Source organism: Orussus abietinus, unplaced genomic scaffold (genome assembly GCF_000612105.2).
Source record: "Orussus abietinus isolate OABI.00-Male unplaced genomic scaffold, Oabi_2.0 scaffold7, whole genome shotgun sequence".
NCBI classification, from domain to species: Eukaryota; Metazoa; Arthropoda; class Insecta; order Hymenoptera; family Orussidae; genus Orussus; species Orussus abietinus.
In genome coordinates, this window is record NW_019394453.1 from 1 (window position 1) to 999523 (window position 999523).

Consider the following 999523-nt stretch of genomic DNA (forward strand, 5'->3'; position numbering starts at 1 on the left):
AAAAAATGTATATATATAAATCGTAAAAATATTACGTATAGTAACATATATATATGAATGACCCTTTCATATCACTTGAATGCTTTTGTCGTCAAGATTTCTGCGCCGTATCCGACCGGATAGGATAAATCCGCTTTAATCCAGCTTTCGCCGAGCGGACTCCTGGGAGCGGGTCCGACGAGCCGCTTGACCTGGTGCCAGTCGAGACGGCCCCGCGACTTGGCCAACACTTTCTACCGGCGACTGGGTCGAAACGCACATTAGCGCTACTTGCGCCGCTAAAATCACCTCGGTAAATTACGACGAAGCGCAAGCTCCTGTTAGTTCGTAGTGGGGTCTGTGAATTTCAGCCCGGAGTCCGGAATCGTCGAGGATGCTCCAGCAGCGCCGAACCTGACGGGTGCGATGATCGGGATCGGCTGGCTCCTGCTGATCGTCGTTCTGCTCTCGCTGGGGTCTTTCTCGGTGCCGGAGTCCAGATTCCCCAATGGTACGTCGAACGAGAGAATTCTGTTAAATAAAGAATACATTTACATGTATTCCAAGTTCATAACAATTTTTGGAAAGCTCTATTAGGACATAGTACATTAATTTCAGAATACGTTACGTTTATATGTCATAAACATGTGTTATAAATTTGTAACATGAGCTATAAGTTTGCTAGATAGTTGGACAAGTTTTACTAAGTTATTTCGCATTACAACGTGATGTTATAAAATCATAGATTTATTTGGAAGTCGGTAATGTATGGGCAACGATTCACTTTTATGAATCTTAAATTTATGATTTCATTGCAATATTTTGTATCGAATGTGTATGAATTTTGGGAATACCTTTTACGGTGTGTAGATTAAATTTTAAAGGTCTCGGACTGATGCAGATTTGTCGATGTTTCCAGCTAGGCTTGCAGAACGTCGAGACCGCGTCGCCAGAAGAAGAGCCCATGTCAGGGAGGAGCTGAGATCTAAAATTTGCTTTGGTGAGTCCGGTGTCTTAGACACGGAAGGATCTTGAGACAAACTCGAAGGGATTTATTGAAATTATTTGTTTCTCTGTAATTTTGTTCGGTGGTTTCAGACCTAGTTGGATGTTTCGACGATCCGGCCCCTCAGCTGACTCTTCGTCGTCCACCCGAGCATCCCAATGTTATCAACACCAAGTTCCTGCTCTATACTCGAGAAAATCGTGAAGAACCCCAGGTCTTGGAGTATAATGACGAGTTCAGGTCCATCCTCGAGTCGCGATTCAATGTCTCCAAAAGGCTTAAAGTTATCGTCCATGGCTATAAGGGCAGCGGAACCGACGAGGGAGCCATTTTTGGCTTGCTCGCCCTTCTCGATAAGGTACTTTACAATTGTTTCAACTAGTCTTGATGAATTCCTTCTAATTAACAAATTTCAAGTCAAATCTGTTCATCCTAATCCCCGATAACGCTAAAGAACTAATTGTACGGTATCGATAAAATAATATCGTTGAATTGGGTATTTTACAGCCTTTCAACTTATAGCAAAGATATAATAGTGTAGCCACGTCCATAAGAAATAATACGTTCGTTTCTGCCGGATCTGACCTGGTATGATCTCTTGTAGTATGATCTGACCAAACCAGATCAGCTGCGATAGAAACAGACGTATTATACGACGATACAGTCAGATCGTATTGGCTGTAGGATAGTCCCAGACTTACCATCATTCGGGATCCAACACTGATGATTCTTATAAAACCAATTTTGCTGGGGCCAGGAAAAATCCTTAACAAGAAACATTTCGATGTACGCAAGTAATTTATCTCACCTAGAACGTAATTTCTTCGCTCAGTACAGCAGCGTTAGCTCTTCGCACTTTCCTAATGTAGTTATTATTTCGTAAGTAAAAGTGCAGAGGAAATAAATGTTGAAATCATTGTTTGGTAGTATTGACTGAATGCGTTTCTTTTACAGGAAGACCTTAACGTTATCGTGATCGACTGGGCAAGAGGAGCTGGTACGACGTATGGAGCGGCTGTGGCAAACACGGAGCTCGTCGGAAGACAACTCGCCCTGGTGCTCCTGAAGGCGATCAGCCTGGGGATGGATCCGGCCGACGTCCACGTTGTGGGTTTCAGCCTGGGCGCTCACGTGGCCGGATGTGCCTCCGAGATCCTGAAGGCGAGGAAGATCCTGATCGGACGAATCACCGGTCTGGACCCTGCATCTCCGTTCTTCAAGCACCACCTCCTCAGGGAGCGCTCCAGGAAACTGGACGTTTCAGACGCGAGGTTCGTTGACGTCATACACACGGACGGCTCCGAAGTTTTCACCGACGGTTTTGGTCTACTCGGGCCCATCGGCCACGTGGACTTCTTCCCCAATGGAGGAAGGCAACAGCCAGGGTGCACCGACGTCAGGAACTCAGTCGTGGCCAGCCATCTTAACGGTGGGTGTTCGACTAGGATTGAAGTCCTGCGCAAAATAATGGACTATTATGTTTCTCCTGGATGGTCGGTTACCGAATCTTTATTTTTTATGTGTTACCGATTCGCAAATGTCTTCATTGAGAACATGTACCTCTCTCGATGCCTGTGAACGAACTTCTTTAGCGAATGGTTCTTCTTCGTAGCCGAGTTTCTCGACAAAGGAGTGGCCTGTAGTCATCTGAGAGCCTGGAAGTATTTCGTGGAAAGCGTGCAACCGAGGCCTGATCAAGAGTGCAGATTCGTTTCTTGGCCTTGCAAAGGTGGAGCTTACGACTTCGTCCGGGGAATGTGCTTCCCGAGGTTCGAACCAGGAACCGCAAATCCAGTTATGGGATACGATGCTGATCAGGGACCTTTGGGAGTTCTTTACTTGCCAACGCGTTCGCGGTCACCATTTTGTGGTACGACGTACTTAAAAATCTCATACAACCTTTAAACGTTTTATTTAAATTTTATTTCCGGATGAAACGTAGTCTTTGGACTTTAGTTTCTGAATTTAAATATCTATTCCAGGAGACCCTCTTCGAGCCACGGCTATCACTTTTCCTGTTCGAAGGGACACTTTGGGTATCCTTGTCTTCAGGATCTTTCATGGAAACGACTCGACGACTTTCCAGATGAGAAGCGAGTAAGTCTGCGAATCGATCATGCCTTGGAAAATGAAAGGTGGTTTCCGTGCAAAATGATGCATCGGAAATTCAAGTTTACTCAAATGACATTAGGCGTTGCATCGATCTTTCTATTCCGTTTTTATGGTAATCACACTAAGATCGATCTATCGATACTCAGAATTCATTAATTTTCTTGTAATGTAGAGTAAAATTGTTGTTTCTAACGCCAATCGTCCTAAATAAGTACAAAAAGCAACATTGGCTACATTTGCGATTTGTTCAGTATTTATAACAAGGGTTAAGGAATGGGACGATTTTGTTAACTAATTTATACATTCTTTACAAACTGGTAAATAATCCAAATACAGGAAACGTGGCGTCGGAAGATCTACATTCCATGGGATCGCAGCGGCAGAGTTCCAAGCAATTACAGAAAAGAGTACGTTATTAAATGGAATGATATGGTATAAAGCTGACGTAACGACAAATGAGAGACCAACTGTCAAGAGGAATCATTCAGACATGGTTTTACCACTGCACAAGCTCTTCGTTGAAGACAGAAGAGGCATCAAGTGTGTACACATTTATATTATATAGACGAATATATGTATACATGTATATGAATTGAATTTTGATAATGATAAAGCATTCTCTTTAAACAGGTGGGAGTATCAAGGATTAAAGACAGCAACTATATCTTCAGAACAGACAGAGATACAATTGCTGAAACAGGTTACGGAACTATAATTAATATTTATACTTTAATAATAATTTATTACATATTGCCATGGAACGTTCACGTAATGAAGATAAAGTATTATATTGTTTGGTTGTGACGTAAAAAGAAGACCCACAACAATGCACGTTACTAAGAAGCAAATGTATATCATAATAATATTAAAAAGTTATACTTACATTTTTATAAATAGTATTTGTTATAAACAGTGACCCTTTAATTTGTGATTCCTTTCTGCATATATATATAGAAAGCAGATGACCTAACAATCAGGAGGCTGAAAAATGAGCACACAATATGGTTATCCTACCCCTCCCTTTCCGACGCGCCGGCTTCTCCAGATTCAAGATGGACATTGGACTCCATCATATATTATTACGTCCATGCCAGAAACCGTGTCCAGTGTGCTAGTTCACCGTACCGCCGCCATCTTTTCGCCGTGTCCAATAATGCCATTGTCCAAATGGTCAATGTCCTATCAGAACCCTTCCTCCAGTTTACTTCATATTAGTGACGCGGCATATGAAACGCACCTTATCAATCTTTGACCTTGTTCATACATTTTAAGATTGAACTTAGTTGTTATGTTGACATACTTTATATGATTAGTTTTTCGTAGTATGTGCATACAAAGCGATCCCTTTTGAACGTTGCTGTATATACACGCGATTCACTAATTTGAAATTTGTGTGATAAAAACGTGCCGTACGACCTGTGCGGACTTCCAATGAAGAGAACAAGTAGCATATAGAGGTTACGTAGTTCAAATAATACCGACGTTTAATTAAAAGAGTAGCTTAGTTATTGCAGTACAGCATGCGTTCCTTTGGATTCTGTGCTTCATGGCACCGAGTGTATATATATTTTTTATCTTGTGATTATCTTTGTGGTTATTTATTAATATTGTACAATTATAGGGAGGTTTGATGTCTGAAAAATGGAGCCTATGACCTTAGGATCCCCTGTTGGTAGTCCCGTTCAAGCACCAGGAAGTCCGGGAACTTCGGCATACTTGCCTAGCTTTCTTCTCGGTGATTCGAGCACTGTAAGAGTCTAATAATTCTTCATATTTTGATAATTCTTTTTACTTCTGTACATTTATATTTGATTTTACAGCCTGCCAGATTAGGGATAGTTAATCCTCATGACACTTCAAGATATTCTGGTGGATTAAATTTACAATCTCCAGGATCACTTTATGGATCACCGGAGTATCGAATTAATAGACAAAAAGCTATGTTTGGTAATGTGACTAGTCCATCAGGAACACAGATTAATGCCGAAAGTCACACTGGTGGTCCACCAACGAGAGGATTATTTGATACTTTAGAAACTACGCATTCAAATACTCCGTACACGCCAACACCTGCTCAAAAACTTAGTTCCGGGCAATCTAGACTACTTTCGGGTAATGCAAGCAATTCCTTTTACTTGGATACATCCATAAATCCAACGAGTGAATCTTCTCAAGGGCTTCTTCAGTGGGTGACAATCTTCGGCTTTCCTCCTAGTGCCATTAATGCAGTTTTATCTCATATATCTAGTAGAGTACGTATAGTGGACAAACATCCTGCTCCCCATGCGCAAAGTAATTGGATACATTTAAAGTGCGCGTCGGAACAAGAAGCTCAGAGGGCATTAGCATGTAATGGCAATATCATATCTGGTTCAATCATGATTGGTGTTATTCCTTGTGCCGATGAAGGTGTTATCTTAGGAAGTGATAAGGAAAATCATATGAAGCTAAATGGGAGTATGCGCCTATTCTCTACTTCAGGCAGAGTAAATCCTATGTCTCCAGAAAGTAGCAGTATGCCCCGAACCCCTGTTAGAATACAGAATGCGCGACCGTTAGCTGCAGGATATAATCATCATTTAAGTCCACAATCAGTGAAATCACCAGAAAACATTCCTCAACGTTCCACCAGTATTGTTTCTAAAGCAATGGAATATGTCTTTGGTTGGTAGCTAACGCAATTAGTGAAACAATTGATGGTACATATTGCTTTACAAGCATCATAATGTTTTGAAAGTGATTAAAACCCAGAGGTGTGCCTTCTATTTTTTATCAATTTGTGACAGCGTTCAGTGTTGCTTTGTTATCAGCACAGTAAAAATCATTTAAATACGTATGACAAGAAACATTAATGTACATTGCTGAAATCCTATAAGAACAGCATATGTTACTTATATTAACAGACTTTATTCTTTTGGAGTATTGTAATGATGAATTTTGACAAAACTTATCTCTTTAGCGTATCTTTTATTAAAAATGTTTATACAATGTACCTCATTCACACCATATTTCATATGCTATAACAGGGATTAAGTATTTATATATATATCTTAGAAACAATCTACGACATTAATTTCCTAAAAGTGAAATTACAATTTCAACTCTAATTATAGCTCTAATTATTGAAAACCATCAAGTTTAAAGATCAATTATCAACATTAATTTGTTTTCTCAGTTATAATAGACATGTTTATATCTTGAACAAAAGTAACCAATAATTTGTAATTTTAGTACTTTTAGCCAATAGTATTTTTGAAAGAAATCACATTCAATACATAACATATGTTTTTAGGCAAAATATGAAATCTAAACAATTTATATCGAGATTATAAGGGCGCCAAAATGTAACTTGATTTAATGTAAAGGGATTCACTGACCTTTTGACTACTCATTCAATTGTAAAATAACACCCCATTTCAGACAATTCTATTACTATCAAAAAGTATTATTCAATAAAAATCATATGCAATTTTTTTCACAATTATCTAATAAATAAGTTTATTGTATCCTTCTTAGTCCTTTGAATTCTGCAGTTTATTTATTTTGGACTCTCAATTGTAGCACTACCTAAATCTGTCATCTTAGGGTACTTAATTTTTTTCTTATCCAATTCATATTGGGCCCACAAAATCATTTTTAACAAATTATTCAATCTTGGACTCGTTGATTCTTTATGTTCCATTTTTAATATAGCTGCATTTAATTCACTTGCAATCTGTAACAAAACAGAAATGATTTTAGTTTATGTAGAAAGATGTCAATTTATACTTGTTTATTAATACATAACGTTAATGACAGACCTTTTGTCTATGGGTTGGATGTAACAAATCACTGAATGGACTCTTATGTGGTTCATCAAAAGCCAGTAAAGCAAGAGTACGCTCTAATTCATCCAGTATGCTGTCATCGGACTCGCCAGCTTCGCTTAATTCATCCTGAGCAAATTGAAGTGCCTCTTCGATTCTTCCTGTACGTATTAATTCGATCAAATGTAATTGTTGCAAATGGAAGTAGAGATATCTGTCATTATCCAACAATTCTGGGTGTAATTGGTTAACTAAATCTGTAGCTTCTTGAATGCGTCCATTTTGAATTGCATCGCGAATACGAATTCGATCATCCAACGAGTTTAATTCCACGGTCGGTCCTACGCCGGACTCTTGTTGAAACTTTTCAGCTGCTTCTTTAAATCCTTCTAGAAAAACAAAGAGACTATAAGTACTCATAAATTGAAGCATATGGAGTTTCTCCAAAAACATAAGTACAACTTGCCTGTTACTAAATAATTCATGATTAAATTATTCATCGTCGCTCTTTGGATATGTGAGCCCTCCTCTAGTTTGGCAACCCATTCGTCCTTTGTTGGACTCTCCTGTTTTTCCCCAAAACTCATTGTCTCTGTGAGATGGCCACTAAATATTTTCAGAAAATTACTCGTAATTTCTTTAGCGCGTTAACGAGAGATGAGTTCCCATTTACATGTCTCGTTAAATGTTTCGATGTTTCTGCACGTATTCAAATATAGACAAGCCTAAAATATTGTTTATAATGAGCCGTTGGTTATTAACAATTATGCAGTAATGAGAAACTGTCTAGTAGAGCAAACGAAGTTAAGAAAGCAACTATTGTAACTTCGAAATGTCATACGTAAACCGACCCACAAGCAACCTGTATTTTTAACAATACACCAATGAATATAAGCAACATTAGAACAGACGGGTAAATACAAAAGCAGGTGAAGCCTTCAGAGTAGTTCTATGAACCAGCGCCACTGAAATATATAGTAAACTGGAACACTCGCCAACAGAAATGAGTTGAGAAATTGCTCACGAGCAGAGTCGCGCGATCGCAACCTTGCTGGACTTGTTGGTAAGAGATGTTGAAAGATATTAAACGATGTTTGCTGTAACAGAGTTGGGAGCAGAGATGAGGAAGATCCCTGAATTTGGCCACCATTGGGGGGGAGATCAGGTGGCAGGTGCATTAGCCGCCCATGTCCTCCATCGGGGGGCAGCACAGGATGCGATCGCGCAACCCTGCCCGTAAACAATTTCCCAACTCATCTCTGCGAAAAATTGTTTTCTAGGATTTTTTTTTCTGCTAGGATGCTTAACTTTCCGCAGCGACAACGCCGTCTTGCCGTCAATTTTCAGACTTTGTATTATTCGTCCCGCCAATTTCTTTGCGTAGCTGAATTGTATAATTTGTAAAGTAAGCAAATTCTTTGAAAGTAAAACATATTTGTTTACAAGGACTTATCACGTAGAATATTAAATGTCGTATGTATTAATCAATTCATTATAATAGTTTTTTCAAATGCCTGTCAAATTCAAGCATGTAAGTTAACTCTAGACTTGTGTCGTCGGTCAGTCAGCGAGTTTGAACAACATTGAAATTGTTTATAATTAGAGTTCTTGTTACATGTTAAAAATTGTATATTTTTGCTCCAAGAAAAGATGTCCCGATCTAGAACTCGTGCTGGCCTCAATTTAGTCGAGAACTCCAGTACGACATCGAATGAAGATCAGAGTTCAGATTCTGAGGAGTTCCAAAATTGTAGGCGCACACGGATATCAAAAAGTGAGACTCCTCTCAAAAACAATAATGCAAATTCAATGCAAAGTCAAGGTTATTCACTGAGGAAACGAAACTCATATAGTTGCACTAGTGATAATGAAATCGTTAAAAGCACTCCATCAAAAATGTCTCCTCGTAACGTGAATCGGAAGAGAAAAGTTAGTTTCAGTGAAGAAGGGAGTGACGAACCTGAAAATCGAAACCCTTCTCCAGAACTAGAATACAATGGTATGTTACTTACATATGTGTACTTTAAATTGATCTTTTTAAGTGTTAAATTAAAATTCTTGTCACTGATAGCATAATGAAGTTGGATGCGACATTTTTTAACTAAGTATCACCTTATTTTAAACAGGTTAGATATGGTTAAAATTATATAGATAAAGCTGAGTTATATTTTTAATATTACTTTGCAAAAATTACCAAAATATGCGAATATTAAATGTTTCTTTGTATGTCATTTTGCATGTCAAGTATAATGTTTGATTGCATTTTTATCTTTTTTTACTCATTTATTTTAAAACTTACATTTTTTTTTTGTTTTGGTTTATTTCTTTTGTAGGCCCACCTATAACTTATAAACTTTATGAGATCAATGGTGAATCCATAGTTGTAAAGAAGCCATTGAAAACAAATGTGAGAACAAGACTGAAAAGGTGTACAGATAATGACATATCTAATATCTTGAATTCAGACGATACTAATTTTGATATTTCTGATAAAGCAAACAAAACTAACACAGAAGCAGAAATGCAGATGAAAAGGAATGACAGTGTTCGAACACCTCGTACTTCAAGAAAGATAATGGAAAATGTAAAAAATAACGAGGAAATAGTATTAAATGGTACAAATTCCAAAAACTTACAGAAAGTTGTATTAACAAAAATTACGAAAGACTCAATAAAAAATAATAATGAAACTTCCCTGAAAATTAAATTAAGAAGATCGACAGAACAGAGTAATTACAAGATACAAACAGTATCCAACTACGTTAACAGTGATAATAAAACTACACCTGTGACTCCCAAAAATAAAGAGTCAAAGTCTCTGCATTCTCATAACATGAAATGTAAGTTTAATGAAGATGAAAATAAAATACCCAATGAGGAACAATCTATTAATCAATTAAATGAAAACTATCGAAGATCTACAAGAATTCGAACACCTTCAAAATTATTACAATCACAAACTGTTAATTTAAGACCCAGGCGAATGGTACATTATAATGAAAATAATCTAATTGAAAGTGTAGACTTAAAAGCAGATACATTTGAGAAATCTGATGAGTATAGAAATCCATCAGTAACAGATACAATAAATTTGAAACAAAATGCTGTAGATACACTACACACTCCTAGAAAGTCAAGTTTGCGGAAATGTAGGGAACGTGTACCTCAAACACCTCAAAAACAAAACAAGGATGGAAAGGACTTCCATCCTAATGTACCTGTATCTGTTGAGACTAAACGCTTGTCTAAAAATATTACCCCTAAAAAACAGCGTATCTTAAAAAGTTGTGAAAATGAGGAAGATCATATTAAAGATACAATTACAGCTTCACCTGCTAAAAATTTTGAAAGCGATATATTAGGTGATGAGTCTCTTATTACTAGAACACCAAGAAGAAGACCTAATAGCTATAATGAAAGCGATATTAAAAGGGAATTAGATAATAACGATGATGTGGAGTTACCCAGAACACCTAAAAGTAAAAGATTATTAAATGAGGCAGACTGTTCTCAAAATAATAAACAAATCAGAAATGTGGAAAAAACCCCAAAACGACGACTGTCTTCAAAACCTTGCACGCCGAATTTTAAAAAAGGTGGCTTAACGCCTTCCATGAAACAGAGAAATGCAAATATTATAAAGCCATCCACTACCCTTCAACAAGCAAGAGCTAAATTGCATGTTAGTGCTGTTCCAAAATCACTGCCTTGTAGAGAGGAAGAATTCAATATTATCTATACATTTTTACACAGAACATTAACAGATAAAAGTGGAGGGTATGTTCTGAAAATATAACATATGTCAAACAAATAAATACATTGACTTATATAAAGGCATAATTATTAATTATGGCAAATAAAACAGTGCTTAAAAGATTTTATCAACAGTAGGCTTAGAATCATATTACTTTACAGCATTATTTTATTTATTCGTAGTTTTGTTACATTTCTGGTTATATTATTTGAAATGATTTTATTTGAGTCTTCTGACTAAACCAGCAATAACTTTACTAATATTCATTGCTTTCATTCTATCCAAGGTGTATTTATATAAGTGGAGTACCAGGGACCGGTAAAACTGCTACAGTAAATGAGGTGATACGATGTTTAAGAAAACTGGTTACAAAAGGAGATTTAGAGCATTTTGAATTTGTGGAAATCAATGGCATGAAATTACCTGAACCTAGACAAGTCTTTGTTCAAATATTGAAACAGCTAACAGGACAAACGATGGCATGGGAACAGTCATTGAAGTTACTTGACAAGAAATTTACAGCTCGATCCAACAAAAACTGCATGACCCTTTTACTCATTGATGAGGTACCTATGAGAATTTCTGTTGATAGTAATAATTAAATTTAAATGTATAAGCATCTTAGTCACGTACATTATTTTACTAAAACATGTAATTTTTCTACTGATACTGTCACTTTAATATATACGTTTATTAATTTCATTGCATCTATAAACATTTAATGTAAAATAGTATAAACAAATTTTGTTTAATTCAGCTGGATTTGTTATGTAACAAACGCCAAGATATTGTATATAAATTGCTGGATTGGCCCACAAAAGCTGCAGCGCACCTTGTTGTTATTACAATAGCAAATACAATGGACTTACCTGAAAGAGTCCTAATAGGAAGAATAACATCAAGATTAGGTCTTACACGCTTGACATTTCAGCCATATAATTTTAAACAACTACAAGAAATTGTCATGGCAAGATTAAAAGACTCTGATGCATTCCGAAGTGAAGCTATACAATTAGTAGCTAGGTAACTATACTCATTATGTTATGTGTTAAAACTGGACTGTCTTATTCTCTGTTTTTAATATTAATAGAAAAGTAGCTGCAGTCTCTGGCGATGCTCGGCGTGCTTTAGATATATGTCGACGTGCCACTGAAATTGCAGAAATGTCTAATGGAAGAACTGTTTCAATGTCCGATGTAAATGAAGCGTTGTCAGAAATGATAGCAAGCACCAAAGTGCAAGCTATTAAACATTGTTCAGAAATGGAGAAAACGTTTCTACAAGCTGTATGTGCTGAAGTGACACGAACAGGAGTTGAGGAGACAAGCTTCATAAATGTATATAAACAATTGGAGGCATTGTGTTCATTTGACGGTTTGTACATTTTCTGTCTACATCGTGTTAGACTACTTTTAAAACAAAATTAAGGATAAGAAATCTGATTCATTCATTCAGCATTTAGTAATTAACACCGATTACATAACTTGTATAGCAAAAAATAATATTTTTCAGTTAAAAACGTTCTTTTCCAACAGGAGTAAAGCCACCTAATATAACACAAGCATTGGCGATTTGCGGTAGACTTGGTGCAAGCAGGCTATTATTGTGTGAACATTCAAGAGCTGATATATACCAGAGGATTTTGCTAAATGTTTCGTCAGACGATATTCACTTTTCATTACAGAATTCAAACGTCTGAAATATAGAATTTTTATAAATACTTTATGAATGAGACATGTACAAAAACAAGACTGCTTTCTCTAAAAGGAAAGAAATGATTCATCTAGATATCTATATTTTGGAGAACGTTTATTATCTGAATGCTGAGGATAGATACAATGTGTTATTGCAATAATTTGATGTACTGTACTACAAATGGTCAAAACTCATACTTTGTTACGTTTTTACTTTTAGATGAAAAATGTGTACGCACTAAACATATTTTGATGTATTTAATTTTTAAGGAATTCATGTTTGATAGAATTTAAATATCGATTGAAATCATATTGACACACAAATGAATGTATTAGCCATTCTCCGCTAAATGGAGCTGGTCAAGAGTTTATGTTCGACCAATAATTGATAAATCATTTAATATTTTCCTTTTATTAATAATTAATATGTTAATAAGTTTTATAGCTGTGACCTCAAATATAGTTTTTTTGCTTTTTGAAATTATCTCATGTATGATATGCTTTCACATCAGTACAGTATAAATATACATGACAGTGATGTTTAAGACAGCGTCAAGGTCATCATCTATTTTTGTTTGCACTCAATTTGCTACTCCGTGAATTCAACGTATTCACGTGCAAACCAACGTTTATAACTGTCACATACAAGTACTCGAAGGCATTGAAAAGTGTATATAAAAAAAGCGGTAGGAAGTGTAACTAAGGGCGTTATTACAGTAATACACTGCAGGACCATTATAAAATGCAATTGTTCCTTGCTTGCCTTAGAAAATGAGTGACAATGACGTTGAAGCACGTGTCCTTCAACTATACCGAGACCAGAAGTGGCAGGATATCATTGATTTAGGTAGTATCAATAATGACAAAGAAAAACGTCGACTTCTGTGGGTTTGGCCAAGTGAGGACGATTTATACTGGATAAGAGATGTTGTTACAAATCGTGCTTTACACGGAATTATAAGTATTGGTTGTGGTAGTGGTTTACTCGAATGGTTAATTAAGATATATACTGGTAAGTAATTTGTTTTGGGAGAAAATACTTTACGATAGCATGGAGAGATTTTTCCAGGATTGATTAGCTTTTCCTACATGGTTATATTTATATTTATAAATAATTTTATAATAATTTAATACATTTATATATTAAAAAAGTTTATTTCCACTAGGTATAAATATTATTGGTGTGGAAATTGATAAGCCTTGGTGGGTTAGTCGTCACTCACCTCCTCAGTTCTTAAAAGACATCATTTTCGTAGAACATAAGAACCAGAATATTAAGATGCCGTCAAAATATGCACTACTGTTTTGTTATTTTAATAATGCATCGGCATTTTACGAATATATGAAAAATTTTGAAGGAAATACAGTTTTAGTGATCGGACCTATGGAGGGTCAGTGTCGTTTTACAGATCCATTGCCATTTGATGAAAAGTTTTCTAAACTGGGGTGGCAACTAAGTTTTAAACGAGAAATAATAAGAAGCAAGGATCTAATCACTGTATATGTTAGATGACAATCAGATATTGCGTTTATTTCATTTATTTCAATTGACTTATATAAAATGTCTATAAAATGATAAAACCAAAAATAAATGATTTTTCTTACCCAAATTAAGTATGTACAATAACTGGAATAAATTCTGCAGTGTATATGAAATTGCATATGAATACCTTACATTTTTTGGCTATTTACTGTCAGTACCTTGACCTTTTCAGATTTTGGCACTCCCTGTTCATGTTTTGCCATATGTGTTAATAAATTTTCTTGTTTTACCGATCGATATGAACAATACTGACATGAAAACATAATGCCATGATCCAAACCTACGAATACATATTCATGAATGAATCTTAAAATGAAGTTAAAAAATAAAGGAGCACTGGAACATTAATGTTATTTACCTGGATGTTTATTTTTTAGGTGAACCTTGTATGTTGAGGATTGTATGCTAGCATAACTGCAATGAGGACAGCTATATGGTTTCAAACCTAAATGCCTCAATTTATGCCTCCGAAATGAATTATGATCACCAGTTGAATAAGGGCATTGTTCACATGTGAATGGCTTTTCGCCTAAAAAAATTAATTTAGTGATTGATTGTTTAATTACCCATGTTATAAATTGAATTATTTTTCTCTAAACTAATATATTCAGTGCCTTATATATCAATATTAAAAATATTTCATATTTACCAGTATGCCTTCTTAAGTGAAGTTTCAATGCACTTCTCGTTGAAGCAGAGTACGCACAAAAGTTACACATATATGGTTTAGAATCTTTATGAACTGACTCTTTGTGCAACTTCAAGAGCCTTGGATTTGTAAAAATTCTTAGACACTCACCACATTCGAGCAATTGTTTCTTGGTTTTGTGTAAAGATCTGTGATTTCTTAATTGTTTTGTCGTTTTAAATCCTAAATATAAAAGAAATGTATTAGCATTGGCACTACCTCTTTTAGTGTATTGTTAAAAACCATTTAAGGACACCTTTTCCACAGTTATCGCACAAGTATGGTCTGTCACTTCCATGAATGGCTCGGTGTTGGTTCATTAAAATTTTTAAACTAAAAAGCAAATGAATAACTACATGAACTATTACGATTGTAAATGTATGTTGAAAATTCACAGAAAACTTAAATACCTTGGTGTTTTGTAACTACATACGTCACAAGAATGTAATTCCATATCTACAATATGTGACCTCCACAAATGACCTGCCATATTATTCCAATTGCTGGATTTAAACTCCATGCATTCTGGACACTGATATGTTATAATATTTTTATCTTCAACAGTAGAATGACATCTTTGGTGGTATAAAATATTCTCCTGAGCAAACATATGAATACTGCAATTTTCTATATTGCATCTGCAAAGTAACGATCACAGATAAGTTACAAGATGTATTCTCACTTATTACATATTCCTAATTTTTTAACTCAACTTAACTAATAAATATTACTATTTATTTATGAACTTTCAGAAGTGTTATTTATACTTACTTGTATCCCAGCTGCTTTGATTCAGAATTCTTTTTATCAGCCTTTTTATGCCTTCCAAGTGCTCTTGATTTCTTACATTTCATGTCAGTAATTTTAACTTTTGTATTCTCCTGTTTTACATCATTTTTGGATACCTTTACTGAATCTGTGTTTGATTCCTCTTGATGCGCTTGAACAGAATCTTCTTTTTCTGCTCGAGACTGACCATTAGGAGATATTGTTTCAAAACCTGTTTTAAAAGACAGTGTTGTAGATGGTTTTGACTTATCAAGGAAGTCGGCATCTGTTTTCCGATTGTCCTTATTAACAGTTTCATTACAAGTATTTGAAAGCCACGTATCTGTGACTCTTTGAGATTCAATCTTTTGTAAATGAACGTTATCTGTTGCTGCTGTACGTGAAGTGTGTACGGAAGAATCGTGATCATCAATATTTGAAGTATTCACTGTCAATTGATTCTCAGAATGAGCATTGACCTCGACGTTCGGGTAGTGACAATTGATTTTATATGTTTCGTGTTCGTTACCATTAACACTGCCTGTACTTATTTCCTCTTTTTTACACAATATTTGAACCATTATTTGGGCTTCACTTTTATGTACCTGATACATAAATGACAATATTGCCTAATATTATTTATAATGTTAGATTATTTAATACATTTTAAATGATTATTAAAAAAAATACATTAGTATTAGAAGATGGTGCATTTATTCACTTAATTGTATTTTTTATTAATTTACTTGCCTTGTGATCGTGTACTATATGTGAAAATAAAGAAATACCATGGTAAAACGTATTTGTACAACCAGGGCAATGGTAAACGTTATGTCCTGACTGTTTGGCAACACTTGAATGCTCTTCCTTTACGTGCTTTATCATTAAGTTTATATTTAAACTCATAAAGGGACACTTTTTACAGTTGAAACTTCTAAGATTGGCAACGCATTTTTCTAAGATCTGTAGGATTAATAACATGTTAATTTCATTATGACAGTTGCCAATTTGAGTAGAAATATATGTAGAAACAACCTCGTCCTTCAAATCCTCGACAAATATGTAGTTTTGATCTTCATTTCGTTTTTTTGACTCACTCAAAGTAAATGCAGTTGATTTCAAAATTTCTTTTTTATTAGAATACATTTTCATATCCTACAAGAAAAAACAAGAATGTATTCAAATCATGATTTATTATCCGTTGCCTTTAATCAACCTAAAGCATGACAACGTATAATTAAAGGGCTCTCATTCAATAATTTGTCATCTCAATGCATTAATGTAATTAAAATCAGCATTAATATTACCTGAATGGAAGTTGACATCTCAATATTTCTTAATGCATTTTGTTCTTTTTTTCTTAAAGAATTGCTTCTATCCATGATATCATTCTTTGTTTCATAAGTGATTTTTTCTGTATGCAAATCCATTATGTCTAATTCATTGTTTGCAGTCGTTTTAATATGTAAGTCATTTTCTGTGGATACTTCCACTTTATCTTGCAATTTGTTATTCCTAAATGGCAGCAGTTCGTTCAATCTTTCGTTAGATGAATTTTGTAATGATTTGTGGAACATGCTTTCTTGAGCAGAGCATAACCGTTCCATAATAATGGTAGGTTTCCAAGTCCCAGAATTTAAACAGATATTGTTCACTGATTTCATATACACATTATCAGATTTAATTCGATCATGGTGATGGACATAATTCTTTGAAGACACTAATAAAATAGGATTAGCAGCCCAATTTGAAAAGCTTGGATTAGCTATGCTGATTTGATAAGTAGTATATTGTCTACAATCGGCAAATTATTCTCATTATTTTTTGTTCATAATAGAAATTCTTTATTATTACTCATTGGAATAAAATCACTTTGTTTTCCCAAGTTTTTTAGTTTGACTATTTGTAATAATATTTCTGATATCTTTAGATATGTATCCCTTAAGATTGCAAGGCTGATAAAACTTTAAAACACATTTACAATTCAGAACACTAAGACTCACATTTTTCTTTGGAATATTTTACAAATTAATATCATCATTAGTTATACTACCATGATTTGCTTTAATGTATTAACCATTGTTTGTCCACTTAATTTCTAGTCCAATTATAAAATAATGTTTTTGCGTTAGGTTTCCTTGCTTCTTTTGGTCTATACATTTTCTTGATAATGTTACGTTCCGTTTGAAAGAATATCAATTCGGAAATAATAGATGATAACAACTGTACCACTTCAGCTTCATTTTAACAAATTTTAATCCCTAGAAGTAACAATGGCATATAAAATATGTTATACATTAAATAATATTAGATGACATTTAATAATACTGTATAATTCAAAACATTCACTATACTAAACACTTATTAATAAGATCAGTGATTACAAAACTTCTTTTATTTTTGTGACAAACTTAAAAAAGATGAATATTTGTAAATAATATCGAAATGATGCTTCTAAATCATTGAAATTACCTTAGACAGACTGGGATTTATGGAAAAAAAAATTACAATTTATAATTATGCTACATCTAATGTAAAAAATGATACATTTTTAATACGCAAAAGTAATTAATACGTACATACTTGGTTAGATAAGCAATATTTTGAAGTTAGTTGTCACTCAAGATAAAGAATGGCTCAGTTTCTAAGAGCAGTAATAATTCTCGTAAGAGAAGAATATTTGTTCTGTGCAGAAATCATCGATACACGCATTACAATATTTGTTATGACAATACACTTGTTGAGGCAAAATATTTTCAACATATAGTTAGTACTACCAAGTACTAAAAACAGTCCAATACCATTTCCTTTTTCGGTTCGATTCGAGTTTCCTACGGAGTCAACGTTGAGAAAAATAAGTTGGCAACGATGTATTAAGTATAAAAAATGGATACCAGAAAATTGCACGTGATAATGCCTACATACATAATTTTTATAATTATTGTATGACTCTTTATTCAGATTGTATAAAGGTTTGTACCTTTTTACGTATGTACAGTAAATAACTAAGCATTGTTCTAGATTTACACAGAGGAGACGGAGGTTTTACAAAGCAGTTTGATTGGCGGATACAGCGGAAAAGTGGTACTTTCCGATAGGAAATCTCTTTTAACCAATCACAGCTCTAGTTTAGATAAGAATTCCTTTAACAAAAAATACGCCGTTGAATAAAACGCATGAATGACATGAAAATGTTAGCCACGTCTTAAATGGAAAAGCAGGATACAGGCCCTCTAATCATTCATAAAAAGTGGAACTGCACTTAAAAACTGAAGAATTTTCATAGATGGTAAAAAAAGTCAAAGACTGTTAAAATACCATCTTATGATAAAATGGAAAACCTTTTTCGAAAGTTTAAGGATGTTCATGATTAATATAAACAGAGCAAAATACATCGGAGATGCTGCGAACGACAAATTACCTTTAAAGGATTGAAAACGTACGGTTCATTTTAAAACAATGTATACATTTCAATTATGAATCGCAAGAAATTTGAGTTTCATTAAAAAATGTGTTTATTTCAGAGATTTTCATAACTACGATGTTAATTTAGCAGCCTGGATAATGTGACATATCCGAATTTGTAAACACGTTCTTCTTTACCGTAATAAATAATTCTCTCTTCCGAAAATATTGCACAAACTTTCCGCCAGTTTGGTGCCGTTTGTTTAAAAACGTTAGGCGCCATTAAAATTTGACTTGCGATATCTCCCGACTTATCTTAACACACCTTCGTTCCTAGATTATGTCCATGAAGTTAAACTTGTCAATTTGGAAAGTGACCTTATGAATTGAGTTTAGATCCATCTAAATCCAACATATCTCAACATTTAAGTGACGTAATCACTTATCAGAAAAGTTACTGGGCAATCCGGCAGTTAATTACAGGATTCCCCAACAATAATTCCCCGAACATTTTGAACGCATCCTTCTCGTGCAAATGATGTAAATGATATTTTCAGATTCTGTTTTCCCGTATGTAATCAAATTTTGACTTCCTCTGCCTCGATAGAGATAAAAATGGAGAAAATGAGATATCCGGTTTCGGAACGTAGCCTTGGCAAATCGGGTCTGCGGGGAGCATCCCCCCACTCCCGGTAGGTGTTTCTCGCGGGCCGTGGCGTTGCGCGCGCGCGACATCTGCCGTAAGTTAAGTCGAGCAGTAGAATCTGTATAGATGGTTTTGGTATTGTCGCCAATTTACAGTAAATCTTACGGGTTTCTCACATAAGATTCGGCCGATAGAGTGAATCGTAGGGAAGCGCGCTCTTTGGCTTTGGCCGGAGGATCAGTGGCCCCGCGCCCCGTTTAATGGATCCGACTATCGGTTGGTATCAACCGGAGCAGTTCGGCCCCGCGAAGGACTTGTGGCTACACATTTGGGAGGCCGAGAAGGGACTCGATATCTTAACCCTGAAGAACGACAGCTCTTCGGGCACGATGGTCGGTAGCGGGAACAAACTCCAACAGGACTACATTCCGCTCGAGTCCGTTAACAATCGGCTCGGCGAGGAGCGAACCAACCCTCGGGTTCAACATAACACCTGCAACAATTATTACAACCCCTCGCGCAGGAAAACCGATAACCGTGCTAGCACCTATGGTATGAACTACAATTACGAGGCCCTCGTCGGTGAGTACGGCGGCTGTCCTTGGCGCCAACCCAACAAGCATTATTCCAAAGGAGTCGTCGGGTGAGTACCCTACATTTATCCACTCTTTGATCGCGCTGCTTCACAACCCATACGACAACCTTGGGTAGGCTAGGGCTACTCCGACCGGACCGGACCGCCGTCGGGGGGGCGCTTCTAGTGAGGTTAGGAATGTCACATGTTGACTGGGAACTTTCGTTCTCTCCCAACCGGCTTGGATAAACGTACCTTTTCCCCAAGGCAAACGGACGGTTATTAACTGATTTCCACCAGTTTTTCTTAAATGCTCTCATGCTTTGTTTTTTAGACTCACCGATCGAATGTACAAGAGTCCTTGTCAAGGATAGTCGTTATTTTCTGTTACGTGCTTTTGAATTTGAATGCATTGGTATTGAGACCAAAATGGTATTGAAGGCTTAAAGGATTTTAATGCGATATGTAATTAGATGGTACGATGTTTGAACGTTGGAATGCTTAACGTTTTGTCTTTCGTTAGTACTTTTGAAGCCGCAGAGACTCATAATTTTAGTGAAGATGTAGTTCCATTTTATTAACATCTTTATTGTATCGTTCTTAGACTTTCTACGAATTTTGATATTTTTATAAATGACGGTAATCTTGTGCAAAGTGAAAAACTACATTTGCAGTAGTAGTCAGTGAATTTGTACTTAAATGTGTATATAGTACAAATATCAGAATACCGTCCCTTTAAATATTTAGAAAAAACAAAAACTTAAATGGTCTCGCATTGTCGTCAGCAGTTTGGAAGAAAGAATTCAACAGGAAATTGTAACTGTATTGACAAGTCATGAACTGAATAATTTAAGAACGTTTTATGATATTATACAATCGAACCAGTACTGGATTACTCCTACAGATGTATGATATAATTTCTAATTTACGACATGGCTTTTTTGTTCTCTTAACACTAACTGTACCAACAATTTATAACCCCATTCCCAATACATTTAAAAACGGTCATTCGACCGGCCGCTGGTACATTTAGTATTAAAGAAACTGGATACAAGTGTCATAAAATCTCTTAAGGTTTTTTCTTCTTTGAAAGTTGTATCAACAATGAAATAAACAAATTCCGTAGACATCTTAAATCATTCACTTTTATTACTTTTATTTTAATAAATATTTTGATTAATATGTTACAATTTTTAGTAGTAAAGCCTATACACGGAACATAACTTTTAGTTTTATGTTATTAACTTTGTTAAAATTGTGTAAATATAGGTTTGTATGAAAAATAGGTTGCATTAATTCTTGATATTGTTTTTGTTATTAAAACTTTCACTTTGAAATATGGTAGGGAGGTAGAATAAAATGAAAACACTAAGAAAAAATGATTCATACCTATTAACGTGGGTTACAAAATTTAAGCTTTACTTAACAGGTGGAATCAGTTTTTAACTATCATTTGTCTATATAGTATATGTTTCATAATAATGATTAATTCCTCAATAAGATATACTATTATCAATACATGTGATTCATAAGTTTTGTTGTCATATTTGTATTTTATGTGAAAATGTAATTGGTATCGCAATGCGCTACATTGGTATGTTATATTACAGAGTTGGGCACCATTCATTACCAATGAAAAGGATCTCTGTCATTTTCATATTTAAGAAAATTTGTGTTTAGCAAGGAGAAATTAAATAATTAATTCTTCTTCTTTGTGTAGATTGCACGAGGAAATAGAAGACTTCTTTACATATATGTGTCCTTCTAATGAGGAACATAATTTACGTGTACGTGTTGTAAAAAGGATAGAACAAGTTATATATGATCTCTGGCCTGATTCGAAAGTGGAAGTTTTTGGAAGCTTTCGTACTGGCCTATACTTACCCACAAGGTATGTATACTCATTCTTCCTAATTTCCAAATCTTTAAGGTAATTCAATACATTCATACTTTTAATCGTTGCTATGTACCACTTTGTGTTACATTTATGTGCTTACTTATTACATTAAACATCAAGAAGCTATCTAGACAGTTTGATATTAATTGTGTTTACCTCAAAGGTAAGCCGATCTTAACAAGTGTATTATATTTCATGTTTATTACCCATATATTAAGTGTAAATATTCTTATAAGTAATGATATTAAAGTAGTACTTTATTTGTTGAACAATTACTATCACGTTGAAGTTTCATCATCTAAAACGTCAGATTGATGTGGCTTGAAATTCAATGAAGGAATACTTTTTCTTAGAAACTAAATCTTTGTACAACTATCATTTGTTATTATATACCAATATCAAATGAAAAGAAAAGGCACCTAACTCATCTTCATCAGATAACATGCTACCTTGATCACTTCGACATTATAGCTCAGAGGAAATGTAACCAGTATTAATATCATTACATTTTGATTACTTTACAAATTAGGATAAGTTATTAAACATTTCTTATATGTGGTATTTAATTATTAATAATATAAAGCTATATCACTTATCTTAAATCCATTCTGATATATTATCTTTTTTATTGGCATTGTAATAGATTTAAGTCCAGCTTAAGATCGACTAATATTCTTTTGTTGACAGTGATATTGATCTAGTAGTAATTGGCATGTGGACGAACCTTCCATTGCGCACCTTAGAACGTGCACTATTGGACCAAAACATTGCCGAGCCATGTTCCATCAAAGTCTTGGACAAGGCTAGTGTGCCAATAGTTAAGCTCACTGATAAGGAAACCGAGATTAAGGTGGACATCAGTTTCAATATGAGCAATGGTGTTAAATCTGCAGAGCTGATTAAATCTTTTAAAAGGCGGTATCCGGTACTGGATAAACTGGTCATGGTACTGAAACAATTCCTCTTACAGAGAGACCTTAACGAAGTGTTCACGGGTGGCATATCCTCGTATAGTTTAATACTCATGACTATTAGCTTCTTGCAGGTAAGATGCAAACGTTACTCTGATTTATAACTTGTAATAAAGCATTTACCATTTAGTAACATATGCCAAATATTATGTTTTAGTTGCATCCCAGACAAAATGCTCATTGTTCGAACGCTAATTTGGGTGTACTGTTAATTGAATTTTTGGAACTGTACGGTAGAAAATTCAATTATGTTAAAACCGGTATTCGAGTCAAAGATGGTGGTACTTACATATCTAAGGAAGAGGTAAATGAAAAATAGTGCAAGAGGATGATTCTCTCTTTGAAGTGACGCGCACATCGACATGTTATTTTACGTTCACATTTATTGATCACATCTGATGATGGTTAGGTTCAACGTGATATGATTGATGGGCATCGACCTTCGCTACTTTGCATAGAAGATCCCCTTACTCCTGGAAATGATATTGGTCGTAGTAGTTATGGAGCTCTCTATGTTAAAGATGCGTTCGACTGGGCCTATTATGTGTTATCTCAAGCCGTCAGTCCGCTCAATATTTTAATCAACGACGCGAGCAAAGTTAGGTAAGATCAGAGCTAAAAGTATTTATATAATCCTAATCACATCGAACACAAGACTTGGATTACGACGTTATACATAATGTAATTTATTATAAATTAACATTCTGAATTGCAGTATATTGGGAAGAATAATACGTGTAACGGATGAAGTGATATATTACCGAAAATGGATCAAAGAAACATTCCCATTATCCCTGGGTGAGGTGGATTCCCTCTCTAGCTCAACTGGCTCTGACGCATCCACTCTGTCCGCTCCAGCTAGTGATACGGTATATAAATTAATATTATTCACACTAAAAGTACATCGCGATTTTGAGATCTGTAACGTTAAACAAAAATATATTTTTTTGAAATCTCTTGATCCGCCAATGCTTTGCCGTTAAAACAAAATTATGAGAGACGATTGACTGAAATCTTCCTGTAATTATGCAAGTGGATTTTCTTTCGGTAAATTAATCGGAATGATCTTACCAATACTGCTTTATTATTCTTTTGAAGGACTCAGAATGCAGTCGCGGAAATTCTCCCAACACGGGGGGAAAGGGAGAAGACAGATACAAAGACAGACATACATACAATAACCAACAGTCTCATCATCAGTGTAAGAAGCAATATAAATCAACCACTCATGGTACAAATAGTTTGCTTTCTATCATTTTTACGTTTAAGCATCAAACATCCGAGCATGGTTTGTTGAAAAATCAGGATATCCAGCACACGGAGAGAACGTGACGGAATTAAATTAGAGAATGCTACATCGTGAAAACTGAAATTGCAGTTGGTCAATATTCTCTCTGTAAAGACATGTATACTTCATTAATTCATCTTCTAAAACATTACCTTAGTAGAAATTGAAGAAATGTTAAAGAAGTTATAATTTTAATATTGCTGGATATCCTGATAACTAATTTTAATGATTGCAACCTGCCGAAGGGCCACTTAGATCTGTAAAATAAGTAAATTACCATTTCTTGTTTGTTGCAGTGAACCATCAACATAATTCCAGAGGAAATTATCCACGCGGAATAAACAATAACTCAACCGGGCAAAACAAAGCAAAGAACGCTCAGCATGGTAGCAATAACAACAGCAGCAGTCAGAGTCCTCATTCAAGAGGGTATACAGTGAAACGTAAGAAGCAGCACGTTGCTCATCGCGCCCCTGGAGATTGCGTACGGTGATGAAGCGCATCTCGTGTTCCTACGTGTTAATATTCAAAGTAATCATTTATAAGATCGGTGAACATTGTTTCAAGTGATTGTTCACCCCGAAAAGCGCAGTATGAATCTTAGCAATACTTGGCGCAGTCCAGAAGATGGGTAACTATCATTGTATCACGATTGATGCGTTTTACATTTCTTTTTATTTCTAACTAGACTCAAAAGTCCATCGCATCTACTATTACTACTCAGCATTTTACTTTCAAGGATAACTTACTTTATTTTTGTCGGTGTACAAGGTACCGTTGAAAGCCTACTTTAGCTTTTACTGTCTCTAAATAATCGGTCTTAATTGAAGTGTACGAACCAAAGAGCTCCTGCAGCATTATGATGTAGATCGCTAAGTTTTCTCGCTCGTTATTATACTGTGATCCATCCTATATCTTTTATTGCAACGATTTTTTTTTTTAAACTTCGACCGTGTAGTTGCCTCGGCTGCTATTCATATAGTATTATGCACCTATCGCCATCATTAAATATAGGATTGTGTTCATAGAGTCACACGCTATACGAAAAACTCCGCGATGAAGTCACAATTAAAATGCTATGGATTATGATACATCTCCCCCCCCCCACACACACACCTTCCCCAAATTTCACGGTACTGTAAGGCGTGTACTCGTAGCTATGATAAAGACTTAGTTTTCTATATGAAACTATATTCTTATAATGTGAGAGTGAAAGAAAATTTGGTGATAAAGGGACGTGCCCGATGTAAATATTGTAATATACTCGAAAACATGTGAAAATATGGAACATTAAGTTTAACAGTTACCTAGCACTCACCCACACTCATACACGCAACACGCACATTTTTTAGTGTCAAGCGTTTCCAAACAGATATTTCGCGTAACGATTGTGACACTGAGTTTTGATATGGATAAAATCCATATTCATTCATATTTGACATTGTCTCTTTTTTGTAATATATGTAATTTTTCTCCTAGCTGCAGAGCCATTTGTACAGTTATAGCCGTGTAGTTCTTTCCATCATGTATAAATTTGTATGCAAGTCAGTTTGAATGTTTTCTTCCGTATGAATGAGCCTAATAGTTATTAACGCTGCTGTATAACTTATTGTAATTTGTACAAACTTACGAAAGACTGTGCACATAAACCAAGCGGTCTTTGTAAGATATCACTTTATTTATATACAATACTGTATTATAATCTCAAGTACAAACATATAGTTAATTACGTTTCATAATAAAAAAAAAAGTTGGAGCCTAAAAAGAATATTTTACTGCCAAATACAACATCCGATCTGTCACACTTTGATTATTTTCTTGCTTGTTAAGATCCTGTGTGTTTTACTTGATTTATACAACTTGCAATAAATAGTTGCTGTTGGGTACAGAAAAAAATTTAAACGCAAATGAAAGAAAAGGTTGTTTTTAATGTAAACAGCATTTATTGTGATATTCATGCGCCATTTATTCTTAGGATGACTATAAATGGATTTATTGTTATATTCACATTTGTATCTAACAGTACGTTCACACTATTGTTAACGAGTGACTTATTTACGAGCATTCAGACCAGTAATAGGATTAACATCCAATTTTCGCATTCGGTCGAGTTGCGCACGCCTTCTTTCTTCACTGAATGATTCAGGTAGTTCAGGATAGACTAAAAAATGTTGTTTACCATGAGAATCAGATATTACATTAACATAATACTTAATTTTACTCCTGAATACAATTAATGTCGAACAAAATTCCATGAAAAGTGATATTGTAAAAATATCTGTAAATTTATTTTTGTATTACACATATGTATCACCTATCGGATTCTGTTTACCTTATTTCTGTCTTTTATGATGATAAATAGGCAACAATGTTATCAAAATTATGAAAAATTTATAGTAGTCGATTATTATTTAAATTCAAAATAAAGTATGTTGAAATCTCAATATTTGTTTAATAAATGTGAAACATTAGTTATCTGTTATAGGTTAAAAAAAATGTGTAAGCAAAACTACAATGATCCAGTTGGCATCAAATATGACATTAATTGAAGTGTATATTGATTATCCCGACAATGGTAACAGATTTCAAATTCTTTGATTTTACGAGTGGGCTAGTAAATACTGCTCTCCAATAACTTATTAAATATAATTTTATTTTTATGAATGAAACACTCACCTGCCCATTTCATAAACAGGTACAACCAAACGCCCACTGATACTAGTATCAATGATACACCAGAGATTGATTTCCATTCACCAGTAGGAGCTTCCATTTCTGCGAATGTCTGACAAAAGCTAGCTCTGTACAAAGCTTTCTTTTCATCGACAGTAAGCTTTTTCCAATCACCCTTTTCCTTTTCTTTCAAAACCTTCACAAAAGATATTGAAATTATCATATGCAATTTCATTTAAAAAAGTTAATTATACATTGCAAACATTTTCTGAAATCATTAGTATAATTTTATATTTTGTTAGACATGATTAATATGAATTTCATGAATATGTTATTAAAGATACTCTATGTACTCATGAATTATAGACCATTCTAACATTTAATAATTCATTCACCAAAATTTACAATCATTATTTTTTCACTTCAAGAAACAGTTATTAAATTACTTTGACATTCGTATCATGCACTATAAACTGTTGCTACTGAATGATTCGTCTGCATTATTTTAATCATTCATAATTATAATTCATTATACAAATAAAATAAATCTATAATATCCAATTGAAACCATTCAAAGATTCATTGCTTATTTTTTATATTACATTGTTACCTTAATATCAGGGGTATCCTCCTTGAATCGAATTGCGGGCATAGGAAAGTCTACTCGGTCAACATAATTTGGTACACCATTGAAGCCAAATCCAACCCATTCTCGGGATCCAATTTTGGCAAGTGCCTGATCAGCCATCTGAGCCTTTTGCATTTTCTGACATTGCACAATGCAGCTTCTTAAAAGTTTCGATGCCATTGTTGTCTGAAATAAAAATCATAATCAAAAACTACTTTTATACATACCGATGTTGCTGGCTGCTACATCGATAGCTAAATGCTTCTTATATTAATAACAACGGATTTTCAAATAATCTAGTAAATAAACTTAAAGAATGTAAGTGCGTATCCAAATTGTCTGCACCAAAGGAAATACTGTACATGACTAACGTAATGCATTTTAATGAAAATTGTAATTGAAGGTTTACCAGAATTGAAGAAGTTAGTGTGTAATAATTTAGCAAAAGGCTTTAACTGACTTCAACTGTTTTAACACTTGTTGGGTGCAGTATATCGAACGTAGCAGAAGTGTTACCTAATCAATCCCTCTTGCCAGAAGGTAGGAACAGTCGGCATTACTTAGCCATTCCAATGCAAACATTTTGGTACATGTTAAATAGGTTATCACAAGTACTGGATGTCAAAAAAGTAAAATAAACGTAAAATCACATTTAGAACTTACCGGTTGCTCGCAATCACTTTGGAGCGTAATTCACTTCCGAAAATTTGTTCCGTATCTTGTACGGGAGAATTCGAGACAAGATAGGCATGAACTACTCCTGCTATTAAGAGAAACTTCCAGTGAAGGTATCTTTTTTACCGACGGTACGTCGTCAAATTTTGTCATTGGTGAATTCCGTTAGATCCAGCCAATAGTAATTACTTAAATTCAACTAATCAATGCTCTTGCTGCGCCAAAAATGTTAATTTTAACTCCTTGCCTAATTTATTAAACGTTCAAAAATTCAATAATTACTTAAAAATGTGTTCAAATAGTTTCTGACCATTTCACTAGCCCTAGGTAATTTCTCGTGTAACATTTCTCGTGGAACGTGGGAATTACGCGATCACGCTTTATATTTTGTTTGCACGAAACCCTTGAAACTTTTTAATTATGCATCTTTATATGTGTTGTTTACTTGAATAATTATATTTGTTTTGAAGGAATATTAACAGAAGTGGGAGAGTACTACTCAACGGAAGATGGCGGACAACAGTTCCCTAGCTAGACTTCAGGGATCATATTTTTAACCAGTGTTAACAATCTCTTGAGTTTTATGTCTATAGTGGTCCATAGTTTGCAGTGCTGACAAGTGGTATGGCGGACATATGAGTCCAGTAAGCACAAGTAGGATAAGATTGTAATGAAAATTTTACGTCGATAAGGACTACGTTTTTGGCCGTAACTGTTTAATCAAATGTCCGTATTTATATTCGAATTTGCTAAATTCGATACATGAGCTCCTTGGTTTTTAAAGATTAATTAACGTGGAAACTAACAAGGATTCTTTCAAGTGAATTTGAACACTTTATATTGTGAAAAAATGAGTTCTGGGTTTATTTCGGAGGCTGCAATAGCAGAACAGCGAAAATTACGACAAGAAGAATGGGACCGTGTTAGGACAGCGGAACAACCTACAGGTTAGTGTCTGACATGCGTTTTAAACAAATAAGATTTCTCTTGTTGATAACTGTATATTTAAGTACGTGTGAATCAAAGCATATTAATAAACGATCATTTAAATTTCTTTCGTGTAACGTATATGGCATCGTCAGTTAAAATTTGTATTTGCATAAAAAATGTATGATTCAGTGGGAATAGACTTGAAGAATTGTCACTGTTAATTTCTACAGGATTCTATTTCATTCCAAGACAGAGAGGTTTATGGAAACAATTTTTACTTTTATTGTATGAACGTATCATATATAATTGAATTATTTTGTAAGAAATTGCATCATGTATTATGCTGTTACAGTAATTATAGGAATATTTTTGCAAAGATGTCATGCATATGGTCACCATTTGTATTTTGCTCTTTTTTCTATCTCCTTGTAAGCTAAATAAATGGAAAGCTTATGGTTGTACATCGTGTTAGCGAATAGTTCAATTGCTGTATGTTTCGTTTTTATGCGACAGATGCCCCAGAGGAGCCTTATGATCCAAGGTCTTTATATGAACGATTACAAGAACAAAAAAATAAACGTGATATAGAGTATGAAGAAGCTCACAAGCTTAGTAAGTAATGAGATAATAATATTCATTGAATAACTGAAATTACCTTGATGGTATATTGTACAGATATTTTTGTTTGTTAACATTATCACTCGACATAATTACATGAAATTCTAAAACTGTACGTTTTATTTAATAATTATACTTATATCTTGTAGAGAATATGATAAAAGGCTTAGACGATGACGAGGTAGAGTTCCTGGACTTAGTAGACCGGACTAAGTTGGAAGAGGAACGTAAAAAGAATCTTGAAGAAGAAAAGGAAATGCGAGATTTTAAAGAAGCAGTTGCATCTTTGCAGGAGAAGGCACTAGATGAAAAGTTGAAGCAGGAATTAAAGAATCCATTAAGTGTTTCTAAACATCCATCGAGTGGAAGGTTACGATGCTATATTACTTGCATAACCTGCTTCTGAAAATTATAAATATTTTTTTCNCTGCCATTTTTCCGTTTCTCAATATATTACAATAAATACAGAAATTTAGTGGATCCGTTTACTGTTAAGTGTAATTTATTTTTCTTTTTTTTTTTAATATTTAATATTGCTGAAAAACGCGTCTTAAGGGGCTATACGATTGGTTGATCGATGTGCAATGTTGCTAAATGTTTTCATGCTCCCTGCGATGGTATGTTCTTAGAATTTAAACATCTTTTACATAAATTAAACTTTGAAGTGGTTAAAATACTATCACAGGTTTGTTTTTAACTAAATTATCTATGGCGATATCTACTATGTATAAGAATAATTAAACATAATTCGTGAATTTATCTGTTTTGCAATGCGTTTAGTACCCACTAAGGATTACAATAATATCCCCCAACGAAGTTGTACATGTATAACATAAATTGTTGTATAAACTTATTAGAAACCTGCTCATCTCTGCCATCACGAGTACGTGAGTCGTCAACGGTGACTGGTAGATGGCACCGCCATCGCAAGTGCGCGAAATTCGTTGTGTCGCTCTTGGTGGCAAAAAACGGTGAAAGTTAACGTACGAAACCAGAGGGCAGCACAGGATGCGATCGCGCGACCCTGCCCGTAAGCAATCTCCCAACTCATCTTTGATGGGTGCTTCGGTATCCGTATAAAGAATTCCAAAGGAATTTTAATAGAATTGGATCATAACAAGATATCCTGTTTGGTGTAATCAGGTGTATTTCTGTGGATGAATTATCACCAAACAGGAATGAGGTTACGTCATTTGTGTACATGCACACATAGATACGAGTGTCGTATTTTGTCGTGTATGACAGTTGAGACGATCTGACGAACTTCGTGGGTTTTTAAAAATAAACCCTATTTATTTAAGGCTTTGTTAATTTAATATGCAAGCGCTATTGTGACTTAGAAGTGACGAAAGCATGATTCTGTTCAGATTGGATAGTTTCTAAAGGTTATTCATTTTCTTAACCTAGCATGTTCTTGTAACATTTGTTATTTTACGTTGTCTTTACTATATTACAACAGTTAAGTCAAAGTAAATATGTCTTTGGATCAAAATGAGTCGGTCTCGAAGAAAAATGCTGCTGGGAGAAACAAACAGAAAATTCTGTGTATGTATTGTCCGTCCAAAATATTAAACCCAGGTGCAGCGACACATGTAAATACAGAGGTATGTATATGTCATAAATAGAATTATTGTTATTTCAAAGTGTGAACATTGAAATGAGATAAAAATGTTTAAGTTTGAGGTTAAATAATTTCATACTAAGTGAACTTAAATTGTTTCCAGTATGCGTTGCCTTACATACACCGTAGAGGGCAAGAAGATAGAGATAAATGTGAGACAATCACAGATTATTGGCTCATTGAAGATATGTATACTTTTGAAAATATCGGAGTTTCAAATACAGTAGATAATGTCAAATATTTGGCATGTGCTGACTGTGAACAAGGTCCTGTTGGTTGGCACGATTTAACTACCAAAAAATCGTACATAGCTCTTTCAAGAGTAAAGTACGAGTAGTTATAATATATAAATATACATCCATTTCATATGTTTATACCGCAATTTTTTACAAACCAGAGAAAAAAGAAAACGAGTCAATTTATAATGTGATGCAGTCATGTTGAACAGATCAGAAGTAAGATATACAATTTGAAAAAAAAAACAATGTATTAATGGGTTAAACTAATTTGATATTATCTTATTATAGTATGAATAATGTAATTTATATTCATTAAACTTTATAACATTAACTCTCACCATTTAACAACTCAATCCATTTTTAAATATATAGATAATGAATCAAAAGGAACGAAAAGGAAACACTCAGATTCTGAGTATGACAAGGAAATATCAAATAAAAATGAAGAGTGCCTTTCAACATCTTGTGAAATACCGAAGATGTCCGAAGAATGTTTAAATGATGTCAGCAAGAACGAGTCTCCACCTACTTATACAATAAGCAGCAAAAATCAAATTGGAGGATTAAAGTGTATCGGAATATTACCTGGACTTGGATCTTACCAAGATTCCAGTGATAGCGATTGTAGTTCAGATTCTGATCAGGAATCTGAACAGAATCAAGTTAAGTTTGATTTGTTGGGTCGAAAGATTGAAAGACCAGCAGAGATTGAGAAAAGTTAGAATTCACGTAAATCTCTCCGGTAATGTGAAAAAAAGTTTGATTTAAATATAANAAGAGTAAAGTACGAGTAGTTATAATATATAAATATACATCCATTTCATATGTTTATACCGCAATTTTTTACAAACCAGAGAAAAAAGAAAACGAGTCAATTTATAATGTGATGCAGTCATGTTGAACAGATCAGAAGTAAGATATACAATTTGAAAAAAAAAACAATGTATTAATGGGTTAAACTAATTTGAGATTACATGAATATCGTTTGTAACAATAATTGTATTCATCTTGTTTAAAAAAATCTCATACTAAAAACACTTTTAAAATATTAAAATGTTCAAGTATATAAGATAATATAAATAAGATTACTATACAACATTTAACTTTATAAGTGATTGCTTCTTACGCGCACCGTCAATCAAGAAAAGTACAGATATGAATTATCATACAAAGAATTGTGTAATTACCATTTTTCATACTTAATAATTAGAAATTCATTTTAGACCAATAAATTGTCTAACAATTTTATAATCCGCTTTCATTATCAGCATTCAAACTCAGTGTTTTACTTATATACAAGGAAATGGTCACAATAAAAATGTTGAAGCCCCTGTAATATCATTTCTTAAATTTGCCAAGTTTCTACTATAAACGTTTAATGTCTTGATTTTAGTGAAACATCACTAGTTTCTATTATTTTCTATATTACTACAGATATTACACGGTTTCATGCTCGTCGACGTTATGGTGGAATGACAAAAGATACAAATTAAAAGTACACGGAGAAAGCAGTGATATACCTTACGTAGATAATAATGACATGAAACACATACGTATAGCTGCCATAGTGGCCGTTTAATTACATATTTTCACCTAATATTTAAGATATTACTCAATGACATTTACGCTAGGAATGTTTTACGTGATCGATCCCGCCGATCGTTTTGACGACTACGGTCCAAATTAATGAATCTGCACATGGCATTTCATAATTATAAATCCCACGCAAACACAAGAAAAATTATGCCGTTTATGGCTCGTGAATTATATAATTGTTGTGTACGCATTATCTTGTAAAATTTCAACCTACATCCGAAGGGAAATTAGAAGCACGTTATTAAGTTTTCTTTTTAACCAGAATCTGAATTTCTTTGTTATCGGGTAATCGTGCCACGGGTTTTTAAATAATTCTTTCCAGTTTCTAAAACCATTTTAACTTTTTATCTCAGATTTGCCGTTCTCCTGGAATCATGTATACTGTGAAAAAACATTAGAACTTTCCATCCCCTCTCCCGCCATTTTGAAAAATGTAAAAACCCTTTTCTATCTTAAATTCTCCATAAAATATTAAATAAAATATCACCGCAAGGAAATATTTCTTATACGTTTTCGCTCATTTTTAAGGTGATGTGAAAGTAGCGTCAAAGAGGTTCGTTCATGAACCTTTCCTCCGAACTGGGTGTATCGAATCGTTTCAAACGTGATAACGTGGATGTGGACGTCTTAAGGAAGGTTCAGACATCCATGAAATTTCAATTTTTAAAAAATTTGTTCATAGGTATTCTTAACACTGTATAAAAAATGAAATTTCAAGAGTGTCGAGATCTTCCTTATAGCCTCTATATTCACGTTGTGAAGTTTCAAATGATTTGATACACGCAGTTCGGGGAAAAGTTTAACGTCCCCTTAAACTTACTTTGATTAAAATGCATTTCACAACCTACTGACTCTGTTAACGCTAGGAGATCATTTTAATTTGGGAGAATACCCAAGAAATGCACGCAACGGACATTTACGAAGATTCTCTCACAGAGATCGGATCGTATTCTTTTCTTGGGTTTGCGTAGCCACTTAATGTCAGGCTCAACGAGTCGCCGAGGCCAACCAAGGTTCGCAATGTCGCAACTGAAAATTTCTGCAATCCCAGAGATTTCCGTGTCTACGGTTTGCTCACGCCTCCTGCAGTCGGCGAAATTTGGTGATTGGTGACCTTTACCAAAGACAATCTAGCGAACGAGGAAAGGAGCCACTTTTATAGTAGGGATAGAGAGTTCTACCTCGGGGCGACAATTATTTTTCTCGGCGGCCGTAACGCGGCATTATAGGTACTCACATTCGTCACCGATCGTGAAATGTGTCGTCGGAGCCTCCCGAAGAGTCACCCGTGAAATTTCCATGTGTACATTTACATAACGCATCTGCAACAACGGAAGCAAGCTTTAACCTTCCGCTTAATATACCTTATGAATAGTGAAGTTAATTTCCTATGTTTTTAGGCTCCTCGTCTGGCGAGATTTGAGACTTCCATGAAAAAACTCGGTAGAGTTTCCAACCAAATACATTTCTGCGAGGAACTCGTTCCTATAACTCTAATGTGTGTAATTAACTGTGAGGAATACATGTAAATAACTGCGAAAATCATTTCTATTTATGTATCTTAGTCCCAGGCTACAAGGAAGCCTTAAATACGGAGATATTAATTCTTACGGGGTTAAGGTGATATGAAAGTGTCATATATACATACCAAAATGTCGAAATGTTTATAAAACTTTTTTTCAAACAGGATCCACCGAACGATTTGAAACTTGAACACGTGATTATGGAGGCCCTAAGGAAGGACGCGATGCTCATGAAATTTCATGTTTCAAACAAAAATTTTGTATGCGTCTCAGACTACAACCAAGGACACATATTTTCGTTTGAAAAATGAAATTTCATGGGCATCGCGTTCTTGCCTAGGGCCTCCATAATTACGTTTTAAAGTTTCCAGCGATTCGGTGCGCCTAGTTTGGAGAAAAGTTTTATAAATATTTTGATGCTTTATGTATATTTGTATATNTACACATGAATCGGTGCACCCAGTTTGTAGGAAAGTTTTATAAATATTTTCACGTTATATGTATGTACGCATATATACATACATATATAGAATGACCCTTTCATATCACCTTAATAAGCCCAAACTTGGCGTTAAGAACTTGGTGGCATTTTATGCATACACATGTTTCGCGCATACGTATGCAAGGTATGTAAATGCATATTTTAGTATTCATTGCAATGAGTGTACTATACGTAAAGAGATACCTAATCAACGTCGTAATGATTATCAGATATTATGATTGACGTCTTCGAAAGATGCCATATTTCTTCGTCTAAACTCACACGGAACGGAATGAATAGCATCCATCATAATGCAGGGCCAGTCAACTTGCAATGTAATAATAACTATAATTATTGAACCGATAATTGTATTTATTATCATCACTCATCGCAGACAGATAACCCAGCGGTAAAACAAATGGTTATCATCGCGATAATTATATAGCAAACCAAGAATAACATAGAATAATACCTGTAAACTTGTGGGTACTTTACACGCTAGAGTGAAAACGTCGTTTAGTTTCTGATTGAGCATGTATCGGAAAAATGTTTATTTACTGTTCATTTCCAAGACGGGTAGACGGAACAGTGTTCCAAAGGTGAACAATCACCGAAGCAAATATGGTATCTGGGTGATCAGTCCGCGATTTTTTATGTGCAAGCTGATTACCTTATAGTTATTAGCGCCTGCTAATCAGAGCTTTTTAATGTCCGGGTCCAATATTTTTCCTATATTCGCCCCGACACCTGTCGATTGCTAAACCCGTTAGGTAATCAGTAAACTCTGTCGCTTTAAATCTCTCCGAAATCCGGCTCTTTAGAATTCTTCAAAAGGAAACTTTTGATCCTACGTTTAAATTGAAATTCGACGTTCTTCGCTCACTTTTTACCAGTACATGTCGAAACATGTAATTTATATTTAATTTGTCATGTTTTACTCATTTAGTGCTAGTACATGCCGAAACGTGTAATGTTTCGGAAAATTATGGGCTCGTGACACCGTAAGCACTCTGCGGTTTGGAAAATAGTATCATTAATTTTCTACGTAATTGCAAAACTAATGCTCTGCCATAACTTTGTCAATACTGGCTTGAACGAGAACCGCGTAAAATGAATAATAACGCTTTTCGAGAGAATTTCTCTTGGAAATCTGGTCTCGAATGATTAATAATTGTAAATGGGTCGGTTGCGATGATTTCTAAAAACCTTAAAGGATTCGGTGTGTATGCTCGAAGAAAATGTTGTAAGTATTCGTTTAGTGACAGATGAATAATTTTTAGGCGGCCCGGCGTGTAAAATTCTAACATCACGTGCTCACGATTGGGCAATGGCGATTTACACTTGTATAGGAGATTATTCAGGGAACAGGAAGAATTGTTGAAAAGGCTCGAACCAACGGAGGCAATACGGTCAATTAGTGTGCACACTTTCTGTAGATTAACGCTAATTTATATAAGCACACGTGACGCGCATAAATTTGTGGAGCGCAAGAGAAGGACTCTAATGCGCGGCAGGTGTAAAGCATACTTTGATTCACTTTGCGTAATTTAGATTTTAGTATGCAAGACCGTTCGATCTCTCAATTACAGCACCGAAGGAGATGACCTGAAATTGTTAAAAGTTATTGTACGTTGCGAATGTAAATAGCCCCGCGACTTAAGCCTTTCTTTCACACGGTTTTGTTTCAAGTAATGTTATCATTATCATAATATAATTATAATTTTTATAACGATGTTTAATACAGATATAATCTTTACTATAATAATTTCTAATATAGTAATTGTTGATATATCATTTTTAATGAAGCTATCATTTTTCAAATCAAATGAAGAGTTTAGGTTTTATGTACTTATAATGGTGGATCGATGTACGGAATGAATTAATTGAGTAGGACAGTTCTGATCAGATCTCTGTTAGCTGGACATGAGAAGTTACACAAGATTTCATCTCTCCAGTTAACTTGCCTTCGCATCTACACTTCAAACACATTACGTTTTATTTCAAATGCAAAACGTCGTGGAAAGTACACGTGTGGATAGAGAACCGTACGTGGGCACTTTCGTTTTCGAGTTTGATATTTTTCTTCCCTCAATTGTGGTACTTTCTCATTATCGCGTGTCACCTGTGCAAGGAGAAAGTCAAAATACAAGCGATAAATACATCTCTTGTGAAAAACGCCCGCCGAAGTCAATCGGATGGGCAGCGATATCTCAATCCCGAGTCACTCGCTGAAAGATTTTACGAGACGTTCACGGAGACTTGAAAAATCTAAACAAAAGGTGTCTAATTTAAATTATGTTAGGAAAAAGTGCTCCTCTCGCGTAACCGAATGAATGCAACCACCCGTCAACTGTCAGCGAATGAACGTAACAATTATTTGTCCGCTTTTCCGTATGGATTTGAAAATGTTTAATTTTTAAACAATTACAATTTGGACATCTCCCAATGATCGGCACAAATTAGGAAACAAAGGGTCGAGTATGCAAGGGAGGCGGAATTTCATACTCACTTTAGAAAGTCATTTCTCTCTGGGAAGATCATTAAAACGTAACATCATTCCTCGGTTCTCCATTTCGCCTGGGCGTATTAACTTCCATGCTTTGTAATGACTGACCTTTGTAAGGAGAGGTGACGATGTGGCTTCCAAGAGGATCATTTTGTCGCAAAGATGATCCCGCAGGCAACCCACGTGCATGTAACTTATGTATAATACTGGCAATCGTTAATGCCATGACACAGGAAGTAGTAAAACCGCAATTGTTATGGCAATGGTACTCATCTTAACGCGAAATGCCGAGCAAATGGGTATTGAATTCATTTTTCTCGAATTAAACACAAAAAACTGCTATCATCTGCCTAATCAAATTTTACAAATTTTCACCTGCAACGAAATGAACACTTCAATCGTTACCATAAATTGATTATCACTACATGGACTAGGATGATAAAGAAATCTCTATAAGATATATGTATTTCTGATACCTTAAGAATAAACTCATCGAACTCATTGAAATATTCTTACACGTAGAATTTTGTAATCGATTTAGGAAGCTGCCATTCCTTGAATATTGCTTACGAGTGACTTAATTAATTAATCCTTCTGGACTAAATAATACTCGTGACATTGTTAGTAACCATTTTCAGGAAGTGTCGTGATGTAACTTCCTGGGGGGTCATCTTTTCGTGGAGGTGAACCCCCGTAGGGAAACACGTGGATGACGCTCGAGATCAACAGTGCCGTGATATGGGAAGTAATAAAGTCGCAATTGTCATGGCGGTGGCAATTCTCGTGGTGCGGAGTGCCGAGTAAGGGGGCACCTTACCTATATAAAGGTTGAATGGAGATGCTCCTTGCTATTCACTCTCACCTTTCTTATAAGCGCGTGCACGGGAGACATTTGAACCACATAAGAAGACATCCGGCGCTTCTAACGAGACGATTTCCCGTGTCTGAGACGATGCTCTTCCGGTAAGTTTGGCTTCACTTTTACATCTATTCTGTGAAAATAATTAACATTAGTATTATAACCGACATCCAGAAAGAATTCCCATTCCATCGACGCCGTTGATATTTGACAATTACTAACAATGGGCAAATTTAACACATCATGCGAAAGATTGCTCTGATAATTTCTGCATAATCTATTAATTTAATTTGTGCAGAGAATAATATGCTTTTAAACGCGTTTATAAAAGATTCGACATAGTTATTTTTTTAAACACGTGTTTTAAATTAACTGGGTAAAATAGTGACGATATGTTGAAGGAATTGTTGGAAAAAGGGAGACCATTTGTGCTGACTTTACATCGATTTAATTCCATTTTCGCAGTGATACTTACATCGTTGATATATTATATTTGAAGAAGAGGTAGTCCATAAAGAATTCCACAATTTTCTACAATTTTTTATGCTCTTTACCTTCTTTCGCGTCCGTGTTTTATTAAAAAATAAGTAGTATCACGTGGTTTTATTAATTCTTGGTTGATCATTGTTTCTGTCGGCATTAAGATGTTCATAGTTTAAACATTTTGTGGGAACAGTTACTATAAAACATTTTAACTGTCGTAGAAAGTTCTTGCAAATTAACTGTAATCTTCTCTTTTATCGTTGATAACACTCGGGTGTGAGTTACATCGAAACGAAGGTGAAATTGAAGCAATACGTACAATCAACGCGTAATCTGACACACGAACCAAAGTGAACATTGTATAAGTGTCACAGCCAGGAAAGTTTATTTGCGTATTTTATCTGTAATATAAAAAATTCCAGACGTTAATGTACTCTTTCACAGAATTCTTCCGGTAATTTGCACCAAGAGCGAAACATAATCGCGCTTTCGTGAAAGTCAGAGCCAATCGAACTCTTGCCCCTTGTATCAATCGACTATTGAAATTAACGCAAGTGCTAAAATTATTTGTTCTGAGTGGCTGTTCACTAATTCTCAGTCACTGATACACTAATTCATGAAAACTATGGAAGCATAAAAAGTGTATGCTCAAACATGACAGGCTAAATTAATATAACAAGCAAACAAACGTGTGCATACGCGACATCGAATATAACCTCCAGGTTTAAACAAAAAAGATCACTTTCCAAATCATAAAATGAAATTTAAATACAACTATTCAGCTAAAGATAATTTAACATGAGTGAACAATGTCCATTTGCTCCCTATAACTTTTTAATGGCGAAGTCCCGAATTTCACATAATTGCATAAAAACGCATATTAATGAATTACGTTTACTTGGTGAAAACAAAAACATCATAAAATAACTTCTCGAACATTGTTGGAGTTTGCGGTGTCATTGGAGTGTTTATCAAATTGGTAAACGGTAGTATAGAAATTAACGAACTTATTAGATTTACGTGATTTCGCATCGTTAGTGCAATGGATTAAAAAGTTGACGGTCATTAGAAAGGGCAGTCTGCCGTGACACTTGTGGTGATTTTAGTCCTCGTGTGTACATAAGTGCACATATGTATGTGGAAGATAGGCCAAGATGCAAGTCAACTATGCCGAAGAGAGAGCTTGATCGAGTGCGGTAGGAACGAAAGGATGAGACCCCTACGCTCAACATGTCGCGTCTTGAGGAAAGTGATGAAACCCTGCTTACAGTATGCATATATGGCTGTATGAAGAGTACTTCTCGAAATCGGTTTGCGCATACATATTAACAAATGCGCACAAATACTAACGACCGAGCGACCACTCATCGTAGTTTGCAATTAACGACAGCTGAAGATGCCTCCCGGTGTCTCCCGAAGAAATCTCCAAGACACTTGTCAATAATAAGCGGAGAGTACTCTGCGACGACACTTTTGGTGAAGCTGAAAATCTTAAGGTAATATCAAAGGGTCATTCTGTATATATAAAACGTAAAAATATTTATACAACTTTTCTTCAAATAGGTGCACCGAATCATTTGAAACATCAGCACGTGATTATGAAAGTACTATGGAAGAACGTGGCGCTCATGAAATTTCATTTGAAAAAAGTTATGTATTCTTAGTTCTAGTCTGGGATAAATAAAGGATTTTTTTGGTTAAAAATGAAATTTCGTGAACACCACGTTCTTCCTTACGGCCTTCATAATCACTTGGTGAAGTTTCAAATGATTCGGTGCACCTAGTTTGGAGAAAAGTTTTATTAATATTTTGATGTTTTAGTGTATATGTATGACACTTTCATATCACCTTAATTGGCCTTTGTGCAACACGACTAGATGTATTGACGGATATCAAACGTACCTTAATACAATTATGAAATTATGCTAAAACGAATTTAACAAAGGAGGGTCTCAGGCTGTAATTGTGCTCTGCGGTGGAGCGCAAGGCCATGATTGCATGAAGATAGTGCCTTTTTTTTACCAACTATTGTTCTGAAAAGTGTGAAGCCTTTATTAATTGCAGAATAAGTAATAATGATAAAATATGCGTGATGAATTATTGATTGGGACGAATATTGTACGTTTCACATTTGTACGTGAAAATTGGCTGCTTATTGAATGAAGGTACTTACAAGAGCGCTCGCGCTTTGTTTTCAATGCAATTTTCAATTCAAGACCTAATGCTCTGCAGGTTGCAAATCATCAACTGAAAGCCTGTGTTAAAGAAGTCTTCAGTGTGTTCTTTCGCTTCTTGAAATCATCCTGAGTGAAATCCTTCATCTTACACTTTCGAATGTGACTACAAAGTACATAAAAATGCTGCCAAACAAATATCTTTTATATTGGTGTGAAAATTGCAAATAGTTTTTCTTGTTATTAAGTCGGCAAAATGTAGCAGTGTTAAAGTTTGAACGAATTGCTTACCGTGATTACATAAAGGCAGAAGTCTGCCTTCTCGTTTACCGATTGTGAGCCTAATGGATGGCGCACGGTCACTGTTCTTCGTCCATTGTCAAGAATTACGTAACAGTTAGAAAGTGAAGCTAGAAGTAGATCACGGTGAATATCAAGACCCTGTATCATTGCCATCGATAACTCAGATTACATGCAAATGACATTGAATCAGACAATGATCCTGTTTATGAGATGCCCGAGAAATTTGATTGTTGCTTAAAAGCTTAAAAGCTTGCAGTATTTTACTTTTGTTCATATTTATTTTTTCTCAGGCTGCGAGAATTTAAAGTGAAAAATACATTAAATGTTAATCCGTTAAGGCCGTATGAGGCAGACGTGTCGTCCACATAAATTAGAGACGGTGTCAATGAATTAAATTATTGCGCTTTCGACGATGAAATCACATTACCTCGCGAATCCTCGTATAAGGAAACCTCCGACCTCGTAACCTAGACCTACAGAGTGAAACAGTTTCCATGGTGAAATTTCCAATCGCTTCTATAAGTGGACGTTGCGCTTGCTAGATTGCCATTGCTGATCTCTGTCAAGGAGTTATGTGGGTACAGATGCCTTTCCAGAGACTCTTCCTAACTTGAATTTGTTGTATACCTAGAAAGAGAGAGTGTAGACATTTATTTATCTAGTCTGATATTACTTCAAAATTGAGTTCTCAAGATTACTTACACATTTGTGCCCAACACGTCTAATACTAAATTTATTAAGTACACGAATATGTGGATTTCTTGTCACCTTCTTAAGCTATCCCGTGTGACCAAACATTGTAAAAGTGATAATAAAAATAAGAATATTCCATTATTCAAATGATACCGATAAAAATGCTTTCAAGTTGCATACAATTGAAATGTAGAAAGTTGTATTAAAATAAATTCGTCTTAATGATTTAAACGAATATACAATGTTTTGAGATGTATTGTATAAAGTTTTGAAGTTAATAACATTTTATCAGAAATTATTTAAACTACCTTATAAAATTAAAAAGTAAGAATATTGAATTACGCGTGCATCATAAATTTAGTGTTTCATATTTGAATAACATTTTCAATACATGATTCATAAATTTATTACAATTTTTTTTGCAATATACCCACTTCGTGATTTAAGCCCTTAAATCGGTTGTCTAAAAAAATATGGAAAAATTACCTCACTCGGACCAGCTTGTAACACCTTTGAAGTAATAGCATTTTTATTTGCAAATCGTTACCATAATAGCTGCAAACACGCCTTGCAACGATTTTTTGAGGTCGTGCGAAGAAATGTCTTTAACAAACGCCTATTAAAGTCATTACCAAAGTCCCCCGAAATTCGGAACACTCGACCACAAATTCAAGTGCAACTCACCGGTTGACTCTCTAGGAGACCGCAAAACACCGCCGCGGCAAGGCATCAATTTCCCGTGTTTACTCGAAAATTATGAAGCAGGTACGACCGAGACATGCACAATTACGAAGTTTAAATAACACAATCCTGGTTTTGCGAAACATCTTAGGAAAGTACACGGGAGCATTCGTTCATTTACACGTGATTAAACCAGGCCCACTTGTGATCATGTTCTGTGATGAGATTTCTTCAAATCTTTGTAGGTCATGACAAATAATGACTATTAAAAAAAATTATTCAGGACACAAAGCTACGATCTCTGTGGCCGGCTTGAACTTTGTTCATTATAATACTAATCCAATCCACAAAACTTACTGATTCGTACAGCATTGTCTTATTTTTTGAATTTCTATTCGCACGCATATGTATTTACGTTTATATGTACATATCTGGAATAAGTGATTCGTTAATCCTTAAAAATTGATATGTCGTGTTAATATTATGAATATTATGAATATATATATGTGGTCTCGGACACCACCTCAATTTTTTCAATAAAGTGTAAATGATAGCTAAATTGTATGAAAGTGAAACTTTTTAAGGAAGATTATAAGTATTATAATAGTCATGTAAAGTGATCAGCATATATAGGAAGATCAAGAAACTCGGTAGAGTTTCGAGTCAAATACATTTGAGCCAAGAGCTCGTAGTGTCGAATGATGAGCAAACGCATTGTACCAACAAAAAGTAAGGAGTTCATGACCGGGTCTGTAAGACCACGTGTTCGTAGTTAAAGGTAATCTAACATACACAAAAAAAAATAATTAAACTACCGAGAACCGAGATTGGAAATAACGGTCGCAAAGCATCATTTTTACAGAGTGTGATGATAGCGATGACCCGTATTATTTTCTCGAAATGGTCCTTAATTAAACTAGCATTTTACTCCTCAAATGGTCGAGGCTCGGGTGTCGCATAAGAAGTTTTATTTCAAAAATGAATGCCCGACAGATGATCGATCAAGCAAACGATAGTTTTGATGTGATGCTAACGAGACCAGTTACATATTCCGATGAATGCTTCATCTTCGACGATTGCGATCACCATAAATGCACACGGCCAATCTGTCATGTACAATGGCGGACATGAATGCGTCTCCTGCAGATATGGCATCGCCTGTGCAGGATGAGAGGGCATTGATGTCTCCCAGTGTACGTTCGTATGTGCATACTCGGAGCGCCGCTTTTTGTCCGGATACGATAGTTTCACAAGCGCTCGCAAGGAATTCTAACCTGTGACTTTGAAATGCCTGGTTTTTCTCAAGTGTAAACGCTAACCCAAGGGTACATAGGCGCATAGAGATGAATATTCCTTATGCGGCTTTCACCTTTCACCTCGCCGTGTACGGCACTTCCATCCCGGCTCTACGAACTCTCACCCGGGATGCGGCACTCTCGTTGCCGAGACACATTGGGATGCGCTTGTGATCCCGGATCGTGACCATCTCGCCGATCGGTTTCTCTCAAAGCCGATCGCTCGTTAATGCCGGAACGAGTAACGTCCAATCACGGGCTCATCCAAAACGTGGTCGTTAGAGTCGCTGAAGTCATTAGATCGAAGACACCCTCTGCCACGACTGCCCTAAATAATCATCGAGAAACAGACGTTTATATTTCACGTCGACTTCGTTCTTATATCGATTTATATCGTACATCTCGTGGTAAATTAATCCCTGCAAACGATTTCTGCGGTGTACAGAGACGAGCAAATACGTTCGTGCTTCCTCCTTCAACTGCAAGAATATCTCGCATCGCTTTCTCTCACGTTTAAAAAATTATAATTTCTCCCAAAATCATGTGCCTGAGCAAACCTCTAGTTTTCTACTTCAACTAATCAAATAAAGAAATGAAAGGCTTGGTATGTACAATTTTATTTTTATATGTTGTTTGGAATTCTTTATTTGATTAAGTTTAGTGTTGAACATTTTTGTTCGATTAGATGTAGTAGTATTCTTGTAATAAATTAATATGAATGCAGGATATGAAAATAATTCGTAAAATGTGTAATTTCAATCTTCTTCAATAAAGAAAGGGGTCTCTGCAGAAGAAATAGATAAATGGAGATATGTTTAAGAGGTGAGTAAAGCCAGGTCGGCCTTATTAAATTTTGATGTCAGAAGCGAGGAAATCGCGTGAAATTCCCAACCGGCATTTGGCTACATTTTTTACGTTTTCGTCGAAGTAATCATTGAATATGTAAAATGTATCAATTGGTCCATGTTTGTGTTGACATTGTATTCATTGTCGAATTATCATCTCGGAATTCTAACTTCATCAACGTGCCAATTTTCGAAATGTGATATCTTTCGTGGTGCACAATCCGTCATAAACTGATCGGCCGACACGTTTCGTAAATACCATTCTTTTCATTTGTGTCGTGATTTTCGTTAACAAATGTTATTCATTTCGTAGAACATCAATTGGGAATTTTACGCGACTTCCTTGCCACTGACGTCAACATTCAATATGACCGACCTGGCTTCACTGAACTCTTAAGGAGTAAATTCTCTCGTAATGAGCATTCCAAATCTTCACTTTAGAGTACAATAAATTTAAAAGGATATTATTAGGTACGTGTCGAAAGCGAGGTAAAAGAAGAAGAATGGGAGAAAGCAGACAATTGGCTTGACCATACCAAGGAAAACAGTCGAATTATGAAAGGCCACGGGGCTTGTACTAAATAATAACGGTAAATAATAAAAGGTCCTGGAGGATTTTCGCGGATGATTTAGGGTCACTAAAACTGATAGCCAAGCGTTTCTCAACTCATCTGTCACTGTCGAAAGTTTTGCAAGAGCTTTCACTTACAGTTATATCTAGATGCCGCTGCACCGCAAACTTAAACAATAACGGCACAATTAAATAAACAATTTAGGAAATAAGAAAATAACTTCGAATTCCAAAATGTCTGACAATCGATTCATTTTCGTGACTTTTACAATGCTTGGAGTATACCACCTTACCGAAGCCAATAAATATTAACGCTAAAATCTCTTGGGAAAAAATTCCAATTCATAAATTATTACCCTGCCGCTAAAATTAACAGCTGGCCAGCTTTTAACATGTCGCATGCCGTAGAATGTTTGCCGAGGTCGTTTACTTTGCGGTGACAATCCTTTTCTATGGAAATGCACGAAGAAAAGATGTACGGGACATAAATTAAAGAAAACGATAGACATCCATTATGGTCTAGTAACCACTGTCGGTAGCACCTATTTAATAAGGTTGTTACCAATGATTACCATGACATGATGGGAGCGTGCCACGCGATAAGCAAACCTCCAATGATCGACATCATTCAAAGTCGAGTGCCGAGTTAACATTTCTTATGTTAATTCGTTGTAAACGAGCAGAAAATCATTCCTAGCTCTAGTATGCTTAGGCTTGGCTGAGATTCAATAGTGACATCATAGCTATTAATTTCATAATGAACACTTTCTACTTTCCACGAAAGAAGCTTAAGTGTCATCTCCGAGAAGGATTCCTAGATAATAGGAATAAGGAAGGCCAATGCCCCATACAGATGACTGCGAATTAATAGCATATCATTAAGGCGTTACGAAACGCCATATTTACCAACTAAGTTTCTGTCATTGTAAATGCCCACTATTTTCTAGAAGTTCTTCGTAAAACTGTCTGAAACGTTAATATCAAGTTTCTTACGTTGACGATCCGACAGTGGAGAAAGGGGCGTTATTCCAAGATTTTTCTTCATTTCCAAGGTATTATGAAATTGTTTCTAACTTGAGACTATATCCTGTAAAGGTAAAGAAAGTGGAAATTAATGACCTAATCGATTAGAATTTTATTTTATAGCAAATTTAGCAGTTTTCCAGTGAAAGTGAATTTCGGTCGAATCGGCAAAATATATTTTGATGGAAAAATATTGCTCAGCAATTGCATTAGAGATGATTAAGTGGCTTACGGTCGTTAGTGGTTGAACCGATGCTCCTCATCGGTAGTTAAATTCGACACCCTCGAATCCTTCTTTCGTCTACATAAAATTATTAACTTTCTAGCTACCGAAGGTTGAAGAAAGTAGGTAAATTATCGATGAGCACCGAAGCAATCTTCGGAGGGAATGCGAAGAGCGACCTTTTTGGATCTTGCACATAGCTCATAACGACGAGCGTTACTAACACCAGCTCGAATGTGCCATAATCCGTTGAGTAATTCCAACGATTTCTCGTAGATTTTATCTCCGGACGATTCAGGCAGGCGAAAACCTCTAAAAGCCCGGGAAGACTTTATGTCTCTGCGCCGAATTCCCTGAAAGTTACATAAATGATCGGCACAATTGTAACATAATCCCGGTTGGGAGAAAAAGAAACATCACCCCCTACTTACAGCTGATTAACAGCATAATAATATCAGCCAATCTCTTCTCCTTTTTACCCACTGGGGCATTCTCGCCGAATTAATTTCTCATGCAATTAAGGTACCAGATACCTGACTCCTGAGTGAGAATTAATCTAAGTTCGCGACTTAACTGCACATTGTTCCAAAAGTTTGTCCGTGAAATAAAAAATAGATAATTGCCGCATAATAATTCCACTAACATATCCTTGAAATTATAATTTCACGTTCAAGAGATTCATTACTTCTTCGATCATGATCTCACGTTCACGACCTTAAGGAAGATCGATGAGCCACTAAAGAAGGGCTACATAGAAAAAGTGGATTTAATATCAGCTAATTCCTTTATTTGTTTCCTTAGTCTCGGTTTTCCTTGAGTTAATAATTTCACATTCAAGAAATTCACCAATTCCTGTCATGTTCACAGCCTTAACGAAGATTAATGTGCATCAAAAGGAGCCTCATACGAAATAGATTTTTGATTGACCACTGAGGTCGGAAATCCGTCCTCCAAGGTGGAGGTCGAACGTCCATCAAATAAGGGTCTGATAGGAGTTAATTTCGAAGTTAATACTAGAGGAGAGAAATCGATCGAGTGATTGTGTAACAGAGATCCAAATGAAGATCGAAGATGACTGGATCGTGTCGTTTGCCGCTTACTATACCAATGGCACCCGCGAAGAGTGCGACACGGTGTATGAAAAAAGTGACGTTAACGACGTGTAATGCATTGGGTAATCTCGGAGGCTTCTCACAGGCGCAGAGGCCGAAGATTCAGTTAGAAAGGAACTGATAAAAAAGAAAAGCCTCCCAACCGTCTGCGCTCTTTTTCGCTTATGTAGACGCGCGTGTATGCGCATCTCTTGCGTAGTCTTCTTCGCCAAGTTCTCACAGTGTGCAGGAGGGGTCGACTAACTTTCTAGTTGTTTGGGACTGTCGTATAGACAGACTCTTAGCAGCAAGGATGATCCTCGTTTCTGCACCGTGGACTCTGAAGATGCACAATAAACGACCGGCAATTTTCATCCGTTTAACGTCATCATCGCGGAAGAGAGCACGGACACATTTTTCAGGAATCTCTGCGCTTATATTATATGGGATTACGGTTTTCCTGCACCGTCGTTTATCATCCTTTTCCTTTTACGTGTGCATTCTATGCTGTATATAAGTACGGCATGCGGCACATAACCGCCGACTAAACTTCCGCACAAGAGTAGGTTCGACCGACCATCCTAATTAAAAACAATGATCATTATGTTTCATACCTAATTACATGAGTTATATCATGAAAAATCGGCAGTTCGCGTAGCGCATGATTTTACAGATATTTTAATACACTGCTCGCCAAAAGAGTCTCCACATTTAAAAATAAAAACCATGCAAATTAAATCAACATATGTGCCTGTAATTACGAAGTTGGTTAAACCCTTTTCTTTTTTTTTTTTTCGTTGAAGAAACCAACTTCACATTATTATAATTTAAATGCGGGTAATATAAAATATGGGATGGATTAATCTTCTTTAGATTTTTTACTTAGATCGTTTTTATAATTACGGGCTTATACATTGTTCAGAATAATATAAAGAGAGAGAGAGAGAGTGATTCAACTTCATTTTAGATAATACTTGCAATTACTTAGATATGATAATACTCTCTTTCCATTGTGCTAATGGGTATGTGTGGTTATCAGGTACGGCACAACCTTGACTTTTAGGTGTTGCAGTCTTTTTGGTAAGTGTGTGTGCAATGGAATTTACACTTCTTGGGGCTATGTGTGAATGTCATGGAAGCTACCGATTGTCTTCCTATCTCTGGATGATTTTTGTTTAGACCATCCGCGCTAACGTTTCACTTTCTCCGTGGGTTTCATTCCCTTTTAAGGATCTTTAATTTTTACTTCTAGGTGCACAATGAGGCTATACTTGGTGGCGTTTGTCACCGCTTTGTTCGGTGCAGTCTTTGGCCAGGATCCCGGGCATGCCCTCTTCGTTAAGACGTCGATCGGTAAGATGAATTAATTCGGGAACATCGATATTGCTGTTTTTTCAGAGAAAAGTTTTCTTTCACGAAATCTTTGCAATTTAGCACACGCCAGAGCTGAGCGAGCTACTGCAGATTCGCCAACCGACGTGATGGCGAGAAATATTCTAGAATGGATTCAAGGCATCTACAATCAGGGTACACGAAAAAGTACGTTTACAGCTGTGAGAAGGAGAAGAAGAACCGCCCTCACGTTTATGAATTTATTATTAACAGCAGTTTACCCTGGTAGAACAAACACTACGACCTGTCGTTCGTACACGTACGTTTTGCGCAACGAACGACAATGTTTGCACCTCGATTTTGACGTTAGAACGCTGAAACTTTCTTAACCCTTTGAGCAGTGAGTTTTCGTAAGACGTAAATACACGTCCACACTGTTCAAAGGGTTAACTAATGTCACCAGTGACACGTGAGGCAGACATAAGACAAATTAAGCAAATCATTTCAACGGGAGAAAACGTTAGTGACCTTACTTACGCAACTTGTCTGTAATGTAGACACTAGGTCGCATGATGACAGTACAGTTACCGATTTGCAAATCAATCGCTTCTTACATCTGAAACGTGGTTTCACAATTGGCTACAATGGTCATCTGGAAAAATGTAAACTTCAAAGGCGCACATTAAAATTGCAAATTCTTACGAACAGGTGCAAAATTCGGAGCAAAATTTCACCGATGCACTTTTGTTGTCGATTAAAGGTGGCTATACTTGTAACGATTAATTGTTGAGATAAATCTGTCCAAACTGTAAGGATTTAATTGACGCGTGGACGCTACAGAAGAACTTGATGTAACTGCCCGGATTACAAATCGGTATAATTCATCGTAACGTGTGTAGCCACTTTATCGACACCTGACTCGTCCCCTGTAGCAACGAATATTGGTAATAAATTGGCGTAATATTGGTCGAATATAATCTACTGGTACAATATTATTAATTACTAGCCAATATTCAACCAATATAATATTTTGTGTCCCAGTAAATATGACGCTCAATATATTGGTCCGATATAGGGTAATTGTCGTTTGGCACGAGGTATTGTGTTATGATACGTCTGCAGTATTGGATATATATGTTGCTTTTGTATATTACGATGGAATATTCTATCAATAAATCCAAATGTTCATATTTCAATAGTGGAGCATTATTTACAATATTTTGCCGCTACATGTACAGTTATATACACAGTCTATAACTACAGTTTACCAATATTATGCCAATTAATATTGCTACATAGGGTGACTCTCTTCTACGTTGACAATTGGTTCCTGTAAATTTCCTAATTATATTTACAGCTCGCCAAGAATCGGACAATGCGTACTTACCGCCGTTCAGTACTCAAAGACCTCCGGAGAAGCCGAGACCATTTCGGCCAGCGTCTACTCCTCAGCCATCGTACTCGACCCCTAGTGCCAGCGGGGGTGGAAATTATCCAGGATACCAGCAACCGTCGTCTCAGTACATCCCTCCGAGTCAGTCCTCCACTCCCAGGCCAACATTCATCAGTCCCAGTAGCCAACCTTCGTCCACTCCCAGGCCGAGCTACATAAGTCCCAGCAGCCAACCTTCGTCTCCGAATTATGGATCATCTCCGGGATACAGACCCCAAGGGAGCTCCCCGTTCCCGTCTCAGCAGTTTCCTGGGTCGCCTACCCCGGGAGTCTCAGGGCCACCCTCTGGATACCCATCTCCTGGAACCACATATGTCCCGCCCAGAGGAAATGGACAGAACAATTACCGACCAAGCAGTCCTGCAGGACAGCCAGGACCCACCCCGACTAATTCGTTCTCGTCTCCTGGTTATACCCCGCCGTACAATTATCCCGCTCCCAGCCCGTCTCCCAGCCTCTCGTCTTCTGGTCCATCTGGTCCATCTGGTCCATCCGGTCCTTCTGGTCCTTCCGGTCCTTCTGGTCCTTCTGGTCCTGGCACTGTTGGCGGTGGGTATCCTTCTTCAACCCCAGCACCTACGCCTTCGTTCCCTGGCGGACTTGGAGAAGGTAATACGATCTGGTCTACTGCCAGTTAATTGAACCCCGTTTTTTTTATAGAAATGCTTTTTACTGTTTGCGTAATTAATTAAAGGTAGTTTCCGCCATTGCGAATTAACCAATTCCTCGCAACCGTTACGGTAAATCCAGAATTCCTAAAGTTCTGCAGCAGTAAACTTGGACATTTTGTGAAAGTTAACTTAGTCAATTATTACGTGTTTTCGTTTTTGCAGGAACCAACTCTCAGAACGGTGACGGCACGTCGCAGCAACCTGATGACGATGACCTGAAACATCCTCCGCATATCCATAACATCGACGTTCAATGTGGCAAGGAGATGATGACTATTAATATAGAATTTAATCGAGCGTTCGATGGCTTGATCTACTCGAAGGTAAATTCACTTACAATTTAACGGCACTTTATAGGACGTGGAGGTTGAACTCAAACATTAAAATTGAATTTTTAGGGCTTTTACATGAACCCCGAGTGCCGATATGTTGAGGCAAACTCAGGACAGACTAAATTCTCGTTCACTGTGAGTTTGGATTCTTGCGGCACTCAATTTATTAACGACTTCGAAGGAGATGCTGGCCAGGCTTACCTAGAAAACGTTCTAGTCTTACAAGTATGTTAAAAAATAGGAACGTTATATAATATTAATATATATATAATATTAATTAACACGGTGATAGTCGTTTTATTAATACAATTGCATGCCATCCGTATCATTTTCTGATCATTTGAACTCAATATTTTAAGAACGAACCGGGAATCCAGGAGGTTTGGGATACCGTGCGCCGAGTTCGTTGTCTTTGGGAAGGGAACATCAACAAGGCTCTTTCTGTCAGTTTGTCGGTGGACATGTTGAACCAGGAAATTGTAACGTTTAGTGGAGACACAGCCACGGCTAAATTGGACATCCAAGTCGGAAAGGGTCCGTTTGCACCTGCGGCAGATGGTCTCGTGAAAATAGGAGAGACCATGACCTTGGTTGTATCAGTGGAGGGTGATCCTGGCTTCGATCTTCAGGTACATATTTTTCTGTCATTTTCACACTTTAATACTTGCCCGATCGCGTATTGTAATCCCAGAAATTATTTATGTCCAATTTAATTTAATATATATTTTTTAAGATTTCTTTAACCTTTTTTTGATAAACGCCGTGGGGAATCAATAATAATTACTGATAACGTTTTCCCCTGTGTTAAATGTCTCTGGTGCACTTTTTTCCGGTTTTTACTTCTATCACCAAAATATTATTAAAACATTACGCAAGTATTAAAGTGATTAATACCAATTATTATCCTTGTATTCTTTTTCTATGTAGAATTGAATTTTACTTGGTATTAGATTGAGACATTGAGAAACTCAAACTAAACGAAAACAATTAAAACCACGCATTTTTCACTCTCTTAAAAGAAAGGATTCGATAATCAATAGAGAGTAGGCGTTGCGCTCAAAGCTGTTAAGAAAAAAAGTTACGCTAATGTATGTCCTTTTTAGCAAAGGACGCTTGAAATTAACGTTAGTGCAAGTCCTTTTTAATAAAGGATATATCAATTTCAAGGATGTAACAATTACAAGCATAATTTTCATATATTTTATATCATTCTACGTCTTACTCATATAGTCCCATTTAATTTTTACTACAAAAATTAGATTTTGTCGGAACTTCTTGAAATCCTCGAACCGTGGTATTGTAAGGAATGGTCGAGTATTTCTAACAAAATGATTAAAAGAATAAACTCTAACAGATGGCTATCAATAGAGTGCCTGTTTTTGTCAATTTCCTGGCCGTTGCCAAGACACAAGACATTCTGAGGAGAAGCATGTACAAGGTGTGCATATTATTACAGTATTTTTTAAGTATTCGCGAATAAATCTATTTTTCAGGTACGAGATTGCGTAGCTCGGGACGAGACATCGGCGAATGTCGTTCAGCTGACCGACGAAAGAGGCTGCATATTGAAACCAAAATTGTTTGGCGCTTTCCAAAAGACCAGAGATACCGGAAACACGGGAGCGTCGATCATCGCCTATTCGTTCTTCCAGGCATTCAAATTCCCCGATGTCATGGATCTCTTCATAGAGTGCAACGTTGAGCTCTGCAAGACGGACTGTGAACCTTGTCCCGAGGGAAATCAGGTAAAGTATTATTAATTTTCAAATAATTAAAAAAGGAATATTTAACGATACTTATTGCTACCGACAAGCGTCCCGTATTCGAGGATTCAAAGAATGGTAAAAAATCATAGGTCAGTCACAGCTTTCAAAAGTAGCGTCTCAATCGACGCTCCAAGGTTGAAATTATGCAACGATATTGTGCGAACAGTTGAATAATTCATAACAAACAGTTTATCCTCGAACGTAGAAGTGACAGACTCACAAACCGCGAGTTGAAAAATGCCGTTTAGAAATCTCCGACAGTCAATTGCGTATCGAATAATCAGCATATAAATACAGGAGACAATACTAACACTTTCGTTCTGGGGTCACGACATCTCCTAGCGGAGAAAGTCACGTCATTTCCCTTACCGGTCGTATTGGAAATGATGCCTATAGCGATTTTATGAGAAGCATATCACATCGTAGCTACACTCAAGATGAGTGATCGTCAATAAACTTGTAAAATGCAAGGTTAGGTAACGACATTTTTACTCGGGTTCGTGTGAAAAAGAAAGGATTTGAATGACGAGATAAAGGCTGTGTCATAAACTCTCAATACTTATTGAATTAATCTTTCATAATTCATATACGGTTGATTGAGTCATTTATTAAATACGAGACCGATCGCACAATTTTTGTTATTAAAAGTCATATACATGTTTTTAATTTAATATTTATTTTTGAAGATTTCTTTCACCTTTTTTTTAACAGATACCACAAAGAAATTATTATTTAAACGTTACACAAGTATGAAAATGGTTAACACTAATTACATCCTTGTATATTAGTTATTTAAAAATAAATTTCCCTTGCCGTTAAATTAGGAGATATCAAATTAACACTTGGAATAGTTGATATACACGAAGTTGGAACTTTCGTGCGAAAAACGTGTTACGCATGAAGTTAACACTAATGCATGCCCTTTTTGATAAAGGAGAACAAGAAGAATCAAGCCAATAGATTACACAATGCATTTATTACAATCAGTACAATTGTACATATTATACACTTATCATCCAACATATATTATTCTCTAACTCTGAGCAAAGATCATTGCAAATTATTTAAACGGGCCTTTTCATGGGCAAGTTTGTTTATACATTAAACATTAAATATTATTTTTCAGCAAATCGAGCCCGGTCGTCGACGTCGTGACGTGACGTATCTCCCATTTAATATGACAGGAGCATTGTCGGATCCAGTACGAGTTAGGCGAGGATTCAAAGTCATAATGCCTGAGGATTTAAGCTTGACGAGCAATGCAACCATGGAAATGATCGGGTTGCCCAGTGCAAACGAAATCGTGTTAAGCAGCAGCGTTTGCATGAGTCATGGGAGCTTTTACGCTGCGTTTTCTTTAATGGCGAGCATGCTCTCCGCAACGACCATTTGTGCGGCTATACTGTATTTAAAACTCCAAAGAATTTACGCCTCGAAAGTTGAGCATTTGCCGAAGAGTCATTAAACGATTTCACTGGGACGAGCCGTTCGGCAACATCCAATCGCCCTAGCTGAGAAAACAACGCGTAATTATCAGGTTTATGAAGTTAAACGATCATTTGAAGCTATTTTAAGTATTTGCGAAACAAAACATAACGTCGAAGAAGGGCGAACTTAATTTAATAACAGGTCTAATCGGGTGTAATTAGACTGAAATTTCAATTCTATTAAATATTTCTGTAATTAGATTTAACGCACGCGCATTCCACATTCGACGAAGAAACTTCAATGGCAATAAGCGGCGTTCGTTACAAAAAGTAATAGGTGATTACGGTATAATAATCGCTACTGCGTAATTGCCTGAGAACACTTGCAACCGAAGTAGATTTTGTGTATTAGTGAATTGAATAATGTAGCTTAACTTGCAATAAAATTCATATTCAGCCAAGAATCGGTATAACGATAATTTTGTACATGTTTTAAGTGGTACAAATAAGAAATAATCGGGAACGGCTTCAAATTGTCAGAATATGAATTCTATTGTAAAAATGGCTTTACACAATCGTACTTTTGGAGAAGTATTATTTATAGACGCATCAGAACGATAGCCATATGCCAACTGACTTGTACTTACGGAGACTTATGCCAGTATGATTACGATTACGTTAAAATATGCTTGTTGAACATAACGCGTAGATAACTAAGCAGAGTTTAACGCGTTTCTGGTACCACTGCTTAAAAAGCAAATCATTTGTCTAATGCTGTAATATTAACTATGCAATTTCTTGTAATGTAATACCAGTGACGCGTTATGTTTGAACAATAATTTTTGAAATCCTGTACGTATCGAATACTGAATTGTTCTATAAGAGCAAATGTTAGAAAATATATGAGGAATGTAAATATAATTAATTGTGATCTAATATTAATTTGTCATATTCTCCTCGATGTAATTACAAAATTCATTCAAATAAAGGAACATTAATTGATATGGGGAATTTATCATAACTTCACAAAAACCATAAAATTACAACTTACTAACTTAAACAGCTTTATTATAAATATTATCCATCACTTGATTTTTATGTTGCAATTTTTCTGTATATTAGGTTTGTTTGTGGTACATCGATATAAATATATACATCTTTTCCAGACTTTTCTAACACCCTGTACTTTATACACATGCTAACTTCTTTATTTAATACAAAATTTATTATCTGATAATATATAATGCTTTGTAATGTTGACAGCATAACTGTCCTTTGGAAATAAAATTTAAAAACAGTCGAGACATTACTATTACACAAGTATACAACAAATGTAAGAATATTAACAAAAAGTGCACTTTTTGAAACATATAATTAAAAAAATGAGCATGTCAAATAAAGTAGTTTCAATAGGTACATATAATATTTAATGAATTCAAATTTATTATGGATGTACCTTAGCTGTGTTAAGCAACTTTAAATCAAAATTATTATTCCATAATAATTTAAGAGCAATTACAACATATTCAGGGTACTCATAAAAACTATACTACTAGGTTACAAAATAATTAGTATAAAACATTAATTCAAGTTATCATCCATTTTTTACAATAGTTTCCTCACAATTTTTAGGTTCTCTTTGCTTTAACTTTACAAATCTTAAAACTTTTAAATGCTCTCCGCGTATCTTTCGATCTGCTACAATTTCTCCTTTCATGCCAAAATTTCTAAAAATACGCATAATATAATCTGGTTCGTTTTCCTCTATAACAACTAAATAAAAAATCCCTACATCAGACAATAAAATAGGAATATGGGCAAATATTTTTTCCATAACTTCTCGCCCTTTTATTCCACCTGCCCATGTTTTTGAAATTAATCTTTTGTCATACACTTCTACAGATTCTGTAACAACGTAAGGTGGATTAAATACAATTATATCGAACACTCCTTTGTTACGAATGCTAAAAACCAAATCCATTTGGATCACATCGATATCAACTGCATTATTAATGCTTGTTTTCTTCGTTACCATACAAGCATGTGGATTAATATCAGTTGCAAGAAAATATGACGAACAGTATTTTTTTAATGCAGCTGCTAATGCAGTTATAACTACGCCAGATCCACTACCTATTTCTAAGCATAATCGCGACTTTACAGTTCTGAACAATTCTAAATCGGCTTCTAAAGCATCTATTAAAAGGAATGAATCTTCAGAAGGTACATATACAGTCTCTTCTTCCGAAAGAGAAAGCTTAATCACAGGAGTATCCATAACTTTAATGACTAATTTATCGAACACTTACATCAATATATATATTATGGTAAATTATATCTTAATAATAAAATATTTCCATTTCGAATGTAACTTTACAATTTTTCCATTTTTATTGCTGTTCTGTAACAGCAATACCTTCAGTTTCAGATTCTTGTACCTTGCTCTGGGCATAGGTTGAACTATGATCTAGTAATGCTTTCCTTTTAGCTGTGTCTCTCTCAACTGCTTGATGAATTTTATTAAGACGATCTTGTGTTGTTTGCAATACGTTACTGACTATTGTTACCTTTTGCTTAGCATTTACTAACTTCTTCACGTACGAATCTAATTCTAACGGCGACTGCAGTGCATCTGATATTTTAATCAGCTCATCGGTTAAAGATTCAATTTGTTGTTTAAGTTCAATTTGACTTATTCTGCAAAAAATGAAGCAATATAATTATATATAACTTGTTTTCAAATACTATGAGTACACAATACTGTTGATGATATTTTAGTAAATGTATTTGAAACAGCGATAGAAATATGTAAGTACGAACAGCTGACAAAATCAGATAACTTATTAGTAAGTTCAGAACATTACTATATTGGTAAGCTCAATTTTAAGGTTATCACCTGGTAGCACGGATCCTTTCATCAAGTTGATCAATTGTTGGTTTCAATAGACCCATAAGCCCTTCGGTTAAAGCATCCCTTGTTGGATTTTCGCAAAAGTCTTCAGTTTTATCGTCTACAGATGTATTGTCACTTGCCGTATCTACATCCATGACGACTGATGCTGTTTTGGAAAAGCCAAAAATATTTGCAAAAATAGAGATGATTCTTTCATTGGTAGAGTGATTTCGTTACGATATAAACGCACTTCATACAACGTTGCATACCGTATACAGCGAACTGCTCGGGCTAGTAACTTACTGAAAGCCAACGAGATCATTGTTTTACGTTTGGACTCTTTCATTGGTTCTTTGAATATATTAACGTAACATTTTAGTAAGTTTCATGGTTGACAACTTGTTGCTGTAATCTAGGAATGCAAAATATCTAGAGTTTTTAATGCGTTATATTACCCGGGTAACATAATCGAGAACGGGAATATAACCGGGAATATAATCAGTGATTAATTTCTCTGTGAATGAATGAGAATTTATGGGAATTGAATTTTTTAATGACATTCAAGTAATTTTCAATAATTTTAACAAACTATGAGCGATTATTATGCCGCATGACAATTTTAATTGTGTTTCTTAAGATTTTAGATCTCTAGAGAATTTAAGAGAATTCTGAGAATTTGGATTTAAATTAATTAATTTCTTTTAATACATAATATTCATAAAGTCAAGGTACTTATTAGACGAAAATAGTGTTTGTTATCACAGAGATGGATTGGGAGCAGAGATGAAGAGGATCCCTGAATTGGGCCGCCATTGGGGGGGAGATCAGGTGGCAAGTGCATTAGCCGTCCACATTCTCCACCGGGGGACAGCACAGGTCGTGACGAAGTTCATGGCTCATCTCTGCTGCCCGTGAGCAATCTCCAAACTCAAAAAAACGGTGAAAGCTAACGTACGAAACCAGAGGACAGCACAGGATGCGATCGCGCGACCTGCCCGTAAGTAATCTCCCAACTCATCTCTGATACACGCAGTTATCGGCAGCGCGGCATTGTCACTGTTAGTTTCGCAGGTGAACACTCGCGGCAGTCACAGCGCTTCCGGCGGGAACCGCTCGAACTAGGGAGCAGAATGGCGACGTCTAGCGTTGTCGTTCCACCGTGAGAAACAGTGAGAAACGATGAATCTCGGCGTCGGATTTCTTTTGAAAATAAATCATTCAAGGATTATTTAGTGTACAAGTATTACGGGGGGAGGTGCAACTTGTTCACGACGGTGAAAATGGATCAAGCTCCAGCAGGTAAACCGAGAACCTTCCAAGTGGCAATGTCCGGCCGAGCGCGGTTACTCTACACGTTTCTTTTCAGAATGTCTTGATTAATCGTCTAATTAGCATTAATAGATCGATCGGAAGCCAGTTGTATCGTGATTCATTATCTTAGCGGTCGAGCTAGCAAAATTATTTGGAAGATTGGAATAAATTCTGCACCCGCGCGCGCGAGCGCGATGTGTACCTTTTAGGTTATGTGTGTCCTGAGCGGTGGAGACATGAACTGAAGGCGTTAATTTTGAGGCGTGCTAACTGGCATTGCTGCCGGGTTATTTTATTTAATTTTAAATTATCAAACGGACGTACTCTATTACCGTTCGTGAATGTCAATCTTTTGTCAATATTTATGACTCATGAGATAGTGACTACAATATAAGGATTTGTAATACTGTATGTCATAATTGAGTTAGGAATAGAAAAAAGCACTTGTGTACTGTTCTTTATTTCTTTTATTTTTAGTATAATAAATATTGGTTTGTTATTATACTCGTTTATATGACTCGGTATAAGCAATATTTTCTGATATTATTCTTTTGAATGATATAGATACAGAACTGCGGAACATCATTGATAAATTGGCACAGTTTGTGGCACGCAACGGGCCTGAGTTCGAGCAGATGACAAAAAACAAGCAGAAGGACAACCCGAAGTTTGGCTTCCTGTTCGGCGGAGAACACTTCAATTATTATCAGTACAAAGTGACTACGGAACAAGCCAGTAAGTGGGACAAAACCCCTAAACAGCTACAACCGTTGAGAAGCATAAATGGCCAAACTTTAATCGTCGAACGAGGAACGTACTCGAGGGAGATCCGGGCAAAAGAGTCTCTGAATTCGTCAGAATGCCACTAAGAAAATATCGTTCATGGAATATCAGGACTTCGTTTCAAGATTTTGGGATCCCTATTCAATTAAGCAGAAAATGCAAACTAGATAAAGGCACCTTGTCTTCCTTGGACACGACGATATCGAGGAGGCATAGTCTTTTAACGTTCTTCTAACCAGAGATTGCGATATAAAATATACTATGCATGGTATTGCTAGATATCCAAGTATAAAGAAGGGAAATGAATAGTGTTTTGAAAGCACTTGTCGTACTTCCCGATAGACTTTGCGCATAAATACTGTACCAAAGACGCTATTCGCGCCCCCTGTAGAAGATAAGAGACAGAAAGTCTGACTATTAGCATACTTTTTTTCAAATAATACCGACATGAGTTACACAACTTACAATAATCCACCGTCATTCGTTTACAGTTTTAAAGCAAAAAGGAATAAATCCAATGCAAAATGCAGACCCACGTTTAAACGTTTCGCAGCAGCAGCAAGCAGCCGCGTCCGTCGCACAGCCATTGAATAACGTCAGTCTTGCGCCCGGCCTAAGTACTCAGAACAACGGTATAAACCAAGTGGTAGGAATTGGCCCGACTGGAAATCCAGGGCCCGTAATACCTGGAGTTTCTGGACCGATCAGAGGGCCTGGAAATGCAGTCCCACCTATCGGAGCAGTTCCCGGTGGAATTGGCGGGGTGAATGCGCCTATTGGCGGGGTTGCGCCGGGAGTTAACATCGCCGGGCCACCAGCATGGCTGCAGAACGAATTGGCGAATCTTCAGTCGCAGCAGACCTCGCTCCAGGAACAAGTCAGGCAATCCGAACAGAACTTGGCAGCCCAGCATGCAGCGCTGATGGCACAACAGCAAGGACGGGTCGAAGATGCCGTGAGGCAAGCACAAGAGACTTCTCTGCAGAATAGTGCTCAAAACACGAATACCGATTTAATTGCGTTCGACTCGGTATTGCAACCTATTATCGATAGCTGCACAAAGGATAGCATCAGTGCTGGGAAAGCTTGGATACTTCAAAATTCTTTAACAGCACAGAGCAATCAAGTCGTTGCTGAACATTTATTGAAGAAGTATGTATGCCCTTGTGTAATATTAGATATATTATAAAAATACGGATGTCCATAATCCTACATTAATTTTGTTTTAGAGTGATACAAGGGACAAGCTTTAATCATAAACTTCATATCATCTACTTGGTAAACGATGTCTTGCACCATTGGTAAGTCGGAATGAATAGTATACTCACTTTCGGTAAGTTAAGTGTTTGCAATCGTTGGGATTGCCGATTCGAGGAAGCTAGGGTTAGTGTACAAAATATTTCAGTGAAATAAGAGTGCTCTACTCGGTTTTAAACTTTTTAGCGCCCGAAAGAAATCTGTGGATCTTCGGAAAGCAATGGAGAGCGTAGTCGTTCCGATGTTCTGTAACACTTCATTAGCTGCCTCTGAGGAACAATTAAATAAGCTGAATAAATTACTCAGTCTTTGGGAATCAAAAAACAATTACTTTGACGAAGGGATTGTAGATAAACTGAAGCAGCCGAATACCTCTTGGTCAGAATACCAAGCTAATTTGGTTGCGCAACATGCTGCTGCCATTACACCAATTACAACTTCCACCAAACAGACCTTTGATAATTATCAGGCACAGCATCAAGCTTTTGTTAATCATGCTATGAGGCAAATTCAAACTATTGAGCAACAAAAAATAGCGATCGATCAACAGTTGAAAGCTCCACCACCACCTCCCCAGATTGTATGTCTTTTATCGGATTAACTTTTGTTCCTTATTGGTACATTTTTGTAGCGTTATATCCGTTTACCATCGAGTTTCTTTGCTTTCAGAACCAACCAAATATGTCTATAGCTCCCGCCCACACTGGACCACCTCCAATGGGAGCTGACATCAATTTCACACAACCACCACCAGGCTGGGGACCACCTGGTCCGGATCCACCACCGTTTACGAACGTTCCTCTGCCGGATTTTTCGAAACCTCCACCTGGGTTTGGTCCACCTCCGGTCATCCATGAACCTTCGGTCGAGGACCTGATGCCCAGTATGCCTTATTTCGAGCTACCGGCTGGTTTAATGGTTCCATTAATTAAGTTAGAAGACGCAGAGTATAAGCCATTAGATCCAGATGCAATCAGATTACCTCCACCAGCGCCACCGAGTGAACGTTTGGTAGCCGCAGTGGAAGCCTTTTATTCGCCACCAAATCATGATTCTCCTAGGGATAGGTAACTGGATTCCATTTAAAGAACAGTAGATATAGCCTTAAAACGTCTCTAACTTTTATTTAATTACAGTGATGGTTGGGAGAAATTGGGACTATATGAGTATTACAAAGCAAAGAATGCAGCGAGGAAACGTAAAGAGGAGGATATAATGTCTGGCCTGAGGCCGAAATCTAAATCACCTTCGCCGATCCTAAGGCCTCGTTCCAAAAGCCCAAGTCCACCAAAAAAACGGTATAGGAGTAAGTCTCGTAGTAGATCGCGTTCACGATCACGAGGGAGAAGCAGATCGAGGTCACCTGCCGCTAACCACAGGCGAAATAGTCGTAACAGTAACCACACTAGCAGAAGTCGGAGAAGAAGGAATAGTAACAAAGAAAGGAGTCCTGAGCGAAGGATCGACCGGCAAGACCGCAGTCCAACTCCACCTAGTTTCTTGTTAGTAGATTCAGATTACTAAATCTCTTGTTAGATGATTAGAGATCACGAAGTCTCATTAATAAATGCAGAAACTTATCGCGCATTGTATAAGCAAGCAAAGTAGCAAATTTAAAAGTAGGTTTAATCGACGACACGTTTTTTTCTCTTCAGGGGGTCGACATACAGTAAACCTCCACAAGAATTAAGCTTGGACGAGAGCAACAAAGGTCATCAGCTGTTAAAGAAGATGGGTTGGAGTGGCGCCGGTTTGGGGGCGAATGAGCAAGGAATAGAAGCTCCCATCTCCGGCGGTGAAATCAGGGACAAAAACGATCAGTATAAAGGAGTGGGGATCAACTTAAACGATCCTTACGAGAACTTCCGAAAAAGCAAGGGCCAGGCGTTTATCACGAGAATGAAGGCGCGAGCGGAAGAGCGCGCCGAGGAGAGGGGTGATCGCGATTGAGCGTGCTCCTGAGTGAAATTTTGCGAATATTCCACGTGGACTTTATCAATCGAGAACGTACGTCAAGTCGATTGCTCCTTGGCAGTCGGATTTGCACCGACTTCGTTTTGTATTCCGGGGTGAAACGACCGGTTTTCACGAAATCAAGCCGGCGAGCTTGGTCGTGGCGCCGCTGTTTATTCCGTACGTAGTTCCGATTTCAGCGCCAAAAGTACAACAGAGTGTACTTTACATTGTTGTAATAAAATGTGACGAGAAGTGTACCTAATATGCACTTGCGGACATCGTCATGACGAGCCAATCATTCGGATGTATGTACATCCCTCCTTCGAAAAGAAAATTAGGTGGAACTCATGGAAACGGGAGTGTTGTTTTCGGTGTTAATTGTCAATTTATAATAAATCGAAAGCCACGGTACTCTGGTTACGTATGAGCGTTGCAGACAATTTTCAGTTTGAAGTCGACACCGTAGTCGCACCGTCTTCCCTAATTTATGTTGCGAGGGGGCATCATGTTTCATCGACGGCATGCAAGCTCCCGTGACTTAATTCTTTAATTGTTGAAACTTTCGCGCGATTCATTAAATATTTTCAATCCGATTCGACCGCGATACGGGATACGATTTGCATGTACTTCTCGCTCACTGTAAGAAATCAGGGAAAGACAGAAGCGGTGAGAGAGATAGCATATGACGTCTGATTAATTATAATATTTACTATCAACGTGTTCCGCTCTTGTCGCTTTCATTTCCTGCGACCTTTAGGCATAGCCGCGAATTTCGGGGAAAAAAAAAAAAGAAAAGAAAAGTGGAGATTCGTTTATTCGAGTAGCTGTCGTTATAAGATATCGTTCGCGCCCGTTGTGACAAAGCGTCGCGACGTCGACCGCGAATCATGAAACTTAAATACTTGTATTTATATATAATTGACGAATTATTATATTCGATACGCGATAACACAGTCTCACGAATAAATCCACTGTATATTTAGTATTGAAGTCGAGGGACTCCCTCTCTGGTACCATGTTTCAAGTCGGTTATCTCTCGATTCTTAGGTCGTGATACGTTTATCGAGTGATAGCGCGGATGAAGTCTTCGCCTGGTCTAGCGTCATCTTTGAACCACCTCCATAGGTCAACGAACCAATAATGGATCTTTTTCGTAAATAGTTAAAGTTCGACGCAATAACCAAAACCAATATCCTCGGCCTGAATTTTGGAAACAGGTTTAACGATGGCACGTGACAACATCCTTGATAACGTTCGCATCCACTAGCGTGTTCGTGAATTCTAGTTTTTAGGTCCTGTTTCCTTGGGTTCTCCATTTTGAGAACCAAGTGAACTCGTTTCCTGGACACTTCGGTTCCTCCAAGTTCCCTAAATCGGGAAAATTCGTTCTCTAACTTCGAACGCAATCGTCTGGATTTTCTTTCCAATGCTTTACACCCAAGCTCGCCATTTCGCATTCTCTATCTTAGCCTTCGTGGCAACTTTTTCCACGAGCTTGCGGGAACGGAAAAGCTGTCGTCGAGGCTGAAGGCGAGTTTCTTCAGTTTCTTGACTTTGGCTATGGCCTCTTCTCACATTGCGGCGTTATCGCTTGTCACGTGCCCGCGAGGTTGCGGCGTTGGAAATAAAAGAGAGGAAAAAAGGAGAAGAAAAAACAGAAAACGACGCGTTGCGCTCGGTGACCAGAGCCGCGAAGGAGTCTACGGCTCTTGGGAGAGGAGGAACTTTAATCTTGGCTGCCCTATTGAACCCCCCCAGTGAGAATTGATAGACGAACCGAATTAATCCGACGGCGAACCGGTTTCACCGATAAGACGCGGAGCCATTCGCTCTCTTTTTCTCTACCCCGAGCTCGTAAACAGAGCCAGGCGATGTACGAAGCATTATCGGCCGACCAGGCGGGCATTAGAGCCGCTTGATTTTTCAGTCACGCGACGGCCATCTTGACCCCACCTGGGGTCTCCACTTGTCGAAGAGATCACGCGAGGTCAAGCCAAGATGGAGAACGGACTTCTCGATTACCTTTCCGTTTCTTTCGTCAAGATATACATGCCTCACGGTCGCGTTTCATCGCCTCACTCTAAATTAGGGAGGGTAGGGACCGGAGTGCGCCGATTTTTGCCGATGCTAAAAATAATGCCGAAGAATGAACGCGAGGAGTCTTATTATGATTCCCTGGGAAATCTCGAGGCGAAACAGCCGTTGATTCGAAAACTCTTCTGGCGAATAGAAAAAAATCTTTTCGATCATTTCTCGTGGACTCTCTGGATCGGGCGTAACCAATATCAGCGTTTATCTTAAGTTATTTTGTATGGATCCATGTTTAAGCCAATTTGGAGGTACCCATTTAAGTGATAGAAAATCTCATGTTTCAGATGCTCCAGGATGGGCATCCTCGACGTTGTCATCTCCATGATTTTTTGGTCCAAATCCCGTATCTGCGCCTACCAAAGATACAGAAGACGGAGTAGGAGTTTTTAACTATCTAAGAACCGATTATCCGAATTATTCTCTAAGTGATACAGGTGCGTGTCTGCTTTAATAAATCATTTTTAATCGAAATACCCAGTTAAGTAACACGAAATCTAATTTTTCAGGTGTTCCATGACGAGCGACGTCTTCGACATATCCATCTCCATGCTTTTCATCCGACATGCAACTCCATGGTTTTTTCCGTCGGCGCCTCTTTGCATTTACATCTATCAAAGGTATAGGACATGAAATAGAAATTTGAACCATCTAACAACTAATTACATGAATTAATCCCTCTATGTTATAGAAGGTACACGAAGTAGGAATTTTAATCGTTTAAGAATTCATTAGAGAAATTACTCCCTGTGTGTTATATGTGCGTGTCCGAACGAGGCTGGAAGGCGCGGACGTGGAGGGAAATCTTCTTTCCTAGATCGCCTTCAGACCCGGCGTCTATTTCTGGAGAAGACCGGTGGAAAAATACGGATTTATTGGCAGTGGATCTACGGATGAGCGGAGTCGTTGGCACGGGACGTCCCCGTGACGTTTGCCGGCTCGGAATGCCTCGGCTCACGCACGTACTTACGCGTAGACGATAGGTACGTGTGCGTTCCGTAAAACGCGACGGCGGCCTATCTAGAATTCAAGGTCCCCACCGACGTGGCAAGGTGGCGGATCCGTTACAAACGTGATCGGCGGCCTATCAAAAACTCACGTTTCTGCAATGCGATCGGCCGCTTATCACCGCGAGATGCGAGCTGCGCCTCGAGAAGCCGCGGCCACTCTCGGTAGCGTGAGAGGGAGCGAGAGGGAGTCATGCGTACCCGCGCGGGCGAGAGAGAGAAGCACTCCTCGGAACGGCGGCACGTTAAGGATAAACGTGACTCCTGACACAGAAATCAGCAGCGGATAAAAACCCGATGACGTGGCCGCTCGCTCGGCGAATCGACGCGCCTTTGAGGCACGCTTTTAAGAGCAACGAGCCGTCGGGACGCCCTCCTTACCTCGGCGACGCAGAAAACGCGCCACTCGGGAGAACCCGTTGAAATGGTCCCCCGTGAGATTTCAAAGTTGCCAAGGAATCCGAGAGCGGCTCCTTAGATTGGTTTCCTTTTTTTTTTTTTTCATTCTTATCCGCGGTAATGAGACGGACTTTTAACGACGCGTATCAAGGAACCCGATGTCGAAGAGTCGAGAGCGCTAAGTCGTCCCAAAGACGCGCTAGGATCTTTGAATTGCCTTTTCTTTCTTTTTTTTACTATCTATTCCGTGGACTGCTTTGCGTGTTGCAATTTTCTCAGAAGCTGTCACGCGAAAGCAGTGACTCACGGATAACGGAGGAACGTCTTGCGAATGTCACGTGCCGCTGAGTGGATCGTATTTCCATCTACTATTGACGGAGTGCACGTTGACTGTAGGATCTGCACTTTCTGGCGCGCTGAAGGTGCAGCGTGTACATGCACCGAAAATATGTTCACGGGTGATTTAGAGGGAAATTTTGTTAGTGTAAATTTTTGTACAGTAATTGTTGAATATCTACAGTCTCCGTGCTATCATCTTTTGCAACGACGGCGTAATAAAGTGACTTGGTCATCCAAGTCACTCATGGTTGTTAAAGATTTTATTTATCTCCCCAAATCAAATCATTCCCTTGTATGAATCACGATTGACTCAGCTGCTAATGAGATTAGGTATTTCGAGTTTTTTTGCTTATTTGTACGTGTGATTTGTTATCCTTATTCATTCAGAACACCTGGGGCATCGCAAGTAGTGGCTACCTCGTTGGAAGGCCCGAAGCCCTGCCTGGAGAGCTCGGACTCGGCTGGCAAAATAAAAGAGAGAAACCGGGAAAAACTGCGAGCACGCACATCCTTGGGTGGTGTACGTGGAGGCCTCGGTGCGTAAGTACATACAAGTCAGTTGTGTCGGCGTACACGCGCGTACCTATACGCGTAACACGCACGCGCTCGGAATTCCTCGACCCCGGGGCGCGGGAGGGACGATCGTTTTCTTCGATATCGAGGATCGAACCTGCGTGCCGATCGGGGATTCGCGACCGATTTGATCCGGGGAAGAAGAGCAGAAAATGCAACCTCGCGACGCCGGCGAAGCGACGCCGAACGGGCGGGCCTTCGCGGCCTCTTACCGGCGTCGCGCGTGCCCTTTTACGGACACTTGTCAGCATTTTTACGGAGTTACCAGAGCCGACCACGTGCGACGTGCGATACCTGCACATGCGAGTGCACGAAATATGTGTTCTCGTGTACTGGCACGAGATAAGTGCACTCATGTGCACGTACGGGGACACGTGGAAATCGGGCCCCGAAGGTGACATTTCTACCGTGTAAGTTTTCCGCCATCTTGGATTCTCGTTATTTAGATGCTTGGGACCGTACAGGGGTTGGGATAAATGTTATGGATAATTATTGAGATTGAAAATGTGTCAAAGGTGAGGACACTCGATTGACTGCGTATTTAAGATACACTCGGGGGTGCCATTTTGGATTCTCGTTGTTTTTTATATTTGGGACTGCAAAGGGGGTGGAATCAATGTTATGAATAATTATTGAGATATGTAATGTGTTGAAGGTGAGGAGGCCCGATTAGCGGCGCATTCAAGACACACTTGGGAGTGCCTTAAAGAAAGAGGAATGGATGTACGAGATACAATGGAGTAAATATTTTCTCGTAGTTACGGGGTGCGATCACGTGCGCCGTGATATGTACGTATGCGAGTTTGATAAGGTCTGCTTTCTCATACGGTAGCCACGTGGAGGATAGATAGAAGCTGGGAGGTCGAAATGCAGGAGTGGACATTGCAATCGGCATCGCTGTATTACGTTTCAGTGACAAAGTGACTCATTAGTCTGGATCACCCAGAGACCTTTAATAACCCGCGTTCCATCTATCCAGACATTACGTGGAGAGAAACGTTTCCAGTCCGGAAAAATACTGTAATAATAACCCATTTCCACTTGGAAGTCGGCCAAGGGTGGAAGCGATGCCGATATCTGTTAATATAACGTGATACAGAAGCTGGTGAAGCCCATGAAATCGATATTTCTGGTACGACATGTAACGAGAAGAGGTACGAGTGGAATTTGCTTTGGCTCCGAGCACTCACCTCGCGTGATAAGAAACGGCACTTTGCCCCGGGGAATCCGGAAACCTTACTCGGGTCTAATCGAGTCGAGGATATTGCCGAAGTGAGCGGGACAATTTGTATCGGATCCGATTAATCCCTGAGCCCATTAGAAAGGGTTTCTCGTCGATTTCGCCGGATTTCGCGTGGACGGAATTATGCGCGGATCGCGAGACCGGATCGGAGAGGCTCGTCGAAAGCGGACGAGGAAGTGCCGTTTCATTACGTTTTTCCAGGAGACGATTAACTTGGCGTTCGGGGATGCCTTTTTCCTTCCTCGGCCTGTGGGGCCCACCCAAATCGCCGATCGATCCACGTAATTGCGCGGGAAAGAAGATACGCCCAGAAAATCTTTAGGCAGGGAAAAGTTGACCGGTTTCTCTCGGGCGGTAATCATCGTCGTCGGACGAGTTCGAGGAGGCACTTTTAGCTCGATTATGTAACCGGGAATGTAACAAAATCTGTACGTGGGATTAATTGAATGTTTATTTTCGGAGCCGATTGCATAAGGGAATTCTCCTCGGTACCGGTTCGCGGAGTTACGTGCAAGCACTCTTACGTTCACCTCGCGTTGCAGGGCTTTCGGTGATAGGCCACGATCGGCGCAAAGTGGATGTTAAGTTAAGGCGAATGGGCGATTTATTTGAACGTTATGGCCGTCGATATTTTTTCATTCGAGGCGGTTCTTGCTCGGGATGGTCGCTGGCTGCGATTTAGTGCCGACGCCGGTCGGACGATTTTTCTTCTCGCCGATCGCAGCCGTTCTGAAATTTCCGATCGCGAGGAAAGCGCGGCCTCCCTTAATGGGTTCGCGAGAAAAATTCCGCGGAAGTTACGCGACCGATTTCACGGAAGTAACGCGATGCAAGTGAAAATAGTCGGGAGCGACCAGCCATCGGCCAATCGCGCTCCCTTTCCCTCGTCTTCGGCACCTAATTGGCCCGCAATTACCTTCTTCTCGCCGACTTCGGCCCGACTTGGCATCGTTAAGGCCGTTAAAAGCGAGTAACTAACCACTGATACCGCTGTTTCCTATCCCACTTTAAATAATCGGCTTAGATTTCATAGCTCCCTACCCTTGGACTTTCTCCAAGTTAGAAAATTGCGATCCTAGCGCGACCCAAAGCTGCTTGAATTTCTTGGCCCTTAAAATTGAAACTCCAGCATTCTCGATACCCTGAGGGATATAATCCTCTAAATCGTTGAAAAACGTATTGCAATTGTATGACATTCTTTTCTTTTAAGTTTTATTTAGTTATGGTGCACTAATTCCGAGACATTTTGATCGTATGATTTATACATATATAGTATAAATCTATGATACGCGATTTCGCAAAATTGCAACATGATGTTAAAAAATGATAAATTTATTGAGAAATTTATAACAGATGTTTGATGATTCACTTTCAAGACGTGAAATTTATTATTTTATTGCAACCTTGGGTATTAAAAGTGTATGAATTTTGTGACCGTTGTTAACAGTGCAGATTGTGAGTCCGTGAAAGTGTAATAGAAGAAGTCAAAACATCCGCATAAAATGATTACAAAATAGGCGTAACTTAAGCATACAATAACCATCCCCAACGTACCACTAGGTATCAACTTTCCACCTTCTTCCGATTCCTATCAAGTGCCACAGTATTTTCCCACGTAGAAAAATATTCGGTCGAATCAATACAATGTTTCTTAATTTACCCACAGAATATGCCTATCCCCCAACCAACCAATATCTATTCAACATAAAAAAATTCTCTGATTAACTACGTCATATATGGTACATCGCGCCGAATATTAAAATATTAAATATCATTGGCTTATCAACTAAAAAGTTCTCTAAAATGATCAAAAGGATTTAATCAAACGAGTTTGGCCGAACCTTCGGTTCCCTCACCCTAAACGTTTTCCGATATGAACCAAATACAGTCAATCGAATGATTTCGTTCAACATAATTCAACATAAAAAAATCGTTCACATATTCAGAACTCAAAAACGTTCAACATATTCAACATAAAAAAATTCTCCGATTACCTACGGCATATATGGTACATCGCGCCGAATATTAAAATATTAAATATCATTGGCTTATCAACTAAAACGTTCTCTAAAATGATCAAAAGGATTTAATCAAACGAGTTTGGCCGAACTTTCGGTTCCCTCACCCTAAACGTTTTCCGATATGAACCAAATACAGTCAATCGAATGATTTCGTTCTTGAGGTAAAATCTTATTTCCACGTGCGTTAGGTAAAATATGTGCATCGATCCTCGATCCTCTCGATCTTCTCGATCGTCCGAATCCCCTCCATCATCCCCACCGTACAATTATTCCACCGCGAAGGTAAAGGTTCTCGATGCAATGCGCAGCCGGCATAAAAATACTCGAAGAATTTTTTTCCCGCCTCTTTTTCTTTCTCTGGACGGCGTGCACGTGTCGGGGAGGGCGAAGCGCGGCAAAGCGTGGTCACGCGCGTGACTCGCGGCCGAGGCGTGCCCTTCTCCGGATCACGTGGAAGGCAACGCGGCGTGCACACCTAGCGCGAGCGCACTCGCGCGCGCCCGCGTAGGCGTGCACGCACGCAGCCAAAATGGCCGACCTCCTTACGAGGACGTAACCTAGAAAGCCGGGCGAGCCTCTTCGCCAAGAGCGACGTTACGCGACGCTAAGCGCCGCGGCGCGCGCCTCTATTTTCGGCGCCCGCCGACTTCCGGCCGGATCGCGCGCCGTATCCGGTTTCCAACACGTGCCGAAACCGTCGTCCGCAATGGCGACCCGTAAACGAGTTTCACGGCACCCGTCATCGCGTAGATCGAGTTCCGTCTCGTTAATTGTACGTAAGAATTACTAAATTAGCGAAAGAGTTACCACGGAGGTCTGGGAGTTGCCGGTTAGCATAAAGCTTTTTCACTATTTCGCTTTAGCACGATCTTATGTTCGATTTAGTTATTGTCATTACATGTCAGCGTGCCATTGACGTTGGTGCCACCCTTAATTGCCTCTGGCGATATTATAACGACTTCATTACGGAGAATTTGCGCCGATGAATGTAGATTTGACGAAGAAAATGGTCTCTGAGTTTAACTCTCCATTTTTCGGCGCAGATCGACGGAATAGTTGTATATATTATTGATTATTTCGTTTTAGCACGATCTTATGTTGGATTTAGTTATTGTCATTACTTGTTGGTGAACCCACGATTGCTTCTGGCGATACTCTAACGACTTCATTGCGGAGAATTTGCGCCGATGAATGTAGATTTGACGAAGAAAATGATTTCTGAGCTTAACTCTCCATTTTTCGGCGCAGATCGACGGAATAGTTGTATGTTTTGTTGACTATTTTGTTTGAACACGATTTTATGTTCGATTTAGCTATCATTACCAGATATTAGGTGATCGATTTCTGGCTGGAAGGAGAAAGATGGCGGCGAGCCCCTTACGTTACGTGCATCCGATCTTTACGAAAGCAGGCACTATTGTTGCGTTACTAAAGTTATACCATGGCGGGTATTTAGGTTGAAACTCTTTGAGCTAATTTTGGAAAAATGGGAGGAGTTTGTCGGTAAACTTGCGCGATGGATGGGACGGACAGGGTGGAGTGACGAACCAAAGATACTTAAATACGAAACAAAGTTAAGCACACGCAATGTCTAAACGCTTGTAGCATTAACTACCTTTATACAAGGTCCGGAAATTAATGTCTTCAGCTGAATTACAGCTCCTGTTAAATTTTCCATAAATTTTCAGTACCTAAACGTCGGTTATGGCATAACTTGCATATGACGCGGGTGTATGTGACAAATTTATCGAAAATTTTCGTTCAAATTTGCGTAACGTGCGTACATATATTACAGATGTGATCTTTCGTACACAGACAATTTGCATGCCTTCATGCATTTCCTCCTCACCATGCTCCCCGATCAGATCATGAATTTCTATATGGGTAATTAAAAAATTGTTGATTTAACTAGAGATTTCTCTCGGGGTGTTCGATGCTCGGTACGTTGCGGCCTGTGTTTAAAAAACGCGCGGAAATATTCTCGAGTGCTGAAAGCGCGGTCTCGACGTTGTCGAGGCGGTAAACGGTACATAATCGGCGGAGAACGTTAGGATTCCCAAGGGCGGGGAGAATTTGCCCCGAGGGGAGCGATTTGCTCGCGATCCGGGAGCTTCGTTAGGCGAGAATCGCCGATGCGTGCGAGCTTCGAGCCGTGGCGCTCGCTCTCGGGGTTTGCGCAACGTGTTTGTTCTAGAATCCGGAGTACACTTCATTGGAATAACTGGTTCGCTAATTTCATGTAACCGAGCTGGCCGGTCGAAGCAACGCGGCTCTGATACGAAGATGGCGCGAAAAAAATGCTCGCGCCTTTTCTCGGGAATGGACCGGCGATGACGGTCGCGGGCGATGAAGCGATGCCGCTAGGAATTAGCGCGCTCTGATCTAAAATTATCCCGGTTACTCCGCCACTAATGCTACTAATTTACGCACAGCGGTGCGCAAGAAAGCGCGCATTTTCGCGTAGATTTTAACGCAAAAGTGTTTGCATAAAGTCTTCCCGTTCGAACTTGCCGATGGAAGGAATCCCTCCGGAAAGGCATCAAGGACTAAAGAGATTATTTTCGCGAAATGGTGCTTTGTCATTTATTTTCAGTCATTTCTTAAGTGAAACCTCTTATAGGATGGTAGTACGTGGACATTGAGAAAAAAGAAAATTCATTGAACCAAAGGAATATTTCTTTGAATGGTACCGAAGAAATATATTTTCAATTGAAGGAATTAAATTTGGCTAAAATAAGCTGTCACCATTCCGAGGAAACGTGGCATTAGGTTTATTCGATGTTATTTGGGTTAAATGGTTGTTCGTTAAATTGTAAAATATTTCTTTGGCACTGATCAAAGAAATATTTCTCGGGTTCAATTAACTTTTTTCTTCAGTGTAGGTTAGTATGTTAAGGAAGGCGCCCGATGCGGAAAGTGAAACGCTTCTTTGTTTTCACAATTATTTTCTAGTTACTTTTTTATCTTTTTCTTTCAGCATCGACAGAATTCGCGTAGACGTTTTCATTAGTGTTTAATATCAATTTGTTGTTTATGAAGCCACCCAGCGGCTGTGCTTTCGACTTGGCGATGTTGACTTAAAAATCTCCACTCATTATTATTGGAATCTCATCCCATTTTTTTCCCATGGTTCGTGATTATTTTTATTCATCTCCGTGTATTAGTATCGAGATAATTTGTGTACACGTTTTCGATAGCGTTAGTGCGTCATTCTCTCAGGTAATTATTTACATTTAAAGGGAAATGAAAATAACGCAAATCAAAAAAATATAAGCAATTATGCGTATAACAAGCAGTACCAGACTTATAAGGGCATTTGTGAAAGAATTATTGAAAGGAATGAAGAGTAATTAATAATATGGTATGATTTTCTTCAGCTTGGAGGTTTTACTACCCCGCGCTTATCTAATGACCGCGCATCGATATATTCTTTGCTAAAATTCTCCGTAATATATTTTGGGTAATTAACTAACATAATTTACGTCGAGAGCGATGTTTCCCTCGAGTTTCGGCGAAGGGGTCCCGCTCATCGAACAAAAGGGGTAACAAGGCGACGAGAAGACGAAGACCCTCGCGAATAGGGCGCAACGGTGAACCAGATCGAGAATAGCCCACGGTTGCCACAGACCGGGTTTATTTTCTCTCGGGTCGGACAGAAAATACGACTGCTATTTTCAGGGCGGCCAATGTGAGTTACGTCGCGGGTACACGCCTCTGGGACGCGCGAGTACGCGAGTGCACGCGAGTAAGACCGAGACGGAAGAGCCGAGGAACCTACTTACCTTGGGGCCACGTGATTCGGCTAAAGAGGTTTAGTTCATGCCGATGTAAAATATGAAAAGATGCGTGCATTGTGTGCATAAGCGGTGACGCAAGTGCCAGGACTATATCCTGGGGGCTTATATGCGATGGAAAGGGTACATCTATACAGACTAGGAGAAGGGCACTTATTTGAGTTATGACGGTATAATCGCAACCTATCAGTTCTAGAGAATGGATCTGACGATCTCCGGATCGATTCGGTGATTGCGAAGCGAAGTAATCGACGTGTAAAATCTCGAGGTGACAGTCCGAGTTTCAACATGGCCGGCCTGCCATGCGAATTTATGCGCTTACCTCTCCGGGCGGTATTCTCACGATAATAAATACGCTCCCCGGACGTTTCGAGGAGTATGTAAATGCTAAAAACGTTCACTTCACTTACGAAGCACGACAAAAACAATCGGCCAGGTAAAAAGTCCCTCCGGTTGGCAGTTGTCATAAATATGTGCATACTTGTAAGAACCTACTTTGCATTCGTCCACTATTGGCTAACCTTACCTAATCCGGATTAGAAAGACTGACATTTTCAGAGTAGTTTATTCATACGTTATATATATTTTTTTTTATCGAAGCGATAACATGGGTGGCGGAAAAATTGCCTTCCAAAAATAGAAAACGATGATTTACTCCGTACAGCTAAGTGACGGGAGGACACGTAATGCGGTGACGTAAACTCGCTTCGTACCGACACCCTTTAATGACCGCTTGTTGGCAAGGGAGCAAGTTTACGTAAACCGCATTCCAAATCTCACATAAGTTTCATCGGTGAAAGACCTTCCTCCCCGGAAACCTCGATTTTTGACCCGAAAAAGACCTCGCTAATTCTTTGATAACACGTGACTCGTACGTTAACAACAATCCCGATAAGAGCAAAATCTACACCGGAACAATTCTTATCCTTACAAACACGTCAAGTAAGGAAGAGGGGAATGCTTCTTTTTTTTTTAACACCGGGAAAACCCACAATAACAAGTCTGAATGTCCAGAAACAAAGCCATTCCTGTATTCGCCCACCGGGGAATAATCACGGGAAGGAATTCTAACCGCATACAAGTAGATTACCCAGCTGATTAGCACGAAGTAGCCTCAGATTGACTTGATTAATGATTTTCACTTCCTGTAACACTTACTTTGATTCAATTCAATTACATAATAATTTATCGGTTAGAATTAATATGGATTTATTTAATACGTCAGTTCCTTTTTGTCCAGACCATCTGGCTCGATTTTGACGTGGTTTTAGCGAAAACTCGAGCGTTCCAAAAGTCACGCCACTTTTGGTGTAATTCACGGTGCAGGCAAATCAAAAGTCACGTGATTTACCGTCGAGCCGTGTAGTAAATTCTACTCGTGCTCCGTCACGGCTTCCAGAGGCTGTCCGAGACATTACTCGACTCGTCCACGGCGTTTCGTCACGATCGGGCAAGAATGTCCTGCACTTATGTGCAGATGTATGCGATAATGGGAGTGACAGATGTCCTATGGTGTGCATTCGTCTGTAGCATAATTACGGGTTACCGGAGGCTACAGGTGTCCCATATATGTACTCGAAGGAGAGTAGCACTTGCGTGCTCGAGTACGCACTTGCGACTCTTTGCCACGCAGATCGCGCGTTTAGTGAACCTCAAAAGAATGTCACCATGAGAGAATGCAGGAGGTGCATAGCCCCTTAAACCTGCCTGCGGAATTATCTCAAAGGCGCCATTAACAGCCGCGACAATACACGAGTTACTCTCCTAGAATGTCAATTTACTTTTTCCTGGGAGCCTGCTTAACAGGGAATGGCTTAAACAAGATAGTTGAGTTTCTTCTTGAAATTCAATTGACGATAGGAATGCCGCTTAACAGATATCTCCTCGAGCCCCCAGGTCTTAGAGTAGCGTTATGTTAATGCCGGTGATTACGATGCGTCTCTAATTGTCTCGTTCAGGAATAAATTAACCGGCCTCGTAATTGCTATGAATTACCACCGTTTTGACGTAACTCCAGTCATGGAGATGGGTGTCAATATTTACAATCGAGGTGCACTTCCGTTGTTTCAGGAATGCAGATGGCATTCGAGAAATGCAGCTAAGAGTGCCGTTGTAAGGATGGAGGGTTTATTAAAGATAGGGTAGATTGTTATTAACTTTTTTCAATATCGCTCCTCTATTAATATCGTTCCGAGTGATGGTAACGCAACGTAATGAGAGCTTTATTTCATCAAGCGGGAGGAAAAGTGAATCCTATGAGTGCGCGATATATCTTCCTTGGAAGAACGGCGTACCTTCCCCCTGATGCTTCTCTTCGCGGGGGTGAGTGCAATTCCTAAGAAAGAAAAATGGAACTGTCCACCCCCCTCGAAGACCATTACTCTTTCTCGAAGCTCTTCTCATTTATTTCCTCAAAGTTGTAAGGAAGCGAGAGCACGGGCGACGGAGTCCTTTAAGCCGCGCCGAGGCTCGAGCTCTTCTAATTGCACCTAACCTAACGAGACTGCTCCTTTTCCCCGTCCGCGACACTCCCTTCATACTTCCGACCTATTCTTTAATATACTTCGATTAAATGTGTAGCAAAGCGACGTTCGGAGTAAAAAGACGCAGAGCTAAGTCGTTGTCCATGAACTTGTCTCAGGCGCTATCTCCTCTCTTGAGAGCATCGATCGATTCGTTGCGAAAAAATTCAAGTTACTTTCGCTTACGCTTCTTTTGTAACATCCGATTTCCCAATTTGCCTAACACCGACGTTATTGAAGATACTCAGAAAATTCGGACGCTTTTAGTACACTGAGCAAACATTTTCTTCTCTTTCGATTGCATCAATCGATTTGTTGCGAAAAAATTCAAGCTACTTTCGCTTACGCTTCTTTTGTAACATCCGATTTCCCAATTTGCCTAACACCGACGTTACTAAAGATACTCAGAAAATTCGGACGCTTTTGGTATACCGAGAAAACATTTTTTGGATTCCAAGAAAATGATTTCTTTGAATAATGATAATTTTTTATCAGATAACAGTGCTTGGTGGACGGAATATGTAATTGCCCCAAAGAAATATTTGTTTCTCATTAAAAGACCTGATAATCAAGCTGCTACAAATAACGGGGGAGTATTTTACTCGATCCATTGAAAAAAAAAAATGTTTTTTACATGTGAAAACATATTTCATTTCGTCGAACTGAGAGAACGTCTATCGTCTATACGTAATGTCTAGATACGAATATTTTTCAGTCTTTCAAGGAAATTATTTCTTCGAATGAAAAACATTTTTTTTTCCTGTACTGTATATAATGTAATAACGTTATAAATTCAACATCGTAAAGGATCAACAGTCACATTAGAATACAAGAATGCTTTTCTTTCAAATTTCTAAATACCTACATATGTCATTTCATAAACCTCACTTCGTAACAATCCTGTGATATCGTGCGAGAAAGTTCATACACCCGTGTCCCAAGTTTACACGTATATAAAGTAAATAAACAAAGCCTCATAAAATTAGTATCTCACATCTAAAGATAAGATCGAAATAGAAGTTATAAAATTCCATCCTTCTTTAATGGTACGTCTGAGAAAGACGTCGGAACTGAATTCTCGCGTCAGCCTCTGCGGAAAGGGAGGAACCCTCCACGTTTCCCTGCGGTCGAGAAAAACGCTCAAGTTGTTTCCGTGGGATTGAGGGAAAAAAAAAAAGAATGATCCGCGTAGACAGAGAGCGAGCTTAGCGGGCACGCTAAGTATCGCGGCACAACGCGACGCGCAGAGTGCGAGCGGGCGAGAGAGTGAGAGAGGCAGTTGGGGCGGAGCGCGCGAGGGAAAGAGATAGAGAGAGAGAGGCTGCGCGACGGGCCGGTAAGGTGCGCGTCCGAGAGGGACGAAGAGCGCGCTGGAGCGGCGGGCGGGGAGAGGGGGAAGAGCGAGCGCGTGACAGGACACGTGACCGGGGGCACACGGTGCTCGCGTGACCGGCCTCGTGACGTCACGCGCACGTGTCGCATAGCGTGGTAACTGGTAAAGCTCAGTCCCCACCCGGCCGCCGCTCGGGCAGGAGCGTCTCGAGCGCGCGCGCCGTCCTCGCACTTTCACCAGGAAAGTCGTCGTTTCCCCCCCGGCCCCCTCCTCCCGCCACGCATTTGCATAAACCGCGGCCGTAAGCGTCGCAAAACCTCGACGCGGACACGGGAGGATTCCATCGGGCCATGCTAGGTTCCTGCCGGTTGTTGTTCTTTCTAATCCCTGCTAATGACTCATGATTAGACGCTTGGGGAAAAAACGGTGATGTATTCGACATCCACTCGAGCGTTGATTTACCATAGACGTAGCGTTTAATAATCGTTTACCGATTCCGTTTTAACTCCTGCAGGTTGTTTGGTCGATGATCCAGACGTAAGGGGGCACTCTTCAGGTGGAGTTTATTTAATAGTGGTACCTAGGTTCGCGTTGAGGGGCAGAGATGAAGCGTGTCCAGACATTCAGGGGACTTTTAACCGATTGGATCCACGATACTCGTGAAATCGTGCCCGGAGGCTCGAGAGCACGCATGCGCGCTCGATCGCGCTCGGCCGATAAAGTAGGGAGGAGGTCTCTTATCGCGTTACTCGGCGCCTCTAATGGCCTGGAAATCTTTTAGTCGGATCGGGCCGTGGCCGATAATCTCGCGCGGCCACGGATCCGCCTGATTTCCGCCCAGGGACGAGAGTCCGATCGTTTAAGTCACGCTTTCTTAGAAAATCACGTGCCCGTGACGACGAATCGCCGGATATACCGCCAGCGAATCGCCGACGCATTTAGCCGGTGAATCCCTAGAATATACCGCGGACTCCTTTGTACACATTATTCCTGTATTCGGATGTTGACGGGCGTAGAACGCAAATGGAATGCAAAGACCTCCCAATGACACAGTAGATATTGTTGTATTTTATAGTTTGGGTGTTTTTATTAGAGGCATTCGATGTACACTGGGGGACATGAATGCCTTTTCTACTAAGAAGGTGCCGTTACGGTATGGTGGGATAGCGTTCATGCCCATCACTGTGCATGCAATCACTTTTATAAACACAATAATAATAACTGTCTACACTTATTCATGGGTACTCCCGGGACCGATAAATTAATTTAAACATTGTCATTTGTTGTTTAAAGCTCTACTGTACATTTTGTTCCATAAATTGGAGAATGTTTTAAAGTTCAAAAGAGGCAGTTCGGTGTCTTGATACTACTACTGAAAGCAATCACTGCCTTCGCGACGTACCTCAGATTCTTCGGGAATGATGGGCACTCCGTTAGCGCGAACCGCCGTTATGCGAGTTTAGCAGCTAATTGCCCTGACTCCTAAGATCTGTGGAACGAAAGGAAAATTACTAGGAACGCCGATGTTCATTTCCGCAAGATCTGCTCCGCCGTTTCCTATAATCCTCACCTGGCTATTCATTTCGTTTCCTTTTACCTGGAGACCTTCGTTTCCTCTAGCAGTTGAAGATTTTCCTGATCCACCAATTATTCTTAGGGAATTTTCATGTAAATTGTAAACTCGTGCATAACCAGATGATGGTCGGTAATGCATTGTATACACTAGTATGTAATGCAATACTGCAGTATGTAACGACATATTCATATCTAGGTACTATCGCGAGAGGAGCTCTTCACGTTTCTTATAAAATATTTATGAACAATATCTATTGAATAAATCTGCATTGCAGAGGTAGAAAGCAGTACATCCATTTTCAGAACGTTTTCCCACAATTCTTGATGTATGATTTCTCATTTCGCAAAAATAATGATACCACTTTAGTTGAAGCTGGACTTTCGTTTGTTTACCTTTACCGTGCAGAAGTACGGTAAATGTCGCTTGGATCATCAATGGGCATATTTCATAGATATACTGTGTCGACCATTAAAATCGTAACACCTAAAAATAGCACAGATAAACACCCAAATGATCAAATTATCAAATATTTTCACCAACGAGTATAGGACGTAACGAAGGTCTTGAAACTCGCGAAATTTAATTTTACGATAAAGAAATTATCTATCCCGAACATAAACGAAAAGACTTCTTTTTTTTTTTAAGATAAAATTTTCTGAGTTTCAAGACCTTCATTAGGATCTCCATAATCGCGTGTTAGAGTTTCAAATTATCCGATGCATCCAGTTTGCATTAAAATTTTACAAATATTCTGACATTTTTACCCCATCGTGTCACTTTAAGGCGATATGAAAGGTTCATTAAATGTATATAAGACAAAAATCATTATAAAACTGTTTTCCAAACTGGGTGCACCGAATCGTTGGAAACTTTAACACGTGATGATGGAGACCCTAGGGAAGGACGCTACGCTCATGAAATTTCATTAAAAAAAAAAAGAATATGTGTCCTTGGTTTTAGTCTGAGATACATGAAAAATTTTTCTTTAAAAAGTCAAATTTCACGAGAGTCGCGTTCTTCCTTAGAGCCTCCATAATCACGTGCTGAAGTTTCAAATTATTCGGTACACCCTGTTTGGAGAAAGATATTATAAATATTTTAACACTTTATACATGTATAGAATGACCCTTTCATGTAACCTTAATTCTTGGTGTCTCGATTCGATCGGCGAAGTGTGTCTCCCGAGGCGCGGGGGCCTCTAGAGCCGCACCTGGCGCGCTCTGGATCGCTCTCCCACCCGAGCGGCTCGCGCGAGCCACACCGCGCGCGGCCCATCACGAGGATCGAACCAGGAGCGCTTATTCTACGGTTCCACGCGCACCGCCTACCTGCCGCGAAGGAGCGCGAGATCACAAGGGCGACACGCGTGCCCGCATCTTGCCCGCGCCTTGCCACGCATCGAGCGCCGTCGACCCGCGGACGAGTCGGAAGTACGAGCACCGATCATAGGGGCGTCTCGGGCCGAATCCGCAACGGACGACCGGACCTACCCCGTACCGGATCGACTCGGTCGGTAAGGCAGAGCCCGCGAGTGCCAACAGTGAAAAGTGATCGCGAGATCGACTGGTCGTCCCTAGAACGCGCAACTTCGACTCACGGTGAACTACTCTAACGAGTATTCCCAGGGAGCCCGTGCCGAATAGAGATATCCTTGCGACGGCGTCGCGAGGTGGAAACGCGCCTTGGAAGACGACTACGTCCGAATGGGAAGCGAATGACTCAGCCCGACGTTTTGTCACGATTTGCCCAGGACGGACGTGCGATTGCACGCGTGGATTTAATTAGCCGGAGTTTGTTTCGAGTTTCAACGAGGCTAGTCGTGGGGATGAATGGACGAGTGGGATAGCCGAGTGGCGTCGAATGTGGAACTTTTCGAGTTATTCCTGTTGACCATTAAGAGGTTCTAGGGTCCAGGAAACGAGAGATACTGTACAGTGTTTTGTTTGGAACGTAACCCGAGTTTGTTGGATGCGAAAGGCGGGGATTGTTTGGATTTTGTTTCGAGGAACTGCCTCGTGATTCGTGGCACGTTGTTTAGGATCGACCAATCGGAGCCGAGAATTCCGGGGAGGGTGGAAATCGGCGGAAATCTACGAGGGGAGAGCAGGATTCGAAATCGTCAGTCACCCCGAAGGCGGATTTGCGGTCGGTAAGGGTGAGGTTAGCCGCCTCTCGAGCGAGGTACGCGACTCGCCTTTTCCTTCGATAGAGATAGAAAGGGAGAGGAGAGAGGAGGGAACTCGGTGCGTCGGAAGTGAGTGAAGGAGGCTCCGGTTACATCACGTGGTTCTATGCGGCAAGATGATGGAGACGCAGAACTATTGGGAGGACAACTCCGCGCATTCCATGCAGGTCAAGTACGAGAGGTGAGCCGAAAGAAATATTTAACGGGGATCGGGTACAATTGTAATCAGTTTTAGGAGTGGATTTTCTTATGACATTTTAACCGTAAAATTATTCGTCAAGGTAGTATTCTGCCACGGGTGTAACCTTAGCAAGAGGGCACCTTCGATACAAGTTACAGAAAACATAAACAAATGAAATGATTCTACTCAGAGGTCTCTTATTACAACTGTACTCCAACGGGTACAGCTGTAAAAGGTAAGGCGTATAAGAATAAATATTGAAATTAACACGAGTTCTTTCAAGTAAAACGATAAATCGTTTACGCCACTGATACCTCATAAGCAAACCAATGTGAAAAAAAATTCATGAAAAACGAAAACGAAACGCTGATCGTAATATATCTATTTTGAGTTTTCGTAATTACACGTCTAACCTCCCTACATAAATATTTGACTTACTTATAAACTGCGTTACAATTGTCCTCGATCTCCTTTACACCGATCGCAGATCAATGATCCATCACACACACACGTTCGTTTCGTTCAAATAACTTGCAACAGGTTTAAGAAATTATTTATGGCCTTCATTGAAGTCACTCTATCCGAGGAGAGATTCATTTTGAATTTCCTGATTCGCTGTCAAATCGTGTCACGTTCGATGATGGATATGTTATCAGTTCGTTGGGGGTGTATTGGTATTAGGTGTTCAGATAAGAGAATGGGCTGGATATATACGTATCGAGTCTACATCGATGAATTAATTTCACCGGTAAGAACGGTCTTGTGACTCCGATTTGGATATCGAGGTGATATATACACATACGTATATGTATATACGAATTTCACGGCGTTTTCTTAAATCCGAGACCCCAAAATTTCCTGCGAGATATAGATACGACGAACAGAAATTTCCGGGGATCCGATAACACTCAGGATCGCGGTGATCTCGTAAAAAGTCATCGACTTTAAAGTCTCGGATTTTGCGATCGAAGTTGATAAACGATGCAGTAGTCGAAGACAAAGTATTGGAACAACTAAGGACGAAGCTTAGAATTCGCCACGTGTATCGATCAAGGGATTATTTTTAACCCCTTCGATTCATTTCCTTCGTCGCTTTTAATCCCCTCATTCTGTTATTCATACTTGACAGTGCCGTTATTATTCCTGTAACTCTGGTCAGTAACTGTGGATAACGTTATTGCGTCAACAATTGTGCTTTTTTCATTGAATGATACGCCTCGTTTCCAGACTAGTAGAATGCTTTATGCACAGACGATCCTCGATCTACTAGAACTGTTTTTCCTTTACAGATACACCGTGCACTAACCACGAAGTTATTTGTAAATATTTGCTAATCAAGCTTGGTAACACTGGTATTAGTACTCTAATTACCGAGTCAGGAACGATAAAAAAAAAGTTGTGTCATTAGCTATGCTTTATCTTTAACTACTCATTATATCCCGAGCAGACCTGGTTATATGTATGATATAGCTTTATACAAATTTGCTTAATAGAAAGTCTTGAGATTTGTACGAATTGAAGTGGCCTCTACTCTCAAACAAATGGAAATATCGCACCATAAATTGATATCCGCACAAATTGAAATACTGTTGGTCTAAAAAAATTCAAATATATTGACGGTCTTATAGATCTTGATCTCATTTTTAATGGCTAATTTAGGCCGGCTTGTAACGCTTTTTTTCAAGGAATTTTCTCGTATCTATTTTGAATACATACCGAGCTTTGAGTCGAGGTAAGTAGAGAACGCTGTTTATATACAGACAGCTCGCTCCGCGAACAGCTGGAAACATTTTCCCTTCACAATGAGATTTCGCTTAGTCAGTTTGGGGGCAAAAAAAGAAAATAGAAGTACCCTTCGTTTTGCTCCCAACACGACTCAGTTCGTAATTCTCGCCTGGCACGAAACGTCTGTGAAACGTAGATTTATTGGCCGTCACTCGCAGAGCGATTATTTTATTTGTAGGCGCTCAACGAGTCTGCCGATACGGAATTCGGGGACATGATAAGATTAGGACCTCGTGTTTCGTTTCGTCATGGAAATGAATCGACTACATCCGCCAGGGCGGACCTCGGCGATCTTTTAAATCCTCGACGAGTTGAAGTAATCTGGTGTATATCGGGCCGATTAACGTGGGATTTCATTTTTCTCTCGCATCGGCGCCCACCATTATCTCGAGCGATTTTCTATGTTAATGACGCAAGATATCGAAAAATGTCTCATGAGAAAGTCGATCCTCGCCTTATTCGGAGCTACTTTGGTCTAGGCGAGTTTTTTATCTTGTGCACCGTTTAATCGAGAAGTGGTATTAAGGGGATGTGAAAGCGGCATCCGAAAGCTCAATTGTTCATAAAACGTATCTACGAACTGGGTGTCTCAGATCGTTTCATACCTTAAAACGTGAATATGGAGACCCTAAGGTAGGTCCTGAAACTCGCGAAATTTCATTTTTTATAAACTATTTTTAAAACACCTATAGACAAATTTGATCAGAATTGAAATTTCATGAGTCTCAGGACCTTCCTTATAGTCTCGCTATTCACGTTGTTAAGTTTCGAACTATTCGGTAAACCGCGTTGGGAGAAAAGTTTTATAAACGAAAACCTCTTCGACGCCACTTTCACATCGCCTTAAGCACGTTCGATGGACCGATCCGAGGCAGACGTAGTTATCGCCAGTGGGTTTCCCTTTTTTTTGTTCCCTTTAATACCCACAATTAAAATTATTTTTGACTTCGGGAGGGGCGTCGAATTGACGTAATCGAGCGAACGATGACCCAATCAAAAGGCTGAGAGCCAGTCTCGTCCCGAGAATTGCGCAATCAGTCGCCATTTCAGTTGTCAGCGTGAGCGAGCGAGATCCTCGTTAGAAAGCTGTCGGGAGGAAAGAGAAAAAGCGGGCAATGTCTCTTAAGGGAGAGGTAAAGGAACTGATAGCCTGGGAAAGAGGGTGAGAAAAGGGACGCAATTTCGACCAACTGACGGATGGGGGGAAAAACTTCCGACTCTTGAATACGTTGGTCTCTGTTCGAACCTTATCCACTCGAGGTAAAAAATGCAATTAAAGTCAGCCAACAATCTTCGGAATAATTATTTGTTTAAGTCGTGACGCGGCCACGTTACCTTGAACTCCGTTTGTTTTCTTGTCGAAATTTGTTTCGCGCTCATTGGTCGTGATTAGAGTTGCCCACGTAAGATTCCTAATTTGTAAGGCATAGAAGAAAACGCGATGCTGGACGCGATTACTCAAAGTCATGTAATTTTCTGCTAATTGATAAGGGGAAGCGTGCAATTATGTTCCGAGTAGTACCGACCGCGGCGATAACAAAACTAACCGTGAATGTTGACAACACACAAAGTCATATAGATTAAAGAGTGAATTTTGAATTTTACACACGGTCCGATGACGCGTTTCACTGTCGTTATTGACTAATTAATGCATATTGTACCGCTCGAATAACCTTCCCTACGCCGATATCGACTTTGACCAAGCTGATTGTCATTCGAACTGGAAGTTGCACTCGACCAATTGGACTCTTTATTAAGCGGGCTGATAACGCGAGAATTAACGGGAATTTTTCTTCTCGATTAATGAGTGAGCACAGTGCGGCCTTGCAGCTGCGTCAAGATCGGCGAAATTCTGAAATAAATCGATAAGAGAAACGCTTAATCTTGTGTCGGTGACATTTTAATTTTTTACATACGACGATATCAATGCCCTCCAAATATGCAAAAGATGGATCGTTTTGCACAAATATGCTTCCTTAACTTTTGGTGATTTTGACTGACTCTCGTTCACAAGTAGGAGTTCCGTAGTAAAAAATAATATCAATGGGATGTTAAGTTAATCGGATAATAAGTCAACGTGTACCGAACGTTCATTTCGATTTAGATGCGACATATAGCGGACAATTTTTTGAAACGAGGAAAGGATAAAAAAAATTGCTTTTATGACTGGGAATAAAAATGGTACCGAGCGGAACACGTCTGGGGCGCAGTTTCCCTTACGGGTGGAAATTGACGACTTCTGGGTTCTGCTCGGTCGGCCATTGACACCCCGGCCGATCGATCGAGCCGGATTTATTCGCGATGGCGACGAGGCCGACACCGTGGACGAGGCTTAACACGTCGGAAACATAACTTTCGAAGTCACGCCCGCGCATTTTCCGCCCGGCAATCGATAGTGCTAGACCTTGCCCGTGCCTCGTATCCGGTGTGTCTCGCGTCACGGCACCGACCAATTGAAAAAGATATTTTCGCAACCCTCCCTCAGGGCTGAAAGTGAAATTCAAGTTACCGAATGAAAGTAAAAATTTGAATGAATTATCGTCGATGAAATTAAGAGAATAAGAGAGCCTGCGCCTCGTCACATCATAAGGTTCGAGTCCATTGGCAAGAAACTTGCGACATTTCTTGTTGGATCAGTTTGCTATTGCGTTTACATGAACAATATATTTCTAGCAAGTCTCTTTAGCCAGTATTTGCGAGACGACTTGTTCGGGAAGTTGCTTTAGCGTCTGCATTCTACGCTGAGAAAATGAAAAGGGTAAATTTACCTCGATAAATGTAGGTGGAAAAATTGAATTGATTCGACTTAAAATGAGTTACATCAACTCATTATTGAGGTTAATTAAGTCATTGGATGGATGAGGTGGTTCAATTCCAAAATGTGGTTAACACGATGTGGTTAAACGGGCTAAATTATGAGCTAAACAATTATTTATGGAGTACATTCACCTATTCCAAGTGGTTGATCTAATTATTCTGTTTGGTTCATTAAAAACTGTGGTCGAATCACCTACATTTATAGTTATAGCAACCACAAAAAGAGTCCGTTTAATTATAACGTAATGGGTAATTTAGCTCCAAATCTAAGTTGAAAGTGAAGTGAATTTACTCTCTGTTTTTTTCTTCAACTCGGCAACTTTAATCGGGCACGAGACATTTGGTATTGCAAACGTGAAAGAAGATGAAAAGGATCTTTGTCGAAGTTATCATAATGTTGCCGTTGTAATTATAACGAAAAAAAAAAAGCAGGAAAGAGGTAGCAGAAAAAGCATAATTTAGGCGCTCGCAAAATGTTGATAAGAGAATTATGAATGAAAACCTCGAAACGATTGAAAAAACGCGTTATTGGCAAAATCATCGAAATATCAATAGATATTCCTCTCCGCTTCAACTAATTTTTTTCTTCTATTCTATGAATCGCGGACATCTATCTTCTGTATTCGAAACCGACTTGCGCAAGTTTAACTCTCGCAAGCAAACGTGTAGGTACACGAGTTCCTTATAAAAACCTGCAAGCACTTGACGGATAGTGCAAACACTCACGTAAATTCGCTTCCAAAACCGTGTACGCTATCGGCAATAAATATCTGAGAGCAGCTCCGACAAGTTTTACTTTCCAATGGATACTGACCTTTAACACCCGACGTTCCTGGAATCGATTTTCAAGAGACATTAAAATCTCTAAAATCCTTAAAAGCAACATGTCGAAACGATTAATTATCCCTTATGCTCTAGGAAGTGATTTTGAGATGTTTTTGATTTATCCTAAGTTAAAAAGACCCATTCATACATTAGACGCAGCCTTCGCTCTCGATCGCCCAAAGGATGTGAATGGACAAAGCAATGTCTCGTCCGACAATTACGGATACTTTTGATGCAGAAAGCACTTGTTTTTTTTTTCTTTCGACTAAAATTGGTAATGATCCATTCATACGTTTCATATGTATCGCCCCAAGAAGGACGACGAAGGTCGAAGCAATTTCGCGTCCGGCAGAGACAAATTGATTTTGACGCAGAAAGCACTTTTTTTTTCGATTGACTCTAAATTGAGACGATCCATTCGTACATTCATACATTTAGGGTAGCGTGGCTGAGGGTCACCCCAAGAGGGATGCAAATGGTCGACGCTATATCTCATTCAACAGTGGCGGATGCTTTTGATGCAGAATGCCCATTTTTTTTTCCCAATTATCCCAAATTGAAATCATCCACTTATACATTTAACGCAGCATTTGCTCCGAATCGTCCCAAGAAGATCGCAAATAGTCTAAGCAGGGTCTCGTGCGGCATAGACAGATACTTTTGAAGCAAAAACCACTTTTTTTCAATTTATCCCAAATTGATATGATCCATTCATACATTTAACGTAGCATTCGCTCGGAATAACCCCAAGAAGGATGCAAATGATCGAAGCAATGTCCCATTCAACAGAGGCGGATGCTTTCTATGCAGAATGCATATTTCTTCAATTATCCCAAATTGAAATCATCCACTTATATATTTAGCGCGGTATTTGTTCAGAATCGTCCCAAGACGGACGCAAATAGTCGAAACGGGATCTCGTCCGGCATAGGCGATACTTTTGAAGTTAAAAGCACTTTTTTTTTCGTTTTATCCCAAATTGATACGATCCATTCATACATTTAACGCAGCATTTGCTCGGAATCGTCTCAAGAAGAACGCAAATAGTCGAAGCAGGGTCTCGTGCGGTATAGACAGATACTTTTGAAGCAGAAAGCACTTTTTTCAATTTATCCCAAATTGATATGATCCGTTCATACATTTAACGTAGCATTCGCTCGGAATAGCCCCAAGAAGGACGCAAATGGTCGAAGCAATGTCTCATTCAACAGAGGCGGATGCTTTCTATACAGAATGCATATTTCTTCAATTATCCCAAATTGAAATCATCCACTCATATATTTAGCGCAGTATTTGTTCAGAATCGTCTCAAGAAGAACGCAAATAGTCGAAGCAGGATCTCGTCCGGCATAGACAGATACTTTTGGAGCAGATAGCACTCTTTTTTTCGATTCATCACAAATTGATGTGATCCATTTCTACCTTTAACGTAGCATTCGCTCGGAATCGCCCCAAGAAGGACGCAAACAGTCGAAGCAGGTTCTCGTCCGGCATAGACAGATACTTTTGAAGCAGAAACCACTTTTTTTCAATTTATCCCAAATTGATATGATCCATTCACACATTTAGTGCAGCATTCGTCCGGAATCGTCCCAAGAAGGACACAAATGGTCGAAGCAATGTCGCGTCCGGCAGTGGCGGATGCTTTTGATGTAGAAAGCACTCTTTTTTCGAGTCATCTCAAATTGATATGATCCATTCACACATTTAGCACAGCATTCGTTCGGAATCGTCTCAAGAAGGACACAAATGGTCGAAGCAATGTCGCGTCCGGCAGAGGCGGATGCTTTTGATGCAGAAAGCACTTACGTAGCCGGGAGAGTATTTGCGTCATGGAAAGGAACCACAACAACAGACCAGATTCGCTCGGAATGACATAAGTGTGTACGCGACGTGCCTAAGCGGCCTCGAGATCGTCATTGTGTGAACACGCCCGTCCCCTCTGGTGCGATTTCATTTGCCTCGGCTGGTTTCCCATACGACGAGGCCTGATCGGGGATCAGAAGTCGTTCGGGATCCTCGCATGCGAGTCAAAACACTGATCCAAAGAGTAGCTCCATCCGGACGTTTTTATGCATCGAGAGATTAGGTGCGAATGGGTCGATGCTCGTCCCGAGTGTCACAAGACGTTTTCGCGTTTCGACGGAAAAAGTCGCCGACGTTTCCGTCCTCCTGATCAGTAAACACTTCACGTTCGTGTCACTTTCGGGCCTCGATAGGAAATTTCCGAGTGGGCGTCGAGACAATGGCCGCCCGATATGAATTATAGATTGTTGGTCGCTCGCTGGTTATCCCAAGGGAAGGCCGAATCCTCTTTCGCGGGCCCATTTCTCGAGATAATCGGGACGGAAAAGTCCCGTATCGGGAATCCATGCAACTCCGATCGCGTCGATCACGTTGAGGATCTAGGGGAAAGGGAGGCCTGATCTGGAGGAGAAAATCTTGATGCGTGGGATAGCTCGGGTGCGCGGTGCTTATCATTTTTGGAGAGCTTCTTTTTTGATAAATGTTTCCGCGACGAGCTAGAGCAGGAGAAGGGTATTTCTCTATTCGGTCCATGGAGCTTGGGTATTGGGTTATGAGATTTTCGGCTTTATTATTATTATTTTTTTCTTGCTTAAAATGGAGCCGGGCACGTCGCATGTCTTCTCGATCGGTCGTGCGAGATGCCTACTTAATGCTATCTAATTGCGTCGAGTAAATCGCGCCAACGTTTCCACTCGGCTCCAAACAAGCTGGTAAACACGAAATTCCCGACACTCGAGATTTCTCTCGGAAACGAGTCGGTCGAAAATGGTCCGATCATTGCGCCGATTATCGCGCGATACGGGGGGAAGGCCTGATAAAGAATTACAAATCGATCAGATCCCTCTTGCATTCCGGGTCGGGGCCTCTGGTCGAATTTGGAATTCCCTGTCTCTCGAGCCTTTCGAAATTCCTTTGTCGTGGAAATTGGAACGGTCTGGCTAGCTCCAGGATTTTCTCCTAGTTCGGACCCGACCCGACCTGACTCTTTCTACTTTGGCATCTCATTGACCCTGGCGCGGTCACGTAAATTATTCACACCCAGAATCCGGAACTCGGGCTGTCCACGGGCTACTTCTTCGCACTTTCTGTGCCCACGTTCCAAGGAATTCTCTACGCTCGGAGAATGGGAAGAACTTGACATTTTTTTCCCTTCCATTTTGTAATCACTTCTGTGGATTCGCCAATGATCAGAAGTTAATGGGAGCATTCACACGCGGGCGCATCTGATGTGATGTGGCATTTGAGAAGTTAATCGTTCATGACACTTTTTTCCGAACTGGATGTACCGAATCATTTCAAACTTTGCAACGCGAATATGTAAGTCGTAAGGTCTTGACATGAAATTTCATTTTTTGTACGAAATTTTGAAAATGTCCATAAGCAAATTTAAACAAAAAAAAAATGAAATTTCATGGAGGTCTGAGCCCTCCTTATAGTCTCTGTATTCATGTTGCAAAGTTTGAAATTATTCGGTATACTCAGTCTGGAGAATAATTTCATAGACGAGACATCTTTGACGCCACTTTCACATCACCTTAAGAGTCACATCAGTGCTTGGCGGTGTACAAATTACCTCATCCGTGTGGAAATTCCGCGTAAATTGAAAGTACTCACTGCCAGACCTCGACCTTTGCGAGCCGCGGCCTTGTATAAATATTAATTGAAACATGCCCTAGTACATCATTGCGGAATGATTCTCATGTGACATCGGTCCCTATTCGATTAATCATTCAAATGTGGAAGAAAATTGAAAGGCATTGGTATTTTTAAAAGCTGAATTCATCAAAGGTGTACTTATCATAAGTGACCTGTATCGATATGAGAGGTTGACATTTTATTGTGTGTAAAATTGAATGAGAAAGTTGTAAGTTATTAATAGAATTTCACCTAATGGTAATTACATTATATATTTACATACAATTACATTAACCCCTTTCGACCCCTTTATTAAATTTTATATATTTTGAATTTGTTAAATGACATGTAATGTATTAATTAAATAATGATTCTTTCGGCAACCATTTTCGGGCTTATCGTTTTAACGGCGAATGAAGTAATTAGTTACTTGAGAAGGAATATAATAAGCATACCGTTTACCTGTATTAAACAATTACATGGTTTTTTTTCTTTCCCGAAGACCCGTCTAGGGAAGGCGCTCTTCGAGCATAGTCGAATCTTTGCTTTTGCTAGCGAAACTTTCCGCTGTTGTCACACCTGAGCGAGACCATCCTCGATAAGGTGTCCCTACCACTTTCTCTGTTAATCGTGATGCTCGGGTGATGCTATTTTCAAACATCACGCTTTTCGACAGCGGCGCCTCGATGCGAGACTCCGGTCTAATAATACCCCGGCATTGCAAAAAGGCACGCGAGCAAAGAAACGAAAAGGGTGGAGGTGCAGTAAATTATGTTGAGCTCCCATACCATTTTCGGAAACGAAAACAATTTAGGAGATCTTAGATTTCCTCGATCTGATGATGACAAAACTCCTTAAACGGGTGTCGATGCACTTATTCGGGGATTTAAAAGCATTCGCGTACAAAAATATTCGCATTCAATTGAATAAAAAAAATAAAAAAATAAAATGAAAACCCTTCCCCGATTTCTGTTTCGTTTCGTCGAAGGAACCTGTTGCGTTCGTATTTCAATAAAATCCACTTTCACCGATCTCGATTTTTCTTTTTTTCTTTCGCAGCTCACACGCGAGGAAATAAATTACCTTTACGTGCTAGTTACACGTTCTCTCGGGTGAAAGGGGAACTTAAAAAATCGCCGAGGTTTTGAGCGGCTTCGAGCTTCGCCAGAGTCATTGTAACGCCGTCAGTGAACATTCCACGTGTACTTTAAGGCGTCACGATAGTGATTTATGTCAACGCAAGGATATATCCACTCGAGTAGACTCGCGGAGTTTCTGCATGTAATTTCGCCAGGCACAGACGCGGGCCTTTTACAACGGCGAGATAATGATTCAGGTGGCATAGTCGCACTCGGGATGGAAAATTTCGATGATAAGCGCGCGATCGGTGATAAGGCAGGCAGCGAAGCAACGTGTCTTCTCTGATGTGACGGGGCGTTTCGTTTTGTCAGCGACTTCTCGAAAGCTCGGCTCTCGACGAGATCATCTCGATGATCGGCAAATACGGAGCACATCTGAAATAAGAGACAATGACCCTGAAGATACGACGATTTAAACAATTACCCGTTATCACGGCGAAATTAACGAAAAAAGGAATCGCGGAAAACGAAAAAGGTCATCGCGTTCGATCTGCGCGATTTAATCTACAATAGTTATCTAAGATTTCGACCGGTATTTGGATTTGATCTGGAAGATCACGAAATTAGTGTCACGTAGAGTCATGGAAATGTAAATTATCGTAGAATTGACCTCTCATTTTCTCATTTGAATTGACGAGCTTATTCGGATTTAGAAAAACTGGATGATCGGCAAATACGGAATATGTCGAGAAATGAGAGATAATGACCCTGAAGAGCCTACGATTTAAATAGTTACCTCTAATCACGGCGAAATCCATGACAAAAATTAATAATCGCGTTTGATCTATGCAATTTAATCTATCATCTAATCTCAAATTTTATCTGAGTACATTTCGACTAGTATTAGGATTTGATTTGGAAGATCATAAAAATAGTGCTACATAGAGCGATGGAAATGTTAATTAAAGTGAAATTCGTCTCTCACTTTTTTCATTTAAATTGAGGAGCTTTTTCGGATTTAGCGAGCGACTCGAATGTTTGAAATTAGCGGAATACTTTCCAAGGAGGAAGCTTGCGGGTGCTTTGGTGTCTCGAAAACACGACTTGAGATAGTGCTATCTGCCGTCGGAATCGTAATGTTCTCTAGGCTGATACAGTTGGAAAATAAATGCAAGGTGTTTACAACGAGTCGACACGAAAGGTGTCATCGTGACGGTACATTAATTTCCTTAAAATCCGTCCCCCTTTTAACCGAGATAAACGGCGAATAACAACCTGCGCTGGTAAAAATATTTTCAAATTTCATACACTTTTAGTATACAAAGTCATATTAAAACGACGCATTTGATATGACGATTTACATCAGGACGCAGTTCTCGTAAACGTACGAACGAGTTTTGAGTTTTATAACATTTAAATGGAAATCCTTAAAATTCAATTATAACATTGTACACGACGTGTACATTAAATACACCCGCGAGTGCATTATACATTTAATGCATACCGTGTCCGAATGAGATTTCTAATATAAGTTTCATAAATTGCATTTGTCATCATTTTGACAAAATAATCGTTCATTTAATCACGAGTACTGCTCCTTATTCGCTCCCTTCTTACAATTATTTCTTCTCAGGAAATACAAGACTCATTTTAATCCCTGGCGAATCATGACCCTTCATTTACGTTTTCCATACCTCCTCCCCTCCCTCCACGACTAATACGTAATTCCATACACGCAAGCACTAAAAATGCGTCCTGCAATAAACGTCATGAATAATTATCACCACTCTCGTTCTCACGGTGTAGCAAACGTCTCGGTGCGAAAACAAAGAGACAGCACTGACATGAAGTAATGCGAGGTAATACGAGGTTGCAACAAGCAGCGGCAACCATCGATCTTTGGAGATAAACTTGGAAGAAAAGGAAAAAAAGAAAACGTTGGAAAAGCGTATTCCACCCACGGCACGTCTTTTCCAGCCTCTCGTCGGGTCTTTAACGTTCCCAGCGATTTTCCCATTCATTTTCGCGAGGCCTTCCCTTCTCACGCTGGGAGTCGATCTGGGCTGCACTTCCACTAGCGAGTACTAGCGAGTACTCGCGAGTAAGTACTCGCGACAAGGCGCGACGAGATAATCGCTCGCACTCGCTCGTAAGTCGATCGCTCGAGCGTCTATCGGCACGTCGGCCGGGTACAAGAGCCTTCCTTGCAAAGGACACGCAAGCTCGGGGATCGTTCAACCGGTCTTACCGCCCAGCCTATCCGCAACAATAAGTGCATCGAAAGTGCACGAGCAACAATAAGTCGATCCGCGGCCCTGGAATGCAGCGCGGGCCCGCGATAGGGCAGGCGAGTACACCCAAGTGCGCCAAGTGCACCAGTATGCAAGGACGGTGCGCAACCTGTTCCGCGGCCATTAATCCGGAATCGGCCCTCGATTTTTCCGACCGCTGCTCGTATACCCGATTACGCGATACGTTATATTAGCGGCGTCGTATATTTAATCGAGGAGAAAAATCGCAATTAACGGGGGATACCGATATGGCGAGTGCTCGCGTACATGGGAGCTCTCATTGTCGATCGGCAGTTTATGGCCCACCAGATCGGGCGAAGCATACTCGGCTCACTTATTTATGGATTTGATCAATGGGATGGGACCGGTAAGAACCGGGAACTGGTCTCGAGGAGACTCCCTAACAAGTGCTTTTCTAAGTGCGTTTTGCTATTAGCCGCGAATTAATGTTACCGCGGGCTATGGATTATGAATGTCTGGATGGGATTCCTGTTGCTGGAATGCCAAGGTGGCGCCGCACACATTTTATGGGAGGAAATATCGGAATCCGTGGATATTTTAACATTTATATCTGGATATAAAAGAGCTCCCTGACTGACTTATTCGTTATCGTCCAGCTCGAACCGTTAAGCCTAGAAACGGCAAAATTTCGAGGCTCTGTTCGTCATACAGGTGCTCACTAAGAAGAGATTTATTAAAATCCAACCCTGAAAGGGGGCGAAGAGGAGTAAAATATGTTTTAACAATTTTCTTAATATATCCGAAGTCTCCTGAGATGTCGACTTGGTTTTCACTTGAAAAAAGTACACATACAAATACCTGAAAAGAAATTTCAGGATTTCGCCCTAATCAACCCTTCAGGAGAGAGGAAGTCTTCCGATTAAAAAATCTAATTCTTGTAAAAGACTGAGCCTTTACGAATCTATTAGTCCGTCGGAACGTTCTCTAAATATATAAATTGTTATTAAATGAATAAACATTTCTAAATTTTGAAATTATATTCGCAGACATCGGGAGCTATACCTAGACGGAGTTAAATATATCACTTAATATATCACAGTCAGAAGTCAGGTTATCTTCGTATTTTCTTCGTCTTCCGAGTGTTTTTCTGGGAAACGGTAATTTTCTCGTACGGTAGGGCAATAAAGTCTTATCGGGACGTTTTTCTTAGGTATGCGTTATCGAAGATTAACCTCAGCGATAATTCCCTTTATCGTTTAACATTTTCAAAGAATTCTATTCTTGAACGGTCTCGATTAAAACGGCTTGTACGAGGAGCGTCGATAAAATGGGGTAGAGCGAGAGCGCCAAGAGCACGTCGGTGGGTGCACGCGTCGGCGGTTCACCTTAAGTTGTAAACGTAAATGTACAAGGAGCTGCATATCGTGCACCGGTGCACGAGCAATGCTCATGCCACGAGTCACGTTGCACGCCACGCGCTCCCCTTGATATAGGTTAGTATTTTTACGACGACCGGTATACAAATACGGCGGCGCGCCGTGCACGAGCAATAATAATGCGAACGCGGCGATCGGCGCACGCGATGCACGCGCTGCATCTAGCGGCGCTGCAAAGAGCTGACAGTCAACGGCCGCTGCAGCGACGCGCATTCCCCGGCCTTTCGTCGATCGGGGAATTAATGGCCGGCGAGATGGGTGGATGGATTGCTTTATCTGGGAGGTATCTATTAGCAAGCCGGTGATAAGGTGTTTCTATTAGGAGACGATTGGGTTATTTATTTACAGGAAAATGATGAGGTTCCCACGAGGGGAATTGAGGAGGAATCGCTATCTAGTATTTAGATTAGAATTTTCATAGGAGTTTCCAGGCATTTTATTTTTTTATTCTATGGATTTATTTATTATACTGCACAGGCAAGGTACGGTAATGATGATAAGATGATGGGGTTATTTATTTACAGGGAAATGATGAGGTTCCCGTGAAAGATATTCAGGAGGAAACGCCAGATAGTATTTAGATTAGAACTTTCATAGGAGTTTCCAGGGATTTTATTTTTTTATTCTATGGATTTATTTATTATACTGCATACGCTAGGTAGGGTAATTAGACTATTGGAAGTTCTCAGCTATGAATGGAAGAGGTCCTACCGAAGAGGAAAAATCTCATTGAACCAAAGAAATATTTCTTTTGATACGGGAAAATATATATNTTATTTACAGGGAAATGATGAGGTTCCCGTGAAAGATATTCAGGAGGAAACGCCAGATAGTATTTAGATTAGAACTTTCATAGGAGTTTCCAGGCATTTTATCTTTTTATTCTATGGATTTATTTATTATACTGCATAGGCAAGGTAGGGTAATGATGATAAGATGATTGGGTTACTTATTTACGGGGAAATGATGAGGTTCCCACGAGGGAAATTGAGGAGGAAACGCTATCTAGTATTTAGATTAGAACTTTCATATGAGTTTCCAGGCATTTTATTTTTTTATTCTATGGATTTATTTATTATACTGCATAGGCAAGGTAGGGTAATGATGATAAGATGATGGGGTTATTTATTTACAGGGAAATGATGAGGTTCCCACGAGGGGAATTGAGAAGGAAACGCTATCTAGTATTTAGATTAGAACTTTCATAGGAGTTTCCAGGCATTTTATCTTTTTATTCTATGGATTTATTTATTATACTGCATACGCTAGGTAGGGTAATTAGACTTGTTATTTTTGGGAAAGATGATATTTCTGGAAAATTGAGTATTGGAAGTTCTCAGCTATGAATGGAAGAGGTCCTACCGAAGAGGAAAAATCTCATTGAACCAAAGAAATATTTCTTTTGATACGGGAAAATATATATTTTTTTTATTTAAAAGATAGGTTGACGTCAAGTTAATATTTAATTTGGCATCCAAAATGACTTTATCTAGGTTTTTCTTATCGGTTCCTAGTTAGGCTCTGTTTAAAATTGAATTATGCATCAACGTATCTTCAATTCTTCTTTTAATGGTCCTACTTGGAATATCTAACGTGGGCTTATACATAAAAAAGTGTGGCGTTTCAACATAGACCCTATATCTGTAGATCGGCATCTCAACTAGGTTTTTATTTAACACCCTTGCACTTTACCCCGACCGTCGGGGAAATCCGCATCCGTTGCAGTTTTCTTGCCTCGAGGGGGTCACCGGGGCTAAGCGGGCATTTTATTTATCTCGTAAGGCTTGCATTTGTTGTAACACAACGGGTTACGTAAATTCCGGGGAATGGGGGACAGAAGTACCGGCAAAGGTCTGTCAGTCAATGGCCGTTTCAGCGCGCTGCACTTTTCTTCTATAAAAGGAATATAATGACCGGGAGGACAAGGCGCGCGTATTCAGGTTTATTATGTCACGGGGAATATTATGCAAGGCGAGAGTAATGCCGATCGGAGTTCAATTCCGCCGAGAGTTGGGTTTCTTGTAATGATAGGCTTTCGCGATGGGCCGTTCCCCGGTGATATATATNATATTATATATATCAGATGCACGTTGCACCGGAAGACCCGACTCGAGCCGCGCTCTCGTTAGGCCTTCCTTCGTTAAACTCGTGGTTTATTATCAGCGGCGGTGGTTTGCGGGTAACTTTTGTTTTCGCCTTGGACAAAAGGTGTCACGGAGAAGCCGATGAGGAAGAGGTCTCCTTCCTTGTTATTCCGTCGACACAATAAACGCAACGGAGTCGATAAAAGCCGACCTCCGGCCCGGAAGGCCGCTGTGCGAGAAGAGCCTTCCAGAACCTCCGCCATTTTGGTACCCACTAATAATTGAATACCGGCTCTATGAATAATTTACCGAACATAACCTATCGATACGAGAAGGAAAGATGTGCCCATTAAACCTCCGTAATGGACGATTTCTATGTAAATCCACAATAATCGTCCTCATCCACGTCGTCTACCGGGCAGAAAATGGCGTCTAACCTGTAAAACCGAAACCGGAAGTCTTCGTATAACTCGATGCATCGTAATGCATGTAAATCGTGCATCTTGAGAGGGGAAGCTTAATATGAATATTTAACGAGGGACTATTAGAAATATTTATCGTATTTTAAGGGGTTGTGAAAGTGGCATCGAGGGGTCAATCGTTCGCGAAACTTTTCCTCGAACCGGGTGTACCTAATCTTTCCAAACTTTACAACGCGAACGTGGAGGGCATGAGGAAGAAGGTCCTGCCACCCGAGAAAATTAATTTCTTATGACAAATTTTTGAAATAACTATGAAGAAATTAAAGAAATCGATGGCAGGACTTTCCTCATAGCCTCCGTATTCACATTGTACAGTGTAAAAGGACTCGGTACGCTCATATTCATAAGCGAGACCTCTTTGACGAAACTTTCGCATCGTCTTAATATCCAGTTCGAAATTTCTTTCGTCGCGTTCGCCGGAATGCCGCCATTTTGCTAGGCCGCGTTTATTGCCTCTACGTCGAGGTTCGACCTCGAGGAGGTCAGGGCTGAAAGCGATCGGTCGCGAATCGGTAAACGAACCTGCCCGGTGAAAACGGGTCTTATTAATAGAACGGTCTTCCCGGTGATTCACGGGGGAGCGACGCGAGGCGCCGCGCCGCGCCGCCATCTTGCCGATTTGGCCCGTCTTCGCGCGCATTAACGCGCGCGATCGTTAAACGGCGGCGCGTGTCGTTATACGAGATAGTAAATATAGACGAGGCTGCGCCGTCGCGCGGCCTAGTGTCGCGTATTTACGCGAAGCTCTCCGACACGGGACGCACCTTCGAGCTCGTAAACCAGCGGCCCGAGCGTCGTTCATTTACGGCCCGTTTCAATGGCCGACGCGTGAGCGGGCCGCGAGGTGAACGCGTGCAAGGATACACGTGCGACCTCAAGAGCCGCGCGAACTTCGCGACCTTATCGATCTCCTTCGGCCGATAAGCTCCTCCACTCCGCCCCCCAGCCGCCGACCCGTTAAAAAACTGACCTGACCTTTGCTCCGGCGCCAATCAACCCTTTCCAAAGGATGTATATGCAGACCATAACCTTTCGCAACTTAAGGCTCTTAAAGAAATTATGCCAGGATAATGAGTTGTCTGGGAAAGATTGGAACGGTAGCTGCAAGCTCCACTGACGTCGCCTGAGTCCCGCACCAAGTGCGCGCCGGCTGCCTCGAGCCCGAGTTTCTTTACGTAACGTTTGTAGGTGTACTAAGGTAAATCATCTTGAAGAGATCCGGATGGTACTTTAAAGAAATACCTTCGGTTAATGCCTAGATTAAGCCTGGTAAAAAGGTTTCTGGGTATCGTTAATCGGAAGGTTTGATTAAGGGGATGTGAAAGTGGCATCCGAGGAGTCAATCGTGAAACTTATCTTCGAACTGCGTGTGTTGAATCATTTTAAACTTTACAAAGTGAACGCGGAGGCCATAAGGAAGGTCCTTACACTCATTAGATTTAATTTTTTATAATAAATTTTTTAAATATCGATGAAGAAATTTTTAAGAAATCGTAATTTTGGGAGTTCCGGGACATTCTTTATACCCTCCATATTTTCATTGTAAAGTGTGATTCGAATTCGGTACAACCAGTTTGGAGAAGAGTTTCATAAACGAGAACTCATTAACGCCACTTTCGCATCGCCTTAATACACCTGGGAAATTCTGATTGCCGAAGTCTGGTTGCATGCATGGTTATCTTAATCTGATTCCTGAACCACTGAATCTCTAGTAGAAAGGCTTCGTTCTTCCAGCCAGAAATTCTCTTTGGATTTACCGTAAAAGGTGCCAAAGCAAACGTGTAATATTTCACTAGAAATATCTGATACCCTTGTCCGAGAATTAGTATCGGCATACTTAACACTTTAATCCAGCTGAAATAACCGGAATTGTGGTTCTTTTAACTAGATAGTCTTTCTTTAGTGTACCTTCAGCCTCCACCGGCCTCGCCTGAGTTCCGCGCCAAGCGCACGCCGGCTATCCCGCGTCCGAGTTTCTTTCCTCGATATTTATACGTACACGCGAAACCGCGCCGCCTGCCGAGCGCTCCCGTATTAATTTCTCATTCCCGCGATTGCATCGATCTCCTTCTTTTCTCTTTTTTTTCTCTCTCCCTTTTTTTCCCCTCCTTTCACGAAGGCACTTCATCTCGCTATTAGTGTCGCGTGTCGCCATCTCGATCGACAGGAACGCGGTGGGAAAAAATGGCCGCCCGACCCGGTCGCTCGTGCTTGCGATGCAAAATGGCCGCCGAGGAGTGTCGCCTCGTCGACTCGGCTTCGAATCGGATCGGAATCCGGGCTCGAAGGATCGCGAGCGAACGTCCTTCGGCGACCTTACTCTCTGCCCACTTCTTATGCGCACGCGCGCAAGAATGGCCACGGACCGACCGGCGTACCTTCACTTTCGCGCGTTATTACGCGAGGGGCGCACGCGTGCACGCGCGTGCGTGTCGGCGGATACCTGCTACCGGGACGGAAAGCGGATCCCTCGTAATCGTAATGGCGAACCTGTCGGATCGCTCGGATCGTCGCCCCGGCGTAGATGGAGTTCTCGGCCCCACGCCCTCCTCCTACAGATCTCAATGCCTGATCTCGACAGAGTTGCTTTTTCTCGATATGGAAATTCCTTCGAATAAACATTACGATAGTTGACTAATGAGAGTGATAAATTAAACCGAGGCATACATTCGGGCGATTTTTTCTTACGATTTAAATGAAATTAAGACGATATGAAAGAGTCATTCTATGTATATTAAACGTAAAGATAATTATAAAATTTTTCTACAAATCGGGTGCACCGAATCAGTTGAAACTTCATTACGAGATTATGGAGGCCCTAGAGAAAAACGCGATGCTCGTGAAATTTCATTTTTCGAAGAATAATATCTTTTTTTGGGTCTTGTCCGAGATGAATACAGATTTGACTTCTTGTTTCCAAAAAATGAAATTTCACGAGCATCGCGTTCTTCCTTAGAGCTTCCATAATCACGTGTTAATGTTTTAGATAATTTGATGCACCCTATTTGGAGAAAAGTTTTATAAATATTTGGACTTTTCGGTGTGTATATATCACACTTTTATATCACCTTAACCGCTCGAAGTTCTGCCTCAATCTAATAAGACCTTGTAGGTTTGGGGAATGTTTGTTTTTTAATATACGTATACTTAGAGTGATATGAAAGAGTGGTGTCAAAGAGCTTTCCTTCGTGAAACTTTTCCCCGAATAGGGGGTACCGAATCGTTTATTTCGTCAATATGGAAGTTATAAGGAAGGTTTTGAGACCCATGAGATTTCATTTTTTCAACAATTTGTTTACGGGTATTTTCATAATTTTTTTGTGTTATAAAAAATTGAAATTCATGGGCGGCAGGACCTTCCTTTAGCCTTTATGTTCGCGTTGTGAAGTTTGAAAGGATTCGATACACCCAGTTCGGAGAAAATGTTTCATGAACGATTAACTTCGCAGAGGCCATTTTCATGTCATCTTAACTTTTTTATAACGCGGTACTCTGAAAATACGGTCTCGATATGGAACGGTGAAAAAATGGCGGCATTCCTGCTATAACGATGTTCTTATAACACGGTTTCGACGTATTAGTACGATTTAATAAACTGTGGGTTAAAGCATAATTTCCGGTGGCTTTTCTTGAACGACACGAACGAAGAAACCGTACGAGCGTAGGCCTTAATTCCATTCAAACGGTTGATATCTCAAGTAGTTTGAGGTTATGTCGAGGAAATCGATAATTAAGGCTTTAAAGACTCGTTTCAGGTGAACTTGGGATTTGTCAGCAAGTTCTAGGCGTTAAGTAAAGGCATCTTAAATCGTACTTTCGATCTATCTTGGAGAAGGAAGGTAAAGAACTCCCGAACGGTGTAAACGCCACGTTAGTAGCACAAACACCACGTTAGTAGCACAAATAGCACAAAATACGGTCTCGATATGGAACGGTGAAAAAATGGCGGCATTCCTGCTATAACAATGTTCTTATAACACAGTTTCGACGTATTAGTACGATTTAATAAACTGTGGGTTAAAGCATAATTTCCGGTGGCTTTTCTTGAACGACACGAACGAAGAAACCGTACGAGCGTAGGCCTTAATTCCATTCAAACGGTTGATATCCCAAGTAGTTTGAGGTTATGTCGAGGAAATCGATAATTAAGGCTTTAAAGACTCGTTTCAGGTGAACTTGGGATTTGTCAGCAAGTTCTAGGCGTTAAGTAAAGGCATCTTAAATCGTACTTTCGATCTATCTTGGAGAAGGAAGGTAAAGAACTCCCGAACGGTGTAAACGCCACGTTAGTAGCACAAACACCACGTTAGTAGCACAAACGTCACGTTAGTAGCACAAACACGTGTTACGACAGGCGTCCTCTAATGGCTCTTCGCGCGTCCGTAGTTTTTACGACTCTCGTTACGGATCCTCCACACTAAGTCAATTTTACAACTTGAAGGAGTGCGAAACTTTCGCACAATTCGAAACTCTCGAGGAAACGTCTCGCTGTAACCTCGATGCTGGTTTCCAACTATTTAACCCACTCGTTGCGAAATACGCCAATTGGTGAAATTGTTTACTTTACCGTAGGCACTTAATTTCGCAAATCGCATCGAATGTGTTAAAAATAAAAAAAAAGTGCTACCACTCGCGTTGGACACCCAGGTTAGAAAGAAGCGTTATCAATCATTCTCTGGGCATTACTAACCCAACAAAGCTGATTATAAATATCAATTAACCGTGAAAACCTAACGTAAACGTTTACACTGATAAAAATCGATGGATATTTACATTTCTCATAGCCGAAGCTTCATCGAGAAAAACATGAAATGGAAAAATGACAGATTAGAAAGTGTATAAATACACCTAACATTGGATATGTACCGTATTAATGCAATTTCACTTGAATTAAATATAATATTACATTTCGAAGTCTCTTTAACTTCGATGCCGAATGTGACATCACAGAGACAACGTAATTTTCCTGCAATATATCATGGCATCGAAATAACCAATGATTACGTTAATTTACATGGGCACTTCTATCGGTGTGCATAAATTGCGTCAATTGTCGATACACGAAAATGAACGTAAATAATACTTGACTCTATGGAGAAAAGAAGAAGAAAAAAAAAAAAGTTCGTCGACTAGTTTCACTTTTTGATCGGTTCTCATTTGTTAACGTGTCAGCTTCTACATACTAGAGGGACATACGTTACACTGTAGAAAAAATTCGACGTAAGTTAGTAGACTTAAGTTGAAGACAATTTGCTCCGGGAGTTTAGAGCAATCGTCACGTTTTTCCCCATCGAGCCACGCGGATGGAATCCGGCTGACTAAGCGCCTCTTTCTCCATTTATGGGAAAGTTTGGGTGGAAAGCGTGCGTGACTTTCAGCGTGACAATCGAGAGCTGAATGAGCGGGGCGGACGGTAACGTCATCGCACATGCACCTGCCGGTCGTCGAGCAAAGTCGGCCATATTTCGGCGGCCCCGATGGCTGGCCTGGCATAATCGGGCGCGCTATTATTGGCGTGTAACGTCGGGGCGGCGTTACGAAAGTGTCGCACGCGCCTATGCTTTACGTGCTCCCGGCGCGGGTAGCACGTAAACATTCGCACCTGCCAGCAAGTCGCAAGTCGCGCGTGAATAATAACCCGCCAGCGGGAAATGCAGGCCGCGGGAAATGTCAAGCACGTGTAGGCGCACGCGGCGAGCCGAGCCTCGAAAAACGCCCGCCGGAGGGCGCTGCCTGTCGCCGGAGAAAGCGACCACCTGGGACGAGCAAGGCGAAGCGAAACGTCCGTAAACTGTACGGAAAAGGAGAGAATATCGCCGTAGACTTTTCCTACGAATTTGCATACGTTCAAGTGTCCAGGGTCCCGATTCTCGAGTTCATACGGATTTTCTCGCATACGAATAGATTCGCATGAAAAATCTCGCATACGAATAGATTCGCATGAAAAATCTCGCATACGAATAGATTCGCATGAAAAATTTCGCATACGAGTAGTAAGACCAATTTTTGAGGACTCTTCAAATTGCTCATCGCTACCATGAAATTTAAGTGATTGGGTGAGTAGTAAAAACGTAAAGTAATTTGACTTATTTTTATAATGGGAAATTTGGTAATTTTTAGGGATTTCTCTTTAACGAGAGTGATGATATATCTTGGACGGAATATTGTCTCAGACCTCGCATGAGTTCCGCGCCAAGCGCATACTGGCTGTCTCGTGCCCGAGTGTCTTTACGTGCGCGTTACATTTTATTGATAAGAAGGAAGGGTCCGTAAGCTTCTAATGCTGCGATGTATTGTACATTTCCACATGAATTTCTGGAAATGTATAACGATGGAGTATATCTCTTTGTCTAACCTCCTCTGGACACCCCACGCTTTTGTGTTACCTCCATCTGTATAAGGTATATAGAAACGGCACGCGATATATTCGGTTAATTAACGACAAGCGATACAACTTTCCGCTTATGTGCAAATTAGATCGCTCGATTTAGGCATTTTAATTATCCCAGAATAAACGAAATCGTTAGGGCAAGGCATTTTCATTAGCGTGCCTTTATCAGGCGCGTTTGTCAGAGGTATTGCATTAGGAGATTGGTCGACTCGTGAGATTGTGGAGCAAGAGGGAACGAGTGTCGAGCAAAAGATTCGGCTGAAGGCCTGTCTAGATAAGGATTTTTCGGGCGGTTTTTCACAACTCCGGGGCAAGTAGTAGAGGATCTAGACCGTGGATTAAAAAAATGCGAAAGTGCAGGCACGCGAGCTGAACCGGCAAACCGGGCGAGTTTCTAAAAATGTCCCTCGCGAGGTGTTCCCTATAACGCGATAATTAAAACCAGATATGTTAATGCGACAAATTCTGACCGCGGTGAACGGAAACGATCGCGAAAAATGGCGGCGCTTTTTTGCCCCGTGGGAGATTAAAGGCGTATTTCAGCGAGACAGGTTTTAAAAAGATCGAATTGAAATTTAAATTGAGACGGGTTTGACGAAAAACGAGGCACGTTTAGACTCGCATGTGATCCATTATTACACTTCAATTTTGTATTAAAATACCTGTCCTTTGTACAAATTAGAAACCTGTTAGTTACCACGTGCAGTCGGCCATTAATTTTCTTCGCTATCTCGAGATAATGGATCTTAATGCAATCTGGTTCGATGTAATGTTATCTTCCTTCACCTTTCATCGCCTGCATAAGGTGGAACATTGTTGCGTGCGTGTATAGATACACGAAACGAGGCGGAAAACGCTATCACACCTCCAAGAGCTCCGATAATAGGTCTCCAGAGGGCGCGCGCTGTTATCCTGTCCGGTGCAAATGGAAATCCTATGTAAATGCTAGAAATTCCAGTCGTCGGACCGTGAGGCTTTTGGTGGAAAATGTCGAGTTAGTCGAAATGGCACTACAGCCGGAAATGTCAGATATGGTCCGCAGATTATTCGCGATCTATGGAAATATAACCGGGGAATTCTCTGGCGTCGCCTTTGCGCAATCGCGAGATCGATGCCACGTGGACGGCCAATTTGTAACGTGCGTCCGACACGAGCTCGGTTCTTTTTTCTTCTATTTGCTAGATTTTTCACATTTCTCAACCGTTTAGCATTAATATACCGTCGTTCATTAATTGTTTAACCCGTCTAACCGGGCTGCAAAAAATAGTCTCGGATACATGTACACATTCGGTATTTTGTTTTCTCGGTGTCTGTTCGCGACGATTTCATTGCAACTTTGCAAACTCGCTTTTTTCTTTCCTTTTTCTTTTTTCTTTTTTCTTTTCTTAACGGCAACGTCGTTTATCTCCAGAGTAGAATTTTTTCCCCGAGAGAAGGACGATCAAAGGATATTTTGAAATATTCATTGACGTATTTCGCAGAGGTGGCAGGGTGGGGGGAATTTTTATGTAGATTAAGTTTTTTTTTTAAAGTAGACACAGGCTCCACTTCACGGTCAACGGCGTTACGAAAAAATGTCACGTATACACTCGCTGATTGTTGGTTGTTTGACTGTAGTAAAAAGAAAAAGATGTACGTCTTGAATAAGTAAAAGTGTCTCTATGCAAAAAAAATAAAATTCGAAACATTAGTACAATTTTTCATACAGTCACGGATTGAAAGGGATTTATATCTTTTAAGGTTATTAGCCGACAATTAAAAATGAAAGTTTCTCTGAACCGGTTATACAAAAACTCTACATGACGTTATAAAATTATAATGTTTGTTCGGAATTTTATAATAAACGTATATTAATTCACTATTAAGACATCAAGTTTAGAATTTCACTACATTTTGTAATAAAAGTGTACGCATTCTTCGATTCTTTTTTTACCAGTGTCGGGATGCGTCGGAAGTGCAGGTTTCGATTTTCTTTCTTCACCTCAGGCCGGTCGATGGCGGAGGAGAAAAGTAACCCTGGAGTTGCGAGGCCTTGTGTAATACCTAGTCGACGGACCCATTAATAATTAGAGTCGATGTTTATTTTTACGAGGAAATCCATAACGATCACCGACCGACACGGTGTCACGGGAACTCCGGCTACGTGACAAGGAAGGCTCCCCGGAGAATCTTCCTTGAAGTTGTCCTCGATTCATGTGCGACACGCCTCGACGACGCGGATTAAATGATAAGTGTGATCGATCGAGTGATCGAAACCGCGGACCAATGAACGTCCAGACTTGTTTCCGACTACGTACATCCTTTAATATTGCGACTCGGTCCAAGTAAATTCCACATGTCCTTCGGAAACTTCGTAACTTGCTTGCTCGTCATTTCTGAACAGTCCGAAGTACTGCCATAGCCATGTTCGCCATGTTCGCCCATAAAAGCGCTGTAAAGAGTGTAAAAAAGCACCGTAGCAGTAACTCCCAGATCGTAGTTGATAAATCGCAGTTCTTTCCACGTCTTTCCACGTCTTTCCACGTCTTGGACTGTTACTCCCGTAACGCCGGAGGCCAAGAACGACAAATGGTGAAGCGCACGTGAAAAGTTTCTTTAAGACACATGAAATGAGAACAATGGGTAACTGATGCAAAAGATCGCGCCTGAAAATAAGATCCTTCAAATCAAGAAGTAAAACACCTTCGGGATAATCTAAAGAGATAGGGAAGCAAATTTATTTGAAAATATACTTGTACTTACCGAGGTACTGTCGTTAGCTTTCATTTCGATATGACAAACGGTGTGTGGTTATCAGGTATGCACAGCTTTGAATTTCAGGTGCTGCAGTTTCTTTGCCGAGAAGTGTATTTTAAGGCGATGTGATAGTGGAGTCGATATATCTTTTTTTTTTTTCGAAAAATGAAATTTCACGGGGAGCGCATTCTTCCTCAGAGTCCCCATAATCGCGTGTTAAAGTCTTAGATAATTTGGCGCACCTAGTTTGGGGAAAAGTTATATAAATATTTTGACTTTTTGGTATGTATATATCACCCTTTCATATTACCTTAAAACACTCACATTTGAATGACGTTTTTTTTTCTTCTAAAAGATAGAACTAAATGGGCTTTTTTTAAATATCTCATCCGGGATTCCCACGTGTCTCTCCGCGGCGAGTTTCGGAGTTTAGGTCATGGCGCGAGTGCTCGATTTCGAAATCCGCGGCAATGGGGGAGCAAGGCCGCTCCAAGGATGCCAGGGCAAAAACAATCGGCGTTAAATAAACGAGTTTCCGGGTTTCGCGACGAACGCGAGTTCGGTCGGAGCTGGTTGGAAAAGGCGGCCATTGCTCGGCCGACTCGCGACTCGTTTTTCTCCAGCTGATCGAGTCGCGGGCCATTAATCAGTGATCTTTCCTTTGCTCTTATTTCAGCCTCGATGGTAGATCCTGCAAGGACGAAATATACAGGATGGGCATCGGGGCGGGATACTGCGAAGGCAACCTCAACTTCGCAACTGCCTCCGAGGACGACGAGGTCTACACCAAGAAAAAAGTCTCCAGGGTAAACTATGGATATTATCACTTGTTGTTTGTGCGGTCAGACCATACCAAAAGTTCTATCCTCTGATGTTCTGGTTAGGTTCCCAACCTTTAAACAGGTTGCCAAAAAGCAGCGGAACATTTGGAATGGCCTAATAATTTGCGCCCTCTAACTGTACCCAACAGTGCTTTAACATTCAAAGGGAATTGAAGTATGAATGGTACCCATTAAAATGGCCCCTTAAAGTGACCTACACGCATGTTTTGCAATATCAGCTCAAGGGGTCTGATTTTATCCCCTTTTATTTAAATTTTATCCGTCCCTTATTTACCGTGGCATAGGAGAATTATTTATATAAAGTTCAATTGCGTCCTCAAGATGCCTCAGAGCGCCCTTGGCGAGGAACTGTGGCCGCAGTTTAAGGAAGGAAAAGTGAATTCGGGTGAATCAAACCGTGATTTGATCTTATTAGGAGTCGCACTGTCGATTAAACTGTGGTTCGAGAAATCTTTCATTAGAACTTCCTGAGTTGGATCGACTGATCGGAATAGAATTTAATTTGAATCGATCATGGTTTTAGTCATCCCAGTCGGCTTACTTCAGTCTAATCTCATTGCTCGTAACTCGATCGATTTTCTTCAAGGCTGAATGTAATTATGTTGCGTCGCTTCCGATTCAATTTAAGAATTGTTCGTTGAATCACGAGCAAGTAGAGTATGAGCTAAATGTCCGGTAACTAAGGGCTAGTTATCATGGGGAACAATTGGCTATCTTATCACGGTCATTATTTGACGCGGCGAACGCATCGAAATTCGTGGCTGCATCGTCCATGGAATTTAGGCCACGATAGAAAGGTTTTCCGTGTTGTCGATTCGGCGATGATGCAACTGTGTTCCCTATCAATGCTAATCACGTATCGTCGCGTTGGGACAACTTGTCTTGAATCGAAAATACATCGCTAATTGGCCAAGTACGAAAAGAATTCTCCGAATTACTGGTAGTCCTGAAACGTAAAAATCATTAACGCTTTCCGATATTTTATAATGGATGGCACTTCTTTTCTAACTATTCATTTCTGATTATTATAGTAGTTATTAATGCTATCGCGTATATTCTTGCCTCTTCAGGTACTGATCAACGATTTAGATATATATATATTTTTTTCGATCAATCTTATTCGAATATTCAGTTAATGTAAAATTTATTCGAGTAAACTTTTTTTTAAGGGTTATTTGAGTAAGAGTAACAATTGCGCTTTCGGTGCTCTCTGCACTCTAAGTAGCCGCATTTCTAAGGTCAGGGACGAGAGCTGCCATTTCCGACGTCAGGAGGACCTCGAAATTTACGGTGCTGACCTTTGCTTGCACACCGAATTGCAGGTGCATAATTCACTTGGGAATTCGCATAAACAATGTGCCGTGTCGGGCGATGCAGTAACGTAGTCTTGCTTCGTTGCTAAATCCCGAGTGCAGTATTAAAAAAAATCTTACGAATTGTTGAACTTTTGTCGGGGCTGCAACTATCTTCTCCTTGGGTCTCACTATCAGGGTCGAGCAAGACGGTAAATCTAGATAACGTCTCGTAAAGTTTACCGTCGACTTAATTAGTCATCTGAAAATTTCCTATTCGAAAGCGCATAACTCGATGATATATGGCTGCAATTTCGTTTCTGGTGGGAATGTGCGATTCTGATAAATTGCCCTCGTAGGCGCGCTATAACTGGAACAATCCATTTTTCTCCAAGTTAATTTGTCGGCGGTATAACTTGGTGTCGGAAGTACTTGCGCATAAGGTTTCACGATCAATTGAGCACTGACGTAGCCGACCGCGCAGAGTCATTGAACTATGCATATATCACGACATGGAATGCATACAAATGAGATACGCATTATCCTTTTGTACCTGGCGGCCGGATAATGAAATCGTTTACATATAAAGGAAAACGGAATCCAAGAAAAGTAATGAGTGCATTTTTATTCCGGGTCGAAGTGGAGTGCCCCGAAAGAGTTGCCGGTCTCCAGGTCGACTGTTTGCAGCGCTGCAATTGGCGCTGCACTCAGAAGAAAATGGTATTAAACATTATCACGAGCTGTTAAATACGCCTAGGTCCCTAAAAAGGATATAATGGTATAACTATATTTTGCAAAATTACGATTTTTAAAGTAATTCTTTTCTTAAGTATTATATTATATTCCATTCAAGGACTGGCGCGTATTTCACAACTACTTTTTCTCAGGATGCACTTCGCGCCGTACTTAGAAAAAATTATAATAAACAATAGCAAACGAGCTGTGAAATAAACGCTAGTACCCAAAAAGGATATAATATGTAACTATAGTTGGTAAAATTACGATTTGTTAAGTTATTGTTTTTTTTAGTAGTATATTATTTCCCTTTTAGGGACTGGCGCAGCAAAGCTCTCGGCATGCGTGACGAGCGACTGTTTCCGCTTTTCCCGGTTATTTCGGGACCTAGCAAAAAGTAAACTTCAAACGGGGTATTCTGTTAATCGTTTTCCTGGTAGAGAGAAGACGCTCACGCGAGTCCTTCTCTTGACGAGCTTTTGCGCGACTACTTGCGTTTGTTTACGGAGAGATTTTGGCATTGTCGCAGTTAGAGCCGCGCTTTCTGGCCAACTATTAGTCAGAACGTCTGCCCGTGTGCATTGAGGAAACACGTGCACAGCCACAGAGTGCACACGCCCGATTCGGAGGAAACGACGAGTGCACTTTTGGCACGGAGCGCAAATGTCATCGGTGGGCTCAGCTGATGCACCGACTACGTGCCGGCGATCATTCACGAGACCTTATGCCACGTCACGAACAATGGAGACTATTTGCTTGATTTATCGTGGAATTAGGTGCTCGACGGGCCGCACGCCGACGGCAATAGAAATTAACTGAAAATAACAGAGGTCGCGACTGCATTTCGTCGTGCTTGCCGGATGCAATTATTCCATTCAAAGATTTCCCTCACGAACGCGAAATATAATTGACATACAGATACTCAGGAACGATTCGAAGGAGAATTTTCACGTGGCAGATTCTTCCGGTGAGGCCCGTCATTATTAATTAGTACAACTCGGTCGCCGAAGGAATCTTCGCCCCGTGAAAGAGTTGCATTGTTCGAGTTGGAGAACTGCAATCATCGCGCGCGTATTATCGGCGCACCTCCGATAGAGTCCCATTGAGAATTGTGCAACTACATCGGGTCGGGAAAGATTTCCTTCGTCGGGGAAAATCAATTTCCTCGGTGTGGAGCACTTTTCCGGTTCGCTGCGGCCAAATAACGCTCCTCAGCTCGGCTCTAACTGCATTTCGGCTTTTACCGGACATTTTTAGCCGAGCCGCAGGATTTCTCATTTTCAGCTTTCCCAATTAACCCCGGAGGAATTTCAATTTATCACTCGTATACCGCACCGTATAATCAGTGTAATTGTCCGGTGTTGTTACGTTTCTGCTCCCCCCCCCTTTTTTTTTTCTTTCGCCTTTGGCTTCGCGTCGCTTGCGTTTACGCCATGTCTCCGTCAACCTCATTTACCAGTTTACCGGTAGCAACTAATGCAGGGGAATAGTAGATGGTTAAATGTACTGCAGAAACAGTGTCCGCGATTGCATAGTCGACTTATTTCAGCTAAACCGGTACTAGAGTGCGGTGCGTAACGTGTCATTGTTTCTAAGAGTCTCTAAGAGTTTCCAAGACTCGGGGCCGAGGGGTGGAGGGCTTTACGTGGGAACAATATGGATAATTATTTGCGTTCACGTTGGCGCTCACGTGCGGCGTAAAGTGACCCGTTGGTCGATGCCGTTACAAAAAGAAAAGAGAAGTGACTCGTTAAGTCTTCGAGTAATGGCAATAAAGGCTGAATGAATAACACTCGATACATCTAAGACGACTCCATTGTCCAGATACTCTATCTGGCCTCAACTCAAATTTCAACGGGCAACAAACCAGACATTTTACAATGTTAATACGTACGTTGCCATGTAGCAACAGGTTTAAGCAGATAGCAGGAAATGTAGTAGGGTCTTTAAGGAGTTACGAAAAGGTCATATATACAATACCGTCATATATACCAAACGTCAAAATATTCATAAAACTTTTCTTCAAACTGGGTGAACCGAATCATTTGAAACATCAACACGTGACTGTGGAGGCCTTAAGCAAGAACGTGATGCTCATGAAATTTAATTTTCTTTTTGTGGAAAAATGTGTTTACCCCAGACTAGAACCAAGGGCACGTGTTTAAAAAAAGAAAATGAAATTTCATATGCATCACGTTCTTTCTTCATCAACATCCATGTTCATTTTTTTGTCCACTTCGAGGTAAAAACTCGGGGTTTTCAATAATGAAAAATTTCTCCGAAGCTATTTCAGTCCATTTATATACACCCCCCCCCCCCTCTTTTCTATTGCTTATATTTTTTCCCTTCTATAAGTCAAAACAATCATGACGTCCCGATAGCCCAAAATCCCTGTGATCTGTATCCTCAAAAAATCACGCAATCCCTCCACCGATATATGAAAAACGTACAAACGATCCACTTTATGATTAAACATACGAGAACGAATGAAAATTCACGCAACGTGTTTAAGCGTTAGGAGAATTTTGTTGTCTCGCGGACGCGTCATACGGCTCGTAAAGATTAAACTCCGAAATCCCGGAACTCTCCGAAGGAGGAAAAAAATCCCGGATTCGGCGATCGGCGGACTCGCGTCATCTCGTAACGGGCGTCGCTATAACGGGCGCCGTCGTCCGGTCCGCCGAACTTTTATCGGCGGGATCCGCGACGAAGTCCCGGCACCTTTTTCGAAAAGCTCATAAATTAGTCATGGCCCTCCCGGCCGGGGACCGAATGCATAATAACGGTAAACGGCGTTTAGCATTTCATGTGCGCCGTCTGGAGGAGAGAAGAAGGTGGCGGGCCTCGCGTGTCGTCGTTTGCATGCGCTGCCACCTTTACGTAAGCGCGCGATGCGCAATCTTACGCTTAGGTGGACGCCCCCGTCGGATCGGCCGAGCCGAGCGAAACGGCGACCCAGTCGCGGGGAAAACTCTCACCGTGACGCAACCGAGCCATCTGTCACGACGCAAGCGCGACCCGGGGACGGCCCGGCGCGATTTATCGCCGATCCGAGGAAACGCGCGATTTAACGGGGAAGCACGCCCGCGGAGAAAGAACGAATCGAGGCGGAGAACTGGCCCGGAGTGGGCGGCCGGATTTACCCGCAAATGCTCGCAACGTGGACCGGCACGTGACGGCAAGGCGTCACGTCTCGAGACTGACGCATCCTCGATGATCGCTTATCGAGGAAATGGATTTAATAGAATGCATTCTCGAGCCGCGAAAAAGTCGTTTCCAAGATTCCCGACTGAGTGATTTATTTAGTTTTTGTATTTGAAACTAATGCAGCGGAGGGTGTTGAGGACTTGGATTTTGATATTAGGTTTTGAGATTTTGGATTGGAGGATTGAACGGGCCCGGAGTGGGCGGCCGGATTTAGACGCAAATGCTCGCAACGTGGACCGGCACGTGACGGTAAGGTATCACGTCTCGATGATCGCTTATCGAGGAAATGGAATTAATCGGATGCGCACGGTGCAACGGTGTTTCTAAAGGTCCGAAGAAGACGAAGGCCTTTAAGATCAAGTGCAACAGAAAAAAAATTTTAAACACAATTGCAGCTATTGAGATATAGGGTTAAACCACAATTAAGAATTGTATACAACATGGACACGAAGAAATCATTGTTTGAGATCAAAACGTCAAATATTAAACAACAAAAACCGTAATAACTTTCTGGATAGCCTAACGTTATGTTGAGATTCGGGTCGGATAGCGGTGGCGCTTCGATCGGCAAGATGGCGACGCTTCGGGCGCCCTACGCTCGGATCTCGGCCGTGCGTTTTTACCGACGGAGACCCGATTCCGACGTCTGGTTCTTATCTTCGATTACGCGATGACTTTCGATCGCCGCGGCTTGCGCAATCGCAATCGCCGTCGCGGATCGATCGGTCGTGCGACCGTAATTGCTCGCCGTGCGGCCTTTTCGCAGGCACGAACCTAACCTCCTTCTGCTCCTCTTCCTTTTCGCCGTCGCGGTTACGCGTCGGGTTGCGTAAGTGCATGGCACCCATGGGGCTCGGACACCTGCAACTTTCGACCACCGTGGCGATTCGCTTTCAGGGAACGTCCTTTCTCGGTCATGGTTGATTGTGGGTTTCAGGGACCGGCGGGTCATGCGAGTCGACACGTGTGTCGTTACGGGGATTCCAAGATGGCCGACGGCTCCGTGAAAACGTGCAGACCGATTTCAAAATCGTAAAATATCGGAGTAATTGCGGTTTTCTTTTCATTAATCGCCACGTGGTAATTGGGTCATTTTTACTTGATATCAGCATATCATAAATTTCCACCTCCTAGTTTTTCAATCAATATTTCGAAATGGATTCATTTTGACTCAATATCATCATATCGTAAATTCCCACATTACGTACATGCAGAAGGACCGTTCCTTTGTGAAAATAAAACGTAAACCAATATCCGATTCGTAAAATGAAGGAATAATTGTAGTTATCTTTTAATTTTTTAATCCTTAAGCGGAAATTGGGTCATTTTGGCTTAATATCTTCATATCATACGTTTACCCTGTGTATGTGCAATCTGGCACCTCCCGTATTCTTGCGTAGGTAGTTGCAATTAATAATAGTCGAAAAGAAGGAAAAATATGAATCTAGTTTCTGGAGAGAGACATTTATAGTATGTACTGGTACATCTATGGTATGATTAGATTGGGTCAACACGATCCAATTTCCGTTAAGGGGCTAATCTGCAATTTAAGTATCATGTAGTTACGTCGCGTCCCGCGTGCGTCGCTGCAGAGATTTCAAGATGGCCGCCGTCGACTCAGAGACGGCTAGAATAAACAGGAGTCGTGATTACGGGGATATTTACTTTATTACCGCTTAATTTACCGTAATAGTCCCTTCTGCCCCTGTGATTAAGTTAATGTTCGCAATTAAAATCGTCAAGCAAGGCGAGTGCATCGCCATGGTCACATTTTGGACGCAGACCGGTCACGTAGGATCCCACGTGAGTCACGGCGGGGATTCCAAGGTGGCCTCTTTTGGCACAATGGAGACTTTCCAATCGGTCATTCAACGCGTTCGTTACGGCGGGCATTGAAAGAAAAGTCCCGTCGAGGAAGTGCGAACGTTTATAATTAAAACTGTCGGGGGGGTCGTTCGACGAGCGACATGCGAATCGGTCGGTTTCGAATAGCGCAGAAAATCCTGGCAAGGTTGGCGCTGCCAACTTTGCTGGATAATTCTACGACCCTCCAGGGTCGCGATAAATGTTTTCCGTGATTACTTATCGATGGCCTTTACGAGACCGTAGATAACGCTCTAGGAACGTTCTTCCTGCGAACTTGAGTCACGTCGGCTCGTAAAAGGTGCCCATTAAAAAGGCCGTCTTCACTCGGCCAACTCGGCGCCGTTTGTTCCGGAACTCTCGAAAATGGCACGTGACGTCCTGTATAGTTCGGTACGTCCTACGGGTTTCGAAAGATCTGCTAGGCACATGCGAGTTACGCATCCGGCCTTTATGAATCCACGCGTTGCCGCGTGCCCACGTGACTGCGACGCCCGTCGCGTTCGGAAGCGCGGCGCGAAATTCAAAAATGTCAGCCCCCATGTTGGTCAAACGGTCCAGCTGAGAATTAATTATACAAATTTCTCATCACTCAAAGTGGTGGTCATTCGATATTGTCTTTGTTTATGGACATTTATTACTAGCAAACGATGTCAGCCGGTGAAATTGTTTATGGTAGCAATTAATGGTAATAATTAATTTTCGAGACGTAGAGAGGGTAATAGGACTTCGGCAACACTCTTGAAAGTATAGCGAGTGGAGTTACATATGTCCAATGAAGGATATTCCTGTTATGGCGCGAAACTCTGTTCCAGATTGTTACCGACTTTGTTAAGCCTTCCTACGATCACATAACGTGGCCTGCAAAGCAAAATCCATTAAATCACCATCATAATTAGACCACCTCACCGCCGATCGCGCTTGTTGACAACGAGTCTCCTTAAGCCTTAATCGAGTATCATTAAAAATAAACTTTTCTGTGTTTCCATTTCCAACGATTAGTCAGACCTTTGACGATACAATGGGAAATCGATGAAAGGGGAAGACTGCCTTATATAAGCCCGCAATATCGGTAATTGGCCAGTCACTTAGCGTTGACAACAATGACGTCGGTGTCACGGTGGTCACGTAACGTGACCAGAAACTTTGGTGACAAACCGCGATTGTCGTGCGAAATACCCCATAATGGAATAATTCTCCATTCTGTATTAGTAGTTTCATTATTTACCAGTTACTTAAATTATTTTCCACGTTTTACGACGCTGCAGGGTCTCGGAGCTCCTAATTTTGTCAACAATGGCGGCTCGCTATAAGAGGCCAAGGAGTCATGGCCCTATCACAAATAACCAGTCATTTAAGTGTTTTTTTACTTCTGAAAATAACTCGTTACTTATTTTGTCATTTTAAAACCTAAACGAAGCCCAAGTAACATTTATTTAATACACATGCATTAAACGATGAAGGCTAGCAACAAACTTCATTTGCGGTTATCAGGGCCTATCTGATAATGGCCCTGATTTCCACCAGAATATAGGCTTCGACGATATGTGAGGAGGTAGGAGGGATTACATGGAGATGGCGTTTTTAAGGGTATTACGAAAATATCATTCCAAATATATATCAGAACTTGAAATTACTTAAAAAACATTTCTCCAAACTGGGTGTACCGAATAACTTGAGATTTTAACACGTGGTTACGGAGGCTCTAACGAAGGTCTTGAAACTCGCGAAATTGCATTTTTCGAAAAAAAAAAAAAAGAAATGGTTTATTTGTCCCGGAAAAGAACCAAATAAAAACGTTCCTCCGAATAATTAAATTTCATGAGTTTCAAGACCTTCATTAAGATCTCCGTAATCACGGGTTAAAGTATCAAATTACTCGGTGGGCCCAGTATGGTGAAAAGTTTTATAAATATTTTCACGTTTTGATATACACTGAATGACGCTTTCATACCTCCTTAACATTGTACCGGAGTCATCCTGGGTAATGAGATTAGTTTGCGTAAGGCAGAAATTAACGTAGATGTATTCTACTTGTATTGTGACCTCATTTTTCCGAATAGTCGCGAGCCGCCCCTGCCTCGGAGGCGCTAGCCCTCTAGCGGAGGCGTCGGTGAACTAATCGCCAAATTGCCCGGCCCGTAACTTTCCCGTGTTTTCGCGCTCTTCCTGCTATCTTTACTTCACCTCACGCGGGATTTACGAGGCATGTGCCGTTCTTGTTTATGTGGAAATTAGCGTGGGCAAGTCGCAGGCGTCACGAATTCATTTAGTGGGCAGCAATGCGCGCAAACGGGTTTCTCGCTTCTGTGAGCATAATCTCGAGAGACATTCGCGATTATCGGCCGTTTTTCGAGGCGTTATCTCGTCGGGTCGGTAAGACGAATTCCCCCGATACCGGCGAAATTCCCACGCGGACCGCAAATCTCGCAGACGCGTCGTCGGAAACGAAATAGCGATCGGCCGCACGATGGATTGCGCGTTTCTCGCTAACTCGGGAGGACCGGGAAAAGAGTCGGTAAATTGCATGCCCCGCGAGCCGATAAATACTCGCCAATTAGAAAGTCTCCTAATTCACTCTCTATTAAGCCTACGTGTATCTCGGTTGATTTACGAGCCGATTGTCGGCATTTATTAACGACCTCCGAGGGTCCGCGCCGAGTGCCGCCTGGGCGGAACAATTACACGTGCGCCCACGATTATTCCGTAATTCATTATATTTCGATACCGTTTCGTTACCCTTTTTATGGATACATATATTTACGGCGACCAATTTAGCAAACGTGCGTCAGTTACGGCCACTTAACCCTTCGAGGACGATGTCTACATTTACGCGTTCCCCCTGCTTACTTCTCGGGGAAACTCGCCCCGCCCGAAGGGTTAATCGCATTTATCGAATTTGCCATTCGCGGACTATTTTACCACTCGGACGGGGCGTGACATTACAAGGTGGCCCACAATTGGCCCTACCACGGATATAGAAATCGGAAACGAGGAGCGATCGATCGGTCGCCGAGCACGTGCGCGCACTTTTATTGACTTCCATCGCCGACACCTTCGCGCCACTTAACGGCGCGTTGTAATTCGTCGACCTACACAGACTTACACAGGCCTACACACCTCACGTGTTTCGTGACGATTCCCGTGTGTTGCACTTATGTGCATATCCACGCACACACGACGAGGTTACGTTATCGCGCCACGTGTACCTCACTGTCAACAGAGCTCGATTTCGTGTCGAATTCCGCCGCGTGATAACGATTGGCTTCCCTGCCGTAAACCGTGAACGTTTAACGGAAATGGTCATCTGGTAAACCGAACGAAATTGGCAGACGTCACGCTGGACAAGGTTCTACAGGGTGGCTCAGAGTTGACTTGTTTTCACATATTTAAAGATATTTTTATTTATTTTCTTTAGGGTTTTATACGGTGGCTCAGAGTCTTGTTTTTATATATTTTTAAAAACTTTCTTTTTATATTTGCTTTATTGCTTAATGTTGAAAGACGGTTCTGGGAGGTTCCTGTGGGAAGGGAAACAATGAAGGGTTTAAAAGAAGTTGGGGAAAATAATAAAAGTAGTTCGGGGTAAAGAGTCGGATTTAATTCACATCGAAACGCTCACCGTCAGTCTTGGGGTACCATCGAGGGACTTATGAATATGTATCAAGGAATAATAAAAAGTCGGATTTTAAATTTAAATTCGTGCTATTTAAGTCGCCAGCCCGCCTGGACGTTCACACCTTGGACAAATAGAGGTGTTAACATTCTGGCCGAAACTGTCATGCATGTGCCATTCACTTGTTACGAAGAATGCAGATTTAGAAATCGGTTCATTATATTTTTATATAACTCGCAGAGACGAGTCAAGAAAATCGGCACGTGGCCCCCACGTGCGCTGAAAGTGACACTTCATGGTAGACAATCATACTACTAGATATTTCTAATAATTCTTAATAATTCTTTCGAAATTCTTTCAAAATTAACGCAGGTCGTGTCGGTAGTAAAACCCAAAAATGGACGTAAATAGTGATTAATAATCGAAAGATAAAAAAAAAGGCACAAGGTAACGCGATTTATTGATGCTTAAAATATATATGACTGCACGGAAGAATTATTTCGTTGAGAAGGAAAATTGATATCGATGGAAAATGAAATTCCGCGAGATTTGTGATCTTGATTAGAACTTCCACAGTCACGTGTTAATGTATCATTTATAGATGATCATCCTATATATGAATGACACTTTCGTAACACCTTAAGTTTAACGGCGCAAATGTTCTTATCGTGCATGAAATTTGGACGATTCGAGATAACGGAGACGAATCCGAGAGTCGAGCCCCTTGTACGAAAATCGATGCGGCGATTATTTCACTTTTGTTAAACGTTTCCTCCATGCCGCGCTGCGCATAAATATCGACTCCGGATATCTCGGAGGGCGCGTTACGCGTGTGCGTGTCATGGGATATCGAGGCGAGCTCGGATTTGCGCACGAGACAAGATACGAGTCGCTTGTTGTGACCGGATCCGGCGAGGGCCGGTTATCGACGGCGAAAACACGGAGGATGGACTGCCCCGGTCAAGCGTGCTCTGATAACACACCAGGGTCCATAATGCGCGGACCGTTTTATTCCCCGCTCGGAGATCAATGGCGGCCGGTTATATCTGGACGGGTGATAACTCGGCCTCGTTAAGAGACTCTTTTTTTATTCGAAGCGTAAACTCGGCGAAGCGCTTCTAACTGGAAGCTGCGCCTCCACTTGTGGCCGGCGCGGAACGGCGGGTGCACGGTTCGCCTCTGATAAGAGACATTTCCTTCGGTGATACGTCACCGGGCGAAATTAAACCCTACTTTATCCCGGAATTCTAACGATTCCGACGATGGAACGTTTACGTGAAAACCTAACTTCTGGGTGATATCGATAACCACTCTATCGGGTTTGTTGTTACAATTAACCCGATTAATGATAGGGCTCGTTCTTGGACCACCTAGATAAAGAACTCCGTGTGAATGATGTCGAGATTACGTACTCGTGTGTTCGAGATTAGAGTGGACACTGTGATCGTACTGATTGCCGTCACGGATAGCAATGAAAAAGCCGCGACTGTTTAATTAGATACCGGTTTTCACTTAATTGCAGTCCGGCTTGATTTCTACATGCGGTGGCACTGATTAGGGTTTGCGCCCTGAATCTTTGAATTTGCCGAAATTCGATATGAAAACATGACAAGTGTATACTTTATTACAAGAACTTATTCTACGTGAGAAATCGTAAAAGTGTATGCAAAGTTATTAACAGAAAGTGGAATAAGGAAAGAGATCGGTACAAATGGTAATAAATGTACTGCAATGCGTTTTTCTCAAAATACATACAATTGAGGGTGTATGCGTGTGATCGAAAATTGGTAGGGCAAAAATTTTGAAATTTGGTATACATACTCGTATACTAAAATTCGGAACATAATACAAAATTTCGAAAAATTGTGTTTGAAAAAAAATGAACATTGACTACAGGTATGCTATATATAGAGTTGTTATTTTTAACGGCGTAACTGTATCGGACTCGCAGTGTTTGTTTTATGGTTACGAGTTTAATAGCAGTACTTGAGGAAGTACCTATTGGGGTGCATCAGTCGAGGAAACATACAATTTAATTGTAATTGTAGTTGACGGCTGTTGCGGATATTACGATCGCCAGTGTCCATCAGCTTTCTGTTAGATAAACGTTGCTAACGATTGAACAACGAGGAGTTCTTTCCCGGATAACTGGCTTTTGTGCTCGTATCTCGTTGACCACTGCTACGATTCGCGAGCTGGTCGATACCGGATCGATCGGCGGCAACAGTATGAATCTGCACTGTCGCTAAGTATTTTTTTTTAATAAATTGCAATTAAAGTGCCCCACTCCCGGCGCTTCCTTATCTGTCCGAGAGCATTTTGCACTATCGGTCGAAGTTTTCAAGAATTCCGTCCACTTTGTACCTTACATCGCGTCTCGCATATCACATCAGCCTCTGGAAAATTGAATATCATGTAAAAGCTTATCTGCAGAGTCGGGCGATTTAAAACAACCCTTATCACTTGTGATTTCCTTCCAAAACGTGATCCGCGATCTGCTCATTGAACCCGCAAGTGTAAGTTGACTGCAAAGTCAGTTTCAGGACACAAATAGATCACTCGTGAACTCCTGCTCGGATAAAAATGGCTACCTACATTTTTCCGTTTCTTTTTCAGTGATTTATCGTTTCATGGTAATTCTTTCGATTCGGCAAAAAATATCTCGTGCTTCTCGACGTTTATCTTTAATATTGCCGTGGGTTAATATTGCCGTGCAAAAAATCCCAACAGGAGAAAATGAGCGTTTATGGGGCTTGAGAAGGCCCGCAAGAAAACCCAAAAGGGCGCGAAAAAGAACCGCGCGAAATTGATTATGATTTTCCGGGCTTCAATTACGTCGGCTTGCTCGATTTATTTCGGCCGAATCGCCGCGTTGCGAATTTTGTCGGCCGGATAATTCGCTACATGTTCACTTTCACCTCTACCTGACGAAATTACAGGTACTGTCGTCCGCGACGTTTCTTGATTTTACGTTCTTACAGTGTACTTCATGATCACAGGGTTTAAGCCAATGCTCCTTTGCCTTAGCGGTCGTAATGGATACTCGAAAAATGATAAGCTACCTTTTCCCTGAAAACTCGAGCCGAACGGCCCGAAGAGAGCGTGGATTGTTAACACTTAGTTTTACGATTCCATAAGAATTTTCGAATCGCGGGGGGTTATCGCATAACCTCGGCCGGATCTCTTAAGGGGATGTGAAAGTGGCATCTGAATGCTCAATCGCTCATAAAATTTTTCTACGAACTGGGTGTCTCAAATCGTTTCATAATTTAAAGGAGACCCTAAGGTAGGTCCTGAAACTCGCGAAATTTCATTTTTTATAAACTATTTTTAAGATATCTATAAACAAATTTGAAAAGAATTGAAATTTCATGAGTTTCAGGACCTTCCTTATAGTCTCCCTATTCACGTTCTATAGTTCCAAACCATTCGGTAAATCGAGTTGGGAGAAAAGTTTTATAAACAAGACCTCTTTGATGCCACTTTCACATCACCTTAAAGCCGAGGAAACCACCTTTTAAAGGCGTTCCATTAAAGAAGCGTATAAAAGAAATTTAGTTCCTCATACAGCACTAAAGAACATTTGGGTAAGACATTTTTCCTCAGGACCGGCGGTTGAAGCAGGAAATCATTTGTAGTTTGAAATGAAATATCTAGAGAAATTATTTTTAAGTGTTTTAATGCAGTAGTTGTTTTTTGATTTGAGCAATAAAGGAGGATTGTCGAGTCATTACGGTAGTGCCGACTAAACGGTATGATTGTTATCGCGGTTTCTGTTGAGAAAGTGATTAACGTTCATTTTATTTCCGTGACCGGCTGCCGATTAATCACCGGCCTGCAGGATACGCGAATCACGTGGAGGGATGAAGAAAGCGATGCCGATCGAGGAGATAGGAAAAGTGCGTAAACGTTTCTATGAATTGGCCCTCTCTTGATCCCGGACGATGATTTTGCTCAGCGCCGTTCGCGGGGCATCACTTGTCGACTTGTTGCTTTTGAACAAGCCGATAGACATTTTCACGGGTCGACGCGTTTGAACTTTCAGTACCGGAGAGCCGATTTAACTGTGGAGGGAACATAATGGCGACTGGTACTGCAAGAGTCATTTCTTGAAACGTGTACCGTTGCGTCCTTGCAGGTCGTTTCCGCCTGCCTTACCTCTAATAATATTCAAACTAAATTTCTCTGCGAATCGGATATCAATTGAGTGATTGTAGGATATACCCATCGCAAGTAAATTTCTACGGGGCGAAAATTAACCGGAACTAAAAATACATCCTTTTCAGAGGAGTAAATGTTTACACACGTCGTACAATTTAACCACACGAAGTTCTATGAAAACAACCAATTGCCTATGATCTTCCCGAGGTCCTTGCAATTTTTCAAACGAAGTCATACTAGCCGATGTATTCGTCATTATCCTTCACCAATAGTGTTTTTTCTATACAAACATTCAATGAACCAACGAAATAGTCCTTTTAACAGTACCAGAGAAATATTCCGTTAATTACAAGAATAATGATTTGACTTTAATAAATCTAAATAAAGTGTTATAATTCCGAAGAAATTTTGCATACAATTTATCCCAGTTCGTTCGAGTCAAATAACGATACATTTAATTAACAAAAATATTCCTTTGCCACTGTTCAAATACCTATTCGTTCAATGAGATTTTTTCTTCAGTTTCATTAGCCGATGTCACTTTCTTTTCTATACCGCAGTTCTTTTTTTTGAGGTTTAATTTTACAGAGTTGCCTCCAAATGACATATTTCATGCGGTAATTCAAATTAGCACGGAATGTTTCTAAATGGACGGACAACATTCACATTGCGTTGTTGTTTCTTTTTCTTTTTCCTTAAGTATCTGGTGAAACGTTCTTTTCGAGAAATACGCAGTTATTCTTTAATATGTCTGGCGCGTCGTTGAAAACAATGCCCCGCCATGTTGTCGTCTCCGCATAAATCGGCTCCGAGAGCACAGTTCTTGCCAAGAGAGATAGCGATTACTGGCAAGAGGAGCGAGCAGATAAGGGGGCGGCTCACGTGTCGAGCGTAGCGCTCGCGGGCTTCTCACGTGATAAGCGGGCCGCGCGCTCGCAGCGCCATCTCTGGCCCTCGGACGAGCGGTCGAGTTACGTACAAGTTGCGCGCCAGCTGGGCTCGGGCAATCATTCGAGACCGCGCAGCATCCCGAGGAGGTTCTCTCGGCCGCCTCTCCCCGACTCGCGCCCTCGCGTGCCGGGAACTTTACCTACGGAGTAAATCGTGGTGAAAACTCAAAGCGACTGGGCGGACCCGATTAACCGATCGCGTATAAATAATAACGTAACAATCCAGGAACAGCCGAAAACGGGGATATTTAATACACTTAATAATTTGAACCTCTCTGCAGGAGGGGAACGTAAGCCGCCGAAAATAAAACGGAGCCCCAGTGACGCACGAGACGTGTCTCGAGAAGTTTCTACGATTTGAGCTCGCAATTAAGGCGATGACATGTCCTTTTTATGTATCGTTTTAATGTTAAAGATATAATCTGTTGAGGAAAGTTGGCTTGTGGAACTGAGACCTTTTACCTCGTGAACGATATTGTGGTTGTGATTTAAACGGATTAACTGGAGTAGGGCACCTCGAGAGACGGATGACTCTCATTGTCGAAGCGCAGGTGAAGAGCGCAAGAGCTGATTTACCGTTTTCGGGAATCCTGGCTTTCGGCGAGTCCTTTCGAGAGGAGACTTTCGAAAGTGACGGGGCTCTTTCTTCGGTGTACTCGGACACGATGGTTACCCACAGTATGGACAATATTTTGAGTATGCAGTACTATGCGCCGCCGAAAACCGAGGAGGGCGCTCTGCATTCGCCCTCTCGGAAGAAGAGGTGCTTCAATAAGGAGGTGATTTTCCGAGTTTTGGCCCATTTTAATTTTTGTATCCCCCGTTGTCATACCAATGATTATAAATGATATGTCAAAAATGAAAAAAAAAAAACAACTGTTTTGACACCTGGCTGAATGTATTAGTGCCGATGATTTACCCGATTTAAGGAATGCCACTAATCAGGATAAGTCAATGGAGGATGCTTCTGTGCCTGAGATCTGTATAAATATTTAGAAGAGAGTAGTATCGATAAGGGATCCGCGGAAAGCTATGACTCACTATTAGTAGTAGTGCAACGTGGATGTCTAGATTTGTCAATTAGTCGCATTCATGTTAATCTAGTCACCTATCAAAATAATTAACGTTCGTTATTTTACATGATTTGATGATACGAAGTCGTTAATTACGATTTTTCAAGTGAAATCAATAGGACGTATAAACGTTAACATGGAACTCCCGAGATAATTGCATGGTCCTTATCATTTAATTATTCATATTTTATAAACGGTGAAAGATACTGAAAAATGTTTTCAACGAAAGTTCTTCCTCGTGTTATTTCCTACGATGTTTACTTAAGACATTTTGCGATATCGTGGAAACTGGGAATCAAGGAACCGTGACTTACTTCGATATGCAGCAATGACCCGCGTTATGACCCAATCATACTATGTATCGCTAACAATGAATTAAATTTTCCATATTTAATTTCCACGTTTTCTTCTGGTTTCAGCAAGATCCGATGTCTCATAGGATCATCGAGAAGCGGAGGAGAGATCGCATGAACAATTGCCTGGCAGATCTGAGCAGACTGATCCCTGCAGAATACTTGAAGAAGGGTCGAGGACGCGTCGAGAAAACGGAGATCATCGAGATGGCGATTCGTCATATGAAGCATCTCCAAGGCCTTCGACAAGGTGGCACTTTCGGATAGTTTATACAATTTTGCCTCCTGTTTTCTAAAGACTCACATCCACGTGCAAGTAAAACTTCCAAGAGCTGCTTTCAGACAGTTCTCGCCGATAATGTACACCCAAGAAATGTCGCAAGATATTTGCTAGAGTAGCTTCAATTAGCGCGTACACTGTCAATGAATTTGCGCAAGTTCGCATCCAAAATCGTGTACTTTGCCGGAAAAGAGCTGAGTGAGAGCAGCTCTAACAAGATGTACTTCCACGTGGATACGAGCCATAACTGGAAATATCGTTATCATCGACCATTGAGAGTCAAAGTTCTGAATTAACATCGTTCCTGAAGGATTGCTTTTACTTTTTCAGATACGAAACATCCTGCAGTCAATTCCATGCATGCTCACACCGAAGACAGTGTCGACAGTGTTTCGCATTCGGCAACTACATCAACAGCAGCTGAACATTATAGGCTAGGATTCCAAGAGTGCCTCAGCGAAACAATGCATTTCCTCGTCGAGGTGGAGGGTTTCTTTGCGAGGGACTCTTTATGCGTGCAGCTGATCAGCCATCTGCAACAACACTGCGAGAAAATCATCGCGACAAGTACGTTACCTCCAAGAGGTCCTACAGACGTTTGTAATCGATGATCACCGGGCAAGAGGCAAATTACCTGCGAAAGAAATACTCGAGTTACTAACAATAAGTACCCCTCGCTAAGAGTGGATAAATTTTAACGACTGGGAAAATGGCACTGCTAGCCAGCCTCGAACAATTGGAATCTAACTCACGTTTATAGGGCGTAGCAAAATGTAAGCAAATAAGAAGTGTTCGTACGGGAACGGAGATGGAGGATAATGTTGAACATTAAGGTATCGCGAAATAACCGGGGACAGGTTGGGAAAGTAGGGGGATGTTGAAATTCAGGAAGCGGGGAAGAAATTTTCCGGGATAATTGCGTTGGGTTGGGTGAAACGATCGGCGATCAATTTGGCTCTAATTATTGGAAAGTTACTCCGGGCTCCTTTCAGCCAAGAATGTCGAATTGAACTCGGGCCACGAGTCGTTTCACTCGTCACGCTAGGCTAATTAATTGGAACGAATTGGAAAAGCTGCTCCTCGGATGATGGTTCAGTGTTTGATGGACTGGATTCTGCGAGGTAGAGGGGCAAAAACGCGCGGGACATTTAAGGGACATTCTTTGGATTGTTTCCGCAGAAGTCACGAGAGTTCTGTATAACGATACTCCAATGCTTGATAAATTACTCGGGGAGTTTTCTCTAATTAACAAGTTCCATGTTGAGCTGACCGGCCAATTAAGCCTCGCGTTTATTAACCTATTAATGACATCGCCGATATAAAGTCGATAGGAGACCGGGTGCGTGGAGAAACATTTTAGAGCCAAGTTAAGGGTCTTGTAGAGCCAGGTCGGCCATATTGAATTTTGACGTCAGAGGCGAGGAAATCCCGTAAAATTCCCAATCGGTGTTTTACGATACGAGTAACCTTTGCCAATGAAGACTACGACATGAAGAAACTAGGTATTCACGAAAAGTGTCACCCGGACGGTTCATGACGGATCGTGTTCTGCGAAACGAGATTTCACTTTCCGAAAATTGACCCCCTTAACGAGGTTAAGACTCAGAGGCGACAATTCGACAATGAACACAATGTCAAATGACACATTTTACACGTCCGGTGATCACTACGGAATCCACGCTTCGACGAAAACGTGAGAAAATGAAGCCCAATGCCGTTTGGGAATTTCCCGCGACTTTCTCGCCCCTGACGTCAAAATTCAACATGGCCGATCTGGCTTTACCGGACCCTCAATATCTTTCGAAATCACGTGAACTTCCGCAATCAGGCCACCTGTCCGAAGGCAAAAAACCGTATCAGGATGATCAGAGTGACTAAGGTTGATATTGAATTTCCAGGCGACAGATTGGGTTTCCCACACCCGGAGATGCCGACGTCAAATGGCCTCACAGGTTCGAGCTTCGCTCACGCCGCCATTCCGACGATTTGTCCTTCGAACAGCCACTCGGACCGAGGCTCCAGCTCGGGGGTGAGCTCCTTCGGGGATCCTGAACGTCCACGTCCGATAATTCCCCCGCCGACCGTGGTCAGCGACGACAGCAACCACAGCAACCACTCCCATAGCACCCCCCCGACGTCCAGCAGACCGCCGAACTACAAGTTCAAGAGCTCCATCAAGCAGAGATTCTCCGCAGAGCGAATCAAGTCTAGTCCCCCGCCGACATCGGAAAAGCCCCATGGAGTGCCGATATTCGCCCTCCACGACGGAGGCGCCTTCTACGTGCCCCTTACTGTGGAGTCCTCCCTCCTGAGGCCACATCTCACGTTCATCCCCGACACCGGACCGGACACGGTTCTCCATCCTGTGACAATTTCGGTCAACTTCAACCATTCGACCTCTCCCTCGTGGCCACAGCTTAGTCCGACCCATCAGCAAGCATAGGGACGAGATATCGTTCGCTGAGAAATCACGATATGCATCAGTTCCGATGTCCCGTCGTCCTGGCAGAGAAGAAGGTGCTGATCAGCTGATCACCTCCTCCTGAGCGATTCGATTTGAGCACATGTAAAGATGGCGTTTCGGAGGTCTTCTTTGACGGATGACTTCTGGGTTTCGCATATGGATTTTCGTTATGGGAATTCTCATTATCGTTCTCGTCTCCACGATCATCGGCGAGCGTAGGGTTGCGATTATTTTTTTACCGAGGAAATTGTCGCTTCGCCCGCGACGAACGGAGCACTTTGTGTACTCTTTTCGAGAACGGCCGTCGAGGGCGCATTAGTTAATTGCAAAGGAGTGCTTTCCTTGTCCCGAGGGGCATCATTTGTTGGTGTAGGTCTCTGCGCTTGAAATGCACCGACTGTGATTTGTGACTGGCATGCAATCATGAGTTTCAAGCGCGCGGAGATGTGCATTTAACAATGTGTTCTTTTAGTATTGTTCGGAGGCGGTTTTGTCACGTTGCACGGTTCGCGAGAGGTATGTAAATGGTGCAATGGGGGAGTTTGCTCCACGGAGGTGGTTTCTCCTTAGCCGGGATATTTCCTGTTACCGATTCGAATTAGTCGGTACTGTTTCCTTTTTTTTTTCCAATTAGATCCCCAAATCGAGATTTTCTCATTGGTCTCCGAGACCAAGTTTGGTCCTGAATTCTTTCTTTGTTTCGCTCCATATTGTTGCGAATTCTGTTCTATGCAAGGAATGGCTATGGTTTCACGCTTACTGGCGGAGTCTACGAATTTACAAGAATGATCTCTGTGTCATGGTATTCTTGCTGTAGATTCGTACTTTTCGCCACTTAGACGTTAAAAGCTCTTCGCCTAAGTTCCGCGCTCCAGGGCGTAAAAGGCGTGACGAGCGTGCCTTAAAATTATCGTTTATATGCTACAATCCCGTCTTTGCGATTAAGTGATCGTTATCATCGTACAAATTCCGGCCCAACCAGGAGACCCTTTTCCGCGATAAGTTAAGGTAGAGAAATTCCCATTAAGTTAAACGATTGGCCACTGATGATCGGCACGTTTCCTCGCGAGATATAGCCCCTACGGTTCTCAATTATAACCCGAGGATGTATATTTTTGCGTATGTCACGTCAATGCTCACAGTCGTTCTTAGAATGTTGAACGAGAGGAAGGGAACCATTCCGTCGTGTAATTCGTTCGTGCGGTTTCTACAAATTCCGTGACTGATTCTTGCTGGCGATTGGTCGCGTTTCCGCCGAGGAAGACTGTGAGCCCTGGCGATATGAGAATATAAGATAGAAATAGCTCGACAAATTGCTGTATATAAAATATTAGGCGAGCCGAGCGTACAAGAGACGTAAGTTTTCCAGGTCGAGCCCGAAGAACCGTGCGTTGATCGAAGATGATCTATCCGAAAGGTCTGCTCGGCGGTCCGCGGCGGGCCTCAGCAACTAAAGACTGACCGAGACCTGCATTACCCTAAATTCTTATAAGATCGTTGCATTAAATATATATTTGTACATACACCCCGCACGTCTAGTTGTAAACTCTTAACGAGACCGATAGGCATTCTGGGAAGAGAGGAAGTAATTTACGCTAAATAAATTATATTTAACGAAACGTCGACGAGTCGGAGAGCGTTAAGTGGTCCCTCCTGCACCGAGGAGGAATTATTTCTTTAAACGGGATTAAAGAAGCTTTAACATAAAATCCAACCATATAGTCTTCGCTTAAAAATGCCGGATATTTAAAACTTCGACGCGTCCCGTCGATCGAACACCTCAGGTCTTAAGATAATGAAGTAAGGTGTCGAAGCTGTATGTCTCGTTTCTTTAACTCCATTGAAAGAAATAATTTCCTTGGAAGAAAAAAAAAAAACAAAAGATCCTTTTATAAAGATATTTGATTGGCTCAGTTCAGTGAAATGAAATGTGCTTCGGTACCTAAGAAACCATTTCTTTCGACGGATCGAACGGAAATCTTCCACTGTTATTTGTTGCAATTAAACGCGTTACAGTTTTGCAGGAATTCGCAGATCATTATCGTTTCTTTGAATAGATATTTCCTTGAGGTAACTACATGTTCTTTCTACCGAAACACTTGATCGAAATGGACATTATTAAAAAAAGTCGTCTTTTTTTTTTCTCTTTAGTCAGACATTTTTTTTCTTAGCGTGGCGCCTTGTCCGCGTCATCCGCTTCGACGTATCTCTCGTATGAAATCGTGATAAAGGAGGGGCTGCGATTAAAATTCATTTTTATTACGTCAACTTAATACTGACTAAGGGTGAAAAACAATAGTTGAACACGTCTTTGGGGGCGCCGAAAGTACCGTCGACCCTTTCTCATCGCGGTGCGCCCCGTCCTTGAGATTCGCTTCTTCGAGGGGGAACTGTGTCTAACTATGAAATATCTTAATATTTATATATATATGTATATATATATAATTAATGATAAAATGAGTCGCAGCGGCGCAAACGAGTCTTGGAACGATTCAGCCTTGAGGGTATTCGGAGGAGAGTCCATGCCCGAAAATGTAAGGTGGTTTAGACAACGGGTACCGAACGTTTACCTCAGGGTTCACCCTGAAAGGTGAGGATCCCGTGGCGTGCGTCCCATGAAACACCCCATTACCGCACCATTATCCGTAAAACGGTCGCCTTAACACCCGACCGTAAACTCGACGGCGAGTCCCGAGGTCTGCACTCTACCCTCGGCAATGAAACCCGAAGTACAAAAATCGAAAAAAGCCGAAAAAGACCCGTGGATTCCTGGTTTTTACTATCTCTACTTGGGGGGTCCCGTCGGGTGCGCCATCAGCCGCGATCGGATAACGACGCGCAGAGGTGTCACACGGAATGGACGCGTCGCCAGGCGAGCACGTGCCCGTAAACGTTTAATACCCCTTGCATAGACCACCTACGTTTACAGGGTCCCGTAATAAATTATAAGATATGGGCATAGAAAAAGGGGGGAGGGAGGGAGTTGGGTTTCCTGTCGCTCGCTCGGGGGCTGCCGTCGTGGCGGCCGAAGACGGCGACGCCAGTCGCCTCCGAGTGCCGCGTCTTGGATTTCCTTTCTTGCCTGTTTTGACCTTTTCTCGGTGGAGTCGGAGCCTTCAATTGAAAAACCTAACTACGGATTATTCCAATGGGGGAAATGAGAGTGTCGGTAATCGCGAGCTGGAGGATAGGCGCGCGGGTGCCCGGTCCGATCGGTGGCGGTGGGACACCTCGAGGGCCCCTAGCATATGTGGGGCGTGCGTGGGGCGTGGGTGAACTGAATGTGCAGGGTCGGATAGATACGCGGGTTCAGGACCAGTGGGTAGTGGGGCGGGGGCAATATTAAGCACAACATTTTGCCGCATTTCGTATATGTCGAGTATGATGCGAGGGATGCGGCCGCCAGGGCGAGCGGCGGGCGGTGGCGCGGCCCTGGTGCGGCCCTGGATGCCCACCGGTCGGCGAGCTGCCGGCTTCCGAGGAAGCTTGATGGTTACTTTTTCTTCTGGGCCTTCTCCGCGGCCTTTGTTACCTTGCCCTGGGTGTCCTTGAAGTTGACACTCTGCGGAATAATTCACGGAAATTAGTCGGGCGAGGATCGGTCGGCTTTAACCCTTTCGACGCAACTAGCATTTCACGGCACCGGAATACACAGACCGCGGCGAAAATTCCCGCAAGTTTACGGAACGACTTGAACAATGTTGAGAAAACGAGATTTCATTCGACCAGAGAAATGGTTCAGTGAATGACGCCAAAGAAATATTTTCGTCATTCGGAGAATAAATCTTTCACTCGAATGAACTCGAATAAATTGGATGCAACATTGTTTTCTTCGGAGTCATGGTGATTTGAGTTCATTAGAGTCAGATAATTATTCTTCGAGTTAACAAAATATTTCGGCGGTTCGATGAAGTTCTTTCTGTAAGGATAAGAAAGGAAATTTGAGCATTTCTTGTAACTTTTCACTTTTCAATTTTGTTATCTGATCTAATAAGTGTTTTTAATTGGATAGCGATGTTGATTCGTTAATTTGCGAAGCAGTAACGCTCTGGTGAGATATTTATAAAATCCTGGGAATTTTCGTCGCATCTTGTAGGAATGTTCATGAAATTATCCGATACGTCGAAAGTAGTTAGCATAGAAGGGGTTAAATGCATTAAGGGTGGGTATAGTTACGGAATTATAGGTAATACCATAGAAGAATTAATTACAATGCCTCTAAAATGAAAACGTAGTGATGTTGATATTTTATCCTTTGACTGTTAAGTCTTATCGACGTAAGGGCGAAATTCATTCATGCGTACAGGCAATAGTGGACCAAACGTTTGACGTATATTTACGCCTTTCGCGATTAAATAGTGCACTGATATTACAATTCTGGGATAATAATTATTTACGAACGAGTGCTTTTCATTTCGACTTCGAGAATCATTCGTATGTTCGGAAGAAAGTGCTTTTCGCCGGTTTCCCAGAAAATTGGCCACACACCAGCTATTCGAGTGTGGAAGAATGTGGGCGAAAGGCGGCCAAGTTACGCGCGTAATTGATTTATGAGCAAGACCGGGAATTACGCCTTAGGAAATTGATCGAAGAAGTAGCCGGTGCTCTCGTCGCGTAGACGACTAAAATGAAGATGCAAAAGCACCTGGCACATTTTTTGAAAAAACTACGTGTCCTTGAATAGCCGGAAATCTTGGTCGTTTCGAGATTCGTCTTCCATCCTTCGATTATGAACGCGATATGAGCAATTTACGCGCCAAAGGGATTAATTCGACTTTTAGAATTTTTTTTTGCAACGTCAGCCCCAAAGCACTTGATCGATGCTTAACGTTTTATATTTGTTAATTTTTACTTTTTGTTGCGTCGAGATTAATAGACTCGAGCAATTGGGCGGGACATATTACCCTCAAAACTGGACGTTAGAAAAGAAATTAAATGCAATTAATTAGCTACAATGAAAATTGCCAAATACTATTTAGGTAACAATTAAAAGGAGTGATTATACGAAGAGTGCACGATGCGGTTGAAATTAAATAAATAAACGAAATGAATGAACTAGATCGGCAGAATATAAATTTTGTCACGCATAAGTACTACTACATATAGGATCGAATATAAAACGTATGCAAATTTCTGAAGTAGGCCCACGAAGGGCTGAAACATAATTTGCAATATGCACAGATAAATAAATCGGCCTGCTAGCCGAGATTGAACTAGGATTAACCTTTGACACCGGACATGATCCTTTAGAATGATGAAAAAAAGCGCATGGTCTTAGAAAACTGAATTTGTTCGTTATAAAATTCTTTTAAAGAAGTATATAAAATTAAGCCAAATAAAATTAATAATGAGTTTCTAGACTATTCGTTGATAAAACTATGGAAGAAATGTGTGGAGAGGAAATATGAGTATGATAGGATCCATCCAGGTCAAAGCCCACGCGTCCGTAGTCAAAGGTTAAAAGTTATCAGGCTGGATCAGAAAATGAAATGATATCCGTCTAAAAATTGCCTTTGGAGGATATGTGCGAGGTAAATAGTCACCTTGATGACGCCCACGGCCACGGTCTGGCGCATGTCCCTAACCGCGAACCGCCCTAACGGCGGAAACTCCTGAAAAGCCTCGACGCACATGGGCTTGCTGGGCTGCAGCATGACTATCGCGGCGTCTCCACTCTTGATGCTCTTCGGGTTCTCTTCGGTAGTCTTCCCGGTACGTCGGTCGCACTTCTCCTTGATCTCCGCAAACTTGCAGGCGATATGAGCCGTGTGGCAGTCCAGAACCGGGGTGTACCCGTTGCTGATGTTCCCAGGATGGTTGAGAACGATCACCTGGGCGGTGAAGTCGGCGGCGCCTCTAGGGGGCTGGTTCTTCGAGTCCCCTGCGACATATCCGCGACGCAGCTCCTTGACGGAGATGTTCTTCACGTTGAAGCCGACATTGTCCCCGGGCAGGGCTTCCGTAAGGGCCTCGTGATGCATCTCGACGGACTTGACCTCGGTGGTCAGGGCAGCCGGGGCGAAAGTGACTAACATCCCCGGCTTCAGGATACCGGTCTCCACTCTGCCGACCGGGACGGTTCCGATGCCGCCTATCTTGTAGACGTCCTGAAGAGGAAGTCGCAGAGCCTTGTCGGTGGGTCGAGAGGGTGGCAAGATGGCGTCCAGAGCCTCGATCAGGGTCTTCCCGTCGGCGTTGCCGTCTTTGCGCTCGACTTTCCACCCCTTGTACCAGGGCGTCTTCGGGGACGGCTCCAACATGTTGTCGCCGTGCCAGCCGGAGATGGGCACGAAGGCCACGGACCCGGTGTTGTAGCCGATCTTCTTGATGTAGGAGGAGACCTCCTTCTTGATCTCCTCGAAGCGGCTCTCCGAGTACGGGGGCTCGGTCATGTCCATTTTGTTCACCCCGACGATCAGCTGTTTCACTCCCAGGGTGAACGCCAGCAGGGCGTGCTCTCTGGTCTGCCCGTTTTTCGAGATCCCTGCCTCGAATTCACCGATTCCTGCTGCCACTATCAGCACCGCGCAGTCCGCCTGGCTTGTTCCCGTTATCATGTTCTTGATGAAGTCTCGGTGACCCGGTGCGTCGATTATGGTCACGTAGTACTTTGCCGTCTCGAACTTCCAGAGCGCTATGTCGATCGTTATGCCGCGCTCGCGCTCGGCTTTCAGCTTGTCCAACACCCAGGCGTACTTGAAGGAACCCTTCCCCATCTCTTGGGCCTCCTTCTCGAACTTCTCGATGGTACGCTTATCGATGCCTCCGCATTTGTAGATCAAGTGACCGGTGGTCGTGGACTTGCCCGAGTCCACGTGCCCGATCACCACGATGTTTATATGGATCTTCTCCTTGCCCATGGTGACGGATCAGCTATCTGGAATCCAGAAGAACGTCCTTTTCAAGCTGCCCCTACCCCAAGAAAACCATTTCTTTCTTTTAACTATACTAATTTCTTTGAATCGCTTTGAACTATAGCATAAATTTAAAGAAATCTAATCCTCGCTCAAAAATACCGAACGTTCAATCCTGATTCAATGCATCGATAGAATACTTCATATCTTCAAATAGTAAAAGAAGAAATCGAACCTATACGTTTCGTTTCTTCAACTCCATTCGAAGAAATAATTTCCTTGAAAGGAGAAAAGCTATTTCTTATTCAGCCTTTTTTCTCAATTCAATGAAATATGTTTTCACGCCTTAGGAACCATTTGTTTCAATCCATCGAAAACATATTCCACCGTTATTTGTTGCCGTTAAACGCGTTACAGTCTTAAAGAGATTCCTAGATTATTGTTATTTTTTTTTTAAATTAAAATCGAATATTTTTTTGGGGTAATTCTGTGTCCTTTCCGTCGAAACACTTAATCGAAATGAGCATATTATTGGGAAGTACTTTTTACTCAGCGTAGTAACTGGATTTAGTATGAAGATGTTCATGGCACTTTTTCATCGCCCTTTAATCACACCGAATGAAATCGCAAAAAAGTACGAGACTTCTGAGTCGATACTTTTTTTCTTGTTGCTGTCCAAGTTGCGTTCATTGCCTAGCGATTCCTGATTACTTCCGTCTCGTTACTGTTCCATGGTGTCGCTAAATTTACGAAGGTAGTAGACGAGGGTTCACGAGCACGCGAGAGTATAGACACAGTCCTGGAAATAGCCGACCTACTTGTAAAGTAAACCAAGAATTTACCAGCTTTGTTACTCCTATACGTGAACAGTGGGAACTGCACACAATACCTGTGGTATCTCCGTGGAGGAGGTAAAATAATATCTTATCGATTGCGCGTACGGGTAGCAGGGTTAAAAAAAGGAACATGGCTGACTACATCGCGGCTTGTTCTACTCGACCGCTCCTTAGCGAAGTATAAGAAAGACATTACATCAGAATCCTTTAAGATAACCCAAGGAGAGGAGAGAGAAAGAGAGCAAATCCAGTTATCGATTTTCCTTTAGCTGATTAATTCTTGAAGCACCGCGAATAAGAGTTCAGTTTTCATCCGGTTAGACTCTCCCGGAAATGGCGTCCCTAGATGTGGCGTGCTTTCGACACGTTTACTGTCACAGAACCGACGTTAAAAAAGAAACGTGCACCTAACTTCTCGAATAATTTCAAGATGCCCTCATTAACGATCTAGGAGAATTTCAGATCTGGCGCGGATTAATTACGGAAAACGGCTTGCAAAAGTGTTCTCCCTATATCAAAGGTGACATCATCAGGAGGGTCTCATTTATGAAACTTTTCTCTTAACCGGGTGTACCGAATCGTTTCAACCTGTACAATGTGAATATGGAGGCTAAAGGAAGGTTCTCACCCCCCATAAAATTTAATTCTTCTAACAAATGAAAAAAATGTCCACGAAGGAAATTTCGTAAGAATTGAAATCACATCTTTTCATATTCAAGTTGTAAAGTTAGAAACGATTCGGTACACACGGGTCGGGGAAAAGTTTCATAAATGATTGCCCTTAAATGCCGCTTTTACGTCATTTTAAGCTTTATTTGATTTCTTTTGGACTGGTTGAAAGTCCTCCTTTGAGTCAAGTAGTTACTCGGGAACTGCTTTAATCAAACGACTGGCTCGGCTTATCTGGAGTCGGGAGATGCGAGTAACTATTGATTAGCGTAGTAGGTATATCGTATCTAATTCGATGTGTCCGAGAGGTCGTAGAACTATTCGATTCCGGTGGATGAATCGAGGCTCTCGAATCGGAATTTCTCGAAGAATCAAGGAAGCCAATCACAAAGGAACAGACTCGACCCCCGCGGCAGAAATAAATCGATCAATTGTTCCGTTCGTGAGTATTCGCTGACCAGTGGTTGTGAGATGCTATTCACCCCGGCAAGTCCTTTCACTGTCGAAACGAGTGAGCTTCGCAAATTGAAAGGCCAGGGTGAAATAATTCAAAGTAGAAGTGCACAAAGCGCCATGCATATTCCAGGGGCTAAAATACTCTCGCGTCCCAGGTACAACGTAAAGAGAAACGATAAGCGAGATATAATTGGAGCCCATCCAAAGAATGTTTAGCTTCGTAGTGGAAGAACCGAAAGGCTGCGGTGATCTGCAAAATGGCCGCGCATCTGGAGAATCGATTAATAATTTGGCGAAGGGTCTTTGAAGCGAATCGTATTGATCGCTACCGTCAGATAAAATAGCACCACTACCCGTTAAATTATCCCGCACGCAGCAATCATTTTAATCAGGGAAACAACCCCACCCCAAATAAATAAAAATGACTCCACCTCCCAGTGACGCACATTCGACAAAGAACAAGTTCTTAAACGATACTTTCCAAACATCTTACACATATTCACGTAATTCCACCTCTTAGAATATATTACTCGATTACCACTATCAAATAGTGAAACGGCTTGCTTAACAACCCATCAAGAAAATGCAATAACACCAATCCAATTATTTCTTAACCTTCCGCGAAAAGAATTCACCCTCAATTCCAGTTACAGTCTCTTCCCCGAGTCAACCCCTTTAATCCAATCCACTCCCCCAAGAAAACCCGGCACTTTGAGAAAAGGGAAAAGGAAAAAAAAAGCGTCGGGACCAATTGCACAACATTCTCCGCCCGGATGTCTGGAAGGAATTTCCATTTCCCCGGCAAGCCGAGAATTTTAACCTGCAAGTACTTACAACCCCGCCCTACACCTTCCCCGAGAGTACTCACGCAGTCTCGCCCTTATAATCCCCCGAGATCCAGATCTCTAACCGAGTCTCGAGAGGTCATTCCCGTCGACTAACAGAAATCTCGTCCGCTGGGTGAATTCCCCGAGAGGCGTCACGTTTGCGAATTGCATAATGGCGGCCGGGTCGAGGAGTCGGCTTCCCGGTGCCGGTCGAAGGGTACCCGGGGGGAATTAAATTCCCAGGAGCCGCGAATTGAGACGCGGGGTCGGTATTCCAAGTTCCCGGAGGGGGCCCGAGGTTCCGAGGGCGAATTTCGCGAGTTCCTTGTCCGTGACAGTGGCGGAGATCAATATGTCGGGCGGCCACCCGGGCCGGCTCGGCTCGGCTCGCCCTTGCTATTTCCGCCCGGGCTCGGCGACGCCCGGGCCGCGACGCGGGTCGGGGGTTCGCCTCACTCACCTGGTGCGCGTCTTCACCCGCAGGCTCGCCAGGTGGGCGGAAATTCCCGAAAACGGAGGCGCAGGAGGCTCTTGGAGACGGCGAGGCGTCGCGAGTGCAGCCCTCGGCTTTTCGTCGCGCGGCGGGTGGCCGGTCCACCGCGCATGCGCCAAGATGGCCGACCCTTGGGCCGCGCTCTCATTGGGCGGCGCGCCGACCGTCGACTCGTACGCCGGCGAACAAAAGAACGTGCTCGCGGATACAGGGGAAACAGGGGAAGGCGCTGGGTTGCCACGGAGCGGACGCTAATAATCCGCGCAAAGACCGTCTTCGCGCTGCGAACCGTCGACGCTCTAGGGCAGGCATGGCCAACATACGGGATTTTGTCCACGTGGCAACATTAACGATTAATTACTAGAAGGTTAAATGCTAATATCAAATAATTGTTCGCGGGCCACATAAATTCATTACGCGGGTCGTATGTTGGCCATGCCTACTCTAGAGACTCGATTCTCCAGTTCGGACGGATTTTTTTCGCGTATCAATAAATTCCCATGAAACATTTTCCCACTGTAGCGAGGTCGCGTCATTGGTCAACATTTGGAAGTTTTATGCGAAACTGTTAATTTCGCATACGAAAGTGATCGTATGAACTAAAGAAAGGTCCTTGAGCTCCTTTTCTCAAGTTGCGAAAATTGATCGTATGAACTCGATAATCGGAACCCTGATTCTCGAGTTCATACGAATTTTTTTTTATTCTCATGCGAATAGATTCGCATGAAATAATTTCGCACTGTTGCAAAGTCACGTCATTGGTCAACATTTGAAAGTTTTATACGAAACTGTTAATTTCGTATGCGAAAGTGATAGTATGAACTAAAGAAGGGTCCTATTCTCGAGTTCATACGGATTTTTTTTCGCATACGAATACATACGCACGATAAATGTCGCATTATAATTTCGCATGCGTACGACTTTCAAACGGTGATCAATGACGCGACTTCCCTGCAATGCACCATTTTTTTATGCGAAAGTAACAGTTTCGCATAAAACTTTTAAATGTCGAACAATAACGTGGTTTCGCAAGTTTGCGAATTTTTTTTTGTCACATACGAATAGATAAGCACGAAAGATTTCGCATTGTTGCTATGTCAGTGGTCAATGTTTGGAAGCCGTGTATGAAAATGTCAATTTTGCATTCAAAAGTTGATCGAACGAACTCGAGAATAGGGTCTATACTGAATTTGATAGCGCGCAATCGAAGGGTCTCCATGAGCTGATACGAACGCCGCCGGGGTTCCTCTTTTAGACGATCGATAGGCGCAGAATTTAATTGCCCGTGTTTCCTCGATGGACCATGGGACCCATGGAGCTCGAAAACTGTTAAAATGTCTGTACCGAGAAAAAAGTTAGATGGAGGCAACAATATATACGTGAAAGGTATATATTTGTGTCTGTCAAGTAATCTATTTTCTCAGGGTGTCAGACAGATTTTTGAAATTTCCGTGGAAAGCTTTCGGGCTTTTGGGGCACAAGTTTGAGTTATCAAATGTATAGTCTGCAGTTTGTTTGGTTGTCATTTCGGGTGCTGCTGTTTCTGCTTTTAGGATACGTTTGTAAATATCGAAATATTTCTGACAGCGTACATACAACTAGTATCAATGCCCACTGAATTGTTTCAGAAATTCGATAATTAATACATACAAATACAATGCTTTCTTGTAGTCAATTTTCTTTTAAGATAATTGCATGCTTAAATGAAACGGCCGGGGTGGGGGAAAGACGTGACCAACTGTGCCGAAGAGTACATTAATTAATACGTGGTTCGTTTAGGTAAAGAAAATTAATTTTCGATTCTTACATCCGTGAACGTAACTACCGAATGTAGTTAAATGCAGCTCGATGAGGACTTCCGTTATCGGATTTTTCGATATTTCATTGTGATTGATACTGTACTATGGATGGCTGAAGTTGGTACTCAATGGTCGCGGAAATAGATATATGTTTTCGATGAGTCCTTAATATCGTACGCATCCTGCCGGCCAGGAAGATTGAAAATAAAGCTACGCGGTCGAAATAGATCGGCACATGCGACAGTTCCGCATTTTTCTCGTCGGTCAGAATTTCCGCGGACGTTTGTTTTCGTAGCTATTCGATGGCACCGTCATCTCCCGTCTGTATTTTGACAGAAACGGAGCTTTGACGTGTCGTCGATATTTTTGGAATGGGCAGGATATTCATGAAAACAAACCTAGGTCACTGGCGTACCGGGCTGTATTTATAGTGAAGGTCCTTGGTCGTTAATACATTTATGAGGCTCATTTAATTTATACTTTGTGATTACAAAAATTAATCCTTATCGTGTCCCGATAAATGACTCTTTTACTCGATTGGGTTCTTAAATAACCTAAAGCGAAAAATAATTATGAAATGATTATTCACGTATCAGAGATAAATGCCCAAATAATTATTATCCTGCAGGACGTATCTTGAGAAAATTCTCAATCCAGAGCAGAGTCATTGTTATGTCACCGTATAAGCTCCCGACAATTGTCAAAACAATTCCAAAGTGTCAACGACTCCGCCGTCAAATCTTCGGTGCTCGATTCCTGAGAAATGGCGACATTGTTTCTGGCGTACTTTTGTAGGACACTAGCAAGTAACTATAGTGCGGGGGCGGTGTAACTATGACGACAATGATTAACGACTCTGGTCGTCATCTGGATGGGAGCCACCTGCGAATAACTATAACAAAAAGATGGAGGCTTTTCCCGTTTGCCAAAAACTCCAAATTCTTAGCCCTATGGGTGATTCCGTTCTCGAATTCCACCATTCCACAGCTGACTAAGTTTCCCGGAATCGTCCGGGGATTTTCTGGGAACTCTGGAAATGTTAATGGACCGGATGCCACGCTGTGTTTACCTTTATGCAACGGTCATTGTTAGTGAAAAATTGTTGGCACCGACGCCAGAGCAGGCAGACACTGTCAGCTTCGAGCTTTCCGTTGAGCTTCGACTCGACTTAACTATGTTTCTCTAACCTCTGACGCATTTCGGAATAAATAGACTTCCTGGCTGGAGAGGAAGATTAAGTCCCCAGGTCATTAAAATATTTCACAACTATTTTTTCTTCCCGCTCGCCCGTAAATTCGGCTCCTCGCGCCAGGATTAGACGTCGCAATGGCGACTACACCGTCTATGCATCTTATCCTTTTCTTGCACCTGCACTTCTGAAGTTTCAGCCTCCAGCTAAATTGGAATGAAACATAAAATCAGAATTTCATTTTTTCACTCTTCAAAATGTATTGTCAACATGTCTCGTGGCGGGGAACATTTCAAGTCGTGAAGATCTGCGATAGGAAAAGACGCCTGACGGTTAAATTATGCAAGAGAATAAATCATTTACGGTGTAAATATTTTCTCTCTCTTGACACGTCACACTGTAGAGTCATTTGCCATCGGTCAACTTTTTTTCCTATATTAATATAAATAATGTAAGCGTTTCGCATAGGTGCTAAGATGACACGGGTTTCTCATAACCTTGATCTGGCGCCAGAGCGAAACCTTGAAATGATCTCGTGTCGCGGTTTTTTGAGCTTGACTCCTCCCTGAAATATTAGTTCAAATGATATACGATGAAAAATTCCGATTAGAAGCTGCCTAAGACTCTCGTTTCTAAACATGTTCTTTACATCCTGTCGTTTGTCACCTATCTTCTGGAAATTCAAATTGGAAGATGGGAATTTCGATTGGGAGTCTCGTTTTCGAGATTTCAGACCATTTTCTTGGTAATAAAATTCACTTATGCATATCGGCGTTGCTGATACATGTCTAATTAATCGCTAAGACTAAAATGATTGCTTCAACTCTAATTTCCAAATGATAATTTAGATTTATGAGTAAAATTTCAGGCCATCCGTAATCTAGCTCCCAGATTTGCCTATTTACTCTCGAATTCGCGATTTTCCCTGATTTGATTTTTCCTTGTCGCAATTTTTTGGACTTGATTTCTTGTTGAAGTATTAGTCTAATCGATGTACACCGGTGGAAATGAATATCTTTCCACCATGCATTGGTAGCAGTCATGTTCGCCAATGAACAATCAGAAATTCCGATTCTGAGCTGCTTAAGACTCTTCTTTCTAGACATGTTATTTACATCCTGTCGTTTGTTACTCTCCGTTAGAAAATTCTACCCGGGAAGTGTGAATCCCTTTTGGGATTTCGTTCTTGCAATTCCAGTCCATTTCCTTGGTGTTAAGGTCTGGGAATTTATCCTCGACACATGTTTCCATCGCTTATGCTATTACATCGTCATTCGGTGTCGCTGATGCCCGCCTAATACATCGCCAAGACCAAAATGATCGGTCCAACTCTAACTCCCAAGTAATCTCTTGGATTTATGACTCAAACTTCAGACCTTACGTAATTCGGCTCCCGGATTCGCCTAATTACTCCCGAATTCCGCGTTCTCTGCCAAGTGTCAGATTACTGCGCACTTCCTGGGCTGACATCTGCCACGCTTTCCCAGATATCGATTCCAAAGGTGTCCACGAGTGATCGGGAATCATTTGCTGATAGCATCTCGATAGCTGCGACTCTGCATTGTCAGCAATTTATTTTTTAGCCTGATCTTCATTCGGCTTCCTGTCGAGCGGTCAAACTCGAACTTTTGTCCTCGGAGTTCCCGTGAAATCTTTATTAAGGCCAGTGCACATGGTCATTGCCGTTCTTCTGTGCTCGAAAGAGAGGAGGGCTCAAGACTTAAAATTAGCACGACACGTTAACTCGACAAGAATCTCACTTTGACAGAGAGAATGAATACGACGAGGTTGACAGTCCCTAACTCGCCAACGCAGTCTTTCGGTGACGTTTCTATGAGTGAGTCGACTATTCGATGAGTCTTCTTGGGCATCTTTCAAGTCGTCACTGCTGTCGTAGATGTTCCTCCTATTGTACCAAATCTTTATGTTTTTTTGCTGAAACTCTTCCACCTAACGTCACAGAAAGTTCCCCCAATGTCATTTAACGAGGTTCTTCAAAACACCCGTTGAAAAGGGCGAAACAATAACTGAAGTTATATTAATATTCACGTCTCCGGCATTCTAAAATTAATCTTTGGGGTTTTCATTTATAACAGTTTTATCTGTTGATGTAATTCATGTGTAAATAGGAGTACTGCGATATGGAGGCATGCTTTCTTGGGGTACAAATTGAGTAGCGTTGTGGAAGGTCGGTATTCCTTATCTGTCAGGAACTTTTTGTCATTTCTATTCATACATTGTCGAGGTTATGCCCTCTTGCCTTTACAGGTCGATGGTACTTTAATAGAGCTTACTGAAAAGCCGATGCCGCGGTCCGTAAAGAGGCGTCGGGGCGCCTGGAATTATTTATAGTTCACACGTGGACATCCGTCCCTTCTGTAGCGGTCGTTGCGTTAGGTTAGCGTGCCGGTGGAATTTCCATTTTTATTTTTATTTAACATTCCATGCGACGCTTTTTTCGTCTCCAGTATAAGGTACAAGAGTCTTCGAGGGCATTGTCTGCCATTCGCGCCCACCGAGGACAAGTTTGAAATAGATCCCAGCTCCGGGCCATGATTCAGGATTTCTTTTACGTATTCTGTCAGCCGTTATTTCACTTTTTATAATGTCGTTGACTGTTCAGGAACGATATTTGCAACTATTTCTTAAGTTGTAACAGGATTATCCAGGATAAACGCGTAATGTTTAAGAGGAGATTCTTAAAGAAAGGAAGTGGAAATGTCGGCAATATGGTCAGACACTCATGTGTTGAATTTCATGCGGAAAATTATGTTATTAATTAAAAAGTGATATTTATCATTATTATACTTGGAGTATCACAACTAATATTTGGTATACACAACAGTTCCTTTTTCATGACATTTATTTGGGGGAAGTCTGGAAAAACGGATGCTCGTAAAGGGCAGGGGCAAAATCAATAATATGTTCAGACGGCCACATAAAGGGTGCCCTGTAGGGCGCGAGGACGTTGATAAAAGAAATAACAAAGGTTTAACGTACAAGCGGATAATTTCCATCGATATTAATCTGAAAATCCTATTCCTAATGAAATTCTAAAGTAACGGATTGGACATTTCTTCGACGACACAGGTCATTTATTGGTTATAATTACTTCGATAAATATTATCTGACAATATTCGACAATAATTTGGCTAACATCGTTCCTTACTAAAATGTATAAACAAGTACTCGAAGGATGGGTGCGCTTTAAAAATAAATTACCCCTCGACGTTCGCGAGAGTGGACTCATTGAGAAGTAATCCAAGAGTGAGTTAGGTGAATCGGCCGATATTTTTGGCCGTCCTTTGTGCGCGCGTTATTGAGTGGTACCTTACTTAAATATGAATTTCAATGACAAAAGGAAACGTTTCCTTTAACGCTATAACCAGCAGGGCGGTGAACCATTTTCTATCAGTTAACGCTTATATTCAGATAAGGAAAGCCGTAAAGACGGGTGTTTGTGGGACAATTCTTGCTCACAAAGCGTTATCATTTCCAGCTTCTTTAATTATGCCGTTTACCCGTATCTGTGAACTTTCATTGTTCATTTTCCACGTTCTTAATGTTAGGTATTTCAGGTATTTATTGTGCATTTATTTTCATGTTTTTAATTCTTTTCAGTGGAGATAATTTCTCGAGATGCGGTCTTCTCGAATGTTTTCTATGAAATGTACACCCGAGCGAGTAGGCTCATTGAGAAATAATCCGTGAGTGAGTTCGGTGAATCGCCCGATAATCTTGGATCGACGTTGTGAGTACGTTCCCGAGGAATGTGTGCATCTTCTTATAGTTTGAGGCACCGCTAGTAGAGCATTGACGTAGGTCTCATTGAGGAGAACGGACGACGCAAAAACAGATCTAATTCCGTACTTCCGGCTAATTCGAGAATTCGCCCGTTACGCCGCCATTTATGGGCACCAAGCTGGGATTTTATGACTTTTCGAAATGGTCCCGAGCATGGTGACGTTTTGACGTTGAAAAGTCTCATTTTAACCTATCAAGAACTTCATTTCGCTGAGGAAGAGCCTTACGATCTCGAGACTCTCTAAACTCAAATGCCGAATATTTATCCACGTTTCCGTTGACACCTAATTGATAAAATTCATCGGAAAGTAATTGATAAAATAATCGACATCATTACTGATAACATTTTACACGCATTGATGCAAGTTATTGATAAAATGATTTCTAAAACAATTTATTTAGGGTCGTGCACAAAGTGGCATATTGTAGACTATAATTTCGACATTTTGTCTTAATATTGGTCTCGAGTGCTACTTGCACTGTCACATTTTTGGAGCCGATCTTTGTCTATCATCCCTAGCACGTGACAGTCGCGTGTTGCCACGTGCAACAAACTGTCAACCATAAATTAACCGATGCACGGTTGAATTGCATCCGCAGGAAATGTTGCCGCCAGAGCTTTTGTTCGGTACGATTCTATTCACGTGATGATCCCGCGCTTTTTCAGTCGTAAAGCAATTCCATTACCGCGAGCGTTTTAATTCACTTCATATTTCTTCATCAATTCTCTTTTTACATAAATACTGGATTTGATTGTTCGGCAAAAGAAAAAAGAAAAGAAAATCTTGAATTATTCCGTCCCATTTTCGCCGTAAAATCTGAGGGAAAATGAAAAGGAATTAATTTTGAAATCAATTGACAAGTACTTTAATACTTTTAGTTGTTTCATTGGTATTACTGTTACGGTTTGCTCTACTTTTTTGGTTTAAGTTTGTCGGACATGTATCGAGCCAGTCAATTGCTCCGAAAAGTGGCTTTGAACTGCGAAATCTTGAGAACTGGTCGAGCACATCAGCCAATCCCGAAACGGAAAATCGCTTCCGGGCCGAATTGTAATTTGGCAGCCAATCAAATTCGAGGATTGCCTCGAAATTGGCTCGCAAAAGCTCTGAAGCGGTGCAAATACTTCGGGCGGTCATCCTCGAGATTTCGGAGGGGAGCTTTTCGGTGGGAGCTTTTTGACGTAGCGAGCTTCTTATAAAAAGACGTCGGGCGTCGCGACGCTTTACTCACGAGACGCGCGTCGGCCCGGCATAATTAATAAGTGGGATAGCCCTCGGATATCTTCAAAATCCAAAATACTAGAAACACTCTCGTAGTTCGACCGCGACTCGTTCGAGGTTATTATTCCGCGTTAACAGTATTACTAGTTTTTTATACGTCGCTTATACACCGCCCGAGAAGTCTACAAAGCGCCGCAACAATGTCTACGGTAATGTTCGTAAGTAGAAACATAGTGAACCGTTTCCCAATTTTCCAGACATTCCACAAAGAGTTCTTTTCTCTCGTATATGCTTCATTTTTTCATTCTCGGTGAACTACCGACGTGGCTAAAAAGTCTTGAGTCCCTAATTACCCCGTCTTGAAATTTACTTTCATATGTCACAATCCTCTATCAAAGTATGATGCAAGTCTCTATCAAATTTCATAAATGGAAATGCAGAGTATTGCAACTTCTAAGCTGACCTAATCATTCGGAATTGTTAAACAAAGTTGAATTGAAATTTTTACACGCGCGAGAGCTTCGACATTCAGACGAATTAGGTCATTATCTCAGGAGTGATTATAGGTACAAAGAATTTATAGGTCATTACGAAGATATTGTTATTGATTTCGAAAATTAGTCGGATTGTTTTCCATACGATAAGCGGTATATTATATAGGGATTAGCTGATTGGGGATCATTTGTCAATGAATATCCTTGTATGTCGCAAGTGCCAGATAATACTTCCAACAAGTTTAGAATAATTCCATGCAATATTGCTATTCTTCCTGATCTCGTGCAAAGATCACGTGACGAGTGTATGAATGCAAAGTGCGATATAGTAGGAAGAACTTGTCAATTTGCCACCTGCGTGTCATTTATGGGCAGAGTCTGTGCACATCCTACTTTTTTGGACTCGTTTCAAAATTCCATTGAGTTTAGGCAGTCCAAAATGCGACTGCTTCTGGTGGCATCATTGAAATTTTCAACCTTTTAGACAACTGGTTGCGGTCTGAGACAATTTATTTGCAACTCGGTGCAAAGAAATATTCCAAATTATGTCCCTTGTGCAATACCCTTTTCACTCGATAAACTGACATTGACACCGACGTCAACGAGCGCCGGGACGCAAAAGCTTTAGCCTGACATTCGACAGGAAGTTCTTCAAAGTCGTTGATGTACTTAAGTTAAGATTAGAAGCCATGAAGATGCGACAACCATTGGTTACGATCGACCACGAGCGACGACAGTCCTGCGGGAACTTTGCCAGGGAAATATTCTCTACCGTGGTCATCCATTAACATTTTGGGAAGTCCTTTTTAATGTACAAAGCTCCCATTTAATGAGAGCCCTCCCTGAGAGCGCACTTCCCTGAAATTGTTGGAGGTGATTCTCTGTGTCGAAGAGTGATCCAGAACGTACGCGTTTCACAGTACGCGTGCATTCTCCGACTTAATTAAATTGAAATGTCTCTTAAATGCCTTTGCCGATGGTAATTTTATTGTTTAACAGTTCCTTTATACCGCGCACTTTTATTCGATACCGCCCAACCGCTTTGTTGCGAGTGCTTCGGCTTTGTTGAAGTAGAAGGTGAAATAAGTTGTGCCCATCATGTAATAATATCAAAAATAGTATGAATGAATATCACGATATGTTTTACATATTTCTTTATTAGTGAGTGGTTAATAAATGAAACATTTCGATCGTGTTTCAGGAATCTTTGGGAGACAAGGTAGCGCTGTTCAATCAGCAAGCCAACAAGCACATGGATGGTCAGAAAAAGAATCCCTTCACGTCCGGCATAAATATTGAAAAGCCAAAATTCTCTAAGGAAGAGTACGGAAGGTAAAGAAAGTAACTTAATATTCAGAATTAAATAATTAATCCTCTTCCACGTCATTTAGAGCGCTCGATAATTCGACGCATGTCCGACCCTCTAAAGAACGTACTGGATGGTTGTTACTCGCAACGAGGAATTTGTTATATCGTCCTTTATGCATTTATTATTTATTCTTTTATCAGGCCTGCTGCTGGATCCCTTTCCGACATCCGAGGTCGAAAAGCATCCGCACACATTCTACGAGAAATTCTCGAGCTTTGCGAGATTATTAATCAAAATGGCACCCCTTGCCGCGACCAACCAGAAATCATCGGCATCACTTTCGGTGATCTCTTCAACATTTACACGTACGTCAGCGACAAATGCGTGGGCCTTCTTCTAAGAGCCAGGAAGCAAAAGCTCGTCGAATTTGAGGGAGAATGTCTATTCCAAGTAAGTATTTTACATTCCCCATTTTGGCTGAGTGTTTTAGTAAATCCCATTAGTATCTTTAAATTTGACAAAACGCTTCTAATTAAATTTAAAACCAAAATTAACTGGCGATGAGACCTTTTCACGTATTATTTCTTTAAAACGAGTAGAAATTAGTTGCGAACCCATTTTGAGGAAATAATGTGTTAGCATATTATTTTGTAATGTTATACTCATATGTACGTTTTTTTTCCGTGTTTTCAGAGGAGAGACGACCACGTTCCCATTTTCCTGACGAAACCGATCGCGGAAATCAGGAAGTCCTTCAGAGAGAGATTGCAAGAAATCGAAGCGGAGACGCATAGTTAATTATATAAAAGGAATCCGATTTTTCAAACCATTCTCATGAAACATTCATCGCGCGAAGCGGCGCCCTTAAGCCGCGAAGGAATGTACAAATTCGAGGAAGCCGATTGACCATCGATAATTTGTTACTTATTATCCAACAATTAGTACGTCGTGCGAGTGTGAGTGCCAGACGAGTGATAAGGGACTGTAAATATTGTATGGTAATTTCAGGAAATGTGATATTCATAGATTAATTGGAATAAAACTGAATTTTTCAAACTTCTGGAATTCCACTACCCTCGAGCATTATTCAAACAGTGATTAATACACTTTATTTCAACTAAGGCACATTATTGTTCCGTATATCTGATACGACGTTGAAAATTGTACTAGAAGTGACATCTGAACGCATTCTTGAAGAGTTGGAGTACTCCTCAATTGTACCAACTGCGTTTCAGTGCAGTTTTCGCTGTTATCATGCGTTGATTATTGCATTTGTTTCTCAATTAATTAACAATATATTTAATGTTTCAAATTCAAGGATTAAAAAAGACAGGGCATATGGTATATTTTGAATTTTTTTTCCAATTAAATTTGATCTCAGAAGTTTCATTACCGACCGAGTTTGTAATAACGCGGTCTACGTTATCTTCCACTTCAGCTGAGTACTTATCGACTGCATCTTGCGGTTCATTTGCTAAGGGAACAATAGTTACCGGCGACGAAAATAGTGTAAAATTAAAGAAACGGACTAATTGTTCAGAAACAAACGCGCAATGGTGCTATCTACAATTATAAATATGATTAATAACGCATACTATGTTTACTCATTGCAGGATAACAGAGACTAAAGGTACCGAGAGATGAAAGAGGACCGTCTCGAGATATTCGCATAATTTATATTTATATACAGTCACTTTACAATGCGCATTTTTGTTACACAAGTGTGGCTCCCTTAGGTGTCGCGACATTTACAGTCGCGATTAAACGGTATCAAAGTAAAAAATTAATTAAGAGCAGTATACTTGCGTGCGACCCGCGCGATGGTCGACGCTTTCGAAATAAAAAAAAAATAAAAAATAAAAAATAAAAAACGAGGGCGAATTTCGGCGAAAAGGAATTCCCTGACCATTCCGGAGACCACGGAATCCCGAGGGGCGGTCGGGCCGAAATTCCCACTTTGTACGAAAATTAACGCATCCATCCTAACTAGGTTGGCAGTAGTATAGTCTTCTCATCCGAAAATGTCATTTCCTGTACCTCGACCATTCTTTGGCGTCGAGTCGCGCGGAATTCATAATTCACGCTTTTCCAGTAAGTCTTTTCCAAAGTCTGGGTGAAGCTCGTAAAGTCGCCACATTGGCGCAGAATTTCATAAATTTCAGTATCTCAAGGATCTTCTAATATTACATATTTAGTCCTTGAAGGTGTTTCATCCTTTTCATTTCGATCGATAATCAATGATAAACATGCTTAATTCATTTCACGTGCATCCGGAAACACGATTACCGCTTTTTGTTTTGTTCTAGCCGATCATTTGGACGTCGTGGTAGTCTGTGTAATCTCGATATGTATTTCAATACACGCCTCGATGTATCGATAAAGCGTAAAACTGAGTAAATCCTTTCTGCCACTTAGAAAGGTGCATAAATAAATTATCAAAACTGCAGGTAAAAAAGTCTCCCTGAATATTCTTCTTCCGACCTTTAAGGTATTGCGAGAGCGATTTAAATTGTTGTAGAAAATTTCAACGTAAAACTAGATTTCACTGGTCTCGTGTGGATTGTTGATTTTATTTTATTAAGCTTTTTTACTGGTCTCGTCCAAGTATTAGCACCATACGACAGGCAACACAATCCTTTTAGTTTCAAAAGACTAAATTATTGTGCAAAGCCAAAGAAATTATGTTGCCTATTGTACAACGAATGATTTAACGAAACGTCACAAAAACATCACTAAAATGCAAAGAATTCCTTCAAAATTGCTTATTCTTTCCCCTTACTTATTACGCCTTTTTTCCCTTTTGATCCGTTTCGATCGAATATCATCTAAAACAACGAGACGATGGTCTAGAATACTATAAATGAAACGCCACAGAAGCTTGGAAAATTGTCATCTCCAAATTCCCTTTTTCCATCCCGCCGACACTTTTTAAATGGATAACGGATGATTTTCCACAATTATCCGAGTCCTGGAAAAACCACATCGAGCGTTCCCCTCTTTTGTATAATCTCTTTAAATAATATTACCGGCTAATTAGAGTATTCCTTATGCAACAATGGCGAAAAGCTCGCACACGTCGCTGCAGAACATATCCTGAAGGATATTCGCGGCTTTTTTTCTGGCATGTCCACATGTCCTCTAGATATATCCTACTTCGTGAGACACTCTCGAAATATATATATTGGTATATCGTTATCATAGAACAGCTCTCGGTATATACTAGATATATATATATATATGTATAGGTCGCCTTGCGAGTTAGGTCGCGACTTCGAGTATTTTGCATTAACATTACCTAGAGTATAATTACGTCGGTAGAAAACAAGAAGGTATCGATCTCACCCTTAACATAAGGACGTCTTAATTTAAGAAATATTCTCTCTCTGCACCCTTACGTCAAACCTAATCGCTATTCGTCATCGTCATCACGCGTACGTATACAGTTCGACCCTCAAATGAGTATATTAAAAATAATTTAAACCTCGGAGTTTAACGCAATTCTCGCACGCGGGGTCTGGCAGATCTCGTAACGTCGAAGCTCGAGTGCGAAGAGCTTGCGGTTAAAAATATTTTACATCGAGTACTTATTCCACATCCTCTTACCGAGCACGAGATCAACTTCTTTCGATCTTCCCGTCCCGACGAATGGGAAGAGAATTTCAACCGAGCCTCGTCCCGGAACCGCTTACACCCTTCGCACTTTATGGAAAAACATGTATACATATTTACTTATTTATTCGTTCATCCTGTTCCTACCTCGTAAAAGTTACGTCCTCGGTGACGTACGGAGATTCCCGATCCGAAAATGAGGAGAACCGTTCCAGGGACTTGCCGCTCGAAAATATGCAAAGTACCCCGAATTTTAATGCCGGCGAACGCATGCAGACATGCAGACACATAAGTCCTCGGAGGACGTTAAGCCGTGAAACGTATGAAAGGCAAATCCGATGATGATCGTTGGGTCGTTACTGCCGCTAGGTAGATTATTGAGTGTTCGTACGATCTATTTAAATCACGAGTTAATTCGTAATCGCAGGCTTAACGCATAGGTCGTTATATGTACAGGGTTTACGCCCGCTCATTGTGTCGCACTCACTCGTTAAACAGGAATTGCCCGCATTTGTTAATACCATTTCGTGTACAGCTCCGCGATCCGCGGCATTTAGAGCCCATTAAGTGGAATGTCACGTCTGTATACATATGTATATATATAAGACACGCGTATGTATACATGTATACATATGCATATATATATATATATAAGATCCATATTTATAATATCTATATATAATCTACTCTTTTTTGCGCGTTTATGAAAAGCTTGATCTACGGTAAACAATGTAGACTACCGGCACAAATCAACAGTCCGTTAAAATACATCTCTATTCAGTTAATCCACAATGTTAAATCTCTCTACCGAACACTCAAACATAACACCGATTTTCTTTATTTACGGCATTCCCGTCCGTCCCCGGTACATCGATCAGTCTTGACGCGGCCATCTTTCTTTCCTGGAAGCGTCGTCTTAGGCTTACTTAACTTCCCGGACACCGGTTCCGCACCCTAACCTCGTAACACAATTTCCCATTCACGCAACGAGCAGCGATAAATTAAACGACGGGCTAATTATTAACACTCTGTGCCATCGCAGTTCCGCTCGTCAGGTGTCATTGGTCAGAATCGGTTCATAAGTGAACGAATCGTGTCACGAACTCAAGGCGCGCGTCCTATCAGCTCGGCCTATGGGTCGCTTAATATCGAATCTCTTAACCTCGAGCTTAATAGTAAATTATTGTCCTTCGATGGAAACTCTAGCACTTGAGTCGCCCCGTTCGACGAGGCTCGCTACATCGCGTTTCCACCCCGCCATCTTGAAACGAGACGGAACTCCGATACGCCGCAACGTGGGGTCGATCCTCCTCGATTTTCTCGGGTTGGGTACCTCGAAGGCCCGTTTTCGGGTGATCCACACCTCTGACCCTTCCGAAGATCGGTTTACCTTGGTTATCCCAAAGTCTACCGTAATTCGTGGCTTAATTGTGCGTCCATAGTAGCCAGTCTTCGCCGTCATTGCGGTACCGACGCCTCCTCCGTTGCCCTTCGATGCTTGGCCGACGCCATTTTGGTTTCTTCATAATACTTTTCGGAGTTGTCGTGTTAACTTCCGGCCACAGCCTCGGCGATCGGCGTCGTGCGACCGACGAAGGCGTATCCGTCGTTCGATGACTCTTCGATGACACCCTCGTTATTGGCGCGCTATCATACGTCGTTGTCATGACACAGCTCGACTTTCCGCCGGGTTAGTTGGACGCGACGCTTGTCGACGACAAAGTCCGTCACGCAAGCTTTGACACCCCGTTGTCCCGGCTTCCCGCCTATAAAAAGCTTCCCGTTGGTCATCAATGGCGTCGTTTCGATTAACTTCTTGGCAGGCGTTGATTCGTTCACTTGAACGATGGTCGCTCGTCGGCGTCGCGACGCCCTCACGTGGTGGAACTGTCCGTCATCCACTCTTTCCTAAGAAAAGAAAGCGGAGTCCATCGATCATGCGGAGAAAAATATACCAAATTAATACGTATTTCCTGAAGTGACCGTTTACTTTTCATCTTCGCGTCAAAGATCACTGTCCCTCTACGCACCCTATGTTACAGCTACATAACATTGGAATAACATGATACATATCGGAATTATTACCGTTCTTACAAATTTCTCAGTATTGCAGTTATATAGTATCAACATAACATATAACACGTTACCGACATGTTATGTATTTATTACGTCGTTCGTTTTATAGCAGTGTTGTATAGCTGCGTAATAGTAATATAAATCTTACGTACATGTTGCGTGTGTGTACATTACACTCTACAAACGTTGTGCAACTGTGATTGGTGGGGCAGAGGGTACCAGATTGATCAATTTCTCTCATTCAATTGTTCGATAGGATTCATTGATTACACTTTGCCCGACTAACGCATTGCGGTATCTCCGTGGTACGCGTAATGGTTATGGCCTCCTCAATTTGCGCAGTCGTGTAATACCGGACAAGGGTCGTGCCGAAGGGGCAGCATGTACGCAGTATGTCGATGGAATTAATGGACTAAGTTAAACGTACCCGACTCTTCAGGGAAATCTGCTCGTTCTTGCTCTTGTAGGAGAGGACCACGTAACCTCCCTGTAAGGACAGCGAGAGATGTTCAGCTTTGCCCCGACCTATCCAAGCGATGAGACCTTCGGAGTGCGTTGTTCGTAACTTCAGCTCGAACTTGTTTGACTGTTGTTCCCTTCGCCTGCGAATTAAGTAACTTTAATGAAATGGAATTAATAGCTTACCCGAAACCTATTAACAGTGGGTTACGTCCTTGTAAGCACAGTTTCGGGGATAGGATCCTAAATAGAATTACTCATATTCCCTAATTACAGACAAAAAAGAAAAACGAAACACCTCGGGAAACAATTTCTTTAATCGAAGGAAAATGATTTCTTTGAATAATACTCATTTGGATCAAATAACAGGGTTTCGGGGTAGAAATAATGTGTAATTACTCCAAAGAAATATTTGTTTTTCATTCAAGGAAATAATTTCATTGAAAGAAAAGAAAAATTTCTTTTTCAGTGCGAAACATTGTAATTTGGCGAGGATCTTAATTCAGCGCATTAAGATGGGATTAGCAAGAGCTGGTACTCACTCGGCGTAATCGTAATTCTCATACTCTTCATCGATATCGTCCTCAAGATCGTAATCGGAGTAGTTTTCTTCATAGTACTCGCCGAGTGTCGTGTTAGTAATGTTAGGACTGAGAGATTGCAAAGCAAATAGAAGGTAGTTAGTGCTTTTGATTAGCAATTTCCGTCCAACAGACCTCTACTTTACGTTAAATGGAATGCGATAAACTATTTAAGTAAATTATTCACCTCCTCCCGTAGCGATGTCTGAACTGCAGGAAATTATTTCCGTTGAAGCGCACCGGTTTCTCTGCGATCTCACCGCCCGAGACGTCGTATCCCATGACTGAAAGGTATGGGAAAATATTTTAGTACCAAACCTTTCCAAAAGTTATGTATTAAGTGACGGACGATCGACACTAACAGAATTCGCAGTGGAGGCCGTTGTATCCGCTCGCACATTTGCAGAGATAGCTGTTGAGTAGAGGCAGACAAACTCCGCCATTGTGGCAGGGATTTTCGTTGCTGGGACACGGTAAGCCGTCGTAAATCTTTGTGTTGTGCTGGGTGATATTCACTGCCAAGTTTTGATGAGTTTTGCCATTCACCATGAGCCTTTGGACGGCGCCGACCAGTCCCGTAGAAGCTCCAGCTAATCGATGCACCTCCCTCCAATGCCTGAATTTCAAAGCGGCGTTTAAAAATATCAGTTCTAGTAGTATCGGAGCAATCAAAAAAGAGAAATACAATTTGAAAGAACATACTTGACGCCTCCGATGTACAAAGGCATCTCGAGATTCAATTCCGTCAAAGGACTCCCAGACAGGCCCCTAGCCACAGTCCCATCATCCAACTGCAAAAGTCCTTCCCTCCCTAATCTACTGATCCTTGCGCAGTGCCAAGTGTCCAAACTAACTGGATCAGGAGAACTAATGTTGGCGATTCCGCTGCCCAGATTGAATCGAAACTCCATCCGGCCCCTAACCAGATTCAGGCTAATGAAATCTCCCCGTCCGTTATTTAGCTGACCATTGTACAGCAAGAGACCATCGCTGGCTCTGGACAAGAACCATAATTCAATGGAGAACGCTTTGGCGACCCCTTCGAGGCAAGGCAGCTCCAGAAACCCATCGCCCGCCATTTCTGGTACCAGCAACTCCGTCAGTTCCGCGTCCACTGTGCAGAAAAAAATGAATTACACAAAATGCACGTCTCTCCCCAACAACCGGCAAATAACATCGCCTAGGCCACGAGCAATTAATACTAACAAATTTCGCAGTGTTCCCCGGCTCTTCCCGGAGGACACTTGCAAATGTATCCTCCCTGGGGCAGGATGTCGCAAGTGGCACCATGTTGGCAGGGCTCGTCCATGCAAGGATCCAATGATTCCTCGCAATTGCGACCCGTGTACTGAGGTGGACATATGCATCTGTAATCCTGGGGCTCGTATTTCTCTACGGCGTAATTCTCCACCCGGTTGTAATTGTTCTCGTACTCCAAATCGTAGTCGTAGTCGCAATGGGGAGTCGTACACCGTTTCTTAGAGTTCTTCCTTGATCTACGTCTGGTCTCCATGGACGTGCAGTGGGATCCCTTGCACCTGACGATGTTAACTCCGTTATTGTTATTCCTGTGCTTTCCTTTTCCTCTTTTGTGCGTCCGTCTGCACTCTCTGCCGTTGCAAAGGTCCTCTTCGAATATCGGCTGACAGGTCGCTCCATTTTGACAGGGAATGTTTGCACAAGCGTTGTCGCCGCACTCCTTTACCCTGTAGACCTCCAGGATGTCCTTTTGCTGTCCCATGTGCAGATCCACGGATTGTCGATTGATTTTCAGCTTCTTTATGCATCCGAGCAACCCATGGTTCGTGCCGATGTTCTCGTACACCCTGAAAGTGGCCCCGGAAATTTAAAATAGGAAACGTTTCGACAAATTTCATCAATTAACTTTAGTCTCTAATTCTTGGCTTACTTCGAGTGATTCGTTGGCACGTTTCCGACGAAGGTGTCTTGATTCAAATCCAGCGACTTCATTATCCCTTGACTTTGGCCGTTTATGTCCTCGGCGTCGTTGAATATCAAAACGCCGTCCTTGTGGTACCTTTTCGCGGCGATTTTATGGTAGGTCTTCATGGTGACCTTCTTCGGCGACGTCAGGACCACGGGCCCATTTCCAAGGTTGTACTTGAACTGCACAAATCTGCAGAAAAATGAACGATCTCGATAAACCTGACTTTTCTACCCAAAATTGTCAATTACTATGGGCGTCAAAGGTTTTTCCAAGATGCATTCAAGGGATCTCATCTATGAAACATTTCTCCGAACTGGGTGCTCCGAATCATTTTAAATTTTACCTCGTAAATATGCAGGCACCAAGGAAGGTCCTGGCACTTGAATTTCCCTAGATTAATCTATTTTTACAAAAGATTGTGTAAATTCTTATATAAAGATGCAATTTCGCGAGTGTCCAGACCTTCTTTAGGTCCTTCATGTTCCTATGGTAAAATTTCAAAGGATGCGGTACACCCAGTTCGGAAAGAAGTTTCATAAACGATTGGCCCCTCGGATGTCGCTTCCGCATCACCTTAAATATTGGAATTATTTTTTATACACATTCAGATGAAAGGTTTACCCGTCGACGATGGCCAAGGAGAGGAAGTCTCCGGTGCCGTCGCTCTTCTGCTGGTTATACAAAATGATGCCATTGTCGGCATACGTTTTGAACTCCACCTCAATGCTGAACTTATGGTAGGCCTTCAGTCTGCTCATCCTGACGTAGCTCTTCCCGTCGAAAAACGGAATCTCGTAGTCCCTTTTGTTGATCTCTTCGTCGCAAAGCAGCCCGGTATAATTTGGCCGACAGATGCATACAAATGTAGCGCTGGGTAGGTCAATGCACGTAGATGATGCGTGACATGGATACGAGAGGCATGCCCGGAATTCCTCAGTAGGTGTTACCGGGGCATTGTTTGCTGGAACAAGAACGGACCTATGCACACCCTGATTACTGAGATCGCAGCTGCACGGAAATTCGGGAAGTCGATTTTGACGCTCCAGGGACGAGAGATCGCGTACCTGGGGAAATTCTATACCTCGAGGTCGAGATTTTCGAAGACTCACCGAAACACTCTTGCCTGTCGCTCGTCTCGGAATATCCTTCTATGCAAATGCATCCACCATCCATGCACTCGCTATTCGAAATCGTGCAGTCCTTGTCGTCGGTGCACAGATCACCAAGAAGTGCAGTAACCACTCTTATAGTTGCCGGAGTAGGTCTAGAAGCTGCTGCTATTCCTGGAATTTTTTAGTCATTTTCATTATGCACTAATTGTGATATGTGAATATGTAAATATATATATGGCTATGTACTAAGAAAGAACTTCTTTATATAACGTAAGCATGGTTTACATGTCTTTTTGCGACTATCTTTGGTATCTAAAGTTAGCCTTTTTGCGACAAAGGATGAAAACAATTGGAGTAGAGTGGTTGTGGAAAACACAGAAAGGGGCAGGGCAAAAAAAGTCTCAAAACGTCTTAGAACGAAAAAAGTGCCTATATTTGTACTCCGCGCATGCACAAAAAGAGGCGCAACCCATGCTTTTATTACATAAAGTATTGTATGGGCTATTGATGCGATAAGAAATAAAAAGTCCGAATAAAAAATTGTTCCTTTTCTTTCAAGGAAATTATTCCTACGAATGGAGTTAAAGGAATGAAAGTCGATTTCTTATTTCATTATTTCAAGATACGAAGTATTCGATCAATGCATCAGAGTCAGATATTCGTTATTTTTTAGTAAAGGCTATATTTCTTTGATTTCATGCTATAGTTTCTTTAATTCCATTCAAAGAAAAATGTTTCAGTGTAAGTAATCGAGGCAATGACTAGAAATTCAGCTTGATATAATTAATGTAATATTAATTAATTAATGTTGCGATTATAAAGTGTTCGCTCCGATTATGAGTCATTTAATGTCATTCATCGGGCTAATGACGAGACAAGTTTGAAGTCTTTGTATCAATAGAGTTTCAGGTAAAGTTAAAGTGGTTGCTCAATTAAACTCGCGAATTAGTGGTTAACCGTAATAGTGCTAGTCAATCACGAGCGATTCGCAAGTTTAACCGAGTGCGGAGTTTAAACTCGAATTGAAATACCAGGCTTGAGGGTGTGGAGATTGGTACCGTGCTTAAGGTTGTCCCGATCGATGGTAATGGTCTCTTGATGGGCCCGATGGGTATAATAGTACCGTGGGTCTGGTTCTGGTACCAGAAGATGCCTCGTGGATTTCGACAGGGGCGAAATGGCCGCTGCTGGTTGCGTGTATTGAACGGCCGTGTATCTTTTCATCGGGACGTCCGTGTTTACCAAATGATCGTCTGAAATGTCCAAAAATGTCCACTTGAAATTGCAGAATTTTATCGAAAAGAATTCCTCCTATTCTACTCAAATAATAATTTCTACAGATCGAATAAAAAATACTGAGAACCTCCGCGACGTTTATTTTATTAAGGTGACATTCGACTCTTTCGATCGGATCAAACCACGATTTACATATAATTGTTTGAAATCGCTGCGCGTAATTGTTTCTCTAGAATAAGTTTGAGGAAATTCTTGAGATAGTTAGCCTGAATTATGATAATTAAATGGCTGCGTATCTTTTCATCGGGACGTCCGTGTTCACCAAATGATTCTTTGAAATGTCTAAAAATTTCCACTTAAAATTACAGAATTTTACCCGAAAGATTTCCTCCTATTCTACTCAAATAATAATTTCTACCGATCGAATAAAAAATACCGAGAACCTCCGTGACGTTTATTTTATTAAAGTGACATTCGACCCTTTCGATTGGATTAAACCGCGATTTACATATAATTGTTTGAAATCGCTGCGCGAAATTGTTTCTCCAGAATAAATTTGAGGAAAATCTTAAGAGAGTTAGCCTGAATTATGGTAACACGCCAGTCAATTGAATATCCAGTAATGGAGTCCGAAGGAATCCTTCGAGGGAAGCGTTAACTGGAATCTGAATTCTGCATACGTTTACGTGGAAGATCGAAAATTCGAATCCTAAAGTCGTCTCTTCTAGGGTGTTCTGATTGGCCGTTCCAGAGGAACATCGAAGGCAATTTACCCTAGATTTCTTGTATGCACTAGAAACGTTCTCCGGAGAATTCTTTGAAAATCCTTGTCTCGTTTGCAAGTCAACTCAGAAGCTCGAAGCAAAAAATCTTCAATGGAAATACCATTCGATATCGTATTCCATTTAGTCATTAATGTTATTCTCGTATTTATATCACTCGGGGGGACGAAATGAGGAGTTTAAGGGAACTTTCGACTATCTGGGATCGCAAGAATATTTAAAATGCCCCTGCCTCACCCTAGACATTTTCGACGAAATTTAGGTAAAATCCAGCGGAAGCCTGTGAAATCCCTTGAAATTCCCCTGAAATTTCGGCTAGGAAAATAATAATTCTCGGGCTATGTCCGAGGTGGGTGCAGCGCTCTTCAGGTCCGTTTTCCACGGAGAGTTTGCAGAGCTTGATGGGATTTTAATTACTTTTCAATTTCGCCTAGCTTCCTATTATTTCCCGTCGACTTCCGCCACTTTTTCCCGGCCCCCGTTTATTTGTACAACGACCTGCCCGTTTATTTATTTATTCTCGGATGACACCGGAAACTTGGATAAAGTGTACATTAAAAAACTCCTTTTTTTTTTCAAAAGAGCTACCTTTACCCTTCTCTTCTTCCCAAGGAAGGACTCTCATGCATATCCCATTCATATCCGGTGTAAATATGATTAATATCCCCAACTCCCCTTCCGTTAGTTGTCACTTTAATTAATTTCTTTCCAATTAAAAGCGATACCTTTCATTTCCTAATATCCTCCTTGAAGTCGACATTTTGTGAAGTTTTTATACGAATAGCTGAATGATCAGCGAAATGATCAATACATTTCTTTCCGAATCTTGTCCGTTAGTACTTGTCAAATTACTCTTTACGTATTCCTCTCATGTACCGAGCTGTTCAGTGCTCCACATCTCCGTTACACTCGGCCCGTTGATAACTCTTCGGCATCGATTCCCGGTCGCCTCTGTTGTATTAAAGCAATTTCAATATCTCCCAATAAATCTTCAATTCTAGTGCGCCCGGTGATAAATTTGACAGTTGTATGCCGATAAAAGGAAATTGCAGCTCGTGTTGGGCATTCGGCGACATTTGCGCAGCACTCTTGCTGCACATGAATTTTGCAATCCTAGTTTTCCTGGTACTTGCCTGTCACGTGACAAGCGGCCATGTTTCTTTCGCGTCTTGCAAGTGCAGCTTATTAATTTACTGCACCATCACTCTCTAATATGTTTATCATATTTTCTGCCGAAGTTTAAAACGTTTCGTCGCTACTCGCAGGATCTCTTCACTTTTTGGGCACTCTTGGTATTTAAGGATCAAAGAATCCCTTGAAGCCTTCCCCACGGTTTGGGGAAGGAAGTTTAGCGTCGCAGCCTCTTCCCCGGGTCCTCGGTCATCCTTTTTCCCGGCGTTGGCAAATTACGTGATGCATTATTTAAAAGGGCCGGAATGGCGACTGCGAGTCCTGGGAAAGCGAGGCGCCGGAAGTCCGAAAGTCCTGGACGTCCTGAAAGACGCGCCGCAGGACTTCCGCAGGATCTCCGTAGGGCCGCAGAAACTCCGGATCAACTTCGAGCTTGCAATCTAATTTATGTTTAATTTGCACCGGGAACTTTTTAAAAGATCGACTCCCTGGGACGGAAGCGATCGAAAATAAGGCAGAGCCAAAATAGTCCTCAAGTTTAATAGATTCCAGCCAGGACTCCGTGCAGCAGTCGTCCTGCTCCCCTTTTCATCAGCCCCTGACTGCGGAAAACTTCTTTCGCGTCTGTTGATAGTCCGCTGCAGGTCTACACGTAATACCTCCTTTTATTTCCCTTCGATCGAGCCTTATCGAGTTCTGCAGTTTGTTCCCAGGTTGCCTCAAATTGTTATCCTCGGAAGGGATTCTCAATTCGGTGTCTGCTTGTCCTCGGGCGAATCGATTTTCGTTGCCTTGGTGATATCGTGAGGGAAAATATAATTTACCACCAGCTCGATGATACGATTTTTCATCACCAATTCAACGGCATACCGAAACATGTCCTGAAATTTTGCAAAGGACTCTGGGAAAATAATGTCTGATGATTCTTGAGATACTTCACAAGTCGTCATTGTCCTTTAAATTGAAAACAGGCGGTTTTGTCGACTCCCTATCTAATTTCCAAACTGACCGCAAGGTACATGGAATTTTGCAAAGAGCTCTGTTAAGATAATGTTTGAGGTCCTTGAAATATTTTTCAGGTATGTACTTTCATGCCTCCATCGTCTTGCAATTTTAAGTCGAGCGGTTTCTTGCCTTCCTATCTGATTTCGGACTTCGAACCAAATCATGAGGTACATGAAATTTAGCAAGAAGCGCTTGCAAAATAATGTCTGATGATCCTTAATATATTTCTCAGGTATGTACTTTCAAGTGGGCATCGTCCTGTAAATTGAAAGTGAGCGTTTCCTCGCCTTCCCACCTGAATTCCGAGTTCGAGCCAGACCACGAAGTGCATGGGTCATTAAGGTGCAGCAAGGTGTGGGACATTAAGGTATGCAATGTTAGTAAAAACTAAGAGTTTATTATCTGGAGTGGATACAAAGGCGCAGGTTAAGTAAATGCAGACTCGCATCGCGGCAGTCCAGCGAGGACTGTCCATGGAGAGCTACCACATTCATACGACCTAGTTTTCCTATCCCTAGACGAGAACGCTTCTGCCTAGTTAACAAAGATCAACGCATCCGCGAATTCACCATGAAGACACAAGAAGACGACCAGAAACACCCTACGACGCCAGAAGACGTCTTCGTCCAAGAGATCGAACCCTGCCAACCTTCGTAAGCCCTTCTCTATCGTTTAAATCCCTTACGCGGTTATTAGTCCTGGATCCTTCGACGCAAGGATCGAGGTTCAGGAAGAACTTAGTAGCGCAGGATGTATGGGGCTCTGTACGGCGCTCGTTCTGTAAACCCACCTCTGCAATGGCCGAAGGCCTGAGTTACGACATCGGCCTGATGGCGACAGGCGTAGAGCCGTAGTTCGCATTCGTTGTCATACGTTTGCCCATCACTGCCGCAAACAGGGACCGACGGAATGTCCGCAGGACACGACGACGGACAAACGCAATGAGGCCCTCCGATTTCCGAACAGTGTCCTCCGGAGTAACATTCCATCTTGTTGCAGTTCATGGGGATCGGTGGTATGGTATCCGCTGCGAACAGAGGTGATACGTTAGCTCTGACATAGTATATTTCATTTTTCCCTTTTTTTTTTCACATACTTAATATCGATCTGTAGACAGATCGTTACATAGGATGAACGGCTAAGAACGTAAGAAAGTGAATTTATGAACCATCAGCTTTTATTAACATAAGGTTAAGAATAAAGGTTAAACTGGTCGCAAATTTCAGAAGCTAGAAATCAGCGCTGTCAAAAATCCTTCTTCCAGTTTATTTTTTTTTACAATTTCGACAAAATTTTGAAATTGGAACCCTGGAAATTAGTGAGCCTGCACAGGGTCTCAGGGGAATACAAAAAAGTAAACCCTTTCTAAATTTGCGACACCGAATTAAAGGGGACATCTTTTAATGTGTCTTTTTTTTTTTAAATACGTTCCAGAAATATTTTAAATTTTATGATGGATATTTCGTTGTTTACGTATAAACATAAGAATGCATAGCAGGGCTGTTGAAACATGTGTTGATGATAAGGATATTTGGGAAATGTTGCGAAAGTTATTAGACGGATAAGGAAAGAAAACTTAAGGGTAGTAACAGGCCCTGGTAAAAAGGTATTAAGGGCGGTAATAAAATTCATTATATGAATCTATAAACGCGGTAAAAAGTAGGTAATCGGACCCAGAAACGTAGAAATTATTAGTCTAAATTTTCATTTTCATTCCGAGAATAGGTGTTAAATTTTCGGATTCTTTTTAAACCTTTTCACCAGTGTCTTCTAGAAATACCTGAGTAACATCCCGTGGGTGTAAGCATCTTATTATGATCTGTACAAATGGTGCACTTCTGTCCCTGTATGTCCGATTTACAGACGCATCTGCCGGTCATCTGTTCGCAGTCTTCTCTAACGGATCCAAAGAGCGAGCACCCGCAAGCTGTGAAAAGCACAGGTCATAAATGCTCGATAATGAATTAGAAAAAAGATCTCACAATTAAATTGCAGCGTACATTTATACTTAATTGTATATTTCGCACATCATTTCTACCAATCTACAAGAAAACTAGACTTTGCAATTCTTATCCTCCTCTTTGAAGCTTTTGCTACACGCCAAAGATCTGGTCCATTTAACAAAATCATTTGATTGACTGCATTTGGTTAATTTCAGAAAATATTTCATTGAATAAACCGAAGGTTTTGGTTAAATGTACCAAGTCATTTTAATATTTAACGTGTTCTACCATTATTCACGTGACCAACAAGAAATTATTGATCAAAGAATTTAGTCATGTCAACCACATATTTGGGTGTACATATAATAACTATATTTTGTGGTTGAACCAGTACAAATTTTTTTGATTCACCAAATATTTTTTTGCCTCTAGGTACGTCGACTAAAAATGTAACCCTTGATCCTTACGTATGCATCCTGGATGACCCTCGCTGATTTTCGGCAAGCCCCAGTATCCAGGCATGCACCGGTCGCACTTCAGCCCACCCACTCCTGGTTTGCACTCGCATTGACCGGTTTCTGGATTGCAAGTGTCCGAAACACTTCCCAGTCTGTTGCAGCCACAAAGACTGGGACACCCAGCACCATCTGGACCCAAAGCAGCGGTCTTCCCATCGGGACAGCAGCCGTGCCAAGAATCCGCGCACTTTACCACCTGAACCCCTTGAGCTAAAGAGAACCCAGGGTTTTATAGGTCGCCTTCTTTTTACACTTTTTCAAGTAATAACTCATGAGAGAAACTAATATCCGCTGTGACGTTCATGCAGGAGATACCAAGGCTTCCGGCGAACAGGGTCCAAGCAGGAAGAAAATATACAACTCGTTTAATGGCGACACTAAAGAGGACGCAATTTTTTATCAAACACATGAAATTCGAACCTTTTCTGCAGCAACGTGCGAAGCGCGTTGTTTGGTGACAATAGCTATTGCTGGGACAATCCCTGCGTTCCGGGCTGCTTCCACAGTCGTACTCCTTCCCCTCATGGTCCACCAAAGGGGGATCCCCATTACATGGTTTCACCTCCATACCTGTGTATTACAATTGTTCAACCATTAAACACCTGACTCCGTTATTAGGTTGTCCAGAAGGTTACCGCAACTTTGCCACTCAACATTTGACGCTTAATTTTCAAATAGAGTTGTGTTTCCTTCACGTCCCTTGATATATACCATTTTATAGTGCAGACTACGTCCCACATATTCATAACAATAATTGTGTTTTAAGTAATAATTTTCAGTTCTTATTGCATCAATGGTAGCAGGTCATACGGAACGTTTCCTCTCCCGAATTTTCTTCGTTTCCATCTTCAATTAAATTGCCTGAATTAAACAGAAATTAATATCTAAAACGGAATTATTGTTATCGAAATCTGTAGGGCTCTGAAATAGTATATAACGGGGACACAAGGGGAAGGAATGTTATTTGAAAACAAAGCGTTGAATGTCGAGTAGTAAAATCGCAATCCTTCCTGGACAATGATATATCGCAAAAAAGGTCTGCGTTGTCCATGCTTCTCGCGAGGGACTCATGCAGGATAGGGAACGAGTTAATGTTTTATCGAGATGTCCTCCAGGACCTCCGAGTACTCCAAAAGGTGTCGAACCTTGACAGAGGTCCAGAGGCCTAAGTCTGAGTTCCTTCTGCCTCTGGCACGCCTCCATCTTCATGGCGCACAAGGACGAGTAGGTCCTGAGGTCGCTCCCGCATACGGGATGCATATTTTCGGGGGATATGGAGGCGCAGTCGAATCTGCAGCTGCATGTGGGGTACTTGTCTGGCCCCAGTTCGCAGGTTGCCTCGAAATCGCAATTAATGTCCTTGCAGGCTTCCCGCTCCTGAGGACTGGTCACCTCCACCATCGTGGTCAGTCTTGTGGCAGCGAGGGTCGACATTGTCGCTACGATGTTAGTTAGCTTCGGTTAGTCAGCGGAAGATCCCTTAATCCTTTGGATCGAACTTGCTATCTAAGCTTTAAAAATCTACCTCCAATTAATCCTAAATTCATAGTATCCAAATCCGTCCTAATAGCGGCTTTCATGCCACATCGAGATTGCGCTCGTTTAAAATTGATAAAAAATAAGATGACCGAAATTTGATTGGCAGTCAGTATTTTCAAATAAAAATCTCTATTTCAAAGGGTTATGGGATCTCGACGTGTTATCATACCAGGATGTTACGGTGTTAGTTTCGGTTAGTCAGCGGAATGTCCTTTAATCCTCTGGAGCGTCCTTGCTACTTTCCGCGGGCCTTAAAAATCTACCTCTAATTAATCCGAGATCCATAATAATGATTTGTATCCCACGTCGAGAGTGCATTCGTTAAAAATTGTTTAAAAGTAAGACGATGAAGATTGTATGGATATCAACTATTCCTTTGTGGAAACCTGTATTTCAAAGGATTAAAGGATCTCGACGTATTTTACGGGCATGGATGTTTATCGAGTCATTTCCATCGCAACACCGTTTGATACGAGTACAAGTCCTTTGTTAAAATCCCCAAAGGATGAAGACAATCGGTTTTCGGTGTACTAGAAAACCCATGAATTTCCAAAATCTTACTCAGGGCAGCAACCGCGAATCTCTCCTTTTTCAAAGGATTAAAGGATCTCGACGTATTTTACGGGCATGGATGTTTATCGAGTCATTTCCATCGCAACACCGTTTGATACGAGTACAAGTCCTTTGTTAAAATCCCCAAAGGATGAAGACAATCGGTTTTCGGTGTACTAGAAAACCCATGAATTTCCAAAATCTTACTCAGGGCAGCAACCGCGAATCTCTCCTCGCACTCTCCGTAGAAAATAACTCGCAAGCTCGGCAGCTTTGGGTCCCTCTCGCAAGCAGCTTCCTGTAGTCGGCATTCCGAGGAGTAGGTCTTGGAGTCGCTGCCGCAGACTGGCTTGCTGTACTCTTCCGGACATGTTTTCGGACACACGCATGCACCGGCCACGCAATATGCCCCGTGTTCGCACTTCACGTCCGTGCACATTTCTGCAAGCACCAAATCGCGTTCAGATCTCCTTCCAGACCTCCGCCCTCGCATCATAGACTACAATTTGCAGCCCCAGCCGCTATCAAACTTTGCAACTTCCTTCATCTACCACTTCATGTGTTCATTTCGGAGATAGCTTACCGCAATCGCCCTCGTAGCTGATTTTTATGAGAGTCTGGGAGTCGCAGGACGCCTTCTTCAAGGCGCACTCCGAGGAGTATGTCACCCCGTCTGTACCGCACACTTTAGTTGGGTTGAAAAGATCCTTCACCTGGAACATAAGGACACTCCATTGAGGATACTCGTCACAGTTTCAATGTCTTTTTGTTAAATATCGGTGTACAACATTTTATTGTTGGTCAGCATGGCTCGGCAGTCTCTTGCCAGACTGGGTGGGTGTTTCCATTCGGGGCCTTCATTAGTTCTAATTGGAATTGGAGATCGGAGTATTTGTGGTGGTTGCACCTGGGTAATAGTTATTATGCCCGGTCCGGGTAGAATAGCCGGCCGAGATGGCGGAATAACGTTTGCGGAGGAAATTACAGGAGGATGTTTAGTCGTTCTGACCGACCTTCTCCTGCGGCTCGATTTCGTCCTCCCTGCTGGAAATTCGGAGGACACTTGATCCTCGTGAAACATTAGCGCTTTCGAACTCTCCCAAATTCTGCGCCGTATGTTAATAATAGGTACGGAAGTAGAACGAGTCTTCCTAAATTTAGCTCCTCGCTTTCACAGCCAATATATGGACAAAACGAAAGAAGATTAGAATTGGCAGTAAATTAATACATGCCGCAGTGAATTCATTGTAGCGGGTACTTTTCATGAGGATAACCTTAAAGGGCCCCTGCGCCATCGATCTACAACTGACTGAAGAATCCACTCTTTGAAAATATTTTTCTTTAATTAAGATAACGCGAAAGTGGCTTCTGAAGCGTGAAATAATGTTAAAAAAAGAAATGTCAAGAGTCCACAAATTTAGGTATACATTTTAATAGCCGGTATAGAGATAAAACGAAACAAGATTATAATTAGCATTAAATTACTGCATGCCGCAGTAATTCTTTAGAGAGTACTTTTTAGAAAGAATTGACGACAGGGAGGTTCCAGAGGTGACAAGATCTTGTCTCCGAGGACTCCTTCTGTGTCTGGCTTAGGGAGGTTGGCGTCCCCTTTTTTAAGCCGCGAGCAGTTTACCCCCCGCGATGCCTCTCCTGGCGACCAATCAGCACGGAGAGATGCTTTCTCCTCGACTATCTCTCTCTATCTCTCTCGCAAATCAACGTCTCTGATGCTCCGCAAGTTAATGGAGCACCCTGCAGCGATACCGCAGAGGAAACCGTCTTTGGAGAGCGGCTCTTCGAGACGGTACTTTTGCCGCGATTTTCAGCGCAGACAGCTTTTTCTTCCTTTCATGTATTTCCTTGTCCATGTACCTCGGGTTTCCGGAATATATTCACTTCCCATCAGCCGTTGCATTTAACGAGTGGAAAAATTAAGAAAATAAATAACCGTGAAATATCCTATAATTCATTAAAAGCGCTTCCTCAGGGTTCCTATTATACACTTTGGACGTCCTATCCTCTCATTCCGTTCTATTTCGTATCTAAAGGAATTGATTATAAGACCTAAATTTGAACAATATATTCTCCTTCGTCGACTTCTTCCCAATGTTCAGGTAATTTTTGTACCTCGCCCTTGAAAACGATCTGACTAAATTTTCAAGATTTAATCGGGATCAACTTATGGGCCGCATCCCAATGTTCATTTATACCCTGAGAAAGAACCATTCATTCAACCAGAGTGATATTTTCTCGCTTAGTTCCGAAGAAAAATTAGGTTAATTTGAAGAATAGTTATTTCGCTTAAATGAGCTCAAATAAACTATCATAATTCCAAAGAAACTTTGCGTCCAATTCATTCGACTTTATTAAAGTCTAATAATTTTTCCTTATTGTACGATATACATTTTACCACGACTCTTGTATCCCATGTACACGGTTTCTGTATATTATTTGTACTTTTATATGCTCCAATTTCCTATTGAATATTTCCATTCCACCAGTCGTTTTTTCTTCTATTGCATTTAAACGATATAAAAATATAAATCTAGCATTAAACATATAAAAGCCTGCTCCAGGGTCTTGGAACTTTTTTTTCCCGCGAAGAGTCGATTACGCGGAAGTGCCAGTCCCGGAGATGAAAAGTCTTCTTCTGAAGGATTGTCCGCGTCTGATCTAGAGCGGTCGCATCCCTTTTCTCGAGGGAAAAGCGATTCGACCCCCCGCGGCGTCTTTCCCGGGGACCAATCAGCGCCGCGGAATGCTTTCCGCTCGACTGTCTCGCGAATCAGCGTCTTCGATTCCCCGGAAGTTTACGGGACGCCTCGCTACGAGACGTCCCGCCGGCTCTGCTGGTTCTCAAACAAAACCTAATCCGACCGCGAGCCTCATCCCCTTCGGACTCCTGCGTCGAAGTGCTGACTCCCCGAATTTTCTCCTTTCCCACTCCTCCCCTTTCCCGCTTCATCGCGTCATCTCCCCAGGAGGTCCTTTGTTCTTCCCCCGTCTATCCTCGTCCCATCGTCGGGCACTCATCCTTCTTCGACAGTTGGACTTCTTCGAGGTCGGACTCGTTTGGAACGGTCGCAGACGTTGACGCACCCCTGACTGCCCCTGGAGACATCTAACGACTTCATTTCGGCGAATCCTCTCCGATGAATGTAGGTTTGACGAAGAAATAGGTCGCTGTGCTTATCTTTCCATTTTTCACCGCAGATCGATGGAATAGTTGTATATTTTTTTGACTATTTCGCTTTAGCATGATTTCATGTTCGATTTAGTTATTGCCTTTACATGTTGGCGTACCATTGACGTTGGTGCAGTCCTGACGGTCCCTAGCGATATTCTAACGACTTCATTGCGGCGAATCGTCTCCGATGAATGTAGGTTCGACGAAGAAATAGGTCGCTTTGCTTATCTCTCCATTTTGCAGCGCAGATCGATAGAATAGTTGTATATTTTTTTAACTATTTTATTTTAGTATAGTTTTTTAACTATTTGATTTTATGTTCGATTTAGTGATTACCATTACATGTTGGCGTGTGATTGGCGTTAGCGCACCCATAACTGCCCCTAGCAATGTTTCAACTTCATTTTGGCGAATTCTCTCCGATGAATGACGAAGAAATAAGTCGCTGTGCTTATCTCTCCTTATTTTTCAGCGCAGATCGATGTATAGTTGTATATATTTTTGACTATTTCGCTTTAGCATGATTTCATGTTCGATTTAGTTATTGCCATTAGATGTTGGCGTACCATTGACGTTGGTGCAGTCCTGACGGTCCCTAGCGATATTCTAACGACTTCATTTCGGCGAATCCTCTCCGATGAATGTAGGTTTGACTTATCTCCCCATTTTTAAGTGTAGATCGGCAGAATATATTTACATTTTTTTTTTACTATTTCGCTTTAGCACGATTTTATGTTCAATTTAGTTATGGCCATTACATGTTAGCGCACCGTCGTCTGCTTCTGACGTTCTAACGATTTCATTGCGGCGAATCCTCGTCGAAAATTCCCATAAAACAAAATATAGCCTTTATCGAAGAAGCACAGGTTACGGAATTCGCTGTTGATTTTTTAGTTGATAAAGTCGAGCAGAATGTCACGTTAAAATTTCTCGGAGTGCATGAGAAGTTGATGTTTAACGCGGTCATTATTAGATGTCAGGTGATCGATTTCAGAGGAATCCGGAATTATGCGGAGGATGTCTCGGCCGAAGACACTCGGTGAACCCTGCCACGTTTATTTTCCGTCTCCGTAACGACCGATCGATGGATCTCCCTCGTAACGATATCCTCCGGGTATCTATTCTATTCTAGATAGACGCCAAGGTACATCGATCCTCGACGCTTCGACGAGTTATTTATGAAAATCATTTTTTCCCCTCCACCAGGCATCTCGTAGTTCCGCGTCTCGCGTATCCGGCGTCTCAGGATAAGGCCGATAAAAAAGAAATTCACGAGAATCGGAGACCCTCTCCTTTGCATTCTCTCGGTGTAGATTCTCGTTTCCTGGATAATGCCAGATAGGGGATTTTTTGAAAATCCTCGAGAGCGGTGATTTTTCTTTTCGCCCTGTAAAATGCTTCTTCTTGTCCTTCTCATCTCTTTCCGCCCCGCTGTACCGAACTATCTCTTCTGCCGATTAAAACCGGACTCTTGAAATTTAAATAAAAACCTACAAGATAATAGGTACTTTTATAGACAATGGCAATTGTTAACAGACTTACCTCATTTTCGCATGACTTGGGGCACACGCATTTAGCCTCTCCGGTACTGTCGCTCTCGCACTCTCCGTAATGGTCGCACTTTTTATTTTCGCAGCCGTCTGAAAAAAATATAACAAATTATTTTACACTTTATACACGGCCTCGAGGGAACATAAATAAATTGGCGGTATTTTTAATTCTATGTTGGTTGACATTTTGCGGAATTATATGAGCGGTTGCGAAAATCTGCACGGAGGAGGTCGTTCGTTTGAGGGAGCGGTGAATTTAATTGAATTAGAACTACGGCAAGATAGTCAGGATGTCGAGTAGTAATTCTCAGGGTTTGTTCAGACGGGATGCCCCGAAACGAGCATAATGGAAATTGCAGGAGACAAATGGTATTTTGTGCGCTATGCGTTGTAAATTCCCGATGTAGAATACGTCTGCGGTTATTTCGCAAGTACACGTACACGCGACTAACTCCGTCAGGAGACGAATAAGTTCCGCTAAATACAAACGGATGTGCCCGTAAGTTTACTAGGTTAATAGGAAACTTTCCAAAGTGGAGGTGAGCTTCATAATCATCTTAGGAATCGGGTAACAAGCTCGATGGGATGCAAAGTTTTAATCGAACGATTTACGAGCGCGAGACAGTAGTCCATCGATTATAATTTCGAGCACCAGTTCGGACATCTAAATGGTTTGACCAAAATTACAACAGGCAATATCACCGACCCGTAGAAAAGAAAAGACCAATTAAAATAACGAGAATTCCGGTTATTTGACCTAGATTAAATTGTTAAGTATGCCCTTACTATTCTTTCGATTCAGAGTATCATATTCTTAATAAAATACTGTCCGGTTTCGTTAACACTTTTCCTGATAAACCAAGAGAAATTTATGGGTTGAAGAATAAGAGTTTCCTACTAGATACCTATCTAATAGTTTAAGCATCCGATTGAGATAATTACATGTTCAACCAGACGCCAGTAGTCAGAATCTTTTAGTCGTACTATACAGACTTTGTCATCATGTCAGCTGATCGAGTTCCGCAATTGCTCATTTTAAAGATAAAATCTTGACCGGTGGTTATATGGGAGCGATTTTCGATAAGTGGTTATTCTTATATAAAAAATGTAACAACATAATTTGCATGTTCTTTTACCTAAGAAGGAGTTGCTTTGTCGAAAATCGCTTCCACATAAATACCGTGGCAAGATTTTATCTTTAAATCGAGTACTCATTGAACTCGTTCGGTTGAAAAATACGCTCGAAATCGTTGACTAGATTTTGTTATAAGTGTATAATACAATTTTTGAAGGTAAGATTAGGATATCAAACGGATCCCATAACGCGTGCTAAAATTTGCCGCCTTCGAAGAATATCCTAAAAAGATCCTAACTGCCGAAATTTACATGTTCCAATAATACAAGTTTCAGTCGCCTAGCCGATCTTGAAGGTATCGAAATAATTAAAATCGATAAGCCCCTAGTTTTACCCTCTTCACTTACAATATCGTGTGAGAGACGTGGTATATGAATCGGGCCAAACGTGAACAAAACGTGTGAGACTTTGAACGTTCAGCCAACGCGTGAAATGGCCCAATGTATGACCAACATTTTTGTTATTTATGGCACGCGCTATTGGAATTTAAATCGTAAGGCAAAGGGTTAAGGGACATCAGAAATCGGTTTCGAGAACTCGTCGAGGAGCATTACGAATCCACGAATTTACGGACTCGTTCTTCCCGCGGGCTAATTCCGCGCACGCCGCAGAATCCAGACATTTCCCCCCAGACTTCGGCAGCGGCATTAATAAAGATCCGGGGGCATTTGCATAACTGCAGAGCACCTTGCACACGGGGAATTACCTCGGCACGGTGGCCGGCGGGGAAAAGAGAGCCCGGTTTGAAAGTTACCTTTAGAATTCATTGAAATCCGACGCGAATCTCGGTTCACGGGGGAGGACGTGGGGTGGACCGTCCACGGGGACGCACCCGATCCCTCGGGAAGATGAGGGACCGGAAGAGCATGCATATGCAGCGTGCATGCCTTCGGGTAACAACTCATACCCTGGGGATCGCGAAGTCGTGATATGCATGAAACGCACGAGTTTTTATCTGCCCCAAGATCCGCGGGTCGCCGCTCAAATGTTATTAGACGTCGGTACACGCGGCCTCCGCTAATTCGCTTCCGGTGGCCGTCGCGACGCCGAAGACTCTAAGCGACCCCGACGCCTTCGAGCGATCCGCATCTGCCCCCTTGGGTAAAAGGGGCGTTTTTGTACAATTTTTTTCATTAATTAGGGCGATGTCAAATTCACCCGTGGGACGTCAGATTGTTTATAGAACCTTTATCCGATTGGAAACAATTACAGGAGAGTATGTAGTCGGTACGATAAGGCACTTTCCTGTGGGAAATTCGGAGGACACCTGATTCCCCAGGAAGTGCTTTCGAACTTTTTGCAAATTTAGCACTGTATGCTGAGCTCTTCATATCGCAGTAATTTGTAAGCACTCTTTACGACAAAGACCCTAAACAGTTACGCCTTCAGGCGACCGGAACCCGGCATTTTGACTAAAAGGGGGCCTCTTCGGAATTTCTTTTCTTTAATTCAGTTGTGAAAGTGATCCCTGAAGCGTTAGATTATCTATAAAAGATTTCCCCGAAACAGGTGCATCGAATCGTTTGAATGTTCATCACGTGAACATGGAGGTCCTAAGGAAGGTCCTGATACCATGAAATTGCATCTAAAAAACATCTCAGGAATTATCGGTTTTTAGTGAAAATTTCATGCCAGATCGCGAAGGATCGAGACGGCTTATCGTGACTTTTTTATATCTCGCAGGATTGTGGCCTCGTATGGAAACCACTGGCCTTTCTGACCCCAACCCTCGTGCACATGTGACCCGTATAGGGACGACCATCTCTCCGAGTCCTGTCTGCAGTTGCAAGTTGCATGTGCGAATGCGAGATTTGCGTTGGAAATGAACTGCACCAGGTGTCACGGCTGCAAAGCCTCGAGGCTCTTCTGGGCTTGGGGTCTATTTCGAGCTGCACGACCTCTCCGAAGATGATTTCCCGGGAAAAAGGAGAGACATATCCGCAATCACGCGGTTGATAACGACAATAGCAGGCACACGTTCCGTTGACCTAACCTAAAAAATCCCGAGTCTCCCGGCCTCCCCGCACGAATCATAGACACCTCACTTATGAACGATAAAATAAAGTTACAAATGATTTATAATACCTTTTTAAGGATAAGGTACGGTATTGCATAAAGACACAAGGGGTGCCAGATAGCGTTAAATTATCCAAGATTATTTAGGTTGTTCCGATTCAAAGCGCTGAAATACTTTACGGGGGAATTTGTACCTTCGAGATGGGGAATTCATTTATCATTTAATAGAGAGGATTGTGGCTCTGAGGGGGAGCACCTTTGATGCCTTTGGAGGAGGCACTGTTTTTTACGGAAAGCAATAATGCCCGATCTCTTTGCAATGCAGATGGCAAATGAGAAACGGTCCATGGTTTGCAACATCTGTGAGCCTGTATTACTCGCAGGGCACTCGGGGAGCACTCTTTGCTCCGATTCACCGGTATAAATTTCGCGAGTTAATAAAGAATTTTCTCTTCGGGGGAGGGAATAAAGTGGAGCCTGGGAGGGAGTTCCATTATCTCGCGGCCGGTGAGCTGATTTTTGAAATAAATCTCCCTCGGCGGGGAAAACAGGGAGAATACGCCCCGTTTGGACAACAAGAGGATAATAAGAATCCGTTAATTGAATAATAAGTGCGATTCCCTTTGGCTCGATCGTTTCCTCGGAATCTCGGATGCTTCGGAATAATGCAAGCCTTGCTACTCTTCCGACTTTTCGCTCTTTCATGACAAAGGCAACTTCGAGTGCACCTTGGAGATCCGCGAAACTCTAGCCCAATTAAAATGTATACTTTACGACCGTCTCGCAAGAAAAAAAAAATTATAAGGCAAAAAATTGTAGCACCCGTTCTTTCATTCATAAAAAGTAACCATCAATTGCATACTCCCCCTGACGGGATAAAAAATATGAAAGAATATTAATACGTCAAACTTTAATTAATGTTATACTTGATATTCAGGCGGCATCATTCTTTTTTCATGTGGAATTCTTTACGCCGTGTCAGTCCCGTGGAATGCCGCGTTTAATAACGTGTTAATTGAAGTATCCTCAATCTTGGGATACATACGTAAATCGATCTCGTAAAGGATCCCTAAAAGAAAATGTGTAAAGGACATGTAATGATTATTTGCGATTTTTTCCTAGCGAGAGGCACGTTACGCGACTATGTTATCGAGTACTTAAAACTTACTGCTCAGGTTACAGTATAATATAGAAAAATAATAATTAAAAAATCTCCAATTAATTTTCGGATATGTACTCAAAAATTTATCCTAATTAAACACATCGTTTAAAATCTCCTCAGCCGTGCAGATTCTCCGCGTTTGGAGAATGGGCAAATAACATGTAATGTTTATTTGGGATTTTTCCATAGCGAGAGGCACGGTAGGCGAGTATGTCATCGAGTACTTAAAACTCACTACACAAGCCCTGGTAGAGCACTTGAATTTCCCTGCGATGTTGACACGCTTCTAGACGCAGTTTACACTCGTTTCCGTAGCTGATGCCGTCATTTCCGCAAACGGGCTGGAATTCCGCAGGGCAAGTGGGGCACTCGCAAACCGCGGTGCCGCCGGTTTCCGCACAAACCGCGCCCCATTGGCAGATCTGAAACAGATATTCCTCGCTTATTATCCACCTCTTTTCTGACTAGGCATCGATTTACACCGAAGGCGATGTTTTCCTCTCTCGGGCAGGAAATCTCCGATCGATCGGCTTTCTGGTCGAATTACTTCCAATTACTCGCGCCACTATCTTCCGCGGCCTTTCCTGCTCACGCGCTCCAATTTCTCGATAATTGGGAGTTAATCGCAGTCGGGGAGTCGCGTAATAAGGGTCTAAATTTGAAAAGTCTTCCCAAGTTGTCAAAGCGAAAGACGTTCCAAGTGGCAAGTCTTTTGTTCCCTTCCAGTCAGGTGTCGAGAGAAGGGAACGAAATTGGGGATCGATGGTAATTGAACGCTTCTGATGCAAAATCTAATACTTTTTACTCGAAGGTACTTTCGCCACTTTATACATTTTTGTCTTTGACCACTTATCGGGATTTTGGAATCATTAACGGAACGAAACGCAAGGAGGAATTTATTCGCACCCGATATCACGGTCGATGTTTTTCCCGGGGTTATTTCTGAAAATCTCCCGGTAATGGTGAGATTTTACTACATCAGTCATTAGGACGAGGTAGAGAGAGTTTCTTGAAAAATCGGATAGTTAGTAGAACCGGCCACGTGTGGGAATTCATCCACAAAGAACATTCCTTTCTAGGTGCTGCGTAAGGAATCAGTGGAAATCATGCAATTATGAACACCCTTAATGAATCTCGGATTAAAAGATCCAGATACGTTTCCAAGAGTCTGGCGACTCTTGCTTGTTTCCGGAGAAATTTCACAGAAAAAAAAAAACGTAAAAAACCATGTGAGGTCATTGGTAACTCGTGTTAAAATACATGTATTAATCTCCATGTGAGGTCATTGGTAACTCGTGTTAAAATACATACTTTAAATTCTACATTTTACGTTTCATATCTTAAGGGGGCTATGGTCTTAGGTTGTCAACTGCGTTTTAATCAAAGTAAGTTTAATAGAGAGTGATAAGTTACCGGAAATACTTGCTCACATTTTATTTTATATTCTAAGAATTTCAGATACACAAAGTTTTCAAACGTTTGAAAATGCCGGACTCGTGGAAGCTGGAAATCTCTGATTTTTCCTTTACTGTGTACATCTTTCCATGGGAAGGGCAATTCTGAAATGAAAAGTTAAGATGGTTCTCAAAACTGAAAAAGTCATTCAACAACTGACGGCACGATTTGGCAATGAAAAACGAATTCAAATCTCAAGAAAAGAAAGGTAATTAAATTACCCTCTTCATCGCTTTTTACCCTGTACTTTATAATACCTCTTGTATAAAAATGTCCATACAGACTACATGCCATCAGTTCCTAAACAATTTTCTCTAGTTCCAAAACCCACAATACCTTTTTCATTCGTACTAGCCGTTCTCCCGGGATCAAACCCACCATGAAAAAAATATCATCAATTAAATCCAGCCTCCAGCAGTCCGCCATTTTGAAACGTTTCCAAGTGACTTTTATCTTAAATTCTGCTTACATCAAATGAAACAGTCTCGCAAGCAAATATACCCTTCACCTACTCATTCTCCTTCAAGCTCGCTTATTAAGATGCTTTTCACATCCCATTAACCCCTGTAATTAAAAAATGAAGAAGAAAAATCCACCCGTCGCGCGGTCCGAACGGTCCAGATTAAATTCCTAGAAATGAAGTAGGAAACTCACGAGGGTGCATTTACTGCGGCGCGATCAAAGTCGAATTAAAGGGCTCGTTAGGAGGGCAGGGGACAGACGAGGAAATCGACGTGTACCGAGGCAAGAAGTAACGAGCCGGGTATCGGGTGGCCTGTCGCTTCGAGAGGCAGCAATCTCGAGGAATTCGCTCAGCTATTAATTTCCCGATAGGTCGAGAAGGTTGCCGACTGCGACTTTATTACGGACCTTCTCGGAGCAGGGCCCTCTGGATCCGCAGGCTCCGGTGTAGGCGAGCTCGACGCTGCTCTTCATCAAGCAAGCTTGTCTCTTCATCTCGCAAAGTGAGGTGTAGGTGGTCCCTCCTCTTGCACACACGGGTCTCATGATCGGCTCGCAAACTGGTCCGCATTCGCATCGAGCGATCCCGTACTTGTCGATGGCGCATTGTTGCAAAGGTTCGCATTGTGCCCCGTCGCAAGGATTCGTCCCTGTACGCAGAAAAATAATTAAGCCATGATAAAAACGTCTTTGCGCGGCCCCTAAGCCCATTGAAAGTGGAACTTACAAGTCAATCCTCTGTAACCGAATTTGTTTTTCAATCAAAACACCTGATGCGAAATTTTTAGGTACTAACAGTTTGCAAACTTAAAGTCTATATTAATCTATGTAAAATAAAATGTTTATAGATTTATCAGTTATGAGGAAATTCCTTGACTACAAAGGAGTGGTGTAAAAATGAGGTGGGGTGCAATTTTACAGAAGATATTTTATAAGGGGATGTGAATGTGGCGTGGCATCTAGGAAGGCAATTGTTCATGAGATTTTTCCCTGAATCGGGTGTATTGAATCGTCACAAACTTTACAACGTCAATATGGAGGCTATAGAGGAAAGTTTCATAAACGAGACCTCTTTGACGTCACTTTCACATCACCTTAAGGATTATGGATATGGATGGATTATGGACGGGTGTGACTTCAAAGTCACCTGGCGTTACGGGAGTTTATAGAGAATTATTGTTAATTCCTCTTATTTAATTTCTTTCACGAAATGCTCTTATGCGAACGGTTCTTTTTCTTCATTATTTTTTTCACTTAAAATATCAATAATTAATAAAAATCAACAATACTATTTTGGCCATTGCTACAAATTTGTGTGCCAATTTAGCAAGTCTTTTTCCTAATGAATAGTTTTATGGTTACATCTACACTTGGCCCAACTGCAGACACTTTTGCCCGTATTGATTGTCTGGTTTAATAATTCGGAAAATTCCAGTTAAACAACGAGCCATGGTTTAATTAAACAGAAAGGGGGGAATTCAAAGTTTGTCGCGAATCACGAATGGACGACGAGTGAGGCATTGTCATGCGGTCGATGGTCGATGGTTCCCACCAGGTTCGCCGCGTTAATTGTGCCGCGGATGGATCTGGGAAAACCGCGGCGGAAATGATTTTATTTGCCAGTTATAGTAAATAAATGAAAATTCAGGGGAGGCTGGAACCGCTGTTTTAGTTCCTCCGCGGCCGGGTGTCGAAAATTTCGTTAAGGGGGTCCGGCACGAAGGTGTGGCGGGGGTGCTAACCTGAACTGCACACTCCTTTGTAGATTTTCCTGAGCTGCATCCGGGATCTGCAGCCCTCCTGCCGCAAAGTGCACTCGTTGGAGTAGGTTTTCCCGTCGCTTCCGCAAGCCGGCGAGAATTCTAGGCCGCATTGTTCTCCGCAGCGGCAAGCTGGTTGCCTGGACGCGTCCAGCTGGCACACTTCCGGTTCCATGCATGAAACACCCGCGCAAGGATCTGGAAGAATCCCATCCGGTCTTTGAAGAGGTTTGTTAATGTTTCCTGACTAGTCCAAACCACATCATGTCCAAACCATCCCTTAAATATTTAAGATATGTATAAATGAACCGTATCCTATCCCTAAGATGTAATGAACCGCATTAAGTATGTAACATGAAAGTGACGTCTGAGAAGCCAATCATGAACCTTCTCCGAACTGGGTGTACCGAATCGTTTCAAACTTTATAATATGGATATGGAGGCCATAAAGAAGGTTCTGACCCTCACGAAATTTCATTTTTTATAAAAAAAATAGCCTTCACATTCTGAAGTTTGAAACGACTTGGTACACTTAGTTCGGAGAAAAGTCTCGTAAACGAGGCTACTTTGATGTCACTTTCATATCACCTTAAACTAGAAATGAAAGGATAAATCAATTAGAACTATCCTTCCTGGCGAATGGCTGGAATCGGTGCTCAGATGATGATCGTGTTTAACTTTTCATTTTTATAACTATACTCTTGAAACAAGGACGCTGAAAGCATACGCACACGTCGCCGTCCCTTTCAGGGCGGACCACGTACGAAGGTACCAAGTCCGACATTCATTTCACTTATTGTATTCTCCATTTAGCGGCGCGAACATAACCAAGCCAATAAATTTCCCGGAAATGGTCGCCGGCTTCCTTGGAGCAAGGACCTCGGCGGTCCTCCGAGCAGGGAAGCCTTCAAGCCCGAAAGGTCCTGGCGTTCCTTGCACCAGCGGTCCAGAACGGCGAGTTCCTGACGTTTCCCACCGACTGTAGCCTAACCTCGATCTCTTACGCAATCAACGTACGAAACCAACGGAAACACTCGTGCCGCACCGATGGCCGCAGCCCGGGCCAGAAACAAAGGCAGTATCGCGCCGAGATTAATCTTCCCCGGGAGGAAGGAAGTTGGATCTCGCTTCCGGTCCATAGGTGGTGGGTCGAACTAGAGCTAGGCGGACGAGGCAAGTTCTCGAGGTGCTGTTTCTCCGGTTAGCTTAAGTTACAGTCCACTGAAGCGACTAAAGTCACCCCATAAAGCCTACCTCCCCTATCGCCCATCGGCCACGGGACAAGGTTTCCCGTGCAACTCGGCACTAACCAGCTTATCAAATTTCAGGCAACTTATTCTTTGCCTAATTTATGCCCCCAACTTCTTAATCTACCTAACTATAACTTTTACAGCTACAGGATTTTGCGCAATCGATCGTTTCATCTCACAGAGAGTATGACGCGGAATGAGGTGTTCCGAGCATTGGGTTCTTCTTGAGAGGTGTTACAATTTTTATTTTTCAATTTTTTAATATTCGGTTTAATTTCAAAGACTTCTGTGAAGGGGCAGCAATTGTTGGCAGTTTCTGGAATTTAATGCGAACGTATTCATAAATAAAAGGGGAGGGTTTTATTCCCAGGTTATAGAGGGTGGTTTAGAGTAGATCCCTGCTGACGAGACAGATTTTCAGGCTGCTGTTTCTCGGGTTAGCCGAAGTTACGGACCAATGGAGCGGGTAAAGTTATCCCCAAGGTACTCGGACGAATCCACCCTTAGCCAGGCTAAGGTAAGCCTGCGTGAATTACTCTTCTCTCCTCGGTAATGGAATTCAAAATATTCTATTCCACCCCTCTGTACGTCCCTTTCGAGAAAAACTCAGAATTCGGGGGCGGCCACCCTCGCGGTAGCTTCACGCGACATTACCCTAACGTCGCTTTATTTGTGCCCTCTTCGGGGGTGAGATGGGGACGAACACGGGGGTGAAAAGAATCGCTTACGGAAGCACGAGTCGCATTATGAGGTAAATAAAAATTGTCCCCGAAAACTCCCTTTCTTTCCTCCTCTCCGCTTCGTTACGGAGCCACCCTCCTGGTGACATGGCAATGTTTTCCCGCGATTTGCCAGGATTTTCCACGTTCGGGATTTCCCTACTCCACTCGGTCCTGGCCACCTTAATTGGAAAGTCAATACCTGGGGAGGATATCGCAAGAGTTTTTGCCCTGGCCTCGTTTCTCAATATGCGCGTTTAATCGCGGGTCAGAGGGATGGCGGAAATCGTGGCCGGAGTACGGAACGAGCCGTACGATTCAGCCTCGCGGATCCCCGGGCGATTTAAGCACAAAAGCCGGCTGAGAAAGCGATAAAAGTGTGTTTAAAATTCCCACGTCGCCGCGGGGCAATTGTTTTTAAGTCCGCCGCTAAGCCCCGTCGAGCTCTTCCGACCTCGTCCGCGTCTCCGCGCCCTTTTACACCCTCCGCCGCCACCCTAATCTCCAAAGTTACGCGGAACTTCCGCACCGCCTTTTTCCCCGCTCTCTTAGTTCCGACGCGCATTTTGCATTGCGATGGACCAACTTTTAGTGGAGAATTATAATCGAGAGGGTCGTACGGGGTTGCCAACGGGGGAGGCTCTCCCCGAGTTAGGGCTGAAAATCCGCGGAGAAATTCCCCCGGCCCTGGACTCGTCCGATGACTAATTTACTTACCGTCTGTCCTTCCTCGAATTTGCCCGCCTGTCGTATTTTCGAAATTGTCAATTTGTCAAAAGCACTCCGTCTCAAATATTGGAACTTCAACGTTGCATTTAGTTTCATTAATTCCCTCAAATAACGAAAAGCTACGCGGTTACGTCCATTCCGTCAGTTACATTCGCATTGTCTCACATGTTGAACTACAATATAAAAAACACTTCCCGCGTATAAAAACTAAATGCATTTATTTATCCTGAATTAATCCCGAAAGGAGTTCAAGTCGCCTTTTCACCGTGAAAAAAAAAAAGAAAGTCAACCGCTTTTATGAAACATATCTTTGCACTGTCTCATCCGTTAAATTACAATCCGCACGTCGATAAAAAATGTCCATTGAACAAAATCGTTTGACTGCATTCGATTCGTTTCAGAAAACATTTCGGTTGAGTGAACCGAATTTTGGTTCACTTAACCTAACTAGTTTGATTCAAACAACTAGAGTGTTTCGGTTAAATCCTTTTGTTAATTTTCGGAAATATTTTAGTCAATAAAGATTTTAATTAAATTGACCAATGATGAACTTTAAGATTTGGCGTGATTTCCCACGATGTTCCATGCATTAGATAAAATGGTATTAATCAAGGAATCTGTCATGTCAATTAAATATTTGATCCATATAATAACCATATTCCATGGTTGAACTAACAAATATTTCATTGATTCAGCCAAATCTTTTTCTGCGTTTGGTTTTTCGAGATTTTAGTTCGAGAGGGTATTTCTCGAAATCCCATGGAAATCAGTTTGAAATCGCTGAAACACTGTCATAATTTTAAGGCCAAACATCACTTGTTGCCGAATGGTATTGTTGTTAAATAAATGAAATCACAGGCAATAGATTCTCAAAGAAGGAAATCGTTTCCACGGATCTTCAAGTGAATAGTCTCTCGTTTCAGTTACTCAAATTCGACGGTGTGTTGTTATGATTTATTTTATCGCGGCAATATTTTACATTTATATCGCTTAACGGACGGAAATAATTCAACATATTAGGGTCGAGCGAGTCAGAACGTATGTCTCGGTTTAGTACGCATGAAACGTGTGCGACTGTAAAATGCAAACCGGAAATGTGTGGATGCCGATCTCGATAGAAACGACGCACTTGACTCGAGAATGCGGTACGATAGTTGCAGAACGAATGCAAGTCGACATTATGGTGGTCGTATAAGTGTATTATGTCTGGGGAGCAATGATGGGGTTGATGTTAACAGCGGCCAGGTACTTCCGGCTGATGTATGTGAGCAGTAACCCACTTCCGTTCGATCCATTGCGCTCGTGTACTTAAACCGGGACCGCTTAAAGTCGAATCGTCGAAATTCGAGTTACTCTCCCCGAGAAATATCCGCCATAGTGAACGTCCAAATTTACCAATATATCATTCCCTAGCAGATAAATCCCATAAAAGGAGATAATAAACTGGCGGAAACATACATCGAGAAAGACGATTACTGGGCTGAAACAAATATGTACTGTTGACATATATATTGTTACCTGAGTCATACACAATTGTGAGAAACAATTAATTTACTGAGAAGAAAAATGTAGGTAATTGATTTAAACGAATGATTAGATTCAAATGTGCAGTTCTACAAATAAGAAAAGGTTTATTTAATAACCTACATTTTTTTATAAAAACGGGACGCCGATGTCATCGATTATACAAAATAAGGGAGTAAATGAAACATTCGTAGTGTTGGACGAAAGCGAAAAGAATAATACATTTACCAACGTCCATTATTACAAAATATTATCAGGTATCACTTCACCTTGGCTTGATTCAATAAAAAATTGTTGTATACTCAACGTGATTTTTTTTTTACGCATTTCGTCGCAGGATTTTGTTCCCGCAAAGCATTTTTCTTTGAGTTAACCATTCTTTTTTTCTCGGGGTAAGGGCTCCTTAGAATAATTCGACATTTTTATGCGACCCTCGAAGGACGCTTTCGAGCAAGACGTCTTACTTTGAGTTCGTCAGGGCTCGCCTTTTTATAAATACTTCCCCGATGTTATCTCCCTTTGAATTTGGCCACCCTGACTCCCCCAACCAAGATAATGGTTCCTCTTTGAAGTGGTATCCAAATCTCCCCGCAGACGACCTCGCAAACATTCCCCAAAGTTCTTCCTCGAGTAAACCACCCTGTAGTCTAAGGATGGTCCTCCCTCCCCATTTACCTCCCGAGAATAAAAAGAAGAGAAAAGCAATACACGCATCCCATCGCGTGTAGTTGGGTGTATAAATTTAGTTGAACGCATTCCTCCAGGCGGAGAAATTTGCGTTTCCTTCCCCTTTCGCCGCCCTTATTTTGAGAATTTCAAGTGTAAAGACCCATTCACACAGAAGGGCGTCCCGGGTCTACCGGGGAAGATTTCGCCAAGGATTTCTGCCGTCCTCATCGGAGATCCTGTTTTCGAAGAGGGTCGTTGAATCGGGACAAGTTGGCTTTCAATTTGGTCCATCCGACTGATATCGAACCCTCGCAACTTTCGGGGCTAATTTGATTTATCGCCCCCGCCACTTGAGATTCGCGTCTGTCCCCGGCCTGGAGTTCCTTTTCCCGATTTTCCAAGGTGGGACCCCCTCCACCCACCCCCACCCATCTCTCCCACTCTTCTAGGGCTAACCATGGCTTCCGTTCCCGGAAGACACTTTATGAGGAGAATTTCTTATTGGCGGAGGCTCGATGGGTGGGAGGTCTGAAAACTGGCACCGGCTGATAAAGGGCATTGTTGGCTTAACTATGCCCAATCCATACCGCCGCGAGAAGGAAAAGAGATCCTCTTCGAATATTACGTTTCATTGTTCCCGATATATAATAAGGGAGGCAGGAATGCTAGGAGAGATTTCCGGGAGGATGCTAACTTTTCAAAGGGGGAGGACAGGTGGGTGCGAAAGCGAGGCAGAAATGTCTGGCTTGGGGGGTCGTTAATTCGGGATACAGGCTTTCTTTCTTATTTTTTATCCCCACTAATTAGGGTGGTCGATCTTCGGGATTTCTCCTCGACCTGAAAATTGGGAGGATCGACCGAGGCCAACCGACGGCTTCTTCGGGCTTCCGCCGAGCCGGAAACGACGGAGGCTTTAATCGGCTCTCGCCCGTAATTGGCAGATTATCATTACCGAAATAACTGGGCAAAATTAGTTCCCAGAGATTAGGTGGCTCTGGGAAGGAATCACGGTTCTCGGGGGTGGTGGAGCCTCCTGGACATCAATGTCTTCTTGTCGAGGTCGCACATAGGTGATGGGAAATTTATCGAGGAGCCGCTAACTCATTTTAAAACCGCTCGATACTGTCGTCACGTTCGCTTGCTCGCTAGTGCAATTTTAATCCGGTTGGTAAAAAAAGTATCTATCTTATGTATTTCTCCTGCTCATCCTCAAAAAACACTCAAAAGTCATTAAGTTCGCAATAAATATTTGCAAAATTGTAATGGTTACGTTTCTTGAATTAATCGAGAAAAATGAATAGTTCGGATCGAAGCTTTACCTTGTGTCAAGAGGTTTGTATACTGTACAAGATTTTGGGGGAAAGGAAAGGGTGGAACAGATTCGAACTTGTCAATACGGAAAGGAATTTTTCCATAATTTTGATGTCCATGATATGAATGGGGTTCCCTTGTGGGCACTGGATCCATGGTTTAGCGCGAAATCCTTACGGGATCTTGAAGCGACTCATTAATTATCAACTGATAATAATTACCGGACTAATAGCTACTCGGAAACTACCCTCGAGAGGAAAGTTCATTACCGGGATTACTGTCGAGCGGATACCGCGATTTCGACTCGATCGATAGCTAAAAGGGTGGAAATCCCGAGAGGGGCCAAATATAAGGGAGGAAAAAATTCCCGGCCATTCTTCCGAGGTCACATAATTTAGATCCGCGTTAAAGACCCTCCTGCGTTAACAAATTAATTCCATTCTTCAAAATCAAGCAAGTCCCACGACTATTACTAATATCTGAAGGACGGAATTATTTAAAAACGCAATTACCACCAGTGAAGCTTTACTGGTTCCGTTTCCTTCCAGTTTTCGCAAAGAGTGCTGCAAGCATCGATCTGCAATTGTTACCGAATAATTTCGTAGAAGTATCAGAAATGCTTCCTTGTGCAAGTCGTCGAGTCCAGGAAAATGGCTACCGTTAAGTGGTGAGTTTCATTCGAGCTGCAGAAATCGAGCCTCCACCCCACCGTTCGAGGGACGCCATCGGCCTCCCCGGAAGTCGCCAAACCCTTTGCCGGAAGTCAATCGGCACTGTGTCGACAGACGTCTGGTCCGCGCGACGTTTAACCGTCTCGTTACCCAACAGCTATCGCGATTACCGCTTCCGGCTTTTCGAGAGCAGGGACTTGCTTAATCCTAAGTAAATGAAGCCGTCGCGCCTGTCTGCTCAAACATTTGTCTTTACTACTCGGTTGATTAAACGCCCGCTAAGTTTGTACTGCATTCAACCGAAGTGTCTGTTCCTGGCCGAAATGCAGCAAGGAGGGACGACCGTGAAGTAGGTGCCAGTGGAGAAGGCGGAGGAATAGTCGGCCAGGACTTCGGAGCCAGTGGAAGAGGACGGCCAAAGTCAGACCGAGAATCCCGAATATCGAGTATTCCGTCTGATCGTATTTGGCACGGGAGTAGAACTTCCCTGGACGTGCACTTGGACGTGGAGTGCACCTGATGCACCTGCTCGCTGACAATTTCAACCCTTTCCTACCCTTCAGTTCCCTCCCCATGAAATGAATCCTAGTGGATCGGTAAAAGAACGGTCAGCCCACGTTCTCGAAGCAGTAGTAGAAGTTTGATAGAGGCAGACGAGACACGTACAATCTACTACTCTAGATGTAGTAATAATTCTGCACCTTCGCCCAGAGAGTCGAATATTATTCTTAACACATTCGCGACCGGCAAATTATTCCCGTTTCAAATACTGAGTACCAGGGAAAATAATGAAATTCTTAAACTGGTTTACCGGAAACTTGTATCGTGTATCGTTATGGACGTGATTCACGTCAGCGGCAATCAGAAATAGAATTTAAAATGACGTGAATTCACGTCAGTGGTCGCGAATGGGGTAAGAATTATTATTTTTTACGAGTGTAATTATGTTGAGGTCAGACGTGAAATTGTGGAGGCGCAATGAGGCTTAGAGAGAATACAAAGCGCATACATGTGATCTTTGTATTCGATTAGTAGGTTTGGTTTCGCTAGTGGTAAAGTCAAGCTATAGCCAGACTATGCATTCCCTGGTACAATGCATCTGGCTGCATTCCATGCATGCAGACGCACCTCTAAATGCGTATCCGGGCTTAGGGCTGCACCTGCGACACCTGCACGCCCACATTTCGAACCCTTTCACCCAACAGTGTCCAGCATCCCTTTCCTCCCCCGTAACGCAGTTGCATCTGCAATTTATCATTGTCTGCCCGGAGGGACGAGGGGCAAACCCACCGGGACACGTTCAGGCCGATTCGAATGAGTTATCGTCGCGGTGTGTACGCACCCTTCGGTGCTACCCCTGCTCGTCAGGGGCATTATTTGTTCCGTCCCATTTACGGACTAGATCTACGGAAAATCGGGCTTAAAGCGAATAAATGAGGGATAAATTCGAAACGTTAGACGTATCCCACAGTCTTGCACATGCGCGTCATAAACCGTCACAAAACCTTTTCTACAGCATTATTAATTCAACAGTCATTTAAAATATAGTCTCCTATGTTCGATCAATAATAAAGATATATATACCAAATTCACGTGTCACTATAAGTCACAGCTACGTCACTATATCTAACTTATCCATGATTAGCACTTAGTCATGCATTCGCCAGGACCTTGAAAATGTAAATGGCCCTCCAATAGCTAAGATAGTATAGCCTTAAATAATTTAAAAACGTGGAAAATGTATTTTAATGGCTCCCTCATTATATGGGCTTCAAAACATAAAGCTTAAAAAATTGTGAAAAAAAAATCATACTTACCACATTTACCGCGAAACGCGACCGTGACGTTTACACCTCTCGAACAGGCTGCTCTGTTCAGCTCGCAGACGTTGGGATAGTCGACGCCGTCCGATCCACAAACTGGTCCCGATCCCTCGTGGTCTCCCAAATTTGGACAGAATTCGAGACACTCGCATTTCGCCTCGGATCCATCTCTGGTTCTCACACATTGCGCTCCCTGGGAGCAGTTCAGTTTCGTGCAGGGATCTGTGATTTCTGAAACAGAAATATAACGAGGACGCCTTTAAGAGAGATCGCTCCCTCGGAGATCGGGTTTCCTCCTTTTTCCCGGAAAAAAAAGGAGCTCCCGGGAGATGCGCAAAGGATAACGCGACGGCGAGGAAATTGCGAGGAAATCCGTAGGATCGAGAATCGCGGAAGAGACGTGCGTCGTCCCTATCGAAAAATTGAAATCTTTCGAATTCATTCGGCGCGGTCGATAGCGCCGCTCTAGGGAGAACAGGGGAATTCCCGCCGGATTTTTATCGAGGCACTTCCCTCGAAAATCCCTGCTAAAATGGCCGAGAGAGGTTCCCTCTATTATGCTAATTATTTATTCACTCGGATATATGGGCAGAACAAGGAAAGCGGCCCGGAAAGTATGAAAGACCTGGAATGAAAACGTCCGTATTTTTCTCACGCTTCATTAAAATACCAGGATACGTCTCTTGAAAGATTACTCTGCGTAATACGTCCTTGTGTGTAGGAAAAAGAAACGTCAAATCTGAATTTAGCACGATAGGGCTTTATTTCGCGTCCTCGCGAGATCGCTTCGCGGCGCTGAATGTGGACTTTTAATTCCTCAAAAATCCGAGGAAAATTCCTAGGTCGGGCACTTTGGAAGTGCTTGCGCTCCGCACCGCACGAATTTATATCCCCGAGGGACGAGGGGAGAACTAAAATTAAAAAAACACCCGCAAGCTCGTCCCGACCGAGCCAGCCGCCGTGTAATCAATGATTTTTTCCCGAGCCGTCCGGTCAAACGTAATTACAAGTAGTAAACACGGCGCATCGTAACTCGCCGTGAAATTACATCCGTGCCGATCCACGGGGGAATAAATGCTTCGGCGACCTGCAAAGCCGTATTTCGGGGCTTCGGAGCCTTTATTTCCGGGGAAAATAAAAAATTTCCCGGAGATCCTGTCTGCCAAAGACAATTCCCGGATGAGCTTAACGATTTTAGTGCGGGGTCATGACTCGGGGTCCTCCAGAAAATACGCTCCTCTCTTGGGATTTTCAAGAGACCTTTCCCCATCTCCCTCCTCATCGATTTTATGCCAATCTAAATTTCCCAAGTTATTTTTTCCCCCCGGAGCCCCTCTCGTGACTTTTTCTCATTAACCCTTAATATTTGCCAAGTAACAATTTCCAAGTGCCACGATTTCGCAATAAAAATCGACAATGCGAGACGAGATACGCGAGAGGCATTACATGCATAGGGCTTTAAGCTCGGGCTTATTTACAGAAAGAGAGCTTTTTCCAGTTACGCACCACCTTTGCCAGCGATTCGCGAGCGATCCGCTTCCGAGTACCTCGTCGAACTAATTGTTTTCCCACCCGCCACCCATCCGCCACCCACTTCCCTCCCACTTAAACGAGAAACGAAATTATTGCCTCCGCGCGGGTCGCTCGATGCAGCCTCGTCGATAATCACCCCAAGTTTTTCATTTTCGTTTTTCCCTCGTCCTCTGAACGTCGACGTTCCCGGAGATGCGCCCACCCGGCGCGGAATCCCCGGATTCGGACATGGAAATCGACGATGACCGGGCTTTCACGAGTTGGCGTCGTTGCGAGCTTACCCGGCCGGGATTCCAGCTGAGCTTATGTCCAACCTAGATCTGTGTTTCCGCTTTGTCTTCTACGACCGACCGGACAGAATTTTTCGAGGAGAGCCGACCAATCGGGAACGGGGAGTATCGGATCGCGAGCCGGTCAGGGTTTTAAGCCGTCGTTGTGTCATGTGACATAGTATAGCGATGCACTCGAATGGCCCCCTTCGTATTTGGGATGAGATATTCACGACTATCTGGAGGGAAGTCGACATTTACGAAAGAATTAATCGCACGTTAATCACTGGAATCCTCAATTTTTCGAGAAGAGCCGACCAATCGGGAACATGTATCGGATCGCGAGCCGGTCGGGATTTTAAGCCATCGTTGTGTCATGTGACATGATATAGGACGACGATGTACTCGAATGGCCCCCTTCGCATTTGGGATCAGATATTCACGACTATCCGGAGGGAAGTCGACATTAACGAAATAATTAATCGCCCGCTAATCGCTGGGATCCTCAATTTCTCTAGAGATGAAGTACCTTTTGGATAAATGTAGCAGCCCTGCGACCTTGTCAAAATCAAGCAAAGTAACAGGATATGGTTCATTGTAGGCCCTTCAATCTTCTGATGATCTGTGGACGTTGTTAAAGGTTAGTGTTTTATTTTAGTTAGTAAATATGATTTTTGTTGGGTATCCGTGGGTCGGTTACGTTGTTTCGACCAATCGCGTTTCTCGCAGTCTTGATAGTGCCCGGGGAATCGTTATTCCCCCCTACAATGTCCCGATTCACATTTACTTGGATTTATTCGGCAAAAGTAGAAATTAGCAGTTCCCAGAACCGCGGACTACGCTGCCGTGAATTGTGTAACGGATACACGCGACTAATTCTGGAAGACGTATTCCGGGGCTGCGGACTACAGCCGGGTGCCTTAGGCAGGGCGAAAGAATAATTAGTAGTCCTGTGACCAGGGGTTAGGGTTAACCACCCTTAAAGCTCGCAGCCAGTGGTAAGGGAGATTAGGGGTCAGACGTAACCATTAAGTGGCCCGCCAACTTCGCAGGCCGTGCCGCACGTTCTCCGGAAGTGTGGAACGCTGCGACGTAATTGTCGGCCAAGTCGGTGGTGGTTCAACGGGAAAGAGAGAGAGAGAGAAAAAAAAAAAACAGGGTGAAAATCCCGCATGCGGCAGAAACTTTCTGCTCCTGTACGAAAGAAAGAACTTCCTCGATGAATTTCCTCCCAACCCCGCAGTAAACGTTTCCAAAATTTCTGAAAATAATTATCACTGGACTTCCCCGGAAAATTACGCCACGCATTTACGCGTTCAGAGTTTCTACTATTAAATAATGATTAACTGTTATATTATATTACTTTTAGTAGACGGTGTCGAGATAAAATTTCATATGCGGTAGAAGCTTATCCTGCTCCAGTAAGAAAAGAAAGAACTTCCACGATAAATTTTCTTCCAACCCCGGGATGAAACGCTCTCAAAATTTTTCGGATTAATTACCACTAAACCCTTCCAGAGAATTAAACGAGAAATTCGTCATCGTTCACTATTTTTGACTGTTAAATTATATTATTCTTAGTAGATAGTTTATAAATAGAATGCATAGTATAATTTATAGAACAATTATTATATATTTCCCTTTAACCAGGAAAAAGATAAAATTCCTTACGGACTGTAAAATTGATATGAAGATGATCCAATGACACGAGGAACGTTTAATCGATCGTCATGTTTTTTCTGCTTGAAACCATGCACGCGGCTTTCGATTCTTGATGCAACGAGTGCAACCGGATGTGCACTCGTGATTTTTTTTACTGTTAAATTATATTATTCCAAGGAGATAGTGTTTAAATAGATTGCATAGTATAATTTATAGAACATTTATTATATATTTCCCTTTAACCAGGAAAAAGATAAAATTCCTTACGGACTGAAAAATTGATATGAAGATGATCCAATGACTCGAAGAATCGATCGTCATGTTTTTGCCGCTTGAAACCATGCACGCGGCTTCCGATTCTTGATGCAACGAGTGCACCGGACGTGCACTCGTGATTTTGCGCGGCGCCAACCCTCGCTGACCGTTTATTGCAATTAATAATCCATTTTGCCGCTTTTTGCCGAGGCGCCTGACCATCGCAACGGGCCGACTACTTTGGGATAATTTATCACCGCCCGACCGCGCGCCGCACTGCATTACCGTTTCCCGGGGCATTTTTTAGCAGCCTGGCAAAAAGGACTTTTTTGCTCGCCGATATCGATACTCGAACTCGATTATTTCCCTCGGTCACGTACCCTCGATCGCCCGTTCGACGTCGCCTATATTCGGGTCAATTGAAGTTAAAGCTCCATGCCTACGAGGTTTCGTTCCTTTTTCCACGTCTCTACAGCTCCAACTATTTACTTTCATCGTTATCACACTCTGCCTCGCATTTCTTGGGAAAGCTCTCTCCACCGAGAATCATCACCTCCATTTTTTACACATTCCTATAGAATTTAATTACCGCATGCAATTATTGCGACGTGTACCTACAATTCATCGGATTCACTGCCGAGTTACGGGTAGAATTTCTCCACCGCACGAGTAGAAACGTAATTTCCCAGATTTGTGTAAATTCCCGAATGCAATTTCCTCTGTAGCGAATTCTCGTTTCCTCCTTCCCGACTCTAGGATATATATTTTTTTCTTTTACTTCGGTGTTTCTTTATTGCTCCTCTTTCGCGTTTCGCGGATCAGTCTGGCTTTCCGGGGGAACGGATCTCCATTTTTCTTTTCCGCATTGACTTCTTCGGACACGTCTGACCCGCCTCTGTTATGTATGTCTGAATCGTATCTGATCACTGCAAAGAGCTTACTACTTCGAGGTAATTTATCACCGGTCGAGCATGTGCTGCGCAGCATTACCGTTTCCTTTGGGATTTTTTATCATCTTGGCAAAAGGAAGTCCTTCGGTTCCCATTATTCTTCCGTTCCACTCAAGCTGCAGACCAAGGGAGGTGAATTAACGCTCTCACACCACTTAATAAAAGCCCGATTTTACATTATCTCGCTATTACTACATACACTGAAAGAGAAACTCATTGCCAAAGAAATATATTGATAATTCAAAGAATACTTATTTTATTCAGGCTCAAATAAATTGTCACAATTCCGAAGAAACGTTGCATCCAATCTCTATTCGAGCTCATTTGAATAAAATAATTATTCCTTGAATTAACGAAATATTTCTTCGGCTCAATGGAACCTTTCTTCAGAGGTGTGGTATGTATTAACAGATGTCGGTGTAAACGATTGAAACTCTATCTCGACCATTTATTTCTCGAGGCTTGTCCTTCGAGGCGTCTTATCGATGGTGTCTGTTTCCGCGCCGATCCAAATTGAAACGTCTGTAGCTGGGAGCTTCCGCTTCCATTCATTTATTTTCCCTTCTGTCTTTTGCATTCAGCATCGACTGAGCCGACTTTTTACCACGCCGGCTTCCATTCCAGTCCTCTGAACCAGTTTCCGAGGGTTCGAGATACGTTAGCCCCGAGGTCAGTCAGTCGATCAGTCGGGGAGTCAGTCACAGTGGTCGAACAAACGATGTGGTCAGACCTCGTCGGTGGAAACGCGCCGATAGGCGCACACGGGTCAGAAGCCCCGCGTCTGATTGTGTGTATCTGATCCAATCCGATTCGCCGCGAATCAATTCCTTTTCTTGCCAGAGTCAAAACCCCACGTCGGAAATCGCCATTGAGCTTCCGATATACCCGAATCGTTTAAACGAAATTACCATCCCAACCGGCTAAGCACATTTCCCTGACATCAAAATAAAAGCCCCCAGTACTATACACTCCGGATAATAAAAATAAAGTTTATATTCAACTCTAGCATATTCTTATAGCAAACATCAGAGCAGGATAACGAGTCGGAATTGGATCGATACAAGCCAAGTCTCCCTGTGAGACCTGACCCAATATCAGATCCTTTATTGAAATTACCATGTGCGCCAGTTACCCAAATTTTCCCGCAAGAGAACAAAAAGAACCCAGTATTGCATGACTTCGTTAATAAAGACACAGTTCAAATATACTCCGGCACGTTTTTAAAGTAAATATCAGCATAACGAATCGGAATTGGATCCATGAAACCCATGTTTTACTATGAGATCTGATCCAATGAAATCCATTGTTGAAGTTACAATGCGCGCCAGTTAAGGAAATTTCTTTGTAGGAAAATAAATAGCTCCCAGTACCGTACAACGAGTCGGAATTGGATCGATACAAGCCGAACCTCCCTGTGAGACCTGACCCAGTCTGATGCTTTGCCGAATTTTTCGAGCCCCGGAACCCCCTTGGGAGGCACAATGGAAAAACATTTTCCCCGATTTCCGTCATGTGAAAGTCCCCTCCCAGGGGGCCCACCGCACCCTTTGTGCCCCGAACCTCTCCCCTAAGGTCTGGGACACGTTAGGGGCAAAATCGGCACATCAATCAGGCCCGACCATCGGACAAATGTTGCGGTCGCGTCTCGTCTGTGACTGCAGTCTCTGCCAGGCGACTCTGCGCTCTAGTCACGACCCGATTCGGGCCTTCGTGAAATAGGGTCGTCGTTACATTACTCCCTTTGATCTGTTACACGTGTACGACCCTTTGTCGCGCTTCCAATCATCCCGGGAAGTGTCGATGTACTGCCTTGTTAGTCCACGCCTCCACTAGTCCGACTGGAAACTTTCTGGTTTCGCCCAAATAGCTAGAAGCCGCAAATTCACTCGCGGGTTGTGCATGCCAAAGCTCGGCTGCACGTCCAAAAGGTCAGCCTCGACTGAATAGAACGGATCGCCGAAGTCGATAGTGAGGTGCAATGTCGAAATCACGCGGAAATTGAATAGACAGCGGTCTACTTAAAGGGGTGTGAAAGTGGCCTCTTAGGAGTCAATCGTTCAAGAAACTTTTCTCCGTAATGGACGCACCGTATCATTTCAAATTTCACAATGTGAATATGGAGACTATACGGAATGTCCCAGCACCCGTGAAATTTCAATCTCTTAATCATTTCTTGATGGTAATTTCTTTAACTTTTTATACAAATTTAAATTTTATCAGTGGCGGGACCTTTCTTATGGCCTCCACATCCACGTGGTAAAGTTTAAAACGATCCAGTTTACCCAGTTCGGAAAAAAGTTTCATGAACAATTGACTTTTTAGACGCTACATTCATATAATCTTAAATCGATCTTTTTTTAAGGGTGGTTGCATACCCGTAAATTTGCAGCAGATTGTGGCCTCGTGGGAGAGGATTCCCACCGTAGATTAATTAGGTCGTGCAATCTAAGACACGTCGGGCTTGAACCGTGTCGATTATAGTAACACCCTCGGTCGAAACAGTGAACACTAGTTCGGAACTGATGAGACCTCGGCACGCGAAGTTGAAGCCGCCTTTCTGTACTCCTCGATAAGGAATCGATATCCCTTTATTTTTCATATCGAAATCTCGACATCCTAGAGCGGCGACAAAGGCGACTATCGTTTTTTATTTACGTTTCACTTCTCTACCCGAATTGCAACGAATTAACGAAGTAATTTTCAAGGTATTTACGATGCCTCCAATTTTTGAGGGGCCACGAATTATTTGAATATTTCATCAGTTTCGTGAATTTCTTCCAAAATAACCGGACAATCGATTTTATTACTTTGTCAAGGTAAATGCTTCGGTGCAATGTATCAATATAAAAATGTGTAGCTTTCGAACGACTCCATTTTTGTATTTCCTGGGGAATCCAAAATTTTCGAATTTTTCACCCCCGGACCAGGATGACCGAAGGGTGGATTAATTTGTTAGAGTACTCGGTTCGTACATCTCCTTGCCCATTCACATTATTTCCCACGTTCTGGGTGTTTGCCAGTTTCCGATGGTCGAATTTTAACGTACACACGGAAACGCAGGGTTCCTCGGAGTCTGTCCAATATTCGCCTTCGCCAGTTCGCTCCCCGGAGTTACATTGCTACGGTAACTCGGAATATTCGCCGAAGTGCAATATGAACGGGGCCAGGTGGTGTGTGGGGGTGTCTGATGACCGTGCAATGCCGACTGCATTGTTCCAGGGAATGCATAAAGGCGTCAAAGCATGTGTATCGATTTTATTCAGTGGTTTCCGCTTGACCTACAACAACGCCGGCGTCCGCGCGTGAATTCACCTTCATCCTCACCCCTTTCATCCCCCAACCGCAGCCCGCAATTTCTGGTCTCCCCGTCAGTGGTCTTCGGGGACGGACAAGTTCGATATCTCGATTCGCGGATGGTTATTGGCGGCCGTTCGAACGTTAAAACCGATCGCCTCCCTTATCGATTCAGCGGAAAGACAATGCCGGTCGTTCCGGAATAAATAAACCGATACCAACCGAGGGTGGTTGGAGGGTGAACTTGAAACTTCGACTCGGAGCCGTATTAATCCCTTTAATTTCCGAGACAATCAATTCCCCGGAACTGGGGAGATCGGTATCCACGGACTCCATTACTCCGAGACTGGATCTCTTTTAAATTATTTCTCCCAGCGGAGAAATTTTATATTCGATGATTAAATCAAGTGGTTGGAGAGTGAACTTGAAACTTCGACTCGGAACCGTATTAATCTCTTTAATTTCCGAGACAATCAATTCCCCGGAACTGGGGAAATCGGTATCCACGGACGCCATTACTCCGAGACTGGATCTCCCTTAAATTATTTCTCCCAGCGGAGAAATTTTATATTCGATGATTAAATCAAGTGGTTGGAGAGTGAACTTGAAATTTCGACTCGGAGCCGTATTAATCCCTTTAATTTTGAAGACGATCAATTCCTCGGAACTGGGGAAGTCGGTATCCACAAACTGCATAACTCCGAGACTGGATCTCCCTTAAATTATTTCTCCCAGTGGAGAAATTTTATATTCCATGATTAAATCAAGTCGAGTCGATTGCATATCAGGGGCCTCTTTTATCACCGCTGGTAAGGGATGATCTGCCAACAGATTTCGACTGGCGGTTTTGAAATGAACCATTCGTCGAGCACGCCACCGTATAAAGTCCCGACTGGCACAAATATTTACCCTCGGAGGGTATCGTTAATACCTTTGATGTTGGCCTAGGTAATGATCAGCTTTTGAATCCGGCAAAGGGCGGAAATATTCGAGGGCTCGGAACGACATACCGAACGTCAAAGAGATGGGAAACTGCCGTCAGTTATGTTTTTTAATCGAAAACTATGCGGCTTGATGTCCCGGTAAATCACCGCTTATTAGCCGCGTGAATTCCCATTTAATGGCTGGAAGAGAGCTGGATTGGAATTAGATCCTGCCAGCAACAATGATATGCAGGTACGAGTACTTTGTACTGGAACTTGTTTACGAGAAAAGTTACTTTGCAGTTGCACGGTACGACTTTAAGGAGGACTCTCAAGTAGTAAGTCTCGCGTTTAGTCAGACGGTGGGATTGATTCGCGGATAATTGGTCCGTGGTAGCACCTGCGAAACGACCTCGGACAACGGTGGCATGGCGGCACTAAAAGCTCGACAACTCGAAGAAGGACGTCCCATTAAGTCATCCCCGCAAACACGACGAATCACCGAGACAAGTAAAATGGCAGAGGGAAATTCCGAGGGATTGTGGGCGGTTTCGGTGGTTTACGATTCCAGCTGCTCGTCTGGCGGTTAAGGGATCACGGGAAGTCATTGGGAGACTAACAAGGATATTAATTTCCAAGGACAATCATCGCCTCCCCCGGACTCCGCCTGCTCTCTATACCATTTACCTGACACGGTTAACATATCCACAAATGAAGTAGGGAATAAATTTACCGTATTCTAACACCCCCGTAATCTAAGAGATTTGCAATTTCCCTTTAAGGTGATAAATTGTAGCGATAGCTCTCTGCAAACCGATCTGTACAGATTTAACTGACGTGTGAGCGAGGATATATCGTTACGTGTGTAACCACCTCTGGACTTAGTAAACAAATCTCGCGCAGTCTTGCAGATTAAGGTAATATGAAGTGAAGGTAGCGTCTAAGGGTCTCGTTCACGAAACTTTCCTCTAAACTCTCAGATCGTCTGAAATTTTCCCACGTGAATACATACGTCCTACGGAAGATCTCGTACCCATGAGATTTTATTTTTATTTTTTTTTTTTAATGAGTCTATAAACATTATCCAGAAAAACTAAACTTTTTTGGGTGCTAGAGCCTCCTTTGTGGCCTGAATACTGGTGTGGTAAAATTTCAACCGATTCGATGCACCTAGAAAAATTCCATAAACGAGTGAGCCCCAGACGCCGCTTTCATGTCGCCTTAAGGAGAGGTACGTATAGTTGATTAATGAAATGTATCAACCAGGTTCATATCCAGTAACTGACGTTTCACGCACGTTTCCTCGGTCCTCGAGACGGGAGCGAGGCTCCTACTCGGAGCACTTCCTATCATCATGAAATACGTCGTCGGAGAGCCGTCTGGAGGTCGCGATGATAAGAGACGCGTCCTATCTCAACAAGTTGTTCGCATTTAACAGCACGTGGGGCGTTGTTCCCCTTCGGCGAGCAGGTCCTTCCCCCGGCAGCAGCCCCAAGGACTACTTATGTGTTCCGCTTTCTGCGCGGAGTAGCGCGAGGCATGTCTGACCAGTTCCTGCACGAACCACTTATCGCAGCCGGCGCACCGGGGACTCGTCCTCCTTATCAGCAACCCCTTGGCCGATAACGTCCGCGATCGTACGCGCAGAAGCGTGTCCGGCGTATCCTGCCTTACCACGGTTCCCATTATCTATGCTAATTCCCGCAACAACCCCCTCCCTCGAAGGGCTGCTGTGTAAACTTCCGCCCCCGGGGGCCGGCTCTCGTCAGCCCCTGACCAGCGCAACCCGCCCCGAAATGAGAAACGTCCGGCGGAGAAAAGCGAGCTTCCGGCCGCCAGGGGGAGAACCGGGAACCCTGCGGATGTGCAGGGGACTTGCATTAATGCCCCCGACTCTGGGGAGGCCGGGAGAAATATCATCTCTCCCGGGTTCGGGGGGTTAAAAATGGGATTTCCGCAGATGTGTCAGAACCCCGGCGGAGTGGTCATCCACGCTGAGCATGTTACTTTTAATGAGAAAAAACCCTTTGTCACGGCGATTCTTGGTAGCTAGTCGCAGTCCGAGGGACGGGGTGCTTAATTATCTGGATTTTCTGGTAACTTCGGTCGATCGAGGATTACTCTCGACCTCCCTTGGGGGTAAATAAAATCCTCTGTGCGTAGGCTTCATAGGGGAATTAGCTTCCGGCGCTTGGTTCTCATGGGACGTGCACGGGAAAAAATGTACACGCGGTTGCGGTACTTTTGGCAGAATGAAAGAGGGAGAAGTGGTTCGAGGGAGTCGCGGGCTCGCAGGTGACGAGAGAGAGGGCTTTATGCATGTTTTACGTACATCGACTCGTAGACGGGGGCACACACCCTACGGGCACTCGGCGACGGGTCGTACGGGCGCGAATGAGTTTTTGATGAAAATTTCTCATCGAGCCCCGGAAAGGGAGCACCGGGGGAGAGGGGGACCTGCTCGAGCGGTCTCTTTCTCCTTTTCCCTCCCTCAAAGGTGCCCAATATGCGCGGGGGTGACTCTCGTCTTTTACGGGCCCCGTCTGGGTCGAACGACGGGCAACGCCAATCGGAAAGAGAGCTCGCCACCCTCGCGAGCGGAATTCCATTTCGATGGATGGCGAGGTCGTTAAAGGAATGCCGCGAGTTGACGCTGCCACTTCCCCAGGATGCCAAAATTCCCACCGATGATGGCTTTCTTCAAACTCGTCGATTTAACCCCCTTTTTCATTTATTGCAACACTTAATTTCCTGCGATCCTAAAACGGTTGTCGGTCCTTTCATTAATGAGAATATTAAATGTCTTTTTATGCGGATAACAATCATTCTATCCAGTGATGATTAGACTGTATATAGAAAGATGATATGTAATATAGAAGTAGACGTTAGATGTCTGACAAAGCATATTGGAAATTAGGCTTAAAATTTCAAAACAATTAGAATTACAAACTGATAATATGTACTTAAAGGTATTGCTAGTAACATACTTAAATTGCACCTATATCTTGTGCTTGATATTTTCCTATACTAGTCAGAAAAATGGGGATTTTCATTCCGTCAATGGTTACAAGCCCCCTTAAAATGTATTTGGCAAGAATGAAACTCGAGAGAGTTTCTTGATTTATCACTTTTTGGAGCAATACTTTTTCCCGCGCTTAGAATTGCGGAATTGAAAGCCTCGGAATAGTCATGGGTGGAGAGAAGATGGCGAACGTCGGGATGCTGGGGGTCTAGACACTCGGGGGAAATACTTTGCAGCTGAAAATAATTCAGGTGGGGGCTCGTTTGTCGCTTCAGACAGTGATTCGTCTAGGTCGGGTCAGACGTGAGAAAATGGCCGACTCACCGGAGAGTGGTGCATTTTTCATCTGCATACTTAGTATCTGCCCCTCGTAGCGGGCCGGCGAACGATACAAAAGCTTTTCACGGGACGCGAAAGCACCGCGGGAGGAATGGCGTCCGGGAAAGACTCGGCGTACATGTATGTGCTAACCGGAAATACGTGACCGGTGCATGCGCCCCCTAACTGCATACGAGCATAAGGCGATTTTAATTTGAGCAACGCCGCCATACCCCCACCTCCACCCACACAAACCCACCCACACATACGCGCGCGCGACTGCTGCTCGCGGAGCGCTGCTCAGTAATTTCCTTTTGTTCGGAATAAACGCGAAGACAGAGCTTCAAAGAGCTTTCCACGGTTTGACGTTACGAAAGATTTTTAAATAAATGCCGCCTAAATGTAGCTCCAGCGGAATCACTCCCCCGTTCCATGAGTTATCCCCTGTGTCGATACTTTCATATACACAACCGATCTTCGGGGAAATTAAAGTCACATTGCTCTTCCTCTATTTCCGACTCGAAATTTTCCCCGGTTTTAATCCAGAGGAGTGCCGGAGGAGATTTTAATAACCCAAAATAGTTACTCCGGCAAACACGGCGAGTTCCGCCCAATCGTATTCGCGTTCCGGCGTGCCTGGCTCGATCTGAAATTTCCATTCTTTCCCGAAAGGTCCCGGAGTTCGCTTTTCGACTCGTTGCGACTTTTCCCCCATTTCCTCGCTTTTCCGCGGAACGGCCGTGTCGTTCCGCGACCCGCCCGTGCGGAATTTCATTTCCCGCGCTACATTTTCCCTATTAACGGCGGACAAACGGCCGCGGCTGCATCCCAAATTGACTCTTTCGCGGCGCACGTTAAATTGGGCCTGTTCGCTTGGCTCATGTCAAATCGGATTAATATCATATTAATTACCCCTACAGCCGTGGGCGGCCATGTCGGGATCGATCGGCGCGTAACGTGTCGCAGTTACATTGCGGTGCAAATTGCGATTCCGCTCCCTCGCGTCCCTCCCTTCGAAATCTCCCTGATTTCCTCCTTCGACCCTTCGTCTTTCCTTCTCCCGCCCACGTGGTCCTCCCTCGGACCTCTTTCTCTCCGTACTGGTCTCGGGGCTGTTCGGTGCACGCGATATCCCGGCCTCGGCCAGCCGGAGACCTTTAATTCGATAATGCACCCCTGGAAAGTCCCGTATAATCTCGTTGCAGTCGCGTGAGTTGGAAATTCCCCGTTAATTTTTCCACCCGCGCGTCTCGCGCCGCGCAACGAATGACCGCCATTACTCTTTCTTCCGCTTCCGCCGACAACTTTCCTCCGGGTCCCATTCGCTCGATATCACCCCGAAGCTTCGATCATCCGGAGATATTAAAGAAGGAGCGAAAAGGACGTCCGTTTAAAATATCTCATGGCGTAATACTCTTCGTCTGTCCAAAATTAATTCAATGTAAAAGTGTAATATGTCGATGGGAATAATTGCATACAAAACAATGACATGCGGATGGGTTGTTTAACGGCAAAATAAATGAGATCGTCATTTCACTTTTCCGAACCCGTGAAAAACTTTACTTCGGCTTTCTTTCGCTCGATATCACCAACCTCGATCATCCGGAGATATTAATAAAGAAGCGAAAAGGACGCCCGATTAAAATATCTTGCGGAATACTTTTCGCCTGTCGGGAATTAATTCAATGTAAAATTGTGACATGTTGAAAGGAATAATTGCACGTAAAAATGTCACGTTCGAAAGACGAACTAAAAACGGGCTCGACAAATTGGAAGTAAAAATAAGTAGCGACCCAGGAACTCGTTCTCTTTTTTTCAGAGCCCGATCTCAGACGTCGTGATATTACGACTGTTCATTTGTCACCTCTCTTAAATATATAGAAAGTATATAAAACTATAAAATCCGATGTACGAACTAATGGGCAGTTCACATTCGAAGTAGAAATGACTCGTATTAGACTCGTATCGAAAATTAACAACGACCCAAAAACTCGTTTTTCTCCTTTTCTCGTAGAGTTTCTTCCCGAACGGCGGAGAAATTTCGACTTTTCACTTTCCATTTTTACGAAAATTCCTTATTACGCGGAGCCAATCCGTGCGCCCTTCCGGGCGCGTGGGTACAAGCAGGGCTGAGTTCTCCGGTGCAGATTATGCGGTGGGCCATAAATAAAAAAAAAGCGGACGCGTCCCCGGGGTAGAAGAGAGACATCGGGCTAGAAAGCGGAGAAAACAGTGGAAAAGTTGTGAGAGAGAAGAAGACGGAGAAAGGCAGGAGCAGGATGCGAGAAGTCGCAGAGGCGAGACGGAAAACTCTCCGGAGGTCGGACTCGCGGGGGACGTGCGATCTCAGCCTGAATTACGAAGTGGAAAGAACGGAGTGATTTAGCGTGAAACCGTTGATATAGTGCCGACTATTAGAATCTAGTTTCCAACCGGTGGGCACGCGGGAAACTAAACTTTTCCTTCCTTTTCCCGCCGAGCCGCAAAATGCGCCCGACTCGCTCCCTGAACTAACATATCGCGCTCTGCTAACTCCGCTATTCGGCCCTCCCAAGGGAGGAGGGAAACGGAAAAAGGGGCATCATGCGCCAAACTACGTAATTTCGTAATATGCGGGGAAAAATGTGCTTTACAGGGAATTATCCCCCGCCACGCTTACTGTCAAACGATGGCGGGAGCGGAAAAGCTCGCCGGTCTGCCCCAATAATCAGGGGTCGAACCACTTAGCCGAATTAATTTAATTAGCACGCTTCATCAGGCGACTTCTCCGAGTGATCATTCTTCTTCCTCAAGTGCCATGCATCCAATCCCCGAAGAGCACCCTACCCCTTCGTCTCACCCTTCCCGTATAATCCCAAAAGTGAAAATCCCACAGTACAAAAAGTCCTCCCCACCTCGATTTCCGGAAATAATTCCAAAAAACTAAATTCCAGACCTTAGAATTTAATTCAACCCCTTCGAGAGTTGTTTCAAGATACCTTCAAGTGTATCGGTAGTTCTCGTCGCGGCTGGTTTTTTTTCCTTTTTTTCTGCAATAAATTTCAATTTCTGGAAGAGCACCCTCCTCCATCACTCCGCGCTTCGGAGTGAACTCGCAAGATGGATGCTCACACGCGTCGCAAAATTGCAGCCTGGCATATGGGATTACTTTCCTCTCCCCTTCCCTCCTTAGAAGAACCCCGGCATGTCATATCTCCCGAACGAACTTAATTTCTATGAATTTTTTCTAACCGATTCTGCCGATGCAAATTATTCCCGAATATCCAGGTATCTCTTATCATTGCAGTACCGTTTTCCTCGCTCGAACTATTTCGTTTCGGAGTTTCAATATCTGGGAGAGCATCCCCCTTCATTATTTCATCCCCTGCAGTTTCGGGGATGGGGTCGAAAGAAGACGATCCCGACTAGTAGTCTGCACTTTAACACATATCTCGCGGCGATGATATTCCCCGGCGCACACGCGTGCACTTTAAGTACGCCGGGGCGCATATCCGATGTGCTCTTTTATTTACGACTCGTACTTGCACCCTCGACATATCCCTCGTCGGTATTTTCCTATCCTAAGGGGACGAGTCATGTGTGAAAGTCCCGACAGAGGTACGTGTCCACGCACGCGCATCGCATTGCCTATTGTATAAACCGAGGTCCTACTTTCGCCGCTTTTACGTCCGCCATAAACCGGGATAAAACTGTTTATCCCTTCAGGCTCGTTCACGGGATGGGAGAGTGAACTTTTCCTGCTTTCCCTCCCCCGCGTCGCTTTCTCTCAAACACTCTTCGCCGTCCCTGGAGTTTTATTTTCCTCCCTTGATACGCGTATTCCTTTATCCGCACCCCTTTGCTGCCTCACCGAAGAAAGTACTCGGTAATTTCACCCTCTTACAGTCAACGGGGGTATTACAAGGGATCTTTCTGGAGTTAAAGTCTGTACATTTTTGGACCCGCGTAAATTCTATTTTCTCGCGTTTTCTTAAAATACGATTTTCTTTAGTGCTCCAAATTTTAGCCGGTCTTGATTTCAGATTTACGGTAATTTTTATATACGGAAAACGATTGCGTGCTTGAGTGCGGGTTTTGTTGCTAAAAATGATATGTATCGGATTTAATTTAATATTGATTTTTTCTCGATTTATTTAACATTTTTTTATAAACGCTATCAGGAAACTGAGATCGTGGGCGACATTCTTCGCTGTTTCATTTTTATTAGAAGTTCTTATTTTATCAATGCGCAAGTGTCAAAATGGTTAACATTATTTACAACCCTGTATTTATTATGTATTAACAATTGAGCTTTACTTCCCATTAAATTAAGATCCGTCTTAATAAAGGATTTCGAAACCTCTGTTATAAATTCGTGCAACCGGCGCCGGTTATTATAACTCTTGGGAAATATGGCGTCTCTTTAACGCCGTCCTCTTAGATAACAAGCGATCGGTAACTTCAGAATTTCTTGGTAGCGATCCTCGAGTTTCCAAGAGTACTCGTTAGACAATCATTATTGTGTCTCGGATGTCAAGTGTTTTGAAGCTGTTGGGAGCGGTGCCTCACTTGACCCCTCTTCCGCGACCGGAGCTTTTTTCAGCGCGAGCTTCTGCCACTCCTGTCTTGGACCTTTTAGGTTCTCGTCTGCTTCCGTATTAAATTTTCACCGGGCGGATGCGCAAGCTCGGCCGCGATTTTCAATGACGCTTATTCCGGTCGCATTAAAGCGCCCTGAAATATGCACGCGCACCAGGACGAGCTTTCGCGTCGACAAACTGGAGCGGACTTTCGCGTAAGCTTCCGGAGGACATAATAACTCCTTTCGGCCGACTCATTAGAAATCGCCCGTATTCGCCGGAGAAAGGCCGAGACGGCTTGCAAACCGAGTCAAAGCTTTGACCGAATGTACCTATGTACACGTTCGAGCCATGCGAACTCCAGAACCCGCATGCAGCCCTTCTTATGTGCATCGAACTTGTAAAGGTAGCTGAGAGAGAGAGAGACTGGTCTGCCGTATTGTTAGCGGGACACGAGACCTCTGTGATCGCTTTGAAAACGCTCCTTTTGTTCCAAAGACTCGATCGAAGCTCGATTTTATTCGAACTTTCAAAGTGAAATATTATTTTGCGTACCTTGTTACATGAACAGCAAAAGACGGGACTCTATCGACAAGAGAGTCATTTTTGTTTCCTCCTAGGTATCCGAGTCGAATATTTGTACTTTAAATAAGATTCACAAATGCGTCAGTCGATTTGGAGTATAAGATGAGAATTTAAGGTAGAATGATGTTGATGACATCGAATTTGTAAAGGTAGTAAGAAGGAAAACCATATTGTAATCGTTTTGAAAACGCTCTTTTTGCTCCAAAGACTCGATCGAAGCTCGATTTTATCCAAACATTCAAAGTGAAATATTATTTTCCGTACCTTGTTACATGAACCTCAAAAGACGTGGCTCTATCGTTTCATATAAAATAATGACATAAATTGTGATATTGCGTTTTAGATATTTAAAATCCAAACTTTTCTGAATGCAATAGTGCAATGTACTCATATTTGCAAAATACCTCGAAAGTAATTTTACCCCGTCTTTCTCGAATGACTAGTAGTTTCATGACTCTCACGTTTAACTTGTATAAAAGTAAATAACCAATCTAGTCTGATATTTTTGAAGTTTATATTCAATTGAAACGTTCCAAGAACTTCGATATCTTATTAAAAAGAAAAAGAAAGGAACTCTAAGGTTTTTAGTCAATTAAATAAAACTGAGACTTTTATCGGTAAAGTGAATAAATCGAAAAAAAGGGAATGTAGAGGTTCAGCGATCGACAATTTCGGCTCGAGGTAGTAATTATTTTTTATTTTTGGATTTTCCCGAATCCTCTTTTTGGCCCAGCAGCGGGAATTCGGTCTTGACTAGACGTTAAAACGTTCGAGGGTCACTCTACTGCATGCACGTACATGGACTCGCTCGATAATATCGGGAAAATTCCGTTTTGAAAAATTCCTCGTAATGTGGCGCGGCGGAGCTCCGAAAGTGCCGGGAAAATGGCGGATTAATTTTTTCCTCTTTTCCACTCGCTTGCGGTCCCGTACTTTTTGAACTTTCGGGAACGATAATCGTTAAAGGGCTAACGAGTGCGATCCCTTTTCCGTTCTCCTGCGGAAATTCAAAATGCACCCGAAAAAAGCGGTGATTCATTTAAGGCTCTGAAAATTATTCCATCTGTAAATTAAAAAAAAAAAAGAAAAAAGAAAATCGTGCACACAGATCAGTGTGCGGAGAGTTTTTCGTTCGCTACCCAACGTTTCTGCGTATGAATTCCTACTGACGTGAAAAATAATCCAAGTGCACCGTTGCGATTTTCAACCATCCCCAATATATTGTTGAGTAGTTGAAAAAGCTCTTCGCGCATTTCCTCATATTCCCTAACATCCATATTTAAGGGATGAAAAACTGCCCCAAAATTGGAGCCCCGCATTCAGTCTAGCGTAGTCGGCTCCTAAACAATGCGAGATACAAAAAGAATCGCTTTTCACAAAAGTTGCTCGGCTTGAAGAGACGTATGCATTTTTCTACCGCCTTTTCAAAGCAAACTAGGGAAAACATTCGGGAAATATGTCTCTCGTATTTTAAGCATCTCCACAACGCCCCCGCGTTCCATCGGAATTACGTGAATGCACCTGACGAGTCATTGAAAAAATAGAAAAAGTACTCGCATTTGATTTCCATAACAATTTGTGGATGATATTTCAGCACACCATTTTTTATATTTATCAACAAGACAAGTGTGTATATCCCCCGTCTGTCATTAAATTTTAAGACGTTTCAGTTCCAACATTGCTAAAATAAAGATTTCATAAAGTTCACGAAATCTCATAAAAATTCATCACTTTCACATCATCTTAAGGCGATATGAAAGTGGCGACAAAGAGGAAACTTTCCTCCGAATAGGTTGTATCGAATCGCTTGAAACTTTACAATGTGAATATGAAGGCTATAAGGAAGGTCGTGACGCCCATGAGATTTCATTTCTCTTTTCTTTTCTAATTTATTTCCAGACATTTAAAAAATTGTGCATAAAAAATGATATTTCATGAAGTCGAAACCATTCTTAGGTTCCCCATATTCACGTGGTAGAGCTCGAAACGATTCGGCACACGTAGTTCGGAGAAAAGTTTCTCGAACGATTGACCCTTCAGATTCCATTTCCATATCACTTTAACGTAGGCGATATCGCGACAGGTTCTCGAAACAATTACATCGTTATTGAATTACCGTTTGCGGGATTTACCTGTGCCGCGGCATTCTATCGATTACCCAGATCCGAAGTGCGATATCGATACGCGCGATTCTACTTCTACGAGGAGAGCTTTCAATCGCGAGCTCGACCAACGCACTCGCCAGCCTTTGACGGCAAAGTGATGACTGTCATGATTTTAATCGAGGCACATTAACGATATTCGAATAAATCAGGGAAACAAGCAGTTCAAATATTTAATCCCGCGCTCGCGTACCGTCGAATCTACGCAATGTGGTCACGTCCGAAGGGGTTAAATTATACCGCGACGCCGCGGGGTTCGTATCGTGTCCAGATAGAGGATGGCGAAAGAGAGAAAGAACCGCGAAAAATCCGACGGAAAGAGTGAACCGGAGCCGTCCGGCGATATTCCGCCGAGGGAGGGGGCGGTAAAAACAAATTTATGAAAGAATAAATTTGAGGTATCGGCTTTCGAATTAAAATCCGCGCCCCGCCGATTAAGCGCGCCTCGTTTCGCGGCCGATGACGATTATTCCAATCGGTCCCCGCCAACTCATCGATTTATTAAGTGCCCTCTAACGCGCGAATATTAATTTCGATTGTTTCACCCATGCGGTTCGCGTTTCGTACATTTAAATAGGGGTGCGGTCGTTTTCAAGCGCGAAACATTCTGCGCTACACTGAGGAGAGAAATTCATGGAAAGAAAAAAAAATATTTCTTCGAACGGTACCAATGACATATTTCGTTAATTCGAAGAATAATAATTTGACTAGGATAAACTCAAATAAATGATCATAATTCCGAGGAAACTTTGCATTCAATTTATTCGAGTTTACTTGAGTTAAATAATTATTCTTTGAATTATGAAAATATTTCTTTGGTTCGGGGAATCTTTTTTCTCAGGGTAGTTAAGTTTTAAATCCCTGATATCCATAAAAGCATGATACCCGTATTACCTCTTCGTACCTCAATAACCATAGTTACGGTATGACCTTCTCATTGGATATATCGCAAATTCATCTCATCGATCTAGTTCTACCATTGCAATGAAGTTTCTACCCCTTGTGTAAGTTCCGAGGGCGTTTCTCGTTTCAAGAAAACGCGGTTGGTCGAAAGAATAGTACGTCCTGCCCCGGCAACGTCTCCGCCGGGACTAAGAGGGCACGTCCACGTGCGGGTCGCGCGCGAGCTCGGCCGTAGGCCACGTGACCCGAGTGCGACCGAGTCCCCACGAAGGCGAGTCTGCCGTCCAACATGGCGATCTCCTGCAAGGAGGCGATAATCCTCGGCAGAGGCGACATCCTCACGGGACCCATACTCTTTCTCTGAAGAAATACAATTTCTTCCAAAAAAATATATGCCCTTGGTTTAAATCTGGGATAAATAAATAAATCTTTCTTTTAACTGAAATTTCACCAAGATCGCCTTCCTCCTTAGAGCTTTCATAATCACGTGCCGAAGTTTCAAATGACGATTCGTGGAACCCAGTTTGCAAAAAGATTGATAAATATTATGACGTTTCGAGGTATATCGAATGATCCTTTCGTAACGTCTTAAGTATCGTATAAACTCATCTCTGGGTGTATAACAAATTCACCCCATCAACTTAGTTCCACCCTCGTGAAGAAGTTTCCACCCCTTGTTGGATAAGTGCCACGTTTCAAGGAAACGCAATTGGTCGAAGAAACGACGCGTCCTGCCCCGGCGACGTCTCCGCCGGGACTGAGAGGGACGTCCACGTGCGCGTCGCGTGCCAGCTCGGCCGCGGACCACGTGACCCGAGTCCGGCCGAGTCTCCGCGAAGGCGCGCCCGCCGTTCAAAATGGCGACCTCCGTCAGCAAGGCGACGGCCCGGAGGTGACACTCCTCGGCAGGGACGCCTCCACCGCGGGGCCGACACTCTTACCCTGGGCCCGGTCCCGCCACTCGATTCGCACTTATACAAGGCAGGCTCCACGGAGCTCACCCTGGTTCCCTCGAGGCTTGCCGAGGCCTGACGAGTCTTCGGCGCTCCGCGGATTTTCCAGTGACTGAGATTTGTCTCCGCTCGCCGCCCCCGAGAGGCGCTGCGTCCTCGATATTGATTTTCCGAGGGAAAACAGAATAGAGCTGCCTACGATATGCCGCTCCGTCCCTGGGTGCAATGCGCGTGCATGGACCCGAGTGCACGTGCGCCTGCACGCGTGACCGGGGGCTTCTCTCCCTTTTCTCTTTTCCGCCACGGAAATCCCACTTTCGTGTAAACAGTGGAGCGGAAAAGGAAATTCTGCCGTCTGATGAAAGAAGGAAACGACCACGTTTTGATCTTTGCTACTGAAATTAACGATCTAGTGCATTCTTGTTTATGGGCAGTTTTTTAATCTCGAGATTGGAAACGAGCGCCTTTTAATCTTATCTGCTGAAAATAACAATTAGTGCATTCCTGTTTATGGGCAGTTTTTTAATCTCAAGTTTGGAAACCAGCGCGTTTTGATCTTAGCTCCTGAAATTAAAAATCCAGGGCATTCTTCTTTATGGGCAGTTTTTTAATCTCGCGTTTCGATCTCAGCCGCTGACTTTTAAAGTCTGTATTATTTTTGTTTATGTACAGTTTTTAAATCCCGAGTGGGCCTTTAACTGCAGAATTAAAAATTGAAATGCATTCTTGCTGCAGAAGTCGGTTTAACCCTAAATTCGTCCTTAGTTGAAGAAATTGAAGACCAAGTTTCTGGTTGAAGGATAATTTCCTAACCCGAAATTACTTTTCAGCTGCAGAATTGAAAAATCATGTGTATTATATGTAAGGGACAATTTTTAATCCCAAGTTTGTCTTCGGCTCTAGAATTCGCAGATTAAGTGCACCCTTACTTAAAGGAAATTTTGTTTAATTCTGAGTCTGTACATAATTTTCAATTCGACAAGTTTTCGTCTTAAGATTGTATCACTTTCCTGTCGTGTAATCGATGAAAGTTTGCGAGAAATAAAGTTCTTCCTTGTTAGGAGTAGTACACGCCTCTATTTTGAACCAATACATTCTCGGCGTGTAAAGTTCGCATCTTTTTGTCGATACAAAACTCGTTACGCGCCCGAAAAATGCATCGTACAGGGGCAAGTAAGGAAACGAGGCGAGTGAAAAAGTTCGGTTAGCGGTTTTACGAATTTCCCCGGAAAAAAAGCTCCCGGCTCGGCGGGAAGTCAGGAGGCAAAAGCTCGGCATATTTCCCGGATTCTCCTGACGAGCGGATGGAAATTCTTGAGGAAGAAATGTTTCGCAAAGCCGGAGGTAGGTCACAAAAGTGCTACGTAAATTTGTATGAAAATAGTATCGAAAAAAAGAAGAAAAAAAAAAGAATGTCATTTTCAATGAACAATTAGGAAAAATTAAATGAACAAAATTGTTCCAAACTCTGGAGAAATACCGTCCCCGGGAGATGAGAAAATTGGCCGAAGACTAAAGTGAATAAAAAGTGTGCCCAAATCCGAAAGTACCAGGAACACTGGAGATGACAAAATGCATTAAAATCGCATTTCAGAGTCGGATGCAAATCACCGAATTTGGGGTAGAAAATTCAGCTCGTCCCTCGAATCGCGTCTTTTGGCGCGGGGCTTGTTTGCGGGCTAATTTTCGTCGGATTTACAATTTTACGGTTTGTTCCCCCCCGAGGCAGAAAACCCGGCGCAAGTTCGTTAAGTCTTCGCACAGACAAGGGCAGTCGGCGAGGGACAAAAGCTTCGCGATTTCGAAGTAACACCCGGCCCGTGCCTGACGAAAGTTCATCCCCGACAAAGTTTCCTCGCGCAAACTCGCCTAAATCACGGCACCCCCGGAAATGGGCTCGGCGAGGGGCCAGAGGGGAAGGATTACAAGTTTCGCGGACGACTGTACAACCACGAGAACAAGTCCTGAATTCCTCGGGACAAATTAGAGCCTGCCGATGAGCGGAGAAGAGTACCGACCGATAACGAATTGCTTATGCCCCGACGAATTCATGAGTGGCTACGTCGCTTTTCAAACATTTCCCGATTTATATTTCCGTTCGATTTTCAACATTACTTCCGGTTCGGCTGATTTTTCATATTCAAGGCACGTTTCAATTGTATTTTTCATAATCAACCGAAGATGCTCATTCCTGAAATTTAAGGGAGATTAATTATACCCATGTCGATACGACAGGATGAAATTTGGTAATCAGTTTTCTCGCGTAGACGTTAAGGTGATATGAAAGTGGCGGCAGAGGTTCGTAACATTTTTCTACTAAACTAGGTCTTCCGAATCATTTCCGGGTTAGGACCTTTCTTATAGCCTTCATATTCACGTGGGAAATTTTGAAACGATTCTGTACATCCAGTTAGGAGAAATTTTCACGAACGATCGACCTATCAGATGACACTTTCGTATCACCTTAATTCTCGGACGGAATAATTGAGAGTCACCGACGGGGAAGGGACGTATCCGAGGATGGTTTTCAAATTTTCAGAGCAGCTTCTGAATTAATTCCGCGATACCGTACACCCGGAATGCACTTGCTTGCAACCGATCCGTCTATAACTGCTTGGCATAACCCAAGTCAAGCCCGAATCGCAAACGCGAACTTCTCGACTGGGGTCTTCAGAATGGAAATTCGTGGAAGTTATCAGTCGGCCTGTTAACGTTACTGTCATTATCATCTGTCAATTAGTAGGCCTATAAAGCGAACGTCAGACGCAGCGTTTAAATAGACATTAGAGCGCTTTAGCAGGCGCGTCGCCGCCATTCGTAGTTGGAAACTTTCCCGTGGGTTTCCCGGGCTCTTCAATTATGCCCCCGCAGTTACCGTAGCCGACTATAAAAGCTTTACGTCGCCGCGAAACTTTACGAGGGCACCGCGAGCTTAACGTCACTCACAATCGGCCACCGCGGAAGCTCCAACTTAAGGCGATCCTGTCCGACGCCGCGAAACTCCGACTCCCCCGAAGTTGGCAACGCTTCGCCGCGACTGAGCACCCCGGAGAAACTGGCCGTGACTAAACCGGCCGCGCGCCGAAAATAAACGTCCCCAGGATTTTCACCGCATTACTGATGCATGGAAATTCCGAAGGAAATATTTGCCCTGCCCTTAACGGACTTTATGCTGCATCGAAATTACTTGGCCGTAATATAGGATTTTCCAATAAGAGCGCCAGAAATTTATGTCGAAATTTAATAAGAACTAGAGAAGACAATACGTCGCTCATTGTTTTGTTTCGAAATACAATCGCTGACGTTATTATACATGAAATGCAATATCATTGAAACGGTAAATATCATTCTATTTGGTAGAATGAATACGACCAACTTCCGAAGAGTTCTGTAAATGATATTTGCTTTAAGATTGTTAACAGTGTTTAGTTTGTTGGAATAGACGAAAGTCGACTGGACGATTATGTTGACCATAACTTGCACAAAGTGCACTAAATGTCATTTGTTTTTTGAGTTTAATAAGAATTTTGATAATAAAGACTAATCATTTCAACGCGTTGAGCAACTGGATATCGATCTATGATGATTTGCAAAGCACTATGCTGAATAGAAATGTCACATAACCCTGATAATTGAATAAGACACATGACGGGGGTGACAATTCAAAACTTTATCTCTCTTACTGGAAAACCTTGTATAATATTTTATTTCTCGCGTCATTTACTTCTCGAAATACTTTTCACTAAAGACAGTTTATATAATCTTTTTATTTCGTTTGTTTAAAGTGTCATTGCTCGTTTTTAGCGGGTTGTATGTGAGGATGGTATGTAGGATTGGAACTCTTTTAAATTATGGGTTCGGACGGAAAACCTTAACAATGGCCGTCGAGACCGAGGCTGCAACGGCGTTATCGAAATTCGTCTGAGCACCGCTGAGCTGTGCATTTTGCTTTCGAATACCGATAATTCCGGCGGAAATACTCTTTGCTATCTGGCCCCGCCTCGGTGCATCTGATTCATGAACTTTTCCCTGTACTTCGGCGCCGATTACCGCCGTTCAGGAGGCGGTGCGCTTGCGGTAAAAACGAGCTGAGCTTTCGTATCGAGTGCACCGTCAGGATTCCTATTTCCAGCCGGTTGTTACCGAAGGAGCTGAAAATATATCATCCAAGACCGAGCTTTTCCATTCTTCCCAGGAAGAGATAATAGCTTTGAAAAAAAAATACCACTAAAATAAAATACCCTCGAGAATTAAAATCTATCTTAACATAATAAATCGTTCAGTATACCTTCTTCCCTCAGCTGTAAATCTCTCTTAAATATTCTTGCAAGCTCGACCGGAATAGAAAAATCGAAACCGTTCAATTAATCTTCACTTTGAGAATCGTCGAACTTATCTTTCCTGCCCATGAACTTAAACCGTGAAAGCAAAGTTATAAACCCCTTATCAGGAATTTATGGGGAAAATCTTCGAGGAAATTCTGCGATAAAGCGCATTTCTCCCGGTACATAGAAACACAGACCGTACTTACGCGATGCATGAAAGTTTGATCGCGGGTGCGGTTAGACAGAGCGATACCGTCCCATTCAATGAGCACCGCTGAGGTGTGCACTCCGCTTTCGTATATCGGTACTTGCTTTGAAAATATTGTTTGCCATCGAGCTTCGCCCCGGCGCATCTGATTCATGAATTTTTCCCCCCGTCCCGGCCGCGATTACTGGCCCCTCTGGTGGCGATACAGCTGCAGTAAAAAAGTAACGGCCTTGCATGGACAATTTCACGCGATAACGCATTCGAAGAACAATACAGGAGGGCCTCGATTATCCGAAAAGCGATTAACCGCGCGTTTGGATTTTCGAGCCCACAACGACTGCAGGGGAGGCTCCCAGCAGCTGATCAAATTATCTTCTTGTTCAGTTCCCGGGCAATTTTAACTTTTTACACAATTAATATCTACCCCCATTACCCCCAAAACTTCAAGAGAGAGAGATACTCGAATTGAAATTGAAATCGAACCACCCACAGTATTAAATTAAACCGAAACACATTAAGGAAGAATGAAAAATGGCCGCCCTTCCGCAGAAAATTCCGATATCGTCAAACAAAAGATTTACACCATCTTAAGGTGATATGAAAGTGTGATATATACGTACCACAAAGTCAAAACATTTATAAAACTTTTCTATATTCAATATTTATAAAGCTTTTCTCCAAACTGGGGGCACCGAATTACCTGAAACTTTAACACGTGAATTATGGAGGCTCTAAAGAAGAACGCGCTGCCCGTGAAATTTCATCTTTCGAAAAAGAGTATCTTTTTTTTTTGTTTCTTGACGGAGATAAATGCAAGATTTTTTTCGAAAAATCAAATTTCACGAACAGCGCGTTCTTCCTTAGAGCCTCCATAATTCACGTGTTAAAGTTTCAGATAATTCGGTGCACCCAGTTTGGAGAAAAGTTTTATAAATGTGTTGGCTATTTGGTACGTATATACCACACTTTCATATCACCTTAATTGAACATCTATTTAAGAGTTCAGGGTAAGTCAAAAGAGTCGTTGTAACGTTATAGAAAATTTTCACAGACAGATTCTTTCACTGATAGGTAATTTCACTTCCCATTCAGGAACGCTTCGCATGCCTTGGATGCGTGCGAACGTAAATGCTCTCTAAATATACATTTTCCCGTAAAAACGCAGATAGTTAAGGGCATTCTGTAGTTGAATGGGGTTTTCGAGTGGCAGTGCCAGGGACGTGGATTTTCCTGGGATTACGGATTCGGCGAAGGCGGTTCCCGCAAGTTCCGCAAGGCCCACGCAGGATTCGCCTCACGTACGCCAAGCGGATAGCGATAGTTAGGTTAGGTTAGGTTTTTCCACCAGAGTCTCGACTCGTGAAATCGCGGCCAAGACGAGGGTATTTAACGCGACGTTAGCGAAACGACTTGAAAATAGCCGTTCCCCTGTATGGATCACGTACACGAGGTGTAGACTCGGTGACGTTAAAATAGACAGTCGAACATCAAAAAGTGCAGAAATCAGCCGCTTTTATATTTATGCCGGAAAGAGTCATTATAATATACATCTAACCTTATTTTAGAATGTGAAGTCTCCTTATTAATAGGACGAAGAAAATATCCATTACAATGTATGGATCACGTACGCGAGGTGTAGACTCGGTGACGTTAAAATAGACAGTCGAACATCGAAAAGTGAAAAAATTCATCGCTTTTATATTTATGCTGGAACAATTCCATATCACCGTCGTCATATTTAAAATGTACTTCTTCATTCACTAATTATTATAATTTACATCTAACCTTATTTTAGAATCTCAAGTCTCCTTATTAATAGAACGAAGAAAATATCCATTACACTGTACGGATCACGTACGCGAGATGTAGACTCGGTAACGTTAAAATAGACAGTCGAGTATCAAAAAGTGGAGTAATCAGCCGCTTTTATATTAATTCCGGACATTACACTGAAAAATCATGAAACATCGGATCATTAATAATTCGAGCAGATCAAATGTGCTTCTTCGTCTACTAATTATTAAAATCCATATTTAACCTTATACGGGAATCCCTTGTTAATAGAAAAGGAACAAAATGGCATCTCTTCGCGAGGTCGTCGAAGGAACTTCGCCTCGACTTCGGTTTATGAATTCGAGTCCGTAAAAGGGTGATACCGGGAGTTCTTTGGCACTGATTGCGAGTAAAAAGCGGCGAAAGTTAACGGCGTTAAAAGAGAGACAGCGACGCCCCGGGGGGTGGAGAAGGGAGGGCGATCCCTTGGCAATCCGGCGTCCCCCTTTGGTTAGCAGATGCACGAAAGTCGTTACGCGCCATTACGGCCGGCCACTGTACGAAGGGCATGTATGGCAGCCTCGTAATCTCGGGCGGATCTCGCTCTAAATCATATTGATTCCTCGTTAAAACTATGATTTACAGCGCCCCCTCTCATAACAGCTCGTATAAACGAGGCGGCGACCGCGCGACCTCGCCAAGCGCAGCGCATGCCGCTGCAGCGGCTAAGTGCAGCGTTGCTCTTCACGGTGCACGCCATGGGAAATGGAAACGGGAGGTGTGGCCCGGCCAGTTGATTATTTGGATAAGATCGGATGATTTACCCACCGTACTAGGGGTACAAAAGTGTCCGATAAAAGATTTTAGTGCGTTTCCTTAGACGGCAGGGAGGAAAGTAGATGCGGTCAGTGTGAGGTCAGACAGTAGGCATACCTCATATAAGATTGCCTGGTCAATGATTTACGATTAGGGGACGAAGAAACGAGATCTTAAATCGCTATGGAATTACTGGGGAGGATTTTTAAGCAGACCCGTTCGAGTCAGTGACGGCTCAAAGGGAAGTGCAAGAAATTTTGAAAATAAAGCAGTGAAGGTAGTAAGGCGAATCCAGGTAAGTTATCGAGACCTCAAGGGGACTCGTTTTTCTGTTCCCCTTGGATCATCGAGTAACTTTGAAAATCTCGTACTAAGGGGCAATTATAATTCACCGTATGTAATGAACAAAAGAGACCGACAAAACATTTCAGCGCCTATCCTTAAACAAGGAAGAAAGTAGATACAGTCAATGATTTACGATTTAGAAACGAAAAATTAATATCATAAGATGTTATGAAATGATCATTTTACATACATCAAGACCTCAAAATATTGACAAAACTTTCCTTCAACTCGAGTGCACCGAAGCACTTGAAACATCAGCACGTGATTACGGAGGCACCAAGGAAAAACGTAATATTGATAAGATTTAATTTTTCAAATAAGATTTTTTATTTAATCCGCACTAGAAACATGGAGAAGTATTTTCTGATAGTGAAATTTCATGGGCATGGTATTCTTCCTTAAGCCTTCCACGATCACGTGCTGAAGTTTCAGATGATTCAGTGCACCCAATTTGGAGAAAAGCTTAATGAATATTTTGACATTTAGATATACATAGAATAATCCTTTCATGTCACCTTAAATCGGTATGAAATAACCGGGGATGATTTTTAATCAATCCCCCTGAAGTCGTCGATGGCCTGAAGCGAGGTGTGAATAATTTTTAAAATAAAGTAAGTGGATGTAGAACCGTGAATCGAGGTAAGGTCATTAGCGCCTTCGAGGGGATTAGTCTTCAGATTTCTCGGATCATCGAGTAACCTTGAAAACCCATTACCAGGGTGCGATTATAATCGAGTTTAGGGTGCACGCGAGCTCGGCGCAGCATGCTATACACGACGGCCAGGAAGTGGAGTCGGTCGGTGTAGGGTCGGACAGTGCATTACGCGGATAAGATCGCCGGTCGGATGATCTACTATCGATATATGGGGAGGAGAGGACGGGTCCGAAACCCTGTACTAACCGGTAACGCCCTCGTACCGGTACGGTACATTGTTCGACGTGCCAGCGGAAGGTCCGTGTCGACGCGCGAGCCAAGTTTAGTGCCCTTGTTCGCCGAGGCCCTGCACTTCCCCGAGGATGACGAACGTCGGATGACCGGTCGTTATTTCACCGAACATCCGAGACCGGGGACAACGTTAGGACTCTCAATCTCGGAAGGAAAAGTCACGCTCCATGAAATGCGGAAAGACTACAAGAGAATATAAAAAATACCAGAAATAAATATAAAAAACTCGGTGGAAAAGAAATAAGGTCGAAATGTCCTGGATATCGGAACGAGGTGGCTTATCAACATAACCGATAAGCTGGATACCTTCGTGATGAGTACTTTCAGGAGGAATAATTTCTGAATGTAACATATGTCTCGTAGACTGTGTACCAGGGTGGAAACTGGTAAGTCATGCTTCTACAATTACGTTAAAAATTATAGTTTACTAGGATTATGCGTTCTACTTGTAAAATAATTTCCCTCCTACAGGAATGAAGTTCCATTGGAAAGAGGAAAGGAAAACGTGAATCTCGTTAACCCCTTCTTAGTGGCGCTGAGGCAGTTGACTAATTTCACGCCTCGTTTTCAGAGGTGCATTATCTTGCATACCGGCAAGAATTCATCGACGTAACGAGACGACTCGGAAGACCCTTTCTTCATAAAACCATCGGGGAGCCCGACGTCGCGCTTCCCTCGCTCTCGGGAAATGCTCGCAAAGTATCTCGGGAGTTATGGTCGAGGGGTAAGTGAAGGGGGTAAGAGATAACGAGTCATTGAATTATCGAGCACGGTGTCCCGAGTGCACGGCCTCGATTTAATCAGCGACACCGTTGTCATCCATCGGAGATCCACAAGGGATATCCGGGACGACACTCGAGCGCGACCCGGAGTCCTCGTCCTTTCCTCTCTCAACGAAACCAATTATTAATTCCTTTTCCCTCGTTTCCGCCTCGAGTCGTCTTGATCTCATCCATATTTAGCGAAATCGTCAATCCCTGCGACGGTGTCCTCGCTTCCCGGGCGCTGGAAGAGAGACGAGATCACGCCTCGCGGAGATGACGACCTCGAATCGAGCCGATTAGATCCGACGAATTGATCCGGAGGTCCAGGACATGTCCTGAAGTACCAGGACATCGATATCCAGCACCGATTATTAACTACGCCCATAAATATTTAACAATCTATCATATCTCTGAATCGAAGCCCTGGTCAATTTTTAGGGCGACCTTAATTTCAATACCGCGTACTATCTCCAGCTTTCTATCTTTCGGATTTTTTTGTACCGGTTCCTACGATCGATCAATCAATATCGGTCAAATTGACTTAATTCCTACTTAACAGCAAATCCACCTGCATTAAACGAGAAAGTTTGTGCGTTCATCACGCAATTAAACACTGTTTCTTGTCAGATTAAGCATTGCATTTCTACCCTAAATGCATCATTGCGATCGTAAATTATCATTCTCTCATCAATTTTGAAATAAATTAGATCGACAGGACATGCTCAATTTTTAGACTAAACCCCCCCCGTAAATTTTGCACTGTTCAGTAGACTTTGGAATAAACCGAATTCGCAGTCAATTTTTCTTTTAAACAATGCTTTCAAACAACGTTCATGCCGATTTTGTTGTAACGCCGAGGATTGCTTTAGAACAGAGGGGCTGAAAATGGCAGAGATATAATCATGTTGTTAATATATATAATGTTAAAAATCAAAGGCGTTCGCGCAGAATCGAACCACCTGCGGATTAAACAATCCGTCGAATGAATGAACATGTGCGAGATTCCGTTGTACCAGGCCTCGACCAATCAGCAATACCGGTCACCGTTGGTCATTTCCGGAAGGGGAGGTCTCGGTTACAACGGAAATGTTTCCGTTGTACGTAACACATAATGCGTACATACGTAAGCTCTGTCGAACTAGCTCCGAACCGGTCCGAATCGACCAATACCGGTCCGAACCGTTCCGGCAAACTGTACCTCGGTGTACACCGTATAAGACCCCTCCGAACCGTGTACACGCAAATTGGACGGGAAATTTAGTGGCCCGTCCTGTCGAATCTAGAATCCTCCCTATGTGCTCCCAGGATATCCTCCCGCCTCCTCTTGTATATCCTCAAAGGATATCCAAATTAACTTCCATGGATATCTCCGGAAGCCGGATCCCAGGTCCCATAGATCATCAAAATTTCTCACCGATACCGATACTTGGGTTCCCCACTGATTCAGGCGGCCAATTTTTTTTATCTCACAACTCCAAAATATACAACACACTCGTTGACAAATTTAATTCCCTAATATTATTCTTCGTACACCCGAGAAAAGTATTTATCACGTTATCTCGACAATTCCGGTACGTGTTGCGTATCCTCCGATTTGGGGGCGACAAGGATTTTCCGGCCAATGGGGGAAGCGGAAACCATCGGATGCAATTGCATGTACCCTGGTATGGGGAATTTCGCCAAGTGTTAAATCCGATGCAAATTCGATTCAAATCGGGAATTATTAATACATGCGCCTACAGGCCGCGCGCAGGGTCGGTAATTAGATCAGTGACGAACACGACGTCGATCTGGGAAAACGGGTAATTCTTTTTTTGCGCGACAAATATCGGATCGTTGTAGTCATTTTTGAGCAATGCTGTATACACTCAGGTGGCTCGGTGCAGGGGATTCCAATTTTCTGTCGACCCCGGTGGGTTTGCCACGGAGACACTATTGATGTGATGTGTCTCGTGGGATGGTCATGGAAACATGATAATCACCCTGCCATGGTGGCACTACTTGGTATGGAAACCCCAACAGATATTTTCGATGGGTCGCCCGAGAGTCCTCGTCCGAAATTGTATCGACTTTTACGACCGTCTAATTCAATTACAGCGAAACCCAGTCGATGTCCTCAACACTTCAGCAGCCAACATTTATGCACATTAATTAATAAGCACATTTCGAGTCGTCATCTCCCCGTAATATCCCCTTTCTCGTTACGAGCTAACTGATTCTCCGCAATTGTTACGCCATTGTTGTTACACGTCACGTTATATCTTCGTTAATTAATCCCTTTTTTAATATCCCAGGCCGACTAGTTTCCCTCACCTGTTCCGTCCTTGTTATTGAACATCACAATTAAACCAACTAAACATAATAATTAAAACCCAAACTGTCCCTAGTCGTGTCTGAAAAAGTTATTCCCGTTTTCGTAGCAGGCCAATTAGTTTCCATTTGTTGTCGTCATCGGCGTCGTAATTAAAAACTCGACATCTAGGGGATTACTCGTTACTACAATGGGAATTGAGTTATCCAGCGAAGGTAGTGGGGAATTTTCGTCCTTCTCGAGGATATTCGGAACCCTCTTCGTCAGGCGGTCCATCGACTGATTCAGGACCTGTTACCTCGGTGGAAACGGAAGTAGCCGATTCTACATTGTCCCTAACTTTATCATCCCCGGGGAATTTTCCGCCCATCCAATATCTTTCCGTTCCATTGTTAGTCCGGAAAATTAGTCGGCCCCGGGTAAAGTGCAGGACTTTCCAGCTGCGTTTAATGGCTCATAAGGAAGCTCGATTCCGCGGACAATGGAGGGCCCCATCGATTTAACCCTCGGTCTTTCGAGCGACGCATGCATCCGTTCATCCCTCCATATGCACCCAAGTCGGCATGTATGATGCGCTCGCACGAGAGCGAGAGAACACGAGTCAGGGCTGATTAATGTTTAATAAAACATCAACGGCCGCAGGGGGAGAGAGAGAGAGAAAGAGCTCGTCAGTGCGTTAAACGGATTAGTTAGCCGGCGTGTAAATGGCACGACGAGATGGCAGACGTCGGAGCCCAACTGGGCTCTTAAAGCCCATTTCACGCGATTTAAAATGGCCCTGACGAGATTACACGGGGGATATGAGGGGTTTAATGCATCCCCGTAAAAATGCCCATAAATGAAAAGTGGACGTTCCGAAAAAGCCGGGTTAAAAGTGCAACCCACACCCCGGTCATTAAAGTTCGCGTCGATGGCCGTGCTTAGAATCTTCCCCTAGCAATTTTCGTGACATTTTACAGGGGTAACATTTTCTCCCTTCTTCATCAGCAACGAGACTCGTCATCGGTTCCCGATAAATTGATAAGGCGACTTCTTGGCATGAGAACTCGAAGTACCCGGGCTTTTTGGAAGCTCGGATTTACTGGATTCACTGAACGGCGTTAGACCGAGCTTCCGGGAATGACTAAAACTGCGATAATAACTTTCTCAAATGATTATCGTAGGTCCTCCGTTTTAATTAGCAATTGGGGATGTCGCTGGTAAAGACCACGTACCATTATAAACTTATCCGAATGGATAATCCGGCTTAAACAGGACAATAGGTGGTCGCTTCGGCGGCGGACCTAATCCGGTCTTACAGGAAAACAGCGGAGCTTTCGGGGATGTACCTCCTGAATATCGGGAGCTTTCGTGGGTGGGGGTGGGAGGATTCGGAGGCGCATATCGGGAGCACCGATAACGACGTTAACTTAACGTCGTTTCGTTGCCGATCGCTCGAGGTTCGCTCGCACACGGTACTCGAATTACCGGCTAGAAAAAGAGGACGGGGGTGGAAGACTCGGACGAGTCCGGAACTGTTACGGCGGTCAGTGAAAACCGCCGGTTTAATCCCCCCGAGACGAGGGGCTGCGGTTCCGAGGTCGTCCTAATCCTGACTCTAAAACCGGGTTACTCCGTCCTAGGCCTTAAACGCGTTATCCTGACATCCCTCTAGCAGTTACGAATAAGGATCCCCCGAGGACCGCTTCGGACCGGTTCGAATCGAGTCGATCACGGACCTCCAGGAGTTTAGGGAGAAATCCTGAAAAACGGATGCCGGATATATATATATATATTCCGAGCGAGGAGTTTTAGATAAGTCTGGTACCGCACCATTTCGGACTGGTCCGAAACGGTTCAAATCAGTTTTCGGAAAGCTTCATTGTAGTAAAAATATCCTCATTATTTTTTTTAATCTGTCGATGATATTACAGATTTCGGATAGTCAAAGAAGTTGGATCGATCTGTTTTGATCCTATTTTACTATTTGTCTTACTTTAGAACGTGTATAAGTTCTAGTTTAATGTAAGCTACTTTAAGCCTATGAGCAGAACGTCAAATTTATACCTGATGCTTATAAAATTTCATTTTTCAATCAAAAATTGTTTTATGTAACGCAAGCATGATTTATATATCTCTTGATGTATATGAATATAGAATAGCTCTTTCATAACACCTTAAAGAACTACAATATGACATAAATGACATTGAAGTTACCCTTTATATTATTTCAAAACCCGTTTCAGACCTACAATTAGAGGTTCTAACTATAAGTAGGTTCAAAATTTCGACTGGAGTTGTTCGGAACGGTTCGGAACTCGTTCCGAACGGACAGCGTCCGATGGCGTCGCCTCTCGTTTAATCCCCAACCAAAGAGCGCAGTTCGCGACCGTTTCGCACCGGTCTGCACAGACCGGAAGCGAACGGACTAACGAGCCGCGAAGTCCCCCAAACTATTCTCAGCGTTTCTGCTGGGGTCCCTAGGCCACCGGCCCCTCTCGCAGCGGGTCAGTCTAATTAACTAATCAGGACATTCCTGGAGTTCGTCGGCCCGGAAGTGGCTGTCCCCTCTCGGATTTCCGGCGTTACGCTCCCTCGTAAGTTATTCAGGAAGTTGCTGCCCTGTCACCTCGCCGTGCGGTACGCATACACACGCACGTAGCCGTGCATCAGCAGTACGGCAATAGTCAAGTGCCTGTCTTGGAAACACACACTTGCACGTTGGCACAGACGTGTAGCGCGCACCACAGGTGTGCGATAAATACACACACCTGTGTGCTACAGGTACCACACAAGAGCTGGGACACGGTACGCATATGTATAGTTAAGTGTACATATGCCGAACTTTACCCATTCCGGTGTGTGGTGTACGTCGAGGAGAATACATCTAAGTGCGCTATGCGTCATGGGCATGAACATCGGCAGTGCCGTACCGACAAAGGCGGGTGGAACTGCACCACAGGTGTGGAGTAAACATACCCGCGTGTGTAAGAAGTACCACACAAGTGCAAGTACACACGCGGATAGTTACCTGACATTTGAAGTACTTTACCATTTGATGTGCGGTACATATCGAGGTGCATACGTACAATTGCACATCCAAGCGTGCTCTGTCTCATGGACAAATACCTACATATCGGCAGAGTCCCATCGGTTCAAGCATGTGGTAAACATACACACTGTATCCGAGATGCCACACCAATGTAGATGCACGGAAACCCACACATATAGCTATCCCCGTTCATACACCGCGCTTTACCACTTTAGATGTGCGGTGCACATCGCGAGCCACACATCTAAGAGTCCCTTCCAACACAGGGATTCCTCTGCAATTAAACCTAGCCCAATCCCTGATTTCGGATATCAGGTCCTATCATTAGCAGCCGACATCGGCGCGGGGGCTAGTTTAATATGCAGTTTCGATGCACCAGGCGATGCGCGTGACACGCACGTGTAAACTGACTTTCGCCAGCGGGCAGGATGTCTGTTCCAACAGACGTCCCGGAAAGCTTCGCGAACATCCGGCTCCTGCACTATATACGTACAACGAGCCCTGGCATTACACCTGGTTTCCGAAATCCGCGATATCGTTTAGCCTTTATAAAAATTCGGCCATAAGGACCCACTAGGATCGGCCTAAAAACACCACCTACTGTGCGTGTGTGTGTATATACTTCGCAATGAAATTCTATAAAATCTGTACAATTTCTATACGTTATGCAGGGTATTGAGAGTCATTCGCGAGGTTGTAAAAAGCCCTCGATTTTGGGTGATATCGAACAACGGTCGATTTAATAGGCAGCTCCAATGCACCCGAGCGGTGGTGCACCTCGCCGCGTACACGCGGCCAGACCGGTGCATCCGCCTGCAGGGACTCGGTATCGCATAGGTGGTATCGAGACAGATAGCCTTTCGGGACATTGAACACATCCTGTTCCGTTAAACATCCTGCGACACATCTCCGCCATTAAACACGCCCGGCTGAAATTCTATTTGCGAGGGACACGCGTCTCTATTTGTATATCCGACAAGCGCGTTCGAAGCTCCCCGGCCTCTCGCGGTGTGTATTTATTTACGCGGCACGTACTTCGCGTACCTGCGGGACGCATTCGCGCGAACGTCCTCGGTACACGCGCGTTACGATACCGAGACCGGAAATTTATCGGGACGCGCTGCCGGGACGGGACGGTGCGACACTTCGATTTTAAGTGCACCCCGTGTTTGCGGGCTTCGCCCGGACCTTGCGCCAAATTTTCGAAATGACTGATGCTCCGGAATTACCTGTCCGCGTTTATGGTCCCACGGTGTCGCCGGACCGCGACGTTATGCGACGAAGCGGTATCGGGAAAAAGTGGTACCATGGGACTGGAAGTGGGATCATGGGGCAACTTTATGCTTATTAAAATATGTCCTATAGAGGAATCTGTGTCTATGAAAAGTGCGTTCAGAGAATCGTTCTAAACATCCTGAGAAAGAGGTACCATGGAAATTGGAAGTCTAGAACCGGAAGTGGGTGCATGCGGCGATTCTATGCTGATTCAAATTTCTTATGCAAAGGAATTGCGTTGCAGTATCGCTCAAAAATATGTTCATAACATCGTTCTTGGCATTATGAAAAAGTGGTATCATGGAACCGGAAGCTTAGTATTAGAAGTGCTACCTTGCAACATTTATATATTCAATAAATTAGTATATTATGCAATGGAATCGAATTTCTGCGGCCTCACCGTGTTTGTATTTATTTATGCAACATGTACTTCGCGTACCTGCGGACTGCATTCGCACATACGTTTTAGGCGCACTCGTGTTGTCATACCGCGGTCCGGAAATTTATCGAGACGATGCGGCACTTCGATTTCCAGTGCATCCCATGTTGCGCGGTTTGCCTGAAGCTTGGGCCAAATTTTCGAAATGACTGATTTTGGGGTTCAATGCCGGCATTTATGATCTCGCGGTGTCCCCAGAGCGCGATATTTTGCGACAAAGTGGTATCATAGAACCAGAAGTCTGTAACCGAAAGTGAGATTATGCGATATTTGTATCTCCATTAGAATTTCCCTCGCAATGGAACTACGTTAAAGCCCGATATTCTGTGAAAATCTGCTTTCGAGTTAGCATTTCATTTAAGCTGAAATCTGCGGAGCCACATTGGAAGGGTTTTTCGTAGCGCTGCGTGGAATGCAGTTTTCGGAAAATAATTTCCGGCCAAAGGTCGTAACGCGTTTCCTTCCCGGTGGGAGCTTTACGGGTGAAATTTTTTAACCGGCCGAGCTTTTCCGACACTTCCGCCGAATCATCGCCACCGGAGACACTTTTGCCCCGTGTCGCTATTTCGCTCTTTGATCCGACAGAGAGGGAAGAGAGGAAGGGAGAACCGTCGCGCCGGCGTAGAACGAGCGAGTTAATTAGTACACCGCATAATAACGAAGCAACGGAATAATGGAAACCGCATGAAATGTGAAATTTTCACTCCCCCTCGGTGCTCTCGGTGTAAGGGAAATTTTCCTCTGGACAGGCCGAATAATAGGCAATTTCCTTCCGACATTTACTCGCGGTCGGAAGGCAAAGAGACATTCCCCAACATGTTGCGATAGCATTGTTTTTCTCAACAAGGTTACTAAGAACAATGGGGTATTTTCCAGACACATTGCCTAACCACGCTCCCTCGATTTATCCGAACCAATCTTCCCCCGCAATTTCGCGCATTTCTTCCGTATAGGAAATACCCACCCCGCTCGAATTTTGATTTTAATTCTTTTTTTTTACAGGAAGAGCTTTCATTTCTTAAGACCCCGGGTATTTGTACAAAAATGTCCCCTCTCCACGGTTTTCCTCGAAAATGGAAAGGAAATATTATTGCGCCGGCGAGGCGGAACTTTCGTGTCCCCCGGCATATTTAAAGCATAACTTGCATTATTGAGCACGGACTCGAAACGCGAAGCGCAGTTGCAACTTTATCAGCCTGCTTGTATATATCCTGGGGAAAATATATCCCGAAGTTCCAGGAGGTTCCCGTCACCGGGAAGAAAGTTCCCGGTGAAACAGGACGGTGGAAAGAAAAGTAGTTTACAGTGCCATTCGTAAACCTTATGTCGTGCCGACGGAGAATTACCCCGCGTACATGCATTCGCCTAGCCGTACATATGTAAGTTGGCAAGAGTCTCCGAGGAGGACCTTAAATGCCGTCTCGAGATTAACCCGACCCCTGCAGCTCGTGATATCGTGTGTCTTGGGACCCCAGGGATTTTGCATCAACCTACAAATCCCCACAATCCGAGAGGATATTCTGTTATTATCGATTAACCCGCGCAGACCTGGTGGCCTAATAAATATCAAGACGCTCCTCCCTTAAGACACTATCCCCTCGAAATACGAAGAATTCTCCTTGCCGGTAATAAAGGGAAAATGTATTAATCATCATTCCTACGCATTGAGAATTTTATTTTCATACCTTGCTCAAAAGTATTTGGACGAAAAAATATCCTGGCATACTTGTAATAACAGCATTAAGTGCTCTTCTGCACCCTCGTGAACAATTTTATTATATTTCTATATAAAGATTTGATTGACTTATAATCGATGTTACAGATGCTCCGCGTTATCATTTTCTCGGATCTCCCTTGGCACGTGAAAGTGACGTCAGAGGTCTCGTTTATGAAACTTTTCTCTAATCAGAGTGCACCGAATCGTTTCAAACCTAATGTCAAAATGTAGACTGAAAAGAAGGTCCTAATAAATAAGAAATTCGATTTAAAAAATGTCTTTTCTCAAACAATTTCTAATTTTTGGTAATAAATGGAATTTCATGGTTATCAAAACCTTCCTTAGGACCTCTACGTTCACGTGATAAAATTTCATTGTTCAGGTACACCCAGTTTTGAAAATAGTTTTATGAACGACTGATTTCTCAGATGCCACTTTCACGTCCCCTTAAGGTCTAAACAGAACTAATTCTTGTATGCACTTTTCTTATTAACTAGAGGCTGAAATTCGAACGATTTTCAGAGGTTTGTAGAGTTGCGTGCATTGTCGCGTTACTGCATTAAGGGGTTGCAAGAGGCAATTGCGGGGGTGGAACGAAACGAAGAACACCTTCGTGCAAGGTCCACGCACTACCTCGCTTATTTATTTTCACCCTGTGTATGGACATAAGTCGATACAGTCCTCAGGGTCGAAATGACCCCCCGCGACCAGTCACGCTTCGCGAATAAGGGAGGCGGACTTAATATCGCATTTATTCAAATCGGGCCCGCGAACGTCTCGGCCCGGCTCGGCGGCCAAGGGGACGAGACAAATGGAGTTCTCATGTAAATGGAATTTTCTTTTTCATCGGAATCAATATTTATGGCTGGCGAATTACACGAGATAACGCGTGCGCCATTATTTAACGTCCCCTTTAAGGGCCCGACCGGAAGGCCCGAAGGGGCTTTATGCCGAATGAATTCCTCGCCCTCTGACGACCAATCATGCACCCGTCGTCCACATACGAGGGCGCCTTTGCGACTTCCAACCTTGCATACATTACCTACCGCAACCTTCCGTCAGGGAAAATCACGTATGCGCGAGATTAAGTGCAACTTAAGGCCCGATAATCGATTCCGCGAGGAAATCGTGGAAATCCCAGAGAAACCACGGGACTGAAAATCAAATTTAACGTTATTCGGCGATTCCATGCGCCATTAATTGCACGTAATGGGTAAAATATACAATTTGGAAGATACGTAATGTGATAGACGGTGGAATTTTTTTAATGCAACATTTACAGTCGTTTAATTGCAGGGCGTGGATAGATAATTGGCTCGATCGAGGGCGACACTTTATTTCTGTTCGCGCTGCCGGAAGTGCGAAACTTCGAGGCGGTATAATGAAAATCTCAAATTGGCGAGTTGACAGGTACCTCCGGGGTGGAAAAAAAAAAAAGAAGTTAATTCCTGCCACGAACACCTCGTAAAATTGCCCGTAAAACTCTCGATCGCCACGGCATGCGATGAGATCAAAATGGCCGCTTCGACGCCGCTCGGTGAAATTATTAATCGTGAAAATTCGCAGAGGAGCACTGCGAGCATAGCTTTAGAAACTAACGCCTGCATTCGAAACTTTAAATGTCGACGATCCTACTCCGATGTAAATACATTAGAGAATGAAGAAGATTACGATAAAAAAAGAAAAGATTCGGAATTAATTCGTACCTGTCTTAAATGGCACAATAACGTGCTGTGGTTGTTAGTTGGCGCGTTTCATGACATATCGACTTTTTTTTCTAAGGGGACACATCTTCTTAGGGTCACATAATGGCGTGCCCGTTAAGGGCGGGTTCCGCTGCGGGGTGAAAAATCGACGATTCGCGAGAACGGAGGTAAGGCGAGCACGAGAGGCTGGGAGTTTCATTAGGGGCCGGAAGGTGCTTGATTAAAATTTAGAAGCCGACGATGTCGCCCCCCTCGCCAGAGTTACCGGAGAGAAAATTCGATCCCAAAGATTTTCCCGTGCCCTCCGGGAGGGCTCGGAACGTGTAATGGCTTCTCGAAAAAGAGCACATCCGTGGAGGAATCTTCCCCGAGCGCAATTCCTGGAGGCATTTGCACCCCATTGTGTCTAATGTCACGCCGAAAGTTTCTCTTCCTAAATCTCCGCCAAAAAACATTCTCCGTTTGGTCCGGCTAGAATTTCTCTCATCGATTTTCCAAATTTCCTTCCGGCGAAGTTATTACCCGAGGGCAGAATTAAACAATCCATACATCTTCGATTTAATAACAGTAAAATAAAGATTGTGTTAAAAACCGTTCAATTGCTCGGGATGAAATTCCCGCAGAGAGGAAGCGCAGTAAAATATATTCCACCCGTCATGTTCTGGATGTTCAGAAATGTGGATGTAAGCGAAAAACGTATGGAAAATCCGCGCTCTCCAAATTTCCTCCTTTCTCGGATCATTTCCGCCCCATTGTTTCGCGCGTTCATCCGGCGTTCGGTTTTCGCGGGTTCTCTACGGCGGGTTCTCCTGAAATTTCCCTCATTTCATCCGGAAGGATTCCGGGGGATTTATTCGTAGGCTTTCATCTCTGGGCGGAGTCTCTTTGGGGAAATTTTCCGAGGGATCCCTCGGGATTTCTCTTTGCACCCTTCGCACAACGCGGCCCCTTAATTGGCCGATCGACTCCCCAACGGGAATCCAAAAGCCATCTTCTTGTCCGCGGATCGGGTGCCGCGGTTTCCGGAAAAACCACCCCGAACCATCTCTCCCTCTTTTGTGAGTATCCCTCTCGATTTCCTTCCCCGAGGGGATAGGCTCGGATCCGTCGGTCGGAAAATCCGCCCACGTTTGAGGGAATGCCCTGGAAAACTTCGATCCACTTGCCGTGCTTGGAAAAACGAGTCGGAGGAAGGGAAAACGCAATGCCGGGAAAATTCCGAGTACACTGGAGTCGCGGAATCCTGTTGCCACTAAACTCGTTCTTAACCTTTCAGAGGGAACCATTTTCTAAGCGAACGCTCGGTGACATTCGTGACGCGCTCTTGATAAGTGAAATTGAAAATATGAAAAGAATATCTGTTGTAATTTTCATCAGAATTTCTAAATTTCTCGTCCGATATTCGAGGCACGGATTCTACTTAATTCCCGCCGATAGTGTATTTTATTATATTTATAAATAAATAGGTTAAGCCCGACACGTATCATCTCTTATCATCGACGAATTTGTAAGGAAATGGCGATTAGTAGTATATTAATAATTATATGTATCGTTTATACAGGTTATTGTAAGTGTTACTTTCTTATTGAAAGAGGAATCGAGATGGACTGGGTCCTTCTTCCAGAATATCCTTAAGGATTCCTCTTTAAGGAGCTTCCTCCTGTAGTGGTTTGGGACCGAATTCAGTGGATGGAAAATCCGTGCACACATTCCCCAAACGAAGGGAAAGCGAGGGGTGGCGGAAAAGCTGATCGAGGTGGTACTTTGGAAAACTTCGATCGCCTCGTGAAAGGGCCAAAGAAAGGGGAGAAAAAAGCGGGAAAAGAGGAAAAAGGGGTAAAACCGGGTGCCGCAGAGCCTTGCAATTCTGTTGTTACGAAACTCGTTCTCCGCCGAGCACCAATGGCAGACCTCAGGGTCGTACCAAACGAAGGGCGTCATCTCGGGAATTCCATTACCCATTTTCAGGAGGAAAACTTCGCCCCTTTCCCGTCCCCACTTCAAGCTAATTGGACAAAACCAAAATTAATGAGAAAATGTTATTAAATTCAGAACTACTATCCTACCAAACGCCGAATCTGACGGGATCCCAACAACTGATTTCGCTAAACACTTGGAAAACAGAAAGTTCCCCCCTTCGCTTTTCTAAACTCTTGCGCACCCCGTAAAAATTAATAAAATAAAAATCACCAAGTGAAGAGAGTCGATTAAAAATGATAAGTAACGACGAAATGGCGTCCTGCAAATGAGGGAACTCTGCTGATCGGAAATCCCGCTTTCGGGAACGCGAAAGCCCTCGGAAAAAATTCGGGTAAACCGCCACCCACCGCCCGGGCGGTATTTATTAAACGCCATGCCGCCCGGTCGAATAATTTGTCCCGGCCCCTTATGCGGCAGTAAATTATCAATTAATCGTACAGTACATCGCCGAGCGTACACGCGCGTGCGTATAAATAACGAGCCAATACGCGTGTCCCCTGATCGCGAAGTTGCAACGCGAAGCTGTGCTTGCGGAACCACCCTCTAGATATACAGGGCGACGAATATCAAGCGAGGGCGCAATTAATGGTGGCCGGATACTAGCGATCTACGACTCTTTTTATTCTCCCTGCTCATTTAAAAAGCCCTTTCAGGACTTTCTCCGCTGCCTTTTCTCTTTCTTCTTTTTTTCCCGCCACATGGCCTTTTTTCTTTCCAGCCGACCCATTTCCGCCCGACGCGCTTCTTTCAGTCAACTTTCAGGCAACCAGCTCGGCGTCGCCTTCCTCGGCACAAAGCTGCGATATCAAATTTAATAACCGCACGTTAATTGTATTTTCCCGTTCCCTCCCCTTCTTGGCCCGCCGTAATTACCGCGGCTTACGTTTCCGTGCCTTTTTCGCCGCCCGGGCGGACTCTTTATTTTATCACCGTCTTCGAGGACTGCGTGCGTTGCAATTCAGAAATCTCAGTTTTTCTTCCTTTTCCTTTTCCCACCTCTTTTCACAGAATTATCCGCCAATCCCGCTGCGAATTAACATGAAAATATATACCCTAGCGTATGAAAATTTTCATTCCGGCCAACGCGGGAATTCATTTGACTTTAATTGTTTTGACTCCGCGAGAGATTAGGAACATATCGGAATAGTAAATAATCGGATTAATGGAAGAGCGAGCTAATACATCAATGCTAATGTAATAATAAATCCCGAGTTACTTGATTTATTCATCGCACTTTGCTACGCATTACTACTACACGTTACTCCAATATGTATGCAGCTTTTTAAATTACCCGACTGAAACTCGTTCCCCATAATCAGATCGGACTTCAATTATTCCCAAGAAATGATAAATAGAAGAATAATTAATATCACACCGAGGAATTCCATACGTAATAAGGCGGATAGTCAGAAAATCTACCGATGTAAGGACAGAAAGGCAGTTTCCAACAGCAACATCCGAAAGTCTAGGTCGACCATGACGTCTGAGAAAGTAGGAAAGTAATGTACAACGAAAGGGGTGGGAAAAGGGGGTCGCAAGGTAAAGGGGTAGTCGGACCGAGGTGAATAAGGGATGCAATAATAACGCGTTGGACAGGAGGTCCTTTTGCTCCTCGGGAATTACAGCTTTTGTTTCCCGAGTTTCTCGGTAGTTCTCACCTGGCCCGTTGTTTCCGCGAGACGAGGGGTCGCCATTTTTCTTGGCGACGTCGACCTTCTTGGTCCTCCTCTCGGGTGGAGGGGGAGCGACAAGTTAATAGCGATTCCTCTTTTTATCGGCACGTCATTATAATCCCAGGACTTCCTTGCCAAGAGAGAGAGGAGGGGCAGAGGAGAGGTGGTTCTTGAGTGGCCATCTTGGTCTTGGCTGTGAGGAATGGATCTTCTGGGCGGAAATCCTTGCGGGGTATTTAACGAGTTTGGGATTACGCCTGGAGCCTCGTCCTGGGAGGGAATTCCTCCTTTTAGGGATCTTTTAAATTCCAAAGTCCCTCGAGGAATTTTCTCCGGCTCTGATATCCTACCCTCCACCTCGTGTTCGCTGCTACGGACGGATATTTATCGCGCGAATCGGACAAGAGGGTGATAAGAGGCGTTAGGGATTAATATCGAATTTAAATGCTTATCGCGCCATGGTGGGGATCCACATTTTCGGCGTTTTATGGACTACCAAAGCCGAGGGTCGGGGGCAACTTTTTTAGGGGCTGAGTTTACATCGAAGTGTCTTTGGCGGATTGAATGGTTCGATTCCGAGCGATCGGAATCAATAGGAACCCTTCGCGCCCGTCAGCACTCTCCCATTGTTCCAGAAACAGCGTCGAGAGGGGTTATGATTCATCAATCCTGCCCTTTATCGCTCCTCGTGTTCCGGAGTGACTGGAGTTGGGCTTCCAGAGGGCCGATTCGAAATTGAATTATCCTCCGAAGGAGGAATTCCAAGCCATTTATATCCATCAGAGATCCCATTCAAGGCTAACCTTGATATCGCCCGAATCGGGAAGATGAAGATACGAAATCTCCCTTCACCCTTCGATCTTCGAGTCCGAATTAATTCGACCTCTTACCGGAGGAATTTCCTTCGTTAATGCGAACGATGAACTCGAATTCAGATTTTTAACACAGAATTTTTTGTTATTTTTTTTTATTCACGAATTCTAGAGCGATGCGTTAAGCGAGACTGAAAATCGGTATCCGAGATTCGAAACCGAAATTCCGATTTTATTGGCTAGCTCTCACAAAAGCCTTCTCCTAGGAAAATATTGGCTCGCTATCGGAGCCGACGAATCCGTGTACCTATATTTCAAACTGCATTGAAACGACTTTGGAATCGGGTATGTCATTTTATGTTCTCGATTTCACAGATAGTGCTATACTTTCGAACGATCAATATAATGGAAAGGGAATAAGTATTGCGGATTAGTTCGAATTATCAGGTGAATAAAAAATATAGAATCAGTAATGCTTGTACAATTGCTTATTTCTAATTTAGAATTTGCAGCTGGCCAATTTTAGTGAGTCTAGTTTAGTGTGAGATGTAAACGATTGAGATATATTAACAATTAAAATAAAGGATTCTTTCCGAAGACACCCCACCACTGTGGCATGGCGATAAAGAAATCCGGCATTCCAACTGGAATTTTCCGTTACGTCCAGATCTGGCGGCGTACGGTTTATTTCAATTATTTAAATCCCCCCGGAGATTGGCTTAATTCAGTTCGATTCAATCGAGGGAAACCAGTCTACGTGATCCGCTTGCTTTCTGATGTAGGGGTTTACTTGGGGAATACAGTCGGCCGAAGCTTCTCCGTTTCTTCTTCAACCTTTGCGGTTTCTTAACGCCGTCTTTTCGATTTAACGAAATATACCATCGACATTATTAATACCTTTCCCCTAAATCCTTTCTTGGCTTCGAATTTAATCTCCGCGTATACAATGACATTCATGCGAAATGAAAATTATGATCTAACGTGGAATGAGTTTCAGTGACTTTCTAGTAGTAACATTCGAGCTCATGTCAGACACAGAGCTTCGTTTTCAAAAAAAGATGTCATCGAACCAAAGAAACATATCTCCGAATAGTGCCAAAGAAATATTTTGTTCGCTCGAAGAATAATTATTTGATTGAAATAAACTGGAACAAATTGAACGAAACTTTCCTTCGGAATTATGACAATTTATTCTATTGATCCAAGTGATTCTATAAATTAATAAGACATTTTTTTCGTACTATTTAAAGAAATATTTCTTCGGTTTGATGACATTTTTTCCTCAGTGTAGGAATATCTTGCGGCCTTAATTTTAATCCGCAAGATGTCTGACATTGCAACCTGTCTAATAATAAATTAAGAAGATAATATCCTGCCTTCATTCCCAAAAGTTATTCCTTGGCTTGGAATTCAATCCACGCGTGTTTAAAGTTTTCTTGGTACATGCATAATTTGTGCGACAGGAGAAATATGATTTTCCAACATGCTGTCAGGTTCAATCTTACGTGCCATAGTAATACTCGAGTTCAAGTCGGAAACAGAAGTTCTTCCCGCTTGAAGTCGATGTCAATCTTCCTTAGGAATGTCTTTCGATTTTAATTTTGATCCGCAGAACGTCTGATACATTATGCAGCGTGTCCCATGATAAATTCAGAAGACAAGATCCTCTCCTCATCCCCCAAAACCTTTCTTTGACGTCGAATTTAATCCGCGCCTGTGTAAAGTCTCGTTGGTACATACGCAATTCGTGTGAAAGGAGAAATAGGATCTTCGAACGCGGAGCGAGTTCCACTTTCGCAATACACACGAACGCGCCAGTAGTAGTACTCGAGCTCGAGTCAGACGTGGAACCGAGTCCCGCTTGAAATATGCCGGCGCGTGACGGCGCGAAGGTTTGGTCCATCTCCCTTCAGATGGCGCCACAGTGTGCAAACATCGAGACTTTATGAACGTAGAAAAGAAAAAAATAAGACACCTCGTCGCAAGACAACGAGTAAAAGTATTTTCTTACATTCGACGATAATTCTTCCTCAAATTTACACGATTAAATATTAACCAGAAACAAAGATTATCCTTTCGTGAAATAGACGTCGTAATCAGCAATAACAGGAGAATGGATTTAAACTGGATTGATTTTCGTTATGCGTGGATTTTTAGTCTCGATCGCGGCCCCATAACGCAATAAGTTCCTATCCAAGGTTACCTCACCGGCGGCCATTTTCCTCAGAGGTAATTCGATAGGTCGATAGTTGTTCTTCCTTCGAGTCGAACCGTCTCGATGGGTCTACTGTATAGGGCACCAGGACCTACGTGCTCGGTATACTCATCCTTCCCTGGACCGAGAAAGTCATTGGCGCGAAAGTTGCGGGATTTACGTAGCTTCTTTCACGTAAACTTTCACGCGCCATTCAATTCCGCGTTAAAGAATCTGACAGATGATAAACACTAATAAACACCGTCCCCCTATTGTTCTATTGCAACCGAATTCTTCATCACCAAAAAACCACTCTTCAGACCCAAATATCGATTCTCTAGAATCACGTGCAATTATTATGACGTAAACTTCCACGCGCCATTTAATTCCGCGTAAAAGAAACTGATAGGATAAACACAAATAAACACCGTCTCCTCATTGTTCTATTACAACCGAATTCTTCATCATCCAAAAACCACTCTTAAGACCCAAATATCAATTCTCAAGAATCATGCGCAATTATTATGACGTAAACTTCCACGCGCCATTCAATTTCGCGTAAAAGAATCTGATAGGATAAATACAAATAAACACCATCTCCCCATTGTTCTATTATAACCGAATTCTCCATCCCCCAAAAACCACTCTTCAAGCCCAAATATCGATTCTCTAGAATCATGCGCAATTACTATGACGTAAACTTCCACGCGTCATATAATTCCGCGGAAAAGAAACTGATAGGATAAACACAAATAAACACCGTCTCCTCATTGTTCTATTATAACCGAATTCTCCATCCCCCAAAAACCACTCTTCAAACCCAAATATTGATCCTCCAGAATCATGCGCAATTATTACGCACGTATGCTTTCTAAGGCAAATTTCCATGAGCTGGAAAAAGTCGACCACCCGAATATCAGACGTTCGATAATAAACCCTCCTTCGAGCCTCCTTATTGTTCTATCATAACCGAATTCTTCATCGTCTAACAACCACTCTTCAGATCCAAATATCGATTCTCTAGAATCATGCGCAATTACTATGACGTAAACTTCCACGCGCCATTTAATTCCGCGTAAAAGAGACTGATAGGATAAACACAAATAAACACCGTCTCCTCATTGTTCTATTATAACCGAATTCTCCATCACCCAAAACCCACTCTTCAAACCCAAATGTCGATCCTCCAGAATCACGTGCAATTATTATGCACATATACTTTCTAAGGCAAATTTCCATGAGCTGGAAAAAGGCGACCACCCGAATATCAGACGTTCGATAATAAACCCTCCTTCGAGCGGTCAAACCCTTTGCTGGCTCCGCCATATCTCGCGCCAAGTCTTACGTGCCTGGAATACCCATCTTCCGCACGCCCAGGGTCCGCAAAAGTCATTGGTGCAAAACTCCCGGGATTTATGTCGCATGTCCTGCCCACGTGAATTAGTTCGACGTACTTATTGTGGCGCGGGGATAAGTTAGGGGGTGGGCCAACTCGAGAACGAACGACGCTCCCTCCCTCCCCCCCCCCCCCCCCGGGGAATTCGATTCGAATGCAGGCGAACGGAATCCATAAATATCCTCGGCTATTCGTCTTTTAACTTTCGAGGGAACGGAGACATCGCCAGGGGGGAGGGCCCCCCCTTCCGTATGCGTCGCGCGACACAAAGGTGCGCCCCCGTACGTGCGGTAGATTTAGTGGGGATGTCAAATGGCGGAAACACTTTGCAATCGACTTCCGCCGGAATTGGGAGTGAAATTGCACCCTGGTGGACGTCCTGGGAGTGGCGTTGATACCAGACGTCCCGAAACGCGATAAGAACTTTCAGAGACCCCCGACTGGACCTCCTGTTCTGCATATTAACCCTTTTAACTACCGATGACTACAGCCACCCCTCGTTACCCTCGCCATATCCTCCGGGTCTGTATGGTTACCCGTTGCAAGTTTTGCATTCCATCATAATTTGGAATTTTTTACTTTGCTATTCTTAAGGTGAAGTGAAACACGTCGAGGAACTTGGTCGACGTCGATGAAGAAGATTTTTCTAAATGCCTACGTTGCCGACGTTCGTTTTTATATTGACAGCTGTGTCGAATTATATTGGGTATTGTACCAAATGGCATACTCCACCTGTCGTTTTCGTACAATAATTATAAAGAAATCGAAGTAAAACTTCAGAAATCCTCTGGATTCGTGCTTTCTGGGGCCCTAATTGACTGCAGAGGGACCCCCTGCGACATCTGTGATTTCCAGGTCAATTAAATCTTCACTCCGACACCTCGTATTACCATCGTTTGGGCATAGAAACGCATACAATACTTTTTTTGCCTTTATCCCGTTCAAATGCGAGTTTATCGATTACCAGAGTGTTCTAAATTGTCGTAAAATTGTCCTGACCCTTTCGATTCTCATATCGGAGCCTTCAATAATTGTATATTGATCGAAATATGAGAGCTCGACGCCACTTTGGCGGGTCTGGGCTGAGTTAAAAAATTTGTTTGAAAAATCCAAATTTCGAATGTGTCAGGACAATTCTTAGATGATCAGGAGTGATGTGTCAAAGTTTCGGACAGTTTGGTCTAATACCCTTAAAAAAAATTGTTGTATTCGAATCGACTGATTTGAGGGATGTTTCACTTCACCTTAAACTTTTGTACTTTTGGATTATAGCGAATTTTCGTCCTGGCCCGCTCTGTAGCGCCGAACTCGCGATTCAAGGATCCGCACAGCGGAAGCACACCGATTAAACGGTCGATCATGTCAAAAGGAATATATTTAAAGGAATTCGGATTATAATGTTGGAAAATCCCGTCATTAATGCCGCACTCCGCCCTCGTTTCCGTGCAATTGGTCGAATTCAAAGGGGCCCGGAGTGCGTGCACAATTTACGCGGAATTTCGTCCCTCCGGCCCCGCGCTACGTAATGGGGCTATTTGTCACGTGATTTCCGTAGTTTCGAGTTCGTCCCGTAGTTTGTCGCTTTTCTGAATAATTCGCGTAGCTTTCCGTGGAGCCCGGGGCCGGGTCGTTGACGGGGAAGGCGCGGAATGACAAGAAAATGCCATCGCGTGTGCATAGCGGCGGGAATAATTTAAGAGCCCCGGCGTTTCCGGGGAGGAATCCGCGTCCTTAGGGCGCGGAAGGAGGTGGGAGGAGGGCCCGTAAAAACCGAGAAAAGCTTTCCGTTTATTCGCGAAGGAATCTCGAAGATCGCAAGATGGTGCCAGGGGGAGAGGAGCCGTGAAAACGGCGGGAAGGAAACGACAAAAAGAGGGCAACACCAGGGGGTGGGTGATCCCTCCCCTCGCCGAAGCTTCCGCAACTTTCGGCCCCGCGTCTCCCAGAAGAGTGGCCGGGAGGTGAAAAACCGCGGTAGATTCGAAGAGGGGGATGGAAAAGTGAGACCTTTGCGTGGTTTCGCCCCGTTCCTCCCCTAAGAAGAAACTGCCCCTTCCGAGGGGTTCCCATGGGCTTATCCAGTCGCCTGGGGGCGCAACTTGATCGCACCATTCGCCAATAAGAAGTGAACATATTGATATCCATTTCCTCCTCAGGGAGAAGAAGTCGAAATGGTAGCGATTTGTAGGTTATTCTTCTCCCTCTTTTTCTTTTTCCTTTTTTTTTTTACCGCGTCAAATTTCTTTCTCATAATTCAGTTGCGTTTCCGGGGCATCAACGACCCGAGAAGAATACCATCCGGATGCGACTTCTTCTAGAGCCCGGCGGGAAATATTTTTTTTTTCCCCCCGAAACTCGCGGAGACGCGGCTCTCGAGTGGATAAGAAAGATGGCGGCCGAGAGGTCGCGTCTCGGCTTGACCCAGCTTCCGCCACTGCAGAGCCACTTACACGAGGGCGCATCTAACTGCAGCGAGTCCACTACCACTTGCCAGCTTGTTCCAGGGACGTGCGTCGATTTCTGCCGCTCTAATTTCGGCTGCGCCATTCGCGGAGGGCTCAAACCCCGACCCCCTGAACTCTGCTATTTTTTCCCTCCTTCTTTCTCTCCCTCTCTTTCTCTCTCGCTCATTCAATATTTCCGTTTCCATGGCTCTTCCCAGCCCTCGTCACTTCTGCCCTCCACTTCGCTCTCTACTTTTCTCTGCTCGACGCGGAACTTCGTTTCGCGGAGATATCCATTGAACGTTCTATCGGCGGATCGTTTTACGTTCTTCGGATATTTCTGCGACTACAATGGTGTAATTGAAGAGACCTCCCCAACGTCGATGGGCAAAAAGTAAGGCGATTTTGCGAAAATTAAACACTGTACGTCTTACTGATTTAAATCTATCTCGACATACTTGACTCCGTTTTGAAACTTCAATGCTTTTCTTTTTTTTTTAATATAAAAATGTCGAATCGTTCTAGAATTATGCGTAATTTACTGGAGCGCATAGAGAAAAGTTTCTCCAAGGTGATTGTAAAATCAGCTGCTGTAAAACACTGGATCAGACAAAATAGAAGGATTACTTAATCTACACGAATACGGCAACGGTTCGAACTAGAATCATCGAAGAATATCGAAAATGTCTTAAATGACGGCATATTGAAGTAACAATGTCTGCAACTAACGAGCCCACTTTTCGAGTTGCAAGTTCCGAATTTTGCATGAAATTTAGGAATCCTAGTCCCGGCAAGATCTGGACATCCACTGAATACGATTGTAAAATTTCAAGTGGATTAAAAACCATCCGTTCCCGACACAGACGATTACCAATTTCAAAAAGAGCGTTTCGAGAGAGAACGCGAAAAAAGAAAAAGCAGAATCTCTTCAAATTCTACTTGAAAAGAAAAAAACGACGTAGTCTCAAAATGTAGTCAAACGCGTCGAAAAAGTGTCAAGTTAATAAGACTAATAGTTTCTTTATATTTAATTCGGAAAAGTCGCAATTTTCTGCGGCCAACCCTAGGGCGGCCCCTCAAGCAACGCCACCGACCGCAAAGTAATCTAAATTTCTCGAAAAATATCCAACCGAACGCAACGGTAATAAATGATTCATGAGTATGCTGCCGACATTAATATTTCGAATGGCACGGTGCAATGACCAACCGGCTGTATAAATAACCATTGAAATTATGAATTTTAACGGCGACCACTTCCGCGCGCTAAGCGCCTCCGCGGTGAGATGAGCTCCTTCCCCGCCGCCCGGCTCGGGGAAACAGTCGAAGCGTATTGAAATTACAAGCAACAATAAAAAGAGGAATCGTCGGCGGATCTACCGGGGAAATTCATGCCCCCTTCCAGGTAATTATCCTAAAGTGTTTATTCGGTGCACTCGAAAGGAGTGCCGGGACCGTCAGGGAGGGAAGGAAATCCAGATCGTTTGATCCGCGGAGCCCATCCGAGCGAACGGGCTAATTAAAACGTTTTTAATCTCTCAAAGATATTTTCCTCCGTCTTCCCTTCGGCCCTCCAGGCCCCCCGTCCGTCGCGGCGCCGATAAAGGGGCGGAGGAAAAATGTCGAACCTTCTGCCCCCCCCACCCACCCCATCGACGGAGGGGTGCTCGAGGTGCAAAAACTCCCTCACGCCTGAACTGTAATTAGTTTCCGAGTTAAAGTGCCCCGGTCGCGAGAGCTGGTGAACTCCGGGGGTGGGGTAATGGGGAGGGGGAAGAAGGTCGAAATAAAATAAAAAAAGAAGAGAGATCCAGGTCACGGGAGATAAGGACTTTTTTGCGTCAGCTCACGCCGAGTCGAAGTTCCGGTGAGCGGTGCGAGGGTCGAACGAGGTGGGGGGAGGGGCACGGAGGACCAGGGCACGGTTGGAGGGGAGAAACTTTTAAGAGACCCTGGAGATACCCGGAAGTATCGAGGGGGTGGCTTGGGGGGGAGACCCGGGCAGCTGGGATTTTTGTTCGGCAACTTTTTGACAAGAACCTGCCCCCCCCAACCCCAATGCAAACCCCCTTGCTCCTCCTGCCGAATGTCCTCGACGTTGAATCCGTTGTGACACAGTTGAAGCTAATTAACGGAAAAGAGGGAATTTTGCTTAGCCGCATCCGTCGAGGGTGCCCCCCATTCACCTCTTCTCCACCCCTCCAACCCCCCAACCCCCACTTCGTGACTTTCCTTCCTGTTTCGCCGAGCTTGCGCGGACTCCTCGTTCGCGCTTGCCGAACCCCACGTGAAAGGGAATCTTTTTAGGCGAGCTTTCTCCCCCTTTTTTTTTCCATTTTGCGTTCGGTACATTCAGCGACGCTTTTATTACGCGTTTAAGTGCGTTTCAGGATATTTCTGGGTCGGGATGAGAATTGTTGTTTTATTTTTGTTGGGGGGACTCCCGGGAATTAAAGGGCGGTATTTCACGTCGCGCGTGCGACCCTCTCGAGGGTTCGAGGGACGCTTCGGGTTCCTCGAATGGATTGAAAGGGTGCGGCTGGATCGCGGATTCATTTCTCCCGGGGAAGCAAGATCGAAGGAATTCGTATTTCCCGGACCGGATTGAAAATAAAAATGTGTAAATACCGCGCATTGTCGGTTACTAGCCGGTCCCGATGTGCCGCGTGGTTCGGTAACCTAATTGGAAGACCCAATTCCCACCGGGCATAACCTCATTTGTTCAGGGACAATGGAACAGAAACCGCGTGCGGGTTAAAGTGCCGATAAACAAACAACCCATGGGGTGGTTAACAATTGAAAGGGAACGCATTTGCAGCTAGCGCGCGTAGGTGATTCGGCGATCGCGCGCGCGAGGCGGTTTCGGAAAAAAGGGGGGAAAAAAAAGGAGAGAGAGGATAGGGGAAAAATGATACGTGCGTCCGAAAGGCAAGGCGAGAGGTAAAAACAAAAAAGAGCGCCGCACCGCTGTACGTTTACCGGCGAACGCGGCGGAACTGCAATTTCGCTCACACCGGAAATTGCAGCGGTTTGTACACGTCTGTCCGGGGGGTGCGAAAGCACATGCAGCGGGGTCCATTCGCGGGTCTTGCGCGATCTGTTGGTCATTTTCGAGGGTAGTTACCAAATCCAAAATTGACCCCGAATCCAGAAAAATCCGCAGCCCAGACGAGCCAAATCGAAAGAACCGTCACGCGACAGAGCGACTTCCCGCCTAAAATCTCCCTCGAATGTCTGCAGAACCCTCAAAATAATGTTGATAAATTCCCTTGCCCGATGTCACATCTTGGCAACTTTCAACAACTCCATCTCCCTCCCATCGACGTGTCCAATAGATTAGAACAATTAACAAATTTTAATAAATCGTCCGACAAAGTGTATCCCCTTAAGTGGGCTGTCTTTTTAGCATCCGCGAACGTGATGTGTGTTTCGAAGGGATGCGATGTTTGGACAAACCGAATTATAAAGTCGATAATATTCAATTATGTTCCGCGGTGTTCCATCGACATGCTCAATAAATATGTAATAATTATGATTTGAATAAAACGTTTCATGAGGTGTATTCTCTGAAGAAGATCGCCTCTGCGGCATTCACGCACGCGAAGGATGTTTCCATCCGAGTGGGCAGGATGTTTATGCAAACCACGGTTAAAGCCCAAGTAAGAAGTAAAACGACTCGGGAAGGCGACATCGCATAGAACGTGTCCTTTTCCCTGGGACCGGTGCAACAATGTGTAGAGTGCAAGACCAACTAAGTATGCATGGCCGGATTCCTGGCGTCGGGGCGCCCGCGTTTGGACTTCACCTCAGGGTCCTAACTAGTTGGCTCGGCGCCATGCATAGAGGCGCGCACTAATAAGTGTACCCCCGCTAGTCGAGGCTAATATTCGACCGGCTGACAAATGCTTTAATACCTGCCATCGGCAATACTAGCAGTTGCAGCCAGTCCCCGCTTAGCCCCGCAGTTACATACCCGGTTTTTTCTCCCTTACCCCGGTCTAAAAGCGCCCAGAAAGCAGGGACCTCGCCGTCCTGCAAATGGGGAGGCACTCTAAGCAAACTTCATAATTGGCCGGTATCCATGAGCAAGACGGGCCACCGCGTGGCCCTCCTATCGAGAACGCAATCAGGACCATCGGGGAAAACTTAACACAGTCCTGGTAGATTTTTTACCGTTTAATAATACGGAATATCCTCCAGCGCAAGGGCGGTCGCCGAGACGAATTTCCTCGGCGGATTTGATTTTCCGCATTAAAAGACCCGTCTACCGGGCCGAGTCGGGGTGGAACCACCGCCGTATGGTTATAACTAGAAAATTAGAACGGGGGAGGGCACGAGGGGGAGCCGGAGGATGCGAAGAGGAGATAATCAACCTCTCCTCTTTACGCGGTATGCGCATCCTCTGGGTGCGCTGGCGTGGTACAATTTCGTTTTAATAGAATTTTCGTGCAACGGATGGCTTTGTATATAAATGGTAAAGTTCGCGGGCTAGAAATGTCGGTGGAGGGACCAGGGAAATTTGTAACTACAACCCTTGCCGGTCCTTAAGGAGTCCTACTGCTCCCGGAGTCGAGCAACCCCTTACGGGCTTGCAAGGGGCGTCATTATTAAGCAATTTCCCTCCCCGGCGCGCCCAAACTTTTCCCGGTGACACTTTCTCCTTTCATTCGCCCTCCCTCCGTTATATTTCCTTTTCTCCCGAATGCCGTCGTTTGTTTTTCCTTTTTTTTTCTCTCTCTCGGAGATTTCCCCGCACCCTGGGAGCGGGTCCTCCGCGTTCGGTCCAGGGATCAAAGGATCCTGCGGACCTAATTGCTATTTACTCCGAGTCCTGCCAGCCCTTGCGCACTTTCCCAGAAACACCCTAAGCCATTCGTCTTGGTTTTCCGCGAGCCCCAAATTTTTATTTCGGTTATTTCCTCGTTTTTCCTCCCTCCTAGCAGAATATCTCCGAGCACCTCGACGCGCCATCAAAATGCAAGGATACCAGGGCGGAGCTTAGCAATTATTAAAAATTTCCATGCAAAAACATCCTCTATCGATCCACACCAACGTTAGCACCTCCATTGGCGTTTTCGCCGAGGGATTATGAGAAGCCGGAAGCTTCATACATTTTTAAGGAGCCCATTATGCGACTAGACCCCCGGAAGATCAATTTTCCATTTCGGCTCTTCTTCTCCCTCTTTAATTCTATTTTTATATGATAACGCGCCTTTGGGTTCATTCCCTTTATGCAATTGCAAAGATGATTCCCTCAAATTAGACTTTACGTCTCGCGGCGGGTATTTACCAACAATCGGTATTTACTGGGGCCTGATAATTTACTCCGGCAGGGGCTATTCATTTCCGGGCTTTTTCGGCGATTCCCGGGAAATTTCTCCCGGGGCCGGCGAAAAAAAAAAAACGAAAAAAAAAGAACTGGAAATGGGGCTTTAAACCGCAATCGAAGATCCATCTCTTTTATTAACGGCGTGTCGTGATTGGCTGCGAATCGGCAACCGCAAACCCGAGCCAATTTGAATCGGATTTCGCCTCCCGTAAAAATCAAATAACGCTCAGAGTTATTATTGACACATATGTATATACGGGGCTGCGCAGATTCCGGGGTACATATTGCAGCGAAACTTGCCAAATCCGCATTATCCAATAAAGTATACGTTTCAGCAGCTTAAATCGGAATTATACCCGGAATTTATGGCCGACGGGAATTAAGAAATCCTTAAAATCGACCGTTTAAAGGGGCATCAATTTGTCACGTCCTGGCGGTTTTATTTCCGAGGACGGGTTTTAATTTCGACGTAAATTCGCATCTACGTAAATATTATTCGAGCTGTGAAATTAACTGCACGCCGGCCGGGCAAACTTTGTTTCCCCGGGGGAATTATCTACGCGTGTAATTCGTTAAACAGTTTGTCAAGTAATTTGACGCATCCAGTTACAAGTGTGGAATGGAGGAAATAATTTCCCCGGCCAACCGAATTGGACACTGCGTTTGGTATTCCTACCGAATGGCCGGGTAACTTCGTCATTCGGGACCACCTGCTATCAAACATATGCATATCAAAACCTCGGAATCGAAGGAAGTAAATATTCGTAAACGTGGAGGTGAAAAAAAGTGAAAAAGACATAGGGGAAATAATCGCCATCGAAACTACCCGCCAAACGTGCATACCAATGAGGCACCGTGAAAGAAACGAACCCTCGCAAAAAGGGGTGTGAGTAATTCTGCAATACGCATTTCCATTCTCGAAGGTGTGCATATTAAAGAAGTTAAGAGAAGCCGATAAAAAGAGGGAGACAACAGTCGGGCAAAATATTCCACATCAACACGTCGAGAGCGGATGAATCTCGGCGGAGAAATAATTCCGGAAAGAAGGAAGAACTGCATAAATATTAAGGAGAGAATAGGTGGAGAGAATAGAATGAATAAAAGGAGGGGAAAAAAAATATATATATATCTCGAGGTATCTACTTGGGATCGAACCCGCGCCCCTTATTATCTACGCCAACTGGAGACATCGTAAATCGCGAGAAAATAAATAACTCCATAAACAATATTCCGCACAGTAAATAGTCGATCGGGCGAGAGGAATTAAACGCTCGCAATCGGAGAAGGAATAATTCGTTCAAACAGTCGGTACCCCGTAAAAGCGCATGCATATCAACATTGGAATCGAGGGGAATAAATATTGCAGGCGAGAGGGAGGAAAAAGAGATAATTCCGGGCAAAAAAGCCGGGAGGGAACAAAAAATCGTCGCACCGACCCGGGCGCGCGTCAATGGCGGAATCGGAAGAGGTAAACGCTCGTAAATGGGGGAAGAGAGAGGGGGGAAAAATAATTTTACTCGAAATTTTGTTTCCCTTCATTCCACCCCCTGGGTGGGACACGAGTGCCCGAGTGGTAATTTCGCGATGGCCGCGGTATTCGTAGGGCGAGGGGAGGAAAATAGGGAGGAGGACCGAGAGGGCAGAGGGAATAAAAAGGAAAACAGTGGGAGAAAAAAGAGAGTGAAAGAGTGCTTTCTCTCGGCAGGGTCTCGCCTGACTCGTCGGCACATTCGTCGACGCCCCGGCTACAGATTGTAACTTTGAATCCCGTGAAAAATGTCCCGTGCTATTTTTCAGGATTAACGCTCGCGAGTGGAAGGGAGACGCAGCGAGCCGGACCGCCGGGGGTGCGAGAGAGAAGAAGAGAGCGGCCGGACGGAAACGGGGGCCGCAAAGGGTGAGGAAGGAGCGCCAAATGGGGGTGGAAAAGTCTTTTATGGCGGCGCATAACTCATGCTCCTTATTGAAACTTCCGGTACGACGGTAGATTAAGACGTTTGTACGAAAATTCGCCGAAACTCCGGCCGATTTGTCACGGCTTATGCGACTGCCCGTAATCGCAGATCCGGAGATCGAGATTCCCGGACGGGGAAATTGATCCCTTCAAACTGGGGAGATCTAAACTTTTTCGAAGCACCAGGAATGATCAAAGAATCATTTCCAAGAGTTACAAAAATACGCTTTTGGTAATAACGTTTTAATAAAAAAAAAAAAGAAAGAAAAGAAAAACCGACTTCAAGAAAAGATGCTTTGAAGTGAAAAATAATGAGAACCTGTTTACTTTTTTAAATCGGTCAAAAAAAATCATCCTGACATTTCGTGAGACATCTTCGGTTAGAACAAATTGACGTCTCTATTTTTATCGGGTATCATAGTGAAATGTTGAGGTTAGGAAAATAGGGGATAGGTGGAAAGGACGTAATGTCAGGGGAAAAATTCCCTCGCATACGTTATCAATAAGCTCCGTAATCTTCGGCACGACCTCCAATTTCCAAACAGCCCGGAGCTGCAGAAATATCGACATATCGAAGTCTCCCCGTTAACCAGGAGGGAACCGAAAGCAGCGCACCCTTTTCGATGCCGGCGAGTCGATAATTAGTCCTGTCGATAATTAATTATCGCTTCCCTTTGTATCTTTGACTTTGAGGCGTCGACCGTTTTGACGTGCCTACTGCACGCCGTGACACCGATGCATCCTCGGATTAAGCTTGCCCACGTTAAAAGCGAGCACGTCATTTCCGGTAAACTCCCGCTAATAATTAAGAAAGGAGCTTCAACCATTTCCTCAAAATGGCAAAAACCTTCCCAGTATTATTCTACATTCATATACAAAAGAAACTCACATAACAGAAGTTCTTACCAAAAATTAGATATCTCCCAAAGTCGATATTTCATTGATTCAACAATCATTTCATTTTTCCCTAAAATCCACATTTTCACAAATATCTGTTATTACCTCTTTCAGGGTATACCAAAAAGACCCGCAATTATCCGCAACCCTTTAAATTCCCCTCTCACTGGAATCACTCCTCCCAAGCTAGACATTTCATTTCTCCCACAATTATTCCACTTTCTCCTAAGATCCACATTTTCCACATTTCTGTAAACCTATCAATTTCCCGCCTTCTCGGCGGGACATAGCAGACGTATAAAATTTGTTCGCAGGTGAAGAGAGTGATGTGAATTTTCAAGAATCAGGGTTACACTCTCGGGCGAGGTTTTCACGGAAGTGTCCTTAAGGTAAGAGAGCACTTGCTCGAATGAATTTCACGCCTGCCGTAAACCGAGTAAAACAACATAAGAGAAAATGGTACTAGAGAGAGAGAGAGAGGGAGTGAGAGGAGGGGTAGTATACAAGGAACTGCCGTAAGCTTGAATGAAAGCCGTGTTAAAATCGGATTTTCACGCCCGGCGAACATTTATTTTGCCGCTAATTAGTAAAGAAAACACCGGCTAATATGGGGCAGAGGGCCTTGGAAAAGTTAATTTCCCCTGCCCCCTATCCACCCCCTCTTTTCACCCGTTCAATGTGTATTGATTTTCCTGCCAATTACTAGAGAAAATACGGGATATTATTGAAACCCTGACAAAAGTAGACCCCTCTGGGTTTTGCGTCCACTTCTATATGTTTTGGGGTTTAAAACTAACCACCCTCCCCCTGCCCCACCCCCCACAATTTCTCGTTTAATCCTACAGTAAACTGCGGCATAACTAAAGATCACAAATCCGAGTAAACGAGTATACGCTATTTATTGAAAAAAAAAAGAAGGTGTAATAAATTCATGAAACATGTAATGGACATTTCATTGATAGCACACTCGTATATGTATTCAGCACACACGCCTTGTAATTTTACCAGTTGATGCTAGAACTGTACAATAAAGTGTAATAAAAGTTCGAAGAAAGGAATCGCTTTCACTACATCCCTACTACGAAATAGCTCCTCGGAAATTCGTGAAAAATTAACGTATGCGGCCAGGCTGTTACAAAAGCTTATTTATTAAGGGACAATTTGCGTTTCGATTTTCGACGTTATTCCGTAGTATGGCCTGGACGATATGCGCGGCGATATTATGTAGGATCGTTTCGTCTGTCTGCCTTTAATCCGGCATCTCTACTGTCGACAACTAAACGGCATACCGTCGGCACAATATAAAGTGGCACAGGGGTGCAAGAGAGCAACGCGGTGGCAAGGGAGGAGCGTCAGGGTGTAACCAGGGGGTTTGTGTAATCATCGGCCGTGTTGTTATTTACTTTGCATCCGACCAACGCGCAATCTCCGCGCGCATCCATCCCGGAGCTCTCTCTCTCGGCACCTCGCGGAAAATGAGACGCGGCGGAAAACGGCCCGGAAGCTGGGCGTATAAAACCGCATAAATAAATATTCGCGATTCACGAGGCGGTCGCTAAATAATTCGCTCGTTTGTGTTACTCGCGATGCGGCTCCAGACAAATGGATTAATGGGTTAACCCAACCGCAGGATGGGCGCCTGAAGAGGGAGGGTCCCGAATTTGTCAGATTCCCACGTTTTAAGATTCTTGTTTTTTTTTTCTTTACTTCTCCAGCCGATCCTTGACCCCGCCAGAGAACCATTTCTGATATCGCTCTTCGGAAATGGAAACGCAAAACTCGGTCAGAAAATCACCGTTCGCCATTTTGGAGCTTATCGACGTAGGAGAGAATAACCAAATGAAAATTGGCATAATGAACGGCCTTAAGAAGGAACAGTATCTCTACAAAAATACCACTAAAAAGTCTAAAATAATATTTAACCGTCTAGTTCACTTTTGTTGTACAAACTTATATATCTACATCGTAGGGTGAAGAGGAGAATAAAGCGTATTTCGAGACTGACAGTCACTTTGAAGACGACGCGATGCTACATAGATAAGTTTATTTCATGAAAGTAAACCGGAGGGAAAAATATGATTTCATACTTTTTTTTTCTAGGAGTACGTTACTTTCGTCGGAGTCGGTTAAAACGTGCAGTTTCCTTTTTCCTCGGCCAGTGTTCCGAAAATTCGATAGCAGGGGAGGGGTGGCGGAGTGAACTCTGCATTTGGCACACCTCTCTGTGCCAATATCGGGGGTAAATCCCTCGAGGGAATTGACGAGCCTACCGAGGCAGCCTCCGACTTCCGCGAGTACTCGCACGAGCGGGGGAGCTTTTCCACGCAAGCACGCAAGTCGAGGAATTCGCCTCGGCGAAGATGCAAGGCACGCAAAGCACACGCGAATGCATCCCGGCTTGCCCCCTGCAATATCGCAAAGGTTCCCGGGGTCTTCGCGTCACGTCGCGACAACGAGGGAGCTGATATTACGCGACTCGGGATAACAGCGGCCCTCCTATTACCCCGGCACTCTTAAATTGCACCTAAGAACCCTACATTCGTCTTACAATATCGTTCCCCTAATTTCTTGAGACATTCCTTTTAATTCCAGGGACCACATTTCACTGATAATGGATTTTCACCCCGCGCCCTATGATCCACGTATCAAAGTACTTACATGAAACGTAACTCAGCAATGTTCAATGAATCTTCATTTTGGAGTTGAATTTCCGCCCACGTAACGTGCACCTTCGGTATTAAAGCTATAAAAATGGATTTTCATCCCCTGCACCCCAGGATCCACCCTTTGAGACGAGTTAAACTTAACTCCTTAATAGTCACATCAATGCTGGATCAATCTTCACATCGAAGTCGGCTTAGCTACGTGCATCCTTGAAATGCATTCCCGGTGTCAAAGCTATAAAAATGGATTTCCATCCTTCAGGCCACTAAGTGAAATATTTAAAAACAATCAATATTCAATAAGTCTTAATTTCGAAATCCAAGTGGCATCCACATACACACGCAAGGTGCACTTTCGTCGTTAACCCATTTGCACCATCGCTCTAAATACGCGTGTACTTAAAAAAATCCGACTCTTGGTGACAAACAACAGTCATTGTTTGCGGATAATTCCGTCAAATCGTGCAAGTGGGTTAAGGGCGTAAAAATCGATTTTCACCCCTCACGCTCCGATTCACCATTCGAATGAAATCAAACGTAATTGGATAAGGTAACGTTCAATAAGTCCTCATTTCGGAAGTCGACTTTGGCACAGTCGTGCCCGGGAATATGCCCCCTTGGTATTAAGGGGTTCAGAGTATGCATCTTGCAGGGGCGCAAGCATGCACTCGTGTGTAACCGGGTCTCGAGGAGAATTCCCGGTTACGTCGGATGTGGTTACGTGCGGTTACGTGTGGCAGGAACACATATGCATCCGTACTTATGGCCGGACTTGCTCCAAGCCACAGTGTGGGTGTCGTCTTTGCTCCGCGTGTGTGCGCAAGTGGCACGGAGAGCGCAGTATGACCCGTGTGTACACACCAGAAGTGCGCCCAAGTGTGGGTGGCGGAACTAGATGGTAGTCGAGGCATTTCGGCGGATATGAAATTGCGTGACGCCACCGCATGAACGAAATGCCCTTCGTGTTTCCCCCACGTGACATTCATACTTGGCTTGGCCAGCCAGGGAGAGAGACCCAGTAAAACCTGGAATTCGGACCGACCCCCGCCACCCTTTGCCACCCTTGCAACAATTGGAAATTCACATTCCAAACAATTTCTAAACTCTGATTCCTCGAAACTGAAGTTCCGTGCCCACGGGTACTTAGCTCGCGCCTCCACTTAGAAGGGGATATACTATTAATTTACTTTCAACTATACCTTATTTTTGTTGCATCTGTAATTTTTTTTTTATTTATTTTGAAGGTAGTGTTCCTGTAACTAGGACAGGTGATACGCAGGAAGGACGTGAGGATACATAAGAAGTGTGCACATTATGGTTTATTGGAACCCTTACTAGTCACCTTTCGAGGTTCCAGGGTTTACAACAATTGGGAATTCGCATGCCAACTAACTTTTAAAACTCAGATTCCCAATAACTAAGTTCTGTGTCTTGGATTTCTTAACTCGCGCGTAACAACTCCCTGGAGCTCCACTTAGGAAATAAATTTCAAAATTATTTTCAATTTACCTTTAAATTCATTTTCATTTTTTAAATCCGTAATTCCTATTTTGAAGGTAGTGTTTCGGTAACTAGTATAGACGACAGGAAGGACGCGAGGATACATGAGGAGTATGTACATCATCTCTGTGTTAGGGAAACCCCTTTTTGTCACCCCCTGAGGTTCCAGGGGCGCATTCCCCCAGCCGGGTTCTTCAATTTCCATTGTACTTTTTAAATCACGCCGCAGACACCTCTTCCCTCCTCCTTGGAAACCTCGGCCATGATGTCCCCGAGGGCAAAGGCGAATTTATATATTTCGCGGATATTTCACGGGGCTGAAGGAATGCTTCTCCCCGGACGCGTCTACGGAGTCGCCGAGAGCTCCGCCGGAATGAAGATATATGTATGCGAGGTAAGGAAAAGACGACCCGAGAAACTCGAAAAGGAAATAAACGATACAGAGGGCGGGGGAGGAAAAAGATACTCTTTTTGCGGACGAATATATATATATATATATCGTCCCAAGCGGAACCCCAGTTTCGTCGATTTACCCCTAACTTGTTTCCTCCCCCTAAGTAAAGTATCCCGTACTGACTGAAAATGTGAAATTTAAATTCGAAGTCGAAAAAAAGGAAACTCCATTCCTCCCGATTTATTAAATCCAACCACGGATCTTAAAAACTGACGAGACTGATAAAATAAAATAAAGTAATGTAGAAATTAATTACGACCGACTAATTGGGGCATACGGAATTGGCCCTCGAAGCAGATCCCTGAAATCCGGTTAGCTTTACCGGAGCGTACCTTTTTGGGGGACCGTTCTCGATGGGTTAATGAAGTCCTCGATAATCAGGCTTTCGGAAATATATCCCGAATTTATTGATCATCTATTGGGTATCGGGATTTCGAGGGCTGACTTGAGCCGATTCGAGCCTTTACGGTGGGATTTTCGGCGTTAAAGCGAAGAAACGCGGTCGTCCGTGAAGACAAGAGAAACCAAGGGAGGCAATGGGAGGGTGCGATTTAATTCGAGAAATCCGCCCCGGTTATCGGCAATTTATCATCGGAAAAGTTCCGATAAAGCCCGGAATCGCGCTTACTCCGGCCCTCCGAGGACCGATGCTCGCTCCAAAGTGTAATGAACTGCACCGTCGAGATAGTGCCTGATTAACTTAATTACTGCCCTGTCGCCTTTGATGTCATCCCCTTCCCTCTTGACACCCCCGAACCCGGGACGGAAATTCTCTGCCCTAAGCGGCAGCCGATTCGCCTAATTTACTCGCGGTCTTTTGACCGAATTCGATTACCAGGCCTCGTGCCTCCAATTTCGACAGCGAAATTCCACGGGGAAGTTTGGATTCCTAATTAGGCGGGAATTAGGGAAATACGAGACTTTTCAAAGTTTCTGTAAAAATGCTAGCACAGCTGTTCATAAATTTTTGAACACTGCCTGTTGGCTAGATACCGGAAATTAGATATTTTACGATTTTTCTTTTATTAATTCCGTAACGTCGTTAGCTTATAAATTTATTGTAGTTTATCCGTAGTTTTATGCAGTTTATTAAGCCCTGGTAAGTTGAACGATCACTTCTTTCACCGGACCATTCTTTACGAAATTCAGTGCACTCTTAAAAATGCTTGTAAATTTCTTGCATTTTTTTCGTATACAATTATAAATTTAGTGAGATGATTTAATTTACAACTGTACACAATGTTAGTGAATATATGAATAAGTTTCGAATTGTATGGCATTGCATTTTTTAAAGCAGCTTGGATTATTACAAAACATGTGTGTAAAACTACCGATATAAAATTGAATTTATTACAGATTTCTTTTTCTTTTTCTATTAATACAGGGTATAAGAAGGGGAAATAAGAATTTCTTAAGAAGAAGCAGAACATCGTGTGTAATTTTAATTAAGTACACGTGTAACTTCCTAGGTGTAGAACTCGTGTGTAACTTTTGGGCGAGCCGGGCAAACTTTGTACAACACTTTGTAAATGTGTAAATTTCATGCATGGGATGTACCGGGGACTCGTCTAACGAGCATAATTGATCAACTCAGCCCTTCTGCACTCAATGACGCGTACTCGCGTCAACATGACCCCATCTCGCGCGTCAATTACCCCTGTACTAAGCGTCATAATTTAATTTGACTACAACTCAGGTGATCCCTCGATAGACATGCGTTGGCCTGGCCGCAGAATAATATTCATACCGAGTATATAAAAATATAGACAATTTAGATTTCACCCTCCCATTTCCTCCAAGAATCCCAAGAATCCTCAATTTCTCTCTTTTCTCGACTTAATTTTGCCCAACTATTTCTTTCCTCGTCATGCATGATCACTCGCATTTGGAATTAGAAGTTACTTCACTCGTGGGTAAATTTAATCGATCGAAATCACTTTAACGATACCTTACAAGAAATTATCCGAGCTTAATTTCACCTCACGGGAGGAATAAAGTGCTTCGGTTAAATAATGTACCGCCTAATAAGTACCCGACTTACATCGCCGCCGCTAAACAATTGCGGCAACGATTTACTCGGCACCGAGTCCGACCGCAATACGGTACGACCCTCGGCAATTTGCAGGGAAAATTGCAAGTAAAGTGGAAAAGTCATTTCCGGCATTTTTATTATTTCCCGGGATTTAACGGATCCGCGTCGGCGAAGCTTTAAAACGGAGCTTAAGAGGCAATATACATCTACGAGTGGTCTGACCGAAGCTCGGCTTCACCCCTTCGAGCTGCGCCAATAAAATCGGAGGACTCGTCGATCCTTGATGGACCCTTGGGCCGATCGAGTCGAGAAAATGGTAAAATCGTCCCGAATAATAGAGGGGACTCCAAAGGAGCGTGAAATATTCCGAGGATCCGGCATCCTTTTTAAAAGGCTTTCCTTCGGGATTACCGCGTCTCTCTTCCTAGGACGAGCTTTCGTATCGCGAGAGTCCGTAAAGCGGCGACTAAAGCGAATTACCCCCCTCGCTTCCCTCGCAAGTGGCGAAACGAGGTCCATCGCCATAAGGATTAAAGCTAATTTTTTTCCCTCCCGGCTAATTCTGACGAGCTCCGTCCCGCGTGAAGCCCCCCATTAAAACGTGTGAATTTTTTGACCCCTTCCCCCGTTAGGAGCGTGAGAACGGTCCCCAGGGGGAGGGATGACATAATTAAACGAGCGGATGTGCCCGAACTTCACTTTTGGCCGAACAGGGTCGAGAAAATGAACCGGCCTCCCTCAAAAGTGGGTTAATGGCACTTTATTAACGAGCCGTCGACGAAGAAGCCCCGTTAAAAAGTGCCCGGAAGAGAAAGCTCCGGTTTTAATACCCGCTGCAACAAAGTCCCTCCCCCCTGGTCGTAATGACGCGAGAAGAGACTACGGAAGTCGAGATGGGAAAATTCCAACTTGTTAACTGGAGGGGACCCAGTGCCCCTCGACTTTCCCGGATATGTCTCACTTAAAGGGACGATTTCGTGGGAAATCGCCGCGTCTTCGGAATCAAGCTTCGAGGGCAAACGAGGACGCAAATAGAGCATGAAGTTTATGCAGTCGTCTCAAGAGAGAAACGAGGCTCCCGCTCGTCCAGGGAAGACGGCAGTCACGCATCGGGCCAATGAAATTAATTTTATCCCCCCGGGGGGTCGTCGAGGATTTAAGGGCTTCCGAGGGCGCCTAATTGCAGGAACGCCCTAAAGGGAAGTTCGAGAAAAAGGGGCCTCGAACGTTTTGGACCATAGAGTACACGATAGAGTACATAGAGTGGAAGAAGAAGAGAGGAAAAAGTAGAGTGGCTCAATGTCGCCATATTGCGCCGTAGAATAATTTTTCGTTCTACTTCCCTGCCAGTCTAAATTTCCATACCCCTTGCATTACTTTCGACCCGTACTTCGGGACTCATTGAAAAAAACCAAAATAAAGGATGAAAATAGCCTACTTAGCCCAGGAAAACTTGAATATCGGGAACTCTTCGTACCTAAGAAACAGTTCATTCCAGGTCGCGTAAGTACCTTACAGGATGTGCCCATTATGTTTCAAGACGTGCGAAATACGAATAGCGACAATGCTTCCGTCCTTAAATGGAAGTGACACCATTTTATTACGTTTATGCAGGTTTCATGAATATTTAATCAGCGACGTCGACGCACCTCCCAGACAGATCGCGCGTGCCAGGAAGAAATTTGTTTCGCCGCGTAGCGGGTCTCAGGATTAAGAAAGATCCCCGGGAGCTACGGCTAAATGAACACTTGCCGGAAAGCTCGTATTTTACCCCCTTTCGCATTTTATTTTGACCAAAGCCGCTGAATTGCGCTATACATCCCGGGGTAGGGGGGGTGAATATACGGCGAACGTAGCACGTCGAGCCAGAAAAGTTCCGGCCATTGAATTAAAATGAGGCTCGACATAAATTGTTCTGTCAGTGCGGGAAATCTACGAGAAAGTGACAAGAAGCCGTAGAGAGGCCGAGGGAGAATTTAGTACTTTCGGAAAACCTCGGAAAAGCCCGGGCGAAAGAGGACGGCAGAACAGGGACGGGGGGAGGCGTCTCCAGAACGTCTCGAGTGATCCTGAGAAAGGCGGACACGACAAGTGGCTGCTTGGCTTACGAGATTTTGAATTTCCTGCGCCCACTCGTGCCATGCCAGCCTGATTTCCGTACTAATTTACCCTTCCCGCTCGAAAAACTCAAATTGCAAAAGGTACGCCTCCCTAAACGAAACCCCTAAGAGCAGCCGCACGTTCAGCGAAATTTCTCGCCCTGGTTCCCGCGAGCCTTGGAGCGAGTTAAACACGCAATTTACACCGAGAAACATTCTTTCCATCTTGACAAATTGTAACAGTCACAAGGAAAAAAGAAAAGAAAAATAACATTAAATATAACAAGTAAGGTGGCGTGAAAGTGGCGTAGAAGAGGTCGCGCTTGTAAAACTCATTTATGAACTGGGTGGACCAAATCTTTTCCAACATTACAATGTAAATATGGAAGCTACAAGGCAGGTCTTAACATTTATGAAATTTCAATTTTTTATAGTTTGTTTAAAGGTATCTTTTAAATTTGTCATATAAAAATGAAAATTCATGGGGGTTAGGAGTTTCCTTATAGCATCCATATTCATGTTGTAAAGGTCGAAACGATTCGGTACACCCAGCTCGGGGAAAAGTTTTCTTAAATAAATTAAAATAAATCACGGTTTAATCAACGCGTCAGCTTGTACCCTGGTATTCGAGTGATAACGCATCGATAAGATACGAAGTCCCGGAGTATATCCGCTTAGTCAGGATGGCTCATTTCGTATTGTTTGCCGTGATAATAATTAACGCACACCCGTTCTAGCAGAGGGTGGTGCTCGCGTACTCCATTGCCCGGCAGGTGGGTGGTGGGTGGTGGGTGTCCGCGTGGACGCCAGCGCGAGGTGGACGGATCAAAAGTGAAACGGTGGGAAAGGCCTTCGTTCCCACGAGGCGGTCGTTCGTGAAAAGCTCTCCTATCCGAGAGGAAGGGAGAGGAGGCAAAAGAGGAGAGACAACGAGAACGAGAGGGAGAGGGAGAAAAGGCGGCGCCAGGCCGAGGGGAGCGAAACAGCGAAACAGGAGATAAATGGAGAGAAAAAGAGACGGAGAGAACTGAGACGAGCGAGGAGTCAATCGGCTCGGTGGGGAGACAGAGGGGAATAAATAAACGGGGGAAGAGAGAACCCGCCGCGACCAGGGTGAAAGAGAGGTACAGAGGAAATCTCCGCAGATCGCCTTTTGTCCAGGGACAAAACGGTAGCGGCGCTGCCGCGTACCGAGGCAAATGACAATCAACGGTAGACAAACGGACGTCCCTCTTGAAATTTCATATCCCCGATCGTCGGGCCACCGGCCGCCGCCATTTCTGAGAGGGGATTCGACTGGAGATGTCTCTCCCCCTTCGCTCTTTCCTTCTCTCCGGTACTAATAGGAACCTCCTTCCTCATCCCTCCACCTCCACGTTCTCTCCTCAAGAGACGTCGGATTTATGCCACGGGAAGTGACCGAGCGGTCCTTGTTACCTTTCGGATTACGCATGATGACGCCGAGATTTCCGCGACACGTATAAGTTTCTTCATAATTTCGGAATAAAACTTGACGGCTTGAAATTTCCTTCCACGTGAATTTTATTTTCTGCAATCGGTCGTCCCCTGTCCTGGCAATTCGTTTAGATTGGCGCGGAATTAATAATTACATTTTATAGATAAATTTTAGTCGTCCCGCAGACTCTCGTGCACGCCGTTCGGCAAGGCAGAGACAGAACGCACCCCTGAATAAAACATCCCCCTTAAGAATGGCGGGCCCGTCCCGCCGATGAGATCTTTCAAGCAAATCTCCCGGAGCGTAGAGCGTATTGGTTAATTCATAGGCTAGATCCTCTCCGGAGGGTGTGTGGGATTGTGAAAAAAAAAGAAAGGAAAGAAGGAGGGATGGAAACCTCTACACTCTGGTGAGATATCAGCCGTGCGGTCCGCGAACCACCCCTGCATTTCAGGAATTTTGCATCTGCAGGGTATCCTTCCTCTCTTTCCTCTTTTCCCTCATTTCCTGCAACCCTTACTCCTATCTACTTCTTGAACTCTCCCCGCACATTAAATAGTGCCACGTGAATTCCCTTGCCGTTTCATTTTTTGCATCTTCCAGAAATTTTCTACCCTCGATCGACATCAAGATCTGCGTTCACTCGCGAATTACCAGCGCCCGTCTGGGGAATCTTCTTTTTTTTCCACGCAATTTACTCTTCATCCTCCACTATTCCTCGTTACAGCCGCCATAGTAGATGCCCATGACGTCAATACCGGATATTACAGGGGCCTCTACTTTTCTTTCTGCCATCGCCATCTTTCGCGACTTTCGTCGCCATACATTCGCGCGACATCATTTTCCTTCTCGAGCGAGAGTACATTCTTAAAAAAATGGATAGGAAATAAAGGAAGGAAAAAAAAAAGGATTTTCGTTTCATTTTTATGTCTCCCGGAAACCCACTTCCTCCCGGCGCAATCCTTCGCCCTTCGCGGACATGTTTATGAATTGCAGAAGCAGGAAACTGATATTTCCTCAAGGTTCGATTTTTCTGCAAACTCGACTTCCTCGTCCTACACTGTTAAAAAATATTCATAAAATTCATACACTTTTACTACATAAGGTTGCAGTAAAATTATAAACTTGATGTCTTAACAGTGAATTCACACAAATTTACCATGAAATTCTAAGTGAATTTACAATTTTCTAACACCGTGTTGTAAGTTTGTGAAATTGCGAAGAAATATCATAAATTTGATATTCGAAAGTCATTCAGTAAGCATTGTTAGCAAATTTTGTTTTATATGAGTTTTTAATTTTATCCTCGTTTACGTAAGTTTATTTTTAAACAAATTTAATCGAGAGATGACAGGTATCGGTGGTACTGGGGGAGAAGCGTCGTAGCGACATTTTTGGGTCCGAGAAATATTTAAATAATATTTAAAAAAATGCTTACAATCAATAGAAAACTCCGGTAGCATCGTAGACAACGTACCTACTACTTTTCCGAGAGTTTAGGGTTCGATATTACGATAATTGCAAACAAATTGTTCTCGGCGTTTAAGATAGGGCTGTCTACAAAATCGTACTCGCACGTGCCCAGAACATATGTGAAATTTATTTGTTTGCAGAAAAAGAAAAACATTTAATATCAAGTACCGATCAACACAAATTTCTTACACATACGTACTAAATTTATAATATATCTTGTACATTATATTTTTTAAAATATGTTATAAAAATAGTACACCATGCCCGAATGAAACTTCCAACAAAGATGTTATAAAATTATAATATATTTTTTTTTAACAGTGCAGAGCCAAGGGGAACCGTATCCGCGAGTCGATCGATAAATTGGAGAATTTTTTCCGAGCGGAAGATAGATAAATGTTCAGGAGAATTTGAAGGACGTCGGGAAGTGCTGCTTTCAGAAAAACTCACCGCAAGCTCCCTGATGCTTCACCCTGAAGGTTTTCCGGTGCTGGCAACTAGCCTGTCGCAAATGGCAGTGATTGGTGTAGGTCACGTTGTCGGATCCGCAAACCGGCTCGTGATTGGCTGGACAATTTACGGGACACTGGCACAGGGCTCGACCATTTTCCGAGACCACGCAGGAGGCCCCCCAGGCACAAAATGTCTTCTCGCAGGGCTCTGAAAATCAGGATTTCCATTCGGTGAGCTTTCGCCGTGCCGAGTCGGCTAACAAGCCGCAAGTCTCGGCCCTGACCGGAGAGATCGCGGAGGGAGGATTTACCGACGACACTTACATCCCGAAAGGATGTCATTCCTTCGAGGGAACGGACAGGGACCGTTTCCGTGAGAAATGGCCGACGTGGGGATTTCTACTCAAACGTTTACCCGATTACTTATCGCCATTGTATGCATATGGTATTCCAAAAATATTCAATGTTTAATTGAGATGGAAAAGTTTTTACGAGGAACCATTTTATCCTAACAGGCCAGGGAGAATGGATGACCATGAGAATGGATATTTAATAGATATCGTTCATACTAAACATTAACATTATTTAAAATCGCATGTAATTTTCCGTGAAGTTGTACATACGTGAATATTTTTAGCTGGAGGTAAATACGACCCTATAATCAATATTTTCTAATAAAAATTATTACTCTTTAGGTTGAACTTTGAAGTTGATTGCAAAACAAAAAAAGTTATTTAAACGAAGAAACCTAAAGTATAAATAACAAAATTAACGTTCTCTTGAATTCTCAATGTTTCCGGTAACTTACGGTATGTTTCACAGTTACCTTCTCCAATTTAATGTTACCGAGAATTTTCGAACTCTACGGCTCCCGGGCATCCAAGTGCCCGCTCCGGGAGACATAACCTCACCAGTCAACTGGCGCCCCTGATTTCTGGGTCGGTGACAGGTTCTCGGTGGTGGGCAAGAAATCGCGAGTGCCCTTTGGAACTCCTCACCTGCGATCTCCACACCGGTGTCGGTTTCTCCAAAGGTGTGCCATTCCGATCCTCGAAGGCCCTTTTGAGGTTAGGCCCCGATGCCGCCCGACTTGGCCCAACCGTACTACCAGGTAACTTCTGTCCTTAAAATACTCTTTTTTTCTGAATTGTTATTAATTTTGCCTGGTTGGCCTTCCCCCCAATATCTCTTAGGTTCGATATTGGAGAGGTGTCCTTTGAAAAGAGAGAAAGGTAATGGAGAGGTCCCGATGCCAATTTCAACCCATTCCACATAGCCCACCTGGCCCTACGTAGCATTGACAGGACATGTGGGATTTTTCCTTAGGTAGTGGACGGTAACATCGAACTCTGAGAGGTAATCGGAAGGCCCCCTCCGTCTCATATATGTTTAATATAGGGTGCGGGGGACCAGACCCATCCTCCGATGGACCTGATTCCCCGTAACGTGAGGAGGCATCGAGCCCACACGTTATATAGGTATATACCAATAGTAATGAAATCCGCGATTAGTCTTAAAAATTGTCATTAATAGTCAATTCTTAAGAAGTTTTGCCATGATTAGAGGTATTAGAAAAATCCGTTTCTTGTTGAAAAAAAATTACCGTTTATACTGTAAATTAGAAATATTATGTGTACGTATTTGTAAGGAAGTTTCAGTGTTCCTGGCATTAATTGCGCCACTTTTTCTCCGGTTTTATGCTCGAATCTCATCGTGAGGTGAGAGAGCAGCTGTCTAACCGGTTGAAACGACGGAAGAAAGCCGATCGGAGGTTTATGCCCGACAGTTTCCTATTTACTTGGGCTGTTACCGGTTAAATAACTTACTTTGTAGACCCTGGGGAACGTAAAGGCGCGACTCGTATCTTGCGTAGGGAGAGCTTTCCGCGTGCGGCTTCGCGGTTTACAACGCGCTGCCTTTATGGCCACGTATCGGATGCCGCTTTTATCGGATATTACCTTGAGCAGGCGATTTCGAATGAGCTTTTCGATTTCGACGATTAGTTTGAATCGCCATATTGGCTTTCTCAAGGAAAGACGAAAATGTCTGGCATCTACCCTCCGAATAATTGACTGCGAATAAAAATGTGAACGATGTTAAAAAAATCAATTTGTGTCACGATCTCGCGTGAAAGGCGAATTGGCATTACATGTAGCAATTGAAACATATTTATTTTGTTTTGTACCATGTATATACAATTACAATTGAACTGGGGAAATACAATTTAAATTGACATCACAGATAAATCACTAAACGTTCGCCAGGATAAGAGAGGCCAACTTTAGTAACGTGATTAAGGTAATAAGGCAGTTATTAGTTAAGTAGGAAGAAAAAGGATATTTTTCGAACGGTTGGGTTCCGGACCGCTGAAATAAGGATATTGTTTCATGGCGTAACTCGAGCCTGATTGCGAGAGTCGGTTTATCCAGGGTATCTCTATTTCAGAATTTTGAAATAGCATTTGCAGTCCTTGTAACGAGTATGTTCAAAATCGAATAAATTCCCGTAAACTCCATTTCTAATTCCGAGGGAATTTTAATGACCAAAAAGGGGCATGGTAATGGTAATGGGAATATCCTTGGAAATTGCGATCGACTGGACACCTTCCGTTGGAGAACCCTTTGGGGATAATCCTTTGGGCACTGGGTCATTAATACAGGGGACGCGTTGATCCTAGGAAAAATCACCAGATTCAAGTCAGCCAGGTCAATATCTCTAGACTCGTCGACCTCGTTTTTCGATTTTCCCTGCGGCGCTAATTTCAGAGCTCGCCGGTGTTTCCTACAAAAGAACTTAAAATGTCCTCTCGCTACATTTTTCGAAGGCATTTCTGTAAAATGTTAAGCAAGGATATCCGTAAATAAATCGACTCGAGAAAGCAGGCCTCGATGGAACCGAAATGATTTAGCAACGAGCTTGTAAAATCAGCTCCGGCCGCGGCTAATGAATGAATATTTCAACCCATTATATTTTAAATAATCGAATACATCTACTCTCGCTTGCCCGGACGTTCATAATTATTTACTATCATATAACCCGGAATGAATTACTTTACAACAGCCTCTGCATTTTAAACAGCGAGGCATGCATTTCCCTCGATTCACCGCCTAAATATACATAACCGCTACGAATTAATTCGTGGTTTATTACATCTGGATTTAAATGCGCTTTCGGTGTAATAAAAATCTGTTGCTTCCGAATCGGGGATGTAAACCAGGGATATAAATGACCGCGATTAAAGAACATACCACGGTACTATATATATTTTTATTTTCCTTTTAAACCTGACACATTTACAGAACGTCGAAATTGGTTGGAGGGAAATTAACAAAAGTTCGCTTAGTGAGAGAAATATATCCTTTCACGGGAAAATCCTTTCGTGGTTATGGCGTGTCGGGGGCCAGGTTTACTGTGCAATGAGTAATGTAATGTATCTGAAAATCGAGGCGGTCTTACCTCAAATGTGTGTTGCGAAATCGGCCATATTGCTTGATGGGGAAACGTAGAGAGGTCGTTAACGCGAAGGAACTGTAGGAAACGATCGAATGACCAGAGCGTTGACCTTACTACAGAGGTGGCGCGTTAATACTTAACGTGGCCCTGTTTACAGTAACGTGGTAATACCTTTCTTTGCTCCCCTTGTAAACGACGTGAATTATTGCCGGGCGCCATATTGCGATGACCTCGGCGGTTTCGCGCATTTGGAGCGACGAGTAAGTCAACCGACGAGCTGAAAAATTCATTCCCTCTCGGCGATCTAACTGAATTATTGATCGAATAATTGGTGCGATAACGCACCGACGGGCGATTAAATATTGCAATTGACTGAGAGGTCCATGAATTCACGGGGGCGAAATTCACCATGAATGGATAATAAGAATCGCGGGGCGAGTAAATAAATTTATTCGGAACGGCGAATGGATTTTATAATTCAACGGGGATGGTTATTCGTGGCTGTATGTGTTCATATAAACGAAAGTAAATGGCCGAAGACGTGAAGTGGAAGGAAGGACTGTTAACGTGGAGTTCGCGTACGTATAATGAAACCTAAGTGCATGCACAGAGGACCGTAATCGGGTTCGTGCATTTTCCTAAGAGCCTTTACCCGCGGTTTAATCATTTCCTTCAGCGGGCTGACTGGGGGAGAATCCACTGACTTGACTAAATGAAATTAAACGATGTTCGGGCCCGGTTCCATATTTCTCGCGGGATACGAAAAGGGACAAAGAAGCGAGACGAGAAGTGAGCAGGAATCTATGGACCATGGGAACGAGCTTTCCTTATGCCGGGCCATCGCGTGAGGTTTATTAAGAGACTCGGTTGGCGTAATTAAAATCTATTTACTCCGAGTCAAGGGACACTAGCGCGGGATACAATTATTCCTGACAAGGCACTTAATAAACCGGGGGAATTAAATAAGCCCGCGTAATTAAAAGTCCGGGCCCTTTCGTGTCCAATTATTTTTCCTTTACATTGCCGGCGAAACGGTCCGCGTCGGGGCCGCGTGCGGTTTGCCTACGGGAGTTTTTCAAAAGTCCCCTGTAACGAGCCGCCCGATATGCAATCGATGCAGATTGCAACGTGCACGGTTGCTAGCGAGTCCTGTCACTGAGAAAGGTTAATCAATATCGGATAATACCAACGAACCAGGGTGATACATTTTTCAGTGGTTGCGGTCGCTTTGATGTCAGCCGACAGCCATGAGTAGTTTTGTTCACCGCACGGGAATTATGCGGATCGTTAGTGACAGTACCGAATTGCTGAATCTATATGGCATTTCCATGCTAGCCTAGTATGTTCTACTTTAAATTGCTCTTATTGTTAAATGGCAAATAAAGAAATGGGATTGTACCCCTTGCGTAACCTATAGAGACCCAGTGTACGTTTGTTGGAAATATTCTTCGAAAAAGAGAGGAAGGATTTATATCGTATTCTCTTATGTATTTAATATTCAAATTATGCAAATATGAGCCTCTTGAATGTATCAATAAATTCATTGAACCGAAGAAATATTTTGTTAATTCAAAGAATAACTATTTGACTGAAATAAACTCAAGTAAATTGTCGCAATCCCGAAGAAACGTTGCATGCTATTTATTCGAGTTCATTTGAGTGAAATAATTATTCTTTGAATTAATCAAATATTTCTCTGGGTTAATGAACATTCTTTTTTTTCTCCGTGTAGAATTGAGAAGAGAACTTGGAAGCTGAGAAATTAAACGGTGTCAAGAACATTTCGTTTTCTCTCGCTGGATAATTAGGGGCGTGGGAGTATTTATCGAACGGGATTTCAAACGACCTGTCAGAATTTTGGGGCACGAAAATCGCCGACGTCTTCTCGAAATTTTCCGAATTATCGAAGTGCCACTAATGGATTGGAAAGGCCTTGTAAATATGGCGGAGCTTAGGCAACTACTCGGGCCGGGTGTACGACGTAATTTAATTAATGAGCCAAATATTGGCCCGACGTTAATTCAACTCTGTCTGAAAATAAGGAAACTTCCTCTGAGGAGCAGTTTCATTAAAGCGAGATGCGGTTAGAATCCCTAATACACGGAATCCAAAAATCTGGGGAATTTTCCTCGAAAATTCTCTGCAGAATCCTATCCAACACGTCCAGACATAACGTACACGCGAAACTACATGAATTCATTCAGATATCGCTATCTTTTCTCGTAAAAATATTAATAATCGTAATGGAAAAACGTCCCAAAAAGAGAAGTAGCGATCTGTTGGCAAAATTATCAAAGTTACTGTTACGGAAACATTTTCATAAAAGTCAGGCTGTTTGAAACGGATAGCAGCGACTTCGTAAATAAGGCGAAATGTAAACGACCACTCGACGGGGGATATATACAGGGCGTTTCAGAGGCATTCGCGAAGGCGAAACGAAAACTCGAGTTTTCGAGCCGGGGAAAGGGAAAACTCGGGGAACTTCTTGGCGAGCTTTTCCGGAAGTCAGACGGCATTGTCGCGCTACGATCCCCCGTGTAAACGACGGTAACGAGTCTACTTCCTTGTAAACGGCTGATTCGAGGCGGAGCCTCGTCGGTCCGGAATTGGTCCCCACGCTCTTCAGCGAAAGAAAATCTCCCGAGTTTTCCGCATTTGATGCCTTATGAGAATCTGTCTACACGGAAACTATCGCAAGTTTACCAATCCGTGAGTGCCGTTCCCGCGAGACAAGGAATTTGTGGAGTGCAATGGTATCAAGGCTCAGAAATCGTTACAGAGAAAACTCCTAGAAAGAAGATAATACAGTAAGAACAATCTAACAGCATAAAACAGAACATTTTCTAACACATGCCCCTCATTAACATTGGCCCCACGAAGAGGAGAATTTCATAGGAGTTCTCCATAAGAAATAAGATACCTTCGAAAACTCCAGCACAATCATATTAATATTATAATTAAATATTGCGTCTAGAAATTTAGATATAAATTCTTTAATGGAAAACTGCATGCGAGCATTGAGATAGGAGCAGAGGAAAAAGTCAGGTGTGCAGCGTCCATTAGCACTTTCGACATGCGATCGGTCATGAAATTTAACTTCAGAAAATATTTTACCACGGTATTGTCAGTATCATTCGATACATCCTTTAAGAGTTAAATGGATTTTTCTGACTTGGGATAAACATTTTCTAAGCGTCACAAGGAAGCCTCGTGATTGGTCATCGATTGTATGGAAGTGACATCTACGAAGTAGTGGAGGCGCGAGTAGGGTCAGACGTGGGAAGGGTCGCCGCTTTTATTAATACCTTCGACACGTAATCTGTCAGGAAAGTGTCCCATCGATTCAGGGAGGAAAGGGGAAAGGAGACGCTCTAGTTAGGAACGGCTTTTGCGGACGTAGCCGATGGGGAGGGACGATCTGTCCGCATATTGATTTCGTGTCCGCGGGTTTTCGCCGCCCAGGAAAACCGAAAGGTGGTCTCTAAGGACGCCCGGATGGGACGGACGCGAGTCCATTGTTACCAAATCCATCGAGGACGAAAGGACTTCTACTCGATAGGACCGCTTATTCTCCGGACCGTTCAAATTCCGCCCTTACAATTCAATGGGACATCGGATCCACAAAAACGACAAATTGGAAAAAAAAAGAAAAACGTAAAATTCCCTCCGCCCTCATTTCGCAGGATAAATTCAAGTGCGAGGCAGAAATGTAATTGCATGAAAACAAGTTCCTAGACTAAGAATTTGTTTTAATTCGAGTTACAGGGCGACCTATTTTTCAAAGTGTGTTTTTTTCATATCATCCTTACAATTCAATACATCGGATCCATGACAAAAAAAATTTAGAAAAAAAACGTGAAATCTCCTCCGCTCTTATTTTGCAAGATAAATTCAAGTGCAAGGTCGGGGTGCAATTTTATAAATGGCTTGCCTAAGTTTACGCGGTAAAGAGCTCGGATAAATCGGTTCTTCAAAACCTATGGACTTTAGTCCTTGCAATTCAATACGAGATTGGATCCATGGAAAAGACAAGTCAGAAAAAAAATTTTTAATATTTCACAGGATAAATCGAAGCGTGAAGCAGAAATACAATCACATAAAGATACGTTTCTCGCTCGAGTTGACGAGACAAGGGGCTCAGATTATTTGGGAATTTATTGATTTTTTAAACCGCTCTCATATCGAGTTCCTTTTTCTTTGAGTTAGGGCCGATCGATTTTTCGCTGTGTGGAGGTTAACTTAGATAGTTAATAATCCTTGATAGTAGAGGGGAGGGTCGCCTTGTAATTTTCTGTCGCGCAACATCGGCACACGGTCGGCTATCCGTCATGATCCGTCTTCTCCAGGAACGTCGGACCTTCCTCTTCGAGTTCTTCCCAGCGAGCGAGTTGGCGAAGAAAATCGAAGAAGAGGTCCCGGGGCCAATCCTCTCAAAGTTTAATAAATTAATCCTCCCATATCGCGCCCGGCCTCGCGCGGTCCTCGACTCGGTCCCACCCGGGCAAAAAGCGTTACGGCGGAAAAACCGCGCGATTTTTCCGCGCGTCCTCGAGTCCTCCATCTCCCGGGCTCGAACTCGTCGGACTTTCTCCAGTTTCCCCGTCTCTCCCTAACAAAACTTTTACTGAAACTAACATTCCTTTCTTCTAAACAAAGCAATCCATTGTACCCGGAAAATAATGACGAATTATTACGAAATTAAATAAATTCCCACTAGAAACAGTATTCCAGAAATTTGGAGGGATTATAATATACCTTTCTACGGACACGCAGGAAAAAAAAGGTTTGGTCCATTTAACAAATTCATTTCGGTTGATCCAACTTGTTAGCTTCAATCAACTAACATTTTTCGATTAAATTGTTTCGTTCATTTTAAAAGATATTTTAATTGACATACCGAAGATTTTGGTTAAATCTGCCAAATTGAGTTAACATTTGATGTGGTCTACCACACTATTTTATGTGATCCCCCAAAACTTATCGACCAACGGATTAACCATGTCAACAAAGTATTCATTTGTCCATATAACAACTATATTAAATGGTTAAACCAACGAAAAAAACAAAAGGAATTGACTCCACCAAATACTTTTCTGCCTGTGACAAATTTTGATGTATAATTTTAGAAAAGGTAGCAGAGTCGCTAACCGGCGTATAATTTCACTTCAACTTTGCTGACGTCGATTCGAGGAAAAACGAAGTTGCGGGGGGAAAACTCGGTCACCGGGGCGATTTTTGAGGAAACGTGAAATTCGTGTGGAACAAGTAAGTTGAACAAGGCACCCAGAAAAGGGTCTTAAAAGCAAAACCCTCAAAGTTTGATAAATTAATCCTCGTACAGCGACTCTCGGCGACGCTTCCTCGGCGGCGAGAAAAGCTGGCGTTTTTTTTTCCGCGCTTCGGCGCGTCAGCGGGTCCTTCCATCCAGCTCGAAAGCTCGGGACAGTTTCTCGGTATTCCCTTCTTTTCATCACTTCTCCCCCGGTTCTCCCCGTGAATCGTATCGGGCGCGCCATCCGTGTCGAGAGCTCGTCGCCCGGTTTTCGAGGGTGGTTTTTCAGCGGAAAATGCGGAAACCTGGAGGAGACGTACCTGTATCACTCTACGGGCGTATCCGAGATTCGTTAAAATTTTTCAGCCCGGCCTTTTTTATCGCCGAGATCGGGGATGAAACTTTGCCCCGATGTAGACTTTAGGTGGCTTTCAGGGAAGAACGGAGCTTTGCCGACGAAGTCGGCCACTGGAGCAGCTTTTAGGCCAGTTTTTGAGGGGCCTCCCTGAATAAGTCGTTAATCCTCCCCCCCAACAAACCCGGTTGACTGAAATATTCATTTTCATATTCGAAAATCACGCAACGTGCATGCGAATACCTAAACTTATTCCAAAGAGTCCGGCAAATCATTTAGAATAAATAATTAATATTCCCGAGAAGCGCTAGGGCAACATACTGCGGTAGAAAAGATGTCTAAGATTTGTTAAGGACTTTTGTCGGATTTTTTAGTTTTAATCTAATCTGGACTGTGTGAGAGCCCATTATACAACTGGAGATTAGAGGGTTGTCGTTTTGGAGAGGAGGCAGATCTCGGAGGCGTTTCCACGAGAGGCTTTAATTTATAAGACAGACACTCGATGAACACCGAGGGTTGCCTAATGAGAAGGTCCTAATCTGCAGACCGACGCCAGCGAGGATGGCGTCTCCCGGCGTCCCCGAGGAGCGTCGACCAGAGGTCGGATTTTCAGCTGCACTTCGGCTACGGACAATTGCATTTGCACTCCTGCAGCTTCGATCGACCTCGACCTCCTCGAAGCCCTCGGTAGCAGACGACACTTCAGGCAGAAGAGGGACGATTTGCACCCGCGGAAAGGGTCGCAATGGGAGGGGGTTGAACATTTATTATGCACTTCGGAACTAGTCTCCAGAAGTGCTAGACAAAGATACCTTAAAGACTCCGTGACACCCCGGGGTGACATCTTGAAAAAAGTGAAATAACGTTATCATTCGATAACGAGACTAACCTCTTGATCGATTGGCTTTAATCTGTATAAAAAAATGTTTCACGTTGAACGTGAACATCAATTGTGGTCCAGTACTTCAGATGGAAGCTATGCAAAGTCGGAAAAGAGACGTAGCTTGGGAATTACAAATGCTCGTGGGATTCGTGGTACCCATTTGTCGCGCACGAAGGACGATAATGTGCTCGAGCTTTGATGTTGGTATTCCCTGGGCGAACCAGCCCATTCCTAAGCGGTCCAGGCGATTCGTCGGATTCGCAAACCGCGGGCGTACCTGGAAGGTGCTTCATGGGGTGTTCTAATTCAGTCTGTCGTCCCCGCGTAAACACAAAGACCGCTTAATAGGTACTGTCCGAGCCTGTCGCCTCAAACAATTGCGTGCAATTAAAAGCACAGACTTCGCCGGGCAGGGGGGGTCCTCCGGGAATCTCGAATTTCGGATTTCCCACCTCGGACGTTTCCTCGTGTACGTCGGAAAATCTCGTGGGAAACCCTCCTAGCCGCGGCCCTCCATCCTGGAAAGACAATTGTTTCTCTGCACATTTGTAGGGGGTCCTAGCACGTTGAGTCCAGGTTTCGGGGGAATGTAATTATTTCGCATAGCAGTTGATTAGACCGGTCCTGCCAGGACCATGCACGGGGATGTATATAGAATACTTTCCTGTAATCCTTTGCTGAACCGAAATGCGCACGTAGGAAATTTCCAACCACTGTCGAGGGCACTTTCCAACATCGGACCCAAAACGCGGTTCTGTCAAGAGCCGCGTTCATGGTAGAGACTAAAGCACTTCTGCTGCTAGCTCGAATGGCTGAGCTCGTTACACGTATGATAGTACATGTGCACTTTCCTCACAATTATTCTGATTTATCATTTGAAATGTTAATTTCAATTATACTATGATTTTCTAATAGACACTCGAGAGGTTTAAATTTGTACTTGAAGAACAAGCATCTTGGAGTGCTAATCTTTCGCGAAGGACATGATAGTACACATGTACCATACTTTCCTGACAATTATCTTGATTTGTCATTTGAAATGTTAACTTAATTTATATAATGATTTCCAGACTCTTTGACGGTTAAAAAAATAATAAATGATACTTCTAGAATAAGCACAAGTACAAGTCTTCCTTGAAGGACATTCAGTGAGTTTTACTCGAAAAGCAATTATTCGGTTAGAACTAGTACAACCACATATTTAAAGTATTTTGATAACTTGAACGAAACAAATCGTGAAACTTTTCTGAAAACACGACGTACCGAATGGTTTGAAAATTTACAACGTGAATATGGCGGCTACAAGGTCCCGACATCCATGAAATTGAATTTTGTATTAAAAATTGTTAAAATAAATATTAACACATTTTTTTAAACTTACATTTCGTGTATGTCAGGACCTATAATACGTTACTGGTTAAACAAAATCATGGTTGTCGCAATTGTGGATTCTCTGACTGTTCCTTATTTCCCGTTTGTTCAGATGAATTTGGAGGATATCTGCCTTCTTCTTTTTCTCTTAACACGTGCCCTCGGGATAAGGGGGAGCACCGGAAGCGGCGTAACGCGATTGCCGAGCAATTTATTTGCGTTACTCGCCACCTGACTGGTTTCGTCGAGCGGTTGGCCATCGGCAGTAGAAGCGGTCGACGCCGCGTCAGCCGGCGCAGTGGAGCAGCACCGCGAGGGTCAGCCAAAACTCGATTAACGACGGCCACGCGGTCAAACGACTCGAGTCCAGGGAGTGGATCGTCCGTTCTGATATCTCTGCGTTATCAGAAAACGAAGGAGAAAAGAAAACATCGGAAATAAAAATAATCCAGCATACGCATCGGGAATGTTCCGTTGCATTATGTTCCGTCCATTATGACAGGTCCTGAATCGGGTGCAGAAAAAAATGTACTAACAAAATCGTTTGATTGACTGCATTTGGTTCATTTCAGACCTCATTTGCTTCAATCAGTAAAAGTGTTTTGGTTAAATCGTTTTCTCAATTCTATAAAATATTTCAGTCAATAAAGTTTCCTTAGTGGCGAGTGCCCATGAAGCTTTCCTCCAAGGCAAAGTCATGATCTTTTGTCAATGAATTTGCTCATATCGCGAACGAAATCGCGACGAGGGGTCCTGGTAATACGTTTTTGACGAGACAATGTTTCTCTTTCGCGAGAAGAATTTTTTTTTAAAAGGATCATCTTTCTCGAAGAATATGCGGGGGAGATTAAAATGGTTTTGAGTGTTCCGAATCATTTCAACATTTGATGTAATCTACCATAATATTTTATGTGTGAAACCAAATGTTATTAATCTAAGAATTTTGCCATGCCAATTAAATATTTGATTACCCGTGTAATGACGATATTCTATGGTGGAATCATCCGAAATATTATCGATTCATCGAAATATTTTTCTGCGTGTAGTTGCAAGTGGGTTTGAGGGCTGATTAGTCATCGGGGGTTTTCGAGGATGCTGAGTCGGAATCCAAAATCGGATTTCGGAAATTCCAATCAATGATAGATCTACAGACGAAGGGCTGACTGGGCATACACAGTCGTTCAAGCGTTTCCTTGTCTTCGGTGCGATAAGTCAGGGCAAAAGCTAGTTACAGATTAAAAACTGTTAAGCTCTCGAGGTATTGTAAGAAATTTGGCAATCGGAGTAATTATCCCAGGAGGTCTCGAGGTAACTACTCCATTAAGTCGGTCATCTATATTTATGGATTCCCTCTGCCAAAGTCTGCGTGTTCCCTTGGTTTGCGTAGAGCCGTTCATAAAAGGATGAGCAGGGTCTGCGGAGACTTAATTAACGATAACCGGGTTGGTCGAATGAGCAGAACGGGGAACGGCCGGAGAACCGCTATTTTTCCAGCGATTTTAGGTTACGCAAGAACGAAGGAAAATAACCGAGGTCGACGAAGAGCCGGTGGGTGGTCAGAACACGACTCGACTCTGCGAGGAGCTTGCCAAGTAATTATCCCCCAGCACGGATCTTCCTCTCTCACCTGCAGCCATTCTTTTGCACTCTGGTAGGCATTCCGTCCCCTTTCCCAGCCCCTTGGAAGTCAAAGGACCAGGGGGGAAACCAGGCTGGCAAGGATCCTCAGCGGGATGATTTAATTCCCTGGATGTACCCAGACTCTCTGCCTCTGGAGGCCCGGGGGGGGATTAATTAAAATTTTTCCCTCACACGGGTCCAGAATTGTTCGACCATCCCTTCTCGACGGTCGGCTGAGAATCTTTGGATTCGACGTCGAGAATATCTCGTTATCCCAGGGGAGGAACTCTGGGAAAACGACGTCTTCCAAATTGAACGGTGAAGGCTGGCCTCCTCTTCCTAACAATACCTCCCATCATGACACTTTTGGATATTCTCATCCTAACCCGGTCACTTCGTTACTCTAAATACTACTCCGTAACCTATTTGCGCCGCGAATAGACTACCCATTGACATCTAAACTCGACGTGGAAATGGCACGTTAACCCGTTCCCTACTGGGGTTCGCTCCTCCACTGAATAAGACCCAGCGCCAAAAGTGCCAAGCCGAAAGATTGCGGCTATAGCTGGCTTATCTTCGGCTATTGTTTTATACATGCCGCTATAGCCGGCGTTCGTCATTGGGGTCGTTTAGTGGATGCCGGTTATAGCCGGTGTTAGGGGCGAAAGGGTTAATAAGCTAGATATAAATACTTTCGGCCAAACTACATTTACATCTTAAATCTTGTGAGCATTATACTCGAAGGAGAATTGGATAAGTATAAACTTCCACCGCTGGAGATAATTTGTAACGTTATTTGAGACGCGTTTAGGTTTCCCGATTTAAGGGGTCTCGATTTCCCCGAGGTTTTCCTCGGAGCCGATTATGGCTCCGGCGGTCTTTCTTCGGGGCTTCGGAGGAGAGTCCTCGTAAAGCTAGGTTACGGCCAGTCGGTGCGACTTACCATTTAGTTTGGTGCTGGATAGGGCAAACGGCTTCGCCCTGTGCACTCCACCCGAGCGACACGTTTAGTGCCGGCGGTGGTTTTCGAGTTATTAGGCTTTAAACCCAGCGGCGACTTAACGACGAGCCGCGAGAGGTTAGGTGGTCATACCTCGTCATTAGAGAACCATCCCTCGGGCAGTTTCTTTCTTGACCCCTCAGGAAAGCGGGTGCTTCCCTCCGAAGTATCGGGACCGCTACACCCCCTATCGCTTTCCCGTAATTCCGCGGAAACTCCGCTCCGTGGAAACGTAACCCCCTAAGAAATGTAAAACGAAGCAACTCCACGGGAACGTACAGTTTGGACGTTTAACGTCCCGCGGTTCGAGGAAAAGCGTTAGAACATCTTTTATCCTACCTCCAGCCCTTATCCATTTCCGATGGAAATGGGCCTGTCCAATGTGTACGCGCCTCCGCGTGTAAACCGTGTAACCCTTGAAATTACCCCGCCCGGTAATCGTTTCCTGTAAACGATAACCCCACTTGCGGGAGATCTCTAAACACTCTCCTGCTGATTAGGCGATACTTGGAGAGCACATTACGCTTTCTTTTACCGGCCGCCGGTCGAGGCGTGGAGTGCTCCTAAGCTCGGATAATTATCGGGGTTGTACTTAGACTAATTAGTTCGCAGAGCCTCCTGATCGATACCGACCGAAGCTCGCCCGTGTCGATGCTCGCATGTTATACTTACGCACGTTACACCTGGTGGTCATGATCGAGCGATGCAAGATGCAAACTTCGGCGCAGTCAGCTGGGACTCGATTCTCGAGTTCATACGGATTGTTCTTTTTTTTCACACACAAAAATATTAGCATAAAAAAATTGGCATTGTTGCGGAGTCGCGTCATTGGTCAACGTTTGAATGTCTTGTACGAAACTATTTATAAAGAAGTGTTTAAAAATTGACATTTCATGGGTGTCGGGACCTTTCTTATAGCCTCCATATTCACGTTGTAAAGTCTGATACGATTCGGTGAATCCAGTCCGAAGAAAAGTTTCAGAAACGAGACTTCTTTGGCGTCACTTTTCGCATCGCCTTAAATTTCAAGGGATGATAAATTTAATACAGTTTTCATGGGGCGTAAGAATCACGAATTCGATTGATGGGGGTGAAATGGTTACTGCATCGGGGTAAGTGGGCTAAAATTGGAAATATGAATTCGGGGAGAAGTCACGTTGAATACGAGAAGGGTGAAGTTCGACTTCATTTGGGGAACCCCTTTTTAATTACGCGGGGGTTGTAAACTCCGGCTCAGCCTCGGTTTACTTGTTCCTCGAGCACTAATCTATGTGCATACATCTTGTCTCGTTTGACCCGGGTGCTATCATCCCCTTAACACAGGACGCCTCGTCGCGGCACCCTTGCCGACGACGTAAGAATTTATAAGGGACCTTAATCACGACTCACGCGAGAAACGTCGACGCGCGACGTTAAGGGCCCCAGAAAGGGGAGGATTAAGGGCGCTCGTTAATCCCTGTGCAAATTCTTTCACTCCTATCAGCCAGTCGCCATTCATTTTTCTTTACCCCCTTAACGACTCGCAACCCCTTCGCTAAACGCCTCTAAGCCGTTTCGCCCACTTTCGCGGAAAAAAAGGGATCTAACCATGTCCACTGACATCTGTTTCTCCCGATCCCGAATTTGCAGAAACAATGGATTCATTAACCATTTACTCTGAAATCTAATCCTTTCCTATTCTCGGTAGAATTTTGACATTACAACGATTACATAAATCTTGACAAAATGTACGATCAATTGGGTTGGCTTAAAAGTCCCGCGACTCTTAATACTTTCATTTCTAATATTTGACCAACAAAATCTACATACAGACATCGATAGGATGAAATCAAAAAGTCGCGTTGTCGATCTCACAAGAATTGCAAGCCACCTTAAAACATTTCTTAATTCTTGAAATCCGCATTAGTCTCGTTACGACGCTTATCCGGACCACGTAAAGGTAAGTAGATAATTTACGGGGGCAATTGTTAAGCCGGCGACTTCAAGTCGGGGCCCAGCCGAGGGATGATACCTTTTCATATAATTTCTCATTTTTACGAGCTGGGGGAAAGGGTGCATAATTATCGCGAGTTATCCGAGGAAGCCAGGACCCCGGTTCCCGAAGGGCGGCCAGGAGTGATCGCGGCAAATTAAACGGGACCTTTGCCGGGACCGCTGGGATCCCGGAGCTCGGGGTGACTGATAGGTACGGATGCGATTCACCGGGACACTATCCGGCGATAATGTCACGGATAATGCTAATCTGTCGGTAATGCGGGGATTACCGCGGTGCCCCCTGCATTACCCCAGGGGGTGGAGAGTGGGGGAGGGGATCCGAGCTTTCTCGATCGAGCTTCGGCGAGGGAGGAAGCTTGCGAGGGGGTGGGTTTAGGGGAAGGGAAGTTCGAAGCACGTGATTCCGAGTTTTGAAGTGGCGCTCATCGAAAGCCGATAATCTCGGCACTGTTGGACCCGAGTTACGTTAGGGTAGGTTAGGTCGGCCCGGATCGCTCGGAATCGGCGACGCAACGTACACGGGCAATAAAAAAAGGAGACGAAAAAAGAGGCGGAGGAAAAGCGAAAAAGACGACGCCGTTGCCGATATCAAATTCGGTCCGAGAGATAAAGATATTCGGGGATGTCGGATCGAAGGAAAGGGGAAAAAGGAGAATCTCGACGGGGGGATAGAATTTGTGGAGGGTCGAAAAAGAGGACTCTTCTGATCTAATTTTGCGCTACACGGTAACAAATGGGTCGTTAAAGTCCTGCTGATTTACAAATTAGTAGGAGGTTTACGGGCCATTATTCAACGTGTATCCTTGTAATTTATATATTACGGGAATTTTTACGGCCCGTGTCCCAACGCGCGTCCCGGTAATTTATACATTACCACCGCCTTTACGAGCCACTTCTTACACCGTGTAAGTGGGTAGACACTCAGATAAAGTGTTGATCGACTGAAACATTAGAGTGAACGGGGATGGTAGGAGGGCACCAAAATGGCCGCCCAGGGCCACACGGAAAAGCTCTTCGTATGAAATGTCCACTGAATTAATTTATTTCTTCTAAGAAGTCACAAAAATAATTTGTATCTTTTTTTTCTTACAAATTCAACGGTGCAAACAATTTCTTCCTATTGGAAGAAGTCGAAGAAATGAGAGGTCGCTGAAAAAGTGAGGGATCTTCTTAAGGAACCAAAATGGCCGTCAGAGACCAAGCGGAAAATCCCTTCACATGAAATTTTGCATTAATTAATTCCAAGATGACATAACAAATATTACTCCCTTTTCATTTTTTTTTCTTTTCAATGATGTCGACCAAAACACGTTTTTCCCGATGGAAGACGTCGAAGGGATGAGGTCGCTAAAGAAGCGAGGGGACCACAAATGTTACCTTGTTTTTCCCTTTTTCATCCACAATTTCAACAATGCGTATCATTTTTACTCAAGGAAGGAGTCTGGGGGGTGGGAAGTCGTCGAAGGAACGAGAGATCTGCCCAGGAACGCGAAACCGCGGGACCAAAATGGCCGCCGGAGACCAAACGCGGCAATATCCGTAATCCTTGGGGTGAGTGTCCTAATTAATTAATCAGTCCAAGCACAGGTATGCGTCGACGGTTACGTAACCGCTGACGGTGAACGGACTAGCCGAGGGGCGGCATAATTATGGCGGATCAGAATATTGAATTGGAAGCCTAACTCGCTAATAATCGCCGTGACGGTATTAACGGAGCATGGATTATTAAATCCACGCCGATTCTGACGGCCACTTCATCGACGAGTTGTCACTCGCCCTGGAAAATTCTCCAGACAACGGCACTCGACGATACCGCAGGTGCACGTGCCCCGGGGATTATTCCGCACGTCGTCGGCATGCATCGGTTTCCCAAGTGCGATTAATATTTTGTCATTTCGACGTTTAATGTCGCGTGGCCCCGGATAACAGGCCGAGCACCGATAACGACGCCGAGTTTATGACATTCGGCCGAGTTTTCGAGAGTCCCGAGTTCATAATAAATACCGCGTGCATAAACCAGACACTTGTCATCAGGCTCGCGGAAACGATGAAAAGAAAAATTATCGATAAATATAGGAGGCAAAATATGAAATAAAGGAACCAAAATTGATAAGCTTATCCCGGAGGGATTTTGGGGCCCAACTTCGAAACATGTATTCAGCCAACTGAACCAACGGGATTAAAAATAGAAAAAGGGGAAAATTCTATATAACGGGGACATGTTTTATTAAATCGGGGTTCAACGCTACATGTCAGTCGTATGAGTGCAGTGAAGTACACTCATACGATAAAATCGAACGCGGAGCATTTAATTACCACTTGCGCTCTATTTTCCCCGAACTGGCACGCCAGCTCGGTCTTTGAAACCGAGCTTTGATTCGAAAAAACTCCAGCTATCCTTAAATAAAGAGTGCAGCCCCAACGAGTGCAATCAGAGGGTGCGTCTCGATTGGTGCAGGCAGGAATGCAGCCGAGTCCGAATGTCGTCGGACGGACAGCCGCCTCTAATCAGGCCGTTTCCACTTAATTTGCCGGGGTAATTAAGCGTCTGATTTGCCTTCGCCAACCCTAAAGCCATTCCTGAACCTAAGCCCAGTTACTCCATTATGTGCGAGGCCCTATTGTGTCCGAGGAGGCCGCGGGGAACGTGCAGCTGGCCACGCTGACTCTCTCCCTCTTTCTCGCTCGCCCCGATCTGCCCTCGCTCTCTCCTCGTCTTACTTGCGGCAACTTCTGCGCGTCTTCCTTCCCCTAACCGAGGGTGGGGTGCCATGTTTGCTCGCGGAACATGCGTACGGGTGGAGAACCTTAACACGGCCGTTCAAGGAAACGCCGAACCTCGTTATCCAACGATTCAGTCGCTTTATTAATTATTAATTATTACTATACCAAAGCGCTTGATTGTATTCTTTCCGTTGACTTGCTTCCCCCAAATCGTCCGTGAAAAGAATCCATTGCCTGAGCATGAAATTCTTCTTGAGAGACTTTAAAGGTGTCTTCTGGAGCAATTTCAAGGGTGGTTTCGAAATTTCAGCCGTAGATAATTTGCGAATGCTTTTAAATGGCGAGTTGATGAGATTGTCGCGAATTGAGCCAGTGGAGAAGTCTTGAGACTGAATGAACATTGTAAAGTCTCTATATCGGCCGGATCCCCCAGATTAGCTAAGTTCCTAAACAAGATCCATGGGGACCATCACTTCTTCAATCCTGAAGATGTTCCTATTCAGGTTGGCCAAGACTAACCGCGTGTCTAAGAAAGAAGGCGCCTTGAAGAGTGGGACGCGAGAGGATCAGGGCGTTCCCTTCTTTGAATCTCATTAATTTTTTAGGCGAGCTTGCGGAGTCGAGCCGAGCCTTGCAGACTCGCTCTCGCAGCCAGATTGCAACTGACGCGGCGTGCAATTTTAACGAAGGGTAACCCGTAATTCGAGCCTGACCTCGCCCCGGAAAGGTATGGCACGCCCAGGAGAGGAGCTTTCGTCGAATAGAGAAAAGCCTACGGGCCCAGGGACATCGCAAGCTCTGCATTTCGGAGCCAGATACCATCTCAGGTAGCTCCTCGAATGACGCGAAAAGCCCAGAAACCGAAATCGGAATTGGGAATTCGGAATGGAACTGAGAACTGAGAGAACCCCAGTTGGTCCAGAAAATTGCTGCATCGAAGTCTCCTTTACAGAGGGGTGAGAGAAAGCACGACCACGTCATGTAATATTAAGGAAACCAAGCCCATGGCCTTATAATCATCTCATTGTTAGAGTAGTTAATCATCTAAACAATTAGATATTAATTTTTCACATACATAGGGCCAGCAGAGACGATTCTGTCCTCAATGGCGATCGATCAAAGGGGGGATAAAAAGTATAAAAATTATTTTCAACGTGAGTTTGTACCTGCTGACGGGTTTCCATCGGTCGTCGCCTCGAGATGACGGAAAATCCGGGGAAAACGGATAACGAGGACATGGATATCGGGCAAAGGGAGGCGCAGATTATGCGACAAGTGCTCGGTTATTAAACCGGCAGTGCACGCCGCGAAAGCTTTTCAGGGTGGTATCAGAACGAAACGCTTTTCCCCGATACGTGCGGCCGGGGTGGAGAATTTTCTCGATGATCGGCACTTCGTCAAAATGGGGGATGAAGAATCCGCAGCATCCAGCTTGGGTTCTCGGTTCTCGTGAAACTGCACGCCCCGTAAACGCTGCGTACTTTATAAAACCCTCTCGTTATACCCCGTCGATAGGATCCGTTTCTACGAGGTGCTCGAGCGGAAGCACGTAACGACGCGACCGACCGCAGACGTTTTTCAGAAAAGCTCGACAAAGCTGCCGGCCCACTTCCGGGAAAGATTCAGAAATGCCATTCGGCCGCCCCCTTCGCCAGGAAATGTTCCAGTTCCGTTTTAAGGGCTCCGAGGGGCTTAGAGAGAAATGAATCTGCGCTGGATGCTATTAAATGCACCGCAGAATGGACGTTTCCTTTTTGATCTGCCGCGCGAGCGTGTGGTCGAATTTTCCATTTCTCTTTTTTTTCTCCCCTCTAATTTTTCCATTCGCCATGAAAGGCTTGGAAAATGCGTTGAGCGAAACGACACATTGCTGTTGTGACTTTTACAAAAAAATGGAGGATCCTTGACGGCGAGATAATATCTAATCGGATTGATGCTAGTTTTATTGGCATTTATATTTTAATTGTTTACTGTCACTCCGTCTGTATCATGATTATGATCATGCGATTATCAAGGGGAGAATATACGATGGGCGGTTTTTTTTTCTAATTTTTTTTTCCATTTCCTGTGAATAGTTCCGAAAATTCGTTTGACGAAATGACATCGCGATGACATCCTGACTTCTAAATGACGAATATGGAAGAGATCACGGTGCGGTAATAATCGGTGTTGATGACGGTTCTATTGATACTTGTATTTACATTTTTCAGTAATTTTGTACATACATGGACATGCGTAGAACGTGTCATAGGAATATCGGGTGGCGCAAATTCGTTTCCCCGTTTGGAATTTCACAACTCTGATTCCGAATGCGGCACTCAAGTGGAAAATGTACGCGCCCGGTTAATATAAATGTACAATCAACGATATCACAGCAGCGGCTTCCAAATAGTAATTATCTTTTAATTATTTGAATCCCCTTTGACATGTCAAAATTTCACGTGCGCGATCGACGGCCTCCTCGGTTGTATACATGATATTTTCAGGTGCACCCATAGAATGTTGAGTAACATTGACGATTGAACGCGAATAACGGGGAGGTTTGCTTCATTTCAGGATATGTGAATACCCACAGGGATCTAATTACTCAATTAATGCACGCCGTAATTTACGAACGATTTAATTCGAAATTTTTGGTAAAATTATTCGTAGGACACATATTGACGTTGCTAAAAAAAAGAAAAATGGCAGTGTTTTACGAGCATCTAAATTACCTTTGTTCATTAAATGTAAAAGTCAGTCTATGAAATGCGACTAATTCGGCGAAATGAATCGATTGAATCGACTGTTCAACTTTAATTGAGAATTATTGTCTTCGGTGGGTCGGCTTCGCGATGACGTTTCTCTGCGAATTTGAGCCGTCAGGGCTTTTGTTTCATACGTCAATGTGCATTTTGAGAAAAGATATAAACCCTGGAAATGATTAGACCGGGCAGGATTCCTTCTTTTCCCTCTTTTACGCAATTTCTAGGAGCCGAGATTGCGCCGTTGAACGGAATTGCCTCTGAGAGATGCTCGTTTCGTCCTCCACGAAGACTCCGGATGGTATCGGGGTACAAAAATGGAGATAAAGCAACAGAGATACAAAGGGAATTTTCAAGAAAGAAAAATGGAGCCGACATAAGCTACCCACGGTAGAAACCAATGCCACGCTCTTGTGCATCCTCTCGCGAGCTCTCCTAAATTCCGCAGGATCGTCAAAAGAGGTAATAACGACTGCAACAACGGAGAATGCGAATGAAAACTGCCGCCATGTCTGAATGCGAGGCAGGATGAATTCATTTAGAGGCCGAGATTATTTTTCAACAATTCTTTGGCCGAGCCGACATTGACTTCATTAGACCTCTACAGATGTGTTCACGGGAAGTCTAAGAGAAGAAAAGTCATACAAAATCTATACCTAATAAAGTATGCAACAATTAATATAAAAGGTCTTTTTAATCATTAATTACAGGCACGTGATTTGCCAAACCCATCTTTCATTCTCTTCATACTTTTTATTAACACAATTTCTACATACCCTTCATTAATTTTACTTATTTACAACCTTGCTTAATTTTCCCTAAATGATTTAAATGTCAAGCATATTAGCTGTTATCTCCATTTGATAGTGAAGAAATTATGGTATTCTCCGTTGTTAAGGATCAAGTAACATTCCATGCTTTTATCATTCGTACTCAAGACCTCACCTCGAATAGAAAGCGATATACCTTCCTGAGACCTCGCCCCAACTCTCCCCCTGGACACAAAACCACCCCATGGCCACCCACCCAGCAACAAAGACCATTTCGGTCAAGAATGCCCGCGCAGTGCGCCTTCTACGGAATAACAAACAGAAAGGAGGAGGAGGAGGATGCACCCTCGACGTGCAACCAAGAGTGAGGGGGAGAGAGGGAGCCGGACCTAGACGCAAGTGGCGTCTCGGTATTGGACGATTAGAGGCCGAGATTGCTGGTTAATTATCGTTAACGAGATTTCGCCAGATTGAAATTTAGCGGGACGGCACGGAGGAGGCCCCCCGAAAGCTCGGCGCACGGTTGGGAAAGTGGAGAACAGAGGTTAGGTCAGATTTAGGATAGGTGAGCCTTCCAGCGGCGCGTCGGGTCGGACCTCTCTCTCTGTCCCACAGGCCGGCCAATGGGTCCGTCTCTCTCCCACTCACGGAGGCCGCGCTCGCGTTCCGTTCCGGCTCACCTGATAATCTACTCCATTTTGTAGCGTCTGGGCTGTTTCCAGCTATAGTGTTTCCGAACCACCCCTCCACCCACCACCCTCTGGCCACCCCGCAGGGACTATCGTATTTCAAACTGCCCTCCGTATTCATGTAACCACGGGGTACCATGCGGATCGAACCTGAGAGACCGCCGAGAGAGAGGGACCCATGCGCCGCGGCTGAAGAGCGACGAAGACGGAAGGCAGGCCTTTCGACTCCCTCGGAGTTATCGCGCGGCACGGATCTCTATTCAAAGAAATATCAAAGTGCTGCGTCGGCTTCGGACCGCAGGTGTATGCGGCACCGGCACGAGATCTCGCGGATTTTAACCATTAGAGTTTAACCAAAGGCCCTCGCTCGAGATTCTGACGCTCTCGGCACGATTATAGTCACGGAATCCCGCGGCCGATTAGCGCCCCTCGAGACGCCAGATTATGGTAACCGGAATGCCGGCCCTCGAGGGGGCTTCGATGCCTGTAATTATGCCCGGATAGGTGGATTCCGGGGACTTTTCTTATCCCTGAATTATGTGAATAATTCAATTTGCATCGGATGGTGTTAATTCGTCTTTAGAAAAGAATCGATAATATATAAGTCACACATATTACTCTAAACTTTTAAAATAAGAACCATTGGTCATTCGGATTAGCGTAAATATCTATTTAATTTAAATTCGTTTATAATTTATGCTATCGTTTTAAGTTACTAATTGTAAGTGTACGCGGATTGTCATGTTCTCTTAATTTTTAAGATTAAATTTCCACTAGCCAATGATCTCATTTTTTTAATACACTATACATATGTGTTTCAACGGCATATAAATAATCTAGCTAAGCAATAAACCAGTGATTTCTTCAGATTCCCGTGTTAGAATCGTGAAATCTTTTTCCCACGAGAAAATCCCTCATGGGAGGAGTGGGGCGAACGGAACGACGAAACGGAGGATAATCCGGGAACGAAGATCACGCAGAACAAAGGGGGGGAAGAGGGAGCAGCCCCCAGAAGAAAGGGGAAAATAGGGAAAATAGGGAAAACAGGGAAAACCGGAGAAAAGGGACGACGGAGATAGGGACAGAGGGAGGAAGAGCGACCGGAGTCGTTCGGAGCAATCGATACTCGAATGGCTCGCCGCCTGGAAATAACTCGCTCGCTCGCAAGTCGAGGATCGATCGTTGCCTTTCGAGTTACGCGAACAACGGCATCCGATGTACACAGTCTATTTCGCGCTTTGTTTGCTTCCCGGCTTCCGTGGCGTTTTCACCGACGCTTTTTTCCCGGCCGCCTCGACCCACCACCCACCGCCCACCCAAGNACCCACCCACCACCCACCTCCGCCGGAGGTGGCCGAGTCGAGCCATCCGACGTCGTCGCTAAACGACGGAAAGGAAACGACGCAAGTCGAGATTCAATTCTCTAAACTCCCCTCCTAATGCCAAACCTCGTAATCGGGACATAAAGAAGACCCCGGTCCGCCATCTTGCCTCCGACTTTGCGTTTAAGGGATTCGAATTAGGAAAAGTGACTCAGAGAAAATCGTTCCTCCCCTTTATACGCGCGTATAGTGGCAACTGACGTATGGAATATACCGTACTGTACATATGTAACGCGGTGAATTGACACGTCCATGTAATATTCACTAGTTGCGTTCCACTTATCATCAGACGTGCCGACGAGCTCGCGAATCAGCTGATTACACGAGCACCATAACTCCCCGAATTACCGCGATTGCCAGTCGGCCTGTTTAACCTCACCCCCGGAGAAATCTGCAAGGGCTATGAATCACGGGGGGCGGAAAGATGAAGAAAGTCAAATTGAAAAGAAAGATTTAGAACTCCGCCTTATCGAGGCTTTACGAGAGAGACGGGAATTTCGCTCTTTACTACTTCGGGAAGTGGGAAATCTCGCATTCTGTCGAAAGTGACCGGGTGAGGAAAAATCCGAATTTTGCCCGTAGAGGGGTGAAATTGCAAAATGGCGCGAAAAACCTCGGCAGAAGGGGGCGGTTTGATGTGGATTTTCCAAGGTTCGGATTAGGATTGCGTGGAAAACGCGACCTCCCTCAAATCGCGAAGTTCGCTAGCTACTATCGTAATGCGGGAGTACAGGGCGATTGTTTAATATTCATAGAAGTGCCACACGGGGTTTAATGTTTCTCCCGACCTACCCTCGAGTTTATGACCAGCGCCGACAATATCGAGGGCCGGCCTCGTGGCGGAAAACTCTGTTAGGGATTGAAATTAAAAACTGCCCGGCAGATACAGGACCTGCCTCTGTGCATCAAAGCTCGGGGGAGGAACAAATTCCCCGGAATCTGACGGGCCGATTTTGCGGAACCTCGGAACAAAACGGAAAAGAAGGAAAAAAAAAAGTGTATTAATTTTTTCGCATTCCTTTTCTATTCCGATATTGCGCCACGAGTACAGAATTCTTTTGTTGAACAGGATGGGGACTATGGGAAATGCCTAAAGGGATTCCTCGGAGATATTGGTCCTGTCGGGAACGGGGGAATATTATCGAATTAACTCGATTTATTCACGATGGATCCGGTAATGCCGTTCCTGTGTAAATAATCCTGCCGAGGAATCCCCCGATGCTTTTCATAATTCATGGATGTCGAGGGAAGACCTCGTTCAGAGTGTCTTAAGAACGAGAGCACATGGAAACGACGTTCATCCGAATGGGATAATTTTCCCAGACGGGCATCTCCGGGATTGAAGACGACCTCGAGAGGGTGGAAACATCCCCGAAAATATCGCGAAAATCACTTCGCGTTCCTGCAAATCGGGGAGGACGGATTGGGGTGGCGAAAGTAAAGCCTAAAGTAGCTGCAAAGGTTTCGAGGGTTCCTAGGAGGGTGTCCGCACTCACCCTTCCGAAATTTGCATCCCCTCAGGTCGATCTAATGACGAGTAATAAGGACTACGTCGAGATTGAGCGTTCAGATTCAAGAATTTTCATTAATTTTTCCCATTTTCCAAAAAACTCGGATTGCTCATAATTACCCTAAAAAAGTCCATTAAACCCCGTCCCTCCACGTCACTTTATGAGCAAAATTATCAGTCGCGAAAAAATCCAGTAGAATCAACGGAATGAATCCTCCATTTTTTCTCTTTATTTTCCAAGAAAAATCTAAAATGGAATTTACATACTTGCCATCTGAACTTCTGGCTCTGCTCGGAGAGAACTCCGAAGTGGACGTGGCGTGAAATAATGAAAATTAATTCCGCAATCCCTGCCGTGGTGTAATTCTATTTTCGCCTGGCGAAGCGTTCGCGGAAGCTCAAAAATGAAACTTTCAACGATTTCCCCTGGCCCCTTCCGGTTCCCCTTAACCGGACGCCAGCGAGCATGTTTACAGGGGGTAGTTAAAGCATCTAATTAAGGCGTACGAGTAGCCGTAAGCCGAATACAGCTTTGTACCTTGGCATGGCTTCTAAAGTTTTGTATTCATGGACCGTTTGAGCTTTCTTCGGAAGCGCCAATGGGAACGGACGGAACGGGGTGCTTTCCGGTGGCCGAACGGCTTTTCGCAGAGGGAAGTTGTGGAAACGACCTTTAAGGCGGTCCGCTCGTACATAAACCCGAATACCCGTTGCAAGCGAAAAAATCCACCATGCGAAAAAAGAAACAGTCCTAATACGATTACGCAAAGCTCGCTGGCAAAAAAACGCTAACGCAAAAAGGTATCGACGAGAGGGTCAAGGATTACTTCTACAAAAAGGGCGGCAGAGGGAGAAATGGGACTATAAAAAGTATAAGTAGATATTTCATTTCCTAGCCAGACTCGAAGAGACTGTCCAAGAAAGCTCTAAGTTTTACTCCCTCGATTTTACTACCCGACAATTGATGATTTCTTGTCTTTTATCGTGTCATTCTATTATTCACTGACCTTAGGAACTTTTTTTTTTTTGGTATTTAACGTATATTTGTACTGTCTGTAACAGTACTCAGGCTTATAAATAAAATAATTTCTTACTCTCTTCGTCGAAAACTTTCTCTTCTGCCGCTATTGTCGTAGTAGAGCATCATTACCAAAGAAAGGAAACTTCAAACATTTCCCTCGGAAGTACAGGAAACGAGTTCATAATGTCGCCGAGTCCTGGGACTTAAAGCTTTCTTCGCAAGCTCCTTGTACCTGGCTACGGAATGAGATGGTTACTTATACTTTCGTAATTACATTTCTCAAATCCGTACTCCAAACATGCCCTCGATTCGCCGTCTCAAAGGAATCCTCTTTCGAAGACTGATATTAAAAAGTGAGGCATACCCGATATGCGGAAATCCTATTTCATGTACAAAAAGCCACAAAGTGATGAAAGAAAAGGGTATTGCTTGTGCAACTCAGAGAGCTTCCTGGGGTAACTGCAAATCAAAGAATTAAAGTCGAAGTAAAAAGTTACGAGACTCTGCAAAGGCGAATTCAAAAAACAGTCTTTGACGAGAAATTTGGATTTTTGTATTTATATCAAGCCCGTTAAGTCACAGAAGTCTACATTTCAAATTTATTATCCAAACGTACAATTCCGCTTGAAATTAAATGTGCAGCTTGGAAGTTAACTTTTCTTCTTCAATAAAAGACTTAAATGTCTGAATGTACAATTTCATAGGACAATTTTCCTCTGGGGAAATTTTAATAGTTGTAATTTTGAGAAGAACCAGAAAAGTCGGGATTAGAAATTTATTGAGAAGTTGGAATTCTGATTGTATACCGCTTTAAGCCGCGCAAACAATGAATGTGAAATCCAGCAAAAGTCTGGTCATTAGATCCTGGTGGGTGTAAAAATGGGATAATGTGATAACGGCCAGTCGAAAGGTGTAGAAATAAAAATGGAGCACCTCCCTTCTGGAACGAGAAGAGCCGTCGACCTCGTAGCTTCGAGGGATCGATTTTTCAGGACCCGTCCCTGAAATCCCCGAGAATTCGAGTTCGTGATTAAATTAATTAGGCGAAAGTCAAAATTCGATTCCGCCCCTCAGGGGATAAAGGAGAAAAGAGCAGTCACCCCGTGAAAGCAAATTGAAGGGGACAGGAGGGGGAGCGTCCCCAGTGACATCGATCAACCCTTCCGATATTGCAAGAAAATTCCCCAAAAAACTTCAAAACTTTCGTTCAATTTATTTTCACTGTATTTTAAACAGTGCGTCCACTTGTACAACGCCGAGAAAAATTCCACTGAAAACGGTGAAAATATTGTTCGATTTATTTTTACTGCGTTATAAAGAATGGGTCTGTTCCCAGGATGATATATTGCTTTCGTATAGAAATCTGTCATTTTAATTTATGCAATATATTACTTTTCGCATGCAGAGGTTTCGTGTGAGGAATTTTACAGGAGTCCACTGAACGTATACGATAGGAACTGAAGATGTTATATATGTATTCATTTATCTTTTTGACTCGTTGACGTTTGACAGTTGTCGATAGATCAGAGCTGTGTCAAATGTCATTCCCGCAGGATGCATCTGTTGGCCTCGCCTCATAAATAAATTCGACCTTTTCTCTGCGGATCCGAGTTGTCGAACAAAATGTTATTTATGAGCAAAAGAAAAAAGTAGCTCGGAGGGAATGCTCGTGACTCCCGCGTGTCACGGATACATGTTCGACTTTAAAAGAAAAAAGCAAAATCTTATTTTCACATTCGTCTTCAAAACTGAATTCCGTATTACAGGAACCCATGATTATCAAATATATAAATATATATATATGTGTACATACTTTAGGAACGTTTCCTTCTTCCGTATCGCGTTTCCTATATACTCTCATATACTGGGATGAACTTACCTAAAACAGAAAGGGAAATATACATTAATGTATTGAATATGTACAAATTCGCATTACTTATTAATTCACCGCTTACTCTGGATATCGTATAAAGAATCTTCGTATCAGATCGTCAAAATCAATCGTGTAAAATAAATAATAGATAAGTGTAAGATGAGTGAGAAAATAAAATAAAAAATCTCTTCGCCCAGAGATAGAGAAACGTGAAAGAGGGGGTTGCTCTTCCAGAAGAGATCTCACTCGATTGTCTTGTCCTACCCTCTCGTGAATTTCCACCCTCTAGCAACAAGACACCCTCCCCTGAGGCTTCGATTCCCTAATTTCGTTTGACTGGCCCTCTTCTAGTAAAAGCGCCACCCGATACACAGAGGCAGGCCGGCAATTTATGCGAAAGTAAATAACAGTAGTTCACTCCCGTAAGGGTGGCAGGTCTGGAGTCTAGACCAGAAACAATAATCTACCCCGCGCCAACCCTTGCCCTCGAATCCATCCACCCCGACTGCGCGACCCTTTATATCTTCCACCCAATAAACGCAGTCGTATAGGTAATAAATATTAAACGTTTATGATAAATCAGCTCTCGAGTGTCACACTACCGAATGTTAGCCCCATACGTCATTTATACGCCATGGCGCATTTAATTCCCAGCCGATGAGTTTATATCATTAATGATTAATATCCAGAATTTCATTGAGCCTCCAGAGCGCCAAAATCTGGCATCGATTTCACCTCCTAGGAAATTACGCGACTTTGTGAGGTTTTAATGATTCGTCTGCAATTAATATTTCGTACGTAAAGCCACCATGGAGAGCAATGATTAATATTCAGAATTTTCATTGAACACGGAGCGCGAAAATCTGGCATCGATTTCACCCTCAATGAAATTATGCAATTTCGTGGGGTTTTAATAACCCGTCTGCAATTAACCTTTCAGAGGTAAAGCCACTCCGAAGACTAATGATTAATATCTCGAATTTTCATTGAACACAGCGCGCGAAAATTTGATATTGATTGCACGTTTAAAGAAATTATGCGACTTTGTGGGGTTTTAATAATTCTTCTGTAGTTAACCTTCCGCACGTAAAGCCACCCTGAAGACGTCCTTCGACGCCTCCGAACTGTCCTGACTTTCTGCGGGAGGATAATGGATATTCGTGATATCAACCCTTGTGGGAAGCGCGGGGATGCCTTTCGGGGCACCGGCTCAAAGTGATAATAAATCACGACCCATCCCAATGCATCCTGACGCTCGACATCGAACCCCAAATTTCGAGGACACTTTAGACGGTTTTTCTCCCCGCTTTTTTCCCAGTCACGAGCAGAAAAAGTATCCCGATGGAAAAGTTAAATATTAATGATAAACCATGGAACAGGGTACGTAAATAAATCCTGGCGTCCGAAAAACAAGGATTCCTGTACAGAGAGTCTCACAAAGCGATAAGACCTCCTCCCTTAGAAAATAAAATCCAGTAGTCCAGATATGAAATCTGGAAAATGTGTATAAAATTGAATTCAGGTTTTAGGACTTGCATTGCATCGTACAAACAGGTGTCTTCAGGTATCTGGAGAAACGTCACCCTGTCGGGGTAAAATCCGATAAAGAGCGAGTGTAAAAATCCGCAAAGGGTGGCGTAAAACCACCCTCGGATCCTCTTTATCAGGTGTTGGTGAGTCCTTATCAGGGGTAGTGGATTTCGGTCCGAGGGGTGATACCGAAAGTCGTTCTCAACGGGCGGGGGTGATTCCGGAAGTGGCCGCTCGTAAAGAAGGACACGACTTCCGGCCTGCAGGTCGTATAAAGGTACACCGACCGTACGGCATCCGGCAAATGGACGAGGCGGCGGCCGCGTAATGGGCGAGTCGTTTCGCCATACGTTTTCCGTAACCATTTATACGGCTCAATTCGCACCCTCTAGCTCGGTTGTCCGGAAGGGGGTAGGCGAGAAAGGGGGACAGGTTCCACATCGGCGGAATATTAATAAAGCGGAAGGAGAATGCTCCGTGAAAAATGTCGCGCGGGCTGCGGGGCTGGTTTCGCAGCGAGGCTAGAAAATGGCGGGCATCAGTCACCCATTGAGACCGAGATAGAGACGTATTGAGAGGAGAGGATGAAAACCCATTGTGGCGACCCCTGGAGGAGCGAGCCACTCCTCCTCGTCTCCAGCTTTCTTTCTTTCCGTCCGCCATCTTGCGGATGACGCGCAACCCCCTTCGCGCGGCCGCCGAAGACCTGGCGAACAAAAAGTTTATGCAGATATTTTCTCCCTGTAATATATATATCGAGGAATAAGCCGAAAAATGAATTCGGTACGAGTTACAGGGAATCTTCGTTTGAATTATTCATCGCGGAGAAAAGAGGTTAATGGGAGTTGACGAGATCTGTGGCGGCCATCTTTCTTTTTCCGTGATACGGTATGCGTGGAGCGCGCGGCGGGACATATTAAATAAAAATTATGGTAATATCGGAATTATTTGAGAAGCAGAGCTCCCGGGTGGTTTCGTTCAAATTCAACGTTGATTTGGTATGTATGTGGGGCCGGAAGAGGAAGAGAGCGCGCGTAAAGATATGTGACGCATTAATTTGATTTAGGCGTCGAAAAAAGTTCTCACCTACGGGCGGAGAAAATGGGGGATAAATCGGAGGGAAGAGCGCCGGTTAATTCCTCTTGCGCGGTGATGGTCGGAATTTATTTTGGCAATTTCCATCCCCCTCTTTAAAGGGGCTCGCCCTCGTGCAGGGCGGACTGCTAGTGACAGCCGTGACGAGTGGTCGATGACAGTTGGTTTTACCGTCAACCTCTGATATTATACGCATCTATAGGCAGATTAATGGAAAAAATTCCGCAGGGCCAAATCCGACGAATTAAAGTTACCCCAGGAACGAAGCCATTACGTATTCCTCCACCCTTTATCGATGACCCGTCAACTAAGTGACGTGGAAGAGTTACAATAAATAGCCACGCCTGGAATAAATTCTCCTTAACAAAATTAATTGTGCACGAAAATAGGATGTACGGGAATCGAAGACGTCAATCGGATGTTCCGCCATCTTACCCGAGAGTCGTTAATAATTATCGATGATCTGTCAATTATGCGACGCAAAAGTTACAATAAATAACCATACCCAATATTAACTCCTCTTAGACACAATTAATTATGCACGAAAGTGGGATGTACGAGAGTCGAAGGCGCAGACGGGTGTACCGCCATCTTACCCGGGAGTTGTCAACAATTAAAACAATTACTCATCGGAGCTGTCAATAGTCAGATCCGCCGAGGTTCCCCAATATTCCTCGCAGGGGTGTTGGCACCCTCGCGTTATTAGAGCAGAACCCCTGACGGAGAAAGGGGTTGGTTTTCGCGTAGATGGCGGTGGGGTGAGACGAGGGGTTTGACAGCAGTGGCAGTGGCCTGCCGAGAGCGTGTTCGAGAACGGACAACTATTAAGTTTGACATCCATCACTGTCAACGTCCCAGAGAAGCTGGGGCAACGCTCGGGGAAAACGGAACACCTCGCTGGCAACTTGAGGGAAAATTGTCTTGAAATTGTTCGGGCTTTACCGCCGCCATACTGCCGCGCTCTTTCCCCGCTAAACGAACGCTCCTGTACGTTTGACAACCCCCGGGAGTAGTTAAGACGGAACGAGGACTACATTTCTCTCCCGCTACCCTCGATAAAAGTATTTACAAAAAGTTTTAAATAAATACATAGGCAAACATTAGCACGGAAAATGAAAAACTGACGCGTTTTCCCCCTCTCGGATATGTTCGTCCACACAAAACGGAAAAAAATCCCTATTTTCTTTTCAACCTGGCCTTACGTCAATTAATACCCTTATTTTCCACGGTGCAGGTAAATGAATTTAAATAGTGCAACGTGACGTTTCTCTTAATAGAAAATAATAATACTAGATTTTGGAATTTAGTGATTTCGGTAAAATGTAATAAAACTTAACTGTTGTTCCACGTGGTACGCGGTTCAAGTACGTTGACTTCTCTATATCATTGAAATTAAGGGTATAAATAAAATCGATGGGAGAAAAGGCCAAAAGGAAAACCGGGATTCCAGAGTGGAGGGGGAGGAAAATCTCCAGGGTGACCGGAAGTTCCTTCGGGGTTGGAAAACGAGCTTCGGGTGCGACAACCCTCCCTCTTCCCGCGAGGCCGGAGAAAAGGAGGAATCGAGGGGCATTACGAACACCTCGAAGAATCCTTGCCTTCCGCGTCCCCCGTTTCGTTCCGCTCGACGGTTCCTACGGGAACCTGGGTAATCCGGCCCCCGTATTACCATGTTACACGAGAACGGGGAAGCGCGGAAGTAATTACTGCAGGCGGAAACAAATCGTTCCTGGAGACAGCGCCAGTTAAGTGGAGGAGAGTGTTTTAAGTAGTAGGATCATTTAGCTGTCGGACGACGCCCTTGCCTCGCAGCCAGAAAAAAGGATGGGCTGTATTTCCAGCCCGGTTTCCGGGATTCGAATTTATGCGATTCGCCGAATGATCCCGGTTTAATTAGGGGCATTTGTTCCTGGCCAACGTAAAAGTGCCGAGCCGGGGAAAGAATTGCCGAGGCCTTTCCTCACGGACTGACGGAACGATCGAGTCCGCAAATCCGGACTAACTCAAAATTCAAAATCGGTCCGCCGAAAATTCATTCATTGAATTTAATATTTTATACCCAGGGTAGGGATAATATTTGTCATTTCTTCAAGGTAGAAGTTTAGGAGCGAGGGCTTCCTTCTTTAAAGGTACCGAGGTCCGCGAAGGCCCTTAGCGGTACTTCCTGAGGGAACTCGAGGCGAGACTAAACAACGTTAGAAAAGCCCTCCGGAGTGCAAAAGTGCTCGCGATGAGCCGTCTCGAAAGCACGGCACCGAAAGAATTCCGATTCCAGTCGAACTTCTGCCATCGGCAGTCCGAGGGTCTCAAAGTCCCGGTGAAGTGCCTCGACACGTCCCCGGGAAAGCTTTTCGTCCCGACAAGAACGACTCTCCCCACTTGTCGATTATCGACAGATCTCGTCGAGTCCCCTCGATAATAATGCGAAGAGGGGCGAGGAGTGGATTCCTAGCCACCGACGTCATTCACCTGTCGCCGGTTCTGATATCGGGGAAAGAATGGGGAGAAAACCACCTCAAGGGTTGGCGAGACAGCGATTCGCTGATCTGGACTAGGATCTGTCAATGGCTGACCATACGAGGAGTCGTTCCACTGAGAATTAGAAATCAAGAAGAACCTTAACTGCCCGGAAAGAAAGACATTTCCCCATCTAGCAAAGGTCAGCATTTCTGATAAAGGATTGCTCTTCCTGCATTAATAATTCCACCAACGGTAAAAATAGTTGCACTTATATTAAATGTACATGTCATCATAATAAGGCGTCCTTTAGAAATGTGCTTGCAAAATTAGCAAATAGATTTGCAACATCTCTCGATGTCGTTACTACTTGATGAACTTAACGATGTTCAATTTGTTGTCCCTAGCAAAGGATATTGTAACCACGTATTTAATTCACGTCACCTAGGTGAAATAACAGCTCTTTATTGCTTATAAAGCGAAAAATTTTCAGCGAGAAAATGTTGCAGGCCCATTTTCGACTGTTTACATTTGCCGAGGCGGGTAACACTGTTTAATATGACTATTCACTTTTTTTTTCCTGCATGCACCCTCCATTTAAATCGATATATTAAAGTTGAGTGGACTTTTTAGTGGAAAGTTTCATAGTTATTAATTTAAAGATGGACATTAATAATATTATTAATGAGGGGTGGACGTGTAAGGTTGGTTTGAATTTTGGGTGGATTTGGGAATTGGGTGTGACATAATCGAGGGCAGGTAAGCGATATCGAGGATTCTCATGCGGTGTGACGGTACAAGGATGGCCAGGACGAAACGAGTCCAATTGACAACTGGTAGGGTCCTTGCAGAGACGCTAATCAGACGCCGCGCTCGTCGGACGTGTCCGAGTGGTCGATGTCAATGCAAAAATAATCGAATTGACAGTGGGTCGAGAAGGGACGAGGCGGGACACTTCGTCAATCAGGATACCGGGGAGAGGATTCTATTGGCGGCACTCCGTCATGGGACATCCTGCGCGTGACGTTTAATGGCTCGCGCGCCGGCCAATGGTCGTCAGGGGACATCCATGGAGAGACGGAGGGAATGAAGTGCCATCGAATTCCTCCTGGTACTTCCGGATTAAAAAATCGGCCCGTCGGATCGAGGGGATCCCGGTTCGATCCCGGGATGGACGAGGCCACCTGAAAACGAATGGCGTCGACGTCGAGTCCTGCCAACGTCGGGCGCAGGGCGCCTCTTGTCCTGATTCGGGATTCCTGGCCACTCGTGCTTAATCGACGGGATCGAGGACTCTCAGAGTTCTCGGGACAAATCGGGACTCCCAGCTCCTGTTTACCCCGAGAGTCCACTTCCCCTATTACTGGGTTATGATTTTTCAAAGCGCCCCGTTCGCGGATCGCGACCGGCCTCCTCTTTAAACCGACCGATCGATCCTCTGGGATGGATCGATCGGATTCCAGAATATCTCTGCCGATTACAAAATTTTTGGAAGGCTCTTCGGTCTCGCTAAACTTGTCGAGGTAACAAATGATCAGGTCCAACGATCTTGTGATAGAAATATCTGTGACACAAGTCGACCATATTGGTTCCCAATTTCTAAAGGCTGTAAATGAAGGTAAAACATTTCTAGGGAGGGAATGATAAGTTCAACTAGGCTCTGTCGGGTTCTCTTCAACTTCGGACATGAATACATAAATGTGTAAAATTATCCGGAGGTAAATATTCAGAGGGGGTCTGATGGGAGTGGGAGGTTCTCATGGTTCGGCTCATTTGCATTCTTTTCGGACCGGCCTGGCACCTCGGGCACGAAGTTCGCCATTGAGATGCCATTGTCGCGGATCTTCGAGAAGGTGGTCGAAATGAAATTTTCCCGAGGTTCGTTCGGGGAATATCAAGCGCTTTCGGACACGACCCGGTCTCGTTGAAAACGAGGCGGGGACGAGGGAAATACATGCCAACGGGGACCGGAAGTGCGCCTCCACCTGAGCGTACTCCACTTTTCCCGGAACGAACTCTTTTCGAGTGCGCTCATTTTCCGAGATTTTTTTCTCCGGGATTTGCCGGCTTCGGAGCATCCCGCGGGATTTCTACGACGGCATTGGCCGGGTGACGCGAATGAGACATGGGAAACTCAATTTTCCAGGGCTTTCCCCCGACCGTTTCCTCTTCTTTCCTACGTAAAACCAAGAATGAAACAGCGGGACGGAACATCATCTACTCTGCAGCGGGACATTTTATAAATACTCCCGCGTCCAATTAATTAATTTTGCAATTTCCTCGAACACATTTACACAAGAAATTTAACCCTCAGACCGAATCCACATTTTTAATATTAATTGTTATTTGTAATTAGACCGGTGGACTGATTAGATCCTAGACTGATTGGTCGCACAATTATCACGCATTTCCAGCTTTTACAGTCTGATGACACACCCTATCTCGTGAAGCTGATTCGAAGCATTACACTGAACGTCACCAACTGTTGCTCGCAGTCGAAAACGTCAAGAGCCCTAAACAGTATCAGCCTGAGGACAAATTATTTTCCCATCGAACTCGATTCAATTGGACTCTGGGCAAGCATCGCGCTATTGGCGCAACGATTGCTTCATTTTCGAATGGATTTCGAAGCGGCGCAATGGTCCTGCCGAAACTGGGTCGGTCAAATGAATTCTACGCGAGGCGAGCTTCGTTTGAACCAAAATTTTATCCACGCCATTTTATCATCTCTTAATACTCGATGAAATATTTTCAGTAATATTAAAAATCAAACGCATGCAAAGGGCCTCCCATTAAAAACACTTCTCAAGTGTGCCGCCAAAACTTACATCCATTTCATTGTCATTCCATGTCATTTCTGACATGCGTTAATCGAGTACCTTTACAATTATTTAGGATATTTTTACATTTTTGAAGACAATCGTAAATAATAATCGTGCATGCTTCAGAGATGTACCTCCGGTTTATGAAAAAAAAATAAAAGGATATTTGTTTTTCATTTTTTTAATGTTACGTGAGAATCTTCCCTTAATGACACATTATAGAATTTCTTAGTCCCCGGTTTTTAGAATTATGAGCAATGGGCAAGTGCCCGACATCTTGCGGCAAACTACATTAGGGAAGGTCAGTCACGTGTAGTTTCCCCTAGAGGAGTCCTCCATTCGCAGGCATCGTGTAGGGTTCCCACTCAGAGAAGACTTCAGGTTCAAATTCGAGGTTGGAGTGCAGAGAGGTAGACGTACGTACCTCTTGACGTGTATGTTCCGATATCATGGGCCATCGGAGCGTTCTCAGTCGGTACAAAGGCAAAAGCTGTTACCGGTTAAGTGGGTTATTTCCAGGGTAAGTGGCTCCGTCTTGCCACCTATACTTAGGCGCAGAGTAGGGTCCATTAATTATGAATTAAAATTAACCGTATGCTTTGGATCATTCCGCGAGTTCCTAATCCCATTTGCTCTACCTTCTTTCGAGAAGAAAATGACAAAATCGAAAGGTTCAACCCCATCCTAGGAATTTATAAGATCTCGATTATATCAATTGTATTAATTCGGTTGAGGGGTCTTGACTACACCAAAAGGAAACTGGGAATATCGTTGAATTCGAACTTCTAGCTACAATTGTTACCTCCCCTGGGTTACAAAAAGGTGTCTCCGGGAATTCTCACTCCGCGGTGCTTTTAACTCCGACAGGAGTATTCCGGGCGTTAATTGCACATTAAGATTAATTGTCTCGCGTTAAACTTTCTCGATCTATCATTTCTCCCGCAGTTGCCGCTAAATTGGAAGCACGCAAAGCGTCCGAAGGGGTGATGGACTAAGCAGGAAGATCGTACGATGTTAAGTCGAGGTTTGTTCCTCGAGTTCTAAGGTACTAACAACTCGGAGGAAAGATTCAAATTCATGGAAAATAATTCTATGCAGAGATCGTCGAGTTTGGATACGGTAAGTTTTATATCTAGAAGCGATTACGGCACGTTATACGGGCATATCAATTGAAATGCAATTGAGATGCACCGTCCATCGGCAATTCGGGGTAGTAAGTGGCAATCGAGGGAGCCAAGTGAACATTTCAATGGACTTGTACTTTGATATTAGGGCGGTCTGAATGAGCATCGTTAAATATTGTCTACACTGTCGAAGCTCACTCGGAAGTTCCCAACGGCGTTCGTCTTAATGTAGTTTAACAAACTTCGCTCCGAGATTCCCGTTCGGAGCACTTTCCTATTATTCGCTATCGGAAAGTCGCTTTTCTCCGGGAGGGCTCCGGAGAAGCAGGGGAAGCTCCAATGGGCGGTCTGAAATACCAGTGGACTATCGATTCCGGATGCTAAGTGGACGAGTAATTGCCTTCCGTTTATTATTTTATCTCGTCTACACCGGGGGGGAAAAGAACGGCTAATTATAGGGGAGGCGCGTAATTTTCGGTCAGCAATGAGTATCCAATTACTGGATCAAACTTCCCGAGCCCGGCCCTAATTGGTTAATGATTATTTAACGATCGCATTTTCATCGCCGAGATGTCGCGGTCTCTTCCGAGCTCGAATTCTACTGGACGACCTTTTGCACCTCGTTTTCCGGAAAATCGACTACTGAGTCGCCTCTTCGACGAGCCTCGTTCGTCTTTTGCAAGTCTCTAACTGCACTTGACTGACCGCAATTAAATAGCACACGCGGCCGGTGCACTTTGCCCTGTCAAAGCCGAGTGCAAACTTGCCGATAGTCTGCCGTCTAATGCAGTTTAACGAAGTTTCCCCCAAGATGGCCGAGAAGTGCACTTCCCTATTACTTGCGATCGGGAAGTCTCCTTCTGGAGGGACGTGGGGGCTCGAGGTGGTGGTAAGAGATTCGAGATATAATTCCAGAATTATGGACTCCACGTGGCAAGTGAACAAGTAATTGCTGGTAAGTCTCGGTGTCCGTGACATCAAAGAGGACGTCAAAGTGCATCCCCCCTTTGACGCGTGTCGCTCGTTCCAGATTGGTGCTGAAAATCGCGCCACGAGTGTCAGTCCATGTTAAATTACCACGAAGATTAATACAATTTTCCCAACCCGTCGACCCACTTCAAAGGCCCTAAACTCTCTTCTCTCACTTTTCAATTTAAAAAATTGTTTAAGTGCAATTTTTATTTAATCCCTTCTGCCACGACATTTTAGCCTTATCTTAAGCCTGCGCAATATGAATAATACCATTTGGGTCCTACATCACTCTTCATGTCCTACATTGGACGTTGTTTCTCCTACTTAAGGTGATGCGAAAGTGGCGTCAGAAAGATTTATGAAACTAAAAAAAAAAAAAATGAAATTTCATGGGTGTTAGGACTCTCCTTATAGCTTCCACATTTACGTGGCAAAAATTTCATTCGAATCGGTACACCGAGTTTCCAGAAAAGTTTCTTGAGCAATTCACCTCTGAAGGGCCACTTTCACATCACCTTAATACGAATTAAGTTCTACCGAAAGCTTAAATGTAGAAAAATGGAAATATGCTACTTTAAGGTCTGAAGTAGGACCTCAATCGTATATAGAAGTTGCCCTTCATTATGCCTTAAAACCCATTCATAGTCTACAACTGAAGTTTCCCAGAGGGATGAAAATTTCCATTAGTGAATTAACGATTCTGGGAGAACATAACGAGGAACGTTGTTTCCCTCGGCTAATTGGAAGGATATTAATTTCGGAAAATAGGCTCGAGAATTTCAGACTTCAGGAGAAGCTAAGGGGGATTCGGTTTACCTATTCGGGGTTAACAAGGCTGAGTGGATTTCGGCTATTTCGATGAACTCGCCGCTGGCAAACGGCCCTCCGCTCGTTCTCGACCCCCGTCCGTTCATCATCCAAATTGAGTAATAAACCCTGGGCTGTCGGGTCGCTGGTGAAGCACTTTAAAAGTTAATCTTGGTAGGCGTGCAGCCCCGTAAGATGCGCCCCGGGAACCGGGCGGAAAAGCGAGGGCCATGGCGGAAAGAGGGCCACGCCGGAAACGGGGCTGCGTTTTCCGCCCTCGCCGCATACTTCCCTCCCGGGAGAGTTTTCCGGACCTGGGGGGAGGGACACCGAAAACGTCGGCTGGCAGTGCCTGGCAAATATTTTCAACCCCTGAGTAGGTATTCCAGAACGAAGACGAGCCCCGGAGGGGGCGGACATTTTTTAGGGGCGAAGGAGGACGAGGCCGGGAGTTCGCCCTCTAAATAAGGAGGTAACGTTCCTCGCCTTTACGACGCGACGAATGACTCCCAATTGTGGGCTTCCGCAAGAAAACGGGAGCCAAGATGGCGGGTCTCTAAGACACAGCATCCCCGTGGACCGACCAGTCGCTTCTTACCTCCCTCAACTCGCTCCGTCCGTAAATCATCCTGCAGCCCTTACAGGGGATTATTTATCCGAAGGTGTAGCTTCATAAGTACCGAGGCAACCGACAGAGATAATGCAGTTTGCACAATTGCAGTCATCGTCGTCACATACCTGGCATCACTAGTCGCCACAGTGACTGTCTTTTAAGCATCCTTTAGCGTATCTGCCTCCGTCTTCCGGTTCCCATCACCCAGGTCACATCGTCAGCTATCGCCACCTTTCATTTATTCCCCATCGTATTTAAGCATCTTTCGGGAAGAAAAGTGACAGGAAAGGATGCACATTAAACCATCAACCCATTAAACGGCTCAGCGATGAGCAAGGACCTCCACATTTCGGGCAGAGGAACGACTCGCTTCGTTCGCCCGTAATTTCCGTTCACAATTCATCTTGAAGGCTTAACAGGGAACAGTTCATCCGAAACAATTCCTTCGTAAGTAACAAGACAACCGACATAAATACTGCATTTTGTACAATCGTGTCGGTCCTCATCCCAATGAGCCACGAATACTGCATTGCACGATTACATCAACCCCTACCCCATCTTGAGCAGCCTTCTTCAGATCTTCCCCGTCTTCCGGTCCCATCTCTAGATACCTCCACCCACTTAACCACCTCCCGTGAAGAAAAGCGACACCAAGGGATCCATGTTAAACCAGCAGCCCGTCAAAAGGTTCAACTACGAGCGAGGACCTCGACATTCCGGGTAGAACAACAGGCTCCAGGATAAATCGGGGAGTCGAGCATCGTAGAAAGGGGGGAAGAGGGGGCGACGATCCAGAAACTCGAAGTCTCGCGGATGAAGGGGGACTCTCGACGGCCGAGCCGGGAATATTCCCGGCGTGGCGGGATGGCAATCAACTTCGAAGACACCCCGGGTGGAATGTTCATAACGCTGGAGCGGAGCAGAACGTCGGTTTTGCCTTCAGCAGTCTCTTCAGGAGCCGCGAGGCCCCGTAGCCTCCTGGCCCACCCACCACCCACCACCCACCGCCCACCGGCACTGCCGGGGTTGTCTCCAAAGCAGCAAGAGGATACGTCGAGGAGAATGCAGCGTGCACTCCGCTGCTGATCCCGGGTTGGGGTAGACAAGGAGCATCAACGAGAGCAGCGACCTAGAGATAAGGGGCGGGGGAGGAGGAGGCCGGGGGGGGGCGACGAAGACTGAAGTTTATTAAGATTAAGGACTTCATTCGTAGTAATTTCAGAAGGCACCCTTCTTACCCTCCGAGGAAGAGTGCCGCGCATTTTAGCCGAGCCTTCCTTGCCCCACATTCCTCCATCCTCCTTGCGGTGTTCATAATTATTGTACGACCTGGGCCAACCTATTAAAATGAAAGTACGACTTCCCCCTTTCCCGGAGTTTTCCTTTATTTCGAGGATTTCCTCGGGAACCGGCTCGCCTTGTTACGGCAAATGGCCGCCGGAAAGGAACACACTTTTTACCCCGCTGTTTTTACGGATTGGGCTGGTTCTGTATGAACATTCGCGGCGAATGTTTATTTCTCTACGTCTTGTACGCCCGGCAAGGGTCGGTAACGAGGCTCGCGTGCAAACAGACTGTCACTCCTACGACTACGGGGATTTTAATTGTCGTCGGTACACAGTGAGCGGAATATGCGGTGTGTACCCGCGTGCCAATCGCGTGCCCGTAACGAGGGCACATCTCGCGAGGAGAAATCGCTGGTTAAAGTGCGTTAATACGCTGTATCAACCTATCATCTTGTCCATTTTATTCATTTTGTCCATTTTGTCCATTTTGTCCATTTTATCTATTTTATCCATTTTATCCATTTAATCCATTTTGTCCATTTTGTCCATTTTATCTATTTTATCCATGTTGTTCATTTTCTCCTCGCCCGTCGGCACGTCAGAGGTGGATTTCGATCTAAACGATCGCGCCTTCGATGAAGATCCTTTTCGGAAATTTTTGTCACGAGGCATCGTGATCTGGGAATTACCAGGTTTTCGAAGGCTGTACGTTTCTTCGTGGAAAATATTTCCCTCTTGCTTCGGTAATTTTGTTTGTTGGCTCAGGACGGCGTGCATGTAAATTAGATGCTATCGCGGCCGTGTAGAATTTTAATAAATCAAAAACGTGAGGTTAGGGACCGCCGCAAAAGAGGCGAGCAATCCGGAGCTGTCGTTGGCGACATAATTGCCGTAATCTGTTCGGGCTTAAGCAGCGGGCCCAGTGGCGGGCATACACGCGACACTTTTTCTGCGTCTCCAATAAAGCAGCGGTCGCTGCTCGTAAAGCTGCGTATAAAAAGGAGGAACGACGCCTACACGGCGTGAACGCAGGGCGCGTCCACATCTGAAATCGTAAAATCAACGCGTTTGCCTCGAGAGCCGGAGAAACGGTTTCGAGGAAAGGAATTGCCCCTTATAAATCTCTTTCATTTTCCGAAAGGAAAAAAAAGAAAAAGGAAAATAAAAGATGGAGAAGGAAGTAATAAGGAAAACAGGGGCCCTGAACCGCGACGAAATTTTCCCTCGGAAATAAATACCCAAGCGAATGCTTATTTTCCAAAAAATTGAGGTTTTCCTCGTGGAATGTTTCCCGACATTTTTCTTTTCTTTTTAACTCCACGTCGCCAAATAATTATTGCTGCTAGGAAGAGGGAAAAATTAACGGGCGTGGTTTCGGTACTAAATCCTCGAGATAGGTATCGGTTATGGCCTTAAGATAGCGCCTTAAGGCCGGCTCGGAACGAGCCACCCCTTGTCCAGGATCTTATCCTCGGGGGCACCGGCAAACGGCTCCGCCCGATAGTTCGCCAATTAATATCGCTTAGTTCGAGATAGTCCTTCGTGTTTCGGAAGCCAGCCCCAACACGACCATCGGGCTGGTATTTATTAGAATTTAGCATGGGTCCGGCCATTGCGCCGGCACTCCTGGACGCGGCCTTCCGCGGCCATAACTCGCCCAACTATCTCCGAGACTTGGGCCGAATTGGCCCAATAGTCGATAATTACGGAAATTATCACGAATTCGCAGGGACCCCCCCAAGATCTTGCCCCCCCTGCTGCGCCAGTTATCGAAGACTTCGAGCCGGAGACACGGTGGCAAATATTGGCAATGCGCCAATTAGAAATTAAGGTCTAAAGCTCAATTTATCGACAGAATTAATAACAGTTTTTAATTTGTCGCTGCTTACCAATGCTTTAGATTAAATACAGAATTATTTGCCGATGGCGATTTATCGAAATACGTATGTCATTAATGACATACGAGAATTAAGGATACATTTGGCGGCTTTCAAATTAAATTCGTCCACGATGTCTTAAACTTTCCCGGAGGGAACAAGGGGAGGTTTACTGGAAATATGATGGATAATTTCGAATTATTGGAGAATCGAAATAACCCCGTGGGTTCCAAAGGAAAGCGAGTTGCCTGACCCGCTTTCGGGACGTAATAATCTCAATCGGGGTTATTCTCGAGATGGACACTTCGGGCCGGTTGCAAAAACCATAATCCGCCTCGGTCACACGACATAAACGGGGGTTTAACGCGACAAGGACCTTCGCGATATTCCAAGGATGTCGAGCACCGGCAAGGGATAACTTTGCAGGCGATCGTTAAAGGGTTAGGAGGGACATTAATCGGGCTCTTCAACACCGGGGAAGAATCCCAGCCTCGCGGGCGGACGCGTAAAACGCCCTTTATCGTCGGAATATTAATTATTTTATGGTGAAATTTTTAATTGGCCGTCTTTACGAGGCCGCTCGAAGACGCGGTTATGGCCGGCCGAGAGCCGCACTAAATCCCCGCAGACCCGAAACCCCCCGAGGAACGTTCGAGGACCTAATGAACACGTCGCAAGACGATTTTGGAACTCCAGACCCGTCCAAAACCAAGCTCTGCCTTCTCCCTCAATTTCCGAACATTCAATTAACCTCCAAAAATACAAACCATCGATGAAATCCTTATAGAAATCCCGCAATAGCCTAACAACGCATCTGGCACAGCGGTACCAAAATGGCGCGTAAACGAAGGAATTATTCAAGCACTAAATGAAAATTCTGTTACCTCCTTTTGAATGGCTCATTGAACTTCGAGAAACGGGAATCGGGATCTCAGTATAAATCCTTGTATTCATTTCATAATAGGTCAGCAATGCGCCCAATAACCCGGTACCAAAATGGCGCCTCATCATCTTATAAGAAGGAAAAAGAATAAACAAACTGTAAAATGGAAAATTCTCTTCCCTCATTTAGGATGAACATTTGAGAGGCTGTGTGAACCTGGAATCCAGTTGGAGGTACAAACAAAATTAACACGCTTATTGGAATGTTTCTCTGATGCAGACCGCTTGTGCCACGTTGAGTTTTGTTTGTGCCATTTTTTTTATATATAAAAACTAGAGCTGTTAAAAAAAATAAACAAATTTTTAAAATGACCATTTTAACTTTGATTTTTATTTTGAGGTTCTGGGAAGCTCTGAATTTTCCTAACGTCAGAGAACCCATTATAGTCGAGAAATCCAAGTTTCCACGATTTCGGAATAAGTTCATCTTTTTGAACAGCTATGGTTTTCGTATAAAAAATGCCACAAACAAAACTCAACATGACACAAACGTCTACATTCGCACATTCCAATAAGCCTGGGTTTCAGGTTCATACAACCCATTTGAGTACTTAAAAGTGGGAATCGGGACTTCAATAAAACGATTATGCTCAACGAATATGGATCAACAACACGCCCGACGTAGCGGTACCAAGATGGTCTCATCATCTTATAAAAAAGAAAGAGAAGGAATAAAGTGTAAAATGGAAAATCCCCATCCCTCACTTCGGACGACCATTTAAGCACCTAATAGCGCGAATCGAGTCTCGCGCTTTTACGCGAGTCAGGGAGAAAGAGAGAAAAAAAACGAAAAGGAACGAAGCAGTGCCGCGAAAGCCGGGCATAATTTCCAGAGAGGTGGAGGGCTGAAATGCGCCCCCGGAAGGTGGCCTAAGTGGGAAGTTCCGGGGTCAGTGGCAGCTCTGAAATTAATTTAATTCGTGGATAATATCGCCCCGTCTCGTGCAAGGTGCACGGGGGTTGGTCATAATAAAAAGTGCATTAGGCCGATTAGAAGCGGGCCGCGTGTCCGCCGTAATAACGGGCAAAACTGTAAGTGGATTATGGTACATGTGTATACATGTATACGTGCGAGTACTGCCAGGGACGTACAGCTATCGCGGCAACTTCCGAAGTTTCCGCGAATGGGGAGTGCATCATGGAAGGAGCGAGACACGGAGATACACCGAGACTATAGGTTCTACTCCTAGGGAGAAACTACTGCGCTCGTTTAAACTAGACGCTTATAATCCGGACACGTTCCGCTCGCTTTTTAGACGGCTCTTGGCTCTAACGCTTTTATAGGGCGAGCGATGCTCCTCTCTAGCTTGTCTCGAGCGAATCGATCCTCTCCGATTCGCCGGATGCCTCGACGAGGCGACCCGTAAGAAATTTCGTAAAAAATAGAGGGTTCTCGCAATCTCTTTCCGGAATGTCATTAAAATATTACATTGCAATTGGCGTAATTCACCTTAATTATCGTACATCCCGTGTCTCGAAATACACCGCTCGGTGAAGAGAACCCGATCAAAATTTGACGCACAGGCACCTTACGACCTGGTTGATTAAGGATAAATCTCGAATCGGTGGAGGAGATTGGAAACCAAATTAGATATGTTATAGTATTTATATTGGTAATCACGTTTGATTGAATTCTCGCCCTAGTTTCCATCCCGTGATGTAGGAATTAATTGGTAAGAGCGGTGAATACAGGTCGGGTTTCATTAGGAGATAGGTGTATTTATATTTAAAGAGGGTCGGGGGGCGAGACTCTCGTACTTTACTGGGATGTTTAACTGCCACGGGTTTTTCCATCGGTGCGCAGAGGTGCAAATCGTTAAAGGTTTAAAGGCCCCAGGAGCGAATGGAAAGAAAGGCAGGGAGAGAGACGGAGAGAGGCCGACTGTCGGGTCGATACTTTGAAACAGACGCGAGAGGGAAGCAGAGACAGGGAGAGGAAATCGAGGGAACGCGACGACCGTTTCCGAAATAGCCGGCAACTTGCCCATCGTCCTGCTCCGGACTGCTTTTCAAAGTTCCCCTTTTCGCCGAGTTGCGGCCGAGAATTGGGTCGGTTCTCATGTAATAAAGAAACGAGTCTACCCGCGGTTCAAAGTGGCGTAAAGTAGCGCCAAAGTGCAGGGAAACTTTAAACGGCACGACCAGCCGGTTGCTACGTGTCCGTCTTTCCCGGGCCATTTCCACTTTGCCTATCTGTCGGGCATTATTTATCAGGAGTCAGAATCGCGCCGCAAATATAGTTGCAGGATATTATCGTAAACAAAGGAAGGAACACGAGCTAAGATTTTCTGGAGGCATCCACCGTCAGAATGGTTACATCTCACAATTGCAATAATTATCTCTGCGAGAAGGTACCTCTGAGAAATTTCGGGAGCGATACTTTCGTCTCTTCTAAATAGATATATCTGGAAGGACAGATGCAAGACCTTCATTTCTAAGTTTTCAGGCATTAAGCGTTTACTATTTGCCGAGCTGCTGTCCAAGATTGGGTCGATTCTCATGTAATAAATAATAGGAGTCTCTTCGCAGATCGAAGTGCCATAATTTAGCTCCAAAGTTGAGGGAAACTATAAACGGCACGATTAGTATCTACTCGATGTCTGTCTTGTCTGGGCCATTTCCATTTCGCCTATCCATCCGGCATTGCATATTAGGAATCAAAGTCACGCGACAAATCAACAGAGACAATTTTGACGGGACCAAAATGGACACGAGCAAAAATTTTCCCGGAATATCCCCCGCCGACGTGGTTATATTTAATACATGAAATAAACATTCCTAAGTTTACCACCCTTCGCGAAATATTCTGCCAATAGTCACCATTTTCAGGCGTAATAATTGAATCATTATCTCGGCACCTAGATACGTCTGAGGCATTTCAGGAACGATCATTCTGTATCTTTAAACACACATTTCTGGAAGGACAAATACGAAATTTATATTTCTCATTTTTTAGTCACTCTTGTCTGACCTCTTCATGCCATTTCCACCTCGCCTTTCAACTCATTATTCAGTAGGAATAAAAATCGCACCGCAAATGAACTCACGCCATCTTGCTGCGAGCAAAATGAATAAAAGTAAGGATTTTCTCGAGACATCCGTCGTCGAGGTGGATGCATTTCACACTTGGGATATATATCCCGACGTCTATCACCGTCCACGAGACCTCAGGGAATTCCGCGATACTTGCTTAGTGCTTGCCACTCTGAAATGCACTTCCCGATAAAATGCGTGTACCGAGGTGCGGAATTCCGAGGAAATGCCTGCATTGTAGAAATTGTGAGACATCAGCAGTCGTGACCTCTACCCCCAAACGTTTAATAATTTCCTACGCACCTACTAATTAATTCCAAACTGCCATATCTTTCTTAAGAGGATGAAAAAGTGGCATCTAAGGGATCTGTCGTTCGAGAAACTTTTATCCGAATTAGGTTCACGGAGACATTTCAATTGTACTCGGATGGAGAATAATTTTATTATTGCCTATTGATCCTAATAGAATAACATAAATGCATACCAGTAATAATGATTAATAATATGTATACATATTAATTTCGTTTTTGAGAATCTTCGCGTTCTTAGAGTGCGACCAGATCTCAAAGGATGATGTGAAAATATCAACGAACGGATTAGCAATGTAGTAAAGTTCCACTAAAGGATAATTAGCATATCATAATTTTAGTATTGCCTATTGGACTTAATAGCTCTACATAAGTGCATACCAGTAATAATGTTTAATAATATGTATACATATTAATTTCGGTTTTGAGAGGCTTCGCGTTTTTAGAGCGCGACCAGATCTCAAAGGATGATGTGAAAATATCAACGAACGGATTAGCAACGCAGTAAAGTTCCATTAAAGGAAGAGAAGAGGCAAAACGTGACCTCGTTGTTATTACCTGGGAGTTTTATTTTCCGCGGGTCCGCCGCGGAAATATACCCCTTGGTAATAAGGAATGCCCACCTAAGAGTACTGGGCGCCTTTTACGAGCTCGCGGAAAACGAGCGCGGATCTCCCCGAAGATTGGATACGGAATGCCCACACACGACGCCTTTTCTTCCGGGAAAATCCACCGGCGTCGCGACGATTCTCGTTACGTCACAAATAGGCGTAAAATCTCATTACGAGCGGCCCTTTTCAGTCCGCTCGTTACCCGAGCCTCCTCAAACGCGGAAAGGAACGCAAAACACGCCGACACGGAAGAGCGTAATGTTGCGAAACTGCGCCTAAAAAAGAAAACCGCCGCATAATGAGACCTCGGATGTAATGCCTTTGAGGAAGAGAACCTGACGGAATGCCGGAACTTTTTCGACTGCATTTAGGAATAAAAGAAAAAATGTAATAGGGCATTTTCCTGATTTATCTGGAATTGAACAAGAAGGGGAAATTTTATTTAAGCTAGGGGGAAAATTGGGTGAAAGGGATGGTTCGATGTTCTGTCGGGGAAAATTGATGCTTTAACTTTCCGATGATGTCACCATGGGCGACAAAGTCATGGCGTGATGCATCTTATAAAATGTAAAATCGTGTAAATGCGTTTAGGAATAAAAGAAAAAATGTAAAAGCGCATTTTCCTGATTTATCTGGAATTGAACAAGAAGGGGAAATTTTATTTAAGCTAGGGGGAAAATTGGGTGAAAGGGATGGTTCGATGTTCTGTCGGGGAAAATTGATGCTTTAACTTTCCGATGATGTCACCATGGGCGACAAAGTCATGGTGTGATGCATCTTGTAAAATGTAAAATCGTGTAAATGCGTTTAGGAATAAAAGAAAATATGTAATAGGGCATTTTCCTGATTTATCTGGAATTGAACAAGAATGGAAAATTTTATTTAAGTTAGGGGGAAAATTGGGTGAAAGGGATGGTTCGATGTTCTGTCACGGAAAATTGATGCTTTAACTTTCCGATGATGTCACCATGGGCGACAAAGTCATGGCGTGATGCATCTTGTAAAATGTAAAATCGTGTAAATGGAACGTGAAAAGGCAGCCGTGCTGCGAAATTGACAAACGGCCAGTGCTTTCCCACCTTGTCGCGTGTATTTTCAAACAAATTAATGGATGAATACCTGTGGACGTATTCCATAAATATCAGGAAGTTGGGTTGACCGATATCTCCGAGATCCGGTAATCTGCGGAAGCTCGTGCTTCCAATTGATCGAGGCCTGGCGAGGCAGCTTTTCTCGCCATTTTAACGTTCACGAAATAAGCTTCGAAGCATTCCTTGTTAATTTCCTCGTTTTAATGCAACTTTCAACCTGCCGCGCGGTTTAGAAATAGCAAACTATAAATTATTTCGATTCGGAACCATTTGGAATGACTTAAAATGCGTAAATAATTATCAACGATCCGAATTACCGCAACGGTGACCACTTGAATTCGTGAAGTCTTAAATTTAAGCTGTAGAAAAAAAGAATGGGAAAAACCCTTAAAAAATCATTTCCGGGTAATTTTTCATATGTGCACTTTCGGCCCCTCGAACGCGCACCGTTCGATCGGAAACAATTCCGAAAGCGAATTCTCGAGTTCGTGGATTGGAAAATCTGTATCGGAGAGGGCTACACCGGTGTGGATTATTTGAAACAAAAAAAAAATGTGAAAATTGATGCAATAAAGGGACGCGGCGCCCTCGGCGCCGGATTCGCATCTTTTCAACCGTCCGCCAAGCGAAATGATTAATTCATGGGAATTACTTAAGCGAAATGTAAATGCGGCCCGGTGGAACAATACCGCCTATTCGGTACCTTCTTTTCGAGGAGTGGGTCAGGGGGATGGCCAAAAAGACGGATTATAGGCGGATTACTTCCGAAGAGGCAAACAAAACAATTCCGCAATCCGCGCGATCGGATACCCCGCACGGTTCGCGTCGCCGTGTCGGCGGTTTTGCATTTCCATGCGGCTTAAGCCTCTATCCGCAAAGAGAATTAATTAAATACCTCTGTCGGCTTCCTGTGTTGTCGCAATTTAATCGCGGCGGAACCGCCATCGGAGCGCTAAGCCTCCCACGATCCGTGATGGACAGTCCTGCTCTTTTCCCCGAAAATTCGGCACGCCGCAACAGTTCGGCCAATTTAACGAAGACCATTTCCAAAACGTTCGAAATTTCCTGATAAAAGGACTTCGTAAACGCAGTCTTATCGGAAAAATATCCTTCGCGCATCTCCGTGAATTTAGAAAGGATGTTTGAAAATTTCATGAAATCTCGCAGCTACCCTCCATTCTCCACTTTTTTGGTTTCTCCTCACAGCTCCCTTCCATTCTTTACTTTTTTTCATTGTTTCTCGTGTAATTGCGTAATTCCATCCCGCGAAAATCCATTTTCACGGAAAGCGTCACAAATTTCCTGATAAAGGACTTCGTAAATGCAGCTTTATCGGAAAATATCCTTCGCACATCTCCATAAATTTCTTAAGAATGTTTTAAAATTTCATGAAATCTCGCAGCTACCCTCCATTCTTTACATTTTTTCATTGTTTCTCGTGTAATTGCGTAATTCCATCCCGCGGAAATCCATTTTCACGGGAAGCGTCACAAATTTCCTGATAAAGGATTCCGTAAACGCAGTCTTATCGGAAAAATATCCTTCGCGCATATCCGTGAATTTGTAAAGAATGCTTGAAAATTTCATGAAATCTCAAAGCTGCCCTCCATTCCTCACTTTTTTACCTGTTTCTCGGGTAATTGCGTAATCTCACCTCGGCATTTACACTGCTTGAGACTAATCAAAATTAATGGTAACTGCCGCTACGGGGATATAAAGTTGCAGGGAAACTGCGAGCTCCATTCAAAGGTTTGAGGAATCTGCGTTAAACATTTCTTTCTTGTTAAGGCTGGAACTATGAATTTGAGGGTGCATGATAAAAAAAAGTCAGTTAAATGGTTCGAAATCGGATATCATTTGACGTCTCATGTCAGGCGGTCAAAATTTCAAGTAATATTTGTCCACGCAAAAGTCAGTGCGGTCCTTTCGATCTCGTTTCGCCATATATACGAGGGTTATTACCACCCCCGAGGAGTCCCGGATTAGCGTCTACGGGGTGGCGGGGGGCGTTCAGCGTCGCTCTAACTATCTATTCGGATCCTAGTTTGAGTTTAGGCGTTCTCATGTCAGGCGGCCAAAATTTCAAGTAAAATTTTTCCACGCAAAAGTCAGTGCGGTCCTTTCGATCTCGTTTCGTCGTAGATGTGGGGGTTATTACCATCTCCGAGGAGTCCTAGATTAGCGTCTACGGGGTGGCGGGTGGCGGTCAGCGTCGGTCTAACTATCTATTCGGATCCTAGTTTGAGTTTAGACGGTCTCATGTCAGGCGGCCAAAATTTTAAGTAAAATTTGTCCACGCAGGAGTCAGAGCGGTCCTTTCGATCTCGTTTCGCCATAGATACGGGGGTGATTACTACCCCCGAGGAGCCCCAGATTAGCGTATACGGGGTGGCGGGGGGCGGTCAGCGTCGATCTAACTATCTATTCGGATCCTAGTTTGAGTTTAGACGGTCTCATGTCAGGCGGCCAAAATTTTAAGTAAAATTTGTCCACGCAGGAGTCAGAGCGGTCCTTTCGATCTCGTTTCGCCATAGATACGGGGGTGATTACTACCCCCGAGGAGCCCCAGATTAGCGTATACGGGGCGGCGGGGGGCGGTCAGCGTCGATCTAACTATCTATTCGGATCCTAGTTTGAGTTTAGGCGGTCTCATGTCAGGCGGCCAAAATTTCAAGTAAAATTTGTCCACGCAGGAGTCAGAGCGGTCCTTTCAATCTCGTTTCGCCATAGATACGGGGGTTATTACCACCCCCGAGGAGTCCCAGATTAGCGTCTACGGGGTGGCGGTGGGCGGTCAGCGTCGAAAAAGCACACTCGGCCGGCCTTCTAAAAAACTCGGATCCGTCAGCGGCCAGGCGAAGGGAGGCCGGAGGGCAGTCAATATTTGCATGCCGCGGGGAGGCCGTAAGGGCTCTTCTCAGGGTAGACAAGAACCCGTCCAGGCCGCCGAGCACCCCCTCGGCCCTCTCTCTCGGCGGCTTTATCCCGGCATCGCGTCTCTCCCTCTTTCCGGAGGCCGCTTGGCGCCCCAGGAAGCCCCGAGACCCGGAGCCGCAAGTGCGGCCGAGGGTGCCTTTAAGGGTGCTCCTCCCGCCGAAGCTGCGGAGTTGCATCTCCCAAGACCTCCGAAGGGGTTCCCTGGGAGCCCGCGTTCTTAAGCTGATTTTCTGATGACGCGGCGCGAGATAATTATTTCACCCCGCGGAGGACCCCCCGCGAAGGGCACTTCGCGACCCTCGCCGATTGGGCGCCGTTCCAGAGGGAGATATCGCGGAGATCGCTCCCGGGGGGCGACACCTTGCTCGCGGGTCGTGGGGTGGAGGGACAGATAAGACGCCGAGACGCGCATTTACCCTCCGAGAACGAGGCACCGGGTATCCGCTCGTCCGATCCGGTCGGTGAATTTTTAATTGAAAGGGGCTAAAACTTCTCCCCGGGAAGACTCAGGGAGTCTGGATAAACTTTTTTCCGCGACTCCGAACGGGTGCCAAGTGCACCTGGGCTCGCTCCTCTAGATTAAACTCCGGCCCTGACCTAACTCAACAATCGTGATGTTAATGCATCACCCGAGACATCCACGTATCTCTTTATTTCGAAAAACTTCCTGGAGCAAATGCCAGTCGATTTTTTCTGAACGCCTCTTCGCGCGGCGTCGCGACGCCGTCTCGAGACCGTCCCAAGGAGTCTAGCCGTCGCTGGGACAAGTTAAAGTTAGGCTATTGTTCCTCGTTAGGTAAGGAGGGTCGGCTGGTGGAATTGCACCGGGTCCCTAGGGCTGCTCCTAGTGAAATAATGAATCTTTCAGGCCGGGTTTTCAAAGCCGCGACTCGAGCCGAGTCGGGTGCGACGACGCGTTTCTTTTTCTCGCGGAAATCAATTTCGCCTCGCCCTTTGAGAAGCGTACGTAACCGCGTCTACGTCGGGGCGATAATGTCGCATCGGTGAGCCGCTTTGCGAAACCACCCTTAAGTTACATGCGCGACAAAGGGGCACTTACATTAGGGCGCCTCCGACCGAACATGGCCGCCGGCACTCGACACCGAATTTTCAGGCCGACTCGGTTTTTAGGTTAGGACGCGCGCCTCCGCATCTCCGTGTTTTAGGTTAGAACGTCGAGTCACGTGACTCTAATGCGAAGCTACCAGCGGAAAAGCCGGTGCTTGCAAGTGGATAGTGGAATTTAAATAAAGGGACGTGGCAAGGCACCTCACACTCACGGCTCAGGGGAAAATGGATTACTTGGGTTATTATTAGCCGTGTCATTTTAATTTATTATAATAAATTGCGCAAGTGAGGTTAATAATAAGTCTATCATATGCATCGTAGGGAGATGTGCCGTTTAGGTTATGGATAATTTTATGAATTTATTCCTACGAAATGTAATCGGGCTGCGCTCTAGGGGATGACTTGCGAGTTATTGAAGTGTCATCTAAGTACCAAACGGCGGAATTTAATTAGAATTATACTTAAAGGCAATTCCCACACTAGGGATTTTTATTTTTACGAGGTCTTTTATTGCAATTCTTATTTTAGGTCTGTAGAATTTCATCAGTCCTTCAATCAATCGATCAATTAATTCTTAAAGATAGATAGTATTTGTATTAGTATTTTCTGCCGTGGAAAATGTAATTCGTCTTGGAATTAGAAATGGAACTTGAGGGAAAAGGAGGTATGTTCTTCAAAAAGGAAAGGAAAATGACGTGAATCGGGCCTCTTCAACCTGGTGATTTCAATGCCTGGCTCGAAAAATGCCGCCAACATGCGCTCGCGATAAACCGGTGCAATTGGCAGTAATCAATACGGAATTTTAGGAGAAGGGTTGTCACGTATCATCAAGTCACGCGCGAGTAGCGGTGACGTATCGAGCGATCGATTGCGCGTAAGCAGAAAAGTTGATTTTCGCCGACAGCGAGATAGAATACCGAAACGCATTGCGAGCAAATAAATTCTTTTCCGTTCTCCCAGGCAAGGGAGCCAGGCGAAACTTTTTCCCATATTTCTGTTACCCCTCCGTGTAAAAAGGAAAAAACAATTACACCAGTGGACAACGATTGTTACGAGTTCGAGGTTGGGTCCCCCAATATACGTGAACTTTTCAGAGGCGGAATTCAGAATTGTGCCCACGCAACTCTGGTGTTGGGCGGGGGAGGAAAATAAATCTAAACGTTGCAGAGGGACGCAAAACCTGGGACCACAATATTTAACAATATTGCAGAAAATTCACTTGCCGTTAAAAAAAAAAGAGAGAGAGAGAGAGAGAAAAAATCCGAAACCATTTCACGCGTGCTTCTCCGGAATTCAACTTTCGATATACCTTACTTTAATTTGACTTATTGCTATCACATTTTTTTATCGTATTCCATTTATACCGACATTTGGGTAGTTCCTCATTATCATTATTACGTTTATTAAGGTGTTGTGAAAGGGTCATTGTTGTATAGGTTACCGCGTCGAAACATTTGAAGCACCAGCACGTGATGCCCATAAGATTACATTTATCCATAAATCCATAAATAACAAAATCTTTTCTTTCTTTTTTAAATGAAATTTCATGTGCATCGCACTCTGTCTTAGAGCCTCCTCAATCACTCTCTGAAGTTCCGAATGATTCGGTGCACCGAGTTTGGAGAAAAGTATATATTAATATTTTCAGGGGTTTTGATGTATCAATATCTGATCAAATATATAGAATGACCCTTCGTAATATCTCGAAACGTTTTTACGCAGAACGTTAGCTTTCAGATGTCACGCTGATAAAGGGTTGCAGATTTTCTTCTCGGTTACTTGAAATTCCCGCGCGAGGCGTCGCCATCTTGCGGCAGATCCGCGGGATCCTGACGGCGGAAAGTTCGATGAATTGGCCGCGACTTGTTTCATGGAAATACGATTCCCTGGGCCAAGTCTTGGCTCTAGCCCATCCAAGATCCCGGAAGAAAATTCGAGGGGTTTCGCGTCGCCTCGGACAGCTGACCGAACGGCTCGCCGCCATTACGTAGTCCGTACATGCGAATTCGCGGAGCTGCTTGAAATTCACTAGACGTCCCGACGGATCCCTTCGACCGTGCAGTTCCTCGAGATTGAAAACTCGATCTTTCCCCGTCCCGATAAGGCGAGTTGAATCGCTCGGGCGTGGACTTCCACGTCGGCAAGAAGGGCAAACAGTCACGTCATTAGACGCGCAGGAGATATTGAATTCCCCTAAAAGGGGCCTCCGCTAATGGTCGACCTAGGGAATTCCCTCGTCCGCTGGAAATGACGCCAAGACCGAATTACAAAAGTCCAGCGACTCGATTCATTTGCATTTATTTCATTTTAACGAAGTCTTGCAGAGGCATCGAAGAGCCGACAGACGAGCACACACCGATAAACATCCCCATGTAAATTTACATACTCGGTCATTGGTTGTTTCGACGCCACAATTAATTGCAATAAAATAACAATGTCTCTGTAGTATCACATTCAGCATCTATATTCAACCGAGGAAACTTATTATGTAATATTACCTGTAATTCAAGTAAAAATTCACTAATACGGTAAATACACAACGTTACGTGTATATACACATTGTCTAATATGTAATTTCCTCATTTCTTCGCGTTCTTCTCTATGAAACGTCGATTGTGAGGTGTGTAAAAATGTATGTAAATCTCCATGGATTTTTATAAGCGTAGATCATAGATGGAAATAGAGAATATGTTAACCGAAGTTGCAATTTACTAAAAGTGAATGAATTACATTAATTGGGTTCTTACCGTCAGTGTCGCGAGACTTTATAGGAAATTCAGTGCAATTTCCAGCACTTTATCGAAGGTGGATCTCCCTAGGGAGGCGTTACAAAAACTAGAGAAATAAGAAGTCGCATTTTAACTCGGCCTAATGGAATCTTATGGGCTGCAGGCACGATTCCCCCGAAAAAGCCCCCGATCGATCGCCGGCGCTTCCGGGCCCCTAGGCTCGAGCACCGTCTGGTGGAAAATCACTAGTTATCCGCAACCGGTAAATCGCCACGCGAAATCGGACTCGCGGATCGTAGGGAATGCAAATCGCCGCAAGACGATCGTCGGCGTCATGCCGATCGCGCTCGTCGCCGGGTCTAGGGGAAATGGGCGAATGGCCGGCTTCCGTTCGAGCCGGCTGAACGGCCTAGGGGAAATCTCCTACGACTCTCCAACTCCGCGCGTATCGATTCGCCCTGCGCCCCCTCGCCCCCCGTAAATCCCGACTTCGACGAATCATTTCCATATAGATGCTCCCTGCCGAATGCGGATTCGCCTTAACTCTCGAGACCCGACGAGAGGGCGCCGCGATCTCCGCCGTGACCGCAGAAGGAACTATAAAACTCCTCTCGCGGTATTTCCCCGTCTCGGACAAGCCTACGTGTAAACGAGATGGACAGGAACGCGCAATTGCGAGGTGGAAAATGATCTTCAAAAATGAGATACACCTAAACCGTTTTGTATTTAAAATAACTTGCCTTCGCTATGATGCCTCGGGAAAAGTCGGAAAACTTTTCTACTATTTTTCTCTTCCTGCTACCTTAACCTTAGCTGGTCAAACCAAGGTTCGTCATACCCCAGTCATTTTGTCATTATTTGAACCACTTTTTGAATATATATATATATACTATATAAATATATATATAAATACTTTTTGAACCACTTTTTCACCCACAAGGCGCAATTCTGGAGGAATGATAAATTCAACGTTAATTCTTCAATTACATTGTGGTTCACCCCCCGGCATTTCCATTTAGGTGTACACGATTCATTTCTGATGCTCTTGGCCGGAATGTTAATAAAAATCACATGGGGCGTAATTGACCCCGGATGACGTTAAAAAGAAAAATAATCGGTTAGGGTTAACCTCAAGGCCAAAGGATGAAACTTCAAGAGCGTATTCGATTCTCAGACTCCCTATCTTTGTCTATAACTTGAATTCCTTAATAGTATTCAAGATTGATAAACATGAATAACGAATTCATTAATTATCTTATATTTAGACCCAATCCTTTTAAACGTAGCACGGCGAAAATAATGAAATTCTGACAATGGTTGCCGCAAACTTGTATCGTTAAAGCAAGGATAAAAATGATAAAATTTTTGCGCCGCGCCGACTAACAATTAATGCGCTAACTTGGCAGGACGTGATTCACGTAAGCGGCAATCGGGAATAGAATTTAAAATGACGTGAATTCACGTCGGCGGCAACCAGGAATAGAACTTTGAAAAGACGTAAATTCACGTCAGCGGTCGCGAATGTGTTAAGAGGTGCCTTTTGGAGACCAGTGTCCGAGGTGCCAGAATAGTCACGAGGGTAAAGGAAATTCACAAGTGAGCATCCGTCTCAATTGAACCGAATACAAGTAAAAGTGAGCGCATCAGCTTCCCCATCTGGGTTGTTTCCTGGGATTTTAGGCCGTTTCGGCACCTCGAGGGGAGGCCGGTCTCAAAGGCGGGGGAAAAGTATCGCAATTTGCGTCCCAGAACCGGCAGGGGGAAAAGTATTCGAGAATTCCCCGGCGGAAGTCTCGGGGGCTGGGAAAAGTTATCCTGGAGACGGAGCTCCTCGGGTTCCCGTATCGAGTTCCCGCTCCCATGCAACCTCGCGTTAATTAAGGCCCGTTCATAATTGGCTGCGTATTTGACTGGCGCGCGCTGACTGTGCACTTGTCGCCGGGCCAAAGGATCTCGGATGGGCTGGCTGAATTCGAACAATGCGCAATCATATGCCTCCCGGGTATGCGCGACTCCCGGAGGAATCGCGAAAATCCTATTCAATTACGAGCCAGTCGCGGGGCGTAATATACCGGGTGGCCCGGAAGACCGCTCGCGATGCCTCCACCCGCCGATTAGGCGGAAATCAATTATTCCCCGATTAATTCCGCCTAAAGTAGAGATAAACGCGGATAGCAGATCCGACTTCGGCTATCCTTACTCCTAACGAGAAAATTTGAACGAATTTTGCGCCCCTCTCAAACCTCGAGTTCAACTGGGACGGACGGATCTGGTGGTGTATATAGACTTAACGCGCTACTCTGAGAGTTTTCTTAATTAAATGTCAATAAAAAGGGAACTTGTGGCATTTTTTAGTTCGCTGCGCCGAGTAGATACCACTGGTTTAAAATGATATCATTAATGGGGTTCACCGCCAAACTGGGGACGATGACTTAAATCGGCCCAAACTCGGCAACGATTGCTAATGAGGTCCCAAATTACTCGCGAGGGCATCATTTTAAACGTTAATTTGTATGTGAGATCATTTTTATTCACCAAGTATGCGGAAAATCGTCCCGAGTTGCTGGCTCGTCCGGAGGAAAAAGGCCTTGGGTGCAAAGGGTTAAGCGGGACTATTCAATCGACGTTCCTGAAGATGTCACCATAATTCCGGGCAACTGGTGCCTACTCCCACGCGAGCAAGGTCTCACTCGGTACAACTTGTCCCGAGGTTCATTCTTTCCCGCGCGAAGTAAGGGTGCAAAAGTCAGGCACCGAGGGAGAAATAATTTGGAAGGGCGGCCGCCCCTCGAGGCAAAAAATCATCCAGACCCTTATCACTCCAGTAAGCGAACAATGTACCGAGGCGCCCCGACGGAGACGTCGTCGAGGCACTCTAGGTCGTGCGGGGGTGCGGAGTTTGGCTTCCGAAAGTTGGACAAGTCGTAAAAGTTGAAGGGACCCCCGTCGAGGGGAGGGGGGACCTCCCCGGTGACAGGAACTTTTCATAATTACGAAAGCGTGCGCCGCCACGAAGCCTCCACTTTTGTGTCCTCCAGCTCCCCCCGAACTTCCTTTGATGCCGCCGCCCCTCGACGGGGACCTCGAGGACGGGGTAAAAAGTCCACCCTCCCTGAATCGCCGGATTCGCGGACCACCCCCGATCGAGTTCCTCGAGGACGTCATTTTCGGATCCAATTTCTGCCGAACCTATTTCTATTCAATGGATAGGATAAATAGGAAGAATCTCGGGACGGCGGGGCAGAAACTTGAACCCCCGCGAAGTTTAAGGGGACTTACTCAGCCGTCGTTGAAACTGCAGCGAGGACGCGAAGTTCGCCGATTTCCGGCGAGTCGTAATCATCGACATGTCCGAGGGGAGGGATTTTCGCGATTTTGACACCGTAAAGAGAGAACGGGCTCGTATGGCGGAAATATTACGGAAATATCGCCGGGGGAGAGGTTACGCCGGAACATGGAATCCCGTCGCCGTGTCGTTTACCTCAGGACGCCGATACGTTACGGAAAGTGGAGGCCTTAATTCGCCGGCTTGGCGCCCCGATATCGTCGATTTTATTGGACAAGTTTTAACAGCTCGATTTTACGACGTCCCAGAGCCGCCTCTGCCGTTTGCCCGGCCATTGCCGCCTTCCGGAGTCGCCGCTACGCTGGCGCCCCTGGCGGTGGCGTCCCTCAATTAGGTTCACTTAATTAATTAATCGCTGCCCCAGGGCCTTCATCAGGGATTTATTGGAGCCGAAATTTTAAGGGATGTCTGCGTATGGACGCTTCGTCTCCCTAAATGTCAGATCTGCACATTTTACGATCAGTTCTGACTTTAAGAAATATTTCTGCTAAGATATTACCCTAAGTGTTAAGAAGATGTGAAAGTGGCATCCGAAAGCTCAATCGTTCATAAAACTTTTCTACGAACTGGGTGTCTCAAATCGTTTCATACTTTAAAACGGGAATATGGAGACCCTAAGATAGGTCCTGAAACTCGTGAAATTTCCTTTTTTCTAAACTATTTTTAAAATGCTTATAAACAAATTTGAAAAGAATTGAAATTTCATGAGTTTCAGGACCTTCCTTATAGTCTCCCTATTCACGTTGTAAAGATTCAAGCTATTCGGTAAACCGAGTTGGGAGAAAAGTTTTATAAACAAAACCTCTTCGACGCCACTTTCACACCACCTTAAGGAAAGTGTGTACACCTACCGGCGAGATCCGTGAAAATTCACTTAACATGATCGTTCGAGTAGGAAACAGGAAATATCATCAAATTGTTGAATGTGAGATATTTTTGGAAGGTTTGAAAAATCGTGAGAATTGCTATGTCGATTTTTACATTTCTTTGCATACTTTCCCCTGGAACCGGCGCGTCGACTTCGATAAGGTCGACTCCATTGAATATCTCCGCGAGCAGCGATCCATCGCAATTCGGTAAAAGAGCCTTCCAATGCAATTTTACAGACGGATTGCGCCGGTTGAATGGAATTCCAGCGATTTTCACTCATGGCGACATGAAGAGCCGCGGTTTAAGTATCCACCGCAAACTCGCCCACGGAATATCCGCGGTGGAATTCCCGCGGATTTCCGACCGCACGAATCTTTCCGAACTCTGGATACGCGATTGTTTCAGCCTCTCGACGGTTTGCGGAACGATCTGCGGTCCACGGCGCAGCTTCCGCGATTTTAAGAGGATTTCCCGAGAACTCTCCAACTAACGCTGACTCTCATATCTTTCGACGTGTCTCTGCGACAAATCGGCCACTCGAGATCGGCCTTAATCGTCGCCTTAATAAGTTCTTTCCCTCGACGCCATCGATCACGCGACAATGGCGCCGCCGAGTCGCAAAAAGGCTGCAGAGACCGACGCGCCGCAACACAACAATGGAAAGTTCGCCCATTGTGCGCCGACTTTAGACAATGTTCGCAAAAATGGGGAAGGCCTCTGCATAAAGGACCGAGGCCGAATTCCTTTTCTGCACTGCCTTGCGTTTTCCGGAAAAATTTACGGGCCAGAGGTCCCGAAGTACTTGCCGATATGGGGTGTGCTCGGTAGAACATCGAAATAAGCATTCTCGACAACCTTTATTAACAAATGATCTCTAATAATAAATTATTGCAAATAAATCCGAGGGATTTATCGAGCATACGCAGCGCTATTATATTATACATAATGTACATAAAATTCTGATATATATTAAACTAACCCTTCCTGTCCGTGGAAACGGGGGATAGCAAATACTTTTCAGAATTGTTGCTCTAAAAATGATTTTTCGTTTCTTTCTTTTTTTTTTCTGAATTTTAGCGATACTTCCGAGGTGGTTATCTCTAGGGGTGGTCGATGTACTTGAACATTTTGGAATCATTTCCCTTCCGAATCGAAGCTTTTGTGTCGACCTGTATATGCCGTGTACCAATTTATTACTTTTAACGACACATCGCGTGCCAGAGTACATAAGGGTTGTCGCACCTCCGTGGGGAAATATCTAGGGTAATTGCGGAACTTAAATCGTGAGAATTGCGGGCTCGTAATGAGTTATCGATAAGTCTTGGGGTAAACCAGCGTTTTTCGGACGTCGACCCTTGTCGCGTTTTTCTTATTTTTTTTTTCCACGTATCTCTACCTGTTCGGCGATAGTGTAAGCACGATTAGGAAATGCTAGCGACCGGTTCAATTCCCAAATGAGATCTTCGTATCGTGTAGCGTCGTGTAATAATTTATTACGTCCAACGACGCATTGCGTGCGATCACGCGTTGGGGTTGTCGCATTTTAGGGGGAAACACGGAGAGTAATTGCCGAGCTTAGGAAGCATGAATCGAACAGAGAAGGACTATCGATTGACATTGCAAAAGCTCATCTTTCTACGTGTACCTGATTTACCTACTTTCTATATCATTTTCTCATTTTAAATCTACATTAAACGAGAAAGACTTGTATTTGTTCGCCAGGCTTTGCATTTTAAGTTTCCGTTTAAAACATGCGTTTCATTTGGCATTTGTAAGTTGACAAGAAATTATGCATTTTTATACTAAATTTATAGGAAATTTTAAATTATGGCTGAACTAAGCGGCGCTCAGGCTTCTTCTTTCTCTTTTTTAATTAAATATTGCACATTTTACTTTACGAAATGCCATCCACGGGGTGCAAGATTTACCGCTTCTCAGGGGGTGAGAAACACCGACGGGCAAGCGGCGAGCTTAAATCGCGCGAAATAAACTGAAATAATAGGATATCGATTGCACTCTCCGCAAGCTCATCCCCCTGGAGCGTTTATTTACTGGAAAATTAAGCGAAAGCTCTCCACGCCGGTGGCGGTGGATTAGAAGGAGACGCCTCCCGGAAGGCGTCGGGACGCTGGGGAGGCGTCGCGGCCTCGGAGCTTTTATTTTCCCTCCGGGGACCAGAAAGCTCCGTCACCTCCGCCGTTCCGTTTCTCCGTCAGGGCGCGTCCTCCTTCTTTTTCCTATGGCCGCGAGGTCGCGCCGTGACGGCCATTATTATTTTTCTTCCCCGCAAATAGGAATACCCCGGGCGAAGGAGGACTGATGGAAAAATTGCGAAGGGCCATCAAAAGGCGAAAAGCTCGGCGCTAGGGTCGCTCCTAATTAACCGACGGAATTCGGAACCAACGCCACAAGGAAAGGCGTCGTTACCGTCTTCTTCTTCTTTTTTTTTTACTCTAACCCCAATAATGTTGGTACAAAAAATATTCGCACCATCCGAGAGCAAGATCAGGCACTTACAGAGAAATTCGCCTGATCTTTTTTCCATGGAAAAGGCAGATAATCCGGTCGAAAAGTCACTCCTAATTGACCAATCGAATTCGGAACTGGTGCCACTGGGAAAGGCGTCGTTACTTTTTCCTCTCATTCTTTTATATCTCGAATAATATGCAGAAAATATCTAAACCGTCCAAAAACAATGTCCGACATTTACAGGGAATTTCTCCTGACTTTTCGATCCAAAAGGTCGAAAATTCGGTCCTAAAATCATTCCCAATTGACGTTCGAATTCGGAATCGATGCCACTGGGAAAGGCGTCGTTACTTTTGTCCTCTTTACTTCTTTTCGATTCTAGCTCCAATAATGTAGAGAAAATATCTGGATCGTTCGGGAACAAGGTCAGTCATTTACGTGGAAATTCGCCTGATTTCGCCGATCCACCCAAAACGATCGAGCGTTTACATGTTACCCAAAAGTTGCGCGCCAAAGGTTTACAGCGCGACACGCGCCGAACAGTTCGCGATCCCGAATCAATGGTTGCGAAAATCGCGATGTCGAAACCAATTGGATTCCAGGCTCGTCCATTGTAACGGCGATCGACGGTTTTGGGCTTTAATCCGCTGCGGAAGCGGCTTTACGTAAACGTTCCGCGTAACCCGTATAGAGCTTGCGATCGTTACGCATCGCGAGGCGAGCGGCACGCGGATTTTTCGACGTTTAGGCACGAATTAAATTGGACGAGCTTGCGAAAAAATAGTCGACTCTCTTCTTTGCCATCAATGTGAACAAGTTACCTAAATGGCGTTTCCAATTAATCTGTCGAAAATTGTACAGGAAATTTGTCTCATTGTCTTAACGCGAATTCTTGAAAAGCTTTTATCGGGGGTGATATCCAGTTGTCATAGGCGAAATTCAAGAATTTTTTCTCGTAACTAAAATGCATTTTTTAATCGAAAACAGAACGTGATTTCATAGTACAATTATTGAACCTCATATAGAATTTCTTTTTTTGTCAAGATCTATTTAAAAATGGCGATCAACAGTCCTCTATGTGTAGAATGAGCCCTACAAATTTGAAGCCGATCGGTGAAACACTTTTTGAGATATCGTGGTCATCGCGAAAAAGAAAACCTTCTCGGAGGATTGTTGTATCTCGCCATTTTTAAATATATCTTGACAAAAAAAATTACATATTAAGTTCAATAATTGTACTATCAAATCACGCTCTGTTTTCGATTGACAAATGCATTTTAGATATGACAAAAAATTCTTGAATTTCGCCAATGACAACTGGGTATAACCTCTTAACGACTTATACGAGGGCTTTTTGGGACTTTTTTTTTTCCGGAAGGTTAATTCGTATTCGATGCCCTTTGTACACGTCTTCTTAATTGACAGGAAGGGTGAGCCAGAGAAGATACTACTGTTGCGAGGTGTCGATATTCCGGATAAAGGGAGGCAAAGAAACGCGTCTTGGGAGTGCTGCGATAAACTCGAGGAGGTAAAGTTCGCGGTGTCAACGCCGCCAGAAAAGGGACCGACAAGAGCTCGATTTTCTTGGCATTAAAAGCTCCTCCGTTTCCGCAAGCCCTCCGCGGACTGCTCTCATATTTTTCGCTTCTCAGCAGGAAAGGGAACCCCGGCCGGATGTCCAATACATTTCCACCCTTCGACGAGGTGGATCGCGTCACCGGCCAACGCCATTTTTCGAAGCTTTTGCAGGAATACCGGGAGCAGAAGCTATATTACTTTTCGTTTCAATAGAAGATACCCTTTCAACAAAATGCCACGCTACGAAAATAAGAAAGAGAATCTCCATTTTTAAAAAAAAGTTCATCGCAGATATGACCTCACTTGTTCCCCGAAAAATGATACCCTGGATTAAAATTGGTAATGAACAATTTTCAACCGATGGGAAATATAATTACTCTTGAGATTTACAAAAATGACCAGATACAAATTTCAGTGTCTTACTCATCTTCTTACTTTTGTTCATCAAAGCAAAGAATAATTGACTGGAATAACTTGTCATAAAAATGTCCGAAAAAAAAATATATATATTGCGTGCAATTTATTCGATTTTATTTCAGTGAAATTCTTCGAATTAGCAGAATATTTGGCTGGAAATTCTTTTACTCAGTATAGAGCAAACTTTGGACTTTTGCATGGTCACAATAGATAATTCGATATCTTCTTTCTTTTTTGATAGGGTGCCACAAATTTTACTTCGATTCGAGGCTTCCACTACTTGCATTCGCATAATGTATTCGTCCTTTATCGAAACGGAAGATTGGTTTCGAGTCCTCGGAATATAGGAGGTACGCGGAAAAAAAAAAAAAGAAGGCACACCGTGAGCGGAACGAGTATCGAAATCCGATCGATTCTCTCGATATCCGAAGGAACCCTCGAAAGTTCGCCGACGTTTTAAGGAGCCCCCCTTAAGGCCGTTTCAGGGAGACTTTAGGTCCCCTCGAGTCCCCAAACGATTCCTGACTTGTCCGGAACTTGCCGAGGTCCATTCGCTGCAGCTGCAGCTGCGCCTCCATGTGTCGACAAGACGAATCGAGCCGAAGGCGACTTGTTCGATTGATTCGATCATGGGTGCTTACACGGGCCAATTGAAACAAACGTCCGTGGTCCTCTGACGTAAATTGGGGTAGTTTACTAATTTAACACATTGTTGCGTCCGTAGTCGTAGATCCATAATGAAAGATTCCTCCAAAACCAAGAAATAGGTCTTCCTGAACTCCCTTCGACTCTTAAGGCGATACGAAAGTGGCGTCAAAGAGGTCTCGTTTATAAAACTTTTCTCCAAACCGGATATACCGAATCGTTTCGAATTTAATAACGATATGGAGTTGGATATGGAGGCTATAAGGAAGGTCCTGATACCCATGAAATTAAAATTTTTTAAAATTTCTTTCCAAACATTTTTCAAATCTAAAAGAGAATTAAATTTCATGGGTGTCGGGACCTTTCTTACAACCTACATATTCACGTTGTAGATTCGGTGTACCCGTTTCGGAGAAACATTTCATGAACGACTGACCCCTTAGACGCCACTTTCACGTCGCGTTAAATTCCCTAAAATTCATTTCTTTTCCGAAATATTCCCTGGAACACCCCAACTAATTCCACTTCTCTATGCAGAAATTCTCCTGAAATACATTTACCCGTGCCCTGCGTTTATTACTCGTAAAGCCATGATTTATCGGTAAAACAGCTCGTTCCCATCCCCTATAAAATGCACTCTCCTTTTTCGCATGACTTTCCGGGACTTTTCACCTCCCACAAAATCGCGAGTACTTAATCTCATCATTTGGGCATTCTATTCGATCGTTTGGCTACTTTATTTCATCTTTAACGTATTTTATCTCATCATTTGAATGGATTTCTTGAGGTCGATCGACCGGATCATTCTCGATTTTCTTGGAAAATATCTATATGCATTCAGGTGTATACATCGTTGCATATAGTAAGTCTATGCCCAGGAGCAGTAACCGTTCCCGGACATGACTATGCCCCCGCATGTGCATCCCTATATACCGACGTATATCTACATACGCGAGCACGTAGTTTGGATCCGCCCAAGGGTACAATAACTCAGCAGAAAACCGCGAAGCATTTGTCCGGAGCACATTGATTGCAAAATTGCCGAGCTCAGGGCATTTCCGCATCGAACTGCACCAGGACGCAGTGGATGCACTCGAGCAGGTGTAAGAGGGGTGACTTTCGGGGGGAGGGGAGGGGGGGGCTTTAAAGCGGACGTGTCTCTGCCTATTAAAATAAGGGGAAAAGGGGAACCCAAAGCCCACCATGAGCTCGCGGACGCGTCATTACGGACTTCAAAGAGCCGACTCAAAAAGAGATGCGCTCTTGTTAAACACGGGCCAGAAATTCGGTCGGCGTCGGCCTCGAAATCGGATTCCGTCCCGAAAACGAGTTCGCGGTGTGGAGATAGAAACGAACTCGGGAATACTGATTTTGTTACAAGTACGTAGGAAAAAAAGGATTGCTCGATGTGTAACCGGAGGACCGCGTGAGAGAGAGCTGGTCACCCTACGGACGGGGCGGTCTTTATGCACGGCGAGAACCGCATCGATATCAATCTCGTTAAAGGGATTCGGGAAGTTTCAAAGAAACACTGCGATAAAGGGAAACCTCCAGCCAGTGGGCCGGAAATTCCCTGCTAAAGGGATTTAGAAGATTCGCGACCGAAAATGAGGAATTTCACCGAGGGGGAGGAAATCCTGCCGGTCGATCTTATCGTCTGTGAAATTTTCTACCGGATATCCCAAGCGGCGGGGGATGTTTGTTTTATTCTTTCGGGGGGCGGGGGGGAAATTATTCGACGATTTTTGGGAGGGATCATCGCAGCTGGGGAATTTTGGGGAGCCTCCGCGTATAAAATGCAAATCCCGTGGGATCCGTCCAGCTTGAGTGAAAATATTCAGGAGCTCTTGGGAGGTACATCGGACGAAGGCAAGTGCAATGGACTTTCGAATAACAAAAGGAGGAAGGAAAACCAATCACCGCCGCAGTGACCGACCCAGAAAGCGGCATTCGATCGCATTCCAATGAAATTCGCCCGAGTTACCAAGAGGGAACAAGCGAAGGACGAACGGAGGAGGGAATTTGCTCCCTCAAAAAAGCGAGGTAGTCCGATCGGAATTAGGCGATCCCAAGAAACGAGGGAAGCGGAATTGCGATAGCCGCTCGTCCTTACTCGCTTCCCTTAATAAGGAGAGAATTTAATCCGGTTTCGCTGATTCGGGAAGATTCACTCGGGCCAAATATAATTTAAATCGATCCGATCGAATCCCATCGATGTAGACTGCGTTTGAATTACCTGAATAGGTTAATTGCCGAGTCCCGATGAAATAGTCTACTCGGAGCTCTGCAATTAAACCGGGTAATTGAGCCGAATACGATTCCAGCGAGTCAACAGAAATTTGGCCCGATGATAAAATATTTTCTCGAGTTCGCCGAGACTATTACCCGAATGAAAAGAGAATTAAATTCCAGCTTGCATCGTTGGGAATCTTGCCATATGTACTATGAGTTTCGCAGGTTTAAAGTCATTTTTTAATGGGAGTTTCAGGTTTAATATCGAGTCTTGAGTTCATCGTTATATACAGGTGACTACCGGGGTTAAGAGAGATATTTGAAAAGTACGTTTAATTTTAACGTTAACGCGTGAACTCAAAGTGCCCGGCTCATCTGGGACTCATAACTTTAGCTCTAGGAAGGAGAATAAAGGATAATGGTGATGTATCGTCCCGTGAAAGCAAAGTTCGCGTAACATGCCGCAAGTAGTTAAAGTATTTCCCGGGTCAGCCAAAGCAGAACGTTACACGACCACGAATCGGCCCTTCTTCATTGCCCCTCGTAATAAGAGGAGCCTCTCGACTGTGAAATACGTCTGGGTATAAATAAATTCTGTTTATCGAGCCGATATCAAACTACACACCCAAAAAGCAGTTTACCCAATATGATGTTTACTCGCGACAAAGGGGGGAAGCACTTGGAGGTACCGGCCTCCATTTCGGTACCCACGTTTCATTTAATTGCAAATAGACCAGAGAGAAATCAACTCTAATGGGTGCGCTTTACCGACGAAAGGAGAATTCGGTAGGACCATCGCAAGTAGTGGGAGTCTCGCTGAGGTCAGCCCAAACTGACCGATCGCTTCGGGCAGGTGCATTCACGAGTAGAATTGAATAGGCACTACTTCCAATTGATTTCGATGAAAGAAATCCTCATATCCCGGCCTGAAGATTTCCTCAAAATGTGTTCACCCTGCCCCACCTTTAGAATCTTCATGAACACCGTTTGGTGTCCATTTTTACTGGGATTTACGGGAAATCAATGGACTTCGTAACACCGTTTGGTGTCCATTTTTACTGGGATTTTCGGGATATCAATGGACTTCGTAAGGGCGGAAAAAGAATCCCAGAAAATCTGTAGCTGTGGGATTCCTCGATATGTTATTTTCTGTTTGCGGGGACTGTCCCTTCGGTATTCAGGGTGTGTGCTCGTGGATCGAAGGGAGCCCGGCTGTAATGATGGTGCAAGAGCTTCCTCATCAATGAAAGGAGAATTCCCCTCATCCGCCGCAAGTGGTCAGAGTCTCGTGGTGGTCAGCCAAAGCGGCCAATCGTTCGCTTTGATTTGCCATCCGGCGCATCCGGAAGTGCCGCTCGCCCGGCGCTCCTTTCAGGATCGATTCCAATCTAGAAATCGAATTTCTCCAAGCATCGGCCAGTGCTTTCTTTGAATCGCTCCGAGAGAGATACCGCTTAAACGCGCCGATTTGAATTTCCAGTTTGTAATCCTCCACATCGTCGGATTGCACGAAAATACTAATCAGTTGCTCTTCTTCTTCTTCTTCTTCTTTTTTTTTTTATTAAAAAGAAAGGGACGTATACATACAAATTTTGAATATTTTTCCTAATTTCTTGGGGAACTGAAGAGGACATTCCAGAAATTGCATTGCACATTTCCCTTTAAATTGATGAATTATTTAAATCCTATTTTAAACGGTGATTGACCGAACTGAAAGAGCGGGAAAATGAGTCGCTCGAAGGTACAGATTTTAAATAAAAAGTGTACCATATGGTGCAAATTTTAGCTGGTTCGTTTAAAATATTGTAGAAATAGATAAACCCTTGGGCTTTCTTGGATGACGTTCCTTGAATCAGTGGGATTTATGAAGAGACGGCATTTCTTTGTCCCTTTTTTTCTTCTTCTTTTTAAGGATCGGCGCGCAGCCTCTTTTATCTTTTTTATTTCTCTCTTCCGTACGTGTCGCTACTTCTCCCTCTTTAGTGCCCCTGGAAAATAGCCCCTTTCTCTCTTTTATGCTCGCGGAAATGAGTTTTACACGCGTAAAAGCGGCAGTGCGTGGAACGGGGTTCGTCCCCTGGAAACGAAAAAAAGTGGCCGAACTGTATCCGCGTGCACTTTCTAGTGCATAATGCAGGTACGTTCTTTCTGTCGCGTGTGCACCGAACATTACACGCCTCGATTTCCCGGGTGGAAAGCGTCCGAATGATTCACGGGTCGATTTTCGTACGGTCGAGGGTCATTATGTTTCCCATAAAAAGTGCCAACCGGCTCGGGGCAGCGAACCGAAATCGCAATATTTATTCGCCGATTCACTGGAAATATTTTATTCCGAAAATTCGCCAGGCGAATTTAATGGCGAGTCCACTGAAACGTTATCACGCGGGTTATAAATCTGATAAAGACTGCACAGTTCCCCCAAAAGCATTAACCATTAGCCTTCCTCCTCGCGGATAATTAAAATGAATCCTCTTATCAAAATCGTGAAAAAATCCCACCCCAACTCGCGCCTCCACCACCCTTATCTACCCCGCCAAAATGTCTCGACTTCGACTCTCTTGTCTCTCCGAATCAGAGAGTTTTTCCAATCAAACAAAAGCCAAGATTTCCAGCGCGATCATCCCCCTCTTTCGCGCCAGCCGACTGGAAACCTCATTTCGTCTCAACACTCACGAAGACGAGGAAATTAATTAAAAAAAGAAGAGAAGGAAAAAAGAGGAGAGAGGACTCACGTCAGCCTGCGATCATTACCCCAGTGCCAACTAACAAAGAGCCTCACTTGGCTTTTGGAGCCGGCATTTCAAAGAAATCGCTTCCCCCACAATGCAGACGCAATCGCTTCACATCCTCGAGAAAGTGGGAGGAAGGGAAGGGGGGCGGGAAAAACACAGGAGGCAGAAAAAGCTATAAAAAGACGTGCCTCTGCAATCTTCGGAAAAAGAGAGACTTTACCAGCGATTTTCTTTAGCGAGAGCACAAAGTGTTAATCCATCACGACGGAAGTCTCTCGGTCTCTTTCTCTCTGCCCGGGCGGGGGTCTCGTTCTCTCTCTCTCTCTCTCGGGGTGCGCCACCCACCGTCACCCCCCACCTTGTTTGGCCAGGGCATTTTGCAATGTAAATTGAAAAAGCAGACCCATTATAAATAATTTAAACGCATTGCTTTCGAGGACGAGGTAAGCGCGACGAGGCCGCACGTCCGCGGGGGGTCGTCCCGGGGTGGGAAAAGGGGGTGGGTCGAAAGTTTTCTGGAGGGGCACGGACGTCGAGCTTTGTTACAACGTTTCGTTTCCATTTTTAACCTCTCCCCCACCCCTCGTTTTACTTTTCCTTTTTCTTTTTGCCCCGTTTTATCCTCTTATTTTCCACCCTCGCTTCTCCCGGCTTTTTCTGGGGTGCGGGGATATCTGTTTCATCGCACGTATACATCAGCCCGTTAGTTGTAAACGAGAGTCGCGATGCTTCGAATTTTCATGAGAACCGATATTTCCGCCCCTTCGGCCTCCCCTGTTTTCCTCTTTGTCCGTGAAAACGAGACACTTACGTTTCCGCCGCGGAAAACGCCGGCCGCCCTGCGGAAAAGTCGCCCTATTAGCGTTGCCGGGGAGACCTTGATGCCGGGGGTGAAGTGAAAATTGAAAAACAAAATGGCTTCCTCGATATTCTCTCCGAAATCTTCAAACGATACTAATTCGCTACCATAACCTCCACGATATAGTTTTTGTTTCTTCTTTAAATATAAAGAAAGATTTTTCATATAGTAAGTTCAATGTGAAAAATCATGAATGTTCCAATAATTGAACCCCTTTTCTTAACGACGCGTTCATACTCTTGCAATCGTCGATACTCGCAGAAAAATATTTCGTTGAATGAACAAAGTTATCGTTGGTTCAACCATACAATATGGTTGTTACATGAACAATCAAATGTTTGATTGACATGACTAAATTCTTGGATTAATAATTTTCTGTCGGTCACGTGAAAGACTATGGTAGGCCATGCCAGATATTGAAGTAATTTGGTGCATTTAATAAAAATATCTCGTTTATCCAGTGAAATATTTTGTAAAACGAATTAATCAATACAGTTTAATTGATTGAAGCTTCAAGTTTGGTCAAGTGAGCTGAAATTCGGTTTACCCGAGCGGAACGTTTTATAAAATTAACCGAATGCAGGTAGCCAAACGATTTTGGTAAATGAACGAGACTTTTTCTTGCGTGTACATTCTCGCCGGAGAAACGGAATTATTATGAAATCGTATAATACGCGACTGGGAAGTCGCACAATCGCGAAGAGCGGGGTGCATTAATTGCACGTATGCAATTAAAAAAGGCGGATAATTATCGCGTTTGTCGCGGAGCACTTGGCGCTCCCCTTTCTACGTTTCCGCGTGCGATAGTCCGTAGTTTTCGAATTCCGCGTTACCTCTCTGTCGTAGCCCACTGGAATTTCCACGGGGGATATTTCTCTCGGTTTTGTTTCTCTTGCCTTTTCCCCTTTCGGGGAAACGAGGGCTCTGACGTATCCCCGAGAAAATGGCGCGTTCATCGATCGCCCCACGGAAAAGTGACCCGATAATTACTCGATGCGTAATGACTTCCGTGATACGAGGACGGCTTTGTAATTTCCCTCTGCCGGGATATCGGCTCGTATGTGTGCATACCACGGGTTTAATGGAAACGCCGAAATTGTCGACATTGTCGTCAAGTGCCTTTTCTGCTCTCCCATCTTCCCACGCATTCATAAAATACATAATTTCGGCGGATCCTCATGAAATTTCTAGCCGAACGAGTTCCATCATAAGTGCAATTCGATTAAAAATGTACATCAGTTAAATGAAGCGTACGCATTTAGTATTAAATCGGAATTACAGGCGTAAGAATAAAATCCCGTAATGTAAATCCACCAAATTGTAATGACCGTGTGCTTTCCTTTTTCTATTTTTTATTTTCCTCGTGACTCGGCATTGGTAAAATTGATTTCCCAAGCTTCGGGTAACTTCAGTCTATGTAATCACGTTCAAGTAAGACATTTTAATACGATGATTTTAATCATTGCGCATGTTGTGACGTTTCATTGAACAGTATTTAAACTTGTAAAACTGAAGAGCGTGTATATTAAATAAATCTATGCGTGCATTATTTTAGTATATCCCGTCTGAATAAAAGTTCCAACGAATGTTCAATGAATTAATATAATATCCATTATATATTTTTATATGCACAAGAGTATGAGTTTTTCGTATTCACCGTGCAGTTATTTAATTGCTTCTGTTAATCTCTTTGATCCAGTCTCATGGTTCGCGTGTGTCAAAAGATTTCTCACAGATGAGCGTGTCTCGATCATTAAATTTAACTCGGTTGATCGCGGGATCTTTCTTCCTTTCTTCTTCCGAGGTTCCTCCAGTTCGGTTTTAACCTCGTCGAGCTTTTGATTTCCATAGGACGCGAGCGCGCGTGTATGTGACCACGTGGATGAATGGATGGATGGATTCTGCTTGGCTCTCATTTCCAGATATCACGGGATTCCGTCGGAGCAGCAAATACCTTTTTCGAATCGCTCAGTTTGCCTCATTCAAATACTTCCCTCTCGGGAGAATCCGAGAACCTTCGCTCCGCAAGCTCGAGCTTCCATGATGGATTTTCTTAAGGCGAGGATCCATGGCCTCGAAAATCTGCGCTGTCATGAATCTCTAAGAGACCGCTTTTTCGAAAGCGATTTCTCCCTAACTCCCGTTTACAGGAAATTACTCATTAGATCTCGAACTAAAATCTTAATAATTTCAGAAGTTCCTCTGGTTTCCTACCCTCAGAAAAGCAAATCTCCTGAAACTGGTCATTAAGAACTCATGAAAGTGGCATCTGAAGGATCAATCGTTAATGAGACTTTTCGCCTAACTGGGGGTACCGAATCGTTTCAAACTTTACAACATGAATATGGAGGTCATAAAGAAGGTTCTGACGCGCATGGAATTTCATTTTTTATAAAAAAATTGTCAGATGTCTATGACACATTTAAAAAAATTGAAATTTCATGGTTGTCAGAAACTTATGGCCTCCATATTCGTATTATGACGTTTGAAACGATTCCGTACACCTAATTGGGAGAAAAGTTTTATAAACGAGACCTCTTTAACACACTTTCACATCACCTTAATACTACTACTACGTCATGCGATTATTCAATATAAAGATTAAGGGGGGAATTGGATTTTCGCGTTATGAAAATGCCCCGACAATTTCGTGCTTCAAAAAATCGCGAGAATTTATAACGAATGTTGACTTTCTTATACGTACTCGGGAATTTTAGAGACGAGGGATATGCAACAAGGTTCTCAAAAAAGGGTTGAAAAACATGGCAATAAGAAAGTCGCCCAGCACTTGTCCTCGAGGGGTATCTCCGAGCTCGAGTTTTCCCTAAGGAAGCGCCTTAACGTAGAAATAGCCCCCCTTTGCGTCATCCTTTCCGACCACCCCCTGGAGGGGCGGTCCTCTTTTCTTCGTCTAATACTCCGCGGGCCGTGGTACGGAAATCGAGATCCGGGATTATTCCCGGGGAGCCTAATCAGCCAGATTGCCGGCAATTTGCCACCCTTATCTCGGTACAGCCCTGAGCCACGCGAGCCACCCCCGCACCCTCCTCGCGTCGCGGACCCACCCCCAGATCCCTACGAAATCCCGGAAAGATTCCCGAAAGAATGCCCACCCCCTTCCGCCCCTGGCAAATCGTGACGGAAACATCCCCCGCGGTAAATTACCGCCCGGAAGGCCGGGAAATCGGGGAAATTTGCCGGAATATTTTCCCCGGGGACCCTCGCACCAACCCCCGGGGCCGTCTTTCTCTCCCGCCCATTTGTCCCATTCTCCTTCCTCCTTACTAACCCCTTTATCACCCCTCTTTCTCTCGCGAATCCGTCTTCCCTCCTTTCCTTCCGAAGGAGGATCTTTCGGGCGACTAAGAACCCTGGGAATCCTACGTTCTACCTGCGCTTCCTTCTGGAAAGGGAGGTCGAAGGGTCCTTTGCATAATTTTAGGGGTTGTTCGCATGCCGAGATACCGGGGGCGAACACCACCCTTATCACGCGGTGTCTGACTCGCGCGGGATGTAATCACTTGGGACTCTTTCTCCGACCTTTTTCACCGATATCTATTTTCCTTCTTTTGGGGGGTTTCACCCCTTTTCGCTCGCCACCCCTCCGACTATCTGGCATCCCTCTAACTCTCCAATGTCACGGCCAGTCGAGATGCTCGACGGGGCGCGTCGGTGTGCGACCACGTGGAGACGGACGTGCGATAAATTGTCAGAGGTAACACTCACCCGCGTTATTACTGGCGAAATTTACACCCTTATCTGAAACAAAGGAAGAATCGGGTGAGGCCGTGGGACTCGAGGGACCGAGCTCGCGGGGTCGTTACGAGCACGCCCGCGTTTATGTATTTCCCGAATTTATGTAGCGATAAAATGGCTGCACTTTACGACCGGGATACTTATTCCCGAGCTCCGTCTTGTCGACGAGGATGCGTCGATCGAGCCGCCTCGCCTGTCCGAAATGCAGATAAAGATGCATCCCTCTGCGCAAACTTTCAATCGACTTGGTAAGAGGAGACCCGAATATTCATTTCTCAAATGTTAACAGGCAAAGTTGCTCGACCGATGATCGACCGAATTTTGCGGGCTAAGTAATTGCACTCCGCAGAAAATCTCGTATTAAAGCGGGATGATGTACGGTGTCAAGAGTGGAAATTAATTAGCGCGTTTTGATGCTGCAGAATTTATGCACCATGAACTCTGCAGCAGGATCCGATTTAACAGTTCCGGACTCGCGACATTCAAGAGCGATTTCGAATCGGTGCAAATTAGACCGCGATGGATTTATGAATTTTGTATATATGTAATTATACACACGCTGCACGTATATGAATTGCAAGCATAGAAAGAGAGGATCGGTAGGAGATGTTGCGAGATCGACTTGAATTCACCAACGGGACATGGCGTGAGGTGAGTAATTACAAAAATCGACGCAAATTAGATCGTAGTAGGTTTGTGAATCGTTAAAAAAAAAATCAGGATGATGTCAAGTATCAAACGTGTCAATTAACTGTCGCGTCTCGATGCCGCAAAATTTATGCACCATGAAGTCTGTAATATGATCCGATTTAACAATTACAAACTTCACGCCAATCGAGAGCGATTCCGACCGATGCTAATTCGATTATGATGCGTCTGTGAATTGCTACAAATAATCGAAATGTAATGTAAAGTATCAAATGTGGCGATTAATTTGCGTGTTTCGATTTCGCAAACTAAATGCATCATAAACTCTGCGTTCGCTCTGCGAGCGATTTCGAATGGATGCAAATTAGATCATGATGTGTCTGTGTATTATTAAAAAAAAAAATCTGAATATAATGTAAAGTGTCAAATTCGGTAATTAAGTGACGCCTCCCGATGCCGCAAAATTTATATACCATAAACTTTACAATAGGTTCCGATTTAACAATTCTAAATTCAATGCCATTTAAGAGCAACCTCGACCGACGGAAATTAGATCGTGATCGTGATGAAAAACAATTACTACAAAGGATCGGCATATAAAGTGTCGAATTTGGCAATAATTGTCGCGTTCCGATGTCGGAAAATTTATGCCCCATGAACTCTGCAGCAGGATCCGATTTAACACCTTCGGGCTCTTCGCCGTTCGGGGGATGGTTTCGAACCGGTGCGAAATTAGGTCGTGATGTGTGTGCGAATTATGCCACTAAGCTTGGAGTAATTTTACGGACGATTGATTGCGCGTGTACACTTACACATTGAAGGGAACATCGATGCGTGCGGAGATGCACATGCGCGGACACAGGGGATAATGCACAAAGAGGGTTATACGAGCATACGCGTAATCTTTTGTAATCGTAAGCACATACACATTTACACTACGATACAGTCTCTCCCCGTAAGCGAGCCCATAAAGCAAACGATATCCCATAGATGTCCATAAGCCATTGGAACGTCGTTAAGACGTCCACGAAACGCCTAAATTTCCGTCAGCTGAAAAACTTCGAAATAAATCGCAACCTTCCATAAACATATATCATGAAATTTCCAAGCGAATATTTGATATATCTCGGGGAAATCCCAGAATTTTCCGATTTTTCCCTCCGCTCTGGGAAGATTTTCTCTGACCAGGGATACACGGCGGGATGCGCAAAATAAGAAATGCAAGTGCACGAGTGCGCGAGTGCATACCGAAGGAACAGGAGTAGCACTGTGTACGCGTGTCACACTCGAGAGCACTCCCTGTAAATACATATGTAAATATGAGAGTCCCGACCGGATGGAATGCATATTACGGTGGGTCCCCATCCATATGTATAGCTACTTGAACGTAAAAATGTCCAAAAGTTCTGGGCTGCATGACGGCGAGTAAGCCGGACCCTGGGTATTGTCTTCATTTCCGAATATACGAATCTTAACCCGTTACCTATCTCCCAGAATTTGGAAAATCCCTCGGAAAAGTATCTCGTTTAATATTAAAATTTCCCGCGAGGCTCCTCTTACATCCTCTCCATTTTTCTTGGTTTTTAGGATATTCCTCCTGTACGAGATACGTCAAAGGGGGTGACTTTTCACGCCAAAGGGCGAGTTTTAAGGGAACCGTGGGATGACGAGGCTGTAAGGGTGGGATGAAAAAGTTCCGTGGTTGTTAATAACAATAAAAGCATCCCCGGATGAAGTCCTTAGCCGCGGAGGATACTCCCGAGTTTTGGGGAATCCGGAAGAAGGGAGGGGAATTTCTGGTCGTTTATCGCGAAAGAGTTATTAAAATATTTTTACCGGGTCCCTGGCTCGGAAGCGGAACTGCCGGGAGTATATGAGTTCGCGAAGTGGCCGAAGGAGTCGTTCATTTGATATTCTTTCATAGAGTTTTACGGCGAGTTTTACGAAGGCGATTCCGAAGGCCCTGACGAAGGGCAGGGGAGCCGGGATAAATGGCGGGACTAGCTCTCTCCCGTGGGTATCCCGAGGGAAGAGCATCCTTTTCCCCTCGAGGCTGCTCCGAGAACGGGATCGACTTCCAGGTTCCATCCTTTTACGGCCCGGACCGTTCCTCCCCGATCCTGGTGGTCCTTCCTTTTCATTTGTCCGGGGAAACCAGGACACCGTTGCGAGTCGTGCGTACGCGTCGCTCTAGAAGAAGCATGGCGGTTTTTACGCTACGTCGACTCGGCTCTGTCGATCTTCGGAACGCTCTTTGTCGCTTTCATCTTGGCATTCCCGCAGGATCCGCCTCCTGCGACCTGGGAATCCTCTACAACCGATGCTACCGAAGAAACAAATAGCAAAAACCTGCGACGCTGCCGTCCAATTTCGATTTTTCGACGATTCTTTGCGGTTCTGCGAGAATTCATCAACAGACTGGTATTTCAGGCATGTACGTGAAAGGAAACGAGTATGAAAAATTGCAGAGCCCAATTGAGGACTCCTTTTCAATTATCCTGGGAAAGCAAGGATCAAAGACCGATGCTATAGAAGAAACAAATAGCGAAAACCTGCGACGCTGCTGTCCAATTTCGATTTTTCGTCGATCCTTTACGATTCTGCGAGAAGTCATCCACAGGCTGGTATTTCAGGCATGTACGTGAAAGGAAACGAAGTATGAAAAATTGCAGAGCTCAATTGAGGCCTCTTTTTCAGTTATCCTGGGAAAGCAAAGATCAAAGACCGATGCTATAGAAGAAACAAATAGCGAAAACCTGCGACGCTGGCATCTAATTTCGATTTTTCGTAGAACCTTTGCGGTTCTGTGAGAATTCATCCACAGACTGGTATTTCAGGCATGTACGTGAAAGGAAACGAAGTATGAAAAATTGCAGAGCTCAATTGAGGCCTCTTTTTCAGTTATCCTGGGAAAGCAAGGATCAAAGACCGATGCTATAGAAGAAACAAATAGCGAAAACCTGCAACGCTCGCAATTCGTTCGCAAAAATAGAGAGAAAGTACATAAAAGAAAACGAAGTACGAGAAATTGTCGATTTCGATTAAGGGATCCAACTCAATTATATGGGAAAAGAGAACTTTCTTAGAAAAAATTCAGGACGTGGAGGTTCAATTCAGATTTTTTGCTTTCCCTTAGAAATTCATGCAGATACGAAAAGGAAATGCCTAAAGGAAAATAATTTATCCACGAGAAGGAAGGGAGGAAAACCGTTTTAGAAGTAACCTGCATCGCGGAAATTCAACGTCAGTTTTTCGATTTCTATTGAAAATTCATCCAGATAGGAATAGGGAATACTTGAAGGAAAAGATGAAAAGAATTCATGCACAAAAAGAAAGAGAGAGAAACCGTTTTAGACAAAATCCGCAACGCGGAGATTCCATGTCAACTTTACGCTAGCCCTCGAGAATTCGACCAGACGTGGATAGGAAATATCTGAAGGGAGAGAACTTGTCCAAAGGAAAGGAGGAAAGGAAACACTCGAAATACAAGAAATTATCGATCCGTGGGTTCCTTTTCACCCATCCTGGGAAACCGGGCCACCCTTTCGAGTCGCGAACATGCGTCGACCCAAAAGAAGCATGGCGGTTTTTCCACTTCGCCGAATCAGCCCTGTCGATAGTGGAAAAGCGCCCTTTGTCGCTCTCCTCTTGGCATTCCCTCAGGATCCGAGCCAAGGGACGAAGGAAACCCTTGCCAACAATGGGACCGGTGGAACAAATGGGAAAGGCTCGAGGATTTATCCACGAAGTCCTGTTCCGTCCTCCCCTGCACGCAGGAAGCCATTGTGGATTTCCCTCTACTTTCGGCACTTCCTTAGAAAATTCCTTAAAACCCAGACCAATGGACCTTTTTTTCAATATTTAGACCATTTCGTACACTGTGATAAAACGAGGATTTATCTTTTATTCTGGAATTACCTTTAATTGTTTAACATCCACGTTCGAAGAAAGTGGGTGTCGGAAACGAGAAAGATGGGGAACTTTGATCCTGAAGACACACCATTGGGCATTCTTTTTCCAATATTTAGACTATTTCATGGATATAGTTCTGAAAAGCACATACCTCCAATTGATTTAACACTTCGTATATCTATGTATTTAGACCCACCGATTACAAATGTATTAATGAAAATTTTGATTGAAATGTGAAAACGATTTGTAATAACTCGTGGCAATTTTCATATTATTTCGATTAGTATAGATTTATGAGAAAAATGTTTCAGATAAAAATTGTAGGTTTTGAAAAAATACATCTTTTATGTTATATAGACTTTTTTTCTAAGACCGCTATTTTTCCAGAATAATGATATACATTTCTAAAATACGAAATTTAGATCATATGACTAACCTAATCTACCCCGATTATTTATGTGCGTCTGGGGAGGGTTCTATTTCACGATTTGAGATAAACGTAGAATTTATCTTTTCGCCTGCCATTGCGTTCAATTGTTTGACATCCACGTCCAGACAAAATGGGTATCGGAAGCGAGAAAGTTGGGGAACTTCGATCCTGAAGACGCCGAGAGGTGTCGATTAGATTCGAACAAACGCGGCTACAGAAATGGAACTGTTCGGGATTTTCTGCTCCTTGAAATCCTGCTACAGCGAGAAATCTATTTAACGAGGGTCTGCGGGAAGAGGGAGGAAATAATGACTGAGTTACCCCGGGAATAATGAGGCGGTACGAGAGTGTGAGAGGGTTGAAGCCTTCTTCGTGTCGCGATCTAACGAATCAACGCGCTGCCGAGATTAACGTTTAATTACTGAATAAATAATCAAGATTACTGATTTAAGACTCCAAACTCCTGAAAACCCGAGAATAACCAATATCGGATCTGGAGCTAAAAAAAAAAAGACTGGAATACGCTAATAGTTCTCTTTTACTCCTCAAATCCTTGAAATCAATTATCTCCAAATACTTCATATTCCATCCACAAATTTTCCCTCGAATTTAAATTCGTCGAAAAGTGTCCAGAGGCTCACAAACGCTGAGTACAGTTTATGAATAAAATTCATCAGAATCAGAATCAAAGGCGAGGTTTTTCTTTATGTAAATAAAAAGGTGAAATTAACACGGTGGAATATTTTATTCCACCCCAGGCTCGCCGGCGTTTCCGCAAGACGGCCACTAGTAACAATGGCAATCAAAGTAAAAGCCCATCATGGCCGCCAATTATTTCGTCCCGGCGGGCTCGATAATTTCGGAACAAAATCCTGCTCGCACATTACCGGGAATTCGGCATTTGCTGTCCCTGGGAATATGTTCCTTCGTGAGAAAGTAAAATCGTTCGCGAGGGAGCCTTATTGTGGGGGGACCTTAAAGCTCGTGCCGTAGAAACGTTCTCCTTAATCCGAAAGTCGCGACGTCCCCGACTCGTACCGGGAGCGTTTCCCGGGATAATTTACAATCGTCGCAATCGTCGAATCGCATTCCGTTTCCCCTTCCCCGGCCCCCGAGAAACGAAAGTCCTTCCATCAGCCTCGGAAACGCGAGACGTCGAAAATTCTGACCACGGGCGCCTCCACCTCGGGAATCAATTCTTCCAGCGATACCCCATGATAGCCCACGGTGTTCCGGCCACGTTGAAATCCCAAGGCTCCATTTCCTAATAATATGACTTTTCCACCGGCATGGACTTTAATCTTGTCAGCCCCGTAGAGGAGTGGGACGTGTGTGTGAGTACGTAAAGAAATGTGAGCACAACCGAAGGGATCGAACGCGTACGTGGACTCGCAGCTTACGTATTCCATGTATAATGCGTGTACTCATGTGCTTAGAGTTCGATATCGGATATCAAAAATATTGCGGGAGATGGAGAACTTTATCCCAAGACGCATCGGTTCGAGAGGAAAATCGCGTAGAGTAAAGCGACGTTTTTTCAAGGAAGTGCAATTGGACTCGGATGGGACTTTATTCGAGAAAACTGGATTCTACACATTTTTAAGCAGATAAAAAAAGGGAGAGCGAGGGATGGAAAGGGGTGGAGTGGCGAAATTAGCCAGGGCAAGGATGGAAGAGCAAGCTTCTCCCGGTCTGAGGCTGACCTCCCTTTTTTCAAGGCCCCTTTGTTTTTCTTCGCGGAAGCCCCTTTGTTTTCAAATTTGCTTTATTTCCTAGATATATTTCGTCCGAGTGTCCCTCTCCTGTGCCCGGTAAACGGCGAATAATCGTCCGGCGGGCTCGATCCTTTGTTTCCCGAGGAACAATGCGCCTTCTGCTGCGTCTGACCGCAGCCCGAGCGTTACTACTTGGGGATTTTCTGACTCATGGGGCGCGAGTCTTGCGCACGCGCCGTCCACCCACCTCCCCTCCCTCCTTGACCCATCCTCCACTCGTTCTTGACTTTTCTTCATCTCGCTTGATTCCTCTCGGACATTACCGCACTCGGGGAGGGGGTACCTCCCATAAGGGGAAATAAATGCACGTACAAAGATAACATTTCTCGCTCCGCTGGAACCCCCGGTCATTTTTCCTCGCTACCTCTTCCACCCTCACCCCCCCCCCCCTATTTTTTTCTTCTCTCGACTTTTCTGCACTTTTCTTCATCATCCCTGATTCCTCTTAAGCAACCGCAATCCGTTTCTGACCACAAGGCACCCCACTATCGTCGAATTTTCTGACATAATTCTGTGCTCTGCGACGTTGTGGTTAACTAGTGACCAGTATAAGATCAAGATTATGATTCCTATGATCGAAGGTTGATTTCAATTTTGTATTTTTAGTCAGGTCTTGCACTTTTTAGAGGACCAAGACCAACTTTGCTTGTCACAAAGACTGACCACATTTTTTGCGACCTTATTTACCCCGGAGAAAATGCTTCCGTCAGTCTTTGGGGACTTTCCGCTGCATATTTACCAAATGGGGGATTGAAGGTAGGCTCTCCTTTATTTATTTTTCACTCTCTGTTCCTAATGTGCAATTCGCGGTGCTGCGGCTGACCGGACGTCGATTCGTTCCATCAGCAATTTTTCTGGCCCACACAAGACGCACCACGAGCGCTCCGATGCGCCTTTTCCTTGCGTTTCTGAGGGTCGCTCTTTGCCCCCCTTTTATGTTCACGGCGCGAACGAGGGGAGAAGACGTTAAGCGCGGTCAGGAAATTGGACGGAACGAAAGAATCGCGTGCAATTAAAGGCTCGCCCGACTCGTGGCGGCTTTTGTTTGCCCCTTCACGGCCGGATGGTGCAAGCTCGCGCCTCGATACTTCTCTCCGTGCCCAGCCGAGGCTCCTTGTCAATTTGCGCTCGCACTCCTGGCTCTTTTCATTGGATTCTTGGAGCAGCAACCACGCTGGGAAACAACCCTAGCCTGTCGCTTAGTTTTAGCCCGAGCAAAGGCGAAGTTTCATGAGACCGAGCTGCCGACCGAACGGGTCGATTTCACAATTTCCTCGGAATTTCGTGCCCCGTTTCTAGGACCATTCTTCACGAATTCGTCGCATTATCCCTGGATGTACACGAACACCTTTATTCATAACTGATATCCCCTTGGCTCGCGATATTATACAAGTAGAATTTGAAATGTATAAAGGTATCTTATTTGACCCCCCTTTCGCACCCTTACGGGGTCGGTTAGAGCGAAATTCCGAAATTGGCTTTTAGGCATTTCTACGGGAACTCTATTATAATGAAAAATATTTTTTAAAAAAGCGAAATTTTAGTGAAAATTTAACGGAAAATCAATTCTTAGTGAGCACCTGTGTTACGAACAGAATTTACTCCCGAAATTTGCCCTTTCTAGGATTAGTGGTATGGACTGGACGCTGATGAGTCAATCAGTCAGTCAGTCAAGGACCTCTTTTGTATATATATAAATAAGACCACTGTTATCCTCCCGAGGCAATTTCAAGTACTCACAGAATAATCACCTACCATCTTCATCAAATAACAATCCTTGAAAATAAAAGGTAACCATTTCCTTCGAGTACCAAAAAATGAATTCCCTTCAATTAGAGAATTCAATTCGCATGGACGGCAAATGGTTCTCGAATTAGTCGTTCTCTTGACCTCGGATTTTGACCCATGATCCGAGAGATTCAGGGTGTCCGAGTGCGCCGAAAAATCCTAAAATCCATGGCTCAACATCGCTCACAATGTACTTTAATATCCCCTCGAGTTAATATCCTTTCGGCGCCGGCGTCGCGACGGGCCGGGGTGCGCGAGGTTTAATATTATAAAATGGCGTCGGTGCCAAGGTTAAGGCGGATGTCTCGATCCCGTCGACCTCGTCTTCTGGTTTTGCAACCCAGGTGCATCGACGAATATCCGGGGGCGCCTCTTTGTCTCTCCGGGGGCAAGTTGCCCCCTTATTTCGCGGCCATTTCCAGCCGCCCCTTTGTCCTCGAATGGAACGCTCATGCGAAACCGAGAGCCACTGACCTTATTATATTTAGTAAGAGCAAACACCCCGTGGTTCGCAATCTTACGAGCCTCGAACATACACAGACAGACCCTCCACTTCCGGTCTTCCTGCCCCTCAAGGAGTACTCCTCGAATTCGAGTGCATTAACGAACCTCCCCAGTCTTACAAGGAAGGTACCTGAGGTGTCCCCCTCCGATTTTGTTCATTTTTAAATATGTCATAGAGGACTAAAATCTAAGGGACCCGTGTTTTTTTTTTTATCGGCGGATAAACACTTTTAGGGGGTGAAATCAGGCTTCAGAGTTGGCCGTGCAAGGGGGTGAGTTGGCTGTTTCATATAGAAGCACTCAACCGATTTTCATGAAACAACCGTCAAAATGTAGGGAATGAAGAATTATGAAACATGCATTTGAAATTTTTCGAAAGAATTCATTTTTAAGGGGTGAGCCACCCCTTTGAATACTTCTTTTACCCTTACGCGAGCAGTAATTGATCTTTTTCGAAAAATTCCAAATGCATGTTTCATTATTCTTCATTCCCTACATTTTGACGGTTGTTTCATGAAAATCGGTCGAGTGCTTCTATATGAAACAGCCAACTTTGCCTGACTTCACCCCTAAAAGTGTTTATCCGCCGATAAAAAAAAAAACACGGGCCCCTTAGTTTTTAGTCTCTTATAACATATTAAAAATGAACAAAATCGGAGGGGGGCACCTCAGGTACCTTCCTTGTTAGTCAACCTCCAGAGAAGACGAGGAAGGAATCGCGGAAGTCTCGTTTTCCGCCCTTAAATTTAACCCTACGTCCCATCAAGACTACGAAGTGCTTCGTTGCACCGAGTTATCAATATACCCATAATAGACTATCACTCACGTGAAGTGCCGGAGCCAATTAAGGCCACGTACCTATTATCAGGCCTGCGCCTGATATGGCTCGAGTGACCTGATTTTGCGACATTTTTCCAGAAAATTCATATTCTCCGAATCCGTAAACCATTACATCCATGATAAATAAAAGCATAATTCACGGGAATTAAATATTTTAAATACTCCGAGAAATCTCCGTGTGGAAGTCTCGCATTATCGGCTGCATAATTCACAAGTCTTAAGGGGATGCTGAAGTCGATTGAAATGGTGGAATCGATCGGGGGCCATTTGGGTAACGAAACGAAAAGAGTCAATAGTATTATCGGTTGCCCTGGCGTCTTATGAAAAGTAATTAGAAAATCTGCTTACGCGCACTCTACGGGACAACGCGACGTACTGCGATCGATTAATTCCGAGCCGAGAAAGGAAATGTCTGAATGAAAGAAATTTCTTCCCTGCCGGGGAAATTATTTCTTCGGATAGAGTTGAAAATAAGGAAACACAGTTTCGATTTCTCATTTTATTATTTATAGATATGAAGTACTCGATCGATGCGATGTATCGAAGTTAAGTATTCGGCGTTCTTGACCAAGCGACAGGATTTCTTTGATTATACGCTACCGTTTCATTAAGTCCATTCAAAGAAATAATTTTTTGAAGGGAGAAAATTTCTGTCGCAGCGTGGAATAGTTACAATCCTCAAATCGTATGATCAGGAAATCGTTCAAGGCGAGACTCGCGATTCGATTCGGTGCGCCAAGTGCAAAAGGCGAAGCATTTGAAGAAGTTAAACCTGCGAGAGAGGGGAGGAAGAGGAACCGTCAGTGAAGTTCGGAGAAGTGCCGAAGTTCCGAATGCACCAGACGGCTGAGCAAAGGCAAACAAAAGTTGCCACGAGCCGAGCGGGTCTTTAATCGCACGCGATTCTTTCGCTCTCGACAATTTCCTGCGCTTAACGTCTTCTTCCCTCGTTCACGCTACAAGAGGGCGATTCTCCCGAGGGAGAGGAAGGGAGGGAAGTAAAAGGTAGAAAGCGAAAGCACGGGAAAGGCACACGGTGCGTGCGCGTAAAAGTGCAACACGACGGAGTTGCGCATGCTCGAGGAGCGGAGCATTTGCCGAGGGGAATGTTAACGTTAACGGTAATGGTAATGTTACGTTAGGCAATTCACAGGGTCGAAATCGGCTTCTCTCGAGCTATTCGCTTCATCCGATGGCCTGGGTCACTTCCTAATACCTCTGGGAATGATCCTGCATTCTATTCAATTTTTTACTCAATTTTATAACGCGCTCTTTTTCTATTATCAGTGAAAACAAGGATCATTTGAAACATTTCTCTGAATTGAGGGTGCCAAATCGTTTGAATATTTAATACGTGAATATAGAGGCTACAAGGAAGGTCCAGACACCCATGAAATTTCATTTGAAATTTTAAAAATATCCATGGACAAGTTTTGAAAAGCTGGAAATTTCACGGGTATCGGGACCTTCCTTGTAGCCTCTTTAATCCCATTGTAATGTTTGAAACGATTCGGTACTCCCAATTCGGAGATTTTCATAAATGAGGCCTCTTTGGCGCCTTTTCGACAGTACCTTAATGCAATCATTCGAATATCTGGCGTTGCAAGGACATGAGCACCACTGTTGCCATTATAGTCGAGAAGTCAGCTGCAGAAGAGGTACAGGACTCTTTTACCTCGTTTCTCCTTTCGCTTGACCCCCTTTTCGATATTCCTTGGCCGTTCATCTCCTTTAGTTGGCCTCCATCTTTTTCGACTTCCCGTAAAAATGGCGGAACTCCGGCCCCGAGTCTCTGACTTTATTATATTTAGCGAGTGCAAACAGTCATTCTGCAATCTGTTGGCTCTGTGTCTTTCTCTCCCCCCTTCTCTACCCCTTTTCCTCCGCTCTCCCGCGTCTGCAAGCTGCGACGCTCTTCGTCTCTTTCTCTCTCCCTCATCCCGGTACAACGGTAACGCAAGCAGGTAATGCTACTTCCAAAGTGACTCTATTATTGCAGTCGAATATATTATACAAACATGGCATTCTGTTAACCCCGGACTTTATGCATTCCCGATGAAGTCCCTCCCAACTTGAAATTGTCTTTCTCCGTGACGCTAGCCAAGAGCGATCCCCTTTGTAGCTCCGGTCTTTATATCGGATTCTCTTTTAAACAAACATAAGCGGATCACCTGTTTCAAAATGCACTGGACAAAGTATCGCTTTGGACATTTTAACGAATCCCGACAGTAACCTAATTTCAGTCGTGTCAAGCTATGGAAATTTTACTTTCCATGATCTCTCAAAAGAATCTGAGAAAAGCACTCAAACATCCATAAAAATATCTAACCTAGAAATAATCCCTTACGCAAAACGTCAAGACCATATTTATATACTCTTGGAAATTATAAAAAGATTAATAGATCATTAAGTAGATGTTAAAAGGTGACATTCGGAGTCTCTTAATCTCGAAAATCGTCAAATATGGTCGAATCATCGATTGGTGCCTTCTTTTTCTTCCGCTTATCCCGGACTATCCCGGCAGTCAGGAATTCCCGGGATAATCGAAAGTCACGAGACGGGACGGGACGGGGGATATCGGGGGATTATTTTTTTAATATCTCGCCGCGAACTTACGGGACAAATGCGGTGGGTGGAAGTGGGTGGGGCCGGGCGGAGAGGTCGAGGAACGTGGGAACGTCGGGACGTAGGACGGGACGTGACGTAGGGATGAAATTAATTTGAAAGAGAGACGGCTCCATGCGGAACACCCGGTGGGGGTCAGGGGAGGAAATAGAGAAACACGCGATATTGGTTCATTTGAATATTGTGCGATCCACTCGCCGAGGACAGGCGGCCCTGCGCTCCACGGATATCCTCCTACGGCCTCGCGGAATATCGATAATATCCTTCCAGACGAATAATTTTATTTCTGTCTGGCGGATATATTAGTTTTTCTCCTTCCAGGCCGAAGCCGCCACCTCTCGACGAGATATCTTCGTATCTCTTACGTCTGCGAACCTTTTTGCATTTATCGTCCTTCGATCGAAGCCTTGGATCCTTATAATCCCGAGATTAATAATGGAAAATTTGAAATGCTTATAAATCCACTAATCATTGTGGAGAAACGTTACATCTAATTGAAGGATGCATTTTTTCCATTTTTCTTTTAATGTTACGGGGATTTTTGTATATTCGTATTGTTAGATGAAGTTGGAAGTGTGACGTTAAGTGGACCACGTCGAAGGACCTCGGCGATTAAGGAGGATTAAAGACACAGTTTAGCAGACCGCGTCATGCGGGAATAATAGTCCTCCATCGCCGCCTCTTTATCCCAACCCTTTTTTTTTTCTCGTCCCTCCTCCCTGGGAAACCCACCCCAAGAAAACTATGCATCGCCGGAAACATCGCCATGTGACGGGTGCACCCTCGACGAGGGCTCTCCTATACTCGCATGTCCCATTGTCGCCCTATCCTGACTTTCAGAAAACATCCCTTCACTTCCGGCGCACGCAATGCGAACTCCGAGCGAGAACGATGCACTTCCGGGGCCACATGCAACCTTGATCGTTCGTGGAAAATGAAGCTGCAACCACCCCCCACTGAATTTCTTTCACTTGTAAAAGTTACAACAAACTTCATCCCTCCAGTTCCCAGAAAACACCCGCCCCAACTCCGTAAATAAAGCATGCACACCCCAAAAAGTGTCATTAAATAAAAAAAAGTGAAATCATCCGACTTCACAATTAATAACAAATAAAATGGCAATTAATGATCACAGTTACGACGTGCCTGAGATTATTTTACAAGGGGAGCAAAATATCACCCCCTCCGTCCCCGATGAAAAATTAAATAATATTTATCACGACTAAGCTTTTCTTCTATATAAATATCAGGGGCATCGCCTCGACAATTTTCCCCAGGGACCGGAAATGCACCGCACCCCCTCTTCGCCGCTGCTTCCGGGGGCTACATCTCGTGGGGGGTGCTTTAGGCGTGCATCACCTATTCTCCCCCTAACCTCACTTCTCGACGACGTCTCCGGCGTTTCCGATCCACACAACGCAACGGGGAGGGGGTGTACCTCCTGTTTGCCTATCCACGAGACACGTAGTCTTTCCCACGTAGTCGGGGGTGTGTGAGGGGGTGTGCAGTGCGCCAACTGACAAGCCCATTACCATGAAATTCCACCGGATCACGCGGCCCGGGGATCGTTAAGGATCGTTCGCATGCATACATGCATGCAGTTTCCGATATATCGGCGGCACCGAGCGACACCCACCCCCGGTGCAGCGGGATGGAAAACCTTCCTGGACTCTGCGCCGCCGGCCTCGGTATTTTCCCTCGCAGGGGCAATATCCACCCCGACAGTGACGGACTTATCGCGCGGCCAAGTCGATCGTTATAACCTGCTAGGGATTTTATTTCGACCGATTTTGGTGTTTATTGCATCCTGGATATGCACGTTTAGTACGCGGTTGCAACCTGTGTAAGTATGATTTAAGTATTAGATGGGTGGCGGAGATTTGGGGTTGAAGAGGCGACTGCAGCCCTTATTCAGGTGCGGTCTGGGGAGAAAGGTAAATTACAAAGTGAGGAAGGGAAATAGTTACCTAGGATTTCTAAACATTTGCGACGAGTCCCATTTGTTTCTTCGGATATCTTTTCAATTTTTGTTAAGGGTGGTTTATTAAGATTCGTCGGTGATCTTCGGCAAGTTGAGTTTCTGACGCGACGATTGCTCACGCCGGGGTCCGAAAATATGGAAGAAAAAAACCCTAGAATCTGCTAGTCTCTAGAGTCGCCCTACGATCTTACTAGGTGGTTGCACCCCGTTCAAGTGCGATTGAGAAATTAAATGGGTGGCGCAAAAACTTGGAGGGTGATGAGGTAGCGCAGCCTTTATTTAGGTGTAATCTGGAGAAAGGTATATTATTATGTACGGGGGGAAATAGGTACCTAGAATTTCTTATAATTTGTAGATGGTCCCTTTTGTTTACTCGTGTACTTTTTAATTTCAGTTGGGGGTGGTTTACAGAGTTCGACGGTGACCTCCGGCAAGTTAGCTTTCTGATGCGAAGACGGTTCACCGCGGAGCCCGACAAGATGGAAAAACTCCCTAGAGTCTGCCGTTCTCACCCTGAAATCTTTCTCCCCCTAGGTTGGTACTTACCCCGAGGGTAACGAGCTTATGGGGGTCCGCGGTACAGCAATTTATAAGTAACGCGGAGAGGAAGAATTATTGCCCAACTCGCCCCCCTGGAAAGTTTTATACGAGGGAAATTGTTAGAATACCGCGTCTGTTTCCATGTAGTCGTGATCTCGTGCGGATTGCTTCGTAAAGTGACGCGCTCGGGCTGAAGCCGATGAAGCAGATGAAAAGAGAAGCGATGATGCTCGGCGATGCTAAAAGGGCCCCCGATGATCAGTCGAGTACCCGAGGCTATCGATATCGACTCGGTATGTAAATTGTTCCTGGACCTATCACTTCTAATTCCAATGAAAAGTACCACGCTTTTATGGAACCTCCCTTTATGTGCATTCCCTCGTACAGCGATTGCGAAAATGGATGAATCGCAATGACAGTAAAAAAATCGCAAATTGCGTATAACCTGATTTCATACACATTTTGTTGCACAGTGACTGTTAAAATGATGTACCTCAATGAAGCCGAATATACGAATATATGATTTTTAATTCTGATTAAAAATACTACATTCGTATAGCCTCCTCTTTCTCATTACTGATGAAAGAAATAGACGAGTCTCGATGACTCCATAAAAAGGTCTCCATGACAAGTCGAGAGTTCGTCATACTTCAACATCGACTTCGTGCTCGAATCTCAGCTCGACTTTTGGCGACCCTTTGCTGCCCTTTACGTTCCAATTAAGCAGCCATGGAAGCATCGGTGGAGGAGCAAAAACAAAAGCCCTTTAACATACTCTTCATACGCGTCGCCATTCGCGCTGAGTGACGCACCCTGTATCCGGGGGGGTCGGAAAAGTGGATCTTCCCTTTCGTCGGGGTCGCAAAAACCGGCCTTCAGATTTATCGTCCATACGGCCGTTTACGAGCTGCTATGACGACAATACTTTGCGCCAAATACTAAGTAATTAAAAGTAACAAAGGCCCCCGTAAAAAAATCTAACGATCGCCGCGATTTACGGCGGCGTTGTAAAAAAGCGTAATTAAGGGAATTCCGCGCCCCGTTATAATTGTCGAGGAATCGAGCCGACCTTTATCTCGGCGATAAAAGGACATCCGCGTGGTAAAAATATTCCCGGGGTAGTTTTTTCTTTCTTTTTTTCATCAGTCTCCGGTTCCGAAAGCGGAATATTTTAAAATTGGCAAAAATCCACCGAGGGGAAAATTGTTTGAATTTTCTCCGCCGGCGCGAAAACGCTTTTCGATTGCAAGCTCGGTGACAAAAGTGCCGGCTAATGCATGGAATGTCCAAGTCGTGGGGTGGGCCGGTAATGACATGGTGGAGGGTAGCAGGGGACTACACTGGGGGTGTGTCGAATTCGCGAGTCGAAAAGTTTGAAAATAATTACAGGAGCCGCGAAGGGTTGCAATCGAGTCTGGTCTAGCTTGGGGTAGGTATAGGTCGGCTTTAACAAGGGTTGCTCGATGCGGCGGCGCACCCTCTCCAGGCCGCTATTAATGGGAAAAGTTTGCCTTTATCTTTTAAACGGCCGGCAACACTACTAATTTCTAACTTCCAGCATTTACTTGTACGTACTCCGCGACGACTTCCGCGAACGTACTGTCGGGGGTAGTTAGTATTTTCCCGGGGAGAAAATCAACCCCCAGGGGCGTCCGAAGAGAAACTACTATCCCGAATGCCGCGGCGAAATTCAGACCATTTTCCCAAATTTACCACTTCCTATGAGAAAATCGCCCCCCTGTCGTAAAAAGTGACACTTTAAAGGGAATCCAGAATAAAGGAAGACGTATTGGCTGATTCGATCCACTGCTCCAATTTATTCCCGGAATTTCTTGGTGTCCAGATTAAGCTTTGATTTCCCTAAGGGTGTTTCCAGGAGTCGAGTGCTCCAAGAAATTCGCAATCGGGAAAAAGGACAAAACAGTACTCACGAAACGAAATGCATCCTCGGAGGGGAAATTCGATTTCGGGTTCCCCTCATTAGGACATTTCCCTCAGGGTGTCTCGTGGAGGGATCGAGTCCTGCGGATTGAGGATTACCTCCGAGGAGAAATCGCTTCTCGTAAGAGTTGGTGCTTCGCGGTGGAAAATGTGAAAATTTTCTCAGATGAAGATTCCCGCCTTGAAGAGGCGTCCACGGTGTGGGAGAGGGTGGAGGAAGAAGATCGATCGCGACGAAACACTTCGAGGGGTTAAGTACATTTTGGAGAATCATTCTGGAGGATCATTTCGGAAGATCGTCTTAAATGATCAGGTTGGATGATCATTTTATAGAATCATTCGAAAGCACCTGGATCCCTCCGGATTTATTTTCGGGTTAAGCTCTCGGGAAGCTTGAGAAAGCTCGCAAACCAGAATCCGCTGGGGCGAGTCGTTCAAATTTTAATCCCCGTCGGTCTCGCGTTTCGGAGCGAGAGACGGAGACGGATATAGGGGAAAGAGTGAGCGATTCCGGTAGGAAACGACACTGAGAGTTAAGACTTAACGGTCGGTTAAACTTAACTGACGGATTAAAAGTGGTACGGTCCGACGCTCCGTGGATAAGGCCCCTTGTAATGCGATTAAATAGATTTTACGTTGCCTTTAAAATAAGCCATAACTCGACATGGCCTCGCCTTCAATTACTCGAATCATGAGCATATCCCCTTTAATTAACGGCCCTCTTAAGTGACTTATTCGGGAAGACTGCTGAAATCGGGGGCGTCGCTTTAAAGACCGATAAACCCAATCGGTTCCATCTGACTTTAGTGCAGATCCGCAAACGGCGATCTACTTTTACGAGAAAAACTACGTAATTGGGTAGAACCCATCCGAAACAATACCCGCAACGATTCTTTCTCATTTTACCGAATTAAAACTTTTAATTGTAACAACTGCTTAAATAATCCGTACGACGTTAACTTTATATCATTATTCCTTAGTCATAGGGGGAGGCATTGTATATTTTTTCACAATTGCTTAAATAATCCGTGCGACATTAACTTTATATCATTATTCCTTAGTCATAGGGGGAGGTATTGTGTATTTTTTCCCGGCATTTGGTTGCCTGGAGGGACGTCGGCACTTAACCTCTAAAAATAATGTACGACAGTTTATCCGCGCGCAATCGCTCCTTCAATAGTCCCAATCCCGGCGGTATACTGTTTAATAAATGTCACCTCTAAGTATCTTATTCCCGGAATAATGCCTAAGGACTTAAGTCTTGAGAGACCCCAGGGATCTAGGAGCGTCTTAAAGTGCGATAGTCCCGAACTCGTGCTCCCGACGTAGTCGCTATCAACTTAGCCGTCCAAAAAGCGCTGGAAAGAATATTTTCCCCTCAATTTTAATCAAGCAGAATTTTCCGATAATTCCTCAATTCTTCTTGAACGTGTATACATACTTCCGAGTACTTTAGCCGGACAAGAAATGAAATCTTTATCCCCTAAATTGCTTGAATAAACGTTGCCAGATGCGTTAAAGAACCCCTTTGCGCGTCAATTACTCCGCAATTGTATTCTTAATTTCCCTAATTATCGTCGCTCTTAAGTAACTAACTTCCGGATTAGCATTTCCGGCGTTAACGGATCTTTAAGGATAGAAAACGCCCGATTAAAGTGCGATAGACTCGACCGAGACCATTGGACTTCAGCGGGGCCGTCAACGCGGAAATAAAGGACGAACGCGGAAACGTTTTCGCATTGTTGCGCCGCAAGGGGGAGTGCGACACATTCAATTAAGCGCGGTTTTACCGCGCTACGAACAATTATTCCGTAGCCCGAATTAATTTACGCGGCTGCACTAACAAACTTAATGCCCCGTCCACAATGAACTACGGCCCGGTAAATCCAATCCTCAACTCCTAATCGCTCTGAAACGTTAAAACGCAATCCACTGCTCAACTTCCGCGTCAAACGGGAAAACTCAAGTATATCCGATTAAAGTGCGATAGACCCGAATGACCGCGTCCACATAAAAACGCCGCCTTAACAATTGCCGCGGTGCTCACTAGCGGAATCGTAATTCCCCTCGTACCAGCAATTGTCCCGAGCAGTACGGACCATTACTCTTGCACATTCTTTAACAGAATCCGAAATTAAGCCCGGTATTACTTGCACGTTAAGAAATCTTTAATCTAATCTTTAATCGTAATTCCGCTCTTACCAGTAATTGTCCCTTGCAGTACCGACCATTACTCTTGCACATTCTTTAACAGAATCCGAAATGAAGTCCGGTATTACTTGGACGTTAAAAAATCTTCAATCTCTAGTAAATCCTGGTATTAATTAACGACCTATATATAGGATAGCATGTAACCAATTATGGAAGTACATACATCAATAATACGTAATCCCGGTTCGACGAGCCCCGGTAATCGGTAATCCGATTGGAGCGCGACCAGGGAGAGGGGTGGAGGAGATCGCCCCATAAAGGAGAGCAAGAGAGAAGCTCGGATGGGCGAACGCAAAGAGCGAGGAAGAGGTCCGACCGGGTCTATTAACTTATCATACACGGGTTCCTGCGCGTACCAGGCTTAACATATTAACATTCGAGAGCCTTCGGGTGCATTAGATCGTAAAGTCCACCCCAACCGCACCTACTCAACGAACGGCTCCGTCGGGGATCGGCGGAAACACCGCGGACTTAACGCCGCGCCCGGAAGCGTTTCCGCGTCGTAAATTAATTACGCAACGCGGAAACGCCGAAAGGCAAAACTCGGTTCTAAGCCCGAAGAAGCAAGTCGTTAACGAACCCCACATACGCCCGATTAACGCCGTTAATGCGATTTCCGCGTCCCGGGCGACTCCAGAAAACTCGGAATTATCCCTGACGAGAGACCCTTGAGGATGGACGTCGCTGCGGACATATTTCCGCAAGCATGATTTCCTTCCGGGAAAATTTCTAATAATATACTTTAGGTATATTTAAGATCATTTTTATTAATTATTCGCCCATTTTCTTGGATTTTATAGCACCTACGGTATGAGTTAGACATTTCGTTCACATTGATGGTGCTCGAAAAAATTTGGTTCAACGCCTTGAGGACGGACAGGACGTCGCTGCGGATTTATCTCCGCAGTCGGGATTCCCGTGGCGGAAAATTTCTAATCGATGGCTCATCGCCAGACATTTTGCATGTGGCATTTACAGATGTTTGGAGCATATTTTTCATCATTTTCATTCATTACTCGCTCCATTTTCCCGCATTTTAGAGCACTTCCGGTATGTTTCAGGCACTTCCGTTCATATTGATGGTACTCGAAGAAGACGGCTTAACGCCGCCAGTATGACCCGGTTGACGTTAGCGTTAAGTCAATTTGCGGGGCGCTTCAGCTTCACAAAACTCGGGGAAAGTTCTGAATTAACCCTGACGAGATCCCGCGGGGTGGAGGGGCGAGCTTGAAGCACGTTTTTGGAGGTACACACTTTTCGGAGACTACGGGGGGGCAATTTCGCGCGTCCGCTAGGGGACTCGGATTTTATTGAGAAGGGTTGGAATTCTTCGTACGAGTAACGCTCGACAAGAGGGGTGCACTTTTGCGGAGTATTATTTTCCACGACCCTCTGTGTCTCCAAGGAACCCCGGATAAATTATCTCCCCCTTCAAATTTCCCGCCTCCGCGGATTTTTTCCCTAGAAAACGAGCGTCTTAAGGGGATGTGAAAGTGGCGTTAAAGACGTCTCGTTTATGAAATTTTCCGCCGAACTGAATGTACCGAATCATTCCCCCACTTTAGAACGCGAATGCGCAGGATACAAAATACGTCCCGACGCTCATGAAATTTAATTTCTTATAAAGAATTTTGTTAATATCTATGAACGAGTCTTACAAAAGTTGACGTTAAATAAAATAATTCCAACGCTTGCCTTAACCGCAGATGAATTATTTCAAGCTTCCCCTTCAGAAATTTATTTTCCTAGGAAATAGGCGCCTTTCTGTTTATTCAAATATCCGGGACGCTTGCCACGAGGGAAGATTAATGATCCTCCCTTAAAATTCCTCTCTTTTTAATTCTTTCATCCTATAAAGTAAGCCCCTTTGTTTATTTCAAATCGGGACGCTTGCCCGTGAGTAAAGTGCAATACGTTTGTTCAGACTTCCGGGCGTTGAGTACCGACGAAAGCCCGAGCCCTTAAAATTCCTCTCTTTCTACATTTTTCATCCCATAAAGTAAGCGCCTTTGTTTATTTCATATCGGGACGCTTGCCCGTGAGTAAAGTGCAATACGTTTGTTCAGACTTCGGGGCGTTAAGTGGCGACGAGAGCCCGAGAATTTAAGCCCCCTTGCGAATAATTCCGTCCGCTCGGGCGATCATCTTTTCTAGGCACTCCGCGGCGCTTTTGTCGCGGAAATTCGTAATAACTCGCGGAACCGAAAACCCCTGTTAACGCGATACCTCGTGCCAAGCATATCAAGCTTGCGAGTGCACGTAGTGGGGGGTTGGCTCCATGCGCGCGCCTTGGGTGGGCGGTGGGTGGTGGGTGGCGCTCGGAAGGGAGTTAAACTCTACAAAAAACGAAGATTAACCTTTTGTCTACGATGCGCTCCGGCGTTCCTTTGTCCAAGTTGAGCACTCTGTCGCGACACCCTGTTTTTGTCCGCGGCGGTGTTCCCAGCCCCTCCACCCCGTCGACCAAAGTCACCCTTTTTGAAAGGCTGACTCGCGTCCAGGCCGGGGGCGAAAGTTAAATCCGGGGGCTCCTCCGACTTGGAATATTCCAACAGAGGGCCCCGTGAGAAATATCGCGCTACACCCCCGAAAAGCGCGGATTAACGCCTCGCGAGGTGAGCACCCTTTTCTCGCCCCTTTTTCGCCGCCACCTTCGGCTTTGTTCCGAGCGCCGATGCTTGCGATGGAACCCCCCCCCCCCCCCCCCCATGGACGATAACCTTGATTAACGATTCGCCGGACTTGCGGCGGATGACGTCCACCCTTGCGAAATAAAGGAGGAATATTGCGACTCCTTCCCCCTTCGAGTGACCTCGGAATTTTGAGGGAAAAAGGGGAAAAAGGCCTTAACGAGCCCGCGAACTTGGAGATGGAATAATGTTGCTTTCTCTCGACTTTCAAGAGCTTAAACGTTCCTTCGCAAGCGGGGGTGAAAAATAAATTACCGGCAACGAGTAAGTCGGGTCGCGGAGATTATCCCCGGCGGGAAGATGCGAAATTAGTGGATTCCCCGCGACTTATTATCGCGCGGTAACGCGTAAGGGCGATTAAGAGTAAAAAGAAAGCACAAGCCTAGCTACGCAAATGAGCTTTCAACCGGAGCACCCCTTTTTGCGGGGGCGCGCGCGCGTGCGCACAGGCCCCGGCATTATTTTCTACCCCGAAGCTCGCAAGTTGTGGAGAGCTGCTCGAGCGGTGCAAACTCGGTTAATTATTGTCTGACTTGCGGTGGATGACCCCACTGCCGAGGAATTCCTGCAGTCTCGCTCCCCTTATCTGCTTCACTTTCTTCGGAACGCCGCTTTCATTTTACCTTCGCATTTGACTAATGCGACGGCGTCGTGGAAAAGAAATAAAACAACCGCTTATCATTGAAAATTATGTAACCAGCATAACTCGTCTAAACAGACAGCGCGTAACAGTAAAAGGTAACAATCTCTTTTAGCCCTGTGTAACTCAATTTTATTTCTTTCATGCCAAGAAATAAAGACATAACGTGAGATTATTAAAAAACGAACCTATTATTTGTCGCTAAATCTACAATTTTTGTATATTTTCATGAATTGAAATGTACATACATATCCAATTTATAAACAGGCCCTTTGGTTAGAAAAAAGTGGTAGAATATTTCGACAGCACATTAAGGCAATGTGAAAGTGGCGCAAAGAGGTCTCGTTAATGAAGCTTGTCTCCGAATTGGGTGTACCGAATCGTTTCAAGCTCGACAATGTGAATATAGAGGCTACAAGGAAGGTCCTGGTACCCATGAAATTTCGATTTTTTTTAAATTTGCTTCTACGTATTTTCAAAATCTTGAATAAAACATGAAATTCCATGAGTGTCGGGACCTTCCTCGTAGCCTCCATGTTCATGGTGTGAAGTGTCAAACGACTCGGTACACCCAGTTAGGAGGAAAGTTTCATGGACGATTGATCTTTCGGATGCCACTTTCACACCCCCTTAAGCTTTGCCGGGAGATTCGAATGACTCGTGAAGTATCGATACATGGGCACGTGAGTACAAAATCACTTACAGAGGGTTCACTTATATATCCAGGCAAATTAACGAACAAAAGTCCGTTCGAATCCCTGCGCGACGTTTCAAATTGCCAGGCGAATAAACAGGATTCGGCTTCGGAAAGGGGGACACTGGCCGTCGGCGGGAAAGCCGCAATCTTTCGACTCTAATCCGCGTCCCGGGCCGGGGGAAAGAAATCTCGGTTCGTTTTGAAGCTTGCTCTCCCCTAGGAAGGATTTCCGGGAGGCTCCGCGATTCGCAGAGCGGTACAAAGTGGCGGGAGGATTGCGAGGAAAGTAACGGGAATGGAAGGCATTCGCCGGCAGTAAAAAAGGGGGCTCCCTTTTTCTATCCCTCGCTTGTTCCACGGGAGAGACGAGGGGAGGGGCGGCGAAAGCGCGAATCTCGCTAACGCGGAGTTACGGCCGAAGGAGGTGAGTAAGTGAGTAAGGTCGGCGGCTGGTCGGGCGTTGCGGTTCGCCTGACCTCACGGCGGGGCATTCCACTGCTACTTAGCGCTCAATACGTTCCACTTAGGCTGACCCAACACGGGCGCGTTACCACTGGCGCGGGACTATCAGCGAAGGAATTCCCTCCACAGAAACGTCAGCCTAGGGAAAACCAAAGCGTAGAAAGGAAAAAAGAGAGAACGAAAAAACCCATTTGTACCATGGAGACTAGATTTGGGAGCCTAGCTCAACAAAACGGAAAAACATCTCGGATAGGAAGGCTCAAGGTGACGTGAAAGGGTAATTCTAAATATATAAAAAAAATATATATATGTATATATGTATAGATATATAACTTTTCGTCAAACTGGGTGCACCAAATAATTTGAAATATTAGCACGTGATTATGTAAGTCCTAAGGAAGAACGCGATGCTCGTGAAATTTCATTTTTTTACAAGAAAAATGTAATTTCGAAAAATGAAATTTCATTTTTTTACAAGAAAAATGTAATTTCGTTCTAGTCTAAGCTAAATAAGATATTCATTTGTTTTGGAAAAATGAAATTTCACGAGCATTGCGTACTTCCTTAGGGCCTCCATAATCACATGTTAACGTTTCAAATGATTCGGTGCACCCAGTTTGGAGTAAAGTTTCATAAATATTTTGACGTTTGGATGTATAGAATGACCCTTTCATGTCACCTTAAGGGGGTGTGAAAGTGGGGTCAAAGAGGTCTCACGTACTTTTCTCCGAACCGAGTTTACCGAATCGTTTCAAACTTTACCTTGCGAATATAGAAGGTACAAGGAGCCCATGAAATTTCAATTTCTATTCAATCTGTTTGTAGACATTTTAAAATTTGTATATAAAAAATTAAATTTCGTGGGTGTCAGGACAGAGAAATAGCCTCTATATTTACGTAGTAATCTGTGAAACGATTCGGTACGCCCAGTTGGTAGAAAAGTTTCATAAACGAGAACTCTTTGAGGGGAGCTTTCACATCAGCTTAAAGTGCCTTGAGAAACTTCCCCGCCACCGTACAAAGATTCCCAATGAAAATGATAAAGAGGAAGGACCAATTTCTGAAAATTGAACGAGATAGAGGTCGGATTGAAAGCGACGAAACGGAGGATATTTCCTCCGGGAAAAGCTGGGAGGCGTCTAATGAAACGGAGGAATCGACAGGTATGATTAATCGTCGGATATATCGTGACCTCCGCGTCGACGCGGAAATTCTTGTCGGGAATTCCCGCGGGGCAAGAGGTGAAACGGTGATAAAGTGGCGGGAATTGGATCGCTAATTCCTGGAAGAGGTGGAAGAGGTCGAAGAGAGGGCTCCGGGTTAGGAATTGATTCCCAGACGTCGCGGGGCAGACGCGTCGTGCTTATTACCGGCTTAGCAGCCGCCTTCCGGTAATAAATTACCGTTGCGTCAATTTCCCGGACTACACCTGGCTGGAGCCTGGTATGCGCCCTGGCAGTACGCAAATATTTCAGGGGAGGGCGTCTGGTTGCTCGGTTTGCAGGGGCGCTGGTGTTGGTACCATTACCGGTGCTACCGAGACGTCTGCCGTTACCGCCGGTACTCCACTGCTACCCCTTGGTACGGGGGTTAATGGCGAATTGTGAAGCGGGAAATGAGAAGGTGCGAAGGGAGGAGAGAAACTTATTGGACCGACTTGAACTTAGGAAGTACCGGGGGTTCCGCCTGGGAGTAAAGCCTTGGCTGGTGGGTCCGTACTTAGGTGAAGTAGCGTTACCGATTCCACGGGTATTCCGCGCGGTGCAGTTCATACTTTTACGCCACGTTCTGCCGCCACAGTGGTAATATCGTTGGTTCCTCCCAGGGGCTTGCCATTGGCTGCGTTATTCTTGCCCGCGCCGCCCGGAGATAATGGCGGACCGTGAAAAGGGAAATGAGAAAGCCACGCTCGGTAAGCGGGGCTTATTTCCCCGGCCAATGTTCCGCGCTAACACCGGAAAACCTCCTGGACCAACGAGACGCCCCAAAACGCGATTACTAATCGATCCGAATTCCATCAACGGGTCCGGTAGGGACTGCTCCAACATCCCGTCGAAAATGGAGTACACTGAGTGTAATCGAAATTATTTGGCGCGTATAATCTTAAACGCATGTTGTCCGTCCCTTTTCAAGGTACGAGTAGACGGCTAGGCGAAGCTCTCGAAAGGGGTGAACATTTATTCAGTGGCCGAGCTGGTCTCAAGGACTTCGTATAAATGATCTACAAGAAGACGTTAGGACGTAACACGTCGCGAGAAACGGATCCGGGAAGTCCTCGGTTAAGGACGGCTTAAAGTTTCCCCCCCGGGCGAGATTTCCCGGCTCAGCCTGAGACGGGCCCGGGAACGACAAGTTGGCTGGTACGATTACACATTAGCAAATAGACGTCAATAATTCCGTTAATAAACCCGGCGGGGGGGAATTAATTCAATTTCGGCGCGAAAGGGGTAAGTCGACAGCCGCTCTCGGCTCAACTGACGGGATTCAGATTCAGGACTCGCTCCCCGAGCGTTTATGATTAAGCGCAAATTGCGAGTTGCAGGATGTGGATAGAGGAGAGACAGAGTCGGCTCGCCGGCGGAGGGAGGCTCCAGGGGGGAAATGGAATTCCGGGAGCTTTGCCGGTTGGTTCCTTAGGTCGGGCAGAGCTTCCGTCGAGACGGCGGCGACGATTCGGGGAGCTCGAGGAGGAGCTTCTCGGTCCGGCTGACTAGACCGCGACTCTACTCCTGGCTCCGGCCCTCGGCCCACCAAGAGTCCCTCGAACGATTTACTGACAGCCGACGTGGAAATCCACCCGGGAAGAACCTCGGTCACCAAGACCACTAAATATCGTGCAATCCACCGGGAATTATGGGCCCCGTCACGAAGTCGCGAGTTATGTCGGACGCGCCGCCCCGGAGCTTCGGCCCCGAGAGAAAGCCTCTGGGACCTCGAAGCGGCAAAAAGGACGGCATTTAACCGAGTCTCGCGTGTGCCCGAGAAGTAACCCACGACTCACGCGAGCCCATCGCGAACCGTGCGTGGGTATCGTGACCGAGGAATTTTCGAAAAGAAACCTGGCCCGAAGGAACCTCGAGAAAGAAACGCGCTGATTACCTAAATGGGCTGACTACACTCGAGCTGTTCTACTTGGGTTTCGTTTACTACTCCATTTTCACGTGGCGCATGGTTATTACTCGACCGATAACGCAACTGGTGGATTTTCAAGGAAAGAGTATCTGATCGAAAGGGAGGCGAAGAAATGGAGAGGAGGAGATAAAGAGGCGATTTGACGCTCGAGTTGAGACGGTTTTGCCATTTTCGTTGCAACGGTCAGGCGTTATGTTAGGAGTTAATATCGGGGGTCGGTCCTGTTGGTAAATGAGAGGGGAGAATGGAAATGAGGGAAAAAAGAACCCCAGGTGTCAACGACTCCCTCGGGCTGACTATACGCAGGTACTACCACTGCGGCATGGTAGTACCTGTCGTATAGGGCTATCGCGTTTCCCTTGTGTCCAGTTTAACCACTGCCTACTAATTATCCTTGACATCCACCCGCGTGTTTGGATTGGTCGGCAACCAATGATCGCGTTTCCACCGAGGAAACTCCCTGCAGTGTCCTAATGGCCGTTTAGGTATCAAGGGAAAAAGACATTCTCGTAGGATGGCAGAAATAAACGTCGTATCACTCTTTGGGTATTAAATTAACCTCCTGTTAAATTGAAATTCAATGAAACTAAACGTCCGTTTTATGCACCTCTAAGAGGGTTTCAGTTCTACCAGGCAGAAAATGACTCCCAGATAACCGGAAATATTTTTTTCTTAATTATCCCTGATCAGTTATAAGGGAAATGGGAAATGGGACATTTACCTCCACTCCCCATAAAACAAGTCATTTGCACTTTTAACAAAAGACAGCATTGTTGATAAAGTTACCGCTCTTATTCCAAGAATGGCAAAAATTGTTTGCAATTATATCGAACGTAGATAGAGATAGGTTCATTGCGAAACGCTTCCTATTTAGCAAATGAATTGGTAACAACGGCCAAAGAAATAATGCTATCTCTAGGCAAATAAATGAGCGATATACAATTTGTTGTTGCTAGAAAAAAAAATATTGCCCCCACGAAGAGAATTTGCGCTGCCCAGTGACACAATCGTTTCTTGTTGATATAACAAAAATACTTATGTTGGCCTATTTTCACGCACTCACATATGTCGAAGCAAGTGAAATTTCTTGTTACATTCGTTAATTCTTTTTCTACGTGTGCTGATCGCGCTAGTCCGACGATACCCGGTTATCACTACTGTCCGCCGAACATAACTCCCGTCAATAAGCTCCCAGTGTTACCCCTGTGTCCGGCTTAACCACTGCCTACTAATTATTCCAGACATTCGCACGTGTGTTCGGTAGGGGTGTGCACCCCCTGACGGGGCTCCGGCATCACGCGGGGAGGCGGCTTCGCTTTTCGATGCGTCGGCGCAATTGAAAGAACGAAAAAAAAAAAAGAAAGGAAAAAACAGAGAAAGGAAAATAAAGGAAATAACGTCGACGCGTAGGTCGCCACCTGAAAAAGTCTGGTGAAATACCGCCCAGAAAATCGAACGGTCTTCATAAATCCAGCACGTAAATCAGTCTTTATGGAGTTTCCCCCTGGGTGGAGGGAGGCTATTTGGAACGCCGTACGTACGTGGAACACACAACCCCTGTGTTCCACGTATGCGCAAACTATCTCTCTCTCTCTCCATCTCCTACCCTCCCCCGGCACCCGCCTCGCTTCTTCTCTTTCTATCGGTTATGCAGCGATGCAGCAGCCACCGGTTAATCGGAAAGACAAGGCCAAAAGTTGCGGCACTCGAAGCTTTACGGTTATTTGGACGTTGTAAAAGTCTACGGGGACAGAGAAACGAGAGCTACGTGGATCGCGGCTACACGCGACCATTTTGACATTTTTTTTTTTCATTTTTTCTTTCCGCACCTGCGGGGAAAATGAAACATTATTCCCGCGCCGGGACACATTTGATCCGCAGTATAGAAACGCGCTCTAGCTAATAACGATAATCGACCTGAAATAGTTATCGCTCCCGATAGGAGATCGTTTCGAAATGGTTATATAATATCATCGAGGATGAAATGAAAATATTCCTCGACGTGAATAAATTAATTATAGTTTATCTTATAACTCGTTCTTAAGTAAAAAACTATGTGGATGGCGTAGAGAGTATTCCTTTCGTGGAGTTAGTCATTTTGTTTTTCATTTGAATTCTATATTTCGTAGGATAGAGAAATGGACGAGGGGTACTGTGAGGAAAAAGTGAAATATTGCAAATGTTACGCTGATGGTCGTGCGCTTCTTTTAGTCGGGTCTACTCGCATTAGTCAGGGAAAATGAAACATTATTGCCAGGCGTGTCGAGATACCTATTCGGACTGCAGTATATCGCTGCAGGAAGGCCATATATTGCAGTTAATCGCGCCAATCGACGTGTAACCGTTACCACGTCGGTTAGAGGAATTAACTGCAACCGATACCATCCCTGGTCCGAAAAGTCCTGTCCCGACTGTCGCCGAAACTCATCCGCCGGTTCTGCCGAGCGCCATTTTAATCATCCCCCGGCTAATTTGGAATTGGAGCGAAAGCTCCATTTAAAAAAGAGGGAAAATTATTTCCACGGCGAAATGCGTCTACCTTAAAATAGTCCGCCAATACTCTTTTGATTTATTCCTTGGTTTTTAGACGGCGATCATTTTCGAGAGATCGCGAATTTTGATCCATGTCCAGTCGCATTTCTTGGATCGTCGAACACGGAATACATTTCCCACAAAATGGAGTAATTCCTATCCGGAATCCCTGGCCCTCGCGGATTCCGTCGGTCACAAGTTGCCGTAATCGCGGCGGATTTAAATCGTGCGTGATCGCGATATCACGGGGCGATTTATCATCGATTAAACGGACGTAATGCGCCATTGTTGCTGGTACGTTCGGTCAGATAGCTGGGTATACGAGGTGATATCAGGCTGGCCGAAACGCGGGTATTGAGTCGCAATCGGGCATGTAGACGAGGTGTCGCGGCATGGGGGATGAACCGGAGACTTCGGGGTGACAGAGTGCGAACTATAGGGTTAGGCATGCCCTTCCGATCCGTCACGATTGCTCGATGCATAATGCTCCTAGACATTCGCCAGCCCTATTGTCGACCACCCTTCCCATGGTCACGAGACCTCTGAAAAGGCAAGAAATCCGAAGCTTCTGCCTAAACGTCACATCGCCTTAAAGATTTACCTACCTAATTGTCTAATATTTCGACATAGATTTTGCCTTTCGCAATTTTCATTTATTGCAATTTTAATTTATTGCCCTATTGTCGACCACCCTTCCCATGGTCACGAGACCTCTGAAAAGGCAAGAAATCCGAAGCTTCTGCCTAAACGTCACATCGCCTTAAAGATTTACCTACCTAATTGTCTAATATTTCGACATAGATTTTGCCCTTCGCAATTTTCATTTGTTGCAATTTTAATTTATTGCGATTGGCTGTAGCCAATTCCAAGGGCGTTCAAAAAATTAAAATCTTCCTCTTACTCCTCGCAATTTTATTTTTGACTTATCCTTTAACTTATGTCACTCTTCACGTGGCGATAAGAGACAAGGGAAGCGGTGCAGTGATTGGCCATAGCCAATTCGAAGAGTCGTTCCGATTGGCCTCGCCGCCCCTGGAAGACTCGCCCTCGAGGGTTCTGGTCTGAGCCGGGAGCCACCCTTACTTCCTCGCGACTCATCCCGAAGGGGTGGATGATCTAGGTCTGCCAGACCGAATTCAGCCCTTCTCGCGACACCCGGGGGTGGGTCGGTAAATCCCGACGAGCTCTCGAGAGAACCATGCCTCGGTCACACCGCTCGACTGCGAGAGTTAAAGCGCCCCTGTTTCGCGATTCCCGCTCTGGACCCATATATCTCCCCAGATTTTTCGGAAACACCAACCAAGACAAACCATCCTATCTTGCTTCAGTCTGATAAATCACGCGAGTCGACCGTGCCGGTCATGTAAATTCAATATGTAGGTGTGCAGCGTTCGCCAGAAATATTTTTAATTTCTCATGATTACTGTAACTCTTAACTGGTACAGTTTAATCATTGTGAGAATTAAAGGGCCCCTGTTTCGCATTTCCCGCTTTGAACTCATATATATCCTCAGATTTTTAAGAAACACAAAACAGACCGTCTTATGTTGCCAGAGTCTGATAAATCATGCAAGTCAACGCGTTGATCATGTAAATTCATTATGGACGTAATATACCGTCTATCAAAAATATTTTTAATTTTTTCACGTTTACTGTAACCTGACACAGTCAAATTAAACATGTCCTAGCAACCTACTCTTATCTTTCATGGTTTGAATATGCGGCTTACAAACTTTAGTACCTGTTTCATCAAATAACATTTCTCGAGAAATTAATTGATTACAATGAAATACAATCTATTTGGAGGAAATTCTGTTAATGATCATCGCCAGTCCATACAAATTCAGATAATAAAGTGAAACGCCATCCAAAGAAAATTTAATGGAATAAGTCTTGCGTATGAAAGAAATTTTTTCAACACCTTCTCTTTTAGTGACGAGTTGTTTTCGGTATCGTGTAAAATACAGCCCTTAAAAAATGCCTAAAGGACGGAGAGACTCCGCCATTAAAGCGGGGCAAGATTTTCCCTTTTTGCGTCATCGTCGAATTCCCTCGAAAAATCCTAATCGTCCCAGAGCGACCGGAAAACTCGTGTCGAGAGAAGTGGGCCGCCCTTTCCCGAGGCGCGTTGTCGGAGCGATTTTCCGCGGAGTAAATCTGTCGCGGTGACATCGACCTCCATTTTTATTGGCCGATCTATTTGGCTTTATCAGGGTCATAACGCCGACTTAGCGCCTTTACGACGTTGTCGCGGCTCGAGCTTCCAGCCGTTTCCGGGAATCAATAGCGACGTCGTCGGCGTCGGCCAGGAGGCGTCGATCCTTGGCGTCGTACCTGCCACGATCCTAACCTCAACTTTTCCCGTTTTTTACCCTTTTCAGGCCCCTCCCCCTCCCTCTCCATTACGCCTTTACGCCACTGCGAACTTTAATGGGAATCGGTCTGTTTCCGCTCGCGTGAGTCGACGACGTTGATCGATAAGTCGAGACCCGGCACTCTCGATTAGATTATCCCGACGCCGTTACGAGCCGAATTAAACTTCTAATTGCGCGATCGGCACCAAGAGGGAGGAGGAGGGGGGTAGCCGAGATTTCGATTCCGTTTTTTATACACACGCCGATTTTCCATCGCGACCCCCCGTCCAGGGCGCTCGAATAGTCCTCCCTTTTTAGGTTAGGTTAGGTCAGGAATTTCGGTTATCGTGCGAAATCAACTACTTAGACTGGTTGGAAATGATAATTGAATCTTTTTTTCAATAATAATGTACGGGTATAAGTGGTAATATTTTCTTTTTTATCCCGGTTTATCTTATCAGGAGGGAGTTTCACGGAATCAGAAAATGGCGCGCAGGGGGTGGTTTCGCTTAAGACACTTCGGGTTGCTTGAGGATGGGTCGACGCGACGAAGAAATTCATCTGGATATTCCTGGGTGTTTTTTCGCGACCACTTGTTAGATCGTACAGAGATTGAAGTATCACCCGAGGTTATGGGGGACTTTTCGCGAAGAAGGGGGAAAAGTTAAGGGAATTTTCGATGCATTTTGCATCCGGTCACTCTGTCGAAATAGGGGGGGAACTTCCGAAGAATGCCTCGGTATGGGAAGTACGTGGAAAGTAGTTCCACGGTTCTTTGAATGTTTTCCCACCCCCTGCGTTTCCGCGATAAGTCGTTCTCTCTCCCCTGCACCCCCGTTTACCAAATAGCCCCCCTCTCGTTATTACTGTGTCAATATTCCAAGGAAGAGAGCTACTGTAAGGAGTATCGATTATCGAGGTAAGGGGCGGCATTACGGGGAGCTTCTTCCTTTTGTGCCTTTTCCCGCAACCCGCCCCATCGGAAGCTACCCCCTGAGAACTCGTCGCACAAGGGCGACAATTGTCCGTCCATGGGACGTCTGCCGTAATTGTCCCCTTTCGTTCTCTCCTGGTTATCCTGGCTCACCCTCTCCCCTTTTGACACCCTAATCGCCCTAAGACAATTTTGTCCACCGATCAACTCTTCACCTCTGAATCCCGACACTGACAATAGTTTCCTTCGTCGCGAAAATAGCTAACAGTGTATAGTTTCAAGTAAAAAATATAGTAAGAATTTTATCACGACGTCGATAATGAGAAAAATTATGAATATCTGGATTTGCCAGGTATGACATTCTAGGATCGTGATCGGAGAAAGGGCGATAAACGCAGCTGAATATACGCGTCTCCATTTTTCGAAATTTCTCTGGAATTGGGGTGTTCTTATTTTCGGTAGATTAAGCTGCTCGGAAATTTGAGAAAGTCTGATTTATTTATCCGGCGAAGTAGAAAATCCGAGAAAATTCGGGTTCTCTCTGAGGTCTTTGTCGGGGCTTTTGTACACCTTTGGAGACGGCGCACTTAAGAAGATATCCCGAAAAAGAAGGGGGTAAACAAAGCTCGAGATAAAGGATAAGGCTAACCCGGGATGGGGCTGAGGGAGAGGAAAATATGGGAAAGAGAAATTGGTAGACGCAGGAACTCGTTCTCAGGTTCACTTGCTCCTTTTTTGGGGGCAATTTCTTAGCGCAACCTCATGGCACCCCTCACAGCTTTTATATATACGAGACCGAAGCACAATGCTTGCGCACGAGGCATGCACTTCCACGTAAAGGATGGGACTTGCAACGGGGACGAGGGGGAGGAAACAAAAAGTTAGACCACCGCACGTTCCTCCTCTTGTCAGCTTTCGGTAACACCGGAAGCCAGGAATTTTAGGAGAAAGATCCCCGTGAAGAGCCACATGTACAAACTCACCCCTAAATGCAGGGAAGATTTTCCACCGGGGAGGATGGAGAGCTCTTTTGATTTTTCTTTAATAATTGAGCCCCTCATCCACCTATTTAATCTTCTCTGGGGGGAAGTGAATATTGAAAAATCTGGGGGAAGAAAACGACAAGAAGTGAAAACCAACCCCTGACGGCGCGGGAAATTTAAGAGGCGCTTTTAAATATTTCTGACGCCACCCTCTTGGGAAGCGTTTTCCCGGCCATTTTCGATCGGTTTCCCTCCAGTTTGTAACCCTTTGAAAAATGGAGCTTCGACTTCCTCACGTTCAGAGGTCCTAGGGGAAGTTCAAGGTCCACCCCCTCGGGTCAGGGGAGGGAGGAGTTCGATAATTCTCGAAAGTCGTCGAGGGGGTTGACCGCTGGTCAGTGCCGGACGATTTACACCCTGCCCCTCGTTCCCTGAGGGGCGGCGTACCACGTGGTTTCTCTCACCAGTTCGCCGTACTATATTCTTTTTTGTAATTTATCGAACCTCGGCCACCCACCCACCGTCACCTACCGCCCACCACCCACCACCCATCGCCTCGTCCCAGCGCTGCCGCGGTTCCGCTCCCTTTTCGTCGGCGGGAAACGTGGGGACGCAGCGATTTATAGTAACTGCAGCCTATCGTAGCATATTTTTAACCGAATGGCTGAATTCGCCGATGCATCCCTGCTTTGCCCTCTCGATACACCCCCGGAAACCGACGCTCGGTTTCAGGCCACGACCAACCCCCGACCTCATTCCGGAATTACCAACGAAATCGATGGAGAGCACCCAGTTTGGATATTCTGACTCGCCAAAATTCGCTACCCTTATATTCCTAAAACCCCAAAGGGTAATTCCCGCATTCACTTCCCTTTGCAACTAACCCAGGGATTTTATATAATTATTTCCCGACCTCGAGATATGCTCACTTGAAGATATCTTAAATGAAAAAATATCCATTAAATTCTCTACGGAAAACTCCATTGTTATCAGTTTGAGAATTAGAACCCCTATCCTTTGATCTGGTCATGTTAATTTTTATTTTCACGGCCATTTAACATATTTTTCTTCTTTTTATCGAATTGTATGAGCAAATATTTCCAGCGGACACCTTCCTCCGCCCTTTGGCCAGAGTTTGCGATTCGAAGATCGAATCGTCAGCTTTATCGCGAACTTCCGATAGGAGTAATCTGCCCCGGATCTGGGGGAAAGTGTCACCTGGCTGTCGTCGGCCCCATCGGATAATTCCTACGTCGGACGTGCGTCATCGTCATTTTGACCGGCGCAAATCGAGCGGCTAAAACGCTCCGGCGTTTCGCAATGGCGGCTCTTCCCCTCCACCCCCGAAATATAACAATAGAGTGTCAGTGGCCTTTTAGCAGATGAAAACCCGGTCGTCGGCCGGTTTCACTTGTGACCGGTGCCACCCGGCGCGTCGTGACGGTCAATATCACGCACGTCGATGACACGCATGTCGGCGATTATGAAAATTAACTCCAGAGGGTCATTAACGTCACCCCCGAGTTCGGCTCGGAAGGCGCGAGGAGGTGTTCCCGCAAATCCCACAAGCCAAAATTAATTTCAATACAATGTACATATACTAAACCGAGGAAAAGAGATCTGCACTTTCAGCAAAGGACAGCATTGCTGATAAAGTTTCGCTCTTATTGCAGAAACATCTGCACTTTCAGCAAAGGACAGCATTGCTGATAAAGTTTCGCTCTTACTGCAGATACAATTAGAGCAATGACAAAAATATTTCCAATTATATCGAATCGTAGATGTAACCATTCGAGAGCTCTCTTTAGAAATAATGCTTGCAAAATCAACAAATGAATTTGTTGCAACAGCCAGAAAATATTGTCGTGCCTACTCAGACGAATAAGCGATATTTATTGTAGTTAGAAGAAAATATTGTAACTATGAATAAAATCCGTGACGTAATAATTTCTTTGTTGTCGATATAACAAAAGTGTTTCCGGACAAAAGTTTTCCTGTTCACGTTTGTCGCAGCAAGTGAAATTTCTTGTTTTGACCATGAATTGTTCTTCTGCGTGTACGCGGAGAAAAAAATTAAGTCTATTTAATAAAATCGTATGATTGACAGCATGTGGTTCATTTCAGACTCTACCAAAATGTTCGGTCGAATTGTTAGCTTTAGGAAATATCTCCGTTAATAAACCAAACATTTAGTTTAAATCTACCAAATTGCTTTGACATTTGGGGCGATTGACCACGATGTTTCGCGTATTCAGCCGAAAGTTATTATCGAATGAATTGTGTCGTGTCAACCAAATATTCGGTTGTCAATCTAACAACCATATTCTACGGTTGCACGGTTTTATAGAAATATTTTTCTGCGTGTACGAGAAATAAAATTAGAGGGAACAAACACGTCCTCGAAGACACGAAAGAATTATTTTCAAGAATTCTGTTGTGTCGGAAAGAATTGAAAAAATTTCGGCGGGATGCAATGACTGAGCCGCAAATTGTCACCGACATTTTGAGCCATTCCTGACAGGCGCATTCCCCGTAACAGTTATTTGGAAATGAGAATCTTATCAGAAGAAGGTAAAACGGTGGAATGGCGCGGCTCGATAAAGTACTTTGTTCTATTATAGAAATATTTTTCTGCGTGTACAAGAAATAAAATTATAGGGAACAAACACGTCCTCGGAGACACGAAAGAATTATTTTCAAGAATTCTGTTGTGTCGGAAAGAATTGAAATAAAATTATAGGGAACAAACACATCCTCGAAGACACGAAAGAATTATTTTCAAGAGTTCTGTTGTGTCGGAAAAAATTGAAATAAATTCGGCGGGATGCAATGATTGAGCTGCAAATTGCTACCTCCACTTTGAGCCATTCCTGACAGGCGCATTCCCCGTAACAGTTATTTGGAAATGTGAATCTCATCGGGAGAAGGTAAAAAGGTGGAATGGCGCGGCTCGATAAAGTACTTTTTCATCTGGCTGTGCGACTAAGCGGGTTAATGCTCGTAAACGATCCGAGCTTTTAGTGCCCCCTTCTTTCGCTTTCAGAGACTTGCGGCCCGTGGATTATGAGGGGGTGGAGAAAATGTACAGTCGCTTAGCATTCGGTAAAAAGGTTTTGAAAAAATTATCCATCGCTTTCAATTTGCCCGGCGCAATCGTTCAAAGGGCTGTAAATAATCGAGGAGAGTCTTGCTAACGCTTTCAGGCTGACTAAAAAACTCGAAAATCGATGGAAATCCACGGAATCCCAAAATTTGTTCGTTAACGACTTCGAACGGTAATAAAGAAGCGGGGGATAATTAAAAAAGAGCCTTACACTCGACTTAACGATTGGTAGGGATTTTCTTATCCCTTTTTCGGGGGAAATGAGGGGAATCCTAAGTGGTCCCTAAAACGCGCCGCTATTATTACGGCAGTTTGTACACCAGGGCCCGAATCGGTCGCGCCGATCGAGGATTAATTAGGATTTGATTAGCACCGGCGGTGCGCTTCGAATATTAATTAGTTGCTCGGCTTTCGAGAATTAATGCGGCGCCACCGGAAACTAATTAATTCTTTGCGGGGGTCGGGGGTGCCGACCAAGTGTAACGCGAGAGACAAGGCGACCAGACCGGGGAGACAAATTTTAATTATGGAAATGGACTCTCGATTGATGCGCCATTTTTATTCCGAGCAATCCCACCACCTGGCGCAGGAAATGTCCAAATGAGGTGCGCCATTTTGCGGAAAATGAAACGGAAAGGAAAAAAAATACCGCAAAAAAGAAAAAAGAACACGCAATGCGGTTAGAAAATCGAATACTGACTACAATTATCAGCCATTAAAAATAAGCATTCCTATTTTACGCACGTTTTAAAATAAACATTATTTCCCATTCGAGATTTACAACATGACGCCCGGTATGGTTATCGGTACACCTAGAAACTTTTCTCGGGACGGAAATTCCCGACACACGTTACCGGGATCGAAAATGATGTTTGCCAGAAAAGTAAAACACGAAGTCGCCAACTTCCGCCGCTACGTAGTAGTGCCATATCAGTGGTATCAGAAATCGGGAGCGCGGGGGTGATAACAATTTGATGAACACCGACAAACTCAGTATAAACGCGATAGCTGAATCGTTCTTGCCCCCGAGGAGCCCATTTCCTGTTATCTGAGCCATCTATCTAGCAAGCGGCTATTATTATGTAATTAACATTAATTAAGGCGCCGTAATTGAATCACTGGGAAGCATTATCCTTCTTATCGCGAAAAGCGTCCCGGATGACTCGTACCTTCGGCCGAGTGGCGATTTTAATTATACCTCGCTTAATTCCGCAATTGATACGTCGTTCTTTTTCGCCGATATTTAAATGACTCTTCCGCCAATTAAAAGCGCGTTTCGGTCGGTCAAAAAAATCCTGCCGGAGGATACCTGCGCCATATTGGAGGAAGCTCCGACGTTAATTTCGCAAGGAAGGGAGGTCAGCCCTCGGCTAAATATGTCCGATCGCAATATCGTGCCTCCTAAACCGAGATCGACCTCCCTCTCTCCCTCTGTTTGTCTAACCTCGTTTCCACCGCGAGGTAATTAAGCCGCGGTGCAGACGACCGATCGGGCGCCGGTAATTACATGGACGCCGATCCGGGCGCCGAGACGCTCGGCTGTTCTCCCGGAGTGTCACTCTTCGTTCCCCTAACCCGCGTTCATACAAATTATATCTACACTTAGAACAAATTTCATTGAACCAAAGAAATATTTCTTTGAATACAGTACCAAAGAAATATTTCTTTGAATACAGTACCAAAGAAATATTTCGTTAATTCAAAGAATGACTGACTCAACGAATAACTCAAACTCAAATAAATTGGATGGAACATTGATTCAGAATTTTGACAACTTATTTTCAGTTTATTTCAGTCTAATAATTATTCCTTGAATTAACGAAATATTTCGATGGTACTATTCAAAGAAATATTTCTTCGGTTCAGTGAATTTTACTTATTTTCTCAGTGTACGGACTCATCGCCACAAAATCTACAAATTATCCAATGTGTGTAGACAAGTGGCCCGCTTGAAAGATTTGGTTGTCATAGACATTTATTCAATTTGGTAAGAAGATTTTTCCTCGTATGAATTCCTAAGAAGGGCCTATAGGACCGAAGGTAAAATGGGATTATTAAAAGAAACAAGTTGATCAGCTAGCCCAAACAACTTGAGAATTGAATCTCTTCGTCGTGAGGTTGAAAATGAAAGTAGTTTATAAATCCTTCTGTAACATGATATTAAAATAGAGATTTTGGGGAATTCGAGGATTTTAAGGGAACCGCGAGTAGCCATGAAATCGAAAGAGGGATTTCATAGGCGCGATTTCAGTCGTTCCCCGCGAAAACCGAGGGGGTGGCTCTTCCTCGGGGTGGAGGAGGTGGCCATTTCTATTCCGAGAGGCATAAAATATCCACTTAAAGATTTGCGATCGAGGTCCATCGTAACTTTACACCTCGTTTCCGGCGACCCTCGAGGAGACACCCGGCGTCCTCCCCCGGGAACCCCGGGACTTTTCCGGGATAAGTCGAGGGTGGTTCCCGACGATCTGGGGTGGTCGAATCCATTCGCAACGGAAAGCGGGCCGTGAATTCGTCCGATCGAGAGAAAGTCGCAGGTCGAGGGGTTGGTTTCCTTTGGTCAGTCCGAAGCCAGTGGAGGAAACGCGACTAAGGCCGGCCCGAGCGGCTGACCATAGCCGCGGCTTTACTACTGGCGATGGAAAATTTACGATCGAGAAATAAATTCCCTATCGGGAACTTGCAAGTCGCGTCGAGAACGGGCCCCGGTAATAAAACCGCCATGAAATATGCTCGCGTATGGACCAATTCGGATACCGTTTACAAGTCTCCCCCTTCCTCCCACCCACGCCCCGGCGAGATCTTTACGAGTGAAAGCGATCCACTTGTGGCCGGTCCAGAGACGAGATCTCGTAAAGCCCACCTTCCGGTTTAAGAAAAAAGAGAACACCCCCCAAGAAAAAAAAGAAGCCCTCGGTATAGTTCTCTCAACCCCCTCCTTAATGCAATTCCAGCGCCACTTCGGATATTCAGAGCCAGGAAAATGTTTTTCCAGTGTTCCCAGATATCGCAGCCCCTAAAAAAAGAGGGAGGGAGAGAAAGAAACCCTGGAAGACCATTCCTAGGGTGGGAAATCATCCCTTACATGATACCGTTCCACTTTTCTGCTAAACCAAGGATTAACGCGGTGTCCACTGATTCTGGACCAAATTTCCTTAATTTTCTGCATAATTGTGGTTTACTTGTTTCTCGAATTTCTGAAAAATTTCGTATGGACCGGTGCACCTGTTCGTACATCGGATGCAAATGTACCGCGTATGGGATTTCTTTTATGCCATATCGGTATGCATTCCTTTCGGTCGGATAGTCAGGTTGTTTCAGTAACAAGGTAACCCGCAAGCTCGTAAAGCTCCCTCCCACAACTATATGCGAGCACGCCGCATCGGGGAAAGCATGGAAACCGGGGAAAAGGTGACCTTAGGGGCTGGAAAAATAGAATGCAAGCTCTGATCGTACCTCGCATGATTGCACCCCCTTTGAGATTGTTCGCACGCGGCCGGGGGTGAGAGGCGCAAGCTGCAAGTTCCGCGGGATCGAGTTATACGTCCCAGGCCCAAAAGCTGCCGAAGCTCCGAGCGCACCCCGGAGTGCGATCGCTTCGCGGAAATACGAGCTTTAGAGGGGAGGGGCGGATAAAAAGCGGAAAAGCGCACGCGGAAAGCGTGTGCGACCTACGTGATAACTGAATACAGAGAGAACGCATTAAGCTCCGCGATTGGGAATGAACTAGTCGAATCGGAAGGGTTGAAAGTGACTGCAAAACCCTTCTGAAAGCTCCTGGTAACTTTAAGTAAATACCGGATAATTGAGAGACATCTCAATTTTTGGTAAGAAAGTCAGCAGCTTTGGAAAAGCTTACGAATGTCAGAAGGACAATGCACGAAATGGAGTTCCAGCTTCTCGATGATCGATTGTAATGGAGTATTTTCGTTCGATAACCTATCACGAGGGTGCCGTAATCAGTTATCACAGGGGTCGATTAGGATAATGGGTCGGGTCAAAAGCATACTTCTGTCATTTACATGAAACTTACCCTCGATGACGGGATGCCGCGGCTTGTAGGACATGTCTGAAATAGAAAAAGGGAGTGTTAGTGTTGTATACGATTAGCCAATTACCGCGGGGCAGGGATACAAGTCAACGGTTAGTCATGCGAGCGACGTACAATTAAATGTCGCATAATGGCCGGGGCCATTATCACTCCACAACCTGGCCCTTTTAAATACTTATCACCGCAGGTAGTCACGAAAGGTACGTGCATAATTACGACGATATGAAAAATTCCCATGCGTGAGAATTAAAACCTATTTTTAAACGATCTACATGCAGAAAGAAATTTGGTTCATTTAACAAAATCATCTGATTTACTGCGACTAATTAATTTCAAAAAACGTTTGGGTTGAGTCAGCCGGATTTCGGATCACTTGGCCAAATTCATTTCTTTCAACTGAAGTGTTTCGGTTAAATATTTCTTTGTCTATATGATTCAATCGAATATTTTTATGCGTGTACATATAGGCGTCACGTTGTTTCTACACGCAAAAATCCTTCCGTTACAATTACCAAAAATCTGTAAAATATTCCAATGTAAATGCGTGTTATCCAGAAGCGTCTCCACGTGTTCTACTTATTCGACGGTTCACCTGCGGCCTAACCCTGGTGTCCTGGGAGGTGCCAAGGAACAAGGATTCCCCAGATGTCAAGAGGCGGGAAAAATATCGCAAGAGGACGAGGACACCCACCGAGGACAGGAAACTTTAGATTGTCCCATCCTGGGATCGCTCCAACGAAGCTGGGGTTCCAGCCGGTGCCCCTCGAGCTTCAGGGGCGCCGGGGAAAATAATTACAAGTTTCCGCGTGAAGTTTGCAAGAGGGCCGCAGAGGGTGTCATTTGGGGCTGTCGAGTCCGCAGATTGGTCGAAGAACGAGAGGGTGCACCGAGGTCAGACTTGTCAACACCCCGGATTAATTACGCCATCCCCTAGTACACACCCCGATCCCTGTACTCGTATAAACAATTCCCCCCTTTCCGAATTTTTCACATTTTTATGCACCTTATTCTACATTCTACATTCAACCCCAAGCATCTGAAGGCAGAAACGTACAATTTTCCAATGACCAGACTTTATATTTCTACACGACACGCCCTAAACCTGTCATTAACCTAAAATCACGCAATTTCATTACTTTTTTCCTTTAAGGGGATGTGAAAGCGGCATCTCAGGTGAAATCGTTCATGAAACTTTTATCCGAACTAAGTACCGAATCGTTTCAAACTTTACATCGTGAATACGGAGGCCATAAGGAAGGTCCTGACACTCATGAGATTTCATTCTTATACAACATTTTAAGTATATCTGTAAACAAGTTATCAAAAAATCAAAATTACATATTTGTCAAGACCTTTCATATAGCCTTCATATTTATGTTGTAAAGTTTGAGACGATTCGGTATAGCCAGTTTGGAAAAAAGTTTCATGAACGATTAACCCCTCAGATACCACTTTCGCGTCCCCTTCAATATGAAAAAAATGCATATGACTTCGCCGGTATGATTTGTTCTTTAAAATTATAATCAGGTAATGAACTTATCTTTGTTTCTACCCACAAGGTGTTTTTCCACGAAATAATATCTACGGTAACTAACAGAAAATCGAATTAAAAGGCAGGGAGTCCCAGAAATGCTCGGGACTTCCGGACTTCCGGTCTGGAAAAAAAAAATATGGCCGACCGTTGGCGTTCTCTTTCAGCCGAACGGCGAAGCCCGCCGTTTGCATGGGAAACCAGTTCGGGGACGGCGAAAGGAAACTTCCTGGAGTTCTGGGTGCACCCCAAAAGAGGGAAAAATCCCGGCAATCTGTCCACGCGAACCCCCATGCACGGCACCCCCAACCACCCCTTGTGGGGTTGTGTGCAGTTGCATGCAGGGGTCGTGTCGGGGTGCAGCACTTTGGGCCACTCGGCGCTGCCAAGGGAACGATATGTATGCGGATCGCCACCATGGGGACTTATATGGGGCGATATCACCCCCGATATCGTTTCACTTCACTACAGGTGGAACCTGCATGCAGTTGCACGCATCGAATGTGCAAGGACGACACGCGTCCTCGACCATGAGCTCCGTATGTGGGGACTCGGCTTAATTGCCGACCGATGCATGAAGTGCACGAGAAGTACCGTGATTAAGAATCGGGATTTTTTTACAAAATACCCACCAGGTGGAGTTGCATACAAAAAAATGTGCTTTCTCAAATTTTAATCGAGATCTTTCAAACGATGTTGATTTTTCATAAAAATCCCTTTCGGTAATGATTTATCATTGTGGGTAATACATAACTATTATGTGAATGTACGTACGACTGTGCACGTTTAGTTGAAAGTGATGAAGGGGTTAATAGGCAGGGTTTCTTCGAAGAAACTCAGTGAATTAAATTGGGTTGGGAAAAATGATATCACCACCCAGTCGAGATACGTACATGAAAATTATGAAATAAGGGGTAAGGGGAATGCCGAAGGGTGTTACCCGAGGGAGTAAACAGCAAGGAGTGGACAACAAGGGGATGTGCTTAGTGGCCGAGAGCGATGGCTACTTCCAGGGTTCAAGGAAGTGGCATAAAAAAGCGCGGCCGGTTAGGGTTGGCCGATTGATCCCCCCAATATTTTAGGGGAGATCCTGGGGGAGAGCTATGGCGGCCGCGAGAAATGAGGAAACTTTTCCCGAAGAGGTTTCCGGGGGTGTGTACACCCCGTCAGGCCGGGCGAAATTTTGCCGGGTGAAAGTTCGCCCACGTCGCGTCCCCTTAGTAGCTACATCAGGGGGTGCTCGCGAAGGGTGCAAGGCAGCTACACTACGCGAAGGGTGCGAGGTAACTACCCCTCACTAAAGGTGCAAGGAAGCTACTACTTGTGAGGAGTGCAAGGCAACTATTCTTCCCGAGAACGCAACGTAGCTACGTTTTGCAAAGATTTGGGGCAGCTTGTTCTTGCGAGGGTTGCGATGTAGCTACATTTTGCAAATGGTGCAATATCGTTATTCTTCGCACGAGAGGGTAATGTGACTCTTCGTGGGGGTGAAATGTAGCTACCTCTCGGGGGGGGTTGAAGTTAGCTACCCCTCGTACCCTTACTAGGGGTGCATGGCAGCTACTTCTTGCGAGGGGTGCAATGCAGCCACTCCTCGCGAGACACGCAAGGAACAGTTCTCTGATAACACCCTTCGAGATCGAAGTTGCACTCGCATCGATGAACTCGAAGAGCAATGACACGCGCGTTAATGATAAGGGAAGCGGAGGCAAGATTGCCCCCGGTATGAGTACTTAGACACGGAACTGCTCTCCTCCACTAGACAAGGGGGTGCTTAAACCTCATCAACTGAGAAACCTTGAGAAAAAGAAGAATGAGAAACTCCAAGTTTACAGAAAAAAAATCAGGCGTTAGTCCTTCATTGCCTCGAAAAATAAGAAACTGAGATTCGAGCTCGCAATTGCGATGATTATTTACTTAACGGGTCAAACTAACTAATTAAATTTGTATATCATGTTATAGAATCTCTATTGTTACGTCTGGGAGGAATCGCAACAGGGAAAAAGAAATAGGAGAGTTTATCCGAAATACAGAAGGGGAGGCGTGACCTAGCCCCCGCGCCCTCAGTATGATCGGAATGGAAAAGGGGATAGGTTTTATCGTATGTGGAAGGGGGTGCGTGACCTAGCACCCGCGCCCTCCTTACGATTGAGGATTTGAGAAATTGAGGAATTGAAATGGGGATATCCGAAATACCGAAGGGGAGGCGTGACCTAGCCCCCGCGCCCTCAGTATGATCGGAATGGAAAGGAAAAGGAAATAGAGAAATCTATGGGCCCCTCAGCAAATCCTATGCGGACCTTTTCGTTATTGGGATTTTAAGGGAGGAAGAAAAGAAAAGAGGGAGATTTCGTTAGGTTCACAAGGTTTTATTTAAGGAGTTTTTGGGTTTACAAATGTAAGAGGTGCGTGTGTGTGTGTATGTGTGAGAGTGTTTCTAAATACCTTAAATTTCCTTTGGAGCTGGATCCTCGAATAAACGGTCGCGAATGGACTAAGTGAGAACCGAGGTTCAGTAACTCGAGTAGTCGAAAAGAGAAATCGCTTTGAATTGGAAAAATAAAAACTCTGGTGCTCGCAGCTAGAACGCTAGTTTTATATGTTTTCCACCCCCGACGTTTGAGGCCCCAAAATCTGGGTAAGGGTAAAAGTCAAATTCCTATTGGAGGAATTTGGGGTGGTGGGAGTTGGAAAAATTGTTAAATGGGCAAAATGTATAAGAGTGAGATTTGGAAGGCTCTAATTGGAAGAGGAATTGGAAAATCAGGATTTCGGGGGATGAGTGGGATTTTGGGACCTTTGGTTGGAGGAATTGGCTTGGAGTGGGGAAATTTAGGAAAAATGTTGCTAGGAGAGGGAGTTTGACGTTACCTTTTTTTTTGAAGAGTAAATGTTTAAAACTCGAGCCGAATTTATGGCCTCGCACGTGCAGGGGTGGTGTCGGTTATCGCGGGGGTCCCTGTTCCCTATCCTAGACTTTATGAGTCTTCAAGTAGGGACCCCGCTGTCTTACTCGCTATTTCCCAGGGTCGGCGGGTCGCGGGACCGAAACAGGGTGGCCCCGAATTGCTTGAGTCTAAACAAAAAGTGACAGGTTTACTATTTTCGTAAGCGACATGGGCCTCCCGGTCTCAGTCCGATGCGCGAGCCGATGCACGTGCAGGATTTTTATATATATATATTTATTTATTTATGAACGCACGTGCAGGAGGCGTTACGCGGGACGTAACACTATATTTGTATTCATAGAAATAGGCCAAGAACATACTTTTTTTACGCATGCTTTCCAAGCATGGAAACTCGGATAAGGGCTGTAACTGTTTAAATAATAGGTTTCAATTAAGTGTCCTATTTCCGGGCTGATGGATATGAAATTGGTCCCATGTCTCAAAGAACATCCGACGCACTCGTTATTAACAAACGAGGGGAAAGATGTCAGGGCGGGATGGAGGGCTTTCGGGAAAGAAGCGCAAGGAAATTCGCGTCAGGGGAGGATTTCAAAGGCGTCCTTTTTACGAGGATCACCTCGCGTATAATGAGCAATTGCACGTGAATCCTATTACGTGGTTCTCGGAAGACTCCGGTGGAGTAACTTCGACGTAAGTAGCCATTACGTACGACATCGATAAAATACGACGCCTCGCTCTCTCTCTCCCTATATAGGTGAATACGTATAGACGGAACTAATTGAAATGTCCGCTTCGATTCCGGCCGACTGCCGCGTCCTGGGGGAAATATATACACCGATCGGAAGGACTAATTGGAGAGAATTAACTGTCATTTAAATGCAATTTCGCGGGGCGACAACGAAAGCGCAGGACCGAGCTTCGACCACCCCCCTAGAAAGAACTGGAGGAACAAATAACGCGAACTTTGGATTTTCAACGCGAAGATAAATTCCAGCAGAACGTCGATTACCGAAATTGCAAATCCCCGCACCCGGAAGACTGCTTAACAATTATACGGCCTGGTATGAACAAGCAGAGCATAATTTAATACCGTCCTGCCCAGAATTGCAATTACCTCGGTTTGACGGTCTCCGAATAGAATTTCGTGCCTAGGATTAATTATGATTTCGTAATCACCTAAATTTCCCTAGTCCCTGATCCGAATACCCTTTCCACGGAACCCAGGCCCACGTCCTGGGGTTAATAGGACCTCGAGGAAAATATCCCAGGGTCTGCGGGGAATGTCAATAATGAGTTTTATCAGAATTAGAATATATAGGAAAGCGCATATTTCGTAATCACCCTCGTTATCATTCCGGCGACGAATTCTTCGCGCTCGCCCCGAAGGTATGCAGATTTATTCGGGCTCTCGGCCGAACGGAGCCGAAATGAGGCGGAAAAGCCGGGCGCGGAAAACCGGGGAGAAAATTGCCGGCCCGTTTCAAAAGCTCCGCGGGGGGGTGGGAACGAAGAGGAGAAGATTAAAGCTGAGCTTGCGGGGTCGCGTTAGCGGCACGCGTGATCGCTCCGTCTTTTAGAGGACCAGTTGCAGCTGCACCGTCTTTGGAGGAGGAGGGAAAGCTCATGGGGTGGTCAGGGGGTGGAAAGGCTCGAAATGGCGCCGGAAACTCGAGCCGATAACTTGACGCGAACGACGCTAACAAGGTGTCGAGATATGCCACCCTTTCCCAGGATTGCAGGGCATCCTCGAAAACGTCCAGGTCGAGAAGGTCGAGGATGTTTTCCACGATTTTTGAGAGAAGTCTCTAGCCTTCGTATCTTCAAGGTGGAGTACATAGTGGGAGGAACTTTTTAAGGGATGCTCCCCTTCGATAACAAAAGATGACGCCGTTATACATCTCTTAATGCCGGGTATCAATAGTATCTACGTTATCTATACAATTAAGAACTGCATATGATTTGAAAATGGAAAGATTTCACTACTCATTAAATATTATTAAAAAACAAATAAAATGATAGGTTTGTGAGCATTTAAATATGAGCTATTCTTGACCTTGATGTACCCAGACATTCTAAATATTGTTTCAATTGTCCTTCCTGATTTTATAATCGAATCGTTATCAGTTGTTGAGTTAAACAGAAATGTAAGCCAGAAAGTCATTGCTCCCCTCACTCCTAGCCTGAAAAAAATAAGGTCCGTTGTCATACTTCACGGTCAGCGTTAAAAGACATCTTTTATCTGCGGTCTAAATAGCTAAAAAGCGTCTTTTAACCCTAAAAGTGAGGTACGAGTATGTCTTACTTTTGCCCGTCATCGGGATTGTTTCTTTCCGTGACGATTCCGCTTAACGCGTAAAAATCCGGGAAAAGGGTGAATTTGAAAAGGGTTCTTTTTCCATTTCTACGCCACCCGGTACGTGCGATCTCGTCGTCGCAATGCGTAGGGGGCTTTAGCTCACGCCGCGGAAATTTAGTATGAACGGCACGTGTCCGAGTCCGCCTTTATGAGCGTTCCTCCGGCGATTCTCCATTTCCCGCTCATTCTCGAGGGGCGATCGGACGGAAAAGGAGGGTATGCTCCGGGATTAAGGAGGCCGCGGATCATATTAAGGACGAGACCGAGCGGATCCCCCGCGCCTTACGGGCCGACGAACGACCTCGTAACTCCGCCGAGTACTTGTACTCGAAACGAATTACCGGGAAGAGTACCCGCGACGAAACGCCGCTGCGAACCATCCCTCGGATTAAATATGCGGAGCCCCGTTTTTTATTAGGCACTTCCGTATAGGACATTTCTTCGGAAAGCCGGAAAAAGCCACGCCGAAGATCACTTCCTCTACGTGAAAAATTCTAACGCAAGGTAAACCTAAGAAAAAAGAAAATTACAAAATGTCGCTACAACTAGTACTTTCGATTGCGAATGTCCAAGAACCATCGGAACATCGAATCCTTCATCAATTTTTCTACGAAACTATGTCAATAATCTCCCTTATCAAGATTTTATCATCGAAGGGAACTTCAATAAAGGATTCAAGAGACTCGGAGAAAATCAGCTTATCAAACATTCTGAATCTTTTTATTTTCTACTCACCAGTGAATTAAATACACTCAAGGGCAATGCATTTAATGAAAACTCTGGATACCTCAAGTGGATATCGGTATCTCCTTCAGGAGTGTTCCTCCCCTTATGTAACGGCAATAACCCTTATCAAAATGTCATTAACTTCTCTTAGAGACTCCAAGGAAATAAGTCTACTGAAAATTCATTCTTTATTCAATGACGAGCTAAATCTACTCAAAGGAGATACATTTAATGAAAATTCTAAACGCTTAAGGTGGAAGTCATTTCCTCCGTTGAGAGTGTCCCTTTTTTTTATTCATTTACCCCCTTGTAGCTGAACCGTCGAAATTTGCCATCTTACCGCGAGCGGCACAGTGGCGTGTTGGGTAGCCCGGGTGAAATTGCAAGTTGCGAAGTGCACGGGCGAGCTTAGATCCTTATTTGTTACGAGCACACGTAAATAAGGGGTAGGCAGTTCGCACATTGGTGCGCCGCCACCCTCGGGTGCTCTGCCTGGTGCTTCGAGAAACGATTCCCATCTCCGAGCACGTCCGCGCGCCGCCATCTTTCTTTTATTTCCCTCGCGCTTTCCGCGACCGCGGCCGACTTCCGGTCGCCATCTTGGGCCGCGAACGGCGTCCGTGTATACTGGGAGCGAAGATAAGCGGGAGTTAAACAGCGACCTGATAAGGGGAGAGGTATTTCTCCCCGACTCCAGCCTCGTTAAATCACCCCCGGGTCTTTTCGTTTTCCCCCCTTCTTACGACTCTCTTAAGGGCGGCCGCAATTTGGCGCGCCTTTTCAGAAATATGACTCACGTAATGTCGACTACTTCGGTTTTGAGGGTGAAATTGCGCCTCGCGAAAATCGAGGATGGCAATCGGCCCCATCTTCGGCCTCTTTCGAGACCTCGAAGTATCGCGTACCCTGAGGAAAAGAAAGTGTCATTACATCAAAGGTATATTTCTTTGAATAGTACCAAGGATATATTTTGTTAATATATAGGAAAATTATTTGACTCAAACTCGAATCAATTTAAACGCGACATTTCTTGGAAGTTATAACGATTAAGCTGAGTGAAATTCTTCGAATTTATAAAATATTTATTTGGTACCATTCGATGAAATATATCTTTGATTCATGGAACGTCTTTTCTCGGTATACAAAGTAAATCTTATGAAACGAGCAAAATGAACGGGGCATCTTCTTCTGGAAGACGTGTCAAATTTTTAATACCCTGCCAATTCTTTTATAAATGGTTAATAACATAATGGCAAATATTTTGATCAAGCATTGCTTCTCCATTTCTGAACTCACCTGGTTGGCTGAATGGAAGGGCGTTGCCATCAATTAAGGGGAGTTTTGCACCTTTCATGAGACTCACCGTGTGTACAAAATGTGGAATGAAAGCCGGCCTAAAAATCCGTACACGTATGTCTGGGATGAAAAATGAATTTCGTACCTTGGGGCTGATAACCCACGTTATCAGAAATTGGGAATCGGAATCAGAATGATAGGATGGTCGCTCTCGGTGATTCGGAGTATCGAGCTGACTGGTCCATCAGCTCTCGAAAACAATTCGTACCACTCGCCATTGGTGGGTTCGTTTGGGAGCTTTTAATAAACCCCCCGATACCCTGGAATAAAACCTCCTCTAATACTTCCCCGCCCCACCGCCCCCGGGGGAAGTTCAACTTCCCTGGCGGAACATCGGGGGCTAATTTTCTCCAACAGTATTTCCGTCAGTTCCGCCGAGTTTAGAGGTAACGAGGAAAAGGGAATTACCTTTTTTTTTTCCCCACATCGCCAGTTTTTACATAATTCGAATTTCGAAAAGCCGCCTAGCTTCAACATAAGCTTTCGGAAATTTTATCAATTAACGCTAAATCCGCTCGTCGCTTCCCTGGGTTGACGCTTTTGTAAATACAAAGTGTACCTACTCTGTCGAGCGGCCTGTATCACCTGTTACTCCTGAAAAACTCGTTCCATTATGTCGGCCGCGACTGGGAATGTACACGCCGTGTCGTAATTTCGAAAATGGATATTTATCCCCGGTTGGACGTGCGTAAAAGCGTGACTTCAAGGCGGGGCGCAGAGTACACCGGGCTCTATTGGTCGCCGCTAAATAAACCGAGAAAACGGTTTAATTTTCATTTTTCGTTAATCACACTACGCGGCCAACATACTGGTTCATTCGTTACAGAAATTACTGCGCTACGGTTTTGTTATGCAAAATTTTAAAAAAGGATTTTGTAGTTCAGAGGGGGGTTGTTTGGTATACAGAATGGAGTAAATGAGACATCCATAGAAGCCATTGTCGTTAACAAAATTAATGCGGCATTTTTTCATGTAGAATTTTTAAAAATGAATTTTTAGACCGTCAACTAAGAGATCCAGTCCGGAACGCAACGCATACCAAGTGGGACAATTGTAAAAAGAAATTGAACAAGATCATGCCCAAATCTCAAGAGGGATAGTCAGCAGTCAAATACCGTCAATATCGTCAAAAGTGACTACACTACTTTTTTATCGCATAGAAGTTCCAAAGACGGATTTTTGGTCGGATAAGCCCAGACCGAGTGAGAAAATTATTGGAATTTTTTATTTCAACAGGGTCATCCCCGATGAGGTCTATCGTCATTTAATTTTTCCAAACAGCCTGAAACAATTTCAATCGCCCTATTCCCCGGAAGTATTTAATAAATTCCCGACGTATATATCGCGCAAGTAGAACTTCACCCCCGAAACTTCGCGGGGGGGGCTAATTTTCCCAACAGCATTTTCGTCAGTTACGTCGAGTTTTGGGGATCCCACGGGATCCGAGAGGGGTGGCAGGAGGTGGCCGATAAACGAGAACCGGAGATAGAAAGAAATCCGGAAGTTTTCGAGGGGGAAGTGGGGAATCCACGTGAAAGAAGTGAGGTTATGTCAATCGGTTTCCCCGGCAGGATTGCTCGGCTTTCCGGCCGAGTTGCCCTCAAGATTAATGTTAACTTCTCCCTGGAGTTAATAAGTCTAACGCCGATAAATCCCTCCAGTCTCGCCCCCGCCCCCGCGTCTAGGTCCGCCCGTCTCTTGTGAAGCATCCCTCGTTTCCTCAACCCTTCTTCTTGCCTCCACCCGAGCCCTCCGACCACTTTTCCACCCTCCCTTTGCGAGCTCCCTCAACCTCCGGAGCTCCGATATCACGCAATTTCGAGGTTAACCCTTTTAACAATTTCTTTTCTACCGTGATGTGAAAGTGGCGCCAAAAGGATCTCGTTTATGAAACTTTTCTGCGAACCAAGTGTACCGAATCGTTTCCAACTTTTCAGTGACCACGTGGAGGCTCTAAGGACAGTCCTGACCCCCGTGAAATTTCAAGTTCTTTTGACATTTGTTTATAGATAGTTCTAAAAGGTTTTACAAAAAATGAAATTTCATTGGGACCTTCCTTATAGATTCCACATTCACATTGTAAAGTTTGAGACGATTCGGTAGTACCCAGTTCGGTAAAAGTTTGATGAACAATTGCCCCCCCCCCCCCAGACGCCACTTTTACATCCCCCTTAACTCCACGGACTGATTTCTTTCCTCGCGGGCAAAATAACCAATTTTCGTTCACTACGCAGTCATTAATACTGGATAATAATTTTTAGTAGATTTTGGGAGACTTCCGCGGAAATTTCGGATTTTTCTCACTTTTATCAGTTTTCTCGGAAAAATCTCGGGATAGGAGGAACGGAAACCTACAGCCGGTTCCTTTTACAGCACCCATGGGCTCCCTTCTGATATCGACCGAGCTCGGACCGGAACTCGAAAACTTTTCCGGGGAAAAACTCCACATGGGAGGGTGCCGCAAGAAGCCCGGCGGAAACCGCAGGCAAGCCAGGATCATTTCCTGCAGAAATTCCGCAGCCTTCTTGCCGCACCGCGCGAGACTCTACTTGCTGCAAATAGTTTTCCTATTATTATCCCGGAGCTCGTTTCACGCCTATTAAGGGTGGAGGTACGCACAAACCCTCCGTCGACGAATTCATACGCACCCCCTGCGGGGCTTGATTTAGACCTGCGAGATCCAATTGTCAAAATCATGAATAGGACATTTTTTCCTCCCACACTTATGCTTTTCTCAGGAATTATTCCCTTAAACGGAAATTCGGCGATTTTCAGCCAAGGCATCGCGTAATAAATCTATACCAAACAAAAATATAAATACCTCTCTTCAAAAACTAAGTTCACATTTTTTCCGACTATTATTAATCGCAACTACGTACACAAAAAAAAAAGAATTTGGTTGATTGAACGAAATCGTTTGATTGACTGTATTCGGCTCGTTTCAAAAAACGTTTCGATTGAGTGAAACAGATTTTAGTTCACTTTACTAAACTCGTTTGTTTCGATTGACTACAGCGTGTTGGTTAAGTCATTTCGTTAATTTTCGAAAATATTTTAGTGAATAAACCAAAGATTCTATTAAATGTACCAAATTGCTTTAATATTTTGCGATCTACCGAAAGGTATTGATCAAAGAGTTTTGTCATGCCAAGCGAATATGTTAGTAGTCGTCCACATAATAACCATATTTTACGATTGAACCGGCACAAAATTTATTGACTCAACCAGTCATGATTTTGGATATACTTGAAAATATAGCAAAGCGCCGTTTACATACACAAAGTGCAGATTAATGATACAGTGACATTGGGTCAAATTCACCCAATTTCATTCCGAGGATTAAACTCATCCACATTAAATTCATACAAGCGAAACGTTAAGGCAGTAATTTTGCGAATGTAAATCGTATCAGAGGAAATTGTTAACAAACACTTGTCGCTAGGAATTAAGACAGAAAACGTGGTGGAGGCATCGATTGCTGCCTCATACACATTAAATTAATACGAGCTAAACGTTAAGGCAGTAATTTTGCGAATGTAAATCGTGACAGAGGAAATTGTTAACAAACACTTGTCGCTAGGAATTAAAACAGAAAACGTGGTGGAGGCATCGATTGCTGCCTCATACACATTAAATTAACACGAGCTAAACGTTAAGGCAGTAATTTTGCGAATGTAAATCGTATCAGAGGAAATTGTTAACAAACACTTGTCGCTAGGAATTAAGATAGAAAACGTGGTGGAGGCATCGATTGCTGCCACTCCACTCGGTTCTCGCGGACTTTAGAGGGTGGCGAAACCAGCTCGAGAGGGTGGTAAATCCGCGAAAACATTCCTCGTAACACCGCGATAACGAGGGCGGCACCGAGAAGGGAGGGGGAAATGTCAAGCAACAGGCTGGCTGGAGTACAATCGCGAAGCTTCTCGTTCGGGGCATCAAAGAAACCCGCGGACCCCCCGCGTCCTCCCTCGTAAAAGTTAAGACGTGACTCGGGGGCGCCTTGCAGATCAAAGGAGTCCGCAGCGAGAAACTCGCGGCCTCCACCCCCCGGCGCCCACTTATTCGCCCATGCGCCCACCCGCCACCCACCACCCACCCTGAACCCGAGAAGCGATTCCCAACCGCATCTGAAGACCTCCTCCGCTGCTGTCGAAACATCGGCGGTTCGGCGAGATTTTCGGAAATTCGGCCGACCGGCTGCAAAGCGTCCCATCCGCGCCGGCCAAATTGAATCGCCCCCTAAAAACCCTCGGAAAAGCCGGACAATGCCCCCCCCTCGAGATCCGGGGGCATCTCCGTAAATGTATCGACCCTGGCCCTGCGCCCGGAACAATGCGACGACTGATTGCGGCCGCTCGGGCGAAAACTTGACCCGAAAATAAACCGAATCGCTCGGACGCTGCCCGTCAGCCCCGAATGCAACCCCTCGGAATACCCAACGAGTCCTCCCCCTCCACCATTGTGCACACATTGATGAAAAGCGCCGGACCACCCTCGAAATGGGGGACGCTCTTAGGTGGGTCGATTTAAGGAATTGCGGGCAAATCCAGGAGGAAAAATTTTCCTGGGACGGGAGGGCTTCGAAAATGGTGAATTTCTATGAGAAGGGACGAATCCCTCTGTTTCGACTTCAAACGGATTAAATTGGATGCTCGAAGTACTCGACGATCGCCATTGTGCACCTGTTGGCTCAGGGCGCGCTACGCGGGAAGGCCATTTCTGTTCGTAAAAATAATTGGAAACGCTGTGGGGTTGAGGGAAGAGGGCAAAACGGTGTTTTTTTCAGGGAGTCGGGGGTAAAGGAATTGCTGGAAAATTTGGGGGAGGTCGATCGATCGGGGAAACTTCTACTTTTGAGCCCCGTGTTCTTGGGGGCTTTGGCGGAAAGGGTGGCCACGGAAGGGGTTGAAATTGTCTCGCCGAGCCGAGGACGTTTATGTCAAATTTCAAATCCTCCTTATTTACGGCCCCACCCTTTGGCAGGGTGGACAGTTCGTATTCTTCGCGGCTCCGGGCATTCCTGGAGCAGCCCCTAAATCCCGGGATCTCTCCTGAGGGACATAACGAAGATACAGGACACTTCGTCGGAGGACCTGCACCTCCCGTCTTGTGAATTCCTTTCTCGAGAGGAAATTGGCTTCGATAGCGTAGATACGTGTCGCATTTATCCCGACGATACGTCATGTGCCGTCATATCTGTTTTGAACTGCAATATTCGATCGACTCGAATTCTAAATTCCTCCAGAATAAGAAATAAGATATATTGTTCATTGTTCTTTCCCGCGAAATATTCTTACGCCATTTTCCGTTTTCATCTGAATTATTTTCGTTTCACTTTGAACGTCAGTAATTAACAGAGAAAATAACGCACTGACCCTCATTGCTAACACACAAAAATAAAATGTGAGTAACTGAAATGGAGGAATTAAATAGACGCAAATTGGTGTTGAATAATAAAATTCAAAGATAATTACGTTGGGTAATTACCCGCAGAAAATGAATTCAGAATCATAACGAGAGATTTTACCTGCTCCTGCAAATGTGAATACTTGAAAATGGACCAGTAAAATTTTTATCCAGAAATACTTTTGTTACATTGAGAACAGCCAATTACTGTACCGAGATAACATAAATTCTATAGATCGTTACAGCCTTCATTTCGAGCAAGGACAAACCATGCTTGCGTTACGTAAAAAAATGATCAGTAGAAATGATCCTTTGCTGGAATTTATTTTTCTTTTTTTTTTATATATATATAATCGTAAAAAAAGAAGCACTTCACTTTCCAAGTCGGACCCCTTGGCACTTCCATGTCATAAGAAGTTCCACTTTAAAAGTGCTAGAGAAATACCCAAGGAATTTCCCCTCGCTTTCAATTTTTCGCCATTCTTTAGAGTCCCCGGGAATTATCAGGAAATCGCGAGGGGGCTCGAAGGGTGGCCTCTTTTTTCCTCGGGGTCGCGTGCGCGAGGGCTGCCAACCCCCGACGAGATTAATAACCGCTACTCGTGTAACACCCCTGGGATCTGAATAATCCGCGGCACGATTTCGAAAAGTCGGGCCCACCGACCTCGAGCGTAGCTGAAAAGCGCGGCAATGTCAACCGGGAGCGGCGGCCCTGAAAGGGAGCATCGTTTCATCAGGATAATTACGACCTCCGGAGGATTCCCGTTTGCTCCGGTAACGAGACCTTAATATCACAGGAATATCCGTAATAACTACTCGAACCCCGCTCCCCGACCGAGGTACCGAAAAATATTTACCTACGCAAACCTGGAAATTTATGTGCGGATTTATGTACCTCGCGCCTCCCGGTGGAGCATCGTCTCCCGATCAAGAGGCCCTCGTGTCAACGGCGACTCCGGTGTAACTATGTAAAGCTGTAAAACCTCCCAGAGAGTAATTAAAGTCTAACACCTGACGTGGCGAATACGGATTACTTCGACGTTGGCTGTCAAAGAGTGGATCCGCGGATCAGCGTTGCCTCGAACACGCTGCGAGGCGCTTGTAACTGAATTTAATAATTATCTGAGAAATTCAGATATTTACATCCGCCCTCGTTATCTGCCTACATTAAACGGGAAAGTTCATTATGCTCGTTCCTCACGTTTTTAAACTCTCTCTCATTTTGCAAAACACGCCGCGCCTTCTGTGTGTGGGTTTTTTTTTAATGAATTGCGCGATAAATTTGTCACTTTTTAAGCTGAATTTACCCACAAGGTGTGTATTTTTAAAGAGACTTTGATCAAAATACCGCACATTTGTGGGTCTCACCGAAAAATTCACGCAGGGGATGAATATCTAAAATGTGTGTAATTATGTGTGGGGCTAGAGTACGGGGATGCCGAGAATTTAATAATTATCTGAAAAATTCAGATATTTACATCCGCTCTCGTTATCTACCTACATTAAACGGGAAAGTTCATTATGCTCGTTCCTCACGTTTTTCAACTCTCTCTCTCTCTCATTTTGGAAAACGCGTCGCGCCTTGTGTGTGTCGGTGTATTTTTTAATGAATTGCGCCATAAATTTGTCACTTTTTAAGCTGAATTTACCCACAAGTTGTGTATTTTTAAAGAGACTTTGATCAAAATACCGCACATTTGTGGGTCTCGCCGAAAATTCACGCAGGGGATGAATGTCTAAAGTGTGTGTAATTACGTGTGGGGCTAGAGTGCGGGGACGCCGAGATCAAAATTTCGATGAATAATGCTTATCTGAATCAAATAACTGCGTTTTGGTAGAAAGAACTTGTAATTATTCCAAAGAAATACTTGTTTTTCGTTGAAAGAAATGGTATTCGTTCTCCGCGCTTGCACAAAAAAGAAATACATAACCTATGCTTTCGTTACATAAACTATCGTGTGTACTATTTTTATCGGGGTAAATGGAGAAAGCCTTTCATGGAGAAGATGATTAGTCGTCGCGGAAGGTGGAGGATCGATGGGGGGTCGCGCCTCCCGGCGTTCTTGGCCTTTCCACCCCCAGAAAGGAGAGACCATTGGCCGTCCGCGGCGTCCTTTCCTTTTTCCACGACTGTCAGGGTTTTCCTGACGCATTGTAATTCCGAACGAACCGGTACGCCCTAGTGGCAAGTCCCTACGTGCCCGGCCTGTCAGATTCGACACATAAAACCTGCAGCCGAGAGACAGTTACGCCGACCGGCTAACGTATCGCCAGGACGTGTCCAGGCGCCGTTTCCGCCGCCATTATTACGGGGAACGCTTCAGGAGAAATCCCGGCCCGATCGAGCCTGGGTATAATTAACGAACCAGGACTTCTTGGTCCAAAACCCCCAAGAATAGGAGAAGAAAATGGAGAAAGACCTTCGGTGAACACTCGTTTAAGATTATACGAGAGGATGAAGAACTGGAAAGGGATGTCTCAGCCTGTGTTGAAAATACCTCGCCGACTAGCTTTCTAAGGGCTTTCTTGACGCGATACCTGAAACGTAACCACTTGCGACATTACAAATGTGTAAAATTAGTTTACAACCTGAAAAATATCTTCCTGAAGAATAATATTAAATAAAAACACCGGTTCTTGCTCGATCAGCAAAGTTAAGCAAGGTTCGGCGGGGTAAATACTGAGATGGATGATCGTCTGGAACATCGCGCGGGATGCTGAGACATTGAACGGCAGAACTACAGCTAAAAACCACAACGACAACTAGCGACCACAATTACAACTGAGATTCTGGGAATTGGCCAAGGTGTCAAGATAGTGCAGGGTAAAGTAGGTGCTAGACAGGGTAAAAGACCACCACAGGGAAGGGCCGACTTCAGGGTTCCTACTCACAGTTGAAGTACAGGAGGATTCCAGCAACGAAGACGAAGACGACGACCAGCAGCACTAGCAACAGGAGCAGGATAGTTGGTCTGCACCAGGGGCTCCTTCTAGCCTCCGTCTGTCTGTCTTTCGGCCTCTTCTGCTCGACGACGGTGGACTCTCCGCTGACGTTGACGACGACCCCCTTGTAAGTGTACTGGGGGGCCTTCTTGTCAGCCAGGAAGCCGTGGTCGTCCTCGGGATCGGAATACACCCCGTAAGCCTCGAAATTGTTCTTCCTGTAGCCGTTCATCTTCTCGGAGGTGGTCTCCTCCTGGTCGGCGCTCCTGGCGCGGGAATAGGAGCTCTCCCCGACCTTCATGGCCTGGTCGTAACTCCTGGGGGAGTCGTACCTGCCTCCAGCACTCGTGGCTCCGTAGCTCTTGTCGGCCAGATCGTACTTGGTGGCCTCGAATCCCTTGGCGTCGTAGGGCTGCTCCTCGTATTTGGGCTCGAAACTCCTGCCGGAGGCCTCGTAGCTCTTCTCGTACCTCGGCAGGGTGCCGTACATCTTTCCGACCGAGTACTTGGTGTCATACTTCCTGGCCTCCTGTCCGGAGGCAGCGCCGAGCTCGTACGAGGAATCATGCGTCTTCACCCCGGACTCGTACCCCTTGGACCCGGAGATCTCCTTGGCCTCCAGCTTCAAAGCGTCATCACGGTACCGCGATCCGTATTCGTAGTCCGTTAGATCCCTGGAGTACCTCCTGCCCTCTTGGCCCAGGTCCTGATCCTGGTAGCGAGATTTGGGCTGCGCGTCCACTCGTTCGTACGAGTCCAGATCCGACTCCTGGTAGGTTCTGGTCTCGGACCTTCGCAGCGACCTCAGGGTCCCATCCTCCGGGTAGGTCCTGTCTTCCGGGTACCCATCCAGGTTGTCTCTGTCGTAGTTTTCCCCCAGTTTCCGCTCGTATCCTCTGCCCCCGTAGCTTCTCTCACCTGCGTAGCCGGGCAACGAGCCCTTGGACTCGTAGTCCAGGTATCGCGAGGACCTGCGTTCATTACCATAGTCCATCGAGCCTTCGACCACGTTCGGCAGTTTGCTACTCAAGTTCTCCCCGTTCACCGACGTCCCCTGACAGCCCTCGACATGCTCCACCAGGTTCGGCAGCCGCGACGACGAGCTACCGGGCGTGTTCTCCGTCAGGTCCAACCTCAGGCCATTGCTCATCTTTCGCATTTTCGGGGATGGGCATACTTGGGCGCCCTTCCGACCGGTGTCCTCTCAGGACCCTCAGCCAGGGGCTTTTCCTGCAACTTTGGGCACTAATGGTTCCCGGCTCCTGGGGCAAAAGAGATCACCAACCATCCTGGAGACGCATCGCGATCCCAGGGGACTCGACTTCCTCCGGATCTGCCGCCGCAGTTGGACTCCCTCTTTTCCTTGAAAAAGGACTCCTCTTCTTGACTCCCCAGGGGTTAGTGGAGTGTTAGTAAGCCTGGAAGAGAGAAACAGGGGAGGTGTTAGTCAGCGAAAATGTTAGTGAGGGACTATGCCAAGGACTCGCAATGTGGATGTCAAGGAAGAAGAAAGGTGACGAAGCATCCTGGGATACATCGGACTGCGAAGATTCGCAAAATCACAGCTCGCAATCTCGAAGATTATTAATATCTATTAATATTAATATTAGAAAGAAACTACTCAGCGCAGTGGCAGCTTCCCTTGTCACGTCTAATAAATAAGCGGCGATTTCAAGACATATTTCACCCCGGTAACGGAGTATTCCCATAATAATAACCACCGTAGCCCAATTAATTTCAGCAGTTCCTCCCCTACGGGTAATTACACTCCGCGAGCTTATCGGCGTCGTAATTGTTTAATTAGCACATTCGACCGCGTCGGGATAAACCGTTAATTCGCGTGGCTTGGGAGAATTAAATATTCTGCGATATTTTTTCAGGGGGAACGAGGGTTTGATGATTTTAGCATTTTTTTTTTTTTTTTTTTATATGGATTGTCGGATTTAAAGTTGGTGGTCTTTACAGATCCTCGAAAGGCGCGTCTTGCGGAACAATTGCGATTTCGCGATTACGCGATCCATGTTTCATGATCGAGGATGACGAGTTGACAACACGGATCTACATACGACTCGTGATGAATGGCGATCGCTCGCCCGATTATTTTCACCTCTTGAATAAATTGGCAGAGTGTGCGGCTACTCGCGCCCGTCGAAATGGCGGAGGCGATATCCGCAAACGAGGGTTAATTTTGCGATTAAAACGCGACGGCCCGATTCTCGATGCGGCAGCTCGTCCATAAATCAAATAAATACGGCAAATAAAAAGTGCAAAGCCAACGTGGGAATCAAATTGCACTCCGGACCTATTTCGAATTGATCCCCTGGGAGCCGCAAAACGGGTGGGTAACGTTGTTTCGACGGCGGGACATTTTATAAATATCCCCCGCAAACAAAACTTATTTTAACCCCGCCGTACTGGATCGGACGAGTCAACGTTTAAACTAATCGCAGTTCGTCCGATGTCCGGCCATGTATGAATGCAAATGCCCGTAGGCGTAGGCTTCCTGATATCGAGGAATCGATGAATTCGCTACGGTCGATACGGCTTGGCGAATTCGTCCGGGCCCATTATGCAATCTACCTGGTCAACTTAATTTATTCAATGCAATTCTACGGTTATCGAGCGGTCTATTAGTGGCCAGCGCGCCCTAATCGCGCCCGATTTTCGCAAACGCTATTTACTTTCCTAGTCCCCGGGACCATTTATCCGTCGCCCCCTCGTTAATGTGAAATGGGTCACTCCGTATACATAAATCCTGAAAATATGTATGAAACTTTTCTCCAAACTGGGTGCACCAAATCATTCGAAACCTCAGCACATGATTATGAAGGTCCTGAGAAAGGAGCGTGATGCTCAAAATTTCATTTTTCAAAAAAAGAAGAAACTTTTTTTTATTTTGTCTAGACTAGAACCAAGATCAAATTTTTTTGTGTGAAAAATGAAATTTCACGAGCATCGCGACCCTTTCATATCGCCTTAAGATCGTTTACAAATCTCTGTTCGATTCGCAAATGTGCCACAGGGTCCTGAGCTTTCGGAAAGTAACTCCAATTTTGATATTAAATTAGAAAAACCTGGGAATGTTCATTTTCCTTCGTACCGTGCAGTTTTGCAGCATAACTAGTAAATTTATATGCACAAAATGTATGTACTTCTCATTTACATATTTTTCTATGAACTCATGGTGTTGATAAAATTCCTACGAAATATTAGAAAATCAATCATGGGCGGAAGAATACACCGTACCTTTTAATTGGTCAGACTTTTATATAAAAATTGGATGAAATGGAGAAATGTCTATTTCTATTCATTTTAATGAAGCTTTAGACCCCACAGGTAATAGGTTCAATTTTTCTTGGGATGTCATTTCATCGTTAAATTTTGGAGAAAATTTAGAAAGTTTCGAGAGAGGAAAGCAATCGTCTCTTAATTTTAAGACGACTTCCTTAGCGAGTCCTTCTTGAGTAATGCAGACCTCGGAACAATACATCGTATCATTTCACAACACGACCCACACTCGATAATATCGATTCATACCAAAGGGCCATTGTCGCAATCTCTAAACACGAGTCATGCGCGCAATAACGAAAATGCACCGGACAATACAATAACATTAACGAGGCGTGTAATACAACAACCGCGACGACGACTTGCACTCAGCCGAAATTACTTGATGCATTTACCAAGGCTCGATGAATTATTAATCCGTTTATTAATTCATCCCCGAGACCGGGTGACGATCCACCCCAATCAGCGACACATGAAAAATGAGGCCAATTTCGCTCTCCGTGATTTCCCTTTCTCACCTGTCAGTCAAAACATCAACGACTTTCCTTAAAACAATTTCCAAATCATTTCAATCCAGTGAGAGTAAAAGCAAAAATATAAAAATTCTTTTATCGACATTTTCTCGAAAGGGAGACAATTTCCCTGATACCGTAACCTCAACTATCTTCCCGAAAATAATCTTCCAATAAATTGAATTAAATAAAGGTAAAATGAAAAAAAAAATTTGCACTTATTTGGCAACATTTTCGCAGAAGGAGAGGACTTCCAGGGTGCCCGTGCCGAAATCAGTTCCCTTTGAATAATTTTCATGTAATTTCAATTAAATGACAGTAAGGTAAGGAGAGTATAACTTATTTGCATTTTCGCGGAGGCGGGACAATTTTCAGGACTCTGAGTGCATCATTCTCCGGGGCCGGTTGCAACGACATCGCCGATTCGCGGCCCGGTTATATTGCAGCAATCTCTAAACGCGAATCGCGCTCTAACGGCAGCGACAACGGCAATAATGGTGATGACAGCGGTAATAATGGTACCGCAATAACAGGGCCGCACTCGAGCCCGGGGTTAGGGATGCGCCCTGACCGCCTCGCTCGATAACACAGAAAGTCCCTGTTGGAAGCGACGTGACGCCGCGTCGACCCGAGGAATCGTTACTTTTCCACCTGCAAATCCCGGAAAGAGTAGGCTCGGATCGATGATCTTCAATTATTTGGCTCGACATGGCTCGCAAAGTGAATTGCCTCCGCGGGGCGTAGCGTCGAGTTAAATGCATCGCGATATCCGATGCATGCACAGGTGACTCCGGAAGTTACCTCTGTAGTCTACTTATCCCGCAATCGGGGGTTGGATATGAAAATCGATTGGTAGTAAAATCCAGAAAAGGTTTTTCCAAGGAATAAAAAATTACCTTCCACCGAACTGCCTCAAGCATTGTCGGAACCACCCTAACCGGTGAATTTTCGTTAAATTAGATGATTTTTTCTATCAAGAACTTTCTCATCCAGATTCGACGGGTAAAAGTGTCCAAGTACATTGTACAGAATGGCGACCAATTCGAAAAAGGGGATTCCTTCCAAGGGGTGAGAAATTTCATTTTATTAAATACCCTCAAATGAGTCATGTCAAATTCGTCACCGATCGTTACTTACAATTAGTTCTCCATTGGATTACCAAATTTTTACATCGAAGGTACGACTTCGTTAGTCCAGATTTCGCATGTAAAAATTCCCAAGATTCCTGAGTAAATTCTGAGGAAATATAGGGAGATCGCCATGTCCAACGAGCACCCCTTTGGTGTCGCCGAGGAGAGGGGGAGGACATTTTCACCCTCGGTCACCCTAACTCCGAACGGGGCATTTCATCGACAAAGGCCGACATTCCTCGACTTCATCCGGCGATTAAATCTTTCCAATGTTTGACTTCCGGCGACCGTCGCGCAGCCTCCCCGAGGCGATCTATCCCATGGGGGGTGGCGAAGAAGGGGGTAAAGGAGGAGGAGCAGGATCTCTCGTTTAAGGACCGCGAAGAGAGGGGAATAAACAGCAATCTCGGCTTATCGGCATATCTTAGTTCCCTGGGGTGTCCCCCGAGGGATCCCCCGTGTCGTATGGGGGGACCCACCCCCGCCCCCCTTCGCTGTCATAAAATTTCCCAGCGACTAACCCGCGGTAATAAGTATGCCAGGGCTCAAAGGAGATTGCTGTTCCGCATGCAAATATGATTAGTTCCGGAGCGTAACTTCATTTGCGTATATTAAAAGCGTGGATAGCTCACTTTATGCAAACGACGCAGCTGGAGTTGATAAAAAAAGAAACGAATTAAAGGGAGGAATAAAGGGAGAGAGGGAAGGGGTGAACGAAAAAGGGAGCGGGGGTTGACAGCGAGAGGGAGCGAGGAAGGCACTCGGAAAGGGACGAGATCGCTGCGGTGGAGTGCTTTTTGAGAGTCATAGAAAAAGACTAGGCAGGGGGAAATTGGGGAAAATGGGAGAAAATCACCGAGGAGGGGGAAAAGGGGGTGAGACCACGGCAGAGAGCGCTGCGCGGTTCCCACGCCCGGAAGAGAGGACGCGCACCCACCCTCGCCTCGCCCGGACAACGGTGGCTGGATTTCGTTTAACAGGTGGACGATAATCTGATTACGGTGACACACTCGCCGCTCTCCGAGATCCGGAATGCCCCGGGTGTCTGAATTACCCCAGGGCGCGCTAAACCGTAACTTTATTTGACGGGGAAAATGCAAATCGCCGCCATTTTGGTGCACGCCGGGCTGCATCGCGAGTCGATTCTTCCAGTCAAGATGGCCCCATCGGCGGTATCGCGTATCTTAACTCTTTCCACCAACATAATTTCGATGTAAATCATTTTATTCCCCGTCATCCTGAATAAAAATAATTAGCAAGAAATGTAAAGCCAAAAACGTCCCCTCCAAGGAATGACTCGGTGAGCTTTAATTTGTTTAAAAAAGAGGCGTAATGAAGAAATCACGGGGAAGGAAAATTGCAAGGAATAAAGCGTACCACCGGCTCCTGGTAATTGTGCACCCTTGCGTACCGCCACCACCTCCTTCCTCCTTTAAACGTGCCATTCACAGTTCCTCCGAGCGGTGCAGAAACGCGAGTTCTCCCCGCAGCCAACTGGCATGGCTCCATAATTAACAGCAATTTTTCGAAAGAAAAAAAGGTACACGGCGAGCCATGCTGGTTAAATTCCAGGGAGCTTTGACTTTCTCTCCTTCGCGGGAATTTCGACGTCTCCGGTTACAGGGGGGTCAGGAAAACGCGCTCCACCCGCGGACTCGGACACCCGGGAAATTAGTAAGGTCCGTTATTGGGTCGGATACCGGTGGCTGGGAACGTTTCCGAACTATTTTCTCTAATTAAGCCCCGATTATAACTTTACCGATATTCCCGAATACTCGCGTGATTCGGCGTTGAATCGGGGGCGCTCTTCTCCGGCCATCGGGGACGGATTTCCCCAACTGAGCCAACCCCGTTTTCCCCAGATATTCCAAAATTGCATCGAATATCCCAAGGGCTTATAATTGCATCTTGGCATCCCCCGGACATTGGGGAAGGTAATTCACAAGTTGCCCGATTTGTGGTAAACCCCCAAGTCGCGTTTTCGACACTTCGCCGTCGACTATGGAAAAAATATTCGGGTGAATCGATACAACTTTTGTTGGTCTATAGAATATATACAAAAGTTTCGTTTAAATCGTTTTGTTAATTCCAGAAAATGTTTTAGTCGATAAACAAAATGCGTTGGTTAAACGGATCAAATTACTCGAATATTTGGCGAAATCGGCCCCAATATTTCACGCCTGAATATTGACAACCTGAATATTTGGTCGATTGCGTGAAATATTGGGGAATATATATATAAATATTTGGTTGACACGATGAAATTTTTACATTAATAACTTTTGGTCGATTGCGTGAAACATTGGGGTTGATCTCGCCAAATATTTGAGTAATTTGATCCGTTCAACCAAAGCATTTTGTTTATCGACCAAAACATTTTCTGGAATTAACAAAACGATTTAACCGAAACTTTTTAATTGTTCGAACAAGCTTCGTCAAGTGAACTCGAATTCGGTTCGCTTAACCGAAACGCTTTCTGAAATTAATCAAATGCGGTCGATCGAACAACTTTCTCCAAGCTTGAAAAATGTTGCAATTTTTATATCCAAAAAATGCATCGGGTTTTTCATCTGTAAATTAAATACACGCATATAAATTTTGCGTCGTAAATGAATTTTTAAATAACCCGATATATCTGAGTGGATGAGTTATTTAATAATCTGAATTCACTGCAAAGTGTGCATTTTTAGATCCGGATTCGCCCATAAATTTTGCGCATTTTGCGCGTTTAAATTAAATTCGCATATAAATTCGATACGTATCCGAGCAGAGCGAGGCCACTGCTGGTTATTATTAAATTAAAAGAAAATTAGTCGAGGGAAAAAACGAATCCAGGGACGAGCAATTTGCATGACATTTTCGGAGGAGTCCTTTTCTTCTTATCGTCCTGCCTCGACTTTGCATAGACATGGAACCCATAAAGTCGCGAAGAAAGTCTCGAAACAAGTCTCAGGGAATTTCCAGCGGGCGAAGCAGAGAGCACCGGCGGATCGCGGAAAGATGCAATATTTTACGGCGAGTCGTATTCCGATTGGAAATCGAATTGAAAGCCGCAGATAAAAATATCGTAAAGGGAGGACAAGGGAGGGAAAGGGTGAAAAGAGGGAGAGGAGGATCTGCAAAGGCACGTCCCGGTAAAGGAGAAGAGAAAGACAGGGGCTCAGGAAGAAGAACAGAGGGCACGGAGGAACGCGCCAAGGGGGGTGAAATTGGAAACGAGAAACTCCGTCGGGTCAAAATCGAGCCGGAAAGAAAATTTCGACTAAACGGAAGGAGGAAAGAGGAGGGGATGATTTCCCTCGATAACCCGCGCACGTCCTCAATTCTTGCACTTCTTGCGATGGCATGAGTCTCGCATGAGTACGTATTCCCATTTCATGTACTCCGTAGATGCCATCCATACATTTTTCCCGATCCAGAAATGTAAAAAGGATAAGAAGAAGAGAGGGAAAGAATGATATACATCTTAGAAAAAATTATCGATAAATGGAGATTAATTAAGAATCGGGATATAAGGGGGAAGGCGTGAAATCCCGTGATCCAGAAATGGCAAGATTTTCGATATGGCTTGATCGAGCTTACCCCTTTCGTTTCCCGCACCCCCCGCGAAAAAGGGCAGACCTTTCCGCGGGAAAGCCGCCGACAAGTTTTTCCTCGGGCGAGCTTTTATACCGCCATTTCCGCGCGTTCATTTGACAATTTAGCGGGACGCACCCCTTTCGCCGACGCTCCCACCCCCGACCCCTGGGGTTGCATAAAAACTTTTGAATTATTTATGTTTTTCCGGGTCCGTGCAGTCGCGGTGCGCGATGCAAATGCATCTCCTTTTTTATCGCCCCTTTGAATGTTTAATGCGGGGGCGCACACCCCGTTCGGTTCCGCAAGTCGGCGTTCGTCGTGGTGGTCGACAGGAGGGGAAGGGGGGTGGGTGAAAAAGGAAAGCGACCGGAAATCACAATGCGGGAAATCAGGGAAACTCGTGGACGGACGTAGAGGACGCGCCGGGAAGGAAGGAACGGAGGAAAATGAAATGGACGTGAAAGATCACCTTTCGGAAGGGATGTCATTTTAGAAATTGCTTCCATTCGTTTAATCCCGGTAAATTTGTCCCATTAATTTTTTTCTACTCGTTTTCTGCTTTGAGGAATCTAAAGACCGACGAGAGGAGAAGAAATGCAAAGTCTCCCACGAATGACCGGAAGGAGTTCCGATCATTCGCGGGAGGAAAGGTAGAAGCAGTTAACGGGGAGGGAAGACACGCGGGGGGTAAAGAAAGCTCGGGGCTGGAGTTCACCGTCCATTAATCGAAGAACGGCGGAGAGTGACTCTTGAGAGAGGCAGAAATCGACGAGAAAGCCCGGCGGGGGTCGGAGAAGTGCAGTTGCAGCTGCGCTCGACGAGGCCCTCGATCGGGCCGCGCCGAGAACAGTCCGAGGGATTCGCTCGGACGGTCAATCGGTCGGCATTAGTCCGCGATGGTCGAGAGGCGCTCGTAATGGTCGCAGCTGCAGCTGCAGCTGCGAGGGGCCTCCGGCCGATCCTTCGCGAGTTTATTGGACATTGCTGACGCGCGAGCCGGAAGCATTCGCAGCTTCCGCGCCTCAAGGATTGGCCATTAGCCACGCTGCAGCTGCGGATGAATGAAAAAATATCTTTTACTTTCTTCTCGGTAAACATTAATTTCCTAGATCGAAGCTTCCCTTTCCGTCTAAACTGAACGTCGAAAAATCTTGGACAGAAATGATCGGCGCGTGGGAATTAAATCCCGCGATAAACACGACGGAAATTTGCAGATTTTACCTGAAGGTCTTTTTTTAAACGTCTCGACGCGTTGTAGGGAAGAAAAAAAGAAATCTTTTACCGCCCTCCAGTTAAACGTTAGTTACCCAGATTCAAGCTTCTTCTTCCCCTTGACCGGAACCATGAATGTTTAAACAAAAATGATCGTCGCATCCTACTTGGACGCCGTTGAAAGTAGAAAGGGAGATTTCAGATCTTACCTTAGCGCCCTTTTTTACTCCTAAAGGCAACGTCGTGCAGATGAAACAAAAAATCAATTACAGATTCATTTTCGATCGATGCCAATTCCCTCCGTCCAAAATTTCCCCTTCGAGGTAATAACCCGAGTCGTAAAACTTCTCAGACAAAAATTGTCCCCGCGTCCTAATTGGAGCCCGCGAAAAGTGGGGAGGAAAATTGCAGATTCTCCCTCGACGTCCTTTTTTTACTTATGGCGGTAGAGTGGCGCGCGTTCTCGCGCGTTTACAGAGGATCTCTTTAATCGTGGGAAAAATAAGGACTCCTTGGACGGGCTAATCCCATTCTGGGGCTCGCGAGAGTACCACGTCGTTACCGAGCAGAAAGCTCTGCTGGTGCAAGCGCGCGTATGTGGCCCAAGTGGAACACCCAAGTATATGGTCAGCCGCCCGATGGGGCACTTTCGGGTTCGTCCGAGTTCGCAGGGTGCCCGAGGGGGCACTTTGCAACATCGTCTCCCGGCCGAGGCGCCTCCTTGTTGGATAAATAGTGAAACCGAGAAAAATTAGACCGCCCAGGTCGTACCGAAGGAGGGGATTTCAATGCGAAAAGCGGAGACCAAGAAATCCGACAATAGGATATCTAAGCGCCGTAACTCAAACCCTTTGAAGAAATACATTAAAAAACATGAAAAAAGAAATTCAATCTCCATGTAAACGTTAGAATGACCCATTATTGAAATTCATTGATTACGGGGTAGTATAAGATGACGTAACGCGATACATTATGTAAGGGGAGTTAATATAGCATACACCTGCGTTTCATAACCATCTCGACAATACTCAGCCTGGTTTATACCCCTCGCGAAGTACTCGAGTATGGCGCGGTACCATCTCTGATTCTCTCGAGAGGGTCTCGTTAAATAAATACTAAAACGGGACCAAAATGGCGGACCCTCCGCCGCGGCGTTCCGACTGAGCGGAGTCGCGCCGAACCCGGGGCGTATTTTATATTAATTATTATCAGAGAAATGGGAAACGAGACGGCGAGCGTTCCTCGGCCCGCGATTAAGTACGATTTGAGCTCCGACCCGGAATCGCGGCCCTCTTTACCGGCGATATTTCCCGACCTTTATTGCCGTCCCTCTTTCTCCCCGGTTTCGGTTCCCTCGGGCCGACTTTTTCCCGGCCATCTCGGGACTCCCTTTCTTCCGGCTGTCTGGGAAACCTCGAGTGGCGCTCGGATTCAATTAAGGGACTATCAGGGTGAATTCCTCGTCGTGCAAGACCCGCTACTCGAGAGTGCTCGGATACGCGAATATATACCCGAAAGGCTCGAAAACTCGGCCGTGTCTATCGCCGGTTCTCCCGGTTCTTAATTTCCCCCCGAGTTTCTTCACCGGCTGGGAAATTCGAGAAATTGCCCCGGAAAGGGACGCCGCCCCCCGAGTATATCGAATGTCGTCCACTCGGAGGGGATGCTTCCTCGTATGGTCTCCCAGAAAAGCCCCAGAAAATCCCGACCTCTCCCCCTTTCGTTTTAACGTGGGATGGAAGAGTTATTCTATATATATATCAAAATGTTATAATATTTATAAAACTTTTCTCTCGTGATATTTCATGTTTCAACAACATAAACTTTTGTATTCGCTCCAGACTAGAGCCAAGGACATATTTTTTATTTGAAAAATTAAATTTCATGAGCATCGCGTCCTTCCTTGGAGCCTTAATAATCTGAAGTTTCAAATGATTCGGTGGACCCAATTTAAAGAAATGTTTTTATACATACCTTGATGCCTTGATATATACGACTCTTACCCAACACATTAATCATCCCGAATTTTATTGACAGGAGAAATTCAGGGGTGTTAATAAACACTCTCGGAAATTCCTGCAACTCTCGCAAATCGAGAACGACTAATTACCGCGTGCATCCCCCTGCTGCTTGGAATGGGGATTAATTAAATTCTTTGTCGAGGATTAATAAAGGATTTTTCAAAAAGGAGGGTCGGGCTGAAAACAGCACCGGGAGACATTAAACGGACGAAGCATTATGCCAGGGATTCAACCCCCCGCGATGCCACCTCGACCCACCCCTTCGTGGCCATGTCACCCTCCCTTTTATTTCAATTCCAGCTGACGTGTTTCCCCGAAAGCCGAAAACCACCGGAAGAATCTTTCAAAAAAGCCGAGGCTTTTAGCGCGTCCATTCATCTGCCAGGCTCAGTCGCGAAGCCGGAAGTGTCGAAGCGGGTGCACCCCTTTCGGGATGCGCGCGCATCACCCTAATTGACAGCCCCTCCTGGGGAGGCCAGGAGGAATCCGCGATAATATTTCCTCTGGGGTATAATCCCCGGGGAGGGATGATCCTCCAGGGGAGGATTAATTAGCCGCAGTTTTGCAGCTGCAATTGCACTCGCGACAAGTCCGCCATCTTTCGCGGGGGCTGCAATTACTCCGCGAGACGTACTTTAGGGTGGCATCAAGTAACTCCTCTCCCGACTCCTGGCGCGTCACCGAGCGCAATTAACAAAGAAGAACAAACGCAATTACCCCGTCCCAGGAAAATGCGCAACTTAGCGAGGTCGACTTACGCGACATCGATCTGGGGTCATCCGCGAATCCCCCCCATTTCTGGATCGCGAAAATCAGACGAAATTCCACAACCATTAAAAAAAAAAAACAAACAAGCAAAGAAAGAAAGTCACGTCATAATTTCCACTTGTTCGCCAACAAAATTCCACTCGGCATATCAATTAAATATGAAAACATGGATATTCTCCATCGTCATCTGCATATCAGCCCATACTCTGAACAGGCGAAGAATAGTCCCGATTCGTGGGTTTTCTTTTTAACAATTATATAATCTTTGTTGGATCGATAAATGGGGTGTTTGGGTGTAAACGAAGTTTTGAAGGGTCCTTTGAGCGAACGTCCTTAGGGAGTAACCGGGTAGATAGATTCTGGGGGTGAAAAGTCACCCCCTCGGCTCGCCGATGACGCGCCGATCCCCGTCCAGGAGGGAAGGGACGGCGAACACTCGGCACGGGAATTAATTAGCGAGCAGTTTTCTTGCAACAAATTGCCACCTTTCCCGGGTCCGGCCATTACCCCAGACTCCCTCCAGTGGTGGCATCCAGTAATTTCTACTCGTCCGCGCGTCAACCCGTGTTCGGGCGCGGTAATAAAGGGTGCGCGCCGGCGGACCAGAACAAACATAATTACCCCGGGTCTACTCAGAAGCAATTACGAGATTTTCTGCTCTTTACACTCACGCACCTCGGGCTTCCGAACTGGAGGTGGAGGCCGCTCGGGCGAACTCCTGAAACTCACCCCCGCGAGTCGAGCGAGGCTTGCGTCCAACCTCGTTATGCCGGGAAAACACCCAACAAAGGCCCGGGCACCGGAAATTCGCCCACCCCCAGACCCCGGGGGTGGAGACCATCGATCGGGGCCGAACGATTACTCCGATCCGGATTATCAATGGCGCCGAGGGGACACCCCGACTCTGCGGGGATGCGCATCCCTGATTAAACGACGGGGACGCGCCTCCTTAATGCGAATCGCGGCTTGGAATCACGAAATCCCCGTAGTTATCCGTCGACGTTGATTCGCCCCTTAGCAGCTCATTGCGCTTTGAAACATGCATAATTAATATTGCTTTAAGTGTGAGAGGTAACTACCCCTACTCACTACCCCTCCCTTCCCATAGTTAAGGGAATTTAGTGTATGGATCACCAAAATACCTACATTTTCTGCTTATTTATTTTGATTTCCTTTTTCATTTCTGGGCTTGCAACAAACACATTGTATTTGTCGTCTTCTGCGCGCGCGCGTATATGTGTGTATCCACGCGTATATGTGTAATTAAACGTCTATGCTTGGAAGCACAGAACTCCCTAAATTATCCATCAACATTGATTTACCCCTTGACAGCTCATTGCGCTTTGGAATCTGCTTCTATTTAATAATTACCTTAATTGTGTAAGATGGTTATGGGAATTTAGGATGTGAACGATCAAGGTACTTCTCTTTTTCGTTTATTTACTTGTTTTTTATTTCGTGAGTTGCATTAGGTACATGGTGTTCAGTATTTCCTCGGTAGGGCATAAAGTCACCCCAATTTCGGTCCTTCCGGCGAACGCCGACTTCCACTAATCGGAGGCCCGCTATCAGTCGCCCCATGCGCAGTGATAAGCCCGGGATGACCCCAACCCCGGTCGCCGGGGTGGCTCTCACCCCCGGCCATAGAAAATGTGCAAGATAGAATGGCGCGTGTAACGACCGTCCCGAAATTGAACCCTCGATTCGATCTCGCGATTTCACTCGTTTCGCCCCCTCCGGCTCTCCCGAGGAGTGACAATAATTTCGGGGATGGTTCTGGGGGTTCGAGGGGGGTGTGGTCGGCTCCGCCGGCGTAATTAGCGCGGTTAACGTGCTAATCGGATCGATACATCGATCGAGCCTCTTATCTAATAGCCGTATCTCTCTGTGTGCAGATGAACTTAGCGCGACCTCCACTCTCTACCCTTAACCCTTTCCAGGCAATTTCCATGGTCGTCACAAGGGTTGCATGTTTTTTTTTCTCTCACTTTTAAATCTGATACCGGTGAGGTCGAAAAGAATCTTCCGTCCGACAATCGCGACGCGTTTTCCACCCTATGATTTTTTTATCTCGCTCGCAGGAATGGGGGAAATCATTTCGCCCCTCTCACGGGAAACACCCTCGGAATGCACCCCCCAGACCCCGGAAACCCCCTAAAGATCGGCTCGCTGATACTCTCAGAAAGTCCCGCCGCATTTTCCGCGACCTTCCGAGGAATTCCAAGAGTTTCGAGAGCACTTCTTTATCGACCGTGCTCTCTCTTCATCTTTCCACTCCTGGCGAGAATCCGCCCCGAGGATCGCGCGCGTAGAATGCGCCCCCTGCCTTTCCGCACCTCGGGTTAATTGTATCCCCGCGTTCCACTAAATTACCCCAAGTTTATCCGAAACACACGTCCCGTGACAGATTTCGAAAACCACCCCTACCCCGGATCAACGTTCCCCTTGAAGCTCCCCCTCTGGCCTGAAACCCAGTCTCTTCAGATCCTCGACAGTAAAAAATCTGAAATCCCTTCCGCGCTAACTATGAAATGCCTAAGTATCACTCAGGAATTAACTAAAGATTAATTTCTCTACCCCCTATTAACCCTCCTCCATAAAACCACCCTCGACGATCTTAACCCCCTCCAGACAATCGGCATTAAAAATTTGAAAATCCTATCCCTGCGAAAAATGAAATAGCTAAATATTCTTCAACGATTAACGAATTAATAATTCCATCCCCCTCCCTCCTATCAAGACCCCCTTGAAGCCGACCTCGGACAGAGAATTCAATCTCTTTTGGAATGAGATCAATCTGAAATCCCTGTCCTTGCAAATAGTGAAAATCCTAAATATTCTTCGAGAATTTTCAATTGTTCCGTTTCTGAAAATTGTTTATCCGCGGACAATTTCCTCGGCATTTTCCAGGAAATTCCAACAAGAGCCCGGAGGGTGTCTTTCCCATCGACCGATTCTTCTCTGCCCCCCAACACATTCGGAGTCGCACCAACCCCGAGATGTCGCGCACCCCCCCGGGCCTCCCATTCGGGGCGCGAGGCGGTGCGAAAGTGCCATTTCGCTTTATTGGATTAAACCCCGGTAATGCGAGGCGTTTAACTCCGATAATACCGGGGGAACAAAGCGTCTTACGTCGCGCCTTAACATGGCCGACACGAGGGGCGCCGTGCGTGTCGCCAAGACGCGCGCCATTTTGATGCAACCCCCAGGCGGTTCCGTCTAGAGCAAGGGGGTGGCGAACAAACAACCCCTTAGGAATCCTATTCGGATTTCTACTCCATGGTACGGCCCACTTGGAAGAAAAGCGTTCCGATGAAAATATAAAACCATAAACTGGAAAAATGTGTGTATTTCAGCGAAGAATTGCTTAAGGGGGTAGGATAATTCCTCGGGTTCTTTTTTTTTTGTGTGTACTTATCTGCGTGTAATTCTTTCGCCACTTGAGTTTCTCCGGATTAGACGAAAAGGGGACTCGACGAATTCGCTAAATTTTCTTGATAACGGAGCGGACGTAGATAGACGAAGAAAGCGAAGATAAACAGGGGAGTCCTTGTCTCCCCCTCGTGCTCGCAAATTTGTACCCCAAGAGTTAAGATAAATAAGAAGATACCTTTCAGAGTAAATAAGGGACGTTAAGGGTGTGCTCTGATAAACACTCACGGCCGGGAATAAACGTAAAGGCTAAAATGGAATCGAGGGCAGACGGAGGGTCGGCTAAGGGTGCAAGACCAAGGCCGATGAAATCTCGATGGGGCCTCGGCGATTTCTTTCTGTATTCCTCCGAGTAGCTAAGGAGGGGGGTGGAATTTATCCCTCATCTTAATGGAAGGGGAGATCGAGTAGAATGTCCCGGGAAGCGGAAAATTCGCATGATCCCTAGATCACACGATACAGGGAAATCTCTATTTACTGCTGATAAGGACTGCACCCCAAACGATATGTCCTACTAGGGATGAAAGCGGGGATACTTCAGAGTCCGCGAGTACAATGAAATGAAGTTCCCAAACTACCCTCAGTGCTGATAAGAATCGCGCCTTGAACCATATATCCGATTTAAAATAAAAATGGGGGTACTTAAGAATCCACGCATACAATAAAAAGAAATTCCCAAACCACCCTTTGAAGAGCTCCCCTTCTCCATGTGAGATTTTTCTCGGATCCGCCATAAGCGCATAAAAAAGATTACACCCGAAGTATTCTAGACTGTCGAAATCCGACACACCCTGGAGTAAAATCCGGATCCGCCAAAGGGGGTTGTCGAGGCCTTTGGGGGTGGCTTAGTGTGCCGCGAGCCGCTGGGTGATCGGAGCGGAAACGTAGTCAAGACCCCCCAAGGATTAGGCCGGGTACAGAGACCCCAGCATCCGGCGTCCCTCTGCGAAGAACTCCGGGCCGCGTCCCGTGAGTGGGAGAGAGACGGAGCGCGCGGGCGGCGCGCGAGTGCGAGAGAGACAGCGCGAGACCAAGGCGGGAAACGCCGAGAGAAAGGAAAGAGGGGAGAAATCTCGGCCGACAGGAAAAAAGCTCCGGTTTGAAAGACACCTAGGAGTTGGAGGGCGGGTGGAGGAGGGTGCTACGACGAACCTCGGTAAAAGGTTCCGGGTAGATTATTCCTCGCAGAAGCTGTTCGACGGGGTGGCAGGAGAAGGGGTGCCCAAGGGAGGCCCGGGAACCGGGGTCGCCCGTGAGAATTCTGAATGGTCCGACGAGGGAAGAAAGAAATCGTCCTTTGACGGTCGCAGGGTCGAGGCTGTGCCCGAGAAAGGGCTCTTCTCCCGCGGGACCCTCTCCCAACCTTCCCCCTTCCTCCTCCCCTGAATGCACCTGTTTCGACGGGAAGCGTCGCGGCTTCCGTGCTGCACCTCCGGATTCATAAAGGATCTCCCTTGCCCAGGAAGGATCCATACACGCGTTCCTGGGGAACGGTTTATTGATTTCCCGGCCACTTTGCGTAAGTACTAAGTACTTCTACTACTACTACTTACTTCTTACTTCTACTACTACTAAGTACTTCTTCCATCTTTTAGTAAACAATTGCTTAGCTAGCTAAGTTTATTCGTCGCCGTTAAATTATTCGAAAGATATGAATTTAAGAATAACGTTAGACGTCGCAAAACGAGGAAGTCGAAAAGAAAGGGAGATAAGATGAAAGGCGGGGTGCCGCGTCCGGGGCAAACGTCCCCGACGAAATATTTTCGTCAACCCTCCGACGGGACTCGAGCACCCGGAACGGCCCGACGGGGAAAGGGGTAGTCGTCCATTGACGGTCGCTGTGGAAGGGTTCCTCCGGAACGGGAGGAGTTCTGAAAGCACCTGTTTCGACGGCATTCCCAAGTCGCGGCGCTCCGTGGAAATTCACACCCCCCATTGGGAAACAATTGTTCTTTGAGAGCAGGGGGTGCCGCGGGGGTGGCTTCGACTCGCGCCGAGTTATCTCGCCGTCGAGGCGGGAATTCGCGGGGGGTGCAATGCAATCCGCCGATTAAAATAACCCCCGGATGGGGTCCGACGCTTAAAAGTAATTTCACTAATAATCGGGCTGCGAGATCCAGAAGGAAACCTTCTTTTCCCTCTGCAAGGGTAGGCCATTCCGCGGCACTTCCACCCCTTATTATCAAATTACTAAAGTATAAAATAAAAACGGGAAATTCAGATGGTTCTTATTCTTCTCCTAATTAGAGGATCAACCCTTAAGTGTCAAGCGACGTGGACCATTAAATTTGGTTCGGATACTTCTCGTTGGATGTAGATTGACAAGGAAAGAGGGAACAAGAGGGGTCTCGAAGAGGGTGGAAAGAGGGCCGCCATTGCTGTAAATCACGCGTAGGTGGGCGAAATGCAAAAAGGGATGCACTAGGAGGTTCGTGGAAGGGGTGCCACCCCTGAGATAAACGTAATGTATTCCGGGGATAAGGTTATCTCCGAGATGACTCCTTGTAAAACGGGGATGAAGCCGGCACGAGGGCTGTGTTGCACCTGGGGGGTGAACGGGGCAGTTAGTCGTTATCAAAAGGGTGCACCGTTCAAATGCTATATGATATACTAAATTAATCCTGCACTTATATATTTATTAAACACCCACGTTCCTTCAATTTTACAAACGAATTTGCAAAATCGCAGAAGTGGTGAGCGCCCTCGAAGTGTCGTACAATTCTACACTTGTCCATACATACATACTACGTACCCCTATAAATCATCTGTCAAATTTTGTAATATCAATAAAATAATGTCATCGTCAATAAAATGTCATATTAATAAAATAATGTGAAAATAAGTAAAATCAATAAAATAAAAAATCAAAAAAATTAATTCATACGAAAGTTACAAGGAGTGTTACAAGTAGACAATGCGTTGAAACGCATCGTCCCTGTCAATCTCTTCCGGACACGTTACGACAAAAGAGTGACCTTTCCTTTACGACCGCGGAAAATGAAAAACGAGGGTAGGCTCACAGATTGGGTGCGTTTTGGAAAGCCGAAAAAAAAGAAAAAAAAAAAGAAAATTGACAATCGGGAATTCGGAGATGAAACCTGCCCAGCAAATCGGAGGACGCGGATCCATGACAAAGTATCATACATCCGTATAATTTCGAGTGCGACCGTAACGGCGTGACATAAAAAACATCGGTCGGGAGAGTCGCAGAGCCCGAGAGCCTCGTTTTTGGAGGAACGAGGTAAACGAGAACCCCCTTTTTTGGGGGAGGGGAACAGGAATCGCGATCACGGTGTCGTTCCCGTCATCGTCCCGTGTATTCCGATCGACCGGGTGTACAGACGCGGATGTGAAAGAAAACGAGGAAAAAAATCGCCGGGAGAGGAAATTCGAGATCGATCCGGAGCAGAAGAAGCATCGACTCGTGGAATGCATCTACTGTCGAGGCTTGACATCGAAACGGGACCTTCCTACAGAAACCGGGAGAGATTAACGCACCCGGCTATCCCGGGAAAAGTTCCCCGCGCAATAAATACGAAGTTTCGAATTTATTATACGCGACTTTTGGAAATATCCGCCGAAAGGGCGAAAAAGGTGGAGGGGGATAAAATAAGAAGGGAGAACCGGAGGGAGTTATCTCTTCTGCAGAGACGTCGTTTCGATCCGCGGAAAGTTTCGAGTCTGTTACGTGGAGCCGAAGTTTCGTTAAGTCAAAAAATATTAAAAGAACATGTATTCGATGGATACTATTTTGCGAGTAAAGTGAATACCGGGAAACTTCTGTATATGCACCCCTGAGTATGCCAGGGGGTAGTACTGGTCCTAAAATAATTAAATCTTTCGAAAGTAAGTTTTTCTCCGCAAAACCTTCTTCCTTAAATTTTTCGGATATTTCCGGCATCTTGAGGACCAAGGCAGGGATGCACATGCTTTTTTCGCAAATCTTTGTACGACGAACTAGGAGTAGGAGGGTCGAAATACCTTGTATTGGGCAAGGGTATGAAACCTCGATGAGCTTTTCGAGGCAAATTTTTAGGGGGAAGTCGCACCCTCGCGATAGTAATCCGCAATTCGTGAAATTAGAGCCCGCCGAGCTTTCATCCCCTGCAAATTAGGATAAATGCGATATTTCTTTCCGAGGGAAGTGAAATCCTGATCAAGGTACGCGTACACCTCCAAGTAAAGTAGAGGGTAGGTTTCCCCCTAAGGTAATTAAAACCTTCTAAGGACCTTTTTCTCCGCAAAACCTCCTGTCTTAAATTCTGTGGTAAATTCCTGGCACCTTGAGGACGAGAGCAGGGATGCAAATACTTTTTTTGTATTACGAACTAGGGGTAGGGGGTCGAGATTCCTTGTATTGGGGAAGGGTGCGAAACCTCGATGAGCTTTTCGGGTGAACTTTTTCGGGGGAAGTCGTACCTTGGGGACAGCAGGCCTTGATTCGTAAAATTAAAGCCCGGCGAGCTTTCACCCCCGCGAATCGGGATGAACGCACGAGTCGCGTTAAAAGCCCTCGAGAATCGCGCCAATCCGAGAGCGGTCGTCGTTAAACTCTGCAAGAGCCGTCTAATTCGATCGCCGGGCGAGTTTGCAAACCCCTGACGGGTGTCGGGCCGCGTCCCTTTACCGAGGCGAATCCCCCTCAGGACTCGGCCTAGGGGATGCGAATTTCCCGGAAGCCAGTCAGCCCCTAAACGAGACAGGAGAAACGGGAACAATTTCGCGACGACTCTGGACAATGGGAGGTAAAAAATTAAATCGATTCCCGACGCGTCGACGAGGGGTCAGAGTCGTCCAGGAATCGAAAGAGGAAGTTCTACATTTATATTGGTACTTTCCTGACATATCTGAAACTCGTGACCTAAGTACATCGACCTCACCCTGATCTAATAATTTAAAGTCCTCGCCCCATTCAATGTATGACGAGAAACGATAAAAAGTAAACAACACCATATTTAAACAACATGTCTGACGAAAATTCAAGCGATATTCATCTCGATCAAGAATCGACAGTTTAAATGTACGACTCCCGCATATCCTCCTAACCTAACCCAAGAATTATTCACATGAAAATCCACAATTTGATATTTCTAAGGCGTAAAAAATGTGACATTGTTCCTAGGATATTTGAGATACGTATCCGCTGAAATATCCGTCCATCGAAATAGGATACGTTAAATTCTTATCAATCCTCTCCCAATCCCAGATTTTCTGAAATTCATGATACGCAAACGTAATCCAAGGATCCATCGTATAGAGTCCTTATTTTATGTCGAGTAGATGTGAACAATTTAATTGCATATTTGGAATAAGTGTCAGGGTGCTCAGTGGTAGACCTAACCCAATAATTATTCACATGAAAATCCACAATTTGATATTTCTAAGGCGTAAAAAATGTGACATTGTTCCTATGATATTTGAGATATGTATCCGCTGAAATATCCGTCCATCGAAATAGGATATGTTAAATTCTAATCAATACTCTCCCAATCCCAGATTTTCTGAAATTCATGATACGCAAACGTAATCCAAGGATCCATCGTATAGAGTCCTTATTTTATGTCAAGTAGGTGCGAACAATTTAATTGCATATTTGGAATAAGTGTCGGGGTGCTCAGTGGGAGACGGATTAGGAATCGAGGTAGGACTTCCGGGTCGAGTCCCCGTCCCTTAGAAAAGTGATTCGCGGCATCCAGGATAAATGGCCCGACGAGGCCGTCGATAATAAATCATTCGGATGGTTGACTCGGTGCAATCAGGCGCCTCTTCGATCGGGTCCCTTCCAGGAAGGAGAGAGCTCCGGCCTACATTCACCCGTCCGACAAGCCGGAAGTCTTCGATATTGCAGCGGACCTCGTCGACTATGCCGACTGCCCGTTATATATCCGAAGACCGAATGAAATGTGCACGCGAAGGGAATGCGGAGTTCCTGGAAGGATCAGCGTCGTAGAGGAGGACATCCCGGCGTAAAAAAAGACTCGATTCCATGATTACCGGACCGATGTCGAGCCACCCCCACGTAAGTCCTCCCGCTCGATGGTGGAACGCAGGGGTTGGAAACCCCGCGCTCGATGCATCGCCCCCCAGATCCGAAAACCACCCCTGAGAGCGAATATCCGAAAGTCGATGACCAACTGGCCAAAGCCGTCCCTTGTCCGTGGAATAACACCAGCCCTTAGGGAGAAGTGCCCTTCGGTGTTTCCCTAGACTAGTTGTAGGTGGAGAACGTGTTCCTTCCGGAGCAAGTGCATCGGGGGTGCGGTAGAAGCTTAAGGAGACATCCCCGTCAGAACGCTCGAAAAATACAGTGGTTTTCATAAATCACTGGAAAAAGGAAAAAAAAAGAACTAAACGTAAGATGGAAAACGTTAAATTCTCCAGGAACGCCCGTAAACATGATATGATTTATTTTCGTCCGAAATGTATAACATTTAACATATCTCCCTAGAAATTAAGTTCCTTGACGGACGCCATCGGAACTTTAGGTGGTCCAAAATCAAGTGAAATAAATGAAAATGAAAAATATTCTTCAAATATATGTCAATGATAATCCCATAATTTATTCTTAACCTGGAAGATCGCTGAAGTGGCGAGCACCCTTAAAACATGTATTACTAAATTTAAAGTGGTTAGCCTTACAAGCCTCAATATCTTTCTCATTGATTTATGGAAAGTGTTTATCTTTCGAGCGTTTTGAAAATCATGTTCCCTTAAAACAGAGCCGGAAGGCCATCGTCGGCTAAGGGTGGCTCCGACGAGGTGTAGGGTGCGAGTCGGTCCCAGTGCCCCATTAGTAGATAACCTGGCGCGGAACCGGAAGTGAGACTCTGCTCCTCGTCCGAACCATTCCGGACAGGTTATCAAACGAACTGTCGGGTCCGGGAGGGTTCATAAAAAGCGACGAGGGGCCTGGTGGGGGGTGGAAAAACGGAAGCCCGGCAATGTATCAAAGAGATAGGCGCGCGTTTGACCGAGTCGGATCCAGGGGTGGCAGAGTTGGGAGGGTTGGCAGCCCTGCCAGGGACAGGGTCGACCGAGGTTGGCAAGGTTGGCAGACCAGGGGTGGCAGGAGTGCCAGTACCACCAGAACCGCCAGAATCGCCGGATCCGCGACCGTGGACCAGGGGTGCATCCGCCACCCCCGGCCACCCCCTACGACGCGCCGTCCAACCCCGTTTGCATACCCACGAGAGATAACCTAATGCCAACCCCTATTAACGCGAAACCCACCCTCGGTCGGCGATCGGCCGCGTCCGCCTCGCGATTATCCGAGCCTTTAATTGCCGCTTTAATGTACCTGGGCGAACTTCCGTTTCCGGCCGGGGGCCGGAAGTGGCGCTCTTGGATCGCCCAGCTCGGGACTAACGTTAAGGGTTGTCCCGGTGTAACGACTTGCACACGGCGCATCGGGGTGGCGAATCGCGACTCTTCCTATCCACTGGCTCCTCCACGAAATGCGGGGAAAACCAAGAAAATAGATAAACGCCTTTCTGCGTCCTAATTAGAATTTCAGAGCGGTTCCGCTCCCATTATCGGCCGGCACGTCGACGTCGTGAATTAATGCCTGCCTAAAGGCGCTTGAAGATGCAAGTGCTCCGAGGACGGTCCAGAACTTGGGTAGAGTTTAATCGATCGAGACTCATTTCCCTGATAAATCGTAGTCAGTCTTATAGAAGGACGCTTCTCCACAAACATTACTAGAATTTACTAACCGTAAATAATGATCATTTGTAGATGCTTTACGAGGTCGGTCAATTTGACGTGCTACCTTGTGCATTCATTTCTTTCCAAGGAAGGGAAACATCAATTTCAGGATCCCAGGATCCTTATTAAAAGTCATGTAATTCCTTATCTCGTGAATGTAAAAAAATTCTAAAGTGCAGAAAAATTCTTCACTGAACGGAAAGCATGGGAAAAAAATTTCCAAAAAATTGAGCCCAGGGGACCGGGAAAAAAGCGGCGCGACGAAACGCACCGGCGGCGCAAAAGTCTCGCGGGATTATTAATCGTACGTGCTAGCGGGGAGTAAATAACCCCCTATCTTTCATCCCTGGCGGAGAGGCCGCACCCCACGAGGGCAAGGGTTGCCTGACGGCAGGGCATAATTTAGGGCGCTTAAGGCTCGCGACTCGCCATCCTCGGGGGGAAATCGGAACCTGCCCTCTCGCGGGATCTCCTCGGGGGTTCCCTCGGGATGGACAGCCCCCCGGGTCGAAGGGGTGGTTTCTTCGTTAGGTCGGATTGGCCACCCCATCGGGGCCGCCGAATGTCCGATCCTTATCGACCCGTACCCCTGATACCAGCCGGGCACGCACAGTGATATCAGTCAAGCGCTAATCACTGCTTTAAGGCGATCACCGATAAGCTCGGTCACGAGAAAGGAACCCGAGGAACCTCAAGGGGATATTTACTCCGTACGAAATGAGCGACGTAGGAGAGAGGAGGAAAAAGGAAAAAAGAACCACATCCGAAGGGTGCAAAGGGGATGAAGAAAAAATGCCTCGTTGCAGTTTCGCCATTCTCCCTGTCAGCGAATTCTTCATTTGGTCAATTTTTATATTAAACGGGGGATGATGCGAAGGGAGGAGTAATACAATGGCTACGATTAGAAATACTTGCAAAAGGAGGAAAAACCACAATCGGAAAACATGCGCTTTCGAAATTCGACCGTGAAAATACTTTGCAAAAATTGGGAAAGCTCCGGTCCTGCGCTGCTCAATTTTCGCAACTTTCGCCGACCATTTTTTTTTGTTCACACCATCCTGGACGTTGATTCCAACATTTCCGGGATGTTATTCGACCCCTCTCCCAATTGTGTAATGCGGCCCCGTGGTACGCACAATAAACGTTTGAAGTTACGTATAACGCGCGATCGACATTCCTCTTTAAATTACTCGGACATTCCTGGCTCGAATTTCAGTGTGCGGTCCGACAAACTGTATTTATTGGATTATACCATATGAAATTTAATATCGGCCGGATTCCATTGCCCCTGCCCCGGGGCGTGAAACGGGACGTAGAAAAATCGCGGGAGGGAAATTTCCTGGACGTTGGGCAAAAATTGGGGATGAAATTTCCTCCCTCCCCTTGCGATCCAGAAGTTGCGGGGCGCAAAGAAAAAATGTCCTCCGCCATAAAAGATCCGAAACTTCGCCCCACAGATTTTTTTTAAATTTAATATTTCGTTCTCGCTCGTTTCTCCTAGCATATCATTTAGCCGCGAATTCGAGATCGACGTTCCTTCGAAGAGACAGGACCGAAATTCTGGCTCGCGCGTTGATGATAATTTATCGGCGATCGTGCATTTCCATATTACGAGCCTGGCCGACATTATTGCCCCCGCATGACCTTATATTTACTGCCGGCAAATCAGTCATCGTTATGCGCACCGACGTCGGCGATAATTATAATTAACAGTTTATCCCCGCCAGAGATTTACACCGACGTCGACGTCCTGAGCGCGGCTGGAGCGAAGTCCTTCGATGCCCCAAATCGTCGGAAATATTAAAAAAAAAACACACACACACACACGTTATACAAACATTAATCTATAAATTTCCAGAATTTCAAAATCTCCAATACAATTCTATAATTATCCGTGCGGTACTGGTTACAACCACCGCGATTTTCGATTCCTGGAAACGCCATCCAGAATCTACAAACACAGGGAGTAATGAGAAACGGGTGCAAATGTAATTAATAGAGGCTGATTAATGTTACTCGACCCAACCTATCCCCCTCCAAATTCACAGAGGGAGAGATCCTATCTGGAATCCGAAATCAACAATTACACCGCAAATTACATTTTCCCAGGAAATGCCGATCCGACCGCGAAAAGTCTCTAAAAAACTGATCCGATTCTCCCGTTCGGAATTTCTTGTATAATTTCTTCTTAACCTTCGGGATTATCATGAATCCTCCTAAATGTAGGATAAATCATTCTCGGAGATTTAGGCGCGATTACCTGATTCCTCTGATAGGGCGGTACAAGCTTAAGGGTGGGTCACCCCCCGGACGACCAGGAAGACGTAACGAGGACACCGCCGGTTCTGGTTCAATTTCCCTCAGGAACCGGGGCTCGATTAGGGGGCACCTGTATTTCCGATAAGCAATGCGATACCAAGAGCACCGATCGGTGTTTCTACGGTCCCGAAATCGGCGCGAAGGGTCCTCGAAGGGGGTGGACCTTTAAACCGGAGGTCGGACCTTTAAACAAGGTCCCGACCAGGGATGGTCGTGTCGTCCGGCATTAGCTCGTTTACATTTCAATTGGATTCCCCTCTTACCAGTGTTCCCGTCTCGCACTCCACCCTTCGGTTACCGGAGTAATACACTCACCCCCTGCACCCCGTTACTCGACAATGCAGTAATCGCCGACAAACTAGGGCCGCTTCCAGGGCGCACAAAGGCGACCCGAATCTCGGGTAATTTTCCCAGAGCCCCCCACAAAGGGTGGTGCACCCTGCGAGGGAATGTCGCAAATTCGACAAAGAAATTGCATTATTACTATAGGAGATTGCTAATCAATAAACGGGGTGATATTTGCCCCCAACGCGTGGCTCGCCGACGACGCTCGAGAGGAAATCAAATATCCCCGATTTTACAACGGGGATTATTACGGAAACGTATACGAAACATTTTTAATAACTCAATATATAAATATACATAATTTCATTTCACGTGTTTTTTTAACCCACTGATTATGTCGCGGTTTTGGATAAACGTAGCTCATTAAATAACGTTGAAATTGTGTTAATGAGATCAATTTGTGTCGAAATATTCATTGAACCTTCTAGGGTTGATTTAAAACTTAATTAGGACGACAGTGCAAGCATAAGTGTGTAGAAGGTACAGGGCAGGGATGTCCTTTATCGTGATAGGAGTAATTTTTATTTAATAATCGAATATTCATTTATTTCATTTATAATTTCCAGTAAATCGATTGGTCGGCGGATTTTGGACGGAATTCCTCCCCGCGGTTCCTTGGAGTTCCAGGGCAGAAGTGCGTTGGGCCCACCCCCGAAGTTCCTTTGAAAAACCCTGAAAGTATTCCCGCGGACGGAATTCTAGGCGTTGCGGGGGACCCGGACCGGATCAACCGGGCCGGGGCATAAACTTACCGCACACTTCGCGAAATTGCATTTCGCCGAGGAACTATCTCGGATATTCTGGACTTCGGTATTACGTGATAAGGGAAGGTCGTGTCCGTCCTACCGATTTCCATTTCATCTTCCTCCCGCTGTCTCGTCGGAAGGCACGTGGGTCGCGCGTGTCCAAGTTTATCAATAAACTGCTCGAAAGATAAGAAAATGGGATCCGACATCTCTCGAAAGGAAACGCGATTTATCATTCAACCCCTGTACGAGCCTCCGGAAGATGGGAGGAAATTTCCGAAGAAAAATTTCAATACTCGTGGTTAAATTTAAACAATATCCAGGGCATTCTTTCTCGATGCGAAGATGAATTCTTATTTTAAGAAAAAAAATCTTCCCCCTCCCATTCTCCATGTAGAGGTGAAATGGGTGAAATGGGAGGAAAGTAGCCAAGGAAATTCGATGACAGGAGAATTTCTCAACGAAGATAAAAAAATTCCAAGTTAAATTTAAAGGAAATTCGCGGTAGTTTTTATCGGCTCGACGATGAGTTCTGCTTTCAAGGAACTATATTTCCCCCTTTCATTCTCCATGTAGGAGTGAAATGGGTGAAACGGGAGCAGGGTAGCCAAGGAGCCCCTCGGGGAGCAGGAAACCGGGAAATCGTTCGGTTCCCACGTACGTCAGGATCCGAGGCGAAATTTGTTCCCATTACACGCGTCGTAATGTCTTCTCAATATCGAATTTTATGCCCGACACGTGACGGGGATGTTTCCACCCCAATTCCGGAAGCAGGGTCGACGGGTGCCCGTCGTCCGGTTATTTCACGGGCAGCCCGGAAATCCTTCGCGACAAGGATCCGGTGGAATAATAATCCGACTATCGAAGGGCGATCGATCGTTCGATCTGAGGGGGTACGAGGGGAGGAGCGGCCCTTCCGGTCCCCTGGGACGGCGGATGTCGGACGTCGGAAATACATCCCGAGCAGGACCCCCCAACTGTCCCGGAAGTCCTGACTTTGTCGTCCGCCACCCCAGGGGCCGTTCCAGGGGTTCGCAAACCCGGGGTCGAGGGTGAAATTGCTTCCAGTTGGTGGAGGTGACGTGGACTCTCGTCCGCCTAACGGGAACAACTTCGACCCGATCCCAGGGGTGCCTCAAACTATCCCGAGGGCGAGGCCCGTACGGGGGATGATGCCGGAAACCCGGTCCGGAAGAGCCCGGGAACAAAAATGGCGCCCGCAAGACCCCGATACAGTCACTCGCGTGGACGCGCACCGGGAACGAATGGACCATCGAATCCGTCCAATTCGATCCAACTTTCCCCCATCTCCAAAAGGGAAATTTCCACGTTAACCTCCGCACGACCCCCTGAAAATTGAAACGGAGTAAAAAAAAAAAATCGTCAAATCCCTGGGAAACTATATATATACAGATTTCGGGTACTCGTGGTTACACGCAGAAAAAGAGAATTCGGTTCATTTATCAAAATCGTTCGATTGACTGCATTTGCTTGATTTCAGAAAAGGTTTTGGTTGAACGAACCGAATTTCAGTTCGTCCGACCGAACTCGTTTGTTTCGATCAATTAAACTGTTTTGGTTAAATCGTTTTATTAATTTCATAAAACATTTCCGTCAATTAAGTTTCCGGCATATCCACTTATTGTTAGTGGCGAGTGACGGTGAAGCCTCTCCCACAAGTTAAGTCATGATCTTTTATCAATCAATTGCTCTAATCACGACCAAGGATTCTAGTAATATATTTTTTACGAAACAAGGTTCTCATTTTATCGACAAAAAACTTCTATAAAAGGAACACTTTTATAGAAGAATATGAGGCGATAAAATGTTTGCTCCGAATCACTTCAATATTTCTTGTGATCTAACAAACGTTATTAATCAAATCATCAAAAATATTTTGTAATTCAATCGGATATTTTTCGGCGTGCACCTGTATTTTCAAATTTTTTCGTAACCCCCTCCCCCACGTTAGTTTGGTCTATCTTGCGGAGTCGTATCGAAATTCTTCCGAGATTCCCAATTTCCGAGCAAAGCAGAAAATGGCGGCGACAATCAGAGCCACCTGGGGGGGACCCCCGAGAAATTGACCGCCGCCCCCGCCCCCTCCCCCGGACACGTTATGGACAAAAATGGCTCGGTCCATTAGGCGACGTGACCGGAATGCGAACCGCCCCTAAATCGGCTGTACGTATTCGCGCTACGGGGGGCGATACTTCCGGTGGGTCGATTGGGGGCTCCACCGGAAGTCGGCCGATCGCGTACGTGGTCCACCTGTAAACGCGAATCGGCGCCCCCGACGGGGATGCAAGGGGGCCAATTCGGCCGATTCGACATGCATCCGGGGAAAATGGGACTTTCGTGGATTTCGGAACTACTCTGGATGGGACACCGACGAAATAGTCGTCCCGAGGCGCTCGGATGTGCATCGGATGACGTGCAGCCCGGATGGAGAACGCGCGGATGCACTTCGCGCCCCTCCACCCCCTGAAAGGGTGAAAATAAGAGCAGACAGCACTTTCGCGGGGAAACACTCGGATGATCTGGACAATAAATAGAATTTCAGGAATCGGTTGCTCCATTCCACCCCGATAAAAGTACCCACGTGAATGTAACATTGGTTATTTTGACGGCATAATAAATTGCAGCGAAATTACGTTGTCTCTGTAACGTCATATTCAGCATCTGAGGGAAGTCGAAGAGAATCATAATGTAATGTTTAGTTACGAGGTGCGTAAAAATGTAAATTCCTGTCGATTATTTATAAGGGGATGGTGCCTGGAATTAAATGTACGAGGGAGAATCATTTTGGCACTGACGAGGGTTCCCCACTGTTTGCGCCCTTTATTATTTCCAGATTTGTGGCACGTCACAGGGGCGAGTCCGATTTTTCATCCCCCGAATGAGGAGATAACGCCCCCTCGGGTCTCCTATCAACATTTCCGCCGGAACGTCCCTTTTTATCCCTTCCGATGTATTAACGCCCGGCAGTTGCGCAACCCCCGAAGAGGGGGGAAGAAAGCGAGTGAAAAGTTGGTGGTTCTTTGGCATTCCTGGCACGGAATGCAGCCCGGGCCCCGAAAGTAACCCCCAGAAAAAGCCACCCCCGTACGAGCCTGGATTACCGGAATCGCCAAGGCACCTGGGGACTTTCCCCTACGGTGGGATAAAAAATCTGGGGAATCTCGCCCGGAGAACGAATCATCCCCCAGCCTAATGTCAAGGTATGAGGCGCACTCTGCTCCACCCGAGGGACCTCGGCAGGGGTTGTTTAGAGTAGATATGATTCGGGGCCCTGTTCAGAGGGTGAAAGAAACACTTGGATTCATTCGCGATCTAATAAAAATTCCCGAACGAACCGTCGAATACCGGGGCACGAAGTGCACCCCATCGTCCGAAGGGCGCGGTAAGGGGTTGTTCAGGGTCGGAATAATTTGAGGTCCTTCTAGAGGGCAAAAGAAACACTCGGATTCATTCACGATTTAATGAAAATTCCAGATGAAATCAGCGAATATCAGGACAGTACACTCTGGTGCATATGAAGGAGTTTGATAAGGGGTTGCTCAAAGTGAAAATAAAGGGGCACATCCTGAGGGCGGAAGAAATATTCTAATTCAGTTGTTATGTGATAGATATTTCCAATCGAATTGTAGAATTTTAGGGTATGATGTTTTCCCCGGTCTACTCGAGGGACATCGAAAAGGGTTCGTTCGTGGTAAAAAAAAAATGCAAGGCCCCTCTAAGAGGCAAAAATGATATCATATATGATTAATTCAGGATTTAATCAAAATTCCCAGGAAAATCGTCAAATATCAGGGTACGAGGAGCACTACGGTCCACCCGAGTAACTTCGAAAAGAGATCGTTTTCCATCGGAATGATTTGGGACCCTTCCGGGGTACGAAAGAAACACTCGGATCCATTCGCGATCTGATAAAAATTCCCCGGGCCGGCCGTCCCGCGGGGACCCCAGGGTCGTCCTCGAATTCCCCAGAATCTCAGCCGGGGATTTTGCGCTCGCAGTCGAGATTCGTACCCCGAGAGAATGCCGGGGGATGGAATCCGCGAGACGCGGACCAACGGGGGTGCAATAAAACCCCGTAGCAGGAAACTGCACCAGGAATAACTCCGTGAGTCGTTGAAGCGACCGAGACCCCAAGAGCAAATTTTAATAAATAACAATACAATTTATAAATAATACAATAGGAACAATTCAATTCCATTCACGTAATCCGCCATCATCAGCAAATAATGTGCTCATCCCGCGCGGGCACGTCGCCCCCCCGCAGGAGGGGTAGTTACCCCCTACCAACCGGCCGGAAATCGGCATCATATTTACAATAACATTAAAATTAATAACAAAAATAATTAATAGTAACAATTCAATACCATTCGCGTCATCCGCCATCATCAGCGAATAATGTACTCATCCCGCGCGGTCACGTCGCCCTACAGGAGGGGTAGTTTCCCGCCCTCACGAGCGGCCGGAAATCGGCGTCATATTTACAAGCGAGCGATTTAAATAATTAATCGAATTAAACTTCGACGCGGGGGGCCCTCTGCTTGCGGACGGCGGCCCCCCCTCCCACGTCGGGAAACTTGATAATTCAATTTTCGGCGGCAAAGGAAGTTAATCCCGCCGTGACGGAGGGGCAGCAGAAAAGGGTTGGGTATCCGCCACTTCCGGCGCGGGGGGTGGCAGGCGGGGGTGCTAACTTTCGTTTGCTTTGCCGGGGCTCGAGTTGACGGGAGTTATGTTTAACTCGCACGTACACTTCGTGGGAACCAGACCATAGACTAGGAGTGGAAATGAGAGGGCAAGAGAGGGGGAAGGGGTTTAAGGGAGAGAGAATTCGAGGGTGGACGTCGGATCAGCCCAGCCAGGGGATGCTTATCAAGATGGCGTCCACAGGGGGGGGGGGGGTGAAAGCCCGAAATCAGGATTATCCCCGACTGATTTTCACCCCGATTTTCGACCTTCACTCCACCCCTTAAAATCGCGCCCCTCCCTCGAGTATCCCTTCTCCCAGCGACACAATAAAAATATGACCTTTCATTTTCGGATGATTTTATTTCTCGCTTCGAGCGATTCGTCACCCCGGAAGCGACACTTCCGGCGCGTGAAAATTCTCCCCCGTTTCCGGGATGACATATCGAGTCGGAAATCAGTGTCGGCTAATCAAATAGCTAAGGCTTGGCCCGCAAACTGCGCGAGTGACGAGCAAACAAGGCTCGGCGAGAAAGGGAAATAAATAAAAATCGCGGAAAATGCAAACCATAAAAGAGAGAACACACGACCGGAGGGTTGCGCGGGGGGAGGTGGAGGTGGAGCGCAAACGGAGCCGCGGAATAAAACCGAATCGAATCCCAGGAACAGAGAGACGTCGTTCGTTATCGCTTAACGCGAATCCGATAACCGAGCCAGTGATAGCGATTTCTCACTCGCGCAACCACCGCCGGCGATTCGCAATTCCCGGGGTGCCCCCTCCCCCCGCGGTGCCCATTTCCGAAATTTCGGGGAGAATCAGGGATCGGCGAACCCCCGAGCTCATCCATCGCCGTCAGGAACTCGAACCCTACCCCCTCCCCTCGTTCCCCTGTATCCGGCATTGGATCGCTCGAATTAAGGACGCGCGAAGACGAGACCATCGATTATCGAGGGGAAGAGAGAGAGGGGGAGCCGGATGTCCTGTCACTTCCACGCATCTCCATATGCCATGGCCCGCTCTCGTCCCCCTTCCCGCTGGAAAATAATTAACCCCTTTTCCGACCCGATTCGTCGCGGTAATTGATATCCCGTGGTGGGAAAAAGGGGATGGATCGGCATGTCCTTATACGAGACTCCCCCATGAGAGTCCTGGATATCCTGATCGGCCTCTGACGAGGATGGAATCCGACCGTAAGTCGAGATTTGGTCGTGGATCCGTTAAAAAAAATTCTAATTAGGCGAAAAATTGGAGTAACGGCGAGGGGGTGGAATGGGTATTTTCTCCCTCCTCTTTTTTTCTCTTTTTGCATATTTATTTGGAATTTTTACAGAGCTGCTCGAACTCGCGGCCAACCTCGGAGCTCGCCAAGCTTTGCGGCCAAATCCCACAAAGTGCTTTCCCAACGGGCGAAACTGGGGGACAGGTCGAAAGCACCCCCGGGGAGGGGACGAGATTCGGCAGGGGTCAGGACAAACGGGGGAAAATTCGGAGGAATAGAAAATAGAATGGAGAGAGAGCCGAGTTGGAAAATTTCGCAAACGGGCAGGCCCGGAATTGCCGTCCCATCGGTGGATTCCGGCTCTCGCCCTCGTTAGAATCGAAAAACGAAGCCAAAGGGGTGGAAATAACGAGGGGCCGGCGCCGCCACCGGATGGGGTGCGCAACTGCCCCCCTGGCTAGCTTTGACCGTAAGGATAAACGCGAGGCCGTAAACAGCCTCGATTCGACCCCGTTAAAAAAAGCGATAAGGGTGATAAGGGGCCGAATGAGACCCCCCTCTATCTTCGGTCTTTCCGAAAAAACTTCACTGTGTTTCAGGAAGGCTATCGACCTCGCCAAAGATAGCCCTTAACACATTAACATACACCGATAAAAACCACCCCCTTTTCTTTCTACGATTTCTTCACTTTCGTCGTGCACCCTTAGGCCATAGTTTCCAAATCGACAAGGGTGATACGTTGAACGGGATCCCCTTTGTCTCCGTAAAAATTTCATTGCATTTCAGCAAACGATATTTCCTTCACTAGAAAAGATACCCCTTGGCACGTTAAGATGCACTGGGGAAAACTACCCCCTGTTTCTGCAATTTCTCCACTTTCATCGTCGTGCACCCTTATATACATTCGGACCCTGAAAATGTTCCATTAAAATCTGTTTCATTTTAAGTCACACTTGAACATTGATTTCCTTCACCAGAAAAGGTACCACTTGGTACGTTAAAATGCACTGAGGAAAACTACCCCCTGTTTCTGAAATTTCTCCACTATCATCGTCGTGCACCCTTATATACATTCGGACCCTGAAAATGTTCCATTAAAATCTGTTTCATTTCAAGTCATGCTTGAACATTGATCGCGTAAGACACCCTCCGTGCAATCGGGTGCATCCCATCCCTGCAACGACAGACGGAAGGTGCGTGATGCACCCCTGGTCTTGTAAATACGGGGGTGGCCGACTTAACGGGGGTTGCCCCACGCCAATAAGCTCTCGACGCCGAACCTTGTAGCTCTTGGAGTAAGATGGATGTCGCACTTCATTAAGTCTAACTCCCGGTTTCTCTTGCTCTTCCATCCCCTCTCTGCGTCTTGCTCCCTCGCGCAGAACATCGCGTGTCGCGGTGTCCCCTCTCTCTCTGTCTCTACCTCTCTACCTCTCCTTCCGTCAGAGCCGGTATACCACCCTTGTAGAGAGCGGAATCGCTCGACTCGCCCTCTCCCTCCCACCCACGATCCGCGGCATCATCCTCTCTCTCTCCTCGCATGGATCCCGAGCTCCTCGACGCGCCCTCCTCTTCCCTCCACGTCCACCCCCGTCTCTCCATCCCTCTCGCTCTCTCCCGTCTGCCGGCCCTGTTTCCTTAAATCTCCGGGAATTTCTCCACCGCGGGCTGAATTATTTTCCCCGATAACTCGTTCCCGTGCAGTCAAATAGAATCGGACGGGCTCCCATTACCGAAAAGGGAACCCTCCATTATTCGAATTACTTTACATATTGTCTTAAGGCCGCTTACCGTTCCCGGGATTTGCAGTTTCTCGCGAGGACAGCGACTGCTAAAGTATTTCCGACCCTATCGAATCGAACGCCGGCTCGTTTTAAAGACAAAGAATCGATGGGTAATTAAACGAGAGCGATTTTCGATAAATGCTCGTCTTCGTATAAAAAATCCAACAACGTAATTTCCGAGCACCTCCAGCTAGGAAGGAATTGTTTTATCGAAAATCGCTCTCGTGAGAACACCCGCCAACGTATCATCTTTAAAAGGAGTACTCATTGAGCTCGATCGGTTGAGAAATACACTCGGAATCGTAATGCGTCCTTAAGTACGTCATTCAATCACTTGAAACTCTCAGATTAGTATAAACAATGCAAACGTGAGAAAAAAGAAGCAATTAAATCCCCCAAAACATGAGAATGAAGATTCCCCCACATGCGACATTTCTCCCAAACCCTTTCCCCGTTTCCCCCGCGGTAGAAGTCCCCCTCCCTTAACCCGGGAAATCAGATTACCCGCGGCGCATTTACTCGTTACCCAACAGCAATTACCCGAAAATCGGGCGAGCCGGTGACTCTCGGACCCATTCTTCCCTCCCGTGCTCCCCATAAATCTCGGGATACAGGATCCCGGACAAGGCCGGGAAATGTAATTGGGGAAGATCGCACGAGGAGGAGAGGTACGCGAGGGCACAAAAGCGCGAGTATCATCCCCCGGTACATCCGGGGTCGTTCCACCCCATACAGCCCCGCCGCTTTAAAATCACAGTCAAATTTAACATTAACTCAGACGAATCCCATTATTTCTCCCCCGCACCCCTCGGTACACTTTGTCCCCCGTCCCTTAGCGCTCTATATCGCGCTATAATTCCGCACCCACCGGTCCGCCCCCACGATCCGCCAACCTCAACGTTCACCGGCAACCCTTATAGCTATACATTCCACCCCCACCTGCACCCTGGCGCCACCCGGGGGTGGTGTAACCGTGCGAAGGTGTACGTAAGCCGGAGTTAGTAATGAAGCCGACGAATCAGAACAGAAATTGAATCGATCCGATTTCTCGTCTCGATTGGCTCCACTCCCCCACTCCTCCCCCCGGGGGGTGGTTTACCTGTGTGAGTGCACCCCTACGCGAACGAGCGATCGTTTCGCCGACACGTTCGGATGCGGTGTTTCCTCTCCCCAACCCCCCCGTGTACCTCCACAGATATATGGGGTTGCTCCCGAACGTATGGGAGTACGTGCAAATATACGCGATTATGTGAGTCTATGTATATATGTCCCCATGTAAACACCCTCTTCCGCGGGACGAGCGTCGCGCTGTATCGAATTGCCATCCTAATCGCATCCGCGGCCATATTAAGGCCCCATTCAACGATTTTAACCAACTTACTCGATATACGCGCAGTCGGGTCTCGGTCATGTCGATATTCCCCGTGACGTTTACGCGAGTCCCTCGCCTTGGTTAACTGGGGCGACAATTATTGGGAGAATCGAAAATCCTGAATTCGACCCTTGGCAAGGAAGGGGGACTTCGCCCCCTTCGATCACCACCCTGAAGTACTAGAAGGCTCACTTGATAAAAAAAATATATATAAGTGCATGGGTACCTGTATAGATAAAATTAAAAAACAAGAAAAGTAAGGAAGGGATTTAAAAGTGATAGCAAAGTTTAGGATGACACCTGGAACGGGATTCAATATCGGAGGAGTGCACGAGATTGTGATTAGAAAATGCGGATGGAATTAAACGAGCGGCGTTAACGAAAATTTCAGGGAGGTATTACGATACCAAGGGTAAAAGATCTTTATGCGAAATGTCGCGACATCGAGCGTAGGAATTTTTTACGAGGCCGCGGAGACGTTACATATTAAATGAAGAAAATGAGGAAAACGGCAGACCGACGAAGTTCGGGAAATCCCTCTTCTATTACAGTATGCTAAAGCACTTCGGAAAACGCACGTAACATGGTAGGTAACCTAGGGAGAGGGAAAAGTATCAGTTCGGTCGAGCGATTTCCAATTTTCGACATGCTAACAACGGGGTGGGCGGGGTGGGGGGAAGAGGGTGCATGAGGGGGAGGGAAAGGCGCGGGGGTTGACAAACGAGGGAGCAAATACGCGGCTCGAGTTCCTTGTTCTACTTTGCGAGGGGGGTGCACCATCTACATGGGCTCTCGTCACGGAAGCCCATTCATCGCCCCGCGTTTGCCTAGGTCACGCGTCGCGCGAGCTATCATAACGTATCATCGCCGCGGTGTAATCACAGCCGCGAGAGATTAGCAGGGATCGCGGAAGTTCCCGGTATGCTAAATCATAATCCCGGCACAACGTCGACCCCGTAGGAGTCCGCCAAGTCCTGTGGAAGGCACGACAAACAGGAGTCCCCGGAAAAGACGTCACCCCGGATTTCCTATTCCGGGGTTGATAACAAAGCGACGCCATCTTGGATATTCCGAATTTCCCGGAAAATCGAGTTAGACTTGGGTGAGAAATCGAAAGCGACACGGATTGGCGAGGTCGTGCCGGGTGCTCTTCGGGGTGGCCGGTGAACGGGGAATCCTCCAGAAGAGAGTACCAGGGTGGGGGGTTATCAGCCGGTATCAGCGTAATCCAGGGCGGATTCGTCGGTCCGCGTTCGAGTTCTAGTCGATTACATCGAAGTCGGCGGCGAACCCCGTCTTCGATCAGGGGGGTGAATAATTCAGAGCTTCGTCGAGGCCATCCAAGAGGTAGTGGGGGTGTAGTCAACGACCGCTCGTCGTTTTCGCGGGGGGTCATCTCCTCTCGGGGGAGGGGTGATTTTTCAGCCAGAGTCAAATTTCCGCGTCTACGGGTATAACGGGCGGCCGAGGGCCTCGGCGAGGAAACGAGCTCGCGGAATTTATACGAGGCATTATCCGAGCGGGTGCACCAATAGGGTGCACTCACCCCTCGGGTGCATCCGGGGTCGGCCATTTGCCGACGCGTGAATGGATCTCCCGGAGTAGCAGTCGTCACCCTCGTCGCGGGGGGTCGTGATTGCACGAAATCCTTACTCTTCCACCCCCCGACCGTTCGATCGTCTGCGCCTCCCCAGGGAGGGGGCGTTCGCCCCCGAAGAGCGAGCCCGGTGCATCCGCCACCCTCCGGGCTTCCCCGACTATTGAATAAACTCCGGCAAGGGGGGGGGGGGGTAAGTGCCCCCGCGGAACAAGCCTCGCTTACCGACCGACCGCAAAATAAGCTCCGCGTAATCCTCTGGCCCCACCTCCCCCCCATTAAGGGCCAGAGGGCGGGAGAGGAGGCAAACGTGACAACTCGGTGGTGCACGGTCCCCAAAGTACATAGGTAAACAAGTTCGGGTATGTGCACACGCGTGGGGCACCGAACCCCCTGCAACCCCCAGGACGACGGCGCAAGGGTTTGTCCTGTCGACCAGATAAGGGAAATCGCTACACCCCCCTCGAAGGATTCCGCTGCCTGGAGAACGCTTCGGACGTTGTCCAAACGCGATAAACAAGGTTTACATGCAAATTGCAAGCTTCAATTCCTTGATTACCGCTGATTGCATCTCATTGCCGCGGCAAACCAATTAGGGATCTCCAAAAAATTGGGAAAAAGGACCTCCTTATCGTCGCTTTGCAGCTGGAGAACCGTTCGCTAAAATGGCCTCCATCCGCGTATCGCGTCTTTTAGCTTATATACCTCTTTTCGCAATCCTGTTAAATAGCAACAAAAGCCATATAAGAAAATCCAGAAAATTTCGGAAAAAGATTTCCGTAAAATCCTTAATCTCCGTATAATCGATTCGTAGCCGGAGAACCGTTTACCAAAATGGCGCCCTCGCGACTTGTGTCCTTTCTTACTTCTTATTGGGTAAAGAAAAGAACCCATCGAAATTTGAGGTCGAGAGAGCTGGATAACTAAATCCTTCCTGAGGGGTCGTCTTGGACTCCCGGGATACCAGACGCTCCCTCGGGATCATGTTCTCCAGCGCAACCAAACGCCGCAGGAACGTTGCGGAACGCGCGACGGTACGTGCGAAGTGACCGCACGTACGACAGGAATGGGACTCGCGGTCGCGAGAGAGGAACTCCGTTCGCAGGAACACGCGAATAGCGCGGGATGTGCCCGGGATGTGTCCGGGATGTGCCCGCGATGTGCCCGGGATCCGTACGGGAGTGCGCGGAACGCGGAGCATCCGTGAGCGCGATATGAGGGACGGGGGAAGGTATGCGGGGTCGAGGGACGATTTTCGGCATTTCCGATTGCGAGTAGGTAATTGCGTTAATCCTGCAAATGGCGGCCCGTAACGTAACGCGCACGGAATATTGCGGGCAATAATGTTGCGCCTCGATTGCAAGTATCCGCAAGAAATTCGCGAGGGAGCACTCGCGGTGTGCGTAAACGCGATGTGGGGCGAGGTAACGAACAAGACCGCAAAACATCCGAGGGATTTAATAAGTCCCGGTACACCATCGATTACAACGTAAAAATGCCTTATAATTGAACAAAAATACTTATAACATTTTTTTTTTTCTAATTAAAAATATTCCTGAAAGGAGGCAGCACGAAGGGATGGTCCTCGACGTGTCCAGGGTGGAGGGAGGAGACGCGGAAAGGAGCCCAGCAGTTCCCTGGACCTACAAACGCACGTCTCAAACGCCGTAACCTACCTTTGTTTGGGAGCGCGGAAGAGGAGGTCCGTACACGGCGGCGGACGTGCGCAGACTGGCGAGAATTACGCGAATGTGGACGAGCCGGCAGTTCGCCGCGCGGTATGCGAGATATTCGCGCGAGACGCGCACCCCGGGTGGATCTTATGGACGGCGTGAATTATGTCATCCCCTAATTCCTCAGACGACGGGTAGAAATTCCTTTCGCTAAATGTCCCGCGAATGACTATCCGTTTCCTTTTCAGTCTCCCTCCATGACGCGCCGCTCGGCCATTACGCCGCCATCTTGAGTATTACCGAGAGACTCAACGGGTTGAAAATCCCTTCCAGGAGCGCCTCGACGCCTGCACTTCGCGTCCGCGCGCTCATTCCCCCTACTTAATGTTTATCCGACGCGCATCCTGGCGAGTTGTGATTTTTTAATAAAGACGCAGATGCGGAGCGTCACGCGCCGAGGATATTATGAGTGTAGGCCGTCAACGAGAGGCACCCCCCGAGCACGAGTGCAGGGGACAATCGTGGAAAAGCAATTCCGCCTGAGAGTGCACAAGAGGGGTCGCGGCGGGGAGGAAAGACAAGACAAGGGACGGAAAGGGTTGCCGCGCGGCGCCGGGAGAGCCGGAGAGGTACGCGGAGGGGCGGAGGGGGAAAGAGGTCGGCTCATCTCGCCGGAGAGAAAGGGGTGGTGGAGAGGATGCAGGGCTAGGGGTGGCTAGTGGCGGTGGCGGATGAGGGCTCGGAGAGAGTCAGTCGCGTCTGACGAGAGGGCACGCTCCGGCAATAATGAACCGTTCTCGGCTCTCCCAGGCTAAAAATACGAGGCCCGGCTGCGGGGCTAGTGACTAGGGCCACGTCGCTGGCAACGGATAGGGTTATGTCGCTGGTAATGACTAGGGATATGTCGCCGACACCGGAAAGGGTTACGCCGTTGGTAATGACCTGGCATATGCCGGCGGCAACGGGTAGGGTTATGTCTCTGGTAACGGCTAGGGTTATGCCTGATAACGGATAGGGTTACGTTGCTGACAACGGCATATAGCTTTGGCAACGGATAAGGTTGTACAGCTGGTAACGACTAGGAATACGTCGCCGACACCGAAAAGGGCTATGTAGCTGGTAATGACTAGGGTTATGCCTGGTAACGGATAGGGTTACGCTGCTGACAACGGCTTATACCTTTGGTAACGGATAGGGTTGTCTGTAGGAAGAACTGGGACTACGTACAAGATAACGACTCGGATTAAGTTCGTGAAAACGGCTAACGTTATGTTACCAATAACGACTAGGGTTACATTCCATTTAACGAATAGGGTTACATCGCTGGCAACATCTAAGACCACGTCCATCGTGATGACTCAAATTCCACTCGTGGTAACGGATAGGGTTATGTTGCCGATAACGGCTAGGATCCCGTTGGTAGTAACGGATAGGGTTGTATTCATGCCAGTATCTACGATTACGTCCGTATCAAGTAAGTAGTAACGCTTCGAGCTGCGATCACAGCAACGGCTACAGGATCAAGTTAACGGTCTAATCTGTAATGTCGACAGTGACTATGACTACATTACAACAAACACCTGGCTATTGCCTGGCATAACAAACGGTACGCGTTATCCGCGCCTGACACAGTAAACTTGATGCAACGGTGGCATCTCTCTTCTGAACTTCTAAGCACCAAAGTGATTAGAATGATTAAGCCCTATCGAGTCCCATCGGAGGGATGCAGGGAAATTCGAGAAACTCCGTGGTTTGAGCGCGCCCTCTGACGTACGTGACTGCCGCGAACAACGGTGTACGTAATATCAGGCAACAACAACAATCGGGACGACACGTCCGGCAATTATTGCGCCGGTGAACCGGAGCGCACCCTCCCCGCGTTGTTCGTGACTGCAACCAACCGACATCGCGTCCGCACCCCCGGAACGCGATTCCGTCAAAGTCTGCAAACCCGCGGGGAGTTCGCAGGCGGCATTTGGCACGAGTCCATCGTTTGACCGCCCGTCACCCAGTTCCCACTTTTCAAAATGCTCCCACCTACGACATCGCCAATGGCAATTGTCTGGAGGGCCGATCAAATCGGGGCGAACAAATTGGCCGGGTCCATTGCATGTATACAAAGCTGCACCCCCAGAAGCATCTTGGCTACAGAAGCCAGGGGTGCAGCGAGCTCCGCAAAAGTTGGCGCCTTATCGACCCCCGACTCGATCCGCCGATAAGAGTGATTAGCCGATATCGGGGGAAGTTCTTTCAGCCGGTTCCCCGGAACTCCCACCCCCGGGGGGTGATCGCCCCACCTTCCGAGCGCCGACTTCCCCGAAGGAGTTCCGCTCGTCGGTCCTCCAACTTTCCGGAAACGTCGAGCAAGATTCGGCAACGCGGAGCCGAGAGGGAGGTGGGGCAGAAGTTGCGAAATTGTCGAAAAAAGGGGCGGGGGTGGACCTTAAAGGGAGGTATCGCGGATTTCACCCCAATTCGAGGGCAGTTCAGCGCAGCGAGTTCTCGATAGAAGGGAGTTCTTTAAATAAATCGATCCCTGCCTCATCCTGGACGTTTCTAATCATCCCCTTATCTCAAGGCACCCCCGCGACCCCGATAAAAGGGATGAATTATTCCTCGCCCAAGGGTGTAGAAGGGAAATTAGTAGCCAGACCTTCCTCAACTCTTCCTGACCTAAGACTCCCCTTTTTACCCTTCCCATATAATTCCCAAATTCGAATCTTCCTCCCTATCCCCCCCTAGCGAAAAATACCTGCAAAAGAGTAGACGACGGTGATAAAAAGTGCACGGTATCTCCCATCCCCGGACGCGAAATTGCCCCCCGGCAAAACTCATCCGCCAAAGTGAAACCTCATCCGCGAAAATAATTTCCCAAGCGAAGGGAGGCTCAAAGTGCCGCTTCACCCCTCGCCGTTTCACCCCCGCTGCGGGGGGCAAAGACACGGAGAGTCCGCCGCGATTTCGGAGGTGCCGCGAGAAGGAGCTTTCAAGCTGGGGGAAAGCAGATCCCGGCAAACCTACACCCCCTCGAGCGTGTCCGTATTTTCGGGGCAACGAAAAGCGGCTACGGCGTCGACGACGAAGTCATCCGCGGGAAGAGAGAAGCGGAAAACGCGGAAAACGCGACGAAGGGTGGAAAAGGTGACGAAGAGAAGGCGCAGAGAGTGTTCGCGGCTCGGGCTTAATGAGGCGAGAGGGTGTCGCGTGCACTGGAGGGGTGGAGGACGAGGGGGTCTTCCTCGGAGTCGCGGAAACTCGGCCTAAGTGGCGACAGGGGTGGAGACGAGGGGATGAGCTTGCCGAGGAGCAAAGGGTTGAACCTGAGACCCCAGGTGGGAAGGGGGAATCGCGAAACCTGGGGGGTGGAAGACGAGGGTGAGTGTGCCCCTACAGAGAGATAAACGGCACCTGCAAGGGACGAGGCGCGGATGAAGATTCCCAGACTCGTCTCGGGGGTTCGGCTTGCGAAGGGTTGGGGGTGAGTCGCGGCAAAGGGGGTGGTCGAGGTCGAGCCGGGGCGAAGGCGAGGCGTCTGCTCCAGGAAGCATCCACCCATGGGAAAACGTCTCAAATTGTGAGTCCTCTCGAGAAAAGCCCCCGAATTAGCCCCTGTACTAATATTCGCACCCGTGAGGGTGAAAAACGGCGAAATGAAATCCACCCTTTGCAGTCACCTAAGGGATTCGCAGAAATATTCATGAAAGGAGCCGCCACGAAAGAAGATTCACAACAATTTGCTAACTAAAAGTATCTTTAATCTCGCAGTTAGTAATTATTCTCACATCATCGAGAAAGTGAAAAGAGTGGAAATTCTGCCATTCCCAATTATTCGCTTAAAAAACATTATCTGTTGTCCCTCAATTAGTAATCATCCTTGCTTCATCGAAAGAGTGAAAAAGGTGGGAGATTCCACCCGTTGCAATTATCTGACAGATAAGCAGGTATATTATCAGAAAAACTCACCCGCTAAAAAGATTCACAACCATTCGCTAATCCAAAGTACCTTCAATCCCTGAATCAATAATTACCCTGGCGTCATCGACGCCCCAAAATCAGGAGATTCATCCCAAGGCACGAAGAAGAGTCGACGAGTAGAAAAAGATAACGAATAGAGGATCAACAGCGAAAACGGAATCGGCATTTCGGGGATGGGACGTCGCGACGCAGCGGAAGCTGCTCGGTGACGTCAGGGGGCGAGAAAACCGGAGAAGAAAAAGAGATGGCAAAAAATATGGAGAGAGCGAGGGGGTTGGGACAAGGGCAAGAGGAGAGGCCGGAGAACCCGAACGTTTTCCTTTTATTTCGCGATAAAGAAAAAGGAGAGGAGACACTTTATCCCTACTTTGCTCCTTTTTCCCCGGCGGAGCGAGAGGTGGAAGGGAAGCAAGAGAAGGGAGAGAGAGAGAGGGAGAGAGACGGGAGACAATGCCTCCGATGGATTTTTCTTCTGGCAACTTTTGTCTTTCAGCCCGGAGCCGGCATAGCTTTCGAGCTCCCTCGCCGTGACGGGACGGCTCTGCATACAAGACATCTCCATTTAGATGTCCCATCCCCCGACCCACCCCCGAGGACAACCTTCCACCTGCGACTTTTCACCCTCTTCGGTTCCGATCGGCCTCCCCCCGAGCTGCAAGGGACGTCGGGGGATCTCGTTCCATTTCCCCGCGTCCTTCGTCGGTTGTCTCCGCCCTTCCTCCGTCATTTCTCGCCCTTTGACGGACCCCACCCCCACTAACCCCCCCGGGGCATTTACGTCGATAGAAACCCTCGGCACAAGGATGCGACTTCCCCCCGCGACATACCTTGACATTTTTAAACATGGTCAAGAAGGGTGTCAAAATGTCCGCCGTGCGAAATCTGGCCGCGCGACGTGCTTTAAACTTTCATAGAATTTTTAAAAAGTATTTAGCGCCGTTGAGGATTATTAGGTCATTCTTTACGTTTTACGGAACATACACTGCTCTCGGGAGAGTCGTCGGTACGTGCGAGGTGCACCTTTCAAAGGACGCCGTCCTTCCATCCACATCCCCCTCTCGATCCCAACCCCGTCGTCACCCTTCAGAGCTCTCCGTTTTTGCTCCATTATTTCCCACGTTTCCCCGGGACGTTCGCAAGCGAGTCGTGACCGTGGCCGGCGTTCCGACGCGTTTACATCACGGGTAAGAATTTCCAATGAGGACCGGAACAGAACGGGCAAGAGGGCGAATTCGAATTTCTCCAACTCTAACTCGGAATGACCATACAAAAAATCCTCTTCTCCCAATTTTTCTTCTTTTCTTTTTTTTTTTTTTTTCCCCAAACGCTCAACATACAAATTCACGTAGACCCAGCATCTCGACTGCGGAAAATCTCCTACTCGATGCTGCGAAAATCTCCCCATTGAAATAAATTTCAGTAATAAATTCCAAGACATCCCAAATGTTCGCGAAATCTCATTGGTGTCTGAAAATCCGTCACCCATCGTCGCTCCATATTTTCCGCCAATAGTTATTCCGGTGAAGGTTCATATATACAATCTCAGGTTGAAATTCCCCCCTCCCCTCCCCCCACTTTGATTCCCATTTCCTGTCTGATTCTCTCGAAACCTGCGCCAGGAGCAGAGCCCTTCGGGCAAAATATTCCCTCTCGAAATCTTGGCAAACGGGGGTTGAAACCTAGGGGTGCGAGCCTCCACCCCTCCTCGACCAAGGACGGGCCTTCGCGGGGGGTCGCGCGACCCTCCGCGAGCCCTCGCGTGCTCGACGCGCCTGCGTGACGGCCCTCGCATGAGCTTTATCTCGGGGAAAGCGACTCGGCGAACCCTAAATTATAAATAAAAAATTGTTTTACATACTCGCGGCGAGGCTCGAGTTACGAGGCTCGTAAACACCTAGGGCCATAAACGCGAGCTTTGCCTATTCGCCGGCGCTTGCGGGCTTGCGGGGGGTCGAGAAGGAGGGGGAGAAAGTGAGAGAGAGCGAACAGAGCCCGAGATAGGGCGATAGGGGCAGCAAGAGAGAGAAAAGGAGAGCGCGAGAGAGATAGCGAGGGAGAAACGGCCTCCCTTAAAGCCCCACAGTGCCCCCCCATCCCCCCCCCAACCGCGGCCCTTGGCAATCTCATCTTTCACTCGGTGCATTCGGGACGCGGGATGCATTTTCAGGGGAGGTTTAAGCGTGAGCTTGCGAGGGCTTGTCCAAGCCGGAGCTTTTCGACGGGAGTGATGGAGGCCGCCTAGCTAGGGGTGGATGCCGATAGAGAGGACTCGCTAAGGGGCCGCCCAAATAAATGGCCCCTCCACCCCTAGCCCCCTGGCGGGGGCCGAAAGCTCCTCGGAAATTCCGTCATTGCCTCTCAAGCTCGAAAATCGATCCTTTACGTGACCGACCTATCCCTACTTCCGGCCGGCAGGATGCCGATACTTCCGCTGACCCTATGGTATGCCCCTGGCACCCTGACCCACCCCAACGACCCGACCCCCGAGGGCGATAATCCCGAAAGCAGGAGGGCACGTCCTCGGGAAATTTATCGGTCGGACATTTTTCAAAAGTCCTCCCCGATAGTGCGATAAAAAAATCCCGCGAGGCAACCAAATTCTTGGCCAGCCCTTTTGGGGAATGTCCTCGGGGGTACTTGCGGGTATGTACCCTTGTGTGCACGAGAACTCGGGTGCAGAGGGTGTACTGCGGCACCAAAGGGTCGAGTGTGTGCGGAATCTCTCGAGGTATCGAACCACCCTCGAGTCGACACCGAGACCTCGAGAGGGTGTCGCGCGTGTCGCGGAGTGTCGCGAGACGCACCCTTACGTAGGTTTGGAGGGGGTCAAGTCGGGTCAGGCTGGCTGAAGGGATGCATAGGTGTGTACTTAGATGCGTTATATGCGCAAGTCGGAGAGTATGTCCTTTTTACACCGCCGTAAATGTCGGGAGTAGGGAGTGGAACTTAACGAGCCTTTATTCGACTCGCTGAGGCGCCTTCGGGGGGTGCTCCTGAAATTCGGGACGACGAGCTCCGGAAGGGATGGAAGAGCGACCCGTTCTATGACCCCGGCCGTATGTAACGCCAATTCGGCCGTGAGTTTATCCGGAAGGGTCGAGTGAATGCGAACGACGATAAAGGGCCCTATATATGTCCGTCCTATGTGCACCCCCTGGTCGTTACCTGCTCTTATCGGAAGGAATGTTACGCCGCGATCATCCCCTTCTGCTCGCAGCATTCGCGACCTCCTCGAAAATGGTCTCGTCAAAACTACCCCCTAGCGTCTCCGCCACTCACCTGAAACACAAAAAGGATACAGGATGTAAAAACGGAGGGTATGAAACGAAAATGGCGGAAAAATTCTCGAGGCGGAATCTACTCGAAGTTTATAGACCGCGTTATCTGTACTCACCCCTTTTTAAGGGGGTTGTCGCATTTTTGCATTATCTTTAATGCTTCGCGTGCGCGTATCTCAGCAAGGGGGTAGATTACCTCGTGCGGGGTTTGCATGGTATTAAGAGGCTGTAAATGTCGCAGAGGGTGATCCACGTGTCAAATGACGGAACGAATCGGAGCGGAAGGGAAAGGGGTGGGACATTTTGCAGGAAATTTCGCCGAGTCTCCCCATTTCGGACTTTCTGCGCGAGAGGGGGTGAGATTAGGAAAATGTCTCCTCTCGGAACACAAGAGAAGACCGGGAGAAGGGGGCAGACTTTTAACCACGTTCGCGAGCCGATAAACCCTGGGAAATATATTCCTCGACCCTTTCGAGGGGAAAACCACCCCCTTTCCACCCCGGTGACCTCGGCCCCCAGCAGACCTCTTAGGGAAAATTCTATTCGAGGTACAATCCCTTCTGAGGCGACCACGTCTTCGGAGAGTCTACCAAGACGAGGGTGGAGAGCGACCTCGTGGGACTTATAAAAAATCATCCCTTGAGATCGACATACAAAATCCGTACAACTCCTCACTCCTCACCTTGCCGAGCCACATTAATAACCCAATACCCAAAATTACCCCTTTTACAATTTTCGCAAAATATTCCATACTCTTTTTTCCTACCCGCGGGGAATAAAAGAAAATGACGAGAGGGATGAAACAAAATTTGGCGCGAATAGAGCAAACGTATTTAAGGTTGTCGAGGTTTATCAGAATACCCCACCTTCGTTCCGTGCTCGCGCTTATAATCGGACAGGGTTTCACCTCCCTCTCTCTGGTAGGGGTGGTAGAACCTCACCCGACGCACCTTCACCGAGGTCTTAATAACGGCCTTCCCATAACGGGGGTCGAAACGGGGGTTGCGACGAGGTCGAGGGGTCCTCGCCATCTCCCTCCCACAGGGTTAGGAGCTGCCACCCCCCTTAACGCGGGGTGGGTTATAACGTGTTGCCATATAACGTGGTGCCGTAAAACGCCTTACGTACAGTGTATCTACACACGTAAGGTATGGGGGGAGGGGGGGTGTCCAAGGTGTTAGCAGGTGTATGATAAAACGGTGCATTATCCGGGGGAGGAAGAGGGCGCGCCCAGGCCTCGCGTGCCTCCTTAATAGAATTAAGGAAGATGGAATTCACCCCCCGACCCGTGCCCCACCCTAGACAGTAGAAGCTCTGCCTTGATCGCGACGTCTGAATTAGGGGAGGCCGAAAGGGCCCTGAGCAAAGAGCTCACCTTGATAAACCAAGTCAACGGGTGGAGCCATCAGCCACCCATCCCCACGAAAGGGAGGAATCGTCCGGAAGCAAATCGCACCCCAAAACGACTAAGTGAAGCACGCAAGGTGAAAGGTAACCTTGAAAGAATAGTATCAAATATTGAGAAAAAGAAAAACCGATGCGTGTCTGCCACGCGCCATTTTGGAAGCGAAACTTCTGCCGATAATGCGTAACAATGAAACTACTACCATGATGGAATAGACGGAGGATTAAGATTGTAGTAACTAAATGGATTTACTTAAGATACGTTATAATTTCTCCTCAGATTCCTCAAATCGTTTGGATTTATTTGACAAAGCCAATCATTCGTTTCATATTACATACGTGATATAGTATATATTTGCGGTATCATGAAATAGGTTATGAGTGGTGTAATAAGGATATAATGCTAATTCCGTTTCTGTGTGGCGGCCCTCTGCGACGTTTCATTATTGTCATCTCATTAAAAACTCCAAGTAGAGAATTTACCCTGTTGTGACTAATGCATTAAAAATATCGTCAGATATTTTCAGTAGTAATGTATTTTTAAAGTAAAGCCCAGAAGGGGGTGGAACCTAGGATGCCCTGTATGCGTACTGCATTCCTCGTGACCATTCTTCGCGCCCTCGTTACGCAAAATTCTAAGACCCCTCCCCGTGGATAATTTCGGACAAAGGGAAGGATCCCTTAAAAATTCCCAGGGGACACCCCGGATGAATCCTCCTCCTCGTGACGAGTTACAAGGGTAGCTCCTGGTGCACGAATAAGGTCGTTGCCTGGACAAATGGGGGGCGCGGAGGCCGCTCGCGGCGAACCGCGGGATAAAGGCAGAGGGTGGAAAAAACCACCCCTAAATTCCCCTATCGACGGGGGTTCGATTCGGAGCGGGTGCTCGAGTCAGTTGGAAGATTCGAGCGCCTCCCTTAAACCGTCGAGGGCACATCCCTTTTCCATGCAGATTGACGGGGACGTAAACGCCCCCGCACACGGATCCACCCCGGCGAATATACACCCCCGAGGAGCGGTCGGATGTATCTCTACTCGGCTTCTCCGCGGGGCTTCCACCCCTTTCCAACCCCCTCCCGCCTCTGTCTGCGTCTCTCTCATCTGCCGGTCCCATCTACAACAGCCGCCATTTCCGCGGAGATGCGTTACTCCGGCGACGATAATTCTCCCCGGCGAGGGGGTGGCACTCCCCTCGCGACGGCGGGGATCGAGTTGAATTAAAATGCCGGCGACTCCGGGAGAGGTGAAACCCCGGGAATTACGTTATAATAAAAAATTGCCGCGTGCCCGACACGCGCTTTCATAGTGAACCTGCCAGGTTAAAGGGAATTATTAATAAACCCTCTTAATTATTCTATCGATACAGAAATAAGCCCTGAACTAGTCAGATTTGCGGATAATGGAAAGTTCGTTCTAGACAATTTCACATGAAAGACGTGAAATTCAAGCGAAAAATTATTTTCATCCCTGTTTCCACCCCCTGGCAATCAAGGACTTCGCTTAGGGTGGCGACTGAGACGAGACGCAGATTGCGTCAATTTCGGGGGAGGAATAAACACCGAATAGACTGGATTTTCAGATTACGGAGGGTTCCTTCTAGAGGTACCCACCCCGAAAAGCATTCGCCCGTTTCCAGAGGTCAGCAGTGCCGCAACGCGCGGCTTAACGACAAGAAATGCCTAGAGAGGGAAGAAAGAAGTTCTCCCGAGGGACGTCATCCAGGTACCGTAGCGAAGAAAAGACTCAAAGGAGTCAGGGAAGGGTAAAGGGCGGGAAATAAAGAAATCCCAAGTTTGTCGGGTCGGCCAAGTCGCCCCTCCTCTTTGGAGGAGGGCAGTAACGGTAACTCCCAGGAGCAAGAGAACCTGAGGGAAACGCGGAAAAATCCCCAGAAGTCCCGGGTAACGTCTTAATACCGGCGCACCCCCTTGTGGCCCCCTTTGTGGGGGGCGGACAAAGGGGAGGAAAGGGAGGGAGAGGACAAGAAACCCTCTTTTCGAAAGTTCAACAGTACGTTGCGAAAGTTGACGGCGTAGCGATAATTCTTACATGGGATTCGATGAACCGAGAGTCTAAGAGGGAGGAGAGAAGGGGGAAGAGAGGGAAATAGAGCCTGGACCGAGCAAAGCGAGTCAAAGAGCCAAAGACGCGGCCATCGGGGAAAGGGGTGGCTAGAGCGGGAGATAGATAGGGGTGGCGAACGGGAGTGGAAAGGAGACCGAGTCAAAGAAAGCTCGAAGATTCGCGAAAGGATCGCTCCCAGAGCAAGGCCGGAGCTTAATGTGGAGAATATAAAGAGGGAGATGCGCTCTCCCTGGACTCCGCGGGATCGCGAGAGAGGGAGGGGGCGGAGGGTGGAGGCGTCCCGATCGTTCCCGGCATCGGGAATCAAAGGACCCCGGGAAATGGATAGCATCCCGCGGGGAGAGGGGCCAGTAGATCGGGCACCGAGATGTAATCTCTGTAAATTAAAACCGAAGATGAAAAGATTTACAATCGCGTCACTTCGTTTATTCTACATCTTTATCGTTTTTTCGCGAGAAACGGGAAGACCCACGGTGGCCACGTGTACTCCCGACTGACAGGACTCAAAGTACTCGAAGGACATAGGCACTTCATGACGAGTAATACACTCCGCGATGAAATCTACAAAACTTCCCAATTTTCACGAAAAAAAAAAGTAAATAAATAAAATCCATCGAAAAATACCAAGGGTGATATATTTATATATATATATATATGTCACAGTTGAAGCGTCTCCCAATTCAGCATTTCCAGGAAGCGAAATATTCAATACTTGCAATAAATTCATCCCCCCGTTCGTCCCATTAAATCCTTCTAAAGACCCTCTCAGAGTCCTCCCATCTGCGAAATTCTCCATTGTCAATCGCAAGTAAAATTCCCAAGGACAATAAACAATTCCAATCGTCGACAATCGCCCTCGCCCGATCTCTCCAAACGGCGAGTCTCCCTCAGGACCCTCCCAGGAGTTTCTGGCAGGACAAGAGCAATCGAGCGCACTCGAGCTTAAGTTCTCTGGAGGTAAGATTCCAGGTGACTCCCCATTTAGCAGTCTCCGCGGGGGGGGTGGGTATGACTTTGCTTTACTTTTGCGCATTGTCTGCCTCTTCCGCGAGTGCCAACTTAACGACTCGTCGTCACGTCACTTAATCGCGGTTTACAATGGGAGAGGCCGGGAGCACTCAAAGGTGCCCCGCGGGATCCCGCGGGAAAGTCGCGACCCCCTCCCCCCCCCCCGTGCTTTTTCCCGGGCCACCCTCGCCGCGAAAACGGGGAAAAAGGATGAGTCCGGGGGGGAGGAGGGAAATTAGACGAGCACTTTATTCTGGGTGCGCGAGTGAAACAGGAGATCGCGCCTCTTGGTGGAGGGCTCCCTCCACCCCTTCATTTTTAAGCGAGACGAAAATTTCCACGCGCACCCCTGAATCCTGGAAATTAATTCTCCCTTAGTCGACTCGGTTTAATTTTTAATGTCGGGGGTAAGAATAACGAATGAATTGTGGTACATGAATTTCATAACCCTGCACCTTTCTTGTACTCGTGGTGTTCTTCGGCCTACAAGCAGGACGGGATCATAAATGATTTGATACAGAATCCTGTTCTATTGTTAAATTTAGCAGGACCTCGATATTAAAAATTAATCAGACTCGTTCATTTCCCACGCCTTTATTCTCGATAAAGGATAAAACCTAAGAATATTGTATAAATATTTCCTACGTACGTTCAGGGGTGAAAGAGGAATTAGCCCATGAATGGAATTTCGGCCATTCTGACCGAAGGATTTGGATCCTTAAGGATATGGCAAAGTGTCGGATCGCATGGTACATTATTCCAGGAGAGCTAGCCACTCTTTTTCCTGGGATTCGGCCGAAATTGCCCGATCTCTTACACAAGGGTTGAACGAGAGACGCCGAATCTATGTGAAAATTAATGTTCCTTTCAGACTCGGTCGTTCTTTTGAATATCGGGTCAAAATTGAAAGAACTCCCTCCAGGAGGGATGGTAACGATTGATCTGGGAAGAATCCCACCCCCTGGAATCCATGTTCCATGGGAAAGGGGTAAAATTCGGGGCGCAAATTTCCCAAGGCGCGGCGAACGGAGCGCAAAGGTAACGAGTCGAGGAGGGAGGGTTTGGGAGGGGCGAATCCGCGAATTACCCGCGAATAGAGCAATCATATCCTTTTTCACTAAGGCCACCCCTTATCCGGGATCCCGGGATAAGTTATGCGGACTCGCGTACGAGCAAAGATCCTTCCCCCGGGCAGGGGGTAAGTCGGGCGTTCAGCCGTGTGTCTCGGGGCGGAGGCGCCTCGGTAGGAAAAATGTCCGGAGGAAAATATAATAGCCTGGAAAACGGCGGAGGGCGCTCCTTCCCGGCTCCCGGAGGGGTGAATTCCGGGGTTAAATCGCGTATTATGGGAAAGGAGACGGAAGAGCGGTCGGAATTTTTCAGTTTCCTGCAGTTCCGGCCCGCCCCCGGAAGGGTTCGCCGCCGCACACGCACCCCTCAACGCACCCCAGGGCCACGCGGCCCTCTAACCCCTTGCCAACCCCCTAAGGGAGCCTTTTGAGAAGCCGCAGAGAATGGGAGAGGTGTTCGAGTTAAAATGGGGAGGAAAGGGCTAATAAATGGCAGGGAAGAATGGCCGAGAGATTTACCGTCGCGTTTAAAATCGAGGACCGAGTGGGAGGGGTGGATTCACCCCCCCTCCCCATTATGGGGTTCAATTGGAAACCTGAGGTATCGTTGCGCGCGATTTGAGATAAAAGAGGGGTTTTTCATTTTATCGACCCACTAGTCGGGAAAAAATTGATATCATGGGGGTGGATCGGTTATGAAGGGCTTTTTAGGTCGAGACCTCGTCCACCCTTAAGGCCAGATTTAGGTCGGAAGGTGGCGACGGTCAGAGGGATCTTAAATCCCGGCTCGAGAGGAAGATCGCAAGTAGCCCCTCTGATAAAGTATTGGCAGAATGTCAGGTCGAGGCGTCAGGCTGAGCTTCGGGAGAAAAGGTTAATTGTCCGGTGACAGGGAAGCTCCGCAAAATCGATGGAAGGCCTTCAAGAATTCAGGGGTAGAAAAAAGCACCCCGATGGGGTGGCCAACACCTCGCGAACCGACGAAGCGTCGACGACGGCGAGTATCGACCGAAAGTTTATTAACCGGAAAATCCTTTGACTCGACGAATTAAAACAAAAAAAAAGAAATATTTCCCAGGACACCTATCATCGATCCCTAAAGAATGGAACGTTTACAAAAATTTTCCAAGAATTCTCAAATGGAGAATATTACCGTGGAAACTATATCTCCTCCCTCAGGTTGGCGGAAAAATGGAGAAAGATAAAATTCAAAGTTTACCGGCAACGTATTTCACCTCCTCCAATCTCGGCAGGTGATAACCATAGAAATCTTGGGGAGAAATTAAGAAATATCTCCTCAAAAATCGATTACGGATTCCAGGGGGATAGAGCGTTTACAGGAACTCCCGGGGAGAGTTCCGAAGGAGGAGTTCGAGGAAAATATTCTCCCCTTCCCGAGTTGAAGGGAAAACCGGAAAAGGCGAAGCCTGGGCCCGTTTCGAAAGGTAGGCAGGTCCTCGTCGGAGTCTCCCCCGGTCGGGACGATTATCGCGGTGAGAGGAGTAAAAGCAAATAAGCAGGATGTTTGCGGAGGCCGAGGGTCGCGTAAACAGCGTGTTGAAAGAGCCCGAAACCACCCTGACACTTGGCCGTGATTCCGGCGGAACACGCGACCCTAAGCTCGAAACTGCCGTGCGAATTCGCCGGAACACGCGACGCGGATTTCCAACCTGACCGCGTAACTCCCCTAACGAGGGAACCAAGTATCCACCCCTCATCTCCAAATTCATCCGACAAATGCTTTCCTCCTCCGTCGCAGGGTCTTCGGGTCTCGTAAAATCCTCCTGAACTGACGGAGGATCTGAGGAGACCTAATGCAAATATACGTCAGCTCCCGTGAATTTAGACGTCGCGACGTTGAAGATACGACGACAAAAATTCTTTATCGCTTTTTGCTGATTAATTTGAAGGATGCACTATCCTCCCTTGAATCTAAAATTCTTATAATGAACGCTTTGCTCCTTCTTTGCAGTTTTTAAATGTCGAAAAATCTTCCTGAAATGACGGAGGATCTGAGGAGACCTAACGCAAATGTGTGTCACCTTCCGTGAATTTAGACGTTATGTTAAGGAATTAACAAAGATAGACTCTTTACCGCCTCGTGTTCCTTTATTTTCCTTTAATGAATAACAACTGGTACTATACCCTTTTTCTGTAATAGTCGATATCAAAGATTGTCATGTTCATCGGTTAGGTCAACTCCTTCCCAAAAGTGACCCACGGCCACCTCTTAAAGATTCAATCCAAGGATATTCATGTACGTCCTCTCATGCATGTCATTTTTGTAGGTCAGTAAAATATATCACTTTACCTTTCTCCCCAAAATCAGGGAAACTAATCTCGGGGCAAGACGTAATTTCCGCTTTCCAGAGTTTCCGGTTTCGAAGGAATTAAGAGGGTCGTTCCAAGGGGTGACCCACTATCAGCGAGACACGAGGGCAGCCATGTTAGATCCGGGATAAGGAGGAGTTAATTAATCATAACCCCAGCTTTGTTTTACCTCGAGGTGATTAGATCTGTATAGTCAAACGGAGAGCCTAACCGAACTTTCCGATTCTCGGAGTCCCATTAACGTAATGTAATTACGAGTTAACGAGCGCCGACTCGTTAATCATAACTCACCTGGTGTAGGGGAGAGATGCGAGATTAAAAAGTACGGAAACATCGGTAACACTTTTCGACCCCCTTAAATCGACTCGCTGCACCAGTTTCCCCAGACGCGAATGATAAATATTCACCTTAACCCACGTTAACCTGAATTTCCATCTCCGAATTGATCTCCTTATTAATATTTAATCATTTCCACGTTACCTGCACCTGTCCAAGCATCAGGTGTGCGCATTGTAATACGGCGGTAACTAATGTAAATCGGCACGCATAACATTACATACTGGATGCGTTACACCGCAATTAGAGTAGTCGCGCGAGCCCGTAATAACCAAATTAATCAAGACAATTAAAGATCATGAAGGTGACCGTATGACGGGTGGCTGTGGGGGCATTAAAATCGCACAGGGGGATAGGGAGTTTATACGTGCATACGTTACCGTGTAGATTCCCTAGATCGATTTGGGACAACTAAAGCGAGTAAATCTCGTTTAATTCAGGGGGTTCACGACCGAGTTAATTGTGGTAATTACAGAGACTACCGCGACATGACCTCGTTAAACCGGGAACGAGGCGATTAATTTCTCATAACCCTACTATTCGCAATGTCATATGTGGGATACGTATATACACGTGCAGATATGCGAATGTACATATTTTTAATACACGGACCGAATTAAAATTCTCGAGCCGGGGAAAGGTGTAAAAAACCAAGAGAAGCTTCGCAGCACCCGAGTTTCGTCGGACTTGTAGTTCTCGAATCTCCTTAGATGCGCCCCCGTAAATCATCCCCCTCATCCCCTACAAGAGGTAAAGTAAGAGGATTTTCCTCGCATAGAATACAAAAACGAGTCTTGTGATTCCCCGACTTCCAAGGTGACAAAATATCCACCAGGGTCAGGATCATCCGGGATGAAGAAAAAAAATAAATAAAAAGGGAAGAAATTCCCTCCCGGAGAGACCGTGGAGACCGTTTTTCTCCTCGCCTCTCGTGGGAGCCAAAATCATTCGCCGTTATCCCGGGAAAAGTGACTTGGAGCGGTCCAACGGAAACCGGGATATTGGGCTCGGCGTTGAAGTGCGCCAGCGAAAAATACTCGATTAAAAGTCAAATGGACAGGGTCCATTGACCAGGTCGACAAGCTCGCTCGTCGACGTGCCCGAAAACTGGTGCGAGAGCGCCGATCGATCGCAGAGACGATTTAACGTTTCAATTAATTCAAATAAAGAAAGAATCGCCTGGATAAAAATTTCCCGCCAACGGAAACGGTCGAGCAGATTCAAGAGGTCGGAAGCGTAGGCAGTCTTTCTCTCTCGAAACTCTCCTTTTCCTCCCTTTCGTTTTCTCCGAGTGTCTCCCTCCCTCTCCCCATTTTCTCTCTTTCTAATGTCGCTCCAATCGGCGCCCGGGGGTGCGATCGGGAAAACGGGACCCTGGGGGCGGAAAAGGTCCGCCATGGCGGACCGGCGAGCGCGAAGGTCGCCCTCCTAGGTGGGCGGAAAAAGGAAAAGCGGTACACGGGAACGCCATTTCGAGGTCGCCGAGACGTTACTAAAGCATGTCGCAAATGTCCCTGCCGTTACCGCGACCTAACCCTCGGCGACCCGACCACCCCCGCGACCCCCCAGGGGGTGAGTTTTATGAACCTGTCGCGAGAAAATCGCCCGCGAAGGAAAACCTGCTAATCGGCCGACCACCGCGAAATTTTATCGATTCCCTCGTCCATGATTTTGTAAATAAATATTTAAAAATCCAACCCAACCCTTGTCTCTCGCTCTTCCGTACTTCCTTTCATCCTGTAATAATTAACCTTGAAAAAATGTACAGGATAAAGTACGGCTGCCTCATAAGTTAACGAATCAACATCGCTATCGCCATTTATTGCCGAGCGACATTTATTAGGCTGGTAAAATAACAATCAACAGACAAGTTTACTAGAAATGCTTGTGATTGCTTCTCCTATCCTCGTTTTTCAAGTAATTCCGAGAAATTGCAAGAATTTCGCCGTAGTTTTAATTTTTAAGGCCGTCGCTTTTCGATACGTGTATTCTGTAGACTCTGGACTCGAGTTCCGGGAATTAAGGTCACATGAAAGTGTGATATGTACGTAACAAAACGTCAAAATATTTATGAAACCTTTCTCCAAACTGGGTGCACCGAATTATATGAAACTTTATTCCGTGATAGTGGAGGCTCATAAAATTTCTTTAAAAAAAAAAATATGTACTTATCTCGTACAATAACCAAAAAAAGATATTTCTTTCTCGAAAAATGAAATTTCACGGGCAGCGCGTTCTTTCTCAGAGCCTCCATAATCACGTGTCAAAGTTTTAGATAATTTGGTGCACCCAGTTTGGAGAAAAGTTTCATAAATGTTATGACTTTTTGGTATGTATGTGTCACACTTTCATATCACCTTAATTATATTGTCCCTAGGGGTCCGTAGAATTTTTTCAAAATTCCTTTCGGACAACGTTCTTCGGCATTCCCTAGACGATGAGGGCCGCAGTAGTTATTCCGCGCACGAGTCGGCCGAGGGTGCATCGGGGGCTAAGAGGGAGCTCGAATGCAGTAGAAACGTCGCTGTTTGATCAGGCAGAGCAAACACGATATTTTCCCATGTACAGATATTCCGCCAATCCACTTCGCCGATTTGCCAGGGAGAGTTTGCTCTCCGCTACGTCCGTATCCCTGTCTTCGGAGTCGGGCCCCTCTCCCCCCATTTCGCCTCTTCTTCCAAGGACTTCGCATCCTTTCCACCCGCCGTGAAATTTCCGTAAGTTCAGCCCCGACGAGACGCGCGTCTCGGCTGACGTCAGTCTCTCCGCGGAAAGTCCGACGGCGGTATTTAATTGGCTGAGAGTTAATTAGCCTTTTTAATGGAAACCCAGTTAGGCTTTCAGTCGGCGCCGCGGACTCGTGGAATAAACCAACCCCCGCACTCGCGACCCCCGTGGAAACGGAGAAACCTCTTCAAGGGCTCTAATTGAAGACCCCAAGGGGAGGAAGTACGTCTTGGACGGTAATTCCCCCTCCTCAAGGTGATATGAAAGTGGCATCTGAAGAGTCAATCGTTTAAGCAACATTTCTCCGAGCTGGGTGTACCGAATTATTCCAAACTTTGCCAAGAAAATTCAGAGGCTCTAATAAAGGCCCTGTCACCCAAGAAATGCAATACCCAACAAAACATTTTTTTCTACATTCATAGACAAGTGCATAAAATAAATTAAGAGTGTCGGGACCTTCCTTAGAGCCTCCACATTCATGTAGGAAAATCTCAAGCTATTCATCGATCCAGTTTTTAGAATTTTCAAAAAAGCGAGTCCTCGGATCATTATCGCCTCCCATCAAGGGGGTGGTACATCGAGACCGATGCCAAGGAAGGTAACGCTATAAAAGAAATCCCTTCCCCGTAATTATTCACCATTTAGATTTTAAATCTGTCTTCCATTTCCCCATTTTTTGAACACCCTTAAGCTACGTTACACCATCCGTCGCCGAGACCGGGGGATCGTTCTTCCTTGTCACAGAATTTCGGTCGCCCCGACTTCGCCGAAACGACGGAGCCATCTGGTTTGGACCGGCCATAAAGGCGGCCATGCGAACTGCGAAAAATTCACCCTCGTAAAAAAGAAAAAAGGAAAAAAGGAAGAAGAGGAGGTCGCGGAGTTTCCGGTCGACGTGCGAGGGCGGGGGGGGATATCGGCCAGTAGTAAAAGCGACGATAGGGTCTCAGACGACTCTTGTCTGTCGTTGGCGCGGTCTAGTGGGCTCGGACCTTCCTCCGGACATCGGCCACGAGCTTCGACTAAGCTCTCCTGGCTACGTCAATGTTTTTCTACAATTTTCCGCGAGCCGCCGTGCCAGGAACTCCGAATTTCGAAGCTGTTCAAGTCCCTTTCTTCCGAGCAAAATGCACTGAGAACACAAAGAGCTAAGAGAAGAACTTAGGCCGTCAAAACCTTTACGTTACGAATTTCATACAATTGATGTTCATATATTTATCCTTCCTACGAAAATTACCAATTCTGTAGGAGGACTTAGATTAATACGGAATGTTTTTAAAATTATGAACAGGCATCTTTCATGGGAAGACTTTTAAGCGTGTGTCATTTATACATCTAAGAGGGTATTATAAATTTGGGGCAGCGCATTCTAAATTAGCCTTCCAATACTTCAATAGAATTACAAAAATCCACGGTACATTTCCCCGAGGCGACAATTTCTACCGATGCCATAGGTAGTTAATGGTCAATCAATTTTTTCTTTAATATCATTTTCCAGGGTAAACAGGCGGAAGTATTTTTTACATCGACCGGAGGGGCTGTAGGGCTGTTGCGGTGCGACCAGAACCAGCTGTACTTAGCTACTACAGCAATTACAAAAATCCACGGCACATTTCCTCGAGGCGACAATTTCTACCGATGCCATGGGTAGTTAATGGTCAATCAATTTTTTCTTTAATATCATTTTCCAGGGTAAACAGGCGGAAGTATTTTTTACATCCACCGGAGGGGTTGTAGGGCTGTTGCGGTGCGACCAGAACCAGCAGTACTCGATGCAAACTTTATAGGGCCGACGCGAACGCTCGTAAAGGCGATCGGGATGAAATTCCGAAATTAACCGGCGCTTTAAAACCGACGCAGCCGGCTCGGGGAATAATTGAGGGATCGGCCGATATTTCAGGGCGGCTCCGCGACGCAAGATGGCGCGGAGACCAGGACTCCCGAGGGGTGTTCCGGGATGAAATTGCTGCCGGAAGTTACGCGGCCGGCTAATGAAATTCTTCGAGTAGTGTCCGAAGTTTATGATCGACCGCGACACGGCCGGGGGGAATTTTTCCCCCGGGGGCACCGCGGGCACCGCTCGAGAGGGGGGCATCTTCGCGGACGGGCGCGCACCCCCGGGGGCTGAACGCGGGGCTAAATTCTAACTCGGTCGAGTAAATTTAAACTTATTTCACATTGCGAACGAACCGCAAGGACCGCCAGTAAAAGGGGTGCCTGGGGGATAAATGGAGGAAAGGGGTGGGACGCATTCCGCGCGTTTTGTTCCGCGTACCGCAAGAGCACCGCCGATAGGCCTCCCCGGGTCTCATCCCCTTGGCGCACTTTCCAGTAATTTCGAACCCTTTGGATTTAACACCAGGAATTTGTCAACCAAGGATGCGCGACTAAAAGCGAACTCCCGGATATCCGTGAAATCTTACCGGCCCGATTATCGTTCAGCTTTTGCGGATTTCGCCCTAATTTTACCGTCATTTCTTATCGCAAGCTAAGGATTACCGTTCCCTCTCAACGGAAGAGAATGAGATAATTTTTCTTTCTCTCCCGTTTTTTTTTTCTATTTCAATTTTCGACCACCATGTCTGAAAATATCTGTAAACATCTTATTTAATGTAAATAAGCAAAGTTGCATTAAAATTACAAATTTGATGTGACGGTTTAAATTAGTATGCTGACAATGAGTGTATAGAAATATACAGGTTCCGAATTTAAGGAGATTTAATAGGAAATTTGTTAGACCCGTTTCTAAAATTAATAAGCATGTACACTATAACCACGGGTACGAGTATTTCAGTCTACCGGCAATTCTGAGTAGAACGTCCAATATGCGATTCATGAACTTGTCAGCCTTTTTTAATGGTGCATGCATACGTTCTCAGCTTCCCTTTAAGAGAAAAGTCCTCGAGAGGATTAATCCTGGACGTGAGATCTCCCGAGGACGTAGCAAACTTGTACCTTGGAGGGACCTTTAGAAACAGTACTCCCGACTTTGGAGCATAACTTGTCCATCCACTTATTCATTCGTTACATTAAAAGCTAGACACTTCAGTAAGTACACCTCTTGAAGCATTTCGCTTCCCGTTTCTCATCAGTCTAAGTGACTCGTCCCGTCGAGAAAACTCAAACTGGACGGCATTACGATTCCAATGCAGCGAGAACAATTGCTCCTGAAGGTACCCCGATCGAAGGGAAATGAAACAAGAAATCATCCTCGAAAGTTCTCACGCCGTATATGAAAACGACAATTCTTCAGTGGTGAAAATAAAATACGAAATTTCCCAATTAATTCCGCATACTGCTTAAATCCTCCCGATCAGGTGGAAGGACGCGATAGGACGAAGGGCAGAATCGCATCCTCTCTTTTCACCCGAGAGAGAATCCCTCGTAAGAATTCCCGGTCCCTGGAAAAGTGTTATCGGGGGACTCCGCGGACCCTATAAATCCCGCGGGGGGAGGGAATCGATAGGGAGTCCTAGTAACGAGGACGAGGTACTCGAAGGAGAGATCCTCGTCTAGTCGAGTACTCCGATTACACGGCCGATTAATCGTCTTATTTACCCCGGGTCCTCGAGGACCACCAGGACGCGCCGGTCGATTCTCTCCCGGCGAGGAGACGCCACCCCCGAGGAAAAGTCCTAACGCCGATCGCGGCCCCGGGGGTGGATCAGCCTCGATTAAAAGATTTACCCCAGGTTAATATCCGGCCCCGATCCGACACTCGCGACCAGGGTTCGGGAATTTGCCGAGACACCGTCTATCTTCCGAGGGTCGTAACCCCCGGTACTCCTTAATACCGTCTCTCAACATTGTCGAATTAGATCTTATACGCGTCCCTTATTAAAAGTCCCATAGGTCATGAAATGGTTTTAACCAGGGTGGTCGATTCTTAAATAATCTCTCCCAGTTTCTAAAACCACCTTGACAGTGTCTTTCCGACTCGCCATCCTCTTGGACTCACATAAACCATGAACAAAAAATCTGAAACTTCCAATCTGTCCGAGCCGACCATATTTAAACATTCTACAACTTCTTTTTTCAAATCTTAAATTCTCCTTAGAACGTCAAGTAAAGCATGAAACATTTCCTATATCTCTCCATTGCAAGATCAAATTCCGTATACATCGCCTATAAACCAACAGAATGTATAAAATCATAGGCCCTCGAAACGTGTTCCGAAAAGGTTTATACCACATCAAAACCATGAAAAGGACATTATTCCCAGGAAACGTTAAGACCTCCACGCGGGACTAGAACCAGAACCACGTGGGATGGCGAACAGCTGATCCTGAAATTTCCGAGGGCCCGATATCCCCGTTCGAACCGAGGTTGGTTTGAGCCCGGGAACATTGTCGCGGAAGCCGTGATAAGCACAGCCCCCTATAAAGCTGTCTGAACATCGCCATCCCGTGATAAACCATGACAAGCCTTGCGGGAAGGGTGGAAACCCTGCCAGTAGTAATATCAACGACCGGCCGGGCACTTCAACTCGGCTCGATGGATAATTAATAACACGACCAAGCTGTCGACAGTCGTGGGTTGACGTTTCATCGCCAAGTGTCCTCGTGGGGGGTGCCCTTTGTCTCGGGGTGGCAGGAGTCGAAGGGTCGCGACCACGGGGTGTGCCTCGGTTCGACGAGGGTTGGGACGGGTCCCCAAGATATTGACAATTAGCTCATTATCCGCGGCCTGCGTTAACTTCCCCCTAGTTAGTTGGCCGGGATAACGAGAAGGGCTGCGACAAGGCCAACTCCGTGTATATTTCACCCCCTACCAGCCCTCGGACGAGATTGCCCTCCTTTGCGGGCTTCGAAACGTCGGATCGGGTTGCGGTGCCGGGGGGTGCGCATTCCCGGAAAGACCAACCCCGAACAATCGTTGTACATCGCTAATTTCGCCCCACGTTTATCCAACCCCAAATACCGCCACCCCTGGCTTATCCGCGACCAGCGTCAAATTCTCGTCCGAAAACAAATTTCACACAACTCCTCGGAATCCGAGTAACAGATTCTGGAGGATCAGCTGATCGCACGTTCCCTCGATTAATTTTTCCTCCCAAGTCAACGTTACTTTTATGATGTTCATTATTTACCCCGGTTTCAGCCCCTTAATAAAAAATTCGTGTACGCCTCGAGTGCGCAAATCGGACGTCGTTCGCAAATTACTTTCCGCCGTAAAACGCAGTTCCTGCGAGATCTTTCCTAACGCTTAATAATCCCTAATTGCGGCCCGAGCTGAATGTATCGTTAGCCTCGGACCGAGTAATATCTCGGAATTAATGCCGCGTGACAAGTGCGAGGGGTGGAGGGGCCCGCAGAGGACTTTCTCATTGGCAATTACAGAGCGGTATAGCGGAATGAAGCAAATGGGAAGACAGAAACTGCCGATCCATCGGTAAGAGTTCTATACATCTCCGTCAATCTCTCTAGACGCATTATCTCTCAGGCAGAAACATTTGCAAACCATTAAAAAAAAAATTAAAAAAAAACCTAACAAGCCAACAGATCCTCAAAACGAGTACAGGCCAATTGAATCGAAGCTATGCATCAAGCCAAAAAATCTAATCATCAATTCCCATTGATCAATCTACTGGCAATACATTTTTTTCCCTCGTTATTATTAAATCTCGTCGATGATTTCGAGTACCAAGTGCATAATTTCATATTTTGAAAATATGGAATCGCAATGGAATACCACCACCCTTGAGGGATCGACCGACAGGCTGGGAAAGGGGGCGGATGAAAGAGATAAAGAAAGGGTTGAGAACTTTGAGTAGAGGATAGGCAGACGGGGGGGAGAGGGAGAGGTACCGGTTACGGTTGGAACTTGCATACCGCGCCATTCCCACGGATAATTATAAGTGGTTTAACTCTCGAGCGTGTACTTATTCCAGGGCGGCGGTGCAACCGGTGTGAGGTTACCAACCCCCTAGGGGGTGGGAAGGGGTGCTCACTCGCGTGGGTCTCGCTCACCCCGAAGAATCGGCTCGCAGACCCCGGTCGTGGTGCACCTCGGGGGTTCTCTCCTTCGAGGCGGCCTCCTTAATTGGACCACTTAAGATTTTGAAATTGTCCCCGAGGACGCTTCAACGACCGGAAACGCCTCGAGACGCGCCCAGATGCGCCGAGATGCACCGACATACACCCAGATGCATCCCGGGGATCTATATACGTGCGAGCAATTAGAGTAAGGAGAGGCGCATCGTCGAAGGGGTTGACCGAACTTCTCGGCCTTACCAGAGAGGGTGAAATTTTCGGGACGGAAGTATAAAGAGGAGCTGATAAGAGGAACCTATCCGAATGTGCAATAAAAACTAAGAAGTAAAGAAATTAACCTCGCGGAGGGTCGTTAATAAGAAGTGCATCATGGTGGAGGGTGCCATGCAATTGTATATCTCTTACCCTGCACTTCAAACTGAAATCTCGATCATCGATAATGATTACATATTATCAGCCCGTGAGTGCATCAGAGGTGCATCTAGGACACTCGAGGGACGTTTTGGATATGCACCGACCTACACCTAGGTGCATTTCGTGGATCAACAACTTCCTGAGAGGGGGTGAAATTTTAAGGACGAAAGTATAAAGACGAGTATATGAAAGGAACCGATTTGAATGTGGAATAAAAAATTGGAAAGCAATTAGGTGACCTGACCAAAAGTCGTTATTACGAGTGCATCATGGCAAAGGGTGCCATGTGACCATACCTCTCACCTTACACTTCAGATACAAATCCAATCATCGATCTCGATCACATCTGATTAGGATTACCGAGCGACGATCAGCCTGTCGCAAGTGCACCAGGATGCATATCCAGGACTCTCAAGGGATGTTTCGGGGATGCGCCGAGGGCACACTAGAGACCGGCTGAGGAGGTCGCGTTATTTCTCCTCGGTACCCAGGGCGCGGAAATAAGTTGAGGTTAGGTGTACCGTGATTAAGCGGCGCACCGGCAGCGGGTTGACGGTACTTATTAAAGGTACAGGTGCAGCGCGACAGGGGCCGGGGGGCGGGGGCGATCGAAGAGGGCTCAGAGGTGCCGTGCAACCTCCGTGCAACCGAGCCGCCCACGCAACCCGGGTGCACCTTTGTCATTAATGAAAAGTGTTATTGCACTCCTGCTGGTGTTAGTTACGGTTATTGCTGACGGACTTTTAGGAGCGGGCTTTCGAGTGCCGTTATTATGTCGGCGTAATACACGGTTTAAATGTAATACACCGCTCGTCCGTGTATCGTTTGGATCAGCAAAAGGGGTAGACTTCCCCCAAGCTCCCCCAGACAGCGATCGTAAACCGTCGCCTTGAAAATCCTATTATTGTTCAATAATAATCCGGATACCTTACATAATAATATTTCATCTTCAAACTCAACCGGAAGGAGGTGCAGCGTGATAAGTACAAGGTGCATCTCCCCGCGGGCGAGTGCAACGAGTGGACTTTTATCAACTTTTATCAACGGCCTCGAGTAGATTGCACGGTCTCTGCGGGGTGGTTTATCGTACACGCGAAAATTCCGAGTGGCAATGACCAAGTGCAATTACACGCGATGCGCAACGAGGACTTCTCCATTTTCCTGCGGCGGGTAAACAATGTAATAATTAATTAGGTAATTATTCGGGAGAGCGGCGTAGGAGTCAACGTTAAAACGAGTCGAAATTGCTATCCGGGGTAAAGGTGCATCCCGAAACCCGACCAGGGTTAATAAAACCCAGCGGACCTGCCACCGTAATTACAGAAAGTACCACCTCCGAGGCAAACACTCGCCCTTTTTTTTCCTTTTCCTGGGGAAAAAAAAAGGAGAGAAAAAGAGAGTCGCCCCTCCCTTTCTCGCTTTCCCTTTTCATCTGGTCCCCCAGGTGAGGTACAATGCACGCCATTCAATTCGCTGGAATTAGGGAGGCGCATCCACCCCTTTCGACGGAATCTCCCCCGAATGAAATTCCTAAAGAACATCCCACAGAGCCCCGTCATCGATTTAAATCATCCCACGTTTATATCGGATTTTTGAAATTCCTTCCCAGAAGGGGAGAAATGCAAAGCGCGCTGCCTAGCTCGAAATAAAATAAAAATCGAGTAATAATTAATTCACCTCGCGCATCCTCTCCTCGAGGGAGCTCACCGCGGAGTAAACCCTCTCAGGGAGGAATTGATTCAAATCAGCCGAAGCCGATTTAAATACGAAACGCGGATGAGCCCTTCTAATCGACGCTTTGCATGCGCCGCAGAGAGAGAGAACTCTCCCCCGAGGAGAGAACTCGAGGATTACCGTACAAAGTGCGTATCCGGGGATGATAAAAGGTAATGGGCCTCGGGCAATAATTACGTAAATGACGCAAGTACAGAGATTACAAAAACCGAGCGCCCCGTTTCGAGCAAGATATTCCCTTTTGAAATGACCAGCGAGCTCGTTTAATCCGGATTTTCCCAGCATTTCCCGGAATCGCGATGAACTTTTGATCCGCAAAAGAGGGTGCATCTCGCGGAAATTGATAACACGGGACAGGGCGCGTTTCACTATCCCGTTGGCCCCCTAAAACTTCCGGCCGTTAGGAATATTTTTCATTGTCCACTTCTTCGAGGGGGGGGTAGGGAGAAATTTTCGCGGCCGAGTTTCTTACCCGCGCAAACTGGAAAAGTTCCGAACTCCCGGATGATGGAACGCCGCCGAAGGGTATTATGTAAATTGGCGAATATCCCGGAGAAAGTGGAGCAAGCTCCGGGGTATTTTAATACCGCTTGTACAGGTTTATACGGCCCCGACATGTGTGCGAAAGGGAGATATTTGATTTCGAACTTCCGAGTTCCGTGTCCCACCCCCGCTGGGAAGTTCTACGCCGCGGCGACGGAAAGAAAGAGTCGCGAACCCGGCAAACTTTACAATTTCCCGGACGGGCGAGACTCATCGCGATATCCGCGTTATGTAAATCGTCAGGGCGCGACCTTTTCGGATTTCGTTGCGCCACTTACGCGACGAGGAAGTCGCGACGGGGGACAAAAATAAGGAAAAAAAAAAAGGAAACGTCCGACCCGAGTGCCCCGATCGTCCTCGAAACTCGCGGGACGATTTCGTTAGGCGCTCTTTTTTTTCTCGCATTTAAAAAGCCCGCCATTTTCCGGGCTCGCTCGAGGCCCTGCAACGCAGAAACAAAAACTCTCCAGAGACGCATAATGGAGCCCGTTCAAAGTGCACTCCTCCGGGCTCGCCTAATAAAGCCACCCCCTCCGCGTCCCCCTCTCTGCGAATCCCTCAAACTCTTTCAAATGAGCACTATAAATTTTGAAAAAAGAAAAAGAAAACCATCCGCCGCGTCTCGGCCGCTCCTCGAAAAGAAGGAAGAGCGTTTAGCCACGGTCCTCCCCTCGTGGGCCGTCGAAATTTCGAGGACCCAGAGCCCGTTTTCGAGGGGAAATTTACCTACGCTCTGCGCTATTCAAAATTCGTCCGCACTGAGAAGTGGAAGAAAAAAAGTAAAACTGTGCATAATCGCCACGCTGGAGGCGAAACTTCGAATTTAAAGCGAAAGAGAGAATGGATTTGCGATAAGTAAGATAGGATACGTAAGTTCATGACGTCAGTTTCTCTCTCTTTCCTACCTTTAACAGGTTAACAGGTCATGCCTTTTAATCAAAATTCGTTTAAAAGAGAATTAAAAGGTACAAAAAATGTTCCCTCAGATTTTATTCAGAAGGAATCGAAGATTAAAGAAGTTGCAAAATGTTTCGAAATGGCGGACCTCTCGAGGCGGAAAATTTCGGATTCTTCTCCGCACGAAGAAGAACGGTGAACATAATTCCAGGTGAACGACAAGTCTGAGATAAACGGCGAAGGCGATTTTGAAAACGAGGAAACACGTTTCAAGAACCGAAAGAGTCTCATTCGATTCAATCATGGATGCTGCGCTCTCGTTTCTCATGCGCAACATACGCTTGCGTGACATAAAAAGTTTCGCTCCGATAGAGTAAGATCCGCTCCCAGAACGTCCCCGAGGATTTAAATCGCAGATAATAAGTGCAAGCAAGGGGACGACGGCTGATAAGATCGCCAGGGTGTCGGGGGAGGCTCGCCGATCGAGATCCTGGCGAACTGAGCGAGATAATGGCGAAGCCCTCGGGATGAGCTTCGTTACAAGTTCCCCCCTGGAAGTTTCCCAGCCAATCGGCCTTTATCTTCGGCATCGTCGTTTACAAACGGGCCCTGGCGTGCCAATTGATTATCCCGACATCGGCCCGGAATCCAGGCCACAACAATCGCGATGCCCAGGGAAAGACTCATTTCCTGGGGATCCACAATAACGACGCTAACGAACAAGGCCGAGGCTCGCGAAAGCTCGGAAAGGAGCACGTCGATCTTCCTCCCCGCCTCGAGGAACTTCGCCGAGGAGTTCTGCCTGATCAAACGATCTTAATCCGCGAGGGAAACTTTGATTCCCGGACCCTTGGGGAAATCAAAGTTTCCATGTTCTAAATCACTGCCTCGGCTCGGAATTCCATTAAGAATTTCCGATTAAATTTATAATCCCGCGACTCATTCGCAGAGCTCAACACCCGCGGTGATAAGCTACAGGTGACGAGGCCCTTGCACCCTGTACGAGGTATGAGATTCTCGATGCGTGGTGCAAATAATGTTTATGAACGAATATTGTTTATAGATGATTTAGAGATGCCTTCAAATTTGTTAATGATTCGCCGTTTTGGCGGAAAACTTGACTCATTCAGAAACTTTTTCTTCTCTCCTATGATACGACGTCTGTACGAGGTATGAAATTCTCGATGCGTGGTGTAAATTATGTTTATGAACAAATATTGCTTATGGATGATTTAGAGATGCGTTCAAATTTGTTAATGATTCGCCGTTTTGGCGGAAAACTTTACGCCCTCGGGAACTTTTTCTTCTCTCCTAAGTTGCGACGCCATAGGGTGGTGATCTTGCGATTTGTGGTGTGGTGTGATAAGCTACTAGTGACGAGGCCCTTGCACCCTGTATGACATGTAAGATTCGCGATGCGTGGTACAAATAATGTTTATGAACAAATAATGCTTACACGCAGAAAAAAAATTTGGCTCGGTTAACAAAATCGTCAGATTGACTGCATTAGGTTAATAACGTTTAGGTAAAAACGTTTTCTTCGAGCGAACCAAATTTTAGTTCACTTGACCAAACTCGTTTGTTTCGATCGATTAAAGCGTTTTCATTTAATCGTCTTGTTAATTTTATACAAGATTTTGGCCGATACGAGTGAAGTCATGATCTTTTGTCAATAAGTTGCTCGTATCATTGTCATGGCAAACCGTGCACCACGCGTAATGTGTCGGCACAATATACACGATTCAATTAAAAGAGAAGAAAGCTTGCAGGGATGCGGCTACTCGTAGAGTAAAAATGTCGATTGAAAGTACGGCGATTCGTCGGACAGGTTCATTCGCCAAGCCGGAAAGAGCTTCGGTCGGATCGAGTGAGAAGATAATAAAAACGCGAGTGAAGAGTAAAAATGAATCACGACAATGAAAATATTTGGAGAGGGAGGCAGAGAGAGCGAAAGAGAGGAGATAACCTTACTCGCGGGTAGAAATTAAACGACGAATCCCCCAAATGCAACGCGACCGGAGGGGAAGGATTTCTGATTTGTATTTTATTGAAAATTCGTGTACCTTCCTCTCCTCGTATGGGAATAAAAAAAAAGAGAGAAGGACAGAGGGAGGAAAAAAGATAACGCAAAGTTCGGTACATCCGATACCGGTTCATCAATAACGAGGGAGAGAATCTCGATTGGGTCGTGCGGATGAAAAATGTCAATCTACGCAGGGATTAACGGGATTTCGGAAAAATTCGCATGAAGGGTTGACATTAAATGACGTGCTAGGACACCAAATAGGAGAAAACATCATAAATCCCGGGGAAAATGTATTCGCAAGGAACGTGGGGGGAACACGGCGAATAATGCTTTAAATCGAGCGCGGAGGACGAGCCGAACGGAAAGCAAAATAACGGTCGGACGGAGAAAAAAAAACATCAAAAATTTCGGTGAACTCGTACAAAGCGCATTTGCACAAAGCACGGTGAAACGTAAGGGAGGGGGAAAAAAAAAAAGAGGGAGAGCGCTACATCAGCCGATTACGCTCGGGCACGAGATCGCACCAGATCGAAAGTATAATGTTTGGTGTGGGGAAAAAATACCGTTAGAAAATCTCGGCAAACGCCCTGCTAAAACGGGGAGAATCCTTTTCCTTTTTTAAACAAATTTCAAAAAACTATTTGCCCAGGGATTCGCTTGCATCAGCGGTCCATCGTCGCATACATATGACCAGAGCCACAAAAATGTATAGTAAAATTTTCCACTGCAGTTACTGAAAGCCAAAATGACTAAAAATCAAGGGACGCATTCGACGGTCCATCAATTTTCCTCGGTTTTTTTTTTTTTAATAACCGCAAAAGCACCTAGCATTGCGTTTCAACCTAGCCTTTGTTTTCCACCCTGCTCGTATTCACCCTGGAAACGTTTGTTAAAACCCGGCGCTAATTAGTTACCAATTCGCTAATTAATTCCAAACAATGCAGATCAAAATCGCGATACATGCCAGGAAGAAAAACAATAGGAATACATTCCAAAAGCTAAATCTAACGTCCACCACAAGTGTCCAATGGTTTTCTTTATATTTTATAACAATTGCCTTTCAACTTCCCGGTTATTTCCTGCACCGCTCGAGTTCATAACGGAGTCGTTAATTAATTCATAACTAATATCAAGTTGCATGGATCCATCACGTCGAATAGTCATGTTACAGACTTTTGATAATTGTAGATAAACTGAATCTAATTTCGTGAATGGTTACTGCGATGCAGGCCGAAGCACCGAGCTGACGCTTTAATGGAAAGGAAAAAGGAAATATAAACACATTCCAGGAACGGTAGCTAACTTCGACCACGGAGTGCCGTAATGGACGTAACCCCCAAAACAAAGCCGTCGAGTTTGACCCTGCCCATGGTGGTGCGGTAACGTAAACATTCGGCATGGACGCCCGTTTTCCCGTGGAAATGTCCTCGTTTTTCATTCGACGCGTTGCAATGCCTCGTGCACGAAACACTGTGCAACATAAAACGCACTCGCTGCATGTTGAAAAGGATATTTAGAGTTCCGCATGCAAAAAAAAAGGAAAAAGGGAAGAGTGCGTTACCTCATGAATCGAGCTTAACAACCGTTCAGCGAATCGCCAATTTAAAGCCTGTGAATAATCGTTTACCCATTCAGCATTGAAAGTCGCGCCAACCAGTACAGTTCCTTAAAATACCTATTAAATACATTCATGAACATTTAGGTAAAGGAAGAATAAAAAAGAAACGAAAACCTATCCATTACGATCTTTAAAATTCCCTGAAAATATTCCGCTCTCTGTAGACCTGTTCTTTTCCTCAAAATCAAGCGGAAACGCCCCTTGGTCTACACATCGTATTCAAACTTACATTAAAATGTTTTAAATGGCTTTTAGAACAGAGCGTGATAAATTAGGTAGCGTAAATGTTTCGAGAAAAATGGCCTACTTGGGAAGGTTGTTTACCTTGATCATATTATGACGATATCTGCGAAATGGGTTGAATCTCGGTGGCAGGAACGGTCGAAGACACTTCCCGATGTTCCACATTCACCTCCGAATACTCGCGACACTGGACGACACTAAATAGTTAAACACTTAATTTATACATACAGTTATACGTGACCGTTTCTTTTCTAGCTACCGCGTAGAGGATATGTTTCGGATATGGTTTAAAAATTTCGGATAATTTCATATAACGTGTACCTTATTACTAGACACTCGCGCGGCACCGAGTGAGCCTGATAAAAATCGACCCCTCGATCGAGAGTATCCGCCGCTCGTCGATATGTTCCCTCGGCGTCGGATTGGGATATATTTCGGTGCGGCGTTCTCTACCGTTCGTCCCGACTCGTCGATATGTCTGCGAGATATGAGGGCCGGTCGTTTTTCCGGCCAGCCGCGACTTCTCGAGCTTCCATTACACTGAGAGGAAAGTTCCGATATGTCCTGGGTGTAGGAACGCGCCGATGCACAGAGACGTCGACGGACAGATGCATCCTACCTCAGAGCCCTGCATGACTCTCCATAGATGAGCCGATTTCAGAGGGTCTTTTCCGCTCGCCCTCTTCGCTCTTCCTCCCCAATGCCCAGAAATCCTCGATCTTCATAACCTCTCTCCACAGATCTCGCGATTTCTCTCGTATTTCCGCATCCTCCGCCTCTCTGTAAGCTTCAGAGTCGGTATTTCGTGTCGGAGGGTCGCCGATCGCGGTACTCGCCGATCCAAGATGGCGGCCGGCGCGAACTTCGAGATGTATCGAACGGTCGATCGCGAGATCGCGGCGATCCAAGATGGCGACCGGCCGCGCGACGCGAGCACTGGGACGCGTGACCGGACACCCGGGGTGACTCGCGGGACGCGGAAGGCTCGGCACGCGAGACCGCCGGCCGACTGAGCCCGAGGTGCAACCGGCGGCTGGCCCTAACCTCAAACTCGCGAGACGGGGCGCCCTCTCTCTCTCTTTCTCTCTCTCGCCCACGCGCCACGCGCCGCGCCCCCACCGCGCCATGCGCGTCGACTATTGCGCAGCCACCAGGTGAATCGCCAAGATCGCGAGCTCCGGCACTCGTTACTCCGGCAAGACGACCCCCCGAATATCCGGCCGCTCTTGTTTACTCGACCCACGCACTCCGTGCCTCTATTAAAGCCTCTTTACGACTTTAATCCCGTCATACGGGCCTGGTTTAGTGACCGGGCCGGACCGTGACTGACGAAACCGAGCCTGGCAAAGTGGAACTCGACGAGGTGAGGAAGACCTAACCCCAAAAAATATACTAACTGTAAATATACTAAAAATATACTATAAAATATAATAACGCTAGAACTACCGGCGGATTTTTTTTCGTTTACGGGCCATGTAAAGCCAGTTCTTTTGAGTGAGCTGGGTAGTTCTACTGTTAATGTTAATAATTTTTACCCTGCGCCGGAGAGCCGTCTCATCGAAATTAAAGTATTTTGTAGAATGTCGTACCCAAGAATGTCTTAAAGTTTATTGAAGTCCTTTCTCAGAAATACTTCCTGGAATGGAGGTTTGAAATGCACTCGCTTCTCAAAGAAAGTGTTAACATGCCCCCAGGTATTTTCGTTAATCCTGGAAATTTATTTTCTTCAATTCAGATATGAAACATCGCTCCTTCGGATACCACGTTACCGACTGGTAACGATTATTAATCGTTATTTACAATTTTGATCATGGAATTGTCTCGTATCGTGATTTATGATTACATATCCTTTCGGAAATTACGGGTAAATATTCCGCAGCGTGGAAGGTGGCACGTAAAATATTTCCTTTGTATCGGGAACATGGGTAGAAATGTTATTCAACCGTAAGGCACACCGATAGTGTTTGTGAGTTTGAATCGCGAGTTCTTAAATGACCTTGTGTCCTACATTTGGACAAGGTGCTATGGATGAGGAGCCGGGGTATTCCTCGATTGCCAAAAGAGAGTCCTTATCGAGCCTAATTATAGGAGAGATTAATTGTACCGAAAGCTATAGAATATATTATTAACACATTCGCGCCCTTTGACGTGAATTCACGTCTTTTCAAGTTCCATTCCTGATCGCCGCTGACGTGAATTTACGTCATTTTAAACTCTATTCCTGATTACCGCTGACGTGAATCACGTCCATACGATACACGATACAAGTTTGCGGCAACCAGTTTCAAAATTTCATTATTTTCGCCGGTACTCAGTATTTGAAACGGAAAAAATTTCCCGGTCGCGAATGTGTTAATACTTCTTTGGCACAATTGTGTCTTGTTTCCCAATTCATTCCCGCGTGTATGCATCCACGTTCAAATCCGGGATAGCTTACGGATACGAATGCGAGTCCTGACGCATCTCCTGGAACATTTCCTCAGGATTCTGACCGTGGTATTTCTTGGCTCGTTATCGCGAGTACTATCGCTAATGTCCTGTATTCAATAATCTCTTTTCTAAAAGTCGCCTTTTCCTTCAGAGAAGTGATCCATCCGAGGAGTCGAGCGGCAGGACTATTGTCTCCCACCCTGGATGCACCTTGATACATCCGATGCTGCACCCTGATGCACCCCGAGCACCCTGGGACCTTCCTTTCGGGCTCCTGGCCCCATTGAACAGGTATTGTATATACTCCTGGATGGCCAACCTAGATAATGCCGGGAAGAAAGGACTCCACCCTCGGGAGGACTTCTCGAGCTCGTCGCTCTTCCGAGTGTCCTCTCTGTCTTTCCTTCACGTATTTTTGTTTTACCCACCACCCGTTACCTTACGGCGGTACTTCCCTCGCATCTTTTTCTGTGCGAATGGGAATTCCCAGTTGTGTGAACCTGGAATCCAGTTTGAGGCACAAACAAAATGAACAGGCTTATTGGAATGTTTCGGTGATGTAGACGTATGTGCCATGTTGAGCTTTGTTTGTGCCACTTTTTTTTACGAAAACCAGAGCTATTAAAAAAAAAAACAAATCCCGAAAATTACCAATTTAACGTTCTTTAGGCTCTGAATTTTCTTAACGTCAGAGAACCCATTAGAGTCGAAAAGTCGAAATTTCCGAAATTTCGGAATTTGATTACCTTTTTGAACAGCTCTGGTTTTTGTAATGAAATGCCACAAACAAAACTCAACATGACACAAACGTCTACATCACAGAAACATTCCAATAAGCCTGTTCGTTTTGTTTGTGCCTCAAACTGGATTCCAGATTCACACATCCGGAATTCGCGTGGAAGGGGAAACGACGCTTTTAACACATTCGCGACCGGGAAATTTTTCCCATTTCAAATACTGAGTATCGGCGAAAATAATGAAATTCTGAAACTGGTTGGCGCAAACTTGTATCGTGTATCGTTATGGACGCGATTCACGTCAGCGGCAATCGGGAATAGAATTTAAAATGACGTGAATTCACGTCGGCGGCAACCAGAAATAGAACTTGAAAAGACGTGAATTCACGTCAGCGGTCGCGAATGTGTTAATAGGGCGAAAGTGAGATCGATCGCTTGCGAGTAACAGAGCGGAACCGTATGCGAATCGGCGATTCGGAAATCGCGTGACCTGGGGTGGAAAATCATTTTTTCAAAGATCCTGAGATATACAATGAGTAGGTACTTCGTTTAATTACCTTCCTGGTGTAGAAAAATTCGCAAATATTTCCGATTCTTTTACTTATAGGTATAAAGTAGGACTTAACTCGTTTTAAGTAGGACGTACATGGCTCAAAGTAGAAAGTAAAGTGTAGGATTAGACAGAAAGAGGCTTTACTTCAGTCATTACCCGGGACCAAATTTTGACCTTTAGAACCTCTAATTGTGGACCTTAAATAGGATTTAAGGTAAAGTAAAAAATAGTGACTTAATGTCAGTGAGGTTCCACTTTACGTATTTAAAATGGCTGATATTTCCATTACTTCTACTTATAGTCCTAAAGCAGGATCTAGTCTTTATTAAGTAGGGTGTATAAGGTCGATAGGCGGATGTAAAGGCTGGGATAGAAACAAAAGAGGTTCTATTTAGGCATTCGATGATTCAAAGTTGCGCTAAAATGTTGCCACTCGAATTGTGAGTTGGTGATAAGAGGTCGCCGCCGAAAGGTGAGATAGCACGGGGTCTCGACATCGATCTGGAGTCCAAGATTCGAAAACTGGCGTTGTCAAGGATTTCGAGTTCGCAGACTAAGGAAGGAAGGATTTGGGCTTTCGGAACTGTGGCGCGAAGGATCCCAGCTTCGAAACTACGAAGTGGAGACTTGATCTTCAGGAACTACGCCCTGTAATTCGGGACGTGCCGCGAGAGGAATATGCACTTTCGAAAACTGGGATCGCGAAGGGGACCAAAGGTCTTTGCTAGAATTTGAAAACAACTTCGTCATTACAGGGATTGAAGTTGAAAGCGTTATTACGACACGGTCTGGACTTGGAAGGAGGGAGGGATTAATCTCCTATAATCAAAGGATCCAATTAAAGGACCCACTTCGGCATCAGCGCTGTTTCGGAACATTTCGGGTATTTTGGAAAAGTTCTCGGCAAATGTTCCTACGATAGTTAGCGCCAGAATTAACCGGGCAGTGGTCGCCGCCGCAAAATCGAAGGTCGATAGCGATAACGTCCGAGACCTCGAAATAACCAATCGGGTAGGAACCCGGAGACTCCCCGACAGGACCTCGGAAATTTCCGAAATTCGCAATTTCGCCGACCGCAGGACACGAACGGCTACCGAACTGCTCGATCGCCGAGCAAGTTCCGGCCTCGGATCGATCGCAGGTGGGAACTTCCTGGATGTCGGATTGCCAGAACTGCGGGGGATGGTTCTAGCCGGATGTAAAATGGTCCGATTTTGGTCGAGCGTTCAAACGAAAATATTTTGGTAATAATCTGAATACAGGAAAATGAGGAATCACTAAAAAATTTAAAGTTATCCAGACTTAATATTTATATTTTGTGTCGATCATGTCGATGTAACGATGTTACCTTAATATCTTATAGCATCATCAAGAGGAAAAGTTTGACAGAAATTTGTCCGATTTTAGTCCATCCTTAAAACGAGAGTATTTTTACGCCCATCCAAATCCAAAGAAAAGTAGCGTGACTTGATATTTATACTGCATAGTAATCATTTCGATTTAATAACGTTCACTTGAATTAGAGGTTGAGGTATCGTGGGGTGGAAAAATCAGATTGGAGGTAAAAAAAGTGTCCCAGAAAGGAGGGAATTCTGAAATCCCGATCGGGCCAATCAGGGGACAGGGAGGAAATAGATCGATCGCCGCCAGAGGCTCTCGATCCCGGGGTTGGCGGAGCAACAGGAAATGGGACCGACGATGCAACAAGAATAGCCGATACGGGGGTGCGTATATCGGCGAGTCGAGGGTGCCGCCGAAGGGGCGGTTTTAGCCGCGGCCAAATTGGCAATATTATCAGTTATCGGAATATTACGGGAAATTGTCCGGGTTTGCCTTTACCGACTAGCCTACATATCGCGCACCCCCTGGCGACTTCCGGCTCGAATTTTCCGCCCCTTCTCTGCGAGCGATCCGCACCCTGCAACCGCCCCAGTATCGCGCTCAGGTGCGCGACCGTTCGCGTAAGCATACAGTAAATTCAAACTTAGCCAAACTCCCTGTATACCCCCGCAGTCGGCAATATGTACGCCCCTGCGATCATAATGCGCTAAGTCTAATATATCGCCACTGCCGACGGCTGGGAGTCTATATAACGCGCTGGGAAATAATTCCGGGTATAACCACCCCCCAAAACTACCCCCGCGATTTACACGGGTCGATTGAATCGAATTTCACCACTTTTCTCTCCTTCATTTTCCGAGATAAGTGCGGCAGATTCGACAGAACCAGAAGTAGACGAGAAGACATATTTTCAATTTTAACTAGAAATTCATTCATCAAGTAACACGAATTTTCCTCGCGGGGGATAAAGTTGAGCCTTTCTTGCGAAGTTATTATTAAGGTATTTTTGTGGGGAGGAAATGGGAAGGAGTTTCTTTTTTTTTCTTTCAAGAAATATTACTTACACCCGTGATACATCGCGTTAGTGTACTTCCTTCGATTCTTCACCCCCAGCAGTCATTGATTTATGCGGCCGAGGAGAATTCGTCAGAACGGAGAATTGGGGTGCTCGATCACGCCAATCAATCGCCCGGTTATCTCCCGTGCTTCGGATGACAGATGGGCGGGATTTCTTCTTCTTCTTTTTTTTTCTGCGTTTCCGCGTTTTAAGAAGCCCCCGAGGCTCTCTCGGCGTATTTCATTGGAGCCTGAGAAACGGTTTATTGCGTCCTCCCGCCGGAAATCAAGCCCCCAATCTTTGCTATCACTTTTTATACGTACACCTCCCCACGTCTCGCTATTTATGCGCGGCCCGCGGGGGTTAAAGGAAAAAGTCGAAAATCCGAGCCAAGTCCCGAGCGGCATAAAAGTGCAAATTTTAAGCGGCCCGCGAAAGGACAATCTCCTCCGGCTTTTCACCCCGTTTCCAGGGGGATGCTCGAAGGTCCCGGCTGCCAAGTCTATGTAAGGTCGCGAAATTGCGTTGTCACCCGGGCCACCTCGGGGTGGCTCGGCATTATACGCGCCACCCCGAGGTCGGGCGAAGTTTTTCGAAAAGACCGCCCCCTGGGAGGCCGAAATTTAACCGAGGGGCGGGAATCGCGACTTCAACCCCTGTGATCCCTTTTCACGGGGCATAGTTCACCCCGGAGCACTTATTTCGCATGCTTCGACGACCTATGGCGACCAGAAAGGGGGGCGAAGGGGTCGAGGGGTCAGGTGCAGGGAAAATACCCCAGAAGGGTTCTAAAGGGGGCGAAAGGGTGCAAGGACTAAAAGCTGGAGGAGGACCCTGTTCGGGCTCCCGTGATCTTTCATTTTTGTCGTGGCCCCCTAAAAGGGGTTCGGGCGTGATTTTCGAAAGAATGGGGCTACTTGTTCCGAGAGGGTTTTCGCATGGCGGATATTACAAGTCGCGCTGGGTCGCTCTCGTTCGAATATATATATAGGGGTCGAGATTACGCGTCGAGAACTCCCCTGGGATACGAGCTCCTTCTTTTTTTCTTTTTTCCCTGCCTTTTCTTTTATTTCACCCTCTCGTACGGAATATCCCCGTGGCTTGTTGGCGAGGGATACCGATAATGCGATTATGGTGGATTTTTTTTAAGACCCTCCCATACGCGGGGTTTACCTCCCGGATGAACCCTGAATAACGCCAAGCTTGCTTCCGGGACGCGAGACCTGGAATATGGGGGGTGGAATTTGCTCTTTCGCTTTTTTTGCCCTCGTCCTCCTCTCCTTCGTCTCCCTTTTTTCCATCCCGCGGGTGCCGAGGGGAAAACTCGCCGTCCGAGAAATATACCTTTTGTTTCCACGAACTTCAGAACGACATTCCGTTCTGCGAACGTTTGTTCGCCTTTTCCGCGAATTAAACATTTGCGATTTAATTAATTTACGGTATGTGATTTATACTTTCCGGCTTCTTTCTTCGAAATTCCGAACGATTCTTCGTGACGAGGGATGCCTAGTTTGCGATGGATTTAAACAATGCATTTGTCCTCGCATTATCTACGAATTAGAAATTTGCTCTTTAATTAATTTATGGAAAGGGTGCAATTTATATTATCGAACTTTCTTCGAAATTTTGGGGCCTTTCGCGACAGGAGATATATTCCGGGTTTGCAGCAGATCTAAGCAATGCGTTTAATCGTCTTTTCTAATAATTAAAAATTTGCTCTTTAATTAATTTATGGAAAGGATGCAATTTATATTATCGGACTTTCTTCTTAGAAATTTGGGGGGCCTTTCGCGGTGTGTCTTTGCTACTAATTAGAAAATTTGCGAATTAATTAATCTACGTAAAGTGTTTTACTTATATTATCGAGCTTCCTTTTTGGGAGTTTGGGGATCCTTCACGATCGGAGATTCCGAATTTGCGGCGGATCGAAGCAATGCCATGGTAAATACAAGGCAGCATTGATTTCGCAACACGTGGGGCGGCAAGGCCGATTAATTGAATCGTCAGAAGCGGTGCGTGTAATGTACTGCTGGTCAATTAATTGAGCCGCTTGCATAGAATAATTCCCCGGTGCAGGGTCGATAACAATCGTGCGCTAATTCGCCGCTAATGGGGGAGTCAAAAGTCAAATTGCTCGTCACTTGGATCCGCAAGTTCGGCTAAAAGTGTCCGTTCCAGTTAACAATGCAGATCACCTATCAAATCCCAACGTCTTCAATCTTTTGCAGGGATTCCAATCAGAGGCGAAGTACCTCTGGGACTAATTTCGGAAACGAAGAGCCTGAAGGCTCCGTCTTCCACTTTCTGCTATTTTCATTTTAAACTTTTAGTTTACAATTGCGGGGCAAAGAAAATCCACGGATCGGCCAGGTTTCCTTGTCTATTATTTTTCTTCCTTGGAGGTCCTAGAAACATGGCGGAGCCGATTGGAAACTCTTCCGGTCGGTTAATGATTTTATTAAAGGAACTTGAAGATGTAAGCCGGGAAAGTACAAAATTTCGAAAACTGCAAAGCCTTTAACAGCCAGTTTTACATTTTCTTTTTTAACACTTTAGGATTAGAATTTCTCGAGTTCACGTCAAAAAGGTGGAAAATCGAGAGATCGGCGAGGTTAAGATTCTCAAAGGGCATGGAAATTATGTTATTGCATTTTTTTCTTTTAAATGAAAATGACCACTTATCGGAAATTGCTTCCGTAGAAACATCTGTCAAAGTTTTACGTTTAAAACCAGTACTCGTTGAACTAGATCGGCTTCTAAATACGTTCGAAATCGTTGTCCCCATGAGTCCTTGCAGAATCGCTGGAGTGATAAGCGCCTTTAATAAAATCCCGAATTAAGAAATGCAGATAGGAGGGATTTTCAAATACGAATCCTTTTTACCAACGAATTTTCCATTTTTAACACTTTTATTTAGAACTTCTCGAGTTCACGGCAATAAGATGAAAAATCAGGAAGCCAGCCAGGTTAAGATTCTCGCGTCGTTTTTTCCGTATTTCGTGAAGTTCTTGGAAACATGGCGAAGCCAATCGGAAACTCTTCCGGTCCGTTAATGGCCTAATTAAAGGGACTCGAGGAAGTGGGAAGCGACGGCGGTGCCTCCGACGGCGGTATCGCGTACTAAGTATTAATATAACGATCGACACTTTGGCGCCGAGGTCTCCATTAATTAACATCAAGGGGGGCTGATTAACATATTATCGCAGTTAGACAGGCGGTCTTCGGGAGCGAAAGAGAGGAAAAGCGCCGAACGAACGGCCGAGGGGGCAAGGGGTGGTCGGAAGGGGATGTAAAGGGTTCGCTTCGGGAGAAAGGGAGGCGAGGGGGTAGAAATCCCGCCTTATAGAAAGGAACAATGGGGGTGGGAGCGGAGGACCATGGGGCAGGGGGAGGGAATCTTGAAGCACCCCTGCAGGCACGTTCAACTATTAACCCTCCGAGATTCGTGAACGCTCAGCGACCGAAACCACCCCTCGCGTTCCCAACCCCTTAGCCCTGCCGATTGTGAGCGTGACTCACCCTAAGGACGGATTCGTCCCTCCCAGACACTGTTTCTGCTCGACTCCGGGGAGAGCCACTCCCTTTCTTTTCATCTCCGATCACCCTTGACCCTTTCTTATCCATGATTCGCGATTACCTTTAATGGCCGCAACCCCCGGGATCACGGGGGCACTTCAGCCCCTCGAGATAATGACGAGGTTTCCGCGGGGTCCGACCCCTTTTCAATACCCCCCCATGGGCCGCTCCTTTCGAGGGACTATTACCCCTCTCAGGACGGGGCGATCACCCCACGATTCACCTATAGCGCGAGATCTCGCGCATCGAAATATGGGGTTTCATATTTTAAAAACGAGCCACTCGTTGGCCCTGGGAAGCACCCGGGCTCGGGCATCGGCGCTTTTCATGCGAACGAACCATAACGTTAGCCCGAGGTACGTTCAATGGCCATTTTCCAGGGGGCTCGTACATCTTCTGGATTACACGCACGTTGGTAAATGTACGTAAAAGTCCTCGGGGACTTTGCTGAGTCTGGTAGACCCTCGCCCTTGGAGAAATTACCAAGACCCCGGTGCAAAAGATGGTTCCTCTTCCTTCCTTTTAATTGCGATGCGATCATTCCCCTTGTTTCGAAAATTCTCTACTAATTCAAACACTCGGTGGAGTACAAGTAAAGAATGGCAGGACCCTTAATTTTGTCAGATTTGAAAATATAGATTTTGATTGAACAAGGTGAAATCGCTTGAGTCGCGAGGTATCCAGAATCCAGCATCGACCCTTTCCTTTCACGAACCGGCCGTTAAGATACATTCAATGGCCATTTTCCGGGATGCTCGTACATCTTCTGGATTACAACGCAGGTTGATAAAGGTACGGAAAAGTCCCCGGGGACTTTACCGACTCTCGTGGACATTAGCCCTCGGAGAAATGACCAAGATCCCGCTGGGGACGGCAAATCCTTCAATGCGCGAACTTTTAATTATCCTTACGAATTGTAAAATGATCGTTTCCCTCGTTTCACCCCACACAACTCAAAGTCAGCTAAATGAAAACCTTGGTATACTGCAAATACGTAAATAATAAATAAATATTAATATGTAAAATATATATTAATTGCGAGGTATTCGGGTTAGAGCATCGACTCGTCCTTTATGAAAGAGCCGGCCATAACGTTTAGGGTACATTCAACGGCCATTTTGCTGGAGCTCGTACATCTTCCACCTTTGACGCGAAGCTCCTTCATAGGGTGGTCCCGTCGAATTTCGCGGCATTTTGTGCCGGAAAAATCACCGAGTCCTGGGGGCTACCGGCCCCTCCCCGAAGACGTCCACCCCACAATGGCGGGGTCACGACGTTGCTCTCGATATTGCGATACCTCGGAATTCCAGCGTGGCCGCTCGGCCCGAGCAAATGGAATTCAATTTCGCGTCGACGCGTACCGAGGACCCGGACAAGGACCATCGTCTCCCCGAAGGGAGCTCCCGGAGTAAATCGACGTAATACTAATCCGATTTCCAATTAGACGACTGCCGGATCGATCCCGGAAGACGGGGCCGAGCCGGTGAATTTATCCCGACGACGCGTCCCGACGTCCCCCCCCATGACGGGATAAATGATCCATCGATCACGAATCCCCGGACTTAACCCTTCTCGAGCTTATTCTCTTTATTTCTCTTCATATAGAAAAAAAAAAAGAGAAATTATTGTTCAATCTGTCTTGTCATTTTCTTCACTCGTCATTATACGTAATTCTGGAGTGATGAACATCCCGCCTGATATTTTTAACGAGGGATGAAAGGATAGCCTCGATTGCCAGGAACCAAGAAGTTGGGAGAAATCATAATCGCAGAAATTGATCGAAGTCAAGGTGTACGTGTCTTATCAGGGCCCTTGAATTCTAGGGATTTACTTATCGCCCAGCCGTATGATTTTCTCGAGTTCGCTACCCTCGTGGAAGGAAAATCCGAGATGGAGGGTGGCCGGCGCGAAAAAATTCTCGGAGTATCCCTGGATCCGGTGTGCCACCTACCGGAAGTAATCTCCGGTCGAGCCTTCGCCTGTTCCTGGATCCTTTCCCGCGGCTCAGCCGGAAGTTCAAGGCGGATTCGCAAGGCCGCGTAAGCCGCGCAATACGAACCCCAACTTACTCCATTGTGCGATTTATTCGTGACGAGTCTTATGCCTCGCTAGGATTCTAAGTACCTCCTGGAACGATGAGTCCTCTTTACATTAATTGCGCGAAAAGAGATTAGTTGGCCGATAGAAATATGTATTATTGACACATACATATATATTGTTACCTGAATCATGTATAATTGCAAGGAACAATTATTTTATTGAGAAGAATAATTCATGTTGATTCAAATGAATTCTGTTTACTCGGTCTAATATTTCTTTGGGCGCATTCTATCGCGGAATTTTTGTATCTTTGAGTCACATTCGATGTAATCGACCAAAAGTTAGTAATCAAAGAACATGTCAATAAAATATTTGGTTGTCCGGATAATAATCGTATTATATCGTTGAATCAAGGAAAATTTAATCATTTTCTACATGATAGCTGGATAAGAATTCATGCTGGGAAGAACATAAATGTATTAAGTAAACCGAAAAGTAATCAAAATTTTTTTTTGTTGGCGAAAAACATTTATTTATTAAAGAAATCCTACATTTTCATCAAAAAAATAATTTCCATCAATTTTTAACACCTTTTTCATCTATGACACTTGTTTAGTTTTAGAACATCGACGTAAGTGTCGTTAATTTTGTTCACTGCTTCGTTTGCCTTTAATCCTTGATCGAACAAAAATAGCATACAATGACGTCAATGTCCTTCTTCTATTGTTGGCCTTGACATCTTTCCTCCTTACTAGACCAAACATTTTTTAACCGAAAAATAGAATTTACAACCAAGCTTGACCGTAGCAACAAAACTTACGTGTTTACTGAACCATGTCTCCACACAAACTGACTGAATGAGCACATCGAAAAAATTTTGATTACTTTTCGGTTTACCTAATATATGAATTCTTGAACAATTGCACCAAATTGCAGAATTTGTACCTGGGATCGAAGAAATTAAAGTGATTAGATGTACGCGTTATATTTGGTAGTTTCGCTGTTTTATTCATTATTGGAGGTTTGAATGGATGTATTGTTTGAGGCGCTGATAATGGGGATTGTTTGCAAATTACCTCGGAAATTCGGTTCGACGAAGGGGTCGGTTAAGACGGGTCGCGTTGCATTCCTGAGGAGAGGTGGTTATTAAATTGCGTTATTTTGGCCTAAATACCCTGGCAAACAATGCGCCCTCGGGGGCAATCATTGAATTTCAGAAGGCGGATACCCTCGCGGCGGTGTAACGGGGAGCTCAGGGTGGACGCGCGTCTAAACCGCGCAATGCGAATGGAGCCTGACTACTGGGTTTGCCGGCAGTACATTATGCTAAATACCTCGTGAGTGTTTACCATACTGAATGGCGTTTCCGCCGAGCCGTAATTCGCGCATGTAATTCATCCCCCTGCCTCTCTAATTTAAGTAATACGCGATGACGTTAAGTTACCCCCGACACAGAAGCTGGGCGCCACTCAAATCGATTAACGAGGATTGTCTTTAAAAAGTAAGTAAAGGAGAATTCACTAATGTCTCTTAATAATGACATTAACGAATAATAGGAACTATCGTTGAAGAAAGAAGAAGTACAAATTGCGTGTGCCCTTAATCGATAAGAAAATTTAATAACGTAATTGGGTGGAGATCTACGTTGAGGGGTGGTTAGATATAACAGTGGTTCAACTTGTACATGAATCAGTAATCGTTATCAGCGAAATAGTCGGGTATACGTGAAAATTAGGCAATTCGAAATCTAGGGTCAGAATTGATGATTACTGGTGGTTGTAGCTGGGTATTTTGATTGATATTCTTTTGTTTCCTTTCATTTTAGGATGTGGCTACGCCCTCGTGGTAGGCATTCCCATTTATGCAACAATGAATAATTGGTATCGCGAACACGCGCTCGATACGGCCGATCTTCCGAGGCGAAGCCACATCCTATGTTCGATAAAACCGATCACCGCAGTCCGATTCGCCACTGGCCGAATTAATCCCCACTGATAATCGAAATGGAGCCCCGTGTTGCCGGCGATCGGCCATCAAGATCTCCCAGAAGTTAACACTGGGGTGTACCATGAAGAACGTGCTATTCGAGTGGACCGATAAGTTGGCCCAAAATTCTGGATAAATGCAAGTTTTTATCACTTGGTTCGCTCCCTCACCATGAAAAGCTGAAATCAACTTTTTTGCCAAGTAGTATCGAACTTTCATTGAAAACTCCCAGTTTATGGTTCTTCACGGTTACCACGCCATATCCTACAGGATAAATAATTAGAAAAAAAAATCCTGAAGTAATAGAAACCACCCCTCAAGGATCACTGGGGGTGAATTAAAAACGAGCCATTCGTTTCAAAGGGATGGAAGCATTGATCGGTCGATCGAGGATTCAAGGTGGATTCTGGAGGGTCGTAACGTGGCCCCAGTAGGGGGAGATTTACACCCCTCCTCTCTTATGGGTATTATTTATCAAGTACTATAGAATTTTCATGCCATTGAAAGATGTCAATGCTTCCTCGTAGCCACCTTTTGCACCATATTCTACGGGAACAAAAAATAGAAAGAATTTCCTGGAGTAATTGAAACCACCCCTCAACACGCTCTGAAGGTAAATTAAGAACGAACTATTGTTACAAAAAGGGTGGAAGTGCCGATCGATAGGATTCTCGGGGATCGTAACGTGGCTCCTTGTGATGTGGTTCCAATAGGGGGAGGTTTACACCCTCAACCCTCCCGTAGGGGTAGCGCCGCGACACCGGGCGTCGCCCAGAGCTCGGTGGACCGGGATATGGGAAATGCATAGTCGCAGGCGATACCTAACCTCAACTTGTCCGACCCGGACCGAGCACGCGCTCTGCGATCCGGTGTAATATGAGCTTGTTCCCGTTTGCGACGCGGTTCGCCCGCGCCTCGCAATTAGCCTTTGTCGCGAGATGCACCCCCGCCGACCCGCCTATCCCTTCTGGTTTTCACCTCCTCCACCGGGCCCACCCCGCTCTCGCACCCCTCGAAGGACCCTTCTCGACCCCCGGAATTATTCCCACGCGCCGGTAGAGGATCGCTCAAAACTTTCGAATCGCTCTTTTTCGACCGCCGGAAGTGGCGTCGAGAGACCCCCGGAAGTCGCGAAATTAATCGCCCCTGAGATATCCGCCCTCTGGGGGAGGGATTCCAGAGTTCTAGATGGTGGACGATTTTGCCAAAGGGTGGACGGAAATTCAGGGACCTGGGGAGGTTCCCTTTTTCCTGATGGAGGAGAGGAAAAATTCTCTCAAGCTTTGAGGTTAGTCCGATAATGTCGTGAAATTGATTTTATGGAACCTAATGTTGATAAAATTACGGAGCAACTTCGAGCAGGAAGTAGGCATATGTGGGATAGATTTTTCGGTCTTATTATGCCGGGTAAATTTCTTTTTTTATTCCAAGGCGTTGTGCTGAGGCTCTCCGGAAGCGCTCGAATCCTCCGGAGGGATAGAAAAGGGAAAAGGGAGGTCTTCAATTCGACATCGCCCAAAACGGAGGGCGGGAATTCCAATTTTGAATCCGCCTGTATGTTTATCTCACCCTCTTGTGCGTTGGGCGAAACGCAAAAATAATTGCGGGCTTTGCAGCACCCTTCCGCCTCTCTTTCGCCCTGCTCTTCTCTCCGTCTTTCCCTCCTGCTCTTCGTGAACTCTGAGTGCGTCCCTCTTTCCACCCCATCTTCCCTCTCCCTCGCATCGCCGGTTCCCGCGTTATCACCGTCTTCGTTTCTCTCGCCATTAGCGCCACGACGCTACAGGGTGAAGAGAAAAAGAGGGAAGAACGTCTCTCTCTAGCTATGCAATTCATTTGTTACATTAATTAGACTCTATCCAGCATTCTACCCCTTGTCTACTTGGGGGTGTGGATCCCCATAAACGTCCTGACCAGTCCTGTACAATGATCAGAGCCCAGCATCCTGGACCGCCTTGTAGACTCACACATTTCTTTCAATTTAATTAATAAATTTCATCCCTATGAAGGAGAAAATTAATAAAGAGGGTTCACCTGGATTTATGTGAGGAAATTCAGGAGGTCGCGCAGCATCAAGAATCGGTCCAGATCAGGGGATGATAAAAGTATAAGACCCGACAGAACGGCCAGGCAAACGTCAGAATTTTATGGCGGCATACATTTCCAGTCCAAGAACTTCTTCAACCCTTGCAATCTAGTCACCCCTATTTTCTCATCCTCGACGGATGTCGAACTGTTCGTCAACTTTCATCATAATGGATCACCACATGTTGTACCATCGAGTTAAGGGCTGCGACTGGCCACTCCCTTCCTCTCTCTCCTCGCCATAGTGTACGCAGACTCATTCAATGTCTATATACATTTATACACGTAGTTCCTGTACATGTGAATGCCGTGCACCACTCACCCCTGGCACCCTCACCGCCCTGTATGCGCTCTTGCAACCACCCCCAGGGATAGTTATTCGCTACCATGTGACGCGTGCATCGGAATTCACCCCCGAGAATCCTTCAGCGTGCATAAATACACGTTTGGGTGCACTCGTTCGCCATCTCCGTGCCACCCTAGGGGATGGAGGGTGACACGTGTGGCCGAATAAGTTATCTCTCGCATCACATCGGCGTTTACTACCTCCTGATTCGCAAGGGGTGGAACAATTTCCCATTTAAGGGGGTCCCGAGGTGATTGCCCGAGATTTTCTCAAGATCACGCTTCGGCATTTCGATCCTTATCGATCAAACATATACGTCAGAAACTCGACGAGTCCTCGGATGATCCATGGGGTGGTTAATTGGGGGATGAAAAATTGCTTAATCAACGGCTGATAAAGTGTGGTGGTAAATTCGGTGGAGCCAGTTTCCACTCCCTATAGGGACTGACTCTGAAGTCGATTCGTCCAGATTGGGGGGAATCGAAAGCGACACTCCCACCCCTAAGTTCGACTCCGAATTACTTGGCGAGGATTTATTACTCCCGGGGAAATAAAACGCCATCCAGGGGGGACGTATCGCTTCGAGATGGGGGTTGATTCCTTTCCGCGAGTTCCTGATTTAGGGGGTCTGCATCCCCCCTTGCCGGGCTGGGTCTGCTGTAAGGGTTGCGTCGATGATCCGGAAAGTCACCCTCGACGGAAGCTGCGAAAACTTGAAGCACCAAGAAGTACGTAATGTGATTGCCGCATAAATTCCCGGACGCTTCTCGAGCACCCCTGTGTCCTAGAGGGGTGGGGACTGGCCGGGTGTAGAATTCAAATAGTTACTTCAATATTTATCGGCGTTCCCGCGTTAAATCTCCCGAACGAGCCCCCTTCCGTGGTGGAGCTCGGGGAGAATTCATAAACACGCCCCGACCCTTAAGCCCTCCGCCGCAACTTTCATCCCTTCTCCTGCTTCGACGACAATCCCCGCCCCCGTTTGCACCTTCCGCGTTCGCGGATTTTTCTCCCTTCCTTGTGCACCCCCGTTTCCTCTATTTGCCCCCGCCGCCAGTTGGAGCCTTCCTAATGTTACGCTTTGTTAGCGTCACCCCTACTCGGACCTCTTTCCACCCCCGCGGTCTGGTATTTAAATTTACGTTAAATCTAATGGGAAAGCATGCGACAAGGAAACTCTTTCAGAGTGCTTTTTACCCCGCGTGACACAGTCCTTGATCAACCTAAACCAAGTAAACCACTTTTACAAAATAAACAAATGGCATAAAAATAAAACCATTATCAAAAAATCGTAATAAATTCTCATTTAAACCCCCAATCTCTTTAACTTTTGGAAATACCGCACGGAATAAAAAGACATTTGCACTTTTACCAAAGGACAGCTTTGCTGATGAAGTTTTGTTCTTACTGCAGGAATAATCGCACCCCCAATGAAAATGTAACCATTGGAGGGCTCTCTTTAGAAAAAAATTCTTGCTAAATTAGCAAATGAATACGTTGCAAAATTAAATTGAAAGAAAAATTCGGTCATTTAGGATTGGCGTTTCTTCATTTTCCGTAAGTAGCGCTCGCATCGTTAGATCAGCGAAAATCTGAGATCCTGGATCCCGTTTCTGAGGCCACTTTCTGTGAAACCAACTATAGGCGTTATGTCTTCTTCTACTACTTCACGGTTCCTTCCACCGACGTGAAAATAAAAGAGAGATCGGGTCGGCAACCTCGCGGGGCAAGAAGTCGCTCCTTAAGGGATCCCCTCAACGGGAATCGCAATCGGGGACGGCCAGTCGTCCCCGAAGGCAACGATCGGCGAAGAGAGGGGTCGATCGTAATCGGCGGAATTAGTGGGGCCCCAATAATCGGCACTTAACCTTAGCCACCCCCCAGGCCAGGGTCCGGCTGGGTCCCGCTGATAACGGGCTTAAGGCTTAAAGCCCCGGCCACTGTTCCGGTTCGAGCGTCACGGTTATTACGGGTATATCGATGATCGGATAATCGATTAATCGGGAGGCGCCTTCTTAATTAGTGCCCGGCATTTAGAGTGCCCATTCAATTACGCAGTCGCGTAATCTGCTTACCGCCCACCGGCCGTTACCGCCCGGGCTCTTCGCCTTGACGAATCGCCATCGCTAACTCAAGGGCGGATCTGAGGGGGGTCGGTGGGTGGAGGAGGTGGGGTCGTCCCGACGTTCCCTCTTTTTACGTCCTCGGTCGGTAAACGGGCGTCCGCCCGGACGATATAACGCCACCCCCCCCTTGGATCCCCTTTTTAGCCCCGCCATGGCGTCGGTAAACAAGAGCCCGCCCGGGCGGAATTAGCCGTCCCCCTCTAAGGCCGCCTCCTTACCCTCCACGTTGCCGCGGGACATCCGCGGTTTTTTACCCCCGCGAAATATGCCCCGGCTTATGAGGGCGTCCCCTCGACTTCCTGGGGCCGGAAGTAAATGTTTTTAATTTCGCCCGGCGGACGGTGGGTTAAGGGCTCCCTCGTTTTTCCGGACGATTCGCGAGGGTGGGTGAGACCGGGTGGACGGGATGGGGGAAATCGCTTTTATTTGTGTGTGAGATTAGCGGTGGTTGGTTCGAATTCAACCTGAAATGGCCACCCACGTATATCCCCGCCACGTCGTGATGCGAGTAAATCGTCCCCGTTTAAGCCGACATTTCTGAAATTCTCCCCAATCGGGAGATTAGTAATGACGAGTACTAAATACTTCGGGAAGCGGGTGCATATTTTGGATTCCATCCTTGTCCCCTGATAAATGGCCATTCCTGTGTCAACTGCATTAACCGCGTTCGCGGGGTCGGTCCAGCTAACGCCCCCGCGCGAGGTGGTTCCACTTTTTTCGCGGTTCCACGGAATCAGCTGATCCCGTTGAATCGCTCCTCATGAGGCACGCGAGTATCGAAATTGCGAGTATCCATGACAATTTGCTTCTTAGTTAAAGGAGCGTGCAAATTATGTTGTTGCACTTTTTTTTTTATATGTAAATGATCCCTTATCAAAAATCCCTGCCGTGTAAACACCCGTTTACATTTTACCTTTAAAACGAGCACTCGGTGAACTCGATCGGCTTTTAATTGTCCCCGTGAGGTCCTACATAATCGCTGGGGTGGTGAGCGCCCTTAAATCACTCCTAATCACATGCTGAGATATCAAAATTGCGGATATCCGTGATAACGTGATTCAGCGCATGACTCATTTCTTGATCCGTATCTCCTTGGTTTCAATCATTCTTTCTTCTCGCATTATCTCCCACGTCGTCTCCTCGTTAGGCCTCGCGAACCCCTCGGGCCTCGGAAACGCGAGATCTCACAATCTCGGTGATGCGAAAATTGAATATCGAAGGCAAGCCTTTTAATAACCGGGGCCGTCAATTTTCGAGGCGGCGTAATTTACGTTCCCTTATGATCCCCGTCGGACATTAGACTGCGGGAACGCGGCGATTCCTCCCACGTCCCATTGTCCATTACCGTATGGCCCCGGGTAATGGAAGTGCCGCGTTAAATTACCGACCTCGAGTGGCTCGCTAAAAACCCGACGAGCGCCGATGTAACGCCGGACGGTAAAGGGCGAGACGTCGCCTCGCCGTCTCCTTAACGTCCAATAACGAGATCTCGGCACGTATCTCGCCGGGTGACGCGACGCGGACCTCGAGGATGATCTACGATTTAACGACGGCCCCGGACATGTTCCGCGACGGGATAAATGGTCCCGCGGGAAGACGCAATCGCGCGGATCCACAATGGGCCCTGCGGTTCTGCAATAATTGCCATTGTTGCGTGTACCGAAGGGGAATTAGTGTCTCGTTCCTCTGACCGCGCGAGAGACCCGAGGGTGGAGGGAACGACTTCATCAAGTTCCCCCTCGAAGACCATGAGCGCAGGAAAAGGACTTTTCACTCTATTAATTCGATTAACTGCTTTTTAAAAGAAGCTCGTACTAAGATTTTTGACCAATGAATTTTTTCACGTCGCAAAAATATTTTATTGTGTGTTTAGTTATATACGGTTGAACCAATAAATATGTTTTTAATTCCATCGAATATTTTTCCACCCGTTGGAAGTCCACGTTCTAAGTCCTCGCAAATTTATGTTGCCCTGGATTCTTGGTGCTGATTGATGTCTCGTGGGTTCTTTTCCATTTACATATTTATTTATTTTTATTTTCTATGCTTATATCATCTAGCGATTGGAACCATCGTCCCCACTTTGCCCGTGAACGCCGTTAATTATTGAAAATATTCTTTTCTCAATAAAGAAAATCTTTAATATCGATCTTATTATTCAATGAACATGTTTTTGATTCCATCGAATATTCTTCTACTCGTTGGAAGTCCACGTTCTAAGTCCTCGCAAATTTATGTTGCCCTAGATTCTTGGTGTCGATTGATGTCTCGTGGGGTTTTCTCTATTTACTTATTGATTTATTTTTTTTTCTTTTTCCTTCCTTCTCTTTGGTACGAAGGACTCACCTGAAAGAGACGCCACGCCGAGGCGTCGCCGAGGGATGTTTGCTCGTTGAAATTGATTCCGCGAGCGGCGCACGTCTCGACACCGCGTTTAGAGGAGCTTGGCGAAACGCCCCGCGAAATTGCGCCACCTTTCAGGGAAATTGACAGTGTACGCGATTTCCTTATTCCGGGGAAAGGCCGGCCTTTATTCGCTCCCCTGCTCGGATTTCCGCCCCCGTCTCGGGCCTACGTCCCTCTCCGAGCAAGAGCAGAATTCCTCGGCCTCTCTTTCTCTTTTTCATCTTCGCGCGATATCGAATTCCCTCCCCGCCCCCCAACCCTCGGGGTTTCCGCCGCCGATCTGGATGCGTTTCGCCGCTCGTGCTGGACCGTCGAGAAAAAATCTGGAAAGGCGTTTCCGGCTGCCCAACATCCCTCGTCGAAGGAGTTTCGGCACGTCTTCATTGTCAAATTGGTCTTCGACTCCGATATTTCGATATTTACTCGACCATTTGTAATATCTTTTATATGGAAATGATATTAGAAATATGCTCTAGTATAAGAACGGGGTTGCGCGCTAAAGAGTTCAAATCTAAAATTGATCTAATCCCATTTAGGGTCTTACATCGCCAAGGCGTCCTCAAGGGATTTATGTATGATTTTTGTATTTGGTGCTGACAATTTTCAGAAATTATATATAATTATTAAGATAATTAAGTCGAGGGCGAAATTGGGAAAAAAATAGACTGCATAGTTGCGGACATCGATCTCGAGGGCAGGGAACATCATCGAGGTATTTGATGCTGAAAATGTTGAGGATTCTTAGATAATGATTAAATCGATCGAAGTCCTGATCAATACCGATAAAAGTGAGGTGCATAACTGCAGAAGTCGGTCCTAAGGGAGCGGAGGATTTTAAAGGGATTTGATGTTAAAATTTTCGATCATCTTTAAATAATTATTATATTAGTCAACGTCGCGATTAAAGCTGATAAAATGAAGTGCGTGTTGCAGACGCCAGGTTCGAGGGTGCGGGAAATTTTTAAGGAAAATCCGCATTCTGCGAAGCCCTTCGCAGGTTCCCCCAGGTTCGCGTCAGGATGCTGACAACCGGAAGGGAAATTGCTGTTCGGGATCTCGAGGTCGTTCCGGCCTCCTGTTTACTTCCTGTCGCGAATACACGGGAGCTCGCGTAGAGTCATCAGATCCCGAGGAAGGGAGCCGGAAGCCAGAAGGGCCCGACAGCCAGGGGCCTCGAGTTTCACTTTGAAAATCCTGCCGCGATTATTAGTTGGACAAGTAGTTCCGCGAGTGGCCCGGTTAAAGCGAGGCTTGATTAGGCGCGCCAACTTGTTTCCGTCCGGAGGTCTCCTTCTCTCTCTCTCTCTGTCTCTCTCTCCCTCGGCTTCGGAACTTCAAGCGTATTAAAGTGCGCTTAAGCCAAGCTCCGGGTCCAAGAGGCGACGCCGACGGCGACGACGGAGTTCCCCTCCCAGGAACGGCCCTGGGAAGTTCGGGCCTCCTGAGATCGCATTCAGGAACGCCGCGGTCTGGGAACCAGGCCGTGAACACCCCGAAAAGCAAAGTCGAGAATATCTGGACGCCATATCGGTGTCAAGGTACTTTCGAAATTTGAAAAAGGAAATACTGAAATCGACGTCGTTCTTCTGAAACAAGTATTGTCATCCTAAAATGACAAAAACTGGAAGAAGAAGAAAAGAAAATGACGCTAGAGTTGATCTCGCTCTTTTAATTATGTCACTAGGGACTTCATGAAATCGCAGAAATTAATAAGTGGAACGCCAAAGTTAACCTTGTTTTTTAAATTATACCATTCGGGGATTTACAAAGTCGCAATTTTATGACCGGCCCATAAACACCTCAGGAAGCGAAACTGCCGAAATTCAGGCGCCATATTTATGACAAAGACTTTTTAAAAATTGGAAAAATGGACGCAGAAAATGAGGCTGAGGTTGACCTTAAAGTGTTGAAGAAATATGATTTCGATTTCAATATACTATTTAGTGAAAATGCAACGACAGGGGTTATTCTTTGGGGCTTCTCGAAACCGCATCCAAGCATCGCACATCGAATCGAGTTAAGGGGATGTGAAAGTGGCATCCGAAAAGTCAATCGTTCATGAAACTTTTCTACAAACTGGGTGTACTGAACCGTTTCAAACTTTACAATGTAGATGTGGAGGCCCTAAAGTAGGTCCTGAAACCCATGGAGTTCCATTTTTTCCAAAAAATTCTGCAAACATCTATAGTCAAATTTTTTTTTAATTGAAATTTTATGGGTGTCAGGACCTTCTTTATACCTTCCATATTCAGATTGTCAAGTTTAAAACGATACGGTGCAGTCAGTTCGGTGAAAAATTTTCATAAATGAGACCTCTTCACGCCACTTTCACATCACCTTAATAGCTCCAAAATTCTACTAAAAAAAATTACAAAGAATGAAACGAGGGACCGTTGAGTATCGCCTCGTTGTCCTAATTTCTCAAACGCTGATGTGCTGCATAATGGATGAACATTAAATGGACCATTTCACGATCGTCTATCTAATTATATCGTTCACATGACCATGGACCCATTAGGGGTCCAAACGTCCCACCCTGTTCATGGCGCAAAAAATCTCGTGTTTATGGCAGAAGGCCATCTCGATCCGATTCTCCCGACGCACTTTTCCGTGCAATCGCTGATCTCGATCTCGACCTCCATTATGTCAAAAGTCCCCGAGATTGCGGCCCATCTTCGAGGCCAGTGGTTGTGCCATCTTCAGGGTCGGAACTTCTGTCCCGGTTACGAGCCTTTCTTCCAGAGGCCAGCCATCAAGGGTGAGAAGGCGACCCGGGGGTGTCCTCAGAGGGACGTAATCGTCACCCCCGGCGATTAGACGACCCCCCACGGCGATCTTTCCCGCTCGTGGCCGAGGTCGATCGCGATCGGGCACTCTTCGGGTCGTCAACCCTGAAGAGAGATCCCGGGTCTGGGGTTCGGATTCAGCGATCCTCGCGCTCTCCCTCGGGAATCCTCGAGCGCAGCCGGATCCTGGCCGAAAGAAAGTAATGTCTTAATGGAGTCCCTGGTCCCCGAGAAGGGGGTGGAATCGAGGATTACCCGGACTAGGGAGCCGAGGAGTGACTGCAAGTTTTCCTGGACCTCCGTGGAAAGGAAACGCGTTTAATCGGTGGGGAACTCCTGGAACCCTTGGTCGACTTTGAACGACGGGAAAATGACAGAAAAAGAGATGTCCTCCTAGATATTCTTCAAGGATGCTTATCTGCCCTATAAAGATGTTTGCAAATTTCATTCTACTTAAGTAGACAAATTTATATCGACGTTACTTCGATGGGAGGACTTCCATATATATGCAATGCTTGTCTCAAATTTCACATTTTATCGGAAATTTGTTTTAAAGGGGCTTGTAAAATTGAAAGCATACGTTAAGTACATTTAGCAGGGTACTATAAATTTGGTATCCCGGATCTGAACAAAGCTAATAGGCGTTTCGTCAATTTATTACAACCCCTTTTCCCAGATAACTCCGCAACTCATTCTTACCTAAGATCGGCGAATCCTGATATAATAAGAGGGTGCAGTATTTTCCTCATATTGCGTGTGACGTATCCATCGACCTTTTCAATTTCTGGGAAAATCTTGGGGAACCGTAAGACGTGCTCTTCTTCGGGCTTCCTGGATCCCGGTGGCCCGAAGATCTCCAACGTCGATCCAGCTCGCAGACGCGCATTAATGCGAATATTTCCGTAATGTCTCCACGCGCGTATATGGATAAAGGAAAGACGAAAGTAGAGGAGAAAGAAATGACGAAAGTTGTGGAAGAAGGGGAAGGAAAAGACGGAATCAGGGCGGAGACGCCGTGGAGGGACGCGAAGGGCGCTCCCTGTTTGACCGTATTAGCCAGGGTGTGTTTGCCGGAGGCAAACAGGCGAAACCGGTAATTATATTTGGCGTCGATTCCGTAAGTACACAGGGCAGGATCCCTTGCGGGATCCTGTCCATCAAAGGAACCCTGGAACAGGCCCACGGGCTAAATTATGAGCTCGCACGTCATCGAGAGCCGAGCGTAGCGGCTGGTCGTATGATCAACCAGGATCTCGGTCCTGATCCTTTGGGCTTCTTCATGGTCCTTCCGGATTTCGGAATCTTCTGGGTCCATCTCGAGTTCGCTGTACTTAGGAACCGACCACACAATTGTTCAAGGCCTTATGACCACAAGACTGTTGTACGTCGATTCCCCGAAGAGACCATTTACAACTTTAAGGACTTCATGAGGAAAGTTAGGCTGAACTTGATGTCACTTATATCCCTTGTGGAACCCTGTCCATCAAAGAAATTCGGGCACTGATCCAGGGCTAGATTATGAGCTCATCATAGAGGCTGAGAAATAACTCCATTTGCAATCATCATCCATATAGATTGAATAAAAAATAATAAGAACCACTGCAGTGTAGCTAATAAATTGGCCACCGACCGTACCTTGATAACGACTTATCATTGATTTCCACTCAATAGCAGGACGATCGCTTTATTCTCACCTCGATCCTCCCTTTCTAAACGCGTTTCCTCGTATCTGTTTGCTAATGACCGGTCCCAGCACTCCAAGTTCGCGGCAAGTTGAAAAACTCAAGAGCGACCGTTTAGCTCGGAATGGTTTAAAAGTTACATTAGCGTGACAAACGTCAGTCAGTCAAGAAACAAAGCTTCTCTTTGAAAAACGCGAAAGGATCCCAGAGCTTTATCCGATAAATCGGCTACTAACTGTACCGCGATGACGTTTTATCATTGGCCATCTCCGTTGAACCTAAAGGCCTTTATTCTTGCCTCCTTCCTCATTTCCCAGCGCATTTCTTCATATCTGCTTGTCGAAGATCGGTCCCAGCACTCCACTCGGAGATAGTCCGAGTCGCCAAGTTCGCGGCGAGTTGTCCAACTCAAGAGGGACCGTTTAGCCCGGACTGGTTTAAAAGTCACATTGGCGAGGAGAACGCGAGTGGTTCGAAAAACAAGGAGTCCCTTTGGAGAACGCGAGAGGATCCGGAAGTTTTCAGGTCCCCTTACCGGGGAGGACGTGGTCGCGGTAATAAGTAGGAGATCGTGGTCTGGGGTATGTACGTGGCCGCAGGTCTCCCCTCGCATATACAGAAGAGACGAAGCACACGGTCGGTTGGTCTAATCTGGGGTTAAGTTAGGCTAGGTTAGGTTACGTCGAGGGGTGCCTCCGTATTAGTCGAGGGGTTGGCCCGGTTTGGCGAACTTCCCCCGGCCGAGGTCTCCCTCTTTCGTTCAGCTTCTTCAGGGTCTCCTTCGGTGTCTTCTTCAGCCTGAAAGATGCCGGATCATCCTCCCCTGTGTGTCTTTTCGCTTTGTTAAGGATGCGTGGGTGACCCCAGGCAATTATCAAGACCACCTGACGTCAGTCGGACGTCATCGAAATTCTCCAAAAGAGAGAAGAGCACAGGACGGTAATGGGAATGGAGTATCTTGTAGATCCTGGACGCGAAGAATCCGGCGAAGGACTCGCGAGGCACTTTTCTAGGAGGACCCTCGAGCCACGAGGACTGGGAGTGGTGGTCCTGGTCTGCTGGAAGGACCTCCAAAAGACGAACCTCCGAGGAGCTCGGGATCTGGAAGGACTCCGATGCTCCTAGGGATCCTTAATTCGGATCTCCGAGGACTTATTATTGGTCATGATGGGACCCTCTCGAGCTTCCTCTCGAGCAGTCGAGCCACCCCGTTTATGGAAATGGATGTTTATATGAAAGATTCAGAGGGCAAATATTGCACCCAGATAAACTTCCAGTGGTGGATTTAGATGATGAGGAAGGACTTCTAGATCCTCGAACAACCGTTTCGGAAGCAATTAAATATTAACAGCGGATCGATTCGCAAAGTGTCAAAGGGTAGGATACGAAGTCGCGGCGTCTTCTTCAAGGTGCGGCGAGAATTCGGTTATTGGCGTATGTACCTATATTTCGGTACCTTTAAGTAATTTATCCCTCGGGTGATTGGCGCAACCGAGGTACCTCATCAATATCCCACATGATTTCCACTGTTGCTTCGGGATCTCCATGTGTCTGTTCTATTAATCCGCGGTTTTCCAGGATGGGTTCCTCGGGATTCCGACGAATAAACCGGCTGTCCGGTATTTCATATATTTTCAAGGGCGTATGAAACTGATTGTTGAATTTTTAAAAACATTTCTTTTAAATGTTGAAAGCTTCTCGTTCGGCTGGATACGAGGAAAGTGCCGACGAAGAAAGCACCTCGTAAAGCGGAGGCCGAAGGTCCTTCTATGTAGGAGATCGCGGTATCTCTCGTAGGTACTTCGTTTTTCACGCGGGGTTACTCGTCCATGAACATCGTCTCTTGGGGGAAATTGAAGCCAGCACAAGATCGAGTCTCTTTCTCGGGAGCTTTATAAGCTCTCCGTGTACACCCACTCGCCCTTCTGCAACGCGCTTTGCATGGCGAATCAAAGCCCGGGCTACGACCAGACCCGCGAGACTAATTACTCGGAAGAGGGGAACTTCTTTGACGGTACCCAAACGGATGGCAATAATCAAGTGTAATAGAATTCCAAATAGATTAACCTTAGACCCAGCGAAGGGAGACTCGGCTCCTAAGCCCGACGTATCCACAAATCTGCACAGAGTGGGAGAATAAATTAAAGCTTCCCTTCTCGTATCACCATCCTCTTCGTGGAATTAAAGCGGTCGTACCTTGTGATAGGTTCATAAAATTGAAAAATATTTTATTTCACAAATTGTTTCTATAATGTGTTTATAATACATGGAATTAAAGATTTTTCAATATTCGAAGTCGTTGGGGAGTTAATGTTCGGTAACGGAGCTGATGCTTGGAGAGAGGGGTGGAGCACCGGAGCCTTCGTTATGATGAATATGATGAATATGATGAATTCAATGAATTCAATGAATTCGGCTGCTACCTAAGAACTTTTTGACTTACGCTCATGTAGAGAAAATACTAAACTTATTGGAGACCTCTTCCTATATTAAATGAGACGCTACAGGAACGCTTAGTTTAGTTTTGTCTTGGCGTTCTCACGCGAACTAAGATAATTGTGAAATCTGTCATTGTTTTTTGGCAAACTTAAAAAGTTGAAAAAAAAGAGACAAAGATCGGAAGTAAATTTTCAAAATCATGGGAAAAATTTAATTTTCGATATTTTCATTTGATCCTACATCCGCAGGTCTACAGATTACAATGCCATTTCATTTATTGCCTTAAAACGACCCCTCTCCCATCCTCGGCATTAATAACCAATAATTGATTATTTTCATTTGGTCCTACATCCGCAGGTCTACGGATTATAATGCCATTTCATTTATTGCCTTAAAACGACCCCTCTCCCATCCTCGGCATTAATAACCAATAATTGATTACGAAGACATTAAAAAGTTATTTCAACTGAAATCAAATGATAACGCTCGGTTGAGTGCATCACCCTTTATCAAGGGAAGAAGGGCAGGAAAGGGTTAATCGTAAAAGGAGACGCGATCGCGGTGTCCCGTGTACGTCGTGTTTCACGTGCGGTAATGCGTCGTCTCTCACCTGGAATTACGCACTCCTCTCCTTGGAGGAAGTTGAAACCTCTGCAAAATCGCGGCTCGTAACGAGATCTCGCGGTGTCGGCTTTATAACGCGTTTCGTATATAATGCCATTCGCCCGCGATTTACAGGGCGAATCAAAGCGCGGGCTCAACGGGGGTGCTTCGATGTACCCGGGGAGGGAAATATTTATAGCGTCGTGGCATCGCTGGGGAACAAAAGGATTTCTTAAATGACGACGGGGGAAGTCGCTACGACGAAGGGGTGGGGACGTAAATCTACCCTTCCTGCGTATATCTGGAAATGCGACCCGATGCGCTGCCTCGAGTTCCCACGGGATATGGACGACGAGCCTGGAAGGGAAAAGGATTCTTTTTAATTCGCAGCCTGTCTTGGAGCAATTGTTGGGACGACGCCGGTAACGAGGTCGTTTCAGTCCGGCTGAAGTTTTAATGCCCGGATCGGCTATTCAGGGTATAAGATACTGGAGAGGGAATCGAAGATGTTGGATTTCTGTATTCATTTATTTCTATACATTATTTCATGTATACACTTTTATATATATGTTATTCGGTGTCAAGGGCTTATTGGGGCTGGTCTCTAAGTTTCGGGACAAATTTGCTTGATCTTCAGGGTGAACTTTCGGAGATGTTGCATACTTACGGAAAACTGCCGGGATGATGGCAAGGAGATTATCGACAGTACCGTGATTCGTTTCATTAAAGGAAATAAAAAAAAAATTAGTATTTGGACCTTTTCAAATTTCTTCGCTAACAAACTTCCTCCTTTCGGCAACACACTCTCGGCGTAGGTAGAAGAATTTTGCCGAACACATTTATCCTTCATAAATTAATTAATTTCAAAACCAAATATCTTTCAAAAATTAATTGCAATAGAAAATATCTTTACATACAAGTTACACGATGCACTTGCCTGTTGTTATTGCGATGCCATTTAAGAGTTTGCCTGTGGACCAAGGAGCAACCCAATGCATGGATAATTCACATTGGAAAATCAAAAACGGAACCCAAGGGGCCCCGAAAATATGACGTCTGGGGGTCGACGTAAATCAATCAAATGCAAATTGAGAGGCGATAAATCCCGCTCGCCAATAAAACCGTATCAATCAGCCCGGTTACGCGGATATCCCGGACGGGCTTCCTCCTGACACTTGCCGAAGTTGGCCAACTCTTAGCCCCGAGGGATCGGGGTGAGAGAGAAAGAGAGACGGAGCGAGCGGCCGAAGAGCGGGTGCGAGAGAGAGGGGCGACCGGTCTCGCGGTACTCGGGGGTCGCGCCAGCCCCGGGGAAACTTTTCGAGATCCCCGGGAAATGAAAAAGGAAGGAAGTGTCCGGAAGTTTCCCCGGCCGCTCTCTCCGGGCATTCGGATCGAATTACGGCCGGAAAATCGGATCGACTACGAGATCCGAGCGGGATACGTGCGTACACGTTGCACGCCCTCGTTCATGCTACTACTTTTACTCGTATATATTTTCTATTTACAATTTTTACACTCTTGCAATTTTTTCAAATTAAGAAATCCATATAATAGAGTTTACGAGAGTCTCCAGAATATAAGGGAATCCGAGCGGGTACATGCGTACGCGTTGCTCGCCCTCGTTCATGCTACAACTTTTATTTATATATATTTTTTAATTACAATTTGTACACTCTTAAATTTTTCTCTAATTAAGAATTACATTCAATAGAATTTACGAGAGTCCCCGGAATATAAGGGAAGATCTTCCGGTCTTGTTATGAATTTATATAAAAGGTCGCATCGCTTCGTCAGTACGTCTCTCGAGAGGGTTTTAATTGATAAATGTTTCGTAAGCAATTAAATCCTGGAGGTGAGGTCTCTTTCCGGTAAGGCATCTCCCGTTTTGCCATTTTTCCCTATTTTCTTCAACCGTTTGAGGTATTTCTTTCAATCCCTCATTTCAATCCGCGAGTCGGAAAATCCCGAAAGAATCCTCCGAAGGGGCCTTTCCCATCCTTTCGACCGCTCCTTCATCCGGCCCATTTTCTCTAGATACTCGAACCATTCACCGAGTTCTTTAACTCGTTAAATTCGTTTTAAAAATACAGAGCCGGAAGCTCTGGGGGAGGAACAAGCCCGGCCTCTCCTTGCCCATCGTCATCCGAGCTTTTTCCCCGATCCGCGAACAATTCATCCCTCTTTTTACATTCCCGGTTCCATTTTGGAAATAACTCCATTCAACCACCGAGGAGTCTTTTGAGGGGAAATACTAACCCCCGTTCCCGAGGCTCCGAACTTCCCTTTCACCATTTTTCCTTCTCTTTCACTCTTAATATACCTAAAAGTATTGACGTAATAAACATTTTGAAAGAGATCGAAAGCCATCCATATTGGACAATGCAACATTTATTCTCATGTTAGTCGTGCCTATCTACACCATATCCCACTATTTCCATTTTAATACTAGAACTGCCAAATCCGTAAAAATTACAAGTTTCAGATGGCCGACTAAAAACAAAATAAACTTACTAAATCCTTATAATTACCGGGGCTAAAATTCCCATTACCATTCTTTGATAATCTAGGAGTTATGTAATAACATAATAAGTGTAATGCAACAGTAAATAATAGTCGACGAAGAAATTGCAATTATTTTTGCGCTCTTCGCGTCTGGCGTCGAATTCATCATGTCGGGCCTCGAGATTGCAGAGAAATCATTTTTGTCCTTTTCCCGAAAGTCGAGGGGGAAAATCTACAGGGCTTTTATGAAAAAAGAAAGTCCGAGTAGATCCAGAGCCCCTAGGAGTGATATTCTATTCACTCCACGTGTAGGGAATGTCAGGGGTGCACACGTGCGGGGCATCCAAGATGGCGGTCAATATGGCGGCGCAGCCCGCGTGGCTTTCTCGCCCCGTCGAGTCACTTTTAATTCGCGTGCTCCGTGCCGACCAATCCGTGTCGTGCACGCTCTTATTACTCCCGATAAGCTAAAGTAATTTATTTCCGAAGGGTAAGTGCCATCACGCGAGTCCTTCTCGCGGTTCCCAGCGATTAAAGACCTGCCTTATCCAACGAGCCGGAAGGTCTCAAAAACCAAGAGTCTTATTTTTGAATATCGCGAAATAAATACGAGTTCCTTCTTATATCATCGGAAGATGATCTCGTTCGATGTCGCATTCATTTATATATAATTAAAAATTGCTACGTGACCTGTAAGGATGTATTTTAGAGGAGAGAAATGGATTTTCTGACTGGCGACAAAGGTTGGTAAAAATGGCGGCGAGGATCCAGAGTGATCTAAGTGACGGATGCGGTTTGGATCCCGGAAGACTTTGCAGGGAAACTATCGACTGGCGAAAATTGAATTTCCGGGGGAAGTTCCTCGACGGAATCGAAGCTCCTAGGGAGACCTAGAGACTCGGCGGAGTCAGGAAAATCGAATTAGCCGAGGAATTAGTTACGACCGATCCAACCGGGTGCTGGTCTAACAAGGTCGAAGCTTAATTATGAGGAGTCGCGTTTGAAACTCGAGTTAATTTCTAAGGGAAGATGGTTAGAAAGAGGGAAAACATGCTCAACGAGTCACTTGTATGCCTTGTGCATTTTCTCTTATTTATTATCGGAAGTATCCAGATAGGCTAAAGAGTTGGAAAAATTCAAGCTAGTCTCCTCTCTTCAATGCGCTGCGGAGTTCGCGGTCCGCGCGGTCGATAGAGTAGAACACCTCACCAGTCGCAGCCGGTAACTCGACGGGGGCGGATGTAGAGAGGATGATAATACAGATTCCCTCCTGCTGGCTGATAAATCAAGAGAGAGGAATCGGGGTACAAGGATGCGGCAAAGGAGACCGACTCGAATTTAATGCATCTCTCAGGATTCTCCCGTAAACCCCCTCAAGCGCCCTGACTGGTAAAACTGTAGACCTTAAAATTTCTAGGTTATGTAGAATCTCTTAGTGACCGATTTAAACCACTCGCCGGTGATCCAGAGGGTAAATCCGCTAGGTTTAGCTTCCTTTTCTAGGATCGAGTATTGAAAGGCGTGTTTGCGCCGAAAAACGATCCCGGAAGAGGGAAAGGGTTAAATAAAGGAGCGTTCCGGACACGGAACGGCAGAAGGAGAGAAACAACGTCCCTTGAAATATTCAAAGGATCCCGACGTCGGTACTGCCGGCAAATGGATTGCCGCTCCAGATGACGTTCACTGCAATCACCGGATAGCACCGAAAGGCCGGGACTACCGTTGTTTCTCCTCCGGCCTCTACGGGGCCTATACATCACCCATGAATAACGAAGGCTCGACTAATCGCGAGTAGACTCGCTCGCGAGTTCCCGATTGGCCTGACGAACTGCGCCGTTTTAAACCGGGCATCTTCACAGCCGGATCAATGGGTGCTCGCATTAATTTCCTACCGTTAATAAGAGCGTGCTGGCGAACGCAAATGACTTTCCGGCGAATACGACATTGCCAAAGTATCATAAACAGAGAGGCACGTGATAAAATCATAACTATATATGATAACTGGAACTTTCGAAAGCGTCACGAGAAATTGTCATCACAATCATAAATCCACCAATATCTATTATATAATTATGTACTTTGCATTGATTTATATATAATGCATTCATTCGAAGATTGGCAGAGAATATGGCGTCGCCAATGTATCATAAACAGAGAGGCGCGTGATAAAGGCATAACTATACATGGTAACTGGAACTTTCGAAAGCGCCATGAGAAATTGTCATCGCGATCATAAATCCACCAGTATCTATTATATAATTATGTACTTTGCATTGATTTATATATAATGCATTCATTCGAAGATTGGCAGAGGATATGTCGTCGCCAATGTATCGTTAACAGAGGGGCACGTGATAACAGCGTAACTATACATGGTAACTGGAACTTTAGAAAGCGCGACGAAACGTTGTCATCAGGGTCTTAAATCCCATCGGTATATACTATATAATTATGTATTACATCAATTTATATATACGGCATTAATTCGAAAATCCATGACCAGGCCAGATGGTATCGCCCGCCATAATTTTAGCTGACATCGAGAACTCTCTTTTTATCCGAAACAGGGACATCCTACATTCGCGCCGTTAATCTTATTCGAAGGACTTTTATACATGTAGGAGATACCTCTCTCCCTATAAATTTGTCAAGCAGGTAGGCACACCTGGATGGCGATATCGCGTCTCAATCAACTCGATTCTAATCACGCGGTCCCCTAAAATCCCGAGGCCCGTTTCCATTCCGTCCTCCCAATAATTGATACGGATTTTATATCTTTTACATCTTCTGTTATCACCGTGAAATTCGGTGTTCACGCTGGCTCGTATATCGGCTCATTCGAAGGGCCATAATCCAGTCAATAAGGGCTGCTCCTCCGCGGAGATTAAAATCCCTCGTAAAGGGTCAACCCTCGTCCGAAAGTGTTGGGCGTCGCGACGCCCCCACCCGCGCCATTTCCATCCAGATCGAGATCTTATTATTTCGTTGGCCCGGAGGCGGTCACAAATTAGGCCGGTTTTATGGGGTAATTTTTAACGGGCGATAAAGCAGCGGTTCACCGCGGTGACAACGAGGTGTGGGATTACGGTTTACGTAGTTCCTACCCCGGCCGCGAGGCGGCGGCGCGCCCCGGGACTTTATCGCCGATAAAGGCGGGTCTTCGTTTCGTCGAAGCACGGACTTTTTTCATGCGAGCCGCAAAAAACCGCGCCCAGAGATGCCCGGCATGTTCGATCCTAGCTCGATGCTTGTTTACGACCGGTAAAAATGCGAGTTTAGAGCCCACGCCGGGGCGGACAGGCTTTTTAGCGCGTTTTAGCCTACTCGGCCTAAGAAGCTCGAGCGAGGTGGAATTCCCATCGATTAGCGGCTTTTTCGAGGACACCTTCAAATTGAAATAAGATCAAGTAGAGGGGATGGAAACAAGACGAAACCTGATCAAGACTTGCCTACCGCAAAAAACCAATTTAGTCCTTAGTAATTCGTGGACTAATCACTAAAATATCTGGACAGCTTTACCATTGTTATGGAAATATCCGTTACTAATATTATGACGTTGAGGATTGTTCTATGTCTTTATCATTATCCAGTTTCACGTCGTTTCCTTCCTGGAGATTTGTGAGAACTCGTAATAAAATGTGACGATGATAATACCGCCGGAATTTTGGATCCTGAGAGGGTGTGAAGGTTAAATTTAAATTGATATGAAATAGGAAGGTTTAGATGCTTTATGAAATTTAATTCTTATCGAAAATATTAATAAGGGGCGTGCAACGGTCGGTATTAGATGGCGCGCAGCGCGGAGCGCAATCTTCCGAACGTATCGTGTACTAACAAACGGAACCTCAGCCGGTAAGGGCATTTCCGACCGTATCGGTATCTGCTTTTCGGTCCTTAGTCTCTTTCTCGGGCGCCTCATAAATTGGCGGACTTCCGAAAGGTGGTCGAAAGTTCTCAAGAGATTCCAAAGCGGCAAATCGCTAGAAAGTCGTAAATTATAGAGACGAAACTCGCGCTGCGTCGAACGGTTCGACGAGTCGTTCGTTAAAGAAGAAACGAGGGGCGCGTCAGGCTCCGCTGAATGCGGAGGGAAAGAATATTCGAAATTTAGAGCCTTCGTTAGGGCTAGCCTCGCTCGAAGTGGTCTATACCTCGTTAACGAGCCGTTAAACGCGACTCGACCACCTCTCGGTCGCCTGGAAAATCAGGTTCCGCTCGGGGCGGAACCGGAGCGTGTCTAGAGAGCAAGATGGCGCCTCGTGGAAGCCTCGCCTGCGACATTTAATTGGCGATTGCCGACGAACGCGGCCGACATGGGCGTGATTTCGCGATTCCTCGTATTCCCCGCGGTGGCACGAACGAGGAAACGGAAATTCACGGCGAAGAATTCGAGAACGACCGAAAAACAAAGGATAACGTATTTAACGAGGTCCCAGCTGGGCTGGTTAAACGGCGACGCCTCGTGAACGGGCCCGAGATGAAAATAATCACGCATTACGACGTATTCCCCGCGAGAGGCAGGAAAGGAGAATACTCGACGCGAGTGGTTTTAAAGTACTCGTAAAAAACGCGATATTATTTCACGACCCACGCGCCTTTGCCGCGCAGTACCGTCCGAGAAAGAGCCGCGGTCGAGGACCAGCCGAGTCGCCCGATCGGCGGCTTCCCGCGGGGAGACGAAAACATACCGCGCAGGCGCGGGCGGTCAACGAAGATGGCGTCGCCGCCCGGAAGAGTCCTCGCCTCGAATCTTTAATCTTCGATATCTCGAGAACGAGGCCGAGGAGAGAAAAAATTCCCGGATCGGCGCGTACCTCGAGCTGGCACGAGCGGGTAAACGGAGCCTCGCTTCGCGGACATTTAACGCGCTCGTATAAAGTGCCGCGTTATTCCGGGCAGCCGGACGATCATAATACCGCGTCGTCTTATTTATAGGGCAGTAAAAATTTTAATAAATCTCCCCGCGGCCGGGGCCGGACGCCGCCAAATGGTTATTTGTTTACTTAATTCAGCGGCCGCGCGGTTTTGTCCTCCGGTTCGCGGGCCCTCCCTCGCGGAGGGCGCTGTCTCTTTTTATCCGCGGGCCCTCGGCTCGATTTTCGGCCGCGAAGTTTTACCGCTCGCGGACCCTCTCGCCCGGTAGTAAATTTTCACCCTTCCCACGCGGGCTGTAAATTTAACTTCGCCTTTCAATAGAGGGCTCTCTCTCTCTCTCTTTCTCTCCCTCTCCCGCGGCCTTTTATTTCATTTTACTTTATTGGTTTCCCCCCGCGCGGCGACGGCCCTGCCCGACCAAGGGCCGCTTCTCACGGGTCAGGCCCGTCGCCGCGCCGCCGACGGCCCTGCGCCTCGACGCCCGGGCGTCGCCCATATTTATGTCCCCCGGCATTCTTCTCTGACGGTCCACCCCTACCCGCTCCTCTCGAGCTTGCGTTTTATCTCCCGACTGTCGCGGATAAAGGGATCCCGTCGCGACTCCGGCCGGGCCCGAAATCGCCGATTTGGCCCCCCCTCCGCGGATCCCGTGCTCGACCTCCATTAATCGGTCCCCGATTCGGCGGTGCCCTGCTTTGAAGAAAAGACCTCTTTTTTGTTTCTCCTTTCCCCCAGTGACAATTTCGACGCCTCACAATTACCGATTTAAAATCTGAGTTCCTGATTTTCCCTTAAAAAGAAATTGGGTAATCTGCCCTCGATATTAACATACTATAAATCTGCACTTTGCACGATTTCTTAACTCTTTATCATCTAAAAACGCCTAATGAAAAATTCTCCAGGCACACATTGAGTATTCTGCTCAAAGTGGTAAAAACATTGAATTTAATCTATGCCTCCTTAAGCCACCCCTTTTCATAGAAATCTCGGAAATCCGGGAAGTCACACCTCTGGGGTACATCGTGGATCGGTCCCACCGTAAACCCCTCTTATCTGGGCCCTTCAGCTTTTTTCTGCACGGTATATGTAAAACGGTAAAAACATTGAATTTAATTTGCGCCTCCCTAAGCCACCCCTTTTCATAGAAATCTCGGAAATCCGGGAAGTCACACCTCTGGGGTACATCGTGGATCGGTCCCACCGTAAACCCCTCTTATCTGGGCCCTTCAGCTTTTTTCTGCACGGTATATGTAAAACGGTAAAAACATTGAATTTAATTTGCGCCTCCCTAAGCCACCCCTTTTCATAGAAATCTCGGAAATCCGGGAAGTCACACCTCTGGGGTACATCGTGGATCGGTCCCACCGTAAGCCCCTCTTATCTGGGCCCTTCAGCTTTTTTCTGCACGGTATATGTAAAACGGTAAAAACATTGAATTTAATTTGCGCCTCCCTTTTCATAGAAATCTCGGAAATCCAGGAAGTCACACCTCTGGGGTACATCGTGGATCGATCCCACCGTAAATCCCTCTTATCTGGGCCCTTCAGCTTTTTTCTGCATGGTATATGTAAACCGGTAAAAACATTGAATTTAATTTGTCTCCCTAAGCCACCCCTTTTCATAGAAATCTCGGAAATCCGGGAAGTCACACCTCTGAGGTACATCGTGGATCGGTCCCATCGTAAACCCCTCTTATCTGGGCCCTTCAGCTTTTTTCTGCATGGTATATGTAAAACGGTAAAAACATTGAATATAATTTGCGCCTCCCTTTTCATAGAAATCTCGGAAATCCGGGAAGTCACACCTCTGGGGCACATCGTGGATCGGTCCCACCGTAAATCCCTCTTATCTGAGCCCTTCAGCCTTTTTCTGAGATCCGAAGGGGCCGCCTAGTGGCGGGACCCGGCGATAAATTTGTAAAACCCCAATTTGATGTTGTCGCACCGAATCTCGAGTGCGTGGCCCACGGACGTTTAAGGACCTTTATCTGCGTCCCGGTCGCGGGGAATATACGTCCAGGCTTTTATCGCCAGAGAGACAATTCGACAAGGGACGGCATTCTTACGGGCGGCAGAGACCGCGCCTCCTGGACAGGGCGTGTGCCCCGAGGGATTCTCGAAACTCTTGAAATCGCCCCAGAGAGATACAATGATCTTCCATCAGGAAGATTGAAAATATTCGTAAATGTAACAGAAGTAATCTGCAGATTTAATGAATTCCGCGGGAGGACTTATCGGCGACCTCTAAGAATGAGACGGCTCATAAAAATGAGCACGTATCTTGTAGGGTCCTTGTATATCTCTTGAACGTTACATCGGATACAGATATCCTCCCCGAAGGAGCAGTCAAAGTCCGTCAAATCGTCCTTATCCGTGAAATGATGGGTTATCAGGAAAGGCGCCCGCCGCGCTTTGCGGCGACGAACATGGCGATGCGATTTCCTTTAATGGCGGTCAAAGCGTTTCCTGCCGAGCTCGATGCGCTCGAGCGGGGAAAGAGATACGGTACTTTCTTTCAAAGTGGTATGAAATATTTCCCCCAGGCCCTTTTAAGGGAAACCGCTAATTGCCAGATCCATAGACTCGCGGGAAATCGTCGGGGCTCGCGGAAGAGGAGAGAGGAGTCATCGGGTTGCGTTCGCAAACAATGAGGTTCCAGTCCTTTGACGAGGAACGCGCCGTCCGTGTTTCCTCGTCTTTCTTTATTTGAATTTTTTTCTTTTTTCCAACCTCGGAACGTTTACGACACCCAGCGGTGCAGCCTTTCCCGAAGCAGCGATTTTACGAGGATTTCCTTTAGGATAACGGCTAATCGCGAGATCGGAACCCGGAGAAATCGCATCCTTATTAATGCACCGCTCATCGTGCGTATCCGCGTAATAACGAGGTTCCCGTTTTTACGGCGAGGCGCGGTCGAGATTTATCGCCGTTTCTTCGCCGTTTCTCGAGTCCTTGGAACATTTGCAGGATACGCGGAAAATTGCGAGCCCTCTGTGGAGGATTCACCCGGGGCACCGAAAAACAAGGGGGCCAGTTTCTCGGTATAAGAAGTGGCTCGTAAAAATTAGCAGGATTCTTAGCGCTTTCAGGGCTTCATAAAGGCCTCGAAGTGCGGTGGCTTTACGCCCTTTCGACGCTCCTAAGTACCCTCGACGTGGCAAAAACCGGAGTAATTTTGACGCCCCGCCCCAAGCTAATAACGTCGTAATTCCATGAGTTTCGAGCTCCAGGAAATTTTCCTTCGGGGTATTTAGAAGGATATCCCTTTTCATGTTTTCAGACTTATGGAGATTTAGGTATGTCTCGTGATTTAGAAAATCGGGAATGGACTCTTGCTCGAAATAAGGGGTTTTATTGAAATGAAGTCTGATGGCGGGGATTTATTTTTTTCGGCGGCTAAATTAAGGTTTTTTTTTCCGCGTGATAGAGGTTGGGTACACAAGTCGGGATGCCCAATAATGGGATGAAAAATGGCCACGTCGAGGAGCGGAAGCCCTCGGATGATGGAGCGAGTGGCCTCCGCGGGCGGATCATCGCCGACATCGCGGCCTCTCCGACGTGGCACTGCGATTTCCTTTAGTGCCGAATGAAATATTTCGCCGCAGGCCGCAACGGAAAGCAATTACGGGGCATTAAAAGCGGCGAAGGAGGAGCGGATAAGCCGCAGAAGATGAGAGACCGCGGGCCCCACTTTTAAAAATGTCTCCCGAGCGGCGGCTTTCCGTCGAGTCTCCGTGATGCCAGAAGTGCTCAGTGCCGTCTCTTCGGGGCTCCCGAAGACTGCTCTCCTCTATCAAAAAATGCATTTTCCACTTCATGGAATATTTACCCAATACCTTAAGCTCCTGGACTATCACCGCTTTTGAGACCGAAAACTCCCAATCGATCCAGGAGACGCATAATATCGATGATCCCTTGAACGAAGAGGCCGTATCCCTAGCTCGAAGCACCGCAATCCGATGTCCTCACCTCGATCGTCACACGGTCCATCCTAGCATCCCACGTCCAGCTACCAGTCTCCTTAAAGTTTTCGAAGATTTCTCTATTCGCTCAAAAAGTCCATTATCCCTCCATAGAGGCTTCCAAACGATCACCACCAAAATCCAGACCAAAGCCCCCAGTCAATCCAGAATACCCTTTGATACTTTTCCAGGTACAATTCCCATCATCTCGCTGAACAATCCCGTCCAGCTAAAAAATCATCCCTGGGCGGAGCTCATCTAGACCCATGATATCGATGATCCCTTGAACGAAGAAGCCGCATCCCCAGCTCGTAGCACCGCAATCCGATGTCCAGAACTCGATCGTCACACGGTCCATCCCAGCATCCCATGTCCAGCTGCCATTCTCCCTAGAGTTTTCGAAGATTCCTCTTTTCTCTCAAAAAGTCCATTATCCCTCCATAAAGGCTTCCAAACGATCACCACCAAAATCCAGACCAAAACCCCCAGTCAATCCAGAATACCTTTTGATACTTTTCCAGATACAATTCCCATCATCTCGCTCAACAATCTCGTCCACCTGAAAAATCATCCCTGGGAGGAGCTCATCTAGACCCATGATATCGATGATCCCTTGAACGAAGAGGTCGCATCCTCAGCTCGTAGCACGTCGATCGGCAGATGGTCCATCCCAGCATCCCGCGACCAGCGCCCACCGTCCACTGCCCAGCATCCAGGCAGAAAATGACTGTGGAGGCTGCAGGCTATCCTCGACCAAGATCTATAGGGTCGATTTAAAGTCGCGGTGGCGTGACTCGACTCCAGAGGGCAGCACCAAGGCGGTGCTCCATTTTGCTTTTCAATGCATACATCCATTCGATTTGCAGTAGCCGAGCGGAGTCTTGGGCTTCTTGGCCGTGGTCCAGGCCTCGGTCATCTCGGCCATCTCGGGCATCCTGGTCTCCTTCGACCACTGCAAGAAACTCGAGCGCGTTTCGCTGTAGGCGCCAGGGTGTGTCGTGCCACGGTTCATCATAGGGACGGGGCTCCTCGCCTGTAGTTTCAGGTGTGCCGTAACTGGCTATGTATGGTAGCTCATAAACTGTGCCAGGTAATAATCGGTTGAACTTAGGGCGCGCTCCTGCGCAGTCATGTGCCTGGCTGCAGGATACGCATCTTCCTGCCGCTCTTCGGAATTCTTGTACCGCGAAAGAGGGGAGTGGAATTCCTTGATCACAGTTTGAGACAAATAATTATTCTTTGAATTGAAAATACATTTCATCGGTACTGTTCAAAGAATTCTTTGGTACAATGAATTTTTCTTCTCGGTGGACTAACCCAAATTGTTTCAGGGTTGTCACGGAAAGATGAACATAATTCGTAATGAATTCTCAATAAAATTAATTAAATAGGTACTTCACTCCCATTTTTTAACGTGTGAAGTTACACTAAGGTAAAATAACCCGAGTCAACATTTTAGCCCTCCTTTCCGCCTGCGCAACCCAAATCTTTGGGTACTGTTTCACTCTTTTAAATCCTTCTTTCAACCTCTTACGTCCTACTTTATTCGAATGTAGTACTCCTCTCGACCAAGTAGAAGAAACGGAAATATCTGCCATTTTTAAGGTTTAAAGTAGTGCCTCAATCATATGCAAATATATTGTGTCAAAACCCTTTTAAGACCTACAATCGGAGGTCCTGAGTAGGGTCAACATTTCGACTCGGCAAGTTTCGCTCGAAAGGTCGCATTATTTACATTATGTGTTCTTTTGGGTCCAGAGAAAGGGGAGGAATTTTCGGGTGAATTGTTTCCGGCCATTTGTCGGAAATATGGGATCTGTAGTGGCGCTATATTTATTTATTTATTCTTTTTTTTTTTGCCGGGGGGAAAGGTAACACGCCGGCTAACGATTTATCACGGGGACTGGAGCCCTTCTCGTGCAGTTTCGCGTGTTCCGCAACCGACTGTATATGGTAGCTCATAAACCGCTCCAAGTAATAATCGGTTGAACCCGGGGCATGCCGCCATACGCGAGTGCGCTCGTATCTGCGGGATGCGCATCTCCCCGCACCTTCGAAATAGATTCTCTCGTCGCCAAATAGGAAACCTGCCTCGTGCAAATACGGAGTGGCGAGGATTCTCATTTTCCCGCACCCTGTCCCAAGCTAAATCGAATCACGCCCATAGGTACGTCCGAATACCTCGCGCGATAACTCCTGGAGATCCTCCTGCTACTTGGAAGCGATCCTTTTAGAAAGTGGAAACTTTCCAGGATGCTGCGAAATTAATCGTAAGAAGAGCTACCCAGGCTGCGCGACATATTGGATTTGACAAGAAAAATTGGAATTGCTGGTACACGACTACCTGTCTTTGGCATCTAGGAGAAGGACACTTCGTTATAACTGACGGTAAAAATTAAAATTTTTAAATGAGATAAATATGGAAGCGCAAGACTCTATGCACTCTGTCGTCGACATCTTAGCTGAGGATAGTTCGTCATAGTTGGTGATAAAACTGGGATTTAAGAGGAAGGAAAATAATATGAAAGTGCAAGATGTAGTACATTTCTATCCATATTCCATGTTTAAGAAAACATTATGATTGACGATAAAAATTAAAATTTTTAAATGAGATAAATATGGAAGCGCAAGACTATGCACTTCTGTCTTTGACATTTTAGCTGAGGACAGTTCGTCATAGTTGGTGATAAAACAGATATTTGAGAGGATGGAAAAAATATGAAAGTGCAGAATCTATCTACTTCTATCTATATTCGGTATCTAAGAGAAAATCATTGCGTAGAAATTTATAGTAATATCGAGATTATAAAATGAGGGAAAATTAGAGAGCACAGAACTCGCTGCCCTCCTGTCTCTCTTTGGCGTCTAAGGCGAGGATAATACTGCTTCAGGATGTGCAAGGATGAGCTCTCTCACTTGTCGAGACATAAATTCCGACGTGGATCCATCGGAGGACCTCTTCGACCTCGGCTCTGGAAGCCCACGTCTAATTATTATACTCCTCGTAATGCTAAATCACAACGCGCGCGTGAGTCTAATTATCAGGCGTGACGCGCTTTCGCGTCGAACCGAAAGTAATAAAAGAAAAAAACTTTACGAGAAAACGGACACGTAGTGGGTGTGCATACGTTTACGCCGATGCTCTTAAGTCAATATCTCCCAAAATGCACGAGGAAACTTCCCCCAGGATTTCTAGGGAATTCTGAGTAATTATGCCGTCGATATTAAATCGCGCAATTTCGTGAAAATTGAAGGGTTGACCGAGGAGGGGTGGAAAGAAACCTCCCAGCTGATATTAAAAAAGAATCGCCCTCGTCCATTTATATTGGCCCCGAGATCCGATGTCTAATTATTATGCCTGCCGGCATATTAAATCATAATGTTGCGCGTATAATTATCATACATATTGATGCAAGCCCTAAGATGCGAGGTTTCGAGATTATCCACGGATGTGCCGAAATGCGTCGTCAAAAATATTCCTCTGGGAATCTAAATAATTATGAGGAATTATTCATGGATTTTTCGTAATTATGAATATTCACAGGTTTTCGGGAATTTCGTGAGTCTCGAAGAACAATGGTTTGCCGTAGGCGTCTATAATTTGATGAAAATAAGATTCGAGGAAACAGCATACGTAAAATCAATTGCTGGGGGTATTAATTTTCGAACCTTAATTAATGAAAATAGCGCGCATATAATCGGGAGAAATACAAAATTATGAAAATCGTTTTCGCAATCACGACTGTTATGGGCGACGATTTGATACGAATCCTCGAACCAGAGAGAAAAAGATAACGTTTTCAAGTCTTTACCTCAACTATTAAATAATAATTTACGATATAAAAACCGGTCTCCAGGGCATAAAGTATATCGAACGGTAACAAGGTGAGACATCGAAAATGTGCGGTAGCGACATCGACAATAAAATATTGTTTCCATTTCTAGAATCGCCTGGATTTAAACCAGTGGAGTGAATCCAGAGGCCAATGTTTGAGATTCCCAGGCGAAATAATTGAAACGACTAAATACGTTTAATGAAAATAATTCAAGCGATTAATCTCGCCGATGTTTAACGCTGTCGGGTAATAGATATCCCGAGAGTGATTCGAGGGTGATTAATTATTTAACCAAAGAAAATCGTCGCTGATGGATCCAGGGATGGTCCAGGGATATCGGGGAAGTATCACGGCTGTTTTATCAGGCCGCACCCCCTGATAGGAACCCACATTCTGCTCTTCGTCCCGAGTCCGCCAAATATTTGGACTCTCGGGGAAGCGCAAGTGCAAATATTTGGGAACCTCGAAAATCACGATGCTCGTCCCGTCTGCAGGCTGCGATATTCCGAGTCCAAAAGTTTCATCTCAGCCTTGCAGTTTTTAATCCAAAATCTCGATCCGATGTGCCCTCGCCCATCCATCATCATTGCCATCGCTGTCGATTCGAAATTGATACCATAAGGTGCTTCGATTTGTCACCAAGAGATTTCTTTTTCTCGAGGTCCACTTTCGTGACACCGAATCTGGGGGGTTCGAAATTCCCCCTAAAAATTTCAAAAGGTTTGGGTTTGCATATCAGTCTTATTTAATTCGGAGTTGAAATGAAACATTGCAAACCCAAATACTTGGATGCCTTGAAAATCACAAATTGCGATGTTCCGAGTTCCGTATTTTCATCTCTTCCCTAAATTTTTTACTCCGAAATCTCGATCCAACATGTGATCCTCCATCGATCGTCATTATCGTCGCTATCGATTCGAAATTGATAGCACAAGATTTGTCGCACCGATTTGTCGCCAGGTGGTGGCCCTCTTTTCGTCGAGTTCCACTTTCTCGGCACCGAATCTCGACTCGCTTGGGGGGGTCCAGGATTCTGGAGAGTGTCGGAAAGTTTGGGTCCGACTTGTCGGCCTTATCAAATTCGGAGTTGGGACCTCTGGTACGTGATCGTGCCACCGAAATAATTAAAAGAGCCGCGCTTGATCCGACTAGACGTCTCGAGATATCGATACCACGGCCGCCGCGATACGGATCTCGCGCGATGTCCGCGCTTTACGACAGCCGGTTCGGATAATAAGGATATTTTGCATACATTAACGACTAATGGAAGCAATAACAGTGTATCGCCCTCTCGATGCCCGTGGCTTTGTCGGCGAGGCCCTGTACGAGTAAAAAAGATGAGGAGGCTGACGGGTACACCGCACACGGAGAGGCTCCTTCAGCTTGAAAACGGACCTTGACTTCGACACCGCCTATTAAATACTTGTCAAAATTGACCAGCATCAGGGAAAACAGCCCCTGGTGGATATATTAAACCTTGAGAGAAAATCTCACCCTCTTCCCGACCCCCGGATTAAAATATTTCTCCTCGTTTAAAATATTTCCCCACGCAGGGACTCTTTCAGCTTGAAAACAGACCTTGACTTCGACACCGCCTATTAAATACTTGTGAAAATTGACCAGCATAAGGGAAAACAGCCCCTGGTGGATATATTAAACCTTGAGAGGAAATCTCACCCTCTTCTAGACCCCCGGATTAAAACATGTCTCTTCGTTCAGCCTGGTTCCAACATTTTTAATACCTACATTTCGACAACATTTTAATTCCAACCTGATATCAAAAATAAATAAAAAATATTATCATGTTCGAGTTCTTGTTATCAGGGATAGGGAAATGGCAATCGCATTTATGATTTAACCCTTTGGCTGCTAACAACGCCTAAAGGCGTCCAACGTTTGGTCCAGTATTGCCAGCACGCTTTGATGAATTTCGCCCATATGTCGAAAGAGCGCCACAGTTAAAGGGTTAATAGTAAGGGCCTATGTATTTGTTATTTTTGTTTTTAGCCACATGTCAGAGCGAACTATTTCTTAGAGGAGGTATTGGTTCTTGAAGGGGTTGTAGATGCGATAAGGGCACTTTGCATACGTTCAGAGGACTAATGGACGCCATAACGGCGCATAGGCCTTCCCGTTCTACGTCGCGTCGATCAACAGTATACGAGACGGATGAAATACGTCGGAAGCACGTTAACCGCAAGTCGGTTTCGTCCTTTTAAGTCGCAGGACGGTTTAAACTGCAGTCTCGCGTGTGCGGTCGGCTTTACGCGCATTTCCGCGAAGAACGATCTTCGCTCGATGGAATCTTTTCCCGATGATTAGGTTTCTGTCTCCTTCTGGAAAGAATTTCTGTCTATCGCGAGTCATCGACGAGGTACCATCGCTGGCGATATCGGAAGGATTCTTGTGTTTCAATTTTCATATTACGTCTTAAAAATATTGAAATTAATCCGAAGGGTAAGGAAGTGTACCCCATTTTCAGGGAACTATAGTTTATTCAATATCTTTATGAAACAGTGCATTCAACATTTTAAATGAAGGATCTGTTCACGCGACGAGCCGCGTCGGAGGTCACGAAGACGAAAATTTGTAACTCTCGCACGAATTCCCAAAATTTCCGAAATTATTCCAGGGATTAAAGGAACATGTCCCATTTCCAGAGAAAAATAGCTAGCTCGATTTTTGCCATGAAGCGATCCTAAAAAAAAAAATTAAGAGACAGAGTCCCTTCGCGCTTAAGCCTCGTCGTAGACCACGAAGACGAAAATTTGTAATTCTCGCATGAATTCTCAAAATTCCCAAAATTATTCCAGGAAATAGGGGAATATGTCCCATTTCCAGAGAAAAATAGCTAGCCTGATTTTTGCCATGAAACTATCCTGAAAAAAAAAATTAAGAGACAAAGTCCCTTCGCGCTTGAACCTCGTCGAAGGCCACGAAGACGAAAATTTGTAATTCTCGCACGAATTCTCAAAATTCCCGAAATTATTCCAGGGATTAGAGGAACATGTCCCATTTCCAAAGAAAAATAGCTAGCCTGATTTTTGCCATGAAACTATCTTAAAAAAAAATTAAGAGACAGAGTCCCTTCGCGCTTGAGCCTCGTCGAAGGCCACGAAGACGTAGTTGGTTCGACTCGCGAAGCGGCCTTTTAACGCCGAATCCTTAATACTTAATACATTTAAGGGTTTATGGTTCTGGTTCAGAAGCGAAGTCCAAAACCATCGTGGATGGGCGTGGCCGGTCCAGCCACTTATCGTCAACGGGAAAAAATAATGAAAACGCTCGTTTTGCTCCCAGGGCCGTAAGAAGGGGCCCTTCCCGACTCGGAGCTTTAACCCACGTGGCTACCGTTTCTGGAATTCCTTAATGAAGCCATCGGGCATAAAGTACCTCCGGATTCCGTGTGCATGCCCCATTACGGCCGCTTCTCCAAACCGGCGAAGTCGATACGGCCCCTCTTGGGCCCTCTTCGGAGCATTCGCTTTCTTATTCCGATTTTTATGCCCGATTCCCTCTCTCGCGATCTCCGTAATTTTCACTCGGCCCCTCCTCAAAGCCGACTTTTAAGTGCTCGCTTGTTAATTGAGTTAACCTCATTCGAGGTACCAGTTGTATAGGCCATATCGATTTTACCGTGAAACTATGAAAATGGATTCTTATTAACCGATCCATGCGAAATGAAGCCATGATTCTTAGCATTCTTTTCCATCGCCAATATTCAATCTATGTGAAATTTTATTTACAGGATCTTTATTTTGATACTTCCTTATTTGTTTAAGCTGTGTTCAGAATTTTTTCCGAATTTATTGATTAGGTTCACAGGACGTAGACGCCAGGCATGTATGGGAATTAAATCCTGCTCAAGGCTCCTGACGGCGCACGAGGATTGCAGGAAAAAAAAAGTCGAAGATAGACGAAAAGCTGTCTCGCTAATGAAATTTCGGAATCCCAGGAAGGAGGGGAGGAAAACTGTCCGGTCTTATTTTCTCACGGGGAATATTCGCCGGGGCGTGTTAAACGCCGAATATTGACAGTATCCAGAAAGGCGCCGCTCGGAGGGAGGCCGAGAGAAATCGGCTCTACCTCCGAGGATCTTTCAATTAGGAGCCATTAAGGGTCATAAGCACCCTTAATCCGCCGGCTGGTACACGATTTTTTACTTACGTTTTCGCCCACGAGGGGGGAGAAGAAAAAAAAAAGAGGAACAACTGCGGCCCAGGGCGCCATTAGTCACCGGGCCCTCTGTGGATTTTTATGACGCGCTAAGGGAAACCAGTTCCCCGTGTTTGCGGCGACTCCTTTTCTCCTTTTATTCCCACTTCTTTTTCATTTCTCTCCACCTTCCGCGGCATTCCGATTACGACCTTCCCTCTTGCGAATCGAATCCCTAAATCCTAAGTCGCGAATCGAAATTCGGCCGAATTTCTTGAATGCCCTTTCGTTCCTTTCTCCTCCTCTTACCTGTCCTATGCGTCAAATCTTGGAATTCTTTAGATTTTATATTTTTCCCCTTTTTCTTTTCGGAGCATTTCCGTAAATTTTCGACGCGGACCCGTCGGATACCCGTTTTATGGGCATACGTTAGTATCAGTATCGGGATATTTTAGTATCAGCGACTTGGTGTTGGTATCAGGGGACCCGGTCTCTGGGATGCCCCCTACGGACGAGCGTACGCGTCTTTTATCCCCGGGAAGTCAATGCGGATGAGAAATCGCCGTTTAATTTATACCTGGAGACGATTAAGGATAGAGGAGAAAGCGAAGGGAGTCGTCTTAACGGAATTCCTACGACAAACGTGGGTCGACGACGTCCTCCTGGACGTGATGCACAATGCCGACGTAGCGGCACACTGCATCGTGTTTTCCCAGATGCTCCTCGGAACAGTAGCGTCGTTTAGGATGTTGATTTAACGGGGAAACGCGTGTTCCAAAACGAGGGGGGCTCTACCTGTCGCGTCTGGTACCCTCCAATTAATTGCGACATTTTTTATCCCCATAAAATAAAAAGGAATTCATGGATAAAATGGAGTTTCACAATTTTGGTGCATTCGAAGCACGCGAAAATGCATTGTTCGAAACGAAATCTGTTCATATCCCCATTTTCTAAATTCCTGTGGGAATTGAAATTGTTGAAATCTGATGCATTCCGAATTTACGGAATTGCATTGTTCAGGATGAACGAGGTGCAAAATATGAAGCGCTCGTCCGACCCTTCTTGTACTCTCCAATTAATTGTGACAGCAAAATGTGTGCACTGGAAACTGTTATATTTTGACTTTTTGTGAAGTCGATGTACGCAAAAAATGAGAGTCGAGATGTAGTCAAATAAAGGAGGCGGACTTCGGCCTCATCGAGAAATGTAGCCCATAAGGGAGCCCAAGGCCGCGGAATTCCACTCGGAATTCCTCTCCGAGTAGGACATCTTCGGGGTCGGACGAGACAGCCTCGATCGCCCATAATTCCGGGGCATCCTTATGGGAAGAACGGCCGCAACTCTGTAACTTCCTCTGGAAACACTTTACAGCCTCTTTCTCGTCTCCCGAGCGATTCCCGGCCGCGCCTGACGTCCCGGTGGCGCACCTCCCACGTGAGTCCACGTAGACCGACGTGGTCCCACACGGCCTTGATAACCCCATTTCAATATTTAAAAAAAAATACCAAAAATCATTGAATCCCATAAAACCTATAGATACAACCAGTAAGAATGAATACCATAAGCGCATTTCGATTCGCCTCCTACGTGAATCCATACAGACTGACATGGTCCCTCGCGGCCTTGATAACCCCATCTCAATATTAAAAAAAAAAATACCAAAAATCATTGAATCCCATAAAACCTATAGATACAACCAGTAAAAATGAATACCATAAACGCATTTCGATTCGCCTCCTATGTGAACCCATAGAGTCTGACGTTGTCCTACGCGGCCTTAAATACCTCACATCGATATTAAAAAAAAATATGAAAAATCAGCATACACCATGAAACCTATACAATCCAACAAAAAATGTATACCGTAAAACAAAAATTAAATTTCGCGTGGCATTGAAATAAAAGAAATCCAGCCAAACGTAAAACTGCACAAAACTGGTTTAAACTCCGTGGTTATTTTCTCTTAAATGAAAGAACGATTCAAGAACCAGGATGGGATAGAGATATTGAAGTTTTTGTACGAAAATAGCTTCACGCTGATGCATGTCCTCTTTGATAAGGAAAAAAAAGGAGTTATTAATTATCGTTGGAGTAAAACGACGCAAACTGTCCCCAAGCGACGCGGACGCCATGTTGCCCGAACGCGTCCTCGTCATCTGGGGGAAGAAATTAATTTTTATGGGTCTTTTTAAGGGGCGCGGAGCGTCGATCATTATTCCTGCCTCCTATCCCAGGCAGTAATAACGAAACGCAGCTAAACCGCAGGCCAAGGTGCAGGCAATAAAATTCGAGCCGAGGCGGCGTGTGTCGCGCGCGACTCGGTAAGCCGTCGAGGATATGTGAGCAAAACCGGAGACCGGCCAGGAGGCAAGTCTGTAACGACTGTAACGACGGTAAAGACTGTAAGGACTGTAAGACACGCGGGGGCACGGCGGACACACGCGTGCCGTGCACCCATCGGCATGCACGCGTGCCACGCGCCTCCCAGAGTAGGTACCCACGCGCATGCGCCTGAGTATGCGTGTGCAAGTGCACGTACGTTCGTAAGCAGGAATTACGGGGTAAGGAAACACGCGGTAAGGAGCTACCTTGGGCCTCTGACAAGTCAGATCTTAATTACGCGTCTTGCACCCCGCGTCTTCCGTGTGGAGGCTGACGGCTACTTGGCTCGGTGGATCTCTCCGGGGTGGAGGCAAAGAGATGTTGACTTCTTCATCGGGGACTTCCGACACCGCTGAAGAGTCCAGAACCCACGCGTAGCTGGGCACGGATAGTCTCGCTTCGCCGAAAGAAGTAATTCATTTCAATATTTTCGGCAATTCGGAATAATTTGTAAGTGACTCATGGCAGAATTTCTGACTTCAAGCGTCTTATTTCTCTCTTTTTCATGGAGGAGGTGAAGTCGAACGGGACCTAGACAATCTCATCCTCAGATTTAGGATCCGATGTTAATATCTCTTAGGTTCTGGAAGAGATTAATTTAGAATATTTCGCCTCGACGGTTTTGAGTAATTTCCTAGTTTATCAGATATACTGGAATAATTCGGGAATCATCGCGGAAATTCCGAAAGAGTTGGTGGGTATTTTTTCTTTCTTTCGCTTTTTATGAGGAAATAGGCCGACCGGGATGAGTCGCGAAATTTATCCCTCCTCGGATGTGTCTTTTAGGAAAAGGGGGACCATAAAGCAGAAGCTTGTATAAATTTCCGATGAAACTCGTGCGGAGTCTTCGAGGATGATTTGTGGCGCCCGCGACCCCGGGCCACCTGTTGCTCGGCGCGAAACGCTCGTCCGATAATTTCTGGAATATGAAAACGTCCCGAGAATCCCTCCGGGTCCAGGGTCCTCTTCCGAGTCCAGGAATCAAGAAATCCGGAATAGTCGCCAGGTGCCACGAGGCAAGGGTGGTCCTTTCCTAACCTCGGAATTTAACGACCTCGATGACAAAATGACGGATGGCTTCTTCGGGCCCTCTTCGAATATCTTAACCGGCCCGTCCTCTCGTCTACTAATTTCCCCGACACGTTTCTCGTGTCCTCTTCCTCCGTGAAGTAAAATAAAAGATCCGATGAAACTCGCTAAAAACCTTTTATGCGCTATAGAAGTAAACGTGTCAATTGGATGTCGAATTTGCAGATCCAATGATTAAAAATTCGAAAACGGAAACAGGTGAGGCGTTCTTTCAGATTGCTAAGGGGAGGCTCGATTTTGCCATGGGGTGGTCCATCCTCTCTTGATTCCCTCAAAATAGCCTAATGACGCGACGGCTCGGCAATTTCTCGAGCATTTTAATAGTATGAAACGCTACCGCATATGCAAACGGTACGTTCACCAAGGTGGTAAACGGTAGCCGGTTGCATCCCCGAAGAGGAGGCACCCTGGCCACGCTGCCGGCGATCTTTCCTCTGGAACTCGCTCTTTCTTCCCTCCCTCTTCCCTCGACCGGATCCACGGGTTAAATGCGCCGTCTCATTTCCATAGACGGGCCTCAAGTCGCCATCGGGCCCTATCGACCAGCAGAAGCGACCGCAGAGGGTCACTCCGCATGGAATCCGTAATGGCGGCCATTATGGTACCAGCGATCGCCACCCTTCCGGATATCTCGCCCTGGCCGTGTCCAGTCTAATCGGTAATGAGGGATAATGCACCAAAGAATCGGGGCTTCGACACCCTGGCCCTAATTCGGAAGGCCCCTGCGTTTTAAGACGAGATTGCCAAACCGTTGCGAGATCGGCAGCCCTCACGTTATTCATGAAGACGCCTTTTTTATTCTCACTTTCCTTATAATGGAAGCGATAATGAAAATGCGAAACCAAAGCCCGAAAGCGTCCGAGTAGATAATACTCGAGTGCACTCTTTGGGAGAATGAAAAAAAAGTCGGTCTCCGTTCGACCAACATGGCCGCCGGCACCGAGATCGGGCGTCCCCAAGGCAGCACATATTTACATTCCTTTCTTTCTTGAAAACGAAGTCACCTCTAATTACGAACTCCATCCGTGAAGTAGAGACTGCAATGAAGGACTAGATCCATGATTCTAGGATCATCTGGCCTCTGTTCCCTTTGAAACGACTCTCAATTAATAAACTTGGCTGAATCGCCAGTGACCGTGCCGAAACCAACATGGCCGCCCGGAACTAAGATCAAGCGTCCCTAAGACTACATGCAGCTACGTTTTTCTTTCTTCAAAGCGAAGCTAACATTGATTACGAATTATCCACGTAAATTAGAAACTGTAATGCAGATTTAGATCCATGATTAAGACATTAACTAGTCTTGGTTTCCTTTTAAAACGACTCGCGATTAGTGTGCCTGCGCAGACCTCCGGCGACCGTAGCGAAACCAAGATGGCCGACCGGAGCGCACGCAAACCGGACGGCCGTCGCGCAAAACGCTTTCCCTGAAGCGTTTCCTTAGGCGGAAAACCGGGAAATGAAGTGGCCGTGAGATCGGCAGGATTAAGAGGCACCTGTCTATCCTGTCGCGTGTCATCGAGCGGTCCCGGGGAGCTCCATAAATGCAGATCGGACCGCCTTGGCGGACCGCGTAATTAGCTAACGGCCGCGTAACGCATCTTTCCGTCGAGCTCTTTCCCCACGTGTAATTGCACGAGTCGCTTAGACCGGAATCCTCAAACGGCCTTAATACACCGCAAACCGATGTCCACGCCTCTCGCCGAAGGGTCCTCGGTTTTCTTATCGTTCGCATTATTTACACGTCTGCGTTATCTCCGGAATTCACCCCTTCCCTGCGCGCGCCGTGTGGTCGCGCCCGAACGCTAACCTCCTTTAATATATTCCTTTTAATTCGCCTTATCGTTCCAGTTCGAAATGTCTTAATATAAAAGAATACGTACATTCCCAGCTCGTCGAGGAAAAAACTCAGCCAGCCCAAATTCCCCCCATCAAAGATAATTCTTATTAAGGGGTTAATATCCACATGTTTCAACGGAAACTTCGCTGGAAATTAAAATACCGACTTCTCATAGGTACATTGACAAAAAGAAACATTCATTGAACCAATCAAAATATTTTGTTAATTCAAAGAATTAGACTGAAACTCAAATTAATTGACAGAATTCCGAAGAAACGTTACACATCCAATTTATTCATGCTTATTGGAGTGAAATAGTCATTCTTTGAATTATCAAAATATTTCTTGGATTCAATGAAAATATATATTTTTTTTTTTCTCAGCGTATGTACAATTCGCCCTGTATACTTTACGAGGCAACGAACCGTTCAATTTATCTTTCTTTTTCTAATACGATGGTTTATTAGAAAAAGGATAATGGCCGCCGCCATAGGCGACTGTTACGGTTACGGTTATCTCGATCTTGCATTCAGGTCACGAGTGTTACCGTAATAACGCGTAATGACGCATCTACCGGGCCGTGCTATCGAGTCTTGGACGGATGTATAAGAGTACTTCCGTAAAAGTACACGGCTGATATCGCGATTACGGGTGTTTGACGGCGCAATGGCCGCGCGGCGCCGCGACTGCGGTTTTACATGGGGTTGCCCCGTGCCGGCCGCGACGGATGAGACTTATCGCGATCGAACGACGATACGATTCGGATCTTCGGGCTTTATCGTGTCGAGGTGCGCCGCCGAGGTTATGCAGATGAGATAAGCTAACTAGGGGGCCCGACATGAGTAATACGGTCGACGACTCCAGGGACGAGTCGGCGTCATGGCGGTCGCGTCGAGTCCATCGCTCCTCCGTTTCATCTTCCACTTATCGATGCCGATATTTTATCCAGAAATTCTGCATAGAATGAAAAACTAATATCCACGTAATACAAACTATACCACCATTACAGTGGATAAAATTATCACTGCACGTGGACCAGCCGGTACATCATTGTGATATGGTTCACGTCAAAAATTTGGTGAATTTAACCAAATCATTTGATTTGCTGGCTAATATTTTATGAAGCCAACGATACAATTTAACCGTGACCCTCTAATTGAAGCAGACGAGTTTAACCAAGCGTGAACAAAAATTCGGTTTGCTCAAAATGTTTTCTGAAATGATCTAAATTTCTTTTCGCCTGCGACTATTCCGCGTGCACGTGAAAATGAAATTTTAATGGAGGTTTTATTTGTATTAATTATAAAATAATTAGATTAATGCTAAATAGTTAAGATAAGGGATAATTTGATTGAATTGAGAGTGGTTTCTGATATTCGCGGTTTTAATCTTGGAGGAGAGGGAGAAAAGGGATGTTTGGGACAAGTTAGGCTATGTTGATGGGGTGGACGAGTGGGGAAGACGGAGCTGTTGGGTTCGTCGTATATAAGGGTAATAAAGGGTAATCGAATGTTTCCCGAGTATTTCGGACCGATCGCGAAAATTGGGCGAGCCCTCGCCACCGACAAAGTGGGTCGGCCGATTAATAATTCCCAGCGTTGATTTACCGCGAGCGATTTTGGCGGAAGGATGGAAGAAGAGCGGCCCGGGGTGGGCCCTTTACACCCAGGGGTCGAAGCATCGACGCGACGCGGCACGTTCGCTAATTCGCCAATGATTTATGGCTAATTAAGGTTAACAAGCCGTTTAGCCTATTATTAAGCTCGTATTTAAGGCCGAAATCCCGGGAGCATAAATAACGAGCCGAGGGGCGAGGAGCCCCTGTCAGAGGAACGGACGCGTCGGGACGCCCAACCCCCGGCGCGGCGCACCCCCCCTGGAGAACCATAATCGCTCGACATATTTCCGAATTATTCCCCGAAGGGTCGTGCCCCGAAATGCACGCTGCGATTTTAAACGGCGAATCCTATCGATTGTTCGCCGAGGAATTACCTGTGCCGACCACTCATCCATGGATCCTTAAGCGAAGTTCAAGGATATTTCGATAGAACGGAATTTTTTTTCAAAACTTCAAATTACTCCAAAATGGCGTAAAATGGCCTTGGATGAGGATGGAAATTTCCTTTTCATTTTTTACCGGGGATTTTGAGAAGTGGATTAAGCGAAGGGACCTTGCGACCTTCCACAGAGTTAAGGGGTGGTATAGCAGCTAGAATCTTCGCAGTTGAACCCCGAAACACACTTAGCGAGTTCAAATCGACCGTTCGCCTATCAACTGTTCACCGAGAGACTTCCTCTCCTAACTATCGATCCATCCTTGAATCGTTAGGTATGCGCGATTAAAATGTACTTCGATATTATCGAATTTTTTGGCGGTTCAAATTACTCCAAAATGGCGTTGAATGTCCTACAAGGGTGGGTAATTCCTTTCCGCTTTTAACGGGGATTTGGAGAAATGGCTCGAACGAGAGGACCTCCAGAGGTTCCCGCGGATTTAGGCGAGGTCACGGCAGCCAGGATTTCCAGGAGTCGTGCCCGAGGTAGGATCGATCTGTCGATAGGGATCGATGGTTATCGGGGCATACCGGCTCGGTCGATGGAGTACCATTAATATGATCTATGCCTCGGCTCCCGTGGCTACCGACCTCACAGATGCCTATCTACAAACTCCTCTGCCAGGATCGGCGTTAAGGTTTAACCGGGCCTTACTTACATATAGATTGGCTCGGGGTCTCATCTCTTGCGCCCGAAATACGACCAATCGTATCGCGAGTCACGAGAAAAATTGCATTTGCATAGTAGGCACCCTCCCGGCACCTTTTGTGGGTCCTTTATCGAAGAATTCGAAGAAAAAAAAATCGGAATTTAAACCCTCCGTGAAATTCGCCCAATATCGACGTAAGTTGTTGCCCCAGACTTCGCTGATATATATATCGTAATTTAGGTATAACAAACGTATATACACGCTTTACCATTTAATGAAATTCCCTCCTTTTATAATACTCAGTTAATTCGTTGCAGTATATATCTCCTACTGCAAAGAGACGCTTAAAAAAATTTTGGTCAGATTTTCTTTATTTAATACGAAATTTACATTTCACTTACACCAGCTGTGGAGGATAATCAGGAGATGACAGCTACAATCTGTAATTCCCGCTCCAAGGGACTCGGGAGATGCTGAAGAGGCAATTGAATAAGCCGTCAAGCCGCGTTCTCGATGTCGTGATTAACCCCGTGTTAATACCGTCACTTAATCGGCGCCGCTGATAACGCACGTCGAACGCAAATATCGTGTAAATGTCGGGAGGAGAGGTCGGCCAGGACTGGAAGTCGTAAAGGTGAGAGAGATAGGACCTTATCGGAGTCGGATAAGACTAAAAGCCATCCTGATCTTCCTGAAAAACCTCCCCTCACCGTTTCGAGGATTATCTCGAGATTCTTTTTATCAGTCCTGATTGCGGCCTCCTTTCTGCATCGCGTTCACCCTTAACCTTTCGACCCCTTTCTCGAAGAGAGCTCAAAAGCGCCGTTACATGCAAATGTATGGAATTATTTCTGTACATAATATAATTTTATTACATGGACAAATATTACACGTCCTAAAGATCAATTTGTCTCATTCTTTCTCTATTACATATCAATTCTGTTTGCATGCTGAAAAAGAAAAACACCGCGATAATTTTTCTTGTGCAAGAAATTTAATTACATCTACTCTGAAATGTTTTAGAAGGTTTTAATTATCTGTTTATGAGGGAATTTAGTTACCGATAACACCTCAAGAGCAGTATCGACTCAATATATGCTGACCTCGGTGATGTACGATATGACGTACGAGATGTAAGGTTCAATCGTGACGCATCGCGGACACATCTAAATGGAAATAATTGAACCATGAGAGGAACGAATTCTGATGCTACAAGTTGGTCGGAAATTGATATTCTAAGCCGAATTCCGATCTGAGGAGATGGAAAGGACCGAGCGGTTTCGCCGTTACCGGCTCAAAAGAGCCACTGATAAAATCGCTAGGACCTTCTTCTGGCGCTCATCGGCGTCTTTGGCTCTCTCCGGTTAATTGACTCGTGTCGCAACGGAGACACTTTGGTGTTGAAAACGCTTCTTCGGAAAATTGTCCAAGACGCCAACCGTTTACAGACACAACGCTCTCCAACAGATTCGTATATCTCACGCAGCTTCGGTATACAAGCTCGCATGAGAATAAAAAATTCGATACAAAAATTGAACTGGTGTTCAATGAGCGTAAATGTATTTATTTTTATACAGCCACCCCAACGAATGAATGATATATCCTACTTTTTTAACGGTGCGTCTCTGAAAGGCCCAAAATTCGATAAAACCAGGAAAGCTGGATGAAGAATAAAAGTCCACGGTAATCCATCAGATGACCATTTTCCAAATGGTCAGACCGGCACTGTTTGGAATGCGATAGCTCATCGAGAGATCTCGGAATTTGGTATAAAATCGATATTTCGGTGACAAATCGGCCGTTGGTCGGATAAGAGCGGCGGATCCCTGGGGAGAATCGGGGAGAGTCCGAATTCCCGTTCGGCCGTCCGACCGGGAATAAACTTTTCCCGATTCGGCCGAAACGGGCCGGTAATCACTTCCCACGCTGAAGGGGGCCCGATGGGGTCCGTGGCAAACAAAAAGGCGGGAGTATTTTACAGTCAAGCCGGGCGTCGATAACGAGTCCAATTTATGCCGCGCCCACGGACCACCGCGGCGCCGCAAGCGAGGCGGACCATTATTACAGTTCCAATGGACACTCCGGCACAATGCGAGTGTCAAGGGGTCCCCGCATAATGGGCAAAGGCCGGGGGAAAAGTTCGTGATAAATTTCTAATAACCCCACGGGACATTCCGGGTTCTGGGCCCGCGCCGCCCACGCGGCCCTTTGGGAAGTTAAGACCTTCCGATGGACCAGCCAGGCTCGCCCCCGCCATTAGACACGGAGATAGGTCAATGGGATTTGATTATGGTCATCCGCGCGACACCGTGTAATTTCCTGCGTCAAAATACGAAGGGAGGCCCTGCCGTTTGCCGAGGCCCTGCCGGGCCTCCCGGGGGACCCGGGGCCCCGCGAAGTTCCGGGAGTCCCCAAGGAGCGCCTTTGATGGATCACCGTTGACCGCGCTCTTTTATGTACCTTTGATGTGTTTTCATTCGCTGTTATTTATTTTTATTCCTTTCTAATTGGACTAGATTAATGCCAGGCTATTTTGGAAATGGATTAGGAGGTGTCCCATGGGATTGGAGGCGCTTCGGGATTTCTGGGAATTTTATGGGATGAGTCGCCGGGATGAGCGGAGGTCCATCTCCCGCACGAGCCGATCTCGCTATTATGCCTCCTCTCCGATTTTTTTTGTTCACCCCTCTTTTGACTCCTCCGCCCGTTCCGAGTGTTCCCGATGCGTCCATCTCGCGTTCCTTTTGCTGCGTCCGGAATAATAATTAATGGGCGCGCCTATGAAGGAGGCGCCGCCACCCAGGCTCGATCCGTGCCGACGCGCACCGCAAAAAATAATTATGAATTCGAAAACGTCCATTATTAATACTTTGGGCGTGGCGGAAGGGGAGGGGACGCGGCCCGCGAGGGCGCTCCGAGTTGAAGAAGAAATCACCGGGGCAAAGGGAGCCGCAAATCGCCCGATTGGGATGGTATTAATCTTTCCTTTTCACCGTTTCCCTCCTAGGACGGAGAGCTAAATAATCGGAAATTATTGGGTAGAGTAATTAGCTACATAATACCGCCGGGTTTATTAATTAACCGGCGATTTGCCATTTATCGTCCCCCTCGGCGTCCGGAGACCAAGGGAACTACCCCACCGCCGTCTTGAACAATAAAATCGTTTCGATTAAAAAATCCAACGCCGAAAATGTGATAAATAATCGTGGCCATCGCTGTGGGACTCGATATACTTGTATGTCGGTCCTTCGTTTTATTCTTCGGCGAGGACCAAAATGGCGACTGCGTCGTCTGTCTCGAGCGAGGAGGAACGGTCAGTCAAAGTTGTAATCTGTATCTCTGGGCGCTCGACAATTAGCGAAACGAAGAGAGCTCTGATGGACAGCGGTTCGGCCGAAAGGTCCCGAGTCTCGAGAATCGATTCGCCAAACAAATGACTCAGTTATGGTCGGGGCCATTTTGCTCTCTTTCTGCGGCTCGGTCTCCCGTTTAATGGCCCCGCCTGGGTGAGCTGCGCGCGGACGAAAAGGGACCATCGAGAGGAGGACCCGCGAAAATCTCGGAACCGCCGCCCGGAATAAAGAGCCGAGGCATCTTGAAGTGGAGGAAAAAAGAGAGAGGAGAAAATTTTAGAATGGAAAAATAGAAAAGAGAGAGACCCACCTAGCACCCACGAGCTGCGCTCGGGCGCGCCGGGGTGTGGTCGAATTTGCTAGGGGTTGGTTCCTCCTGAATTTATATTTCATAAATTAAAATCCCCTCCCCTCGCGTGAGCATCTGAACGAGCAGTCCGCCCTCCGACTTTTAAGAGAGCCCTAAATGTTTTCGAAAGGCGCGACTCGCCTCACTTGACTCGACACTATCGTTCCCAAGGGATCTAGGGCCCTAGGGACTTTCGGCCCGACCTGACGACGATCACCGAATTTCGACCCTTGTCGAGACCGGTGTTAACTTATTACCGATGCACCGGTCCTTCTCGATCCAGCCGACATCTTGTATCTTCGAGGTTTTCGAAAATTCACTCCCAAGCCACTCTACGCCTTTTCTGGACCATCCAGTGACTAACTGGTGACCAGTTCCTTTATCACTGCCTCGCATCTGTGTCATGCATTAAAAATAATTACTTTCTAATACCTCTCTCTCCCTCCGAATGGACTAATTTAATCTGGAAATCGAGACATGCGCCTCCCACGTGGGATTCACCCGGCGATACATACATTTCGTCCCCAAAATCTAAATTAAAATCTAGATACGATTTTCCAAAAAAAAAAATGGATAGACCGAGGAGGAGCATCTTCGTCTTATGCCCTCAGATTTCTCGACCTCTATTGGACGCAACTTTAGAGGGCTTATATAGATCAGAAAATGTCTTACTGTTGTTTTTACTCTACAGCAGTACCGGAAGCGGCATCGAGGTTTAAAAGTCCTTCGATTAACTTATTAAGATTTTATATAAATGTCTGAGGGAACCCTTTGGGAATATCGTCTTATATCTCACATTTCTGGGTCGCCGTTCAGCATAACTTTGGGGAGTCTACTTGACTCGTGAGAGAATGCTTTTTTTTTTTCTTTTAAGTGGAACCAGGGGCGAAATCGGGGTTTAAAAGTGCATCGATTAGCTTATCGAAGCTCATCCCATGGTCGGTAAGTCAGGACGCTGCACGTCGGAACGCTACGATTGATCATAAAAGGGACCGTGCGACCGACCCGGCTCATTCGGCATTCATGGCGGCGCGTGTTGCTCCGGCGCAACATTTAAATGTACTCCCCCGGCCGGCGTCGGGTTACCTGTCCAGAAAACATGGCCTTAATTTGAATTCGTAACGCCCGTTCGGGGAGATTCCCTGCGTTTATGCGGCGAGAGAGTCACGTGGGAGCCCTGGGAAGATGCAAGCGGGAAGGTCCAGCGTGGAAGCTGCGCCCTCGCAAAGTTACATCTTGATCGCGAATCAACTCCTGGGTGACCAGCTCCCGCAATTCTGCGGAATCCTGTCAAAATCATCTCACTCGGAATGCCCCTCGACGATAAAAAAATTTTCCCAGAAAAATTCCTTAGAATTCCGACTCTGGGATTTAATTTCCCGGGAGACATGCGCGTGCCGGCGTTGAAGTCTCCAGCGGCGCAAGGCATGAGTCTGATTTTAGCAAAGGAATTCCTCATCTCCGATCATGTCCCACCAAGCATTGAAATCTCCCGACACCCGAGACTTATTCTTCCTCCCATTATCTAGTTTAATACTTGTCCCAGAATTTTTTAAATATTTTTTAAACATCTTTTACGGAGTTTTTCAGTCATTATCGATAATACCTCCCGAATGGTTAGCGTCATCGCGACAAATAAATACATACACATTTTCACCCATGAAATTTCATGTTTTATAATAAATTTGAAAAAGGTCTACAGACAAATTTTTAAAACATTTAAATTTCATGGGTGTTGGGACCTTTCTTATAGCCTCCACATTCGCGTTGTAAAGTTTGATGGTTTTTATGCCACGGTTCTACGCTAAATCTTGGAAAAGGCAATCCGCCATGTTAGGAACCTCTTCTTGAAGCTTCAAAGCCTATCAGCGTCGCCATCGTCGGCGCTACCTTACGCGCGCTTAGAGGCGTCGCATTTTACCGGCTGATCCGATCGAGCTTCCTGCAAGTATCACGGGGGACGTTTGAAATTCCAGTCAGGCATGAACTTACGGCATGTGCCGCGCAATTTGAGGGGGCCCACTGCGGGGGGAATTTTTCGATTCGAGAGTCGCTCCTCCTTTTGCCTCCGCCGAGCTCGCGGCTCGCAGCTCGCTCATATGCGCGCAGGGGACCTGTAATTGAAAGCTGTTACGCTCGGTATTTTATGGCTTTGTCCTCGAGGCATGCAAAACTCGATTCTTAAAGTCCACCGAGCCGAGCCGCCCCGTAACGGGCCACGAAAATACGTCCCTTCTAATTAAATCTGACTAAATTCATCAAAATCGTCGTTAAGCTCGACCGGTGCCCAGGGCGGGGGGGATAACGAGCCCATCCCAGGGGACAGGGGGACGGCTTTCTAATTATCACCTTGATGTGACACCCCCTCGTCCTCGAGATTCCGGAATTCCTGCGCACCCACTTGGGCACCTCCTCCACCTCTCCCCGGCAAAAAGTCCAAGTATAACGAAATTACGTAGAAAATTCCAGGAGAACCGAAGAAATTCCAGGATAATTTGAAACTCGATCTTGTAATTTCCTTTCATTCTTTTTTTTTTTTATTATGGGGAAGAAGACACTTCATCACTCGGTAGTCGATGCAAAAAAATGTTTTGCGCGGAGAGATTTGAGAAATGGCGCCGAGCGGTGTCGGACTGCAGATACTTGCACGCCGCCTTAGCGAGTGCAAAATGCAAGCGATAATTCGAGGCTCGTCGGGGCATAAACATGTATATTTGCAGATGAGCCGATGGTTATCGAGCCGGAGGTGGAAGTCACGGCTCGGATTGGCAGAGCGAGTCGTGAAGGAGCACGATCGAGGTCGGGGGTCAAGTAAGTGATGGGGCGAAGGGTTAAGGGCGAAGTGGAGGATGATCTGTGGCCAAAGTGGCCGGCAAAACAAAGGGTTGGAATGCCCTCGTAGAGGGCTCGAGGATGTCGGGGAAGGAAACGGTCCTGTCCCGGAGGACAAGAAGACGAAATGGGAGCGAGCAGGACGCTTTTTCTCCGGCCGGTAAAAAAGGAAGCGCCGCGGCGCGTCCTGCCCGAAACGCCGACGAAAGACTAATTGACAAGACGGCGGCTCGAGAAAGTGGTCCAACGCATCACCCTCTAAATATCTCGACTCGGGTTTGGAAATTAATGGCCGATCCTGGCCCTGGGAAACCGATTAATTGGGCCTTGCCCCCGGCCTGACGCGCCGCCCGAAATTTGACAAAAAGATGAAGGACTTTCCGACGCCGTCGTCGATTCAGATATACTCTTCGAAATTTGCGGGATAAATATCTGCACGGTAGAAGTCGCATTCCCTGATTATCAACGGGTTCCAGATAATCAAACGAATAATACCTAAATATCTACGATGGAATACCTACGTATTCCGAAAAATTAAAGACGGCGCGTTTTGAGAACGACACCTGTTCTGTCGGTTCCAAGATGGCGGACATGGTTGTAGCTATCTACTCCCTTCGGAACGATATTCTCCACTGTAAAAAAATTAACAATAGCGCAGGTTGATAATGAAACCTGTATTTTCAGTTTAAAGGCGATGAATGTCGATATGGGTAGCTTTATAAAAATACTCCTTTATAAATATGTTCTCCATTTTGGAGATTTCTTTCGAGGTCTTATTTCAACCCCGCGTTTAGATCTATCTCGGCGGCGAATCCCTCGAGACATCTCTCCGACCGGCAAACGAGCTCATCCTCGGCGGACAAATTGGACGACGCCGCGCCCTCGGCCCAGGGCAATTTGGTTTTGGCATTTAAAGCGATCCAAAATGGCGGAGCGTTCTCCAGCGTTCTCCAGCGTTCTCCAGCCGAAGAAGCGGTCCTCGGGAGCTGGTCGCGCGGATTCGCCTCTGGGCAGGATTGCGCGTTAAAAGCTTTTATTGGACGGGACGCGAAGAGCCGCGAAGACTGCACTCACGATGCGGATAATGTGGAAAGTATGCGAATCTTGCCCCGCTAAATCGAGACACTCTTCGGGCCTCTCCTCCGAGCAATTAGATCCTCCAAAGGATCTCTCACAGGTCGCCTCCGAATGGAGCGATCATGGCTTCTGCTTAGGACAATAATCATGCGTTTACTGCCCAGAGGACGAAAAATGAACGAGAGGCCTGAGAAGGGACTTCCTCTCGAGGACAGCAGGGCCCCATAAATATGTCACTTACAAATTCGTGATGCATTTGCATCGGACTTGCGGTACTTTTCCTGGCTTTCTCTCCGCAAATTTTACATAAATTCGAATTTCTTTTTTAAATTAGTCATACCTAATATAATAGACTGAATATTTAGTTACCATTCCGCGAGCTGCAGTCACGCGAAGACTTGCGTAAACTCCATTTTTATTCCCCGCAAGATAAATTTTAAGAAATTAGGAAAATCCTAAAGTGATTAAAAATCCAAAAATTGCATGCAGATACTTCTCATTAAATTGTCAGGTTTATTCTAAAAGTAGCACTCCAATAACTCGTTTAAATTCCGCGAACAATGCCCTCGTTCCCCAGAGAGTATATTTCATCCACTGCAAATAAACCGACCCGGCGTCGCAAGCGACGAGGATCATCGGATTCGATCAGGACGTTCCCTCCTTGAGATCGGCTTACGGATCCCGATTCGATCTCTGGTCCCCTCCACGAGGTCGAGGCTCGACTAGGCTCGAACTTATGCAAGCATCGAGCTTTAATGACCGGATAAAGCACAGGATCTCAATCGACAAGGACCGGGCCCGAGTGTGCGCGCCTATCTCAATGGTGCCGATATCCCGATCGGTGCCGGCACCGATCGGTTCGATTTTTTCCCCGAGGAAAGGGGAGAGAGGCGCATAATGCGACTCGCCCACTTGCTGGAGGTCGATCGTGAAATGGGACCTCGAAGAGACGCCGACCCGAGTCCTGGGATGCCGCACCGAGTCCCACCTGGCTAATCCCCGAGAGGCGCTGCCTACTCCCAGTAATGCGACAAATAACGCGGACGTTAAGTCCCCGGTTATAAATCGTAATCGCGCGTACGCGTAACTACACGCTTATGAAATATGGCCTCTCGTTCCGCCACCAGGAAGTCCCGGTCCAGACTGGACGGGTCCTTTCTGGAACTGGGACCTCGAAGACCGTGGAACGCCACCGGGACGTGGCACTAATCCGCCTGGTTACTTAACTGATGGAGACGTGGACTGTTATTCCGCCATTTTTCCGCGATTATTTCAGTAGCCTCAGGGAATTACGGGAACTGGTTCGATGGGAGTCCATTAGAAGTGCTGAGTCTTACTAGGGAGGTACTGAGATGAAGAAGTTAGGTCCCTGATTATAGGAGCTGTTACGTTAGTCCTGGAGAGGTTATGTCGGTGTGGGTTGGACGACGAAGTTAGACTGATATCAATGAAATGAAGAAATGATTGACGATGAAGATTAAATTTGTACCGATAGGGTACAAAATTAAAGTTAACGATAATAGGAAGGAAATGTTAAACCAGTGTTGACGAGTTTGTGAAGTCAGGTCGATGTCGGTGAATCGAAGAGGTTAGGTTGATACCGACGAATTGAAGACGTTGGGTTGGGATCTATGGATCAGAGTCAGATCGGCATCTGTACTGAATCGTAATCGAGGAAGATCCTCGTGGATTTTTCAGGGGAAGATTATGAATTCATTGTAAATTCCGCCATTCTTCCTGTTATTTCTTAGGGAATTTGAGGATTTTGGGACTCCGCCGGATTTTAGGATTTCGTATCTAAGATCCAGGACCATCGGAGGGGTTCTTCAAGGGCTCCGACGAATGAGTCACGGACTCGTCACGGGAAGATGGCCGCGAATATAATTTCTTTTCCCTTCGATGAATAATGCAGGACGACTCGTCGTAGCTGTCGGGAGACGTCTCCCGGGTCCCTCGGGACTCCGCGGTCCCTTCCCGAAGTCGGCAAAAAGAAGGCGCCGAGGTTCGGGGAAATTAATATCATACGGAAGGGAGGTCGACCTCTCTCTTTCTCTCTCGGCGACCGATCGTCAGTCGCCTCGGACTTTCATCGAGATCTTTATCGGGCAGGGAGATCGTTAATCTCGACGGGTGCCCGCACCTCTTGGTGTCCGTAATTACCGGCCGAGCAATCGGCGCCGATTGCCGACCGCCCGGGCGAATTTTTTCCGCCCCTAGGGAAGAGTCCTCGCAGTCTCTTTTCCTGCGTGTAACCCTAGCCTAGAATCATTGAAATAAATAAAATATAGAAAACGACATTCCACCGCGCAATTTTCACCTCACCCTCGAGATGTTAAGCCGCGCCTTTTCTATCGTAGCACGAAAAATCGAACAGTCTCCGTATACGTAATCGACGAGCCATTGTCAGGGTCGCGTCACTCGAGCCCCGGAAAGACCCGTCGGCGAGGACCGTCGGTAAGAAAGATCGCGGCACACCTGGCCAGGCATGCGATGGGCGTGGTGGGCCTTAAGGTTGCAACTGCAACCTGCGTAGGCCGCTGCACCGTATTATGCTGATCTGGGTCCGACTCTCCTCGCCGTCAGAGCCGTACGTCCGAATCGCGGGCCCGGTGACGCACAGTCGCGTGGGCCCCCGCCAGGTGTCGGGCCCGCGGCCGCCATTTTTATGCAAACTCCTCCTTTCGCGCGTTTCGGCGAAAGGACTCTTTCCGCCGTTCTTTTCCCCGACTACGCAATCGTCGCGACGCCGAAAGACGTTGCGTGGGAGGAGGCGGTGATGGGGGGGTGGCAGGGAGAGGGGATATTTCGCACACGACAATTTTTTTCTCTTGAATTATGCGCTTGTCCCGAATAACCAAACACGTTTGCAATTCCGGGATTCGTTGTTGTCTTTGGGGTCTCGCCAGTCTCCTTTCGTGCTAAGATACCCGGAAAAATAATTCAGAATCACAATAAAAGTCTTACTTGCTCCGGCATATGTAAACGCTTGAAAGTGCTCCAGCTAAATTTGTTTGCGGAAATGTTTTTTCTCTTTGGTTACGGTTGCGATATTCTCTACCAGCTGCAAGAAATCGTATATTGCACGTGCGATCGTATAGTGACGATAACATATGATTGCTAGACATTTGTTTGCTAATTTGGAAGGCATTCTTTTTGAAGGGTCTCTCGCGAGGGCGCGTCGGCGCGCTGCCGCCATCTTGGATTTCTCCTCGCGCAATTTCCGAACGGCGATGTACGGCCTCGTGGGTTTTGCAGGGAACCGGCCTCTGGGGCTGAATTCTGGGTGGGTAGGACGACATACGATGTCATCTCACGGATTAGCTCGATCCGCGAGTCGCGGTTCGCGAATCGAGCCTCGCAAATCGCGAAATCGAAAGGCCCCCGGCGCGCGATCCGGTGACGCACCGACGCGTGGGCTCAACCAAGGACTCCCGGTAGGAACTCGGGAAATCCTTCGAATCGATTCGGACACGCCGCGATGCGCCGGCCGGGATTTAACAAGGGTAATAACGAGCGCGGGCATGCGTGGATACACATCAAAAGGGGTAATGGAGATAGGGAAGATGTACGGGGTGTACGACGAGTCGCACGCTCCGGTGCGTGGGCGGCCATCTTTACGACCGCCCGCTCGGCCAAGTGCAAAAGGAAGTGCGACGTACTCGTTCGTTAGGCACGGTGAAAACACAGTTTTCCACTAACGTACCGCCTCGTGTAATTAATGGAAATGAACCGAAATTGCGACGCCGTGTTTCGAGGTTCTACCGGTGATTTGCGACTTGTCCTCGCTAAATAATATACATACACGTAGAAGAGAAAGCTTTGACTCATCGGGCAAAATCGTTCGACGGCATTTATTAATTTTCGGACGTTTCGAATAACTGAGCGGAGTTTTAGCTGACTCGACCGAACTGTTGCGGTCGACTTTTAGATAAATTGTTTTCTCAGTTTTAGGATGATATTTTAGACGGTGAAACGAACATTTTGGTTAGATGTATGAAATTAATTTCATACTTTGTGTGACCTACCGCAATATTTGCTGTACTCAACCGAAAGTTACACCGGATAGAAATGTCATTTAACCAAGGAAATGTTTCTTTGAAAGGTACCTAGGGAATATTATGAACTTCACTCGAATAAACTCGAATACATTGGATACCACGTTAATTCGGAATACTGACAATTTACTTGAGGCAAGTAATGATTTTTTGAATTAACTGAACGTTTCTTCGGTTCGATGAATTTCTTTCTCTCAGGGTATTTTCTGATTCGGTGTATAAGAGAGAGGATGTATAATTTTAATTTATAATAAATCACCGCATGACTGTAATAAATTTATAATTTAAATTTCAAGTGCTTAGGTCTCTGGCATTATTACAAAATATCGTTGGTCATTGCAAGTCACTCTTAAATCTGCAGGTAATTCGAGTTCACGCGATCTGCCTTCTACGATAATATATTTGCAAATTGCCTGACGCGCGGGGTGCGAGCCCGACTTGACCGTTCAATTAAAATATTCGGTTCTAGTAATTAGGCAGAGGAATGCCATTATCGTGGTTTAAGGTAAATCAATCCTGGGAATATAATGTGCGCGTAATTCAGAGTTTAGAGCACCCGTGGGCGGTCCTCTTTACGAGCGCTGGGCCGAGCAAGTGTAAAAGGAAATGGGCCGACCAGCTCGGCTTGACCGTTCGTTATAAACGGCGATGTAAGCACTGCTTTCCACTAACGCCTCGCGTTAATCAATTAACGGCAGCGCCCTGAAATTTCCGCGTTTCGAATTTCTATGATTCACCGCGAGAATTCCAGGAATGAATTTCCATTGCAAAGATACCTGTACCGCCTACGCACTCATAAGAGACTCAGCTTGAGCGACTACAAAGGTGATGAAGTTGATAAAATGTCAAAATTGAATACCATTCATTAATAAATTAATTAATTACAGTAATATAAGCAAATCGATGTACCCTAAGTGGAAATGATAACAGGGCCGTAATCAGAATCAGACGAGGACTCCGCGGTCAGGACTTCGTAAGGATATCATCGGATTATTGCAGATCGCTCTTGTTTTGCGCATTTCCTTGACAACTGTCAAGGAAGTGTCAATTGTATGGTCGCTACTGATTAAAAAAAAAAACACTCGATCGAACACCGACAATGGAGTAAAACTTAAAGTGTCATTTCCTGAAACAATAACGATCTTCAGTTGCATATCGTGAATGAAAATAATACCACTCCAGCTTGAGCCATTATGAAATTGATAAGATTGATATGGGATAAAAATTGAATTCTTTTCATCAATAAATAAATTAACTACCAAGTGTATGCATGGGTCAACTTTAAGATAAATCAGGGTGAAAAAATCGAAAGCAGGAGCGCCGCGACCTTATTTCAAAGTAAATCAATCCCCGAAGCATAATGTACGGTCAATTTAGAGGTTAGGGCAGGCGTGGGCGGTTCTTACGACCACTTTGCCGAACAATTGCAAAAGGAAACCGACCGACCGACTCAACTTGACCATAAATGACCAGAAGCGCAGCTTTTCAGTAACACTGAAACGATCGGCGGCGTTTAGAGGGCAGAAATGCATCCGAGAACCGCGTTTCATGCGAGTCCATCTCAAGCGCGGATCGTGGGGAAGGATTGATATAAGCGGTCCAGAAAAAGCCGGAGATGTCGTATTTCACGGCGCTGTGATTTATTTATATCTTATAATATGTGGGTAATTTATAGTACGAGTGGGCGCGTTTATTTACGAGCCGAGGAGCCGTAAGTGCAAAAGGAAACGCGGCTCGGAACCTCGACCGGGTATTGACTCCAAAGGACACCAGGGTCCTTCCCGTCCTTTTTTAATGGTAGCCACGTAATGATACGAGCGTATTGGTAGGCGTGGATAAAGCGGGAAGAGAATCGAAGTTTTATCACTTGTTGCGACTGATAGCGGCGACCGGACGCGTGCAAGACCCTCGACAGGCCCTAAAAATTCCGGCACTTGTACGAAACGGACTCGGTGTGTTCATCCGAGGTGTTGGCGAGTAACAAGCGGCGATAGTGATAAGGTAATAGTAAAATCGGATTACGCCATAAATCAGAATCGCCGGTGGAAACAGTACGAGGGATGTCGCCGACGCGACTTAAACTCAGGGTACCATGTAACCCGGTCTGTACGTAGGAGTACCGGGAAACGACTCTAGAAGTCGTAAAAAGAGACTTAAGGGAGTTAAGAAAGCTCACGAAGTAACAATTGCTCGAGGTACAATGTAACCCGATGTAGATATCTTCTCCAGAGCCGTCCAAGAACTTGGTAAAACCTAGACCGATCGATTGGCGAATGAAACCGGGAGATTTAATTATCCGTTCAAGATCTCCAAGGATCCCTCAAAGAAATCGTCGCTGGGTGCGCTTTATCCCTTTTTTTATCCCCGTCGAAAGTCTCCGATAAAAGGTGTTAGGTGGGATTTAAAGGAGGCACTAAATCAGCCTCCTCGCGGCAGTAATGGCCGATTTAATCGGGAGATCAAAATCAACGCGTGGAGATTCGGGAAGTAATCGAACGGCGTCGGTTTAAGGTGGCAGTGAAGTTGGGATTTAACAATCGGTGCGGGATTTCGGGATGAAAGTGGGATCCTGAAGTCGAATTTGGGGGCGCTCGACCCCGGGAAGGTGTGTAGAACATCGAAGTTGTTAGGAAACTACTCGACGAACCGATCGGGAGGACCGTAAGAGGTGCCAGGCGAGATTTAGGGGAGGCATTAAAGCAACCGGGGCCTTACAACGGTAATGGCCGACATAAGAGGGACATAAGATCGGAATCGACGTGTGAAAAAGAGTCGAGGACTCCGAGGCTGGGCCGGGCGGGCGCCGCGATAAGTCGGGGGAGAATTAATGCGCAGGAGGACGTCCTTTTGGAAATCGACGGAAACGAGCCTGGACAGAGTCCTGGGCGAGTTTAATCGCGTTAACTGGAACCGGGCGGGAGGATCCTGGCTGCGATACTCGCGACAGGATCAGGGGAAGGATAGCTTCGCGGAAGGAGGTGCGTAGAAGTGCGTGGGCATCGCCAGGTGTCGGTGGCTAGAGGTCCTGAGAAATCGCCGTTTTCTGCTACGTCGAAGGACGTCAGGATGTTGGGAGGTGTGGGAACGTCAGAAGATGGGGAGAAGTCGGAAAACGTGGAGACGTCAAATTATATCGGAACGTTGGAAGATGTAAGAACGTAACGGCGTTGGAGGACGTTGAAACCTTGAATGATATAAGGACACTGGGAGACAAGGAGACGTCAGGAGACATCGAATCGTCAGAAAAGTTGGAGGCGTCAGAAAACGTAGTGACGTCAGGTCGTCAAAAAATGTGGAAACACCAAAGCGTCGAACCATCGGAACGTCAAAGCACGTCGATGAACGTCGATCTAAGGACGTCGGAACGACGAGAACTTCCATTCGGTGACTTTGGAACGTTCACTCGAGAACGTCAGAATGACGAAGAACGTTGATTTGATAACATCGGAACATTCACCCGAGCACGTCAGAATGACTGCGCCCACTAGAAAACCCGCAACGTCCCACACAGGCAATCACTTGGAATTCCTCGAACACTTCCAGGAGACGCTCATTGGCTAATCTTCGGTCCGGATGTAAAGAAATCGTTTCTGATAAGACGCCTCCACCTAGTCGCGCCAGAATTTCAGACCTTTCATGGCACGAGCTTTGCTTAAATGGGTTCCTGTGAATGCGTATAAGTCCACTTGACGGGAATGCGAATTCTGATAACCCTTCGTTGATAATCTCCGACTTTCCGCGAACGCCAATAGTTCCGAGATTGACGTTTCGGTTGTCCCCAGAATCGGCATTGATATCGGAAATATCGGTGACATCTTTTGATAAGAGCGCTCCTCAATGCCCCCCACATCGAAATTAATGCAAAATTGAATGTCCCAATGAAAATTAAGAAACGATGGTCGATATGGTTTATAAAATTCTTACTTTTTACAAAGTTTTTACTTTTTAAAAGATTCTTACTTTTTACAAAATGCTATGAATTTAAGCTTTCAACTTTTAGTAGAAATGGCGTCACGTTACACGAAAAATATCTTTCGACGCCTCCGGCGAAGATGACGATTTTTCGATGATCGCCTCGCAATCGATACACAAGATCGAGAGTGCCGATAACCCATCTTAAGAAACGCGGCGAGTCACGGAGATTAAGCGATCGGTCCCCGTGGGTCTTAAAGTCCGCGGGCCTCATCGCGCGACGACTTTTATCCGTCAACGACGCCCTTAACGCTTTCGGCCCGACACCGTTAAGGCGCGGCCGGCTGTAAGCCGATACGAGAAAAGGAGGAAACCTCCGTTGAACCTTCGGTTTGTCTCCTCCCGCTAACCACCCCCCGACATTAATCGATCCTTATCGAATCCGCGACTCTTCCCACGCAAATGGGTCCGACGACGCCTTAAATCTCAGCCAGAAATTCAGCCTGCACGCTGACCGCGATCGGTCCACACTTTCACCACTTTTTTCGCAACAGGAATTTCAGCCATTTTCGAATTGGGATCAGCATCCCTGACAATAAAATTCAAATATATTAATTACATGAATGAAACATTTGCATGTTGGTAGAACTTGTTGATAGTGTAGCTATCGTAGGATTGTAAAATCCAGCTTTCAGCGAAATGCCGTCGTTTAATGAAACGAGGCCAGATAGCCAAATTTTCGGTCGCTGTTTTACATTTCGATTTAATAATCGAATCTTCCGTCGTGATATACAAAATAAATTTGAATACAGTATTGCAGACGCATTGTATCAAAATATCGTGTGCCTAACCACATTCATTCTATACTGCACTAATATATTGACGGTAAGATTTACTGGGGCACGAAATGTTATATTAGCTCAATATTCGCTAGTAATTGATAACGTTGTACCAATAGATAATATTGAGCCAATATTACAACAATATATTAGCAATATTCGTCGCTGGAAGGGCCAGGACTCACCTTTCACAGCCGCGTTGAGTCTGTCCAGGTTCGTCAGGGTCAATGGTACCGGTCCGAAGTGCATTACCACTTTTCCATGGTGTCGGACGTCCCCAAACCCGATGTCCTTGCGACCCATGAAGATGCCGGTAAAACTTCGCCGGATGTACGCGGCACAGGAGTCGTTCACCATAAGATCAAGGGTGGAATTCAGAGCCCCCTTAATGGCTCGTTTCACTTTTACATGGAGCTGGTCTCTGCCGAGCTCCTTGATCTTCCCCGTGAAGATGTAGTCCGCTTGGCGAACCTTCTTCAGGAACGTCGCCTCGTTCCTGACCGCCTTGGTCAGGTTCGCCCTGCACTCCAGCAGCTCCCTCGTCGTCAGGTCGGCCGAGACGATGACGAGGCTCGTCATCAGCACGAAGAGAATGATCCTGCAGGACTTGTCCATCTTGTCGGGTTGACTCATGTTCTCATTTCCATAGAAACCCCATCGGTCGGATGTCGGGCGGGCCCAGGGTCCCGGGAAGGAGGAAACGATTGTTTGAACGTCACTTCTTCGCCGGGACTTCTTTGCACCGGGGGAGGGGAACTTCGAAACCACGAAGTACTCGAGTAGAGAGAGAAGTGTCCTCTCTTGCGGTGAATCCCTGAAGTGGTGCCGCGATTACTCGCTTCTGCGCTGTGAACGACCTCGCGTGTTGTGGTTCTCTTCAGGGTGGGACTTGGTTTCGCTTAGAACCTCTCGTTTAATAATTCATTTAACTCTTAACCTCGAGAAGTTATTCCACCGATTTCGCAATCTCTAGGAGAAATAACGATACTTTAATCACTACTATTACGAAGAAACAGCAAAATCCCGAAGCACCCTCGAGGAGCAATCTAAGTGTTTTCTCTTGCATTGGATCCTTCGAATGGTCATCGATTTAGCAATCCTCGGAGGTTTGAAAAATATTTTAATTCCTCTTGGTCACTTTAGCGGAGAAACGTCAAAACCACGGGATATACTCGAGTAGCTGAGGAAGTGTTTTCTCTTGCGGTGAATCCCTGAAGTGGTACCGCGATTACTCGCTTCTGCGCCGTGAACGACCTCGAGCGTTGTGTTCCTCTTTAGGATGAATTTTCTCGTCTTTCAGATGAACACCGAATGTCTTACTTAAACTCCCGTATTTAGACAGTTATTTCACTGATTTAACATGCCCCAGAAGAACTGGATATATTTAAATCGTCACTTTGATACGGTTTGATGAGGAAACGTCAAAACGAGATTCCCCGGTATCAAGAGGCGTGACTTCCGTCGCCGCGAGTTTCTCGCCCGGTAATCCGATTAAACTTCAAACTGATCCATTTAAATCGGGACCTTCTTGTCTAGAAGGGGAGACAAGAGGAATTCCAGGCTCAATCTCGGGCCTCTCGAGTGCGGAGTGGAAAAAAAAACGTGGAACCACGCGAGGTACTCGAAGACCGCGACAGAAGTGTCTCCTCTACTCACAGGAGTCTCGAGTGGAACGGCTACTCTCTTCAGGGTCCACTATTGAGAGCGACCGCGCAAATCAATTTCTAAATTCCCTCTTGACACAGAATTCGGCGAAGCTCTCTTGAGCCGAAAAGACCACTGGACACCAAGAAGATTCCCATACAGGATCTCGTATATTCCTTTCTTCTTCGCAGCTCCAGAGCCAATTTTCATTTAATCTTATTTAATTCTCAGATCTTCGAAATGTAGAAGTCATCAAGTTCGATCTTGACGACTTCGAGATGTGAAACTTAACCGACGAGTACTGAGACGAGCACTGGTGCTGGTCCAAGGTCTAACTTTGGTCCATGTAGAAGAACACCCTGAAGAATGTCGGAATACCTCGAAACGTCCGCACGCGGAAGATCGAGTGGGTTTAATTTCCAGAATCCGCCGGTGGTCCGGTGATTTCTTTTAACGATCGGATCCGTAGAGTATCGAGCAACCAGCTCGACGTGGAGTCCGAGTTTTGGAGAACTACTTGATCTCTTGGACTCGGATCTTGAGCAACAGGTTGGCGCCGTTTTCGCCCACGCCGGTCGATTTCCAATCCGCTCTTTTCCGATCCCGTCTCCCTCTCTTTCTCCTTCTCTCCTTCTCCTCGGCCTACAGTCTCGTAAGTTGCCGCCGACGAGTTCTCCTTTCGTGATAGCGCGAGCTCGTAAAAACGCCGAGACGAGCGCAAAGTGCAAGTCGATGTGACAAAGTCGGTTCAGAGGCTGCCCAGGTCGGACGGCTCTTCAGCTTCGGCGCCTTTTGGGAGATCGCATTGATTTATGTCGAGCCGTTAATCGCGGATTTGCATCCTGCAACAATGGCCTTGCAACCTGCCACAACCTTGACTCCGGAGTATTCACTAGAAACCAGAGTCCATAAACTGTGATTCAGCTCTTCGAGTACTGCCAAACGATGCAGGGATTCTACCCACCTTAATCCCTTAATGAAGGAGCGTTCAAGAATCTCTTCGTTTCCAGAATTCGCAAGAAAGAAGCTCACGAGAAAACGGAGCCGCGTTTCTTCCGGAACTAAACCAATGTGACTAACTTTCACCCGGACGCGTCATTTTTTTTCTTCTCCCCAGCTTGTCGTTAACCGTTCGTAGCACCCACCGATTCTGGGTCGGGGTTTTAATATCTTCAGGTACGAGGTGTATTCATTTCCAACGGGGAGGAAATTCCTGCCCGACCTCCGAGTGCTGATGGAAATGATGATGTTGCGCGTCTTCGTCTACGATGCAGCCACCGCGGTCTGCCAGGAACGACAAAACGATAATAGATGGCAAAACCGCGAGCCATGCACATTACCACCGGGGAAAAACGTCTCTACACTTTTCCAGCAGAAAAAAAGTCTCTCAAGACACGTGGAAACGTCAAGGAAGGTGTGTCCGCAAGCTCAGACGATGACAACAAAATCGCTTCCAACAAGTCCGGGACCCATCAGCAATTTTCAATATGTCCACATATCAAGGCAAAAACGTTCCTTGGATATTTCTCCAGCTGCGGCACTTCAAACCGATCCATCAGCAGCTTTCAAACGTATCCAGAACGCCATCCAAAATCCAGCAAAAAGAACCACGGAGCATGAGGAAGCCCACCGGGATTAGCGATGGACCCATTGACAATCTCCGACAGCAACAGGTCCATAAAGTGGAGCGAAAGCTGTTCCAAAATGTTTCCACAGCTGGACCACTTCAAGACGTGGTACCAGTCGACGACATCGGGTCGTGACAGCGTCTTCGTGATTGCCGTGACGAAAAGGGCTTCTCGAAGACCCGCTATACGTAGGTGACAACCACGTGGAGCCGAGCAGGGAGAAAGGATCTGTCAGCGATCCAGGGATCCCGAAGACCCTGAAGACCCCAATAGGAGGATCGAAGGTGCGATCGTCGATCCTGTCGACGCCCGGGAACTGCGCTAATCCTCTCCGGTTTTTGAACGTTGACAGCAGCCTGGCGGCTCGATCCGATCCGGGGAACCAAAGCGACTGTCATCGGCAAGATGTCCACCCACTTGGCGAGATTCCTTGATAGAGACGTCCCCTGGTTGGGCCTGCGAACGTCTTCCGTGATCGCGTCACGGCGTCGACCCGTTACTTCTCAAGCACCGCTCCTCAAGGTGCATTCTTCAGGGTCCGAGGACGACTTCGATCGCCAATTACTCCGCATAAGGACGATTGGGAATTTTCTCCTGAATCCAGAGGGTTTGTTGGACTCATAGAACGGTAGCCTTGGTGCCGAAGGCAGTGGGTATGGAACCGTTGACTAGTATTGTTCCCTGAAGGGACCCCTCCTCCGAGGGCGAGGTCGTTGTTCGGCGAGGTAGAATTTATAAAGTAAACCTGAAATGTTTCTTCGAGTTCCTGAAATGGCAACGTTTCCGCGGGACCCTATGAGCATTAATATTCCCGAAGACGTAGCAACGTCTCGGTGAGTGGCGACCGGTGGCACCAGAACTGGATGGAAAGTACAGGTGACAGGATGAGATTTCGTTGGTTATTAGTTCCCCTGCAGACGCAGATGTATTAACTACACGGAAATCGTTCTTCGGGATGCCTAAGTCCAACACCGACGAGGCAATTAGCGTCTCCGTTTGGCGAACAACGCGTCTCTTCAGCGTGGCACGCGAGTTGATCAATGGTGGTGGATCACCCGGAGCCAGTCGCAGAACCTGGCAAAAAGGTCCCAGTCTACCACCATCCGAACACAAATTCCCTGGAAACCACCACTCCACGGAACCTCCGTCCACGTGCGCAGTCTCCAAACGCGTTCACCAGAACCAACACCAAAACTAGCGTCCCCCAATCCGTCCAAATCCTACATCCCTCGTGAAGAACCACGAGACCAAACTCGGACACACCTGGAACCCGATCTCAAACCGCACGAATCTCGCAAATCCCGCAAAATCTGTAAAAACTCGCGGTAACCATTAACGATGACGAGTCACGACCCAAAGTACGTTCTCCACGTTCTCCATGCTCCCCGTGTTCTCCACTTAATTGCACGGAAACGCCCGCAAGTTTAAAAATCCCAACTAACCCCAGCGTTTTCGGAATGCAAGAGACGTTTGAGGAGACTTGCTAAAGGGTTATCAAAGGGGAGAAAAATCCCGAAACGTGCAAACGGCGTCGCAAAGAGCGCGTCCCTCGGGCCGGCGGTCCCGGCTCGGGAGCGTGGCTGGTGGTGGCTGGTCGCGTGGAGGCACGCGCTGAACTGAGGAGGGCTAAGTGTGGATGCTGCGACTACACGGCGTAGGCGTAAGTCGCCTTAGAGAGCCGGAGAGGCCGAGCCTCTCCGCAGGGGCAGAGAGGGAGAGAGAGGGAGAGAGAGCGAGAGAGGCCGCGATTCGCTCCCACTACTTCGCCGGCGAAGTGTGTGCGTGCGGTACGCGCGGGAGTACCCACGCGCGCCTGTCGCGCGCGGCCAGCGTCGCGGCGAACGTCTCGAGGCGGGCGTCGCGGCGAAACGCCTCGAGGTGGCGTCGCGGGAAACGTTTCGAGGTGGCGTCGCGGCGAAACGTCTCGAGGCGACATCGCGAAAAATTGTCTTCAGGTGGTATCGCGGCGAAATGTCTCGAGGAGGCGTCGCGGCGAAACGTTTCGAGGCGACAAAATATCTTGGGGAGGCGTCGCGACGATAGGTTTCGTGGCGGTATCACGATAAAACGTTGCGGCGAAACGTCTCGTGGTAGCGTCGCGACGGAACGTTACAAGGTGGCGTCGCGACGAAACATTTCGAGGCGACAAAATATCTTGGGGAGGCGTCGCGACGATAGGTTTCGATGCGACATCGCGATAGAGCGTCGCGGCGGAACGTCTCGTGGTGGCGTCGCAGCGGAACGTTACAAGGTGGCGTCGCGGCGAACGGCGCGAGGCGGCATCGCGCCTTTCTCGTGCGCAGGGGCGCCGAAGACGTGCCGGAGACGTCACGACACCTCGGGCGCGGACGCGTCCCTCGATAAGACGATCTAATCGATATCGGCCTAACGAGCCGCCCGATCCGCTTCGCGCCCCGTAACTCATGGCCTCGCGTAACGACCGAGTAGTTAAGCTGACCGTTTCTGCGATCGGTTTTGCGGGTTTGCCGATGTAAAGGGAGGATCATCGGTGGGAAAAATAGGTTTTGCGGAATGATTTAAATCATGGAATTTAGGTTGATAATTTGTTAAGAGGAATTCGTGAGATTTTTTGTTTTTTCAACTATATGTTAATTAAAAAGTGGATTATTTTAAGTTAATTTACTTTGCTTGTTATTCGAGTTTTCATTCAAATTGTTTGGTTTCACTGGTTTCAGAGTGATTACCCTCTCGATTAAATGAAAGGCGTAAAGACTGGGTGGGCCAGTTTGAGCGAACTCGCTTAGGTGTTACTTCAGGGTTGTACGTCGTCGATAAAGGGACGCCACGGTCCGAACAATAAGTCATCTCCTAGAACTCCGAACATCAAGTACCTCCTCTATAATTGCACCGTGCCACTGTCCATTTACACTTCCAGTACTTGGCTTGTAATTATGATAAACGCACGACAAATTAATGTTTCGCTTACATTAAGGCCGCCGCATCACTGCCGCTGTAAATTTACCGGCGAAATTCTTCCTCGCGAGAGATTCACGAGACGCGGAGCTCGTGAATACTAAAAGGGTGATAGCGCTCTTAAGTGCCGGGACTTCTTGGGAGTCATCGGGGGAGAGAAAGAAAGGATGAACATCTTGCACGAGACGAACTCGAAAAGCCCCAGTTCAAACTTTCGCAAGTCGTCTCTTCAGCGAACGAAAAGTTTCGACAAGAAATCGCATTCATGCGCGTCACTAATTATGACCTCAAAACGGTACGACATAACCTCCACGCGGCAAGCGCGTAATTCGTGAATGTAAGACATAACCTCAAATGATCTTGGCAGAGAAGACTTTGCTCGACCGTTGCGAGAGGGAATTTTTTCCTGAAATTTCTCCAGGAATTTTGCAACTCGTCCCTCGACCTCGGTGCGTTAAAAGACAAACCTCGTTATCTCAACGAGCAGTTTGTCATACACGCGCTGTCATTGCGATGGCTACATTACGTCGTCTTGATCAGCCGGTAACCGTTACGATCGGTATTTATTAATCTCTTATCAAAATCGACAGCTGGGGTGGATCTTTACGCGCCGCCATGGAGAAAATCCCGACAAACGTACATCAAATTAGCGCAATTTGCCAAGCGGACGCGACAAGAATGTCGTCATGCAAGGTACGCGTACTTGCAGCCTTGGCATACCTTGTCACATGAGCGGGGGTGGCTGATACGGGGAATAATCGTTCGCTTAATGGGCACTGTCATTACGTAATCTACATCCACGGTTTGCATTAATCAACTTGCATAAACTTTTATGCAAATGCCTGCACTGCTCCTGCGGCTTGCGGAAAGGTCGACCAAAGTGGGCCAAATTATCGCCCTTGTTGACAAACGCGTTTCAAATTGGTCGTTGATAAATATCTTAATCCAACCTGGGTGTCATAAGTGTAATTACGAGATATATTTCAAACTTTGTCGTTTTACTACATGCAGAGTCACTATAGCGTCCCCAAAATGATAATGACCGTCACTTGCCATGAAACGCGTGAGGTGGTTAACAAATTATTCAACATCGCGTTGAATCTGTATGAGGTTACAATTATAGCTCTCCTGTGAAGCATTAAAGCCGTGAAATTTGATGACACGACAAGAGAAACATCAAAAAACGTCCCAAAAACAGAACATCCCATGACATTCATGTCAAATGAAAGCAATTTGCCTCGCAAACTTCAATAACAGTTCCCCCGTGCCCTCAGACAAATTCTGGTTAATCTTCGCGGGGGTAACTAAAAACTCGAATCGATGACGACCCAATAAAGATGACTTATGAGAACCATCGAAAACCATACCGAATGCAGAACACCCCGAGACATCCACGTCAAATGAAAGCAATTTGCCTCGCAAACTTCAATATGTTATTTGTTATTCCCCCGTGCTCTCAGACAAATTCTGGTTAATCTTCGCAGGGGTAACTAAAAACTCGAATCGATGACGACCCATTAAAGATGACTTATGAGAACTATTGGAAACCATACCGAATGCAGAACACCCCGAGACATCCACGTCAAATGAAAGCAATTTGCCTCGCAAACTCGAAGAACGATTCCCCCGTGCACACACGTGCAAATTCTGGTTAATCTTCGCGGGGGTGGCTGAGAACTTGGGACCCGATGACGGGCCGATGAAGATGACTTATGGGAACCGTCGCCGCAGGTCGCTCGCCTCTTCGGGACAGGACTTAAACGCTCGCGTGCACGTCGGTTATAATACCGCGTCGTTAGGCCTTTATATATTTGTCAAAAGTGCCTGACTAATGCACCGCTCGTCGATCAGCTTGCCGCACGAGACGAAGAACGAGCGCCGGGACGCGCAGCGCCGAGTTGCGGAGGTACGACTTACGGTTGACTCTCAACATGGCCGCGCAGGATTCCACCTTTTCCCGAGACCGTCGAGACGTCCCCGATAATTATAACGTGCTTCGAGATCGCGAAGGTGGCCCCGCGTCCGATTTATACGTCGATTCGAGCCGACAAGTGTGAACGCCCGCCCGGGACGAGCGATCCGCGATTCGCCCATCTCGCAGCAAACTTTCCGGATCGGTCTCGAGTTAATGATGTCTTTACACCTAGTGAAGGGTAAATGCCTTTCGGAGATTATAACGTGAACGCCAAGCCCTCTTATTAATGAAATTAATTCGATTAATGGCAGACAAATGACCCATACCAAATTAAATTGCCAAATCGGATTTAAGAAATACAGACAAAACTGTGAATTACTGACATCTTTAGCACCCCTTTTTAGTTATTTACATATATATTTATTCATGAAGAAGAAAGTGTTACATAGGGAGCTGATCAAATATATTTTTGATAATCTATCCAGTTTATAGATTAAAGTTGCACCTTAGGTCCTGAGTCGAAATTTCAGCCCTCCTTTAAAGTGATATGAAAGTGACGTCTCAGATCAATCTTTTATGAAACTGGGTGTACAGAATCGTTTAAAGCTTTACAACGTGAATATGAAGACTACACAAAAGATCCCGACTCACATGAAATTTCATTTTTTATTCAAAATGTTGAAAATATTTAGAAATAAATTTTTTAACAATTCAATTTCATGGGGGTCAGGAGCTTCCTTATAGCTGTCATATTCACGAACAAGACCTTGTTAACGCTACTTTCATATCACCTTAAATCTGAATAACGCAAGTAAGACCTCTTTTGGTCCTGTTTCACTGTTTTAAATTCTTCTTTCAACTTTTTACGTCAAACTTTATTCGAATAACGTCCTACTTTAGGCGTATAAGTAGAAGAAATGGATATGTCTGCCTCTTTTAAGGCCTAAAGTAGGATCTCAAACATATGAAAGTATCTCAAGTATGCCCAGACATCTTTAAGACCTACAATTAGTGGCCCTAAGTAGGATCAAACTTTCGACTAGAGATCTTCTCAAGGGCGGATTCGCGATATAGAGCGCGCTCAACAGGTGGTCGTAAGAAGAATCTCCCACGTTTAACACAATGCGGAATAAAAAGTCAGGTTTTTCGCCGGTTCTGTAATCGTATCGATTTACGTAACGAGGCTATGGAAATTTCGCAACTAATGAAGTACTTCGAGTGCGACCGCAAGTGCAGACTTTACTGCATCTGCGTGCATGCTCGTGCAGTCATTACAGTTTCGCCCACAGTGATTAACTTTCTTCTGCTCGGCTTGAATATCAGAACCTTGCCCAACGTGCAAAACGGAACTCGATCTATCCATAATACCGATATAAAGTACCAATCAAGAGACCCGATCCCTCTGACACAAATACGTTGAAAAAACTATTCCACACATTAAACACGGTTATTCGCTACCAACCCGTATTAAATAAAATCCAACAAATAAAATTAAAAATAATTAACAACCCCATGAAAACTCTGCTTAATTATTTTACATACCCTTCAAAATCCTCTATTCATGCAAATGTTATCGTCACGACGTTACAGCTCTGTCCCAAAATCCAAGGATTTTATCCGTGTACCCTGAGAAGAAAAAAATTGTCTCAAAGAAATATGAATTACGACAATAAAGTCTTGCGATCAAATACGCCAAAGAAGTATCGCGTTTAATAAACAGAATTAATTTAAATAGACATCAAGGAGGAAGCTCTCTTCAACCTGGAAGATCATGAAACGATACATAGTATCGATCGATAAAACTTCCCGGTCGTTCCGGAATCGTGCGAGCGTTCATGGCGGGTGGCCGCAAGCGGCGACTTTATTCCGCGCTCGCGGGGGGGCGGCGATAATATTCGATATTTATCGGGGCGCGTAAAAGTCGACACCGCGGCCAGATAAAAGGTGTACTTATAATCGCGGAGTGAAACTAATTGATTCCTCGGTAATGAAGCCTTTTCCGATACGTCCGGCGACGTGCAAACCGGTCTCCGGTGCGCGGTAGCTACTAGCTACTGCAACGTCGTCGCGAGTTTCGCCGTCTGCGAATTTACGACGTCCAAGTCCGGCCAGCGATGCGAGAGATGAGAGGAGTCGGATGCTGCGAGATGAGTCGAGATGAAACGGGTCGGATGCTGCGAGTCCGAAAGAGCTTTCGAAAGATGTCGAGGACCGAGGATCGAGAAATCGAGTCGATGGGAACGCAACCGGTACCAGATGTTCGGATGTTCGGATGTTCGAGTTCGCTCGAATGCCTCGGTCCACGGCTGCTTCTCGGATGATATTTACAATGGCCATCAAGTTTTACAGCGAGATGCAGTGAGCTACCAGCTCGCTGTCGATTCGCGGTACTCGATCTCTTCGGAATGCCTTTCGCGGATACCTCTCCCTCCGGCAGTAAAAGAGACGCTTTCTGGGTATTTTACTTCCCTCCCTGTTTCTTTTCCTTTTTTACGGTGTTTCGTATTGACGGGCGGGTGTTTATTGGCGGGGTAATTAGCCGTATTCGCGCATCACCCCATCACACTGTACATGGTCGTTCGTGCGGATTCAATTTCTGGGAAGAGGATGATGACTTCATCGCGTCGCTTAACTTGTGACGTTCTTTTCTGCGGGATTCTGTTATCAAATAGTACCCGCTTCTGAAAGATCAATTTTGCTTTTTAATCGATCACTGTTTCATTTCGATACTCTCCAGCATCTTTGCTGTAACTTCGTCGTCCGTTCCTCCGATCATTTTTCCTTTGTGCGTGTATGTCAAAAGTAACTCGGTGGCATCGCGATCGCTGCCCTCAAACTTGCAATCGGTTCAACCTACCTATTAATCATATCTTACCAAAATCTATCGATCTCCGGATTTACCTTCCCTCAGATTTACTCCACCCCCGCAGAAATCCACACAGCATCCTGTTAGCGACGGCGGCTTTCTAGTATATTATATCATGAGCGACCACGCGTAATTCGACATCTCACTCCTCGATTCCACCCCAGGACATTGCCGCCAACCTAACCTATCCCAGCAACGCAAACGTCTCGTCGAAAGTTCTCATCCTCGTCATCGGCCCACCATTCATTGCGCCACCGCATCGCCCGTGGCCTACCCCAACGCATTAACCCGCTCCCAAGGATCATTAACTCTGAAACAAGAGCAGCCTCCGGGTCCACGGTAGCATCGGAGGCGCGCGATGGGTGCCTCATCACGTGCACCAGCGGCCGCGAGATCCCCGATCGGGCCCAGTGGGCTCGGTTCCTCCCACGGAAGGCGCCTTCCTGATCAGGCCCAGCGCCTCCCTCGTCAGACCCAGAGCTTTTCAATCTAGCGATCTCCCAGGGGCCCGGCGTAACCGGCGGCTGTTTCAGTCCAGGCCGTTCTTTCCCAGGGCACAATAACGTCTCGTTACGTCTCCATAGAGGCCTCGGCGCATGCGCGGCGTATCGGGCCCTGCGAGGCCCACGTTACGGCGGGCCTTAAGCGCTCGCGCCGGGGCACACAGCCGCCGCTCTTACGGGCATAAAGTACACGCACTGGGCCTTGTGTGCGTGTACTTAGCATAAGTCTCGCACCCGAGGCACTCTCTCATCGTATTTCATGCCGGCTATGCTTATGCACGCCTCGGCTCGCCGCATAACCGCGCCACGCACCTCCCCCGTCACTCGGGGCCCAAGGCCCCGAACGATGCGCACTCGCGCATGCGCCGACCGACCGCCCGAGCGATGCGTGTCAGCCGGAAAAAGGACCCATCCGCTCATTTGTAACTTATCGTCCGAGTGACTTATTGCTTAATGCGCCCTCCGCGAGCCGGCGCGTAATAACCTAAATTAAGTCTGCGTCCTTCTTGCGTATTTCACGAGCTTACCCGAGTGCGGACGACGCTATCGACAGAGGGCCCGATTGGCGGTGACGGGCCCAACAAAAGGCCCATTCCCAGAAACCGCAACCACGGGCCCGCTTTATGGGGATGACCCTGGACCACCACCCGGGACTGTAACGATAAACCGCGAATTGGATATCGATGAGATATGGGTCGATTGGGGATTTTTCATTTTTTTTACATATTCTTCAGAACTCTTGGAGATTTTCGGGGGCTTTTGTTGGGCCTTAAATGGGGTTGAGATAGTGTAAAAGAAAGGTAATAGAACTTCTATATAGTTTATGGTAAGATACTGAGAGTGAAATGGGACTAAAAAAGGTATTAGGTTACTTGGGTTCAAAGTGAGGTTAAAATTTCGACTCGGGTGGAGAGTTCGAGTTCAAGGGGCAATGGTTGCGCCGCCTCGTATTTGTTGGTTGTGTTTATTGGTTGTACCGGGAAACTTTATGGGGAATGGATGCTACCGGTAGTCGTTGTAATCACAATTATTATGAATTACGAGGATTGCATTAATCGCGGGCAAACGGGGGATTTCCATAGAGGAACAAAGGACCGTTCTCGTGCGAATCGGCGCTCCTTCGGGAGGTACCATTTGTTTCGCTCACGCCATTTTATGGGTAAAAAGGTTATTACTCGCGCCACGCGCGCCCACGCCAGTGCCTTATCACGTGGTACCTTTAATGGATGCCCCGCTAGGGAGCATCCTAACCAAGAAACGACCGGTCTCGTCGAAGAGCGAGGCGGAAATGAAATATAGGATGAGCCGGTACGGACTTAATTTAGGTTATTACGGAACCACATTCGTGTAAAACCACGGGGAACGATAAGTCACCTTCAAGGATGAGTGGCGAACGATCCATTACTAAATGCGCCGTTCAGATTACGACTTTCCGAAGCGTCCCTCGAGATGGCGCCTGCGGAGCCGCCTTCTAGATGGAAATGACTCCCTCTAATGCACGCTCAAGCGAATCGCACTAAAACATTCTATGTTTTATCACTCGAGCTAGAGAATCTCGTAAAATCGAGGTAAGTGCTCGAGTCGATGAAGCTGGTTCCTGGTTATTGACTAAGAACTCATTCGGGACACCATCCTCGGGGTTGGAACCATTTTGCAACAGAACTTTGGCCTCTGGACAGGTAAGGAATTTGGTCCGAAGAGGCCCGAAGGACGCCGATGGGACCTAGGTGTGGTCATTGACGGACAGGTGCTCACCAGCCTTAAATTTAACCTGACGTGACGCGAGATGGAGCTCGAGATCCTTTATGCCGCGAACCCACTTACGTTGGTCGACGGGAATAACACCAAGAAGATGGTATCTCGGGTTTGTCGAGGCCGCGCTCGTTATGACAGCCCCTGAAAAAAACGCCGATAAACCAGCTCGTGCTGAAGAGCTTCCCGAAGTTCGCCAACAACCCCGAACGTTGCTTCTCTCTGACACGGAAAAAAAAAAATGTTATGCCTGAAAGTTAAGCAGCTCCCGAAATTCCTCGGCAACCCTGATCACTGCTCCTCCCTAACATGGAAAAAAGTTACAGTTAAGAGTTAAGCGTCATTTTCAACGTTCATCGACGACCAACTCCTGTTTTTCATTCCACTGAGAAAGATACGCCTAGAAGACAACCTAGTCCCTTGTCTTGTGATCGGGATCACTGATTCGACATGCAATTCCACGTACAATAAGCTCGTTATAGAGATAAATAGCTCAGAATGTTCCACAAAACGAGTTTCAATATGACGTTTAAGAGCCACCGATGCATCCCTATGGGACCAACTCCCCTATACAGTTTTTCAAAATGCATCGACAACCCTGAACAACGCTTCTTCAAACATAAAAAAATGTTACACCTAGAAGTTAAGTCACTTCCAAAGGTTACCAACAACTCCGGTCTTCTAACACGAGGAAAGAAGTCACGGCTAGAAAGGAATCTGGTCCCTTGTCTTCCGATCGGTATCACTGATTCGACATGCAATTCCACGTACAATAAGCTCGTTATAGAGATAAATAGCCCAGAATGTTCCACAAAACGAGTTTCAATATGATGTTTAAGAGCCATCGATGCATGCCGTTGAGACCGACTCGCTAGAACGAGCTTTTCGAAGTTCAGCAGCGACCCTGAGCGTTCCCTAATAAGGATAGTCGCACCTGGAGCCTCGATTGTATCCTCCTAATCGGTACCCCGATTCGACATGCTATTCCACGTCCAGTGGAGTCATTATAGAGATCAGTAGCTCGGAATGTTTCGGAAAACGAGTTCCAAGGTGGCGTCCGAGAGTTATCGATACGCCGCGCTTTGGAGTACTCGATGACGAAGCGACTCTCGAGGGATCATTAAATCGGCTACCAAGTCGAAAGCCTCGAAGGAGGCGAGCTTGGGCGGGACGAATGAGACGGAAAGGGAGACGGAAAGAGATGGGAAATCTGGAGAAGGCTCGAAGATGACGAGAAGATTGAACAAAGTCGAGCCCGTCGCCCTTCGTCCGAGTTGTTGGACGACGAGGTTGGACTTCGTTGCCTCGGAGGCACCGCATAAATCCCCACGGACAGACAGCATGTTCAACTAATTACAGTTCCCTGATTACCGGTGCGCACCGCGCCAGCTAATAAAGGATAAAAAGGAAATTAATAAACGTTAATATCGCTGGCCGATCTCCCCCGCAGCGACAAAAAGTGTTTATTAATTTATCGGGCGGATCCCGGCCCCGAAAGTCGGCCCAAAAGATAGCCGACCGCGCGGCGATGGTCCGAGTTAAAAGTCGATCGTTGACGATAATCTATGGATCTCGAATCGATATATGATGTACGGGGAAGATCGATCACAAGTAAGGATCATTTTGCGGGGTTCGGCACTTCCGGAAAGTGCATACAGCGAGGTGAGGAGAACGCCAAAGTGCCCAGGTGGACTTCCGCGTGGGCATATCCGAGACAGCGTGAGAAAAATAAAACATAACCTAATGGACGATCCCTGAAAGGAAGATGGGTAGATAGACGACGCGTTGGAAGCGCCGGAGGCTCCGAGAGACGCCTACCGATGATTAAAGTGACTCTCCCGGAGTGGATTATAATTTTCACCGATCCAGGTTATCCGACGAGAAGACATCCGCTGGAATCGGGCATCTGGGAAGCGAGGTTAGGAGAGCAGGGAAGAACGCGATGAAACTTCCGCGTGGGCATCCGAGATTGAAGGCGATAAACGAAACTTAAACCCATGGGCCGAAGTGATACACCCGGGGACCGGGAAGAAGGAGGTTCGGTAGTCGGATAGGAAATGTATCGATGATCGGGATGACTCTTCCCGCCGAATTTATTATTACGGCCTTACGGGGCGAATGGTTCACTCGCAAGCAACGACCCGCACGAATCGGCGGCCCGATACGTGCCACACGGAGAGGTTTGGAGTGTGGAGAAGTGACCAGGTGGGACTTCCGCGTGGGCACCCAAGATGGCGGAGCCGTGCAGAGGCGTGCCCGCCGCACTCGCGCCACCGCCGCGAGATTTATTCGCGGCGCTAGAATCAACTAGAGGCGGCCTTAATGAACTGTGGCGAAACCGGATGGCGCGAGGGGGCGTCCTCGCGAACGATTAAACGCGTCTTTTAAAGGCCGCGGACCGATCTCGTGCTCCGCCGACCGGGCGTCTTTCGAGGTTAGGTCTCCCCGGACGGGTAGTTAGCGGCAATTATTGCCGTGCCGATACTCGAACCGACGGCGGGGAATCGGATCGGCACGACGTCCTCGGCAGACCGGCATTCGAACCGTGCTCTGGATCCCGCTCGGAGAACGACCGGCACGACTCGATGCATCCACCTAAAGAGAACGGCCTCGTCGTGCTCTTGGCCCGACAAAAGGGCGCATTCATAAGAACCTAATTGCTCGGTGAAGTGGCGATCTACGGCGCGCGAACTCTCGCTTTCTCCCGAGGACTCGTTCTTGGCGCGGCGCCCTGGAGCGCCGCCATCTTGGAGAACGCGCTAATGGACGACGCTGTCGCCTCCTTCCAATTAAACCTCCCCTACTAAAAACACCCCGGTTTAAAAAGCAGTCATCGTTTCAACATATACCCGACGCTATTTTTAATTAGTTTCTTGAGGTATAGTCACGATTTCACCTTACTTTTATTAAATAATTTCTGAAAATGATCCTTAAAGGCCCCTGTCGCGTGTCTTCCCATTCTCACGTGGGATGGCAAATTGAAGGACCGAGTTCCACTATTTCAAATTAATTTATTTACATACCGTGTCAACTTCTTGTTACAATTTGCTGAAATAATTCGTCAAAAGGATCATTGGAGGCCTCTGTCGCGTGTCTTCCCATTCCCACGTGGGATGGCAAATTGGAGGGCCGAGTTCCCGGAACGAAGACCGGCACTCGGCCGAGGCAATAACGAGCGGAGGAGTCGAGGCCGCTTTTCCGCCATCACTCTTGCGGAGTGCCGTCCGCGGCGGAGAGCCTCCCACTGCGGAAACAAAATCAATCGATCAGCCGCGCCGCGGAATCATCGTAAATCGGTGCGGAGCGACGTCCCGACGTGGTCAAACATCGGGGCATTGTCGGGCGCCGGTTGCCGGCATAAAAATGTCAGTCCCCTCGCGCCGTATAAGCGAACCTGTAAAAACGTCTGCCAAGGCGATTCGTCAGGGGAGAATTACGGGCCAAGGGGAAGGCCGCCGAACTGGCGGAATTCCTTCTAGACTTTTGCTCCTAAGGGCAGTCCTCCTGACCCGGTTCTCACGTGGTCGTTCACCACCATTTTATCAACGTTTCACTGGTATAAAATATTGCTCTTCAAAAATTCAAATTTATCCCCGTCGTCCCGATATTCAAATTAAACTAGATGATCGTTCTACACCTGACCGGATGTCAAGTTTTCAAGATTAAGCGGAAGAAGGTTAAGGCCAGCTGTTATTCTCAGGAGTAGCAATATTGTAACCTTTTTATTACGCTAAATGATAGGCTTTGTTCCTCCCAGATTTTACATTCTTCTAGACATGCATCGATAGATGAATCATCGTAAATCATTTTTATCAATGGTCATTGACTCTTGAAGTATGAATCGGTACGAGGTATTCCCGATGAGCTGCTTCCACCGCCCTGCTGGCCTGGTTCCCACGTGGTCGCGCGCCGCTTTACATGAGGTTACCTACCGCCGATAAGACGGGGATTCGCCTTGCAGAGCCGGCCCCGCAGCCACCCTCGAACCCTTTGGTACACGCGCGTAAATCATCCGGCCCGGCTCAGAGGCTCTCCGGCTTAGCGCGAAATTTACGGCCACGTGCGAGCACGCGCACTCGCCGATATCCCGGAATGCAGTATCAACCACGAGGAACCGAGTTACGCCCAATAGGACTTCCGATAACCTGAGTTCAAATAACGCGAAAATTCCGTCATCAGCACCTTGTTTCCACATTCAAACACATTTCTAAAAGGCCATTAAGATTCCTTGCAATAAAATCTAAAATTCTAAAATCTATGAAAGTTGCGTTTCCTGTTAAGGGGATGTGAAAGTGGCATCCGAGGAGTCAATCGTTCATGGGACTTTTCTCCGAACTATGTGTATCGAATCGTTTCAAACTTTTCAACGTGAATATGGAGGCTATAAGGAAGGTCCTGACGCCCGTGAAACTTCATTTTTTATAAGGAATTTAAAAAATGTCTATAAACAAATTTAAAATGAAATCAAAGTTTCATCGGTGTCTAAACCTTGCTTATATGCTCCATATTCACGTTGCAAAGTTTGAAGCGTTTCGGTAAGTCCAATTCAAAGAAAAGTTTTATAAGCTCTTTGACGCCACTTTCGCGTCAACTTAGCCAAAAATATGAAATAGTTCGTATTGACCGGCAAACAATTATCCAGCCCCGTAGAAGAGTATAAAGGACTAATAGAAATACTCCTCTCGGTGAAAAACCGCTTACTCGTCGTGCAGCGAAGGGTATAGCTCCGATGCAGCACGCTGAGCCGCTGAATGCCGAAGCACGCAACTAAGGGCCCATTCCCGCGCTTAATACCAGGATACCAATTAATATCGGGTACCACGGGTAACAATATATTACCCACCCCGCCTCGGGAACCTCGACAAAAGGCCTGTGAAAGAGACTCGTAACCTCGTGTGGGCGTCTCCGGGATGGAGGGGAAAAAAAAGGTTGTAAATTTTGCCGGATACCCAAAGAACCCACCTAGATCGCGGATGCGCCCCGAGATGTGTACCGACGTCGGTGGCGGTGGCGAAGGAGGCTTCCCGGCTTCTCGTCGATTGCTTCTTTTTATGCCGGGGAGCCTCCTTTGTCATCCTCGGCCGCTTCCGCGACTCGCGGGACGTCGAATCGCGAGCCGGCCGCAGAACAAACATGGGCTGGGCGGGTATCGCGGTGTGCGCTACCCATTACCGGCACCCACGCATCTCGGCCCAGCATCCGAGACCAACTCCGAGGATTTCCGTGCATCTCGACGCAGCACGCGACGGAGCCCCTCCAGCTAACTCTTGACTAACCTCGGCGAAGCTGCGTGCGAGGCCCTCGCTCTGGAGAACGGTCTTGCCCCTGGGCGAGATGGACCTCTGTGGACGGGGCGAAAGCGAATACGAGGGATTTTAATGTGCCTGCATTTTATGCCTCTGGTCAATCCTTGGAAAAATGTGCGCAATCCCGTTTAAACTTTCTTTTTGCACTTGGATGGAAGACCATATTTTGATTAATTTGTATTTTTCGCCCTATGTTGCAGAATGGCCTTGCGCATTGATGCCCAATACCATACGCACTATTTTAATGTGCCTGCATTATTTGTACATGGTCAGTTTTTGAAAGATTTACGCAGTCTCTTTTAAACTTTGGCTCAAACTACTCGCGTTGATTTAACCTATTTTCCATCTCCAACCCCCAAGCCGATCTCGGAAATGCATCTACCTTCCCTTATAAATTAGGTCGCAGTTTCTCCCGGGAGTTCGAATTAATTTACACCGCTGGGAGGAAACAATTGCAGACGGCGTGCGTCCCACTCGCGATCGTGCGTTTCCTCCGCGTCTTCTGCATCTCCTTTTCCGTGATTCCGTCGTTCCGCGGGATTATTTACGGTGCACTCGTCCACGGTGGCGCGTCCTAGCGTACGGATGCAAATTCCCATCTGATAATGCATGCACGGCTCTATTACGCCGTGGATATCTCGACTCGTACCTCATTTTTCAGTCCGGCACGGTTTCCAGCCCGCGGAGATCGCATAATTGGCTCGCGGAAATTATCTGATTCGAGCCCACGCCCGATTCGCGTCGACCGCCCGAAGAGGAGCAGCCGGTAAGGTGGCGACCTACCTTGCCGGGCTTCCGAGCGCCGACTTCGGAGCTACTGGTCGCCGACTTCAGAATTACCGAGTGCTGCCTTCGAAAGTATCGAATTCCGACTTCATAGCTATCAAACATCGACTTCGTAGCTACCAAACGCCGATTTCATAGCTACCAAACGGCGATTTCATAGCTACCAAACCTCGACTTCATAGGTATCGAACGCCGATTTCAGAGCTACCAAACGTCGACTTCATAGCTATCGAACGTCGATTTCATATCTACTGAACGACGACTTTGGAGCTTTCGAAAGCTGACTTCAGCAATATTGAACGACGACTTCAAAGCCACCGCTGACTTACATCAGAGCTCCCGACCGCCAGCTTCTCAGCTACCGGATAATCGGGAGCGGCGCGACGCTCTTCCGCAAGTAGGGACGCGTGGAGTCGTTTAACCGCTCCCAAATTTATTGACCCTCCGTGTATCGGGACTCTCCTGGCTTGCGTAAAAACTCGTTATCGCCCCACGCTAAAGTGTAAGCCGTGTTTTAGCGACTTTTAACGACTCCTGATGACTCCTTCGACCGCGCCGCTACCTACTCGAGCCCCTGGAAAAGTACGAACCATCGGCACAGAAAATATGTATTTAAGCCACTGAGTAAAAGTGTCTTGGCCAAAATTCTTGAGAATCTTTTAGCAACCTCTTCTGATTCAATTTTCAATGTAAAGTCTTCGGGAGATAGGAAGAATTGCTGAATTTTTATTTAGGAAAGGGAGACCGCGCGGGGATGACTTCTTCTAGGGCCGCAAGATGGCGGCGTGAGATGTGTACATATGCGCGCGTATTTTAGAGGTGTATGAGCAGCGTTTTAATGGGATCTATTTCGCAACCCGGTAACCTTGGGGTCTTCGAGAGATCTGATTACGAGTCACTAGATATGTCGTATCCAAACGACCGGGATCTCTTCGGCATCTCCTCGAAGGAGTCTTCCTCTCGCCAAAGATCGGATGTCCCGTTGCTCCTCGAAAATGAAGACGTTCGGCCCGGAGTAAAGCATCGCGTAAATTGTCAAGGAACGCGAGATACGATCGCGGTCGCCCGTAATTTCCCTGGGCACTCCGGGATCCATTTGCCTTCGCAAGATTCCCCCCATACCGCGCCTGAAAGAGGGTATCAGAGACAAGGGTCGCTAAACAGCATAATAGGAAACCACCTTTCGAGTTTATTACTCACAAATTCCAAAGGAACACCTTCCTTCCAACGAACAATACCTCCCTCAACTCTGAAAAATCATCACTGATCAAAAGAAAAATATTTAAAAATTGTTGCGCACGTTGAACTCACTTGCGCAAGAGAGATCCTCCCCTCTTTCTTAGGAGTGACACTGCTCTTCAAAGAGATATAATAATTCTTACAGAGCCCTAAAAAATTACCCTCTGCAATCCAAAGATCTCTTTCGATGAGTAATACACCTTTGGTGTTCTTTTTTATTCTTCATGAAAATCATCTGAACAAAAAATTAAGTAATGGATCCACGCATCGAACTCACCTGCACAAGAGGTGTTCCTCCGCTCCCTCCTGGAAGTGGAATACTGTCCTCGGAAGAGATCCAATAATTCTTCCAGCATCCTAAAAATCGCCTTGCGCAATCCAGGCATCTCTTTAGGTGACTCTTACACCTTAGATGGTACCTTTTTATTTTTTTTAGAAGCTTTCAGTCAGGAATTTTAAGAAGAGCAAGGGTAAAGGTCTCTGGTACGAGCGGCGGATCCCGTAATGAGGGTCTGGAAAGCGGGAAACTGTTAAACGATACACACTTGAGACCCGGATGGCAGAAGATGGCCATTGAGCCGGAATCCATTAAATATGTAAAGTGCCGTTCATATCTGTACGGCCGCGGATAAATGGACGCGTCTCTATCTCGCTCGCGCCTCGTGGGTGGAGAAAGGGAGAGAGGACTCGAAGAAGGAGCGGGCCCTGAAAAGAAATTTCCTAATACCATGTGGAGCTCGTGCTGGATTCGCGTCGACGGACGATGCGCCGTAACTCCGTCGAACTTTTACGAGTCGATGCCTTCTCGCCCGTTCTTTTCGAGCCCTTATTCGGCCCGCCATATCGGGAGGATGCCCTCTCGATATCCTGCTTATCCCTTGACAACTGGAAACGTAACTTATCCGGCGATAACCCGAGGAGCGATATAAAATAACGAGGAACCAACGGAGGAAAGAAAGAAAAATATTCAGTGCTCTGCACGTGGGCCTCTTCATGATCAGGATGCTGGGTGGAGAGAACGTTTAAATTGCTCTTCTTACTCAGTGTAGAAAAGTTCTATTTTTATAAAAATCACGAGAACTCAGGATACCGATGAACGTGGGGACGGAAAGTCTCCTTCTGCGGCAACACCCTCTTCAACGCGTACTTTATTCCACGTTCTTTCGGAAATATAGGATGTCAACATCTTCACATTATTAACAAGAAGCGTAACTTATTTAGAGATAACGTAAAATGAGTGACACAAGATCGTAAAAAGAGAAAAGACAAAAATTCGGGACCCTACACGTGGGGCTCTTCAAGTTCGGGATACTCCGGGAATGGAACTCTTCCATTGCTTCATTTTATTTCTTACTCCATATAGGGAAGTTCAATTTCGACATAAAATCTGAAAAATAAAGACATCGATAAACGAGGTGACGAAAAGTCCCTTTCCGAAGTAACACCCTCGATTCTTCGCCCTCTTCCGCACGCACCTCATTACGCGTCCTTCTGCAAACGTGCGAGGTCGGCGCGCTTCCACTTTATTAACCGGAACTATAAACATTATCTCTCCAAATCTATAAATACCGGCTCATCGACATTACGGCCGGCCCTAATTCTTCTTATTGTTGTCAGAGACATATCCATAAATATGTCACGTAAACGGCACGCCGGAGGTGCCGTACAGGCTCCAAGGCCGCGTTCTCCAGACCGCGCGGCCCTCGGGGTGGTTTTCTAGAAGAACACGTCGCTTTGGAAATTAATATACCACGGAGTGCGATCATTAGCCGACACTGGGAATATATTCACGGTCTTTAATATCACTTTTCGCCAACCGATCGTCGCGGGGGCGACCTTTGGAAAATCTAGCCGAGCGACCATCTCGGTCCTGGCACGCTCCGAGGGCGTCATTACGTGCGAACGACATCCCACTTAAGTGGCCCATTTATATCCCGAAGAGCGGAGTACCGAGCACGTAGGAATTTATAAGCTATAATATTGCTACCACGGTAGTAAACCGTAGCAGTATATCAGCCGGCGAAAATGATCGCCGCTCCGGAGGGAGGAGGAGGACGTGCATATTGCCGCATTTTATTGCCGCCGACGCCCCGTGCCCCATACTTATATGGAGCAACGTCGACTAGTTCGTAACTTCATCCAGAAGGCGTCGAGGGCAGCTTTCGTTGGCTCTCTTCGGGAATGGATGGCCGAGAAGACGCCGAAGAAGCGGCCCTCCTGGTCCGACTCCTCCGCGACCTCACAGGCCGACCGGGGATACAGCATCCTTCTGGAGCACGCTCATCTCGGCATCCGTTTCTTTTAGTCCAATTTTTTTATCACCTTCACTTTTCCAAGAGAAATACTGAAAACTTATCCACAATCATTATATTCCATTAAAGCAAGGAAAAGGAATTTTTAAGTAATTAGAAATCGTCACTCTTGACGTCACTGCTAAACTGAGGTATTCAAATTTCAATAAAACATTCATCCAGATCGAGCTCGCGTCATCATCCATTTTTTCAAGTTTTTTATCGCCCCAACTTCTCCCCGAGGAACCCTAGAAAATAACCCCAACTATCACGTTTCGGTAAAACAGGAAGAGGAAATAATCAAATGATTAAACATTCACATACGTAACGTCACTGCTTGATTGCGCTATTAAAATATTAAAATGTCGGTCGGCTCCAGGAACAAAGATGATCGTTATGATCGTCGATTAATAGGACAAAAGAAATGGGGAAAAAAAATATTTAAGTGCAGAAGAATTGTTGAATTAATTGAGGAGGCGCCGAATTGGGTCCATTGCGGCGTGGCGCAAAGGGAAGGGGGAAAGCTTGAAGGAAAAGGAAGAAGAGGAAGAAAAGGAACAAGAGGGACCCGAGTTATCCTTAAGGCGGTATAAGGCGACGTACACACGCAACGCGTGGGCGCGCCACGCGACCGAACGGGTTCGCCTCTCCCGTTCCCCCGGGAACCTCGACGGAGCCCGTTTGCGAAGCTTAAGGCGGTGCAAGCATGACGCCGTGGAAGCTGGAACCAACGACCAACGCACGGCTCTTGAATATTCAACACTCCATCGCGATATGTCCGGAAAGTCGAGGTGCCCCGAGGACGGAGAGGAGGCCGAAGAGGACCACGAAGAGGACCGTGAAGAACGCCCCGAAGAGCAGGGGAACGGACGAAATTGTATCAACTAAACCAATGAAACTTCCCCGAGTCTCCGCGACATCGAGGATGCTATCAAATGGGTGCGATCCTACGATAAGAATTTTTAAATTCATTTTTATATTCAAGTTCATAGAGATTCGATAAGGAAGAATACTTAACATCTAAAGATCTTCAGGTGGCGGCTTTTTACATTTTAAGGACGCAGCAACCCTTGTTTGGATTGGTCACGATAGTCCATATCCTAATTCCAGGTTCCTCGGATGCGATAAAGGAGTGATAAGGGCCCCACCTCGGCAAAGGGCCGACTTCGGTGAGTATCATGGAACCCAACACCTGACACCTAGCAGCTTTTCCACTTAATTTTTATATCTGGAGGATTAATGAGAGGTATTAACGAGGACTCGTCGCCGCCCTTTGAGGACCGCTCGGGAGCCGTCCAGGTTTCGACTCGCCTTTCGACCCCGACGACCCTCCTGGAGGGTCCAGGAACGACGAATCAAGGTGGAGGCCCGCCTTCTATCGGGAAGGTAAAACCGAGATAGGGCGACGCACCTACGGAGAGGTCTCCAGGAAGAGGGACGGCGAGGGCTGAGACGGTGTCGGGTGACACCGTTAGCACTTCTACACGGTGTTGAGTTTTAATCGCGGACATTTGTTACGCGCTCCGTCCACCTCCTCTGGAGGCCGTACCGAGGACTCCTTTTAGAGCCGCTCCTGACCGCCCGAGTGGACATCGGCCGAGGCAGTAAACCAGAATGTGAGAACGGCTAATCCCGGAATGGTCCCCCGGGACTGCCGACGATCGTGTTACCCTGGAAACGAGACTTTATCCGCAGGTGTGTCGATACCTGGGGTCTTCCGGCAGCGCCTCCAACTCTTGCAGCTAAAGCCCGACGCCGCTCCGACCGTTAGATTTTCCCGAACTTTGGGGATTCCTTATCACCACATTTTTCGGATAGAAATCTGAAGCCGCTTTAAACCTACGTGGCCTGAGCAAGACCTCTTTTCATCCTATTTCATTTGTTTAATCTTTCATAATCGTAATTAATCTCAAATTCTCTTAGAATTTGCGCTAGGCGGTTCATTAAAAAGTTCCATTCACTTAATTTGCGCAATCTCGTCAGAATCTGGTCGGCCATCGTTAAAAAAATGAGAAATTTCAAATTCTGTATGAATACCGGTTAGGCACTTAATTGAAAATCTGCATCTACACAATATGCGCAATCTCGTCGAAATCGCCAGTGGGCCATCATCCCAAAAATGAAAAATCTCAAATTCTGTAATACACGTTAGGCACTTCATTGAAAATCTGCATCTACATAATATGCGCAATCTCGTCGGAATCGCCAGTGGGCCATCATCCCAAAAATGATAAATCACAAATTCTGTAATATGCATTAGGCACTTAATTGAAAATCTGCATCTACACAATTCGCGCAATCTCATCGGAATCGCCAGTGGGCCATCATTCCAAAAATGAAAAATCTCAAATTCTGTAATACGCGTTAGGCACTTCATTGAAAATCTGCATCTACACAATTCGCGCAATCTCATCGGAATCGCCAGTGGGTCATCATCCCAAAAATGAAAAATCACAAATTCTGTAATACACGTTAGGCACTTCATTGAAAATCTGCATCTACACAATTCGCGCAATCTCGTCGGAATCGCCAGTGGGCCATCATTCCAAAAATGAAAAATCTCAAATTCTGTAATACGCGTTAGGCACTTCATTGAAAATCTGCATCTACATAATTCGCGCAATCTCGTCGGAATCGGCGGTCGGTCATCGTTAGAAAACACGGTCGGAAAGAGGGAACAGCCCGTAACGCCGTTACGCCGAAGAGCGATGAAATAGAGCGGGAATAAGTTTCACGGTAATCCTCGGGCCGACACCTGGATGTCTCCAGGTATAACTCAAAGTTCCAACAAGACGATCGTCACCCGACGCGAGGAAATTCCTGTCGGGGCAGTCGCGCGGGGACAGGGTCGTTAAACTTAAACCACCGGCACAAAAATACCCCTCGGCTATCGGAGCAAGGGAAAAATCGGGGTAAGATCCTTGCCCTAAAAAATCTCGCCAGTCCGAAATGGAGCGGACGTAAGTCGCGCGGTAATCCGAGGTGCGACGCCCCGAGAGATTCCCGGACATAACTCAAGGTTTCAACGGGACGTCACCGAGCATTGGAAATCCTCGTTCGGAGGCAGTCTTTGTGGTCGACGTGTAAATCGAACACTTAATTCCGTCGAGCTGCGTTAGTCACGCCCGGTCTCGTCGAGCCGACTTAGAAGGGAAAAAGGGGGGACGAAAAAAAGCGGAAAAGAAGCGAAGGGAATTCCTGGCCGCGCGGTGTGGGTGGCGAAACTGGTAGATGAGAAACACAAACACCAGAAACGAGTTGACCGTAAAGACAGGCCACACCGTGGGGTACCCGGACGTAAGAGCGACGCAAGACCGGCCAGTACGTAAATTTTCGTCCGTCTCGATGTGGCCTTTACTCTCGTGCCGAGCGAGAATCATCTTCGGATCATTCGAGAGTCATCCACGAACTGGCTCTTCCTCCAATCGCATTCTTTCCGAACCCCTTTCTCCTACATCGGTAGAAATATTCGTTAAATTCCTACACTTTTCGTGCACAAGGTTGGAGCCAAAGTATTCGTTGCCTTAAAAGTTGGTGAATTTATAAATAAGTTTCTAATTTTATAGTATATTATAATTTAGAGAAATTCTTCAGGAAAATTATTACACTTATGTGCTGAATTTAGAACGTGTTATAAATGTCATTGCGCGAAAATCTTATGAAATCGGTGAACCCTATATGAAGAACACTTTCAGCGAAAATGTAGTAAAGATACAGTGCCTTTTTTAACAGGAGTCTTCTATCTTCTTGCATCCTCTAATCGTACACTTCCACGATAAATATTATAATTTTATAACGCTTGTCGGAGGTTTTATTCGGACATGATGTACTAATTTTGTAACATTTGATTTATACGTCTTTCCAGCCAGCGAGAGTTTGGCAGATTTTTTAGAAAATGTGTGATCCGCAATCATTCCTAAATACATTCTCGATGAAGGATCTTGACAATTTCGAAACTTCTGCAGATAAAGCGTGTTAAACGCGTGGCTTGATTAATTTTCTCAGATTAAACCTTCCAAAAGATAATATTTTACCGCGTACTACGTAGAGAGCCGATACTTTCGTTTATCAATATTTTAATACATTATAAACTACGATTTTAACATTTCCTCTTGATTTTATTCCCTACGGTTTTATTTCAGACGAAGGCTAGCAATCTTGACTGCAAATGAAGGATTCGACCCCCAAGGAAGAGAAAAGAATTCGAATGACGCCGAAAGCCGTCGTCACCCTGGATCCGGTCCGCGGTTCCGGGAAGGGCCCTGTGTGGAAAAACTTATTAATATTCAATCTCGCCGCCACGGGAATATTGAGAACATGGCCCTATCGGGGCCGAGTGTCCCCTCGGCGAGATAACTCTTACGAATTAATTAAGCGGCGATACTTAAGGCATTTTCGAGCGCAGCGCCATCTCTGCCTCGAAGGCGCCACGAAGACTCCCCGGGCTGGGGTTTTGTTTCTTGCAAAACTCGTTAGCGAGTCTCTCTCCCTTCCTAACCTCGCTCCCTCCGATCGTGCTGCAAAAGAGTCAAGAAATATCGGCGAGCCGGCACCGCGCCAATTTATCATGCGTCACTATCGAGACCCTCTATCGATTTGTTCGGCTCGGCTTCCAGTCGAACTCTTCGCTCTGTAAACTTGTAAATAACTCCTTAAGTACCTCCGCCCGTGACGCCGGGAAAAGCGAACTCCACTCCGGCCCGCCTTTTTATCCCCCTTTTTGCTTTTGTTCCCCGATCTCGACTTATCGACTCGAACCGGACGAGTAACGAGCTCGAGATGCGGCACTCTTCCTCGAAATATCGATGCTTTCTTCCGACGACGGTGATGATGATTCCTTCTGCTCGTTTATCCCCGGCCCGAACCTGTTCCACTCCGCTCGTGGACCGGAGAAGTCCCATGTGGGGGAAAAGTGGAGCATCGAGTGTCGATTTTGCTAAGTCTCGATGTTCCTTCGATGCACTCATATCGGAAGGACCAATCAGCCAAGATATACGATGTCCGTAATTCGAAATTCATGCATCTGGGAATTTTTTCATCTCGTACTAACGTGTCAAGGGAAGGAAAGTGGCATATAAAGTGTCCAATTCTGCGAAATCTCGATATTCGTTCGATGCCCTGATATCGGAAGGACCAATCAGCCAAGATATTCGATGTCCGTAATTTGAAATTCGTGGATTTGTTAATTTCTTCATCTCGATCCAATATGTCAGGGAAGGAAAGTGGGATATAATGTGTCCAATTCTGCGAAATCTCGATATTCGTTCGATCCCCTGATATCGGAAGGACCAATCAGCCAAGATATACGTTGTCCGTAATTCGAAATTCATGCATCTGCGAATTTTTTCATCTCGACTAACGTGTCAAGGGAAGGAAAGTGGAATATAAAGTGTCCAATTCTGCGAAATCTCGATATTCGTTCGATGCCCTGATATCGGAAGGACCAATCAGCCAAGATATTCGATGTCCGTAATTCGAAATTCATGGATCTGTGAATTTCTTCATCTCGATCCAACTTGACTGGACCTCTTTATTTATTCCAAGCCCCTCAATTTTACGAATAGCATAAACAGGAAATTCCTTATCAATGGTAATTTTCCCTAATTTGTGTTTTTCCATCTCAATCTAATATACATTATCAAGGGAAGGAATGAATGGCGCATCTGGAGTCAATTTGGCTAATTATAAATCTCTTTATTCGTCCAGTGAACCGCAATTGTAGGAGCAAGTTGATCAGGAAATTCCGTACCTGTGATAACGTTCTGAGATATGCGTTTTTTCATCTTCCTCTGATACGCATTATCAGAGATATGCGCGGATTCCTCGGAGGCTGTGGCTGGCCTGCGCGTACTTTTTCCACTTATCCTTAATTCGGAATGCTTAAGTGTGCCCGAAGAATTCCGAGATAAACGCGTAATCAGATATGCGATCGTTCCCCAATTGGATTAATTAGGCTGGCTCTTGAGGGGATTACGAAGTGGATTTCAGCCGATCTTTAGCTCGCGTGATGAGACGCGCTTCGGAATAACGAAGTACCGCGTACTGCACATTACGTACTATTCGTTGTAACACTTTGTGTTAATATATTGCTCAAGGTCTCTGCAGATGAAGGAAGGACCGACCGGCTTCTCCTTCTTTGGCGACGACCGAAAGGTGCGAATTCCTGCGTATGGGTGTGGCCAATTGCCGCACGCGAGCCTCTAACTATGCTTATCTGCAGATTCGTGATAAAGGACATTTTTGTTCATTTCAGGTTGAATGAAATTGGCAGTAAAAGTCTCGCAAATTGGAATCACTCAATTCGACGATAACATCAACAACGTAATTTACAAGTGAAGCTATTCAAGAGTTTTCGAAATAGAAAGCTCGATAACTAAGGACAACAGGATTACCCAGGACAATTAATAAAAAAGGCTCTTGCAGCCGACCTCGACCATCAAAATCATCCAGTACAAAGTTCATAGCAGTACAATACTCGTCGTTAGCAAGGTAATTTTCATATTCAAGAGCCTTCAAAATAAAAAACTCGAAATCCAAGGACAATAGGGTGCCCAGGACAATTAATAAGAAAGGCTCTTGCAGCCGACCTCGAGCATCAAAATCATCCAGTACAAAGTTCATAGCAGTACAATACTCGTCGTTAGCAAGGTAATTTTCATATTCAAGAGCCTTCAAAATAAAAAACTCGAAATCCAAGGACAATAGGGTGCCCAGGACAATTAATAAGAAAGGATCTCGCAGCCGACCTCGACCATCAAAATCACCCAGTACAAAGTTCAGGGCACTACAATGCTCGTCATCAGCAAAGTAATTTGCAAGTGAAGCTATTCAAGAGCTCTCAGAATAAAGAGCTCGAAATCCAAGGACAGTAGGACTGCCCAGGACGGCTGATAAGAAAAGGACCCGCGGCCGGCCTCGTCCTTTTGCGGATTCGCAACGGTCGGAGGTGCGAATTCTTGTATCTGGGCGTGGCAAATTGCCGCACGCGAGCCTCTAATGATGCGAACAAACGAGCGGCCCGCAAGAATGGCCGAGGGAAAATAAAGGAGCCCATCGGCATCGGGTTCGGCCGAGCGAAGGAACGACCGAGAGAGCAAAACCGAGGACCGCCGCGCGACGAGGACGCACTTACCCAGACCGCGCAGGTGAGAGAGAGAAGCCGCGAGGGGAAAAAATAAGTAATCGCGAGAGAACCCTCGAGGACGCCGAAAGAAAAGGCGGAGTTATTACCCGGGAAGGTGGATGCAAAGGTGGAAATTACCGGAGGTAGATGAGTCGCGGATCGGCAGAAGAGGACCATCCTTTGGAGAGCCATGGAACGACCCCGGGGGTTAAGGTCGGCCGAATCCCGTAGGTCCCATAAAAAAATAATGTAGGGAACCTCCATGATGACCGACCCTTGAAACGCCAAAAAATGTACACAGAAACTTGCCTAAAATATTATGTTGAAAATTATAATTAAATTCCAATAACACAATGCGGTAATTCCAAGGAGCGTCCTTTCTGTAACCCGAAAAAAAAAATGAGCACAATAGAAGTGAAACTTCTATTTTTATTTTCACTTCACTTTAAATATCAATAATTATTCGAGAGAAATGCACTTACACCAAAGAAAACGTTTCGATAAATTGTCTTAGATCCTAACGCACTATGGAGAATAAAAAATAGTAATTAACTGTAAAGAAAATGTTGTAAGTTTCATTTTTCGTCACACTCCCGTTTCTTGACGTTGGAATTCAAATTACCGGGACATAAGAAGTTTCACTTGAAAAATTAAATTCTTTTTTGCTTTAAGAAACCTTTTTAGGAAGTCAAGAGCCCGTGGGAGCGACTTTGGTACGTGGGCAGAATCGGTTCGCAGGAACCGTTCTTCGGCATAAATTTCCGCACGCGTTAATCAGACGGCAAACGACAGGACGAAGTAAGGTAAGCTTTCCTGCCCGGCGATGCTGAAGTGAGATACGTGGGGGGTAATTCTCGTCAGGGGGGATAAAGACCCATCGGTAGCTCCTTGGAGGTAAGAAGGCGAAGGTGGGAACGAAGGACTCAATTGCTCCCTGGGAGCGATCGGATATTGATTAGCGAAGGACGAGCCGCCCGAGGAAAGGATTTCAGATGCTGATCCTCTTTTCTTTCAGGCGCCGCCCTATAAATCGAGGAGGAAAAAATGGAGGAGTAAAATCAGGACCAGGTCCTGCTCCGCCTGGAGGCACCAGGATGAACGACGACCTTGTTCCTCGGTGTGTCGCCGAAGAACAGGACCCTCGACTCGCGAGGTCGCACTCGAATTCCTGGTCCGGCATGTTGCGAACCAGCGAGGAAGGACGAAGGAAAGAAAAAAAGTAAGAAAACCACTTCTGCGGTAGGGCAGTCCCGAGGAAGGGACTTCTCGCCCACGCATTTCGAGATATCCTTACAAGGATCCTTGTCTAATCCCAAGATTCGTCCTTACGGGCCAGATAAAGAAGGACCTCCTTCGCGCCGCCAAGGATTCCTCGGAGCGAGTTTTCAGGATTCGCTTGATCCAATCTCCTTGAAGGATCATTCCCAGGACCCTATCGGGATTCTTACGAGGACCCGCCGCGAGTCCAAAAAAAATGGAAAATTGTCGGAAGCCTTCGATCCGACCAGATCTCTTCTGACGAAGACCCATTATTTATCCTACGAGGGGGGAAAAATGATAAAAAATGAAAAAGTCTAGAAGGCCCAGACAATGCGGTCCAGGAATAAACTCGGGAATTTTTGGGATCTCCACCTTTCGGGACATCCTTGCAAGGATGTTTGTCCGATCCCGAAATTCGTCCTTAACGACTAGCCGAATAAAGAGGACCGCCATCGCGAGGACTCGCATTCCTCCGGGGAATTTTCAGGACCCGATTTTATCTTTCTGAAAAATCATTCCCTGGCGATTTATCCTGCGAGGTTTTATTTTACAAGGATTCGAGGAGCGCAGGCCTGGAGGGCCCGATGCACGAATCTCGCACCAGTTCTTTTGATCCTTGCTCCTTAAATCCTTCTCGGAGGGCGATTTTGACGGAATCGGTCGATGATTTATTCCCGAGGGACGCTTGTCCGGGGGCGAGGATCCTTCCTGATGGAGGCAAAGGAAGCGGTCCTTACGAATTTAAATGGCTGCACCCTCGCGGAACACCCAAGGTGTTCGAGGATAAATCTGCGCCCCGGACAGGCCCCGTGGAATCCGAGCGGTGTGAACGGACCCTTAAGTCGGAACCGGAGCCGCGCCCCTTGTATTAGGCAGATTTATTAAGGCAGTATCGAGATGCTTCTTCGAGTTTGAAACGAGGCTGCATGAATAATCTGCACGGGGGATCTGCCCGGCGCGAATCGGCTTCTCCGCGCTGCTACCGGTCCCTCCTGGAGAACGCGACCTTTAATCTGGTACCAGATGGAACGGTGGTATGGAAAATATAACACGAGAAATGACAAATTAAATGAACAAATTGCATGAAACCAAAAATACATAACTGCAAGAAAGATTCTTCAAGGCCTCGCAGGTTACATCTCTGCCCTCGGAATTAATTGTGAACCATTGGCAATGCTACATTGAAAAAAAAAATGTGCCAAATTGGGAATATAAAATACAAAAATATAGAAGAGGAACGTAAAGGTCCGAGACCTTGATCCTGAAGAACGATGTGCCGACTTCTGGGTATAACTTCGCAGCCAAAAGACCAACTGGCGCCCTGGAGAACATTGTGTCAACGCTACATCTCGACCCTGAAGAGCGATGCACCGACCTCTTCTTGTAGCTTTGCAGCCTATGGACTACTCTGGAAGACGCGGTACCTCGACCCTGAAGACCGATGTCCTGCCTTCTAGTCACACCTAAAGAACCAGCTTCCGTCCTGCAGAACCGTGTCCTTGACACTGGTACCGCGCTAATGCCGCACGCCATGCCGAGTCGACCTTGCGGGCGCAGAAAAATAGGAAGAAGACGGGAATTTACGGCCGCGCAAAGAAACGAGAATAACGAGGACAACCTCCGAGGATTCGGTTAAAGGAGTCTCGGCGATTCCGATCGGAATGCCAGCGGACTGGTCCCGATTTCGTGGGCGGGTTTCTTCGGGAACTGGGACCATCGGCTCGGAGGTTAACGAAGGAGGAGTCCCGTGGGTGTGAACTCGGCTTCCCTGGCGGTGTATCTCGCGATATTCCTCTCTTCAGGGTGAGATAACTCCCTTCGGGGGTTTCGTTGTTTAGACGTCCGCCTCGGGTCGGAGGATATGAGAAAGGGTATGGCTCCTGGAACGATCTTGTCCTACAAGACGTTCCGACGTGTTCCTGGGGATCCCTGGAAGGAACGGGCGCTCGCTTTTGAGTTACAAGGTGGCTGCATCTCGGCTCTATGGACCCACGACTCGTAGACAAGTCCTGGGGTGGAATCGAGACACGACCTACATCCTCTTTGTCCTCGGCTTGCGTCACGCTCCGCGAGTCCTGCTGATATCCTCCTGTGATCGCTCCATCGATATAAACGATCTCGCTCGCAGATACGCCATCTTGGGCCCGGATGAAATAGAGACGAAGATCGCGCGTCGAGATCTCTGATACTACTCTGGAAGAATTGAATTCTATTTTTTTTTTAAGATCTCACGCCGAGTGACGTGTCCTGGAATGTCCTTATTCCACGATTTCTAACCTGTGAACGTTTCTAACGTCAAAAAGTCACATTATATCTGATTAGAACAATTGTCCATTATCCTGTCGATCGTATATAGAGAGAAATCACGTCCTTCCAACTTTTCTTGAAAATTCGACATTATAATATTATAATATTATAATTAATATTACGTGATGAATTCATTGTATCCATCCGTGATAACGAGTTATCTCGGTTCAAGGATCCTACTTTTCCGAGTCTCTACGCCGGAAAGAAATTTCAATGGAATCAGATTTTATCAAAATCAGTCCCGACAGGCGTTTCGAATTCAGAGGTGGAATCGGAGGCGTCAACTATGGTGGGACGAAGGAGGCGTAAATTCGTGGATTTGATCTCTCAATCGCAGAAGTCAAGCCTTCGTCCCTATGTAGTCACAGAGCGGAAAATCTCTTGCCCTCTCAATCGTGAAGTACCTAAACTTCGAGATCCTCTAAAACAAAATTAAAGAAAAAAAAAATTACTTCCTTACTCCAGTACTCCTCATTCCCTACATTCATGATCCAAAGAAATATATACGGGAGACTGAGGTACATTGTAAGAATTTTTATGTTTTCGGTCATATAATCTACTGTAACTGAATTATAAGTATTTAAATAACCGAAATTTTGACTTAATAAACACAATTGGGCTAATTATACCGGGACAAATGACCTATTGTCGCATGTTTAAGTTCGTACTTTTTTAGTTAGATTGCCATTTCTTAGGGTACCTATCTCTGACATATCGTGGTGGTTCAATTTGACCGACGGTACGATATCCCGTACTTTATCTTATATTTATTTAAGATAGCGGGATCAGGGAAAAATTGCCTCCTTCGCAGTCAATCTTCGTCTGCGGATCCATTGATCGCACGGATCGGCGAGATCAAGGGGGCCCATGAGACGGGCCGAGACAAGGTAACATCTGTAGAGCTAGGATCGATACTCGGTACCCTGGGTCCCCAGGTACCCACCAGGTACCCGGGTAGGTGGGTTCCACTCTCGAGGGCTGTCCTCCTGTCGTAAAACCCGGGTATGCGAGGTGATGGGCGATCGTGGGTGTCGGTCCCACGCGTCTAGGTGGGGCCCGCAGCCTCACTTCTCGCCACCCAGTCATTACATATATGGAAGGTACAGTCTTACGAGCGCGCCTTACATCTTGCCGGGTCGAGGTCCTCCGGAGAGATCCTTCCAACGATCGGGAGGTTTCGCTCAATTTTCGAGAATTTCGTGACCCGAAGAAAATATCAGACATAAATTCATAAGGGAAATCATATGAGGTTCGAGATTTTTTAAATTTATTCGTAAAAGAATGTGATCGATCGCCTGGATTTATCGAGGTCCTTGAAGGAGATCTTTCCAATGATCGAGACGTTTCGCTCAATTTTCGAGAATTTTGGGAGTCGAAGAAATATTATACATAAATTCATAGGGGAAATAAAGTCAGCTTGGGAATCTTTTTAATCCATTCGTAAGAGAGTCCATTTGGTCTCCTGGATCTATCGAGGTCCTTGAAGAGATCCTTCCGATGATCAAGACCTTTCGCTCAATTCTCTAGAATTCTTAACCCATAAAAAGATAACAAGAAATCCAACCTGAAGACAAAGATCCTTCCGAAGATCAAAACGCCCCAGTTAACTTCCCTACATTTTCTAACTCCGAAAGATGCTACAGAAGACGCGAAAATAAAGTCACGAGATTAGGAATTTCGCAGGGCTACGGGAATCATCTCGATCGCCCAGGTTCACCTACATGACAAAAAAGATAAGAGGAATCTCGCAGCCTCCGGCGAGAGCATCCGCGAATCTCGCGTTCGCGCCGTTGGCCGAGATAAGTGGCGAAATTTGACGCCGTCGAAAGGCAGGTCCCGAGATCGGCGGAATGACGGGGAGCAATTAAGATGCAAATTGGAGAAGCGAGCAGAGCTCAGCATCCTCGCGCGGTCCAGCGAGTGGAGGATCGCGAGCGATCCGGGGACGTCGAAAGACCGAGATAAACGCGGGAAACGGGGTATTTTTTTTTTCGAGAGAGAGACAATCTTTTCCGCAGCATCCCTAGGATCATCATTTCTGATGAGGTCCTTGACGACCGCAGGGAAAAAGTCGGTTTCCTGCGGGAGTGTACCGCTCGTTCGTAAGCGTATGCAGATTGCCGGGCGGCGGCGTGTCCCCAAACTTCGCGTGCAAGATTATACACTTCGAGACGTGTCCTCGGGGGAAAAAGGAGGCGACTTCTACGAGAGACTCCTCGTGCGAGGTCCGATATTAATAACGCGACATGTGTATCGGGCCCCTCCGGTGGCTGCTCGCTTCCGCGATTCGGAAGGCCGCGCCTTCTCCTTTTTCGGGACCTGACGAGAACGCGTCATGTCGAGAAATCTCCTAAAAGGACCTCGAAGAGACCACGCGTAACGGCTCCTGCACTCAGGGGCATTAATTCGCTGAAAATTGCGTGGCTTCCTGATTTAATGTGGAATCCGAACGGCCAAAATCCAAATACAGCAAGAAAAGAAGGGATGCGTGGCCGCCATTTCGGACGTCAGTAATCAATCGAGCGAATTACACCCCAATTTTACCAAAAATATACAAATTTTCTCAGTACAAGAAGCAGAATATAAGTAGTAATTACCTATAAAAGGAAATCAATGTGTCATTTATTGTTACGCCCCCATTTCTTACCACGTTAATGTTAAAAACGTAACATACGAATGTTGTAAGAACTTTCGCTTCAAGAATTAAATATTAATAATACTTTTATTGCAGGCAGCGCTTCACGAGGCGGTTTAATAAAATACGATCCATTCACCGAGTGACATCCTGAGAAGACTTCGTGGGTAGGCAATAAAATCCGTTTTGGAAGAAGACGCCTTCTGAAGAAGAAATGGATGGTTTGGAAATTATCGTCACAACCTCGGCAGCGTTTAGTGAAAAAGTCTCGATGCCGAAGTCTTGAATCATTGAGGGGGGTGTTTGAAGTCTTAAGAAGCCGCTCGCAAGTCTCGGAATTTTTCTCCCACGATCGAATGGCGGTTCTGAAGAAAAAGGGGGAAGAGTCCACGGGGAAGGAAACGAGACAGGCCGAAAAATAAGTTGAGAATCAGGACGAGGAAGAGACGAAACTCAGGGCTGTTGGCCGCTCTTTTATTATTGATAGTTACACGGCCGCGAGGCCAGCGGGGCATGTTCGAAATTAATTTCATACGCGTCTTGGAGTCCCAATATATTCGACCACGACAGTGCATAAATCAGGGATCGAATGCATCGGCTTCCACGAGTTCGGGCCTAGAAGATGGCCCGATCGGGGAACGCCGCCTTTTGGCGCCAGGTTCCTCTTCAGGGTCCTTCTTCGAGGTCCTTCGGGATCCTTCGCCCAGCTCGTTGGCCCTTGCACCCACGCAGGTGTCAATCGACACGCGTGGGATAGGCCTAGGTGGGAAAAATCCAGGAAGATGATTTACACAGGTCGGCCGGTAACCCAGAGATTCCTCCACGTCTAAAAAGTACATCGTGAGAATTAAGAATTAAATAACTAATCATATCAAATTCCCTGCATTACTTTTTTTCTTCATTCGAAGGGGTTGGAGATAACTACTTCACCTGCGAGTTTATTAACATTTATCATTCTCACGACAACCGTCAATTTTTATGTCTTACTTGAGTATCTGAACAGTTCTGGCTGCAAGGTGATCCTTCTCATTTTATTCCAGGAAATTCCTCGTATCGCGAGAACAAAGGAAAGTGAAAAAAAGCATGTAAGAGTTGGGAAGCGAGAATACTACAATGCTGGCCTTTTATTCTTTCCTCGTTCCAAGCCCTGGGGCGGGTACTTTTCAGGAGAAATCTCCTGGAGATGATCTCACAGACACTGAGGGGCCAAGATCATAACGAAGCCGCCGTTTATGGGGTATCAGTTTCAATTGTAACATCTCTCTCTGCTCCTGGGGCACTCGAGTCTCAACAATCTCAAAGCTCTCTCCGAAATATTCACACGGCGAGAAAAAGTCAGAAAACGTATATCGTTGACACCTATAATATTGCCTAAGCCATATATAATTGCAAGAAACAATTATTCTGTCGAGAAGAAAAATTGATGTTGACTTAAACGAATATTGTTTACTCAATCTAATATTTCTTTGGACGTATCTAATCACAAGATTTTATTGTCGCAATGTATTTCCTTTAAGTCACCAAGCATTTTTCTCAGTGTAATCTCAATTATAGGTGGCATCAGATCATATGGACAAGAACCGTTACCTAAATCTCCTGCTGCTGTGAAATAGACTTCATTCCACATCCAAGTAAAATGGGTAGCAGGAGTACCCAAAATCATACTACTTCCAAAATGCCCTTCATTTTAAATCCGAGTGAAATACCACGCGAAAGAGCGCCACCGACCAAAACCCAACATACTTTTGAAGATCTCTGAAAGAAACCCGGTTTAATATTTCTCTTTTAACAACCTGCCCCAGATTATCGTCAAACCGTAGCCGAAAAATATCTGGAAGTTATCTTGGGGGAGTAAAGTGCCGCCATTTTGGTGCCCCGAGTCTGGGACAACATCTCTTTCGTCATTCTCGAGGCATTCAAGTCTCCGGCGTTTCCTCGGTACCGCCGAAACGCAGCCGGCGGCTCGGTCGATAAAGCAGGAAACCCGAGCCCGTGCCGCGGAGGAGAGGCAGAAAAGAAACGCGATGCGAATCGTCGTATAAAGCAAGTATAAAGCAGGCTTAAAGGAGCCCGCTCGGTCTCAACACCGGCCGGAGAAAAGGCGAGGAACGTAAATAAGGAACGCAAGTCCGAGTCCCGTCCGACTCGCGCTACTCGCCGATTCAAAGCGAAGCCGAAGCGAGAGCATATACCTTTAATTATCCTCCGGTCGTGTCGAAGGGCAATTTCGATAAATATTTATTCGCCGCTAATATTTATCGTTTATCGTTAAGCACAAGACGAAAGGCGAGGCCGAGGCGAAAGCGCCAACCAGAAGAGCCCGCCTGATGAACGAGCCGTGCAATTGGCTGCCGACCGATTCGCACGACGCGATGCTTAAGGATTTAACCATGGTCCTTAAACAGGCCCGCGTGAAATCATCATCGCGAGGGGAATAACAATGTATAATAAATGTTGAGCCCTTCATGGAAGCGCATGGAAGAGACGCGTGGCGGAATTGCGAGGACTCGACGTCGCCTGGCGAAACCTTTGGCGAAAATTCGTCGACACTTATCGGATACATCTTTTCTTTTTTATGAGAACCTCATATCCCCTATCCCACCGAAATTATACAAACCTGAAATTATTCCACATGGAAGAAAATAATATCCTGCCTGTGCCGATCAGCTAAATAAGAGATACATTTTATGTTTCCATTACCTCCACTCTGCCGAAATGCTTGAAGAATTCATACACGAAGTAGGTAACGTTACAGATTTGATAATGACAATTTGAATTAGTATGCAATTTTTGTGGATGTAATGCTTTTAGAATTTTATTATGCTTTTGTACGTTGGATACATCTACTATAAATACCGGGTCCAAATGAACCTTTCAATGTGTTTCATGCATTTATGGCAGTTTCTTTAAGAGTGCAGGCAATTTCGCAGAGGCTCGATTCAAATTTCACAGGGAAGATCTGGATAAGGAAAGGAAGCTCGACGGCTTATTCCCTCGAAGCTTCGCTGAGTGAAATATTCGCCTCGAAAATAGGTGTTCGAGGTCTCGATAAAGGAGGTCTGGCGCCTTCCTGCGAGGTCTCGCATCCCGAAGAAAACCATAGGTACACCGAAGATGGCCTCGGAGTATCTCCTCTTCGCCAATTACACCGTGACTAATGCCCCTTGCCTGCAGGCGCTCCACAAAATTCGACGGACCCCGTCCGAGAAAGTCTGCAGTCGATCGAACCCCTGAGGACGATTCCCAGGCTTCGGATTGGACTTTGAAAAATCGCAAAAAGAAAAAAAAACGACTCAATTTAATCACCCATCTAAAAAAAGTGTCATCAATATGGAATTCCACTTATAACTCTCTCTGTACCCTCTGGTTCTCCATCGATAACCACCTCGATATATATATATATATTCAATGACCGGCACAAGTCCTGGACCAACATCTTCGGGTATCTCTCCATCGATATCAGGAACGAGGGTAATCCCCGAAGCATCTGGAGGACAAGAATATCCTCACATAAATATCGTTTCCAAAAATTCAGCGGACCCCATCGTAGAAAATCTGCGGCTAATCAAACCCGTAAGGACGAATTCCCGTCTTCGGGTCTAACGTTAAAAGTTCTCGAAAAGTAGTTTTCAGAAACAAGTCAATCACAGGATTTAAAATCGTCCGTGTATTGGACATTAAAATTCCGCTTATAAATCCACGTAAAAACCCTGATTCTTCATTAATAACCACCTTGATATATGTATTCAATTACCGGCACGTGTCCTGTACCAGCGTCTTCGGATCTCTTCACCATCGCGACACCAGGAACAAGGATAATCTCCGAAGGATCTGAGAAACATCAATATCCTCCCGTAAGTATCGCCGGCTCCGCGTTTCTGCCTCGTTAACACCGAGCAAACCTGGAGCCTCGAATTTGGTCGGAATTAATCAAATTGATTGCCAATTAAGGAATTCCAGGCGGCGCGTCCCTATCCTCGGCGGAGTTAGAAATCGCAGGACGTCGTTGCGGCTCCTAAATCCTGGGAAAAGGAGTCCTGGACCAATCAGGTGCCGAGAAGCGACCTGGAGAACCGATCGCGAGGCGTTCACCCGTCTTCCTGACTTAATTGAGCCTTTTCGAGGAGCGAGACACGCCCAAGAAGAGTCGCACGCGACTCCAGGAGGAGCTAAGAGGAGGCCGAGACTAGTCGGCTTTGGAGCTGCTCGAAAGAGAAGAAATCGGCCTCTTAACGAGAGCATTAATTAAGTTCCGCTCCCCGTTGGAGATCGCCACCGGATAAGGCTACCGGTCAAGCCGTGCCCCTTGGAAATCGTCCTTAATTTGCGCGAACCCTGGGGAAGCGCGAGCTCTTTTTACGAGCCCCGGCCTGAATGCGTTTACGCACCGGCTCGAGTGTTCGTCCTTGCCCGGCACAATATGCTTCTTGCTAATTACGGGCGTGCATTCCACCCGGGCATAAATACCGGCCCACTTCCAAATGCGCATAAGCCCAATTATATGCCGCCGGTGAGAAGTGCGCACGCCCTCGAGTAAAACTGCCTCTTTCGGAGAACGAAACTGAGCGGCGAGATAAATGCTCGATACGTTAACAATTAATATTAATTAAATTAAATTCACGCTTCTGTGGTTCAACCTTTTAAGTAATGGTGGTTATGAAATTGCCTCTTTCGAGGAACGAAATTGAGAAGCGAGATAAATGCTCGATACGTTAACAATTAATATTAATGAAATTAAACTTGCTTTTAATTCAACTTCAATTTTTCTTCTGAACAAAATAATTGTTTCTTGCAATTATACACGATTCAGACAGTAATATATATGTCAACAATAAATATTTGTTTCAGTAAAGTAATTTTTTTTCTCAGCGTACAAATCCATATATGTGCCCGAGTACAGAATGTATCCATTAGAAGTTTCAATGTTAAATATTGCCGGTTGCTTAACTAACCACGTCAATAGACATACAATGATTCTGCCTCCTCCTTAAGCGGTTAATCGTCATTTTCAAAGTGCACTTACAATCAACCCTCTCCCATTCTAAAATATCCAAAGCGTAGAAAAATATTCCCAGGAGTAACCATATTCTTGTATTTATTTTATGAAAGTTAAATTCACAGTCAAGACGCGTTCATTAGTATTGTAGAAAGGGGCCATTGTTATAAGAGCGAACGATCTTGGAGCCGACATTGATATTCGGTTTATTCTTCATCCCGTTTCTGCGGCGACCCTTGAAGATCGTCCTGCAAGACTCCTTTAGGCGCGGCATATATCACGGAATGTCGCCAAACGGTTAAAGGTCAAATCAAAGGAAGAGGAGCGGAAAATTAATGTTGACGGATCTCGAGATCTGTCGGTTCACGGGCGTCCTTTGGATCCTGTTTGAGGGCGGCTCGAAGGGACCGCTGGTGTCTTGGATTGCAATTTCGGCGAGGGCTATTAACGTTGTTACGCGGGTGGCAGTCATGTCGAGCACGGACTATAAGAACTTGACTTTAATTTTAATTTAAAATCGTTGCGTCCGACAGCGAGACCACCTACGAGCGGGTCTTCCGAGGTCCGTCTCACTTCCTGAAGAGAGACCCGGGATGCTGCGACGAGGCGGCATTTTGACCCGACGAAGGACTCGAGTCGCAAATCGTTTGATCATATACAGACGATAACATCAACCTTCCACGAGAATAAATTACTCTCCATTCCCCTTTATCTCCCTTTACCTCATTTTTCCCAGGTACCACGTAATTGTTTTATTTCTCTTTCAGAACTCCTCCGTTAAAATAAATATAAAAGATCAAGAAAAAGGAAAGAATTCAAATGAAATCAGACGATCGAAAACGAGACCTGGAGAACATACCACGACTTAGAAAATAAAAATCCTATTCAATTTTCAAGGGCTCGTAAATACGCCTCGCAGGGTTAGGTGTTTAATCAAGGTCTGTTTAACTTCTGAGCCTACGTCAATCGGCGAGGAGCACGCTCCTATGCTTTCAGGAAAAAAAAAAAAGGACACGTCGGTGGGAATCCGAGGTGGCACCCTTTGGCAGCTTCTTTCCTGAAGAGGCACGAAGAGATCCCTGGCCGCTTCCAAATCCACTCGAGAGACCCTTAAAACCCAAGACTCTCGGTTCTCGAGAAATTCATCCTCCCCTTCTTAACCTCCGTAGTTTTAATATTCTATTTTTATAAGTAAATATCCACTTAGCTGGGAAACCGGCAAAGCGATCCCTAACCTCATCTATATACATTGAAGCTAAGAACTAGGGCTGCAACAATAAGTAGCGGTACCCGAGGAGGAGGCGTACGCCCATTGTCGAGGTAATGCATCACCTGGTTATCCATTACGCGTTATATATTGCCCGGGTACAACATTATAATTCAATAGTGCGCATTAAGGAGAAACAATAATCCGTAATGTTTCCCTTTTCTTCCAAGACGTGGGAAGGCTCGCTCGTGGACGCCGAAGGGAACCTAGAAGTGCAGGAATTACTCTGAATAGATGGGTAATTAGTACAAAATATTGATAATATGTTATAATATTATAAGTTATAATTCATAGTATTTCATTTTAGGGTCTTCTTTCTTGTTACTGAACAGAGGACGCTGAAAAGCCATCGCTAGCTCGGCAGGATCTTGGGTCCCAAGTAGCAGCGAACCGAGGTGGAGGCGTATGCCCATTGTCAGGACCTCCCACAGGGACGGCGACTCCTTGTCATCGCTCACGTCCACGGGCACGAAACACTCGCGACACAGCCTCAAAGCTCGAACGGCCACGTGGAAACGCGCAATTACTCTCTCCTCAACGTACGCACCTCGCAATACGTCTCCTCATCAGGACTCGTTTCCTTCCGAGTCCTTCTTATCAAGGCCTCGGCCCCAAACGTGACCGGAAATCGATTCGTTATCAAACTTTTGTGCATTTTAAGATCTCGATTGTCTTTGAACCTATCATTTTTTTCTAAAATCTCGAGATATGTACAGATTTCATTACCAACGTCTGAAGTAACATCGCAAGTAGTGATCATACAATTATAATAAAATTTGAAGCTTCGCGTGAAATATTTTACATCTTTTAAAAACCTCGTCACCTGTCTTGCGATTTTTTATACAAATCTCGAGGTTCGTGCAGATTTTATTATCAATAATATTTCATATAGGTAATAGTGATTAAACAATTGTAGAACTGCAGTTGTTAGGAAAGAAAATGGTAGCGGGTACAGGAGCACGTCTTCGTTCTTGTACGTAGACTGGACGGAGTCATACCGTTCCAACAGGTGTATGACGCGATGAACACGCTGATACATCAGACTAACAAATTGTCAGTCATGCTCGTCATGCATTTACCCGGACAAGGCTCAGACAAGGGGCAAGACATAGCGGTGCAGATCACTTATCCGAGGCGCGCCGGAGCACGCCAAAGGGGAAAGTCTTTTCCATTTTTCATCCTTACATTTTCATTACCGAGTGGGACGGACCATCAGAAATCCTTAGGGAAGCATTACATTCGCTTCGCGAGCTCCTAATGGATTTTAACATCGCTCGGTCTCGGGGAATAATTCTTCCCCTCGTTTGCCGCCTAAACGCCTTGGGCGCCACATTGGTAATGCGCGCGCCCAACTTTGCGCAAAGAAATCCTACCAAGGCCTTTATTATTTTCCCAGAAGACGATGTTGTTCCCCTGGGGTCTGCATGTGCAAGAAAAATGTTGACTGAACCCCTGTATTGCGATTTGAGTGTGAATTAACTGCGATCCTGGGACCAGCAGCAGTTTTGAATCGCAAGTCTCAATTATCTGCGTAACGCCTGCACGATTTCCATTACGGCGAAGAAAGTTGAATCTTCGGACCGAATAACGCTAAACGATTATTTTTTCTTCCCTGAAAGTGATTATTTCAACTGTACTTATTGATATCCTGAATCTTATTCGACAAGGTCCTTCTTATTTTATTCCAGGAAATTCCTAATTTCACATGATCAAAGAGTAGGATAAACATTGAGAAAAATTGAACTTAACACCCGATTTGCTATTTGTGCGTGAATTAATCGCAATCCTGGTACCAGCAGGGACATCGAGTCGCAAATCGCAATCACTTGCATATCGCCTGCACGACATCCATTCCTCATTGAGAATCGCCTTTTCAGACCAAATGCCACCGAAGGACAACCACCCTCGACGAGTCGTCTTCGAGATGAGAAAATTAACCACGGCTCGTCTCTTCTACTTGTCGATGTGGCCCAAAGAGAAGTATCCTTGGGACCTCACGCGAGACCACCTTGTCGGTTCTCCAGTTGTGCGGCCACGAGACTGGAGTCGCGATTTGTGCGTGCGAGTCCTTGAGGGCAGCGGCGGCTTTTAAATCGCAATTTTCCACGCATAATTCCGTCGCGAGCCCAAATGAACTGACGCCAATAAAATAGATCACCGTGCGATCTCGAGCGTCAGGACGAACGTTCCTCCCCAGGACCGACCAGGGGCCGGACCACCTAACTCCTCTTCGGTTCCCTGTAACTCTCCGATCCCGAGGAAGCGGGGTGCCCACGTGGAGTCCACCCACAGGGCTAATACAATGAAGCCGAGATTTATGCCGCGGCTCACTTTAATATAAAGGCCAATTTATTTCGCAGGCCCCTTTGCGGGCACGCGGGACACTGAATGCAATTTATGCACGATAACTCGGTACAATGGCGAAATTTATCGTGGAAACAATACCAAACATCCGGAGATTTATGTCCCGGGCACGGGGGTACGGATCCACCTCCATCGGGACCCCGAAAACGATGCCCGATCGCGATTGGGGAGACAAATCTTCACCGCGAGCGGAAATCGCCATTTTGCTCGGGGCCCATCAAACGCGTGGGCGGCTCGGTAATGAAATAGAGTTCTCTGATTTATCTCGGCTGCCTTGCCGGGCTCAACGGCCCTCTTATTTCGCTCCAAAGAACTTTGACTTCGACCCTGCTCCGCCGCACTTCGAGGAAAACGACGGGGTGAAATAATAAAGTCAACTTCTCGTGGATCAACGGCCCTTGATGCTGGACATCAACGTCGCCCCGGAAGACTTACTAGGGGCCCTGAAAACCAACGACCAGGGTGAAGGTGTGCATTCCACGTGGTCCGTATATTACTCGTAAACCTTGCCTCCATCCTGGCGTAATATCACCAGGGCTGAGTATATACCTATTTTATTTAGAAATAAAATAAATGAATTGTTTGTCTTTACTCGCCGTTGCAGAAACGGAGATCGCATCTCTCGTCCTGAAGCCGCCCGGAAGTCTTCTTGAAGCCGAGGCTCGGATGATAAAACCGCGAACAAGACCTGCAACGTCCATTTCTTCGGGAACTGATCAACCAACGTAGGCGAGTGAGATAATGAAATAAATTTTCCCGAGGTATTTTGTTGCTGCATCTTACACACGGCATCAATGTCGCTCTGGAAGTCTTACCGGGGACCCTGAAAACCAAAGTCCTGAGCAAGTCTATGCATTCCATAAAATACGTACTTTACTCATAAACCTCCCACGACCCTGGCTTAACATCGTCCAGATTAAATATACTTTTATTTTCAAAGATAAATAAAACAATCGTATTTACTCATGGTTGCAGGAACGAAGAACGCATCCCTTTTCCTGAAGACGCCAATCTAAAAACCTAGAAGACACAACCGCAACCAAGACCTGCAAAGTTCATGTCTTCATGAGCTGATCAAGCAGCGTAGGCGAGAGGCATAATGAAATAAACTTCCCTGAGATATTTTGTTGTTCCGTTTAACGCGCGGCATCAACGTTGGCACGAAAGAGGGCCACGGAGCCCCGGGAAGCAACGAACCAGCAACGACGTATATTACCTGAAGTCGGCATGAGCGGACCATCCCCGGAGCCGGTGCAATAACGCCGGGTAAAATTGTTTAAAAATCCGGGAAATATATTATTCATCCATTCCCGCAGGTGCAGCGGCGAGTTACGAGTGCGGCAGACCCGGAACGATCGACGGTCGGCGATCGCCGATCTCCCGGGAAGCCGATCGGGACTTTTTACCCGTGGGCGCGGCGGGTAATGAAACGAGCTTCTTTAAGGTGTCTTCGAGACTTCTCCGAACTCTCATGGTGGTTTTGCTCGTGTCCAAGTCGTAGCTTTTAAGGACCTTCGACTCGGCGTCGGGGACCCGGTATACGGCCGATCGGTGTAATCGATTCGATCGGTTTATTCTTCCCCGGGAAACGGGTGACGCCCTGCCCAAGGATTCCTACATTCTTCAGGAATAAAGGGTGCTAAATGTACCGCGGCTGGCTCTTAAAGTATTCGCGCCTCTTCCCAAGCCCTGGCCTCTAAACAATGAATATGGAACGCCCTGCAGCCTCCCCGGAGTTTCCTCCACTCGGACTTTGGATGGTAACTCTTCCTGTGTTTGGATAATACGATTCCTCGAGGTGGCTAAACCTGGGAATAATGCTCCCCTGGGAGTTTTATGTAAATATGGACACGGGTCCGGGTCGCAGGAGTGGTGAAGGCCAACAATGACCCTAACTAGGCAGGTCCTGGGCGGAGGACTCCACGCCCAGAATTCGACTCGCCGAGGACCTCCTTCTGAAGGGTTCCATTGAATTTGTTAATAAAGGGTTTTTTTCAATTTCCTAGAAGCGAAGACCCGAGGAAAGTATCGTCCGCCTTCTTAACGATAGCAGTGATTTTATTAATCAGAAACTTTTCAATTTCCTAAAAATTAACTCGTCGAGGAGATAATAACATCCTCCTTTCCAAGGTTTGCCATGGTTTTATCAATACAGGACTTTTCCAATTTCCCAAATGCAAAGGTATCATGAAAGGTATCATGCCTCTTCTCAAGGACCCGCTGAGGAAGATACCATCCTCCTTAAAGGATACAATTTGTTTTATTAATACTAGTTTTCTTCAATTCTCCAGAAGCGAAGTCACCGATTGTAAGTGTTCTGCGACACTAAACCAACTCGCGATTGTCAATCAATCCCCGAGGGTCGTAAATCCTCGGGCTGGGGAAGACGGGCTCGAGTAGTGTTTTGCTGAAGAGGGTATTAACCGCCAGCAGCTGGTTTCGCGTATTGAATGAAATATTTCGGATTTTAGTGACACAACAAACTATATTTCCTTTACAGACAAGGGAAGATGCGTGAATTTACGGTGGTGGTTAGTTGACTCGGCAACTGGTCTTCGCGTTTGCGTTGACTCGGCAACGAAATGGTTAAGTTCTCAGTTGGCTCGGCAACTGGACCTTTTGTACGTTGACTCGGCAACGTTTTAAGAGACCCGAAGTTGTCTCGGCAACTTTCTGAGAGAGTCTACGTTGACTCGGCAACGCCTTAAGTGAGACTCGATGTTGACTCGGCAACGGTCTTTGGGAATCTGATTTTTACCAAAAATCTTAAAAAATATCCGAATGCATGGTTCTCCCTCCAACTCGGTGGAGGGAGGAAGTCGGACCTTGAGTCGAGCATTCTCATTGGCAGAGAGAAATTCCCGAAGGGTTTCCGCCCTCGAAGGCACCCGCGAAGCGGCCGGTCACGTAGGCCGCGGATTCGCGGAAAAAACCCTCAAGTGGCGTCTGGTCGCCAGAAGCGAGCTTCGGAATTTTTAGAAAGTTAAAAAATCTGTTCGCCAGACGTCATCTCGGACCTTCGGCGAAAATCCTCGAAAGGAGACCCTTTGAGAATGCTCGGACTCGTAAGTTTTATTGCCCCCCTTTCGAGGGTAGCTCGGGTCCTTCGGTACGCGTGGGAAGGACCTCGAGTTTCCGTGGGCCTTGACTCGAGCGATTATAAAAGATTAAATTTATACTAATAATTAACGCGGATGGGCTATCGACGCTCCAGTAAGAAAGTTACCACTCATATTCTCAAGGGTACCACTGACCTCATGAATACAACTCTTTCTCAAATTTCTAGAACCAAATCCCCAAGGACACCATCCTATTTCCAGTACCTCCAGTTCCCAGGACACAGGTTGGAAATTCTCTCCTGGTGAGGCCGGAAACTGCAAATCACGAGTTGCGTTCGATTACGCCAACGCTGCAAGAACCGTAACAGTGTTCCAGCGGTGGGCAAAAGTACCGTCCTATGTCGGACCTGGAACAGGAGATAGAAACTCGACATTACTTCTGCGCCGGTCTAATTCTCCGTTCCTTGCAACGCACTCTACACGCGTTATCGTCCAGCGATATATAATCCGAACACTGCTTACACGGTGACCCAATAACCATTTAGAGACTCAACGCAATTGCTCTACGCGAATTACGTTGCCGGGCCTCTTTCTCTCCCTGTCCTCTCTCTTTCTCCCCTGAGGTCTCTAAGGGTGCACCCATGATAAATCTCAACAATGCTCGGTAACTCGAGGATCGCTAACGACCTCGGTGCGTAAGACATGCCGCCCGCGGCGAGGGCCGCTTATATTTGTCTAACGATAAATCTCGATAATAACGTACGCCCAATAATCGTAAACAATCCGAAAGTGTAACCCGATTCACGGGCACGGGAACCGGCCTCACGTGGGCTACGAAACAATGCCCAGGATGGACAATACTTATTAGTTTCGGAGGTGGGCGACACGACTCGCCACCCCCTTTTCGCCTTTCTTGTAGCCCGTCGTACATCTTGCACACCACTCTACGCACATTCTACACGTGGAAGATTGAAGGCACGAAGACGACCGCCTACAAGTCGAACAAGGTGCCGGCACGCCACTCCTGTCCTGGCCGAACCACCTCCGAGAGGACATCCTGCAGGGGATTCCTCGTCATCGTCCTCCTACGTCGGGGGATGATGCAGGAAGATCAGCCCAAGGGATTTCAATCCACAGGTATCTGTTATATTCGTTCCACGAAATGGTAAGAAAGGACGATTAAACGCTTTCCTGTAAAGGAAATTTTCAATTAGGTTTCATGTATATATGAAAATTGCAGCACAAGGTCGTGAGATGAGCGAAATCGGTCTTCATCTTGCAGGACTGCAGGACCAAAACCGATTTTGCTCATCACGGAACAAAGGAATTATCTTACTGTAATCTCTGGTTATTCCTTGCCAAGTGAAGGATTATCAGGGCACTCCTTATGTTACTCATCCGTACATCCTTCATTTATTCATCCGCTTCGTTTCTACATTGTCGAGAAGTTTTACTTTATACATTACGTTTCTTTAGGTACCCATCCTTTGGTACGTTCTTAATTCAATCATCCCCACCGTGTCATTATTTTCGTTGCAAGCTCTCACCTACTTCCCATTCTTTAATTTCTTATCCACAATTACATCCTTGATTAAATCATCCACTTCGTTCCTGTATTTAGAAATCTCTCCGGATGCTTTCCATTTTTTATTCATCAGTCCTCGATGCGTCCTCAATTAAATCATTCGTTACTTTATTTAGAAGTCCCGTTCGATACTTTCCATTTTCTTAATTATCCATCCTGAAGTCCGTCCTTGATTTAATCATCCACTTCGTTACTTTGTTGAGAGGTCTCCTTCGATACTTTCCATTTTTTCCAGAATTCCGCGCTCCTCCTCGGTTACCTGGCCCAGGTGACCGGTCTTCGGGTTGATCGATAAATCAGATATCCCCGGGATCACGGAGTAGCGATCGAGAGGGCGTCGAGATCTCGCTATCTCATTACACGGAAAATGAGGCACAAGGCGGGCCACGTATCCCCTCGCCTTGCTCGCCATACCTCGACCAGTCCACGACTTATCGAGGCACTCTCCGACCTGCCTAAACCTCGAATCGTGAATAAATTTTAACGAGATTAACCGCGAGGCGGGCCTCGATGTAAACGCCGATAAATCAAGGTGTCTAATCGGACCGCTTCATCGGCGGACCACCGCGCCAACTTACGAGGCCATTCTCCACTCTTGAACACACATGATTACTCAAACTCGTACCTGTCCGGAAAATTCGGCTGCATTATCGCAGACAATAGAATCAATCCTATCAGCTATAGATCGCTCCTCCCTACAAAAAATTCAATTCGAATTTATCTCCAAGTTTCTCTGAAGAATGGGTCGAATTTAACGACGCTCCAATCCTTCACCGAATTAAAGCTTCATAGATTCAAAGAAATTCTTTCCTCGAATGGAGTTAAAAAAAAAGGAAACCCACAGTTTCAATTTCTTGCTTTATAAATTATAAGATACGGAGGATTCGATCGATGCAATGCATCGGAGTTAAATATTCATTTTTTTAGTGAAGACGATATTTCCTTAATTTTTCGCTACAGTTTTCAATCAAAGAAATGATTTCCTTGAAAGAAAAATAATTTTTTCTCAGTGCACAACACCCTGTCGAGCACTCGTTACCAATTTCATATTTCACTTTCACTATCATTTCATCACTTACGAAACCATTCTCCACTCTTTTACGCACATCGTTGCCCAAACTCGAACCTGCTCAGAAAATTCTACTCCGTTATCATAGACGCTCCCAATGGAATCAGTCCTATCAGTGATAGGTCACTCCTCGCTGCTCAAATTCAATTCTCGTTTATCTTCGACTCTCTCCAAAGAAAGAGTCGAATTGAACGATGGTTCAATCATACAATACCCTATCGAGCATTCGTCACCAATCTCCTACATTTCATCGGGTGTCAAATCCGTCCTTATCCTAGATTTATCTCCGGCTTACGAAAATTGGAGGTCACAGAAGATGAAATTTAAAACGCCGCTTTGATCGAGCGAGATGAGTCCCCGGATGCTGTGTGGTACCTGGACCCTGCGGAGAGAGTGGAACTTATAAAAAAATTTCGGTTTCCTTCTGAACCGTGCGTAGTATTGATAAATGTCTGACTAAGGAGATGCATTTAGAATCTTTTTGCTGGACATGCAATATGCACCTGTGTGCATAGATACGTGCGAGGGTCACTTCTTGTGTGGTCCAGAAGGCTTTGGCGTCGCATCTCGTGATCCTGGTTCCCCTTAATCGGCAGTTAGAAGTCATTTGGGCTAATCCAAGTGGGCAGCCTGGAAGCTCAGCTAATAAATAACATTAATTAAGAACGATTTATCAACCCGACGCCTCTGGCAAACCCTTAGACCATTTCGGGTAAAACTCATCCCCGACTATCTTGGAGATAAGCTTGGGACGCACGGAATCGTGCATCAAGACGAAATGGCCCGAAAAATCGATTAGTCGCCTGGCGATCACTTTTAATTATCGTTTTAATGATTAATCGACTAATCCTAAACATCGGATTATTAAACATCCAAGTACGTTAATTTCGTACCATTATGCACTGAATATACACACTTGGAAATGTTTCTTTTTATCAGAATCCGAGGCTGCGAGCTGATTTAACTCGTTAGGGACATTTCGAAAAGAGAGTATGGGAAATTTCGAAACGACCTTAGTATCTGATACCATGGTGTAGAATCCATGGGGAGGACACTGGAGTTATTAGTCACGACAAGCGTCTCGTGGCTCAGGCTTATTTCACGGATTTATTATGTCCGGATAGAATACAAAGTCTACTTTATGGCTCGCTTTAATATAAATCCCGAAATAATGGGACGGGCGATACTCGTAATTATTCCGCCAAAGTGGGACGACTCTATAGAGACTGTACAGCTTGGAAACGACGAAGAGATGAAGAGATCCGGAACGAAAAGATAACTCAGGGGAGGATGAACCACCGGCCTCGTGGCTTGTTAATCAACCTGGGATTTATGCGTGATTTATGGAGACCTTAAAAAATCCGCATCTCATTATTTACCTTAATACCTGTACGAAGGAGTACCAAGTCATATTGGGAAAAGCTGGACCGAAGACCGACCTTTACAGTGCAAATGTACAATTTTGTAAAACTCTTAAAAGATCAATAGGACTAAAAAATCTACCAGGAATTATTTTTATCTCCAAAAAGTCTAGAGAAATAGAAATTGAGTTATTACCACTTCGATAAGAATTCATAATAATAGCCACCGGAAGAGTTTAAGCTTGACGTTCAATGGACCGAAAGTGGAACCGCAACGAGAATAGAACCAGGTCCCTTCCTGGTGCTACTATTTCCGTGGCGGTACATGCAGAGGAATTAGGTGAAGCGCACGGGTGCAGGTCGATGAAACGGGTTGGAAAATAGAGAATTAAGCGGGGAATCGAGAAAGAAGACCATGTAAAAATTCCGGCGACAGAGGAGAGGTGGAGGACCTGAAGAGGAAGCGCGCGGCCATAGATTGTCCGCAAGAAAACCCCGTCTCGGGTCTCGAGGAAAGAAGCGCATAAATCGATCGTGAGCCACCCTCCATTGACTGTTCTCGAATTAGAGGGAGCCGAATTTAACGCACTCTTGAGAAAATATTATGTGAGAAGAGAGTAACGCAATTCCGTCTACTATTCCCCGAGGAACAGTTCTCCCGCCCACGCCGAGACGATTCAACGCACGAGTTCGATCCTAAATTAACATTAATTGAGAGTTAATTGAGCAGCAGGGTAAATTACGACGACAATAGATAGTATAAACCTACTTACTCATTAGGATTTAAACTGACTTCGGATAATTCCACTGAAAAATGTGGTACACCAAAGAAGGCCTCGCTTCGCTCAACGAACGTCTAAAAAATGATCTGTGAATTTAACTTAAAAGTGGGATATTTATTGCGTGAATTTATTAGCTCAAAACTGCAGACGCGATGCAGTCTCCGAAAGGAGAAAATTAAAACGTACAAAAAGAGACGAACGAACGCGTAATCTTTCTCATTTAATATGAGCACAGATTTTATGAAGTGATAATTAAATCGACAAACTGGCACCGTTACAACTTGCCAGGCAGATGGTTCTTCAAATAACAGTCCTGATCGATCATCGTTCGATTGGGTGAACAAAACTTCACGAAGCCTCTTTCCAGTTCGCTGACTGAAATTCACTCGAATCGGAATAAATCGTCCGCTTCGTTCACCGATCGGATTCGATTCGGCCGAGTGTCGTGACATAAAAGCCGGCCGTCTTGTTTCGAGTTTCTCGAAGGAAGTTCGAAAAGAGACGTTCGAGGTCGTTCGTCAGATCCGAAGCAGGGCCAGGTCTTGCATTCTGTATATTTCGTGGACTCAGGGGCGCGCAAACCAGTCATGGAGAATCGATTCGAGCCGCGCGGTGTCCCGGAAGGGAAAATGGCGCGTGGGCGCGAAAGAACGTCCGTCCTGGAGATCGGCTTTCTCTTCTCTCGTCTCTTCTTTCTCCAGACGAGGCCCGCGTACAAGGGCCCGGCCTTTCTGAGAGCCACTGTGGATAATTGGGACCGCACCCACTCGTCCCTTACGGACCCAGCCCTTGGGACCCTTTGGTGGCTCGTGCCTAGCGGCTGCCCTAACCCCCTGGTCAGGCCCAACCTGGATGCATCGTCGGCATTGAAACCCAAAATTAATCCTTTTTCTATAATACTGAAGATATAGATATACAGAAGTTTGCAAAGACGTCTACATAGATTATTCCTCACCGTATATCTATTTATTCTGGCAAAACTTGAAGGCACAACTTCGAGGTCTTCGACGTGTCCGACGTTAAATTAGGCAACGCTGATCTTTCACTCGCTGCAGACGTAATTCTGTAACAAATAACAATTAATGACAACTGAAATCGTTAATTATGACAATGAATACGCCATATGCCGTGCCGGATTCGCGATTTCACCTGACCTTTTCCGTGCAACGCAACCCCGTCCATCTCGACATGATAGTATGAAGTGTAAGATGTAAAATACATGCCCCCTCCATCAATTGTGTAGTGTAGATAACTAATATAAGCCATAAAATGTGTATTAGTAACCTTGCCAATTTTCATATTGCAATGCAACACGTTGCGGTCCGTCTTAACATGCTCTAATTTTTCCACCTCTACATGAAGTGCGCATAGGGTGAAGCCGACGCCATATTGGATATAACAGGCTAACACCTAAGTCTCACCAAAAAACCGTTTTCGGCGCAATCCTTCGTTGAAATGTACACTAATATAAACCATAAAATGCGTGTTAGTAACCTTGCCAATTTTCATATTACAATGCAACACGTTGCGGTCCGTCTTAACATGCTCTAATTTTTCCATCTCTACATGAAGTGCGCATAGGATGAAGCCGACGCCATATTGGATCCAAGGCGCTGGCGCCTCTTTGAGTCTCACCAGATGACCGTTTTCGACACGATCGCCCCCTATCGCGGCAGGTGGTCGCGCAGCCTTTGGTGAAATTTACACGAAGCGTTTAATTAAGCGTTCGTGTTCCTCGCGAGGCCCTCGTGCCGATGCGCGTGGGTCTCTTTTATTTGACTCCCGGCGGTATCGGCGTCTCCGTCGCACACCCGGGGCCTGGCATCCGAGCCTCTCTCTCGGCCGCCCCGGGCCCGCTTTTCGAGGCCTTGTTCGCGCGTGCACGCGCTGGATACAGAGACCCGGTATGTAACCCCGAGCTAATAACAGGGCGATTCGTCTCCTGCCCTTTTTAATGCGCGGGCATTCCACCGCTCTCGATAAGGGAACACGTGTAAGGCGATAAGTCTTTTATTGGCCCGGCGAGTCGGGACCGATCGCATTTTCGGACACCCGAAAAACGCCCAACACGACGCCGAGACACCTCTCGCCAGGTGTTTCCTCCATTTCCAGGTAAACTTCGCTCTCTTAATTATCCCTAATATGATTAATACCGTTGCGATGCGATAATCCCTTGAGAGTCGAACATTGACGTTCACCTTTTTCATTTTCGTTTCCATCCCACTGTCGAAACGTCAAAGCTGGACGTGCGACCTCATTTTGGACTCAGTTTTGTGTATCTTTGAACGAGTTGTTTATCAGTTTGGAGTGCTGTAGATTTTTCTAGAACAGCAGCATGGAGAATTTCCCAGAATTTGCGTGCGAAAAGTTCAAGCTACAGGAGGAATGTCCCACAGTGACTGAGTTTTACGAATTGGAAAAGAGCATTTCAAGGTAAAAATTCATTATAAATAGTTTAGTCTGCATACATTGCGTTTATAGAGACCTTTTATGAGCTGTTTCTTCATCCCTAGAACATGGCGCGCGAGTGATTCCCGAAGACATTGGGAGATGATGCTGCACTGTGAAAGAGCCATGTTCCCATGTCCTCTGCCGAACCTTCCGCTGCCTTCAAAAGAGGTAGCCCAGAAAAATCCTTACAAAACTAATTAAAATCTGGTACACGTACTGAATTGCCCTCTTCAGGCTCGGTTTTACTGGCACTTGTTGCTGGCGACGGGGACACACGAGCCCCTTTACCAGAAAACTCTAAACACGGCGCTGATTTCTACGATAAAAAAGTAACTTCCTTCAAGGCTCCCTTCCTCGGTACAACCTTCATTCCACCTTAATTAAATTCCTCTCTCAGTAAATATTCAAATATCGACTTCCGACGTAATTACCATCCTCGTGTTGTCCAAGAGTACTTCGCAAAAAGTCAATGTCGAAGAACGTCATGATTTCGGAGCAGCTCGTCCGCCTGAAGAGCTTCGACCATGCAGGCAGAAAGTGCATCGTCAATCAGCTAGAAGATTATATCCGGTAAATTATTATTTTTTGTCCCCCTACTGTTTAACATCAGCATATCCGAGTTAATTAATGGCCCCGCCGTTTATAGGCTAATAAATCAAGCGATAAAATGGAGGCCTCGTAAATAGTACTCAAAATTCGGCTCCCACAGAGTCACGCTGAGTCATTGCCCGAGCATGAGGAGTACTCAGTCATAGAGACTCTTAAAGTCTCAGTTCTCCAAATGATTTAGCCGTTCGGAGGGTGCACTTTGGCTTTCCTTTCTAGGCAGCAAGTGGCCCTGGAGTCTCTCAGCTTGGAGGGTTTGTTGCTTAAGAGAGAGGAAGGACTTCGACTGGTGTTGGCACTCTGGAACTCCCGGAATACGATGAGGCACTTGCACTGCTGGCGAGCTTTCGAAAAGCGACAAGGTCCTCTTTTGGTTGACACTGGACATTTCACGGGATCTGGATTGTACACCGACAGGGTCGCAAGACATAGGGATTGGTTTCGTGCCATAAGCTGTATGGAATTTCTGACGACTCTCTCCGTTAATTATGCGTACATAGCTACGCCCACCGGAGACCTGCTGATAGCATTGTCTAAGTTGGTCCCATCTCAAAATTTAACATAACTTGACATTTCTTGCCCAAAGAATTTCAACGTGTAAAACTCATTCTGGGCGATGAGTCTTAGCACTTGATACCACAGGAAACTGAATGGTACAGTGAAGATAAAATTCGGTGCGTGGCCGCCACGTACGTCAGAAGTTTCACTTCGAATTCTAAGTTGAAGAGGATTAATCGATACCATTAATTACGCTTAATCAGCCTTTTACGAAATACCCTTACGCGCTAGGTACCGGTAGTTTATAGACGTGATTAGTTTTACTTATATTATTTTCATTCCACTAGATCGAGTAGTCTATACCAAATTTCAAAAATAAATGTGAATAGTAATTAGTTAACGTTGGATACAATAGGAAAGTATGTGATACGATAAGGATAATAAGCGTTTGTTTTGACGTTTTGTGATAGGAAGCTGGGATCGAATTGGCAGTGGCTGCAGCTGCTGTGCTTGGAGAGTGAGATTCCTGTAATCACTGATCCTCACGATGGAGTCGGCGGATATGCTATTCCTGACATCGCCTGGAGAGAAACCAGGCTCTGGGCACCGGCGTTGAAAGTGCAGTATGTTTTCGGTGAGAGTTCCCATCGCGGTTTCAGAAAAACCAGTTTACGGCTGCCACTTGTCGCGATTTACAGTCGGGATCTCCGAGTACGACAGGCAGAGGAGATTTTTCACCAAACACACGCCGATTCATACTTTCGTCCTGTCGGCGGACATGAATTTATGCTTTCGACAACCCTGGTTCATCGACTGCACGATCAAGACCCTGTGGATGTGGTACTCCAAAACATTGGGTAAAGCTACGTTCGTCACATCTTGACCTACATAAACGCAATTGGCACGATTTTCTTTTTTACAAATATTTCTCCGTACTTAATATAAGCCCTACACCAAGTAGAACATTAATAACAAAATGAATTTAATTTTTCTCTCCAGTCTACCTTTACTTGCAGTTGTGGCATCATCGGGAAATTCTTGACAACCAGCTGAGAAAACTGTTTCCCAGTTTGCCGCAATTACAGGTCTTCGAATTCGTCGGTGAGATCCGAGAGCTGAAGACGCTTTGCACGATGTGCTGCCAAATACGTACAGGAATGTGTAGTAAGAATCTCAGGATATTTAATGTTTTAATCAGATTTTCTTTATATTACCTATCGGTCCTTTTTTCTCATTTGTAGATGTTAAACATGTTAACTTACAACTACAAGATGTTATCGGTGCTGAGATGGATCGAAGCAAGTGCACGAAAAGTATAGAATGCTTATTGTATTGCTTTAAACAAGACTTCGACGAAATGGGCGTCACGTTCGAAATTAGTTTGTATCCATGTTAAACAAACATGAAGTGGAGTTTTATTTTCAACTATGATATAAATTCCCTCGCTATGCCACAGCTGTGTAAAAAATGGTAACAAAATTTATTATCTTTACAGAACATAGAATAGCTTTGATAAGAAGAAAATGCTCCTAGGTTTTAAATAATTATTTACGATGATTATCGCAAAAAATAATTTATGTATAATATGCGCTTTCTCTGTAAATGTTTGCTTAGGATGTCAAGCTAAGCATGGAGTTCCACTGAAGTATGAACACAGCATAGTGGCGGTGCATTATTAAATCCATCGCAGTATGCTGACAATTCCCAATTAATTTAACACTTGCGGATACTAAATAAGTTAAATAATCGACTAAACTGTTGTTGTCTCTTGTTGTTCAAATTTAGGATACTTGGCTTCCACCTCCTCCCACATAGTTTTGCCATAAGCCAGATCTCGAACTACTCCTGGGAGTTCCTCTAACTATAATTAAAAAAGGTTGTTTTATTCAATGGTAGAGAATATTGACAAGATTAAATAGAAAAAAATACTCACATTAATTCTAACTTGTTGCATGCTATCTCTTTCTCGGAGAGTAGCACTATGTGGAGTCTTCAACGAATCGAAGTCCACGGTGATACCAAAAGGTATAGCTATTTCATCGGTTCGAGCATACCTGCGTCCGATACTGCCACTAGAAGTGTCAACTTTATGGGAGACATCCACTTTTGTTAACTCCTGGGCTATAGAAAGCACATACTCGTAAATAAACATGAACAAATAAATGTTACAGGCCGTGCACATGGTGAGATTTCACACTTATACTTACACAATTTTTTTACAAATGGAACAAACTCGGCATTCGTGCTGAGAGGTAAGACGGAACACTTCAGGGGTGCTATGGTCGGAGGTAAGCTCAGAAATGTCCTTTGTTCATCCCCAACTCTTGTCCTAAAGTTATGCTCAAAGAGAGCATACATGACCCGACCAATTCCAAATGATGGTTCTATGACCGATGGTATTATCTCTTCTACATGTTCGGTTTTTTGATAACGTCGAATAGAAACCATGTCCTTTGCAATTTTTACCACTGTTCCATCAGACAATGTTAAGTTGTACTTCCCGTTTTCACTAATATCCTTTTCCATTGCTTCGATGCTGTCCTTGTCTAACGTAGCCAATGCATGCGTAACAACTTTAGCATTTTTCTTAAATGCTTTGCCAAGAATGTTTTTATATGGAGTAGCTTCTGTAAGTTCAATAGTACGTGGCTCAGCCAATTTCTTTAGTACCACTAGTTTTACACCTGTGGCTTTGGTATGTTGCGTCAGATCATATGCCGATCTATCTGCACAGCCCACGCATTCTATCCACCCATATGAAGTGAGGCACTCGGCATCCCAACAATCTGTAGCATAATGAGCCATCTCATTCCCCATGTGCTGTCGAAATCGCAGTTTCTGAGGATCGACACCTACTTTCAACAGAAATTGTTGAATTCTTGCAATGAAGTACCCTAACGTCTCATTTGCCACGAGCCCTGTTGCAACTGCGTCTCCAATTGTAGAGTACTGTGCACTTTTGCCATCCATTTGATTACAAGCAGAATAAAGAAGCAAAGTTGTATCTTTAACTTCCTCGAATTTTGGATGACTCTTATCCGTAGGATCACAGAAATGCTCAATCTCTGCCATAGTGAATTCTCTTACTCGAATAAGACCAGATCGTGGAGAGATCTCGTTTCTAAATGCATTCCCAATTTGCGCAGCTGCAAATGGCAGTTTCTCTTGATTGAATTCTAATAATCTCTTAAAATTCACAAAAATACCCTGAGCAGTTTCCGGTCTCAAGAAACCTTTTATCAACCCAGATGGTCCTATTTGAGTACCAAACATTAAATTAAACTCTATCGGCTCTGTCAGATCATTTCCAGAAATTGGTGATTTCATGTCATACTTTTTCAGCACTGCAGCCATTTCATTTTTAGACATGCCATCTAATTTAACTACAATATCTCTACATTCCTCACGAACAGATTCCTCGGTTTTCTTGTTAACTATGATCGTTTCTAAATGTGCTTTAATTAAATGGTCGAGTCTAAAGCATTCCCCAGACTTAACATCCTTTACCATCAAATCTGCAAATCGATCCACGTGGCCCGATGCCTTAAGTACTGGCTCAGGTGTCAGAATCGAACAATCAACTTCCAGCATTTGCTCCTCTAGTACAAAGAAGTTTCTCCAAACGCTTAATATGTTTGCTTTTAAAGCACAGCCCATAGGTCCAAAGTCATATTGACCTGTGATTCCACCATAGATTGCAAACGACTGATCAAAAAAGAATCTCCTTTTCAAGAGATCTTCCATCCTTGATCTATCAAATGTGGCAGAGTCGGGAACAAGGGATAACTCTTTTTCCTCCAATACCTTTTTGCGAACCTTAAGTTCCGCAACGGCTTTCTTAACATCCAATTCTGGCGCTCCATCGGCTTTCAGTTTCCGAACCAAATCTCCCTGAAGAAATAGATCACCCAAATTACATCAAATTTATACATTATCTTCATTCCATTACAATCTCACAAAAGGCTTTATCGTTATATTGCGCAATACACTGATTATAATAATCTTCCCAAAACATTAAAAAAAATATTGTCCATTACCTTATAGATATTACATTAATGTCATACAATAATACAATTAAATAAGGATAATCTATTTTTAAAATATCTTTGAGAAACAGTAAAACGTGGCGGCGTTGAATTTTTTGGTTATGTTACAACACGCCGAATGTGTCAAATTTTGTATCCATATGGCCGACCTACTTGTTCTTTGACACTTGCTCTCAACGGAGCCAGTTCTTCCTCGATTTTGGGATTCGTCATATCGCACGGGAACCGTAATTTCACTTTTCGATGTTTTTTAGCCGAGCCCCAGTTAAAGGTACGAAATAAGTTTCCGCTAGCCGAGAAATTCCTTAAACACCACTCGCCACTTCGTGCAAAGCCGATCTCTCGATGCGCTAACCTGCACGCGGCTTGCACAGCGTTAGTAAAAATCCGCATTCGCAGGACTTCTACCTTTTCCCCTATAAACCAGCGCCAAGTGGTCTGGTAACATGAAACTTATTGTAAAATATAAATGAAATTCCAGGGCGCTGCGTCCTAGAGTCCGTCCCTGAGCAAAGGCGCGTTCCGAAGAAACTTCATTAAAGAACTGTTTTCATAGCAGAATCATTCCTCAAAATTATTCAATAACTATTCAACAATCTTTATCGTAGCAAATTACAATCCTGGTAATACAAAATTTAATTTCATTACGTTTAGGATCGACATACATCGGTGTACATTTTATCGATATAGGTTATGAGTCAACCATCCGCCATTACTGCCGCGATATTTAAACGACAAGTTTTCATATTCAATGTCATGCTGTTCCATATTATGACTAAAGTGAACGCTTGTATCATAAATGTGCCGAATACGAAACTTTACTTAACCCGAGCTACCTTATCCGCGTCTTATAAATACACATTCGTCGTAATTAAAAGCAGCAGTATCGTAAATGATATGACTGCGCTACGCTGTGCGTTGTTCCTCTCCATCATTCTACGTAACCATCTAACGTAATAATCAACTCGGGTATAAACACCCGGGGAATTAGGAAATGCACAGCCTCGTCCCCAAGACACTACTCCCATCTGCAAGCCTTTGCACAAAAGTGGACCACCGCTATCGCCCTTAAAATAATTAATATTTAATGCAAAATATAGAAATAATCTAGTATGGAGATTATGAAAAATATGAGAACATAAGAAAACCGACCTGGCAGGAATCCACCCCACCTTCTTTTCTTCCCGCACACACTTGAGCCTGCAAATGGAGATTTTTAACACTGCAATGTTTGGCAGGGATGGAGGGAATCAGGGCATGATGTAAAATATCCCCAGCTCCTGTCTGTATTACAATATATAAGTAAATTCCAATAATTAGAACATACTGTATACTACAATGATTAAAAATATGGAAAACACGTACATCTTGTCCGTACGACAGCCGACCCCATCCAATAATTGTGCAGAGATATTCTAACTCGTCGAAGAAATGATCAAAATACTGCTTCGGAAGCGTCAAATATTGCACGTGGCTGTTGATCTGGAATGGTTTCGAGATCTGGAATGAGGTTTAAACAAATTTTTAACTCAAGATACTCAAATCTCCTCACTCGTTCTCTGAACACTCTCTCAGAAAAGGACTCAGCCGCAGGAAATGAAAATTTACATGTAAAATAGTTTGGCCCGAGGAAGGATTAAAGAGTAACGATTCCTTTTCCAGCAGCGTGGCTACCTCGCATAAATTCCGTTTACCCTGAATAATCCGATGTCGTGATACATGTGATGAAACCTGAATGCCGGGTGTGGCAACACTTTGTCAATTAATCTTATTTGCATTGTAGATCCATGAAGACTGTATACACTGGTTGATCCTGCCACGGCGATGAAACGTCGCGGGCTGAGAGTGACCCACGAGGGACCAAAACTGGCTTTTCTGAAATGGATTAGATAATTCCGTTTACCGAAGGTAAGTGAGATCGCCCTGGTATTTTCCTTTTGCATACCTGACCATACAGTGAGCGGCAGATAAAATGAAACTGGGATGAATATACGTTCCTCCGCATACATGATGACCATATCGCAGTTGAATGGACACCTACGACATTTTATTCGAGTTAATTCCCACGAGGATAATATACACGCTCCTTGGAACTAAATCACCGAATATGAATTTTTTCAAACGTTTAATGAGTTATATATTATATATATTATATAATTCATTAAGGCTTACGACAAATGGATAATTTTTAATATTGGCTTCCTCTCCGCCAATAATGCGCGGCCCGGTCTCCGTGCCTCCCTTGGTAGAATTCGTCTTTGTCAAGTTCCTCGTAATGGAACTGTCGACAGTGACAAGGAAAAATACGTAAATACAGACCGTTTTAAATGACATTTTTCCTCCCCTCCCGCATGTAGAAAGGAGCGGAAATTCATGCGTTCACTTCCTCTGTTTCAATTTCCGGATGCTACGATCTCGCGATCGGACGCCGAACTTCGAGACTAAACAGGAAATCCCATTTTAATCCTCGGTCGCTAAAATAGTAAGTTATAGTTTCATGAATTTCTCTGATCCATTATTATTGCAACCGATAAAGTAGAAGTGCGGGAGAATCTTTCATATTAGTTTACCGTATCTAGAAATGTCAGAACTCACGCTCGCTCTTCCGTATTGACTTATTACGCAATATTCTTTATTTCCTAATCTCAATAAGATACCTAAAAATATTAAGGGGATGTGAAAGTGACATTTGAAGAGTCAATCCTTCATGAAACTTTCCTCTTAACTGGATCTGCCAAATCGTCTCAACCTTTACAACGTGAACGTGGAGGCTAAAAGGAAGGTCTTGGCACTCGGAAAATTTCATTTTCTATAAAAAATGTTGAAAGTATACATAAACTAGTTAAAACAAAAATTGAAATGGGTGCGGCACCTTTCTTATACTCTCTAGATTAACATTGAAACGTTTGAAACGATTCGGTACACTCGGTTCGGAGAAAGGTTTCATAAACGAGACCTATTTGACGTCACACTCACATCACCTTAAGGGTCATTACGGAGATTTAAAATTCTTTGGTGTACCGCAAGAAACACCCAAGGAACAATAAACCAATACGCATTGAGGTCGTTACGATGATTGTACACTTTTATAGTCTTCGATTCTTACGTACATATGTTACACAGTAATTAGACTATAGCAATTGACATTTATAAAGGAATGATTCTGTACACTCCACAGAGTATACACATTATTGTAGGCAGCATGAACCCCTGGCGAGCGTTCCGTGCCGGCGACGATATGTCAAGTACCGCTGGGATTATTTGCACTGAAACACGGTAAGGGGATTTTAATAATTACACAGAAGCGAATTACCGGGTGGTACCGGCGACTCATATTACCTGACACGGTCCTCGATCTAAAATCAGCGTATTGCTTGTGAGTAATCGGGTAATCCGGAATCGTTGACTGGCAACTTATCTCCAAATGACCATTCTCCCCAGCATGTAACTCCGACACCTGTATCTTCAGCTTTGCCGTGGACGACATCAAGCCATAGTTATGCTGCTTGTGTGGATAGACAGTCACTAGAGTGACGTCCACCTGAAATAAAAATGAAAACCAGTCATTTATAAAATCGAGCGAAGGCCATAAAATGAGAAAAATTCACCGTGGAAATATAATTATATACCTCCCTATAAATCTTCAAGATTTCATCGACTTTTACTTAAATTTATTCCAAATTACAGAAATATCTATTTAATTGAACATCAAGTAAGATTTAAAAAGTAATTTCAAGTATGTACACGGATTAGAAGTCCCTAAACCACCGATATCTGATCTCGTTACTCTCATAGATTAAATTTCATAGATTTCCATTTAAATATTCTTTCTCGAGTTTTTGTAGTTCTTTAAATAAACTTGTAACCTTTTTTTTGGCATCAAAGGTGTTTGTTGTAAAGACAGACAATCACCAGAGTGACGATCACCTGGATGATACTTCACAGGTGTATGCATATTACTACATGACGCTTCGGGACGCTCAATATCTTGGAACTATTTCTGGGTAAGTTTTTCGATAAAATCCATTAATGATGGTCCATGTTTTACCTCCTTCCCGTTAATGAGCCAGGTCAAGTAAGGAACTGGTCGCGCCGGGGACGAGGTGCAGTTCGCCTCTAGGTATTCCCCGACCTCGTAAACTGCCTTCTTAAACGTAATCTGTGGATTATCAGTCTGTGTTACTGAAACAAGGGAAAAGAACTTCCGTTAAATCTCGGCGGCAGGAACGATACACCGAGAAAAACAATTTTTTCCATTCAAGGAAATTATCTCTCCGAATGAAATGAAAGAAACTGTAGCGTAAAACCACTGAAATACAGTCTTCACTACAAAACTACCGAATATTTAACGCCATTGCATTGCATTATTCGAATACTTCATATCTTGAAATAATAAAATAAGATATCGAAAATATATTTCATTTTTTAAAGTCCGTTCAAAGAAATAATTTCCTTGAAAAGAAAAAAAAAATGTCTACACCGACATTTTTTTCCTCAGTTCAATGAAATTAGATATGATTTCATACCTAATAAACCATACCTTTCAATGGATCGAATAAAATATTCCACCAAGTTATTCGTTGTAACTTAACGCGTTAGTTTTAAAGAGATTCGCAGATTATCATTTCTTTGAATGTAAAGAAAATATTTCTTTCAGGTAATTACATGTTCTTTCTACGAAAACACTGTTGTTTGACCATTAGCATTATTTAAAGGAATTTATTCTCTCAGAACGAAAATCGTTATCTCGTGACATTTACCGATGACCTGCATTTGTACGTCGTTGGACGCCTTCGCGTAGATTGGTGTCGCCATCGACACCTCGCAGGAGTATGTTCCGGATGCATCAAAGGTGACATCCTTCAATTTGATTGTCTTGCCATCAGGCGAGTACTGCAAAACGACATCCTCGTTACGCATCGCTAATCAAGGAAAATTTCCATAAATGTGCCATAATGAAAGCAGTCCAAATCATTCTTGTTACAAAAAAGCTAACTTGACCCTACTGCATTTTAAACGTATACAACACGAAATATGGAAAAAATTAATTTCTTATTCATTTTTTACTGGCATTACGTAAATTTCCATAGCCGTTTTTATCAGTGTACGTGAACCTGTTAATTTTTTGATAACTCATCAAATGACCAGCAGTAAATTCAATACCATTCAAGTATAATCGATAAACCCCGAATTCAAAAATCGGTGAACGTCAAAAATCGTCAGCTTGGACGAAGTTTAAAGCCTACAAGGGTGGGTTCATCCCCCATTCATGGGTTCCAGAGTTAATAAAGCTCATTTCGCATTTTCAGGGAGAACTTGCATTACGTAAATTTCCATGGGCATTTTTATCAGTGTACGTGAACCTGTTAATTTTTTGATACCTCAGCAAATGACCAGCAGTAAACTCAATACCATTCAAGTATAATCGATAAAATCCCGATTCAAAGATCGATAGACCCCAAAAATCGTCATCTTGGACAAAGTTTAAAGCCTACTAGGGTGGGTTCATCCCCCATTCATGGGTTCCAGAGTTAACAAAGCTCATTTGGCATTTTCAGGGAGAACTTGCATTACGTAAATCTCCATGGGCATTTTTATCAGTGTACGTGAACCTGTTAATTTTTTGATAACTCAGGGAATGACCAGCAGTAAATTCAATACCATTCATGATCGATAAACCCCCAACTTAAAGGCCGGTGAACCTCAAAAATCGTCAGCTTGTACGAAGTTTAAAGCCTACCGGGGTGGGTTCATCCCCCATTCATGAGTTCCAGAGTTAACAAAGCTCATTTCGCATTTTCCGCGAGAACGTGCAGAAGAGGAAATCCAATTTCCACGGAAAAGGACGTGACACAGTGACCCGGGTACATTGAAATCACCTCGAGCACCGCGCCGGTCATCTTAACCGGCATCGTAAACTGCGTGTTCCGGTCCTTTATATACTGGAGTATCTTCTTGTCATCCTTGACGAACTCGATCTTGTGGAGGTTGCTCTCGGGCACCGTGTGGTTGCAGTAGAGGCTCGCCGTGTTACCGTACTTGACGTAGCGCGGTGCAACAAGCTGCACGTGCACCGTGCTCGTTGCGTCTAAGGGCAGTACCGGGTCCACTTGAGTGTCTCTTTAGATTCAAGGGAGCCCGTCAATGGAACGGCCTGGGCTCACGTGACCGACCTGACGAGAGCCTCTTACCCCTAGGAGGTCGACTCCGTTTTTTAACCGGGTCTGCGAGTCACCCTAAGTCCTACCGTAAGGTACTCTATCGATCAGGGCGCGCGGGCACTCGAACGCTCCTTTGGCCCTCGAAGGTGCATTACATGTGAGGAAAATTTCGAGTTTAACGCCCGACCCAGGACACCTAATGGCAAAATCATTCCTCGACTGTGTAAGGGACACAAACGCGTGGTTCCAACGTGCCACTTGCGGCCGGGCCATTCCCTATCGATCGGGACACGCGTGTACTTGGAGACGTCTCCGACTTGAGGAATATTATCCTAGCTCTTGGATGGGGAAATAAAATGACAAATTAAAGGGCGGTATCGATCTAAGGAATTAATAAACGATTTTTGGTGACGTCTCCGACTTTAGGAATACTGTCGCCCCTCATAGGAGGAAAAATAAAATATTGAATCTGAATTAAAGGGGTGATATCGATGTAGGAAATGAATTAACGCGATTCTTGGAGACGTATCCCACTTGAGGAATATTGTCGTAGCTCTTGGCTGGGGAAATGAAGTGTCTAATTAAAGGGTGATATGTAGGAAATTAATTAATCGAAACAAGCGTGTACTTGAAGTCCTCTTAGATTCGAGAAATATTATCGTGTCTCTTAGGAGGAAAAATGAAATATCGAATTAAAGGGGTGACATTGATTTAGGATATGAATTAATCGAAACAGGCGCGTATTTAAAGACGTCTCCGATTTGAGACATTTTATCGTGCCTCTTGCACGGAGAAATAAAATGCCGAATTAAAGGGGTCATATCAGTGGAAGAAATTAATTAGTAACAGTCACGCACTGTCTTATTGCAGCCAGAATACCCTATTGACCAATATACGCGTATATTCTTTGACTTTTACAAAATATGTGAACAATTTCGATGAATGGATTATGAGTGTTCTATTACTCGTAGAGGATCTTAAATAAAATAGAAAATAAGACGTTCAGAGAATCAAATATTTGCGTTTATGTGTACAAGACTGTTGGTTTAGAGATAGAGCTCGGGAAACACGAGCATGAATGGAACGAAACGAGGAAATATCGGGGGAATGTTGGGTGCATAAGTTGAGCATGTACATTTGAGTGAGTTTCGTCTAAATCAATAAATTACCGTCCTGTCTCGACTAGGTCTTACTGTGTCAATCGGTATATATGCACTGCTCCAGATATCAAGAACGCACCGAGCTTCAAGAAAGCAGTCCTTTCTATATCAGTTTCCAAAACGGAGCTAGAATCTAACAGCCTCTAATTGGATCAGCACGAGAGAAATTCATCTAGCAGGTCCATTAACACAGAAACGTGCACCGACATTTCGGAAACCCCAGAGAAACTCCAATATCCATTAAAACGTTTTATTAATATCTGCGCCATGATCCGTATCGATAATAATTCAGTAAATCCAAAATGACTATCAAACCTATGGACCATTTAATTAAGAAGATCATGACTGAAAACCTTCTGGGCAACCAAGCAGAAAAATGGAAAAACAGATAAAAAGGGAAAATCAAATTGCAACCCAGTTTATCTCCAAAACAGAGAGCCGGGATCCCTGAAGAGTACACATCAAATTAAATAAATGGAAGAGGAGCGAATAAAAACGAAGAAAAACAGAAGAAAATTCTTCAGGGACGTTTGAAAACGAAAATAACCTCTACAAAGTTAATGAAAAAAAAATAAAAATAAAAAACTCCAGATAATCTAGAAAAATGAAAAATAAAGAGCAAGTACGCCCAGGTCGGCGGATAAATAAAAATAGCACGGAACCTCAAAGAGAGCACCAGGATAGTACGAGCTAGGCGATGACGTCAATGAAATATTGAATCGCGGCGCGATGCTCACCGGCCCTGACCGTTCCGAGGAGCAACAATACGAGGTCACGGCTATCGGGGGTACGGGCCACCGGGTTGGATTTGGAGCCCGAAAACGGATGAAAATCTTCCCATTGAATCGCCGCAGCCGCAGCTCGAAAACACCCATTCAGTTAGAAGGCATTGATTGATTTTGGTCGACGGTCAATTATTGGCAACCACTTGTGAACGTTTCCTGACACTCGGCTGAGGCTACGTGTTGCCATCCTTCTGTTGCTCTCCGCGGACAGGCGGAGGGTTTTTTTTTTTCGGCAAGGACGTTTTCCGCGTTTGCCGGCATCCTCGAAATTCAGGGCGAATTACCGGTCTCCATGCGGCACGTACCCCCGAGAGCCTCCCCGTCGTCGGACTTACATGAAAATAATTGAAAAATATATATGAATACGATCTCTCTCCATGCAGCTCGCTGGCGTGACATTATTCTCGGGTTCTGTGTATGTGTGTGTGGATTGACTCGCGGTTACCGTATCTTAAACTTCCTACAAACTCTAGTTAGGTATTCTTTTTTAATGGAAACGTGCGTCTATATTATACAGTGTGTGCCTTTAAACTACGCAACTTCGTGCCGAGTCGGCGCTACAACTGGGGAGAGCCAGGCTTTCGATCGCTCGGCCGCCCACCTCCTTTTCGACGGAGTCTGCGCCAATTTTGAACTCGCGCATCCGACACTCCTGCCAGGACGAGCGCGAGCGATCCTTGCGGCCGCTCGCGGGGTGGCGCTCCCGAAGCTTCGTTCGCTCGCCACCGAAGGGAGCCACCCGTGGCTGGTACCGACCGGGCGCCGAGCCGCGAAATTCGAATCCCTCGGCGACGATTACGAACATTCTGGAGAAAAACGGTAATGCTCGTCAGATTACAATCACAATATTAAGGGTATTATTTTTATTGAACGGTCAGATTTACCTTAAATCCTTCGTAGGGTCACTTAACCTTTTCGGAATCTCTTTGCATATATATATATATATATATATACACACATACGGGATGGACGAAACGTAAGAATGATCGGTTACATCCAGTTGTATATCTTAATTTCAAAGCTGCTTCCAGGACAACGGTTCCCTCGTATAGGAAACGTTTCCAGGATGTGGCAAACAAAGTTGAGACTGCATCTGTCGACCAGGTGAGATGTTTTCGTAATGTTGGACCTGATGAATGTCGTAACTGTGGACGTTATCTTCAGCAATAGTCTCATCGATCAGGATTATATCCTTGGCTTGCATGTCCTGCCTCGTATTCATGTAAGTATATTCTCTTTCGAGACCTTCCACTTGCTCGGTAAGAGCTACGTTGATCTGTTCATTGTTTCGCAGAAGAAAATCTTTGTTTTTCCTCGCTCTGCGGAGATCTTGGACTGCTTCGCCACTTTCCTCGTATTTTGAATCAAAATAATATGGCGGATTCTTTTGGGTATCTAAATCTTGACGTGTTACAGGCTTCTGTGGATCGATTATCTTATCGGAACAATTATCACGCGCTGCGCTAGTATATGCTATGCTTGTACAATCTGGTACATTGCAACTTATTTGAGATCTATTAAGATTTGAATTCCTGCTAATCGCATGGCCTAGGGTACTACAAGACTCCACATACGCAGTACAACCATCGTTCGAAGGATTAATGATATTGCACAAATCATCGGAGCATGAACGAGAATTATAATTCCCAGATATCTCTTGAGTACTATGGACATCACTTACATTGTCGTTAATGACAACCGTTTCACAGGACTTTTCTACGTGTCTTATTATATTAGTTTTATGAAAATTATTCGTCTTTTCCTGATCTAAATTGGTATACAATTTATTTGAAGGTTCTTTTTGCAGATCGATGCAAACGCTCTCATGTTCCATGTATTGCAGTGAATTGGTAAATTGTATCATACAAATCTTACATTCGTACGTCTTGATTTGGGTGAAAATCTCTGTGTGATGAACATCTCGATGATGTAATAGAAAGCTTTTGATGTCATCGAAGGTGTATCGACAGGTCGCACACAGGAATGTTCGATGCTGATTATCATTTAGATGTTTTCTCATGTGTCTGCGAATATAATCTCGACGTTTAAAATCGCCTCCACATACCACGCATTTAAATGGAGCCTCGTCAGAGTGTAATCGCATGTGATGCTTTAGGCCATGTCTCATGACCATGTGACACTCTGGACATTTTTGTGGTTTTTCTCCAGTGTGTCTCATCATGTGCAGACGTAGGGAACCTCTGGAATAGAATTGAATTATATAATAAAGCCTGGAATATACCAATATTATTCATAGAGTTATGTATTAATTGTCAATTTCTTCCTATTATTTATATTTTGCTCACAATGTTCATACAGCAATTTTAATTTACCTGGTAGTAACTCTCTTTTCACAGATGCTGCACGTGAATTTAGGAGGTGCACGTGGAAAATGCAGCATGTAGTGACGACGCATAGCAATGCGTTGCTTGAAAGCTTTTCCACACAGATCGCAAAGATGAGGCCTCTCTATTGCATGTATCTTTTTGTGCAAGTAAAGACTGTTCGGTGAAATAAATCTGAAACATTCATTTGCCTAATAACGATGCATTCATATAAATATTTTCAAAATAAACACAAATAGAATTCTTACAATTTCCCACAGATCTTGCACTCATGCATGTCTACCATTGATTCAGTGGTATGCTGTTTTAAAATATGTTCCCTTAACGATTTCTGAGGCTTCATTAAGCCACAATATTCACACAAACAGTTTTTTGCCCCAAGCAATACATGTGCAGTCCTTTCGTGTTTCCTTACTTCGGAACTTGTCTCAAATGATTTGTGACATTGTCCACACTTTGTATGAAAAAACCCTTGCTTTCTTTCCAATCTATGTAGCTTCTGATGTGATTTTAACCGAAGGACACTCATTGTGATGAATTCACAAGAATTGCACCTGTAACGAGATAAAGTTCAAATACAAGATTACTTCCATGGTTCTTGTCCATCTATAGAAATAAATACCTGTGCAAATGTCGATTTCTTTTAGGCATAGGCCAATGAAAATCATCATCTAATCTGACATTGTCTTCAAATATATCTTCTTGAGAGACTGGATCTGGTCCAGGATCCGCTGGAAGATCTCCTCCAGGCCAGGATCTTGGTGAATGTCGCAATGGAAACCTTTCATTCCGACACTCTTTCTTTTGAGGTTTCATCATGTGCCTCATTTTATATTCAGCAAATGTTTCGATAGTTTCATTCTTAGATTCAGAAGACCTATTGCTGCCTGTTGCTTTACTACATGTATGTTGTTTCAGATAAGAAAAGAACAATACTCTATCCTCTGCTGAGAAGATTTTAACACTTTCTTCGCAATCAGAACACCTTAAAACTTCTATAGGGATTTTCGATGCACTCTTACAGGCAGTGCTATTTGCAACACACAAAACAACATTGCTATTCTCTTGGAGAGACGAATCACTGGAGTCATTGCTCAAAATACTTGTTTTCCAAGGAACTATGTAGTTACTTCTGTTTGAACTCCCGTTAGTCAGTAACTGTACTCCAAATGTTTGACCTACCGAGGTATTACAAAGAATGCTATTTAAATTATTACAACTTGACGATTCTATAACAGGACAATTACTCCTACATTCAACTGCACTTATGCCTTTATTTTGTGGATTGCACTCGATATTCTTTTCATGCAGTTCATCTTTAATCTCTGAATGTTCATATAAAATTGAAGAACTATTTTTATGTTCTGATATATTGCAATCATTGGAAGGTTTTAAAGTACTACATTCACTTGTGGCTACGTCTGCTTCATTTTTGTCATTTGTTTCAGCTGATATGGCTTCTTTAGTCATAAGCTGCAAAAGCTTACTTTCTTGTAATTGTTCATTACGATTAAAATAGTCATTAATTTTCCTTTTCTGGCCATTTATAAATAAGGGAGATCCAGTCCTCTGCTCAGTTTCCTCATGAAAATTGCTCTGTAACTTAGAGCTACAATCCGGTAGTTTAATGACATTTTCAACATGCTCGGAATCACCGTTCCCATAGCATTCTTGTGTAATCATCTCTTCACTTTCACCATTATTTAATATTTCTATGGAACTTTTATGAGTATCACAATCAGCATTATTCTTTAAATGCTTTTTATTATTTCTCGCAGCAACATTGCTGGTTTTCATTAATGGTACAGTCTTATGATCCTCCCTCTAAAAACAAACCAAATGTTACTCACATATTTCTGAAAGAAATAATATAATGGTTCTTCTGTATCTACCTTTTTTAGAAACTTATTGAGTATTCTATCCGATGTGACTACAATATCAAAGAACTCATTGGTAGCATTAACTCTACGTAGGCACATGATGCAAATGTTTAAAGGCAGGTTGTCCTTCTCGGTAACCTTTATAGGAAGATGACCATTGATGCTTGCTTTAAGATTAAGCGAGGTTCCTCTAGTGCTAAATATCTTTATCAACTTTTCCTCTCTGTACGTTTTGGCACACAGCCTACATGTCACTGAGAAGTTGAAAGTACGCACCATGTTGTGGCGTATGTATTTAATTAAATCAACATTTCCCGTCTTTTGTACACAATGTGACAGTCTTGAGAATACTGACAGATGCTACAGGTATTACAAAGCATACCTTTCATTACAAAATGTTACATTGGCCACTGTGAACTAACAAGACGCTCTGTAAAATGTCAAGTTAATATTTCAAATCACATTTTTCAAGATTACAAGAAATTCCCTGCAAAATAAACAGTAAAACTTCGGTACTCGCCTTAAACGACGTAAAAGACATTTCATCTTCCTGACTCAGAGGTTAAGTGTTAGACGTTAATTCTTATATTCTGTAATTGAACATAAAGGCGATGAATTCACACGGACGTAGACAATCATTTTCTCTCGGTTACGAAGCGAAATTTTAGAAACAGTTCCTCCGAAATGCCGGAGCGCTTTTAGTTTTGTGATTTTGCGTAGATGCGGAACAAATTTACAATTGCAGAAAACTCCATCGCTGCCATCGCTGCTAACTGATAACAGATTTAAAGATAGGATAATTCCCGCCGAGGCTTCACTTTTTCTCTTAATCCAATAGTTTTCGGTTCGTCCGATTTCATGGATCACGCGCGGCGTCACCATGTCTGTTTACGTTACGGCGACTTACCCTGCTTAAGTTAGATTAAGTTCCGTAATAAAATTAAGCCGAAGATAAAGGGCTTTATTTTGTTTATCAGGGAATAATGGCTACCCGTGAGGAGGATGACGGCGAAGATTTACAATCCCCGATATTCACATTTCCTCCGAGTGTGCAGTCTGTCATTGAACAGGTTAGGTTGTTCCATATGATACTTTTAGGGAAACGTCAAATGAAAAGCCTATAAATGGAATCATTTTTTCACGAACGTTAGAAATGTTTCATCCCATCTATTTTAAAGTTTATCTTCTACACAATCATGATCAATTTATTCGTTTAGTAATTAGAAGTAAATATAAAATTATTTTAAATGTATGCAGAGCTTTCAAATAGATTTAAATCAATGGTAACCTAAACGATTGTGCTGTATGGAATTGTACAATAAAGCTAAGACACGTACATTGAAAAGAATAATTCCTAATTAAGGTATTTAAATTTTAGGTGTTGCCAAGCAACGATCCACTTGACCAACCAAACTTCAACGTTGTGGATTACATCAATTCTTTATTTCCCACTGAACAATCGTTGTCCAATATAGACGATGTAATCAGTAAAATGGAATTCAAAATTTGCTGTATAGATAAAGAAATTAGATCTGTAGTTCGCGGTCAAACAAACGTGGGGCAGGATGGAAGAGCGGCGTTAGAGGATGCCCAAAAAGTAATACGGCAACTGTTCGTTCACATAAAGGATATTAAAGATAAGGCTGAGCAGTCCGAAGAAACAGTGAAAGAAATCACAAGGGATATTAAACAATTAGATTTTGCTAAGAAGAATCTCACTTCTTCGATTACAGCATTGAATCATCTACATATGCTTGTCGTCGGAGTGGATAGTTTAAAGTGAGCAATACTGTAATTATTAATTCATTGACTAGTTCAGTGTCGAGTGCTGCTCAATTGTAAGGCCCTCTTGGATACATACTAATAATGCAAAGTATAGATAACAAAATTGATTTTAGAGAATTAACACAGAAGAAACAGTATGGTGAGATAGTGTTGCCATTACAAGCAATTATGGAAGTTATGCAACACTTTAATAATTATATGGACATACCTCAAATAAAACAACTATCCGATGAGGTAAAAAAGCAATAGCAATAATATATTACATTGTACTATATTTGACATTTAACTATTATTATATTAATCTTAAAATAGGTCCATCAAATTCACATCGAACTGGCTCAGCAAATAACATCGGACTTCAAAGAAGCATTCTCTGGACAAAATGCCAAGCACTTCGCTCAATTGACTGAAGGTTGCCTGGTACTTTCTGTTTTGGATCCAAAAGTTAAGTATGTAATTTGTGACATTTTACAAGACTCTGCGTTACAGTATACTAACTGCTATGCTTCTTAAAGGAAAGACCTGCTCACCTGGTTCGTAGGCATCCAGTTGCATGAGTACTGTCAACTCTTCGAAGAGAATCAGGAATTTGCGTGGTTGGACAAAATCGATCGGCGATATGCATGGATCAAGAAACACCTTCTTGACTTCGAGTCTAAGTATGGTACGATTTTTCCGCCCGACTGGGAAATCTCTGAGCGTATAGCCGTGCAATTCTGCCACGTAACGCGCGAGAATCTCACTAAAATAATGTACAAAAGGCGGTCGGAAATAGACGTCAAATTATTGCTGTACGCGATTCAGAAAACAACCAACTTTGAAAATCTACTGGCCAAAAGATTTTCCGGCATTACCTTGGAGAGTCTTGATACTCAAATGAAGCCTAAACCTGCACCGGTTAATGTACTTGAAGAAAAAGTGTCAGGAAATCCATTTGAACAAGACACGGTAGTAAGGGTAATTGTCTAATAATAATTAGCTAACTAGGCATTTCTATAATGAGCTCTAACGAATTACTTATTTTTTTTACAGACCGTGCCGGAGAAGCCTCCACCCTCACAATTTGCAAACTTAATAGGAAAATGTTTCGAACCATACTTGTACATCTATATTGAAAGCCTGGACCGAAACTTAGCAGAATTGGTTGAAAAGTTTGTCTCCGATTGTAAAAATCAGCCACCTGGGGGAAAAGACCTCGACTCTGCAGAAGGTCCCAGTAGCGTTCTCTCTTCTTGCGCCGATTTGTTCGTTTTCTACAAAAAGTGCATGCTACAGTGTACGCAACTCAGCAATGGTTCCATTATGTTAAATCTCGCCGAAACCTTCCAAAAATATCTGCGCGAGTATGCTCTAAAGCTACTGCAGAACAATTTACCAAAGTGAGTGAACCATTATTGCGAGTGAAGATTAATTAACCGTACTTTTAACAAAGTGATCATTTTCTTATACAGAATCGGGGGCAGCATAGGAATCACTACAAGCATGAGTAACATTACTCGCGACTTTCGGGATTTATCAACCGCAGGACTGATACAAAACTTTCAAAGTCTCTTAAAAGAAGGTGAAAGTACCAGATTTAGCAGAGAGGAACAGTCTCGAGTTTGTTGGTGAGTTTTCTAATTAATATGTTCAGAGTTTGATTATAAACTTAAGAGACCATCTCATAAGCAATTATTCTCATTATCTTAGTATATTGACGACTGCCGAATACTGCCTTGAGACGACCCAACAGTTGGAAGAAAAATTAAGAGAAAAAACAGATAAACGTTACGCAGAAAAGATCGATTTATCCCAAGAACAAGACATTTTTCATAAGTAATCATAATTACGTTTTTTTCACCTATTCTCTTATGCTGGAAATTTTCTCTAATCTTCCTTCCTTTTCAGTGTGATATCTAATTGCATTCAGTTACTGGTTCAAGATTTAGAAACCGCATGCGATTCAGCTCTGACAGTCATGACAAAGGTACAGATAAGTGCGAGTAAGATGATTACTATATTGAAAGCTTACTAATAATCAATATGCCTAATGAGACTACATTTTGTGCCAGATCCAATGGAGTGCTATCGAAAGTGTCGGGGACCAAAGTGGTTACGTGAGCACAATAATCGGACACCTTCGTCAAACTATTCCTGCAATTAGAGATAAACTGTCTTCGTGTAGAAAATATTTCACCCAATTATGCATAAAGTTTGCCAGGTAAGCATCATCTAGGAAATTATTTGACTCTATTCGGACACAAACGGTTTCATTGACATTTTATTTCAGTTCTTTCATTCCAAAATTAGTGCAACAATTATTCAAGTGCAAACCAATGAATGCGGTAGGGGCAGAACAGCTGTTACTAGATGTTCATATGTTAAAGACAGCTCTTTTAGACTTACCATCTACTGGCTGTCAAATTCAAAGGAAAGCCCCTGCAACCTATACTAAGGTAATCATGTAGTACTCACCGTAACTAACTGAATTATATGTTTATTCAATTATTGTGATTCATTTGCAGGTAGTTGTCAAAGGAATGGCAAAAGCAGAGATGATTTTGAAAGTTGTAATGTCACCAACTGACTCCCCAAGTGCTTTTGCAGACCAATGTCGAAAACTCTTACCAGATTTACCAACTGCAGAATTTCAGAAAATATTGGATATGAAGGTAGGGTTAATTAGGATTCTAAAATGAAATTTATTGCAATTACTAATAATTGCAATATTCAGGGATTAAGGAAAACGGAACAGATGCAGTTAGTGGAACATTTCAAACAAAGTGGCAGCTCTGAAATCTCCAGGGATACCAAAAGTGATTCTATCCCGGACAGTCCAGAACACGAAGCTGGTAGAATAAAAAGACTAGAAAAATTAATTAAAAAAAGAATTTAAATGTCTGTATATAAATGTACAGTATTGTTGTAATTTTTATATATGTATATGTAGGCAATTATAACTGTAACCAATAGAAAACGATAATAAACCGCTCGCATTATACTTTATCTGTTCAGAGTTCTCTTATATCAAAGATTTTTTAAAATATAATCCATGTGATTTTCAGTAATTTTTTCTTAAAGACATTAAAGGACAAAATATAAAAGTTAAGTTGGTGTCGTTTATTAAACGGCCATGTGCATTTACAATACGTGATCTTGTTAACAGTTATTTCAGCCTTGCTTCTGAGCAAGTTCCTTAGCTTTGGCCTTCTCCAGCTTAGCTATTCTAGCCGCAGACTTACTACCAAGAAGACCACCTCCCCAGTGACGCCTAATCTCATCATGACGGTCATTGAAGTTCGTCTTAATGGCTTCAATAACTTTCGTGAAATTGGCTCTATCTCCAGAGTCAACCTAGAAAAAAAGAGAAACAACATTACAAAAACGTCCATTTTTGTTTAACAATTTTAAATATAACGGGTGCAGTCAGTTAGACACTGATTCATATCATAGAATTCATTGGATTGGCTCATATATTACATCATTTCAAACTAGATCGAAGAATATTCACAATTTCCATTCTGTAATTATAATATGATATAGAATACCTGGGTAAGAGCAACTGTTGTACAGGTCTTGCGTCTCACAAGCCTTCCCAATCGTGCCTTGCCTTTCACGATGCAGTATGGTACTCCCATCTTACGACACAGAGCTGGCAAGAAAAGAACCACCTGTTCAAAAATGTTAAAATTAGTTATCTCCTTAAATAAATTTTTACTAAAGAGCTAATGAATAGGTATTACTCAGAGTCAATTCTCATCCTATGGACAAGAAAGTCTAACTTTCTATTCCTCAGGTGAAGAAATTCTAGCATCATTGTAATTATTTCTAAAATATTCAAATTACACTACATTTCTAAGATAAATGAGGAATTCAGACTAAATAAAGTATTTTCAATATTTAACAAACCTCGATGGGATCGACGTCGTGTGCAATAACAACCAGTTGGGCCTTTTTCTGCTCAACGAGGGTAGTCACGGTGTTAGTTCCGCTGCGTATAACATTTGGCCTCTTAGTAGGCACATCTTCCTTCTTCGCTACTTTTTCTTCAGCTCTAGCCTTCAACCTCATTTTTTTGGCTATTGCCGTTTCTGGACGGTACTTTTCCAGAATTTTGAAGAGCTGTGTTGCTGCAATATTAACGTGGAAATTAAAAATATATATTCAGATGAATATCAATCACACAAGCTTCTTTATTTATACGTACCAGTTTGTTTGTCTAATGTCTGTGTAAATTGGTTGATTGGTGGTGGAACCTTCAGTCTTTTCTGCAATACAGCCCTTTGACGCTGAATGCGGATATACTTAGGCCATTTAACAAATCGGCTAAGGTCACGAGCAGGTTGAATGTCCTGGCCTAAAATCAGAATGATGTGCTTATTACAAAAGTGAACACATCCAATCTATTGAATTCTTAATACCAACAATAAATTAACCTCACCAATGCCGAAGTTACGGGTACGCTTCTCAAAAAGGGGATTTGTCTGCTTCTTTGGCTCAACTTTCTTGACCGCCAAAGGAGCAGCTGCTACTTTCTTTCCCACCTTCTTCTTCGGCTAGAATAGAATATAAGAAAAATTCGAACTCTTTACTGTTAAAATATACCTATAATATAGTACTCGACGAAAATGTAAAACAGTACCATATGTACTTTCAAAATAACCTCAAAATATAAATCGCCATTACGCGAGGTTACTCTCTAATGAATTAAACAGAATTTCAATAATAAATTGCAACTAATAAATCGAAAAACTAACAAGTTTAAAAAAATATATATTATTGATACGACAGCGAAACATGCCGACAGTTAACCTTCCTTATTTATGTTAAAACGGTACAATTTATATAAATATACAGTTTTTCAAGTAGCAAAAAAACATTACCTTCTTTTGTACCATTTTATCAGCTGAAAGTTACACGGATTCCTTAGTAATTAATGGAATCTCGAACAGTAAACTTCCGTAACGCGTTCGCCAAGCACGGCCTCTAACGCGCAAAGAGGAAGCCATCTTGGTCGGCCATCTTTGCTTTATGACAAGGCGCCATTTACAAATTGAAAAATCCAATATGAACCAACCCGACGGGTAGAAATTCATGACATCCGTGGAATTAATTCAATCGAAATTATTAGACTTTTTACATGTTTTAGTTTTTTTTTTTTTTTATAAGGACTCGAAGTAAATATGGTTATGTCGACAGCAATACTAAGAATGAATTTTCTTTTTATTTCTTTCCGTACAAAATTATACTCCATGGGCATGTAAAGAACTGTGTGATATTACAATATTGGACGGAGATGATAGACGTATTAAAACATCGCTGATTGTGTGTACTGCAACACGGAACGCGAATAACTGTGATAGACATTATTATACGAAAATTACTTATGCTTAATTATATATTTTACAATTCTTCAGTTAAATAGTAGAAAACGTCAAAGGATCGTCCTCGTCTAATCGATCTAAGATGTCCATGTCAGCTTCTCGGTGTTTTTGTTTATGCGTTCTTAGTGATCCTGGTTGCGCAAATGTTCTTTGGCAAATGTCGCAGGCGTAAGGTTTTTCCCCCGAATGTATTCGCTCATGTCGAATTATGTGACTCTGATGGTGAAATCCCTTTCCGCAGGCTCGACATACATACGGTCTCTCGTTAGTATGCGTACGGCTGTGAGTTTTAAGATCGAACTTTTTGAAGAAACATTTGCCACAATGTGAACACACATGGTTTCGTTGCTTCAAATGGTCTCGCTTTACGTGTTCCTTAACGGGATGCATAATAGAATAATTAGAATGCGATAGAAAGTTAACAGTCTTATATCATCAACATGGATTTAAAGGGAAAAAGCAATTATTGATAATATAAGACACTTACATTTACTTGAGATAGAGTAGAATAAACCTTCGGGCAAATTTCACAAACAAACTTCTGTGGTCCATCGGGTCGATGATACATAGCAATATGTTTATTCAGGGTTGATTTCCAAGCAAATTGAATTCCACATTCTTTGCAGTGAAATTTTTGTTGATCTGTGAAGTGAGTGCCTATATGCTGTTTAAAGTTGTATCTAGTGGAAAATGATTTTGTGCATACAGTACACTGAAACTTTTTCACGGGTACTCCTGCATTTGGGACAGACGACTGCTCTTTTGCTTCCATTAAATCATTCGTCAAAGAGTCTACACCCAAACTGACCGAAGCAATCTCTTTTCTTTTTGGACTTCCTTCATTAGTTGGCATAATCGAATGTAAAGTTGTAATCGTATCAAGTTCCGGACTGCTTCCCAAACAATTTGCCGTGTCTGATTTTCGTCCACTTTGTTCTCTTGAAATATTTGTAGACTGATTCGCAAGCTTATCGGATTGGAATTCCATATTGTGGGTTTTATGCAAGTCCGAAGAGTCCCGAATCAATTCAAAAAATTGTTCCCCTTCTTCGTTTTGCACAAGGCGAACCATTGGTGCTTCTCCATCCGAATGTTTTTCTGTGCCAATCTCTCCAACATTTTCAGCATTATCCACGAACTCGAAAATTTTTTCCGCACTACCGTCAAAAGGAGCTTTTACAAAGTCTTCGAAATTGGATTTTTTATAATTTAAATTTAAAAAATGATCACCGTCACTTGTAGTCGAAACAACAAAATCTTGCATGTCAGAAGAAGTAATTTTATCGTCTAATTGAGCAAATTCTTGTAGTTCACCATCTTTGGTCTCCAGAGAATTATCTTTGACAAGGTCCAGAAATTGGTCATTGGTTACACAGTGAGAATTTCCATGATGACTCATTTTGTCTTCCATATCTTTTGAATGCTCGGCATCTTTTAAGCTATGGTCACTTTGTGTTCTATCTAGTATATTATTAATAACAAGTTCGTAAAATTGCTGTCCTGTATCAGTTTGTACTAAACGTAATGTTGGTTCAGAATTACTCGCAATGGTACTTCCATCACCAACCAAATCATCTAGTTCCTTGTGTACTTTTTCAGTCTCTGATGTATGATCTTTTTGAAATGCAGCTTCTAACAGTCGATTAGTATTTGTATCAGTTTGCAAATATCGAGAATCACTCTGAAAATCTTTAAAATCATGTTGCATGTAAGGAACGGTTTCACTTTCTTGGAGTTCTAAATCTTGCAAACTGCAGTGCTTTAAATGATCGGGATCACAAATCTCAACATAAAACTGTTCACCATTTATGTTCAACATTTTATTACATTGATCTAGTCGTTCATGCCTTATGTCACCAGTTGCCAGTTTTAACTGTGATCCATCGTATGGAAGCATCTCCAAATTTGGTTCACTGGAATGTACATTCAATGATTCAGAGTGTGACATTACTGAACACGAGTCCTCCAGATTACTTATTCGGTTTTTTTGGAACTTTTTGGCACTAAAACCTGAAGTAAGTTCATCTATTACATTATTATCTCCAGTCATTACTTCAAATACATCTTGTTCTGAGGCTTGTACGTAAATAAAATTGTTTCCATCTGCTGTGTCATTTTTCTTTAAAGATAATACTCCATGAATTTTTGAAGACTTTAGTTTTAAATCACCAGGCTCGCTCTCTTCAGATTCGTAAGTATTTAGTATATCTGAAATATTTAGTCCAATATCTCGATCTGGACCCATGTTTCCTATTTTCCCAGCAATCTCCAAAAAGTGTTCGCTTAAAATATGGCCTGAAGTATCTTCGCCATGCTCCAAACTGATGTTTGCAAGCTAATTTAATACACAGAATTAGATTTTTAAAATTATGTTGAATATAGTCATACATATAGCAATATTATATTTTAAATAAAACAATGTTCTTTTTTTTTTTTAGTTACCTGTTCAGATGTCATATAAACAACCGCTTCTATAGATTGAGCACGTTTTGCATCTTTGCTTTTTATAAAGTTATTGTGGTCCATATTGTCAGTTACATTATTTACATGCATCGTGGAATTCTGATTGCAATGCACAATTTCTTGTGCATTGTTGTTTATTTTTTCTATATTATTAAACAAGTCCGTGCCATCCTTTTCCAAAAATGGTGCATTCTCATACTCTTGGCAACAGTGATCCTTAATTTCCTCTAATTTTGAAAATTTCTACGCAAGTTAAGAGTACTTAATAACAACATAAAATAATAGCGATATTCAATGAAATATACCTTTCTGCAGCTCTTACACTCTAACTTGTGTATATTTTCTAAGTGATGTTTTTCATGTTGCCGAAGAAGAAGTACAAACTGGAAGCTCTCTCCACAAATTTTACAGTAGTGATGGCGTTTCATAACTTTTTGTCCACCAGTATTTGCACTTTCGCCAGACTGTATTTCAATAATTAAGAATGATAAAAGTGTATCTATACTAACAAAAAGTAGAAATGTTAATCATAGTATATTTACCCCCTTCAAATTATCATTTAATTCAGCCCTTCCTTCATTTGGACTTCCCGATCTTTCAGTATGATGATTTGAACGATTGTGAGTCCTTTTATGTCTCGCAAGTGAACTGATCTGTGTAAATCTTTTACCACAAATTGTACAAGGATATGGTTTTATACCTACATGAATATTTCAATTAGCATCATTCAATATCATGTTGTATATCTGTAGGTTTTCAAGTATGTGAAAAAAGTCATGGTACCTGCATGAATTCTGCAATGTCTAATAAGATTTGACACATGATTGAATTTTCTTCCACAAATTTCACACATACAGAGATTTGTACCTAGATGAATATTCAAATGTGTGCGCAAATCCGTTCTACGAAAAAAACCCTTCCCACAAATCTGACACACTTGTGATTTTTCCCCCAAGTGCACGCTACGTTGATGATAATCAAGTTGAGAAGCTCGATCAAATACTAAGCCGCACTGTTCACATTTGAAAGGCCTCACAACTGTATGACATAAGTTCTCATGAATTCTAAGTCGAGACTGAGACTCAAATCTGTTATTAGATTCAGGACATAAAGTGCAATGCCAAAGAACTTCTCCTGTATGGATTCGTAAATGCCCATAAAATTGTTTCTCGCTAGGAAAACAGTCACCACAAACGGAACAAACAAAATTATTAGACTTCTCCATTACTGGAGAAACTTGGGTGACATCTGTACATGTTTTACGTAGGACACCAGATCCTTTAAATATCTCTTCCATTTCCAAATTGTTTTCAACATTATATACCGAATTTGTATTCCGCCAGTATTCAGCATGTTGTAATAATATATCATTTGTGTCTCCTTTAAAATATATATCCGTTGAATCAAGGGAATTATAATTCCCATCACTGAGACTAAATTTTTTCTCAGTAGATATTCTGACATCGTCCAAAGTTTCCTGATCCATCTCGAGTAAAATCATTAATTTCTTACCAGCTGCAATAATGAAAAATCACAAGTATTAAAAACAACTCCATAATGAAATATACAAAACGTTCTACATAAAAAAGATATTCAATTAGTCGATTGAAACAATACTCATTGGTAGCTAGGACTAAACAATTTTCTAAGATTAATAAATACTCACTAAAGCGGTAAAATTATGTAAACAATAAATGCTGAGAAAGTGGGTCACTATTTCAATCAATAAAAATATTCCGTCCATATATGTTACTGTCTTCAACCAGAAGCACTAGAAAATGTATCATAAATACCACGTCATGTTAGTTCACTGCCATCGCATGACGTTTAGCAACGTTTTATTATTCTATTCATTACAAAATAATGCTTGACATTAGGATATCTGCCAGTCTAACCTCAAAAGTGATGCCACCATCGTCACGAATCTTGTCAAGATGAATGCTTAGTTAAATTAGGCATTTCTACAAACACTTTATATCAGGCTGTGTGATCGACATAAACTGACAATCAATTCTTTGTAATTCGATGTTAAATATTACATTGTTCCCGTCAGAACAAAAGGGTTGCAAAAAACTTACGTCATCGAGGCAGAACAACTTCCTAAGATGGAGAGCTCAGCCATCTCTATCGAACGTTCAAAAGATCTCTTACAAAAGTTTGCTCTATCGGTAAATCGTTATCCAATAATAATTTCTATTATAATTATCGGCAAAATCTTCATAAATATGACATTTAATTACAAAAATGTGGATTGCTAATGTGAAGTGAATGTTTTTTTTCCGCATACCATATTATTTAAACTGAAACGAGATCGAATTTAATTACCGACTAAATACAATATATTCCTTTATTAGCTAGCTCCTGTAAATATACAAGAGCATGAGTTTATGGATAAAGTTATCTCATTGATAACTGTCTAGTTTTTGTTGTGATGGCGTTAGAAGTGCGAACGTCACATTATACATTCTACAATATGGAGCTTAAACTATTCATTTGGATTATTTAATAGCAACCTATTGAAGCCCGCTTAAATATAATGTGATAAAAATGAAATGATATCACTAGATGTTAATTAGAATACATGAATTATTTAAAAGCGGTTCTAGTCTTATGGTGTAAAAGTATATTTTTACAAAATTTAAAAATTCATTCAACTAGATAACCAGCTAATAGATAACCACCACTATCGCTCATTGAAATATCAGGATGCGTCCTGTCAGGCAATATTTGATACGAACGTAAAAAATTCGAAAACAGCCTTAAGTTTATAATGTCACGTCTTTCTTTAAGCACAACATATGCTTCTTCTAAAGGTTCTCTATATGCATGATAAATAACAAATGGTCGAGAATAACCAAGAAAAGGTAATAGTCCTTTTACAATATTTACAGGATGTTCTTTTGCTACAATTATTAATCCGTGAGCTTTAGAACATTTCAATAGATTCACTACATTTTCTGTTTCAATCATCCATCTTGGTCTTTTTACAGGCACAGCGTTGGGCAAATCATCTTGCTTTCTCTTGTTATTAGTTCTTATTTCTTTTGTACCTCCACATTCCAAAGGACACTTGGCAACATCCCGTTCTGTGAGATCTTGAAGTTTTTCAGAAATGGGTATACAGAGATCATCGTTTAAAGTTGTAGGGATATTTTGTGAATCGTTCTCCTCAAGACAAGATTCTGCATCTAGAATCTGCTCGATTATATTGATAGAATTCTCTATTGTATGTTGTTCTTTTTTTACAGAATCATTTAAGGAATCTGTTTGGTAATACATTCTAATGAGGGAATAAATATTCACAGCCAGAAGCCTATCGAGTTGTTCCTTCGGAAAGTTCATGGCATTCGTCAGAGTAGTCTGAGGGAAATTTCCAGGATGCAGATGTACTAACGTACCTGTAGTTTTAGCACCTATTCTGTTTAACATGCCAGCTGCCACTAGACCTGATGATCCACTATCATATAAAAGATATAATCCCTCTGACTTAACATCGCTGTATGAAAACAGCAGAGCTAATGTATCCATCCGCAAACCACATATCTTCCCATGATCTTGTTGAAAGTATATCTCTTGCAGAGCTCTAACCGTTGGCTTGTGAATCACCAAATACTGGCTATATTTGCGTTCTTTTTTCTTTAGGTATTTCTCCTGGGAATATTCTGTTTTATTTGCAAAAGTTTTACTGTTTTCTATGAGGGTACCAACTATTTCCTTGCCCGACTTTCCAGCTTCACGCAGCTCCAAAATCTCGTCCTTCGATAACTTTTGCGAAGTCCCATCATCAAAGATACATCTGTTGTCAATTCCACTTATGGAGGAATTCTTCAAGTCTTGCAGCGACTCCACTCTGTCAGATACCTCCAAGGAATAATTTCTAGGGCCAGTCTTTAATGGTACCATTTTAAATGTACTCCAAAACGGCTTACGGATAATCGCTCCCATCTCCACTTTATCCTTTCCCAACGTAAGAGTCCCATTTTCCGAGACTTTATATAATTTTCTAAAACTCTGTTTCTGCACGATAACGTGCGTACCAATTGCAATTAAGTCTTCGTATAACTCCGGAGTTTCGCCCGTCATAATTATCAGTCTTGTCTCATAATCCTAATAATCACTCTTTATATTTCGATATTTGAGTGTTATACCAGATACCGCAAGGTAAAAGAGGTTATAAACATACAAGACATAAGAGGTTAGGGCACTGAAAATACAGCCATGATCAATCAAAAACAGAGATGAGTTGGGAGATTGTTAACAGGCAGGGTCGCGCGATCGCGTCCAGAGTGAGTTGCGCCGCAACTGAGATGTAATAGATGGCAAGTACGTTAGCCGCCCACACCAACCACCAGACGACAGCACAGGACGCGATCGCGCGACGTAAAAAGTATAATTTTCATATGTAATATTCCAATATTATTCGTCATATTTTAACACTCATCGCGCGACGAAGCGAATGGAAGGTTTTGATTGGCTACAGAAAAGGTACAACGGAAATTCCTTCTCTGCGATGTTTCTCTATAGCTAATCGGAACCTCTCATTCGCTCTGCAGTAAAAATTTAAATTCTCATAAGTTTTTGATAAAAAAAGCTATGAAGAAATGACCGACAAGTGCCCGGGAATTTCTTATCATTCCTGACGTAACTTACCGCGTTTAGAACTCTAGTAACAGATTAGCATTTAGTACGACAGTTGTGTATTTAGTACTTAAATGTCCGTAAATGCGCTGGCATCGGATTGAAGTAATTATGTGGTAGGAATCGCAGCTATATTAATCTTTATATTCCGCATGTCATGTAGGAAAATACGAAACACGTGTTTGTTATCCTACATGTATTGCATATATTTTTCAAAATAAAATAGTACACCGCGCGGTTTATAAAATGCCTATTGATCAGAAAAGAATAAATGGTCCTGAAGTAACTATTCCTTATGAGATTTTATATGATAGTAACATTAATAAAGTTGAAACGAATGATAAAGTCTTAGAAAATCGAGAGGATGGTCGCACGTTGAATGAACATCGGAAGATGTGTAAGGTTACATACACTTAGATTGATAGAATGATTAAATGACAAAATTGTAAGTGATTTATCTGTAAGATGTGTAAACATAACCGGCCTTGTTTCTCCACTAAATTTTAGTTGTGAAAACTGGAATCGTCAGTCAAGCCAAAGGTTCTGCGTACATTGAAATGGGGAAAACAAAAGTTGTCTGTTCTGTATTCGATCCTAGAGAAATTCCGAACAAAACCGAATATAGCGTTCAAGGTGAATTATTCTGTGAGTTTAAATTTGCCCCGTTCTCCTGCAGTAAAAGAAGGATACATCAACAAGATGCGGAAGAAAAGGAGTACAGTTTAATAATGCAACGTGCTTTAGAGCCTGCAGTTTGTCGAGTATAGACATTATTTATATTTATTGTTTCATTGAAGAATGCTCCAATCGTTAAAATACGTTGACAAAAAATACATTTCCATTGCAGCATGAATTCCCAAACTTCCAAATAGATATATACGCTCTTGTATTAGACAATGATGGATCATCTTTAAGTGCCGCAATTATGGCTGCAAGTTTAGCGCTAGCAAATGCTAGCGTACCTATGTTTGGTTTAGTGACAGCAGCTACTGCAGTAAGCGATGTAAACTGTATTTTACATATTGTACCATGCATCATTGCATATTAAGATGAGACTTAATTTCAGGCGATCCAAGGAAGTACTATACTTCTGGATCCAACAGATAAAGAAGAAGCAATCTGTAGTATATCAAAAGTTATATCGGAAGAACCACAAAACCATGGAATTATAATGCAAGCTATTTTGCCGCAACATACACAAGTATCCGAATTCTTTGCAATTGGCAGTCTGGATCTAGATTGCATAAAGTCAGTTGTTGATACATTAACCGCAGCTAGCAAAGAAATCTGTCCAGTAATGCAGCAGTGCTTAGTTAAATCTGTTATCAAATGTATCAAGACAAAAGGACACGATGAGATGGAAGCAGTAAAATGATGCAAAACACTTTTTATTCATGTTTTATGAAGTTTTTATGTAAATGACATTAATCTATGATATATTTTTGTAAGAGAATCATAAGAGTACAGATGAACACTTAATAATGAATTAAAAGAGATGAATAATTGGTATTATAAATATGGTAATTTTCTTTTTAAAGTAAAAATAACTTTTATGCACATGTCATTAATAGTACGAAAATACGAAAACTAAAAGTTAATCTTCCGGTTTTTCAGGGGGTGGTCCACATGGCTGTAGCATTTTTTCCATCAGGTTAAACCGAACTCTTGCTTTTGCCTCGTTCTCGGCAATTGCAAAAAAGTTCAAAAGATCATAGTGTCCCATGTAAGAACTGCACGAATCTCTATGTTGGTTCATCAACCACTCGAACTTGGTTGTATCCGCATGCCCGGTACCAATGTATTTTGACTGTAAATGTTCCAACTGACTGTGTATGTTATACCGTTCTCCCATTCTACAGGCAAGAATATTAATAATTAATACAACTTAAACTATCCAAAGCATATAGCAGTCACAAAACTCAGCAATGAATTTCCTATAAATTTTACCTGAATAATGCGATGAATCTATTAATTCAGGGTTAAACTTTAAAACCAAGACAGTTGTTTAATTAATACAATTACTTGTAACTCACAGTGAAGAGTCACTCCACCATACAAAGGAATTTAAAATGCAACATTTCCAGACATTTCTAAACTGCTTTTGACCACGAACTATAAAACAGAATCGAAGGGTTACATATAGTGCCATCTTTGCAGGTACGTTTTGTGCTGCACCCTAACCAAACTTCCAAAATTAAACGAATGCGTTAATGGCGCCATCTAATACTATTTAAAAGATTGGGACTTGTTTTACCGACTGAAATCTGATACAAACCCTTGCCATCAAATGTGAGCGGTGTCACTAAGCGTAGGTAAGTTACCACCGTCAACTGTGACATTGTATTACCATCGCGAGTGCGTGAATGGCTAGCGGCGCTTGTTAGATGGCACCGCCATCACGAGTGCGCGAGCCCCCACCAGAAATGAGTTGCGACACCACTAAGGGGTAACAGGTGACAAGTACTTTAGCCGCTCGCGTCCACCACCGGGGGACAGCACAGGATGCGATCGCGCGACCCTGCCCGTGAGCAATCTTCCAACTCATCTCTGTTGTAAACTCTTGTCGAAATTCAACTGCAAAAAACTAAAAGAAAACGCAACCATTTCATGGATCACTGTAATATGAAATCTAAGTAGATGGTAATATTAAAAAAACCATTCGACGTTGTATCTGTAAAGGGAATATTTTTTTCTAGGCTCGTGAAGTCCTAGAAATTCACGATTTACAAGTTCAATAAGGGATTGCCGAACTAAGAGATGGAAGACAGATTGCCTCGGGCCTGGAGACTAGCCTTGACATTTAACACGCCGGTTTTTCCAGGCAACGTTAGTCCCCTGACGATTTGCCGATTCCGTCCACCACTTTCATCCTCGTAATGTCACAATACCTCGGTATCGTTCCTCTTGAAGCCATGGAACTTGGGAAAAGATCTCGAAGGCTAGATAGCTCGAGGGTGTAAAATGTTTACGCGTACGCGTAATGTCAGTGTATATGCCAATATCTACCAGACCACGTGTATCGACTCTTCTGGCACAACTTTCACCAGACAACGTAACGATACTTTTTTTTTTTCACAGAATTCATGCACTCCCGGATGACACTACAAGATTGCACAACGTTTAACAGAATTCGTCACCCAAGACACCGAGTAAACTAGAGAAATGCATGGCAATTATTGAACGTCCTTGCAGGAAATAATTTACCGTCTAAACGCAATAAATGCTTGTTAAATTGTTTCAATAATTGTATAAATCTCGCACAATACCACGAAGTATGAATGGACGTTGCATGTACTGTTACTCATTTTTTAAGAATAACTCAACGATCACGATACAGACAAGCAAATTGAATGTAAAATACAAATAATGTGGAATGTAAGAAGGGCCAGATGGGCCCTTTTTACACTTGTACATTGTATTATGCATGTCAGATTATAGGGAGTACCAGGGCGATCTCTTGTAATAATTTGTATCCGTATTTTTTCTCCGTCCATTACGTTCGACGAGTCACACTCCCCACTTTGTTTCTGTAACCTACAGACGAAAACGCTCTCACTCCGTGTAACCGAGATGATAAAAGCTTCGTAAAGCCGCCATGGAGATCGTAGTTCGCATTTTGGAACCGTCGAGAAAACCACTCGTGAAATAGCTGTTATATTCGATATTATTTAAGTGACTCGATATTCCAAAATGGCGCGAAGGCCGATCTTCAGCCTCTTGTTTGCACCGGTTCTTCTTGCAGTGTGTGAGTAGCTCGTTCATCCCTCTTCTGCATCATCTGTGAAAATGACCATTGTTTAATGGCGTGATAAATAATCCTAATTCCGAGTATTATTAATCAACAGGCGAAAACTTACTATATAAATAAACATATATATAGATTTAAATCGCGCTACTCGTCAACTATGGAAAACCTATTTTCGCATTTACAAGCCCAACAGGTCTTTTGTCCGTGCGTGTCCTGCGGTAATTAATTCGTCATAGAACGTGACATCTGATACTAGTGCCGAAAACGAGCACAAGCGACGTGTACAGCATTATAATCTCTTTGAATCACTTTTATACATAACCGAATCGTGCGCGACATATATAATTGGGCAAAACGGCCTTCATATCGTAGGTCGTATTCCAATAAGCACAGACACCCGTAATTGGGCTAATATATAAGTATTTGCAAGATACTTTATTACAATTACATAAGCGCATCGCACACCTGTCGGGAAGAGAACTCATTCTTTGGCAACTCGTCGCGAGGTTTGCGCAAGAGGATTACTAATATATATGTATACACCTTGGAGGTCAATCGAAGATGAGTGACTTTCCCCGAACGAAAGTGTAGTTTTACCAGCCTTTAACGCATACATCGACGGATATTTGTATGCGTCGATTCTCAATTGAATATTAAATGTCACTTGGTAGATAATAAGACACCCTCTAGCCAATTCTCCACCTTAAGGTGTTATGAAAGTGTCATATTTTTATACATACCACAAAGTTAGAGGTCCTAATGAAGGTCTTGAAACTCACGAAATTTCATTAGTACCAAAGAAATATTTTGTTAATTCACAGCATAATTATTTGACTAGAATAAACTCGAATGAATGGGATGCAACATTTTTCTTTTTTTTCTTCTAAATTATGACAATTTATTTGAGTCAAATAGTGATTCCTTGAATTAACAAAATATTTCTTTGGTTCGTTGAATTTTTATCTCAGGGTACGTTCGATGTAATTGCAAACATTTTCACTGGTGATGCAATTATGCCTGCTGTGAGGGGAAATTTATCAGTAATATTGTCCCTTGTTATAAGCGTAAATTTCTTCTTTTTTTTTGTCCAGGCACCGCTCAATTCTTCAAGACTCCGCAATTTTCGGCGTCCTTGAATCAAGTAGGACAAGGACCCACCCAAAGAGGTTCTTCTGCATCCTGTCCTGAGAAAAATGGGAGGTTTCCTGTACCATCTCAATGCGATGCTTATATAGAATGCATCGATGGCGTTCCCGAGCAAAAAGTCTGTCCAGAAGGATTGATGTTCAATCCCGAGGCTCGTTTCAATTATCCTTGCGGATATCCCATCGATATCAACTGCGAAGGCAGGCCCAATTTGCGTGAGTTTATTTTCACTCCACCTGAGTCATTGAGGTGTTACGAAAGCGTCATATACATGGAAACGTCAAAAAAAATATATATAAAACTTCTCCAAATTGAGTACACCGAATAATTAAAAACTTTAACACGTNTTCATAATACTTTAAAAGAAGAAAACGTGATAATAGACACGTAATGATCATGCAATTATTATCGTGCCCATTACAGAGCCTGCTCAGCCGACCGATAATTGCCCTCATCAGTATGGATATTTCAAAATGGGCGACCGACAAAACTGCGGACAATTTATAAATTGTGCAGATGGGGTGGGATACGTGTTTGACTGCCCTGAAGGACTCGCCTATAACGCGGAAACCTACAGGTGTGATTGGCCCGACCAGGTAGCAGATTGCGACGCTGAAGGTAAATATTTTATATATGGTAAAGGTAAATATTTTATGTATAGTGAAGGTAAATATTACATATAAGCCAAACACCACAAACTCACTAATTGACTCATCATCGTCCAGCCCAAACCATTGGGAATAAAAACGTGAAATTTGGGAGGTATGTTCCTTTTGTAACATAGGTGCTCCCTAAAGAAGGATTTTTCGAAATTCAGCCCCTAAGAGGGTGAAAAAGAGTAAAATGTGTTTTTATTAATTTCTACCGGCACATACTGCGAAGCGAAGCTGCGACGGGGCATGCTGGTTAATAATAAAAGGAAGAAATACAGTACCATTCACGATAAAAATGATTCTCCTATTAAATAAAATGGTCCTTTATTTTCTAGCCTTCCTGGGATTCAGTTGTCCTCCGGAAGATAACCAGGGCTTTTTCCTTCCTGGACAACTCCGATTCTACAGGAGCCAAGCAGATTGCCAGCGTTACTACGTCTGCATCGAAGGTAGACCACGTTTGCAGAATTGCGGCGAAGGAAATGCTTTCAACGAGCTGACCGGCTCTTGCGATGGAGCGGAAAATGTTACCGGATGGTGCGTATTTGACGCTTTTTATCATTTTAGTCCTTTATTGAATTATACGAAAATTCATCGACTTTGATTTCAGCGCGACTGGACTGGAACGCAGCAACACTAAACCGACGAGACTGTTTTAGAAAACATATTTATGCAATTACCAACAGGAGCCTTGCTTTGAAGAAGCTACCTATAAACCGTCATCAAAACGTAGGATATTCTTGTACCTTCAACAAGCATGTAAATAAAAAGGGGACGTCGCAGTCATCGAAGAAGAAACCCCATTACGAATCCTTGTTTAGATTTTAAGTCGTACCTGGAATGATTTTGTCAAATATATTACTTTTAAAACAGATTTACGGGTATTTATCTACAGCAAGCGCAATTCATTATCAAGGGAACCGTAAAATGAACACATCTAAATAATCGTATTTCGAGAACTGAGAACAAAATGTCATTGTACCGAAGAAATATTTCGTTAATTAAAAAAAAAATAATTATTTGACTCGAATAAACTCGAATGAATTTGACACAACGTTTCTTTGGAATTATCACAATTTATTTGAGTCAAATAATTATACTTTGAATAAAGAAAATATTTCAGTGGTTCAATGAATTTTTCTTCTCAATGAAGGAACGGGAAGAACACTATTAGACGCAATGAGAGTAGAAAAAAAAGCGCGTACAAAGGTCATAAGCTCGATCTGTATTAACTCATAGTCTTGTTATCATTGAGTAATATTATACCACTAAGAAATCGTCATTTCTACACATGATCTACATGCACATTTCAATGGTTACGAATGTACCACGTACAGAATCGATGCCTAATGTATACGTACACATACTACACCATTATTAGCAAAACAAGGTACAGTTCCTCATCATCCATGATCACATTGGATAGATATCAGTGATTTTGTAACACCCGTAACAGTACAGATACTCAAAGTGTCTACATATTTTAAGAAAAGTGCTGACTTTCAGTTCAGATGGAATTTTCATTCTGGTATATATTCCTAACAGTTCTCGGCTTATTGATTCTACTTGCCTATTTCGAAAGCAACGATCCTATCCGATTTCATGGAAAGTATTTCATCTTCTATGCATATGCTTGTGCGACAAGTCTTTTTCTCATCCCGTATTTCCTTCTTTCACCATGGAACCCTAGAAACTCAACGTGAGTAGTTAATAGTCCATAAATCAACATTTTTATTCTCAAATTAAATAGACTAAGTTACTTAAACGCAGTACAACATACACTGAGAAAAGAAATTCACTTATTTGAATAGTACCAAAGAAATATGTATTTAATTTAAGGAATGATTATTTGACTCGAATAAACTCAAGTAAATCGTCATAATTCCAAAGACACAATATTGCATCCAATTTATCCAAGTCTATTTGCGCCAAATAATTATTCTGTGAATTAACAAAATATTTCTCTGGTTCAATTAATTTGTTTTTTCTCAGTGTAACATTCGAATATCTTTGCTAGGCATGGATCTGTCATTTATCGACAAGTGACAAAATTATTGGGCATCAAGTGGGAAATCAGAGGCGGTGAATTATTGAAGAATGAAGGCAACATTATCGTGGCGAACCATCAAAATTCTCTTGACATCTTAGGTAAAGACAATTCTCGGTAACTAATGATCTGTTGACAAAAAATGATGATGAATGTACACGTAATAAATTATTACCGACTCATTGTCTCATTGTGAATTATAACCGTCATTGACAAGCGATGGCGTTCGGTTAACAGGTTTATTTAACATATGGTGGGCACTCGGCAAATGTACGGTAGTGTCTAAAAAAGAGCTTTTCTATGTCTGGCCATTTGGTTTGGCAGCATGGTTGGGAGGTGTCGTCTTCCTAAACAGGTCCAATCGTAAACAGTCTAGTCAGCATCTCAACCAAACCGGTAATCTTCTCATCAAGAAGGCTGTAAGCTTTCTCCTCTTGTTTTCGACGTCTGCAATAAAGCGCCTAACGGATCTATCTATTTACGATTTCTTTGTTCCCACAGACAAAGTTGATCATCTTCCCCGAAGGAACACGTAACAAGAACAGTCTGTCGGGGGGCTTGCTTCCCTTTAAATTCGGGGCATTTAAACTTGCCATTGAAAACCAGGTACCGATACTTCCAATAGTGTATTCGCCCTATTACTTCGTCAACGAGAAGAACCACTTCTTTGGTCGAGGTAAAATACTTCAGCTTCATCAAAATTAAACGCAAATCAAATCTCCAACATATCTCAGTCGTTCCTAAAATCAAATAATTAAAAAATATTTAGTTTCGCCTTTAAACCCTGAAAGAAAGAAGAGAGTAAATTCACCTCAAATCGAGTTGAATTTAGCGAACGCAATCAATGAGTTGAATCAACTTTCACCTACATTTTTGGAGGTGAATTTACTCTTTCTTTTCTCAGTATACCGTTTACATACGAAGAATTCCATTTTGCAGGTAAGGTGATCGTGCAGATATTAAAACCAATCTCGACGAAGGATTTAACGGTAGAAGATATACCGAAGCTAGCCGAAAAAACTCAGGAGATTATGCAAAAAGAATTTGAAGCCTTGTCGAGGGAAATGCTGTCAACATTGCCGAATAATTATCTCGGTCTGGCCGGTCGGTTGCGTTGAATATCAATGAAGTAGATATTTACTTTGCTCATTTACACCAAAAGTCTATATAATTACTAACCGGTCGCCTAGGGCAGCACTAAAATGCCTCAACAGTTTCGCAATTGTACCATTTATTGCCTTGAAAATAAACAAACGCTGAGTATCACCAAGGGCATAGCGAAAAAACGCAATCACAACAAAGTCGCATTAAGCATAAAGTATAAAATGACCAAGTCCACGAGCATTAAACCAAGAAATTCAAGGTTTCAGGTGAATCGACACGGACGGTCGAACGAAGTAAACCTTTCAGCGGAATTCCGTTAGTTACGTCACTAGTTACCTTTCAGAACCAAAATACGCAATAACTTAGAGACGCTCTCAAATCAGTCGACAAATGGTCAATCGCATTCAGACTTTATATATCGAATCATAGATGTAACCATTGGAAAGCATTCTTTAGAAAAGAAGCTTGCAAAATTAGTGGATGAATTTACTGCAACAATCAAAAAAATATTGTTGGAACTGTTCAAACGAACGAGCGATATACAATTTGTTGTCGCTAGAACTATGAATAAAATTTGTATATTATTTGTATCAATATAGCAAAATTATAGTGGTCCATTTTCAAGTTTGTTGCTGCAAGTTACATTTCTCGTTATGACTAAATTCTTTTTCTGCGTGTATGAGTATATCGGTATTTTTCCTGGAATATCGTATCCATCTCTCCTGCAACGCGGATGTTTTATCCTCCAGGAAGCCTTGATAAATATATTTAGTCGGCGTTCCAATGATCTTAATTTAATGAAGGAATGGACGATTCGTGCAGGCGACGCAGGCCTGGTAAAGCGTTTGTATAGGTTCAGGCTGAACGGTACCGACACAGAGAAACCGACTCGGTTCCGCGGTAAACGGTAAACCGGTTTCACCTGGCTGCTCGTTCCTAGCACGTATGCTGCTACCTGCGCCATGCTACCCTGATATCGCGGTCTAGGAGAAGGAGCTAGGAGATCGGTAGCAGGATCTGCTCCTCTGCTCGCTCTTCCTGCCTAAACGACCACGTAGGATCTGCTCAAGAACGAGCGCCAGACCAGTTCGTACCGATGCAAAAGACGTCATGTACCTGTAACCAATATCCATACTCAACATACAGGTGAAAAGGACACATACAGTTGGCGATAAGTTATACAAAAAAAAATGATCCAAGCCCATGTGATTAGAAATTCATCGCCTAGATTCACATACCCTCCTGCAACCACCTCCGAATAACACTGAAGCTTGACAAAAGGTGCTTGACTTTCATTCTGCTACATGAGACGCATTTAAAAGAGTATACTGTACGGACACCATGAAGGTGAGGATAGTTCTTTAAGAGTATAGATTTTATAAATATGCTTTACACTTAAAAATGTACTCGACATTGTTCAATAACTCAGCTAGGGAAAGACATCCATGAAAGGGAAAGCGGCCTTGTTGGGTTCCATCAGATCAGCAAGGAAACAAGCGGTTCCTGCCCATCCTTCGAAAAGGGAGTAAGGGGCGTCTGGAGTTCGAGCTTCTTTTCGGAATTCCTCTGAAGTCAGGAACTCTGCGAACTTGACGGCTCGTTGTAAGTACATGTTATCTGAAGTTAATCTGTAGAGAAGTAAAAAGACGTAGCCTCCGCCAGCTACGCCATGGCAAATTCCGGGTCCCTTTCGGAGCAGACCCTTCTTCCAGACTAATTCGCCGGCACGTAAGCATGTCTCCAGGTATCGGGAGTCATTCCATCGGAGGTAGGCAGCAGCCATCAAGTACACGATGCCTGGGGCTCCGTGACACCACTGAACGAGCTCGTCTTCTTCGTGGACTCTTCTGCCTCGACTCACCTTGTCCATCGAAGCGGGATAATTTCCTGATAAATTCTCGTGGCTCAACAAATAGTTCACCGATGCACGCACCGTGTTTTCCACCTCTCGGTCACTGTCCAGGAAATTCGGCACCTTTGATCAATAAGAAATACATTAAAGTCTCGTATACTAACAGAGAATCGTGTACTATTAGAGAATCTCCCTTGAAAAATAGATTCTTATATGAATTTCGCGCGCTATGATCAGTCGGTAAAGGTAGTTTCGTAGTGTAACTAAATTTGAATTTCGCGCGCTACGATACGTTCATAAAGGTAATTTTGCACTAGAGGCAGTTGCTAATTGGTTGGATGATAATTTAATATTTAAAGCCACGAACCTGTATCAACATGTGAAGAATCGAGGAGAGCCCGTGAGCCGCACCGAGATACTCCTTTCTGTAATACCAATACATTAAAGGACAAGGACATCCTTTGGTTCTTGAATAATCCTTTCCTGATCGTACGATCTGTCTAGCGATCTCGTGCATGATTTCCACGTGTATGATTTGATCTCCACCAAATTCTCGGTTCAGCCATAAAGCGCCGGCTAGGAATCCGGCGCGTCCGACGAAAAATTCATCCGAATCGTTTGGTTGGAAGCACATTGCAGTGTTCCGATATCGAGCAGCCAATAAGAACGCTCGATTCTCGTCGCCCGCCATCTTTGCCAGGACCGCTCCAACGGAAATAGAACCGCTATCGCCCAATAGGAACGCCTTGTCATAAGAGTCATCGTCCTGCTCAGCCAATGCCAATGGAACTCGCCAGTAATTTTTCGCAAGCTCGAAATACTGCGTCGCTTTTGACGAATCACCGATCGAGTTGAATCGCCTGCTCAGGTGGAGGAACGTGTACGCCAATCCGTTCGAACCGGTGTGGAGCCCTCCCTCCGGATTGGCCTTTTCCGGTGGCTCCGACTTTCTTATCTTCTCTACCACGTACTGCAAGATTTTAAATCCCAATGCCTTCGCCTGCGGCTCACCGATTGAACCCAGCTCCTTTCCATAGTAAATGTTCACGAAGTATCTTGACCTCCTTCGCGACATGTTGACACCGGTACTGGTCGCACTAATCGAATGTTCCCGATGTCTTTTCGAGAACGAACTGAGGTTATGTTGAGGCAGTACGCAGCCGACACTTGACTTGAAAAAGCGGTTCTGGATTTTAAACGCACGTGGAAGCCTTGTTGAACACTCGCGTCACCTCGAGTGCGGTTGATTTCAAGTTGATTTTGTTTTTCAATCGATGCAACTTGCCGAGAAGTCGGCCAGTTTCGGAGCTTCGGAATCGAGATATTTCGATATGTCGTTTCTTACGCGAGTCACTTCATGCAGAGATGAGTTGGGAGATTGCTCACGGGCAGGGTCGCGCGATCGCATCGTGTGCTGCCCTCTGCTTTTGTACGTGAGCTTTCACCGTTTTTTGCGCCCAAGGGCGGCGCAACAAATTTCTGACAGGGACTCACGCACTCGCGATGGCGGTGCCATCTACCAGTCGCCGCTGGCGGCTCACGTACTCGTGATGGTAATACCATGCAGCAGTTGACGGTGGTGGCTTACCTACGCTTACCGACACTGATCGCTTTTAATGGTAAGGGAAGAACACTCGTGGCGCCCTCTTTGACTGTACCCTTCACTTACCTCATTTATTTCATCCGCAAATGATACAGGCAAAATTACAAAGTGGGTGCTCGAGAGTTGAGTTACACTGTAGATACNGTAAGCCACCACCGTCAACTGCTGCATGGTATTACCATCACGAGTACGTGAGCCGCCAGCGGCGACTGGTAGATGGCACCGCCATCGCGAGTGCGTGAGTCCCTGTCAGAAATTTGTTGCGCCGCCCTTGGGCGCAAAAAACGGTGAAAGCTCACGTACAAAAGCAGAGGGCAGCACACGATGCGATCGCGCGACCCTGCCCGTGAGCAATCTCCCAACTCATCTCTGTTATTATGCGGCTTTTTAAAACCGACTGTTGATATCTGCTCGATGTAACGGTGTTGCACTTTATCCGTAGATAACGGCCTCTGAAAAATTCGTTACGAAATGGTAGAGGTTTCTTCGAGTTCCGAAGATGAAAATGAGGTTGAAGCTCTGAAAGAAGCAACGGATAATCAATTTTTAAACGAGACACTTTTTCAGAAATCCCACAAGGACGATGGTGAGATTAATTTTTCATTAAAATTTTGTTATTGTTAATTTTGTATATACGACCAGTCATTATTGCGATTTTTAGAAGAGCATATATCAAAGAGTACTGTACAAGCTCCTCGCAAGGCTTCAGGGCGATTTATTGAGGAGACCGAACAATTCAATGACTTTGGAGCTACGAAAACTTTTAAGGAATTTGTAGCTAAGAAATTAACTGAATTCTTGGAAAGGTATTCAAGAAGGCCCCTTTGGCATAAGTATTTACTTATAAAAAATACATGAGTTTTTTTTTTATAGAGACACGTTAGAAGTAACAGTAAAGGATAATAGGCTTCCAAAGGAAATAAAAAAGGAAACCGATGAGCCGTATGGTATTAAATTATTAAGTTCGTCAAGTAATATCCTGAGTGTGGATGAAAATGAAAATCAGCAAAATGACTCTAAAAAGCGAAAACGTAAGAAATGTGTAAAAGTAAACGAAGATGAAAATATTGCAAAGTGCCAAGAGGTTGCAGTTGATGCCGAATGGATTATATCAAAACGTTGCATTAACGGCTGGGTAGAGAAATCGAAAGGTATAACATTTAAGTATCAGAAATTAAATAATGGTAGTTTGGTCGAAAAATCCGAATGAATTTAAAGTAATTCATTCGTTCCCTAACACGTAGATATTGTCTAAAATAATTTTGATTTATTTCGTAAATAAATACCATATAAAAATAAGGAGGAAAAATAAAAAGATGAGAATGAAAATCCCATACTAACCTTTTCATTTTATTTAGAACTACAGCATGAAACTAAATTACTAATTCGTTTGTACAGCTTTGTATATTCTAGGACAATAATTTTAACTTTACGATAGAACTTTCCCAGTAATAAGTATTCCATGTTTATATAAGCAAGAAAATAAATGACCACGTTTTTCTTTATATAATTCTTTATACAAAAGTCGATTCATTTGATAATAACAAAACTATGAAATCTTATTTGTGATGCAATGTGTAAAATAAAACTTGGCGTGATTACATATGATCAGCCATAATATACAATGATTGATTTGAGGAGTACAATGTTGCTCCATTCTAAAATATAATCATGTCGATATAAAATTGATGTCATATCAGTGGTTATTTCGCTACTAGATTTTACATATGACAATAAACCAACGTTTCGATTACATCTCAAAATTAATTGGCTAGGAAATTAAGATTACAATTTGAACAAATATTACCAGGATTTAGATGTACTTACATAATACATTGGTTTAGGCAGTGTCATTCTAAAATACTTGCACCTATATGAACCCCACGTTAATCCAAGATTTCCTACGTGTAAATCACACTTGTTCTCTTATGCAGCTTGTTAATATTTGCAATCTCTCTGTTGGTAATTTTTCACTGTGTTAACTTAAAGTTCAAATTCTGCTAAGGGAGGCTGTGCAAAGTGAAAGCTGATTTTTAAATAGATACTATGCAGTGGTTTATGTATGAAGCAAGGCTACATTAAACACGGTCTTAATGTAAAATATAAATAATGTATGTATATGAGATATTAATACTACTACCTTTGCTTTGAAACAAACTTGAAGTTAAACAATAAATTAAACTTCTCTAATTGATAATTATAAAATTTAGTTTCAGAAGCATATGAATTATGGTAATAAAATGTAAGTAGAATTAATTCTCATGGCTAGCCAAATTACTTCCATACATTTCCCACTCGTATTTGCCATTTCATAGATTAATACTCTCATTTGCTTTACCCCCTAAGCCGACTTCAAATCACATTGTCACACTCTATTACAAGTTTTAAATGCATTAAGTCTATAACAGTGTCTTACAAAATATATACAAGAAAATAATGTGCGTTGCATGAATAAGTAAATTGGGATCTACGACATATAAATTATTACTCAAATTTGTGATACATCTAACAAACGTGAAATATGAGTCCGAAGGAGATTCAGTACAATGGATCTTAACGAACTTCCTTTACTAGTAGCAACCACCGAAAATAATCATTCCCATAGTTAATTACAATCAACGACTAAATGTCAATTAATTATTCTCTAATTTATAAGAACATAAGCGTTGTTCAGATTTTTCCCTCATTATAAATTATTTGTATATAGGTAAAGAATTCGTCTTTCGACTCTGTTAAATATAGCAAAATAAGGGATAAACTGCTCTTACGAGACATTAAATTCATAGAATTTGCTAAGTGAAGAGATCTAATTAAGAGGGATAAGTGATCTTTGGAAATTTAATGCACGACATTATGTGGCGAGCTACGATAATGTGTGACATTTATAAATTACATTTCCGTCCTGGACGAAAGGAAGTCTCATCTTAATCACAGATGTCATCAAATGGTCACCTCTATGTTGCTATGACGCTTATAGGACTTTACTTCAATTCCAACAATTTCCCTATTGTAACTTTACGCACAAGGGGAGGTAATGGAAAACATTATTGACAGTACTCAACAGTTTTGCATTTAGAAGCGAGTGGCTATAAAGCCAACCAAGGGTGATTGCGAATCGCTTCACGACTTCGATCTCCATAATCGTACGTCACCTCAACACCTGCTGGTATGTCTTCCTTTGCAGTCAGCACTAAATGTGGTACAGAGTCAACATCCACTATTCGAGCGACTAAATTTCCATTGCGTGAATGATTTACAAGCCTACCTAGCTTGTCAGTTTCAGCTGTTGCATCAACACTGAAAAAATTCATTCTAACATAATGACGATACGTAAAGCATCGATACACATCATATAATGAGATTGATCACTCACCAATACTGGTGATTTTTATATTGGAAATAATACATATAACACCCCGTATTTTGATCTTTGGCATATTCCATTTCTCGTTTCTTTGCGGTTACTTGATCAATTAATTCACCGATATATTCTACAACGAATGAGCCTTTCGAAAATTCACATGTTGTCACAACTCCACGACCTTTACCAGCAAAGTGCCTTACCTATGAAAATAATTAATTTCTATACTGTACGCCCACAGTCTGAACAGAGTAGATTTAAACGTTGATACACGTGATCACATGTACTTACCTCTAAGCCATCTTCTGCTTGTGTTAATACTTTTTTTTCAAGATCTCGCTGCCTCTCCTCAAGCACTGTCTTCTTACATTTTCGGACACTACGGCGTACTGGAAAATAGTCTGTAAGTTTATGATTAGCATCGGTCGTTATTATTCGCTCAGGCCTTTGACTTAAAGAACCCTTTTTACGGGCACGACCATTTGCTTTTCGACCAACAGGCTGCATTGGGTTTAGGATATTGTTTGTAAATTTTTCTTCCTTAATGTCATCCGTTCTTACATCTGATTCATCCAAGGGAAGGGTAGGCATATTTATACGGTGTGGTGTACTCGGACTATGAATTGGAACAGCAACAGGCGTCTCTACAAATACCAGATCATTTAATTAGTTTTTCAAAAGCTGTAATTCAACATTGATTTTTAGGTAGTATTGTAAGTTAACACATACCATCTGTTTTAAACAGTTCATTGTCACTGATAATGGACTTGTCGAGCAGATCTCTGATATTTTCATCATTCCTAAATGGTCCTCGATTGTGTGTTGTTCGCTTGTTTCCTTTGACATCATTGAAAAGAGTCTTTGAAACCTAGCCAAATAAACTTGTCATTAACTGTAGACCGAAGTTGGTCTGTGAAATGCACCGATATAGGGCATTCAACATATGTAATGCATTCCAACAGCTTTTCCTATGATCATATTACAAAGTGAATAATATAGCCTAACCGATATATTTTATACAATCAATTATATATCTCCTGAAACCTCCTCTCTTTTAAATAATACATGTATTAGTCAAAATCAACAACGCATATACCTTTCTCTCTGGGGTAAAATAGGTTGTAATACAAGCAGACAATTTTGCATTTTGAGAACCAGGTATATCATCTGATTGAAGAGCTGCTGTTGCACTAAAATCAATCCGTGTTTCTTTCCTACAAGGTGATATCCCACTACCTTCTTCCTCGATCAATGTTATAGAACGCAGTTGTACTGAGCCTTTCCCTGCTACCCGCCGTCTTCTACCTATAAAAGAAATTTTAATAATATAACAATCGCCAATATTTCAAGAACGTATTTTTCATTCATACCAATAGTATAAAATAAAAATCACAAAAAAATTTGTATCAAAAGTAATAAAATATATAACGATTTAAAATTCAGTAACTAATTTATAACTATAATGATCACCCCAATTATTTTAATCTTTCTTAACTAGGTGCATTTAAGTAATAATATTGAAATGTATTCCACATTATGTCGAATATGAGGAAATATTAATATTCATGTATATTTTTAATTAGGTATGTCTGAGTTAATGAAAAGTTAATTCCTCAGGGAATGACTATTAAGTTGTTCAGAAACCTATTCCTAGTCAAACAATACAGCGTGTTTACGTAACTCTGTGAGCTGAATGCATTCGAAATGTGTCTCAAAATGGAGAAAGGACGCTGACAGTAATCCGTCCAAAACACGTAAAGTATACCTCTGAAAGCTGAGTGAAAAATATGTTGTGCAACCTCAAATTCATTTCTTACCTTTCACCATAATGCCAGCGAATGATTCTTTACCTAAACTATTCCTTGCAGCCTAAAACCTATTAAATGCTAGTTAACAGTTCCGCATAATTGTCTACCGTTCACAGAATAACACTCTAGCCGTATCCATTCACTTCGTCATAAGCCTTGTAAGTTTGAGGTTATAATACACATCAGTAGCTCAGCCTAACCGACACTTTGTCCCTAATTTTAAAAAGTCATGCGTATTAAATAGCACTAAACAGCCTAAATCTACAAAAATATTCTCTGTGCATATCAGTAATCGTCCGTCGATCGAATTGACGATAAACGACTTGGCTGACTACCCGGAAGTGCCGCCATTTTGTGAAGGCGGGAAACCAGACAGAGAGAACTATACCTGGGGGTCACCTCATGCATATCCCCACCTCAATGACCGAGAGACCGGTCTCGTATTCCATCAATGAGTAGGACAAAGACAACGCTATACAAGAAAAGCATGAGGTCTCTCAAGCGTTCCCCTCCTTCTGTCGTCTTCATCTGGATCGCTCAAATTTCGCAATAAACATGACCTCGGTGGTAGCTCCATTACTCAATTGGTAACAGGTGGTGAAATAAATACAAAATAATAAATATCATAATAAACACGTCATTTTTACAAGAAAAACCTTTATAATACAACTGTAATTTAGCATTAAAGCAAAATATATGTATTCTTGTAAAACTTATCTCGGGTTTGAAAGTCCGTTAGAGCGTATTCTAAAATGATCGACATTATCGACAGTTCGCAAATAGAGAGTGCTGTTCTGTTGAATTTATTGAAATCCGAAAAATCTCATCGACTTGATTTAATAATGCTTAGAAAAATAGGTAACATAAATATATTTCATTCGGAATATTAACAATACCGGTAAAAAGAAAACACAATGCCTATCAGCGCCACCACGCCCGCTTGACTCAGCGAACTGTAGGATGAAAATAAATTAGCGTACACTTTACATTCCTTTACGTTTACGCGCATGTTTCACGATTACAATTGCAACGTCAATTATTCACAGCCAGTAACAGTCGTCGGAAAGCTCTCCCACGTGTGTGTACAATTTTCATTCTTCAATTCTAACTGCATTATTTTTTTTTCTTTTTTGATTCCAGCAGTGTCCCCACGCTTCCTCCAATGAAATTAAAATTCCGACAATACCAGCGATACATAATTTCTCATCGAAATTAGCCTTATTGAATTACAAAGTGCGAAATCTGATTTGACCACCACCTTTATCGTCATTGAATCAATTAAACACGCACAAGTCAATCGGTTGACATTTTCGTTAATTCCAATATATTATTGATTTCGTAAACGCCCGACATGGTCGTATCAAGAGCACGATATTTTGCATTTTAAAATATCTAAAAATAACTGCACAGCGGGAATACTGGTGGTCGGATAATTGATCGTCAGAAATTCAGAGAATTCTTAGAAAGTATTTATTATTGCAACAGAATCGTGGTATCGATGTTATTTCCATTAGAATTGCGTCGTGGCAGCCTGAGACGTTTGCCGGCGTCGCACGCCAGGCGGCGCTGCAGTCGGGAGCGCGGATCGATCGTATTGAGACTATACATAATTTTTCAAGTGAATTTAAACATCAAATGCAGAAATGACGAGTCACGACCATTTCTTTTGGACAATGAGTTCACGCAAAACGTCTCCAATCAGATAACGATCCCTAATCTTTGATAATTCTCATTAGAAAGCCGTTAGATGTCGAGATCGCACCGACGTTCTTTTCTTTTTGCCGCGGATGCTTTAAATTGTCTAACGATCAGCGCTGCGCACAGGCGACGTTGCCAAACCGATGGCGCCGCGTCGCCTCATACATACGCTACGTTCATGGACATATGACACTTTTCCTGCATCTATCAGGAACATAGAAAGCTACCGAGATGCATATAACTTCTCAAACAATCCCAAACCAAAGAAATTACATTAATTCGGCAACATGAAATATATATTTAACCCTATTACCGAAAATACCAAATGCTCCTCGAACATTTTCCAAAATTTTGAATTCCATTTTGGCGGTCCTCGGTAAATAAAACGATGCTATTGGTTCCGCCGCAGCGTGTGTCGTGCAAAGACAACTAATTATTTTCAATAAACCCTCCCAATTTCAACAAAAATTCCAGAACATTCGGCCTCTGAGAACCCATAATCTTTTCACAGAACATTGCACAGGCAATTATCATTTAAAATCCACATGCACTGCCGCCCATCGAAGCGCTACATTGATGTAAAAATCATGAGATCTCCGAGTTGTAAAACCCCGCTGTGATGTAATCTCATATCCAAATATAAATAATTTGTAAGATCGTCCGATGCTCGAGCCCACTCTACCGTATGAGAGACCAAGCGCTCTCTCTCATATGCATTAGTCCAAAGAGTGCGACGAGGATACTCTTATGTGGAGACACTATACGGGTCTCTCGCCCCTCCCCTCACCCCACTCCTCGTGCAGGTGGTTTAGGCAGACTCCCGCGTTGTCACCATTATCTACGAGACGTCAGTAGATCCGGCAACGCCGTGGGACATGGTCATGGAGGGAACGCGTGCGTTTTTGTATACGCAGAGCGCGATGCACGGTGGGCCGGGCGAATCTAAGATGGCGGCAGCCGTGCTAGGCAGACGCGCTTGAGGGAACGCTCAGTCCAGACGGGAAAATGCCCCGGCCTAAGCGTACAGTAAGTGACCCTGTGACGACCTGAATCGGTCGACATAACCGCGAGACTGCCCTTGCAATCGACGGGCTCTGGAGCGGCGCTATTCCACGTATTTCCGGCACGGAACCTACCTGACAAGTCTAGACAAACGGAACGCGCTGACCGCGTCCGGGTCTCTCGCGACTCCTGGACACGTCAGGGCCCGCACATTCTCGCGCGAGGAGTTCCCGCGCAACTTAACCTCGCTGAGTCGATCCCGCGAACCCGCGAGGTGGTAAGCCACGTCTAACGTCGCATGTCATGGTGGGTTATTTTTTTATTTTCCTCCCGATCTACTCGCGGAGCCACCGCAGACCGTGCCGAGGCGACGACGTGAGACTCGTCCCGGTCGCTGCGACCCATGCGACTCTTCCGTGGTGTACTCAGTCTATGGTGAAGCACGCCTCCGCTCGAGTCCTGGAAACGCTTACACCTTGTGCTTCCGCCAGGAACAAGGATACGTCGTTCTAAAGTGACGCTCCAAGTGATTCAGACCGACCGAAACCGATCGTCTGATTCGCCGATATTTCGCCCGTTGCCCCTAACCTTATCCAACCTAACCTCCTTTTCGCCCCTTCTACTCTCAGTGCTGAACAGTGTTGGATCCTGTTTTTTCGCGTTCGCTCGCTTGTGACTTTTCTTCCTGACTGGCTCACCTGGTCGGAATTCTCGTGTATTTTTGTGTGTCGTTTCCGATCACGTGCATTTTATATTCAATTGCGCTTCGCGGATCTTGTCAGCCTGCTGGGTTAAGTTTAGTGTCACGTCACCCTCGACGGTTCCTGTTTTTCCGGTCAGAAAAGCTGGTTTGCTTTCTTCCAAGCGTTACCATTTGTTGGCGAGTTCTGAGAGTGGAGGATCTTTTTTGTCAGAGATAAGTTGAATTCATTAGTCGTTCGCGCCTCTCGATTTACCACCGTTTTGTCAAAGTGCGCGTTGGCAAAGGATCAGGTGGTATCTTGAGAATTCCAATCGCGGAACTCGGACATAACCTCAAATCGCGTGCGATCGATATAACGTAAGTTTAGAGTGATTTCTAAGAAAGTAGATCGTTTTGTCATTAGGATAGCGAGTAGTTATTGGTTGATATTGTGTTTGACGTTAAATTTAAGGGTTGAGATTTCTTATTTCAATTTTGAATACCACTTGTCAGGTTTGATACATTCGAGATGATTTGGTAATTGAGACACGAATGGGAATGGAGTAAAATTTTCTATTTTATCTTTTGCACAGGCGACGAAGAAACTCAAGGATGCAATGAGCGACGACAGTAGCGGTAGTGACTTTGACGACGATGAGGATCCTGATAAAATCGAGGTACCGGGTAAGTTGTGTATTATAGAGAGTGTTCTATTATTGTCAGGTGTTGGGGAGAAGCAGCATTAATTGGTTTTTGTAAACAGGTGGAGGTAAAGACCTCGCAACAGCGGCAGGAATTGCCAACATCAAAGATGAAAAACCTCCCATTATACCACCTGGAGCTGCAGCAAAAGGTCTAGGCGATGGTAACTGTAAGTAGCTGTTTTGAAGTTATTAGTGATACAAAAATACTGTGACGTACTGGTGCAAAAATCTAGGTGGATTTACACCTTACCCCTCTTACAGTACTAAATCAGAAGTTCGGTGGTAAAATCCCGGGTGGACTTGTGACAAAGGCCACAACTCCTGGATACGAGATGGTACGAGTAGGGGGATCGCAAGGTGCTCCACCAGGTTTCATGAATGCCAATCAAATGGCTCAGTTGAACCAGATGGGCCCTGGTGGACCGTATGGGTTTCCTCCTGGTCTAGCATCTCTAGCGGGATTTAATCCTGCTGCTTTCCTTCAACAAAGTAAGTGTGTATTGAATGAATGTGTTAAACATGGTCTCTGTAAAATACATTTTGCAATTATCCTTTCAGCAATGGAAATGGGTAATTTACTCGGAGGCTTTATGGGTATGGGAATGAACATGGGTGTGAATCCATTTGTTCAACTTTTAAACCAGAGCGGTCTCCACCCTAATTGGTCTGCAGGACTTTCCGGTACATATTTTATCATCATTTAGTTAAATAGTTTAATATAATTTAACATGACATTCGTGCCCACTATTTTAGCATACATCTAGTATGTAATCGTAGAATTATGTTAAATCTTAATCTATCAGGCAAAGCTGTATCACAGTTATGGATGAATTCTGGTGATCCAGGGAAAATGAGCATGCAGCCAACTTTACCGGAAGAAGAAGAAGTAGATGACGAGGACATGGGCGTTGCTGAGACTTATGCAGACTACATGCCAACTAAATGTATGTAAATTAGTATCGTGTCTATTGAAGTCAAATATTTTTATTCGAACATATAGAAGCCTATATGAATTTAATAAACAATACCTCTTTTTTTTAATGATGTATTAATGGCAAATGTATTTTTATTACACTAGTGAAACTTGGACGTAAACACCCAGACCCGGTGGTGGAAACTGCATCGTTATCAAGCGTTGAACCTACAGACGTTTGGTATAAGGTTTCAATTCCTGAGGAAACTATAAGAACTGGTGCTCTCTCAGCATTACAGCTTGAATCTATTACGTACACCTCCCAACAACACGAACACCTACTTCCTGACGGATCACGAGCTGGATTTCTAATTGGAGACGGTGCTGGTGTTGGAAAAGGTCGTACCATTGCTGGAGTTATATTTGAGAATTACTTAAAGGGCAGGAAACGTGCCATTTGGGTTTCGGTTTCAAATGATCTAAAGTACGATGCTGAACGTGACTTGAAAGACATCGGCGCATCTAAAATCGATGTATGTATTAAGATAAAAAGAAATTCATTTATTGCACAGATCCTTTTTACTTTTATTTCTCACCCTGACATGACACTTGATATTCTTGATTCAGGTTCATGCATTAAACAAATTCAAGTATGCAAAAATTTCGTCAGCAGTCAACGGCAACGTAAAGAAAGGTGTCATCTTCAGCACGTATTCTGCTTTAATTGGAGAGTCGTCTCAGAGTGGAGGGAAATATAAGAGCCGATTGAAACAACTTCTTCAGTGGTGCGGAGAGGATTTTGATGGGCTCATTGTATTTGACGAATGTCATCGGGCTAAGAATCTTTGCCCCACTGGTAGTTCCAAGCCCACAAAGACTGGTTAGCATAATTTAAAATTTATCTATTTCTTAATTGACCGAAGGATTTCTTCAAATACAGTTTTCATAATTAGGTTTGACGGTACTGGAACTACAAAATAAACTTCCTAAGTCCCGAGTAGTTTACGCCAGTGCTACGGGAGCGTCTGAGCCTCGAAATATGGCGTATATGGTCCGACTAGGAATGTGGGGCGAAGGGACACCATTTCCCGAATTCAATGACTTTATCACCGCTGTCGAAAAACGTGGCGTCGGTGCTATGGAAATCGTAGCGATGGATATGAAACTGCGTGGTATGTACATTGCACGACAGTTGAGCTTCCATGGCGTTGCTTTCAAGATCGAGGAGGTACCCCTTTCGAAGGACTTCACCAAAATCTATGATCATTCTGTCCGATTGGTGAGTAATCGAATTTCGATCTCTAATATACATAGTTCACAAGTGTAAAGACACTTCTGATCGTAAAGATCAAAGAAGTTAAAGTATTATAAAAGGGTCATTCTATATATATATCAAAACGTCAAAATATTTATAAAAATTTTCTCCAAGCTGGGTGCATCGAAACATTTGAAACTTTAACACGTGATTATAGAGGTCCTATTAAAGGTCTTGAAACTCGTGAGATTTAATTTTTCGAAAAGAAATTTTTTTTTTTATTCATCTCTGGAAACATTTTTTTTTTTTTTAATGAAATTTCATGAGTTTCAAGACCTTCATTAGGATCTCCATGATCACGTATTAAAGTTTCAAATATATATATATATAGAATGACCCTCTCATATCACCTTAAGGATTAGATTCTCAATTTATAGTTGTCTAGGATATATTTAGGGTTCCCTTCTGGTGTCTCCTTGACCCTCAACAGCTACGCGGTTGTAATAGCCTAAACGATTTTACGTGTTACTAGTGGGTAGAGGCGATGCAAAGATTCCAAGAAGCCGCCGAGCTGATTGACGCCGAGAATCGGATGAAGAAGACCATGTGGGGTCAATTTTGGTCGTCGCATCAACGTTTCTTCAAGTACCTCTGCATCGCTGCAAAAGTGAAGCACGCCGTTGCAGTGGCGCGGGAGGCAGTGAAGTGCGGTAAATGCGTGGTCATTGGTCTGCAATCGACCGGCGAAGCACGTACCCTGGAACAGCTTGAGCGAGATGACGGCGAGCTCAGCGACTTTGTCTCCACGGCAAAGTGAGTACACCGAGATTAATTAGTGCTACACGACGAAGCGTATATCGGTAACGAAAACGTGGTACGATCTAATTGCTCTCTCTCTCTCTCTCTCTCTCTCTCTCTGCTCAAAGGGGCGTACTGCAAACGTTGGTCGAGAAGCACTTCCCAGCGCCGGATCGCAATCGAATTCACAGGCTCCTGGGCTTGGAGCCACCCAAATCCCGCGATGGAGACGACGACATGGATGGAGCCGGAGGATCAGCGGGAGGAAGTAAAAGGAAACCGGTACGGCAAGCAGCGCAAAGGGCGTCGAAGAAGGTCAGAACCTGGTCCTCCGAGGAAGAGATCTCCGACGAGGAGCGGAACGGCGGACACAGCTCCGGGTCCGAGTTCAAGCTGAGCGGAACCGAGAGCGAGGAGGATAATCGGACGGAAGAAGAGAGCAACGCTAGTTCGGACTTCAATCCGTTCTATAGCGACAGCGATTCCGATGCAGGTGAGCTGGGTTTAGGATTGTGGCGAGGTCCTTTTTTCGACGGGATTTTAAATCGATATTCTTTTAGACCCGTGGGACAGGCGGAAGAAAAAGGGAGGGAAGAAGCAGAAGAAGCCCGTGAAGAAGCGACTCAGCACGCAGGATAAGATCCAGTCGATGCTTGCCCATAAGACCTCCAACAATAGGAACAAACGCAACGGAGATGCTGGCTCGAGCCACCATGGACAACACAGTAACGCGGTTTCCGTTGGGCTTTCCGCCTCCCAGGCACCGCCCCGAGATGCGATCGAGCGAGCTTGCAGCATGAAGGAGGAACTGTTGGCTCAGATCGAGTCTCTGGGTGAGCGACTTCCGCCGAATACGTTGGATCAGCTGATCGACGAGCTGGGCGGGCCTGAAAACGTTGCCGAAATGACTGGGAGGAAAGGCCGAGTGGTACAAACCGAGGATGGCGCCATTCAATATGAATCTCGGTCCGAGGTCGACGTACCTTTAGAAACCCTTAATTTAACGGAAAAACAGAGGTGCGAGGTTCTCCTTGCCATAATTCATCTTGGAATGTATGCGTCAGTGGTGTTATTAATTATTTTCTTTGGTTATAATCGATAGATTCATGGACGGGGAGAAGACAGTAGCCATAATTTCGGAAGCGGCCAGCAGCGGCATCTCCCTGCAGAGTGATCGTCGGGCGCGGAATCAGATGCGTCGAGTTCACATCACATTAGAATTACCGTGGAGTGCCGATCGGGCGATTCAGCAATTCGGAAGGACCCACCGGTCTAACCAGGTCAACGCACCGGAGTACATTTTCCTGATATCCGATCTCGCCGGTGAAAGAAGATTCGCCTCTATCGTTGCGAAGCGTCTCGAAAGCCTCGGGGCGTTGACTCATGGCGATCGACGAGCCACGGAAACTCGTGATCTCTCGCAATTTAATATAGATAACAAGTATGGCAGAGCTGCCCTGGAAGCCACCATGAAGACGATAATGGGGTAGGTATATTTTTATTTTCATTTTTGTTTTATAACTGCGATTAATAGCATACACGTCTTCGTGAATATTACTAATTAAAAGGAATAAATGATTTCAAATAGGAATTCTCAGTTCTCTTAAATTCTCGTGAATTTAAAAACATTATGTGTATTAATTGATGGATGAATTGCAGATATGAACAACCGCTGGTGCCGCCTCCACAGGATTACCGCGGTGACTTTTTCAAAGACGTAGCGGACGCGTTAGTGGGCGTCGGACTGATTTGCAATAGCGAAAACATGCCCGGAGTATTGACACTCGACAAAGACTACAACAACATGTCCAAGTTCCTAAACCGAATCCTCGGGATGCCCGTGGATTTGCAGAATCGCCTTTTCAAGTATTTCACCGACACGCTCAACGCGATTGTCACGCAGGCAAAGAAGACCGGTCGGTTCGACATGGGCATCCTCGACCTCGGTACCTCGGGAGAGAACGTGCGTCGGGTAAAGATTTATCGATTCCTGAGGAAACACGCCACGGGAACGGCGCCTACGGAGTTGCATGTGGTACATGTGGAGCGTGGTATGAGCTGGTCGGAAGCCAAGGACCGCTGTTCCGAGCTGACCTCTTCAAAGGAGGGCTTTTACCTCAGCCATCAAATCAGGAATGGAAAGCAAACAGCTATCCTTGCAGTTGCCGTGGACTCTGGCAAGAAGAAGAGTGAAAGCAAAAAGGATCAGCTGTTTATGGTGTACAGGTAAAAGAAGTGACGACGGTGTTAAGGTCTTAAGGTGTTATATATAAATTTTCAAGACCTTAGGATCTCCATAATCATGTGTAAAAGTTTGAAATGATTCGGCGGAATCTGTTCGGAGAAAAGTTTCACAAATGAGACCTCTTTGTCACTACTTTCACGTCACCTTAAACTACAACTCTTTATCCGCGATTGGAGTCTACTAGAGAGATACGCTTGGAAGAGAAATTATTATATTTGTAATTTCCTTTGTTTAATGCAGACCGAATACCGGGCTTCAACTTCGACAAGAGACTCTTGGCGAGCTCGAGAAGAAGTACAAGAAAGTGACCGAAGAAGAAGCCGAGTCGCATTGGAAACAGCAGTACGATGCGTCAGTAGACACGTGTTCCCACGCGTACTGGCGTGGTAATTGCAAAAATGTCACTCTTGGAATGGATTGCGAGGTTGGTCTTCGGCGGCGTTCCTACAACGTCCTCGCCGGATCTGTATTGAGTGTCTGGAGTCGGGTTGAAAGTGTCCTTGCCGCCCGTTCTGGACACAATTCGAAGATGCAGGTGGTGCGTCTTCGGACTGGTAAGAAGATATATTCTAGACATTTATTTAGCTGGATTTTATTTCTCTTCTGGTATATAATAATTTTTATACAACGCAAGTAGGGTTTACACGCCCTTCCCGCGTGAAGTTGTATAAGGCAACATAACGCCTATAGTCGGTTCCGTAGAAAGTGGACCCAGGATCTCAGATTTTCGTTGATCTACCGATGCGAGCGCTACTTGCGAAAGATCAGGGTACTCCGATCCTATATGATCAAAACATTTCCTACCGATGTGTATTGCCTAAAGTGCTTTTAACTTTGCAATGAAGAATGTTATGTTTTTAACGTGATAAAGACTAGCAGACACGCTAGCATATAATAATTTTTAACTGCAAAATTTCATCGAGGAGGAGCTCTCGGCACTAAATCAGAAAAAAATTCGAAGATGTTGGATCGCTAAAGGGAGGACGATTTCGATACATGGCGTTGTATCTTCTTATACTACTTTGTGTTATCCATATTTGCACTTTGCGCGAAATGACGCGTAACTCATGCTCTTGTTACACAAAGTATTGCGTGTACTATTTTAAATCATTTAACAGACGAGGGTCTCAAGATCGTCGGCACGCTTATCCCGAAGTCCTGCATGGAGACTTTACGCCAAGCGCTCTCAACGGATGCCGAGAAAACCGAGGAGCAGACGTTCCCTTCGTCTTAGAGGTAAATTTACGGATTTTATTCCCTAATCCTCTGGCGACGATCACTGGTAATAAATCGTGGATAAATTTATTGGCAGATAAGGACAAAGCGGAGCTGCCCAGCAGTAATCTGGCACAGCAGTGACGTGGATTCTACTCCGATTTGTAGCCAAGTACCTTTGTAGGTTCCAGATTGAATCTACCAGTCTACGTTCGCCACGAAAAGGCACGTCGGTGAATAAAATGAAAGATCGGAGAGCCACGAGCCACGATCGTCGTTCAATTCATTAAAAAAGGAAAAAAAGAAAACGAAATGTACGGTACGCGAACTTCACCGGGGATGATGTAGTTAGAAGATTCTTTATTTTATTTTTTTTTTCTAGGCTGACGCTCTGGAGGACCCACGGTGACGATTCCCCTAAACCTCCGGGCGACGTTGTTCCCCTTTCCCGTTCTCTACCTTCCCGTTTCTTTTCTTTTTTAATTTATCGCTAAGATTTTTAATCGCGACGTAAACAGCAGTGATTTAATTTAATTGAGAGGAAAAAAAAGGAAGGAAAGATGCAGTAAATGAAACGGCTCGCTTCGATCGAGTACATGACTCTTCTCGAATAGAGGCCATAAGTTTTAAGTATTCTCTGTACTAGACTCACCAAAAATAAAAGTGTAAGGGTCGAAAGAGGTACGGCGGAGAATAAAGAGATCTCACGAGTTTAACATGAGTGTGAGGCGCGATTGTGAACTACTTCGTATCGTTAGGTGAAATTACGCTGCGACCTCGCGAATTCTATTCACGGGATTATGGGTCGAAGCCTAAATTAAGTCTGCAAAAAAAAAAGACTACACTGTAAAAAAAAAGGGGGGGATATACGCATTTTACCAATGATACACGGTGTAATTTTACGAAGCGTTCGCAGAAATTCTCTTATAAACTCAGAAAAGAATGCGTAACAATAAAACTCATACATTGTAACGTATTTTTCGTGATTCGTAGTTCTGGAAGAGTGTAGAACCTTCTCCTGTATTACCTTCGGTCATTGAGTAACATTTGTATGGACAATCTGAGTTAAACTACGCCTCGTTTGGTATAATCGTACTTTCCATTCGTAAAGTTATACTTTGTACCGTGGTTAACGTATGTAAAGATTTTTACAGGGTACATACCATCTTCCTACTTTGTCGTTACATTACAGTGCATCGCTACCACCACTGTCACCCTCACTATTCAGTGCTATATTATAGCTACAGTTACTACTGCTATTTACTACTAACTGCTATTCTATAACTATTATTATTAACGCTATTACTACAGCAGCAATTACTATTAAACATTATTTAGACTCGCTGAGACACACGATATATTTATATTGGATGAAGATGAACATTGTGTAGTAGTTATACTTTCCTCGTGTACTTGAGTAGATGACTGTTCGTTTGTTTGTACGGTTGAGCGAATATTTGACGAGTGCTGAAAGTTGAAGGCTGTGCGTTTACGGTTTTTAAACGAGCCTTAATAAGGGGAAAAAAAGAAATTAAATAGGGATACGTCCTCGTACAATGCGCGACAATATTCTTGTCGCAGGTTAATTTAGCGATGTATTCGCTAAGCTTTGATAACAGGGTTTAACTTCCGGAAAAGAACAGATGCTTAGGTTTTTAGGATTCGTATTAGATAGACCTGCGAAAATTATACTCACGAGTGTTCTGTCGGTCGCTTTCTTCATTGAAATATTATACTCACTCGTGTGCAACATTTTTCGTAACGAGGATGCATATGAGTTATTGCAATAGTCGGATTGTAGCGATATTAGGGCGCTTTAGTCTCTCTTAGGAGGGCTAATAAATGTGTATTATTTATATTATTAAATTATCTTATATTACTATCCAAAGATAAGTACGAAGGCATGTTTTGTAGGGATTGAAATATAAATTAACCTTAACTTCTCGTTGACGCACTTGTCGCTCTGACACGGAAACTAAATATTTCGAGTACCTTAGTGTAATGATTAATAACTTAATTAACTAGGTGATAGGCCAACTCGTAATAGCAAGAATGCTGTCGTGCAATGTACACGGTGTACGTGGTTTACATACAAGGAATGAGTCTGATGAACTTTAATTAGATTATCTTTGTTTCGGTACCTAATTTTGTCACTACTGTGTAATGTCCCACAATTGTCGATTTGAAATCAGGTAAAGAATGTGTTTAGTATAAATTTTGTGTCAGAAGTATAGAGACCCGTTAGATCTAACCTCAATATATTTTGTTAATGTTATACCATGGTACTGTAAACGTTTTTTTAAGCACATTACCGATGATACACGACGTTACTTTACATAGGTTTACATACATTTTTTATACGCGTTCTACAGTTTCTTTGTCCCACGTAGATGAAGAGCGAAATGAATTTCTGCGTAACCGCAATGTCTGGTATATTTAGGAAATACTTCTGAATGCCTTTATTATTCAAGTAACATTCCTGGAAGCATTATAATATTTTTGGGGGTGTTAATTCGTCCACGTGAATTATTCATTCATATTTACGTGCTGACATTTTATTTTGTTTAAATGGTTTAGAGTGATACGATGTATCACTGGTATGAATAAAAGAATAGTTTACAGTGCCAAGTAGGAGAGTAATCAGCTGATTGCACTTGTCAATGTGCGTGTGAATACTTCGCGTGCCTCGGTCATATTTATTGCTAAATAGGATGAAAGTTAAGTGCAAGTGACACGGCGTAGAACATATCCGAATAGATTTCATATTCATCTTCAAGCATCCGTAGGCTCGCGTGCTGATCTAGTAAAAATGTCAAGAGTCATGAGTTGTTCTGCTAATACTTCTCCGGTCTTTGCGCGAACGAGTATTCGTCATGGAGATCTGATATACGCGACAGTGGGCGATTAAAGATCCTATATACATGTCACTACTGTATATATACATGTATAAATGTATCTGTCATGTTAAAAGCCAATACATTCTAGCCAAAATTGAAATCGCTTACTTTTCAACGCGACAGTAAATAGTTGTGGAACGAATGACTTTAGGAAATGGATGAGTAAAAATGGGTCTGCGTTACAGATGAGTTAAAATAATTTGGGCATTTTTTGTATTATTTATTAAAATAACCCAACAACTCCGAACCGTCGTCGCTTCGGGTATTTACAATCCGTAGTCTACAATCAAGGTGCGGTCTCGTATAAAACATTCTATATTATATATAATCTGTATTACTATTTTCCTTTCTTTCTTCAAATCTCTCTTCGCTGTTCTAATGATATTGTGAAATTTTCGTAAATCTGAAAATCGCTTATACCTTTTAGATCTATTCGCAAAGAAATGTATATTAGAACTCCTTAATGTTCTTTTTTTTTTTTATCATACAGACACACAGTACAGTTTAACGAAAATGAAACTGTTTAAAAATTGAAAAAAAAAAAATCATTTTGTACATTGAAAGACTTACATACCTGTATAATATTAATTAACTTGGGCAATTTTTTTACTCGATCCTCTTATTAATATTTAATACACAGTCAAGTTATTGAACCGTTGTAGTTATATACTGACAGTTCATTTCGTAATCACAATCAGTTTCTGATTAGAAATCTATGATGTATGTACAATCATGGATTAATAAGTTTTAACTGTATGTCAAATGAATTTCCATAGGATTATTTCAATAGAAATAGACTCACATGGACGTACTGAAAGGATGCACGTGTAGTTTAGTGAAAAGCGTAGAAAAGCACAAGGAAGGTGCAAAATCCAATTAAAAGGCCAAGGATTAAAGAGTCACGTCGTTTGCGTAAATTTATCCTCTGTAGCAGACTATTCACTGCTGGAAATCGGTTAGAGATGTCATTAAATCGTGTTTGAATACGCTTGAATGCCTGTCTTTGAGTAACCAAATGTTCTCGAGTCTCAACGGCTATGCTGATTTGGTCGTTAATCAGTCTGTCCGAACTAGAAAATAATATTCATTAGTGAGAAAGATGCACAAAAAAATGTTCGTATTACTGATTAATAACAAGTATCAAAAATCAGTCTGAAAATTCATCTAATGCTTACCTGTGGATATGATGATTTTCTTTCAAATACATTTCTCTACGGTTTAGGCCACGGGCACTTTTGAAGCTACTGTAAAAATAGGAGAATGTAGTACTAATGTTAAACTTGTTAAATATTTTTTAACCATACTTTTAGCATTATTTTGCTATAGAAATATCTACAAAAATCAGTGATTCTTACTCGATTTCTTTGCGAACATTGCCGAGCAAGTCTTCTCTGTCTTTTCTCGCTGCAAAATTATTTCTAGTTTTATTGAACTCGAGTCTGTAATCCTTTAATATTTCTCTGTGGCGTTGCATTGTATGCAACATGGCTGCACCATTCGGCTTAATTTCACTCATGCTGTCATTGATATCCGACAGCTGAAATCATCAGTAAAGGGAATTAATCTTTATCGAAAACTTCGATTGGTAATAATTTGAATATTTACCTTTGTGAGTAAACCTTCGATTTCTGAGGCCATATTCTCGAATACATGTTCCTCATCCAAAAGTGGAACGCTGTCTGCAGAGGCATGTTTGGGAGCAGTGTTTATTCCGATCTTACTAAATGCTACAAGCTTTGCATCAATTTCATTCTCTAAGTGTCTCGCTTGCTTCCGCAGATCTATAATTATAGATAACTGATCAATTTACTTTGTACAACTACAATAGGATCGATGGAAAATGGTCGAAGTGTCACTATGCTGTTATCAATGAACATTACACAATGCCTCACTATTATAAAAAATAAATTTACAATCGAAACTAATATACAGCTGACGTGATGCAATAAAACTACTTTAATTAGTATAATTAAGCATCGCAGGCATACATTGTTCATAGCTGACTTGAATTTTCATAAAGTCCATTTACTCATATAAAGTATTATACGTCTGACAGGTCATATGTCAAAGACTAATTAAATTATCGAAAAGCAGGTTTATGCAGGGTGTATGAGACATTTGCGTGGTTTTCGACGAAACAGCTAAACGATTTATCAGAATATGCGCTATTTATTTTGCATAATAATATAAACGAAAAATATACCTTCCCAACCCACAGCACCTGACGCGCTCGCCATTTTCCGAAGACTGGTGTATATATATATATGTATGTACACAGCCCTCAAATATATGATGTATGTATTTGCCAACTTTGATGTATATACGCATCAGCGCCTCCAAACGGTAACCGATGGAACCCTGAGAGGCTGTAACCAGCAGAGATAATCTCTGTATGTAAAAAGAATTCCTTAAGGGAGGGTTTCAAAACTGAAGCAGAGGACGTTAGAATCTGCGCCTGGATGTGCACATAACTTCTGGCGTTGTTAATATCAAAGATCTACGAAATCTGTTTGGTTGGCTGTCTTCTTTAACATTTTGTTATTGGTTTCGAGACATTCGTAATCATTCGTATTCACTCGTGTTCACTCGTGTTTGCTCGCTTTCACTTGACTCCTCCCATTTTTACTGTGCAGCGCAGATTTGCGGGTCTATCTGTTGAGTGATTGTCAAAATTGATTGGATTCTTCCTGTGTGTATCGTGGTTCCTAGCGAAAAGCATACTTGCATTCAAGTAAGTTTTACACAGCTGAATATTGCTTTCAAATTGAAGTATTTCTAGCACTGACATTACCACATTGAAATTCAATTTTGGTACCATGCTAACCTATAACTCCCATGCAATTAGTTATTACTGTACATTTCACGCGTCGCTAATTTCCTTATATAACGGTTTAAAAAGAAGAAAACGTACAGTGCCACTTATTTAATAATCAAACTTAAAACTATTTCAGCAATGCCGGAGGCTGTGGAAATAAAATCCAGTTGGGCAGATGACGTCGAGGAGGAGGCAGGAGTTTTGCCACCTCCATCCGAGGTATACGAAAATGGATTCAAAATTCTCACCGAATACAAATACAATGCAGATAATAAGAAGGTCAAGGTAGTACGAACGTACAAAATAGAGAAGCGCATCGTGTCGAAGTCTATTGCTGCTCGCAAGAATTGGGCTAAGTTCGGAGAATCAGCAGGCGACAGGCCAGGACCTAATCCCGCAACTACGGTTATAGCTGAAGATGTTTTCATGCAATTCATCTCCAGCAAAGAAGAGGAGAACAAACCTGAGGAGGATTCCCTGGATAAATTGAAAAGCATGGGTGATAAAGGAATCGTCAAGTGCCGTAACTGCAATGGAGAACATTGGACTTCAAAGTGTCCTTACAAGGATACCGTTCTTGCTGGAGGTAAAGTACCGGATGATAAGAAGCCTGTTGTCGGTCCTGGAGTGCCTGGAGCTATTGCCGATCTTACCAAACCTCAAGGCAGCAAATATGTACCACCGAGCATGCGCGATGGAGGCAGCAAACGAGGTGATTCTATGCAGTTACGCCGTGACGATACCACTGCTATTAGAATTTCCAATTTGTCTGAGAGTACTTCCGATGCCGATTTGGATGAACTGGTCAAGCCATTTGGTTCCGTTCTTAAATTCTATCTTGCCAAGGATAAACAGACCAATCTCTGCAAAGGTTTTGCTTATGTACACTTCAAATCTAGAAGCGAAGCCGCAAGAGCTATTGCTGGCTTGAATGGCTATGGGTATGATCACTTGATTCTCAATGTGGATTGGTCAAAACCACCCGCACAAAGTAATTAAAAATGTCTAGATTAATCCTGTGGATAACCAATAATACATTTTTTTGAATCTATAACATACAAACCATGGACATGATATCAGTCCTGTTGAATCAATCAATGTTTCATACTATATTTCTTATTTCCTCTATGTACACTGGCGGACTCAATTATCATCACTGTTGATACGGTGCCACTGGAGTAAGATGGGAAGGCATTTATGTTTGCCAGTGTACATTAAAAGCGTATTCAGGAAAACAGTTTAGTGCATAATGTCGAATTTGCTTGACCATTAAATCTATTCTGTAACATTTGAAAATTATCGTACCTTGTAAGATATATTGTTGAATTGATTGGTCCATAAATCTCTGTACTCAATGAGTCAAGTTTTCGAAGAAAAGTACATTTTTCCTGACTTTACCTTCTATCCTGTGCAAATCAAAATCTTAGGAGCACATATATATCTTTTATATTCGTTTTTCCTGAGTAGGAAATATTCATTAAAAATATCTTTTAATAAAATACAGGTCCCATCATAAGTCACATCATCTTTGTGATTTTTCGGTTTTAATATTAAAACTTCACATTCAATAAATACACTTCTACATATATATGGTGTTTCCTCGCAAGAACAAAATTAATACGTCGTTGTAATAAATACGAAAATGTCGGGAATTCTAATGTTATGCTCCTACACTCTGCACTGGACGATTATGCCTTAAACAAATTAATTATATCTTAACGAATCAGGGAACAGAACGTGATGTAAAAGCAACGCAAAAAAAAAAATACATGTTTCGTCAGTTCATGACCGGAGCTATGTTATTAATACTATGTCGCCTAAGTACTTCTTTAACGGTAACTTTAATAGTATTTTAATGACCTAAAATTGCTCGATTTAATCCGATTGATTACAGCGGTAGCAAACATGTTTCGGTATCTCAAGTGCAAGCTCAACAGCGAAACAGAAGTGAAGTCGTTATCAAATGGACTTTAAAATGCTGCGTGCAATTATTTAAATATCGTTATAAACACGAATATTTCCCGTTTGGAATAGAACATTAATGCAACACGTTTTGAAATTGACTGGCAGTACTGAGACAATGTTCTTCAACTCTGTATAATTAGAAGTACAATGCGAACACCTTCACAGTACCAGCAATTAATTTCTTTTTGCAATTAAGTTCGAACCGATCAACATTAATAAAATAATTCAACTTTCAATTAAGATCGATTCACGCAATGCTTTAAAATTACTTCGCTTAAACAATAACAGAGAGGTAATTAATTGAGTCAATTAAGTATAGAGGCAAATAATATCGCTACATACTCATTTACATTCCGCATCAAACTCCTTACAGGAGATCTTTCCTGTTAGTTGCAATTACGTTGGAGTAATAAGATCACGTCGAATAAATGATTGCCTTGGTCCAACCAACTGACTTTCCTGCGCGATTAAGAACAATGCAAAGAAGTGGAAGCTTTTCCTTTTTCATTCCGCGTGAATGCAGTTTCCCATCTTAACGATCAATACGACGCAGGAAGATGTTTCTAAGAGAAGTTCGTCCGATTATTAAGTGGAATCGCTTCGGCGACCTCTATTTACATCCTGTTTAACAACGTGGAATGCATCATGGACCCAGGAGTACTCGGTTCCCTTTTAGGAAGATATAAATCCGAACTCTGTACCAAATTCTACCGGATATATCCTTCGCGTTTGCCCGCAAATGCATAACGTCAAGGGCTCCCGGATTCGGTGCATTCAATGCAAGGTGCACAACGATCGTGTAATTCGTGACACATGGACGGATCGTGGTTTACCTTTAACGCCTCGACGATCCATGAGAAAGAAGAGAAAAAGGTTTCAAGCTCCTCCCCCGGACATCCTGTAGAGATTCCAAGGATGCGAAACACCCCCAGGACCATCGAGAAATAATTGCCTTAGGGTTAAACTCGTATCCTAATTAGCACGGGTGAATCCTCCGCCAGAAATAATTCCTTCTCCCACCTCAGGCTTATCCCTAGTTTAATCGAGATAAAAAGTTCAGTAGGCTCCCGCCGAGACGAGATGGATCTTCCAGGACTCTCCTCCCGATCCGGACCACGTCCTGATAAGGGGATCCTAAATATCCAGGACGAATCTCCTTCGCTCAGGGATCCCGTAGATTTTTACAGTCACTCCGTAGAAAACAATTCCCTATTCCTCGTGTTGGTTTCAAAGATTAATCTGCCTACCCTGACCTAACCAGACTCCGACCATCTCTTATCGCCCCCAAGGGGTGCGAGAATCGCGACTTCTTCGCCCTTCTCGTTGCCTTTTATCATCTACCAGATCGAGCACTTCTTCGTCGGGTTCATCTTCGAGCCTGCCGGGCAGTTGAAGTCTTTGGAGAACTCCACCATGTTGGACAACGGTCCCAGGACCCGGAATTCCCCGGGACTGTGGAAGCCCGTCGTGATCCTGAGCTTCAGGGCTTCCGGCCTGTAAGCACTGCACCAAGTGTTGGCGGCGCTTATCCAGAACAATTGTTTCGGGGAGTACGAAAGACCTGGAAGTTTCGGCTCTTGTCCGTTTCTCCGGACCCACTCGTTGTAGGCGAGATAGGCCTCCTTAATTCCGCCATTATCAGCTATGTTCTCCCCCTGGGTATTGATTCCGTTCAGCTGGAACAGAACGATTCGATTTTACGATTCGTGGCCGATTTGGCGGCTGGTTTAATTACTGATAAGAGCTTAAGCAGGGCCTAGAACTCGCGAATTCCTAGGCTCGCTTATGCTGAACTTTAAATGAGAATTAGGAATAGGGGGCGAAGGAAAATCCTGAAAGCCCTGGCTGCGACATTTTTGCTACACTCAAAAAAGGGTCTAGTTAAAAAGAAAAAAAAAACAGAGATCCGATTATTTTAACTGGATTAGATCGTTAAATATGTCTTCGCTATCTTTATGGTTAAGAGCATCAGATATTTCTAGTAAAATACCCGTTTGCCTTATCACTTTTTTTTTTACGGTACATCCTAAGAGAATTTCTGCGTGGAAGAGCAAGCATTTTCAATACATTCAACCAGACTTCGATAATCAGAATTTTCTGCTCACGTTAATCAGACTTTCTCATTCATGATGCCTGGAATTATTTTAACCAGACGTATCTACTAACATTCACTTTTTTTTTTCAGAGCGTGTATTAATGTCTTATCGCTGCGTGAAGGGATTTAATCGACGTCGGGATTAAATCGAATCACGCGTAGTTAACACCTTCGCGACCGGCAAATTTTTTCCGTTTCAAATACTGAGTACCGGGGAAAATAATGAAATTCTGAAACTGGTTGCCGCAAACTTGTGTCGTGTGTATCGTTATGGACGTGATTCACGTTAGCGGTCGCGAATGTGTTAAAACGACGTACGAGACGTTTTCTGAATTTTCACGAAGCCTTAAATCGTGGGTTTTCAAACTTCCACTCGAACAATTTTACGATACGATGCAGTAGACCGGCTGAAGAATATTCCTAGGAGTGCATTAGTCCTCGTCGCTTGTCCTGACCAAGAATAGATTCGATTAATTCTCCGGACGTGAATCTTCATACATTTTTCGAGCGAGCATTTCGACTCGATAATTTGCAGCAGGGAACGGGAAAGCCGAGAAACGAGAGTCGACACTCTTGAATGTAATTTCTAGGAACTTCATGCTTGGTTTCGCGTTTTTAAGTGTTTCCTCACGCGCTATTCTCGATGCTCTCCGAAATATATATATATATATTCTCACCGTCGCTCTCTTCGAGCCTCGTGTCTGCGATTTGCAAGCCTTATCAGAGAATTCTATGCGACGAAACGAGCGAGCGCAATATAAGTGGAAAACAGCTCGTCCCGACGGGCGGAATCGTAAAAAGAGATATATCTCTAAGACGCGCACGTGCCATTAGATGCAACCGAGTATGCAATAACTGCCCTCGTATCCGCACTTACCTTCAGCCCGACCTCTTCAACGGTGTAATTTCCGTACTGATGTATAATGCACTCGGCCCTTTCGAGGTACTTCTCCTTGGTTTCCGGTGCCCACCAGTCCACCAAATTGCCTTCCTTGTCGAATTGCCTGCCCTGGTCGTCGAATCCATGAGTGATCTCGTGGCCGATCACGAACCCAATCGCCCCGTAATTCATGTACCGAGGTCGATCGTTGCTGAAGAATGCTCCCTGAAGAATGCCGGCTGGGAACTCTGCAGGGAAAATGGAAAAGAAATGAGGCTGGTTGCACCTACTTAATTTTCGAGGACACGTTTAAGGTGATGCGGAAGAGCCCGACAAACAAAGCGATTGGATATAAGTTGATAAGTGGTGCAAAACCGTTGACAGTAATCGTATAAAGTGTGTTGCAAAAGAGAAACGTGTTTTACCCGTTTTAATGACAAATTCAACGTTGATATAACGTCTACTCTACGTTTATTAAACTGCCGTTCCAGTCGGCTTAGATGAACGTGGTTTAAACGTTGTACGTAAAACAATCGTTCGTAATAGTTTACTATACGTTTAAATGACGTTAAAACGTTACGTTAAAGTACACGTCTCTCCTCGACTAGAGATGTACGCATCGAAAACTTAACGCAGTAAATCAAGGTTTCTTATAAATGTGTATTTAACGTAGAGAAAAAATCGTAGGTGGAACCTTAAAGAGGAGTGCAACGGCGGCGTTAGTCTGTACCCATGGCTCATTGTTAGCGTTAAAAGACGTCCGTTACGTGTAGCCTTTAGATGCCTACAAGACGTCTTTTAAAGGTAAAGGGGAGTTACGAGTACGAACCTTTGAGAATTTTAATAATGAACTTACGGATGCTGTTCTCAATGGAGGAGTAAAACGCGTTGACGACTGCTGGCCTGCCGTGGGTGATCCAATCGCTCTTGTTTACCGGTTTCCTCAGTTTGCTGAAAGAATACTCCGTTCCAAAGAGCGTCAGATTCAGGATGCTCTCCACATAGTTGTCCGGGCTCAGTTCGAGTTTCTCGTAGAACTCCTCCAGCTTCTTGTCGTTGAGGAGCTCGTCCGGATACGCGATGTGAGATGACATGGAGGCTGCCTTGTCGAGAGCACTCTTACGCGTCTCATTGTCCATCCACTCGACCTGATCACGCAACGCAAACACCAGATAATCAGACAATTTCATCCTCGTAAACGCGTATTCACAAAATGAAGAAGTAAGCCATTATTCCGCGAACAATCCAAAAAAACAAATTGCGCCATTTAAAGTGACATGAAAGTGGCACCTGAGGGGTCTCGCTTATAAGACTTTTCTCCGAACTAGGTGCACCAAATCGTTCCAAATGTTACCACTCAAACACAGAGACCCTAAGAAAGGTCCTAGAACTCAAGAAATTTCATTTTTATACAAATTTAATAAAATGCTTCTAAGCAACTTGGAAAAAAAAAGAATTCAATTTCACGGGCGTCAGGACCTTGTGTTCACGGGATAGAATCTCGAACAATTCGGTATACATAAATCGGAGAAAAGTTTCATAAACAATCCCTCGAATGCCACTTTCATGCCGCCTTAATTCATTAGGCTTTTCATTAGGACCTCAATGGACTATTAAAATACACTTCCCCCGAGAGGAGCGTTTACTTTGATTTTTCAGTAAAACCAACCGTCTTCAAGATGCTCGTGAACTGCTGCCTGATGTCGCCCACCATCTCCAGAGCGTTTTTCTTCGCATCCTCGTTGAAGTACCTCCTAACATAAAGGGCGCCCACACTGATGGAGAGACTCCCGGAAACGAGGTCCACGCATTCTTTCCACCTGGACTCCCTTTCGGTCCTGCCACTCAAGGCCGTCGAATATGCCAACTGCCTCTTCCTGACTTCTTCGGTCAGATAGCTGATGGAAGCTGCAGTCGCCCGCCACATCATGTAGTTCGCTTGGATCCGTTTCGGAGTAATGCTTAATAATCGCTCGAGATCGCTTATGTAACTTGGCACGTTAACGATCACCAGCTCGTTCTCGTTCACCTGGATGGTAGGTGCCAATAAGGTGTTGAAATACTCCTGCCATGGCACGCTGGGGTAGTTTCTGTTCAGCTGGCTGACGGTCATCGGGTTGTAGAGGAGAGTGGCGTTTCGCCGCTTCTCGTTTGGCAAGGATATCTAAAAAGTGGAGAAAAGCACTGGAAATAATGCCACTTCCACTCCTCTGGATATAAAGGCGGCGCCTGTGATTCGACTTCAACGCGATTAGCTTCGGAACGAATCCTTGACAAGTTTCCAAATGATATCGGTAACGCTGAAATCGGACACATTTCACGAGGATTTGTTTTAAAGCGATTTCACCCCGATTTAACGGGGATAGAAACTGAGGGAGAATCGGAGACTTTTCCAGGATAAATTTGGTGAAATTTTTACACGGAGAGGATAAAAGAAAATTAGGTAGAGTAGCAGAATTTTCATTAACCGTGGATAGGAGATAAATGTAAAATAATTTCAGAGCAATGGATGACGAAGGAAGCTAATTGGTCTTTTATTCAAAATCACTCACGTTGGCAAGCTTGATTTCGAACTCGAGGGACTCCTTCAACTCTTGGGATGCTCTGCTTTTGTTGGCCCCCAGGATGACGGCTATGTCCACCATGTAGCTGTAATAAGCCTGAACGATCTTCCCATCGAAGCCTTTCGTCAAGTACTCCCTCGACAGTCCAAGAGACGCCTGATCCAACTGTAATTAAATAATTCCTGTACAATCACCGCAGTATACAAACTGTAAAAAGATTTTATCGATATATTGAGATGCTGACAAAAATTCAAGCACTTCGAGGTGTAATATAAATTAAATGAGCAGGTCCTAAGTTATCGATAGCTTTCCAATTAGAGGCTCCTTATCAGGAATAAATGAATAAAATCACGACGTACATCGATGACGCGCCTGGTGCTGTTCTTCAGGTCGACGCCGATGCTGAAGTCGATGAAATAGTCCACGGAGTATCCCGTTTTGTGGAATGTATAGACACTCTCCTTCCAATTGAAGTCACCGTCGTTCCAAGCATCACCGTCGAGTACTGGCCAACCTCCGAGTTTCTTCAAGATCTTCAGCAAAGGTTTCAGTCCCTGTTCCTCGATAGCGGCTAAAAGTCAACCATAAGCTCAGGAAATTCTTCCTCGATTTAAAGGGAACTAATATTACAATTAAAGTCTCTTTGATCCTAACTCTACGAGGTCTTACTTTTGTTCATGCAGGCCTTGTACAAGTTCTTGACCAGCCTGAAGGGCTTGGGCTCGTTTTCCGGGCTCTTCTCCTCGATACTGGTCCTAAGTTGTTTCTGCAGCTTGTCGCTGATGATGCTAAATGTATTCACGCTAGTCTTGTCGTCAGGAATTACAGTGGATTTTAAGAAACCTCCGCAGGCGAATTTGTAGAAGTCGTCGCAGGGTTCCACGTCCGGGTCTATGTTCTTCAGGATCTTCGAAGCTGAAGTGGACAAGTTCCGGGATAACCAGGTGGTAATAATTTCGTTCGAGCAAATTGACAATGAGCGAAAAATTTATTTTCCCCAAGAAATTAATTACTTGCAGTCATCAAAATGTTTCTTGCCGAATAATAGAAGCTTTAATTTCATTCAATCAACCCCACAACTTATTTTCTTGACAATAGCAGGCAAAACTCTTTTTTGTCCCGAGAATTCCTTTTATCCTACAGAAAGTAAATTTTTCGTCCAACATAATAGATCAATTCACGATGAAGGAAGTTTCTCCTGAATTCAAGACCAACCTGTGTGAACGCATCCTGGCTTCATACACACGTCCTCGGCATCAGGACCTCTGGTGACCGTCAGGATATTCGTCGAGGGTGCAGCTCCTAGTGCTTCCGCTGCAGACGGTAGCATCTCTGAATTAACAGGAACTACTGGTGCGGAAGTGCAGGTGCAGGTGCGAGTGCGGGTGCAGGTGAAACGAGAAAGCGTTAAGAATGAGCCGTAAATGAGAGCCAGCATTGACATTAATCTAATATAAAATTAATTTAAATTCTACATTAACGCCAGTTCAGATTGCTCCACCCAGGAGATGTAAAAACGAGGGTGCGAGCCGTTCACATTTCAGGGAACCCACGGGACCAAAAACCATCCAAATTAATTTGAAACCCCAGTAAGCACCCGTTCCTCCTCAAAAATCATACCGCGATACATATCGCACCGAATCGAGAAGTTAGGAAATTTAATTAATTTCACACACCGGGATCGGAGTTTTTCCGCACCGAATCCCAAGTGTTCCGCTGGCAAAAAATTGGGAAAAAGAATGGAAACAAAACTCGTCAATCCTATGACTAACGGAGTGAGATCACGGGGTGATTCTGGTCCACGAACCCCCGTAGAGAAAATCTAAAAATTCCCTCGGCGCCAGGGAACGCGTATTCGGGAATTTATCCAGGACTTTTCACGCGTGACGCAAAGGAGCAAGGTGGGAGCCAACAGTCAAATATTTGCAAATCGCTCTTTCCCCCTCGTTGTTCACGGACTGGGCAAAACTGCGCCAACGACGTCAAACGGGCGCCGGTGTTTTCATTTTCGCCGATTAATCCTCTTTTTCGGATTATTTCGTCAGTAAATCGAGTCGCTATTTTGAGGATTTAGTTCCGGTTTGGAAACCGATTAGGAGAATTCGACGAATCGAACGGATCTTCGTATTCACGTTGTAAAGTTTGAAACGATTTGGTACACCGAGTTCGATGAAAAGTTTTATAAACGATTGACTCCTAAGATGCCACTTTTATATCACCTTAATAGGATACTGAACCTTCCTAGTGTTACTAGCCAAATGACGATTTACGAATTGTAATAAAAAGGCACTTTTATTTAATAAAATGAAAAACGCTTTCCTTGAATGATAATCTGCAGATTAATAGGAAGTACTGCCAAAATCATCCCGAAATCAAGACAAAAATTAGAATGTTGCATATCGAAATGAAGAAAAAAGAAACAAAAAAAAAATTAGTAACCATCAAAACTTTCCTCGAAATTGTTCAGATTTCAGGATAAAACAGCGTGAGTAAGTAACTAATTGCAGTACTTGACATTGTCTACATGTAAGCATATTTTCAAATTCTATTCACGGAACAACCGGTAATACTGCTGCATTGTTTTTTATCGCGTTATGCATATGCCGCTCGGATCGATTCGATCCTTTCGATTGACTCCAGCATCTCCTTAAAGCCGGATTTTTAAAGGCGAATGCGGAATTTCCATCCGATGAAATCGCGGACAATGCGACGAAGAAAAGCCCGTCCGACGTTCGGGCCGGTTTTACGGCCTGGCCATTGTCTCGAAGTGCCGTAATTGAACGGCCCGACCGTAAACGTAATTGACCGGCGCGATAGGCGCCCCTCCTTGAAAATGCAAATTACGACCAGCGGGACCAAGTTTGACTTCCCGTCGGATCCAATACTCGAGGTCACCGATTTCTGCGAAATTCGTGCAGAACTTGTTGCAAAACCTACTACGTATTTACGTGATAGCTGGACTACCCAAAGTATACTACAAATTACCACGCCACCTTAAATGCACAATGACAAATGCAGATAGAGATCAATTCCTTATTTATCTCCATCTGCATTTGAACCTCCAAATCCTTAACCCTTTAAGCGATATTTGCTTGTGATCATTTAATTTCCCGTAATTAGTAAAAACGTTCACCCCGAGCGATCATCGCATTGGGTTGACCTAAAAGTTCGTGCCGTTCGAATATTCCGAATTTTATCAGACTATTTTTTTTTTTTTCAAGCGAGATATCGTAAAACTGCCCTGAACGTTGGAAACAAAGTCGTGAATAATGAGGAATATATTATTCTTTAACGTTGTACAAATTTTATTTTTTAAATTGCGTATTTTTCATCTTAATACAAGAAACGGCATGAACTTCTATAAGTCGACCCAACGACTCGGCGATTTCCCTTTCCTCAGCAAAACGTATTTGTATAAAAATATCGGAAATTCAAGACTTACCATCGGCAGAGACATCGCAGGAGGTGGAATTACTGGCCAAGATCCCAAGTCCGACAGCCAAGACGATGCACAGAAGTGCAGCCGACACTGCAACCACAGTAAGACCTCGCTCCAGAGCCGATCGGCGCTTCCACCATGTTGGGTTTCTGAAAGCGACATTCGAGCTCATTTTCTTCAATTGATAATTCCTAGTTCCTCCTCGCAAAAGGCAACTTCGCCGGCGTCGCAATTCCGACCACATTGGTCATCGATATCCAGTACCGTTAATCGACATTGACAAGTTGATATCGCAAACTTTTGCCTAAGGGCGAGTGAGATATCGGCGAACGGATCGCCGAAGAAATTCTACACCCACGCCCAAGTACTATTACATCCACTAACCTAGGTCAATAATAATCCCTCATCGCGGCGAGTTGCTATATCGCGACTAACTTTACTCCGCTGCCTCTTAAGGCCAGAAATAATTGAAACAGTTAATTGATCGCGTATCTTGATGCAATTTCACCTTCCCGCGAATGATCGGCACCATTTCTTTAGAACCCACCGTTGAGCGCTCTTCTCTGTCAAACATTCCAGGCAATTGATTGCAGAGTAGCAAAACATCTCGAGACAAACGGAGGCCCCTCGACGTACATGTCAGGCCCTCATTGTCATTTGAATCAGCGGCTTGCGATCGTTTTTTCTAGGTACATGTTTCACTTTCGCGTTTCCAAGCGCAACCATCACTCTCGTCTGTCTTCGAGGAAGTTTTACCGGTTTCTGCCGATTATTCTCGATCCCGACTAGGTGGGTTTCGTTTAAGTGGCGCACCCAGTCGCAACGGAGGACCTTTTACGTCCATGAAGTGCAACCACAGGTGCGAGCACAATTGCGAGTCTTACGCGAAAAACGGCGTAACGGCGATCGGCGACCTCACCGAGCTCGCGTATTTACCCGCGTGAAACGGACGACCTTGTGTCCAAGGGATCGATCTTTCCCGGTGGATTCTCGCGATGGATATATGCCGGGTGCCAGTTAGGGTCTGCAGTAAAACTTCACTTATTGTTACACGAAAGCACCCCGCTATGTTCTATTGGTTCTGTGGGATTTACGGCCGCTCAAGAACGCTCTGGAAAATTGACAATGACCCTCTAAGTTTCTTCAGGGGCCCCGAATTTTCGATACATTTTTTCCAGAACCACAAGTTGAACCGTTTCACACCAGGACCGATGTAATTAAAAAAAGTAAAGCAATTATTAAGATTAGTGGCATCGCTCTATTTATGGTTACTTGAGAACACCCTTGCGAATTAGCAATGACCCTTTAACTCTCTTCAGGATGTCTGGATTTTCAGGAATCTAATTTTTGAAACATTTTTTCGAGAACCACAGGTTGATTTAATTCAGGTAGAGAATCAGTACATTTAGGAATAAATTAATTATCATGTTATTAGTAGGGGTTGATGAAGGGGCAGACGTAGATTTTGTTCATTTCCGAATTTTTTGTTTCTTTTCATAGTTAGTACACAAACCTAGACGTTTGTAGATCTCGATCGATTGTTCAATGAGAGGATTGATTGATTTGACGAAATCGTATTTTTATGCGCTAAACAGGTCATACCTCTAGGTTCTCACAGGTGACGGCTAGGAATATCAACAAGTGCGTTTTCATTAAATATCAATCGCAAGAAAGGATTTCTGCCGCTCCCACGGACTGGTATTTTCATTCCCGCGTTTCCTTTTCTGTCTGGTCAATTGGTAAATGCCTCTCGTTAATGATTTCGCTTTTTGGTATCAGTTTGTCGGACAAGCCAGTCGGTACTTCCAGCACCTGAGCCATTAAACTTTTTTGCGCGGACGCAACAAAGCAGCGAGTTTACGGTCGCAAAATGGCTTGTATTCTTGCAGAGTGATTGTTTATCGACGGAACGCGGAGAGTGCGAGGTACCGTGCATTGTTTCCACTCTTTTGTACCTTCCATGCATTCGAATTGCAATCATTTGAACACGTATATTATTGGTCCTGTGGCACGCTCTAACGAGTTTCCGCCATTCGAGTGCGACTCCCTTCCATTTTTATATTACCTCGAATGGAAAAACCACCAAGTCGGATCACTGTGAAATCTGGACGATCCTTAGAAAACCGGCTAAATATTTCCCCATTTGTTTATTTGCATCTCACCTCAATTAACTATGTCATGGAGCACGAGTCCTTGGTAATCCAAGGCTTAAATTAAGAAAGTGGGACAATTGTTATTTTGGCTCGTATTTTCTATCATTTCGTGGTTGACTGGAATGATTGGTTAAACGTTTCTATTCTTTCATCCTAATTTTTTTTTTTACGAGGAAAACAATCAAGTTGGAGACTAATCGAACCGCTCATTAGGTCCAATAGGCACAGTGGTTTAGAGAGAATAATTAATTATGGTTACTGCTGAAATAGTAAAATAAAATCGGAGCCCCTCTCGTTTAATTTACGTTAGAGTGTACCTCTCGATTTTTTTAAAGCTCGGTACTCAAAAAGGACCTTCGAGTAGTCCTCGTACCTTCCAGGACAATTAGAACTCGCGCAAGGATCTCTGTTTCTTGAAGGCTTCCCATCTTCCAGGAAACAACGTCCTCGACCTGTACCGAGAGAGACACTAAACGTAATTCATTTGTCAAGGTAACGTAACGTTGTAAGACTACCCAGGATTTTTTTTCCTAGACAAAAAAAAAACTGTTCTATTTCGCCTACGACATTCTATACGCGAAACTCAACAATGTCTCCTTTTAAACCGGTCGAAAAGGAGTAAATACGTAAAAATGTCTACTGCTACATGAACTTTATCTCCGTGCCACATTGTAAGTATAATCACCAGGTCTATTGTCTGATATCTAACGTCATGACAGGCATAATTCATCTTATCCTTGGAAAAATCGGCTTCTTTCTACCCACGATTCTGCGCTCTCTTCGATGGGTATACAATGCCCTTTTAGATCAATAAAAAATATTTGCAGAAATTCCCATTGACCGTGTCTCGTCGATTAATGAGCAATTGCCATGTTTTTGTCACAGTGACAGAGGTTTCATTAGCCGATTGATATCGCCATCGCCGATAGCGGCGCGGTATCGATCTTGCAAAATTCTTGAGAAATTGATCTCCCAGAAGAAACGGTCAGTCACGAGACCGAAGTGCGTTGAACGAAATGTTTACGCAACGTGATTGCCGGGTTCTCGGTGAAAAGCGAAAAAGTAAAGGGTAATCCGCTGCGAGGTGGAGAAAAACGTTGCGGAAGAAACGACCGCTGATCGGCGTAAGAATCCGATCGAGAGCGACTCGGGGGACAAGTTTTATGGCATCTCTGCGGTTCCGAGGGAAAGAGAGAGAATTATGTAATCCCGGGATGCAACGAGGTCTTCAATGTAATCAGAGTGATGGAAAGACGTTTTCGCGGCGCAATCGAGCGAAAAATCCGACCAGATCCTTATGAAGTCCCGAAGACGGTTCTGACATCCTCCCTATTTTATCGTGGCATTGTTTATCTCATTTAAAGTATTCTTCGTCGTATCTCCAACTCTAAAAATATCGAAGTCATCAGATTCGATCCCTGAAATTATTGAAATCACGCCGAAGTATGTAAGTCGTAAGTATGATCATTCAAGATGCATCCTTTAAACTAATTAAATTGGATGTTCCGAATCGTCGGAAATTTTACCACGGGAGTATATAGGCTCTAATGAAGGTTCAAATACCCGTGAAATTACATATTTTTTGTTATACAAAAATTTAAAACGTTTCGGTACACTCAGTTCGGAAAAATGTTTCATAAGCGAGACCTCTGGGATGCACTTCCAAATCACTTTAATTACTTATATTAATCTTTAATATTCTCCGGGATGTTTCCCTAATTCTTAGCCGAGGGTGTAATAAAAAAATGATGTTAACAATTCGAGGATATAACGCGGTGAACTGCAGATATAGTAGACGGCATTCCTCGGGGTGCATTTTAACCTGTTGGTTCCCATGCACCTCCAGATGCACCGACCATTTCCTCGTGTCGATAGATCCCGGTTCCCCTTATCCAGCTGACGACTCGTGTCGTTTAAGGAGACATAAGTACAGCGCCTGGTACGCGTAAGTATACTTGTACCAACAGAGAGTGCATAATAGACCCCGCCGCAAAGTGCAACGAGTGTATCGACCTCGAAGCTCGGTACTGCGCGACTCCCTCCAGGACTTCTTGCAAGCCCTCCGCTTGCGAGATAGAAAGTCAATGTCCGCCACCTTCTAGAGGAATTTCGCAGCCTCCACTTCTAAATTTTCCCTCTCCTGAATCTCAGCGGCTCTTTCTTCCAATCGATGCAATTATAACAACACGTAATGTGTAATTAAATTTGTAATTAAAGCTTACAAAGACCCGTCGCGATCTCAAATAAAAATTGAATTACGTTTTTCCACCTTTCATCGTGTGCTCGAGTACACAGAGGGATACAGTAGGATCAACAGGGAGGAAATTCTTATAATCATGGATGACTCAGAGAAGCCCTGGGTTTGCCAACGTCAATCAGCCGCAGGGCTTGTCAATTTTCCTATCTGCAAGTACTCCGAAATCATTTCAAACCCAGTCCGAGGGTTACCGTTTCTCGAGATTTTTTCGTGTCGTCCAGATTCCGAAACGGTCAATCATTGACTGCGCGTAAATGAGCAATTTCCCTCTTTCTTGTATTTGCGTCAATTCTCTCGTTTGGAAACCAGGATGTGAACGCGGTACGCCATTCGAAACCTGGTAGGAAAAAATCTCCGCAATTTTCAGGCGAGCCAGGATAAAGACTTCCTGGGAGTCCGAACGCGCGGGGAGATGGAAAATCGCGACAAAAATCAAAGGCGAAGCTGAGTAATGGGCTTGAAAGTCGTTACTCTGATATCTGGCGCGCGATTCTCTCCGGTAGGAAAAATCTCCAGGACGCGCGTTTGCTCCTTAGAATATGAGAGAGGCGACTAGAAACCCAGTTGAAAACGCAAGTGTCAAGTCCGAAGTATCCGCACGAGTCGTTCAAGGCAAAAAGACGGGTTTTCACGCGCGATCGCTCGTACAAGCCGGAGCCAAGGCACGGGTGTAACTTTCCAAGGAACATAATGTTTCAGCTGCGAACTAGGCCTCGTAAATCATTGAAAATTATTTGCAATTGGTATACAGTAAACAAAAAAATGAGACAACGAAAGTCTGCGAGGGTCTCCCCGAGATAGTTCCACGTGCAGTCGCTGAAAATTGTGAAAATGTCCTTAAATATCGCATAAATATAGCCTTTGGGTCCTGAAATTCAATCTCATAGGAAATACAGAATTAATTACCGCAGATTGAAATTAAAGAAAGAATAATTGCTTTTCGGTTCTGAAATGACCCATTGGAGGGCTGAAAAATCGACATGGATTAATTAAATCTGCGGATCTCGAGGTTTCAATCGTCGAAAATTATAATAAGAAAAATGCTGCATTGAAGGGCCGCCATCTTGGAGAAGTTGCGCGCCTTTTGAAAATTCTTGGACGATTTCTCGAGGAAAATCGAAATTCTTCCCCCGATCGGAATCATGGGAGGGATGATCCTAAGGACGACAAGACGTTACGCCATGTCGGTACTCGAAAATGGGCCAATTACGGGATAATTTCGCGGAGAGGTCGCACACGAGGAAGGGATTTCTCCATTTTGCGGTGTTTACCCTGGGACGAGGAAATTGGGGCTCGAAATTTGACGCCCCAATGACCGAGAGACCCTGTAGAGTTTATCGCGAAATTTCGGAGCCTAATGAAGCATTTCATTGCCGATCGGACAATCAGGTACCTGTATACCTGTACATGTTTTGTAATTTGAGAAATTTCGTCGCGATTGCCTACTTCGACGGCGAAGGCCTTAAGGAGCATTGGCTAAGGAAAATTACGGAAAGATCTATCAGGTTTAAAAAAAAAAAAATCGATAGTTTCCCAATTAGAAATAAATTATCGACATTTCGCGTGGACACTGGTATAAGGTACACCGACAAGAATCAATTTCCGAGAGTTTAGCAACCTTCTAAACGTTAACATGGAGTCCAATGTTTCTGGGGAAAAAATCAGTCACGTTAATTCGTCAAATTTACATGAGAAAGAAACATTTCGCAAACCCTCTTGGACATTCTGGCGCAACGCTTATGTAAGGCGTTTAGTTTTCTTCTTTCCAAGTCTGCATGGAGCGTTCTGATCTATTAGCTAGGAATATTAACGCGAAGCCATTAGAAATCATATTGAATAATCACTTGAGAGTTTCGAGAACTCGTGGAATAATTCACTCCTACACTGAGAACAAAAAATTCATCGAACCAAAGAAATGTTTCTTTAAATAGTACCAAAAAATTATGTTGTTAAATTCAAGAAATAATTATTTGACGGAAACAAAAACTCAAATAAATCGTCATTATTCCGAAGAAACGGTGCATCCAATTTATCCGAGTTTATCTCGGTCAAATAATTATTCTTTGAATTAACAAGATATTTCTTTGGTACTATTCAAAGAAATATTTCTCTGCTCCATGATATTTTTTTTCTCTCAATGTATGAGATTTCGTGAAAAAGATTAATAAAAATTCTCTCGTGTTATGAGGTCTAGTTCAATGAGAATTTCTTTAGACCTTACTTTTCAACATATTATCTCCTTGAAATGTGCGCTTTTAAATTGTCAAAGCTATGCCAACATTGTCTTATATCAATACGAGGTCGTTTAGTTTCCTAATTGTATGCTTAAGTAGATAAGGCTCATCAAGCGCAGACAATGCTCGACCGAATGATCAACAGCGAATCATAAGGCATTTCATCCATCTTGACGCAGGAATAAAGTTTCACCAATTTGTTCTTGGAACGGTCTTCGCACGTTCCTCGCGTCATCTCTTATTAATTTCCCAATCGTAATTAATTTCTACCTTGATGTTAACAATGCAAGACAATGACTCGTTACGGAGGCTCAATTATAAGAAAAGGAACAAAGTGATTTTCTATTTTCCTCCTTCCCCGTTAATTACTCACTTCTTACACCATGATGCGAGATTATTCACTTTTTTTTTTATTTAATCATTTTAACATTCGAATTAAAGCCAAGTGAGAATCATGTAGTTAAAAATGTTTGTAAATTTCATACATTCTTAATTCACAAGGTTGCATTAATATTGTAAATTTGATATAATGGTTTAAATCAGTATGCCTCGTTTGTACATAAATTGATGAACAATATTTGAAATGGTTTTTTACATTTTATCAGAAATTCTTAAAATGACAGAGTATGTCAATTATATACATCTACGAGTATATTACACTTATTTGTGTGAATAAATAGATCATTAAAAAATAAAACTATCTGAATATAATATTCAATTCATGATTTATACATTTAGTACAGCTTCTTTTAAACAAGGTAGGTAGTATACCGAAGAACCCCGAGTGTTAATAAAATTTCTCGGAGTACCGCAATTCGGCATTTGGAATTCCGGATTTCTCGTCGCAGGTCGGCACACTTCTTCTCTCTTTTTTGTTTCTCGAGCGACAGAAATGTGTCGCGAAACGATGTCACGCATTCAGTAGGAAACGACATGCGTTCTGCATTTTAATCAGCCGTCAAAATTAGCCTTGCAAGAAGAAGACCTCCTTCGGTCGCAGACTTTGCCCTGAAACGGCTAAGATGACCATCCAGAACAAGAAAATTATGGCGTGGGCAATAATGGCATCTTCCACGCGGCCGGAAATGAGCAAGATCGGTGCAAGAGAAGAAAAAGCGTGTCGTTTCCTCTCGAATTAGTGCCAACCACGAAATCGTCTCGAAACTGGCATAATCGGCGGAAAAATCATGTCAATTGTCGCAATTGTTGAACAATGTCCTTTTTTTTTTGCGCGTTTTCGCTCGGAGCGGCTGACTTCCTTCTCTTTCCGGCGTTTCTTTTATTTCCGACCTTCCTGTCAAGTGTCGTCGTGCCGATCGAAGGATCATCGGCATTGCCGATCGGGGTCGCGGATTCAACCTTCGATGATTGGAATACAAAAGTCAATCGGTGATCTTGAACCGAGGAAAGTCAGAACGGAAGCGCACACTTGTTCTCTTGTTTAGAAGGCCGCACGTGCGCTCGTAAATGAGACATTAAAATTTTTCCCAAAACATAAAATACAGAAGAAGTGCCTGGACTTGAATATATTTCGAAACCCGAAGTTCCTTGGTGCCTCCCCTATTTTCGGGTAATTTTGTCATTATCTTTCACATCTTGTCCGTTTTCTTGCACTCTCATTCTCCCTCCTCGGAGTATCGAGAGAATCATTCCGTTTAATGAACGATCACCGAGTAGAATTTACTGTAATAAATGAAAGGCTAGGTGGAGCGTGCAGGTGTAATCAGTCTAAAATTACACCTTGCACAGTGCGTATGGATAACAATTGACAGCGTTAATGCGGTGTGACCGGATTACATAACTTCCTGCTCTGCAACTCGGTTAAGACAATCAGGATCTGAATTATTATAATTCGAAATGTGAACTCCATAAATATATATATTATTTTTAATCCTTTCTTGACGTCGCCAACAGAGCCCACAGAATCGGCAAAGTAACGATAACAAAAAAAAATGTAATCATGAATCCATGTTGCATCTAAAATTGCATTTAGCACCAAGAATAATAAACAAAAATAATTTCTTGCTAAACGAAATGGAGACCTCTAATTAAAAAAAAAATTGTATTTGAAATTGAATTTTGAGCCTCCCTTCAAAAATGCATAGGTAATGTTATGTTTGTACCGGCACTGTTCGGCGCCTAATCCTGCTTACAATTAGTGATTGGCCAGTTTTAAACTACTGTAGTTTTGAAACTACAATTTGGATTTAAATTTGCGTTGGATATACTTTTTCACAATTACATAGAAATGACCGTCATGTATTTCTTGTCTGCGAGGTCTGGGACACTCTGTATACGAGGAAGTTCGTTTACAATGCGTCTTGAACTACAGAATATCTAAGTAATATCAGTACAATATATAAGTATATGTTTAGTGATTATATATTATCGTCATTGTCACGACTCACTGTACAGCAATACAGAAACGTAAATAACGATGCTATTTATAAGATGGTGTGCGCGGATGTCGTGCTTCCTCGACAACATGTTGCTCACGTCGTTGACAAGGTCTATAGACTGCAATTGATCGCGTAGGTACATCTAACTGCATCGTGAGGTAGCCTTATTTAATTCTCAATAAGATGATTTGGACGATAACAAAGTAAGATTTCCGAAAGGTTCGACGACATAAGAGTCATACCGAGCCTCCTGTAACGAGAGTATTCAAAGTGCCAGAATTTTGCAACGATTTTGATTAAAAACGACACATATCATAATGATAGAAAATGATATACCACCACTTTAAGCCACACTATTTCCCCCAATAAACACAAAGTAATGGATTTCACGTTGAGAAATGGTGTAAAACCGCTGACTGTAAAGTGTGTTGCAAAAAAACCTGTTTTACACGGTTTAATGTCCACTCTTTCCACAATTCAACGTTAATATAACGCCTATTCTACGTTTATTAAACTATCGTTTCAGTCACGTAACATAAACGTCATTTACATGTACGTATAATAATCGTTCATAATCGTTTACTACACGTTGAAATAACGTTAAAACATTACGTTGGAGTACACGTTTCTTTTCGATTAGGGATAGACACGTCGAAAACTTAATACGTGAAATCAACGTTTCTTATAAATATATATTTAACGTAGAGAAAAAACCGTGGGTTGCTAAATGTTTGATTTTTACCCCTACCACCCTATTTCCAATAGATGTACGTGTATAAAACATGAATTCCACTACTTTGTATTTATTGGGCAATTTTAGAAAGAGACGCAATATTTTTGGAGTAGATATAAAATTTAACTAGTCTTACTTTGAGTTATAATGACATTAATGTTGCATTTTTTCCAACACTGTATAATAATTTTAGTTTCTCATAAATGGAATGTACTATTCGCGAGTGTAAAGCAGAGACCACAGGAAGATAATTTATTCTCGATTTCCTTGACAAACATTAAACCATCGGAAGGACCGTATTTCTGTGGTAAATTTATTATTGCTGTTTGAAACGCACGTGAGCGGAACGTATTACTCAATTCCACGTGTACTGAGCATTTCCTAATCATTGATTGGTAATTTGTCAAATTGACAAGTTCTCTTTGTAGAAATTATTCACCCGACTTCCGGCTTTGGACGGAACCGCGGTTCGATAAATTTTACGAGCGATTTGAGCAAGTTAGTATGAATATGTTACGACTCCACTCGAGCTATGCCTATAGACATAAATCATGAGGAATAATCCCAGTAGTCTACAAAAATGCAATTGCAGGAAAATTCTTGTTAGCTTCACTTAATCAGATCTGAGTATCCGTAACGAATCTAACCAGAAACTATTTACAATAATTATTTAGACACGATCCGATATCGACATAACAGATCGTTAAATGAATTAGCGTCATGGCGAAGCGATTCCGGATCAGTTATGATCAAGACCATGTTAATGGACAACCTAATGTATGCCTCGTTCTTGAACTTGAACCACGGACAATGACATGGAAATTAGTAAGGACAACGATGAGAACCATTTAGAGTTCTATTCCCGGACTTAGCAGATCGTTTTCTAAATCGATATTTACGCTCGTTATAACGAGTGTTATGTAATGTAACCAGAAGTCTGTCTTATAAACATAATATACCACGCGAGATTCTTCCGCTGTAATTCTAACAGTAGTAATTTTTGCTCCGTGGTTTTCGCATGCGACGCCTCTTCGATCTGGAAGGAAATCTTTCCGGCTGGTAACTCTTTTGCTACGTAATCCTTGCTCTTGCACTCGTAATTTCAATGCCTGGTTGGACAAGTACTCTTCACCATTCATTGACCAAAAATCCGCACAAAACATTTAAACATCCTGAGAGAGATTCGCAAAAAATGTACCACAAAAAGCTACGAGTGATTCGCATTTTTCATAAGTCAAATTCAATTAGTTAAGAAATTCTCTCTCGTTCTATATAATTCCAGAGATTTATATATAGGCAGGTAAGGTATAATATAATGTACAAATTTCAAAAAGAAATCATTCCGAACACGCACAATTTTGTGGGACCAAAATGAACGCATTTGCATTTTATGGGGACGTTTAGAGGACTCGTGACAATCCCGGTGAGATCTGTCATTACACTCAAAATTGGTGGAAAAAGGGACAAGCATTGAATTAATTAAAAAGACAATAAAGAAATTAATTTTGGTTTCTCTCGATAACGCAATGTTTTGAGGTGCGATCGCGCCGAAAGGGCGACACGTGGACTGCAAGATTTCATCCGGCCAAAATTAAATCTCTTATCAATATTCAGGGAAAAAGATTTAACAAGTTTACGAAGTCAACAAACTCTATGCTCGATTTATCGAGATACACGTTAATTACCTTTCCAATAAAGTTCTCCTTCGTGTCAGACAACGATACGCGGAGGACACTACAAACCTAAAATGTCTTTCACGGATGTAAATATCAAATAAAAAGCGCAGAAACATATAGGCGAAAATCTAAAAGAAATAGCTTCTAGTTATCAACTTCGAAAGAAAAAGCAATGATTAAAAAGGAAAGATCCTGTGGGATCTAAAAAGTTCTCAATTTCGACAAAAAAGGTGAAATTAAACTCAGAATGTCTTCCATGTCCGCGAATACAAACATCGGTTAAAAAGTACAACGGCACGTGAAAAAATCCAAAATACCGTTTTGGTTTCCAGATTTAACACATCAAAACAATTATTTTTAAACAAAGCTCCTGACGAGACCTAAACAGATCTGAATTTCAGCAAAAGAGAGGAAATCAAAGTCAGAATGTCCACGAATGCGAAGATAGAATAAAACGTTCAGAGACACGTGTAAAAATCCCCAAAAAACCGCTTCCATTCCTAACTTTGAAATATAGAAACTACTACCTTATAGAAGAGGTCCTGCGGGACCCGAGGAGTTCCGAATCCCGATAAAAGTAAAGAAAAGAAAAGTAAAGTAAGGATAAGCAATCGAATAAAAAGTACTAAGCCCCGGGCAGGAATCCAAAAAACCGCTTCCATTCATAATTTTGAAATATAGAGACGTGTACTTTATAGAAAAGGTCCTGCGGGACCCGAGGAGGTCCGAATCCCGACAAAAGGAAGGCAACCACGTGTAAGGATAAGAACCGCGATTCACCTGATAACGGTTTGCTTCATGCTGGTGGTCATGCTGTGCCTTCGGCCGGTCACTAGCACATAACACAGGGTCACTTCCGGCGCGCGGGCGACTCGGCCAATGAGAGCGGTCCCTTTCCCCTGGAGCCGGCGCGGCGAGTCCTGGCTGTCCCGGGGGACTCCCGGTCGGGCCGCGAGAGTCGGGTTTACGTGGAGGTCGGATCGGACCGTGTCGGACCGAGCCTGACAGTGTCGGACAAGTGGAGGACTGGAGGAGCGAGCGCGCTCGCTCCTCCTTTATAAACTCCCTCTTCCCCCGACGAGCGAGCGAGCGCTCCCGTAACGCACGGCCATGGCTTTTCACCCGACCGGCCCGAGCGCTTTCGAGTGCTTTTTCGAGCTTCCGAACGCCGACTTCGATCGACGGGGTCGATGGACTCCAGGATCCGTCGAGGATCCTTGCGCGGAAGGATCGATGGGTGCTTGAGAGGGACAACGGAAAGCAGGGCGCAAATGTATCCGAATTGCCCTCTACGGGCACTTACTGAATTTTTCTTTTCCAACTTACATAAAATAAGGAAAAATTGAGCAATCGGATATTTACAGGGTGGCGAAAATGTTCCCGTATTAAGTTTCTTCTTGGAACGTTTGAAGGCTTCCGTGCGGTCGGAAGACGGACGTTATGAACGTTTGTTGTAGTAAGTTGTGTTGGGCATTACGTTGATAATTGGTTTGTTTGAATAAAGTTTAATTTTTAGTCTTTACTTCTTAAGGGAATCTTTTCTCCATCATGTATTTTGCACGGTCATTATGCGCGTCCTTTTTGTTTTCTCTTTTTCATTGATTTATCGAGCCGTGATAAATATACGATTTTTCATTTAATTTTACCAATTTTAATTGTCTTCGTCTAAAGTATATATCGATTGAATAATCTCGTTTAGGTGATATTAAAAGAGTTTCGAACGTACCAAATCACTTTGATATTTGACGTGATCTCCCATAATAGTTTAACGACGTCAACCAAATATTTGGTCGTCCATATAATGACCATATTTTACGGTTAAACGAACAAAAACTTAATTGATTCACCCACATATTTTTTTACGTGTATGGAAGAAACGGACTCAAAATTGGATAAGTACAGTCTTTGAATGTTGAAGTTTCAATTCACAGGAAATACCGAATCGGTTACCGTGTACCTAGAAATACGTTGTTCGAGTAATGTCCATTGTCCGTAACTATAAATACATCGATCGGCTCTCTAACGAGCGAGGCATCGTTTGCCTCGATCAAGTAGGAAAGACTTGACGGATCCGTCGATTGACGCGAGTCTTATTAAAATCGCCTAGTAATTGACAGGTCAATTTGTGGCATTTCAAGTAGCAAAAGTAGATGAACGTCCAATGAAGGCGCTTTTCAGCGCCGATTCGTTAGCGCCCCATTAATTATGGCTCGCGTAACATCGAGCCCCCGTTAGATGCCATTGTGAGCAGCCCCGAGGATCCATTCATCGGACTTGCGCCGTTACCATTTTTGGCTCCTCTCCATGAAATTGCTAATAAATGGTCGCGAAGTTGCCTCCATTTCTGCGAGCCTCCTCGAGCTTCCGTGGCCCCTCCTCCACTTGTTCCCCCTCGAAAATTAACCTTCGCCCTCGCGAGGAAGTAATCGGCACTTCGGGTGTAGGTACACGAGGTAAATTGAAAAATTATTCAGCCACTTTGCGGTTGCTTCGTTTGCTTGCACACCTATGCAGCTTCCTCCTTGGTATCGTCCTCTGATCTTGACTTCCGGGTTCTTTTGCTTCCCGATGTGCCCACTCGCATACGTAATTAGGTCTAGAGAGATCTACACGTTAAGTGTATATAAAAGAATAATACGAATCTCCTATTTGCGTTGTCGTAAGTTTTTTTTAAATTATTATGCAAATAGGTATACAGTAGAAAATAATAGTGGTCGGCTCAGAAGTTCAACTTCGAGAGCGCGGGGAACCTTCGCAAGGAGCTTTCGTCCTCCGATCGTGGAGTGGTCTTCACCTCCCGAGGGAAAGAAACACGAGAGAAGGTTCGAAGAAGTTTCGGGAGTCAACGAACTCCAAAGATTTCTCATATCCCTCGTTTTGATTCCCCCGAGGAGCTTCGAAGCTCATCATGTAGGACGAGTGCACTTAAACTGACTCACGTCCGAGCTTCGATTTGAATCTCTCAAGCAGACACTTCCTTATTACCGGCCGCGATATAAATCCGCAAGTTCGCGGCATAAATTTCCGCGGATGACATTCACGACGTCTTAATACCAATTTACAGCAGAAGGCCCTTACGGTCTTTTCACGAGCTAGTTCGATGAGATGGGAGGTGCGATCTTCTCCCGTTCAAAAGCTTCCCCAAGAGATCGATAATCTGGCTTCGCAAGGACCCCCAGCTCCGCTCAAAATATGCTTTATAACTAAAAGACGAAAATTCAAAGTCATCAATTATTACAAAAGATCCATCATAACAGTACAGTACCCAATTATGCGTACAAGGAAATCGTAAAATGAAAGTTGCGTCTATATATTTTTTCGGAATAATCTTGATCGTGATATCGATTTTCGTTTAAGGTCTATCTTGAGTTCCTGGTAAGTGGCATCTCGTATGCTTAATATAGCGTGTGAAACTAATTATGAAGGGCGGATAATAATTTATTAATCGGGTCGTAACCACAGGATGCTGAGAGTTTCTCGGCGCCATCTTACATATACGTGTAGATGTCCACGGATTAATATGGTACCGCTCTTTCAACTTCCGAATGCAGACTCGTTACCGGCCAACCGCACTTGCTATCATTACTTTTAACTGCAGAGGCAGTGGTAATTTCGAAAGTACTTTCTTCGATACCGGTCCGGCAGGATAATAAGGATAACGCGAGCGCCCATCAAGAGACCGACACGGGGCAAAGAACCGTACGCTGAATCTGCATACAACCTTCTAAAAAAGTAGGACCTTATTAAGGAAATATGGGCGCAAAAACGGTACAATATGTCCGCAATCAAGGGACCATAAGTTTCGGCAAAATTGATAATCAAGTTCATCACGAGATTCGGTATAAAAGGCACGGTATCCCCCATACAATTTCAAATTCTACTCACTGTATTCGTAAGTATTCGTAATGATGGAAGGTCGTTAATAATATTGTTAATCACGCAAGTTAAATTAAGGAAAGAAAAATACGAGAAAACATTATCACCGGAAATGTATTTACAAATGATGTAGAGTCGCTTAAGGCGCAGTTGCAAAAAACAGATCGTAAAAACGAATATCTTACTCATTTTTGCCCAGAAGAAAATAAACGTCCTCTCGTTTTTGAATGTAGAGTCGCATAAAATATAAATTTTAATTATTAGGACGGAAGAGTAAGTTGTTGCTTGGCAACCTAAATATTGTAGAGAACCGGCGATTTTAATTAGCGTTAATGATATACTGGTTGGAAAAAAAAATCTCCGGAATATTGGACAACACCCCGGCACAGGTGAGTGTGTTATCGATTAGAGATCAATGACCAGCGGTGCGCTTTAAATAATCGGAGGGGGAAAATGTCCAAATCGAGCACCGAGAATGAACCGGTATTTTATCGTAAAACGCCGGTTTTCTTACGCAACCAGGCAACGAGTATGTCCACGGTGTTATATACCTCATAGACCTCAAAGTCGACTCGCATGACGAATATAGAAATTTACCCAGGACGAGACATTAAATCGCATTTAGAGAGGCACTTTTCCGCAAGCTCCATTAGTTCCATCATCTAAAATACGCCCGCCATCTTGCGAAACCGAGACGGCGCCATCCGGTTTTCCTTGGCGGTCTTAATCCTTTAATTCGACGTTCTCATATATGGATGATGATGCCATTACCGCGAATTAGTGCTTCGTGAGTGTGCTTCCCCCCCGTCGATTGATATGCGCCGAGAAAAACGCGGCATGTCCGATCGATTCTGTAATCGAACGGCAGGAGGTCGATACTTCATTGTTGGAACGAATATTTTCTTTTCGGCACCTTCCTCTTACGGTACATTTATTTCTCCAAGAGGGATTCGAAGAAATAGTCGCGCCTCCTTTCTTCCACTTTCGATTTGACACAGATCTGAGCCGCTGATGTGTGTTTTTTATATGTCTTTACGGTGTTTATGAAATATTCCTAGGGTCCAGTTACGCTCGAGGAACGTCGAGGAAACTCTGTCCGCTTCATGGGCAGTAGAAATTTCATTGCCTAACGCTTTTTTTCGGCCTGTTAAAAAATACTGCGTCGTGGGGCATGAATTGTTCTTTCTAGTTATCCCAATTGATGGTTAAGTATTTGTTACGCAACGGTCTGATAGGGAGCCTATAACGATTGTTAAACCCAATCAAGCAGCCGTCCAGTCGGGAGATGAGACCCTCGTGAGAGAATCAAGATCCTTCTGAAGGTCCTGAACTATTTTTCAACTTGGCCATGTGAACGATTAAGAGCCTTGAACGCAATGAAATGTGATTGCCACATAAAATTTGATTTTTCACTGTGTATTTCATATACGACATGAATTACTCGCTGAAAGTAAAACTGCAACACGTAAAAATAAAAAATTGTGCACGTCTGATAACCACATATATCGTCCAGCATAATGAAAAGAGACTGTGACCATGTTTTGGTAATTACAAGTATTCGAAAACCAAAATTGTATCCCTATCTCTTTGTATTATCTTAAACAATATACATTAATCTCTGATCCGCAAGATTTTTATTTTTAGGTGTTGCGATTTCTCCTTTGTGTGTGTGTGGATTATCAGAAGTTTTGCAGACTTGTCGTTATTTTGTAAATCGCGTAAAACAAAGTCTGCGGCCTTTGTTTCTTGCAAAGCCGATAAGAGTACTCGTTCAGGCTTCCTTAAAATTATGCAAGTCGGTATCTAAAGTTGGCACTCTTTTATTGTCCTTTTTCTCAAGGCGCGTACGTTCCGGAAAAATAAATGAGGTGTTACGTTACGTTAAATTGTGAAATATTCATTGAAAACAGTTCTCGTTTCGTAAGTTTACGTAACTCGGGAGATTCGATCGCTGGATTAAAGGATTTAAAAAAACAAAAAAACAAACGTGTTTCAAGAGGACACCATAAAGTCTTTGTGTTTAATCTTTAACCCGTTTCTTTTTTAAGGAAACTCGAGGGGATACAGTTGTAGTCTGCTTTGAAAACCGGATCAACTGATTACGCTTCGATTAATCACTTGCTCAGGTTATCATAAATCGCACGTTGGGTTCTTATTAACCCGAGAGTGGTACTACGAGATGCAATACATCGTTTCTATGGCGGTGGTCCCGTTAGGTTCTTGGCACAACAACCGATTGCCGTATCGGTATCGATTTATTCCCGTGCCGATCGAGTTCGATTCAAGCCGCTCCCTGTTTTAATCGAACGGATCGATTGTACATACCGAGGAAAAACCAGGGGAAATCATGACCAATTCGATCGTCTTCGCGGTGAGACTGACGATTTGAAGAGCTTCAAACTATTCGCAAATTTCTAGAGAGATCCAATGTCTATTGACAAATTTTTTTAAAACGTTTAGATACTATCTAAACTTTCGAATAGAAATGTATATGCTACATTTTGAAGAACACCACTTCAGAGTGAGAATTCGTATCAAAGCGTTCAAAATTTGGAAGAAATGAAAACAATAATCTAAGAAAATCAATACAAAAATGTTAATAAATGCAATGATCCGTACCACGTTTTTCCTCAAATCATACCCTCGTGAACGTGTATTTGAGCAAAAAGTCGTATACAAAAGATTTCAAAATTGAGTATACATGTATTCTGAAATTTGTATACTTGTATACTAAAATGCCGAACGCAATTGCATAGAAAATTTCAAAATATTGTACCTTGACAAAAATTCGACTATATGTGTGTTATATTTCGAAAGCATATTTTTCACAAGGTGAAAATGTAATTATTTCTGCACTAGTATATATCTTATGAAAAAAAAAGTTGAGATTAAATTAAATCTGATATTAATTTTCGCAAATCTAGATTTTGATGGGCCTTCCATTGCTTGAGCATTGATTTCACGTGATAACATGTGTGAAGCTTCCAAGTTTACGTTCTCACGAAAACATTTCCCGAGAAAACCCCGTTTAGATTCTGGGGAAAGATGGAGTCTCGAATGAATTTGCATAAGGAACTCAACGGAAAAGCCGAAACTTTACGTACGCCTGAGGAAACGAGCAAACATTGCTTTCCTCAAATTCGTATATCGCCGTGAGTTTCTCTGGTTGTAAAAAGCTCCAAAGCTGCAAAACGGGGCTGCTCCGAGAGGAAATTCAAGGTCGCGGGAACTGAAATTCAAAGGTCCCACACAAGGTCCAGATTGGCAATTTTTCGCGACCCGAGTGGAGGGAAAAGAAATTGCAATTTGAAATTCCGAGAAACGATAGAATTTTCTGACGGAAACCGAGCGAGTCGGCATAGGACGCGAAATGACTTGTCAGCTTTGTGAAACGTTCGTTTGACTTTAGAAAGAAAAAAAAAAAAAGGGACGACGACCATAGGCTCTCTTGACCGATGGTCGACCTAATTTCGCCGATTTTGCAATGGTGGATTTAATGCGAGTCAAACCAAGCCCTGTTGCACGGATTCACCGGCGATTTCATCTCTGTGAATCTTTCGAATCCGTTGCAGTGAAATTGTTCGTGTCGGAAGTCGATTGTTCTCGCGCGATGAGCACGATAATTCAATATAATTAGAAGAGTTCTTCTGCGAATGTTGGAATTCCTTATTTCTGCAGAGTTAGATAAATTAAGATATAAACGAAAGAGTTCATCCAACTGCAGAATCGCATGTTATCAGTTCAACAGCGGTCTGAGGCTTAATTAGTAACGGGATGAATTTGAGAATAATTATTATAATTACTGATATCGAGGTCACTTGAGTATTGTTAAGAAAATTGACAAGGCGCAATTTTAACATGTACAGACCGTATCGCAATAAATCTGTAAATGTGCATTTCACAACTGTGAGACATTCTGGTTGCTACCACTTATAGAAAATGTAGTAACAATAAATGTAATACTTTTCTAGCAAAATTAGAAATTACTGTAGCACGCAAGATGACTTTTATCCCCAGAGGTTACGACCTAGAGATCGCACACAATAGATCGCACGCAAATCACCGGCTATAACAAAGCTACTTTCTCGGGCATGATCTTAGGACAAATAATGGTAGAAAGACACTTTGGAAACATTACGGTGAAAGCAGTCTACAAGTCAAATTAATGCAGGGCATTAATCGGGTCAATATTGGGCTGCCGCACTTTCTCGTCGTCCATTATACCATTGAACCCGATTAGCAAGAGGACAACTTGAATTCGTCATCTTTGAACATCCAGTTAATATCGCGCTTTCCCACGCCTAGGTCTCTCTCTCAGAACTTAACTCAGAATTTACGGCAACGATCCTAAATGTCAAAAGCCTTGCAAAATCCCTGCATCCCGTGTGACTCCATTTAAGCATCCAAGATTTGCGCCACACATTTTTGCTCGAAAAAAGTAAGCGTTCTCTCGCTTTGAATGGTTTAAAAAATCGAAAACCATTAGTGGCGTTAATTTGAAAATCGTTGCCGCTACCCTGTGTCCTCGTTAACCGATTAAGAATCCTTTCAGCCCCTTCGTTTCTAATTATAAGGAACAAGATTAGAGCCCATACCACGGAGGTCGTTAGAGAATTAATTAATTCGGCGTTGAAAAAGGAGGAACACGTTTTGCGAGATTAGAATGATTCTTTTTTTTACGATACTCGAGGTGCTGGGTGAGGCCGAAGAGATCTGTTGGCTCGTCTTCACCGTTGCGTTTCGCTTAAATTTCTTCCGTGCCTTTTTTCTTTCTCTCTCTCCCTCTGTAAATCCCGCAAACGCGTACAGCACCGTTAACTGTTAAGGCCACTCCTCGGGTTCTCCGCCGTAAGAGCGGAGTGCGACGCAAATTATAATTTGCCTTGCCGTTCGAGCGACCCTAATTGAATTGCTCGCTAATGTGGAAGAACTTGTCTGTGATTTAGCGTTAATTCGGCAAAGTCGTCCCCTACTTATCAGACTGCTTCTTGAATATTCATTTAACTTTCCCCGATTAATCTCGGGTCGATCGCCCTAGGTCTTGAAACTCTACCATAGAATTAAGCGTTTCATAAGTAACCAACAATTAATACCGAACGTACGAGTCGTGCGATAAATGATTCTTGCCTGTTATCAAACTCCATTATCTTTCATATAAAATTTCTGTTTATTCTTAACCCACATTTTGGAGTTTTTGAGCTTGAATTGGATTTTAATGTTAGGTCTACTTTCACGGCTCGCTGGAAATTTTCAGTTCGATATTGTTCATCAATAATAGTGAAAAGTAACAAAACGGAAGTAATGAACACACTTGGGGTTCGATAACAATCTAGAACCCAATAAATATCTGCGAGTGTCGCGTTTTCTCTCCTTCTAAAGCCTCGAATATTAAAACGATTTATCGGTTGAAGGGAACGACCCGGAAGAGGTGGGGAAAAAAAAGAAAAAAAAACACGTAAACAGTAAGAGCCTATCGACGAAATAACGGTGGAAGAACATTTCGTCGACGAAATCAAATAGACCCGAAAGACCGGATGGCCTCGAAGAACTTGCTGACCTCTTGAGGTCACATTCCGGTACAAGAGACGCAGTCACCGGCAAAACGTTAAAGCTCTCAGGTGGAAATGCCTTAAGGTGCCTACACACGACAATGACCGGCGTGTAAACAAGTTAAAATAAACAAACTTCCAGCATAAAACGGTAATTCACAAATTGAAACCCATCTCCCCTAATTTTCAATAAATATCTGAAGAAAACTCAACAACCTCTCGAGGGAAAGAATTAAATGAAAAAAATGTTAATGAAATTTCTAGATGTAATGAGGAAGATGTGAGGATGATTTTTGAGAGTTGGTGTTGAAATGCAATCGACCAGGTGTATGCACCTTTAAAGACGGAGGAGAAGTGCAAGGCGTGCATACTCACGATGTATAACACGGTGCTCGTACACGTACCGTTACGGGAGCGCCCGTGGCGATGCTAATGGCAGCATTAGAGTCATAAATGAACCGTAAAGGGTTCAATAACTTTGTCGAAAGTAAGAGCCCTTTTACCCCGCCTGCCGCAAGAAACTTCGGTAAAATCGAGCCGCGTTTCAGGGACTAAAAGGGCTCAATAATGATTGCAGATTTTTAAACGACGGACAGACATGATGGAAATTTCTCTTCCTGCATTCAGAGAGTATTGGGATTATTTAAAAGAAGGGGAATAAATTACTTTTTGAAATGGGTTGTTATGCGTTGTTATGGCTGACTTACCCAGAGATGGTGGTTTTCCTGTAAACCGAGTCGAAAGGGTCGTCTCTCGAAGTGTCGAGATTCTCCTCCTTCCTTCGGTCACCGACACCGAAATCGTGGAACCTCAGCGCCCCGGTGTTTGAGAAATCCGGCTGCATCTGCATTCCTACGTTTCGAGATTTCTCAGCTCCGAATCGAAATATCTTGACGGTGCGCATTATCTTCGGACATACCTCAATGAACGAGGAGCTCAAATCGCGTTTCCTCTCTTCCGATTACGGGACAAGACTACTTCGAAAACTTCCGAAGACCTGGGGGTCAAAATATTTTGGAACGACTTGGAGGACAGGCTGGACGGGTTCTTCTGGCGATTTCGATACCTGGCAAGGACGAGCTTGGAGCAGCAGATACGTCTTTCTTTACGTGGGAAACAAAAGAAGACACGAGAAGACAAAAGAAGATTGATTTGCAAATATGGATCCCTGGGCCAAGGGACTCGAAACGTTACAGCTACTTCGTGCGATAGAAATTATTAATTTTACTTCTCGTCATTTGACAATTCCTTTACATCTCGGCGAATGATAATGGAGATTAAAATTTATCGGCGTCGGCTTGATGAATAAATTATGTACGATTGGGTACACGAGAAGAAATTTAGCGCTCTGAAGTTCCACCGATTGTAAGACCGATCAGCTTTCGACCAATTACGTGCCAGATGGAGGAGAAGGAAAGTGTCGGGATTGGTTGCCAGCTGTTCACTTTTAAGAGTCTTGTTTCTTCTAAGCTGCAAGATCGGTTCTCGGAAACTGCTTTCTCGCGGTTACATGAGATGTATTCTTACGTCTAGACTACGGCATTTACGTGATTTTTGTTGGTTTACTACTCGATTCTGGTGGTCTTTCTATGTTTTATCCCACCTGTTGTTTGCCGACGCGTTTTTTTAATATTGTTTGCTTACGCGTTCCTACTCGTTGTTAATTACCTATTCCGGGAAGGCCCTCATTTCGCAAGCCATTCAATGGTAATGAACCTCGAAATAATCCAAAATCCAGCAACATTGTCAATGGGTCAAATCCTCGACAAAAGAAACCAACTGCGATGGAATCTTGGCTTTAAAAGTAAGCGCCGTACTGAATAAACGATTAATCGTGAGATCTTTAACTCGAAGGTGATGTAATCAATATTTATCGAGCACTTTAAATTTCTAATGGACCGTTTCCTTAAGACATCATTTAGTATGTCAATCTGCGGTGACCGCTTCGGCCGGTTCCCAATTTGAATACATTGCTTAGGCCACTTACCCTCGAAATTCTTTTTTCAATCGTATTCAAAATTATTCGATTCACCGTGAGGCACAAATAACAAAAAAAAAATAACATAAACGCATGTTCATACTTAACAATTCTTTACAAATGAATAAATTATTGTTTTTTAAATTTCCCTTCATCTCGGGTACATTAAGTTAAGATCGAAACACGATGACTTCGGTACGTACATTTACGCAACTAATAATTAAATGCATGCAGCGAATTACGCATTATCCGTTGTTGGAACGGTGCAACGGACAGAAGATGGATTGTTGTAAGAAGTACACGAGCAATGTCCGCATTTATTACCGCTAACAGAATAGCTCGATAAACTCGTTCCTCGTCCCAAATCCGACAAGTTTTGGGTCAACCTGTAGACCTTCTTATATTATAATCCATTCTTATTCAGTAGGGAAGCCGTGGGCGGACCTGTCCACGCTCCCAGATTCGTTGTCAAATTTTTTCCTATACCCTGATGAGATTTCTTACACTCGCCTCTTTTTACTATGACTCGGCATCGGTTTGACAAAAGGGACGCCAACGTTCCGAAAATAAATTCCCATGCAGAGGCCCTGGTGAAATAAAATAAGGGATTTCAATTGTGTCGCGCAAATAAGAAGCAAGGTGCTTCGGGTTCGAAATCGATGTCTCCTGGTTGATTACCATGAAGGAACCTATCCTCATTTGCAAAACCATCTTACATACAAACTGCTGACGATATGTCTCCTTAACGTAATAACACACCACCATGGAAACGGCAGATTTGCATCTATTCGATTATTATTCCGGGTGCATGTCAAGTATACTTTGCTTTCGTTGTGTCTTGTCAGCCTTGTGAGTCAAGTCGAGGTTGCGAAGTAGGTTCGACAAATCTCCGCTGATTTTACAAACGAAAGTCGTCCGATATGGCACGGTGACAGAAACAAAGGACGTTATCTACTGAAACAAAGAACCTTCGACTGTCGCGTCTCGGACTTTACGAATTCGTAAGGCCGCCTCGAGAAAGCCTCGATCTGCACTGATTAACATTAACATAAATTTTCTTCCCCTCTCAAGGACTCGGTCCTATCGTAACTCCTGATATGCCTTATAGTGTGCGCTTCTAGTAAAGTATGGTTCACCTCGAAAATCACCGAGACGCATATTAATTGTTCCGACGTTAAAACGTTCCACAAAATATGCTTCTATAGGATCATTTAGCGCGGTCCTTGTAGACTTTATGCCATCCAATGATCTGCAAGGAATTAATTTTATTATATTATGGTCAAGGTCCGATGGGTTTATTTTCACGTGGTGGCTTCTCACGCTTCGTACGCTTCTTGGGAAAGGTCATGGTACAAGACCATCAGGAAACCGCATAATCGCGTAATTCAAAATGCCTACCGTTTATACAGTGTTCCGCTAATTGACGTGCCTGGTTGGCTATTTTTAAAATAGTTATTATATGCAACAGTAGAACAAAATTCCCTAGGATTTTTCAACTTCAATTTCGACAAGGATAGTGACGTGTAAACTGTGGGTACGAATTCTGTTGCACCCTATATAAAATCTCGGAATTTCGTGAATTCTTTGCTACAATATTGTTTAATTATAATATCCGATCTGAGAACCGTACATGAAAGTGTTCTAAGAAGGATTCACTTAAATGTTTTAACTTTTCATTTTTCAACTTAGTGGCGCTACCATCTGATGTTTATTCGTCATTTCTTGTGCGGTATCGACGGAGGTAGTAAATGCAGGTAACTGATTAACCGAATAATATTTTTACATTTGCATTTTAAAATTGATCATATAATAATGATTATTACAAGATTTGCACATTCTTGCTGTTATGATGTTATTTCATTAGTAGTTTAATAAAAATAAAAATGTTTCCCGATTTAGAAGATTCCACCTTTACCGATAAACAAATGTGGAGAGATCTCTGTCGATACGCGCTGCGAACGCAGGAACAGTTTTATTCCTTCAAGTTGGTACTCTTTGAAAGATAGTTTTTCGACGCCAACGCGCGTTGCTGAGGTTTTAGGTGTCATACGGCAACGTTTTCTGACATTATCCGAAAGTAATTTAATTTCTACTTGAACAATGGCGAATCCAAATTTAACTGATATGACGGAAGAAGATGCAGCCGATCTGCAGTTTCCAAAAGGTATGATTAAATAGATTAGGAAGGCGAATAATCAGCGCGATTACCGTTAGAGGTTAGGTAACTTCGTCCTTTCTTAAGAAGGGTTGTATCATGTATAATCCTGCATAAGAGTTCGAAAATACGCAATTAATGACGCTACAATGTTGGGTTTTTGCTTCAAATGCTTTTAATTCGTATTTCAATGCTTCGGCGGAGTCTAAAGTAATGATTTTCTTGCTTTCAGACAATGCGTCAAGTAAAGCGAATGAGAGTGAACTTGAAGTAGAGCTCGAGGTGTCAGTTGAGAAGGAAGAGATCGTTACTTCAGACCCCGTATGTGGCATCTGCAAGTCAACCTTAACAGAGCCGTACATACGTTGCGCTAAATGTAAAGACATCAACATATGCCCATGTTGTTTCTCAAAGGGCTCGGAGATTGGAATGCATAGGAATGATCATGATTATATTATTGTAAAGAATGAGTTCCCCATAATTGAGAATAGTGGTTGGACGGCAAAACAGGAAATAGAATTGCTAGATGTTTTACAACAATGTGGTTTTGGTAATTGGATCGACGTGGGTAAAAGGATGGGAGGCAAATCCCCAGAGGAGTGCAAGAAACATTATTTGCAACATTACATTGAAAATCAGACTCTTCCGGGATTACCTAAAATGAGGGAGTCCGAAGTTGCTATATTCGGTGCTGAACCCATCCCTTATATGTTTAAATTACAAGATGTCGAAGAGCCTCCAAGGTTTGCTCGGGATACACCTAGTAGCAGATTATTAGCTGGCTATAATGCTGCCAGATCAGATTTTGAAGTGAACTTCGATAACCATGCGGAGCTACTCATTTCAGATTTAAAATATAATGAATTCATTCCAGAAGATAATTATTATCGTCTTGGTACGGAGTTACAGGTAGCTATTGTGAAAGCATATAATCACAGACTAAGGGAACGAATGAGACGCAGAAGAATTGTACGGGAACATGGATTGATTACTCTTAAGCGAACGATGTTCTGGCTGCTGAGATACGATTCGACTATACCACGGCCTATTTTAGAGCGATTATTAGTTTTTATGCAATTAGTTAGTGGTATCGAGTTTGATTACATAATTGAAGGCCTGCATCGTGCGGGAGAGTTGAAAAATTATATAAACAAACTCTTTGAACTGCGGAGTAATGGCTTGAAGAGTTTCCACAGCGTTTCAATGTTCCAAAAGCTGACTAAAGTGAGACTAGAAAACGAGAGAGATCGGAAACAGTATTTAAATAATGCCGAATATAGTTGGAAAAGTATACTGCCAGATGGCGACCAAAAAGCAAATTCTTCTCCAGTAATCAATGTCCCGCAGCGGAAACCACCTCCACCTCTGGACATCAATGGCCTTCCTGGATATGATAAACTTTTGCCAGTCGAGAAAGACCTCTGCTCCTCTGCCAGAGTTGTTCCAGCAAGTTATCTAGAATTCAAACATCTTTTAATAACAGAGAGTAAAAAGTGCGGCTCATTACGATTGGCTCAGGCGCGGACGCTTTTGAAAATTGATGTCAACAAAACTAGGAAAATTTTTGATTTTTTAACGGAGCAGGGATATATTAATAAACCTTCTCAGTGATACTATAATTAGTTAGTCTTACATAATATTATTACACGAAGCACGTGATCTGCTGTACCAACTGTGATAATAGTTTAATAGGAATGATATATAATTTAGTATAGCTATATACATAAGATGTAATAACTCGTAAAATCGATATACTACTAGCAATAAGTCTATAAATAGGATCTGCTTATGCTGTAATGCATTGTCCCAATCTGTATTAAAAGAATAATCTATTAAAGTCACGCAATCCATAGTTAACCAAGAGAGGTCTTATTGTTTCCAGCGATACTTGAGGAATGAGTCACTTATTTTATTTTGTACAATTCAGATAGTACTCTTTAAGCCTCCGTAATCAATCCCAAAACAATTAAAACACTTTTGGTACCTAATGAGTTTTCCTCCTAGGGATTCACTGGGATCAACTGCTCGCTTGGAGTACGTTTTAATATTCAAGCTCTGTTGATCTGTAATTGCACGTCCAAGATCTACATTTATTTTGTATTTATTATTTAGAATCTCCATTCGGAGATTTAAAAATGACATCACTCCCGGCATCTAATAAGGCCGTACCTGCTGGGCATTTATTGGTAATCGATTTGTCTCGGTAGATCTTGGCACGCAAAGGCAGGACGAAGTGACGTGCAATTAAAGGAATTCATAGACCGAGGCAAGCCGGTAATTACGCGACACGTGGCGATGAAACGTCATCTCATTACTACGTGGCGCCGTATAAAAAGAGCCGCTTTTAATAATCGGACGCTCCACGATGGCAGGAAAGCCTGCAATTCGCGCAATTACCGGCCTATTGACAAAGCGATGAAAGAACCGCAGCTCAACGTCCTCAAAGTCGAGCTCTAGGAAAACAAACCGCAGAAACAAAGCAATGTTAAGGGGATGTGAAAGTGGCATCCGAAGAGTCAATCGTTAATGAAATTTTTTCTTCAAACTTGACGTACCGAAACATTTCAAGCTTTGCAGCGTGAACATGGAGGCTGTAACAAAAGGTCCTGATACCCACAAAATTTCATTTTTTTATCTAAAATATTATAAATGTCTATGAACAAATTAAAAAAAAAAATAGAAATTTAATGGGTGTCGGAACCTTTCTTATAGTTTCTAAATTAACGATGTAGAGTTCGAAACGACTCGGTACACCTAGTTCGGAGAAAAGTTTCATAAAAGAGACCTCCTTGACGCCACTTTCACGTAACCTTAAGGCTTTAATGCTGCAGATTTTGGATTATTTTAATCAGGCATCAGGCATATTCAATATTGACGCGGCTCTGAAATCTCAACCTCGGCAAATCAATCGGGTTTTATCGCATTATATCTTAACGTGTCTCGATGGCATTAAATCGGATGAATTTTACAGAATTCGAGAACGCGGAAACCCTGCTGATCTCGGAAGTCCACATGCTGCTGGAGCACCGAAAAGCCCAAAACGAGTCGGCGGAAGAGGAGCAAGAATTCTCGGAGGTATTCATGAAAAGTCTGACCTACACAAACCGCTTCCGGAAATTCCGGAACAAGGAGACCATTGCTGCAGTAAGAAAGTATGTGGATGGGACGGGAATGTGAAACGCTCTTGAGGCTATCTATTTGATACGACTTAATATCCATTTCACTTTCAGCCTGCTGATGCAGAAAAAGCTTCATAAATTCGAGCTCGCCTCGTTGGCCAATCTCTGCCCGGAAACTCCCGAAGAAGCGAAATCCTTAATTCCCAGCCTCGAAGGCCGTTTAGAAGACGAAGAACTCAGGACCATCTTGGAAGATATTCAAACGAAACGATCCCTGCAATACTGAAGTTATCCCTCTCCTATTCTCCAGCCGATTCGTTGCAGAATTCAATCTAGGACCTGCGAAGTGTGTCTTACACGATAATAAACTAAGCCGATTATTGATCCTTCGGTATTTGCTATTTCGCATTCTGGGCGGATCATACTTTCGCATTTCTCGCGGATTCTGTGAGGTGCGAGAGAGACTACACGGTTGAGTCGGCAATTAAAAAAGAAATATTAAATGGCTGCCCCGTTGTTCATTAGTACCGTCGACATTGCGATAAAAGAATTTAGCGCTGTTGTTAAACAATCATCGCCGCCGTTAGACGCGACAAATCTCGTATATCATCCTCGTTTGCGCAATGAGTGAGTGATCCGTGACACAGATCAATATTTATCGATCAAAGCTTATCTCAAGATTGTTCGTCCCTGAGGGAGTTATCGATAGATCCGACGTGTCCCGACTTTTAAATCCGACATCGATCAGGGGAAAAGCCTATTGCATACATTTTTCACGCTACAATCCTTGCCCTCGAAATGCGCGATTAACTCCGGATAATTAATCATCCCAATGATTACCCCGTTTATTGCAACGGAAAATACACTTTTATTCGAAAAACTCATCCGAGAGGGTACTAAAACTTTTAAGGGTTAACGGTCGAGCTTAAAACATACTTAAAACCGGGCTCATTCGAGACGTCGGAGTTACACGACTTGGAGTAATTAATCCCAGGTCTCGCGTCATTTGCCGGTGTCTGGAAAGGACATAATTATTTTTAACGACCGCGCCACTTCCACCCGCGCCTCCCGAAATGGCGAGACCGCGGCGAGGAAAGGCGGGAATAATTTCTGCGATGCACCCGGAAGCGAGGTGTATATTTTCCCATATAACGTTTATCGTGACGCGCGAAACCTGGCGCCAAATCCCGGTTTAGCCTTTGGAGAACGGCCTCAAGCGAAGGCCGGCGCCAGAGATGTCGGAGGTTTACCCGGAAGCGAGTCGGATCTCCCGGCGATTCGCGATCGCAGAAACGATCGGGCCTGATGCTCGAGGATTCCTTATATCCAGGTACACAAGCCCGACATTTCGCGGGGAGCAACGGCTGAAAGAAGACAGCTAATCGCGGCAACGACAACCGCACATTACGCCGGGGTAATTGCGTACGGTTGACTTTGCACGCGAGAACGGCTTCTGGCCCGTCATTATCATCCCACCGCTCGGCATTCGCCGGCTCGCTCCATGGCCGGGCCGTGAGGCCGGATTCCGCGGGTTTTTTTCCTTTTTCATAAATAAACCTCGATAAGGATCAATGACGCGAGCCACCTATGGTTTGCGACGAGCCCTAATGGGCACCTGTACGCCGTGGACTATTTTTAATCGGGACATTGCAGACTTATGACGGAGCAATGACTTTTTACGCGCTCAGGCGTCGTGGCATGCGTGATCGATGCGGAACCCGTGGTCGATGAGCCGAGGAAAGTATTTATCTGAAACATCGACCTATCTAGAGAGATCAACATTTGGAATAAATTACAACTCGAGTTGGTGATCTATCGATGAGTGTACGGGTACATCTTTATATTGTGATAGTAACGGAACCGAAGGAAGCGGTTTTCGGAGAGACGGCGCTGTTAGCGCCGGGAGGATCACCACCTCGGGACTTTAGAAGTCGATATCTTTTACGGGGGTTGCCCGAACCGGCACTGCTTCTAACTATGAAGACGTTCAGGAGGAGGGAATCGATTGGCGAACCGGTTTCATCGGAAACGCGAGCGATGATCGAACAATCGGCGGTTCTCGCGTCGAGGTCTTTTCGCCGGGCGCCATGTTTGAGCGTTGCTCCAGCTCGGCCGGTAACTCGGTGACCTGTAGCAGGGGCGAGTCGTGCCTTCGATGATTCGAGCGCGTTCCCTCTTTTACGACTTCGATATTCCGTGCAACAATGAACGGGCCGAGCTCGCAGCTTGATTTACGTGATGTCCGTCATAATTGTGCGCCCCGATGAAATTCCCGGCATCGTCGAATGCGCGTGGCTCGTTATTGTTGCACCACAAACGATTGTTTTATGGCTGAGCTCGACGTGGACACGCCATCCGATCGGCGAGACGTTAGCAGCGATCTCCGGGAAGTCGTCGGCCTAACAATCAAAGCGTTTCGCATCGCCTGGCACTATCTGGACAGCGCCACTCGGCCTCCTCTTATTTTCAGTTCTGGTTCCAATAGCCGATATGCAAAATCCGAACGGATGGCCGATGCTCGTATCGCCGTTCGACTTCGCCATGTGAAAGGAGGGGTGTCGGGGCTAATGGAAAACCCTGAAAATCGAAGGTCGATCCGCCGTTCGGCCGTTCATTTCCGCGACCAACTCCAGCTGGGGGCAATCCTCGGATGGTTTATCTCTTGGCCCGGGAGCCGATCGGTTCTACCTCGGTTTTCCTGAAAAAGAGAGAAATAGTGCTTTTCCTATCAAAACACCTACTCGTTAATTTCCTATGTGGCTTGGATTAAAAATGGCGCCGTGGCCTCTCGTTTTTAATCGAATTCAATTTCGAAAAACGTCGTTTCCTTGCACCAGGATACAGGGGAAGGGTTAAATTTCATTTTCATCGGCGATTCAGGAAAATGTTGTAGCTAAATTAATTCGGCCCTGAGGGAAATTCTCTTCGGCTAAGTTAACGTTATTCGCGGTCAATTTTTATACCGCTCTTGGTGCATCGATTACTTTTCCCTGTACTCCAGAGTGCCGTGGTTGGAATCGTCGTGTTGTTTTTTTGCGGCATGTGTCAGGAATTTAAGATCGCCGGGGGAATTCGAAAAAATACGAGACAAGCCCTTCCTCGGCTCACGAAACGTCAAAGTAAAGTTATTCTAATGAGTTAGGGCACTGTAAGCCGCGGCTTAAGCCGGGAGTTGATGTCCGCATTTATAATCGACCCTTTAGTTTAATTGATGCTCAAGTGAGCTTTCAAACTAATTAAGGTGCGCTCACTCTGAATATCTTCAAACTCTACCGCCTACCGTAACTGTGCGAATGGTAGTTTGAATGATTTGAAATAAAACGAACGAGGTGAGGTAATAATTATCTGAGCCTTAAATAAAATCATAATTAACACATAATTTCCAACCACTCCAAGGCATAATGATAAGCATTGCACGCACGTGATTTCCACCGCTTATGGAACTGATTAAAAAAAGAAACAGCCGTCATACAACATTGACGGTAAAATCACTAAATCAATGAGAATTATTAAATTTTACCATAATAATTACATTTAATAATTATTTTGCGAAATGCTTTTAGGAATTGTAACGTACTTCCATGTCACAAGAAATTCGACTTACAAGAAAATCTTTTCTCTCTGAGCATCCCTAAGAATGATTATTTTGTTGAACCATCGTAGAGAATGCTTCCATATTCAATTCATTCGTGATAGATAAAAATAAATCCTGTCTATAACGATCGTTTCGACGACCTAGACTGCGCGGAGTTCCTCGATTTTGAGATTTCGAGCTACAGAGTGCGGAAAATCAAATTTTCTCGTTTCGCTACGTGCTCCGCCTCTTCTGGCCCTACGAGAGCGTTTCCTTCCTTATCGACGGACGTCGCTCGTCCGAGGAAAGTGCCGGCGTCGGAAAGCGTCCCGACGTCTCCCTCGACACCCACCGTCCTCGCGCGCTCGATCGACGTCGAGACGTGCTTTCGAATAAAAGCGGCGGAACGGAGCAACAAGTCTTGCGCGACTCCATCGGTAATCGATGCGCCGATTTACATAATACGTGCACGTGCGAAGAGGCGTCTCGGCTCTTGCTATCGGGAAAGCGGAAGAGGATCGAAGCCCTCGTGTCATTCGCTCCGCGGAACTCGCGGGTGTATACAGATGCGTCGTGCGACGCGTGACGTCACCGCGCGAGAGTGAAGTCCGCGTCGCCATTGCGAGGCGATCTGGATCCCGAAGAATTTCATACACCGATCCCCGCCACGATTTCCATCCGTCCGCGAAGAGGTCCAGGTCTGCCAGCCGATTTCCCTACGCGAAGGGACTATCGTCTCGTGATTGCGCGAGTTTACCGACGGAGCGGGTAAGTCGAGGGTCCACATTTTCCAGATATCACTCCACGTAATCGAAATCGTTCCATTGCGCAAACAAGAGCGCCCGATCCACTTCCAAAGGTCCCCGAGCACGGTGCGGCTAGTTTCTCCCGTTTCGCGATTTGAAAACGCCCGAATTTCGTTAAACGCGGCATTTTGAAATCGATCATCACGGGAGCGTAGGCTCGAGCCGGGCCGGCCAATGGCGCGGCCCGGCGGCGGCGGTGGGGGAGCGCGCGGCGCGTTCAACCGCGAGTGCGCGCGCAGGCGGCGTCACGTGTCGGCGGCGGCGCGAGCACCGAGCGCCGAGGAGAGCCGAGAGTAGCCGAGGGGGTGGCGCCGGCCGAGGTTCGTCGGCGCGCGGGTCAAAATATATGCTCAGTGTATTCGAAAGGAGCATGCGACGCGCTATCGCGTTCCCCTCGGTTGAGCGCGGTGCCTCCAGCCGTTGACGGGGCGCGCGATACGGGCGGCCGACGCGGGGTCAGTGGCTGCGCGCTCCCGGAGGAGGCCGAGCGGCGTTGAGCACCGCTGACCGGTCCGAAGGCGGTGGCAGGAGAGGAGGCTATCGGGCCTGCGCGGCGCGCGCCTTGCGCGCCTAGCCCGGCCGATTCGCGCTCGCGGCCGAGCGGCGAGCGTCGAGCGCCGACCGCCGACTGGCCGCCGCCGACCGCCGACCGCCGGGAAATGGATTTTCCTCGGGCCGGGAAAGGCGAATCCTCCCGGCGGGCGCCGCGCGCGCTGACCAGGACCGCCAGTCGCGCGTGTCGCCTCGGACCGGACGAGTGAGCTCCGCGCGGAGTGACCTGTCCCGGCGGCCGACGTAACCTCCGCGCACGCCGCCCGATAAAGCGTCTCGCGCCTTCGTGCCCGTGCCCGAGCAGTGCGCGCAGTGCCGCGGCCCGCTTCCGAGCCGAGGGACCAGGGGGGGCGGGCCGAAAGTGCCCCCGAGGACGCGCGCCGACCGTCGCAAGGCCACGGGACCGTCTCTGGAATTTCGACGAGACGGGGGCCGAGTCCAGGTGAGTGCACACGAGGGGATCGCCCTTTGGAGCGTCTCGCGACTACGACCCCGGGACTCGCCGACGTTCCCGGATTAAATGCGCTCTTCGACGCACCGTCGATTTATCGTTCTTGGAAACGGGCGCCGTCGTTGTTGTCGTTAAGCAACCGGGAGATCTCCCCGGGAACACCCACCGCTCTCTGCATACTCCGCGCTATCGTTGCGTGTTTCTCGACTTCCTATCTCGCGCTTTTCTAGTCCGCTCCGAATTCACGGATGGTCCCTTTGGCTTCGCGAGTGGAACTTACGCGCACCCTGTTCCGGGACGAGGTGGAGGGACGCGCGTCCATTTCCTGGGGGTCGGGAGATATCGGGAGGGTTCCTAAGAGCTACGAGGAGAGTCGGTCCACGATCGCGTACCCCTTGGACGAGCGACGACCTTCGCGAGGCCCTGGGGCCCGGGATAGGAATCCGCAGCCCGTTGGACGAGTCCTGCCGCGTGAGGGATCACGCGTAGAGAGGTCGACGAGGTCGTTGTCGCTTCGGGGAAATTCTTTGAATTTTCGGACAGCGTATTCCTTTGTCGGGGCCGACGGATTTGACGGTACCTCAGGGACCACGCGGTTTTGGCTTCGACGGGAAAGACCGGGAACGCCGTGACTGCCGGACGTACGACGACCTTCGCAAGGCCTCGTGTTGCGGGATTGGAATCTGCGGAATTTCGACGCGCTGGAGAGACGAGGCCAGGTAAGGAGAGGACTCGCGGGATTATACTTTGGAGGAACCTGTATTTCGGGAGGGACGATCTAATCTAGGCTGCGGGATAGGCATGCTCTGGAAAAATTGGGTCCTTCGGCAGGACGATGCAGCTTCAAGGGTATGGGGGACAGGTGGGTAACGTGGGGCAAGTGTTACGAACGTTATGGACGTTTTCTAAAATGATCGGAAAGCCGGGAGAGGGTGGAAAAGCTTTTCGTTGATTGTAGACAACTCTTGGTACGCACGGAAGAAAAAATGACGAGGCGCTAAATAAAATTGTTTGACTGTATTTTGGTTGTTTTAGATAACGTTTTGGGGGAGGGAATCGAATTTCAGGTCCCTTGACCGATATTGTTTCCTTTGATTGGTCTGAAGCGTTTTGAATAAATTGTCTTGCTAATCTTAGAAATTATTTTGCTCGATCGATCAGTGGAGTAGATTTTTGTTGATTGTAGGCCATTCTTGGTACGCGCGGAAGAAAAAATGACGAGGCGCTAAATAAAATTGTTTGACTGTATTTGGGTTGTTTTGGATAACGTTTTGGGGCAGGGAATCGTGTTTCAGGTCACTTGATCGATCTCATTTGCTTCAATTAGTTTGAAGCGATTTAGATAAATTGTTTTGTTAATTTTATAAAATATTTTGGCCGATCGATCTAATGTTTAGGTTAAATGTACCGGGTTGCTTTAATATTTGGCGCGATATTTCATAGTTTTATATTTACCATTTAGACTGTACATTAGGTAAAACTGTGCCGCTTTTTATGTTTATTTACTTGCAATTTTCGATTTTATATATATCTCGAGGTATAATTTTTGTTTTTAAATACCCACTTTTTCAAATGGATAGGAAGAGTTAACCCGCCGAGTGTCACTATAGTGCTCATCACCGGTTGCAATTGCGAGGAAAACATTCGATATAAAAAAATAAAATTCATCCTTTATGAACTTTCAAGTTCTTAAATTGTAAACTGTCATTTAAAGGAAAATTCAGTTAATATATTCACTAGGTTTCAGTCGTTAAATTCAATCGATTATAGGAAAGAAAAACATAAAAATCGTTGCAGATGGCCTTAGTCTTCCATATTGAATGTACAATGTTGCTGCAAAAATCGGATGAACATGGTGAACATCTCGATTAGGACAGAGTGGTATCGTGGGGAGGACCTCTTCTGGTGATTACGTTATCATGGACGATAGGTCGAGATAGGTGATTGAGAACGAGTCGAGGCCGCGGAATTGTACCGAGTCTAGGAATGGGGTAGTTTGTTTGATGGGTGAATTTTGTTTTTAATTATTCCCAGGGTTGCATGACCTCGCTCTTGCAGCGACCAATAAGCCACAAGCGAGAGAAAGAGAGAGAGAGAAGGTAGAGAGGTGCGTATCCTCGGACGTACAATGACCTTCACAAGGCCCCGTGTTGCACGTAGGGAACATGCGGAATCTCGCGCCGTGTTCGCTGAGACCAGTTCGGACGAACAGTCGATGAACCTTGTTTATCCTTACACGAGACAATGGCGGGGGCGAAATAAATATTCCTCGCTACAAAATTTAGGCCAATTAATGTCAGACAATTTCCTATAAATTCTATTGTATGGTTTCGCAAATTCATTTCGATGAACAGTCGATGGACCTTGTTTATCATTACACGAGACAATGGCGGGGGCGAAACCAATATTCCTCGTTACAGAATTCAGACCAATTAATATCAGCCAATTCCCTATAAATACTATTGTATGGTTCTGCAAACTCATTTCGATGAACAGTCGATGAACCTTGTTTATCCTTACACGAGACAATAGCGGGGGCGAAATAAATATTCCTCGCTACAAAATTCAGGCCAATTAATGTCAGACAATTTCCTATAAATTCTATTGTATGGTTCTGCAAACTCATTTCGATGAACAGTCGATGGACCTTGTTTATCCTTACACGAGACAATGGCGGGGGCGAAACCAATATTCCTCGCTACAAAATTCAGGCCAATTAATGTCAGACAATTTCCTATAAATTCTATTGTATGGTTCCGCAAACTCATTTCGATGAACAGTCGTTGAACCTTGTTTACCCTTACATGAGACAATGGGCGGGGACGAAAACACATATTTCTGGTTATAGAATTCCGAACAGTTAATATCGGACAATTTCCTGAAAACTTCACTGTATAATTCCACAAACCTCTACCAGTGAACAGTTGATGGGCCAAGATTTATTCTTACAGCAGGTATTAACATTGGTGAGAGAAATATTCCCAGTTATAAAATAGGGATCCACTAGTATCGGGCAATGTCCTGAAGGGGGACTTCAACGCATGGTCCTACATACCTCCTCGGTTCGGTCGACAGTTGACGAACCTCGTTTCAACCTCATACAGGACAATAGCGTTGTCGAAAGAAATATCCCCTTTCAGGAAACTGCCACCAGCTAGTGCCGGGGAATTTCTCGAAGATGTCGACGCGCGGTATCGCGCGGGGCCATTCCAGTGCACAGCGAACGATCGAATTTTGTTTAATCTCTGCCCGTGGCAATAGGGCTTACAAAAAATCTATTTTAAACGGAATTCGTGTGGAATTCGGATCACCTGGAATACCGAAATATCTCCCCATAGATTTCGTCGCAGCCGAAATCCGTGCCTCTGGGGGCAATCGATGGACCTCGTTTCTCGGAATTTAAATGTCCCCGAAAAATCGATGCGACCTGGAATTTGGGTCGCTTCCAGAATACATCGAGGGCTTCGCTATTATTAGGAATAGGGCAGAGGCCACCTACGGATCATTAGAGCCTAACCACTCGATCAATCTTTTCGGCCGATCGTTGGAGTCGAGCCTTCCTTTCTTGTTTCCCGTTTGCCCTCCCCCCGTTTTCTCTCGGGTTCCCCTCTTCGCGTTTCCTTTTCGGGGATTAACCGGCTAGGCGGGGAAAGAAGGGGGGGATACTCGAAAGTCGTCCATCCTCGGCTTTGGACGGCCTTCGCAAGGACTCGTGACTCAGGAAAGGAATCTCCGGAATACCGGCGCGACGGGACGAGTTCGGGACGGGTCCGGGACGGGTCCTGGAAGGGTCCTGGCAAGTCGACGGGCATGGCCGGACAGTGGATGAACTCTGTCGCGAGATAACCCTCTCCCTTGGAAATTGAACCATTAGCCGGGAAACTTGGATACCTCTACTTCGAGATCGCTTAGACTTTCCTCGCTGTTCAGGATCGATGGAGTGATGTCCTATTTCTTTTTGTTTTTTTTTGTGTTTATTTTCAAGACTTATTTAAGACTACGCAACTTCCACATACACGTTGTGTACGTATTCGTTAAGATCGTATGCATTACGTCGACGGTATTTTCCCGATAAAAAGATGCACATTCACTGAAGATATGTAGGGTGCATTTCTTCAGATTGTTCCTTTTCTTTTTCTTTCAACTCGGACTCCTTTCCTATCTTGTAATCAATTTTGAGGAAATATCAAATGTAGAGTATTGACGTCACGAAGAGCGGCATTCTGAAATTATTTTGGACATTGAGCTAGAGAGTGAAGACCAATTCGTCCAGCGGGAAGTACAAAGTCCTAACGAAGATTGTTGAAATAGGTGGTTTCGGGCGAAATGACATTCGACATCGTAATTTTGGGTCCCATTTGATTTCTCGTGAAATTCCGATCATGACTGATGTGTCGCTCGGAAGTGATGCAGCATCGTGATGTCGGAATGTCACTTTATCCAGAAAAATGATGTTATGTTGGCGCGTATATCTTGTTTAAAATTTCATCAAAATTGATTAACAATGTGAAATTGCCTTTCAAAATAGAAAAAAAAGCACGCCCTGTACACCTTCCACGTTGCCGAAACGAATTTCTTTTTTTCTTTTCCCCCTTTTTTTCTTGCTTAATTTATTCCAGCGTTTCGGTGAGATGAATGCGCGGTAAACGGCAGATACTTCCGGCAGATTTTTGTCCGACCGATGTTTATTCCTTCTTCCTTATTGCCCAACCCATAAATGAGCCCACTGGTTTCGAGCTGCTCGCTCGCTCGTTCGATCGATCGTAGGAAATCTGGACGACCGTTTCGCGTGCTGGTTCGCGGTATATAACTCCCATCGGCTCTAATAAGTGGAAGAGGTTTCGAAGAACCTGCGATTCTCGGACCCGGGCTCGTAGATTGAAAGGAATCGAAAGCCTTCCGCCATGCGGCCATCAGGGTAGAGCACAATCCTGCCTTGTGGATATCCTTTCATTAATTTTTTTCCCCACTGCATGGAGGTTATGGTCGGCTTTCTATCAGCTTTATCGGGCTGCCCGATTAATGAGGACTTAGGCCACCCGGTGGAGTTTCCGCCAGTAGACGTTTCTCGGTGTGTATTTCTTTTATCGCGAAAAAAATAAGGGACGTCACGACGGCGCTGGCCGTTATCACCAGAGCACGCGGCTCGACGTCTCGACGGCGATTTGTTCTCTTTATTTTTTCCTCCTTTGCCGCATTAATGAAATATTTCAGCGGTTCGATCACCGCGAGGACTCGCCGGAAGTTGCGAAAACTCTTCGACTTCCTGACAACTTCCGAGTAGATCGACTTATCACTTAGAGGAAGACTCTCGGTCAGTTCTCCTGAACCAATTGATACGGTCGTATTTGACGTGAAAGAGAAATTATTTATGACGTTTTCTTAACGATTTTCAAAAATCAACCTCGTTTAAATATTTACTGTTGAACATGTATAAATGTGTGCGTACTTGGCGCGTCTGTAAAATACATGAAATACTGATTTCGAAAATGTCTTAGAAACGCGAAATTAACTATTTCTCATAAACGGATATTTAATGCAGAGGAAAAAAATCTGCGTGATTGACGTTTAGTTTTTCCACTCGTTTCATATTTCTACATTTATACGTATAAAACGTGCATTTTACTATTTTCAGTTTATTTGATGGGAAGAAATTTCAACGAAAGAACTTATGAAATGAAAATGTGATTTTTAGTTCATCATGGTGCAAGTGAGATATTTAGTGACGTTTCCGCGATGGCGCATGCGCGATGGAGGCCTCGTCCGCGGTTATGGTCGCGCCGACCGAGAAACTCATTTGAGCAGCACTTTAATAACTCCCGACGATTAGTCGGTCGCATCTGCGAATAATAATCTAAATCGTAATGCCGTCATTATGCGAGAAAACACAAGGCGCAATATCAACGACCCGCCGATACGGAGAGGCCGGAGTCTCCGGCTTATCGCGAAGATTTCGAGCCGCGACGTGTCTTTCCGGTCGAAAGAGAGAGGAAGAGGGGGAGACAAAGAGGCAGGGGTCGTGTCGAAGTGCACGATGCGATCGATCGATACGCTATCGAGACATCCTGACATCCGGCTGTGGGAATATTGGGACCGTACTCGCTCTTTTTCTTCCCTTCCTCGCGCAATCAAGAGCTGGCCGGACAAGGATAACCATGCGCTATCCACGTTTCTTATTTTTTCTTCTTTCTCTTTCTTTATCTGAGAAAGTCGAATCGCACTCGACTGTTTCAAAATATTCCGACAAATGCACGTCAGTAGGTGGTAAATTCTCACGGGAGGATTGCGGAATTACGTTGCGTTGAATTGTACGTGATTTATTGGAAGTGGAATAGAGGAAGGAAATCTCGCAAAGGAGCTTCATGGAAATTTCACGATTTTTCCTCGACGGGGTTTCTTCGAATATCCTGCGGGAAAATCGGCTCGGCCGATGTGGGTTGAACGGGGAAATTTAATAAATTTTCCTTCCGGTTCAAAGTTCCGCTCCGGAGTGGATCCGAAAGGACGCGTTATTTCGCTGTTGGGGTGCCTTTCGAAAACACAGCCTCCGGACATTTTGAAAAAATAATTGCCCTCTCTATTTTACGGTCTCCCGCGGTGTGTCCCGCCTAGTCCGGAAACACGGTGAGTAAAAAAGGAAAAAAGAAAAAAAGAAAAGGGAGAAATACTGCCAAACCCAGGGTACTCGACGACTAAACGAAGCGCTGTGCCGCGAATCCCCTCGTAAACATCACTATTTACCCTCCGGAGACTTTTTTGCAAATTAACCACGTACTCCCTCTGTCCGATTTCACGATTTCCGCTCGTTGGACAATCCCTCCCTAAGGACTTCTCGAAAAAGCCAAAGGGAAGAGCCGACGTTTATTACCGATTTCTGTCAGTCGTTTGAAGCTGCCGATACAACCCGATTCAAAGAAATTACACTTCCGTAACTTAAATATTTTACGTCGTTTTGTAAATCACGAATATCGAACCGACGCTAGATATCGCTTACTGTTATATTTTCTCCCCTCTTAAATATCTACCCGCTGTCTAAATCTGCAAACGCTTCTGGATAAAAAGAGAAAAAGAAATAGGAAACACTGGGCATATACTCCAATATTTTATATCTTTATAAATTATCAGATTTACATTAACGCGTCTAGCATCGCTCAGTTTCATGTCCTCAATTCTTCCATCAATCGTTTAAACCTTCAAACCCTTCCCGATTGGAATAATAAAAAATCCTTTTACTCCTACTTTTAATATCCCGTATCAATGACGAAGATCCTCAATTTTTCCGAATTAAAATGTTAAAAAAGTCCCTTTTACTCCAACACCCGATATCTCGTATCAATTATGAGAATCGAACCTACGCGATTTACATCTCTCGGGTTTTCTATCCCCTTTACCTCTCGTTTAAGGTATACCCGTGTTTTTCTCCCTTTCCGACGGGCTCTCCACAGAATCGGGGAAAATGGCGCACCTCGAGGGGCCCGAAATGGGAGTGGTTGGGATCCGCCGGTCGATTCGGCATTGTGCCTCCTCCATGGCGGTATTCGAGGGTATCCGAGTAATTAATTAACGAGTCGGCGCGCGATCTCGCCGAAAGACCGGCGAAATGGTCCCTTTCCATCGGCGTTGCGTTGCGTCGTTACGGACATTACAGTTATTACGTTGTCGTAGGTACCTACGCCCGGCGCCACTCGTAACGCCGTCCGGCTTCCCCTCTCCCACTCTCTCTCTATCTTTCTTTCCCTTGCTCCTTTCCCTTCCTTTCTCTACCTCTTTCCCTCCACGCACCACGCTTTGCGATCGCGCGTGTGCGTTAAACGCGTTCCGTGTCGTTAATCCGGCCCCAACGCGCGAGGATACGCGTCGCGTCTAATCGCCCCACCTGAATGCCGTGTTTCGAGCCATAAATCCGAGCTATGGGGAAGAGGACGAAAAAAAGAGCCGCCGGAGACAGAGTGCCCTGGCGATATTTCACATTGACGGTGCCTTCTGTGCCCCCGTGTTTATCCTCCTTTTATTAACTGCCGTGGGTTCCGTTTCATTTATTTGCCGCGACAAGGCGTGTTTGCCGATCCTCGATCGGAGGATTCGCAAATTCGTTCGACTGCGTCCTCGCGGAAGAGGCTCATCCTGTAATGTCAAGGAGACATCTTCGCCTGACGAAGCGGGCCAATTTTTGGGAATCCGATCTTACCGGGTTTTGGCTTAGAGGAAATAAGGAACGCGACCCTGAATCGGCGATTTTCGATAGCGAGGGATCTGCAGCGATGGCAAGATTGATAGGGAAAAGAGATGCGATCCGGTGCCAAAATGCAGGGAATTTTTCTTATCTCGTTTCATTTACTTGGCCGGAACTCGTGAATCCTTGTTTTGTTGCATATACGTATTTTATACGTCATTAACTGATTACCTGTGGTACGCGCTCGTGCGAGAAGTCTCCATTTCCTGAATATATCACGTTTCTGACTCATGCGATATCAGGGATTTCATTACCCTTTAAGGTGAAGTCAAAGACGCCAAGAAATTTGATAGACGTTGGTAAAAAAGATTCTTCTAAATACCCCTATTGACTTTCATATTTATATTGACAGCCGTGACGAAGTATATTGGATATTGTACTAAACGGCGTGTTCCGTATGTCGTTCCCATAGAGTAATTAAAAAAAATCAAAGTATAACTCTAGAAATTCTCTCATATCATGGATTCTAATGCCCTAATTGACTCAGTCATTTGTGTTTGAGTCATGTGTCTAAGTTTCATACTTATAAAACTGTTCTCCAAACTGAGTGCACCGAATCATTTGAAACGTCAATACTTGCCAAACGATGGAAATAAATTTAAAAAAAAAAAAGGAAAAAGGTCACCTCGTACTCTCACTCCCATGTCGTCGCGATGTAGACTACGAGTGCAGGTTGACGATGCGAGGTGGGGAAGAAGGCTGGGCATCTCCTTTCGGAAGGACCTTCCTCGAGGCCTAGAATGGGACGAACAGGACGAAGGCGAATTCGGTCTCTGTAAGAAATTTCACCGACGACGTATTACCGGCACCGGCCGCGGCGGTCCCTCGGGAAATGAAGAGACGGCCGAGTTATTTCGCAGTGGATCACTTTCGTAATTGTCCTCGGCCTGGACGTCCGGGCGAGGACTTAGGAAGGACTCGTTTCATTAGACCTGGCACGCCGCCTTAAGGACACCGGGGGCTCGGAAAGTTTCCTGCCGCCCTCTTCCTGGCTCGGCCTCGCGGTTTTCCCTCTCCGTCCGTTTCTTTGTCGTCCCTCTTTCTCGGCCGCGAGGAATCCCAGCTCCCCATTTGGGAAGTTCGCCGGAGCCTCCAGGTCTCCTCGGCCGGTCTGATTTTCTTCTACGAGCACTTTCGTGCAAACGAGCCTTAACTATCGGGGGCTCGAGGGAACTCTTATTCGGCGGTATCCCCGGTTACGTTCGTTTTATTATGCACCGAGGCGTCGTTCGTCCTCGCCGCGACGCCCGGGCCCACCGCAGGGAATTTTACTTCGTAAAGTCGGAGGCCGCATTTCTGCCCGCTAAATTTCTTTCCCTCGCAATTCCCTCCTAACCGCCGCGCAGGATGTTACGATTACTTATCAATGCGAGCGGAATTGTTACGCGGTCGATCCGTGACTCACGATTGACCGTCGTAACCTCGCGTGTCGTCCGGTCTAATTGTGCTAGTCCACATTGCATCCCGGTTTTGGGAGTCGGGTCGCGATTTCAAAGTCCCCGTCAGGGAAAAGACGGCTTGGACACGTATCATGGATTTAGGGTATCTGAAAATTGCCCTGCGAATTAACCCCTTAACTTGTGCGCTCGAGTTAATTCGAGCGCGCTAAACAGGCCAAACTGTGCACACTCGAGATAATTCGAGCGGCGTTGTATTTTATGCTACTATAATTTTTCACACTCGAATATAATCGAGAATTTTATTTTTTTTTTGCCAAGACAATGTTCGTGTTTTTTTTTTACATAAAAAAATTGATTTTTTTGGGCCGGTTTTTTTTTAAATCTGAGGTTAATAAAAAACCGTGTGTTTATTGGGACGACGATGGCCGACATAGAATATCTCGAGTGACAAAATTTGAAGCATCAGCCAGCCTATTATTGCGTCAATGTCTGATATGATGTAAATAGGAATTAAAAACAAAAAAAGAACCAGGCACGATCCAAGTTGCAGAATCACGGGGACAATCCCCATAACGCGCGAACAGGTGCGCGGGTCTCCCTACTCTGGCGCTCGAAACTTCCCCCACCTTCGGCCCGTCGCGAGCGTCCCGCCCCTCCTCTCCGCCGCCCGCTCTCTATCCCCACCCTCGAGTATATATATAAGGCGGCGCTACTTCGCGAGCCGGGATTAAGGCTCGCGGCGGCCTCGGGTCTTCCCGGTGACGGCCTTAGACCATATACATCCAGACCTCGCACTGGACCTCCCACTCCCAGATTTTCAGTAAGCAGAGTTGGCTTTAATTGTGTGGGTGAGTTGCCGGCTCACGTGGTACATTGGTTTACCCCTTCCAAATCAAGGCGGTCTACATATATATATGGTCTATCATCCGATTTGGTCCGAGTACTTGGGCGGATTAGTAGAGAATATTATGTAAATTCGAATGTACTTTACGGAGGAACCAAACATAACCTCACTTTCAAGTTGCCTAAGCGCAGCGGTCGCAGCGGCACTGAGAGGAAATATTCCCGCGGAGAGAATTTCCCCCCTCCATCGAGGGAAAACGAGCGAGGGGAGTTCTGGCATCGCCGATCTCGGGGCCCCCTTAATTAGCTTTATCGCGGCAAGGTGTTTCGGAGCGGCGCCCTAACCTCGCTCCTCCGGGCGCTGGAACCTGCACCCGAAGGATTTATGGGATGTCGCTCCCGGTCGACGCTCTCCGCGCTACCGAGGATTCGAGGATAATTGGGTCAGGGTCGACCGCGAGGCCGTCTCAGACGGTTCCGCGCTCTCTCCTCGGGCACTCTGACATAACCTCAACTCTCCAGTGCCTGATTCTTGGCTCTTGCATTACCCTCAGGCCGTATCTCGCCCCGGGAATCGTTAACCCACGTTAAAACTCGCCCAAGACTGTGATGCTCGATACGAGGACGAGGTCATTGTACTCGAGACATATATCGTCCTTTATAAGTTTCTAGTTTTTGCTCACCTTCGTGAATGGATTTTCGGCATTCCAGAGGGGAAAATATTTCTAAAATTATGATAAGCAGGGGGGAAGTTACGATCGCAATAATGGGCTGTGCGCGATGGAGTAATCGCTCGCCAGTGACGATTCCTTCGGAGATTACCTCGCGGAGATTGAGACGCAACAATGGGGATTTCTCCTCCGGTTGAACGCCGAGGCGCACTCGATGGTAGTCATTCCGCGATATTACAATGAGAGGTGGGAGTGGGCAGGGGAGGGATGAAGAGGGAGACGGAAAAGTCAAGAGAGGGTGACTGGGCGATCTTAAAGGCGGCTTCGAATGGGTCGATTTAAACGCGGTGCGAGCGTCACTCGTAATCGTGCCTCGATGAACCGGAAGATTGCATCGGCTGAGGGAGAGAGAGAGTGCACCGAGGCCGACGAGTGCACCTCGAATTATTGTGCCCGTAGTTTAGTTTGGCATTTACGAGCCATCCATGCTTCTTGGATGCGTTCCCAACGGGGGGAGGGGCGAGGCGCGGTTCTAGAAGGGGAGCAAACCCTCGGGACTAGCAGAGGTGGTGTGTCTCTGAAATTGCCGGCTTTGTATCTTTCATAATGTATTCACGGTATACCGGGATTACTGCACCGTGAGTTACCGAAAGATTTGCGAATCTAATCCATCCCGGGGGGAATTTTCAGCTCAACATCCCTCCCCCCCCCCCCGTATATATATGCCGGATTTATTAGGACGCGTTATTTGCTTCCTCGAGCCCCGATTAATTTGCATGGAAATTACAACTGTATGACGCGTTTTATACCCTGCTCGTCGGAAAAATTACGTCGCCGGGAAAATCAAAGTTGGGGTGTCTGGTCACCGTGTATGTCGTTTAGCATAATGAAGGGATGACGACTGTATTTCGGCATTGCAGGAGCTTTTTATTTATTTTTAGTCTGCTAATTTTTTGGCCTCCTGGTTGTTAGGTCACCTTCGGATCTCCTATTTGATTTAACTTATTTCTTTTTGCCCCTCTACGTGAAAGGTAATTTTTACACTTCTTCGTGCCACAAGTTGGCATACTGCGCTTCGTTTATTATTCATCTGTTCACAACTCGCACCATTCTTTACTCGTTACCCCTAAAGTGACAATTACATCTTAATTAATCAGGAAGCTCCCCCTTACTTAGTACTCGAGCACTGACTCCTCTGGCTTGGGCTCAGTTCATATATTCTTACGTCCATGGTCTATGTCGTGGATCACAAGTGAATGTCTATCATGCTTCATGTGTATTATTTATTAAAGTATACCCTAACGAAAGAGTTGAACTAAAGTTGAATCACTGTCTTACGCCATCTCTACACTATTCTAAACGATATACGTTCGTCTCTGATCTACTGGATTATCAGTTTCAAGTGTTTTGTGTTTTCTGACGAGCAGAGTATAATTTATCCAAACAAAATTAAAATGAAAACGAAATACTTACTTTGAAGCCTTATTTCGCGATACTTTTTGTGGGGCCTTTTCTCGTTCGAGTGACTGAAAGTGGGCGGCGGTAGAAAGAAATTTTTAATTCGCGCAAAGAAACGAAGATGGGAGACAGAGGAGGGGAAAAGGACCTTTCGTCGAGTCCACGTGACAAAAGTCAACAGAGCCGTGTGTTTAGGTTGGGGAAAGAAGCCGGAGGAGATGAAAGTACCACTTTGAATCTTGCGCTTCCGCCTGTGGCGACTCTCTTCTCCTAATAGAATCAGAGAAAGACGCGATTCTTCTTCCTTTTCAACTGACTTTGTACACTTAAGATAAACCTCCTCTATTATTAGTAGATTATTTAACTCTCAGGGAGTGTGAGAAAGAGTTGAGGAAGAAAGAAATATGTAGATACAAGTACAGCAGGAGAGACAGGGTGATAGGGAACCATCAGAGGTTAACTTGAAATATGGCCATTAGGTTGGTGTACAATTAATGTTTTTTTACAATTTTTTTGTAATTTATTTCACAGTTTACCGTGAATGATGCGCCCACATAATAGAAAGGAGATGGATCTAAACTAGGCTATTACTTGTAAATAGAATAAGTTGGCTCAGGATAGGAAAGGATGGATGGAATCAGTTTTTGGACTGAATGATTTTTATTTAACATTCGCTGGAATCAAATAATCCTACTAGTCTAAAGATGTTGTCAAGATAGAGTTACTCGATAGATCCACAGGGCTATTCGCTTGAATATCAGGCAAAGCTATGTTTTTTGAGAGCCGATTGCCATTGATTTTATACGATAAACAATATAATTCGGCAGTAACGTTCGGCATGAAAATTTCTATAATAAAGTACCTGGGATTTCTAACGATTTCCAATGATTTCCAACTATCCCTATCAAATTAACCTCCCTCCGATATCAAATCATTCTTAACGAGTTTTATCGTTATCACTAGAGATTCGAACAATTTCACCGAGTTACATTGTAGAACAGTGCTCCCGATGATTTCCAGCTTGTTTCCACGCAATTTCCAGCATTAAGCGGATTTCGTGAGGGCATAACGCCCTCGGAATAATCCCAAACTGAAAGTGCATCGAATACCGCAGCAAAGACTCGGTGAGAATTACGCGAACGCGGGCAAAACTCGTTGCACGTCGGCGAAATGCTTTTACTTCGAGTGCGAATGAAGGTGGCTGGGAAAGACGAGGAGAGGTTCGAGGGAGAACGAAATTGGCTGGGCGAGACGGAAGTGGAAGGTCGACGGTTTACACCCCGACTTTCCGGACGTTGCCGGAAAACTCGGGTGGAGAACCGGAAGTGCAGGCCCCCGAGGGGTGCACCTCTCACGTTACCTCTTCCTCGTAAATCCGACGAAACAGTCGGTAAAGTCCTGCCGGGTGGTGTACATATTTACCAATGCCGCGTTACAAGTACGCATGCACACGTATGTGTTGCGCGTAAAAGAGAGTACGTGATATCGCGGGCCAAGGGCGGGCGAGAGAGACGGAGAGAACTACGTACGAGTACCGAGGGCACGTAGGGTCTTACGCCTGCATTAACGTGGACGTCGACAGGGATGGCATAAATTCAAGCAGGAGCCTCGAATAGACTCTCTCCCTCTCTCTTTCACTACTCTCTTCTTCCCTAAAATGCGGAAACTGTTCATCATCCAGGAAAATTCATCGAGAATTCGATCCATTGCAGTTTCGCTTCCCAATTCCAGGAACTGCTCGATATTTTATCGTATCGATATTCTATGATGTTACTATACTGTTAATAAAGACACTGAGAATATTAGGAGTCGATGGAAATTTGTAATTTTACAAGGTAGTTGAATCGAGTTTCCGATAAAGTGCCAGAGAATTCGGAACTTACTCGGGAATTTCTAAAACGCTGCGTGCTGGCTTAAATCGTCGGGTTTAACTTTATCATTTTAATAAAACTTTGTGTAATTAAATCGTAGGAAATTTATGAATATTATTAACAGTGAACGCAGTTTATGTGCGTTTCGTTACCGAGCTTATGAGACTTTGGGTGACGTTAAGAGTCAGAATTTTTTTTTTTCAGTTAGGATATCCTGGGAACGGAGGTATCCGGAAATTGCACCGAATCCATTACCAGTTGCTATAAAAATTGACCTGGCACTCGGGAGGAATTTACGGGAGTGCTCAACGCGGTACTTTTTTTAGGTTCAATGGGAGAACGGAAGCACAATTTCGGCAGGATTATCGCGCTCTTTCTCGGGGAAATGGACGTCAAGGTGGACCGCCGGAGCACCGAGCAACGCTCTCCTGATGCGTTTCCTTTCGTTTAATGGCCTTTTCGGATACTGGTGTACATCCCGAGAGCGTGTACACGCGCTTTTATGACGTCTATTTGGGTGTACGGTACACTCGGTGCACTATCGATTATGCACCTTGTGATATACTCCCCCGGAATATCGGTCGAAACGGGCGAGTGCACTGTTATTTCCCACCTCGCCACCAGGACTTCGTCCGCGATTTAAAATGCCGACTGTTATCTTTTGGCATTATTTAATCGGCTTTTAATCCGTAAATTCTAGGGCTCGGAATTAAATGTACCGGTAGTTAATGCGGCCAGTGTAATTAGGTTAGATTATCCGAGGATCAGGGGCCGCATTAGGAGGCGAGCGGGAGAGGATTTTCTCCATCTCATTACTCGGTACCTTTCCCGCCATTGATGTTGAAACCGCGTTGCACCGGTTCTGCAAATTCTGCTCTAATTTAGTTAATCCCTTAATTCGGTATATATCCAATCTTTGTCGTATTTTCCCTTTCTTCGCGCATTAATGCCGGTTCAAATATGTTATCTACATGCATCTGCAAATCGAAAATCCAAGCGACTAACAGCAAAACTTTTCTGGTCGAGAAGACACGAAACTATTTCGATAGCAAATAATGCTATTGTGTGAAGCTTTCTGCGATAGGGATGTCACAGCAAAGTCGCATCTCCGATTGCTCGATTATCATTCGACGTAAAACTTAGCCAGGAAATTCTCAATCTTGATGTCATTCGAGGCTTTCCGTAACCCGTTTTCGAATTCAACATTTCTTTTCCTGGAGAAAAAGGTGTATGATCGAGAAAACGTTATACTATTATACGACGTTTTTTCTCATTAAGGACATTTCCAGGGGTGCGAAGATAATTTTGAATTTTCCCAGATATTGAGTTGCCTAACATGTAATGTGACGCTATATGTTATCATTTATAAAATATGATAAGAACTTAAAGAAAGGCATGGGAAAAAATGGGCATAGATCGTAGAACGAACATGGAAATGTAGAAATATATTGACTGAAGTTGTAATTAGATGAATGAAAATAAATTTTTAAATTACTTTGGTATTGTCGCCGTTTCAGTATTTTAGCCAGAGTCGTCTTCGAATTAGGTTGTTCCTCGACGAGGGAGTGGACTCTATCGAGGCCTCTGAAAACGAGTCTCGCATTATTTTCGCTCGGAGCCAGATATGCCCCCTCTCTTTCTCCAGGCGTTTTATCTCGCTAATTCGCATAATTTGTCTCAGGCCCACATTCAGGCCCCCATTCGGGCCGACTATCTCAAGGACACGGCGATTTCGCGGGGCCCGGCTTCTCTTTCCGCCCGCAAGAATTAGATTGGAACGACCGGATAAGATTCCCTCCCCGAAAATATGTCGACCGCGAATCGTCGCGAAAGTCTCTGTTTTTTGGTCCCATCGACGTCGACTTTTGTTCGATAGGACGTGAAAAACGGAAATGGAAAATCTCCAAACTGCCGCGGATCTATTCCGAAGTCCCTCCGATCGGTCGAACGGAAATTGGGGTGTCCTTCCCATTTTCTTTTTTCCTGGGACCGATATCCTTTTCTCGGTTACTACTTTAATTCATCGTACATAAATAAAGGAAATGTAAATATTGAACCCTGATCAAATTAATGGAAGACCCAGACGCCCTTCCTTGGTACTTCAAATTTGCAGCACTTTTCGATGTCACGCAAAGGACGCCTAAAGGAATACCCTATGACGCCGCCATTTTGTTTTCTAAAAAGAAAACAAAAATGTCTTTAAACACTTAAAAGTTGTAATAAAATAATGTTGAAATTTTAAAATGATGCGATTATTATATTACCATTAAAAAAATTCCTAAAAAATCACTCATTTTCGGGCGTCTAAAGGGTTTGCTCCCCTTAAGGTTCTCTTTAGGAAGTGGAATTACTCCGGCTTTGGCCAGCCTAGGGTGGCTAGTAACTTAGGGGGCGCAAACCAACCTAAGATCAGTCTGTCTGATACCAGTTGAGAGCATTTCGAGCTATTGATTATGCAATCGGGTCCCTTTACTCAGAATACAGGCTGACGGCGCCATTATGCAACGCACTGTATGCAGTGCAACCGGTGCATGGTGCGATTCGCGTGCAAACGCGAAATGCACCGACAGAGGGAGATAGAGATGATCAAACGCACCCTCGGTAAGATGAAAAGCCCTCTGATAATTTAAATTGAAATTAGAAAATTCCACTCAAAACATGAATACTTATTAAATCTCGAGATACCGAATTTCCTCTGATTTCTCTTTCACGTACCTTTATCGCGTTTCTACATTCTGCGCGAATTTAAGTCCGTCCCACGCGGACATTTTATTCTCGAGTTTTATTAAATCTTAGAAACGAAATATGATAATGTTATACGTGGATGTTTCCGTCGAGGTTGACGCGAGAAAGAGAGGAGACGTTTTCTCCCTCCTTTCCTCCTAGTCGAGTGCAAAAGGCAACCTTGAAGAGCTGCCAAGAAACTCAATGGCTGGAATGGCTCCGCAACTCCGATAGTTTATCGCACGTCGATACATCGCCACGGAAGGACGCGGCAAATGCAGCGGAAGTCCATCGGAAACGTCTATTTCATCTACTCAGAAATTCCGAAATATTGCAAGAATTCATTCGTTGCGATTTCGGCGGTTACGTTGGTACCTTTTTCTCTCTCGCGCTTAGAGTGCCGGGGAAATGCTGAAACGTCGAGTGCGTTTATTTGCTCACCTTGCGGGGGTATAAACATGCATTTTAGAAATGTCACGGCCGAGCGAAACCACTGCTCGATGAATAATAGTCTAGGAAGAGACGTATTTTCATTTTCCCCGAGGAAGTTGTGCAGAAAAACTGGGAGCAGCGAGGGTGAGATAGTGGCGGGGAAAGAAGTGGCAATGTAATTATTAAATGGGGGGAGTGCTAACGAAAATAAACCCGAAAGCCTCGAGAATGCTAGAGGCGACATTTTCGTTATTTTGGAATTTTTTTTCCCCCTGTCGGGAAATACGAGCAGGAAAATCGCATCGCGTGGCCGCGGCATAGAATTACAGAGAGGCTGAAACTCGTGACAATTTGTCGGCTTTTTGGTCTCTTTTATTTGTGGATATACATTTTTTTTTTCATTTTTTTTCCTGCCAAAATGCGGACGGATCGGTATGCACGGAGGAGCGAGCATGCCAGCGAAATTCGGAGGGCAAACGTGTTCGTTGGTTGATTCAAAGTTGAATCCAGTGGGCTTCGCAAAATGTCACGCACATGTCGAAGCAGCCTGTCGGCATGCGAATGACCACCGTACACGAAGTGCAAGTGTAATTCCCGTGAAAACTGTGTCGATGCACTTTCGTGCGGCGAATGCATCGCTGCGATCGTCGCCAGTCATCCTTACCAAATTCGAATGTTTCTCTGTCGATGCTTTTTTGGATCTTGGGAATGATTAGATTTCCAGTGAGTTCCAAAAATTCCCAATGAATATTTAATGTTAACACAGGCTCCAGGGAAAAGCATACGATGCAGAAACATGCAATGCTTTGTGCATGGAACAGGGAACGAGATAACGTGCGAAGTCGAGCTTTTATCATTGGGCGACGAGAAAAAGTTTCGTGTTTTTCCGGGAATACGCGTGAGCTTTCAGAAGAGAGCATGTCGGTATGCAAATAACCAAGGTGCACGAAGTGCAAGTGCAATCCCCTTGAAAATTGTGCCGATGCACTTTTATACGGGGAATGCATCTTTGCGATCGTGGTCATTCACCCTTGCTAAGTTCGTACGATTTTCTGTCGATGTTTTCTTGGGTTGCAAAGGTACGCAATAAACATGTTAAACCAACATGGTCTGCTGGAAGGTGCATTTAATGCAGAAAATGTAGAAAATTCACGAAGGCGGGAAAACCATTGGTTTTCGTCGAGTCGAAGAAGTAAGGGGTCGTTATTTTATGTTAATATATCTTTAGCAACATTAGGCTGCAGAGAAGAGCATATCATGCAGAAAAGATGCAATTTGTCACTCATAGAATATGGGATGTGATAAGGTCGAGTAAAGTTGGGCTTCTATCATTGCGCAGAGAGAGAAAATTCGTGCCTTTTCCGGGATGCACGCGAGCTCTCAAGGAAGAAGTTCCCGGCATATGTCGCGGCAAACAGAGGAACGGGAAACTTTTATCTCCGCAAGTTTCCGGGAAATGAAGTTTACGGGGGCCAGGGGAAAGTCGGGGAAAAGGCGGAAAACGGAGGCGGTGGCGCGTAATGCCGCGCGTAAAAGTTCTCCCCGTGCAGTATCTCTGACGTTCATTCATGAGCTTAATCGAAAACAATAAAGCCGTCCGTGTTTCTTAATTGCCCTCGATAATTGCGAGCGACGTAAACCTCGCGGCCTCGCTCGAAGGAACAACCGAAGAAATTGTGCGATTGCGAATTCGCCCCCAGGACAATGCAAATCCTGCTGTAATGGACGTCTAGAAATTGTTAAGCTTCCAACGATTTTCTGCGAATTCACCCCAGGACGATGCAAATCCTGCTGTAATGGACGTCTAGAAATTGTTAAGCTTCCAACTATTTTCTGCATTAACATCGACGATAAGTGGAAGGCTTTATTCCAATTTAATTTCTTCGTGTCTATTTTCTTTCCTCCTATAAATTCAATACTACCTTTCATTCGGCTCGATTCTACCTTACATAATCGATCCTCGTTTCATTTATTCATTATTCCCTTTTCTCGGATATTATTACGGGATACTCTCTCCACATCCCCCTCCCTCAACCTTTAGAATCACTCTCCTCTCGTTTATTCCGATATTTCCTCGAGCTTTGATATCTTATCTTGCGTAACTCACCTTTGTCCAACTAATTATTTATTTCCCTGGGCAATTATCGCGAAGTAAATTTCTCAAGTTCTCAGAACTGTCTTAACCCCATTCTACTGGCACTAATCGGCGATTTTACATTTCGGGTATCGGACAGTGATAAGATATCTCACGGTCGTGCATTGCATTATCAGTTGCTAGTTCATGGCGGTGCATTTAGCGGGAGCGATGGGACTCCAGGAATTCTTATGTTCAAATGTATCAACAAGGATCGTGATTAGGGCTGTTTCGCCGTGCAAGTTTATCTGACAATAATTGGTAATTTTTTTGGGGATCAGGCGCAAGTTCGTCTGATAAGATATATTGAGGCTGTGCATCGCATTACTCAATTCAAATTCATTCCGCGGTGTTCCCTGCAGCATGGATAACGATTTCAGGCAATAACTGCAATTTGTAGGCTTTTCCGGCAATAATCGAAAATTTTATTTTTCGGGAATCAGACGCGAGTTCGGGCGATAGGATGTTTTAAGACCGTGATTTGCATTACTCATTGTAAATTCGTTCTGTGGAGTTCCCTGCAGGAGGGATAACGATCTGAGGTGATACCTGAGATTTGTAGGTTTTTCCGGCAATAATCAACACTTTTATATTTTGGGCATCAGACGCGAGTCGCGTGATAAGATATCTCGCGACTGCGTATCGCGTCATTTGTTGCAAATTCGTCTTGCAAACATCCCAGCTATGTAGATAACGATCTCAATTGATAACTACGATCTGTAGTTTTTTCCTGTTGTACTCGTATCAGTATATATTTGTTACAAATATCTACAATAAATGTATAGTTTTATGGCACCACGTTATAATTGTGTGAAATTGTATAGGAAGATGAATACACTATGTCCGAGTAAAAATTCCACAAAAAATCATTCAAAATTACTGTATTTCATTTATCGTGGTAGATCACGATCCCAGTTAGTAGTTTCACAGTCTGCAAGCTTTTCCTGCCATAGTCGGCAATTTTATATTTTCAGTTATCAGGCGAGAACTCCCGTGATATATCTCGCGATCTTGCATAGCGTTACTTAATGCAAATTCCCTCCGCAAAGTTTCCAGTTGCATGGATAACGACCCCAGTTGGTAACCTTACAACTTGCATGCTTTTCCAACCATAATCGGCGATTTTACATTTCAGGCATCAGGCGCGAGCTCGCGTGATAAACTATCTCGCGGTCGTGCATCACATTATTCAATGCGAATTCACTCAGCAAAGTTTCCAGCTGCTTAGATTACGATCCGAGTTGGTAATCTTACAACCTGCAAGCTTTTCCGGCCATTATCATCAATTTTTATTATGACCATCGTGCACGAGTTCGCATGATATATTGTCTCTTGTGAATAATATCTCCCGATCGTACATTGCATTACTTGATGCGAATTCGCTGTGCGATGTTTCTAGTTGCATGGATAAAGATCCCGATTGCTAACCTTACGAACTGCAAGCTTTTCCAGCCACAATCGGCGATTTTACATTTGGGACATCAAGCGCTCGCTCGTGTGATAAGAGACCGCGCAATGGAATCCCTCGTCGCGGATTCACGAGGGCGCATTTCGCGACGGCGATGGCACTCCGCGGAGTTCCCAGCTGCGTGGATAACGATCCCAGTTGGTAGCCTGCGACCTGCAGGCTTTTACGAGCCGTCCGCATAATAATGCCTCCCCAGGCGGCGATATCACCGCCGGAAGTCCGCGGGAAAGATACGCCATCGCGCTTCCTCGCCCTATCTCCTTTAGCTCGGTTTTCGGCCCATGCGGATTTAAAGCCGGATCTTTTCTTCGCTTTTCCGCGACTCCGGACCTCTCTCCGCGGAGAACACCGGAAGTGTCGCGTTTACATCCGAGGCGGTCCTGAGTAAGTTCCGGCGCCCCGATGAGACCTTATTAGCCTGCTCTTTACGAGCGAACTTGATTTCGCGAGCTCGCGAAAAAGAGAACGTGAAATCTTACGAGACTTCCTTTTGAAGTATTTACGACGAACTATTAGGTTAATTGATCTAACTTATTTATTATGTTAGACGTTGGATGGATCGGGACATCTTTTGATGGACTTTAAGGGGATGTGAAAGTGGCATATGAAGGGTCAATCGTTCATGAAACCAAAGTGGGTGTTCCGAATCGTTTCGTGATTTGCAATGTGAATATGGAGGCTGGAAGGAAGGTCCTGACAGCCATGAAATTTCATTTTGTATAACAATTTTTAAAAATATCGATAAATGTATTTTTCAAAAATTTAATTTTCCTGAGTGTCCGGACCTTCCTTATAGCCTTCATAATAATTTCTAATTTAAATTGTCGTATCAAATTTGTGATTTTTATACAACTTTGTATAACCATATTCGGGTGAAATTTGCATGTTTAAGAGGGCAAGTGAAGAGAATGGGAATGCTGGGAATCTTCGAGATATTTGATAGAAACTTTCTATACAGAGACATAGGTATGCAAAGGATGGGAATACCGGATAAGAACGTTGCGCAGATGTTGCGGGAAATTTATGATAACGACAATCGCGAAGTTTTCTAGCGAAACTTGGAAAGGAGCCGGGAATTGAGTGAAAAGTGTGTTGCAAAGTACATCCGGCGTTCACAATAAGAACAGGAAGGTCCCCATTTCGACAGAACATTGCTTTAGAAAAATGTGGAAGAATGTAGAACCTTGTCAGTTAGTCGAAACACTTTTCCTTGGAAATCCTAGGAAACATTTGACGCCTCGATAGTCTTGATTTTTTGGGTCCTTATCTCTTACGATTCGTCATCCTCCGGGAGACTCGCATCTGGAGCTTGCAGCTGGACTAGAAGAGACTTGGAAATGTGCCAAATTTTTGGGAGCTTTACTGGGGAGTGCTCGTGCTTTACACAAGGTGCAGTCGCTTCTCTTCCCTCGGGAAGCCGACGTGGATTATCTGTGTAGTATCATTCCTTCTGGCGACCTTGGACTCGCCAAACTATCAAACGAATTCCTCTTTCCCGAGTAATCTGGCAGCTTTCGGCGTCGAAAGCTTCTCGCCCCGTTGCACTCAAAACGGTCCACGATAATGTAAAATTCCCACCTCAATGACTCTTTCCAAAATCGTCGAATTATTCACACCTATACATCCAATAGCGCCTCTATTTGTTAATAAAAATTGTCAAGAAATTATTTATCAATTTTTAAACTAATTAAAATTAATCCTTTTCCTTCACGATGATTCGTTTTTTGATTTCGTTGGTATCAATCTTTAGAGATGGAGAAGTCGGAATAATTCGAAAATTTCGATAATCGGCAATCGATCGTCTCCGCTATTGAGGATCGGATCGAATCGCTTAACTTGATGTCAGAAGTTGTAGCTTTCCGAAATCCCTCGATCCTCAGCTAAAGGACCGTATCGATCGTTCACCCGACGTCAGCTCACCGATATTTCCCCGTGTATATTGCGCGTTGCCGAAACGCTGCAAAATTGCATCCGCCTCGTCGATCAAGGGAGATTCGACCTCTGACAGTGATCGACGATGAGCTCTTGTCGTCGAGGTAATTATAATTAGCGTGCTTACGGCGTTACATTGTAGAAACTTTCAGGCCGCCGTTAGTCAGGGCCTTTTGAAGCCTAAGATAGAATCCGGCTGCGAAAATAGAACAAGAAAAGGACCCTCACCATTTTCCTCCATTTTCAAAGAATGCCTTTCTTAACCCTCCACAACGTCATAAGATTTATAACTATAATATAATTAATAAATTTAAATCTATAGTTTTTAGGTCTTACTTGACTGTTCCGTACTTTCTTGGTGTCAGGACCTCCCTTGTAGCCTCAGCATTCCCGTAGTAAAGTTTGAAATGATTCGGCAAACTCAGTGTCGAAGAAAAGCTTCATGAACGATTCACCCCTTAGATTCCACTTTCATATCCCCTTAAGACCTAAAATAGTACCTGAAACATGAAAACACGTGTCAAAACCTATTTAAGACCTACAATTGAAGGTTCTAAGTAGCATGGAAATTTCAACTTGGTTAGCTTCGTTCCAAGTCAACGAGAGAAGAGTGTTCCACAGAATTTCCGAATCTCCGGGATTTCTTGATTAAATCCCTCCCCAGTTTTCCGGATATTTTCCTATGTAAAGCTCTCCGATCCGTAGGGAAAACATTGAACTCCGATTATCGGCGTCGAGGCGCGTTTTGCGATCGTGGGTGCCCGATTTCGGGGCCGGAAATGTTTGCAAACGATGACGGCAAACCTTCCGTCGGTTTTGCAAATATTTATCGGTTTTGGCTGTCATTTCCGCGAGCGGGAAATATCTGGCCGCGTTGAACTGCTGCGGTGCAGCTTACGTGGTTTTAACGCGCAATAACGAGGACGGTCCCCTGACAGGGCTCGGTCTCTTGATAATGCTCAAGGAGGCATTTCCCCTGCGTCGTTGGTACACACCGAAGTCATTACTCTCCGAGGGAGCATTTTATTCGGACTCATGAACCGCATTACGACCGTATCCTCCCGCAATTACGGTTTACAGCTCGCGGCCAGCTCGCAGGGCTCCCGTGTCAACTATCAACCTCTGAAGCACCGTTTAAGTGCGTTTCTGACTCCGAGCAATATTTTACTGACTGTATATGCGCTTGATATTCACCCTTTTATCGGCAGAGCTCGTAAATGCGATCGTGCGAGAAATCTATCATCCGAGGGGGAAGACACCCACGCGCGGTTAAAATGATTAGTTCTCCCTTTTTTAATCTACGAAGCTGGCACGAAAATGCCGAATCTATCGTGACGATTTAAATCAGCGTCCAGCGTTTTCAAATCTGTCTACAGATTTCCAACTTCCACGACGCGAAACTCTTTAAAGTGGTTTTGCGAAATCAATAAGCACGCTTATTAAGTAAATCCCCGAGTGCGGTGGAAGTTTTGCACGCCGTGCTTGCATAAAATTTCCAATATATGTTTCAAGTGTTTATTGTAACTATTTTCTTAACCGTGGTGGATACTATGTTTAAGGCTTTTGATAGATAATCTAGTTGTTTAGCTGGAATTTGAGTTTTCTTTTTTTTTTACTTTATCTTTGATGTGGGAATTAAAAAGTGTCGATGGACGTGCGCATTACTGGAACTTCACTTGAATGGGTTTGAAGGAGCGAAAAAAAACCTTCTTGTACACCTTGTCGACCTTATTCCCGGAATTTACTTGAACCTCCAGCCGAGAGAAGTTTGCAGCCATAAGTTTCCATTTCTTCTCCGGAAATTCCGGGTTCTCCCGGGTTTACAAGAAGTTACGAGCTGCGGCGTGCGAACAAGTGATTCACGCACAGGCGTAAAGTTCGTACTTGCGCACTCTCTAAGCGGGAGGGAAGACCGCCGAGCTCGGTAATATCTCCCAGCAAAACTGCGCTCCTCGTATCGTTTGCCGAGGAACTATCTTTTAGGGCAGCTGCACGATACGTTACTTATGAACGTTTAATCCTTGAAGAAGGAGCCGAGGGAACCCAGGAGAACTTGGGTTGCTTCAAAATTCCAGAATTGGGTATAACCGTTCCCTCAACCTTGATTAACCAACCCTTAAGTTGGATAACTCGGAACAACTCTAGGGGTGAGATGATGTTACCCTGATATATTCTCGTTAGGGATGCCGCAATAATATACAGAGTATATCCGGAGACATTTAGGACTGATTGCTAAATCGCGATCAGGTGAGATGGCATTGGTGTAGTATCCTCAGGGGTGCTGCAACTGATGCACTTGCACTTTAAGAGACATTTCGGGATGATCGTTAAGTCGCAATAAAAATTAAAGAGGAATTATCTCGCTGTAGGGAGGTAGATGGAAACGAAGATCTTCGAGCTTCATATTTTAGAGCGAAACTGCGCTCCGCATCTTTGCCGAGGAACTAGCTTTTAGGGGAGCTCCACGATACCTTACTTACGAACGTCTAATCCTTGAAAAAGGATCCAAGAAAACCCGGAGAGCTTAAAATTGTCGACCTCAACCGACCAACCCTCGAGTTGCTTAGCTATAAAAAATTCTAGAGATGAGATGGAGTGATATCGGTGCAGCTTCCGCCAGGAAGTTGTTACTTCGGAAGGATCGTTAAGTTGTGAGAAAATTCACAGATAGATTACCTCGCCACAGTAACGGGGATGTCCTTTTTCGAGATCTGGCTTTTCGTCACTGAACATTTTCCCCCGTGTATATAAATAATCCAGATATGTCTGACCTCGACATGCACTTTTCACGTGGAAACAAAGATCTTCTAGATAAAGGGTTAACTTTATGCTTCTATGTCAGGGCTAAGACCTGACACTTGCCATGCGATTTCAGAAACTTGGGCCGCTAAGGATTAACAATATTTCACGGCAAAGCTGCACTCGGCATCTCGTTTGCCGAGGAACCATCCCTTCGGGTCGTCCTATGGAACGTTGCTTATGAACGTTTAATCCCTGAAGAAGGCCAGGCAACCCGGAAGGGCCCAAGATGCTCGAGGACGCCAGGGCCCCCAGCAAACCTTCCTCGACTTCGCCCAACCAACCCTCGACTCGGATAACTCGGGAAAGTTGCCAGGATGAGGTAGGGAAACACGCCGGTGCAAGTTCTTCCCCGCTGCTGCAACTGTTGCACTCGCACTTCCGGAGACACTTCGGGACGATCGTTAGGTCGCGATGAACTTCCGAGAGAGGCTCCCTCGCTAATGGAGATGCTCCTTCCTGTGTCCTAGCCCTCCCCTCTCGATCTTCCCTGCAAGGATAGTTAAAAACCAACTTCGAGGACATGAAGAAAATTGCCGCATTTCCAGTGCTCGTGGAGCTTGCCGCGAAGTCCTGCATAAAAGTCCCTTTTCCCTGGAGTCCCTGTTTTCGAGGAATACCCCGGTTTACCTTGTTACTTAAACATTTAGGATCAGGATCGGGCCCTTTTTTATATCATGTCATTCTTGAGGACGTTCCACTCCAATAATACGTCCCTGCTTGTTCACCCTCCACCCTCTTGAAAAAAATCTGCGATGAATTCAAGTTAATTCGATATACTAACCAAAGTAATTTTAGTGTAATTATGTATACTGGAATTGTAGGAAATTCGCAAAAATTCTTATCACTGCACCTTGAGGTTCCTACCTTAAGCCAAGATTTGTTTCTCATAGACTTTGGATGAGTTTTTCGGTAAACATTCTCGATCTCGACGGAGTCAACACTTCCATCCAAGGTCCATCTATCTTATCCGCGGTCTACATCTTTAAGAGTCTATCTATCGACGTTCTACGTAAAGATCGATGCGGCCCTATCGGACCTTATCATCGGCTATCGGGGTCCTCCTAACGAACTCGTCTTAATCGGCTTTAATAATCGTCGCCGCCTAGGCGGCTTCTTCTCCGTTTCTGGCGGTGTAATCATGCGATTACGCTCTTCCCCCCTTGACTTCTGCTACTTGAAGGCGAGCCGAACAGATTTTACGCCGCCTGGAGATGTTCCCTGGGAATTGATCGTAAATCGGAGACGCGAGCCAGATACGAGTCCGATCTCTTGATATCGGGACTCGATCAGCGTTAATGCGACCGTATACTCGCGGACGATTACCCGTGACGTCGTTTAAGGGGGTAATCATAGAGACCCAAACAGAGGTATTTTATGGGAGTTTTAGTATCACAGAAATAAATTCGAAGGACCTGGCATTTTTGCGACTTCTTCAAAAGTCCATTGAGCAAGATTTTGCCGAAGGTTTGCTAAAAAGAGATGGAATATAAAAATTTTACGGCAGTTTCTGTGACGCCTAGTCAAACGTTCTGTGACTTCAAAAGTTCTATTCATGTGAGATGAGTGAAACAAATTTTATTGGCATAATCACCAAAATAAAAGGAAACTAATCTTCATAAAAATGGCAGCTGAAAAACGCTTTGTGATTTTATTCCGGATTTTATTCTACTTTATTGTACATAGTAATTGAATTAGAACCCAATTTTGGACATTGCGTGAATTTCGATAAGCCATCGGGAAGGAAAATCGACTTTCAAACCTTACTTTTGTCAAGACCCTTCACAGAGCACTGCGATGCGACGACACGTGCGCATAAAATCTCGATAATGTTAACAACCAATGGAAGCGCCAAAGCAATTGGAACCTCTCGTTGATTTTTCCACCCAGATTTTCCCATCGACTGCAATCAAAAGATACGCATCTCACTCAAGTCGCTCGATCTCGACTTCCGATTTTTCTGAAGGGATCGACCGATAAGGAATTTTCCGCGGAATGGCTTCTCCGTGTTTTTGCACTCTTTCTTTTTTGTTTGACGTTCCATCATAACATTTGTCGAGGTTTGTCATCGTCGACGTGTCGGAGCGCTCGTGATAATGGTTCGACCGAGTCTAAACCAAGGAAGTGATAACAGGCCAATCGACGAGGAGTGTTTTTTTTCTCTCGGCGCATTGGTGACTGTTTTTTTCCGATTTTTGTGCTGCGTTTGTCGAGGGAATGTTTTCAGAATTTCGCTCGTAGAGATGCATTGGGGAGGACGGGGGGTCGGGCTCGTTGATAATTGATAACTCGGGCATTCGGGTGACTCGGAACGACGTCACGATTTTCGTGGAGGCGCAATCCGAGACCGGGATAAAGCGATTCGAGGTCAATGCCGAATCGCGACCGATGAGTTGTCGGCTCTGTTGTTGTGTCGTTGTTTTACACGGCCGATTGTTAATCGGGACGCAATCCCGAGCGAACGGAGCGATAACGCGAAATAGCCATTGGCGCGAATTAAAGTCCCTCGACCTTCGACGTATTATTATTTCCCATTTTCTTCCTTCCCTTGACTTCCCTTTCGAAGCGAACTCGCGTCGCGTTCCTCGGAAATTTGTCAATTTATTTTACCTCCACCCGCGTAGTTGTTCTTTTTTTTTCCCTTTTTTCTAATTTATTTCTAATTCATTCCCCGAGGAAGTAAGTCTTCGATGGATTTATCGAACGGTCGTATCTCATGCTGAGATGGAATTTACATTTTACACTTTACATTTTACGGAAATGCACCGAAAGACGGTTTAGGGCGCAAAAGGATGATATTTCAGTCCGATGATTCCGTGTGAGCTTTATCAAGTTTAATAAGCGATTTTCATTCTTCCTTTTTAATATAACTTAATTGAGGTATTACGTTCTCGTTTTCGAGATTAAGCTGGACGTGTCGATAAGATTCCTCGTCGGTAAATTCTGCAAATCGAGGATCGAGCTGGATTATCTCCTCTTCTCGTTGACACCTGGCAATTGCTACCCCGTTTCTCGCACCCGTCGTTATCGCTGTCAATGACAGTACTGTCGCCTGTCAGGACCGCGATCAGCGCGGCAATCAGAGGCTATTAAGTCCCCGCGAGGACTGATCGATCGGCGATCGATCTCCGGGGTGGTCCTTTGTCCTCGCATGTCATCACGCCTCTGCCATTGTCATCACGCCTCTGCCATTGTCATCGCACTCGCGCGAGAACTTGGCAGACTTCGCTCGCACGTAATTGAACTCACCAGCAAGGGAGATTCAATTTCCTCTCGCTTCAGGAGCTGCTCTGCTTTGTGGATCCTCGTAAGTAGTCTCTCTGGGAAGTCGAGCCCTAAACGAAGCTGGCCGTTGCCTCTTTCCGCTTTTTCGGGTAAAGCGTTGTCAACTTACTCAAAAATGTCATATCAGAATTTCCCCAAAATTTCTCCCACCTGGCATAAAAATCCCTGAAGCGAAATTCTAGTCACTGTTGAATTGGGCAATGGAATGATAAGAGGTACTTCTTAAACGTGTCCAAAAGTATTTTCATACATTTTGAGAAAGTTGATATTTACTTACGTTAAATAATATACAATGCGCGAGTAATGCAGTCACGCGCAATTACGTACAATCGGAGGAAAATTGAAGATAAACAAAATGGCGGCGTCGCTCAAAGGAAACGTTTTTTCCGCACATCTTTTTTCAAATATAGGAAAGATTTTATACACAACGAGCACAAACGAGGCACAATCGAACACATATGGCGGTTTATGGAAAATCGAAAATGGCGACAATGGGTCATGTGGAAGTTAATGAAATAATTATTAGAAAATAAAAAATGCGAACAGTTGCGCGCAAATAATTTATGCGTGAATTTAGTTTAGAAGTGCAGAATGTGACGCTTCTAGAAACAAAAAAAGTTGTAAAATGCGAAGCGTGACTAATGAACCCACAAACTTTTCCGTTCAATATAGATATAGAAGATGTGAGAATAATGCAAAGGGCGTGCCGGGTGACGAGGAATTTAAAAAAGGACTTTTTATGAAGTAGAAAATGCGTACAGCGTCGCACATCGTGGAAATGGCCGATAGGTAGGGGGACTTGATAAGTAGATTACGAAGGATCTTGCAGGATCGCCAAAGCGCTTTCTTCAATCATCTGTTCTCGATGGATCCTTTTATCCGGCAACGGTCTAAATGTCAAAAGAGTGCGTCTCTGCGTAAAAGGGCGAGTGAAATTGGATTTCTAGGAGTTAGCGAGGGTCATGTCCTGTTTTCAGCACCCCACGTGTTTTCTGCGTAGATAATTCATTCCTCCTTTCGGATCATTTCATGTTCTAAAAAGATTTCATTCAGGACCTTCTCTCATTGGCTAGCAATGACTTCGATCAAAGTTACTGAAAGTCCAGAAAAATCTCGAGAATTCCCGGTCCATTTAATTACTTAATTATTTTTAATAAAGTTCGTCCAATTATCATCCATTAGCCCGATCGGATGTCCGCGGAAAGTCCTTTTTAGATGAATTTAGTAAATCTGGTATAGTCTTTGGGAGATGATAAATCGTTAAATGGAAGTATTCCGTTATCATTGAGTTCCAATTGAACTTGTTCGAGGATCTTGGGCAAGGATTCTTGTTAATATTCATATCGTGTTACTAATATCACAAGGAGGCCGTTAGAAAACATTGTAGTGTAGGTATTTGTTTTAAAGTAAAGCTTTGAAGTTATCACTGACTCACATAGGCGACGACCTTTTGGGGGTCCTTTAAGATTCAACGGAGGACGAAATCGAATCATTGGAGGGTAAAGGATAACGAGGGGACACCCTTCTTTTTCATTTTGACATGTTCCTCCTGGGCGATCCTGGGAGAAGCAGTTTCGGGGAGGAATTGATGCCCCGTATTCGATGGGATGCTGATAGGAGATATCGACGCCGATTCTAAGAGACTCTGCAGAATCATTTATATTTTTTTAAGGACGGTATAAAAAACTTTTGCACTCTCTTAATAAAGTATAAGGACTCTAGGCATCTTTTTAAAGGACGAGTAGAAGTCAGTAAAATACTTACATCAGTAAAATAAATAATTTTCAAGGATTCAAATAAAACATTCTTCATCCCTAATATATCACGCAATAATTTTATATAACTTTTGTAACAAGCAAGGAAATCCTGTCAATTGGTGTCCTTCCTACACGCACAGGTGCAAGGATAGAGATTCCATTAAGAACATCCACGGTGTGCGGGATAGCGAATTATTGACACGTCCTGTAAAGGATAAGGAAAAGGATCTTCAATTCCCACTCCACTCGATATCTGTCCTGAGTAATCCTAATCGAAATAGGCTGCAGGATCGAGTCAGTGACCCTTTTTCGATCCGTAGAAGACGTTGACAAGGATTCCATCCTGGGGGACCCGCTGACACTCTCCTCTTCGACGGATCCTTGTTGATCCCCTCTGCTCCCCTCTTTAAGGACACATATCATGAGGGGCGATTGTGATTCCCTAGAACTTAAAAAATATCCCTAAAGGACCTTTTTAACACCTCTCGAAATCCCGACGAAACGCATCCGCGTTTTATGCAGGCGAGATGCATCTCTCGGTTTCAAAGGGGTCGTCAAAGCCTGCGAGTCCTGCGGAGTGATAAGCTCCTGCAAGTCGGATATCCTTGCGTGTTACCTTCCAGGTCTCCCAGGACGAGTTTTTTTCCTCCCCGGGAAAGCGGAGGCTGCCGGGTGTAAAGATGCCTCATGAATACCGCGGAGCAGCTCGCAAGCTCGGGTTTACGGGATCGTAAAGCTCGAGTTTCGTTCTAATGCCGCCGCTAAACAAGTCAAGAGAGCTTGAAAGCAGATCGGCCGCCAGGTGCATGTCTTTAATTAACGCGATCGATCGCGCCTCCGCAGAAACCCCCGCAGGAACGATTAAAAGTACCGCCGAGTTCGGTGTCTTTCTTAGAAAATTTTCCAAACTCCAACTTTTTCTGCATTTTCCCTCCCGGCTGTGGCCGGACGCGGATCGAATGGATTTTAATTTGGAATCGTTCTCGCGAAGTTTTTTAATTAATTAATTGAAATTAGCCGTGGGAGTTTCAGGGAGTAATGAAGGGTGGCAGAGTACCCACGTTTGTTCGAGATTGATGCAGCTCGTGGATTTTTGGTGGAGAGTAATCCGTCCATGGACAGTTAAGGCTGGCCCAGGGTGCTGCTCATATGATAATATATATATGTTGAAAATATATGTCAAAACATATTGTTTATAGAAAACATTTATGTACGGAAATAGATATTTTTCAGCCATCTCATATAAATAAAGTATATCTCAGAATTTATTATCGGATGTATATTTTGCCGAATATGCACAATCGTACATTGCGTACTAAGGAGGTAAAGTGGGTCTTTTAATGCCCGGCGTGACCTAGCGATACGATAATTGCAAACATTTTTGTTGTTGGTGCGATTATTCCTGCAGTAAGAGCAAAACTTTATCCGCAATGCTGTCCTTTACTAAAAGTGCTAAAGCCTTTTTTTCCTTGTACGGAGAGGTGTACGACGAATTTAAGGCACACCATAACCACTTGAAATGCGCATGTGCAGAGGGAACTGCCATGCCCTGAAGTTTTCGAGCAATCGTAATGATACTTATTTAAAAGGACCCACTATTTTCTACGCATGCGTGAATACTATAGACTATTATATACTTAGACTATTATAATATTAATTTACGTGGCCATAATCCAAGATGCGTATCGCTTTGACGCAATCACGCCGGCATGTATGTACCATCGGTGGTACACATCGAAGGACAAAAACAATAGTTTAAAATTTCTACAGGCGTCAATGTGTTAAATTATCACGCCATTTTGACGGGTAACAGCTGTCTAGATAGTATAGAGACAGTCTCGGGGGATGAATGGGGAATCCATCGATAGTAATTGTATCTTGCGATGGGAGTGCTTGTTACTTGTCAGATGTCTCGACGTGACGTCCTGGCGAGAGGAATCATGCGCTAGTTCGAAACTCGGCAGGGTAATTGACCGCCTATCTCGGCCTAAAACGCGGGGTCAACTTTGGGGTATTAATTTCGTAATTGTTGTCCCCGCAGCTGTCCGTTGTTGACCCGGGAGGAGTAAACTTTGCTTTGCAACTGACTCTCCGTACCCTCGACGGTCCGCGTGTTCTGCCTTGAATACTCGTCAGTCTACATTACGTCACGAAACAAGGTGAACTCCCTTTTTAAACATTATAAAAAATTCCGTTTCGCTTGTCTACGTCAAAATGTTACACCTATTTGATACTTTATTTGCTTTTCGTATTACCATTGACATCAAAGTGTTTAAATTGTCGCATTAAGGTGATGTCAAAGTGACGGGAAAGAGGTCTCTCGTTCGTGAAACTTCCCTCTGAACTGAGTGTATCGAGTCGCTTCAAACATTAATATGTGAATATGGAGACTCTAAGGAAGGTCCTGACACTCATGAGATTGCAATTGTTTAAAAATGCGTTTGTAGATTTTTTAAAGATTTTTTTTTAATGAAATTTCACGGGGGTCAGGACCTTCCTTATAGTCTCCATATTTACATGGAAAGATTTGAAACGATTCAGTGCACTCAGTTCGAAGAAAAGTTTCACGAACGATTGACCCCTCGGACGCCACTTTCAAATCACCTTAAATCCGCGGAAACTACATCATGCGACATTTGTCTATATGAAAATATAACATAAGATTTAATGCAACAAATCGAATGCTTTTTACTATCAACGGTAACACGGGAATTAAATATATTACCCGAAATTGTGACGTAGACAAGTGTCGCGAAATATAATTCCCACGGAATTAATGCAACAGATTGAATATCCACGATAGAATGGCTTCTCTGAGGAAACTAATAAGAATTCAGTAAGTTAATTTATCGCGTATCCTCAGAGTTTCTGTTGTTCTCTTAGGAGCTTGTTACAACAATACGCGTGTTTCCATGTTTTTCATTGTTTCCACGTAATAATAAAAAATTCAGGGCGTCTTATAGGCGGCTCTAGAGATCGGCTGGTTTAACGCTTTCCGAGACTCTCTCGTCGAGGGTTTTCTCTCTCCTCTCGCGCAGCCTCCCGGTCCATAAAGTGCTCAGCTTTAATACGCGAGCTTCCAGAACGATTACAAGATTGCACCGCTTTTTCCCCGAGCGGGTACCCTCCTGGACGCGCCTGGAAGTGCATCTCGGAGGTGCATCCAGGGGCCGTTCCTCGAGCACTATATTTGGCGCAGTACGTCATGTACCCGATGTAATTGTCGGGTATCCCGATGGCGCGGGAAACCGGCAAGAACTCGGCCTCTCGGCGAAGCCATTACCATTTCGTTCGTCCCGGTGCCTAGGACTGGTTTTCTTCTCTGGCCGTCGAGTAGCGCGATATTGAGGTGTCGTTTTGCCTTGCCAGTCACGTTAGCGCCGAGTTACTCGCATCCCCGTCTACGGACATTTTTACGGGGACCTGCTAATAGTGTCTTCGCGTCTTCCTTACGAACTTCCGGTTCGCGCGTTAACGTCGATTAACGTTTCGCGAGAGCCGAGGAACTTTGCCGCGCAGGTGCTACCCTGCGAAAAGGGAGGCTTTCTTCGCCTTCCCGGCGATGGAACTTCCGGTTCATGTTTCTTCTTTCCGAATATTTCTCGAGAGGAAACATTTCGGTACGCTCGTTATTTCAGAAAATTCTCATTCGCGTTTAAGGAACGCAACAGTTCGGATCGATTAACGTTTCGCGAGAGGCGAGGAACTTTGCCGCACAGGTGCTACCCTGTAAAAAGAGAGGCTCTCTTCGCTTTCCTGGCGATGGAACTTCCGGTTCATATTCTCCCGGTCTCAATATTCTTCGAGAGGAAACATTTCGGTACGCTCGTAATTTTAGAAAATTTTGTTTGCGACCGTAGCAGAAGTTTCTAACATTAATTTATAGCTTTTTAAAGCACATTTGATTAATAAGGTTAGCATTTCCGTGAGTGTATGAATCCGTGACGCTCATGTATGATTTTTAGGCCGATTGAATGCAATTTTGATGCATTTCCGCAAGATCCATTGGTGGACCGGCTCGAAATGCCGTCAAGTCGCGTCTCCGGCTGAAAAGGTCCTGCTCGACCTGGCGGGTCTCGGAGTTACCTTTGACCGGGGGAACATTTAATTTGTCGGAGTTTCCTTTGTGCCGCCGGAAGTTCGAGTGCAACGTTTATCTCCGGCGCTGCCGAAAGCAAAAAGCCCAAGGGGTACGGTGCCCCTTAATTTATTCGACTTTCCACGTCCCGTCTCGCTGCAAAGGGCCGAGTGGAAATTACGGGAGGAAGTAGTAAAGCTTATTTCGAACTTTGAATTGTTCTTCCCCGGTCGGAATGACGGAAGAAAGTGATAAATCGCAGAATGATATCGGAAAATCTGTATTGGCCGGGTCGATCGAGCTTTACTGCTTATCGATCGGCATTTTCGGATGTCACAGGTATCACGGATCATAATAGTACATTGTGTACCAAGGAGGCAAAGTAGGTTTTTTAACGCCCGACGTATTCTTGAGGTACGAGTCGTTGGCTTGCGAAAGTACGAGTCAAAGACGAAATGAATTTTCTGTCCTGCCCCAACTCCCTCTTATTTGTTTGATGAAATCTGGGTGAGATAAGTCATAATTTTCCCATTTTTCCTAGGGGGGAGCGGGAAAATTTCGGAAACGCAAAATACGTAGCTTTCGGTTCATCGTCGCTCGTAAACATCAGAAGCATTTTTCTTCCTCTCCCTTTTTTTTTTTTTCGTAAAATATCGGTACCCATCCGAAAACCCTCAAAATCATTACACAAACTGCGCCGCTCGTGCGCGAGAGGTCTCTCTTTTTTTCGGGCATATTTCCGGGGTTTCCCTATGACAATTCGGGCGCGTCCAGGGGAAGTTGAGAGACAATTTCTGGAAATTCATTTCCTCGGCTGTCCCGCTAAGTACCCTCTTCGTAATCGTAACTGTAACTGAAACTGCAGCCGTAACTGCGACCACTGCAGAGGCTTTTCCGAGCGGGCGCCGCCGGCTGCTCGGGAAATTCCCTCCTCCTTCCTTTCCCTTTCTCCCCGGTTTCCGGTCGGAAAAACCTCTGGGTGGGATTCGAGTCCTCCCGGTGAATTTCCTCGGCAATTATCGCGCACGCCGCCGGCCTAATTGCCGCAGGGTTGTCAGCTTGAAAGCGACTCTTTCGGCTCGGGTCTCTGGCGCTTTTCCTTCCCCCCTTTTCCCTCTTTTTCCCTCCCCCGGGAAAATTCGTCGCCCCTCGTCCCGGCTCTTTCCTGCGACCGCCATCGAGAACCGCGCCCTGGGGAAATAGCCCTCGTTCTTGAAACTCGCTTCGAGGGAGTCTCGAGCACCTTGCCAAGGGCGGCTCCGAACAGCCTGAAGAGCTCGCGGTGTTGGAGCAAAAAGAGGAAAAAATTACCGTACTTACATGTGACTTTCCAAAGGCAAGTTTGTATTCCCGGTAATGAGGCTAGGTTTGCATTCACACCTTGGGACGTGCACCCCTGGACGGGGTGCGTAAAATTCAGGGAAAGGGTGGACGCGAAAATGCATACAACAACTTTCGTTTAACGGTGGCAAATCGCAAATTTTTAAATCGCTAAAGATTCTGCCAATGTCTGATCATTTACTTCAAATTGATTATATGATTGTTGTTATAAAAGAAAAATGTATAGCTAGAATCGAATTTATATTGCATTCATATATTATTATTATTTTTGATGTTATATTAATTTAAGCAGCCTTTAGTTTATTATTTTATCACTGGACGATATTTGTTCTGATTTGGCAATATTTCGCGGAGGAAGTGGAGACTTCCTCAAGAAAAGTCTGGGCTTTGTGGGCTAAAGCCCCTTTTCAAATTCTGAACAAGGTTGTCTAGCTTGAGGGTGAATCCTGATTTATTTCTATGTTTTATCCCAAAAGTTGAGACTTCTTAACTTTTTTCTAGTCCTTGAATGCGTTTCAAATTTTTTTCTTTTCTTTTTTTTATCGCGATCGGACCTAAGTCCTGAGGAAATGGCACCCAGCACTGAGCAGACCGCTTCGGAGGATCCTGCCGAGGGATGCTGCAAATCCTCTGAGGGATTTTCCAGTGTTGGGAGAAGAAATATTGAATTTATGACGGATTTGCGGGGGAGAATTTCCTGGGGAGAAATTTCCCACGGGGGTAACCTGCTTTGGACTCATTACTAGTTAGGGAACTGACATCACAGGAGTAAGTCTCGAGCTCGGAGTCGCCGGAAACTTTTCGGCAAAGTCAGACCGGAAGTGTTCGTCTTTCCGCTTCTCTTTCTTTTTTCTTAAATTCACCTCGAAGCGCTGAGCAAATTATTGGAATCGAACCTCGCGAGGGCAGCTGAAACTCACTTTTCCACCCTCAAAGAATTTGTCCGGGATAGGCAAAAGATTCGTTGCTTATCTAGGATGAGCCTTATCAGGTGATAATCGAATCGCTTCGAGTAGGACGATATGGAAATTATTTGCTCATCCTTCCCCCCTTACCCCGTTCCCATTTCCTGACATAATCGAATCGCGCTTTGGGAAATGGCGAAGGTGAATACGAAAGAATCCCTCCCAAGCTGGGGGATTTCTTCAGGGTGAGGGGTAACTAAATGTACTTCCTCGTCCCTTTCGAACCTCCCAGGAGAGTGTCCTGGAAACGACCGCAGACCTTCCATTAAAGATTCGGGCGAAGTTGGAGTTTCCTTTATTTTTGGCCACCCTTCCTCGAGCCACCCTTTTTCGGGCACAATCGAATCGCGCCCTGAGGAGAACGAGGTCGGGGATGCTCCGAGGGATCTTCACGGGCCGGGGAAAAAGGAGAGGAAATATTAAATCTGCATCCAGACTCCTCTCCTGCGGGAGGAATACGGGATGCTGAGAAATCCCTGGAGAAGCCCGGAAAAAGGCGGCTTCCGCCCTGGAAATCTCGCGGGGGTGAAAGCCCCCCATTTGACGCGAGTCGGAGTTCGCCGTTTCGCCCCCTGCGAGTCGAATCTCCCCTTCCGAGATTTCTCCCGTTTTTCTAGAATTTCTAGACGACGTCATATTCACTACGGTTTGCCGGAAAGCATACTTCCCGAAATGGGTTGCTGGGAATTTTCACGGTATTTTCCGCGGCGACGAAACGCGGATTTCTTCACCCGTGTCTGAAAATGACCTCGGGTTACCCCCGATTTTTCCTCGTTCGTCAATTTTTCTTCATGTAATTCTCCTTTTTACCGACTTGAGTTTTTTGTTCCATGAGTTCGCAAATTTTCTAAAGGTTCAGCAATTTATTCCTTGTAACTAAACGAACCACGTATTAATGAATAATGTACACTGCTGATTACTTCCTGCCATCTTTCCGACAGTTTATTTAAGCATCGGGAAACTCGATAGAGTTTTGCGCCAATACCTTAAGAAACATGCGCGAACGGCACTTAATACATGATATCAAAGTTCGGCACTTCAACGTGATGTACAATTATCACCGAAAGAAAATGCACTGAAAATGAAATTCGTCCGCGAACTTGTGGAATAACCCGGTGTCGTCGTCTTAGAATTCCGGCACAATTTGTTTTTCCAGACCTCGTGGAATATTATTTGAGGAAAATTACAGGAGACGGATAATTTCCCAAAGGCTCGGCGAGACGCAGAGCGATCTCTCGGAAACGTTCCCGGAAACTGGGTCGATCCCTGGGAATTTTCCGTGAGGGGTTCCTGATTAAGTCTCTCGATCAAAGCAAACCCTGCAATATCGAACTTGCGCGTTTAATGCCGAGATCGTCCTTTCGAGGGCCTCACAGGGATTTGTCTTAGCGGTTGTCTATTATGCCAGGCCTTGGCGCTGATTACTCCTCTCTCTGGCTGTCTCTTGCTGGTTATAATTTCATAATTCATTTTCCCTCCCCGTTTACACGTGGTTTCCGAGCCCCCCGAGCTTTTGTCGCGGGAACAAACAACCCCTCTCCGTGCTCGAGAATATCGGCCCTCTTCGACTCCAAGTTAACTCGATTTTCCGGCCTGCTTTCCAGCCTGCGATCGCGCTTTTCCTGGCTGAGAGCGAACCTCGCTGTCAGGGAAAAGTATCTCTTATAGTATGTGAAATGTGCCCTGAAAGAAAAAAAAGTAAATAAATAAATAAAGGCAACGTCTAAGATTCGACTCAAGTTCCTCTGCCACTATTGCATAAGAGAAATATGAACAAAGTCTCTTCTTATTATTAACAAATTTCCCGAATTTCTGAGATTTCCTACAAATGTATGGCCTCAAACTTGAACACTGCATTTACTATTGAAATGTCGTTGTTTCATTCTACATACTTTAGAGTATCTTCTATGGAAAAGGGTTAATGAGTTCATTCTCCTCGGGGAAAAACTCATCAAACGGTCTCTCCCTGATGGAGTTTCAAATTTCATCCTTGTGTCACTCCTCTTAATTAAATATCCCCTGTTTACCCATGGCCGCCCTCGGCCTCTCCTGCATTTCCAGGAAGGAACTACCCTACTTGGATTTCATACCGATGTAAAAAAAATATTATCTTACAATTTCCGCCAGGTTCACTCAAAGTTAACCCGATTTTCCGTTTTTTGTTCCAGGTCGCGATCGCGCTCTTCCAAACTAAGAATGAAATTCATCGAGCGGCTTAGCACTCGACTGTGAAATTCACCTGGAAGTTGGAAAATAGATCGTCGATCTGAGCTTTTTCTGTGAAAGCTCCAGGAAGTGCAGGACGTCTCTACTTTTACGAGAGGTGTCAAGATAGAGAGGACACCTCGTGGGGCGAGAAGTTTCCCCTGTTCTCCGAGTTGCTCCGAACTGAGGTGAGTGAACATTCTTCTTTCCTCTTCATCAGTGAAAATGTATATTCTTCGCCAGGGAAGTTGAGTCGAGTAGGAATGTTCTTCTGACATTGACACATTTTTTGGACGCTCACAATTTTTAATATTCTCGCCACGGCGTATTTTAAAGTCGCGCGGGCCAGAATTGGTGCAACGTTGGCTGGCTCAAATAAAAGCTTGAAGGTACGGCCCAGTTTTCCCCGGAGATGCCACTTGTCGCAATAATTGTGTCGAGTGGCCAAGTCAAGGCATCGGGTCGTCCCGTCGGTCGGAAAATTTCGATGCATTTTTTAGGGCGGGCTTCAAGTGCACATTGTTTCTCCCGAAGAAGTTCGTCGAGTGTTTACGGCGATAGTCGGTTGACGGGAAAGTCGACGGCTTTACCGGCGGCTTTTTGGTCCTTGAGCAAAAGGCTTGACACTTTTCTCAAGTACTGTATATTTACACACGCCAAGTTACCGTGAAAACATTCATCCTTGAGCGCTCTGAAAATTCCATAAAAATGACAACGCTTACAATGAAATACCAGCCGTCTGATTTTGACATCACGAGAGATATCATTTCATATCACGCGTGGCATCGCGTGTTGCGGGTACATAAACGCAAGCAGATTTTCCGGTGACGAGCGCGTAAATCTCCCGTAAATAAAAAAATTCTCCGTAACTAAAGCCCGAGGGTGATTTAAAAGCTCCCATCGCGCAGTCACTTAGGGAATGCTTTCCGCGAAAGTGCAGATTTTATTATGGGCGAACAGGTGCAAATGAATATCCTCGTCTCGTGGACGCCACCCCAGGAGACGAGAGATCGTAAACCCCAAGTTTAAATTAACTGAACTAATTAATCATTATTATTATCCGTTAACTTCGGAGTTGGGATTTTTATATCGCGGTAGAGTAGTCCTGGTTTTGATGAAAGCTCCCCCAGGTTTCGGGGGGTGATGAATCGCCGAATTTATCGAGCGACCCGAAAGTCTCCTTCGCAGGGGAGACCCTGACTTTTCATTGTCAAAGGACCAAAGGACGATTGCGCGTTGACATCAAAGTCGGGGGAGATGCATGTACCATCGAGAGAGACGAATAGAGCCAATACTTGTCACCAGAAGTGCGAGGGTCGAGGCTTCCTCGAGCTTTGGAGCTCCTCTATTTGGTGTCAACCTTGAACCTTGAACCGTCGACCTTAATCTCCGAGCTGGGACTTCGTCAGGATGTCAGGGTGTCAGGACTTTCTCCCTAGTTGAAGGATAGCAGTGAGGTAACCCCCAGGAAACAGTCAACGACCCCTGGCGAAAGTTACCGCGAAATTCCTCTCCTCGAATTTTACCGAAGCATTCTGGCTCATTTCTTCGTGTATACTAAATAATAATGTTTGCAGTCGCGACATTGTTTAACAAAAACTTCCACCGCTTTAAATGAAATTTTTAATTTTCGGCTAAGTGGCATTCTTTAACAAGAGTTCTCCAACAATTAACTGAATTTTGATTTCACAGTCGCGACATTTCTTGTCAACAATGTTCAACGATTGGGAAGAAAATGTTAAAGTACCCCGCGACTAGGCAAATTATTATTTACTATGAGTAATTGAAAAAATTTCGATAAATGGTAAATGGTTAAAAAAGTTACATGAAAGAGGAAGGGCGAAGGATCAAGAGAGCTTATGGGTTCCATCTCTGCACGTTCTGCATAATTTCGATTTTCTGGAGATCTTAGATCCTCGACCCCCCGGAGACTAGTCGGTGATGAAGAATCGGGACGCCTCGAAGAGTCACGAAGGGCTGCTTCTGAAAGGACCTGTAAAAGGACCCGAGTCAAAGCTCTTTGAAGCCGCTCCACGCTCTGCGATTAATCCTGGCGCGATCAATGAAAACAAGGAGACCTATATCTCCCGGGACCTGGACCAGGAGTCCAAAGATGGGTCCACCGAGAACACCCACCTAGGCAGGTGGAGCTTCAGGCGTTTCTTCGCCTTAAGGAAGCTTCCAGGGAATTACTGGACCGAGCTCTTCGGCTTTGCCTCGGTGCTTTTCATTCTGGGCCCATCCCGGCACTCCAGGAGATGCGAATTCGCCCTCCATTCGGGTCACCACGACTGGATGGTCGTTTTCATTCCCGGAATCCGGGGGGTATCATCGTGCGAATGCGTAGAAATCTCCGTGGGACTAGGTATACCGTATAAACAAGTTCTGATAAATTTGCGAATTTATATTGGATGGTTCTATTCCGACACGGTGGACTAAATGTATAGTACACTCGTGGATGCATTCAATGGACGGCTCTTTTAATTTTGCAAAGTGGTATAAATGCGATAGCGTGTCATGGAATTCGACATTTTCTTTTTATGAATTTAAAAACAATGCAGTTTAAATCGTCATATCATATCGGTCATTTTATGATAATTTCCCAAACTCAAGTTGTACGATATTTTGGAACATTTTTAACTGTCTAGGCCCTGCTCCCATTTTTTCCACTTTTTCCTCGGGTTGTCATGAAAGTTTTTTCCTGAAATTTCCGTCAGTCTTTAAAATTCATCCGGTTCCTCGTTACTTGTTTAAGAAAATTCCTGGGAGTACTCGGAAGGCGGTTAAACATTTTCATCTAAATTTCCTGGGAAGAAGGAAAGGGGAGGTTCAAAATTCTCTCCCGATCGATAGTTTAGAATCCGGGATCCGGGAGGCGATATATCCCTCCCCCGAGAGAGCGAATTCCTGCAGGAAAGCCTCGATGGGCGATTTTTCGATCGGGCCTCCGGGGACCATCGGCGACAAATTGACGAGCATTTCGCGGTACGGGCCTCTCCCGCGGGACCTGGGGGTCGACCGAGCGGGAACCTCGGGAAATCGGGATTAAACTCCTGGAGAGAGAGGGAGTATCTTCGTGTCCTGGGCTCGGGATCACCCCGGGTCCTCCGAGCCGAGTCGACGCGCCGTGGAAATCGTTTTCACGCTTCGCGGGAATCCTTAGTTCGCTTCGTCTTGCCGCAACATCCGTTTTCCGGGGATCCTCGCTCGCTGGTATCAAACCAAAATTTTCCGAACATCTAGGATCTACGGGGAGCGGAAATTGAAATTCAAAACAATATTGCAAGATATTTTCATTCATAAACCCTATTTTTAAGAGGACATCGTGAATAAAGAGCATTCTCTAACGGGTATTAGTCGCTAGGAAGCTCTTTAAAATTGAGATTTGAATTATTTTAATTAAAAAATTGCTATCTTCATTATACATTTTATAAATGGAATGGTAAAGTCTGCGGCTTTCTTTACCCGCTACAAGGTAAAAGTGCTAATGTTGGGCTATGGTAAACTATTGAGAGTGCGGTTTCAGGAATCACGAATCGCTTATCGACTTTTTTCACTTAACTTGTAACATACATGCACCTGATGCCATAAAGTCGCAACATTTAAACATTAATTTGAAATACGTTTATGATAACGCGTAAAGAAGTAGTGATTTAATTTTGGTTTGGCAAGTACTTGTGAGATGCGGTCATGGTCTCCTTTCGTTATGCTAAATAATTGCAATTATCAGATATAAGATTAATAATATTATCAGATATGCAACCTTGATTTTTGAGCACCGTAGATTTTTTTGGACAAATGCGTTTACGTACAGAAAAGCGTAATAAAAATGGTAATCGAACGTGGCAATCGTGGGCGGTTTACTCTCATTGAAGTTCCGCCATGGGGAGACCTCTAAGTGACAAAGCAGTCACGGGAAGCATCGCGGAAACTTGGGTCACGTAGTGGCTTTAAATCCGAGCCGACCTCGTGGAAATCGTTTTCACGCTCGGAAGGAAATTCCGCCCAGCCCTGGCGCAGTTTCCCGCTAAAAGTCGGGATCCCGGCGTTTCCGGAAACTTCGAGAATTCGCAAAGAGGATATCTCTCTCTCTCGCTCCCTTGGAGTTGTTGCGGGAAGTTTACTCTGTCGAGGTAATCTCTCCTCGGGTAATCCTTCGGCTTTGAGTTTTCCGCCGGGTCCGAGTCGAGCGAGTTAATTTGCTCCTTTCGCATGCCCGGAAGCATCGGCTGCTTATGCAATTATGCAAGGACCATCGGCCGCATCCTAAATTCTGGTGAATCGGCCTGGAGTGGAAAAAGTTCGTCCGAGTTTGGAGGCTTTCCGCTTTTGAAAAGGATTGGGTTAAAACGAGAAAATTGAAACGTCTCGCTCGGTAGTTTTCCAACTGCCCGACTAGTGCTTTCCTCGGGATTTTCCTTTTCGGATCTGACCGGGTATGTCGTCGGGAATTTTCATACTCTAACCTTTCGATCTGGAGTTTTGCTGAGAATTTTCCTTTACGAGTTCGTCGACTGGCTGCTTAGTCAGGAATTTTCCTTTTCGAGCCTTTTGACCGGACGCTTCGGCGAGAGTTCCCCTTTTCGAACTTTACGACTGCGGATTTCCTTCGGAATTTTCCTTTTCGAATTTATCGATCGACAGGAATTTTCAAAACTTCCGGTGGAAAGTTCCATTGCGAATATCCCTTTTCGAATTTGTCGACTGGCTGCTCCGTCGGGAACGTTTTTCCTTTTCGAGCCTTTTGATCAGACGTTTCGTCGGAAGTTTCCCTTTTCAAATTTCCCGCCTCCAGGGATTCCCTTTCCGAATTCACCTTTTCAAATTTGTCGAACGGATACGCAGTCAGGAAGTTTTCCGCCCAAACTTTTCAATTGAAAGTTTCATTTGAAATTCTCTTTTCGAATTTTTCGACTGGCTGCATCGTCGGAGATCTTTTTCGAAGTCTTTTGACCGAACGTTTCAGTTCTCCTCTACGAATGTTTCGTCGGGCATTATTTTTCCACGATTTAGTGCGGGATGAGTGGAAAGTGGGAGAAAGGGAACATAAAGTGGAAGTTACGGTCCTTTTCCGGCACGATAATTCCTCCTGCCGTCCTCCCGATTTTTATACCCTCTGCCTACAACCACTCACTTTCCCCATAATGGACCGGGTCCATCAGAACGTAGCGCATCCCGCGGGATTTATGTTTCTGTCCTGGTCGCCGCAGGCTCGCAATTAGTTGCCATCAGGAAAACCTTCGCCAGCTCCTGTTCTTTGAAGGGATTCTATAGAAAGCTCATGAAAATGTCCATTAACGTGAGAAAATACTTTTACAATCTCCGGAAATACCCGAGATCGGATCTTCTCCATCTTTTCTACCGACAGAAGAGATGTACTCTCGCGGAAATCAATTGCATCGCCTTTTACGCGTAATCCTTCGTCCTGATGAAATTCAGCCGCGACATAAAAATTATACGATAAAGTAAAATTTAATTAAAACTCCTGTAATACTCCAATTCAACTTTATTCGTCAAATTTAAATAAAAACCCAGCGGATTCGATGGTTTTCGTACATCCATTTTGTTTCCTAAATTTTCAACGTTCTCTAATCAAGATGCAAATTTCCAATCTTCATTACAGCACCGAGAAATGCTTGCAACTACGCGGAGTTTAATTTTGCAAGTTTCTCCAATAGTTAATCGATAATTTGGAGTCAGCAAGGGTGGCTGGAAATCGATTAGAAAAATAAACATCGCCTTTAGCAGATCGACGATAAAAAGAAATCGTCAAACTAAAAGGCACCTTTCGGTGGAAAAAGTTAATTAATGTCGAGCGAAAAAGCTTTTCGGTCCAAGTTTGAAGCTCCCTTGGTGCGTGGAGCACTTCATCGGAGTGTTCGAGTCGTTTGAAAATTTCGCGATTTTTTGCTAGGCCGTAATTTCCGGTCGCCCGGAGAAAGAAAAATCTTAATCAAGGGACGATAAAAGCCGCGGAGTTTTTTTTTTTTTCTTTCCCAGTCGGCCGCTCGTTAGCGTTATTGGATAATGGTACGTGAACTCTTCTTTCCCTCGTCTCAGCCTCTTTACGAGAAATTTCAAAGCCGCGAAACTGGTCGAGTTTCGATCCAAATAGCCGAGGAGGGCGGCGAAGTGCAGAGGTCCTTTGCAAAAACCATTCTTCCTCGACTAATTGACATCGATAATTCTCGTGAGACACGCATATCCCTGAGAAAACATGCACGTGAACGATCTTTTTCCCCGGTCCACGCGAGGGTCTTCCCTGAGGAACTCCATGAGTTATCCCGAGAAAGCGACTGATCGATTTCGGCGATTCCCCTCCTGGATTTTTATTTCACCCCTCACTCTCTTTAAATTAAGTTATAAATTTTTTCGAGACATCTCGAGTTACGATTCCGTCAATTATAAGTGGTGTTGGCGTAAGTGGTTTTATATTAATAGCAGAGCTTTCAGGGTGGTGGAGCTTAATTGCGCTCGTGGGCTTCTCGTTACGGCGGATTTGACGTGACATCGCTGATATGACGAGCACTCATTCGCTCTTTTTCGGGCAATTTAAGCTCTTTAAAGCTCGTCCACTCGTTCTCCTGGGTCGGCATTACTGGAAGGGGTGACGTGCTTCCCCCGTTCTAAAATAAAAAGCTCCCTCCGTCGATTAGGATTCGTCGATACGAGGACTTGCCGAACTCTCCGAGCTCTCCGCTGATTATAGGGAGCTTTCGCTCGAAGCTGCTCATCGCTGCTCGATGAGCTTTCCCGTCGAATGCAGACGAAAAGGCAGGAAAATGAAACCCCCCTCGGATCCTCGCTGTCCGAATTCCGCTGTTCTCGGTTTACGCGAAAATAGAAAAGCGCGAAAGCTCCTGCCGCTTTTTCCCCCGTATTATACTCCCAGGCCGGTAGATGCGCACCTCGCGTAAACAGAAAAATATTTGATCGAGTAAATAAAATTAATATTGGTTCAATAATAGAATATAGTTATCATACGATAATCAAATATTTAAATCGACATGGTGAAATTCCTTGCTCGATAAATATCGCTTGATTGCATCAAACATTGTGACAGATCAAGCCCGATATTAACGTAATTTCGGGCATTGACTCACTCGATCCAGACATTTTCAGAAATGATCCAGAAGCAGTCGATCGATCGATTTCGCTCGGTGAACCAAATTCTTTTCCCAGATGTGAGAATACGTCGGAACCGCGGGTACCAGGAAAGACGGAAATCCGCCATTAAATTCCCCGTTTTGCTCGCCGTGTACCCTGAATATTGACGAGGCTTAATTATCATTAATGCATATTAATTACGAGATTATTTTCGTACATTAATTACGATTCGCGCGCCGAACGGGCTAATCCGTTCACCGTTGAGGTGCACTTATCGCGAGAAACTTGCCGGGTTTGCCGAGCGAATTAACTACACCCGGTGCTCTATTTGCAAATCTGCAAATGGTTCGCGCCATTATTACTATTTCGGCCAGTCGAATTGGATTTCAATTCCGCCGCGGGTACACCGACCGGAAGTTCGCTTACCGTGCTCGCCCCCCCCCTCTGTATGAATTATTGCGGCCAGAAATTCTACTGCGACACATCCACCCTCGTCCTCCGACTTTGACAACTGCGACCAGACCGACGCGAAGTTGGATCGCCGCGAAGCTGGCCCACCAATTGGAAGACGCGCGCTCGCCGGCTCGTGAAATTAGTTGGCGACGCGTTTCGCAAGGACTCGGCAGACACCGGAAGCTGCACAAGTGTCTGCCGACGCCATTTTCACGCGTCCCTGGCGTGTTCTTCAGAAGGGTTGGCTAATTTCGCCCCCGCTAAAACGGGCCGGAAGTCCTCGAATTTCGACCCACTCGACGAATCTCAAGAGGGGGAAAAAAAAATGTCAAGGAGACAAATCTCGGGAGACATTGTGTATTGGATCGTTTGATTATTTCTTCGGTGGTCGTTTTGTCTGAGAATAAAAATCCCACCATCTGTGGGGTGACTTAACGTGAAAGCGGCGTCAAAGAGTTCTCGTTCATGAAACTTTTCTCCAAACTGGGTGTACCGAATCGATTCAAACTTTACAATATAAATGTGGATAAATATAGAGGAAATAAGGAAGGCTGTGAAACTTATAAAATTTCAATTTTTTTTATTTTTGTAATACTTGTTCGTAGATTTTTGTCAGATTTGTTGTAAGAAATGAAATTTCATGACCTTCCTTAAAGCCCTCCAGATCCACTTTGTAAAGTTTTATACGATTCAGCACACCCAGTTTGGGGGGAAAGTTTCATGAACGATTGACTCTTCAGATGCCACTTTCACATCCCCTGTGTTATCAAAGTGTCTCATATATATATATATATCATTGTTTCTTTACGTTATCTCAGACAATGCTTATCTGCTAATCCGCAGTTTTCTTAATTCTTATCTTTGAAGCGTTGCGATTCTTTTGCAAGCATTTTATTTTCAACTCGGAGGAGCTGAAAGAGATCCCCGGAATTGGGGTGAAATAGTAGAAAAAATGTAAATTGCCCTTTCCGACAATGGCGGCGTATCCTTGGTTCGGTTCGGCCTGTGACGCCTTTTATGCCGTCCAATCGGTGCATTAATATTCCCCCCTCATATGCATGGCGGGGTGCAGAAAAGTGCGAGCCGGAAACTCGGAGGGCCGCGATTTCGGTAACAATGGTCGTCGATACCGCGATCGGGACGGCCGCTTGCAGCTGCAGCTGCATCATTGACGAGATCTACCGCCGAGCGATAACGAATTCGGACCGCGTCCTCGCACCTCCGGCTGCACCGGGAGCGTCGTTTTAATGCGGCCTTCGTGTTTACTAATTGCTTACTTTCCCGCTCGAAAGAAGCGCCTCCTCGCCCCGGCATTCCGTACCACGTGTCCCGTAATTATTTATCAGAATTAAATTTCAACGCCAGCTCCGTGAATTATAAGAGGTACCCCGCCGAACCGGACTCTCATTGATCAACGTTTAATTAACCCGCTTACTTTATTGCACGTGTTTAAATACGTACGTATATATATATCAATTAATTCGAGGGGAAACGTATTATGCATGTTAACGAGGTAAGGTCGAACGTAATCGATGTGAAATATTGTTAAAAGGCTAGGCGAGAGGGACGGCAAAACGGGGGGAGGGGGGACGAGGCGTGATTTTATGAAGTGACTTAAGGGCTCCGCGTGCGATTTTCGCGCGTTAAGGGCGCGGCTTGCGGACAATTAAGACGGAGCTCGGAGGAGCCGTCAAATCGGACGTATCTTATGTAAACGACGGCGCATGGAAACTCGCGCGATCGTATCGGCGCCCGCTCGTATATAAATCGATTCATTATATCTGGCCCGTTTATCGATTATTATCGCTCGCTTATGTCGATTTATTGCACCGAGGCTGCGCCCTTCTCAACTCGGCCCACTTTCGTTGGCGCCACCGAAGCGTTGGTCGCGCCGCCTCAATCGGCGAATTATTGCTCGACGTTAAAATATGTCCCGACGTCTTAATGGTCCGGGCATAGATCCACCATATTGGCGAAATTTTGAAATTTCGTCGGAAGGAGTGTTTTCCTTTATCTTATAATAATATGGAATCTTCATTGATACGCCAGGAAAATTTATTTCATACGTATTTATCATATAAAAGATTTAGAGAATAAAGTTACCTTGAATTAAGTACCTAACGTCAGTCACCGACTGACGCCACGCGACTGCGGAGATCAACTGCTGGAGATGGCGCTACCCCCACTCTTCACCCTCGGAGGTGGTGGGGGTGCCAGCGGACCAATCACGCGCGAGTGGGGGGCCTCGATGCGCGCGCCGCTTTTATCCCCACCACGTCGCTGTCGTATGCCGAACGGGGAGCTACTGTACGTCGATCGTACCCCAGCGGGGTGACTTCGTTTGCCGGTATCGATGCGAATACGCGGTTTGACGTTCCTAGCAAGAGGGACCACCGACGTAGAGTCCCCTTTGGAGTCTCAAGAGGCGAACGTCGTTTCGTCCTTAAAGGGTCCTAATTGGCCGCGGAAATGGCGGCTCGGCGAGCGCCGGAGGACGACGTCCTGCTTTTTCTTGCCGACCTTTCCTGGCGCGCCTTAGGCAGGACGTCGGGGGGGAAACTTCGATTCCCCAGCGGACATCCATCGTCGGGCGAATTTCGTACGCGCTTCAAGTTCTAGAGGCGGAGGGAAAAGCGTCGGACGAGCGGCTCAAAGTCGAGGCGAGTCGTCCGGCGGACGACCGACGGGAATTTTAATGAGTTCCTCGGCGTCTTGTATTAAAATCACCGGGGAACTCGCCATTTAGGATCCCCCTGATGCATTTGGCTCGCTTAGCTTATATTGCGCGCGTGCATAATTGACCGCTAATTGCGACCAACCGTGATCGCCGCCCTTGAGGCCGAAGGATCACCTCGGAGGTGCTTCAAATGGTGCGAAATGAACCAATTTTCTACTTTTTCGAAGACAAATGTCCATCTCTCGAATTTTCGAGCGATATTTGTGGTCTTATGAACGAGTGACTTGTAAGAATGAAAAAACAAAAAAAAAATAGAGTATGTTACGTGTACCACTGCTTAAGCGAAACTCGTGATATAAAAAGGTTGTTATTATTTCGATAAAGCACGATATATTAGTGAAGGATTGATAAAAATATGCTTCTATGACGGACATGACCATTTTTGTTCAGAAGTTAAAATTGAATTTATAGGTTTATCATAAGTAAAATGTGATACAGATGGTTTCGGATGTAATGCATCTATATTCAATTTATAATTTAATACAGCTGCAACACACGGAGCTCTTCATGGAGGAATCTTAGTTTACTAGTATCCACTAGGAACTGCCTGCATCCTCTTATTCTTAGCCTGAGAAAAAATAAGTCTCAGTCTTGAGACGGTGTTTCCTTTCGCGATGTAAATGATACATAACCTCCAAGACAGATCGAAATTATCGATCATGGTTAAAGATGTATTATTTTAAAATTATCGACGAAAGATATGGAAATTTGTGGATCTTCGTGCCAATCGCTTGCAATCATCTTTCGAGTGTTCGTAAGTCGGGTTCATCGAGTTCGCGTGTTTCCGCCCGGGATTGCTTATCGGCCCTGGCTGTAATCACGATTTGCAATTCGGAACAAAGAGCCAGTTTCCCTGAAAAGTTCGGTCGGAAGCTGTCGATTTTTCCTCGCCGCGTGAAAAACCTTCCGTTGATTAAATCGCACGCGAACACGAGGCGATGCGGACCAGCCGACAGGGGCATGGACGAAACGGGCGATAAATGGATTTCGAATTAACGTTCGTCAGTCTCGTCACTTAATCGGCGGAAAACAAGCTTCGCACTCGAATTTTAATGAGTTTGCCATTATCCGTTAAAATCGGCGACGCCCTTGCGGAATCCCGCGGCCAGTTCGCAACTCTCGATTTGCGCGGAATTGCTGCAATTAACGGACCAAATTAATTTCGTCAATTTGACGAATCGCTGGATCCGAATGACGGAGGTAAAAGGGAGAGCGTGGAAAATCAAGAAAATTCCTCGAGGAACAAAATCCATCCCTGCCAACGGTTACGCGGCCCCTAATATTGAAAAAAGAATTAATTATGAAAAATCATCTCGTAACTCAATTACAAAAAATACACCAAAGATAGGCTATATAAAGCATTTCGGATTCTTCACACCAGAATTTGCGGTTTCCGTTAATCTCCTTGTTTTTTCTTTTTTTTTTTTCTACGCACCGTTAATAAAAGAAGCGTAATGATTCATGAAACATGCTTTGAATATTTTATTTAGATACGGGATATTATATTTATAATACACTCGTAAATGCATTTAATGTACCCGCGCTTTTTAATTTTACGAGCCAGTTTAAGAGGTGCTCTTAACATAAAAATTCGGAAATTTTTCATACATTTACTTCTTAATGATATATTTTAAACCGTCCTATCAAGTTTTAGTACAATTTCATATACTTGAGCGGTATGGAATTTACACTTTTAACCCTGTAGTATCTTGCTGGAGCGATGTCAGGCTTGAAGTACAACTCCAGGTCCGTTTAAAGTCCCGATCGCTCCTCGTCGATAAATTGATCGCATTAGGTGTTCATTCGCGGCGGAACAATACGCCATTGGGCGCTAATGACGTGATTTGCAGTCGAATACGCGCTGCATCGCAAAACGCGTCTCCAGGCGGAATTTTAATTCCATGCCGACGCTGTAGCGTAAGCACATTACATTCCTCTTTTTTCACTTCCACCCCCTGAAATCAGCCGGGATTTTTTCCCGAGGTCCACATGGAGGGAATTTTCGAGGAGAGATTTTGAGTTCATTCCCTCCCTGCTCCTCGCTCAAATATCCAATTTTCCAGTTTTGCGAGCGCGGCTTGGAGTCAATCTATGTGCGATCTGGTGCATTCTTGTGCACTCTGGTGCACGCCCATGCATCCCCCGATAATGGGATAGTCGCGAACGGTTCCTACGAGAAGCTTTCTTCCCTTCACCGGTTTTTCCCGAAAATCCAATTTTTCCACCAGCTCGGGTATTTTCCCGGTTTGGGTTCATCGCGACGCCCAATTTTCGTCGGGTCGAGACTTTGCCGAAATTCCTGCGAGCCATCGCGCCGAAAACGGCGGATGGTTAATTTATGTCGCGTATCCTGAGGAAGGATGAGGAAGAACGAGGTGGAACGAGATGGAACGAGGAGGAATGAGATGGAACGAGGAGAAACGAGGAGGAACCAATTTATGGATGGCCGGGAAAGGCTTGGGGAAACGTATTGGAAACGTGCGGGGAGATGCCGATAGGAGAGCAATCGACTTGGCGTTTCGTCCTTCCAAGGGGATCGCGAAAAACCGAGAGAAGCCTCGAGGGAGTCCTTTTTGCGAAATGTACAGCTCTCGCGACCGTAAACGCAATTGGTCGGGAAGAAGGGAAAGGGAAATCGGACCAATCACGTCTTCGAGTGCAAAAGAACTGTGCCGGGTTTATGAGGACCAATCCGCAGCCCTGAAAAGGCTTTATGGACTTGTAATGACACCCTTCGGATTGCGGCGAATGGAAATCTCCTTATAAGTAAACGATATAAAAAGTGACCGATAATGATTCACCCAAAATTTGGAGCCCTGGAGTTGTCCGGTGCTCTCACACTGACGGGTGCTCTACACTACTGATAACGGCTTATTATCATGAAATAATTGTGGATTTCTGCCCCAGGATTGCAAGCTATGAAAAAGTGTCTCGTATAAAAACTGTGCATTGCGATGATAGGCAGCATGTCCTCTAGAAACATTTTTTCGTAGCGTTCTTATTTTAGACGGCAAGGAGGGTTTTATTCTTGAAACTCTTCCATCAGCTTCGCGGGTGGAAAGAGGTAGTCACTTGTACTTTTCCTCTCTTTGTGCGCCCAGGGAGGTCATGAATAGTACCGAGACTTGTCATCGGCTACTGACGTCGACGCGCGTAAAAGGACGCACCACGGTGGACTTTTATGCTCCCATGTGGATTAACATTCGCATTTCGGAGTGCTCAGAGCCTGTTTACGGTGACGAGCGGATTTAACGGTGCTCATTAAAATTCTGACCGGCGAAGTTTAGGATCGGGCACGTCACATGACATTTATTCCTCCTCATAACTGAATCCGCACTGGAAGATCCGGGGAAATATTCAGAGCTCTGTACCCGTCACTTTTTCAGCCTGCGCAGTCACCTGTAATTCATATTTTTTTATCTGCCAAGAGTGTCTAGTCATCCCGAAATTATCATGATCCCGGAAAATAACATCGTACCATATTTGTTCCGTTTTAAGGGGTTATAAAATGGTCCCTCTGTACTCATAAAAACCTGAAAGTATTTGACGTGCCATGTGTCCTTGGTTCCAGTCTAGGATAAAGAAATTTTCTTTTAAAAATGAAAGGTCATGCAGCATTACGTTTCTTCTCAGGGCCTCCATAATCACGTGCTGGAGTTTCCACGGATTCGGTGCCCCTAGTTTAGGGAAAAATGTTATAAGTATAACGTGTATATATATATGACGATCCTGTCATAACATCTTATGGAAATATTTTTCCTTCCCACTGTACGGAATTTCATGCCGCAATTCGCGAAGTGCACGTGCCACGTGTGAAAGGACATCTCGAGTCTACGTGAGCGATGGGGGGCTAATGCAGCCTCGCCCTCGTAAAAGGGTTCTATCGGCTCGATGGGATGCAATTCCACTCTAGGAGGTGCAATTCTTGCATGGACGACATTAGGTGCAGATCTGCGGACGCGTTATGTGCCGGTCCCTCCTTTTCCAGATCCTCGAGCTCTTCCTCGTATCTGGTCCGTATGCGCCTACGTGTTCTCGTACGTGCACCGTATCCCGCAGCTGCAGCTGCACGACCCGTAAGTTATGGCGTCCAATATGGGGCTGCTCGCGTCGACAAGTAGCAGGGGAATCCTTTTTAATAACAGGGATGAAAGGAGCGCGGAAACGCAAAGGGGAAGAGCCTCCAGGGTGTTCTTGGTGGCAAGGAAGGGGGGTTGAAATTTCTCGAGGACAAGGTTCTTGTATCGACGAAAATTCAAAAGGTCCTGCGAAGCGCTCGGATAACATTTCGCATAACTTTTCTACTTGATTTCGGATTTGATAAATTTCCTTTCTTCCTCATTACTTGCAGGAAATGAATTCCCAGTCATAACGAGAAATCTTACTTGCTGCAAAAAACGTGAACACTTGAAAATGGGCCAGCAACATTTTTGTTATATTGACAATAAAAAATGATTATTTCCCTGGGGCAACACATATTCTATTCACGGTAGCAATATTCTTTTCCTGCACAATAAATTCTATATCGCTCATTTGTTTTAGTAGTGACAAGTGTTTTTTGGCTGTTGCAACGAATTCGTTGGCTAATTTAGCAAGCATTTTTTCTAAACAGAGATATGCAATGAATGTAAATATTTATGACTGAAAGAAATTGTTAAAATGAAACAGGATCCAAGAATTATCTATATTAATGCGTCGCGTCTTGCAAGAAAAGAAAGGCATCATACATGAATGACATTAAAAGGACAATGTTTACATGGATTCTGCTAATTACTGACACACAAAGATGAATGCAAATAGTCGTAAAAAAATAGTGTTTCAGTTTTCGAAAAGGGCCCCTTTCATGACATGGGAAATTACATGTGGTTCAGTGGCATAGGATAGAGGGTCGATAAGACGCGACGTTGATGGCAAAACATGTTCGTTTGAAGGCGCAAGTTTTTCCGTGGTTGTTGAAGTCCTTCGTGGAGCTCGTTGAGCGTTTACCTGGAAGGAACCGAGAGGATCCACGTGGGGGGTCTGCCATAATGAAATGCTAAGAGCACAATTTGTATTCGAGCACGAGGATCCCGAATCGAGCATGAAAGCGTCAATGGCTCGTCAATTATCGCCGGTGACGATCCGCGGCCTTAGTCATTCTGCGCGAGAAGATCATCTCGTTCGGTCGTCATTCGAGTCCTCCTCCTTAACCCTGACCGCGTCGGCCGAGGTGAACGAGTCCAGAACTCGTACCAAGAGTTCGAGCTGTCGTGTCTTCGATCGTCGAGGAATCATGTCGAGATTTCTGCCTCCTTTTTTGGCTCGTACAGAGCCATCTTCGGGCGCAACATTCTTACCCGTCAGGATGTTAATTCTGAACCTTACCCCTCCTAATAAAAAATTGACGATTGGCCTAACCATTCCTAAAAAAAAAAAGAAGAGAAAATTCTCGAGGTAGGTACAAGAAATCGTTTTTAACTCCTTCTATTTGAAGTGAATGTCAATTTTTTACGAAGAGGGTAACGCACTGACACTAAAGAAAATGGAATAACTCTTATACTATGTTACGCTGGTTACTGCCACCACCTACCCAGGTCGTCCCAAAATGGTTACGATTATCACAATCGTGGTTTTCCTGACCGCTCTTTTTATCCGGGAGGTTTCTTTAAACAAAAAATGATAAAAACAGAGGAACCTAATGAAAATTTATTTAAGAAGCTTGAGATCGGTTCAAGGAATTCTAACCGAAGGAGTTTGCTTCTCTAATTTTTCATGTATCCTGGGGCATTTTACGATGACGCTTCGCGGCGTCGAGGCGTAATAAGCGATTAGCCGGGAATCGGTGATAAATAAATATCGGTAATAAAGATAAGAGGCGAATAAAGGGGGTCGAAGAGCCGTAGGCCACGGTCCTCCAAGTCCGCGTATGTATGTCGCGTCTTCGACGAATGTCCCGCCTTCACGCCGAGGTGCGTAATTATGCGATCGGGTCCGTCTTATTAGCTTCTGGCGAACATCGTTGCGTGGCGTCGCATAGCCTTGCATATAAGCAGACATTATGGAGCCGGCTTTGGAATGGAACCTCGGAGCTCTAACCACGTCACTTATGATAATTCCGATAGCGCGGATCGCCATAAACAAGGAGCCTATCCGGAGGATCGCTTGCCTACCGTCGGAGACTTCGATGCGCGGTTTGTCGCGCCGCCGCCTTCGAGCGAGGAATCGGTATTGATCGGAATCGATCGATGCTATGGTAAATCGCGAACAGAGCTTTGGACCTGAAGTATCGACGGAAAGAATAAAATAAATTACCCTAACTTCTAAAGAAAGTATAATCTAACAATAGGAGATTTCTGATTACGTGCATTTATGATATGAAAGTGGCGTCGAGGAGGTCTATGAAGGTCTTTTCTCTGAACTTGGTGTACAGCATGGTTTTAAACTTTATAACGTGAATATGGGTGCTATAAGAAAGGTCCTGACACCCATGAAATTACAATTTTTTTTTTAAACTTCTTGAACGACATTTATTTAATTCTTTTAAAAACATGAAAATTCATGGGTGTCAGAACCTTTCCTATAGCCTCCGTATTCACGTTATGAAACTTGATACCATTGAGTTGTGGTTTTATTTAAAATTATTTTGTACACTATATAAAAATCTCTCATATGGGGATTGAAGAGGGGTTTGGATTATTTTATGTTTACATAAATAGTGGAGAATTATCGTTTTCCTTTATCTATTTCTTTTTAGAAAAATTCTCGAAAAAATAGATTCGACGGAAGAGGCCCCTTAAATTTGCTTTTGCGAGGAGACAGATCACCGGGGTGTGAAAAGTGGAACCTCTTTTCTTCCTCCGACTAATTCTCCGGGAGAAGGACCTTTCTTAAGGATGCCTCTTGCACACTTCTCGCCCCCCCGCGAAGACCTCGTAAAGGATAGGGTGAGCGACACCTCGAGGATCGGGGCGATCTTTATTGCCGGGTGATTTAAGGACGCTTTTATGGCCCGACCTTCGTCCGCTTTATTTCCCTCGACCTTATTTCACGAAAACTCTTCCCGCGTTCCTCGAAAGCCGCTCCGAGACGGCGAGCTCGATCCGCGGGGTAGACGATATTCTGTTTACGATTTTGTTACGAGATGCTTTAATAGTCCGCTCTTATATTTTACCGCAAGATGGCGGAGAAGTTCCGGCCACCACGCGGTCTCGATTTATATTTTACAACGCGATGGAAGAGAGCTTTACATGCCATCGTAATCCGGAGAACTTCGCGTCCGACCAGAAGTACCATGCGCCATTATCCAAGCATATCCTGGAATTGTTTCAATATAATCCCCTGCAAAAGAAAATAAAAATCCAACATAATTTCTGGCCTCGGAAAACTAAATGCAAGTACATATGAGGTTTTCCACAATTTTTGCTAACATACCCGGGGAGATAAGGACGTGGCTTTTACATCTAACTAATCGGTCCCCGATTTCCTGGATAAACGTGTAAATTGCAATTATCCCAGCGGTTTCCCACGAGATATTTGAGCAGTCGGGAACGGACTCCCGTGTTTCTGTAACTCCCCAAGGACCAACAGGTGTTTGTGCCAACTAGCGGAAACGCGGAACTTTTGCCTGGCCGATCGATCATTTCCGTCATGTATTCTCACCTACGCTCTGTTTCCGTCCTCCCGAGAAATCTCTGTTATTGAACGCCTTTATCCTTTATATATGTTTTTTTTCAGAGTTTATTCCCCCTCGAGAGATGCCAGGAATAAATGGAAAATAAGTTTCCTTCAGTTTCACTCGAACGGAAATTTTTGTGGTGAATTTTGAAGCAACTAGTTTGAATATTGGATTCCTTAGCTACTTATAAATCTTGGAAAGGGAACTCGGGAAGCGTTCATAAATTTCCATTCATAATCGCGTCTATTGACAAGGGGAATGGGTTGTCATCGAGAGCGATCTCGGTGCATTCGCCTGCAGAGTGCATGCTGGTCATTCACTACGTCCGACGTAATGATGTAATGCCTTTGATGATAGTAATGAGAGCAAACCCCGGTCGAGACCCTCGCAAAATCCCTCACTGAATTTAATTCCGGATTTGACTTCGCCTCTGTCGACAGGATTCATGCAAAATAATCGGAAACGTTTATTTTGTCAATACCAGCTGAATAAAGTAATTCTTCATTTCCAATAAACGAAACAATATTCGAGGACATTCGTATTCAAAGTGTGAAATATTTGTCAGATATTTGATATCGAATTCATTTCTTTTACCTATTTGTACAACTTGAGGCTGAATGACGCTAGTACCCATTCTTTTGTCTCTTCGATTTTTCTTCAAGATATTGATTAATTCAGCGAATGTAGAATTGTACGTATCAGGAATCCATAAGCTCTTCCTCTTTAAATCTCCGGAATTTCTCTCTTTTAGTGCACTCTCTTCTAGTCTGTTTTACCGTTTTTGGAGTTCTAGCTTTCTCTATTTTTTTTTTCTTTTTATGAGTTCGACGAAATCAATGGAAGCGATGGCCGTCTCTATAGTTCAGTACCAGCTGATAAGTTCGGTCGTAGGCCGCCTCCGAACGTTGACGCGAGTCGTTTCTGATAGCGTGGGGAGAGGAGAGAAGAAGAGAGAGAAAGAGAGAGTGACAGCAAGTGTAGTGATAAGGAAGTAACAAATTGTCTAGCTAGGCGAGCCCTCTGTCATTGCGCGGTCTCTGGCCGGTCTGACGTTTTATATTAATGCACTAATAAATCCAAAAAGCCTCCGACAAATCCGACTCGATGCGCTCCGAAAGGAGTCGATTAGTTTCTTGAAATCGCGTCCCCAGAGACGAAGCCGGATACGATTTTGAGAAGCCCGACGACCCTCGGGATACGCGATTGGATTGGTCCGAAGATAATTGACCCAAGTACTAACAGGAAGTCGTAAAACGAACCGTTATTAACGAATTACATGAGAAATAATTATACTTCATTCGTCGGAATTAACGACCAATCCCGCTAAAAAACCTACTCGGCTGATAATATTAATTTTTTAAGCGCCCGTGTTAAAGTAAAAAAATAACGAGGATTAAAAAGAGGATTAGAATAAAAAATGAAGAGGATAAAATTAATCCCCCTACTTTACACGCTGACATCCTGCTTTAGTACATTGTAAAAAAGAAAAAAAGGTTGATTAACTCAAGGAAATATGCATTGCGACGATAAAATCCTGCGATCAAATACGTCCAAAGAAACGTCAGATTGAGTAAACGAAATTATTTTAAATCAATAACATGAACTTTTCTTATAATTGTTTCTTGCAATTATATATGATTCTGGCAGCGATATGTGTATCAGCAATATATATTTAATTCAGTTAACTAATCTTTTTTTCCTCAGTGTATTATGAATTCAGATCCGCGGTTCAAAGACCACCTCGAGTTTTTCACCGTAAAGTGCAAATAAAACCGATACTGTACGAAGGTTAAACCTTTCAGGGCAAATGTAATTAATAAAGAGTATGGAGAGATTGTATTAATGGAGATTATCAGTAAAAAGTGTGAAGAAAATGTACGGAGAGAAAATAGTATATGGTATAGTGCGGAGTCTGTGGGATCGCGCGTCTACAGCTAGAGATTAAGTTATCAATTTCTTCTGAATAGGAGAGAAGGAATTTATTTGTTTTGAAATTCTTTACGCGATTTATTTTGGAGGACTCATTTAATTTCAGCTTCTGGGGAATACGCGTTTTATGGGGAAGTGTCGTGAGTCATGACCGTCGGGGCATTTAAATTCTCCCGCGCGAAAGGAGCGCAGACTCGCGCTATTGAAAGACATTTCCCCGTGAATTCGCTGTCTGGGAATTCCTGGCGCATCTTTGTGGGTCCGACCTTTGGGTGCATTCCAGTCGGAAACGTTGCACTCGGACCGGATTTCGTCCTTTCCGCCTCTTTTTCAGGGATCCCTCGGAGAGACGAAGATTAATACGAGCCATCGCGGATATTAATCGCCGACATAATGGCGCCGGTAAAGCCCGTAAATCTCGAAGAATATATTGCTGTAGGTGTACTCGGATGATCGTGTCTTGACTGCTCTTCGAGGTCTAACGCGTGCAGCTCCTTCTTTACAAATATTTTTTTCACGAACACGTTCCTTGAATACTTCCGAAACATCTAGATGAAATTTATAAGAATCCCTGCTGGCTATTTCCCACGAAAGGTATATTTTCCCTTGGATCGAAACGTAATAATTATGTAAACAGTACATCTCATTATTGGGATTTTACGCTATTATAGCGGACGTTATTTCTATATCAAGCGGTCTTTGTATTATTTTACCAGTCAACGAGTGTTTCTTCATTTATCCGGAACTTGTCAAAATTCGAGGAAATCCGAATTCGGTGTAATTGTCCTCGCTCCTCGTGAATCGCGCTTTTCCTTTCAGATCTATACCCGAATCACGTATGCACTTTGCAGTGACGTGCACGTCCAGTTTATTGGAGAGTAGAACCTCTTAAGGTGCATTCATATGCACGGGACGTGGGATCGAATACAACGTCGACTCGTGGAAGATCCCCATTACGCCTGTTGGAGACAACCGCACTATTTTCGCATCGAAACCGCGTACGGAGACGTCGCGGAATGCGCCCGACTACTTTGCTCCGATTTTCTTGGACTCCCGGCAGAAATGAAAAAAAAAAACAAAATGCTGGACAAAGATATCCTCCGAAAGAGATTGAAAAAAAAATGCCCATACTCGACTGTGCATGTCAAAATGGAGCACAGCAGGACGTCACGCATGTTCATAAAGCAAATATTGGGAAGTAATCGCGCCCAATATGACGGGTCTCCGGGCACGCGATTTTTCCCTTCGAAATGTCAGTTAAAGTGTTCCGCAAATATTGCTCTATTTGGACAAGGGACCCGCTGGTGGGCCTCGAATCCACAACTTATTGATTTTTTCATCCGCATTAATCTTATATGAGTAGTCGTCGACTAATAATCTCTTTTGTCTGTCAACCAACTAGTATTGTAGGAGAATATTGTTTACGAATTTAGAGCGCACGCATCCCTGCTGTACGAGGACGGGTGGCCCTTAATATAATTTCAACAGGGGTTCCAGACTGTATATCATTGTCTGATATAATTTCCCACCCCATCCTCAACGCCCGCAACGAGGTCGTTTGTCTTCGGGTTCGGCCCGACTGTTCAACTCCTCTCCGGATGGGGTTAAATAATTTATCGTATTGCACATTAGCAAGATGAATTATAGACACATTCCCAAAATTGTGCGTCTCGCCTTTATGGGGAATGTGCAAGGGTATGCACGGTGCAAGACGTCTCCTTTCCGGCGTGGCCGCATCGAAGGCGCGTCATTTCTACGACGGGAGGTCGGACGAAGTGTTCAGCAAATATTGTTACTCCTGGACGAGCGATTCGTTAGCAGGACCCCACTGTAACCTTTATTGCAATTCCGAGCTACTCTGAGCTTTATACAGTTGCCGTCCTCGGGTGGGATGTCACTTTGGGGGACATCAGGACATCCGGAGCATCCATGAATTTTGGATGTCCCCTTGGTACGCAAAACTTGTTCCCAAGTACCGCTTGCTACCCTGTAATCTCCAGAGAGAGTAATCTTAGCTCTGCACGTTCTTAAAAAAGTTCTGAAAATACTTAAAATTTTCATGCTCGTCCGGGCAGACATGACGCAGGAGATTTTTCGACACTCATTCAATATTCAGTTTCGTAGAAACTCACTCAAGCGAGGGCTTAGAATACTCCTTCCAAATAAATCTTGTCTCGGTGTCTCAAACTGGGAATTATTTCGCTCGATCGCTATCGAAGGAAAGATTTCAGCAATCTTCAGTCGAGGCTAGGATATTTAAAATAAGAAAACCCAAGTTCATAAAACAAAATAAAAGAGGGAAAGATAAATATGTATCATTGTTTCAGACTGTTTGAATTTCACACCAAAATTAAGTTTCCAGACATTCCGAAGTGGAGGAAGAAAATCTTCAAGGCGATGATCTAATTTTCGGAGAAAAGGAACTAATATTGAAATCCCTCGAAAATTTGACCCAGGAGATTTGACGCAATCGTATCAATTGTATATAGATATGGTTTTTATATATTCATTTCCGTGTGTTCTATTGAACATCGCGTGGTTCCCGACCCCTTTCGTGTGGCCACGTTGCGTTAGTTTTCTCCCCTTCTGGTCTCCTCCATTGTTCGAAATATGACTGCGGGTTATGGATTTATGACGCTCCTAATTTCGGCTTCGGTCACGTTTTCGTATCAGTCGGTTCAATCAAAACGGCACTTTGTCTAGCCGGGGCCTTCGATCCGGAACTGACGAATTCCATTTCCTTGGCCGATCGGGTCGCTGTAAGTTTAATCGAGTTCCCAACTCGGTTCCCGCGGGATCCGCCGATTGCTCCAGTTGCCAGCTTCACCCTCTAAGCGGGATCCGACTGTGCGCGAAGTGTACCGGAGAATTTGTTGTCGGTTAAAGAGGAGAGAGAATTTCCCGCGGATTTGCTCGTCGGGATTTTCCGGGGGGCCCGACGAACGCGAATTAGCGACTCCGTGTTTGCTCGTCAACGTAATCCAAGTCGGGTAGAATTTGCCTCGACTTATTCGCCTACTAAGGGTGATATGAAAGTGTGATATATACATACCAAAAAGTTAAAATATTTATAAAACTCTTCTCCAAACTGGGAGCACCTAATTATCTAAAAATTTAGCTCGCGATTACGGAGGCTCTAAGGAAGAACGCGATGCTCGTGACATTTCATTTAAAAAAAAAAAAAAACTGATTATTAAGCCTAGTCTAGAACCAAAATCACATTTTTTTTTGTGGAAAATGAAATTTCATGAGCATCTTCTTCCTTGGGGTTTTCATATCGCCTTAATATCTGTAGGACAAATATAGCGCGGATTAGCGACAATGTGGCATTTTTGCAGATGCAGGAAATTTCCTCGCAGCAAAGGTGAAGTAGCAGTGGCGATGGAGAACGCGATAGGAGGGGATATGAAATTGAATGAGTTGAATGACAAGAAATGTTTTTTCGCTAATCAATTACCCGGCTATATCGGCACTGCGACGTCGTGGCCGATGCGGCAGAGTATTCCCTGGCGACGCAGGTCGCAGAAGTCAGGGATCGATTTTCGAGAGAGGACGAGAAAGGAAGCCTAAAATCGTGCATTAGGATTACTTATTAACATGAAATACCACCCTTTAATAACAATTTTTTTACCGTCCATTTAAACGCAGAAAAACTCTCTCATTCCACCCTATAGGATTTCAGGAGACTTCAGGATTATTTTAAGAGATTTTTTAAAACGTCCCAGAATGTACTCCGAAATGAAATGAAATGTTAATTTCCTATAACATTAACAAGATGTTACAAAGAAAATATAACCGAAAAAGAATCTTCTCTGCAGGTTTAAATTCCCCCTTCCCACAAACTGGTTTTCCCAACGGCATGATTCATCAATGACAAAACGCCGTGCACCGACTTCTTCAGCAATTACCTCTCGTCATTTTAGTATTAACCTTCAATTACCTTCCTCCTGGCGTTATTCGAGGTCTGATAGACCCGCTGCGAGGCTTAACACGGTTTGATGGACGTGGGAAAATCTCTTCTCTCAGGGTTCGTGACGCTCCTAATCTGACCGTGTCGAATCTCTTGCTGTGTCTAAAATTGATATACTAATTATTAACAAATTAGGGGTTTACTTAACAACCGTTCCACTTCGTCGAACCGACGACCTGGGGTCATTTCGTCGGCCAGAGCTTTTCCTCACAGGTCGCCGATTAAGGGCTCGCCGTAAGGTCGATTTTCCGGGGTCGTCGTAAAGCGGACCTAAAATCGAACGGACCCTGTCGTTGTGTCCGATGTGTATACACTCCTAGAGCACGTTCCCTGGAAACAATAGGGTCTCGTTTAATTATTTTCCTTTTAACCGAGGAGGTTCGTAAAACGTTGGACGGCAAGCAGTCTCGCTCGACCGTCGGTCTTTCGTTCCGAAACCCGGCCGGGCGGAAAAGCGCGGAAGCTCGGCAATATCGTCGACTTTCCGCCCAGGAGTCGCAATAAATCCTGAACGGGGAAAAAGAGACGCGACCGGGACAATGGGGTCTGTCCGCGATTCGAAGACTTTCAGGGACTCTTCGGTGCCTTTTCCGACGAATCTTCGACCCAACCGGTCCGGAACTCGGTCCGGAAATGGCTCTGCACCAGTCATCTCCCTTTAAATGCTCCCTTTCCATTTAACGCTCAATTCTAAACACTTACTAGTCATTGATATGAACATATGCAACTAAGTTAATAAAATTAAAATTGAAATTAAAATTATTCGACATTTTTTATATACTGTGAACTGAGATTTCAAGTTCGCAAAGTATGCATTTAAATTTTTGTTTATCATAATTTCAAGAATTTTTGGTAGATTCTGGGGTCAGAATATAATGACGAATGAAGTTAAAAGAGAAGTCATTAACAAATGCGTTATAATTTGTAAGACGAGGTTTATTTTAGACGACCGAGCAGTTCCTATTTATTTTTTTTTCTGTTTCTTTTAGCGGACTTTACGATATACGTACAAAGTTCTTCCTTAGTCCATGTCAACAGACACTTTTTATGCGATTCGGTCAATAAAGACGTCCACCTTGCAAGTAAAAGTTTAATTTCCTCGACGCTCGCCGAACCAGACAGTCGACGGCGAAATCTCTCCAAACGCTGCGAGAATATTGAAAAAAATCTCTCAAGACCGCTCGTTAATTAAACCACCGATAACCATTACCATAAACTCCCCGGGAAATAAATAGGAGATATTAAAAGCGTCTCGTAAACGCAAATGCTCATTACACCACAGAAGCCCCCCAATTCGCCGTTTTACGCGTCGTTACCCGACCCCAGGAATAAACATTTATTAAACGATAATCAGTGGAAAATGGGCGTACAAATAATGTATCATTATACATCCCGTGTAATAAATTCCCAGATTACACGACACGTGTACGCTAAACATTTTAATACCTTCTGCGTATATTACGCCGTTCGCCATTTATTGGCCAGTCGGTGCAGCAATTCCCCGGTTGATTTCACGCCGCTTCATAATTCCTCTAATATAGATCCCGCCGTTGGCCATAAATGGGGTGCAAAACCATGTTTCGGGTTTTCGCGGCGTCCGGCCCCTTTTCGCGCAGTACGGTAATTGCGACACGTCCAAAGGGAAAATTCCTTCCTCGAGGATGCTCGTGTCGGAAACGAGTGGAATTATGCTGGGTTAAAAAATCCCTCCCCTTCCGGCACCTCGTTAGATGCATATTGACGCAGCCGTCGACCCGACGCTGCGTTTTTCCACCACGAGGGCGTTTCTTCGCACCTGGCCCGGGGATAATTACTCGATTTGGAAAATTTCTCGGCCTCTCGCGGTGGGTGGCGGCGTCTCTCACTTTAACTAGGTGTCAACGAGCGCGGGTACGTGTAATTATTAACATCTCGGAAAAAGTCCCATGGGTGCTCTAGTTGAACGAGCGAGTCGACGAGTGCCAAAGCTCGCGCTGAAAAGCTCCGGAGTGGAGCTCGATAAGAATAGAGGCGTGTGTCCAATTGTTGGCTCGCGAGTCTATTGCTCTTGCTGCAACAAAGCTCACTTCTCGTTACCGCGAGCTCAGGGCGACTCAGGGCGTACCGCAGACCTCGGCTAAATACCCTGAGTACAAGTTGACCTCGACAATCGCGGTTCATCGCAGACATTGGACGTCTGGTACGACCTCGAGAAACAGGACATTTCGAGGATTTTTGAGAACATAAAGAAGTCTCAGGTCGGTTTTCTTTCTTGCCAGCGAGGCCCTAGTTTTATCTTCCATGTTGGATTCCCAGGAGGAAATTTATTTTCAGCAGTCGTAATGGAATTGTAATCGATGATGGTTTGTTTTGTTAAGGGGATATGAAAACGACCTCTGACGCTACTTTCGCATCACCTCAAAGTTAGTAATTTTATAAACATATTTTTTGTTGAATGGAGGGATGAAGTACTGATGATTAATGGTTGTGTTCTAATTACTGATCTCATCTTTTTAGAGGGGAGTTATAGGGTGTCGAAAAGGGTTTGAGGAGATTTCCTTGGAGCACGGTAATCGATTCCACGAGGGATCGATCCGTGCATCGGTTCGGCATCTTGCCTATTGATTTCGAATTTTCTCGACCATTGGCTCCATTGTGGAAGGGCAGAGCTTAATGCCGTTCTCAAGGGACGGGGAGGTTCTATTGAGGGCACAGATAGAATGCTATTCAGAATTCGCTCGCATTCTCCAGGCCTCGCAGCATCCGGCTTCTCTGGACCATCGCTTGCTCGATCGATCGATCGTATTCGACCTAGAAACCGTGCGTCACTGTCAAAGCTGGCAAAGAACGTGCAATAGTCGGCGATGCTCAAGGGAATCTGTGAAAAAGTCACCCCTCATTGGGAATTGGGGAATAAGCCACCCCTTAAGAGGGAGGATCGATTAGATCTCGATATTATTCGTCAAAAAATTACATATAATGATGATACGATAAAATATCTAATAAGATCTGATAAGATATATGATACTGATAAAATGGTAATATATATCATAATATATATCATACAAAAATTAATGAAATGATTAAAATCATAAAGCCACATCGACTCGTGCGGACTCAAAATTTTAGATACATTCTTTTAATTTTGGCTTCATGGATCGCGGTCTGAAAATATATGATACAAAAACCATATATTTGGCCGTTCATTTTCTATTTGTGGCTCACACTCCACTTTCTTCCTTTGTGAAGTGGACATCAAGATATATTCCCGGAAAGAGAGCAATTTCCGGCGACCCCGGATGTTCCTAAAAATCGGAGTGTTATTCGAGAGGTCGTTTTTCCATTTTCATTTCAAGTCGTCAGGTCGCGGTTAACTTGGCTAACGTCGACTTTAGTATCGAAACGAATAATTTAACCGGAGTGTTTATACCCACGCGTTTATTTATATTTACAGCCCCCTAGAAAGGGGATAAAACTTCATGCCTGACTTGGCGAAGTTTCCCGACATTGTATATAAATACTGATTTATCAAACTTGCAATTGCGCTGTACCTTCATAATAATATTGCGTCCTGGAGAAAGTTCTCTTACTGCACCGGAACAGTTTTCAGATATTAAACTGGAAATGACTACATTTTCGTTGTTTAATTAAGTGTAATAAAATTCGAATTATTTATGTACAACAGTTCTTCTTGGATAGCTATCGTATTCTGCCATTTTACCGCATAACTGGTGGGTCGCGAAAGAGAAAGTTTCAGACAAATGTTTTTCAGTACTTCGTTTCGAATAACTTTTATATAAGAAATTTTCTCCTATCTTGATCTATACACCAAGATATTATATTTATCTCTAGCGTGACAGAAAGTGTCGTTCGCGGCGTTGAGGGGGTGTAGTTACTTCAAGGGTGAGTTATGGGACACGTGTAGCTCTATATCTTTAATGGAGAAAGACGTTCTTAGAAATGAAACGACATTATTTCTTTTATTCAGCCAATCGATGTCCGCTGTTGGTGCAGTATATCATTGTCACGACTGGTTTAACTGTAGTCACACAGGGGTTGGGGAAGAAATAATCGTAATCAACGTAGATCTTTTGGACTCTTGGGGTTAGAGCCTACAATATTTACAACCATTGCTTGTACAACAGGTACTTACTTGCACGACTTCGCATTAATCCTCTTAATTCTTAAAACGCTTACCTCGATTTTCTCAGCAATTCCAGGATTCGCTTGCACTTCTTTCGATTACTTTCTTCCTAACAGAGCCTTTCAATTTCCTAACGATGGACAGTCTCGAAGAAGAACACTTTCTACATTGCAAAAATTCCAGATAAAATAAATCAGAATTTTAACAGTAAGTAATAAAAAGTTAATCTCAAATTTCATGTACACGTGTTCCAACGCGAAATACGAACGATTTCATTTCTACCTATGTTTTTTCTGAAATTTTTCGGGATCGTCACATCCTCCTTTACCCGATCATCTTCAATTTGGTGTCAGGACCTTCTTTCCTTTTGTTTATATACACATACATATATTAAAAAATGAGGAAACAAATTTTGTTTTTTAAGTTAATGGACCATGTGGACTAGAAGTACTCAACTAGTGAAAATTCCCGACCGAGTCAGCCTCGATCTTCACCTTGCAGTTGGACTCAAATCGGGGGGCAAATCGGTACCTTGCCGACCGAAAGTACGAGATCTCTATTCGCGGTAATTGGACTTTGATGTCGAATTATCGGCGCAGAGGGCCTCGCGCTTTCGGCAGAGCTCGGCAACGGACTCCATTAAAGGACGTTTGTTCTAATGCTCCGCCCGGGCAACTCGATTTCGGTCCCTAATGGAGGGATTGCTCGCGACGAGGCCTAAATCGACTTAGCGTGCTCGTCGAGTCCGGGTCGACTTCGCCTCCCCTCACGGAGTTGCCTATAGACTCTATTGGGGGCTCAGAGGCGCGGTGGGTGGTGGGTGGTGGGCGGTGGGTGGTGGGTGCCGGATAAACTCGAGGGTGGCTTGGCCGTCGCGAGGTCGACCACCCCCGCGAATGCCCTACCGTGCATTTAAATTATTGTGATCGATTCGGGCTGCCCCGAAGCCTTAAGGTGATTCAAAAGACCGGCGATAAGGTCCCTTTCCTCCACCTTTAAAAGGAAAACTTTTATACAACAAATCTTGCGGTGCTTCTAACTTTCCTTTTCTTACTTTGTAATGTTAGGGTGGATTTTTTACAGATCGGTATTTTATTTTAAGTCGGGAAATTCTTGGTTTACGATTAGAGAGAAATACGTTTTATTGATTAATATTGTTTGAAGGTATCTACTAGCGGCGGCCTTAATCTTCGCTTGGTCGAGATTAAACAATTTATGGGTGAACTTCGTTTACCTGAAAACGCAGAATTCACGTGTGAATTCGGATTAAAAAAACTAGATTTATCGGGGGTTTAGTAATAAATTCAGGATACTGTCCATTTTCACGAAGGAAGGGATGGAAAATCCAAAGCTTCTCGAATGAACGACGTAAACTTTGCGCTTTAATATAAATACAGATTTCTGCACTCGGTAAATGGTAGGTTTTCTGCTAATTATGTATTTATTTATTTATTTTCTTCTTTATGGTCAAGTTTTAAAGGATTGTCTGTAGGACAATGGCATCTTTGTACGGTTTGAACCGAGTACGACTTCATCGCGAGGGTGTACGGTTTGATTCCACCCCTTAGTCGTTCGTAACGCGATTTGCAGGGCGGAATTGCCGTTGGCTCGGTACTAACTTTGCCGGTCGAAGTTAGCTCCGGAATTATTTTAGAGAATTCGGGGCTGTAGAACGTGATCCAGTTACTCGAAAGGGGCCCCGGAGCTTCGTGGAAGGAATTCCCTGTCTTCCGGAATTCCAAAGTCGGGGCTGAATCTTATCTACCTGACTCGGTTTTCGAAATTGAATGCCGGACTGCGACGCGCCGACGAAAAGCTTCCCTTAGAAGAATTCTGTTATTTCTACCACGCGCTATAATTCTCGAAATTCCATTCCGTTGTCATGAAAAAAGGGCGAGAAGGTATTAACGTAACGTCCACTCGGGGAACGAAGTTCCGTGGTGCGAGTGTTTATCGAACTACTCGCGTTTCCTCGAATTCCCTCTTTGTCATTTAACATCGGTCCGGCAATGTCGCCAGTGCCGTGAGTTCGTTAAAACTCGCGTCGGTCGCCGTTAAAAGCGGTTAAAAAAAACCCCATCATTAGGCGCACTCGACCCGGTGTCGTGATTTCCTGACCCACGGTAAAGAGGACGAAGCTCCGAAGTTCATTCGAAAGTTGACGAAAAAGCGAAACAGGATTTTCCCCGGGCGGGAAATCTGCATCACGATGGAGTCTCCTGCTTTAATGGCTGCCCTTTGAAAAACTGGCTCGCCAGTCGTCGTTACTTCTTTTGTCCCTTTTCCTCGGGGCTCAAAGTCAATGGAAATAAACTTGTCCATTCCGCCAAGCGGAACTCTGAGTCCGGCTACGGTTAACGGCGTTACGGTGGTAAGAGTTCGTCGGGACTTCAGGGTCTTCGTCGTTAACGGCGATGAGAAAATTCTGCACTTCAAGGTGCCGATAAATCACCGCGTCGAGGAGAGTCAATAATCGCGTCGTTAATAGGTGCCGTTTTGTCGTTACACCCAACGCAAATCTCGTCGTTAAAGGCAGTTGACATTTTGCGGTTGAATGCGTAGAGATACGTCGTCGTTAAAGGCAGGGATACTTTTGCCGTTGATCGCAGTGAAAGTCTCTCGTCGATAATGGTTACGAAAATTTGGTCGTTAAAAACGGAAAACCTCACCGTTGAAGGTAGCGAAAATTCGGCCGTTAAACGCTCATATAAACCTCGGCGCGATGGGCAAGGACAATTTTGCAATGGGAAAGCAATGAAAAACTCGATGTTAATATTTCCAAAGATTTTATCGCCGATGACAGACTTTCGCAAAAAGTCCTCGTTAATGACGGTGATGATTCTGAGGTTGAAGGCGGTGACAATCTCGTCGTTGATCTTCCTTGAAATCTTGCCGTTAATTCCAGAGAAAATTCTTCCGTTAAACACAGAAGAAAACCGCGTCGTTGAAAATAATAATTTTGACGTCGGAGGCAGAGAAAACCGCGTCGTTAGTAATGCCTAAAATCTTGTCGTTAAACGGACAGAAAAATCTTGTCATTAACGGCATTTCTTATTTTGTCGATAAATCCAGTCGATAGAAGCTCGTATTTAACGGCTGCGAAAATTTCGTTAAAGGATTTGAAAGTCCCGCCGTTGGAGACGTTTCTTTCACCGTGAGGAACTTGAACCCCGTCACCGTTGTCGAGAAGTTCCGCCGATTGTCCTTTAATTAACATGACTGAGAGGCACGTGTCCGATTAGGACCTCCTCCTGGAATACGGAGACGGATAAAGTCGAATTGCATGAGACAGACGGAGCGCCGACGAGTCTCCATCAAGTTCCGGCAAGTCTCCTCAAGTCCTGCTCAGTGTCGCGCTAGACTTCGCGATTCGTGCAAATTAATTTCCCGAAGTTTTCGCCTACGTCACTAGACGTTTCCCTGGTAACGCGTAACAGGTGAAGAAACCTGGAAGTACTTAGTCTTCGAGTCCTCACGTCCGTGCAATTCAGTGTACAAAAATATGTATTATTTTAACTGAAATGAAAGAATTTAATAAGCAGTATTTCTTCGACTTCATTTTCTGTATAATGAAACCAATCGTTCTTTTGAAACGTGAAAACGTGAAAATGCGAAAGTGTGAAAATGTGAAAATGTGAAAATGCGAAAGTGCGAAAGTGTGAAAATGTGAAAATGTGAAAATGCGAAAGTGTGAAAATATGAAAATGTGAAAATGTGAAAATGCGAAAGTGTGAAAATGTGAAAAGGCGAAAATGCGAAAATGTGAGAATGTGAAAAGAATTTTTTAACCTTTTCTCAAAAATATGAATTTTAATTAAATCATGAACATCGTGGATATTTTCTTTTCGATGAAACTTATATTTAGATGGTGTACGTCATTTTGTGAAATGTCATTATTATATTGCCGCATGCGTTGCAACAATTGTTCTAAACTCTTGCATAACGTACACCTCGAAGGGAATAACCCTTTCTCTTTAACACGTGCCAACCCCCGAGACTGAGAACGTTTTCCAATAAATTCCCAGACCCGATTGCGGTGCTGGATTGATTTTCTTGGGACTAAGGTTCGCTTTATGGGAGGGTTAGGTTATTCTTAAGGCTCGTCGCTCGAGCTTTTTCCAAAATTGGAGAGTATGCACTTAAGCCGTCCATTTGGGCTCGAGGTCGAAACTGATCCTCGTGGAAAATTCGATCTTGACCGACTATTTTCCGCTAAGAGAGCGACCGGTTTCGAGTTTTCTGCAGAATCCAGCAAGAAGCCCTAAAGATATAAAAATTGAAACTAAATTAACCAGAACATAGACATTTTTTTACACAATACACATACATTAAGGTGTTATGAAATTTGATATGTATATCGAATGGCCCTTTCATATTACCTTAAACCACCACCCTTTAGAAAAGCGTTAAAAATTGCATAAAAATTGAAAAATGGGACCGACATATTCGTACAGATTTACGTCTTTATTAAAAGTCAAGATATAAATTCCCCATTCGTTTTTTACGTGCTTCAGACGTGGCATTTAATTCAGTGGAGGATGTTTTTGCAATCTTTATTATTGGTCACCCGGTACAGTGTATACAAGGCATGTGTGTACGGAGGGCCACGTGGCCGACTCTTAACCATTGCGTGCTTAAATTCGACGCGTTTTATTTTGGCCGACTAACTTGCCCTGTTTCTAATTTCCGTACCCTGTTCTCGCGTTTTTAGGACGAAAGGGAATCACGAGAAGTGTGTCCAGGAACACGAAACACAAGATTTTCGGCAGATACATCGTCCCCTTCTGAACGCACCGAGTATGTACTTGTCACAAGTGGGCGTAAGTGTGCGTGCACCACGTCACCATGGTGACAACACGACCCCGCCATTGTCACGACACTCGCGACACTCGCACTCGTTAGACACGACCGAAGATAGCGAACAAACCAATGATATCCTCGAAATAGAGACGCGACCTTTACGCGTTGGCTCGGCGGCGACCTAACCTCGCAAAGCCAAGGCGGCGCACATAAGTACATACATTCATACATGTTCATGTGCATCCATATTTACAATATACAGTGGCGATCTCGAGTCAAAGACGTAGAGTTGCGCCAAAGCGCGCGGACTTTCCCCTAGAGCCGCCCCCAGCCAATCGGCACGGCCGACCCAACGGAAACGTCACCCAACATTCGCACCCACGCGGAGAAAAATATTTGGTAGACTCGGTAGCAATTGTTGTCGGTTCAACTATAGGATATAGTTATTATATAGACAATGAAATATCTTACCGACGGGACAAAATTCTATGAGTAATAACTTTTGGTTCGTTCAAATGTTATGGTCGATCATGCTAAGTATTAAAGTAACTTGGTACATTTGAGCAAATATTTGGTACATCGAGTAAAATATTTTCTACGTTTAACGGAATGTTTCGACTTGTTTAGTTGATTGACGTAATTGAGTTTGGAATTAATATGTTTTTTGGAATGAATCGAATATCAAGTCAATCGGTACGGTTTTGTTTTATGAATGAAATCTTTTTCCTGCCGGCAGAAACATTTCCTTCTCTTTTTCATTCTTATCAAAGCTTTTATGACTTCACTCTCAGTTGCGGATTTGCAGGCGGAATATCAAGATCTCGCGACGGAATTTTCCAAAATTCCGAGAAAATTTATCCGCACTCGGTTTTACGGAGAAACTGCGCATTTCGCGCAAGGGAAGCTTGGAGACCTAAATACGTTGGAAGGGAAATTTTTCGAAAAATTCCTCGACACGCCGTTTTCATACCGAGAACTCTACTGTACCACAGGGGTCGGCAATTTCCTGCGGAAACTTTCTGCAAGAGAGAAATATCAAGCTTAAAACTCCCTCCGGTCGTACATGAGGTGTCCCTTGCGAGGGCGAAATTGGCCGTTCAAACTCGAGGACGCTCTTCGAATTTATTATTTTATATTTCTTTTTTTTTTTTACGAGTCAATTAACGTAACGTAGTTTCGCGGGTGCACTAGAGAGAGGGTGCGAGGGATGAACCCCTGTTTTAAAAATTTTCCGCGATACTTTTTTAGTCATCTATAAAGAAGGTCTAAATGCATTATTATTAAAACTTTTTAATATGAAAGATACCATAAAATAACATTTTATTAGCTGTCAAACAAATACAATTTTCCACAGATTTCCTATCGCACGTCACAGCGAAAGGTCTCGGCACTCAGTCCCATAAACGCAATTGTGCATCGCTTAATTTGATAAATTAAACTCTGACCCAGGGCCCAAGAGTTTAAACAGCAGGAAATCTCTTCAATCTGCCCTGATGCGTCTCGTTAACGAGAAGCTGTTTTCTTCCGTCCACTCTTTCGAGAACCCCTCAAAACCTCCCTAAAAAAATCCCCCCCCCCCACAAGTGAAATTGCTCTAAAATCCAGAAAAATCCACTTAATTATTCCCCTTGTAATAATAAATTTACAATAATTTCATGTCGATTATTTCACCTAAAATCTCAGTTGGCTCGCCATTTGGTGGGTAATGTCAGAAAGTGCACGTAAACGATCCTGCCTTTTAATGGCGTCATTCGCTGGGAGGAGAAATACATAAAGTGCAGCATACGCATCGGCATTATTGCGCCCTATGATGCTATTGTCCTCCTGGACAATGTTCAATGTCGGGCAAGACGAGCTTCTGGGCTCCGAAGGGTCCCGGCAAGATGAGTGTCCCACGTTAAATGTAATATCCCGATTTCAATGACGACTCGAGGGTTACAGCTGCGAGAACGAGGGTTGTTAATGTAAAGTGCAGCACTGGCTATTTCCTCGACGTCGAGGCAGTAAACCGAGCGTGCACTTTCAGATTTGTCGGAGCAAATGTTGGGTGATTCGAGAGATGGTCCACTCTCTGGGGGCAAATGGCTCGTCAAGAGGAAAGTGATTAATTGTCGCAGTCGATTGCTCGGGGGGAGAGACTGATTATTTTCAAGAAATCGATGTTGCCCACTTTCTGTATACTTTATATTTTTATTGTATTTTTTTGCCCTGCTTCTTTTCAGCGCTCATTTTCGCGCGATCAATATGTGCACATTCGATGCACTTTATTTATTACTGAGTCTTTCAATGCCGCTTTTTAATTAGCCGTTTTGATAGAAGAGCTCGCGATTTAGTTGTAAGCATTTTTAATAGAAAAATGATGACTCGGTAATTTAAGAGGTAAAACTTGCCTGAAGATAAAAGAGAGCGACGTGCCATTGCGAGCGGAAGTGTCCATTTCCGAATTTGCGATTCGCAGACCCCCAACAGACGCCGCCCACGTAATTCTCATTCCGCTCCGTAACTCGCGAGTCGTTCCTCCTTGTCGCGCGATTCGTCACTCTCTCTCTCTCTCGTGTTAATATTAAAATTAATATTAATGTCGGGGTCCTCCGCCACCTACTCCTACCACCCCTACCCAGCGGAATTTCATGTGCAATTCTCCGTCCATCAAGGTCCCACTTTAGCTTGACTCTATTAAACCCTTCTGCAAATGAAATTCAATTCAGCGTTTCATTAAACTACCATAAAACAATTCTCAAAAATCAGAAGGAAATCTCATGTCGTGTTACCTATTAATCAGTGCACAACATTGCCATATTTAAATATCTCAGAATCTTGAACGATATATATGTGCAAAAAATCTTGGAAAGTGATCCAAATATCTTGAGGGTGACTGTGGGTAATTTCTTCTTTTTTTATTTACCGTGGAGTCATTTATTTTTGATGGGTCGGAACTTCGGAGAACACATCAGCTGATGATCCGTCGGCAGTTTTCTTACCACAAGTTAATTTAGTCTAATGGGCATTGTTCGAAATTACATCTTAGTTTTTTGTAACGCTTTTCTTTTTCACCGCTTATCAGTGTAGGCAGCGCTTCGTTCGGGTTTTTTTTCGTCCTCTTATTCGTTCGTCATTAAATTTATGACGGATTCGGTTATTCTATGACGGATTGGTTCAGAATCCCAATTTTAACCTTTCTCAGGGGATTTTATTCTAACCATCTCCAATGGTCTATTTCTTTTCCCATTCATTTCACCTCTCCGATGCCGATCTATAGCATCCTCTCCACCATCCACTGAGGGAAGGGCAGTCCTATCAAGTCTTCGAAACAGGCAACGTCGTTAAATTGCGAATCAATTTTTTGGCAGAGAAGCGACGGCGTAGGATGGCTTCGGAAAGAAAGATGAAGAGGCCCTCGAAATCGAGCGAATTGTTATCCGGCCCCTCGACGGATTTCCGCGTCGATGAGCCCGCGGCTTCGAGGTGGAAATATTGAACTCCAACCCTCTACCCTCGCCAGATCGTTATTTCTGTTATTTTCCTAGTTACTCCTCAAAATGAATCCGCTACGTCGATAGCATCCAATCTTACTTCCGGAAGCCTTTTAAATGGATCCTGAATTTGAATTCTTCACAGCTCGCTTTTCGCCTGATTTTTAATTTTTTTAACAAAATAGCATTTTTATCGGTGGGTGTAATACTCGTCGTCCTGCCGTTAATAATTTCATCACCGAGCACAGGAGGTTGAAAAAATTAATTCGCTTTAATAAATGACAACAGTGGCTGCTGCGAGGCAAACTGAATTTTTTAGCTGGAAGAGACATTTTCGCGTGCAATATAGAATTCCGTTTCACGTGCATTAGTAAGCAAGGTGGAAGGATTGGACCCTCAACCCTTTTTCTTCATCAAAAGCTATTTTTGCTCCCGAGGTTGGTTGCAAAAGCAGATTTAAAATGGCGGTACCATCTCTATGGCGGAGCTCGGATTTCCGAGAAAAATGAAAATGTTCAACGCGAACGTGGAATCTCGTTTTGAGACAGGAACTGGGTTTGGTATCGGATTTTATATTTTCTATCGATTTTTATTTTTGCCTAGGAATATCGTTCTGCTTCGTAGTGATTTTCGAATCGACCCTGACGCCGAAAATATCGAATTAACGAAACCTTTTTATAAATTCTAATCGTATCTTCTGAACAACTCTGGAATTAATTGTAGAATTTAATAATTATCTCTCGAGGTCAGTGTTTCATATTTTAAGTAATATAATAAATTCCCGATTCGCGTTCATTTTCGATCCTTGAAGCCGTCCACATTTCCGGCCTCACCGGTGATGGGGAATTATTGGATTCTAGAAAAATCCTCGCAAGAAATTCCCCGGAATCGTTATCCACCCTTCTCTGTTTCCACGTGGGTGATTATCTTGCACCCCAAAGGAAAACATATTCAATCGTTCGGGTCCTCCATCTTGAATCTTCGTCGGAAACTCGATAGAGCGACCTCCACTTTAGCGATATCTCGAATCTAGGGTGTTTTACTCCTGAATATCGGTATCCTCGTTTATTCCTAAACGAAATTCTCATAGATATTTAATTTTAACCCATGAGCAGAAACACGTCATAATACAAAATCATGAAAAAAGAAACTACCCTTAACATTAAAATCGACACCATTTGTAATCGTTACATTAGATCGCCCAATTCGAAAACTATGTCACTGCTTAAAAAATGTGTATAAATATCATGCAATGTAAGTATACAAAGTGATATTAAAATGACAAATTTCATACGATGATTTAAGTTAGCATGCAATATCAGCAAATATATGAATACAGGTTTCGAATTTTATGTCATTCTATCGGAAATTGTTTGAAAATGGCTTGTAAAATCGAAAAGCATGTTTATTATCCCAGTGGCTCATAAATTTAGTATACCGTATCTAAAGAAAGTTTCCGATACATGTTTTATCAACTTATTATAGTCTTTTTTCAACAGTACAGCCCATGACTTCTTGGGATAAGTTGAACGAATGTCATGTAAATCTGTAAAATTCGTGAAACCGACACTTTGTAATTGAAAAACGAATTATCGAAGTGATAATAGTGTGAGCAAATTAAAAGTAATTAAAAAATGAATCATCGAAACGGAAATGGTGTCAGGAAATTGTCTTCCGCGGGTATGTCGGTACTTGATGTCTTAGGCAGTGCATGACTGCATTCTGTAGTGCTCACGTGGATGCACCTCGAGAGGATTTCGTAATAATCGCGATCGCAAGTCATTCGGGGACAAAAGCCAGCAGGGGCTTTGCAGCAGCCCTTATTAAGGCCATCCTAGACCCAATAAGGCATCGGCGTTCCGATCGTGTTAAGTCGAAGCGAGCCTTGAAGAAGTGGATCAGGTCGGCACTCGAAAAATTGAAAACCCGCGCAATTGCAATTGCAAATCGATGATGCATCTCCCGTCGCGTATTCTCGATATTCCCAAGCATATTATTTTTATAATCTCCAGTTGTTAAATAAGGGAGGAATTAATTTGTGGTCGTGGATCAGATCGATAATTTGGAAATGTCCTAAATAGGATCTCCCGGCTAACGAGAGTCTCCTCTAATTAGCAAGGTGAACTGCATTCATGTCCGAAATTCGATGCGAGTGCTGCTCCACGGTACAAAGGGATAATGTTACAGGTACAGGGGATGTACCTGTACAGGTGCAGGGGAGGCTTCGCGTTAAGGGAAGAATGAACGACTCCTCGACAGCTGCCATTCACGATTCTACATCGCTTCGCGATAGGACGATGTAGGAGGGAATTGAAAATGAAATTTGCAAATTCGCCCCCGCGATGGCTCGTTTCCCTGGAAAAGGGAAAAAATAGAAAGAAGGGAGGAGATATGGATCGGGGGAATTTATTCGTGAAGCCGTCCACTCCTGATGGAACTTTTATTGCCATTAATTGGCGGAAGGATCGCTTTAATTGGGAAATAACCAGAGTGCAAATAAAAGTTTCGGTTCCAAAGTTGAAACGCCCCCTTAAATTTCCTCCTTTGTGGTAAACTTGTTATAAAGAGCCTGCGGAGATGTATGAAATGTGTTTCTCTCCTTTTTTAGTTTTTCTTATTAATTTCAATTGCGGCTGGTAATTATCGACGAGGTTAAGGAAGGAGTTGGAGATTTTGGCAGGGTTTTGGTGGAGGTTTTGGGGTAATCTCAATCGAAACCCCCTTTTTTGAAATCCACCCTTCGGTTTCTTTCGCACGTTTCCTCTTTACGGAGTTATCGACTCTTCAGGGACACGTGGGATATATACTGACTGACGTTATCACTTCCCGATTCGACTTCGACACCAGAAAAGACTCCGGTCACACAGAAATAGAGGAAGGGAGTACAAACGGGAATAAACAAAACACAAAACAAGAAAAATAGAAGAAAAAAAAAAATACCAAATGACAATGCGAGAGAAATTCCTCTCGAGACGAGATCGAGTAGACGAGCGAACTCGATTGTCTCCGCGACATCATTTGATTTCTCTCCTTAGCTTCGCGAATCTCTCCCTCAAAGGGAAATGCCTTTCTCAAAGGCACCGCCGAGACCTCTACAAGGTGTACGGAATAATCCGACAAATATTATTCCTTTGTGCTAAATCAATTTTCCCCGCCTCCATCTGCTGATCCCTCCAAAGGATCCCTCGGAAGCAATAACTATCCCTCAAACTCTATAATCAACGAAAGACTCGCGAATTATAAAATCGGCAACTTCTACCGCGTATTTCTTGGCGTAACCATTTCACGTATTCATCATTTCGCCAACTGGGCTATTTCTTTTCAATGAGGTTAAAAATCACGGGTGCGTTATTTAGCTCTTTTAGTCAATTTGTGGAGGGCTACAAGACCACCATATGTGATATTTATTCAGATTTTTCAAATAAATCCAGCCCAGCTTGAAATCCTTCACTCGCGAATCCGCGAAAATCCTCGTTACGAGGCGCAGGAGGATTGGCAGACGTGTTCAGACCGCTAAATAAATTGAATGAGGCCAAATTAATTCCGCAATATAACTCGGGCGACGTCGTCCCGAGGTAGTCCTGTCGTGACTGCAGGACTCTGGCTCCTTTACATTTGAATCTCGCATCCGATTATCGGTATCAGCCCGATGAAAACGCTCGTCTTGTACCTGGCTCCATTCTGCAGCTCGGCCGACGTGTTCCAGAGGTGATGGCTCGGGATGATTCTGCATATTAACTTACGGGACGTGTCCTCGCCTCTGGCGTGTCCTGAGGGAATATTAAATTCCCCGGATCTATACCCGATACGAGTTCTGAGTCCTCACACTCGAATCGGGTCGCCCGACTTGCAATGAGAGGGAACGTGACAGTTTACGCGAATGGCACTGCTTAATTCATTATTAATTAATACACACATTTTTGACCATACGATTGTGATGTTAGGTTAGAAATTCTCTTTTAAAACATCGGGAGACGAGGAGATAGCATTTAGAAGAGAAAGAAAATTGGACATTAAGGTCTGAATCTCTGCTAGGGGACACGCTTAATGAAAAGGAAATAGGCATCTCATTCGCACTGAAATTATGGAAATTGTTACGAGATAGAAATTAATTTCTCACCTCTACTTTGTGTTTATTTGTAGTATCAAATTCAAGATTAATGAAGATTTTCTTGTCATGGGATTGAAAATTCGGATTAGAAATCCTGATATAAAATATTAGGATGAGGGGAGATTCAAATTTTGGAGGCGAGAAGATTGGGTATTCAGCCAGTAATCTCTGCAGGAAACACATTTAATGGGAACATAATGGGTATTTCATTTGCACAGAAATTGTGGAAATTGTTGCGAAATAGATAATATCTCTTGTCTTCCATCCTTTCCATTAATGTGTAGCATAATAGATCGCAATTTGTGCTGGGTGAGTGGAATTAATTCCAAATATTCACTTTCAATGATGAACCGAAAGCACTGGATCGCAAAGGTCGTATCGAACGAGATCTCTGAAATTTTGATCTACGAGCGGTAATGGAATTACATGACTTTTTCCGAATTTAAGGAATGCTAATTTTCGAGGGGGGTTTTAAAACTTTCGGAAAAAGCGGGATGAGCGGAATCGCGCGAATTTTTGGAATTCGCCTTGTGGGAGGAAATTTCGTTTAACCGATGGACTACTAATTACGAGAGTGGTTACGACTCGGTGTCGCGAAATCGTGACTCTGTAACGATACGCGATTTATGGTCCGTTGTATGGTGCTGTGTCGGCTATAAATCCTCGATTTCCTCTTATTATCGTGAAGGATGGTACCGCGTTACAGTTACATGCGTTGTGGTCTTGTCAATGAACTTGTAGTCGCATGTCGATCGGTAAGATTAACTGCAATTCGATCCATCCTGCAAACAGGTGGAGATCGTATGCCGACCACTGCAGCGTGGTATTTTTCCGACACGCAGGGAAAAGCCTTGACTAGTTTGAAAATAAATTAACATTCCCGTTGAAAGTCATATTTCAAGTAACAACGATCCAGAACACCGACCTGTCCCTTTGGAAAGAATAGAAAAAAAATTTTTAATTGTTGGTTCTTTCTACCGTGATGAGAAAATTGAGGTAGTTCATAAAATTACGGAAATTTCGAGGGATTTTATTAGGAACTATCCACGGTTTATCGCCAAACCTGATATTTGCCTCTTCTTGGGAAAATTCAAAGGGGGTTTCGCTCTTTGAAAAGAATTTCACGGAGGGTGAACTTCGGATAGGCGATCGAGCTTACGTCGAAGGGTAAAGGGGGACAGACGGTTTGCTCAAAGCCGCGGATTCGCGCAATCGGGGGCTCCTATCAGCCGACATGTCGGTCGCAGCTGCAGCTGCGTTTACCTGCAGCCACCCCGGCAGCTCCCGTCTTCGCAGCAACTTTGTAGTCGATCTCGAGTCTCTTCTTCAGAATCGAAGATCGATAACGATACTCGTCGGTGTTTCGGAGCGCGTCGAGATACTAAACGCACCTGAATAAAACATCAGATGGCACGGTAAAGAAAGCACATCACGGTGGGTGTACTAAAGTCGAGCCTGTCCGTATAGAAGCATCGAGGCATCGTTTCATACATTGCTTTTCTGTCATTGCATATCCTTTTTTGATGACAGGATGCTCGACTGTTCCGAATCGAACCGCTTCTCATGTTACTTTGTATTACAGTATACGTATTGCTAGATATTGCTTGATTTTCTGTATATAAATACCATTTTCTATATTTTCTCTTTTCAATTACCTCTTTCGAAGTAATGATAGTCTGCAATCATAACACACTATCGCGAAATATTTTGCAAGGAATTGAAAAATTCTTAAGTCGGAGTTTTAATTTCTCTGGGGGTTACTAGACGTTGACGATCTGTTATCAGAAATTGCATGATTTGATTTTTAGAAAATAGCACAGAAATTCTTGCGGAGAAGAAGGTTCCCTCTTTTCCGGTAGAGATGATTCATTCCAGCAGCAAACCCACCGTTTGATCTCGAGCCGACATTCGTCTCACACGTCCGTCAAAGGGAGGAAAATGCACGACCTCGGAGGGTAGAAGTTGGTGGCGGTGGGTGGCGGTGGGCGGAAACGGGTGGTTCGAGAGGACGAGTTTCCGCAGTCCGTTCGATATATCGCGAGGAGAAAAGGGAAGCCTCGTACCGAGTTCGGGATAATTAAGCGGAAATTGCGTCGCCGGGATTTCCTTCCCACGGGAGCGGGCCAAAGGCGAGCCGCGTTGGGAAAAAGAGGAAAATCGCAGACCCGGAGGTAAGGAGCTTTCCCGATGTCGCGGGAAAAGCTCGCGCGAGGAAACTCGCGCCTCGCCGCGCGAATCCGCAAACGCAAGAAAATAGACAGCGAAATCTTCCCTCCGAGCGTTGCAGCAAGTGCTGACTCAGTTGTCAAATTCGCCATTATTTCTTGTATTTATGACTGATCTTTCAGGAAAAGAAAATTCGAAGGATAAGTAAGCCATATTATCATGACAGTCGACGTATCGAGAAAAATTCTTCACATAATATCCCCTTTATCATCATCATTCTTAAGCTTCTTCCCAATAAAATATTATAAAAATATGTATTACTGTATTATCCGGCGTCCAGCTTTCCTTATTCTTTCTTAAAGGAGGAAGCAACGCATCTATGATTACTTTTTATGTATGCCTGGCTTTTCTTATTCTTCCTTGGAGGAAAAGACAACGCGTCTAAGGATGCTAACTTTTTGTTTCCCATATTTTATTTTGAATAAAAGCCTACGATATCAAAGGACACCGCATTCAGGTATAACCCATGAGTACACTTTGATTGTTAATACCGGGATTGCGCAAACTATTGCGGGCCACATTTTCGCAAAATGAACGGGTTGTGCAATTTCCGAGTTGACCAGTGTTTATGGTGGGATGGTTGGCGATGGTCGAACCATCGGGTTAACCTGGGCACGGGTTAATAAATCAATGTTGCACCGGCCGGCGGTAGGCTCGCGAATAAATACGCATAATTTCCCCGTCGTAAAGTCGCCATGTCGCGCATATAATGCGTTGTTTGCGATATTTTCCTTGGCTCGATCGACAACCCCTCGATCCCTCCCTATCTCCCTTCGGCTCGTGATTAATTACCCCGCAACATCGCGAACCTGCGCGAATTTCCAACTCCGACGCCCCGATCAATTTGCGAGCGATCCAAAACAATGAGTACTGACTGGCGAGATCGATTGGCTTGGACATTTTGACCTTTCCCGAATTTTTTTTACCTCGATATGCTGTCGGGGAAAATTGCGCAATTTCGGAGTAACCGAGTTATCGAGATCGATGAGCGAGAAGCGGTCGATTTGCTGGTTTGGAGGTTTACTCTAAAAAAAGCTGTTTTATGAAGTGTGTGCGGCAATATAACACGAGCTGATAATACACGGGTTGTGAATTAATCCGATAATGAAGATAATTAATTTTTAGCGCGGTGAAATATGTACAATAAATGCGTGGATGTTCTTGTTCATGGTGGGTGGAAATTTAAGTATTGACGGGATTCTCGGTGCATGAATTGGGATTTTAGGTGCACTTTGTACGCTATCTTTGATTGCAGGGCACGCTATCGCTTCGGCTTCCCTCCGTTCTGGTGTACGATTTTGCAAACGGTGTCGATTTACACTGAAAGTGTAAAACGATGCGTCCGGTGATTGCGTCGTCTCGGGTGTCTTGTAATTACGCGTTGCGCCAGAACGTTTGCTGGCCCTGGCGGAAATTAAACAATAATTGTGGGGAATAATGTTACCGGGACTTCTGTGCAAACAGTGTGTGGTGATCTCGCACTTTGTAGCTGCAATTTTATTCTACGTCTCTACAGTGAAGTATTTAATTCATTAGATGATTTAAATTAAGGAAAAAGGGAGATGCAATGGTCCCTTAAATTGTATCCGCAAGGGAAATTATTGCGACATATTTTATTCTTGTTTTGGTAGCTTCTTAGATTGTAAATTAGGTTGTCGTCAACCTTGTCGAGCTCGTGCCAGTTTTCGGCACACTTGAACTAGGATCGTCTTTCCAAGAATTAGAAAACTATTCCAAGAATCGTTGCAAATGCCATTCCGGTAAACCCGCATAGGCTCGAATTCGCAATTACGCATTCGCAATGCGTTTCCTTCGGTCTAGTGTTAAAGCGATCACGTACGCACCAGTATATATCGCGATGTTCCCCCAATAATCGATCGGTCGCCATTTTCTGCGCGGTCGTTGTTTTCCGATGTTGACCGGCGTCGATTCTCCAAGGAATTACTCTAATTTCTGATAACTACGTTTTTCGTGTGATCTATGAAATTGTTCATTAATCGATACCCTAAACACAGGCTTGATATTAAATTTTGCCGAAATGTAAATTCAAAAAGTACGTCTACAATTGTTGTACATTGGTTAATTACTGAAGACTACATATGTATCCTGTTAGACCTCATACCCTCTAAATGAGAAACCTGTCAAAACCAACTATCATCAATCTCAATACTCTTCACCGCCTAATCCTTGAATAATCAATCCTAATCAATCCCAGCCCTAAACACCTCTTAGCGAAATTTACACTTGAAAAGTTCACCCACATGTTTTTTCAACTAATAATTACCAAATATTATATACATTAACCATCAGATGTTACACCCTCTAAATTACAACCCTATGAAAACTGCTCATCTAATAATCTCAATCAGAGTTGATAAATATCCCGCTTTTTTTTAACAAATCGAAAACCCCTGATTTTTTTAAATATTTTAATTATGAAAATAAACGCCTCATTTTGGATATTAGGTTAAATTGATATTACTAAAAAATTGTCATCATTTGTTTCCGCAATTCGAGAATGTATTAGTCGCGATCTAATAATTCCCATTTTGTGCGCTGTGGCATCATCTGAAGAAATGTTGATAACATTTCTCTTTTATACGAGCTTAAACATTCAATTATTAGGAATATAGACTGCGCAATCAAAAAGCATCTAAATTAATATTTCCGTCTAAACGTAACGACAGTAAAGCTGTGTTTAATTTTTAACTTTCCGATATGACAGAGCGAACAGGGCAATCACGCTGTGCAGTACCCAGTCTGTTCAGAAAATCATAATTTAAACAAAATAAAAATCACTCGATTTAAATCAGCTTAACCCTGATCTTATTCTCTTCACTAATCCTTACATAACTTTTAATTAAACCTCTGAACACCTACTCGATACAGAATTTCGTCAAAATTTAAACTTAAAACGTAGCTAATAACCAAATATTAAATACCTACACCAGACCTCACACCTTCCAAATTACAAACCTATCAATACCAATCCCAACTCTGTTCTCTCTGTCCAATCCTTTACACCTTGCAATAATTTTCCTAATTAAAATATCCTATCAAACCGTTTCAACTAGATTCAGAATTGGAGATGAAAAACGATCCTTCGAAAGGATTATCAGAACACCCACGTGACACGTTGTCATATCCGCCACTGATCCTTCCCAAATACATGTCCACTCGTTCGAGATCCTGCCGTCAAGCTGAGCGAAAAATGGATAAAAAATGTAAAAAGAATGTAAAAAAAATGGAGAAAAATTAATCATCTCCGGAAATGGGGAAATGGAAAGACATACATAGTCGTCTTTTCCCACATTTCCGGCCTGGCTGGGTGTTCCTGAAGAGGACGGTAGTTAGTCCTGGCAGTGGTCCAGCGTGGGCGTCGAGGGTCGTCTTGGTAACTTCCTTCGCTCGTCGCGACGCTCGGCGGAAGTCGTCCGCACCATCGAGAGGATGTGACAATTAATGTTGACCGAGGCTCGTTAGTACATTTCCTTTTTCCCTGAGTCATTCCGGTGGATGTCACACTGTCCACTCGAAACGAGGAGTGATAACCGGAGGAACTCCCCCGACCCCGCCCACCACCCTCCGATGATTACCTCTGATTATCGATACACGCTCTTCTCGCGTTTCCTACTTACGCATCTCCCTTTTCCCGACGTCTTACTATCAAACGGGTCGTTAAGCTGTAAGAAAATTACGAGGTCGATTACGAGATAAAGGGATTTTAGATTTAGAAGGACGCTTAGGAGATAAAGGGACGCTCTTGAAAAAAGGACTCCATCGACGGAGCGCTTTTAGTTGCGCCGAAATGTTAAAAAAAAAAAATAGTCATTTGTCATAGTGAGGTCACTTGATGTATTGATCGTCAATTTTTGAATTATAAAAATCCGATTAAAGGTTGGTCGTTAAGGTCCTCTGAAAACGTAGTAAGCCTCAGTTGGAAGGTTTACTTCCCGGATTTTCCGTGATCGATTAAGCAGAGATTTCAATTAATTTTAATCGAATGATCCGACTCTCTCGCTTACTTTCTATCTATCATTCCCTCTCCGACAATCCGTTGTAATTTTCCACGAGGGGAAAGCAAAGCTCATCCTGGCAGTGAAGTATTGACCGGAGAACCGGGTGAAGTATGGTACCGAGGACTGCGTGAAATGGAAGGGTGAAGCGTCGTCCTGGACGGATTAGGGATGAAGGATTTGAAGGGATAAGGGACGACAGCCGAGTAAATACGTGGGAGGAATAAAATAAACAGGAATTCGCCCCAACCGACTGCCGGTCAATTTCCTGCCTCCTGCGATGTTAATTAGATATGGAGAACGAGGACAACATGGCGTGTATGAAATTCATTGGCTCTGCCGCGGTATTGTTTTTCCAACCACCCCCGCATTATTTCCCTACAATTATCGGATCACCCAGCGTATTCTGCCCCAAAACGTATTGTTTAAACAAATTTCACTCAGTTCTTTCCTTTTAATTTAAACCATTAAATACCCGCAATTAATTCATGAATCCTATGTTGAGCATTCTATTCAGATACGGTGTATAATATGTTACGAACACTTTTTCATTGTCGCTGCTTGTTTAAGGAATTTCCGATAAAATGTCAGAAAATTTGAAACTTGTCCACGTGCTTAGAAAAGCGTTGCAGTCCAATTTTAATCATTGTAACAGATGTATATGTTTTAATAATTCTGACATCTTTTCATGTCTAGATTTAATTCGTCATGAATTTTTGCAAGTACATGGTCTTCTTGGCAATTTCATACACGAGACAGGTAAAAAAAATATATATATATATAAAAATCGGTCGCGTGATTTTTCTCGGGGGATGCCAAAAGTCAAGTTTTGACTGCGTCAGGGTAATTGCAGGGTGCACGGCAGTTAAACGCCAGGGCAAATTGATCGGTAATTCGGAGCTATTTACATCGTTAATACCGAGAGGGAGGATAATTGGGGCAGTCCTTAACAGGACGAAGACGAGCGGAAGATATCAACGCCACGGAGTACACGTGTCTTCGTTCTCGTTACTCGAAAATTACAAGGTTAAGAGACGGCTCGGTGAATCGATTAATCGAGATGGCCAGTCTACATTGTAGCACTTCGTGTGCGGCTGAAACGAGAAATAATCAATTTCGCGTCGCCTCCCTTGGGAAGAGTAGCTGCCCGGTATGATGTATGTACTCTGACCGCGTCAATAATTTCCGTGGTGTCGGCGGAAAAATTCACATAAACGTCGGGGTAATTTGTCACGAAGACGTCGCAATGAAAACCTGTCCTGACCTCCCTCCTCCCTCCCCGTGCCCGTCCGATCATTTTAAAATACGTTATCGGCAAAGAATACCCCGAGAAAAGAATGCCATTTGACCAAAGAAGTATTTCCTTGAACAGTACCAAAGAAATATTTGGTTAATTCAATGAATTTCACTGAAATAAACTCAAATTCTCATTATTTCGACGTTACGTTGGCTCCAATTTATTTCACTTTATTTGAGTCGAATGTATTCCTTGGTTTAATGACCCTTTTTTTTCCCAGGGTATAATCAAAAGTAATTAAATACACTCAGGGGAATTTTCTTAAATACACCCAATTCTATTTTTATACGTTAGATACGTTCTCGAAGAATATGTGAAAAAAAATTCGTGTAAAGAAACATATCGCATCTATGGAAAAATAGAAGATTGGTTCCAGTCCTAAGAAATCAGTAAAAATAACGCAATAAACCATGAGTTTTTTCATGTTAGGATCTTAAACATTTTATTTCATAAAGATTGCACATGTATCATACAAAGTAAATTACCAATTGATTCCTTGTCTCCAATCTCGCGATTATAAAAATAAAAGTAAAGCAAAACTTTCTTCTTAGAATTTGGGTCGATCGTGTTAAATCGAAATAAGTCGTGTAAAAAGAAAAGTGAATTTTGTTTTCTAATTCGTGTTAAATCAAAATCGTGTAAAAAAAGTTCGCGTAAAAACGGAATTGGGTGTACGCCGAATTAATTATGTCCGTTTCTGTAGAAGTTAGCGATCGATTTTATTAAACTCTTCGAAGGGGGCCTCGGTGGAATTTCTATTTCTTTTTTCATAAGGGCGCTTTATTGAAATTATCGCGTATTGAGGGGCACCACGAGGTTTCTTCCCTTCGGCAGTCGATCGGGAAATCCGATGACGTCGATTCGAAGGAAATCGAGCCATAGAAGTGAAAAGGTGCGGAACCAGTCGGCCAATCGGAGATCGCGGCCGCGGAAATGTCTGCGGGCTCGGGGCTTCATTAATTCGCGGGGGGCTTAACGAGGGGGTATCCCTGGTGGCCCTCTCCGATCAATGCCATTGATTGGTCCGACCAATCAACATCTGATTCTGCCGCTCTTCCAGCTCGTCCCGAAATCATAGAGGCATTCAACGCCCCGCGCCTTCTGACCCGGTAATGCTCGCATGAGCTCCGATTTCGCATCAACCCTTTCGTTACATCTATCTATCCTCCCGGTCCGGAACGAAGGATGAACGCGTAATTTGGCACGTACACCGTGCCGACACGTAAATCGATATATCCCGTGAAAATCGATTCTAAATTTGACGCTAAAATTAGACATTTTAGACGATGATTTGAAATAGCATGCGATGCGTGAAATACGATGATTTAAAATAGTATTAGATGCGCAAAATGCAATGATTTAAAATGGGAAAGTAATAATGTTTGTAAAGGTACGAACAAGTGTCGGATTTTATCGCAAAATTGTTTAGCTTCCTTGTTAAAATTAAAAGAATGTATATCGAATACATCCACGAGTTCGCTATAAATTTAGTATGCCGTATCTTAATACAATTTCTGATCCATGATTCATAAATTTGTCTTAGCTTTTTGAGAGGATGAAGATCCAAAGATGAAGATCCACTTCAGACCCGGCCCCGATGAAACACTTCGGCGAATAATTTGTTACTATCGAAATCGACCCTCCACCTCGTCGCAGCTCGGTGCTTTTGTTCAGCGGTCAAAAGCTTGGAATTGGCCAAACTTGAGCGAGAACTCTCGTTGATTCGATACACGTTGGCCGGGGAATACATCCAAAGGATTTTTTAGATTCAAACCTGGCTCGGCGATTAATCTGCGCGGGTTGGAAATAAATCCTACCGGCCGATTTGAGTGGCCGGTATAGCCGATATCGATTGATCAGCGGCTTTGATCGGTCGGGACTTCTCCGGCGTATTGTCCTTTGAATATTTTCCGCCGACCTTTTGTTGCCGCGATCTCATCGCCTGAGGGTGAAACAAAAATACGGGAATACTTTTTTCATCCGTATCCATTCGCGCTCGGAATATGATTCGTCAAGATACGCATCGGAGTACTCGGCATTCCGGAAACGTACAAATGGGTGTTGTCTTCTCTTTATAAAGGAAATGAAAATTTAGAAAAGTGTACTGAAACGCGATATTATTCACGAGAAATATTCATTTAAACGGACATTGTTTAAAGAAGCAGTACTGGTAAACAGGAAAGTATCCCTTGATTGGAGTGCCGTAGGTTAGAATAAAATTTAATGAACATTTAATATGTTTTACATTGAATACATTTTTCTTACAATTACATGGAATTACCTTCTTGCCAAATGGAGCATTTCGCTTAAGCTCAAGTTGACGTACGAACCATCTCCATGGAGACGTCCTGCAACCCTTTCGCTCCATCCTCGAGGTGAATTTTTTTTTCAGCGGCCCCTTTTACATTAAAACTTCCTAACCCACCCTTTTCTCGTACCCCTAATCCTTTCAAAAGGGTTCTTCGGAGATTTCCCCGCAATGGCGTCGTAAAAATTCCTTAGGGGAAGTTAAGACGAAAAGTCTCGAGGACTCCCCAGAATACCCTGGAGATGTCCCTGAAAACCCGAAAGGGATCATCCCGAGGATGAAGTGACTGTTAAGAGACAGCTCGCTAACCGAGGTCTTGGCAAATTCTGTAAATCGGACGTCGGTACCAAGAATAACGAGTTCCAAGGAGCATTCGTCATCGGGGTGATGTTTCGTCCCGATAAAACACTTTGCGACACCCTCGACGACCTCTCCCCTCATCTTCCGTCAGTCATCCGGAAAAAATGAAGTCTATATCGCTCCCTGGGAAGGAAGGGCAAAGAAGAAAAATACACGAAATGGAATCCTGATAAATCCGACTAACCCCGCGGTACGTTTCCGGAAGTGATTTCTCGTCGGGGAATCTCCTTGTCCCTGCAGGAGGAGGATTCATTAATCACCGAGGGGAATTTTTCCAGGACCCTCTCCTGCCGGCGGTAAATCCTTCGACGCAGCGAGAAATCGATTTCGTAAATATGCATAACGAGAAACCCGAATTCTCGCAATGGAACGTGAGCGGAAATTCTCGTTCGTGATAAATTCGATGCTTTAAACTATGAACAGGTTTTAAAAAACTCGTGCTTTATTGTTCCATGAAATATCAATTTCATTTTGCTTCGAGTCCGATATTTCAGATTTGTGGAACTTTTCGCGATGTTCTCTACACTCGGCAAAATACTCGGTTGTATAGAGACAATTTTTCTTGGTTCGACCACAGAGTATGGTCATTATATAGACAACCTAAGATTTGGTTGACATGAGTAAAATCTTTGGTTAATAAGATTTGGTTGATCAAATCAAATACTACGGTAGACCACATAGAATATTAAAGTGATTTGGTACACTCCAAATCATTCTAACCTCCCTGCATATTTTTCGAGACAAATGTTCCTTTTATACAAATTTTCATACAATTAACAAAGCGATTTAACCAAAACCCTTAAGTTGATTCAAACAAATGAACTAAAATTCGGTTCACTCAACCAAAGCGTTTCCCAAAATGAAGCAAATGCAGTCAATCAAACGATTTTGTAAATGAACGAATTTTATTTTTTCTGCCTATAGGGTTTTTCTGATCAATTCGGGTTTTCGAAATTTCTACGAGGAATAATTTAGACCTCGCAGGAATTTTTTCAAAATCACTTTATAAGTGATTTAGGATGTCATTTGGAGAGTTACTTTTCCCACAGGATTTCTAGTTTTGATTCTCACCGGGCAGAGTCCCCTCAATCATGGAGTCCTGCGGGAAACGCTCCAACAAGCTCTGGCTTGGATGAACCCTTCTGTAAACGTGGGATTGACTTCCAGGGAGTATGTACAGAGGGAAACGGAGATGCTCGCAGTGGCAGCAGAGATATCTCTCGTTAGACTAATTAGTTCTGGAATATCCGGTGTTTACACCTGCCGTGGCAGATTTTCCACCGTCGTCCTCTCCCGAGGGACTTCGCAGCTTCCCAACAAAGTTCTCTTCGCCCCATTGAATCGTCCCTGCTACGGATATCGAGATATCACGCTCGAACGAGTGGACCCAGTTTAATCGTGGAAACTTCCTCTTCCCGAGAATTGAAACTTCCTGGATAATTAGAAGGTCAATACAATCGTCTACAGCCGAACGCCCCGAAATCCTCGAAAATAGTCCAAATAAACAAAGTGATGCGAATGTTCCATCAAATTTGTCTAATAAAGGATCATGAAATGCGTCGTGAGAGTGATGCTTATGAGTCCTCATTTGCAATTCATATCTGCGGTACACAATAACGAACCAGAAATACTAAAATATTAAACAAAGTTAAGTACACGCAATGTCTCAATGTTTGTACGCATACCTACAGCTAAGTTTATCTCACGCATTGTTGATTAACAATTGCAGCGTCTATAGCTCATATTTGAACCATGGCGTGAGAAATTTACCGCAAGTTTTTCTTCAAATTTGTTGTGTAATATGCGTACATGTATTGCAGACATTTCATGCAGTATATGGTCTGCAAATTGTTTACAAATCGAATCTTCTTAATCATATGATGATCATGAATTTCCATCTGGGAAGCGCCTTCGCTCGACGGTGGAAAATCGACTGAAATTCCAAATTATTAAATAATTTTTATACCGTTTATCAATATTTGTTTTTACGAAAAGAGGGAAAAATTAACAAGCGATTGGAAGAGATTCCCTCCTCCTGGTGAGGCAACTTGCCTCTCTCGGATTCCTATCTTCCCCCGATTTTGACGCGACCGATTTTATTCCGGAAATGAATATTTCATTCGCCCGCCCCGTTCGGAATTTCTAGGACTTCCATATTTTCCGGGAACTGTGATTTTTCCTCCCTTCGAATCCTTTCAACATCGCCCCCGAATTCCACGCAAACGTGGGCCGAACATCGGGCGCCTCGGCTTTCCAGAGTTTCCCTTTGGCGGTGAACTCTGCAGAGAGTTGCGATAAAAATTCTCCTTTCGGTGGGAAACATATTTCAGAGCGTGCTACGACCCCAACTTGCAATTTACACCTCGGGAGATTACTTATGAAATTTTTTACCGATGGTTAAAGACTCAATTATGACAATAATCGAATAATTATATCGAGTTAAGATGAAATGAACTCCCCCCTTCAAATCAATCGATTTAACAATCAGTAAAACACTTTTTTTTAAGTCATTGGACCGAACTGTCCGAAACTTTGACACGTGACTCGTGAACATTTAAGAATTATCCTGACAGTTTAAAATTTGGATTTTGGAAAAAGAAATTATTCACTGAGCCTAGCACAGACCCAAAATGTCGTCGAGCTCTCACATTTCGATCGATATACAATTATTGAAGTCACTGATATGAGAAACGAAAGGGTCGGGACAATTGTACAACAATTTAGAACACTCTAGTAATCGATAACCTCGCTCGCGACGGGATAATGGCAAAAAAAGTGTCTTATGCGCTTCTATGTTTAAACTTTGATTTCTTTATAATAATTGTACGGAAACGACATATGCAGTATATCATTTAGTACAATACCTAATATACTTAGATACAGCTGTCGATATAAACGCGAACTTCGGCAACGTAAGTATTTAGAAGAATCTTTTTACCGACGTCGATAAAATATCTCGACTTATTTCATTCCACCTTAATCAGATCCGTGAACATTTATTTCGGGGAGATAGATGGAAAGGGGAGAAGCGAGGAGAATTTCGTGAGAAAGAGCGATGCCGTGTAATAAGAGGAGGATGGTTCCGGTTTCAGGATGGACCATGCCAAGGTGAGGGGCGTCCTCGCAGGTGAGCCTCCCTCGAGCCCTGGGCCGATCTCTCGCTCCCCAGCATCCCGGGTCTCCCGCGAGGTCTCCCGCGCCCTTCCTGAGGAAGTCCGAATCGGTCGGGGTGCCCGGCGGGTAGCCAGGGGTGCCAGGGCGGCGATGCGACGATGAGCCCGGCGAACGCGGGCCAGCCCGTCACCCGACACCCCCGGACCGAGAGACCACCCAGAGACCGGAAGCTAGACCGGAACCGAGACCGGAAGTCTCGCCGCGAGACCAGGCCATGGACCAGGAGACGAGGAACGGGACCGGCAGCTGCGACGAGGACGAGAGCTCCGTTAACGTTTACTTCCTCGTCGGAGACCGCAGGGAGGTCGCCACCTTCCGGCCCGATCAGGTTACCAATCAGGAGATCAAGGGTGAGTGACCTTGGCCTTGGCCTTGACCTAGCTCCGCGTCTTATCCATGGCCTAACCCAATGCTGCACGGGCTGGCCGCTTCTCGAATATCTGCCATGAAAAATGCGTTTCTTTAACGTTGACCTTCAAAAATTGTGTACATGCCGAAGACCTAAATTTGATTATTCGAACGTGAGGTATGTAATAGTCGACAAGTTCTTCACCTTAAATTAACAGACACGAGGAATTAGGGTACCAGTCTAAGCGCTTCGAATTCGCCCTTGTTACTCGATCGTCACCCAAGCACTTACGAAAGAAATGCTTAAACTTATCATCCCCTCGGTATATGAATTTTCAATTTACTTGATCCGCAAGAAGAGACGAAGAGACATTTATTCATAGCCCCCTCCTGCACCTCTGCATCTCTTCCGCCATTTTCCCGATTTTGACGTCGCATCCCTTCCTTGAAGTCTCTGGAAAAGAGCGTCTATCCCGATTTCCCGCGAAACCTTGACTTCCCGGTGCTTCCCGTCGAGTCGATAAACCAAATTACGTCAGGCCGAAGGAATGCAATTTTATCGAGCGGTCTTCCAATTTTCCCCATTACGTCGGCCGTCCATGCGTTGACGCGCCCTGCCTGGCTGCGGCGGATCGATCGTCTAAAATCGATCCCAGACGACGATTAATGCGCTTCCTCCGGCGGGAGAAGACTCCTCGATGCGTCCCTCGAATCGCCCGGAAATTACGAAACCGCTGGTTCTGCCCTCGGTTTGCGGCCCGCCCCCCGGGAAGCCTCAACCCTAAAACCTCCGACGTCCACCCTGGCCTCGCGTCATCGAACAAAGCTTGGCCGGCTTGTGGGACGTGTGCAATGCCTGCACTTCCTGTGTTTGACCCTTCCATGGATCGATGGTGCTCCTGGTTCTCTGGTAAAGACACAATTTATTACGCCTAATTCGTGGTAAAATAATGACTCCGCTTTCATTTGGTAATTTCGTTTGGAAAGCTCACAATGAAATTCTGATTTATTCAGTTTTCTTCAATCGGGCCATGTTCCATCTTTTATGGGCTTCATTTATGCGGTATTGCGCGACAATTAATTCATTTAAAGGTTAATCTGCGAGAAAATTAGAATTATGGTCATTAGATGCGACCAAATTTTTCTTATATTTCGACGCAGATATAAAAGTTTTCTTTACACCTCTCACGCTTCCGCCATTTAAGTGGAAAGCTTTTTAACGAGGATTTCACCGCAGAATTTTCCCATAATCTTCTTGTGGGCCGACCTGGAAGATCGATCGCCCAGGAAGAGGACGTTCAACCCCTTCCGGGTTCTATTATTTTACCCCATGTCGGTTATTAACGATTCGTGACTTCTTTTCATGCTTTCATTACCGATTCAGAAAGGAAATCGGTTGACCTGTGAACCATGACCGTGAACTGACCATTTTTTAAATTATTTATAAACCCCAATAATCATCCTTAGATGTGTCTGAAAATGATCGTGACAATGTAACATTAATCGTAATTAATGAAGGAAATGTTACATGCGGCATAAATTAAAACGAAAAATCGTCGAAAAACTTGTGGAAAATTTATCTTTTTGCGCCCAAATTAGAATGCATTAAAAATGGGATTTCGACTTACAGAAAAAGACTGGTACTTCTAACAGTAGGTTCTGTTAAATCGAGTGTTGCATATGCACCTGTATGACGAAGTACATATCGATTGGTCGCATTCAGGCAGCGCCCTGTACATTCCGCGATAGAATTTATTCCCGAAGCCATTTGCGTGGCAAAGTGAAGGTGGACAATAGTGCAATATTAAACAGTTCTTTTGTTACAACGGTTATTGTACAGGCCATCGCTGCTGCCCGGCATACGGCGCGATGCACTTGAAAGTTTTTTTTTTCCCCCTGCACTCGGAGCACTCGGAAAATTCCCTCATTCCAATAAAAGTCAACTCGAATAAATAGACTTTATTCTCGACATCCACTCGGCGAGCGCGAAGGTAAAAGTGCACTGTTTCCGCTGCAACGATGCACTTTACCATCTCCTTCGGGATTTCTAAATATCAAAAATGAAAGTACCGAATAAAGGTATTTCAAACGAAACCGTGTAAAGGAAACAGAATTCTCATTAAGGAATTAAATCCACCATTAAGTTTTCCTCTGAATGTTGAAGTCCTATAAATGAATGTAGGCTGGAGAGATTATTCCTTTTTAATATAAAATTGTGTAAAAGTGAGAAACCCCCCAATTAGAGAGCCGGATGAATGGTCTTCATTCGGTGAATCGAATTACTCATTTCCGATAAAACCAGGTAATACCTGATTTATATTAATCGCCAATGTTGCGTTGACTGGATCCCCTTGCGATAAATAAACGCCCCTCGTCGCTGCATCCCCGTCTCGAGGGAAGGGTGACATTAATTAATTTTGCAACGTCTCTTTCCACGTCTCTGGAAACGCCACCAAGAGACAACTCGGGGTGCAAAGAAGTGTCTTGAAGCCAGGGCGATGTGAAGTAGCTCTCCCTTAATTAGACAAACCCAGGAAAATCTCCTGTACTTGGCACGTACCCCTGTGACATTGTTGTAGTATTGTAAAGTTCCATTGAATACGGCGAAAAATATTCGAAATATTTAGTGTAATAAAATTATAGAGTGTAATAGACTTCAACATAAATATAAATGTTGGTAACATGACGCGCCAGCTTATGTTATCACTTGAATATTCGAAACATCATTACCGCCAAAAAGGGCATAGATGAATTTTATTTTATCGACGTCGATTAAATTTCTCAACACCCTTAATATCACATTAATTGAAATGACTTTTAAAAGTCTCATTCATTTTTGTTGCTTCGGCTGAAATTAGACTTAGATTTTCTGAATAATTTTAATAAAATCCTAGTTTTATAAGCAATTTTTATGAATTGGTCAGATGCGACTGGAAGGACGCCTAATCGAGGCGTTCCGTCGACCGAACGTTTGAGACGTCGAACGGCGTCGCTTAGCGTCCCGATGATATTGGCCTGAACAAAATAATGAATAAATTGAGCAGTCGACAATAAAAATATAATCGTCCGCCGTACACCCATGATTCACCTTTCATTATCCTATTAGATCCAATGGAGGCGCAGAAAATAACCGCGTCCTTCTCTGCAGCCTCCCCCATTGGTCGCGTCGACGACATTACTCTCTAAAACCCTTGAAAAAATTATTTTTCTTAAATAATCGCCCATGCATTTAATCTCTATAAGTGACACGTGAAGAGCATGTCGAAGAACGCGAACGACATCCTTCCTCTCGAAAATTATTCCGAAGAAAAACAGAATCGACGGCATAATAGGGAGTAAGTAAGATTAGAATTTCAAACTCGCACGAGGAATTATTCTCTAATGCATACTGCATAATGCAACCCGTAGAAAATACAGAAATTGTTATGCCTGGCCCTTCGAGATGCATCTTAAAATATTTGAAACAGTTTGCACTAGAAAGTGGTTGAATAATCAAATTTTAATTCACCTCCGGGCTAATTTATCTATTTTCTCCATTAGATTCTTTTTTTTCTCGTTTTGTGTATGTTCAGTTTACATCTCAAATGCTTATGACGGAGTCGGGAAAATGTGAAATGCACAGAATCTGTTCCGCGCTCGGTGCACTCTTTTGACAACGAGTGCACGAGTGCAACGGCGCTTGTACTTAATTGCAGTCATTCGAGGATTGCATTGCAGTCATTTTGATTGCATCCTGGAGGACTCTGTAAACACGAACGGGGCTTAATTTTCTAAAGGCCCACAATCTTGGATCATTCCTGGTCGGCCAATTAGAGTGATCTTTCCATTCGTGTCGCTGAATGCATTTCATGCAAACCTCTGCACATGTCACTGCGAGGTTTTTCCCCGTTACTTATGCTAGGGAAACGTACTGTCGTTCAATTAGAAAAATAATGGCAACGCGCATATGTTTTCCTACACTGTTAATAAAATGCATAGAACACACTTTTAGTACATAAAGCCACAGTAAAATTATAAATTTGATACCCTCAGGTGAAGTGGAACCCTCCTCAATTCGGTCGCTTCGAATAAGACACTTTTGCGGGTTTTTTAATTTTAACAAAAGTTAATAACTATAATTTAAGATATTGATCCAGAAGTGCACTTTCCATTCGCATTATAGTTTTTCTTCCACTGAATTTCAACTTCCCTGAAATGTTCTCTTCTCTGACCTGAAATGAGGTTTCAAGGACCAGTCGCAATTTTCGTTAACGGAATTAAAAAATGTTCTGTACATGTTAAAAGACAAGATACAGGCCTCTTCTTTTATTAACCTCCAGTTAGGCCTGGTTTCCACATTTCGCGGGTTTTATTTCCGTGGAAGCGACGCGCGTGTCGCCTCCTCGTCAATGCAGCGAGGAAATCCAATTTTCGAGTGCAACCGGATAGGCTCCGGAATCCAATCGTCGCTTCGCTTTATCATTTCCATCGGCAGAACTTGTTACCTCCAACTCGTCCTCCTGGTCCATTCAGCAGCCGCCCGATTAACCAATCGAAAAATGTCCGATAAAGACGCCCCCTTGGATTTCGAACTCCTTTCGGAGCCCTCCGACCGATTTTCGATCGCCTTCCGACCTGAATTTCATCCCCTCGTCGTGGCATTCTACATTGGGAAAAGTCCGAACGAGCTTTCGTGAATCGAAAGTCCTTCCCTTGTCACGTATATAACCGAAAGTCCAAGTGCTCGTTCGCTTTAATTTATTTTTTTTTTTCTTTGAACCCGACCCACATTTCGATTCATTTTTCGATGGCTTGCAGGACCCACCAGATGAGACTCCGAAAAGTAAAGTGAATCGGGGAAAAGCTCCCAAAAGCTCTGCTCTCGAAGCTTTGTCGTTAAAGCTTCGAGTGCAGACTTAATTTAACGAGGATTCCTGAGTGCCCTGGTCTCAAGGGTGTATGTACCTTCTGGACCTGTGTGCACCTTTGAGGTATCGATGGTAGATGGTTTCTAAAGTACATGGGCGATATTTCAGGAATATTCATAATTACATTTATTTGAATATTTATTTCCTCGTACTTTTATATAAATCAATGCATCCCTTCAGCCATTGAAAGATGGGTCACCTACAAATAAAGATGGTTTAAATCAGAGACTTAAATATATTTTTTGGGATATTGTACCTATAGAGACAGGATTCAATTTGGGTTTAATGAATACTCCTAATTAATAGCATGGCATTATAGCTCCCTTTTATTGTGCTAAGACAGTACATTTTTCTTTAATATGTACTTGTAATTGTTCTGATATCGTCTTGGTCCATCTTTCCTTATGCCCATTTTTGATTATCGGATATGATAGATCAGATTTTTAGGTATTGCAGTTCTTTGGTGAATAGGGTAAATAAATCAAGCTCGGTTCAAGGAACGGCCGATTACGACTACGGAAATTTAGTTGACGGTCAATGCGCTGATAAGAGTATTGATAACGAGTGCACGTGTAGCGCGCGAATGTCAAGCGATCGCACGCTATATGGGACGATCTATCGACAGCTCGTCAATGCTCTTCCGGGTGATCCATTTAATTCTGGGACGTGTGACATCACTGTCGGTACAAATGACGGCCCGTTTCGAAGCTTCGTAAATGTGAAGCTGCACTTCGCGACGATTGCCATCGTTCAAACGGGAGAGAAAAACGTGGAGGTGCATGTACACGTGGTCAAGAAGAACTAATTCGCCATTGAAGTCGCCCACAACTTTTCATTTGAATCCCTGTCATGTACAAACCTTTTTTTCACGTCACTACAAGAAAAAATAATACACGCTGCACATATGGTTGTCCCTGAAACTAAATTTCATTTAAGAAATATAAACCCTGACATTTTCTTGCATTCTTATAACATTTACTGCCATCGGATTCAAACAAATCCATGATAATGAAATGTGAAGGTAACAGTACTACCGGAAATTCCTTTATATACTTAATATTTATATAATTAAAAACATGGCGAAGACGTGTATGTATAAAAAGAAAAGGGAAATAGTCAGGGTTAAATGGATCCAAAGAAGGCATGAGGGTTAAAGTAACTTAAATTAAACGGATTAAAATTCCAGGGACGATTAATGTGGATCCATCTGATACAGTAATTAAGAAACCGTTTCTGATATATTTTGGGTGTAATTATTTTACTTGTACAAATAATTTTACGTAGGGATTTTGGAAAAGTCTCAGGCCTCCTTTATTTAGAAAATTGCGGAGAAATTTGATGACGCATGTGGAAAGGGTTGTGTGGGTGGAACGCCGGTTTAATTAGAAGACACCCGATTAATCGGTATGTCATAATTGGATCAGCATTTCGCTCGACGCATTGCGAGATCCAGCTTCTGAAACTGACCACGAGCTTGGGTTTAATTAATGCTTTTCTGCATACCGAGCGCATCTCTCCTTGTCTGGCTTTCCGATGTGTTTCCGTATTTCGACAGTGAGAAATCCGCGCGTCCCAATTTTCCCGTTTAATCTACGAGGCTTTGCGGGGGTTCCTGGAGTCGCCTGGTATGCGTTATCTGCTAAGATGATAAAAGACGCTTTCAAGCGACGTCGGAATCCGAGGAGTGCGGCAGAAATTCCCCTCTAATTAAGAAACCGCCGTTTACACGTCATTGCTGATATCGAGAGTTCTAAAATGCAGATAAATATAAACGGGGGCGTATATGATTAATTAAAACACCGGGAGACCCTGTTTAAGGGTTGCTCCCTATCTGCAAGGTTATCAGAGGCAAATCCCTCTGCAAGGGACACACCAGGATCGTCGTTCGAGGATGCAATTACCGCGTAAATCCACAAAGAGTCATTTTTCAGCCTCCTAAGCCCTTGGACCAATCGGAGACAATGCCGCAGGCTGATCACGAGCGGAAACCTTTCTCCTCGATCGGTCTTAATCTTCACTTCGTATCTTCCAAAGCGCTTATCGCTAGTGATCGGAAACGAAAGTACGGAAAATTAAAAATCAGCCTGTCGTGGAGGTAATGAGTTATCGTATGAGAAGAACGGGATGAAAATGCAATTTTTTTATTGCCCAATGCCCGGGAAATCCACTTTCCATTTCGGAGTGAGCTTTGAGGAAGTAAAAGATTATGAAAAAATATGAATTTCTCGTAATAATATTCTTTCAAGGTATTATCGGAAGATCGTACAGTTTAGGAATTTTGAAGTGGTCAACAGTCCACAGAATATTGTGCTGGCACAACACAAAGAATAAATTCATACACTTTACTCAGGTCTGAATAAAACTTCCAACAAACATGTTATAAAATAATATTTTTTTTAACAGTGTAGTATACTGAGAAATAAAAAATTCAAATGATGTTATACCAGCTTCACTGACGTGCACTATGTAGAATTTCAACCGAGATCGATAACTTCGACTCGGGTCGCCAGGAGCCGAAGAAGAAGCCACCTTTCCGCCATTTTGCGGGCGCTTCTTCCACAGAGAATACAAGGTGCTTTTCCTGCAGCTAATAAAGAGCACCTTTTTACGAGGCACGCGGAACGTTTCGCATAACCCCCTGCGACATAAATCAGCCCTGGCTAGCCAGCCACCCTGGTTGTTCCTGTCCTACATGCAACGCAACCAACCCTTTTCTCCTCCTCTTCCTCTTCTTCTTCCTCCGCAGAGGCGAAAGTTCTTCGCCGGATGTTCGCCGTCGGATCCCCGACGAAACGCGACCGGCTCTATCCCTCTCTGAATATTTCAGGGGAAATGTCGAAAAAGGAGGATTCAGAGCCGGTCGACGGGGTCGAGAGCGAAGCGCAACGGATGTTGGCCGGAAAATCAATTCGCCCAGGTCGCGGTATGTGGGAGCGTTACCGGCAGGTGCAGCTGCAGCTGCATCCCCGGGGATGCGTCATGCCCTTGCAACAGGGCCGTGCATTACGCAGGGAGAACAAACGTCTCTGATTCAGGAGGATCGAAAGCTCCCATTTTTATTCCCACCTCGCGCGCCGATATCCTGGATCCAGAAAAGCTGTAAAAAAAGAAAAAATATATATATATCGGGAGATTCCGGCGATTGAATCGGTAGCAATGGAAATTAGTTATTGATGATAGATCTGGGATTTAATTGGGAATAAGTTGGTTGGAAGACGGCATTTAGGGAGGTGCTTTTAAGAAGTCGTAACGAGAGAATTTGCGGAGGCGAAATTTCTGGGCAAAATAATGCTGAAAAGGTGCAAATTGTCAATTCCATTTGTTGGGAGTAAGTTGGTTAGAAGACGGTATTTAGGGAGGTGCTTTTAAGAAGTCGTAACGAGAGAATTTGCGGAGGCGAAATTTCTGGGCAAAATAATGCTGAAAAGGTGCAAATTGTCAATTCCATTTGTTGGCCGGTATGTGTGCAGTGGCCGAGCCCCGAGGTCTCGTTTAATTGAACTTTCCGACCGGCGTATGTTTGAATTCAAACTGCGGTTTAAATTTCAATGGTAATAATGGCATTAAAACAGCCGGGTATAATGTGCTTCACAAAGTTGTAATTAAAACGCCGGAGAAAAGTAAAATGTACCCCATTCGTAAAGGGAACCGCGTTCGTTAGATATGTGGTTTGCGCGGCAACAGAACTCGCGGGTAATTGCGTTACTTTCCTATCTCCCCTGGGAGCTGGACGCGTGTAGGGAGATCTTTTTGCCGCCAATTTGCTGCAAATTAGGGAAAAGACGATAAAGCGTATCAGAACTGATTTTAATACTAGAGCCACCGGGGGATTCTTTTTGACTGTGGTAGGTCATCTCAAATCAGTCATTTTCACTAGACTTGGTAGTTCTAGTGTTAACAAAAACACATATATATTTTCCTTTACGCACATTGTCTAAATTTGGTCTCAAAATTGAATCATTAAAGAAATGTTTAAAAATCATTTTTCTCCAGTACCATGTTAACCCTAATTAAAGTGATTTAAAAAATATGGGAGTTGTATAGAAAAAGAATGTAATAATTATACGAATTTAAGGGCTATAAGTTTGAAGTAGATACGTTAATTAGACTCAGTTGAACTTTTTGGAAAAAAAGATAGAAGAGTTCTCATCTCGTTCTCTCGTTTTCAAAAGGATGCTGCCTCGGGATCTTTCGTCGAAACGCGCAATCCTCTTTCACGTAACAAACAATCCCAAGATTATCCCAGGGTCTCCTTTTCCCCCTCTTTCCCCGTCCCTTTTCCTCGAGAAGGATCTTTCGCCATTCGCGAATGGACCAATAGCTCCGGAGAAATCTCGTCACGACGGAAGTTGCATCGCGGGTTTTCCGCTGCGGTTCCTCCCGAGGCGGAAAATGAGGGGATCGCTCTGCTAAGGGTTTCGTTTTTCTCTCTCTCTTTTTTTTTTCTACTTCTCTCCTACTTGGAGAAATAAAGCACTCTCGCATTATCGGTTCGGTTTCCTTTCGCTCCCTCGTCCGTCAGGACGTTTCGTCGAGTCTCCTCGTTCGCGGAAAAGCGAAAGAACGGAAAATTCCGAGCTCGATCTAGGCTGATGGGGCTATCATAGCGAGGTTTTCTGTTCTTTGGTTTGATTTCATCCCCCGGGGGGAGACTACAGTCTGCGATATTAAAACTCTTCACTTTTCCTCTCCTCTCGCGTCCCTAGTGACTCGATCTCGTTTCCGAAACAAAGGGAAAAATGAGGACCATTAAAATCTGAGGATATCGTATCAATCCATAAAAATCCACCTTGATCAAGGTTTAGCGTATCGTGTAATATATGACACGCTATTTTTATTTGGTTCCATTTCCGCGTCCAACGCGAAACGAAAAGAACACGATGAATGTAGTACTTGGGGAGTATCGAAGAGAAAAAGAGATGGAAAATTTCTAGCCAAAATGGCGGTGGTCAGCTGTTTTTTTCGCTCGCTCCCTAAAATAATGTGGGCCTGCAGCATTTCGAGGGCCGATTGTTTGCAAAAGAAGGAGAACCCCGAGTTCGCCGTTAACGCGATTCCTCTAGTTTTCGCTCTCGTTTTTGTCGACGAGAGCTTTCGAGGAATCGCAGACATTTCCCCCCGACTAACTCCGTCGAGGTTCGAGTATCGACCGGAAACCAACTCCAGCTTTTCCCTTTCCTCGTTCCGCCGTCGACAAGTTGCGGCCGAATTCGACGTCTTCCTTCTCGTCGGAAACGAAAATCGAAACCAATCGATCGGCGAGTTTCGAGAAATGACGTATTCCACGTGATTTCCAGAACTCTTCAGAAGCGCCGCGGAGGCTGGCCCTCTGGACATCGTGAAGCTTCGAAAGGGTGAAAAGCTCCTGAACATTTCGCCCAACCTTCCACCGAACACTCCTGAAACGCCGTACACCCTGCAGGTGAGAAAATGAATTATTTAAATAAACGAGGAATATCATTAAGGAGGTTTTTGCTCGCTCCGAATTTCCGGGGGACGTTTAAAATGTACGTATTTCCCTGCAGATATTTTTTCCACGTAGCCTTTTCAGGTACATTCATTGCATTAATTCAACTCCTTCGCAGTTTCCAGGCTCGAAAATGAACGCGAGGAAGTGAGAAAATTCCTCGAATTTTGGAATTAGTTTCTTGATTTCCCCAAAAGCTCGCGGAAAATTTTAAAACATTCAATTGACCTGACACAATAAAATGATATGCATCTTTAAATGACTAATTGATATGATGCTAGATAGTGATGTAGACTGTGAGATGATTAATTGACGTGATTAATTAAGTAATTTTGAAATAATTAATTGCAGGTTGTCGGCGTCCACCCTGTGACTTCGGGGATGATCGAGGCAGATTTATTACGCGCCCTGGAAAGGCGCGTAGCAGCCCTGGAGCGAGAACTTCGCCAACACCAGGAAGCAGCTTCGACGGCACCTTCTCTGGCACTTCGGGAGCTGAAACGACAGGTCGACATCTTCAAGAACAAGTTGGAAACTACCGAGCATCTCAGCTGGCTGGGTAAGCTTCCATCGGATTCCTTCCGATGATTTCAATTTCCCCCAGGGTAGAATCTTCATCACCGAAAAGATTATCTTATGCATTATTTTTCCATGAAAGCATTTATTGCGGTTCGTCTTTACCATTTTATATTCCCTAAAATTAATCCTTCGTAGCCATGCAAGGATCTTATTTTGTCCTGTCTCCAACAGATTTATTTATTCACCGAAAATGCTTCCCTATGCAAATGCCGCTCTGTAACTTGCAGAGGTAGAAAAAGAAACAAGAATGCTCGTGAAATCTGCGAGTGACATATTATTTTATGCATTATTTTTCCATGAAAGCATTTATTGCGGTTCGTCTTTAACATTTTATATTCCCTAAAATTAATCCTTCGTAGCCTTGCAAGGATCTTATTTTGTCCTGTCTTCAACAGATCTATTTATCCACTGTAAATGCTTCCCTATGCAAATGCCGTTCTGTAACTTGCAGAGGTAGAAAAAGAAACAAGAATGCTCGTGAAATCTGCGAGTGACATATTATTCGGAGACCCTGGATACTCCTTGCAAGTTAACAAACCTAGAGACCTTTTTAAAGAATTTCATTTCCGTTTCCTTATATTTTCTTCTCTTGAAGAAGTCCTTGAGTTCTGTCTTGCCGACATCGAAAGACTACCTTCTGTTCTAGACTATAAAATTATGAAAAAGTTTGATACAAACCGTTGACGATGAACAATCCGAGAAGCTCTGAATACTTCTTGCAAATTAAGAAACCTAGAGGCTTTCTTCAAGAATTTAATTTCCATTTCTTTACAATTTTTTTTCCAAATAGTCCTTGAGTTCTGTCTTGCGCAAGTCGAGGGATTACCCTCTGTTCTACATTCCAAAATCGTGAACGTGTTTAATACAAACTATTGTCAATGGAAGATCCAGAAAGCTCTGAATGCTTCTTAAGTTTACAAAGCAAGAGAGTTTTTAATGAATGTAATTTCCATTTCTTTAATATGTTTTTTTTTTCGAACATCCTTTAATTCTATCTCCTTGACGGACAACTCTCTGTTCTGGACTACAAATTCGTGAAGATGTTTAATACGAACTATTGTCAGTAAAAACTCTGGGAAGGCAATGGGAAACCAGCAGAAATTTTATGAAATTTCGTATTTGAGGGTCGCTAGAGGACATTTAAATATTTTCCTCCCCTGTGGTGGTATGGAAGGGGTCTCGAAGTTCTTCGATAAAAAGAGAAGTAATCCCGGGTCCAGGGTAAATATTCTCGTATTTCCGTCGGTTCTATAAATCGGGAAAGTTCGGCGAACCCTGGGCCGGTTTCGAAAAGATCGAACTTGCACCGAGTCCGGAGTGGAGGCGTTTCGAAAATGCTGGAGGGGCGGAGGAGAGCTTTTTCAATTACCCCAGGAAGATCTGACGGGACCGACGGATATACTGGCGAATAAACAGCGGCGTGCCGCTGTATAAATATTTGCAAAAACGCTATTCCTATCTCGGGGCTGCGGCCAGCGGTCGATCTCGCCCTCGGACTTCCTCTCGAAGGAAAAATCGACGCTTTCCACCTTCCCCTTCCTCCACTTCTGGCACCCTCCTCTTGAAGACATTTCCAGGGCGGAAAAGCTCAATGAACTTCAGGTCCATCGGAAAGCCTCGGCATTGGACCCTGAAAGCGAAATTCGCACGAGAACCTCCACTATCTGAATATACATAATTTTCCGGAAATTTATGAATAATTAGTAACTGCGAATTTCGCTATTGCGATAATATTACGTCCCTAAAGTAATGTGCTCGATTATTTAGCGTGGTGTTAATTAATTATCCCACGGACTAGTTCTACCATAGATCTTTGTTAGTTCTGAAAGCACGACATGGTCAACATGATCAATCAGCGGTGCGAACAGTGCACCGGTAACTTGGTGTAACATAATTATGTAGAGTTAATTTTCTCAACCTAAAAAATTGTAATTTTTGGAATTTTTCTGCAGGGAGATTGACAAGTGCTCGACTTGCTCCGATTGATCTCGAATCTTTGGTGCACCGATGCCTCTAATTTCTGTTATATCTTATATCCTCGTTTATTAATGCGTTATTAGCAAGAAATCAGAAAGAAATTTTTATTTCACTTCCAGGATTCTACAAACAGCTTCCGGAGCCGATTTCGTCCGAGGCCTGTCGAAGACTGCAGTATCGCCGGAAAAGCGACAGCGTGAAGCGCAAAGTACGCGAGAAGTTCCTTAACATCTGGTAAGTCGAAAAAGAAAAATCCCATTTCTCGGGGAAATTTGGGAGCGAGAAGATTACGCCTTCCTGATCTTCCGCGTTTTTCCATTGGAATTTCTCCTGGCGAGAAAGTTCGGAGACTAGATGGGGAAATGGAGGGCGGCGTGGGGGTGGAAATGCCTTTTCGATAATGTCGCAGCACGTAGACCCCCCAGGGGCGAAATGCTTGGGGTGGATGACACCTAATTTGCGGGAAAATCGCCCCTGGGGAAACCCGCTGGTCGGGCGTGAAAAATCATGGTATTCCGAGGAAATCTTCAGGCTTCTCCGTCGCACGAGGCGCCGCCATTATGGTGCCGCCTCCGTACAAAACACAGAACATCCCGCAAGTAATCCCCTCATCAGTCTGTCGGCCATTAAAAGTTTCCCTGAGATCAATTAATGTTTCATCGCGAGTCTTCGACCCGTCGCGAATTAAGATTTCATTCAGACTTCGCGCGCGAAACTTGGAAATCGCGAGGGAACGCCGATAATCGCCGGTAAGCGGATGTTTATTCTGATAAAGGGTAACATAAATTCACTCACAGAAAGAATTGCAAATTGCTGAAAGGCGGAGAGATGTTAAATGTAGTGCTTTCGTGAAAGGCTCTGCTGAATATCTGGGGGATTTTCCTACTCCCTTCCGCCAGGAAAAGGTGGACAAATGGCCACTTCGAAGTCCTTCTTGTGTCACCCTCTCGGCGTTGTGTAGGACGCCTAAAGGCGCAAAGGGGATTACTCTTCCCAGTAAATTGCACGGTTATCGGTTCTTCTCTTTGGGAAGCTTTCGAGGGAGGACCGAAAATTGACTTTTCTGGGGACGCGATTGACTTTGGTCGACAGCGAATCATTCGCCGTTACAAGCCCCTAATTTCGACAAAGGAACCGGTAAAATCCCATTGAACGTTTTATCTAATTTCTTAATATTGAGAAAAAGGGGAATCATCGAAGTGCGATTACCAAATTCCATTCGTATATTCGTGATGACTATTTGCAGGAATTTTTCGGATTAATTAGAAGCCCTGATACCTAATAACTTAATGTTGGCAGAAAACGTGTCAAATCTGTTTGAACCTTCTACCCGACTTTTGAATACTGACGAAAGGCGAATCAACGTCATAAAATGATGGAATTTCATAGGTATCAGTATTCGCGATGATATTTTTAAAGGAATTTTACGTTTTAAGTAGAAATTCTGATATGTAACGATATCATTTTACTAAAAAGCGTACAATCCCTTTGATCGTCAAAATGACCTAATTACACGTGATATATTCGGGATGACCTTTTCGTGGGAGTTCTTCAATTTAATTAAAAGATTTAATATTGGACATTTTTGTCCTTAATTTATCGACGTGGAGGGCTTTCGCGGTTGTGGATGGAGCCTAAAACGTCTGCCGGTGGATTAAATCGCAGCCGTAAAATTGGCAAGACGTCGACGACCTTAAAGGCGAAATTCCCTTGCTCCCTGGAAAAAGACGAATGCATGGGACGGTAAAGGTGATGCGAGAGAGAAGGGGGCATGATCCTGTAAATCCCGCGGGATCCGTGGGCGTGATCTCTTTCGTCTGGGAGGAAAAAACCGGGATAGACGGTCCGGAGGAGAGAACCGATTTTCGTGTCCAGTCTGCGCGGCATGTCGCCTTTTTTCCCTATTTTTTGCTACCCTTTTTTTGGAAACGCAGTAAATAACGTCCGATTCCCATGAATTATTTAGAATGCACGCATCTCAGCAAAGGTCCTACAATGCGCCAAAAGGACTCTTTAAATTTGAAAAAACTTCAATGCCAGGAGTTCGCCTAAAAAATGCTCACATTTTGCGACACTTAAAATTGTTTGCGGCTAGTCTGTAATTTTTGAACTTTTCCGAAATGTCCCGCAATCTGGCTGGGAAATCTTCCCGGGAAATGCGCTCGTTTCTCGCTCCGTGCGATAGTGAGGACCAGTTATTTCGGATTTTTTAAACCCGACCGCAGGGTAGATTCTGCTCGCATAATTTATTCTTTCTGAGAATGAATTTCTTAATTGATGGCTCATATCCGTGCCATGATTTTTTCAACGAAGAATGATATTGCGGGAAAATGAGGAAAATAGAATTCCGTCACACTCGATACGAAGGCCTCGCTGGCGTTGAATTTTTCAAGCTTTTCACGCGACACGTCGCGGTTCGCGTGTCCACGATTGAACACGTTCCCGCAAAATTAATATTCCACCACGTCCTTCCGGATTCGAAGTTGGTTTTGCCCTCGCGAGTGTTCGATTAAAAATCGATCTGTCGGCAGATTGACCCGCTTCCGGCCAATAAGCGCTCGGCCGAACTACATCGATTACGAATTGACCTAAACGTGAATTTTCGGAAAAGCGAGGGAGCTTAATGTATAGAATCGTGTAACGATTGTTCCGTGCTGCAGAGGGAAAGTTAAACATTCATAGACAGAGAATGAGCGAGAAATAAACTGGAAATTGGCGTGCTCAAATTCGAACCAACAAATTCATTCCAAAGCCAATTCCTAAAGTAATCGAAACATGTCGTGTCAAATACTTTACTAAAAACAATCCTCAACAAATGTATAGGTAATCAATTTGTAAAAACACTTTCTGGTGCAACAAATTGTTCGCTTCGTGAAATTAATAGTATTTCTCTATGCGAAATTTATAATTCAGACCGCGATTGCTGAATTGGAGCTAATTTGGGTACCCCATTTCCCTTAATGATTTGGTTTCCCTGGTTTTCGTATTAATCTATAATTTTTACCGAAAAGTCGATAGGCCAATCAGCCTGGCTCGGGCTAATAAGGGTGCGGAGCCGTTTTATTAATCGCGAGCGAAGGGAAACGCGGATTTCCAACGCGAGAAGTTAATGAACACCCCGTTGTAACACCCTGCATTCAGAAGAGAGAAAGAGGAAATTGCTGAAAGAGGGACAGAGAAGGAGCACGAGTGCGACGAGCAAAGAGAGGGGCAAAATGGGCGAGGAACCGAGCGAGGTGAAAATTATTTATTCATTTAATTACTGCAGGTGCAGCCGGGTCGCAACTGCACTTGCAAATTGGGTTTAAACCAGGGAGGTGTTCTCGCTCGAACGGATCCTCCTCCGCCACCTTCTCCTTCGTTTACCTTCAGATCCAAATCCAGGTGCAACCCCGAATGCAGATGGAAAATCAGTGATACGTGCATCACATTTGCAGGGATACCTTTAATAACTTTTAAAAGTGGCACTATTTTACATGAAGATATAAAAATAGAAATGCAATTCCGTGTCCTTCTCCTTCATGTTTACCTGTAGATTCAGTTCTGGATATAAATGGAAAATCAATGATACTCGTATCTCACAAGGATATCTTTAATAATTTGCAAAATGTACGATTTTATATGCGGATGTGGAAACGGAAATGTAGCTTCATGTCCTTCCCCTTTGTCCACCTTCGTGTCCAGATATAGATTCGATTCTGAACATAAATGGAAAATAAATAATACGCGTATCTTACAAGGATACTATTTAATGATTAAAAAAAACCGCTAGTTTTAGATATCGGTGTGAAAATAAAGAAATGCAACTTGACGTCCTTCTCTTTCGTTTACTGTTTAAGCCTAAATACAGTAATAATACTTGCCGTTGAAATTAGTGATACATAGATCTTACTGGATAATAGGTGGATAATACATATAATTTCACATCCGAGAGGAGGTTTACGTAGAAAATTCCTTCTTATTTTCTGCCTAGGGAAGCAGAAATAACATGTTACGTTTTGTTCTTACATTTGGGCGTAACATTTTTTTATGAAAACTGTCCAATTCATGGCACTTTGGAACTTGGTCAAGTCTTGAACGCCCGATAGAAATTTATCGAACGAAGGGAGCAGCAGTCGATTCCAGTTTCCAACGGGAGGAGTCGTTCTCTCGGGTTGAAAATTCAATTATCAGGAATTTCCGAGTCCTTCGTCGGAAGTTTCGAGTTCACCGGGTCTCGGTGGAGGCTGAAAGAATTTTCACTCCATTTCTTTCCCGGGTCCCTCCCCGCGGTCCATCGTTTCCCCTTGATTTCTCCCGGCTTTTACCTTCCACTTCCTTCCTCCTAATAATCTCGTTAACTTTTCGTCACCCTTGGGGTGCTTCGACGAGGTGGTCGGACCTTTCCCCCAGTGAAATTAAATACTCGCCATCAGCCGACTCGTTCGTTTTCCAGGGGATAATCCGAAAGTAACATCCCGAGAAGTGGCGTTGAATAATTAATCTCCTAAGAGGCTCTTCTCTCCATCTCGACGTTGATTCCACGTCGGTTCGCAAAATCGAGATCTTTCGATGCGATTCTTTCGCGGGAACCCCGAGAGAATCCATTTTCTATCTACTAGGTGAATTGCTGCATTTTGTCCTTCGGAATTTATTCCTTCGTCCAGTTCTAAAGACTTCTTAAGCGATTTTTCCGGGGGACTGATTTTTCTGAATGGCGCCTGAAAAGAATTGACTCTTTTTTTTTAACTTCTTTATCAATAAATTCCTGCCGGCCGTTGATGGTTATGAGTCGAACTCTTACAAGAATGCTGGAAGAGGAAGAAGCATTCGGAAAATGGAGAACAAGCGCGAAAGACGTCGGAGAGTTTGCACCTAGAATGTGGAATAATGGAAGCGAGGATGAAAGGGAAGGATGGCGATGTCTCATGCTCGGGAGAAAACCGAGATAAACGGAAGAATCCCTTCGCGGGAAAGAAAATCCACTCCACTGAGCTTCGAACTTAATTTGCAATTGCATTCGCAGCGATTCGCCTCTCGGGAATGTAGAAACGTTTTCCTCACATTAGATAACTTCTGAGATGATCCTCTTAGCGAACACACCTGAACCAATTCTTTTTTTCATTTTTCTCATCTCTAAGGTGATACCGGAATCAAATTTTAATTCTGCAAACGTTGTCGAAATTGCGAAATTAGCATAAAGTCTTGTTAACGATTCGACATTGCAACTTCTATTCCGTTTCTACATTAGGTCATTTATCTAGTCGTTCTAAACGTTCTCCTCTTAACATTAGGTAACTTTTAGGGTGATCCACTTTGGGCCAATTTTTGTTTCACCTCTAATGCAATACTAGAATCAGATTTTATACTTGCAAACGTTGTCGAAATTGCGAAATTAACATCGAGTCCTGTTAAACGACTTTGCCATTGCATCTAACATTCTACTTCGGTGAATTAATTGATTGGGTCGTGCATTTAATTAGACCGACAGGAACCTACGTCAAGCGGAAGGGAACTAATTCGAAGGAAGAAGTAGTTTCGCAATTCGGCAACCTAATTCCAACTTCTCCCTTTTTCGTATAAAATTAACATTTAAAGATGGCAGACTCGTCGGCGAGATGGCGAAGTTTTAAATGGCCACGGGTCGGAATTAATCGGCCGAGATTTTGGTTTAATCGACTACGGCAATCGACCCTTCTTTGTCAGTCGTTCGGAAGTATTATTGAATGGACATCCGGTCGATACTAGACGTTCGATTAATTCTGCACGGACTTCCGGTTACACCGCGTCCGATTCCCTGCGGATCAATTGAGTTTTTAATTGAATCCAATTCATTGGTCCCCTGTAATTCCCGATATTTCGACGAAACGTTAAATCGCGATGTATAAAGGCCAACGACGTGCAAAAAAGCACATTACTTCTCGGAAAATTGCCAACCGTCCTGAAAACTGGATTGGACATATTTAGTTCATCGTTCAGTGCCCCGGTCATCCCGATATGCATACAATATATGAGAGGCAATTCGATTTTTTACGCTATTAAAAAGGAGCAATAAATTCATGAAACATATTTCGGAAGTTTTATTCAGGTACTACATTTATAAGTCATACGCTCGTGGTTGTATTCAATATCCATGCATTTTAATTTTGTAAGGTACTTTGAAAAGCCTGCATCTTAATACAATTTTGTACACTTACATTATATAAAATTAAAGAATATTGTTAACAGTATATATATCGAATGCACTGGTAATTTCTCGGATCAATCTTTTAAAGAATTTGCATCTTCTTCTTCGTTGAATTATTTGAATATCATTTTTGTAAAAATAAATTTCTCGAAAATTAATTTCAAATTGAATAACATTTTCCTGGTTTCGTTCAATGCACAAAATTCGAATCAACTGCCTACGTATATAGGAAAAGTAAAATGGAATTTAATTTAGGCAAAATCGCGCACTTCGGGTCTTCCGAAAAGTTCATATTGCTCGATCGGAACAGGGGATGCAATCATCCTATGCAGATGCACTGAGGTGCATCTGCCGACTTGTCCGGTATATTGAAATATCGAAAGTGGCTCGATTTTTGCTTTTCCTCCGGGATCCTGCATCGATACGTCGTTGAGGATTTCATCTCTTTTTGCGCGGATGCACCCTGATGCATCCCTCTCGTCAGATCGGCAGACTCGATACATCGTCCTCGATCCCGCCCTCGTAAAAAGCCCTTTTTACCAGGATGCGCATTTTCTAGGGACGCTTGGTCGATGTACCAGAGAAATAAGTGGTACAGAGTGGGTGGTTGGGTGCTTTACAGCTCGGACAATAAAGTCGCCAATCCGAAGTGGCTGTGGACGTCCGCCATTACTCGGAGCAGACAAAAAGTGTCCTTTAGAAATAAAACCTGAAAGTGGAGCGTGGTTTATAACCCTGGAAACCGTGCCAAAATATATGTTACTCCGAGATTTAAAAAAAAAAAAAGAAACGAAAAGAAAATACCCAAATGAATATTAATAAAATCGCTGTAAGTGCATCTGATGCTGCAGTGCATATCTACATAATTGACAACAAGGTCAGTTCTTAGAGGATAAAAATTGAAATATTTTTAGGAATTTTGCGACGGATGTATAAAACCTCATGTTTAACTTCATTAATATTTATAAACATAGTAATACCTTAAGAGTTAATAAGAGTTGACCACATCGGACCAAGTCGAGCTGCGTCCAAGTGTCGGCCAAGTTGCCAAGTATCGTCTTAAGTAGCTCTTACTTTCGAGGCTGGATAAATCCACTTTGCGGTAAGGGTCATATTGCAATTGACATAAAATGACGCTCTCGTCGGAAAGTGGATTTTCTCCATTTTGAAACTAATCTCTTCGTATCCTCCGCAGCGCGGAATAGAAGCGCATAATGCACCGTAGAATACGAAATAGTTCCTCATGTAATGACAGCTGCTTCTGCCCTATTTTCATTCAACAAATGCACATTCATTCACCTTTAAATTTAAAATTATTCCTCTCGCGACTGTAGAAAACTTGATACATTTTTCGTAGACATTTCTTTCAGACTATGGTCAAAATGGAGAATTTTTCGGAAAACTTCCGGATCAGCTTGGCGGCGATCGAAATTTCGTATTTTTCCCTTACGAGGAATTTCTGTCGGTTGTTTATGCGGCTTCGATTTGTCGTTCATTTTTGCGAGCTGGGAATCGCAACGTGTTTGGAATCGCCGTAAAAGAAAAAGGAAATAAAAAATGGCGCGGGGAAAATTGCATCGTATGTTGGGGATGGCTCGATAGGAGGATAATTCGATTTTCTAGTTTGAAATGCCGTTCTCACGGCAGCATTCTGACGGAAATGGACGCGGTTGCGTCCAGACGGACAACCAGTAATATCACGGCAGGCGAAATTAAAGGCCGGCCTTTGATTAAAAGATCCTCACGAAGCTGCGCCTCGAGAGAGGAGCGCGCCGTATTAAAAGAAAAAGAAATATGACCGACCGCTCGTAATTTCCGGTTTGTTCCTAGACGAGACATTGACTTTTTAACCGGGGCTATTTCATCTAATAAGACAGGAAACGCGGTTCGCGTTCGCCATTACCAGGGAGAAAAACAATTCGAGTTGCATGAAATAAATATAGAGCGGCCATGACGTGTCTTCTTCTTAGCGTCGCGAGATAAATAATTGAAAAGATATTTTTATAAAGAATTTAGGTACGAGTTTATTTCAGGATTTTCCCATTCAAATTTTACGTCGCTGGAAATTCTGCTTGTTTATGCCGGTACACGGTGGGGCTTATTTTCGAAAAATGTCTTGCTCCCCGGGGGTTTAATACCAAAAGAGGCAAAAAAATGGCTGCCGGTTTTTTCTCGTTTACGCTGTTTGCTCCCGACAGGAAGACTCTGCACGATGATTTAATGCAGCCCATTTAAATCTGTTTGCTCCGGGAAATTGTATGGCGACTCGGCTATTTGCTCCTTCGCCTTTTTGCTCGGTTTCTCTCCCATTCAAAGACTCAATCATTGGGTTACTCGACCATTCAGTTACTCCCTGACCTTCTCGCTTACTCATTTACATACTCGAGCAATGACTCAGGCCTCCATTCATAAGTTACTCCTTCTTTACCTCAGCGACGTCTTGTGCGGAGCACAATCCAGTGATCTACGAATGCGATATGAATACACGTTATAAATCTTGTACTCGCGTTAAAGCCGCATTGCGCAGCGAACCAGAAGGTATAAACTCGATATACGTATTTTTTTACGCTAAAGGAACTATGAATTTCATAAATTGGCTATCCGGAAATTTTCCGATTTCACTCGCCCTCGGCAAACTGCGACTCTCCACCGAGAATATTAGTTACGTCAAAAAATATCGTTTCCTCGCTTATTGACGGAAAATTAAAAAAGAGGGCGAAAAGAATCTATAGCTCCATAACAATGAATATTAAACTTCGTTTAGAAGTATAATGGAACAGTCTTTTTGAAATGGTAAATTAGTGGCGCCTCTTTTATTACAATTATTTAAATATATCAATTAACTACGCTGTTGAAAATCACTTTAATATACTCAAGAATTATGGATTGAAAGTTTCAGTCGGCTACGGTGTAATAAATTTACGATACACTCGCAGATGTCCTTACTTAACGTGTATATTTTATAATTTTACCAACTAATTTAAAAACTCCCTGATAAAGTGTCATAAAATTTAAAGCGTATTTGTACATATAAAAGCATTGCATGCCAATCTACATAAGTACACCAAATTTGTAATTGTACAACGAATTTCTTTACTTGAATTCATAGAAATTTCCCGACATTTTCAACAGGCGTGCTTTATCATCTAGAGAGAAAACCGAATTTTCCCCTTTCATCAGGCGGTCGGAAATATTTCAACTCGTTATATTTCCGTTGAAACGAAACTCACTATTCGTAGGTTGGTTTACTTTCATGAATTGTACACCGTCCTCGTCCTTTTTACTTTTTGCTGGCGTCCGAGTACCGAGTGGCGATTCTTATTGCGAAAACGTCCATTTTGGTAGTCAAGAGGGAGCTTCGGGAATTTATTTCTGGCAGTACCCATCCCCCGCGCCATTGAAAGCCGAGAAATAACAATGACAAAGAGGCGAAACAATGGATCCGAGTAAAAACGGGGCTGTGGTGAACCGAGTCGTTTGAGGCATTATTTTGGAATTATTTGCCGGGACGTCTTCTCGAATAAATTCGGTCGGTCCAAGTGAACCCGGGACTTTCCATCGGCGCAATTCATGCAAATTAAATCAAAAGAGGACGAGCTACCGAGCTACGTGCACTTATTTCAGAAGAGCGTCGAGGCCCCGCCGCGGATTGTTCTCCAGTGTGCCGGGTCTTAACCTTGACTTCGCAGACGCAATCGCGTCGCTTGTGGACTAAAACGACGGTGCTCGTTTATTTCCATGCCGGGTTTTCCTCTGAAATCCCGCGTGGTCTTTCGCCGTTTGCCAGTCTTGCCGAAAAATTTTCCGCTCGACGCTTTTAGCACGGCGTTCTCGTCAACGTTTTCGCCAGAACGCTCCCTCGGTTTTCTCTGCACCCTCGAAGACGTTTTCGCTCAAAAAGATAAATCTATATTATTTTATTTGCTTATTGTTAGACCTCTATTTATCCCTTTTCTTACTAATGATTACAGAATTTAATGTACCGGGCTATTTAAATTCAACGGAGCCTTAAGGTAATATCGAAGTGGAATATCGAATTGTTTTAAACCTTAACACGTGAATGTGGAGATCACAAGGAGGGTCCTGACACAAATGAAATTTAATTTTTTATATGAAAAAAATTAGTGTCTATAAATAAATTGTTAATAATGCGAAATGTTATGGATGTCCGAGCCTTCCTTGTAGCCTCTATGTACACAGTGTTAAGTTTGAAACGTATCGACACCCAGTGCGGAGAAAAGTTTCACAAACGAGACCTCTTTGACGCTACTTTTAGTTCACCTTAAGGTGTTATGAAAGGATCATTCTATATATATGTATCAAAACGTGAAAATATTTATAATACCTTTTTTTCACTTGGCGTGGGGTTGTCTAAGTTCTGCTGATTTCACTCGATGTTAATGTAATAATGTCATTGTATAATTTCATCCAAATTGGTTAAGACATATTTTCTTTACTGATCCGTTGATAGGGAAGTTTCTCATTTCCGGAAGTGCCGACCCAAAAATGAATTTCCGAGGGCCAACTAACATTTCGGAATTTCCTAGTCTTAAGATTAACCTGAAGAACCCCTCGAGACTTCGCGAGAAAGCTCTCCTGGTGAATCGGATACCATTTCTCCATCGTCACTCGTGTTAATGTCTACTTTGCAAGTCCAACCTCCACTTTTGCAATTTCCTTTCGTCTCGCATCCGGAAGGCGACCGTTCGAGTTTCCTCCATTCGGCTGTACAACAAAGCTTCTATTTTGTTGCGTGACATCCCTTGTAAGAGTTATTCCATTGTACAGTCACGCGTTGTAGAGACCGTGAAAATGATTTATTTCGCCACTGTCGAGATTTTTCTCAGGTATCTTATAATAAATCTGCAAGATCACTCCCAGCATCAATTTCGGGATAACCGCGTAGAAAATGTCCTTCTATTCGAAGAACTTCTTCCTCGCGAGTTATAAACGAAATTTTACAACGCGGCAGCTACATCGATTATGTTCATGTTCGCGAAATGTAGTTTAGCTCAGATTTGTATACTCAATCTCGAAAACGCAAACGCAGCTTCCAGATTCTATGGAAGGCCTCTTCAAAATCGATCCTTCCACCCCCTATCAACCCAAGAGGCGTCAATTACAAAACCCAGTGATAACGCAAATTTCCGCACAAAAAAGTCGCTCTGGAGATATATATGTATATGAAGAATCTAAGGAAGAAATTCTTGTAAACATCTAGGGATACAGTTTTTGTTAAAGAAATATTCATCCTTGGTGAAACGCCGTTCGTGAAACATTTTTCTTGGGATAAGGCAGACCTTGAAATGATTACTATATTTCTTTTTTTTTTTTTTAATAAAAGTGAGCTTTGAAAAAAGTTGGCAAGGGAGATTTTGAGTTTGATGAAATGCGAACCCCGGAGATGGCGAGTCCAGGACCTCCTCTTTTGCCGGGTCGGCAGGATCCGACAAGAGGAAAATGTCCTGGCATCAGAGTCCCGACTTCAGGGGCTCGGAAAACACCTCTAACGAGGTCGAGGGTGGAAATTGCCGAGAGACGCGAACTTCGGCGAATGGAACTTGGCGAAAACCAGGGGGAGGCGCCTCTTACGGCCGATTTCCACCAGGAAATCTCCTGTAACGCTTCGAGGATCCGCCTTCACCGTTTCTCCTTGTTTGCGGATCGGCCGTAAGACTCCTCGAAACCTACGAATTTCTCTCGAAAGTTCCGAGAGGCTGCCAGGACCTGAAATCGACAGAAAATCCCCGCCCTGAAGACTTGGATTTTGTGGACGGGCTTTTACCCTTGCACTTTCACCGTAATAAATAAATATAGAGGCACGGTTCCTTTGTCCTCGAGAAAGTACGACACTATGCGACGTTTAATGAAATTTTATAAAATTATCCGCTGCAGGAAGATTTTATGGAATTACATGCTTTTATATAAAATGTTATATGACATTTTATGGAACCATATATTTTACACAATTTCATACACATTCGTGCTTTATATTTTATAATATTATGTAATTTACGAAGTTTTGTGACATTCACATTCAAGAGTAGTGAATAGTATGTAGCTTCTTCGGGGGTAGGTAATAATGGTGGATGTGAAATTGAAAAGCAAGAAACGCATCTTGCAGCCTCTCGCATGATGATTTCGCCGATTTAGGCGTGTATAGTTTCGTGCCGACGAAACATGTATAATTCGACAGAATCTCTGCAAATCCGTGACGGTCATTGCGAAGCTCGCAACGCCACCAGGCGGATTATGAGCGAATTGGCCCATTAAGCATCCCGGCGCAATCCTGCGATTTTCCACCTCGATGTGCTCGGCAGGGATTTTCCATGAAGTACATTAAGCGTCTCGTTAGCTTGTTTGAGCGTTTTGTCGTAATTCCAGCCATAAGCTTCCGGTAAGAGGCCATTTTGAACCTCGTTCCAAAATCCACAAGGAATTAGTCGGTTTTCAGAGGACACTTTGGCTCCATGTCGAAGAAACCAGAATATGACCGGCGAAAAAAAAATCCCTGAAAACCCCTCCACAATATTTCACTTAATTGAACTCTCTGTTAAAATGTAGCAATGAACTTCCGGGAGAAATTTTTCGTGATACAAATTTTGCGTCTTAGTTTCGCGTGCATCTCGTCTCTTTACAATTCTGGCCGAGAAATTCAATACTTCGCTTAATTAAACTCTCCGTTAAAATCTGGCGATGAAAGTCCGGGTGGAATTTTTCGAGATACAAATTTTGCGTCTGACATTAGCGTGCATCTCTTGCCTATTCACAATTCTGGCCGATAAATTCAATACTGAATTACTTCGCTTAATTAAACTCTCCGTTAAAATCTGGCGATGAACTTCCGGGAGGAATTTTTCAAGATACAAATTTTGCCTCTTACATTAACGTGTATCTCTTGTTTCTTCACAATTCTGGCCGAGAAATTCAATCCTGAATTATTTCGCTTAATTAAACTCTCTGTTAAAATCTGACGATGAACTTCCGGGAGGAATTTTTCGAGGTACAAATTTTGCGTCTTAGTTGCGCGTGCATCTCTTGTCTCTTCACAATTCCAACCGAGAAATTCAACCCTGAAGGGCATGCCGGACCATGGAGCAAGTTCTCCTCGGCGAACGTTCTCTTAAGTCTGGGCATTAGTTTTCTTCTGAGTATCTTCTAAGAGCAGGATTACCACAGAAGATCGAGCCCTGGAGGAAGAAGCGGAAGTGGCGCCGCCATAGCCGAAGAACAACTAGCCAAGGCAAAACGAGGCCTTCTCTCTTGAGTAACCTACTGGAATTTATTTCTCACAACCCTCCCGTATAACTTGACACGTCTATAAAACATTTACGCGAATCATTATTTAATTCGCTGTCCTCTCTGAAATTCAGAAACCCTCCTCCCGACCTTGTACGTCTAAACAATGTAGAGCATCTCGCGTTTAAAACCAAATGCCCATATCTAAAAACAATGTTTCGCCGATGTTGAAACTGGTCAAGCCTGATTATATTTTTAACAATCACAGTAAACGATGAGAAAATATTAACCGAGGGAGAAATTTAAGATCGGTCGACGAATTTATTAATATACAATTTCTCTTAAAACCGAGAAGATACCGATAGTGCGTCGCTCAGCATTCAAATAATGTGAACAATTTCACATAGTAAATAAAATGCACATTGTCGAAAGATTCTATTCTACACGCTGGTATCTATGGTGGCTGATATTTTTTAAGAGATCGTAGATAATGATGAATAATTTCTTAAGGGGGGAAAAATCCAAGAACGGCCGATTTTTATGAATGGATAATTTTTTAGTTCGTAATGACAAGCATGACGTCACGGCGACCGAGTGTTGGCTTCCGATCGTAATTAGTTTCCAATTAGCGGGATCGAGGTAAATCGGCATTCGGGGAAGGCTCTGGTCAAGCTGCCGAGATTCACCATAAGTATCGGCGGCTTCTACGTAGATTCGAGCCGCAAACGCAATTACGCGAGCTCCTGTTATCCCGGCTAATAATCCGCGGGGGTTCGGGGGGGCCGATCGGGAAATCTCACAAAGCAGCCATTATCTCGCGCACCGCGACGTAATGCACTCTGCAATCGGGATTTACCATTGATGACAAAATCTCGCCGAGATAATAGGTATCTCGCACAATGTAAATCACAAATCGGGCTAAATTATCTGTCATTATCCCGTTTGCGAAGATGGCCGTACCAACGTATCCCAACCTGCACTGAAATTATCTTCTCTTCGGATAATAAGCAAGTAAAACATTGCAAAGAATTATTTTTTCGGGGATGCATTACCTAGAATGGTGAATAATTACCAGTAGCGTATTCGCGATATTTTTCTTCTCTGCGGGTCAAGCGTCATTCTATTTGTAATAACTAATTTGTCACGCAGCGTTAAAAAAATGACGGTAATAAATTCATAATACATGTTTTGGAGATTTCATTCAAATACGGCGCACTGGATTTATAAAACATTCGTAGATGTACATAAATGCATTAAAATATGATTTCAATTCTATATCTTTCAAGTCTTACTTCATTTCTTCGGCAAAACTTAATGTGGTATATCGTTGTTATACCACTTCTTTGTAACCAGGGAGGTCATCATAAATTGTAATGTAATCGTTAGTTAACGCCAGAATACTAATATTCATTATCATTACGTTATACCATATTCTCAAATGCATAAAAAGCAATTGGGTTATTAAAAGTTAATGCCCATGGTTTTAGTTTGACAAGGTGGTTTAAACAATTTCCGCCGGTGTCAGAAAATTCGAGACTTTTCAAAACCCTTACAATCATTGCGCAGAAATTTATAAATATTTTTCACAGTGTTCCGAGGTGTGCCGCGAGAAAGTCAGAACTACCAATTCGAATAATTACGCGGTATATCGTACATGTCATATGCGGACAGGCATAATGCTTCTTGCAACAGGAACTGCAATTATTATCCTGGCGAGCAACTATATTGTAAGAGATATCGCACAGAATGCAATTCCCGAAGCTACGTAGATGGGAAAGTCACGAAGTAGTCATTACCCTCACGGGTCGTGGCGTAATGCACTTTGCAGTTGATAATGCACCATTCATGACATCGCGGCCAGGATAACAATTGTCATGCAACGTCTCACCTCTACCTGTAATTAATAAAACCGGATAAATGGCCGCGCTTCCTAAACGAAGACGATACCGGACAAATTAATAAGATCGCGTCGGCAATATTTGCACGCCATAAAAGGAAATATTTAACACAGACGATCGTAATCAAGCTTTGCCCCTGTAATTATGGTGTATTACCCCATCGGGTTACGGAGAATAACAAAGCGAAGAGTAGCCGGCGTAGCAAGACCGATGTCATCATCGATAATTCAATAATTTCCGTGTATCAAAGAATCCATGATACGTGGTGTCGGTCACGCAATTTCTCGCACAATACGCTCCCCCGAAATTTCCGCCTCCACATTGATTGGATTCGCAAAAAGCCTTTCAGTAGCCCAAGCGAATTACCACCAGCCAGCCAGAACCGCAAATTTAAAATCTCATTCGCAAGTGAATGCGCCCCTCTCATAAAATTTCCAATTACCTCTCTCGGATACAAACGAGTTACCATTTATATATATATAATTTTTATGCCATGAATTCTGGCAAATTTGCCGGTATTTACCTGTATATAGGTCGCGGTCTTTTAAAATCACGGTGCAATTATTTTTTCATCCTCTCTTCACCAAAAGACCGACTTTCCATGCCTGTCGAGCGTGGCAAAAGTTGCCTATTACGTGCCACGTCACAATTTACCTCCCGAGGGAGGAAAGTAGTCACTTTCTGCCCACATTAAGTGGATTAAGTCACGCTTCACCTCCCGAGGGAGGAAAGTGGTCACTTTCCATCCGCATAAAAGTAGATTTCGACAGGGAAAAATTGCTTGGACAGCTGGTGGCGTTTCAATCTTTCGGGATTGATGGAGAACCGAGTGGTTTTTTTATTAACAAATTCCTTGTACAACTAAATGCATCATGATTGTTTGTAAGAAATTTCTAAACAATTTGGAACAAAAAATTTCCATTTTTCGATTTCACCGCGACACCGTCAGGTCGTATCGTCACTCGAGAGGCATTTAAAAATTGGCCTTCCGGTTTTAAGGGAGGGTGAAAAATAGTAATATACTGATAAGTACGCATTTCGGGAGTTCAGTAAGCAATTAAGATTCGCGTTTTTCCGGCCTGCGGCAAATTCACCCTCGTCCATTTCGCATATTTTCTCTCTTCATTACGTAATGTACTATTTTTCACGTTTTAAGGTAAATCCCGGACGTTTTTCTTACAATTGTTTTGTATGTAATTATTATTTTTTTTAATGAGTCATGTTTTAGAATTTTGCCCCTTTCGCCCTCTCGGTTCACCGCTGATTTTGATTCTTTTACTCAGGAGAAATGGCCGCACTTTAAGCACGCCAACGAGATACTTTCCTCGGCATCCTCTCGGGAGCTGCTCGTGTAATAGCATTGGCATTGAAAAAGCAGGAACGCGAAACGCCGCGAGTTTCTCCGGCCTCGGCAATTACATGATTACAGGCGTGCGGTAATTGCGGAGGGTTGCCGGAGAAAGAGAGAGAAACGCCGAGGAAACCGGTGGAGGGAAAGAGAAGGACTCACTCGCTCGACCGGTGCTCGACTTTAGAATCACTCGCAGAAACTATTTTTCCATCCGAAGAAGCAGAGAACCCCGAAGAGGCGCCTGTATGAAATTCCTACGAGAGGTCGGGAACAATGACTCGAAAACGTTCCGATAAACGTATTTCTTCCCGATCCGATATCACCTGGGAGATATCAAAATATTATTCCACGCGTTCGCGACATTGATCTGGATGGTTGGAAAGTTTGTCGATTTTAAAAAGTCAGGACCACACGCCGTATAAAAATGCATCTGTCAATATACTGGGTTAGCGAAAAAGTTCTACGACGCTTATCATTTATTATAATCTTGATTTTTTTAATTTGACAAAAACTCGCAGAGAGATATCGAGAAGCTATAAGCGAGACAATAAATGTGATTTCCAAAATGTTGGTGGTTGTGTGGCAGGACTTTCTCGCCAATTCAAGGGCTGATCATGATTTGTGCGAATCTTGGTTGAATGTGGCGTTTGCTTTTTGAGCCGAAGAGTCGATTGTTGAAATAAGGGGTTCCTTTTCAATTTCTTTTCAGCGACGTAACGGTGTCGACGAGTGTGCGAGAGTGGCTGAGGTCTCCAGCTTTTGACGCCCGACAATGGGAAGATGAGGAGTTGTTGTTGATGCTGCAGACCATGTTCGTCGAGCTCGACTTACCGCAGAAATTCAATATTCCGCTGTCGACCTTGAGGAACTTCCTCTTCGAGGTTTACAATAACTACAACGAGGTTCCTTTTCACAATTTCCGGCACTGCTTCTGCGTGGCTCAGATGGTAGGTTCCCCTTTAAATCACTCACCATCGCATCCCTAAATTTCTAACTCTCAATGTACATACGGGATCATTTTGCCCTCATAATTATATTCCAACATAAATAGTTTTGAACAGCGCCATGATTTTTACATGATTGTAGGAGATTAAAGATAAATAGGAATGAATTCTAAAATTAAAATTCATCCAAATTGTGATGATACTAAAGCACGATCGTGAATGTGGATAGTAATTAACTGTAAAAGGAAGCGTTTAAAAAATTGTTTCACTATCCAAATCGGACTCCTTTCATACCATAAGAACTTACACGTACTATCGTGGTATATTAAGTTTCGTTTAAAAAATATATACACAATTAATCATTTCCAGATGTACGCGATAGCCTGGGCCGTCGATCTGCCTTCAAAGATCGGCTACCTCGAGGTCTTCGTGTTGATCGTCTCGTGCATTTGTCACGACCTGGATCATCCTGGTTACAACAACATCTACCAAATAAATGCACGAACTGAGCTCGCGTTGCGCTACAATGACATTTCCCCTCTGGAGAACCATCACTGTTCGGTGGCCTTCAGGGTGCTGGAAGCCCCGGAATGCAACATCCTCGCATCCTTAAATTCCTCGACCTTCAGGACAGTCCGAGAAGGCATCATCAGGTGCATCCTGGCAACGGACATGGCAAGGCACAACGAGATCCTGGGTCAATTCACGGACGTCGTGCCCGAGTTCGATTACTCCAACAAGACTCACATCAACCTGGTCGGTACCATGGCCATTAGATATGGAAATCTGCAGAAGAGATCTCTGATAAAAATGCCCCGTGGATTTACGTACTCGGTCGTTGGTTATTTTCATGCCGCAATAAGTTCCATTAAAATGGCATCGTCCCTGTAATATCGTAACGTTACGTTTCATTCAAGTAAAAATGCACTGATACGGTAGATATACAATGTTAGGTGTATTTGTACAATCTCTAATTTGGGATTCTTATATTTTACACCTTCTCTAAGTGAAACTTAGTTATGGAGTGTGTAAAAATGTGTGTAAATTTCCGTCGATTTTTATCAGTGGAGGTTTTCTGGGTTCTTAGTGTCCTTCTGACTGTGCCTTGGGTCCTTCCAGCTCTCTATGATCCTGATCAAGGTAGCCGACATCAGCAACGAGGCAAGGCCCATGGACGTGGCCGAGCCTTGGTTGGACAGCCTTCTTCAGGAGTTCTTCAAGCAAAGCGATGCCGAAAAGCTGGAAGGTCTTCCTGTGACTCCATTCATGGACCGTGACAAGGTGACCAAGCCATCTTCTCAGTGCAGCTTCATCGGCCTGGTCTTGTTGCCGCTCTTCGAAGCCCTGGGCGAGCTGTTCCCAGAACTCCAGGTACGGTCCCAACCTTCAGGAGACAAAATATCTCGACGTGAAAAAAGATCTATATTAAGTATATATTTAAAAGCTGCCGATACAGCTATACAAGTTGAGCCGATATGAAATTATCATCCGTGGAATCAATCGTTTATTAAACTTTCCTCCAAACCGATTGTACCGCATTGTTTGAAACTTTACCGCGTGAATATGAAGGCCCTAAGGAAAGCCCTAATCCTCATGAAATCTCATTTTCTATGCAAAATGTAAAAACTGTTTATAAACAAATTTAGGAAAATTAAATTCCATGAGCGTTGGGACGTTCCTTAGGACCTCCATATTAAAATTTCAAACGATTCGGTCCACCTAGTTCAGAGAATAATTTTATAGACAATTGATTCCTCAGATGCCGCTTTCGTATCTCCTTAAGACGTCTGTCATGACGAGGGAGGAGCTCGCGACTGGGAGTATTTTCTGCGTCACTGATAAATAATACGTGAAAGTACTTTAAACAAAAGTTGTTTGTCTCTTCGTACTGAACAACTTTTGTAGGGGTCGTTTTTCCAGATTTTGTCCTGGAGATGAGAAAATCGGGTTGATATGAGTAGAACGAGGGGTAGTTACGAGCTCGTCGCTTGGCAGCTTTGTTACCGACTTCGCCTCGGAGAAATACGAACCTAAGGTCTTGCACTTTCAGAATCTGATAGTGAAGCCAGTCAGAGAAGCCTTGGAGTACTACCGTCGCTTGAACGAGGCAGCTAAGGATGAACGTCACCACAGGAAGAGCCTGGTGGACCTGGGAGAGTCCTCGCACTGCTCGACTCCTGGGAACGGACAGCCAGTCGTGAAGTCGGCCTCTTCGCAGAGCGTTCGTTCCAAAAAGTCAGCAGGGACGCAGCATTCCAGGTCGCGTTCGATGGATGACGAAGGGGAAAACCTGACGATCGAGGAGATGGAAAACATCGACTCTTCGGATCCGGAAACGGCGACGGAAGTCGAGATCAGCGAGAAGACGTTGAAGTTCAAGATCTCCACCGAGGGGAACCTCGCTGGCAGGAAGAGTCATCCTGGAAGTCGGAAAGGCAGCCGAGAAAAGACCACCTTGGACTACTACACTCATGATTTGATCAGGGAAATCAGGGAGCATGAACGAGAGAGGAGGAAAAGTCGGGGGGAGCACTTCAGCAGCGACATGAGTTCTCCGGTGAGCGCCAGATCAGCAGACGAGCCCAGGATCCTGGAGGAGCTGGAAAAGGACGAGGTAGTCTTCGTGGAAGCAAGGATTTCGGACGAGAGGCCCGAAGGCAATGGCAATGCGGTTCCGGTGGACGTTTTGGGCGGGAAGAAAGCGTCTATAATAAGCATCGAGGAGGACATGAAGAACTCCAGGAAGGACTCCATCAGAGAAGGGGTGCGTTGCTGTTGCGACGACTCCAGAGACAAGAGCACCGCTAATAACCACGGTAAGTCGCTGCTGACCAGACTTCGGAACTTCACAGACCGCTTAAGTATTAGCTTCGATTCCAAGGAGCCCCCAGTCCCAAAACAAACCAAACACCCGAACTCGAAGACGCTGAACAAGAGCAACTCGATAACCAGCACTTCGTCGAAGCATACTCCGTCAATCTGTAAAAAGTGTAACCTAGCGAAAAGTAACAAAGAGAACGATGTGAAAACGGAGGTGACGACCGTGCGGGCCATGACCCTGCCGAAGGCGAAGAAGTCTCAGGACGGGAAGAACAAGAGCTGGAGAACGGTGTTCGCCAAGGAGAAGAGGCCCTCGGTGTCCTTGGAAGCGCTACCAGCAGTGGACTCCCAGGAGGCGATAGTCGCCAAACACAGGAGGAACTTCTCGAACCCTGAAGGTAAAACTAGCCCTATAGCGAAGAATCTAAGCCTGAGGGAACCTAAAGGGATGAACTTCAAGGAGATAGATTTAAGGTCGAAGCCGGAAATCGTCGTGGACCCTAGCAGCAGCACGACGATGATCGGCAAGGACATCGGTAAGGTAGAGATCAGGAGAAGTTCCGCGAGCATGGAGGATATTTCTAAGATCACTAAACAAAACGAGCCTCCTTTGCTAGGATCCCTAGACGACAAGAAGACCGAGGAGCTCCAGCACACGGGGAGTTTGGATTCGATGCTCTATAAGGAGTCCTTGATCGGAAAGAAGCCCGTGGCGTTTTCCTCCCCGGGGACGTCGAAGAAGACTTCTGCTGGCTTGTTCTCCAGGTTCAAGTCTGGGATGAGCATGGACTCGGGGGCTCGGAGCAATAGTGGATCTTTGCACGAGCCCCAGTCCCCGGGTGGATGGATATCCTCTCTAACAGCTAGCTTCAGACCAAAAAGGCAAGCCAGCGAGACTCCCTCGTCGCCGCATTGCTCGCAGTCGCCTAATCTCGAGGAACCGAAGTGAGGCCGATTGTCCGGATCGATCCTGAAGAGAGGAAAATGCACGCTGCTCCGTGGAGAACCTGGACGGTTCTTCGAATAGGCCGCCAGCTGAGGTGGACCTCGTCGAAGTCGAAACACCAGGATGCCGGACGTTCTATGCGACGATGGCGAAGAGGACGCTGAAGATCCCGTGGCATACAAGAAGCGAGAGGAAGATTGCTCTTCCTTCTGCAGCGCCGGAGGAAACACGATGGAAAGCAGAAGAGAATCCAAAGAGTCTGGATGAAGTCGACCTTCTCTTTACTCCCGAGGAGGCGTCGAGGATATTAAGAGCACTCTTGAGATGACGATGACGATGAACCGAATGAAGAACCTGAACACTCGGATGATACCCTGAAAAATGTTCCGGGGTGAAAATTTGAACGTGGTTGGCTTTCTTCAAGGATAGACGAGCTGGATGCCGGCCATCCGAGGTATTGATGTGATCTGAGCTGAATAAATAACAAATGAGGGGAGTTCTAAAATCCTGATTGAGGTAGAACACTCACTCACGTTCACAATAATGCCGATAAGATGTTAAAGTTCGCCATTTTGGATTACTGAAGAGGCTTGGTGACCTCGATGTCGATGAAAACGCTCAATATTCTAATTGATGAAGACCTCAACATGCTCTGGTCTCTCTATAGAAATAATCTAATTTGACGAAAGACTCTTCCTTTGAGAAACCTCTTCTTGTCAATGCTCGTTTGTTCAGTATAATCCACGCAATTTAATTCTAACGAGCATCTATTCAACATTGTGTTGGTACCTTCGTCGTACCATTCAAATGTATGAATTCATCTTCATTAGTTCCAACCGTTTTTATATATTGGCAACCATCGGATGTGTTTAGAATCGTCATCGTTACTTGCAAAAGAGTACCTTTAAGAAGCACTTTTGCCAAGGGCACAACTTCGGGAACGGATTGCCATTCCCGAAGGAGCGGAAGAATGCCGGCTATCCATTGTAAGGGTAACCTTGAAGACCTCCTGAAGGAGTCCAAAGAAAGTTCAAAGAAGGTCCTTTTTCCATTCTGTTAATGTCTGAAGGCTTCGAGGAATGGGCCAATCAGGGGCGGTGCCAATACAATTCCACGGCTGCTCGATATCCCAGACTAAGAGTACTATAAGGCCCTAGACTATTTTATTTATTGTCTAACCGAACGCGTAGCTTAACGAGTAATCATTAATGTTGTTCGTTATGTATATATATACATATACGTATGGAGTATATACATCGTATATATACATGCGCATCCAGATCCACTCACTGGTACATATATATACACCCACATACCTGCACACACGGATCTAAAGATAGATTGTTAGGTAGACGAACAGATAGGCGGATACGAGTAGATTGTTAGGTAGTTATAGTCGCCATAATGATTAAATTCAAAAAGTCGTAACTGTCCTGAATGTTGCCGAAGTTCCCGCGGAGGTATCGGAAAATGTCTGCAAGTGCCGGGCGATTGTTTTCCCGGATGCGAATCCGATTTCCGTGCACGGCACCGGACCCGCTGTATTGAATCTCTTCAGATCAAAATGAGACTTCAGTTCCTTCGATGATAAACGACCACGCATCTTGGTCCACCATTCCCCAGTAGAGATGGCTGATCTTCGTTTGAAGGCATTCAATACGGCTAATCTAACGTCAGTGACTACAGACAGAACTTAGGAGTTTCTAAGAGTGCCACGAAACTGCTCCACTTTTGTAAAATCATCTCTATGCAAGTCGCTGCCTTTTTATGAGAGACGCCATACGATCTCGCGATGTTCACTCTCAGAATTTTATCAGACATTGCCGTTAAAGATGTCAGCCTATGATTAAATACTTGACTTGAGTTTAGGTGAGGAGACGTAAGGCTCATTTTCCAGCGACTACGTCGCGCCAATCTCGCCCAAACTGAATACGTATAAAATTCGTAGTTGATTGATTGACTGAGAACTTCAACGCGTTGCATCTATCAAAAGGTCTTACCTTTTGTCTGTAGACACTGAGGACCCTAACCCTCGCCGAACTGTAACGATCACAGTGATAATCGTCACATTCGACCTTTCCACGATCAGTTTCTCTATGGTATCGCACTTTCGTTTTTTTTTTTTTAGATGTTTATATTTTTATACTCCAATGACTACATGGCAAATATGACTATACGGCGACTAAACCGCATGTATTGTTGAACTCTAGTCTTACGTTATGGTCGCGGTCCCAACAATTCTACGGACCCTGTTCTTCCCCGATCAACCTCTTCGTGTCCATTTTACAAGATAAGATGATTTTTTGGACACACTTCTGCTTTTACCTGGCGATCTATTTCCTTTCTTAAATCGTAAATTCTTCTCTCTGTTGATACAATAAATTCCCGGGCATTTATCGTCTTTGGCACCATTGATCTCTACTGCCTGAAAGATTTCTATTCAGTCTTGAATATCTGTCCGAGCAGATTTTACTTTCTTGACAATTGATAAGGGGTTCGATAAAAATCAAAACTGTCACCTAGACCTGAAACGAGGCGGTAATACCGAAAGACTTATTAAGCAAGTAAAATCACCGTTAATAAATTGTCGGGTTTTGCGAAGTTTGTAAATTGTTTAATGAGATGGGTGTTTATTACTTCTTAGTTTAATTACTCGGTCCTGTAATAACAATATTTCATTGCGCGGGTTTGTCCATCATTACTCATGTCCATCGTTGGGTATTATCCTCCTCTTTCCGGTTTTCTCTCGTCAGGAACATTTTGAACGCCGACACTCGGCATCGAACTATTGTTAAATACTACCTTGTGCCTGAACTCTATTATTTATTTATTACTCCTTCTAATCTATCGTCCCGTGTAAGAGCGCTGGAATTGAAATACCATTCTTTTTTCTTTCGAAACTCACCCGACATTCCTCGACGAACATCGTAACTTATGCATATCTTTAAACAATGCATTGGACAATGAACAAAAAGTAAAAATTTATTCCGTACAGTGTCCTGATTAAATTGTATGACTAACAATGACCATTTAGCATCACACTCGAAGCGATGTTTATTCGGACAAAATGATAGGTCATCGACGATATACGAGTACTAAATAAAATGGATATAGTAACTTGTAACTCCTGGTATGCTATGATCTTACATAATTGGCACTTTCCAACTACATAATGTAAGCATAAACAATTCGGCGTGAGTTTCGAAAAGAAAAGCCGACGAATTGGCCTAATCGTCGCAATGGTGGGCCAACTATCTCGTATGTCAACCGTTTCAGCACCGTATGACTGTCAATTGATTAGTTATTTATTCACACGAGAGATAATTGTTATCACACATCGGTCAATTATCGAGACGACTAGTATGATATTTTTCGGAGCGATCGATATTGTCAAGTTGTATAAATAAATATCGACTACACCAGCCGTCTCGTGCTCGACTTCCGCAAGATCTCCCTCCGCATTTCCTTTTCCGTAAAAACGTCTCCAAAAAATCGTTCGATCTCGCGAATCGATCCTCGTTAGCTTAGCTAGATCATAAGACCATTGAGATGACCTGTCGGGGAGGAAATAATTGAACATTCATGCGAGTGGACGTCTCCGCGCGCATAAGTGTTACTTGAGAATAATTAAAGAAACAAAAAAAAATAATCAGCTATTTGCTCGCGGGCGAGTGACGATACTTAGAACTAATTACTGTAAGATACATAATCGTAAGAGTCTGTGGGAATTGTAAGCGCCTAAAGAGAAGTATAAAGAACTCGGTGGTCGGTGCTGGCGGCTATGATTAAATTATTAACATTTTTAAACATTTAATTCCTTAGGGACACCCTTGACATATTTAACTTGGCAGAGTATCTAATATATCACGAATATCGTTAAAGTGGCTTCTCATTGATCGACACTTTTATACTAATCTTGTAGCCTTGCATGAAATAGTTAAGAAAATTTCCGTCTAAACAAGATATCTAATCCGCTGAGAAATATTCATTACAGTGGAAGATAAAACTGCCCGTGAAAGATACGCTGGCAAGTTAAGGCTTAATACATTCTTCCGGTATTTGGCACATTTGGAAATTTGAGAATCTTCGTACAAGTAGGGAATTTTTTTTAAACAATTTATTAAACTCACTGTTCGTCCCGTCTGGGGATTTTTTTGAACAAATTTGAGACCCACATATCGACACATATGAGACTGACAGAAGAGTAAAAGTGAAGCTGCGAATCCGAATTTCTCGGTTTTTTGGATCTAAAGCCATGGAGGAGTCGCAGTCCAAAAATATCCCACGGACCAGTCTAAAAGAAAGATATCTAAAGTATTTATTCTGAGAAAGGAGAAGCACTTCTTTAAGTAGAAAAAGGAAATGTAAGACGCCAGCATCGAGGCCGAACCTGTACCAACTGTATCCGTTCGATTCCAAGGTGTTGTACTAGTGCACTGTAGAGGACATTAATTTTAAGCGAGACCATGGTCTACTGTACCGTCAAAAGTAGCTATGGTCGACCCTCTAGTTTCTTTTGTAAATGAAAATATCAGCGAATAAAGTAAGTTATGCGAAAACGTGGCTCGCTCAACTTTGAGTCACCTTGGTACTCCGCCATCTTAATTTGTTTCATGGCAAGTGCACGCAGAGGAATGAAATATCTCTTCATATTCCGTTTAATTGACAGCATTGGAACATAAAAAGTCTATTTCGAACAATTCGAACGGGTATAAAAATTCTACGAAAAAAATTCCACTAAATAAAGGACCTCTCATTGGATAATCCTTTACGCTCGTCCTGCACTCGATGTTATCAGTTAGTGTCGGTCTTTATTCTGCGCACATTTGCATATATCCCGGTCACTGAGGACAACATTAATCCCTTAGGGTTCATTTTGAGAGGGATTGATGTTTCGTCGCAGACAGAGATTTCGTATTTGGATAATATACTGATTAAGCCCAGTTTGGATTGTAAAAGCCCCAGCCGAAGACCTAGGATTAAATATGAAGATCCGGATAAGACAGAGCCTGACTGTAGACTATCAAAACGCAATAAGTGTTTAAAAAAGGAGAAGATTTTTACCGATGCAGCTGTGTGATCCGTCGCCGAAGGGCAAATAGGTGCAAGACTTCATGGCTTTTTTATTCTCCTCGGAAAATCTTTCGGGATCGTATTCCTCGGGATTTGGGAAGTACTGGGGATCCTCCTGAAGTCCCAGGAGTGAGATGAAAATCGGTGTCCCTTTCTCGATTACCAAATTACTGTCCGGCACTTTGTAATCAGCGACCGCTATTCTATCCAAAATTGGTAGCGGTGGGTACTTCCTCAGGGTTTCCGAAACAACCATGTCCAGATAACGAAGACCAGTCACCTGAAAAGATCATATCTTTCCCAAAAAAACGCAGATATGTAACGAGGTCATAAAGTCACATCGTTAATTCATCTATATGTTAGATTGTCGAAAAAGTCACGACGTATTTTCGTAACAGGTGGGACAGAAGAAATGCGTCGTGACGTTTCCGACAACCCAATATATTAATTATAATTAAAATACGGCGATTTCATTGTACTTCCTGAATTTATGAAATTGTACCATTTCATATGTTATTTCTCCGTTATTATTTTCCATAGCCTCGAGGATTTCATTCCTGAGTCGGCTTTGTATTTCTGGGTGCAAAGTCAGTTCGTAAAGAGTAAACGATATTGTCGATGAAGACGTTTCGAAACCAGCAGTGAAAAATATCGCAGACTGGGCCACCAAATTATCGCCATCGAATTCTGAAAATAGCGCACAGTGCAAAGATAAAAGCTCATCGGGGAATAAAATCCGATTCTTCATTACATCCCAATTCAGTCTTATCGCGTGTTTCTGTCTATTTCGCTCTGGTTAAGATGAAACCGTATTTACACAGTTAAATTACTACCTGCAAATTTCAATGTTCATTTCCGTTGTTTGAACTAACCCATCTGCCGAAATCATTATCTACGAGTGTTTCTGTTTCGTTTAGGAAATGGATTGCGGCATAAAATGCAATACTTACTGAAACCCTCGACTTCCTGGCCACTGTGTTTCAGGTCTACCAGAAGATCAATTAGGTCGTTTCTTTTATTACCGGACTTGATGCGTTCGTTTATTGTGCTCCAAAATGTCGCTTGGAGGAACTTCGAGGTGTTCTTTTCGAAAACTGATGCGCGAAACATCTTTGCCAGCTCAGGGACTAAAAAGATACAGGTGAACTCCAACCCCCGTTTAAAATTGAAATCGAAAACTCGTTTCCCCCATTTTCGAAATTCGGCATGAGGGTTGTTCAGAGAGTTCACTCTGAGACCGAACGCAGTTGTGCCGATCAGATCCGTGGTGAACTTTGCGCAGATTTCCTTGAGTTCCAAAACTTGGCCTTTACCTAAAAAAATTATGAATTTAGTACCTATTATAATTGAACATCGATACGGTATGACATCGCATATTAGTGAATTATTAATCTTCTTTAATATGAAGTAAGATCGAATTTCTCGATCATCTAAATCAGAACATTGCACCGTCGTCTGTATTTCCACAACACGATACGAATGTCTTGTAATGTTTCTACGGTAAATCGGTGTGTAGTTGTAACTATTGTTGAAAACTATATCAGCTCAGACCGCCTGTAAAGACGACGTCAAGTATTGCAACGTATTTGTTGATCGCATGTAAATTGTTGTCAATAACCATTCTGATTTATTACGAGCTAATTTCCCTATCGACTTTGTAACGTGCACTTAGCATTAATACTGAGCTGGAATTCTGAGAACATAGATGATGGCCTTCATTAATTTGCACATTATTATCATAATCCGCAGACATCACAATCTCTATGATTATGGCAGCGGCGAGAAAATTGCATACAATTCCCAGCAGGTATTTTTCCAAACGAATGACATTTTCCAACAGAAATTAAAACTGGAATAAACTAGATATTCACGTAGACGGATTATGAATTAGGAAACGAGGTACCTTTTTTTTTTAAAATCGACCTATCATTGCCAATGACAATGCCGGGTAATGATCACAAGATAGACACATCATCCTGAAGACGGGCCCTTCGACACATTTTGCATATCCGCTGATTATTTTGGTGAACTTGATGCAAAAATAGATAGCCCGAAAGAATATAACAAAGGACAATTTCATGCGATTTCCTTGTCTCATACGTCATAATTCAAGGTGGCCGATTCACGGTTACCATAGCCTTAATAAATAAATTCCCAAGAGATCAGGCTACTTCGATAAAAAACATCATGGACATCAATTCGCAAACTCAGAAATTAGTGTAAACGTTTACCTTGAAATTAGTAGATTGAATGAATACGACGTAAACTATATGTAATGTTAAACTAATGTTCAATCAACCAACAATTCAGAATGCCCCATTCGGCAAGTAATTGAAGAAAATTTGTGTTACCTTCCAAGTTGCAAGAATCGAGGTACGTTTGGAGGTTGATGCTGACCTCGGTCATCAGGTCGAACGTCCTCTTCAACCTCCCGGAAGAGAACATCGGGGTCAACTTGGTCCTGACGGTCTTCCAGGCGGGGTTCTTCAGCATGAAGAGATTCGCAAATCCTAGGACATCATCTTCTCCGGTGGCGGCATACCTGTCCACGAAGTAATTGAAGTCCTTAATAAGAACGTGCTTGATGAGCCCAGGATCCCTGAGCAGCAGGGAGGGTTTGTCAAAAATATAAAACCCAACATAATCGGTCCCTTCCCCTTTCTCATACAGGTCCTTAAGGAACTCCCCTGGGGATTTCTTCATGAAGAGACAGTTGAAAAAATTCCCGAAAAATGGGGAAGGCGAGACCTCGAAAACGCCACGTTTCTTCCAGTAATTGAACTTCCTCGTCATGTACAAGTACGCCGCAACAAAGGCGGCCAGGAACAGGATTATCCCGTCGAGGCCCCAGTAATTCGAGATCACCGCCATGTTCGCAATCTCTTCCACGAGACAGATCTCAAGATCAAAGGCACCAGATCTTTTGGATGAAAATTTGAGTCCCGAGAAACGTGTGTGATACCGCCGAACACGCGAACAAGGATCGCGGAAAATGCACGGTCGACTGCAGCCGCGTACTTGGAGAATGGCTCGGTTGGCCCACTTTTATGAAGCACTTGGGGTTCTACATAATTTCCCCCACTTTTAGCGGGTGTTAACACGAATGCTGCAAGTCATGACCGATATATTATCGTTACAATGTAATCTCTATCTTGTGACTTACACGTGCTTATCGAGGGAAAAGTAACACTTAAACCAAACGAGTTGGCCCCCGAGTCGAAATGTTCGCCCCGTATGGTATTCATGAACACACGTGAGAATATGTATAATACGAGAATTTAAGATAGGGAGATGATTCAAATTTAATTTTAATCATTTAATTTTTGTCCGCTTGTGTAGGGTTCAAATGTGCGGTAGATCGAAACTCGATTGAACCTTCGTTAGTAATGAGGTGTAATTAAAAATAGATTAAGTTGTAATGAGAAAAATGAACACTGAGAATGAATATCTATGACGTAGATTAGTTATCTATGAAATCTGTAGGCGTCTACGATACGTGTATACAATCTTTAATATCAGGTCATCTAAATTTTGGGTATATCTAAAATAGCGTTCATAGTATATTGGAAATGGGATTTGAGAATAATACACTTTATTGTATTTAATTTAACAAAGACTTTATTCTTTCTATAACGCTCAGAGGACCCATCTTTGCTTCTCCAATCACTCTAGCGAACTAACTACAAAAGGGCAACTGCTGATCTCGGTCAGCACCAGTGATGACTAAATTCTTTCTCTGGACCCTCTTTGTGGAGGTGCGACTCTGCGTCGCCTCTTAATCCAAACAACGGTTCTTATCGTTTCTGAAAACCCTCCACTAAACATGGGCCAGACTCTCTCTCTCTCTCTATACACATTAAACATAGATTGGTTTTTGTTTCATTTATAAACCTCAATCTTCAGGTTTATAATTCCAACATAGTATATATATATATATATATATATATCTTACATTAATTCACTAGAAATTGATATACGAGTATAATACGTCTACTATACATCCAGCCATGCCTGAGCAGGTACCTAAATTCTATCAAACACTGATTTAAAGAGCCATATATTGGAAAATGATTTGCCCTCGCAATCATTCGTCAGCCTTGGTGATTATTTTACGCACATTTATATATAATCCGTCCAACGATGTTATCAAAAATCCCTTAGGGTTCAGTTTGAGGGGGATGGGCGTTTCGTCGCAGACAGAGACTTCGTATTCGGATAACATTTTAACTAGGCCCAGTTTGGTTTGCAAAAGTCCCAGCCGAAGACCTACAATCAAATATAATGATCCGGATAAGAGAGTTCCTGAATTTGTATTATCAGAGAAAAAAACGTTATATAAAAAAAGGGAAGAATTTTTACCAATGCAGTTGCGGGGTCCATCACCGAAAGGCATGTAGGTGAAAGACTTCCTCGCTTTTTTATTCTCTTCGGAAAACCTTTCAGGATCGAATCGTTCGGGATTTGGAAAATATTCGGGATCCCAGTGAAGTCCCAGCAATGAGATGAAAATTGGCGTTCCTTTCTCGATTACCAAATTACTGTCCGGGATTTTGTAATCAGCTATCGCCATTCTGTCCAAAATTGCCAACGGAGGGTACTTCCTCAAGGTTTCCGAAATAACCATGTCTAGATAAGGAAGACCGGTCACCTGAAAATGTCGTTATTTTTCTGAAAAATACATACACACGAGGTCATCAGCTCACATTCTTAATTTTCTGCAATTAAACACATTTTAATAAAATCTGGCTCTCTTGGCAGAGTTTCTTGTATTTTCTGAATTTATGAAATTCTACCATTTCGTATGTCATTTCTCCGTTATTCCGTTCCAATGCCTCGTGGATTTCTGTTCTCAGTCGATTTTGAATTTCTGGGTGCAATGCCAATTCGTACAGAGAAAATGACATCGTCGTTGAAGACGTCTCGAAACCAGCGGTAAAAAATATCGCGGCTTGGGCTACCAAATCGTCGCCATCGAATTCTGTAAATATGATAGACAGTAGATATAACAGTTCATCGGAGATCTAAATTCAATTTGTTTCTCTTGCATTTTAATCTTATCATGCTTCCTTTCAGCTGGTTTTTCTTAAGATCAAGCAGAAGTGACGCAGCTAAATTATTACTGGTTCATGCCTCATATTGTTGATTGATCGAATGCAATTGCCGAGATTATTGGTTTATTTACAAAATAGAGTGTGGTATAAGATAAGATACTTACTGAAGCCCTCGATATCCTGTTCACTGTTCTTCAACTCTACCAGAAGGTCTATTAAGTCGTTTCGTTTGCCTCCTGACTTGATGCGCTCGTTTATGGTGCCCCAAAAAGTGGATCTGAGGAACTTCGAAGAGTCTTTTTCGAAAAATGACAGCCCAAGCGGCGCGGCCAGCTTGGGGGCGAAAAAGAGCAACGTCATTTCCAATCCCCGTTTAAAACTGTAGTTGAAGACCTGCTTTCCCCATTTCCGAAATTCCGCCTCGGGATTGTTCAGGGAGTTCACTCTGAGACCGAACGCAGTTGTGCCGATCAGATCCGTAGCGAACTTCGCGCAGATTTCCTTGACTTCCAAGACTTGTCCTGTGCCTGGAAAAATCATGAATTTAGTCTCTGCATCGTGTGCATAATATGTAAGTATGCGGAGTGTTTGTACCTTGGAGATAAATAAAAATAAAAGGGAGAGGGAACGTTTGGTCGGCGAAATAAATGACGTTCAAGTGACAGTGCAACATATCTCCGAAATGGATGCAGCGATTCGTTTCAAATTCTACCCCGTAAGTATGGAGGCTCTAAGGTAGGTCCTGAAACTCACGAAATCTCACTTTTTATTAGAATCGAAAATGAAAGTATAGAAAATACTTTCGCGAATGATTGTGAGAAAATTGTGGGGAACGCTTCATTTCGCATAATTCATACCGCAACGTGTGACAGACTTCAACATAAATATTAATGTCTGTAATGTGGTGCCCCAGATTACGTTATCACTTAAGTATCCAAAACGGCGTTACCATCAAACGTAGATAAATATAGAATGAAACGTAGATGAATTTTATTTTATCGAAGTGGATTAAACTTCTGAGCGCCCCTTCCATATCACCGCTATCTAAATGTTTCGTTTTATTTTCAACCCTCATATATGCCAGGTAATTAGCTAGGCATTAGAGATGAAACTGTGCACTTTGATCTAAGTGCGCCTACCTTCTAAATTGCAAGACTCGAGATATATTTGGAGGTCCTTGCTGATGTCGGTCATCAATTCGAACATCTTCTTCAGCTTCCCGGAGGTGAAGATAGGAGACAACTTGGACCTGACAGTCTTCCAGGCGGGATTTTTCAGGAGGATCAGATTGGCAGCACCGAGTCTGTCTCCTTCCCTGGTAGATATGTGTCTGTCTGCGAAATAGTTGAAGTCCTTAACAAGGATGTGCTTGATGAGGCCAGGATCCCTGACCAGCAGGAAGGGCTTGTGAAAAATATAAATCCCAATAAAATCGGTCCCTTCCCCTTTGTTGTACAGGTCCTTCAGGAACTCCCCTGGGCATTTCTTCATCAATAGACAGTCGGAAAAATTCCCGACAAATGGGGAAGGTGGGATTTCCAAAACGCCGCGTTTCTTCCAGTAATTCAACTTCCTCGTCATGTACAAGTATGCCGCAGCAATGGCGGCCAGGAACAGGATTATCCCGTCTAGGCCCCAGTAACTCGAAATCACCGCCATCTTGGCAACCTCTTCCACGAGACAGACCTCAAAGTCGAAGGCACCAGATCTTTTGGATGAAAATTTGAGCCCCGGGAAACGTGTGTGATACCGCCGAACACGCGAACAAGGATCGCGGAAAATGCACGGTCGACAGCAGCCGCGTACTTGGAGAATGGCTCGGTTGGCCTACTTTTATGAAGCACTTGGGGTTCTACATAATTTCCCCCACTTTCAGCGTGTGTTGTTAATACGAATGCTGCAAGTCATGGCCGATAAATTATCGTTACACTGTAATCCCTATCTTGTGACTTACACGTGCTTATCGGAGTAAAAGTAACATTTAAACCGTACGAGTTGGCCCCCGAGTCGAAATGTTCGCCTCGTATGGTATTCATGAACACACATGAGAATGTGTACAATACGAGAATTGAAGATAAGGAGATGATTCAAATTTAATTTTAATCGTTTAATTTTTGTCCGTTTGTGTAGGGTTCAAATGTGCGGTAGATCGAAACTCGATTGAACCTTCGTTAGTAACGAGGTGTAATTAATAATAGATTAAGTTGTGAGAAATATGAACGTTAAGGTTATTGGTGGACTAAATGAAATTGATATCTCAATCGACAAAATAAATGGTTAAGAGAATACAGGATTGTGAGGTTTAAATGACGTCGATTACTTTGACATCATTATGTGCGATGCGATGCCAAATTTCATGAACATCGGTGCAATTTATATGTACATGATTTTCGTGTGTACGGAAGAACTGAGCTAAATTAAACGTCAATAACGATATAGGAGTATTAAATAAAAACATGTACACGTGTAAGATTTAATTCCTGGCATGCTATAATTTGACATAAATGGCAATCCTTGAATACAATAACTTGAATACAAACAATTCGGCGTGAGTATCTGATCAACTATCTCATGCATCAACCATTTCAAAACTATATTACTGCCAGCTGATTTATTCACATCAGAAATAACTTATCACTAAATTAAGCGAATCCGAGTTTTTTGGTTTTTGCAACCAAAGTCACGGAAGAGTCACAATCTAGACACCTCCCATGGACCAGTTTGAAAGAATGATATCTGAAATATTTATTAAAAGTAAGGAAAAGCATGTTTCATTGACGAAAAAAACATATCACGCCAGTAACTCGCACCAACTAAGGTGTTATACCGATCCACTATAAAAGTCATAAATTTTAAGTGAGCTTATAGAATACTCTACGATTAAAAAGTCATTACAACAGACCATCTAGTTTCTTTAATATACAAGAATATCAATCAATAAAGTAAGTTATGCAGCTCGCTGAACATCAGACGCATCCTGGCATTCCCCATCTTAGTTTTCGTATGGAATGATCATCTTAAGAAATGAATTCCTATTTACATTCCGTTGAGTTAATAACATAGTTACATATAAATTGCGCATCGAGCAGATGTAAAAATCATATCAGATCACCCGGTTTAAAGGCACTTCTATTGGATGATTATTTAGGATAGGATGGCACTAGATGTTAAGCGGGTATTTTCCGCACATTTACATATAATCCATCTAATGTCGAAGTGATTAATCCCTTAGGATTCAATACGAGAGGAATTGGTGTTTTGTCGCAGACCGAGACTTCATATTGGGATAATATCTTGACCAACCCCAGTTTGCTTTGTAAAAGGCCCAGCCGCAGACCTGTAATTAAATATGAAACCCGAGATAAACTTATCAATATCGAAGAAGCAAGAACCATATTAAAAAATGAGAAAATTATTACCAATGCAGTTTCGGGGTCCGTCTCCGAAAGGCATGTAGGTGAAAGGCTTCCTCGCTTTCTTATTCTCTTCGGAAAACCTTTCAGGATCGAATTGCTCGGGATTTGGAAAATTATCGGGATCCCAGTGAAGTCCCAGCAAAGGGATGAAAATCGGTGTACCTTTCTCGATTACCACATTACTGTCCGGGACTTTATAATCTGCAGCCGTTACTCTGTCCAAAAGTGGTAACGGTGGGAACTTCCTCAGAGTTTCCGAAACCACCATGTCCAGATAAGGAAGATTGACCACCTGGAAATATCATTGTCTTTCGGAGATATACAGGCATATGAGGTCATAAACTCGCATCACTAATTTTCTTTAATTAAGTACTGTTTGGTAAAAGCTAGCGCTCCTTGCCGATTTTCCTGTATTCACTGAATTTATGAAATCCCACCATTTCGTAGGTTATTTCTCCATTATTCTCTTCTAGAGCCTCGTGGATTTCTTTTCTGAGCCGGTTTTGGATCTCTGGTTGCAAGGCCAGTTCGTAGAGAGTAAAGGAAATTGCCGTTGATGACGTTTCGAAACCAGCTGTAAAGAATACTGCAGCTTGGGCTACCAAATCATCCCCATCGAATTCTGGAAATATTGCACAGAGCAGATGTAAACATCTCATTGGGAAACATAATCGGAGACTTTTGATAATCTCAATTGATCTCATCTTTGGTTTTTGTGTAGTGCGTGGTTGATAAGATAAGGAGGAATTGACGCAGTTGAATCATTATTAAAATTCACGGACCCATGGCTATGCGTTATAATGGAATACAGCTCTATGAATTATTACTGCCCTACAAAAGAATACATCTGCACTTTTAGCAAAGGACAGAGACGCCGATAAAGTTTTGCACTTACTGCAGGAATAATCACATCAACAGCAAAAATATTTCCAATTATATCGAATGCAGATGTAACCATTGGAGAGTTTTTTTTCCTTTTTTTTTTAAGGGCTTACTAAATGAGCAAATGAATTTTGAGCAACGTGTAAAAAATTATCGTTCTCACTACTCGAAAAATGAGTGATATACAATTTGTTGCCGGTGGAAAAGAATATCGCAACCGTGAGAAGAACTTCTGTTACTCCAGTGAAGTAATTGGTTTTTTATTCCAATACAACAATACTGTTTCTGGACAAATGCTTTGCTGGCCCATTTTTAACTATTCACGTTTATTGAAGCAAGTCAACTATTTCTTCTTACCGTCAATTCTTTCTCGGAATTAATATGGAATTTGTGTTTAATATTATTCACGAGATAGATTATGTTATAGGAGAAAATACTCACGGAAACCTTCGATTTCCTGTTTGCTATTTTTCAGCTCTATCAGTAGATCGATTAAGTCGTTTCTCTTATTTCCAGATTTGATTCGCTCGTTTATGGTTCCCCAGAGACTGGATCTAAGGAACTTCTCGGTCTTTTTTGGAAAAAACGACAGACGAAGCGGTCCGGCCAATTTGGGGGCGAAAAAGAGCGTCGTCAACTCCAATCCCCGTAAAATAGTGAAATGAAACATCTGTCTCCCCCATTTTCGAAATTCGGCCTCAGGATTGTTCAAAGAATTTACTCTTAGACCGAACGCAGTAGTGGCAATCATATCGGTGGTGAACTTCGCGCAGACCTCCTTCATTTCCAAAACTTGTCCATTCCCTGGAAAAATTGTGCTTCTAGTACCTCTTTCAAATTTCGTTTCTCTCAAAAATGAATAATGATACGACGTGATATGTGAGTAAATTATAAACCTTTTAAAAATCCGAAAAAAGAAAAATAGTTTAAGATATATGATTTCCCTATCATCGGAAAGTCCATCGTGTTATCGTCCGCATTTGCATAACACGGTACGAACGTATTTCAAATTTTCCGCAATTAATCTATGTGTGACTGCAGCTGTTTTCTAAACACATTATGTAGATAACAGGGAATTAAAGTGTATATCAACATGCTGCCGAAATTCAGTAACCACTGGTATATAATAACGCGTTTCTTCGCAGATTCTTGTTTTTCCATCGTTTCAATCGAACCAGCAATTAGAAAATTTCAATTCATTGCTTTTTTTCTCTATATCGTATATTTATGATAATGTACCTGTCACGTACAACTCGAAAAACTCGACTCGCCTGATTCAACGTAAAAGGTGTGTTTAATGATGATGATATGTCGTGTCACTCTATATTTTAGCTTGGCTGCCACCATGTATTTCCGTGATTGAAAAGAGAACATGTTTGCGGCGATCAATTTTCTACCAGATCATTAAAATCTCTTTTAAAAACATAAAACTCTACTAGTAACTATCGATGTTCAGTCTACAACAGATGCTGCCGTATTTTCAATGATTAAATTTCATTTTTTATTGAGATATATCATGTTCTATCTAATCAGTCCATATAATGAACTATAATATCGATGAAATCTGCGATGTTTCATAACAAGTTGAACATGTTGCAATCACCAGCTCTCTCTCCAAGCACATTATTCATAAATAATGCATAATTTGAATAAGTTTCCAGTTACTAATAATAAGCATCAATGAAAACAAGCTACTCGCATAATTAATATACATTGATCCGAAAAGCTCAGCAACTCGCCTCAAAATAGATCTTGAAAATATTAAATTTAATTAATCCAGCGCGTACTATTTACGATCTTAGATTCATTTCCAGTCCACCAAAAATTCCAAAACGTCCCATTAAGCAGGAAATTCGAGAAAGTTTAAAGTACCTTCCAAATTGCAAGACTCGAGATAGGTTTGGAGGTCCTCGCTGATGTCAGTCATCAAATCGAACATCTTCTTCAGCTTCCCGGAAGTGAAGATGGGAGACAACTTAGACCTGACGGTTTTCCAGGCGGGGCTCTTAAGGATGAAGAGGTTGGCAGCTCCAAGTCTGTCGTCTTCCCTGGCGGCGGCATATCTGTCTATGAAGTAGTTGAAGTCCTTAACAAGGATGTTCTTGATGAGTCCAGGGTCCCTGATCAGCAGGAAGGGCTTGTCAAAGATGTAGAACCCGACACAATCGGCCCCCTCTCCTCTGTCGTAGAGATCTTTGAGGAACTCCCCTGGGGATTTCTTCATGAAGATACAATCGGAATAATTCCCGAGGAACGGGGAAGGTGGGACCTCCAGAACGCCGCGTTTCCTCCAGTAGTTGAACTTCCTCGTCATGTACAAGTACGCCGCGGCAATGGCGGCCAAGAGAAGAATGATCCCATCAAGGCCCCAATAACTTGAGATCACCGCCATTCTGGCAGCCTCTTCTACGGGCCAAACTTCAAAACCGAAGTCACCAGATATATTTGATTAAACTTTGAGTCCTAGGTACGTCTTCGGAACTACCGAACACTCGAACAGTATTAGGGAAAATGTACGTTCGACATCGCTCGCGGACTCCTAGATGTGCTAGATTTATTCCCATTTATCAGGCGCCGTTACTTGCGATTCTACGCGATTTCTCCCCACTTCTAGCGTGGATATATACTACGATGTTGTTAACAGGAATACGCCTAATTATAGCTAACACTCTATTGTCGCGATGTAACAAGCATCTTGTCATCTAAACGGCCTTGTCGGAAGGAATCCATTATGCCGTTCGGGCGTAATGTTAAGCCTGTCCTCCGACAATAAGACCAAAAATATGAAAGGATACCCGAATTCGATATCCGAGATAATGTTCAATGAATGTCCGCGCAATTTGTCCGTGTACATCATTTTCATTTTTGTAGAGGTACATTGTTTCTGGTGACATTCTATACACACTGAAGAGGCTTCGCCACCTTAGAGGAAATTTAGACTGTCGATTGTGCGCGACGAAGTATTAATATTTATTATATACAGCTCAACTTCGACAAATATTGTTAATGATGCATTCTTTTAATCAATGCATTACTGAATTCATAGGAAATAAAAATGAATTACATATAGTGTCTTTATCACATTAAATGACTACTGGGTGTTACACTCGGAGTAATGCCTGCTTTAAGAATAAATCACAGCTCAATGATTACGATACTGTATAACTGATAATTGGATAATTATGTATTCACACGAGAGACAGTTGAAAGTTCACCCTGAGAAATTACATTTCTCTTTGTGTTCAATCAATAGCATCGTTACATATATAACGAATGTTGAACAGTTCGATGAAATGTAAAAATTTTGTCAGATCACCGGTTCGAAGGGTCTCTCAGTCGATGATTATTTGCATCCTTTTTGCATTCGATGTTATCAGCTAGCCTCGGTTGTCAGTTTCCGCATATTTAGAAATATTCCATCTAATGATGTGGTTATTAATCCCTTAGGATTCAATTTGAGGGGGACTGGCATTTTTTCACAGACGGACACTGCGTATTTGGATAATATATTGATCAGGCCCAGTTTACTTTGTATAAGTCCCAGCCGAAGACCTGTGATAAAATAAAACACTGATAATAAGATTCACTACCGAAGAAACGAAAATTATTGTTTAAAAAAAAGGAGAGGAAATTTACCGATGCAGTTGTGGGGTCCGTCGCCGAAGGGCATATAGATGCAAGGTTTTCTAGCTCTTTTATTTACATCGGAAAATCTCTCAGGGTCGTATAGCTCGGGATTTGGAAAATACTCGGGATCCGCGTGAAGTCCCAGCAATGGGATGAAAATCGGTGTACCTCTCTCGATTATCAAATTACTGTCCGGGACTTTATAATCTGCAGCCGTTACTCTGTCCAAAAGTGGTAACGGTGGGAACTTCCTCAGAGTTTCCGAAACCACCATGTCCAGATAAGGAAGATTGACCACCTGGAAATATCATTGTCTTTCGGAGATATACAGGCATATGAGGTCATAAACTCGCATCACTAATTTTCTTTAATTAAGTACTGTTTGGTAAAAGCTAGCGCTCCTTGCCGATTTTCCTGTATTCACTGAATTTATGAAATCCCACCATTTCGTAGGTTATTTCTCCATTATTCTCTTCTAGAGCCTCGTGGATTTCTTTTCTGAGCCGGTTTTGGATCTCTGGTTGCAAGGCCAGTTCGTAGAGAGTAAAGGAAATTGCCGTTGATGACGTTTCGAAACCAGCTGTAAAGAATACTGCAGCTTGGGCTACCAAATCATCCCCATCNCCATTGTTGTTGATTAGGAATATGCGGTTCTACCGATTGATCCTGGGTTTTGTGTTTAATTTTATATATTGTATGATATAAGAAAAAATACTCACTGAAACCGTCGACTTCTTGTCCGCTGTTCTTCAGCTGTATCAGAAGGTCGATTAAGTCGTTTCTTTTAGCACCTGACTTGATGCGCTCGTTTATGGTGCTCCAAAAAGTGGACGTGAGGAATCTCGTGTTGCCTTCCTCGAAAAATGAGAAATTAAGCGACTTTGCCAGCTTGGGGATGAAGAAAAGCGACGTCAACTCAAACCCCCGTAAAACGGTGAAAGAGTACATCCGTTTTCCCCATTTGCGAAATTCGGCATCAGGATTGTTCAAGGAGTTCTCTCTAACACCAAACGCAATCGTGGTGATCAGGTCTGTGGTAAACTTTGCGCAGACGTCTTTTAGTTCCATAACTCGTCCTTCACCTAGAAAAATCGTGTATATTGTACATATTAGAAATGAATATCAGTACAGCATAATATTGCACCTCCTTTTTCAGATTTTCTGTTTTCCCTCTCTTCGGAAACTCGTTCATTGCCTATTAAAATCGTGAACTTGGTATCTCAAGGGGTAAATATAGACATGACATAGATTCGTGGGTAAATAAATTATAAACATCTTTTCAAGTGACGTGGAAATCAAAATTAATGAATTCGGATTTCTCGGTAATTGGGAAGGAAGCATTGCATTATCGTCCGTATTTGCATGGCACGATACAAACGTTTTGTAAATATTCCACGATTAATCGACTGCGTGTCTGCAGGTGATATTGAAGACATTTCATGAGAAATAGACTGAGGTCCAATTTGCACATCGATATTTGCGCAAATCGAGTAACCACTGGTTCATAATGGCGTGTCTTTCTCGCCGATTCGTATTTTCACTTGAACATTAAAATCGCGATGAAAGTACAAAATCAGCGGTAGTAACTGTCCCTATTCAGACTATGTCAAATACTGCCGCATTTTTACTGATGACATTTAATTTCGAATCGATGTTTATTATGCCTTATTACGGGCAAATTTCTCCATCTGCTTTGCACGTACGTTTAATCCAGAAACTGAATTAAAAATTTCAGGCAATCTGTGAGTATCTTTATCAAATTGCACACGACGTATTTGTTGGTTTCCTCTAGGGGTATTATTTGCAAATGCATAGCTTCAATCAACGTTCATAAAAAAAATGTCAAAGAGAACAAGCTACTTGCTTAGATTAGATCATAGACATCTATTAGGAAACGTAGCAGTTTGCGGGAATGTTTGACATCATACTATTGACTGTAATAAATTCAATGAACTATTTATAATATTATACTCATTTTCAATCAAACGACAATCCAGTCAAGATATAATTCAACAAGTAATTGAAGTTTAATCTACCTTCTAAATTGCAAGACTCGAGGTACGTATGAAGGTCTTCGCTGATATCAGTCATCAGCTCGAACATCTTCTTCAGCTTCCCGGAGGTGAAAATGGGTGACAACTTGGTCCTGACGGTTTTCCAGGCAGGACTCTTAAGGAGGAAGACGTTGGCAGCACCAAGTCTGTCATCTTCCCCGGAGGTGACAAATCTGTCCATGAAGTAGTTGAAGTCTTTGATAAGGATGTGCTTGATCAACCCAGGGTCCCTGACAAGCAAGGCGGGCTTGTCAAAAATATAAAACCCAACACAATCGGCCCCCTCTCCTCTGTCATAAAGATCCTTGAGGAACTCCCCCGGGGATTTCTTCATAAACAAACAATCGGAATAATTCCCGAGAAAGGGGGAAGGTGGGACCTCCAAAACGCCGCGTTTCCTCCAATAATTGAACTTCCTCGTCATGTAGAAGTACGCCGCAACAATGGCGGCGAAGAGAAGGATAATCCCATCGAGACCCCAATAATTAGAGATCACCGCCATCTTGGCAGCCTCTTCCACGGATCGGAGCCTAAAATCGAGGAAATTATCTCCTCGACAAATATTACAGTACCCGAATTATTTTCGGATTTATCCAGCACTCGAAGAAGTGCCTTGAGAAATACACGTTCGATATCGGTCGCGGACTCGAATAAATTTCTGGAATTGTTCGCATTTATCGAGCTCCGTCCCTCGGGAATTGTGCAATTTCCCCCACTTTCGGTCTACCATACTTGATATTGTTAACGCGAATACAGTTAATTATCGTTAATATGTTACCGTCCCGATTGGGAAGTGTCCTATGACCTGAGCGGTCTCCATGCAAATAAACCAGCACGGAGATCAGTCGTAATGTAAATTTTGAGGTGCGATAAGATATCGGATCCGCGACGTGAAGAAATTCCCAGATTCGAAATCCGCGTTGGAATTCCACGATTTTAGCGTAATTTGTATGTGCACGATGTTCGCATCTGTGGAGGTGCTTTGTTGTTCTCAATGGCCCAATGCACCCTGAATGGGTTTCGCCAACTATGAGGAAACTCGGATCGCGGATTAAGCATAACGAGTGTCAATTTTTTTTTTCTTATTTCCTCTTCATCATCGTGACTCCCCGTGGTGGGATGGCGAATTATCAGGGTTTATCGATAGAAGTTGACAGAGCAACGACTGCCCTGACTGATCCCTAGTAGCGCAAAATATTTGACCTATATTTTCTATATATTTAACGAATATCGTACATTTTGTAAATATTTAGCAGACATTTTAAATATTCGCAAAACGTTAACTGTAGAATATTATCTCTATAATATTTATATAATATTACCTCCATGTGTTTTCATAATATTTTTCTACCAGATGATTTCTCCAGTAATGAAATAGCGGAACGAAAATATTAGAAAAATTTCTCGTGTTTTTTGACACCAAATGAAGTGTCCGATAATAGTCGTTAAGTAAAAGATGTATTTTTCTTATGTTAATAAGTTAAAAATATATTTCTCTATATGTTTGTAAATTATAGAAACTAAATATGTCATTGAGATTTTCAAGAAATATTTCAAATATCTTCGAATGAAATCTACAAGAAATCTTAGAAAATCTGTCGCTTGAGATATTTAGCAAAGATTGCAAAGAAATATTTAGAAATTATTCTATTCTACTAGGGATACGACGAACCTCGCGATTATGTAGTCAGTGTTGCTGGCATTAGTTGAGAGAAGCGATTAATGTTGCCGACAGCGTTGCTAGTTTATGACACGGGTTCGAAGATATGAGAAAAAAATACGATTCAAGATTGTCGGGGAATTAAATAAAGACAACAAAGTCCGATGTGCGCAGTTGCCCAAGCTGGATGAATCTGCATGAGTAAGTATGTTAACGATAACAAAATAACTATTTCCTTCATATGCTTACGGAGCGTCTCCGCGAACATTTATATCTCTAGAGATTTAATTTAATTAATCAACACTTTAAAGGAAACACTGCAATTAATTCATGGAACTGGAAGTTTTATTTAAACTCCGTATACTAAATTTATAATACACTTGTAGATGCTTCCGAGTCATTCATTGTTACGAAATACAGATTTTATGATTTTGCAAGTAGACTCCAACATTCGCGATAAAGCGTCAAAAATTCGAGGCTTGTTCGTAAATGTATAAATGTTGCGCATTAATTTGCAATCGTCATATCAAATTTGTAATTTCGGCGTAACTTTGTATACTACAGATGGGTGAAATTTGGAGACATTTTAAACAATATACGATAACCACAGATGTGGGTAAAAATACGAATAAGGAAAATTAATCGTCATACAAGGGGAAGACGTAAACCAGGAATGGAACTAAAAATAGTTACACTGGAATATTCCTGTTGGTGCAACAATAAATAAATGCCGTTCCTTGAAAAAGGCCAACCCGATTTATATAATGGAACGGTAATTATCGCGAGAATATAGACGTGCTAGAGTAATAATCAGGCCGGGGAAACCTGTTATCGTTGAAAAATAACTCGTTAAATTTGACAAGTTACAGCCGGGACTTTCACGTCTTCGTAATTGTCTGGAAAACGTGATACCAGAGATGCAAAAGGAAATACAGGTCGGCCTTATAAAAACTGCGAAGGCATACCGGGGAAGGCATGCTTTTTCTGCGAATTACCCGACTTAATACGCAAAATACTCAAAATGTATCCGGCCATTGACCAGCGGAAATGTCGGTGCCCGTTTCATCTCTGACTAATTGGTTACATAGAAATATACAGTCCAACCTCCTAAGACTCGACCGTAATTTCAAGTTAAGTGGTTCGAAAGAGGTGCAATTTTCGCAAGTTCCCTTTTTTCGACACACGGTAAGCCTCCTATTAAAATATTCATTATACGTGTATAATTATTCGCCGATTGAATATTTTTCTCGGCACCGATGTTACCTGTCTCTACACAAGATTACAGGTCACAGGTACATCTGCACCATAAAAAGATAATGACGAACAAGATTCCCAACATTTCGGTAATAATAATAATTTAAATTAATTTATTCTTATAATTAAATTTATAATTAATTACTACGAAAGTTCAATTTTCTGTCTCAATATGCGTAAAATGTTCCGCTATCGTTAGTAGATTATTCTCGGGATTAATTATTCCAAGTGAAATAGAAATAGTACAAACAAAAGTCATACGTCAATATGTCCAAAACAACTGTAAGGGTGTGTAAAGAAATCATCCTTTTTCCCCGTTAAAAATTTATATTTATTAACATAAAGTACATTTGGTATTCAATTTGGTGCCTTATTTCAGAAAGGGATACTTCGGTGGACAATTGAGAAAGCAGGTGTACACGTATGCCACGTAGGTGCGCAGGTGTGGGGATGCAAAAAGGCGTGCAAAAGCGGGACAGCGGAGTGGCGCAAATCGGCACGCTTATTCGGCGAATCGCACGGCTTAATACCTGAAATGCTTCTAAAATGTATCCGGCGACCGTTCAGCGGAAAGATCGGTATCCGTTTCATCTTTCCCTAATCGGTTACATAGAAATACAATCGGCCCTCGCGAGGATTCGACTGTAATTGCGAGCTAAGTGCCCCTCGAGTGGCGTGCGATTTTCGCGATTCCCCCACTTTTTCTCCCCCGTACCGTTTTTGCCTCTTAATATTCTTTTTCGCCGGAGCTGCGCCCCTTCCCGGACGCGGTGCACGGGAATTCGCGTGACTCGGAATTATTATTCGTGTCATTTACTGACGCACGGTATACTACTGGCTTACTATTACTTGTTGCAATTCTGCCCGACAAGCCGCTCATTATTCGGCACGAATGTTATTGGAAAATCCAGGCACGCACGTTCCCCCAGATCGTCGCGGCCGCAATTAATGACTTCGGAAATGACCGCCTTTGCCAGATATCTTGGCTTCTCGGTAACGGTGTAACTCGGCCGAGATGGAACGAGCCATTATCGAGGTAAAGAAGACCTAAAGGGTTGAGAAAAGAAACAGCGCAAGATGGCGCTCGAGACGAATTTTATATCCTTTTGGGATCACCCGAACGTCGACCGCAAGATTTGCAAGTCGGTTAGGACTTCCTCGTATTTCTCACATATACTGAGGAATATTAAACTGATTAAGGTTATATGAAAGGGTCATCCTGTACATATAAAATGTGAAAATATGTATTAAACTTTTCTACAAACTGGGTGCACCGAATGTTCTGAAACTTTAACACGTGGTTACGGAGCACCTAATCGAAGAAAAAAAACATTCCCTTTTCGGTTCTTTTCCGGGGTAAATACCAAATGTTTTCCGAAAAAAATGAAATTTTACGAGTGTCAAGACCTTCGTCAGGACCTCCGTAATCATGTGTTAAAGTTTCAAATTATTCGGTGTACCCAGTTTACAGAAAAGTTGTATACATATGTTGACGTTTTGGTACATATATGTGAAATTTTTATAACAGCTTAAGTCCATACGATAATTTTCCCAAGAGCTTCAAGCGCCGGCCATGCTGATATATTACCCTTCTTGTATTCTATATTCCGAACAAGTCATGAATTTGATTAGTCATGTCTTAGTTTTTAACTCGATTATGTACAAGTGTCTCCATGAGTGGCTCGTTGACATGTGTTAATTGTCCATCTGCATGTCAAGATATATTTCTTTCGCGTGCTTATCTATTTCCCCGTTGAGATATTGTGTAAGACGTTGCGTCAGTTTTTCGATTATTGAGGCGCACTGCAATTACAATATTACCAGTGTTATTACAGTGCACCACATACAATTTGCATTTCCAAGTGCTGCACTCGAACAAAATCAGTTACCTGCAAACTAAAGTCCTATTTTCAATGCCGATTAGAATTAGTCAAAAGTGTATAGGTTGTTAATGAATGCGCAGGGAAACGAATTGATATTATTAACGATATCCTGTGAATGATGAAATTGACCGTATCCACCTGAGATTTCTGATAAAAAGTGGACAAAACCGTATTTAATACCCTTTACCTAAAATTAAGCTTACGGAAACAACAATTATTTATATTACCGAAAGAGATATTTAAACAACAATTCTAAGAGCGACCTCAAACGATATTAGGATGTACACCATAAAGTAAACTATTTATCATTGATAACGACGGTAAGGAAGAGATCATTACGTAGGTAAAACAGGCTCTCGCTAGTAAGTTATCGACCAAATTCACCACGAACTTCTTTGTATTGACGCCCTTCCCCGTCAGATGCCTCTGCAATGAAATCACCTGACATATTACAAAACACTCATGCATTTTAAAATTTATATAAAAAAGAAAATATGTAAAACTGTAAAAAGCCACACTTCGGTTACCCAAACTCATCTTCCAAACGTGATGTACAAAATTTCCGAGAGCACCTAGTGATTGGATGAAGCTTGCTCCGCCGATTGCCTGGCTCCAGTTACCTGTAACTCGATAATAAAGGTAATAGCAAAGCAATGCTAATATTAACCGTTAAAATTCGATAATGGTGTAATAAGTACTCGATGACTTCCACCGCCTCATGAGTTACGCATGAGATGGTTAATCAAACCTTTCCTAGGCCATTACGTTTAATGATACCCGATAGCCGTGCTTTGATACCGCACCGCGCATTATGTTACATATTATGTACATACCGTGAGCGCACACGTGCATATCGTTCGGCAGCCGAAACCAGGATCCAGTTTACGTTACGTCCCCTGCAGATCACTCTGAGACGTGTGCGGGATGTTTAATGCATGTGCCGCGCCATGTGGGGGCGTGGAAATTGCTCAAAATTTGGCCCGATACAACAGAATTCGTCCGTACCGACGCGGGACGCCGGTGGTTCCCATCCGCGGCGCAAGGGGGTGCAGCGTTTACGGATTAAATGATCAACTGAAATTCTATTTAACGTGAAGAAAAATTGAACAAGAATTATGTATACTTGCAAAATGATCATTAACGTTCCCCGTATATTTATTGTTTAAGGTATCTAATGAATAAATAAAGGAGAGAGAAGCTCGCAACGCAACGGTTTAAAGACTGAAACCACTGGTAACAGCGAGTTTTGGTTAAAGAATTGTTGAAGCTTTCGTTGAAATTCTGTATCTAGAAGTGGCGAATCCTCCTTTCGTTACAACGAGCGCTTCTTTTCCTCGGTACATTATTTGATAACGATAAATAATTGAAGGTGCGGAAAGAGAGGCTGAGTCCCCAACGTCCTGGATGCTCGAATTGGCAGTAAGAAATTGTCGGTTATATATCTTTAAAAATTCTTAAGAAGTTATCACATTTTCATTACAATTCTCTCTCAATAGGTAGGAAGTTCTTCGTTCGTTGTAACAAGCGCTCCATTGCCTTGGTATATTAAATGATAACGTTTAATTACAGAGCCCCCGGAAAGGCAGCAAAACCGGACCCTTCGGAAGCGGGTAGTTCATCTCATCGCAAAAGCGTTCCGGTTGCAGGAGGTGGTTGCGAATAAGCTAATATCCTGTGAACGGGAGTTTCTTCCTCGTGGCGATCGAGGTTTCCTTCCTCGAAAGGGACCTATCCTTTTCCTCGTGGAAGAGGATAGGTCGGCGCGGATGGGCTAATTTCACGCAGCAGGGGATCACCCCGAGGAAGATGCTGTAAAACAAACACTTTCCCTCCCACGGCAGCCTCTGGCCTCTTCCCTCTCGCTCCCTCCCCCATTCGCCATCGGGATTCTCCCTCTTTCCGTTCTCTTCCACCTCCCACGCGATTTTTAATCTCCCGCCGCAACGCAGGCGGAACGCGAATTCCTCCTCGCCGCAAAAATGTTGGTCAATCCGCGTAAGGGACCTTGGTAACCATTGGTGGTCGGCGCTCTCTTCTGCTTTTTATTAATCTTCCTCGCCGAGTGGCCTGCGGCCGTCTTTAGAGTCGGGGATTTTAACGCTCGCTCACCTCCTGAAACTAGAACTTTATGAGCCGGAGATACAAATATGGCGCATTCCACCGACTCGGAGGAGAAGAGCCCTCGACGTCGATGGGCGCGCGAATCGCCGCAGATCCGCTCGACGACTCCAATCGCCGACTTCGCTTCCCATGATAATTCCTATTACTTAACTCAATTTATAATTAAGCGTCACTTGGTCAATTAATTTCAATTAATCGTTTTCCTACTTGCTTCCAGAAGCTCCATTAGGCGCCGCGCGGCGTCTCCTCTTAAAGGCCTGTAAATTAAGGATCTTATTTTTTATTTCCTACACAGAGTACTTACTTGAACATTGCCCCGTAGTTGATATTCACATATACATTCCGCTCTCTCTTACTCCCTAGAACACCCCGAAGTCATCCGATGGGGCTCTCGGAGGGAAAAACGAGACATCCACCCCGGTGTCTCGTATTTTGGGGCCGAAAAGTCATTTCTGGGGTGTTTACTTGCCACTTATGTTAGGAGAATCGCCGACTTCACTTTCCATGGTAATTGCAATTACTTAACTCAATTTATAATTAAGCGTCACTTGGTAAATTAATTTCAATTAGTCGGTTTTCCCCTGGCTTCTAAAAGCTGTATTAAGCGCCATGGAAGTTCTTTACGAGTCGATAAATGAAGCATCTTACTTTTTATATCTTTTAACGGCAAATTAAACATCTTACTTTTAGCAGATCCTCTCGGAGACCTGAATTACTTTTTATTTTCATGTTTAGAGTGCTTATTTGAACCTTGTCCGTATTTCTGTATATTATAAATATCTTCATTTCTCTTACTCTCTAGAACACCCCGAAGTCACCCAACGATACCTCCGAGAGAAGAGCGATGCACCCACCCCGGCGACTCGCATCTTCGTGCCGAAAGGGCATTCTCAGAGTGTTTACTTTCACTTAGGTACCGAGGGGGCACAAAGGCCGCGAAGAAATGGCAAAAGGAAAACCGAGGAAAGAAGTTGCGTGACAACGACCCTCTCCGCTCGTCGCCGCCGCAAACTCCCCTCGGCAGCGACTTAATGATAAGCCGTACGTCAGGATTCCGAGGTATTCCCGCGGGTTCTCACGCTGCAGCGGCTTACTTTGTTGTCAAAGCCGAAATTATGCTAATTTAATTTATGCCATATCCACGCACCCGAGATCGATCCGAGGCATCGGCGACGCCACCTTCGCCTCGTTCGCGCGGGCTTTGCGCAACCCGGCCTAAAAGCGGCCTCGGGCCGATTTCGAGATTGAAAATTAATTAGCCGAGTTTGCCGTTCGTCTTCGCGATTGTTCCACCTGCTCTTCCACGGACCACCCATTGTATACGGCGACTTCGGCCCTCGCGTTTCCTTATTTATTGCCCGAACCTGTAAATCCGCTCTTCCGCGAACGCCGCGCCAGACCTCGGTCGAGTCTCGCCCAAGAAGTCGATGATAAATTCGAGCTGGGAAAAAATTTCGAATTAATATACCCGGAGGTTCATTGACATTTCCCACGTCTGGCGGCCGACTCAGTCGTTAAGCGGATGTGGACGAGAATGCAGCAATTCTTGCCCCATTAATTCCGCGCATTGAAGTCTCCCATTTTTCTCACACTTCTTCGCCAGTCATGTCCGATCTGTCCCGACCTGCTAATTTTTTTTTTCGCAAATGTTTCACGGCTCTGTCTTTATTTCCCAGTCGTTGAATTCAATGCAGGGAGCATGTTCTTCGCGTGAAAATATTCGGGGGAGGTTCAGAGACATTTTGTTCACTTTTTGTAGGTGGAGGTCGAGGCGGAGGCGCCGAATTCTCAGGGTGAAGAGTGACACGCCGCGGCTTGTTGGGGATTCTTCGGGTCGGAGGGTGCAAAGACGCCGAAGAACATCTTAAAGAGGATGTATAGGATTAAGATAATAGTGTTGCGGGGGCGGCGAAGGAACGTGGAAGGAGCCAAGCAGAGCAAAAACGAGCGATATGATGTGGGTCAAAGTCTCGAAGACTGGGGCGCCGGGCCGGCTCCCTCCTGGCAGAGATGCTCAGGTCCGGATTTTTCGGGCTTCTTAGGGGATGCTGGGAGTTCCCAGACTCGAGATCAGGGATGACAACCTGATGGCCAATTTGCATCCCACCATTTAACCTTCCCGCGTAAACTGCATAAGCCGTTCGAGCCCGTTTAACTCCATCTTCGCGTTCTTGCACTGAGAAAAGAATGTTTCTCTTTCAATGAAATGATTTCTTTGAATGCGGCTAAAGAAACTGCATCATAAGATAAATGAAATATAGTCTTCACTCAAAAACGCCGAATGTTCAACTGTGATGCGCTGCATTTGTCGAGCACTTCATATCTTAAAATAATAAAGTGAGAAATCGCAACTACGTTTCATTTCTTTAAGTCCATTCAAGGAAATAATTTCCTTGAATAAGTAAGTTAAGTTTCTGTGTATAAAGAACGATTTTTTTTTATAGATCGCATTAAATATTCCACCGATATTTACTGCAATTAAACGCGGGTTTCACTAAACTTTACAGAATATTATTATTTCTTTGAAGAGCAAAATAAATATCTCTTTGAGGTAATTACGTCTTCCTTCTATTAATTTTTTTTTAATATTTAATAATTATCACAACAGCACAATTTCACTGTAACGACCTGTAGTTAGCCTCGTACTTTTGAAATGTAGGAGAAAGTTGCCAGATACGTACAATCCACCTAAATCGTAGTCGTGTTAGCTGTTATTTAACATTCGTGATAGCAACCATTAGATCGATTTGCTATTTGACATTTGTATTAACGTCTAGCACTACATTTCGCAAATGTTATATAACAACAAAACCATACACAGGACACTTACCAGACAACTTTCTTTAATCTCAGTCATCGAAGTTTCACCAGAGAAATATAATAAATATAATTCTATGATCCTAGTCTATGGAAAATTAAATATAGATAATTTTTTAATTTAAATTCAGCGAAATTAGTGACTTCCAAATGAGATTAAGAATCGGTTTTCGACAGGTGCAAAAATGGGGGTACGTGTAATCACACTTGGAGCTAGTATCGGTACCTCGATTTCCTACGACGACAGGAAGAGGCGCAGATTAGCGCCTGAGGGATATTTCTCCACCTTGACGCCAACAGCGACAAGAGAAATGAATCAGCCTGTATTAGCTGCAAGAATACCTGGAGGAGCACCTCGAGGAGAAAATCATATCGCGGTATAACCGCGTTTGATTTATAGCAGGACCGAAATAATGCTTCGGCCGACCTTGAAGAGAGAGCCTCGGAGGCGTCAGGTGCGCCTCGCCTAACCGAGGTGAGTTTCCTCGCGAAGTGAGGTCGGTAGATCAGTTACAGAAGGGTGAAGCCGAGGGTAGATCGTTCCGGGCGATGACTGATGGCACGTGGGGTAGGTTCCTGGCTCCCCGCCATTTTTCTTCCACCCCCGGCGGCAACGACCTCTCGAGGTCATCCCGAAGAGATAGCCGGAGGAGAGACGCCTTATCCTGGAGATTTCGGTCCAGAGGATCCCTAGATCCTCCCGGACACCCGGAAGAGTCGCCTCGAGACATGGACACCCTCCCGAAAAATTGGGGCCACCTTCGCCTGGGAAGATTTCACTTTCCCGAGGACCTAGGGAAACCTGGCGAGCTATAAATTAATATCGACCTCTTGTCCAAGACCCAGATCGGCGTTGTAGATTTTTATCGGGATTTTAGTATTTAGAGATACGTCGAGATTACTCTAGAGGTTATTCATCCGGGGATGGTGTTTCTTCGGGGTAGTTTGGTACAATTGGAAAGAGACGCCGTTGTCCTGGGAGGTCGTCGACGTGGAAGGCTCTGACCTTGAAGAGATGGAGATTGAGGAGAAGCACCTTATCCTGGAGATTTTGGTCCAGCACGTTCCTGGATTATGCTGGAAAATTGGAGCTACCTTCTCCTGGAAAGGTTTCACTTCCTTGGGAATCCGGGGACCCCAATGAGCTATAAATTAATATCGACCTTTTGTCCAAGACCCAGAACGACCTCGCAGATTTTTATCACGATCCTAGGAAGTGGAGATACGTCGAGACGATCCCGGAGGAAATTGACCTGAAGGTGATGGTCCTTCGAGGTAGTTTTGAACGTCTTAGAAAGTGACGCCATCATCCTGAGGGAACTCAAGGTCGTCGTGGAAGGTCTCGACCCTGAAGCTCTTTAACAGCGGGTGGTCACGGAAAGGACTCGGGGAATGACATTCGGGAATTACTTGGGGATGAAGCTGCGGAGCTCTGGTCTAGGCTCCCGATTTCTTCCCCTCGAGAAAGAGTGGACCAAAAATAATCCATCAACGTTTTGGACGGAATGTTCTTTCCGTCCCAAAATGAAGTCCCCTTTTTCCTAGGTTTCTCTATCCGCGATTAGGTGTTATAGAACCCGTAGCCGCGTTGTAACTTCCCGAAGATGAGCCACTTTCGAACTTCACTCCCTCCCCAGGATTCCCAGAGTCTATAAAATCCCACAAAGTACGTAATTCTTCCAAGAGAGCTCATATTGCCGAAACGTCAACTGCCTATCATCCTCCACCCCTCCAATATCTTCTTCGCCCCAAGACTAAGAACCTAACCACTGTCCCTCTCTACATACTTCACGACAAAGCCACGATCACTCTCACTTTCAATTTCCAGCATAAAATCCAATTTCCCTGCCTCGCGATGAGAACCGCCACCGTCCATCCCTCTCTTGAAGAATCCCAAAAAAAAAAGAATAACAATAACAAAACCCCCAGGAAATCCAGAAGGACCAAAACCAACCCCACGTCCCCTACCCTAGATCTTCCGTAAACACCTCGTCTCCGAAATATTCATCCAATTCACCCTTTCATCCGTCACGTCCCTCTCTAAAAAGCAGCCCTTATCAGAACTTCCCTCTAACTCCCATTCCTCTCCAGCCTCCCCCGGAAAAGGTTGCGAAACCCCTCCCCCCATACTTCATTTCCTCCCCCATTTTGTAACCCGAAGGTCACTCTCGCTTTCGACTCCAGGGGGAGGTCATGTACCGTTTCCTGGAGATGAGCACCCCTGGAGCTCATCCGAGCGCAGGAGGATGCCGAGGCGGAGGAAAAGCCGGAGGAAAGCTCGGAGGAAAAGGTGGAGGAGCGAGAGTGGACGCGCGTGGCCCTCGCTCTGGGGCAGCTCGGCTCGGTGGACGCCGGCCACCCCCTGGGGGGCGGAGGGTGGCTTTGCCCCCCGCGAACGGAACCGACCCTCCTGCTCGACCCCCAGGAACACGTAGGGGTTGTTCGCGAAGGCAGAAGAGAAGGAGGAAGAGACGAAGGAGACGACGCGGGGCGAGGGAGAGGCCCGAGATCAATACTCGCATCTCCGGCCACGGCTGGACCAGGCCGGACATCGCGCTCCGAAATTCACCTTCTTGGTCCCCGCACCCCTCGACACCCCCGCAAGACGCTCGACGTTACTCGTTCCTAAGGGAATCGCGGTATTACCGCGTTTTAACCCATTTGCATCATTAGAGTATTTATACGCTCAGTTTTCCTGATCATTAACATCAGAGCGTATATATGCGCCCAATTTTACTGGTGGCTATCATTCAGCCTGAAATTTCGGTGATAAGCACCCTTTTTTCATACTTTCCTATGATGCAAATGGGTTAATGCCCCTCGGTACTGCTTCTGGACGAAATGGGTCCTCGAATATATATATATGTTTCTGGGGAAATTCGAAAATTGGGGTGGGGGCTTATGAATTTCTAATTGTAAAAGAGATTCGCGCATGCGCATTCCCATGTATTTGGCGCGAAACTCTACCGAGTTTCCTGATAGATGAGTATATGAAGTGTGGGGTAGGTAAGGAGTGTTATTACGAAATTGTATGTACGTAGATGATTCACTGTTTTATATTAAATCATGACTGTTATGAAGGATATTTGAAAAATATTTGTATAATGAAAAAGAATTGTATAACGTCGTCGGTGTCATGATTAACGTTCATGTGAATTTATCGTCTGCGATGCAATGGTTTTAGCTCACTTTTCATTGATGTTAATATCGCTTCTGGAAGAAATGGCTCGGCGATTTTCCATTTTTGGGGAAATTTGTTATATTAGAACGTGGGTTCTTGGATATGAAATTGTAAAAGGTATGTTGCAAAAGGACGAGTATATATAATGTAGGATTGGTACGGAAAATGTTACTAACAAGTTAAAAAAAACTCTTATAATTTCTCCGGAGTATTGACTATTTAGTATTACATTATGGTTCTTATGAAAGAAATTCGAGAAGTACCTCGGAAGAATTGAATAATGTCGTTGAAGGTAAGATTAATGTTAAAAGTTTAATGCCATCGTGAATTTATAGTCTGAAGGAGTCTAATTATTTTGGTTGGCTTATCATCGATATTAACATCGTCTTTAGAAGAAATGTCTTATCAAATTCCTGTTTCTAAGAAAATTCTTAAATCGCTAGATATCCCTCCCTGTATATAATATATCCTGAGCAGATGGACCATAGAAGTACGAGACAGGTAGGGTTAAACCGACTTTAAATATTACTAAAAAATAGATTATTCATTCAACCGTACTTATACTAAATTTCCAGAATTACTTTTGAAACGAATCACTTCGCGTCGTTGAAATAAAATAAAAAATTCAGGGTTCGTTATCGATTTGAATTTATGGGCCCTGCTTTGCGGGTAATAATCGTCTCCACAAAGGACTCAAAGAGGCATCGTTCGGTTACACGGTAGAGTGATCGATGATCGGGTAGCGATTTGGAGCAGCTACGTCAACCTCGTTTTTGCGAGTTTAACGCAAAATCCGTAAATACGTGGGATGTAAGAAACATGACGGACCGCGAGTGAATTCGGGCTTAGTCGCATAACTGAGGTTCGTGCGACGAATTCGAGTCCTGAGGAGGATTTTAATCCCCGTTCACGTGCGCTTCCAGGACAAGAGAGAGAAAGAGAGAGAGTGAAGTTTATGATTTCCGTCGTGCGCGACAATGCCGCGTAAGCGGCTCGAAAATCGTTCTCCGTTCTCCGGCTGTCCATTTCTGGCCAGGCCGGCCGATAAAAGTGTCTCCAGGCCCGCTGACTTAATTAGAGGGTCGCCCCTGACGCGTGGAATTCCGGGGGCGATCCTCCGCGAAATTAATTCGACGGTTCGCTTTGCAAAAAATGAGCGGTCTCCACTCTCCTTTTTTTTATTTCCGCGCCCCCAGTCGCCCCTCGACTCTTGTCGCCGCTAAATACCTGCAAATAGAGGGGAAAAATAATGCCCTCGCACACCTGAAGGGTGGGCAACGCCAAAAAGCTTCGCCCTCGACTTCATGGACTCCCCCGGGAATTCTATTGGAAATGAATTAACTTCCTTCGTTTGATTGTCTTCTAAAGAATTTAACGTATGAAAAATGTGGATGCCGATACGGGGAATGGCAATAAGGGGTGACATCGATAATGAGAAGTATAAATAAGTATGACGGCTAGGAATGAAGTGTTTTTTTTTTTTTTTCCAAGTAACGTTTTTAATTACTTTCTATCGTTATCTCATTATTTTCCCCTATGAAGGGTGGGCTGGCTTTATCGCCGGAATTCGATCTCGATTTGACTTACCGAGGGATCGTTAGTATTCGAAAGTGCCGATCGATTTGAGATACTTCGGGTTAGGCACGTTCGTTCTTGCATGATTCAATTACACCAATTATCGTGCCAATTGTCCGCGTCTCTCCGTTTCGGGCGAATTTCGCGGTACTCGGCTAATACTTCCTGTGTCATAACTCGAGGCTTTTTAATGGCCCCATTTGTACGTAATTCTTAGCCCAGCGCGTACGCACCGGGTTTTAATGCTTCTTTTAATGCCCCAAGAATTACGTGCGATCACACGCGATCGCTTTCACTTGTTTCTCGATTTCGAAAGTCCGCCGGCGATTTCTAGGCGAATCGTTTGGCCGGGGCTAAATGTGCGTTCCTCTGCGAACGAGGCCGGAAATTACAACAGAATTCTCACAATCGGTATCGATAGCATGTACCGAGACTGCAATTGGCATGTTACGAGTGTTCAAATTCCAACGTTAAGAAACCGTGTTGCGATAAATGAAAATCCAAACCGCAACAAACTTCATTGCACGTTGCCTTTCAGGTTTGCAATTACATCTTGCATGCGGTAACAGAGACTTATAATAAATTTTAATTCGTCGTTTGTTAGAATTCCCGAGTTATAATTGTTTGGTTGGGGAATGAGCTTATTTCTAGAATCCCTGATTTTGTATTACATGTTTTAGACCGAATGTTGGTTTAAACAATCTCAGGGAAAGGAACCTTTGATCATGGTTTTTGGACCTTTGCAGGATAACTCCTTAGGGTCTGGACATTGGCGTGCTTAGCATTGCTAATCGATATCGCGGCCCGAGAGCTTCCTCCCCTCTTGGTCTCTTTCCCTGACTATTCCCGGGACTCCTTCTGGACGAGTCAGGATATGCCAGGATCGCAACAAATCGGGAAACCACCAAACCCATGTAATTTCCCTTCGCCATACAAAACGCCACATGCCTACAATTCGCGAGGAAACGAACCACTACAATGATTATCATTTCAAACAACAATAACAATTTATTTATACAACATAATTACCCTTGACTCGAGTTACGAACCAGACGTTCTTCGAAATTCCGAATCTAAAACGTTTACAGAGATTTTTTCATAATCCTTCGATATAAAAGTATAATAAGAAAATTTGTTAATCTCGCATCAAAGAAGACTCCTCTCCACCCCCAGCCTCTAAAAATCTTAAGGTCCCAAACTGTTGTTAATAAAACCAGTCGTCGGACCTGAAAATTAGAAAAAAAAAAAAAACAATAAGGAAACCATGCAAAATTAATCCACCCTACTCACGGAAACGGCAGAGATACCTAAAGTTTAGAGAAACCGTTTTAAAAAGCGTATAGGAGCAAAAACTCCCCTTCGGCTACGAGAGGAACGTCGTTATCCGAAAAGCACCTAGGGCTCAGGTTGGGCACCACTGGTCACTTTCTCCGGGAGAGGAGAACCCTTTGGCATCTCACCCCTTGGATCTCTCAAAGCCATCTCACTCTCGCTCTCGATTCGCTCTCACCGCCGGCTCTCTCCCTCTCCTTCCTCCTACCGCCTCCCACTGCCACCCACTAGCGCCCCTCTGGCGCCCTCTTAGGACAGCCCCTCCTCTCGGCCCCACCGCCCCCCCGCAAGTGAGAGTGGACCTTGGTCCAGCGCTGCATCGACCCTGCTCCCCCCTCACCCCGTCCCCGATGCCGCACCCTAATCCCCCTAGCGGACGCGCCTCGCGTCTCCTCGGGCCGCCTATCGATTCGTCAACTCGCCACCCGAGGGCGCCACCGGCGCCCCGGAAACTGGACCGAGGCCTGATTGGTCAAGCGCCGGCTGGACCGCGCCTATGGCGACCCGTTACCTTCGAGGGGGCGCCGGGGTACTTCCGCTACAGGAGAAACGACCTCTGCCCGGTGCGAATCCGGCCCAAAGGAAATTCGGACTTACCTTTAGGGCCCTTTTTCGAACGCGCTGTATAAACGGGCTCTTAAGGTCATTCTATATATATCAAAACGTCAAAATATTTATAAAATTTATCTCCAAAGTGGGTGCGCCGAATTATTTGAGTCTTCAGCACGTGAAAAGGAGTAATGTGTGTACTTGACCACATCCTCCTATAAATATGAACTACAAAGTGAGGTACGTGGTAGTTCATATTTATATGAGGATCCTTCATACGAAAAACTGACCTTTTTCTTATAAACTGATCACCCAAAAAATGCGACGAGTACGTCGTTATATTAAATATTTAATGGCAATCTACTGCCCGGAAGCAAGACATTAGAAAAAGTTGTTTATTAGAAGAAGATATTATTTTTAAATGGAAATTTTGGGTAGACCCAAACCCCCCTCTCGCTCTGTAGTAGGTTAGGTCAGTGTATAATTAAAGGTATTATTATAATATTAGTAGGTTAGGTCAGTGCAAATCATTGCATAATTTCAGATACCATAAAATGTTACGCGAACTGAGTTGTGATGCGACTTTGACGACGATCTCTCGCAAATTGCGAGAAACGTTTGATAAGTGGGAGTTTAACCATCGGGCGCTTAGAATAACTCGCGGTGTATTTGCAAGGATACTTCGACTGTAATCTTTCGTAAGTGAGAAAGGTCGTTGCTTAACTCTGGGAAAAACGGTACGTCGGGTCGCTTTAAGTGGCCGTTAAAGGGCGCTGATTCCAGGCTCGCATGATTCCTCCCAATTATCCGCAGTTGGCGAAAATGGGACCTCAAGGTCCGCTTACGTTCCGAGATACGCGCGTATCTACGCCGGCGCTCCCTGGGCGATCCCCAATTATCCTTTCGGGGGGGCCAAATTGCTCCGACAATGTCACTGGTCGACCTGGAGAAATGCGAAAGTTTCTGCGAAACTTTGGAAATGGGACACGTATACCCAGGGGCCTCTTTCACGATCTACGCGGAGGCGCCTTTCGGTGGTGGTAGAAAAGTGCCGCCATTCGCCTCGAGTATCTCACAATTAATGACTCCATTTAACACTCTTACACACGTAATGTCTTAATTGCGCAAAGGAGCCCTAGGTAGTTCTCGAATTAATTTAACACGTCAAAGGAACGTATTTATGTAACACATATCTAATTACAATGCATTTAAGGTGTTACATAAGGGTCACTATAAATCAAAAGGTCAAAATATTTATAAAACTTGTCTCTAAACTGAATTTACCAAATATTTTCATACATCAGCACGTTATTATGGAGGCCTCAAGGAAAAACACGATGCTCGTGAAATTTCATTTTCAAGAAAAATATCCGTCCTTGGTTCTAGTCTAGGGTAAATAAGAATATTTTTTTTTTATGAAATTTCATGAGCATCCAATTTTTTGTTAGGGTTTCCGCAATCACGTGCTGAAGTGTCAAATGATTCGTGCCACCTAGTTTTGAGAACTGTTTTATCATATTTATCAATATTTTGACGCTTTGATATATATAGAATGATCCTTTTATGGCAATTTAAAATCCCCAGATCGATATCTCTTCATCCTGGCATTCAAATCGCTGGGAGCGTGGAATACCAAGATGGCGGCCGTCGCCATCGAACTCGCCTCGCTTTAATTCGGATTCCCCTCTGACCGTGTTGGATCAACGGAGAGTAATTAGTGCGGCACTTAATCGAACGAGCGTGCCGACGGTGTCGTAAAAGTCGTCGCTGACCTTACCTAACTCGGGCAGACAGCGACTTAACAAGCAATAAAGTTTAACCCGCCGGGATCTCCGAGGGACGTATTAGCCGCCCATTGACGGGAAACAAAGAGGTTATGACGAATTAGGCCACCCTCGCGCTCTCCCGCTGACGGAAAAAGACACGACCTACCCCAGCGATAAATATGTTTAAGGGTCGTTAGTCCCCTGCAACCAACCCTCGGGGGGTCGATGGTTTCGACAGCTTCTTTGCTTCCGTTTGGGTCAGGTGTCCTTGCGAGCGCGTTGTCCTAGGTCAACGTGGGATCCATCTTGCGGTCATCTCGGGAACTACTACATAAACCCTGGTTATTACAAGGGTGTATGTATCGAAGGATGTATGTATCGAAAATTAGGTCGTCAAACGTTTCACTCCACATAAACTAAACTAGTTCGCAACTAATATTAACCATTAAGACCTTATATCCTACATCCGATAACGTTTCTATTTATTTCTACATTATAAACGTGTCTTAATTAAATTCTAATATTTAAATCGGGATTATCCGTTGCCTAGAACGGTTTCTTTTTATTTTGTAAAAGCCTCACGAATGAAGAATTATGTAAAAATTGGAGGCGTAAGATGGTTTAGTTACGTATTAGTTGATTTTCAAAACGCAGGATGGATTTTGGAGATTATGACAGTGCAAATACGAATGATTTTTTGCAAAGGGTTGCACGCGTTCCTTCCAAGGGGTTCGAGGTGAAAGGAGGAAAATTGTTTTCCCGGCAAGGAAAATCGAGATCCACCGGATAAAGTCCCATGACAAGTTTTCCAGGGGAAAAACTTCCTTCCTATTGGGGCATGGCGCGCTAGGGGAGGGGAATTACCTTGGGAATATTTCCATAAAGGCGAGGACGTCCTCCCTTCAACTTTTCGACACAATTTCCTGCCTTAAAGGGGATCGAATCAGTACTTAAGAATGCTGGTAAGAAAAACTCTTGTTCATAAATTCAAGATGGCGACTCCCCGACAGTGAACTAAACCACGTAAATTCGTAATTACTATCCTAGTTACCAAAATTACTAGGTACACAAAATTAAATATACAATGTACCGTTCGATGAAGGATGGGTTTCTCGTGTGTCTAAATTTGCAAAATAATTCCCTTCATGATTTTCCTTTAACAAGGGGATTGGATATCGTGTACCTTCGATTTTGACATCCCCATTATGGGGCTCCATTTCCTTGGCAGAATCATTATCGCAATAATAATCGCCATTACTCAACGTCATTAGGTATTTCCTGCCTCACGAATGCCCATCCCCGGAATGAACAGCCGCCATCAGCAGTTCGCGCGATCGCCTTCGAAATATCGACGGACGTTCAGCGTAATTTCGCAAGCGTTTCTGGAACGAGCCCGAATCGATCATCCGCTCTCCGAGGGCGTCCTTCGAGTGTGAGTAAATAATTGAAAGCGATCTCGTCGATTATTTGCCAAGGAAGGAAGACCGAGAGGTCCTAATTTCGGGATCATCTCGCCACCGGATACGCAGGGGGTCGGATGGTCCTTATCGTCGAGATTGGACAAATGTCCAAAGATTTTCCGGGGATTATACCGATAGCACGAATTATCCAGATATATCGCGTGACTTGGGAGATAATCACCTAAGGGGTACTTCCCCTCCATTTAATGTATAGCAAAGAGCCAAAACGCGGCCAAATTGAGGAGCTCTCCTTGAAGAACGATCCCTAAACTGGGACACTCCTTGGAGGAATTATCTTAAAATCAGAACTCCTCCAGAAGAGATATTATCCGACCTTCTGCAGGAAAACTGCTTATTAATTTTTCTAGGGGTAAAAATGGATTTTCACTTATATACATATTTAATAGTCCAGGGATGGCACCAACCCCCCGAGTAGTATCCTGCAGAATAAATTAATTCATTCCTCTCGAAATAAAAAGTTTATGTACTTTTATTCACCTTTACTACCCTAGGGGTAGTTTCAACGCCTTAAGGTGATATGAAAGGGTCATTCCATATATAAAGCGTAAAAATATTTATGAAGCTTTTCTCCGAACTGGGTGCATCGAAATATCTGAAACTTTAACACGTAATTATGGAGGCCCTAACGAAGATCGCGATGCTCGTTAAATTTTGTTCTTGACAAATATTGATCTTTTTTAATTTTTTGTCTCCGGGATTTAAAGTTTATGTACTTTTAATCCGTCGCAAAAGTCTAAGGGTGGTACCAACCATTTTTTGAATTTCCAACTCCGACGGAGGAAATTCATTTCTTTATTTTATCGCAGGGCGAAAAATGTATCTATGAATTTACATTTTATTTATGTACACCTTTGCTGCTTCAGAAGTGGTGCCAACCCCCGCGTGGGTTTTGAAAGGCCAGACTAGCGTGACAGATTTGCGTGCACCTACGCGTTATCAAAACAGGTCACGGGGGGAGAAATAAGAGGCGAAGGGGTAGTTTCCCACCGATAACCAGACTTGTTAGACCACGTGACTCCAATACCAAGTAACTGGCGAAGCTCAGGGGCAAGAATGGCCGTGGGGGCAAGTGCCCCCAACTGAGTTCGTATCGATACATCGAGCGGAACGCACTCTTCAATTGGGGGGAATAGTTGGACGCGCTCGGAATCCAAGTTTCGCCCTTCGTCGCAGGAAGTGTCTTCTTGTAGGGCTACCGTTCTCCTTTTTCCTTTCCGTTTCTGCATTTTTCCGCGCTACACGGGAGTGAGGTGATATTTTCGTTTGTTCTGGGTCATTAATATTGACTTAATATTATTGCGGTCGCGTTTCGGATCGAGAATGCGCCCTTAGAATACTCCCCGTGAATACAAAAGACATATTATTTTATTAGACCAAACCGTGGGGTCAACGTGTTCCTTCAAGTGCTGTAGAACATTTATTTCATTCGGTTATTATATATACTAAATGGCATACAATTTTTTGGGGGAATATTTCAAACAGAATTATCCAGGTTCTACGTTGTCATACTTATTTAAAAAAAAATGAAGAGTTCAAGGGAGGAATGGAAACAATAATTTGTTTGCCAATTCACAGCATTGATAATATTCAACGATATTTCGGGAAATTATATTCTTCCCTCGTTTTCGAACGTAAAGGAGAAATTTACCCTGTTTCTTTTTCTTTTTTAGTTCCAGATTAACAAACGTGCCAGCAACGCGTTTTACCAAGAAGGCACTGAATTTTATTCCGATCTCTCACGCCTCATTTTACGAAATGACAGCCCGCGTTTCTTCGGGCAATCTCGCGAATCCGGTCGAAAAGTTTTTCAGCGATTCGTGTCGAGTGTGCTGAAAAAGGCGGAGGTAATTTCAAGCGCGTAATTCCGCCGCGCAACATTGAAACGGTGTGAAGACATGCGATTGGCCCCGGCGGTTCTCAAGTGTGAAGGGAACTTAAAAATCGAACAAAAGAGGAGCCCCTTATCATTCGCGACCTCGATTTCACCGAAAAAGGCCTTATTAACATCAATTTAAGTCTACATCCTTATACCACGATATAAAAAAATTCCTCTGAGATATCACATACACGAGAAGATACCTGACACCAAATTTGTTAAATCGGTCTTATGACTAATTAAACGAAGATACACTTCCTGGCGACTTTAAACTTTCGAATGGAAAAGTATTTCGCTGGGGAAATAGTTGAAAATTGTTAGGGGTAGTTTCCGAGCAAAGTTGCCTGGCACGGCACCATCCCCTCGACGTGTTCAGGTGTTGATATTTGATAAAGGCAGGCGGGCATCTTCGTGCCAGGCGCTGCCTTTTACGCCCAAATCACCAGGAAAATGAACAGCCGGTTTGAATGAGTGACGGCTGCGCAAAAAGTAACTAGCACGAGCCCAGCTAGTAATTACAGCACGAGCCAGTACTGGCGATACTCAATTATTCCTTGTTCCGCAGTAGTATGACTCCGAAATCAGCTGATCGACGCTCGAGGGTAACCACGTAATTCTTCCAGTTCTGACAATCAGTCAACATTGATATCGATATTTCGTGAAATGTCAAACGTAACATTACAATGTAATCGAGAACTGCATTACTATAAACGGGGAAGACATTTTTAGAAAATTAAGAATTTAATTTAGGATGACTTGAAAAGTGCTCCCTGTTGAGTAATTAATACTCGTACTGATAAGCACTTACGAGACACTTTTCGAGTACTTGATAAACCCATCAAATACTTAGCAGACGAAGCTGTAGCTTCTATTGTCCCTAGCCGGGAATTAGCGATTTGAGGTAAACGTCGCTTCCCGTGAACCTCAGACGATAAAGTTAATTTGTGTAAACCTCCACCTAGGAAATTCTGGTCAACTAAATTCCCTTAAGAGCTCCAATCGGAATCGAGGAACGACTTTCGTGTACAGTACCAATCGCATGCATATTAGGCTATTACAGATCGTTCGCCATTAATAGAACGCAAATAGTGCCTCCCTGAATCGCTGAATTTCCGCAACGGCGGTCGCCATTACGAAATTTATTTAGAAAGAAAAAATCCTCGAATGAGAACATTTCGGGTAAAAGTGCGAATGTCGTCAGTCACTAAAAATCAGAAGAAGAAGTGGAAAAAATCGTATTAACATTGAAATTCTGGTAATGAATTTCTTAATAATGGGTACTGCAAGGTAGTTCGGGTTCTATTTAAGCCTTTTAATGGAATACTAAAATTCCGAAAGGAGGAAACAGGAACATAATTAAACGGAACCTGTTATAATCAATTTCTGGACGTCGTTCCGACAAGTTCCGGTTCAGAATGATGGCAGGAAATTTTGCCGACTCTTCGTGACTTCTTCGGCCACCTCTGTGACGTTAATTATTATTATTATTTTGACAATCACCGAAGTCGAAGGAGAGGAAGGAAAGGATTGCGGGTCGCCGACTTTCGTGACATCCCGACAACTAATGGCCGACGACACGACATCGCCGGGAGATCCTGGACTAGCTTCGGACTAACGCCAGGGAAATTCACGGGGTTGTTCTTACCTCGAGAAAGTTTCGCCGGACAGCTGAAATAAATGAGATGATGGCGATTCGAGAAAGAGACGTCAGCCCAGAAGTTTGAACAAGGGCGGCCGAGTTGCGAGGGATTAGTTTTTAGCACGACGGAAAACATTTAGGTAAGCTACGAATAAACAATGCAAATTTCCATCCTTTCCTGCTACACAAGGGGAACGAAATAGATAAATAAAATGACCTACCATTTTTCAAATTGAAATCCACTTTCATCAATATATACATTTTCTGTTAAGGGACTATACCACTGTGGACGTCGAAAAGATTACACATTTTTTACACTTTCTTTTTTCTCTATAAGTACTGCATATAATGGCACAAACTTTTTTTTTTTCCATGAAAGGTCTAACGTAGAAGAATACAGGAAAATTTTCCTTTTTAGTAAAGAATACATATCTATTTATTTATTATTACAAACGTAGAGCAGTAAGAAAAAAAATTGTTGCTGGCGCAGGTGATTGAAGCCCTCCTGGTGATCTGAAACAAAAAATTCAAAACTACTTAGGACATTTACTGGACGGCATTTTTCGTTTGAATCAAATTTTCGGAAAATAAAAATGTAGAAGGAACAAAGAAAGTTAACGGTGTTTCTCACTTTATCGGTTTCGTCCTACAACTTGTTTTATCGCTCGAACTGGTACAGCTGGTGCAGCAGTAATGCAGCCGAGGTGGTACTTGTTCCAGCCGCCATTATAAAAGTACAATAAATATCTCGCTGCGCCCCTTGTAAAGTGTCGACACCTGGTAAACAGGACGTGAGAAATAATTTTACAACTGATATGAGTTTTACAACTAATACGACCCTGTTACGAGGCTTGAAAGAAATTTCTCCGGAGTTATGCCAACTTCTGCCGTGAGTTCATGTTTCTGTGCACAATTAATTCGATTCTTCGTCATTTTAAAGCGTTATCCAGGAATGGGCAAACTACGCAGGTCCAGGGAAATGCAGGTCGGCAAAGTGGAGCTGCATTCAACGAGGTGAACCTGCAAACCTGCAGGGGTGGTTGCTGCAGTTGGGGGTGCCGAATGCCCGCCAGTCCGTGCTGAGACGTGATTCGTGACACAGCTGCGCCCATTTATAAGCTGCACCTTTACGCAGCTGCAGGTGCAGCTCGACTTTGCAGGCAGGTACGAATCTCGCGAGTCCATCCGACAATTGTTCTCAATCTTCGTCAGAATTTTCGAGACAGCAAGTTACCTCCATTTTAAAGAAAGTTCTCCCCCGAACTAGGATAATTGTGATATCTGTCAGTTTTTTTTTTTCATTAACCTTAAAAAGTCGAAAAAAAGACAAAAACCGGAACTAAAATTTCAAGAATGCCAAGAATTTAATTTTCAATATTTTCATTTGATCCTCGTTCCAGCTGTAGTCACAGGACTACGGATTAAAATGCCATTTCATTTTTTATTTCCGACGAACGGAACAGCTGGAATCGTGTCAGCTGTCAACCTAATTATTTTTCACACATATGCCTTTCGAAAGCTGTAAAGTCGATTCCAATCTATATTTCTGCTTCGAAAAATTCCGAGTGACTGTATAAATGTTAATAAATATATTGTAAAAATTCTAAGATGAGATGTTCTCACGGTTCGTTAGAGAAAAATTCACAAAGGAAGGGAAAAAATACAGCTGCCTTAACTTTGGGGTCTTGTTAAAAAACCTAAAATACAAATCGGACCTCCGCGTGAAATCGACGCGCAACAATATCGAGCGGAATAAAAATGCGAAAACCAGACAGGGCTATTTACCTGGCCTGAATCCATTAATTTCGTTCTATTTCGAAGTGTCAGGGGCTTCCTACTCTTCGGCACCCGTTATTTCGGTGCCGGCTGGAAATATCCGGAATCGATGGGTGATTCGATTGTCGAGAATCTTCGGTGGTGGAAGATCGAGTCACGGGGCCTTCGATTTTGCTCCATTATAAGTCAATGCAGCTCGATCGAGTATATACGGGCACATATATGAGTGGGCCCTGTGTCGAGACAAAGTCCCTGCCGCTGGCAACTTACATAAGTGATCCTTTCGCAGCATCCACAGGGGCCCACGAAACTCGCGATATCCTCCCCGAAATCCCGGGATCCCCTCGATTTCGCGGAAATCACCGCAAATTTATTCCGCCGCTCTCGGCGGCATAGAAATCCTTAGGAAAGGATCCCCAGACCGAAGGAGGAAGAGAGATTCTTCCGTGGCTTCGTGGGCGAGAAAGAGAGGGACGACTAAACGGAGAGACGAGAAAAATTCGCAGACCGGAACTCCCAGGACTCGACCCAAAGGCCTTGATATTTAACGATTGATTGACAGGATTGCCAATTTGGCCAATTACAGGCGGCGGCGCTTCGCGGAAACTACGAATCGAAATTGTCGGTTCCAATGGCGAAGTATCGGGCTTGTTTGATCGGCTGCATTTCTCGGTTCTGGTAGAAAAAGAGTCGGCGGAATTGTTTATCGTCGCGTAACCAAATTAAAACCAATTTATCGGATCGCCGGGGTCTCTGAAGAACTCCTAGCTTCAGTGAATTTGTTAACTAAAGAGAATGCACGGTTTAAAAATGTAGCCGCAACCAGTTCTACTTTAAAAGAATAAGTGACAGTGATACGCTATTACGCGTTTTCCTTTAACCTTTGTAAAATTTACTTTAAATAAATTAAACACTTCCCGGTGATCTCGTTCGGTCAGGATTTCTCTCCAATAGTAACACGTTCGCAGAGAAGCAGAGTTTAACAAAATAATGCCGCGTGATAACATTTTTCCCGGGAATTCCTTCGTTATATGAAACGACTCGGTAAGGTTGGAAATAAGAAAGAAAGGCAGGAATAAAATGGAAAGAACTCAGAGGTCGCACAGTACCAGGTTTCGTGCGCTCGTAAAGCGCTCGGAAAATCCGAGGCTTAATTTCCGTCCTCTAATTTCCTCCTTCTCTCTCTTTCCCTCTCTCTCGCTCTTTTCCTTCCTCCATTTTCCACCCTCCTCGAACTTCCGCCACCGTGAGGACTGGCCGGAAAAATCGAAAGGAGAACGCGTAGCCACGACGGTGGTATCGATTCGGCTGTTTCCTTTCGGAAATTGCTGCTCTCCTACAGCCTTCCGATTTCCGACGGACGATCGCAAGACTAACGCAGAATTCTGCCAATATTACCGATTCACCATTTTCCCTTCATTTATCCTCGGGCGAATTTATTAACACAGAAATATTTTTAGGGCGCATTTTACGGCGTACACAGTTCCGAATTAGCGTACCTTTAATAATACGTACTTCATCGAAAGATTTCATGACTAATATTTGGAGAAGTATACCAATAATTCGCAGAATTATGCCAATATTACCGAACCGCCATTTTCTCATCAGTTATCCTCGGGCGGATTTATTAACACGGAAATATTTTTTTGCGCATTTTACTGTGCGCTCAGTTCCGAATTAGTGTACTTTTAGTAATACAACTTTCATCGGAAGATTTCATGGCAAAAGAGCTCCGAGCTACTCTAGAAGGCGGTGGTAAAAAATCAATTTTATACATCGCGGTCCTATCAAACGGCGCCACGTAACTCTCATCGGAAAATTACTATAAAAATCCAAAAGATATCCACAATATATCGTTTGCTCTTCCAATGACATTTTTATCCTTAACTCGATCGTACGATTTGTTTTTCATGGAAAGGTCACGTTTTTCCATCGTACGATGCGGTTTTCGCGGAAAGATCTCAGGACTAATTTACAATCGAAAATGCCGCGGAATTATTCGTCATCTTTCTTCCAAGTGACAGTTTTATCATCGGCGTCGTCGCGTCATAAATTAATGCGACTTCCGAGATCGCTCCGATATCCCGTCCCCTTTTCTTTTTTTTATCCCCGGATAATAAATCGCAACATTCGGAGTCTGAACGAATCGCCTCTCATCGTTGCAGGGAATGTCTGAAAATTCGAATCAGCATCCGAAACTATCCATCACTCCTCGAAAGCGGCGTTCCCACCGACGCGGCGCGGCGCGTCGTTTCGAGATACGTTTTCGAAACACGAGAAAAGAAAAAGACGCGCGAGAGAGAGAGAGAGAGGCCGTACATATATATACAAAAAAAGGGGCGAAAAACCGCAGGCTTAACGACCGCCACCCTAATTCGCGGTGTTCCTCCGCCATACGTAACGACACAACGCGAAACTCATCAGGAATTAAAACCCGCTCGAGGCGCTCGCACGCACGTCGCGCACACGCGTGGTACCACACAGGGATCTCGATGCGTGTGGACGATGCAGTTTGGTCACGCATAGAAGAGAAAAGGAGGAAGACGAGAGAACTCGTTAAGCAGTTTGCGGTTCTCCTGGCCTTTTTGGCCGTGCCGTTAATGTAAACATATTCCGCGAAGCGGATGGCCCCTCTTTCTCTCGTTCCCTTGTTCTCCTATTCTCCCTTTTTCCCCCTCTCTCTCTCTAATTCTCTTTATATACCCGTCCGTGTCTAGATGTATAGACAAATGTATGCGCGAGCACATACACACGGATGCGCTCGTATGCAGGTGTACGCTTACATGTGTGCGTACATGCAGTGTACATAAGTGTCGTCTCTCTCCCACTGGGTCCACCCACGAAGATCGGCGAGAGGAATTTAAACGAAGCTGCGATCTCCGATCTCCTCGAAACAAATCGATCGAGCAGAGGCTCCGGCTGCCTCGAAACAAACCGATCGATCGATCGATCGATCCATCGATCGGCCTGGCCCTGAAGACGGTCAAGGCCGCGACTCGTCTCGGTCCCTGTGCCATGCAGATCCGATGACGCGAATTTTGCCAGCGATCCCGCCTCGGCCGATCGTTAAGGGAGCCCCGAAATGGGAACGACTCCGCGGGGAACCATTAAATTTTATTGCACACTTTAGACCGTGTAATCGGTTTTTTGCACCGAGTCTTGTCGTGCGTGCCGCGGAGGGAGAGAGAGAGGGGCTAACCCCGATCGGCTCCGAGGTGTACGGGAAGTTCCGAACTTGCAGAAATATCGGCTCCGCTGGATGATCAGGAACTTCATCTCGGGCACTCCCGAAGGGGCGGGATGATCGGTGGAAGCTTCACGGGGGGTTTGCTACCGTGGCCTGCCCGGATCGAAATCCTTATCCTACTTGGAACCTCTAATTGTGGGCCATAACCCTTTTTCTGCCAAGAGGAGCTGTTGTCGCCTGCCAGAAAACGGTCGATGAGGGTGAAGGGTGACTTTAGTTATTAACCTCGAGTGGGTGATGCATGCTACCTTTTCACTTGCTGCATTGCTGCAAAATTGAATGCAGGGGAAGGACTTGAGTGGCTCACAATTCTTTCCACGGAATCCGTGATGGCTTGTCTTTATCCAATCGATATGCAATTTTGCAGCTATTCCGCAGGTGAGAAGGTACCTGAAAATAAAAGCGATCGTATCGGTACGACGCTTTTCGATCAGTCTCTTCATATCGAGAGGGTTAAATTGATTTTGAGGTACGTAAGGTAGGGAATAATGGAAATATCTGCCAGTTTTAGTCTTCATCTCCTATTTTTGTTATACTCGATACGTATTAAGTTCTTCTTTAAGCCTAAAAGTAGAAGAAATGGAAAATCTGCGACTTTTAAGGTCTAAAGTAGGACCTCACGAATAGAAGTTACATATTTTTCTAGTACCTCGAAACCCATTTCACGCCTGCAATTAGAGGTTTCAAGCAGGTTTACAATTTTAATTTGAGTGCTGCGCAGATGGGAGAAGGTGCAGGATAAATTCGGAATGTGACCTGGAAGGGCGTTTCAAAATGATCCAATGGGATGACTGTATACCTCAGATTCTGCCTCGCGTAACTTTTCATGGCTGCAAAGTTTGAAAAAATTCGTCGGAAAAAAATAAGCGTTTAATTCTCGTCGAAAGAACGGGGTTGTGTACTCTTGCGTAGGGTTAATTTTCTCGAGAGTTTGTCAGGAAGGCAAGGCAAGATTGCTCGAGCTCGTACAGTAGTCAACGGAGTCTCTTGTAATACACGGCGAGCTCTCATGTTACTCGGTAAATCAGGCTCACCCGATACTCGGGATGGAACCGCAGAGAAAAACCGCAAAAACGAGAGGAAAGGAAAAAGCAGAAGCCGCGGGGATGAACTATCCGCGTTGACTTTCCTCGTCCACTTACAATCCATGTATTTCCTTTTCCGATATTATAAACCAGATAATTTGAATTTTTCGTATTCAACTCTCTACTACGAGCTACCATCTCCATTTTGTCTCCTTTCATCGCGTTCCTATGAAAACGATCAGTTTCAATTTTTAATAATCAAATGTAAGCGGAAGGTGATGTCGATAATAAGTTGAGGGTATTTTTTTTTCTGTTTTCGAAAATCTGATGTCTTACTGAATCTGAAGTGAGGTCTAGGAAGGAAGGCGCCATTTTCTGCGAAGGATCATCCCGACCTTGCCATAGGTGCTTAGGGCCAGTTAAAGCGTTGTTTAGCCGGCCATTTTGAATTTTAATTCCGTTGTTGGCCTCCGCCAAAATATAGAACAGATTGGTTCATCTGCTTTATTATCGTATATTATCATCGCATTCCTCCAGAAGAAATTCAGGGTCAATTTCCAATGTCAATTGTAAACGTGGACATTTTTTCAACATTTTTCAAAATTCTACTTCCGACCGAATTTAAAGGGAGGTCCAGAGAGGAAGGCGCCTTTTTCTGCGAAGGATCATCCCGATCTGGCCGTAGGTGGTAAGGGCCAGTTAAAGCGTTGTTTAGCAGGCCATTTTGAATTTTAATTCTCTTGTTGGCCCCTACCAAGGTGTGGGATAGATTAGTTTTCGCTCACATGGCTGTCAGCTACCCGCCGGAGGCTGATCCTCCCTCTCTGTCCCGCTTCTGAACGGCCCGACCGACTGCGAGACGAGTCTGACTCACTTCCTCTTAAGCCTTTGAGACCACCGCGGTGTTCTTGCAGAACACCTTGACTATTAATTCGCGGCGCCAAATCGGCCGTAATGCCAACGGCGATCGCAGATAAATTCGTCAACTATCGAATTTCAGAGATCGCTCGGTTTCGGGGGGTCGGCCCTTGCCATTACGATTTTTCTTCTCGTTTTTGAGGTTTACGCAACGCCGGGGGAGACGGGGAACAAAAAAAGGGGTCTAACGGTCCATCGTATTATCCGAAGATTCCGTGCGATTGAACGAAAAGGCCGAAAAAGGAGTCAAGGTCCTTCGAAAATGCCGGAAGCCACCTCGAGCCAGTGATTTCGTCGGAAGGATATCTGCTCGGACGTCGATTCGACGTAGAATAGATGTAGCGTGACTATAAATAATTCGTTCACCGGATTGAATTTCTGTCCAGGTCCTGACGGGACTCGAGGAAGTTCACCGAAGGCGGGACCAGGTTCTTTCCGACCTTGAAGTTTAAGGAGAGATGATGGATGCGCTCGAGAAGGTGGTCCAGAGGTCCTAGTCAAGGTGGCTTCCTACGGGAGGAGACATCTCCTGACGGAGGAGGTGCCGGGACTTTATATACGGAGACTTACTCTCGAGGACCCCAGGAGTGCGAGGGAACGTCCTGCTTCAAGGACGGAAGCTTCGACGCGACATATCTGCACTTCAAGGAGCGCCGCACCTACGGGACGGGGAACTTCCAGGTAATTTCAGGGACCCGGGTGGATTCAAAATTAAAAGAAAAAAATCCCTCCACGTTTCTCCAGAAGTTAGTTAAAATATCTCCCTTGCCTCTTTCTCATTTTCATCCGCCAATAAAAATTAAAAAAAAGTCGCGAGTTCTCGATGCACTCAGGGGGCACAAGAATTTGGACTTCCCGGGTCCGCAAACCCATAAAAGTTAAAAGCATTAATTCCTCCATCCACCTATCTAATTTCTGAGGATATCAAAATATTTTCCTTCCCTCCTTTAGGACATTCTTTTCATCTTTCTGCAATGAAACGTCAAATCGCGATACGCCTTAAAATGCCCACAAATTTTGATTTCCCGGTTCCTGGAGTCATTCAAAATTGAACGATAAATATCCCCCTACGTTCCCCGAACAGTCATTAAAGTATTTCCCTTACTTCTTTAACATTTTCTCTACGCGTAACGAAATATAAGATCTTGATCCGTTACAGAGTGTTCAAGAATTTGAATTTCGCGGTTCTGCACCCTGGGGACCAAAATGGCGGTCAGGGTTCACGTCCAGGAGATAGAACCCGAAGATGGATCCCTTGTTCTTTGAGTCATCCAGGCTCGTTGCTCTTAGGCTGACCCGACGTGGCCGTAAAGGGGGCAAGGCTTCCATCTTTATAGCGATTTCAATGCTTGGCCTTACATCGAGCAGGGTCGGGCAGGGCAGCTCTTGTTTCTCCAAGAAAACGCGGCTTGTACATCGCGACGTCGATTCCTCGCCGCGACAAGACCTGCAATCATATCCAGTTACTGTGTGCCGCTAAAAACTCGTCGTTACCGACCGAGGGCTCTCTTTACGTCGGGGCACCAGGGCTTCAAAGAACGTGAAAAGTGTTGTTAACTTCATCGCGGCACGAGCCCCCGCGGCTCGAGCCGCGCCGCTTTTACGAGGGCCTATAACTCGCTTTCGACGATCCTCGGCCTCGCTTCGATTCCAAAGCGATCCTTAAATTCCTCCTTTTGCTTTCCGCGGTAGAACCGAGCTCCCAAAGCGGTTCGAAATCGGTTCCACGGCGATTCCAAAGCTGGGAAATGACGCGCTCGTTGGCCGCGCTCTATCCAAGATGGCGGAACCCGCGAAGACCGGCTACTGCGGTCGCGGTGAAAGAAAAGGGTGAAAAATAAAGTTTCGCCACAAGTTCTGCAATAGAAACGTGTTTCTAATTCTAAATCAGAAACAGAGCTTAAAGTAGGACAAAATAATCCCCCTCGTTCGACGTGTCCCTGTCTCTATACATATTTTCATTAAGGGGATGTGAAAATGGCATCTGAGAGGTCAATGAAACTTTTCTCCGAACTGGGTGTACCAAATCGGCTCAGACTTTATACCATGAATATGGAGACTATAAGGAAGCGCCTGACACCCATAAAATTTCATTTTTTTTTTCTTAATAAGAAATTTTTGAAATATCTATGAATGCATTTTCATGGTTTCATAAGTTTCATAAACGAGACCTTTTTGACGCTGCTTTCATATCACTTGAATAGAAAGATTTGGTGTAAATCATGTAGGACTATCTTACTTGTCTTATTGTTCGAGGTTATGAAGAAACTACTGACAATAATGACGAAATATTAATATTGGTAACAGAAGTATGGGAGTTTGATATATATGTAATGAAAATGGCGGATCGAATCTTGTTTGATATTTTGTGTAGTCTAGGGATTGTTCTCTTCTGCTCGAGTTTTCAGGAACATGGGATAAGTCAAGGAAGTAAGGGAATAAGGAAATAAGGTTAGCTGGCTTTCGATTTTCAGATCGTGGCTGGAGAAGATTCGCGACGAGAGACCAGCCTTCCTGACGATCACGTCTTTGGAGCTTCCGGAATGTCCCATTCCGCTGATCGAATCTCAGCGAGCCCGATATCGCTCGCAGGAATCCTCGGCCAATTCCGAGGAAAAGGACGACATTTTGGAGGAGCTTTTGGAAAAAGTTGCGCTGGCAAGTCGCGAGAGGGAGAAAGACACAGGACACGATGATGCGAAAAGAGGAAAGCGGATTCGAAGGCGAGATGGAGAATCCTTCGAGTGCTCCAGAGAGCTGGATGGACTCGAAGAGTGCACCCGCAACATCCTTCAAGGTTTCGTCATATCCTGAAAATTGTACAACTACGTTCTCCTTATTGCCCCGTAAGAAGCGTATGAATGAATTAACTTGTTAATTTTCAGGGCCAGATTACGGGAAAGCATTGCAGCTGCTGGAAAGGCAAAAGGATTGTATTTGCTCGGAGGTCTCGGAGAACTTGCGAATTAACATTCGTCGTAAGGTCGAGGTCAGGAGGTCATCAGAAACTTCCAGCCCGGAAGCGAACCACCCGACTCGCGTCCCGAAGAAGACCTTGCCGGAGCCCCGGGATGATCCCGAGGGAAATTCAGGAAGTAAATGCGCATTTATTAAGGGTAAGCTAAGGTTAAGGAGGTCCCTAGGGCCTGGATCGACCTTGGTTAAAATCCAGTGAATACGTGGTCAAAATTCCGCCAAAATCGCCGTCTCTTTTTCTAGAACTCACGCTGAACTGTAGCAGCGTGCAGCTATCCTTCCGGAACTCTTTCTCCAAGAAACTCGAAAATCTAAGCGACAGTGATTCCAGTTACGAATCATCCGACAACGACATCGATTAATTGTAAAATACATGCAGCTATCCTAGAATTTAGTAATGGATGTTGAAGGTTCCCAAATAGTAGCCTCAAGTATATAAGACTTCGGAGCTTTTATTATAATTCTTTACCTACTATATTTTCTATACTTCTGGCTTATTAGCGATATCATTATCTAATTCATTTCAAATTATGTAAATTAAATATTAGAAGTTGAGTCCTTCGATTTCGAAAACTGCCAACCGGTAGCGGTTGCAAGACGCGCACCGAGGACTTGAGATCCTTTATTTAAATTTTTAACGTACAATATTTATTCATACTTCTCGCTTATTAGTGATTTTCTTATCAAATTCAATTTAAATGATGTAAATTAAATATCATAAGTGCAACCCTCCTATTCCGGAAACTGTCGACCGGTAGTGGCTGCAAGGTGCGCACTGAAGACATCACATCCTTTGTCTTAATTCTTAACCTGCAATATCCTTGTACACTTCCTCTCGCTTATCAGCGCTTTCGTTATCAATTTAACGTTTACGTTATGTAAATTGAATATTAAAAGTGGAACCGTCCTTCGATTCCGAAAACCAGCGACCGGTAGCGTTCGCAAGGTGCGCGTCGGTTCCAAGAACGAGCCGCTCCTGTCGCGTCGTGAGACTCGCTGGCCTATTAATTAACTCTTCTAATAAATAACCGGTCGAGTAAAGGGAATAATAAAGCGGCGGTTAGGCCGGCCCGGAGAAATATCGGACCACTTTTATCCCGACTGTTCGGCGCGTCTAGCCCTCTCGAGAAAGAGCGAGCTGAGCGAACTCGGCCGGTTCTCCTTTTCTCGCTTTACTTTTATTTTGTCTGTGCTGTGTACGTCGCGCGCGCGGCTCGCGAGCTACTCTAGGGGCGAAAATGGTTCATGGCCATTGCGCCGCTAGTTCCGCGACTCGCCACCCGGCGGCGCGCGGATCGCCGCTCTTTCTCTCTCTGACGCCCGCGGTTTGCTAGCTGCGTCCTTCTCTCTCCCTAGAAACGCGCTTCTTCGAGTCTCCACGCGAGTGCGCTTAAAAAGGAGCATCGGCTTTGTTTAAATAATGACGCAAAGGAGACGAGATGTGCCAGGACAAACCAAACGAAATAAACATTCTAGCGTAGCTAAGAGTTGTTAACCAGTCGATAAAAATATAGGAACAAACTTTACAGAAATAGAATAAAGTGTGCAAATAGCAGTTCCCGTACGTCCGTTTCAACTTTTATGTGAGTTTGTCGAACATCCGTGCTTTTTTTAATTTCTACATTTCTAAACAAACGGTTGCCACGTCGAATGTTCAAATATATAACCAACGAATGGTATTAAAGAGGTAAGTAACCGTTCCAGGTATGAAATATAACAAGAACTTGATAATTACCAGCCGAACTTCATTTCAAATGGAAATAATGAAACTACCCAAGTTTGACGTCAGCAATCGCGCAGTTTCTCGCATCAACATTGGAATCAACATTGAAACGTTAAAAGTATTACAGAGGAAAAAAAAAGAGGAAAAAGAAAAGAAACCGAGAGATAGCGAGAGCTAAGAGCGGCAGATAAGACAGAAGACACAAGGGCCGCTCTGTGCTCCTCATTCTCTCCCCCCTCTCTCGGAGAACATGTCTCAGGAATTTAAAAGAACGCCCAGAAATCGAAGCTCCTTCCTGAAAAGTCCGTACCCTTGATACATATTTTAATAATCTAGGGGGCTTCGAAATTCCTCCCTAGTCGGGGATTAAAAATCATAAAGCCTCGAGCTCTCATACCCGAACTGTACATAATCGATCCTTAAGGTGAAGTGAAACACGTCGAGGAACTTGATCGACGTCGATAAAGAAGATTTTTCTAAATGCCTACGTTGCAGACGCTCGTTTTTATATTGACAGCTGTGTCGAATTATATCGGGTATTGTACCAAATGGCATACTCCACCTGTCGTTTTCGTACAATAAATATCAAGAAATCGAAGTAAAACTCCAGAAATCCTCTGAATTCATGCTTTCTGGGGCCCTAATTGACTGCAGACGGACCCCCTGTGCCATCTGTGATTTCCAGGTCAATTAAATTTTCACTCCGAGACCTCGTATTCCCATCGTTTTGGCATAGAAGCGCATACAACACTTCTTTTGCCTTTATCCCGCTCAAATGCGAGTTTATCGATTACCAGAGTGTTCTAAATTGTCGTAAAATTGTCCTGACCCTTTCGTTTCTCATATCAGAGCCTTCGATAATTGTATATTGATCGAAATATAAGTGCTCGACGCCTTTTTGATTCTGATCTGGGCTAGGTTAAAGAATTTTTTCCAAAAATCCAAATTTTGAATGTGTCAGGACAATTCTTAGATGATCAGGAGTGATGTGTCAAAGTTTCGGGCAGTTTGGTCTAATACCCTTAAAAAAAAAGTGTTGCATTCGAATCGACTGATTTGAAGGGGGTTTCACTTCACCTTAAGCCCCGTTTCCGAGGTTCCTCGTGAAATCGGCAAAGCCGGCCTCTCCAATTGGTCCGGAAATTCGGAACGTGCGAATTTCTGCAGCGCAATCGCCTCTCCGAATTCCGGGAATCGAGATCGTGGGTGAGTTCGTCGAGTGGAATAACCTCCTGCTCGGCAACGTCTCCCAAGATCGGCGAGTCTCTCTCTCTCTCCCTTTCTCTCCTCCTCCCTCTCTATCTCTCTCTCCTTTGCGCGAGAGTCGCTCTCTCGGCGAAATTTCGACACGGCGAATATAATCGGCGTTTGCGAACCTGTTGCCGAATCGATTCGGACCGATCCGGAGAGCCGGGAGGCGGAGACCCACGTGGTCCCTGTATCTCGTGATTTATTCCATTTATTTATAACAATATATGGCATTAATGCCCATCTCGCGGAATTCCGCGCCGAACAAAGGAGGCTGCAGTGACATCACTCGTAGAAAATGTTTACCTCATAAGATACGTGCCCAGATAGAAATTCATGATCATCATATGATGAGGAAAATCGATGTACATACAATTTGCCGACAATTTACTGCATAAAATGTCTGCAATATATGTACGCATATTACACAATAAATTTGAGGAAAAATTTGCGGTGAATTTGTCACAAATGGTTGTAGCAATATATTTACCGCATACTCGAGTCATATGCCAGTTATGCCATAACTGACGTTTATGAACTGAAAATTTAACGAGAGGTATAATCATCATTCCATGACATTAGTTAGCGGACATTGTATGAAGTTAGTTAATGCCACAAATGTGAGCTAAATATGACATTGCTCCATGACTCAAATATTAGCTGCAGATGCTGCAATTGTTAATCAGCAATGCGTGAGATACATTTAGCTGTACCTATGCGGACGAACATCGAGACATTGCATGTACTGAACTTCGTTTCATATTTAAGTTTTTTTGTGTCCTGAAGATATGAATTCCAAATGAGGACTCATAAGCAACATCCTCGTAGGGGATTTAGATGTTCGATTGGGATCGATAATTCCAACTCGGGATCTCTCGTAGAGGGAACATCTTTTGGGACTTCTGTACGTCTCTTAGAGTACCCCGATGTTGCAATTGCGTCACGTGCGTCCGTCCTTCTCTTCGGGTGTCAGAGAGAACCGACGTATGTTCGCCGTGTGACTTCCGTTCCTTCCGACTTGGTGCTCCTTTTTCCCGCCTCCCGCGCTTCTATTTTTAGTTATTTATCGTCAAGGACCGATGTGACAAACTTACTTCCACGACCTGGCCTTGACAGATCCAACTACCAGCGGCGGTGGTCCAAAGCTGGCCCGCCGGCACTGAATAATCGCTCCAACATTTTACACCTCATCCGAGCTGTACCAACCCTGACTTAAAGATATTAACAGCTGGTCACGAATTAACATTACGACCCCGAAAAAAGAGGAGTTCCAAGATGAATGATCGACCTCGGGAATGATATCACCCCTCGCAGGGCGTCTAGAAAATATGCAGTTAACACATTCGCAACCGGCAAACTTTTTTCCCTTTCAAATACTGAGTACGGGCGAAAATAATGAAATTCTGAAACTGGTTGTCGCAAACTTGTATCGTGTATCGTTATGGAGCGTGATTCACGTCAGCGGCAATGAGGCATAGAATTTAAAAAGACGTGAATTCACGTCAGCGGTCGCGAATGTGTTAATGTGCACTGCTCGCTAGAATAATCGCAAGACCTCGAAATAAAAATCTTACAAGTCATAGGCTATACAGAATGTTGAGAGTAATCTAAAAAAGATAGCGATTCGGATTCGGTTTCAAAAGTATTTATTATTGGAATATAATCGTAGTCCTCCATCATCCCCAATAATGCACGTGGTTATCAGTATCCATAATTCTGATTTTCAAGGGTTGCTGTTATTTTCTTGGGCGGTTTTCATATTTTCATAGTTTCCCAAATCTTCGTCCTTTCGGGCTAGACGTAATTAATAGTTCCGGGGTACATGGGAGATAATTTGTCGTGATGAAGAAAACGCCAGGGTGTGACGTGGCGGCAGGGAAAATACGGATAAACTCGTCCCTCCTCGAGTTTAATTAATCTCCCAAAGGAGGAACATATTGTTCGGCATTTTGCAGGATGACGTCACGCGGGGGTACATGTTCACTTAACGTGCGTTCCAGGAATAATTTGATTATGCGAAAGCCGGCTGGAATTCGCGGGCATCCGCTCGTTAGAACGATCCGATTCGGCGATCCTCCGGGTGAGAGAGAGAGGGAGGACACGGCGAGTCGGGGGTGAGAGAGAGACGGAGACGCGGTTCTCTCGAACCGCCGGGCTCCTTTATCCTTTTGCCACTCTTGACTTTTTTCTTTCGACTTCCCTCGCGATCGACTCTCGCCAAATATATTGGACCGGATCCGCTCTCTGGGAATAGGTATGGAACAAATGAATGAAGAATGAGAGGGCAACAAGTCGCGGGGCTTGAAATCGAATAAATGGGAAGAAGGAGAGGAAGAGAGAAAATTCCAAAGTCCCGAGATATGGAAATCGTTAACTGTTAAAATCGAGCTAATTATCGGCGCGGTTAATAGTGGTCATTCTCTAACGAGAAATTAATTTCATAATAGATATAATATGTAAATATAAGCAGTAATGGAAAATATTACACGGGTATATTTTTTGTAGAATAAGAAGGAACATTTAAAATATGGCTCTTATGAGAGCCGACGACGAAAGAAGGATGTCTTTGTAATCCGCGAGGAGGAAGAGGTCGAAGGTCGAGGGGTGCAGTCCGACGGATTTCTGAAATCACTCCGGAGCAATTTTTTCTCAATTAATTCGGGACAGGTTCATCCATTTAATGGGATTATAATCTTGCTTGTGCGTGTTCTCTCCGCGTTGGGGGGGATAATGCGTCCCTATTGGTTCTATCCCGTTCTATCCTCCATCTTTGCGATAGGCGTATCTCCGTCCGTCCTTCCCAGTTTCATTCAGACATTATACGATTATTAGGGAAAAGATTAGGGTAAGATTAGGGCTGGTCATGGCACGTCTGACACCTCAAAGGACTGTTCCCTTTCCACCTCAGAACCGGCTGTTCCGGGCTATTTATAATAGTTTGCTAATCACCAAAATTGCCATTAATTACCAAATTACAATACTTAAGACCAGACCTCATCATTATACGGACTGATCCGTTTTTTTAAATTTAATCAGAACCCATTAGGATAGTGATATTATTCTATCGTCGGTTCTACTTCTCGGGGAGTATTCGATAAAATTTCCGTTTAAACGTAATCAATAAAGAAATTAAGTAATTCCGTGATTTATTAGATTATACAATTACGTGTAAAATATCGATACATTGTATCAAGTCATACACTGTTAATGTGCATTCCCTTCCCCCGGCCCCTGCCCCCGCTTGACATCCCATGCGTACGTACGTACAACCGCGGCTAATTATTCCCAGTAATTACAGGCTTGCTAATTAGGTTTCCGATGACTAGGTGGGCCACGATTGGCGACACAGAACAGCCCGCGAATTGTGCCAATTGACAGGCTATTCGAAGACGCTGCCAACTGGACGCGGCCACACAGGAAGGCTCCTATCACGGCCGATTTAGTCTCATTAATATCTTTATTAATAACCCCGCTAATTGCCATTTGGGGGATTAATCGGGACGGGCCGAGGCTGGGAATCATGCGGCGCAGACGGACCCCAGACCCCGTGCGACTTCCTGAGACGTACGGTTCATTTTCGCAGAACTACTGATTGCTAATCGCGACCACTTTGCGCTCGGCTGTACTAGATAACCACCTAAAAGATAACCACCCTACGCTCGCTGATAAGGCTTGAGGGTAAGGCAAGAGCTTATCGTTTCTCATCCAATACTAATAGAGAACTACCAGGTGATTTAAACATTTCTTAACTCTTTCCATGTTAATTTCATCTCGTGAGCACAACAATTCTATCACTTACACTTATTACCCTGAGAAAAAGAGGCATTGAATCAAAGAAATATTTCGCTAATTCAAAGAATTAGCAATTAGAATTACTTGACTCGTACAAACTAGAATAAATTGGATGCAACATTTCTTCGGAATTGTAACAATTTACTTCAGTCTATTTCAGTGAAATAATTATTCTTTGAATTGACAAAATATTTCCTCGGCACTATTTAAAAAGCTATCTCTTTGTTTAAACGAGTTTTTTTTTTTTTTTCTTTAGTTGATACGGTATGCGTGAAAACATCGCTTCACAGATAAAACGCCAATGGAGAACTTCTAAATGATGTCAAAAGATTATTCATTGCGTGTACACCAATTTCATCTTGCAATAGGTTTATCTCTTGCATTTACTATAAGATAACGGAGAGAATGTCAATTTACACATGAAACGCCATTTTCTTCCAATCGAAAGATTCCAGAGGGTGATCTGAAACGAAATGTTCAATTATTTTATACATTACCCGCATTTTGTTCGTGGTATAATTATACCTTGCACTTACCGTGCACTCAATTCCTCCTTTAAAAAGCGGAGGAATGTTAAATTGAATTATCTAACGCAGGTGATATATGGTTATCCTGATTGGCGACTTTTCCCGGCCCCGCGTTACTCTTCCAAGTGATTGGCCGACGTTCGCGTGTTACCGTAAACGTTTCACCTCTAACGAGGTTGAGTTTCGCTGGTTAACAATGTCTGATTTACGTGACGTCTGGCGCGAACGCAAAATGCGCCGTCCTGTACGCCGATGCCCATCCGATGGCCCTACGCGCCACGCCCATTGGCTCGTTCCTCTCAAAGCTCGCACGCGATTGGCCGACCCAACGGAAATCAGGAGCCGCGCTCCCTCCGAAGCTCTAGGCACCACTCGACACACTCGGAAGGCGGCTTGATTTCACGCCGATAATTCGCCGCTTTGGATGTTAAGCGTAGCCCTCGGATTATTACTCGTGGTGAATTAAATCCGAGCGATAACGTTTTGACGTTTCTGTATCAATGCTTTCCCTATCCTTTTTCTCATTGAGAGAGAAATTGGGTGCATTCAGAGGAGACAACTGTTGAGTGATCGGTTAGCGCTCATCTGCTGAATGCGTACGTTCACTCAGCACGTTTACTGATCAGACGCCATTTAATGTATCACAAATTTTCTACGCTACCTACACTCAACGTGTTGGGTAGATCAAATTCAAATTCAAACCGTGTAGATTGAAGTTAAAGAAGTAAGGATGGCAAATGAAATCAATTATTACAATGAAATGTATGAAGTAAACGGTCTTCGGTACGATGTAGGAGAGAGTGCAGAAGTGCATAAAATGTTACAAAATGGTACGTCATTTCGAAATGTATACTTAACCTTAATCTAATGTATTCCATCTTCCTGGTATAGACCAAAAAACTAATAATAAATAAATAATGAAGTTAGTACGAACATGTGAGTGTTTTTTTTCAGACGTTACATTCTGTTACGAATATTTTCCTGAAAATATATCATCTATAGAAGTTGTCGGTGTATGTAACGAAAAGGTGCTAAATCCTTCAGGTAATGAAGTAGCTAAAATAATACACGACGTACATGTACTGTAAGCACTGACTGCTAATATAATTAATATAATTAATATAATTATATTAGTAGTCAGTGCTATAAGGAGGTTAGGTTACACAACACTGGATGCCGCCATATTATGATCACTGAACAGTCCATTCAGCAGAAAATCGCAACATGTTCGTAACTCATCGGTAACCGCTTTTCTCCTCCAAATGCACCCATTGATAGGAAAGATCCCTTATCTCTGGAGGGCGCTCTTAGAAAATGGAGTTAGTACGGACGAATTAAATAGAAATTCTTCTTCGGGATTAAATCTAATTTATATATTATCAAATATTACGAGCAGAGGGTTCTCTCCTTCGAGTCCCAAGCATCCTTGACATACATGTCGACCTCGGAGTTATCCGACTATAGTTAACCCCTCGTAACAATGTTAAACAAATATTTTCCACAGAAAGCGCTTGCGCGACGGGGTAATGGGTTTCCACGGCTTTAACGCCTCCCAAAGGCCAAGGACGTACCTACCGATTAAAAATAAAGTATCCTGAATTTTCAGACTGGACACCTTTATTCCTCTCCGACAGTTTACGGGACCATTGGCATTCAGGACATCCGACGTAGAGCGGAAACGCTGATGAGGAAGGGATAGAAATGCCATTTTCTAGGATAAGACGTTTCCGTATTCTACATTCTGGCAAGCTGGGATATCTTCTGGGATATTTATTGAAATTACAAGTACCCTCGCATTTTGTATTTACATTTATAATGGCCCGTGTCCACGTGGAAGGAGAACTTGTTTGAGAGCTCTCAGACGGTTCTTGCTGATAGGGTATGTACACACAAGAAATATCGCAAGTTACTTCCCAGAGTAGCTTCAATTTGCGTGTACCCTACCAATACCAATAAATTTGCCCAAGTTCACTTCCAAAATCGTGTACACTGCCGGCAAGAACTGCCTGAAAACAGCTTGTGGAAGTTTTACTTGAACGTGGACGTGAGCCACACAATTTGACAAAAGCTGGCAGGGAAGCATCGAAAAGAATTGGCTTTTCAGTCAACCCAGTGGCAGAGCTGAGGAAACAAAATCCTGATAAAAGTTCAGAATTGTTGGTACTATCCGATATAACGGATTGGAACCAAATTCTATGACGGATCCAAGAAAATATGCCTGAGAAAGTGAAGAAATTTGACGTTTCAGGGACGCTGGATACGGCGAAGGAAGCTTTGGGAGCAAGATGGAGTAGGTGGAGGTGCTAGAGTGGAAAACTCAATTTCCCCGAGTTACGCGTCGATACCCCAGTTTCTGATAAGCTTAGAAAGTCCTTAATTAATATTAACGATGAGACATAGCATTTCCCAATTCCTACTAGGTTGAAAATCCTAATAAAGTTCCTCAAGGAACCTCATAATCTGTAGCTTCGAGAACACAAAATCTCGATAAAATTTCACTTAGTTTAGAAAGAGCTTAGAAAGTTTTTAATTAATATCAGCGACGAGTCATTAGTTTTCCTAATCGCTACCATATTAAGAACGACAATAAAGCTCCCCATGGAGTCTTAACAATTCACTACTATGAAATGCAAAATCCTAATTGGTAATAAGTTTGGGAATCATATTATCCAATGAAAAAGAATCAACACCAAAGTCGAGGAGGAAATCAAATAAGTATCTGAAAAAGTCAAGAGACTTGACGTTTTATAGACACAGGATGCTTCGAAGGAAGCTTTGAGAGCAAATTGGAGTAGTTGGAGGTGCCAGAGTGGAGAACTCAATTTCCTGGGAGTTACGCGTTGATACCTCACTTCCTGAGGAGCTTAGAATGTCTATGATTAACATTAGCGACAAGACATTACATTTCCCAATTGCTGCCATATTAAGGATCTTCTTAAGGTTCTCCAGGAAACTGTCCTGAAAACACAAGATCCATGATAAAATATCGGAAACCTAATATCCACTGGAAATGTCTAGCACCAAAGTCGAGGAAGAGTTCAAGTAGGTATACTTGAAGAAGTCAAGGAACTCAACATTTAAAAGATGACTCTAAAAAAATTGTTGGGGATAAAATAGAGTAAATGAAGGTGCCAAAGTGGAGAACTCGATTTCCCCGAGAGTTAAGCGTCGATACCTCGGATTCCGGTGAGCTTAGAAAATCGTTGATTAATATTAGCGCCGAGACATAGGATTTTCCAATTGGTACAATTGGTACCAGATTAGAGATCCTAATAAAGTTCCCCAGGGCCAGGTTGAACGACTGCGGCTCGACGGGTCCAAGAAATAAATCCAGTCAGGGAATCCAGGCTGCTCGGAGGCGAGTCCTGGGAGCAAAGTGGAGGCGGTGGAGGTGACAGAGAGTGGAGTAACTCGATTTGCGCGGAGGTGGCGCCTCGGTAGCCTACTTCCCGATGGCCTTGGTGGCTCCACAAGTTGTATACACATAATCTAACCCAGATATCCCGGAGTCTAAGTGAGGTCTAACCCGCGGAAAGGGAGCCCAGGGCTTCCTTGCAGGGGAGCGGACAAACAAAATATAACGGCACGAGTTACAAGGAAGGATCCCGAGGAGATGAGGGGTCTCCTAACCCCCCATCCTCGAAGGAGGCGGCCCTGGAGGAGGAAGAGGAGGCGCAGGAGGTGGAGGGTATACCCTCTTGAAGCATGAATGAATTACGGAGGGCCGCGTTCATTCATTCGCTCCTTAGCGGCCTAGAAACCCACAAAAAGTGTATCTCCCGAGACGGTCAGTGCCGTCGAAAGGACACCGAGTGCCCCCAACCAAATGACCCCGAAGTCGGTGCACGACCACCATTCACTTTCAGGATCCGGAATACGAGTCGGGACGGTTTTCTGGATTTTGCCTGTTTACGAGCTGCTGATATCGTCACTGTGAAATCAGACCCGGGATTAATCCTCTCCCGAAGTCTGACTTGGAATGGATTACTCGACGAACTCGCGACTCGGAGCCAGGAGGACTTGGACTTGAACACTCGACATTTGTTATTCACTATTTTGCGGTTTCGGTAAATAAACGAGTGGAAAACATCTCGGGGAAACCCCTTCCCTTTTTAAGTTGATATGCACATTTACAAGGTATATTACGGCTACGTAAATTCTCAAAGACATAGGAGTCTTTAGATGGTTTTATAGTTTTAAGAATGACAGCGACAATTGTCTTAACCCACCTTGACGTTTTCGAGAGTAATTTAACTTTATTATTTAAAAAGAACCCAGTTAGGTCTTGTTTACCCCTTAGACGGGAATTGAGTCCCTTTGATCCAATGTCGTATCATAAATCGACACTTTGTCCTTGCAACCTGACATTTTACCACATTCTCACGTGAATAGTTGCAATTAATAAGGTCGGAAAAAATGATAAATCCGTTTGTTTAAGAGAGACATTTATATATTTGTAATAGCCCAATTCCCGTTTAAGGGTTAACAAATCGGCGTGACTATAAATTCCCTCAATCGTTATGAAGCAACCAACAATGTTAGCGAGTGTTTCAAAATTCGTAAAAGCGTACACACACGTACGTGCAGTTACGTTTGGAAAATTCAAAATGGACATGCCACATCCACAGAGAGAGGAAGTATAAATGACTGTCGCGTTCGGAACGAAGGTTGCATCGAATTCCAAGGTGCCAAGAAAGTTCCCAGCAGGGAAAGTAACTCCTCGGGTCGGGGTCCATTGTTTATCAGACTGAGACCAGTTTCTTGTTCCCAAAGTCCGGCCTTGGCCACTGGACCCGCCGTCTCCAGCGTGGGCCTTTCTTCTCGTTTTGGTCCGGCCCGAAAATGGCGGCCGACACTGGCCCAGACTACACTTTGTCAGGAGCGATGATAAAGAATCGACCGCGGGTCGAGCCGTTGACCTAGGTCGGTTTTCACTCCCAAGGTGGAGTACGACGGATTAACGGCGGTAGTCCCCGAGATCCTCCAGCCCCTCCCTGACCTTCGATTTGATCAGGCTCGGATACGCCCGATAAAAACATGAATTGATATTAATCGGATCCACCCCCATTAAGCTCCCGGAAGATTCACCCCAACTGATGGAAGGCGCAGCAACAAGTTACATCCCAGGAGCCCGGCCCGTAAATAGACCCTTAAGTGGACCTTTAATCCGAACAGGCCGAAAATTCAGACTCCCAACATAAGTGTACCGAGTCTGCGTCATTGAATAGTCATTAAACCGTATTAACTTACGAAGGGAGATATGCTAAACTGCCCCCCTCCTTCCCTGCACCTCCAGAGATCAGCCCTAATTAGCGCCGGATTTATGCACCGGCCCGAATCTGGAGGCGGGATTTACATGTCGGTTTAAAGTGCACTTTGTGGCATAGGATGCACCCATCGTGAACGTATGACCGTGCAGGTGATACTTACGGTATCTCGAGTTAACTCGGTAATTCGGCCCTTTGAAAGTGTCACGCGAGGTAATGTATGAGATCGCGGCCATTAGGGACTTCCAAAGTGACGACGCTCTCCGATGCATATCTTTGTAGTGCATCGCGATATGAGGAAACCCTTCGGACGAAACTTATTTGGCATGATGCAGGGAACAACTTTTGTAAGGGGCATTTCCTTCCAGCGTGGACGCGTTACTCGATTTTTGGGGAGAAGGATATATCTTCGTGCGCAAGGTCAAGGGCGGTACCTTGTATCGTATCTCATGGATGAAGACCCTAGATGGAGTCCGGTGAAACGGAGCTGCGAAAACGTGACCAGTCCCATGACGGTCGGCCTGGTAAAAACGGCCGTCGAGGGATATCCATGTAACGATAAGAACATGATCTCTTCAGGGTCGCGGATGATGAAGGGCCGAGGAAGTCCCTTCCCGCCACAAAGTGGAGCTTCCAAGGCGTCAAGGAAAGAGGGATGACGTCGGAGAGCCCCGTGGCAGGGATCGCAAAATATTATGATCCAGAGTGGGACCAAAAAGAGGGTAAACAGCCCCTACGACATCCCTCGGATGTTACGGGAAGTTCCGGACGACGGCATGCACTTTTTGACTTCTACCAGTGACCGCGCGCCATGTTCACCCCGAACCGTTCCTTTTCCTCCGTACCAATAAATTAATAAATTTAGCCCATTTCCCTAAAATAATTCCCAAATCGAAACGGAACATGAAAAGCTTCTAAGGAAGCGTTAAGGACTCTTGGGTTTAAGAGATTTCTCGGAGTGGGATGAATTCTGAGATGCCGAAATGATGGCGAATTAAAAGTGACGGAGGATGGCCCAGCTCTTTCAGGATAATCGGAAATTTGTCTAGCAGCCCCTTTAATTGCAGGGCCGATTAAAGCGAGGGGAATGCGGAGGAAAGTGACGACCTCGAATCTACATCCCCGGGAGGAGGATTCCTGAGTTTGTCTGACCTTTCTCAAGTCGGATCCCCCGCGGCCAAAAGAGGGAGCCTAATGGAGGCAGAAAAAGAGACGCGGAGGCTCGCCCGGGTTTTTGCACGTCTGAGATGTCTCTGCCCAAATGTGCGAACCTACTCGGGGTTTGTTTAATCGAAAGCGACAGTGACCCACTTATGCGTTTGTACAGTGTCTCTTTGTCGCGATTTACGACGCGCTTCCGAGGTGACGAAGGGACCACTTCTGAAGGAACTGTTTAGATATCTCGAGTGAGTCGGTGGCTCACAAGTCGCTCCTTGTCAACGATAGTCGATCAAGGGTTTGTCGAAAAATAGAGTTAAAAGACCCGAGACGATTCCATTTTTCTCTCTCATAAACAAACTGGCCAAATATTTTTAATCGGAAAGACTACTTAATTTTCCTCAACCCCGAAATCAGTACAGAATGCAGTTCGAATGCAATTCATTAATTTACAGAAGTGTCCGAAACGAATAACAGCGCACACAACTACAAGGTTCATTGAATTTATTTAAAAAGAGTGGTTAAACAAGCCTCCATCGGATAAATCCTCAGATCTCGATGCCTAATTAGCGACCCCCAAAACTTTTATTAATTAACAGCGGCAGACTTCATCGACACACAAAACCGCTAATTACGGATTCAGGACGTCGATTTAACAGAAATACCCTGGAAATCCTTTTCGCGTGAATATACAACGTTGCGTCGCCATTTGAAGCAGAAAATACTGCTGACTTCTTAAAAGACTTCTTCAAAGCAAAGCAGTATTTTCTACGGGATATTGCTTTGATTACATCTATAAAGTTAATTATCATTATTTTATTCGCGATAGAAAACTGACTTAACTTTACCTTATTGCGGTAAAAGTAATTGATTTCATTATTTTCTCCGTCGAATACTTGAAATGATACCACTTTCATATAAATCGGGTGTCCTCTTCAAACCCTCCCGATTTCAATATTTTTATCAGTCCTATCATTATCCTACGAGTCAGTGTTTTATACGTAAACGTTATGACAACAAAATCTAAATAACCATGCTTTACGCGAGGTATTCTAATTGCAACACTTAATGTTTCTTTTTTTTAAGCAAAAAATCTACAAGGATAAAATATTGATAAATGACTTCTTATGAGATTTTCTTCATCACTGGTTAAAAGAGACAGGAATCACGTGAAAAGGATCCTACAGAGTCGCAGTAAAGACAGTAAGAAAAAAATCGTAATAAATAGGAATAGAAAGGTATCCATGTAATCGAGCAGGTATAGGTATACACGGTGAACAGGTGAAGTGGTTTCCCAGGACCTCTTTGTCATCGGTGGCCAAGATGCGGACGCGATGACGATGCTCACGGTGTCTATAGTCAGTGCAGCACATCTCGACCGGATCCGAGCCGATCGACGAGTTCCCTAGGAATGTCGTCCCCTGATCGTCCCAGACAAGACTGCACGGACGATTTCTCATTCGTCATCTAGGTCCAGAACGTCATTAATTCACCGGCGGGAACTCGAACACCAGAGGACCCCACGGCTCCGCATTTTCGCCAGGCGAAGCCATTATTTCACGGCCGGCGCAAAAGAAGTGAAACCGCAAAGCGAATTAGACGCGGAATTTGCAACTTGAGAACAATGTTGAAAATATCGAGATTTGTCATCACACAAGAATCGTCGAAATAAACCCTTGTACCCCAGGGAACAATTAAGCATAATTAAATAGTAAGGTAACGTGAAAGTGGGACCAAAGAGGTCCCACTAACGAAACCTCTGAAACAATGTAAATGTGTACAATTTTTTTTAAATTTGTTTATAGACATTCTCAACATCTTTTCTTTTTTTTTCTATACAAAATGAAATTTTACGGGGGTCAGAATCGTCCTTGTAACCTCCATATCCAGGTTGTAAAGTTTGATAGGATTTTCTCACGCCCAATACGAATAAAAGTTTCATGAACGATTAACCCCTGAGATACCGCTTTCGCGTCCCCTCAATGTAACATTAGCAATTAAAAATAGCGAGTAAAAATTGGCCTTCCTCATTTCCCTCCAACGTAGGTGCTTAAATGACTTTTTTCCCCGCGTTGATCAGGAAATATAGGACGAAGTAAATTGCGGGAGAAATAACGAAGAAAGGGAAACAATATTCCGTTCTTCCTTCATCACCGTCGCCTTAATTGCCTCCCCGCGTCTCGCAATGGCGGAAGCGCTAAACCCAGGAAATAAACACGCGAGAAATAATGGCGATCGGGGGTGTTACAGTTCGCCGCCAGGGTTCCCGAGCATTAAAGCAATTTTAATGTCTTCCCCGGGAAGAAGAAACGCAAGTCGCAGCGCTAGACTGAAGGATGACCAAAGCGGCGCCGAGCAGCATCCTTCTCCGTTTCCCCCTTCATCCCTCTCTTTCCTCCTGATGGACCCCCAGAAAATGGAGCTCGTTCCATCCCTCTCGGTTCTTTCTTCGCGACTCCCTCTCGCTCTTTCTCTCCTTCTTTCTTCCCCCTATCTCTTTCTCTCGGACTCGTTAGATTCATCCCGGGATTATGTTTCACTCTATTATAACTCTTGGAACTCCACCTTCCTCTTCCCCCGGTCTCTGGGAATCGAGATGGCTCTCTCCCGATTAAGCTATTTATCAATGCCCGTCTCTTTGGTATCGAACACGGCGGCGGCCATCTTGGCGTCCGCCGCGGCGCGAACCGAGACTCGGGATGACGGACCGAAATTATATCATTAAGAAACACAAAGTATTACTAATGACAAAGCAAAGACACTGATCGATCAGCGATCTTAACGAAGGGATGCACGAGGTGGACGCATTGGATATCTCAAGACGTCCATTTCAGGGGTTAACGCGTCATCTGCCCGATTCCACCGACTTCGATCAAAAAGCTAATCCTCGGTTACGAGCTGCACGTTCCACCGCATTTTAACGGCGGGTTAATTTCAATTAACCGCCATTTAGATTAATCAGCCAAATTAGATCGTTCGGCTTCAGTTAGTCGAATTTCAACCCAAGAACTGCACAAACGGGAGAAAAAGACGGATTACATTGAGGATGTATTAACACCTTCTTATGATAAAACGGATGAATGAAAACATTTACGTTTTTAATCCATGATTAATTTAGACGTTAACTTTAACCTATGGTTAGGCAATCAATGATTTAACCGAGGTTTGTGGAACCGGGCTTCGTCCAATCGATCCAAGATGGCGCCCGGTGGCGTTCCACGGTTCGCTCTACTTCGAGTTGGCGTCCTATTTATAACGTCCACGTGCGCATGCAAATGCATTTATATAGGCTCGGTGCAACATTATAAATCGTCTAAATATAACTTTTAGAAGGGGGGTTCCCAGGTACGGGCCACAAGGCCAGATCTATCTGTCCGTCCGTGGCGGGAGCCTGGAAGATATATTATTCGCCGCGAGGGTGGCAACACTTGTTTGATTCAATTCCGAGAAGCCGGCGAGGAGGATTCCGCGGGATTTTCGAGGGCGACCTGATTTATAATCGCGATCGTTATAACGCGCCGCGGCCGCCCGAATGATCGAGCCCCCTAATTACGATCGCGCTAATTAAGCGGCCGATGAGAAATCGCGCCCCGGGAAGGCGCGATAATTAAGGAAGTCGATGAAAAATCCATCGCGTCCCCTGTAGGGCCCTAGCCGCCATTTTTTCCCGCTTCGTTTATCGTTCTTTATTGCGGCCTCGATTATATCCGGCGCGCTCTCGTCCCGCGGGATCGTGCCTCGAATAATTAACGAAAGGAGCCGCCGCGGAATAGTCGGCGGCCTAATAAAACCGCCGCGACCAATAAAACCGGCAAAACTAATAAGATTTCAGGAGGGAAAGGAGCGATTTAGGAGGTCCTTGGTCCGCGCGTCTAGGTCGTCCTGGACTTTCGATCGGCGCGCGCTCCGAGGATACTTTTATAGCCGATGGCGCTCACCGCTCTTGGAAAAAAACGAGATCCTAAAACGTAATGCATCGGAAACAGGAGAAAAACGTCGCCGCCCGTTGTAAAACCTGCAATAATGACATCGCTAATGCGCTGCCGGGTGGGCCGCGGCCTGCGAAACGTGGGAGAATTATGCGCCGGGTTCGCTTCCCACCGGAACCCAGGTGATTTTTTTTTCCCCGCAATTTTTCTATAAATCTCTGCATTCCCGTCTCCAAAGAACTTCTCGTCCCTCCAGGAGGCATTTAATCCGAAGAAGTGGAAATTATTCGATAATTTCCTCACTGGGGGAGGGAGAACGTTGAGGCTTCGAAAAATGGTCACGGATTTTAAGTGTTTTTGTTTCAAGGGATCTCGAAGGATTTCCCCGAGTTTGCAAGAAATATACGGGGAAAAGGGAATTCTTCGAGCTTGAAGGAATTAAATGAAGGGGCTGGGAGGACGATTACGAGCTTCGGCCAAGGATTTCGCCGGTCGTGGGCGCATGTCGGATCGCGAAAGGGTTGGACCGTGGTCTTTTCTTTCCCCTTTTTTTTTCTTCCCGTTCCTCCCGAGGGGCGTCACTGATTCCTCGCGCCGAATTCTTCCTCGACGTGGAAACATTCGAGATCTTTAATTACGAAGCGACTAGACGCCTGTTTACACCGACTCCCAGGGCCCAAAGAGATCTGACTTCGGAATCCTCGTAGGAGAGTCGGAACGACTTAATTGCAGCTAGTCCTCCGCGGGCATCGTCCTTCGCCCACATTTGCATCGGCTGACTTTAGACTCGGCCCCCGAGTTGATTCAAGGACTTGCCAGCGAGAGAACCGGAAATCCGAGGCTTGGTAAAGTCCCCCTTAAGAGGTCCCCGAATAACTCTTGGTCGCACCTCCTCGAGGGGCGCCTTAATCCGACACTTAATATGCACATCGCCGGTCAATAAACGAGTCAACGAGGATGCGCCGAGGCAGTCTCCAGCTGGCAGTCCCAATTTTCTCAAAGTCTAGGTATAATATCCCTTAATAGGCTTCCCAACTAAATGCGGTATCCCTAACAGCCTTTCTCAGCTCATCATAAGAAAAGTACCGCCTTCATCAAGGAACAATTATTTAAGACGCTCCAACAATTTCAAGGAATTTGATAAGAAGATCTGCAGGACTTCCGATACGAGGACTTTTCCACATATCTATATCATCGTTTTTACATCGTATCCCGAGAACGTAATTTAACGATTTAACGTAATTATTAAATCATTGCAATAGTTTAATCGTTTACACGGGTCAACTTCGAAATAACATTACCGAAAGTTGTTCAGTGATTGATTTTCTGTACATCTTATGCCCAGCTGGAAACTAGGTTATCCAAACGATTTTAGCAAACCTGCACTGATATAAATGCCCATGTCAATTTACATACTCAATCATTGGTTATTCTGACCCCACGGTAAATTACAGTAAAATTACATTCCCTCCGTAATGCAATATTCAGCATCTGAGATAAATTATCGAAACTTATAATGTAGCATTACAATAAATTCAAGTAAAAATGTCCCAACACGGTAAACCTACAATGTTAGGTGTACTTATACATTTTCTATATTGTAATTCCTCCATTTCAGGTTTTTCTACGTGAAACTTAAGTTATGAAGTGTGTAAAAATGTATATAAATTTCCAATAATACGGTTAAAAATTCTATTCGCGATACGGCCAGATGAAATAGGCTAGAGATCGAAGGTGGTTGGTCGGGCTCGCGATCCAGGGGAAATTCCCTAGGGGCCGCCGACGTGATTCTCGCAGGGCGCCCCGATACACCTGTTTTGACAGGAGACACGATCGCAGGTGTTCGGCCAATGAGCCAGCGAGGCAACCTGTTGCAATAAAATTCCTGGCAGCACTACCTGCTCCGCGCGGCTTACATCTGGGAGCATAATCAGAGAGGAAACGCGTGCGAGAAGGGGGCAAGCCACGGGAGGGAAGGAGAGGAAAAGAGGACCGTACCTGTGGACGGATCGGCCAGGGAGAGCGGCCGATCCACAAGAAAGTGAGCGAAGGTGTCGCGGCCTCGCGGGAGGGAGAGGAAGCTATAGGGAGAGCGGAAGAAAAGGGGAGAAAGAGGGAGCGCGAAAGAAGAGGGAACGTCATCGGGCCCATGCCCGATTGTGCCCCGAATGGGGATGGGAAAAAACCGGCGAAATGGAAAAAAATGGTCCCAATGGGGCCCGCTTTAATTCCTGCTATTATTGAAATACGTCTGCCACGTGGCGAACCGCCGCCACGTTGTCCGGGTCGAAGAAGGCCCCGAAATGGGGCCCGATGTCTAGGTCCGACTTGGTAGAAAATTCAGGACATTTTTTCGGATTTTCTTTTTTTTTTTTTTATTAAACTTAAAATTCTTGAATATGGTAAGAGGGATGGAAAATAATCCGTGAAGGATTTATAAAAGTTGGACCTCGGTGCAATCAGGAATTGGAATAACTCCTCAAGACGCGTCCGATATGAGGCATGTTTAATGTATAGAGCCAATCTGTATTTGAAAATACTCGACTGGCACTCATTGATCGATTTTCGAGTTTCGTGGAGACTGTCGCATTTACATTTCTTTCCGCTTGGGAGATGATCTCCCCGCACGATTAGTTGAAATGCGTTAAGAAAGTGAAAGTCTTAAATTATCGGAGGCATCGATCACGGAGTTCGTCGCGTTTAATGATGAAAAATCAGGACCGTGAGATTACATCGGCATTGTCCAAATTCTCGAAATCTCGCCGCCTATGTATTTCACTTTATATCCGTGGAAATAGACATTCTCTAAGTAATGGGCCGTAGTACACGTGAAGAATTTCCCGATCGTAGAGAGACTGCTTACAGAGGGGCTTGCGCAATGATTTAACGAGCTAAAATTTGAGATATTAACCGTGTCAGGATTCACGCGACACATCGAGCCTTCTCCCGCACTTTTGCCGTGGGAATCGGCTTTCCTTCATTCTTAATATGGCAAGATGGCTTCTCGCTGACGGATGCTTTCTCTGAGGTTTAATGCGCGCATATATCTACATATTTATCTTTCGAGCAACGCTCCTCCTCGCGGAATGATCGCGGAATTACACGACTCTCCCGACTGGTTGTCTACTCGACAAGTTCGTAAAGGTTATTTCCTCGCATTGACGCACACAGGTATTCTCCCTCTCTCATGACTCTCTCTCTCTCGTTCTCGTGGAAGAGAACCAGTCACTGAATACACAATGAGAAGCAGCAGCTGATGTTATCGAGTATCCGCGATCGCGGAGAAGCTCGAGATCGCGAGTTCGCCTTTGAGTCGTTGGCATCGATTTTTGAGTTTCGACGAGACTGCCGCATTTGTACTTTTTTTCCGCTTAAAAGATTGCTCCTGGGTAGATTCTATTCATGGGACGAAGACCCCTCCCCCTCCATTTTCTGTCTGACTTTAGTCCTTCACGTTTTCTTGTCTTTCCTGATTTTCCCTATTCTGCGAGTAATTATCCCGAAATCGTCGTCGATTTTTGTGTTTCGACGAGACTGCCGCATTTATACTTTTTTCTCCGCTTAAAAGATCGCTCCTGGGTAGATTCTATTCATGGGACAAGACCCCCTCCCCCTCCATTTTCTGTCTCACTTTAGCCTTTCACGTTTTCTTGTCTTTCCTGATACTCCTTATTCTACGGGTAATTATCCTGAGAATTTTCTATAAAATACCCTTCGAGGACTATAAATGAAGTAGAGAGGTATTAACAAAGACGCACCAGGTAGAGATACCACCCACCAACAATTACTGTCAAAAAAGCGATGAACGTACATTTCGTTTCATTTTCACTTAGAGATTGTAGATTTGAACTGTTTCTTGTATTTCCCACCATCTTTCGCTCTACATATGGCAGCCTTGATAATTCTACGGAGTTCTTCATAACCTGTACGCGAAGGTGTCATTAAGGATACACCACCATATGGGGCGTCTCCCTCCAACGACCACTTACGAAGAGCAATGTACAGATTTCGGGCACACGTTCCTTCCTGTCTTTTTACCGAATGGTTTACACGTGCCGGATTGGCGATAAAGACCGGTGCCCCGGAACGCTGCATTATAATATCGGCGCCATTAGCCGCCTGCGGTCACGCCATCTTGTCATTACGTAGCTTTTACGCGATCTCGTACAAACCCTCTGAAAAATGACCACCTCTACCTAATTATGGCACTCCACACCTCCACCAAATATTAACCGAAGTGAAACTCCTCATCGATAATCCGCGCAAGTTGGCACGTTACGAAAGGGATAAATTAATTATCGACATTTAAAGTGGGACAAAAATAGCGCGAATGAAAAATAAAATTGATTACTCCCGAAGGAACGAGACCGTGAACGCATATGAATGCCGTGATAATAATTCAAAATAAATAATAATTCTTTTTAACATAGAATCTATATATGTGGTGTGGCGGCCAGGCGCCGGTAATACATGTGTGCATTATCGACGATTAAAAACAATGTACTCAACATTCCTTTTCGCCGGACATGTACTTCGTGCGTACAGCGTGTACGCACCTTATGAAACACTCGGGGCCAATCTAGCGGGAAAATCACTGTTAATGTTATTATTTTACGCTCGTCCGTTGGAGCGGCACTCGACAATGTCGGCCTGCTACTTTCCATTGTTGTGCCGAACACTTTACACCCGGATCCGAATTACATCCGACCGGTGCATTGTAATATCGACGCCATTAGCCGGCTGTCGTGGTCACGCCACGCTTGCATTACGCTATTACGCCGGTTTTACGCTGACGTCAGAGGAGCGCAAGTGCGGTGTACTCGACGGGTGCATGTACCCAACTTGTCGGCGCCTCATTACGCGGAATTCATTACGCGAGCGGACGCGCGTGCACGCGCGTACACGCGCACGTGCTGCTACCGGCCGTGAATAATAATGTCCCGTGCCCGTGAACGACACGCTTTATGAACGTATCGGTTAATAGACCTTGCGAGGGGCTACTTGACGCGAGGCTACTCTACCCGCGGCCATATTTTATTCATGAAATCGAAAAAAAAAAAGAAAAAAAAAAAAGAGAATCGACTTCGCCTCGTTTCGGAATTTTCGAGGTATCCCGGAGTCTTATACGAAACATCTGCATAATACAGAGGCAGTTCTTTATTTCACCTGTTAACCGATACCGCTTCCTAGATTTTATTTACAGCATTATTAATAGCCCCTTAAATGTGATAATTATTACTAACGCGTAGTACAGGGTGCAATTATAATATGTTCAGTGAAGATATTTAAAATGAATTCGCGGCGTGAAAATGTTGAAAAAATCACCCATATTCAATGATTTTCTTATTAGTTCGATGACAGCTCTTAGAATGAACAAGGGCAATGGAAATTCATACGGAAGGATATTAAAATTAAATGACTCATTTGTACGTGCTATTAAAATTCTTCAAATACCTATCTGCTATGGAGACTTATAAACAAGTCATACAAATTAGTTTACTTTAACATGGGTGGAACTGAAGTATCTGGAATAAATATGTGTAATTAAAGGACCTTGAGGGAAATCGTTCGAATTGAATGATACTTTCGGAATTCAGATGGGCCACCGGAAATAACGCGGTAATCGAGAGGGATGGGCAGCTTCCGCGGTTTATTTTATTTATTTATCGATATCGGAGCCCCGTCACTCTTCGAGGGAGAAACTGGAGACCTCGTGGGAGAGAAACTCCCCCCGAAGGGCAGGGGCGTCCTTTCTTCCGGAGAAAGTAAACCGCGGAGGGTTGTGTTTTCGAGAGAGGGAATACCCGGTGGTCGGGGTCGCGAGAGAGAGAGGGAAAAGGGTTGTGAAAGTAACGGGACGTTTAACGAGGCTCCTTTACACTCCCACGATCGAGGATCGAGGAAACTCCCCCCCTCCAAACCGCAAAGAGCCTGGTATGCGCGTCCAAATGAGAGGGAGAGAAAAAAGAAAAAAGAAAAGGAAAGCATTCTCGTTAACCGTGTCTCCTCGATCCCGACGAAAGTCCCTCCTGTTTCCAGGGTGATTCACGGTTCCCGGAATAATTCCGCCGGATCGGCTTCGCCCGATCTACCGGAAATCGGTATTTCCTCCGATGGCGTTCATTAGAGAGGATCGCGGAAGCTGGAGACCGCAGACGGAGTGGAATGTTAAAGTAAATAAATAAACCATCTCGCCTTTAAATATAGGCGCGGCAGGTATCATTGCGATCGGACATTGAATCGATCAAGGTGTGATTCACCTTTCCCGGGATTATTTCCGTTGGTCCGGGGGCCCCCATTGGCCGACCCACCGGAAATCGGCGTTTCCTCGGCCGCGAGTTTCGGCAGCAGCGGAGCCGCCTTCTCGCGCTTCTCAGCCTCGTCATTATAGACGGTGACTCAGAGAGAAACCAGTTTCGCGTTCCTTCGGTCTTTTTTTCTTTTCGCGCCACTCGGTATATAATCATGTACACACGGCGTTACCGATTGCAGGATCAACCGAGGAAGGAATCCCGAACGTCCGCGAGGGTGCGATCCCGAAGTCTCTTCTCGAGACGCCTTCAACATTGCCGTTCTCCCAATTTCCCTAAATAATCCCTCGACAATCCAAAGGAAAACTCCAAATCCTAGATAAAAAGAAAATATAAGAAAAAGAATCAAAGCAGAGAAGTAAGGAATATCAAATAAGAAACCTTCATCCAGGAATAAAGAAGAGTAAATTGTTGGTCCACATCTAGAAAGGGATAAAAGCGACGAGTAATTCGGAATTCAGGGAGTAATTCAAGGTAGTAATCAATCGATCGATCGATCGCACCAACTTTTTAAAAGTGAAATCAGGCTCCCGCCCTCATAAATATGCCCCGGTAAAAATTCTAATAAAGCCTCCCTCATAAAATATACATAGGTCCAGTCAGCTGATTAACGCCCATTGAAATAATGGCCGGGCAGGAGCGGGCGGTCGGAGGTGCGCAAAATTGAAAAGTCACCCCTGGCAGGACCTCTCGCGCTAATTCCTCCCGCGGGAGGAGAGGAGGGCCCTACTTTGATCCCTTTTTTTCAAGGGCAGGATCTTCTGCGCCGTAAGAGCCGCGGTGCCGCCGCTATTAGAGCCGAAGGCGGTGCTAAAAAGAAGTCGATGCACGGATCAAGATGCAATTTGATCCTTTTGGTTCCTCGGCTCGTGAAGTTGGTAGTCGTTGAGCTCTTGACATGAATGAGGTGACAGGCATTGTCCCACATGTTCTCGTGTACTCACGCTCTTGCTCTCTTTGATCGCATGTATAATATGCCAGCCCGTACGCGGCACCTTTAACGTCCCTCCTTTTCTATTTCCTTCCTCGGCGTCCTTTTTCCCTCCCCTCCCCTCCCACTATCTATCTCTCTCTCCCTCTCTTTTTCCCCGTTTTCTTTTTTCCCTCGAGTGGCTCGGCCGGTGATGAGCGGCCAAGAAACCATTTTTACTGTCAGCGCCAAGAGAGAGTTTCCGTTTCGGTGAGTCAGTCCGTCGATCTTGTCCCTGGGATAACGATCTACCTCGCGTCGAATTGTTTCACGATCGTGACTCGAACGATGGGATACACCTATCTCCTCGACTAGTCGGGGCCATTTTTAATTTCCTACCCTTCGACCGGCGAAAGAAAAAAAAAAGCACCCGGACATTTTTTTCACACCTCCGCGTTTCAGCGCGTCAATCCGGCCACTGTAAACAGGGCTCTGAGCCCTTCAGAGAAGAAAATCTAAAAAGTGCAGGAAATTCATATCTCAAGAGCTTGCACGGTGATAAGGAACTTAAGGGGATGCCAAAGTGGCATCTGAGGGCTCAATCGTTCGTGGAACTTTTCTCCGAACTAGATTTACCGAACCGTTCCAAACTTTACAACGTGAACATGGAAGCTGTGAGGAAGGATATCCTGATATCCGCGAAATGTCAATTTTGTGAAAATTGTTTACAGAAATTTTTTCTTTAATTCGTTATAAAAAATGAAATTTCACGCGTGTCAAGACCTTTCTTATAGTCTCCATGTTCACGTTGTATGGTCTGAAACGATTCGGTATGCCGGGTTCGGAGAAAATGATGTTCATGAACAATTGACCTTCTCAATTGCTACTTTCATGTTCCCTTAAGGTGATGTCAAAGTGTCGTCAAAGGGGTTTCATTTATGAAACTTTCCCCTCCGAACTATATGTCCCGAATCGTTTCAATGTTTACAACGTGAATATGGAAGCAGTAAGGAAGGTCCTGACGTTTGTGAAATTCCCATTTCTTAAAAATTGTTTATAATGCATTTTTAAAATTCGTTACAAAAAATGAAATTTCATGGGAGCCAGGGCCATTCTTATAGCCGCCATATTCACGTTGTAAAGTCTGAAACGATTCGGTGTACCTAGTTCGGAGAAAAGTTTCATGAACGATCGAGCTCCCGGATGGCACTTTCACATCCCCTTAATGAAAAAAAATGGTTTACATTTAGAATTGAATTTCTAGCGCGAAGGTAAGAGCCGTGGGTCTCTTCCGTTGGCAAGAATAGGATTCTTCGGGGCGAAGAAGAGCTCTAGGAGTTTCCGCCGAGAAGTCAGAGACGTCGAAGAAGTCTAAGAAGTCGAAGAAGTCGAAGAAAAACGAGCCACGCGGTTTCCTTTGGGCTTATCTGGGCCTCGGGTCCTCTCTTAATTATTCTTACCACTGTTCTCACTTAGACGAGTCGCGATACAAGAATATTTAGTACGGCCGGGTTAGCGAGGTGGCGAGGCGGCCCGGAAAGGGGGGAAAAGAAGAACTTATCGAAAAATAGATATGAAAAAAATCCAAAGGAGAGAGAGGAAGAAAACAACCGGCGGGGTTAATAGAGAGTGCAAGAGAGAGGGGGGAGCGCAGGACAAGGACGACGTTAATGCGAACAGGTTTGTCGCCGGACGGCTCGGCAAGTTTTCGCGATACGACAGAAATGGCGATCGCGGGCCCGAGTATCGGCTTAATCACGGTTAAACTATCAGCCAAATTAATTAACGGTAGACGAGTGAACCGGTAATTAAATCGCCTTCAAATCGGCGCTCCTCCTCATGAATATTCCCGTCTGGCTGGAACTCCTAAGCGCATTCCTCGCGCGATTAAACTGTATCGGGTCTTGTCATCTTCGAGATCCTCCGCCTGGTCGCGAAATCCCCGGAGCTTATTTCGAATAAAATCGGGAAAAATAATTCGGCACCATTCGCCGCCTCTCGTCGGTTCCCACCGATAGCCGGGGAGGAGCTTAAAGCCACGAAATTACCCAGAAATTCAGGTTTCGAGGTGAAAAATTCCGTGCTCTCTTTTTGCAATTGAAAATTCATCGAAATATCTTTGGCTCCTTTATTTGTCCTCCGGCGGAGTTTAACAATTCACCGGAATCATAAACCGCAATGTCGAGTGTCTTCGGACCGTCAATTAATTTACATTTATTTTATATTTAAGGGAAATGGAGATGGCCGAGCTTCCGAGAGGATGAATATTTCATGAGTGATATCATTTGACCCCTTTTAAACGAGATTGTTTAATGCCGCTATCGGAGTCAAATTCGAAGCGACGTTGTCGCTGTCACGCGGGACCACATCTCGAAAATTTCGTAGCGCCCTCTTTCCACCCCCCACCCCCTCTCCTCGTAGAGCAAAAACCACGGTGGGTCGTATCGAAAAAGGTTTTTCTAGAAAAATAAAATATCCGAAAACCGGTCCCCCGACTAAGAAGGGCCCGCCCCCGTAGGACACGCGATTGCCTCTTCCAGCGTGAAACTCTAACCTCGTCGCAAGAAGAGAGTCGACTATGTCGACGCAGCGTACAGTCGCGAAAAGAAATATCCCTCTCGGAGGCTGACGGAGAGGAACGAGGGATAGAAAAAATAGAACCATCCAAAGAAATCGACAAAAGGAGTTTTTCGGGCAAGACGGGGAAAATTTCAGTCGAGGATTATAGGAATGCCGAGTCGACGTCCGACGCGGGTGGCGCGTCTCTCTAGGGTCCCTAGGGACCCTAGGGACGCTTGGCAGCCATTGTTCAGTAAGAGAAGTCGACCATTGTTGAGCTTCTTCCGACTTACGAAATTCTTCCTATAATGCTTGTAGAATTGAACATGATGATACAATATCAAATTTTTTTCAATTTTTTTTCCGTTTCAAATACTGAGTGCCGGCGGAAATAATGAAATTCTGAAACTGGTTGCCGCTAACTTGTATCGTGTATCGTTATGGAGCGTGATTCACGTCAGCGGCAATCAGGAATAGAATTTAAAATGACGTGAATTCACGTCAGTGGTCGCGAATGTGTTAATATAGCCTCTTATTGTTGCGCCATTCTTGTGTAACCAAAGAATTCGTCTACAAATTGAAGGTTAATCTATAACGGATGGTTAATGCTTGTCAATTTTACGTCGTATGGTTGTTTCTTGGTTTAAAGAAATTCTTGGGTATGTACTTGATATAAATTATGGTTAAAGCGGAAAGTGGCTCTATTTAGTTGCAAGGTGAAGATTTTGATTCAGAGTTTGATTCCTGGCGCCGAGGAAGAGCGTCCCTAGGGATGTCCTATGCGGCTATTGTCGGGCACCTCTCAAGAAGGGCCGAAACTGCGCATTGCCCAAAAATCTCGGCATTCAGGGCGGAATTGCATCAACGAGGCTCGTCGGGGTGTTTGATCCGGCACAATGCGCGCGAGCGCGGGACCAGAGGAAACACGTGTCGGCCCGAGGAATCCGAGGGATCCCCTAACCTACAAAACCGGCTCGTCCGCCCTCGCGTGGCTGCTACTTTCTTCATACGTGTGAAATTCCCCGTTCGAGGACGACGGGGGCGCGACGGGTCTCTCGTATGTTTGGACCGCCTTCGGCTTTCATAACCTGTACGCCGCTATCGCGGAAGCCTGCCTCGTAATCAGCGTCAGCTGACTCGTGCCTCGAGAAAATGCCGAGATTCGCGCCAAGTACCCTCGCAAACGTATACCTTGTAACCGGATAATTATCCTAACCTACTTTCTACCCCACGAATTAGTAAGCTATTAAAACCTGCAATTTTTATTTCAGGAGAAGCCCCCTCCCCTGAAGTTATCGTCTTCATCTGGTACACGTAACTAAATAAAATTGTACCTGTAATTAATGTATAATTAAAAAGCAATAAAATAACAAGACACATAAGGGTTCAAGTAAATTGTCATGAACTACAGTTCTCATTTTGGGAACTTTCATAATTCATTAAACCGTATTTCTTTGGGAGGTTTGTTTTACACTGTGCGCGGGGAGTTCAACAAATTCTCAATTAACGGTCGAGGATCGATTAATTTGTAGGAAGGTACTTGTATATTAACTGGAATTATTCTTAATTAGGAAGTGTGATAGATTTATAGTTACGAAGTTCCGGTTCTCCGCGTAGACGGGACTCTCGGCACGGTAGGCGACATCTGATGAAGGGCGCTCCTTCGGGTTTCGATCACCGTCCGCCATCTTGGTCTTGCAGGCTGCCTTCGCCGACTAATCGCGTTCTCACGCTAAATTCGTCGAAGCAACAAAATCCAAAGCTCCACGCGGACAAGAAGTTATTTCGCGGTCCGTGACCGCGCGTTCTCGGCTGCTTCGGCGAATCCTCCCCGGGTTGCGTCGGAAAGCTATCTTTCGCGTTGGAAAGCCATCTCCTCGACGGCGATGTTACCTCTCGGTAGATGCGACTGAAATTGGACACTAAATCGGGCATTACGAGAAAATCGCAGCGCGCCGTCGCGCGAGAGTGAAACCGCTTCACGGAATCGTAAATATTTACGCTCGCCACGGCACTCGAGGGGCCGTTAACGCAGCCGATTCCGCCGGGAAAAATGTTTGTTTTTGGTTTTTCCTAAGAGCGGTTAAGCCGCCATGCCGATACGCCCTGGCGGGCCCATTTCGCCGAGTTACGTTTACGCCGAGACCGGACTTTCGGAAACGGGCCAATCGGCGGATTTGAAGGGAGCCCGAAAACTAATTTGACTTTTAAAGCAGGATTTAAGGGATTTCGAAGTGGCTTTTTACCACCTCGGGTTTACGGCCACTTTGCTCTCTCTCTCTCTCGTTATTTTCCAGAAGTCGCCGCGACGAACTCTAGGAAATTTTAATCGCTCCGCGCTTTTTCGGTGATTACGCAATTTTTCATTTTCGTCGCTTTACGCAATCAGACACCAATAAGCGGATTTGCGAGATCCCTTCGTTGAGGTTTTGAGAAATAAGTGGAAATCAAAATCTATTTCCCGTTAAAATAAGCACTGTTAACACATTCGCGACCGCTGACGTGAATTCACGTCTTGTTAAATTCTATTCCTGATTGCCGCTGGCGTGAATCACGCTCCATAACGATACACGATACAAGTTTGCGGCAACCAGTTTCAGAATTTCATTATTTCCCCGGTACTCGGTATTTGAAACGGAAAAAAGTTTGCCGGTCGCGAATGTGTTAAGGTGACGTGAAAGTGGTGACGCAGAGGTCTCGTTTATGAAACTTTTCTCTAAACTGGGTATGCCGGATCGTTTCAAACTTTACAACGTGAATGTGGAGGCTTTAAGGAAGGTCCTGACCCTCATGAATTTTCAATTTTTTGAATATTTGTTCATAGGTGTTGTTAACATTTTTTATCAAAAAAGAAATTTCACGAATTTCAGGACCTTCCTTATAGACTCTAAACATACACTGTGAAGATAGAAACGATTTGGTGCATTCAGTTCAGAGAAAAGTTTCATGAACGATCGACCCCTCGGATGCCGCTATCGCACCCCCTTAATCAAAACCTAAAAATATTACGGGGAGACTTTCCGCCCGATTAAATTCCCTGATTACCGAATGACTTCGAGCAAAATTTCGATTATTTACTCCAGCCTTCCGCAACGTATAGACGCGAGCGTAATAATGAAATCAACGTAAATAAAAACCTCTTCGAGAGATATTCCATGGTTTATTAATGGAGGAGAATAGAAAGCGAGAAATTCGAGGATGTAAAATCTGACGTTTCGAGTTATGCAACCGTACTCCCTCGGCGGCGGATGCAATATGTAACGGGTGCTAATTAGGGGAAAGGCGGGAAAAAGTAGTTTTGGCGAAAGGCCCGCGTCGAATTCCGCGGATGAGGAGCGAGAGGAAGGCCGCCTAATTTCGTGAATTCTTGCATCACAAGAAAATATTTGCTCCCCGGCACTGTAGCCTGTTTGTATAGGTGCACCGGGAGCCCAAGGTCTCCGGCTTCTTTCTTTCTCTTGGCGTGGATCTTTCATCTCCGCTGGACCCGTACTAGCTCTCCTGAAAATGTCCGCCCAAAACAACACGTGGTTCCTTCGGCCATAAGCACTCCACTGTCTCCTCTGCACCTCGCCGCCTCCTTTCCGGAACGCCTCGGACTAGACGATTTTCCAGCATCTACAAATGCCGAAGAAAAACACCCACGAAATATAAATTCACTCGGGGTATTCCAAATATACCCGTCCTACTTTCAGAAGTTCCCGACTTACGAATTTCAACTTCGCTACTTCTTATCATCGAGATTCCTCATTTAAATGCCGCGCGACATGCTCTTTAGGGATTCTTAATTTACGTACAGTCGCCAGGGACTAATTCATTCGTTAAGTCGGTAATGATGGCGAAATATTTTACAGAACACGGGTGCAGAAACCTAAATTGGTCAACTTATGAAAAGAGATCGGTCAAGTGAGTTGGACTGTTAAAGAGATTCAGAAAATTCATACGCTTTTAGTACATAACGTTGCAGTAAAATTATGAATTTCATGTCTTAACAGTGAATTAGTAGACATTTATTATGAAATTCTTTTGTAGTGGAAAAGTGTAATTGAGTTCGTTGAATTGTTTTGTATCCGGTTTAAGTCGAAGGGGGAGATGGGGAGTATCGGGGAAAATGGGCCAGGGGAGGTTAGGGAATCGAAGGTGCGTGAAAATGGCTGAAAAATCGAATTTCCACTGGGAGGGTTTCCAGCGAAGGTCAGCTTGAGTTTCGGAACGCAACGGGCTGCTCCTCCGATTTCGGAACACGTCTCGGCAGCGCGCGTAGCCGAGCGAGAGCCGCCGAGTGGACGCGAGAAGAATAAGAAGGAAAGAGGTGGCCCATCTCGCTCTCCGGCGAGCAAGATCGAGAGAAACGCGTCTATTTACTCCGGCTTTTCCTTTTTCTCCCCCTTTCCCGGTTATTGTCGCGGTCGGGCACCGTGGCGAATTGTATCTCTACGTGCGAGCGCGTAGGAAGTCGAGCCGCGCGCCGCCATCTTGAATACTGCGTTTCGGAAGTTGATTATCTTACAGAGATCTTTTTTAACTTAACGGCGATTTGCTTAGTCGTTGCAAAAACGAATGTGGAAAATGAGAAGAAGTATTTTCGGGATGTATGATTTGTCCTTATAGAAAAAATTGACTTTTGAAGCCTATATTTCGGAATTTAATTACCTCCCGGCGATCTTTTTTAACTTAACGGCCATTTGCTTAGTCGTAGAAAAACGAATGTGGGAAATTCGGAACAATATTTTCAGGATATATGATTTGTTCTTAACGAAATGGTAAGGTTTTTAAGTTAAGGGTCTTTATCGGTCTCGTCGTCCAACCGATCGGGCCGAACGCGGAGGAAGTCGAGTTGCAAGCCGCCATCTTGAATTGCGGAAATTGGATACCTCAGGGTGATCTTTTTGGCTTTGAAACAATTAGCTTGGTTGTTGCAAAGCGAATGCAAGAAACTAAGGGGAATATTTCTGAGTTGTATGATATGTTTATATCGAAATGGTAGGATTTTGAGGTTAAGGGCCTTTATCGGTCTCCTCGCGCAGCCGACCGATGCGTCCCTGAAGAGTCTCCGAGTAGACATTACGATTACGGACGCGAGAGCATGGCAATTAGCGATCCTCGCAACTCTCGTGCTTACCCCGCAATTGCAACTGCAGCTTAACGATTATTACAACACTATTGCAATCCCTCGGCCGTCGCGTTTCTCATCTTTGCAGCGTCGAGTCATGGCCACCGGACAAGCACAGCCCCTTTGGTCCCCGATCCTTTTCAATCATTTTTCTCATGGAGTTTGTATCTTAATTACACTCCCGAAGATCGCAGCATCGTTTCTCCCGATCATCCCCTCCCCGTCGATCGATTTCCTTTTCTAAAAAGAACACGAAAATCCCAACTAAAATGTCCGATTACAACCATCGTTCTCCAATTCCTAATTAAAAAAAAAAGGGGTCGTAAAAAGATCCACCCCAAAGAATCCCTTCCCCCATTCTTAATTTCCAAGATGACTCACGATTGTCGTAACTTTCAATCAAGGTGAACATTAATCCAGAGGATAATATCATATTCCGAAAGGCGAGCAGTTTTTTAACATCAAAGCTGAATGTTGCGATTTCGGATGATTCTATAAATGTCCCACGAGAGGATTTTTTTTCTTCCAGGGGGTGAGGACCCAAAAAAACATCTGCACGTCTGAAAATGGAAGCGGCAACCCCTACGAAAGACCCGCCACGAGGTGCAACAAAGTGCAACAGTTGCACCCCGTGGACTTAATCACGCGCCTCGGGGGCCCGTATTTAGGAAGGCTACCGCAGCCCTCGCGACTCACCCCTACGTCCGCGTAAACGCTGCGGAATCGCGTCAAGAGGGTAACGTGTAATTTTTCCTTCAGCCGCTCGCGGGCGCCATGTCGGAATTCCAAAAGGACCCTATAATTTTTCCATTAGGGCGCAGGTTGGGGTCAAAGCCGGAGGGCCAGGGGGAAAGAGTTGCGCAGGGGCGGATTCGGCAACGACCGAAGGCGCAAATAGGAGGAGAGGGCGGAATCTTCGGTTACAAAAGAGGTTACAAGACCGGATGCAGTTCGCCACCGGAAGTAAATATTATTCCGCACGGCTCGGTGCGCGGGCGCTCCCAGGACCCGACAATGCTCCGATTGTGCGAGGCTTCTCCATTCAGAAAAACTCGCCTTCTGTGCCCCATATACCCTCGCCGAGCAACGGGGCCGCCCCTCCGGTTCGGGGGAAAATTTCGAATTTCCCGCTTCCACGAAGCCGCTTTGTCGAAGGACTCGCCAGGACGATTCTCGATCGCTCTCCGGATAACACGCTCGAACGTCCTCGATTTAGTCACCGTGAAGGACTGCCCGGAACTCCGGACAGCGGGGACCCTCTGTTTCGTCCTTTTCTCCTTCGGCGGAAAATCGATGAAGAATTACGGGCCGCACTTTTTAAAGAAAAAGAGGGAATGTTTAAAAAAAAGAGAAAATAGGACTCATTTCCTTATCGCGCGCCGAAGTTAAATTTATTCAATGCTGATGAAGTCACGAATGTCCTGGGAGAAGCGAAGAATTTAATTGGTAAAAAAATTGGGGTGAAGTGAAATATCCTTCCCTTTAGCAAGGAAGGAAGAATATGGATAGGGAATCCTTCAATTGTAGATCTGCAGAGTTTGCAAAAATTTACCCGAGATTAACGTCGGCTCGACAATTTTAGAAAAATCGACTTCTCCTCTCCCTCGACTGATTTCAGATCGACGTTCATTTACACGACGCGTTATCTGACTTTCCTACGAATACCCCGAACGAAGTGAAGAATTTAATCAAGCCTAAAATATCCTTCTGTTCGTCAAGGAAGAAAGGATATGGCAAGGGGATCCTTGAATAGTAGACCTGGAAAATTAGCAAAAATAGACCCGAGATTAATGTCCGAATTTGCTCCCCCGAATTTGAAGAAGATCGATTTCCCCGTTCCCTCGACTGACTTCGGGTTGGCGGCCATTTTCACGCCGCGTTTCCTGCGTTTCCTGCGTTTCCTGCGTTTCCTGCGTTTCCCCGGATCGTGTAATGACACCTGCGAGGCAGAGATACTTTTCGCGCCTCGGCCGAGCGGCCGTCCATTGTGGGCCTGTGTTATGTAGCATAAATTTCGCCGAGAAAATATACGATCGCTTTGGCAGGCCCGACGTCCTTGTAAGGATTTCGAAAATTTTCTAAAGGCCCGCAAGGATGCGGGGCGAAGGGGGGTCGCAAAGGGCGGCTAAACCACCTACACCATCGCCGAGCCCATTGACAAGATTACCGGAGTACCAGGAACACCGTGGCCAATACTCCCAATGCTACCAATACTACCAATATTACCAATACTACCCAATACTACCAATACCACCCCCTCGGGGCGAATCCGTGCGGGGCGAGGCCAGCGGGGGTGGCCCAGGACCGTACACTCTCGGGGTTGTTTTCTTCGAGGATTCTTCGGGAATTCTTCTGGCGAAGATTTATTTTGTGGAACCGACTCTAATGGCGGCCCCATGCTCGAAGAACGAGCACCTAGCTGCTCCTCCGAGTAACTGAGTTACGATCTTGTAAGGCACGTCCTTCGGACAATGAGGGGTTGATTCTCCTGCGTTCTCGCTTACATTTGTGGTCCATCGATCCTGGCCGAGATTAAATGCTCTTCTCGGGCCCGAGATAATGCCCCTGAAGGGATCGCCGAAAGGAAACTGACAGTTAACGTTTCTGCAGGTTAAACCAAATTTCACGATTTCGTTTCTTTGTCTTCGCTCGAGAAATGTTCACTTAGAAATATTCCACTGTAACGAGGGATGATTGAAAACCGAATAAAATCGGTAGGAGAAATTACAGAGGAGGACGTCTTCTAAGTTTTTTTTTTATCCCTTTCGGTGCGGGGAAATGTGTCAAGAAAATTCAGGGGGAAAGCGCTCAACTCTGGCGATCGCATTTGTCGCTGAAACAATTCCCCGATAATTTGCTCGTTATTTTCACGCGTTCGCACTCTCTCGGCGCAGGTGCTTTTTTCTCCTTTCACACCTGTGCCTTATTCGAGCTCCTTAATTAAGCGCCATTCCTGCGCGCTCTCGTTGCAAGCCCGTTTCCTTTTTCGTTTCGTCTTTCCTGGACACTCTTAAGACCAGCTGGTCCTTCAAAGTGATTTTCACGTAATTCCTTCAAATTTTGCGAGAATTATACTACACTTTTAATGAATTGCAATTTGGTTAAAGCTGTAGCTATAGATTACATTTATCAGGAGCATTCGCTTTGGGAAACATTTTTAATAAAATATCTGGAGCACAAAAGTGCGGGTAATCGATCATATTTTGTCTTTTGTCATCAAAATGCATTATTAGTCCTCTATTTCCCTCACGGCGGGAATTCTCCGAAGGGATGCAACGGTGACGGTCGAAAAATCAAACTACTCTATCCTCGCACTTGTAATTCTTTTTAATTTTGCGTAAATTATTCTCCACGTTTTATAAATCGCAATCCAGGTAAAACTGTCGCTGTGAATTAAATTTACTCATCCGAATAACTCGAGGTCGAATAGAGACGAAATTGTCGCCGAACATTCGTTTGGGAAACATTTTTTTTATGAAATATCTGGAGCACAAAAGTGCGGGCAATCGATCATATTTTAACCTTTGTCATCAAAATGCATTATTTCTCTCACGGCGGGAATTCTCCAAAGCGATGCAACGGTGACGGTCGAAAAATCAAACTGCCCTCCCCCCCGCGCGAATTCCCGGATTCCCAGAAACCCTTGGAGAGATCCATTATCTGACGCCTAAAAGGAAATCTCACGAGTCTCTAAAAGCCGGTGGGCATGTCAGAATTTCTCCCGTAGTTTCCCGGGGAAACCGGTTTCCCGAAAACCCACCCCCGCCCCCGAAATCGGTTAAAGTCCGACGTTTTCAGAAAAGTTCCTAGCGTCTCCTAGGACCCTACGCATCTACAAGGTGGCCACCGTAAAAAGCGCCAGAAAATGTCCACCAGCTGACAAATAAATTAAATCTTCCTCAGAAAAACATATCAACCAAATTATCCCAACTTTGCACACGTCGCAACAAAACATATTCTTAAAATATTTTTCAAGCGTGACTTCTAATGACATGACAATATGTCATGAAAGGGAGTTTCCTTCTTTATAGATAATTATTACTCGCAGTCATTTTTATTATTAACAACACAATTTCCATAAACATTTTCGTAACCGTTAAATCGTCATTCTGTCGGTTAATTATCAAGATCATAAGTGCAATAAGAATAATACCAATTGAAAATAAAAATATATATGTCCCAAACAAGCGGTACCGATCACGTAAGTGCATGTCATAAGCAATAATTGAGAATAAATTATTACTATCTCCTGGTTCTCATTAACTTGAAATTTATATTTCCAAGATGCGCGGAATCCACTCAGTGATTTTATCCTTTCATTATAAAATTCTGAATTAAATCCCACTCCTTTAAGAGGAAGTAAACTACTCTTCGTGCAGAGAATCGTGCCCCAGCTTGAAGTATCATTATTAAATATTAACAAAAGTATTCCTAAGGGTTGCTGAATTTCCACATGTATTTCGATAAATATTCAAGGACATCTTTTCAGAAATAATAATCGTAAGTCGGTAAATGGATCCCGGAGCAACGAGCACCCTGTACATGCAAGGGTTGCGTATAGAGGGTGAAACCTGTTGCCAAACCGCTCCGGGATCCCAGAATTTTTGGACTCAAACGCCGCCGCGTTTCCCGCACACCCTCCCAGCTTATCCAGCCCTTATCGTCCTTTTTGGCGGCGAGGAATAAAATCATCCCCGAGGAATGTAAATTGACCTCGCCAGGATAATTGCCGCCTCGCGAAAGACAGCCCGACGCTCCCGCTCGGTCTTTACGAGCAATGATTACACGGTTGGCCAATCGTAGAAAATCCTTATTAATAACTGAAATTGGCGTCGATCCACGAGGAGTCCTCGCGGCTCGATCGCGGATAAATCCGCGGCGCCCCCAGGAGGATCCACGCCGTAATTATCATCGGCGGGGCAGCGTCCAAAGAAAGTATCTTAATGGTATCTCAATAAAGTCCCGCGGATATCGATAGGATATCTTAATAGCATCATTTTTCCCCTGGCCACGTCCTGCGCGCCGACTGGCTCCAAGGGAAATAAGAAGAGGGAACGAGACCCCAAAGTGGGGTACTTTATCCAGGAAACTATCCTTTCGGTCCAGGATCTGCGACTTCATCTTAGGAACTCAGTGAAGGGTAGAAACCTCCCCTGAGAACCACAAATGTGCCGAAAATTGAATTTCATTCAATTTGACAGTACTGTATGAGTATTTATACCGATATCCTGCTGTCTCATAAATTCAAAGGACGATTCAATTCTCCCCCATTTAATTGCTTTGAAAAAACGTCCTTAAAATGTGCCGAAAATTGAATTTTCTTTAACTTGATCGTTTTATATAAACGTTTACATTTCCATCCCAGATGTTTTACATTCGTAAAGAAATAATTGAATTTTCTATCATTTGTTGATTTTTTTAAATGGATATTAAAGGTGCTATCAAAGACTCGACCTTCTGTCTGATCTTCTCCAATTTCTAGATTTGAGAGGTAATTCCAAAGTTTCCGGTGGGCCTATCTTTAGGAAGAGGGAGGGCTTTTTAAATTAAGGACAATCGTACGTGTAATTTTTTTTTCCTAGGTTTACGGACCGCCGATTTCTGAGGGGGCTATTAGTCCGAGAGATAAATAATCAGCTTCCGATAGGAGTCCTTCCTCCGGGCGTGGGAGAGTGACTAGGACGAAAAGGAACTTTCCTCGACAGGATTCCCCTTTCTTTCGAGAGATCCGTGCCGTTGATGGCGGCAAATCGTAATGGGTCTTGCGCTCCTGGCCGATGCAAGGCGGCGGGCAATTAAGGTTTTTCCTGATTTATGTAGGGCATAAATAATTTGGAGAAGTACTAATTATTGCCCGGCCAGAATCCGCTCCTCTTGGGCTCTCTCCTCTCGTGCCTTGGCAACCCCTCAAGATGAAAGTCCCCGCTACGGTGTGGCCAAACTTCCCGTGAAGCGATAAATCCCAGAAACAATAGCAAACTCCGTCGCTAGACAATAGAAGAAATATTGGCCCGGGCCTGGACGGAAGAGGCCTCTAGCCATCTTTCCAAGAGAGAGAAGAAAAGTCCTTCACCTTGCCGAACTCCCGGAGGAAATTCGGAAAATTCAATTCCTAACGACTATACTCAATAGCGATGTCAAAATGATACATTTCTCGACGTAGGATAAAATCCTTATAAAAAAGTTAACGTTCATTTTGAATAATCAAGCAATATCTTTCTACACGTACTAAGTCATTTAACGAACCTTTCTCAATTCTAATTGAATAGCCATGTCGAATTTCTTGAAAAAAAAAGAAAAAGGAGGAATTGAATAAACAACTTATTACAGCATCGCGGGTAATGGTTTTTCGGTAAAGATGAGGGACTAGGATTTTTTAAAAATCCCAAACTGAAAGACGTAAGCGTTCAACGGTATAATGGAGTCCCTGTCCGATCCATTTCCACGCCAAGAACAGCGAAGCCGGAAAATCCTTCATTTTCGGTGTAATTCTGAGCGAAGAACAATGGCGGCCTCGAAACCAGTTTACGGGGGTGGACTCTAATTAGCGTGCATTTCTGAGAGTAAGCAGCAGCTTCTAAGTCTCCCCAGAGAAAGGCGTGTCGGGCTCGGCTCCCTGCTGTGTCCCGATAGTTTTTGGAAATAATTTTCTAGACGCACCTTTTGTCTTGGAGACTGACAGGATGGTCGATAGAGGCGACTCCTCCGGGACCTGACAGACGATCCCGCGATGCGTTCCCGACTCGACTCGAATTTCCCGAAACAGAATTTTCCCGGTGCAAGATACCGAAAAATCCGTCAGGTAAAACTTGTCACGTACACCATTAGGCGTCTCTTTTGTCCGAAACATTTTTCCGTGTCATGCGTAGGAGACGCAAAAACCGAAGTTCTTGTCCTTCGGATACGGCTCCAACTAAGTTCCGAGAGATTCATATTTCTTGTGAAAATATTTTCTTTTTTTCTTTGGTTCCGAGTATTGGAGGCTCTCGACTGGAATTTTTTCTCTGCGGGAAGAGGCTGGTTTCCCTGACCTTCAGGAATCCCACGCGTGATTACACGAGCAGGGGAGGAATTGAAATATTCACGGGGAAGTGGCGGTAACGTCGAAACCGAAAGCGTTATTGAAAATAGATAGAGCGGCGTCTGCTCGTGAATTCTTCAGGGCATGAAAATTTCATAGGCGAGTCAAGCGCCGCTTTCAGGATGGCGGGGCCCTTGTCGGCCCGACACACTGACACAGTGGCGGCTCTAATATTAACGAGATAGTCAAGGATGCGGTGAATTAGAGCCCGGCAAAAATTAGCTCGCTGTTGTCGCTCAACCGTGGAATTAGCAGCGGCGAAGCCGAAGACGAACCACGCTTCGCGGGATACGAGGAGGCCGAGTTTCTCTGATGTCGCGACACTGGAAAGTGGCCTCCCAAGAGAAGAAAGTCACCCCGATAAAGCTTGACCCCCTACTTCGATTAGCTTTAAAATTCCCCGTAACAACAACTAGCAACCTTTAAAGAATCAACAAACATAATTGCGTCGAATACTTATCGTCGAATAATCATTTTTGCGAATTAACGAAGTATTTCGTTGGTACGGTTTATAGAAATATTTCTCGTGTTCCATTTCTCATGACATTTTTTTCTCAGTATAGAAAAGATGCTAGCTCCTAGTTCCTAATTCTGTGATAATGAAAATGGGAAGCATAGCCAACGTCCACATTGACAGTAAAACTTATTTTTTCAATTTTCATTTCACCTTAAATCTCAACAATTAAGTGACGGAATAACGCACTAACACTAAAACTTTAACGCAAATTGTCTGGATACTAGCACGCAATTAACCTTAAAAAGAAAAAAAAAATGAAATGGGAGTTTCACTTTTCGTCACGCTCCCATTTCTTAACACCCGAATCCACCCTGCGGTGACATAAGAGGTTCCACTTGAATAACGAGGATATGAGTCAGCCTGTGGGGCAAAAGTGGTCCCGCTCGGCGCTCGAGTTCCACAATTTCCACCCTTTGACGGATTCCCTCCGGCCGCGGTTTCCTTCACCGGGGAATATTTCCTAGTCGAGGGAGTTCCTCCTGGAAGCTACATTTCCCTGAACGATCCTCGTATCTTATCCGAGGAGATTCCCAGTTCTTCCTCGGCGCTGGCTCCGCGCTCCAGGACCCACCCACCGTCGGCCCACCCGCTGGCCGCGACACCCGAATTCTGTGCAGTATTGACGTATTTTGAATACGGGCTCGAGAGTGCGAGAGAGAGAGAGAGAGAGAGTGCTCGGGACTCCCCTTTCCTGTCCAGAGTGCGAGGAGGACAGGAAAGGGGAGGAGAGGAGCCATCACCCACGTCCACGTTTCACCTCTCCCTCTTCTTGGTCCTCTGCCACCTCCTCCACCTCCCTCCGTGTCGTCGCGAAGATCCTCCCTCTCTTTCCCACCTCCGAGTTTCCGGCACCCCTCTTCCTCCTCCTCCTCCTCCTCCGTTTCCGTCTCTTTCACTCTCCCACGCGGAGCATCTTCGGTCCTCCTCCTTTCCTCGTCTCTTCCTCTCTCGTTCCTTCCGTCATGGTCTCTCATCCGCCGTCTCCGTTGTCCTTCCTCGTCCTCCGTCTGGGCCCTCCGTCCTTCTCTCTCGTTTTCTCATCTCGCCTCTCCGTCTATCCATCCATCTCCCTCCCCCGCCTCGTCTTCCCGTCCGCTCCTTCTCCGTCCCGCTTCCCGCCGTCCACCGTGTTGGCCTCTGTCGGCTATATCTGATGTTCCCTCTCTCTCTAGCGCGTGGTTCTCGCATATGGCCCTCTCTCTCTGGACGCGGCACCCTCACCAACCATCCCAGCTATCCGGACCGAGTTGGATATCTCCATACGCCACTTACCGGGCTCAGGGTGTTCTCCACTCCGCTGCACCCTGATCCCTGGACCCGCTGGCAACTTCTCGGGACACCTCCCGGACCAGACCGATCCTCCGAGACCGACTGGGACCAAATGGGACCGATCGAAACCAACCGGGACCAATCAGCGTCGATGGACACCCGGAGTTTCGCGCTTTAGACCTCGTCGAAGCCCTCCCGCCCCCGAATTGATTTTGTTTGATGTTTCTTCCGATTTCAAGGTGGAGGGGTCTCCTCCGAGATCCCGAGGGCGAGGGCTCTAGAATGAAGGAGGATCACATCCAAGTTTCGTTGAGACTCTTTTGAAGTCAGAATGGCCCTTAAACGGGAACGAGTGGCGGATGAGACCGCGTATAAATTTCGGGATTCCGTTTGACTTCTGTAATATTTATTTTTACGCAATATTAAAGTGACGCCATTTTGGAAAGGTTTAGTTTAAGGGTATGTACAAAGCACGTGTTGCTCATGAGATTAATTGTCATGCCCAGGTCTTAAAAGGCTTTCTTCCAGATTCTAAGTTTTAAAAAAGCGTATAATATCAGAAATATGGATCGAAGACGTCACCTTAATTTCGTTCTGGGAGAAGTAAGGGAATTTTTATTTAAAAAATGCAATTTCATGGGTGTTGAGACCTTCCTTAGGACCTCTATATTCACCCAAACTCGGTTAAAAAATAACTCCATTTATTCAATGTCTCGTTTCTTCCATACTTATGCTATTTGCGGAGCCTAAAAATGCAAATGTATTCGACTTGCTGGTACCGGAAGTACCTCTTGAAGAGCTACCGGAAGCGCCGGACAAACCGAACACACTTGAGCGTCACTGGACTTGACTGGCGCGGGGGTGGTCACCCCTCGTTGGGCTGCAGAATGTTGTCGCTGGAGGCGGCGGTGGTGTTGGCCAGAAACGGAGGTGGTCCACCTAACCCATGGGGGTTGGAGGTTAGGGCAGATTCTAAAGTCTACCGAAGGGGAGCCAAGAGGGCGGCCAAATTTACGCCCTATAGCGAATTCCTGCAGGACCTCGTATCGCGTCCTCGCACACCCCCGACTGCCCTCGAAATTTCCGGGTGTACTTTTTAAGGATTAGGGTGGGTCGGAATAATCCTGTCGTTCCCGGATGATTTTTTAATGCGCGCCCCCTAACCCCGTCGAGCGGAATGAAACGTCGACCTTGTGTCCAACCTAACCAAACAATTGAAATTATAAAGAAATGTACAAAAACGACATTGCAATTTCGGAGCTTGAATACTAAACGATGACACTTCGATTTCAAGCCTCATAGTTTCATCTTGGATTGTTCCATAAGTGCCCGTGGACAATTCTGTAACTGTTTCAACATTAATTCTTTGCAAGGAAACGTCGCAACTATATTTGAAATGGAATTAATTAATGTCGTATTCTCCCCAGTTGGTAACTTCTAGTCAGGTTCCTGGCAGTTTAATGTGAGCGTGGAATTATTTTAATTGACAATTCAGCGAAATAGGAGGAACTTATGGGAGGACCCGATTGTGGAAGTGATGTGTCTAATTATGAGACATTTTAAACGTGACTATAGGAATGCCATTAATTGACGTGGCAATTTTACTTGATCGCGCAGTCATGAATTGTATAATATATTCTAGGCCACGTCGTCCAATCAGGTCGGGAATTCCGTTGGACCTTGGTCCTTCGTCCTTTTGGATCGCGAAGTCATGACCCACGGCCCTCACGCACGCGCACTTGACCAACGCACCTGACGAAACGCAGGTGGACGTGTGGTCAGCAATCACGTCCAGGACAAACAGTCCGCTGCTGGGTCGCTGATTGCTGGACAAAAGTCCTCCCGCAGGACGACCGCTTCTTTTCCCTCCGGAACCTGGGAGTCAGCGTCGCGTGTCCTGCCCCGCGCGTTTCCGGAATACCAAATTGATAAGTCCCTTCGAAAACTACGTTGCCCCCCCCAGGTCCCCCAATTTCATAGATTTAGACCTAGTCGAACCTCCGATAACCTCAAGGAGCCAAGATTCAAATTTTCCGATCCAATAACCCGAGCCAGGAATTTCCCTTCGTAAGGATTTACGTAATTCCTTAAGGGGATGTGAAAGTGGCGTCAAAAAGGTCTCGTTTATGAAACTTTTCTTCGAACTGCGTGTACCGAATCGTATCAGACTTTACAATGTTAATATAGGGTCTATGAGGAATGTCCTGACACCCATGAAATTTCAATTTAAAAAAAAAATTTGGTATAGATGTTTTTGACATTTTTTATAAAAAATGAAATCTCATGAGTTCCAGGACCTACATTAGGCCTTTCATATTCACGTTATTAAGTTTGAAATTATTTAGTACATCCTGTTTGTAGAAAAGTTTTATGAACAGTTAACCTTTCGGATGCCACTTTCACATCCCCTTAAAACCCTATTTTTTTTTTAGAGAAATATAGATGAAGTGCACTAAAAATCGATTCGTTAAATGGAGGCGTTTTCTTAAGTTAACCGAACGATTATGTTTAATGAACCAAATTCACGTATTCCTGCATGAGGATTAACAAATCGTTGAAAGCATAACAGTCATGTAAGACATCGGTGCTTTGGGGAATGTCCTTTGAGAACAATTGAATAATAGGATAATCACCCAATAAAAAGGGTCAAGAGTCTCTAAGTCGGCCGAAATCAAAGCGCGTTATCACGATCCGCAGACGCGGATTTTCCGCAAACGCGTATCCCCGAAAACGGGCAAGTCAAGATCCGCAGAGAAAACGTCAGAAATAGTCAGGGCGGAAGGCTTATCCGTTTCGCGTGTCCGACAGGCCGGCTCCTGAATATTCCAGGGTCTAAAAGCTTTTCCCCTTTGGATCTGGCGTCGTTAGGTGCGGAGGGTCCATCGCGTCCATAACAAGCCCTCTCTATCCTAGGCCTCTTCGAGGTGAGCTCTTCGAGGACGAGCGCGAGCCGGAGGAGGGTGAAAGGAGTCGTCGACGACGAGGGGGACGAAGAGGGACGTACGAGAAAATGGGAACCGAGGAGGACCGAGAGGCCAGGGGAGAAAGAGACCCCGAGACGCGAGCTCTGGAGGGAAGGACAGAGAGGGTGGCGAGGGGGTCGGAACCGCCGGGAGGATTGGGGGAGGCGCGAGAGAGAGGGTGGATACCCACCGCGCCTACGTTAGGTAAATTCGGTGTAACTTTGGGGATGAGAGTTTCCGAGGAGTCGGAGACCACCGCCCTCTGGGGTGGTCCAGTGATCGATAGCCACACACGCCTCCAACGTTTCATCCCCCTTGGTCCATCTCCCGGGCACAGCATCCGCCTTGGGAGATCGAACTTCTGCACGCGCGCGCAACGCCGGCCGCGCCAGAACTCGGGCTACGGCCTCTTCTCTCCTTTTTTCTTTACATTTCACTGGAAAATAGGAAACCGGAATGGAGATACCGGGTGTTTAATACATTTAACGCGGCTCGTCCTTTCGAATGAAGATTAATAGTCCCAGAAAGAAAAAGTGATAGGAAATTCTAGAAGATTCAAGTCGAGTTTGCCCTTTCCGTGTTCTTGGATTCTTATATCGAAATCAAACTTTCTCATCGCTTGACACTTTCTTCATACTACGTACAGGGTTAAACAGGAAAACCATAATTTTTAAAGATGCTCCAACGAGGGACTCTTTTTCTCCCTTTTATTGGAAAGTAGGAAACCAAAATGGAGACTCCGGGTGTTTGACGAATGAAACACAGCTTGCCCTTTCGGAAGATGATATACTGTTAGAAGATTTAAATCGGGGTTACCCTTTCTCTAGCCTTGAACTCTTTTATGAAACCTTATTTTGTTCACCGCCAGATATTTTCTCTGCGCTGTATACAGCATTGAACAGAAAATCCATAATTTCGAAAGACATACGTCTGTTATCGCAACCTATGTTAGCATTAAATCTATATATCACGTAGACTGTTACAGAAAACAAGGAACCTCATTAAATCGAAACGAATATTTTTCTTCCCAGGATATTCAGGATTAACTTGGAAAATATTATGGAGAATCTCGTAAAACATTATCGAGTTGAATAATAATATTTCTTCTCGGTCTACAATTTGATATTTTCCCAGACTGCGGGAATTCATTGTGCGCAGTAGATGGACTCGTTCCGGATGTGCGATGCTAAACGCAAAGCTACGAAATCTAATTCTGTGAAGCCCGATGAGCAGAGCATTATCGAGGAATTCTCCGTGCATTGTCGTGTCACGGAAAAGAGAGGAGAGAGGAGAAACGCTCTTTTGTCGGGTGTCCTTTGAGTCCCATGGACCATTCCTGATCTCCATGTATAACGCTGTCAAGTCCCGTGACGAAGGCTGCACTGGGAGGCCACGTCGACGAGGGCAAAGGACGCCATTTGTAATTTCCCAAAATCCGAGGCTTTCCGCGAAATCCTCGCCGATCGGCAGATCCAAAAGAACTCCGAAAACGTTCCTAGACTGGTCTTAAAATAGATAAACCACTTTCTCCTCTGAAAAATGTCTTTCGAGCTGGACCTAACTACGTACTCCCATGGAAGTGCACTTCAGATTGCTTAAAGTTATTGAAGGTTCCAGCCCAGCATCCCCTTAAGAGCAGATCTGAAGAGCCATAAAGGCGTTATACGACAGCCTTGAAATATCTCCCAGCTAACGTCGGTTTTATTGTTGACAATTTGCCTCGGCTTGAAACAATTTGCCGGAAGTCGATCCCGAATTTAAGAAGAATTGCTACAAAAAATATGGTTTAAATAATTAAAAATCTAGCCGAGACAGTAAATGTAGGAAAATTCATTCTAATTTATGTAGGCAGTCATTATTAATTAAAAGTCAGTGGATAAACATGTATCGATCGAGTGGTCCTACGTTGATAAAACCTGAAGAGTACCACCCTCTTTTCAAGGGCAGGCTGGAAAAGCCATAAAGAGGCACCGTAAGGTCGCCTGAAGATATTTGCCGACACACGTGCCGTCGACATGTTTTATTGCTCCATGTTGCGACACGACCGAAGCCAATACAACATTTCGTCCGATCCAACACGAAGACGCACTTCTCGGAGGCCGTAAGGCATAATATTCATTTTCCACTTTCCGGGCAAAAAATGAGGAAAATTGAACCACCAGTGGCCAAGCGAAGGGAGGCGAAGTTATTGAGCTTTCTCGAGTTTTAGACATTTTTGGACATGCAGACTTTGTCGAGTCAATGCCGTCCTCGTGCTGATAGCAGCTCGGCCTGAATTATCGAGCAGCCCTAACTCGGTTGCTCGTGAACTTGGAACCCTCGCGGCTCAAAATTGCTATCCTTCGCGGTTCAGGACCTTTCTGGGCATTAACTATGCATGCACATAGTAGGTGCCTGCTTGGTAGGATCAACCTACGACGCAGCACTGCCAAAGTTGCGAGCGAGAGGCCTCCGAAAATCCGCATTAAATTTGAAAATCCTCCAAGAAAAGGGAGCCTCCCCTCCGACGTTGAAGGCCTGACCGTTCGTTTCCTTTTCTTCTTCATTTTATTCTACGGTTATTTCAAATCCTACAATACATAAAAAATAGTGTTTAAAATTACTGTTCGATACTCTTGAACGGAAGAATTTTTACAGGACTTATTTATTCAGGTAAGATATTGGAAAACAAAAATGGCGATTAATAGTGCATTTTTCGTGATCGAGGTACGGCACAATCGTTTCTCGAAATTGAGTTTTCGATTCTGAAACTGTTCAAGAAGTACTCCCACGAGTGCAGGACACGTATCCTGAAGAGAGGCAGGACTCGAAGACGCGGAGACCTGAAGAAATTATTCACGATCCTGACTCGACATTGCCACTCATGAAGATCTATGGCGAGGACTTCCAAAAGAGCAAGGAGGGTCCTCCTCCTTCGAGGACAGAAATCCCCCAGGCATTGAAATCGACCAATCGTGTCCTCTCCTCGATACAGGAGTCCTTAAATATCCTTTAAAAGTGTCCTGAATCCAGTATCAAAAAAATACATTGACAAGATGATTCGTTAAAAAGGATATGAAACATTCTCCAAATAAATTCATAATTTATTAAGTCAATTTTCAATTCGTATAGCGAATAATTCATTAAACCAAGGAAATGTTTCATTAATTCAAAGAATAAATTATTTGACTGAAATAAACTCAAATAAATTGTCATAATTCCAAAGAAATATTGCATCCGGATTATTCGAGTTTATTAGAGTCAATTAATTATTCTTTGAAATAACAAAATACTTCTTCGGTACTATTCAAAGGAATAGTTCTTTGGTCCAATGACATTTCTTGGTGTAACGATATAGTTTCATTCCAAATTTCGATGATTTCCGTTTATGCATGCGTGGATCATACATGCCATGCTTTATACTATGTTTAGACTAGTACAACATGCTCTAAAATATTTCATGAAAACTTTAGATTCAATCAAGCATCAAATTACGCATACACCCCATGTATGTAGGAAGGCGGTAAATTATCTTAAGAAATTCCTCCAATTTTCTTTCGCTGTATCTAACAGGATATATATTTATATATAAAATGAACACGAAGTCGAGCCGAGGAGGTCTTTCTCGGATTCGACTGGCACACGAAGGGGTAACGCCGTGTCAATGGCCCCCGAAAAAAATTGCAGAAACACCGAAGGGTCCCTGATGGCTTTTCTGTCTTCTTGCTTGATTTTGGTAATTACGCGGAGGAGCCCCGCAATTTTAGCGGGCGGAAGGCCCTCAGGAGGAAGCCTAAACGTACGCCAAAATCGCGCGGGCAAATAACAGGAGGAGAGACCGGGATTTCTGCCGCTAACTTTTTATCCTCTGCTCATTTCGCGAATCGATGGAAAGTAGCGGGCCTTAAGACTTGACGATTCGTCAGGTACAGTAGCCCTCCACCAGTCTTTCCCTTTTTATTTAATTTTCCCTCAACCCCTTTCCTTCATTCTTCAGCCTACCGAAGTATGAATTTTCCTCCCCAAACTAGAACAAGTGCAGAAATAAAATTCTAAAAATTCTCAGAGCATTTTCGAAGCCAAGAAAAGACAGCAATAAGTTCCTTCCAAGAGGAACCTCTCTATAAAAAGAAATACACATAATTATGTTAACTACAGCTTTTTTTTCCTCTGCTCGTTTCGCGAATCAATGGAAAGTAGCGAGCCTTAAGACTGACGATTCGTCAGGTACGGTAACCCTCCACCAGTCTTTCCCTTTTTATTTAATTTCCCCTCAACCCCTTTCCTTCATTCTTCAGCCTACCGAAGTATGAATTTTCCTCCCCAAACTAGAACGAGTACAAAAATAAAATTCTAAAATTTCTCAGTGCATGTTCGAAACCAAGAAACGACAGCAATAAGTTCCTTCCAAGAGGAACCTCTCTAAAAAAAGAAATACACATAATTAAGTCAACTACAGCTTGACAGCGGTAGTTACAAGAGCTCCCCATTTAATTTCCTTCTCCCCTTTCAATTTTTAATCAGCCCTATCCTTGATTCTCCCACCGATCAAGAGAACCATTAATTGTCTAACCCGGCTTAGCAGCTGGGCGATAATAGATAAAATTTAAATAATTGTCGGAGAATTTCCCGAGATAACGCAGTAAGGCTTATCCGAGGGAAATATATCATTGGGGATTACACTTTTTCGGAGATCTCGGCGGGATAAATCTAGGAAGGTGCGCGGGTTACGTAGTGAAATTTCATAAAGTTTCTAGATTATGGATAACCGAAACAGCGGGAGTCGTAGTTAAGCACCTGTCAGGGCGAACGGAGGAGCAGATTTTGGAAAAGCCTAATCTCGAGACGAGGCGTTCCCTGCGCAAAAATCCATCATCCCCTATCCGCAGTAGATCTTCACGTAGCACGGATTCATTAAGGGCCGTTTCTCATTAACATCGGGGGGTAAGTGTTTCCAGAGGAGCTTCGAGAGGACTGCAGGGCTAAGCTCCGATAATCTCGCGTCGCAAGCTCGCAAAAGTTTCAGGGCTCGTAAATACCTCGATGCTCGATGGTCAATGGTTGACGGACTGACCATTGTCCCGTGACACGGTGGGTGGTCGCTCCTTTCGCTCGTTACGATCTCCGGGCCCGGACTTGTCCGAAATAGTCCTGGTTCCGTGTTATTCCGGCAACCCGAAGACGCCGAGGTGAATTTTCGGACATGTCCGAATGACTGAACGAATAGATCCTCAAGAGTTTCAGAGATTCCTGCAAATTCTTCCATTTGTTTACGCCAAGCAAAAACCGTGAATTCCCAAAAGTTTGAAGAATTCCACTCATTTTTTAAACAGGGCTGGCTGAAATTAATTTTCCAAAATTTCTAGAATACGCACGGACTCGTTTAATTTCTCTACGACTAATCGTTTCAACATTTCAGAAATCTCTGAGAGTTCCTAACGTTCATCACATTGACCGAATATCGATTTCCTGATGTTCCTAAAATGTCTAAATTTAATCGTTTGCGCATTTTCATGGACTATGAGGCACTCTTTTGCTTCCCAAAAATTTTTGTCAACTGTTTTTCATTTCAATGCTATTTTGAAAATGGAGGCGGAGAGGAGCGTGAGGATTTTTCAGGATTTTCGAGAGGGATACTTGTGGACCAAGTTCCGTTCTGAGAGACGACTGAGGAAATGTCGAAGAATCCCTCCGAGAGTCTTACCGGGAGGTGGAGCTTTGATTTTCGGGGATTTCGGGAAAATTGAAGGGACTCGAGGGAACGCCGGGAAAGCAACTCGGAGTAAAGCTCCGCGTCATCGGTCCATTCCTCTCTGCCTCTTTTTGCCACTTAAGGCACTGGAATAACAATGGCTGTTTGCACTGAAAATATGCAAAGTTCCTGCGGGACAGGAGCCGCGGGGATTACAGGGCTCTATTATTCCGGCGCCTCTAACCCTTTCCCCGAGGGATAATTGTGGAACCTGTCGCGCGTTACTTTTCCGAAAGATTCGGACCCCACCTGTAGCAGTCACGTCGTTAGCTTGTCTCTTGTCGAGATCTCGCAAGGGGATCGTCCCTAGTACCGATTCTTCCGAAATTACATCTCGACTAAGCTTTCTGAAATTGAAATAGAAATTTCTTGCAACGCCCTACCGCAACATCCAAATAACACTTAAAGGAATTATAAATGTAAAAGCGCCCCAATAGAATATTTCGCTCAAAAATGGAATTCAATAACCACTGAAACATCTGTAATTGATGAAAGTAATTGTTAAGTGTAACGTGAAATTTTAGACATTCCCAAATGACGCCTCGACTATACTTTCTGAAATTGAAATCAAATTTCTTGCGATCTCTACCAACTGATCTGTAATTGATGAAATTTATTCGCATCAACTGAATCAAAGGATTAATCCTCTACTATTGAACACAATAATGAAACGAATGACAGGGGGGAAAAATGGTCAGTCAGTATTTTCTCTGCCTATGGAAATAACCTTAACGGTTTCGTCAATAAAAGGAAACGGGCCGCCTTGACACGGCAGGTAATGGCATTAAAATTTCCCGAAATTCTGCAGACACGAAGTCTCCAAATCCGCAGGTAGTCGTCCATTGTTCCCGAGTGGAACCATGATTTTTATTGTTTCAGTAACAATGCCCTTCCTACCTTGAAGAACAGTACTCCACTGTTCCCCTAATGGCGATTTACCCACGTCAGCAAAATTCTCTAACGCCCCTGCTACGTGCAAGAAAAATTCTTGCAAAAACAACTCGCAACATCCTGTCAGAAAGTAATATCAATTCTGAGTCGCTTGAAATGAAAATGAAATATTTGACCTATACAACATTTACACAAAATGCCATACTATTTCTTGCCCTTAATTTTCACATCAATTCAGATTTTCCTCACACCAGTACAATTTAATGGTAATAAATGAGGACAATGATTAGAACTAAAATTTATAATATTATTTTACTATTTCTTTTTATTAACTTTGATACTCTAATAGCCTTGCCGAATTTATCGCAAAGGATATTATTTTTTTTTCCTTGAAACCTGATTGAATTTTGTTCGATAGGCATAACAAATCTGCAATTCAAGGGAAACGGCAGTCATCGATTCGCACTCCATTTTGCATTTTAAGAGGGCTTGGTGATCTTATTCTGCCAAATCCACCCTAAATAGGCGAATGATCGAGCTTTCTTCAAGGCCGGGCTTAACTTTCCCCCGTGGTCCTGCCACGAATCTGCATTCGAATGGGGTGCAGGATCCAGGGGGGTATTCTCGACGAAACCCCAGGAAACCCCAGGAACCCCCTTGCAACCCCTTTCGTGATTTCTGGCGAGCCAGGGGAGGGTTTGGATAATCCTTGTCATGACACAATGTTCGCGTAACCGACAGAACCTAGGAAGGAAGCCAGGAAGGACCTCTTCGGACCTCTTCGGGCACACTCCAGCTCCCATAATCCTTCCGAAGGATTCACGATCAGACAAAACACACAGAAGGAGTCTGGCACGGTGAATAATTTTATGGGGATGTTTCTAATGCGAGGCTTAAGTCTCGGAGGATACGCACCTCCGGGGGAGTCCTTGGTTCCTGAAGGATCGTGCCTCAGGAGTCATTTTTAGGAACCTCCTGGACACGGCGCGCATCCTGTCGGCTTTCTCCGCATTGTTGACTCTCCTTCGAAGTCATGCTGCGAATTGCCACGGAAAATAGGACCTTTTCTCGCGCGAATCCTTCGACCCCTGGCTCCAATCACGAAGGACCCGTTTCCGAACCTATCCATGCAAATCGTGTGGGGTATAAACGTGTTCAGAAATTCTAGTGTTCCATTTTCCCTTGGATCGTGCAGTGACTTTTTGCTCGGAAGGCTTTGTCAGAAATGCAGGGAAGGAAAAAGGGGTAAGAACAATATGGTGACGTCGCTGATCGATTATTACCCAAGCTACGGTTTCTGGGTCAAGATTTAAGCTCTAATCCGCGGATACTGAGCTTGCTAGTTAAGGTTCCTTTTATGGAAATTTTGAGAACAACACGAACACGGTGAGATTACTCAATAATTCGATATTTCGATAAATTAGGTATTTGGATGTTTTAATGTCGAATATCGATAAATAATTCGATATTTCGTTAAATTTGGCACTTAAATATTTTAATATCGAGGACTGCCGACTTTCTCAACGAATCGAGCAATTCGCGGGAAGTTTTTCATCCACGTCAAACTTTTCATGCATTGTGGGTTTTTTGTGCCAAATTATGGAGGAGAATAACGAGAGGAATGATTGCGGGGAAAAAATGAAATGTAAACAGGAGGAAAGCTGAAACGGGCGAGTCCTGAAAATGAAAATCAATCGCACGACAAATCAGAGGCTGTTAGGACTCGTTTTATGGAAATTTTGAAAACGGCACTTGATCATTTTTCATTATTCGATAATTTGATATTTCCCTAAATTTAATATTTAGATGATTTAATGTCGAGGGTTGTCAACTTTTTCGTCGAATTGAAGTTATTCGTGGGATTTGCGAAATCGTTCATCAACGTCGTCAATCTTTTCTTGCATTGTGGATTTTTGTTGCAAAATTATGGAGGAGAATATCGAGAGGAACGATTGTGAGCCGAAGAATGCAATCTAAAGAGAAGGAAAGCTGAAACGGGGGAGCCCTGGAAAGGAAAATTGATCTCACGCCGAGGTCGTGAATGCGGCTTTTGAAATGACTTTTCGAAACCGTTTCATTTTGATAAATATGCACCGAACCCTTCGCGAAAGGCGGGGTGCAACGAAATCTGTGTAATCCGACATACGTTTCCCATGAATATGCATCTGCGAGGCTAATGCGATTTGATTCACGATTGGCCGAAGGAAGGGTCGACTCTCGAAATGGCACGCAATCCGATAGGTCGACAAAAGAGAATCGAAACCTTCCCGTGGAAACACATATTCTCAATGAAAAATTTTCCCCATGAAAATCGAGCCGAAGCTTAAGTCAAAAACTGTCATTTTCTTATTACTCAAAACCATCTAAAATAACGTAAAATCGCATTTAAGCAAAATACCTTTTACGACATAAAATGACCAATTCATGTGCCATGAAAATCACATCTGCGGGGTCAATTGTTCATAAAACTCTTCTGCGAACTGGATGTACCTGATTGTTTGAAATTTTACATTACATTTACAGATTTTTATAAAAAATTAACAAAATATTTGCAAAAAATTGTAAAAGAAAATGAACCTTCATGGGTGTCAGGACCTATCTTGGGGCCTGCATGTTCACGTGTAAAAATGTCAAACCATTCGGTATACCTAGTTCAGAAAAAAGTTTTATAAACGAGACAAACAGCGAAGTAGATTTTTGAAATCTTCCATTTTTATTTATATTCAGAAGAATACTGGCACACGTTCAGGGTATTTGGATGATTTATAGGTAACTTGGCTTTCAGCAATTGTTTTTGAGGGTAGGGGAGGTTCGAACAGTTTACCGGATTTCCAGGAAATTTGGAAAATATGCAGCAGCTGCGGCAATTAATGGCGGCATTGTATGTCCTTCCCGTTAAGCCTGTGCGAAGCTTTTCACGGTAGTTCAAGGACTCCCCCGCACTTTGAGAATTTCGGAAATTGCCCGGGACTTAATTGCTCGCTCGGGCGAGACTTTAATTGTTTTATTGCCGGCGCATTTCGAGGAAGACGAGTTCTAGTTACACCGGCGCGTTGTGGGTCGCTTTTATGCCGGATTGTAAATTTTATGTTTATACAGTGTGCAGGACCGACGACGTTACTCGGATGCGCCCTGCTGAGCCTTCGGGAAACTTTCCGAAATTCTTCCCTCACCTGTTTATTCTACCGGGAGCTTGTAAACGGAAGGAACGGACCTCTGTCCTTCTACCGTTCACTTTTTACGATACCTTCTCGCCGCGATTTAATACGGCCTCAATTTTATTATGTCTGCAATTGTCGATATTTCCAATCTATTTATTACACAATTAACCAACAACTATGCCTATTCAAAGGAATCAGAGTGGAGCCGATCGCAAATTACAAGTACTATAAATATTCTTTCTTTCTTTTTCCACCGATACCAGTAATAACAGATATTACGGAAATCACCGGATAAATCATCAATTAAATGACCCGACAATTAATTACGGGACCGGGAAGTAAAAACCTCCGACTTTTCCATTCCCTTTCATACATACCACATGGTAACCGTATACATCCAATTAATTTCGATTTGAAAGCTATCAGTAGACTTTCAAACGTGTGATTAAGCAGCGGTGAAATCTAGCCTCTCGAGCTTGACTTGCCCCTTGTACACCCAGCTCTTTAAGAACTCCGAAAAGAATGAGTACAACGATTGTACTCATTTACCCCTTAACCAAAAATTAGGACATTTTGACGCAACGACGTCGTATCATAAATCTGCACTTTGCATATGTAATCTTGCCCATTATCATATTCTCACGCAGGAAGTTGCAATGAATAATAATTAGAAAGAAGGAAAAAAAAGTCAAGAGGCACATTTATATTTTTCTTAATCTTTGATATAACGGCGTTTAATAAAAATTATCCAATTTCCGTTTAACCGTTTAATTCAAACGAAAGGTCGTAAAATACCGTAAGGTTTTATGAAATTTCCTCGAATTAATAAAATGAAATTCTCAAACTGTATAGTATATGTATACGGTACGTTGCGACTGTTTTATTAGAGGCTCTCCCAGAAGTCAATAGTCGGGGTCCACTCTACACGTAACACATCGAGAGAGTAGGGTTAATCCCACGCACTACCTGGTATGCTGCATCAGCACCCGGAAGAGGAGGACCTTTTTCGTGTTACGTCGAGAGGCATAATATCCCCCCCTGGGAGAATTTCGGGCCGGACCGGAAGACACCTGTCCGCCTCCCTCGGTCAGCCCCAGGTCGGTAGCCACTTCCTGTATCGAGGGTAACCAGGTTAATCCCGATTGACCCCTGGCGCAGGTTGGTCCTGCGACCTGTCCAGAAAAAAGATTCCGGTCCGGCACGCGACCAGGACCCGAGTGACAAAAAGGACCCTCCTCGGGACGCATATATAGGTATGTGACCACGTGGTGGTCGCAGATGAGGTAACCTCCTTAACATAAACCTCGGGCTTTCGGGGAGACCCAGAAGGGCTGCCAGCCCAAGATTCCTGACGTCTTCGGGTCCTGCGACAGGTATACCGATCGCCAGGTAGAAACGAGGTAGTCCAGGATCGGGCAGATCCTGCGTTTCCTCTTCCTTTCGGGCTCCTGTGCGTTTCACCTGGCCGGATATGACCTAGATATGAATCGGAAATGACCGAAGAAGGAAAATTTATGAATGAACTGGGAGTAACATGTACAACTTCGATTCCCCTCGTCCCTAGGTACTTTACACCAGTAAATCAATTCTTTGACCGGTATACAAATATTATCGAAGAAGGGTAAATTATGAACGAGCTAGCATGTACCAGTATATGTGATAATCAAACGAGTGAAACGTGATAATGAACATATAAAGATAATAAATGCCTTATTTTTTAAATGTATAGATTTTAAGTCTAGATATGTAAGGATGTTGGAGTGCAGTGATAAGTTTTGAAATGGTTCTCCGGCATGTGTGGAAATGACTCCCCAAACAGTGACGCATAAAAATGAGGTTGCGCTTCAGAAGAAATGAAAGAAAAAAAAAGAGAGAATCTCTTTTAACATCTCGTCATGTTTTTATCCGTGTATTCGTTCGCTTCCAATTCCCCGCTTTCCCTTTGCACGTTACACGCGCACCAGTGAAAGGGTTTCATGTTCCTCGGATGGATAAAAAAGCGCTTAACCGTGAAAAATCTACATTCCCATGACAGAGAGCGCCACTCGGATGTAGGTCGGCGATCTCAAGAGCGCCGAGGATATCCTGTCTATAGATCCGTCGATCCATAGTGGACCTATCAACCCGTGGATCCGAAAAGCAGGACCATGAAGTGTTTCTGAATGAGAGACCCGAGACCTGCCGGGTCTCTTGCACTTGCGTTGCGCCGCCCCCTGGAGACACCCTCTTCCGGCTCGATCGGATCATCTTCGGGCTTGCACAACGAAAATCCGTCCCGGATGTCATAACTGTCACGTAAGGCCGCACAATGCCCCGCGAAAGTCCAACCAATTTTTACGTAACAAATTGGATTTCCGTATTACCCGGTAATTCCTGCTACGAATGAAAATTCATGCCAAAAGACTGCCTAAAATGACTCTGAAAAAGTCAACCCGTTGTCATTCGTCAATCCACGTCGAGTGTATCAAAAATTAAAATGGATTTACGAATAGTCTCGAGGACTTTGGAATGAATCCTGGAATTTTGTAAAATATGAATTCACGTGGTAATATTTTTATAACATATAATGACGCGAGTTGGTCGCTTTATAGACTAAGTTGCAATAGCTTGCTGGTTCCCACCATGCAATCGATCGTGCAGATCGATCACTGTCGACAAGACGAGTGGCTGAATCGAATACAATTTTGTCCAGGGCATCTGGTATTTTTTTCTAGAATGGGAAATCTTTGGCTTTATGAAAATCTGTCACTTCACATTCGTGAGATTTCGACGCGAAATGATCAGGAATTACCTGAAACGAGGAGCGCCACGCTCGGATTTTCAACTCAACTGGCCCATTTTTTTACTTCCTCTCTCGTAACTCCATCTGGCTAGTTGCATTATGGTTCGAGATGAACGGGCCTTCCACGTCCATCAAGATTTGCCGTGAACCTTCGCGTCTGACAATGCGCGTTTTCGAAAACCGATCCCAAAAGGCCACATGCCCGCGGCTCGAGTGAGAGCATGTGCGAGCATTTCGGGAAAGCCGAGAAAGGATTCGTGGGAACCTTGGGGCGAGGGCGAGAGTAGGGTTTCGAAAAGAAAAAACGAGAAAAAAGGGAGAGGGTTTCCCCCTTTCCTTTGCGCAGGGCGGGGGAAAAATCCGTCGCGGATTTTCACGGTTTCCCGGAGACCCCGAGGTACGAAGGATTCGACTCGATCCGTGCGCCCCCGAAGGGGTGAAAAGGGCTCGAAAGTGGGAAATTTCGAGGGGTTCCAAAAGGGGAGCATCTCGCTCGAAAGGGGGACCAAAAGTTCACGTGCTCGTTAGGCTGAAAGGGTTGGAACTCTTCGTCTCTCCTGGGAGGTTCTCAATTGCGAGATTTGAAAAATTGCTACAACTCCCTGAAGATTTCTGGGAAAGGATCCTCCATTTTTTTTTTTCATTCGGTTCGTCACAAAAAACTACCTTTTAAGTGGCCCTCGGAGTATTTTCACGTCACCAGGTTTGACGACTGCATTTGATACAAATCGTACGTCAAAATGACACGCAACTTAACACAAAAAAAAATGTTAATATTGTCATTTTTAATATTCTTAATGTTAATAGTATAGAAACGTATCTCGCGGTGGCAGACATTGTGGCGATATTGAGAGGCGTTAGAGGATCAGTTTTTTTCCCCTCAAGTGTCGCCCAAAGTCCTTTCGCGGGCCGTAGAAATCGTTTCTAAAGACCTGCGTTCTCTCGAAAGTGGTCCAGCGATTTTCAAGGTGTCGACGCGACGGTTTCGACGTGAGATTAATCGTATCGGCGATTTCCTGTCTCTCGGGCCGAGAGAGCCGAGACCGGCCGTGTCGCAATTAAGGCGTCGTCGCGCGCGACCGATTACATAGAAATCGAATGCGAGCAGCCAAACAGCCCGTCCCGCTTCGTCAGGCTCGTAATTCCTCTTTCCACGTGTACGTGCACTCTCAATAATCGACCTTTAATTAAGGTGGAATAAAACGCCGGACTACCATTGCCAATTCCCGGGCACCCACCGGCCCCCTGCTACGTCCGCCCTTAGAAAATCAAAATCCTCAAAGACGGGAACTAATCCCCTCCCTTTATTTTTTTCCCCAAAAAGAACATCCCGAAGAATATTGCAAAAATATTTCCCCTAGAAATTTCAGGAATTCTCTGTGATGAATATTTTTTCGAAGATCTACGCGTCTTGTAGGATGGGTGAATAATCGGTTTCTTCGGGTTGGCGGCCACTGAAGCGTCACCCTGTTTGTCGGGGGTCTAATTCCAACAGGATTTAGGATTCCCAGGGAGAGCCGGTGTTTTCTCTCCAGGAAGCTTTCCCAGGGAAATTTTCAAAATGTTTGCCCAGGCTGCGCGTTTTCCGCGAGGACACTTGCGACTTTCGAGGACCCCCAACTTCGGGGATTCCTGTCGGCTTGCCACATGCTGGAAGTGCTCGCGACAAGGATGTGAAGTTCTCAGAAGGCAACGTGTGAGACACTCATACACGTGTTTTTCCATTCATGGTTCGCGCGTTTCTGCGTAGACACGCACAATGCCATTGTCGCGGGTTTCTTGTCCGCTCGAGGATCTGGCCAGCAGCTGATTGGGATTTGCCTCGAGGATTACACGTGGTGTGACGTTTGCGTTGGTCACACACGTGATGCCACTTTTCCAAACGGTACTGCAACCAATATTACGTTCCGCATCCTGTCATGCAGGATATATTTTTAAAAACCCCGAAAAGACTTTTACGGCGCGATAAGATCAAAATCGGATTACAAAGAGATAATAATAAGATCCTATTGGAAAAAGCTAGATTTAAGGGTGTGTACCTCTACGATATGGATATATACCAGGACACTTATCAATGACAACCCTTGAAGCCCTTCAGAATTTCCAACATAATTTCTCCCTAGGTATTACTCGATCGTTTTAGTGCCTTATAATGCCAGGTTACGTAGTTTTTAATTTCCTCCATTATCATGGGGGATTTAATTTGGTACGCCCTACCCCGGAAATCAGGGTGTCGATCGATGGGCCATCGATTAGGCACCCGATGAGCAGTAATCCCCGGCCCTGCCCGACAAAGGGAGAGATATCACCCCATCGTCAGGTTTATGTAATACAGCGACGAGTGGAGGTGGTTCCGGGTGGTTCGGGACGGTTTAGGGTGGTTTCGATGCGGCGTGGGGGCGGAAAGTGAGCCGACAACCTGTTGAGTCAGACAATATCGCGTTTTTACTAATGCTTGCCGACCCGTCATAGCTGTACGAGGGTGCTGCACCCCGGGGGTGGAGGTCACCGCAATTCCACCACGTTTTCGACACATTTCGAGCATATTTACCAAATCTGACGGCAACCCTTTTAAATCGCATTCCGGTGACCGCTTCGATACAATTCCGGCTCAAATGAGTTTTTCATCCCCAAGTCGTTCACTCCCACGACAATACTTACATTATTTGTTAAATTCGCAGAAATTCGTTAGACCCTTTTGGCCAATTATGCCAATCTCTTTGGATCATATGAGAAATTTTTAACATATAGACTTGATGTTAAAGATGAATAAATTTTGACTTTCTCAACGCATTTTGGGAATATTTACCAAATCGGCTGGTGACGTTTTTAAATCTCGTTCCGGCGATCGTTTCGATGTAATTCTTGCTTAATAAAGTTTTTCATCCCCATAACGTCCGCGTCTTCAGTAATGCGCAATCTATTAAATTTATAGAAATTCATTACACCCACCTGTAACCACGTGAGTTGTTTTTAAATAAATCGGGGAATTTTTAACATTTATATTTGCAGGTTGACATACAAATTATTTTTACAGAACTTTTTCGGTTTCTAAGAATTCACATTACTAACGAGCCGTTAATTAGGGAGGTAAGAAATTCGAGCAAAAAATGGTACATTGACCGGAAATGTATTGGAGAAGTTTAACGGCGGGAATGCATATGGAGAAAGTGCAGCATTCCGGAGCCATTAAATTTAATAAACGCGGACAAAGCGAGCCGCTGGCAAGTTAAGAAATTACGAAGAGCAAGCACCCCGCGCACTTCCAGTGGGTGGGCAGTAAAATTCTATTACAGCGAATAAAGCAATAAAATGTATAACTGCTGCAAGGGTTGCTCGGGGATTAAGACCCTAAGTCATCCCCTGCCGCTCCCCCATGAATCCCGCACTTTCCAAAATCTTTCCGACTTCTGATCTCTGGAAAAACTGGGAGACCCTTGACGTCACGTCCCGGCAGAGGATTATTCCACCCGAATAAAATAGCGTATAAAAAGGAAAATAAATTTACCTAAATTCAAATCCTTCCCGGAATACTTCCGTTACTATCAGCATCACGTAAAGACGATTAATTGTTTAAAAAATACCCGTAACTCATCCTCAAATTAATCAGAAAGAATTGATCAACATCCCGCTACCTCGTAGTCTGAACCCACTGCACGTTGAAAGTCGGTATTTAAAACAAAAAAAATATATATAATTGTTTACATATTACATCTTCCCTCGGGATTTAACGGAAATGACCCTGTACTCATCTCGAGGCTTCTGCAGAATAGTAAGTAGACTTGGAGTTTCTACGGAATTGATATGGAAATTGGTGGGATAGTCGGTAGGAGAAACTTTTCCGCAATCGCGGGGGACGCGATAGTCGAGATCCCACGTTAATCCGCGATGGGGATCGATGGATCGGCGATCGATCAGCGATTCGGGGGAGATCGAAGGCCGATGCACCGAGCTCTCGGCGTTTCCGTAGACAAACAACGGGGGTCGGCTCTGTTAAAGGTGACGCGGAGCGCATCTGCCGGCCGGAGTTTGCGCTTCCCAGGCTCCGGGATGCACCTGGTCCATGGCCGAGGTGCAGTTGCTCCTCCTTCGAGATATGCTTTCGTGAACCTGAATAGCCCCGATCCTCAATAGCATCCCGCGGTGCCCAACCCGGACCTTCCGAGATTTATCTGCCGACGTCGACGGCGTCGACGGCGCTCCGCGTTTCTCGAGTCCCGCAGGAATCAAGGGAAGAGAGACGCCATCTCGAACGGAAGAGTCGATCTGGATCGGGAATCCAGTCGAAAAGTCGGTGGACGTCAAAGGGTGCAGAAAGGGACCCTCGAAGTACCCTGAAAATGGGATCTCCCTCCCGAAATCCTGGACCATGGAAAATAGATCCCCGGATTTCTATCCACGGAATAGGTTAATCGATATAAAGAGGGTTGCACGGAAAATCGGGGAGTATTTTTCTTTTAACTTTTACAATCGATTTATGTTAACGAATTGAGCGAAAAGGAGTTACACGGGAATAGAGACATTTGCGCTTTTAGCAAAGAGCAATGCTGATTAAGTTTTCGCTTACTACGGGAACAATCGCACCAACAACAAAAATGTTTACAATTATATCAAATTGGAGGATGCAACTATGGGAGAGCTATCTTTAGAAAAAATGCAAGGTAAATTAAGCGAATGGATTTGTTGTAACGGCCAATGAAATATCGTTGTCCCGACTAAAACGAATATGCGATTTACAATTTGTTACTGTTAGAGAAGAACATTTCAATTAGAATTTCTGTAACCCCAGTGAAGTAATCGCTCCTTCGTTGTGAATGTAATAAATATATTTCTGGCTAAAAATCTTGCCGGCCCAATTTTAAGTCTTTACATTTGTTGCAGCGAGTAACATTTCTTATTGCGATCGGTGCACTCCTTTTCTGCGAGTATCGACGAGATTGCGACAGTGGTGGGAATGAATCGAAGAGTAAATTTTCCGGAATTCGGCCGGAACTTCCTAAAGATTTCTGGAAATTCACCTTTCGCGCTAAGTGTTATTAATTGCGACACCCGTGTGTGAGTGTCTCTTTTGAACTTCTCCGGGGAATTGGTCGCCTCGTCCGGTAAGGCGAAGTGTACTTCTTATATCCCCTGCTTTCTAACGCTTTCACCGATCGCGGAACAATGAAATCGATAATCGACTTATTATTTACGAGCTGACTTACGTAAGCACGACTTACGACTTCCCGTTTGCGCGAGGGCGCACGCAGGAGCACCATCTGGCGTGGTCGGAGGGAAACTTAAAGCGACGCGGAAAATCGGGTCACGTGGTCGAGGCACCGACTACGTGAGTCATGGCGTCCTAACCACTCGAAAGAGCTCTAAATAATCGATAAAAAAAGATAAGAAACCGACGAAACAATTACTTTCAATAAAGAATTCTATAACCGACCAGTTTAGATCGCGACTTTCACTGAATAAGATTCTTCTATCTAAAAGAGGTTAGAAACGAGACACGTTAAAAATCTAACCGCGCTACATTTGCTCGCTAAAGCCGTCGTCATATGTCTATGAAATACCCAATTAACTGAAAATCGGATTTAGCAATGAAAAATTGAGTTAACGTTAGGTTTGAAGTTTTAAGCCCGTTATCATGATAAATGGACTCTCGACAGAGGTCTGTCACCTGTCGACGAAATCTCTCGGGAAGCTCGACATATTTGAAATAGTTTCTCGCGACTCATTCGACACTCGATACACGCGAGTCCTCGGTCACGATCGATCCGACACGATGATAACAAAAGCTCTTTCATCCGCGACAATGGCCGCTCCGACGGAAGAAGCTTCGCACAATCCGGCGACGAGGCGCGGCGCCGTTTTTGTTTCTCAAATTTCATTTCTTTTTTTCTTCCCCCGTCCCTTCACTCTTCTCCTTTCTCTCCGTGGTCTCTTCCGCGGGGTGGAATCCCGAGGATGACGATAAAGGAAGCAGAAACCTGCATTGTCACGTACGTCTTTCGGTACGCGCAGGGAGGACGTGAGGATGCAACTCATTACGACAGCTGTCTTTGCTGTGGGAAAACTTCGGATACGGATCGGCAGCTTCGTTAGCTTCCCGAAGGAACGAGGAAGCGATTTCGAGATTTTCCAATGTCTCGGAGACCCGAAAAAGAGGTCTTCAAAGAGATATCCCGACCACCCCTGTGGAGATACTGTAAAGCGTATCTTTCAAATATCGGTCATATTTTATAAAAAAAAAAAAGAGGGAAGCTTAAAATCATTTTACATGAACTCATGTGAACGAAAAGATCTCATCTTCCAATGTAACATTAAAAATAGGTTGCAATGGATGCATTTTAACATTCTTCTTAAATCAATCTTTTTAACTTCCATGCTGCCCTCAATTTTCGCATCGTTTACCCAATGGACTGAATGAAATGCAGAGATAATACCATTGCCGAAAAACTGTTCATATAATTAATATTTAGGTTATTAGAAATATATATTACGTAAATATGAAATAATCAAATAAAATTGAATCTAGTTTAAACGGACCCCATAAACGGCAGATTAACTGGACGTGGATTTCAAGACAGTTCACGAGTCTTCTGATTCAAGACGGTGGGTTGATCGCAAAATTGAAAAAAAAAATTCCACATTAGTTCATCTTTTCCATTAATCAGGAATACTTTTTCGGTAAATCACCTTCCTCGAGATACTTCACAGGAACAGTTTCCGCAATGAGAGATCTCGATAAAGAAAGACGCATCAAGGTATCGCGCGAAGACTCTACCGCCACTCTTCGACGACATCAGAAATTTCTTATTTCATAAAATATTTTCCTCAAACAATGTTTCCGTGATAAGCAACCTTGCCAAAAGAAGAATTTGAGGATTGTTTATGAATTTTACAATTCAAAATGGCGACATGGACGCAAAATCAAAAAAATATATACACATATCAGTCCATATTTTTACAAATAAGCGACACATATTTGGTAAATCATTACCCTTGAAATACCTTGCAGGAACTCAAAGTTTCCGCGGTAAAAGACGTCGATGGCAGAAGATGCATCGTCAGGAGAAGATGGAAAATCGACAGATCGATGCAGATCGATGTAGTATAGGAATATCGGGCGGCACTTGGCGCGGAGACTCTACCGTCGCCCCTCCAGGACGGGGTGTTTCCAAGAGTTCGACTTCCCCTGTAAATATGCGTCCGTAAAAGTAACTCCTCTCTCCCAGGGTCCTGCGGCATATGGTCCATGGGCAGCATCCTTTATGGGCGAAGGGGGAGGAGGGCGGGGGGAGGAATCTCTTAATCTCGCTATTTATCGCAGGATGTAGACAGGACCAAGGGAAGGAAAGAGACGCTGGGAGCATTAATTCTCGCGCGTTTAGCCTCGCGAGGATTAAACGAAAGAGCCTTCGGGTGTCTCGCCGAGAGGCGCATGCGCGTTTTATTAAATCATTTTTACCTTGCCCAGCGATTCCCGCAGCCATCGCTCGGCCCGTGCGTTGCTCGTTAACAAGCGCCCCCCCGTAATTCCCGAAAAAATTATTAAAAAAAAGAAAGGAACCCTTCCCAGAATCACTTTTAACCCCAGAACTGCGAAGACGGGTCAAAATGACTTGTTTCAAATGGCTCGTACTATGAAAAAAGATCTGCCGGTCGTTCTAGGGTTAAGGGGATGTGAAAGTGGCACCCGAAAGCTCAATCGTTCATAAAACTTTTCTACGAACTGGGTGTCTCAAATCGTTTCATACTTTAAAACGCGAATATGGAGACTCTAAGGTAGGTCCTGAAACTCGGGAAATATCATTTTTTAGAAACTATTTTCAAAATACCTATAAACAAATTTGAAAAGAATTGAAATTTCATGAGTTTCAGGACCCTCTTTATAGTCTCCTCATTAAGGTTGTAAAGGTTCAAACCGTTCGGTAAATTGAGTTGGGGGGAAAGTTTTATCGACAAAGCCTCTTCGACGCCACTTTCACATCACCTTAACGAATATCCTCGGAAGCTTCGAACTTCCCGTCTCCTTGCTCAAATTGAATTTTCCCAAAATCGTAGAATTAAAGTATTAAACGTTACCGAGGGAAAATGAAATAAAGCATTTGCTTTCCGCGTTTCGGGATGGAGGATCGCGGTTTCGCGGTCCAGACCATCCTGGACCGTATCAAGAGGTAGACGAACGCCAGTCTGGATATTAATCGTTTATTAATTAGCTATTACTTCTGAAAACGTATGAACATTTGTACATGTGTTTTGTATCATTGAGGTACTTGTGTGTGGCATCGTTGAATGCGTCGCTCTCGCAATGATTCACGGATCGACATCGATCACTCCCTATGGATCGTCCCGAATCGACGGCGGCAGTGAGACCGATCTCTCGGCCGAGAGATCCTACGGATCGATATCTCGATCCTCCCGTCTCCGATCGGCGTCTGCGATCGATAATTCGCCCTATATCGGCCCGAGCCGAGATCGGGCGGCCGACTGCGATGCCCGATATTAATCGTTAATTATTAACAAACTATTATCTCCCTCCCGCCGATCGCGGCGTGCCGATCGACGCCAACCCGTAGATCGGCGCGGCGCGTTGTCGGCGAAGCGTAGAAAAATTCGATATTGTACTTTTGATCTTCCAGGATCGCATCCGGGGGACTGTACCCGGGGGTCTCGGGTGCCGGGGATAAATCTTCCCAAATCTCATACGGAGGGTCTCTGATAAAACGATTTTCTCCTTATGCGCCAAATATCCCGGCGATCCGTGATAAGAGGCTGCGCCCTGGCCATTTCGCTCTACCGGAAACGAGGTGCACCGATTGGCTCGTTAATCGGCTATTATTTTCATATTCCTTAACGCTACCCTATACTTTAAATATATATATATATTCATTTGTCTATATCTGTATATATATATATTTATTTATTTTTGTTATTTATATATTTATATATTTATATATATATATGTACCAAGAAGAACAGTCGCTTACAACGAATTAGAAAAACGTAAGAATTCAGCTAGGAGATGCACAGTATAATGTCGAGTAGGACTAACACCGTTCGCTTCGTCGACGATCATTGCCGATCGATCGGCTCGATCGACGATATTGCTTCGTCATCAGGTAACCAACATTGCCTAAACCTAACCTCACGAAACATCGCCGGGACCCTAGGGGAAAAGTGCCTAGGAGTAAAGAAATTCGGGAGCTGTGATAACGCGTTGTCTCAGATAAGCCAATTCTGGATAATCCAATCTGGACGATTTTCTTATCGGAATCGATTCGTACACGTTGATCGTGATCAGGCCGCAATGACCCTCCTAGGTCATGACCAACGTGAGGACGAAAAACGGAAATACCCTAATTGGAGGTAAAGAGCCGAGTAGTGAAAAACGATGGATCCTTATCGTTTAGATATAATGATAACTCTACGTTTCCGAGAAGTTCTTCGAAGCACGAGCGCCTACATGTCGGGTAAAGTTGGGTAAATTGTACCGGGTCTAGAGAGAAATGCCAATAGACATGTATTTGCCATGATGTTTTAGGTAAACGAATTCATATTTCATTTATCTGTGATATTCTGTATCGAATGTACACACGTGCAAGATACATGAATGCTATTTGACACGGTAGACATTGAAATGAAATATTTCTTACAACCACCGTTGTACCACATACGAGAAATGGATTCAAAGCAAAACATTGACCATGTAAGTAAAATTGATTAGATAAATTATATTTCACTACAAAAAAAAAAATAAAAACGAATATACAGAATTCGGTAGAATTTACATTACCGCATTTTTCCTGAGACCACTTTTTACAATTTAATGGCTTTTCTCATATCTTAGGATAACCATGTTCCATCGTTATTTTTTATGCCATTTTTAAACGGAATCACCGTTTATCGAACGGTGAGTATTTAGATAACCAAGCTTTTGACTTAACAAACCCAGTTGGGATAATTATACCGGGACTAATTACCCGCTCATATGGTGGGACAATATTGCCGACCGGTAGTTGTTTTCAGTTTCGCAACGTTTAAAATGTCCGTTTAGGGTTATGAAAAAGGTAATGCATGTATTTGCATGAAAATTAAATTAACTTTTTTTTTAACAATTATTGGTGACAATTTTTTAACGTACCCCGCATGGTGTAATCGGGTAGAAACGATGCGGCAAAATTGGTAGCGAATCAGCGAACCATTATATAATATGCCTTTGACTTTAGTATTCACTGGTTCTGCCACCAAATAGGTATAAACAAATAATGCAAACTCGAGTTCATAATTTTGTCAAGTTGTATGACCATTTCTTAATGTACGTTCTTAAATATCGTAGTGGTACAATTTGATCGACGGTACGATGTATCCCCTACTTTACCCTCCATTGGAAATCACCGAATACGATTAAGAATATTTACAGGAATACGAGCGAGCTTAACTATAGTTTGTTCCCGTGGTGGATAAATCATGACAATATGGTACTCTTCGAGACGACGCATTATCGCCCTTCTCTAAATCCTAATCGAAATTGATAGCGTGTATAATTCTATGTACATCGATAACACCGGGCGACGGTTGACCCGCGACTTCGAGAATGGCTAGGGCACGACGCTAGCTTAAATTTAAGGAATGCCCGGAACAGACGTTGCGAACTCGCCATTCTCGGCCCCAGTCCGACGAGTCAACCATTCTAACCGTCGACGAACTGATCATCGAAAACCGAAAGACAGAAAACCTATTTCCAAAGTCGAAAGGAATTGAACGTAACCCCGTAAAGTCCAAGAACGAGCCGCTACTTACCGTGTCGGAAACTTAACGGCCGACTAAAAGACGGAAACAAAAGTGGATAAATAGAAAAATAAGATACCAAGTAAAATCCTAACATCTACGAGATAGAGAGAGAAACAAAAAAAAACGAAAATCGCCAAAGGCGGAAGTCCTTGCGGCGACGAGATCGTCCTCGAAGGATGCGTCCCGACCCTGGTTCGGTCGAAATTACGTAACGCGACGAATGAACTAAACAATCTACGAGCATATCATCCAGGACGTGCGCACCGGGTCGTTAGCCACCAAAAATTTGGAGAAGTTCCTCGCCACATGTATAAAAGTGAAAATCTCTACCCGGCTTCGAAACACGTCGTCGTTCTCGCGCGACTCGTCAAAGTAATCACGTAGGCGCCGAGAACTCGTAAAATCGGCCTTGCACCGAAACACCTGAAGTCCCTCCGCGGCCGAGGAAGCGACCGGGTACCGCGAGAACAAAGGAAGTCAAAGAAATAAATCGGGTTCGCCCATCAATAAGGCGGGGAAAAGGGGGTTTGAGAAATAAAATATATTTATAAAAACAAAATATGAAACGCATATAAAATAATACAGGTCGTAATATCATAGTTCATCTTCCTAGTCCATCGTAACGGCCGTCGTGCAGGAACAGAAACCACGTGTATCGTATTTAAATATTAGTCTCGCCGCAGGGTGTGCAGAGCAAAACGCGCCCCTCCCGACGCCCCGTGTATGGCACGCGCGCATCGCGCCGAGAGAAAGAGAAGGCGCTCGTAGCGAGCCGGCGCCCTCGCCGCGGTAAGTCCGAGTGAGCGAGTCGCGGTCGCGGGAATTAACTAGAAGCGAGTCTTGGCACATCCGCCGAGCGGCCCGAGGTGCGCGCGCACGCGGGCCCGCGGACCGAACTTGCCGCGGTCCGCCACGTCGGGTGGCCGGCGCGCGACTGGCCGGCGGCGACGGGGCGCGGCCCGCGATTGGCCGAGCCGCCGCGGCCGCGAGCCAATCAGCGAGCCGGACCGAGTTAGCGCGGCGAGCGCGGCGATTACGAATCGGAGAGGAAAGGAGGACGCGTCGTCGGGGGAACCGGCGAGCGGAACTCGGGCGCCAGTCGTACGCACTAGTGATATGAGCAGAGAATATGTATCGATGAGTCTCCTCTCTTCCGTCCCAATCGGATCCCCCTCCCTCTCCCGATCCCCCTATCACGGGACGCTCCTATATCCTTAACCCCTTACGAGAACGGAACGAAAGTCTGAGTAGCACACAGTAATACTGCTTGATATGTCTCTAACGTACGTCGCATCTATTTATATTAAATTTATATCGTAATACGCCTATCAACGCTTATTACGCTCTCCTAGAGGCGGGCGCGGGAAGGAACTGAATTCGTCACCACGTGGGGGGGAGAAGAACGAGAACGAGGAGGCGAGAGGCATTCCTTATCTTACAGACCGCGGATATCATCCAGAGACTTTCCCCGCCGCGTTTGAATTTCCCGCGGAATACGCCCGCGGCTCCGTCCGCAGGGAATTACTCCCGCGTGGAAACATTTACCCCTCCCCGAGACGAACGTTCACGGGCGAATTTCACTCGAGGAGGGAAACAAAAACCACCGGAAAGAGACTCTCGCGCGCGAGCTGCATGCAAATACGTACATTTATACGCGTCGCTTGTACAACGTATGTAGAATAACCGCGAGCGACGCCGCTTGATATTTTCCATACACGCGTCACATAGCGCCGCGTATAAATAGACACGTTCGCTTCGCTACGTACAGTCCTTGCGCGAGAATCTTCCTGGATTTCCAGCTCCCCCCTTCCTCCCCCCCTCTCTTCGACGTTGCGAAATCACAAGACGAGCGCGAGCGAGAGAAAAAAAAAGGTAGAATGTCACCCGAAGCGCGCGATCGACTCTTCGCCGCGACGTCCGCCATCTTGGATCCCGCGAATGGATCAAGCGATCGCGCGCGCCCGCGCGAAATTCAAAACCTCTCTTTCGCCCGTAAATTGTGAAAAATCTATCTTTCTCGAGAAAAAAAGAAATGTCTCCGTCGAACGCCCGTCCGCCCTCCCTCTCTAACTCTCGATCTCCCTCTCTCTCTCATGTAATTAATAATTATTGCATTGGTTTCTCTCCCTCATTTCTCCTTCCCCTCTCGTTTCGCTCATTTAAAATCCTTCGATAATTATTCCTGAACTCTGAGGTAGTCTGTTCTGGGATTTTTCTCCTGTTTCTCTTTTTTTGTTTGTTTGTTTGTTTGTTCATTGTTGCTTTGTTTCGTTTAGCGTGTGCGAGTATGTGTGTATGTGAGAGTATGTTCTTCGTAAGCTTGTTCGTTAGCCTTTCTTCATCATCGTTTACGTAGTAAAATGGCAAGAGCTAATTCGTCATCGCTTCTTTAATAACTAAAAGAGAACCTCCTTTCTTATTTACAAGGAAAAAAAAAGAAAAAGAAAAAAAAATGTAAAAGAAGTCGACGCAGACCTCGTCCCGATGAGATCGACCACGGCGAGAAACGAGCTGCGTCTCTTACGTACTAACTACATACATATACATTCACGAGCGCGCGCGCGCACGCACGCACACACGCGCGGACACTAAATTAAGAGCCGTCGAGGGACGAAAAACGCCCGCAAGAACAACGAATCCCTTCGGGAACAACAATGGGAGCGTAGGCACCGTACAACGAGTGGCACGTCCATTTCCGACCGTATATATAAAAAGAGACAAAAAAAAAGAAATAAAATCGATCGGTCCTGCGATTTGCACAATTTCGGGTTCGCCAATGAATCCCGATCGCAGTATTAGTGATAAAAGGAAAAATGGCGCTCGTCGAATATCTACAACTCTTTGGGACGTTAAACAATCGAGCAAAGGATAGAGCCTTAACCTGATAATTAAGGCGTGAGGATTCATGATTTTTAAATATATTACATAAAATCGTGACGTCTCCGTGGTCAGGGGTTAGAAAGTGCGCTAGATGGACTTTTCCCGTGGTATAAAACTGCAACGACGACGCAAATTGGGCCTGGGCGAGAAATTGGCAAGGGACTGGATAAAAGAGGAGACGAGGGATAATCAACAGTCCTCCGATACAATCCCGAAGACCCAACGTCTCGCAATATTTGACAACCTTCATGCGTTCCTCAATTCCCACCTTGTTTACCGTCGCCGGGTTCAAGCGGACCCACCGTGACGAAATGTGATTGTATCGGTACAATCTTACATTTGTATGCATGATTAATATACTTAGGGATGTAAAAACGCAACGAGGAGCTACGAAAGAAATTGACAAAAAACAAAGGAAATCGACTCGGGTCTAAATGGACCCGAAGAAGGCATGAAGGTTAACTTAGTAATCTGTTGTCTGTCTCAGAAGGGACATTTCAAGAGTTGTTTAAACTCACGTCCAACATTTATCAGGCTCGCCAGGACACTTCGACTGTACCACGCGTTGTACACGTCCGGATCCGAGGACGTATACAAAGTTGTCTGGGAATTTCTTGCCAATTTTGTGCCGTTTAAAATTCGACACTTTCCCGTTAAAAATGAACAGGCTTTTACCTTTACAACCACGAAACGTACCATTTCAAGGCCCAGACGTCGCTCTACACTCTGGCCACGATAACAGAGCGTTTAAACAATTCATTTACGGGTTATCTACCCTATTTAATTCGAGCTAGAAAAAGGATCTAACTCGGGCGATTTTAAATGGCCTTTTTACAATTTCAAATTTTTACATTTAACCCAAGAACCGCTAGCGCACCCTGTAATCGTAGTTGCAAAACTTCCGAGAGGAAGACAAGAACAGCATTCTAGTCGACCCACGACTATTGAAGCAATAGGAAAAAAAAAAAAAGAAGAAAAATGTAACATCGAATCCCCAATTATTGCTATGAAAATGTAGAACTTTAATCGGCGCCTCGGAACGGTACGTCCGAATGGAACGTAAAGGGGGAAAACAACATTAAATGGTAAAGCCGAATAACATTCTGGAGGAGTTAGAAACACCGCGCCGAGGAGCAACGTCTCGGATATCCGACGAACAACTGATCCAAGAATCGTCGAGCAATCAATGAAAACAACGCGGCCGAGGTCGACGGATTTTCGCCCGCGGGTCGAGGCCCGCCGGGAGACGCCTCTCGAGGTGGAGCTCTCCTCTCCTCTCCCTTTTGTCTCCTCAGCGGAGGAAGAGGCCCAGAGGAGCTCCGGCCGGAGCGACGAGGACATTGGACAAAAGGACTAAGACGAGGGGGCAAAGAGAGCGAAAAGTAGGGAGAACGAGCGGGAAGAGCGAGCCGGACCGCGACCTCGACCTCGGAGATTGCGAAGCGCCGGCCACGAGGAGAGCCGAGCTCCTCCCGAAGGACGGCCTCGGTAACTTAGGCTAGCTTAGTTCCTTAATTTGGATTCGGCCTCGAGAGCCGAAGAGGAACCACCTCGGGGCGAGCTCGGCGACTCGGTCGTTTAACCCCTTACACACCCCGACGAGCGCACTCCGAGATCCTGAGGATCCGGATCCGCTACCAGGACTGCCGAACCGTAGTTTCCAATTTTATGAAGGAATACGAAAGAAGGAAAGAAAAAACAAAAAAAAAAACAAAAAAAATAGAAACAGTACAGTATGAGATTTCTTGTGGAAATTTTTTCATGGAAATCTTGGTCGCCCGTGTGGGTACGGAAATACGAACGTTAATTATGAAAAATTAATTTATTCTTCGAGAAGGGATGTATACGTGGCGACACCGGGGTCACCGAATCACAGAGGGTGATCCCCGGGTCCTTTCATATATTCGTTGGAACAATTGTTCCTCGTCCCTTGGTATATAAACATCGGCGTTCCTTCCATCGTACGGAGGAACTGACATGAACGATACAACATGGGGTAAGGGGTTAATCGGACTCGACTTAATGGCTGCCTTCGTCGTAAAACATGCGGAATCGCTTCGAATCCCTTCCTCCGCGGAGTGATACTCGGGATGCAAGTCCTTCCTACTCTTATTTCCGACGAGATAAGGATGCGCGTGTCTGCCTGCGTGCCTATGTATATATATAATATGTGTTTATATATATATATACTATAAAATACGAGTATTATGATTAAGGATTCGCATTCGCATTCGCATTCCTAGCGTCGTCGAGATTAAGTCGTTAATTACAATAATGGCGCGCCCTGTACACATTTAGTCGATTTTGTACAATTGATAAGCTTCGGAGTTGTCAACCCTTTCCTTGGACACCGCATCCCCTCTCTCTTATCTCCGGGCGTCGTCGGGCGGACCGAAAGATGAAGTGGCCAAAATTTGAAATAACAAAAAAAGGAAGAAAATCTCGACAAGGAGTTTCTTTTCTTTCTCGTCGTTCTTCCCTTCAACATTTAATCGAACGTTTACCGTCGAGCGTCCCGCGAGGACGTTAAATAAAACTCTCGTTCCATTTCTGGCGGAGGCTTCTTTTTTCGCCATTAATGGCAAAAAAGACTGATCCTCTTCGTTTAATTATCCGGGAAGATGTAATGGGAAAAACGTGAAAAAAAGATTAATTATATATGTATATAAAGAAAGAATTGCGACGTGCAAAGTCAAGCCGAGCTTTTCGAAGGTCGACTTTGGACGTCGCGAGTTTCAATGCCGACCCGACGACGCCTCGGGGTGGTCCGACGCTGGGCGTCGCCATCGATCGGACACCTCTTTTTCTTCGGGCGAATTCGAGGGTGTCCTCGAGGAAGTGCCCTCGACTTTCTCCAGTGTCGAACTAAGGACAACGTGGCGTTCGGAGAACCGGAAGTGTCGACAGAGAACCGCGCGGTTCCTGATCTAGGTCCGGAAATAAATAGTCGCGGACGATCGCCGCGAGATCGGAAAGGAAATAACTGCGGAAACGCGTTCTATGGAATGGATTCCAAGTCTTGTCTAATAAATACGCGCGCAATTCAAAATGACAGTCTCATTAAATAAACAGGAAAAAATGAAAATACATGAAAGGGGAAAGAAAAGAAAAAAAAAACTCGAAGAAAAATACGACGAAAGAATTTCTAAACGGTCCGTTCAAAAAGTGCCACTCTTAACGTAGCTCGCGTCACTAATTAAATTTAATCTAATTGTACTAAATTAACAACGATCCCACGTGAATGCGATACGCGCGCCTGACGTTTGGTCCACGACAGAGAAAAAAAAAATAGACAAAAAGAAATTTAATAATGAACCGACCCCAAATCGATTATTCTTCGGTTTCAACGAAACAGCCGATTGCTAGCGAACCAGCGGTTCAATAACTCAATAGTATATATATGTACAATTGCTTGCTAGAAGACAAGTGGAACATGTGATATGAAGTAATTCAACGTACGTAATTTAACATAATTTAACCTCTAATTAAAGAAACGTATAAGGGACTCGGAAGTTCGCACGACCTGTCCGTCTCATGTACAACATATATAATATATATATTTATATATGGGTCAACATTTCGCGCAATTCGTGACGAATAGAAAACCATCGGCTTCGAACGGACCTTCTAGAGAGCGCAAGTCTAGTCGACGACTACGAATCGGATCGGCGGAGAGAGAGGGAGAGAGAGGAAAAAAAAATGGGGAAGAACCTAGTGAAGTAGCGCGTTCGGCCTCTGGCAAGAGGAAAATAAATACCGTTGAGCAAACACGAATCAACAACGGCGACCTCGCGCGATGACGCCGGGTCGGCCTGACCGCGCGGGGTCGCGGGTCGGCAAAAATCCGCGCGGAAAGTGACGGAGACAAGAAATGCTGAAGAGTCGATTGGCACGACGATCGGTATTGGATTCGGAGGCGCGTCCAATAAATATACACATAACTCGAGCGTGGCGAGCCTCGAGACGCAGGAAGCGTCGTCCTTCGTCCTGGTAGCCGCGAGGCGCCAGGACCTCGGTGTCGCGTTACGCCCTGAGGTGGACGTTGTGGTTGTTGGACTTCTTCTTGTGCGTTTCCAGGTGCTTCATCATATGGTCCTTCCTGATGAATCCCTTGCCGCAATTATCACAGGCGTACGGCTTTTCGCCAGTGTGGAGGCACATGTGCCGCCTGAGGTCCGTCTTGTGGTTGAACTGTTTCGGGCAGATCTCGCACTTGTAGGGCTTGTCCCCGGCATGCTTTTGGAGGTGCTCGGCGTGCAGGTACTCGAGAGGAAACCTCTTGCCGCACTGATTGCATTTGAACGGCTTGTCGCCAGAGTGGAAGCTCTTGTTGTGTTGCGTCAAGTAGCAGGCCTTGTTGAAGACCTTGTCGCACTCGATGCACTTGTGGAAGCCGTCCTGGGAGATGTAATGCGAGCCGGTGTTGGTGCTCGTCACCTGATGTTCCTTGGTAAGAACGACCTGGGACTTTTTGTCGTCCTTAGGCGCGGCCTTCCCGGCGTTGGGATTGCGCTCCTCCTTTGCGCGGGGCAAGTTGTTGTTGGCCTCGAGCTGGTCACTCCTCGGCTGATCATTGCTTACCTCGTAGTGCTTGATGATCATGCCGTCGGTGCCCTGCATGACCTCCATACCGGCGAGGGAGTCGTACTTGGGTGGCGAACCCCTGTACGGATCGTACGTGGATCCGGGTGAGTCGAAGGATCTGTCCTGAGGAAGGTTCTCCTCGTGACTTAGCCCCCCCACGTTAACGGGCTGATTGTGCCCTACCAGGAAACCAGTGATGGCGAACTGAGTGAAGCTCGGCAGGGGCCTTTGGTGGTTGCTAAAAGTCCCGAACCCGGGCAACATGTCCTGGCTCTGCTGTAGCTGCTGCTGCTGGTGTTGGCTCTGCTGCTGGTGCTGCACCTGCTGCTGCTGCTGCTGTTGTTGCTGCTGCTGGGGGTGTTGCTGGCCAGGTAGCTCGTTACCAATAGTAGTTAGCTGGTTGGTGATAGACTCCAGCAGGCCCGGGATGCTGGTAGTAGTTATAACGTGGGGGGGCAAGGCGTTTGGGTACGGCTGATGAGGCATCGTAGAAGCCCCCATCGGCGGCGAATTCATTGGCGCCGGCATTATTGGCGATGGCGAAGTCATGTGGTGCGGGTGGGAGCCCATTGGGGAAGGTGAACTCAGGTGGACCGCCGCCGGCATGGGCGAGATGGGCGAATTCATGGGGTGGTGGGGCCCCATTTGGGAGGGCGAACCCATTGGTAGGTGGTGTCCCAGCTGAGGCGATGGCGAACCCATTTGGTGGTGGCCCATTGGCGACTGGACCGGGGAATTGAGGGACACCATGCTGGACCCCAAGTGGATCGCCGAAGCCGTTTGCTGCTGCTGCTGCTGCTGCTGCTGCTGCTGGGCTAGGGTTCCCGAAGACTCGCTGCTGCTGCTGCTGGAATTGCTGTTGGCGTAAAGGGTGGGCGTGTGCAGCAGGCCCCTCGCCGCCTCGCCCGAGGGACCTGCCATCAAGTTTGGGGGACTCCCCGACGATGATAACTCCGGTGACCTCACCGGCGGCGCCCTGCTTCCGGAGCTCGAGACGGCGTCCCGTCCCGGGTGGTGGTGGGCACTGATCGGCAAATTCGCAGGGTCCGGTTGATTGCTCTGTTTCACTGCGTTCTTGTGCAACGTCGTGTTATAGTGCCTTTTCAGATGGCCCGAGCTGGTGAACCACTTGTTGCATGCGGTACAGTTGTAGGTCTTTGGTCTTCGCGCCTCGTTGCTCTTCCACGACTGGTTAGCCAGAGGGGGCGGTTTCGGGGGCTGTTGCAGCAATCCCCCGGGAATCTGATGACTCGGCATCTGCTGGGTGCTGCTAATTATCGGCGAGCCCGGATGCCTGGGCGGCTCCACGGGGATGTGCTGCGACCTCAGGAACTGGCCCTGATCGGGAATCGGAGATACATTCTCCATGGGTCCCATGGGTGAGAGACCGGGATGGTACTCGTGAGGCTGCGCCGATGGCCACCCTAGCATAGCACTCACCGAGTGGGGTCCCCCGCGTTGCTGATGCTGCTGCATCGCCTGTTGCTGCTGCTGCTGATGCAGCTGCATTTGCATCTCCTGCTGCTGTTGATGCAGTCTCATCAACTCCTCCTCATACCTGTGCGTCTGCAACTTGTGCGAGTCCAGGTCGAGGATCTCCGCCTGTTCTTCCGGTTCCTGTTTCACCTCCGACTTGACCACCTGCGACCCATTGTAGTCATAGCCGGTTTGCTGCTGCTGCTGCTGCTGCTGTTGCGACGACGCTTGCTGCTGCTGTTGCTGCGTCTGCGTCTGCTGCTGCTGCTGCTGCTGCTGCTGCCCAGGGTGAGGTGGCGAAGAATGCATTTGCGACTGTTGCTGCGCCTGTTGTTGCTGCTGACCCTGCTGAGGCGGACTGGTTCCGATTTGCCGATACGACCCCTGACCCGAGTAGGACCCCGGCGAGGAAGGATGGCTCGTCCGGACGTGCTCCGTCAGCTGATTGGCGTCGTCGTACACCGCGCCGCACTTGTCGCACTGTAGCGGACTCCTGGGGCTGGTCGAGCTGACCGAGTTAGCCCGTTCGGGCGGATAATGCCGCTGGTGTTGGTACGGGTGATACCTCGTATAATTGCCGTTCTGACTCTCCTCCCTGGGAGGGGAGTACGCGTGCGGCAGGATATAGGGTGGCTCGTTTTGCATGAAGTATCCGCTCTCGCTGAACATCGGAGCTTGAAAGTGGTTATATCCCTGTTGAGACGATTGCTGCCCCGAAATGGGCTGCTGCTGCTGCTGCTGCTGTTGCACGGAAGTCGGTCCAGGAGGTCCTTCCGAGGGCGGTCTAGAGGACGGCTCGCTCGAGTCCGCCGGCGCCGTGACGCTGTCCCGTTTGACCGGCCCCACGTGGCTGTTGTGGTTGCCGGCCTTGCTGTTGTTGTTGTTGCTCTCCTCCTGTTGCGCCTGAGTGGCCCACTGGCTGAGCAGGTTCTCCTGGTGGTACCTGAGGTGGACCTCGAGGCTCTTGTCGCTCTCGAAGTAGAGCCCGCAGTCCTTGCAGTGATGCTTGGGCGACGCGGCGCCGCCTCCGCCGCCACCCCCACCGGTCACCACGTATTGCTGCTGCTCGACGCTAGTCATATCACTCATTATCGTCTCTCTAGGCGAGCGCGCGCGCTCTCACCTCCCGCTGCGTCTTCCCGGGCACATCCGCGCGACCTCGGCGTGCCAGCGACGCGCGAACCGGCCGAGACCCGAGATCGGAAAGAGGGCACCGCCGAAGAAAGACCGGCGCGACGGTCTCCGAGAGGGCCGAACGGAAAAAGGGGGAAAAACTAAAACCATAAAGCGGGTTCTACATTTATCATATGATCGGCGACATGGCCTCGCGGGAGCCCGCTCGATCGGTCGGCAAGCCCGAGCGAGTCCCTGCGGGGTACATCTCTAACGGGACACCGCGACAACCCCCAGACCGGCGACCGACTCGCGACTCGCACTCCCCGGACCTCGCGACCGCCACCTCACATGGCAGCCACCCTCCGCCCCTCCGCGCCACTGTCCGCGCCGCTTAAGGTCCCACTGGCCGCGGTCACTCTCCACAACACCCTGGCCGCATCTCCCTCTCCCTCCGAGTCCTCTCCTCTCCGGGCCGCCCCGTCACACTCCCCCGATGTCCATCCTCGGCCTCTCGCGTATCGGCGCCAACCTGCTCACCGCGAGGGCTCGTCCGCACTGACCTCGTCCCGCGCGATCGCGCCTTAAGGTCCGTATCCTCTCCTCTCTCTCTCGCTCTCTCCCCCGCCGCGAGACAGCCGTCGCCGCGCTCGTCGACGCACCACCGAAAACCGACCACTGGCGGGCCCTCCCACTGTCTGTCTTTGTCTCTCTCTCTCACTCTCGCTCTTTCTCTCTCTCTCTCTCTCCCTCGCTCCTCTCGCACCGGAGATCCGCGTCGCACGAGAGCCGGCACTATTCTGCCGGTTGGAATTCCGGAGTTTCGAGTCCTCGAGCTCGCGCCAAGGCGCTGCCGGTCCCCTCTCCCCTCCCCGCCGGCCCGCGCGCCCCTCCCGCCCCTCCCGCGCGCGCAGACGCCCTCCTCTCCCCGCCCCACCCCTCCCGAGCGACGACAACCTTCCAGCGAACCGCCCCGCTCCTCCCTCTCCTCCGCCTGACCCCCCGCCCCTCCCCCGCCGCAGCTCGCGGACCCCCTGCCCAGACAACCAACCAAATTTGAGACGTTCCAACCTATACCTTCTTCCACCTCACCCCCGCGCCAAGAGGGGCGCGCCGAAGAGAGCCGAGCCGAGCCGAACTTGCACGAGGCGCGCGAAGGACGAGCGTCCTTAGGGACGAGAGTCTCCCCTGCGACGAGTGGGAGCGACGGAGACGGATCTATCGGAATCGCGGCGGGTGCGAGAAAGAGGTCCTGGGATTCCGACACGAGATGCGGAGGATCCTGCGGGATTGCCGCGTGTCTGGTGAAATGATTCGATGATAGTGGGATCGGGGTTAGTGGTCGTCGGTAGACGGGAGGGAAGCAGGGCGGGCGCTGTATCGCAGATCGACAAGTTTCTATTGGAAATTGTTCGATTCTTCTTATAATTTGATTTTTTTTCTTCTTTTTCGTTTATCTTTTTTCTTTTTCTTCTTTTCTCGCGATGCGAGATTCCCGCGGTGTGGGTCGTGCGTGATGTAGGGGTTATCGCGTGGGAGGAGTATTTCGTCTTGGCAGGAACTTTAATATTTGGATGTGATTTAAAACGAGCAATAATTTGCCGAGGATGGCACAGAATGCATAAGTAATTAATTAAGCCCAACTCTGATTTGTGACGTACCGAGGAAACGGGGTGTACAGTCGCATGCAAAAGTTACGGGAACATGAGATTTTTTTAGATGAATGTGAATCCGATTTCTCTATATTTTTATAATATTCTGAAAGCGTATCTAATATTATTCACTCATTGTCTCTTCATTTATGTCGCCTTATTTGGAGGTTATAATACAAATAAGGCTTGGGAGAAATTACGGAGTCAGTATTATCTTGTTTTCGTTTTTCTCGTTAATTTTCTAGATTGGGCGAAAATGGACTCTTATAAGTGTTGTTATTTTAATTCTATATGTCAGAGATTAGTTTAAAAATGACTAGATCTGGGAGAACAATATCGACGCGAAGATTGTACCTACTCCACCTTAAGAAACGATGCTTCCTCCCGCGCGCCACCTTGCTCAGCCGCGTCGATTTGAGCGTGAGAGCGAGAGAGGCGGCGCTTACGGAGCAACCACGAGGGCGAGAGAGAGGGGGATGGCGCTACGCCTCGGCGAAGACGCGAGAAAGGTAGCGCGCAACGCGCGAGAATTCCGGCGCATCGTTCAGGAATTCTGTGGGTGATTTCGTCCTGCGTTACCCCGACGAAAATCCTGCATATTCGTCGGTGCATTCAAACCCCGTTCAAGGACACTGGTTTGCAAATGAAAATTGCACTTACTCTCCTTTCTCCGGACGATTCCTCGCCTCGAATGGAAATTTAAAAAAGAAAATCCCCCACAGCTCGATAGTCTTCCTACTATTAAAATCTCGTTAAAAATACGTAGTTTCGTCAAAATAAAAGATTCTCTCACGTCGACGATCGTTCTCTTGATATTTGCCGTCCTTCCCTTCGGTACTTCGTAATTTCGGATTTGTAGGAACGCCGTGGTATAGGTGATAGATTTGAAAAGCGTCTCCCTGTTTAGACTTCAAATAAGTATTTAGCAAGATTGCAGTTTATTAGCCTCTTGGGCGCTTCCTTTATGACCCGGCAAATAAACGCGCAATTCCCACGAGATAATCGCGAATCTACGGGTTGTCCATCCGACGATAATCTCCCAGGGATCGAGGAGGCGGCCGAGGCTCTTTCTAACCTCAAAATCCTCGCGCGGCCACTTCCCCCCATGTGGCCTTAACCCGACGTCGGATGGCGGGTTAAAAAATCTGGGTAGCCTTGCATTTTTTTCTGCTACCTTTTTCCCCGCGGGAGGAACGGCCGGAGGCGCACTTTGCACGTACCGGATGCGTCATGCCCCATGAATATGTTTATTGTATTGCACTATAGCCACCTAATAAAAACCACCTCGTGTGCGGTCATGCTTTGTCACGTGGCGACTGATCCAATAAAATCGCGACTCCGCGGCCGGGAGAAACTGGAGCCATCTCGCGGACGAAGCCACGACCGTGCGTGGGAAGATACTTATGATTCTCGGCAGATATTATTTTTTTTTTATACATTTTTAACAGGACATTACATTTGCATTAAACCTATTCCCCTTTAATGTGACATTCGGTATTCAAATATAAATACGTGAAAAATGTATACCAGTTTTAGAAGCCTATGAGCGGATGATAAATATTGCTGGCTTTATCGGCGCTGAAGATTGAAGATTAACAGGTAAAAAAATGGAAATGATATTCAGGAATCTGAATGTGAAAAATAAATTTAACACACTCTTTCAATGTAGTCGCATTGAAAATTCGAAGGAAAAATTAGGTATAAAATTCGGGAATATGAGTGGATATCAGACAGATGGTGGACACTCGTTTAAATATATTTTAAATATATTTTTATTTGGTTTTACAATTTTATAATATAAATTACTTAATATAAAATAGAGAAATCCGAGACTGGATATTGGACATCAGATGGTACACTGAGAAAAAAGTTTCGTTCATTCAAAGAACATGATTTAAATCGAATGACAAGATTTTGGTAGAAAAAAAAAGTGTAATTACCCCAAAGAATTTTTCGTCTTCCATTCAAAGAAACGTTTATATTCTGCAAACATTTTTAAAACCGTAACGTGTTTAGTTGCAGCAAAGAACGGTGGATTGATTTCTTAGCTCGGAAAACATATTTCGTGTCATTTGACTCAGAAAAAAAAGAATTGTTTAAATCTAACTGATTGAAAGAATTTTTATCTCTCTCTCTCTCTCTCTCTCAATGAAATCATCCCTTGGAGCCAAACAAATGAAAGACTTAATTTTTGTAAGGTGTGAAGTATTCGAAAATTTCTTTTCAGTGCGAACCCTTTTATGTGAAATTCGCTGGTAAATATTTTATATTTGGTATTTACAGTTTGATGTCGTCGCTTTAGATCAGCTTAATACACGTTTATATGGGCGTTTAATTAAAAAAGGAAAACACGCATAATTCCCGCGGGCAATGTGCAGGATTAACCTGGGCATCGGCACGTATGCGCCCGAACGAGGAAGCGCATCTCAAGGTCGCAAGAACGGACCCTAATTTGAGAGCGGGACAAGTGTTCCGTCGGACAAAAGACTGTAAATCAAGGCCACGCTTCTTTCTCCTTTTTTACCGAGTTCTCACCCCGGCCTTGTGGATTTTACCCCACGTGGCGTCCGACCACCCCACCGCCCGGGCGCACGAAGATGATCCGGAGATGAGAGGCTAATAAGATAATTTCGATTAAACGCTCTCTAAATGACTAGCACATTATCGTCCATTTGCACGAAAAACATACGAATTGAATAACAATCTTTGAATGGCACACATCTGTAATATCCCGATATTCTGAATGAGTACATTGAGGAGAATGCCAAAGATATATTTCGTTAATTCGAGAAATTTCCCTCAAATAAACCTGAAATAAATTGCCGTAATCCCGGATAAATGTCGTATTCCGATTTATTCAAGTTCACGCGAGTCAAATAATAATTTACTGAATTAACAAAATATTTCTCTGGGCCAATGAAATTTTCCTTCCTCGGTGTATAACTTATAAGTTAAGTAATGCGAATTTAAATTACCTTATATTAAGCCTGAAAGGACGTAAAATTTGTGTGGGTTTATTCTACACGTTAGAGAGATCCTGATCCAGTACTCGGAGAAACGTTCGAATTGGGTAAATACCGAGTACATCGACCCGTACTAAACTCGTGCGTTGCCGAAAGTAAGGTAAATATAACCGAAATGACGACTTTGCGCATGTCATGAGCAACGTTGTCTGATTGTGGCCTGTCCGACGAGAAAAAGATATGCAAATAAAGGGATAAAAGTAAAAGAGCATTTCTACTTGAATATCGCGCAGTCGGGTGCAACGTCCACAGTTAACGAAATATAACTTAGAAAATTGACAAAGTAGTAATTGTAAAAAGTGAATAAAGCCTCGTGACAGAAAAATGACCTCTTTAATTCGACGTCAATTTGAGGAATATTGTCGGGAATTGAAAATTTCGTAATTCGGGGCGAAGGCCACGTCACACGGAAAAGAAGTCAAAGGGGCGAAGAAAGGGTCGATTGATATTGTTTGGCCTCAGTTTTGACTCCGTAAAGTTTCGGGGTTGCGTCCCAGAGGTGATTTCCCTCGAACCGGGCTGTTTCGCGAGCCTAGGGGAAACCCCCTAGGCCGGCGCGCTCCCGCGAGACTCCTCCGGGAAGGACCGAGTTATCGCGAGCCGCGTATCGATCGTAAGGGCTACTTTCCCTCGCTCGATATTTCCTCGGACAATGATTTCCATACTAACGTTATCGCAGCCCTATCCACGGGCTTACACGTCGGATTTGGATAACGCCAAGTTGGCACACCGAGCGTCGGCACTCTCCGACTAGAATCTAAAGCGGCCACCCCATTCGCCATCCGACCGAACGACCCCCGCTTTCCGTTGGATCCTGCCGACCTACGCAGACCCTAAAATCCGAAATTTCCGCCAAATTATTCTAAAAATTGTCTACAACCAAATGAATAATAGCTGCATTTAATTCCGCAAGAAATAAAGCGATTCATAGCCGTATATCGTAATTACTCGAATATTTAAAATAATAATTCATTTATATGAAATGCTTTATTATAACGCACCTCAAAGATGAGTCTTCATTTAGAAAATTAGATTAGAATCTATCTCGCCACCCGACCAAACGACCCCCGCTTTCCGTTGGATTCTGCCGACCTACGCAGACCCTAAAATCCGGAATTTCCGCGAAATTATTCTAAAAATATTCTGTAACTGAATGACAACTGCATTTAATTCCCCCAGGAATAACCGGATTCTTAACCGTAGAACATGATTATTAATATATTTAAGATAATAATTCATTTATATGTAATGCTTTATTATAATATACCTCGAAGAGGAGTCTTCATTTAGAATATCATCATAATGAATCATCATAATGAAACATTTAGAATATACATCATAAGGATAGGTGCATTGTTAGTAATCGGAACAATTTCTGAGGGTAATGCCCGTAAGAGGAAATTCTTTTCTACTTTGTAGCAATTTTCTAAATAGCGAGGTAGGAGAAGGAGCGCCAAAATTCGGCATTATATCTCGGCCAATGGGAGGAAGGCTCCAGGGGAATCGGCGCGCGGTCTCCAGGGTGGGCTCCGCCGGGGGCTGGTGTCAGATTGAATCAGCCTTAAGCAACACTCTCCCTCCCTAGATTTTCCCTAGCAACCCCTCGGACATTTCGGAGCTGGACTCGGCGCTGGCCAAACGACTATCGGCCAGATATTCGCTGGCGTGGCGTTTGCGCCCCGATTTTATTAAGGAAATCCTCCGACGTTTTCACCTCTTTTCCCGTCCGGGTTTTTTCCTCTTCCGGTCGCCTCGCGACGCCCAAGAGGACGTCGCGCCCCCACGCATTCCGAGCTTTTTCCAATTCATCTCACTCCGGGAAATATCTTCTCGCCTCCCGAGTGAAGAATTAAAAGGCATTCAACTTCTAAGCGACTCTTTTCGCCCTTCCGAATTTTAAGAACGAGATTGGGGAGCAAATAAAGGGATGCCTAACAAAGAGGGGGGCTGTGCAGTTTAGCATTTACGTAAGATACAATGGCATGACGTAGACTTGTACAACTTTTTATTAATTGTTTCCTGCAATTATAGTGATTAATGGAAAAATGATATTTCTCGGATTCCTGTATGGTAACGAGAGTCGCTGCCGAGAATTGTTCACGTGCCGCGAGCTGCTTAACGTCCTCCCCGATACCAGTTTCTGTCTAATGACTTTTAATGGTACTTTTTTACGGACCGTCAAATGTGGGAATGGAATCGAACGGCGTCGCGGCGTTGAATATTTCCAATTATGAAAATTGTATACGTCAGGCAGATGGTATCATAGGCAATTTGCATTTCACTCCCGACATTGACTTTCCGTGGTATATGCTGCAGTTTAACATGCAAGTTAAGCATTATCATTACTCCCATAAGAAGAGGACCGCGCGGTTATTAACATTTAAATTGCGCCACGAGCTGTGATGTTTCTAATGGACAATCTCATCCGGCCGGCTGATTATATCAGAATAATGACTAAGATGTTATTAAAACGTGAAAGCGGGGAGACGAGTGAGGTTTCCGTCCATCGAAGTTGGACAGGGAGAGAAATAAAGATATTTCCTTAGAGAGTCGAGAGGGAGGCGAGGCGAGGCTTATCATTAAAGGAAATTACCGCGAAGAGGCTTTTCGAGACACGAAATGCTCCTCCAGGATGGGAATGCCGAGGGAAAAATGGAGGGAAAGCCTCGGAGAGGGATTGGGGAGGGAAAGTACGGCTCGGAGGAACGAGTTGGCCCTCCTGGAAAATGAATTGAAATTTTAATCATTCTTCCCGGAATAACCTCGGCTTCTCTCTGGTCCGGCGAAAGGCGAAAGTCGATGTCGCCGGCCCTCTGTGGAAAATTCACGAAAAATGGAGCCGACTTAGAGTTGGAAATTTATGGCCGCCAGATGAAAGCTCCCTGGCAAGATTAATTTTTCACCTTTGATCCCGCGATCTCGCGATGTTTGTCCCTGGACCCTTTGACCCCATCCGAATCCGGGGGGTGAATACGTACGGGTTGGGCTCGCCCGCCGAATTTCGAGTCTTATGAGCTCTCTGTAAATTTATTTTCCCATTACAATTACATTCCAGGACCTTGTGCCAACAAAATGATCTTTCTACCGGCAGAGATGTAATAAATATCACCGAAATAAACCCCTTGATACTCTCTTCCGGTCACTTTTTCATTTTCCATTGCCGCGAAGAGCATCGAAGAGAATTTGAGTACTACACCAAGAAATACTTTAATCAAAGGTATAATAAATTACAACCATATTAAAATTAAAATTATCCCTGGAAGGACGAACGATCGCAGGACGTCGGGGGACCGACCAAGAAGCCCTGCACAAATACCAGCACATTATTATAGATTTACAGAGAACATATATAATTTTAATTATACAATCATTAAATGACAGGCCTGTAATAGAGTGCTTAAAATTCGGTTACTTCGAGGAAGTATAGTTTTAAATAAAATCATGTAAATTTAAATGACTTTACATTAAAACCGAAAGGAAGTACAATTAATATGCGTTTATTCAATGCGTCAGAGAAACCTTGATGCGTGAATTTTGGATTCAGGGACTTTAGAGATTGCCTTGGACAGTTTGCTGGTTTTGGACTCTGGACATGTCTCATCTATGGAGAATTTCGAGGAGAAGGAAAAAGTACCATCGCTGAGTACAGGAAGTACCATCTAAATTTTGGGGTTTGCCTTGAGGGAAAGACGATTTTCCGAGGTTCCAGGTAAAATGTATCCCTGGAAGGATGCCGGAGGAGCATCGAAAGAGTCCTGCAGGGGTATCGGAGGCACCCTGCTCGAAGACATACAAAATCGTTTTCGTGAATGGAGATACGACGTGGGTGGAGCTCCTTCAAGGTCCAGGACCGGTCCCGGTGGTCGTCAGTGTACGAAACGCAAACAGGCTCGGTGAATTTTCGTGCTCGACATTCCTCCGGAAATGATTACACGGGACAATCCGCACCTCGGCCGTGCGAATTGCCAAATAAGTACCGCTCGCAGGAAACGAGTTCTGAAACGCCGGCTAGAAGCGGACAGCCAGCGGTGAATATTTATCGAATAAAGTGACGCGCGGCCGGGGATTTTATACCAAATGGACGAGACCGTGTGTGGTCAGACAACGAGGCGGCCGAAACGAGAGGTTATTAAATTCCGATAAAAAAGATTAATCCGCCCCGAAAACGCTCCGGCGATTTTTACGCGGGACGACCGCTTTCGCGCTGTTATTTCGATTTCATGGGAAAGACTTCACCGAGGCCGATTTCGATTTTCGACACTTTTGATCCTCCTCTTTGGGAGATGAAATTAAAATGGCCGAAACGCTTCGCCGGAGCGAAATTCGATTTTAGCGGGAAGGACGGATCGCTTGGCGGATCCGTCGAGAAATCTAATGAAAGTCGATCGGCCCGAAAATTCGGGCCACGTGGAGGCCTCGTTTCTCGCCTCGAAGACTCCAAGACGCCTTTGAAAACCCGGTCTTTCGGTGAAATTAGAGCCCTTCTTATGGTAATTGGACCACCATATGATTGCCGGGTTATCCTGCGCGATCTATGCTTTTAGTTTCCGCGTTCGTTCGTCCTGTCTCCTTTTCCTGGGGCAATCCTAGTTTGTAGGGCCGACGGCTTTGAGAAAAAGATATGATAAAACAATCGAGACAATGTTACGACCCAACGGGATCGTTTGAATATCATTTCGACAGGTGCACCTTGACTCCTTGTGCTGAACCTCATATCCAAGGAATTATAATTAATCCTAAAAGTATATATAATACATTGCATTGCATCAAATTCCTACATAATCTTAATTTACTATAGAAAATTCTGCTTCATTTTTATTGTGGAAAAATTAATTCGAAATAAGGAGCAGTCCTTTAAATGAAATATTGTCAAGTGTATTGGACCATTGAACTAAATTACAATTTCTTGTAAAAATTTCTGCATAAATAGATTCTTTATGCAAAAATCCTACATGAGTGCGCCTTGATACGTAAAATGATACTTCAAAATTATTATGTAAGAGCAAATGAGTTCGCGTTTAAGGTATCATTAAATTGATAATTCATTGGAGAAATTATATTCAGTGTTCATAATAGCAAAACTGAGTGAAATTGGCTCGGATGAAATTTGGACAAGTGCAATTCGAGGTGGCTCCTCTCGTTGGGCCAACATCCCGTATCCTTTGTCCGTGGTCCAGTCGGTCGGAGGCTGGGCCACGAACTAAAACTAAAACTAGTCTAACTGCATCCTGACGTCATGCTCAGCGCGATTTGCCTTGACCTTGGTCGGAAGAGAAGAAGAGGAAAGGAGGGTGAGCGAGAGAGGGAGGAGTCGATATAAGGAGAGGCCCAGGAAGATCAAAAGAGACAGAGAGACTCTCTTTTGTTCGAGCTCTTGCACAATTAAAGTTCGGTGCCGCCGACACAGACTTTATCACCTTCATTAAGGCTCTTCCGAGTGATTTCGCCGTCAAAAATTCAAAAACGGCGATAAAATCTTTAATTTAAAAAAAAAAGAAATAATTGATTTTTCCAAAATCGTTTCTACCTAAGACACTTAACGAGGCGCTTTACGCGCAAAAACGCTTCGCTATCATAATTTTACTAATAATAAAATCTTTAATTCAGAAAAAAATAAATAATTGATTTTTCCAAAAACCGTTTCTACCAAAGACAGTTAACGAGGCGCATTACGCGCAAAAACGCTATCATAATTATACTAAATTGTCGGGATAAAATATTCGATCGAAATTTTTGGGAAAAAATTATCCGCACGATGAGCATTTTTCGTCGTATGAGCGAATGCGTTGGGCGAGATTTCATCTCGTCATTTTGGCCGTTAAAAATGGAGACAAAGACCGTTCCTCTGGGTATTCCAAAAATCGGACAAAGATCTCTCCTTTTAATTAAACGTCCTCCCGGCCGATTCCTTTCTTTCGTATCGGCGATCTCCCCTCTCTTTCCCGTAACCTAGTCTCCTTTCCTCTCCCATTCTCAGGGCCCACGAGGAAATAATTCAAACCGCGAAAACCTATAATTTCGGCTCCGAGACGCGGAGAGAGAAGGACCGCGGCGGCGGGGGGGTGGAGGAGCCGATCTTATCTCCGAAAAGGAAGAATTATCATCGATACTATTACTAAATACAGAAATGCCGTTCCCGCGGGGCGAAATCGGGATACGCGAATACCAGTTTGCCGGTATTCGCATTAATTTTCAAATCCGTCGGGCCCCAGCTCGGATCGGGCCCTCATTTAATGAGCGGCTGACGTTACGTTCGTGGCCCTGGAGGAGTGCCACGCTGCCATTACGATTCCTCCTCTTTTTTTTTCTCCTCCGTCTCTCTTTAATTTCTTTTTCTTTTCCCCTGAAATTCGTAGTCTCGCTACGCGCCGCCACCCGATCGACCGGTCGCCGGAACCGTATCGGCCGCACGGGACCGCTAATCGAAGGATCGAAGGATCGAAGGATCAAACTATCGACCGATCGGCGATCGCCGATGGGACCAGAAGACCAAGCCTTGTCGATGTTAAGGTGATATAAAAGAAGCATCAAAGAGGTCAATCGCTTGTGAAACTTTTCGTGAAATTCGATGTACCGGATCGTTTCAAAATTTACACCGTGAATTTCATCATCATAATTTCATTATCACAATTTTGTAGAAGAAATCAAATTTCATGGGTGTCAAGTCCTTTCTCACAGCCTCCATATTCACGTTGTAAAGTTTCGAACGATTCGGTACACCCAGTTCGGGGAAAAGTTTCATGAACGATTGGCCTTCCAGAAGTCAGTTTCATATCGCCTTAAACTTTTGGATATTCAACTTTGACCCTGACTTACATACACGCTTATCCTACATTATCCCGTTTCCTTTGGAAATAATTGCAACTGTCACCAATGTGTGAAAATAAAAATGGCAAATGAATAGAAAGGAATGTTTTACATTTTTAAAGTGAAACCTCTTATGGCACAACAGTTGTAATTGCAAAAAACGTCATCGTTAGTGCTTTTTAACTTGAATTTATTGCCTAAGAAGTAAACCAGCGGCAGTGCTCCTCGCTTGGCGAGATTGGCATTAAAATGCCAATTTCAAATTCGTAATTCTAAATTCGAAAGGTTAAGCGCTTTCTACGATTTCTTTTTTTGCGTAAACGTGTTCCTTAGTGTTACCTAATTTCAATATGTTATCTCCACTGCGAAAAGTATACCATTGAACCATAGAAATATTTTCTTAACTCAAAGAGTGATCATTTGAATGAAATAAACTCTAAGTAAATTGATTGCGACATTTCTTCAAAATTATGACAATATACTTGAATTCATTTGAGTTGAATTCTTTGAATCAGCAAAATTTGATACCATTCGAAGAAATATTTCTTTGTCTCAACTAATGCTTTTCCTCAGTGTAAGAAGTTAATCAGCGACAGCGCTTCCGACATTGCGAAATTGTCAATAAAATCGCTCATCATTCCTGGAATCTCGTCCCAACTCATTTCTTTTACAATTGTAATTACTATTTACATTAATCATGATATTTCCCTCTTGGCACAATTCGCATGAATTTCATTTTAACAGTTCATTACCATTTACACTTCTCAGTCCACCTACATTTCTCTTCAGCCAATCCACCTCCAAATAGTAAACGAGGTTAACAGCGTCCGACTCGATGGCGGGGCGACGTCGCCGGGGATCGGGGCGTCGCGACGTCGACGTCGCTCGACCTCTTCCGCGGGAAACGAAACGTTTACATCCCCTCGTTCGCGTCGCGCTCCCTGAAACGCAACGGGAGGTTAACGCGTGCGAAATATCCAATCGATTCCTCCACCTCGGGGCGAACGAAATTCCTTTAAGCAGCCCCGGCGTCGACGGAAACACTTCGGAGCGTCGCGACGTCAGCGCCGCTTACCGGCTCACCCGGGGGAACCAGCTCGGGACCCTTTTCGCCTTTCGGTTACGTAACGGGGCGACAACCCTTACGAGACGTCCGACCCATTCTGCCTCTCTCGGCAAGAATGGACTAACTTTTACCCGCAAAACGTGTCTCAACCAAGGGGACGTGACGTCACTTCCGCCCAAGTGACGCGCGCCTTGCCGAGAAATTTTGAGACGCCCAGAGAATTCTTCGGGAAAATTATTATTGCCGACTAAAGAAAAAAGCATTTTATTCATCTGGTATATTAATTACCCGCAAAACGTGTGCCAACCAAAAGAACGTGACGTCACATCCGCCCAAGTGATGCGCGCCTTGCCGAGAAATTTTGAGACGCTCTAGATACTCTTTGGAAAAATTTTTATTCCCGACTAAACGGGAAAGTATTGTATTGATTTGGAATATTAATTACCCGCAAAACTCCCATCCAAGTGACGCCTTGACGAGAAATTTTGAAACGCTCTGAGAATTCTTTGGGAAAATTTCTATTGCCGACTAGACAAGAAAGAATTTTATTGATTTGGGATATTGATTACCATCAACGGTTTGTAAGTACTCGGATAATTAGAGGTAGAAGTTTTCAGGTAATTCCCCATTTGTGCAGCAAAAGGTCGACACTATTGGTGCGAGGTTTACAGCAGGAAACAGGTGGCTACAAAGGGTTGTAAAAAACGGTATTCTATTGCAGGGATTGGCAGGATTGTTATCGATAATCCTTTAAGTGCACGCTGTGAACCTTACAATTGCCGCAATTAATCTTTTAGTACACATGGCACGACAATCCTAAAAGTTCTTCGCTGGTAATTTCAGAATTAAATTATTTTATCATTTATTATTTAAAATAATAACGTTTCCTTCGTATGTCAATGAAAAAGGATAAACTCATGTAGTATACACATGATGTCGAAGTACTCTCAAGATACAATATTTCAAAATTTTACATATACTTGTGTTAAAGATTCTCGTCTCCGAATGTACAAGTTTCAGCGGGATACGTTCACTAAATTCCAAAACCTTTTATATACAAATTTTCGATCCCATCTGAAAATTCGTAAGTAATTTAATATGGAAAGTACACATACGGACTCGCGATTATCATAAGGCCCGTAGAACCACGAAACTCAACACTTCTGCATCCCGCTCTTCGATCACGCACACATACACATGCATACACACCCTGAGAAAAATAAACACACGCCCCTTCCTAAACACTTGTACCTATTTCATTCTCACCCCTCTCTTCCCCCAAAATGTCACCCACATTTGTCCACATTTTTCCATGCATTATACATCCATTATACCGCCCACTAGTATTTAAATTTGTCCCCTTCACGGCGGTATGCCTTCCGACAATCAGTCTCACTAAATCGCAAAAGTTAAGTCCACCGCGGAAGTGTAATTTGCAGGTTAGAATTTCGGACACGAACGAATGAATGGGAATTCCTTCCCCCCCCCCTCCGATTTTTCTTAAGACACGGCTCAACGCGGAACCCGACCGTAGGTCCCGTCTGGGGAAGGGTTAAGGTCGTCGGCGGTATCGGTAATCCCTTAACAAAGGCGATTAATCGGTTTAAAGCCGAGGGCGTCGGGGCAATCGGGTAATCCTGGAATCCCCGGACGTCACTCGGCCCGGCCGAATCGCCGGCGCAATTACCGGGGCAGCAGCAATGCCCGCTCGCATTTGCGAACGTGTCCCGGACAAGTTGTCAGGCGTCCGGGGCACAATGGGCGGCCGCTGTCCCGGCAGGACAACTATGCGGCCGCGTCAAAGGAAATTAGGGCAATCGCAATTTGCACGAGTGCGCGGACGATAAGAAAAGAGGAGTACACTCTGGGGCACCAGGGTGAAGGGGGGCAGGGGCCATTGTCTTGGCAGGACAATATACGTACACGAGTACACGTATACGCGTGTATACGTATACCGGGTGTTCCCGACACATTGTGGCAAGAGCACGCGTCCCGGCGCCGGGAAATTGGACGCATTGTCCCAGAAATCCCGGCTACGGGGAAACGGACTCCCGGGCCCCTTCCGAGGGGCCCGTGACGTCGGGGGCGTTTATTGCGGTAATTCGGGGATTAATTTCGCCGAGGGCCCCCGGTATTCCCGGAAGAGGCTAATTTTCTTTGCGAAACGGCGCCCCCCCTCAAATCCGCAAGCCTTCCTGATTTACGGCCCCGCGCTTCCGGCAGAGCGAGCGAGCGATCCCTCGTCCACCCCCTTTGGGAGGTTTTTCTGAGGTTGCGGGCCCCCTTTTGTTTTTCCGAAAACCTAACGACCCGTTCTGCCTCCCCGGTTATGTTCAATTTCATGCTAGGATGACCCTTTAACGACGGCCGAGCTTTGTCCACTCGGCGACGACGGGCCACTTGTCGCGATTTTGCCAACCGGAGGTTCTGGGGTCCCGCTTGGTTTCTCGCTGTTTTCCTTATTCTCGCGTTTATTGCGCTCTTCGGGCCCGTCGGGGGTGTCCGTGATTGGAAACGTTAACAGGGGGCAGTTTAACGGCCGCCAGCCTCTCCAGCGACTGGGTACCCCGCGGGGTTCATCGAACGCCGGAGACAACTCCATCTGAAATGAATATTTTACGGTGAGAAGAAACGGGCGTTAAATGGCGCGATTTGCGCCCGGCGCGTTATCTCTTATCGGGGGTTTTTCTCGCTCTCCTTAATTCCCACCGGAATTACCCTCTCGCCCGGGATATTTACCCGGGGTTTTTGCCTAGGAGGAGGAACGACGCTCGCCTGAATAAACTTCGCTGATTTGTCGCTATCGGGAAATCTCGTCCGAGGTTTCGGCTCGTTCCGGGAACGTCTACAGGTTTTCCGGACCTCGGGCGCCCTCGGGACACCTGCCTGCCGGGACCCTAGATGCGATCCTACAAATCCCTAGATAGACTGGCTTTCTTCCTGGATTAGATAAGGGAATTACGACCTTTGCAAAATTCTCTCCGGGGATGTATCGCCGCGAAGGGTTCCCGTCATTCCGGATAATTAGGCGCGAGCTTGTTATCGGCTCGGCGGTCGGCGCGCTTATGAGCCGCCGCTCGAGCAAGCCGCGCGGCGCCCTCTGTGATTGGCCCGTTGCGCGGGGCAACGCCAGGGGCGAGGCCCCGATTGGCCGGATTCACTGTGAGAAGAAAATCTCGAAACGACCGTCCCCGATGCCTGTCGGCCGGATGATTTATCGCGATGACGCTCCTTCTCCGCTCCGCCGATCGCCGATTCCTGCCTTACCGACCGCGCGCCCGCGGAATTCAAAGGTGACAATGCCTCTGATGATGCGGCCTTTCCCCGCAGGTGGGTCGACGACCCCCCTCGTCCCTTTTTTCACGGCTCCCTCGAAATCGCAAAACGCCTCCTGACTCTTCGGAAGTTCTCCTCGAGTAAAATTTTAAAATTTCATGCCATCGTATTTCATGTACTCGGCCGAACGTGAAACTCTCGACTCTAATGATAGCTGATACCTTCTCTGTAAAAATATGGCGCGTCATTGGGTTATATTAATTTCTTCAGCCGGATTTTCGATGATGACCACCCTTTTGCGCCTTTTGTTTTTCTAGGCCCCTAGCACCGACTGTAACCACGTGTTAAAGTTTCAAATTATTTGGTATACTCAGTTTGGAGAAAAATTTCAAAATAATTCATCTCTCAAATTCCGCTTTTACATCACCTTAACTCCAATAGTTACCGACGTCCTTCCTGTGAAAAAATGGAGCGTCATTACATTACATTAATATTTTCCGAGTTGGATTTTCGTCAATGACCCCTTTTATCACGAATCTAAATCGCAAAATGCCTCTCATCGCTTTAAAAATTCTTTTCATGTCCGATTTCATAGTATCATATTAGATCAACTTGGCCGAGTTTGGGGCTCTAAGCTCGATTCATATTTCCGAGGATAAAATGACGCGTCATTATAATATATCAATGTTTATTGCAGTGGATTCTCGGATTCTGATCTAGAATCGACGGATCTATGTGCGGTTGAGAGGGAAATCTGTTATGCGGCTATACCGGGAGAGTATCGCGGCATTGTGCACTCCATTACTCGCGATTACGTGACTTCAATTGTACGGTTACCCCTGCCGGTGGGTTCTATTGATCCTGTCATTCCGGTATTCGCGAGTAATGGAATGGATTACGTAGCGACGCTCTCCTGGAGATCGAGTAATGCATCCCAGTGCAGTTAATATCCCGCTGCCCTATTGATATTCTTTCTTCTGATAACAAGTAAAAATTAAAGCACAAATTTGGACGGCAATTTACAGATCCTGACACTTTTATGCAATTGCGTTGGAATTTAGTAAAGCGTGAAGAATAAATAAGGGGCACAGAAGAGGAATTTTAAGGGTTTTGTCGATTTCTTCCTCCTATCCCTGATAAGAACGCCCAATTCTAATCTCCGTATATCGTGATCGCCATTCGTTCGAAACGTCGGATGGAAAGTATCCGAGACGAGAATCAATGGTGCGAAATTCGACCTGGGGTGTCTTATCAGTGAGGGGTATTTCGGAAGGACCGGGATCTGGCTGGACCGAAGATACCCGACATCGATTTGCAATATCTAATCTCAGAGGGCCTTCAAGCCTCTTACTTTTCAAGTTTATACAAAATTATCGCGTACTTTCAGATTACCGTGGACGTTAATATTGATTTTAACATCTCTTAAGACGCCGCGATGTTGAAACTGGCCTTCGAGATACACCGAATGTATTTGCCACGACATATATTAAAAAAAAAAACTTAATATCATGAATCCAATATTTCCAAAATCAGGACACATACCTACCCCATTAAAAGAAAACTAACAAATTAATGAAACATTAATTGGAATATTTCTTCAGACACGGTATAATAAATATAAAATACATTGAGGCATTAATATACAGGCCTTGCAATTTAATAAAAGGTGGTTTAATAAATGTCAAAAAGAATGTCACTAAATTCGGAACTTTAGAATTTGAAGACTATTGATCCGAGAAGAAATTTATACATTAGGAACATACATATTCAATAATTTAATAATCGAAAAATCCTACGATAAAATTCCTTGGAGCAGAAAACATCGTTCCGAAATCTTCTGCTCTGAATTGAATTTAGGAAATGAAAAAAAGTTCATCTCGTCTCTCGACGGAAACGATCGGGTAATATCCCGTGATCGTTATTGGCCCGAGACGCGGAGGCGGAAGTGGCGGGCACAGGGGATCAATGGCGCGAAACTCGATCCAGGGGTGTCTTATCGGCAAGGGGTGGTTTCGAGGGTGGAGGCAGACCCGACCGAAGATATCCGGCGTCCATTTGCAATATCTAATCTCGCGGGCGTCGCGGCGCCCAGAGGCTCGCCAAACAGCGCCGCCCCGTGGCCGCCGACTCGGAAAACAATAGATCGCTCCCAGTCAATTTCGGCCACGTTGCGGGGCCGCCTTTAATTAACGTCGGTGGAAACGGATAAACACGGCTCGGTCAAGAGACCGAGGAGGAAGTCGGCGCTGGACCGACGGGGAGGCGTCGGTTATCTCCAACTTATTTATCTTGCTCACCGGCCGGTCCGCTTCGGACGTGTTCGAAGACCACCCCCTAGGAAGACGCCGATCGATCGAGCTTCCCCGATCGGGTCGCAAATCGTAACTTCGCGGGAATACGACTCGCTTTACCGTGCACTGACCTGTTTAATACGGAGTCGTGTTACGATGCGGTAATACCTCCGGCAATGGGACATGAATCACTGTAACGTAAGGCCACATTGTTGCAAGGTGAAGGCCGCCGTTAAGACAGCATAACTCTCGGTAAAAATAGAAAGCAGCCGTGAAACGGTAAAGGTCCTGTAATCTAATTTAGTGTACCAATCGGCTCTGGTCTTTAATCGATTAATTCATATTCCTGCGGCAATTTATTCCGGGAAAAGTGTGGATTTATTATCACCTTTAATGCCGCGGCATGTTTTACGGTATATTTATGTTTATTCAGGTACTCAGGTACATCGAGAAAAATAATTCCTTCGATTCAAAGGAAGTGATTTCTTTGAATAATTTTCATCAAATAACAGGGTAGAAAGAACATATGTAACTACCCCAAAGCAATATTTATTTTTCGTTCGAACTAATGATAATTATGTTAGTTCCTTTACCTTCAATTCAAAGAAATAATTTCCTTGAAAGGAAAACATTTTCTTCTCAGGGTATAATTGCACTACACTTGACAATTAAGTCTCGCATGATGATGTTGTAAAATATTCCGCGGTAATTTTTCTTTTTTATATGAAATTATGAAGATGGCTTTAACTGGAAGTTCAGCGCGCCGCGGTATTCAACGTGTTTAATTAAATTGTTAAATTACGGAAGTGGAATTTTTTGGAGGCAGTAGATTATTTGGGATTACATCGAACATTCGGTGCACTTCGACCAACCTGGATACGCAAAAAGAGTAGCTGGACCTGCTCACTTCGAGACTCACTTCGTGAACGCAGCTACGTTCAGCAGAGCCTCTTACAGCGCGCGATGTTATTAATCACGCGGCATGGCGGACGTCTCGCGAACTTAATTAATTAAATAATATAATGCCCAGAGAAAGCAGGCCGCGCTCCTATCGGAAGCGTCCATCAGCCACAGCCTCCCCGAGGCATTGTTCCCCTGCGCCGACCGGGCCTCGTGGCGAGCGTGCTACCCTCTGCCCCGAAGGTAACGACGTAACCCGTTCACGTGGCATCCTGCTCCAGGAAGACACCATCTTCCCGGGGATCCCCTGATAACTTGATAGTAAAGTGGGCTTCGAACCTGCCCACCGCTCTTCCCATAAAACTGGGATCAAACAACAAGAATTACCTATAAAATCTCGTCAACCAATTTCCGTTTACTTTCTATTTCCCTTTTCTCAGGAAATCTACGAATTTTTTTTTTTTCAGACTTACTAAGAGATGGAAATTATTTTAAAATATATGTAAGTAACAGGGGATGACTTGTGCACCCGAAGCATCTTCTCCGAGGCGGAAATATCTATAGTATATCCAAGAAACGTTATAGTATCACAGTACAACGATATCTCACCTTGCGGAGGATCCTGAGAGCCATTCGCACCTGCCAGGTTGACAATCTACCCCAACCCCGTCGGGGTATACCGGGGAATAATCCGAGATTAAAACTGGCCGACCGCCCCGACTGTGACGGAATATATCTCCGACACGACGTCGACTTAGGATCGACGTATTCGTTATTGATCGTTCGGGTATCCTCCCCGACTTGACGCACCCCTTACTACCCCCTTGGTCATTATTTGGTCGGTTAGTGTAGGTGGAGTCGGTGCCGGTGAACGGCTAGTCCGGCATGCATCATTAGGTCCAGCGCTCGCTGTAACGCCGAAGCTTACTTGCAACCCCTAACACGCAACCCCCTCCCCCTTCCGCCACCCCCTGGCGGCCATTTTACACCCGCCACCCACCGCCCACCACCCACCATCCCCGAAAGCGACTCCAGTCGGCACCGAACGCCTCTGCCACCCTCTGCCACCCTCCCCGAGGCCGCGGCCGCCCTCCAACCCCCTCTGAGCTTTAGTCCCGATTCCCCTTAACGCTAATTTATCTTAATTACATTCTACGTGCTCCCGCACGCTACCCGGACGTTCCTGTGGTTTAATCTTCGAGTCAGGGTGCGGGGCAAATCCCGATGAATTTTGCCCGCTCGAAAAATCTCCAAAATCAAAGATAAAGGGTTACAAGCATGGCTTTAGCCATCTTATCAACGTACACCTGATGGTCTCCGTGCGTACATTAACATCGGTGTAAAAACGATTTCTGTAGGTATATTGTCCCTGTGTGGTTATTATTCCTACCCCCTTCGTCTCTGAGAATTAATAAAATCATTTAGCTACATTATATGTGATATTAAATTGTATTAGGATGAAATGATTGCGATTTTTAAGCAGGTTAAGAAATATTTGCCCGGATGCGGAGTGACGTAAATATTGAAATCCAATGCTAATCTTTCTGGGCCACCCTTAGCGTAATGTAGGGAACTCGTGGCTGAGCGCTCGGCTCTCGGTTTCAAGGGCGGTTTTCAATTTCCTGGGGAAATTGCTTTCCGGTCCCGCGAGTGGAGGGCGGCGGACGCGTGCGCGGTCCAGATGCAGCGATTTTCCGGAGGACCCCCGTAGCGTCCATCTTGAGATGGGCATTAGGATTCAGCGCGGGGGCGGCCTTGCCAGCCGAAGATAAGGGTAATTTCTGAGTCGCGGGGGGTCAAAGCATCCCGTAGCTCATCCCCCGGGAACGGCGTATCCGGACTGCGGTCACCCTTCGCCGAAGTCGTTCTCCAGGTTCTTGGCCGCATCCCTGTAGAATGCAAATCGGATGCGAGCCCTTGCGCTGCTCGAGATGTAGCCGCCTGGACGCCCAGGGGATAATCAATGCCTCGCGACGAGGATAAAGGACAACTTGGCAATGTCTTGCAGCTAGTGATGAACAAATGCAAGACCAAGACCAAGACTAGAATGGTTCTCTTCCCAGGAACCGCGTAAAACGCCGAGGACGTGGTCGCGCGCGAGAGATCTCTCGCGCTGGTCCAGCGGATGCTGCGAGGAGTGATCGAGAAAGTCGGTCACGATCTCAGTCTAGCTAGGAGTTCAAGATGGTTTAGTTTTGCAAGTAGAGGAATTTTGGTCTTGCAGGAAGTGCAAGGAATGCAAGAAATGCAAGATCAAGATTGTAAGACCAAGACGAATTTTACTTCGTGATAAGCAAACGCAAGACTAAGACTATCTAGCACCCCTTGCAAGACCATGACCGATTTTGAAGCAAACTCATCACCGCTCGCAGCATCCGCTGGAGCAGCGCGCGAGAGATCTCTCGCGTGCGGGCGCGACCGCGTCCTCGGCGTTTTGCGCGTTTCCCGGGAAGAGGAACCTGGCCTGGACGAGGAGGGCCCCTCGGGACCCCTGCGTGTCAAGACCCCGAGTCCCTGAAATCGCTCCCGGAGTATCATTGAGATACCCCGAAGGGGTCCAACCCGAGGAGGCGCATCTCGGGGAGCAAAGCCCAGGGCCCCGACTCGAGCTCTTCGTGTCGTCCCACAGAAGCGGAGGAACGCAACGATCTGGGATGGGAAGACCTCCAAGGCTCCTGAAATTGTCGGGACTCCGAGTTCCTGAAAACGCTTTCGAGCGCCATTGTGGCGCCCCTTTTTGAAATTCTCCCTTTTTTGCTTCGAGGAATACTTACGCGGGGAAGATTGCGAGTCTTGAGTCCTCGCACCTTGCTCGGTTCCGCGGAAAAGGATAAGAGCTTGAGACGAGATGACTGCGAGATTTGGAACCGTCGAGGCCCCGAAGACCCTTCGAGGTCGATCTCGAAACGCTCCGAGGGTGATTCTATTCTTTTTTTTCCCTCATCTTTTCCTCGTCTTCTCCCCACGTTATTTCAACCTCTTGCGAAATTTCGCGTTACTCCTAAAGTTATTTGCGCACTGTACGATGCACCCTCGGGACGTTTTCACGGGAATTTTCGCATGCCACGGACATCGTCTCCGTTCCAACCCCTTCGCTTCAACGTCCGGCCGACACCCTCGCGGCCATTTCTCGAGACAGTGGCGTAGGGGCGGCACTTTCTCGCCCCACGGTAACAAGATGGCCCTCAAAGTGTATTAATCTCTTATCTGCACTCTTTCGTTACTCTTAAGCGTTTATAACCCCATAAAAAGCATGGCAATTAGTGCGGTGAATATCAAAGGGGCGCACTTTATTATCCTAAGTGGCGATAATTTCCCCATGAATAATTACGTCTTTGGGTACTCTTGCCGATTTTTTCAATACAACCGAAAAATAAAATGGCAAAAATTTAAAAGACTGTACTGAGAAAAGGGATTCATCGAATCAAAACGGTTCTTTACGGTTCTTTACGTTTATCCAAATTCCTTATTCAAATTATTTTACATATCAGATTTTTAACAAATTTCGCGGTATTTCGCTGCTGAGGCATCGAGGGGGAACGGTATAACAAACTTTTCCTGTAGTATTCTTAATTGGAACTTTATTGAGGAATAAAACATTTGTATTTAGCAAAAAGGATATTGCCCAGTGTTCAGTGTAAGATTTCGAAAATGTCGGTGCCGCCTCCACTGTACTTCCCGTCCTCGCGATCGTTTCTCGATTTTCGCGAAATTCCCGAGGAACTCCGAAGTCGCCGGGAATTCGGTACCGGAAGGGAGGAAAGCTCGGGGTCGACGGGCGGTTAAAATATTCATGAAGCTTTCTTAAACCCCCTCTCTACGCCAATGTCCTGTTCACCCCTGGTCAAGGGAGCCCGAGGGTAAGCGCGTCCGAGAAGGAGAGGACGAGGTCAACGAAAGCGGGAAGAGTGAGACGAGGAGTAGCCTTCGTATCCTGTGTTTTTGGAAACGAGTGCGTGGAAGTGCGAGAGAAACTGCGATAAAACACCCTTGTGGGAGAAAGAGACGGAGGAGGCCGCGTCAAGGGATGAGAAAACGGGAAGGGGGGAAGAGCAAGGCAGCTCCCGTCCAAGGGGTAAATTCTCGAAATTCGCGAAAGTGGAAGCTACGACAGCAAGGGAAGAAGTGAATAGAGATTCATTAAAGAGTCGCCGAGGAGCCGTTACACGTATCAGGTTTAACGAATTTAACTACCTACTGTACCTTGAAAATGAAAATCATTTCATATTTTGGAAACACTGAGAACAAGGGATGGAAGTTGAGACTCAGTCTCGATGAATCTGTGTTGAGGCAACAAAGATTACCAGGGAGAAGAAAACCAGGGAATGTAGAAAAGAGGAAAGATGGAGAAACGGAAAATTTGAAAATTGTGCAGTTTAGATTTTCCGGGGAATACTACGAATAACCTTCTTTTCCGTGGAGAATATAAGCCGGAGCCATAGGAGAAAGGTAAGACCAGAAATGAAATTACGATAGATAACGAGAGGAAGAACAGCCATGTCCAGCGATCCTCGGAATAGGAAGGAAAAGGAAAGGAAAAATAAAAGTAATAAAACCTTCCCAAAATATGCTGTTCTATTTCTTGAAAAACAATAAGAGTCCCTCCCGCTCCTGCTGCGAATGTTGATCAAAAGCATAACTGAAAAATAAGACGAGAAAGAAAAAAGCACAAAATACAGGGAGAAGGAGAACCACGTCCACTAACCTTCAGAAAAGGTAAGAAAAACAGACGAAAACGTAAAAAGTTCCTCAAAATACACTTTTTCGTTTTCCAAAAAGTACTGCGGATCCCTCGTTTCCGCCGCAAGCGTTAGCCAGAGCCACAGAAGAGAAATAAGAGCGGAGGGAAAAAATCACGAAAGACAAAGAGAGGGAGAAGGAGAGCCGTGTCCGGCGATCCTCGAAAGGGGAGGGAGAAAGAAAGGGGAGCCTCCTCCAAGGGGGAGGGTCGTCCGCGCAATACTTATTCCCGCGCGTCCGCGAGAAGGACGAGGCTCGCGAGAGAGGGGGAAGATAGGGGCGACGAATGATAGGGAGGAGCGAGGAGGATAATAAGAGGGCCGGCGAATCGGGGCGCGGAGGGGCCGCGGGAGAGCCTTGTCCGGCAACCCCTCGCTCGGACTCCCTCCTCTCGAGGGGGTGGGACAAGAAAGGGGAGCTTCTGAGGATAGGGGTCGCGGCCCGGCGGGGCGGGGGCCCTCTATCTCCTGCACTCCTAACTAACATGTATTTTGCATAAAGCTTACATTACTTGAATTACAATGCTCCGCCGCTGTCTCGTCCCTTCGCGGCGAGATGCCGCCGCGTATAAATTGCTCTCCTCCGGCCGCGCGGACCGCACGCGGGCGAGTGAGCGTGCGCGCTCCTATCCTCGCGAGTACGCACGTGTGGGAATATTCGTGAATACCTACATATGGATGTGTACGTTCGCGAGTTTGTGGGCGAATGCGCGAGCACGGCCCATGACCTCAGGCCTGGACCGCGGACTCGCGGGGGCGAGCGGGAAATTCATTATCTACGTCGCGTCCCTTGCGTTATCGCGCCGAGCTCGATTGATCGTTAAACCCCAAGGACGCGCGATCCGTCGAGGCGGCCGCTCAAAATTCGCCCGAAAAGCGAATAGGCGAATTTTGAGGAACCGCCAAGACCGCGATAACGCGCGGAAGGATCCCGCAAGCCGTGGAGGACACGGCTTAAAGTAGAGAAAGCGAGGAATTTCATCCGGGATATAACCGAGGGATTTAGAAATTCTCTCCCTCGCAATGTCAAGACGTGTCGGGAGCCGGGGATTTTATTCCCCCATCTTTTTCATTTTCTGCTCGTACCGGAGTCGAGGGGCCAGTTTTGTAATTATAAAAGATGCTTTTCTAGGCACTTCGGGCATCTTTGATTCATCGACCCAAGGATTTTATCAAAAATTTTATTAAAAATAGTGCAAGACATTTCGACTCCATTTTCGACTAGGATAGCGTTGGACAAACCATGTCCACCATTTTTCTGACACCCTGCATATTACAGTAAAATCAGTACACTGAGAAAAAAAATTCTTTGGACCCATGAAGTATTTGTTCGAACAGTACCGAAGAAATGTTCTATTAATTCAAAGAATAATTATTTGAATCAAATAAACTCTAATGAATTGCCACAGTTACGAAGAAACTTTTCATTCAATTTATCCTGTTAATTTGAGGTAAATCATTATCGTTTGAACAAAATGTTTCTTTAGTTCAAAGAAAATCTGTTCTCAGTGTATGTACAATCAGTTGCGGAAAATGCAAGAAATTAAGGGAATAAATTGAATTCATCGTTTTGAAACCGGTCGTTCGGCCGATTTGATATCTTTGGTATAAAAGAGCGGTTTAGGATAATCGTGGAGGAGCAAAGGGATAAAGGGACAGGGTGAGTACCTTCCAGCAGAGGGTTCGATGCACCTTCCGAAGGCGACGACTCGCGGGGTCCGCCGCGCGGCGTGCAGCGCGCGAGGCCGCACGGCGACCGCGCGAGCGTGAACGCCGGCTAAAGGGTTAAGGAGTTAAATGCTAATTAGCACTTGGCGCACGCACCGAGGGTGGTTGGCATAATTGCAATTGGGTTAGCATCCGCCGTTAACGCGGCGAGCTCGCCGAGGGGGTTTATCCAAGCGTTTCGAAAATCCTTTCGGAACCACCCCCGTGTGCAGATAGCGGCGGAAAGGGGGTTACAGGGGCGGCGTGTCCTTTTATAACGACCCCCGGGCACACGCTAAGATGCGTAAACGTGCACGCACGCATCCTCCGGAAGGCAAAGTCGCGCTTCCACCCATTTATTACGGCCACCCCCTGCACCCTGCACGCATAAACCGCTTTTCCTTGCGCGTGCATACGTGTGTGCGTCGAAAGGGCGAGGGTGGCCACCCCTCGCCTAAGATAATAGGGGGTGGACGCGAGTATGCGTGGGCCTCGGATAATTACGCGTCTCTGCCCTCCCCGATGGCCGCGTCCTTCCTCCACCCTTACGCCGCGGAATCTACATAGATAGGGCGCTGCCCGTCGGGGTCCTCGATGTGTAATGGCGGAGGATAACGGCGGACCGACCTCGAGGTGTAAGGACCTGTATGTAAATCACTGACCGAATCACTTCGCCAGGGTGCGACGCGCCGATAAGCCGCCGATCCTCGAAACGCACCCCCTGGGGTGCAGGCAGGACTCGAGGGTCCTGCCGGCCCTTTCCGCTTAACCCTTCGATATGGAGACGCTTTATGTGGCGAATTCTGCGAGGTCAATCTTTTCGACTCAAAATCTCGATCTTGTCTGTCGTACCCTGGCAAAAAAAATTCGGTGAATTTCATAACATTTTTTATGGACGTTTTATTCGGACATGGTGTACTAATTTTATAACATAGTATCGAATAAAATATATATAACATGTGTTATAAATTTAGTACACACGCATGTAATAAAATTATGAACGATATTAGTAATTGTATGATATATGTTTCATAATTTCAGGACATTCGTATGTAGTAAAATTATAAAGAAAAAGTAATAATTTTATCATTATTTCCAAAGACATGTTTAAAAAATTATAACATTGTATCATAAAATTAAAAACTCATCTCAGAAAATTATAAATAATGTGTACCAAGTGACTTCCGGATATAAAATTTCTAATTTTCCACACAATTTCCCAAAAATATAATATAATGTTATAAAATTGTAAATTTATTTAGAAGTTTGCAACAAATATGTACTGATTCCCTTGTAAGGAAATTTACCGTAGATATGTCCTGAGTGAATTTGCAATTGTACTACGAGCATGAGAGTGTAGGAATCTTCGTGAATGTCTTTAATAGGATAGTGGAAAGGATCCGCAATGAAATCGATGAAACGTTTTCCTTCTTAATCCATGACTCTTTTCGTACTTATTTCTTGGCCGAAGAGTCTTGACAACGTATCAGCCGACACGGTATCTCTGTTGAACGCGTCTCGGGTATCCCGTCATAAACTAGATCAGTTGCTCGGTACATAATGGCCCACTTTGTGGGTCCTCTTCCTTTTTTTCTCTCTGGAAGCCGAATCCCGTGGTTTTACTTCGAAATCGGAGAAGCGGCCTTATTCGGAGCGTCGATAAAGAGTAGTCGGTCGGAACGGCTCTTTTCCCCCCTCGTCCCGGAGATCCTGCGGTACTCCCTTTAGGGTTATAAAGGAAGTTTACGCGTCTCTTCTCGATACGAGCTGATCATGGCCCTCGCTGAATATAAATTTCGATTAATGGCTCCGGCAGGAAAATCGTTCCATCGCTGACGCCGAGAACGAGCACCTACGTGGCGTCGAATCGACAAAATCTTCAAATTATCTCACGTCCATTCCCGAAGGGTCTCCGGAGTATTAAAGACAAGGCGAGAGCCAGGGAGAAAGAAAATTGTATTTTACAAAAAGAAAAATTCGGAGAACCGCCGCCGTTGCCGAAGATTTTGGCCTCTAAAATGTCGAGAACTCTCGTTCGAGGTTATCGGTACTATCGGTAATTGTTGCGACTCCCGTAATTACGTCATAAAAATATTTCTGACATCTCCCCGCACACCTCGAAGTAGAGGGTGACTTGGACTCAGACCTCCCCCGAAGACGGGGAGGCGTTTCACCCCTTCCGAACCGTCACTCAGACATCCTGGAAGCCGAAGTTAGGGGATGTCAACCATCCTGATATCTTCGTCAAACTCCCACGAGGATAGGAACGCGCGATCGAGGGACGTAAGATCGGAGGACGTCGAGATCCGAGCTTTATTTCCTGCCATCTGCAACCTTCATTCGGCCTGAACATTCACGATCCATCCACGTTTCTCCAAATTACGAGATCCCACCCCCTCATGATCACTTCCTGGAAGTCCATAAAGTCACCCAACCAGAACTATGTCCCCCTTTTCGAGATTCGCGAAGAATATTCCCAGGATTATAATTCCAATTATCATCTGCCCTTGACTCATCCGCACCACTTTAGGTCCATTCGTCCCCCCTCTGAAGGGAGGATCCCTGGAAGCGCCGGCTTCACCCCATCGGGTCTCCGAAAACTGGAGCATCGCGTGGGCTTTCTCCGGGATGCTGGCGGCGACATCGCCCGTCCCGGCCCATTGACGACTCGTTGGACCTGCCATTATATCCGGAGACAATGGTCCCGTGCCAGGGCCGACCACGGGGGTCGGTCCCACCCCAAGGTCAGCCCATCCGGGGGTCCAGGGCGCGAGCGCGCAACCTCCGTGCGGCAGGTCCATCTCGTCGGCTTAGGTGGACGTACACGGGCCGCGGTAGGCAGAGGCTACTTTGTATGTACGCACGCTGACATCTTACCCACCCTGCCAACCTGCCGCCCCCAGGGTGCCGGGGGTGGGCCAGAAAATCAATACTGCCGCCCCCTGGACCAGAGAGCCACCCCTTCGCCGCGAGCCCCAGGACGCGTTTGTGGGTGTGCGGAAGTACACGCGTGTGTCGTTCGTGTGTGTGGACCAGCACGAAGCCGTGCGTGCGAGCCTCGTATGAGTGTGGGAGCACGCGCGTGTGCGGGCGCCGGACCTCTTAGAATCACCAACCCCCGAAACCCACCCATCGGCCGCCCACCACCCACCGCCACCCACCACCCACCGGCCATCTACTCTCGCCCTCGCCCGGTTTAAAGCGATGTACTCGTATTAGGACCACGAGCCGATGCTGCGGGGGTCCTGCTCCGAATTTTGGGCTCCCCTCGGATCAATGCCTGACTTCCAGGATTAGGGGGCCGAGTGCACCTCTTCACCGCGATTGTCGTCCGGTAAGTCGATTTTACGATTTTGTACCGTGGCTGTTGATACCATTTTTACGAAGTGATGAAAATGTATAAGAATTCCCGAAGGTATAGAGTACTTTAGATGAACAGGAAGGATCAACTCCTGTCGTGGACGAATACACCGTTGGTCTATAAGGGCAAGCTGCCTAATGTGTAGTCACCTAAATTGTACCGCGTGTGTGGTTATGCCGATGTTTACGGTGATATAAAAGTGGTCTGTATGTCATCAATTGTTCGTGAAACATTTCTTCAAACTAAGGGTACCAAATCGTTTCAAACTTTCAACCTGCATATAGAGGCTATGATAATTCTAATCCCCATGAAATTTTATGTTCCAGAAAAAAATGTTAAAAATATCTTTAAACAAATTTAAAGCAGTCAGGACCTTCCATGTCCCCCGGGTACAGTCTCCATATTCAAGCTGGAAAATTTTAAACGGTCCGGAACACTTAATTCGGAGAAAAGTTTCATGGACGAGATCTCTTTGACGCGACTTTCATGTCACGTTTGTTACATCGGGGATCAGGCGAGTACTCTGCTATATTTTTCTTGTTATTTAACGTTAGTGGTGGCATCTAATGTTGGATGTCACAAATGTTACGTATCAGCAGGAACGTCCACGGGGCACGATTTAGGTGGCTAATGTGTTTTTGGCACCTTTCCTCTGTGTGGCGAATCTCGAGTGTACCGTGAAAAGAGGATGGACATGAGTAAGGAGAGAGAAAAGGGGAAAATGAGCGATGGGGAAGAGGAGAGGCCGGAAGAGGACCGTTGGTCGAAAGACGGGCATGGTGCTCTCGACGTTCCGTTAGCCATCGGGGTTTTTGCGTCACCAGTTAATCCTCGGACGTAATGGCCCTGATCCTGGCCACCTGGTCCCGCGTTCCTGCAGGACAATGCACGGCTTCTCCGGCCTCTGTTTTCATTAGGGGACGCGCGAGATGACCTGCATCTTAAATCGCAGCTTCCCGCGTGATCGTAATCCTTTACGATCGCCATAACCCCTCGAATTATGGTCCTTACGTGGACCGTTGGGCCAGACCATCTTCGAACTTCGGAGGGAATCACTGCCTGGTCCTGGTCATTCTGGCCACGTGGGTTACCCAAATATTACACCGTGGGACACCCGTGCCGGGGACGACAAGACACTTGGAACAACTTAGAATGCAATGCACATACTAGAATTTATCCCCGATTACTCTAAAAATGTACTACTCCAAACCTAAACACTCCAATAATTCCAGTACACAATTAATCTCTAAAGCCACGTAACTTCAAGATAAGATTCTAAATATCTGTTATTCGTTCCCCCTATTCAAGTACCTTGAAACCTGCAAACAAAATGTGGATGATCCATTTCCTGACCTATGATTAAAAATAAATGAAATTGCACTCATGACCTTTCAGAAAAATTATTGATCAATCTCATTGCTGTATAATTTCTTCAACTATCTGGGAAAAAAAAAATGTCTTTTAATAGTACCAAAGAAATATATTTTTAATTCAAAGAATAATTATCTGGCTCATATAAGTTGTCACAATTCCGAAGAAACGTCGCATCCAATTTATTCGATCTTATTCGAGTCAAATAATTATTCACTTGAATGAACAAAAATATTCCTTTGGTACTGTTCAAAGAAATATTTCCTTGAATCAATGAACATCATCGTCCCGTGAAAGAATGAACGGCAATCCCTGGATTGATAATGATGTATATAATTTGGAATATCCTCTGCAACGATACCAATTACAAATAATTCTATCCTGTCGGAAATCGGAATTTTCAGGTGGTTTCCTCGTAAGAATTCTATAATAAGTCAGAAGTACCTATCAAAGAGGAGGAATCGGAAGAATTCGAGGAACGCGCGTCGAATCGCGGCTCGCGTGGTCGAGAGAACAGATCGGATCGCGATCCTGGAAGGATCCCTGGATCCTGGAAGAGAATCCTGGAAGAGGGGACTCTCCTGGACGCGTAATTACGATTTCCGGAGCGGCCCGATTAAACGTCAATCCACATCGCGTCACGAGCCGCGCTTAGAGAGCGTGTACGGAGAATAAAACGAGGTAAGGATGAGTTCGGCGTGGCGTAACCCCTGACCGGCACGATTACACGCTCGTCAAAGTTAATGACAGTATAATGATCGCGGGGTTATAGGCGGCCGCTCGCGGCTCCCAGGGGACCCTTTATGACCGATGGTCATCGCACGAGCAGTGGACACCGCGGGTCACCGGGTCAAATCTCCGGATGATCCTGATTAATCGCGGCGGACCGCTCCAGGAATGGCTCATTTTTGCCGGCAGGACTCGGTCCGGCAACCTAGGACCCTTTGCGGTTTCGGCTCGTGGTCGCCATTCGTTAGGGAGCCCCCCGTGTTCTTCGTCGAACTCGACCGCTGGACAACGTAACGTCACCTGCTTCTAAAACGGGATCACTTTCTCGGGTTACGGAATTGGGTGGAGTGGTCCAGGAGGCGATTCAGGACCCTCACGTGGCAGGGTCCGAAGACGCCACGTGTACCGGTTCGACATGACTTCGTCCAGTTTCCTGGTCCTCGTGGTTGGGATAGCGATTGTAGGTCCATCAACTTCAGGTCTTCTACCCGTTTACGCAGATTGCTTGGTTAGGGAAAAAAGAGGGAAGGACGAATTAAAAATCCAACTTTGTGGCACATTCACTCCAAGACAAGAAGACCCCAAAGGCAAAGTCCAGCACGGCACTCGCTGCTAAATGGGGATCACTTTCTCAGGTTACAAGATTCGGTGGAGTGGTCCACAATACGATTCAGGAAACTCGCGTGGCAGGGTCCGAGGACGCCATGTATACTGTTTCGTCATGTGTCTGTCCTGTTTTCTGGTCCTCGTGGTTAGGATAGCGATTGTAGGTCCATCGACTTCAGGTCCTTGACCCATTGGCGAAAATTATTTTTTGATATCGTGATTACTTTCTCGATTTGCGGAAATGGATAGAGAGGTCCAGGATACGATTCAGGGTACCCGAGTGGCAGGATCCGAAGTAGGTCTTCAGGTTTTCGACCCATCGGTGCAGCTTCCTCACAGAAACACAGGGCAGAAGAAGGCATCGGAAACGTAACTTTGTGGCAGATTTACCCCAAAACGAGGAGAAGCTCCTAGAGAGAAGGTCCAACGTGTCATCTGTTCCTAACTCAAAATCACTTTCTCGAGTAACGAGATTAAATGGAGTGGTCCGGAAGGCGGTTCAGGACACTCGCGTGGCAGGATCCAAAGACCCCATGTGCACCGTTTCGTCCTGGCTCCGTCCAGCTTCCTGTTCCTCATGGTTAGGGGGACGATTTCAGGTCCACCAGCCTCGAGTCTTCGACCCATCGGTGCAGCTTCCTCAATTAGAAGGTAAGAGACAAGAGCGTGTCAAATATACGACTTTGTAGCGGACTCACCCCAAGACGAGGAGCTCCCAGAGGCGAGGTCCGGCACGTAGATCGTCCAGGGATAAATTAAATCGCCGGCTACCCCTTCCACGGCCGAGCAAGGTGTTCGAAGGGTCACATTTGGGCGTTGCCCAACGCTATCCTATTTCGGCGCCAGGCCACCGGCTAGTGGCCAGAGGAGCTCTCATTGTTTGCGGACCACGCGTTTGTTCGTTAGGACCATTGATCATGGCGGTCGCTGGCGCTTCGGACCAGGTACCGCGCGCCAGGTACACGATGGCCCCACGCCTGGAAATACGTTACACCTTTAGAGAATATGTTGCGAATCGTCGGTCAACGGACCCTAGTGACCACGGCCAAGGAAAAGGTTTGCCGAAGAAAGGAAGGAACGCCGCGGCGACCGTTCCAACGGATATGCTAATCGAAATTTAGATCGCCCGACCACGTCGAGGAGCCACCGGTCACCACGAGGATCCTTGAATGTCCCGATTAAACGTTCGCAAGGGCTTTCTCCCCAGGGCACGTTCACCTGGAATTTTGACGAAACGGGTGCTAAGCTTCGAGGACGCGTAATTCAGTTATGCTCGTACTCGTCACCGCTGAAGAAAGAACTCCTGGATACTCCTTTCCAGATCTCGAGAAATTTGGTAGAAATTCCAATTAAGTCGGAAATAAGATTGGAGATCTTTTTTGTAAATCATATGCATGGAGGTGACGGGGTAGCTCGAGTTAAGCTGGACATTTTACTTCCAGTTGGGTATAGGTAATTAATTTCATGTAGATACGTCTTGGTACCCACAAGATTAAACCGACATGAGATCAAACAATCCGAGCCAGCCTAGGACGTACGTTCTTTTAACAGGCGCAAAAACGAGACCCTTCGATGAACACCTCGCAAAACGTCGCAGCCCTTGTATAGACATAGTAAAAGTCATCCCTCCGCGCCATTAATCCTGAAACGCGGTACTTTAATCACATAAACAAGAGGAACTTTCTCCAAGGCACATCCCTCAACTCTGAAACTTTAAAAAGTCACGATAAATCCTCCGAGACATTAATCTTATCTTAAATCTCTCCAAAATAACTTCCGCAATCTCTATTTTCACCGGCGCTTCTGCTCCATAATTCTCCAATGAGGCACCCCTTCCCCAGAAATATCTGTTCTCGAGTTCCTTTTGCTCCTCTTTTTTTTATACAAATAAGCTTTAACGAGGACTCGGCTACTATCCTAGGAAACACGAAACGCCCTCCTCGAGGTTTCCTACCGGGAAGAAAAGGGACTTGTCCTCGGCTTCAGGGAAGCCGGCGCCCTTATTCGCAGGTGTCACTCCGAGAGATTCTTGGAGGGATCCCCAGCTGGACCGCGCGTGCCATCTCCGCGTGGCAGGGGGTAACCGGTCTCCTCTTTCGATGCCCTTAACCGGTGACCAATGGTCATCCAGGCCAAGATCCAGCTCGCATCCAAGCCGTCCCCCGTCTTTAATCCGGACACTCGCGACTGCGACACGCGCCAAACCCATCGTCGCCTTTTTATTCGCCCGTTGAGTGTGGTCAGGGTCCGAGACCTCCATCTCAAAGTGGATGGGGACGTCGACGTGGATTTTCATTCGGTGGTAAGAGAGGACGTTTCGTATGATCTATCGTGGCCTAGGCTTAATTACTTTGAAACTTGCAATGTTTCCCTCTTATTAATTATGGATTTATTAACAGTAAGAAGAAGTAAAGGGAAACGGGAATTTGTATCTTTTCACGAATATTAAATATGGAAACGTGATCGTGGACTTTCATTCGATGGTAAGAAAATGCCTCGAATGGATATTTCTTGTGATCGAGTTGAAATAGAAATTTTAACATGCTTGCGAGTATGAAGAAATTTTCAGGTATAAAATATGATAATATGAAAAATGTCACCGTAGACATGGATTTTTATTCAGTGATAGGAAGATGGCCATAATGGATATTTGTTATCACCAAGCCCTTTCTTTTGAGATCCACTATATTTGTCTCTTTAATTCTGAATTTAACGAGAAATTAAAGAAAATTTAAAGAAAGGTAGAATTTTGTATTTCATGAGGTACAAAATGAAGATCGAAAGATTGAGGATAGATATAGGAAATGTTAAAAACTGTGTAAAAGATACTGGCTATTGTTAACGCTACGTTTGTAAGTAATTTATCTCAAGCATTTTATCGGGTAAATGAAATCGTATAACGAATGCATGCAATGTTCATAAATCTAACAGCGTACTTTAATGTGTAATAATTCGCTACCGATCTTGTAATCGCTATGGATCTTCAACTTGCATCGCATCCCATTCTAGGACAAGTTGTAAATATAAATTACAGTTCACAACGTCGATATGTTTATTGCCAATGCTAGAACCAATATTTACGAGGCAGGATTGAATAATTCGGCGTGTATGCAATATTCCGGCTGCGGTCGACACTCTTTTCCTTTCGAAATCCCGATATTCCGAGTTCGATAAATGCACCTAGGAAGAGTCGATTCTCCGGGAATCGATTGCGGCGCCAAGGAAGAATTATCGATAGACTTTCTCTCTTTTACATCATCGATCTCCTCTAATCTGGTCAGCCCGAGGGCTCTCTTCAAATTGCGCCACCGGCGAAGAATCGCATTATGGCGAGCCTCTCTTATTTCCTATTAGGATTATGCAATGTCCATTCTTTCTCCATCTCTCTCTCTCTCTCCTCCAATTTGAAATTTAATACGTAGACTTTAGGATAACCTTCGGACGTTCGGAAGGCGATAGTTTTCCGACGGAAGGTCTTCGCCAAGTCTTCTAATAGTCCTTTGTCAAGGACATAAAAGAAGTACAATTTAGCAAGAACAGCAAGAATTTTGAATTCCCTATTTTCATTATTAATTTTCAATTTGGAAAATGAAATTCAATCGTTATAAATTGAGAATGATAGTACCATGTTATTGGAAAGAAAATGTGCAGTGCTGAGGTACGTAGGTAAATTCTTTACAATGACGAAGAGCCATACATGGATGTATAAGTCAGGCGGAAAATTTAATGATCCGCGACCACGTTGACAGCTTTCCCATTAAAACCACCTCCAAAGTTCAGGAGTCGAGTCATTAATCAGGAATAGTGATCCCCACTTCCCACGTTGTAACCCCTTGGCACTCCTCTATCAGGACATCGAAGGAGGCCTGTTGGCACTCCGGTTGAGAAATCATTGTCAAAACATGGCTTCGTGCTCAAACAATGTCCCGACCGATCGATACATCAAAACAGTCGACGACACCCCAAAACGGCCCTGGAAAATTAATTTTCATTAATTAATTTCCAAGCTTCTCCAGTACCAAATCGATCACCTCGAGACAGTCAGGACGCCAATAGCATCGACATCAGCACCTGAATTACCGAGTATAAAATTTCCAATCGAAGATATTGTATCCGAAATCTCCATCCGTTACAGAAATGGCAGTCAGAAGCAACTGTCAATGAGCATATAGAATTGACAAATCCCCCTTTTCGGCCAGGTCTGACCTACAGCGTTGCATCAGAGCCGACACCTCCTGAAGAGCGGCGACTATTATCCCGCCATGGTGACGATCCGTTGTCAGATTTTGGGACGATCCATGGGACATGCAGATGAAGCAGGTCGCGGTCCCAACGGTCGCCATATACAAGGTATATAAGGTTCCAAGGATTACCGCGACTTCCTTCCGGGTCCTTAGGGCGGCTTCAGTCGGGTCGTCTTCGGCGGTCCTCGTCGGCAGGCATGCAAACTCCATTCAGAGTTTCGACACTTTAATCCAATTTCTCCTAACGGGGACCTCTACCTAATGTATGCACGTCCCATTCCCATAAAAGGGTGGAGCCGATCGGGTGCCGATTCGATTTCGCGACCTCTCGGTAATCCACGGTGGGCTATGGCACTTCTCATGGCGGGCACATGTTCCGGTGCCAACGGTTCCGGATCGGTTTCCCATCGAAGCATAACGTTTCCTTCGAATTCTATCGCTGGCCTATAAATCGCCGTGCCAGGGGAAGGGGCCTAGGAATTATAATGTTAAAGGGATGCCACCTATCCGGCCCTACGAAGAGAACACCGCGCGCCATGGGAGGGAACCTCAGGGGCGGAAACCATTGTGGGGCGAGCGCAAAAGGGGAGAAATTAAAATGTAAAAGGGATGATGTGCAAGGACGGAGAGGATCCGCGGGACCTAGTCACAATGGGGATTTCGCTAGGAAATTAAAATTAAAAGGGGACCCCAAGAACGCGCGCTCATGGCCGCTTCAGACCTGGAAGAGGTCGCCACGGGGAAAGCAGTTCGATGGTACACGGAGAACCACTACGTTGAATAAACTGAAAATAAAATCCTTTCCACGATAAGATTGCATGAAATTTGAAAAGTTTCATATCACTTAACGATAAATTTCATACATCACGCGGTAGGGAACTTTAATAGACACTTTATATACTCTCCACCTAATAGAAATATTTCAGATGAATTAAACTAATTTATACGTGAAATTTGGAGAATATCAATCCGTCGATCAATATAAAGTACGCGATATCAAATGTATTTCTCTCACCCTAAAGTCAAGGAATTAAGAAGGAATAATTTAAGCTCCAATTTTTCGTTTTCATGTCATTAAATTTACTTATATGTAGGGGTTGCAAGTCAAGGGATGAATATTGACGACGCGGATGACGTATACGTTATTCACACTTCGCAGGGCAAAGTAAAAGATTTAATATCACGGGTCTTAAAAAGCAAGCTCGGGTTGAACCGTCGGTTATCCGAAATCTGGATGATACCAATCGCCGGGGGGTAACACAGGGTCGAAGGGTACCTGGTTGGCACAGGTGATCTGCGCCCTGTGAGAAAATTCCCACAGCATCCCTCCCGGCCGGGAACCCCATCTTTAACTCTCTCTCGGTGCGATTTACCCCCGGTGCATTCTGCGAAAAAATAGATGGTGCCATCGTGTGGCCCTTAAGGTGCCAGAACGAAACATCCCCTGCGAACCGAGCTCTCACCCCTTGATCCGCAAGGATTATAACGGGGAAACGGTTAGGGGCATATTTCTTCCGGGTTGAGAATTCGGCCCGGAAGAGTGCGATCCCACCATGGGACCCCATTGTCCTAACCTCGGGGACTGACAACAGATTCTGCGGAATATCTCACATAAGGTGCCTGAAGAGCATCGGGATGAGACCGAAAAGTCGAAAGAGTGTCGCCTTCTTTCCCTGCCCCTTCATTTTCCCCCCCATTTTTCTTCTCGGATATTAATAGAAAGTTCGAATAAGCTGGATCGAGGCCTGCTCTCTGGCTGGGAACGATAGATAATTTTCGTTGTCGTGGGAACTGACAGCAGGGTGAATCTCCAGTTTTGGGTCAGGGAGAGCGAGAGAGCACCTCGTTTTTCCCCTTTCGTAATAACGCGATTCTATAGTTAGGCTTAAATAACTTCAAAGTCATGCCAGAGGGAATTTTCCTCGACCCATTCAATGTTCCTAACAATGAACAAAATTACGCCGACTCAGTTTTGGATAGCAACACGCTACATAAATTCCACTTTGCAAAAAGTTATAAGAAAATACCAACCAAATTCTGAATACACTTCGTGTTGAAATGAAACAACAAAAGTAAATCTTGAAGAGCATAACCAGGGAATGTTAAAGGAATTACACTTTTTTCTAATACAGGTTGTTTCCACCTCCGTTCATAAATCCAGAATTCATAAACTACGCCACGGGGAATTTAATCTAATCATTCCGATTGAAAGATTCATGAGTAGAGACAAAAGGACATGAGAACTGTCTTTATTGAAATGTCAGAAAAACGTTGAAAGGTGTACTGTAGAAGAATGCAGGTTTTGCCGGGACTACGAGAACTGTTAATAATCAGGGTAAACAAATTGATTCGTCACCTGAGGTCGAGGAAGCGCGAGCCGACCATTGACTCCGTGTTGACCCATGAACCTGATGTCCGGTCCCGATCTGGACCTCTGACCAGCGAACAGGTCCACCACTCACACCGAGGCCTCCACTTATAACGTCGTTTCATGGATGCGACCCCAAAGGCCCGAGCGATCTATAGGAAACCCCAGTGGGAGCACCCTTTGCTCGGCCTGGGGTTCCGGGTTCAGCTGGACCGCCTTAAAAAGATTATCCGTGTCCGGTTATGCGAGAAAGCAGAGTCGGTGCTATACACATGTAAATCGTCCCGGAATCGACGGATCGAGCTCCTGACACGGGACCCCGGAAGGACCAAGCTGGACAAGTTCGTGAATTTTTGGAGCATGACGACTCTACTAATAAAAACGTTTCGCGATCCTAAAAACTGATAATTGTCCCCAATTCGCGAAATTGACCGCCACTTGGGAGAGAAATGGGATTCCAATTGTGGTCCAGAGGTCGAGTTTTGAAAACCCTGTTGACATGCATGCCTAAAACCCTCTCCGGAGGCATTTGGATTTAGGGACATCCGGTAAAGCTGCGCAAATAGAGCTTCCAAAGCCTGGGAAAAGGAACTTACTTTGGTTTTTGCCCTGAGTTGTCCAAATAGCGTGTCCACTTCCCGTGACTGAATTTCTTCGTACCACAAACGGATTGAAAAAATGTCACCTGGTGATGAGAATATTATTACGTTTGATTACAAGCGATGGGCGCAAGGCATCTTCTTAGATGATCCCCCACAAAAAATAATATAACAATTAAAATGCTGTTAAAGTGTAGTTAAAAATGTATCTCCTCTTGGTTAATACTAAAATCGCCCTTGTTCCGTTGAATAAAACATGTTACTCGTTACAGGGGCATATTATAGAGCAGTTGAAAGAATTCCATACTCGCGAATCCGAAGAGGGTCCGCATCAGTGAATTCCGTTAATCTCGGGCTAGGAAATTGTGCAAACGTAATCATAAGGATCGTAAACTGACGCCAAGGGAGAGGTTCTAATTACATAATCGCGGGCTAAATCGAGTGGTCCCTTCCCGAAGGAAATCCCAGATCAGTTGTCACCGGGTAGTTGTAACAGTTCCGAGATACACCGAGAGATATAATCCGATACAGCCAGTTAGTTCAGGTATATCGTTGACCCGTGGGATCGACCGGGTCATGGAAGTCTCGTTACTCGAAACTCGTTAGGACGGTTCTAAACAACTTTGAGAAACTCTCTGTGATCCTAGCCCCCAAAATTCGGAACACACGGTGCTCTAGATTTCTCA

At 44.4% G+C, this 999523-nt stretch overlaps 45 protein-coding genes and 1 long non-coding RNA gene across 85 annotated transcripts; 21 read left to right on the forward strand and 25 right to left on the reverse strand.

The window, feature by feature from the left end:
• Nucleotides 1-64: 64 nt before the first annotated feature.
• Nucleotides 65-3971, forward strand: LOC105704239 (pancreatic lipase-related protein 2). Its single transcript, XM_012433296.1, has 8 exons — nt 65-490; nt 899-979; nt 1078-1343; nt 1940-2414; nt 2598-2855; nt 2968-3082; nt 3434-3637; nt 3728-3971. The coding sequence occupies exons 1-8, from the start codon at nt 406-408 to the stop codon at nt 3810-3812; spliced, it is 1569 nt and encodes a 522-aa protein (XP_012288719.1). The 5' UTR covers nt 65-405; the 3' UTR covers nt 3813-3971.
• LOC111673972 lies at nt 2310-4118 on the reverse strand. The gene is made up of 3 exons (XR_002762191.1): nt 3981-4118; nt 2546-2640; nt 2310-2440 (listed from the first exon to the last, which is right to left on the reverse strand). It is a non-coding gene; the product is annotated as an uncharacterized LOC111673972 (long non-coding RNA).
• A 245-nt stretch (nt 4119-4363) lies between these two features.
• Nucleotides 4364-6573, forward strand: LOC105704247 (nucleoporin NUP53). 2 transcript variants are annotated; one of them, XM_012433306.2, is made up of 3 exons: nt 4364-4554; nt 4719-4846; nt 4918-6573. In XM_012433306.2, the coding sequence occupies exons 2-3, from the start codon at nt 4739-4741 to the stop codon at nt 5767-5769; spliced, it is 960 nt and encodes a 319-aa protein (XP_012288729.1). In that variant the 5' UTR covers nt 4364-4554; nt 4719-4738; the 3' UTR covers nt 5770-6573. The 2 variants fall into 2 exon arrangements, with proteins under 2 accessions (XP_012288729.1, XP_012288730.1); XM_012433307.2 differs by lacking the exon at nt 4364-4554 and adding an exon at nt 4591-4655.
• On the reverse strand, nt 6048-7769 carry LOC105704248 (glucose-induced degradation protein 8 homolog). Its single transcript, XM_012433308.1, has 3 exons — nt 7370-7769; nt 6898-7292; nt 6048-6812 (listed from the first exon to the last, which is right to left on the reverse strand). The coding sequence occupies exons 1-3, from the start codon at nt 7488-7490 to the stop codon at nt 6636-6638; spliced, it is 693 nt and encodes a 230-aa protein (XP_012288731.1). The 5' UTR covers nt 7491-7769; the 3' UTR covers nt 6048-6635.
• Nucleotides 7770-8213: 444 nt separating this feature from the next.
• On the forward strand, nt 8214-12832 carry LOC105704182 (origin recognition complex subunit 1). Of its 6 annotated transcripts, none has more exons than XM_012433197.1 (7): nt 8214-8376; nt 8549-8902; nt 9237-10680; nt 10944-11223; nt 11415-11680; nt 11748-12031; nt 12193-12832. In XM_012433197.1, exons 2-7 carry the CDS (start codon nt 8554-8556, stop codon nt 12354-12356), a joined length of 2787 nt encoding a protein of 928 aa, XP_012288620.1. In that variant the 5' UTR covers nt 8214-8376; nt 8549-8553; the 3' UTR covers nt 12357-12832. The 6 variants fall into 6 exon arrangements, with proteins under 6 accessions (XP_012288620.1, XP_012288621.1, XP_012288622.1 ...); XM_012433198.1 differs by having other exon boundaries at nt 8554-8902; XM_012433199.1 differs by having other exon boundaries at nt 8214-8308.
• Nucleotides 12833-12946: 114 nt separating this feature from the next.
• On the forward strand, nt 12947-14396 carry LOC105704184. Of its 2 annotated transcripts, XM_012433205.1 has the most exons (3): nt 12947-13037; nt 13120-13363; nt 13518-14007. In XM_012433205.1, exons 2-3 carry the CDS (start codon nt 13123-13125, stop codon nt 13862-13864), a joined length of 588 nt encoding a protein of 195 aa, XP_012288628.1. In that variant the 5' UTR covers nt 12947-13037; nt 13120-13122; the 3' UTR covers nt 13865-14007. The 2 variants fall into 2 exon arrangements, with proteins under 2 accessions (XP_012288628.1, XP_012288629.1); XM_012433206.1 differs by lacking the exon at nt 13518-14007 and adding an exon at nt 14272-14396 and having other exon boundaries at nt 13031-13363.
• On the reverse strand, nt 13881-18286 carry LOC105704183 (zinc finger protein 658). Of its 3 annotated transcripts, XM_023432411.1 has the most exons (10): nt 17934-18285; nt 16658-17611; nt 16386-16505; nt 16101-16313; nt 15354-15955; nt 14993-15220; nt 14839-14915; nt 14544-14765; nt 14253-14423; nt 13881-14174 (listed from the first exon to the last, which is right to left on the reverse strand). In XM_023432411.1, the coding sequence occupies exons 2-10, from the start codon at nt 17012-17014 to the stop codon at nt 14023-14025; spliced, it is 2142 nt and encodes a 713-aa protein (XP_023288179.1). In that variant the 5' UTR covers nt 17015-17611; nt 17934-18285; the 3' UTR covers nt 13881-14022. The 3 variants fall into 3 exon arrangements, with proteins under 3 accessions (XP_023288179.1, XP_023288177.1, XP_023288178.1); XM_023432409.1 differs by having other exon boundaries at nt 16101-16505; nt 17934-18286; XM_023432410.1 differs by having other exon boundaries at nt 16101-16505; nt 17930-18286.
• A 1233-nt stretch (nt 18287-19519) lies between these two features.
• Nucleotides 19520-26039, forward strand: LOC105704200 (non-canonical poly(A) RNA polymerase protein Trf4-1). 3 transcript variants are annotated; one of them, XM_012433239.1, is made up of 8 exons: nt 19520-20044; nt 21696-21866; nt 22560-22917; nt 23001-23147; nt 23253-23446; nt 23559-23712; nt 23942-24074; nt 24428-26039. In XM_012433239.1, exons 1-8 carry the CDS (start codon nt 19662-19664, stop codon nt 24622-24624), a joined length of 1737 nt encoding a protein of 578 aa, XP_012288662.1. In that variant the 5' UTR covers nt 19520-19661; the 3' UTR covers nt 24625-26039. The 3 variants fall into 3 exon arrangements, with proteins under 3 accessions (XP_012288662.1, XP_012288663.1, XP_012288664.1); XM_012433240.1 differs by having other exon boundaries at nt 23942-24044; XM_012433241.1 differs by lacking the exon at nt 23942-24074 and having other exon boundaries at nt 24428-24538.
• A 12-nt stretch (nt 26040-26051) lies between these two features.
• On the reverse strand, nt 26052-28196 carry LOC105704201. Of its 2 annotated transcripts, none has more exons than XM_012433242.2 (4): nt 28096-28196; nt 27415-27618; nt 26808-27000; nt 26052-26292 (listed from the first exon to the last, which is right to left on the reverse strand). In XM_012433242.2, the coding sequence occupies exons 2-4, from the start codon at nt 27610-27612 to the stop codon at nt 26183-26185; spliced, it is 501 nt and encodes a 166-aa protein (XP_012288665.1). In that variant the 5' UTR covers nt 27613-27618; nt 28096-28196; the 3' UTR covers nt 26052-26182. The 2 variants fall into 2 exon arrangements, with proteins under 2 accessions (XP_012288665.1, XP_023288176.1); XM_023432408.1 differs by lacking the exon at nt 28096-28196 and adding an exon at nt 27842-27946.
• Nucleotides 28197-28706: 510 nt separating this feature from the next.
• LOC105703966 (protein FAM192A) lies at nt 28707-32283 on the forward strand. Its single transcript, XM_023432418.1, has 4 exons — nt 28707-29054; nt 29551-29649; nt 29805-30032; nt 31882-32283. Exons 1-4 carry the CDS (start codon nt 28958-28960, stop codon nt 32235-32237), a joined length of 780 nt encoding a protein of 259 aa, XP_023288186.1. The 5' UTR covers nt 28707-28957; the 3' UTR covers nt 32238-32283.
• On the forward strand, nt 30688-32851 carry LOC105703411 (guanine nucleotide exchange factor MSS4). Of its 2 annotated transcripts, none has more exons than XM_023432419.1 (3): nt 30688-31259; nt 31380-31626; nt 32323-32851. In XM_023432419.1, the coding sequence occupies exons 1-2, from the start codon at nt 31131-31133 to the stop codon at nt 31611-31613; spliced, it is 363 nt and encodes a 120-aa protein (XP_023288187.1). In that variant the 5' UTR covers nt 30688-31130; the 3' UTR covers nt 31614-31626; nt 32323-32851. The 2 variants fall into 2 exon arrangements, with proteins under 2 accessions (XP_023288187.1, XP_012287209.1); XM_012431786.2 differs by lacking the exon at nt 32323-32851 and having other exon boundaries at nt 30688-31040; nt 31115-31259; nt 31380-31758.
• A 16270-nt stretch (nt 32852-49121) lies between these two features.
• On the forward strand, nt 49122-55782 carry LOC105703967. The gene is made up of 8 exons (XM_023432435.1): nt 49122-49215; nt 49297-49401; nt 50552-51256; nt 51481-51641; nt 51717-51875; nt 52010-52279; nt 53144-53395; nt 54543-55782. The coding sequence occupies exons 1-8, from the start codon at nt 49122-49124 to the stop codon at nt 54879-54881; spliced, it is 2085 nt and encodes a 694-aa protein (XP_023288203.1). The 3' UTR covers nt 54882-55782.
• A 108-nt stretch (nt 55783-55890) lies between these two features.
• LOC105704020 (hemK methyltransferase family member 2) lies at nt 55891-57147 on the reverse strand. The gene has a single exon (XM_012432853.2). It carries the CDS (start codon nt 57119-57121, stop codon nt 56438-56440), a length of 684 nt encoding a protein of 227 aa, XP_012288276.1. The 5' UTR covers nt 57122-57147; the 3' UTR covers nt 55891-56437.
• A 61-nt stretch (nt 57148-57208) lies between these two features.
• On the reverse strand, nt 57209-57986 carry LOC105704021 (SNAPIN protein homolog). The gene is made up of 2 exons (XM_012432854.1): nt 57740-57986; nt 57209-57540 (listed from the first exon to the last, which is right to left on the reverse strand). The coding sequence occupies exons 1-2, from the start codon at nt 57889-57891 to the stop codon at nt 57234-57236; spliced, it is 459 nt and encodes a 152-aa protein (XP_012288277.1). The 5' UTR covers nt 57892-57986; the 3' UTR covers nt 57209-57233.
• An 878-nt stretch (nt 57987-58864) lies between these two features.
• LOC105704016 (calcium homeostasis endoplasmic reticulum protein) lies at nt 58865-63763 on the forward strand. Of its 2 annotated transcripts, none has more exons than XM_012432847.1 (8): nt 58865-59035; nt 59612-59782; nt 60322-60982; nt 61060-61131; nt 61274-61667; nt 61757-62154; nt 62224-62589; nt 62743-63763. In XM_012432847.1, the coding sequence occupies exons 1-8, from the start codon at nt 59017-59019 to the stop codon at nt 63035-63037; spliced, it is 2376 nt and encodes a 791-aa protein (XP_012288270.1). In that variant the 5' UTR covers nt 58865-59016; the 3' UTR covers nt 63038-63763. The 2 variants fall into 2 exon arrangements, with proteins under 2 accessions (XP_012288270.1, XP_012288271.1); XM_012432848.2 differs by lacking the exon at nt 58865-59035 and adding an exon at nt 59433-59455.
• A 1577-nt stretch (nt 63764-65340) lies between these two features.
• Nucleotides 65341-65855, reverse strand: LOC105703968. Its single transcript, XM_012432794.1, has 2 exons — nt 65609-65855; nt 65341-65487 (listed from the first exon to the last, which is right to left on the reverse strand). The coding sequence occupies exons 1-2, from the start codon at nt 65780-65782 to the stop codon at nt 65341-65343; spliced, it is 321 nt and encodes a 106-aa protein (XP_012288217.1). The 5' UTR covers nt 65783-65855.
• Nucleotides 65856-81198: 15343 nt separating this feature from the next.
• On the forward strand, nt 81199-130717 carry LOC105704018 (hairy/enhancer-of-split related with YRPW motif protein 1). 2 transcript variants are annotated; one of them, XM_012432852.2, is made up of 5 exons: nt 81199-82304; nt 108531-108660; nt 126013-126196; nt 126557-126793; nt 128125-130717. In XM_012432852.2, exons 1-5 carry the CDS (start codon nt 82240-82242, stop codon nt 128667-128669), a joined length of 1161 nt encoding a protein of 386 aa, XP_012288275.1. In that variant the 5' UTR covers nt 81199-82239; the 3' UTR covers nt 128670-130717. The 2 variants fall into 2 exon arrangements, with proteins under 2 accessions (XP_012288275.1, XP_012288274.1); XM_012432851.2 differs by lacking the exons at nt 81199-82304; nt 108531-108660 and adding an exon at nt 123081-125299.
• On the reverse strand, nt 107057-108522 carry LOC105704022. The gene is made up of 3 exons (XM_012432856.2): nt 108179-108522; nt 107861-108096; nt 107057-107777 (listed from the first exon to the last, which is right to left on the reverse strand). Exons 2-3 carry the CDS (start codon nt 107882-107884, stop codon nt 107421-107423), a joined length of 381 nt encoding a protein of 126 aa, XP_012288279.1. The 5' UTR covers nt 107885-108096; nt 108179-108522; the 3' UTR covers nt 107057-107420.
• A 216-nt stretch (nt 130718-130933) lies between the features above and the next one.
• On the reverse strand, nt 130934-138911 carry LOC105704017 (elongation factor 1-alpha). 2 transcript variants are annotated; one of them, XM_012432849.1, is made up of 3 exons: nt 138793-138911; nt 134234-135567; nt 130934-132252 (listed from the first exon to the last, which is right to left on the reverse strand). In XM_012432849.1, the coding sequence occupies exons 2-3, from the start codon at nt 135548-135550 to the stop codon at nt 132184-132186; spliced, it is 1386 nt and encodes a 461-aa protein (XP_012288272.1). In that variant the 5' UTR covers nt 135551-135567; nt 138793-138911; the 3' UTR covers nt 130934-132183. The 2 variants fall into 2 exon arrangements, with proteins under 2 accessions (XP_012288272.1, XP_012288273.1); XM_012432850.1 differs by lacking the exon at nt 138793-138911 and adding an exon at nt 138374-138426.
• A 7885-nt stretch (nt 138912-146796) lies between these two features.
• Nucleotides 146797-149699, forward strand: LOC105704133 (actin-binding Rho-activating protein-like). 2 transcript variants are annotated; one of them, XM_012433097.2, is made up of 4 exons: nt 146797-147049; nt 148536-148666; nt 148844-149093; nt 149337-149699. In XM_012433097.2, the coding sequence occupies exons 1-4, from the start codon at nt 147041-147043 to the stop codon at nt 149439-149441; spliced, it is 495 nt and encodes a 164-aa protein (XP_012288520.1). In that variant the 5' UTR covers nt 146797-147040; the 3' UTR covers nt 149442-149699. The 2 variants fall into 2 exon arrangements, with proteins under 2 accessions (XP_012288520.1, XP_012288519.1); XM_012433096.2 differs by having other exon boundaries at nt 146804-147058.
• A 126-nt stretch (nt 149700-149825) lies between these two features.
• LOC105704132 (agrin) lies at nt 149826-539671 on the reverse strand. Its single transcript, XM_023432426.1, has 27 exons — nt 536508-539671; nt 376033-376068; nt 335248-335280; nt 260408-260617; nt 188555-188791; nt 179847-180062; nt 178513-178754; nt 176423-176609; nt 171867-171964; nt 167718-167847; nt 167342-167575; nt 166189-166482; nt 165464-165613; nt 164993-165253; nt 164363-164509; nt 163373-163609; nt 159487-159681; nt 158426-158599; nt 157938-158277; nt 157278-157505; nt 156575-157194; nt 156071-156482; nt 155731-155984; nt 155556-155652; nt 155330-155437; nt 154756-154930; nt 149826-154160 (listed from the first exon to the last, which is right to left on the reverse strand). The coding sequence occupies exons 1-27, from the start codon at nt 536953-536955 to the stop codon at nt 153903-153905; spliced, it is 6021 nt and encodes a 2006-aa protein (XP_023288194.1). The 5' UTR covers nt 536956-539671; the 3' UTR covers nt 149826-153902.
• A 54087-nt stretch (nt 539672-593758) lies between these two features.
• Nucleotides 593759-597025, reverse strand: LOC105704256 (glycine--tRNA ligase). The gene is made up of 4 exons (XM_012433317.2): nt 596749-597025; nt 594757-596440; nt 594483-594670; nt 593759-594410 (listed from the first exon to the last, which is right to left on the reverse strand). The coding sequence occupies exons 1-4, from the start codon at nt 596986-596988 to the stop codon at nt 594300-594302; spliced, it is 2223 nt and encodes a 740-aa protein (XP_012288740.1). The 5' UTR covers nt 596989-597025; the 3' UTR covers nt 593759-594299.
• Nucleotides 597026-597443: 418 nt separating this feature from the next.
• On the reverse strand, nt 597444-598548 carry LOC105703970 (trypsin-3-like). Its single transcript, XM_012432796.1, has 5 exons — nt 598541-598548; nt 598290-598470; nt 597961-598095; nt 597748-597879; nt 597444-597662 (listed from the first exon to the last, which is right to left on the reverse strand). Exons 1-5 carry the CDS (start codon nt 598546-598548, stop codon nt 597444-597446), a joined length of 675 nt encoding a protein of 224 aa, XP_012288219.1.
• Nucleotides 598549-599742: 1194 nt separating this feature from the next.
• LOC105703971 lies at nt 599743-604995 on the reverse strand. Its single transcript, XM_012432797.1, has 6 exons — nt 604986-604995; nt 602475-602683; nt 601356-601488; nt 600644-600777; nt 599935-600136; nt 599743-599861 (listed from the first exon to the last, which is right to left on the reverse strand). Exons 1-6 carry the CDS (start codon nt 604993-604995, stop codon nt 599743-599745), a joined length of 807 nt encoding a protein of 268 aa, XP_012288220.1.
• Nucleotides 603758-609900, reverse strand: LOC105704168 (zinc finger protein 600-like). The gene is made up of 6 exons (XM_023432403.1): nt 608939-609900; nt 607669-608870; nt 607295-607600; nt 607035-607220; nt 605586-606902; nt 603758-605507 (listed from the first exon to the last, which is right to left on the reverse strand). Exons 1-5 carry the CDS (start codon nt 609203-609205, stop codon nt 605717-605719), a joined length of 3147 nt encoding a protein of 1048 aa, XP_023288171.1. The 5' UTR covers nt 609206-609900; the 3' UTR covers nt 603758-605507; nt 605586-605716.
• Nucleotides 609209-613696, forward strand: LOC105704170 (vacuolar protein sorting-associated protein 53 homolog). Its single transcript, XM_012433174.2, has 14 exons — nt 609209-609292; nt 609904-609996; nt 610305-610705; nt 610825-610945; nt 611024-611160; nt 611227-611668; nt 611744-612090; nt 612163-612318; nt 612401-612526; nt 612599-612677; nt 612763-612911; nt 612981-613146; nt 613216-613362; nt 613425-613696. The coding sequence occupies exons 1-14, from the start codon at nt 609284-609286 to the stop codon at nt 613584-613586; spliced, it is 2535 nt and encodes an 844-aa protein (XP_012288597.1). The 5' UTR covers nt 609209-609283; the 3' UTR covers nt 613587-613696.
• A 91-nt stretch (nt 613697-613787) lies between these two features.
• On the reverse strand, nt 613788-615703 carry LOC105704171 (60S ribosomal protein L7a). Its single transcript, XM_012433176.2, has 6 exons — nt 615574-615703; nt 615132-615246; nt 614898-615047; nt 614600-614820; nt 614239-614361; nt 613788-614044 (listed from the first exon to the last, which is right to left on the reverse strand). Exons 1-6 carry the CDS (start codon nt 615586-615588, stop codon nt 613862-613864), a joined length of 807 nt encoding a protein of 268 aa, XP_012288599.1. The 5' UTR covers nt 615589-615703; the 3' UTR covers nt 613788-613861.
• A 189-nt stretch (nt 615704-615892) lies between these two features.
• LOC105704199 lies at nt 615893-621186 on the reverse strand. Of its 2 annotated transcripts, XM_012433237.2 has the most exons (8): nt 620433-621186; nt 620204-620308; nt 619321-620052; nt 619080-619237; nt 618843-619001; nt 618517-618780; nt 616562-618409; nt 615893-616449 (listed from the first exon to the last, which is right to left on the reverse strand). In XM_012433237.2, exons 3-8 carry the CDS (start codon nt 620036-620038, stop codon nt 616108-616110), a joined length of 3489 nt encoding a protein of 1162 aa, XP_012288660.1. In that variant the 5' UTR covers nt 620039-620052; nt 620204-620308; nt 620433-621186; the 3' UTR covers nt 615893-616107. The 2 variants fall into 2 exon arrangements, with proteins under 2 accessions (XP_012288660.1, XP_012288661.1); XM_012433238.2 differs by lacking the exon at nt 620204-620308.
• Nucleotides 621187-621791: 605 nt separating this feature from the next.
• Nucleotides 621792-622440, reverse strand: LOC105703973 (tRNA (adenine(58)-N(1))-methyltransferase non-catalytic subunit TRM6). The gene is made up of 2 exons (XM_012432798.1): nt 621936-622440; nt 621792-621817 (listed from the first exon to the last, which is right to left on the reverse strand). The coding sequence occupies exons 1-2, from the start codon at nt 622438-622440 to the stop codon at nt 621792-621794; spliced, it is 531 nt and encodes a 176-aa protein (XP_012288221.1).
• Nucleotides 622441-623314: 874 nt separating this feature from the next.
• LOC105704000 (exosome complex component MTR3) lies at nt 623315-624691 on the forward strand. Its single transcript, XM_012432826.2, has 4 exons — nt 623315-623572; nt 623683-623936; nt 624023-624169; nt 624242-624691. The coding sequence occupies exons 1-4, from the start codon at nt 623422-623424 to the stop codon at nt 624548-624550; spliced, it is 861 nt and encodes a 286-aa protein (XP_012288249.1). The 5' UTR covers nt 623315-623421; the 3' UTR covers nt 624551-624691.
• Nucleotides 624558-625288, reverse strand: LOC105704001 (probable splicing factor 3B subunit 5). Its single transcript, XM_012432828.2, has 2 exons — nt 625123-625288; nt 624558-625028 (listed from the first exon to the last, which is right to left on the reverse strand). Exon 2 carries the CDS (start codon nt 625025-625027, stop codon nt 624770-624772), a length of 258 nt encoding a protein of 85 aa, XP_012288251.1. The 5' UTR covers nt 625028; nt 625123-625288; the 3' UTR covers nt 624558-624769.
• A 326-nt stretch (nt 625289-625614) lies between these two features.
• On the forward strand, nt 625615-629586 carry LOC105704269 (protein obstructor-E). Of its 9 annotated transcripts, none has more exons than XM_023432406.1 (7): nt 625681-625792; nt 625872-626163; nt 626254-626920; nt 628015-628284; nt 628493-628687; nt 629058-629259; nt 629333-629586. In XM_023432406.1, exons 3-7 carry the CDS (start codon nt 626866-626868, stop codon nt 629379-629381), a joined length of 771 nt encoding a protein of 256 aa, XP_023288174.1. In that variant the 5' UTR covers nt 625681-625792; nt 625872-626163; nt 626254-626865; the 3' UTR covers nt 629382-629586. The 9 variants fall into 9 exon arrangements, with proteins under 9 accessions (XP_012288765.1, XP_012288771.1, XP_023288174.1 ...); XM_012433343.1 differs by having other exon boundaries at nt 625872-626157; XM_012433345.1 differs by having other exon boundaries at nt 625872-626146.
• A 484-nt stretch (nt 629587-630070) lies between these two features.
• Nucleotides 630071-632463, forward strand: LOC105704222 (1-acyl-sn-glycerol-3-phosphate acyltransferase beta). Its single transcript, XM_012433272.2, has 5 exons — nt 630071-630421; nt 630740-630870; nt 631007-631188; nt 631271-631445; nt 631709-632463. Exons 1-5 carry the CDS (start codon nt 630234-630236, stop codon nt 631885-631887), a joined length of 855 nt encoding a protein of 284 aa, XP_012288695.1. The 5' UTR covers nt 630071-630233; the 3' UTR covers nt 631888-632463.
• LOC105704221 (lanC-like protein 3 homolog) lies at nt 631984-635118 on the reverse strand. The gene is made up of 2 exons (XM_012433271.2): nt 634093-635118; nt 631984-633848 (listed from the first exon to the last, which is right to left on the reverse strand). The coding sequence occupies exons 1-2, from the start codon at nt 634798-634800 to the stop codon at nt 633303-633305; spliced, it is 1254 nt and encodes a 417-aa protein (XP_012288694.1). The 5' UTR covers nt 634801-635118; the 3' UTR covers nt 631984-633302.
• Nucleotides 635119-635662: 544 nt separating this feature from the next.
• Nucleotides 635663-636833, forward strand: LOC105704236. Its single transcript, XM_012433292.2, has 3 exons — nt 635663-635914; nt 635990-636134; nt 636202-636833. The coding sequence occupies exons 1-3, from the start codon at nt 635800-635802 to the stop codon at nt 636536-636538; spliced, it is 597 nt and encodes a 198-aa protein (XP_012288715.1). The 5' UTR covers nt 635663-635799; the 3' UTR covers nt 636539-636833.
• On the reverse strand, nt 636658-641150 carry LOC105704235 (histone-lysine N-methyltransferase pr-set7). The gene is made up of 6 exons (XM_012433291.2): nt 640507-641150; nt 639786-639994; nt 639419-639557; nt 638981-639333; nt 638702-638892; nt 636658-638625 (listed from the first exon to the last, which is right to left on the reverse strand). The coding sequence occupies exons 1-6, from the start codon at nt 640514-640516 to the stop codon at nt 638415-638417; spliced, it is 1113 nt and encodes a 370-aa protein (XP_012288714.1). The 5' UTR covers nt 640517-641150; the 3' UTR covers nt 636658-638414.
• A 1958-nt stretch (nt 641151-643108) lies between these two features.
• On the forward strand, nt 643109-652522 carry LOC105704152 (protein strawberry notch). Of its 5 annotated transcripts, none has more exons than XM_012433140.1 (17): nt 643109-643221; nt 644473-644563; nt 644643-644750; nt 644845-645072; nt 645142-645264; nt 645429-645527; nt 645662-646029; nt 646124-646376; nt 646450-646775; nt 647284-647564; nt 647678-648042; nt 648110-648566; nt 648652-649035; nt 649209-649775; nt 650035-650348; nt 650913-651030; nt 651107-652522. In XM_012433140.1, the coding sequence occupies exons 1-16, from the start codon at nt 643201-643203 to the stop codon at nt 651026-651028; spliced, it is 4101 nt and encodes a 1366-aa protein (XP_012288563.1). In that variant the 5' UTR covers nt 643109-643200; the 3' UTR covers nt 651029-651030; nt 651107-652522. The 5 variants fall into 5 exon arrangements, with proteins under 5 accessions (XP_012288563.1, XP_023288170.1, XP_012288560.1 ...); XM_012433137.2 differs by having other exon boundaries at nt 643110-643221; nt 645387-645527; XM_012433139.2 differs by lacking the exon at nt 643109-643221 and adding an exon at nt 643433-643503 and having other exon boundaries at nt 645387-645527.
• A 1583-nt stretch (nt 652523-654105) lies between these two features.
• LOC105704153 (Golgi SNAP receptor complex member 1) lies at nt 654106-656148 on the reverse strand. Of its 2 annotated transcripts, XM_012433146.1 has the most exons (6): nt 656110-656148; nt 655512-655687; nt 655262-655443; nt 655082-655150; nt 654709-654976; nt 654106-654619 (listed from the first exon to the last, which is right to left on the reverse strand). In XM_012433146.1, the coding sequence occupies exons 1-5, from the start codon at nt 656141-656143 to the stop codon at nt 654739-654741; spliced, it is 699 nt and encodes a 232-aa protein (XP_012288569.1). In that variant the 5' UTR covers nt 656144-656148; the 3' UTR covers nt 654106-654619; nt 654709-654738. The 2 variants fall into 2 exon arrangements, with proteins under 2 accessions (XP_012288569.1, XP_012288568.1); XM_012433145.1 differs by having other exon boundaries at nt 654106-654976.
• Nucleotides 656149-656459: 311 nt separating this feature from the next.
• LOC105704175 (eukaryotic translation initiation factor 3 subunit G) lies at nt 656460-658093 on the forward strand. Its single transcript, XM_012433184.2, has 2 exons — nt 656460-656637; nt 656858-658093. Exon 2 carries the CDS (start codon nt 656860-656862, stop codon nt 657718-657720), a length of 861 nt encoding a protein of 286 aa, XP_012288607.1. The 5' UTR covers nt 656460-656637; nt 656858-656859; the 3' UTR covers nt 657721-658093.
• Nucleotides 658094-658248: 155 nt separating this feature from the next.
• Nucleotides 658249-689592, reverse strand: LOC105704174 (neprilysin-2). Of its 5 annotated transcripts, XM_023432404.1 has the most exons (11): nt 689461-689592; nt 689249-689393; nt 667668-667813; nt 665441-665575; nt 664895-665140; nt 664585-664796; nt 664214-664390; nt 663331-663825; nt 662518-662809; nt 661659-661909; nt 658249-660362 (listed from the first exon to the last, which is right to left on the reverse strand). In XM_023432404.1, the coding sequence occupies exons 2-11, from the start codon at nt 689389-689391 to the stop codon at nt 660024-660026; spliced, it is 2436 nt and encodes an 811-aa protein (XP_023288172.1). In that variant the 5' UTR covers nt 689392-689393; nt 689461-689592; the 3' UTR covers nt 658249-660023. The 5 variants fall into 5 exon arrangements, with proteins under 5 accessions (XP_023288172.1, XP_012288606.1, XP_012288605.1 ...); XM_012433183.2 differs by having other exon boundaries at nt 665441-665539; nt 689249-689521; XM_012433182.2 differs by having other exon boundaries at nt 665441-665572; nt 689249-689521.
• Nucleotides 689593-692530: 2938 nt separating this feature from the next.
• Nucleotides 692531-696178, forward strand: LOC105704260 (DNA-directed RNA polymerase II 16 kDa polypeptide). 2 transcript variants are annotated; one of them, XM_012433322.2, is made up of 3 exons: nt 692531-692683; nt 695646-695826; nt 695905-696178. In XM_012433322.2, the coding sequence occupies exons 1-3, from the start codon at nt 692620-692622 to the stop codon at nt 696077-696079; spliced, it is 420 nt and encodes a 139-aa protein (XP_012288745.1). In that variant the 5' UTR covers nt 692531-692619; the 3' UTR covers nt 696080-696178. The 2 variants fall into 2 exon arrangements, with proteins under 2 accessions (XP_012288745.1, XP_012288744.1); XM_012433321.2 differs by lacking the exons at nt 695646-695826; nt 695905-696178 and adding an exon at nt 692907-694531.
• A 3778-nt stretch (nt 696179-699956) lies between these two features.
• Nucleotides 699957-832492, forward strand: LOC105704027. 4 transcript variants are annotated; one of them, XM_012432868.2, is made up of 10 exons: nt 699957-700135; nt 740736-740960; nt 794429-794860; nt 805063-805187; nt 805584-805791; nt 807908-808022; nt 825152-825389; nt 825756-826142; nt 826506-826757; nt 827437-832492. In XM_012432868.2, exons 3-10 carry the CDS (start codon nt 794725-794727, stop codon nt 829153-829155), a joined length of 3180 nt encoding a protein of 1059 aa, XP_012288291.1. In that variant the 5' UTR covers nt 699957-700135; nt 740736-740960; nt 794429-794724; the 3' UTR covers nt 829156-832492. The 4 variants fall into 4 exon arrangements, with proteins under 4 accessions (XP_012288291.1, XP_012288290.1, XP_012288294.1 ...); XM_012432867.2 differs by lacking the exon at nt 699957-700135 and adding an exon at nt 700826-701167; XM_012432869.2 differs by lacking the exon at nt 699957-700135 and adding an exon at nt 734262-734342.
• LOC105704030 lies at nt 831763-846136 on the reverse strand. Its single transcript, XM_012432873.2, has 15 exons — nt 845447-846136; nt 844016-844378; nt 843130-843314; nt 842696-842984; nt 842450-842613; nt 840416-841103; nt 839441-839803; nt 839019-839203; nt 838585-838873; nt 838313-838491; nt 836577-837267; nt 835176-835538; nt 834728-834912; nt 834217-834505; nt 831763-834125 (listed from the first exon to the last, which is right to left on the reverse strand). Exons 1-15 carry the CDS (start codon nt 845964-845966, stop codon nt 833947-833949), a joined length of 4932 nt encoding a protein of 1643 aa, XP_012288296.2. The 5' UTR covers nt 845967-846136; the 3' UTR covers nt 831763-833946.
• Nucleotides 846137-846529: 393 nt separating this feature from the next.
• LOC105704031 (cytochrome P450 6k1) lies at nt 846530-849890 on the reverse strand. Its single transcript, XM_023432422.1, has 5 exons — nt 849238-849890; nt 847934-848283; nt 847645-847854; nt 847211-847499; nt 846530-847126 (listed from the first exon to the last, which is right to left on the reverse strand). The coding sequence occupies exons 1-5, from the start codon at nt 849755-849757 to the stop codon at nt 846948-846950; spliced, it is 1548 nt and encodes a 515-aa protein (XP_023288190.1). The 5' UTR covers nt 849758-849890; the 3' UTR covers nt 846530-846947.
• A 27851-nt stretch (nt 849891-877741) lies between these two features.
• On the forward strand, nt 877742-882824 carry LOC105704015. Its single transcript, XM_012432844.2, has 5 exons — nt 877742-877790; nt 879835-880036; nt 881830-882152; nt 882241-882471; nt 882575-882824. Exons 1-5 carry the CDS (start codon nt 877742-877744, stop codon nt 882691-882693), a joined length of 924 nt encoding a protein of 307 aa, XP_012288267.2. The 3' UTR covers nt 882694-882824.
• A 71908-nt stretch (nt 882825-954732) lies between these two features.
• Nucleotides 954733-960535, reverse strand: LOC105704195 (GATA zinc finger domain-containing protein 10). Its single transcript, XM_012433230.2, has 2 exons — nt 958950-960535; nt 954733-958847 (listed from the first exon to the last, which is right to left on the reverse strand). The coding sequence occupies exons 1-2, from the start codon at nt 960072-960074 to the stop codon at nt 956949-956951; spliced, it is 3024 nt and encodes a 1007-aa protein (XP_012288653.1). The 5' UTR covers nt 960075-960535; the 3' UTR covers nt 954733-956948.
• Between the last annotated feature and the right edge of the window lie 38988 nt (nt 960536-999523).

What these genes read in the sequence shown, in the direction of transcription:
- LOC105704239 (XM_012433296.1), top strand. Translation starts at nt 406, where the DNA reads ATGATCGGGATCGGCTGGCTCCTGCTGATCGTCGTTCTGCTCTCGCTG. An exon ending in TGCTCGCCCTTCTCGATAAG is followed by an intron (nt 1,344 to 1,939) that starts GTACTTTACAAT and finishes TTTCTTTTACAG; the next exon opens with GAAGACCTTAACGTTATCGT. An exon ending in GAAGACAGAAGAGGCATCAA is followed by an intron (nt 3,638 to 3,727) that starts GTGTGTACACAT and finishes CTCTTTAAACAG; the next exon opens with GTGGGAGTATCAAGGATTAA.
- LOC105704247 (XM_012433306.2), top strand. Translation starts at nt 4,739, where the DNA reads ATGGAGCCTATGACCTTAGGATCCCCTGTTGGTAGTCCCGTTCAAGCA. An exon ending in TTCTCGGTGATTCGAGCACT is followed by an intron (nt 4,847 to 4,917) that starts GTAAGAGTCTAA and finishes TTGATTTTACAG; the next exon opens with CCTGCCAGATTAGGGATAGT.
- LOC105704248 (XM_012433308.1), bottom strand. Translation starts at nt 7,490, where the DNA reads ATGAGTTTTGGGGAAAAACAGGAGAGTCCAACAAAGGACGAATGGGTT. An exon ending in CATGAATTATTTAGTAACAG is followed by an intron (nt 7,293 to 7,369) that starts GCAAGTTGTACT and finishes TTGTTTTTCTAG; the next exon opens with AAGGATTTAAAGAAGCAGCT. An exon ending in ATCCAACCCATAGACAAAAG is followed by an intron (nt 6,813 to 6,897) that starts GTCTGTCATTAA and finishes GTTTTGTTACAG; the next exon opens with ATTGCAAGTGAATTAAATGC.
- LOC105704182 (XM_012433197.1), top strand. Translation starts at nt 8,554, where the DNA reads ATGTCCCGATCTAGAACTCGTGCTGGCCTCAATTTAGTCGAGAACTCC. An exon ending in TTAACAGATAAAAGTGGAGG is followed by an intron (nt 10,681 to 10,943) that starts GTATGTTCTGAA and finishes ATTCTATCCAAG; the next exon opens with GTGTATTTATATAAGTGGAG. An exon ending in GGCATTGTGTTCATTTGACG is followed by an intron (nt 12,032 to 12,192) that starts GTTTGTACATTT and finishes CTTTTCCAACAG; the next exon opens with GAGTAAAGCCACCTAATATA.
- LOC105704184 (XM_012433205.1), top strand. Translation starts at nt 13,123, where the DNA reads ATGAGTGACAATGACGTTGAAGCACGTGTCCTTCAACTATACCGAGAC. An exon ending in GTTAATTAAGATATATACTG is followed by an intron (nt 13,364 to 13,517) that starts GTAAGTAATTTG and finishes TATTTCCACTAG; the next exon opens with GTATAAATATTATTGGTGTG.
- LOC105704183 (XM_023432409.1), bottom strand. Translation starts at nt 17,014, where the DNA reads ATGAAATCAGTGAACAATATCTGTTTAAATTCTGGGACTTGGAAACCT. An exon ending in TCAAAGCAGCTGGGATACAA is followed by an intron (nt 15,221 to 15,353) that starts GTAAGTATAAAT and finishes GTTACTTTGCAG; the next exon opens with ATGCAATATAGAAAATTGCA. An exon ending in CCTAAAAAATAAACATCCAG is followed by an intron (nt 14,175 to 14,252) that starts GTAAATAACATT and finishes ATGTATTCGTAG; the next exon opens with GTTTGGATCATGGCATTATG.
- LOC105704200 (XM_012433239.1), top strand. Translation starts at nt 19,662, where the DNA reads ATGGATCCGACTATCGGTTGGTATCAACCGGAGCAGTTCGGCCCCGCG. An exon ending in TATTCCAAAGGAGTCGTCGG is followed by an intron (nt 20,045 to 21,695) that starts GTGAGTACCCTA and finishes TTCTTTGTGTAG; the next exon opens with ATTGCACGAGGAAATAGAAG. An exon ending in CTTACATATCTAAGGAAGAG is followed by an intron (nt 23,148 to 23,252) that starts GTAAATGAAAAA and finishes GATGATGGTTAG; the next exon opens with GTTCAACGTGATATGATTGA.
- LOC105704201 (XM_012433242.2), bottom strand. Translation starts at nt 27,612, where the DNA reads ATGGCATCGAAACTTTTAAGAAGCTGCATTGTGCAATGTCAGAAAATG. An exon ending in AGGATACCCCTGATATTAAG is followed by an intron (nt 27,001 to 27,414) that starts GTAACAATGTAA and finishes TCTTTTGTGAAG; the next exon opens with GTTTTGAAAGAAAAGGAAAA. An exon ending in CCTGTTTATGAAATGGGCAG is followed by an intron (nt 26,293 to 26,807) that starts GTGAGTGTTTCA and finishes AACATTTTTTAG; the next exon opens with TCTATCCTGAACTACCTGAA.
- LOC105703966 (XM_023432418.1), top strand. Translation starts at nt 28,958, where the DNA reads ATGAGTTCTGGGTTTATTTCGGAGGCTGCAATAGCAGAACAGCGAAAA. An exon ending in TGAAGAAGCTCACAAGCTTA is followed by an intron (nt 29,650 to 29,804) that starts GTAAGTAATGAG and finishes TATATCTTGTAG; the next exon opens with AGAATATGATAAAAGGCTTA. An exon ending in ATCGAGTGGAAGGTTACGAT is followed by an intron (nt 30,033 to 31,881) that starts GCTATATTACTT and finishes CCATTTTTAAAT; the next exon opens with ATATAGATAATGAATCAAAA.
- LOC105703411 (XM_023432419.1), top strand. Translation starts at nt 31,131, where the DNA reads ATGTCTTTGGATCAAAATGAGTCGGTCTCGAAGAAAAATGCTGCTGGG. An exon ending in CGACACATGTAAATACAGAG is followed by an intron (nt 31,260 to 31,379) that starts GTATGTATATGT and finishes AATTGTTTCCAG; the next exon opens with TATGCGTTGCCTTACATACA.
- LOC105703967 (XM_023432435.1), top strand. Translation starts at nt 49,122, where the DNA reads ATGAGGCTATACTTGGTGGCGTTTGTCACCGCTTTGTTCGGTGCAGTC. An exon ending in CAATCAGGGTACACGAAAAA is followed by an intron (nt 49,402 to 50,551) that starts GTACGTTTACAG and finishes TTATATTTACAG; the next exon opens with CTCGCCAAGAATCGGACAAT. An exon ending in AAAACGTTCTAGTCTTACAA is followed by an intron (nt 51,876 to 52,009) that starts GTATGTTAAAAA and finishes CAATATTTTAAG; the next exon opens with AACGAACCGGGAATCCAGGA.
- LOC105704020 (XM_012432853.2), bottom strand. Translation starts at nt 57,121, where the DNA reads ATGGATACTCCTGTGATTAAGCTTTCTCTTTCGGAAGAAGAGACTGTA.
- LOC105704021 (XM_012432854.1), bottom strand. Translation starts at nt 57,891, where the DNA reads ATGGATGTAGATACGGCAAGTGACAATACATCTGTAGACGATAAAACT. An exon ending in GAAAGGATCCGTGCTACCAG is followed by an intron (nt 57,541 to 57,739) that starts GTGATAACCTTA and finishes CATTTTTTGCAG; the next exon opens with AATAAGTCAAATTGAACTTA.
- LOC105704016 (XM_012432847.1), top strand. An exon ending in GCTGAACATTTATTGAAGAA is followed by an intron (nt 60,983 to 61,059) that starts GTATGTATGCCC and finishes ATTTTGTTTTAG; the next exon opens with AGTGATACAAGGGACAAGCT. An exon ending in CACCACCACCTCCCCAGATT is followed by an intron (nt 61,668 to 61,756) that starts GTATGTCTTTTA and finishes CTTTGCTTTCAG; the next exon opens with AACCAACCAAATATGTCTAT.
- LOC105703968 (XM_012432794.1), bottom strand. Translation starts at nt 65,782, where the DNA reads ATGGTTCAAATTTCTATTTCATGTCCTATACCTTTGATAGATGTAAAT. An exon ending in ATTTCGTGTTACTTAACTGG is followed by an intron (nt 65,488 to 65,608) that starts GTATTTCGATTA and finishes TATCTTTGGTAG; the next exon opens with GCGCAGATACGGGATTTGGA.
- LOC105704022 (XM_012432856.2), bottom strand. Translation starts at nt 107,884, where the DNA reads ATGAAAGCTAACGACAGTACCTCG. An exon ending in AAGCTAACGACAGTACCTCG is followed by an intron (nt 107,778 to 107,860) that starts GTAAGTACAAGT and finishes CTTGATTTGAAG; the next exon opens with GATCTTATTTTCAGGCGCGA.
- LOC105704018 (XM_012432851.2), top strand. Translation starts at nt 125,048, where the DNA reads ATGACTCTCATTGTCGAAGCGCAGGTGAAGAGCGCAAGAGCTGATTTA. An exon ending in TCTCCAAGGCCTTCGACAAG is followed by an intron (nt 126,197 to 126,556) that starts GTGGCACTTTCG and finishes TTACTTTTTCAG; the next exon opens with ATACGAAACATCCTGCAGTC. An exon ending in CGAGAAAATCATCGCGACAA is followed by an intron (nt 126,794 to 128,124) that starts GTACGTTACCTC and finishes TTGAATTTCCAG; the next exon opens with GCGACAGATTGGGTTTCCCA.
- LOC105704017 (XM_012432849.1), bottom strand. Translation starts at nt 135,550, where the DNA reads ATGGGCAAGGAGAAGATCCATATAAACATCGTGGTGATCGGGCACGTG. An exon ending in TGGCCGTGGGCGTCATCAAG is followed by an intron (nt 132,253 to 134,233) that starts GTGACTATTTAC and finishes ATTATTCCGCAG; the next exon opens with AGTGTCAACTTCAAGGACAC.
- LOC105704133 (XM_012433096.2), top strand. An exon ending in TCTAAGGAAGAGTACGGAAG is followed by an intron (nt 148,667 to 148,843) that starts GTAAAGAAAGTA and finishes TTCTTTTATCAG; the next exon opens with GCCTGCTGCTGGATCCCTTT. An exon ending in AGGGAGAATGTCTATTCCAA is followed by an intron (nt 149,094 to 149,336) that starts GTAAGTATTTTA and finishes CCGTGTTTTCAG; the next exon opens with AGGAGAGACGACCACGTTCC.
- LOC105704132 (XM_023432426.1), bottom strand. Translation starts at nt 536,955, where the DNA reads ATGAGTCAACCCGACAAGATGGACAAGTCCTGCAGGATCATTCTCTTC. An exon ending in CGCGTTTCGCGGTAAATGTG is followed by an intron (nt 180,063 to 188,554) that starts GTAAGTATGATT and finishes GGATTCTTCCAG; the next exon opens with ATCCTTGCGCGGGTGTTTCA. An exon ending in ACCCACGGGATGTTACTCAG is followed by an intron (nt 163,610 to 164,362) that starts GTATTTCTAGAA and finishes CTCTGTTCGCAG; the next exon opens with CGGATACCATACCACCGATC.
- LOC105704256 (XM_012433317.2), bottom strand. Translation starts at nt 596,988, where the DNA reads ATGCGGATTTTTACTAACGCTGTGCAAGCCGCGTGCAGGTTAGCGCAT. An exon ending in GAGCAAGTGTCAAAGAACAA is followed by an intron (nt 596,441 to 596,748) that starts GTAGGTCGGCCA and finishes CTATTTCTTCAG; the next exon opens with GGAGATTTGGTTCGGAAACT. An exon ending in TGCAACAAGTTAGAATTAAT is followed by an intron (nt 594,411 to 594,482) that starts GTGAGTATTTTT and finishes TTTTAATTATAG; the next exon opens with TTAGAGGAACTCCCAGGAGT.
- LOC105703970 (XM_012432796.1), bottom strand. An exon ending in ACGACATCGGATTATTCAGG is followed by an intron (nt 598,096 to 598,289) that starts GTAAACGGAATT and finishes ACCTCATTCCAG; the next exon opens with ATCTCGAAACCATTCCAGAT. An exon ending in GTGGGGTGGATTCCTGCCAG is followed by an intron (nt 597,663 to 597,747) that starts GTCGGTTTTCTT and finishes AATTATTTTAAG; the next exon opens with GGCGATAGCGGTGGTCCACT.
- LOC105703971 (XM_012432797.1), bottom strand. An exon ending in CGTACAAATGCAGGTCATCG is followed by an intron (nt 600,778 to 601,355) that starts GTAAATGTCACG and finishes CCCTTGTTTCAG; the next exon opens with TAACACAGACTGATAATCCA. An exon ending in GGCTCATTAACGGGAAGGAG is followed by an intron (nt 600,137 to 600,643) that starts GTAAAACATGGA and finishes TTTTTATTTCAG; the next exon opens with GTGGACGTCACTCTAGTGAC.
- LOC105704168 (XM_023432403.1), bottom strand. Translation starts at nt 609,205, where the DNA reads ATGGTGCGTACTTTCAACTTCTCAGTGACATGTAGGCTGTGTGCCAAA. An exon ending in TGCAAGATCTGTGGGAAATT is followed by an intron (nt 607,221 to 607,294) that starts GTAAGAATTCTA and finishes TGAATGTTTCAG; the next exon opens with ATTTATTTCACCGAACAGTC. An exon ending in GAAAAGAGAGTTACTACCAG is followed by an intron (nt 606,903 to 607,034) that starts GTAAATTAAAAT and finishes ATTCTATTCCAG; the next exon opens with AGGTTCCCTACGTCTGCACA.
- LOC105704170 (XM_012433174.2), top strand. An exon ending in TTATGCATAAAGTTTGCCAG is followed by an intron (nt 612,912 to 612,980) that starts GTAAGCATCATC and finishes ATTTTATTTCAG; the next exon opens with TTCTTTCATTCCAAAATTAG. An exon ending in CCCCTGCAACCTATACTAAG is followed by an intron (nt 613,147 to 613,215) that starts GTAATCATGTAG and finishes ATTCATTTGCAG; the next exon opens with GTAGTTGTCAAAGGAATGGC.
- LOC105704171 (XM_012433176.2), bottom strand. An exon ending in GACATTAGACAAACAAACTG is followed by an intron (nt 614,821 to 614,897) that starts GTACGTATAAAT and finishes TTAATATTGCAG; the next exon opens with CAACACAGCTCTTCAAAATT. An exon ending in CAACAGTTGCTCTTACCCAG is followed by an intron (nt 614,045 to 614,238) that starts GTATTCTATATC and finishes CTTTTTTTCTAG; the next exon opens with GTTGACTCTGGAGATAGAGC.
- LOC105704199 (XM_012433238.2), bottom strand. Translation starts at nt 620,038, where the DNA reads ATGATTTTACTCGAGATGGATCAGGAAACTTTGGACGATGTCAGAATA. An exon ending in ACATTGCAGAATTCATGCAG is followed by an intron (nt 619,238 to 619,320) that starts GTACCATGACTT and finishes ATATTCATGTAG; the next exon opens with GTATAAAACCATATCCTTGT. An exon ending in TTTATATGACATCTGAACAG is followed by an intron (nt 618,410 to 618,516) that starts GTAACTAAAAAA and finishes GTATTAAATTAG; the next exon opens with CTTGCAAACATCAGTTTGGA.
- LOC105703973 (XM_012432798.1), bottom strand. Translation starts at nt 622,440, where the DNA reads ATGGTACCATTAAAGACTGGCCCTAGAAATTATTCCTTGGAGGTATCT. An exon ending in AATAGGTGCTAAAACTACAG is followed by an intron (nt 621,818 to 621,935) that starts GTACGTTAGTAC and finishes TTCCCTCATTAG; the next exon opens with AATGTATTACCAAACAGATT.
- LOC105704000 (XM_012432826.2), top strand. Translation starts at nt 623,422, where the DNA reads ATGCCTATTGATCAGAAAAGAATAAATGGTCCTGAAGTAACTATTCCT. An exon ending in GAATGAACATCGGAAGATGT is followed by an intron (nt 623,573 to 623,682) that starts GTAAGGTTACAT and finishes ACTAAATTTTAG; the next exon opens with TTGTGAAAACTGGAATCGTC. An exon ending in TAGAGCCTGCAGTTTGTCGA is followed by an intron (nt 623,937 to 624,022) that starts GTATAGACATTA and finishes TTTCCATTGCAG; the next exon opens with CATGAATTCCCAAACTTCCA.
- LOC105704001 (XM_012432828.2), bottom strand. Translation starts at nt 625,027, where the DNA reads ATGGGAGAACGGTATAACATACACAGTCAGTTGGAACATTTACAGTCA.
- LOC105704269 (XM_012433342.1), top strand. Translation starts at nt 626,137, where the DNA reads ATGTTTACGCGTACGCGTAATGTCAGTGTATATGCCAATATCTACCAG. An exon ending in CGAAGGCAGGCCCAATTTGC is followed by an intron (nt 628,285 to 628,492) that starts GTGAGTTTATTT and finishes TGCCCATTACAG; the next exon opens with AGCCTGCTCAGCCGACCGAT. An exon ending in AGCAGATTGCGACGCTGAAG is followed by an intron (nt 628,688 to 629,057) that starts GTAAATATTTTA and finishes TTTATTTTCTAG; the next exon opens with CCTTCCTGGGATTCAGTTGT.
- LOC105704222 (XM_012433272.2), top strand. Translation starts at nt 630,234, where the DNA reads ATGGAATTTTCATTCTGGTATATATTCCTAACAGTTCTCGGCTTATTG. An exon ending in TGGAACCCTAGAAACTCAAC is followed by an intron (nt 630,422 to 630,739) that starts GTGAGTAGTTAA and finishes TATCTTTGCTAG; the next exon opens with GCATGGATCTGTCATTTATC. An exon ending in GAACCACTTCTTTGGTCGAG is followed by an intron (nt 631,446 to 631,708) that starts GTAAAATACTTC and finishes TCCATTTTGCAG; the next exon opens with GTAAGGTGATCGTGCAGATA.
- LOC105704221 (XM_012433271.2), bottom strand. Translation starts at nt 634,800, where the DNA reads ATGTCGCGAAGGAGGTCAAGATACTTCGTGAACATTTACTATGGAAAG. An exon ending in TTCTTCACATGTTGATACAG is followed by an intron (nt 633,849 to 634,092) that starts GTTCGTGGCTTT and finishes TATTGATCAAAG; the next exon opens with GTGCCGAATTTCCTGGACAG.
- LOC105704236 (XM_012433292.2), top strand. Translation starts at nt 635,800, where the DNA reads ATGGTAGAGGTTTCTTCGAGTTCCGAAGATGAAAATGAGGTTGAAGCT. An exon ending in GAAATCCCACAAGGACGATG is followed by an intron (nt 635,915 to 635,989) that starts GTGAGATTAATT and finishes TGCGATTTTTAG; the next exon opens with AAGAGCATATATCAAAGAGT. An exon ending in TTAACTGAATTCTTGGAAAG is followed by an intron (nt 636,135 to 636,201) that starts GTATTCAAGAAG and finishes TTTTTTTTATAG; the next exon opens with AGACACGTTAGAAGTAACAG.
- LOC105704235 (XM_012433291.2), bottom strand. An exon ending in AAGCAGAAGATGGCTTAGAG is followed by an intron (nt 638,893 to 638,980) that starts GTAAGTACATGT and finishes TTATTTTCATAG; the next exon opens with GTAAGGCACTTTGCTGGTAA. An exon ending in TATAAAAATCACCAGTATTG is followed by an intron (nt 638,626 to 638,701) that starts GTGAGTGATCAA and finishes GAATTTTTTCAG; the next exon opens with TGTTGATGCAACAGCTGAAA.
- LOC105704152 (XM_023432402.1), top strand. Translation starts at nt 643,201, where the DNA reads ATGCCCCGGCCTAAGCGTACA. An exon ending in AGGTCTAGGCGATGGTAACT is followed by an intron (nt 644,751 to 644,844) that starts GTAAGTAGCTGT and finishes CCCCTCTTACAG; the next exon opens with TACTAAATCAGAAGTTCGGT. An exon ending in CAGCTGTTTATGGTGTACAG is followed by an intron (nt 649,776 to 650,034) that starts GTAAAAGAAGTG and finishes TGTTTAATGCAG; the next exon opens with ACCGAATACCGGGCTTCAAC.
- LOC105704153 (XM_012433146.1), bottom strand. Translation starts at nt 656,143, where the DNA reads ATGGCGAGCGCGTCAGGTGCTGTGGGTTGGGAAG. An exon ending in AGGTGCTGTGGGTTGGGAAG is followed by an intron (nt 655,688 to 656,109) that starts GTATATTTTTCG and finishes CTATAATTATAG; the next exon opens with ATCTGCGGAAGCAAGCGAGA. An exon ending in TCGAAGGTTTACTCACAAAG is followed by an intron (nt 655,444 to 655,511) that starts GTAAATATTCAA and finishes TGATGATTTCAG; the next exon opens with CTGTCGGATATCAATGACAG.
- LOC105704175 (XM_012433184.2), top strand. Translation starts at nt 656,860, where the DNA reads ATGCCGGAGGCTGTGGAAATAAAATCCAGTTGGGCAGATGACGTCGAG.
- LOC105704174 (XM_012433181.2), bottom strand. Translation starts at nt 689,445, where the DNA reads ATGCGCACCGTCAAGATATTTCGATTCGGAGCTGAGAAATCTCGAAAC. An exon ending in CAAGGCCTGCATGAACAAAA is followed by an intron (nt 664,797 to 664,894) that starts GTAAGACCTCGT and finishes GTTGACTTTTAG; the next exon opens with CCGCTATCGAGGAACAGGGA. An exon ending in TTGAAGAGGTCGGGCTGAAG is followed by an intron (nt 660,363 to 661,658) that starts GTAAGTGCGGAT and finishes GTTCTGTTCCAG; the next exon opens with CTGAACGGAATCAATACCCA.
- LOC105704260 (XM_012433321.2), top strand. Translation starts at nt 692,620, where the DNA reads ATGGCGAATCCAAATTTAACTGATATGACGGAAGAAGATGCAGCCGAT. An exon ending in CGATCTGCAGTTTCCAAAAG is followed by an intron (nt 692,684 to 692,906) that starts GTATGATTAAAT and finishes TCTTGCTTTCAG; the next exon opens with ACAATGCGTCAAGTAAAGCG.
- LOC105704027 (XM_012432868.2), top strand. Translation starts at nt 794,725, where the DNA reads ATGGACCAGGAGACGAGGAACGGGACCGGCAGCTGCGACGAGGACGAG. An exon ending in TACCAATCAGGAGATCAAGG is followed by an intron (nt 794,861 to 805,062) that starts GTGAGTGACCTT and finishes CGTGATTTCCAG; the next exon opens with AACTCTTCAGAAGCGCCGCG. An exon ending in AAACGCCGTACACCCTGCAG is followed by an intron (nt 805,188 to 805,583) that starts GTGAGAAAATGA and finishes AATTAATTGCAG; the next exon opens with GTTGTCGGCGTCCACCCTGT.
- LOC105704030 (XM_012432873.2), bottom strand. Translation starts at nt 845,966, where the DNA reads ATGGCGGTGATCTCAAGTTATTGGGGCCTTGATGGGATCATTCTTCTC. An exon ending in GAGAAATAACCTACGAAATG is followed by an intron (nt 842,985 to 843,129) that starts GTGGGATTTCAT and finishes TGATATTTCCAG; the next exon opens with GTGGTCAATCTTCCTTATCT. An exon ending in GAGAAATGACATACGAAATG is followed by an intron (nt 838,874 to 839,018) that starts GTAGAATTTCAT and finishes CGACATTTTCAG; the next exon opens with GTGACCGGTCTTCCTTATCT.
- LOC105704015 (XM_012432844.2), top strand. Translation starts at nt 877,742, where the DNA reads ATGGCTTGTCTTTATCCAATCGATATGCAATTTTGCAGCTATTCCGCA. An exon ending in ATTTTGCAGCTATTCCGCAG is followed by an intron (nt 877,791 to 879,834) that starts GTGAGAAGGTAC and finishes GCGCTCGAGAAG; the next exon opens with GTGGTCCAGAGGTCCTAGTC. An exon ending in CACCCGCAACATCCTTCAAG is followed by an intron (nt 882,153 to 882,240) that starts GTTTCGTCATAT and finishes GTTAATTTTCAG; the next exon opens with GGCCAGATTACGGGAAAGCA.
- LOC105704195 (XM_012433230.2), bottom strand. Translation starts at nt 960,074, where the DNA reads ATGAGTGATATGACTAGCGTCGAGCAGCAGCAATACGTGGTGACCGGT. An exon ending in AACGCGGGGGACCCCACTCG is followed by an intron (nt 958,848 to 958,949) that starts GTGAGTGCTATG and finishes ATTCCCGATCAG; the next exon opens with GGCCAGTTCCTGAGGTCGCA.